The following is a 1,153,433-nucleotide window of genomic DNA, read 5'->3' on the forward strand; positions in this document are numbered from 1 at the left end:
AAACCAAACACACAGTTAAATATCGGTTTTATCTATTTTGAGATAGGTGACTGTGGTGTCAAGGACTTGAGGCTCAATACCCTTAAGCCTCCTAGGATTAGGTTATCACACTAATAACACACAATAACCCACCTTGCACCAGCAATGAAACTGGCCGCAACACTGCTAGCCCAATGAAACATCTGGTGCCCAGTAGACAAGTCATGCCCTGGTCTTTATGGTGTTCCTCGCCCAAAGACTGGTAAACCCTAAAAAGCTGAACCCTCACTCAGCCTTACGCAGAATACTGCTAGACTTGTGAAAGGATTTCAGGATGACTGAGCCTTCTGCAACTGGCATTTGTGATATATTAAAAGGACCTGAGGAGGTGGCCCACCATCTACTTGAATTTCCAAGGCCAGAAAGATTTCCAAAGATTATAAGGTTGATCTGTTGGGTAGCTTCAGGAACATAAAAATGTTGAAGAGGACATACTTATGAAGACTCTCAGCTGACAAGTGGCAATAGGCTTGGACTGGACTTTGCTGTTTTCCTCTGCCTGACTCTATGAGTGTCTCTAGGTGCTCCCCCTGAGGTCCTGGGAGCCTTAGAAGTGTACTGGTGGTGTGGGCACCTAAAGAAGTTTAGAAACTTTTTTTAAACTGTTTGTCCCAGAACTTCAAGGAGCCCAACTGTGAAAAGTATCCGACCTGCAGTTCCACAGCATCGGATTGAATTTTACGTGTGTCTCATGCAAGAGGTTTTCCTCCTTTTATATTGGAGCTTAAAAACTTTTTAGAACTTTCCTACTTCCAGGCCCTATTTGGTGTAGCTGACCTGCGTTCTATCAAAGTCAACCTCAAATTGTATCTAAGTCCTGGTCTGCCACGACCACTGACTAGCATTGATGTTTTCCCCTTTTTGGTGCTATTTGCTCTTAAATCTTTAAAAATTAATATGTCCTTTTCCCCATTGGAATTTTTTTGTTTACTAATAATTCCATTTTCATAAATTGGAGTGGTAATTTTATTGTGTTGTGTTTATGATATTTTAATTGGAGTGGTACTTCTAAATGCTTTACACATTTTCTGTAAGTTAGGCCTTTCTGCTCTGTGCCACAGTTTCCAGGATTGTAGCTCAGGTTTAAATTACTGCAGCCTTTGGCTGGACCTAAGAAGTTAGTGACTTTATTAAATGTATTGAGTGGGCTACCATCCACCCCACTTTTAATTCAATTTCTTACAGTGAAATACTAGAAACAGAGAACGATCTAGAAGATTCGGTGTTATTGGTGGCAATCATAGGAAAAGAGAGGATGAAATGCAGCCGAAGCGTACTATACAAATCAAGAAGACACAAGTGTACTAGTGGTTGCTTGCAGGTTGCTAAATAATATTAACGTCAATATAAACAGAAGAGAATCCAAAGGATGACACCTCACGATAATAAAGTTTGAAGTTCTGTATCAAGATTGTATGTGGTGGGCCATGGTGTGAACATTCTTGGTTGGGCTGAACACCAGAAGTATCAAATTTTGAGTAATCAATGTAAATCACCATATATATTTATCAATCAGAACAATATACTAACTACAATTATGTAAAACTTCAGGCATGTTTTGAGAACAATGGCTAGGCTGCCTATAAAATTTCAACCATTACATTTTCTAAAAATGGTACACACTCTAAAAAGCAAAAGATAAGGAGCATTCCCTTATAAACAAAATAAGGAAATATTGGATAAGTAGTTTGCTACAGGAATTATTTAACCACTAAATAAACCACAGTGGATGTCACCAATGATTATTTATTAAAAGAAAAATGGAATCGTACTGTGCATTGATCGACTTCAGCTAAAGCAGCATATAAGGATCATCTGCGAACCACTTCCACTAATTAATGAAATGGTGATGACATTGGGTAAAGCCAAAACATTTACAACAGACTCATACCCATAGGAAATAAGCATCCTAGTAGGCTCTCTGTCCACTTATCAACTATCAGGAGTTTTTTTGACCAATCTTGCATCAAATCCTTAACAGTTATCTGCAATTTTGTGGGTGTGTGTTTTTGAAAATACAAGGTTGCAGCCAAAAGATATAATAGAAATAGTCTAGGAGCACTTGACTCCCCCATATAACATTAAAGACCTATCATTGTTGACTAAAATATGAATACCTATATTGGCAGGGTATAAATATTAGACTGAACTCCTAACACCTTGACAAATATACCTAAAATCTTTAGCCCTATGTCCAAACTGTTAATCCTATTTCCCAAGCCTTAACTCCTTACCATATTTCCTTGATGGGTATACCCTGTACCCTTAATCAGAACTTCCAAACCCTAACCCTGCACTTCAAACCCTTAACACTATTGCTAAACCTTTAACCCTGTACCTCAAACCCTAAACCCAAAATCCTTAACCGTAGACCCAAACCCAGAAACCTTAACCTCCTAACCCCATAAACTTAACCCTCTATACATTGTACCCATAACCCCTATTACCTAAACCTAAACCGTTTTCATACTATAGTTAAATGTATTTTAGGAACAGACACTTTGAGAACTGGTCTTTTCTGAGGCATTTATTTTTGAAAATAGTAATTGAGAAGTGGTATTTTTAAAATTGTTTGCTTTGACCTACATTTTGAAGGAATACCCTATTCATCTATACATGATCAGGTTAAAGAGACTACAATTTTGCTCTGTTTCCATATTGTATTCAATATAGTCATCCACTCTTTCAGTTTTAATCTCATGTACTGAATGAATGACACTCAGATTTTTGTCAGGCTTGATGAACACGCTCCCAAGGCCAGTGCCAGTTTCCAAGCAGTCTTCAGTTGCGTTGGTCCCCTGGATGAACATAAACTGAAACTCGATACTGACAAAACAGAGATCCTCATAGTCAGTGGTAAAATAAGTCTTCTCACATGGCCTCTGACTTTCGGCCTTCACCTTCGGTCTCAATCACCTCCTCTGCATCCTTTGGTTTCAACTTGTATAATTATATTTCCGTGTCTGCTTGGATCTATGAAATCTTCTCCAACTGTTTTCTGCAGATACTTCTTTTTTTAACCCCTTTGCCCCGGGGCTAATTCCCCCGCGATCCTGGGGGATGGGGGTCACACGTGGCGCTGCGGTGCTCGTGATGAGCTCAGCTCGTCATGAGCACGCCCGCTTAATGGAATGCTCAGCACAGCAGGGGAACTATCCCCGCTTGGGAGTTCCACAGCAGTTATGACAAGCTCAGCTCGTCATGAGCATAGCTCCACTGTGTCTCATGGCGAGCTGAGCTCGTCATGAGCGCCGAAGGTGTTAAAAGAAATGCCATTTATACTTTTGGCCTCTTGTTGCACTGTTGTATATGCTGTCCTTTTCAACCAGCTAGACTTCTGCATTTCTCAGTAACTTAGCCTAACCTCTCACTTGCTATGCCACCTAAAGTGTATTCAACAGGCGGCTGTAAGAAACCTGTTTAACCTCACAGTTTCCTTATTTGTGCTTCTTGTATAGAATCATATTTGAATCAATGTTTGTTGTGCATTGAGCCTTTCATAAGATGGGCCCCCACTATTTTCAATCCAAATTCCCTTACCATAGTTTTGCCTACTCTCTGCCTCCTCAACTGTCAGGGTTGGTAAAAAAAATCCTAAGATCAGTCACTCAAGAATGGGCAGCTGTGTCTTTTCTGTTCTGGCTTCCCAACACTGGAACTCTTTTACTCAAAATGTCTGCACTCATGATCAAACTCTTCCATTTGAATAGCTTTAAAACCTGACAGCCCTGTTTCATCGGATAATGCCATTCCACCATGAGTCCCTGCAGCTTTGCTCAGACCCCTGTCCTCTAGTTGCATCATCATATTTATTTTAATTTCAGTTGGATAAAACCATGAAAGTTACAGTAATAATCATTTAAAATAGAAATGAAACCACTACGGGGCCCACAAATCGTATGCCAGGCTAGACTACTTCTTATGCACTTCCCCATTGGTAGCGCAAGCGTAGGAGGTAGACATCTTGCCGTGGTCGCTATCTGACCACTCTCCGGTGGTGGCCACGTTCTTCTTACCAGCAAGGCCATCTCTGCGACGACACTGGTGCCTCAGGGAGGCCCTCCTTCATACCCCCTCAACAGTGGAGCAGATTAAAACCGCTATCACACAATTCTTGACCCACAACAACCATACAGACACCTCGCGGGCCACCCAGTGGGCGACCCTGAAGGCGGTCCTGCGCGGCGAGTTTATTTCTATAGCCGTGGCCAATAATAGGGAAAGAGCGCAGTAGAGGGCTGAAATTACACAACCAGTGTCGGAACTGGAGCAAATGCACCAGCGCACGGGGGCGGCACGGGCATGGCGGCAATTATGCACCGAGAGGAAAATGCTGGCTGCTTTAGACCAGGACGCTGCGGAATATGCCGCTTTACGCCTCAAGCACACATATTACTCAGTAGGGGACCGCAGCGGTCGGCTCCTAGCGAGCAGACTACGTGAACAGCGTCAACGGCAGGGGGTGCAGGCCATACAGACCGAGGGGGAGACCTTGTTGCGGATGACGCAGCGATAGCGGAGGCCTTTGGGGAATTCTACGAATCTGTTGTAACTTGACTGTGGTCGCACCCCCGCGCCACAGTGGAATGTCCCAAACGCTCAGCGTTCTAAGGTGAGCACCGCCGGTTCCGAGTCAGTGACGTTCCGCTGGCTGAAGACAACGGGCGCGCTGGTGTTGTGTTCTGATTAAATAAACTTCAGTAAACCCCATGGTGTCTCCGCTTTGTAATTGCGACCACAACATTATTTGGCGACGAGGACGGTCTTCTGACAGCGGACAACACAACACACAGCGAGGAAATTGACGAGGAGAACAGCGACACGTAAAGAGAAAGCAGTCTTACTTACTAATCTTGGGAAAGAAGGCCAACACATCTTTAAATATTTGCCTGTAGATAACGATGAGAGAGACCAACCTTTTGCAGATGTTTTTGAGGAGGCACAAAAAAGGTTGGAATTGAGGTTTGCAAAAGAAATTAACATAGCGTTGAGGAGATATAAGTTTTATACCCAGCCACAGAGAGTAGGAGAGTCTATTGATGAGTTTGTCACTAGACTTCGGGACCTTTCATTAAAATGTAAATTTGGACCCATGACCGAAGAAATGATTAGAGACCAACTAATTGTTCAGTGTAGAAGCAGAAAGACCCAGGAACGTTTATGGGCTGCTAAGGACCCAGCTCTCAAGTATGCAATTGATATTGTTAAAATAATTGAGGAGTCTGATTTGTGTATAAAAAAAATGGATCGTAGAGATGCTAAGGTCAATATGTCTGGTGAAAGTGAAACTTCTGTGGTGGAGGTTGTGACGGGGAAGTGGCTGCTTCAACCAGGTTTAAAGGCATGAAAAATACCCCTGGGGGTAGGAAATTTCCCAATAGAGCTGGTAACAAAATTTGTGGGAAGTGTGGGAGCGCTTACCATGCGTCCGACTCAAGACAATGCTGGGCCATTGGGAAAGAATGTTTAAAGTGTGGCTGCAAAGGTCATTTTGCTAGAATGTGCAGAGATGCAAACAAAGGCAAAGTAGCGATGTTATCCGAGGAGCCTGCTATCCCTTACAGACCAGACAGAATCTTGTGCATGGAACCATCATCATATGATGGAAGTGAGAATGATGACATCCTTTTCACTGAGTCTCAGAATTCAGATGTAAGGAGGAAACATAGGCCCAAAGCAGGATTTATCATTGGAGATAAGAGAGTTGACATTATGGTTGATTCAGGGTCACTGTATACTATTATTCCCAAAATACTTTTCAAGCAGGAGTGGCCCAACAGGAAGCTGATGCCCAAAGACATAAATCCTGGGGGGTATCAGGGTAAACAAATAGACATTTTAGGGTACATGGCAACAGATATTATGTTTAAAGGAAGATCTGTGAGGGGGAAGGTGTATGTAGCAGAATCTGGACCCCCCATATTAGGATGGTATCATCAATTTGATCTCCACATCAAAATTGACCCACGTGCTATTGAGCAAGTTATGGTAGTGGATGACCTCTCGATAGGAGACATCTTAGAAGGAGGTAAAGGTGTATTCAGAGAACAACTAGGCAACCTTGAAGGATATGTTCACAAAATTAAGCTCGAACCCAATGCTGTCCCTGTACAACACAAACTGAGAAACGTTCCCATTGCAGTGAGGGCGGAGGTGAAGGTGATGTTGGATGAGATGCTGTCCAGTGGAGTCATAGAGCCTATCAAATGTTCTTCATGGATTTCCCCGGTCGTAATTTCACAGAAAGCTGATGGTAGTTTACGCTTCTGTGTGAACCTCAGAAGCTTGAACCAGAATGTAATTCCTGACACGTTTCCCCTGCCCAATATAAACGACATGATGGTTTTGCTGAAAGGGGCGAAGTACTTTTCAAAGCTTGATCTTCGTCACGCCTACCACCAAATTCGTTTGCACGAATCTTCCAAACACTTGACAGCTTTCATCACCAACGAAGGCATATTCCAATTCACAAGGATGCCCTTCGGGTTATGTTCAGCTGCAAGTGCATTTCAACGGATGGTCACGGAAGTTTTCAAAGGTGTGAAGAATGTAATCTATTTTCAAGATGACATTTTAGTGTTTGGTGAGAGTGTGAATGACCACAATGCTGCCTTAAAGGATGCCCTTGCGAGAATTCTAGAATCTGGCTTGACATTGCGCAGGGAGAAATGCTTCTTTTTAGCAACAGAGGTGGAATATCTGGGGCATTCCATCTCGTCAGAGGGCGTGAAACCTAGGAGAGATCTTTTGGCTTCCATAAAATTGGCTATTGTTCCCACAAATAAAGACCAGGTACGCTCATTCATTGAGCTTATTGAGTACTACTCGAAGTTTGTGAAGAACTTTGCAAGTAAAACAGAACCACTCAAGGTGCTCTTGAGGAAAGGTGTCAAATTCATTTGGGGGGATGAACAAGAGAAATGCTTTAATGAAATTAAATTTGATATATGCAATGCTGGCATTCTGGTTCCATTTGATGTACAGGAGAAGACTATCAGCACTGTTGATGCGAGTGACACCGGCTTAGGAGCTGTGTTGTCACAAAGTGACGGAAATAGAGAAAAAACAGTAGTGTTTCATCTCGCACTTTGACTACTACTGAGCGATGCTATTTCGTAATAGAAAAAGAGACCTTGGCAGCTGCTTGGGGTGTAGAGTATTTCAGAATGTATGTGTAGGGGCATAGGTTTAAACTTCGCACTGACCACAAGCCCTTGTTGAAGATACTCTCTCCAGGAGGAACAGGGAAGGGGTCAGCCAGGCTAGCCAGGTTAGCCTCAAGATTACAGGAGTGCAACTTTGATCTGGAGTTCATTTCGGGCTGGCGCAATGTTCAGGCTGATTGCATGTCACGTTTGTCTTTGAAATGGGAAGATGTGGACAAGACAGGAGTGTCTAAGAAGGAGTGCAAAGGAGCTATCTCGTGTGTGGATGGCGTAGTTCTGTGGAGTTGTGGCGCGGTCAGCAAGAAAGAGTGGGCAGAGGCCATGTCTCATGATGAGGTTTTGAGGAATGTCAAGAATCTCATCTCTAAAGGCAGACGTAGGGAAAGTACCTTGCCAATAAGTGTCCGATCCTATAATGCAGTCATTGATGAGTTGTCTATTGTTGCTGATCAGATCATCATGCGTGAGGATAAGTTGATTCCCCCTGTTGATGTTCGCAAAAAACTCTTTGACTTGGCTCATGAAGGGCATCTGGGCCAAACTATAACAAAGAAAAGGTTGAGAAATGAGTTCTGGTGGCCTGGAATGGATGGTGATGTGGTTAGGTGGGTGGAGAGGTGCAGTGAATGCTGTGAATCTGAAAAGCGACTTAAAGTGGGACCCCAATTCACCCCTAGTTCCATCCAGGATCCAGGTGTGGTGTGGCATAGTATATGCCTTGATTTTATTGGACCTATGCCTGGTGTCCACCCCAGCAAGAGATTTGGTCTAGTAGTTATGGATGCTCATACTCGATGGCTCATTGCTTATCTTCTTCCTGAAATAACTACCCGCATTACTATCAAAGTTTTGCGCACGATTTTTAAGGAGGAAGGCTATCCCTCGGTCCTTATCACGGACAACGGGGCCCAATTATCTTCCAATGAGATGAGGGGATTCCTGAGTGAGTGTGGTATAAAACATTTGTTCACCACTTTGTACAACCCACAATCCAATGGGATTGTAGAGAGAGCCAATCGCATGATTAAGGGCGCCAAAAGTCTGGCACTCGCCAATAATCTTGACATTGAAAGAACTCTGAACGAGTTAGTATGGGCTTATCGCACGACAGAAAATTCCACTACTGGTGTGGTTCCCTTTGTAGCTATGCGGGGCAGGAAACCAGCCTCTAAACTGGTGACTCCGTGGATCCGAGATTTGATTGAAGGAAAGAATGGTGGTGAGTGTGATGTGAGCATTCCCATGCATGATTCCAGGAAGGTACAAGGAAAGGAGAAAAACTTGTCTAACATTCAGGTTGGTGATTGCGTCAAAGTCCGTTCTGGACGTTCGGTCAGAGGTATGCGTACGTTTCTTGGACCATTCAAGGTGAAGGAAGTACATCCCTTCTATGTGGTATTGGAGAATGGAGATAAATGGAACTTGCGTAGAGTGGCAAAGTACAGTTCTGGAGACCATTCTTCTGAAACCTTTAATAGAAATGCAGTCACCAAAAATACATGCTCTGGGTACATGCTAGCTCATGATCGCCAATTGCTTGACAGTGCCCGCACGAGGGCGCCAGGCCCCGGTGGGGATAACTTGGGCACTGATCAAAGAGCAACCAACTCAAATGATGTGTCTCAGAACCTTCATGGGGCCCAAACCCATCAGAGACCCTTACGGATCAGGAGACTTCCTCCACACTTGCATGATTTCCTTGTTGGCTGATTTGCTGTTTAATTTCCCTGCTCCTGTCTCCTATTAACTCTGTACTTTCATTGTTTACCACTCAATTCCCTACCTGCATGTAGATGAAATGGGGGTATGTTGTGACTTGACTGTGGTCGCACCCCCGCGCCACAGTGGAATGTCCTGAACGCACAATGTTTTAAGGTGAGCGCCGCCGGTTCCGAGTCAGTGATATTCCGCTGGCTGAAGACAATGGGCACGCTGGTGTTGTGTTATGATTAAATAAACTTCAGTAAACCCCATGGTGTCTCTGCTTCGTAATTGCGACCACAACAGAATCCCTATACACTGGAGACACCCTCGGCCTGCACGTGGGTCAGACCTACTTGCAAAGGGCAAGTCTCCCATCCCTGACTTCTGCCCAGGCCGACTTCCTAGACAGGCCCATTGGCCTGGAGGAGGTGATATCGGCGATCTCCCGCCTGAAACTTGGCAAATCCCCGGGCCCCGATAGCTACCCAGCCAGCTTTTACAAGGCGTTCTGCCACCAAGTGGCCCCCCTCCTACGGGACCTCTTCAATTCCTTTGATAAGCCTGGTGCGATCCCCGCGGAACTTCTAGAGGCGTCAATTTCTGTCATCCCAAAGCCAGGCAGGGACACGACCCGGTGTGGATCGTACCGCCCGATCTCGCTATTGAATATCAACTTCAAACTCTACACTGGTATACTAGCCAGCAGGCTGGCCCCCTACATGCAACAACTGGTGGAACCGGACCAGGCGGAGTTTATACCCCAGCGATAGACCAGTGACAACACCAGGCGTGTCCTTCACCTCATTGAAGCAGGGTCCGTGCACGTCCAGACTGTATGCTACTCACGATCGACGCTGAAAAAGCCTTCGATAGGGTACACTGGCCCTACTTGGAACAGGTCCTACTGCATTTTGGCCTCGGGGATGTCCTCTGCACCCATATTTTGAACTGCTAAGGACAACCTAACGTCACAGTATGCGTCAATGGGCATACATCCTCGAACTGCCTGATTGGAAGAGAGACCGGGCAGGGATGCTCCCTCTCCCCCATTTCGCTTGCCCTCTACATGGAACCGCTGGCACAACAGATCAGGCAGCACGCCCTCATCAAGGGCATTAAGTTGGGAGGTGACATCCACAAAATTAGTCTCTATGCAGACGATGTTCTGCTCTCCCTTACCGAACCGGTGCAATCGCTATGGGCGCTTTTCATTGAACTTCATTGCTTTTCGATTGCCTCTGGGTTCAAAATCAATACGGAAAAATCGATCGCCATTAATATCTCCCTATCGCCTGACACCCTCTCCAGAGTACGGGAATAGCGCGATGTGCAGTGGGCCGGCTCTACACTCCCCTATTTAGGAGTCCTCCTGGGCCCCACTATTCCAGCTACGGTAGAAGCGAACTATGCTAGACTCCGCACACAGCTCCGTGAGGAACTCCGGAGATAGAAACGACACTCCCTTTCCTGGTTGGGGAGGATAGCCACCACTAAATTGACCCTGCTACCGCAGATTCTTTATCTGTTCCAGACCCTTCCCCTGCAAACACCGCGGGGCTGGATTTAACCGATGCAGTCCGAGCTAGCACGCTACATATGGGAAGGTCGTCAACCGCGCTTCAAGCACGACATTGCGGTCATCCCAACGGGCCACGGCGGTGTGGGGGTTCCAGATCTCCAACTCTACTTCTACACGGCACAACTCCAAAGCCTAGTGGAATGGTATCAGCTGGAGTCTAGCAAACACTGGCTCTTTCAGGACCAAGCAGTGGCGGGTAAGCCCCTACAGGGGATCCCCTTTCTTCCTAGGCGAGATCGGCCACCTAACCTCTATGCCTCTTATATCACAGGCACGGTTATGGAGGTGTGGGACCGTGTCATGACCAAGCACGAACTGTCTTCCTTCCCCTCCCCTCTAACACCGCTCTTTGATAATCTCGACTTTACTCCGGGCCTCAACCCAAAAACATTCGCGAACTGGGGCCGCTCTCCCTGCAGGGCGCTTGGGCACCTGTTCAATTTGTAAGGGATCCTCTCCTTTCCACAGCTGAAAGAGGATTACGGTATCCCAGAAGAAGATAGACTAGCTTATCTGCAAGTACGACACTGGGCACTTCACCCTGATATTAAACCCGGAGCACAACGGCACCTTACCACTTATGAGAAATGGCTAGTTACCCATACCGCTGAGAAGAAATTGATCTCGGACTTATATCAGCACCTCCTCCTCACAAACATACATACAAATAATGCAGGCAGATGTTGCTGGGAGTGGGAACTTGGCAGGACACTCACACACAAAGAATGGAGTGGTATATATCACAGGGCACGGCACTCCGCATTCCACACCGGGCTGACGGAAACCCTAACCAAGGTGGCCACCTGTTGATACCTCACGCCCGAACGCCTTCATCAAGCCGACCCCCACATTAGCGACCGCTGTTGGAAAGTTTGCGGGGCTTTGGGCACACTGGAACATCTACTCTGGATCTGCGATCGCATACAGGGGTACTGGGACATGATAATAGATGATATAGATTCCCACCTGGACACCCAACTCCCCCGGTTCCCTGCTTACATCCTGCTGGGGCAGCCCAACACTCTGATGTATCCCCTGAAGCCCCGGAGGGGCCACCTCATAGCGATTGCATTGGGGGCAGCCACACAAAGTATCTTAGCACACTGGAGAACCCAACAGGCACCACCGCACACAGGCTGGTTGCACAGGTTATGGATGGTGCTTGGCACGGAGAAGCTGTCCCTGGTACAGGCTGGACGGGGCAACGAATTCCCTGAATTGTGGCGCCCCTTCTTAACGCTGCTCTTAGGGGAGTTCCGTGAATTGAGATGTCCCAGATACTTGCGCCTTCTCAGGCTGGCAGACACTCCCATCCCGGAACAGAAGGCAGACAAGGGCACACAAAGCCACAAGCGCTAATACTTATCTCATGCTCCTTATTCCTTTTTGAATACAATGGCCCCTTTTTTCCCTTTTTCTTTTTTGTTAGGTGGACAGGGGGGGGGTGGGAGTGGGGAGGGACACACTGAATTGTTTATAATGATATATTCGGCCTGCATTGTTGTCCCGCATCAGCGGCGACTGATTGTTCTCATCTCTCTTGCATGGACCCTTGCCTTGCTAGGCTTGTTTACCAGGAAATGGCCATACTGTTTTGATCTTTGTGAAAACTCAATAAAAGATTTAAACCATAAAATAGAAATGAAATAAAACTTGCAAATTCATTGTGAGAAAATATTTCTAAGTAATACTAAGTTGTGAGGGAAATTTCAGTCCAACAATACAAATGTCATCATATATATTTTAAGCTTCATAATATTATAGTAAAAAATGATAAAAGAAGTTCAGATGAAACATCCCAAAGCTAAAATAATTTACAAAGAGGACAAGTGAACTCCCAGATAAAAGGGTAAAAAAACCAATCATAAGTACAATTGAAACAGTACATTAGGTATGCACGAGATATGCTAACTGTTTTAAGAGCTGCATGGCGGTCCCTGAACCCAAGAATTTTACAAAGGGAAATAATCCAACGTGTACTTTGTTTAACATAGGCCTTACAGAAAAATAGCAAATGTTCAATATTCTCTGGAACTTAACAACCCATTGGACACAGATTTCCTATGTCTCCCTTTTTCGTCCAGGAATGGGTAAATGTAGCCAACGGTAACATGCCCAATCTAAATGTAATATAAAGTGCATTGGCAGCAGGGTTGATAACCATATTCAAATATTGTTCATACTCAGGTACATATTTGACATTTCTTTTTTCTAAAGGTTTTATCACGCAAACTAGACCCAAAGATATCGGGTATCAGAGAGCTTTACATAGCACCAGCTTTGTTACACAAGGACACATTCATTTTTTCCATAGAAAATCCACAACATTCTATTTGGAATAACTTTGGTGCCGGTGGACAAATCTGTACGAATTTCTCCAAGAAAATGGCTTGCTGTGCTCCACTCCTTCTCTAAAATTTTGGGGGTGATTCGTCAAGTGGAGGCCGAGAAAAAAGGGGGGCCCAAAAAGTGTTTTCCTCATGCAATTTTCCATAGGGACCTTTAGCCAGGGCTACAGCCCGAACGGCTGAACGGAATTACACCAAATTTGGCAGAGAGGTAGAGTTCGGTTCGCAGATTGTGCTTTTATAGTGATATCTAGAGACGAGGTACCGCACTCTGTACTGTACAACGAGCACAAGCTGCATGGTCATTGGCTTGTCAACTGTCTGTCCACACTCCAAACCAGGAAGTGTTGGCAGCCATCTTGTGCCTAGGTAGAACCGAGGCACAAGAAAGCAGTGAAACAAACGTGCAAAACACGCAAAGGGGGCAGGGTAGAAACACCCTTACCTTCTAGGCCTGCTCAGGGGGTCCCAAAAGGACCACCAAGGCCTAAAAAAAGATCTTAAAAAAATAAAATAAAATCGCAGGGTATGAAGTACTGTACTCTGTACTGTACTCTGTACCTTCCCGAGCACGAGCTGCATGGTCATTGGCTGTCAACTGTCTGTCAACACTCCAAACCAGGAAGTGTTGGCAGCCATCTTGTGCCTCGGTAGAACTGAGGCACAAGAAAGCAGTGAAACAAATGTGCAAAACACGCAAAGGGGGCAGGGTAGAAACACCCTGATCCCCTAGGCCTGCTCCGGGGGTCCCACAAGGACCCCCAAGGCCAATTTTCTTTTTAAATCGCGGGGTACGAAGTACTGTACTCTGTACTGTACTCTGTACCTTCCCGAGTGCATACTGGAGGTTCCTGGTGGGATAGTTGGCCCCCAGGGACCTCCACTATGCAAGGACACTTAATTCCCCTCTGCAAATGCGCCAGGGGGCTATGTTGCATCACTGATGACATCTCAAATGACATCACTGATGACATCACTGATGACATCATCCTTGTGAAAGAGAGGCTGACCTCCGCTCACCCTAATATAACCTTTGATACACACATTCAAAAATAGAACCTTAACTTTTTTTTTAAATGGATATACCAATACCAGTTAGAACAACCTATTCAGTAATTTCAAAATCTACATCCACATCCACTCACCAGCCTAGGCCCATGGAGGGAGTTTTGGTGGGGCGGAAAGGTGGGGCGGGGGAGGGGCAGGGTGCGGGGTGCTAAAAACCGGAGTATTGATAATTGAAGGTAAGTAAACAATTTAATTATTAAAACGAATTTCGTAGTGCGCCCTGCATCACAAGATGTGATGCAGGGTGCGCTACGAAATTCGTTTTATTAATTAAATTGTTTACTTACCTTCAATTATCCATACTCCGGTTTTTAGCACCCCCACCCTGCCTCTCCCCCGCCCCGCCTTTCCGCCCCACCGAAACTCCCTCCACGGGCCGTGGCTGCCACTCATACACCAATAGTTCTATATAGTCACTCATACATGTACTCACTCATCATATGTACTCATACACCTATACATCCTGTTACACACCTACACTTATACATAGAGTTATTCACACAAATGCACAGACATGCAAATAACCTTTACTTGCATATACAGCTCTACACACACCACTACACTTATTTCTACAGAAACGTACACATACTTGCTCTCTTAAACAATCAGTTATAGAAACACATACGTATTTATACAGGAACTCTTCCAATCTGTCTCTGTCATATATCCTTACTTATATACATCGATACTCACATATACTAGTTTAAAACATATGTACTTACTCATAAAGACACTATTGAGGCAGTCATTCGCTCACTAATACACCCATACACACACTCATCCACCCATACAGTCCTGCACACATGTTGTCTTCAAAACACATACAAACAGTGAGCCAGTCATTCATGCATCTGTGCGCTAAGTAATACCCCCCACAAAACCATACAGACACTCATTCTGATCCTCAAAAAACAACTAATAACCCATATAGACACTCATGTAGCTATTCATTAACCCTTGCAGCCACTTATTCAGAAAGTGAGACACTGATACAGATATTTACGTATTTAAACATTACTTTCTAATACATGTATTCACTAAGATATATTTAATAAGTCAGCTATACAATCAATTTAAAAAAACAAAAGCATTTAGACACTTGTTTACCCATTTATTCTTCCATCAACTTTTGGATATACATATATAAAAAGTATTTATTTTTCAGAAAGACACACATTCACTGGATGATGTCATCAGTGATGTCATCAGTGATGTCATTTGAGATGTCATCAGTGATGTCATGAGTGATGTCACTGATGTCACTAGTACAAAACCATTGAAATTCCTCCGTTATAGTTAGTTCTGCTAACTATAACTTGCGCGCCCGCAATCCCCTGCTGTTGATGTCACATATTACATCATTCATGACATGGTCAGTGACATCGCTGATGACATCACTGATGACATCTCAAATGACATCACTGATGACATCATCCAGTGAATGTTGTTTGGTTTGTTATTTAAATATGTATTATATATATAGCAATCTGCATTGAAGAATGAGTGGATATATAAATATAAATATCTGGTCTGAGGATTTAGTAGCAGTGTGACTGACTGTTTACTTGACTAATTTATAGGGTCTCACTAAATATATTGGATAGTGACTAAACTGTGTGAATATCTGAATCACTTTGTCAGTTGTGTAAACTGCTGCACCCCTTGGTTACTAGCTATGTGAAAGTCTGTATTAAATATTGATTAGTTAACTGAGTATTTGTATGGGAGAGTGAATGTGTGTGTGGTTCGGTGGGGGGTGTGTGACTGTCCAAAGATGTGCGAATAGTTGATTCAGTAGGTATATGAGGTTAAGACTAGATGTTATAACAGTTGTTTGGGTGAGTGAATATCTTTATGGACGTGGTGATGAGCAAATATATTTCTCAATGGTACGTGTCCAACAAACTAGAAAAATAAAAGGCAGTGTATGTGACAGTTGTTGTATATAAATAAGTATACATAAGACTCAGTGATTGTATGAGTGACTGTATGGATAACTGTATACTTGTAATAGTGATTTTATAACACACACAGGGCCAAATGTAGTTCACCAAATACCGGTCGGTAATGGCCGATTTCGGCCGTTACGAACCGGTATTTGGTGATTGAGATGTAGGGGGCCCTAAATTTACTGATTCAGTATATTTACAGAATCGGTAAATTTAGCGATTCTGTAAATTACTGAATCAGTAAATTTACCGAATCTCAAATTTGTGATGTAGGTGGCACTGAAAACAGTGCCACCGGCCCTTAAGAATTCATTATTTACCATGACATACTATGTCATGGTAAATAACGAATTCCTGTGTACATGCACATCTGTGCATGTACACCTGTGCCATGTGGCACACAAGCCAGAATCAGAGGTGCAACAGAGTGTCAAAGTGACACCCTGTCCCCCTTGCAAATTCGGTAATTTTACCGAATCGGTTTTTACAGATTTCGGTAATTGACATTGATTCCTATGGGCCTCAAGGCCCATAGGAATCAATGGCAATTACAGAATCGGTAAATACCGATTCATTAATTACCTAATCATATCGATTCGGTAAAATTACCTACGTCCCGATTGCCAGTTCTTAAATACCGAATTGGTATGATTCGGTATTTAAGAATCGGTAATCTGGGATTACCTACATCGTGCCCTAAGTATGAGTTACTATCTATATGAATAAATGAAGTGGTGTTTGTATAAGTGTGTAGCTGAGTAAATTTAAGTATGATTCATTGTTTGCATAAGTGAGTAGGATGACTGCATAAGTGAATAGGATGTGTGCTGGTGTGTAATGTCGATATAGGTGTATAAGTATATTTGATAGTGTTCTATTGATTATTGACAGCATGTATTAGTGAATCTATAGGAAAGTGATTAGATGTGTGGTAGATCTAGGAATCACTGAGTGGGTTTTTAGAAACTTGTATTGGTGTGTCAAGGGATTCAAATATGATACTCTGTATTTTACAGTGAGTGATGAAAGGTTACACTACTGTATGATGAGGTGTATCTGATTGTCACGTGGATGATGTCATCAGTGATGTCATCAGTGATGTAATTTGAGATGTCATCAGTGATGTCACTGACCATGTCATGAATGATATAATATGGGACATCATCAGCAGTGGATTGCGGGCGTGCGAGTTATAGTTAGCAGAACTAACTATAATGGAGGTATTTCAGTGGTTTTGTACAAGTGAACTGTCCAGCTAACTATAACAGCCCTGAAACATGTTTTTTTCAGTGAATTTCTAAGATTTGTAAATGCTAATTCCTAACTATAACATGCCTGAAACCTATGGTTTTTTTCAGTGAATTCTGAAGGCTTTTTAAATGCTATATGTATTTTTATACTGATTTTCTACAGTTTTTTAACTGTTTATTTTTACATATTTTATTTTTTAAATTACATTATATATTTTTAATATAAATGGAAGTAAAAATATTTTTTTAAATATTAAAACTGAAATATTTGTTTTTTTTGTTGGATGTATAAGTGCAGAACTATAAGTGTGTTGGTTAGTTAGGGGACTGCATGCATAGTGGATAGGGGTTTGAAGCAGTCCATGTGCTAAGGCCGCCTGGCTCAGTGCATGAGTATTTGGGTACTGACTGAATGATTAGAGTACTGCAAGGAGAGTGCCTGGGTGAATTTATAAGTGGTTGGGTTTTGGCGCAGTGAATGGATTAGCACATGGTGCTAAATGGGTCACTAGAGGAGTGCAAGGGGAGTGATAGGGTGTTTGCTGGAAGTGTATAGATACTGACTGGGGAATTGAAGGTGTAAAAGACAAGTGTGCAGGTGGTTAGAGAACTTCATGCATAGTGGATAGGCGTTGAGGCAGTCCAGGTGCTAATGCCTGGCTCCCTGCATGAGTACTTGGATACTGACTGAATGATTAGACTACTACAAGGAGAGTGCCTGGGTGAATTTATAAGAGTTAGAATTACTTTTCAGGATCAGTACTGGGCTCAAAGATGCAGCACTGAGGTACTTCCTGATAACAGGTGAGTAAATCGGATTTCGTAGTACGGCTGATTTTAGAGGAATATTTTAAAGTTCTAAAATTCCAAACTTAGTAGAATTTCCAAGTGAAACCAGTCAATGTAACCCCATGGAAGGAAATTCAAGTTACTGTTAAGCACGTTTAGAATTACTTTTCAGGATCAGTACTGGGCTCAAAGATGCAGCACTGAGGTTTGTCCTGATAACAGGCGAGAAAATCGGAATTCATAGTTCGGCTGATTTCAGCTGAATATTTTAAAATTCCAAAACTCCACACTTAAAAAAGAATTTCCAAGCAAAACCAGTCAATGTTAGCCTATGGAAGGAAATTCAAGTTACTGGTAAGTACGGTTAGAATTACTTTTAAAGATCAGTACTGGGCTCAAATATGCAGCACTGATGTCTCTCCTGATAACAGGTGAGTACATCGGAATTCGTAGTTTGGCTGATTTTAGAGGAATATTTGTAAGTTTCAAAACTCCACACTTAGAAGAATTTCCAATTGAAACCAGTCAATGTTAGCCTATGGTAGGAACTTCAAGTTAAAGGTAAGTATGGTTAGACTTACCTTGCAGGATCAGTACTGGGCTCAAAGATGCACTACTGAGGTCTGTCCTGATAACATGTGAGTAAATCAGAATTCGTAGTTCAGCTGATCTTACTTTGGTCCACTATATATAGAGCCACTTTCCTACACCATCCCCTCCCTTCACCACTGTGTAAACTCGCCATGTGTTCATTTTAATTTGGGTGAATAAGTCCCCTTGAATCCTGAGTGTCCCTAGGGTCCAAGTAGCCCACTAGGTACCTCCAGTTAGCGCCACAGAGCTGCGTTGCATAGAGGTGTAAAAAGGGCCACGGCCTGGGCCACCTCTCTGAAACAGAGCACAGTGGTGCTTACTGGAAGCACCTGGTGGGCTAGTTGGCACCCGGGGACCCTCAGGATTGGAGAGTAATTAATTCCTCAACTTAAAACGCACCACAGGGTGCGTTTGCACAATGGTGAAGGAAGGGGGGTGAGGCCTGAGGTGACATGTCCCCAATCACGCCCTGTGGCAAGGTTTAAGTTTAAGTTAAGCGACCACTGCGCCCTCCACGGCCTGGTTGCCCCCACGCTCCCCGCCTGCTCTGCCTGCCTCCTTACCTGCTGCCTGCCTGATGCCGATCCGGAGCCCCAGCCGCCGCAGGGCCGCTCGACCTCGGATCCCCGTCGCCCCAGCCGCCGCAGGGCCGCCCGCATAGGTTTTTCCCGCCGGTACCTGCCGCGACCCCCCCCCGCCTGCCGATTGGCCCCCGCGCTCCCCGCCTCCCAGCGGACCCTCCCTCCCTTCTTATGACGCCCCCAGAGCGAGGCCCGTCTGCGCCCGTCCGAGCCTGGACCGCGCCCAGCGCCATGATCCCTGGCCCCCGCAGACCCCAGCCCACCCGCCGGACGTACAACGCCCCCACCCTCAGCGCACTCAACGCCGGCCAATTCCCAGGATGCTACTGAGCCACCCCGAGACGCACCCACGGACCCTTCTGCTGTAAATCCTGTAAGTTCACCTGCATCCGGACCTGCACTACTCCAGCACCAACCAAGACCAAGACGAGCAACAGCAGCAGCCACCTGAAATGCATCCTGCTCAACACCCGCTCCGTCCACAGACACGCCGTCGAGCTCTGGAACCTGCTCGACACAACTTTACCAGACGTCGCCTTCCTCACGGAAACCTGGATGAACGCCTCTTCAGCGCCCGACATCGCCATCGCCATCCCAGACGGCTACAAGATCGTCCAAAGGGACCGCATCAACAACACCGGAGGAGGCATTGCCATCATCCACAGGAACACCATCCGCATCACGACCAACACCGAGGACACCCTCGCACCTGCTGAGCACCTGCACTTCCAGGTCCACATCAACCCCAAGACCACCCTCGGAGGCACCCTCATCTACAGATCCCCGGGACCACGCACACAATTCAGCGAACACATCGCCGACTTCATCAGCCCGCACGCCCTCCCCTCCGCTGACTACATCCTCCTCGGGCACCTCAACTTCCACCTGGAGAACAACAACGACCGCAACACCACCACCCTGCTGGACAACCTTGCCAACCTCGGACTCAAGCAGCTGGTCACCACCCCCACCCACTACGCCGGACACACTCTCGACCCTGTCTTCTCATCCAGCAAGGACATCGCCTTTAGCCACGCCACCGGACTCCACTGGACGGACCATAGCTGCGTCCACTTCAGCTTCAGAAGGACCACGATCCACCACCACCAGCAACAGGTTGCACGCAGAAGCTGGAACAAGATCACAGCCGACCAGCTCGCAAGCGCCCTGAGCAAGAACCCACCCACCAGCGCAACGAACCCCAGCCAAGCGGCCACCAACCTCACGAAGTGGATCAGCCACTGCGCAGACGACCTCGCCCCTCTGAAGACCCCGCCTAGCAGACCCGGTAGCAAAAAAGCCCCATGGTTCACCGACGAACTCAAGAGCTCCAAGAAGAACTGCCGAGCCCTCGAGAGAACCTGGCGCAGAGACCCAACACCGGACAACATGACTGCCCTCAAGCTCGCCACTCGAAAACACCACCAACTCATCCACGCCATCAAGAAAACCGCATTCAAGGAACGACTGGACAACAACGCACACAACAGCAAGGAACTCTTCAACATCGTCAAAGAGCTCTCCAACCCCAACGCCGGAAACAACGACATCACCCCTTCGCAAGACCTCTGCAACTCCCTCACACTTCTACAACAAGATCGCGGACATACACAACAGCTTCAGCACTCAACCGACGCACGCCACGACTGAACCACTGCCCCCCACCACCACCCTCCGCGCCTGGACCCCGATCAGCACCCAAGACACAGTCCGCACAATAAACTCCATCCACTCCGGATCTCCTACCGACCCCTGCCCTCACCACGTCTTCAACAAGGCCGACGCTGTCATCGCACCCCACCTGCGGGACATAATCAACACCTCTTTCGACACCGCTACCTTCCCGGAGAGCTGGAAGCACGCCGAACTCAGGCTCTACTAAAGAAGCCATCAGCCGACCCCACCGACCTCAAGAACTACCGCCCCATCTCGCTGCTCCCGTTTCCTGCAAAAGTCATCAAGAAGACCGTCAACAAGCAGCTGGCCGCCTTCATCGAGACAAACGGATCCCTCGACATCTCACAGTCTGGCTTCCGGGCCAACCACAGCACCAAGACCGCCCTGATCGCAGCCACCGATGACATCTGAGCTCTGCTTGACAATGGAGAAACAGCGGCCCTCATCCTCCTAGACCTCTCCGCGGCCTTCGACACTGTCTGCCACCGTACACTAGTGCAGCGACTCAGCAACTTCGGAATCCAGGAGAAGGCACTGGAGTGGATCATCTCCTTCCTCGCCGGTAGGACACAGAGAGTCCGCCTCCCCCCGTTCAGATCTGAAGCCACCAAAGTCATCTGCGGCGTTACTCAAGGCTTCTCGCTCAGCCCAAACCTCTTCAACGTGTACATGAGCCCCCTCGCAGACATCGCACGCCAGCACAACCTCAACATCATCTCCTACGCCGACAACACCCAGCTGATTCTCTCCCTCACCAATGACCCCGCCACCGCCAGAGCCAACCTCCACAAAGGGATGAAAGAGGTAGCCGAATGGATGAAGAACAGCCACCTGAAACTGAACTCGGACAAGACGGAAGTCCTCATCCTGGGATCCTCACCCTCCACCTGGGACGACTCCTGGTGGCCCCCCGCCCTAGGCAGCGCACCCAAACCAACAGAACACGCACGCAACCTGGGCTTCATCCTGGACTCCACCCTCTCCATGACCAGACAAGTCAACGCCGTCTCCTCGTCGTGCTTCAACATCCTGCGCATGCTACAAAAGATCTTCTGGTGGATCCCCACCGAGACCAGGAAGACGGTCACCCAGGCCCTCGTCACCAGCTGTCTGGACTACGGCAACTCCCTCTACGCCGGCACCACCGCCAAACTCCAGAAAAGACTTCAGCGGATCCAGAATGCCTCAGCACGACTCATCCTGGACATCCCCCGCCGCAGCCACATCTCCGGACACCTGAGAGACCTGCACTGGCTCCCGGTCACCAAGAGAATCACCTTCCGACTCCTCACCCACGCACACAAAGCCCTACACAACCAAGGACCAGGATACCTCAACAGCCGCCTCAACTTCTACGCTCCCAAACGCCAGCTTCGATCGACCGGCCACGCCCTCGCCACCGTCCCCCGCATCCGAAGAGCCACCACAGGGGGACGGTCCTTCTCCTACCTCGCCGCCAAGACATGGAACTCCCTCCCGACCCACCTCCGCCTGACCCAGGACCACCTCGCCTTCAGGAAGCAACTCAAGACCTGGCTGTTCGAGCAGAAGCGGACCCCCCTCCCCTAGCGCCTTGAGACCCTCTGGGTGAGTAGTGCGCTATATAAATGCTTTGATTGATTGATTGATTAAGTTGGAGAAATAATTCCTCTTCAATCCTGAGGTCCCCTGGGGGCCAACTAGCCTACCAGGTACCTCCAGTATGCGCCAGGGAGCTGCGTTGCAGATAGGTTTTCAGAGGCCACGCCCCTTTTTAAAACACTCTGCAATGCAGCTCTGTGGTGCTTACTAGAGGTAGCTGGCGGACTAGTTGGCACTCAGGGGACCTCAGGATTGAAGAAGAATTAATTACCGAACTTAAAATATGCCACAGGTGTTTTTGCACACATATCACCTCAGGCCCCACCCCCTACCTTCACACTGTGCAAACGCGCCCTGTTGTGGAGTTTTAAGTTGGGGGATTAAGTCCACTTGAATCCTGAGTGTCCCTGAGGTCCAACTAGCCCACCAGGTACCTCCAGTAGGCGCCACAAGGCTGTGTTGCAGCGGTGTTAAAAGGGGCATGGCCTGGACCACCTCTCTGGAAACGCCGCCCTGTGGTGCTTACTGGAGGTACCTGGTGGCCTAGTTTGCCCCCAGGGACCCCCAGTATTGAAGGGGAATGAATTCCTCAATTTAAAATGCGCCACAGGGCGGTTTTTGCAGAGTGTTTTTGTGAGGGGGCGGGGCCTAGGAACAATCGAGTGTCTTTTTTTTTTTAAAGGGGGGCTGTGTGCCCCCCCCCCCTTCTTTTTACTTTTTTTGGAGTCCTGGGGACCCCATCCCCCGGGCCTGACCCCAAATTGAAATAAAAATAATTTATTTACAGGAAGGGGCCACGTGGCCCCCCTCTCGTGGCCAATAAGGGGCATCCCCCGGGGTATGGCCAATTTGTAAAACTTTTTATGGAGGGCGGCTGCGTAGCCCCCCTCTTCAGGCCATTTATAACCCCGGGGACCCCATCCCCCGGGGCCAGCCTTTGCATTTTGTATTTTTTTTATTTTAATGGGGGAGGGGGGATGCATGGCCCCTCTCCCGGGCCACTTCTGGCCCCGGGGACCCCATCCCCCGGGGCCTGGCCTCTCATTGGGGATCGTGGAGGTTCCCCTATCCCCCCACGGTCCTGCCGGATCTCCACCTCTAGCGAGAGCCGGCATTGCTTTTCCACATGGGGAGCAACTAACATGCTGCTCCCCATGTAGAAAAGCAATCTGCTTTGCTTCATTGAATCGAGAGCAGGTTTCCCTGCTCTCGCTTCAATGAAGCAAAGCAGTTTGCAATGACAGGGCAGGAGCCGCGAGGCTCCTGCCCTGTCATTGCAAACTACAGTGTTCCGGGGGTGGGCACCCCGGGACACTACAGGAGCCGGCCCTGGGGAGTGGCGGTCCCCAGGGACATCAAGGGCTTCAGGAGGGGGCTGGGCGGCCAACCCTCCCACCACTTACAAAGCCCCGGGCGTGGTGGTCGCTGGGGCTGAGGAGGGGCTTGAGCCCACCCTCACAGCTTAAAAAAAAAAAATTAAATAGCAAAATCAAGAGGAGGTCCCCGGGGCATGAGGGGCCTTTGAGCCCCCTCACACATTTCAATTTGTAGCCCCGGGTGTGGCAGTCCCAGGGTCTGGGGGGGTCCGAAAGCCCGTCATATAATTTCAGAAAAGCCCCTGGGGTGGTGGTCCCCGGCCCATTATTATAATATATTTCCCCGGGGACTTGCCCCCTGGGGCTAATTAGAAAAGAAGCGCTGGAACTCGTGCTTCGTTTTTTTTTCTCGGCTGCAGGATGCGCGGATCCTACGAGCATCCCGCAATTTAAAAAAAATAATACGTTGGGGGGCCTCTGGGTCCTTTTTTTTCACTTCTTTCTTGTGCCTCGGTTCTACCGAGGCACAAGATGGGTGCCAACACTTCCTGGTTTGAAGTGTTGACAGCCAATTAGCATAAAGCTCCTGCTCAGGAGGATCCGCGGCCCTAGATATATATGTGATTTCACTTTTGATTTTCTCAGGAACTACTGAACGATTTATACCATTTAACAAAAGGCACGACTCCGAACTAAGGGCTACCTTTTTGCCAAATTTGATGTAATTCCATTCAGCAGTTCGGGCTGTAGCTGCGATTAAAGGTTCCTATGGGAAATTGCATGGGGAAAACAAGTTTTGGGACCCCCCTTTTTTCTCGGCCCCCGCTTGATGAGTCACCCCAAGACTTTCAGGATAGGAGCGAACCGGAGCAGGCCACCAGTTTTGAAAATTTCGCGAAGATTCGTCAACTGGCGCCAAAGTTATTACAAATAGAATGTTGCGGATTTCCTATGGATAATAGGTCCTAACTATAACTACCTACTGGAAATCGTCAGTAGGTAATATATATGCCCTCCTCAACCAGATAAAACAGGAATGGCAGGGTGGGGCAAAAATATGCTACCAGGTACAAGCCACCGTGTAAGCAGACAAAATTGTGGCTAGTACCACAAAATGTTCAATTTTATGCCCTTAGCCTAACAAAATAGCCCAAAAAATAGCCCGATCCATGAGCAGTCATAAGACTGTTCCACTTCCCCAAATAACGCGGGGGGGCATACCTTCCTTTGGTCACTGCCCCCCCAAACCCCCTTAAGTGGAATCTCCCGAAAACTGAACTCACCTGACACCTGCCTACAAAGAACATTAAAAACCCAATCCTTTTTGCCATGTTGTACCCAGCTTCTCTAGAAACACTGTCTAGCTTCAACAAGCGAAGACCATCGGAAGAGGTGATAAGAATGAAAACTCATGCTGATTTGTTAGTGAAAAATTTGACCCGCCTGGAAGAAAGCACCACACTGCTAACCCGGAAAAGACCAAAGACCCAGATGCCTGTGGACCAGGATCTCAGCTTGTGCTTGCATGGTCTGATATTATTATTGATAGAAATGTTGTTGACTTTGCTCATGCTTACCAGTAAATAGTAGTACTAAGAGCTTGTTAAAAAATAACTAGGCTCATGGAGGTGGTATCAGTGCCTATCAGTGAGGACAAGAAATAATAGAGAAATGCTTTCGCTGAAACATGCCCAGATTCATCGGCACTGTGCTGTGTGACACTCCCTCAGCTAATTCACGCCACCTCGGTGGCCCGGTGCCCCCGCCCTTCCCCATATGCAGCTAATAATTGGATAATTAATTTAGGTTTTTTTAAACAGTGGTCGAAGCAAATTAAAACAACAGTCCTCCCGAGGAGGGCTGGTAAACGAAGATAAAATAAGTCCATAAGTTCGTAATAAAATGAGGGATAGTAGAGGGATTTTGTACTTAGTCCCTGCTCTCGGGGAGGAGTAAACAGAGTAAGAGGCATGACAAATGTATGCCATGGACAAATGGGGAAAAAGAATGAGAGAGCAGTGATGGAGCAAGAAAATGGAAAGCCAATGGATGGGCTGAAGCCCTAAAGTACATACAAGAGGTCTCTTTTCCAGACAGTGCATGCATACAGTGCATGCACATACATGCCCTATGAGCATGTATGTGCATCACATGCCACCTTCACAAATGCCAAATAGGGCATTTTTACATGAAATCGCAATTTACCACCAACTACAAGTTGGTGGTAATTTGCGATTTTTTAACCCAAATTCGCAATTTCTAAAACCCACATACATCACATTTAAGAAATCGCAAAATTTGTGATTCCTTAAATGCTTAAGCAAAATAAGGAATCGCAAATTTTTGCGATTCCTTATTTTGCGATTTTTTGATACATTTAAAAAAATGCAAAAAAGCCTTTTGCGATTCGCAAAGGCCGAAATACTCAAAAGGCTTGATACATCTGCCCCAAGGTTACATAGGATGAATATGAACCGAAGAATGATCCTATACAGTCATCGGCAGAGTTTATGAAACATGTTCCATATTGCTTCTACAGAGCATAATGTGAATGCTCACCAACACTTATCCGGGACTGACCCCACCTGGCTTAGGGACTGATCTTACTTTCTGTATACAGCTTTTTGGCAAATATTTTAGGCCACACATGCACACACACTTTCAAAGAAAAAGACTTCACTCTGGATATGAAGGAAAAGAGATTTCATTGTAATCTAGTCACATGGTTACATATGAATTTGTAGGATATTTTACACATAGCTTTGTGTGGGTCAAAAATATTTACCGAAGTCCGTGCCTGCACCTAGGAGGTTGCCGTGGAGATGGGAACCTGGTATTTCTCATTCATATCAATGTTTAAACCTCCAAGATTTATGTGTGAGCATCCTTGACTAAGCCTACAATCTAAACGTGGCTGCAGACTTCGATATATGAGTTTTGTCAAACACATGCATAAATGAATGTGCCTGCACCCAAAACATGGAAACACAAAGAGACGTATCCTACCCTACACATAAACCTGAAAAACACCCTAATGGAATGGCATAGAGGCTTATGGTAGGAAAGGTCTCAAACACACACATACATACCTGTGTTGTCACTTTCATGTCAGTCTGATCTCACACACAGGCTGATCACGCAGTATGGAGGAGGTTCCAAGCATACAAGTCTCTACTCACATGCATGTCCTGAAGTTTGAGCCTGAAAATAGACACCTGTGAAGCATGCAACAGGGTGTGCTTCCTATCCTAAGATGGCTTACACAGAGAGGCTTCTGGGAATCTGTGCACACGTATGCAACAAAGGCTGAGACAGAACCCGATGGGAGTTACACACAGGCTTCTATGGTCACAGATATGCACCTAATGCCTAGTCTGCTTAATGGAGGTACGTAGATTTGTTTATGCATGTGAACAAAAGAGAAGATGAGGCCTAATGGCCAGAGCCACCGACTCTGAAAGAGAGGATTCAAGTTCGAGTCCCAGAATTGTGAATCTGGACAAATCATTTAATGCTCCTCGTGCCTAGAAAAAAACCTAACCTTGTTTACCGCAATTAGGTGCATATTTAAAGCTCTTAAAATCCCTCTGGCTAGTTCGGTTTATTATATAAATTTTAAAAAGGCTAGTGAATTGGTTTTCATTGAATTAAGCCTTACATAAAATTAAACATACAATAAAATGTATTTAAATTTGAGAGGCAGCTCGTGAACCCTGAACAGAGATAACTGCAAATATAGAATTTTTCTATTTGTTTGAAGTATTTATCAGGACATAAAGCTCACTCCTATGTATATTATACATGCACGGATTTGTAAAGGACACACACACGTGACCAGAGCATGAGAATGTCCTATCAAGTACACTGATATCACACATGAGTGGGCTGCAGATAGCGAGATTACATATGTTCACTTAGGGTGTTGTTGCTTCTGGAGCTCACTGAACAAAAAGGTTTCTAGGTGTGTCTGGTCACACACTTCCAACAGAAGCTAACGTTGGATGTGGATTTACATTCAGAACTGTGTTACATCTGCAGTTGTTACACAATTTATTGTTACGAGTCATACATATCTGCCAATGACTGAGCATTCCTGAAGATAGTATTAAACCAAGAGATTCCTGAGGTCAAATATGTTCATTACATTTGATCTTGCCCCATGTACGTGTGTGCACTGATAGGCTAAGTATGCACTATTGTAGGTAGTTCTGCATAAATCTTGTGTTGACCATGTTGCATATTTCCATAGTTGGTGTCCAGAAAGTGGTAGAAGAAAAAGGCTTGAGAGGTCCTATATGTGCCCTTGGGCTCAGCTTGTAATCTGAACATGGGTGGACTGTCACTCCTGCCCTTGAGACACGTCATCACCATTGTTGAGTATATTCAAAGGAAGTGTACAAAGTTCAGTTTGCATGAAGAGGGTGTTCATGTGAATTTGTATATGGACTACTAATTTGAATCAAGTGGTGAGAAGGCACCAGAGTATTGGCTACATTAAAAGCTTTATGTCACCTTTGCCAGACCTTCACCAGATGCAACGCTTTCCCGATGTTAACTTCAAACAGAAGCTTGCAGAATGTGGTCTCTCAAACTCTCATGGCCTCCCCTACACACATACATAACCCAGGAAGGGATTTTTACACTACAGAGTATTGTGGCTCAACTGATAACACCTGTAACTTGAAACTAATCACGAAAATTGCTGATAGTTGCTTATTCAGGTTTCCTAAATCCTAGTTTATTTCTTCATAAAGGGGCGAGTCTACTTTTTAGATGTAGTTATCACAGAGGCCAATGGGGACAATGCCTCTTCCCCAGGAGGTAGCTGCACAAAGAGGTTACTTGTAGTAAGGTCACACACGTGCACTAGAGGCTGAGTCTAAACACTGGAGGAGGCGTTGTGCAGAAACATGTATGGTTCTGGTCATACCCAAAAACACACACACACAGGCCAGAAACTGAGTCTGAAGTATAGACCTGTATTAGCCCAGAATATAATGCACACTGGCCACACACCCAGGAGATGACCCTGAACCATGGATGCACCTCTACACTCAGGCTTGTGAGGTCTGGCCACATACACCAGAAGCAAGTCCTGTAACCTGAAAAGTGGCTACGTAAAGAGGCTTGCTGTGCACCAGATACTAACAGATGCTTGCTGAGGACTAGTTCACATATGCAAAATGTTATATATCTATACCCTAATCGTGGCTGCATGCACTGGCGTGTGGACATTAGGAGATCACTCTAGTTTACAATATTCTGAACCTCTGCCCTGCAGAGTTCAAATACTGGCTAGTGGGGTCACATAACATTTAACCAGGCCTTCATCTACACCATTGGACATCACTATGCATAGAGAGACGTGCACCTTAAGATGAAGCAGCATCTTTCAGCTTGTTGCCGAGAGATAGTTGTAGATTATAGTCATACCCATAGGCTGGGTGTCCATTGTATGGTTATTTGTGACACAGACATTTTGGAATCTGCTTTAAACACGTTCCGAACAAAGGACATGGCTAAATATTCAGGGTTACAGGAGTGGAGGCAACCAGAATGCACTTGAGCCCGCGTCTTGGAATGAAATGTATCCTGATAGTTACAGGATCAGATTACACTAGTGCACCATAGACTAGTCTTCACATTGGGGTGATTATATAAAAAGCCTAGAGGCATGTGAGAAGGAGAATTAGCCTGTGGCTAGACGCAGGCTTGCTGGTCTCACTCCTACTCAACTGGGACTGACTCAGAGGCCTGGGTAGGTTACACAAACAAAAAACACCAGAAGCTGTCCCAGCCGCCTAGAGATGGTTTCCAAATGAGACCTTTGGGAAGCAAACATGCAAGCAACAGTGGCCACATCTGCACCCTGGAGCTGGCTGCTGAAAAGGCTTGTGAGGGCTTGCATGCACAGACGCACCTCGGGAAGCGCCAGCCCTCTGTAGGAGGCCACCTGCATACAACTGTGGGGTAAAACAGATGCACTCTTCTTTGAACCTGTAGCACTGACGTGGCTCCCGGAGATGCCCGCAGAGTTGAAATCTGACGAGGTAGCAGCACAAAGCCTTTGAGGCACGCACGTGCACAGTGGCGTCACTAGGGTTGGTGTCACCCAGTGCGATAACTCTTGGTGTCACCCCCTCACGACTTACCCCATGGACCTCCTCCGAGTCCGCAGTGTGAGAGAGTTTGGAGCTTTATTGCTCTCATAAATCAGAAGACGGGCTCCCACGCTGAGCATCTTTCAATAAAATGCTGATGGAAGGGACGTATAACATTGTATAATTATGTAATAAAATGAAGATGAAGTCAATTTGGATAAGTAGAGTGGGTTTAATAAAACCTCATCCATAAACAGCCACAGGTAACTGACAAATACAGAATCATGCAAGCAAGTACATTCTGAGAACTTTGAATGAAAGGGAAGATGACACGTCTTAAAGGGGAAGAAAGGGATAACAGGAGAAGGAGAGAACATCACACATCTCCCTTCTTTTACAAATAAGAGAAAGAGACCAAGTTAAGCAGTATAAGCAAAAGGAAAATAAGCTAAACATAATCTTTTAAGTAGTACGGTGCACTACGAATTCTTTGACTTCTTGTAGAAGAAGACGATAACCTGTCAGATGAAGAATTGGAAGGAAGAAAGGAATTATTGCACAAACCAATATCACTATGAGAAGAGTCAACAAATAAATTAGGATTAACAACCACAACACGACTCTTGTTCCAGATTCTTCCATCTTCAGTCTTTACAGCATTCCTGAAAACCTTGATAACAGCTCTAACATCAGTATATTTGGACCACGGTTTGCGTCCAACTGGAGTCTTTATTTTTACCAGATCACCAACTTTGACCTCTTGAAAATTTACACTTTTCTTTTGGTCAAAATAAGACTTACGTGCATCCTGCTTGAACAGTTCTCTTGCCCTCCAATCGCCTATGTCATTATCCACCAGACCTTTGTTTAAACACATCCACCCAGGACACAACAAAGTATTAGGAATCCTCCCTTTGAACAGCTCAAATGGTGACCTCCCAGTAGAGGAATGAGGGACAAAACGATAGGTATTTATCCTGTCCTGGAGAGTGGATTTCCAATTTAAACCAGAGCACAAGCAAGTTGAATTGACTCCTTCAGTGTTTTATTGACCCTCTCTACAGCACCATTAGTCTCTGGGTGATATAGTGAACACTTCTTATGGGTAACACCACACTTTTTTTAGAAAATCAACAAAAACTGAGGAACAGAACTGAGGGCCATTGTCAGACAGAATACTATTTGGAAATCCTTCTTTACAAAACAGAGGTTCCAAGAACTTGATGATGGAATCAGAGGTAATTTCTCTGACAGCAAAAACTTCAATCCACCTTGAGTAAAGATCAATTAATACAATGAGGTAAGGAGTATCGGAAATACCAGATAAAGGACCCAAAATGTCAATAGCAACCTCATCCCAAGGATGACCGGGTAAGGCCCTCTTAACCATGGGCATTTGTTTAGTTTTCAGAATCTTATCGCTAGAACAACACTCAGGACATTCTCTAACCATTCTTTCAATTTCAAGATCCATACCTGGCCACCAAAATTGCATACGTAGAAACTCTTTGGTTTTCACAATCCCCAAATGACCACAATGGGCATGAGTTAACAACTTTCTTCTAAGAGAAGAGGGAGGAACAAGTTTAGTACCTCGAGTCAACAGACCATTATTTACAGAGAGTTCATCTGAAACTAAAGACCAAGGTTTAGACAGACGAGATTTACTCATCAAAGAAAGAATTACATGAGAAATTTCTTCATCTTTCCCCAACTCCAACCTCCATTCAGTTTCATCAATTGCACCATCAGTAATTTCACACACATTGGTACACTCATCAGGTTCACAAAAATCATCCTGATCAGCATTCTCACTGTCAATCAATCTAGATAAACCATCAGCCGACCTGTTAGCAATCCCAGGAATATATTCTACTTCAAACTCAAATTCCTGCAGAGAAACAATCCATTTCCTGATTCTTGAGGAAATGGCATCAAGACCTTTCTTTGAAAAGACCTCTCTCAAAGGCTTATGATCAGATAATACACACACTTTCGTTCCCCAAACGAGATTCTTGAACTTTCTCAAAGCCCAGAAAATAGCAAGAGATTCCTTCTCTATTACAGAGTAATTAAACTCAGATCCTCTAAGGCAACGAGAAGAACAACAAATAAGATAATCCTTTCCATTTCTCTTCTGGACCAAAACGGCACCCAGGCCTTTATCACTAGCGTCAGTAAACATGATAGTGGGTAGTCCAGGAACAAACGCATGAAGGGAAGGAGCCTTATTCAACTCTTTCTTGATACACTCAAATTCAGCCTTACATTCACAAGACCAGTCAAACACAACATTTTTTGCAGTTAATTTTCTCAAATTATGGGTTTTATCTGCGAAATTGGGGATGAATTTTCCATAAAATTCCACCATGCCTAGGAATGAGAGAAGCTCTTCTTTACAAGTTGGATCCTTAACTTTGTCTATAGATTCAACAAGTTCTTTCTTTGGAAAGACACCATCACCAGTGATACAATGACCTAAATAGTTAACTTCTTGAACCCTAAATTTGCATTTAGATCTTTTTAAGGTCATACCTGCACCATCCAATCTTTTTAATACATCAAACACACGACCATCATGCTCAAGAACACTACCTCCATAGATTAACAAATCATCCTGATAGCACTTAACACCTGACAAGCCTCTTAAGATCTTTGACATGATACGTTGGAAGACAGAGGCAGCAGAGACGAGACCAAAAGGCATCCTCTTAAATTTAAACGTACCCATTGGTGTAATAAAGGCAGTCAGGTCTTGTGAATAAGTATCTAGCTCTACCTGATGGTATGCGGAAGCTAAATCGAGAGTGGTAAAAAACTTTGCACCTTCTAAAGTGCTGACTATCTCATCTATATTAGGAAGGGGAAACCTGTCAACAACCACTTCCTTATTTAGCGCCCTTAAGTCAATGCAAAGACGAATTTCCCCAGTAGGTTTCTTTGCGATAAACACAGGAGCAAGCCACTCTGTTGCCTCCACGGGTTCAATAATATAATTTCTCACAAGTTTGTCAAGTTCTTCCTGAACTTTCGCTTGTTCTACAAGAGGAATCCTCCTTACTTTAGCCACAACAGGAAGAGTATTGACTTTTAATTTAATATGATGTTTGTAACCACGCAAACACCCTAATTCCTCTTTAAAAACATCAGGAAATTGTTTTGCTAATGACAAAGACAGACTCTCATCACTCTTGTTGTCACGTACTGGGTCAGATACTTCATGAATTTGGACTTGAGGAGAGGCATTAGGATCAAGTGTCACTCCTAGATAGCGTTGATGCAACCAACCTAATAGTGCATCACCTTTCTTTGACACGTAGACTTTACCAACAGTGATCCTTGCACCAAGTTCTATCTCAGCCATGAAGTAACCCACCATCACAATAGGTTTCTCACTATACCCTAACGGAAAAATATCACATTTGAACAGTTTTACTTTGCCTTTAAATAGTTCGTTATACAACTTTTCATCAATTATAGTTATTTTTGAGCAGGAATCAAATTTGAAATTTATCATTGAGCCTTCTACACTAACCAAATGAGAGGGATGATCTGATTTCTCATCCTTAACCTAAAAACAAATCGATCTTACATGAGGTTGAGACCATCTTCTTCTTGAGTTGTCACTATTATATGTTTTGCTCCTGCACAATTTTGCAAAATGACCCTTCTTATTACATAAATTACATGTTACCTTTAACGCAGGACACATAGGTGAATTAGCCAAATGATTAATTTGACCACACCTAAAACAAGAAAATTTGTTACTGGAGGAAGGAAAAGAAGGATTAGTTGACCTAACATGTTTCTCATCATTGATGACATTTTCTACTTTCTTTAATTGATAGACAGTCTCATCAACTTTTACTTCATCTTTAGACTCAGAAGTAGATGGCTTTTCTTTTTCTTTTTTTAGTTCACCGACACATCTTGTCATATGCTCTACTTGTTTAGCAATAGTTAAAACTTCTTCTAAAGGAGGCTCATCCTTCAGCCACAGTTCTTTTCTTATATCGTCATGCGCGCATCTCAAAACGAACTGATCACGTATGCGTTCATCAAGTGTCTGTCCAAAGTTGCATGACGAAGCAAGTTTTCTCAAAGAAGATACGTATTCTTCTACTGTTTCATCTTTTTTTTGTTCACGCAAACCAAAATGGTACCTTTCCATGATGGTGCTAAGTCTAGGTAAATAATGCCTATCAAGTTGGAGAATGGCTATTTCGTATTCATTTAGGTTTCTTTGTTCTGCAGCTGATAAGTCTGGTAAATGTTCAAGAACATCCTGTCCTTCACCTCCAAGACAATGCAGTAGAAGTGAGTGTTTTCTTTCAGCACTCAAGTTGGTTCCGCAGACTCTAGCATAATTTGCGAATATTTTTTTCCATTTTTTCCATTTTACATTAGGCTCTCCTGGACTTGTAAGGAAAAATGCAGGTTGTGTTACGTTTTGCATTTTTAAATTAATAAGTGATCCTTTTTTTTTTTAAAATAAATTTATATCTTGTAATTAATTAAGGTTACTTTTCCTTAATTATGCGTAGTTTAATTAATTATTGTACATCTTCTTCCTTTGTGCCAAAATATCTTAGTATAAGAAAGAAGAAATCACATTCCAAATGTTCAAAGATTCTAAATATCAGTCTTTGTGCAGAACAATAGAAGAAAGAAAGCAGTAAATTCGAATGTTCCTCTTTCCAATGCTTGTTTGACAGAACAGAACGCGTTAAGACAAAGAACCTTCTAATTTAATACAGTGCAGTGCAGGCTTCCTGAAATGTAGTATTATGAGATAGGAACAAAGGACGTTCTACTGGAACGAAGAGTAGCTCTCTTGAAGCGCAGCGTTAGATAGGAACAAAGGACGTTCTATTGGAACGCAGCGCAGCTCTCCTGAAGCGCAGCGTTAATAAACTAAAGCGTCAGCATTTACTTTGACGGTTCGTCATCACGTAGTGTGTGCATTAGCTTTGGTAGATCGTCAGCGCGTAGTGCGTTCTTTCTGTTAGCTGGAACGCATACGTTTGAAACGCATGCCGACGTCAGCAATTAAAGAGCGGAGCGCGAGCATCAAACGATTTCTTCTTTAACGCGCAAAATCTTTTAGTTTTAATTTTCCCAGTTCCTTATATTATAAATAAACACCACCCGCTCTCCTCACCACCGTGATACTTTTAAAGCTGCCGCTGGGAAGTCTTCGCTTCACTTGAAAGATTGAAGATCAGCCGCTGGAGGAGAAAGCAGGTCAGGAAGCTTGTTGTGTTGTTATGTTGAGGTCGTTTCCGATCGTCGCCAGTATAATATTGTATAATTATGTAATAAAATGAAGATGAAGTCAATTTGGATAAGTAGAGTGGGTTTAATAAAACCTCATCCATAAACAGCCACAGGTAACTGACAAATACAGAATCATGCAAGCAAGTACATTCTGAGAACTAAGAATGAAAGGGAAGATGACACGTCTTAAAGGGGAAGAAAGGGATAACAGGAGAAGGAGAGAACATCACAGGACGCTCCCGCATAATTATAGCTTTTCATATCGTGGCCTACTCGGCGGTGACACATCTCTCTGTCCCCAGCAAAGGGCCGCCTCTGCGCAGGCCTGTGCCACCTGGAGTCCCGCGAGGTCTCCAGTCACCAGGAAATTCTGGCGCTGCCTTTGTGTTAATTGCTGGGCCCGTTCCCCCTGCCAGCTTCTGCCAGCAAAATCTATTATCTGGCGAGAGCATGATGAGAGAACTGAAAGAGACCTCTGTGAGGAATGACGCAAGTGCAGCCCAACAAGTTCAGAGCATCTGTGCAAACCTTCCTCACACAAAGTTGCATCTGTGCAAACCTCCTCACACAAAGCTGCATCTGTGCAAACCTCCCTCGCAGCATGCACACTGGCTGAAAAATGGTGCACAAAATAATATGCCAATAACATCGTACATCACATTTTCACTTCTTCACAGCTCTACATAATGAGGAAGCACAGAAATTAACATTGCATACACCACATCACAACATAAGTGCGCCTCACAAGGCCTCATATGCATTCTTTAGCATAGTTTAGGGCAATATGAATTTGTGACATTTCTCCACTTATAGTAGGTGATCAAAGAAAGCGTCATTCTAGGTCAGTGATCTGAGGAGACATTGGTGAGGTTAAATTGGCTCCTGTATATCATTTTGAAGTTAGTAATGTTTTGTTGACCATGTTCCTAATGCATGGGATACTCCTTAGATCAAGAGAGACACTTCAGTTCAGTATTGCCAGAGTGGGGAAGTGGGTCAAATTATATAAAGTCTCCTGGTGATGTTCAGGGAGTGGGTGCTTCAGGGGCCTAATGGGCCATGGTCAAGACGAGTAGCGGCAAATGTGACAAACAGTTTAAGCTTTGGCAAAGCTTGGTAGAACTGAGAGGTTAATTGCCAGACAAAGGCCACCTAATTCACACAAAAAGAAGTTGCCCTTCGGAGGCATTCAGCCTGCATATAGATACCCCAGCTGGGGAACATCCATTACGACGCGGTCTTTACACCGCACTACCATTACAAGGCTGCTTTTACAACGCAAGTCATTACCACGACTTGCGCTGGAGGGCGCTCTAGGCGAAGGAATAGTAGATTTACTATTCCAACACCTTCCCCACTGCACGTAGGCTGGAGTTGGAGTAGTAAATTATACTATTCCTAAGTCCAGCACCCTACAGCGCAAGTCGTGGTAACGACTTGCATTGTAAAACCAGCGTTGTAAGGGTAGTGCGGTTGAAGACCGCGTCGTAACGTCATACATCCCCCAGCTACTCCTTAACACCCCCCACTTTCCAGTGTGCTATCTGAAAGGTTCTGAGAACCCTAACAGGCCTTGACCAACTTAGATGGCTGCCAGAGACCATCATTCCACCCTCAGAAGCCCTAGCTTTTAATATATATATATACATTTCTTTATTCGGTTTTTGTCATTATAAAACCATAAAAGCAGCAATATGAAATTTACAGCATAAAAATAAATCACACAAAAAAGGTTTTTAAAGATTCCTTCGGTGCCTGATAATACATTTTAAAAAGTTCAGTATATGATAGCAGGTGCGCTCAGAGTCTAACATCTGTAAAGAAATCATGGCCGGACGACATTGTCTAAAACCCCAGGCTTTTAGTAATGGAAATAGCCAGATTTTCCTGTGAGGGAGGTAGTATTTGCAGAACAGTATCGTGTGCATACATGTTTGTGCGGAAGTCTCATCACAGGGGCATAAAGTCAATTTTGATTCCCAAGTGTTCGTTTGCGGGAAAGCGACTAGTCTGTGAAACAGATTGAGTCTGAGTCTGGTCAAAAGCATCCTTTCGTATGAGTTAATTTCCAATGCAAGATAAGGCTGGATTTGTGGCGTTAGCTGTACCATGTTTGCGAGTTGTACAGATTGTTTATTTGAAAGCAGGGTAATTCTGAGTGACTCTAGGTGGCTCATTGCTTTCTGTTTCAGCTCTTTCTTGCTTATCTCAGTCAGAGATAGTGGACTAAAGTAAAATCTTTCTAAACCCATATCCGTAAAGAATTGTTTGACGTAGGTAAGCCAGGCTATTCTGTGCGCATTGTCCAGGGCCATTGAATCCTCTAGAATGGCCTTGGTCAGCATGTTCTTATCGGATAACCATATGCGCCTCCAGAGTAGCAGTGGCTGGACTTTTATTAGGTCCTCTATGTAGGGGATTCCCAGTTCCATATGGCATGCATATGTAGATGAGCACTTGGGGGCAGATAAGAGGAATCTAGTGAACGAGTTCTCAGCTGTTTGAAGAGATGCAGCGTCAACATGTCCCCAAACGCCAGCCCCATATAGGGCAATGGCTAGGCATTTTGCAAAGTAGATTTGTAGCATCTCCACTGGTGATCTCCTTCCAAGTCTTTGTGAGAAGCTTATCAGGGCAGTATTGGCTCTCCTAAAAAGGTTTCTCCTCGACTCAATAGCTGCTTTCCAATTTAGTTTCTCGTCGATCATTATGCCCAAATAGGGATACTTTGGGGTTCTCTCAAGATTTTGGTTATTGAGAGTGATATTCTTTATTCGTTTTCTCCCTCCACCAGCCACCATTACGAACGTTTTTTTCACGTTTATGTGCAGGTCTAGTGCACCCATGAAATCAGCGTATTTACTTAAGGATTTCTGAAGTTCTATGGGAGTGCGAGCCAAAATTACCGCGTCATCCGCGTAGAGCAATGCCGGGGTCATGCGTTGTTTTAGTCTTGGGAGGTCCTGCCCCCTCTCAACATCTTCTCTTCCAGCCCGTTTGTATACAGGGAGAAGAGGAAGGGGGCTAGGACACACCCCTGCCTGACTCCTCGCTCTACCTTGAATGACGCAGTGAGCTCTCCCTTTGTCCCATAGCGCACTCTCGCAGAAGCGTCCGTATATAATTCCCTTAGGAAGTCCAGTAGTGGGGGATCCACCCCCATGTTTCGCAGAAGAGTCCATAGCTTTGAATGAGAGACGCAGTCAAAAGCATGTACATTGTCCCCTGCTTTGCGTGGATGTACTTGGACACGATTAGACTTAAGTTGAGGGCCTGTTCTATGGTTCCAAACCCTTCTCTAAAACCAAATTGAAGGTCCGATAAAATCTTTCTGTCGTCAGCCCATTGTTGAAGTTGTTCCAGAATTACTCTGCCAACTACTTTTCCTACGGAATCTAATAAAGAAATCGGTCGATAACATTTGACATCTTGGCGGTCCCCTTTTTTTAAAAATAGGAACCATAATGGAGTTGGACCAAGACTCCATTAAGCCCAATCTCGCTGTTGCAGTGCATACTCTAGTGAGTATAGGGGCCCAGAGATCCGGATGTTGTTTGAAGAGATCCACAGGGATGCCCCCTTTGCTTAGATTCAGTGCTTGCAGTACCTCAAGGATATCAAACTGCATGTTTATTGGGAAGTCGACAGGAGGATGAGAATAAGTTGTTTCTTCATTTGGTGATGTTAGTTTGAATATATGGGAGAAATGATTTACCCATGTTTCCTCTTCTATCGCTACGTCGATTTGAGGTCTGCTAGAGTCAGAAAGAAAAGGGGTTTTCACAATCCGCCAGAAAGACTCACTGTTTTTTGTGAGTGTGCTTTTGTGTAAATCGTTCCATAAGGACTGTTTCAGCTCCTGTTTTCTTTGTTTTCCTGACCTTTTTGTACTGGAGTCTTAGATGTTTAATCAATTGTTTGTCTCTTTTTGGTTGTCTGAGAGCCTCTTTTAGCTTGGTTAATGAGGTGGTGCAGTCATGATTGAACCAGCCTGGAGTTGTTAAATTATTTGATTTATTTTCCCTGGTCAGCATTAGTTTGATTTTGTCCAAAATAATCTTGAAGTTTTCAAGGATGGTGTTATCGTCGGACTCCAAATCTAGACATTTTATTATGTTAGAATATAGAGTCTTTATTATGTTACTGCTTAGTTGGATTGGATCTATCTTACCCCATTTCACCGTAAAACCATTTACTCTTCTCACTTCTAGCCGATTTTGGGAAAGAGTGTGTGCGATTATGGTTGTCTGTGTTGGGTGATTTAGGAGGTCCAAATCCACTCTAAGCGCTGAGTGGTCGCTTAAGTTGTTTGCCAATAAAGTAAAGTCCGTGGTTAGCTGTCTCAGACCATCCGTTGAAAGGACATAGTCGACAGTGGTCTCGTGTCCCCTCCCTAGGTATGTGGGGCAGAAAGTATTATCATCCGGATTTTGCTTGTTTATTATTGACAGTTCCAGGTCTGTAAGGAGATTGTTCATCGCTTCCCCTTTACCGTCATGGATGAAATGGGCAAGGGGATTATCTTGCTCGTCCACTATCCCACAGTTCTGGTTGTTCAAACATGGGCAGGGATGTATGTTAAAGTCTCCTCCCCATAGTAAATGGACAGTAGCCTTTTTTCTGTATAATTTAGTATATCTAGCGATTTTTTCCTGGATTGTCTGAAGAGTTTTGATGAAATTGTCCTCTTCTAGGTTATTGTAGAGGTTTACTAGGATGACAGTAGTTTCTTTGCCAACTGAAATGGAGAGTAATTGGAAATTTGGTGTATTTTCAATTTTAAGGAGTTTCAAGCTAGGGATTGTATTCGCTATATAGGTAATCAAACCCCCCTTGGGCCTACCCGCAGTGCTAGGAAGGGCTGGGGGAAAAAGAGTTTTATAACCTGCTATGTGCAGCTCTTTTGTGGCCCATGTTTCCTGGAGGCATATTATTTTGCCATCCTCGAAAAATTGAGCTGCTGAACCATCGTCTATTTTGGGGCGAAGACCCGCTATGTTCCAGAAAATGACAGACAGTGATCGTGGCCTGTTATCTTGTCCTGTAGTCATTTTCCTTTCCGGGACCCGAGATGAAATGGTTGGTTTATCATTGGTGGGATCTGGTAATGGTCAGTCGACCATCTCCAGGCTACTGTACCGGTTCATTGTTGGTATACCCAGCCAATTTTCCCAGTATGGTGTTTCTCCATATCTGGGTCTAAAGTGCCACTGTGGTGGAACACCCCATTGTTCCTAGTCTCTTCTTCTATTACGGGGTCCCATTACCTGCCATGGGCCGTCCTGTTGATAGTAATTTGGATCGACCGACCACCAGGAGGGGTCTTGACCATTCTGCTGTGGGGGGATTTTGGGTCTAGCATTAGTAAAATCCCAAGGCTGTGGAACTGTTTTACGCCACAAGTTGTCTTGTTCATTGAAATGGCTGTTATAATGCTTTTTGGGATAAAAAAAGGAAAGACTCTTTGTGTCTATTCCCCCACTTGGGTTATGTTGTTCCCAAGAGCATATGTACTCGACAACTTTGGGGTCCTCAAAAGTGATCAGGATGCAATCACCCTGTATTACTTTTTTTGTATGTCCCACCCATGGGGTCCTACTGACTGTTGCTATCCTGCTTGTCCAGTTAGGGGGAGAAGGGCGATTTGTATTTAGCCAATATTGGACCTTATTCTTTAAGGACCAGTTAGGCTCTGTTGTCTCCCCTGCTAATTCTGGTACTCCCGTCATTACGACCACGAATGGCGATGCTTCAGGTGGTAGATGTATGTAAGATCTGCTATCAAAAGCTCCTCTCGTGGTACCTTTATTTACCGTAGGGTTTGATTTGCTCTGGGGAATATTTGTAGCAACTGGTGTTTTAGGAGCTGGCGTGGTTACTTTTGTTGATTTTGTGACAGGGGCTTTTGGGAGTGTGTTGGGGTTAGGAGTTGGTATTGTTGTTACCGGAAGCGGTTTTCCTACTACAGGATCTTTTGCAACTGGTTGTGATTTTGTTACGGGACAGGTTTGTGTAACTTTTTTGCTTTGTAGGGAGGATGCAGGTTGGTTATTTGTTCCCTTTTTTTGGGGTTCACAAGTTAAGTTAGGTTGCAGAGATTTGGTAATTATTAGCATTTGGGTCTCAATATTTATTAGTCTCATTTCAAGGGGTTGAAATAAAGATTTTAATACTGAGGTAATTTTGTTTACCAGATCGAGAGGACCTGGTTCGTTGCTGTGGGGAATAATAACGGGTGAGCCTATAACGGTAGTGTTTATATTGTTATTAGGTGAGGAATGGTGTACTAGAACCTGATGATTGGTAGGGTCCGCCGCTCTTGGTGGCGAGCAAGCCAGGTTTGGGGGCGTAGTTAGGTCGGTTGTCTCGGCTGTTTCGATTCCATTGACTATATCTGCTTTTCCCTTATCCTTCCTTTTCTTGACAGCCCCCTCCCTCCTCCCTCTTGCTTGTCTTACTTCTTCTGGCGTTTGCTCGCGTAAGAGTTCAGGTGTTTTTTCTAAATCGGAGTTGGTAAGTGAAAGGGAAAGTTGAGAGGCTGAGAGGTCTACGTTATTCGGGAGACTGAGCCTTTTGTTGCCTTGTAGTGGTTCGGCTAAGGCGCTCTCTACCTCTGGGGTTCTTGCTGTGGCCAATGGTCCCATAGAGGATCGCCTCGCAATCGCGAGGTCTGTAGATACCCTTCCCTCTATCAAACTAATACTTTGGTCGATAAAAGTATTAGCCTTGGTAAGAAAATCGTCCATTGGGCCTAGAAGCTGTTCTCCAATCCCTCCCTTTTTTAATTTCTTCAGTTTGTTACTCCTGGTATTTATTTTCAGTGAGATGGGTTAGGAGGAATTTGTCTCGTTGATATGCAGAAGAATGATGGAGAAATGCGTAAATGGTGGGACTTAGAGGAAGGGCCCGGCCCGGTCTCCTCACGTTCTCGAACGGCCTCAAACGGCCCGCTCTTTGCCCGGTCTTCGCCCCGGCTGTGACCCGCGCGCGTCCCGCTGAGCGCGTCGCTGGTCTTGCTGATATTCTCTTGGGCGGAGAGGGGGCGTGGCACTGGGGGGGGCGCGGCTCACACGGGAAGAGGACCAGCTGTTGTTGGAGAATGCTGGTCCTCGCAGTCCCGGAGCGGCGCCTCTCAACTCCGCTGCGGCCACACAGATGATCCTTCCCACACGCTGTCGAGGCAATCAGTTGGCAGAAAGTTCTGGGCTACTCCTGTAGCGAAGGGTCAGGCTGCAATGACAGGAAACTCTCACAGCGAGCGGCTCCCGCGAAGCGGGGGTCGCGAGAGGTTTTCTACGCACAGGTGGGGGCGTGGCACTGGGAGGGGGCGCGGCTCACACGGGAAGAGGACCAGCTGTTGTTGGAGAATGCTGGTCCCCGCAGTCCCAGAGCGGCGCCTCTCACCTCCGCTGCGGCCACACAGATGATCCTTCCCACACGCTGTCGAGGCAATCAGTTGGCAGAAAGTTCTGGGCTACTCCTGTAGCGAAGGGTCAGGCTGCAATGACAGGAAACTCTCACAACGAGCGGCCCCCGCGAAGCGGGGGCCGCAAGAGGTTTTCTACGCACAGGTGGGGACGTGGCACTGGGAGGGGGCGCAGCTCACACGGGAAGAGGACCAGCTGTTGTTGGAGAATGCTGGTCCTCGCAGTCCCGGAGCGGCGCCTCTCACCTCCGCTGCGGCCACACAGATGATCCTTCCCACACGCTGTTGAGGCAATCAGTTGGCAGAAAGTTCTGGGCTACTCCTGTAGCGAAGGGTCAGGCTGCAATGACAGGAAACTCTCACAACGAGCGGCACCCTTAATATAACAACCTCAGCGTAGCCTTCCACATCCCTCACAGTCAGAGACCCTAGTGTAAAAAGAGTTAGCCACAAAATCAAAATACTGCCCACCCCAGATGTGAAGTATTTAATGGCACTAAGGCTGTACCGCCCAAGACAGTGCATTTCCAGTCAGATCTTAAGAGAAACTCACGGATAAACTGGAACATAAAAGCATTGCTTACTGAGGCTAATCCTTCCCAGTTACAGAAACTTACGCCCGGTCGAACCGACCACACAGGTGCTCAGACTCGAATCCGACCCCAGCCCCCAGTGGCTTCTCCGACCTCATTTCCTGTTGTGAAGTCACATCCGAGACAACCCCCACGGCGCCACAGAGTCAGCTTCCTGACAGTGGTTACTTTAACGTGGCAACGACAACTCTGCTGGGAGGCAGGCCCGGCTCCCGGGTCTCTGCAGGCAGGGCTGCGCAGTGCGGCAGAGTTCAAAATTGTTATATTGTATACGTACAAGCCCTCATTTGCCCCCAGCCTGCAACCAGTCTCTGACCACTACAATGTTGATAAAATGCGTGGGACTAACTCTGCACTTAATGGGGCCTAGTCTGCAGATAGTGCGTAAAGTACCCCGGAAGAGATATAATAGTGGCGTGTTGGTAATTCATAGCATGAAAGAGCTCTCAAACCAGAGATGTTTAAGTTCTCGGGAGCACCTCTGTTGAACAGCAGGGGGTGACACCACTACAGCTAATCCTGTGGCAGCGGGTGGAGCCAGGGCACCCCACAGAGAAATGCACATTACCACAAAGACCTGATTATCTGCCCGTTCAAGAGGTTAAACGGTTTTAAGGGACGATTATCCTTGCAACACCCTTAGTTTACTCCCAGACTAGCATCAACAGGGGCGCGAGGTAAAATGAGTGGCCTCTACTTGTCAGGTCTGGATTAAAATTCCAAGATATATTAATTTAAATACAAGCTTTCACACCAACAGCAAGCAGAAAAAAAGTCAACAGGTATGATGGCTTTGATATAGTGCATGCACACAGAAGGCACAGAGCACCAGCACAATCTTGTTAGTCTGAGCCTGGCAAGTGAAGCTGTGGCCCGGTCCGCACGGGCACACGCACAGCCGGGTGTCAGAGGCGCTGTCATTCAGCGCTGTCAGGCAGAGTGCCCGGTCAGTGGGGATACTTGGCAGGCCTGTCACGGTGTCACCCCATGTGATGGTGTCACCCGATGCAGTCCACACCCCCCTAGTGATCCCACTGCGCGTGCATAAGTGCCTGCCTCTAAACATTGAAGGATCAAAAAAGTGGGTAGTATCTCTCACCTACACGCTCCAGAGGAAGAGCCTGCACCTTGCAAGAGGCTTCTCGCTTACATTTTGGAGCAAGCCATTTATACAGGTGTCTAAGCGGCACCATTGAGAAAATTGATCAAAGAGGCTGTAAGGGGTTCCCTCAACATGCACCAAAATCAGTGAATCTGAGCCAATGCAGTGGAGATGTCTGCACACAACAGCATGTTGTTGTACACAGTCGTATCATGCGCATACTCACTTCAGGCTCTTCTTCTGGATCCTGTCTAAATGTCCGTCTCGTCCTCGTTGACAGCTAACAGCTCCTAACCTGGCGATCCATAGACGACCTGTGTAACTCAGAACCATCACATACCGCGAGTGGGCGCAGATTCTAGCCGGCACAAGCAGACGAACCCTGCTGCATCCGCGCCACTTGGCAGAGTGTCCCACCTGGAACACCGAAGGAGCTCAAAATCCCTGTCTCTGCTTACCATGCCGAGGTCAGATTTCCAGAGGCCGCGTTCCCTCCTCATGCAGTTGGCCGAGCTTCCCCTGTGAGCTGCTGTCCTTGGAGCCTAGAGGCAGAGCGCGCCAGTGACAGCCACAGCCTGTGTCTGGAGCCTCGCCGCTCCCTCCTCCCCGCTGCAGCTTCCTCCCTTGTCACCGGCTGTGTTTGTTGAGGATCTCAGACCTGGGATGGATAAGCGCTTGCCCTCCCCTCCCCCTCATTCATATTTCTCATCAACGTGTTTACACCTCCTAACATCTCCTCGGCTGGAAGGCCATGGCGGCAGGCAGAGGGATGCTGCCTGTGCCTCTCCTGGTTCTGCTCTGGCGCTGCTGATGCTGCCGTCTGCATTTGGAGCAGCTCCAGCGCTTTGCTGCTCCTCTCGCCGCACATGTGTGGGGTTTGGTGACGGGCTCTTTCTGAGGACATGATTCCCACGTCTGGCGAGTTGCAGGAGGCGCGTGGAGATATCTTGCCCCTGGGACTTGGACCTCCCAGGGGGGGGGGGGGGGGGGTAATTAGAAGCGAAGCGCGGAAGCCCGCAATTCGTTTTTTTTTCCGGCAGCAGGATGTGCGGATCCTATGCACATCCCGCGATTTAAAAAAATATATATTTTTTTGGGCCTCGGGGTTCTTTGTGGGACCCCCTGAGCAGGCCTAGGGGGTCAGGGTGTTTCTACCCTGCCCCCTTTGTGTATTTTTTTTCACTGCTTTCTTGTGCCTCTGTACTGCAGAAGCACAAGATGGCTGCCAACACTTCCTGGTTTGAAGTGTTGACAGCCAATTAGCATAAATTAGCAGAAAGCTCGTGCTCGGTAGGATCCGCGAACCTAGATATATATGTGATATCACTTTTGATTTTCTGAACCAAGGACTACCTCTTTGGCAATTTTTTTCTTTTTTTAAGCCTTTATTGAGTGCGAAGCAGTAGAAACAGCACACAGCTTTTCGCCTACAACCTGAGACGTCAGGCCGGCAGCCATAAAAAGGGGGAAGGTAAAGGCAGACGCATACTGGAAATGACATGGCAGGATAGTTAGACACAGCATGTCGCCTGCAACCCCTTAGGGCCGGCCGCGATATAAATGAGACACAGTCAGGTAAAGGACATATCATAACAGTGAGAGAAGGCAAACCATATGCAAGAAGAATGCAAATGAGGCTTCTTTTATCATTTTTTCAAAAAAACAGAACTGGGAACAATCCCACCCGTAATGTACCACCCTAACTTGTATGTGGATCAGAGGACTTGGAGGTGAGGCACCATAGAGTACAGCTAAATAATAGGGGTGACCTGCGCCAGTATAAGTGTGGTCCGCACCTATGAAATGTTTATGGCTAACACGGGATAGGAGGGGAAGAGGGGGGGGAGACATCATGTAACTAAGTCTGTGAGGTCAGTAGAGTGCCGAGGTCATGTGAGTAATGCTACGTGTAAGATGCTGGTGCCGCAAGCATCAGGACGCAGTGCTGGTAGAGGCCAGGCAGCGGGAGTGGGCAAAGAGTATATAAGGACTACCCATGATTAGGAGGCAGGGAAGTATCGTAGGGCAAGGGGCCTAAGGGCACAGAGTACAGGCAAGCCCGTCCATAGGAAAGCAACCTGGGGAGGGAGGGAAGAAGGGAGGAAGGGAAGAGGTAGGTGTGGGAGTAGGACGGACGGGGCAAGGAACAGGCCGAGGACAGAGGAGAAGGGGAGAGTGCTTCAGGTATCAGGATGGTCCTTGCTCTGGTGTCGGAGTAGATAGGCAGTGAGGGGCCCCCATATGTCCTTGGGATGTGACTTGTGCGGTAAAAGTTCAGAGTAGTTGTGGAGGTGATCTTGCCAGGTAGACATCGTATTGAGCCAGGCCTTGAATTTTGGAGCACGGCCTCTGCCCCATCTACATGCAACATGGCGTTTGGCCAGCAGAAGGCCCAGCGCAATTTTTTTTTATGTCTTTTCAATGCCAGGACCGCATGCCCCAACAAGGCAGTCTTAGGACAGGAGTCCATACCGATCCCAACCATATCAGATAAAGCTCTAAAAATGCCATGCCAATATTCCGCTACTGCAGGGCAGGTCCACGCCAGATGGAAGAAGTCAGTCCATCCCGCCCCGCAACGGAGACAGCGGTCATTATCTCGGAGGCCAAGCCGGAATAATTTGGAAGGAGTGAAGTAAGTGCGGTGCAAGAATTTAAAGTGAATTAACCGTAAGCGAGTATTACCAGTCACTGCGGTGGTATGCGAGCAACTTTCCTCCCATTGATCGTCAGAGAGCGGTGTGTCAAGGTCACCGTCCCATTCACTACGAACCTTGAGCGGGGGAGGGGATGGGGCAGGCTGGGCATATTTATAAAGCATGGAGACCACGTGTTTAGGGGTTTCACTTTGTAGGAGCGAGTGCAAGGTGGGCAGTCAGGAAAGTTCGGAATGACTGCCCTGACATTTTGCTTAAGCGGATATAAAGGAACGTGTCCATGGCCGTGGGGGGGGGGGTCTCCCCAAAGAACTGTGCCGAAGAACGGAACTGCCCCTGGAGAAAGAGATCACCCCAGGTGTGAATCTCTAGTTTCTTGAGGAGCTTGCGCCCTATCTCCTCACAGGTTACTCTCAATCTGGGGTCGTGTGCTAAAGGCATACATGGTGAGTATAAAAAGGTGACTTCCATGTGAGCCGCAATGCGGCGCCAGGCCTGGACAGTGCAGTCCACTGTAGTGGGGTCGCGGTCCGACACTCTTGATGCGGTATAAAGATAACTCAATGGTTGTATAGGACGCATATAACCATCTTCCACCGCCAGGTGGGCCATGAAGGGAGGGGGATGTGACCAGTATGCCACAAAGTGGGCCTGGGCACAATCATAATATCGCTGAAAGTCAGGGACATCAAACCCGCCTTGATGATAGGGTAACATTAGCGTCTTTAAACTGATCCTAGCCTGTTTACCACCCCATATCAGTCTCGACAGTTGGGAATTGAGGGCACGAAAGAAGTGGGGGCCCGGGCTGTATGGTATGTTGGTGAAAAGGTATAGCAACTTGGGAAGGACGACCATTTTTATTAGGGAAATGCGCCCTGCCATCGAAAGTGGGAGATGGATCTATTTGGTAATGTTGTCAGTTAGTTTGTCAAGTACGATGCCATAGTTAGCCCTGATGAGGGTCTCACGATTGCGGGGCACGACCACACCAAGGTACTTGATTTCCTCGGATTCCCATATCAGGGGATAGTCCAGGGGAAATTGCACGGTCTTATCTGTTAAGGGGAAGAGGGCAGACTTCGCCCAATTGATTTGAACTCCCGAAATAGCGCCAAATTTAGTGATTTCGCGTAGCAGGGGGTTGAGGTTGTCCTGTGGCTTGTCGACATATAGAGTTATATCGTCGGCATATAATGCTACTAGGAGCTGCTGCTCCGGGTAAATTAGAGAGCGGTGGTTATGATGCTGTCGGAGTTTGGCAGCCAGCGGCTCAATGGCTATCGCGAAAAGGACGGGGGAAAGGGGCACCCTTGTCTGGTGACTCTGTGGATGGGAAAGGGGGCAGACCTTGCACCATTTAGGAGGACAGAAGCACACGGCTCACCATAGAGCAGCTTAATCCAGTCCAGGAAGCTGTAAGGGATCCCCATGCGTTCAAGGAGGGCAAATAGATAATCCCATTCAAGAGAATCGAACGCCTTAGTGGCGTCGAGAAACACAGCCGCAGCCTCGCATCTTGGATTGATATCCTGCAGTACGGCCTGGAGGGTGCGCAGGTTATGGGAGGTCGCCCTATTGGGAACGAAACCCGCCTGGTCGGGGAGGACCAGACGCTCCATCAGCAGGTTGAGGCGGAACGACAGAACTTTCGCTAGGATTTTGACATCTGTATTAAGTAGAGATAGGGGTCTATAGGAGTCGCTGTGCTCCGGTGGCTTACCCGGTTTCAACAGGGACGTGATGAGGGCTTCGCGCATAGATGCGGGTAAGAGACCACCCTCAAGGGAGGCATAGTAAACCTGCTGGATTATAGGGGCTAGGATATGAATATACGCTTTGTAGAAGTCGACCGGCAGGCCATCAGATCCATGCGCTTTGCCTGACTTCATGGACATGATGGCGTCCTTGATTTCATCCACTTCAAGTATATGATGGAGAAATGTTTGTTGGGACGGGCCAAGCCAGGCGATAGCTGTGTCGTCCAGGTAGGGACTCAGGTCAATAGGGACCGACCTGTGAGAGGTGTAGAGAGCGGAATAGTGATTGGTAAGAATGCGGAGTTGTTCAGGCAAATCTCGTTGTGGGATTTGGTGCTCATCCAGCAGAGTGGTGACATAGCCATTGTACCTAGGGGGGCGTACCGCGGAGGCAAGCGCCCTTCCGGGCCTATCGCCCTCGCCAAAGACCCGCGCTGTGTGTTGCTTGCTGAGGAATTTGCTCTCCCTATCCGCCGCCTCTGTATATTCGTTCAGTTTTTCACCAAGGAGAGCATTAGAAGAATGGTCCCGGGACTCGCGCGTACTAATGCGCTCCAGCTCCCTCAGTTCGGATTCGAGTTTGTGAAGCTCACCCTGCAGGGATTTGAGGACTCCACCCCCTTTATAGATACACCACCCATGGACAGTGACCTTGAAGGCCTCCCAGACCACGGTGAGGTCCGATACCGACCCTACATTCGGGTCAAAAAAGTCTTGGATGTCTTGTTGAAGGTCCGCTCTAAAGGCAGAATCAGCAAGGTGTGAGGGGTTGAGGCGCCAGCTGAGATACGGAGAGGTCTCAATGGGGATGCGCAGTGATATGAGGACCGGGTAATGGTCGGAAAACGTCCTTGAAAAGTGTATGGCTTTGGTTAACCAGGGAGGGAGGCCCGCCGATAGGAACACGTAGTCTAATAATCGCGCCCATTTGGAATGCACTGCCGAATGATGAGTGCCCTGTTTGAGGGACGGGTGCAAGTGTCGCCAGGAATCGATGAGGGAATGGTCAGTAAGATAGGACGCGCTGGGTATGAGAGTAGTGTACTGCCTGAGGATGAGAGCGGTCCATGCACGGCGTAACGACGGCATTGAAGTCACCACCAAGTATCACATGGCTTACACCCAGGGTTTGGATTTTACCCCATAATGTGAGCAACGATGAAGTGTCATCAATATTGGGGCCATAGTAGCAGGCAAAAAGGATCGAATGTGAGTGTAGTGTCCCCCAAACCATGCAGTATTCTTCCTCAGGGTCCGCCTCCGACCCCGCAGGCACAAACCTCACACCCCGCCGAACCAAGATCGTTACACCCCTGGCATAATTAGAGTAGGAAGAAAACACCCTGCATGAAGCCCATCTAGATGCGAAGAGGGAGGTGCTATCTGACAGTAGATGTGTTTCCTGGAGCATAGCAATTGAAATACCCTGCCTGTCTAGGTACCCCAAGATTTGCCTCTTCTTTCTTTGGTTATTCAGCCCCCTGATATTCCACGACACCAGCTGGAGTTGGTGCGCTGGTGGCATACTCTCTACGTCACCCATTCACACAGAAGTAGCATCTTGCAGCATGAAATCACATAGTTTAAAACCAAATCATACTCAACTCTGAACATAGCAAAATTGCCTCGCAGATAACCCCCCCACGTTCCACCCGGGAACATCAAAACCAGTATGGCTAGGTCATCAGAAATGAAACGAAAAACTTTCCCACCCACACCGGCAGCCCCAACTGGCCAGGAATTCAGCTCCCACCCAGCATCCCAAAACCCAAACCAATTACACCCGAAACAGAGTAGAACACAACTACCACTTCCCAGGAGGGAAGAGGTTCTCAGGGGTTCGCCCATTGGGGGACCGGAACTAGGGGCCCCAGATGTACCGAACCACCTCCTTACTTACACCCACTGACCACAGGTAGACCTGTCGTCTGACGTGGGACGGAGGTGGGTGACTGAGCGCATGCATGAGACTCAGCCAGTTAGGCCCCGCGTCAATCTAGCGCCCAAAAACAAAGCACACAAAACCAAGTGTGCCCCAAGTGATATTCAGCGCCCTGTTCGCCAAAACAAAAAGAAAAGGGGAGGACAATACCATCTCAATGTCTCTCAGTCCTGTTGCGACAGTGGTGATTGCGACCTGGATCTGCGCAGAGCTGCATCCTCACCACCCCGCTCCCTCCTGCAGCTCTTAAGGAAGTCCTCTACCTGATGGGGATTTTGAAAGAGGTGATGTTTGCCCTGGAATGTCACTTTCAATCTGGCAGGGTAGAGGATAGCATAGGAAATCTCATGCGCCCGGAGCTTCTTTTTGACCGTCGTGAATTTGGGCCTGGCCTCTTGAACGGCGGAGGCGAAATCAGGAAAGAAGGAGAGGGTGGTATTACAGTAGTTCACAGTTCCCACCTCCCTCGCCCGTCTCAACACCGAGTCTCTGTCTCTATAATTCAGGAAGCGCACAATTATGGGGCGCGGTTGCGCTCTGGGAGGTGGGCAGTCCGCCAGGGATCTGTGGGCTCGCTCAACTATGAAGTGCGACGAGAAGGATTCTTTCCCAAATAGTTCGACGAGCATGTTCTCCACGAAGGTCTCCATTTTACCAGTGTTGGTGGTCTCCGCAAGGCCTAGGATTCGGACGTTATTGCGCCGAGACCTCGCTTCCAAGTCCTCAATCTTATCTGCAATGAGCTTGAGCAGCCTGTCCATTTGAGCGACCTGGTTGCTTGTCGTGATGGTGCCATCCTCCAGGACAGAGATTCTATCCTCCGTTTCCTTGATGCGGGTGTCATGCTGCTCAAGCCTGGTGGCAACGCTGTCCATGCGTGTGTTAATGTTGTCTATCTTGGCGTCAATCGTAACGAGGCTTTGCTTCAAACCCAGCAACAGTGCCTTCCAGTCCTCATCTGGAGGCGCCTCGGAGACCGGACCGCCATCGGGCTCCGGCGTCGGTTTAGGAGTCTTTTTTGATTCAAATGGAATCTTGGACAGCCTGGCGTCGCTGCGGCCCATGACTCCTCTGGGCGTCCGCGATGATGGAGGAGAAGCAGATGCCAGGACGCGAAGAAGCTGAGGGTGGAAGCTGAGAAAGTGCCCCTTAGGCCGCGTACTTGCAGGCAGAGGTGAGAAGCCGTGCTAGGAGGTCCCAGGCAGCCCGCCAGATCGTCCCTCCATAGGAAGGCGGCAAGGAGTTCAGCCCCGAAGGAATGGCAGCACCGCGGACCGACGTCCCACGCAGTGCCACCGTCTGTGCAGGCCTCACGGCAGGTCAGACCAGTGCCCTTGTACTAGGATTAGAGGCGTAGGTAGCCGAGCAGCAGGTAGTGCAGCAGTGGCAGGAGGGGGGGGGGGGGATGGAAGGAGAGGACAGAGGAGCTCGCCGCCAGTGGCAGAATGCCAAAGTGTGGATGGAGCTGTATGTTCCGTTGATCCCCGGGAGTGCAGCAGGTATGGCAAGCCAGGTAAGAAGGGGGGGGGGAACCGCACCGGGGCAGGATATTTCGTGGAGAAGAGTCCGGTACTGCGCAGCGACCCCACAGCAGCGAGGCTCTGAGCAGACCAGTCACGGCCCGGGAGCATGCGCCAGCTGCGCAGGCAGCGTGATAGATCCGGCCTCCAGATGAATGGCACAGGCGGCAGGTGCGGTCAATCTGTGCCTCGGGGGGGGGGGAGGAGTACGAAGAGGTAATTACAGCGATGTTGCCGCTCCAGGTTGCCACAGCCCCGAAGGAGCCAGCCCAAGATGGCGGAGGGTCCGGGCGCCGAATGCACCCTGCGACTCCGTAGGGCTCAGCAGCGGTGGCGGGGGAGGGAGGGGAGGGCGGGCGGCAGCAGACGAAGCCAGAAGGTAGCGGGCAGCCCTCACCTGTAGGATTGTAGCCCCCCCTGGGCGTCGGAAGCAGTCCTCGAGTGCTCTGCTTGCCGGAGCTCCGCCGCGGGCCAGACCCCCAGGCCTCGTCAGCAAGGCCGCAAAGCACCGGACTTTCCCGGCGAAGAAGAGCCGATCAGGAGGATCACTGCAGCAGCACCCCGGGTCGCCCAAGCGAAAACAGGCAGCTGATCTCGTCCAGGATCAGGCAATCAGGGCAAGTCTGGTATCGCTGTAATCCACACAATGAGAGGCAGACGCAGGGGCTATGTAAAAGCGGATTTAAGAAGACAGGATCACTGTAGGATGGGTTGAAGCGCTCGGTCGGCCGGGAGCCTCACATCAGTGTGGCCATCTTGGTCTGGCGCCACCTAGCGCCCCCTACCTCTTTGCCAAATTTGGTGTAATTCAGTTCAGCTGTAGCCGCGAAGAACTGTTCCTATGGAAAATTGCATGGGGAAAACATGTTTTGGGACCCCCCTTTTTTCTCAGCCCCTGCTTCATGAATCACCCGAGACTTTCAGGACTTTCAGGACAGGAGCGGACCGGAGCTGGCCATTAGTTTTGAAAATTTTGCGAAGATTCGTCAACCGGCGCCAAAGTTATTCCAAATAGAATGTTGCGGATTTCCTATGGAAAATAGGTCCTAACTGTAACTAGTAGGTAATCTATATATATATATATATATATATATATATACAAGGTTGAAATGCGTCGGTGTGCAGACTGGGCTCTGTTTAAATAAATAAATAAATCTTGAAAAAATTCTAAGTGCCCGAGTGCGGTGGTTTCTTGATGAAACAATAAATAAATATATGTGACCAAGGCCTCTGGGAGGCCGAAACGTTATGCTGTCCGTTGCAGAAAATAAATAATTACTCACGGAAACCTGGGTCTCCTGTTTCTTGGCGGTGCCGCAGTGGGATTGAGCCTGCTGCATTGTTTTCGAAACCTGTGTGGATATATATATATATATATATATATATATATATATATATATATATATATATATATATATATATATATATATATATATATATATAGATATATATATATATATATATATATATATATATATATATATATATATATATATATATATATATATATATATTTGTATATATATATATATATATATATATATATATATATTTATATATATGTATATATATATATATATATATATAGATATTATATTATATATATATATTTATATATATGTATATATATATATATATATAATATATATATATATATTATATTATATATATATATATTACCTACTATTACGGTCGCCAGTAGGTAGTTATAGTTAGGACCTAGTTTTCATAGATGATCCGCAACATTTTATTTGGAATAACTTTGGCGCCGGTCGAAGAATCTTTGCGGAATTCTCCAAGAAGATGAAGCGCTCCGCTCCGCTCCTATCCTGAATATTTCTGGGTGATTTGTAAGCATGGGCGAATTTTGCGAATTCGCGATCCGCGAATTTGCGGATTTGCGAATTCGCAATCCGCAAAATTTGTGAATTCGTGCAAATTTGCGGATTTTTATATTTTTGCGTGTTCGCGGGTGTTTGTGGGTGTTTGCGGGGCGCTTTGCGTGTTCGCCGGTGTTCGCGTTTTTTTTTTTTGCCTGGTTAATCACTGCCACCCTCTCGTTTTTAATGCCTTTCTGCCCTCTGTACCACTCGTTTCTGTGCGCTTCTGCCCTCTGCCCCACTCATTATTTGTCCCCTTCTGCCCTCTGTCCCACTTTTGTGCCCTTATGCCCTCAGCCCCATTTAGAATGGCGCCGGCAAGCTGCCAGCGCCATTCTAAAATACCTACAAAGAGCTTCAACAGGAAGCACTAATAGATAAAGTAAAGCAGGTGCTCGAGTTGAAGGTAAAATTAAGTTACACAATCATTAATCAACCCAAGTTTGGGGTGATTAATGATTGTGTAACTGAATTTGAGCTTCAACTCGAGCACCTGCTTTACTTTATCTATTAGAGCTTTCTGTTGAAGCTGACTTTTGTAACTATTTTAGAATGGCTCTGGCAGCTTGCCGGCGCCATTCTGAAAGAGTTACAAAAGTCAGCTTGAACTTTTGACCCAATCCGTTCCACTCGCGGATTTTACGGGAAATTTGCGCATCTCGCGGATTGCGGATTTACCGAAAATCCGCAAAATCCACGAGCGGAACAGATTTTCCGCCCATGCTTAGTGATTTGTCAAGTGGGGCTTGAGAAAAAAGGGGGGTCCCAAAACGTGTTTTCTACATGCAATTTTCCATAGGGATCTTCAGAAACGGCTACAGCCTGAACTGCTGAACGGAATTACACCAAATTTGGCAAAAAGGTAGAGTTTGGTTGTTAAATGGTGTAAATCCGTTCAGTAGTTCCTAAGAAAATCAAAAGTAAAATCATAGATATATCTATAGACGAAATACCGTACGCGTATCCTCCCAAGCACAAGCTTTATGCTAATTGGCTGTCAACACTCCAAACTAGGAAGTGTTGGCAGCCATCTTGTGCCTCAGTAGAACCGAGGCACAAGAAAACAGAAAAACAAGAGAGCAAAAGACACAAAAGGGGCAGGGTAGAAACACCCTGACCCCTAGGCCTGCTTAGGGGTTCCCACAAGGACCCCCAAGGTCCAGATTTTTTCTTTTCTTTTTAAACACTACTCTGCAAACGCGTTGCAGAGAGGTATAATGAGGCCACACCCCTTTTTACACCTTTCTGCAAAGCAGCCCACTGTCGCATACTGGAGGTTCCTGGTGGGCTAGCTGGCCTCCAGGGACCCCCACTATGCAAGGGGACTTAATCCCCCAACTTAGAACACGCTACGGGGTACGTTTGCACAGTGGTGAAGGTAGGGGCGGGGCTTGAGGTGATATGTGTGCAATAATACCCTGTGGCGCGTTTTAAGTTGGGGAATTATTTCCTCCTCAATCCAGAGGTCCCCTAGGGGCCAACTAGCCCAACAGGTACCTCAAGTAAGAGCCATGGAGCTGCGTTGCAGAGTGTTGTAAAAAGGGGGCGTGCTCTCTGAACACTTCTCTTCAATGCAGCTCCCTGGCGCATACTGGAGGTACCTGGTGAGCTAGTTGGCCCACAGGGGACCTCAGGATTGAAGAGGAATTAATTCCCCAACTTAAAACGCGCCACAGTGACTGTGTGTTTCTGTAAAGTTTAAATATGTTTTACATATTGAAGAATGAGTGGATGTATAAGTGTCTGGATGAAGAATTAAGTAGGTGCGTGACTGACTGTATGAGTGAGTGATTAAATGTGTCTTACTAAATGCATGTGTTAGTGACTAAACTGTCTAAATGTGTGCATCAGTATGTCTGTTGTTGTGTAAGCTGCTGCATGTGTTGATCAGTAGCTATATGAGTGGCTATATGGGTTATTGATTGGTTGCCCAAGTATTTGAATGGGAGACTGAGTGTGTGTGTGGGTGGCTGGGAGGTGTGTGACTCTGTGCATAGATGTGTGAGCAGTTGATTCACTAGGTGTATGAGTTCAAGAGTGCATGTGGAAACAGCTATATGGGTGGTTGACTGTGTGCATGGGTGTGTTGGTGAGTGAATGGATATCAGTGCTACATGTCCAAGTAAATACATATGTAAAACACAGTGCATGTGAGAGTTGGCATATATAAATGACTATACATGAGAGCCAGTGAATGTGCTAGTGGCTGTATGGATCATTGTGTACTTGTATCAGGGATTGTATAAGAGAGTAAGTATGTGTTAGTATATGTTTGAATAAGTAAGGTGTTGTGTGTATAACTGTATAGTTGAGGAAATGGAAGTGTGATTGATTCTTTGCATGACTGACTAGGTGTGTGAGTAACTCCATGGATGAGTGGCAGTGTGTGAGTGTCTGTATAGGTGTTTGAGTGCAAATGATAGTGTTGTATTGATGAGTGACTGTATGTATGAGTGATTCTATGGGTGAATGAGTGAATGTGTGTGTAGACCTAGGAATCAGTGAGTGCGTATGTAGTAACTGGTATTGGTGTGTCAATGGTTTCAAGAATGGTAGTCTGTATTTAACACTGGGTGTATCAAAGGTTATATTAGAGTGTGAGGAGGTGCATGGTATTATCACATGAATGATATCATCAGTGATGTGATCAGTGATGTCAAATGAGATGTCATCAGTGATGTCATCAGTGATGTCATTTGAGATGTCATCAGTGATGTCATCAGTGATGTCACTGACCATGTCATGAATGCTGTAATATGTGACATCATCAGCAGTGGATTGCAGGTGCGTGAAATATAGTTAGTACAACTAACTGTATAGGAGCAATTTCAATAGTTTTTAAAATGCTAATTCCTAACTATATAAGGCCTGAAACCTATGTTTTTTTAAGTAAATTTGCAATGTTTTTAAAATGCTAATTCCTAACTATATACGTCCTGAAACCTATGGTTTTGTAAGTGAATTTGCAAGGTTTTTTAAATGCTAACTTCTATCTATAAAAGGCCTGAAACCTATGGTTTTTTAAGTGAATTTGCAAGGTTTTTTAAATGCTATTTCCTAACTATATAAGGCCTGAAACCTATGGTTTTTTCAGTGAATTTGCAAGGTTTTTAAATGCTAATTCCTAACTATATCAGGCATGAAACCTATATTTTTTTCAATAAATTGCAAAGGTTTTGTAAATGCTAATTCTATTAGCGGATAACGTTTATATATGTTATTATCCTTCTGGGACCACCTGAGCAGCCATCTTGTTTCTCAGGAGAAGTGAGGCACAAGAGAGCACAAAACAAGAGTGGAAAATGCGAAAAGGGGGCAGGGTAGAGACCCCCTGACCCCCTAGCCCTTCTCACGGGGTCCCAGAAGGACCACCAAGTGCAAAAAATGTTTTTTGTTTTTAAATCGCGGGGTACGCGCACGGTATGCGTACCGTACGCGTACCATACGCGTACGGTGCGCGTACCCCGCGATTTTTTTTCTTTATTTTTTTTGCCCTTGGGGGTCCTTCTGGGACCCCCTGAGAAGGGCTAGAGGGTTGGGGGGTCTCTACCCTGCCCCATTTTCATGTTTTCCACTCTTGTTTTGGGCTCTCTTGTGCCTCAGTTCTCCTGAAAAACAAGATGATGGCCAACACTTCCTGGTTTGGACAGTTTGGAATGTTATCTAGAGAGAGAGTACCCCACTATCACCAGGGAACAGGGTACAGTGACAACCAGTCAGAGAAAGATCCTTGGGTATACACTATTGTATGGACTTGCTATATTTCCATACCCTATCTGTCTAAGCATTCATACATTCTTACTCCCGCAAGGACAGACAAATCAATCACAGTAATAGACGGCAATATAGAAAAGGCACTACTGCATACCTGTCCCTACCATTTTGCCATTTCCTCAATCGGCGCCTAAGGTATTCCCAATAGAATTTTGGGGATTTCCTATGGTAACTAGGTCCTAACTATATATACCTACTGGCGACCGCCAGTAGGTAATATATATTATATAATATATATTACCTACTGGCGGTCGCCAGTAGGTATATATAGTTAGGACCTAGTTACCATAGGAAATCCCCAAAATTCTATTGGGAATACCTTAGGCGCCGATTGAGGAAATGGCAAAATGGTAGGGACAGGTATGCAGTAGTGCCTTTTCTATATTGCCGTCTATTACTGTGATTGATTTGTCTGTCCTTGCGGGAGTAAGAATGTATGAATGCTTAGACAGATAGGGTATATATATATATATATATATTCACTGAAAAAACCATAGGTTATAGACCATATATAGTTAGGGATTAGCATTTACAAAACCTTATTTTACTCGCACAAAACCATTGAAATTCCATATATAGTTAGTTGCACTAACTATATATCGCGCACCCGCAATCCATTGCTAATGATGTCACATATTACATCATTCATGACATGGTCAGTGACATCACTGATGACATCACTGATGACATCTCAAATGACATCACTGATGACATCACTGACATCTCATTTGACATTACTGATCACATCACTGATGATATCATTTATGTGATAATACAATGAACATCTTCAGACTCTAATATAACCTTAGATACAATCAGTATAAACAGACACTCACAGACTGTCACTTATCCATGGAGTTACTCACACACCTACTCAGTCATGCAAAAGATTAATCACACCTCCATTTCCTCAACTATACAGTTATACACACCTTACTTATTCAAACATATACTAACACATATTTACTCTCTTATACAATCCCTGATACAAGTTCACACTGATCGATACAGCCACTCTCACATTCACTAGCTCTTATGTTCAGTTATTTATATATGTCAACTCTCACATGGACTGTGTTTTACATATGTACTTACTTTGACATGTAGCACTGAGATATCCATTCACTCACCAATACACTCATGCAGTCAGTCGACCACCCATACAGCTGTTTCCACATGCACTTTTGAACCCATACATTTAGTTAATCAACTGCTCACACATCTATGCACAGAGTCATACACCTCCCAGCCACCCACACACATACTCAGTCTCCCATACAAATACTTGGGCAACCATTCAATAACCCATATAGTTACTCATATAGCTACTGATTTAAACATGCAGCAGTTTACAGAACAACATATATAATGATTGCCAAATTAAGACAGTTTAGTCACTAACCCATGCACTCAGTGAGACACATTTAATCACTCACTCATACAGTCAGTCATGCACCTACTAAATCCTTCATCCAGACACTTATACATCCACTCATTCTTCAATATGTAAGACATATTTTAACTTTACAGAAACATACAGTCACTGGGTGTTGTCATCAGTGATGTCATCAGTGAAGTCATTTGAGATGTCATCAGTGATGTCATCAGTGATGTCATTTGAGATGTCATCAGTGATGTCATCAGTGATGTCACTGACCATGTCATGAATGATGTAATATGTGACATCATTAGCAATGGATTGCGGGTGCGCGATATATAGTTAGTGCAACTAACTATATATGGAATTTCAATGGTTTTGTGCAAGTAAAATAAGGTTTTGTAAATGCTAATCCCTAACTATATATGGTCTATAACCTATGGTTTTTTCAGTGAATTTTCAAGGTTTTGTAAATGCAAATTCCTAACTATATATGGTCTATAACCTATGGTTTTTTCAGTGAATTTCATTGGTTTTTTAAAAGCTAATATCTATAGCTGTAAAATATATTCTTTATTACGTGACGTATCACGTAGCCCGTGAGACGCCTCATGATGCATCGCATAACCGTGACGTATCGTCTCTGCAGCGCAAACCAAACCCGTAACGTAAGCGCGCCAGAGCACGCTTAAAGATATATATATATTTTTTTTACCTTAATTAGACAAAATCCACACGTGCACATATCACAAACGTTCCAAAAACACAATATGTCGGACTCCCATTACGCTGCCAGTTAGCTGCCCGGTTAACGTACCGGAAAGCACCTCTACCGCGAAAAATCGCAATATTTTTTTCTTTTGCCCCGCGGCCAACTTTAATAGCCCCCTCATCAGTCCTAGGGGTTCACCTTACCCCTTTCCTTCATTTACACCTTTTTTTTTTCCACCTCTTGTCTCTCGATCTCCAGACTGTTTACAATGTTAACAGCCAATCAGCTACTCCTCAGACTCCCGTTACGCTGCCGGTTAGCTGCCCGGTTAGCTGCCCGGTTAGCTGCCCGGTTCGCGTACCGGGACGCGTCTCTACGGCGAAAATATCTGAATTTTTAAAAAAAAAAATTTTTGCCCCGCGTGGCTCTATAATATCCCCCTCATCAATCCTAGGGGGTCAGAAGGGGTCTACCTTGTCCCCTTTCCTTCATTTCCCCCTTTGTTTTGGCCTCCTCTTGTCTCTCGATCCTACCGAGAGACAAGATGGCGGCCGCTCCGGACTGTTTACAATGTTGACAGCCAATCAGCTACTCCTCAGACTCCCGTTACGCTGCCGGTTAGCTGCCCGGTTAGCTGCCCGGTTCGCGTACCGGGACGCGTCTCTACGGCGAAAAAAATCGGAATTTTTTTAAAAAAAATGTTTTGCCCCGCGTGGCTCTATAATATCCCCCTCATCAATCCTAGGGGGTCAGAAGGGGTCTACCTTGCCCCCTTTCCTTTATTTCCCCCTTTGTTTTGGCCTCCTCTTGTCTCTCGATCCTACCGAGAGACAAGATGGCGGCCGCTCCGGACTGTTTAGAATGTTGACAGACACCAGAGAGCCAATCAGCTTCGCATCGCAAAGTTCCGATACGCGAAAAGTACGCGAACCGGAGCGCTGCCCGGAGCGCTGTTACAGATATATATCTTGTTTAAAACGTTAATTTCTCAAAATTCACTGAAGCACATATATTGAGACCTAGCAAAGGCACATCGGGCTAACAGTCCCTACAATTTTGCCAAGTTTCGTGCAAATCCATTCAGCCGTTCGGGCCAAAAGTGAGTCCAACCGCCCTATGGAAAAATGAATGGGAAAAACGTGTTTTGGGACCCCCCTTTTTTCTCGGCCCCCCCTTGAAGAACCCCCCCCAAATTTTCAGGGGCTGCTCAGAAACAAAATGTGCCATTTTCCTGAAAATTTCAGCCAATTCCGTCCACAAACGCCAAAGTTATTAGACATAGAATTTTCAGAAATCCCATAGGGAAAAAATCCTAACTATATATACCTACTGGCTATCGCCAGTAGGTAATATATATATATATATATATATATATATATATATATATATTACCTACTGGCGGTCACTATAGGTAGTTATAGTTAAGACCTAGTTTCCATAGGAAAAGTGTTTTTTGATTTGCCAATATCTTGGAATGAAATGTATCCAGATAATTGCAGGATCAGATTACACTGGTAATATCTTTAGCGCCGTTTGATGAATCTTCCTGAAATTTGCAAAACTAATGGCCCCCTCAGGTCAGCTCCTGTCTTGAAAGTTTCAGGGTGATTCGTGAAGCGGGGCCTGAGAAAAAGGGCGGCCCTAAAATGTGTTTTCCCCTGGGTGATTCACCAAGTGGGGGCCAGAAAAAAGGGGGTCCAAAAATGCATTTTCTCCATGTTATTTTCCATAGGATCTTTTGTCGCGGCTACAGCCCGAACTGCTAAACAGAATTACACCAAATTTGGTAATGGTGTAAATCCGTTCTCTAGTTCCTGAGAAATTTGAAAATAAAAAACATAGATATCTGGTGATCGTGGTGGATCCACTAACCTTCCTGAGCATGAGCTTCATTCTGACCAAACCAAGAAGTGTTGGCAGCCATCTTGTTACTCTGTTGAACCAAGTCACAAGAAAACAGTAAAAAAAAAAAAAAACAAGAAAAGGGAGCAGGGGAGAAACACACTGACCCCCTAGGCCTGCGAGTCCCAAAAAAAGCATTTTTATTAAAAGTTCTGCGGGAATCCCGCTGGGTTTGCAAATCTTGCTAGGGCATGGTTAATAACAGCCACAGCCCCGGGGAACACCACCTCCCCGGGCCATTTTTTAATTTTGGGTGAGGGCCTCGTGGGCCCCCTAAACCCCGGGGACCACCACATCCCCATGGCATAAATATTATTAAACAAAGTGTGCGGGAGGCTCCTGGCCCTCCCCGCACTGCCCCGGGGACTACCACCTCACCGGGGCAAACTCTAAATTAAGGGTGGGGGTCTATTGTGGACACCCGGCCCCAGGGACCACCAACTCCTTGGGGCTTCAATCATGATGGAAGGGCAGCCCCCCTCTTTGAGCCCTTTCTGGCCCTGGGGACCGCCACCCCCTAGGGCAGGCTCCAGCAATGTCCCGGGTTGCCCACCACGGGTAATTGCAGTTTGCTATGGCAGGGCGGGAGAATGGCTCCCGCCCTGTCATAGCAAACTCTGCTTTGCTTTGTGGAAGCAAGAGCAGGAAAAATTCCCTGAAGCAAAGCATAATTGCTTTTGGGCAGAGGGAGCTGCATGTTTGCAGCTCCCTTTGCCCAAAAGCAATGCTGGCTCCCACAGGAGGCAGGGAGCCGGCTGGGACCATGGGGGCATTGGGGCATTGGGGCTCCACGTGGTCCCCAACGTGTAGCCAGGCCCCGGGGAATGGGGTTCCTGGGGCCAAAAGTGGCCCAGGGTCGGGGGGGGGGGCAAACGGCACCCCTTCCGTGAAAAGAAGTTTTTTTTTTTTACAATGCAATGCCCCAGGAGATGGTGTCCCCGAGGCCAAAATCGGCCTCAGGAGGGGGGCCATGCAGCCTCCTTCCCCTTTTCATTAAGAATTGTTTTTGTGTCACTGGCCTTGTGGGATTGGGTCCCCAGGGCCCATAAAATATTGAGAGAAGGGGGGCCAAACCGCCTCCTTTCTAACAAAAAATTGTAAAAAAACTGGCATTTTGCCAGGAGCCCCACCCCTTTCCACCACCACACTGCATATGCACCTCCTGGTGCATTCTGTGTTTGGGGATTAAGTCCCCTAGATCCTCAAGGGTGCTTAGGGGCCAACTAGCCCACCAGGTAGCTCAAGTAATCCCCACACTGTGGAATTGCTGAGAGGTGGTCTCTTTTTACACCGCTCTGCAAACGCACCTCTTGACGCACTGCTGGTGGGGCAATGAGGTCCTCTTGTGTCCTGAGGCCCTCAGGACTAAAGTGAACTACATCCCCTGAGGAGCAGTGCGCCAGGAGGTGTGTTTGCGGAGTGGTGTAAACAGTGGGCGTGTCCTCAGACCATTTTCAGCAATTCAGCTGTGTGGGGCTTACTAGAGATAACAGGAGGGCTAGTTGGCCACCCAGGGACCCTCAGGAGGCAAGGGGACTTCATCCCACAACCAAGGGCCCACCAGGAGGTGCATTTGCAGAGTGGTGCAGGAAGGGGGCATGACCTGTGTCCACCTTTCAGCAATCCCACTATCTGGGGCTTACTGGAGGTGTCAGGTAAGCTAGTTGGCCCCTAAACACCCTCAGCAGCGTAGGGGGCTTTATGCCCCATCGAAGAGCTTGCCAGGGAGCGTGTTTGCAGAATGGTGGGCAAAGGAGGCATGGCCTGCTATGAGAACTCACCTGTGCTGCAGTGTTGGCCTCACTGGAGGTAATAGGAGGGATAGTTGGCCCCGAAGGACGTCCTTGGGGCCAACTACACCCACTGTTACCTCCAGTAAGTCCCACACAGTGGGATTGCTAAGAGGTCTACAGAGGCCATAGGCCATACCCCCTTTTCTCCACCACTCTGCATCTGTACCTCCTGGCACAATACAGGTTGGGGGATGAAGTCGACTTTTCTTTTGAGGGACTTTGGGGGGCAAGAAGCCCTCCTGGTACCTCTTGTAAGACCTATTCAGTGGAATTCCTGAGCGCTGGCTGGAGGCCCAGCCACCTTTCTATGTGACTACTAGTTATTTGCAATGTAATAGGTTTAACATTTGCAAGAGTTAGAGTTATTGGCGTTGTAAATGTCAACGTTTTTTGCTAATGTTTTTTGGAGTGGATGAAGGTTGTGTATAGTGGAATTATGTAGTATGTTGTACAGTAAAATTCAGCTGCAACAGATGTAAAGACAACAGAGAATGCTGCTCATCCCATATCTCCTGTGAACTCTTCTTATGAACTTTTATCTCCTCATAATATTTTGGAGAATAATCGCCATATAACTGCTCATATAATTACCCCTGAAGAGGAACCAAACTCACGAGATTCAACAGATGCCTCCCCGCTGGATATAATACTTCAGCTATTAAGCAATCAACGGGCCGAGGCTCAAGAACACTATTTACAGCTGAGAGAAGATAACAACAAGGTACAGGCAGCTCTACAAGAATTGACTGGAAAGCTTGGAGGAATTTCACAGGATATCGTGGAACTACAGCAAAGAGTTGCTGATGTGGAAGAAACAAGTGCTAAAACTGCTTCCTCATCCGATAAACATGAAACACAGATTACAACTCTACAACAAAAAGTGGAAGATTTGGAGAACAGACAGAGACGCTCGAATGTAAGAATTTTTGGCATACCGGAAGGAACAGAGGGATCTGATCCGAGGGCTTACTTAGTGGGGCTACTCCAGAAAGCTTTCCCTGATTTAGCGGACTCGGATTGGGACTCACAAATTCAGAGAGCACACCGCCTTCCTCTAATACAGAGAAACAGAGGGGGCCAATTCCCACGCCCCTTCTTGTTTTTTTTTGGTAACTTTCTACTTCGCCAGGCTATCTGGCAGAGAGCTCGCCCTCACACCCCGGTAACCATTGGTGCGATCTCGATTTTTGTCCGCTCTGACCTCAGTAAAGAAACTATGGATAGACGGTGGCTGTTACGTAAGTTGATAGACCCAATTAAATCAAGTGGCGCCCAAGTCTTTCTTCAAGAACCAGCATGCCTAAAGGTAATAAAAGGGGGCCGCACCCACCTTTTTACGGACATAAAAGAAGCAGAAGCTTATTTAGCCGACTCTACTGCTAGCTCAAGCAAGACTAACTCCAAAGCTAAGAATTAGGCACTAACATAAACGGAGACATTGTAAAAAGAATTTTTTACTCTTTGCTAAGAATTTTTTTTTCTTTTTCCTAAACAAATTTAGCTTCAACTGTCTAAATCTATAAGTTTATCTAGGTAATGTGCATAGTAACATTCTAGATTAATATTAGACTTGTCTTTTCTTTTGGTGGATTTATGGATTTATGGACTGTCCAAGTGAAGAGAGGGTGGGGGGCTTCGGTGCTGACCTGCCAACCGGCTGCCCATCCAACGGCAGCAGATGCTGAGGGATGGCTCTACCCCGGCTGGGGTGAGAGCTAGGGGGGAGGGGATGGTGGGAGGGTGTTCTCCGCACTCTGGGGGGTTGAGGGTGGGGGAGGTAAGAATAAAAAAAAGAAAATAGTTTGCAGGCTGAGGTGGTGGAACTAAACAACGATATTGGAACTTTTGTGTATATTAAACGAACTCTTAGAACACAATACATGAAATCTAGGCAATACTCTGATCAATATAAGATAAACTTCGAGAGCAAAGCTTTAATTTGGTCCCTTTTTTTGGTTAAACTGATATATAGATGTATGAAATAAAATGTCTAGCCTGGAATGTTGCTGGGCTAAATAGCAAGAATAAACGAATGCTGATAAAAGAAGAATTAAAATTACATAACTCCCATATGGCCCTACTATCTGAGACACATATCACAGGGAAGGATAGAAAACTTCTCAACCATTTAGGATACGAAGTTATCATCAGCTCAGCATATGGCCAACCTGTTAGGGGAGTTGCTATACTTAAAGATAAACGATTTAAGGCTGAGATAATACAAACATCTTGCAATAAAAATGGTAGATGGGCTATTGCCCAGATACGGTTTGAGAATGTTAACTATGTTTTATGTGTGGTATATGAATGCAATATAGATGATCCTACTGTTTTTGATGAATTGAACATTAAGCTATTAGACTAGACTGGACTGGAGAACTTATTATTATGGGTGATTTTAATTGCATCATGGATTATAGAATAGACACAACTAGATCATGGGGACATCAAAGAATGCATAAAACAAGGGCTTCCATATTTGATATATGCCGTATACATAATTTAAAAGATGCTTGGCGAAATCTATATGCAAATAAGCCAGGATATACGTACTATTTGGCACCCCATAAATTATGTTCAAGGCTTGATATGGCACTTATAAGCGACAATTTATTGAATGCCAGCTCTATGATCCTATGTCCACGCATCTCCTCTGATCATAATGCTATAATTTTATCATTTAAAACAACAGATAATAGAATCACGCCTAGGCCTTTTTCTTTCCCAAGACATCTAATATCAGATATAGATTATATAACACAGCTAAAATTACATCTTACAGAATTCATAAATATAAACTTAAATTCAGCATCACCAGCAATAGTTTGGGATGCTTGTAAAGCTAGTATCAGAGACTATACTCAAACTTACGTGATTAGACAAAACATAGAATCAAAAAAAAAGAATGATACTTTAATGTCAAAAATAACTATCCAAGAGGAACTTTTGTCATCATCTCTTCAGGCTAACTTGCCATCGAGCATAGAAATAGGGCTTAAACTCACGTCACTGAAAAATGAAGCAAAATCCAAATTTATCAAAAAAAGCATAAACAGCCTACACAAATTTAAAATAACTCAATATGAAGGTGGGGATAAAATTGGGAAAATTCTGGCCTATAAAACTGCTGAAGACAGAGCAAATGCTACAATCACAAGTATACGGGGAAGAGGGAACAAAATCTATAACAAACCTCAAGACATCTTGGAACAATTTGCTGATTATTATAAGAACTTATACACCCCAGAAATGGCCCCTAGCATAGATGACATACAGAAATATATTGAAAACTACACCATAGATACTCAAAATATTATAGAGATAGATTCGTTGTCTGATGAGATAACTATGCTAGAACTACATCAAGCTATTGACTTATTACCCTCAGGAAAAGCAGCAGGGGAAGACACTATACCATTAGAAATATATAAAATATGCCTAAAAGAGCTTGAACAACTCTTGCTGAAAGTAATTCAATCTGTAGGTCTTGAAGGAAAAACACCACAATCTTGGAATAGGGCTAAAATAATATTTTTTCTGAAGAAGGACAAACCGAAAGAGGAAAGAGGGTCTTATCGCCCTATTTCACTGATAAATACTGATGCGAAAATCTTTGCCAAAATTATAGCTCTAAGATTGGCCCCCATTATGCCCATGATTACCCACCCACAGCAACATGGCTTCATTATTGGGAGAGACACTACCATACATGTTAATACGGCCATAACAGCATTTGACGTTGCAGAGACAGAATCCACCCCACTCGGTATGATTTTGTTAGATGCTGAAAAAGCTTTCGACCGAGTGGGATGGGATTTTCTCTGGTGCGTATTATCCAAATTAAGGTTTGGGGGGGAATTCTTGAAATGTATTAAAGCATTGTACGACAAACCAACTGCATTTACTAGCTATGGGGGGCTGGTATCTTCAGATTTCAGGATTTTACGAGGAACCCGACAGGGCTGCCCTCTTTCACCTCTTTTATTTGCACTCTCTTTAGAACCTTTTTTGTTAGCCCTTCAATCTCAAACTCAGATTATACCGTTTAAATCAGGATACCAAGAATTAAAAATAACAGCATACGCTGACGACATAGCGGTTTACACGGAAGATGTTTTCGAGGCCCAAAAAGGAATAGTTTTAGAAGCAGAGAAATATGGCAAGGTAGCGGGCTATAAATTAAACTTACAAAAAACGCAAATAATAGTTAACTATGCCCCACCTGTGATGATGCCCGAGATATGCAAAATAGCCACATATCTGGGAATAAGAATAACAGCCAAAATACAAGACATTAACAAAATAAATTACGATGAATTAATCAAATCTACTAGGTTACTTTTAAAAAAATGGCATAGGCTACCTCTCAATATAATTGGCAGAATTAATTTGATAAAAATGAAGGTATTACCTAAATTCATATACCTATTTCGATCTATACCACTAGCATTAAACAATCAATTTTTTAAGAAACTGGATGGAATATTAAGTAGTTTTATATGGGGGTATAAAAAGGCGAGAAGATCATTAAACCTTATGAAAAATGATACACATGAAGGTGGGCTTAATTTTCCGGACTTTAAATTATATTTTTGGTCTGCTTTCACTAATCGTTTACGCTCCTTACTCAACAATGGAAGGGCCTTATTCTTTCATTATTTCATGTTAAAATCCGACTCAAATCTATTTCTATTTAGAACTAACGATCCCAATTATTACAAAAGAGCCAAATTTAAGACAGCTAGAGATATAACAAAAATATGGGGCAATATCTTATCTTTCTGTGATACTAACCTCTTTCACTTCAATCTACCACTATGGGGAAATCCAGGCCTACCAAACATCTTCAATGATAATATTGGCCACGGATGGTCTAGACTAGGTATTAATATCTTAGGGGACTTATACAATACACAGGGCCTCATGGATTTCAATACCCTTAAGCAACTATACAATCTATCCGAAAATATGAGATACAAATTCCTACAGATACATGATTATCTGATTAACAAAAAACAAATTCTGGAAGCCCCAGAAAGTGACATCTGGATCTGTTTACACTCATCAAAAAATAAATCGGTTATAAGGGAGACATATAGAACTCTCACTGCTGCCAAATCTAACGATTGTAGTAAGCTTGCTGATAAATGGAGCAGAATATTGGGATCAAATATAACTTCTAAACAGATAAGGAACTCTTTGACGAACATTAACAAACGAGTACGATCATCCAGCTTAAGACTCCAACAATTCAGAACAACATGTATGTTATATTACACCCCGGAAAAAATCTCTAAATGGTCTTCCAAAAACACTTATAGCGATCGCACTAAATGCCCTAAATGTTCTACTGAAGCGGCAGACCTGATACATATGTTGTTCTCATGCCCGAATTTGAAAACTTACTGGTGCGAAATTGAAAAAATCTTGCATATGAAGCAGATACAGATACCAGCGTTAACAGCTGTGTCTGTTTTATTAGATATTTATCCTGCTCCACTCCCACATGCCGCACTGATTACAATACTAATATCTTGTGCTAAACTAACTGTGGCAAGAGCCTGGATCAGCTCAGAAACACCAAAGATATGGGATTGGTGGGCATTGGTAATTGAAGTACACTCAATGGAGCTTGCTTTAGCAAACATCAGGGGCATAAAGGCAATGAAAAAATATGAAAAAAATTGGGGAACTTTTATAGAACGTTGATGTTATACTTCTGAAAAACTGTGTTATTTGACAATTATTATTGTGTTTTGAGATTTTTAACATGAAATTGCTTTCTTCTTCATTGTTTCCGCCCTTATCTCCTTTCTTGCCCCCTTTTTTTTTTTTTTTTTTTTTACTTTCAACTACTATACCGACCTAATCGTGCATACGTCATGTAGGATAGCCACTACATAGCCATTATATATATGTATTGTGTTTTATGTACTATTTTGTTTGTTGTTCTCTTTGTCAGCCTGCTAACAATAAAAAAAATTTAAAAACAAAAGACAAAAAAAAAACACAAAAAAAAAGAAAAAGTAAAATTATGTGGATAGAAATATGTGATCATTAGTGTATAGGAATTATGTAGAGTGGAATTATGTGTTATGGAGAGTAATTGTGTGGTATAATATTCTGTGTTTGTAGTGGTAACCTCAGCATTAGTCTTCTCTGTTTCCATAGAAGCTAAACTATAAACTCAAAGAGATAAAAAAAAGAAGGAACCACTGAGGAGCACTTCTGGATCTAGTCAGAGGTATGAGCAGGGCCACTGGAATTATGCAACCGTTTGGCTGCACCAACTTTTGCACAATTATACATTTCCCGGATTTGCCACATAATCCATCATCTGCTGCATAATTTGCGGATTTGAACAAAAAAACCTTGTTTCTAGCAAACGGCTCAAACGTTACCAAAAATGTAGCAACAAGTTTTACAGTGTGGTGGAAGGCCCTTTGCAAACCTAGAATGGTCACCTGTTACTTATCTCCTCCCATGCTCTCGTCATGAGCAACGGCGCTCCGGTGCTCATGACGAGCTCAGCTCGTCATGAGGCGTGGAACGCTCGCATGCGGGGATAATTCCCCTGCTGTGCTGAGCGTTCCATGGGAACGGGTGTGGTCATGACGAGCTGAGCTCGTCATGAGCACAGGAGCGCCGTGCCTCATGACAAACTCAGCTCGTCATGAGCATGCGGGCGTCGTGCGCGCCACCCTTCCCCCCAGCACAGCGGGAAAATAACCCCCGCAGCGAAGGGGTTATCGCTAAAAGTGGGTATTAAATTGGTACTAATGGTGTGCAAACCACTCTTTCTTCTTTCTGTGCCTCTCTTGCCTCTTTCTGTATTTCTGTTTATTCTTTCTGCACCTTTCTTTCTTTTTCTGCACTTCTTTTGCCTCTTTCTGTTCATCTCTTCTAATTCCTGTTCCTCAGTTGCCTCTTTCTGCACCTCACTTGCTTCTTTTAGTACCCCTCTTGGCTCTTTCTGCACCCTTCTTCCCTCTTTCTGCACCTCTTTTGCCTCTTTCTGCACCCCTGTTCCCACTTTCTGCACCTCTCCTACCTGTTTCTGCACCTCTCTCGCCTGTACTCCCCTTGCCTGCCTCTTTCTGCATCTCTGTTGCTTCTTTCAGCAGTTCTGTTGCCTCTTCCTACTCCCATCTGGCCTCTTTCTGCACTACTGTTGGTTCTTTTTCACTGCTCTCGCTTCTTTCTGCACCTCTGTTGCTTCTTTCTACACCCCTCCTGCTTCTTTTTGCACCCTTCTTTCCTTTTTGTACAACTCTCTTGCCTCTTTCTATACCTCTCTTGCATCTTTCAGCACCCCTCTTCCCTCTTTCAGCGCCCCTCTACCCACTTTCTTCACATCTCTTTCCTCTTTCTGCACCCCGTTCCCCCTTTCTGCACCTCTTTTGCCTGTTTCTGCAACTTTTCTTGCCTCATTCTGCACCTCTGTTGCTTTTATCTGCACTTCTTTTGCCTCTTTCCGTGCATCTCTTGCTTTCTGCACCCCTGTTGTCTCATTCTGTACCCCTGGTGTTTCTTTCTGCACCCCTGGTGTCTCTTTCTGCACTTGTCTTCCCTCTTTCTGCACCTCTCTTACTTCTTTCAGCACTTCTCTTGCTTCTTTCAGCACCTCTTTTGCTTCTTTCAGCACCGCTGTTGTGCACCCCTGTTGTTTCTTTTTGCACTTGTCTTCCTCTTGATGAACCTCTCTTGCTTCTTTCTGCACTTCTCTTGCTTCTTTCTGTACCTCTCTTGCTTCTTTCTGCATCCTTCTTCCCTAGTTTGCATCCCTCTTGTCTCTTTCTGCAGTTCTCTTGCCATTTTCTGCACCTGCCCTGCCTCTTCTTGCACCTCACGTACCTCTCTGCACTTCTCTTGCTTCTTTCTACACCTCTGTCACATCTTTCAGCAATTTTCTTGCCTCTTTCTGTACTTCTCCTGCTTGTTTCTGCACCTCTCTTGCATCTTTCTGTACCTCTGTTGCCTCTTTCTCTACCTCACTTGCTTTTTTTCTGCACCCCTCTTCCCCCTTTCTACACCTCTCTTGCCTCTTTATGTACCCTGTTCCCTCTTTATGCACCTTTCCTGCCTGTTTCTTCACCTCCCTTGCTTCTTTCTACACCCCTCTTGCCTCTTTCTGCACCTTTCTTCCCTCTTTGTGCAACTCTCTTGCCTTTTTCTTTACCTCTCTTCCTTCTTTCTGTACCCCTCTTGCCTCTTTGTACATTTATTGTCCTTGTTTCTGCACTGCTATTGTTTTTTCTGTACCCCTCTTGCCTCTTTCTGCACTTCTGTTGGTTCTTTTGCACTGCTCTTGCTTCTTTCTGCCCCTCTCTTGCACATGCATTCACCCCTCTTGCATCTTTCAGCACCCCTCTTCCCACTTTCTGCACATCACTTTCCTCTTTCTGTACCTCTTTTGCCTGTTTCTGCAAAATTCTTGCCTCTTTCTGCACCACTGTTGCTTCTATCGGCACTTCTTTTGCCTCTTTCTGCACCTCTCTTGCTTCTTTTTGCACTCCTGTTGGTTTTTTCTGTATGCCTGTTGTCTCTTTCTGCACTTGTCTTCCCTCTTACTGCACCTCTCTTGCTTCTTTCTGTACTTTTCTTGCTTCTTTCTGCACCTCTTTTGCTTCTTTCTGCACCCCCGTTGTCTCTTTCTGCACCCCTGTTGTCTCTTTCTGCAATTGTCTTCCCTCTTGATGAACCTCTCTTGCTTCTTTCTGTACTTCTCTTGCTTCTTTCTGCACCTCTCTTGCTTCTTTCTGCACCCTTCTTCCCTTTTTTCATCCCTCTTGCCTCTTTCTGCATTTTCTCTTGCCATTTTCTGCACCTGTCTTGCCCTTTCTACACGTCACTTGCTTATTTCTGCACTTCTCTTGCTTCTTTCTACACCTCTGTCGCCCATTTCAGCAATTCCCTTGCCTCTATCTGCACTGTTTGTGTTTGTACCTCTCTTGCATCTTTCTGTACCTCTGTTGCCTCTGTCTGTACCTCACTTGCTTCTTTCTGCACCCCTCTTGCCTCTTTCTGCACACCTCTTCCATCTTTCTTCACCTCTGTTGCTTCTTTCTACACAGTTCCTGCTTCTTTCTGCACCCTTCTTTCCTTTTTGTGCAACTCTCTTGCCTCTTTCCATACCTCTCTTCCCTCTTTCTGCACCCCTCTTGAATCTTGCTGCACTACTGTTGGTTCTTTTACACTGCTCTTGCTTCTTTCTGCACCTCTCTTGCAAATGTATTCATCCCTCTTGCCTCTTTCAGCACCCCTCTACCCACTTTCTTCACATCTCTTTCCTCTTTCTGCACCCCGTTCCCTCTTTCTGCACCTCTTTTGCCTGTTTCTGCAACTTTTTGCCTCATTCTGCACCTCTTATGTTTCTATCTTCACTTCTTTTGCCTCTTTCTGTGCCTCTCTTGCTTTCTGCACCCCTGTTGTCTCTTTCTGTACCCCTGATGTCTCTTTCTGCACCCGTGGTGTCTCTTTCTGCACTTGTCTTCCCTCTTTCTGCACCTCTCTTGCTTTTTTCTGCACTTCTCTTGCTTCTTTCAGCACCTCTTTTGCTTCTTTCTGCACCGCTGTTATGTCTTTCTGCACCCCTGTTGTTTCTTTTTGCACTTGATGAACCTCTCTTGCTTCTTTCTGCACTTCTCTTGCTTCTTTCTGCACCTCTCTTGCTTCTTTCTACACCCTTCTTCCCTTGTTTGCACCCCTCTTGCCTCTTTCTGCAGTTCTCTTGCAATTTTCTGCACCTGTCTTGCCTCTTTTTGCACCTCACTTGCCTCTCTGCACTTCTCTTGCTTCTTTCTACACCTCTGTCACTTCTTTCAGCAATTTTCTTGCCTCTTTCTGTACTTCTCCTGCTTGTTTCTACACCTCTCTTGGGTCTTTCAGTACCTCTGTTGCTTCTTTCTCTACCTCACTTGCTTTTTTCTGCACCCCTCTTCCCCCTTTCTACAGCTCTCTTGCCTCTTGCTGTACCCCTGTTCCCTCTTTATGCACCTTTCATGCCTGTTTCTGTGCCTCCCTAGCCTCTTTCTGCAACTCTGCTGCTTCTTTCTACACCCCTCTTGCATCTTTCTGTACCCTTCTTCCCTCTTTGTGCAACTCTCTTGCCTTTTTCTTTACCTCTCTTCCTTCTTTCTGTACCCCTCTTGCCTCTTTGTGCATTTCTTTTCCTTGTTTCTGCACTTCTGTTGGTTCTTTTGCACTGCTCTTTCTTCTTTCTGCCCCTCTCTTGCACATGTATTCACCCCTCTTGAGTCTTTCAGCACCCCTCTTCCCACTTTCTGCACACCTCTTCTCTCTTTCTGTACCTCTTTTGCCTGTTTCTGCAACTTTCCTGCCTCTTTCTGCACCTCTGTTGCTTCTATCTGCACTTCCTTTGCCTCTTTCTGCACCTCTCTTGCTTCTTTCTGCACTCCTGTTGTCTTTTTCTGTATGCCTGTTGTCTCTTTCTGCACTTGTCTTCCCTCTTACTGCACCTCTCTTGCTTCTTTCTGTACTTTTCTTGCTTCTTTCTGCGCCTCTTTTGCTACTTTCTGCACCCCTGTTGTCTCTTTCTGCACCCCTGTTGTCTCTTTCTGCACTTGTCTTCCCTCTTTATGAACCTCTCTTGCTTCTTTCTGTACTTTCTCTTGCTTCTTTCTGCACCTCTCTTGCTTATTTCTGCACCCTTCTTCCCTTTTTTGCATCCCTCTTGCCTCTTTCTGTATTTTCTCTTGCGATTTTCTGCACCTGTCTTGCCTCTTTTTGCACGTCACTTGCCTATTTCTGCACTTCTCTTGCTTCTTTCTACACCTCTGTCGCTCCTTTCAGCAATTCTCTTGCCTCTTTTTGTACTGTTTGTTTTTGTACCTCTCTTGCCTCTTTCTGTACCTCTGTTGCCTCTTTCTGTAGCTCACTTGCTTCTTTCTGCAGCTCTCTTGCCTCTTTCTGTACCCATGTTTCCTCTTTATGCACCTTTACTGCCTGTTTCTGCACCTCTCTGGTCTCTTTCTGTACCTCCGTTGCTTCTTTCTGCACCCCTCTTATTTCTTTTTGCACCTCTCTTGGTTTTTCAGCACTACTCTTGCTTCTTTATGCACCTCTTTTGCACATTTTTTCTTCCCTCTTGTCTCTTTCTGCACCCTTCTACTAAGCATGGGCTGAAAATTCGTTCCGCTCGCGGAATTTGCGGATTTTCTGCAATTTTGCGATCCGCGAATCTCGCGAAATCGCGGTAAAATCCGCGAAACAGCGGGGACGATTTTTTCAGCCAAGCACTTACAGGGTTACAGCAGCAGGTGCAAAAGTTGAAGCTAATTTTTTGTAACCTTTTACAAAAGGGTTACAAAGAAATTAACTTCAACTTGGGCACCTGCTGCTGTAAGCCTGTAAGTGCTTCCTGGCGCCTCGTTGCCTACTTGCAACTATTCTCTGACCCTGCTCTGACCCTTGATGCAGGGTCAGAGAATAGTTACAAGTAGGCAATGCGGCACCTGTCACGAAAATTAAACCTCAACAGGAAGCTAAGCATGGGCGGATTTTGCGGATCCACGATCCGCGGATTTTGCGGATTTGCGGATCGTGGATCCGCAAAATTCGCGGATTTTGCGGATTTGCGGATCCGCGGATTTGGGGCGGGGCTTCCATGCGAGTGCACATGCCTCTTGTGTGTTTGAAAGGTCTGAGAAAGATCAGTTCAGCAGATGAAGAGAAAGAAGCCCCTGGTCACAAGAACAGCACGGGTATTGTGCTCGTGAAAGTCAAGGATGCAAAGGCCTCTATCCAGCATCACAGCTGATTTTCCACGGTAGAGTTGGGAAGAAGGCACACCTGTCCAGCCTCGACGACGCTCACGATTGTTTTTGGGCTAATGAATGAGTCACTGAATTTGAGCATCAACTAGTTCGAGCGACCATGTGTGTGTTACTATGCAATCGCCCCGAAGGGCGCAGGGGTCCCTTGAGTGAGCTGTCCATCATAGTGGGTGAATGGCGGGAAGACGGTGCAAACCGCGAGTGTGTGGGCGGGGCCAAACGTGCAGGGCTTCCATGCGAGTTCACACATGCTTCTTGTGTGTATAAAAGGTCAGAGAAAGATCAGTTCAGCAGATGAAGAGAAAGAAGCTCCTGGTCACAGGAACAGCACGGGTATTGCGCTCGTGAAAGTCAAGGATGCAAAAGCCTCTATCCAGCATCACAGCTGATTTTCCACGGTAGATTTGGGAAGAAGGCACGCCTGCCTCGACGACGCTCACGATTGTTTTTGGGCTCACAGGAAGGGCATGTTGTAAATATTTTACTATGGCGCCGGCAAGCTGCCAGCGCCATCCTAAAATAATTACTAAATTAGCTTCAACAGGAAGCTCTAATAGATAAAATAAAGCAGGTGCGAGCACCTGCTTTATTTTATCTATTAGAGCTTCCTGTTGAAGCTAACTTAGTAACTATTTTAGGATGGCGCTGGCAGCTTGCCGGCGCCATCGTAAAATAGTTACAAGTTGACAGGCCAGCCAGGCTTCAACTTTTGCCCCCGGAATCCGCCGCTCGCGGATTTGCGAAATAGCGGTAAATTCGCGGGAGTTCGCGGATCGCGAATTTACCGAAAATTCGCAAAATCCGCGAGCGGAACCGATTTTGCGCTCATGGTTACAGGAAGCACTGACAGATATAAAAACAAGCATTTGAAATGCAATAGGTCTCGCATTAGGAAAGTTGAAGCTATTGGTCTTGTAAATGACAATTTTTTTAATTTATGTGTTGCTTTTGAAAATAGCTAAATTAATAGCTTTGTCATTTACAATGCCAACTTTCGCAAATGTGACACCTATAGCATTTGTAATGCAACATGTTTTGTATTTACGTGACTTAGATGTATTGATATTACAAATTACAATGGCTTTTAATTTTTTTAAATAATACTTAAATAAAAGTGATTTTAATTTATAATGGCAATAGCTTAAACTTTTGTAAATAACTTTTGTGAAGATTATGTTCAGAGTATTTTAGTGTGATGAAAATCCAAGAACAGAAGTGAAATATTAACATCTTTTTGTGACATTTGTAATAAAGCATTGAGAGAACATATTTGAACCAGTTGTTGTTGAATGGTTGCGCAGATTGATACTGGGGTGGTGCTGAGTGGTGCTGTGGTGGTGCTGAGTGGTGCTGTGGTGATGCTGAGTGGTGCTGAGTGATACTGGGATTGTGCTGAGTGATGCTGGGGTAGTGCTGAGTGGTGCTGTGGTGGTGCTGAGTGATGCTGTGGTGGTGCTGAGTGGTGCTGTGGTTGTGCTGAGTGGTGCTGTGGTTGTGCTGAATGATGCTGTGGTGGCGCTGAGTGGTGCTGTGGTGGTGCTGATTGGTGCTGTTGTGGTGCTTAGTGATGCCGTGGTGGTGCTGAGTGGTGCTGTGGTGGTGCTGAGTGATAATGTGGTGGCGCTGAGTGATGCTGTGGTGGCGCTGAGTGATGCTGTGGTAGCGCTGAGTGGTGCTGTGGTGGTGCTGAGTGGTGCTGTGGTGGTGCTGAGTGATGCTATGGTGGTGCTTAGTGGTGCTGTGGTGGTGCTGAGTGATGCTGTGGTGGTGCTGAGTGATGCTGTGGTGGTGCTGAGTGGTGCTGTGGTGGTGCTGAGTGATAATGTGGTGGTGCTGAGTGATGCTGTGGTGGTGTTGAGTGATGCTGTGGTGAAACTGAGTGCTGCTGCTGCTGTGGTGGTGCTGAGTGGTGCTGTGGTGGTGCTGAGTGATGCTGTGGTAGTACTGAGTGATGCTGTGGTGGTGCTGAGTGGTGCTGTGGTGGTGCTGAGTGATAATGTGATAGTGCTGAGTGATAATGCGGTGGTGCTAAGTGATGCTGGGGTAGCGCTGAGTGATGATGTGGTGATGCAGAGGGCAGAAAGGCACAAAAAGCAGTCTAACAAAGGGCAGAAGGGCAGAAAAACAAGGGAAAAACGAGTCTAACAGAGGGCAGAAGGGCACAAAAAACAGTCTAACAGAGGACAGATGGGCAGAAAAACAAGGGAAAAATGAGTCTAACAGAGGGCAGAAGGGCACAAAAAACGAGTCTAACAGGGAGCAGAAAGGCACAAAAACGAGTCTAACAGGGCAGAAGGGCACAAAAACGAGTCTAACAGAGGACAGAAGGGCACAAAAAGAAGGGAATAACAGAGGGCAGAAGGGCACAAAAAACGAGTCTAACGGAGGGCAAAAGGGCAGAAAACCAAGGGAAAAACTAGTCTAACAGAGGGCAGAAGGGCATAAAAACGAGTCTAACACGGGGCAGAAGGGCAGAAAAACAAGGGAAAACGAGTCTCACAGAGGGCAGAAGGGCAGAAAAACAAGGGAAAAACGAGTCTAACAGGGGGCAAAATGAATCCCGCCCTGCATGTTTGTCCACGAAGATGCCACCTTTTTGTGCAATACCTCTACTCAACTGGAGTACTTTCTACTGTCTAATCAGTAAGTGCTCCCTCGTTGCCTAAATGTATAGGGGCAGATTTACAATAACTGGCGCATCCCCAGGGATGCGCCAGTTATTGTGCGCCGCAGCTCCGCCACCCATGGTGCGCCGCATTTACAATGTGGCGCACCATTTGGCAAAAACGGCACAGATGCGTCACACATCTGTGCCGTAAAAGCAGCGCATTGCTGGGGCTGCGTCGCAAGCATGACGCAGCTCCAGCAATGCTCTGTGGGGCCCTATCTCCCCAATGCTGCGTCAAGCCTTGCGCCTGCTTCAAGCAGGCGCAGGGTTTTGATGCAGCATTGGCTTAAAAGTGACTGAGTGAAATCTTGTAGATTTCACTCAGGCACTTTTAGGAGGCGTTCCTGCGCAGGAACACCCTCCCCTGCGCTGGAACGCCTCCTGATGGCGCAGGGCTTTACAACGTGACGCATCTCTCAGATGCGTCACGTTGTTAACACCCAGCACCATGGTGCATCTTTTGTGCTGCCGCTGCGTCACAAAAGTGATGCAACTGCGGCGCAAAAGAGGCGCAATCGGCTTGTAAATCTGCCCCATAGTGCTTTTACTGTAGCTGCGTAAAGGGCCAGAAGATGTGTCTCCAGTGACCATGTGTGCCTGTGCCTGTGTTACAGGCACACATGGTCACTGGAGACACATCTTCTGGCCCTTTACACAGCTGCAGTGTAGTAAAAGCACTATACATTTACCCAATGAGGGAGCACTTACTGGATTAGCCAGTAGAAAGTACTCCAGGGCAAATCGCAAAGAAATCAGCGATTTTGCGGGAAAGTTCGCGAATTTGCGGATTTTTTTTGCCCTTTCACAGGGAAATCCACGAATTCGCACATTTCGGCCATGCTTACCTTCTACCCTATTTTTTCACTGCTCTTACTTCTTTCTGCACCTCTCAAAATTCTGTATCCCTCTTATCTCTTTCTGCACCCCAGTTCCCTCTTTCTGTTCCTTTCTTGCCTGTTTCTGCACCTCTCTTACCTCTATTGGTACCTCTGTTGCTTCTTTCTGCACTTGTTCTGCGCAGCCTGCTGATTGTTGCTGGCATTTTAAAATCGTAAAAATTTTATTTTGATTTCTAGCGCTGTATATTACTTCATTTGCGCCGTGTATCTGGGGAACATTTTTAAATTGTTTGCGCTGCTTAGTTAAGCTCGCTAAACTATCTGGAGCAACATTAGTGCATTAGTTTCTTACCTGCACCTTAATCATTGGGCTCACCCTGCAGCTTGCAGGAATCAGGGCAATGAGGGACCGAACATCGCAGCCTCGCGGCGTTTTAGGCCGCCATCTTGGGAGAGGGCATCTGGGGCTGCCGAATCACAGGCGCCATTTTTTGCTGGGGGTCTAGTGCTCCCCTTCCACTCCTCCCACGTTTGGATGTGCTTGCTGGAGTCTACTTAATCTCCAGGATTGCGCCGCTGACAGGTAGACTTGTTCTGCGCAGCGTGCTGATTGTTGCTGGCATTTTAAAATCGTTAAAATTTTATTTCGATTTCTAGCGCTGTATATTACTTAATTTGCGCCGTTTATCTGGGGAACATTTTTAAATTGTTTGCGCTGCTTAGTTAAGCTCGCTAAACTATCTGGGGCAACATTAGTGCATTAGTTTCTTACCTGCACCTTAATCATTGGGCTCACCCTGCAGCTTGCAGGAATCAGGGCAACGAGGGACCGAACATCGCAGCCTTGCGGCGTTTTAGGCCGCCATCTTGGGAGAGGGCATCTGGGGCTGCCGAATCACAGGCGCCATCTTTTGCTGGGGGTCTAGTGCTTACCTTCCACTCCTCCCACGTCTACAGTTATATAAGATGGATATGCAGTCAGAGCGCAGCGATGACGCGCAGCGGGTGCGCGCCGGAGGTGCGCCAGAGGTAAGCCCGTTTGCGCCCGTTCGCGCACATGTCGCGCCAGACGCCGACGGCATTTCCTCTCAGTGCTGTTCTGCGCCTACCTACTCTCACGCCGACCTCCTAAGACTTAATGTAGATAATGCTCCCTGCCACCAGCTTTCTACCACCAGCCGACTGCCTGACTCACTGTCTTGCGGATTACTAAATGTTAGATCAATTAGTAAACACGTTGAAGAAATTACGCTGCTCATTGATTCTCATGAGTTAGACGTACTCTTTATGACAGAGACCTGGACTAATATGAACTGTCTGGTGGAGTTGGGGCTAGCTTGCCCTCCTGGCTATAAGATCCAACACAACCCTAGGGTAGGGTCCAGAGGAGGAGTGGGGATGATCTTTAGAGAGACCATAGATCTTTCCCAGCTAGATACTAAAATAATCCCAGGCTGTGAACTTATGGGGTTTTCCATTAAGGGTCAGGGAGGTGCACTTTACTCAGGTTTACTGTGCTATAGACCTCCGTCTAGCGCCTTATCCGCTGTAACGGAGCTTATTGATATTATCTATGAGTTCTCCAACACGCACACGAGGTTAATTGTGCTGGGTGATTTCAATTTATGGCCAGATGGCCCGACCGATTCGGCCTTTAAAGAGCTGGTCCAAGCTAACAGTAACATCCAATTACAGCAGTTAGTACTCTCCCAGACACACGTAAAGGGTCACGCGCTTCACCTTATTTTTGCCAACGCTGACCATGTGTCCTTACAAAGTATCCTTCCCCAGTGCTGGACGGACCATGCACTTGTCCACTTTCGTCTTTCATCCCCCACTCCACTTATGAAGAAGCGCAATTTAGGAGCCACTAAGGTGGGCAGACAATGGTCGAAGCTCCTGAAGCAATCCTCTATTCCCACTTTGCTCTCAGACGGTTTTATGTTGGGGGATAATGTGGCCGCCAGTTATGAGTCTTTTATGCAACGAATATTCACTTCTTTGGACTCACTGGCTCCCTTACGAAAAATTAGAAGTAGGACAAAACAGGCAATGCCATGGTTCTCAGATGAACTTTACCAGCTCAAGCACCATTGTAAACAGGCTGAGCGGAATTGGAGGAAGTTATGTCTCGAGTCGGACAGAGCGCTTTTTAAACAGGCTCTGGCGACCTATAAAGCCAAGATTAAACAGGCTAAGGCAAGTTTTTTAGAGGAATCTCTTCTGGCAGCGGAGAATAAGTCCCAGACCTTATTTAGAATCGTGAAAGATCTGGCATCTCCTGCTAGTACTGGCAAGAACATTCTCGCCACTCGAACCTTATGTGATTCACTGGCCTCGGCCTTCGAGGACAAAATTACTACGATTCTGAATAATCTAGCCTCGTCGCCAGGTGCCACTGCACACACCTTGGACCTCCTTTCCTCTATACCTGCTTCTATGTTAGAGGTTAGTCCTGCGCAATTGAATAGCTTCCCCTCGCCGTCATTTGAAGACTTTTGCGCACTGGCAGATCGGGTATCCTCTGGTTCGCCTCTAGACCCCCTTCCACCGAAATTCTGGAAACTCTTCAGGGAAGAACTCTTCCCGCCGCTCTTTTCCATCTGCTGTCAATCCCTTGAGTCGGCATGGGTTCCGGACTGCTGGAAGCTGGCAGTGGTATCCCCTCTCCTGAAAAAGGACACTCTGGATCCCACTTGTCCTGCAAACTACAGACCCATCTCGTTGCTCCCATTCCCAATCAAAATCTTGGAGAAACTGGTGACTAAACATCTTTCCAGTTTTATGGAGAGCAACGCATGCCTGGACGTGGCCCAGTTTGGCTTTAGACCTGCTCATGGGACAGAGTCTGCATTGGTGACTGTGCTAGATGATCTACGAATGCGTGCCGACCAAGGTCGAGCTGCCTTTCTAGTATTACTCAACATGTCGGCCGCGTTCGATACGGTCAGCCATACCATCCTGACAGGAGACAGGAGGAAATAGGGGTTTCGGGACTAGCTCGGGATTGGCTGGTGTCCTATCTTGACAACCGACACCAAATGGTTGCCCTGCCGCCCTTCAAATCTAACATCAGAAAGGTGGGGCAGGGTGTCCCTCAGGGTTCGGCCATTAGCCCGATCCTGTTCAATCTCTACCTCCGTCCCCTGATTCAGTTGATAAAATCTTATGGCATAGCAGTCACCAACTATGCTGATGACACCCAACTTGTCTTCGCTTTCGAGGGCAAGGAGGCAGTGTCGCAGGAGACTTTTCATCAATGCATGTCCATGACGGCGGAATGGTTGAGCCGAAATTCTTTGCAATTCAATGGATCCAAAACGGAGGTGTTGCACTGCTCTATGGACCGTTCTCCTAGGCCTTTGCCATCGAACTTCTGGCCTCCAACCTTCCAGGATACCGGTATGCCGGCCCAAGTAGTCCGGAACCTGGGAGTGATGTTTGATTCCAGCCTGCAGCTAGATGTGTTGGTAAATAAAACAGTGGCCACTTGTATGGCCCTCCTGCGAATGTTGCGGAAAATATTACCAATGCTCCCGATTCAATCTAGGCCAGAAGTAGTGAGAAGTATCATCTTAAGTAGACTTGACTACTGTAACTCACTACTTCTAGGGACACCAAAGACCCTGGTGGCAAAATTGCAACGTGTGCAAAATCTGGCCGCCAAGCTGGCTCTCTTGCGTAGTCGTTTTGACTCTTCAATAAAAGCACTTAAGGAGCTCCATTGGCTTCCAATCCCTCAGAGGATTGAGTTTAAAGCCCTTTGCTTCGTACATAAGGCCCTTCATGGACAGGGTCCCTCTTCCTTGCAAAATCTGTTCACCTGGTATGTACCCTCTCGACCCCTCCGCTCGGCCTCAGCGTGTACGGTGACACTTCCCAAGATTCAGAGGATTCGGTTGGGTGGCCGATCCTTTAGATTCACAGCGGCAAAACTGTGGAACTCTATACCTCTGGGTCTACGTCGGACCGATGATTTTATTTCTTTTAAGAAGAATTTGAAAACCTACTTGTTCCCTAAAATCTGTTAAAACCTTTTCTGTAAGCCATGCAATCTGTTTATATACTGTGTATGTATCATCTAAGTCTAAGCGCTAGGATACCCGATGGGTGACAGTCATTGCGCTATATAAAAGCATCTATACATACATACATACTTCTCTTGCCTCTTTATGCACGCCACATACCTCTTTAAGCACTCTGTTGCTTCTTTCTGCACATCTCTTGCTTCTTTATGCACTCCTCTTATATCTTTCTATACCCCTTTTGCCTCTGTGCACCTCTCCTGCCTCTTTCTGTACCTCTCATGCCTTATTCTGCAGTTCTCTTGCCTCTTTCTGCACCTCTTTTGCTTCTTTCTGCACTTTTCTTGCCTCTTTCTGGACCCCTCTTGCCTCTGTCTGGACATCTGTTGTTTTTTTCTGCACTGCTCTTGCCTCTTTCTGCACCTTTCTTGCAAATTCCTGCACCCCTCTTGCGTCTTTCTGCACCCCTCTTCCCTCTTTCTGCAATTCTCTTGCCTCTGTCTACACCCCTGTTCCCTCTTTCCCCACCGCTTCTGTCTGTTTCTGCAACTCTCTTGCCTCCTTTGGTACCTCTGTTGCCTCTTTCTGCATCCCTCTTGCCTCTTTCTGCTTACCATCTTGCTTCTTTCTGCACCCCTCCTGCCTCTTTCTGTGCCCTTCTTCCCTCTTTATGCATCTCTCTTGCCTCTTTCTGTACTTTTCTTTCCTCTTTCTGTACCTTCCTTGGTCTTTCTGCACCTATTTTGCCTCTTTCTGCATCCCTGCTCCCTCTTTCTGCACCACTCCGGCCTCTTTCTGTACCTCTATTGCCTATTTCTGTTCTTCTCTTTCCTCTTACTACACCTCTGCTGCTTCTTTCAGCACTTCTCTTGCCTCTTTCTGTACCCCTCTCACCTCTTTCTGCACCTCTGTTGATTATTTTTGTACTTCTCATGCTTTTTTCTGTTCCTCTCTTGCTTCATTCTGCACCCTTAATCCCTTGTTTGCATCCCTCTTGCCTCTTCCTGCTGTACTCTTGCCATTTTCTGCACCTGCCTTTCCTCTTTTTGTACCTCACTTGCCTACTTATGAACCTCTCTTGCTTCTTTCTATATCTCTGTCACTCCTTTCAGCAATTCTCTTGCCTCTTTCTGCTCTTCTCTTGTTTGTTTTTGCACCTCTGTTGCATCTTTCTGTACCTCTGTTGCCTCTTTCTGTACCTCACTTGCTTCTTTCTGCACCCTTCTTGCCTCTTTCTGCACACCTCTTCCCTCTTTCTGCAGCTCTCTTGCCTCTTTCTGTACCCCTCTTCCCTCTTTATACACATTTACTGCCTGTTTCTGCACCTCTCTGGCCTCTTTCTGTACCTCTGTTGCTTCTTTCTGCACCTCTCTTGCCTCTTTTTGCACCTCTCTTGGTTCTTTCAGCACTGATCTTGCTTCTTTATGCACCTCTTTAGCAAATTTCTGCAGCCCTCATGTCTCTTTCTGCACCCTTCTTTCCTATTTCTCCACCACTCTTACTTCCTTCTGCACTTCTCTTGCTTCTTTCTACACTGCCCTTGCTTCTTTCTGCACCTCTTGCACATTTCTGTATCCCTCCTATGTCTTTATGAACCCCTGTTCCCTCTTTCTGTTCCTTTCTTGCCTGTTTCTACACCTCTATTGCCTCTTTTGGCACTTCTGTTGCTTCTTTCTGCACGTCTCTTGCCCCTTTCTGTACCCCACTTGCCTCTTTAAGCACTTCTTTTGCTTCTTTCTGCATATCTCTTGCTTCTTTCTGCACCCCTATTATATCTTTCTGTACCCCTTTTGCCTCTGTGCACCTCTCTTGCCTCTTTCTGTACCTCTCATTCCTTTTTCTGCAGTTCTCTTGCCTCTTTCTGCACCTCTTATGCTTTTTTCTGCACTTTTCTTTCCTCTTTCTGCAACCTTCCTTGTTCTTTCTGCACCTATTTTGCCTCTTTCTGCATCCCTGCTCCCTCTTTCTGCACCGCTCCGGCCTCTTTCTGTACCTCTATTGCCTCTTTCTGTACTTCTCTTGCCTCTTACTACACCTCTGCTGCTTCTTTCAGCACTTCTCTTGCCTCTTTCTGCACCCTTCTCACCTCTTTCTGCACCTCTGTTGATTATTTTTGTACTTCTCTTGCTTTTTTCTGTACCTCTCTTGCTTCATTCTGCACCCTTAATCCCTTGTTTGCATCCCTCTTGCCTCTTTCTGCAGTACTCTTGCCATTTTCTGCACCTGTCTTTCCTCTTTTTGCACCTCACTTACCTATTCATGCACCTCTCCTGCTTCTTTCTACATCTCTGTCACTCCTTTCAGCAATTCTCTTGCCTCTTTCTGCTCTTCTCTTGTTTGTTTTTGCACCTCACTTGCATCTTTCTGTACCTCTGTTGCCTCTTTCTGTACCTCACTTGCTTCTTTCTGCACCCATCTTGCCTCTTTCTGCACACCTCTTCCCTCTTTCTGCAGCTCTCTTGTCTCTTTCTGTACCCCTGTTCCCTCTTTATACACATTTACTGCCTGTTTCTGCACCTCTCTGGCCTCTTTCTGTACCTCTGTTGCTTCTTTCTACACCTCTCTTGCCTCTTTTTGCACTTCTCTTGGTTCTTTCAGCACTGATCTTGCTTCTTTATGCACCTCTTTAGCAAATTTCTGTAGCCCTCATTTCTCTTTCTGCACCCTTCATTCCTATTTCTCCACCGCTCTTACTTCCTTCTGCACTTCTCTTGCTTCTTCCTACACTGCCCTTGCTTCTTTCTGCACCTCTTGCAAATTTCTGTATCCCTCCTATGTCTTTCTGAACCCCTGTTCCCTCTTTCTGTTCCTTTCTTGCCTGTTTCTACACCTCTATTGCCTCTTTTGGCACTACTGTTGCTTCTTTCTGCACTTCTCTTGCCCCTTTCTGTACCCCACTTGCCTCTTTAAGCACTTCTGTTGCTTCTTTCTGCATATCTCTTGCTTCTTTCTGCACCCCTATTATATCTTTCTGTACCCCTTTTGCCTCTGTGCACCTCTCTTGCCTCTTTCTGTACCTCTCATGCCTTTTTCTGCAGTTCTCTTGCCTCTTTCTACACCTCTTTTCTTTTTTTCTGCACTTTTCTTGCCTCTTTCTGTACCCCTCTTGCCTCTTTCTGGACCCCTCTTCCCTCTTTCTGCAATTCTCTTGCCTCTGTCTACACTCCTGTTCCCTCTTTCTACCCTGCTTCCGTCTGTTCCTGCAACTATCTTGCCTCTTTGTGCAGTTCTCTTGCCTCCCTCTGTACCTCTCTTGCCTCTTTCTGCATCCCGCTTGCCTTTTTCTGCTTACCCTCTTGCTTCTTTCTGCACTTCTCATATTTTTTCTGCATCTCTCATGCTACTTTCAGCACCCCTCCTACCTCTGTATGTACCCTTCTTCCCTCTTTATGCATCTCTCTTGCCTCTATCTGCACTTTTCTTTCCTCTTTCTGCACCCTTCTTTGCATGTTTTGCACTTCTTTTGCCTCTTTCTGCATCCCTGTTCCCTCTTTCTGTACCTTTCCTGCCTATTTCTGTACTTCTCTTGCCTCTTTCTGCACCTCTGTTGCTTCTTTCACCACTTCTGGTGCTTCTTTCTGTACCCCTCTTGCCTCTTTCTGCACCTTTGTTGCTTCTGTTTGCAAGTGCTTTTTTCTGCAACTCTGCTGCTTCTTTCTGCACCCCTTCCCTCTTTCTGCATCCTTCGCCCCTCTTTCTGCACCCCTCTTGCCTCTTTCTGCACCTCCATTAATTCTTTCTTCACCTGTCATGTTTTTTCTGTATCTCTCTTGCTCCTTTCTGCACCTCTGTTGCTTTTTTTTGTACTTCTCTTGCTTCTTTGTGCACCTCTATTGCTTCTTTCTGCACCCTTCTTCCCTTTTTTGCATCCCTCTTGCCTCTTTCTGCAGTGCTCTTGTCATTTTCTGCACCTGTTTTTCCTCTTTTTGCACCTCACTTGCCTCTTTCTGCACTTCTCTTGTTTGTTTTTGCACCTCTCTTGCGTCTTTCTGTACCTCTGTTGCCTCTTTCTATACCTCACTTGCTTCTTTGTGCACTCCTCTTGCCTCTTTCTGCACTCCTCTTCCCTCGTTCTGCAGCTCTCTTGCCTCTTTCTGTACCCCTGTTCCCTCATTCTGTACCTTTCTTGCCTGTTTCAGCACCTCTCTTGCCTCTTTCGGTACATCTGTTGCTTGTTTCTGCACTTCTCTTGCATCTTTCTGCATCCCAGTTGCCTCTTTAAGTACTTCTGTTGCTTCTTTCTGCACATCTCTTGCTTCTTTCTGCACCCCTCTTATATCTTTTTGTACCCCTTCGACCTCTGTGCACCTCTCTTGCCTCTTTCTGTACCTCTCATGCCTTTTTCTTCAGTTCCCTTGCCTCTTTCTGTACCTCTTTTGCTTCTTTCTGCACTTTTCTTGCCTCTTTCTGTACCCCTCTTTCTGTTTCTGGACATCTGTTGTTTTTTCTGCACTGCTGTTGCCTCTTTCTGCAACTTTCTTGCAAATTCCTACACCCCTCTTGCCTCTTTCGGTACCCCTCGTCCCTCTTTCTGCAATTCTATTGCCTTTGTCTACACCCCTGTTCCCTCTTTCTCCACCGTTTGTCTGTTTCTGCAACTCTCTTGCCTCTTTGTGCAGTTATCTTGCCTCTTTGTGCAGTTTTCTTGCCTCCTTCTGTACCTCAGTTGCCTCTTTCTGCATCCCTCTTGCCTCTTTCTGCTTACCCTTTCACTCTTTCTACACTTCTCATCTTTTTTTCCTCATCTCTCTTCCTGCCTCTTTCTGTACCCTTCTTCCCTCTTTATGCATCTCTCTTGCCTCTTTCTGCACTTTTCTTTCCTCTTTCTGCACCCTTCTTCACTCTTTCTGTACCTCTTTTGCCTCTTTTTGCACCCCTGTTCCCCTTTTCGGCACCTCTCCTGCCTCTTTCTGCACCTCTCTTGCCTCTTTCTGTACTTCTCTTGCCTCTTTCTGCACCTCTGCTGCTTCTTTCAGCACTTCTGTTGCCTGTTTCTGTACCCCCTTGCCTCTTTCTGCATCTCTTTTGCTTCTGTTTGCACCTCTCTTGCTGCTTTCTGCACCTCTGTTGCTTCTTTCTGCACCCCCTTCCCTCTTTCTGCATCCTTCGTCCCTCTTTCTGCACCCCTCTTGCCTCTTTCTGTATCCCTCTTGCCTCTTTCTGCACCTCCATTGCTTCTTTCTTCACTTTTCATGTTTTTTCTGCACTTCTCTTGCCTCTTTCTGCATCCCAGTTGCCTCTTTAAGTACTTCTGTTGCTTCTTTCTGCACATCTCTTGCTTCTTTCTGCACCCCTCATATCTTTTTGTACCCCTTCGACCTCTGTGCACCTCTCTTGCCTCTTTCTGTACCTCTCATGCCTTTTTCTTCAGTTCCCTTGCCTCTTTCTGTACCTCTTTTGCTTCTTTCTGCACTTTTCTTGCCTCTTTCTGTACCCCTCTTGCTCTTTCTGGACATCTGTTGTTTTTTTCTACACTGCTCTTGCCTCTTTCTGCAACTTTCTTGCAAATTCCTACACCCCTCTTGCCTCTTTCGGTACCCCTCGTCCCTCTTTCTGCAATTCTATTGCCTTTGTCTACACCCCTGTTCCCTCTTTCTCCACCGTTTCTGTCTGTTTCTGCAACTCTCTTGCCTCTTTGTGCAGTTATCTTGCCTCTTTGTGCAGTTTTCTTGCCTCCTTCTGTACCTCAGTTGCCTCTTTCTGCATCCCTCTTGCCTCTTTCTGCTTAACCTTTCACTCTTTCTACACTTCTCATCTTTTTTTCCTCATCTCTCTTCCTGCCTCTTTCTGTACCCTTCTTCCCTCTTTATGCATCTCTCTTGCCTCTTTCTGCACTTTTTTTCCTCTTTCTGCACCCTTCTTCACTCTTTCTGTACCTCTTTTGCCTCTTTTTGCACCCCTGTTCCCCTTTTCGGCATCTCTCCTGCCTCTTTCTGCACCTCTCTTGCCTCTTTCTGTACTTCTCTTGCCTCTTTCTGCACCTCTGCTGCTTCTTTCAGCACTTCTGTTGCCTGTTTCTGTACCCCCTTGCCTCTTTCTGCATCTCTTTTGCTTCTGTTTGCACCTCTCTTGCTGCTTTCTGCACCTCTGTTGCTTCTTTCTGCACCCCCTTCCCTCTTTCTGCATCCTTCGTCCCTCTTTCTGCACCCCTCTTGCCTCTTTCTGTATCCCTCTTGCCTCTTTCTGCACCTCCATTGCTTCTTTCTTCACTTTTCATGTTTTTTCTGCATCTCTCTTGCTTCTTTCTGCACCCCTGCTGCCTCTTTCTGTATCCTTCTTCCCTCTTTATGCATCTAACTTACTTCTGTTGCATCTTTCTGTACCCCTCTTGCCTCTTTCTGCACCTCTGTTGCTTCTTTCTGCATTCTCTTGCTTTACTCTGCACCTCTGTTGCTTCTTTCTACACCCCTCTTGCCTCTTTCGGTACCCCTCGTCCCTCTTTCTGCAATTCTATTGCCTTTGTCTACACCCCTGTTCCCTCTTTCTCCACCGTTTGTCTGTTTCTGCAACTCTCTTGCCTCTTTGTGCAGTTATCTTGCCTCTTTGTGCAGTTTTCTTGCCTCCTTCTGTACCTCAGTTGCCTCTTTCTGCATCCCTCTTGCCTCTTTCTGCTTACCCTTTCACTCTTTCTACACTTCTCATCTTTTTTTCCTCATCTCTCTTCCTGCCTCTTTCTGTACCCTTCTTCCCTCTTTATGCATCTCTCTTGCCTCTTTCTGCACTTTTCTTTCCTCTTTCTGCACCCTTCTTCACTCTTTCTGTACCTCTTTTGCCTCTTTTTGCACCCCTGTTCCCCTTTTCGGCACCTCTCCTGCCTCTTTCTGCACCTCTCTTGCCTCTTTCTGTACTTCTCTTGCCTCTTTCTGCACCTCTGCTGCTTCTTTCAGCACTTCTGTTGCCTGTTTCTGTACCCCCTTGCCTCTTTCTGCATCTCTTTTGCTTCTGTTTGCACCTCTCTTGCTGCTTTCTGCACCTCTGTTGCTTCTTTCTGCACCCCCTTCCCTCTTTCTGCATCCTTCGTCCCTCTTTCTGCACCCCTCTTGCCTCTTTCTGTATCCCTCTTGCCTCTTTCTGCACCTCCATTGCTTCTTTCTTCACTTTTCATGTTTTTTCTGCACTTCTCTTGCCTCTTTCTGCATCCCAGTTGCCTCTTTAAGTACTTCTGTTGCTTCTTTCTGCACATCTCTTGCTTCTTTCTGCACCCCTCATATCTTTTTGTACCCCTTCGACCTCTGTGCACCTCTCTTGCCTCTTTCTGTACCTCTCATGCCTTTTTCTTCAGTTCCCTTGCCTCTTTCTGTACCTCTTTTGCTTCTTTCTGCACTTTTCTTGCCTCTTTCTGTACCCCTCTTGCTCTTTCTGGACATCTGTTGTTTTTTTCTACACTGCTCTTGCCTCTTTCTGCAACTTTCTTGCAAATTCCTACACCCCTCTTGCCTCTTTCGGTACCCCTCGTCCCTCTTTCTGCAATTCTATTGCCTTTGTCTACACCCCTGTTCCCTCTTTCTCCACCGTTTCTGTCTGTTTCTGCAACTCTCTTGCCTCTTTGTGCAGTTATCTTGCCTCTTTGTGCAGTTTTCTTGCCTCCTTCTGTACCTCAGTTGCCTCTTTCTGCATCCCTCTTGCCTCTTTCTGCTTAACCTTTCACTCTTTCTACACTTCTCATCTTTTTTTCCTCATCTCTCTTCCTGCCTCTTTCTGTACCCTTCTTCCCTCTTTATGCATCTCTCTTGCCTCTTTCTGCACTTTTTTTTCCTCTTTCTGCACCCTTCTTCACTCTTTCTGTACCTCTTTTGCCTCTTTTTGCACCCCTGTTCCCCTTTTCGGCATCTCTCCTGCCTCTTTCTGCACCTCTCTTGCCTCTTTCTGTACTTCTCTTGCCTCTTTCTGCACCTCTGCTGCTTCTTTCAGCACTTCTGTTGCCTGTTTCTGTACCCCCTTGCCTCTTTCTGCATCTCTTTTGCTTCTGTTTGCACCTCTCTTGCTGCTTTCTGCACCTCTGTTGCTTCTTTCTGCACCCCCTTCCCTCTTTCTGCATCCTTCGTCCCTCTTTCTGCACCCCTCTTGCCTCTTTCTGTATCCCTCTTGCCTCTTTCTGCACCTCCATTGCTTCTTTCTTCACTTTTCATGTTTTTTCTGCATCTCTCTTGCTTCTTTCTGCACCCCTGCTGCCTCTTTCTGTATCCTTCTTCCCTCTTTATGCATCTAACTTACTTCTGTTGCATCTTTCTGTACCCCTCTTGCCTCTTTCTGCACCTCTGTTGCTTCTTTCTGCATTCTCTTGCTTTACTCTGCACCTCTGTTGCTTCTTTCTGCACCCCTCTTGCCTCTTTCTGCATTTTTCTTCCTTCTTTCTGCAGCTCTCTTGCCTCTTTCTGCACCTCTGTTCCATGTTTCTGCACTTCTCTTGTCTCTTTCTGCACCATTCTTGCTTGTTTCTGTACCTCTCTGGAAAATTTCTGCACCCCTCTTCCTCTTAATGCACCTCTCTTCCCACTTTCTGCACATCACTTGCCTCTTTCTGCACCCTTTCTGTATCTCTTTTGCCTGTTTTTGCAACTGTCTTGCCTCTTTCTGTACCTCCGTTGCTTCTATATGCACTTCTTTTGCCTCTTTCTGTACCTCTTTTGCTTCTTTCTGCACTTCTCTTGCTTATTTCTGCACCTCTTTTGTTGCTTTCTGTACCCGGTTGTCTCTTTCTGCACCCCTTTTGTCTCTTTCTGCACTTGCCTTCCCTCTTTCTGAACCTCTCTTGCTTCTTGCTCCACTTCTCTTGCTTCTTTCTGAACCTCTCTTGCTTCTTTCTGCACCCTTCTTCCCTTTTTTGCAATCCTCTTGCCTCTTTCTGCAGTTCTCTTGTCATTTTATGCACTCATCTTGCCTCTTTCTGTACCTCACTTGCCTCTTTCTGCATTTCTCTTGCTTATTTCTGCACCTCTCTTGCTTCTTTCTGCACCCTGTTGTCTCTTTCTGCACCCCTTTTGTCTCTTTCTGCACTTGCCTTCCCTCTTTCTGAACCTCTCTTGCTTGTTGCTGCACTTCTCTTGCTTCTTTCTGTACCTCCCTTGCTTCTTTCTGCACTTCTCTTTCTTCTTTCTGCACCTCTTTTGCTTCTTTCTGCACCCTGTTGTCTCTTTCTGTACCCCTTTTGTCTCTTTCTGTACTTGCCTGCCCTCTTTCTGAACCTCTCTTGCTTAATGCTGCACTTCTCTTGCTTCTTTTTGCTTCTTTCTGCACCTCTTTTGCTTCTTTCTGCACCCTTCTTCCTTTTTTTGCAATCCTCTTGCCTCTTTCTGCAGTTCTCTTGTCATTTTCTGCACCCCTCTTGCCTCTTTCTGCACCTCTCATCCCACTTTCCGCACATCTCTTGCCTCTTTCTGTAACCCAGCATCTCTTTTGCCAGTTTCCGCAAATTTCTTGCATCTTGCTGTACCTCTGTTGTTTCTATCTGTACGTCTTTTGCCTCTTTGTGCACCTCTCTTGCTTCTTTCTGCACCCATTGTCTCTTTCTGCACTTGTATTCCCTCTTTCTGTACCTCTCTTGCTTCTTTCTGCATTTCTCTTGCTTCTTTCTGTACCTCTTCTTCCTTCTTCCGCCTCGCCGACGTCAGCTGACACCGACGAAGGCTCAGGCTGAAATGCTGAAGTGCTGGTCCGGTCATTTGTTTGACAGTGGAGCGGAATATATATATATACACGCCATGGTGTATTTAAGAACGAGATATAGCAATGCAGCCTTCGAGCCTATCCAAAAGAATGGGGGGTACTGATCTCAGCCCTTCTTAATGCCATCATCGAGGGAGGAACTGTGCCTGATTCCTGGAAAGGGGCAGAGGCAGTCCCAATTTATAAAAAGGGTTGCCGGGATCTACCAGGGAACTACAGGCCTATAAGCCTAATAGACTCGAGCCAGAAATTGGCGGGGAAAGCAATTTTGGGGAGGATTCTCCAAAGGGTGGATGACAACCACATACTGTCTGATATGCAAGCTGGGTTTCGCTCAGGGACAGGAACCATCGAACAAGTGTTTAGGATCCTGTTAAAGTACTGGAAGGTGGTGGAGCTAGGCAAAGGCAGTCTTTACTTGGCCTTCATAGATCTGAAGACTGCCTTTGACCTGGTTCCTAGGGAGAACTCTGGAGGGTGTTGTATGGCCTAGGGATGCCCCCTTACATCTTAAACCTCCTTATTAAATTGCATAATGCCAACTATGCCCAGGTTAGATGGGGGCTGAATGGGGAAAAGACCGACAAGATCAGGGTCGAGAGGGGAGTACGGCAGGGCTGTGTTTTAGCTCCCACCCTATTCTCCCTCTATGTAAATGGGGTGGTAGAGCACCTGCTTGGTGAGCCAGCAGACGCCCCCACATTGGGCGGCGTAAAAATTCCAACACTGCTGTTCACCGATGACACCCTTCTCATTTCGAAAACTCCCCAAGGCCTCCAGAAACTCCTGAACCGCTTCCAGGATTTTTGCACTACCAGAGGACTAGTCATCAATGTGGACAAAACAAAGTATCTAATCATGCACCCCCCCCGTAAACTTGGCCGCCCCCCTATTTTGAACTCTATCCCCCTTGAAAGAGTGGCAGAATTCGACTACCTGGGAATCCGTCTGAGTGATGCTATGAGCTGGACTGCCCACATTAACAAAATGACAGTTGGTCATAAAAGGGTGGGGGGGCCCTCCTTAAGGAGTACAGTAACTCATCAAAATACTGTGTAGCCCCGTTAATAGACATCTATAAAGCCCGAGCTGTATCTGCATCACTATACGGAGCCGAACTATTGGGCCTAGGCAACATGTAGTCTATGTCCAAGGCAGAGAATACATTTATTAAGGACCTCCTTGCCATTCCGATGAGTACCCCGACAGTCCCGGTGCTAATGGACGCAGGCTGCAAATCAATTAAGGACCAGGCTCGCCTCCGACCTCTCCTGCTTTGGGCTCACTTGTGGAGGGTCCCGGAGTTAAAATCCTATGCCGATGGGCTGGCAGGGGTGATGTGTTCGGATGGTAGGCAGAAGATTAAATGGTTTAGGGACATTAAACATCTGCTAGGGGACGTAGGCTTGGGGTCTTGCTGGTCCAACCACTCAGCTCCCCCAAAGGAGTCCCTAAATAAACTATACTGGGAATGGGTTTCCACCAAGCTCATCAGCAACCAGCGCCACTGCAATGCCACCGCAGCTTATTTGAAAATAAAAGACGTTGTTGCCCTTGAGCCATATATAAACATTATTACCATTGCCATGGACCGGGCTCTCTATATTAAATTCAGACTAGGGACTCTACCCCTTGCCGACCTCCGATCTAGGTGGAATATGTCTCAGCCAGCATCACGCCATTGTGCCCTATGTACTGACAAACCCAAAACTGTGGCACACTTTCATTTTGAATGCCCGGATTATGCGCGCCCTAGATCACGTTGGCTTAAACCAATTTGCAGAGAACTGGGCACTCGACAGTACTTGGTCGCCCTCCGGATTTCATTAACTGATACAGCCCCTCCCATTGTCTGTGCCGTATCTAAATTTTTAAAATGGGCCTGGTTGATCCGACTAAAAAGACTGTCTATATCAATTTAATTCTTTCTTACCTAATTTATTCTGATTAATTGCTGTTTTTATCCTTCTATTTTAAAATGTACAGTCTCTTTTACGATGTGCTGTTTTATATTTTTGTAATGCTTTTATGATATATGCATATCGAAATAAAGCAATCAACCAAACCAAACCATATATACACGCCATGGTGTATTTAAGAACGAGATATAGCAATGCAGCCTGGAGGTTGAAATATGCCAGTAAGTTAAGTCATATTAAAATGAGATACCGAATAGTAACGCCCACAAAACAAGTAACACAAATTCTTTCTGCTCCATGTGTCTCTTTCTACACCCCTTTTGTCTCTTTCTACACTTGCTTTCCCTCTTTCTGAACTTCTCATGCTTCTTGCTGCACTTCTCCTGCTTCTTTCTGTAGCTCTCTTGCTTCTTTCTGCACCCTTATTCCCTTTTTGCAATCCTCTTGCCTCTTTCTGCAGTTCTCTTGTCATTTTCTGCACCGTCTTGCCTCTTTCTGCACCCCACTTGCCTCTTTCTGCATTTTTCTTGCTTATTTCTGCACCTCTCTTGCGTTTTTCTGCACCTTTGTTGCCTCTTTCTGTACCTCACTTGCTTCTTTCTGCACCCCTTATGCCTCTTTCTGTACCCCCTTTGCTGCTTTCTGCACCCATCTTGCCTCTTTCTGCACCTCCATTGCTTCTTTCTGCATTTCTTTTTTTCTGCACTCCTCTTTCCTCTTTCTGCACCCCTCATGCCTCATTCTATACCACCATTGCTTCTTTCTGCACATCTCTTGCTTTTTTCTGCACCGCAGTTGATATCTACTAACTGGTATTGGTATGTCTATAATTTTGAGAATGGTAGTCTATATTTTAGAGGGGGTGTATCAAAGGTTATATTAGGGTTTGAGGAGGTGCATCAGATGATCATGTGGATGTTGTGATCAGTGATGTCATCAGTTATGTCATTTGAGATGTCATCATTGATGTCATCAGTGATGTCACTGACCATGTCATGAGTAATGTAATATGTGACTTTGTGGGTGCGGAGACATGCTGTAGCTGGGTACTATCCATTAAAGTGATGCAGCCCTTCCATTGTCTGAGAGCCAACCAATTAGAACTTTGGACATTAAATTTTAGCCTATGGGATACCAGGTACCATATTTCAGAAGTTCAAACACTGATGAAGGCATCACGCCGAAATGCATCTGGAGAACTGATCTTAATAAATATTTGCTTGAACCCCACGACTGCTTTGTATCCTTTGGATGGAGCTTTAATATTATATGTGAGTTCTCACCCTTGCATAATGGCAGCACCCGCCTTTGGAGTTCAACGGCCTCTGTGGGACTATGGCGCTGTAATACATTTATATATAAATATAGTCAAATGATAATGGAATTGGTTTCATTCTGTCTCAATAACAATATCTTTATTTTCCAAGACCAATGTTACAGGCAGACCAGAGGGACAGCGATGGGCACCTGCTTCGCCCCCAGCTACGCAAACTTGTTCGTGGGCTGGTGGGAGAAGCAGGTGGCCTGGGCCGATGACAAGGTGGAGTGGGTGGACAGGGTAGTTTGCTGGAGGAGATACATAGATGATCTCTTCATCATTTGGAAGGGATCAGAGTCTTCAGCAAAAGAATACATCACAGCCCTAAATCACAATGATTTAAATCTAACCTTCACCTAAGAAATGAGTTTGGAAGAAGTGAATTTCCTTGACATAAGAGTGTTTGTTAAATCAGGGGCTATTCAAACTGCCCTATACAGGAAAAGTACGGCTGGTAACTTTGTCCTTCACGGACGAAGCAGCCACCCCAAACTCTTGTTAACAGTACCCCCTATGGGGAACCATTAAGAATAAAAAGAAACAGTTCAATGGAGAAGGACTTCGAGGAGGCAGCAGATAAGAGCATGAAACTCTTCAAATCACGTGGCTATTCACAGAAGGTACTCCAACAAGCTAAAAGTAAAGTGGACACAACTAATAGACAAACACTACTGAGAAATGGACTGGGTCAAAATCACAAGGAAGGAACAGGCAGTATAAGGCTCATTACCAATTATTCAGTGGCAGTGAATAAAGTGAGAGCAATAATGTGCAGAAACTGGAATATTCTGAAGTCAGACGCAGTGATTGGGAAGGAACTCTCGAACCACCCTTTAATTACTTTTAGAAAGACCAGGTCTTTAAAAGACACGCTAGTACAGAGCCATCTAGCCAAGGAAAGATCTAACACCGGACTGCATACTATGCATGGCTCGTTTCCATGCGGGAAATGCAAGGCATGCAGTTCAAGTAGAAGAGTCCTATCTTACCAAGTGGCAGACAAAAATTCACGCACTAAGATTTCCAAATTCATGACCTGTTCCACGACTCATGTGGTGTACTGCCTGGAATGCCCCTGTGGCTATCGCTATATAGGGAGCACAGTTAATGCTGTTAAGTTACACATACTGGAGCACCAAAGGGCGATTTGCAACAGAGATGAAAACTACCCGGTAGCGAGGCATTTCGCCACCCATCATAATTGCAACAGAAAACTCTTAACCTTCTTCTGCCTCGACTGTATCCCATTGGATATCAGAGGGGGGAGACTACAAGAAAAGACTAAGACGCTTGGAGTCCAGGTATATCATCGAACTCCAAACGAAAATGCCGAAGGGGCTAAATGCGGGTGAGGAACTCACAACTCACCTGTAGCCCGAGTATGCAGGAATGAGCAGCACGAGTGTCAGGGAAGGAACTACCGGTTGCTACTAGTAACCCCAGGGCCATCATTGATTGTTAAAAACTTGATCCTAGATTTAGAGACAGTATTATTTGAACCGATTAGTGACAGAATAGGAAACAATATATGTGGGAAATTGTCACTACCAGCCCATTCAGCGCTCAATTAATTATTATTAGTACAATCATTGTATATAGAGGATCTTGTGATATTCATTTGAATAACTTTGAACTATGTGGCTATTTATTTTTTTTCATCTAAACACATAAGAGAACATGATGACGGAATAGTAATTTAGATTTAAATCATAGTTGTGTAAAACTGTTTATCAACTATACCCATACAGGGTTCAATTATGCAATAGTAGAACGTTTTTTTCTCTATTAACTGCGCTCAGTTAAAGTGTGTGAAAATTTAATTTTGATAGGTTTCTGCGAACATGAAATTAATGTATATACTTTCTTTCTGTTTTTACAACGTAGCCACTCCAAGATGGCGACTATTGTGGAACGGCAAGTCCTTTGTTAATGTTTATTTCATTTTGCCAATATTAACTTCCGCCTCGCCGACGTCAGCTGACACTGACGAAGGCTAAGGCTGAAACGCTGAAGTGCTGCTCCGGTCATTTGTTTGACAGTGGAGCGGAATATATATATATACACGTCATGGTGTATTTAAGAACGAGATATAGCAATGCAGCCTGGAGGTTGAAATATGCCAGTAAGTTAAGTCATATTAAAATGAGATACCGAATAGTAACGCCCACAAAACAAGTAACACAAATTATATCCATAAGTTGTTCCATAAAGAAACTTCCCTCTTCTAATCTAAAGGTTAGTTGAGAACAGTATTACTAACAAGGATTTCTATCCAGGGAGCATAGATTGTGTCAGTATAGAATCAAACTTCTGTAGAAGTTCAAAAAAATAATGGGAAGCCCAGCAGAGAGATCTGTTCCCTCTCAGAGTCAAGGGAAAGTCAGCCTAACTAGCCACCAAGACCAACCAAACAGGTAAACATTCGGGGAGTCAACATAATCCCTAAATTCCCATCTCATAGAAACTCGAACTGCAGCTGGTGGCCTGAGCACACCTCCATACTGGTACTCGATACATGACATAAATAGGGGGGCATAAATTATACTGCCCCAGTACTTTGAGGTTAGCTTAGCTGTACCTTAAAGGCATAATTTTGTAATACCAAGTGGTCTCCTTATATCAATCCTGGATGACTTAACATTGATGCCACCAGTTGGGCAGGAACAATGTCTGCTCCGGCAGGAGGTGTTTACAATTCCTCCAAACAGGATGGCTAGTACATTACCATGCCAAGGCAGGTAACTTGAAAGACCCCACTGTCTTTGATATGTGAGCCTGGCTTCCCTCAGACATGGGAGATTCCACCCCCTGCCCTGAGGCCCATTTCGCACCAGCACAGGCAGGAAATTAGCTATGCCAGGAGGCGTGTTGCACCTCCAGGCTAGTCACACCCCTAGGTGGGCTGCCTGACGTGAACATGAAAAATAGGATCTAACATCTTGTGTTTGCTGGAATTAGAAACTATGGGAGAGGATGATGCCACCTCCCCAGATGAAGTGGTCTTCCAGGGGGTGTAGTGATTCCAGGAGCAAGTAGCCAATTGGCTACTACCATTCACTCCCCTTAACTCACCTAAATTGAGTATTTAGGTGGTCGCCAGATTGCAGGAGCTTAGGTGTGACTGGCTGGAAAAGAAAGAAGGACAAAGAGGAGTCCTCAACCCTAGAACTGAGGAGCAGTAACTGACTTTGCGCAAACCCTGCCAGCCTGCCTGCTGTCCCTAACAATTCCACCGATACAGCTAATCCAGAAAGCGGTGTCACCTCCAAAAGCTGTGGAAGATTGACCCACTACTTAACCTGACCAGCAATATATCTCTTAGAGCAGAGGTACTGCATCACTGCAAGTCTGCAGGCACCAAAAGGACCGAAATGAGAGCCTCTGCAGGTGCAAACCTGCAGGATCAAACAGCATTGGACTCAAGCCGTCTGGCCTGAGTTACCATGAACCGACAGTGCCCTTGAGGCCCAGAGACCTTCAAGAGTTGAGCCCCCCTTGGACTTTACTGGACTGTCACCCCAGTTCCCATCTGAAGACTCTCTTGCCAGACAGCAGGAGCTTCCCGAGCCTCAGACCGCAAAAACCCAACACCACAATGCACCACTGCACCTGAGTCTCACAGCCCGGCGATAAGTGGATCAATGGTGCCAATGGGATACTGATACCTTTAAGAGCTAACCCAACTTCGGGTTTGGTCGGACTGATCCTCTAGTCTCTGTCTGAAGTCTGTTTTGCAGCCCACCCTCCAACCTGCGAGTGCCACCCGCAATGCAACCCAACCAGAGAAACAACTACTGTGGCTGAGCCCACTAGCCCAGGTTCCAGTGGACCAGCGTTGTCCCTACAGTATTGATTATCTGAAGGACTGGTACCCTAGTCCCTACTTGCCACTTCTTTGTGACCGGACCGGAGGTACCCGACACTGTATTGTACCTCTGCACCCAGAAATTCAAGAGCTGCCCGAGGTGACCTGTTGGTGCTGCCTTGCGACACACTTACCTTAAGTCCTGAAGAACAGTCCCATAAATCCGTGCATGTTCGCCGCCCAGGCTGGAAGGCAACCTGGGTTGAGAACATGCCAAGTGCGCATGACTGTTTGGCTGGCCCGAGACAGCCAGCCAAACTGTGATGCGCACTTGAAGAATGCCACTACTCCTTCCCCCCGCAGTGCTCGGGCGTCATGGAGCTCAGCACCAACTAAGCCACGACAGTAGAAAAAATAAAATGATAATAATGTTGCAATATTATCATTTTATTTTTCATTTTTTCACTGCTCGGAGAGCAGTGGGGCAATGTTCCTCCGCCTTAGCGGAGGAGTCGCTCCTGTGACTACCATAGGCTCCAGTCCACTCTGGAAATTCCCAGTGGAATAAAAATCCTGTCCGGTCCTGCACATTCTGACCTTCTGAAAATCCCAAAAGTAATGCTTAAATTAATCTTTCAATAGCAATTACCCTGGGAAACATTCCAGACCATAATTTTTAGCTACCGGTGCCACTGTTGGCAGGAACAACCACAAGCAAATAATTCCCATCCCTGACCCAAAATTATAGATAGTGCTTCTGAAATACTGTGCCACGGTCCCTCTGCACAATATTTAGAAGTAGTAGTGATGGGAAATGTTTGATGAAAAGTGTTTAGATGCCTGCATTGTTTTTTATTGTAACAATTTTAGTAATCAAAACAATAAACCTTTATTTACTTAATTACCTACAAATAATGGAAGCTACCTGGCACTCTCAAAGATTCATCCTGTGAGTCAAGGTGGATCTGTAAATACAGAGTTAAGAAGCCAATAAAGAATCATACAGATCTGTTGTGCTTGGCCACTATCACAAATGGGAAAATCCATTCACCCACCAGATAGTTCAAACATGTACATATGTATTATGTTGAATACTTATTGTTCCACATTGCTAGTGATGTAGGGATATGGTATGATAGACAGATTACTCTCTTTTCTGGTTATGTTCATATAATATGTTTGAATCCATTTATGATTAAAGGAAAGGAGTAGTGGATGTCTCATTCCATTTTATTCAGAATCCCAGGATATAGAGTGAGTGACCATATTTGAAAATCATGTATCCTCTGCCTTGTTTGAAGATTTGCCTCACAAAAGACACCCTGCCAATAACGAAAGAAGGAATTATTTTTTCTTTTGAAAGATGCGCTGGATGTTGCAAGCTGTTCTGGGTGTGCTAACACCATTTGTCCTGGATCTCTGCTGCAGGTGGGAGGACCCTTCGGCAGCTCGTCTGTTAAACTCATAAAAGGCATACAAATTTACATACATACACATAAATTTGAGCAATTCATGTATTTACAAACTCAGTGCAAAGCCCTTTTAAACAGATACGCTACAGTTAATTAGGTTAAAATCGAGCTGAATAAAAAAATCAATCAGAATAATACATTTAGTGGCGCATTTTTTGTTTTAATTCTAATTGCCGCCACTAGAAAACTGGCCACACAAAAAATGATGCAGGTGCTACTCAACATCTGGAGATGAGTGAGAGCAGGCCTGACTTGAATAAAGCCGGCCTCTCTCAGGATTGGTAACAGATATTTTTTTCTTATTTCTGAATAAAACCCGCAAAACATAATAAAGTGCATGGTATCTTGTTGCGAGAAATTGTCACAGTTACAAGGCGGACCACCTTCTGGTTTGCCCCACGTTTGGTAGCTACCCAGGGAATAATGTATCAGGTTGAATATAAATTTGGTTAATAAAACTCTGTGATAGGGTTTAGTTACAATTTTAAGGTATGGCTCAAGTGAGGGGGAAATAGATAGCATGTAATGCGATCTAACTGTAGGTTTCGATAGTTCCTGCTCCTCACGGGCCAATCTAGACCTATCTATAAAGTGCATCTTGATCCAATTAACGTCCTCCCTCCTAATGCAAGATGGGGTTAAAAAAAGCTCAGTGCGTCCTAACTGGGTGAAAGAATTTCTCAGGTATTCCAGCCAGGGTACTTTTTTAGCATAATCTAGTTACATAACATCATTCAAGATAGCATGATTCAAAGTTATTTCTTGATTGAGCCATGTTTTTACCAAAATGTTAATGGAGCTAATTTCAGCTTATCTGTGACATAATCCAAGCCCACCTCAGAGTGGATCTAAAAGGTAGGGGTGGACTAGGGAACGGACAAAAGGTATCTCAAAAACCTACTTTCCACTCTTTGGATCTTTTCGTGAGATACATAACCCCATAAAGATGAACCATATATGGCAATGGGCATGCACTTTGTGTTGTATACTTTTAAAAGGGCCTCTATGGGCCTGGCCCCTGGCCGTTTTGAAAAGCCCATGAGGGCTGATGTGGATCTAGCCACGGATATACTCTTGGCCTTGATTTGAGGGGCCCACATCCCCTTCTCATCGAAGAGAACCCCTAAATAGGAAAAAACGGGAACCCTGGAGACCACCTCACCCTTACACACAAAGATATTGGATTTACACTTATTTCTATGATGAACAACCACCAATGAATGGGATTTTTTTGCGTTAATCTGTAGATCCAGCCGATCCATGAAGACCCCTAATAGGTCCAACAGTCTCTGAAGTCCTCCTCCAGTACGAGCTAATAAGACTGCGTCATCCGCGTATAGGAGAGCCGGTATAATTGCATCTCCTACACGCGGCACGTCCACCCCTGGTACATCTAAATGATTTCCCAAGCCATTAATATAGATGGTAAAAAGGAGGGGGGCCAAAATACAGCCCTGTCGCACTCTTAGTTCCGATTAAAACAACTCGTACACCTACCCTCCTTGGTGACCCTAACCGTTGCAAACAACTCCTGGTGAAGGGACACCATAACGCTTACGAGTGAGGGGTCAATCCCGATCTACAAGAGGATTGGCCATAGCTTAGCCCTATTCACCAGATCGAAAGCAGAGGAGAGGTCCATAAAGGCCAAAAATAGCGACCCCTCCTTCGCTACCGTATACTTGGAAATTAAAAGATGTAGTTTTGAACACTGATCCAGGGTGCCTCTCTTTTCTCTAAACCCATATTGTATGTTTAATAAAACCCCACTTCTCTCTATGTTATCCCTTAGCTTAAACAGTAACACTCTGCCTAGTATTTTAATCGCAGAGTCTAACAGGGAGATGGGTCTATAGCACGCCGGATCATCTCGCTGCCCCTTTTTAAAGATCGGCACGATGATTGAAGTGGCCCAGGTGGAAGGGAAAGTATTACCATTAGCAGCGTAAAAAACATTTGTTAACACTTTGGCCCAAAGTTTTGGTGAGTGTCTATAAAGGTCAGCCGGTACGCCATCAGGCCCCGGGGCCTTGTTTTTAGAGGTCTCTGAAATTGCTCTCTCTACTTCGTCATAGTTAAAAGACAACCAATTGTTAATGTTTATTTCATTTTGCCGATATTACCCACCAAATTTGCAGTTCTTGATGTACAGGTGATCCCCAAAGCAGGCAAATTGGCGACCACTTTATTCATAAAACCCACCGATCGAAACAAATCTCTAATGTTTGACAGCTTTCATCCCAGAAGTCTCAAGGAAAACCTCCCCTACGGGCAGTTTCTGCGTGTCCGCAGAAATTGCACGTATAAAGAGGATTACCATCACCATGCCGAGAATTTGGTATCTAAACTTTGTGATAGAGGGTACCCCAAAAAACTGGTTTAAAACTGCATGAGGAGAGCCCAGTGGACCCCCAGAGAGACACTTTTAGAACGGAAGAATAAGTCTGATTTGAAACGACAAGTGTGTGTCACCACCTTTTGCCCCAATGGCAACAAGCTTAAACGGGTTATTGGACAAAACTGGCATCTAGTAAAGAACTTAAATGCCAGTTTAAAAGAACGTCCACTTTTTGCCTTCAAGAAGGAAAGTAGCATAGCCAACCACATAGTACGAGCGGCGATGCCAGCCCCTACACAACCAACACTACGCCAAATGATGGGAATGCCCCTTGAGACAGGACACCACAAATGTGGTACCTGTCTCTGCTGCGAATCTACACTGGAAGGGTCCCTATTTCGGCATAATGGAATCTCATGGAAGCACGATGCCTTTAGCAACTGCAAAGCAAAGTTTGTAGTATATGGCATAAAGTGCCCTTGTCAACGCCTATACATAGGAAAGACAAACCAAGAGATCCGCCAACGCATTTCCCAGCACAAATCGAGATTAAAAAGAAAAGTGCAAAATGCCCCTTTGGTTCATCATTGGACGCGCATGCAACATCAAATAGATGACCTGAGGTGGACAGTGATATCCAGAGTTAAAAAAGATCCTCGAGGAGGCGACTGGAATCTTAAACTGTCCAAAAGGGAGGCATTCCTTATAGTTAAATTCGATACGGCAACATCAGGCCTGAATGAACTCAGTGAAATCTTTAAATTGTAACATGGTATGCTTTATTTCTGACTATAACTGTGCCAATTCAACCCTCACACCGTTCAGCTATTGTATTTTCCAACGCTATAAGTGCCAATAAGTCCAACTGTTTCCATTCAGATCCCATTGCCTTCTGGAGTTTAACACCCCTGACTCTATAGGTGGAAATACTACACAGTTCCAATCACGCCCCTCCACCCATACAGGACTCGCTTTCACCTAGATGGGTGACCGCTTACTACTCTTTTAGATTTATGTTAATTCCGCGGTCTAATCCGTTGGCACTTGTCCAGTGCCATCCACGTATGATTCTTCCAGACTCGTGCTGGACCTTTATTTGAAGGATTGACTTAGGCTCGCAGTTTCCCTCTACAGACTTGTGTTCTAAATCTCAGTGAAATCTTTTGCAGTGCACCGGTCTTTCTTTAAAACGTGTCACTGCTCTCAGCAGGGCCCGCCCGCCTTCCCATGCGGTAATTTACTAATCACGCCCCTCACTTAGCATGCTCTTTAAAAAGGTGTTCTCCTTCGTCCCGGTTTTAGGACGCATGCGCTAAGGTATACCGCCGGCTGGAACGCCACCGAACCGCGCGGTCATTGTACTTTCAAGTGTTTTTCCCGTCCCGTTTTTTCCCCCCCGTTCCCCTTGCTGAACTTTGTTATTCGATATATACACTGTCTTTATTACAGTGCCCGTTGAAGATGACAACTTCTCCTTAAATTAACTTGGGCTCTATGACATTTTCGGCATCACTTGCGGTAAGCCCCGGCCGTATTAACCGATTCCAGCCTCTTTTAGGCTCCGCATGCTTCAATTGTTGATTTCGTTTTCCATTTCCTCTTAGGGACCCTGAATAAACATTTTTACGACCTCGGGCTCCAATCACCCGTGGACTTCATCAACCTAGGTAATTCCTTTAATTTTTGTGCAACACCAATTCATGCAACTCATCCCATTGTTTTAAACCCACGTTTGACTTCCTTTTTTTACAGCATCCTACTTTCGTCCTCTTCCACTTTAGCCCTTGAAGGTTCACAAGGCTTTACATCCGGTAAGAAACTTGTTTCCTACAATCACAAGATGAGGCACTCTTTCGGAAATCTCCATATTCATTCCGACCTGTTGTCTTTTTTCATAGACCTCGGAATCGACCGTGCAACAATTGCTAACTCCATCTGACCCTGAAACGATATCCGTTATACATAGGGGTGAGAATTCACTTTGATTTCCTCACCTACTCAATTCTGTTTCTGCAGTACTAATAGAGTTGTCCATCCTTTCAAACAGGTCCACGTTCTCCATCCGGCAGTTTAGAATCACTATCCAACGGAAACTGTTTGAATAAAGACTCTATACTATATGTACAAGGTGAGTAATAGTTGGAACATGATTAGTTGTCACTAAGGAAACGCTGAGTTAGTATGTTTTAATTGTGAAAAGGAGAGTTCTTTTTACTATCATGTTATTCTCTTCTAGACCCAGACTCACGTTTCCTATAAATCCTACGGTTCCTACCCCACGCTCTTGATCCACACTAATTGGTAAGCTGTTGAGGGTACGCTAGAGCCGCTCAGCAAATAACCTTATGATGTCAGGTCCTGCACTTAATAGACTAGTTGTCCAATTCATGTCTCTCAACTCCTTTTTCTTTGTTCCATTCTTTTTCAGATACTTCATTGGGCCCTGAAGAGAATTCCCAATAACTTGGTGGGATTCGAAACGCGTAGGCCCTGCCACACACTGGTCCGCGAGAGCTGCTGGTTATCTAATGAATCTCTCCTGCAGCTCAACGTTGTACATTACCTCTGATTATTAATTCCAATGAGTTTTGAATAATTTGTTTGATATACAGGAATGTACCTGGCAAAAATTAATTTTTTCACTTAATTTTTTCACTTCATTGTAAAAGTTTCGCAGACCGTGGCTTTTTCTTCCTCTGTATTGTAATGTATATATATTGTATTATATGCTGTGTGTCGTTTCTTTGACAGTTTGAGTGTGTAATGTTTGACTGTGATATGCGTGGAATTTTGAATGAATGATTGATGTATAGGCATATTCTAATGTCCCATGTGTCCTTTTTTATAAGAATCTCTTTTTGTATGATAAACTGAAGAATTTGTTTGAAATGTTCATGCTATAATTTGCTAAAATAAAAAGCTATTAATTAGCACTTCCACTTCCCTTCCTGGAATTTCTCTTCTAGTTTAGGACGTTTATTTGTTTACTTTAATTCACCCATATCAGTACTGGCAACCCTGTCCGTTTTATAAATAACCTTTTTAAAGATCGGCACGATGATTGAAGTGGCCCAGGTGGCAGGGAAAGTATTACCATTAGCAGCGTAAAAAACATTTGTTAACACCTTGGCACAAAGTTTTGGTGAGTGTCTATAAAGGTCAGCCGGTATGCCATCAGGCCCCGGGCCTTGTTTTTAGAGGTCTCTGAAATTGCTTTCTCTACTTTGTCATAGTTACAAAGTAGGGGGGCAGACTCGGGGACCACCGGTGGACAACATGAGGAGCCAGGATCTGAGTCACCATAAACTTCTCTAAAAAATATTTTTATTTTTTTTATTTTTTCCATTTGTATGGCGCACAGCTACCCAAGAAGGGTTTCCCGGCGCCGACAACAGGTTTGCTGATCACAAAGTTTCGCTTGAGGGTTACAGAGAGTTATTTGTTAAAGAGTCAGGTCTTGATGCTCTTTCTGAAACTGGCATAGTTTACCTCAGTCCTGATGTTGACTGGGAGGGAGTTCCAAAGAGTGGGTCCCAGGACAGAGAAAGATCTACCACCAATTCTTGCCAATTTGTATCTGGGGATCACAAAGAATGCTCCTGAGTGGGAGCGCAGCATCCTTCCAGGGATGTAAGGGGTGACCAGTGTTTGCAGGTATTTGGGGGCTGTTGAGTTTTTTTAATTCTGAACATGTAGGTTAGGGCTTTGAACTTGATGCGTTGATCAATCCTGAGCCAGTGTAAGTCCCTCAAATGTTTCGATACACTGGTGAATTTGGGGATGTTACAGAGCAGTCTTGCTGCAGCCTTTTGATCACAGCCTGATTTGATCCTAAGTACAGGATATTCCCGTAGTCAAGACGTGATGTTATCAATGCGTTGACTACGGTCTTTTGAGTTGCAAGGGGCAACATCCAGAGGATCTTTCTCAGCCATTTCATTATGGTGAAACAAAGACCGACTACTTTGTTTGCCTGTTGCCTCATGGATAGAGTGTCGTTGAGGCAGACGCCCAGATTTCTTGCATGGTCAACAGGAGTTGGAATGGTCCCTAGTTCAGATGGCCAATGGGAGGGGTTCCACAGATGTTTGTCTTTACCTAGGAGTATGACCTCCGTTTTATCGCCATTTAGTTTCAGTTGGTTGATGGACATCCAACTGAAGATGTTCAGGAGTCCCTGTCTGAGAAGAGAGGGGTCTGGGGATTTTGGCTTTGTCAGGGAAAAGATGATTTGGGAGTCGTCAGCATAGGTCATTAGGGTGAGACCAGAACTTTCTGCTAGATCGGCCAGAGGTCGAAGGTAAATATTGAAGAACAGGGGGCTCAGGATGGAGCCCTGTGGGACACCGTGTGGGGCACTGAAGGTGTCCGAGCAAGCAATGGACGAGGTAATTTGAAAGATCCTATGTAACAGAAAAGATCTGATCCAGTCAAGAGCTGCACCTCTAATGCCGTTGTTATCTAATGTGGTCAGTAGTTAGGAATGCGAGATGGTGTCAAACGCCGCACTCAAATCTAACAGTATGAGTGCGACAGTTTGGCCCTCATCCAGGTGCTTCCTAATGGCTTCCGTGACGCCTAGTAAGGCGGTTACAGTAGAGAAGCCAGCACGAAATCCTGATTGGGATGGTTGAAGAAGGGCGTTATTCTCGGTGAAAAGAGTAAGAGCAGAGTGAATGTGTCTCTCCAGAAGTTTAGAGCAAGCTGGTAGAAGTGATATAGGCCGATAGTTAGCCAGCACTTCAGGGTTGGCAGAGGGCTTCTTCAGTAGGGGACTGACCATCGCGTGCTTCCACAGAGAAGGTACTGTGGAGAGGGTGAGTGAAGTGTTAAGGGTGTTAGCGACAATAGTCAGAGCTGGGTCGTCGAGGGTTTTTAGAACGGGGAGGGGGTCTCGAGGAGAGCCAGATTTGATGGACTTCAGGGAAGATTTAAGTGAATCCAGGGTAATTTCAGGCCAGTGGGTAAGGATGTTAGAAGCAGGAGGGTTTAGTGGTGGAGCTACTGGAAGGTTGTTAGGGAGAGGTTGAGAGTTTATGGCATGGATGATGTTCTCAATTTTATCAGTAAAGAAAGATGCTAGGTTTTGACAATGTGTGGTGCTCAGAGGGGGGGCGTTTGTGACAGTATTGCCACCTGCAAGTTCCTTAACTGTGTTGAAAAGAGTTTTTGCTTTGTTAGAAGCGAGATTGATATTATTTGCAACATAAAGGGCGCGCGCTTTGGTACAAGCGGAGTGGTACTTATTTCTGGCGTTTTGGTAATCCCTCTTTTTTTCAATGGAATAGTCCTTTCTCCATTGCCTCTCAAGGTGTTTGCAGTGTGATTTTTCCGATTTCAGGCATTCAGTAATCCATGGGGCTGGGGGTCGGTGTATGTTTTATTTGGTTTGAGAGGGAGGGAGACAGCTGTCAACAGCTTTTTCCAGCCAAGTGTGCATTGCGTTGGCAATACCTTCCATGTCTGAGGCCTGAGCTGGTGGGCTGTTTGCTAGAGATTCACTGAGTTTACTGGTGTCGAGCTGTTTCCAGTTTCTCATGGACGAGACCGGCCATACAGCGTTATTTAGAGTAGGTGTAGGTAATTTTAGGCCGAAGAGTAGGAGGTGGTGATCAGACCAACAGACAGGGGACGTGGATGTCCAACTAAGTTCAGGGATGTTTGTAATAATGGGATCTAGTAAGTGTCCCGCCTTGTGAGTGGGGCCAGAGTTTAGTAGTCTAAGTTGCAATACTGCAAGGTCCTCCAGTAAGTTGGAGCAGGTCACGTTGTTAGGGTCGTCAAGGTGCATATTAAAATCACCAAGCAGGGTGAGATTTTTCGAAGTTATAAATAGGGGGGTTATAAAACTGGCCAAGTTGGCAGCCCAATTTTTTAGGTGGCCGGAGGGGGGCTTATATATCAGGACACCGGAGAATGTGAAAATGGGATTCAGTGAGATCTTGAAGAAGGCGGCTTCACTGTCAGGTATGCTAATGGGCTCCAGATTGCAGGTAAACTGTCTCTGAAAAATAACCGCTATGCCACCACCAATTTTTCCCTCAACCTCGGACTCAAACAACTGGTCACTTCCCCCACCCACATCGCAGGTCACACTCTCGACCCCATCTTCACCTCCAGCAACCATGTCTCCTTCAGCCACACTACAGATCTCCTCTGGACCGACCACAGCTGCGTTCACTTCACCTACAACAAGCCGAAACCCATCATCCACCTCCAACCAACTCTACAAAGAAACTGGAACAAAATCACCACAGAGCAGATCTCCGCATCACTCCTTCAAACCTCCCCAGCCCTCTCTTCTAACGCCAACGAAGCCGCCTCCAACCTCACCCTTTGGTTATCCAACACCGCTGACACCTTAGCACCACTGAAAAAACGTCAACACAAACTTGGCATCAAGAAGGCCTCATGGTTCAACGACGACCTCAAGAAATCCAAGAAACTGTGCCGCTCCCTTGAAAAGGCCTGGAAAAAAGACCCATCCACCAGCAACAAGGACGCCTTCAAAAGCGCCATCCGTACTCACCACCAACTGATCCGAAAAGCCAAGAAAACAGCATTCAAAGATCGACTTGACAACAACGCCCACAACAGCAAGGAACTTTTCAACATCGTCAAGGAATTTTCCAACCCCTCGGCCAACTCCAACGACATCACCCCCTCTCAAGCCCTCTGCGACTCCCTAGCCTCATTCTTCCACAACAAGATTGCAGACATCCACAACAGCTTCGACAACCAACCCGGAAACCAACCCACCCTACCATCTGCTGAACACTCTCCCCCCTTGAACACCCTCAACGACTGGAACCCAATCTCCACTGAGGACACAATCCGCCTGATGAATTCCATCCACTCAGGATCCCCCACAGACCCATGTCCTCACCACATCTTCAACAAAGCAGACTCCGTCATAGCACCGCACCTCCGAGACGTCATCAACTGCTCCTTCAACTCCGCCACCTTCCCAGAAGATTGGAAACACGCTGAACTCACCGCCCTTCTGAAAAAACCAACAGCAGACCCCACCGAACTCAAAAACTACCGCCCCATCTCGCTTCTTCCATTCCCGGCCAAAGTCATCGAGAAAGCTGTCAACAACCAGCTCGCCGCCTTCCTCGAAGCCAACAAATCACTCGACCCCTCACAATCTGGTTTCCGAGCCAAACACAGCACTGAGACCGCCCTCATCGCAGCAACAGACGACATTCGAACTCTACTGGACAATGGAGACACCGTCGCCCTCATCCTCCTCGACCTCTCTGCAGCATTCAACACAGTCTGCCACAGCACCCTTCTACAGCGCCTCAGAAACATCGGAATCCAAGGAAAGGCACTGGAATGGATCACCTCGTTCCTCACCGGAAGAACCCAGAGAGTCCGCCTCCCACCATTCAAGTCCGAGGCCTCTGAAATCATCTGCGGCGTACCACAAGGATCCTCACTCAGTCCCACCCTCTTCAACGTATACATGAGCCCCCTCGCGGCCATTGCCCGCCAACACAACCTCAACATCATCTCTTACGCGGATGACACTCAACTGATCCTATCTCTCACCAAGGACCCCAGCACCGCTAAAACTAACCTACACGAAGGAATAAAAGAAGTCGCCGAATGGATGAAACAAAGCCGTCTGAAACTGAACTCAGACAAAACAGAAGTCCTCATCTTAGGTAAATCCCCCTCTGCATGGGACGACTCCTGGTGGCCGGAAGCCCTCGGAAAAGCACCCATCCCGACAGACCACGCACGGAACCTAGGCGTCATCCTGGATTCTTCACTCTCAATGAACAGACAAGTCAGCGCCGTATCCTCTTCCTGCTTTAACATTCTTCGCATGCTCAGAAAAACATTTCGCTGGATACCCTCTGAAACAAGGAAAACAGTCACCCACGCTCTAGTCACGAGCCGACTGGACTACGGAAACACCCTCTACGCAGGTACCACCGCTAAACTCCAGAAGAAACTACAACGAATCCAAAACGCCTCAGCCAGGCTCATACTAGACATCCCACGCAACGAACACATCTCTGGTTACCTTAGAGACCTCCACTGGCTACCCGTCAATAAGAGGATCACTTTCCGACTGCTTACCCACGCACACAAATCACTCTACGACATCGGACCAGATTGCCTCAACTCTCGACTATCCTTCTACACCCCCTCCCGCCAACTTCGCTCTTCCAGCCAAGCCTTCGCCACGGTACCTCGCATCAACATGACCACCATGGGAGGCAGATCCTTCTCATACCTGGCTGCCAAAACATGGAACTCACTCCCCGCTTACCTTCGCCTCACCCAGAATCACCTAGCGTTCAGAAAGCAGCTTAAAACGTGGATATTTGACAAATAATCCACCTCCCCTCCCTAAGCGCCTTGAAACCCTCTGGGTATGTAGTGCGCTATATAAATGTTATGACTTGACTTGACTTGAAAGCAATATCCGGCCCTGAGCTCTCTGTTAGCCAAGTTTTGGTCAGAAACATGGCGCTGGGTTTGTTATCTAGCAGAAGATTCAGAATATCTAATTTATGCTGGGGGAGCGATCTGCAGTTTATACTATGGAAGGTAAAAGCAGTGTCTGCCTGCTTTCTTTGCCTTCTATAGCAAGTGTTCGTACTATCAGGGTCAGGATGTGGTTGATGATTCATGAGTGCAAAGTGGCAATTTGGGCAACAGCTTTCTTCATATAGCGATGGCGCCAGTGTACTACAATTTGTGTTTGTCTTTGGTCGCAAGGACATAAGGAACTGGGAGGACATACCTGGACGACAAAGGGATGGAGAGGCATAGGTTCCTGCCCCTGGCCCCGGTCTGGCCCGGACGGGCCCAGACGGGCAGGTCTTAGGCATGTCTTTGCGCGGTCGCAGCGCGTATTCGCTGCGCGTCATAGCTGCCATTTGGCTTAAGTGTAGGACGGGCTAGTGTTCAGCACCGCCTCTACATACTCGCCCAATGAGAGCCTCGCTGAGGTGGAATCCGGAAGTGAGTACCGCCCTGCGCCCGCCACAGCTAACAAGCCGAGTGCTTGCGGTGGATCGGGAATGCAGAGGAACAAGGTAAGTATGAATCACACAGTGAAGTGAAGTTTTAAAATGATCAAGCGTCGCAGTGCACAGAATGAAATACAATGAAATAAAATGTAAACGTTGCCGCTACTCTGAGACTGTGATCAAAGTAACACAGCTCAGTGCGGTTTGGTATATCAGGTGACAGGCTCAAATTAAAAATTCAGAGTGACAGAATGACATTAGAATTATTCTACCCCCACACAACGCAATTCAGAGTTTCCACTTCAAAACGCTAAGCGGAAAATGTTGCGGTCAGCATGTGTCGTCAGGAATAGTAAACTAAAATAATGGGCTTAAGTAGAGGACGGGCTAGTGCTCAGCACCGCCTCTACATACTCGCCCAATGAGAGCCTCGCTGAGGTGGAATCCGGAAGTGAGTACCGCCCTGCACCCGCCACAGCTAACAAGCCGAGTGCTTGCGGTGGATCGGGAATGCAGAGGAACAAGGTAAGTATGAATCACACAGTGAAGTGAAGTTTTAAAATGATAAAGCGTCGCAGTGCACAGAATGAAATACAATGAAATAAAATGTAAATGTTGCCGCTACTCTGAGACTGTGATCAAAGTAACACAGCTCAGTGCGGTTTGGTATATCAGGTGACAGGCTCAAATTAAAAATTCAGAGTGACAGAATGCACATTAGAATTATTCTACCCCCCACACAACGCAATTCGGAGTTTCCACTTCAAAACGCTAAGCGGAAAATGTTGCGGTCAGCATGTGTCGTCAGACAATGACGAAGCCATTTGTCATCAGAGATAACACAGTCCATGACTGAGTTTTCTGAGTCTGAAAAAAAGGATGGTTAATTGTTGCCAAGAACTAGCTGCTATCACGCAATACGTCAATTGAAAGTAATTTTTCCCATGCTGCCTTTTTTATGTCATTTTTCCTTCAGCTAATTGTTTGCTTTTAGTCCTTCCTCAGGTTGGCAATGACTGCCTTATCTCTCGGGGTGATGTTCAGTGCTTGTATTAATGCCCTATGCGCTCTTGAGCACTTAGAGTCAAACCATCTATGGTGATTGTTACCTCCCTGACCTGATATGGTCGTCAAATCATTCGAGATTTGTACGCATATTGACTCAAAGGCCCCCATGATTTCTTGGTTGGTAGCATTGGGATCCTAGCAAATCGCCATGTTACCCTCGATTTTAGGGAACAGTTCCTCGAGAAAGTTTTTGGATACTACCTTTGCCCACTTGAGCCTTCTCCCTTGGTCCTTGGGAAGTAAAGCAGGCCCCATTTGAGAGGGGCAGGACTTAATGCCCATGTAGTCACCCCAGCGCACCTCGAGAAGCACCGGGTTGTGATCGCTGTATATCGAAACAATTACTTTATAGGTCACAACCCTATGTAAAATACCAGGGGTGATAAAAATATAGTCTATGACTGAGCCGGGGTCAGTACCCTTATAGGTATTTGGTCTTGCCTCTCCCTGGTGTTGCACGATTCAAATACATTAAAATTGGCCAGCAACTCTTTGAGGGCCTCTCCTGGCTTTGTGTGCTCGAAGTGAGGAGCCCCCGAGCCTACTGAGCCCTCCTGCGCTCCTGCGTAACATAGGTCACTACAGGGATGGATATTATAATCGCCCATTAAAATGAGCTCGAAATTAGTGTTATGATTTTTACTGAAATTAGATAAAAAGTTTTCCAGAGAGTCAATGTGTTCAATACCATCGTCCCTTTCCCAGGAATTATAAAAATTAATTAGGATAATTTTACGGGTAGGAGAAACTACCCATTCAACTATTAAAAGGTTTGGTGAACCGGCATCCACCAAGTTTAGTGTCCCTATGAGTTTTAATGAGAAGAGGAAGATGAGGCCGCATTTGCTCTGCCTGCAGTACTTGGGATGGCCGGGACGGCAAAGCTGGTAAAGCCATCCAACCAGAAGCTAGAGGAAGGGTCCTAAGATTCCTGAAAAGCTATTATGTCATGGCAAGCGACAAAGTCAACCCAAGCTGTGTCTGCCCTTTTTGCTCTTAAACCAGCTACGTTCCAACTGATGATTTTGCAACCCGCTGACGCGTCAGGGTTAGGGGCCCCGTGTGTGACAGACGGAGTTGTGACTAGCTGTCAATCATTTTCCTTCAAGTCTGAAAGAGTGGCAAAATGATTGCTCAGGACCGGCCCATACCCCTCTACCGATGTGTAAGTTGTTTGGGGGTGCAAGGCCACCTGGACGCCTTGGCCCCCCTTTGAGGGGTTGTGGGCGAGGTTTACCCACTGGTCTTTAGCCTCCAAGTTCTGTGCTCCATGCTCTCCTTTCCATAGCTGGGCGACGTGCCCCATTATGTATGTCTGAGGGCGGGTAGAAAAATCCCAAGGGAACCGGTCTCATTTGCCCTGCTTGTGAGATCTCCAAGCCATCCCAGAACAGCCTATCAGCCAAATCAGGACTATCGAACTTCACTATGACACAGTCCCCCTCTATATTCTTTGGGCATTTCCCAATCCAACCCACCCTTCTCACCATAATGATCCTGTTTGAAATGTTCATCCTTCCGCTGCAGGAGTCAGCACACCAAACTCTAGCCTTATTTATCAAGTCAAGAACTGGTTCAGACTCTCCCTCTTTAAGTGGAGCAACTCCAATGAATGTGGCATCTAAGGGGGCGGCCTCTGGAGGCAAGTCCAGATTTACTTGACAACCCCTAGCCAGCGTACTAATAACTGGGCTTGGTGGGGGCGGAGCTTGCCAGCATCGATGGTGGACGCATAAGCACGAGGCTCCTCACCATCACCGGAGAATATCCTGTTAAATATCCTTCGCCTAACGTGGCCGAGCAGTGAAAGAGTCGGGAGTCGCCTCTAGAAGCCCCGCTGCTGCATCGGTGGAGAACGCAGATCGCGGAACCACCAAAAACTGACGGGGAAAGGTGATCCCAGCTAACGGCGGACTAGTCCCCAGCCTTTCCTGCGAAGAGATCCGACGTGCGTCAGTTTGCGTGCGGGCGGGGATAGGGCCTGCGCCGGGTCGCCTCGGAGGCCTAACAGAGTGGCGCCAGAACTGCACAATATTGCTGGACACGGACCCGGCTGAGGGGCGAGAACACTTGCTGCTACCAGTGGGACCGACACACCCTGAAACCAGCACATGAAGCCCGGGAACGGAGACGCGGGCGCAGCGACCGGAGGTGATCCCGAGTACTGGAGCGATGCCAGAGTTCCCCCGCTATCTCCTATAAACTGCCGGAACAGCAGTGAGCGGGCAGGAGAGTCCAAGCGGGGTGCGACTCGGGGGTGGACCCTAGGTGCGGGACAATTGTCCGAGTTCGGACTGTGTGCACGCTGCTGCAGATCTTTTGACTGGGTGTGAGTGTTTGATTGATTCAAATGCTCCATCCATCACCACCCTCTTTTGTAAAGCGGAGAGGGGGGCAGGCACCTTGGGGAGCGGGCTGTGGTTTGACCTGCCACATAGCACGCGGGGCACTGAGCCGGTGAGGCAAAGAGGATCTAAAGACATTAGCCGGTGGGTGGCTGTGCGGAGAGCCGTGCACCTTGGGACACAGTGGCAGTGGCGTCTGCGGCTCCCCTCCTCCTCTCTCGAATCTAGAGTTGTTGCCTGGCCTCATGGCCCAGCGAGACGGAGCCCGCCAGAACAGCGAGCCAGAATCCATTGCGGAGGACCCGAGTGTGAGGGGATACACTGCAACGAGCGAGTGTTGCTGCTCTACCGGACGCAAGACGGCCAGCGGTAACACCAAGGTTGGAGCCTCCTGTGGAGATACCGAAGGGTAGGACACCTCTACCCACACTGCGCAATCATGGGCAAAGGGGATAGAACGCAGACTAAGTTAACGTTTGACCAACGCCGGCAGAAGGAGCCAGAGACACGAGCAGAGGCGGCATCGCCGCGAGGCGGAGGACCGGAGGGCTCACTGTGCTCGGAGATTAAAGACATGCTGAAGACAATGGAGAAAGGGTTACAGGAAGGCATGATGGCGATTGGTTCCAAAATAGATGCGCTTTCATATCGCATGGACCGCATGTCCGAAAGAATGGACAAGCATGCTGAAAGGTTGGACATGTCAGATCGGCGATTAACTGAAGTAGAGGAGGCACAAACAGTATGGGATAAAGACCGCAAACAATTCGGCAGGCTGCTCCAGGTTATCCAGGACAAGTCCGAGGATTTGGAGGCGCGCTCGAGGCGCTCGAACATTCGAATTACGGGGGTGGCCGAAACTACCCAAACTGGTAAGATGGAGCTGTTTGTCGAGAAACTGCTAGTCACCCTCCTGGGGGAGGGCGTTGTGGTGATATGCATTGCGCAACATGGAACCATTCTATGTCATAGTGAATGTTCCACGTACAGTGTTCTCTTTGGGGCATTTATTACTTTGCCATCCACCTGCCTGCTGGGACGGCTCTCCCTTCCTGCAATAAACTACATTCAAAGAATATATTTCTTGTGTCCAGTCGACTTCGTTTCACTGGCTACTGAGGACGGGATCTACTCTACGACCCTGCCGAACTAACAGGAAGAACTTTCCACTTGTGCCGTTTTTTTTTCTTCAAATTATGCAGTCATCCTACCTACAGTTTATATGAACAACGCAAAACCGTGAGTACATTTTCAACCCTATTTTACATGAACTCACCCGGGAGAGCCGTACCCATTCAAAGACTTTGCCTAACACGGTTTACTTCTCAGTTTATCTCTTTTTCAATGAGAAATAAGGAAAGGAAAGCACGAGGAAGTCTATCTGCTCCCTTCTAAGATCTCCCTGAAGTATATAATTCTTAGAAGGGTTTCCCCGGTCCTTAAAGCACACGCGACTGCTGAGTGCATTAAAATACGCTATTCTCCTCACCGCGTTTCACCAAGTTAACGGGACCTTCAGTCGACGCTGCGTCCATAACAATGATGACGTCGTCGAATCTTGGGTGAATGACGCGCTGTAGGAAGGGGGAGGCTCTAGTTGGCGCAGTGTACCACTAGCGACAAGCAGGGACTCTCTCTTCCTCGTCAGGGCTGAGGGTTACCTTCCAGACAACCTCTGCTTACCCTCTAGGTAGTGTGGCTTAAGCAGTCGTAGGCTAATCTTTGGGGCACATAGGGTTAAACACTTGCAACAGTACACCTTTACAACCAACCCACCACACAACGAGACCAGACTGTATTCTTGTAAAAATATATATCTTTATATAGATTTTAAGCAGGCTTATGAATACAGTCAATAACTTTATGAAGACGGTTGCAGGTTACTTAATTCGGGTTACCACAGTTCTTATGGAAGTTCTCTTGAGGCCCGTAGGCCGGTGTTATTCAAAGTTCTTGTGGAGCCGGCGGCTTCCAAGGGATCTGTCCCACGTCGCTTTGCCTTCCCGGGGTCGCTGATCGTTGCGGCTCTTCGGCCGAGCAGGTCACTGGTCGTCCGGGGCAGCGGTGTTCTGTGGCGGCAGGGTCCTTTCCTCGTCGTCCGCTCCGACCCTGGAGGCGGCGGCTGTGCGGTGGTGACAAGTGGCAGTACGGTCCCCAAGTGCAGGACGTACCCAGCCAAATGTCGGTGCAGCTGTGGGCTCACAGCTGGGCTGTCGGGCAGGCTTACCGACCTTGCGGATTCTCGTAGGGCAATTGTCCGTCTTTGCAGGTGAGTGAGGGCTCGCTATGCCTTCACCTCGAGAGCTCGGACCGGACGGGTCCTCCTTTGCTTTGCTCTCGGGCTCCCGGTGCAGTTGCGGTCACGGTGTTCGGGCCAGCGGCGGCTGGTCCTCACTTTGCTTTCGCTGTTGCTTTGGGCCCCGGTCACGGTGGTCGGGAGGATGTTGATGCCTTAGAGGAGATTCCTCCGTCAGTGCTGCGGTGATGGTCAGCACCCGCAGTCGCTTTCCAAGGGGGTAGCGTCCACTGGTCCTGGGACGCTGGTCAGGGGGCAAGTTCAGTTGCAAGCCCTTGGAGATCTCTTTGCAGAGTTTGGCACAAGTAGCACAACAGTCTTTTCGTAGTCTTATTGTCTTCCTCTCCTTCAGCAGCAAGGCACCAGACACAGGCAAGAGTCAGCACCCTTCCTTGTCTCTCACGGTCCTTCTCGTAGGGCAGAGTCTTTCTGTGGCCCAAACCGGATCTAATTTTCAAGGAGCAGGGCTCCTTCTTTTATAGGCCAATTCTTTTGTTCTCGCAGGCCAGAGGGGCCTTTGCATAGCCACTCTCAGTTCTGGAGTACCCCCGCGGGTGTACTCCGGCTTCTGCTTTCAGTGTGAGGGGCAGGCGCATCAGACGCCCCACAGGAGGTGGAGCCAGCATTGTCCGGACGGGAGTGGCCAGAGTACCTTGTTGATGGGGGCTTCGCCCTTCCTGGGCCAGGTGCCGGCAGAGTCATCCGCCGCTCCCCGGGAGGGTGGAGCCAGCATTGTGGAGGTCGAGCACAGTGACAGCTCGAGTCAAGAGGCACTCCTACCTCCCACTAAGGTGTAATCTGCGCATTCACCACCCGTCATCCCTCCAGCCCTGTCACTCACACATCCCAGACAGTCAGATACACACCAGCAGAGGCGGCTGAAATGGTTAAGCAAGCAAATGCTAACTTTCTAAAAGTAGCATTTGCAAACCCAGGATACTGAAATAAACTTGACTACAAGAAATATCTCATTATCCCGAGTTCAGGCATACTAAACATGACTCCCTACCATGCTCCTTGAGCCTGCGGGGATTATAGGGTGTAATAACCCTCGCAGCTCAGCCTGGCCTAATGGAGCAGGTAGCCTTCAGTAGTGAAATACGGTCTTCGTTGTAAGTCACTACTAGGACATGCCACGCACATCAGGGCTTGTCCTACCTTGCACCTACAATGCACCCTGCCCGCAGGCCTACCATAGGGGTGACTAATATGTAGTCAAGGGAAGGGTCCGTGCTGGCAAGTGGGGACACTTGCCCAGCTAGCGTGACAGTACGAGACCGCACGCGGGTTCTGCGGTCGCAGTTCCCAGACACATCTTTACGGCTGCTTCGGTGGGTGGCGCAACCAGCGCTGCAGGCCCACCAGCAGTATTGGCATCTACAAGCCCCGGCACTCTCTCGTGCGCTTTACTAGGGACTAACAGTAAATCCAATGCACCAATCATGGATACCAATCGTATATACACTTTACAGTAGGGAGCACTTGCACTGCGGCACGGATCAGCCGTGGCGCAGTGCCCTGAGTATCGGAAAACCAGCAAAACATCGGAGGCACATCAGCAAAAAGTGGAAGGGAGACTCACGCCAAGGTGCCAGGTCTAACATGTGTCCCCTCCAGCTGAAATGTGGGGGGAACTACCCTTCCCCAGGGAGTTCCACATCAGTAAGGCGGAAAAATCTGGACAGACCGTCAGCGTTGGCGTGATCGGTGCCAGGGCGGTGTTCCACCGTAAAGTCCATACTCTGTAGAGAAATGGACCACCTCAACAGTTTCGGGTTCTCACCCCTCATTTGCATCAACCATCTGAGGGGCCTGTGGTCCGTCTGAACTCGGAAGTGAGACCCAAACAAGTAGGGTCTTAGCTTCTTCAGCGCCCAGACCACAGCAAATGCTTCACGCTCTATTGCACTCCACCTACTTTCCCGTGGAAGTAACCTCCGACTTATGAAGGCTACGGGTTGGTCAAAGCCCTCCTCAGTCATCTGTGAAAGAACAGCCCCTACACCATGCTCTGAAGCGTCTGTTTGCACAATAAACTCCTTGGAGAAATCTGGGGCCAGGAGCACGGGCGCCGTGCACATGGCAGTCTTCAGGGTGTCGAAAGCCTTCTGACAGGTGTCAGTCCAAATCACATTCCTGGGCTGCTTTTTCGAAGTCAGCTCTGTCAAGGGGGCCACGATCGTGCCATAGCCCTTGACAAACCTCCTGTAATACCCAGTGAGCCCCAGGAAGGCTCTCACTGCAGTCTGGGTCTTGGGGGGTTCCCAAGCCAGGATGGTTTCGATTTTGGGCTGCAAGGGGGCTACCTTGCCACTCCCAACTTGGTGTCCCAAGTACACCACTGAACCCTGCCCAATCTGGCACTTGCTTGCCTTGATTGTGAGGCCTGCTCTGCGCAGGGCCATCAACACTTCCCAGAGGTGTCGCAGGTGTTCGGGCCAGGTGCCGCTGAACACCGCGATGTCATCCAGGTAGGCGGCACTGAACTCGTCCAGTCCAGCCAACACCTGGTTGACCAATCTCTGAAAGGTGGCAGGGGCATTCTTCATTCCAAATGGCATAACCCGGAACTGGAAATGCCCATCTGGTGTAGAGAATGCCGACCTCTCCTTTGCCCCATCGGTCAAGGCGATCTGCCAGTACCCAGACGTCAAATCAAACGTGCTGAGAAACCGGGCAGCCCCTAGCCGATCAATGAGCTCGTCAGCTCTGGGGATGGGGTGCGCGTCAGTCTTCGTGACTGAATTGAGTCCTCTGTAGTCCACACAGAACCGGAGTTCGGGTGTGGCTCCCGGCGCAGCAGCCTTCGGAACCAAGACCACGGGGCTGGACCAAGGACTGCTGGAAGACTCAACCACCCCGAGGGCAAGCATCTTGGAGACCTCCTCCTTGATGCAGGCCCGGACCCTGTCAGTTACCCGGTAAGCCTTGTGCTTCACCGGTAAGCTGTCTCCAGTGTCCACATCATGGACGCACCAATCTGTGACACTCGGAACCAGGGAGAACAGGTCTGGAAACTGTCCCAGCAACTGGCGGCAGTCCTCCTGTTGTTCGGCGGTCAGGGAGGGTGAGAGGTTAACTCCATCCACAGACCCATCCTTCTCACAGGCCACCAAGAGGTCAGGAAGAGGCTCCGACTCCTCCTCCATTCCGTCATCGGTTGCCAACAACATGCCCACTTCGGACCTTCGCAAGTGGGGCTTGAGGCGGTTGACATGTAGGACCCGCAAAGGGTTCCTGGGCGTCTTCATGTCCACCAAGTATGTCACGGGGCTCTTGCGCTCCACAACCTCAAATGGTCCTGTCCACTTATCTTGAAGGGCACAGGGCTCCACTGGGGCCACGACATACACCTCCTGTCCAGGCTGAAGCTCGACCAGAGTGGCATTCTGATCGTACCACCGCTTCATTTCTTCCTGGCTCGCTTCCAGATTTGCCTCGGCAAGTTGTCTGAAGCGCCTGGTCTGGTTTCTGAAGGCCAGCATGTAGCTATATACATTCTGGGGAGGTTTCCTGGGAGATTGCTCCCAGCCTTCCTTTACCAAACTCAGTGGTCCTCTCACGGGGTGACCGTACAGCAGTTCAAAGGGGCTGAACCCTAGGGACTTCTGTGGTACCTCGCGATATGCAAACAGCAGGCATGGCAAGAGGACGTCCCACTTACGCCTCATCGGACCTTCCAGGCCCATTATCATGCCTTTGAGGGTTCGGTTGAATCTTTCAACCAACCCGTTACCTTGGGGATGGTAGGGTGTGGTGAACTTGTACGTTACGCCACACTCCTGCCAAAGGGACTTCATATATTTCGATATGAAATTGGTCCCCCTGTCGCTCACCACCTCTAGAGGGAATCCTACTCGTGAGAAAATTCCCATCAGTGCACGCCCCACCACGGGAGCCGTCACTGTCCTCAGAGGGATGGCTTGAGGGTACCGGGTGGCATGGTCCACCAAGACCAGGATGAACCTGTTGCCCATGGCTGTCTTGGGGTCCAGAGGCCCAACGATGTCAATACCCACTCGCTGGAATGGCGTACCGACCACAGGGAAGGGTTGGAGGGGAGCCTTGTTCTTCCCTCCCATCTTCCCACTTGCCTGGCAAGTCGGACAGGTACTGCAATAAGCGTCTGAGCTTTTATGCATTTGGGGCCAGTAGAAGTGGGTGACAAGCCTGTCATAGGTCTTGTCCATCCCTAAATGTCCTGCTAAAGGCACATCATGAGCCAGCCCCAGTAGGAAGGCTCTGAATTTCTGGGGTACCACCAGCACACGGGCTGACCCAGGTTCAGCAGCCTTAGGCTCCGAATACAGGAGGTCGTTCTCCCAGTACACGTAATGTGTTTTGGCCTGAACACCATTGGCCTGGTCTGCAGCCTGCTGCCGCATACCCACGAGAGAAGGGCATTCTTTCTGCTCCCTGCAGAATTCCTCCCTGGAGGGTCCTCCTTCTTGCTGCCAATGGGTCAGCTCAGGCAGGTCCCCCAGTTCGGCGATCTGTTCCCCTGTAGGCTCCAGGGCATCCCCCTCAAGGTCTGCCTCCTCCTGGACCGTAGGAACTTCAGGGGCCGGTTTCCCGCGCCCCCTGCGCCTTCTCCCTAAAGCCGGTTCCTGGGCCTCTCCATCAGGCCCCAGGACCTCTCGATCACCCCTACTGGCTGCCATCGACCGGGTGGTCACGCACGCCCAGTCAGGCAGGCCCACCATCCGCAGGTGAGTCGCTTTCTCCACCTTTTCCCAAGGGGAGTGCTCCAAGTCGTTCTCTAGCAAACAGTCAACAGGCATGGTTTTTCTCACACAGACCTGCAGAGTACCAGAGACCCCCCCCCCACTCGAAGGGAACTTGAGCCATCGGACACTGGCTCTCAGAATTATCAGCATTGATAACCCTACAGTAGGCATGGGGTACAACCTGCTCTTGAGACACCAGGTGCTGCCTCACTGCAGTCACACTGGCTCCTGTGTCTCTAAGAGCCTCAGCTTCCTTGCCATTGATGATCACCACCTGCCCATATTTCTTAGTGTTAGAGGGCAGGTAGTTCGTCGGGATCATCTCACTGTCTCCTAGCGAGACCAGGGTCATGTGAACGGGATCTCCACCCCCCGGGACCATCATTTCTTCTCCCAGGTGAACGCTAGTCACTTGTCGGGGCGGAGCACCAGTGGGTGCGGGTTTTCCAAATAGGCGACACTTGGGGTCACTGGATATGTGCCCAGGCTCGCCACATTTGAAACAATTGAAGGGCCCCTTTGGAACAGGTTTACCTGTCGGGGCTCCATTCTGCTTCGGGGGTGGGGGAGGCTGAGAACCCTGCTGCGGATTCCCTTGGGAACTACTTTGGGGGCCTTTTTGGAACCCTTTCTGTTTTCCCCCCTTGTCCCCCCCACTCTTCTGCTGGGGACCCTGCCCACTCTTGGCGGAATCTCCCACGGGACCCTTGTGGACCCTGGTGCTGAGCCAGCGGTCCGCCTCCTCAGCAAGCTTCCTCGGGTTGGACAGCTTGCTATCGATCAGGTGTTGGCGTAACTCAGGAAAACAGTGATCAGACAAGTGCTCCCATGCAATTAAATCAAAGAGACCTTGAAAATCATTCACTTTGTTACCTTTCACCCAACCATCCAGTGCTCTGCAAAAGTAAGTCACATACTCCACATACGTATTCCCAGGCCGCTTAGTACATCCCCTAAACTTCTGTCTATACATTTCAGGGGTAAGCCCGTACCTGTTTAATAAAGCTTCTTTCATGTGGGCATAGGATCTCTGATTCTCAACGGGCAAATCTAGCAAGGTATCTCTCCCTTCGCTAAGGAACCTTCCCCACAACCCCGCTCCCCAATCCTTGTCAGGGACCCGGTGGGAGGACATGGCTACCTCGTATGCCCTAAACCACTGTCCTATGTCATCCCCCTTAAAGAACTCCTTAACTACGTCCTCCGGGATGTGCACTCTTGACTCTACCTGCACTGGCGATGTGCTGCCACCAGAGGGAGGCCGATCCAAGTCTCTCTCCTTGAGACTTATCTCCCTCATCTTGATTTCATAATCCATCTGGTGCTTTCGCTCTTCCAGCGCCATTCTTTTGGTTTCCAGCTCCAGCTGGATTTTCAATTCTGCCAACTTTCTTTCGTGATTCCGGGTTTCCTTCCTGTCCGCCAGCTCCTCTGGCGACAGGCCTTTACCAAAGCTGTGCTCGCTGTCTTGCCTCTCGAGATCGATCAGATCCCCAAGTGCATTCTGCTCCTCCGTCGTATTCTGCTCGGCGAGGACGTCTTGCTCTTCCGGGGTCTTTCTGGACTCCACCCAGGCTTTCAGGGCCTTGTAGAGCTCCGGATTGTTTTTGCAACCAGCGTGCGGAACCTTTAGTTTCCTACAGAAAAACTTCAGCTCCATCTTTGAGTATTTGTCCAGTTTTGCGGCGTCCCATTCTATCTCCAACACCTCGGAGGTCGTGGACTCCGCTCCATCCAGGCTCTTTGTGCCAGGCATGGTTTCTGCACTCGGAATCTTCTTTCAAAAAGCAAAGTCTGTGGTTTAGTAACTGTACCGTAATCCTTGTGTAGTGGTCAGAAGCTCAGGTATAACTATCGCAAGTGTAAATTCGAAATCCCACCGCTGCCACCAATGTAGGAAGGGGGAGGCTCTAGTTGGCGCAGTGTACCACTAGCGACAAGCAGGGACTCTCTCTTCCTCGTCAGGGCTGAGGGTTACCTTCCAGACAACCTCTGCTTACCCTCTAGGTAGTGTGGCTTAAGCAGTCGTAGGCTAATCTTTGGGGCACATAGGGTTAAACACTTGCAACAGTACACCTTTACAACCAACCCACCACACAACGAGACCAGACTGTATTCTTGTAAAAATATATATCTTTATATAGATTTTAAGCAGGCTTATGAATACAGTCAATAACTTTATGAAGACGGTTGCAGGTTACTTAATTCGGGTTACCACAGTTCTTATGGAAGTTCTCTTGAGGCCCGTAGGCCGGTGTTATTCAAAGTTCTTGTGGAGCCGGCGGCTTCCAAGGGATCTGTCCCACGTCGCTTTGCCTTCCCGGGGTCGCTGATCGTTGCGGCTCTTCGGCCGAGCAGGTCACTGGTCGTCCGGGGCAGCGGTGTTCTGTGGCGGCAGGGTCCTTTCCTCGTCGTCCGCTCCGACCCTGGAGGCGGCGGCTGTGCGGTGGTGACAAGTGGCAGTACGGTCCCCAAGTGCAGGACGTACCCAGCCAAATGTCGGTGCAGCTGTGGGCTCACAGCTGGGCTGTCGGGCAGGCTTACCGACCTTGCGGATTCTCGTAGGGCAATTGTCCGTCTTTGCAGGTGAGTGAGGGCTCGCTATGCCTTCACCTCGAGAGCTCGGACCGGACGGGTCCTCCTTTGCTTTGCTCTCGGGTTCCCGGTGCAGTTGCGGTCACGGTGTTCGGGCCAGCGGCGGCTGGTCCTCACTTTGCTTTCGCTGTTGCTTTGGGCCCCGGTCACGGTGGTCGGGAGGATGTTGATGCCTTAGAGGAGATTCCTCCGTCAGTGCTGCGGTGATGGTCAGCACCCGCAGTCGCTTTCCAAGGGGGTAGCGTCCACTGGTCCTGGGACGCTGGTCAGGGGGCAAGTTCAGTTGCAAGCCCTTGGAGATCTCTTTGCAGAGTTTGGCACAAGTAGCACAACAGTCTTTTCGTAGTCTTATTGTCTTCCTCTCCTTCAGCAGCAAGGCACCAGACACAGGCAAGAGTCAGCACCCTTCCTTGTCTCTCACGGTCCTTCTCGTAGGGCAGAGTCTTTCTGTGGCCCAAACCGGATCTAATTTTCAAGGAGCAGGGCTCCTTCTTTTATAGGCCAATTCTTTTGTTCTCGCAGGCCAGGGGGGCCTTTGCATAGCCACTCTCAGTTCTGGAGTACCCCCGCGGGTGTACTCCGGCTTCTGCTTTCAGTGTGAGGGGCAGGCGCATCAGACGCCCCACAGGAGGTGGAGCCAGCATTGTCCGGATGGGAGTGGCCAGAGTACCTTGTTGATGGGGGCTTCGCCCTTCCTGGGCCAGGTGCCGGCAGAGTCATCCGCCGCTCCCCGGGAGGGTGGAGCCAGCATTGTGGAGGTCGAGCACAGTGACAGCTCGAGTCAAGAGGCACTCCTACCTCCCACTAAGGTGTAATCTGCGCATTCACCACCCGTCATCCCTCCAGCCCTGTCACTCACACATCCCAGACAGTCAGATACACACCAGCAGAGGCGGCTGAAATGGTTAAGCAAGCAAATGCTAACTTTCTAAAAGTAGCATTTGCAAACCCAGGATACTGAAATAAACTTGACTACAAGAAATATCTCATTATCCCGAGTTCAGGCATACTAAACATGACTCCCTACCATGCTCCTTGAGCCTGCGGGGATTATAGGGTGTAATAACCCTCGCAGCTCAGCCTGGCCTAATGGAGCAGGTAGCCTTCAGTAGTGAAATACGGTCTTCGTTGTAAGTCACTACTAGGACATGCCACGCACATCAGGGCTTGTCCTACCTTGCACCTACAATGCACCCTGCCCGCAGGCCTACCATAGGGGTGACTAATATGTAGTCAAGGGAAGGGTCGGTGCTGGCAAGTGGGGACACTTGCCCAGCTAGCGTGACAGTACGAGACCGCACGCGGGTTCTGCGGTCGCAGTTCCCAGACACATCTTTACGGCTGCTTCGGTGGGTGGCGCAACCAGCGCTGCAGGCCCACCAGCAGTATTGGCATCTACAAGCCCCGGCACTCTCTCGTGCGCTTTACTAGGGACTAACAGTAAATCCAATGCACCAATCATGGATACCAATCGTATATACACTTTACAGTAGGGAGCACTTGCACTGCGGCACGGATCAGCCGTGGCGCAGTGCCCTGAGTATCGGAAAACCAGCAAAACATCGGAGGCACATCAGCAAAAAGTGGAAGGGAGACTCACGCCAAGGTGCCAGGTCTAACACGCGCCCATCTGCCCTACACTTTTGACCAATTACAGGCACGTTTTCACGCATTCACGCTCTGTGCATGCTCGTGTGTTATTCTCCATAGCAACTGACTCCGATGAAATCTCTTACCAACCGAAGCTAGCACTGGACTATCACCTGCACCTCGCTACGTGAATTTACTAACTCAAGAGGGAATTTGTGTTATCACACATTAGACACCTTTACAATTCCTTCGCTTTTGACAAAATAAGTCAATCATCGTGCTGGTTGCTGGCTACGCGTCGGATACAATCAAATTGCTTTGAACGTCAAATAATACCTGAAATGCTGCGCTGACACACACAGCTTCTACAATGTGTTTGTCAAACGTTCCTTTTTTCCATTTTACTGTGCAAATATACAGTGTTCGTTTCTTCAAGCAATTCACACACTATCTGGGACATAGAAAAGACAGGATTTACTATCGCGCACTGCCATCTAGTGACAGAAGTTTGAACTCAATCTGCAATTGAACATTTTTCAACATAATTCATTGCTTCTGTGATACATACACATTTATTACAGTGTGTCACTTCTGTGATACACACACAATTTTTGCGGCATATTACTTCTGTGATATGCTCACATTTTTGGGGGGGGAAATAAGTTCTGGGTGTTTTAGAGTACATTCTTCTTTGCAAACCAGCGCATATATATATTTTTTTTTGGTGAAGGACTATAATATATCTAGATTTTCACATATTTATCCTCATATTTATCCTCAAGCAAATTTAACCTAGCAAACTTAATCTACATTCCATCAATACATAAAAAAATTTCTATCTCAATATGCAGAGTGTCACTCCGCCTGCTCCGTTCTTACAAGTACCTGGTGATCCCCCATTAGAATGGAAATTATGGATTAGATCGTTTATGGCTTACTTGGGTGCTATTGATGGGCAAAGATATAGGCCGGAAAGAAAAAAGAACCTCATGTACTACCATTTGGGGGCCAAAAATTTGGTTGTACATAGGTATAGGTTTTTCACAAGAACACAAAAGAGTGATGAAAACATTGATACTTTTATAACTGCTTTAAAAATGTTAGCCGCAAATTGTGAATTTGACAATTTCACATCACAACTCATTAGAGATCAACTTGTTGCATGTTGCTATTGTAAGGAAATTCAAAAGAAGTTACTTACGTGCAAAGACCCCACGTTAGATAAAGCGGTCGATATAGCTAAAAGCATAGAAACCTCTATGGATGATGTCACACAGCTGGAAACAGCCATGTTTAATACCACAGTCTCTGGTGCTGTTTCTAGTTCTCCTACAACCAAAATTCCTTTCGTTCTACGTAGTAATTTCAGAAGGCCCAATTTATCTAGAGGTGGTAGATTCAGACAATTTGACTCTAGAATGTTCTGCTATAGATGTGGTTCTTCTTCTCATGTTTCTTCTTTTAGGAACTGTCCTGCTGTCAATCAACAATGCGGGCAGTGTGGTAAAATGGGGCATTTTGCTAAGATATGCATGAGAGGCAGGAGAGGAAGCATAAGAGGAAATATTCGGTGTGTCATTAATGATGAATGTATTGACGAGAATAGCGACAATTTTTCAAATGAGAGTGATCTTTCACATGAGGACATCATGCATCAGGAATACGTGGTGGTAGTCATGGATTCCCATGATAAAAGCATTTCTCAACATATTCCTGATCCTGAGGTTGATGTTATCATTGGAAAAGATCACGTTCAGTTGCTAGTCTACACTGGTGCACGCATCACCATTATTTCACAAAATAAATACACCAAGTTTTGGCATGATAAGAGTTTATTGGCCCCAGATATTCTTACTGTAGCCTTTGAAGGCAGTAGGATTAATTTACTCGGATTTTTCTGGGCTGACATTAATGTATTAGGAGTAACTATCAAGGGGAAGGTGTATGTGGCCAAGAAAGGAATTAATGTTCTTGGTCTTATCCACCAAGCTGATATAGGTTTGACTATTAAGCCAGGATTAGCTAATCCAGTTTTCATTGACAAACAGGTTAAAGAAGGCATTTCTGTTACCACGATTACTGACAATACACCCTGTACTCATGTTCATAATACTTGGGAACAAAAGTTTAGTAAAATTTTCAAGGACCGTCTTGGAAAAATCACCAACTTTCAGCATTCTATCAGAGTAAAAGACAATGTCGTTCCTACCAAGCAAAAATTACGCAATGTTCCTTTGAGCATCAGAAGTGATCTGTCTAAACATTTGAAGACTCTGTGTGATCAAGGGATCATTGAAAAAGTTGAATCCACCCTATGGCTTTCCCCTATTGTCTTAGCCAAGAAGAGATCAGGCGATTTGAGAATGTGTGTTGACTTACGCACTCTCAATGAAGCCATTTGGGTTGATGGGTTTCCTCTGCCACGAATTGAAGACCTTATTGCCAAAGTGGGGTCATCTTCGTGGTTTACGAAACTTGATCTTAAAGCTGCCTATCACCAGGTAGAATTGCACCCTCAATCCAGACATCTCACTGCCTTCGTCACTCCTGATGGTGTTTTTCAATTCTGTCGTCTTCCCTTTGGACTGGCGTCAGCCGCAGCAGTCTTTCAAAGACTCATGTCGGAAATGTTTGCCCACAATCCCAATGTAGTTGTCTTTCAAGATGACATTCTCATTTTTACTAAAACAGAGAGTGAGCACAGCCAAGCAATTAGTGAAGTTTTCGAAGTTCTCGAGAATAGAGGTTTAACCCTGCAGAAAAGTAAATGTATTTTCAAAGCCAAAGAAATAGAATATCTAGGACATATCATTTCGGAGAAAGGTATTAAACCTAGGCCTGGTTTAGTTAAGAGCATTATTGAGGCACCGGCTCCTCAAAACAGAGAACAACTCTTGTCTTTCCTCGGTTTGTGTGAGTTTTATGCAAAGTTTATGAAGAATTTTGCAAAAATCACAGAATGCTTCAGGTCTTTGTTAAAGAAAGGGGCTGCCTTTGTTTGGTCAGAAGAGTGTAAAAAAGGTTTTCAGATTATCAAAGATCATATACTTTCAGCTCCAGCTCTACAAGCATTTGTTGAAGGAAGACAAACTTTTGTCACGGTTGATGCATGTGAGTATGGATTGGGTGCAGTTCTTTCTCAATGTTCTGGCGGGAAGGAATACACAGTTGGCTTTGCCTCTCGCAAACTCCGTCCCGTCGAACGGAAATATTCCGTCATTGAAAAAGAACTTTTAGCCTGCACATGGAGTGTGGAGAAATTCAAATCATATTTATGGGGCAGGTCTTTTGTTCTTAGAACGGATCATCGACCTTTGGTTGATATTTTAAATGGAAAAAATGTCAAACGCACGACAGCTCGTTTAGCAAGGTTGTCCACGAAATTACTTGAATTCTCCTTTAGCGTGGAATACATACCAGGGTGAAGAAACAGCAGGGCTGACTGCCTTTCTAGGCTTCCCATAACCGATAATGATGAACAAGATTGGGAGACTGAAGTAGAGGAGTGTTTTGTAGCTAATGTTTGTCAAGAGTACATATCTTTTCTACAGGATGATTGGATCAAAGCACTAAGTGATGATGTGGTTCTTAAAGAAGTTTCCTCTCTTATTAAAAAGGGATGGCCGAAAGAGAAATGTCTTTCTCCTGATCTCCAAATGTTTTGGAAGATTAATACTGAGCTTTCAATGGAAAATGGTATAATTGTCCGTGGTGACAAATTGGTCCCTCCATCATGTTTTAGGGAAAAAATTATTTTGGCAGCACATTCTGGCCATCTCGGAGCCACCATTACTAAAAGAAAAGTGAGATCTGACTTCTGGTGGCCAAAAATGGACTCTCATATAGATGGAATTGTCAGACTATGTTCACGTTGTAATGCCAGTGACAAGGTATTAGTTTTGGAAGGCCTTGTGGAATCTAAGGTTTCTATTCCTGGTCGAGCTTGGCAGAAGTTAGGAATGGACTTCCTGGGACCGTTCCATGTTCTCCCCAACAACTCTAAATACTTTTTGGTCCTCATTGATCATTTGTCAAGGTGGGTCGAAGTTGAACCAATTAGTATACCAAATTCTAAAAGCGTCATTGATTGCTTGAATAGTATATTTTTGAGAGAAGGTTATCCAGAGGAGATCTTAACCGACAACGGCGTTCAATTCATCTCTCATGAAATGAATTCCTTTTTGAGGTCGTGTGGTATCAAACACACCAGAACTCCTCTCTATCATCCGCAAAGCAATGGCAAGACAGAAAGATTTAACAGAGTTATTGTGGAGTGTGTTCAAGCAGCTTTCAAGTCTAGAAGTTGTGTATTTAAAGCAGTCAAAGATCTTGTATGGTCTTACCGCACTTCCCCCCATTCTGCTACCAACTACACTCCATTCGAACTCATGAGAGGAAGAAAATCTTGTTCACAAGTATATCCTTTTTGGATGGTAAGACATTTTTGTCAAGGTGGCAACATGAGCAATATGTGGGATGCTGCTCATAGAAAATCCTCTGATGTGTGTTCTAAACAGGTTAAACCTGGAAAGAAAATTTCTCACAACATTCAGCTTGGAGATTGGGTCAAAGTTAAAAATCCTGTTTCAGTTAGAAAAGGTCTTTCAAAGTTTTTAGATTTTCAGCAAGTAGTGGATACTCGAAAGAATGCGGTTAGATTGACCAATGGCAATTGGTGGTGCACTTCCCAGATCGCCAAAGATCCCTCTGGTTCTTCAAGTAATGTTAATTTCAAAAATGTTTCAGAGCGGGATGAGGTTAGGAAAAGTACCAGAGTGTCAGTCAGACCTAGCAAACTGCGAGATTATGTTTAACCCTGTTGTACTTTTCATTTATCTTTCCATGAGTTATGCTTTCCTTTCACTGTACTTATTGTTTTTGTGTTTCTCTTACTAAAAGAGGGGAGGTGTGGTGATATGCATTGCGCAACATGGAACCATTCTATGTCATAGTGAATGTTTCACGTACAGTGTTCTCTTTGGGGCAGTTATTACTTTGCCATCCACCTGCCTGCTGTGACGGCTCTCCCTTCCTGCAATAAACTACATTCAAAGAATATATTTCTTGTGTCCAGTCGACTTCATTTCAAGCGTCTTTTCGCCGATGTTCATTGTGGAACGCGCACAGCGCACACTGGGCCCGCGCCCGTGCCCGGGGGCAAACCCAAGTTTGATAATAGCGAAATTGCTAAACTACAGGGACAGGGATGCGGCACTGAGAACAGCTCGGGAGAAGGGGAGGCTGCAGTTCGAGGGCATGGACATCTCGCTGTACCCGGACTTCATGGCAAAAGTGCAAGAGGAGAGAAGGAACTTCGCCCCGTATAAACAACAGCTCCGGGATCTTGGCCTGGACTACGCAATGATGTACCCGGCGAGGCTGCGTATCAACAGGCAGGGGCACTCGCATTTCTTCACGGACCCCCAAAGAACTTCAGAAATCGCTGAAGGTGTGGGCCAAGGAGCAAATGAACAGCCCGAGGAGTCAAGCCGGGGAGCCAGAGCACAACAATGACCTCGATGAACAAGACTAGGTGGGAAGTACGAAGCCGCATGGAACAGTGGTGGAAGCCATCCCGAACGATCTATAATTTGCACCTTACTGAAAGATGGACTATGCCGCGCCGCGTACATGCGATGGATTGAGGAGCAAGCGACAGTGACTATGCTGGGTGAGACCTTTCCGTGTTGTTTCAGCACTGCTGAGGGGGCGTAATATTAGACAATTGGAAGATATGAGACCCTCGTAATACACTGTGTCTATTACGCTGGAATAGAACAGTTCTATGTCTGTGTGCAGAGGTGGGGTGGGAGAGGACTCCACTTATCAAGTTTCTAGGAAACACACATGGCCTACGTTAGCACGGATGGGAAGGGTGATGGTGCAGGGGCAGGTTCATAAGCTTCCTTCGGAGGGCCACGCTAAAGGAGCACGACTTCAGGACATGTTTGGGGACCTCTGCCCTAGCGCTGTCAGCACTTTTGGTCCATAATAGGCCCTTTTTGGGGATTGGTTACGGGTGCTTTGATGGGAGGAGGGGGGGGAGGCAGGGGTCTCGGTCTGACCAGGTTGGGGGAGGTCGGCTGTGTGTGGAGGGGGGGAATGGGAGTTCTGTTGTTGTTCACTCATGGGGGGGGGGAGTCAGCGGGAGGGAGGGGGGCTCGGGAACTGTCGGCTGTTATGCTCATATTGGGAGCTCTGAGACGCTTGATTGCTGGAGTTCAAGTTTCTGCTCACTGAGAAGGACACTACACGAATGCCGGCCCGTATAGCGCTGCCCTGTTTGTAACTTTACCTATTGTGGAAATAGTCTTGCCTAACAGGTGTACACGATTGCGACCTAGGATAGGTCTAACCATTGTAGTGGAATTTGGGGCTGATCGGGTCCGCACTGTAACAATGCTGAGTGATGGGGATTCTAAGGGGTTACTGATGAAAGGCTTGCTGGTGCCTCTACCGGTGGATGTGCACCCCATCTCTGTGGTTCTGGGCCCTTTTGAATTGAGCGCCATCCTGCCCACACTGCTAATAACAGCGCCTACTAGCAGTATTACTGGGGGTGCTCCATCGCTTCCCATAATAGAGTACCACTGTGAACATGGCTGAAGAGCACCACAGGAGTTCGGTAGATGCAGCCGAATCCTTTAAAGCCATGACCTGGAAAGTTAGGGGGCTCAATGATTACCGCAAGCTCCGCAAAGTGTTACACTACTTACAGAGACACCACATTGACTTGGCACGTCTTCAGGAAACGCATCTGCCTCCTACGAGCAAGATGCTCTCTTCCAGGGGGCTGATGGGTAATATCACACAGGCGGGCTTCACGACACACTCTAGGGGCGTCCTTCCGTGGGTGAACCCTAGGTCCAAATTGCAACTCTCACTACTGAGTGCCGACCCAGAGGGGCGGTATGTGCTGTCCAGGTGTGTGGGTAAAGGGCATGACTTCGTGGTGATGAATGTGTATGGCCCCAATTATGATTCCCCTGGTTTTTACGCAGCTGTGGCTAGACACTGTGCAGAGTTAAACGCCTCTAGGATGCGGTGGGGGGGGGATTTTAACCTGGTCTTCAACCCAGAACTGGACAGATCAGCAGGGCCCCCTCGACGGCCGGCAGATGCTGCCTTACAAATGCAGGCAGAGATGGTAACATTGGATCTGGTGGACGTCTGGAGGGATAAACACCAGGGCAGAGGGGGATACACTCACTACTCAGCTTACCACAATATACACACTAGAATAGATTACTGGCTGGCTACACGCTCTCTACTGAAGTACGTGCAGACCTGCAAGATATTACCACGCACCCTGTCGGATCACTCCCCGATATTACTGATACTTGACTCCCCGAAGAGGAGAATTCCACCATTCACATGGCGCTTTCCCCTTACTCGCTGCTGGATGAGGTGTTTAGAGGGGAACTGGGAGAGGAGATAGATGCGTTTTTTGAAACTAATGTAGGCACGGTGGACAGTTTCCAAACTGTCTGGGAAGCATTTAAGGTCTGCATTAGGGGAGTGGCAATGGCAAAACACTCCAGTGTACTGAAATCTATACGACAGAGATTGACACACTTGGAGCATCAGATAGCTGACCTGGAGAGACAACAACTAGAGAGCATAGTGGCAGTTAGAACTAGGGAACTCCAAGAGTTGCTCAAAGACTTTAACGAAGAGGCAGACAGAGAAGTACGTCACATGGGCAAGTACGCCACTGCACGCACATATGGGGAGGGGGAGCGCCCTGGCTCCCTTTTGGCCAAGATAGTGAAAGGCAGCAGGCAACAGCAAACGGTAACCGAATTGGAGTCAGAAGCAGGTGTGCGACTCACAGAGGAAGGAGAGATTCTAGCAGAGTTCAAAAACTTTTACTCAGGTCTATACACTACCAAGCTATCGGGGGTGGAGGAGCAGATAGATAACTACTTGAGTTATATTAAGATGCCATTTCTATCGAATTGGCAAAGGGACTTCATGATGTCACCTATACAGAAGGAGGAGATATCAGACGCACTGGAGAGTATGAGACCCGAAAGTGCGCCCGGGGTGGATGGCCTGACAGTAAGCTTTTACAAAGCATTCAAAGACAAGCTTCTCCCGCACCAATCCGCTCTATTTGACGACATATGTGAGGTGGGATCCATGCCGCCATCCATGTGGGAGGCGATACTGGTTACCATCCTTAAACCGGGAAAACCCCCCGCTCTCTGCGGTTCATACAGGCCACTGTCACTGTTAAATGTGGATGCAAAACTATATGCTAAGGTACTAGCCGCACGGTTAGCGATGGTTGCCCCCGAACTGGTAGCCCCAGAACAAGCGGGGTTTATACCTACACGCAACCTTACTTATAATATCCGCACGTTAATGAGGACTATACAACATACGCGCCGGGACACCAAGGCGATAGCGGTTTTCCTAGACATGGAGAAAGCTTTTGATTCTGTAGAGTGGCCATTTATGCTGAGAGTCCTCAGGAAATTGGGTTTGGGAGAACCGTATCTACAAATGCTGGGTGCACTATACTACAGGCCCACGGCACGGGTTCGTCTGGGAGATGGGGTCTCAGAGCCGTTCGATATTAGTAGAGGCACTAGACAGGGATGCCCACTCTCGCCCCTGCTGTACGCACTGGTGGTGGAACCTTTAGCCTGTGCGTTCAGAGAATACCATACATACGAGGCCATTAGCTACCCAACGTATAAGATTGGAATATCCACCTATGCCGATGACACGCTGCTTTATGTCAGGGGTCCGGTTAACAACTTATCTTCGGTACTGAGGGAAGTGGTGCACTTTGGTGCACTTTCAGGACTTAAGGTGAACTGGTCGAAATCGGTGGCATTCCCACTGACCCCTGTCACTGAGCGTTTTGAAATGGAGTACCCTCTGCAGTGGTCTACTGAGGCGGTGCGATACCTTGGCATCATGCTGCACACTGACCCCGACATTATGGTCAGAGAGAACTATGGGGTGGCCTACAGCAAACTAGCTGACGACGTGGAGACCTGGTGCAAACTACCATTGTCCCTAATGGGACGAATTGCTATAATGAAAATGGTAGTGCTCCCCCGTTTTCTATTTCTCTTCAATAACATCCCGATAGTGTTATCTAAAGCCTTTTTCAACACATTGACCAAACTTCTCATTCGCTTGGCCTGGGGCGGCAAACAACCCAGAGTGAAGTGGGAGGTTCTAAAGTTACCGTATGAGCAGGGGGGACTGGGAGCCCAGACATGGAGAGGTACTACAGAATTGCGCAGGCTACTCACCTACACACCTGGATACACGGGAGTCCAGATATCCCGCATGTGATCATGGAACGATTGTTTGCAGACCCCTCGCCTCTCCCAGCCATGATATGCGGCCCTATGGATCGCAGAGTGGGGACACTCGACTCTATTATGACCAATAACCATGCCTGGCTTTCCCTACTGCGGATGCAGGATAAAGTACTGCTGTACTCTCCGCACATGCCTATACACTGGGCGGCCTGGTTGCCTACTTTAGTGGAAACAGGGGTCTCCGGAGCCCTCCGCAAGCTGGGTATACACAATATGGGAGACTTGTTTGAACAAGGACGTGTTAAGACCTGGGAACAAATCAAGCGGGGGGGCACAATCCACATTGCTGCAGCAATTCCAATTCCACAGGGTTCGTAGTGCATTACTGGAATTGTTGGGGCCGGACCTGGAGGAGCCACCAGAGATCCCGGAACTGACGTACGTCATTAATACTGCCGCGCCCCAAAAACTTATAACGAAGCTCTACAAAATAGGCCATGGTCATACTGCACTACGATACACCAAGGCACGATTAGCATGGCAAAGCGACTTAAATACACATATAGATGATAGCATGTGGGCATACTGCTGTGCGAACTCTAGAAGAATATCGCTGAATGGGAGGCATCGCCTGGTACACTTTAAATATTTACAGCTATATACTACACGCCGGAGAGGCGCCACAGATATGGCCTGCGAGAAAGCCCGGAGTGTGAGAGATGTCATGCCCCAGTGGCAGACTTTATGCATATGGCCTGGGACTGCCCAGGCATACAGACATTCTGGCACTTGGTATTCACAGAATTGAGCACTATAGTTGACTCTGAGCTGACCACAGACCCGGCGCTTGCCTTACTTGGATACTCGAAAGGGGTGCCAGTGGCATTGCGCAAGCTAGTAGACATGGGCTTGCTTATAGCAAAAAGAGTGGTAGCGATGTGCTGGATGAGGGGCCCCTTGCCAACTCTGAAAAGATGGTCCAGTGATATGTTGTTTTGCAACACGCAATCAGAAGCCTATGGTGAGCTGCTTCCACCCAGGAGCCGGCCTAAGAACTTCTGGGGTCTGTACCAAACCTACATATGTACAAAAGATTCGGGGGAGGAGGCCCCAGAGCAGGCACGGGAAGGGCAGTCGGACCAGGAAGATATCGCACTACAGGCAGCGCAGGAGTAGAGGGACAGGGCTGAAGAGTATACTCGGGTATGGGACACAATGGGTGGCCAAGAGGGTAGCCCTACGCCTACAGAGGAGCGGATTAGGAGCATCTCCTGGGGAGGAAGCAACAGGAGTCGGTTGGGGCTGGGTAAACACACGATGAGACATTCGGAGCGCTCTCTCTAGGGCTAGGTACACCATGCAGGTTTGTTAGACAGCCACAATGATTGAACTCCAGTAGGGACATTAGGGTGTTGGGGCAGGGAGTTATTGGGGGGGGGGCGAAAAAGTTAAAATAAAATGATGTATGTTTCTAAAGATATGATAGAGCTGTGGCTGCCTTCGGCAGTGCCATTTTGAGTATGTATCAAGGACGCTTTTTGCCTTTTCGTTGTGTATTTTACAGACCAGTTTTAATGTACTGCCGGCCTGAGAAGGGTTGTAGGTGAGCAGCTATGTACACATTATATCCTGGGAATAAAAATAAATAAATAAATAAATAAATAAATAAATAACTGGGCTTGGTGGCGGTACAAAACTACCTAGGGGGCCTAGGCTTGGGCAAATGGTGTCTGTGCTTGTGGAAGCTATGTGGGAATCCCGGGTCCTGGCGTTATCTGGGACCCCCCCAACACTGGTCGGCGTTGGTCCGGAGGGTCTAACTACCTCCTTAACTCTTTTATATAGAGGATCGACACCTGCCCTAGGGGGTCCCTGAGCTAGCGTGTGTTTATTAATATATGTATCTATTAGGGCGTATTTCTTTAGTAGACCAGCAAGGCAGGTGTTCAAAGTTTCCATGATATCTTTCGCTATACCCAATAACAAAGGCTCAATACGGGCAATGAACAAGGCCTCTAACTGATCGCCAAGATTATCGTTAGTCACAGTAGCAATGTTTGGTATGACCTCTAATTTTTTTCTCCTTTTTGTATTCTTCTTTAGTCCATTGCCAATAACCAGGGTACACTGTAACGAAGGCGAAGATAGGGATTTGCCAGGGGAGGGACAAACAGTAGGTACAACAATGTTATTAGAGTTTATCACAACCTCCTCAGGCTCTAATGGTATAAGGGCAGTCTCAGTAGCATGAGTACGGTTTGTAAGCGGCAAGGGAGCCAAGCCAAGCTCATGTTTCCTTTGTGAGGGCCCCCGCAGCAGATGAAAGATAGGAAATGATTGTCTCAGAGTGTCTAGGCACCTTGGCCTTCTTCCCCCCCTCCTCTGCGTTAGTTGCTTTCTTGCGCTTATCCATAGATAAATGTCAGAAGGCTGGCCCAGCCTGGCCTCCTTCGTCCTCCGACGGCCCCAGACGACCCGCCCTTTGCCCGGGCTTAGCCCGGCGCTGCCCGCACACGTCCCGCGACGCGGAGGGAGCCTCTGTTCTTTATGCGCCTCCGGGCAAGAGATTGCTGGGAAGTGGGCGGGACCGCTAGGCAGCCTGGGAGCTGTAGTCTCCCCCCTCTGCAGCCACGTGGTGGTGCTGTCAGCGGTGGCAGGGGAGACCAGCAGCGTCAGGGCCCCAGGTATGGCAGGCTCCGATGTTGGTGTTTGTTATGTTATGTTATTGTTATGTTATTCGCACTTATACTGCGCACAGCTGCCCCAGCAAAGGGGCGTCCTGGCGCATAACAAGGTACACAAAACACAACTCAGTTAAAAGGCCAGAAAGAGGGAACAGCAGAATACAATTTAATAAAAGCTAGACATATAAAATAGTCTTAAAGGCGCGTCTAAACTGCAGAAGGTCTTCAAGAGCCCGGGTGTGAGGGGGGAGAGAGTTCCACCACTTCGCCGCCAACACCCGAAAAGAGCGGCCACCGGCTCTACTCAGCCTGAAGCGCGAAACAGCTGCCAGGTTTTGGCCCAGAGATCTGAGGGTTCGCGAGGGTACATATGGTACCAGCAAGTTCTCCAGTATTTGGGGGAATGGACCCTTGAGGATTTTAAAAGCAAGGCATAATACCTTGAATTTGACCCTCTGGTTCACAGGGAGCCAATGAAGAGAATGCAGCGTGTTAGAGACCGAACACTGCCTTGGCAGACCTATCACCACTCTGGCTGCAGCATTTTGAACTCGCTGCAGCCGGGTGAGTTCCGACTGATTGATCCCCGCCAGAAGCGAGCTAGCATAATCCAGCCGGGACAACACTGACGCTTGAACCACTAGTTGCCTGGTGGGTGCGTCGAAGAATTTCAGGATAGGTCTTAGCCCTCTGATAATGCCATAGCAGGTAGCCGCCACCTTCTTGGTGTGACAGATGAAACTAAGGGTCGGATCAAGCCAAACCCCTAGGTTTTTTATCTCCGATGCTGGAGAGGGGGTCACACCCAGTTCAGGAGGCCACCACCGGTCACCCCATAATTCCGCCTGCTTGCCGACCACCATAACCTCGGTCTTTTTGGCGTTAAACTGGAGACAGTTGGAATTCATCCAGTTGGCCACTGCCCGAAGTCCGTCACGGAACCTGGGAGCCTCCATATCAGAGTCCCCACTCAACGTGACCGCCTGCTGCGTGTCGTCTGCATATGATAACATCGTCAAGCCCCATTGCTTGACGACCGCAGCCAGCGGCCTCACGTAAAGGTTAAATAGAGTGGGGCTTAACGAAGAGCCCTGTGGGACACCCAGATCCAACGGATAAGATTTAGACAGGCAGGGCGGGATCGCAACCTTAAAAGACCGTTCGGCAAGAAAAGAACGAAACCAGCATAGGGCGGAGCCCGTGACACCCACTTCTTCTAGGCGCTGGAGCAAGATCCTGTGCGAGATTGTGTTGAACGCGGCACTAAGATCTAATAGCAATAGTGCCGCCGTCCGACCCGCATCAAGCACAGAACGCAGATGCTCGACCATAGAGAGTAGGGCCATCTCCGTGCTGTGGCCCGCACGGAAACCGTTCTGGGTGGGATCGAGGATGTTAGCTCTAGTGAGATGGTCAGAAAGAAGCTCAGGTTTGCCCCAAACAGTGTCAATAACCCCCGCTCCACCGAGGGAGCCTCTGTTCTTTATGCTTCTCAGTCTAAATTGTTGACCATTGTGTCTAAGATGGGGATTGAAGGCCCCATTACTACTTTTATAAGAGAGATGTACTCTGGGGCATCTGCCTGTGTGCGCTTTGGTCAGGAAGGAGATTGCACCAAGGACTTCAGGATCGAGTGGGATATAAATATTTACAACAAGGGGTGGTGAGGGACAGAGTCTCTGAATTAAGCAGAAAGCTCTCACCCAGTCAAGAGATCAGGGCTAGATCCAACACCGTTTTTTAGCTCACTGCACCATCCCAGTTTCAGAACCTGGCTGTATGCAAATTAGTCTGTTCCTGTCCCAGTGCATGATGGGAACAGGGCAAACCAAACTACAAAAGCCAATTCTTACACTGGGAAGGAAACAAGCTCCCGGGGACCGGTTTCTGGCATTACAGCCGTCTTCGGCCCGGTTTGCTTGAATCCTGATGGTGCAATGAGCAAGGGTCTCACATCTGAGAATACCCTTCCACGCTTAGGGTGGACAAAAATATTTACAACAAGGGGTGGTGAGGGACAGAGTCTCTGAATTAAGCAGAAAGCTCTCACCCAGTCAAGAGATCAGGGCTAGATCCAACACCGTTTTTTAGCTCACTGCACCATCCCAGTTTCAGAACCTGGCTGTATGCAAATTAGTCTGTTCCTGTCCCAGTGCATGATGGGAACAGGGCAAACCAAACTACAAAAGCCAATTCTTACACTGGGAAGGAAACAAGCTCCCGGGGACCGGTTTCTGGCATTACAGCCGTCTTCGGCCCGGTTTGCTTGAATCCTGATGGTGCAATGAGCAAGGGTCTCACATCTGAGAATACCCTTCCACGCTTAGGGTGGACAAAAATATTTACAACAAGGGGTGGTGAGGGACAGAGTCTCTGAATTAAGCAGAAAGCTCTCACCCAGTACAGAGATCAGGGCTAGATCCAACACCGTTTTTTAGCTCGCTGCACCATCCCAGTTTCAGAACCTGGCTGTATGCAAATTAGTCTGTTCCTGTCCCAGTGCATGATGGGAACAGGGCAAACCAAACTACAAAAGCCAATTCTTACACTGGGAAGGAAACAAGCTCCCGGGGACCGGTTTCTGGCATTACAGCCGTCTTCGGCCCGGTTTGCTTGAATCCTGATGGTGCAATGGAGTGGGATATAAGGCAGGGTTGTGTACTTGCCCTTTTTCCCCCCTTTCCAGTCCAACAACAGAGTGTAAACAGCCCTGGTAGGGAGCTCTAGGGACATTTCTTATATTAGATAGCACCCCCTCCCTATACTCCTCTATGCATATGATGCTGTGCTCATAGCACGGACCGGGCAAGCACTGCAGGGTCTCATAGTGGATTACACAACTTTTATGAAGGAGCTGGATCTCCAGGTGAATGAAAGTAAATCTGTCACACTTATATGTGGGAAATGCCCTAAACCATGCCCAGTGTTCCATATTGAAAACCATAGGGTGGAAGAAGCAGAAACCTTTTCATCCTTGGGCATTTCACTTGACACCAAGTACTCATGGAAAAACATGGGAGCATATGTACAAGGAAAATTTGAAGTGAAGAGCTGCGCAAAATCAGGGCTTTGATTTTAGAAAAAACTTGGGTCAAAAACTATCCATGAGATCTTGAGCATTTATGCAACAGATATCTATGGTGTGGCCATTTGGGCATGGCAAAAGTTTGTGAGATTCAGTGAATTGAGGACACAATTTTCAAGAAGCTTTTAGCACTACTCGGCTCCTGCTCCAACACAATATGTCATAGTGAGCTGCGTTTGCCTTATATCACAGATATAATTAAGCTGGCACCAGTCCCGCTATGGCACTCAATATGGAAGAGGGAAGTGGTTGTACTAAACCAACAAATCTTGGAGGATTGCATAAATATACACCATGTTTTAGCGATACCTTGGTTATCATATGTAAAGCGCACTCTGGAGGACCAGGAGCTGTCTGAACTATTGAATGCTCCTACCACCTGTGTGACAATTAGTAAGGAGAGATTAAAGGAGTCATTTTTCGCCAGGGCTATTTTTATAAGAAAGGAAGCTAATAAACAGAAACGTTGTTATTCTCTATAATACTCTCACCTCTTGCTCCGGTTTACAGTCTTAGTTGTTATTAATTCAGAATTTGCAGCATAATTTCATACTTACTAGATTTCGTATGAATTACCTCCAGTTATTTCTAGGTGTAGTATACCTTATCTACATTTAGCTCAGCCCTGCATGATGTAGTGTTTACCTTTGCTCCCATTAGTCATTCCCCCACTATGTCATGTAGAATGTTCAACCACTATTTAGCTAACTTCACTGTGGGCGTGAGAGGTTTTTCCTCACCGGCTGCTCTTTTGAGCCACAGTTCTCATCAGCTGTATGCAGGGCCTTTGTACTCAATGAATACTTCACAAATGCTTACCTTTGTATTTGTATTTCTACGGACGTTGATACTTCAATTGGCGACGAGGGACAGGATGTGATTTTTAAGAAAAGGCCCGCTTTGCTGAAATTCGTTTCAGTACGTAATTTTTGAAGACTTCAACAGAAAATAAACAGGCCAGTTACTACTAATATTACCTACTTCGGATTAACCTTTTATTAATTTTTCATATATTTTTTTACTCTATTGTCGTAGTTCATCACCGGAGCCAACTGACGCATAGAGTCTACGTTGTATGATAACTGCTTCGAGAGATTATTTAAGGCAAATTACTACGCGATGTTTATTGCGGAATTTCGACGGCCGTTAGTATTCAGTTAACTGCAAGTCTGTGCTCAGCCGTAACGGTCATTCCTCAACGCTCAGCTGTAACTGTCATCTGTAGTGACGTGTTGATCTACGCTCACACTCACGTATTTACGCTGGGTGACTCCATTTTGCGGAGTCAAGTTTCAAGTAAGTTCCATTAACTGCACATTCAAACAGACGGTATTGACATTCCCTGCAGCTGTTTTCTTTGGCGATTTAAAGGTAAATTTAAAATGAAATGAACTTAATGTTGAAGTTTACAGTTTATAGATTCAATTGGATTTCTGTTCAAATAGCATGTTCTCGAATTTGGAAGTCCATTATTATCAGTAGGAAATCAATATAATTTTTTTTTTCTCTCTTCAATTTCATTGTTTTCCACTGGAACACTATAATTCTGCGGTACATTTGTTTTTCAATTGTTTTCAAAATTGCTTTTAAAGGTAAAAAAGAGGAAGATTTTTCTAGCATAAATATGTTCAATAATTCCAACATCAGTGCGTCTGCAGCATTCTTAACTGACCCAGGAAAACCGGTTATGAAATGGAAAAAGTGGTTAAGGGCATTTGAGAACTAATTGGTTGCGATAGATGGAAAGAAGTACGAGCCTGAAAGAAAAAGGTTATTTTGTTCGGGTTATTGGGTGCTGCAGGCCAAGAAATGTTTGACAGTTTGCTGGAATATGAGGTACCTCCTGGTCAATTTATACCTATGGATGAGTACCAGGAAGCAATCAAACGTTTAGAAAAACAGTTCAGAGAGGAACCCAACATAATGATAGTCAGACATTGCTTTGCAATGGACAAACAATTGGAGAATGAGACAATTGAAGAATACATTTCTTGTTTACATGTGTTGGCTACTAAGTGTGAATTTAATGACATGGTTGACGTATACATTAGAGATCAATTTGTTTTTTATTGCTTTGAAAAAAAAATCAGGAGAGGCTTTTAGCTTACAGAAAACTATAGACATAGCTAAAGGTATTGAGCGGCCCCTTGAAAGCTCAAAGGAACTCTCTTCTGATAAGAATTCAAAGACCGATGTATATTATGTTCAAGAGCATAAGAAACATGTAACTAACTATGACAAAAGAGGAAAAATCAGTAAAAGTGCAGATTCTAATGCTGTTATTTGTTTTAGATGTGGTTCAAAGAATCATAAGGCAAATTTTCCAGGATGTCCTGCACAGGGGAGAAAATGCGCTAAATGCTTTAAGGTAGGACATTTTGCTGGTGTGTGCAACAATTTCAAACCGCAGAGATTCCAGAAGGTCAAAGTTAGTACTGTAGATGATTTTGAGCAAGACATGTGCTCTAATATTGTGTTGACAGTAGATGACCCTTGCGATTCCATAAAAGGTCCTCTTGGTATTGCACACATTGGTAATGTTGAAATAAATATTATGGCGGGCTCAGGTTCACCTATTACCATTATTTCTGATAAAAAGTATGAAAAGCATTGGCCAAATACTGACTTACTTGCTTCTGATTTCAACCCTAAGGCATTCGGGGATTTTGACATAAATATGTTGGGTTATTTTCAAGATGATTTGAACATCAAAGGAAGATCCATTACTACTAAAGTATATGTAGCAGAGCGGGGCAGAGACATAGTAGGATAGAAAGATTTGGTGCGTCTGGGCATAATTCTTAAACCAGGTTCTATTGACTCCATTGTTCTGGACGAAACTTTTGTTCATGCAGTCTCTTCTTCTGATTCCTTTTCATCTTTAGACAAAGTGGAATCTATTCTAAGTAAATATGAGACTCTGAAGACAGAATTGGATGTGTCAAAGGGTTTGAACATACTATAAAGTTGAAGAAAAATGCGATACTGGTTAAGCATAAGGTAAGATCCATCCCTTTTTCTGTAAAAGCTGACTTGCAAAAACTTCTCAACAAATTGGTCGATGAAGGTGTTATTGAACAGACCAATTCAGCAGAATGGGTTTCTGCTGTAGTTTTGATTAAAAAAAATGGTGAATTACGCTTATGCGCTGATTTGAGATCATTAAAAAAAATATCTTGGTGGACTGTTTTCCTTTACCCAAAATTCAGGAGTTTTTAGCGGCCACTAAGGGTTCAAGATATTTTTCGCTAATAGATCTCAAGTCAGCATATCACCAGGTCCAACTTTCAGATGAACCCAAAGATTTAACCACATTCATTACTCCATTGGGTGCATATAGATTTATAAGACTTCCCTTCAGTTTGGGTTCATCAGCCAGTGTATTTCAAAAATTGATGCAATGCATATTCAAAAGAGAGTTGGGCATTCAGAAGTTTAAGGACGACATTCTCATTCATGCTAATTCTATCGAAGAGCACAATGAAATTTTAAACATTGTACTTAACAGATTGAACGAGACAGGCATCACAGTCTCTAAAGACAAATGTAAGTTCCTTCAAACTGAAATCGAATACTTGGGCCGTATTTTGAGTGGTAATGGCATCAAACCTAAATTCAACTTAGTCAGAGCCATAACGGATGCTCCTAAACCAACTGATAAGGATACCCTAAGATCCTTTGTGGGGCTCAGTGAGTTTTATTCACGTTTTGTAGAAAACTTCTCAGAAATAGTCTTTGCGTGTGTTACTACGCAAAGGAGAAAAATATGTTTGGTCTGAAGATCAAGATTTCGCATTCACAGAGATCAAGAACTCCATTGTGAGAGCCCCTACTTTGAAAACCTATGATCCTGACGGTACCAACATCATCACTGTGGATGCAAGTTCAGTTGGAATCTGTGCAGTTTTCACTCAAAAGGTAGCAGGTAATGTACATGCCATTGCTTTCAGTTCTAGACGTTTGCTTGATGCAGAAATCAACTACAGCATCATAGAGAGAGAAGCACTAGCCTGTGTGTGGGCTGTTGAGAAACTCAAAATGTACTTATGGGGAAAATGTTTTTAGTTAGTCATGGATCACAAACCTTTGACTTTCTTAATGGATGGATGTGGCAGGGGAAATGGCAAAGTGTCTGCAAGGTTAGTCAGGTTGTTATCAAAACTTCAAGAATGCAATTTTACTATAAAACACATTGCTGGTAAAAATAATATAAGAGCAGACTTTCTTTCACGCCTCCCTTTAAACAGTTGTGAATCCAAAATGGAAGAAGACACCAAGTGTGTAGTGTCATATGTAAATCATTTTAACCAGTCAGAACAGGGATGCAAATAATCTGAGTGGTTGAGCTTCATAGAGGAAGACCCAACATTAAGCAAAGTAAAAGACTATATATTGAGTAAGTGGCCGCCAATCAGGAATGTACATACTAATTTAAAAACATATGTGCATGTTGCAGATTAATGAAGGATTGAGAAATGTTTTGTTTTAAGGGGTGATCTGTTGGTCCCACCTACCAAACTAAGAAAACGCATAATTGAATTAGTTCACAATACCCATTTAGGGCCAACCATGACCAAGAAATTGCTGAAACAATATTATTGGTGGCCAGGGTTGTACTCAGATATCAATGCATTTGTGGATAATTGTTCAATATGTTTGAAGTCAGATAAACATTGGAAGCCTGGAGTGCAAGAGATGCAGTTAGTTGATATACCCAATACATCTTGGATCTAGGTCGCAATAGATTTTGCCGGTCTGTTCAATGTGTTAGAACATAATTCAAAATTTCTAATTGTATTGTGTGACTATTATAGTAAATGGATACATGTCAAATGTGTGTCAACCATAGACTCCAAATGTGTTATAGAATATTTGGAGTCACGTTTTTCTTTGGAAGGTTTCCAACATGTATTAGTTTCCGACAATGGAAAACAGCTTACCTCTGCAGTAATTACCACATTTTTAAAGAGGAATGGAATTCGCCAGGAGAAAACTCCTTTTTACTCGCCCAAATCCAACGGACAGGTGGAAAGAGTTAATCGTTTCCTTAAAGATGGTATTCAGATGGCACTTTCCTCAGGTTTTCTAGTAACTGAATTTACCCAAGAAAGTGTTGGTATGTACAACAATACAATCAAACAGTGTAACAGGGTATTCTCCCTTTTTCCTCATGAGAGGTCGGCAAAGCAACATGGCCATCACTCCAAAGTTTTCCATTCTTCAGGAACGTACTAAGGAGGTGACTAAATTGGATGACTCTAACCTTGAAGTGAGAGATAAAATTCTGGAGCACCAACTAAAGTAAGAAGAATACCATGACAAAATCCACAGAGCCATTGTCAAAGACATCTGCATGGGTGATTGGGTTATTGTCAAAAAGCCTTTTGTCAATCAGAAAGGAGAATCCAAATTCTACGAACCTAGTGAAGTTGTGGATGTCGCAAGTTGGTCTGTTCACCTGCCTAAATTGGGGTGGAGAAACAAAAGCGACGTCATAAAACTCAAATGTGGGCAAAAAGAACTCATGACGCATGCATATAATGAGAATGCAGTTTCTGAGCAGAGTGATATTTGGTTTGACGTAGGTTTAAATGAAAATTAAAGTTTGGCTACCTATGACCATTCAGTCACTGTTAAACCCAACAGAGATTGCACCATCACAAGTGAAACATCAGAGTTTCTGGTGCATGTTGGTACTGAAAATGAGATGGTGCTTAACGGAGAAACTATGTGTCCTTCAGCTATCCAAGTGGCACATGTACCAAATGTAGAATTTTCAGATGGCAATGATTTGTTTACTACTAATGTTTTTGAAGGGTCTTGTACTGGTTCTGGAAGATTGTCACATTTTCCAAACATGTATAGATATTTTAATATGTATTAATGTTTTGTTTTTTATTAGAAAAGAGAGATGTTGTATACCTTATCTACATTTAGCTTGGCCCTGCATGATGTAGTGTTTACCTTTGCTCCCATTGGTCATTACCTCACTATGTCATGTAGAATGTTCAACCCCTATTTAGCTAACGTCACTGTGGGCGTGAGAGGTTTCCCCTCACCGGCTGCTCTTACAAGCCACAGTTCTCATCAGCTGTATCTGGGCCTTTGTACTGAATAAATACTTCACAAATACACACCTTTGTATTTGTTTTTCTACGGACGTTGATACTTCACTAGGCTTTGCTGCAAACTGTTATGCATTGCAGGAGCTCGGTTTATGTCCATGTGAGAGTTCGTCAATTCAGTCTGTCTAACCTGCACTTTATGTTTTTTTGCAATTTTTATTTCTCTTCAAGTCAGAAATGTATTGTCCCACATTTATGCAGGCACAATAGTAGGTGGTGCATACCAGAACTTTGTTTTATGCAACAGCTGGATGACCCATTGCTGTGCCAGGCTATTTCATTTTATCTCTGGCAATGCCTGATATTTAGACATCGGCTGTCACACTGATCTGATGAAACATAAGATAATATTGAAGAATGTGCTTATGTATCAAGATTAAACTAAATAAGTGTTTTTTATGTTTACACTGGTTTTATCTAATGATTTCTATAAAACACTCTGTTTCTAATGTCACCGTAATGATGAAGGATAATATTGATTTTTACGTTATAAGACCCTTGAATTGTTTTACTGATTTCATTATTTTTAGAATGCTTCTAATGGACAAACTAAATGATTAATTTAAGATTGGTTTGCCATGATTTTTTCTTAAATGTACTTTTGTTTTATTCCTAAAATGAAGTGTTGTATTCCGTTTGAAATGTTCCTTCGATCCATCTTTAGGATGAATCGCTAAATAGTTGGCATACCAATAGGATTGCTGGATACAGATTTTAGAGGGGCTAGGATTATAAAAGTGTTTGATTTTAAATGTTTATTTATGTTTGTTTTTAAATGTTCATTTATGCTACGGAAAGTAAGCTAAATAAAAAGATTTTGACTTGACTTGATAGACCCTTACCCAGTCTAGTAATGGCATACTTCATCATCAGGTCTCATCCTGGTCCCTAAAAACCAGCATGGGCTCGACCATATTTCAGTTAGTACTTTGAATATGTATCACAACCCGGGTACCTAAAAAGATAAAAATATCTCAAACCAACCTCTGTATCTCTTTATTATCTGTTGTCTGGGCATGGTTAAAAAAGACTTCCAACCTGGGGGAAGGACATTAGGGTCCTATTTAGCTAACAACTAGGCGACATGTTTCAGCCCTTCACCTATGACCACTATGGTACCAGGCTTTCATTTGGACAGAACAAACATATTGCCCCAGATTTATAATCACACTGTACAAGACATGCAACACCCTCATGCATGCAAGTTGAGGTATTACTCGCCTCTAAATAGCTGTAATAAGTCTTGTTTCCTATGGTGAAGAAACATATATAGAATCCTACTAGTGTCAGCGAAATGACATTTTTAGAGAGGCATATTATTTTGTGTGCTTTCACCAAAGGGGATGATCACTTTTCGGACTGTTCGATGCTTGAAAAACCTATTTTACAAGCAGTCATGCAAACATGCACTGTTCACCCGTATCTTATTCATGTCATATCACACTTGCCACATTTTGTGTGTATTTATTACATATATAAAATTCCTCCCCGCCATTGGTCCATGGGCCAACATCTTCTGCGGGTCCCTCGAGTCAGGAAAACCCGAGCTGGAGGTTGTTCTTTCCGTTAAAGAGCGGCAATTTTTGGGAATTCTCTGCTCCCCCATATTCGTGGCCTTAACAATCTTACTGATTTTAGGACAGCTATTAAAACTTTTCTTTTTCCTACTGTTTAGACCGTTGTCTGTATCATTGCTGCTGCTTTGCTGCTAGCGCCGGCACGCCCTTTGGCTGGGGCAGCTGTCATGCTCTATAAATGATTAAAATAGAATAGAAATAGAAAATGCTTGGTAATATAGTATTGCATTCCCGAAATCTGTGCGATATATTTAATACATTAGGACGTACTCTACTGGGAAATCCTAAATAGCAATGTGGGAGGAGGGGGGAGCATGCCCCAGTTGTTACACACTGAAAAGATTATAATGCCATCCACATAAGTCAGAAGGCAAAATAATGTACTTGAGGCCCCATATTATAGGGTAAAAGGGAGAGGAAAAGCAAAACAATGATTAGGAAAGCAATCACTCGGTTTAGATGCAAAAATAGCCCAAAGACACGGATAATCCAACACTTACTTTCCATAGATGGAGCATTTATTGGTTTGCTAATTACGTTGGCCCCTTTAGACAAATCCTCATGACACTTTTCAAAAATAAAGTTCATCCACCTCAGCTCTTTCCTGGAACGTTTCAGGGTCAAGAAAAAAGGGGGGTCCCAAAACATAAATTCTCCATGTGTTTTGCATAGGCAGTGCTTCAGGAAAAACTGTGAACAGAACTACACCAAAGTCAGCAGGAAGCTAGATTTTGGTCCGCAGATTGTGCTTTTTGTCATTCGGTGAAAATCTGTTCAGTAGTTTTTGAGAAATTAAGAGTGAAACATAATTGTATATTTTGGCAGTTGGGCTCGCAAGAGTTCCACAAGTCTCCTGCGAGAGTGCAAAATCAAAAATGGAGCCCTGTGATTGGTCAAGAGGCCAATCTTCCTCATATGCCTTCACACCCTTTTGGGAAGCAAGAGGCACCTGCAAGTCTCTCGAGCGCTCTGATTGGCTGGCTGTTGGAATGTTAGAAAGTAAATGGGTACCAGTACTATTTACCGTGAAAAATTGGAGGGCATCAGAAAGGCATGCTGTCCCCCTAGATTCAGAGAGTAGGTGTCTAAGGGATCACTGTGAAAAAAATATATATTGTTTTTAACACATTTTTAAGATCACGCTGGACTCTCACAAGATCATGAATAGTGAAAAGGAGTAGATTATTTATCAATACATTCCATTAGTAGGAATGCATATTGTGGTCTTCGCTTTCGAAAAGAAGTGTGTAACAGATAACGTACTGTAATGAGTAAATAGTTAATTATTTTCAAAAAATTGCAGGATTGTGAAAAGTAGGACCGAGTAGGTGATGTTTGAATACACTGCAATGCACACTTGTCACTGTAGGAAGGAGTCTTACTGGTTTATCAAAGTCTACTATTTACGATCATTGACTTGGGAAGAGTTGTGAGTAGAGTTAAGGCTCCTCCACACACCATACCACACACACCCATCATCTGAGATAGAGGTCTGAAAGGCGAGGCTAGTCCCTCCCCACCCTACTATGCACACCCATCATTACAGAGAGAGATGGCAGAAGAGAGGCCAATCCATCCACACACCATACCATGCACACCCATCATCTTAGAAAGAGGTCTGGAAGAAGAGCCCAGTCCTTCCCTAAAACCCTACTACAAACACCGATCATTACAGAGAGAGGTCTCAGCAGAGAGGCCAATCCATCCACACACCCTACTATGCACATCCATCATCAGAGAGAGTGGTCTGAAAGGAGAGCCCAGTCCCTTTACGCACCCTCCTACACACACCCGTCATCCAAGAGAGAGATCTGAGCAGACAGGCCACACCCTACTATGCACACCCGTCACCTGAGAGACAGATCTTAAAGAAGAGGCCAGTCTCTCCTCACACCCTACTACGCTTACCCGTCATCTGGATGAGTTGTCTCAGTGGAGAGACCAGTCTCTTTCCACACATTCTACCATGCACGCCGTGTTCTGAGGGAGAGGTCTAAAGGGAGAGGCGAGTCCCTCTACACACTCTGGTAAACACATTTGTCATCTGAGAGAGAGGTCTCCAAGTAAAGGCCAGCCCATCCACACACCCTACTATGAACACCTGTCCTCTGAAAGAGGTCTCAAAAGACAAACCAGTCCCTCCCCATACACCCCACCATGCTCACCCATTATCTGAGAAAGAGGTCTCGAAGGAGAGAAAAGTCCATCCACGACCTCCAATGAACACATATCTTCTGCGACAGAGGTCTCAAAGAAGAGGCCAGTCCATCCACACACCTTACTATGAACACCTGTCATCTGAGAGAGAGGTCTCAAAGGAGAGGCCAGTACCTCCCCAATCACTACTGCACAGGCCCGTCATCTAAGAGAGAGTCACACACCCGTAATTTGATAGAGACATCTCAAAGAAGAAGCCTGTCACTCCCAATACAACCTACTATCAAAACACATCATCTGAAAGAGATGTCTCAAAGGAGAGATCAGTCACTCCTCATACACCCTATTATGCACTGCCGTCATCTGAAAGAGGTCTCAATGGACAGGCCAGTCCATCCACATACCCTACTATGCACACCTAACATGTGAGAGAGGTCTCAAAGAAGAGGCCAGTTGCTCTCCATACACTATACTATGCACACTTGTCATTTGAAAGAGATGTCACAAAGAAGATGCCAGTCGCTCTCCATGCTCCCTACTAAGCACACATTTCATCTGAGAGATAGGTCTCAATGGTAAAGGCAGTTCCTCCCCACTCACTGCTATGCACACCTGTTATTTGAAAGAGAGGTCTCAATGGGGGGGGAGTTGCATTTATGTATGACATTAAGTATTTATGTTAAAAAAAACTAGAAATTCACTATAATAACTAAAGGTTAAAGTAACATTATAGTTAGGTGTGATAAAAGGATGTGTTTTTTTTTAAATAAACAAAACATTCACTGAGAAAAACAAAGGTTAAAGTAATGTTATAGTTAAGTGAATATGTTGGTGATAATAATACATTTTTTATTTAAAAAAATCACAGAAATTCACCAGCTATAGTTAGCAGCTCTAACAATAACTTGAGCCCCTGTCACGCACTGCTTCTTACCTTTCATATGATATCACTCATTACATGTTCTTTGACATCATATATGACATTACTCATCACATCTCAAATTACATCACTGATGAGCTCACTGAATCTTCATTTCCCTCATGTTGCTGCATGGCATTAGAGGCCTAACAGTAAGTACAGGAGAAGATCCGGCATCATTACCTAAACCCTATGGCATACACTTTACAGTTAGCAAAGTTCACAATAACAAGCAACCACAGACATATGGGAGACCCTCTTAAGTATGGTGTTCAATCTACATACAATTGTTCGTAGCCAAAACAGTGAATGCCAATTCCAAAAAGAATGCCCTACTACGGACAACGTTAATATGCATCAAACCCCTGACACATACAAAATCTACATTAGGAAATGAAGTTGATATCAGTAGAGAACTGAGTACTGTAAACAGAGTTTACCCTATGGAGAGAGTTCTTTCTATGCCACACTATTTACAAACAGTGAAGCTCTCATGAGAAATACACCACAGAGTTTTCAAAAGAATCTACAAAGAACAGTGTACATTCCATGTAACAATTGTCAAAAAAGACACTATTCTCTAAAAATAACCAAGATCTGAGGGTGCTAAAGATCATTCTACCCGCACCTCTTATTGAGTGGTGAAAACTTTACAGACAACCCATCTTCAAGAGCAAAACTAGCACACCTACACAGGTTAATACCTGCTGCACACACTTTTCTATGTTAAGTATAAATTATCAGGCTGGTACAGTTCTCTCTAATAACTCAAGGCTGCTTACAAAAGTTAGTATCTGCCACGTAGAATATTCCTCCTGTTTGAAATATTTTCTGCAGAGCCAAAAAAGCAGTGTGGAGCATAAGGAATACAAGTAAACTGTCACTTTCAGACAGAGTTAATCTTGAATGCAAACATTTATAACATATTCAGTTCCTCTACACAACTATGGTGCATTAAGAGCACATGTGTTTTGTAAACATTTACACCCATTATCTGGACCCAAACTGGACAAAATTAAGTAGAAAAGTAATATGGTCGTTACCCGCCATTATGCAAACTGTAAAACAAACCAGCACACTCATTGAATGATGTCATGAGTAATGTCATCAATGATGTCATTTGCAATGTCATCAGTGATTTCATAAATTATGTCATAGAACATGTCATGAGTGATGTCATATGTGAGGTTATATGCAGTGCATGGCGGGGACGTTAGTAATAGTTAGCGCTGCTAGCTATAACTGGCTAATTTCTGTGATTTTTCTAATTGAAAATGTAATGTTATCACTGACATATTCACCTATCTGTAACGTTGCTTTAACCTTTGATTTTTTCAGGGAGTATAGATATATATATATCTATATTTAGATATATACAGGAAAAAACAAAGGTTACAGGAACGTTATAGTTAGAAAATAGAATTTAAAAACCTTAGAAATTCACTGAAAAAATGAAAGATTAAAAGGACATTACACGTAGCTGCCAAGGTTTCAGATTGCTTGTGTGTGACATTTTCATAGTTTTAGTGTACTTATGAGTGACATGCAATGACCAAATGTGTGACACTTGTTGTGACACTTTATCTCAAGCAAAATGAAGCAATGAATTCCATGGAAACAGATAAATATCAGAAGTTACACCCATTTGAGCAACGACAAACTCTAAGAAGATCTTGACACTGCTGCATAGCACCTGAAATTGAAGGGCACACATCTCTCTCATGTGTGTTTCATTTATTTTATAGCACTACTTATACCAGAGTAGGGTGTCAGAGCACTGTACATCACACGCATTATACAAATACGAGTCATACATGTGTAAATTAGTCTATAGGAAATGTTACATAAGACAGTGAGGATTGCAAGTTGTTGGAATCATGTCATCCATACTAGTAGGCAATATATATTTTAAAAGTGTTTGTTTTGGCGAAGCACAAACTCAATATTCAAAACGTACCACGTGGGTGGCTTTACTAAAAAAAATATTTCTACTCAAACGAACCCCTTTTAGCAACATTAGGATAATGAAACACTGGTGGCAAGAAGGGAAATAACATTCTGACCTATACTATGCAGATTGAATGCAGCTCCTTGAGGACAGTTCATATGTACCCGTGCTATATATATTCGGATTGTAACTTATGAACCACAAGTAGCAAAAGAATATCTGTGACAAAAACAGTAACCCACTGAGTTCGCCATATAAAATGTGTACTGAGACAAACTTCAAGAAACACACCAAGAACACATACCTTATGTATAACACTCTCCTCCTGCCTCCAAAACCTTTATCCTGAATATACGTATTTGGCTTAGAATTAAATTCTTACATGATATTAGCTGCAGACATGCTTTCAGGCTGCACTGTAGCTGGTTCACCTACCTGAACTCAATCTGTTATTTGGAAGTCCACCTTCTAGTGCTAATCTGGGCGGGCTACGCAGCACATGGTCCTAGTAAAATAGTCTGGACTATGGTTTCCATTCCAGTCTAGTCTCTCAGTATCGCACTGTAAGGCTTGGGGGTCAAGAAGAGGAGCTCTACCACCCGCCGGGTCTAGTACCAGCAGCAACGCAGACTGGGGAGGGCAATAGAAGGTCTCTTAGCAGTCTCAAGCACAGCAGCAGACTAGACTGAGAGGGAACCAGGGGGATCCTTCCAGAAGCAGTAGCAAGGAAGGCTGGGGTGCAGTAGAGCTTTCAGAGACTGACTGGGGACCAAATGTTATATATTCTGTCATGAAAAGTGAGTGAGAGCAGAAAAAGCTGCTGAATACCTAACCATGTTTAACAAATGAAGGCACCCAAAACTCAAGACAAGGTATAAGAAAGTTTAACTCTACCCACGGTGGAAGTTCAAGATCTTTAAAAGTGGTTGTGGGTAATACCTGCCCCGAATCTGAGTGAACAAAGAGGCCCAATTTCCTTGATGAGGGTGTGAGAGAAATCATTTCTAAAAATGAGTTCAAAGAATGTCTTTCCATAGTATCTATGTATTTGCATAATTTTTAAAAAGGTGACAAAGAGTATATTTGCATACTGTTGCTAAAAGCCATGTACAGCTGTGCTTGTGCCTGTGTGTAGCGCTGTGCTCGAGCCTCCCAGCATCCTGGCAAAAGGCAGGAAGACCATTGCAAGATGAACGGGTGGGGTCAGATGGGCAGAGCTTCAGGTAATTTTGCACATTTGTATACTCATAGTGATTTAAAGGGAGACCAATGGACTCTGCTCTCACCAGGTAAGGACAAGAAAGAACCCACTTGTCACAGACACAACAGATTGCGCTCCAATAGAGCAATGATGCATTCAAGTCCACAAAGCATTTCAGATTGTCTTTTAATGTGAAACTGCTGATAAAACCTACTTGCTTCCCTTTGTCAAGCCCAGGAGGTACTTAAACAGAAGTGGAGCTTCAACTTGGGCATCTGCCATGTTTATTTCTGTAAGTGCTTGCCATTGAGGTTTAATTTCGGTAAAATGAGCATCTGGGCCATAACAGGCCGTCAAAATTTAATGGGAGAGGGGGCTGCTCTTCCCCCTCCATGAAACAATTTCACCCCCAGGGACCCCTCCCCCTGGCAAAAATTCAATAGGGTAGAGTGGCTGCGCAGCATCCCTCCCCAGGCTGATCTCAGCCCCTGGGACCTAACCCCCCTGCGGTAGCCAAAATTCAATGGGAGAGGGTGGCCAATCGGACCCACTCTCCAGGCCGATTTTGGCCTTTGGGATCCCATCCCACGTGGCCCAGCCAAATTTCAATGGGGAAGTAGGACTGTGCTGAGGTAATTAAAATTTTTATGGTCAAATGTGTCCCCTAACGTGTACCCCAACGGCTCCATGTACGAGTTTCAAGTACATGTAATTTCCCTCCACGACCGAATCTGAAGACGCAAATACATTTGCGTCCAACGTTAACATGTCCTCTATCAGATCCACCATGAATGGATCGATAATTCAGTTCCTAAGTATGCCGTGCCACCGTCTTTATATGGTGCACTTTCACATTTTTCCTGGCTCTGCCGAGCTAGGCCCTGATTTTCTGTCTTCCAGCCACGTCTGTCTCTGCCTCTGAAAGCTGCAGCATGGAGACGCATCCCTGACCTCTGCCTTACTTCCTGCCAAGCGAGCGGTGCCCGGCTCGGCCTGGTCTGCCTGCCAAGAAAACGTATTTTACCTTCAAGTTATCAGCGTAGCCAGCTCAGCTCTTCGAAAACACATTCCTGTCTAGTGATTTAGGTAAACATATCCCCGGCTGCAGAGCAAAGAGCAAGTCTTCCTGTCTCCGTGCAAGTAATTTACAGTTCCTGTTACCAGAATAGGCCCATGGCCCGCACGTAGACACGCAGACACCTATACACGCACTAACATTCAGTATAGAGTAGCCTCTGCCCAAGTGACCTTTTATTCTAGATTAAACATCCTCCAAATACTAGATATCAGATATGTTATAGGGACAGGTCGATCTGACATGCCAGACTTCTGTCTCTTCTACTAGTGCTAAAAGTCAGACCCTTAGCTTCCTCCAGATGCACATCAATCACACGTCATAATAGCTGCGCGCGCATTCAGGCCACAGGTTTCAGCTGACTCTGCAAGAATTTCCTAAGCACCCACCCACTTGTGACACTTTTCTGTAACGTTTCCAGTGTACGCCTCTGTGCACACCCCTGTACACGCCTTTTTGCTACGCACATGTGTTCTTATCATATACATTTCACTTGTCACGCCTACTGTATTCAATACTATTGTGTCATTTTACTATATATGTCATGTACTGTGAATAAATCATTGACATCTTCCCTGCCATCATTGCATACCCGAACCCTTGTATTGATGGAATAGATTTCCATGGCTCGAGTCATCATTCATGATTAAAGCCCTTATGACTCAGACACCACGGACTCTGCCTCTCATTTGATTGAGCTATTTTCATTAATTTTCCGAAATTATCTGGCAAACTCGTATACGGTAAAATATTTACCACATAATTTGGCGCCCGAATAGGGACCCCTCCCCCACCCCACGCGCCGGTGATGCGTCGCAGGCTTTGCCCCCGACTACAGCTGTGACGGACCCCATGCGCATCTGCAGGTTTTCCTGTATCTCCCTCAGGCCTACGGAGGTGACGGAGACTGCGGTCGACATCCAGACGAGGCGGTGAGGAGTGCGGAGGATCCCGACCAGAGCCCAGCCTAGAGAGCAGTGTCCGAGGTATCGAGAGGCCCACCAGTAGTGTTGAGACGCATGCGTAGTACGCAGCAGCAGCAGTGACGTCGTAGCGGTCCAGTCCAGTCGAGTTTCCGAGGCCTTCTATTCTGTGCTTCCCGGTGAGTACCGTTGCTGGGGACGCATCAAGACGGGTGCATTAATTTGTGTCCGGTCAAGACGGGTTTGGGTACACAAATCCGGTCTGCACTGTTTTAGCAGTGTATCTGTACTGTTTAGCAGTGCATCTAGTATCCAGATATCCAGTTATTATTGTTCGTTTCGAAATGTTTCAATGTGTTTTAATGTCGTGGTATGAGTGATTGTTTGCATGTTCTTATTGTTTTCATTGTGTCTTCCAGCCACGTCTGTCTCTGCCTCTGAAAGCTGCAGCATGGAGACGCATCCCTGACCTCTGCCTTACTTCCTGCCAAGCGAGCGGTGCCCGGCTCGGCCTGGTCTGCCTGCCAAGAAAACGTATTTTACCTTCAAGTTATCAGCGTAGCCAGCTCAGCTCTTCGAAAACACATTCCTGTCTAGTGATTTAGGTAAACATATCCCCGGCTGCAGAGCAAAGAGCAAGTCTTCCTGTCTCCGTGCAAGTAATTTACAGTTCCTGTTACCAGAATAGGCCCATGGCCCCGCACGTAGACACGCAGACACCTATACACGCACTAACATTCAGTATAGAGTAGCCTCTGCCCAAGTGACCTTTTATTCTAGATTAAACATCCTCCAAATACTAGATATCAGATATGTTATAGGGACAGGTCGATCTGACATGCCAGACTTCTGTCTCTTCTACTAGTGCTAAAAGTCAGACCCTTAGCTTCCTCCAGATGCACATCAATCACACGTCATAATAGCTGCGCGCGCATTCAGGCCACAGGTTTCAGCTGACTCTGCAAGAATTTCCTAAGCACCCACCCACTTGTGACACTTTTCTGTAACGTTTCCAGTGTACGCCTCTGTGCACACCCCTGTACACGCCTTTTTGCTACGCACATGTGTTCTTATCATATACATTTCACTTGTCACGCCTACTGTATTCAATACTATTGTGTCATTTTACTATATATGTCATGTACTGTGAATAAATCATTGACATCTTCCCTGCCATCATTGCATACCCGAACCCTTGTATTGATGGAATAGATTTCCATGGCTCGAGTCATCATTCATGATTAAAGCCCTTATGACTCAGACACCACGGACTCTGCCTCTCATTTGATTGAGCTATTTTCATTAATTTTCCGAAATTATCTGGCAAACTCGTATACGGTAAAATATTTACCACATAATTTGGCGCCCGAATAGGGACCCCTCCCCCACCCCACGCGCCGGTGATGCGTCGCAGGCTTTGCCCCCGACTACAGCTGTGACGGACCCCATGCGCATCTGCAGGTTTTCCTGTATCTCCCTCAGGCCTACGGAGGTGACGGAGACTGCGGTCGACATCCAGACGAGGCGGTGAGGAGTGCGGAGGATCCCGACCAGAGCCCAGCCTAGAGAGCAGTGTCCGAGGTATCGAGAGGCCCACCAGTAGTGTTGAGACGCATGCGTAGTGCGCAGCAGCAGCAGTGACGTCGTAGCGGTCCAGTCCAGTCGAGTTTCCGAGGCCTTCTATTCTGTGCTTCCCGGTGAGTACCGTTGCTGGGGACGCATCAAGACGGGTGCATTAATTTGTGTCCGGTCAAGACGGGTTTGGGTACACAAATCCGGTCTGCACTGTTTTAGCAGTGTATCTGTACTGTTTAGCAGTGCATCTAGTATCCAGATATCCAGTTATTATTGTTCGTTTCGAAATGTTTCAATGTGTTTTAATGTCGTGGTATGAGTGATTGTTTGCATGTTCTTATTGTTTTCATTGTGTCTAGATCGAGTTAGCTATGCCTTTATTTTCGAAGTTGCGACAGATAGGAACTAGGAAAGGGATACTCGAAGAGGCAGTTCCCATCCCACCCAGGGACACTCCTGGACATTTTATGTACCACAAGCACGGCTTAGATGCCATATTATATCTAGACTTGTGGGTGGATTATACGAAAGACTTAGCAGAGAATCAGAGATGGCCCGTTACAGGGACATGGGATGCCGAGTGCATCATGAGAGTAGAGGAAGCGTTATGGAAAAAGAAAGCCAGACAATCACAGAAAGATGCCATTGAATTATGGCGTAAAGAATCACATAGACGGACAGAGAAGGCGCTCAGAAAAGTAGAGAAAAGTAGAGAAGATTCCGAAAAAGCCAAAGAGAAAGAACTACTAGAAGAAGGACAGCGAGTCAGAATAGAACAACACGAAAGACAGAGTAATGCCATTATGACAGGATTGTATCCAGTCCTGGCCGAGGGCCTGCCCAAGGCGACCCCGGAAATACCGAAAGATCTGCCCCCTCCATTGGTTCCGACTAAATTACGTCATAAGACTGCAGCAGATATTTTCCTCTCTTCCTATTTAGACGACGTAGCTCCCGCATATACCAATGTAACCGTACCACCTGTACCTGTACCCCCTGTTGATCATCTGCCCCCAGGTCCGCAACAGCAGACCCCTCCCGCACCACTTCCCGCACCTGTTGTCACTTCCCCTATTGTTCCCCCTGGTATTCATCCGCTTAATCCCTTTGGGGCTGGCGCTGCTCAGGTGGTTCCAACTCCGTTACAAATACCGACCCTACAGACAGGTTATGCTCAAGCCTCCGCCTCAGGAGGTGCTACAGGAGGTTATCGCACCCCGCCACAGTTACAACGTATGACAATGAGAGATTTAGCAATGCAGCGTACGCCTAAAGCAGCCCCAGCCGAAAAGCTTAAAGAACAGCTTACAGATTGCAGATATGACACAGTGCCTGGTAAAACAGGACCCATGATGTTAGCATCCCTACGTTTAAGACGTGTTACAGATTACTTGGTGTTATTGCCAGAAATGCCAGATCATCTAGACAATATATATCATTTTATTAGAACAGGAGAAAGACCCGAGTGTGTTGGTGAAGCCATGTCACGTCAGAAAGTCGAGACACAAGGTTTAATAATGCGATTTTTGGTTAATTGTCTGATAAGAGAACAAGATCAGCCTAGCTTTCCACAAGAAGAGATGGGGCGATTGTCAAGATGGAGTCAGAATATTGCCGAGGGCAAGCATGATAGAGAGAGAAGTATACATGCTATGGTTAGAAAGATCCGTAAAGAAATAATAGTAATACATGCCCGTCGAGAATCTGAAAGGCATTCTGGGTCAGACGATAAAGAGACCTCAGATGAGGAAGAACCAGAGAATCCAGCAGAAACCTCGCAACAGGCGAGGGGAGACTTGGTGGCATATGTAGGTAGAGAGAAACTCCCTAGACAGTACCCTCTTGATAGGCCCTTCGACAGACCCATTCGTTTAGAAAACAAGAAACGTTACCTTTGTCCGATACCAGAGCGATGTTCCCTTGAACATATATTCCAGATTACTGATAAAGTACTGAAAGAAAGAGTAGGTTATCACGAACTCAATACCTTACGTGATCAGGAACTAGCCCGGTCCGCGGTACAATGGGCCGGGGATGACAGCATATATAAAGATGATTCAGTAGTGCAAACATTTTTAAGTCTTACTCCAGAAGAACAGCGACTAGCTGGTATATACATGACCCAACATCTCATTATACAGTATGAAAACCAAGCATCTGACCCAGGTCCATTATATAATTTATTGCAGGACTTACTCATGAGAAGATGGAGAGGTCTAGGTACCGATCTAATTGAAATGATTTTAGAACAACGTCACAAGTATAGAACCTTCTTAACTCCACATCTTGTTTGCGTTCCACCCCCAGTCAGGCAACCATATCACCTAGACAGACAGAATCCTTTACGAGAAGTACATCCAGTCAGGAAAGCCGACGATACCCTTGAACGCGTGTTTGTATACACGCCCATAACTTAAATGGAATTGTTAGAAATGAAGAAAATAGTGCCCAGTCATGATAAAGACCCTGCAGGTTTCCACCGTGAAATAAAAGACATGTTACTAATGGGAGATTATACCTATCCAGACATTATGAAGATACTGAAAGTGTTATTGCCTGCCGGTATTTACGAGAAACTCAAGGAAAAAGAATGGGAGGTGGGAGACAAAAAGATTAATTGGGCTGAATTAGAAACCGAAGAAACTGGTCGAACCCCAGGTTTAGGTCTTGGGGATAAAACTAAAGCAATACCAGGATTATTAGTACAGGTCTTGCCAAGATTATTGGCAACCAAAAAGGAGGATTGGGATGCAATCTCAGCCTGCAAACAGAAACACGACGAAGACACTAGTGATTTTTATTCCCGATTCGAGAAATGTTTTATTATTAATAGTGGCCTGAAAACAAGTAGCGAGTCATACCCACACCTTTTTGTGTCAAAATTAGTCGAGAACTCCCTGCCCCAGGTTAAGAACCGTGTACTGAAAGTTGAGAGCACATAGCAAGCTAATACGCCTTCCCAAATGTTACAAATGTTACAGTACCACCAGAACAGAATCAGAGAAGAACATGATCACGAACAGAGACGTATGAAAGACACGAAAATGAAAGTACTAGTTGCTCAGTCAGTTCCAGCTGATGGCCATAAAAGGGGTACGACGCAAACCAATAATTCAAATTCAGCAGCTCCTGTTAAAGGGATATGCAACTATTGTAAACAGCCAGGTCACTATGTAAACGATTGTGCAGTTCTGAAACACAACATAGCCACAGGTAAAACTAAAGAGAGACCGCGTCCTCCTAGACAGGACCAGGTCCAACAACACGTTCCACAGAATGTTCAGCCTATACAGGTTCCACAACAGACCGTAGCAGTACCACAGCCACAACCCATTGCCGCAACACAACATGTTACACAGCAGATGTACCAGTATGCACAATCTGACTATCCCGATTACCAGCAATACACATGAAACAGCCTAGAGAGGGAGGTTGGCTTGCCCCTTATTGAGGTTCCTGTAGATCAAGAAGGTCCTTATGTACACAGCCAGGTATTAGGGAAGGATAGAAAATTTTTGATTGACACAGGGGCAAGCAGAACGACCATCAGTCATGACGAGGTTCCAGGGGCACCCCTCTCAGGCTCACAGAATGTTTCCCTTGGATTTTCAGGAAAGCCTATAGTCAATGAAGTATCAAAACCTGTTCCTCTAGCAGTTGGTCCATTATCTCGTACTACAGACTTATTACTCACGAAATCATGTCCAGAAAACTTGCTCGGTATAAAGACCCTGAAAGCACTAGGAGCTGTAATTTGTTGTTCTCCGGAAGGAGTAAGGTTGTTTCTTCGTGATTTCAAGGGCCATTATGTATTGAGAGATTTTGACCCCAGGTTACAGAATGTTCCTGCACATTTATGGGCACAAGGCCCCACTGATGTAGGTTGTATGCACATTACTCCATATCGTGTTACACTCAAGCCAGGAGTAGTACTACCACGTATTCGACAATACAAGTTACCACCAGATGCTGTAGTAGCTTTACTGAAAATAATTGACGAGCTCATTGCACAAGGAGTGGTTGTAGAAACCGACTCAAATGTTTGTAATTCCCCTATCATTCCAATTCTTAAACGTACAGATCCAAATGCTCCTCCTGTTTATCGATTAGTCATCGATTTACGAGAATTGAATAAATGTATTATACCACAGTATCCTGTGGTCCCAGACATTTCATCCCTATTGACTGCTATTGATTCTGAGGCGACGTTCTTTACTGTAATTGACCTCAAGAACGCCTTCTTTAGTGTCCCCATTGATCCGGAAAGCCAATATCTTTTCGATTCTGTTTAAATGGCCGAAGCTTCAAATTTGCACGCGCACCTCAAGGATTTACAGAAAGCCCCAGCATCTACAGCCAAGCATTAAAACGACAACTTGACAGTATTCACATGCCTGCCAACACTGCCCTACTCCAATACGTCGATGATCTATTGATCACCGCCCGTACCGAACCAGAATGTGAACAAGCATCACTGACAGTTTTGTATTTCTTGGCGGACAAGGGACACAAGGTGTCTCCTTCGAAGCTACAATTCTGTGCCCAGCAAGTGGTGTACCTTGGGCACTTGCTGTCCAAGTGGGGTAGGCAGCTGACACCTGAACGAATTCAGTTGATTGCACATCTTCCGCAACCCAAGACGCAGAAAGAAGTACGAGCTTTTATTGGACTCACTTCCTATTGCAGACAATGGATTCCACAATATGCATTTCTAGCTAAACCACTCATACAGTTGACAACACAGGAGGCAGCGTCTTCGACTGTCCTCCCTTGGACTCAGGAACATACACAAGCTTTTGACGAATTAAAGAAAGCCTTATGTCAAGCACCAGTTTTAGCGACACCATGTTACAGCAAACCTTTTACACTTTTTGTCACAGAACGCGATGGCACAGCGTTGTCGGTTCTCACTCAGGTACAAGCAGACAAATACAAACCGTGTGCTTATTTTTCGAGTACATTGGATCCAGTACCCCAGGCCCTGCCTGCGTGCTTAAAGTCAGTTGCAGCGACAGCTCTAGCAATCCGACAAAGTGATTCCATTGTATTAGGGCATCAATTGACAGTACAAGTTCCACATTCTGTAGAGGTTCTCCTAAATAGAACCCAGACTCAACACTTGACTGTAGCACGATTGACAGGTTATGAATTGACATTATTCCAACCACACATAGAAATCAGACGTTGTAATACACTGAATCCTGCTACACTTTTACCATCGAGCACAACAGACCCTACTCCACATGATTGCGTGGATGTAGTTGACACAGTTACTAAACCCAGACAAGACTTGACAGATGTCGCATTATCCGATCCAGACCTGACACTTTATGTGGATGGTTCATGTTTAAGAACAAGTACAGGAGAGTTAGTGGCCACATATGCCGTGACCACTGAAACTGAAGTCATAGAAACACATCGCATTGACACCCTGTCAGCCCAAGCAGCAGAGCTCATTGCTCTAACTCAAGCCTGTATACGAGCCAAGGACTTGAAAGTAAACATATACACAGATTCACGTTATGCATTCGGAGTCGTTCACGACTTCGGTGTCCTCTGGCAAGAAAGAGGTTTCTTGACCTCTCACGGAGCCAAGATACAGCATGGCCCCCTCATTCAAGCTCTGTTAGAAGCAATACATTTTCCTACAGCTATAGCTATCATGAAGTGCAAAGCACATACGAAAGTCACCGACAAGATTTCTCAGGGCAACGATTTTGCAGATCGAATAGCGAAACATACAGCACTGACTCATACTCAAACAACGGACATGACAAAGACTGATGTAACCTCACTGACACATTGTATGACAGTCAGGGACCCCACACAAGATGTCATAGACATACAGACACATGCCACTCCAGATGAAATAAAGAAATGGGCTGAACAAGGAGGGGTCCAGACAGATCAAGGATGGATGACGAAGGGAAAGACCACATGGTTTCTCCCTGACTCTATGGTTCAGGTTATCATTAATACAGCACATAGTCCAGCACATTTAGGAGAAAAAGCCATGTTAGACAGTTTACAGAACCTTTGGTTCAACAAGCATTTACGAGCAGCAGCCAAACAGAAAGTGCGTACCTGCATGATCTGTTGTCAGTTCAACCCAGGAAAAGGTGTTCCCGTAGAGCAAGGTGGATTTCATCCTCCCGACTATCCTTTTGAAGTCCTCCAGATGGATTATATTCAGATGGAAAGATGCCGAGGATTCAAATATGTCCTCGTAGTTGTCTGTGCCCTATCCCGATGGACAGAAGCATATCCCGTCCCAGATTACACTGCCCCGACCACTGCCAAGCAGTTGGTTCGTGAGTTTTTCCCTCGATACAGTTTGCCCCGTGTCGTGTATTCAGATAACGGTCAGCCATTCTCATCCGAACTTATGAAGCAGGTCTCGCTTCTGTTGGGGTACCAGTGGAAGTTTCACTGTGTCCGGCATCCTGAGGCAGCAGGTCTCGTGGAGCGGCACAATCAGACTCTGAAAACTCGCCTTGCAAAAGTGTGTAAAGAGAAGGGAGTAGATTGGATAGTAGCTTTGCCAGTTGCTCTTTTTTATATGAGAATGGTAGCCCACTCTAGGACAGGGCTATCCCCGTATGAGGTGGTCTTCGGTAGACCTCCTAATATGTGGGGGACGCCTCTGCCGCGAAAAATTACCAATGTTGATAGTACTATGTTGACAGATTACCTTGCTTCCTTGATGTCTGCACTACAATCATGTCGTTCACAGGTCGCAGCAGCCTTCCCAGACAACACCGAGGTGAAGCCCCATGAACTGGTCCCGGGTGATGTTGTAGTCGTTCGGAATTTTGACAGATCGAGCCCTTTGGAGCCCTGCTGGAAGGAGACGAAGATCGTTTTGTTAACAACCAGGACTGCCGTGAAACTGGAGGGGCGCAAGGGTTGGGTGCACTCCAGTCACGTGAAAAGATTCCATGGACTTCCGCCAAAATCTGAATCCCAGAACTCCCACGTACCCGTGACTGATACCAAACTCCCCCTTCTAGAGAAAACTCCCCAAGAGGAGTACAGACAGAAATTGAGGTCTAGTAAGTCAGACAGTTTAATTGTTTAAGTCCCCTCCTGGGTGAAGCGGTTAGGCAGTTTCTGACAATGTACAAGTTAGACCCAAATAGAGAGAGAGATAGACAGGAGACCAAGAAACAAAATTATTGTAAAAGTCTCCGGAGCAGATGCGTCTGCACATTACTTATTATGTTTTTTCTGAGTCTTACGATTATTGCAATAAGTTGGATGTTATACATGTATTTTCCTCTTGCACATTCTTTTTCTAATGACACTGTCGAGCACACGTTTAGTGCTCTTCCTCCACACGAATTGTCTTATCGACTTGCGCTGCGCAACAATACATTTATTCGTATGTTACACCATTCTCACCAGACCAACAATGCTACTAATTGTTGGATATGTGGCCGACTCCCTCCCTATCAGAACTACAAGGGAGCTCTGCCCCTCTTTCCTTATCCGTTTACACATAATGGTTCCTGTGGTGCATGGTTTAGTTTAATATCCTCTATAAACACCGAGTCTAGAGTTTCCCAAAGCAATTGGATATGGGGTAATCTGAACACAGTCATGAACAAGGCATGTTTCCCAGACAAGGAGGGTTTTCCGCAAATGACAGGGACAGATCTAGAAAATGAAGTATATGGATTAGGCAATTTTACACTTAACCTCATGATTCTAAATGTTCAGTCAGAAACCAGTCCAGACTTGCCATCCATATCAGTTTTACCAGCGAAAGGTGTATTATGTGTCAGAAAGAAAGGTTCAGTACATCTAGGTCACAGTGACTGTACTACTGTGGTTGAATTCAGTGATAAAGGCAAGTCTACATTTAAAGCTTCCCGACATTCCTATTTCATTTGTGGTCAGACAGCTTATGTACGTTTACCTCCAGACTGGGATGGTACCTGTTTCATTGCATTCTTATTGCCACCAGTATTCCTAGCCCCATCTGACTATCACAGGAATTCCCGCCTTAATATTGTCAGGCACAAGAGAGACCTCCCAATAGTTGATCAGACTGAAACTACATGGGAACAATATTCAGATTTCAATAAAGGATTCTTTCCTTATCTAGGCACTGTCTCCAATAGTAAACTGATACGCAAATTAACCAGAATACTCGAAGCCGTAGTGAATGAGACTACTTCTGCCTTGGGCAACTTAACAGAGGAGCAGTCTGCTATGAGACTTGTCGTTCTTCAGAACCGCCTTGTCCTTGACGTCATCCTGGCCGATAGGGGCGGGGCTTGTAGAGTCATCGGATCCAGTTGCTGCGTGTTTATTCCAAATAACGCGCCATCAGTCTATAAGGCCATTACCAGACTTCATGAAATTGCCCATCTGATACACCAGAATCCAGGCTCCTGGACTTGGTCCGGTTGGCTCTGGAGTGTAATCACAGCCTGGGGATGGAAACTACTGTCATTCCTAGGAATCATATTGGCCATAGTATTCAGTTGTTGTCTATGTCTGCAATGTGGGCCAGCAATTTGCGGCTTGTGTGCCACAGCTTGTATTCCCCATCCAAGTTCACGTTCCCATTCCAGAAGAAAGAAAGAAGAGCAAATGATGTTATATGAACAGATTGATGGTCTCATGAACATCGACATATCATGAAGGGTCCGTAGGGGACAAGGAGGGAATGAGGTAATTAAAATTTTTATGGTCAAATGTGTCCCCTAACGTGTACCCCAACGGCTCCATGTACGAGTTTCAAGTACATGTAATTTCCCTCCACGACCGAATCTGAAGACGCAAATACATTTGCGTCCAACGTTAACATGTCCTCTATCAGATCCACCATGAATGGATCGATAATTCAGTTCCTAAGTATGCCGTGCCACCGTCTTTATATGGTGCACTTTCACATTTTTCCTGGCTCTGCCGAGCTAGGCCCTGATTTTCTGTCTTCAAGCCACGTCTGTCTCTGCCTCTGAAAGCTGCAGCATGGAGACGCATCCCTGACCTCTGCCTTACTTCCTGCCAAGCGAGCGGTGCCCGGCTCGGCCTGGTCTGCCTGCCAAGAAACCGTATTTTACCTTCAAGTTATGAGCGTAGCCAGCTCAGCTCTTCGAAAACACATTCCTGTCTAGTGATTTAGGTAAACATATCCCCGGCTGCAGAGCAAAGAGCAAGTCTTCCTGTCTCCGTGCAAGTAATTTACAGTTCCCGTTACCAGAATAGGCCCATGGCCCCGCACGTAGACACGCAGACACCTATACACGCACTAACATTCAGTATAGAGTAGCCTCTGCCCAAGTGACCTTTTATTCTAGATTAAACATCCTCCAAATACTAGATATCAGATATGCTATAGGGAAAGGTCGATCTGACATGCCAGACTTCTGTCTCTTCTACTAGTGCTAAAAGTCAGACCCTTAGCTTCCTCCAGATGCACATCAATCACACGTCATAATAGCTGCGCGCGCATTCAGGCCACAGGTTTCAGCTGACTCTGCAAGAATTTCCTAAGCACCCACCCACTTGTGACACTTTTCTGTGATGTTTCCAGTGTACGCCTCTGTGCACACCCCTGTACACGCCTTTTTGCTACGCACATGTGTTCTTATCATATACATTTCACTTGTCACGCCTACTGTATTCAATACTATTGTGTCATTTTACTATATATGTCATGTACTGTGAATAAATCATTCACATCTTCCCTGCCATCATTGCATACCCGAACCCTTGTATTGATGGAATAGATTTCCATGGCTCGAGTCATCATTCATGATTAAAGCCCTTATGACTCAGACACCACGGACTCTGCCTCTCATTTGATTGAGCTATTTTCATTAATTTTCCGAAATTATCTGGCAAACTCGTATACGGTAAAATATTTACCACAGTGCGTCCCCCTTTCCTGGGCCTATTTCGACCACAGTGACCACAATCCCCTGGGCCCAGCCAGGTCTACCTGGGTGCTCTGGACCCACCCAAGGCACCCAGTGTGCTTTGATTTGGACCGCGGGTAGCCTCGATGTCCCTACTGTGCCACACAGCTCTCTGCCTCCTGCGGGATCTGGTATTGCTCCTGCATGCAGGGAGCTGATAAATATACAGCTCCCTGTGTGCATGAGCAATCTTTTATGTATTTCACTGTCCGCATTTCAGCAGGCAGAGAAACAGATGAAAACTCTGCTCCCAGCAAGTGGGAGCACTTTGACAGCTCCAGCTGGCTGTGAGTGGAGTTAGTGTCTGCTCTCTCTTAGATGGTGTTATCAAAGCTTCCACAATGCAAAAGCAAACACCTATCGCCAGAGGTTGGGCACCTCGGGAGATAGGAGGAGCAGGGCCCGGGGGTGGCAGCCCCAGGGCCAATATTGGCTCCTTCAGATTCCACGGGCCAGCCCCAGGGAGGTGGTGGTCCTTGGGTCCAAATATGGCCCGGGAGGGGGGCAAGTGCCACCCTCCCTTATTTTCAGTACTTTGGATCCCTGGTGAGGTGGTCATCCCTGAAGCAATTCTTTTGACATGCAGCCTCCCTCTTTTATTACTCATCACCCTGGGGATGTGGTGGTCCCTGAGGCCTTTGAAGGCCAGAGGAGGTGGGGCCGTGAGGCCCCTCCTAATCAATAAATGAAGCCCCGGGGAGGTGGTGGGCCTGGGGATCAAACTGGCATGCAAGCATCCCCCTCCCCATTTGTTGATAAAATAAATGCCCCAGGACCTTGCCAACCCGGAGGCTGAAAGAGAAATAAGCATGGAAGACTGCAGGTTTTTTTTAAAACAATTGTGCAAATGCGTGAGGTCTCATGATTTCATAGCAAAATAGTTTTTTTGAAAATGCATCTTTGCCCTGACTGGGTCCCTGAGGGATCCCAGCACCAGGGCTAAGGGTTAGGGTATTCATACCCTGACCCATTTTCTTTATTAATATGTTTTTGTGACTCAGCTCAGGCTGAGTCCCAAGAGGGCTGCCAACACTTCCTGGTTTAAGTACTGGCATAGAATCATATCTCTGCACAAGATCGGGAAGATTTGTGGAGGGTTTGCGCCTCTAGATATACACATTTTCTTTTCTTTTAATAACTCTAAGACTACTGAATGGATTTACACCAAATTACAAAAAGGTTGCCTTTTGAACAAACGTCTATCTTTCTCCCAAATTTGGTGTGATTCCAATCAGCTGTTTGGGCTAGATTTCCTATGGGAATAAACATGGGAGATGCAGGTTCTGTTACCCCCTTTTTCTCGGCCCCAGCTTGACGGATCACCTTGAAACTTTCAAGGCACAAAAAGACCCACGTTTTTTGGGAAAATGTCATGAAGATTCATCAACCAGTGGCAAAAGTCTTGACAAGTCAAAAAACTATTTTCCTATGTAAACCAGGTCCTACCTGGAACTACCTACTGTAACAATAGCTGTCAGTCGCCAGAAGTTAGTTAGAGTTAGGACCTAAATGCTATTTAAAAGGCATTTTTCATTTGCCTATATCTTTGGCGCTGGTTATTGAATCATCAGAAACTTTTCTAAACTTATTTGGCAGTTACTTCAGCTGCTATCTTGAAAGTTTTGGGGTGATCCATGAAGCGGGACCGAGAAAAAGAGGGTCCCTAAATGCGTTCTCCCCATGTTAATTTCAATCAGACCCCCCAGGATATAGCGGCATGGGTTGGCAAATTTAGCGGCACAAAAATGAAAATTTAGCGGCACAAAAATGGAAATTTAGCGGCATTTAGCGGCATTTTATTTTGGGGTTTTTGCAAAACCAAACACAGATATCTTACTGTTTGACCTTGCCCACGTAACGCTTGTTCCTGTGCCTGAGTGTCTAGCACTTATTGCAGTACTATACCTCAAATTATACTCTGTTTTCTCTTATAACTGCACACTTGTCACTTTCATCTCCTCTTGTGCACTTTTGCCTACCTCATGCATTTTTGGTTGCTCACAATTTTTACTTAAGTATTTTGTTTGCTCACGATTGTCACTATTACCTTTACTACCTAATGTACTTTTGGTTGCTCACAGTTTTTACTACCTCATGCCGCTAAATTTGCCAATCCATGCCGTTATATCCTGGGGGGTCTGCTTAATGATCTGCCACGACAGCCCAACTTTCGTTTGGTCTAGTTATGCCACGATTGAAAACGTAACAATAAATGCCCCAAACGTAAGAATGCCCTAAATCTACATTCCATCTTCATGAAAAATAGTTGATTTTTCACAAGTACATAGGACAATGCTCATTGAAAAAGAGAGACCGGAGCAGCATCAATAAACCGTCAGTATTGTGTTTTATAAAAAATATTTTATTTTATTAGTTTTTTTAACATAGCCAGATATGTAGCTCCGAAATACAGACACATCATACTCTATAGTTGAATGCACTATACAAGAAATAATAAGAGTGATCTTCAAGATATTACAAGATGTGTTTCAACCCAAACATAAACTGGGCATGTTCAATCCAGAGGCAGACTACAACTTTAGTAGCAAAGTGAGAGCTAAAGGTAACCGTTTCCATTTCTTCCACGTGTTAAAAAGCTTGGATAGAAGGTTATTAAATCTGTGAATGTCCTCAGAAGCTCAGTGCTTCTGTGCGGGGCTCTTTAAAATGCGCACACAGAAGGGCAGGACAGGTTGCCGCCGTGACGAAAAGGCGTGCCCTCAAGAGCAGACACTGCAGGGTGGTGCACTTACGTGTCCAGGCAGACGGGTGCGAAGTCTCTGAGGAAGAGTCTTCGGCCGCTTCGTGCTCTCTCCCCCTCTTGCTGGTGTGGTGCTGGTCTTCTCCCTCGCGCGTCCTCGACTCCCTGGCTCCTTCTCTAAGCCGCAAATCAAATGGAAAATGGGTGCGGAAACGGGAAACGGCAAATTTCGCGGGCTTTATGCCAAATATCGCGGCATTTGCGGAGATCGCGCGATTTCGCGATTTTTTTGCAAATCGCGAAATCGCGATAAGCTGGAGGGTCTGTTCAATAGTATAATTGAACAGCAATACCTCAAAAACTGCTGAACGAAATGACACCAAATTTGGCAGAAAGCTAGCCATTGGTCTAGAAAGCATGCTTTTTGTGGTTTGGTGTAAATCCATTCAGTCGTTTTTTAACTATTAACCAAAAATGTAATTTTTATATATAGGTGCAGATCTGCGTGCTCAGGATCCGGAGGGAAAATGAAGGCCATAATTGGATGGCCTTCGCTTGAAAGAAAAGTTACGGCCACCATTTTGTTTATCGCATCAGCCGGGTGCAGAGGAAATATATTGGGAAACACACATATGCGGTTAGGATACAGTTAGCCTGACCCTAGAGGACATATAGAGGGGTCCCTAAGGGATTGCTTATAATCCAAAAATTTCTTTTTTTTTGCCGAAATGAATATTCAGCAGATCCAAGTAAAAAAGAAAAAAAATTGAAATTCACTGATAAAACTAAAGGTTACAGGGTAAGTATAGTTAGGCTGAAGTCTACCCATACAGAAATTTATAAATTCAGCAGTTATAGTTATACGTATAGTTAGACTTATGTGAAGAAACTATAACTTATGCCTTTAGGTAACTTAACGCAACGAGTCATAGTTTCTCAACATAAGTATAACTATAGCTGCTGAATTTCTATGGTTTTGTATGGGTAAAAAGTCTGCCTAACTATAACAACCCAATAACCTTTGATTTTATCAATGAATATATGTCACCTACTGGCAGTCGCCAGTAGGTAGTTACTGTTAGGACCTTGTTTCTATTCAAAAAGCGTTTTTCTTTTGCCAATATCTTTGGTGCCGTTTGACAAATCTTTGCGTAATTTTCCAAACTAATGACCAGCTCAGGTCAGCTCCTGTGTTGAAAGTTTCGGGGTGATTTGTCAAGCGGGGTCTCCGAATAAAGGGGTGTCTCAAAATGCATTTTCCCAATGCTAATTTCCATAGGATTTCCATAGGAACTTCAGACAAAGCTACAGCCCGAACTGCTGAACGGAATTACAACAAGTATGGCAAAAAGGGAGGTCTTGGTCCAGAAAAAGTGTGTTTTTTTAAATGTTGTAAATATGTTCAGTATTTGCTGAGAAATTAAAAAAATAGAAATATCGATATCTGAGCACCAAGGAGGATTCACGAATCCTCCGGAGCACAAGCTTCACTCTGATTGGCTGCCAACAATCCAAACCAGGAAGTGTTGGCAACCATCTTGTGACTCAGTAACTGAATCACAAGAAAACAGTTATAAAAAGCATAACAAACAAGAAAAGGTGGCAGGGTAGAAACACCCTAACCTCTGGGACTGCTCAGGGGGTCCCACAAGGACCCCCGGGCCCAAAATAGCATTTTCTTAAAAAAACAAATCGGCCAAATTAGCGCTAAAAAACAAACGAAGCACAGGCACCCGTGCTTCATATTCTATAAGCCCCAGGGTGGGCCAGGTCCCGGAAGCAATGTCTAATTATGTAGTGGGAGTCCCCACAACCCCGGGGACTGCCACCTCCCCGGAGCTTAGATAATTGTATGTAGGGGCACGTGGCCCCCGCAGCCCTGGGGACCACCACCTCCCCAGGACTAGTTGAGTTTTTTGGCACTGGAGGAACCTTCCACTCCGGGTCCCTGCCCGCGAGATGTGCTAAGGCTGTAAAGTGATCAATGACAATGAAATCAATCCATGCTCCGCCGGGACTGCCTCAGCTTCACAATACCCAGATGAGAATATCAGCAATCCTCCAATGATCACGCGCTAAATTATTTTACTTTCTATTGAAGAGAGGTCTTTTTTCCCGGTGTAAATAAAGAGCTTCACTTATTAAGTCCAAACACTAATCGGGAATGCGCTGCAGTACTTCGCACCTGCATTCTGAGTAGAGCAGATCTGTGAAGTGGGCACACGCTTGCTGCCTTTGACTTTCCAAAGGATTTGTCTGAATAAGTCAAACCCCTTGAATGCCTGTACTCAGTTTCTCCTCGTCCTTTGATCATGAAAAATGTCTTCTAATTTGTCCTTTTTTCATTGTAGCAAAGCTCTCGAGCGTCGCTCTTTATTTTTAGTTCTCGAGCCGTATATTTGTAAAAGAACAAAAATTACTAGAAAACAATAGTTCTTCCCAGCCAGCGTGCACGTAGAGGAAGATAGCTTTGTTCTCCAGAAGTGTATGGGTTCCCTGATTGTATATGAGGGAGCGGAGGCAGAGGCACAAAACAAAATGTTAGTATAAAAAATAAGTATTTGCTGCCCTATGAATTCAATGAATACCTAACAAGTGAAGAGTTGTGCACAATCATACAATATTGTAAGAAATAATAACACAACGTAACCTGCCAAAATTCAGTACCATAGCACCGCACCAAATACCATCATATGACAATATGTGGCAAATCTCAAAAATGTGCAGTCTTATATCACATTGCAGTGGATAAGAAAACATAAAACTTCAAAATTTAACATACCTGAAAAGCAGCACATGAAATGACCTAAAGTCATATATGATGACATGGGCATCATCACAAAATGTAACATGAGCTTAGCCTAACATGACCTTCAGCGCCAGGATGCCCGTAGGATTACAGAGCGCTTTACAAATGCTATCAATAAATAAGATACCATAACTATGCGTTTATACTTGCTTTAGAAGAGTATGTGTTCTTTACATAACTAGTTTTAAGTATTTGAATTAAGAAAGAAAGTTAATATCGCTGTATTACACATCCGCTCACATAGTTTCCACCTTATTTTGCATTTCCATTTTATCAACCTAATCAATATGTTTTAACACTAATAGACGACATACATGTGTGCATTCCTTGAACTGCATAGATCCAGTTTTGTCCCTCACACGCGCCCAGTCTTAGTCTGGAGTCGCAGAGACATCCCTGCACGCGGCTGACCTGCAACAACCCGGAAAGAGTTGCAGGCAAGGAAGTGTGGGCAACCATCTTGTGACTCAGTAACTGAATCACAAGAAAACAGTTATAAAAAGCATAAAAACAAGAAAAGGGGGCAGGGTAGAAACACGCCCCTGGGCCTGCTCAGGGGGTGCCACAAGGACCCCCAGGGCCTAAAATAGCATTTTCTTAAAAAAACGAATCGGCCAAATTAACGCTGGGTGCGCAAATCCGGCTGAAAAATAAAAAACGAACAAGGCGCGGGCTCCCGTGCTTCATTTTCTATAAGCCCCCGGGTGGGCCAGGTCTCGGGGACAATGTCTAATTATGTAGTGGGAGCCCCCACACCCCCGGGGACCGCCACCTTCCCGGTGCTTAGATAATTGTATGCAGGGGCACGCGGCCCCCGCAGCCCTGGGGACCACCACCTCCCAGGGGCCAGTTGAGTTTTTTGGGCTGGAGGAACCTTCCACACCGGGTCCCTGCCTGCGGGATGTGCTACAGATAAGTCCACACACTAATCGGGAATGCGCTGCAGCACTTCACACCTGCATCCTGAATAGAGTAACCCTGGAGCATGCAAAATTTGTGCTAATTCGCACTTAATCACGTAGCGTAGCAGCTAAATGAACAATATCCTCAGATGCTTTGAAAAAGCAATTTTAAATGCTTAAAAGCATATAACCAATTCACAAAAGTGAACTTTTTTTAATGAAAACATTAGGCAATGAGAGAGCTGTTGATTTTGGGGTCCCCCCTAACCTAGGGGCAGGACCAAGCAGATGCCTTGAACACAAAGAGCATAAACAAAAAGCACATTTTGTTGAACTTCAGTGGTGGTCCCATCCTCTTAGGACCACCCTAAGCACAGTTATTGGCAAAAAAACAATCTCAACCAAAGGCCCAGCGAAGCATTATGGGACGGAATTAGCAGTGGGCAGTGAATATTATAGTATCCAATATCAAAATATTTCTACAAAGGGCTGCAGTTCACCTAGTCGTTACTAGATGTCCCTCACGAGTCAAATGCAAAGCATTGAAATTATTCTTACATCAAGCTGCAGTTCCACTCGTCATTACTAGATGTCCCTCACGAGTTAAATGCAAAACCATTGAAACTCTTTCATCAAGCATTTGCATTTGACTTGTGAGGGACATCTAGTAACCACCAGTTGAGCTGTAGCTCTTTGTAGGATTATTTTAATATTGGATACTATATATTATTCACTGCCCACTTCTAATCTCATCCCATAATGCTTTGCAGGACGTTTGGTTGGGAATGTTTTTTTTGCCAATAACTGTGCTTGGGGTGGTCCTAAGAGGATGGGACCACCACCAAATCGTTCAATAAGATGTGCGTTTCTGTTTTCAAGGCATCTGTTTGGTACCCCCCCCCCTAGTTTAGGGAGGATCCCAAAATCATCACCTCTCTCACTGCTTGCTAATTTTCCAGTTTCACTTTTGTGAAAGTACAATATGCTCTTTAGCATATAACGATAGAGATACTTATTTTATCATAACTGACACTGTGCAGGTTGCCTTTTGCAATTTTTCACAGTGCAGACAAGTACACAGTGTCATCAGCTACGCTACGCAGACTATGTGTACTACGTGAAGTTCAAAGTGTACTACGTTAAGCTATGTATAGTGCTGCTACGCAAACTATGCCCAGGGTTAATATATATATTATTACTACATTTTCAAATGTGGCAGGTACTCTGAGGAAAATGTTATGTCATAACTGGCATATTTTGAAGACTAATCTGGTAATAGGTAGGACACTCCCCGATTACCCACAGATAACCTTCAGACGCAGTAGATCACTAAAAGATGTATTGGTCAAGAGCCATTATGAACCAATTCCATTTGTTCTGAGAATCAGTAAAGTCACAGGGTTTTTTCCAAGCTCTAAATGCAAGGCCTGCAAAAATAGTTCCAGAGTTCTCTCATATAAAATACCGGCATGAAGGGTATCAAACTGATAAATACATTTTTGACCTGTAATACCCCATTCTGCGTGTATTGCTTGGTATGCTCATGTGCCAAATATTACATCGGCAGTACAATACACCCAACGAAACGGAGAATCCTGGAACATGCTAGAGCAATTGGAAATAAGGATTTCTCATACCTTGTGGCGAGGCACTTTGTCAAGTACCACAACAGTAATAGAAATCTTTTGAAGCTTTACTGCATAGATCACATTTCTGCCAGTGATCGTGGCGGAAACCGCAAATTGAGATTACGTAGACTTGAGTCTAGACATGCAAACTGTTAATCCAAATGGTTTAAACACTGAAGAGGAGTTATCAATTCACTTAGGCTGAGAATATTCATAATGAATTCTGATGATTGGAGATATTTTGCTAAGCGTTATCTGGTTAGAAGTACACTTTTTAACTGAACATTGATTGTCTACACTGCATATGAACGAGTCTGCTGGTCTATAACAATGCTCTAATATAATCAATCATGTTGAGACTGGCACCTAAATGAAAAATGCAAAAGAATAAGAGTTTCATTGAAATGTATTAATTATTATTTTCCTGAAAGTAGAGTTTGGTGGTTTGCCCATCCAGGGCATAGTTATTAATTTTCAAAGATCCCAGAAAGGATTGAGCTATTGAATGATAATCACACTAATGAATTGTGGTTAGCCCATACAGGAAACATTGCAAGAAAGCGAGATAAAATGGCATTTATTTTTGTATGCACTTCGTACACAGTTGGAAGAAGCCGCAAAAGCTGAAACGCGTCCTGTGTTTGTTTTTTTGATGCACAAATAAATCATTGAGTAAATGACCCTGCGAGTGAGGCCCATTTATTCCTTTGTCGGGAAATGAAGTTTTGAGCAAGATATATATAGATACATGTATGTAAGTATATTTATTTATTTATTTATTTATTTATTTATTTATTTATTTATCTCTCCTACTGGTTTTTGACTTGCCTATATCTTTGGCCCGGTTGATGAATCTTCACCATATTTTACCAAAAAAGCACCCCTGTGAATCTTGTTCTGCCTGGAACATTTCAGGTTGATCCGTGAAGGAGGGGGGCTGAGATAAAGGGGGTCAATAAAAGTGCATTCCTCATGTTAATTTCCATTGAACCTTTAGTCGAACCTGCAGCGCAAAGCACTGGACGAAAATTACACCAAATATGACAGAAGGGTAGATTTGGTTACGCAGATCACGCTTTCAGGTATTTGGTGTAAACCATTCAGTAGTTGTTGAGAAATTTAAGAAAATCAAGTTGGTGATATCTGTGGCTGCAGGGACTTCGAGAATAATGATGAGCTTGTGCAGGGAAATGCAGCGCTCTAATTTCGTTGTTAACATTTCGAACACTTGGTAGCCAACTTAGGACATGGCTTCCCACATAAAAATGTTTTAAAAAAGAAAATGGGTAGTGTAAGAATACCCTGACGCCCCTCCCCTCAGTCTTGGAGTTCCTCTAGAACCTTGACATAAAAACATTATTTGAAAAAAATTATTTACATTGAAATTCTCGAATTGGTGGCAAAGGAAATAAAAAATAAACAAGAGCAGGGCCCTGTGCTTGTTTACCTTATAACCCTGTGTGGTCCAGGGGTAATTTATAATAACATGGGGGGAGCCATTTGGACCTCCTCGGGCCCTGGGGGCTGCAACCTACCCAGGGCTACCTGTTAAATTTAGCGGGTGCTGCTTGGACCGCCAGCACACCGGGGATCACCACCTCCCAAGGGCTTTCACTTTTTAAAATGGAGGGGGCCCCCCACCCGGGCCATTCTCATCACCAAGAACCACCACCTCCTCAGGACAGCCAATTCTGAAGAAAGGAGAGGGGCCTCACGGCCCCCATCCTTGAGCCATTGATGGCCCAGGGAGTCGCCAGCCCACAGGGCCAACTCCTGCTATGTCCCAGGGGGCTCACCCCCAGGACATAGCTGTTTGCTGTGGCTAGGCAGGAGCGTTAACGGCTTCCGCCAAGTCACAGCAAACACTCCACTTGAGCATTTGTCTGTTTCCCTGCCCGCTGTCAAGCGAGCAGGGAAACAGACAAATTACTTTCACACACAGGGAGCTGTATGTTTAGCAGCTCCCTGTGTGTGAAAGCAATGCAGGCTCCCACAGGAGCCGGGGAGACGTCAGGAACTGCATTTCCAGTGCAGAGTGGGTACCCTGGGGGCACCCAGGAAACCATGGCCAGGCCCCAGGGCGATGGGGTACCCGAGGCAAAATTCATCCCAGGGAAGGTGGCCACGTGGACTAAAATGAAGAAGCACTTACTTCTGTAAAGTGCAAATAATCTTAGTATGTTTTCTCTGCATTTCCACTGTGAAAACATATCCTTAATGGAGGTGTTTGTATCCTTGCATTTCTCGAGCACAAAATCTTATATAGTGTCCGTTGCGAGGGGGTTCTTTCTTGACATCTGCTGTTGAGACCAGAGATCGTGTTCTAAACTTTTGCGAAGTAGAAGTATGTAAACTTTCCTACAAGCCCCCATTTAGCTCTGCCCCTTATACATTAGCTTTATGCAACATCTTCCCACTCTTTTCCCAGGATGATAGACAGCTTACTAAAAGAACCCCCAGCTCATTTTCCACCCATTTTGGACATGCGTTTTTCATGCCTAGGAATACGATTGCACCTCCCCCAAACAAAGAAGCACTTACATTTGCAAAGTACAAATGATTCAGGATTGTTTTCTCTGCAGTTCCACTTTCTAAAGTATTTGGTGAAGAAGTTCGAGGAACAATCACATTGACAAAGTTACAGACACACAAGGTCAATAGAGACATTTTCTCTGAGTCCTTTACTAAGTTGTAGTGTAAGAGATGTACTATCCATTTAGCACTTACTAATTAGCCAGAAGAAAGTACTCCAGTTGGGTACAGGTGTTGCAAGAAATGCTGGCCTATTCTGGGATAAAACTTGAAATATGTAAACTTGGCTACAAGCAGCGCTCATGTGGCCCCACCCTGTATACATTAGCGGAATGCAACGTCTCCCCACCCTATACCCAAGATGATGCACAGCTTACTAAAAGGCCCCCAGGACGCATTTCCCGATGATTTTGGAGACAGGGTCTTGATGCCTAATAATATGAGTGCATCGCCACCAAACAAAAAAGAACTTACTTCTGCAAAGTACACATCATCCAGGTGTGTTTTCTCTGCAAATCCACAATTGTAAAGATATCTGGTGAAGAATCTCAAGGAATACATTGGCAAAGTTAAAGACACACAAGGTCACAGGAGACATTTTGGAAGCATCCTAAATGCAGTTGTAATGTAGGAGACACTCAATACATTTACCCAACGAGGTAGCATTAACTAATTAGCTAGTAGAAAGTTCTCCAGTTGGGTAGAGGTATTGCCCAAAACGATGGCCTCTTCTTGGATAAATACGTAGAGCAGGATTCATTCTGGCACAATGCTCATTTCACAGAAATTAAACAGCAAGAGGTTACAGTTAGGAATACAATATTAAACAGTTGAAATTCACTGAAAAATACAAAGGTTACAGGGTTGTTATAGTTAGGAAAAAGAATTTAAAAAACCTTAGAAATTCATTGACAAAACCAAAAGTTACAAGAACGTTATCATTAGGAAATGGAATTTTAAAAACCTTAGAAATTCACTGAAAAAAACGAAGCTTACAGGTAAGTTATAGTTAAGAAATAGAAATTATAAAAAGCCTTAGAAATTCACTGAAAAAACAAAGTTTACAGGGACATTATAGTAAGGAAATAGAATTTATTTTAAACTTAGGAATTCAAAGAAAAATACAAAGGCTACAGGGACATTATGTTGTGTCTGTGTCTCGAGCCCTGCTCATCATACGTCCGGGCTCGAGCACAGCTGTTCGAACATGAATTTAGTAATGATGTAGTTAATTATGTATGTGAAGATATTGACAACGACTGTGACATTAACATTGTGTAGGTTTAGGGCTTAATTGGAATCTTGCTGTTTGTTAAGGTAATATAGGAAAGGTATTGAGTAAGTAAAGCATAGGGAATTTTAGTGTATTTTATTTGTTTGATTTTGTTCTATGAAGGGGGGAGAAGTGTAGGGTTCATGTTTTTGTGTGTGTTTGTCGTGTTTGTTTTGTGTTGTTGTTGTAAAGAGGGGAGAAGTGTTGTGTCTGTGTCTCGAGCCCTGCTCATCATACGTCCGGGCTCGAGCACAGCTGTTCGTTATATTTCCTGGCTCGAGCTCTGCTGTGTTCTGGTGCTCGTGTGTACTGTCTTAATGTTATTGTTTGAACGGGGGCTGGCGTTAGAGTGTGAACGGGCGGTCTATGCTGTTGGTGGCTGTGTCCGCATCTCGTCTATGAAGTGGGGTTATGCCATTAATAAAAGGAGTTCTACAGGATTACTGCTTACCTGTTTTCTTCACAACAATGGCGACGATGGTGCATAACCCCGAAGAGAACCCACGAATTTAAGAAAATTAATGTCGAGTGGAAAATATGAAGAAGAATTTAAAAACGAAATAATAAGACCAGCTACCACCGCATCCGATGTAAGTTATTTAACGTTTGAAAGTTAAAATCAACGTTATTGAAAAGACTGAAATGGAGTGAACTGTGTTAAGGATCGGATGCCGGAGTGTGGATGAAAATAGTGAATTGACGTAAGGTGATTGCAACCTGAGAAACTTACGTCAGAGGATCTTGAACTGGAAGTAAACCGAGTGATTGCTGGAGTACTGATACTATCGATACTGCACATCGTAATAATTTGAGACTTATGCCGTGAATCGGATTGTGACAAGGAATGAAACAGATGCCGTGAGTCAAATTGAATATGAAAAGGAAGGAACTTATTACCGATGTGTGGTTAAGTGAAGAAGAAGAACTTTCAGTATTTAAAGTCGTATTTGGAAGGAAAAGTCATCCATCAAAGGATATAGCAGTACCTGTTGTTGGAATTTGCATATTACAGGAGCGGGAACGTTCCGAAGTAGAGTGTTCGGTGGACGCAGCTCACTGCATTACTAAGAACGTTCTACAGAGGAGAACGTATTGTGCAAAACGACGTAAGGGTCACGCTTCTGATCAAGATACGTGACTCCATTTTGTCTGCTTATTAGCGTGTTACCAAGCAACCGTGGCAGCGCAAGGTCACGCATCGAGTAGGTGAATTAATAACAGTAAAGGAACACATCGGAGCTCAAAGCCGATCTACCTGTATGTGATTAAGAGACTCTTGGAAGTTATTTAACGGTATTATCTTATCAGTGATACACACACTGTGTGTCATTTTAAGAATTCACTCATCTGTAATACGCAATTCATTAGTCATGCTGAGCGTCATATTTTACTGACTTATTCATTGTGCTTATTGAAGTTGAATGTATTGTTTTATTTAATTTTCGTTTCCCTGTATTTATATTAAGTAAGAACTTATTCTAGATACAAGTATGGCAACTGCTACGATGAATTTGCCAGCTCCTCAGCCATTTCTAATTAGGGATGGGGAAGTATCGAGTCAGAGATGGGAGGAATGGAGGGATTATCTAGCGAATTATTTAGAAACGTTCGAGTGCAAGGAGTTGACCGCTGAAAGAAAGAAGAAGATACTCTTAGATTGTCTGGGACCAGGGGGATTAAGGGTTTATAATAGGATACAGAAGAAAAATGCTAGTGGGGGGGTGTTTTTACACGAGCAATAGACGATCTAAATGCTGGTTTAGCCCCCACGGTATGTAAGGCTGTACACAGATTCCATTTTTTTCATCGTAAACAAGAGGCAAATGAAAAAATAGAAGATTATATCGCCTCTTTGAAAAGGCTAGCGTTATCTTGCAGTTTTGGCACTATTGAAGAAGATTTGATTCGCGATCAAATTGTAATGCACTGTAATAACAGTGGATTACAGGATAAGCTGTGGGTGAATGGGGATGCTAGCCTAAGGGAAATATCAGCAATTGTTAGCAAAGCTGAGTTGACTACTAGGTGTGCTAAAACCGTAGTTAACAAGGTAAAGGGTGAGAACAGTGATGAAATAATTAAGATAATTAGGACACCTGTTCAAAACAAGAGAGAGTAGAATTTAAATAGGAAGGACCTTAAGGGCAGTGCCACAGTTTTTCAACATAAGGGTGAATGTTTTGACTGCGGTAGCTCCTCGCATTTTGCAAACGACAAAAGATGCCCTGCTTTGGGACAAACTTGTGCCTATTGCAAGATAACCGGACATGTTGCAAGGGCATGCAAAAATAAAGAAGTAGAGTGCATTGTGGAGCAGTGTGATGAGGAGGATGACTGCGGGGAACATGAATTTAGTAATGATGTAGTTAATTATGTATGTGAAGATATTGACAACGACTGTGACATTAACATTGTGTAGGTTTAGGGCTTAATTGGAATCTTGCTGTTTGTTAAGGTAATATAGGAAAGGTATTGAGTAAGTAAAGCATAATGAATTTTAGTGTATTTTATTTGTTTGATTTTGTTCTATGAAGGGGGGAGAAGTGTAGGGTTCATGTTTTTGTGTGTGTTTGTCGTGTTTGTTTTGTGTTGTTGTTGTTGTAAAGAGGGGAGAAGTGTTGTGTCTGTGTCTCGAGCCCTGCTCATCATACGTCCGGGCTCGAGCACAGCTGTTCGTTATATTTCCTGGCTCGAGCTCTGCTGTGTTCTGGTGCTCGTGTGTACTGTCTTAATGTTATTATTTGAACCGGGGCTGGTGTTAGAGTGTGAACGGGCGGTCTGTGCTGTTGGTGGCTGTGTCCGCATCTCGTCTATGAAGTGGGGTTATGCCATTAATAAAAGGAGTTCTACAGGATTACTGCTTACCTGTTTTTTTCACAACACATTATAGTTAGGCTGACACTTCACATGTACAAAAACAGAGAAATTCAGCAGTTATAGTTACCTGAGCTAACTGTACCTTATGCCCCCGCAATGCACTGATTATGATCTCACATATTACATCACTCATGACATGGTCAGTAACAACACTGATGTCATCAGTGATCTTTGATGCGTATCCAATTCTTGCTACCGATGAACGTTATCTGTTCACCTGCACATTATGAGCATTTTCCCTTCTTCTCTGTGCCCTGAAGATGAATCCATTCAATTCTGGATCAAAAGCATTACCTGCAAGCAGTACAGGTTCCAGTTTATCCATTCTTCCGTACACCAGCCTCCATCTTATCCATTCTTTTTCATTCCCTAAGGCCTTTCCATCCTGGTCTATATCTTTACAGTTACCTATTATTTTCATTCCAATTAGTAGAATGGTACATCCATAAACCAATTTTGTTCCAGTGACTCTCTTCTGTCCTGCTTTTATTCATTTATATGACTGTGAGACCTTATCATCTACTAACATCCATATAAGTTTTAAGAGCCGGCATTGGATTTAGGTTCCACTTTTACTTACTAAACAACATATTACACCCTCTAAAGGATGCTATCGCCTCAGAGTGACACAATAAAAATTGCATGTCATGAATTGTGATTAGGTCTCTATTGTGAATATAACATGCATAATATGCAGCATTTCCCTAATTGCCCAAGTATGTTTGATTTGTCAAATGTGTGAAGACAGATGTAGCTTATCCCAGCGGCTTAATGGAAGCAACCTTTACAAGTTCAAGCCTGACACCTGGCATAACGTCACTGAAATCATTGACATACTACAGTCTTTTCTGGTACTCAGGAACATTGACATAAAAGGTGAAAAGCACCAAACATGTATTCTATTAATAATGAAATTCTGATATTTTGGAACAATCATATGTTTTTTCAAGAACATTACATGATTTTATAGCGGGGAATAGAGCTTATTTATTCAAACTGAAAATGTATATTTCATGGTGCACGCGCTGTATTTTCAGAAATTGCTAAGCTGATATTTCACACAAAATCACTATTATATCGAAATATATTATTTCAGCAACTGTTGAGGTAGTTGCTGATTACATTTCCCTGATCCAAGAGGGCACTTACTGCTGTTCATTACATCATTTTTAGATAGGGGTATTTCATCACCTGCATTCATAAAGGTAGTTTGAAACCATCACTACTGATGTATGATCACTGGGTATGTTTTACTTCTAACCAATCACTTGTCTGGTCCTGTGATCTCCATGTAATTCAGCACTAGCCTAGCACTTTATAAGCCTGGAAGCTGTGTGTGGCTCTGTTAACTGCAGTCTATGATTGTGGTTTCAATATTGTTTGATTTGTTCACCCTGTCTCTAGAGTTAAAGTCATAGGAAATAACTAAACATCTAAGTAGATGAGAATGGATGAAAAGCTGAATAACGAATGTCTTCACATTACCAGATGTTCTTAACTGTCTGTAATACAAATATTGCTTTATCCAATTTATAGGGATAATTATGTTGGAATATCCATGGCTGTAAAGCCATTGTTTCCAAATTTTCTTGACAGGCTTGTCTCCCAACACCCATAAAGTATTTATATCTTGCCTGGCACACCACCAAGGTACTGGAATGTTTCATTATTGTCTCGTCAGAACCCCAGGAATTTGCAACTACTTATACCACAATTCTGTTCCAAAAAGGCATCATTGGGCCCCTTTTTCCAAAAATGCCTCAGAATGAGAATCCCAACCCTTGGATTCCCCTAAGTAAGATCAGAGTATTTACTTTATACCACTTTCAAGGATCACCAGTCAACCCTGAGAGAGAGAACGAGAGAGAGAGAGTGATTTTGAGAGAGTGAGAGTAAGAGAAAGAAAGAGAGTCTGAAAGAGAGAGGGGCTAAAAAAGAAAGAGAGGTGTCACAGATCCCAGTATGAAAATAGCTTCTATGATCTCAACTGAGAAAGGATAAAAGGCTTGATCCTGCATTGAGGTTAGTAAAAGAGCTCCTGTTGGCCACCTGGGGCATCAGCAGTATTAAGTCCACCATGAAAAACTACTGTATAGATGCTACCTGACTTCAGAGCAAGTTAGTGTAAGGCACACTTAGTGAGCCTAGTAAATTCTGATATGCAAGCTCCCAATGGCTTTCAAGGGTCAAGATGCCAGGCTTGGATAAGGGTGGCACGATGTGAAGACACATGTTCCACTCTAGAGACTATTACCAGGTGTCAGTCTGATCACTTCCTAGAGGCCCCACTGCGTATCCCTCAGAAAACTATCACTAAGTCTACAGTTTCAGATCAGTATAGAAAGGTAGAATCAGGCACCAGAAATAGACAGATTTAGCGGTATGCAGATAGCTGCTAATCTCCCATTGCGGAAAAAGAAATACTTCCACCGCAACTTCGGTGGACCATTCATTGTGATGATGTGCAAGCACTGACAAAACCCATATGAGAAAAATGTGGTAAGTCAATCAGACATAAAGACAAAAGCAAACAAAGTAAAAAGGCACAGAAGTCCAAGTACGGTAGAAAGTGGAAACCTCCTGTACTTGTTCTTCGTCACTCGCGTCTTTGTGGGTTTTACTACCCTGTCCCACATGGTAAGGATAGCATTCCGAGCTCCATCCCATTTCCCAGGCCCAGTCAGGCGGTATTGTGGTGATGTGCAAGCGCCGAAGAACACTTGCAGCGCCAGCACAGGGTCAGTCAGAAGGAGTTGGAAGATGTTGGGCTTGACGCCAATCTCTGAAGCAATTTCGTCACGGTACTCGATGAGCTCTATCTGCAAGGCGTTTCCCTGGGGGGTCCCATACCTTAATCAAAGAACATGGTATGCATTAATTGGTCATAAACAACATTATGGAAATTGAGGAAAGTCACAATATATGTTACATTCTCCCAATTTGATGACACAACAGAAAGATATCGGGTATGCGGAGTGAAGGTATAGAGTATTGAAACCCCTAACATTGGAAAACTGAAAAAAAATCCTGATTTATAGCAAGTATTATTCCATAAAGAACAGTAAGTCTCACCCTCTACTAGTAGCACACATCATTAACTCACTCTTTCAATATCGCACAGTAACTGAGAAAAAAGACTCACACACAGTGTGAACTCTCAACAAAAACCTTTGCTAAGGGCTCCCAAGAGTGCTACAGCTTAGCGGTGACAAAGTCATGATGAGGAGGAACCCGACGGCAAAGAATGAAACTAGTTGTCACAATCCACCCCATGTTAAGTATGCCTTAGTCAGGAATTTAACAGACGATAAAGGCATACTTAATGGGATTTCAAATATCCCTACCCTTCCTTGATAATATCGTGAAGCTGCCTTCGCTATATGTTTCCTTGTTCACAGCCACACCTACTGTGCATCTCATTAGCGATGCAAAGTAAGGCGTGCTGGAAACGGGGTCTAAGTCAGCAAAATACGGGCTAGTGTGTCTTTGCTGATTAGGCGACAAAGTTATCACCGCTTTACGCCCGAAAACGGGTGCTAAAGCGGCGATAAGTTTATCGCGTGGCCTTGATAATATGCCGCTGAGTTCGTAAACTCCCCTTATTGTAATTCTCAAGTTTGCCCAATTCAGAGGGAAGGGTCCGGATATGGTTTTCAATCTCAGAGGTTACTTCACAGATACGCGGCATTAATACCACACGTTGTGTAACTAACTGGTTGTATGTGATTCAGTAGAAAGCCATACTCCACGGAAATGCATTCTCCAACACCACACCCGGGAAGTCAAATCCATCCTGATGAATTTCCCTTTTTCCTGGATCACATATACACCTTGTTTTAATTTTTAAGGAAGAAATCACGTCCATGCACCTTTTGTCATATTTGTGGGACTCACATCCAGCTTCACTTTTACCTTCTCCTCTCTACATCTTTCTTCTTAGACCTATATTGGCTGCTCGTCCTTCTCTCTTAGCTATGTATTTCCTTTATTCCCATTCTCTTGTCTGGTTTACAGTCTATTCCTCTCCTTAAACCAGACTGCATCTACCCCTGCATACGCCTTTGTAACTGCATGTCAATCCTATCACTCTCACCCGAAACAGACCCAATACCTCTACTTCTGTCAATAAATTGGCAGATTACGGCTGAAACATATCAATATTAGGTTTGTAATTCAACAGGCATTATGACGCTAAAAGGAAATAGCATATTGTTGGAGAATCAAGTCTTTTATTTGGAAGTTACCGCAGAAATCGTTGCTAAGTGGGTAAAGGTGTGTAGACGTGAATGAATGAATGCATTCATTCATTCATTCATTCCCTATTGCAGGATTGAGGTCGTTGTTGACCTCAAGAATCTATGAAGTAATGTGTCCCTAAGGATACGATTCAAACAACATTCCAAAAATACAGTGAATACAAAGAAAGGATTGACTCAAAAAGGGAGTTCAAGATCAGTAAATTTAGGAAAACCCATGGAAGATATATTAAACAGATTAAGGCACAATACGGAGGGCAAATATAGTTCAGCTCAATAAATCAATCATAGGACACTGGAAAGCAACTGTCAAAACGAATGCAATAACGAGCAAAATAAGGACAACAGCCTTAAATCTAAATTTGCAGCAAAACGATACAGATACGGGCAGCATGCCTAGTAGAGACCAAAATGATATGGCTCACTGCCATACACAGGGGTCTTTTATAACTAATTTTACTATAGAAAGAGGTGAAAAACAGCACAGTCACCAATAGATGAGCAAATGTATTCTTTAATTAGAAAAACACAATTTGGAAATATAAAACTTCATATAAACTTACTGGGTTGAAATTCACCCACTGCGTTAATATTAATTTGCCCCTTCTGACCTAATGTCCTCGGAGGTTGCAAAGGTGATATGAGATAGCAGCAGCCATCTTTTCCAAAATGAAGTTGAGGCATAGTTGAGCATAGGGTAGGAAAATGTATTTCCAAATATTTCAGTGTTTTAGTTTCCATTGTAATCCTCATGCTAGTATGCACTTATATTTATAATCAAAAAACATACTTCCCGTACTTTCTTTACAGAAGGTTGACTGATAGGGGAGATTGCCCCCCAAAAGTGGTGTCATCCAACACAAAGGATGCACGTATGAGTGAAATTCCTGAAAGCAGGAACAACTCTTGAAGTGAAACTTCAATTTGTCCACGTTTGTCTGATCTCGCCTTAAGCAAGGTTTTCAGCTTCAGGCTAGGCAACCCTGATCTAAAGTTGCAAGACATAATTTACCAAGATAGAAGTTTGAGGATCTAAATAAAGGGAAAGCTTGGACCACAACTATATATGAAACTACTAAACCAGGACCGGAACTTAAAGAAACACCCTGGATCAAAGCAACTGACAACCATGGAAGTATATTGGTCAGAGCCCCAACCTTGAAACTGGGGAGCCAGGTTCGAGTCCAAGCCTTGGGTCAACATTCTATCATTACGGGCAAATTACTTAATCTTCCCTTGCCTAAATCTGTGTAAGGTAATATGGTTCTTAATCAAAGCGCTGTAATGCCCTTACAGCGAAGGCTCTAAGTGGGGGGCGTCTGTAGGGGTCTGAGCCCCCCCAGTTTTTTGGGTGGGCCTCGAAAGGGGGCTCTATTTTTGGACCTCAATGGTCAAAGGTAGGGTGACCAGACGTCCCGGTTTTTGTTTGGTGTTACTAGTGTGGGTAACATGTCTTGATAGTGAAATACTGCCAATTTCGTTTTTCACTATTGAAAGGCTATCTTGCCCATAGGATAAGATGGGGAATGCTGTATAACATGTTTACCTGCATATCTTCCCATAATGGAAAGATAGACATATGGAATCTGGTATCCCTGAACTCAGAATTTAATAACACATCCTTTAATGAAGATGTTTTTTAAATTCTAAGTTTGGAAATAGCACTTTTAGAAAGTGGCTATTTTCCTGTTTAACCTTTCTGTGGTTTTCTGCCTGGTTGTGTATTGACTGTCTGGTTTGTGAGTGACAGGGGCTAGGGGAGGCGCCAGGAGGCTGGCTGAGTCAGCACATGGCTGAATAGACCCATCTGCATGTAGAGTGGTGGGAGGAGTAGCATATGGGTCTCAACAGGGCTGGGCCTGTCTGCCACAATGCTGGCTCCACCTCTTGTGGTGGGTCTGATGCCACTCCCCCACACTCACAAAGGAAGAAGAGGTGCACTGGCAGAGTGTACCCAGAACTGGTTTAGATTGGGTCCAGGACCCCTCACACAAGAAGAACAAAGACTTTTGGGGTATAAAAGTAGGGCTGGAGCCCCAGTAAAAATAGATTAGGAAACTTTATGATCAAGATTTTCATGGACTCATTGTATGCCACATACAGCATGTCACAAAAAACCAGAGAGAGCTAAATCTGGCCACCAGCGAGCTATGTGTACAGCTTCAGAAGATAGGAAAATGCTTGATACTAGATGGGTAGCATCCAGTTAAAGATCTGTGAAAGCTGTTTGGAACTGCTTCCCTGCCTTGTGCAAACATTTTGAGAATGCTTCTAAAGACCCATCCAGACACATAAAAGACTGGAGTAAGTATGAAGGTCTCTTGAAGAAGCTTATATCCTATTCTTTTATCAGAGATTTGGGGGTAATGTGTGATGCACTTCAAGAGCTCAAGGACTTATCACTCTCCTTACAGAGGAGGGACATTACAATTGTTAATGCCCACAGACTTTTGGTTCATCAAGTACGTATATTTAGAGCAATGAAGTACTCACCAAGGGAGTTTGCTTCTGTGGCTCAGAGAGCAGTTGACAAGGGCAAATTCAAGAATGTTCCTCTTTTCCATGGTAGAAGTAACTCTGTTGCCCTTAATCCAAATCAGTTTTACCAAAGTCTGTCTGTGAATATCAATAAACGATGTGCCCCGGATTCTGAGAAAGAACTCATAGCCAGCTTCAGTGTGCTAGATGCAGACAACTTGCCTTCTGGTGATGAATGCTTTCTTTATGGTGAAACAGAGATCCAGAAACTGGGTTCAGAGTTTCAGCTAGCAGCAAGAGATATTATCCAAGCTTTCAGACGTTTCAAAGATTTTGGTGGGAAGAAAAACCCTGAAGCCTTAAAAAAGTTAGTAGTTTGCACGGAAACCCTGCCAGCAAGTAATGCGGATTGCAAGAGAGGTTTCAGCGCAATTAACTTAATTGCTAGTCCAACAAGGGACTCTCTTGTTGTAGAGACCATTTCTTCATGCTTATGGGTAAAACTCAATGGTCCTCCATTTGAGACATTTGACACAAAGGTGTATGTAAAGAGTTGGCTGGCAAAAGGTAGGTCTGCTGAAGAAAATTGTTGTGAGAAACCCCAGCAAAATAGGCACAGTGAATATCTTCAAGGGTTTTGGGAAATCCTGCAATAGATTTCTGAATAATGTAAAAAAATCATTTTTACATATTTTTTAAGTGTTTGGTATTTTATGGCTTATACTTAATAAATATACTTTTTTGCCTATGTTATTATTAGCTGGATGCGACTTCATGATTTTCTTAAGCACACAATGCTAGTTATCTTGATTTAGACCACGCCCCTACTCGGATAGGCCACAACCCTATAAGAAATTTGCCACGCCCCTTTTAGAGCACCACCAGTTTTTTTTCCCCACTAAAGCCCTGCTTACAGCCAAGGTCGTGTTATATGAAACTGTCCAAAAAGACAACTCTGGGGAACATACTGAACCAGTCGCAGCACATCAAGCTATAAGTATGGGTACGAGTACTGAATATGCTTACAAAGGGCTTTAACTTGGAGGAAAAAACTAGAAGGTTTCCCAAAGGGGTGTGACCAATGTAATTAAAGGTGTGGCTTAAAAACAGGTATGATAAAAGTCTGTGCTTAGCTTAGTGTGCTACCAACTGGTATTTTACTGCTTCTGTAATCGCATCCAGTTATATGGTACAACAAGTAACAAGCCAGCCCTATTGGCCTTGTCAATGGTTGTTAGTTGCAGAAGATAACTAAGCAACAACTGTGGCTTCGTTGTATATATTATTGAAAATACTTCAGTTCTGAAATGGTGAGTCTGCTATAGAACTGTAAGGAGTCTCTTTAAGGTTACATCAAAGGCATTGAAGGGTGGTAATGCTGCAGATTTAAGATTTGTCTTTCACCCTGAGGGTGAGGGCAAAAACAGAGAGCCTGATGGGGACCCGTCTCAGCACCTGCTTTTTAGAACTGCTGGTGCTGAACACAGGCTGGACCCGCCCACTTAAAGCCCTGTGCTTACATCGAGAAATAGGAAGAAAGTAGGTTGAAAGATAACCACGAGGGTTGTGGTAATTTACCGCACTGTGCCGGGCCCACACTTTAAGAATGCCAACAAGGCAGCTTGAAATCATTCCCAATAATGAACAACACGTGGTGCCCATTGACTCTCAGTGATGTCAGCATCCCAAACCCGCAAATGACCACAAGTCAGTGGGACCATAGGAAGGACTCAACTGCACCACATAAGTGTTTGGTGCAAGTGCATGTGCAGCACAAGTGTTCACACCAAGACTGCATGTGCGCTGTGGATGTAAGTTGCATCAGTGCTAGCGCCGGAGCTGCAAGTACTGTGCAGGTGCCTTACTGGCATGAATGATCAGAACAGGCTTGCAGTTGGCTGCAAAATGCAGTAGTAAAAGTGCTCTGATTGGAGCACACATTTACAAAATGGACATGCGTAGTGAAACCACAAGAGACGTGAACTGGAACCTTCCTCTAACCGCAATTGGATGGCAGAGAAGGAGACAAAATGGCAATGAGGCAGTTATTAAACATGCTGCACATTTGAAGGTATTAACGGAGTGCTATGTCCGATTTTAAGTGGGCCAGCGAGTGCTACGCCTGCTATGGCAGTATTCCTGTGACAGTTGATGGAGCGAGTTTCAGAATTGATTTTAATCTGGCTCGTGATGTTAATCTCCCATAACTTGACTAATTTTATTAATAAGTTTTTGCATGATTTGTGCTATTAAATCAACTTAGAGTAAGATTCCACACACTATTACAAACGGGACTAACGTTATGTGCTTTATGTTGCATTTGCAAGTATGTTTTATAATTCATAACTAATGTTGTTTTGTTTGTCCTATTGTCTTTGTCAAACACTAATGCAGCTGATTAATTAATGGCATGTGCTTATTTTGTATGTGCTTTCGTCTATGTTGTGTCTGTTTATCTTTTCCAGATATATGAAGAATCCTGCTGGACTTTATGAAGAATGGTAGATTTTATAAAATGCTGCTTTTCTGTGCTTTTTGCTAGATAACTTATATTAATGGGTTAACATTAGCAATGGAAGCTGGGAAACAGAATGACTTTCATAACCTGAGATTAATTATTCTTTTGTGTTTGTTTGAATACTAGCCCGAGTGAAAGGCTTGAGGCCTGTGATGGTTAGCCTGACAGAGATGAGCCAAGCACAGCCATGTTGGAAAGCTCTTTCAAAAGACATTTCTTTGAATAAACTGAAGTCAAAAACAAGAACAACTGTGCAAAATGTGCTCTGAAAAGTTATTTTTCCAAGGCTAAGGAAGTGACAAGCGGCGGATCAGCCGAGCTATGGAGGAAACTGTGAAATGATTTAATACAATGTATCAAACCTCGGAAGCCGGTGCCGCTTCACGTGAAAGGACAATGGCAAATGACGTTCTCGTGTGTTGAAAAAGTGGCCTCAGGATGGTCTGATGACTAGCAACCAATCAGGTTGCTGAAAAGCATTAAAATAATTACATTTTAGTTAGAATAGTGAATTTGAAAGGTATAAAAACTAAGCCCTTTGACAGAAGCGGGGCTGACTGTTCCTGAGGGCGAAGTGCTGTCCGTTTTCCTGGGACACGTAAGAATGTTTTGCTAGGTTTTTTTTTTTTTCCTTTGCAGGTCAGGAAGCTAACATAGGGATTTCGGTTATGTTTGTTTTAATTCTTTCATGATACTATCCTGAAATGCCATACTTTTGTGCCTTATTCTAAACTGTAATAAAGCTGCTGATTTAATGATTTGAAAATCTATGCTTTAATTTTAAAAATAAAAGACTTAAAACATCAAGCTGGTCTTGATTAATTTAGTCGTTACCATTAGCTGATTCATTGGCCAAAAGTGGCATAATTAAATATTTATGTAAATCTGCCATGGTTAAAATGTTATACTGCAGTTGTATATAATGTACATATAAATTTAGATAGTCTGATTAATTAGGCCACATGATTCAGTTGCTCAATTTCTGTCTCAGCTTTATGGGCCTTGTGAGATTTATGGTATTAGGTAGAGTGCAGTGTAGTATCGAGACAGAATTTCTGTATGTGCACTGGATCACAGGCAAGGTAAGGTGGCAGGCAAGGTAGTAGCACCATCCAAGCCAAAGCATACACCACAAGGGAGACTGGCAATTCTGCCTTTGACATTGCTACTGGTAATCTTTAAACATGAGCTCTATGAATGGTGGGCAGGACAGCCAATGTGGGCACTGCTTCGCATACAACATTTCAAAAAGAGGCAGAGGATGAGCTTGAGTTAGAAAAACTCCTAAATGGTCAGTCAGTCAGGGGACTGCCAATGTTCTTTGCCAGACACAAGGGCATACACTTAGCAGTCAGAACTCCTGAGGAGTAATGCACAACAGGAGTTCAGGTCTAGACATCACCAACCATGAAGTGACTGTGGGAGGTTATTATATTGGTTAATATCAAGGCCAAAGCAGTGGAACAGCAAAAAGAAGTTTTGGTAGCTTTGGAAGCTTTAAACAAAGGAAAGACAGGTTTCCTAATCCTCGAGTAAGGCCTCATCTATATCACAAGTCTACAGTACTTCAGAACCAAAAGAACAGAGTGGAGTCTAGAAACAGCTGTATAGAATGGTTCATGGGAAACAAAGAGGGCCTCGTTCACAAAGGTAACTTATACTTTTGCGTAATTTATACTAAGGAGTATGTTGCGACTTTTTACTATTCACAAAATATGAGTCTAAATTTACTTCAAAACTGTAAACTACATATATTCACCAAACTGAAGGGCCTTGGGGTTATCCAAAAACTGCATGGAATATTGACAAAGGTGACCTATACTTTTAAGTAATTTTCACATGTAATTTATTCTTACGCAGATTAGTGACCTTACAGTCAGATTTTGTGATTAGCCAAAAGCATTAAAATTACTCTAAAGAGTAAACTACTTAAAAGTGCAAGTCACCTTTGCAATGAGACTCCCAAAGTCTTACTAGGAGAGCGAATGCATAGACTGAGCGAGAATGTGGGAAAGGTGTCTAACATTCCATGCACTTGAAGTAAAGGCATCTTGTAATTACATGGCAACAGAAGTTGAGGATTTTGTATGTTGTGGATGCATCTTAAATGTATATAATGAGTAACCCTGGGTGGGTAACTACGCTCCGCCAGCGGAGTTTACATAGTTTTGCCTACTCCGCATTCCGTTGCGAAAGCTGAGTTCAGGCAAAACTACGACTCCATGGCAAATCGTAGTTAGCCGGCCCCACCACCCTCCCCAAATAATGAAAAGTTAGTAAAAGGCACTTACCTGCCCCATGGCTGCCTCTTGCTGGAAATCGCTGCTCTCCTGCCTCCTCCTCGCTTTCCTACTTCAATGATATTGTATGCTTGTGGCCTCTCTAAATTTTTATCTTGGACATGGTCCTTTAGAAATAAAAGGCTTAAGCAAAATGTATAATCTGGATTTTTATAAACTTCTTAAATATTGTTTTTTAAACTTTAAGTATTGGTTGTAAAAATTGGTGTAAATAGATTAATACTTGTTTTTAACTTCAAATGTGTTTTATAAAACATGTGATGCTTTTATGATATGTTTTTATCGAAATAAAGCCTTTCTGACTGACTGACTTCAATGATGATTCAGAAAAGGGGGTGGTGATGAACAGAGTGTCTGAATTAAGCAGACCACTCTTACCCAGTCCAAAGATCAGGGCTTGATCCATCACCGTTTTTCAGCTCACTGCACCATCCCAGCTCAGAACTTGGCTATATGCAAATTAGTCTGACCCTGCCCCAGTGCATCATGGGAACAGGGCAGACCAAACTACCAAGCCAATTCTTATACTGGGAAGGAAACAAGCTACCGGGGACCGGTTTCTGGCATTTCAGCCGTCTTCGGCCCGGCTTGCTTGAATCCTGATGGTGCAATGAGCTAGGGACTCACATCTGAGTATACCCTTCCACGCTTATGGTGGACAAAAATGATTCAGAAAAGGGGGTGGTGATGAACAGAGTGTCTGAATTAAGCAGACCACTCTTACCCAGTCCAAAGATCAGGGCTTGATCCATCACCGTTTTTCAGCTCACTGCACCATCCCAGCTCAGAACTTGGCTATATGCAAATTAGTCTGACCCTGGCCCAGTGCATCATGGGAACAGGGCAGACCAAACTACCAAGCCAATTCTTATACTGGGAAGGAAACAAGCTACCGGGGACCGGTTTCTGGCATTTCAGCCGTCTTCGGCCCGGCTTGCTTGAATCCTGATGGTGCAATGAGCTAGGGACTCACATCTGAGTATACCCTTCCACGCTTATGGTGGACAAAAATGATTCAGAAAAGGGGGTGGTGATGAACAGAGTGTCTGAATTAAGCAGACCACTCTTACCCAGTCCAAAGATCAGGGCTTGATCCATCACCGTTTTTCAGCTCACTGCACCATCCCATCTCAGAACTTGGCTATATGCAAATTAGTCTGACCCTGGCCCAGTGCATCATGGGAACAGGGCAGACCAAACTACAAGCCAATTCTTATACTGGGAAGAAAACAAGCTACCGGGGACCGGTTTCTGGCATTTCAGCCGTCTTCGGCCCGGCTTGCTTGAATCCTGATGGTGCAATGAGCTAGGGACTCACATCTGCGTATACCCTTCCACGCTTATGGTGGACAAAAATGATTCAGAAAAGGGGGTGGTGATGAACAGAGTGTCTGAATTAAGCAGACCACTCTTACCCAGTCAAAGATCAGGGCTTGATCCATCACCGTTTTTCAGCTCACTGCACCATCCCAGCTCAGAACTCGGCTATATGCAAATTAGTCTGACCCTGGCCCAGTGCATCATGGGAACAGGGCAGACCAAACTACCAAGCCAATTCTTATACTGGGAAGGAAACAAGCTACCGGGGACCGGTTTCTGGCATTTCAGCCGTCTTCGGCCCGGCTTGCTTGAATCCTGATGGTGCAATGAGCTAGGGACTCACATCTGAGTATACCCTTCCACGCTTATGGTGGACAAAAATGATTCAGAAAAGGGGGTGGTGAAGAATTGGCTTGGTAGTTTAGTCTGCCCTGTTCCCATGATGCACTGGGCCAGGGACAAACTGATTTGCATATAGCCAGGTTCTGAACTGGGATGGTGCAGTGAGATAAATAACGGTGATGGATCAAGCCCTGATCTTTGGACTGGGTAAGAGTGGTCTGCTTAATTCAGAAACTCTGTTCATCACCACCCCCTTTTCTGAATCGTTTTTCGCCACTATAGGTGTGGCCGGGTATACTCAGACATGAGTCCCTTTCTCACTGCACCATCAGTAAACAAGCAAGCCGGGCCGACGACGGCTGAAATGCCAGAAACCGGTCCCCGGTAGGTTGTCTCCTTTCTAGTGAAGAATTGGCTAGGTAGTTTAGTCTGCCCTGTTCCCATGATGCACTGGGCCAGGGACAGACTGATTTGCATATAGCCAGGTTCTGAACTGGGATGGTGCAGTGAGATAAATAACGGTGATGGATCAAGCCCTGATCTTTGGACTGGGTAAGAGTGGTCTGCTTAATTCAGAAACTCTGTTCATCACCACCCCCTTTTCTGAATCGTTTTTGGCCACTATAGGTGTGGCTGGGTATACTCAGACATGAGTCCCTTTCTCACTGCACCATCAGGATTCAAGCAAGCCGGGCCGACGACGGCTGAAATGCCAGAAACCGGTCCCCGGTAGCTTGTTTCCTTTCTGGTGAAGAATTGGCTTGGTAGTTTAGTCTGCCCTGTTCCAATGATGCACTGGGCCAGGGACAGACTGATTTGCATAAAGTCAGGTTCTGAACTGGGATGGTGCAGTGAGATAAATAACGGTGATGGATCAAGCCCTGATCTTTGGACTGGGTAAGAGTGGTCTGCTTAATTCAGAAACTCTGTTCATCACCACCCCCTTTTATGACTTCAATGATAACACCTGCGTTGTACGTCTGGTGCGGCGAGGAGGAGGCAGGAGAGCGGCGATTTCCAGGAGGAGGCAGCCACGGGGCAGGTAAGTGCCTTTTACTATCTTTTAATTATTTGAGGAGGGGGGAGGGAGTGGAGCGTAGCGAAGTTCCACGGAGTTGCTTTCCAACTCCTGGAACTTCGCGTAGAGGCACTACGACTGCTCCTCCCAGGGTTGATAATGAGGAGTGGTTTGCTCCATACACAATTTCATATATATGTGGAAAAAATTGAAATAGACAATGGTAACAAATATTAGAGGGTCTTCCATTTAAAAATCTCATACCTTTTTATAACCATTTTGTTCCTTTCCGCAATTTCTTCTAGTCTTTTCTCCAGTGAAGGCAGCTTGTTGAGACCTGTAAAAGAGGAACGGGTGCTCATTTTAAATCCTTTAGCATACATAAACCTGTCCATAAAGAACTTCATGAACCACCAGGAAGGTAGGTAGTGGCCTATATATTTAAAAGTCACCTTGCTGTGCTACGTTGCTTACTGGAAAAGGGCAGAAATGTACTGCATTTAACACAAGATGGCGCATTCCTGCTTTTTTCCCAGTGATGACGCACAATGGTTTGCCTAACACCAGCGCAGGCACCTTTGCACCGTGCTGCAAGGGTGCCTGCATTGCAGGCAGATTTGTTTTTGTGCAGGAAAGGCTACCTTTCTACACAAAAACAATCCCATGAGGCATATTCTTCTTTCTATGTGTGCTGCATTCTGCAGCACACATAGAAAGAGGAAATATCTAGAAGAAATTAAGCTATTTCTCCTCTTTATACCTCCCACGGGAAGGCCTAGCATTTTGGTGCATTCTCAGGTCTACTAGTAATGGTGAATCTGACAAGGCGTTAAAATACATGAGAGTTGCTTGGGGACACCTATGTAACGCCTCCCTGGGGCAGGTTAATGCAAACACTGCGATTTGTGCTGCGTTGCGTAACTACTAATTTATCAAGCCAATCAAGGCCATGCAATTTATTTATTTATTTTTATTATTTATTTTAGGTTTTTATAGAGCGCGTAGTCACCCTCGAGTATCCCAGCGCTGAAACCTCAAACTCCTAAGGGGGGGCACAGGGAAGCTGCGAATGAATCAGGGAAAAAGGAGGGTTTTGAGGGACTTCCTAAATCGTAGGAGGTTTGGTTCAGCTCTGAGGCTCGGGGGGAGAGCGTTCCATTTTCTGGCCGTGTTTACCGAAAATCGGCGGCCGCCGATGCGGGCTTTCTTCACCTTAGGGACAACGATAAGGTTTCCCTGTTCAGACCGGAGCGCTCTTGGCGGTCTATATGGAGTGATCCAAGTGCTCAGAATGGGGGGACCAGCGTTATGCAGGACCTTGTGGGCCAGGCAGAGGGCCTTGAAGGCGACTCTTTCCCTCACGGGGAGCCAGTGAAGTTTTCTCAGAGCAGGTTTGGCTGATGTTCTTGCTGGAGTGTTTGTGAGAAGGCGAGCTGCGGCATTTTGGGTTTTTTGCAGTATTTGGAAGGTGGCTTCCGGCGCCCCCGAGGTAAATAGCGTTGCTATAGTCTAGCCTGGATAGCACTAAACCTTGAATTAGCAGGAGACGGGACTGGAGTGGTAGTAGGGGGAGCACCTTTCTGCATGATCTGAGTAGACCATAGCAGATACCGGCTGTTTTCCTAGCCTGCGTCCTGAAGGTGAGATCTGTCTCCAGCCACACTCCCAGACTCTTCACCTCTGTCTTAGGAGAGGGGGGTTCACCCATACAGGCGGGCCAGAGGTTGGAGGGGAGACTCGAAGTTTTGTGACCGAGGAGCAGGATCTCTGTTTTTGACCCGTTAAGCTTTAGGTCAGAGTCGCTCATCCATTGATGGACGTTGGAGAGGCAGTCTCGCAGGTTGGAGGGCTTAAGCTTGGGGTGTGAGAGGGTCACCACCAGCTGAGTGTCGTCAGCGTAGCTGACGGTCGTGACTCCGAATGGGGCTACCAACTCCTCCAGTGGGGCCATATACACGTTGAAAAGCGTGGGGCTTAGTGAGGAGCCCTGAGGCACTCCACACCGGAGGGGGATCGAGGGGGAGCGGCTTTCTCCTTCCCAGACTTGAAAGGAGCGTCGGGAGAGAAAGGATGTGAGCCATTTCAATGCACTGTCTTGTACGCCAGTGTTATCCAGGCGCTGGGCTAGGACTTGGTGGCTGACAGTGTCGAATGTCACGCTAAGGTCTAGGAGGACCACTGCCACTGATCCTCCTGTGTCAATGATTTCCCTAGCTTTCTCTACGGCCGCCAGGAGGGCGGTGTCCGTGCCCTGACCTGGTCTGAAGCCTGTTTGGGAGTTTCTTAAGAGATGGTTTGCTTCTAGGAAATGGGACAGCTTTTTATTTGCAAGCTTCTCCGCGACCTTACCTATCCAAGAGAGGAGCGAGATGGGTCTGTAGTTGGATAGGTCCGCGGGGTCTAGCGACGGCTTCTTAAGAAGTTCTTTAACAACGGCCTCCTTCCAGCTTTGTGGGACTTCTCCTTGGGCAAACGAGGTGTTAATGAGGGCCGTGAGTCTAGCTGTGATGGTCCGAGCGATGTTTTTAGTGAATCGTATGGGGACTGAGTCGCTGGGAGCGCCACTTTTCGTGGCTGCTAGAGTAGTTGCCACTTCTTCTGTGACTGGTCCGAAAGAAGCTAAACGAGGGGGTTCGGGTTTGTCAGGGGGGTTTCCTGACGTAGGGGCGCGATCCTTGGCTATTTCAGAGGTGGCCTGATTGATGGCAGGTAGGGAGGAAAGGATTTTCTTAATTTTGTTGTCGAAGAAATTAGCCAGGTTGACACATTTTTCCTCGGCTGCTTTGGGGTCCATGGGTATCTGGGGGGGGCTGGGACATGGAGGAGCTCTTTGAGGATGGAGAAAGTCTCTTTAGCCGAGCACGAGGAATTCTTTATTCTTTCCTCATAGAAGGAGCTTTTTGCGCTGTGGAGGGCTTGTTTGTAAGCCTTCATGGCTGTTTGATAAGTGTTTTTATCCGTCGCCGATTTGTTTTTTCTCCATGTCCGCTCCGTCTTTTTGCACTCCTTCCTAAGAATGTTCAGGGGCGGAGTGTACCAAGGAGCGTGGTTTATCCTTTTTACATGCTTAAGAGAGCATGTTAATGGGATGAAGCTGTCTAGGGGGTTGGTGAGCCAGCTGTTAAATTCTCTATCGGCGGTGTTAGAGTTGCGTTACTTAAAAAAATCACATTTTAGGGCTTTTCATCACGCATGTATCATGTTGCGTGGGGCAAACACAACGCAAACTCTTGATAAATATGCCCCATAGTATTCTTCAATCACTGCCAAAATATGCACGTTATGTTTGAAATAAATTGCAAATGAGAATACAGTTTGCAATCTATGTATTAATGGGTCACATAAAAAATTGTCCATTATCAGGTTTTTGGAAAACGACCGACGTAATTAATATTAATTAGGCAGGTCAAAATTGATGACCCCATGTGAGATTAGCTGCCAGTACAAGAATGGAAGCCTGCAAGGCAACCAGTTCATCTAAAATGATGCTTATAACAATAAAACCTCCTTCCATCCGCTGGAAAGAAAAAATGTCATTAACTTTAATAGCAGAGCCTGTATATGTATTGTGTTCTGAAACAGAGAAAGACGCATACACGTTAAAAAGCTTTATTTCTTTATTTTTATTTATTTCACTTGTATCGCGCAACAGCTACCCAACAAAGGGTTTCCCGCCGCTACTGATTCAGTGGTTTGTCTCTGGCTGGGCATGTTTCAGATGTTAAACAGCCAGGTCTTTAAGGCTTTCCTGAACTTCAAATAGCTAGTCTCATTTCGTACAGAAAGTGGCATCGCATTCCACAATGTGGGTCCGAGAAACGAAAAAGATTTTCCACCCACTCTTGACAATTTAGTTTTGGGAATTACAAAATGCTTAGCTGAGGCAGATCGGAGGGCTCGGGAAGGGTGGTAAGGGTGCACTAGGCTTTGCAGGTATTTTTGGGCAGTTTTTGTGCATAAAGCAAAGAGATTTAAATTTAATCCGATTCTCCACTCTTAGCCAATGTAGATCACGGATGTACTTAGAGGTCGATGTCGTATATGGGATTTTGAATAACAGTCTGGCCGCTGCATTTTGGAATGTCTGCAGTCTACGAATCGTTTCCTTCTTTGCCCCTAAATATAATACATTGCCGTAATCAAGCCTAGATGTAATTAAAGCGTTGATTACCGTTTTCTTTGTGGATTCTGGCAGCATCCAGCAGATCTTCTTAAGCCATTTTAAAATAGCAAAGCAGGTAGCAGACGTCTTCACTGCTTGTTGGTGCATATTAAGGGAGGGGTCAACAATGATTCTAAGGTTTCGGGCCTGCATCACAGGAACCGGAATAAGGCCCATTTCTTGTGGCCAATGTTGGGGGCCCCATAGTTCTTTATCTTTACCTAGGATCATTACTACGGTCTTATTACCGTTTAATTTAAGAAAATTCTCTTGCATCCATCCTGCAATTTCCACAAGTCCTTGTTTTAAAGTAGATGGACTATCCTTTTTCGCAGAGGAAAGCGAGAAGAGCAGCTGTGAATCATCAGCATAGGAAAACATTTGTAATCCATTCTCTTCCGTTACCTTTGCTAGTGGACTCATATATAAATTAAATAGTAAAGGGCTTAATATGGAGCCCTGCGGTACTCCATGTTTAAATGCCTGAATGTCTGAACATGCAGAGCGAGAGACGACTTGAAAAGTACGTTTGTCCAAAAGCGACTTAATCCAATTGATGGCAGCTCCTCTAATACCCATTGAGTATAATGTCCGCATTAATACAGTATGTGATACCGTATTGAATGCGGCACTAAGGTCCAATAACACTAGTGCCACCGTTTCACCTCTGTCCAACATGAATCGAATGTTCTCTGTAACACCAAGTAAGGTTGTCTCCGTAGAGAAACCTGATCGAAAGCCTGACTGTTGGGGGGGCAGCAGGTCTTGGGCTGTAATAAATTCAGTTAGAGAACGGTGTACATGCTTTTCAAGTATTTTTGCAAATATAGGTAGTAAAGAGATCGGTCGAAAATTTGAGGGCAAGTTTGGGTCAGCTCCAGCTTTCTTTAGTAAAGGGTGGATCATGGCATGTTTCCATTCACTCGGCACACATTCTTCCTTAAGGGATCCATTTAGGAGGTCTGTGATTATAGCCATAGACTACTTATTAAGTTGTTTGAGTACTGAGAAGGGCAGTGGGTCATTGGGCGATCCTGATTTGATGGTACTAAGTAGCTCAATGACAGGCCAACTTTCTAGTATACTAGTAGGGGCATAAGGGAGTCGCTTGTCGGTATGGTTACTCAGTACAGCAGAAGATGTATTAGGGGAGGTTGTTTTAGCCTGATGATGTTTAGTCTGAGCTTGTTCTATTCCTTGGTAAATTTTATCTACTTTATTGACAAAGAACGCAGCTAATAAGTCGCATTGTTGCTTATTTAGGTCTGGCGGAGTTTGTACTGTTTTCGGGCCAGCTAGCTCTTTCACCATTTTAAAGAGTGTTTTTGATTGATTTAGGGCCTCCGTAATAGTAGTACATATGAATTCCGCTCTGGCTTTACTACAGAGCGCTTGATATTTGGCTAATTTGATTTTATATTCTTTTTTAACTTCTGGAGAATAGGTCTTTCTCCACATGCACTCTGAGTTTTTGCATCTAGTTTTTTCCTGTTTCAATATTTCATTAAACCATGGAGCAGGGGATCGATGATTTTTGCATTTTAGTTTAGTTTTTGGTAGGCATGTGTCGACGGCTGTCATGAGCCATTTTTGAATTGTCACAGGCAAGTTTTGGACCGATGACTTAGAGCAAGGTATGTGTGTATCAAGAAAGGTATTTAAGGTGTCGATAACTAATTTCTTCCAATTTCTAATAAATCGAGTTTGCGCAGATGTGTATCCCTTACTTGGCAGCGCAATTTGGAATGAGAATTTAATACGATAATGTTCTGACCAGTGGATAGGTAGAGCAGGGAATGTTTGAAAAAATCGGATCAAGAAAATGTCCAGCACTATGTGTTGGTCCAGTGTTCCTCAAAGTTAAGTTGAGGGACCCCAGATCAGCTATGAATTCTGCAGCTTTTAGACAATTCGAATTGTCTAAATGAAGGTTCATGCCACCAATAATGGAAAAGTTAGCAGTCTTCATAGCCAAAGGACTAATACATTCAGGAATGCTTGCCACCCAATTTGTCGCCGTCCCTGGTGGCCGATATATGAGTGCTCCCGATAGTGTATAATTGGGGGCGAGAGTAAGTTTGAAAGTGCCTGCTTCACAGGCAGGACAAGGTAATTTAGTAAATTCGCAGTTAAAATCTTTCTTAAAAATAATGGCGATCCCTCCACCCAACTGATTTTTCCGATCTAGTCTTACAATGGCATACTGATCTGGGAGGGCTTCGGCGGTTTCAGGTCCTGAACTTTCCTGGAGCCATGTTTCCGTTAGGAACAGGGCGTCAGGTTCTTCATCTATCAATAGATTGAAGATCTCCATTTTATGTTTTGGTAGGGAACGACAGTTCAGGCTAAGAAAGGAGAAAGTTTTAATTTGGGCTCTGGGTACTTCTTCATTCTGTCTCTACTTTCAATAGCTTTGGTCCTGACTGGGGTTATAAGGAAATTGCAATTTTGACATACTGCATTTTTTCGGCCTAAGTGCAGTGGGCTGCATGTGGTTAACAAGGAAGGTCTTAGTGCCCGCAGCTGCTCCGAATTATATTTTGTGGGTATGGGCGCATCTTTACGTACGCATACATCTATAGGAGAAGTTACCTGATTTTTTTCATCATATGGTGATGAAAACTAGGCCATGGTCCTAGACTTGTCCGAGGCGCGGACGGGCGCAGACGGGCTGGACTCTGGTGTGACTCCGGCGCTGATGCGGCGAGTCCACTAATCGCATCGGCTACGCAGAGAACGCCCGTTCTCCTTAAGTAGGGATGTCTAGAGTGCTGACAATGCTGCCGCCTCCCACCCAAGATGTCCGCTGTCGGGAATATTCTCCCGGGACTCGGTACTCAGCCCTAAGATTGGCTGTGACCGCCAAAGTGCGGGGGAAAGGGAATAACAAGGGCGAAATAATAATGAATGCTAAGGGGATGTGCTAATATAATTTTAAAATTCGCCGCTTTAAAATTCAGTAAACCACACGCTAGTATTCAGCAGAGTTACACAGCAGTCTACCTCCTGGCTTCCGCCTCAGGAGGGGTCCAATCAATTAAACAAACACAAAAAAGCTTGTTTACATAAGGTAAATAGATGCTTTTTCTTCAGTGATGTGAATAATTTTTATTGCAGAAGGCTGCAGCCTGGTCAGGCTGACTAACATGCACCTAAATTAATGATATTGAAAGGATGGAGACTGCATTTTCTTTTGTGGAGTGTCAATGTGTGCCTACTTTAGATTACAACAAAGGGCCTGATTTACAGTTTGACAGACAGTTTGCTCCATCAGAAATCGAATGAATATCCTGTCAGCCTTATTACTAATGTCCTGTATCATATGGCACTTGCACTAAGGCAGACGGAATATCTGTCATGTTTATGATAGAGCAACAAGTCTGCCAAACTCTGAATCACGCACATAGTTTTGACCACCAAATATGGTGGTAATAGCCTGCCTACTAGCTGCTAGCTTTGCTAACGTTGTTTTTACTGATTTTGAACAAACTAAAGAATTTAATGCAAAAATTGGGCAAATCATACTCATTATTAGTGTTGTAATATTGATGACATTATAGTAGGCTAAAGGTGCCGAGATGATGGCCCAGACAGTCGTCAATGACCTAGCTCTGCAGCTACCAAGCACCTTTTGTGTGACTGTGTATAACACCCCCTCTGGGGCACAGTAGACAGGTAGTCCCCCCATACCTCTCACCCAGGGCAGCAGCCGCCCCTTTAACCAGTGTTTGAGGCATCTCAGATGGAGGTGCTGAACCCAAGGATTGTGAGGCTCAAAATACTAGGACTCGGCCTGTGAGAGGCAGAGGTGACCCGGGCGCAGGGACATCTGGAAGCTCATATGTGGATTGGAGGAGCACAGCACCAATGGCAGCGCTATCCTTATAGGACGCAAAAGACACACAATTGATGGACAGAATGCAGAACAAATCAAAACATGCACCCCCCTGTGGTATTGGGTTCTTCAGATCTACATACTCTGCAAAAACTCCATAACACCGTAACATAGAAGTTGGCACAGAAACTGGAAATGCAAAAGACAAATTTATTAAGACCCCATGGGGTGGTGGTACATTCCTACAGCACCCTTCGGTAATGCAAGAAGTATCACACCGAACATCGGCGTGCGACCTCTTTTATACAATTTTTACAGTAATAAAAAGAGTAGGCGGGATACATTTGCTCAGTTTAGGTACATATAAGGACATTTCTGGAACACAGCCAACTTATGGGAGGAGTTTCAGTACTATTGGTCAGTTTGGGGAACATTCCTAAGCGATGACCGTCCACTAATATAGAGGGTTTGACTATGCATGTGCGAGCTTGACCAGTACTAAAAATAGCCTGTTGCTGGGCAAGTTAGATGGTCATTGGTACAGAGGAAGGACAAAAGGGCATGCTGACCACGAGGCAGCATGTTCATGAAGATGGAAGCCAGTAGTACAAAATGGCCTCCGCAAACGTGGTCAAGATAAGAAGGGAGTCTTGTAGCTGAGCTAAACGCTAACCCAATCATTGTCAAATTACGACAGACAACCCTTTTAGCGTTTAGCTGAAGCTAGCTCATAATGGACGTAATCGGGATACTCATCATCAGTATTAATCAACATAATATTCGTTATCTCTCGATTAATCATTTGCTCATTCTTAGCAATGGCTCGTTTGGATGGAATACAAGCAGAAATACACATAGAACATAACATAGGGCCACATTGAATACATAGGCAAAGGAAGAAGAGTATCCCAATTATTATACAGAGAATTGTTAACAATTTCCAACCCCAAGTACTAAGCAAAGTCCAGAACCAATTTGAAAATGTCCATGTACCGTTTTCAGGATGTATTTCAGCAGCTATTTTATGCAATTTAGAAAAAGCATCATACACAGAAGGTGAATTATCAGGGACATATACACAACAACTACTGCCGATAATGCGGCATGCACCCCCACGATCAGCTAACACTACATCTAGAACCATACGGTTCTGGAGCGTTACAATTCTGGTAATTTGAAGTTCCTCAGTCAAATTCTCTAGGGCAAAAACTGTTTCATTAGCAACAGCTTTTACAACACGGCGTTAGCCGTCTTTTTTTTCTGCTATTTAGGGCAGCACCAACAAATGAAAAGAGGCCTAAATTAAAATCGACATATTGCTGCAGAGAGGTATCTGTCTGGTCAACGTCATCAATTTCTAATGTTCTCTTCACTCTGTTTAGTATAAAATCATGGTATAACACAAAGTCATTATGATACATGGGTGGGGCAATAAACACAGGGGGTAATACAAAGGATATGTAACATGTTCCTAACAATCCAATAGGAAGACGGTGATAACCTTTATTTCCACAAATGAAGTAAGTGTTTCATGAAGCTTCAAAGGCGATACCATTTGGAGTGTCAAAGGTGAGAGTAGTATTACATTCACTTCTCCCTACCAGGATAGTACCTTTATTTCGGACACATAAATCAGCTTTGGTATCAATAACTGTAATCAGATGTAAATTGGACATATTTATACGTCTTTGATTAGTGTAAACTTGAGGCAACGACACATTATCTGGTCGATATTCTTCCCATACGAACTTAGTTCCTTCTGCTTGCGGGTAGCCATCTCTGTCATTATAGCAAACTTTGTTAAGCCGGAAAAGCAGTCCACCTTTTGTCGGCCATCTCAAAGTAAACAGAAGAGTGTACCAAGCATTACAAGAACCATTATGAGAGAACGGAAGAGGAATAAGCGGAGTGTCTCCTTTCTTCTGATGTCCAGGCAACATTCCACATACCCAACAGTTCGAAGTGTTCATCATATTATGGGTGTGATGTAGAATCTGAATGAAACTGTTATTTAGATAAGTCTGTCTATGTCGTTCTTCATGATAAGGCAAGGTAAAATGGAAATGTTCAGATGGGATTGGGGTAGTAGGCAATAAGTATTCTCTTGCCGGAACCAATCGCTCTAAAACCCAAGCTATTGCTGCTATTACCACAATGGTCGTAACAAAAAGCACTGCACCAAGAATTCTCTTGTTTCTTATCGTAGTAGGTGCCATAGTTCAAAGCACAAATGTCTCAAAACAAAACAACTAAAAAATAAAAATATGAGTGCTGAGCTCCGAGGTAGCCGCTGGTTTCTTCTCCGAGATTCAAGACGGGTGTCGCTACACTGGGCAGAACTGATCCCCCCCCCTTGATATTCTCGGCTTCCGTTTTCACAAACCCCAGAGCGGTAACTCAACCAGTCTCGCACAAAACAGCTGCTCTCCTTGACCGTAGATTGTATCTTTCTCCACCAGAAATAGTGTGGTCCGGGAAGGCTCCCTCCGATTCAATAGACGTAGTAGCTGGGCTCTTCTCTGCATCCAAGATGTATCGATAATCAGACAGCACAATGGGGCTCACCCGATCCGGAGAGACACGACGACAATGAGTAGAATGCACCCACCGCTTCTTGTTCGTGACTCGCACAGCCGTTCGAGTTGCCAGCAACACCTGCTCAGGGCCACGCCACCTCGGCTCCAAGCTGCTGGATCTCTCAAACGATCGGATCATCACATAATCTCCAGGACGAAGATTGTGAGCCTCTCCAATGGAATTGTCGGGGAGCGCTTCTCGAACCTGTTGATAAATAGAGAGTAAATAATTTGTTAATCGTGCCAAATAATCGTTCATCATTATACAAGGCACATCATGTAGCAAACGAGGCTTAGGAACTCCCCATATATTCATAGGCCTTCCAAACACCACTTCATAAGGTGTGAGGCCAGTTTGGGAATGTGGTACTGATCTAATAGATAACAATGCTAGAGGCAGGGCATCCAGCCATTTCAAAGACGTGGATGCCACGATCTTTGCTAGCTTCAACTTCAGAGTAGCATTATAGCTTTCTACCAGACCTGCTGACTGCGGATGGAATACAGCATGGAACTTTTGCTGAATCCCCAATCCTTTCAGGACGTTCTCCACTACTTTCCAAACAAAATGAGGACCGTTATCATTCCACAGAAATTTACAAACACCATAGCGTGGGAAGTACTCTTTGAGCAGAACCTTAGCTGTTGTCAATGCTGTATTATCCTTCGTGGGGAAGGCCTCAATCCATTTACTGAAAGCACACACCACCACTAAAACATACTTAAGGTTATTGCAACGCTCAAGCTGGATGTAATCCATCTGTAGTACTTCAAATGGTGCAGTAGGTGGAACAAACCCTCCTTTCGGAGTATAAGTCCCTTTAGCAGGATTGTACTGTAAGCATATCATACAGGTCTGCACTACTCTTTTGGCCGTATTGGCAATCTCAGGATACTCCCAAACTCGCATAAGCAATTTAGTAATTGCAAGAGCTCCAACATGTGCCAATCCATGTGTCATTTGAACCATTGCTTGCAAGTAAGCGGCAGGCAATTTCCATCTCTCCATATCCTTGCTCCTCCAGCAACCCTCATCATCCAACACTCCCTCCGATGCCCAGGGATATATGATGTTACAACGCGGACTTTTACTCCGCATACCGTTACAACGCGGTTTTTACAACGCGGATACTGTAACAACGCATGTATTTACAACGCATTTTTTTACAACGCAGGTACCTTTACAACGCAGACCATTACAACGTAAGTATTGGTAAGTATATGTTAATATTAATAATATAATAGTAACTTAATTTTAAAAATATAATTTAATGTAATTTTAAATAAGTTAATTTCCGTTAATTATTTTAAATTTAAATTAATATTACTTTATTTTTACCATGTACCCCTGTACCCCAGAAACTGAAAACTGACCCTAAACCCCAAAAATAAATTAAAGTAATTTTATGAAATATAATTTAAATTAATTATTGAAAATTAAAAAAAATATAACTTTATTTTTACCCTGTACCCCTGTACCCCAAAAAACTCAAAACTGACCCTCAACCCCAAAAATAATGCAATGTAATTTAATTTAATTTATTTACTATTAAATAATTTAATTTAAAATTAAATTTAATTTATTTTTACCCTGTACCCCAAAAACTGAAAACTGACCCTGAACCCTAAAAGTACCCCTTTACCCAAAAACTAAAAACTGACCCTGAACCCTAAAAATACCCCTTTACCCAAAAACTGAAAACTGACCCTGAACCCTAAAAATACCCCTTTACCCAAAAACTAAAAACTGACCCTGAACCCTAAAAATACCCCTTTACCCAAAAACTGAAAACTGACCCTGAACCCTAAAAATACCCCTTTACCCAAAAACTGAAAACTGACCCTGAACCCTAAAAATACCCCTTTACCCAAAAACTGAAAACTGACCCTGAACCCTAAAAATACCCCTTTACCCAAAAACTGAAAACTGACCCTGAACCCTAAAAATACCCCTTTACCCAAAAACTAAAAACTGACCCTGAACCCTAAAAATACCCCTTTACCCAAAAACTGAAAACTGACCCTGAACCCTAAAAATACCCCTTTACCCAAAAACTGAAAACTGACCCTGAACCCTAAAAATACCCCTTTACCCAAAAACTGAAAACTGACCCTGAACCCTAAAAATACCCCTTTACCCAAAAACTGAAAACTGACCCTGAACCCTAAAAATACCCCTTTAAAAAACTGACCCTGAACCCTAAAAATACCCCTTTACCCAAAAACCCAAAAGTGACCCTAACCCCTAAAAATACCCCTTTACCCCAAACATATAACATTTAAAAAATAACTATATACTTACCAATACTTACGTTGTAATGGTATGCGTTGTAAAGGTACCTGCGTTGTAAAAAAATGCGTTGTAAAAACATGAGTTGTAACAGTATCCGCGTTGTAATGGATGCGTTGTAACAGTAGTGCGTTGTAAAAAATGCGTTGAAACAGGTGCACACCGATGCCCAGGTTGCGAGTTCCGCTTCAGACGCTGATTTCTAAATGTCTAATATCTCCTCTCTAGCATCATGCCATCGCTCAGCCTGTGATTTCACCACATACATCGGCGAGACATTTTGTAACATAGCAGTTTCCCTCGCTATGCGATCTGCGAAAGCGTTTCCTTGTCCTACTTTGTCTGTCACTTTCTTATGTGCACTGCATTTGATTATCGCCACTTTCTTTGGACATAATAGCGCATTCAGGAGATCACATACTAATTCTCCATGCATAATGTGCACTCCGTGTGAGAGTAGGCCGAAATCATGCACTACTCCAAAGGCATACCAGCTATCAGTGTAGATATTCACACATAAACCAGCACTTAATTCACAGGCTTTGGTTAAAGCTATCAATTCAGCTGCTTGGGCCGATTTCTGCGGTATTCGTGCTGTTTCTACCACTGTCTTAAGTGTCGTGATCGCATAGGCTGCAGAAGTTGCACCATCTGGCAACCTTAAACACTATCCATCAACCCACAGTTCCCCATCCCCATTTGGAAGTGGCATATCCTGTAATTCAATACGACCCTTTGTTTGTTCTTCAGTCAGGAAAACACAATCATAGTGTTCTTCCTCCTGGCCCTCAGCAACTGGATACGGCAATAAGGTAGCAGGGTTCAAAGTGGCACATCTCTTCAGTGTAATATGTGGCGCCAACAGTGTTAACTCATATCCTCTTAAACGTGCACTCGTTAGATACTGGGTTTTTGTTTGGTTTAGCAGAGTGCCTACCGCATGGGGAACTAACACCAACAATTTGTATGACAAAACTATTCCCTCACTCTGTCGTATAGCTACTGCTGTTGCTGCAACTGCTCGAAAACACCCAGGTAATTCTCGTGCTACGGGGTCAAGTACTGCTGAAAAGAACGCACAAGGTCTCTGTTTATCCCCATGTGTCTGTACTAGGACTGACAATGCACACCCATCCTTCTTGTGTACATATAGTGTAAAGATCTTTGTATAATCTGGTGTACCTAGCACTGGTGCGGAACAAAGGGCTTGTCTCAATTGTTCAAAGGCATTCTGACATTCATCTGTCCATTCAAGGGGGATCGGTGTAGTTTTGGACAACAATGCTAACAAAGGTTTTATAATGTGTGAGAACCCCATTGTCCACTGTCTACAAAAAGACGTTAAACCTATAAAAGCACGAACATCTCTCTGAGTGCGAGGGACTGGTGTATCTAAGATTGCTTGGATTCGATCAGATGTCAATGCACGTCCCTCCTTAGACAAAAGATGACCGAGGTAGGTCACCTTTGGTCTACAATATTGTAGCTTTTTCCTAGAAACTTTGTGATTATTCTAGGCAAGAAAAGAAAGCAGGGAAAGACTACTCTCTTCACATTGTTCCTGCGTGTCTGCTGCAAGTAAGATGTCATCAACATATTGTATGAGAGCCACTCCAGACTGTAAATTGAAAGAATCAAGCTGTCTTTTTAAAGCCTGACTATAAATGCTAGGGCTTTCAGTGTAACCTTGAGGAACTCGACAAAATCTGTATGATTTGTTATTTAATGTGAAGCCAAACAGAAATCGGCTATCAGGATGGATGGGGATCGAAAAGAAGGCGTTCTTCAAATCGATAACAGTGAAGGTAGTGGCTGTGGGCGGAATCAAAGTAAGTAAGGTGGTAATATCAGACACCTCTGGGTACTGGGGCACTACTATCTTATTAATTCCTCTCAAATCAATAATAAAACAATAGATTTTAGTGTCTGTATCTTTCTTTAAAATCGGAAGAATAGGGCTGTTACAGACATTATAGGGGACTTCTTTCACCACGCCTGCAATAATCAAGTCATGTACAATATGCATCAAAGCAATTTCACCTTTCCTGGAAATTTTATACTGCGGTACACGAGGCAAGGAAGCCCCCTCCTTAACAGTGATACGTATGGGAGGGATGATCATCTGTCCCACATCTGTATCCGAAGTAGCCCATAACGTTTTTGGAAGAGAGGCTAACGCCTCGGTCTCTTGCATGAGGCACACTCTCATTACATCTGGGTAGTTCTCATTCAAAATAACCCGCACCCCTTCAGGAGTGCAACGTATAGTTGCTCGAAAATATTTAAGCATATCCAGTCCCATGATATTATCTGGAGTGTTTGGTGACAACAAGAACGGACATGGGGCGGTAAATTTGTCAATGTGAAAGGTAAGGGGTTGTGACAATGGGCTAAGAGAGGGTGTTCCATCGAACCCTATTGATGTAATTATTTCGCCAGACAGGGGAGCCCTTGGAACCAAGTGTTTGGACAGAGCACTACGAGTAGCTCCTGTATCGACCAGAAACTGATCAGTAGAACCCAAAACATGCGCTGATACATATGGACCCCTTTGATCTACTGGTACTTCAACCAATTCCACACCCCATCCTACGCAATCCTATGCATGTACATAATCATGAGACTCAGTGAACTCACCCTCAGCTATCTGATACTGATTCCATCGATCAAAAGTGTTATGATAAGCCTGACCACGACCCCTCGCTTCAAACCTACCACGATCATTCACCCCACCGCTTGACCCTGAATAACTATTCCGCGTCCGTCCACTTCCTCGACCACGCTCATTACGTTGTTCTCGAAGCACCGGACATTGTTAATCCCAATGTCCAAACTGTTTACAGTATGCACACTGGTCCTCAGAAATATCGGAACGAACGGAAGACATACCATACGATCCACGTCTACCCCTATCGTTCCCTCTCGGCTGTGGAGCGTAAACCTGAGCCAACATCACCTTCGTCTTTAACTCCTTCACTTTCTTATCACTACTTTCCTTAGCCTCCAATTCCTGTTGTTCATAATACTGAGCCATGGTCAATAAAGAAGCAGGGGTCGCCGTGGTCCAGGAACTTTCACTAGTCTTTAATCGTTTTGCAATCTCCGGTAGGAGATTAGCCACGTACTTGTCGACGAACAAATGCCTGCCCGTGTCCTCTGTTAATAATTGCCCACTGTAGTCATGGAATGCTTCCTCAAAACGTGAAAAGAAGTCAGAAACCGATTCATCCTGTTTCTGTTTGCAAGAAGCTAACATAGTTCAATCAATCTTCTTAGGGGGAACAAGCGTTTTCAATTTATTCAAAATAGCCCCAGGAAGATCTAAAATTAATTGACATGGCGTACACGCGGGCTCCCTATCCAAATCAGCTTGAGCTAAGTCTTTCCAATCTGCACCCAGAATCGCTCGATCGTCAAACTTACGAATCGCCCTCCACATATCAGGAGGCAATATTAACCCAAAGAAAAGATCGATATCAACTAATGTCATAACACACGAAGAAATAGCTCCTTCCACTCCTTCATAGAAAGCTGCCTGATTTTTACGAGGGTCAGGCAGAGCAATCTTAAGTGCCATAACATCTGTTCTATTCCATGGCGTGTAAACCCAGTTATATATAAAATAACCCTTTGCATTCACAGACGTTTTATCATCATCTGTACCTTGCCCCTTAGGAGGGACATATAAAGGTGCAGCTTCTCGCATAGGCATAATATGAACTGTAGAACTCTTATCTGCTCCAAAGATAGGATACTCTTTGGATATCTCTGTCGATCCAGACGCAGCCAGGTCTGATGCCTTTTTCGCCGCCCGCAATTGTAACGCCTCATCCCGCAGCTTGACCAACCGTTGGAAAAACGAATCCGCATCTGTAAGAACAAAAATACCTTTACGCAAATTCTCACGACCAACTGATACATCTTTCGGTTCCAACTCAGATGAATATTTCCTAAACCGTTCTACAACTTTGTCTCCAAAATGGCTCAAATATTACAACCGTTCTTTCTCAGACCACTTATGCATATGGTCATTAACCTCTGAAATAGTTATAGATTTAACATTACGTTTTCGAGCAAACCCACGCAATTCCGCAGCCCGATCAACACTTAGCCTGGTACGACTATCCCCTTGATCGTCTTCATCCAATTCCTCATTCGGAGCCGTAGGTGAAACATACGGAGGCGGGCAATGGTCTAGCAATGAAAAATCATCAGATTCATTAGTAAGGACAGGATAAAGAGGACGTCGAATAGGAAATTGACCATTAACTTGCAAATTACATTCTCGTGTCTCCTTTCTTTCTTTTCCTGCAACTCTTTTTCCTCCAGCTGTAAAGCCTTATCACGAGCAGCCTTTCGCTGCTCCTTGTCCGCCAAGGCTTGTTCACGCTTCATTCGCTCACGCACCGCTTTCTCCCACATACGTACACAATCAAACATATCCTGTCTAGCCCTACGCTGAAACAAACATTGCTCCACATATTGAACCTTTCGTAAATCAAACGACCCATGTAGTGGCCATTGCAATTCATGATCGGCTTTCGTGTATATGTGCCACAATGTACTATACATAATAGGGGGAAGGCCGAATTTAACATACATTTCACGATTAGGTGTCCCCTCTGGGGGAGCTGGCTGAGATTCATTTAATCGATAATTGGTACCCTTTCCAAGACAGTACATTCCTCGAAGTGTGCTTCAAACAGGCATGTCAAAATATCACGAAAACGCGATATTACATAAAATGGCACTTAATATACTTTACACATGGTGTGCCGTTCAAACAAATACAAAATCAGAGAAATATCTCCACACTGCCTGCCTATGTGAGGTGCACTCCACATATAACTCAAATCATAGAACCAAATGTTAGCTAACTCAAACAAATCCAAAATGCCACAGTAAGTGTCTGTAGACTATCTTACCAATCACAAGCTTACCAAATTCTCAAGTGCCCAGGTTCCAGCTGCCAAGTTCTTTAACCGAATCAGCCAAACAGGCACTGTACGACAACCCAATCGATCAGAATCTCAGTCGAGGACCGGCGCCACCTGGAAGGTCAGATCAGAAGGAAAGGAAGAAAACACCGTGGGTGCCAAGACTCGGGTCACTTATGGCAGCGTACGCGTCCATGGCGAGTTTCCGATCCTTCGTCACGACCTCTCCTTCGGGCATCCGAGTCGCAGATGAGTCCCTTCGTGGTCGCCAATTTGTGGTATTGGGTTCTTCAGATCTACATACTCTGCAAAAACTCCATAACACCGTAACATAGAAGTTGGCACGGAAACTGGAAATGCAAAAGACAAGTTTATTAAGACCCCATGGGGTGGTGGTACATTCCTACAGCACCCTTCGGTAATGCAAGGAGTATCACACCGAACATCGGTGTGCGACCTCTTTTATACAATTATTAAAGTAATAAAAAGAGTAGGCGGGATACATTTGCTCACTTTAGGTACATATAAGGACATTTCTGGAACACAGCCAACTTATGGGAGGAGTTTCAGTACTATCAGTCAGTTTGGGGAACATTCCTAAGCGATGACCGTCCACTAATATAGAGGGTTTAACTACGCATGTGCGAGCTTGACCAGTACTAAAAATAGCCTGTTGCTGGGCAAGTTAGATGGTCATTGGTACAGAGGAAGGACAAAAGGGCATGCTGACCACGAGGCAGCATGTTCATGAAGATGGAAGCCAGTAATACAAAATGGCCTCCGCAAACGTGGTCAAGATAAGAAGGGAGTCTTGTAGCTGAGCTAAACGCTGACCCAATCATTGTCAAATTACAACACCCCGTCAAGAGATCTGTGTTAAATCCATCATTCTTTTGCTCACCATGCCACCCCAGTTTAGACCTGACCATATGTAAATCAGTCTTGACCCTGTGCCTCATGGGAACAGTCCAGCCCGAACTGCCAAGCCAGGTCCTCCCTTACCTTAACTTTTATGCTTTCCTTTTGAACTTTCCCTAGGCTAGATTTCCTTTTACATAGTGTAGGGATGGTTAGGGAACCTCGGGATGTTTCTTTAAAAGAGTTTGATACAGTCAAAATTACATATTTGTTTTCTAATAACCTATGAGGCAATAACTGAATTGATTGTCTTCCTTTTGTTGTATAGAGTGAATAGTTTCTGGGGATTTGGCTTCATCCTATTCCCTTTGTATTGTTATACTATCATGCTGAGGGTAATCTACCTAAACCTGTTTCACAATTTGCAATAAACTGACTAACCTAAACCCAGTTGTGGACCTGAGTTTATTTAGAAATTTCTGTCCTGGGGTTAATGAGTAGTGGAGTCCCTTACCTTTCATATTGCTTAACAAAAACCATTGACTATCACTGAGGGGACACATTCCCACCCTAGCAGAAGTGAAAATTAAGGTTACACTCCAATTTATGGTACCCAACAGTAATGATATCACTGCACTACTGAGGAGTTTCTTATTATAAGGCAGGATATACTAAAAAATGCAATACACATCCAGAATGTAAACAATTTTCAGCTGATTATAAATGCCGGCCCAGCTATCACTAAATATATAACCTACCCTCTCCAAGCGAGATCCTTCAAAGGGTGTTGCTAAATAATTGCAAGATTTACTGGAGATCTGATTCATTCTCTAGAACCATTTGTCTGACTTCAGATGCATGTATGAAACTAAGGTCTGATTCAGATCTCCGCAGACGGGTTACCTTATCACAACGGAGATGGATTTTCCATCCACTGAAATATAAATCCAATTATATCCCATGGAATTTATATTTTGGCTGATGGGATATCTGCCACCTTGGTGAAGGAGTACCCCGTCCGCCGAGATCTAAAAAATCCCTAAGCCAGGACTGACTGGTATCTTTGGAGACTTCTTCCCTGAATTACTCTGCAGCCATTATCCGGCTGAAAATGTCAGCCACCACATATGACACAGTTGACCCCTAGATCCTCCTAACATTGCTGTTCAAGTAGACCAGAGCATCTGTAAAGATATTCAACTTAATGGAATCATACCTTCTATATCACAGCTTCAGTTTTGTGGTGCCAATTGCACTGTGTCCTATGCAGGCTCCCTACAGCTCTGTCAGAACCATTGGTCAACGTAGACAACGTAGAAGTAGCCCAGCTCTTCAACTAGCAGCACTTAACTCTCCAGAGGTATGCAGACGATATCCAGCTACATCTCTGAGAAGTGGCAGGGTCTCTAAATCAGGACATCTCAAAATGGCCACAGCACATCCATTACTGATTCTCGAAAGGATGCATTTGTCTGTAAAACTGATGTCTCTATATTGAGGAAGGTCGGAAACCCGGCCCTTCCTTTAGCATGGCTGCAGACATTGGACAACACTCCATCTAAGTTGAAATGATCAGAAATCAGAGTATCAGAACTGACAATGAGTTAACTATCTTTCCACAGGTGTATCCTGTGGTCAAGTATGTGAACAATCAACTAAACTAACAACTGTCCTCCAATTGCTCAGCTTTTACCAGTATAGTGAGCTCACAAGGTTTGCTAATTGCTTCTAGTCTTGCCTGGTGTAACCAAATGTAAAGTAGCCTAGTGAACTCTCGTATTTACGAGTTACAAAGGCTATCAAGCAAAGTAGTATGAATGTCTCTAACTCAAAAGAAGAACATCGCCCCAATGTAATAAGCAATCAACTTGCATACAGTGGCAACAATAATCAAAATCAATATTCTCTACTCCTTGAATAAAGCATTTTAGAAATGTGGCTCCAAATACCTATGCAAGTTGGCTCCAATCTACAGACCGACAATAAAATCTGCTCCATCAAAGCATATCTTGGCCTACAAACATAAGATATACAACAGCAGGTCATTAAGCACCATGTATCCAATGCTCTGCAAAAAGCTGGAACTAAAACTCATGTTCCAGTAGAGGTACCACTCCTTCAGGATGGACATGACAAATGTATTCTTCAGGGAAGCCTTTGGATTCTATCTTAATGTGCAAGACTCTCCGATATTTTGTTTGAATGTGCTGAACCCCACCACTTTCTTGGCTTCCACTTTTTGGAGCAGCCCTATATTAACTCCTCTGAAGGCCAGGACATTGCTGTGATGGAAGAGTACCATGCATTTTATAGCACTAAAAAATCCTTGGCACTGTCTAGGTTAATTAATGTCTGCACCTAATGAAGTCATAAGAATGCAAGCCACACCTTTCAAACCTCTGCATATAAATGGGGCTCATTTTGCCACATTCGCCAACAACGCCAAGAGTCAGTCAGCTTTAACCTACCTTGGGGGTCTTTTCAGTAGCGCCGCCGTCGCCGTGAGTCACCGGGGGCTAATTTCAGTGCACGCAGATCCTGGAGGAGGAGGCAGACTACACCTTCCAGCGTCCTCTGCTCGGCGCAAGCTAGTGACGATATCCCATTGCGCCAGGAGGCGCACATAAGGACTCTTGGGCTCCCGCTGCGCGGGACGCATGCGGGCGTGCCCGTCGTAGCCAGGAGGAGGCTGGGCTGGGCCACACCTCTAACATCTGCACCTGTACCTGGACTATAAGTAAGCGGGACTCTTGTTTATGACTTTGGACAAACTGTTGGCAAGGTTTCAGAGGATAAGCGCCCTACTTTGTGGCGGGGTGGTGAATATTCTATAGGAAAGGGCTTATGGCTACAAAACGGAAGCTTGGGGGCCAGAAAGCTGGGGGTCGGGTGGTAGGTACATTGGATGCCTTTTTGAGTAGGGCTGAATCGGTACTCCAGCAAGAGATACAACTCACAGAAAAAAGGCTTTACATGGGTGCCTATGCAGCACAAAAAAGATCATCCATGCGAGCAATAAGCGAGGCTAAGTCACCCGTGGTAGCCGCAGCTTCTGTTAGCCACCCAAATATAGATCTACCGGAATATAGGCAGGGGGGTATTGCTGAGACGCACCAGAGTATATCTCAGGAGCGTCTGGAATTGGCCCCGGAGTGTCCTTTGTGGGATATGTCTGCACATGATATTGCACATGGTCTAATGACGGTCCCCACTACCCCACATATTCTTGACGCTCCCTGGGTTCTACCCACACCCCATACTGAGAACACTCCCCATACTGATAAAGGGGAAGCCTTTAGTGCAAGCCCAAAATAAAGATAAAGGGAGAGGCAAGCACCAGAAAGATACATTACCTCAGCTATTTAAATCTGGGACGGCTCATCCTGAAATTATGGCAAACCATCAAGGTGTAGGGGCAAATCAGGCATACTGGGAATGAATGGAAACGCTAATGCTAACAATCCTTGCACCCTTCTGGACCAAATTAGGGGAAATTGAGGAGAAAGTTGCTCGTTTGGCAAAATCTGCAGAAGGGAAGAAAGATACAAATGCGGTGAAAGCCCTTGGGGGAGGTAGTCTTTCAATCACTCATCCAGGGGGCTCAGAATCAGGCGAGAATCTGGCGAATCATTTAACCCATTCTGTTGCAGATAGTATAAATGGTACAAATCATGCATTAACTCCTTCTACCCAAGTAGGGAGGACTGAACTGGTGGGGCAGAGTAGGCTAATTGGCATTTCTCAGCAGGGGCTTGGGTGGCGGACACAACCCCTTTCTACAGGTGTTATTGGCTCACAAACACTGAATAATTTTGTTGGGCAATTGAATGATCCATCATTGGGGTTTGGGGAAGGCCAAATTCCAACACATAATCTAACAGGAAATGTACTGTTAAAACATTCGCAAGATGTTATAGATTTACCACCAGCCGCAAGTCCCCTTGTTGTAGTTTTGGGAAATGTCCCTCCTTTAAGATCGGACCAACAGGAATCATGGATGCAGGTAAAAAATAAAATTGTGGATTGGCTGGCCAAACATAAAGGGTTCATGCCTTCATTAGCTAATAACATCCTGATGGTGCGCAGAGTTGCATGGCTTGGGAGATCCCAAAAAAAGATAGGGGGGGATTGTGTCATTGTAAATTTTCGAAGCCCTAGAGTGGCACAATTGATCCTCGAAGCACAAGATCAGTTTTCCCCCGTCACCTCCATTGTTGCTTTACCATTGGGGTATTTTTATCGGCCTCCATTGAGATCACATGGGGAGTTTGTCCCGCCCATTGTAGTATCGAACAGATTCGAGGCCCTGTCCAATCTAGATGACCAGAGTTGACTACAAGTAGGTAATGCACACATAGAGGCCCCCCCAACAGAGAGTACAAACCCAGTACAGGAACTCCATCTATTATTGCCTGACCACGCACCGGTGACCCCCATCCATACACATTTCCCGTTTCTGTCCCACCATTAGAAACTGAAGGTAACGAAGTGGGCCGGTTCAAAACTGGATCTGAAATAAAAATTCTGTCATGGAATATAGCCGGTTTGCGTTCAAAAAGGGGGATATAAATTGGGAGTCATTACTTCGAAAGCACCACATAATTGGACTCCAGGAAACCTGGGATTCACATGATTCATACCATCTGGACGGGTATTGCTCTTTTGGGAAAAATACTGTGCCATCGCCTAGGGAGATCGAGGGGGGGGGGACTTTTGATATTGATTAGCCTTAAACTGCTTTATAGGCCCAAGCTGATAGCGACGTATGCCCCTAATATCTTAGTGGTTCAACTTTTAGGCAAAAACTTACCTGGTTTATTAGTGGTAAATTTTTACAATTCTTATACTAGAGTAGATGACTTGGAGCATTTGAAACCTCTAACTACCTTTCTGAATGATTATGAGGCCATAAATGATGCTCCTCACCAATTATTAATCCTTTGTGATTTTAACACTCATGTCTGTCCATCCAATTGTATGCAAGGTATTGAAGAGGAACACGGACTCCAGGGGACAACTCATTTTGAAGTGCGGGTCCTATCTAGAGAGTTTTTTATGTGTTTTTAATTTATTCTTCCCGGAACAAGCAGACACCTCCCCTCCTGTCCTGACCAACACAGGACAGGGACATGGAAGCACTATTGATTATATTTTAGTATCATGCCAGTTGATTGAACTATTGGGCACATTTTGTGTCACGTGTAGCTGTTTGAGTGATCATAATCGTCTCACCGTGATTCATCATATCCGGGCTTTTGAAATGGGGAATATGCAAGACCTTATTTCAAATTCCATTATTGCCACTAAGGATCAAGCTTGGAGATTAAAATGGGATGCAAGTACACCTGATAATTTCCTTGAAAATGTATATAGAGGGCTACCAGAGGATTTCAGTATATGCTCAAATCCGGATTCTGTCCCAGTTGAAATGTTAGGTGCCTTTGAACGCATTATGAAGCAGATAGCTACCAATTTGACACTACGCTGCAAAGCAAGGCCCAAAAAACATAAAAATTGGTTCGACTCAGCGTGCACTACTGCGCACACTGCAATTCTAGGGGTCTTGAAGGAATCTACAAGGGATGTAAACATGGTCAAGCAGGCTAGAAAGGCCTACAAATTCGCAGTTAAAAAAAGAAAATTCCAGCTAAAAGAAATGGCCTGGGAAGAACTTAGCCAAGCAAGCATCCTGTCTAATAGTTCCAGATTCTGGAAAGTGGTTAATAGTCCAATGTTCAGCGAAACACCCAATTCAGTTATGGACTGTTTTATTCCCCCAGAAAAGTGGGTTGAACATTTTAGTGGCATATATACCGAATTGAGTCAGGAGGTCCAAACTGTTCAAGGGGATAATATCCAGGTTTTAAGTGTGCGTTTTACAGAGGTGGAGGTGACTGAGGCGATTATGTTGACAGCAAAGGGCAAAGCACCACGCCCAGATGGCATACTGGCAGACTCTATAGGGCTGACCCCAGTGTGTGGGCCAGAATTTTGACACTTGTTTTGCATGCCGCGACCAAGGTCGGCTTCCCTCAGTCATGGGCTAAAGCTGTCATAATTCCAATTTTTAAAAAGGGTGCAAAAGACGATCCGTCCTGCTATAGGCCAATCTCTCTTCTGGACTCTGCAGCTAAGATAATGGGGAAGTCCGTACTCACCCGCTTAACAGATTGTTTGGACAAAAACAGCATTTTATCGGACCTGCAGTATGGGTTTGGGCAGGGAAAGGGCACGACGGGACAATGCTTTAATCTACATGCCAGTTGAATGTTTTTTCCATCAAAGCAAGCCTTGACTGCTTGCCGGCATGTCCTTATGCTCAGCCTATAAGGGGCAATTTCAAATTAGATCTGCGCTCTGTGTCCAGACATTTACAGGTGCATATTAGGTGCAGAATTTCTTCTTTTGCATTCCCACATATTCGGCAGTTAATTGATGCTTGGGGCCTTTTCCATGAGGGGAGATGATTTTGTGCTGGAAGTAGGCCCAGCTGTAAGCGTAAGAGCTTCTCCTTTGTGCGCCTAGTGAACCCGACTCCCAGGTAGCTTTGGCAGAGACTGCTTGTTTAGCTTTGAATGACTATCCATCCATGGGCCCTGTTGGCTAGGCTTGCTTTGTTCTCTATTAATGAGATAGATCTTACTGATTTTTTGACTAGCTTTTTGAAGATGTTATGGGACCCGCTGCACTTCCAGGCATCTTGTAGACCCAAGGAGTTTATTGACTGCTTAGGATATTTTGCGGCCGCGCCATTGCTCTTACTTTCTATCTCTTTCCATAGGTAGTGATTTAGGCTTGCTGCTTCTCCTCTCTGAATCTTGTGCAACTGTTTTGGCATAGGCACCCATTTGTTCCAACAATTGTTTTCTCAGGCCGAATTCCAGCCTTATTTGAGCCTGCGAGATGTACTTGGGCAGGCTGAATATCATTCTCATGGCCTTTACTATTGTGCTGTTCAGTAGCTGGGCGTCCCTCCCTCGGAGGCATTTGCTACTGTAAGTTAGTGCCGGTGTTAGTTTTGCCTGAAGCACTTGAAGCAGGGGGGTGAAGCTTCGGCTGACTGCTTTCAATTTAAGATTCCTTAGTGCAATCGCTATGCTGGTTCCCCTCCGTTTTATTGCTTCCTTTTGCTGTTGGAATGAGCCCTTTCTGTCCATAATTACGCCCAGATACTTGTACTCCTCCACTGTTTCCAGTTTGAATCCTCCCATGTGCCAGCGGAACCATGCCGAGGATGTTTTGGCATTTATCCTCATTATTTTAGTTTGTGAGAGGTTAATGCTTAGACTGTTCTCTGTTGAATAATTAAAAGTTGTGCTGATTAAATGTTGTAGCCTTATCGGTGTTCTGCTGATTAGCACAATATCGTCAGCATACATTAGGTTAGAGAGAGTGAAGCCGCCTATGCTTGGGGTGTGTGAGTTTTGCTTTCATCCAGCTGCTGTGCAAGGTCAGACATTAAGATGTTGAATAATGTTGGCGCTAGCACACAGCCATGTTTTAAGCCTTTTGTTGTCTTTATTTTTCCTGACAGGAAATCTCCTAATCCTAGCTTGACTTGGACCCATGTGACAGTGTGTAGTGAGATCAGCTGTGTGAGTAGCCCAGGTGGGATGTTCCTTTCTTCCAGTTTTGACCATAATAAGTTTCTATTAATTGTGTCAAACGCTGAGGTGAAATCGATAAAATATACATACAGGGGCAGATTCGCTCTCTTTGTCGCATCGATGACGAGCGAGAGAGCCAAGATGTTTGCTGTTGTACCCATTTGTTTACGGAATCCTGTCTGGGTGATGGGGATTACTGCATTTTCTTCTGACCATTCCAGGAGATTCTCTAAAAGAAGACCAGCGTAGTATTTGGCCTCATTGTCGATTAAGGCTACTAATCTGTAATTTTAGGGTCCTTTACGTTGCCTTTCTTATGTATTGGTGCTATTATGCAGCCTTTACATTATGCTGGAATAGTTGCGGTGTCTGTTATCTGTTTGAAGAGTGGCAGTAAGGCCGCTGCCCAGTATTCCGGATTTTGTTTGTACAGTATTGGGGATCCCGTTGGGACCTGGCGCCCCCTCTACCTTCCCCTTCGCGATCCTGCTTATGATTTGTTTTTCAGTTGGATCAAATGGAGTATTGACCAGTTGTGGTGTCCAAGCTTGAATTTTTCTATCCTTGTCTGGTCGGCTAGTTATTGCAAACTGTAGCACTATGTTGAATTGTGCCTGAAGATAATTGGTCCAGGCTTCCTCGGTTAGGTAAAAATTAACAATTGGGCTTCTAGAATTCTGAAGTGTTTTGACTGTCTTCCAAAATCTTCCTCTTGTGCTGGTTCCTTTGGCGTCATGAAAGAGTTTCGCCCATAGCTCGTCCTCTGCTTCCCTTTTTACAAGCCAAATTATCCTCTTTTTATTCTGTTTTAAGTTTAGCATTTCCTTTTGAATCGCGATGTCAGGTCCGTCGCGTTGTAATTTCCGCAGTAATTTGTTAATATTTCTTTTGAGGAGCTTTATCTTGATGTTTTGGTTTAAGGCCTTGTCGCAGCTGCCAGCTGATTCAGTTAGCTTTTTTTTTACTTTTAAAGCTTCGATGATCCAACACTGTGTGGATCTTGGCTTTCCTTGTATGTGCCTGACCCAGGCTGCTCGTAAATTGCTCCCAGGCGCTTAGATGATTGGGCTGGTTTGTGATGCTCTTTTCCCACCGGCTTTTTCCGTCAATTGTGAAGGCTTCCAGGTCTGTCGTGTTGCATTTTATTCTTTTCTGTGCCACCGACAGTGAACATCCCAGGTTTATTGCCGGTGTGGATATCGCGGCCCCCTGGAAGTTGAGGCCAAATTCTTGCGGCTGATGGTCGCTGGTTGACATTGTGCCTATTCGGAAATCCGTGAATTTCCTGAAGAGTTGGAGAGATACGAATGTGAAGTCTAAGGTTGAGCTGGCGGTTGAATTGTGGAAAGTAGCTGACGGGGAGCTGTCATTTGAGGTGTTCTAGGTCCTTTACGCTGGACCTGGCCAGCCGATTTGGTTTGTCCCATTTACTTGTCGCTTGCTGTGGTATGTCCCATGCCAGGAACTGATGTTCCAGAAATGTGTCCCTTATTTGAGGCCCCCCTAGGAACATATTGAAATCCCCTGTAAATCTGAGGTTGGGAGTATCTTCTTCTGCCAATGTTTTTGAAATTTCTTCCATCAAGAGGTTCATTCTGGTATTTTTTTCCCGGGGATGTAAGTATACATTCATCAATCTTAGTTTTTGTTTAAGTTCTTTTCCCCTCACTTCCAGTTCTATTGTGAGTGTACAATTGTTACCTGTCTGTTTAGCATTGTGTACTTAGATTCGTTGAAGCTCTTTATGGCAGTGTATATTGTTAGGCCACCTTTTAGGTGGCCGTATTTGGCATTTTTTGTCGCTGGAAGATGATATGAATTGAAGCCCTGGATTTGATGTGGTTGGTCTAGCCAGGTCTCCTGATGGCTATTATGTTGAATTCTTGGAGGTAGAAAAAGAGCTGAATATTGTCTCTTTTGTTCCCTAAACCATTTATGTTCCAAGAACATATCCTTAGTTGTGTTATGGGAGTGACATATGGGGTTATATGGAGACAGATGAAATACAGAAAGCAGAAAATGATTTTTTTCGTAGGCTGCTATCGCTCCCAGTCTCCACTCCTATATATAACCTCCATGAGGACCTAGGTGCCGGATATATCTCGGACCAGATTGCTGTTGCCCCATTATTATGCTGGTTAAGAATCTGGGTGCAGCAACCACCAAACCTGAATCAGCTGATTATCCAGGATTGTGTGTCTTTGGATAGAGGATCTGATATTCCTTGGATTCGGTATGTTAAGACACAACTGGATTTAATGGGCTGTTCTGAGTTATTTTCTAAACCTAAAGCTCTTAGCAAAGCAGCTATTAGAGATCTGAAGACTCAGTTCCTAACTAGGGTAATATCAGCAAGAGAGGACGCGGAACTAGTAAACCCTTCGGTGAGGAGTTTTGTTATGTTGAGTTTGAGTAGGAAAATACAGCCATACCTAACTTATATAAACAAACCCTATCACCTGTTTGTGTTAACTAGGTTCAAGTATAATATGCTCCCCTGGCTGTTGTCATTCCCAAAAGGCTTTTCGAAAGAGGGGTCTCTGGGTCAATGCCCCTGTGATAACTTTTCAGAGCAGAATACACTCCACATGATTTTCCTCTGTGATTTTTATGTAACACTGCGCAGGAATTTTATTTTGCCATTGCTAAGAGGGGCCAATTTTGGGCAAGTAAGGCCAGCATTGGCTTATTTGCAAATGCTCGGCTCCCCGGTTGTGTGCTTTGGGATTGCTAGTTACATCACTGGGGCAATTAGGCAAAGAAATAGACTCCAATTATAGTACTGTTTCTCTTTTTCCTTTTTAAGTTTTTATGAAAAATTAGATTTTATTTTCAAATTTACCTGCTTTTGTGTGTGACAAACTTTTTAATGTATTTATTGGAAGCCAAGGGTGTTTGTGGTTGGGGGCGTACAGATGGTTGTTAAATGGTCTTTTAAATTTGATCTATGCTCTAACGTTCGTAGCATTTTCAATGTATAATATATAACAGGTAGTTGTGATGTGATTTGTGCTTTGATGGTTTTAAATTTTACCCGAATAAAGAAATTTTGACATTGACATTGAAAACATTACCCATGCTGACATCAGATCACAACAACAAAGCCTCGCTAAATCTGAGTAGCAGAGAAAACACATGTGAGGGGCAAAAGCTGAGAAGGTCTATTTCAATTGGTTGATTCTGCATCTTGCGGGCCTACTACTGACCTACCTCTGAAGACACGTGTGGCCCAGCGTGCCTGTATCTCTGCAATAGTTAAGATGGAACCAATTGGCTTGATTATGCCAATGAAGGACAGTGTTGGTTTCTCCAGGTCTGGTGGAAAGACATACTTGTAGAGTGAACACTTGTTGATACTAGGTTTGATGACCGATTCCTCCAGGAATGGGTAAGCAGGGTGGAATCCAGTAGCAAAGATAATGATGTCAATGTCTTCAGAGGTGCCATCATCAAATGTGACAGAAGATTCAGAGAACTCAGCCACACTTGGCTTAACCACCACGGAGCCACGGATTATGCAGTATGGCAAGTCGTCACTTACAAGGATTTCCTTCCATGAGTTGCTGGAGAAAACAAGACAGAAAAAAGGGAGGATATATATTTTTAAAGAGAATGAGCAAAATATATAGCGACGAGCTAGGTTATTTCACACACATTCATTCTAATACGCTTCCTCTGGGGAGGGTAAGATGGGTTAGACAAATATAATACTGCACTCAATGAGAAATTCTTGGAGACAGATCTTTTACATCTAGAGCATATTAAAACTACACATCTTACTAGAACTATGTGCTGTCAGATTCCATTACACAAACTGGACGAGGCACATGCCCATCATAAGTATGCCCTGACATTTGCTGGGAGTGCAGATGCGTGCAACTGGCTTACAAGACATTTATCTGTTCATGATATCTTCACTAGGTTTCATATAACATGCTCTCCCAGAAGTCATGATCTTCCCTGCTCAGTCCATCTCCTATTGAGCCCCGTATATGAGAAAAGATAGATTAAAATGAGAACATGAATCTCGCACATGGCACACTGTGCTCCTGAATTGTACATGACTTAGCACAAAAAATGCATTCACCTCCCAGTGTGGAGTACCAACCAGCTAGAGTAGTACATGGCTAAGGGGCTAGTTTAGAGTTTGAGAGAATAGGATCATCATGATAAATAAGCACTGCTTCAGGCAATAAAGTTGCATTTTCTCCACTCTATTTGGAGTTAATGCAGCGCTAACTTTCCAGTGGCAAAACAATAGCGTAGTCAGGTCTTAGTGATAAACATGGGTGATGTTCACTTGCTTTGCCTAACTGGGACCACCATGCAAGGTCTTGGGTAGAGAAAATACACAATAGCTCCCATGAACAAGAAGAAAGCTATTTTTGCATCAGACCCATTGCATTTTTGTTTTCTGATAACATACTCCTGCTTGGGAGTTTGTTTTCAGAATATAAATACTTGGCTTAATGGCCATATTAAACATGGACCAATGCTTGATGAAGTCTCAGTGCCTTCCGCGGAGCCGCTGCCCTGTCAGTTCTGCTGAAAGTACAGAGAAACACACCTGCCTGGTGGGGATTTCTCTATGTGGTCTATGGGCTACCACCTTAATGTCACCAATATGGGATTTCCTTGGGATCGTTCTTCAGTTGGTAATAAATCTCATTACATCGAAAGATTATGATTAATGCTGGTGCTCCCTATTGTTACATAGGTTCTCACTAATTTAGAGATTAGGTAGGCTGCAAAATCCCCTGATGAACAGTAAATTAAGAATTTAGCACCTCAGAGGCTGCCAAGTGAAGAATAAGTATAAAGTAACTGTCAATGTGAAAGGTAGAAAGAGTGACCCAATCCTTTCACAGTAAGATAAGAATCCAAGCTGTTGAGAAAAGTTATTGAAAGCCAAGAAATCCCAATATGAATGAGCAGTTTAGCAGCGAGAGAAAAAACTCAATACTATAAGTTAAATTGACATCATCGAGAGGCACATTTCGATTTATTAACAATTTGATATTTATTATATGGAGTTGTAACACCAGAGCATAATTTGTGCCGGTGTTTGCCAGTGCTTGGCACCAGCACTTTTTTCAAAACTCAATACATATTTATCCACCACATGGTGGTATTGGGTACCTATTTTTTTTAGCACAGTTTCTCATTGGCAATTCAATATAACAGAATAGAAGACAGTTGCTGCTTTTTCTGGCTTTTGGCAGCGTAAACAGGAGCTGGGGCAGCGCCAGGTGCAGTGGACAACAAAGAAATATTGGGGGGCCTGGCATTTAATTTTATACAATTTAAGCACTGGGTAATACTCTGCTAGGATGTCCACAACAGTCCTTGGAAAGCAGTATGGTTAATAAAGTTCACTGTCGTTATTAGTACTCCCAAGAAAAAATGTTTGTCACCAGTGTTCGCTTAGCTACTGATGTACTTCTCTAGACACCTGTGCTTCTTGTTAATTGCAATTCATTAGCAGAGTGTAATCATGTAAATATGGGGGTGATTAGTATGCTGCTTATACTTTCTCAGGTTAGGTATCCAACCAAGATTCAGGGGCATCTAGTCATGACTTATGGGCCACACATTTCTAGCGGCCTTCCCCTTCCTCAGTTGGTAAAAAAAGGACTCCTTATCTCATGGTACCAAAAGATGTGATCAATATTGCTACTTGTTTAATGAAACAGAGATTTTTGCTCATTAAAAGATTGGGTAGGGTCCTAGATTCCCATAAGCAGAGTAGCCTTAGCATTCAACATTTTTCATTCTGTAGGAAATGACTGTCAATGTGAAAAGGAGAAAGATTGACAACATTTCCTCATATTAAGGGGAGGAAACACAATATGAATGGGTAGACTGTAATTAAAGGAAACCTCTTTATATTGGCACAGAAGCAAACAATAGGCAGTCCTGATTGGGCAGAGATGACTCCTCTGTACCTCGCACAATGTGCATGGTAGTGGCTGCGAGCATCCTTTTTGATATTACAGAGTTAAATCCTGCTCGAATGGCAAATGCTGTTTGATAGGACTGCGGGCTTTACATTTTACACTTTGAATGCAATTGAAATGAAATGAGGTGAAACAGGATGCTAGAATAGTTCTTGTATATCTAATGTCTGGTTGCTGAAAAACCCTACTTTTATTCTACCATACTTCTGTCTCTGAGTTTAATGTGAATACGGTGGCTTCACCTAACTGGATGTTAGCACCAGATGTGGGAAGACACTAAGATTACCATAATATCCTCCGCTCACACAGCCCTGGCCCTCAAAGCCCAAGTTTAATGTGGCTGAAAACTTTCCTCATCCTGAAAATGCCCAAAGTAGGTAGGATTGGCCTTGGGAACTTTTACCCCATTGGTTAGGGCATACACAGGAGTCATTCCCCTCGAGAAGCTCATAGCAGACATACATTTGGCCTCTCCAAGCAACCCCTGCAGAACACTGTATGGACCTGAGGAAAGACAGAAACATACTGGACCTGCTGTCTGTGGACTGAGAAGAGCCCTGGAGGGCATACCCTGCTCTCTCTTGCATCCAGGTAAAATAATTAGACTCCAAAGGTCACAATATTGATCTTCTGTTCAAGCTACAGGGATACAACAAACTGCAATAGAAATGTTCTGCAACTGCCCAGTTGCTCTAGGGCAACTGGAAGTCGAATGGACTCTACCGTTGGCCTCTGACTGACACCCTTTAAGTCTTTAAGTGACTCCTCTAAGGTCCTAAGGAGTTTTAAAAATGTACTTTAGGTGGATTGGACTGGGAAAAAGGATATCATTATTATTAATAATAATAATAATAATAGTAAATTATAAACATTCATTAACTAAAATCATTTGTTTTGAGTGTGGAGCGTGCATGCACTAAACACAAAAATGTGGTTTTCCACATGGGCAGCACTGGACTTTCAAACCAAAAGTATCTGTGTCTATTTGGTTTCACAAAATGGGTGATTAGGCACTGAACCTCTTTAAGAGAATTTATGCTGTTCCTAATACAGATATACTAGTGTATATAATTGTAAATATATGTACATTTTATCTTATTTTCCCTTTTCACATCCAGACTATATGAGTAATATAGTGCTTTGATGATGACCCCAAAAACGTTTTTTTATCTCCCAAAAAGTTCTGAGTTCGAAACATGATTGCTTTTTCTTGGGGAAGAAGGAGAACCTCCTCTACATTCAACCAATCATTTCGTTTAAGATATCTGAAACATTTGAATTAAGACTAAACAAAAAGGAAAGTGGTTTGTCCTGGCAGAGAAGTGAATACAGGAAAGTACCCTCAAACCCAAGAGTTAAAAGGGGTATTGCATGATTGTAGTAAGTTTATTTGGACTCAGTATGGAAAGGGGCGACCACTCGGTCCCCCCGAACGTATGGTTGGGGGCCCGGATCCTCCCGGGAAACCATTTTGGGCGGGGGGCGTGTCACGGCTGGTATGCCCGAAGCGGCGTAGCCGGGGCGCGCCTTTTTCCCGCCCAAGAGGGGTTGTCCTAGACACCTACACCGATGGCCACGCCCAGTAGGCGTACCAGCGGAGGGTTCACGCCCTCCCGAAGAGGAATAAAGAGAGCGGGAATCCGAAGAAGCATCCTCTTGTTCCTGTGCTTGGAAGCTGCACCCACTCGTTGCACGTGAGCCCTCGACAGAACAAGGAGCAATTTTGAGAACTTGTAATTCTTGTGTTTCTCTTTCAGCGACTTCGAGGCTAAGGATCCAGGACCGTGTTGATCAACTTGGATCGAATATTCGATAACAATGCCTGGCAAGAAGGCAGGAAAGAAGTCCGGGACTGACCAGATGCTTCGCATGCTGGTAAGAGATATGGCGAGCATGAAGAAGTAGATAGCTGCGATGAACAATCCGGGTAAACCAAAGAAGGTAATAGGCCCGGCATTGCCGGGAGTTGCCCCCTGAGGGTAGGGGGAAACGGGTCAGGAATAGGGCGGCAGGGGGGGTGGTTCCGATCCCCGAGGTAACCCCGGCGAGCCCTGCCATTCCAGTCGAGGCCCCGGTACCAATCCCGGACGCGGGTCAGCCGATTCCGGTTGTGATTACGCCCGCCGACGAGGAGGACATGCCTCCTGAATTGGCCGCCCAGTTGGCCGCATGGCTCGGTAGAAAAACAGGGGGTGCTACGGCACCTGGAGACACGGCCGAAGAGGCCAGGTTACTAATGCAGCAGTTGCAGCAGTCGCGAGATGCCGCAAAGGCGATTCTCCCTCTTGTCCCCCCACAGGTGACCCCGGAAGGATCGGCAGCTGGCATCGGAAAAACAGCGGGAACGACAACCGAGCCAGGTAAGCAGGCATTGCCAATTGCGGGGGAGGGCTCTTTGCCCTCAAGACGGGAGAGAGTGGTTCAACATATCCCGTTGGCCACGAAAGAATTGATATGGGCTGACAAGTATGTAAATATGTTTTCTCTGCTGACTGACCATCGCGAGATGGAGTATGCTAAGACGCAGAAAGATTTGTGGCACCCAAGTGTCTGGCGAGCCAAGATGGCGGGATTCAGGGTGGATGAGACAATCACAAATTGGGCCAAGGCCTTTGCGATGTTTACTGCAATTATTGGGGAACGTAAGCCCGAGGTTTTGCCTGAATTGTCTTGCTATCAGGCACGAATAATGGATTTCTATGAAACGTATGAGGGGAATGAATGGATGGGTTACGATATGAAATTCCGTAAGGCCAAAGAGTACGATTCATCTCTGACGTGGGATTGTCTCGACTCGATTTCTTGGCAGAAGCAGCTCCTGCCGGGCGCGACGAAGACGTCCTCGCCAGGCGGGAATGGGTCGGGGTTTTCCCGCCAACAGCCCGCAGTGCCCTTTCGAGCGGGCGCCGGTGGCGACCCCCAAGCAAAGACTGGTGGGAATGGGGGAAAGAAAGGGGTCTGTTGGAGCTTTAACAGGGGCAATTGCACCAGGTCTCAAGGGACATGTAAGTTCAGACATGCGTGTGCAGGTTGCGGGAATTCCTCGCACCCCGAGAGTTTGTGCAGATCCAAGAATAGTGGGTCGGGTAGAGGAGGGTCCAAACAAGACTGAGGGAGACCACTGTGTACCGCTACCTACCCCTGTTGATATCATGGCAATGATCCCCTGGCTAAACGAATACCCTGATCATGTCTCCGCTGGGGTGTTGAGGAATGGATTCTTATATGGTTTCCACATCCCGGCGGGGGATTTTCATGTGGAGCCACTTTGTAGAAACCAACTGTCGGCTCAGCATAATCCAGCGGTGGTGGAGAGGAAGATTGCAAAAGAGGTTGCCCTTGGTCGGGTTGCTGGCCCATATAGGCACCCGCCAGTACCTGATTTCATCTGTTCCCCGTTAGGAGTGGTTCCCAAGAAAGACCCAGGGGAATTTAGGCTGATCCACAACTTGTCGGCTCCGAGGGGTCTCTCGGTGAACGATGCGATTGACCCGGGAGTTTGTTCGGTGCGGTACGCATCCTTCGATGATGCCGTCACCATGTTGAATCGCCTGGGGCCCGAAGCGCTGATGGCGAAGTCAGATATCGAGTCGGCGTTCCGGTTGCTCCCGGTACACCCACGGGATCAGCGTCTGTTAGGCTTTGTGTTCCAGGGACGTCACTACATGGATAGATGTATGCCAATGGGTTGCTCCATCTCTTGTGCTTATTTTGAGAAATTCAGCTGTTTTTTGGAATGGGCATTCACCGAAGCCACTGGCCATAGCCATGTTATGCATTACTTAGATGATTTTCTGTTCTTGGGGGCAGCCGGCGACACAAAATGTGCGTAGGCACTACAGGAGTTTTGCATCCTCATGAAGGAATTCGGAGTGCCATTGGCACCAGGTAAGACGGTGGGACCATCTACTTCACTGGAGTTTCTGGGAATTGAACTCGATTCTGTGGAGGGATGTTTCCGTTTGCCAGTAGGAAAAGTAGCGAAATTCAGGGCTTCCCTGGAACTGTGCCTTAGTAAGGAGAAAGTTACCCTCCATCAGTTACAACAAGCAGTGGGTCAGCTTAACTTTGCCCTAAGAGTGATACCAATGGCCCGCCCCTTTTCCCGCTCTATTGCACAAGCTATGGTTGGTGTCAAGGAAGGACACCACCGCACGAGACTGTCTACGGAGGTTCGCCAGGACATGCGCATATGGTTGGCATTTCTGGCGAACTTCAACGGTCGAGTGGTATGGAACAAGCCACCTGCGTCTTCGGACGAGCTAGGTTTGTGGACCGACTCGGCGGGGAGCGTGGGATTTGGCGCAATCTTTGGTAATCGATGGTCGGCGCAAACATGGCCGACGTGGTGGCACACCAGCGGTCTCACAAATAACATTGGGTTCCTCGAGCTATTCCCCATTTTTGTGGCTCTGATGGCATGGCCGGACGAGTTCAGAGATTGCTCTGTGGTATTTTGGTCCGACAATATGACTGTTGTTGAATGTATAAATAATCAGGCAGCACGCTGCAAGTGGATATTGAGATTGTTGAAGGAAATTGTACTACTTTGCATGAGACTGAATGTGCAATTCAGGGCGAAACATGTGCCGGGTGTACTGAATCAGGCTGCTGATGCACTGTCTTGTTCACATATGCAGGCTTTCAGGGGTTATCTACCTTCTGCGGACCTAGCGGCGGCACCATTTCCCGAAGCACTCTGGCTACTCGGTGCCCCGGATTACAAGACCTCATGGCAGCAAGCTTAGCCCCCAGGACGAGGAAGGCATACGAAGGAGCGTTTCGTTCCTATTGTGCATTTTTGGGTCCGGCAGGGGAGGAGAAATGGGGTCAGGAGGATTGCTTCCTAAGGTTTCTGGTAGCATTACACAGGGAAGGCCGATCAGTAGCAACGGCCAATAGGCACCGGGCTGCCATTTCATTCATGGCGCAGGCGCATGGCATCAAGGACCCGACATCATCCTTTTTGGTAAAGAAAACCCTTCGTGGCTGGCAACGCCTGGAAGGTCGTAGAGTAGACGAGAGGCGCCCGATTGGGTTAGAAAGGTTGTCCCTGCTCATGTCGATACTACCCACGACATGTTCCTCCCATTTCGAAGCAGTACTGTTCCGGGCCGCTTTCGCATTAGCGTTCCATGGGGCTATGCGGGTTAGCGAACTGGTCGCAAAGAATAAGAAAGATGTGGAGAGAGGTCTGTGTCGGGATCACATCCTGATTAGGGGTGATTCAATGGTAGTCACAATAGCCAAGTCCAAGACTGACCAGAGAGCTATGGGAGACAGTATCGTCGTCCAGCGCATGCGAGGGTCCCCCATGTGCCCGGTAAAATGCGTTGAGGAATATTTGGCGCGAAGGGCGGATACATGGGGGGGAGCCTGCTGAGACACATTGATGCCACCCCACTGACGAGGTTTCAGTTTCAGAGGGTGCTAACAATGGCAATCGCAGCGGCGGGCTTGGACCTGTGCGATTTTGGGACCCACTCCTTTAGGATAGGGGCTGCTACTGAGGCTACAGCCAGGGGTCAGAGTGTTGAAGAGTTGAAACAGTTGGGACGATGGTCCTCGAATTGTTTTAAAAGGTATGTGCGATTGCACATGTTGTGAAGTCAAGTTACATGCACTCACGCTTCTTGTCTTCTGTTTAATTTACAGTTTTGCGAGCATGTTATGCGGGGCGGAATTTGCAGTCGACCGGCACCAGGGGACCAGCGGTCAGAGATCACCGGCTGAGGAGAGAGTGGTGTGGGTCGTGGGCCACTCTTACGTGAGGCAGGCCGGGGATGTATTCAAAGCAGGTGACGCGACTCGCGCAGCTGGGGAATACGGGTACAGAGTGACCTTCCACGGAAGGGGCGGGCTCTGTATTGACCAGTTTGAATCTTTTGTCGAGGAACTCTTAGGGCGGCAGAGGTCACCGCCATCTGTAATCATAGTACACCTGGGGGGCAATGACATGGTGACACTCGGTAGGCGAGTACTACTCGAGCGAGTTTTGTCTACCGTTAGCTGGCTGGCGAGGAGGCTCCCGGGGTGCACGATAGCATGGTCCCACATGATTCCCAGGAAGGTGTGGCGGGGGGGCCTCTCGGTGTCAGCACTGAACCATTCGGTGAAAAAGGTCAACAACAAAATTGGTAGGTTGTTTCGCTCGGCGCAGTTGCACAGTATTCCGCATGGGTGTATTCGGGGGGGATCACATGTATCTCGATGATGGGGTTCACTTGTCCCGGGAGGGGAATGTCTTACTCATAGGAGACTTCATAGCATGGCTAAGGGGTTTAAGAAAACATGACCTTTAGGAGGAGTTTGTGGGGGGGCCGGATAGCCGGTCAACTATCCGGCCTGTGGCGGTAAGGTCATGATCGGTGAGCAGTAATTTCAAGGTCCCTAGAGGGGGGCGCCACCCACTATGGATGGGAGCACCCGGGGGGAGGCGGCCATTGGCCCCTCCCACGGGGAGGCGGCACCCACTAAGTATGGGTCGCCTAGGGGAAGACGGCCATAGGCCCTTTCCAGGGGAGGAGGCGGCTATATGCCCCTCCTACGAATTTCCCGGGGCCCGGATATCCGCGACGGCGGATGTGATAGACAGTGTGGGGTGGGAGGGGGAGTCCACGCTGCCTTCTTACAGACACCTCACACGGGTCCTCGGACGACCTTTAAGATGGCGTCGAGTTAAAATGGGGGGCCCCCAACAAGACAAGGGAAATTGGAGTTGGCACAGAGGGTACAGTCCTCTGCGCGGCCGCCACTCACACCGTGAGGGCGAAAGTTTTGGTAGTAGGGATCTGACACCGGTTGCGACCTTGCCGTTGGCCCGTAATGCTAGGATGTACAATTTTAATTTAGAAAGTATGCATTTGCAGGATGTTAGACTCGGCTAGGAAAACCTTTGTACTAGAGATTTGTTAAGGTTAGCCAATGAACATGTCTTCATCGAAATGTAATAAATGAAAATTGTACATGATATGAAACTTTTATTTTAATGTTTTAATTTTGTTTCATATTTTAATAAATACGGCCGGGAGGGTAACTCCCCCCGCCTTCCAAAAGTTCAGAACTGCGTCCGTCTTCCCATCCTTGGGGATTGTGTTGGGAGGGGGTGACAGGCATCCCAGCCACATGGAAAGGGGCGACCACTCGGTCCCCCCGAACGTATGGTTGGGGGCCCGGATCCTCCCGGGAAACCATTTTGGGCGGGGGGCGTGTCACGGCTGGTATGCCCGAAGCGGCGTAGCCGGGGCGCGCCTTTTTCCCGCCCAAGAGGGGTTGTCCTAGACACCTACACCGATGGCCACGCCCAGTAGGCGTACCAGCGGAGGGTTCACGCCCTCCCGAAGAGGAATAAAGAGAGCGGGAATCCGAAGAAGCATTCTCTTGTTCCTGTGCTTGGAAGCTGCACCCACTCGTTGCACGTGAGCCCTCGACGGAACAAGGAGCAATTTTGACCCACCCACCAGCCCCTTATGGCAATGTTAGTTCTGCAATAAAGTAATTTTCTCTGATAACATCTTCTTCCCTTTGTTTAGCGGTATATGACGGTCTAGTTTAATGATACGATTAATGTCTGAAGGTCCTGTTTTCTTGTAGTATAGACAAATATTGCAAATAAACAGGATGAGTTTTACTCCCTTAGTAGGTAATCAAATGTCGTATTTATTTTTTGGTCGGGCGGTAAGGTCATGATCGGTGAGCAGTAATTTCAAGGTCCCTAGAGGGGGGCGCCACCCACTATGGATGGGAGCGCCCGGGGGAGGCGGCCATTGGCCCCTCCCACGGGGAGGCGGCACCCACTAAGTATGGGTCGCCTAGGGGAAGACGGCCATAGGCCCCTTCCAGGGGAGGAGGCGGCTATATCCCCCTCCTACGAATTTCCCGGGGCCCGGATATCCGCGACGGCGGATGTGATAGACAGTGTGGGGTGGGAGGGGGAGTCCATGCTGCCTTCTTACAGACACCTCACACGGGTCCTCGGACGACCTTTAAGATGGCGTCGAGTTAAAATGAGGGGCCCCCAACAAGACAAGGGAAATTGGAGTTGGCGCAGAGGGTACAGTCCTCTGCGCGGCCGCCACTCACACCGTGAGGGCGAGAGTTTTGGTAGTAGGGATCTGACACCGGCTGCGACCTTGCCGTTGGCCCGTAATGCTAGGATGTACAATTTTAATTTAGAAAGTATGCATTTGCAGGATGTTAGACTCGGCTAGGAAAACCTTTGTACTAGAGATTTGTTAAGGTTAGCCAATGAACATGTCTTCATCGAAATGTAATAAATGAAAATTGTACATGATATGAAACTTTTATTTTAATGTTTTAATTTTGTTTCATATTTTAATAAATACGGCCGGGAGGGTAACTCCCTCCCGCCTTCCAAAAGTTCAGAACTGCGTCCGTCTTCCCATCCTTGGGGATTGTGTTGGGAGGGGGTGACAGGCATCCCGGCCATATCTATAACTCACTGATATCAACAAGTTCTGGATTCCCAAAAACCTTTCAAAGAATCTTCTTTTCTTGTAAAGTTTTGATTTATGTTGATTTATGTATTTTGTGCTATTTGATGTATATATCTGAATAGTCTGTACCAAAAAGATGAGGTTATCACCAAAAAACTGGAAAACATATGTGAAAAAAGCTCATAAAATAAGAAATGATATAAGTGCTCGAACAAAATAGATTTATGTAAAAGTTGTGTTTCTTCAATTTATGTCTTTTAATGGCCATGTGGGGTTTCCTATAGATCATATACTATGATATTGATCCCTCCCCATACAGCAGGCCTTATTGGATCACACCTCTTTTACGTTTATAGATACGATTGCCCTGAACTCCTACTCCTAGTCAGTCACTTCTCACACTTCATACAGGCTGACAACATCATGTTTGGGTCTTTCATATATCAGCTACATGTACTCTTCGGTACACTGTGCCTCTTCAAATTCATCTGTGTTTTAGGTAGGGGGCAGGGTTTGCTGGTTCAGGCTGATATGCAACCAACTGGTACTGTTACGCTTGCAAAATCCACGTATCTATTTTTGCGGGTGTGTTGGGTACACACCATTAGAGTATGGGGACCAGTGCTTTGTGACCTGTGGTAACTGTCATAATGTACCCATGCCTGTGCAAGTGGAAGTGTTAACACCATTGATGAATGGCAAACCACTTTTTTGTGTTGACCAGTACCTGACTGGTATATCCTATTTAACCCTGGGCAAAGCACTACGCTACGCTCGCATAGTTTGCGAAGTTTGCGCAACTTCGCACTACGTGAACTGCATGTAGCACAGTGCGAACATGCATAGCGTAGCGTAGTGCCGCGGTCATTTTTTGCTTGTTCGCGGTCCTCAACGTCAAGTTGTCGACCGCAAGCAAGAAAAATGACATCCTCGCGCAACTTTTTCCTTGTGATGTGTGATGTGAGATGAGACTTATATAGCGCGCTACCACTCCAGGGAGTATCTTGGCGCTTGGATTCCAGAAAAGCAGCAGGTAGTAGATAAAGAAAGACTACCTGTCTATAAGGTACATCATATAAATCTCATGCATTCGGAGTTTGGCAAGGAATAGATCCATGTTTTTAAAAGCTTTCTGCCCTTTAGTTCAGTAGTGGATTGACGCAGGAAGGAGGGAAGTCTATTCCATGCTTTCGCGCCAATGACTGCAATGGATTTTCCTCCTCTGGTTGAGATTTTGAACCTGGGAACATGGAGTAAGTTAGCTGTGGAGGACCTGAGTGATCTAGACGGATGGTATTGTTTGAAGTATTTGCGCAAGTACAGTGGCCATGATCGTGAAAGGCTCTGTAGGTAATGGTACGAACTTTAAAAAGTATGCGCTTGTGTATTGGGAGCCAGTGTAATGCATCCAAAGCTGCAGAAGCTGAAGATTTCCAAGGCAGTTTGAGGACCAGTCTGGCAGCTGCATGCTGGACCATTTGAAGTTTATGCATATCAGCAACATCAAGTTGCTAATCGCGAACATGGAAAATAAACCTCCTGGCGAGATCCTCAACGCGGGGAGGTCAGGTTTCTCATTGCGAGTGGTCGTGCATGCTCACAACTGCTCGCGATGAGAAACTACCAGTCCTCGTTGAGAAAGCTGCAGTTCAAGTAAAAATCTACTCGAGTGGCAGAAAAGTACAGCTGCCACTGTGCAGGATGCCGTTTTCAATGATTGCACAGTGCTGGATGCTTGTCCGCACTGTGCACTCATTGAAAACAACATATTGTACAGTGCGAGCATGCTACTACGCAGTTCGCGAAGTGCTACGCGTAGCTCGTGTAGTGCAAATTGCACTTTGTGTAGCTTCGCGTAGCGCTACATCAAGAACTATGCCCACCCCTAATCCTATTGCACTTGCCTTACCCTTATCATTCATCAGGAGTAGTATCACCCTCACCCCACAGGTGGCATCCACCACTAGCTATGTATCCCAATGTACTTTGGTGGTTTCTCCTTTGAAAACTATTTTTTTTCTCTTGAGCACCTGCAATATCTAAACTCAACTTCTATTCATGTATACTTCTTTAATAGATCTTAAAGTGACTTGTTATTGTGGCATGATTGGGGATGAACCTCCATACAATAGATGGACTTCCCCAGGAATTTGTGTAACACTTCTACATTCTGTGAGGGGGAGCAGAGCCACATTTGATGTACGTAATTGTGTGGGTATCTAATCTCACTGCTTTTGCTGAGAACACATACTCAAAAAGCGTGAGCTGGCATTACAGGAATTCAGGCTAATTGCAGTGGAGCATCAGCTTTGCTCCTTTTTTGGAGAGCTTTTTTCAGACAATGGTTTTCATGGTGAGTAGGACATGGATCAAGACATAGTCAGTGATGATTAGGATACCAGGGTGTCCCACCAGTACCACTCGGTTGGTGTTATGTAATATGACTTATATCCAGGGCTCGAGTCGGGGTACCACGCAGGTGGACCGCGCCCCCCTCACTTATTTTACTGGGGGGACGCCGCCCCCCCTCCCAAACAGCTGGACTTCACTCTTTGGCCTGTCTGGGAGGAGGAGCTCGGCACCTTTCGTGACGTCACTTCCTGTCATGACGTCACTTCCGGTGACAGCGCCCCCCCACTTCCTTTTTTACGAATTGTGCCCTGATTATATCACTCAACAGATATGGCAAGAATAATATTCCCATATTCATTTCAGGAATAATAAACTATGTGTTACAGAAGACTGAACAAAACACAAGGATTTGAATGTAAAGGCCTCAGCCACTCTTATGGCATGCTTCATCATCGGCCAGTCCAACCCACCATGTTCAGATGATACTAAATTGGTGGTCTCAACCTCATTGGGGTGGGAGAGCAAAAGATTTCTCTCTGGTCATTAATGAAATTCAGATCTTTTTCTAAAATGACCTCAGTGTAATCCCAGGAATTTCCTTTCTTCTTGGGTATACTAGGCTGGGTTCAAAAGTAAACATGAGGATACTACTGGGAACCTATGTATCGAGAATCACATCAACTTATCTTTGCCAACATATTTCGGCCTCCATAAGATCACTCGTGAGCGGGTGTTGGGCCTCTGTCAGGACAGTTAACGGTACTCCTATAGTCAGTCCTTCATACACCAGTCATGTTCATGCAGATAAGAATAAGTCTTACCTGTCAATCCACCATCTTCACATGTGGATAAAACATTTTGAATACTTTATAGTCAATTATATTTTTTAATACTTTTTCTGAGCAATTAAAAGAAGAATGTTGTTTGTTTTTTGTTTCGCCTGTAGACAGCATCATATATCACATCTACCTGCACCTAACTATGGTACACTGGTGAAATCACAGCATGCGCAACATATGTGGGAGAACACCCTGGTGAATCATGCAGTCTGTGCAGTCACTTACTCTAGAATATTAGAGTGTTATACCATATACTTAAAGCGGGGAAGAACCTCTCCTGTAGTCACACACTTGTGTCAGAGAAGAGGTATAGGTCATAACTCATCACAGTAAAACCTAAAGGTGATTTGGGGCATATAAAATTTGAGCATCTGTGTTGTTATTGAGGTGTCATCAGTAAATGCCTGCCACTCTTGCTGTTCTAACGTTATGATCAGCATCTCTGATGAGCATCGCTTACATAAGGCTTGACTTTTATTGGAAATTTATGTTATGTTAAGTCGTTTAATAATGACCATATTCTGTGCAAGACACTCCAGCATTACTTCCTCTAGACAGGCACGACATATACGCCCCCTGTTGAACACTGATTCAACTGCACCGTTGTTACTCATCAGTTCATGATAAGAAAAGGAGTAAACTGCCTATCGCATTTGTAGTACACAGGTTCTTTCATATGTGTTGTGCTTCAAGACATAAATACGTGCCAACATATATTTCATACGATTATGACTGATTCCATATCATGTTGTATACTCATGACCATATTTTAATTATCAACCATAGCAAAGCGCTTCCATATTGCCTCCTTTGGGCAAACTCATGACATGCATGTAAAACATTGATCAATCTGCACAATGGTGGCTCAATATATCCGTAAATGGAGAAATTCCCTTATTAGGCCCATGCCCATCTGACCCCTTTCTAAATTAGTCAAGTTACAGATTACTACAGGAAACCTACAGATGCCACCAAGGGGCTTCTTTGCTAGAACTCTTAACCAGCAGCAACTGGTGTTTTTATCTGAGATGCGCCAGGCCGGGTTGTGTTCCTGACGCATGCCACGTCATCCCGATCAATGTCTGGGCTATGCAGGGCTATGAGGAATGTAGTTCCCAAATGTCCCATTCATCATGAAGCCTGCCTCGCCTTTACCCTCATTATCCTGGCTGCAAAGGAACATGGGAGGTGTAGTTCTCCATCGTGCTCACCACGCCCTTTGATCTTATGGGTATCTCTAAAATGCTGCTTTAATTTTTTTTTTGCCTCACAACCACAATATTAGTGCAGGGACATAAGTACCTTGATGAAAAGGAGTCAGAACCAGATTATTTTTATAGGTAAATACAGGATTAGTGCTGAAGGCGTAACCCACATCATTATTGTCATCTGGGCATAAGGGAACTGTGGGGTTATTCCCCTTCATGATCTACGAGCAAAGTTACTCATCTGCCTGGCATCGTTTTAATTCAGATTCAAAATAAATCAGGTATTGTAGGGACACACATCACTTGATTGGCAACAAGGATGCCTGACGTAACTTGTCAGTTGAATATTGGATGTTAAGTCTAGTTACATATGTTGATAACCCATGGATACCGATAAGAAGGGTTTTTTATCATAATACCTGAAATAAATCCAGAATGTGCTAACTTTGTATGTTCCGGCAGGATTGAACAGGCGCCCCCTGTGACTAGGGGAGGGGCACCCTTAGTTGCGCCGCAGGGCTGAGCCTCCTCCGTGGATCATAGAAGGAGGTGGGGCTGGATGGTTAATGAAGGGCTGGCGGTGTGGAAAACGAAACTTAACAGGAAACAAAACTTAGCAGAGGTATTTAAGGCTGTGGTCCAGGGGTTTCGTTCTCTTTGTCCCCTCGGACCAGAGCCTGGTTACAGGAGCAACGTCGACGTGGAGTCCTGGCAGCGGCTGACGTGAGTCAGAGGGGGCCATGGCGTAGTGGAAAAAGGTTTATTATATTAAGTTTTGCGTTGATATATATTTTCTAAACTATAGAGAGTTGCATGGGGCTATGCTGTTAGAGTGTTGGCGGCCGGCAGGACTATGAGTATCCCTGCTGCTCGGCTTGGGACTTTGCATGTAGTTTGCATGCTTAAAGTTAATGCTGCAGGTAGTTTTGCATGCTTACCTTAATGCTAATCCAGAATGTGCTAACTTTGTATGTTCCTGCAGGATTGTCATAGGCCGAATACCTCGTAATGTACCCTGTAGGTCTATCCGAATTGATTATTTCCTTGAGCCTCAAATCATAGTTTTTTTATACCAGGGCATTGAATCATTGAGACCCAAGTCTATGCCCAATCTATAGACTCACCTCTGTTCAAATCTTAACAATGTCATAGTCATATCGCTGTTGTTAGGTTTTATTTTTCTAACATTAATTATTAATATTCATGAGGTAGGCGTATTTGCAACCTAATGCGAAACGCTAATGGAACTAAAAAATTCCATATATTAGGTATAGGGATTTCCTAATTGTCATTTGCAAGGAATCACAATTAGGAAATCGCTATTCCTAATAATTGTACCAATAGCCAAGATTTCTTATAAATTTACAGAGGAAATATGTATAGCCTTGTGAGTTACAGATTCATTTGCCTGACATACATGGCTGAATTTGGATGTACTTGAATACCATCTTGGACTTATCATTCCCTTTGGGATACTGACCAATTTCGTCTGACAAATATGCATGTCCTACAATGCAGCTGTAAATCACTCTCCTATGGGCTACTGTGCAACTTACTACACATGCTAATTGGGATTAACCTGTCTGATAGATGCCTGAGTTCCCAGATGCATGGAAAACTCAAAAGATAAAGCAAGATCTTGTCTGACACTTTTTGGTATGATTATGGAATCCTGCTCATGCTCGGCAAACCCTTTTTGTTCTATGGTCATCGGGGCTGTATGGAGGGTAGACCACCAAGTGTGTTTTTAATGCAGGTGCTTGGTCTCTGCAATATAGTAAATGTCACTCCATGGGACTTGAAGGCTTCCCAGCATAATATCTAGACCTTTGTGTTTTCACTGTGAGAGCATGTAATCCTTTTTTTGCAGCACTATATAGAGGGTTCTTTTTCTGTTGTTTTGTGTATTTTATTGGGGCTTGACTCCTGGTCCACAGTCTCCAATGGCATGCTATTCCAAATCTAGCTGTACAATTATTTTTGGACTCAACCAACAGGAGATCACCCGTATACCCAGTTGAGATCTGTGTGAATATAGTGTGTAACAAAAACAATGTCTCAACATGTAATGTTTATAAGACAGTTAAATAAAACATCTACATCAAGTTGCAAAAACAAAAAGGAGAAGAGACACTCAAGGGTTGGTGAGAGATGCAATGAGGAATCTGTATTTAGGACAAGATAAGTCAGGTAAAAGTATTTGCACTGTTTACAATAAATGTGGGCGTAACCCGAAAGAACTTGTGCACATTAGTGCTCGTGGGACATAAGGTGGGCGGCACAAGTGACAAGTGGCACAGCAAGGAACGGCGCAAGATAAACACATTTAGCAATATATCCAAGGTACTTTCTGTTCATGATTATTTTTGACATGAATTGTTTTACAAGAGATAGATAATTTTATGAATGGTAGAGTTGTGCCACGGTTTGCTCTGGAAGAACAACTGTGTTTCGACCTCTGATAAGTTTAGGTCATCTTCAGGACCAAGATACCGTTATTTTGAGTGCTGAGTTCAGTGTGGGTTCAGGGAAGCAAGTTAAAGAATCCTGGAATGGATGAAGGACCAATGTTCGTAAATGAAATGCAACCCCAGCCGGGGCGCTGCGTAGAGCTGATCAGTATGCTGGATGAACGTGGACATGAGTAGAATTGAGAGGGGGAGCTACTGTCCAGCATAGGGACAATGAATGTCTTGGTGGTGCGCCGATTCGGCGTTAAGCGGAGGGCATCCGGTCACTGAAAGGAAGTGTTCCTAAGTGGAGACTGGGGAGCAAGAGGTCCAGAGAGACCCACAATCGGCGTGAGTCCGGGTGAGAATCACAAAAGCTTCCATCCTCTAAAGATTTTTGTCCACAAAGCAATGACAAAGAATCATAACCATGCAACTTTGCAATCATTAGAAAACTAGATACAAATAAGGGAAAGACAGGTCTTTCCTGCAGAAGTCTCAGAATGTCTGGCTGTTTATTGCAGACAAAACAGAGGCTTCTGGGTCCTAAGCTAAACAAGGCTCATTCATTCAGCAAATGTTAAGTGAAGATCCTACAGATAAACAGCAAGATCTTCATACAAACTGAGCATCAAACATAGTTGGTTATATACTTCTTCGAAAGTCTTCTGGACTAACATCCCACAACTTCAGAGTTAATGGAAACATAGCTACGCATAGTCCCAGCAAAGTTCTTGGGTTAGAACTACAGTATTGCTTTGTCTCATACTCCATCTTACCTGCAAATCTGTTGGCTATCCGGTTATCTAAATCTTTGTGTAATATAATTCGCCAGAATCAAAAATGTTTTATGAAGGGTAGTAAATCTTATCTGTCAGTTTTTATCATTATTTCTAAATCTCAGTTGCCTGCAGGCATACTACCTGCTGATGTTTGGAAAGGGTTTGATAAATTGAATTTAAATTCCTATTTAAGGTACTACACGTTTATCATTTGACCACATTTTATTAGTATGTTTGAAGATCTTTATGTTCAACCTTCGGCTAAGATTTTGATAATGGAAATACCTCACACTTCTAATCTTTATAGAGGAATGGGACATGGCTGCCATTTCTTAACTATCCTTTTCCTTTTAGCTATTGAACCTTTATATGCCTTCCTATGAGTATATCAGGTATCAAAAACATATTTGGAAATATACCTTATAAAACATGTAGTTATGATGTTTTGTTACTTATCTCTGGTCCTGAGGGTTCTATCCCAAGAGTGGTATAGATACAAATATTTATTCTGATGTTTGTGGCTATACATTAAAACATAGAAATATTTTCCATTAAACTTACATTGTACATTATGTTGTCAAAACAAAAACAAATCTTGGAATCCTTTCTGCTAACACTATTTAGCATGCTGTTGAACTTAACTTTGAATTTATTATACTTAATCTTAAAAAGAACATTTACAAATGACCATCCCTTAATTCAATTGGTGGGGAGAACTGAGGCACTAAAAAGGTTATTTCTTTGCATGTATATGCTTTCTATGCTACTTTTAATATTGTTGTCTCTTGTTTTATAGAAAGCTGTACACAACTATTTTACATGTTATATGGAATACCAACATTCTTAAAATAAGTGATAATAAACTTAAAGTGAGTGTAACAGTAGATTGGGATTTTCAGATTTTTATAAATATCATACTGTCTTTATTTCTAGACAAGGTTATATGTGATTTCAATCTAGTCATACACAAATGATTAATCAAAATATTTTCCACTGGTTGTGATTTTGACAATTAGTAACAACACATGTATGATTATGAAGCCTCCATTTCATAAAGCCACACAAAGTTTCTTTTGGAAGTGAATGCACTGTTTCATATGGGTGTCAAATTTTCTAAAATAGCTACAGTATGGTTTAATGCTCTTATCACATTTAATATTATATTGCTCTTTGGAAATGCTGGATTGACGCTGGAATCTTTATCATATCCAAATTCTTTGCAATGCTTTACTTAATGCATATTCTAATCTAATACCTATGTCTACGGTTTCTGATGTAGAACAATATTTAAATATATGTAATATAACTGATCACATTGCATCTAAGATTTACCACTAAACTACACCATATTACAGAATATTGGAATACTAAACTGTCTACCTTCTCATTTATAGATTGGCAAAAAAGAAAACAATGTAATATTTCTAGTTGGCTTCCTATATCCCTCTATAAAACAAATCATTTTGAGGTGTTCAACTTCCTATGGACACCTACAAAACTTATCAAAGTAAATTAATAGATGACTCATAATGCTGGTGTTACATAATTGCTACTTGTTAATGACAATTCTTATTAGTATGATTTATTTTTCACTCTTATTATGATGTATGTGATACTACTATTAAAATGTAATAATGTTTCTCTCTCACTTTCATTTAATATTGTTTGCAAATTGTTTGCCCTTTCCACTTTTTTACCTATTGCACATAAGAAACTATATCTACTATTACATGTATTTCATTTAATTGGAAAGATGCCAAAGTGTGATCTGTACATAGATGGTGGGTTGCATTACTTTTACTAGATGTGGTGGCAATCTTTATATTGGTAAAATCCAGAAGACTAGCTGTACCCGGCCACACGTTGCTGTGGGTCAGTCTGGTTAAATGGAAGAGAAAGAAATGAGTAAGTGCATGTTTCTAATATGTTTAATTTCACAATGCTTTTGGTATATAATATGTTTTTGTGACTATTGTCTCTATGCATCCCTTGTAGTTGTTGCGCAGCAAGCAAATCAATAAGGTCTGTTCAGCCTTTCGATTAAAAACACATGCATATTGTACATGCGCGTATTCGAATCCAACCTTTTGTATATATAAACACGCGCTACTGTTGCAAAGTGAACCAACTCCTCCCCTCTCCCTCCACCCACTTCCCGGTCTGCCATTCTGACACCAACTGTCCATCCTAATATATCTAGACTATTGTCTCTATGCGTCCTTTCTTAATGTTCCAAAGTGAACCAACTCCTCCCCCCTCCCTACACCCATCCTGACACCAACTGCCCATCCTAATATATGCCCCAGAGTCTCAAACTTCCTGTTCCTGTCCAGCAGGCTCCTCCCAGTGCTTTGTCCATGTCCTGGTCACATTTCATTTGGATCTGGAGCTGGAAGGATTATTCTTTGTGGCTGCTGCTGGATATTTGTATATGAGGACTTTTTTTGACTTTGGATCACTTTTGGATTTGAGATTTTACAAGTAAGTTGGTGTTGTTTGTTTGGGGCATTGCAGTTGCTGCAACTACAATTTTAAAACTTTAAAAAATATATATTGTGGGTAGCCACAGTATCCAGTATGCCCAGGGTTATCATGGGTGCATGATACAACTGTTTCTGTGAGTTTTGTTGGACTTAAATCTCATTTATGTCATTGAATTTTAGCTCACTATATGTGGAATTTCTTTTTTTAATTTTGGGGTGCCTGTAAAGCCACACTAGCCAGTAGGCCCAGGGGTAGTGAGTGGTGCATGGACCACGTCTTTCTGTGGGGTGTCTTGAATTTAAACATCATTGAGGGCATAATTTGGCATTGGATTGTGGTGATTTTTGTGTGTTTTTCGACTTTTTGTGGTGGTGTTGGGGCCTGGCCATGTGGGTGGGGGCCATTTTGAGGCCTGGTCCAGGCAGGGCCTAGCCATGTGGCTGGGGGTCAAGGGGCCATTTTGAAGCCAGGCAGTGTGCTCAGGCCTGCACCCAGTTTGCCTTGCTTTCATCCATTAGGCCCAAGGGTACTCAGTGGTGCCTGGACCAAGTCTTTCTGTGGGGTGTCTTGAATTTAAACATCATTGAGGGCATGGATGGCATTGGATTGTGGTGATTTTTGTGTGTTTTTTGACTTTTTGGGGTGGTGTTGGGGCCTGGCCATGTGGGTGGGGGCCATTTTGAGGCCTGGTCTAGGCAGGGCCTAGCCATGTGGCTGGGGGTCAAGGGGCCATTTTGAAGCCAGGCAGTGGGCTCAGGCCTGCACCCAGTTTTCCCTGCTTTCATCCATTAGGCCAAGGGGTACTCAGTGGTGCATGGACCAAGTCTTTCTGTGGGGTGTCTTGAATTTAAACGTCTTTGAGGGCATTAATGGCATTGGATTGAGGGGATTTTTGTGTGTTTTTCGACTTTTTGGGGTGGTGTTGGGGCCTGGCCATGTGGGTGGGGGCCATTTTGAGGCCTGGTCTAGGCAGGGCCTAGCCATGTGGCTGGGGATCAAGGGGCCATTTTGAAGCCAGGCAGTGTGCTCAGGCCTGCACCCAGTTTGCCTTGCTTTCATCCATTAGGCCCAGGGGTACTCAGTAGTGCATGGACCAAGTCTTTCTGTGGGGTGTCTTGAATTTAAACATCATTGAGGGCATGAATGGCATTGGATTGTGGTGATTTTTGTGTGTTTTTCAACTTTTTGGGGTGGTGTTGGGGCCTGGACATGTGGGTGGGGGCCATTTTGAGGACTGGTCCAGGCAGGGCCTAGCCATGTGGCTGGGGCTCAAGGGACCATTTTGAAGCCAGGCAGTGTGCTCCGGCCTGCACCCAGTTTGCCTTGCTTTCATCCATTAGGACCAGGGGAACTCAGTGGTGCATGGACCAAGTCTTTCTGTGGGGTGTCTTGAATTTAAACATCATTGAGGGCATGGATGGCATTGGTTTGTGGTAATTTTTGTGTTTTTCGACTTTTTGGGGTGGTGTTGGGGCCTGGCCATATGGGTTGGGGTCATTTTGAGGCCTAGTCCCGGCAGGGCCTGGCCATATGGCTGGGTGTCAAGGGGCCATTTTGAAGCCAGGCAGTGTGCTCAGGCCTGCACCCAGTTTGCCTTGCTTTTATCCATTAGGCCCAGGGGTAATCAGTGGTGCATGGACAAAGTCTTTCTGTGGGTTGTCTTGAATTTAAACATCATTGAGGGCATGGATGGCATTGTTGGGGCCTGGCCATGTGGTTGGGGGCCATTTTGAGGCCTGGTCCAGGCAGGGCCTAGCCATGTAGCTAGGGGTCAAGGGGCCATTTTTAAATCAAGCCAGGCAGTGTGCTCAGGCCTGTACCCAGTTTGCCTTTCTTTCATCCATTAGGCCCAGGGGTACTCAGTGATGCATGGACCAAATCTTTCTGTGGGGTGTCTTGAATTTAAACATCATTGAGGGCATGAATGGCATTGGATTGCTTTGATTTTTGTGTGTTTTTCGACTTTTGGAGGTGGTGTTGGGGCCTGGCCATGTGGGTGGGGCCATTTGTAGGCCTGGTCCAGGCAGGGCCTAGCCATGTGGCAGAAGAGTGCTGTTCACACTATCCACCTGACAACAGACATGTGGACCAGTTGCCAAGCCCTTGATTACATGTGCATCACTGCACATGGTCTCTTTTGCAGTGGTTACAGACAAGTTACACGCAGGTGTTGACCCGGACAGAGTTTTTAAAGTTACTCGGAAACATGCAACAGTAGCCATGTTTGCCATGGAGAAAACTCATTCTGCACAAAACATTTTGGATGAGTTTCAGAGTAAGGTCTATGAATGGCTGCATCCAAGAAAGCGCATGATTGGTTATGTTTCCACGGATAATGGCAGTCATATAGTTAAGGCCATGCAAGACGGTAGCTATTTCAGAGTGCTGTGTTTGGCGCACAGTATTAACATTGTTGTGCAAGTTTCTTGAAAAAAGAAGACACAGTCAGCAAGTTACTGACCACCTGCGAAGAATCTCCACACATTTCAGCCATTCTTTTAAGGCCCGGAAGCATCTGAGGAACATGCAACGTGAACGTAGACTGCCAGTCAGAGGACTCTTCCATGAGGTGGTAACACGTTGGAACTCAACCTTCTACATGCTTGAGCGTCGGTCTGAGCAGTGGGTTGTAATCAATCAGTATGTCTTTGCACTGGATTCTACTATGAAAGACATGTGGCTAGAGTTGGAGGAATGGAAGCTAGTTAAAAGCCTGACAGACATGCTTTGTCCTTTTGAGGTCTTCACGCGTAAAGTCAGCAGGAAGGACTGTACTTTGGGCAAAGCTATCCCATTGTTGCGTATACTAGAGCACCAACTGAAGGCGGTGTCTTCAACGTTCCAAGATGATGCTGAAAAGCAAGACGCATATCAGTTGGCAGAGAGGTTATTAATACGCCTAGTTGGCAATGAAAGGCTTATAAAAATACATACAGAACAACATTACATTTGTGCCACTATTCTGGATCCATGGTACAAAAAGGCTGTGGCCAGCAAACCATTAATTCCTTTTAATGAAGCAGATGTTTCAAAGTACAAACACTGGCTAGCTCTGTCATCCACTCGGTTAGAAAAAGAGCAGCAGAAAATTGAAGGACCCGGCAGAGGTACTACTGAATCAGCAGGCCATCCGGTGTCAAGGTCCACTCCTGAATCTGTGGCCAAAGGGAGTCACTTTCCCTCACAGCCGTTAACGACACCAGCAACCGTATCATCATCCTCACCTGCACCAGGCCCAGCCATAATATTGTCGGAAGCGGATTGGCTAACTCATCAAGGGTTTGCTCGTTCCAGTGATGCAAAGGCCACAGATGGTACGCAAAGTGGAGCAACCCCGGAGAACCTTGAGTCGATGGTGCAGGCCTATCTGGATGACCCAACAGAGGTCTTTGTTAATCAGAACCCATTGCTGTATTGGTATGGGAAAAGGCCTCTATGGCGACTGATCCCCAACCTTGCTCTAAATTATTTGTCTTGCCCACTCGCAAGTGTGTCTTCTGAATGTGTTGTCAGTGCTGCTGGTGCCATTGTAACTTCAAAAAGGACCCGCCTCTCGCCCAAAAATGTGGAGAGGTTAACAATGATCAAGATGAAACAGCACTTCATACCACCAGATTACAAAATACGTGAATGCACGCAGGAAGAAGAGGACACCGGCTTAGGTGACGGAAGTTCTTCTCTGTTAGCTGACCTACTCCTGTCTCAATTCACAGAGTTTGAGGGCGAGCTCTACTTCCCTGACACCGAGGCCTGAAAATGACTTCCTTTTTTTCGTCCTTATTCACTTTTATTCCTGTGTGTCTTTCTTTGTTTTGCAATTTTACCACAACAAAACTCTAATCACCTAATCACAACAAGTCCATCAGCAGCACTGTCTTCATCTTATTTCCTTATAGATTTGAATGTGCCGCAGTCTGCATTCCTGAGATTCACAAGTTCACAACTCAATCATGCTCGTCTATCCTCCTCCTCCAGACTCCCCCTATCCATTTCCCTCAAGGCAGATGGCTGGATTACACAGAATCAAGAAACTTTGTCTTCGTAGACGAGTCCCCTCAAGTGGGACTGGAATTACTGACTACATGCTTGCTAATTGCTGACAGTTACTTCTGAAATTGACAGGAGAGGCTGCCCTATGGGCCTTCACTTTCAGAAGAATATGCAGACAAAAAGTGGAACAGGTAATGAATAATGAGAAGATGGCATGCAGTGGACAGCAATGGCTGTCTGGCTCTGATGAAAGCAATTGCTGATTGTTTGTTGTGCATGAAATGAATCATATGTCTTCTGTTACTATTTAATCTTTTACACACTAAATGTAACTCAAGTCTACTTTTTTTTACCTTGTTTATTTCAAATTGTACTTCAACTGCAGGGTCCACTACGTTGCATTTTCCAATATGCAAAATGTCCTTGGACTCACTGTTTGCCAATATACCATGATGATTGATGATGAGTGTTGATGATCAAAATTAAATAATATATCTTTTTTCTTTACAGTCACTCACTGGGATGGATGGATCATCATCGTCGGTTTACGGAAGAACTATTGACTATTCGTGAGTGGCAAACAGGTAAACCAGTCTACAACAACTACTACAGCAGAACTACATGTCTGTCTAGATTTTTGGGAGTGGGTTTAGGGGCATGGGAGCACTGCTGGGAAGGTCTAATTTTGATTGCATGTGGTTTGAAGAAAATCCATGGTGGAAAAGGGGTGTTTTGGGCCTAGTTTCAGAGTGCGTTTTGGCACGATTTTAACTTAGGCCTCTGCGACGTAGCAGTATTGCATGTTTTTGGGAGGGTAATGTGGGGTGTTCTAGATTTTTGGGAGTGGGTTTAGGGGTCTGGGAGCACTGTTGGGTAGGTCTAATTTTGATTGCAAGTGGTTTCAAGAAAATCCATGTTGGAAAAGGGGTGTTTTGGGCCTAGTTTCAGAGTGTGGTTTGACACTGTTTTAACTTAGGCCTCTGCAACGTAGCAGTATTGCATGTTTTTGGGGGGCTATTTGGGGGTGTTCTAGATTTCTAGGAGTGGGTTTAGGGGTCTGGGAGCACTGCTGGGAAGGTCTAAGTTTGCTTGCAAGTGCTTTCAAGAAAATCCATGGTGGAAAAGGGGTGTTTGGGGCCTAGTTTCAGAGTGCGTTTTGGCACGATTTTAACTTAGGCCTCTGCGAGGTAGCAGTATTGCATGTTTTTGGGAGGGTAAAGTGGGGTGTTCTAGATTTTTAGGAGTGGGTTTGAGGGTCTGGGAGCACTGCTGGGAAGGTCTAATTTTGATTGCAAGTGGTTTTAAGAAAATCCATGGTGGAAAAGGGGTGTTTTGGGCCTAGTTTCAAAGTGCGTTTTGGCACGATTTTAACTTAGGCCTCTGCGAGGTAGCAGTATTGCATGTTTTTGGGAGGGTAATGTGGGGTGTTCTAGATTTTTGGGACTGGGTTTAGGGGTCTGGGAGCACTGCTGGGAAGGTCTCATTTTGATTGCAAATGGTTTCAAGAAAATCCATGGTGGAAAAGGGGTATTTTGGGCCTAGTTTCAGAGTGCCTTTTTTCACGATTTTAACTTAGACCTCTGCGATGTAGCAGTATTGCATGTTTTTGGGGGCTATTTGGGGATGTTCTAGATTTTTGGGAGTGGGTTTAGGGGTCTGGGAGCACTGCTGGGAAGGTCTAATTTTGTGTCCAAACAGCAGTTTGGTCGTAGGTTGAGGGGGAAAGGTGATTTGGCCCTGTTTATAAGGTGCATTTTGCCCCTAGGCTAACATTGCCGGTAATGCGTTATTGCAGGTGTCACTGGAGACAACTCTTCTGGCACTTTACGCAGCTGTAGTGTACAATTACAGGCCGGCTTTTACCTTGTGCGATTGGAAAAACGATTAACTCAGGCTTACCATTAGCGATCCGCAATTCCGCATCCGCCAGGCAGGCAGTGGACAGTGAGTCTGGTCACCAAGATTGATCAACGGAGCTTCAGATGGAATAGAAGAGTACCGCGAATAAGAGGAATGGCTTGATGCACGCAACTTCCCAAATTCAACAGGACAACTACAACATACAGTTACAGTATCCTCTTCACTTCTCCTTATCTTTTCAATAATGTTATTGTTATGAACTTCTATGAGTATGACTCTGTGCATTTGTTTGCTCTCTGCTTCAAATTCATCCCTCCAGCCATTGTATACATTTTTGTTTGCTATTTTTAAAACTAATTTCATGTACTAAGTGTTTTTTATTCTCTCTGAAGACAGATAGGCAAGTGAAATTGCGTAATTACTGCAGCCCTGTACTGTCACATAAGTGTGGGCAGAAAATTCGTTCCGCCCGTGGAATTTGCAGATTTTCCACAATTTCGCGATCCCCGAATCTTGCAAAATCGCAGAAAATCTGCGAATTCGCGAGCGGCACAAATTTTCATGGAAGCACTTACAGGGTTACAGCAGCAGGTGCACAAGTTGAAGTTAATTTCTTTGGAACCATTTACAAAAGGGTTACAAAGAAATTAACTTCAACTAGGACACCTGGTGTAACCCTGTAAGTGTTTCTAGAGCGGCGCCTCGTTGCCTACTTGCAACTATTCTCTGACCCTGCTCTGACCCTCGAAGCAGGGTCAGAGAATAGGTATAGGTAGACAACGAGGCTCATGTCACAAAAATTAAACCTTACCAGGAAGCACTTCTAGATACAAATATTTAAAGCAGGTGCCCGAGTTGAAGCTAACATTCTGTAACTCCTTAATCAGCTCAATAAAAATGTGCGCTTTGTCGAGGCTGGGCAGGTGTGCGTTCTCCCCATATCTACCGTTGAAAATTAGCTATGATGCTTGATGGAGGCCTTTGCATCCTTGACTTTCATGGGCGCAATCACCGTGACCAGGAGCTTCTTTCTCGTCATCTGCTGCTCTGATCGGTGTCTGACCTTTTATACACACACAAGAGGCATGTGAACTCGCATAGAAGCGCCCCCCTGTTTGGCCCCGCCACTCACACTAGTGGTGAGCACCGTCTTCCCGCCCTTTACACACTATGATGGACAGCTCACTCGAGGGAACCTGGCGCCCTTCGGCGCGATGGCAAAGTTCATCAGCCCAAAAAAAATGTGCGCTTTGTCGAGGCCGGGCTGGTGTGTGTTCTACCCATATCTACCCTTGAAAATTAGCAATGATGCCTGATGGAGGCCTTTGCATCCTTGACTTTCAGAGGCGCAATCCCCGTGACCAGGAGCATCCTACTCGTCATATGCTGCTCTGATCGGTGTCTGACCTTTTATACACACACAAGAGGCAGGTGAACTTCCATAGATGCCCCCCCCCAGTTTGGCCCAGCCACTCCCACTAGCGGTGTACACCATCTTCCCGCCCTTTACACACTATGATGGACAGCTCACTCGAGGGACCCCGGGGCACTTCGGCGCAATGGCAAAGTTGATCAGCCCATAAAAAATGTGCACTTTGTCGAGGCTGGGCAGGTGTGCGTTCCCCCCATATCTACAGTTGAAAATTAGCTATGATGCTTGATGGAGGCCTTTGCATCCTTGACTTTCACAGGCCAATCCCCGTGACCAGGAGCTTCTTTCTCATCATCTGCTGCTCTGATCGGTGTCTGACCTTTTATTCACACACAAGTGCGTGCATAGAAGCCCCCCCCGCCCATTTGTCCCTGCCACTCACACTAGCGGTGTGCACCGTCATCCCGCCCTTTACACACTATGATGGACAGCTCACTCGAGGCACCCTGGCCAGCGCGATGGCAAAGTTATACACACATGGTAACTGGAGGTAACTCTTCTGGCCCTTTACGCAGCTGTAGTGTAGGAAAAACACTGTACATTTACCCAATGAGGTAGCACTTACTGATTAGCCAGTAGAAAGTACTCCTATTAAGTATGGTGCAAATCGCAAAAAAAACGCGATTTCGTGTGGAAATCCGTGAATTCACTGATTTTTTTGCGATTTTGCGCGAATTCCCAAACAGCTGATATTTTGGCTGCTTGGCAGTGGCAGGTGGCTGAGGTACCATGACTCCGTACCACTGGAGGCTTGCGCTGACTGGATGACCCAGGGTGCGCGGAGGAGGATGCAGCTGTCGTGGTGGATGTTGTGGAATGAGACTGGTTGTCCTCCTCCTCCTGGGGCACCAGCCGCCTATATTCGGCAACAATTGCCTCCAGCTTCCTTTGCTGGGCCCGTATAGCAAGCTCCTTCCGTGTTGGTTTGGAAGGAGCATCTATATGAAGAAAGAAAAACATACTGTAACCAATGCTCTTTAAGATTAACACAAAATAATTCAGCATAAAGTTGTGTCACAGTAGCACTAGCAACTTGCAAGCACAGTACATAATATTTGTGGCCTGTATCTATCTAACCTCCCACTTCGTCGGCCTCTGCTCTAACATTAGTGGGAGTTTCAGGAATCATTTCTACTAGCACTATATGGACTCACTACATTAGACTTGGACAGTACACCAGTCTTCTTCTTCTCTCTTGTTTAGCGAAATTGGTACGCAAACTTTTGGAAGTAAGCATAATGCCAGCGCAGTCAATTTGCACCCGAGAAAAACACAGACGCAAGCCATGATGACACAGACTTGCGTTACTGTACCACTCTAGTACATGCAGGTGGTGAAGCTCTTACTTTTCTATTACGGGTGGAACTGGCCCCAGAAGGGCTACTGCTTCATTAATTTAACTTTCACCCTACAGTGCCAATGACTATTAGAAAAGGAAAATGAAGAAGATAAATACATTTATGATTATCTATCCCTTCACAGGATATTTGCTTATATATGGGATGACTTTAGGTGCTTTGTTTTTCATTGAGTGAACACTGATAGGCCAAACAGAGTTGTAATAAAATTATTAACAGAGGTAGTGAGTGGACCCCATAATCGCAGGATATATGTTGTGCTTGCAAACTACTGTTACTAGTTATGGTAGTATTCTGAAAAATTACAACTTCTTTTCCTCGACTTTGCTACACTGGAACGGACATGCGGGAGTGGTCTTACATGCTCTTCAAAGTAACACTTACTTCATCCAGTGACCGTCTACTCTATCTACATACACCCATGAGTAGGATAGTACCATGATCCATAATCCATCCATTCAAAGTAAATGTCAATCATTCTTCTTAATGTCTCAACTGGACAAACCTTGGTTCTTTTCACAGAAAAAATACCTTTTTATTTTATTTTGGAAACCGCCAGCCATGCATCCGTGCTTGACTTGCATTTGAATTTGAACCAAAGGATATATTGAGCACACATACAGTTTCTGTTTCACCCACCCAGGCAGTCCTCTTCTCATTCCACCCATCCTTGCTTCAGCCTTCAACCGGCCATGTATCATATTCCCAGCCACCTCGGGCAGCATTCAAAAACACTTATCATTCTTTGCTAGTCATTACTTTCAACTTGCTCGTCCTTCCTTACACCCTTCTTTCCCTTTTCGTTCATTTCATCCATCAAGTTCATCTCTGATCTGACTTGGCTTCCCGATAAAACTTTCACAGCTGAGTTGAAGTCAAATTTAGAGGAGGCCATTGGTTACTCATCAACTACCGCCGCTAATGCTATTGCCAATGCAAAGTCAAGGGTGAATGTCTTCTACCTGGTTGACAAAAACTTAGTTCTAAATTTGTAAGTCTTCATAACAGTAAAGTGTATGTGTACTGTACAACATATACACCCGTGCAGAGAGCACACTCTGCAGTCTGTAATCTCAATAAGTAAGGAATATAATAGCTTACACTGCCCACCACTCCCGTGGCATCCCCCACAGCAGTTCCTACTGGCTTTTGCACCGCCTCCACCCCAGGAGTTCCCACCTCCGCGCTTGCTCCGGCACCGGTGGATGGCCGTGCCGATGTTCCGCCTAGAAAATACATTTCATATTCTTAGATGCCATATACACCACTCCCTATTTTGTCTATGAATGAAAACTTTTTCCTAGTACTGCATAAACAAATGTAATAATTTGTGACTCTCTAGTCTCTAAACTACAAATTTCCCTTTCTTCAGGGAAGGGAGTCTTTTTATTTATGCTTATTTATGCTACACTTTTTGGCACAACTGATGAATGCTTGCTTTTTAACACGCACCATTTTTCTCATAATAGACAGAGGCTTCCCTTCTAAGAACAAGAGCAAGATCAGATCTTCATCACTTGGACGGAGTCAGCAACGATTCATGCCCACAAAGCAAAGATCTTGGCTAACAGACAAAGCCGCAACAGCACAGAAAAAACACAGTTGGACGGTCCTGGCCACGTACGTGAAAATGGAACCCCAACCGTACTTAGTTAATCACATATCCAATGCCGCCCAAAAAACACTATTACAATTACGGCTGGGCACCACCATTTTAAAAGATCATACACCTCCATGGAAGCAAACATGGCCGACCCCTGTCTGCAGACTATGTGGGCAAATGGAAGAATCAATGTTGCACATTTTGTGCATCTGCCCATCTTTGAAAATTTTGAGACGTTATTATCTACTGCATGTATTCCGTCTTTTTCAGATTAGATCATGCCGCCCAGCTGTCATGCTAGCACTGAATAGTTACCATCTGCAGACAGCTTGTAGGGCCGCCAGATTCTGTCAAAAGGCATTGCTGCTAGTAGTGAAGACTGAAAAAAAAGATTACTGAATGCTCGAACACGGATGCCTGAAGTGTTATGAACAGACTCTGAATCCCCTCTCACAAATATATCAAATATATAGACATTTTAGAAAGTTATTATTTTTTTTTTTTTTTTTAACGATCTTCTAAAGTCGAATATTTTATTCTTAAAACATGTGTTTTAATGTAACCATATTGTAAAGGTTTTAATTAACTATATACAATAAAATTTACCTACCTCATGCCCACAAAGAAGACTTGAAGTTCCAACCAGGTGAGGGCTCTCCCACAATTAATGTGTACAATCAGACACTTTTCAGTTTTGAATCCTTCACCGTTTATCTTATATGATGAAGTTGATTTTAATAAATGTTTTTACTTTTAATAAAGTTTTAAAACTTACATAGACTCTGTGGTTTTTGGTCATGAGTGAGTGAGCGAAAGGGTTTGCAATTTGCAAGCATGAGTCCGTGAATTAGAGAGGTTGGGACTCTGACTCGTAGTCTTATGTCCTGGGTTGTATAATCATTGGGGATCAATCATCGCTGCATTCGGTAGCTAAATAATGACTCTGACACACTAGCAAGTCAGTAAGGAGATTGGGGGTTCAACTTCTGTTATGACTGAGGTATGTGGAAAGTCTAACTGCGCCTATTATAATTTATAACCAATGTCCTATTTCTTGTCCATAGTTCTGTTTGTGCAGAATAGTCCCTGCAACAGTAGTAGTATGGATTGTCCTCCTATCCAATCAAAAAGTAAACTAGTATCTTATTCTTGGTGGCCATTGACATTTTATTGTTGGGAATTGTCAAAGCATAAACATTTAGAAGACTTCAATAGACATTATGGACAACCCAGAGTACTGCACTCAGTGCATGGAGCTATTGCTGAATAGAAAAGGAGTTTTGTTTAACACCTTTTGCCAACTGTGCAAGCTTAGTTAGCTAAACAGATAGACTAATAATAATCTAGTAGTATCACGGGGAGTTATACTAGAGGCAGGATAAGAATTTAGAAACAGTCTACAAGAAGATCAAAGACGATTTAGGAAAAAATAGAATTAGGAACATTTGGAAAAAATACCGGTGCTGTAAAAGATAGGGAAGTATAATTATTAATTTTAACAGGAAAACTTACTGGGGCCAGCAGAGGAGCCCTCGTTGGACCGACCCTGGCCTTCCTGCTGTTGTCCCTGCTCCGCCGGCACCGCTACCTCCTCCTGTGTCCCCTTGCCCCTGGGGGAAGCTGATGTACAACATGAAAGAAAGACACAAACATGGATGATTGTTGTCAACCACATCAAACATTTCAAAAAAACAATACCAAATTATTTCGGGGAAATAGACAACAATTGCACTAAATTTATGGATCCATATCTGATGTGGTCTAACAGGATATAATAATGCTGGATTGGCGGACCGTCTACTTGGAAAGTTATGTAACTCACTAAACCAACTACAAAAAGGTTCTACTAGGACTGGCAGGCAGCACTACGCTGCACGCGTAGTGACAGACACAGTCCGTCATGATCAACACCACTATCCCTTCCTAGTGGCAGGAGTACAAAGGAAGGACTGGACTTGAGTCTCTAATGTTTAGCATTACGCAGTTCTGTAAAGTACACTGATACATAATTATCACCCAGGCCAAATGAGCACAAAATTGAAAACAAGTAAGCATAGTAGCACCGCCAGTGAGCAGGCGAGCACCTGCAATCACAGAAGCTTTTGAAACATAATTTACCTGCAATGTAATCGGCAGCATTCTTGCTCTTCGGAAAAAACAAATATTTGCAATATCATAATAACACAGAGCAGGAGAAAACAAAGTAGTGATTAAATAGCTAGTACTACTCACCAAGCCCAGGGATCTCCACGCCAAGCAGGTCGAGCAGGTCGTGTTCCCGGTCCAGGATGTCGGACCACCAGTGCGTCGCATGCTTGTAGGTGCGCTGGACCCCAGACTCCCGATACATGTCCCAGCACACCTTCCCCCATAGCCTGCGACGCTCCCAGAGCCCATACCCAGCACGAGTCTGCCGCCTGCCGCGACGGTCTTGGGGAGGTGGAGCTGGATGAAAAAAAACAGTGTGGCCACCTCCACCACTCTGAAATTCTCCCGGGCTGTTACTGCCTCCCCCCTTAAGCACCATGATCCTGGACAGGAAAGTTAAATGAAAAATAGGAAAGAATAGGGAAAAAGTAAATAAAATAAAAGAGGTAAAAAAAGCAGTTTATAAAGTAACGAAAAAATGAAAAAAAACACAAAATATAGATGTAGAAAAATAGAGGGATAGATAATGAGTAAAAAAGATCCAAAAAAAGTTCAAAGAAACAAAGGATTGCAAAGATTAGGGGAGGATTGAAAAAGCATGCCCAGAACCATAGCAATGAAGGAAAAACAAGATGGCCGCGCCCATAGAGGACCGCGTGGGTAAGTTTGTGCGATATTTCCCCGGCGAGCACGCAAAAACGCCCGCGAACACGTAATCGTGCCCCGCACACAACGCGAGCATGCAACTAGCGCCTGGAAACGAAAATACGCAATCGCAAAAGGAATCAGAAGCAGTAAATCAGTAAAGGCCACTCCGTTCTTACAGCAAGATTGGGAAAGTTCTCTGCTTGAACTCTATAAAGTAAATCCAGATCATCTCAACAGTGGTGAAGTCCGCTATCTGAGGTCTCCATATGAATCAGAACAGCAGTTAACACCACCACCTTCAGAAAAACAAATTGAATTATAGATCGAGAAGGCTAGGACCTCGGCAGCCATGGGCCCAGGATACAATCTTAGTAAAAGTGCTCCAAAGCCATCTGGTAAGATGGAGCAATTTGCAGCACCTCTATTTTATTAATGCTATGACTCTGGACAATTTCCTAATTCCTAGTCAGGAAGTATCGCCATCCAGCTCTTAAAAAAAGGTTCTCGTCTTAATACCGGGAACTATCGTCAAATTACACCCTCGGATGGCACTGGGAAAATCTTTGCGTTAATTATTCTCAATCATCTAAAAGACTGGGGGCCTCATTTATGAAAAGTGACGCATCGCTGGGTGAAAACAGCGATGCGTCACTTTTTACTGCGCCCTCCTTGCGACACCAATGATGCGTCATATTTACAGTATGACGCATCATTGCGCAAGGAGTTACAGATACGTCAGAATTTCTGACGTATCTGTATGGCGCAAAAGTGATGCATTGCTGGAGTGTGTCACAAAAGTGAAGCAACTCCAGCATTGTATCCTTTCACATGCGGCAAGCCTCATGTGAAGGCCTGCGTCAGTCTTACACCTGCTGTGAGGCAGGCATAGGAAATTGACGCGTTTGTGTCCTCGAAGTGGCGCAGTGAAATCTCATAGATTTCACTGCGTCACTTCTACGACCCTTTCTTGCGTCAAAACGCACCCCTTGCATACATTATACCTAGCGCAGGTATAATGTGGCGCTGGGGTCTACAAAGTGACGCATCTACCTAGATGCGTCACTTTGTAAATATGGCGCCACATGGTGCATTTTTTACGCCACTGGTGCGTCACAAAAAGTGACGCACCGGCGGCGTAAAAGTAAAAGTGACGTAAAAGTGACGCACAGCCTCATTGTGGAGAAGTTTGGCACAATGGTTAGAGCGGCAGACCCTGATGCATAGGTCTGCCCCGGGACCAGGTTCAATTCCCGCCTCGGCGTGTCTTGGGCTCAATTTCCTCGGACCTGATCATTCTCGCCTCGGTGCCTATTCTAATCATGGGTCCCACTCTGTGACTCTGGGCAATAGCTTGCTTAATCTCCACAACGGCCCCAGCAGCGCTTGGATGCCTGTCTTCACCTTGAGGGTGCCCAGGAGTGGACATCTCATAGGAAAGCCAGGAAAGGTTCCACAGCGGTATGAATACAGCGCTATGAGACCTCTGGGTAGAAGGCGCTATATAAATACAAACACATTTACATTTACATAAATGAGGCCCTGGGTTTTCTCCAGAGATGTAATTCCAATGGTCCAAGCTGGATTTTGGCCTAACCCTTCTGTGACCTATAACATTGGTATCGTACAGACAATCATTGACAAGTATGTAATAAGTAAATCACAGGTGGTGTACAGTCTATTTGTCGATTTCTCTGCAGTCGATAGAATCACCCTGTGGAGGAAATTAATGAAAATAGGGATACCTAATGCTCTTTTGAGGTTGATTGTCACCTTCCATTCTTGCACATGGTGCAAAGTTCAGACGGGGGGGAAGGTTTGACCCATAGGATACCCACCTTGAATGGACTAAAGCAGGGTTGCCTACTAGCCCCCCTTTTGTTTTCACTCTTCCTAAGTGACTTACCAGAGAGTTTTTATAAAAATAAAGAGTTTTCCTCCCAAAATAGCTTCCGGTAACATACATGTGCTAATGTATGTCGACGATGTGGTACTCTCCGATCTCACTCTGATAGGTTTACAGCACAGCATAAATGCCCTTAGCAGGTATTCAGAAGCAAATTACTTAAAAGTAAACATTTACAAAACAAAAGTGGTCCAATTTAGAAGGAAATATTATATCCACTTTGATTGGAATTTAGATGGGATACCTGTGGAAGTGGCAAAAGTATACACCTCTGTAGGGCGAGTATTTACACAATCGCTCAAAACCTCTTCCCATTTTCAGCATATGGATCTAAAAGCAGTTTGTCATATAAAAGCCCTTAAGAGATTTTACTTATATTCTGGTAGGAGACACTTTCATTCTCGTCTTGAAATTTATCGGGCGAAAATTCCCCCTACCCTAACTTATGCACTAGAATATATTCCTACTAACAGATGGCACATTCTGAATACATGCGATGGTAAATTGCTAATCAAAATAACCTACTGAGTACTGAGCCAAACTACACCTACTTAAATACTTAATTTAGAGCTCTCAATTGACAGTGTCTTTTCAAAAGCTTTGGCCAACATAATCAGATGGGCATTTAAGCTATTTCATCCGGAAGAAGGCTCTATAAGGGCCTTATTAAAACATGAAACTTTTCAGGCTGGAACAAATGTGTACACTTTTAACAACCACATTAAGATAGCCCTTGAATACTTCAAATTTACCGAAATCATCTTACATTCCTGGTCTCCAGCCCATATTAGGCTATTTTGAAAAAATATTACTCCTCAATTAAACTGCGATCTTGATATGGGACATTGCTCCAAACGATCTCTCTATAAGCCTTTTGTATTTACTATTGAGTTTAAGACTCACCAAACGTATGTGAGATACATTCTAGAACATAGTATCCGGTGATGTATTATTATCCTTCGACTAGGGATGATACCCTTAAATGCCTATAGCTGGAGAGACACAGGTGAAAGGACAGGAATATGTGACAAATGTAATGGAGGAGTTCAGGACTTGACCCATGCGTTTTATTTCTGTCTTAATAATGTTGTGGTCAAGGCCGAGAATTGTTTCTTAAACCCATATGTTTCAGGTATACTCTTTCTACTACCAATGACCTGGTTGTCTTAATGGAATCTCAGTCGAATTATTCTGTTTGTTGTAATATGTACAAATTAATGAAAAAAAATGTTTCCTCTATTTTAAAAGGAACATTTTTATTTACATGTTTATAGTCAAAATGTTATATAAATTATATGGCAATGTATTTATTTTTAATTGTTGATCTCTACGGAGGTCTAAATGAATAAAAAAAATTGAAATTGTGTCTCCCACCATGGTTGTCAAACCGACATGAGGAGGGCTCTAGAACCCTCCTAGTAAACGGCGCTTATTGTCAGCCGCCTGTAGTGATCCTCATTGAGCCTCTGCAAGCCCATACAGCAGAGCACCAAAATCTGCATGTTACAGTAAATACCTTACTCTTTTCTCCATTTAAGTTCCATCAGGAGTGGCTAAACTAAACAAAGGATGAGATATTTAACACAAACAATAATTACTAAGGGCCCGATGTAGGTGGCCCAAATACAGGTCGGTAACGGTGACACCCCACGATTTTTCAAAAAAAAAAAAATTGGGGGGCTTGGGGAGTCCTTGTGGGACCCCCTGAGCAGGCCTAGGGGGTCAGGGTTCTTCTACCCTGCCCCCTTTTTGAGTTCTACTCATTTGTTTGTGCCTCAGTCTACTGAGGCACAAGATGGCTGCCAACAATTTCTGTTTTGGAGTGTTGAAAGACAGTGGTAGCCAATCAGCATGCAGCTCATACTCGGGAAGGTACAGAGTACAGTAAGCTTACAGTACACGCACGGTGCAATGCCTATAGATATATATATTTTCAAAATCCGATTTTCTCAACAACTACTGGAGGGATTTACACCATTTTACCAAAAGGGCGTACTGCGTACCAGGCCCTACCATTTTGCCAGGTTTGGTGTAATTCCGTTCATCGGTTCGGGCTGTAGCCTTGTCTAGATGTCCTATGGAAAATTGCATGGGGAAAACACGTTTTAGGACCCCCCTTTTTTCTCGGCCCCCGCTTCATGAATCCCCAAGAAACTTTCAGGGAAGGAGCAGAGCGTAACGGGACATCTCCTTTGGGAAAATCGTGTACATTCATTAACCGGTGCCAAAGTTATTCCCAATAGAATGTTGCAGATTTCCTATTGAAACTAGGTCCTAACTATATATACCTACTGGCTACCACCAATAGGTAATATATATATATATATATATATATATTTCTTAGGTGCAATGCGGAGGCATAATATTTGTCAAACATGAGTTAAATACGTATGAAGCACCACTGCCGTATGTCATACAAACATAGAAAACAGTTTAGGCACCTGACTGTACATTATACACGGAGGCCCAAGAGGTCCATTCCGGCATCAGTTAGTACCAAACCCACGTCATACACAAAACACATTAACCGCGGTAATATAGCCACCCGGTATCCTAACCACAGTTAAGCTTCCTTCACATAGCGAAAGACGAATAAACTATGTATCAAGTCCAGCGCGCATCTATCAGCATTTACCTGTTACACTTTAAATACAAGGTTTCACGCACTTTTCTAAACGACATGACCGCTTAAGGATTTCCGCACTGCACTGTGTCAAGCGCGCTGATGTAATGGAAGAATCACTAGGCTGTGGCAGCCGTGTGGTTTCTATAGTTACGTGTAAACGTGAAAGGGAGGATGACGTGACTCAGGAATGTGCATGCCAAAGTAACTTTTCTATGTCTGTCTCTCATGATGCCTGCCAAATGTAACCATGGCAATCAGGGAATAGAAGTGCAAAACAAGCTATACTCTACCACAAAATAAGAGTGAAACATACATGATGCAATGTAAAGTCAAAGGGGTATAAATGTAACCGCATACTGCATAGATGTTGTGAACAAGGCGGGTGCTTACCACTGAAACGCGTCAAGCAGCCAATAAGTGAATAAAACTTATTTGGAATTTAAAATTTCACGGAGTCAGTGCCTTTCTTGCATGCAGAAGGTTGGAGTGTTCCTGATATATATATATATATATATATATATATATATATATATATATATATATATATATATATATATATATATATATATATATATATATATATATATATATTACCTACTGACGGTCGCCAGTAGGTAGTTATAGTTAGGATTTTTTTCAATGTTAAATCTCAAAATTCTATTTGGAATAACTTTGGCACCGGTTGACGAATCTGCCTGAAAATTTCCTGAAAATGGCCTCGTCAAGCTCCGGTTCTTCCTTGAAAGTTTGGGGGGGATACGTCAAGGGGGGGCTGAGATAAAAGGGGGGTCCCAAAACGCGTTTTCCCCATGTTAATTTCCATAGGGCGGTCGATTTCACTTTTAGCTCGAACGGCTGAATGGATATACAGCAAACTTGGCAAAATTGTAGGGACTGGTAGCCCAATGTGCCTTTGCTATGTCTCAAGATATGTGTTCCAGTGGATTGTGAGTAATTTAGGTTCAAAAAAATATATATATCTATAGGCGCTCTCCGGTGCGCGCACCGAAAAGCGCTCCAGTCGCGCCACGCGACTTGCGCGCAGAAAGCTGATTGGCTCTTGGGTGTCTGTAAACATTCTAAACAGTCTGGAGCGGCCGCCATCTTGTGTCTCGGTAAAATCGAGACACAAGGGGTTTAAAAAAAAAGGGGCAAATGACCATAAGGGGGAAGAGTAGACCCCCTCTGACCCCCTAGTTTTGATGTGGGGGCCATAAAAGGGTCCCGCGGGTAAAAAAAAAAAAGAAAAAAAAAATCGATTTCTGCGGGGGCGCACCCGGTACGCGTACCGGGGAGCTTACTGGGGAGCGTACGATGGAGATAAAAAATGACAGATTTTTTTTCACAAAAAAAATTGCATTTTTTTATAAATTAGAGGTAGTTCTGAAAAGAACTTTTTTTTTTGATTTTGTTGTTTTATATAATTTTTTTTTAGACTTTTTAAAACAATTTTATAATTTTTTTGGATTTTTGTCAAGGGAAAAACAAAAAACAGGGATTCCAAAACGGCTCAACAGGAGCAAAAAAATTTGAAAATTTAGGGACTGTCAGGGCAGCGGTGTTGCTGTTTCTTTTGGGCAATGAGTTCAACACTCTGCTCCCCATAGCAGAGCAGTTCGTCACACTCCGTGCACAGAAATTTGATGCCTGCAAACTCTGGCTGTATGTTAGGGACCATTCTTCTACGGGATGGTCCCGAAGGTGTTGCTCCACCAGTGGAGGTGCTGCCGCCATCTGTGGGTAATTTCCGTGCCAGGTCTCTGACACTCTCCCTCGCAAAGTTGTTTGGGTGTCTTCTTTTGACATGCCTGATTAAATTGGCATTTCCAAAACTATATTTTTTCAGAGGATTGCCTCTGGATAAAGTACTACCACATATTTTGCAGGTTACTTTTGGAGCGTTGACTTTTTTTTCTCCTTCAGGGATGTTATAAAATTTCCAGATGAAATTGATTTTTTTCTTCTGCCTAGGAGGGTCCTCATCTACAAATGCCTCTGAATCACTGCTGGATGACTCTCTTGCAGCCATTGCTGTAGATCAGGAAAGTAGGAGATGAAGATAGTACACAGAACAGCTCTTGCTCTCTCCAAGTACAAAGCAATAGTGAAGGAAATGGGTGGGGATTTCATTCTTTGTAAAAAAAACTGTTAGCAACCAATGAAAAGTGTTATTTTAGGGTCACATGACCCGACGCGCTTACGCAGCGCGCTCCGGAGCACTTCCGGGTGCGTTTACGCGGCGCGATCGTAGGCGCTTCCGGGGCGCAAACGTGGCGCGATCTTGGGCGCTTCCGGGTGCGTTTACGCGGCGCGATCGTAGGCGCTTCCGAGGGCACTTACGTTGCGCGCCAAAGTGACGTCATCAAACTTTTACAGAAATACATAATCATTTTCCTTATAAAAAAAACGGATTTTATTTGTATGGAACGAAATGTTTTGCATTATTATTAACTTTTCATTCATATTTTTTTTCACGAACGACAGTAGCGCTCTGGGTGCGCTTTCAGGTGAGCTCACCGGAAAGCTTACCGGAGAGCTTAGCTGAAAGCTTCCCGGAGCGCGCACCCAGAGCGCAAAAGAAAAAAAATATATTAAAAAAATGAATACTTAAAAAAAAACAGCAAATTGTAAAAAAAAAAAAGGTTAGAAACTCGATATAGAAAGGAATTAGCATTTAAAAAACCTATGAAATTCACTGAAAACACCATAGGTTTCACACCAGTTATAGTTAGGAATTAGCATTTAAAAAACCTATCAAATTCACTGAAAAAACCATAGGTTTAACACCAGTTATAGTTAGCTGGAAATTTTACTGACATAAAACCATTGAAATTCCCACGTTATAGTTAGTTGGACTCACTATAACTTGCACGTGTAATGCACTGCTGATGACATCACATATTACATCACTCATGACATGGTCAGTGACATCACTCATGACATCACTGATGACAGAGAGACTGACCTACTTTCACTCGCTAATATATGTATTCACTAAGATACACTTAATAAGGCAGATATCCAATTATTTTTTTTTTTTAAAACATCCATTAAGACAATAATTTAAACAAATATTCTTCCATCGACCTTAACATACATATATAAAACATATTTATTTATCTGAAAGACACACATTCACTGGATGGTGTCATCAGTGCATTACACGTGCAAGTTATAGTGAGTCCAACTAACTATAACGTGGGAATTTCAATGGTTTTATGTCAGTAAAATTTCCAGCTAACTATAACTGGTGTTAAACCTATGGTTTTTTCAGTGAAAATATATATATATATATATATATATATATATATATATATATATATATATATATATATATATATATATATATATATATATATATATATATATATATATATATATATATCAAGTTTCACAGTTTGTCCCAAAATTAAGCGCACTCCTCACCAGGAAAAATAAGGCCAAGCATTTCAAAGCGGCAAGTTCCTTTCATCATAATACTCTGCCCAACGCGTTTCGGAAAACATTTCCTTGGTCACGGGCCAGCAGCAATAGTTACACAACACAGGAAACTGCCAGCACTGCTTAATCTCTTTTCATAAGGCTCAGGTGAGTATGACATCAACAAGCAGTGCATGCTGGTATACGCAGTTCTGTACATTCATATAACTTTTCAATGCTGCTGTAATCTGTAATTTCATAGTCATTACCCCTGATAAGGTTGAAACAGAACACTGCTCCCTTGAAGTGCAACATATATATATATATATATACATATATCTGCTTCAAGGTCCTTGCTGATGCAGCAAGAAAAGTGCCTACACTCCAGGTAAGTCCAAGAAAGATTTATTTAGATAGCTGACTCATTTCAACCAGGATGTCTTCGTCAAAGCTGGGCAATGTACATTGTGGCATTGTATTTAAGGCATACAGTGAGACACAGTGGAGGAAAAAGTAAACATAGGAAAAAGACTTTGGGCACAAAAAAGGAGTTTTGCCATCTCATCAGTCATAAAGAAAACAGACTATGCAAGTCAGAAAACTTTTTTTAAAGAAAATTCAAAAGTTGTTTTGTTCCAAAATACAATAAAGGGTGCCTCACCCTGACATAAAATTATGTGAATATAGACATACATGAGTATGTAAGGTGAAAACAAAGAAAATGCATTGTAAGGGAATTGCAAGTGCAAGTTGATTAGATCAATATATGATCCCTTCTAATGCCCTGAAGGAAAACTTCCCCTCAAGAGTCATGATTTTAATTGTCATTATTGTTTATTGTTGATGTAAAATCAGGAGCCGTAACCTGGGAGAGAGTGAGAAAAAAATTCATGATAAAGCAGTTTCATTTCAATATCTAGAGCGGTCTAGTGACCTTGGCAGTCCAGTAGTTTTAGATTAAAGAAGGGGAGAAGAGAGAGAGACAGTGATGAGGACCAGAGGAGACAGGAAAACATTTTGGTAATATGACAGGTCATACAGACAGTACAAGCACATATAACCCTAGAGCAGGAGTGGAAGGCAGTAAATAACAGGCAACCTGGAGGACAGATGACATTATCCTAAATGAACATGAAGCTCTTTGTCCTGTTTCAAACCTCCCGGGTGTTAAGTGTTGAGGCTGATTATCTATTTGGATTTAAGTCTTCTTAGTGCTCGTTCCCAGTCTCCACCTGAGTCTTCACAGGAATCCTGTCAATTCCAAAATATGTGATTTTTAAGTTCTCAGGTTTGGGGGAGCTATGTACAGTGTTGCAGTGTCTGGCTATGGGATATGTGACATCGTTATTTCTAATGGCCCTTAGGTGCGCAAGATGCATTTTTTTACTGGAAATATCGTGCTCCCAGCATACACACAACAGGACATAGACAACAAATTCTGTGTTACAGTTAATGAATGGTCGAATTTTGTGTTGCTTGCCATTGATTAGGGTCACTGTCCTGACATTGGAACTAATGTCGCAGGCCTTGTACTTCCCACATTTATTGAATCCAGGGAGTACCCTCAGCCAAGTGCTGCTGTGTTTCACACTGGGTTCCATTAAACTGTGGACCAATATATCCATCAGAGAGTTACTTCTGCAGTATGTGATTTGGTGCTCGGGTGACCAATTTTCCAATAATGGGGTCCAGTTTGACTAGTTGCCAGTGTCTCCTGATGATGGCCTGGACCTTGGCACAGTTCGAGTTAAAAGTGGTGATCGGTCTAATCACTGGCTCGATTTCCTTCTTTTGCCTGGGTTTGAATAGGGTTTCTCTCCATACTTCACTCACCTTTCTGCTAGCCTCATCCACCACTTTCCATGTGTACCTCCTCTGTAGGAATCTTTCCACCATTACTCCTTCCTCTCGGGTGCATGCTTCTGGTGTGCTGCAGTTACGCCTGGCTCTAAGCAGTTCCCCATAGGGGATACTATTCTTCAGCTTAGGTAGGTGGTGACTTTTGGCATGGAGGATTCTATATCCCAGCTGTTGCTTTCCTGTGTAGGCTTGTTTGTTTGGTATCACCCAGTACCTCTACCCTGGCGTCAAGGAAGTCTAATTTGCTCCTATTGGTGGTATTCGTAAATTTTAAGTTCAGCTCATTGTTGGAGATTGCCAGAAGGAATTTGGCGCAGCTCGGCGCAAAGCAACTGCCCATGGCCGTTCCGGACAGTTGTCTGTACCACTGCTGGCCATGCAAGAAATAGTTATTTTACAGACAGAAAAGGAGCATCTCAAGCACAGTATTGGTGTGATCATACTTGGTAATAGGTCTGTCCCTAAAATAGTGTTTGCAAGCAGTGATGCCTAGGTCATGGTTGATGCAGGTGTACAGAGACAACACATCCACAATGGCCATGATGTAACTTTGATTGCCACGGGATGTCTGTGACATTGGATATGAAATCCATACTGTCATGGCAGTAAGAGGGCAGGCTACACACATAGGGAAATAAAAAATGATCTACAAAGATAGAAGTGTTCTCAGGAGGCTATAATTGGCAGAAATAATCGGCCTCCCAGGTGGATTGGTGGCGTGTTTATGCACTTTAGGCAACTTGTAAAAGCCTGGGGAGACAGGTTTTTTTAAAAGTTAAAAATAATAATTCATCTTTATTCAAAAGCCGGAGTGTGTGCCATTTGGACAGCATGTTGTGGAAACAGTCAACAGTGGGAATACATTGGCCTGCCATAGTTTTCATGTAGCTACCAGAGGAATTCAGCTGTCTTTTGGCTCTGCCATATACTTTTTAACATCCCTCACAACGACATTCCGGCCTTTGTCTGAAGGCTTAATGACAAAGCCGGTAGCTTGCTTCAGGGATTTCAGTGCCGTTTTTTGGCCTTTAGTTAAGTTCGTTATTGCCCTATTGGTATTCCCAGAGTTTGATCATGTCCCATACTCCTGCCTCCAGGAAGGAATCAATGTTATTGTGTGGGGTGTTGGGGTTGAACCTGGATTTGGGTTTAAAATTACTGCAGATTCTTCTGCCGGTTTCCAGGTCCAGCACCTCCAAGAGCTCCCGGACTTATGTCTAATCCCTGTCCCCTAGTTCAAGTTCCCTCGGAGAGGCCAGGCCCCCAATGACCCCAATGGATAGGCCCCATCTTGCTCACCCCTAGAGCTTTTGTATGCATTTTAAGAAGTTTCAGTTTCCTAGCAAATAAAAAAAAAAAATATATATATATATATATATATATATATTACCTACTGGCGGTCGCCAGTAGGTATATATAGTTAGGATTTTTTCTCTATGGGATTTTTGAAAATTCTATGTCTAATAACTTTGGCGTTTTTGGACGGAATTGGCTGAAATTTTCAGGAAAATGGAACATTTCGTTTCCGAGCAGCCCCTGACAATTTGGGGGGGTTTCATCAAGGGGGGGCCGAGATAAAAGGGGGGTCCCAAAACGCGTTTTTCCCATGTTAATTTCCATAGGGCGGTTGGCCTCACTTTTAGCTCGAACGGCTGAATGGATTTGCACGAAACTTGGCAAAATTGTAGGGACTGTTAGCCCGATGTGCCTTTGCTAGGTCTCAATATATGTGCGCCAGTGGATTTTGAGTAATTTAGGTTCAAAAAAAGATATATATCTGGGCGGAGCCTAACCACACATCTGATCTGATTGGCTGTCAGCACTTCATCCAAGAAGTGTTGGCAGCCATCTTGGGACCAATATACATGATAGCACCTCATTAAAAAGCATTGTAGTTAATAGAGGGTTTTAGGACTTTAGTTACATTATAAATCATTTGTTGATGGTACCATACTCGTTTTAGGAATTGTGGTGGGTTCTAAGGTGATTTTACCATGTGAAAAAACCTTCTGCTGTGATATCATGAATATTGTTTGAAAAACAACTAATATCTCATGATTTTCCCACAGTGGTTTGGAAGGGGATCTATAAGCTAAACTGAAAGCATATTTTCTGTAAATTCACATTATCTTTCTCAGTCATGTGAAAATGAAGTCTGACATTCTCAGTAAAACATGTACATCCAACAAGGACAGAGACTGTCAGTTGATTCCTTTGTGTTCTACTGCAGCCTCCTAGAGTGTTCTAAAGAACAACTAGAGCGCTAACAGTCCTACTTATTACAAAGATATGGCACACCTGAAGCCATCTTTATTGGAATAAAGTGGTAACTCTTAAAACATTTAATTTAAAAAGAAACAACATGAGGGGGTATATTTTGCCATAGAAAGTATGATTAGTGCTGCAGAATGAAAAATTAGGGCACATTTTGAGTGACTTCTCAAATCCTTTTCTATTTCATTAAAACATTCTGACATGCAGTCTCCCAAAATGGCCACCAGAGACAAAAGAGCCCAAATGTAGCCCAAATATCACCCAGATGTAGCCCAAGTATAGCCCAATGACAGAATGTCCCAGAGTGTTCTAAAGAACAACTAGAGCGCTAACAGTCCTACTTATTACAAAGGTATAGCACACCTGGAGCCATCGTGATGGGAATAAAGTGGTAACTCTTAAAACATTTAATTTAAAAAGGAACAATATGAGGGGGTATATTATGCAATAGAAGGTATTATTAGTGCTGCAGAAAGAAAAATTAGGGCACATTTTGAGTGACTTCTCAAACCCTCTTCAATTTCATTAAAAAATTCTGACATACAGTCTCCCAAGATGGCCACCAGAGACAAAAGAGCCTAAATGTAGCCCAAATATCACCCAGATGTACCCCAAGTATAGCCCAATGACAGAATGTCCCAGAGTGTTCTAAAGAACAACTAGAGCGCTAACAGTCTTACTTATGACAAAAGTATGGCACACCAGAAGCCATCTTGATTGGAATGAAGTGGTAAGTCTGAAAACACTCAATTTAAAAAGGAACAACATGAGGGGGTTAATTTTGCCCTCGAAGGTATCATTAGTGCTTCAGAAAGAAAAATTAGGGATCATTTTGAGTGACTTCTCAAATCCTCTTCTATTTCATTAAAAAAATTCTGACATGCAGACTGAAACATGCACTTTGAATACCAGCAGCAGACGTCCCTGGTGAGCAGTAGCTTTACTACAGTGATCTAATGTGCAACTAGAGGGCTAACATTCAGAATTTATGGCAAATGTGTGACACATCTGAATGCCTTCTTGATGGAACCAAAGTAAACAAGCATTGAAAATGCAATAGATCTCACCCTCGTTTAAGTTAAAGCCATTCTGTTTGTAATGAGGGGGCTTGGCTTTTTAGCTTTGCTTTTATTAGTGTTTTTTCAACTTTCATGTAAATAACATGCATCTGTATGCATATAAGTATATGTATGCATGCATTTATGTTTGTATTTATATAGATATACAGATGATATATGTTTATATATGTATGTATATATATATATTCACTGAAAAAACCATAGGCTATAGACCATATATAGTTAGGAATTAGCATTTACAAAACCTTGAAAATTCACTGAAAAAACCATAGGTTATAGACCATATATAGTTAGGAATTAGCATTTACAAAACCTTGAAAATTCACTGAAAAAACCATAGGTTATAGACCATATATAGTTAGGAATTCGCATTTACAAAACCTTATTTAACTCACAAAAAACCATTGAAATTCCATATATAGTTAGTTGCACTAACTATATATCGCGCACCCGCAATCCACTGCTGATGATGTCACATATTACATCATTCATGACATGGTCAGTGACATCACTGATGACATCACTGATGACATCTCAAATGACATCACTGATGACATCACTGATGACAACATCCAGTGACTGTATGTTTCTGTAAAGTTAAAATATGTCTTACATATTGAAGAATGAGTGGATGTATAAGTGTCTGGATGAAGGATTTAGTAGGTGCATGACTGACTGTATGAGTGAGTGATTAAATGTGTCTGCATGGGTTAGTGACTAAACTGTCTTAATTTGTGCATCATTATGTCTGTTGTTCTGTAAACTGTTGCATGTGTTGATAAGTAGCTATATGAGTAACTATATGGGTTATTGATTGGTTGCCCAAGTATTTGTATGGGAGACTGAGTGTGTGTGTGGGTGGCTGGGAGGTGTATGACTCTGTGCATAGATGTGTGAGCAGTTGATTCACTAGATGTATGGTTTCAAAAGTGCATGCGGAAACAGCTGTATGGGCGGTTGACTGTGTGCATGAGTGTATTGGTGAGTGAATGGATATCTCAGTGCTACATGTCAAAGTAAGTACATATGTAAAACACAGTACATGTGAGAGTTGACATATATAAATAACTGTGCATAAGGGCCAGTGAATGTGTGAGTGGCTGTATGGATCATTGTGAACTTGTATCAGGGATTGTATAAGAGAGTAAATATGTGTTAGTATATGTTTGAATAAGTAAAGTTTGTATAACTGTATAGTTGAGGAAATGGAGGTATGATTGTTTCTTTGCATGACTGACTAGGTGTGTGAGTAACTCCATGGATGAGTGACAGTCTGTGAGTGTCTGTTTACACTGATTGTATCTAAGGTTATATTAGAGTCTGAAGAGGTTCATCGTATTATCACATGAATGATATCATCAGTGATGTGATCAGTAATGTCAAATGAGATGTCATCAGTGATGTCATCAGTGATGTCATTTGAGATGTCATCAGTGATGTCATTTGAGATGTCATCAGTGATGTCATCAGTGATGTCACTGACCATGTCATGAATGATGTAATATGTGACATCATCAGCAGTGGATTGCGGGTGCGCGATATATAGTTAGTGCAACTAACTATATATGGAATTTCAATGGTTTTTTGTGAGTTAAATAAGGTTTTGTAAATGCGAATTCCTAACTATATATGGTCTATAACCTATGGTTTTTTCAGTGAATATATATATATATATTTGAAACATAAGCATGTTTTCAGAAACTTGAAGTGTTTTGTCAATTTCCATGCTGACACACATAGGAACAGTTGTATAAATAGAAATCAAAATGGTGATGTCGCATGTGAGCAAGGTGGCTGTGACCACTGAAATGTGTTGTTTCTGATGAATAAATGAATATAAGAACTGGCTTCAGCTGTGTTGGTGCCTGCGTATGGAGTCCTGTGTAAGGAGAGGAGCATGAGTAGAAACAGATTTAGAAACGTATCTCTGATATACCCTTGTTAAGGTACTCCATGCCTACCAGCAGCAAGAGTGGAGTATAAGAAGAATACAAGCACAGAGCCCTCCTTTAAGCCTATGGTGAACGTTCCTTTGGCAGCAGTGGTCAGAACTGGCAGCCGGAGAGCCAGAAGGCACCTTGGAGTGCAGGTAAGTGATCATTGCGGTCTGAGTACGGTGATTGGCAGGCACTGGGAGAGGTAGCTGTGTATGCATACCGTAGTGGAAGCAGAAGCCGGCACGAGGCAATTGTTGAGCATAATGGCGAAGGAGTGGCTGAAAGAGCGGGAAGAAGCAGCTGAGAAAATGTTCGAAGATATGATGATTCCATATTTGGGTGCACGAAAAAGAGAACTGAGAATCCAATCACCAGAAGCTAACTTTTGTACTGAATTGTGAGAATTGGAAAGGATAAGGAAGGAAGAATTTTTAAAACGGTGGTAGTATAAATCACTGGAGAAATATATAGAAGTTGAACGCATTGTAAGAAGATTGCGTATATTAATAGCTCCCACCTAAGAGAATCCAGAACAGAATATGTTAAAAGAATGGCAGCTAATAAGTCAGAATCATCAAAAAAAATATGCGAAGATTGATCCTGCAAAAAATCTGCCAAGAATTGAGGCACTACAGCAAGAGCTGAGCCAGCATTCTGATGAAGAGGAAATATCCATATATGATAAAGAGATGGTAACTAGGCTACGGAAGCATGAGCAGGTTGTAAAAGAACAGAAAGCTACAAAATTTATAAGAGATTACATTGACTACCAATGGGGTCAAATATATACTTTCTCTCACAGATTTGACAATATAAGGAGGCAACAGCTGTCTGAGAAGGTGCAAAATACATCCCAAAGTAGAGTAGTAGAAACAAGCTCAGAATTCAGCTCGGAAGTGGTAATGGATCCAGAGTAAGCTGCCACAGGAGGAGTAGGATTAAATAGGGACACTCCAATGGTAGTAGAGGAACTCTGTTTTTTAAGACTAGATCGGACTCTACACTTAAGACCCCACCTACAAAGAAAAGAGAAAAATGGAAAATAAAAGAAAAAGAAAAAACAGTCAGACAACAAAAACAAAAGAGAGAGGTGCACCAGAAAAAATAGCTGTGGATAATTCTAATACAGTAATTAATCTTACAGGTATGGAACTTACGAAAGAAGAGGTGACAACACTCTCATTGGGATTAACATATTGTACACCTACAAGAATAGACTTTTTCAAACTTCAAAAATACTTCTCCTGCAATACACTGAGACCGAGCAGCAGCAGCCAAGAAACTGTATCATCTGGAAATCTTGTTGTGGCAGATATGGAGCTGTTACAGTAGTTAAACCAACAAGGAAGGGACGCAGAAGATGAAACAAACATTGACACTACCCGACACCAGATGGCGTGAAGTAAGTCAAACATTTTCTAGGCATGAGATAGATGGATCTCTATCAACTTACACAAAAGATACTTAAAAAGATGAGATGGTGTCTGGAGAACAATGTCCTCTTATTTGAGAGGCAATTATATAAACAAGGGAGAGGGACTGCTATGGGCATCTGCTTCGCCCCCAGTTATGCAAATCTACATATGGGTTGGTGGGAGGAGTAGGTACTCACTGTAGAGTATGCTAAACAAAGGTTATAAAACGTGGTCCTGGGGGTTCTTTTACCAGCAATATCAGCCAGACTGAAGTCAACTTTGATGACCTAATAGTCTTTATGAAAAACAACAAAATACACACATAAACATTTAGGAAACAAACAGTGAGGCATTCTATTCTCCATACAAGCAGCTTTCCTCCCCCAAAACTTATGAATAGCATCCCTTGTGCGGAGAATCTCCGCATGAAACAAAGTTGCAGTAAAGAAAAATCATTAAAAGAAGTTCAGGTAGACTTGGCCAGAGGCTTTGAGCAAAAAATAGTAAACACAGCATCAGAAAAAAACGAAGCTAAATTAAGGTAAACTCTGATTTTCAATAAATACAAGGGCAAGCCAAAGGGCCTGGGGTAGGTATGGATGATCAGAAGGTACAAGGTGTGCCATCAGAGAGTGAGGAGAATCCTTACCATACATTCGAATCTCATTAAAAGTGACCCAATTATTGGGGACACAGCGACAAAAAATCCACTAAATTGATGAGGAGTAAATTATTTGTCAGCAGCTCTGAGATGACAAAAGCAGCGAAATGGTTGACACCTAACTTGGGCTTTCAAAAATACCACAGGTACGAGGCCTGCAAATTTGGTTTGAATTTAAGGGAGTTTACATCACCTTTATTTGATACCCCACTTCAAATACGTAATACATACAATTGTAAAAGTGATTTTGTGGTATATATCTTGCATTGCTCTTACCCAAACATATATGTAAGCAGTACTATTCATATGGTACATATCAGAATTTTACAACACTTGAGTACTATAGTTAAGGAAGACAAAAGCTACCCAATTGCCCACCACATTCATCAGAAGCATGTGGAAAAGGCCGCTGACCTAGTCTATTATGTGATAGACTCTGTCCTTAAGAATATAAGAGGCAGAAACAGGGAACAAAGATGGAGAAGACTGAAGTCTCGCTATAAAATTATGTTGAGCAGTAAGCTTCTATATAGCTTAAATTGGGATGAGGTGAGGAGATGTATCGAAACCTGTAAAGTCATTAGAGGCTGGCCACTGTGTTACTTTAAATAACCACAAGTCTAATGTTTTTGTTGAATAAGGAGTATAATAATTTTAATTTACTTTACACTTTGTGCACTTTTTGGTAAAGAGGAAGGGTGCGGAAGAACAATCAGTAAGTGGAGAAATCTGGGAAGATCTGATAAAGAGATGTCAAGAAATAATACAAAGAGGAAATCATTGTATAAGTAGTACCCACTTGAGTTTGTTGGAATCTTAAGCCTCTGTATGGGTTGTGCATGGGCTGGGCAGTACATTTACCTAAGATCTTTCAAACAAAAAAACTAAAAAGTGAACGCTTTAAGCCTATATGGTACTGCTTTGGTGAATATATTATGGATGTCTAACCATGAATTGTATACTTTGTTTCAGTATGGAAAGGGGCGACCACTCGGTCCCCCCGAACGTATGGCGGAGTGCCTCGATCCCCCCGGGAAGCCATTTTTGGGCGGGAGGCGCGTCTCGGCTGGTATGCCCGAAGCGGCGTAGCCGGGGCGCGTCTTTTCCCGCCCTAGAGTGGGCTGGCCTAGACACCGACGTAGCCAGCCCCGCCCTAGGGGCAGGCAGGGGCGGGTTTACGCCCGCCCTGAAGACGGATAAAAAGAGACGCAAGACCGGAAGACGTCCTCTTGTTCTTGTGCTCCGAAGTTGCACCTCCTCGCTACACGTGAGCTCGGGACAGAACGAAGAGCCAATTTTGAGCGTTTTGATCTTTTTCTTTGTCTTCTAGATACTTCGTCGGAGAGATGCCCAAGAAAGGCGCAAAGAGAATGACGACTGAGCAGATGGTTCGGGCCCTCTTTAAGGATATGTCCGACATAAAGAAGCGGCTGGCGGAGCGAGACGGGGAGGAGGGATCGGGCCAACCACCGGCTGGAGGGAGACCTAAGAGGCCGAGAAGGGTTCCAGCCGGGGGAAGTGTCCCGGCCCCCTCTGCCCCGCTCGAGGTGCCGACCCCGCTACCGATGGAGGGGAATCCAATCCCCGTTGTCATCACCCCGACATCCAACGAGGATATGCCCCCCGAGCTGGCAGCACAGCTAGCAGCGTGGTTGGGCGATAGTACTGAGGGCACCATGGCTGCCGAGGCACAGGCGTTGATAAGAAAGCTGCGTAAGGAAAAAGAAGCAGCCAAGGTGACCGCACCGGTGGCGGTGATAGAAAAGCCGCAAGTGGTAGACGCAGCATCCGGTTCAGGTAAGCGGCCATTGCCGATCGCAAGGGACGAGTCAGCACCCTCTCGTAGAGAAAGATTGGGGCAGCATGTTCCCTTAGCAATAAAAGAAAAGATTTGGGCGGGGGAATACGTGAATATATTCTCCTTGCTTGTCGATCATTATGAGTTAGAGCATGTCAAGAGTCAGAAGGACCTAATGCATCCAAGTGTTTGGCGCGCAAAAATGGCCGCCTTCAAGGTAAATGAGAATATTGGCAACTGGGGCAATGCGTGGGGTATTTTCACATCGATTTTGGGGGAACGTAGGCCCGAGTTGCTTCCTGAGTTTCCCATTTATCAATCACGAATTATGGGTTACTCGACAGCGTATCAAGGTAACCATTGGTTCTGTTATGACAATCTGTTCAGGAAAGAAAAGGAGCATAACAAGAGTTTGACTTGGGATTGTTACGATTCTGTGACATGGGATAAAATGAAAGAATCAGGAATGTTAAAAATGCCATTGGTTGGGAGCAATGTTGTTGATTACTCCCGCCAAAATGTGGGGACGCCCTTTCGACCAAGTACAAGCACCGACGATTATTCGAGACCCGCAGGCAATACAGGGAAAAAGGGTTTCTGCTTTAATTTCAACAAGGGGAAATGTACCAGGCCTCCGGGATCGTGTAAATTCAAACATGAATGTAGTACTTGTGGGTCGTCCCATCCTGAGTCATCGTGCAGAGCCAGAACGAGTGAGAACGGGGGTAAGGGAAGCGCCAAACAGGTCTAAGATAGTCCGAGGGGCGCCTTTACCAACCCCGATTGATACCTTGGCAATGATTCCCTGGCTCAGCGAATACCCGGATCGTACTTCTGCTGGGGTGCTGCGGAACGGTTTTACACATGGTTTCCGCATCCCGGTGGGGGACTTTCAGGGTGTAGGGATGTGCAAAAATCAACTTTCCGTTTTTCAACATACATCTGTAGTGCAAGAGAAAATTCAGAAAGAGGTTAGCCGGGGACGGGTCGCCGGCCCGTTTAGTGTACCCCCGGTACCGCATTTTATCTGTTCTCCGTTAGGGGTGGTCCCCAAGAAGGACCCAGGTGAGTTTCGTTTGATCCATAATCTGTCTGCTCCACATGGTCTTTCGGTGAACGATGCAATTGATCCAGAGCTTTGTTCGGTGCGATACGCATCGTTTGATGAGGCAGTAGCCATCTTAAATCGCCTGGGGCCCGGGACGTTGATGGCGAAATCAGATATCGAGTCAGCGTTCCGGTTGCTCCCGGTACACCCAGACGACCAGCGTCTTCTGGGATTCGGGTTTCAGGGGTCATTTTACATGGATAGGTGTATGCCAATGGGATGCTCTATATCATGTGCTTATTTTGAGAAATTCGGTACTTTCCTGCAATGGGTGTTCACTATGAAAACGGGTTTCCGAAATGTAATGCACTACCTTGACGACTTTCTGTTCCTTGGCCCCGCCGGAAATCCCGAATGTGCCCAGGCCTTAGCTGAATTCTGTGTGTTGATGGGTCATTTTGGCGTGCCATTGGCACCAGGTAAAACTATGGGTCCCACGACTTGCCTCGAGTTTTTGGGGATCGAGTTGGACTCTAGGGAGGGGTGTTTCCGTTTACCAGCTAGCAAAGTGTTGAAGTTTAGGGCAGCCCTCCAAGTATGTTTATCTGCATCTAAGGTTACACTGCATCAGTTGCAACAATTGGTGGGGAAGTTGAACTTTGCCTTGAGAGTGATCCCAATGGCCCGCCCCTTTTCCCGCTCAATCGCCCAAGCAATGGTTGGCCTAAAGGAGGGTCATCATCGCACGAGGTTATCGGCCGAGGTCCGCCAGGACATGCGTATTTGGTTAGCATTTTTGGCGGACTTCAATGGTCGAGTCGTCTGGAACAAGCCAGCCGTATCCTCCGAGGAGCTTGGGCTATGGACAGATTCAGCGGGAAGCATAGGCTTTGGCGCCATCTTCGGCACAAAATGGTCTGCACAAAGGTGGCCCCTATGGTGGCACGAGAAGGGGCTGACGAGTAATATTGCTCTCCTTGAACAGTTTCCCATTCTGGTGGCCCTGAGAACCTGGCCTGAAGGGTTCAGAGATCATTCTGTCGTGTTCTGGTCTGACAATATGACCGTTGTAGAATGCATCAATAGTCAGGCAGCCCGTTGTAAACTGATTTTGAGGCTGCTCAAAGAAATTGTCCTACTGTGTATGCAACTGAACGTGATATTCAGAGCAAAACATGTCCCGGGGGTGATGAATCAGGCGGCTGATGCACTGTCTCGTTTTCACATGCAGGCTTTCTCGGGTTTCCTTCCCTCAGCGGACCCAGAGCCGGCACCCTTCCCCGAAGCTCTCTGGTCTCTCGGTGCCCCGAACTTCGTCACCTCGTGGGAGAGAGTCTAGCACCCAGGACAAGGAAGGCATATGAAGGGGCGTTTCAGGCCTATTTAGCCTTTTTGGGGACTGAGAGAGGGGGGCTTTGGGGTCGGGAAGAGTGGGTTGTACATTTTCTGATGTCCTTACGTAGGGCTGGGAAATCGGTGGCTACGGCCCAAAGGCATCGTGCCGCCATTTCCTTTGTTGCCAGGGCCCATAATATCCAGGACCCGACAGCGTCTTTTGCAGTACAAAAGGCGCTGCGCGGGTGGCAACGCCTGGAGGGTCGCAGAGTAGATGTGAGACGACCGATAGGTCTGGATAGGTTGTCCCAGTTGCTGGCCACACTCCCTACCACATGCTCGTCTCCTTTCGAGACGTGTTTGTTCCGGACTGCATTTACGCTGGCATTTCACGGGGCTATGAGGATAAGTGAGCTGGTTGCAAGAAACAAACAGGATGTGGTGGGGGGGTTGTGCCGGGAACACGTTCAGATCAGGGGCGATGCGATGATTGTCTCCTTTCTCAGGTCCAAGACCGACCAAGATGGGAGGGGGGACTGCACGATCATTCGCAGGACCCCCGAGTCCTCCATGTGTCCGGTACAGTGTTTAGAAGATTACCTAGCACGAAGGGTGGCATCATGGGGGGGGACTTTGTTGAGGCATGCAGACGCCACCCCGCTGACGAGGTTTCAGTTTCAGCGGGTGCTTGCAATGGCCATTGCCGCAGCGGGCTTGGACCCGGGCGAATTCGGGACCCATTCCTTTCGAATAGGGGCTGCCACTGAAGCTACAGCCAGGGGTCTTACTGTAGAGCAGGTGAAACCAGTGGGGCGTTGGTCCTCCAATTGTTATAAGAGATATGTGCGATTGCACATGTTGTGAAGCTGTAATCATATACTCACGCTTCTTGTCTTTTGTTTGTTTTCAGTTGCGCAAGCCTACGCGGCAGGGCGGACTATGCAGTCGACCCAACACCAGGCCAGCGGTCAGACATCACCGGCTGTGAGAAAGGAGGTGTGGGTCGTGGGCCACTCATACGTGAGACGGGCCGCAGACGTATTCAAAGCAGGTGACATGGTTCACGTACCTGGGGAATACGGGTACAGAGTGTCCTTCTACGGAAGAGGCGGTCTCTGTATTGACCAGTTTCAAGCATTCTTTGAGGGTTTGTTAGGGCGGATGAGGTCACCGCCGTCCATAGTCATAGTGCATTTAGGGGGCAATGATTTGGTCACCACCGGTAGACGACTTCTCCTGGAGGCTATGCTTTCCACTGTAAGTTGGTTAGCGAGGAGAGTTACGGGGTGCATAATTGCGTGGTCTCATATGATCCCACGAAAAGTGTGGCGGGGGGCTATCTCGATCCCTGCTTTGAATCATTCTGTTAAAAAATTGAATAACAAAGTGAGTAGGTTGTTCCGTTCCAAGACATTGCATTCGATCTCGCATAGTTGTATTAATGATGACAGTATGTATTTGGGGGATGGTGTGCATTTGTCAAGGGTGGGGAATGAGTTACTCATAGGAGACTTCTTAGCTTGGTTAAAAACGTTAAAACATGACCTTTAGATAGGAGTCTTGTGGGGGGTCCGGATAGCCGGTCAACTATCCGGACCTGTGGCGGTAAGGTCATGATCGGTGAGCACTAATTAGAAGATCCCTATGAGTGGGCGTCACCCAACACGGATGGGAGCGCTCGGGAGAGGTGGCCATTGGCCCCTCAGTGGGGAGGCGGTCCCGTCTAAGGGTGGGTCGCCGGAAGTAAAGGAAAGGCGGTCAAGGCCCCTTCCTTTGTAGGAGGGGTTACAGCCCCCTCCTGGGGAATTTCCCGGGGCCAGTGTCATCTGCGACGGCAGATGCGGTAAGTTGTGTGGGGTGGGGGGAGGTCCACGATACCTTCTAGATACCTCACACGAGTCTTCGAACGACCTTTAAATGGCGTCGAGTCTTAAGTGCCCCCGTCAAGTCAAGGGAAATTGTTAGTAGTTGCACTTGAGGTAAGCCTCTGTGCTGTCGCCCCTCCCAAGTGGGAGGGGTAAGTCTGGTTAGGGATCTTGACACCGGTTATGACCTTGCCGTTGGCCCTTAAACGTTAGGATGTACAATTTCAGTATTTCTAGAGAATGTTTTGTAGGATGCTAGTTCGGCTAGGAGAACCTCTGTATTAGAGAATATGTTAAGGTTAGCCAAACATCGCAATGTGTTAATGAAATTGTACATAACATGAAACGTTTAATGTTTTGAATTTTGTTTAATAAATACGGCCGGGAGGGTCACTCCCTCCCACTTCCAAAAACTTTAAGAACTGTTTCCGGTTTCCCTCCTTTTGGGGATTGTGTTGAGAGGGGGTGGCGGGTATCTCAGCCATATGGAAAGGGGCGACCACTCGGTCCCCCCGAACGTATGGCGGAGTGCCTCGATCCCCCCGGGAAGCCATTTTTGGGCGGGAGGCGCGTCTCGGCTGGTATGCCCGAAGCGGCGTAGCCGGGGCGCGTCTTTTCCCGCCCTAGAGTGGGCTGGCCTAGACACCGACGTAGCCAGCCCCGCCCTAGGGGCAGGCAGGGGCGGGTTTACGCCCGCCCTGAAGACGGATAAAAAGAGACGCAAGACCGGAAGACGTCCTCTTGTTCTTGTGCTCCGAAGTTGCACCTCCTCGCTACACGTGAGCTCGGGACAGAACGAAGAGCCAATTTTGACCCACCCACCAGCCCCTGAGGACAGCCAGTTGTTTTGTAATAAAGTGAATTTATAAATATGTTTCCCGTTTCGTTTACAGGCTGTGAAGGTATCAGTTTGATGTTGAGCCTAATAAAGAATGGTGAATGTCGTGTAGGTTTTTACGATGAAAATGATTTGATATAGTGTTGTATCTTTAAGCATGCTCTTTCGGTCGTAGCGACCAATGTTTACATAGGTTTGAGTAAGAATTGTCGTATTTATTTTTTGGTAGGCGGTAAGGTCATGATCGGTGAGCACTAATTAGAAGATCCCTATGAGTGGGCGTCACCCAACACGGATGGGAGCGCTCGGGAGAGGTGGCCATTGGCCCCTCAGTGGGGAGGCGGTCCCGTCTAAGGGTGGGTCGCCGGAAGTAAAGGAAAGGCGGTCAAGGCCCCTTCCTTTGTAGGAGGGGTTACAGCCCCCTCCTGGGGAATTTCCCGGGGCCAGTGTCATCTGCGACGGCAGATGCGGTAAGTTGTGTGGGGTGGGGGGAGGTCCACGATACCTTCTAGATACCTCACACGAGTCTTCGAACGACCTTTAAATGGCGTCGAGTCTTAAGTGCCCCCGTCAAGTCAAGGGAAATTGTTAGTAGTTGCACTTGAGGTAAGCCTCTGTGCTGTCGCCCCTCCCAAGTGGGAGGGGTAAGTCTGGTTAGGGATCTTGACACCGGTTATGACCTTGCCGTTGGCCCTTAAACGTTAGGATGTACAATTTCAGTATTTCTAGAGAATGTTTTGTAGGATGCTAGTTCGGCTAGGAGAACCTCTGTATTAGAGAATATGTTAAGGTTAGCCAAACATCGCAATGTGTTAATGAAATTGTACATAACATGAAACGTTTAATGTTTTGAATTTTGTTTAATAAATACGGCCGGGAGGGTCACTCCCTCCCACTTCCAAAAACTTTAAGAACTGTTTCCGGTTTCCCTCCTTTTGGGGATTGTGTTGAGAGGGGGTGGCGGGTATCTCAGCCATAGGTCATTTCACATCAAACGCTTAGTAAGGTCTACAATTTGAGATAAGCAAGCAAGCTATACTGACTTTTAGAGAGCCCACATTAAATTATAATTTATGGTACAATTAAAAACATGATTTTTAATTGTGATTTGTATCAACAATGGATTAGTTCATTTTAGAAACAATTGTAGTTCTGCACTGTGCACTTTAAAAATAAGCATGTTTTCATAAATGTGAAGTGTTTTCTCAATGTCAATGCTGACACGCATAGCAAGAGATGTATAAATAGAAATAAAAATGGGGATCTTTCCAGTGCGCAAGGTGGTTGTGACCAGCAAAACGTATTGTTCCTGCTGAATAAATGAATATAAGAAGTGGCTTCAGCTGTGTCAGTGCCTGCGTACGAGAGAAGCAGGAGTGTATATATATATATATATATATATATATATATATATATATATATTTATATATATATATTACCTACTGTCGGTCGCCAGTAGGTAGTTATAGTTAGGATTATTTTGTATAGGGAATTCGCAACATTCTATTGGGAATAACTTTGGCGCCGGTTGAGGAATGTTCCTCAAATTTGCCTCGCTCCGCTCCGCTCCTTCCCTGAAAGTTTGGGGGGGATTCGTCAAGCAGGGGCCGAGATAAAAGGGGGGAACCAAAATGTGTTTTCCCCATGTTAATTTCCGTAGGGTGGTCAAACTCACTTTTAGCCCGAACGGCTGAATGGATTTCCACCAAACTTGGCAAAATTGTAGGGACTGGTAGCCCAATGTGCCTTTGCTATGTCTCAAGATATGTGCTCCAGTGGATTTTGAGTAATTTAGGTTCAAAAAAATATATATATCTATAAGCGCGCCCCGGTACGCGCACCGGGGCGCGCACCAGCGCGCTACGCGAGTTTGCGCGCGGAAAGCTGATTGGTTCTCGGGTGTCTGTCAACATTCCAAACAGTCCGGAGCGGCCGCCATCTTGTGTCTCGGTAGGATCGAGAAACAAGAGGTGGCAAAAACAAAGGGGGAAATGACCAAAAGGGGGCAGAGTAGACCCCCCTGACCCCCTAGGTTTGATGTGGGGGTCATAAAAGGGCCCCGCGGGACAAAAACTTTTTTATTTTTTCCGATTTGCACGGGGGGAGCGCCCGGTATGCGCACCGGGTAGCATACCGGGGAGGGTACCATGGGGGGGAAAAGAATGACAGATTTTTTTTAAAATGTAGCATTTTTTTATAAATTGAAGGTACTTCTAAAAAGAACTGTTTTTTTATTCTTTTTGTTGTTTTATATTTTTTTCCGTTTTTTTGAACATTTTTTACTTTTTTTGGCTTTTATGAACAGTTTTATATTTTTTTTGTAATTTTTATGGGGAGAAACAAAAAACCGGGAATTGTAAACGGCTCAACTGGAGCAAAAAAAACAGGAAAAAAATTAAGGTTTTTTTCTGCAGATATGGTTATCTCCTGCACGGTTGATTAGGTTTATACTTTTTTTGTCATATGTAATTGTAGTCCCACAATAGATACAAACAATTTTAAAACATCCAAACTTGGTTTGGATGTTTGGGACCATCTCCCTTGCCTCTGGACCCGATGGAGTTTGTTCTTTGCTTGTTGAGGCTCTGGATGAAGATTGGGGAAGGTTTCTGGACAGATCTCTCACCTCTGCCGCAGAATAGTTGTTAGGATGCTTGCGTTGCATGTGGCGAATCATGGTGTGATTACCGAAAGATTATTTTTTTGTAGGGTTCCCCCTGGAAAGTTCACAGCCACAGATCAGACAAGTCACTTTTGCCGCATTGACTTTCTTCTGGCCTCTTGGGAATTTAAAAAACTCCCACACAATGTGCTCTCTCGGTTTGTAAGGGGTATTGTCTTCAGGAAGGAACGTCCTCTCCTCCTCCTCCTCCTCCTCCTCTTCTTCACCACCAATGTGGTGTTGTGGTGGTCCTTGTGGTGGTGGTGGTGGTGGTGGTGGTGGTGGTGGTGCAGATGCTCCTGCTGCTGCTGCTACTGTAGCCATTTCTCAATGAATGAAAACAGGTCTTCCCCACTCAAAGAACAAAGTGAGAATGAGGAAAAAAGGTGGGGGCTTTCATCATTAGGAAAAAAAAACTGTGCTGAACCAATAAAAAGTGTTATTTTCAGGTCACATGACCAGGGCTTTCATCATTTGGAAACAAAAACTGTCCTGAACCAATAAAAAGTGTTATTTTTAGGTCACATGACCCGACGCGCTTACGCTACGCGCCCCGGGGCGCGCCCAGGGGTGCGTCGTGTAAGCGCGTCGGATGGTTACGTAGCGCGATCGTGTGCGCTCGAGTGCTTCCGGGTGTGCTTACGCCGTGCGTATCACGCGGACGCGGCTACGCGATACGTCACAATGATGTTTTCGTTCGCGGCAAAAGCGCTAACGGGACGCTCACCGGTACGCGCCCTGGGGCACGCAGCAAGACTGCGCTTCTCGGTGCGCTCACCGGGATGCGCACCGGGAGCGCTCCAGGGCAAAAAAAACATGAACAATATACATAAAAAAATAGTATTACATAAATATACAATATAGGATTCATTATAAAAAATATTACATTTCATACCTATTGAAATTTGCTATTAAAAAACCTTTGAAACAAACGGAAAAAAACATAGGTTTGAGGCCCTATATATAGTTAGGAATTAGCATTTAAAAAACCAATGAAATTCACTGAAAAAACCATAGGTTTCACACCAGTTATAGTTAGGAATTAGCATTTAAAAAACCTATGAAATTCACTGAAAAAACAGAGGTTTCCCACCAGTTATAGTTAGGAATTAGCATTTAAAAAACCTATTAAATGTCACTGACCATGTCATGAGTGATGTAATATGTGACGTCATCAGCAGTGCATTGCAGGCGCGCAAGTTATAGTGAGTCCAATTAACTATAACGTGGGAATTTCAATGGTTTTATTTCAGTAAAATTTCCAGCTAACTACAACTGGTGTGAAACCTATGGTTTTTTCAGTGAATATATACATATATATATATATATATATATATATATATATATATATATATATATATATATATATATATATATATATATATATATATATATATATATATATATATATATATATATATATATATATATATATATATATATGTATATATATATATATGTATATATATATATATATATATATATATATATATATATATATATATATATATATATATATATATATATATATATATACACACACACATATGTATATATATAATGTACATTTATAAATCATAAATATATATTTTGTATAAAAAAACAAATGTCAAGTTAATGTGACATTATGTTAAAGAAACAGAAATTAATTGAAAAAACAAAGGTTAAAGTGATGTTATAAAAGTGAAATATGCAGGAATGCACAATATGTCGTGGACCTGTGAACCAATACTGAAATATATGGCTGAGGAGTTTGATTGCATTGCACAAATTACTGGCTGTAAACTGAACCCAAATCCGATGACGGCAATGCTTTAATTATACATTTTTCCCAGCAGGGGTTTAACAGCCTTGGCTTTACTGCTTGGCAAACACAGAATCACCTTGCACTGGTGTTTTGGATTGCATATCCATGATAGAGAATTGGCTGCATGATATAGTTATTAGATGAATGGTTGAATTCCCAACTTAATTAGTAAGCACAGCACTTGTGGGAGTGAAACACTAAAGTAATTAACTTAACTTTATCTCAGCCCCTCTGGTAGCTATAGCATGGGGCAGGGAGATTTACCTGAGGACAATGTGTAAAGCAAATATATAGTACCAAAAACAGTAAGAGTTAAAATGCAACAAAATGAAAATTCCACAGCAAACATGAAAGAAAGTACATTTTCATGAATATAATAACACCAAAATGACACAACCTAAATAACAGAAACTAGAGGTATAATTTGTTAACATTTATAATAAAAATAGCACCTGAAAGCATTAAGCCACAACCATGGTCAACTGGTTGTGGTGGCCAGGACCTAAGGATAATTTGAAGCTGACCACTATGGAGCATGGATAAGATGAAGGCCCCAGGTTTGACCCAATTGGAATATTTACCCTGGGGTTTAATATCAAAAACGGAAGTACAAAGTCTTCAGTGCGGCATGCAGCAGGCTGAAGCCAAGGAGGGTTCCACAAGGTCATTAACTACGGGACTCAGTTTTGGAGAAGTTGCTTGTTTTTTGACGAAAATGCTCAAAGCAGAAGAAATTAAAATCGCATATATAGTGAAATTTCCTCACCTGCTGGACACTTTTGTCTCCTTCTCCCAATCAAATTTCCTTTATTTACACTTAGTCGCCCTTTTGAGCTTGGGTTTCTTCAGTGGGTCCTTGGCTGCAGGCTGTAGCAGAAGAGGGATCCCCAAGGCCAGATTCCATCTCCACAAAGTCTTGTTGCACAGGATTTATCAACTTGAAAAAGCTCACCATGATAGAAACTTGAATCTACTGCCCAGAGGTAATGTACCATTATCAGATGGGCTTGGCAGGATTATCCCGGTCCTCTAGAGGTCTTTGAAACTCAAAGGATTTCAAGTCCCAAGTTTTCAGCAGTGGTAGGAGAAGTGCTACCAGACACAGCCATGGATTCCAAGACCTCAGGAGGAGACCACAAGGTCAGGAATTACTCGAGCAGATTCCACCAGCAGGGTACCAGGCATGTCCAGGTAGATTGGACAGTTCAGAAACTTCAGAAAAGGCCTCCCTTCTGCACCTTATTGTGTCCCTGTAACTTAAACAGGAGATCAGACTAAAGGCCCTTAGAGTTCAATTCTTTGTCCTCTGAGGGAGTGTGTCCATCCTTCAGTGCCCATCTAAAGTCTCAGGCAGCAGGTTCATTTCTCTTCCGTTCTTCCACAGGTCCAGTAGAGTTCCTGAGGATACTGGGGATGCCCTATGTATGTCTCCGTAACCATCAAGATAAAGGTTACTAGGGGTCACCCAGCCCACTTTTGCACATTTCCTCTGGTGCCCACTACAGACAATCCCACAGGGCCTCTCTCCCTAAATCCTTCTCGCCACCTAAATCCTTCTCTACTTGTGCAGAGCTTGTGTGCTCACCACAGAGGTGTGGCCAGGGTAATGAGCAACCTCTCCTCTGAGGCCACTCCAAACAATTGGGGGGATCTCTCTCCCCACGGGGAATGGTGTTGCCTGAACAAAATAAGGGGGCAGTCTAGGTGTCGCCTAAAATCTGCCTGTGACAGGGGATGCCCCTTTGAAGTAAGGATTGGTTACTTACCTGTAATCCTAGTTCTCTTCCAGGGGTATCCTCATCAAAATCATAAGCATTAGAATATTCCCGCTCATGTGCGGGACCCCGGAAACACTATATTATATGTGCCCCACATATATATACATATATATATATATATAAATCATATATATATAAAAACATGCAATAGCAGCCAAATAACATCAGAGCTGAAATATGCTGTGAAGAATTTCCGCCATACATGAATAATAAGCATTAGAAACATGAGAAACAACACCAAAAATTGTTTAGAAATTGTTTTAATGCTCAGAAAGCAGTAGAAATTCTCATAACTCACTGGAAGCATAGGAAGCTCCCAGGCTGCATTGCAAACACACAGTCTAAAAAGACTGAAAAGCTAACCTGTAGCTGAATAGCAATAAACTGACACCGTGCCTTTAAGGCACTCATGACCCCCTGTATCCCATCATGCCCCAGGGGTGACAGTTAGGCCAGTTGTTCTTTTCGGAGACTGAAAAACAGACCCAGTAACAAATAGGTTAACAATATCTCCTTTTTAAAGAGTATCCTTTGCTCGGGGAGGCGGGAGGGTTGCTTATGACTTTGATGAGGATACCCCTGGAAGAGAACTAGGATTACGGGTAAGTAACTAATCCTTCTCTTCCAGGGGATCCTCATCAATAGTCATAAGCATTAGAATAGAATAGCGAGCCTCTCCTCTTCCCTGCGGGCAAAGGAATGATAAGACAGTAATCTCATCAACAAGTCTGAGTAGACTATAGACTACCCAAACAGATTCCTCAAGGAGGCTTGCCCTACTTGAGTATCGGCCCTGGAATCAGATTCGAGACAGTAATGCCTCGTAAAGGTATGAACCGATTTCCAGGTTGCAGCCTTGCATATTTCCGACATTGGAATGTCATGCAAGAAAGTTCCTGTAGCGGCTTTCCCTCTAGTGGAATGCGCTTTGGGTGACACCAACAAAGGCTTGCCTGCAAGCTGATAGGCCAATTTAATGCAAGAGACAATCCATCTGGAGATGTATCTCTTGGCCGCTGGAAAACCTGTTCTCATTGAACCATAGTTCACAAAAAGTTGGTCCGTTTTCCTAATCCCTTTAGTCTTTTCCAAATAAAACTTTAGCACTCTATTAAGATCGAAGGAGTGAAGTGACCGCTCGGCTGGGGTCGTAGGATTTGGAAAAAAGGAAGGTAGGGAAATAGACTGATTTATATGAAAATCAGAGATGACCTTAGGTAAGAAAGATGGATGAGCCCTTAGGACTACTCTGTTGTGGTGGAAAACGGTATATGGTTCCTTCGCACAGAGCGCTTGTATTTCACTTACTCTGCGCGCAGAGGTAATCACCACCAAAAAGGCTGCCTTCCAAGAGAGATGTTGCAAGGAGGCCTTGTGGATGGGCTCGAAAGGAGGTGACATTAACCTGGATAGAACTAGGTTTAATTCCCAAGGAGGAGAAGGATTTCGCACAGGGGGATACACTTTCTTCAACCCCTGGAGGAAGTCCTTAACCACTGGAACCTGAAAGAAAGATATCTGATCAGGTGATTTTCTGTATGCTACAATGGCTGACAAATGCACTCTAATAGAATTGTACTTTAAACCAGCAGTTGCCAGGGAAAGGAGGTATGGTAAGATGACGTCCTCCTGCCCTTTAGTCGGATCTAAGTGAAGATCCCTACACCACAAGTAAAACCTTTTCCACTTGAACGTATAGGATGCTCTCGTGGAAGGTCTCTTAGCCTCCTTTAAAATGTTCATGCATTCGGGAGGCAAGTTCAAATGTCCATACTGCAGGACCTCAGGAGCCATGCTGTTAGGTTCAATGATGGGAGGTTGGGGTGCATTATCCTCCCGTTCATCTTGCTCAACAGGTCCGGCCTGCAAAGGAGCCATTTGTGTGGACACACAGACAGATGTAGAAGGTCCGGGTACCACCACTGCCAGGCCAATCCGGAGCAATCAGGATCATTTCCATGTTCGACCTGAGGAGCTTGGAAACTACTCTCGGAATCAGAGCCAGGAGAGGAAATGCGTATGCGAACGTCCCTGACCAATTCATCAGTAGAGCATTCCCCTGCGTACCTGGCCGTTGGCACCTGGACGCGAAGGCGTGGCATTTGGCGTTTTCGTCGTCTGCAAACAAGTCTATGGAGACGCCATGGAACTCAGCAGGGATGCTACTTGTCAGGCTGTTGGAAGCCGAGACTCTAGTAGAATCCCACATTTCTGACTCATGGAAAAAAGTCTCTCCACCGAAGGAAGCGTTTTTCCCAAGCTTGTGTCCAGAATGGAGCCTAGGTAGTGGATGGACTGTGTAGGCCACTGGACTGACTTCTCCAGGTTCACATGGAGGCCGAGCCTGTGTAGCTGGTGCAGGCACAGTTGTAGATCGTGCGTTACTTGTACAGGAGATGGACCTTTTAGGAGCCAGTCGTCCAGGTATGGGTAAATGAAGAGACCCTTTTTGTAAATGCCATGCATTTGGTGAATACTCGTGGTGCAGACTTGAGACCGAAGGGTAACACCTTGTACTGGTAGTGTTTGTTCCCTACGACAAACCTCAAGTACTTGCGATGTTGTTGAGCAATTGGGATGTGAAAGTACACATCTTGCAGATCCACCGAACACATCCAATCTCCGGCTTGAAGATGTGGACATATTTGGTGAAGCGCTAACATGCAGAACTTTTCTTTGACAATGACTTTGTTTAATAGTCGTAGGTCGAGTATTGGTCTGAACTTGTTCTCCTGATCTTTTTTGGGGACAAGGAAGTATCTGGAGTAAACTCCCTTTCCTCTTAGAGCGGGAGGAACCTCCTCTATCGCTCTTTTTTGCAGTAGAACTTTCACCTCTCTTCGGAGCAAGCTTAGCTGATGAGGGCAAGAGCTCTTTGGAGGGATGCTCTTCGGAGGAGCACGGAAACGTATCTTGTATCCATTGCGCAGTATATTCAGCACCAACTGATCTTTTGTGATGCTGACCCACTCTGCCAGGTGTTGTGAAGCACTTGCTCCCACTGGAGTGGGTAACGGCGCCAGAGGAAGCAACTGTTCAGGCCTTTCCTCCTCTTGTGGTGTTGGAGGGTTGTTGGTGACCTCCTCTACCTCTGCTGGGCTTGCCTCGAAACTGGGGTTTCCCTTAGTTCTAATTTTGGGACCACTGAGGGATTTGAACCCTCTGTTGAGCCCCTCTCCCCCTGTTGGTCTTGAAGCGGCGCTTGAATTCTTTTTTCTTCTCCAAGCCCACCGCCTTCACCGTATCCAGTTCCGTCTTCATTCGGGTCATCTCTTCGTCAGCATGCTCCCCGAAGAGAGCGGAACCCGAAAAGGGGAGATTAAGGATGCGATGCTGATCATCCGGCTTCAGACCTGTAAGGCGCAACCAGGCCGATCTTCTGGCACAAACCCCATGTGAATAGGAATGAGCCAAAAGCACTGCACCATCCGCTGCCGTGCTTATCATCTGATTCACCACCAGACACCCCTCTGTAACAGTCTCTTCAAAGTCCTGCTGGTCTTCTTTTGGCAGTTTGGCTTTGAATCTTTCCATTGAGTCCCATAAGGCTCTGTCGTATCGACCCAGAAGCGCAGCCGCACTAGAAACCTTAAGAGTGGAAGCAGCTGAGTTGCAAACTTTACGACCCCAGGAGTCTTGAGCTTTGCTGTCTTTGTCTGGTGGGACTGAAGACGAACCAGCGACAGCCTGCGTCTTCCTCGCCGCTGTCACAATTACAGAGTCTGCTGGAGGGTCAGATTTTACAAACACCGGGTCAGAAGATGCCGGTTTGTACTTCTTCTGAATGCGGGCTGGTACCGCTCTGATAGCCGCTGGAGTTAGGAAAACCTCTTTGACAGGATCCATAATCCCCGGGACTAAAGGCAGCAGAGGACGGGAGATGGCTTTCTTGTGTAAAGTTTCAAAAATGACTGTCGTTGTTACTTGAGGGACAGACATTTCAATGTTCAGTTTCAGTGCTCCTCTTTTCAGTACATCCAGATACGTGCCAATGTCATCCACTGGGGAGGACCTGGACGTAGGACTGTCCGTCAACGTAGGGGAGTAGTCCCTCTTGGACGACCTGGTAGAAGAGGTAGATGAAGTAGACGGAGTACGTCAACGTCTACGGTGAGCACTGTGTCTCCGCTCCCGCGATCTTCTTGAACGCTCCTCCCGTCTAGGAGAGCGAGACCTGATCTGATCTTCTGACCGAGGTCCCCTTCTGGGAGATCGAGATCTTCTGGGAGATCTGGCTGGTGGTCTCACAGGTGATTTGCACCTGGGAGGGCTACACTTGTCCATCTCCTCTAACAGATTCTGAAGAGGAGACCTGTGCTGTGGGCTGGCATATTCTTGCATTCGTTTGGTAGCCCCAGAATTTCGCCAATGGTTCAAAGATTTGTACCATCTAGGTGATAGCCTGACTTGTTCGGCCGAAGGATCTGGCCGACGCTCAGGAGATCTGTGCACAGGACTTCTGGACCTTGAAGGTTCAGTTGAGGAACCAGAGGACCGTGAAGATGAATGACGGGAAGCAGACTCCGTCACCATGATTGCATCTGAATGCCTCAACGTCGAGCGTCCTTCCCTCGCCGTCGAACGCCTTCGAGGAGTCGGCGGGTCAAACAATTTCGACCTTGAATGTCCATGAGAGGGTCTGTGGTCTCTCGATGTTGAGCGGCGATGAGCAGCCGTCGACGGAGTCCTCTGTCTCGACGTCGAACGACTATGCCCAGCCGTCGACGGAGCTCTCTGCCTCGACGTCGAACGGTGATGACCGGCCGTCGATGGAGTTCTCTGTCTCGACGTTGAGTGCCTGTGTGATGACGGCGGAGGGGTATTGGGCACCCTCGACGCCGAGCGCCGACGAGGCACTGACGGAGACTGCGTCCTCGATGCCGATCGACGAGCTACTGTCGACGGCGGAGGGGTCTTGGTCCTCAACGCCGAACGCCGCTTCTTGGACGACGGCGGAGGGGTCACACTTCTCAACGCCGGTCGTCGCCTGGATGACGACGGCGGAGGGGTAACCTCCCTCGACGCCGGTCGTTGCCTGGTTGACGACGGCGGAGGGGTTATGGATCTCGACGCTGACCGTCGCCCGGTTGACGGCGGCGGAGTCGCCTTCCTCGACGCCGATCGTCGCCCGGTTGACGCCGGCGGAGGGGATTTTGACGACGGAGCTAGATTCTTCGACGTCGTCGACGTACCTGGTCTTCTCTTCGACGGCAATCCCGCCGTCGTTGGTAGTTTAGAAGAGAAAAAATCCACCGGTGGTTCTTTTCTCAGCGCCGAGCCCGACGCTGAAGTTGAAGGGTGTGAAGACTTCTTTTTTGAAGATGTATGAACCTTCTTGGAGCCCTTCTTCACCGGTGATCTTCCTCTTGAAGCCCTGTGAGCCAGGCCATAAATGCGAATCCTCTCCCTGTCTTTGAGAGTTCTTCCTGACATGTGCTCACAATGAGGACAGATGCCTGGATCATGATCTTCAGGCAGACACAGGAAACAGACGTCGTGGTTGTCTGATTTTGCCTTCTTGTTGCCACAAGAAGGACATTTGTCAAAGAGTGAAGGAATTCTCAGAAGAAAATGTTCACTAAACTGACTGAAAAAAACAGTATCTTACTTGACTAGATGTTAACTGTCAAAGTAAGAGCAAAAGTTGTCAAAAGTGAAGTATTTTTCAGTCAAAAAACAGAAAAATAGTGGAGCTGTGTAACCAGGGTCCTTCTCTGAAGGAGCCGGAAAGAACAACTGGCCTAACTGTCACCCCTGGGGCATGATGGGATACAAGGGGTCATGAGTGCCTTAAAGGCACGGTGTCAGTTTATTGCTATTCAGCTACAGGTTAGCTTTTCAGTCTTTTTAGACTGCGTGTTTGCAATGCAGCCTGGGAGCTTCCTATGCTTCCAGTGAGTTATGAGAATTTCTACTGCTTTCTGAGCATTAAAACAATCTTTGGTGTTGTTTCTCATGTTTCTAATGCTTATTATTCATGTATGGTGGAAATTCTTCACAGCATATTTCAGCTCTGATGTTATTTGGCTGCTATTGCATGTTTTTATATATATATATGATTTATATATATATATATATGTATATATATGTGGGGCACATATAATATAGTGTGTCCGGGGTCCCGCACATGGGCGGGAATATTCTAATGCTTATGACTATTGATGAGGATCCCCTGGAAGAGAAATTAAGTTCCTGAGCACTGCCCATGGTCAACTTAACACAAGAACAAAACATCGTCCCACATGGAGGTCTTTGTCTCGGCTCTGGTAGCAGTTTTCACACCTCATTCAGGGCTTGCATGCTCAGGCAGCCGTGGCTTGAAGCTAACGCCAATTAACTTCCTAAGGCTTTAGGAGGGGAAAGGTAGCTTTCTAAAAGTAACATTTCTTTAATATTTATTATAAATCCAACTTCACTAGTGAATTGAACTTTTAATAAATATTCCACTTAAGTACTTGAATTATGTTTCTAGTTGCTTTCTAGCCAATATAGCATAATTAAATGTAATAAGGCAATCCAGTGCTTCTCTATGGAACATCCAGCTTTGATGCAGTGAACATCGCTTTTATGTGCCAGGCACTAGAAGGACATGTTCAACATTAACATTGTACATGCTCTACATTTAAATATCGAAAAGGAAGGTTTAGACCTGTCATGTCAAAAGGGTTGATTTTGACATTTCCCCAATCTATAAAATCACAAAAGGAACATTGTGGGCTCAGGTTAATGCATTTCAGGGGTAGATTAAAATGTAACTCATCTAGCAGAAGGTAATTGTGGGAAGATAGACTGTTGCACAGAAATAGGATAGGAAATCGGTTTATATGGTTATGGATATACTGAGTGCTGTGGATGCATTCTTCTCTGGTGTAACACAAGTTTGGTCCAGCAAGGCGTGAGACAGAATTGCTATATTACAATTTTAAAACTCTTTGGGAAAGAGCAATGATAATGAATTGCTTATATTTCTTTTTAAGATGCACACTCACATATATGACTAGGAGAGAGTAATTTGAGTTCAAGTCATACTAGTGGAATAACTTCTCTAGCAGAAACAGGTGTTCTTATCTACCCCAGTTGCTAGTGAGTTTGTACCTACCTCGGTATTAAATTACTTTATGTTGAACTTGACTACCAAGCATGCCATGCTGGTGGTGTATATGAATGTGCTTTGAAGCATTAGAGATTTCATTCATGTGGATTGACACATTTTGATGAATCTGGGTATTAATGATTTGATGCAACTCTTTAAATTAGGACGTATTTGTATGTGAAGTCAGTAAATGGGTATCCGAAAAATATATTATAGATCCTGCCTTTTGAGGCGGATGGTGGGCATGCACGCCTTAAATGGTATGATGGAGAGAATCATAAGTCTTATATACAAAGTCATTTAGGGCGATAAACTCTGCAAACTCAGAGGGATTGTAATGTCTAAATGTCGTTTTAATGTGTACTAAACACATTTTGTGATTCAATCTCAATCCCAAAATAGGTTTAGAAATGCATACTGAATCACAGTTTGGGTGTCCTTCCAAATTACAATTCGGAATGCTTTATAGCAATGATTTTCAATCACAATTTCAGGAATAAACCATTAGTAAGATTCTGACACCTCAAAGCAGGTGGTAATCAATTCACAAAGTGGAAGCGGCATCCAGTGGACCCCTTATGCTTTATCCATGCTAACAAAATGTTAGTTTGGAAGGGGGAAGGAATCCAAGCGTCAAAAAACATGCGCTTCGTGTGAATAAAATGTATAAAAAGCGATCACAGACATGATGGTCTACTAACTCCAACATGTCACCATTCCAGTGATGGTAGCCAACAGGAGTGTGTTGGAATTTGTGTCCTACTACATGAACAGTATTGAAGTAGTTTGGATCACAATCCACAGTGAATGGTAATCTTGTTGACCTATTAGTACATAGGACAGTTCACAAAATACAATTCCAATCGCAAAACATTAGTAAACAATATTTGTTCACATGCTGCGTAATACTCTTAGGTAGTCATGCAGGACCTGCTTTTGTTCTGAAGACAACCAATAAAAGCGTTTTAAAAAAAGAAAAACACACCTGTCCCGCTGAAGTCCATAATTTGACTGATCAAAACGTCGATTCAGATGCCTCTCCACCAGCCAAAACACCACTGGATTAGGCAAAGCCAACCGGAGCCATGTCTTAAAGCGGGTCAAGAACAGCAAGCCGTAAGGGTAGCCACCTTCACCGGTACGACTCATAATCCAGGCTCCTCTCCTGCTGCTAAGTAACACCTGCAAAAAAAACCAGCCAAACAGCATCTACATTTGGGTACTCTTTGTATTCCCCCACCCTGGCCCAGTACAGCGCAATCAAAAAGTCTCATTAGAACATACAATAAAACTTCACTTAAGCCCCTGTTTTATGTCATTGTGATTTACATTCAAATTTGGTATCAATTTTTAAATGTGACAAGTTAATATGATGGTTAGTAAAAGAGATGGGAATAATATGTTTACTGAAATGGGTAATCATGCCCGTCTCTAAAATTTTTGGGCTGGGAAGGCCATGGACAAGGATGGGTGGACCAGGGCGATGAATGGTCCATGGCTAGAAAACTGCAAATGATTGCAGAAATCTGATATTTTAGGTACTGACACCTGTCGAATTTTGACATTTTAACAGCATGACCACCAGCAAACGAGTACATATTTTGTTTTCCCTGTTAAGCTTTTGGTTTAATGGAAGGGGAGGCATGCTGCATGCAGATGGACTACAGCATGCTCCTGATCATGTGCAGCAGCAGAAACGTTCCTGCAGCCACACGTTTAATTTGCAGCTTTTGATGTTTTAAAGAAAAACTTTGTCAGATTTGCAAATCAATGAAGCTGAAAAATGTGGCACAGTAGGCCTTTTAACTACTTCACACACCCCTACATATTACCATAATGTACACTTAACCCTTATTTAGCCACCCTTTCAACGCATATATTTACTAAAAACCACACTTAAAACTGATTTATGGTTCTGACAAACACGGAATTCCACTGACTCCCACCAGTTTTGGTAACCAACACACACAACTCTTGCCATGACTCATGCTGCCTCTCATACTCAGAACACTAGTTTCCCAACAGAACAGAAACAAAGAAAAGGGCATCAACATGGTGTGTGGCACTAGTTATGTCATGCATTGTGTGCTTTGGTAACCGTAAGTGGCAAATATGGCAGGTTTAATCAATCAATCAATCAGCAGGGCTTGTATAGCACAGCGTATCACCCTGGGAGATCTTCAGGCACTCTGAGGTGTGAGCGATCCTCAATAGGAGAGAGATGGAGATTGAAGAGCCAGGTCTTCACCGCTTCCTAAGGAGGTGTGCAGGAAGAGAGGTGGGGGGTTGTTCCAGGACTTGGCTGTGAGGTAGGAAAAGGAGCGGTCCCTGCATCAGCAATGATGGATGCATGGAACGTGGGCTAAGGCGAGGTTAGAGGAGGGGAGCCCTCTGGTCTGTCGATGGAAGCCTGACCTGGTTGTTGATATAGGTGGGACTGGTATTGTGCAGGGCTTTGTATGCGTGTGTGAGGAGCTCAAAGAGGCATCTTTCCTGAACCCCTATTCTCATCCATTTTATTTGGCTTAGCCATGGATCCATTGCTATATTTGTTTTGAGGTCTAGACTGGGGTGTCGACACTCATGAAAGGACACCTAAGTTGAGCATAGGATGCCTTTTTGTATATACGGATTCCCGAAAGCAGTCTGACCCTGATAACGGACTTTGGCAAGAAGTCAGGTCCGAAGATCAGCTAGGACAACACTTGCCTGTTCCCCCTTCGACTATTAGACCAAAGGGGATAGATATCAGACATTGGAAGACACTGAGATAGAAGCCCAACACTTTGAAATAGCTTGGAGTTCAGATTTATCATAAGGACACGGGATTTGGGGAGGTGACCTGAAAAAGGCTAAACAAAATATTAGGCAGGTCTATCATTTTGGACCAGGGAAGGGGGCCATAGCACATACTGCCCTGGCTACTTTATTTTTTTATCACTCTGCCTCCAATTCTCAAGAGATTCTTTATTCAAGAGTTATATACCATACTGTCAGACTTTTAATGGGGCAATACTGGGAGGTGTCTTTCTCCAGAGAGGGCTACAAGACCATTGGACATAAGGGGGTATGGGAGCACCCAATTTAGAAATGTGTTATATTGTGGAACAACTGACTTGGCTGGCAAGATGATTAACACTGGAGCAAGACAGAAAAGCGAAGGATCTCATCTTTTTTATGGGAGGCACTAACTAGTTAGAGTTTATACTGGGAAAGACAAAGCGGAATAGCTTACACATGAGATCACTGCACATGGTTAAAGCATGTTGGTTAAAATGCATGAGAACGTTGCATGCCTCTGTATTGTGGACTCCAAACCTGCCCTTGTCATCAGTACCAGAGTTGGCAAACATGGCTAAATCACACAGACACTCACCTCTGTGAACAATCTGGGATTATGACAATGGGATTTTGTATAATCATGGAATGCTATACACAGTTATGATCCTGTAAAATAAAATAGGGCTTAGTGCCTGACCATTTGTTACTTGCAATACCCTGGTAAAAGCAATGAAATGTTTTGGGTGAAAAATAAGTGAACCTCCTAAATCTAAGGTATAACATGCACTTCTAACACACGTAGCTCAACGTAGAGCTTTGAAAACATTACTTAATTATTATTATTATTATGTTTCTTATATAGCGCCTGAATCGACCCCCAAAGGGGTATCTCCGCGCTTGCCTTGGGAACCCGTCCTGGCTTTTCCCTGTGAGATAGCCCCTACAGGGCATCCCCAAGGTGAAAGCCAGGCATCCCGCCGCGGGGGGCCGTTGTGGAGATTAAGCAAGCTTAATGCCCAGAGTTGCAGAGTGTGAACCCATGATTAGGTCAGGCACTGAAGCGAGAATTATCGAGTCCATGGACATTTGAGCTCAAGACCCTGCCGCGTCGGGAATTGAACCCTGGTCCCGAGTCTGACCTCTGCTTCAGGGTCTGCCTGCTCTAACCGGTGAGCCACACTTCTCCACCAAACGTTGCTGGACACCACAGCAACCTTTAAAATACCTGGGAACATACATTTGGGAGGCAACATTCCAGCACTGTTTGGACACACATCTTGGAATACTTTAAATGCGTGAACGAACACCCACATTCCAAATTCATTCAATTTAAATATTTACATTACACCTAGCTCTCCCAGGTCAAGTTAGCAAGGTAGTACTCGATGGAAGCCGCAGCATGCCCCAGATGTAGCGAATAAATTGCAGATGTCTTCGATATGGTATGGGTATGCCATACTACTGAACAATATTGGATATTGCTTGTGTCTGGTATAAATTACTCTACTGGTAAAAATCTCAAGAACCGTATGTCAACGTATTTGCTGGGTACGCTCAGTAGATAGTCAAGAGCTAAGAATGTATTCAAATGTATTAATCTTGCACTGCTGAAGGAAAACATATTGTAGCCATGATATGGAAAGTGTTTACGGCCTCTGATGCCATAACATGGTAGCGAGGTGTACAGATGAAGACAGGAAGTTTTATTTTAAAAATCTATATAAAATGATTACAAAAATGTTTAGAAATAATTTAAAGAAATTTAATTATAATTGTTTTTAATATTTAGGGAGAGAATGCGGCTAGCGAGGTGACAAAACTGTGTATGGAGGAGCACGACTTACAGTAGATTGAAGGAGGTGCGAAAGTAATACATTTAAGCTATAACTGTGGTGCATAAATAATCAATTTAAGTTACAACTATAACTTTAGAATTTCTAATGTTTGTATGGTTTAAGTTGGGTTTGTAAAAAAATAATAATTAAAGTTTTCCATACTATAACGTTCATTTTTTAATTCATTTAAAAAAAAGTGTTTTAAATTTGGCAATCTAGTGTCGTCAAATGGAGTGTTGTTACCTGGAGGGTTGTATAGTACAGCAGAGAAGAGTGTTGTACAGTGGAGTGTCATAGAGTGTTGTGTTGTACATTGGAATAGAGGCCCATCCCCTTTGTTTATATCTGGCTACACAGGTCAGGTTGGCAGAGCACAAACTTCTGCCAAGGTCATACCATCTTAATCTCTTTTGCAGGGGGGGCTGACCAAACCATGCAGGGATTTAAAAACAGCGAAAGGGATTTACAATGTATTGTTTGTTTTAGTAGTAGCCAATGTAAATCCTTCATTGACAATGAGGCTGGTGCCCTTCTTGGCCTATTCAATGCCAATCTGGCTGCCACTGCTTGGACCCTCTGAAGCCATCTAATCAGGAAGTCCAGAGTCCCATACAGTAGGGAATTACAGTAGTCCAAAGACTCAAAATCACACTGCGAACTACCAGTGGTCTTGAAGAGTTAGGAAGCAGACGAAGAATCTTATGCTGTGCTCTGATTAAGTCAAAACAAGCCCTGGCTGTCTTACTGACGTGGGACTCCACGCTGAGCCTCCTATCAAATGTAACTCCTAGATTCCTGATGACCCCCGAGGGTATGGAAGCCTTATCAGAGGGCACTGGCCAAAAGTCAGGCAAAAGCACGGCTGGAATCTTAATCGCCAGACAACACAGGAACTCTGTTTTATCTCTGTTAAACTTTAGAGAGTTGAATTTGAGCCAGTTGGTTATATCGTACATAGAGTTGTGGAAAATGACAGGTGCCACTGAAAGATCTCCTCTGAATGACAAGATTTGCAGAGTATCATCAGCATAGTTCACCAAGCTAATCTTGTGATTTAATACAGGAGATTAAAGGGCTCATATAGATATTGAAAGGTATGGGACTAATTGATGAGCTTGCGTAACACCATGTTTAACAGTCCTAAACTCAGAGCAGATAGAAGGGAGATATACCGTGAACAAGCCGCAAGTGATGTAAGAGGAAAACTCGCCAAACCTTGGGTGTCCTGGATATTCTTTTAAGTTTGAAGAATTGGCAAGCGAATATAATATTTATATATACATATATATATATTTATTTATTGTCGCTCCAAGGTTGTCCACCTTTGAGTAGCACACGAGCAGCAGCTTGATTTATGTATCGATATATATATATATATATATATATATATATATATATATATATATATATATATATATATATATATATATATATATATATATATCCAGTATCTCCGAATCCCCTTGCAGCGCCCAGCCGGAACACAGCCAAAGAAACGGATACAGACTCCAGTTTTGCGTGGATCTAGCAGGTCTTTATTTTGTTTTCAAATTGTCAGACGCGTTTCGAATACCTCTGTATTCTTTCTCAATTGACAAACAAATAGTCCGCTTTTATATATATATATTTACACAAAAACGATCCTTTGATGCAAGAGAGCGCTCGACAGTGTGTGCTTGGCCCCAAGGCTGGATCAGAGCCCGAATTTTAATTTTAGAACACAAGGAGGGCGGCACAACCGGATACTTATTCTGAATAAGTATCCGGTTGTGCCGCCCTCCTTGTGTTCTACAAATATATATATATATATATATATATATATATATATATATATATATATATATATATATATATATATATATATATTTGCTCTCAAGTTATTCGACTTTTTTCTTGAGGGTTTCTTTTTGCACATCTTGTAAATATATGAAATTTCTTATGCAGTTTGTTAATACCTTGTGTGCCCATGTACTATTAATAATAACCCCCTTGAATTATCAGATATCACAAATGTATTTAAACAAATATTTAAGTGAAGGGCATATGTGTAAATATGGTTGGTTTCCCCGCCTTTGCAAATGCAAGCAAATCAGTATTAATCACGGTTAAACACTCCCACTGTTTTAAATGTAACCAATCAAATGTTTCCATCGTTGTTGCATGAGCACTTTAAATTTCTTGCAACTCTCTCAGTGCGTCATGTGACCAAGGCCTCTGTGTAGGCCGAAACGTTATGCTGGCGTGGTGTGCTGAGAAATAAAAAAACTCACCTGCACTCTGGGTCTTCCGTGTTCTTTCTGTCAGATGGCCAAGGATTGAAATCTGTCGCAGTAAAGGCGCAAGTGCGGAAACATTACGAGCCGGTTGAGTGTTTCTCCGGTGTTTGGAAGACCCCTCCTCCGTAAGCGGCTGAGCAGCAGGAAACCATGGCGTCCGGTAACCCGGAAGTCGTTACTTTCTCCCGTTGGGGAGTTACTGCTCGAGCCCCTGGACGTCTGGAAAATCGTTTGCAGTTGCTGTTTGCTGGGTGCCTTTGGGACGGCTGTCTCAAATTCCCAGCGCCCGCATTTTTCAACGGCGGACTAAGGCATAGAACTGTCCCGTGGAGGAGTTGTGCACAGTCGGAGGACGAGCAGCGATTAAAGCAGCATCCCCGTACTGAGTGAGTACGACATTAGTTTAAATTGAGCATACACCATGGCGGCCGGCGCACGTAAGGGGAGAGAGGTTGCCGCCCTTGAAGCTTTTGACGACTCCCCGGCAGGGGGGCCGTCTGCTACCGCTTCTGAGGAATCGTGTGCTACTGGGGGTTCGAACCTCCGTGACAAATTTAAAGCGTTGGAAAAACTTTTAAAAAGGGAACAATCTAAATGGTGGGAGCATCGTTCACTGAGTCGCTACCTTGAAGTGAATCGCATACCACGTGGATTAAGGGTTATGTTAGCTCCAAGTTACGAGTACATGGACCCAGCAATGCTTAAGGATTGGGCTGAATGGAGCTTGGATTCATCTCGCCGCTTAGTAACAATGCTGGTACGTTACGCGGAGAGTGACAGGTCGAAAATACAGGCAGAGATTGATGTGCTTGAGGCGGAAATAGCGAGTTTGTGTGAGGATGACACGAACATTGCGTTGGAATGTAAGAAATATCGGGAGGCAATGGAACAACGAGTGCAGAAGGAAGAAGACGTCATTAGAAAGCGCAAAGCATTCAAGTTCCAGCGCGATAAAACAGATTACAATGAAGGAAGAATCTTCACTTTTGCGCGCAAGTACGATGCAATCAAAGCCTCTAAACTGAAAGATTCACGCGCGGCGCAGAGTGCAGCTCACAGCACAACCCAGGTGCGATCTAACTCTCCTGGGGGCTCAAGTCTCACGGACCTAAGCTCAAATATCGATAGTGGGTCTGAAGCGGAATCCGGTAGATTTTCAGACCGTTTGGGGTTTACACGATTGACTGTGGAACTCTGCGCCCACGCATTCCAGCAACAGAAAAACCCCCAATGAAAAATGACAAGAGCGGAGAAAAAGCCGCGCCAAGCGAAAAGCCCAAGAAACGGAACTACAAACGTTGGAACGCCACCAAGAAGAAGTAGCCAACACGGAACAAGTAAGCAACCATTTGCAAATACTGGACAATGGTTTATCTGTTATCAACCTGACCAACACCATCTTTTCTGACTCAGAAATCAGCATCTTGTCCAAAGGATTGTCGTATTGCCCACCTAGCAGTTTCAATTATGTAAATACAAGAATAGACCTCTTTAAATTCACATGCAAATTGAAACTTAAAAAACACTTTGCCAACAGCAAATCACGTGGGACTGTTAAAAGGCCTGGTACGGAGTCCACTGCTCAAGGTCTGGCAGTGAATGATATCCCTCTGATGCAGGACCTGGCTGGTTTGCGAGCTGAAGCTCCGAGCACACAGAATACTCAGGGGGAGATGAATATTCAAACTGGTGGCCTAAGCAAGCTGAAGCCACGGTCTACCTTTACCCCTTTAACCCCATACGACAACATTGATATTTTTCAGGATGCTGTAGTCAAACAAATGAAGGCCTTGCATGTGAAAACGTTGAAATCGAATTATGGCAAACATCATGGTAACAGCGAGTACCAGAAACTAATCAGCAAAATGAAGTCAGATGGAAATATAATTGTCAGACAATCGGACAAGGGGGGCAACATTGTGCTCTGGCCCAGATCATTATATCTGGAGGAAGCCTACCTCCAGCTCAATGACCCGAACTGCTATAGACATTGTGACATCAATGCACTTAGGAAGGCACAATCAGACTTCCACTCTCTCCTGATGGGATGGCGATCCAGCGGACTTATAAGCATGGATGAGTTAAAGTGTCTAAAGAATGATCACCCTGTAACCCCCGTGCTGTACCTGATCCCAAAGGTGCACAAGGACGCGACCAAGCCGCCAGGTAGACCCATCATATCGGCGTGCGGGGGTCTGCTGGAAAAAGCCACCACGTACATTGACTTGTTCCTCCAAGAGCATGTATTGGCACTTGACTCATATATTCAAGATTCAAGTGACTTGATGAGGAAACTGGATAGGCTTGAGTGGAATAATGATTTTTGGTTGATTACCCTAGATGTGTCATCTTTATACACAAGTATAGTGCATGCAGATGGGTTAAGGGCTGTTGAGTTCTTTTTGGGCAGGCGACCCATAGAATTAGTTGAGCATAACAAAATGTTGCTGGCCATGATTGGTTTCTGTTTGCACCATAATTACTTCATGTTCCTAAATCGATACTACCAACAAGTCAGGGGTGTTGCCATGGGAGCCTGTTTTTCTCCCAGTTACGCCTGTCTCCACATGGGGTACTGGGAGAGACAGGTCCTCAAGGGCATTCACCATGACATCTGTACTCGTCATATCATCCGATGGTACAGATATATCGATGATATTCTGATGATATGGCATGGAACATATGGAGAAGCAGTTCATTTCATTGATGTTTTGAGTTCCAACTCATTCAACTTGTCTTTCACGTCTCACATCAGCCAGCAGGTAGCACACTTTCTTGATGTTACATTGGAGGTCAGTCAAGGTAGGCTAGAAACCAAGCTTTACAGGAAGCCTACAGCGGGCAACACCATTTTGCATGCGGGAAGTCATCACCCCCCACACTTGATTAGAAGCATCCCCTATGGGGAGATGCTTAGAATTCGTAGGGTGTGTAGTACGGACTCCCACTGCATAGCTGCGCAGGCAGCCAGCAAACAAAGGTTCCTAGCCAGGGGTTACAGTGAGCGGCTGATTGATACAGCCATTAGAAAAGCCAATGCCCTGTCCCGCAAAGAAGCACTGACCCACAAGAAAGCACAGAAAAACATCAATGCTAGCACTGAGCAACCTGTCAGACTCATTTGGACCTACAGTAGTCAGCACGGGGCACTAAGGAAGATCGTTAACCAATACTGGAACCTGATCAAATTGGATGCAGTTATTGGTGAACACATGCCTAATAGACCAGCGATTACTTACAGGAAGGCGTTCTCGCTACAGGACGCACTAGTCAAATCTAGTCCTGAGGTAATACCCCCTAAAAATTGGCTAGCTGCCAGTCGAGGGTTTAGGAAGTGTTCTAGCTGTCAAGCTTGCTCCCAGGGACTCAATAAGACCGAGTTCCTTACAGCATTCTCTACAGTGCCTCGTAAGATCAATAAGCAACTCACGTGCAAGTCGGAGTATGTGGTGTATGTGCTGGAGTGCCCCTGTGGCCTGCAATATATTGGTAGCACCAAATTGCAGGTCCACAAAAGGGTGCTCCAGCATATCAGGGCAATCAATACTAATGACGCCACTTACCCTGTTGCACGACATTTTAAGGAGTTCCATGATAACAACAGCAGTCTCCTTAAATATTATGCTATTGACTCGGTGGGCCCATTGAGGAGAGGTGGTAACCGGGATGGGATCTTAAGGGGACTTGAGACCAGATACATCCTGGAATTGGACAGCAAAAGCCTGAACGGCCTTAATTCCACGGAGGACTTTTACACTTGTTTGTAAGAACCATAACATCTGAGGGCCTCCCGCTGCACTCTCACCACTTTCTCATAATTAATGTTGGCTGAACGAAAAAATGTTACCTGCTATAACCATTGTTGTGGTCCTGAGTTGATCAGATATGACTATGCAAGATAAGAGACACCAGGTCATACGATCAACGTTGATAAAAGTGGTTGCTGCATACCTCAGAAAATTTGTGTAACTGTTGTTAAGCTTAGTACTTCAAGAAAAAAATTCTGTTTTTAATTGCACTTGTTCTAATTAGCACTTTCAACGGCGATGGTTTTGGTTTGGATTTTTTTGTAAACATCTAATAGTGGGTTAGGCAGGGGATTAGTTAAAATGTATGCATGTCTGTGCCTTTCTTATCCGATTATCATACTACTACACAACAATTAATTACCTAGATGGTAGTAGTTTGGAGTATTTATACTGTATATATGTGTAAATATATGAAATTTTTGTGTATATATTTTATAAATGTGGGACCCTTAGGTATTCTGTGCATTGGTTTCTGTAGCATTTAAGGCATTTATGCCGGCAGCTCTCAGATATTTGCTCTCAAGTTATTCGACTTTTTTCTTGAGGGTTTCTTTTTGCACATCTTGTAAATATATGAAATTTCTTATGCAGTTTGTAAATACCTTGTGTGCCCATGTACTAGTAATAATAACCCCCTTGAATTATCGGATATCACAAATGTATTTAAACAAATATTTAAGTGAAGGGCATATGTGTAAATATGGTTGGTTTCCCCGCCTTTGCAAATGCAAGCAAATCAGTATTAATCACGGTTAAACACTCCCACTGTTTTAAATGTAACCAATCAAATGTTTCCATCGTTTTTGCATGAGCACTTTAAATTTCTTGCAACTCTCTCAGTGCGTCATGTGACCAAGGCCTCTGTGTAGGCCGAAACGTTATGCTGGCGTGGTGTGCTGAGAAATAAAAAAACTCACCTGCACTCTGGGACTTCCGTGTTCTTTCTGTCAGATGGCCAAGGATTGAAGTCTGTCGCAGTAAAGGCGCAAGTGCGGAAATATATATATATATATATATATATATATATATATATATATATATATATATATATATATATATATATATATATATCCCGCAGGATTCAAGGGCACTTTATCCCCCAACTTAAAATGCCCACAGGGCGTATATGCACACATGTCACCTCAGGCCCCGCCCCTTCCTTCACCACTGTGCAAACTCGCCCCCTGGCGAGTTATAAGTTGGGGAATTAATTCTCCTTGAATACTGAGGGTCCCTGTGGGCCAACTAGCCCACCAGGTACCTCCAGTATGTGCCAGGGAGCTGCGTTGCAGAGAGGTGTTCAGAGGCAACTCCCCTTTTTACACCTCTCTGCAACGCAGCTCTGTGGTGCTTACTGGAGGTACCACATGAGCTACTTGGACCCCAGGGATACTCAGGATTCAAAGGGACTTCATCACCCAACTTAAAACACACCCACAGGGCGTGTTTGCACACGTCCCCTCAGGCTCCACCCCTCCCTTCACCAGTGTGCAAACACACCCCGTGGTGTGTTTTAAGAGGTAGTTTGAATCCCCCTGCCCTATTTACTAGGGTCTTACAGAGGAGGCCATGGTAATCACAGGGGTACCCCAATGCATATTGTTCCCTAGGGTATGTAGGTGTTTTAACTGTATTCTAAGTGTCTTTTAGCATAGCACTGGCTCTAGGATTGGTTAGTCAGAGTCAGTTACCACCAGTACCCATCGTAAAAAGTTGAGGGTACAGGGTGATTTTGCAACAAGGCCTCTTTCTGCTCCTCTGTTTGTTCTTCCTGCACTTTTCTTCGTCTTTAAGGACTTCTTTGGCTTCTTTCTGCATTTCTTTTTCTTCTTTCTGTGTGTTTTTCCTTCTTTCTTCACATGTCCTACCTCTGTAGGCATAGTTAGAAATTAGCATTTAAAAAACCTTTGAACTTCACTGTAAAAACTATAGGTTTCAGGCACGTTATAGTTAGAAATTAATATTTAAAAAACCTTAGAAATTCACTGAAAAAACCATAGGTTTCAGAGGATTAGAGTTAGTTGGACATTTCACTCGTACAAAACCATTGAAATTCCCCCATTATAGTTAGCTCAGCTAGGTATAGCCCGCGCGCCCGCAATGCACTGCTGATGACGTCACATATTACATCACTCAGGACATGTTCAGTGACATCAATCATGACATCACTGATGACATCTTAAATGACATCACTGATGACATCATCCGTGTGATAGAGTGGCAGACCTCCTCTCACCCTAATATAACCTTTGATACGTTTTATCGGTGGCACGGTTTAGCGGCAGGATGGCCGCTACAACATGTACTGCTCCGTGGGGGTGTGTCCATTAATTAAACCACACTCGAACGTAGGGCAGATACCCTACCCCCACGGAGCAGTACATGTTGCAGCAACAGTCCTGCCGCTAAACCATAACACTGCATGGCAAGGGGGCCACAAGCCTGAGGAATTTGGGACTGTGAGGGGAGCGTGGGGAAGGATTTAGGACAGGGTATCCTTCGGGGTTCATCAGAGCTTTTTACCCTCAATAAATTTTTTAAGTGTCCAAACAGGATATATCATGAACTCCAACTCCCATAAAACAACACACTGCCTCATCATGAGTAGCCTAATTAGGCGTGCGATTTCGCTTAAAAAGGAAGGCGGAGTCCAATCATCACTCGTTGACTGCGCTTTGAAAAAGAGAAGGTCTCCAAACGCGTCAGCGGTACAGTCTGCTATTGGATGGACCTAGGGAGTATGCTGTGCATACCTAACAAGGGCTTTGGGGAAGCTGCCCTACGTCCGAGTGCAGTTTATTTAATGGACACACCCCCATGGAGCAGTTTATATATATATATATATATATATATATATATATATGTATATATATATATATATATATATATATATATATATATATATATATATATATATATATATATATATATATATATATATATATATCAATCCAAAAAGTGATCAAAGCTGTGGGGATTGAAACGCGTCTGTTGAGCTTTATCTAATAAAACTACTTTTGAACACTATATCCTTCCCTTGAGTGCCGCGTCATTTGGAGGAAAATATATATATATATATTTATATATATATATATATATATATATATATATATATATATATATATATATATATATATATATATATATATATATATATATATATATATATATATATATAATTTGCAGTGCGAGCAACACACCAGCGACACCAACACAAACATAGGTACAGACTCAGCGAGGGTTTCATGGATGGGAACGGCAACATACAGCAGTTTACAGAACAACAGATATAATGATGCACAAATTAAGACAGTTTAGTCACTAACCCATGCACACAGTGAGACACATTTAATCACTCTCTCATACAGTCAGTCATGCACCTACTAAATCCTTCTTCCACACACTTATACATCCACTCATTCTTTAATATGTAAGACATATTTTAACTTTACAGAAACATACAGTCACTGGATGATGTCATCAGTGATGTCACTGACCATGTCATGAATGATGTAATATGTGACATCATCAGCAGTGGATTGCGGGTGCGCGATATATAGTTAGTGCAACTAACTATATATGCGAATTTCAATGGTTTTGTGCGAGTAAAATAAGGTTTTGTAAATGCTAATCCCTAACTATATATGGTCTAAAACCTATGGTTTTTTCAGTGAATTTTCAAGGTTTTGTAAATGCTAATTCCTAACTATATATGGTCTATAACCTATGGTTTTTTCAGTGAATTTCAATGGTTTTTTAATAGCAAATATCAAAAGCTGTAAAATGTCAAGTATGTGGTAGGTAAAAACATTTTCGTATTTATGCACGCTGATGTGCTTTGAACGCTGCCCCCCCTTCCCCCCCTCCTCTTTTCTTTTAAGAGTATTCTCTCTTTGCAGATAGTGAAGGGTAGGTAACACAGGCCTTTGCCCCCGTTGTAATCCGTCGTGCCTGCTTCCTTCACCATTTGATTGATTGTTATCCTAGCATTTATTGTTTTGGAATTGGTTCTCTTTGGTTCATTCTCTATTTACAAACAAGCACAGAGTCGCAATACCCTGTTTAGTCTTTGCAGATAGTGAAAAATCGTTAAAAAAACAAAAGGAATCAAGCAAAATCAGTAGGCCACTAATGGGATCTCTTTTTGACCTCGCTAAAATAGAAACATTATGAACAACCCCTCATGACAAATACGAAACTAGTGAGAGGAACGGAGCTCGACACCATGATGGCTGCAAGACAGCTCGGCTCCGCCACCCACCCCACCCAAAATAACGACAAACACTATGCAAATATTATAAATATATACAACACACCAGCAAAGTAACAGGCTAAAACGTTTTATTAAATAACTATTTACATGGCAGTCTGCTGCAACATCGATCCAAACAAGCCTTTGTATTTTGGGCTCAAAATAAACCATCAATAGTAAGATTTTCATAGGTGAGTGTAGGTTCATGGTTTTCCATCCACAGACTAAAAGCCTGGAGTGGGAGTGAAAGAACAATAACTAGGTAAGAAGGAAGGCAGAGGTTGTGGGAAGGACTCTGGATATGGTATGTTGCTTGGTCCCTGAGATGCTTTGATGTCACTGCCTTGCACAAATGGCATAAGTCCTGGATGTTGGGTGCCATAGTTAAGGGTTCCGAGCAACGCTTGTAACACTGTCTGAAGCTTATTTGCACCTGCTACAGCTTCACTATTCTCAAAGTAAATGGGGGCTGTTTGTGGACCTGACTGCATTGCAAAACAATGTGATGCGGTGCCTCCCTGAACCACTTGACGGAGGCCCCCGAGATAATTGCGCCTGCTCCACACCTTGTCCCACAATACGTTTGACCTGAAGACACATCCTGCGGTGCCCTGGTCCGACCATCACATATACCTGCGCCAGGAGACGGCGTGGGGTGCAGTAGAAGGGAGAGGCGGCGCGAACGAGCCTCCCCCACCTCCCAAGGTGGAGGTTTCTCAGCTACACCCCAGCGCTTCACTCGGCCAGCTGAATTGCGCCTGCTCTTGCTATTACAACGTCTCACCCGCCATCCAACGGAATTGCACCCAATCTTGCGGTACAGTGACAGGCGGCTGCTACGGAGCTCACGAAATGGCGGTCGGCTCCACAGACTTGGGCCTGGCCTGCAAAGATGGCTCTGGGCAACCGTGGAACTCGGACGCTTGACTGCTAGGGCATGGGCCCCATTCCCAAAAGAGTCCCCTCAGCCTTGAAGATTCTACAACAGTCACCGGGACCCCCGACTCCCGTAGACTTCCGGTGGGGAACGACTGCCATGATTGCTCGCGGAATGGCCACAACGTAGCCACGAGATGGTGGTGCTCTCATGTTGACGCCAGCTTCAGTCTGAAACATCCAGAAACACTGTAGACTACCAATTCGATCAGTTCCGGTGGAGCCCCAACGTGACCCGGTAGAGAAGAACTTGCCCTCCCCTCTTTGACTGATGGTTCTTGTTGCCTGTCCCTTCTCTTGTCATTTAACAGAACTTTTTGGACTGCTGAAAGGGGTTGTGTTCCGACCGCTGGTTGGTGGAGACATTTTGACTATATTCTGGACCTGCGTTGTCGCGTAATGCGTCATATGACGCGTCGCGTTAGCGCACCCGGAAGTGCTCCTGTGCGCAAGGCGCAGCTTCCCGGAAACGAACCAAAGCGCGGCGCGCAGCGCGTAACGTAAGCATAACAGGTCATGTGACTTGTTAATAAAACTTTTCATTGGTTCATTTTACTTTTGTTATTCTAATGATGAAAGGCTTGGTCATATGACCTAAAAATAACGCTTTTCATTGCTTTCGAACATTTTTTTTCCCAAATGATGAAAGCCCCACCTTTTTTTTCTCACTCTGACTTGTAAAGCAAAGGACCCAGATACATTTACAGTTTATCACTAACAATGTTCCAGGCTAATGTATTTTCCCGGGAAATTTACAACTGTCCTGCAAGTAAAACATTCCTTTTTCGAGAAAAAGGGCGTTTCTTCGTCCCATGAGGGAGCCGTTGAGCAAAAGAGGCTCGGCCTGCTGTCTTAGTCGCTGATAGGCATGAATATCAGATTCTTATCGATCACTTTATGTTGCAGGAGTAGAAAACACAACAGCCCTTGACCATTTATCTTTACTGCGTTCCTGCGTATTATACCTTTTAACCGTCATGTAATTGGACTGCTTTATTTCACTTGACTTTTACTGATTCGAAAACAGTGGCTATTATTCAAAACTTTACCAATGTAGGTACTACTACCATGTTTTGTTTTAAAAACCTTTATTGTGAAAATGTCAGCATACAAATACGGGCCTATAACCACGTGGGTCGGCCACTGAGCAAACTGGAATCGTATATGATGAGGGGACATTTACACTGTAGAAGAACGTAACGGGCGACCCAATAGGTTGCAAGAACTAAGGTGTCTAACATTTGCGGAATCGGTGAACGTACATTTTATAATTAAAGTACGACAGGGCCAGTTGCAATAAAATTATCTAGATATACATTTGCGGGCAAGTACCATGGGTGACGTTAATTCGAACTTTCAATAGTACAGTAATCAATAACACATCAGAACTTAATATCAATAGGGATGTCCAAATGTTCAATCAATTCTCGTGCCCGCCCGCCATGTGCTTCAAAACTGCATACGTATCTCGTGATATCAAGGTTGGGCAACCAGTACACAACAAGGAGTTACGAGTCCCATTTATACCGGCGCCATTTTGGGCGAGGCCGGGCAGGTCCAGGATATAGTCAAAATGTCTCCACCAACCAGCGGTCGGACCAGAACCCTTTTCGGCAGTCCAAAAAGGTTCCGTTAAATGACAACAGAAGAAATAGGCAACAAGAACAATCAGTCAAAAGAGGGCACGCTTTCGTGAATGGGGCCCATGCCCTAGCAGGCAAGCGTCCGAGTTCCAAGGTGTCCCAGAGCCATTTTAGTGGACCAGGCCCAAATCCAAAGAGCTGGCCACCATTTTGAGAGTCCTGTTGCAGCCGGCTATCGCTGCACCACAAGAGTAGCCGCAATTCAGCTAGATGGCGGGTGAGTAACTGTACCGCAAAAGCGGGCGGAACTCAGCTGGAAGGCGAGTGAAAGGCTAAGAGGCGCCCCACTGCAGATGAGGTGCCTCCACCTGGGGAGGAGGAAGAGGCCCGTTTGCGCTGCCTCCCCCCACCCCCGGGCACCCCACGCCGTCTTTCGGCGCAGCATTGTAGGATGGCCACACCAGTGAAACTTGCTGGACACCACCTCGGTGCCATCCGGATCTCGGCGCATTCGAGTCACTGTACCGCAAGAGCGGGAGAAACTCAGCTGGATGGCGGGCGAGACTCTGTACCGCAAGAGCGGGCGGAACTCAGCTGGATGGAGGGTGAGGCACTGTGCCGCAAGAGCGGGCAGAACTCTGCTGGAAGGCAAGTGAAACGCTAAGAGGCGCCCCACTGCAGATGAGGTGCCTTCACCTGGGGAGGCGGAAGAGGTCCGTTTACGCCGCCTCTCCCCCCCCCGGGCACCCCACGCCGTCTTTCGGCGCAGCATTGTAGGATGGCCACACCAGTGAAACTTGCTGGACACCACCTCGGTGCCATCCGGATCTCGGCGCGTTGTGCTGCCTTCGGCGTACTGTAGCAGCAAAAGTAACCGTAACTCAGCTGGACACGCCGTCTTTCAGCGCAGCATTGTAGGATGGCCACACCAGTGCGGCAACTTGCTGCACACCACCTCGGTGCCATCCGGATCTGGGCGCGTTGTGCTGCCTTCGGCCTATTCGCACATCGGTCCGCTACTGACGCCGCCTCACAGGCCAACGGATTTTGTAGGCTTTTTATAGCCCAAAGCCGCATAACAGGTCATGTGACTTGTTTATAAAACTTTTCATTGGTTCATTTTACTTTTGGTTTCCTAATGATGAAATGCTTGATCATATGACCTAAAAATAACACTTTTCATTGGATTAAAATTTTTTTTTTCCCAAACGATGAAAGCCCCACCTTTTTTTTTCTCACTCGGCAATCCAAAAAGGTTCCGTTAGATGACAACAGAGCGGACAGGCAACAAGAACCATCACTCAAAAAAGGGGAGGGCAAGTTCTTCCCTACCGGGTCTCGTTGGGGCTCCACCGGAACTCATCGAATTGATAGTCTACAGTGTTCCTGGATGTTTCAGACTGAAGCTGGCGTCAGCATGAGAGCACCACCATCTCGTAGCTCCGTCGTGGCCATTCCGCAAGCAATCATGGCAGCCGCTCCCCACCGGAAGCCTGCGGGAGTCGGGGGCCCCCAAGACTTTTGTAGAATCTTCAAGGCTGAGGGGACGCTTTTGAGAATGGGGCCCAAGCCCTAGCAGACAAGCGTCCGAGTTCCAAGGTGTCCCAGGGCCATTTTAGTGGACCAGGTCCAAATCCGAAGAGCCGGCCGCCATTTTAAGAGTCCTGTGGCAGCCGCCTATCGCTGCACCGCAAGAGTGGGTGCAATTCAACTAGATGTGAGCGAGACGCTGTAGCCGCAAGAGCGGGCGGTAAACAGCTGAATGGCGGATGAGGCACAGTGCAGCAAAAGCGGGCGGAATGGCAACTGAAACGGTAAAGGGGCGCCCCACTACAGCAGACGAGCCTCCACCTGGGGAGGCCCATTCACTCCCCCCCCCCCCGGGGTGCCCCACGCCATTTTTCGGAGCAGCATTGTAGGATGCCAAAACCAGTGCGGCAAGTAAAGGACATCACCTGGGGGCCGTCCAGATCTCAGCACGTTGTGCTGCCTTCGGACTATTCACACAACAGACCGCTACTGTCGAGGCACAGTGCAGCAAAAGCGGGCGGAAAACGGCAGAATGGCAAGTGAAACGCTAAAGGGGCGCCCCACTACAGCAGACGAGCCACCACCTGGGGAGGCCCGTTCACGCCGCCCCCCCCCCCGGGGCGCCCCACGCCATTTTTCGGAGCAGCATTGTAGGATGCCAAAACCTGTGCTGCCTTCGGACTATTCGCACAACAGACCGCTACTGACCATTGTTGCTTCTGTTTAATTTTTTTTTTTTTTTAACGTGTTTACTGTTTTTGGTGCGTTGTATATATTTATAACTTATTAAAGTGTTATAATCCTACTACTTTGTTGGAGTGCTATATATTTTTAATGTGACACATAATTGTGAAGACTTTGATGTACAAAAAGGCATCCCTGGAATCTTCCGCTTCAGGCTCGGTCCCACACACCCTCACAGTGAGAATCCCCTCCCCAATCACAATACAGGATCGTTATGAGATAGTAGGAACGCGTGTAGTGTGACGGATCTCATCGGGTGGGGGCCTTGATCTACTGTAACTCCTTTGAAGAGGGGTGATTCTTTACAGTTGAGGCCATAAACTACATCCGCAGGGCTAGGTGATAGCCTGGGACCGGCCTGGACAATCTGACACAAAGGAAGAGGAATGTCAGAGGGTGCGGTAGTGAATAGGGTGAAAGGGAGGTGTCGGGCGGGCACAGGGTGTGATTCTCAGGGAAGAGCAGCGCAGATGGGGGGAGGTTTATGGCCCATGCATAAGACAGAGAGCGGGGTTGACCAGTGCGTGGGGGAGATGCTTGCGAGGGTGGGGAGCCATGCTGAGGATCGGCGGCGTGCAGAGAGTGGGTCTGGTCAAGGCATCTAAAATGGCTGCCGTGCACGACAAAAGTGTGGCATTGGAAAAAAAGCAAGATGGCGCAGACAATGTTTATCAATACGAATTAATTTATAACAATTATTTTTAACAATATATTTACTCGCAGTGTCAAAATGGCGGTCAACACTTCCTGATTTCCTTCGAATCGAACGTTAACAGACGTCACGATCGGCGGCGTGCAGAGAGTGGGTCTGGTCAAGGCATCTAAAATGGCTGCCGTGCACGACAAAAGTGTGCCATTGGAAAAAAAGCAAGATGGCGCAGACAATGTTTATCAATACGGATTAATTTATAACAATTATTTTTAACAATATATTTACTCGCAGTGTCAAAATGGCGGTCAACACTTCCTGATTTCCTTCGAATCGAACGTTAACAGACGTCACGCAGCAAAAAAAAACTAAAAACGCTCACGCGCGCCGCTGGAAGACAAGTATCAACATATATGAGCATCCTCAGCCACCCTCAGAAAACATAGGGGGTCAGGATCCCGTACCTCCTTATACCCATTTCTCACATTGTTTTTCCTCCATCTTGTAATTTAATTAAAACGAAACACAAAATGGCGAATTCCCGTTTCGCTACCCGGTTCGCGAACCGGAAAGCGCTTCTACCGCAAAAAAACAATATTTTTTTATTTGCCCCACGGGACCCTTTAATAACCCCAACATCATTCCTAGGGGGTCAAGAAGGGTCTACCTTGCCCCCTTTCATTAAATTCCCCCTTCGTTTTTTTCTCCTCTTCTTGTCTCTCGATCCTACCGAGAGACAAGATGGCGGCCGCTCCGGACTGTTTAGAATGTTGACAGACACCGGAGAGCCAATCAGCTTCGCTTCGCAAAGTTCCATTACGCGGAAAGTTCGCGAACCGGAGCGCTATCCCGGACGCTGTCACAGATATATCTGTTTTTTAAAACGTTAATTTCTCAAAATCCACTGGAGCACATATATTGAAACCCAGCAAAGGCACATCGGGCTAACAGTCCCTACAATTTTGCCAAGTTTCGTGCAAATCCATTCAGCCGTTCGAGCTAAAAGTGAGGCCAAACGCCCTATGGAAAACTCAATGTTAAAAACGCGTTTTGGGACCCCCCTTTTTTCTCGGCCCCCCCTTGACGAAACCCCCCCAAATTTTGAGGGGCTGCTCAGAAACAAAATGTGCCATTTTCCTGAAAATTTAGCCGATTCCGTCCACAAACGACAAAGTTATTAGACATAGAATTATCAAAAGTCCCATAGAGAAAAAATCCTAACTATATATACCTACTGGCGACCGCCAGTCAGTAGGTAATATATATATATATATATATATATATATATATATATATGTAAATATTACCTACTGGCGATCGCCAGTAGGTAGTTATAGTTAGGACGCAACATTCTATTTGTAATAACTTTGGCGCCGGTGGACGAATCTTTGCCAATTTCTCCAAGAAAATGGCCTGCTCCGCTCCGCTCCGCTCCTTCCCTGAAGGTTTGGGGGTGATTCGTCAAGTGGGGGCCGAGAAAAAAGGGGGGTCCCAAAACGTGTTTTCCCCATGCAATTTTCCATAGGGACCTTTAGCCAGGGATACAGCCTGAACGGCTGAACGTAATTACACCAAATTTGGCAGAGAGGTAGAGTTCGGTTTGCAGATTGTGCTTTTGTTACATGGTGTTAATCTGTTCAGTAGTTCCTGAGAAAATCAAAAGTATTTAGAGACGAAGTACTGTACGCATACGGAAATCCCTACAATTACGAGCACGAGCTGCATGCTGATTGGATGTCAACTGTCTGTCAACACGGGGGCGTGGCTTGGCTGCTGAGCAGAATGGCTGCCTAACTTCGCAGCTCCGCCGGCCGAGCCCAAAATCCGACATTTATCCGACCAATACATTCTGTGTCTCGGATCTAGGACCCGATCTCGCCTATATACTCCGCTTTGACCTGTTGAAGTTGTTGGGGGCATAGTGCTGATGGCCGCGGTGCAGTGGCCGCGAGATTGTTGGAGCTGAGGTGCGGCCTACCTGCCAGAGTGAGACCGGGGACTCGAGTGGTGGGAGTCACGAGGACAAAGTGAGCTGCGGCCACGGCGGTGGAAAGTGTGGCGCTCATCTGAAGGGCGGAGGGCGGTGCCGCAGGAGACCGCCCCAGGAGATCGGCTGCGTGAACACGGTGAGGAGGGCGAGGCCGCAACCGCAGAGCTGCAGTTCGTCATAGCTGTGGTTTGCCGGGATACGTACGTGAGGTGCGGGAGGAGTCTGCCTGCACCCAAGGTCTGCTGAGGGCTGGTGAGGAACGGCTGTGTGGACACGGCTGTTAATGCGGTGCTGACGTTTGGATTTCTGCAGACACCTGGGCACGCGCTATGATTTAGCTGCACGTGGGGCTGATGTGAAGTGTGCATTTCTCTGCACTTTGCCGATTGGAGACACTGCTGCAGTCCGCCATTTTGTGTCCTCGTGGGCCCAGTTAACTTGAAACTTCGTAAGGGGTTGGTGCGGCCAGGTCAGTTAAGGAAGACTAAGAGAGGACGAGTCACATTCCAGTAACTAAGGCGCTGTTGAGTCCATGAGGTGTCAGTATAGCCGAGAGATGGGAGGCGGGGTATGGGGACTTAATCTTACAAACTACTGGTGGAGAGATAGCCTGCTGCTGCAAGGGTTGCCCCGAACCCACAGTACTCTTGCTTTCCATGCCATAAGATCCCAGCTGACACAGCTCCCTCGCTTCTGGCATCTACTGGTGGTGGAACCTGGACATTTGTGTGGCATTCAGGCCGTGTGAAGAGTAAGTCGGCGGTGCACAGCGGGACGCGTGCACTGTCCTGTTGGTGCCCTGTGACTTCACGGGATGCTCTACGGTGGCTGTCTAGTATCGGAGAGTACTTGTGGAACTGCGCTGGTTAAACGCTAACACTACCACAGCAGTGGAGAGAAGCTTATGAAGGCAGTGCCCCCTATGAATGTGCAAGTTGGTGGGTGCAGAGAGTTGCTGTCTGTTCACCGGCCCCCCTGCCTACATATAGTGTTGGGCCCCGTAACTTGTATGCGGTGGAGGTGCCTCTATGTTGCCAGAGAACTGCACCCCAGTATTGCTTTGTGGGTTGCCTTGTCACCGTTAGCCATTCTAGTGTCGGGGAGGAAAGTAGTCTTCTCTGCTGGTGTACGACAAGAGAAAGCTGCCAACCTTAGAGGCGTGGATCCGCTCTGGGGTATCTGCACTGCGCCACTGTAGTGCTGCTAGCTTGTGAGACATTAGCGGTTAGCTGTGGGACCGGGCTGTTTGGGTGTGCAGTCGCTTGGGTGCAGTGATGGGGAAGACGCGTCAGCTCAAAATAAATTCCGATAAGAAGACACCTAAGCCGCCTGAACCAGAAAACGCGGATCGGGATGTGGCAGATGACGGCGCCAATCAGCTGCCGTCTGCGGATATCAGCTCGCATGGACAGTATTACGCGACGGATGGATAAGCAGGAGGGCAGAGTTGTTGTGATGGAAACACGTGTCACTGAGACGGAAGAAGGTCAAACTGATCTTGAAAAAAAAGTGAAAGGGATGGATAAAGTGCTGGCTTTGATCCAGCAGAAGAATGAGGATTTAGAAGCGAGATTGAGATGTAATAACGTACGCATAACTGGAGTTGCTGAATCCACGGACATTCCAAATATGGAGAGCTACATTGAGGCAATGATGAAGGACCTGTTTGGTGATGGCTTGTCTCCGATGTTTCTGATTGAAAGAGCTCATAGATCCCCAGGACCCATACCCAAGCCGGGTGCTCCGCCCAGGCCGATTTTAGCTAGAGTGCTGATTTATAGGGATCGGGACACGATACTACGCCTTGCGAGAGTAAAGGACAAGATACAGTATCGGGGGAACGACATAGCGCTGTATCCGGATTTCACCCTGCAGGTACAGGCTGCCCGTAGGGAGTTCATACCGGCGAAGAAGATTTTTCAGCAAACAGGAACAAAATATGCCTTAATATACCCAGCTAAATTGCATGTTCATGGTCCTGGCAGGCCTACCTTCTTTGTTGATGCAAAGGCAGCACTGAACTATGCCAAGCAACTGGCCAAAGAACAGTGACAGCAGTTGACACCGGAGGAGCAGGAGCCCGCTGATGGCTAAGTGATATTGAATGAAATGTATATGTTTATGTCACATAGAGATATATTAGTCTGCTGAAGGCGTGCCTGTAACAGTCATGTTCACTTCAATGCGGTGGAGTATTTGTTGGCGTCCGCCTCTCGGAGATCCCTGTATGCTACTGAGCCTGGTTTTTACACTGTGATCATTTGCTTGCCCTGTAATGGGTGGGTCCTGGAGATGTAGGTGTGGTGTCAGCTGCTCTGCCACCCTGTCACAAGTACAGGGAAGTACAGCGACCACCCTGCGTACCCCCTGGGATGAATCCCGTTGTCCGGATTTTGTTTTTGTTTTATGTTGGGGTATGGTGGTGGGAGATGGGGGAGAGACAACATGACCTGATTGGGGGGGGGGGGGGAGGTTGATGTGGGTGGGGTGGAATTTTACGTGCAGGTGGGTAATTCTAGGGAATTGTTGGGATGGGGAGATGCTGTAATTCAGGAGATGAGGCTTAGCATATATCTGTTCTGTTTGTGGATTCAACTGCCACTGATCTCTGATACAGAGCTGCATGGGCCATCTAGTATGCAGATCTGGATTTACACATATTTCATCAGGAGATTATTTGATTTGCCTTTCAGACTTAGAGGGTGTTTGTTCGCAGAAGTGAGAATATGTGCTGTGAGTTGTATTTCAGTTGGTGATTCCCTGTGAAGTCCTTCACATGTCTTTCTTGGAACGTGCGGGGCTTGAATGACCGCAGGAAAGCGAGGTTGGTGAATTCCTATTTGTTGCGTAAGCAGGTGGATATTTGCCTTTGACAGGAAACACATTGGGCAACTGCCAATACACATATGCTTAGACATAGTAGGTTTGGAGAAGTAGTGGAATCGCCCTATTCAAATTATGCTAGGGGTGTGGCTATATTTATACGTAGAGGCTTACAATGGAACACCCATACCAAGATAATTGACATGGAAGGTAGATATATATTGTTAATAGGTACACTGTGTGGCGTCCAGGTGGGGATAGTGAATGTTTACGGCCCTAACGTAGATTGCCCTTCTTTTTCCAGAATGTTTGGCATGAGGTTCAAATGTGTGGTAGTGCGGCGATATTGTGGGGCAGTGATTTTAACGTTGTATTATCCCCTGCAGTTGATAGACAGGGAGTGCCCCGTGAACATCATCCTAAGGCAACAAGTTCAAGTTCAAGTTCAGGGATTTATATAGCGCACTACTCACCCAGAGGGTCTCAAGGCGCTTGGGGAAGGGGGGTTCAATTTTTGTCGAATAGCCAGGTTTTAAGTTCTTTTCTGAAGGAGATGTGGTTTTGAGTAAGGCGGAGGTGAGTGGGGAGTTAGTTCCAGGTCTTGGCCGCCAGGAAGGAGAAGGATCTGCCACCCATGGTGGATTTTTGGATGCGCGGGACTGCGGCAAGGGCTTGATTGGACGATCTAAGTTGTGGGTGTGTAGAAGGACAGTCGAGTGTTGAGGCATTCGGGTCCTAGTTTGTAGAGGGCCTTGTGTGCATGGGTGAGAAGACGGAATGTAATTCTCTTGTTGACGAGAAGCCAGTGGAGGTCTTTTAGGTGTCCGGTGATGTGATCTTGGCGAGGGATGTCCAATATGAGTCTCGCTGATGCGTTTTGGATGCGTTGGAGTTTTTTCTGTAATTTTGCTGTGATTCCGGCGTATAGTGTGTTACCATAATCCAGTCGACTCGTGACCAGTGCGTGGGTGACAGTCTTTCTTGTTTCGAGGGGGATCCAGCGGAAGATCTTTTTGAGAATACGAAGTACATTGAAGCAGGAGGATGAGACTGCGTTGACTTGTCTGGACATCGAGAGAGAGGAGTCTAGGATGAAGCCCAGGTTGCGTGCGTGGTCTGTGGGTGTGGGTGTGGGTGCTGTGCCCAGAGTGGAAGGCCACCAAGAGTCGTCCCAGGTAGAGGGGGAGGATCCTAGGATGAGCTGATCCTAGGATCAGCGGAGGTCTTGAGTGACATTATGCTGGAAGCTGGTTTAATAGATTAATGGAGAGCCCTGTATCCGGGGACGCGGGTGGGTACATGTGTTACGGCACATAGAAATGCATGGTTGAGAAATGATTATTGGCTGTTGTCAAGGGACATGCATTCCAGGGTGGTAGAGGCAGACCATTTTTCGAGGTCGCTTTCCGATCATGCACCAGTGAGACTATCTATACCGCCATCATCTGTACAACCTTTCAGCTGGAGATTCCCCTCAGGGGCGTTGCTTGACCAGGTATTTCGGGAAGAACTTCGTGAGAAATTAATAGAATATTTTGAAATTAATAAGGGGTCGGTTGATTCGCCGGGCACACTATGGGAAGCTTTCAAAGTTGTGACAAGAGGCAGCTGTATGGCTCTCAAGACAGGTGTGCTCAGGTCAATTAGGGACACTCTGGACCATTTGAAGAAGGAACTTGCGAGGTTGGAAAACGTAATTGCTGAGCTCCCTTCATCCTCCGCACAGATTACGCAGTATCAGGAGGAGGCAGAGAGAGACTGCCTTTCTTAACAAGTATGCCCAGGCTAGGCGGTTTGGGGAAGGTGAACGTGCAGGGAAAACGCTAGCATACCTACTATGCGCACCAGGAGGGGCGAGCTACATCACTGAGTTACAAGATAAGGACGGAGGGACAGCTAGAACGCCATTGGACGTACTTAACACCATGACAGAATTTAACAGATCACTGTACACATCTCAGACCACCCCTGGTGAGACGGATATAACGGACTATTTGGAATGATCAGCTTGGCATGGTTTAATGATGGGGCGAGACAGTATATGGATCTCCCGATTACTGTGGAGGATGTTAGGGTAGTTATAACGGGTATGCCCCAGGCTCAGACGGGCTTACAGCGGCCTTTTATACAGAATACATTGACATAGTTGTGCCCAGGCTGCATCGAGTGTATCTCGAAGCTATGGAAACGGGGATTCTCTCGCCCACGTTACGGGAGGCCATGATTATAACCCTCTTGAAGCCAAATAAAGATCCATCTTGCCTGAGTCTTACCGCCCCCTCTCGTTAATTAACTTAGAAGCAAAGATCTATGCGAAACTGTTGGCGGATGGACTGAAGCCTATGTTACCCCAAATTGCGTTGTCGGACCAGCCTGGATTCGTTCAGGGGCGGTCGACTTCTCATTATCTGAGAATATTGTTCGGCCTATTGCACTACCTGGACCCTCGGGTGAGGGCGGCTGCGGCATTGTTGGATGCCACCAAGGCTTTCGACTCTCTGGAATGGAGATTTTTATTTGCCTTATTCACACGCATGGGATTTAGCCCACTATTTATACAACAATTCAGGTTACTGTACACTGACCCTACGGCAAGAGTGAAGGTCAATGGACAGATTTCGGGACCAATTAATATTACAAGAGGCACTAGGCAGGGGTGCCCTCTGTCGCTGCTTCTATTTGCCATTGCTACGGAACCTCTGGCGGCCCGTCTGAGACAGCATCACACACATCGAAGCGTAGGCTTCACCTCGAGAGGTCTGATTATCTCTATGTATGCAGACGATATGACTATTTATATGATTATTCCCGACAAAAACTTTGACCCCCTTATGAGAGAGTTTGTACGATATGGCGGCCTGACACGCATCCAGATCAACTGGGCAAAATCAGTGATGCTGCCATTGACTGATGATACTAAACAATGCGTAACTGAATTCCCTGTAGAGTGGTCGACAGATTAGGTCAAATATCTGGGCGTTTGGTTTAGTAGGTCCATACAAGAAGTATGGCTTGCAAACTATGACACAGCAATGGACTGGCTGGAAGTCAAGACACAAAGGTGGAAAACGTTGCCGCTCTCCTTAACGGGTTGAATAGCTATAACAAAGATGGTCATCTTACCTAAATTTTTATATTTATTTGTCAACATTCCACTTCCCCTTACCGGTCAATTTTTTAAACGTCTGAGGACTGCAATTTTGGAACTGGTCTGGTCGGGGAGGCAGCCGAGGGTGTCCTGGAATCTCTTGATTTTTCCGTTTAATCAGGGGGGGCTTGCTGCTCCTGACTTCAAGTTATACGCCTAACCACACGTGGCTATTGAAATGGATGTGGCTGCACCTACCCCACTTAATGCAACTGTCTATCACCCGTATAAAAGATCCCCAACAAATATTAACACGGTTGAGGCTGTGAGATGGGCATGGTCGAAATTAGTTGAACATGCAGGCATTGCGGAGCTCTTCGCCCCATCAATGCCACTAGGAGGGAACCCACTTTTGGGCCCATTAACAGATAGAGGTGTGACGGACAGAACACATAAGCGAGGGCTAGACACCGCAGGCTACTTGTACCCGGATGACTCATTTTTATCGTTGCAGAAAATGTGCAAGCCTAATGACCCCACTGCTTCTGACCTATTATTGTACTATCAGTTGAGATCGGCATGTAAAGCTCGATACCCGGATTTTCCAGCGGCGCCGCCCACATTGCCTGCGCTGGAGGATTTTTTATCTAAAGAATCACCCCGAAAGTAGATCAGGCGTATCTATGGTGTTACTCAGGACACTGCTCCGGTGATAATTAGTTTGTCAAAGTCAGACTAGGAGAAGGAGGCCAATGTAGTTATCACTGAAAAACAATGGTTGTTTTGCTGATCACAGCTTGAAAACCTTTCACCTAACTACAGGTTAAGATTAATACATTTCAATTTTCTGCATAGAACCTATTGTACGCCTAAATAGCTCTTCCGGATGGGACTCCAAACTGACGCTAAGTGTTGGAGATGTGGGTAATTGGAGGCCACTTTTTTTCACTTGACCTGGGAATGTGGGCAGATAGCGACATACTGGGTGGAGGTGCTGCGGCATATCGGGCACATTGTTGAACTGGAGCTGCCGGTGGACCCTGTGATGGCACTACTGGGTTTTGTTAAGGGCATACCTTGCAGCGCACGCAAATTGGTAGCACTATTGCTGTTACTGGCCAAGAGACGGATTGCACTATACTGGAAGAGGGTGGCCCCACCGGCAGTTGCAGGTTGGATAAGCTTGGCTGTTTATTGCAAGGATCAATTAACCTCTTATTGGGAATTTATGCCACAAAGGTCCAGACCCGTTGATATCTGGGTGCTCTTGGTGTGATGGTTGGGATGAGGGGGATCAGAACTGACCATTGAATGACTGGGATGATGGGGGTGTATGTGTGGGCTATGGATGTGGTAGTAGTGGTGTTAGCTATTGTGACAGGGACGAGTATTATGTGGCTCAAGCACGGGATGTTTGAAGTATGTATAAGGAGTACAGCTGGTGACTTGTCATTTCAGAGAGACAACCAAGCGCATTGGCAACAGGACAGGATATGCAGTGGGCTAGATATATGGGTGGGGTGTGGGTTTAGTTACACAAGTTACAACTTTCCTAGAATCTATGGACACATTGTCAATCGCACAGATTAGAAACTATGTATGACGTATTTGACATAATTTGCCGCCGGACAGTATAAGTTGTCGGCATAATGGCTGTGTATCAACATATTATACGTGTGAACTGTGTGAATAGCAATAAAGGTTTTTAATTATTTTTTTTTTTAAACTGTCTGTCAACACTCCAAACCAGGAAGTGTTGGCAGGCATCTTGTGCCTCGGTAGAACCGAGTCAGAAGAAAACAGTAAAACAAAGTTGAAAAATAAGGAAAGGGGGCAGGGTAGAAACATTTTGACCCTCTAGGCCTGCTCAGGGGGTCCTACATGGATCTTTAGGCCCAAATATTATTATTTTTCATAAATAAAAAATCTCGGGGTACACGTATGGTACTCGTACGTGGTGGAGAAAGGAAAATAAAAACTAGAAGTCCGTTTTATTCTTAATTATCTCCAGAGGGGGCAAATCCCAGGAGCAATTTTTTTCCACAATGGGGGGCTTGTAAGGTTCCCCAAGCCCCGGGGAATGTCACTCCTCTGGGTTTTATTTTGAAGTATGCGGGGGACTTACGCCCCCCCCCCCCCGCAACACTAGGCCCCTCAGGGCTTTTAATTTATTTTTTTTTTTAAAACAGTAAGTGTACCGAAAACCGTACATTTACGAGCACGAGCTGCATGCTGATTGGCTGTCAACTGTCTGTCAACACTGTAAACCAGGAAGTGTTGGCAGCCATCTTGTGCCTCCGTAGAACCGAGTCACAAGAAAGCAGTGAAAGAATTGTAAAAAACACGCGAAGGGGCAGGGTAGAAACATCCTGACCCCCTAGGCCTGTTCAGGAGGTCTTTAGGCCCCAATTATTATTATTTTTTTAAATCGTGGGGTACGCGTTTTGGGTGGAAAAAACCAACCGAAGCCCGCTTTATTAGTAATTGGCCCCCAGGGGGGCCTAATATCGGGGGTAATTTGTTTTCATAATGGGGGCCCAGAGGGGTCCCCCTTCCCAGAGGATCGCCATCCCCCGGGGCTTTAACTATATGTATGCGGGGGATCATGGTCCCCCGGAGTCCTGGGGACCGCCAGATTTTCGGCAAGTTCACGATCCGCGAATCTCGCGAAATTGCCGAAAAATCCGCTCGCGGGCAGATTTTTTATTTGGCCCACAGAAAGCACTTACAGTTGAGGCAAGTGCTCGAGTTGAAGCTAACTTTGTAACCATTTCAGAATGATGCCGGCAAGCTGCCAGAGTTGAAGTTGTTTAATTGCAAATTGCAACTTTAACTCTGGCAGCTTGCCGGCGCCATTCTAAAATGGTTACAAAGTTAGCTTCAACTCGGGCACCTGCCTTAACTCTGTAAGTGCTTCCTGTGGGCCAAAAATTAAACCTCAACAAGAAGCACTTACAGATTTAAATAAAGCAGGTGCTGAGTTGAAGATAAAATTCAGTAATGTTTTAATCAGCCCAAAACATTAGTGATCACGTTCGAGACTGGGCAAGTGTGCTTTAACCCCATATCTGCCATCGAAAATTAGCTGTAATACTCGAGGGATGTATTTGAATCCCTGAGTTTCTCGAGCGCAACCCCGTGTAGTTCCTGTGACCAGGAGGCTGCTTTCTCCTCACCTGCTGCCCTGCTCGCTCTCTGACCCTTTATACACAAGAGGCATATTGACACGCTTAGAAGCCCCGCTTGTCTGGCCCCACACCACACACTAGTGGTATCAAACATCTTCCTGCTCTTTCCCAACTATGATGGACAGCTCACTCAAGGGACCTCGGTGCCTTTTGGCACGGTGACAAAGTTACAGGCACACATGGTCAGTGGAGACAAATCTTCTGGCCCTTTACGCACCTGCAGTGTAGGAAAAGCACTTTACATTTACCCAACGAGGTAGCACTTACTGGATTAGCCAGTAGAAAGTACTCTAGTTGAGTAGAGGTATTGCACAAACTGTGGCATCTTTGTGGATAACTATGCAGGGCCGGATTCATTCTGGCATGAGGCTCCTGTCACAAAAATTAAACCTCAACAGGAAGCACTTACAGATATAGCAGGTGCCTGAGTTGAAGCTCAAATTCAGTAACGGTTTAATGAGCCCAAAACATTAGTGAGCACAGTCGAGGCTTAACTTAAAGATAATATAATAAACAACTAGAAGAATAACTTTAATAAAACAGTATTATTAACAAATTGTGATGTGGACTCCAAAATACGTTGGGTGGGTAATCTGCAAAAGAAAAAAGAAAAAAGGAGTTTAAAGCTATGTAGATGTGACTAAATAAGGTAAAGTATTACAAGTGAAGGTAACACTATGATTTTACATGTGCAGTGTGCCTAGTACATTTCACTTCTGTTATAGTACCGCGTTCAAGTGGTGTCTATATGGAAGTGCCTATTGCGTTACTGACACACAAGTGGCACAACAGGATTGTTAATACGCCGATTTATTTCTAATGCATTGCAATGGAGGCATTGTATATCTAGGCCGCTGTGCTTAACTTGTATAAACATTGCGGCCACCAGAGTTCACAACTTCAATTCAACTCTGCTTCTACATGTCCAAGTAGACAGCAGTGTCTATAACTGTGAAAGAGAAAGAGAAATGATGTCACAGAGAGTGAGAGAGAGAAAGAGAGAGAAAACAACATTAAAACCGTCTCGCAGGGTCTGGAGTTGAGAGTTTTTCTTGAAAAGTCAGACGCAGATTTACGAGCTTCTTGCGCCACTTTTCACATGATAAAAGTGTCACAAAAGTGGTGCAATAAGCTTATAGATCTGTTCCTCAGACTGTTGTAACCTATCTGTTGTCTCTGTTCAGAGGTACGCACTCTCTCCTTTCACAGATAACTTGTTGTTCTTTTGGAAACAAACTTCTTTGCTCACCTTGTGCCGTTGCCATCATTCAAAGAGGGTGCACCAAGTGTGGAAGCAGGCTTCTCAGTCGTTGTTCCAATGGCCACGCATCATCGCAGAATACACGAACGTTGAGCTTTGTAGGTTTCTTTTTGCGGGGGTATTGTTAATTTGTAAAACACAACCTATAAGATAAAAAGGTAGTCAACATTGTGTGTAATTTTTTATGAGACTAATTTTAACAAGAGAAGAAATAAGAGAGTGACTGAAAACAATACTCGCAGCTCACCTTTCTGTCACCAGTGTTTTTTACAACGTGCAGGACATAATGCACCTTGAAGCTCTACATCTAAAAGATAATAAAAGAAAGATGTTATGATTGGTAATTGTTACCATATTAATTTGGAGTTAGATTACATTGCGATTTTATACATGTTCCTTCTCACATTTCTACGAACTATTTGTATTGGTAATATTCCGGACATTTCAGCGATTATAAAAATGTTCCTGCTATTGGGAAAAAAATGTATACATGTAAATTGATACACTATATAGGAGTGTGTTCGTCTAAAACACTAAGTCGCGTTTTTGTATCTAGTCTGCTACAACTCTTTGACTCCCTCAGATGCATACCCAGGCCTCACTGCTCTCCTTTTCGTGGAAAAGACACCTTCTACATGATGTAATCCCGATCTCCAACAAAGAAGTCTCATATATGGTGCTGAGTCTTGATATTTCTATGGTAACAACATACTCCTGCTCCTATCATCATCATCGCAGGTTCTTTACCCGCTCAGTGCTTCGGGCACCACTAACTCAGTGACCAAAGAGGCCACGTATGTAGTAGTTGGGGAACAACTCTAAAATGGCGTAAAACACCTGCGCTCTGTCTTTTTTATACATAGGGTCACGTGTGTAGTGACAAATGTGTGGATGGGTGTGGTGTAGGTGTATACTGGTCATGAGGGAGTGTGTGTGTTGATCTGACAACTAGACCTGCAACCAAGAAATCACTACATTCGAAATTTGGGCCTTATACTATTATTGTGTTTTCCTGGAAGCGTAGGAGTGGCGTGTACTAATGTATTCAGTATTAATTTACCATCTCCCCCCTGGGCTTTTAAATGTTGGGAGAGGGCCTGTGTGGATCCGGGACAATGCAGGAGCTGGCCGTGGGGTGTGGCAGTCTCCAGAACCTTTGAGGTCTCTGGGCATAGGGTCACGCACTCTACCTTATATAATACACTAAAAAAGAAGAGAAAGTGATGAGGGATGATATGTGACGTGTTTAAGTTGAATGCCTGGATAATCATTAAATGGGGTCTGGCAGTGAAGTGCGTACTTATTCTCGAACAAGCCTTTCTTGGTCTTGCGAAACAAGTCATCTTTAATAATTCCCTCTCGCTTCGTGTACATGCCAAAATATCTGATTTACTCGTATATTAAAAACAAAGACTTTGTATACCTGTTTTTTGATTGGTTGTGAAGGATTATAAGAAAACGTATTAGCGACCAATCCCTTTCCTTCTGCAGATTTTGAAAAAAATGTGATTGGCTGTTGTCTACTTACGTCTATGTTCTTCATGGTAATTTTAATTGGCTTTCTTTTTTCTATGTGACATTATGATACAGTCACCATGTATGTAGCCTATGTTGTGACGCATTTTATTGAACAATGCGTTTCAAAAACTAGTTGTGGTAGGGTGCTTTTAACTTAAACTGTGTACTCTGCTTACGAGTTTGTTGAGTGTAAAAGTATTTAATTTGTTTTTCTATTTTTTATTCTATCATAATTGTGATGACTTTTCTTCTTTAGCGTGCAGTACTATAATTTTTTATAAAATGTATAACTCTTGAAATCATCTTTGAAAGAAAAATTTATGCATGTAAGCTGCTCTCTGTGATGAAAAGCAATGCCAGCTCCCGAAGGAAGTGGGGAGCTGGCTGGGACTGTGGGGGCCTTGGGGCTCCTGCCACGGTCCCCAGAGTTATAATTGAGCCCCAGAGGCTGGGGTCCTCGGGGATTATAAAAAATTAATGATAGAGACTATTTTTTTTATGGTAGATTGATCGTACGCGTACCATGCACGTATGGACGACGTACGGTGCGAAGATTGGAAGTTGTTCCATAAGCGTACTTAAGGAAGAAAAAAAAAATATTTTCCAGATATTTATGAAGTGTATGTGTTTAGATGTTGGGTCACTCTAAAAAGAGCCCTTGTGTTTATTGGGAGATTTTAGTGCCTACAAGTAAGTACCAATGCAGAGTCTAAAGTTCAAGAGGAAGACTCTGTTTCCCTCATCTGTAAAATGTACACCGTCTCTCACATAGATGTCATGAATATTGAAACGCAGATTGTTGTGGTAGATGGACCCCATTCTTTAGTCTCGGAGAAAGGCAGAAACAGATATATTCACATGTTTCCTAGCTTTTTCAATCTGTGGACAATAGTGGTTGGACTAGTTCCATTTCTGCCTTTGGCATATATTAGAATAGACAAAGACAGTTTGGGGGAAAAGTGTCACCAATTGTCCAAAGGTGTCCTTCATAAGCATTTCTAGACCTACCCCTGTCAAAGTGCCTAGGTCATTGCCACCACAGTGCACAATTATGAGGTCAGGGTTTGAAGATGTAAAAAGGATTTCAACCAATGTCATCAATTGGTACCACTTTAATCCTCTCTGTCCAATCCATTTAATGTCTACATTTTGTAAACCTAGGTCTTTGTGAATTGCTTTCTGTTCTGCGTACCTTTGGCTCCAGAAAATATAGCTGTGTCCCACAATCAACACTCTAAGCATCTTGAAGAGAGGTGTGGATGCACTCAGATGGTCTCTGTAAATGAAATGGCAGTTTGAAAAGTAAGATTCTTCTAAAATGGTGAACAGCATGCACTTTTAAAAAAAGAAAAGAAATGATTGGTTGTTCGACAACATTCTACACAAAACTAGGATGCATGTGTCTGTTTTGTAAAAGCCTGATTTTTATTGGTTAAGAAAAACTGATAGAAAAGAACGTTACATGAGATAAAGAATAATAATAAAGGATAATTACGCACTTATATAGCGTACAACTACCCGGAGGCATCTCAGCGCTTGTACGAATACCACCGAGGAACCCTTCCTGGCCTTTCCCTGTGAGGAGCCCACTCCTGGGCACCCCCAGGGTGAAGTCAGGCATCTTCAGCGTTGTTCGGGCCGTTGTAGAGATTTAGCGAGCTATTGCCCAGAGGTGCAGAGTGGGGCTCATGATCAGAATAGGCACTGAGGCGAGAATTATCAGGTCCGAGGAAATTGAGCCCAAGACCCGGCGAGGCGGGAATTGAACCCTGGTCCCGGCCAGACTACTACATTAGGGTCTGCCGCTCTAACCATTGAGCCAAGCTTATCTACTCTAGATAAGCCGGTATATTCCCAAGTCAAGCACACTTGCTGTTTTAATTTGCAACAATGTATGATGAACTTTCCACCTGTGTGCTCAGTTAGGTGTTCCCTGAAGTGTTTCTATGGTAACTGGCAGAATGTGGAATGGGGGAAGGGTTGAAAGTTTTGTCAGTTGGAAAGGGTTCAAAAGTTCAAGCAATATAAAAGTGTGTTTCGTTTTGATTTAATGTGGGAATAAATGTGATTTTTTTATTTATTTGTATATGTGTGTAGATTGACAGGAAAAGTTTGCTATTTGCTGTCGGACTTCTTGACCCCCTTGGGCTGCTTAGGGGGTTTTACAATGATCTCCAAGGTCAAAATCTTTGATGGCCTTTCTTAAGCCTTTGATGGCCCTGGGGACCACCACCTCCCAGGGCCGGCTCCTGTAGTGTTACGGGGTGCCTATCCCCGGGACACTGCTGTTTGCTATGGTAGGGCGAGAGCTCTCTTTCAAGTAGTAAAGCAGATTGCTTTTCGTCAGAGAGAGCAGCATGAAAGCTGCTCTCTCTGACGAAAAGCAATGCCGGCTCCCGAAGGACGCAGGGAGCTGGCTGGGATCGTGGGGGCGTTGAGGCTCCCCCCCGGTCCTGAACGTTATATTTGAGCCCCGGGGGGATGGGGTCCCCGGGGATTGTAATAAATTAGTGATAGAGGCTACTTTTTTTTTTTACAGTAGATTTACCGTACGCGGATCATGCATTTACGGACGACGTACAGTGTGAGTTCTGTAAGTCATTTAATAAGCGTACGTAAGCAAGAAAAAATATATTAAAAATATATATTTTACAGATATCTATCAAGTTTATGTGTTTATATGTTGGTTGGTTCTAATGAGACCTTTTCTCTTTATTGGTACTAGTGCTGAACTTTTGACCTTTGTTGATAGTTGACTTTTGCATGATCTGTTGGGGCTAGGGTGGAAAGTTATGTCAGTTGGAAAGGTTTGAAATGTTGAACCAATAGCAATGTGTGTTTCGTTTTGAATTAATGTGTGTTGGATTTTCATTTGTTATTTTCATGTATATATGTGTAAATTGAGAGGGACAATGTGCCATTTCTTGGTTCTGCTGCAAACACTGAACTAGAGAAATTCTGTATAAGAATATGTACTGTGTAAGTGGCATTCTTCTCAATCTAGAAATCAATTTCAAAGGTGAGTTGATAAGTTGTATGGGAATGTATGTGGTTCATTTTGTTTTTAGTTAGAGTAATGTATTCTCTGCATTTAGATAACTGTTGTGATAAAATCATTTGGTAAGTTAATTTGTTTAGTGAGTCACCTTTGTGCAATAAAGTGCAGTACTAAAAAATTTAGAATGTGTGCAGTCACTTTTTCAGTTGCAGAGCAGTTAATAGTGTTGCTTGTTTTTAAACGTTTTACAGTAGTAAATGTGTTTTGGTAAAATGCATGGTCTCATATTTTTTGGTCTAATATCACACTGTGCATCTGTGTACATTAAGGAATTATATTTGTCCCTTTTTCCATATTTGCTACCCTCCCTTGTCATACTTCCCCCCTCTCTCCTCTTACTACTTTCTTTCTCATGGTACTACCCTCTTTTTCTTATATTTTCCTCTGTCCTCATACTGCCCTTCTTTGTGTTTATATTTCCCTGTTTCTCGTTATATTCCAGCTGTTTCCTCATTTTCTTACCTCTGTCTTCATACTTCATTTTTCTGTTTATACTCTCTGTTCTCTCCACCTTCTCTCTATACACTCTGGGGAGATTTACAAGCCCCTTCTGTGTTTTTGTTGTTTTATTGTGTTACTTTTTTTGATGTAATGTTGGCAAAAATAATGTTGTAAATTGCATATCCTCATATTCCAGCTGTCTTTCCATTTTCTTCCCTCTCGCTTTATACTTCATGTTTCTGTTTATATTCTCTGTTTTGTAAGGTAATACTTTATTGTACAGTTAATAAAAACCATTACAAAACCAGCAACGATAAAAACAATTATAAATATCTATAGCAGCATGGAAAATAATACTTGTGGTAAGTTATTAAAAAACTTCAATTAGACAATACTAAAAATTAGAGTTAAAAAATAGATAGGAAGGAATGTTCGTTCACCACTAAGGCACTTCTATGTTCTTCATGGGGGGTTTCTTATGGTTGACCTGACATATTTCCCATTATAAGTGCGTTGCAGTCCACATTCCATATAGGAGGCAAGACGTTCGGTAAACATCGTTTACCACGAAGTTTTTACCACACGGTACCTTTACCACGCATCACTTACAACGCAAGTCGTTACCACGACTTGCGCTGGAGGGCGCTAAAGGATTAAAAATAGTAAATTTACTATCCCAACACCTTCCCTAGGGTCCACGGGGACTGGTGTTAGAATAGTAAATTATACTATTCGAAATCCGCGCCCCCAACGCAAGTCGTGGTAACGACTTGCGTTGTAAGGGATGCATGGTAAAGGGATGCGTTGTGACGGTACGCGTTGTACCGTCATACATCCAAGACGTTCTTTTCCCCGTATGCTTGTGCTTTATAGTAATCTGTCCTCGTGTGCTCCTACGAGCCTGCTGTGCCTTGTATTTTAGCTCTGGGGATATGGACAATGCACTGTCTTTAACCGTTTATTCTTTCTTTTTGTTGATTCGGGCTTCTGCAGCTTCAATATATGTTACCAGTCGACAAGCCATTTGGACTTCGTCACCTGAGAAGCATGCCAGGAACGCTTGCCTGCAGGACCTGATCCCTTTTTTGTTAAACAGTGGTCTCAGAAGGTTCCTGCGGTCTTGCTGTTGCTCCTTGCAGATGGTGATGAGGTGTAAGATGTTTTCCTCATTATTCCCGCACAGGCGACATTTTGCTGGTTTTGGAGGACGCAGGCAGGGGACCATATGATCTGCTGAGGACAATACTACTAGCCGATATTTGAAAAAAGACTCTTTTGTTTTTTTGGGTAAAGCTGGTCAGAAGATATGTTTGTGGTGTAAGTTTGGTGTAAGTTTGTACAGTTAGCCAACCGTGTGCTCGCTCCGTCAGTGAAGCTTTGTCCTGTAAGAGAGATTCTTTCCTGACAATGTTGTTTACTGCTTTTTTGAAACATGACAGATTCCCTTGTAGATCCCACAGTTGTCGCACCCCCTGTTGTTTTATTCCATCTTCCAGAAAAAGTCTTGCTGGGCTGGTGTCTGTTCTTTGTAGATCTTTCCAAAGAAGAGCATTTAAGGGTATTTGCCTCTCCCCTGCTGATTTCATACCAACTTTTAAGTTATACTCCTTTGCGTGTCAGCTCTTCTTTTGTCAACCCAAATTCGAGTCGAATTAGCGCCGGTGAAGTGTACCTCGGGAGGCCAAAGATCATGCGCATCGCTCTTGGTATTGTTTCGGCGTCCCTACCTCTCATTGCTTCGCTTCAATAGGTAATAGATGGAATCAGTTTGGCTTGGATCAGCTTTATTAGTGGGGCGAGGTTTGGCCCGGCGATCTTGTTTTTTAAATTTCTTATTGATACAGCTGTCATTAGACCTCTCTTTTTTATTTCCTCGCGTTGTGGTATAAAACTGCCCCTGTGGTCTATGGTTACTCCCAGATATCTGTATTTATTTGTGACATCCAGTTTCCTTGTGTCCAGGAACCAGCTCGGTGTTGTTTTCTTTTTGCAATGATTAAGACACATAACTTTTGTTTTGTCGTGATTGACGCTGAGTTTATTTGTTTTAGAGTATTGCGAGGTGATGTCAAGCAGCTGCTGAAGGCCTATCGGGGTCCGGCTGATCAGCACTAGGTTGTCTGCATAGAATAGATTTGACAGCTGGATGCCCCCTAATTTATGTGCGTGGGAGTTATTTTCATTTGGCACGATTGATAGTTCAGCCATAAAAAGATTAAATAGAGTTGGCGCAAGCACGCATCCTTGCTTTACTGCTGTGCTTGTTGGAATCTGCTTAGTTAAGAAGTCCCCTGCTCCTAGTTTAAACTGAACCCAGGTATCGCTGTGCAATAGGGTTCCTTGTTTCAGCAGTGTTGGTGGGATTTTCATTCTCTTTAGTTTTTGCCACAACAAGTTTCTGTTTACATGGTCGAAGGCGGAGCTATAGTCAATATAACACAAGTATAGAGGTTGTTTTGCCTCTAGATCTGAGTCAATCAGAAGGGATAAGGCTAGTACATTAGTGGTTGTCCCCATATTTTTCCTAAAGCTGGTTTGATTAAATGGGATTGCTGATGTTTCTTCCGCCCACGATATTAGCTCCTGGAGTAGGAGGCCAGCATAGTATTTTGCCTCGTTGTCTAGTAAGGCTGTGAGGCGATAGCTTCTTGGGTCGTTCCCGTCTCCTTTTTAAAATATTGGGGAGATGATTGCTCCCCTCCGTGATCGTGGGATTGTTGAAGTCTGCCATATTTCTTCAAACATTGGTTTGAAAAGACGGCCCAGTATTCTGGCTCTTGTTTGAATAAGATTGGAGGTATGCTGTTTGGGCCTGGGGCTCCCTCTCCTCTCCCTTTTGAGATTCTGTTACATATTTGTGAATTTGTGATTAAAAGTTCCTCGTGACTTACAGGAGTTTCTTTGTTTAGGGACTTCTGTTCTTTACAGCTGGTTTTATAATTACATGATTCTTTCCACAATTCTTGGGCATCATTAAAATGTATGCTAAGGAAAGTTATCCAGGCCTCCTCCGTGACGTGGGATTTGATCCCCTGGCTTCGCTCGCTGATCAAGCTATTAATCTTTTGCCCAAACTGCGCACTGTCGTTTGTATTGGCATCGTGTAGGAGTTTTCCCCAAAAGGCCTCATCAGCCCCTTTTTTTAATTGCCATATTAGTTCCCTACGGTTATCTTTTAACTGTCTCAGCGCTTGACAGACGGTAGGGTCTGTTCTTACTCTTTGCAAAGTGTTGTTAATCTGCGTCTTTAACCTTTTTAGCCGGATATCGTTTCTGAAGTTATGGTGGATCTTATATTTCACGGCGTTGCCCTTTCCATATGGCCTTATATTTATTTCTTTCAGCTTTGTCACTCAGATTTTTTGTAAACGCCTCCCAGCATATGATTAAGTTTGAGGATGCGGATTGCACTTCTTCTAAAGCTCTTTTTGCTTGCAGTAGGAGGTTTTGTGGGTCATTGGTTTTGAACTTTATCCGTCTTTCGTTTGTTGCAAAATCTAAGCCTAGTTTGTTAGCACCTGGAGTGCTTCGTGTTAACGGTGCCTCAATCATGGTTTCCTGGGGGAGGTGATCACTGTAATCCATCGTGCTGATATGGAAATCTCTTACCCTTTGATAAAGGCTGCGAGAGAAGAATGTGGACTCGATTGTGGAGCTTGCCGTAGTGCTGTGGAATGTTGCAGATTGTGGTCGGTCGCCTGGAAATCTAACGTTGAGTGCTCTGAAGCCCAGCTCTTCTAGTTTGGCCAGTAGGCTCCTAGCTGTTTTTATTAGTTTTATTCTTCCTTCAGCTGTTGTGCTCCCTTGATTTTCTCTCTAGGGTGCAAATAGAGATTTATTAGGGTTATGTCCTCTTTTTTGTTCTACTCGCGGAATGTCAGTCACAGTGCTTGCATTGCATTTGGGGGGGGGCGCTAGCTTGTAAGCTAAGGGTACTGCTTCAGCAATCAATTGTAATGCACTATAAGTGGCAAGACCTCCTTTCTTGTTGCCAAACGGTGAGCTCTGTGTAGGTGGCAGAAAGTTCAAGTTGTATCCCGACAGTGCTGGGGGAGAGTCGGACAAGGTTTCTTGCAGTGTAATGATGACAAATCTTTGCAAGTAGATGTTTAAATCTGCGTCCGAGAATTTATCTCCTAGGCCGTTGATGTTCCAAGAGCACAAGCTGAGGGTACTGAGTGTACTTGTTGTTTATACTGTCTGTTGTCTCCTCTTTCTCCTTTCTCTCTCTCTGTATACACTCTGATGAGATTTACAAGCCCCTTATGAGTTTTTGTTGTTTTATTGTGTCACTTTTTTTTTGATGTAATGTTGGCAAACATAATGTTGTAAATTGCATATGTATTTTCAAAATGAGTCAGGGCTGTTCACTGAAATGTAGTAATTATATACATGTAATGTGTACAGTCACTTAACCGTTTTACGGTAGTAAATGTGTTTTGGTAAAATGCATGGTCTCATATTTTTTTGTCTAATATCACACTGTGCATCTATGTACATTAAGGAATTATATTCGCTCCTTTTTAAAAGTTTTATAGTAGTAAATGTGTTTTGTTATAATGCATGGTGTTATATTTTTTCGTTTAATATCACATTGTGCATTTGTGTACATTAAGGAATTATATTTGTCCCTCTTTCCATAATTTCTAACCTCTCTTGTCATACTCCCCTCTGTCTTCTCTTACTCCTTCCTCTTTCCTAGTCACTTTTGGGAGGCGTTCAAGCCCCAGAACACTCCCCCCCTTGCACAGGAAAGCCTCCTTCTGGCGCAGAGTTTTACAATGTCAGATAATGTCTTTCCTTAATATGTACATTAAATACATAAATATATGTTTCTGAACAATTAAAAACTTTCGCTCCGTACACGTACGGGGCGTCGTATATGCCATCACACGGAAACATGCTAGAAAGAGTGCTTTTTGCAATTTGCTGTAAATCCTTTCAGTAGTTTTGAGGTTATCAATGAAAAAGATTTAGATATATCTAGAGACATGGAGACTCCGCTGATCGAACCGATCTCATGATGAGATCTAATTGGCTGCCACCAGTTCAACCAGGAATTGGTGGTAGCCATCTTGGGGCTCAGGACTCAGCCCAATCACAACAGATATACAAAAAAAGGGGGCAAGTTTGGTGTACCTTGCCCCTGGGCTTGGTGGTGGTCCCACAGGGACCCTGCTTGGGGTCGAAAACATTTATTTTTAAAAATATTGCTTCAAATATGTAAGGGATTCACCAATCTGCAGCAAAAACAACAAAAAACAAGCGTGGTCTCTTGTGCTTGGTTTGTTTTTTATGTCCTCTGGATAGGTCAGGTCATGGGGAGATAATTATAAACATAATTGGGGTGGTGGCGCACCCCTCTTCACCTGCTGATTTTGGCACCAGGAAAACCCCATTTCCCAAGGACCAGTCAATTAAAAATAGGGGGAGAGAGCTAGGCCTGAGCAGTATATTCTGTCCGCTCACGGAATTTTGGTAATTTGTGCAATTTCACGTTCTGCAATATTTCTCCCCAAGCACGCAAACAGCGATCACGAACAGGAAAAAAGCATCGCGAACAAGCAATTCCGCGTGTTGGTGGAATTTCTGCATATTCTCAGAAATATTTTACCGTTTCGCGAAACTTTGCGTAGCGGAACTACCCAAATTCCGCCCAACCCTAAAGGGAGCCATGTGCTTCCCCAGGCTGATTTCCGCCCTGGAGATCCCTTAGCCCAGAGCTAGGTCTTTAAAAGTAACTGGAAGAGGGGCACATGGCCATCCCTTTCAGGCCAATTTTACAGCCTGTGACACCAGCTTCCAGGGCCCGGCTATATTATAAAGTGGGAGGGATATATATATATAACTTAGAAGGCTCGAATCTCATTATATAATTGATTTGCATACAGTGATTCCTGATGGATTAAATACCGAGGAAGAAATATCAATTATCAATTCACTTGGGTTAGCAGGATAATATTGGAGTCCATAGATCCCAAGATGTACTGTTGTCTGAAAAACTATGCTTGAGGATGAATTTAATATCTGCAGATATGCAAATATCATGTTGTGCATGAAGAAACTGTTCATAAATGCATCTAAAGAGATATAGCGCCCACAATCATGTATTGCAATTAATTATTCAATAATGTGGTTTGGTAACCGCTACCCATCCAGGGCTTAATTTTTGTGGAAACATGTATAATGAATTACAATTATAAATGATTGAACTCAATGAAATTTGCATTATACGAATATAATGCTCCATGATGTTTACAAGAATGTGGAAAAATGTAGTTAATTTTAATGTGATGTAAAATTTACTTTAACTGGAGTGTATACCAAACCGGTAAAAAGCATTATCCAAGTTAACACACTTTAAAATGGTGCTCAGTCTATGAATATTCGTTTGAGTAACAGTCCTTTGTCTGTGACTATGATTTAAACATGAGAGAAAAAAATGCTGGCTAGCGTTTAAAATGGCGACATTTAAAATGTAACTTCAACACAGAAGTCATGCAGCTCCGAAACGCGTCCTGTGCTTTGAAATGTGAAGAATAAAATCTCTGGTGAAAAAGGATACTTTGACGAGTGCGGTCCGTTCTTTTCCCGCGGGGGGATCGAATTTGGAGCAGAATATATATATATATATATATATATATATATATATATATATATATATATGAAAAAAGACGATTCCTGCATGAAGAACCGGAGAGACACAGCGGGGAATTCAGGAAAGGATTTTATTCCAGCAGAGTGTGGCATGACGCGTTTCGACAACAATGTCTTTTTCAAATGCCTGTTACACCTTCAAGTCTGCCAATTCGTTTTTAAGTAGAAAACGGCGTCTTGCCATTGGTGGCCATCCAGGTGGGTCAGGTTGATTGGAGGAAATGCGTCGTAGCTGCGTCGGCAAACTACAACTCCCAGCATTCAACAGTCATGGAAAGCCAGGTAAGTATTACTCCCCCTGAAACCACTGTTATCTCGTGGAGTGCTGGATGAATGTGGACGCTTGTAAAACGAAAAGGCTGTGCTGTTGCTGAAGTCTTCTCCTCTCCCGATTCCCCAAGCGTCTTGACCGCTAGTGACTCCTGCAACGCTGTTCCTGAAGCCAAGAATACCGTGATCCTGACTTCTCCGTGAGGTCACGGACTGCTGGGCTGCAGCGGAAGCCTTGCTGATTCGGATATTATATTATATATATATATATCTCTATATATCTCTATATATATGCACTGACGCTCCCACAGCGCACCGCACAAGCCAGCACTCTCCAGGAGAAAAACGGACACCGGATTCAGTAATAGATGCAGCAGAGTTTTTTTATTTTCTTTTCATCGTGTCAAGGGTGCCGCGATCTGAATATATATATATATATATATATAAATAAATAAATAAATATATATATATATATATATATATATATATATATATTACCTACTGGCGGTCGCCAGTAGATGTATATATTCAGGGCCTAGTTTCCATAGGAAATCCGCAACATTATATTGGGAATAACTTTGGCGCCGGTTGAGGAATATGCGTGTAATTTTCAAAAATGTAGGCCTGCTCCGCTCTGCTCCTTCCCTGAAAGTGTTGGGGGGATTTGTCAAGTGGGGGCCGAGAAAAAAGGGGGGTCCCAAAACGTGTTTTCCCCATGTTAATTTCCATAGGAGGTTCAGACACGGCTACAGCCCGAACCGCTGAATGGAATTACACCAAACTTTGCAAAATTGTAGGGACTGGTACGCATAAGTGCCTTATCTATATTTGGTGAAAATTGCTCAAGTGGTTTTTACGAAAATTAACTTCAAAAAAATTTATATATCTATATGCGCACTTTGAGCGCTCAGGGTACGTGTACCGGTAAGCGTACCCGGCGCGCCACGGAAGTGCAAGAGCGGAAAGCTGATTGGCTCTCGGGTGTCTGTCAACATTCCAAACAGTCCGAAGAGTCCGCCATCTTGTGTCTTGGTAAAATTGAGACACAAGAGGTGAAAAAAAAGGGGGGGAAATGATTAAAAGGGGGCAGGGTAGACACCCACTGACCCCCTAGGTTTTCTGAGGGGGGCCTAGAAGGACCCTGAAGGGCAAAAAAACAGTTTTTTTTTTTTTTATTTTCACGGGGTAAGCGCTGGGTGCTTTCCCATGTACGCTTCCAGGTACGCGTACCCTGAGCATACCACAGGGAAAACAGTGAAAGAAAATAGTGTAAAATAAGAATTTGGAGTGCTTAGAGGTAGGGTAGCTCTAAAAAGAGCTGTTGTGTTATGTGGGTGATTTAAGTACCTACAAGTAGGTACCGATGCAGAGTCTAAAATTAAAGAGAAAGACTCTGTTCCCCTCATCTGAGAAATGTACAAAACATTTTTGGTGCCTGGGAGGTCCTTGTAGGACCCCCTGAGCAGGCCTAGGTGGTCAGGGGGCTTCTACCCTGCTCCCTTTGTGTGTTTTGCACCTTTGTTTCACAGCTTTCTTGTGCCTTGGTTCTACCGAGGCACAAGATGGCTGCCAACACTCCCTGGTTTGGAGTGTTGAAAGACAGTGGCAGCCAATCATCATGCCTTCCCTAGAAAGCTGCATGCTCATTGGCTGTCAACACTTCTAACCAGGAAGTGTTGGCATCCATCTTGTGTTAGTGTTGACAGACAGTGGCAGCCAATCAGCATGCCTTCCCGAGAAAGCTGCATGCTCATTGACTGTCAACACTTCTAAACAGGAAGTGTTGGCATCCATCTTGTGCTCGATAGACAAAAGGCAAAAGAAAGCAAAAAAAACACACGTGAAGAACACAAAAAGGGGGCAGGGTAGATACACCCTGACACCCTAGGCCTGCCCAGGTGGTCCCACAAGGACAAAAAAGACCAATTTTTTTTTTAAACCAGTTTTTTTTTTAAAATTACCCCCCCGGGGGGACCAAATCGCGGGGGCATAGTGATAAAGAAGTGTGGGGGGTCCACAATCCCCCGGAGCAAAGCAACGCAGCCTCTTGGCGCATACTGCAGGTTCCAGGTGGGCTAGTTGGCCCCAAGGGACCCCCAGTATGCAAGGGGAATTAGTGAACCCTCTGCAAAAACGCCCGGGGGCTGCATTAGAGAGAGGCTTAAAAAAGGGTGTGACCTCATTACACCTCTCTGCAATGCAGCCCCCTGGCTTATACTGGAGGCTCCTGGTGAGCTAGTTGCCCCCCAGGGACCCCCAGTATGCAAAGGGAATTAGTTCCTCCTCTGCAAACGCGCTGCAGAGTGTTGTAAAAAGGGGGCATGCCCTGTGAACACCTGCCTGCAAAAATGTAGTAAATCAGTATATATAAAAAAATATATAAATTTAAAAATTGTCATTTAAAAAAACGTCAAAATTCAATGAAAAAACCATCGGTTTCAGGCCTTATATAGTTAGGAATTAGCATTTAAAAAACCTTGCAAATTCAATTAAACAACCATAGGTTTCAGGCCTTATATAGTTAGGAATTAGCATTTAAAAAACCTTGCAAATTCACTGAAAAAACCATTGGTTTCAGGCATTATATATTTAGGAATTAGCATTTAAAAAACCTTGCAAATTCTCTGAAACAAAACATAGGTTTCAGGCCTTATATAGTGCGGAATTAGCATTTAAAAAACCTGGCAAATTCACTGAAAAAGCCATAGGTTTCAGGCCTTATATAGTTAAGCATTAGCTTTTAAAAAACCTTTGAAATTCACTGGAAAAACTATAAGTTTTAGGGATGTTATAGTTAGCTGGACATTTCACTCATACAAAACCATTGAAATTGCTCCTATATAGTTAGTTGTACTAACTATATTTCGCGCACCCACAATCCACTGCTGATGATGTCACATATTACATCATTCATGACATGGTCAGTGACATCACTGATGACATCTCAAATGACATCAATGATGACATCACTGATGACATCATCCACGTGACAATCACATACACCTTTTCATACACTAGTAAAATCTTTCATCACTCTTTGTAAAATACAGAGTATCATATTTGAATCCATTGACCCAGCAATACAAGTATTTAAAAACCCACTCATTGATTCCTAGATGTATACACACATCGAATCACTTACCTGTAGATTTACTCATACATGCTGTCAATGAAAAATGAACAATAGAACACTATCAAAAATACTTATACACCTATATCGACATTACACACCAGCACACAACCTATTCACATATGAAGTTATCCTACTCCCTTATGCAAACAATGGATCATACTTACATACTTACTTAGCTACACACTTATACAAATACCACTTCATTTGTTCATTTAGATAGTAAGTCATGTTTAGTATATTATAAAATCATTATTACAAGTACACAGTTATCCATACAGTCACTCACGCAATCATTGAGTCTTATGTATACTTATTTATATACAACAACTGACACATACAATGACTTTTATTTTTCTAGTTTGTTGGACATGTACCATTGAGAAATACATTTGCTCATCACCACACCCATAAAGATATTCACTCACCCAAACAACTGTTAGAACATGTAGTTTTAACTTCATATATCTACTGATTCAACTATTCACACATCTTTGGGCAGTCACCCACCCTCCACCGAACCACACACACATTCACTCTCCTATACAAATACTCAATTAACTAATCAATAACTAATATAGACTTTCACATAGCTAGTAACCAACTGGAGAACCAGTTTACACAACAACTGACAAAGTGATACAGATATTCACACAGTTTAGTCACTATCCACTATATTTAGTGAGACACTATACATTGTTAAAGTCCTCCATCCAAATATTTATTTTTATATATTCACTCATACTTCAATGCAAATTGCTATTTTTATAATGCATATTTAAATAACGAAGCAAACCACATTCACTGGATGATGTCATCAGTGATGTCATCATTGATGTTATTTGAGACGTCATCAGTGATGTCACTGACCATGTCATGAATGATGTAATATGTGACATCATCAGCAGTGGAATGTGGGTGCGCGAAATATAGGTAGTACAACTAACTATATAGGAGCAATTTCAATGGTTTTGTATGAGTGAAATGGCCAGCTAACTATAACACCCCTAAAACTTATAGTTTTTTGAGTGAATTTCAAAGGTTTTTTAAAAGCTAATTCCTAACTATATAAGGCCTGAAACCTATGGTTTTTTCATATACATATATATATATATATTATATATATATATATATATATATATATATATATATATATATATATATATATATATATATATATATATATATATATATATATATATGAAAAACTGCTCAGGAAAACCGCTTCCCACGTGGAACCCCAGCAAGCAGAAAACAAGCAGACATGAACCCAGGCTGTGTGCAAAAATCTGCATTTATTTGTTGACGGCCATAACGCGTTTCACCACCGGAGTGGCTTGATCACATGACAACCCACTGGTGGTTGCCAGTAGGTAGCTTCTGATTCCTTCCATTGTTTGATTTTCACTTGAATGTATTCATAATGTGATATTATTGGGTTGTTTTACGCCATCACACTAGCGACATTGAGATGACTAGTAGCCCATCCAGGGCAGTATAGTGCAACGTTGTGTGTGGGTCTGACAGCGGCGTTATGCGAATGATTAGCCCATTCAGGGCTTTATATAATGCGAACCATTTTTGATTAATTAATCTTTGGACGCTTACCGATTATGGGTATCCTATCAATTGATTTGTAGATAATCTTGTTATTATGCATATCTTGCCACATTGTATAAGATATAGACCCATTCCAAGATGGCGGACACCGATTTATTTTGTGTCCTATCTTTATGTTTAGCTTTTATGACACGTGATGGTTTAAATGGATTGTGTTTGCCGTGGTTCTCTGTCTCATTACTGAGGAAGGCCGAGTGCCGAAAGCGCGTTTTTCTGATAATTAAAATATCTGTGAACTTACCCTGGAGTGCTGCTTCCTGTTTACCCGTGTCATTGCGGGGAGGGACTACTGAGCTGATATTGTTGTCGGGTGCACCCCCGACTGGCAGGCACCAGCCAAGGAGTGTGACAGGCAGGTGCAAGAGGAGCATTATTATATATATATATATATATATATATATATATATATATATATATATATATTTGCACAGGGTCTCCCCGGTCCCGGGGAGGGGTGGAGTCGCTGAAAGACGGAACTGAACACGCTTTTTTCAGTAGTGGTTGTTTATTTCATCAATCGTGTGGGGGATTAAACAACAAAAAGCAACCAACGCGTTTCGACAGCGTCCGCTGTCTTGATCACGGTCAGTTTGGGAAAGGAGCTCACAGTTTTTGTAAAGCACACAAAGCATTAGGTTACACCCCTTGGTAATTGGTTCCACCCACATCCCGAGGTGTTATGGGATATGTAGTTCTGGTTCATGTTATGTTGCCGTCTGGCTGAATGTATAAGGGTGCCAATGGTTGGTATTCTGGTTCAATTAAAGTTAATACTTGATCCCCATGCGTTTTATTGAGAATGCATTTGATGTGGGTGTTTGTGAAACCTTGGTGAGTTTTAGAGTCCCGCTCCCCAGTGGGCTGACTTGTGTCTCTGTTTCCCCTTAGTTGTGTGTTATTTCTTTTCCAAAAATTAACCCGACTATGATCTATGTTATGAATAACATTGCATACAGTCCAGTACAATAGTGCGGGTGCCGTTCATCCGACTTGGTTATGCCGGTTTTTCGGGGTGTAAATGCTGCCCTCTAGTGGGCTGTTTAAGAGATTGTGTTCTTTACGTGTGAGCATAGTTCAGTGAGGGGGAGTGAGGTAATAAAATTCTAAACAATAAGTTAAAATAGTTCATGGTTAGCAGGAAGTTACATAAGAGTTCATTTTGGTTATAGATGTATATACAGTTCTTCCGACTGATTGAGCCCAAACGGAATCATAGTCCTGAAACTTAGGATATGTTTGGATTCTTTCCGTCGTAGTTCCTTCTCATTGTGTCCACCCCTTGTTGATGGATTTAGGGTTTCAATACCCCAGAAACGCAGTTTCTTCCAATCTCCTTCGTGGTTTAGCTCCATATGTTTAGCGACAGCATTGCTTCTGTCCCTGTGTATTGTCGCTCTGACATGTTCTAGTATCCGTTTTTTTAGCTCACAGATTGTGCTGCCTATATATTTGAGCTTACATGGACATTCAATCATGTACACTGTGTTTTTGCTGTTGCAGGTGATACATTCTTTGATTTTCCACGATTTGTTGTTGGGCATTGGTATTTCGGTGGTTGGCTTGGCTATTTCGCAGATCTTACAGTTGTAACATTTTACAAAGCCCTTCGTTTGCAGCCATGATTTTTTGTTGGAGATTTGGAAATGACTGTGGATTAGTTTATCCTGCAGGTTCTTGGCCCTTCTGTATGTCACAATGGGGTGGCTGCCCATTTTTTTACCTATTATTGGATCTAGCTGTAGAAGTTTCCAATTTCTTCTCAGAATTTGATTCACTTGTTTCGTCTCTTGACTGTAATTTGTTATAAATCTGATCGGTTCTTCTTTTGTTGGTTCTGAGGTGTCCTTTGGTTTTAGGCAGTCTTCCCTTGTTCTTGCATTGGCCTTTTCCCAGCACAGTTGGGTTGCTCGTTGGTTGTATTGTCTTTTATTGAAACGTCGCTTAGCAATGTTACTTTGTTTTTGCCACTGTTCTTCCTCACTGCAAATTCGCCTTAGTCGTAAGAATTCCCCATAGGGGATGCTTGTTATGAGCGTCTGCTGGTGGAAGCTGGTAGCTTCTAGTGTCGAGTTTGTGGCAGTACTTTTGCGATGAAGGGTGGTTTGTATCTGATTGTTTCTGATGTACACTTCCGTGTCCAGGAAAACCGCTGCATCTTGACTGACGGTGTATGTGAATTTGATGCCAGGTGTGCTATTGTTTAAGATTTGGAAGTATTGTAAGAAGATGTGTGTAGTCGAAGTAGACAGTTGGTTGAATGAGAGGTATCTCTCATTCAACTGGACAAGATGCAGTTTTTAAAAAAGAAGAGAAATGATTGGCTGTTTAAGAGCATTATATAGTCAAAATAGGGTGCATGTTTCTGTCTTTAGAAAGCATATTTCTTATTGGTTAGTAAAAATGTTTGAAAGGTACATTACTTAGGATAAGCTAATATTTAGGAAAGTCATGTACACTTGCTGTTTGCATTTGCATTATTGTGTGCTGAACTTGTGATCTCTCAGTTCGGTTGAGTGTTCCATGAACTGTTAATATGGAAACAAGCATTAAGGAGAATGGGGGTGGGTTAGAAAGTTAACTGTGACATTAAAATGTGAGCCTTCCCAAGTCCGTGCTATCTTTAGAAGTGGTGTATTACTTAAAAAAAGTCGTCAAATTATTTGTAATATAGTTTTAAACTCCTGTACGGATTTGCGGTGCCATCGCTTATGGTGCACAGTGCAGACTCGACTCCATACCAGAAGCATTTTGGCAGTTGGCAAGGCTTGATATGAGTAACCAATAGAAATGTGTTTTAGAATTTGAAATAATCTGGGAAGCAATGTGATTTGTTATTTACATTTATATGTGTAAAGAAAGAGAAGGAGAGTTTGCCATTATTGGTTTTGCTAAGAGCAGTGCATTTTATTGATTGTGTGCATAAGAAAATCTGGTGTGAGATTCTGATACTTCATAATCTACAAATCAATTTGAAAGGTGAGTTCTCAATTTGTGAGGTGGACTATGTGGTGCATTTGTTTTTAAAGAAAAAATATAATTCATGAAATTTGAAGTTTGAGATATATTTTGTAATGAAGAAATGTTTATTTACATTTTTGTAATGTTTTTAAATGTTGTTTAATAACAATTCTATATAGCATTAGAACATTGGAATGTTGGGAGCTCCATTGCATACAAGGTAGCGCTTCATGCATCTACGGGCCGGAAAAGGCCTGCAGAGCAACATTCCAATGTTTTTCAAAGGCCTTTCGGAGCTCAAGGGGATTTTAATCCCCTCGAGTTTCGAGAAGCCTTTGTTTTATTTGTTAGAACATTCTGCCCACTAATGACAGAATGTTCAAATAGCCTTATAGCCCTTTGTAGCAGGGCTATACCAGCTATTAAAGTCCTGTGCCTTGTTAAAGTCTCTTGCCCTCGGCTCGGGAAGTGGGCCCTAAATAACCGGATTAGCACGCTATTGTGGGTTATAAGGCTATAATATGTGTATTTTGGAATAGGAACTGTTGATTATGGCAGTTTGTTTCAGTGTGTGGATATGTACATTAGTAGCATACTGCACAATTTTAGGTGTTGATTTCAAATTGGTAATGCATATGTTGAGTTAAGGTATTAGTGATGAGACTAGTTTTGTTAAGTCTCTAAGGAGGTACAGTTGAAATATGCCTCATATTTTTTTCTGCTTGGTCTAAAATTGAAGTTTGTTCTGTGGATTTATGAGGTGTAGATAGTGTTGTAGTAGAGACACATCCCTTTATGTTTTCAAGTAATATGGTAAAACTTATTGCAGAGAAATGTGAATGGTTCCTGCTTTGTATTTGGCTAGGTGTATATTAAAAGTAGTTGGAAAAAGGTAAAGTAGCAGTAGACATTCATGCATTACTTAAATCCCATAAGCACTGTCCTTGCAGAGCGGGCATCGCCCTGTCAGTACTCATACACGCCTCCAATCACCCATCCAGCACCATACACTTATCCATTAAGTGCGCTAATACCTAAGCACTTATAAATTCACCATGCACTCTGTTTGAAGCACTGTAATCATTCCAGTTGCTAGTCGTGTACCTATGAAATGGCCTAGCCACTAACACAAGTGCAGCTACAATATTCTGTGCACTATGCATGCAGACCTCTAACCAGCTACATACTATTCATTCACTCTTCTAAATACCCAGTTAACACCCATGCAGTCTAGGAATCCTCCTGACAGTCCCATGCACCTCTCCTATCACCCATCCAGCACTATCTACTCATCCTGGTACTCCACCAATACCAAAGCAAATATATACATTCATCATGCACTCTATTTGCAGCACTCCAATCGTTCCAGTTACTAGTCATGTACTTATGGAGTGGCCTAGCCACTAACACAAGTACAGCTACACTATTATGTGCAGTATGCATGTAGACCTCTAACCAGCTACATACTACTGATTCATTCTTCTAAATACCCAGCTAGTAGCCATGCAGTCTAGGAATCCTGCAGTCAGTCCCATGCACTTCTCCAATGGCCCATCCAGCACTATCTACTTATCCTATTACTCCGCCAATACCAAAGCACTTATAAATTCACCATGTACTGTTTGCAGTACTGTAATCATTACAGGTACTAGTCATGTAGTTATGGAATGGCCTAGCGACTAAGACAAGTACAGCTCTAATATTATGTGCACTATCCATGCAGACCTCTAACCAGCTACATACTATTGGTATACTCCTCTAAATATCCAGTTAGTAACCATGCAGTCTAGGAATCCTCCTGTCAGTCCCATGTACTTCTCCAATCACCCATCCAGCACTATCTACTTATCCTATCACTCCGCCAATACCTAAGCACTTATAAATTCAACATGCACTCTGTTTGCAGCACTGTAATCATTCCAGTTACTAGTCATGTCCTTTTGGAATGGCCTAGCCAGTAACACATGAATAGCTACAATATTCTGTGCACTATCCATGCAGATCTCTAACCAGCTACATACTATTGATACTCTCCTGTAATTACCCAGTTAGTACTTATGCAGTTTAGGAAACCTTCCGTCACTCCCATGCACTTCTCCAATCACCCATCCAGCACTATCTACTTATCCAATCATTCAGCCAATACCTAAGCACTCGATAAATGCACTCAGGCACTCTCCTTGTAGTATTGTAATCTTTTAGTCACTAGCCATGTATTCATGGGATGATACAGGTTCTAACCATGCAGTTCTACAATCACATGTGTACTACTAATGCTGTGCTCTAGTATATTTCACACTACACATACACTACTACAATTATGCAGGTAGCACTGTTCCATTGCTCAAAACATTAATGTAGTTTCTTTGTATGTATTTTTATAGTTATACATGTGAATAATTACATCTAATTATTTCAATGATATTAAATTGTTTTCAAAACTTTTCTTTTTTCACATATATTTTGCATAATGTTTAAGAAATAGTTACAATGACAAGATAACAGCAAAAAAAAAGAGTGAAGAAAAGAGGCCTATGTAAAAAAAAAAAAGGAAAAGAGCAATTAGTACTACATGGATCCTTAAAGAAAAAGCCTTCTGGTAGGAGAAGTAAAGATTTTTTTTAAACTTGTAAAGAGTGTTTCAAATTCTAAAAATAAAGAAGAGAGAAATAGAACAAGAACAGTGTAACAAAAAGAAAAGAAAAATGTAGAAAAAACTGGAAAATTGGATTATCGGAAAAAGAATTATGTTGGAAGTAGAAAGAAACAATTTTCAGAAATTCGAAACAAAAGAGTGTATAAAAGTACAGTTCTCCAAAATGTCCTAAAAAATGTAAAATATATAAAAGGAAATCAGCATTTTACAGACAAAAAAAGTGTAATTGAAAAAGCATTTGAATTGAAAAGAAAATTGTTTATCTTAATTTTAAAAAGATAGAAGACTTTAAATACAATAAGGCAGTGTATGAAGGACAAATGTACAAGAAAAAGAATTGTAAATAGAACTAATTTTCGTAAAATATTATCTGGGGAATAGAAGCATACTTCTAGTAAGGAACTTTTTTTAATGAAGAAAGCTACTTTCAACAAAATGCATTACTGCATGCAGTTGATACCTGTGGTCGTTGTTACGAACTGAAAAATGGTTGTCCAATTGAAAAAGAAATGATAGTTCCTAGAAATGTTGAAGAAGTAATAGCTGAGGAAGTTCAAGGGAGAAGTACCCAGGCTTTAGTGTTTACATGGGATTGTAGTAGTATTTGTAGTACACGTTAACAAGCTTTTGATATTTTACTAAATTTCTTAAGATAATATGGAAGAAAAACTGTGAAACAGAAGATTAGGAATTTACAAGGACTGGATGTTTGCAAAGTGAGAAAAAATACATGGTTGCAAGGTTATTCTCTGGATTGTCTTTCTAGGAAAGTGTGTCAAAGTCGTTTTCATCATTTAAGTATGTTAGCAGTACATCATTCCGAAATGCGGAAGTTAGTTAGAAGATGATACTACGTCAAAAGTGCTGCATTATGTCTAAAGGAAATGAATACAGCTCTTTTGCATGGTTCAGTGTTGGAGGTCAATAAAGTTTGTATTGATATAGAGTTACGTTTTTTTGCTGGTGAAGGGGAGTGTAGAGTTTGATAATGAAGAAGAGATGGAAAATACTACTGATGTGAAGTTTGAAAAAGAAAAAACAAAGTTTAAAGTACTTTCTAGTGAAAATCCCAACTATGGGGCACATTAATATGGTGGGCGGACTTTGTCTGCCCGCCATACCAGTGGGATGTTGGACCCCCACAATGCTAGCGGCGGTCCCGCACATCCCATTAGGATGCACCCGCCGCAATGCTAAAAATGCATGTTGTGCTTTTCAATGCACAACTTAACAGGCACTGCTCAGTGCCTGCCACGTTGTTCATTGAAAGGCAGGCGGGTACCATGTGCATCCCCCACCACCCCGGAGTCCACGGGGCCCGCAATGGGCCCCCCAAGCAGACTCCGCATGCCTTTCGGTGGCATAAGGCATGTGAAATGCCACATTGTAATATGGCTGGCGGTGTCTTTCAGACACCGCCACCATTTTAAACCCTTTTCTGCCCGCTCGACTACTCAACCGGGCGGAAAAGCGGCAGACCCCATGGTAATATAGCGGGGGTCTTTAATGGGAGGATGGCGGGCGGATCGCCCCCGCCGGGTCGGCGGTGGCTACCGCCGGCCTGGCTGGGGCGATCCGCCAGCCATCCTAATGGGGCCCTTTGTTTGGATTTGTTGCCGATGTTCTCATTATAAAGTTCAAACTGGGAATGTAGATGTGTTTTTAAAAAGTGAAAAAGAAAAGAATGATAAATGGAGAGAATGTGCTGCTTATCTCTTTGTGGAAAGTTGTTTGGAATTAGGTACTGTACAATGTATTTGTAAATATTGTTGCAATAAATTAGAAGAGAACAAAACGCCAGCTAGAGCTGTCCATAATGACTTAGAATTGGTAGCTTTACCTCCAGAACTTAAAGATTTAAATACATATGAGGCCTTCCTTATTCAATCTGTGCACCCGTTTGAGGCTATAATTTGTACGGAGCATAAAACAGGTAAGCTGCCTCCAACAGATCTACACAGAGATTTAAAAGGAAGAGTTGTGTATTTCTCTTTAGATTTTAAGAAAAATGTTGAAACTGTTGGTGTAGAAAGAGAGGATACTGAACCTGTAGTCATTCTTGTTAATGGTGTACCCACAGAGAGTCAGACAATATGGCAAGAGTTAGTAGATGTCACGAAAGTCCAAAAGGCTTTATTATATCTGTTGCACAACAATATTTACTAAAAACATGTAAATGTAGAAGAAGAAGAAATTCGTTTAGAAGAGGAAACACACATTTCAAGTGGACAAATAGAAAAAGTGGCGAACTCAAGAAAAGAAGAAATGTATGAACATTATACTATACACCCGCTACATTCAAAAGAACTGATAGGAGATACTATTGAATTGTTCGAGATGAAAAAAGCAAAAGGAACTCCCATGAGTGTGTGGTAAAAAATGTTGGAAGCTTGTTGTTTTCCACAGCTGTTCCCTACTGGAAAATGTAGACGATATGATGAACGACCAGTTCAGACTCCAGCTTCAGAATATCGTACTTTACGACTATACTAAGAAGAACCAAGATTTCGCCAGTGTATTCCATATTTGTTTCATTTTTTATTTGATTTATTTGAGAGTGATCTGTATGCACATTCATATGTCGTCAACCATATATTAAAAACAGGAACGCGGGCGTGGCTTGGCGCTGCATCATGGCGGACGCAGCCTAGAGAAGCTCCGTCCCGCCATCCACTGATCCGTTTATATATCCTGCCTTACCCCCACTCCTTAGGGCCATAAACGTGTGCCTCCGGTGTCGGATACTGGCGAGACCCCACAGGTGCGGGCTGGGCAGCTGCCGGGCAGTGGAGGCGGCGCCGCGAGACCCCGAGCAGTGAGGCCCACTGGGAAGAATCAAGCCGGGACCTGGAGTTTCGCGGTCCCGGTGGCGCTGTATTGTCCGGAGGTGGGGCTTAGATTGGCTCCTGGGAGACAGTACGGTCCCCCCGCGGCGCCGCAGAGGTGAGCGTTTACAACAAAGCGCGGGGGACTCGAGTAGAGGGGTGTGTGTGGGCAGCACACGTGAAGCGGGCAGTGGAGCAGGGATCCTATACTGGCTCCGGGACCCTGAGGAGGTGGCCTGGCGGTGAGGCCTGCGAGAGAGGGCATAGCAGGGATCTCGAGTCTGGTGCGTGCCCGCAGGCTTCAACGGACATTGGCCTTGGGCCCCCGCGTCCCCCTCACAGTGCAGCGGGGGTGAGCGGCTGAGCTGCACCTCACTGGTTGGCCCGGGTTGGTGATGCCCTCCATTCGGGGGTCGGGTCGGACCGCCGCGCGGGCCCAGGCGGGCATCTCTTTGATGAGCCACTGCAGTCAGGAGCCCATCCCAAGGAGACCATTGCAGCGGAGGAGGGGGGTCAGAGCCGCACGGAGAGTGAGGAAGGTAGGGGCATCGCCCTGCGCCCTGCGGCCAGTAAGACATCGGATGGGCCTCATTGGAGCGCGCCGGTCCCCCTTGAGCCCTCGTTTTGAACATCGACGAGTTCTCTGATCGGTGGTGCGGATGGCCTTCAGAGAGGGTGAAGAGGATACCCGGGCCCCATGGACAGGTGTGTGGAGACAAGCGGGCCGTGAGCCCGCGGCGGCAGTTGAAACACTGCCCCTGCCTCAGAGATCCTACCTTGGGCCGTTGCGGCTGGACCGGGGACGCTTGGGCGGGCGGGGCCCCCCTCCCCTCCTTTCGGCGGCTGGGCTGGGCCGCAGCGCAGTTTCGGGAGTCCAGGCACCACACGCAGTGAGGGGCACTGCCGGTCCTTCTGGTCGTCAAGGTGGCGTAGGCAAAACGGGGCGCTCAGTTGAAGAAAGAGAAAAACATTTAGAATCACAGTTAATTCATTTGATAGCATTTCAACGCAGCACTAATGAATATTGGTATAGACGTCATGGGGAATTAAAATGTATGTAAAGAAACTTAGCAACCCCTACGTGGTTTGTTACACTTAGCTGTGCTGAATACGCATAGGTTGATTTACTGGATTTTCTACGAGAAGCAAATTCAAATATAGAAAATATTGAATTGAAGGAAGCTGGAGAACTGTGTTCCCTGGATCCTGTAAATGTTTGCAGATATTTTAATCATAGGCTTGAAGCTATGATGTCTTTCATCTGTAATAAAAAAAATCCACCTATTCGCGGAGTTCTTGATTTTTCGGGGAGAAAGGAATACCAAGCTAGAGGTGCTCCTCATATACATATGCTTTTATGGATCAAGGATGCACTCAAATTTAGAACTGATTCCATCAGACTGTTTTATCTTTTATTGAAGACTATGTTACCTGTGAGATTCCGAAAACAGGAGGAGAAAATATCATAAGACAGCAAGTTTTACGGTTTCAAAGTCATTGATGTGGAAAATATTGCTGACGTAAATATAAGTCAAAGGATAAATTTTACACAAAATGTTGATTTGGATTTCCCCGTCCAGTAATTACCAAAGGAAGAGTGAACAGTTTTATGTTAGCAGTGAGGCATACTATCACTCGAATATCACCAAAAAATACTTATAATAAAATAACAGAAGAATTGAACTACATTATTCATCAAAGGGAATTCATAAATAGGAGAAGGTGAAAAATATTTGATAGTTTTTCTCCATTAACATGATATGATTTCATAGATTTTGAGGATTTTCTAATGATCAGAACATGATATTTAGTAGTATTGGTCTTTACACACAAATCATTGTTTTTGGAAAACCTACCCTTCTTTTTGAAAATAGGACACAGTCATTTGCAAATCATAAAGCTGGTAAGTTGCTAGATCCTACACTAAGTGGGACCGCCTCTTCTAGATTTTGATGTTTTTCCAGGTCATTTACATAAAAGCAGACAAGTAAAGGGCCATTACACAGCCTTGTCTTACACAATGTTTCATCTCAAATGTTTCACTAACCTCTCTGTTTCTGCCATATCTTATCCACCCTATTACCTCTTCCTGCATCTGGGCCAAAACATGGACTAGAGCAGAGTGGATACCCATGCCGAGCATGATTGATTGTCCACAATATCCCTCTGTCCACCCGATCAAAAGCCATTGTTAAATCCATAAAACCTAGATGGATAGTGCCACCCATGACAGCTGTATATTTATAAATAAGTAGATGGAGATTTGGGCACTGCTCTACGGTACCAAGTCCTTGCCTGAAGCCATATTGGATATCTGAAAAGCACCCCTTATACATGTTCCAAGACTCTCTCAAGCAGAATTCTCCCCATATGTTTGCATGTGGTGTCGATTAGGGAGATTGGGTGATAGAACCGAGGTTCTGACTATCACCCTTTTTGAAAACAAGATATTAAAAGGGGTAATAGAAGGCATAACAATTCAACAGGAAGCAAATAAATAAAGTAATTAACAAAGGTGATTCTTCACTGTATCAAGGTATGCAGCCATTGACGACATCTTTAGAGCCACGGGCATCTGGCATTTGCTACAATGCGTTACTATCTCAGATAACTGGAGCAGATAGCTGGAGCAGTTATGACAGCCAGTCACAATGATTCCCCTAAGGCTACTGCAGATAATGATTATTATACTGATGAACGTTCCTTCTCCTGCATTATGCAATGGTACATACATCGATGGATAGTTTTGATATGCTTCAACATGGATCTTGTCACATGGGAATATTTCTTCCTAGTCTGTCTCAATAATTGTTTGCTGCACACATTGCACTGGACAAACAGGGCACTAACCTTATTCTCTCAAGAAGGAATACTGAAATGTTTCCAAACATCACTCTCCCATTTTTGTGGTGGCATCTCTTCTTGCTCCTGCAGTACAGGGGGGTCAGGTTGTCCTTGCTGGTCTAAATACATACTTGCATCTATCTGAAGTACATGTGCAGAAAAGTGCATTTGTAAAGAATTAAATAAGTTATGTTATGTTTATTTGTTAATTATTTTGCTTACATTGTATAATAAAGTCATCAACTCAGATAACTTGTTGCAGTAAACTGCTATTATTTGGGTCTTGGAGTGGGTGCATGCGTATGTGATTGGGTCTGTCAGTTGGTGTGTGAGTCTCTGACTGCCTCTTTCTGCTTGTTAATGACCTTTATTCTGCCTATTTCTGCTTGTTTTCACCTTTATCTTGCCTCATTCTACTTGTTGCTGACCTTTATCTTGCTTCCTTCTGCTCGTTGCTGACCTTTATTCAGACTCTTTCTGCTCATTACTTACAATATGGCCGGGATGCCTGTCACCCCCTCCCAACACAATCCCCAAGGATGGGAAGACGGACGCAGTTCTGAACTTTTGGAAGGCGGGAGGGAGTTACCCTCCCGGCCGTATTTATTAAAATATGAAACAAAATTAAAACATTAAATTAACAGTTTCATATCATGTACAATTTTTCATTTATGACATTACGATGCAGACACGTTTATTGGCTAACCTTAACAAATCTCTAATACAAAGGTTCTCCTAGCCGAGTCTAAGCATCCTGCAAATGCATACTTTCTAAATAAAAATTGTACATCCTAACATTACGGGCCAACGGCAAGGTCGTAACCGGTGTCAGATCCCTACTACCAGAACTCCCCCCTCACGGTGTGAGGGGCGGGCGCACAGAGGACTGTACCTCTGTGCCAACTTCCAATTTCCCTTGTCTTAGCGGGGGCCCCTTATTTAACTCGACGCCATCTTAATGGTCGTCTGAGGACTCGTGTGAGGTGTCTAGAAGGTAGCGTGGGGCCCCCTCCCACCCCACACTGTTTATCACATCCGCCGTCGCGGATATCCTGGCCCCGGGAAATTCGTAGGAGGGGCATCTAGCCGCCTCCTCCCCTGGGAGGGGCCTATGACCGCCTTCCCTTAGGCGACCCCATACTTAGTGGGTGCCGCCTCCCCGTGTGAGGGGCCAATGGCCGCCTCCCCCCGGGCGCTCCCATCCATAATGGGTGGCGCCCCCCCTCTAGGGACCTTGAAATTACTGCTCACCGATCATGACCTTACCGCCCGACCAAAAATAAATACGACGTTTTATATACCTATTGAAGAAAAATAAACTTTACATTGCAATATTTATCCTCCTAACTAAACATTCAACACATCTTTCAATTAGACTGTGATACTCCGCTCCACTGGGGAAGAAAATGTTATGAAGCAAATCATTTTATTGCAGTACAAACATTGACATCTTTATTAACCACTAAACCAGGAGAGAAAAGACATTATCAAAGCAAATCAATTTTATTGCAGTACTAACGTTGCCATAAGGGGCTGGTGGGTGGGTCAAAATTGCTCCTTGTTCCGTCGAGGGCTCACGTGCAAATAGAGGGTGCAGCTTCCAAGCACAGGAACAAGAGGATGCTTCTTTGGATTGTTGCTCCTTTTATTCCTCTTCAGGAAGGCGTGTACCCTCCTCCGGTACGCCTACGGGGCGTGGCCAACGGTGTAGGTGTCTAGGACAACCCTTCTTGGGCGGGAAAAGGCGCGTCCCGGCTACGCCACTTCGGGCATACCAGAGGAGACACGCCCCTCGCCCAAAATGGTTTCCCGGGGGGATCCGGGCCCCCTACCATACGTTCGGGGGGACCGAGTGGTCGCCCCTTTCCATTTTTATGCCTCTTTCTACTTGTTTCTCACCTTTGTATTGCGTCTTTCTCTTCGTTGCTGACCTTTATACTGCCTCTTTCTGCTCGTTTCTTTATTTTACCTCTTTTCCCCCAGGACCACACGGGAAACCTCATTGCCCCAAATCCCCAGCTGGCGCACACCTCCTGTGGGAGCAGTTATTGCTGCTGCATGTAGGGAGTGCTGGAAATGCAGCTCCTTGAGTGCAGAAGCAATAGTTTGATCTCTTTCCACGCCTGTATATCTGCGGGCAGGGAAAGAGATTAAACCTCCATTTATAGAGGGTGTAAACAATTTGAAAGCTCCCACCCGCTGACAGCTCCCACCAAGCAAAAGCAGAAAGCTATGTCCCAGGGTGGGCATCCTGAGACACAGCAGGAGCTGGTCCTGGGGGATAGGTGGTTCGCAGGACCATATAAAGTTCCAGCAGTGGGCCGTGGGGCTCCCCCCTCCTTTGATCTGCATGGGTCGTTCCTATGGAGGTGGTGGTCCTTGGGGACGCATATGGCATGGAAGGGGGGAAACACAGCCCCCTCCCCTTTTAACATGTTATTGTGGCCCTGGGGAGGGGATGTTCCCCAGGGCACACAGCGTCAGTGCACCCCGCATTCTTGTTGAAGTAGCCCTGTGGAAGTGGTGGTAACAACCCAAGGCCCCCTCCATTAATTAACCTTCAGATAAGTAGGAATTTATCATGTGAAAGAGAAATGGCCTCCTATAATTTACTGTCTTATTTAAGTTGCTGGAAATGTTTAAAGAAAGCCTCAGTTTAATTCTTCGCTTTAGAAAGAATAGTAATCACACTCATTTTAAAAATGTATTACCATATTATGATAATGTTTCTTGCTAATATGGCTAATGTTCTGTGTTTATTTAAAAATAAACTTTTTCTTAAAAGGAAAGTTAGGAGATGAAGTTATATTAAATAAGATGTTGAATATGTTGTGGGAAGGATTTTCCCAGCCTGATGAATGATGTGGGCAGACAACGGAGGGGTGGAAGTGTCCTTTTGGAGAATGCTGGATTCCAGTTGGATGCAGAATGAAAATCACACCACATGCTTTGTAACATTATTTTTTTATAAAAACGAGTTCCAAGTTTAGGAGTTTGAGAACCCTTGCAGAGACCTTTGCGTGAAACAGACTCAGACATGTTTGGAGACAGGAGGCTGCAGAGGAGTTTCAGACTTCAATGCAGAACTGAAGGGAACAGAGCAGATGTGATTGCAGATGCAGGGATGGAGATGACAGACCTTGATGGAAAGCAGAACAGAAGCAGATGAAGGCAGATTAGATGCAGGTTTTGTTCCATTCTGACTTTTATTAAAATCCCCAAGATTTTGCTTTGACTAACTGGCATTGCCAAGGTTTATTTGCTCTATGCTTTATTTTCCCTTATGGAAGATTCTGAAATTATTAATTATTGATTTAGCTTCCTGCTAATCTCACTCTTGCTTCAATTTATCTGACTCTTCTGACTGACATCATTTGTGTCTCATTTTCTTAGAATAGGGATTCTTTCCTTTATGGATTGTGCTGTATTCAATTTATGATATGCACTATGATAACTTTATATTTCTATTATCAATTCTGTAACCTGATTGATACCTGACTAATGAATGAAGAGTCAGGGAATAATAAATATGAATTAGAAAACAAATCCATGGAAAACGAATGGCAGCTCTCATTATTGACTAAGATGTTTATTTGCACTTGATTATTTGCCCATGTTTATAAAGGAGCTCTTTTGGTCAAAATATGGTGGGAAAGATTCATCAGGTTAAGCAGAAACAAGGGTAATGGCAATTAAAGGTAATGGTGCCATATTTTCTAAATTTTCCAAACAGATATTAACCTGAGATTTCCACATTATCAATAACAACATGCAATGAACAAAGAGTTGACTCCATATGAGGCGAGCCTTGCTTTCAAAACAAGAATGGAAGTAGGTACTGGGGGTGAAGAGACCTTGTGAATAGACAGAAGGCATGTGAGAGGACTTATACTGCCTGATAACTAAGGGTGCCAAAGCAGGAAAATGGCATCAAAATGTCGTATTTTCCAGTTTCTATAGAAAAACTAAAATTTCTTTCTATGGTGTTTTATCAGTTTTAATCAGTTTTACCTGAAAACCAGAATCCCTATTTTTATCCTAATACATGGTTACGGAATCACTCTTTCAGCAAACTACTTAGATCATTAGTATCTTGCTCTTTATTGTCCACTGCAGATCAGAAGAATGGGAGCAAAATCTTGTACATTCACTGCATTAGTCTTTGCAACCCCGTACCTGCCAAACTAAGGGCCTCATTAGGATGGCGGTGTGACCGCCACCGACAGCCTGTCAATGGTGGTCTCACCGCCATCCTAAGGAAGTTTCCTGCCTGCTTCATTAATATGGAGGGCAGGTTGTTGGCGGTCAGAAAGACTGATCTCCTCACATCCGACAGGCTCCTTGAGCCCACATGTGCCGTGGAGGGGCTTGTAGTCCTTACAATGGTGTCACTACCTGCCAGGCACCTTCGTAGGGATTACGATGTACCTTTCTGCCCACCTTTTCATCATGGCTAACCCACCATGAAAAGGCAGGCGGAAAGGGACTTTGGGGGCTCATAGCAGATCTCCCTTACCCTTGGCCCTCAGACATGGGCCCTGGTGCGCCCCTACACATCCTTACACTATGTGGCAGGCCCCGCATTGTGCCTGTCACGTGATGCAGAGATATGTGAAGTGACCAGCAGCACCCGCCGCAATGCAAAAGATAAGCATTGCAACCGCCGTGGTGGAAGTTGCATTATAATGCCTATGTCAAGACTGCCGACAGCCTCTCGGTCCTGTTTCCATTAGTGTGGTCAGCAGACGAAAGTCCATCTGCCATTCTTAATCAGTCCCTAAGTATTTGGATTTGTACGAGACTAGATTTAATTAGCTCTAGCCCTATATGGGTGAAAGTGTGCCCAATATCTTGAGAATACATCCTGTTTCAAGTTTCTGATTGTTCCTTTTAAACAATTTATAAAAAATGTGATTGTTCCTCTTTTACAATAAATGTTTACAGTGAATGATGTGTTCCAGAAAATTGCACATAATTACAAAAAAGATTTCCAACTATTTATACTGTACAACAAGCAACAACTAGTCCAATCCTGTGTCAACAGCATAAACTTAGATGGATTGAAACCCAAACTAACAGCCGATGTAAAGTAACTCCTAATCACCCTTAAAACTGATTTCATCCTCAAGGAGCTCACTAAAAATACACTAATTAATGGATGTCGGGCCATATTATCAAGCAAGGGCGATACAATATCGCCGCTTTTATCGGCAGGAAACTGCCGCTAAAGCGGCGATGATGGGCTTGATAATATGCCCTTGTGAATTCCAATAGAAGCCCAAGTTCTGGTGTTAACCTGGGCTTCTATGGGAATTCACAAGGGTATATTATCAAGCCCATTATCGCCGATTTAGCGGCAGTTTCCTGCTGATAAAAGCGGCGATAATGTATCGCCCTTGCTTGATAATATGGCCCTCCATTCCTTAGAACAGAACAAGAAATTAAACTGATTCATGGTAACTGCACTCAAGATCGGTATTAGGAGGTCTTTTCTAAACAATGTTTTTTTGTTTTAATGTTTTAAAGAGTTATATATATATATATATAGCGCAAACTTGACCCGAATCGGTTATCAGAGCGCTTTACATAGCACCAGTTACGGACATGAAGACACGTTAATTTTTGTTTGGCACGGGAGATTAGGTGATTTGCCCAGAATCACAGGATGTTCAGCGTCTTGCCGAGACTTGAACCCAGTTCCCCAGATTCGAGATCGACCGACCTAGCCCACCTTCTTTTAAATTTATGCTTTGAGAAATTTGCTAAAAGTATGCCTTCTTGCCAAAGTAAATACTGTTAATATGCAACAAAACATAACTATCAATGTTATAAATCTCCACTTTTATGTTTATTTCTTCTGGTAAAGCTCTCTGATCTCAGACCAATGTGGTCCTTATTAAGAAAATATGAGAAAATACCTAAATAAATAATACAACATTTGTTTGGTTTGCTCTTTGCATGAAAGATTCCTGTCCCTTGACGCAGGTTACATGTTAAAGAGAAACATTGGTGGCAAGGTTCATATTACATCCAAACCTTCTTTTACCTTAGCAGACACATGACTGAGCTCAGTAGCAATATCTGCTCCACTGTTGCCGATCCCAATCACGAGTACCCTCTTCCCTTTGAATCCATCTGGGTACTTGTATTCTCGGCTGTGGAAGCATTTGCCCTTGAATCTTTCAATCCCTGCAGCAGCAAAAAAGAGAAACATTAGAAAAAGCACCAGGAAATCATAGCCCATGCACTTGTGTGTTATCAATTTCATTTGTTATTATGATATTCCAAATACTTCATGTATTCATACATTTTATTGTAAAAACTTAAGATAGAATTCCAAAAATAATGCTACCTATGAGCTTTGGAATTCAAACGGATCACTGACATAATATCGAATACAAAAATATAGACTTACCAAAATATCGATGACAAAATATAGAATGCAAAAATATCGAATTCCTATCTACAAACAGGTAAGTACAAAAATATTGAATCAGAAATATTGTTGTGAAACATATAGTTAGTCAAAATATTGAATTTTTTTAAATGCCTTAAAAGTAATTTAAAATTAATGAAATAATAAATATAATTAACTAAAACATACTTGAAAATACTTAAATAACCTTAAAATTATTAAATAATGAATTTAAGTTATACAAAAAACATAGAATTTTATTTTTTATATATATATATATATATATATATATATATATATATATATATATATATATATATATATATATATATATATATATATATATATATATTAATGTAAAATAAAAGAAAATATACACTATTTTTACCGTAGGATGGCGGGAGGGTAAAATTTACTATTACCACTCCATGAGTGCAACAGTAGGGAAATCTTTGGATAGCGTAGGGGTAAAAATTACTATTCCCACTCCAGAGAGTGCAAGAGTTGGAAAAGCGTTGAATAGCGGGAGGGTCACCCACAAGCGTCTGTGTTTGGTGTCATCAGCGGGAAGCGAGGGGAACCTGCTCAAATCCGACATGAATGCAAGGGCTTCACATCGAGCAAAACGACAGAAATGCTGTTTAAATTATGAATAACAAGAACGAAAAACAATTATAGGTGCATTATGGAACATGGAGTTCCCGCTGCTTTCGTTCTTGTTCCCTATTGGAGGAACTGCCGCTTTGAACAGATTGAAGCCCTGCCAATAAGGTGATCAGAAGTATGATCAGATGTATGTCAAATTGGGGGCTGAGCAGAGGACTGACTAGAGGCTTGGCACTGAAGAAGGTGTATTTAACCAAAATGCATTTGCCGAAATAAAGCCATCAAGTTGACTTGTCCCGAAGTGCTCCGTGTGTTTACTGTGCTAGCGAGGCAGGAAGGTTTCACCCACCTGATGGAGGCACCCGCTGCTGTGTTCGAACGACCGGTGAATGGAGTTGTGGAGATATATATATATATATATATATATATATATATATACACATATATATATATATATATATATTAATGTAAAATAAAAGAAAATATACACTATTTTTACTGTAGGATGGCGGGAGGGTCAAATTTACTATTACCACTCCATGAGTGCAACAGTAGGGAAATCTTTGGATAGCGTAGGGGTAAAAATTACTATTCCCACTCCAGAGAGTGCAAGAGTTGGAAAAGCGTTGAATAGCGGGAGGGTAAAAACTACTATTCCCACTCCAGAGTGCAACAGTAGGGAAAGTGTTGGATAGCGTACAGGTAAAAATTACTATTCCCACTCCAGAGAGTGCAACAGTAGAGAAAGCGTTGGATAGTGAAGAGGTAAAAATTACTATTCCCACTCCAGAGAGTGCAACAGTAGAGAAAGCGTTGGATAGCGAAGAGGTAAAAATTACTATTTCCACTCCAGAGAGTGCAACAGTAGGGAAAGCGTTGGATAGCGTAGGGGTAAAAATTACTATTCCCACTCCAGAAAGTGCAATAGTAGGGAAAGCATTGGATAGCGGGAGGGTAAAATTTACTATTCCCATCCCAGAGTGCAACAGTAGGGAAAGCGTTGGATAGCGTAGAGGCAAAAATAACTATTCCCACCCCAGAGAGTGCAACAGTAGAGAAAGCGTTGGATAGCAAAGAGGTAAAAATTACTATTTCCACTCCAGAGAGTGCAACAGTAGGGAAAGCGTTGGATAGCGTAGGGGTAAAAATTACTAATCCCACTCCAGAGAGTGCAACAGTAGGGAAAGCGTTGGATAGCGCAGGGGTAAAAATTACTATTCCCACTCCAGAGAGTGCAACAGTAGGGAAAGCATTGGATAGCATAGGGGTAAAAAATACTATTCCCAATCCAGGGAGTGCAACAGTAGGGAAAGCGTTGGATAGCGTAGGAGTAAAAATTACTATTCTCACTCCAGAGAGTGCAATAGTAGCGAAAGTGTTGGATAGAGGGAGCATAAAAATTGCTATTCCTACTCCAGTGAGTGCAACAGGAGAGGAGGCGTTGGATAGCGTAGAGGTAAAAATTACTATTCCCACTCCAGAGAGTGCAACAGTAGGGAAAGCATTGGATAGCGTAGGGGCAACAATTACTATTCCCACTCTAGAGGGAGCAACAGTACGGAAAGCGTTTGATAGCGTAGAGGTAAAAATTACTATTAGCACTCCAGAGAGTGCAACAGTAGGGAAGGCATTGGATAGCGCAGGGGTAAAAATTACTATTCCCACTCCAGAGAATGCAACAGTAGGGAAAGCGTTGGCTAGCATAGGGGTAAAAAATACTATTCTCACTCCAGAGTGTGCAAAAGTAGTGAAAGCATTGGATAGTGTAGGGGTAAAAATTACTATTCCCATTCCAGAGAGTGCAACAGTAGGGAAAGCGTTGGATAGCGGGAGGGTAAAAATTACTATTCCAACTCCAGAGAGTGCAACCGCAGGGAAAGCGATGGATAGCGTAGGGGTAAAAATTACTATTCCCACTCCAGAGAGTGCAACAGTAGGGAAAGCTTTGGATAGCCTAGGGGTAAAAATTACTATTCCCCCTCTAGTGAGTTTAACAGTAGGGAAAGTAATGATTTAAAACATTTTTAAAAATAAATGAAATAGCAATACCAATAAAAAATGAATTACAATTAATTAGCAATTTAGTAGTATGTAATAATTATTTAATTAGAAATACAAATAAATATTAGTTATTAAAATTAATTACCTATTCATAATTAATTAACAACAAATTAATTTTCATTAACAAAAACGAATTAATAATAAAATTAATACCAATTAATAATTAATTAACAGTACATTAATTATCAATACACATAAAGTATTTTTCATATGTAATTAATTACAAGTAAACTACTTCCCACCCTATTCTCCTATAAACCCACAATCCCCTACAGAAAATAAATTAATACGATTATCGTAATTATCAATTAATCAATTAATAAAAATGAATCACCAATTAAAAATTAATTAACAATAAATTCAAAATGAATACCAATAAATAAATACAAATATTTAATTAATTACAATTAAATTACTTCCCACGCTATTCCCCTATAAACCCACAACCCACTACAGAACTAAAACGCAAAATTAAATAAAAAATAATTAGTAATTTCTAAAAATTAATATTTAATTTAATATAATTAAATTACTTCCCACCCTATTCCCCTATAAACCCACAACCCGCTACAGAATTAAACTACGCAAAAATTAAATAACATAAAATTAATTACTTAAAATAAATTACAAAAACAATGTACACTTTTCACACATATACTAACATACAAAACCGTTTAAAAAAATGTGATATTATTAAACATTCAATATATTTTAATACCTATATTACATACTTCGATATTTTGACTTTCTATATTTTGAAAATCGATATTATATTACTTACCTTCAAATCGATATTTTTCACCACTATATTGTGTCCATTCAATATTTTGTCCTTTCTATATTTTTGTATTCAATATTATGTCTAGTTACCATTCAAACACATTAGTTCATCAGCACCAACCCTTTTGTGTACCTAGCAATCTGCCAGGGGCTGAAAAAATGGGTTACAATTTTTGATAGTCATCATTAAGGTCCCCACAGCTCCTTTATCACCCGCTGCATCATCAGTGTTTGATGAGCAAAATAGATGTTGCAGAGGATAGTCCGTGGTGTGGGTCAGCTCGGGACAGGGCATTGTAAGTGTTGCTCAATCAATCAGTCTGGAGGTTCTTGTAAAGCGCTGCTTATCAACCCAGAGGATATCCAGGTACTGAGGTTCTGAATGCCTTAGTCCTAAACCCATGTCTTGAGCCCCTTCCTGAAGTCAGTGAGCAAAGGGGAGGTTTGAAGATGGAGAGGGAGATTTGTCCAGGATTTGGCAGCGAAGTAGGAAAAGGAGAGACCTCTGCTGCTTGCCAATGGATGTGATGGGGGATATGTGCCAGGGTGAGGGAGGTGGAGTGAAGCTCCCTGGTAAGTCGGTGGAACGGCAGGAGGTGGTTGATGTAGGTGGGTCTGATGTTGCTTTGAAGGCGTAAGTCCGAAACTTGAAGTGGCATCTCTTGTGGACGTGAAGCCAGTGGAGGGTTCTGAGGTGTGAGGTGGTACTGGTTCTTTTGGGGAGGCTGAGGAAGAGCCTGGCTGTGGTGTTATGAATGGTCTGTTGGTGTTTGACGAGCTGTTTGGTGGTTCCTGCATGGAGTGCATTGTCATAGTCAAGACAACTGGAGACGAGGGCTCAGATTACTTAAGGGGTAATATTTATTCATTCCTCCAAGTCATGGTCTACTCATTACATTGCTGACAATATGAGCTTCTGCCTCTGCTGAGTATAGATTTCACCTATATTATTACAGTTATAATTGTCTCCTATGAATACGGCTACCACAAAACTTCCTGTCTCATGACCCATAAAGGAGGGGCCATCATTACCAAAGAAACCAAAAAATAACGAAAAGATTTTTACTCAAGTTATATAAGATAGACATTTACCAGTAATTCTCCTTGAGGAAGGGAGGTAAGACAGTCAGAACTGTGTCGAGGAAGACTTTCCCCCAGATTCATCAAACCCCAAATCTGCGATTTCTAAATTGTGAGAAATACTGAATCGCAATTTAGAAATCGCAGAATGGGATTCATGATGAACAGCGAGTAAAAAAAGCGAATCCCAATCGGCCGCAATTGCCAATTGCGATTTCCCCAAAATCACAGAATCAGCCGCTTTCCGTGTTGAAATTGCGATCTCGCAATTACCGAAATCGCAAATTGCGATCTCTCAATTAGCGAGATCTAAATTTGCGGGAAGTCACATTGATGACATCACATCCAGGAAGCAGGCAGTTCCCACCCTCATTCTGCATACTGAGCCTGAAGTGGAAGCAGCACTGTCCAGAGCTCCATTCCAGACCACCTCCAGCTCAAAATCAGGAGATACCCCACTGCAGAAAATGTCCCAGGAAGCAGCAGGGGGCAGTTCCTCAGGAAGGAAACGAAAAATAAAGTTTTCTGAGCAAGGATTGGAATACCTCATTGAGGGAGTGAGCAAAGACCATGACCGGCTCTTTAGGAAGGACTCAAGGAGGGTGCCTGAGGCGGACAAAAGAAGGATTTGGCTGCGCATCCGCTCCAAAGTAAATACTGTGGGAGTGACGAAGCGCTCTATGGATGATTTAAAGAAGAAGTGGTATGACCGCAGAGGGCGTGCCAAGGAGAGGTTTGCAGAGAGGCTGGGGGAGTGTGTTGCAACAGGAGGAGGAGAGCCCACTGTACCACGTGGAGGACACCTGAATCCTGAGGCATGGGTGGGGGTGACCCGGCTGGACTCCTCCAGACTCACCCAAGAATCCCAAGGTAAGTGCCATGCGACTGCGACCCTGTCCCCTAACAATGGCCATGACCCCAGAGCTACCCATTAGAAACCCCAGTCATGCAGTTCATGTACACCAGAAAAGCCCTATTGCATTGTGGGACATGTAGTTTGAACACAATTTCCATCTAGCCCCATACAGCCAGACCGGTACAGTGAGAGTCAATCCTACAGCCAGTCAGGGAATGCTAGCCTGCATGCATGTAGCAACCTTACATGTGCAAGATACATGTCATTAATCAACGTCCACTTTACATCACAGGTGGCGCTGAAGAACCCAGCACTGATAGTGAGGCCCTGAACATAGATGACAATCCTGAGGACACCAAGCAATGTTGGACAGCTGTCTGACAGAATGGAGAGGATGACCGCTGCAGTGGAGGCAAACACCGAGGCCATGTTGACCCAGCGGGACATCAACCGGCGGCGCCACCGCCAGCTGCTGACCCGCCTGCCTGCGTACACACGGTCTAACCACATAATAGGGAATGCCACATCCCAACTCTCACGACGCTCGTTGGCCATGCAAATTCAAATGGTGCAATGCTGCCAGGATGTCGGTAGGGCACTGAAGCAAGTCACCACTGCAGTGCAGGGTCTGCAGTCGACTGGCCATGGCCAGACAGGTGTGGGTGATGACACAAGTGAGGCCAATTCAAGCCACAGCAGCCAATCGTTGCCACTGGTGACAGTACCCCGCTGCAGCACCAGGCCCACTGCTGCTTCACGGGCAAATGCTGAGGAAGAGGTGGAAAGGCGAGTTGGAGGGTCCACCCGGAGGCGCCATTGACAATTCATTTTCTACCATGCAGGGCCATGCTGATGACGCAAGCATGCCCTCCTCACATGTTATGTTATGTTATTTAGTGATTTATAAAGCGCACGGCTACTCGAGCAGAGTGTCCCGGCGCTGTACAGATCTGTAGAAAGAGACAAAGCAGAGACTAATCACACTAAAGGCTGAAAAGCCAGGTCTTAAGGCTTTTCCTAAAGGACAAGAGATTGTCCGCTTTCCTCAGTGAGAGGGGGAGCTTATTCCAGAGTTGCGGAGCACAGGCTCTGTAAGAACGACCTCCAATGCGCGAGTGCTTTATGGATGGAACGACAGCTAGAGCTTGAGTGGCTGAACGTAGCGATCTAGCAGGATGGTAGAACTGAACATGTTTCCTGAGATAGACTGCACCAGTACCGTGTAAGGATTTAAAGGTCAAGGTCAGAGTCTTGAAGATGATACGTTTCCTTACCGGGAGCCAGTGCAGTGACTCAAGGAGGGACGAGGTGTGAAATCTGCGGCTTAGGCCGAAAATGGCCCTTGCGGCAGAATTTTGAACAGTCTGTAAGCGAGATAGGAGGTACTCTGGAAGACCTAAATAGAGCACGTTGGCGTAGTCGAGCCTGGAACCAATCATTGCTTGTACAGTAGTTCTCCTATGAGCCTGTGACAGTAGAGGGAGGAATTTCCTGAGTATACGTAGTAAGCCAAAGCATTGGCCGACTAGGGCAAGAATCTGGGGTTTGAAGGTAAGACCATTGTCAAATTTGACACCCAGATTCTTGGCGATCGCCGTAGGGGAAGAAGGAGGGTGCATATCTGCCGGCCACCAGGATTTTCATTGGATATCAGGGGAGCATCCAAAAAAAGAGAATTTCAGACTTGTCTGAATTACATTTAAGCTGGTTCAGCTGAAAACAGGAGAAGACCGCCTCCAAACAGCTTTTGATAGAGTCACCTGCGAAATCGGAGTTCTTATCGCAGGTGAAGAGCAGCTGCGTATCATCCGCATAGGACACAATACGCGCGCCAAGGGACTCCACTAGTTCAGCCAAAGGGGAAAGGTAAATGTTAAATAAAGTGGGACTTAAAACTGATCCCTGTGGCACTCCCACATCAAGAGATGGAACTGTTGCTGAAAAAGGTGGTGACCAGATCATTTGTTGGCGCTCGGAAAGGAAGGACTTAATCCAATTGAACACCGTCCCTCTAATTCCGATCTCATGGAGTCTAAAAAGGAGCCGGTTGTGAGGGACGGTGTCAAAGGCCGCTGAGAGATCAAGTAATACCAGCATAGCCTTCCCTCCACGATCTGTCACCTTTATAGCCTCAGCTACCTCCAGTAGTGCTGTTTCCGTACTGAGGTTAGACTGAAAACCTGACTGCGTCTGATGCAAAATATCATGGGCTTCTAAGAAATTAGATAGGGTGGCGTGAACATGTTTTTCTGCGAGTTTGGCAAGGGCAGGAAGCAAAGATATTGGCCTATAATTGGAGTGTTCTAGAGGGTTCAGATTAGATTTTTTTATAAGAGGGATGACATGGGCCTTTTTCCAGGCCTTTGGGACCTCGCCCGAGATAAAGGAGGCATTAAGAAGAGGATTAATCAAAGGATTCAGAACAGGGGCCACTTTGGAAAGAATTTTAGCGGGCCACGGGTCAGAGGGAGAGCCCGATTTCAATTTTTGTAGCAGGACAAGTGAAGCCTCCAATGACAGAGGAGGAAAATCGGACAGAATATTGGTGCTCTGCGGAGTGCTCATGGTAGATGAAAGGGGGCCAAGATCAATGACAGAGGCAGTGGACGGAAAAGATGCCTGGATGTTAAGAATTTTAAAGCTGGCCAGCTGATTGACCCAGAGTTCAGAGGGAGAAAATTTAAGGTTTGAAGCAGGGGGGGAGGTGAATTCCCTAACGATTTTGAAAATTTCCTTGCTGATGTTGCAGGCTGAGTCAATTCTTTTAGCAAAGAAAGCTTTTTTCGCCAATGTAATTTCTTTGTGATAGATCTTAGTAAGATTTTTAAAGTTTATTTTCAGGGGGGCATCATAATTTTCTCGCCACAATCGTTCGGCTTTCTTGCAATTTTTCCTGATCATATGAAGTTCGGTGGTAAACCAGGGGGCTGAGATACGTTGAGATGTTAAAGATCTGGCAGAGATGGGCGCCAGTTCCTCAAAGCGTAGAGTAAGCCACGACTGAAAACTAGAGAGGTCATGCTCGAGGTTGCCGGTCAGTTGACAGGGATGGAGTGCCAAAGACTGCTCCAGCATATTGGTGGTGACATGATGGAAAGGGCGGGAAACCGTAGGTTGAGTGCCATTTTCAGTGCAGGTGGATTTAGAAAGACTCACGATATCAAAGTTTAACAGGAAGTGGTCTGACCACGTCACAGGGAGTGGAGGGTGAGATTGAATAGACAAAGAGGAGAAAACTTGGTCTAACAAATGACCTTTATTATGAGTAGCAGTAGAAAAATATGGTAGGAGATCAAACGTGTTAGTAACATCCCTTAGTTTGACAGAGTCACTAGACTCAGGTTCGTCCATATGGATGTTGAAATCTCCAAGAAGAAGAAGATGCTTGTATTTCATAGCAAGAGGGGATAAAGTCTGATGAAGTTTGTCACAGAAAGAGCCCAAATGGCCTGGTGGACGATAGACCAAAAGGCCGGCACAGGAGTGGTGTGGGGAAAAGGATAGGCAGAAGCCAAGTGAATCAACCCCTGGAATGTTATCAGTTGCAAGTACAGAGCAGGTGTATCGCTTGTCTACTACTATAGCCACTCCTCCTCCTCTTCCCAGCTCTCGGTCTTTCCTAACTATATAATAGTTAGGGGGGAGGGCATTGGAGATATCAGGACTGGAGGAGTCGCATAGCCAGGTCTCCGTGAGAAAGAGGCATGACGGCTTCAGATCTGAGAGTAGGTTGAAGAGATCAAGGGCATGTTTACCAAGAGACCGAGTATTTAAAAGCATGCAAGGATGCATGTGGGCCTTCGCAGATACATGGGGTTGTATGACTCAATACGGCTCTCATGTCACTGTAGGAAACAATGCCACATTATTGTGAAGAAAACAATAATATATTTTCAATACCAGTTCATCTGACTCATGTCATTATTTCAATTGTCATGCATGAGTGAAGTGTCGGGTGAGGGGAGTGGGTGCACTAGAAACAGTTCATTGTGATGTGGTTGCGGCGCCTGTGTCCTTCAGCAGGATTATCCCCGCGTGCATGATGCACATGTGCAGGTTGGCGGTTGTCCCCTTCCGACTCACTGCCAGAGATCACTACAGGTATCCTGCGCTTGGTAGCAATGTTGTGGAGTATTGCACACACGGCCACAATGCGGCAACAGACCTCAGGCTCGTATTTGAGGGCCCCACCAGTCTTGTGAAGTATGCAGAATCGACTCTTCAGAAGGCCAAATGTCCTCTCTAAACAATTTCTTGTGCGTATGTGTGCAGCTTTGTAACGCTGTTGCTGTGGTGTGGCAGGGTTGAGGTATGGGGTGAGGAGGTCAACTGAATAGAAACAATAACTACCCTGTCAGGGTTAGTTTAAAGGTCCCAACAGGGATCCTTACGATCAGGAGGAAGGTGACCAAATTTACGTATCAGAGCAGACAATACATCACACAGATTCAATACACCTTTTTTATGAAAATAGAGATAATTTATTTGTTATTTATTAAGTTTGAGTTCATATAGTGAATCCATATAGATGCTTTAGAAAAAATATACATACATTGATTTAGAATCTTGCATAATGCATATCATAATTGGAGTTTAAGCAGAATGCATTCTTTCACGTCCCACACACTCCCACAGTCATTCACTAAAAATACACTCACTCTCAATCTCACTCACTACAATAATAATACAATCACACACATAATATCATAAAGGTACATTAGGGCCTGCAGGTGACAAATCTTGTGGCTGCTAGGACTGAGGTAACAGCATGGAGGCAAGACAATGTGGACAAGGTGATTTAGCAAAAACTACACTTGAAGCCATCCATGTGGATCAGGGTGAGGAGGTACTTACGGAGACCGTAGGCGCTGTCACCTGAATGAAAGGAGCAGAGGGTGAGTGCCTGTTATGCGCAGTTACATGGTCACAATGTAGGATTTGGTGGCATGTGTACTTACCTAGTAGGTGTCCTTCGCCAAAGTCTCCCCGGGCAGTCTTGTGTGCATGCCGCTGTGCCGGAATATGAAGAAGTCATGTGTGCTCCCTGGGTATTGTGCCACTATGTCCGTGATGATTGTCTTAGCGTTGCACACCATCTGGATATTCAGGGAGTGGTAGGACTTGCGGTTCCGTTACATGTTTTCTGTTTGTGCAGGTGGGCAGATGTGGATGTGGGTACAGTCAATGCATCCTATTACATGTTGGAATTGCGCAATGTTGTAAAACTGAAGCTTGGTTTGATTCAAGTCCTGTTGGGTGGTCGGGAATGTGATGTAGTGGTGTAGCCGGGTCAGCATTGCCTCCAGGAAACTCCTTAGGCAGTGGGACATGGTGGTCTAGGAGATCCCCCTGCAACAGCAACTACCCCCTGGAAGCTTCCAGAGGCCAGGAGGTGCAGGCTGCACAAAACCTGGACATGGGTGGGCACGGTATTGGTCCTCCTTGTTGGGTGTTGCATCAGGGGGTCTAGGTCACGAATCAGCTCAGTGATCATTGCCCCATTCAGGCGGTACTTGGAGTAGATTTGCTCCGCAGTGTGGCCGAAAAGGGAGATCTGTTGGCAGAATATTCACTCCTGGATTCTGCGTCTGTTCCTTGCTGCAGCCTGGAGCCTGCGCCGCCTGACCACCATGTAGAGTCCCCGCATTGTGAGAGTCCTCATGCTCCTACTGTGTCTCCTTAAGTGTGTTTGGTCAGGCCTGCACCTGTGGCTAGATTTTTTTTTCATTTCAATTTCTTCATGGTTATCACCTTGTTGGACCTAGAGTTGTCAGGTCACCTGGGGTAGCCTGGCCTAGGGTAAGACAGTCACTAAATAGAGGCACATGTGTAAAGGTTGCACACCACCCAGCGGTAACTCAATGCAATTCCACTCAAAAATTACACTACACCTTAATTTTTTATAAAAGTAGAAAAAGCTTTATATTTTCTCTTGTTGTCAGTTACTTATTTTCTTAGGTTCATTTTTTGTTTCAAAGTCACTTTTACAATACAAATTAAGGGTCACACTTCTTTATCATGTAAACTCTTCCTCTCCTCCTGACTTAGCTTATTACTGTACTTTTGATGTTATATTAAACATTCACTTCAGTTGAAAATCTTCAGGCTTATACACTTAAATTGGCACCTTGGCACCCAAAGGGTGACACTCCCTCCCTTAGAACAGGTGACTATTTTTAGGGTTCCAATGGACAGGTTCAGTGCACAACACAGCTTATTTGTACAGCCTAAATACTTTTGGTCAAGCAAGCCCAGAGCTACTTTCCCTCCTCCCGCCTCTGAAAGTGAATACAGATCTTTAGCATAATTCCCACTCTTGGCGGCACACAGGGGTTAAAGTAAACGTCACTGGGCAGTTGCCCTCTTTATTCACACTGTTTCCTCACTTTGCAGGGTCAATAGACCTTAGTCTCAATCTCCTCTCCTTCAGTTTCTCAGTTAACCAAATACTGGCTGACTTTGGAGCACCACCCCTCCTTGGTGTCACACGGGGTTGCCCAGTGAATTAACAGCCCCTCCCTTCTCCACCTTACTTGGGACCAGAAGCGGTAACCACAGCAGCCAGGGCTTCTCTCTTTAAGTCGATGCCTCTTTCACAGGCCAGACCTCATGCCCAGCAGCCCCACAACTAAGGAAGGCCTCCTCGAGGCACCAGAGGCCTGGAATTGCCACTCGCGTCCACTCTCTCCACACGAGTGGTCGCGCTTCTTCTCAGACACGATGGGCGGTGTCCCCGCGGGCGCCGCCTCCCTCGCTGCCTCCTACGCAGCCCACCTCATCTCTTGGTAGCCGTGCCTTCACACAGGCGCCACGGAGCAGTGTCTCCGCTGGGCGCCGCTGCACACGCTTTCTCCTGCGCTTCCCACCTCACTCCTTGGGCAGCCGCGCTAGAGAGCAGGCGCAAAGGATCAGTGTCTCCGCCCGGCACCGCCTATTCACGAACTCCGCGCCTCGGGGCTTGCGCGAGAGACGGTGTCTCCCGCCTCAGCTGGCGCTATTCACAACACTTCTCCAGGGGCGATGTACCTCCTCAGACCCGTGCGGGGTCCCAGGGGCTCCTCCTCAACTACAGCTCCTCAGGGCCCCTCGTGGATTCGCGCTGCGCTACTCACAAGGCTGGTAAGTCAGTCTTTTGGAGCCTTATCAAGGGGGGTTAGAGGAATGTTCAGGAAGGACCAGAGGGGGGGCCAGCAGGAGCTTGAAGGGCCACTTCCCTCAGGGGTAATGAACCACACCGGGGCTCAGTCAAAGGGACTCAGGGGGGAGCGTCCTCAAGTGGTAAGTGTCAGCCTTAAAGGTAACTAATTACTAATTGTGCGTCACCCTCCCCAGGTCACAGCCTCACTCCTCGGGTTCTATGGTCATCACAACATGGCCGCCCACACACCAGCATTTTTATAGGCTGACCTCAAAAGGTCCAGAAGGGACCGGAAGGTTCTAGAAGAATCCTATTGTGCTCTATGGACCCAGTCCCAGTGGTGGCAGTTGTGGCAGTTAATAGCCACCATTTTGTATGTCAGAAAAAATCCTGTCAGGAAAGCGCCTAGGCCTCAGGTGAAAAATCATGAGGGCACTCTGATTTAAAAGGGAAATAAAAAGGTGAAACATTTTGGGGAAAGGGCCAAGTCTCACACTCCTGGTTTGGTTCTCCTTAAATTGCGCGTCGCAAATAGTGATTTTCATATTTTTCGCAATTTGTGATTTTTCATGAATTGCGTTAGCGATTATTTAGCGAGTTTGCAAAATATTTCGCAGAATCCATGGATTCTCGCTATTTTCGAATTGCTATAGGGGTTCCTCCTGGATTCTGCGAATTATTTTGCGATTTCGCAATTTTTTTTTGCGAATTCACAATTTTGTACTTTTTTCAATCATGAGTTGCTTTTCTTTGGATTGCGATCGCACTAGCTAATTCACAGCTATTGCGATCGCAATTTTGGATGATGAATCCGGCTGTATATCTTAGAGAAATAAGGATTACCAGTAAGTAATCCAAGCATTCACTTCCTTGTCCGACTTCCTCGCTACAGTTCTGACAATACAAGCATATACCAAAGCTGAGTAAAAAGTGTCAACTGAATATGTAACAAAATTTGGAGGATTTCTTGAATGATATTCAACCCTTTCCATAAATTATTATACTGTAGATATTTATTGCTGGTATATGCAAAAATACTTAATAAAGAGAGCTGAAAAAATTGTGTTCTTTTCTTAAACAAGACTGACAGAGGTGTACCTAGTTCATGTTGAATCATTTTCAACAGTTATGAACAGCTGGATATTGCACTGAGAGACCCATAATAAATCGCCATTTGCTAGTAAAGATAACATTTGTGGCAGAAAATAAAAAACATTTCCATTTCAAATAGATAATTTGTGGTAAGTCTTTGCTAGATCTACATTGTCATTAACTTCTGTTACAGAGTAGTGTACATTTCTGATGGATACTTGTAACTGCAGAACTCATCACCTTTTGAATCCTCCTGGTCATAAGACTGGATTAGAAAATATTTCCGCAGTTGCCTACAAATGCCATCAGGTGGTTCAATCAGACTCTGTGGTGGCTCTGTCCCTTCTTCGGAAGTGTAGACATAGAGTCTACACCCTCAAACCCCATGCACTGATGTGATAGCTTTTTTTTACTCACCCATCTATATCGATCCAGAGTTCCGCTGCCAATATTTTTGCTGTGTACTGATTTTGCCGCTTTTCACTATATTCACAACATGAGAATGGATGTCTCTCCATGAAACCACGAGGATTAAGCCATGCTTGTAGGAAACGGATATTGGTACTGGACACACACATCTCTGTTGGATGCCTTAGCCCCAAACATAACTCGAAGGCCTGCAAGTGCACCCTCGTGGATCAGGAGGCCATCATGAAAATAAAAACAAGCACTAAAATGGAGCCAGTTCCATCCGAGGTCTCAGACCCTCTTCTGCTCCTGGTTCCATTTGCCGCATTCAAATAAGTTAAAGGCAAAGTTGAAAGACAAGTCTTGACACAAGCACAGCCATCTTTGAAGTTAGCAGGTTGTTTCCTAGCCATTAGATCAGGGGTCTCCAAACCGGTCCTGGAGGGCCGGATCCATGCCAGATTTTTCAAATTGCTACATCATGTATCTCAATGGGGATATCCAAAAAATCTGGCATGGATCCGGCCCTCCAGGACTGGTTTGGAGACCCCTGCACTAGATACAAAATAGGCACTAACCTCCTGGTTGTCGAAGCAGAGTTAAAGCTCGCCAAGGGTGTGAATAGTGTTTTAATGCTGAGAATCTCATTTTAACTACCTACATACTCTATTTTTGCATTTTTTTAAATTTTAGACTGCTGTTTAATTGAATTTACGGGGCCATTCTATTTACTGCTGCTGTTAACCTGTGTTTGCACTGATTCGGAGGGAGTCGGACAAAAAGCGGGTCAGCCATCTTCGAAGTTAGTGGGCTAGTTGTTTCCTAGCTGCTAGATACAGAAGAGGCACGCTGACAGCCGCATGCAGCGGGCGCGCCGCTAGCGCGCCAAAGGCACACCTAGGGCAAGCCCAGCTGCAACCGACCGTCCCCCTGGTCCTTCTACTCTTCTACTTCATGAACTACATGATAGAGGAGCTTTTGAGGTTGGACCCAGGTTGGGGAACATCGAAGTGCCCAATATTCCCACTTAAAGCCACTCTCAAAGAAATGGCAAGTACTTGTCCTAACTGCTGTCTGCCTCTCCCCCTTATTATGGATCGCTCTGCTACTTGTCACTATAATAGGTCAGGAGGAACTAAAAATCTAGAAGATCCACCTCCCTTAAGATGTTTATTACTGAATGTTAGATCTCTGATTGAACACAGCACAGAATGTGCACTGCTTATCGAGGAGCACAATATAAAGCTGGCCTTTATAACGGAGACCTGGTCTGATAAAGCTTCAGGACCCGACTTTGCCAAAGCTACTCCCCCAGGCTTTCACTGTTATACGCAGGACAGACCACATAGTGGGGGGGAGGATTAGCAGTTATATACCATGATTCTCGGGAGCCAATCTTCTATACAGCTTCTAACTTGACCTGCGAAGCACTCTCATTCAGCCTCCGCATCTCATATCATAGCACAATCAAGGGGATCATCCTTTACAGACCCCCTGGGGGTGCTGGGGGACTTCAACTTTCATCTGGAAGCTCTCATTTACCCTAACACTATCACACTGGGACAAGTGATGAGCGACGGGGAGCTTAGGCAGCTGGTAGAAGGCCCCACCCATGCTATAAAACATACGCTAGACGGGATCTACTGCAACAACCCTAATCTGGTTTGTACCGAGGTGCTTCTACTTTTGTGGACTGATCACAGCGCCGTTCAATTTGAATTGAGGGAGCCTAAAGGCCACCAACTCAAACCAGAGACCTTAAAAAGATAGAAAAAAGCCTGGAAAGATGTAAATAGCATAGAGCTAGAAGATTTACTTGAGGCAACCGCTCGTCCTCTCCCCCTAAGAGTGGACGAGGCGATCTCTGCCTATACGAATTGGATAGACGAGCCTGCAATAAACTATTAAGAAAGCAAAAACATGGATGCAAGTGACTAGAGTGGGCTTGTAGAAGAGGCTATAACAACACTGACAATGAGATGTACAAGTGAAGTTTCACCATTTATAAGGAATTATTGCTTAATACCAAAAAAAACGCCCTTCACCGAGCAAAATTCTCAGGCAATATTCTCCCCTAAAGAACTTTTTAAACAAGTGCTAAACTCTCCGCTTCCAACATCCCCAAAACCCGAGCAGCCCAGAACTCTGTGAAAATCTGGCCTCTTTCTTTCAGGAAAAGGTGGAAACAATATTCTCCTCATTTACACTCACCCATAAGGTGGACAAAGTGTGCCACCTAGGATGGTGTCTAGTAGACCCAAAGCAATATCTGCACTAGACAATTTTTCATTATTAGAGACACAAGACTCTATCAAACTTCTGGCCTCCATCCGATCCGGTTCTCCCAAGGACCCATGTCCGGCGTTTGTGATTAAACAAATCCCAGAGGTCATAGGATCAGCCCTTACCCCCTTGTGACATGCCATATTCAAATCAGGCCAATTTCTGAGAAACTGGAAAAAGGCCTCCATTCTTCCTCTGCTCAAAAATCAGACATTTGATCCCAAGGATCCGAACAATTATAGACCGATCTCTCGGCTACCAATACCATCAAAAAAGATTGAAAAACTCTATGAATGCCCAACTGAGTCCTTTTCTTTAAACCAATAATATACTCGGCCCAGCTCAATATGGGTTCAAAACTGAACACAGCATGGAGCTGGCCCTAATAAAATCTACAGAGGAAGTCACAGAGGCTTTGGATTGTGGAGGCAATGCAGTGCTGATCATGTTGGATCTTTCCACAGCTTTTTATACAGTCCATCCTAAAGTTTTGATGGACCAGCTGTCGGAAGCCAAGGTACAAGGCAATGCCTGGAACCCCTGCAATCTTTCCTCTCTACAGAACCCAAACAGTGGATTTAGACAACAACAGCTCCAACCCTTTTTCCATTCCATGTGGGGTGCCACAGGGCTCGTCCCTCAGCCCAACACTTTTTAATATTTACGTGCCAACGCTGGCGGCCCTGATAAGATCATTTGGTATCCAGCTGAGCTCCTATGTGGATGACACGTCAATAGTGTTGTCTCTGCGGGATGGGGAAGAGAGGGAAACAGGGATGAGACTTCATGAATGTATGAAAGCTATCTAAGGATGGATTTCCTCTAATTGCCTGAAACTCAATTCGGGCAAAACAGAGCTCATACATTTTGGGAACAATCCGCAGCTCTGGACCGCCAACTGGTAGCTGGAAGAATTGGGATCTTGCCCTGCACCGATCAAGAAAGCAAAGAATGTGGGGGTGATAGTGAACAACAGGCTTACCTTCGGGGACCACAAAAGTGGGGTGGTCTCTGCATGTTTCCATATTCTTAGAATTATACGGAAAATAAAGTTCCTTCTTCCAGAAGACAGCCTCAGGACAGTAGTCACTGCACTCATCATGTCACCGTTAGACTATTGCAATAGTCTTTATTTCAACATTAAAAAAAACACCTTAACAGGCTTCAAATTGTGCAGAATGCTGGGGCCAGACTGCTGACAGGGACACCAAACTTTTGTTTCGGTTAGGAAAGAGCTAAAACAACTACACTGGCTCCCTGTTAAACAAAGGGCACAATTCAAAGCCCTCTGTATGCTATATAATGCCCTTAAGGGCGCGAGTCCTGGCTTCCTAAGACAAAGATTTTAATGGTATGTCTCCAGAAGGACCCTTCAGCAGCATCAAGTAATTCAATCCAGATTCCAAGATTTGAGACAATATGTCACATATTTATTGGGCCATTATCAACTTGATAGCAGATTGAGTCCTTTCAGAGTCAATGCTATAGTTATTATAGACGATTCTGAGTCCCTCTGCCACACCTTTAGGCCCAAGGGACATGTCTGGGTCTTCAGTAGGACTTACTCCTCCATCATTAGCTGACCCAGTTCAACCTCAGCTTGTCCTCAGCACGGCACTGGCCTCAGCTCGAGAGGTGCCAGCTTCGGACTCTACCTTAATTCCGATATTGAAATTTCTGCTAGATCTCAACCTATGTCATGCTTGCCAGGGAAGTTCAGATGCTATTTGCCAAAGGTGCAATAAGATTTGTAGCTGCAGAGATATGCAGGATACTACTCCTGGTACTTCTTGGTCACCAAGATGTCAGGGGTTTGACCCTGTAACTGAATATCAGACTTCTGGATGCTTTGCCCAGGAAGGACAAGTTCAGAATCTGAGGTCCTGGCAGCCTGGGTTCCCAGCCAAACTGTGTGGCCTTGGACTTTGCAGGAATAATACTTTCTTGTAATCATCCCGCTGTCCTAAAAGCAATTGCTTCAGCTTTTTTGTAGGGCCAGAGCACTTCTACTACACCCATCTGCCCATCCACCCTATCTTGATACCCCGGGTGCTCACAAAAGTGATGTGAGTGGCTGCAGCTCATCTTCGCAGGCGGGAATACATGTATTTCAGTAGCTGAATGACTCATGCAGTCTTGGGCAGCTTAAAAACTATAGTTTTGATCATGTCCACCCTGGGGTTCTCCATCATTAAGCCATAATCCGAGTTTAGCTGGTGCAGAGGATTCCAGTTATATAGACCATAATGGACACTGTGACATTGAAAGCCTTGAAACCGTGCAACAAACCTGGGATATTCAGGCTATAATCCCAATGTTTTGAATCCCGGTCTTGGCTGGGATTGTTCTGTGGCTTCTTGGTCTTCTAGCCCTATGCATACTGCTGGTTTCAAGTATCCATTAGTAAAGGCAGACCCTAGAGTGGACCTTTACCTTCGAAGGACCAACACTGGGGTGCCTCTTGGACCACATTCACATATAGGAAGTGATAGCTCTAGACCTTCAGTGTGGATAGTGGATACCAACCTGACATGTAGTAGCCTATTCTGCCCGTCCCCTTTCAGAGCTCACAGGAGGGATGGTTGCTTCATTTCTAGGTTGGTGATGATCACCTGGATGAGGTTGAAATCGGAGGTCTCTGGTCTTCAGTGGAGCAGTGTCACCATATCAAGCTTCTGGTGCAATGCACCATCTGTTTGACCGTCAAGACCTTTCTACCTGCTCTCAGGAGCAATTCAGTCCAGGTCCTGATGGATAACGTGACTGTGATGGTCCACTGCAGCAAGCGGAGTGGAGTGGGTACTGTGCCTTCTATCTAGAGGCAGGATATCACTGATAGTTCCCTGAATGTTAGGGAAGATGAACTGGTCAGGTATCATCATGATGACCTCAAGTGGCAGCTGCTACTGGGGGTGGCTCAGGGTGTATATGTGCAGTAGGACATGTTCTCCGTACATTTGCTTACTACTGCTGAGAGGACGCTCAATATTCAGCATTGTGTGCTTTATATTTTCCTCATGGAGGATCTGTAAGAGATATATTCCCCTTCAGTGGGAATCCAGGCTTCTTTGCGCATTTCCTTCTCTGCCGCTGATTTCACAGGTCCTGAGGAACTGGGTCCAGCTCATCTTGATAGCTCTGGGTTGGGCTTAGATAGTGTAGTATCCATTTACGTTCGATCTGAACACATTTGATTTCCACTTTGACTGCCTCTTCAAGATGACCTGCTATCAAATCAAAAATCTTTATTTCGGTACATTTAGTACCATAAAAGATGCATCAAAAGCACAACATATACATTAAAATTCATATATTTAAACATAATTGGCTTAATTAAAATAACGAACGAGGTAAAAATAGATGACAAATGTTCCGGAAAGCAATTTGAGGGCGATTATCAGTACATTTAAAATTTCTATAAATAATTAGAAATTAAAAAGGCATAAAATTTACCGGTGAAATCGTGACAATCCAACATCAAATAATAATTGGAGCGGATTTATAAATATTCTATCAATTCGTTAAAACCATATGACATGGAGCAATTCCTGCAAACAAAATGTAAGAACAGGGTCAAACTGTCTGATGTTCTTTTGGTTGCTTTGTCTCTTGCATGACAATGTTTTGCTGCGGGCACAGTTAAAGGTTACTAACCTTCCCTTCCATCTTTGCACGTCACCCATTGTGATTTGTTGTATTCTCCCTGCTCCATTTGTCATTCAGCAGTTGGACCGTAATCTGTTTCTTAATATTTTGATGTGTATGCTGTGTGCAGGTCTTGTTTGTTCAGTTGCCGTATAGCACCTTTTGCCCTGGCAATCTGGTATATCAGACTCTGGCATAATTTCTTCCGGTAGATGCTGGCGCCCTTTCATGTGGGACAGACCATTACGATTCCTTATTTTTCTCTCCACCAAACCTCTCTAGTAGGATCTAAGGCTACACTGGTGGATCCTAAGCAGGTCTTCAAGCTCATTCCAGTGGCTTGGAAGCTGTGACTCTTGTCCTGGCTAAAGGGTTCTACTGTTACTAAGTCTGCTGAGCTGCTACATGGCCACCTGTCCATGCCTTCATATGGGCCCTACTGTAGCCACTTCCAGGTCTGCAGGGAGAGTAATGTTGTCTGCTCGGTTCTGCCAGGCTTCCTGGTGTGAAGTCCACTTCTCACTTGTCACGTTTGGGAAGGGACTCAGTTAGTATTCATTCAAATGGTGAGGAATCTGCAACTAGAAGTGTGAAGAAGAAAATCAAGTTACTGCCCTTTGGTATAGATCTTTATAATGGATGTTCTAGCTTACAGGGATTTCTCACCATCAGCCCACCTTCCCTTTCTGGGGCAGGGGGCTTTTTGGCAGGTTATCAGGTTCCTTGTTAGCAAGGCCATATTTTTGACACCCTGATTTGTCAGTTACTCCAAATCTGGGAGCATGACTTTCGAAGGAGGGGTGGACCCGCCATGGAGTCTGATGGTGCCTCCTCTTGATGCACAGAAGATAATGCAGAATGTTTTCCGGATCCAGTCTGATACTTGCATGGAGAATGCACAAGAAAGAGCATTACCAAAGGTATGTAACTTGTTCATCTGGGCTCAAACATCACACATTCCCCTAATGCCACTTATTTTATAGTAATTCATGAAGGAACATGGTTGTGTACTCGGGGTCATGCTAGTTGCTTCATGTCCGTCATGAGCACATCACATTTATCTTTGCATCCTAAGATCCTTTGTAATGGAAAAGCAAATTAGCAAGTACTAAAAATGAAAACAATGAAAAACCAGGGCTGGATAATATACTCTTTATATAAAACAACTTGAATGCTCTGCCTTGTATAATGTGAAGTTTATGTGATATTGCTGGATTAAAAGTAATGTGAGATCGTTACACATAATATGGCAAACTTTCAAACGGATACTTTCTTTCGAGACAGCAGGCTACTTTTTTTGGCACAGTAGCCGCTTACTTATATTGTGACACAGAACGTAGAAGAACAAGAGGTGATGTCTGTGCACATTGGACACAGTCAGCACGCCCTGACGAAGTTCCTTTGAACGAAACGCGTTGGCTGCCCAATGAAAATTGAATAAAGAAGTGTTAAAAAAGCAAAACAACCATTGATGGACACTCTTTATTGATTCCATTTATATTTGTGTTAATGACCTTTGGTAGTGCAACCCACAGTGGGTGGAATTTTCGTTGTTTTTTCAACAAACAGTTGCCTCTTGGGAACAACAGGGGCGGTGGTAGTGCACACCATAAGAGCTAACAGCTCTGTATTCACCATACAACTGAGATGGGTGGGCCTAAGGCCAGTAGAGAGGTGCGGCACACTCAAATTCCTTTTTGATGTGAAGAGTTGAGTTGTTCAAAAGTTGGGTTATACAGATAATATGATAATTAGGCTTATTGGTAGTTTTAAACCCTGACCAATACCACCTCTCTCTGGACACAGAGAGAGGTGGGATTGGGCTCTCTGTTCCCAATATTGTTCCCATTACATTTCAGCGCTGCAACATTTAGCTACACATACCTATAAATAAATATCCTTTTGAATTTAAACACAAAGGGCTCTTGCAGTGGGTTTTGCTGCTTTTTATAAATGAAGTATCAATAGAATGCTTTTATTTGAAATGACATTGAAGCAAATCTTCTGTCTGACCTTCATTACAGACGTACTCATCGTACAACCTTCCTGGCTTTTTCAAAGTTAAACATTAAGTACTTGTGGAACATGCTTTTTACTTGCCAAGGTATGCTAGAGTAATTGAGTTCTATAGTGTCCTTTAGACCATTCCTCTAACTTGTATTTAGTCTCTTTCCCGACCAGAGTTAGCTTCTCTTCTCAGTGGAGTATTTTTTCACAAATGTGTTGGGTCATTGATAATTTATTCGACCGTTGAATTATTATTTATCAAGTCCTCTCATAAAGGATGTAAATATGCATATCACATGTACTAAGATGCTTCAACTAGAATAAATCATTACTGTATACTAGTGTGAACAGGTTATATCTCTAGAATTTAAATGAATAAGCATGTGGTAGCGTCAACATAAAATAGATTTGTTTATACATTTATGGAAAGTATTACAAACTATGTCTGGTTCAATGTACATTGTAATATAAAGTTTTTAATATGTGTGTAGATTGTAAATAGGTGTGTTTTTGTGTATATTTCTGCTTTGAAGAAGTCTCAAGAGGGACGAAACGCGTCAGCTGTTAAATGTGTATTGTGATTTTAAGGAACTTCCACTAAATAGGAGTATAAAGAATACAAATAACTTATTTTTCCAGCATTTTATCCTCATGTGTGATGGACTATGGACACTAATATACATTTATAAAGCTTTTATTTGTTTAGTTGAGTGATGAGCATTTACATTTGTTGTGGGGACGGGTTCTTTTCCATTTTTTGGGGAGGCGTATGAGGGTCACATCTCTGGCTCATTGCACCACTCTCAAATTCATTGTTACAGCCATGCCACGTTAATGACTGGTGCAGGCTTTCACTGCCCTGACCTCTCTTAGTGCCTCTGTCCTTTTGAATCAACAAAGTAGAGGGACGTGCAAGGAGCAGGAAGAGGGGGAAATATGGAGTGGCAACTAAAGTGCAAAAGACAGCATCAAGTCCCCCTGCTGACTAATTGCATGATCCTTTTATTATTCACGTTGTCACCACCACTGATATCATGGTGTACTGAAATATAATATTGACTATACTTTGTAGCAGTATTGTTGAGTATGACTATTAGTGTGTTGTGAAATGTGCCACTTCCCCCATATTTTTCAAAATTTTCTAGGGGTTCAGTAAATAGATTCACTCTGTGTAAGTCTGGAGCTGGTATGACAACATTTGTCAGAGTTATGTTTGTAAACCAACATGCCTGTTCAAGAGATTATAGCACTTGACCGACCTGCAAGAATTCACCTCAAATATTGTTTTTGATACACAGAAGGAAAAAAACTGCACTTATTCACCCTAGGTGTGATGGAAGAGGAAAAGTAGAGAAGAAAGGTAAATAGTCCATAATAAATCTACATGGTCAACCAACTGTAGTCCTATGTATTCCTTGAAAATGTTTTTTTCACAAAGTGGAGGTTTTGATGTATGAGGGCTTCACCTTTCTCTGGTGTTAACATCCAACGTATTGGGTCTTTATTGTGAACTTTTACTGTGCTGCAAAATATTTTATAAACCGGGCATCAACCCTATATACATTTTATACACAACCTGATTGATCCCTTCATGAAGTGTACAAGCATGGCTCTGTAGGAATAACCTGACCTGGGGTGTAACCACTAACCTGTGGTAAACATCCATTAGTACACAGCTGTTACACTGCAATGTAAATGTAAATTGATACTTGTATAGCGCACTACTCACCCGCAAGGGTCTCAAGGCGCTTGTACGAATACCGCTGTGGAACCCATCCTGGCTTTCCCTGTGAGGCATCCACTCCTGGGCACCCCCAAGGTGGAGGCCAGGCATCCTTAGCATTGTGGGGGCCGTTGTGGAGATTAAGCAAGCTATTGCCCAGAGTTGCAGAGTGGGACTCCATGATTGGAATAGGGACCGAGGCGAGAATTATCAGGTCCGTGGAATTTTGAGCCCAAGACCCGCTGAGGCGGGGAATTGAACCCTGGTCCCGGGCTAGACCTCTGCATCAGGGTCTGCCGCTCTAATCATTGAGCCACACTTCTCCACAGAACTGCGTACCATTACTTCGCAAGAATTACAACACATGCAATGTTACAATGCATTGCCTTTACTACGCAAGTTGATACATCGCATGCGTTGTAGCGCTTGTTAAGTAAAGGCTATCCACATCGATGTGTGGAAATGGACACACTTCCGTTTTATCATAACGACATGCAACACTGATGACACAAGAAGCCAGAGAAAACAGGAACCGAGGAACCGAGGAGAGAGATAAGATGCGCTGTGTAGTATTTAAGGGTTTAGGGTAGGGGGAGGGTCGTGCAGGGGTAGTCTTTTTGGTTTAAGGGTAGTGTAGTTGTTTGTGTAGTGTAGAGTAGTGTATTTGGGTTTAGGGTAGTGTCTGGGGTCTTGAAGGGTAGTGTTTGGGAGTTGGGACAGGAATGGGGGCAGGGGTAGTGTCGTGCTAGGGGTAGTATTTTAGGGTTTAGGGTAGTGTTGTCGTGTTAGTGTAGTGTTTCAGGGTTTAGTGTAGTGTTGTGGTGTTAATGTAGTGTAGGGTAGTTTTTTAGGGTAGTGTCTGGGGTCGTGCAGGGTAGTGTTTCAGTGTGGGGACCATCTTGAGGGTAGGGTTGTGATGGGGTAGTGTTTTAGGGTTTAAGGTAGTTTTTGGTGTTAGTGTAGGGTAGTGTTTTAGGGTTTATGGTAGTCCTGTGGTGTTGGTGTAGTGTAGAGTAGTGTTTTAGGGTTTAGGGTAGTGTTGGGAGGTCATGCAAGGTAGTGTTTCAGTGTAGGGACCGTTTTGGGGTAGGGACAGGGTCGTGCTGGGGGTAGTGATCTAGGGTTTAGGGTAGTGCTGTGGTGTTTGTGTAGGGTACGGTTTTAGGGTTTAGGGTAGTGTTGGGGTGCGTGCAGGGTAGTGTTTAAGTGTAGGGAGCGGGCTGGGGGAAGGGAGAGGGTCGATATCAATGGGTGCCCCATCGGGGCAGGGCGCCTTATCATTTGAACTGTTATCTAAGAGGGATTTGATTTCGTCCAAGGCGATAGGAACCAAATTGGGGATCAACAGTTATAAAATTACTGCTATCAGGGATTAGGGGATCCCCTTTATTGGGATTCAATGTGTATTAACCAATCTGAGGGTGATACTAAGGTCTCGATCTTGGTGGCTGACTGTTCTTTGAAGAAGGGATGATTTAATGTCTTCCAAAATAGGGTTGTATCGAGTATATTTGCCACCTGGACCAACTTTTCCCATGCTAATTCCCGAATTTCTACATTCCTTGTAATTAATGTTTGCTTATAGGATTTTCATAGAGTACGCGCATGTTCCCTATCCCTGGGTATAGCTTTTAATGCTTATTTTAGTTCCTGATTTAATTTGGAACACTGTTGGTCAAACCATTTGGGTTTTTAATTTTAAGTCTCCAAAAAAATGCCATTATGATATGTGAGTTTGATGGGGATCCCCCAAGCAAATATGTATGTCTTTGCATTATATTATCCATGAATGCTGAGGAGTTAACATCTGACCATGTTTGGGAAATACCATTTACTCCTTGGGTTTTAATATCGGCGGCTAAGCACACCTTTTCCTGGTGCGTCGAACTTAACCTCAGCACCGGGAATAGTGGGTGGTGGTCACTATAGGGGCTTATCTTTACTTCAAGTTTATGTTAATACATTACGCTGTTAATTGTATCGCCATATTAACTATGGGGGAAGTGGGAACAAGAATCAACATTTTCATCCCTATGACTACAGTGTTCCCCATTTAAGACTTTACATTTCTCACTATCAAAATCACCTGCCCTAAAAAGCAGAAAGTCTCCCCTTATGTCTAATTTCTCCTCCAAAGAAATGCCTACCTTGTGTCTAGTGCTGTCAAATATATTAATATAAAAGTTAATCATTAGTATACACTTTTTTCCTGTGGTACAAAAATATAAAAACTGAAAAAACTGCAAATTAGTGTAAGCTTTCTTTAGGATCAATGGTGATGTAAACAAAGCCAGTGCTGCCAGGCCTCCTTTGGCTCTCCCTGACTTTGGGGGGATAACTGGAGTAGAACCCATTTTAAAACCATTGATTTCAAATGGTTCAGTGTGCCAGGTTTCTTGTGGAAGAATTAATGAACAGTTTTTGTTCACCTTAAACCATTCTTTATCATTTAGCTTGTTTCTCACCCCAGCCACATTCCTTGATGTAATGGTCAAGATTCTGGGGCCAATTCCGATGTCGGACGAACCTGAGTCCATCCGACATCGGCCAGGAGCTGTAACCGACTGACCTGCTGTTGTCGGTTACAGCCCTGCTAGTACGATGCGACTGAGCAGGGTTTGGTCACATTCGTATACTTAACAATACAGGCATGCATTCCGAGCAGAATGCATGCCTGCACTGTTGAAAGCAGGGGTGCAGTTCATCCCTGCGCCCTGTGGCCGGCACCCCAAGGTGCATGCCACCGGGTGCAGGGATCAACGGAGGAGCACCATAGGTGCCCCCAGGCCGCCATCAGGCAGCCTCACGCCCACAGGGGCCCTGCTGGGGGCCCCCAGAGACAGCTTCTGACTTCCTTTTCGTGCCGGACACACCAGCACGAAAAGGCAGTGAAAAGCTGCCATCGTACTCCCTCGGTCGTAAAGAGGCGACCGGGAGAGTACTGAGGGATTTCCGGACTGCGGACAGGCTCTCCGAGCCTGTCGTCTGCAATCCATAAATCCGAGTCGGATTCCTTTCCAACCGAGCCCATCAGAATGGCTTGGTCGGAAAGGAATCCGGCCCACACATTCTGGTTTGGTCGGAAGGTCTCCGACCATCGTTCGGAGCCCTTCCGACCGAAATCGGAGTCGGCCCCTCTGTGTGGTAGTTGTCGGCTTGGATTATTATTATTGGTAGTAAAATCACTGGAAAATAAAGTTGCGTGATTAGTACCTGCTGACCAATATACATCCTCTAGCAGTCAATTGAGCTCTCTACAACCTCTTAGGGGTGAAAATCTGTTAGACAAAGGTAGAGTCATCTACAGGTCTATACAAGCAGGTTTTTTACTATTATGATAGGGTTTATAAAAATATCCCAATGGGACAGCGGTATTGGAATCATTAACATGATTCCGTGATCTTACATACTTACTAGAAAGTTCATCAATTAGTGCCCTTACAACCCCGGGGCTACAGAAAGTTGCAACAATGGAGTCCCCTTGACAACACTTCCTCATATTACCAACCCAATTTACTCACCTCATCATGATTATATTCTGAAAAAAAAATTGTACTACAATTAGTATTTGAAGTGAGCCAATGTACAGCCTTATTCGTCAGGGTCCCCCAGGACTCTGTAGTCTTATCATCCAACTTCTGGACATTTTTTAGGCAATTACATGAGGGGTAGCTTGAGGAGGTAGATGTAAAGAGTCCTTGCAAGTCTTCGTTGGCCTACAGTTCGTGGTGAATTCAGTCCCGCAAATATTGCCATCAGGCATTATTACTGCTACATCCATAATAGGTATATTGTGATGGCTGGTTTGTGTGGCAGAAATCTCTTATATTTGAGATGAAGTCATTGAATGGATTTTGTTAGTTGTCGCGAGTAAACAGTACCCTTCGATGGTCTTATTATCCGGGGCTCTGCCAGATGTTACACTGGGAGGTTTTCAGATGGCAATACATCTGTGATCAATTTTGTTAAATGAATAACATCTTTTTTAACTGATTTGAATTCAGTCATTAATCTCCCTTCAATATTATCAATAGTATTGTGTCGTTTTTTAAAAAGAGTTTCAAGGCCTTGAGTATAGTTCATTGTTGGTGCCTTCCCTGCTCCTCCTGCCTTAGCAGGAGGCTTTTCCCCTTTTTTTTGTTAAGTTTTTGTTAACTGGGTTGAAAGTATAGTTGCTGATATTGTAGGCTGTTGTTTGCACTTTTTGGCAGGGGGAGAAACCAAATCAGTACCATGTGACAAAACAGATATTTTCAATTGTAGGGTCGAGACATATGGGCCGTCTTTTATGGGTTCAAGACTCAGTGAGCTATTCCCCCTATTGATATCCGGTAGACTCATACCAGTCTCAACTGTCACTATATCGTCCCGGGTTTCTTTTAAAGCTGCATTTAATGCTATTTTAGTAGTGGCAAGACACTTCTCCGCATGAACAATTGGCGCTTTTCAATTAATTAGCTATTGGTACACTGTTACTTGCAGGTTTTCCACTACCAGTGGTGGTCAGCATCAGCTTCCGTTTACCCATTACTATGGTTGTGTCCCCAGTATGATATCGCTGTTAGTTTGGATAGTAAAAAGGCTGCTTTTATTACTGTTGTTCTCTTTTATGGATCCAAGAGGGGTGGCCCAGCCTTGTCTAGCCGCAGATGGGTGCAGACGGGCCCGCCCTTGGCCCGGGTACACCCGCGCGCGTCCCGCCCTGCGGAGAAGTGTGCTGCACTTTCATTACTGCCGGGAGGGCTGGCTCCGCCTCTCACACTGGAAGTAAACAAGGAGAACACTGGGGCACTGAGTCCCACCCTAGTCAGGCAGCTGGTAAGTTAGTGCGTAGGGATTGCCCTTTGCAGTGTCCCACTCTGTGAGAGAACAGTGCTGCCCTTTCAGTGGTGCCAGGAGGGCTGGTTCCACGCCCATGCCAGAAGGAAACAAGGAGAACACTGGGGGACCAAGTCCCATCACAGTCAAGCAGGCAGTAGGTCAGGGCATAGTGATTGCCCTTTGAAGCGTCCTGCGCTGCAGGAGAAGAGTTCTGCAGTTTTAGTGGTGCCAGAAGGGCCGGCTCGGCCTGCCCGCACCGTAAGGAAACTAGGAGTACACTGGGGGACCGAGTCCCTCTCCAGTCAGGCAGCTGGTGAGCATAGGGATTACCCTACGCAGCATGTATTTATATTATTTTTAGATTATAACACAAATTAAAATCACTAGTTTAATAACTTTTTTATAAGTAGATATATGTAAATATATTTTAAATATTATATATGTGTGTAACTTTTTTAAATTAAGGGTATTTGTTATATTTGTTAAGATGTATATTAAATATCTTTGAAAATATTTTAATTAATTTTGCTTTTTAATTGCATTGATATTTTTGTATTTACCATCAGGAGGATAGGGTGTCGATATGTTTGACATCGATTTTTTGGTCACAATATTTTTGTATGGGGATATTTTGAGTGTCAATATTTTGTCAGTGTACCTATTGGCTGCTGTCGGCAGCAGACTTCCACAGCTCCATGGCATACAGGTATTGCCACACATATTGTCTGATTATGCCTTGGTGCAGCTGACACTAACTCTTCGTTACTGCTGTGGCTGGGTGTCCCGCTGGTCCTTCCCCTTGACAGGACTGTTGGACTCGGCCTTCTGTTCTGAGCTCAAGGACGCTGTAGTTGACTATTATGAGTTGAATGTGGGGTCTGTCCAAACAATATGCCATTCTCTGGGATGCATTTAAGGCCTACACTCGCAGAATATACATTTCCAAGCAGGTGGGCCTTCTTCACAACGTCCATGATAGTCAAGCACATAGACAAGAGGAATGCTCCCTCACCTTCTCCTTCTGCTCTCCATGTGCTCTCTGTTCTGCTGGAGGAGTTTTATGACTTGGCTGACAGGTAGGTTACTCTTCTGGGTAAACAATCTATGGCATGGAAATATGATGAGGGCGAGCGCCCCAGCATGGTGCATGCAAGTCTCCTACGCCCCCCTCCGAGACCCAGATATATTGCAGCACTGGAGCTGGACAAAGATACCCTTCTCCCTTATACTGCGGACATCCTCTCGGAAGTAGCTTCCAACTATAAATCACTCTCTACATCTCACTTCACTCCTGAGTCGGTAGTGCATCAGGCTTATTTATTGGAGATAGCCATGGTCTGGCTCTCCAGCGGACAATTCCAATTTTGAGTGAGCCATTCGCGGCAGAGGAAATAGCCCAAGTGATTGATTCACTGGAAGGTTCAAAGGCCCCTGGGTTAGACAGCCTGAAGTGTGATTTTTATAATTCCTATAAACTACTCTTATCTCCCATCTGCTGGAGGTATACACCAAAGCTCTTACTAGTGGAACCCTCCCCCTTCCATGCAAGAGGCAGTGATCCCCCTTGTACTGAAACCAGGAAAGGTCCCCAAACACTGTGCTTCGTGCAGGTCATTCTCTCCCCTTAATTTCGATAATAAGATTTTGGCCAAAGCTTTGGTTAATCAGCTGTCTTTACTGTTAGATTCGATACTGTCACCTGTACGGACTGGATTCATACAACATCCATCCAACTTTCTTAATTTGAATACTGTCTTCTTGGTCGTAAAATGGATATCCCTGACACCCCTGCAGTAGTTGCCCTACTCGATGCAGAGAAGGCTCTTGACTCCATGGAGTGGCCCTTTCTTTACGACACCCTGCGGAAATTTGGATTTCCGGTGAGGTTCACAGCCCTTAACTCCTTACTATACTTGAATCCAATGGCTCACTTCCGCATTAATGGTTCCCTCGCTGGCCCCTTCAACATCTCCTGTGGCATTAAGCAGGAGTGTCCACTCTCGTTTTTATTATTTATTATAGCAACGGTGCAACACTTCCAGAAATGCCATATGCACTGTGGCATACAGTTCGCCACGGGTCGCTCCTTATGTCCATGTATGCTGAAAATATACTTTTTTTTCATTCAACACCCCTCCATTAATCTAACTACAATAGTCCAGGAGATGAACTGCTTTGGTGAACTATCAAACCTATGCATTAATTGGTCAAAAACAGAGCTGTTTCCCCTCACTGACACCACCATACCTCCTGCCTGTGACTCTCCCTTTAAATGGTCCGCTGACACCACTAAGGGCCCGATTCTGAGGCGGTTAGGAAATCATCCCAATCAAATTGGCTTGTAAATTGTTTCTGACCGACTCGGATCAGGAGAGTCTGAACGAATGAGTATGATGCAGCCGGATGCCTCCAGATATGATTTGATTGAACTCCTATTGACCTCTATTGGAGCCTATGTTCCTAACTGCATCATAATCCGGCACATGGTCAGGGAGAAACGTTTCTGATCCGATTCAGAATGAGCAAATGCCATTAGGAGGCCTTCATAACCGCATTGTAATCGGGACTTAGGTGGAAATGCTTTCTTAACTGCACCAAAATCAGGCTCTAAAGGCCCCATTAGGATGGCGGGCGGATCGCCCTAGCCAGGCCGGCGGTAGCCACTGCCGGCCTGGCAGACGAAAGACCGTCCGCCGCTTTTCCGCTCAGTTGACATGTCATCCACAATGTGCTATTGTGGATGCCTGCCGCCACGGAAAGGCATGCAGAATCTGCTTTGAAGGCCCCCTGCAGGCCCCCATGGACTCCGAGGGGGTGGGGGGTGCACATGGTACCCACCTGCCTTTCAAAGAACAACATGGCAGGCACAGCCCGGTGCCTGTCACGTTGTGCTTTGAAATGCACAACATGTATTTTTATCATTGCGGCGGGCGGTGCTTCCAGCACCACCCGCCACAATGTTAAAAATACGGCAGGCGCCCACCACTGTGGCGGGCGCATCATAATTGCCCCCACGGGACCCCCGCCCTTATGGCAGGGGGGTCCCTATCACTGTGAGGATGGCGTGCAGACAAAGTCCGCCCGCCATCCTAATGGGGCCCTAAGTATCTGGGTGTTGTTTTACACGGTAAAAAGGAGCAAGTTATCCTGTTGAATTACGGCCCTCCGGTCGACAAGCTCTCTACCCAAATTGATCGCTACATACAACTTCCCCTTTCTAAGGCCAGCCATACAACCATTATGAAAATGACATTACTTTCTCATTTCCTTTTATCTTTTTACAAACATACCCATACCCTTAACCAAGGCCTTTTTTTACACTCAGAAGCCTACATATGAAAATGGTTTGAGCAGACCGTCAACCTCGGGTAGCCTGAAACACCCTAACTCTCCCCTACTATCATGGCGGTCCGCCGGCCCTTATTTTTGGATGTATTTCTTGGTAGCCCAGGTCCATTTTCCATATCACTGGTTCCACCCAGACATGCTGCTACCCTATGCCAGACCAGAACGTGACCTGGGTAAACCCTACACCTTTGAATGGGCTATTGTCACGGGGCACTAGACTGGACGCCGATTCTTCTCCTCCTCCTGAATCCATAGCTCCCACTCAAAACCGAAAAATGAGTACAATTATTCCACATAAATATGGCCAGCACTCCTTTGGCGACGTGTTCCCGGTGGGACATGTCCTTTCCCACAACCTCAATATTGTGCAATCTGGATAGATTCATTTCAATAGACTCCACGCTACATTGCTATCTATCTTGAATTCTGTCCTCCCTGCATGTCCCCTCCATCCGCTCACCCTTTGATACTAGACACAAATGGGTTAGGTCTCATTGCCAAGCTCTATTGTACATGCATAGCCTTTATGTGAGCCAATGTAGATAGGGTTTGGAAAAATTGGGAGAAGGACCTGGGACACCACCTCACTGATAAGGATTGGGCACAGAGTAAACTGGATACCCCCAGTCACTGACAAAAGCTTCTACATTTTCTCTTTCTAAACAGAGCCTACGTGACCCCAAGTGGGCTAGCCCGTATTGACCCCTCCAGATCCACCTTGTGCCCTAAATGCAGAGGCCCAGATGCAGATTTCCCACATCTAGCATGGATCTGCCCACCTTAAGCTACATATTGGAAGGCAGTGTTCTAGGCCTTCTGTAAGATGATTTCCTTGCCTATCAACCCTTCCCTCTTCATAGTCCTCCTAGCAATGTTTCTCCATTCCCACAATTAATCACACATTTTCCACCATCGCACTTCTTCTGGCTAAGCAAGACATTGCTCTTTATTGGGGCAGTTGTATACATCCCACCGTTAAGGCCTTGCTCTGCAGTATGACCTACTGCAACGTGATGAGTGAAGTGTAGTACTCACTACCACCTCTTACAGCTAGCCCTAAAGATATTTTGCAGCCTCTGAGCCTGTATTTCCTTACATTGACTCCAGACTCTCCCACTCCCACCCCTCAAATGCCTCCTAATGAACCACCCTCGGACAGCTCCAGCCAGGGCACTGGCATGTGATGTCTCACGCTTTGTTCCATCGGCTCTGTCTGCAATGACTCCCTTCTTTTGTGTATTTTATCTTTTGTCTCCTCAACAGTTATCTGCTGTTTTACTTACCCTTACTATCCCTTAAAGACTGTATTTTGTACATGTAACAAATCTTACAATGTCTTGGTATACAATGTGATACCTATATCTCGTCACTAATGTCTCCCTTTTATGTACCGTTAATCCGAAAATCTTTAAATGAAGGTTTAAAAAATATGTTTTGCTCAAATACTTTACATATGGCCTCTTAAGTAAAGCCTGCCTGCTCTGTGCCAAGCTACCAGAAGGTGAGCACAAATTAATTTAGGGAGTATATCTGACTTACCCTCACAAGAGTGGTGGACAGGGTTTCAACCAGAGACCCATTTCTAACACTGGTGACCAGCTGTGAGGATATGACTTGTGTTTGTGCTGTAACTCACAGTAATTTGGTGTACACTACCATCCACATCTAAGACCATTTCAATTGTTTTACTTTATCCTCCCTTAGGTTTAATTGCCCCCTTTCCAAATATGAGTGTCCAAATGTAAGTGTATTGTACCATGGATACCTGTAATCTAGATACCCACAGCAGGTCTGAGCTGCTGAAGCTTTGCACCCAGAGGGGGCTGAAGGCAGACAAAAAGGCTACCTAAGTGAATCTAGAGGCAGCCCTCAGGACCTTTTAGGAGGTACAAAGATGGCAGGTCACCTCAGAAGAGGAGGAGGTAGGGGGAAATGAAGAGGGAGGATCACTGTTAGAGGAGGAGGAGAAGAGGGAGGGCCCAGTCCAGGGTCCCGAGTTACTAGGGAAGTATAACTACCCCAGCAGAGGACATGGATGCTCCTGATGCTCAGAGTGGATCAGGGAGCAGCGTATCTGCCTGAGGAGCTGGAGGACAGGAAGGAGGAGAGGAAGCTCAAGAGGGAGCTGGCTAAATAAATACTGGAGGAGAAAAGAATGGAGCATTATCTCAAGCTTGAGGATCTGAATATCCAAGCCAAACAGGTGGAGTCCAGCAGCAGTAGTGTCAGCATACCTGTGGTGTCCCATGGGTCTTCATACCAAAGTATTTGATTCCCAACTATATGGTTGGAGACAATATTGACAAATGGTTCTCAGCTCATGGGTGGCTCAAAGGGTGTGCAGGGTTCCTGAAAAGTACTGGGGGAGTAGCTTCTATCAGTCATGCCTACGGTGGCGAGGACACCCCTGACACTAGAAGTGGAAGACCAAACACAGTACACCCCCATGAAGGCCATTTTAGTCAAGAAATTTAAGTTGACAACTGGAAGATACAGCCAGATATTCAGGGTTAGCCACAAACTTCCTACATAGACCTGGGTGGATTTCTTGGACTACTCCAGCAAGGCATTGAAAGGCTGGGTGAGGGGCAGCAAGGTATGATTTCATGGGGTTTTACAATCTCATTTTTAGAGAGCCTAAGTCAGATATTTGTTTTCCACAGCACCTAGTGGACAGCAAGCTGACCAACCCCAGGAAGCTTGCTGAAGAGGGGAACCTCTGGGTCAGCGCCTGAGGGTTCAAAAAATTATCTGGCGCGACACCCAATAGGCTTGTCAGGGTTCCCATCAGAATACATAGGGGACAAGTAAAAGAAGGAGATCTCTCAACACCCCCAAAACAATTGTCAGGGGAATGGGCCTCATATCCAATCTGGCCACCAGAAAAAGAGCTTCCCTGACAAGAGTCAGTACAAACCCCCCAAGTGATATGAGTGCTTTGAGTATAAGCATGTACAGGGGATTTCAAATGCACTAAGAGAGCTCAGACTACCATTTGAGGTAAGAGACGATGGGTAGCAACTGTAGTGCTTGGGGACGACTTTGTCTCAGTTAGTAGGGGGAGACTAGCGGGGTTACCCTAGTGTCCTGGGTGATGAGGAGGTCGTCCCAAAGACCCATGTGCCACCAAATACTACCAGGTATAGGCAATGGGTTACCATCAGCGGGCAAGGTATGGAGACTGTGAGGGACACTGGTGGCAGTATGATTTTGGGTAATTTTGCGTTCTCCGCGGAGCGCGAAATTACCCAAATTCCGCAAATTCCGCGAGCGGAACGGAATTTGCCGCCCAGGCCTAGTAAATTGTAAGGAACTTCCTATTTTATGACCTATTTTAATGGTTTTAAATAATGATGTTTTAAGAATTCTGTAATATACATTGCAATGAATTTAATTAACTATGCATAATACATTAAATTTAAACTTAAACTTAAACTGTACTGGGTTGATTATATGACTCTGATGTTCTGCATTCTATCCATCAATTGTTCTTTTTGCCTTCACATCCTGGGGCTTCATGGACAGCTTTTCATCCAACAGAAAGCCCAGGTTCTTCACCTTTTGGACCAGAGCAGGAAGAGCTCCCAGGTTTGCAGGCCAGTGCTGAGGGACCCATAGGGATGGGTTCTTTCCCAGGACCAGTACCAAATTTTCTCACCATTAAGTTTCAGAGAGTTCGTGTTCATCCATGCAGGAACCTGGTTCAGACACAAATTCAGAGACTGAGAGTTAAGGACCTGAGCAAATGTCCAAGAAAAGATGATATGTCTGTCATCCCCATAGGAAAACAAGTTCAGGCCAAAGCTTTCCACAAGATCAGCCAAAGGGTGAATATAAATATTAACTAAGGCTGGATTTAGGGCTGAGCCTTGAGGAACCCCGCTGAGGAGACCTGGAAGGTTTAGTGACTCAGGAATTAAGCCATCCAAGATAAGTCTGTGTGTTGTAAACCTAGGCAGGCCAGTCTCTCCAGCAATGTGGCATGCAATAAGATATTGAAAGCAGTGCTTAGATTTAATAAAATCTGCAATGCCATCTTGCCATCATCCAGGAGCCGTCTGAGATTTTCTGTGACTCCTAGAAGATTGGATATCGTACTGTGTCCCGCTCTGAACCCTGACTGTGAGTGGTGGAGCAGTTTGTGGGTCTCCAAAAACGTAGAGAGTTGCCTATTCACATGCGTTTCCATGATTTTGGCCATAATGTGAAGCATGGAGATTGGTCTGTAGATGGAGCAATTAGAGGGATCCAGATTGGGTTTCTTCAGGAGTGCGAGAACCATGGCATGTTTCCACAGCTGAGGAATGTACCTTGCCTGTATCAAGGAATTGAAGACTCCCACCAACAGCCTCAGAATTTCAGGGTCCAGGGTATTAAGCTTCGCTGGGGGAAGGGGATCTGTGGGGGAACCCGATCTTATGGATTGAACCAATGATCTAAGTAGCTGTATGTTCATCGTGTCCCAGGCATTAAGCCTCTGAGTAGCTGGGGTAATAGGCAAAGAAGTACAAGTTATGTGTGGTTTCCATAGGGACCTCAGCAGTGGAAGAGGACACATTGATGCACAGCTGAGGTACAGCCAACCTTCTTTTAGGAAAAGTTGAAAGTCTTGCACATCTTTTGTGAAGAAGGGGGCCTGTTCTTCTCACTGACACTGGGACAGTATGGGAGAGGGTGTGACATTATTAAGGTCAGAAAGTACTTGCACTACCCTGAAAAGCATTTTGGGACAGTTTTGAGCAGAGATGATTTGATTTGAGTAGAAAGTGTCTGGAGTGGCTCTACGGAGCCCATGGTAGGTTTTCAGTGCCTGTTTATACCTGGGTTTATGTGGTATTCCTCATAACCATGAAATATTCCAAACCCATTCTTGTTGTCAAGACCTTCAACAATGCTGTACTCACAAAAGATCACAGTGTCTGGAATATGAACAGGATTGTTGTACACAAAGGGGCTGGTATTGATGCAAACAACCTACCTGAGCCAGAGAGCATTGTTGATGCAAGAAAGTCAGGCAGATTTGTTAAAGCATTTGGAAGACTTTGGCTGACCTTATTTGTGGGTGTTATTCTATAGGTATTAATCTTATTCTACATGTACTATTCTCTTTATGTTGTTTTTGCTTTTCTTGGTTTTCAGAGAAGTGAGGTGTGTGGTATTCCTCATAAGCATGGTTCTCTGGTAATCACTGCTGTGTTCCGAACAAGCACAGCTGTGGGAGAGTCACTGTGATGTCGTATGCTGTGGGTTTCTATGGTGATGGAATGTGATTACTTGAATGTACTTGTCAGTTGGAAGCACCCCTGCTGATGGATGGATGGGATATTCTGTTAATAAAGGATCTTCAATCTACAACTGCCTTTCTGCTACTTTCTGCTTCAGCAACTCTTGGCAAGGTGATATCTTGAATTGCCACAGTTTAGAAACGTCATCATGCATGAGCCTCCAGGCTCGCTCTAGGCTCTTACAACTGGTGTTCTCAGCACTAAGTGCCTCAGTAAACCAAGGGAGTCGACGGCGTTTCGATCCATAATACTTTGGATCATCATCAGGACTGAAGTGATCCGGGACCGGGAGGTCCAAACAAGGTATGGATACTCTAGGTGTGGCGATCGAAGTGGAAAAAGTCGATCCGCGATAATTTTATCCGTGGGTGGCCGTAGTTATCCGCGTGGTAGGGCAAGGAGAGTCAATCTTTCCTCTGAGGTATTCCGAGCGAGTAAAACGCTGTCTCTGGGTTTCTGTGGCAAGATTTAATCCCAGTACCGGATCACTTTTCATAATTACCCCTGGCTTCCACCTAACCGAAGAGGTAATCTCGGACCTGCCAGCCCTCCCGCCCTGCTTCCTAGACATTGTTCCCAAGAGACACCAATCCAGTTCCGTGACCCGTGGTACGCTCCCTACAGTTGCCAGACGCACTGCCTTCGGCCCTTCAGTCCTGATGATGATCCAAAGTATTATGGATCGAAACGCCGTCGACTCCCCAGCGAGATTCTAGGCGCCCTTCACTCAGTGGTTCTCAGAAAATGATATATGAAAACTGAATTGTTCGAATATCACTTTTTTACGCACTGTATATAATTATTCACCTCTCACTTTGCGCCGACCACGTGGCTTTTCACTGTCACTTGCGTCGCCGTAGTGCCATCCACTTTGCACTCGTGCACCTTGTACAATTTTGGGCTATCATTTGCTATTTATTAATTGCAGTGCTGACACTAACTGTAATTGCAATTGTCCTACATGATTTTCTGAAATGTTGATATAAATGATGCTTTGAGCACATAAAAAATTCAAATTGAGTCTCCTTGCTCTTTTTTGGATAATACTGTACAGATATCCTGTTTAATTGTCTACAAATAATACCAGTTGGTATATTGTTTCTTATACACATCCAATCCCATGAGCGGATGAGCTGATTGATAAATTAGGGGCTGCTCAGTTCCTGAGTAAATTTGACTTCACTTCAGGATACAGGCTGATCGCCATAACTGAAGGAGCAAAGGAGAGGTCAATCTTCTTCACCCTGAGTGCTACTACTAGTTTAACGTAATGTTATTTGAGCTCAAGAATGACCCAACCACCTTCCAGAGGTTGGTAAACAGGTCTTGGTCTGCATCGAGGCTTCATGTGCCCTCTATCTTGATGATCTGTCTTCAGCAGCAGCAGGAAGGACCACCTTTTCCACATCCAGGAAGTGCTTCAGGTCCTGCAAGATGAAGACCTGACTATCAAGGCCAGCAGGCTCCATGTAGGACAGGGGACTGTAGTGTGCTTAGGGCACCTGGTGGGCGGGAGTAAGGTGCAACCCTTCCAGGCAAAGATAGACACCATCATGGCCTGGGATCCCCCAAAGACTCAGACAGAGGTGAGAGCATTTCTAGGCCTCACCAGCTACCTCCTGGAGGTTTCTCAATAGGTATGGCAACATTGTGGCCGGCTTGACTGAACCAACATCAAAGAAACAACCCGGAAATGTGATCTGGACAGAGGAATGCCTGAAAGTATTTAACTCCCTGAAACAAGCCATGTGCACAGCCCCTGTGATTCGGGACCCTGATTTTCCTTAAGGAGTTCATTGTACAAACTGATGCCTCCGAGCATGGCGTAGGACCAGTACTGTCACAGCTTAATGAGGAGGGCCTGGACCGACCAGTAGCTTTTAGCTCCAAGAGGTTCCTACCCCGGCAACAGAGGGGGAGTGGTATTGAGTGGGAAGCCTTTGCTGTGGTCCGGGCACTAAAGAAATTGAGACAATACCTGTTTGGGAATCACTTCTGTATTCAGGCCGAACACAGACCCCTCAGATGGCTAATACAAATGAGGGGTGAGAATACAAAATTGTTCAGGTGCTCCATCTTCATACAGGGAATGGATGATATGGGGAAACACAGACCTGGGCCAGATCACGCAAATGCTGATGGTCTCTTTAGGTTCTTCCACCTTAGTGATGAGATCTCCCAAGAGGTTGGGTAGCTTTCCCCACTGTCAGATGGGAAGGACATGTGTTTGGCATACCATCCTTAGCGTGATCTTCCCCCAAACATTTTGCCTGTTTTGACTCACTGTTTTGCTGATCTGCTTCTGTGAACTTTACCACTTCTAACCAGTGCTAAAGTGCCTGTGCCCACTCCACTAAAACATGGTAACATTGGTTTTTCCACAATTGGCATATTTAATGTACTTGTAAGTCCCTAGTAAAGTACACTATAAATTCCCAGGGCCTGTAAATTAAATGCTACAAGTGGGCCCTCAGCACTGATTTTGCCACCCACCTAAGAAGTAAAAGGAGCCTTCAAGGGATTTAATTCACAACAATCTTTCGTTATTCAAAGATAAATCAGGGGTTAGTCCTACCGGAACAAAAACCAAAGTGTCATTTGGCCCACATATTGCCATAGCTTATGTGCAGATCAAGCATGTGACATACCCAAAGACACGAATTTCAATTGGATTTTCTCCATATCAGGTCCTTTGTGATTTCTGTGCATGATATTCTGACCCTATAAATGATTGGTCTTGAGTGGCCATATGCTATTAGTAAGAGCTACATTAGTTAACCGCTGAGCACGCCAAATAAGATGTGTGTCAATGTGATGTCATGTGATGTATGACTATCATTGTAAGATTTTTCATTATGTTTTGCAATGCCTTGAGATAATTTTAAGTACTTGTGATATATATTCTTTTCACAGATCTGAGATATAAAAACAGTATTTTGCAGACATCTATCTGTATTCACACAGACTCCGGCTCAAGAACCAAATATAGGAAATTAATTTCCGTACATTACAGGGTTGCACCCCCCTTTTTTCAGTTAGTTAAAATGGCATGAAGGCAAATCACTCAGAATAGATTAACAACATAATCGTTGTGTCATGTTTTTTGGATAGTGCTTCATCCGCAACAGCAACCCTTAATCCATTGTATGGTATAAGGCAAGTTCTTCGCCAGCTTGAATTAGTAAGCGACACATTCACTACTATGTTAGAACATATAGGTGAATGTGGTGGCAACTTTTGATTTATTTTAGGTGGTTCACAAATTGGATAACTGCACTTTGTGCCACATTAGTCACATCTTTTGTTAGAAACACAGGTTTCTTAATTTTTTTGTACTTTGCTTTTGCAAATGCAAATATGTTTACAATCTCAAGGTAACGTGTTGTATTATGTTTGCATAGGAGTCTCTCTTCTCAGCCATAATTGTGTTTGTCCTGAAGATGGTATGATGGACTACAGCCGAACAGACCGAAACGTCAATCTCATCTTCTATTCCTAGGGAAAAAAAATTCTGGAGCAATACGTATTCTGATAAGAAGATTTGTTACTTATGATTTATTAGGAATAGTTGCTTAGTCAAGTAGTGTTAGGCCAATTTCATTTTACTTCTTTATTTGATTTTGTGTTGAAGGATTGTATCTATTTGTATTCCATTTGCAAACAAAATATATAAAGTAAAATATCTTTATCAAATTACTAGGTTCTCCCGTGTGTTCTATGTGAAGATATGTTTGACCTTTTCTTATATATTTTTTTCTCCTTTTAATATATATATATATATATATATATATATATATATATATATATATATATATATATATATATATATATTTTTTTTTTTTCTTCTTCCCCTTTTTTAATTCCTTTTTCCCCTTTAATTTTAAAGCAGAAATGTTATCCAGACACCGACTTTTCACCCCCTAGACCCCTACATACAGCTAAGAAATAGCCTCAGTACAATCTCCAATACAAAACGAAACCCAAAACAACCATTAAGCTTCTGACTAACCCCTCATCTGAGACAAAAGGGTATCGACATCTTCGGGTAAACTGAAGTTATGCATTTTGTTTTTCCACACTACTTTCAGTAATACGGGGAACTTCATTTGGACCTGCGCCCCTGAATTTCTTAATTCAGGCATTCTGGAGCCTAACTCCCACTGCCTTTGCTCTGTTCTCCCCCCTATATCCGAACGTATTTGATAGGGTCCATCCTGATGATGAAGTGCCGATCCTGATAGAGACCTCCCCAAGATCAGCTCTTTTATGCTATAGGTCTGAAAGTTAACTAGGATTTTCCTGGGGGCTTTCCTATAAGGGTGCAAATTAAAGGGGTCCCTATGCACTCTCCGAATCTCAGATTCTAAGTTGATGTCTGGTCGGTCTTTCAGCACTCCCTCCCTCAACAGCTTACATACAAAACCCTTAGGGGTAGATTTATGAAGGCCTTGCGCCGCCGGTGCGTCACTTTTTCCCATGTTAAAAATGACGCACCGGCGTCGCAAAGCCTTCATAAATCTGCCCCTTAATGTCCTCCTTCTCAGCCCCCTCCGGTATCTTGAGGATTGATTATTTTTTAGTAGATCAGTGTTTGCTGTCAGACCTTAGGTCTATTAGCTTTATCCCAGCAATTATATCTGACCACTCTGCTGTTGAGTTGGTTCTTAATCTTAGGCTTAAGATGATTGAGAAGAGGTGGACCTTAGACAGGACTTTGTTAATGGATGAGAGTGTGAAGGCGGAGCTAGATGATAGAATAGTCGATTTTTTTAGCTTTAATATAGGTTCCTCTAGCGAACAGACAGTTTGGGAGACCCTTAAAGCATATTTGAGGGGCCTTCTGAGTTCCCTTATGACTCACAAGAGAAAATCTAGAAAAGGGATAGAAATAGAGGGCCTTAAGAATATTAAGGAAAAAGAGTCAGAGTTGTAACAAGCAGCCCTGACTTCCCGGGAACTTATCCCTCAGTTAGAGAGGGAATTGGTGAGTTTACAAGCTGACTTTCAGGCCAGAATTGATAAGATTATGAAGGATAGGTGGGATGCCAGCAAACTTCAGCATTTCGCTTACGGTGAAATATGCGCCTCCCTACTGGCGTGGAAATCAAGAACAGAAAGGGTAAGGGTACAATCTCCAACACAAAACGAAACCCAAAACAACCACTAAGCTTCTGACTAACCTCTCATCAGAGACAAAAGGGTATCTACATCTTCGGGTAAACTGAAGTTATGCATTTTGTTTTTCCACATTACTTTCAGTAAAGCGGGGAACTTCATTTGGACCTCTGCCCCTAAATTTCTTAATTCAGGCATTCTCGAGCCTACCTCCCACTGCCTTTGCTCTGTTCTCCCCCCTATATCCGAACGTATTTGATAGGGCCCATCCTGATGGTGAAGTGCCGATCCTGATAGAGACCTCCCCAAGATCAGCTCTTTTAGAGCTATAGGTCTGAAAGTTAACTAGGATTTTCCTGGGGGCTTTCCTATCAGGGTGCAACTTAAAGGGGTCCCTATGCACTCTCTGAATCACAGCATCTAAGTTGATGTCTGGTCTGTCTTTCAGCACCCTCTCCCTCAACAGCTAACATACAAAACCCTTAATGTCCTCCTTCTCAGCCCCCTCCGGTATCTTGAGGATTGATTATTTTTTAGTAGATCAGTGTTTGCTTTCAGACCTTAGGTCTATTAGCTATATCCCAGCAATTATATCTGACCTCTCTGCTGTTGAGCTGGTTCTTAATCTTAGGCTTAAGATAATTGAGAAGAGGTGGACCTTAGACAGGACTTTGTTACTGGATGAGAGTGTGAAGGCGGAGCTGGATGATAGAATAGGTGATTTTTGTAGCTTTAATATAGGTTCCTCTAGCGAACAGACAATTTGGGTGACCCTTAAAGCATATTTGAGGGGCCTTCTGAGTTCCCTTATGACTCACATGAGAAAATCTAGAAAAGGGATAGAAATAGAGGGCCTTAAGAATATTAAGGAAAAAGAGTCAGAGTTGCAACAAGCAGCCCTGAGTTCCCGGGAACTTATCCCTCAGTTAGAGGGGGAATTGGTGAGTTTACAAGCTGACTTTCAGGCCAGAATTGATAAGATTATGAAGGATAGGTGGGATGCCAGCAAACTACAGCATTTCGCTTACGGCGAAAAATGCGCCTCCCTACTGGCGTGGAAATCAAGAACAGAAAGGGTAGGAAATAACATTAAGAGTGTGGTACAAAGGGGGTCAGGTGCCTTGTTACAAGAGGATGATAAAATCAGAGAGGAGGCCCGGTCATTCATGCAGGGTCTATATCAAGATGACATCATTTACAGACCAGATGAAGTTAGGGCATGGTTAGACCTAAAGGATCTCCCTCAGCTGTCCAAGTCTGATAGAGAATATTTAGCTACCAGCATCTCTGAGGGGGAAATTAGAGAACAAATTAGGAAAATGAGCCGGGGCAAAGCCGCCAGCCCTGACGGCCTACCAATTGAAGTTTATCTTGTTCTCTTAGATAAGGTTGTCCCGGTATTAAAAGTTTTTTTTAATAAAGTATACCTACAAGGTGAAGGCATTCCCCCATCCTGGTCTGAAGCGACAGTCTCATTGATTCTTAAACAGAACAAACACCCCCAAAAAATCGAATCATACAGACCGATTTCGTTGTTAAATTCTGACCTTAAAATATTTTCTGGGATAATGGCTACTAGGATTGCTAAAATTAATAAAACCATCATAGACCACGATCAGAGGGGGTTCATATCCGGAAGGCAGCTCAATGAGCTCACCTTTCAAGCTATTGGGGCAATAGACTTTGCAGACGAGAAAAAGTTGCCACTTACTATTGCCGCAATTGACACCGCTAAGGCTTTTGATCAGGTGAACTGGGGGTATCTTTGGGAGACTATGAATAAGTTTGGTTTTCCAACTAATTTTGTTGAAGCTGTTAAATCTCTTTACTTGAACCCCAGAGAAAACGTTTTAATCAATGGTGCCTTAACGGAATGGTTTAGCATTTTTAGAGGCACCAGGCTGTCCCCCGTCACCTTTATTATTTAATGTATATATTGAACCCTTTGTTTGTTCCCTATGAGCAGATCACAGTATTAGGCCCTTCAGAATTGCAGACTTGGAACTTAAGACCGCCCTATATGGGGATGACCTTCTTATGTACACCTCTAATCATGTTGATGCAATACCTCTGTTGTTCGAACTGGCTGAGGAATACTGTAAAATCTATGGTTATAAGACCAACAGAAATAAACAAAATAATGGGGTGGAATTGCTCGGATACTATACATGGGGCAAGGGGGCAGGTGAGATATCTGGGGATCCATCTAGGCCAGAAACTGACGGATATACCTAAGATCAGTTGGGAGAAGGTATCTAAGGAGGTTTGCAAGTTATTACTGAGCTGGGGGAATCTGCCATTCAATATATATGGGCGAGTTAATCTCGTAAAAATTATAATTTTGCCCAAAATGACCTTTTTGTTTAATACAATTCCATTGCCTTGTAATTCTAAGGATCTCGCTACCCTCCAAGGTAAAATTGGTTCCTTCATATGGGCTACAAAAACCCCTAGAATAGCATGGAAAAAATTAAGGAGAGGGTTGAAGCTAGGGGGTTTGAACCTACCCGATCTACTTTCCTATTTTCATGCCTTCCATTTTAAGAATTTTAGAATATTAGCCAATAAATTAGATTCACCCTCACAGGGCCTCTTATTTCAGGCAATGTTACACGATGTGCCGCAGGGACAGGATTTTTTTCTTTATAAATTTGGTGACCCCAAATTTTACAAAAAGATCCGGCTCATGACCTTGTTAGCTCGCTCTTGAGAACTGGGGGTATATCAGGAGAGTTTTGAGAATACCATACTATACTCCACAGGCTCTGATATGGGATTCCCCTGGCACTCTGGACTGTCTCCAGGCTCAACTGTGTTAGCCGCTTAAATTAGCTGGTATTGCTGTGTGGGGTGATCTCTGTAAAGACTCACAACTTATGAGCAGGGAGTCCCTTTCCAACCTGACTAATGGGACTTTAACAAGATTTAAGTTTAACCAGCTCTCTGCATGGTGGGCAACACAATCGTAGGGCAATGAGGAAGCCAGTATGATCACCGATTATGTCTCTTTAGCAAGTCCATGGAAACATGAGGTCTCTTTCTGGTATAGGGCCTTCATTGGAGCAGGAGACTGCTTGGACTCAGAATTGGGGAACCTCTGGGGCAATGTTTTCTCAGGTAACAGGGAGGGGTTAGGGAAAATCTGGTGTGACTCCTTTATTATGTTACAGACAGTGATCAAACCAGCGACGCTCAGGAGGAACCATTTGTACACCACCTATAAAGCGTACTGGACTCTGGGTAAACTATCTAAGGTGACCACAAGGACATATCACTGTCCCAGATGTAAGTACCCAGCCGCAGACGATCAACACATATTTGCGGAGTGCCCGAAGCTTGGTTCATACTGGACTGAGGTATGTGGCTTCCTGGAGGATGTGTTATTGAGGCGGATTGAAGTAAGTCCAAGACTAATCTTTTTTGGTCTAATGTCGGACTATTGTATGAGTACTCCTGCCTCGAAATTTGTATTTTATGTTATAGTTATTGCCAGAAGGAAAATTTGTAGAGCATGGAAATCGGAGGCTCCACCCTTATTTGTGGATTGTCTTCCAAATATCATCATGATCAGCCAGTCAGATATGGCCTGCCACAAATCAAGCACCAATAAGATCTGGGCAGCTCTAGAGACCTGGAGGGAGAACTAGGAATGGTCCTATGATTATGCCAGAAGATTGTTGTCCGGTCCTATCTAGTAACAAGTGGACTGTCGAGTGCGGTGAACGGGAGTGGGACCAGGAGACAGCCTTACCTCTGGGTGAACTCTGTTTGCCCAGCACAGGCTACTATGGAAGTTATCCAATATGCTTCTGTGGAAGGTGCAGAGGGATCCCATCTAGAGTTTATTTGTTCCTGTGGCATGTATGAGGACAAGAAAAATAAAGAAAGAAAAAAAAGAAAGATATTCTTTACCTTGATGTCTAATGACACTTTGGTTTTTGTTCCAGAAGGACTAACCCCTGATTTATCTTTGAATAATGAAAGATTGTTGTGAGTTAAATCCCTTGAAGGCTCCTACTACCATTTAGATTACTGCCCAAGCCTCCAAGGGTACACTGGGTTTCCCAAACTATTGACTGAACCCACCTAAGAAGCCATGTAAACATGCCTCAGGACTACCACCACAGTAGCCTGCATGTGCGGATTAACTGCCATATCAACTTGGTATTTAAAACCCCTTGCCAAGCCTTAAACTCCCCTTTTATTACGCATAATTCACCCATATGGTAGGCCCTAGTTAGCCCATAGGGCAGGGTGCTGTTTAGGTGAAAGGCAGGACATATACTTTTTAGTTTACAAGGACTGCTGTGCTGATGAAGGACTGCCACTCTGCTGAACTGCTGTTCTGGAAGAACTGATATTCTGCTGTGCTGTCCTGCCTGCTGACCTCTATGCCTGGGTGATGAGTACTGGACCTACGCAGTTGAACCCAGACTGACTCTAAGGGCTTGTCTGCTTGCCTCCTGTCACGCAGTCTCAGGAACATCAAAAGACTGCCTGCAACTCTTCAACCAGCACCCGGACTCTGCCATCTGTGTGTCCTACTCCTAGCCTGCTAAGTGGTGCCAATCCACTCCTGGCTCGTGATTGTGGGGTTTTCTGTGCTGCAGCATCAAAATCCACACAATCTCAACTTTGCACTGGTCGGAACTGACGCATTTTCATCAATGCTGACACAGCACCGCTCCGAAGGCATCTCATCGCTGGCAGCATGGCTTGACCACGCATTGCCTTCAGTCTGGAGTTCGACGTCGATGCATAACCCAACTGCATAGCTCAGAACCTACACATCACCTACATTCCTCTGGATCGATGCAGATGCATCTCCTCCAACCGTTCCTCACATCCTCCTCCTTGACGCCGACACTTCCTCCTTGAAGGTACTGTTTAATCGAGGAGTGCGTGGGTCCTGTATCTGACCCACCCTCCATCGAAATTGGCTTGACTTTTCAGATTTGGTCCAGTTCAGCGTGAGCAGATAGCCCAGGTTAGAGCTTTATCACTCTGAGCACTATAATTCAAGATATTCTTTGACAATTCATAACTCCGGTTCTACATGTTGGATTTTTCATGTTTTGGCCTTGATTTGTTCATTAAATTAGTTTATATTTTTCTAACCTGGTCTGGATTATTTTATGTGGCATTTTTTCTTTTTTCCTGTTATAAGAGTTGCACAAATACTTTACATATTAACTCTTAAGTCAAGCCTGCCTGCTCTGCGTCAAGCTACCTGAGGGCTAGCACATGTTAATTTAGGGAGAGTATCTGACTTACCATGACTACAATGGTGGCCCCTCCTTTGACAGGATGAATTCCTCTGCCAACTACAGACCCCGTTTCTAACACTGGGTATTAGGGATTTTTATTTTAACTCTCTAGTGAATGCTGCTCTGTCTAAAGAAAGGATAACAACATTTTTCTTTGAGTCCCCGCCTAAAAACCATGCAATTAAAACATCAAAGATGCACAGAGGGGTAGTGCACTCAAACCTGATTACATCCTTGGGTCTGGAGCCATATCATGTTTTTGTCGCAGCCCTCAATACATGTTTTATTTAACGAAATTCGGGCTTCGCCCTATTCACTTTTATGCACTTTTCCTGTCCAGGGGTCTTGGTTTGAATCTCTTCCCAAATGTCCCTGTGATAATTTTACATCACATAGCACGGTGCACTCTATGTTATTTTATTCACTGTATGCAATCCTGAAAGAAGATTTGTAGTGCCTATTTTAAAGTCTGTTAGGCAATATTCAGTGGTCCTAATATTTTTACAACTTCGCTCTGCAGAAATATCTGTTGCTGATTATTAGGCGCAAATGTGCGAACTGACCTCTATTGTATGCTTTGTTCTGTTTATCAGCAAGACGTTTCAGGTTTTTATTTTATGCTGATGTACTGTTCTATGATGAGAATGCATGTTTTTGAAATTTTTTTGCATTAAAGTTAGTGTAATGTTTTATAATGTATGATACTAGCAGCCCGCCCCAGCGTTGCCTGGGGGCAATGAGGCTTCAGGGCCAACCGCACGCCCAGGCCCCCGCCCGCCCCGACATTGTCCGTGCATGCCCATGCACGGACACTGACCAGGCCCCCCTCCGCCCCGACTCCCTCCTGCCCCCCTCCCGCCCCGACTCACTCCCGCCCTGACATTTCACCCCCCCTGGGACGCCTTCCCCTGCATCACACAGTCTCGCACTGAGAGTTTAGGAAAAGCTCGAAAACTTTCCCTTTCCTTACCTGTGCCGCCGCTCCTCACTGCACAGCCACGCTCGAAAAATTTCCCTTTCCTTACCTGTGCCGCCGCTCCTCACTGCACAGCCGCTCGTCACTGCACCGCCGCTCCTCCTTCGTCGTCATCATGCACGTCGCGTCACGGTCATCACGCACGTCCGTCGCGGCCAGCCCTAGGTCCCGGCCGGCGCTGCTTTCAGGGGACTATTTTGTTTTCAAACTGAATTTTTTTAATTTCGTTTTTTTTTTAAATTTATATAGCCTATGTCCATATACACACCCTGACATTTTCATAGATGTATCGGGTGTGTAGATTGGCGCTGTGGTTCCCGAGTTTACCTGGCCAAAAGGTGCAAGTTCTCTCTTTATAATAGCAGTATAGATGAGGAGTGAAAGAGGTTTGGTTTAATAAGGATGAATTTTATATCTAGAAAGATACGTTGTTGAGAGAAGAAGGGCTTTTCTCCAAAGGGAATGAGCGAGATGATAATAGGTTTAGGCAATCGGGGGCACTTATGAAGGCATAATGGAGCATTTGAGTGTGGTGAACGTGCGGACAATGATTATGTTTTTTAATACTATTTTTGCAAGATAATCGATTCATGAAGTAATTCTGACTGACAATATAGGCAGTGGCGTCACTAGGGTTGGTGTCACCCAGTGCCGTAACTCATGGTGTCACCCCTTACAGGTTGTTGAAATGAAACAAACAAAAAAAAAAGAAGAAATTTAAAAAAACAACAACATCGAAAACATTCCTCCAATTCCAAAGTCAAGTGGTGCATCTATTTTCAGCACCAATTACCAGTCATAGTGAAATATTGTGCATCTACAAAGTAAACACACCTAGTAGAACCCATTTGTAAGAGATCAGATTGCTACTGCCACACTTGAGACTGTGCCACCAGGGGGTTTGCATCCAGTCTGCACCCTTTCCACTGTTTATCTAGGGGTACCCTGCGCGAGTCCAGCGTTGTCCCCTGTATTTTGCGAGCATTTGGGCCTGTATTTGTTCAATATAAACTCACTTGACTGCAGTTTGTTTCACTCTGCGTCTGGGCCTTATACTTAGTTCACTGGTTTCCACTGTATTGAATTATTCTCTGGTTCAAGCCTTTCCTGAAGCCACTTTTAATAACCACTAACTCTATTTTGATACAACCTTTGCCAGGCAGTTTTGTGTGTCTCAACCCACTGCCCACTAAGCAAACTAAAATGATCACCTTATTGTAAATGTTTCCATTTACTCTGTAGAGCCATGAGGTCTGCATAGTTAATGTGTGCCATCTGACATACATTGATAGTGAACTGAATGTCACAGAACCCCAGTAAGGACCACAATCTTTCTTACAGGTTTGAAGCGGCCATGGGGCCATGTGTTTATTTCTCCTTACAGTATCTCTTCCTTCTCTCTTTATGATACATATTCCTTGCTTTACTTAATTGCTCTCTCGCCTGCCCACCGACCTCTCAATTCTCATTTCAGCCCATCCTTCCATGTCCACTCTCCTTCCTTTCACCCTCCTTTCACATTCTGTGTTCTCATTTCCCTCCCTAACCCCTCAGTTTTACTCTCGCCATCTACACACCTTTTTCTCAAATGTCACCATTTATTCTTCTCCCTTACCCCCTCACACCTCCTCCTCTTTTTCGACTCCCACTCTTTTCTCCGGCCATCCACTTCACGATCACACGTTTGCCTCTAATGCTTTTCCTTCTGGCTGGTACACACCTGTACCATCGCCACCACAGGCCTCTTTGCCCCTCGCCTCTTCCCAGCCCACAGACCATATACAACCCCCCTACGCCAGCTCTCTCTCCCCTCTCCTTGTGTGCCCTTAAGCTGTGCTGCCGTCTTAAGGAGCACTAGTTTGGGGAGCACTGCAGGGACACCAGGGCACTGCTCGGAGCCGTGAAGCGGGTCTTGTGCTACTAAGACCCGGGACGAGCATAAAGATGACAGTAGGACCAAGCTCGATATACAGCCCGGTTGGTGGAGTATGTGACAGTGGCATTTTTTTAATCATCCACCACACTGCGACGTGCAGCGTTTTTCCTTACCTGCCCTGGCCTGTACCAGCGTGGATTTTCTGCTTTTAACTTTTCTCGGTCGGTGCTTCAGTTCATGCAAAACGTTTCGAAGTTGACCGTCATCAACGCCCGGACGCCGACGTCATATAGCAGCCTAAAAAACAATAATCTTGGCCGGCAGCCAGGTAACGGGTTCCTCGCCTCCTGATATGTAGCGATAGGATTATTTAGAGCAGAGGCCCACAGTGTCACCCCATGTGACGGTGTCACCCGGTATGGTCCGCACCCCCGCACCCCTCTAGTGACGCCTCTGAATATAGGTGCAGTTGATATCCGATGTAATGAGAGAGTTCCTCGTTGATACGGTGGTCGTACAATAGACAGCAGCTTCGTATTTCAAAGATGTCACATATTATATGGTTTTGATGTGTGATATAACCAAGGCAAGCAAAGCCACTATGTTATGAGATTACAGACTTAAGACAGGGAACCCTGTTCCCCTCCCATGGACCCATCATTTTCTGGTCCCACTACTCTGGCACATTCCAAAGTCCCCCTCTGCGCTTCCTCGAGCTACAGTAAGAGGGAGGGACTGGGCGAAACTATCCACAGACCAGTGGGCCGACTCCCTCTCCACTACCCCTCGACAGACTGGGGTTGACGTAGACACACTTTACACCCATTATGCCAACTGGCTACAGACCACCCTAGACATAAATTGCGCCTCAGAAACCCCTCAAAGTGAAAACCAAGTCCAAACAATCACCTTGGTTTACCCCCAAGCTAAAAGAGCTGAAACAAAACTGCTTGAAGCTTGAGAGAACTTGGAGACGCACCCTCAAGGCACAGGACAGAAGTAGCCATCGAGAGGCAATAAAGCTGAAATCACACTAACAAAGGCTTCATTTTATGAGGAAAAAATTAGAACGTCTGCCAATACCCAGAGGGAACTATTCCGGATAGCAAAATCCCTGATTAGTACCCCCCCAACTCTGCAGGATCTCCGTGAAGCCCAGACTTGCTGTGATAGACAGGCAGAGTACTTCCATCAAAAAATTCAAGCCATTTCTTCATTATGTGACCCGGTCAGTCAATACCCAGTCGGAACAGATACCATTCCCCCAACCACGATCTGCCAGCTAGCTGAATTCCCACTGCTTGAAGAAGACTCTCTAAATACTCTTATGTTGAAAGTCACATCAGGTTCCCCTTTAGATCCCGCTCCCCCACGCCATCTTTTGAAAGTTGCGGACACCATTAGACCTAGATTCTAAATATTGTAAACATGTCAATCACCACAGGGAGAGTTCCAGAAACTTGGAAATGTGCTCAAGTCAGGGCTTTGTTAAAAAAAACAACCTCGACCCAGACAAAATGACCAACTACCGCCCCATCTCTCTCCTTCCCTGGGTAAGTGAGCTGCTTGAGAAACATATCAACACCAGCCTTATGCTCTATCTGGAAGCCAACCATCTGCTCCATGATTCTCAAGCTGGCTTTCGCCCAAAATTGGGGACAGAGGCGGCATTATTGACTGTCACAGAACTAGCCAGTAAGCACATGGATCAAGGCGGCACCACAGCAATCATGCTGCTGGACCTAAGTGCCGCCTTTGATACCGTAAACAGTAACATCCTTATCTCCCGACTAAAACAGCTTGGAGTGACGGGAAGTGCCATCTCATGGTTACAATCTTTTTTAGAAAACCGAACTTTCCAGGTGGTGGAGGGTGACATTCAGTCCAAAACTTGACCACTCAACCAAGGTGTGCCTCAGGGCTCCTCCCTGAGCCCCACACTTTTAAACATTTACATGCAACCGTTAGTGGAGGTCGTTCACCCTTTTGGCTTTGAAATCGTAACCTACGCTGATGACACCCAGCTTGTGGTGGCCCTGAATCAGCCAGGAAGCACCCCCTCCAACCTGAACAGCTGCCTAGTAGCAGTTACAAAATGGATGGCCTTTTCCCATTTAAAACTTAACGGGGAAAAAACAGAACTGATGTTCCTGGGGAACACAGCCGGCCCCAGACCGACTCTACAATGGCCACCCTGTATGGGCCCCTCTCCAGAGCCAAAAAAGCAAATCAAAAGCTTGGGCATGTGGCTGGACGATACCCTAAGCTTTAACCAGCAAGCCACAATACTCTCCGCCACCTGCTTTGGGCTGATGCGAATGTTGCGGAAAGTCCTACCACTCCTCCCTTTTCAGGCCCGCAGGATAATGGTCCAGGCCATCATCCTGTCCTGTCTTGATTATGGGAATGCTTTATATCTGGTCGCACCGACCAGCACACTTAAAAAGCTGCAAGTCACTCAGAACGCAGCAGCACGTCTATTGCTCGGCCTGACCCGTAGGCATTCGGGCACTGCTGCCCTGAGGAATTTACACCGGCTGCCCATCCAAGCCAGAGTAAAATTCAAGGCTATGTGCATAATGCATAAGGCCATGTGGAAAAATGCCCCCGCAATGATCTGCTCCCTAGCCACCCCTTACCATCCCCAAAGATCACTGCATTCCAGCACGGCCTTTCTGGCAACAACACATAAGATCAAACGGGCCAGATGGGGCGGACGCTCCTTCTCCCTGAATGCTGCCACGACCTGGAACTCTTTACCATCCACGCTTCGCAGCGAACCCAATCATCTAAAATTCCGCAAAACTCTTAAAACGTTCTTCTTCTCTAAGTAAATTAGTAGACTCCCAGAGATACGCATTCACAGCGCTGCGAGGCCTTCGGGTAGTAATGCGCTTTATAAAACCCACTTTCATTTCATTTCATTTCATGAGATGATGATAGCAGAGGAAAGAGTTTCGTAATCAGTTTGAGTAAGAAGCTTGTCTTGGCCACATTGTTAGTTTAAGCAGTGATGTAGAGGTCTGCATCTACATCACGCTTGCTAGCTTTGAGGAGAGAAACAGTATCTTAGAAAAGTGGCAAGAGTTATGTAGAGTCATTTTTTAACTTCTTAACTATAGTCTGATCTCAAATACCTGAAAATAGACCTAGAAAATATAAAACTCACCATAGCAACTCTCCAGAGGGAGACTAGGTTCCACATATGTTCCGCTGCAGACCATAACAGCGTCAAAGATGGCTGTCTCCTGCTTACCGTCTGTCTCTGTTACCACCTCCCACTGGCCTGTGATAGAGTAGTCAATCCGTTGCTTCACCATGCACACCTTGGTCTTTAAAATAAGCAAACAAAAATCATGTTAAATATTTTCTTTACTTTACAGTTGTAACTCCAAATAGCACATTAATTGAAAACTCTAAAATGGATTTCTACTTCCTTCAGAAATGCAAGTAATTAATTTCGGGCTACAGTAAGGTTTAATGCATACCAATCCTTGTTAATGGATTTGTGCCTAATACTGTATCAGATTACGCAATGAATATACTTTACTTTTGTAGGACTTCTCTTGGCCTCCTGTGTGCTGGTGAATTATTATTGCTGGCAAATCCAGTCATTTTGAAGGAATATATTATATATACATACATACATATATACATATATACATAGGGCCTTATTACGATGTCAGTCAGAAAGCATTCTGGCCGGCTCGGTCTCGGCATGCTTTCTGACTGAATCGGTTTCTGGGAGTCCGACTGAATGATTACAATGTTTCCGAACACCGTTCGGTCTGACTCCCATTGACTTCAATGGGAGCCTGTGTTCTGCCAAACAACAGAGGCTCCCAATGAAGAAAGGGGTGGTTGTGGAAAACCTTGCACCCTGTTGCATGATGCATGGTTGGAAAGAGGGGACCTATGGGTACCCCCACCGGGCATCCAACTGGAGTCCTCCGGGTGAAGAGGGGCTGCTATGGCCCCCAAAAGTCAGATTCCGACAGCCGACCCGTGACGGACAAACCGATTTCAGAATGGCTGTCCGAATCTGTAATACATCGGTCGGAAACATGGTCCATAGAGCTGTACGAGTCGGCTCTGACAGACTCCGTTTCTCAGAATGCCGGTCAGAACCGAGTTGGAAGGACCGAGCGGTTACCGAACATTGTGATTGGTCGTTTCTAAATGTTTCAGAGTCGGTCGAAAATGTGGGCTCCGAATTGGATTCGGACAAACCGACTGCCGTTCAGAGCCTTTCCGAACGACATCGTAATGAGGCCCATATTGCTTTTTATTCTGCCAATAACTTTGGCACCGTTTGACAAATCTTCACAAAATTTTCAACATTAGTTTACTATTCACTCCAGGTGTAGTCTTGCAAGTTTTGGGGTGATTTGTCAAGGGGGGTCGGGAAAAAGGGAGGGCCCAAATAGCTTTTTCCCAATGCAATTTCCATGTGCACGTGCAGGTTAAAAGTTCATTATTGTTTTAAGTTCGAACAGTGCATTCCAAATGCAAGTAGCAGGTGTGGTTGAGTTGAGCACATTTTATCCTATAATATGTACTCCATGTTCAAACTGCTTTTTCTTAACCAATCACAAAGATGCTTTTCCACAAAATGAATGCGCACCCTTCTTTTTAAAAACAATGCTTTTCATCTCCCAATCAGGTATCGTTTTTTATATGTGAAAAAAACGAGTTCCCCATCTTTAAACATTTCTCCTATTCCACGAAGGAACTACATGAGCTACAAACATCTTCTATAACTTTCAGCCATACCTTTAAAATGCTAGTGTGGATCGTGGAACATAGCTATGTTTTCTGGTGCAAGACGTATGCAGAACAGAGATGTATTGACTTAGACCTAGGTTTACAAAATGTGAACATTAAATGGTTTGCACAGAGTGGATTGAAGTGGCACCAATTGTTGCCTTTGGTTAAAACCTGTTTGCATCTCCAGCTCCCTGACCTCATGAATGTGCACTGTGATGAAAATGGGCTAGGCACATTGACTGCGGTAGGTTTGGAAATGCTTATGAAGGACACCTTTGGACAATTGATGTTACTTTTGCCTCAAACTGTCTTTGTATATTCCAACATATGCTAAAGACAGAAGTGGAAATGGTCAAAACAATTTTGTCCTCAGATTGAAAAATCTAGGAAGAAAGTCAACAAAGCTGTGTCTGCATACCTCAGAGACCACACAATGGGGTCCATTTACAACAACAATATATGTTTTGATATGGCTGATATCTACAGAAGTGATGGAGTGCACTTCACAGATCGGGGAAATCGAGTTTTCCTGAATAACTTGAACCTGTGCATCCACACTTAAATGCAGCTCCAACTAATGAACACCAGGGCTCTTTTTAGAGCCACCCTATAACTTACAACATAGGCCTGCTATTTTAGGTAACGGCAACTCCCGAACCCTCGCTAAAATTTATTCTCCACACAGCTGTGGCGCAGCGGGCAGACCATCTCACTTTGCAGCACAGAGCTCTGGCTTTGATCACCGGCTCTACTCACCCATAGGGGTCAGTAGTTTGCGCTTTAAAAATACCGTATTGATTTACCTTTGCATTCCCTATACAACACCACCTAAGCACCAAATACAAGCTGGACAGGTGTGGCACAGCGCCCAGAGCACATGACTTCACAGCATAGCACACAAATTTTAAGCTAACGGTTTCATCCCGAGTCCAGCAACAGCTCATTTTAGCAGCATGACACTTTAGGCAATACCTCACTTAATTTCCGTACCCAGCACTTCCAGACTGGTAGGGGTCAATAGTTCAGCAACTCTACCCTGACTCCTTTAGCAGCTCAGCATATGCCCCCAGCGCCATCACACCAGTAGGAGTGAGTAGTTTGCACTTCAGAAATACCAAATTGATTTGATACGCATGAATTTACCTTCGCACTCCCTGTATAACACCCCTCAAGCACCATACACAAGTTACAATGTTCTAATCAAAAGTTCCTCCGAGTAGCTATAACTACATGCTCACACTACTTGGACAGATGTGGCACAGCGGCCAGAGAACATGACTTCACAGCATATGACACACAGTTTTGACCTACGCTATCATCCCCGAGTCCGGCAGCAGCTCAGCTTAGTAGCATGAGACTCTAGACAGTAGCTCACATATTTTCCGTACTCCAGGACTTTCAGGCCAGTAGGATCAGTAGTTCATCCTAGTAGGTATAAACTCATACTGACACTACTTCAACAGGTGTAGTACAGCGGCCACGGCACATGACTTCACAGCATAAAACACACAATTTGGGCTCACGCTTTAATCCCTAAGTCCCACACCAGCTCACCTTACCAGCATCAGACTCTACGCAATACCTCACTAAAAAGTCGATTATGTTGGCGGACGGACCTGTGTCCGTCTGCCACCCCCGAGGTGGAGGGACCATCCGCAGGGGCAGTGGCGTTCCCCCCATAGCAATTAGGATGTGACCGCCACCCTGGCGGTCACATCCCGTATCTTTACCATTGCGGCGGGTGCTGCTTGAAGCAGCACCCGCAGCAAAGTTATAAATGCATGCTTTGCATTTGCATGCCCAAAGTGGCAGGCACCGCGCGGTGCCTGCCGCTTTGTGCATGCAAATTCAGGGGGGTACCATAGGTACCCCTCATGTGCACCCCCAACCCCCTTCAACCTGGGGGCCGCAACAGGCCCCCAAAGCAAAGCCTGTATGCTTTTTTGTGGTGGCATTGCCACCACGGAAAGGCATCTGCTTTTGGCAATCCTAATATGGCTGGCGGTGACTGATAGACACCGCCACCATATTAGACCTTTTCCGCCGCAGCGGAAAAGCGGCGTGCGGCAGACGGACTTCCCCTCCGCCACGGTCCCCCCTGCCATTGTAACATGTCGGGGGCAAAATAGGTGGCGGACGGGCTAGGATGGTGGACGGATCCGTCCGCCATCCTAATTGACCACAATATTTCCGTAGCCCAGCACTTTCACACTGGTCGAGGTGAATACTTTGCTTCTTACACCCTCTATAGCACACCCTAAACACCCCACAAAGGTTACAGTGCTCCTCCCCTCCACTTTCCTAAATTGTTTGCCCTTTTTCCCCTTACACGCATCAACGGAATCACAAAATGGCGGCCAACACTTCAGAGTTGCAAACGCTTGCAGTGCTCGCAGCCAATAAGCAGCAAGCTTGTGCTCGTAATGCCTCAGCCAATCAGATGGCAGAATTCCCATATATCGATATCTGTAAATTTCGATATTTCTCAAAAACTACTGAATGGATATACACCAAATAAACAAAAGCGTGCTTTCTACACCAAGACCCTTCTCCCTGCCAAATTTGGATAATTCCGTTCACCCGTTCGACCTGTAGCCATTTGTAAAGTTTCCTATGGAAATTAACATGGAGAAAACATGTTTTACACCCCCCCTTTTTTATCAGCCCCCCTTGATGAATCACCCCAAGCTTTCAACATTGGAGCTGATATGAACAAAGATTATTTTGGAAAATGTAAGAAGACTCATCAAACGACGCCAAAGTTATAAGCAAAACAAAAAATGCTCTTCCTATGGAAACTAGGTCCTAACTATAACTACCTACTGGTATATATATATATATATATATATATACACATACACACACACACACATATGGTCAGCAGCCAGTAAATTAAGAACAATATTGTGCAAGAATTGGACATTTTTTAAGTCTGACAGCACAACAGGCAAGGAACTCCCGGATTATCCGAAGATAACATCCAGAAATTCGAGATCCTTAAAAGACCATTTGGTACAAAGTCACCTTACCAAACCACCACCAGTCTCAGAAAAGAGTTTTAACATACCAAATCCCTGATACTAGGTCTCACACTAGAATCTCTAAATTTATGACATGTACTACAACATATGTAGTGTACTGTCTGGAATGTCCATGTGGCTATCGCTACGTGGGCAGTACAGTCAACGCAGTTAAAATGCGAGTACTGGAACATCAAAGAGCGATTGCCAATTGGGATGAAAACTATCCTGTAGCCCATTACTTTGCTAGCCACCATAATAGCAACAGAACACTCTTATAGTTTTTCTGTCTGGAGTGTATCCCCAATGACATCAGGGGAGGAGACAGGGAAAAAAGGTTACGACGTCTGGAGTCGAGATATATTATTGAACTCCAGACCAAGTCACCAAAGAGGTAAAACTCTGGAGAAGAATTAATAACTCATTTATAAATGTGCTTAATATTGAGCAGTATCTTTATATGTCTGGGTCGGAAAATAGTAGGACTAACGTTAAGTAAACCTAAGAAATAGAGAGGAATCACAATGAAATCAATAGAATCAAGATCAATGAATTGTAATGAAATGTACAGTGATTAATGATTACGTATATATAGGAAATTTGTTTGGACATATAGTGTTATTATTGACAGAAGCTATCTAACTATATGACAACAAGTTTACCCATCCAGGGCTTAATAATTTGAGTTAAAATCCTTTAAATGCAAATGCTGATTTAATTGTAAAAATTGGAATCATGAGAAAGAAATCGCGACAGCACTACAATTGTCTAAATTAGAGATCATAATTTCATGTATTAGTCACTGAAACACTCACTTTAAATAGTAATAATGTACTACAATGATATCATTTGCACATTCCAATATGGTGTTTAACAATTATTTTGCACAGTCCTTCGTTTGTTATTATGAACTTGTAAATATTAACTTCTGCCTCATAGACGCAAGCCGACACTGACGAAAACTATGGCTGAGACGCGTCTGTTTTCCATTTTTGCACAATAAATCTCTATCAGGATTGAACAAATGAGAGTGCTGGTCCTTACTGTTTAACAGCAGCGGAGCTTTAAATATATATATATATATATATATATATATATATATATATATATATATATATATATATATATATATATATATATATATATATATATATATATATATATATATATATATATATATATATATATATATATGTGATCAACCTCCTTTACGGAGTGAAACGCGTCATGGAAGACATTAGTCTGAAGAATGCTTAAATAAAACAAGCAACTGCTTACACGTACTTTGTGTGGAGTGGCTCCTTATTAGCGAAGGATTTTTGGGAAGAGGTCCGCACCTGTATAGAACCGCCCCGCGACTGGCGGTCAAGAGTCTTCATTGATATATATAATTATATATAAACAAACAACCTTTCCCGGCTGTTCCTCGTCTCGTATCACGGCGAGCCTGTGTGGGTGCCGGACACCCTTCATTTTATGAACAAAGTTTCTCCCAATCCGAAGAATGGCACAGGCTACTTCTGGATGCTTCAAAGTGTTTTTATTAGAGGCACGAAATCAGCAGCTCCCTACCGACGCGTTTCGCCACTAAGGCTTGGTCACGGTGAATATGATCAATGCAAAGTGCTATTTACATAATCAAACAAGGTGCATGGAAAAAGGACTACAGTTGATCCACCCCGACCTGTTTTGACCGCCATTTTGGAGTGGTGTAAGTTAATAAACATACATTGTCACAGTTTACATTTTCAAACATTCTCCATCAAAGTAAATCTTGCCCCAGTGGGCTAAAATTAATTACATTGTCAGTGAATTCATACGGGTGAGCTTACCCATGCTTGCGTGCTCCCCAACCCACTTTGGCCGCCATCAATCTTTTGTTTTAACATGTAAATAACATGTAAATAATTTGTCATAATTGGTTTTAAAACACATATTTTCTTTTTACATAGGACAACAAGACTGCAAACAACAAGAAAAGCCAAATAGATATAATTGTTGAATCAACACTGTCACAACTGTTTAGCCCACTGGGGCGATACCCACATAATCACTAGAAAGTGAATTCATGGACATCATATCAGCCCACTGGGGCTAGACTAAACTTTATTTTGTTTGATATCATTTAATCATGTACAAAAAACTAATAACTAATTTGGCACGCTAATACTACTTCAAGATGGTGGCCAAAGTGGGTCGGGGATTTCACGGATGAGGTCGATGTCTGACTATCGACCCACGACCTGGCAAACCTACAATCTGGGGGTTGAAGCGGTTTTGCGAGGACTTGAGGGGTTCCTACGTTTTTAAAGACTGTTGGAGGTACGCTAAGCACTGCACAAAAACGCCTGGTAACATAAGAACTTTCCTTCGGTTTCCCCACGTATCACCAGCCCGAAATGAGGTATGCTGGGAGTTGTAGTGAAAGAAGATCAACACTACAATTGACGACCACATGGTTGGGGAGGGCGTGCACCAAGCAATTAAGGACTGTTGCAGATAAATGAGCTGGGCGCACGTTCTAGCAGTTGGGCAGTGGCGTCTGAGGAAGGCTAAACGCTGAAATGCATCACGCTTTACCTGCCATACGAATAAAGAACCTCTCTCCTCAGTCCTCGCGTGTGGCTCCTTCCTTCGGTTTCCCTGGAGGTGGATGTGTATATTTCCGTGTCGGCCAGTGACACGTTAAGGAGCTCCCGCTTTGTGAAGTTGGCTGCCTAATCCTGGTGTCTGCGCAAGCAGTTTCTTCGTTTTGTCAAGGTATTGGCATAAGGCAGCCCCCCAACAGATAAAGCAGGAAAGCATGGGACGCTGCGTGAAAGCAGTCTGTGATTTCACGGATGAGGTCGATGTCTGACTATCGACCCACGACCTGGCAAACCTACAATCTGGGGGTTGAAGCGGTTTTGCGAGGACTTGAGGGGTTCCTACGTTTTTAAAGACTGTTGGAGGTACGCTAAGCACTGCACAAAAACGCCTGGTAACATAAGAACTTTCCTTCGGTTTCCCCACGTATCACCAGCCCGAAATGAGGTATGCTGGGAGTTGTAGTGAAAGAAGATCAACACTACAATTGACGACCACATGGTTGGGGAGGGCGTGCACCAAGCAATTAAGGACTGTTGCAGATAAATGAGCTGGGCGCACGTTCTAGCAGTTGGGCAGTGGCGTCTGAGGAAGGCTAAACGCTGAAATGCATCACGCTTTACCTGCCATACGAATAAAGAACCTCTCTCCTCAGTCCTCGCGTGTGGCTCCTTCCTTCGGTTTCCCTGGAGGTGGATGTGTATATTTCCGTGTCGGCCAGTGACACGTTAAGGAGCTCCCGCTTTGTGAAGTTGGCTGCCTAATCCTGGTGTCTGCGCAAGCAGTTTCTTCGTTTTGTCAAGGTATTGGCATAAGGCAGCCCCCCAACAGATAAAGCAGGAAAGCATGGGACGCTGCGTGAAAGCAGTCTGTGATTTCACGGATGAGGTCGATGTCTGACTATCGACCCACGACCTGGCAAACCTACAATCTGGGGGTTGAAGCGGTTTTGCGAGGACTTGAGGGGTTCCTACGTTTTTAAAGACTGTTGGAGGTACGCTAAGCACTGCACAAAAACGCCTGGTAACATAAGAACTTTCCTTCGGTTTCCCCACGTATCACCAGCCCGAAATGAGGTATGCTGGGAGTTGTAGTGAAAGAAGATCAACACTACAATTGCTGACCACATGGTTGGGGAGGGCGTGCACCAAGCAATTAAGGACTGTTGCAGATAAATGAGCTGGGCGCACGTTCTAGCAGTTGGGCAGTGGCGTCTGAGGAAGGCTAAACGCTGAAATGCATCACGCTTTACCTGCCATACGAATAAAGAACCTCTCTCCTCAGTCCTCGCGTGTGGCTCCTTCCTTCGGTTTCCCTGGAGGTGGATGTGTATATTTCCGTGTCGGCCAGTGACACGTTAAGGAGCTCCCGCTTTGTGAAGTTGGCTGCCTAATCCTGGTGTCTGCGCAAGCAGTTTCTTCGTTTTGTCAAGGTATTGGCATAAGGCAGCCCCCCAACAGATAAAGCAGGAAAGCATGGGACGCTGCGTGAAAGCAGTCTGTGATTTCACGGATGAGGTCGATGTCTGACTATCGACCCACGACCTGGCAAACCTACAATCTGGGGGTTGAAGCGGTTTTGCGAGGACTTGAGGGGTTCCTACGTTTTTAAAGACTGTTGGAGGTACGCTAAGCACTGCACAAAAACGCCTGGTAACATAAGAACTTTCCTTCGGTTTCCCCACGTATCACCAGCCCGAAATGAGGTATGCTGGGAGTTGTAGTGAAAGAAGATCAACACTACAATTGACGACCACTTGGTTGGGGAGGGCGTGCACCAAGCAATTAAGGACTGTTGCAGATAAATGAGCTGGGCGCACGTTCTAGCAGTTGGGCAGTGGCGTCTGAGGAAGGCTAAACGCTGAAATGCATCACGCTTTACCTGCCATACGAATAAAGAACCTCTCTCCTCAGTCCTCGCGTGTGGCTCCTTCCTTCGGTTTCCCTGGAGGTGGATGTGTATATTTCCGTGTCGGCCAGTGACACGTTAAGGAGCTCCCGCTTTGTGAAGTTGGCTGCCTAATCCTGGTGTCTGCGCAAGCAGTTTCTTCGTTTTGTCAAGGTATTGGCATAAGGCAGCCCCCCAACAGATAAAGCAGGAAAGCATGGGACGCTGCGTGAAAGCAGTCTGTGATTTCACGGATGAGGTCGATGTCTGACTATCGACCCACGACCTGGCAAACCTACAATCTGGGGGTTGAAGCGGTTTTGCGAGGACTTGAGGGGTTCCTACGTTTTTAAAGACTGTTGGAGGTACGCTAAGCACTGCACAAAAACGCCTGGTAACATAAGAACTTTCCTTCGGTTTCCCCACGTATCACCAGCCCGAAATGAGGTATGCTGGGAGTTGTAGTGAAAGAAGATCAACACTACAATTGACGACCACATGGTTGGGGAGGGCGTGCACCAAGCAATTAAGGACTGTTGCAGATAAATGAGCTGGGCGCACGTTCTAGCAGTTGGGCAGTGGCGTCTGAGGAAGGCTAAACGCTGAAATGCATCACGCTTTACCTGCCATACGAATAAAGAACCTCTCTCCTCAGTCCTCGCGTGTGGCTCCTTCCTTCGGTTTCCCTGGAGGTGGATGTGTATATTTCCGTGTCGGCCAGTGACACGTTAAGGAGCTCCCGCTTTGTGAAGTTGGCTGCCTAATCCTGGTGTCTGCGCAAGCAGTTTCTTCGTTTTGTCAAGGTATTGGCATAAGGCAGCCCCCCAACAGATAAAGCAGGAAAGCATGGGACGCTGCGTGAAAGCAGTCTGTGATTTCACGGATGAGGTCGATGTCTGACTATCGACCCACGACCTGGCAAACCTACAATCTGGGGGTTGAAGCGGTTTTGCGAGGACTTGAGGGGTTCCTACGTTTTTAAAGACTGTTGGAGGTACGCTAAGCACTGCACAAAAACGCCTGGTAACATAAGAACTTTCCTTCGGTTTCCCCACGTATCACCAGCCCGAAAAGAGGTATGCTGGGAGTTGTAGTGAAAGAAAATCAACACTACAATTGACGACCACATGGTTGGGGAGGGCGTGCACCAAGCAATTAAGGACTGTTGCAGATAAATGAGCTGGGCGCACGTTCTAGCAGTTGGGCAGTGGCGTCTGAGGAAGGCTAAACGCTGAAATGCATCACGCTTTACCTGCCATACGAATAAAGAACCTCTCTCCTCAGTCCTCGCGTGTGGCTCCTTCCTTCGGTTTCCCTGGAGGTGGATGTGTATATTTCCGTGTCGGCCAGTGACACGTTAAGGAGCTCCCGCTTTGTGAAGTTGGCTGCCTAATCCTGGTGTCTGCGCAAGCAGTTTCTTCGTTTTGTCAAGGTATTGGCATAAGGCAGCCCCCCAACAGATAAAGCAGGAAAGCATGGGACGCTGCGTGAAAGCAGTCTGTGATTTCACGGATGAGGTCGATGTCTGACTATCGACCCACGACCTGGCAAACCTACAATCTGGGGGTTGAAGCGGTTTTGCGAGGACTTGAGGGGTTCCTACGTTTTTAAAGACTGTTGGAGGTACGCTAAGCACTGCACAAAAACGCCTGGTAACATAAGAACTTTCCTTCGGTTTCCCCACGTATCACCAGCCCGAAATGAGGTATGCTGGGAGTTGTAGTGAAAGAAGATCAACACTACAATTGCTGACCACATGGTTGGGGAGGGCGTGCACCAAGCAATTAAGGACTGTTGCAGATAAATGAGCTGGGCGCACGTTCTAGCAGTTGGGCAGTGGCGTCTGAGGAAGGCTAAACGCTGAAATGCATCACGCTTTACCTGCCATACGAATAAAGAACCTCTCTCCTCAGTCCTCGCGTGTGGCTCCTTCCTTCGGTTTCCCTGGAGGTGGATGTGTATATTTCCGTGTCGGCCAGTGACACGTTAAGGAGCTCCCGCTTTGTGAAGTTGGCTGCCTAATCCTGGTGTCTGCGCAAGCAGTTTCTTCGTTTTGTCAAGGTATTGGCATAAGGCAGCCCCCCAACAGATAAAGCAGGAAAGCATGGGACGCTGCGTGAAAGCAGTCTGTGATTTCACGGATGAGGTCGATGTCTGACTATCGACCCACGACCTGGCAAACCTACAATCTGGGGGTTGAAGCGGTTTTGCGAGGACTTGAGGGGTTCCTACGTTTTTAAAGACTGTTGGAGGTACGCTAAGCACTGCACAAAAACGCCTGGTAACATAAGAACTTTCCTTCGGTTTCCCCACGTATCACCAGCCCGAAATGAGGTATGCTGGGAGTTGTAGTGAAAGAAGATCAACACTACAATTGACGACCACATGGTTGGGGAGGGCGTGCACCAAGCAATTAAGGACTGTTGCAGATAAATGAGCTGGGCGCACGTTCTAGCAGTTGGGCAGTGGCGTCTGAGGAAGGCTAAACGCTGAAATGCATCACGCTTTACCTGCCATACGAATAAAGAACCTCTCTCCTCAGTCCTCGCGTGTGGCTCCTTCCTTCGGTTTCCCTGGAGGTGGATGTGTATATTTCCGTGTCGGCCAGTGACACGTTAAGGAGCTCCCGCTTTGTGAAGTTGGCTGCCTAATCCTGGTGTCTGCGCAAGCAGTTTCTTCGTTTTGTCAAGGTATTGGCATAAGGCAGCCCCCCAACAGATAAAGCAGGAAAGCATGGGACGCTGCGTGAAAGCAGTCTGTGATTTCACGGATGAGGTCGATGTCTGACTATCGACCCACGACCTGGCAAACCTACAATCTGGGGGTTGAAGCGGTTTTGCGAGGACTTGAGGGGTTCCTACGTTTTTAAAGACTGTTGGAGGTACGCTAAGCACTGCACAAAAACGCCTGGTAACATAAGAACTTTCCTTCGGTTTCCCCACGTATCACCAGCCCGAAATGAGGTATGCTGGGAGTTGTAGTGAAAGAAGATCAACACTACAATTGACGACCACATGGTTGGGGAGGGCGTGCACCAAGCAATTAAGGACTGTTGCAGATAAATGAGCTGGGCGCACGTTCTAGCAGTTGGGCAGTGGCGTCTGAGGAAGGCTAAACGCTGAAATGCATCACGCTTTACCTGCCATACGAATAAAGAACCTCTCTCCTCAGTCCTCGCGTGTGGCTCCTTCCTTCGGTTTCCCTGGAGGTGGATGTGTATATATATATTTGATGGAGAATGTTTGAAAATGTAAACTGTGACAATGTATGTTTATTAACTTACACCACTCCAAAATGGCGGTCAAAACAGGTCGGAGTGAATCAACTGTAGTCCTTTTTCCATGCACCTTGTTTGATTATGTAAATAGCACTTTGCATTGATCACATTCACCGTGACCAAGCCTTAGTGGCGAAACGCGTCGGTAGGGAGCTGCTGATTTCGTGCCTCTAATAAAAACACTTTGAAGCATCCAGAAGAAGCCTGTGCCGTTCTTCGGATTGGGAGAAACTTTGTTCATAATATATATATATATATATATATATATATATATATATATATATATATATATATATATATATATATATATATATATATATATATATATATATATATATATATATATATCAGACACAGAGTTCCGGTGAAAGCCAGTACCTGCTCACGAGTGGGTCGTTGTTAGGGTTCCGGAAGCCCAATATCTTAGTCCAAACATTCTCCCATCAGGAAAATACGTACAACGACACTCCAGGAGTTGCTGTGCTTGCAAATTTATTTGGCAGCAAAAAAAAAACAACGCGTTTCACCTCACGGCTTGTTCACGTTTGTTGTGAACTCCAAACCATAGTCCTTTTTCATTGTCAATTAGTTATCATGAAAACAGGACTATTCGTGCACACCACTAAGTGAAAATAAATGCAGCGGACATTTTGGAACAGAAAAAATACAGCATTGCATGTCAGTTACTTGTTGGAAGTTGATATTTACAATGACATTGTGGCAACAATTTCGCAATATACTGCCTTATATTGGTATGTGACTCTTAAAGTGAATAAACAATATATTAAACAATATTTTAAGACCAAACCGAATGCCTTATTTTCGTTGCCTGTGGACAGATTGATTTACATAAGGCTTACTGATTCGCCTATAAGTATGAGCCACTATCCCGAAATTCAGCCCAAGTGGGCGTAAATAGGGTACTTGATGTGAGGTGTGATGATAAAGAATAGATAAGACGTTAATACTGAAGAAACGACATTATTCTTCATAATATAGACATAAAGCCCCAGTGGGCAAAGTCCATGTATCAGTTTAAGTCCACTTACAGTTACACTTTGTAACCATCTATAATCACATCTCTCAAAAAAGGACCCAAAATAGCTGCAGGATAATCTCATAGTCTTCAAAGTATCCTTGGCATCTTACATTACACGGTCAGTTCAAGTCACAATTTCTCCTATTCAAACTAGAGTCTCTTGCGTGCCATATAGACTTATTGCTTTGAACTGATTTTTCTGTATGTTACTGTTCCAATGTCCAAGAATGCAGAAACTAAATTCTGTGAATTAAAAACATATATAGATGGTTTAAAAAGACGACTAAAATCTGGGCAGCTACTTATTACTATAGTCATTCAGCAAATGTTAAATGTACAAATTGTTAATCATTACTCATATTACATTATTCATCTCTCAAGATGAACTGAAAGTTCCTCATGATTGTTCAAACCTTGTGGGAATATAGTTTCAAAATCAATGATATATCTGGATTCCATCTTTCGCAGGCATGTTGTTCTGTCACCTCCCCGTATTCCCAGATCCACCTTGTCCAACACCACCATTCTTAACAAATTTTCATTTTGGAAGTGATATTCGAAAAAGTGCCTGGCCACAGGATATTGCACATTGTGATTCTTAATAGCCCTAAGGTGTTGTAACACTCTTTCCTTTGCTTTTAAGGTGGTACTGCCTATATACCACTTATTGCAGGGGCAGATAAGTAAGTATACGCAATACATGGTGTTGCATGTTACACTTTTCTGTATGGTAAATCGTCTACCAGTGCTGGGCACAGTTACCTCCTTACAATTCATACTGTTGCGACATGCCTTACACGATCTGCATCATCTGAAGCCAAGTATGTCTGTGAGTTTATTAGTACTTGTCACTGAATTTGGGCTCAGCTCGTCTCTCAAGGATTTACTTTTTCTGAATGTGACCTGTGGATTATGATTTAAATGAGGTTTTAAATGTTGATCAGTTAACAACACATGCCAGTGTTTGTTAAGGATCTTTTTTACTCCCTTAGCCTGTCCTGAAAAAGTTGTAATGAATCTGATGTTAGATTCAGTGTTGTTAACTTTATTAGTGTCCAACAAGTCTTTTCTGTCTTTTGTGTTTGCTCTTGTAACAGCCCCTTGTATGGTTTTATTATTGTAGCCACGTTCTTTAAAACGTTTGATCATTGTTTCCTGTTCTGACTCAAACGCTTCTTTGGTGCTACAATTGCGTTTGGCACGTAACAATTCCCCATAAGGGATACTGTCAATGAGGTTTCTGGGATGCGCACTTCTGGCATTGAGTAAACTGTTGCCAGCTGTTGCCTTTCTGAAGAGACTAGTAGTCATCATAGTCCCTTTTATCTCAACACAAATGTCTAGGAATTCAATCTTAGATCTCATAATGTGTTCAGTGAATCTAAGATAGGCATGAGCGGATTTTGCGGATTGGCAATCCGCGAATTTGCGGATTTGCGAACTCGCAATCCGCAAAATCCGCGAATTCCCGCGAATTTGCGGATTTTTTTTTTTTTTGTGTTCGCCCGTGTTTCTGCCAGTTCGCGAGGGTTTTTACAATTTCGCAATTTGCGAACTAACCTGTCGGGTCGCAAGTTTTGCGAACTTGTTGTTTCTACGTGTCCAACCTGTTTGGGACACTCTTCTTCATCACTGCCACTCTCTGTCACCACTGCCACTCTCTGACTACTCATGCCACCCTCTGGCCCACCCATGCCACCCTCTGTTTCATCACCACACCCTCTGGTTGTCCAGTGTACATTATTTTCGGCAAAGCAAAGCACACCTTCCCTGCCTCAAGTGACCTGAATTAATTTGGGGCTGATTAATGTGTCACAGAATATTTTTTTAGCTGGCACCTGCTTCCTTAGTGCGCCCTGATTAGTGATCTTTTGCACTTGCTAAGTGCTTTCATTGTTGCAAAATTAGTTACAACACCTGCCCTGCCCCAACTGATAATAATGAATTAGGGGCTGATTAATGGATTTTAACTTCCAGCCTGGCTCCTGCTTGTCTCCCTTAGCTGTAATTCATGACCTTTGTGGCATATGTGTAACTATTCTGAGGTTCAGAGCAGGGTCACATAATAGTTTCAACTGGCAACTGAACTCTGGAGGGGCCCCTCAGGAAGCACTACAGGAAATGGCTACTAATGATGTGCCTGAACTTTTGAACCTGGTAAGTAGTTACTTTCAGTTTTGCTTAGATCATATTTCTGCAATTTCGCACTTATTCGCGGGGCGCGAACTCACGCGAACAGTGCGAGCAGTGCGAGCAAAATCCGCTGCTCGCGGATTTGCGGATTTTGCAGGAAATTCGCAAATCTCGCGGATTGCGGATTTCCCGAAAATCCGCAAAATCCGCGAGCGGAACGGATTTTCCGCCCATGCCTAATCTAAGATTCATTGTGTTATTATTTAACTGGCACACAAATCTTTTCACAGATTCTTCGGTACCATCCCAGATCTAAGCCACAGGACAACCTTGTTGTTAAAATCGGCTACCTCGTTGGACACCTGCTCCTCTCACCAACCCATGAATAGGTTGGCATAACTGGGGGCTAAGCAGGTGCCCATCGCCGTGCCCTGTGACTGTCGGTATATCAACTCATCAAAAATGAAAGCAAAAGAAAGAGTGTTACAACACCTTAGGGCCATTAAGAATCACAATGTGCAATATCCTGTGGCCAGGCACTTTTTCGAATATCACTTCCAAAATGAAAATTTGTTAAGAATGGTGGTGTTGGACAAGGTGGATCTGGGAATACGGGGAGGTGATAGAACAACATGCCTGCGAAAGATGGAATCCAGATATATCATTGATTTTGAAACTACATTCCCACAAGGTTTGAACAATCATGAGGAACTTTCAGTTCATCTTGAGAGATGAATAATGTAATATGAGTAATGATTAACAGTTTGTACATTTAACATTTGCTGAATGACTATAGTAATAAGTAGCTGCCCAGCTTTTAGTCGTCTTTTTAAACCATCTATCTATGTTTTTAATTCAAAGAATTTTGTTTCTGCAGTCTTGGACATTGGAACAGTAACATACAGAAAAATCAGTTCAAAGCAATAACTCTATATGGCACGCAAGAGACTCTACTTTGAATAGGAGAAATTGTGACTTGAACTGACCGTGTAATGTATGATGCCAAGGATACTTTGAAGACTATGAGATTATCCTGCAGCTATTTTGGGTCCTTTTTTGAGAGATGTGATTATAGATGGTTACAAAGTGTAACTGTAAGTGGACTGAAACTGATACATGGACTTTGCCCACTGGGGCTTTATGTCTATATTATGAAGAATAATGTCGTTTCTTCAGTATTACCGTTTTATCTATTCTTTATCATCACACCTCACATCAAGTACCCTATTTACGCCCACTTGGGCTGAATTTCGGGAGAGTGGCTCATACTTATAGGTGAATCAGTAAGCCTTATGTAAATCAATCTGTCCACAGGCAACGAAAATAAGGCATTCGGTTTGGTCTTAAAATATTGTTTAATATATTGTTTATTCACTTTAAGAGTCACATACCAATATAAGGCAGTATATTGCGAAATTGTTGCCACAATGCCATTGTAAATATCAACTTCCAACAAGTAACTGACATGCAATGCTGTATTTTTTCTGTTCCAAAATGTCTGCTGCATTTATTTTCACTTAGAGGTGTGCACGAATAGTCCTGTTTTCATGATAACTAATTGACAATGTAAAAGGACTATGGTTTGGAGTTCACAACAAACGTGAACAAGCCGTGAGGTGAAACGCGTTGTTTGTTTTTTGCTGCCAAATAAATTTTCAAGCACAGCAACTCCTGGAGTGTCGTTGTACGCATTTTCCTGATGGGAGAATGCTTGGACTAAGATATTGGGCTTCCGGAACCCTAACAACGACCCACTCGTGAGCAGGTACTGGCTTTCACCGGAACTCTGTGTCTGCTGTTTACCTTTGCCGGTCTGCTCACCTGCTCTAAGTGAATCCTGGGATACGTCTTTTCACAAGTGGTAACTAGCGACTATAGAACCGCGTTTTGCCATTTAGCAAGAGGAACCGGCAATCTTCAATACCAGCAAAGACGACCCAAGGTACAAAGGATTGTGGTCCTGGGAGTTCGGAGCCGCCACGAGAACCGGCGCGGAAGAACGAGCATCGGTCGCGGTCTACCTATACGTGAGTGTGCCGGGGGCGTGTGAGTGAATAGGATTGCGGTCCTTGTAGCTTACATTGTCCGCGGCATTCATAGCGGAAGGTGGGGCTGTGACGGTGTCTCGCGGAGTACGTGTAGGTACTGCAGGCGGGCTGACACAGGACATTAAGAGCAGAGGTAGAGGCTGACTATTGAAAGGAGGAGGCGTCCTCTGAAGTCGGCAGGAGTTTCTAATATTACACAAGTGCAATACATTTAAAATGGCAGCAATGGACTCAAGACGCAAAGCAGCAGCAGACAAACTGTTTTTCATGCAAGGTGGGATCCCCAATGATCCGAAAACGCAAGCAGTAAATATCAGCAAAGAAGTACATATACAGACTCTACTTTCCAAGTTAGAAAAATTATATAAGAAAGAACTTGGGAAATGGTGGGAGGCGGAATCCCTGCAACAAAATATTGACGCAGGTAGAGTGCCGCGAGGCCTGAGAATCTTCACTGTTCCCACCTTCGAAGATCCAGACCCTGACATGTTGGATGAGTGGTCAAATAACTCAGTGGCATGCTCAACGACAATGATGCGCATTTTAGTAAAATATGCGCTGAAAGACCGGAAGAAACTGCTGGAACAAATTGAAGTACTTATTGCTGAAATCACGCCGATAATGGGAAAGGATGCTTTTGACGAATATGCTAAGAACCTGGAAACTAAGATGCACAAATTGGAGGAAGAAATAACAGCAAAGAAACAACGTAAATTTCTGCGTGACTACAAAGATTACCAGGCGGGCCGCACCTTAACCTTCCACCGCAAATACGACCACCTTTTTGACAAATCAAACTCCAAAATGGCCAAAAATGCTTTAACAGTGGCACAAATAGAACCTGAAGAAAGCGACGTGTCAGATGGAAGTCTACAGGATCTTACTACCACGGATCTAAATCAAAGTACTGTGGATGACCAAGAGGAAATAAGGAAGAGTTTTTTATTACAGTTCCAAGTACTAAATCAGGGACGGACAGATCAACAATAGGATCAGGGAGGTCAAAGAGGACGTGGCAGAGGAAATCGGGGAAGACCGAAAGGAACAAAAAAGCAAAAATCAGACAGCAATGCCGCAAAACAGCCCATGGGAATGGCAACAAGGGGCAGCAAGACGCAACTATGACGGTAATCAATTTATCTTCTAGGCCATTAACTGTGCATGAACACGAAGTACTTTCATTGGGATTGTCATTTTCTCCTTGCAATAATCTAGACTATGCCCAAACGAGGATAGACCTGTTTTATTTCTCAAGAAAACTGAAATTGAAAAAGTGGTTTGAAACCCACCCTCCCAAACCATCATCAGGGGTGGGAACGAATATTGAAAATAATTTGGATCTAAATGATATTGAATTGATGGAAATTATCTCTTCTGGTGCAATTGATGGTATTGAGTTCTTATGTAATGAGGATGCTGATACCAATGTAAATCCAGGAAGTAATTTCAAAGTAAAATCCAAGTTCATTCCTCAGATCATGTGTGAGGCAGTTGAGGTTTTTGAAAAGGGTGTTTTGGAAGACCTTAAAAAAATTGAGACTTGACCGTATGCCTAATAGCAAGAAAAACTTGTCATTTGAACAACACAAAGCAATTAAAAGCCTTAAAGAGGATGTTAGCATTGTTATCCGCCACGCGGATAAAGGTGGCAATGTTTTTGTTCTGGATAAAAACAAGTATCTAGCAGAGGGGCATAGACAGTTAGGAGATGTTAACTGTTATGAGTCAAGCTCATTCTTTGATTACAGACAAACTAAAGATCTATTTGAAACTAAACTACAGAACTTCAGAGATAAGGGTCTACTGACTTGGGAGGAATTTCTATTCCTAAAGTGTGATCATCCCAAAATCCCCATTTTGTACCTTCTCCCTAAAGTGCATAAAAACGCCACTGATCCACCAGGGAGACCCATTGTATCTTCAATGGGTTCACTTCTGGAAAAAACCTCGCAATACATTGATTACTATTTGAGACCCTTTGTGACAGCTTTACCCACGTATCTCAAGGATACTACACACTTTCTGAAGAGTATAGAGGGCATTATCTGGGAGCCTACTTACATCTTGGTTACCTTAGATGTGAACAGCTTATACACGTGTATCAAACACAGCCTAGGACTACAAGCAGTGGGACATTTCTTAAAATCGAGGTCGATTGCATTTCTGGAACATTCAAATATGTTGCTAGAGTTAATTGACTTTTGTCTACAACACAATTTTTTCATTTTTGATGAGTTGATATACCGACAGTCACAGGACACAGCGATGGGCACCTGCTTCGCCCCCAGTTATGCCAACCTATTCATGGGTTGGTGGGAGGAGCAGGTGTCCAACAAGGTCGCCGATTTTAACAACAAGGTTGTCCTGTGGCTTAGGTATATCGACGACATCTTCTTGATCTGGGATGGTACCGAAGAATCGGTGAAAAGATTTGTGTGCCTGTTAAATAATAACACAATGAATCTTAGATTCACTGAACACATATATAGATCTAAGATTGAATTCCTAGACATTTGTGTTGAGATAAAAGGGACTGTGATGCCTACTAGTCTCTTCAGAAAGGCAACAGCTGGCAACAGTTTACTCAATGCCAGAAGTGCGCATCCCAGAAACCTCATTGACAGTATCCCTTATGGGGAATTGTTACGTGCCAAACTCAATTGTAGCACCAAAGAAGCGTTTGAGTCAGAACAGGAAACTATGATCAAACGTTTTAAAGAACGTGGCTACAATAATAAAACCATACAAGGGGCTGTTACAAGAGCAAACACAAAAGACAGAAAAGACTTGTTGGACACTAATAAAGTTAACAACACTGAATCTAACATCAGATTCATTACAACTTTTTCAGGCCAGGCTAAGGAAGTAAAAAAGATCCTTAACAAACACCGGCATGTGTTGTTAACTGATCAACATTTAAAACCTCATTTAAATCATAATCCACAGGTCACATTCAGAAAAAGTAAATCCTTGAGAGACGAGCTGAGCCCAAATTCAGTGACAAGTACTAATAAACCCACAGACATACTTGGCTTCAGATGTTGCAGATCGTGTAAGGCATGTCGCAACAGTATGAATTGTAAGGAGGTAATTGTGCCCAGCACTGGTAGACGGTTTACCATACAGAAAAGTGTAACATGCAACACCATGTATTGCGTATACTTACTTATCTGCCCCTGCAATAGGTGGTATAGAGGCAGCACCACCTTAAAAGCAAAAGAAAGAGTGTTACAACACCTTAGGGCCATTAAGAATCACAATGTGCAATATCCTGTGGCCAGGCACTTTTTCGAATATCACTTCCAAAATGAAAATTTGTTAAGAATGGTGGTGTTGGACAAGGTGGATCTGGGAATACGGGGAGGTGACAGAACACCATGCCTGCCAAAGATGGAATCCAGATATATCATTGATTTTGAAACTACATTCCCACAAGGTTTGAACAATCATGAGGAACTTTCAGTTCATCTTGAGAGATGAATAATGTAATATGAGTAATGATTAACAGTTTGTATATTTAACATTTGCTGAATGACTATACTAATAAGTAGCTGCCCAGCTTTTAGTCGTCTTTTTAAACCATCTATCTATGTTTTTAATTCACAGAATTTTGTTTCCGCATTCTTGGACATTGGAACAGTAACATACAGAAAAATCAGTTCAAAGCAATAAGTCTATATGGCACGCAAGAGACTCTACTTTGAATAGGAGAAATTGTGACTTGAACTGACCGTGTAATGTAAGATGCCAAGGATACTTTGAAGACTATGAGATTATCCTGCAGCTATTTTGGGTCCTTTTTTGAGAGATGTGATTATAGATGGTTACAAAGTGTAACTGTAAGTGGACTTAAACTGATACATGGACTTTGCCCACTGGGGCTTTATGTCTATATTATGAAGAGTAATGTCGTTTCTTCAGTATTAACGTTTTATCTATTCTTTATCATCACACCTCACATCAAGTACCCTATTTACGCCCACTTGGGCTGAATTTCGGGATAGTGGCTCATACTTATAGGCAAATCAGTAAGCCTTATGTAAATCAATCTGTCCACAGGCAACGAAAATAAGGCATTCGGTTTGGTCTTAAAATATTGTTTAATATATTGTTTATTCACTTTAAGAGTCACATACCAATATAAGGCAGTATATTGCGAAATTGTTGCCACAATGCCATTGTAAATATCAACTTCCAACAAGTAACTGACATGCAATGCTGTATTTTGTCTGTTCCAAAATGTCCGCTGCATTTATTTTCACTTATAGGTGTGCAGTAATAGTCATGTTTTCATGATAACTAATTGACAATGTAAAAGGACTATGGTTTGGAGTTCACAACAAACGTGAACAAGCCGTGAGGAGAAACGCGTTGTTTGTTTTTTGCTGCCAAATACATTTTCAAGTACAGCAACTCCTGGAGTGTCGTTGTACGTATTTTCCTGATGGGAGAATGTTTGGACTAATATATATTATATTATATAAGGCACTCTCCTTGTCAGGTTTTGTTACAGAAGCAAGCAGCTTGTTGAAAGGGTGCCCGCCGGCTGCGAAAGGCACTGAAACTAAGTCTGTGATGGAAGGGCTACCACGCTAGGCGGCCCGCCCCAAACGAGGTGAACGGAGTTTAGCAGCAGCCAGGGTATGCAGAGGGATCTCCCAGAGCACGGCATACTGAAGGCTATGCCTCGAAGGAATTGAAGCTGCAACTGTGGTCGTGAAACTATTACCTGCGCATCATGTCTGTGATATGGAACTACTCCTGTAAAACTTCAATGGCACGCAGTACACGATGTAAAAGTAAAGTTTTACTGCCATCTACATTGGAAACCAGTTGGAAATGAAACGGGACAGTTGTGGAGCACTATGGGACATGAAGTCCAAGAAGTGAAAGAAGCAAACAAAACGGAGAACTGAGCAAAGCAAACCTACATTGTTTCACCACTTGGGGGTTACTAAAGAACTCAAAGTAAGAAATGGTACTCTCCTTTGCTTTCAAATTGCATAAAACAACGCAATTTTCATAAAAGACTAAACAAATAACTGTCCCTTTAAATCTGGATGTAATGGACTTGGTCCTTTTTCAATGTCTAAAAGTCCCGTTATTTAAACCTAACGAACCCACAGTTGTACAGCATATGGCATTTGAGAAAGGGTTTTTACTCGAAACGCGTCATGCCTACCTTTTTAATAAAGATGAACTTTGAAGTACTGCCGGTATGGTCTGGATTGCGTGACGGATTGTGCACGTATCTTTGCAGCAATATATATATATATATATATATATATATATATATATATATATATATATATATATATATATATATATATTACCTACTGGCAATAGCCGCAGTAGGTATATATAGTTAGGATGAGCTACCATAGGAAATCCGCAACATTCTATTGGGAATAGCTTTGGCGCCGGTTGAGGAATTTGCGTGTAATTTTCCAAAATTTTGGCCAGCTCCGCTCCGCTCCTTCCCTGAAAGTTTTGGGGGGATTCGTGAAGTGAAAAAAGGGGGGTCCCAAAACGTGTTTTCCCTATGTTAATTTCCATAGGACGGTCTGACAAATCTGCAGCCCAAACCGCTGAACGGAATAACGCCAAACTTTGCAAAATTGTAGGGACTGGTATGCCTATGTGCCTCTGCTATGTTTGGTGAAAATTGCTCCAGTGGTTTTTATGAAAATTAACTTCAAAAATACATATATATCTGGGTGGAGCCTAACCACACATCTGATCTAATTGGCTGTCAGCTCTTCATCCAAGAAGTGTTGGCAGCCATCTTGGGACCAATATACATGATAGCACCTCATTAAAAAGCATTGTAGTTAATAGAGGGTTTTAGGACTTTAGTTACATTATAAATCATTTGCTGATGGTACCATACTCATTTTAGGAATTGTGGTGTGTTCTAAGGTGATTTTACCATGTGAAAAAGCCTTCTGCTGTGATATCATGACTCATGTTTGAAAGAAAACTATTATCTCATGCTTTTCCCACAGTGGATTGGAAGGGGATCTATAAGCTAAACTGAAAGCATATTTTCTGTAAATTCACATTATCTTTCTCAGTCATGTGAGAATGAAGTCTGACATTCTCAGTAAAACATGTACATCCAACAAGGACAGAGACTGTCAGTTGATTCCTTTGTGTTCTACTGCAGACTCCTAGAGAGTTCTAAAGAACAACCAGAGAGCTAACAGTCCTACTTATTACAAAGGTATAGCACACCTGAAGCCATCTTGATTGGAATAAAGTGGTAACTCTTAAAACATTTAATTTAAAAAGGAACAAAATGAGGGGGTATATTTTGCCATAGAAAGTATTATTAGTGCTGCGGAAAGAAAAATTAGGGCACATTTTGAGTGACTTCTCAAATCCTCTTCAATTTCATTAACAAATTCTGACATGCAGTCTCCCAAGATGGCCACCAGAGACAAAAGAGCCTAAACATAGCCTAAATATCACCCAGATGTAGCCCAAGTATAGCCCAATGACAGAATGTCCCAGAGTGTTCCAAAGAACAACTAGAGCGCTAACAGTCTTACTTATGACAAAAGTATGGCACACCAGAAGCCATCTTGATTGGAATGAAGTGATAAGTGCGAAAACATTTAATTTAAAAAGGAACACAATGAGGGGGTTCATTTTGCCATAGAAAGTATGATTAGTGCTTCAGAAAGAAAAATTAGGGCACATTTTGAGTGACTTCTCAAATCCTCTTCTATTTCATTAAAACAATTCTGACATGCAGACTGAAACATGCACTTTGAATACCAGCAGCAGACTTCCCTGGTGAGCAGTAGCTTTACTACAGTGATCTAATGAGCAACTAGAGTGCTAACATTCAGAATTTATGGCAAATGTGTGACACATCTGAATGCCTTCTTGATGGAACCAAAGTAAACAAACCTTGAAAATGCAATAGATCTCACCCTCGTTTAAGTTAAAGCCATTCTGTTTGTAATGAGGTGGCTTTTTAGCTTTGCTTTTATTAGTGTTTTTTAAACTTTCATGTAAATAACATGCATATGTATGCATATATGTATATGTATACATGCATTTATATTTGTATTTATATAGATATACATATTATATATGTTTATATATGTATGTATATATATATATATATATATATATATATATATATATATATACACATACATATATAAATGCATATGCATATCTATTCATATATGTATGTGTATATGTGTGCGTTTAGAGAGAGGTAGAGAGGTAGAGGTGTAGAGGTAGAGAGGTAGAGAGGTAGCGGTAGAGAGGTAGAGACTAGTAGAGAGAGAAGTAGAGAGAGGTAGAGAAGTAGAGAGTAGAGAGTGAGTAATAGAGAGTAGAGAGTGAGTAGTAGAGAGTAGTGGAGAGCAGTAGAGAGAGTAACAGAGAGTGAGTAGTAGAGTGAATAGTAGAGTAAGTAGTAGAGTGAGTAGTAGAGAGCAGTAGAGAGTGGGTAGTAGAGAGTAGTAAAGAGTGAGTAGTAGAGAGTGAGTAGTAGAGAATAGTAGAGAGTGAGTAGCAGAGAGAGAATAGTAGAGAGTAGTAGAGAGTGAGTAGAAGAGTGAGTAGTAGAGACTAGTAGAGAGAGATTAGTAGAGAGTGAGTAGTAGAGAGTAGTAGAGAGTGAGTAGTAGAGTGAGTAGTAGAGAGTGAGTAGTAGAGAGAGAGTAGTAGAGAGTGAGTAGTAGAGAGTGAGAAGTAGAGAGTGAGTAGTAGAGAGTAGTAGAGAGTGAGTAGTAAAGAGTGAGTAGTAGAGAGAGAGTAGTAGAGAGTGTGTAGTAGAGAGTAGAGAGTAGTAGAGAGTGAGTAGTAGAGAGTAGTAGAGAGTGAGTAGTAGAGTGAGTAGTAGAGAGTGAGTAGTAGAGAGAGAGTAGTAGAGAGTGAGTAGTAGAGAGTGAGAAGTAGAGAGTGAGTAGTAGAGAGTAGTAGAGAGTGAGTAGTAAAGAGTGAGTAGTAGAGAGAGAGTAGTAGAGAGTGAGTAGTAGAGAGTAGAGAGTAGTAGAGACAGAGTAGTAGAGAGTAGTAGATAGTGAGTAGTAGGGAGTGAGTAGTAGAGAGAGATTAGTAGAGAGTAGTAGAGTAGTAGAGAATGAGTAGTAGAGAGTGAGTATTAGAGAGTAGTGGAGTAGGAGAGAGTAAGTAGTAGAGAGTAGTGGAGAATATTCCAAAGTTTGGCACAGCACCACTTGCACAATAAGTCCAATCAAATCATATCACTTAGAGTCCTTATTGAAGCGCTGAATCTTGGTGTATATTCAAATGCTTTTATTTTCCTTAAGTTTATGTACCACAGCCAGCCGAAACGTTTCGTTCTGTGCAACAGAACTTCTTCAGGGCGTTCTTATTTCCTTCAAGTTATGTCGGTATCCTGTTGTCATATAACTAGATATTAATTCCAAATGTTAGACCAGACGTAAGTACATTCTTATTCAAAGTGACTAGGTATCAATTTTACCTAAAAAATTCGGGCAGACTTGGGTAATTTATAGCATCCTCAAAGTCAGTCTGTCAAAAATTCCAAAGTATAGGACATGATAATCCAAATGTTTCTCAAGAAAAGTCATTTTCAATTGTTCGGAATATTGGTGTTTGGGCAGATATGACCCAGGGACCCCCAGTATGCAAGGGGAAATAGTCCGCCCTCTGCTAACGCGCCAGTGGCCTGCGTTGCAGAGAGGTGTAAAAAGGGGCATAGCCTCATTACACCTTTGTGCAATGCAGCCCCCTGGCGCATACTGGAGGTTCCAGGTGGGCTAGTTGGCACCCAGGGACCCCTAGTATGCAAAGGGAATTAGTTCCCCCTCTTCAAACATGCACGGGGGCTGCGTTGCAGAGAGGTGTAAAAAAGGGTGTAGCCTCATTACACCTCTCTGTAATGCAGCCCCCTGGCTCATACTGGAGGCTCCTCGTGGGCTAGTTGGCCCCCAGGGACCCCCAGTGTGCAAGGTGGAATTAGTTCCCCCTCTGCAAACGCGGCAGGGGGCTGCGTTGCAGAGAGGTGTAACAAGGGGCATAGCCTCATTACACCTCTGCAATGCAGCCCTCTGGCGCATACTGGAGGTTCCTGGTGGGCTAGTTGGCCCCCAGGGGCCCCCAGTATGCAAGGGGAATTAGTTTCCCCTCTTCAAACATGCACGGGGGCTGTGTTGCAGAGAGGTGTAAAAAGGGGCGTGGCTTCATTACACCTCTCTGCAATGCAGTCCCCTGGCGCATACTGGAGATTCCTGGTGGGCTTTCAGGTCTTATATAGTTAGGAATTAGCATTAAAAAAACCTTTGAAATTCACTGAAAACAACATATGTTTCAGGCCTTATATAGTTAGGAATTAGCATTTAAAAAACCTTGCAAATGCACTGAAAAAACCATAGGTTTCAGGCCTTATATAATTAGGAATTAGCATTTAAAAAAACCTTTAAAATTCACTCAAAAAACTATACGTTTTTGGGGTGTTATAGTTAGCTGGACATTTCACCCATACAAAACCATTGAAATTGCTCCTATATAGTTAGTTGTACTAACTATATTTTGCGCACCCGCAATCCACTGCTGATTATGTCACATATTACATCATTCATGACAAGGTCAGTGACATCACTGATGACATCACTGATGACATCTCAAATGACATCACTGATGACATCACTGATGACATCTCATTTGACATCACTGATGACATCATCCAGTCACTGTGTGTTTCTGTAAAGTTTAAATATGTTTTACATATTGAAGAATGAGTGGATGTATAAGTGTCTTGATGAAGGATTTAGTAGGTGTGTGACTGACTGTATGTGTGAGTGATTAAATGTGTCTTACTAAATGCATGGGTTAGTGACTAAACTGTCTGAATGTGTGCATCAGTATGTCTGTTGTTGTGTAAGATGCTGCATGTGTTGATCAGTAGCTATATGAGTGGCTATGGGGGTTATTGATTGGTTGCCCAAGTATTTGAATGGGAGACTGAGTCTGTGTGTGGGTGGCTGGGAGGTGTGTGACTCTGTGCATAGATGTGTGAGCAGTTGATTCACTAGGTGTATGAGTTCAAGAGTGCATGTGGAAACAGCTATATGGGCGGTTGACTGTGTGCATGGGTGTGTTGGTGAGTGAATGGATATCTCAGTGCTACATGTCCAAGTAAGTACATATGTAAAACACAGTGCATGTGAGAGTTGGCATATATAAATGACTATACATGAGAGCCAGTGAATGTGCGAGTGGCTGTATGGATCATTGTGTACTTGTATCAGTGATTGTATAAGAGAGTAAGTATGCGTTAGTATATGTTTGAATAAGTAAACTGTTGTGTGTATAACTGTATAGTTGAGGAAACGGAAGTGTGATTGATTATTTGCATGACTGACTAGGTGTTTGAGTAACTCCATGGATGAGTGGCAGTGTGTGAGTGTCTGTATAGGTGTATGAGTGCATATGATAGTGTTGTATTGATGAGTGACTGTATGTATGAGTGATTCTATGGTTGAATGAGTGAATGAGTGAATGTGTGTGTAGACCTAGGAATCAGTCAGTGCGTATGTAGTAACTGGTATTGGCGTGTCAATGGTTTCAAGAATGGTAGTCTGTATTTAACACTGGGTGTATCAAAGGTTATATTAGAGTGTGAGGAGGTGCATCATATTATCACATGAATGATATCATCAGTGATGTGATCAGTGATGTCAAATGAGATGTCATCAGTGATGTCATTTGAGATGTGACATCATCAGCAGTGGATTGCGGGTGCGCGAAATATAGTTAGTACAACTAACTATATAGGAGTAATTTCAATGGTTTTTTAAATGCTAATTCCTAACTATATAAGGCCTGAAACCTATGATTTTTTAAGTGAAAAGGTGTTTTTCATATATTCTGCGCCCGCCTGCAGCGCAGCAAAGATGGCCCTGATGCACAAGTGATCCGGTTAATCCAGGCACAACACTGCTCTGCAGTTCGTCAGTGACTCGAGGGATCGAGAGAACCGGTATCCGCCTCATTTGCCTGGGATGGCAAAAACGGAGAGAGGTATTTTACCTCCGCCGGGGTGTTGTGTATTTACATAGCTGCCCCCGTTTTCATTGCTACTTGGACAGAGGGGCTGCATCAGCACAAAGAGGGGATCGGAGGAGGCGCTTTTTGACCTTTGGTGCTACTCTTTGGGGCACTTAGCCACAGCCTGCTTTGAGGACGAAGCTTGTACCAGTCCGGTACTTCCACCCAAACCGCCGGCCCAGATGCAAAAACATGTTGCACTCTGGGAGTTGAAGTTTGCCATTTGATGCAACAGTCGACAGGTGAGCAATCATTGCTTGGGGGAGGAGCACGTCACCCTCAGCCACATCAAAAGAGGGGCAGGACTGTCGAACTACTTTAAAGGGTTCCAGCCAGTGAAGGGCACTGAGGAAGGCACTACCGCACGCCGAAATGCATTTGCCGCCACTGACTTTGGCACCATTGAAATAAAGTCTCTCCAAAGAACCCCCCTCTGGCCTCTACTTTCTTGGTGAAGAAATGTGTTTTTCATACATTCTGCGCCCGCCTGCAGCGCAGCAAAGATGGCCCTGATGCACAAGTGATCCGGTTAATCCAGGCACAACACTGCTCTGCAGTTCGTCAGTGACTCGAGGGATCGAGAGAACCGGTATCCGCCTCATTTGCCTGGGATGGCAAAAACGGAGAGAGGTATTTTACCTCCGCCGGGGTGTTGTGTATTTACATAGCTGCCCCCGTTTTCATTGCTACTTGGACAGAGGGGCTGCATCAGCACAAAGAGGGGATCGGAGGAGGCGCTTTTTGACCTTTGGTGCTACTCTTTGGGGCACTTAGCCACAGCCTGCTTTGAGGACGAAGCTTGTACCAGTCCGGTACTTCCACCCAAACCGCCGGCCCAGATGCAAAAACATGTTGCACTCTGGGAGTTGAAGTTTGCCATTTGATGCAACAGTCGACAGGTGAGCAATCATTGATTGGGGGAGGAGCACGTCACCCTCAGCCACATCAAAAGAGGGGCAGGACTGTCGAACTACTTTAAAGGGTTCCAGCCAGTGAAGGGCACTGAGGAAGGCACTACCGCACGCCGAAATGCATTTGCCGCCACTGACTTTGGCACCATTGAAATAAAGTCTCTCCAAAGAACCCCCCTCTGGCCTCTACTTTCTTGGTGAAGGAAGGTGTTTTTCATATATTCTGCGCCCGCCTGCAGCGCAGCAAAGATGGCCCTGATGCACAAGTGATCCGGTTAATCCAGGCACAACACTGCTCAGCAGTTCGTCAGTGACTCGAGGGATCGAGAGAACCGGTATCCGCCTCATTTGCCTGGGATGGCAAAAACGGAGAGAGGTATTTTACCTCCGCCGGGGTGTTGTGTATTTACATAGCTGCCCCCGTTTTCATTGCTACTTGGACAGAGGGGCTGCATCAGCACAAAGAGGGGATCGGAGGAGGCGCTTTTTGACCTTTGGTGCTACTCTTTGGGGCACTTAGCCACAGCCTGCTTTGAGGACGAAGCTTGTACCAGTCCGGTACTTCCACCCAAACCGCCGGCCCAGATGCAAAAACATGTTGCACTCTGGGAGTTGAAGTTTGCCATTTGATGCAACAGTCGACAGGTGAGCAATCATTGCTTGGGGGAGGAGCACGTCACCCCCAGCCACATCAAAAGAGGGGCAGGACTGTCGAACTACTTTAAAGGGTTCCAGCCAGTGAAGGGCACTGAGGAAGGCACTACCGCACGCCGAAATGCATTTGCCGCCACTGACTTTGGCACCATTGAAATAAAGTCTCTCCAAAGAACCCCCCTCTGGCCTCTACTTTCTTGGTGAAGGAAGGTGTTTTTCATATATTCTGCGCCCGCCTGCAGCGCAGCAAAGATGGCCCTGATGCACAAGTGATCCGGTTAATCCAGGCACAACACTGCTCTGCAGTTCGTCAGTGACTCGAGGGATCGAGAGAACCGGTATCCGCCTCATTTGCCTGGGATGGCAAAAACGGAGAGAGGTATTTTACCTCCGCCGGGGTGTTGTGTATTTACATAGCTGCCCCCGTTTTCATTGCTACTTGGACAGAGGGGCTGCATCAGCACAAAGAGGGGATCGGAGGAGGCGCTTTTTGACCTTTGGTGCTACTCTTTGGGGCACTTAGCCACAGCCTGCTTTGAGGACGAAGCTTGTACCAGTCCGGTACTTCCACCCAAACCGCCGGCCCAGATGCAAAAACATGTTGCACTCTGGGAGTTGAAGTTTGCCATTTGATGCAACAGTCGACAGGTGAGCAATCATTGCTTGGGGGAGGAGCACGTCACCCTCAGCCACATCAAAAGAGGGGCAGGACTGTCGAACTACTTTAAAGGGTTCCAGCCAGTGAAGGGCACTGAGGAAGGCACTACCGCACGCCGAAATGCATTTGCCGCCACTGACTTTGGCACCATTGAAATAAAGTCTCTCCAAAGAACCCCCCTCTGGCCTCTACTTTCTTGGTGAAGGAAGGTGTTTTTCATATATTCTGCGCCCGCCTGCAGCGCAGCAAAGATGGCCCTGATGCACAAGTGATCCGGTTAATCCAGGCACAACACTGCTCTGCAGTTCGTCAGTGACTCGAGGGATCGAGAGAACCGGTATCCGCCTCATTTGCCTGGGATGGCAAAAACGGAGAGAGGTATTTTACCTCCGCCGGGGTGTTGTGTATTTACATAGCTGCCCCCGTTTTCATTGCTACTTGGACAGAGGGGCTGCATCAGCACAAAGAGGGGATCGGAGGAGGCGCTTTTTGACCTTTGGTGCTACTCTTTGGGGCACTTAGCCACAGCCTGCTTTGAGGACGAAGCTTGTACCAGTCCGGTACTTCCACCCAAACCGCCGGCCCAGATGCAAAAACATGTTGCACTCTGGGAGTTGAAGTTTGCCATTTGATGCAACAGTCGACAGGTGAGCAATCATTGCTTGGGGGAGGAGCACGTCACCCTCAGCCACATCAAAAGAGGGGCAGGACTGTCGAACTACTTTAAAGGGTTCCAGCCAGTGAAGGGCACTGAGGAAGGCACTACCGCACGCCGAAATGCATTTGCCGCCACTGACTTTGGCACCATTGAAATAAAGTCTCTCCAAAGAACCCCCCTCTGGCCTCTACTTTCTTGGTGAAGGAAGGTGTTTTTCATATATTCTGCGCCCGCCTGCAGCGCAGCAAAGATGGCCCTGATGCACAAGTGATCCGGTTAATCCAGGCACAACACTGCTCTGCAGTTCGTCAGTGACTCGAGGGATCGAGAGAACCGGTATCCGCCTCATTTGCCTGGGATGGCAAAAACGGAGAGAGGTATTTTACCTCCGCCGGGGTGTTGTGTATTTACATAGCTGCCCCCGTTTTCATTGCTACTTGGACAGAGGGGCTGCATCAGCACAAAGAGGGGATCGGAGGAGGCGCTTTTTGACCTTTGGTGCTACTCTTTGGGGCACTTAGCCACAGCCTGCTTTGAGGACGAAGCTTGTACCAGTCCGGTACTTCCACCCAAACCGCCGGCCCAGATGCAAAAACATGTTGCACTCTGGGAGTTGAAGTTTGCCATTTGATGCAACAGTCGACAGGTGAGCAATCATTGCTTGGGGGAGGAGCACGTCACCCTCAGCCACATCAAAAGAGGGGCAGGACTGTCGAACTACTTTAAAGGGTTCCAGCCAGTGAAGGGCACTGAGAAAGGCACTACCGCACGCCGAAATGCATTTGCCGCCACTGACTTTGGCACCATTGAAATAAAGTCTCTCCAAAGAACCCCCCTCTGGCCTCTACTTTCTTGGTGAAGGAAGGTGTTTTTCATATATTCTGCGCCCGCCTGCAGCGCAGCAAAGATGGCCCTGATGCACAAGTGATCCGGTTAATCCAGGCACAACACTGCTCTGCAGTTCGTCAGTGACTCGAGGGATCGAGAGAACCGGTATCCGCCTCATTTGCCTGGGATGGCAAAAACGGAGAGAGGTATTTTACCTCCGCCGGGGTGTTGTGTATTTACATAGCTGCCCCCGTTTTCATTGCTACTTGGACAGAGGGGCTGCATCAGCACAAAGAGGGGATCGGAGGAGGCGCTTTTTGACCTTTGGTGCTACTCTTTGGGGCACTTAGCCACAGCCTGCTTTGAGGACGAAGCTTGTACCAGTCCGGTACTTCCACCCAAACCGCCGGCCCAGATGCAAAAACATGTTGCACTCTGGGAGTTGAAGTTTGCCATTTGATGCAACAGTCGACAGGTGAGCAATCATTGCTTGGGGGAGGAGCACGTCACCCTCAGCCACATCAAAAGAGGGGCAGGACTGTCGAACTACTTTAAAGGGTTCCAGCCAGTGAAGGGCACTGAGGAAGGCACTACCGCACGCCGAAATGCATTTGCCGCCACTAACTTTGGCACCATTGAAATAAAGTCTCTCCAAAGAACCCCCCTCTGGCCTCTACTTTCTTGGTGAAGGAAGGTGTTTTTCATATATATATATATATATATATATATATATATATATATATATATATATATATATATATATATATATATATATATATATATATATATATATATATATATATATATATATATATATATTATATTATAGAAAAGGTACCAAGGCACATCCCTTTCAGTTGCTATTCTCCAAATATCATGTTCGCCATTACAACTCCAAAAACAAATGATTTCACCAACTTCTGTATTCCTCAAAAAGACATGTACAATGTTAAATATTATTCCAAGTCCATTTATTAACAATTCCTTTCTTTTGCCACACCGTCACAGCCGACGCGCGTTTCGCCCTCCGCGGGCTTTTTCAAGGCTAACGAATTGTATGGTGAGCATGTATCTTTTAGTAGTCAACAAGAAATCGTATGGTCTGTGAGTACATGGGTCCTTTAAAGCTTTTGTTTTAGTGCACCACGAATTCAGTTTATGTAGTATGGTGTCAGTCCTTCTGTTCTTTGGTCAATGAACAAGTAGTTAAACGTCTGATGGAGCCATGATAAGTCCCATCGCCATCTCGTGTTCAATCGGCTTTCGTATGGAGTCCCGATTTCATTTGGTCTGACCATATTTTATATATATATTTTTTCTTTTAAGTTAGAAATTCACTGAAAAAACAAAGGTTACAGGGATGTTATAGTTAGGAACTAGAATTGAAAAAAACCTTAAAAATTCACTAATAAAAACAAAGGTTACAGGAACGTTATAGTTATGCTCAGAGTTCACCTGTATAAAACCATTGAAATTCAGCAGTTCTTGTTACCTGAGCTAATTACTACTTATGATCCTGTAATGCACTGCCTATCACCTCACATATTAAATCACACATGATTTGTATAAAAATATTCCCCCGGGATCTTAGCCACGCTAAGGCTTGAAAACAACCAAGTGAGGGATACCCCACTTGGTTTATATATTTTGTTTAATGGGGATGGATTTTTTCTGCAAAAATGTGAAAAAAGTGCTTTTTGACCCTAGTGGGGTAGCTGGGGGACCCCAGCACCAGGCCTAGAGGGTTCAGGGTATTACTTCCCTGAAGCCTACATTTTTTTAACATATTTGTTTGGAACTCGACTGAATCCAGGTCCCCAAATTACTGCCAACACTTGCTGGTTGAAGTGTTGGCAGCCAATCATGTCTATGCACAAGATTTGTTGGATTAGCAAAGCACCCCTGAATATACAAAGTTGATTTTCTTTTAATAACTTGAAAACTACTGAACAGATTTACACCAAATCACAAAAAGTCTCATTGTGGACCAAGGGCTACCTCTCTGCCAAATTTTCTGTAATTCCGTTCAGCAGTATGCATTTTAGTAAATATTTTAATTGTATATGTAATAAATTGTTTGTATAATTATTGGTAATGTTTTTAATATAGTTTGTAAATTTTTAGTTTTTTTAAAATGTAAGGTAATAGTTTATTTGTATTTTTTGTGCCGTAGGAGTTTCTAGGGTTTAGAGAGGTACAGGGTGGGAAGTAAATTAATAATTGATTATTAATCAAAGTAAAATATTTAATTGTTAGTTGTGAAATTATTGTTTTTAAAATTTTAGGTGCTGGTTGTGGGGTTTGTAGGGTTATAGGGTGGTAAGTAATTAAATTATAATTATTTCCTGATCAAGGAGATCTACAACAGCTTTGCAATCCAAGAACCCCCCACCCCGCCCACAACCACTGCACTCAGTTGCTCTAGACCTCAGCAGACCATGCCCAACTTAACAAACCTCACCTCTCAGGATCATGAAGAGCATCCACTCCGTATCCCCCAAACTCTGCTGCACCATCAACTGCTCCATTGAGTCTGCCACTTTCCCTGTAGGATGGAAGCACCCAGAGATCAAACCCTGCTGAGGATCTGACGGACCTCAAGAACTACAGACCCATCTCTCTGCTCCTTTTCCTAGACAAAGTCATCAAGAAAGCCATTAACTCTCAACTCTCCGAGTTCAACAAAACAAACCACATCCTAGACCTCTCCCAATAAGGGTTCAGAAGCAGCTACAGCATCGCGACCACTCTCCTAGCCACAACAAACGACATCCGCACCCTCCTCGACGGAGGTGAAACTGCTGCCCTCAGCCACCTGTGACACTGTCTCCCACCACACCCTTTGTGCAACACTTCACAACGCTGGCATTCACAGCAAAGCCCTAGAATGAATCTGCTCCTTCACTGACTTAACAGAGAGTCCGATTTCCTCCGTAGAACTCAGAACTCACAGAGATCAGCTGTGGAGTGCTTCAGGGATCCTTCCTGAGTCCCACACTCTTCAACATCTACATGGCCCTGCATGCAGCCATTTTCAGAAGCAACGGACTCAAAATCATCTCCTACGCTGACTCCACCCAGCTGATCCTCTCTCTCACAGATGAACCCACATCTGCCAAGAGCAACTTCCACAACAGGATGAAGGCAGTCACTGCCTGGATAAAGGACAGCTGCCTGAAGTTTAACTCAGACAAGACCGAAGTCCTCATCCTGGGCCCCACCCCCTCTGCTTGGGATGACTCTTGTTGGCCCACAGTGCTCTGAACCCCTCACACATCCAAGTACCATGCATGAAACCTCTGCCTCATCCTGGACTCCTCGCTCTCAATGAAATCAACACCATTTTATTCTCCTGCTTCTACATGCTCCACCTGCTTTATGAGATCTTCAAGTGGATTCCCACCCAGTCCAGGAAAACGGCCACCCATGCGCTCATCAGCAGCAGACTTGACTACAGCAATGCACTCTATGCTGGCACCACCCAGAAACTCCTAAAGAAACTGCAGAACATCCAGAACGCCTTCATCAGACTCACCCTGACCATCCCACGCCACAGCATCATCACCGCCCAATTGAAAGATCTTCACTGGCTACCTAACAACAAAAGAATTACATTCATGCTCCTCATGCACGCCTAGAAATCCCTCCATAACGCCATACCTGTATACCTTCACCACCTCCTCATCTTCCATACTCCCACCAGACATCTCCGCTCTGCCTAACTAGCCTGCCCACCATCCCAAGGATCCACAAGATCATGCTGTAGGAAGATACTTCTCCTATCTCACTGCGATGACCTAGAACTCCTTACCTCTGTACCTTGAGACCTGATTAATTGATAATAATTTTGTTATTATTATTAATTATTTATTTGATAATTATGTATATTGGTTAATTAATTTAATTGGGGTTTTTATAGCAAGAAAGGGTGGGAAGAAAGTGAATTATATTAAAAAATTTCAATTATTAAGAATTATTTAATTGATAATTAATTATGTAAATTTGGTAACTAAGACATTTGTTAAGTTATATATGAGGTGTGGGTCGTTGTGTTTGTAAGGGTTAAGGGTTGGAAGATGTTTAAATATAATCAATTTATCATTAGTTAATTTGCATTAATTGTTTAATTGATAATTGATTATGTAAATGATGTAAGGTATTTTTTAAATATATATTAGGTGCGAGTTGTTGGATTTGTAGGGATAAATTGTGAGGAGTTAATTAAATATAATTATTTTACTATTAGTGATTACTATTAATTGCTTAATTAATTATGGAAAATATGCAATTATTATAATTTTAAGATCTATTTTAGGTAAATGTAAATGTGTGTGTGTCTTGTAAAGCGCACTGCTACCCGGAGGCGTCCTGGGGCTATAGACCGCTGGGGAACCCGTCCTGGCTTTCCCTATGAGATGTTCCCTCCTGGGTATCTCCAAGGTGAAACCAGGCATCCCCGGCGTTAGTGGGGGGCCGTTGTGGAGATGAGGCAAGCTAATGGCCAGAATTGCCGAGTGTTATCCCTGGTTAGAGTAGGCACCGAGGCGAGAATTATCGAGTCCGCTGACCCTGTGTGTTGCTTACTTTGTAGAGGTATGGGATAGGAAGATGTTTAAGTAAAGTAATAATAAATGTATAAATACTTATTTACTGCTTAATAAAATGTTATTTATTGTGTAATGTGTTAATTGAGTTATGCTTTTTAATTGTACATAGCACTATATTTGTTGGTTGTTATAATTGTGAAAATATAGGGCCCAATTACGATGTCGTTAGGAAACTGTCCCAAACTAATCAGTTCAGGACTGGTTTCCTACTAAATCGTATCCTGCTACTGATTACGATGCTTCCCAACATTGTTCAGTCGGACTTGCATTGACTTCAATGGGAACCTGGTTCCAAACGAAAAAACAGAGGCTCCCTTTGAAAAAAGGGGTGGTTGGGGAAAACCGTGCGCCCTGTTGCGGGACCCCATGGTCCTGCCACATTGTCCATGGTTGGGGAGAAAGGTCCCTTAGGTACACCCATGTGCCATAGTCAGATACCTCCGGGGGAAGGGGCACCCACAATAGGCCCACAAATACCAATTCCGAAAGCCATTTCATCGCACACAAAACGAGCCGGAACGACTGTCCGTATCTTTCATCGTAATTGCTCAACCAGAAACCCTACCCATTGAGCTGATCGACTCGGGTCAGAAAGACTCCCACCGAACCAATGCCCTTCGTAACCGATTCGGAATGCTAGTTTTCCGGACATCGTAATCAGTCATTGGGAAAGTCTCCGATTCAGTAGGAAACAAGGGTTCTGAATCAGATTTCACAATACTGAATCCCATCTGGAGCCCTTCCTAACGACATCATAATCGGCCCCTTAGAGTGGTATTTTAAATATTTTCGTATTATTTGTTTTAATTAAAAATATTCATTAAACATTGCAATAAATCTGTAATTGTACTCATTAAAAATATATACATATATATATGTTTTAGATTTACATGTTTATATGTGCTGTTATTTAATGTAGCTCCTAAAATATTTGTTTGTTTGAAGTGAACTACTCTAGCTCTACTGTTGCACAGACTGGAATGGGAAAAGTCAAGTTTAACCCTCCGCTGTCCAAGGCTTTCTCTACTATTGCACAGACGGGAGTTGAAATAGTAAATTTTACCCCTTTGCAATCCAATGCTTTCCCTCCTGTTGCACTGACCGGAAGTGGAATAGTACATTTTACCCCTTTGTAATCCAACACTTTCCCTACTGTTACAGTGACTGAAGTGAGAATAGTAATTTGTAGCCCTCCTGAGTCCAACACATTCCCTACTGTTGCACTGACTGGAGTGGAAATAGTAAATGTTATCCCTCATCAATTCAACGCTTTCCCTACTGTTACAGTGACTGGTGTGGGAATTGTAATTTGTACCTCCCCTCAGTCCAACAATTTATCTACTGTTGCACAAACTAAATTGGGAATAGTACAAGTTTACCCTCATGAGTGCAACGATTTCCCTACTGTTGCAGTGATTGGAGTGGGAATTGTATATGTATTATTCCTACAATATTGTAATGTTGTTTATATTATTCAAGTTTATATTAGTATGATGTTTCTAGGTATTTACCATTATATTAATTTTGTTTTTCAATGGATATGTAATATATTTTTAGCAAAATTTAAATTTTTATTTTGTTTACTTAAATATGTGTAATTAGATGGCATTTTTAATTTTTTCCAGTTTATTTGTTACAGTTTGTATGTTATTGCATACATGTGTGTATATATGCAAGAAAGAGTGTCCCCAGGTGAAGACGCACTTGAAGCAACAGGCGGAGGCTGCTCATTAAAACAGCTTCCTTTTTATTTAATTACCGGACATCACAGCGCTTGATTGTTGAATAGCCCTACGCTTTTCAGAGCTACCTGCTCTGTGTATATATATGTATATATATATATATATATATATATATACCAACACAATCCAGCAACGAGAATCAAATAACTCACTGGTGCCGCGGCCTCAATTCAAAAACGGTGTTTATTTCAGCAAGGGTTGCCCAACGCGTTTCGCTGTTAACCTCATAGCTTGTTCACGGGTAACATTTTTACAATTAAAGTGCATATTTAAAGGTACAGTGATCAGTTCCGTTTCGTCATCATAGACACAGTGAAAATACTACGTTGCAAACACTTACATCGTGATTGTGGAGAAATTCATGATAAACACTACTTCCTATTTCTTATTTAAAAAAATTAATTCATTTCGCATCAGAACCACATTCTTCGCAATTACAACTGTAACTTATTTTCGCTGTTTTAACCTTAAGCCCAAGTGGATCAAATAGAACTCATTTTCAATGATGTTCCACAATTGTACCAAAATTAACCTCTTAGTAAGGCGACCTTAAATTATCGCTTGTTGATTTTTGTCTCCAAAATCTAGCCCCAGTGGGCTTGATTACAGTTTCAATGTCCAATGCTCAACATTTAAAGTTCATCAATTCTGTTCAACTGAGCCCATATTCGATCAGTCCTCCAAAAATCATACTCTTCATGATATATCACTGGAACAGAAAAAACACATATACTAACTATTACAAAATCATGAACTGTCTCTTAATCAAAACATAAAAAACCTTGTTAAAAACTCTTAAAAGATACAGTGCAAGTCTTCAGGAGTCTTTACAGTATGGACCGTTTCATTTATCTTACGTGTATCAACAACTTGAAAACGAAAGGTGTATTAAATTTGATAATCATTCTTGATTCCAGTTTTCTTAATTCTATTGTGCGGTTTCCTCCTCTTTCTCTTAGAGGTACTGAATCCAACACAATGAATTTAAGAAGGTTTTGGTTCTGACTGTGTTTCTCCTGAAGTGGCGAGCCACCGGTTACTGTCTGTCATTTTTGGCTATGGCTCGTAGGTGCTCAAGGACCCGCAGTTTTGCTTTTTTGGTGGTGCTCCCAATGTAGTATAAATTACAGGGGCATTTGAGTGCATAAACTGCGAACTCAGTGTCGCATGAAAAATGTCTCATAATCTTAAATGATGGTTTGTCCTTACATAGTTTAACTGTCTTGCAATTCTAGCTGTACCTACATGCTTTGCACTTGGTGCACGTGAAGAAACCCTGTATGGCATTTGATTTTTTAATTTCTTTAATGTTGCTTGTCATTAACTTGTCTTTTAATGACCTACTTTGTCTGAATGTAATAGATGGATATAAACCTACCTCGTCTTATAAATCTTCGTCTGTTCTCAAGACTTCCCAGAATTTTTCGAAGCTCTTCTGTACCTCCCAAGCTTGGTTGTGATACGTTGTTATGAATCTTACTTTATTGTTCTTATCTCCTGGCTCTTTTTTGTTGAACATCTCTTCCCTTGTCAGATTCCTCACTTTGTCAACTGCTGTTTGTATACCTCTGTTACTGTAGCCCCTGTCTTCGTATCTAGTGATCATAGTTTGTTCTTCTTTACTATAGTCTACCTCTGAGCTGCAGTTTCGTTTCGCTCGTAGCAGTTCTCCGAGCGCTATACTGTTGACTTAGTTTCAGGGGTGACAACCCTGTGCTAGCAATAAGCTGTTACCGGCCGTTTTCTTCCTATGCAATTTACTGGTAATCCTGTTATTCTTAATTTGTAGCTCCAAATCTAGGAATACAACTTTTTTATTACTCATCTCACGGGTAAATTGCAAATTGCAATCATTTACGTTTAATGTCTGGACAAATTTCTCTGCCTGTTTTTGGTCACCATTCCATATGCAGAAAATGTCATCAATGTACCTTACCCAGAGGACGACATGGTCTTGGTACTGTTTGATGTTCCGGACCACCTGCTCCTCCCACCGGCCGAGGTAAAGACCTGCAAAGCTGGGGGCGAAGTAGGTCCCCATTGCCGTCCCCTAGGTTTGCTTGTATAACAATTTGTTGAAAAGAAAAAAGTTGTTCTTTAAACAGATCGTTATCATTTCCAATACCATTTCAGTATGTACTAAAAATGATAAGGATCTTCCCTTCAGAAAATGTCTTCAGGCATCCACCCCAGCATTCTGTGGAATGCTGGTGTATAGACTGCACACATCCATGCTCAAGAGAAGATACCCTTCTTGCCATTCTACGTCTTTGATCATTCTTAAAAAATTGCCAGTGTCTTTTATATAAGCTGGTAACCCTTGTACAAAGGGCTGGAGGAAGTAATCCACGTATTTGGACACATTTTCTAGTGTGATACCACGAGAAGACACAATAGGTCTCCCTGGTGGTATAGTGGCGTGTTTATGTATTTTCGGCAGGAGATACAAAATGGGAATTTTAGGATCTCTACAGGTCAAAAATAAGTACTCATTTTGTCCCAAAATTCCTGAATCTCGCCCCTTTTGCTCATACTGTCTAGTCTTGTGACTGTGTACTCCTCAGGAAATGCGATTGCCAGTAGCAGTGTAGAATGATTTTGCATCCAAGTCTCCGTAATGAGACAGATATCTGGCTTCAGATCCTCCAGCAACTTCCACATTTCAGCGGAGTGCTCAGGGAGAGATCTGGCATTAATATACAGACCCTGGAAGGGAGCTCCATGTCCTGCCTTCACCTGAACACTCTTCCCAATACTCAATTCCTTAAAAGCCTGATTACTTAGGGTCTGAGAGAGAAGGGGGTCTACCGTTTGCTGAGTGAGTGACACAGCACACCGAAATTGAGCACAGTTGCAAACTTGTGCCCCCTCTTCTACTGAAATGCCCCTCACACAGCCCATACCTAGAGTGCTCACCTTCAGATTCAACAGCACATCCCTTGAATGCATTAAGAGAGTCATCTTGTACCTCTTAAAATTAACAGACTTTCCTGGCAGCTGAAGCGTCCAGGCATGGATGGGCATAGACGGGCTTGCCTCTTAGGCGCACCTTTGGCACGCCCGTGGCACGCCCACTGCGCACGTCCGCTGCGCATCAACGCACTGGTGAATTTATGCCACCAGAGCGGAACACTAGAGGGCCAACCGCTCAATATGGCCCCCAAAATCAGGTTGCCCAGTTGTACAGAAGGCAGCCTCTCTCCACTCAAACAGATGTTCAAAACGCGACCCTGGTGGACAGGAGAGTTGCCTAGATTTAAGTTTCCCCAACACAAATTTCACAGTGCACAAAGGGTTAAAAGCTCTTTCAAAGCATGTAAGAACAATGTTTATAAAAGCACAGGCAGCGTGTGACTGTCAGCTACTGATGTGTTATGGCAGTAGTACTCCAGCTGAATACAAAAGGAATCACAGGCTCAGACATTTGGTGAATGTGCTTGCTGAGGAGCAGATGAGGTGAAGCTGCCATATGTGTGAGGCTATGACTGAATGCCTCTACATCAGAATACTCCCTAAACAGTAATGATAATGGAGGCTCCGTTGGTCTGGGATAGCTGGCCTCTGCCCCGGTGAATAGAGCTGCTCAATAGGGGACCTGTACAGGAATGGAATGGGGGTGCCACCATTGCCTATTTACATGGGGTACACAGTGCTAAATCATATGTAGGCAACCTACTTCTGGGTCAGGCTTTCATAAGTATCAGATCAGAGCAGCTTCCTCTACAGTGTGCATGACCACTCGAGTAAGTGTCAGCCCATGTGCCTGGGCACTTTGGGATGTGGTTAGTCTGGGACATCTGGTCGGTGGTTTGATTGGGTCATCTGATTGGCGGTTGGCCAGGACCAAACTATCAGTGGCTGACCCAGGACATCTGGTCAGTGGTTAAACTGGGGCATGTGGTCGGCAGCTGGGGTACCAGATGGCCCGAAGGCCAGCTACTGCAGATATTGCAACTTGTTTTTCCTCTTTATGAATAGACTCCCAGTGGGGGATAATAGTTGAGGAAAATGGATTCTTTGATAGGCCTAGAGGGTGTAAGGAGAATTAAATCACCTCAGCTAACCAGGACTGAGTTCCAGGAAGTCGAATATCAACTCCTGGGCATCAATGACCAAATGACTAGGTTGAGAGCCACCAGTCCCATACAGCATAGCAGGGCAGCATTGCATCAGACACCAGAGCTTTTGCCTGAGGTGACCAGTCTCCAGGTTGTGTCTACGGTCACTGGCCACAGGCACCTGCCCTACCCAGTTTAAGGTAGAATCAGATCTGGGAAGAGTCTTGACTAAAAAGTTGACTGCCCACAGACTACATAATGTAGAGATGCAAACCGCTGAAGAAATCATCCATCAGGAATTTCAGAATGCCACCACCTTCACAGGATAAAATATTAACATTTTTAGCAACACCCCAGGGCCACCAATGTCTTTCATATAACTTTAAACTACTCTAAATTGAAGACTTTATACACTTAGGGCCTAATTCCGAGTTCAGCAGTTGAGATACTCTGTTTGTAATGGAGTATACCATCCACTGTATTATAAAAGTACTATATACTATGGCACATGTTATGTTATGTCAAGGGAACTTATAAAGTGCAACGATTACCCGGAGGTGTCCTGGCGCTGATTTCTATCCCTAGGTAAACTGCTATTCGGGTTAAAAAGCCAAGTTTTAAAACTCTTCCTAAAAGTCAGGAGGTCTGTGCTTGTTCTCAGACGGAAGGGAAGGCCATTCCAAGCTTTTGTGGCCCTCGCGACAAAGCTTCTTAGTCCACAAGAGGCTTTGCTTGTAGGTTGTACAATGACCAGCTTGGCTTCCATGGAGCACAAGGTCCTTTTCGGCCAGTACCATTGAATGTTCTGTTTCAAGAACTCAGGGCCTATGTCATGAAGAGCCTTGAACACTATACATAAGGCTTTAAAACGCACTCGTTTCCTGACTGGCAACCAGTGAGGTTTGCTGATTTCCATAGAGATGGATGCAAATTTGGGTGTGCCTCACAACAGCCTTGCTACTGAATTTTGCAGCATTTGGAGTCTATTTATAAAGCGTTCCTGTAGGCTCAGATAAAGCTGTAACAATAATCGAGCCTGGACAGAACAAGCGCTGTGACCACTGTTCGCTGACTGTCAGCTGGTAAAAAGGGGAGAATTTTTTTGATCATCCTAAGTACATGGAAGGTGGCAGATGAAATTGAGTTGATCTGATCTCCAAAATTGAGCTTGCCATCTATCACAATGCCTACTTTTTTTATCTTCCTCACGGAATGGGAAGAGTGCGGAGTATTTTAGGCACAGATTAGGAGTCCAAAAATTGTCATAATTCCCAAAAAGGATAACCTCCGTCTTGCCTGAATTTAATTTAAGGCAATTTTGTGTCATACACCTTCCCACTGCTTCCATACAGTAGTGGAACAGATTATCTAGTTCAGTATCCTGGCCTGGCCGCAGTGACACAACAATCTGTGTGTCATCAGCGTAGGATGTCAGTTTAAAACCAAAGGAGCTAATTAATGGGGCAAGTGAAGAGACATATACATTGAAGAGTAAGGGGCTAAGCGAAGACCGCTGAGGCACTCCGCAGGGCAGGGTAAATGGTTTGGAGGGAAACTTAACCAGTGCAACTATTTGTGAACACTCCAATAGGTATGATTTCAGGAGCATCCAAGCTTTACCTTGAACCCTGCAAGCCAACAAACAGTCCATCAGTAGGTCATGATGGACTCTATTAAAGGCTGCTGATAGGTCAAGCAAGACCAGTGCAGCCTTACCTCCCCTATCCAGTGCTTCCCTAATCTCTTCTGTCAATTTAATTAGTGCTGACTCAGTGCTGTGACCTTCTCTAAAACCGTATTGCGTATGGTACAACACTTGGTTGTCTCGCAGGAAGACACTGAGTTGCATATTCATTTCTTTCTCAATGATTTTTGCTGGTAGTGAGAAATCAGACAAAAATTGTTTGGGTCCTTGGGATCGAGGCTCAGCTTCTTTAGAAACGGTAGAACAGTAGCGAATTTCCACAATTTTGGGAAATGCCCTGTATCAAAAATGGCATCAAATAGAGAAGAAAGTACCTCCGCTACAGGAGTAGGGGCGAGTTTAGTCACCGACACCAGGCAGGGATCAAAGGGCGAGCCTGATCTCACAGCCCTGAGGAATTTCTTGGTATCTGTAAGAAGTATATCAACAAATTTGTCAAACACATGGGGGTGGTCCCTAGAAGGCCCAACTCCTTCCTGCAGACCGCCAAATGTGTGGCACTTGAGAGATTAAATGCCGAAAAAAATGACTTTCACTGTGTTCAAGAAGAACCTCGCGATGTCCTTGCATAGTTCCTGACTTGACTTGATTTTTTCTGGATGGGGGAGACCAGATTAGATACAATTTTAATATTTATTTTGCCACATTTCTTGCTAAATTGATTTGGTTTCTAAATAACGTTTTCTTAGCATTGAAAATGAGACCCTTATATGACGCCAGACTCTGATTGTATTTCATTCTATCTGACTCCTCATATTTTATTCTCCAATTCCTCTCAAGGGATTTACAGATGAGTTTCTGAATTCTCAGCTCCTCCGGGTAACAGGGGGCTGTTGGGTGAGATCTTTTTGGGAATCAGAGTTTTATACGGGCTAGTTTGTTATATGCTGATTCCACCCAGTGAAGTAGTGCGGCTCACTGGTTAGAGGCGGCAGACCCGAGAGCAGAGGACGGCCCGGGACCAGGGTTCGATTCCCGGCGCGGCAGGTTTCTGGACCAGGGTCAGCGGACTCGACAATTCTCTCGCCTCGGTGCCCACTCTGATCAGCGTTCACACTCGGCAACTCTGGGCATTAGCTTGCCTCATCTTCACTAACGGCCCCACCAGACCGCTGGGGATGCCTGGTCTCACCCTGGAGATACCCATTAAGGGACCATCTCTCAGGGAAGCCAGGAAGGGTTTCGCAGCGGTCGAAGCGCCTTGGGACCCTCCGGGTAAGTAGTGCGCTATATAAATGCCTATACATTTACATTTACATTTACATTTACCCAGTTTGTATAAAAATTTGTTGTCTCGTCTATAAAAGAGAGGCTAAAGGAAAGTGCCTCAGATGCTGAGTTAGAAGCAGTACGAAAACCCGCCTTTAGTGAGTTGTGATAAATTATGGTTTCACCCCCACCTTTCCTGACAGGTCTGTTTAAGGTATGACAGAGAAACACAGGAGGTGTAGCTTTGACAATGTCAGGCCTTGAGGCTTCGTCAGTCCATGTTTTGGTAATAAACACCATTGTAATGTCTCTTTCCTGAATTAGATCCGCCCATTCTATGCTATGCTTCACTAAAGATATGGCGTTAAGCAAAATGCATTTAAATGGTGTATTCTCTGGTACCATAACTATTTGCTTCTTTGTTGCTGTGAGGTTAGCATTTTGGTACAGAATTATGGGTAATGTACAGTCGGACTTAGTGCGAATGACCAAGGAGTGGGAGGACATGATTTCCATGTTAGACTTATACCACCAGTGGATTTATAGATTGGTTTCACCTCTAGTAACTCTGCTTTAGTGTAACATAGGGTGGGGGCCACTCCTAGTTTGAAAGACACAGGGGGACTGGCGCTGAGGCAATCCATGGGTAGACGGGCGCAGACGGGCTTTGGCGCGCCAGCAGCGTGCCAAACAAAAGGAAGAGTTCTCCCAGTATATTTTTAGGTCCAGAGGGGGGAGAAGAAAATAAACTAAGCAAAGAGAATACATTTGATTAGACCTATATTACTTTATCACAGAAATCTATCAAAAATATTGTGGAGAAGGATGCTATAGAAAAGAGAAAGGTCTGTAATTTCTTCAAAACATTATTTTATTATTTTTCTTTTCTGTTTTTGTTTTTTCAGGTTAACTGTTTATACATAAATACAGATTATTTTGTGACACGCAAACATATTCATAAATAACAAGCTGTCAAAATGAAGTGTAAATTTCATAAAGTACAATTGAAGCAAAACACCCCCAACAATTCATCTCATCCTGTTGTCATTCATTCTATCATGCATACCTCTACATTCACTACCCATTCTAAAAAGACAAATATAAACAAATAGACAAAAACTCACATAAGACTAACACACAATGTATTAGGTAGACCTCTATAGGTGTAAGAGAGAGAGAGGTCCTACCACTTAGTCATGAACTGATCTGTACATTGTTTTCTAATTTGTAATACATGACCAAGTCTTTGGTGTGTACAGCCTACGTACGTTTCGGTGATAGTTGATAATTGAATCACCTTCTTCAGGGCCAAAACATAAAACTAACAACACATAAATACACCAATTAAAAAGCGGGGAGTTCTTCAAATTCTAAAAAGTAAGAGAGATATCTATAAACATTTTTGCATTGCTTGTTACAATCAAAGAATATTACAAAACAATTTTATAATAGTGCATCCTTCTGTCATGATCGTCTACTAGATCAATCTATGTACATGTGCATATAATTTGGCCTCCTATATTTTAAGGTCTTATTAGAGCTTTCTAGAGACAGGATCTGCAAAGTGTGAGGTAAAAAATGACAAAGAGCAAAGGCTCAAGAGGTTGAGCAGGAAAGACACCCAGTGTTGTCTTATTAAGGATAGACTATGTATGTGTACCAAGTAGTGAATATAGTGCTATAGTTCATAGAGATGGGGTTTAGGCAAACAACAGAATTTTTAAATAAGGACAGTTGATAATGGTCATTACATGGAGCATGCTAGAATTATGGTGCAAATATCAGATATTACCTATTTGTATTAATCAGGACAAGTCCATGTTCTTCTACGTAGTGGACTTTCTAAAGAACACCGTTTGCCACAGGTGCGATTACGTCTGAAAATAGTGTCAGCATTGTTAGAGTTCTATTTTTAAATTCTAGCAGAGAGATAAAACTGAAAGCAAGAGTTCTGGGTGGATTACCTGAAAAATTATATCAGCTGATTTTATCTTCAATGCCAGGATTTAAGTAAGGGTCAAGTCGAGGGCTTTTTTAACACGTTGCCTTTCAATTGTAACTTCTTCTCACATTTCTACACGAAAGATTTATAAAGCCTGGTATTAGAAACCGCATTTATATATGAATGGGCATTCTGGATCAATGCGTGCTGATTCTTAAATTTACCTGGTCGTAGTTCTATTCTTGTTCGGAGACCAGTTGATAAAAATGTATCATCTCACCATCCAGAAAGTGTAAGAGGGTAACTAAGTTATCTATTATGCATTTGAAGACATTACAAACGTGTTCAAAAAGCCCTCGACTTGGCCCTTACTTAACTCCTGATTCAGAAAAGGGGGTGGTGGTCTGCCCTGTTCCCATGATGCACTGGGCCAGGGACAGACTAATTTGCATATAGCCAGGTTCTGAGCTGGGATGGTGCAGTGAGCTAAATAACGGTGATGGATCAAGCCCTGATCTTTGGACTGGGTAAGAGTGGTCTGCTTAATTCAGACACTCTGTTCTTCACCACCCCCTTTTCTGAATCGTTTTTGGCCACTATTGGTGTGGCAGGGAATACTCAGACATGAGTCCCTTGCTCACTGCACCATCAGGATTCAAGCAAGCCGGGCCGACGACGGCTGAAATGCCAGAAACCGGTCCCTGGAAGCTTGTCTCCTTTCTGGTGAAGAATTGGCTTGGTAGTTTGGTCTGCCCTGTTCCCATGATGCACTGGGCCAGGGATAGACTAATTTGCATATAGCCAGGTTCTGAGGTGGGATGGTCCAGTGAGATAAATAACGGTGATGGATCAAGCCCTGATCTTTGGACTGGGTAAGAGTGGTCTGCTTAATTCAGACACTCTGTTCATCACCACCCCTTTTCTGAATCGTTTTTGGACACTATAGGTGTGGCAGGGTATACTCAGACATGAGTCCCTTGCTCACTGCACCATCAGGATTCAAGCAAGCCGGGCCGACGACGGCTGAAATGCCAGAAACCGGTCCCCGGAAGCGTGTCTCTTTTCTGGTGAAGAATTGGCGTGGTAGTTTGGTCTGCCCTGTTCCCATGATGCACTGGGCCAGGGACAGACTACATTGCATATAGCCAGGTTCTGAGCTGGGATGGTGCAGTGAGCTAAATAACGGTGATAGATCAAGCCCTGATCTTTGGACTGGGTAAGAGTGGTCTGCTTAATTCAGACACTCTGTTCATCACCACCCCCTTTTCTGAATCGTTTTTGGCCACTAAAGGTGTGGCAGGGTATACTCAGACATGAGTCCCTTGCTCACTGCACCATCAGGATTCAAGCAAGCCTGGCCGACGACGGCTGAAATGCCAGAAACCGGTCCCCGGAAGCTTGTCTCCTTTCAGGTGAATAATTGGCTTGGTAGTTTGGTCTGCCCTGTTCCCATGATGCACTGGGCCAGGGACAGACTAATTTGCATATAGCCAGGTTCTGAGCTGGGATAGTGCAGTGAGATGAATAACGGTGACGGATCAAGCCCTGATCTTTGGACTGGGTAAGAGTGGTCTTCTTAATTCAGACACTCTGTTCATCACCACCCCCTTTTCTGAATCGTTTTTGGACACTATAGGTGTGGCAGGGTATACTCAGACATGAGTCCCTTGCTCACTGCACTATCAGGATTCAAGCAAGCCGGGCCGACGATGGCTGAAATGCGAGAAACCGGTCCCCGGAAGCTTGTCTCCTTTCTGGTGAAGAATTGGTTTGGTAGTTTGGTCTGCCCTGTTCCCATGATGCACTGGGCCAGGGACAGACTAATTTGCATATAGCCAGGTTCTGAGCTGGGATGGTGCAGTGAGCTAAATAACGGTGATGGATCAAGCCCTGATCTTTGGACTAGGTAAGAGTGGTCTGCTTAATTCAGACACTCTGTTCATCATCACCCCCTTTTCTGAATCCTTTTTGGCCACTATAGGTGTGGCAGGGTATACTCAGACTTGAGTCCCTTGCTCACTGCACCATCAGGATTCGAGCAAGCTGGGCCGACGACGGCTGAAATGCCAGAAACCGGTCCCCGGAAGCTTGTCTCCTTTCTGGTGAAGAATTGGCTTGGTAGTTTGGTCTGCCCTGTTCCCATGATGCACTGGGCCAGGGACAGACTAATTTGCATATAGCCAGGTTCTGAGCTGGGATGGTGCAGTGAGCTAAATAACGGTGATGGATCAAGCCCTGATCTTTGGACTGAGTAAGAGTGGTCTGCTTAATTCAGACACTCTGTTCTTCACCACCCCCTTTTCTGAATCGTTTTTGGCCACTATAGGTGTGGCAGGGTATACTCAGACATGAGTCCCTTGCTCACTGCACAATCAGGATTCAAGCAAGCCAGGCAGACGACGGCTGAAATGCCAGAAACCGGTCCCCAGAAGCTTGTCTCCTTTCTGGTGAAGAATTGGCTTGGTAGTTTAGTCTGCCCTGTTCCCATGATGCACTGGGCCAGGGACAAACTAATTTGCATATAGCCAGGTTCTGAGCTGGGATGGTGCAGTGAGCTAAATAAGGGTGATGGATCAAGCCCTGATCTTTGGACTGGGTAAGAGTGGTCTGCTTAATTCAGACACTCTGTTCATCACCACCCCCTTTTCTGAATCGTTTTTGGCCACTATAGGTGTGGCAGGGTATACTCAGACATGAGTCCCTTGCTCACTGCACCATCAGGATTCAAGCAAGCCAGGCCGACGATGGCTGAAATGCCAGAAACCGGTCCCCGGAAGCTTGTCTCCTTTCTGGTGAAGAATTGGCTTGGTAGTTTGGTCTGCCCTGTTCACATGATGCACTGGGCCAGGGACAGACTAATTTGCATATAGCCAGGTTCTGAGGTGGGATGGTCCAGTGAGATAAATAACGGTGATGGATCAAGCCCTGATCTTTGGACTGGGTAAGAGTGGTCTGCTTAATTCAGACACTCTGTTCATCACCACCCTCTTTTCTGAATCGTTTTTGGACACTATAGATGTGGCAGGGTATACTCAGACATGAGTCCCTTGCTCACTGCACCATCAGGATTCAAGGAAGCCGGGCCGACGACGGCTGAAATGCCAGAAACCGGTCCCCGGAAGCGTGTCTCTTTTCTGGTGAAGAATTGGCTTGGTAGTTTGGTCTGCCCTGGTACCATGATGCACTGGGCCAGAGACAGACTAATTTGCATATAACCAGGTTCTGAGCTGGGAGGGTGCAGTGAGCTAAATAACAGTGATGGATCAAGCCCTGATCTTTGGACTGGGTAAGAGTGGTCTGCCTAATTCAGACACTCTGTTCATCACCACCCTCTTTTCTGAATCGTTTTTGGCCACTATAGGTGTGGCAGGGTATACTCAGACATGAGTCCCTTGCTCACTGCACCATCAGGATTCAAGCAAGCCGGGCCGACGACATCTGAAATGCCAGAAACCGGTCCCCGGAAGCTTGTCTCCTTTATGGTGAAGAATTGGCTTGGTAGTTTGGTCTGCCCTGTCCCCATGATGCACTGGGCCAGGGACAGACTAATTTGCATATAGACAGATTCTGAGGTGGGATGGTGCAGTGAGCTAAATAACGGTGATGGATCAATCCCTGATCTTTGGACTGGGTAGGAGTGGTCTGCTTAATTCAGACACTCTGTTCATCACCACCCCCTTTTCTGAATCGTTTTTGGCCACTATAGGTGTGGCAGGGTATACTCAGACATGAGTCCCTTGCTCACTGCACCATCAGGATTCAAGCAAGCCGGGCTGACGATGGCTGAAATGCCAGAAACCGGTCCCCGGAAGCTTGTCTCCTTTCTGGTGAAGAATTGGCTCGGTAGTTTGGTCTGCCCTGTTCCCATGATGCACTGGGCCAGGGACAGACTAATTTGCACATAGCCAGGTTCTGAGCTGGGATGGTGCAGTGAGCTAAATAACGGTTATGGATCAAGCCCTGATCTTTGGACTGGGTAAGAGTGGTCTGCCTAATTCAGACACTCTGTTCATCACCACCCTCTTTTCTGAATCGTTTTTGGCCACTATAGGTGTGGCAGGGTATACTCAGACATGAGTCCCTTGCTCACTGCACCATCAGGATTCAAGCAAGCCGGGCTGACGACGGCTAAAATGCCAGAAACCGGTCCCCGGAAGCTTGTCTCCTTTCTGGTGAAGAATTGGCTTGGTAGTTTGGTCTGCCCTGTTCCCATGATGCACTGGGCCAGGGACAGACTAATTTGCACATAGCCAGGTTCTGAGCTGGGATGGTGCAGTGAGCTAAATAACGGTTATGGATCAAGCCCTGATCTTTGGACTGGGTAAGAGTGGTCTGCTTAATTCAGACACTCTGTTCATCACCACCCCCTTTTCTGAATCGTTTTTGGCCACCATAGGTGTGGCAGGGTATACTCAGACATGAGTCCCTTGCTCACTGCACCATCAGGATTCAAGCAAGTCGGGCCGACGACGGCTGAAATGACAGAAACCGGTCCCCGGAAGCTTGTCTCCTTTCTGGTAAAGAATTGGCTTGGTAGTTAGGTCTGCCCTGCTCCCATGATGCACTGGGCCAGGGACAGACTAATTTGCATATAGCCAGGTTCTGAGCTGGGATGGTGCGGTGAGCTAAATAACGGTGATGGATCAAGCCCTGATCTTTGGACTGGGTAAGAGTGGTCTGCTTAATTCAGACACTCTGTTCATCACCACCCCCTTTTCTGAATCGTTTTTGGCCACTATAGGTGTGGCAGGGTATACTCAGACATGAGTCCCTTGCTCACTGTACCATCAGGATTCAAGCAAGCCGGGCCAACGACGGCTGAAATACCAGAAACCGGTCCCCGGAAGCGTGTCTCTTTTCTGGTGAAGAATTGGCTTGGTAGTTTGGTCTGCCCTGGTACCATGATGCACTGGGCCAGAGACAGACTAATTTGCATATAGCCAGGTTCTGAGCTGGGATGGTGCAGTGAGCTAAATAACGGTGATGGATCAAGCCCTGATCTTTGGACTGGGTAAGAGTGGTCTGCTTAATTCAGACACTCTGTTCATCACCACCCCCTTTTCTGAATCGTTTTTGGCCACTATAGGTGTGGCAGGGTATACTCAGACATGAGTCCCTTGCTCACTGCACCATCAGGATTCAAGCAAGCCTGGCCGACGACGGCTGAAATGCCAGAAACCGGTCTCCGGAAGCTTGTCTCCTTTCTGGTGAAGAATTGGCTTGGTAGTTTGGTCTGCCCTGTTCCCATGATGCACTGGGCCCGGGACAGACTAATTTGCATATAGCCAGGTTCTGAGCTGGGATGGTGCAGTGAGCTAAATAACGGTGATGGATCAAGCCCTGATCTTTGGACTGAGTAAGAGTGGTCTGCTTAATTCAGACACTTTGCTCATCACCACCCCCTTTTCTGAATCGTTTTTGGCCACTATAGGTTTGGCAGGGTATACTCAGACATGAGTCCCTTGCTCACTGTACCATCAGGATTCAAGCAAGCCGGGCCGACGACGGCTGAAATGCCAGAAACCGGTCCCCGGAAGCTTGTCTCCTTTCTGGTGAAGAATTGGCTTGGTAGTTTGGTCTACCCTGTTCCCATGATGCACTGGACCAGGGACAGACTAATTTGCATATAACCAGGTTCTGAGCTGGGATGGTGCAGTGAGCTAAATAACGGTGATGGATCAAGCCCTGATCTTTGGACTGGGTAAGAGTGGTCTGCCTAATTCAGACACTCTGTTCATCACCACCCCCTTTTCTGAATCGTTTTTGGCCACTATAGGTGTGGCAGGGTATACTCAGACATGAGTCCCTTGCTCACTGCACCATCAGGATTCAAGCAAGCCGGGCCGACGACGGCTGAAATGCCAGAAACTGGTCCCCGGAAGCTTGTCTCCTTTCTGGTGAAGAATTGGCTTGGTAGTTTGGTCTGCCCTGTTCCCATGATGCACTGGGCCAGGGACAGACTAATTTGCATATAGACAGGTTCTGAGGTAGGATGGTGCAGTGAGCTAAATAACGGTGATGGATCAAGCCCTGATCTTTGGACTGGGTAGGAGTGGTCTGCTTAATTCAGACACTCTGTTCATCACCACCCCCTTTTCTGAATCGTTTTTGGCCACTATAGGTGTGGCAGGGTATACTCAGACATGAGTCCCTTGCTCACTGCACCATCAGGATTCAAGCAAGCCGGACTGACGATGGCTGAAATGCCAGAAACCTGTCCCCGGAAGCTTGTCTCCTTTCTGGTGAAGAATTGGCTTGGTAGTTTGGTCTGCCCCGTTCCCATGATGCACTGGGCCAGGGACAGACTAATTTGCACATAGCCAGGTTCTGAGCTGGGATGGTGCAGTGAGCTAAATAACGGTTATGGATCAAGCCCTGATCTTTGGACTGGGTAAGAGTGGTCTGCTTAATTCAGACACTCTGTTCATCACCACCCCCTTTTCTGAATCGTTTTTGGCCACTATAGGTGTGGCAGGGTATACTCAGACATGAGTCCCTTGCTCACTGCACCATCAGGATTCAAGCAAGTCGGGCCGACGAAGGCTGAAATGACAGAAACCGGTCCCCGGAAGCTTGTCTCCTTTCTGGTAAAGAATTGGCTTGGTAGTTAGGTCTGCCCTGCTCCCATGATGCACTGGGCCAGGGACAGACTAATTTGCATATAGCCAGGTTCTGAGCTGGGATGGTGCAGTGAGCTAAATAACGGTGATCGATCAAGCCCTGATCTTTGGACTGGGTAAGAGTGGTCTGCTTAATTCAGACACTCTGTTCATCACCACCCCCTTTTCTGAATCGTTTTTGGCCACTATAGGTGTGGCAGGGTATACTCAGACATGAGTCCCTTGCTCACTGCACCATCAGGATTCAAGCAAGCCTGGCCGACGACGGCTGAAATGCCAGAAACCGGTCCCCGGAAGCTTGTCTCCTTTCTGGTGAAGAATCGGCTTGGTAGTTTGGTGCCCTGTTCCCATGATGCACTGGGCCAGGGACAGACTAATTTGCATATAGCCAGGTTCTGAGCTGGGATGGTGCAGTGAGCTAAATAACGGTGATGGATCAAGCCCTGATCTTTGGACTGGGTAAGAGTGGTCTGCTTAATTCAGACACTCTGTTCATCACCACCCCCTTTTCTGAATCGTTTTTGGCCACTATAGGTGTGGCAGGGTATACTCAGACATGAGTCCCTTGCTCACTGTACCATCAGGATTCAAGCAAGCCGGGCCAATGACGGCTGAAATACCAGAAACCGGTCCCCGGAAGCTTTCTCCTTTCTGGTGAAGAATTGGCTTGGTAGTTTGGTCTGCCCTGTTCCCATGATGCACTGGACCAGGGACAGACTAATTTTCATATAGCCAGGTTCTGAGCTGGGATGGTGCAAAAAACCTCCACTGGCTCCCCGTCAATAAGAGGATAACTTTCCGGCTCCTAACCCACGCACACAAAGCACTCTACGAAATCGGACCCGAATGCCTCAACACACGACTATCCTTCTACACCCCCTTTACGCCAGCTACGATCCTCCAACCAAGCCCTTGCCACTGTACCTCGCATCAACAAAACCACCATGGGAGGTAGATCCTTCTCCTACCTAGCAGCTAAAACTTGGAACTCACTTCCCACTCACCTTCGCCTTACTCAGAACCACCTAGCATTCAGAAAGCAACTCAAAACGTGGATTTTCGACAAATAACTCCCCACCCTCCCTCAAGAGCCTTGAGACCCTCTGGGTATGTAGCGCGCTATACACATTTTTTGACTTGACTTGACTTGCCCTGTTCCCATGATGCTCAGACATGAGTCCCTTGCTCACTGCACTATCAGGATTCAAGCAAGCCGGGCCGACCACGGCTGAAATGCCAGAAACCGGACCCCGGAAGCTTGTCTCCTTTCTGGTGAAGAATCGGCTTGGTAGTTTGGTGCCCTGTTCCCATGATGCACTGGGCCAGGGACAGACTAATTTGCATATAGCCAGGTTCTGAGCTGGGATGGTGCAGTGAGCTAAATAACGGTGATGGATCAAGCCCTGATCTTTGGACTGGGTAAGAGTGGTCTGCTTAATTCAGACACTCTGTTCATCACCACCCCCTTTTCTGAATCCTTACTTAACTCCTGGCATTGAAGATAAAATCAGCTGATATCATTTTTCAGGTAATCCACCAGAACTCTCGTTTTCAGTTTTATCTCTCTGCTAGAATTTAAAAATAGAACTCTAACAATGCTGACACTATTTTCAGATGTATTCGCACCTGTGGCAAACGGTGTTCTTTAGAAAGTCCACTACGTAGAAGAACATGGACTTGTCCTGATTAATACAAAAAGGTAATATCCGATATTTGCACCATAATTCTAGCATGCTCTATGTAATGACCATTATCAATTGTCCTTATTTAAAAATTCTGTTGTTTGCCTAAACCCCATCTCTATGAACTATAGCACTATATTCACTACTTAGTACACATACCTAGTCTATCCTTAATAAGACAACACTGGGTGTCTTTCCTGCTTAACCTCTTGAGCCTTTGCTCTTTGTCATTTTTTACCTTTCACTTTGCAGATCCTGTCTCTAGAAAGTTCTAATGAGACCTTAAACTATAGCAGGCCAAATTATATTCATATGTACATAGATTGATCTAGTAGACGATCATGACAGAAGGATGCACTATTATAAAATTGTTTTGTAATATTCTTTGATTGTAACAAGCAATGCAAAAATGTTTATAGATATCTCTCTTACTTTTCAGAAATTGAAGAACTCCCCGCTTTTTAATTGGTGTATTTATGTGTTGTTAGTTTTATGTTTTGGCCCTGAAGAAGGTGATTCAATTATCAACTATCACCGAAACGTACGTAGGCCGTACACACCAAAGACTTGGACATGTATTACAAATTAGAAAACAATGTACAGATCAGTTTATGACTAAGTGGTAGGACCTCTCTCTCTTACACCTATAGAGGACTACCTAATACATTTTGTGTTAGTCTTATGTGAGGTTTTGTCCATTTGTTTATATTTGTCTTTTTAGAATGGGTAGTGAATGTACAGGCTGTACACACCAAAGACTTGGTCATGTATTACAAATTAGAAAACAATGTACAGATCAGTTCATGACTAAGTGGTAGGACCTCTCTCTCTTACACCTATAGAGGTCTACCTAATACATTGTGTGTTAGTCTTATGTGAGTTTTTGTCTATTTGTTTATATTTGTCTTTTTAGAATGGGTAGTGAATGTAGAGGTATGCATGATAGAATGAATGACAACAGGATGAGATGAATTGTTAGGGGTGTTTTGCTTCAATTGTACTTTATGAAATTTACACTTAATTTTGACAGCTTATATTTATGAATATGTTTGCGTGTCACAAAATAATCTGTATTTATGTATGAACAGTTAAACTGAAAAAACAAAAACAGAAAAGAAAAATAATAAAATAATGTTTTCAAGAAATTACAGACCTTTCTCTTTTCTATAGTATCCTTCTCCACAATATTTTTGATAGATTTCTGTGATAAAGTAATATAGGTCTAATCGGAGGTATTCTCTTTGCTTCGTTTATTTTCTTCTCCCCCCTCTGGACCTAAAAATATACTGGGAGAACTCTTCCTTTTGTTTGTCTCAACAGTGTATACTGTAGAGTAATTTTTCTCTGTTCTTGTGCTGCTAGAGATATACATCTTTCTTAGACTTTCTGCAAAGTTTCTTGGTGAGCACCATAGGACACCTATCAATTTAAGCTCAATTCTCTCTTTGTATCTAGATACCTAAAAAAACACCTTCACTTATTGCCTACTGACCACCATGGACAATCTGAAGACATTTGGTTTTTCAGATGAAGATTTTATAAATATGATGGATCAGATCACCGGTAGTAATAAAGCTAGTACCAACTCCACGCCTAATACAAACAGTGAATGGCTGAAATTATTAAATCTCAAAAAGAAAGCCAAGCTTATGGAATCCCATGCATTTTTCATGGGAGAATATTTAAAGTCAGGAGCAATCTCTATAGGTCTAAGAGTAAGCATGGGCGGAAAATCCGTTACGCTCGCGGATTTTGCGGATTTTCGGTAAATTCGCAATCCGCGAGAATCGCGAATTTCCCGCAAAATCCGCAAATCCGCGAGCAGCGGATTTTATGGCTTGCTCGCACTGTTTGCGTGAGTTCGCGGCTTCCCAGTTCAACTTCGCGCCCCGCGAATAAGCGCTAAATTGCAGAAATACGATCTTAGCAAAACTGAAACTACTTACCAGGTTCAAAAGTTCAAGCTCATCATTAGTAGCCATTTCCTGTAGTGCTTCCTGAGGGGCCCCTCCAGAGTTCAGTTGCCTACTTGCAACTATTATGTGACCCTGCTCTGACCCTCAGAATAGTTGCACAAAGGTCCTGAATTACAGCTAAGGCAGACAAGCAGGAGCCAGGCTGGAAGTTCAAATCCAGTGACACATTAATCAGCCCCTAATTCATTATTCTCAGTTGGGGCAGGGCAGGTGTTGTAACTAATTTTGCAACAATGAAAGCACTTAGCAAGTGCAAAAGATCACTAATCAGGAAGCACTAAGGAAGCAGGTGCCAGCTAAAAAAATATTCTGTGACACATTAATCAGCCCCAAAATAATTCAGGTCACTTGAGGCAGGGAAGGTGTGCTTTGCTTTGCCACAATAATGTACACTGGACAACCAGAGGGTGCTGTGATGAAACAGAGGGTGGCATGGGTGGGCCAGAGGGTGGCATGAGTAGTCAGAGAGTGGCAGTGGTGACAGAGAGTGGCAGTGATGAAGAAGAGTGTCCCAAACAGGCTGGACACGTAGAAACAACAAGTTCGCAAAACTTGCGACCCGACAGGTAAGTTCGTGTTTGCGAAATTGTACAAAACCCTCGCGAACTGTCAGAAACCCGCGCGAACACCCAAAAAAAAAAATTCGCGAGAATTCGCGGATTTTGCGGATTGCGAGTTCGCAAATCCGCAAAATTCGCGAACGCGAGATTCGCAAAATTCGCCCATGCTTATCTAAGAGTAAGAAACATGCCGGCTTTATTCATACAAGTACGCAATTTTCTCGAGCGCTGGTCTCTCATTGTGAATCGCTGCTCGAGAGATTGGATGCTCCTAATAATAAATACAGTGCGAGAAATGGTAACTGCACTACACAAAGAAATTTGGGAACTAGAGGAAAAATTGAAAGCGAGTCCGGCAGTAGAGGAAGCAAAAAAAACGCTCCAAGAGATAAATGAGGAAATTGAAGAATTTGATACTTATCTTATAAAAAAGAAAATGGACAAATTGAAAAAAGATGTCCGATGGTTCACACAAGAAAAAATCTATCCATATTTAAGATCAGACTTTTATCAAACACAACAAAATGAGGACACAACTGGAGGAGCCAGATCATATGACCAGACTCAGTACATCCAAAGATACAACAAAAGAGTCAGGATTCAAAACTTTTCAGAAACAAACTCCTCTGATTCTGATCAAGATGGACACATAGGCGAAGATGAAATTGACTACAGTTACCAAAACAGCAACCAGAGAGGCCATTTTTCTGGAAGAATCAACAGAGGCCCCAGACAGCCTTTTTTATCGAGAGGCAGAGGGCGGGGGAGACCCCGATACCTGGGAATGAACCCGAACCAATACCAACAACCGAACCCTCCACATCCTCAGCCATATGTACAAACCAGGAGACAACAACGCTGGAAACAGAGAGATTGCAAGGCAACGCTTCCATACCCATTTTCAATCTGTCCACACATATCTTATCATCAGAAGAAATCCAAGTCCTTAGTAAAGGGCTTTCATTTGTCCCAAGTATTGGAGCTAACAAATTCAAAATAAACCAGGACATTTTCTCCTTCTTCAGAAAAATTAGACTGAAGAAATACTTCGACAATACTGAAAATAGAGAAGAAGAAGAAAACCTGTCAGGGTGCAAACCATTATCAACATTTACACCTTCCCTGGATATGGTAGGCCCTGAAGTAAGCATTTTTGAAAAAAGTGTTCTTAAAGAACTAGACAGAATCCTAAAATATATACCGAAACCCCACACAAATTTGGAAACAAAAGAAAGGTAGGCGCTAAAACTACTACAAGAAAATACAGATATTACGATCAAACCCTGCGACAAAGCAGGAGGGATAGTAGTTATGAACACCACCCACTACTCGCACAAGATTGGTCAAATGTTAAATATAGAAGAGCACTACAAAAGGACTAACAGGCAAGCTCTCACAGTCTTGAAAGAAGAAATAAAGGAAACAGTAACCAATGCCTTTAGAGAAGGATACATCTGTCAGAAAGAGATGGACTACCTTATAAAATCCAATCCAGTGGTCCCTTCCCTCTATGGTGTCCCCAAGACACATAAAAATGCTACTGACCCTCCTCTAAGACCTATCGTGGCATCCATCAACTCCAGCACGGAACCTCTGTCCAAATACCTCGACACTTTTTTATGTCCGCTAACCACCACCTATGAATCTTATATCAAGGACACAGGACACATGATTGGTGTTTTAGAACACACACCTTTCAACAATGTCACACAGTTGCTCGTCACGTGTGACATTGAATCATTATATACAAACATACCCCAGGACCAAGCCATGGAGTCGGTGGCAGCGCTCCTGGCGAGGACACCGGGACAAAGGCCCGATGTGTTCATACTGGAATGCTTAAGAATAGTTCTCCAAAACAACTACTTCGAATTCAAAGAATATCTATTCCATCAGATGAAAGGAGTAAGCATGGGGGCCTCTTGTGCCCCCAGCATTGCAAACATCTATATGGGAGAATTTGAACTAAAGAACATTTTAATGAACTCGCCCCCTTTTTGAAAATATCACAAGATGGCACAGATTCATAGATGATGTATTTTTCATCTGGACAGGATCAGTAGACATGCTGAAAGAATTTATTGAATGGCTAAACCTGGCTGACAAAAATCTAAAGTTTACATGCAACTTCTCACCGGATAAGGTAGAGTTCCTAGACATCTGGATACAGCACACTGAGGGAGAACTCACCGTCAATTTATACAGAAAACCCACGGCCAAAAACACCATCCTTGAACATGGAAGCTTCCACCCAGCTTGTCAAAAAGACTCCATTTCCTTCGGGGAGTTCCTAAGAATAAAAAGGAACTGCACCAACATGAAGGATTTTATGATACATGGCAGCAAGCTAACAGAGCGTCTACTACTACGAGGGTACCCCAAAAGACTGGTTCATAACTCTATGAAGAGGGCAAAATACTACAACAGAGATGTCCTACTCCACCCCACGGAAAAGTCCACGGACCAAAAACTAGTGTGCATCCTAAATCACTCAACTCTGAATAATAAGATCAGAAAAGTGATAAATAAAAACTGGAAAATCCTTAATACCAACGAACAAGAAGAGGAATTAAGCAGACCAATAATAGCCTTCAGACGTAACCAAAATCTGAGAGATAAATTGGTCCATAGCAGGTGGAAAAACAAAGATCCAATACGACAGTTTACCATTGATGGGAAACCTCTCCCTAAAGGAAATCATAAATGTGGCAATTGCCATGCTGGTGACCAAATAATCCCAGGAAATACATGGACATATGGTCAGAAAACAGGAAATCTGAAAGAAATGACCAATTGTAAGACATCAAATATAATCTACCTGATCATGTGTCCCTGTAACATTGGCTAAGTAGGAGAAACATCTAGAGAATTTCGGACGAGATTGTAGGAACACAAATCGGCGGGGAGAACAAGTAAAGCAAATGCCCCTATGGTACCGCATTTCTTACAGTATGGCCATACTGAAAAAGACATGCGATGGCAGATCTTGGAGCGTATCCATGCTAATCCAGGCAAAGACATCACCAATATCAGGAAACAACGTGAAACCTATTGGATTTACCATTTGGACACTGTACGGCATGGCCACAACGAAGAGATATCGTGGATAGTGACAAAATGATCATTATATACACACAGGTCATAACCCCGGCATTACAAGATTAGATCCAAAACATAACACTATATAAAACTAAAAGATCAGCATTTACATAGTTTACATATAAAGCACTCCAACTTGGAGACAATGTAAGCCATGTCCTGTATGATACACATATATAATTTCTCTAGATAACAGAAACTGATCAAGTCGTCAGCTTGATTCTTTAAATTTATTTGTATTTAGTATTGCAAAAACACATAAGTTCAGAAATTCGTGCTTATTTTCCAGTGTTGGAATTTTTTCATAATAATATTGGTTCTTATCAGCATCCGGCCTCAAGCCGATTTGCAAGATATCTCATCCTACTTAGTAATGACGCCTGCGTTCACAATTCCATTAGGAAAGTTCACTATTAAAACAAAGTTTCCATTCATTATAAAAACCGTCACGGAGAAAGGAGTATTAGTCCTACATCTACCTTTCCTGCGCGCCGGCAAAACAGTAGTCCTACTTCTCTGTTTGACTAAACAGTCAGAGTGAATGAGTTTCACCTGATCCCTACCGACACGAGCACCACGGGAAAATCCTTATATAAATCGGAGCCTTTACTTCAGCGTCTCAGCAACGGCGCTCACAATAAGGAACCCCCAGTGACAGACCGCATCGTGAACAAAACGGCAAGGAGACACGTCAAGGCATAGCGCTTTTCTCAGATCTATTCCGCTAGCGGTGTACAATGAGCCTTTAATAGACCCCCATACGCGGCAGATCGAAATAGTCTTATTAGCACAAATGCGTTTATACAGACTGCGTAAGGGTGTGCACCAATATAACTCCTCTTTGACAGGCTTTCTCGTTCAAACAGAATACGTACATGCGTAACCATTGAATGTATTTACGCTGTTAGACACCTTTCTACCTACCTATGAGCAAAGGGTTCACGCGCAGTCAGCAAAACAAACTTAAAATATACAGCAAGCTATATAGTAACATTGTATTTTAGCGGTGCTCTGCTGTGATAAACTTATACTTCCTAACGTCTGTATAGTCATTCCAGGTATTTTACGTCCCAAATAATAAATACACCGTATCAATACCGTACAGACAATATGTATGTTTCCAAACAGGCGCGCTAGCCAGATACTATAACAACTGATAAAAAGCCAGATATCATAATAAATTACACCTTGCGCATACATAGACAATTTTACTGTAATGTCTTCAAATGCATAATAGATAACTTAGTTACCCTCTTCACTTTCTAGATGGTGAGATGATACATTTTTATCAACTGATCTCCGAACAAGAATAGAACTACGACCAGGTAAATTTAGGAATCAGCACGCATTGATCCAGAATGCCCATTTATATATAAATGCGGTTTCTAATACCAGTCTTTATAAATCTTTTGTGTAGAAATGTGAGAAGCAGTTACAATTGAAAGGCAACGTGTTAAAAAAGCCCTCGACTTGGCCCTTACTTAACTCCTGGCATTGAAGATAAAATCAGCTGATATCATTTTTCAGGTAATCCACCCAGAACTCTCGCTTTCAGTTATATCTCTCTGCTAGAATTTAAAAATAGAACTCTAACAATGCTGACACTATTTTCAGATGTAATCGCACCGGTGGCAAACGGTGTTCTTTAGAAAGTACTCTACGTAGAAGAACATGGACTTGTCCTGATTAATACAAATAGGTAATATCGATATTTGCACCATAATTCTAGCATGCTCTATGTAATGACCATTATCAATTGTCCTTATTTAAAATTTCTGTTGTTTGCCTAAACCCCATCTCTATGAACTATAGCACTATATTCACTATTTGGTACACATACCTAGTCTATCCTTAATAAGACAACACTGGATGTCATTCCTGCTCAACCTCTTGAGCCTTTGCTCTTTGTCATTTTTTACCTTTCACTTTGCAGATCCTGTCTCTAGAAAGCTCTACTGAAACCTTAAACTATAGCAGGCCAAATTATATGCATTTGTACATAGATTGATCTAGTAGACGATCATGACAGAAGGATGCACTATTATAACATTTTTTGTAATATTCTTTGATTGTAACAAGCAATGCAAAAATGTTTATAGATATCTCTCTTACTTTTCAGAAATTGAAGAACTCCCCGCTTTTTAATTGGTGTATTTATGTGTTGTTAGTTTTATGTTTTGGCCCTGAAGAAGGTGATTCAATTATCAACTATCACCGAAACGTACGTAGGCCGTACACACCAAAGACTTGGACATGTATTACAAATTAGAAAACAATGTACAGATCAGTTTATGACTAAGTGGTAGGACCTCTCTCTCTTACACCTATAGAGGTCTACCTAATACATTTTGTGTTAGTCTTATGTGAGGTTTTGTCCATTTGTTTATGTTTGTCTTTTTAGAATGGGTAGTGAATGTAGAGGTATGCATGATAGAATGAATGACAACAGGATGAGATGAATTGTTAGGGGTGTTTTGCTTCAATTGTACTTTATGAAATTTACACTTCATTTTGACAGCTTGTTATTTATGAATATGTTTGCGTGTCACAAAATAATCTGTATTTATGTATAAACAGTTAAACTGAAAAAACAAAAACAGAAAAGAAAAATAATAAAATAATGTTTTGAAGAAATTACAGACCTTTCTCTTTTCTATAGCATCCTTCTCCACAATATTTTTGATAGATTTCTGTGATAAAGTAATATAGGTCTAATCAGAGGTATTCTCTTTGCGCCAGCAGCGTGCCTGCTGCACGGTCGCATGAGCAAGCGCATTTGTAGTTAGACCGGGCGAGGAGGTGGCCCACTAACCTAAAGTTCCCCCAAGATGGCGGCTCTGCTTAATTCAACAGGGCCAACACGAACCCAGCGTGAGCACTCAAGCATGAGGGCAGACCCCGGCCGTGAAGTGCAGAGTAAATCCCTCAAGAAATAAAGTTCCCCAAGATAAAGATGCACGTTTTTGCTGAGCCACTGAATTAAAGCGCAGATTAAAATACAAGATTAAAACCCCCTACAATAAAGGCAATCCAGTTAAAAGATTAGTGTAAAATAATAAATAGTGCAGAATATTGTTGTAACAGTCTCTCGGCTCAAGCCTCAGGAGATAATAAGTCTACATGTAATACAGCGCAGAGGATATTTGGGACGGAGTATCCTGTCTACCAAACACTAAAGCATGCCCCTAATTGATTCTGCTTAACCCCTTTACCTCAGAAGTTATAGAAGAAAAGATAGGATGCGTGTAACGATGACTGCTCCTTTGCAGGTCACAGGATAGGAAGTTCTATGGTAGCCATATTGGCAAGGGCCAATTTGAAACTGTATTTATGTAGGTAAAATGTGTATGCTGCAAACAGAAGAACATATTGTCAGGGTTTAGATGAGGAATTCTATGACTCATGGTATTGAAGATTACTTTAAGCAATTCAAGCATTCCTCCTGTAAAGGGATATTGCTGCCGTAAGACATTTCACTTCCACCTATAAATGGGCTACTGCCTATGTCATGGGCTTGTTGTCTGGTTCAGGGCATCCCTTTGTGAACTTTCCATCTCCAAGCTGCACTCATCTTCAGCACACCTCTCTCCTGACACCAGCTCCATACACCACCTTGTAGAACAAATTGCATCTGAACCTTATAGATCAACACCATTAGTCACAGACGTGAGCACACTTTGAGAAGAAACCGATCCACTCTTACCAAACGGTAGAACAGATAACTCCTGCTTGAGGCTTCTCTACCCTAGTTTGATGTCGCAGTTAATGACTTTTCTGAGCAGTTAATTGGTGCAAAATTCTTTCTCTGCATGTAGCATCTCCATTGTTAAACTTTTACACACCACAGATGATCATTTGACCATTGATTTGAAGCATTCCTGTACTGCAAAGTACAAATGATAGTTATAAAATATTGCTGACCTGTATAGTGTTGAGTGCAGCAGCGCATCCACCCTAAATTATATAATTAAAGTAGACCTTCTGGTACTGGTGAAGTATTCAGCCACCTTTAGGTACTTATCTTTTTTTTTTTTAATTTTTATTTTGTAGTATGCAAGGTGAAAATTGAAAAGGGGAGGGGAACAGAGCAAGAGGATCAAGAAAGAGAAAGAAAAGAAGTACAGGCGACATTCCACCACAGATCCCCACACAGGGCGTGCCAAAAAAGGAACATGTTCGCAAAGGGAGGGGCAATAGAGCATCAAAATCCACATCAAAGATGGCAGTAGCCAGGGAAAGCAGCGGAAGCACGGACATGAAGGCCCGTCCACTGCAGTGTCCAAACCGTGCCCGGAATTCCAACAGTGGATGCATTGTCCGCAGCTGGGAAGAGCAGCCCAAGCCCCATCTGAGACATAGCGTCCGTTCCGAGGGCACAGCAAGTCGCAACAGGAGAGAGAAAAAAAGAAAAAAAAAACTTCCCCAACTACCCCCCCCCTACCCCCCGTCCCTCCCCAACACCCATCTCCCACCCAGTGGTGGCGACCAGCATTCACACAATCCACAAAGTCACATCCGTAATCAAATTTGGAAAAGATGAAGTGCCCGCATCGCTGACGGACAAACTGCCGAGGGCAGGCCTCGGGACAAAAACCTCACTAGGGGGCCCCAATTGCACATAAAGTTTTTAAAATTCCCTAGGAAGATGTCTGAGAGACGCTCCAAACTCAACAAACGCCAAAGCCGGGCATGCCACAAGGAAACAGCGGGGGCAGACGGGCTTTTCCAAGCGGCTGCCAAAGTCAACTTAGCTGCCCCCAAACATAACCACATAATGCGCTTATCCGCCCTAGTCTGGTGTTCAAGCAATGGGTCCCTAAGGCCTAGTAAAACAAATTCCATGGAATCGGGGAGTGGGTAACCCAGAATATCTTTAATGTGGGAGAGAATCTCAGTCCAGAACGGCCGGATGGTGGGACAGTCCCACCATATATGGCTAAAGTCCCCCAACATCCCACAGCCTCGCCAACACCTATCAGAAGCCGTTGGGAATATGTGGTGTAGTTTAGATGGATATAAATACCAGTCGAAGAGGAGCTTCATATGGGCCTCCCTGAGGTCGGTAGAGTGGTTATGAGCCGTCACGTCCCGCCACAAGTTCTTCCACTCGCCGTCGGAAATGTCCCTCCCCAGCGTGGTCTCCCAGTGGTCCTGATATCGCGGCCGTGGAGACATAGTAGTGTCTAGCAGCAGCCCATATAGAAAAGAGATTGCTCCCTTCATGGTGGATGTGCGAAGGAGGAAGGACTCGAATTTCGTCAAGGGTCTGGTAGCGGCTTCCACTACCCCAGGCGACGTCGCCCAGTGCAGGAGCTGTAGGTGTCTAAAGCGCTCCGTTGGCAGAACACCATAATCCCTCATACAGTTGTGGAAAGTGAGGGGTTCGGTTCCATGGAACAGGTGGGTGAGGGCTCTACAGCCACCCTCCCTCCAAGACTCAAAAGGTCCCTCCGTCAACGCTGGGGGAAAGGCCGGATTGAAATGGATCGGGGTGAACGGGGACGGGAATGTGGTCCACCGGTCATCGCCACTCACCGTGTCCCAAACCTTCAACACCGTGCTGGTGGGAGTGCTAATGTACGCGTTTCTGGGCCGGTCCACCTTAGGCTTCCAGGCCAGGTCCCAGATGGAACGACCCGCAATACTCCGGTCCATGTGGAGCCAGTGCTTCTCCGAAAGCTGTTGGGACCACTCCAAGAGGACTCTCAATTGGGCAGCCTTGTAATACAAATGCATGTCCGGAAAGCCCACTCCTCCCTCCGATCGCGGGCGCCGGAGAACCGTAAACGGAAGCCGCGCCCGGCCGCCTTGCCAGACATACTTCAGCATCACGGTCTTCAGCCGACAAAAGTAGTCAAGCCCTATCGGGATGGGCAAGGCTTGAAAAAGGTAAAGTAGCTTGGGTAGAAGAACCATCTTGAGTGCATGAACCCTACCCAGCCATGAGATAAATTTGGGCTTCCATCGGTCCAATTCTGCCCGAATCGGCATCAGCATTGGGGGGAAGTTAGCCTGGAATAAGGCACCTATGGAAGAAGTCAGGCGCACTCCCAGGTAGAGCAAGGACGATGACGTCCACGAGAGCGGAGTAAGCGGCCGGGTCTGTTGCACCACCCCCGGTGGCAAGGTCAGATTTAAGATGTAGGACTTGTCAAAGTTAACCTTGAACCCCGCCACCGCTTCATATTCAGAGAGTACCGAGTGGACATGGGGTAGCGACAGAGCCGGGTCTCGAAGGGACAACAGGACATCGTCGGCAAAGAGCAAGATCTTATGCTGCTCGCCCGTAAAGGGGAGCCCTAGAATCCGCTCATTCTCCCGGATCGCCAATGCCAACGGCTCTATGCTTAGGGCAAAAAGGAGGGGCGAGAGGGGGCAGCCCTGGCGCGTCCCTCGGGAATGGCAAAAGCTCCCGGACCTATGGCCGTTAACCAACACACGGGAGGTAGGGCTATTGTAATTGGCCTCAATCATCCTTATGAAATGGGGCGAGAACCCGAAGGCCACCAGCCTCCGGTGCAGGAACCCCCAATCAACACGGTCGAAGGCCTTCTCCGCGTCAAGCCCTACCAACACCGCTGGTATGCGGAACCGTTCCGCTTTTTCAATGAGATGGACGACGCGCCGCAGATTATCATGGGTCTGCCTACCCTTAATGAAGCCAGACTGATCAGTATGGATCAGGGCAGGCATCAGGTCTTGCAGCCTGCCCGCCAGGATGGAGGAGTACAGCTTAGCGTCCAGGTTGAGGAGCGCTATCGGGCGGTAAGACGTACAGGAGGTAGGGTCCTTACCCGGTTTGGGGATAATAGTAATCAACGCTTCGGACATGGAGTCCGTGGTTCTACCATCAGTCGCCATTGCGTTGAAAAAGGAGACTAAAAAGTCGCAAATGTCGGGTGCGAACGTCTTATAGAAGAGGGCCGTATAGCCGACAGGCCCAGGGGCCTTATGCAGCTTCAAGGCCTTGATAGCATCCAAAACTTCTTCCCGAGTGATGGGAGAGGACAACAAGTCATTCCATTCTCTGGAGACTTTCGGGATAGGCAGGCCCTCCAGAAATTCGGATTGAGCCTCCGGGTCGAGAGCGTTGCTCGAGTAGAGCGCTGCATAGAAGCGACCAAATATGGCCGCCTTGTCCGCGTCTTTGTGCTGAATAGAGCCCGCGTGGTCACGCACGCCCCCTATATAATCCCTTTCGCGTTTGTCACGAAGTTGCCGAGCAAGGTGGCGCCCAATCTTATTGCCTTGGGAGTAGGAGGCACGACGAAGGCGCAGAAGAGTGAATTCCGCCCTATTGTTATAATGGGCCTTCAGTTTCCCTCGCACCGCCGTCAGGGGGCGCAGGGTCACCCTGGAGGGGTTCGCCTTGTGGGCCTGTTCTAAGGCGGCAAGTTCCGTTTCCAGAGCCTCCCTCTCTTCCCGCTGCAATTTATTCAGGCTCGCGTTGAGAGCGAGGCACGTGCCCCGCAAGGAGGCCTTGCATGCATCCCACGTGTTATACACCGATGTGTCAGAAGGAGGATTGAGGAGAAAGAAATCACCAATAGCCTTGCGTAATGCCTTACAGGACACCTCATCCCTCACCAGAGCCGCCGGGAAGTACCATTTACGCCACCCATCACCCCCCATGGCCCAATGCAGTCCCAGAACCACCAGGCTATGATCCAACAAGGAGAGCCGGAAGATATCAGCCAGTTGTATATCCCCCCTGAGAGTCTGGCTAACCAAAATGTAGTCTATGCGGGAATATGAACGATGAACGTGAGAGAAGAAGGTGTAGTCCCTGGCCTGTGCATGGATAAAGCGCCAACTGTCTACTAGCCCCATTTCACTCAATTGACGCTGTGTTTCCTCCGAGAAGACGCCAGTGTCCGCCCTGCGTGCCCCAGAACTATCCAGGTCCCTGTCCCACACCATGTTGAAATCTCCCAGCAAAAACAGGTGCCCATCCACAAAGTCCCCCATCTTATCTAACAAACCCTGCAAAAAGCCATTCTGACCTGCATTCGGAGCATACACTACAACAAAAGTACGCAGGCGACCATACAGCGTCCCTTTCACCATCAGCCAGCGACCCTCCTTATCCACACTCACCCCCAGGGGCTGAAAGTGGAGGGAGGCCCGGAAGAGGAGGGCCACCCCTCTATGCTTCGTGGGCGCGGACGCCCTGTAGATAAGGGGAAACTGCCTATGGCGAAGTCTCATTTCGTCCCTCCTAGCCAGGTGGGTTTCCTGAAGAGTGACCACATCCAGGTGATGGTCCGAAATGTACTTCCAAAGCTTCTGCCGCTTCTGTGGGGAATTGAGGCCCTTCACGTTCCAGGTGCCTATGCTAACAGGCATAATGGGGGACTAAAACTCCCCGCCATGCACACGTCCAGACATCCACGCTCCACCTCCAGACCCCCGATACACACCGGGTCCCAATCCTATCGAGGACATCCACTCATAGGGAACCAAGGAAAAGACCCCAGCCACAACCACACTGAGGGGACCACACGCCTTCTTCCCAAGCCTCCCAGGGCGGCCCTTCTGTCAGAAAATGCAAGAGCCGAGAAAGCACCATCATAGAGCAAAAGAAGAAACGCAAGGATGAATAGCATTGAAGTCACCAGTATCATGCATCCAACACACACGGTCGCCACCACACCCCCCCTTACCCCCAGCCCCAACCCCAACTTCCCCGCCGCTGTACCCACCCTCAGAGTACCAACTGACCCACCCCCCTGCAACAACCCAAAAACCAAAAAAACAGAGCACAAGGCCCGCAACCTGAATCGAACGTGCAGCAGTTCCAATGGGCCACAGGTCACACGGTCCACATCAGACTGGAATCAGGGTGGGGGCACCAATTCGGGGGCCCCCAGGACCAAGGCCCGGGGTGTCTTCTCCAAAAGTACCATAATACCCCAGGGCCGTAGGGACAGAGGCCCTCCGGCGCCCGACCATCGAAGAAATCAGGGATCACGCCGCACCAGAGCTCTGCTGAGTGTCCGCAAGGGTGGCCGAGGCCACCGACGCCACCGCCGACCCCCTCTCCTGCAAGCTGATAGAGTGGTCCGGACGCAGTCGATCCGGAGAAGCGCCAACCCGGTGCCAAGATGAGGAGCGACGCCGTCGCCGTGATGGTGAAGACTGCGCCTCCTGAGATGATGGGTCCTCCTCTAGCCCCAGCAGCTCCCTCGCGACCTTCAGGGAGCGAATCTGCGCCAACCTGTTCTGCCATCTAAATATAATCCGGAAAGGGTGACCCCAGGAGTAGGAGATGCCACGTTCCCTCAGAAAAGCAGTCACTGGCCGGAATTCTCTCCGTTTTTGAAGCGTGGACGCCGCCAGGTCCTGGAACAGCTGCGGTCGATGGTCACGAAAGTGAAGGGTGGGGATGGCCCTGGCCTTCCGGAGGATACGTTCCTTCGTTTGGAAGTCATGGACACACGCGAGGATGTCCGGGGGGGGCCACCCCGCCTGGGCAGGCCGACTCTGTGCACCCTATCCAACTTGATCTCCTGAACATCCTCCTCATCCAGCACTTGTAGGAAGAAGGCCTGCACATATTCTCTCAAGTCTCCAGCCTCCCCGTCACAGGGGACCGCTCTGATACGGATGTTGTTTCTCCTGGAGCGGTTTTCCAGGTCTTCGGCGTATGCTTGCAAGTTCAGGTTCTGGTCAGTAAGGCGAAGAACATCTTGTTGCAATTGGTGAACGTCATTCGCCATACTTAAGTCATGATCTTCTAACGTGGCCACCCGTTCACCAATTCCGTCCACATCTCTTCGGACCTCATGTAGGTCCGACGCTAGCTGAGCACGAAGCTCGGAGATATCCTCCTTAATTGAGGCAAAGAGTTCCGACATGAATGCCTTGGTGGCGGGCGCCTCCTCGTCCGACTGTTTAGTCGAGCCACTAGCTCCCGGGGAAGATGGCGGTTGCGATGCTTTAGAGGCTCCGTCCTTCATTGTCCTCCCCTTGCGAGGCAAGTTCGACATCGCGGCGGAGCTGTGGAAGCAAGGCCGCCCAAGATGTAGGCCGCTCAAGAGACCTGCGTCACAAGCAGCAGCCGTTCGAGAAAATGGCGGCGTGGAGGCCTCCCGTCAAGGATCCAGAGGGACGGCAGCAGGCCCGGAGTTCCCGTCTCACACAGTCGGGTCACGAACACAACCACTCGACACCACCAATGCACAGCTTAGTCCGCTATCACCGGGCAGTGCGGGCCGGGAAGCAGTCCGCAGAGCAGAGCAGGCCTCTGAATCAGCCAATGTCCAGTCTCGAGCGTTCCGCACAGGCCCAGCAGCCTCGAGCCGCAGGTGATGCAGGGAACGAGGCCACCCCAAGCAGTACAGTACTCACAGGGACGGGGAGGACCCTCCGACCCAGCAGAGGCCGTCGAGGGCGCCGATGCGCTGGTCAGGAGTAGCCGCGATCAGATCGCACGGCCCGCCAGAGATCCACGGCTCACATCCCACGTGGTCAGTCGTCTGTCGAGCCTTCCAGCCCTTCAAAGCAAGGAGCTCACCATCCAACCAGTGTCCCGCTGTAGAGGAGGGAACACGATGGCGAGGAAAGGCAGGAGACGTCCGCTGTTCCGCAAAGCCACGCCCAGCCGGCGCCGAGTCACTGCACTCCACGGCGGCCTCGCCGCCACGCAAGGCCGGTGCTTAACAGGCCCGATGATGAAGGGCACCTGGAGGCGTTGTACGGCCACTCCGGGACTCGCCGGGGACACCGGACCACTCCGCTCGATGCCGCTGGCCACTGCGACCGTATCAGAGCCGATTGGCGCCCTGAAGGCGATGCTGTACAAAGCTTAGCTGGTCGGGCGCCGGAGCAACTCGAAAGCACGTCTTACTCCGACGCCATCTTGGCCACACCCCCGGTACTTATCTTTTCTCATGTAGTTAGGACTTAGATTTAGGTCCGTGGCACAGAACTGGTCACGATAAATGGAGGTTACAGCAGAGTTATCCTGTTTCAGAATTGTTGAGTGAAGGAGGACAGGATGGGTTTCAAGACCCCAAGGTCAGAATCATATCAAACACACAATCAATCAATCAATCAATCAATCAATCAGGGACTTGTAAAGCGCAACTGCTCACCCATGAGGGTCTCAAGGCGCTGGGGGCAGGGGGGGCTGCTTGTCAGACTGGGTGACGGATCATTCGAAGAGCCAGATCTTGAGGTCCTTTCTGAGTTGGGCAGCAATGCGGATTGCCTGAGGTAGAGGGGCAGGGTGTTCCAGGTTTTGACGGCAAAGTAGGAGAATTAATTTCTTCTGGTTCTGGTCTTGTGGATCCGGGGGATGGAGGCGAGGGCGAGTTAGGAGGATCAGAGTTGTCTGACAGGTACGTTAAATGTGAGGCGGTGGTTTGGGTATGCTGGTCCTTTCTTGTGTAGAGCTTTGTAGGCGTGAGTTAGGAGGTTGAAAGTGACTCTCTTGTTGACTGGGAGACAGTGGAGTTGTCGGAGGTGTTGCATGATGTGGCTGCAGCGGGGAATGTCGAGAATCAGTCTGGCCTCAGCGTTTCAGACATTCTGGAGCTTCTTGAGCTGTTTCTGGTTGATGGCGGCATAAAGTGCATTGCCGTAGTCAAGTCTGCTGGTGATGTGTGTGTGGGTGACCGTCTTTCTGGATTCTGTGGCGATCCTCTGAATGTCTTTCGAAGCAGGTGGAGTGTGCGGAAGCAGGTTGAGGAAACTGTGTTGATCTGGTGGTTCTTAGAGTGTGATGAGTCCAGTATGATGCCTAGGTTGCATGCATGGTCCGATGGGGTGGGGGGAGATCCCTGAGCGGTGGCCACCAGGAGTCATCCCAGGCTGAATGGGTGCGTCCCAGGATGAGTACTTAGGTCTTGTCAGAGTTGAGTTTGAGGCAGCTGTCTTTCATTCAGGTAACCTCAGCCTTCATTCCACTGTTGCAGTTGGTTCTGGTGGTTGTGGGTCCATTGATGAGGGAGAGGAGCAGCTAGGTGATGTAGGTGTAGGAGACAATATTAAGTCCGTGGCTTTTGACGATTGCTGCATGGGGGCCAAGTAGACATTGGAGAGGGTGGGGCTCAGGGAGTAACCCTTTAGTACTCCACAGCTGATATCCATGGGTTCTGAGAGGAACTGTGGTAGTCTGACTCGCTGGGTCCGGCCGGTAATAGAAATGGATTTCACAGGCAGCTAACACCAAGAGTCCTTGTTGTACATTCAGGGTCACAACAAGGCAACTGGGTCTGAAGAAGACTCAGAGTTAAAACTAAAAGTGGCCCCATTAATGAATCAGATAAGTAAAACAATTATGCATATATGCAAATTGGGGTACTTCTGACTTATAAAGACACTTTGTGTCACTGTTTTTTCAAGGCATGAAAAATTGAGTTAATTTGTGCTCGCTGCAGACAATGTTTGTGTTAAAATCAGTGAAATCAATAGAAAAACAGCCCACCAGACCATAAAACAGGCCACAAACAGCCCAAACTCCCATGCACACATGGCCTGACAGACCAGCCCTTCTGGCGCTGCCAGATTGCTCCATAGAATGTCAGGCAATTACAGTTTATTAGGAAGATGAAATGTTGAAAAATTCTTATTCATTGAGATTTATTAATTTACATGGTTTGAAAAACGATGTAAAACCTACGGTCTTTAAAACTACAAAAGGTGGAGTTGGTCACAAACAATTTGACAGATATGTTGTCAAAATTGGAGCAACTTAATAGGCAGAAGCTTTGGTGTGGTAAAAAAAGTTTGATGAAAATTGGAAGATGACGATCGAGATCCCTTGACAGCTAAAATTGGACTACTTTCAGGCATGCCAGAGAAGTAAGAGGTTGAGACAAGCAGAATCAAGGAGCTATATGAAGACAGAATAGCTGCCAGGTTGCGCTGGTGTGGTCCTTGAAGTGGCCAGAATGTCTCACCATGGTGGGTCAGAGCACCCAAATTGCAAGATCTTGTGATGTTTTTTAGTGTCTGATGTCCTAAATGCAGCACACACAACTAGTTTTGGTTTCTAGTTCTTTTGATGCTGGTGATATGGCTTTCAGGGCATAGATACATCACCTACTTTGCTCTGCGAAACTCAAGTAAAGGAAAAGTCACAGAGCATATGACTGCCACCGAGCTTTTAACTAGTTCAGGCATGATTAGGAATAATTAACTTGTTGTCCAGCATAGGGTGCACTAAAGGGCCTGACAACTAAGGTTTTATCTACTTGCCATTAAGTGATCTCAGAGGACTCATCCCCTCAGGGTCAAGCCTGCAAGAGCATGCAAGAGCATGCAATATTGCTTGTGTCTCCCGTGCAAGACACTCTTTCGTCCAAAAAGGGCTTGAACCCCACATGTTGCATACCCAATTGTTAGCACATGTTACACTCTTCTTTAAAGCCCTGTAATTTGTCCCTGCAGGCCTAACACCATTTCTGTTCCCTCTGTGGAGCAGGGACCAAGTACTGATTGATTCAGTGCCCGTCCGTTACTCCCGACGTGATTCAGGTACAATTTATTTTCTTTTTAACTTACATTGCCCTGCAAACAGAAGGGGTGTGAATGCAAAAATGTGCCAAGCAGGACAAACCAAATTGTTAAGTTTTATTTTCTAGAGTTAACTTTCTTTTATGGTGCTAAATCTTCTTTTCTCACTTCACGCTCATGTGTTCTTTTGATTTCACTCGTGGGTCCTGTTCTCAAAAGATGAGGATTATTTTATTGCAAAGCGACATTATTTCTTTCTTATGTGTAATTTCTGAAATGATGCTTTAACACATTATTGTGCAGTACACCTCACCCCACACCAATGCACCCTTGACCAAATCCAAACCACTCATCTTAATCCAATCCACTCCAATTCACCACACTCCAGCCCTCCTAACCCACTCCAATCTGCCCCACCATCCAAAACAATTCGGCCCCACTCCAATCCAAAAGAATGTGCCTCATTCTAATGTGTCCCACTCCAATCCAAAACAATCTGCCCCACTCCAATACAGAACAATATGCCCTGTTCCAATCCAAAACAATCTGCCCCACTCTAATCTAAAACAATCAGCCCCACTCCAATCCATAACAGTTGCCCCACTCCAATCCAAAACAATGTCAGACTTCAATCTGCTCCACTCTGATCTAAAACAATCTGCCCCACTCCAATCCAAAACAATCTGCCCCATTCCGATCTGCCCCAATCCAATATGCCCCACTCTAATCCGCCCACTCCAATCTGCCCCACTCCAGTCCAAAACAATCTGCCCACTCTACTCCGCCCATTCCAATCTGCCCCTCTAAGATCCAAAATAATCTGCCCCACTGCAATCTGCCGCACTCTAATCTAAAACAATCTGCCTCACTCCAGCCAGTCCCACTCTGGTCTAACCCACTCGAATCTGCCCCACTCCAGTGCCTCATTCTAATCCAAAACTGTCTACCCCACTCTAATCCACCCCACTCCAATCTGTCCCTCTTCAATCCAAAACAATCCATCCCACTCCAATCTTCCCCACTCCAATCCTAAACAATCTGCCTCATTCCAATCCGCCCCACTTCAATCCGAACCACTCCAATTTACCCCACTCCAACTCAATCCACCTCATCCAAATCTACCAATTCTATTCCACTTCACCCCCCTCCAATCCACCACATTCCACCTCACTCCAATCCAATCCACCTCACCCCACTCCAATACACCACACACCAATCCAATCCACCACAATCCACCCCACTCTATTTCAAAACAATCTACCCCACTCTAATCCAAAACAATCAGCCCCACTCCCATCCAAAACAATCTGCCCCACTCCAATCTGCCCCACTTCAATCCAAACCAATCGTCCCCACTCCAATCCAGAATAATCCGCCCCACTCCAATCCAGAATAATCTGCCCCACTCCAATCTTCCCTACTCCAATCCAAATCAATATGCTTCACTCCATTCACACCCACTCAAATCCAAAACAATCTGCCCACTCCAATAAAAAACAATCTGCCCCACTCTAATTCAAAACAATCCGCCCACTCCAATCCAATCCAATCCACCTCACCTCACCCCAATCCACCTCACTCCAATCCAATCCACCCCAATCCAATCTACACCACTCCAATTCACCTAACCCTATTCCATTCTAATCCATCCCACCCCAATCCAATACACCTCAATTCAATCCACCCCACCCCAATCCAGTTCACCCCACCCCAATACAATCCACCTTGAGCCAATCATTACATTTAATCTAATCCACCTCATTCCAATTCAATCCATCCCACTGCAATCCAATCTAATCCAATCTAATCCTCCCCACCCCACGCCAACCCAACCCACCTCTCTCCAATTCACCCCACTTCAATTCACACCAAATTCACCCCACTCATTTCCACTCCAATCTACCCCACTCCAATACAGTGTAACCCACCCCACTCTACTCCACTCCACACCACCCTACTACACTCCAATCCACCCTACTCCAATACAATCCATCCCACTCCAACCTAATGAACCCCATCCAGTCCAACCCACTCCAGTGCAATCCAGTCCACCTCACTCTACTTCAAACCACCCCATTCTATCCCAATCCAATCTACCCCACCACAGTTCAATTCACTCCAGTCTAATCCACCCTATCTAATCTGCCCAACTCCAATCCATCCCACTCCAATCCAATAAACCCCTCTTCAATCTAATCTACCCCTCCAATCAGTCCAATGAACCCCTCACCACTCCACTCGTATCCGCCCCACTCCAAACCACCTAACTCTAATCCAATTCACACCACACCAATCCAATCTACCCCACCCCACCCCAAAACATTCCTATCCACCCCACCCACCCCATTCCAATCCACCCTGTTCCAATACAATCTACCTTACCCCACTTCCAGCCACCCCTTTCCAATCCAATCCACCCCATGCACTCCGCCCACTCCACTCAATCCAACCCACTCTTTCAAATCCAATCCACCCCAATCCACTTCAATCAAGTTTACTCCGTCAATCCACCCACTCCAACGCACTGCACCCCATTCCACCTCACTCACTCAACTCTACACCACATGACACTATGCCACTCCACTCAAAGATACAGCAGTCTATGACACTGCACTCTTGGACACACTCTGCCACTGAATTCTACTCAACTCCATAACACTGTACATCCCCTACTCCACTCTACAACACTCAACTACAACAAATTCAGTTTAGGAAACTCTGTTCCCCCACTTCACTCTCTTGTGTAGGAGAGACCTATTGCCTTTGCCATTGCTTGTTTCTCGTAGGTTTGTGTTTGAGGATGGGGTTTCTTATCACCCCTAATGAAGTGGCACTTCCCAGACTAGAAATGGCTTTGCTACCAATGGACAGGGATGCTGGTAGGCAGTCCATTTAGTTGATATTTGATTTCTACCTATACAAAGTGTTGCACCGGAAAGGGAGAAGGTAGAGAACCAATTATCCTATGATGTGTTTTATCTGAGATTTTCTCTGCAACCCTGCCCAGTACCAAGCATCAGGGGTCAGACTAACGCATTTTAGTGTGATGCCCGCATCACCGCATCTCCCTGACAATCCCAACGAGGTATGTGACTGAGTGCCATTGTCGCAGTTTTAGTAGGAACACACTGGCCTCTAAAATGATCACATCTGACATTTCGGCATGTGTGACTGGCATCAGGCAAAATGTTTTGCAAGTCCTTTGCAAAACAGCCCCCAGGAAGACATCCATTGCCGCCAGGGTGGGGCTTAGGGTAATAATTATCAACTCATCTGCTGCCTTTCACATTTTTAGGGAGGGACGGCGAGGGAGACACTATTGAGTACTTGGTGCGCCTTTCTATGCAGGATTACTAGCTTTCTAAAAGACAAGTACAAGCTATTAAAATGTATTCATGTTTTAAGAGCACGCAAAGGACACAAACTGATTCATAAAAGTAAACTTCGCATAAAGTCACATGTATTCACTTATAAAGTGACATTTTTTGTTTTTCGTTTATTTTACTTACCAGTTAGCGATCATTAAGGGTAGATTTGGAGCAGGTATAAACTACATTATTCTTTACATTTGCTGTTTCTAGTACATGATGATAAGGAGGAACAATGCTGGCTTTATGTGATTTTTCTAAGTTTTTTTACCAACCGGGATATTAAAATACAGGGTATGTAGAAAACTGGCTGGGTGTCAAGTCAAATTTAAGGCCATTCACCCCTGCAGCTACGTTAGCTTGTTGCCTGCAATTACCAGCGCTCACTTCAGCCTTGCGGCCCCCAGCCCACCCGAACACTCTCAGAACGGGACCACTCACATCTATATGGGCAGCAATAGTGAGTGGTGAGACACAGTGAAGTGCAGCAATGAAACAGCATTCTCCAGCTCAAGATGAAGTGAGATAGACCTGCTCGATGCAGTGGTGCTGGAACAGTTATCAGAGTGGGGGTGCTGGCATTAATGACACATCACTAAAGTCATAGTGATTGTGTAAAATCTAAACCTCACTTTAAAAACAAATGTAGCAAATGTAACACGCCGATTCAGCAGGAGAGTGGTAAGGGTTTATAATGTAGCATTTTTTTGGAGCACTGCCCTAGAAGTGCAATTTCAGTTGAGGTGGCCACTTAATTTGCATAGACATGCAGCTTTACTAGTAAAACTATATAGCACACAAACGATAATGTGTGAAAATCGGGTTTCAGCGTATATTTTTTATTTGTGCCTCACGAAGTAAAGTGTCTTGATTTGTTTTGATACTATTAAAATCTCGGTTTTATCGCACTTCAGAATTACAAAAAATGTGCTTCATTTGTTTTTTTCTAATTTCTGATATTTTTTGAAATGTGTTACAGGTATTTAAATGTTGTGTGTTACCAAATATTTAACATCCTACAGCCTTTCATTTCACTTCCTTAATCCGATTAAGATTGTCACCTAGTTCACTTATACAAAACCCTCTCACTTTGTAGTCCCAGAATAAAAGTAAACACCAGTTACCTTATGAGCAGCAAATATTCATAAGTCATAGCATCACATATGACCTTCGTCTTTGAGCACACAGCAAATTGGTCACGATAAACATAAAATCTAAAGGCATGCTTATGGCTCATTCACCTTCTGAACTCTAGCATGGGCATATTTGGGGGTGCTGCACCCTTACTTCCTGCTCCAATGGCTCTATGCATCCTACCGCCGTGGCAGGTATGAGAAGCTGTGTTGAGACTTTTTGCTTAGAGATTATACAGGATGTTGCAAGCTGGCGATAAATTAAGTTAATGGGAAGTCACGAGTGTTGGTGAGTGAAAGTGTGACTGATAGTGAGTAGAGAGAACGCGGGAGGTAAAACTGTTGGCAAATGAAAGTGTGATTGATAATGAGGTGAGAAAGGGCGGGCAAAAGTCGGAAAAGTGCACGGTTAACGATGCAACGCTAACAGTCCTAGGATGAATGGGGGTTAACATCAGAGCTGTTTGTGCAGGGATTTATCAATGGAGAAACAGGAATAGCATTTATACATAGATGTGAACGAATATTGCAGAGCTAAGATTAACACCACAACATGAAATGTAACAATAATTAATTGTAAGTAAAAAGTACGAAAGTGCATTAAAAGATAATTTGAAATGTTTTATTGTTATTTTCAGTTACCCCCGAAGAAGGGCTTTGTCAGCCCGAAATGCATTGGGTTTTTAATAAACACTGCCTGGATGAATTTGCATCAATTCGTGTTTTTGTTAGAGGCCTGGAAGGCACACTTAAACATGGGAAACTTTGGAAATGGCAACTATTCCTGCGCGTGGATTGTACTGAGCAACTAAGAGTATAAAGATGATCATTTAACAATTTGGAAAACGTTGATGAACATGAGTAAAATGAGTGAAATTATAAATTGGAGCTAAAGAAGCTTAATTAGCAGTGCAACTGGGACAGGGGCGTATTGTCTCCCCACATATCGAAGTAATCTATGCATCCTACCTTCATCTTTCCTGCCCTCTGAAGCTTTAGCCCCTCTCATCTTCCTCAGTGCTGTATGCCCTCATCCTATATAATACCCTTACTCTCTGACCCCATCCTGCTATTGCCCAATGTCCTTTTTCGCCTTGGACTCTGTCCCTCTATCTTTTCTCCCTTCGATCTACGCCATCTCCTTTCTCTCTGTCCTGGTGCTATCTGTCCCTGCCATTCTGTTCTTCTGCTGTGCTCTTGTGAAGTAACACTCAAAGTGTTACACATAGTGCATGAAATGTCACACAGAAGCACGCTAAAAACATAAAAATAACTCACATGGGCAATTTGAAAACTTGGCAGCTATATCTCGGGGCTTTGGTAGGGCTCTTAATATCTGAATTAGAGGCCATAGAGGAGTCCAGCCATGTTGGCAGATACTATCTTCCTTATGCCTTGTGAAAACCACTTCTCACCTTCAGTTTTATGTGTTTCATAAGGCCAAAGTGTTCTGCGTACAGCTTGAGATACTCTAGGACCTTGGAGTTGTGCAGGTAGTTAGGGAAGTCGTCAGGTATCAGGAAGTCACTGTAGCACATCATTTCCTTGGAGCCGTTTGCCACAAGTGACTTGTAGATGCTGCTTCTTCCTTCTTCAACCTCCTCCTGTGTTAAGCAAAAATGGAAACAGAAAAAGTCAATGAATGTGTCTTAGCCAATCAGCAAGCTGGATTTTGCTCAGACATACTACACATTCCGTCGTTCTGGAATACATGAGCCTGTGACATTTTGCTGTATCCTGTTTCTTGAAAATAATTCAAGCATGTTTTGGGACCAAGACCCATCACATGTTGTCTAATGTGCCCAAAAATATAACATGGAACTAAGGACCTTATCATGAGTTTGCTGGTATTGGAGCTGGGCCTCCACGCTGCCGCCCCACTCCGAGACCGCCAAAGCCATTAAAGACCGCCCGCCAGAGTACAACTTATTTTTACTCTGGTCTTTCTTTGGTGGTCTCACTGTGGTGCCTTGAAAAAGGCACCACAATAAGAGGATCAAAAGCAGTTCCTGCATGGCATTGACTGTCAAGCCCTGCAGGTACTGGAGGTATACACACACAGGGGGGCACAACATGTGCCCTCCTGCATGCACCCCATGGCGCGGTGGCTACAGGGGGTCGCACTTTGCTTCACCAATGCCACACTTTTCATGGCAGTTGCACCATCATGAAAAGTGTGGCGGTGAGGAAACTCCTAATATGCTTGGCAGTGCAGCAGCGGCACCACCAGCAAATTAGGAGCCAAAGCCAGTCTTAATGCGGCGGGCAGACCACCACAGAGGGTTCAGCAGTTCATCAGACCGCAAACTCGTAATAAGGGCCTAAGGACAGAATTGCAAAATCGCATTAAAATTATGTTTATTGGGATCATTTAAACACACCAAAAGGAGTTAGTAATTTGTTGAACAATATATTCAAATCAGTTTAATACAAATTGGATTAAAATGTTGTAGCTCAGAATTTGTAGAAACATTTAGAGAGATTTTGTCTTTCTGGTTAACAAAGGAAACATGTAGCCATAAATTACTCCTTTATGCTGATTCCTATTCATTTAGAAAAATACTTTAGAAAAAGGAAAAGTCTGCTTTTTCCATTTAATTGTTCAAACTGCTGCTGAAAATATCCCTGTGACCCACCTTTCTTCTTGGCTGCTGGAAATATGACGTCATAACAAAACTGTAATAAAGTATTTTAATTGAACGTCTACATCCTTTCTTTAATACACATGGCTTGAGACTTTACAACTCATCTGTAATAAGGAAAAATGCCACTCGCAGTCATCTGGTCCTGCAAGACTGGAGCAAGTCACAAGTTCAGGCCGATCACAATGGAGTGCAAGTCAGATATAGGAACCAGGTTAGTCCAGCTGAAAAAAAGATCTTCTTAAAGTCTGGCGCAAAGAGTCTAGTGCACAGTGGAGGAGAGCGCGACAAGCAGGGAGAGCAACATGGATGGTCGTCGCTGTAGCACAACGAGGGTGCTGGGCATCATGGAAGGGGAATGCATTGTTCCCACCAAGTTGCCCTCCTGCTCTGTCATACACAGACCCTCCTCCTCCTTTAAGTCTATTATCTCCTCTTCAAGGTTGACATCCTCTGGCTTCTCTAGGGTGTATTGCATTCTTTTAACCTCTTCAGAGGCACAGAGGGTTTATCGGCAACCCCATGTGCGAGGAAGGACCACATGGTAAAGACTGTTTTGTGGTAAGGGCCGAAGCTTAGCATGGAAGTGATGCGGCAACCCTGTATGCCAGGAGGGGCTGCTGGGAATAATGTTGCCATGTGGATTGGGTGGGTATTAGAAATGGAATTCCTGGTGGCTGTGGTATGAATGCCTGGCATTGTACACTGGTTAATGTGCATGATCTGACTGGCTCCGGCAATGCCATTGATGTGAGCCCTTACCTCACTTTAACTGCACCCAATGGTCTCTCCCTAATCCGATACCTTCATCACGTCAATTCACCTTATAATTCCCCAACACTCACCTTAGACTTGGCCCCAACAGTACCTATATGCGCCTGAAACCATACTATTACTATCTCATTTAACTTGGTTTTACAATACATAATTTGTGCATGAAATCCGGAGTGCTTCATGCTGCGTTGCCACCCTACTCAGTCTGTGTATAGTGAACATTCCCCTAATTGTACGTTCTCCCTCCCCAGGCATAACAGGACTCTTTCATTAATAGGCATGTACCCCATGTCCTAATGATGATCCACTTTTCCTCGAGCTGGATCGAAATGCCGTCAACACTTTAAAAGCACCTTATACATGTAAAAACTGGTGTTCATAGAAACTGTAAAGGAGTATTCTGCGATTTGTTCTCCCGTTTAGTCATTGTGTACTCCTTGTGTGTAAAAAAACGTTAAGCTGTTCCTGAACCCCTTGTTGGTTCCCTTCCTTCCTGTTTCTGTGTTGCTAAGTAGGACACATGCTTGTGTCCCATTTTATGTATTGTTTTGTTGAAAAATTGTTGTCTATTGCTGATTAAGTAAAAATTACACCTCTGTCCGGCTAGACATGTCCTTCAAATATAGTAACTATTGATTCTATATTTATTGAATACATATTCCCCGTTCTAGGGACCGTTGTTGTTTAAAAGAGTTGAGTGAGGACAGGACACAGCCTATTCAGATGTAAGTGTGAGTTACCTCTCCCCCTACCTGCTCAAGAAGGCTATCCAAATGCAGAGGAGTGCTCAGTCACACCCAGCCCTTCCTGTGTTTGTGGCTATCTAGAGGGAATGCACAAAGTGTAGCTGTCCCCAACCCAGAAGTGTATTGGAGACAGGCTGCCAGGCACTAAGAGCAGTAAGTACAGGGAAATGTCCACTTTCTAAAAGTGAATTTCTAAAACAGTAATGTTACATCCAATCGCCAGGAGAATTTATCATTACCATTCCAACCATATCAAACATGGAAAAGCTACTCCTGTCTGATCAGGAATTACAGTTTAAAAGTATATTTAGGATGCCCTTATGCTGGCCTATGAGAGGGGTAGGCCTCACAGTAGTGAAAAATGAAGTAGGTTGTTTGTCAAAACCAGCACATGCAAAATAAAAAGGTGCATGTCCTACCTTATACTTATATAGCATCCTGCTCTTAGGGTTACTTAGGACCTACCTTAGAGGTGACTTGTATGTAATAAAAGGAGAGTTTAAGGTCTGGCAAGTAGTTTTAAATGCCTGGACTTAGTGACAGTAAACAAGCACTTTAGCACTGTTTAGTAGTGGTAAAATGCTCAGAGTTCTAAGGGCAACAAAAAAAGTTTAGCCAAAAAGAGGAGGAGTAAGGTAAAAAGTTTGGGGTGATCCCTCAGAGAGGGCCATTTTCTAACAGCGGGAGCCCATGAACTGTAAGCAGCGGTGACCCATAGGTCACTAGGAACAACGACAGCTGCAACTGATCCAACCCTGTGGACCGAGTGGGGACACAGTGGGGGCATCACCACCTCAGCAGGATTGAGATCAGGAGCATTGGAAACACCTTCCCCCTCTTTTGGGAGCATTGATACTTACCCCGAAGGAGGAGTGTAGAAACACCTCTCACTGATGTCGCAGTGCGACCACGTAGGCTAAGGAGAGAGCCTGCACTTGCTGAGTTCTGCCGCTAAGTCCACATGCAGCAGACTCACCTGAGAAGGACCAGCGCTGTTGCGAGTTCCAGCAGATGGAGCACCGTCCAAGAACCTGCACTCTTCCTTCACGCCGGAGCAGGTAAGACTTGTTACAGGCCTACTGGCCCTTGGAGACTCGCTACTGTAAGCACTGCGGTGGTTAGACACTTTTGACTGTATTCAAAGAGTCAGAGAGGACTTTCACACACAAGGCAGAGCGCGAAGCGGATGCGCGCAGCGGTGCGCCAGAGTTAAAGCCCGTCTGCGCCCGTCCGCGCCAGACCAGCGCAAGCCGCCACCTCCCTTGCATCTTGAGGCAACACCCCGCCATGGCCATCATCAGGTATACCCGGTCTGAGCTCCTCTCTCTGAATACTTCCCACTCCCTGCCCCATAGTTCTGCCCAACAGCCTCTATCTACTCCATGTCCCAAACATCTTAGCTGTATGTATGGCAATGTACGTTCACTACCGAAAAATGCCCTAGCAGTATGGTCTTTACTTGACCTAGAACAGCCAGATCTTTTCTTCATTACGGAGACATGGCTGAAAGACTCATCCCTCCCTGACCTTGCAACAGCCCTACCCACAGGCTATAGTATCATAAGACTAGATAGGACTGAAAAAAGGGGAGGTGGAACAGCTATAGTATTTAAATCTCATATAAATATTGCCATCATTGACACGCAAATTACAGAGAGAGGTGAATTTCTAGTTTTCTCCCTAAAAGTAAACAATAATGAATCATGGAAAGGAGCACTCGTTTATAGACCACCAGATAGCAAAACTCATTTCACCACTCAGTTATTAGAGATTCTGGCCCCGCATGTCCTTGCCTGCAATAATTTCTTGCTAATAGGTGATTTTAACTATCATATAGAATTAAAACAAAACACGCACTCCATGGAACTCATTGATAGCATCAATTCTCTTGGCATGACGCTACTAGAAACTGGTCCAACACACAAGGCTGGCCATACTCTTGACTTCTTATGTACTAACTCCCAGAATATACAAATGGTGGAACTCTGCCCAGTCCTATGGTCAGACCATATGATAATAAAGTTTAACATTTGTATGAAGACGGTTAAACCTGTTCATACAAAGAAGGCGAAATTAAGCAGGCCTTGGAACAAAATCACTCCTGATTCCTTTGCCAGTGCATTTACACCCTCTCCTGTGACTCCCAACATGAACCCAGACATAGCTGTAATAAATTTGGACATAGCTATCACTAAGGCATTAGACCATATTGCCCCAAAACAACAAACCAAATGTCCTAATACTAGGTCTCCTTGGTTTACTCCTGAGTTGAAACTTGCCAAACAGGCTGCCAGGAGCGCAGAGCGCAAATGGCGTAAAACTAATGACTTTACTGATAAACAAAAGTACAAGTCCGCACATAAAGAATATATGTGCCAGATAGCTGCAGCAAAAAAAAGTTACCTGGGAAATAGAATTGAAAAAGCGGGCAATTCCCATAAAGAGCTTTATTCCATACTAAAAGAATTTACCAACCCTGCTTCCTGTCAACCTCCCACCATTGAGTCCCAGGAGTGGGCTGACAGGCTCTCAAGCTATTTTAAAGAAAAAATAGATATTATACACGAAACCTTTCCTAAAGAAACTGAATTCACTGACGCTAAGGAAAAAAATATCATCACACCCAAACTGCCTGCCGCCAAATTAACATCTCTGCCTATATCCCTCTCAGAATTCAATACCTTTACAGAGGAAGAAGTTAATGATAAACTTAAGAAAATGAAATCAGGTTCCCCAAGTGATCCAGCATCGGCCCAGATCCTTGCAAAAGTTTCATCTGTCATGACAACTCAAATCACAGAAATCTTTAACCTGTCGATCACCCAAGCCATCTTTCCTGCAACATGGAAAAAAGCAACAGTGAAACCCATCCTTAAAAAGAACAATGCAGATCCTAAACTGCCTATTAACTACCGCCCTATTTCCCTTTTACCATTTTTTGGCAAAGTAATGGAGTCCCTAATAAATAATCAACTGACTAAATATCTAGAAGACAACTTGATCTTAGACACCTCCCAATCGGGCTTTAGAGCCTGCCACAGCACTGAGACCGCGCTTCTAGAGGTGGTAGACAACATCCGGCTGGCCCTGGATGCCAAACAATCAGCCATCCTGATCCTATTGGATCTGTCGGCGGCCTTCGACACCATTTCCCATAGCGTTTTGTTGAGACGGCTGGCGGAGATTGGTGTCGGAGGTCGCGCACACAGCTGGATCCAGAGCTATCTTGCCGGAAGACAATCTCAGATTAAGATCGGTCCATTCTCGTCTTCCTTTGTGGAAAATGATAAAGGAGTACCGCAGGGCTCCATATTGAGCCCTACTCTATTTAATGTTTATCTATCCCCACTGGCAAAGGTAATCAAAGCACACGGCTTTGATACGATATCCTATGCTGATGACACTCAGATTCTGATAACCTTAGGCCCCAATCCTGCAGATGCCAAAATCAGATTCCAACAGTGCATGATCGACATTCAAAAATGGATGAACAACAATTATTTAATGCTGAATGCTGCAAAAACAGAGATCATGCTATTTGGCATGGCCAATAAAATCTGGTCCGATGAATGGTGGCCTACGGCCCTTGGCTCCTGCCCGGCCCCCAAAAATACAGTCAGAAATCTGGGAGTCATCATTGATGATAAACTATCCCTGACCCCACACATAAACAAAGTTGTCCATTCAAGTATCGGATTAATGAGAAGTCTTAGAAAATTTTTTAAGTGGCTCCCACTTGCTTCTCGAAAACCGCTCATTCAAGGCCTCATAATCAGTCGTCTTGATTATGGAAATGCGTTACTGGCCGATGTGAACGACAGTGCCCTCACCAAACTCCAGACTCTGCAGAATTCAGCGGCTAGGCTGACTCTAGACCTCCCACCCCGCACACCTTCAGCCCCTTGTCTGAAGGCGCTCCATTGGCTCCCCATAAGAAAACGTATTTCATTCAAAATCTGTTGCCTGGTGCATAAATCCATCAATGGACACGGACCAAAATACCTGCAGCGGAAACTCCAAGGTTACTGTCCCGGGAGAACACTGCGCTCTTCCACTAAACATCTTTTAAAGGTCCCCAAGGTCAGGACCGTGAGAAATGGAGACAGGAGCTTCTCCAAAATAGGCCCCACCACCTGGAACACACTACCACTAACCATCAGACTGGACCCCAACCTTAAAACTTTCCGCAAAAACCTTAAAACATGGCTCTTTAGTCGGTAATGAATCCCCTTTGGGTTCCCTTCTCTCCAGTTGTTTCGCAAGCGCTCTGAGACCTATTGGTGAATTATGCGCTATATAAAAATAAATACATAGACATAGACATAGACACATTGAGATAAGGCCTGCTAGCGAGCTGCACTCTTCCTTCTTGTCAGAGTGGATAAGACTTGTTACGGGCCTACTGGGCCCTTGGAGACTTTCTACCGGAAGCGCTGCAGTGCTAAGACACCTTTGACTGTATTTGATGAGTCAGAGTGGACCCTTGAGATAAGGCCTGATTGCGATTATTCCCTGGATGTGGCCACCAGTGAATGGTGAATAACCTCGATCACATTGAGAGGGACTGGTGGGAATGGAACTTGCCACTGAGACATTAGAGCCCCGACCTCAAGGGGAAAATGTGTTATGGTCTGTGAATGCTGTAATCTTCCTTTGAATGAAGAGAGTTAGAAATAGCATACTTTTTTTCGGTTATAAAACAAAGTATTTGCCTGGACATTGATTTATTGTTGCTGTTGTGTGCTTTTTGAGTTACGAGCCATGCTTACTAATATGTAGCTACATTTCCCCACTGAGTGAGCCTTAGACTGGTCATTTACATCCACCACTTAGTGTCAAATGCAGTAAGGGTGCTTGGCCCTGTTACTCAGGGTCCATATTAGGTCGGGCTCGAGGAAATCAGGAATAAATGGCCTCAACCCCCATGATTTGGCCCAGCTTCCCCGGAGTGTACTGTGGCCCTCTGAAAGGGGATTTGACACAGTCCTGGGTGAAAGCCACAAGTTCAGGCTGAGCACAATGGACCTTGGGTCAGATACGGGACTAAGTGTAGCCATGCTGAAAAAGTTACATTCTAAAATTCTGGTGCGAAGAGTCCAGTTTGCGGTGGAGGAGTCTGCGAGGAGCAGGGAGAAAGTTGCAGATGGTCATTGCTTTAGCGTGAAGGGCTGCATTGCTCCCGCTAAGTTGTCCGCCTCCTCTGCATGCTGCTGCTGCTCAAGGTCTGTCTAGGTAATAATCCTCCCTTTCGTCACTCCCTCCTCCAATAGGTTGTCATCCTCTGGCTCCTCTTGTGTGGACTGCATCCTCTTGACCTCCTCATAGGCACAGAGGGATACTTGAAGTCCTATCCTTGTGGTCTTTCCCATGTACTCAGCCCCCCGAATCTCTGCAGCTCCGGTTGCTGAGGTCATCCACCTTGATCCGCTCCATCTCCAATCTCCATTGTAGCTTGCTGGAGCTTTCTGTTGAAGGTGCATATATTGAATTGTACAAAACTGTGCAGTTGAAACACTACCACCAGCTCTTGCCTTGTTTGTCCTATAAACCCATCAACTCTAACACCTTACTCAGGTTTCTTGCCCCTTCATCATCTTCATCATCATCTTTTGTCATTATCATCCCCATTTTCATAATCTTTTTCCCCTTTCATTTTCACTTTTATTTTATTTTTCCGTTACTCTCCTCCTTACTGGTGTTCCTCTCCACCCAATTCTGTCTTCAACTCTGCCCATTCCCTCTCCTGAAGGGTCACAGCCTCCTGTTAGGTTTACTACTTTTTTGTCAAGTCCTTTTATTTTTTCTGTGCTTTCCTCTTGGGTGTGTGTGACACATTTTTCTTGTTTTGTTGTTGAACCTAGCTTCAGTTTAGTTTTAGCTTTGTACCATGTACCTTTGCTCCAACTCACTGAGCCCCTCCCTAGACACTAAAGTAGGCACTGAAGTCTTTCAAAGTATGTATCCCCTGAACCTATCAAAGAATGCAACTATAAAAGCAGGGTGCTTTGGAGTGTGTGGTTCTGGAAGGCCAAGATTGCTGCTCTTCTAAGCTCCCACCCTACCTCCAGTTCAGCTGCGATACCCTGGGTGCTGATGTGTCTAGTGGGATGACTCGGGGTGCCCAATTACCTGTCGGACCCTTGAGTGATAGGGGGCAATATTGCCCTCAGAGGCCAAGGGCATGGAGCGGCTCCACCGTGGTAGCATCCTCAGCAAGATGGCAGCCTGGGTGCAATGATTGTGCCAGGGTGCACCATCCGGTCATGACAGGTGCTGCAGCACTTCCCAGCTGAGGTGTTGCCAACCTGAAAAGAAGAAGGTGAGAGAGGTTATTGGCCAGGAGGCCTCCAGAGCAGGTGGAGGAGGAAGTGGAGCCGGGGCCCAGTGGCTGAGACAGCTGAGCAAACAGAAGATCCTTCTCGGCCTGGAGGCCTGCAGTGAGGATCTTCAGGGGGTTTGCGCATGGTGTACAGTCCCCCTGTAAAGGCGCACTTCAGGACTTGGCTGTGGGGGGCTGGGGCGGACCCATCAACAGACTCTCATCGACCTAGAGCCTAAACTCAGTGGCCAGAAAGGAGGCCTTTGGGTCGGGGACAGACCTTCATCTGCCTAGACCTGGACTCGATGGCCAGAAAGGAGGCCCTGAAGGAGCCAGTGGGTGCCTTGAGATGTATGAAAGAACCAAACATGCTGTTACCATGCATGCTATTACCACCCAGCCTTTATCACTCAATGCCTGTAGCACGCATTGCCTTTACCACATATACCTTTACAACGGAAATGTAAGTATATATCAAGTAAGCAGAAACACTTTATATATATTTTCCATAGATGGAGCATTTTTTGATTTGCTAATAACTTTGGCCTGTTGACGAATCTCCAGAAAATTTTCCAAAGCAAAAGTTCATCTACCTCAGCCCCTTAAGGTATAAGTTCAGGGTGATCCATTCAGTGAGGGCAGAGAAAAAAGGGGGATCCCAAAACATAAAATCTCCATGCATTTTTGACAGAATTGAAAAAATAGTGTATTCTGATTGGCACAGGGGGTTTTATGTTCTCTAGGGCCATCTCACTCCCACTGGATTTCACTACAGTGAAGCGAGCGCACTGATTGGCTGTAGGCAACATGAGAAAAATGTTGCTGGCAGCCATTAATGAACTTGTGGGCTTAGTCCCCTGCCCTGAAGTTGTAAAAACAAAAAGATTTATAGGGGCAGGGTAGGGATACCCTGACCCTCGCACACCCCATGGGAGGGGCCAAAAGGGCCCCCACAGGGGGGGGAGAAAAACAAACAGCAAAAAATGCTGCCATCCCACAAGACTCTCGTTTAATTGGGGAAAAAATGGCAGTCGGGCTGCTTTGCTAGATTAGACGCCCCTGGGAACCCACCCCCGGGGCCGATGTTTTTTATTATTAGGAGGGGGGCCACAAAGCCTCTTCTTTGAGCAAGTAATTGCTCCAGGCAGCCCACCTCCTGAGGTCGGCTTACAGGCTATGTCCCGGGGGTGGGCAGGGAAACCTGTGTTTGCTCTTGATTAGAAGGAGCAATTTCAAATCCCCTGCAAAGCGAGAGCAAACACAAAGACCGCTCCAAGTTGGCGGAAACTTAGAAAATGCTCTTCCCAGTTAGGAGCTGACTTCAGATCTGTCTCCCTGCCTGCAGAAATATGGGCTGGGAAACAGATTTGAATATTGCTTTGGCCTGCAGGAGCAGCATTTTTAGCTGCTTCTTGCAGGGAATGACTAACGTCGGCTCCTGCTGGTTGCGGTGCACCAACTGGAGATGCAGGTGCCTTGGGGCTCCCCCTGAGTTCCACAACCAGGATGTGGTGGGTGCTCTGAGTGGGCACCAGGGCACCCACCCTTTGTCTTTGTGCCCTTGAAATGTGGTCCCCGGGTCCAAATCCGCTCAGGGAGGGGACCACGTGCCACCCTCCATAGTTGAAAAGCTGCTGAGCCCCGGGTGATGAGGTCCCTGGCCAGAAACGGCCTGGGAAGGGGGGATGCGTACCCTCCTCTATATTTAAATAGGTACTCAGCCCTGGGGATTGGAGTCCGCAGGGCCGAAAACAGCTCAGGGAAGGGAGCTGCATGCTCCCTTCTCTTGTGTACTTTGCTGGACCCGGGTTGATTGAATCCTAGGGGACGGAGTCGGCCCATGGATGGCATCCATATGCACCCCTTCAATATAGTGTCTGGCTTTGGGGGATGGGTACCCAAGGGTCAAAATCTACATAGGGGTTTAATATACTGCCGGGCCCTGGAGGATGGTGACCTAGGTACCAAAATGAGCCCAGAAAGGGGGGCCGCGTTCTCTCCTTAACCTTCAAAATGGTGCTGGATACAGGGGAATGGGGTCCATATTTATCATCATCCAAGCTTGGTTTTCGCACATGTTGCTGTACATTTGCTATGGGATTACACGTTGCATAATTTACATTAACAATCATCCTCATATATCACTCTTTGCCCGTCCGCGGCCGTACAAGGCTGGGCTGGTGTACGTCTCTTGATCTGCTGACACATCCTCGTTCCCTGGAGGGTCACTCATTACCACAAGTAAGAGGACGGGGAAATGAAAATTAACTATGCCTCCCGCCAAGGACTGTTCACTAACTTCTACTATCACCAGTTTCCTCAACACCACCATGAGGGCCATTAATAGTGAGGTCGAATGTGTGGAGGAGCGACTGGGGGCCACAAAGCAGGCACTACACGCAGCTCATTGGCAGAATCAGCAAGCTTATCACAGACTCAACGATTGAGGGGTTCCAATTCACCTACGGATGTTATAACATCCAGTGATCCAGAAGCACCCAACACTAATACTAATCAGCAGCTTCTCGAAAACCGCTCATTCAAGGCCTCATAATCAGTCGTCTTGATTATGGAAATGCGTTACTGGCCGATGTGAACGACAGTGCCCTCACCAAACTCCAGACTCTGCAGAATTCAGCGGCTAGGCTGACTCTAGACCTCCCACCCCGCACACCTTCAGCCCCTTGTCTGAAGGCGCTCCATTGGCTCCCCATAAGAAAACGTATTTCATTCAAAATCTGTTGCCTGGTGCATAAATCCATCAATGGACACGGACCAAAATACCTGCAGCGGAAACTCCAAGGTTACTGTCCCGGGAGAACACTGCGCTCTTCCACTAAACATCTTTTAAAGGTCCCCAAGGTCAGGACCGTGAGAAATGGAGACAGGAGCTTCTCCAAAATAGGCCCCACCACCTGGAACACACTACCACTAACCATCAGACTGGACCCCAACCTTAAAACTTTCCGCAAAAACCTTAAAACATGGCTCTTTAGTCGGTAATGAATCCCCTTTGGGTTCCCTTCTCTCCAGTTGTTTCGCAAGCGCTCTGAGACCTATTGGTGAATTATGCGCTATATAAAAATAAATACATAGACATAGACATAGACACATTGAGATAAGGCCTGCTAGCGAGCTGCACTCTTCCTTCTTGTCAGAGTGGATAAGACTTGTTACGGGCCTACTGGGCCCTTGGAGACTTTCTACCGGAAGCGCTGCAGTGCTAAGACACCTTTGACTGTATTTGATGAGTCAGAGTGGACCCTTGAGATAAGGCCTGATTGCGATTATTCCCTGGATGTGGCCACCAGTGAATGGTGAATAACCTCGATCACATTGAGAGGGACTGGTGGGAATGGAACTTGCCACTGAGACATTAGAGCCCCGACCTCAAGGGGAAAATGTGTTATGGTCTGTGAATGCTGTAATCTTCCTTTGAATGAAGAGAGTTAGAAATAGCATACTTTTTTTCGGTTATAAAACAAAGTATTTGCCTGGACATTGATTTATTGTTGCTGTTGTGTGCTTTTTGAGTTACGAGCCATGCTTACTAATATGTAGCTACATTTCCCCACTGAGTGAGCCTTAGACTGGTCATTTACATCCACCACTTAGTGTCAAATGCAGTAAGGGTGCTTGGCCCTGTTACTCAGGGTCCATATTAGGTCGGGCTCGAGGAAATCAGGAATAAATGGCCTCAACCCCCATGATTTGGCCCAGCTTCCCCGGAGTGTACTGTGGCCCTCTGAAAGGGGATTTGACACAGTCCTGGGTGAAAGCCACAAGTTCAGGCTGAGCACAATGGACCTTGGGTCAGATACGGGACTAAGTGTAGCCATGCTGAAAAAGTTACATTCTAAAATTCTGGTGCGAAGAGTCCAGTTTGCGGTGGAGGAGTCTGCGAGGAGCAGGGAGAAAGTTGCAGATGGTCATTGCTTTAGCGTGAAGGGCTGCATTGCTCCCGCTAAGTTGTCCGCCTCCTCTGCATGCTGCTGCTGCTCAAGGTCTGTCTAGGTAATAATCCTCCCTTTCGTCACTCCCTCCTCCAATAGGTTGTCATCCTCTGGCTCCTCTTGTGTGGACTGCATCCTCTTGACCTCCTCATAGGCACAGAGGGATACTTGAAGTCCTATCCTTGTGGTCTTTCCCATGTACTCAGCCCCCCGAATCTCTGCAGCTCCGGTTGCTGAGGTCATCCACCTTGATCCGCTCCATCTCCAATCTCCATTGTAGCTTGCTGGAGCTTTCTGTTGAAGGTGCATATATTGAATTGTACAAAACTGTGCAGTTGAAACACTACCACCAGCTCTTGCCTTGTTTGTCCTATAAACCCATCAACTCTAACACCTTACTCAGGTTTCTTGCCCCTTCATCATCTTCATCATCATCTTTTGTCATTATCATCCCCATTTTCATAATCTTTTTCCCCTTTCATTTTCACTTTTATTTTATTTTTCCGTTACTCTCCTCCTTACTGGTGTTCCTCTCCACCCAATTCTGTCTTCAACTCTGCCCATTCCCTCTCCTGAAGGGTCACAGCCTCCTGTTAGGTTTACTACTTTTTTGTCAAGTCCTTTTATTTTTTCTGTGCTTTCCTCTTGGGTGTGTGTGACACATTTTTCTTGTTTTGTTGTTGAACCTAGCTTCAGTTTAGTTTTAGCTTTGTACCATGTACCTTTGCTCCAACTCACTGAGCCCCTCCCTAGACACTAAAGTAGGCACTGAAGTCTTTCAAAGTATGTATCCCCTGAACCTATCAAAGAATGCAACTATAAAAGCAGGGTGCTTTGGAGTGTGTGGTTCTGGAAGGCCAAGATTGCTGCTCTTCTAAGCTCCCACCCTACCTCCAGTTCAGCTGCGATACCCTGGGTGCTGATGTGTCTAGTGGGATGACTCGGGGTGCCCAATTACCTGTCGGACCCTTGAGTGATAGGGGGCAATATTGCCCTCAGAGGCCAAGGGCATGGAGCGGCTCCACCGTGGTAGCATCCTCAGCAAGATGGCAGCCTGGGTGCAATGATTGTGCCAGGGTGCACCATCCGGTCATGACAGGTGCTGCAGCACTTCCCAGCTGAGGTGTTGCCAACCTGAAAAGAAGAAGGTGAGAGAGGTTATTGGCCAGGAGGCCTCCAGAGCAGGTGGAGGAGGAAGTGGAGCCGGGGCCCAGTGGCTGAGACAGCTGAGCAAACAGAAGATCCTTCTCGGCCTGGAGGCCTGCAGTGAGGATCTTCAGGGGGTTTGCGCATGGTGTACAGTCCCCCTGTAAAGGCGCACTTCAGGACTTGGCTGTGGGGGGCTGGGGCGGACCCATCAACAGACTCTCATCGACCTAGAGCCTAAACTCAGTGGCCAGAAAGGAGGCCTTTGGGTCGGGGACAGACCTTCATCTGCCTAGACCTGGACTCGATGGCCAGAAAGGAGGCCCTGAAGGAGCCAGTGGGTGCCTTGAGATGTATGAAAGAACCAAACATGCTGTTACCATGCATGCTATTACCACCCAGCCTTTATCACTCAATGCCTGTAGCACGCATTGCCTTTACCACATATACCTTTACAACGGAAATGTAAGTATATATCAAGTAAGCAGAAACACTTTATATATATTTTCCATAGATGGAGCATTTTTTGATTTGCTAATAACTTTGGCCTGTTGACGAATCTCCAGAAAATTTTCCAAAGCAAAAGTTCATCTACCTCAGCCCCTTAAGGTATAAGTTCAGGGTGATCCATTCAGTGAGGGCAGAGAAAAAAGGGGGATCCCAAAACATAAAATCTCCATGCATTTTTGACAGAATTGAAAAAATAGTGTATTCTGATTGGCACAGGGGGTTTTATGTTCTCTAGGGCCATCTCACTCCCACTGGATTTCACTACAGTGAAGCGAGCGCACTGATTGGCTGTAGGCAACATGAGAAAAATGTTGCTGGCAGCCATTAATGAACTTGTGGGCTTAGTCCCCTGCCCTGAAGTTGTAAAAACAAAAAGATTTATAGGGGCAGGGTAGGGATACCCTGACCCTCGCACACCCCATGGGAGGGGCCAAAAGGGCCCCCACAGGGGGGGGAGAAAAACAAACAGCAAAAAATGCTGCCATCCCACAAGACTCTCGTTTAATTGGGGAAAAAATGGCAGTCGGGCTGCTTTGCTAGATTAGACGCCCCTGGGAACCCACCCCCGGGGCCGATGTTTTTTATTATTAGGAGGGGGGCCACAAAGCCTCTTCTTTGAGCAAGTAATTGCTCCAGGCAGCCCACCTCCTGAGGTCGGCTTACAGGCTATGTCCCGGGGGTGGGCAGGGAAACCTGTGTTTGCTCTTGATTAGAAGGAGCAATTTCAAATCCCCTGCAAAGCGAGAGCAAACACAAAGACCGCTCCAAGTTGGCGGAAACTTAGAAAATGCTCTTCCCAGTTAGGAGCTGACTTCAGATCTGTCTCCCTGCCTGCAGAAATATGGGCTGGGAAACAGATTTGAATATTGCTTTGGCCTGCAGGAGCAGCATTTTTAGCTGCTTCTTGCAGGGAATGACTAACGTCGGCTCCTGCTGGTTGCGGTGCACCAACTGGAGATGCAGGTGCCTTGGGGCTCCCCCTGAGTTCCACAACCAGGATGTGGTGGGTGCTCTGAGTGGGCACCAGGGCACCCACCCTTTGTCTTTGTGCCCTTGAAATGTGGTCCCCGGGTCCAAATCCGCTCAGGGAGGGGACCACGTGCCACCCTCCATAGTTGAAAAGCTGCTGAGCCCCGGGTGATGAGGTCCCTGGCCAGAAACGGCCTGGGAAGGGGGGATGCGTACCCTCCTCTATATTTAAATAGGTACTCAGCCCTGGGGATTGGAGTCCGCAGGGCCGAAAACAGCTCAGGGAAGGGAGCTGCATGCTCCCTTCTCTTGTGTACTTTGCTGGACCCGGGTTGATTGAATCCTAGGGGACGGAGTCGGCCCATGGATGGCATCCATATGCACCCCTTCAATATAGTGTCTGGCTTTGGGGGATGGGTACCCAAGGGTCAAAATCTACATAGGGGTTTAATATACTGCCGGGCCCTGGAGGATGGTGACCTAGGTACCAAAATGAGCCCAGAAAGGGGGGCCGCGTTCTCTCCTTAACCTTCAAAATGGTGCTGGATACAGGGGAATGGGGTCCATATTTATCATCATCCAAGCTTGGTTTTCGCACATGTTGCTGTACATTTGCTATGGGATTACACGTTGCATAATTTACATTAACAATCATCCTCATATATCACTCTTTGCCCGTCCGCGGCCGTACAAGGCTGGGCTGGTGTACGTCTCTTGATCTGCTGACACATCCTCGTTCCCTGGAGGGTCACTCATTACCACAAGTAAGAGGACGGGGAAATGAAAATTAACTATGCCTCCCGCCAAGGACTGTTCACTAACTTCTACTATCACCAGTTTCCTCAACACCACCATGAGGGCCATTAATAGTGAGGTCGAATGTGTGGAGGAGCGACTGGGGGCCACAAAGCAGGCACTACACGCAGCTCATTGGCAGAATCAGCAAGCTTATCACAGACTCAACGATTGAGGGGTTCCAATTCACCTACGGATGTTATAACATCCAGTGATCCAGAAGCACCCAACACTAATACTAATCAGCAAGGTTGCTCCCTCAGCATCTCATGCCCCCCTCCCAAAAAGGCAAAGGCATGCAGTAAATCAAAGAGATTGGTATTGCCACCTGCCACACAGAAAAAAAACGGTGGCACCCCTGCAAAGAAGAGTGTAAGGGCTCCTGACCTGGAAGTCGATTTAGCATTGATATGTCATTGAACATTTTGATCATCTCTAGTCTCTCTAGTTTAATCACTGGCTCCAACAACGCAACATCGCAACAGACTTTGACTCTTTATCTCTGCGTTGCACTACTTTGCTCCCCCCAGAGACTAGCTCCTCTTGATATGGACTCGGCTCCTGGTCGTTGCCCTGTTACTAACACTAACCCTTTACCTCACACTCCTCTATCACAAACATGCACAGCAGCTGATAGGTTGGAGGTCATTCGACAGTTTTAAATGGGGTTTTAAATGTGGTAAATGATGCCGGAGCCCTTAAACCAGTTGTCAACTGCCATGTTTAGTCAAGGAAAAGTCATGATAGAATTCTCCACCTCCCACCGGAAGCAACTCCGCTGGTAATAGCTCTTAAGAATGTATCATCTTTGTCACCCAACAAGGGGGAAGACTTGCTGCAGTTAAGGAATAAAAGTGTACACTGGCTAACAAAAGCCATAGACTGGGGGAATAGTGAAGACTTATTCCAGAACATAAATAATGTTGAACGAGTTTCATGGGTGGGCACACAACCTAAACCGGGTTCAGGCGACTATGTTGTTGTCAATTTTAAAAATTGGTCATTGGTGCTCTTCCTTCTGGTCAAGCTCTCCTGGAATAGCAACACCTGTGGCCCTATTGTGGTGGTACCCTTTGGATATTTTTATAAGCCAAGCTTAGTCATAAAGCTGAAGTCACATCATATAACTTGTAACGCTTTGTACAATTTTGCCATTCCAACCTTTAATCGTTTTTCCACTCTTGATCATATGGATTGACTGCATTATAGGGCGCAGAGAACTGCTTTGACTATTTATTGTGACTAAGACAAGATAAATAGTCATACCTGCGGGTTTGTCAAACCAGTGCTTAATAATCTGGGCCATGCAGGTAGCCCTGTCCTTTCTGATTCAGCTAGGATAGCATTGGTGGAATCTGATAATATTTCACTAGCCGAGCAGGCCCAATATTTACTGACTCCTTATATAGATCAGAATTCCCATGGCAACTGTGAGGTAATTGCTCATACAAGCAACGAGGGAGCACCTCTCAGTCATAATAGTACAATTGTTTAAGGCAGCCTATTTTGGAATATTGCTGGCATGTCAAACAAGCGGAAACCTGGGGCTATGGTGGTGCGCGACCAAGATGGCCGCACACCAGTGAGATTCATGCCATCCGGGCACAAAACTATATATCATGCACATCCTTCGTTGCAATTTCTATGTTTTAGTTGCAGGAATTGGGGCCTGTATGCCCAAAAGACTGCGAATGGCTGCTTTTCTGTAATTAATTACACCATGAGAAGCTGTGAATGCGTTGAAACTGGTGTAGCAGCAGCAGTTACAAGGCGCCATGGATGAGGCGCCGGCATGCTTTCTACACCAGAAACCGTGGCTTCCCCCTGACGTAAAGGCCGCCCAAACAGATCGCCATTGTATCTCCTCATGTCGGCAGGAAGGGAACTTGTATCCTAGGAACGCGGAGGCAACATCACTGCATCGGCTGCGAGGGTGAGGAGACTGGCAGGGGGCCCTGATGGAGCACTCGGGGTGGAGGGTCGGGCCCGCTCACGGGAACGACATGCCTCTCCCCGAGGTGGACCTCTTGCTTTGCCGTGGATGGAGGGAGGCTGTGGACTGGACATAGCGAGAGGACTAATCAGAGGCCACGTGTCCTGGCCCGTACTAACACACATTATACATCATTTGCCTGCTGGCCCGGGAGACGGAGCGGGCCAAGTTAATTTGCTGACCTCGTAGCGGGGTTAGGGTGGAATACGTGAGCCCCCCCTCGATATAGCATAACGATGCTGGCCAAAAACCTGTCCCCCTAAGATTGAAGGTAGAGACATTGGCTTTCAGGACGAGTAGGAGGCCTGGTCCCCGCAGCCGCTATCCATGTCAGGACAGTGCAATTGACTGGACCACACGTGGAGGCCGCATCACCTCGATGCACGTAACTCACAACTGCCCCGCGTCTTAACAACTACGGACATCTGCTTTTGAATAGAACTGACCAGTAAGCAACCCAAGTTGAACGTCCCTCTGAGGTGGTGGTACTGGGTTATCCTCTTGATTCTCCATTTCACCAGATCTTCCTACCACCCATATAGTGCAAGAGTGAAGATCTCCCTTCTAGGTCAAGATTGGCAGGACTGATGGGAAACAAACCAAGATCCCATTTGAGACGAAAAAAATGTCCCGGACCCAAATGGACAATCACCCGGAGTCTGAGACTCCCGAAAGTCAAGATGAGGACTGGAAAGCAATATTATTAACTATAAAAAGTAGCCTCACATCAATTGAGGCAAAAATGGATGACATGAACTCTTGTTTCGACGCTATAATGCACAAAATAGAAAAACATGAAGACAGGATTACAGAGGCAGAAAATAGAATATCTGAGCTGGAGGATGGTGCCTCGAGCAGTAAAGAGCAGATATTACAGATGGACCGATTACTGAAACTCATTGCAGCTGAAAACGAAGATTTAGAGGCACGTTGCTGGTGGAACAATGTGCGTGTACTTGGCATTTTAGAGACAATCAACACTGGTCGCATAGAAGACTTCATTGATAAGCTAATTCGTGACCTGTTCCTAACAGATGCATTTTCCCAGCACCTCGTTGATGAGAAAGCGCATAGACCCCTGAGTGCGTGCCCCCTTCCAGAGACACCGGCATGCCTTGAAATAGTCAGATTCCACAACTACCGTGACAAGGATACGTTGTTACGCCTGGAACAGGAAAAGAAAGTAGTAGAATATGAGAACCCCGCCCTTGCGTTCTACCCTGACTTTACCCAAAATGTGCAAGAAGCGAGAAGAAAATTCACCATCATGAAAAAGAAGATGCAAACATTGAGCATACCCTATGTCAGGAAATATCCGGCACAACTCTGAGTCACACATCAAGGGGAGCAGTATGTTTTCCACAACCCTCAACAGGTTGATGACTTTCTAAAAAGGATCTCGCAAGCATCATCCGTGGCGGTCTCAGCCAGATCCCGATTCAGATAAACATCTCTACTATCAAAGCTGGACTAAATATGGTATAATATGTTATTAGTCCGATTGGGGCAGGGAGAGATTATCTAGCCTGGGTCACCACCATTTGTAATTTTGTAAAAAGATAGGGGTCAGGTGAGCCAGATGAACCCATAGATATACTACCCAGAAAGAAATGTTAAAGTTCTGAAAACCGCTGGTTGGTGCTAACTAGATTGGCAACAATCCCTGCTGCTAGCCTTCAAACCAATATAGACAAAAGACTACTGTAGCCCTGATACCCCTTTCTCCCCCTCAGCACTTGGCCAACTACTGCATGACTACGGTCAGGCAGGGCGTCAAGGGTTGACGGCGACACATAGGCCCCCTAGCTTTACACACACTGGCGATCCACCTTTATACCTCTATTTAAGTTATAATCACATAGTTACGGATGTATGCAAATATGCTGTATGTGCTGATGTGTTTCACAGCAGAAGGTATGTTGTTGTGGGAGTGTATGCCCGACAAGTTAGGGAAGTTGGAGTGGGTGGAGGTAGGGGGAGTTGCCTAGCACAGTATCAACTGTTCATCGATAAACGCCATAACCCGATTCATGTCCACTGCTCAAATATTCAAGCAATAATAATTAGTCCCATGGTCTCCATTTGCTTGAACGCTCACAGATTCCATGATGCAGGCTAAACTTCATTGCATAACATGAAATGTCCCGGGGTTAAATAACCAGCGCAAAAAGCGACATGTGTTTTATTACCCAGAAAGGCACCAAGTGCAGATTGCAATACTGCAAGAAACTCATTTAGATCTGACTACTGGCTCCAGCTTTGCTGCTAGGTTGGCATCACATTGGTGCTTTTCATTCTACTCCACATACTCCAGGGGTGTAGCTATTCTTATTAAAAGAAATACGCCATTTGTATTAGGCGGCACAGCAATAGGCCCCCAAGGTCGATATTCTCTAATGTGGGGATGTCTGGCATCAGAAGATCAGAAGAAGTTATCATTGCGAATTGCTATGGCCCCAACGTAGATGACCCTCTTTTCTTCCCCACCCTGTGGGGCAAAATACTTTCTGTGGGCTCCACCTATCTACGCTGGGGAGGGGATTCTAACACAACAATGTCCCCCGCAAAGGATAGGTCCTACTCAGCCATGCAACATTACACCAACATGCCAAAGCATTTAGCAGGAATAATAACTGACAACTATCTCCTAAATGCATGGCGATACTTGCATCCCCTGGCCAGAGAAGGCACACACTACTCTGCGGTACACTCCTCATGGTCCAGGCTAGAACTATTGGTTTGTGTCTACAGGCATGGGAAGCTGGGTGGACACTGTGACACATTTAGCAAGGACATATTCAGGCCACACCCAGGGGAAGATGGTACTATCGCCTCCCTTAAGTCAACTTCCCTACGCAAGGTGGAGGCTAAACCCATTGCTTCTACTAGACACTGTTTTTAAAGCTGAAATTGAGCAGGAGATCCAAGATTTTTTCAAATGCAACACAGACTCCGTACCCAGTCTTACCACCGTATGGGAGGCATTCAAATTCACTATCAGGGTGTCATGTAGAGCTAAAGGTGGGGGGATCTTAAAAGATATTCATAACCATCTCAGTCGATTAGAGGCAGATATTAAAATACAGGATCAAGAGCTCTGTGACATAACAGACGAAGGCTCCGTAAGAACCAAGTTACGAGACACATTTACAGAATATAATGAAACAGCTGACCGGGAAAGTAAATTCTGTAGTAAATATCATGTAGCACGTAAATAGCGGGAGTGAGACCACCCAGGGACAGTAATTGCAGGCCTTGTCTTACAACCTAAATTCTCCAATTATGTTGCAGAAATCCAGGACCCGGAGGGTGAGACATGCAGGAACCTCTCTAGTCAGCTACACACCTTCCAACATATTACAAAACCTTATATACAACACATAGACAACAACCACTGGATCTCTCAGCATACTTTGAAGACACCGCTTTGGCCTGGTTGGGAGATTCCCAAAGGTAATTCTTGAGAGCAGAACTGGAGGTGGATGAGATCACCGCAGCAATCATGCAAATGAAATCAGGTCTCACGCCGGGATCTTATGGACTGCCAATTGAAACATATTTGACACAGCTTGTTCCCATTTTAAAAGCAGTTTGCTATGAGGCAAAAGAGGAGGGACGACTCCCGACCACGATGAGAAAGGGTATGATTACTACCCTATTGAAATCAGGCAAATCTCTCATTCAATGTGAATCTTACCGCCCACTCTCATTGATTAATTGTGATACAAAATCCTTGCTAAGGTCCTATTCAACAGATTGAACCTGTTAATGGACAGATTGGTACTGCCAGACCAGTCCGGGTTTATCCCAGTCAGAGCAACGTCCCACAGTCTTAGGACCCTCTTTGCAGTCCTGCAAGATATTGGCCCTGACAGCGCCGCAGTGGCGCTGTTCCTCGAAGCCGATTAGGCATTTGATTTGGTTGAATGGGATTATCTCTAAGGGACTTTGAATTATTGTACTGCCAACTCACTACCACTGTCCTTCTCAATGGGGCGCGTCCCCCCCTTTATCATCGCTAGCGGCACATGCCAGGGCTGTCCCCTATCCCCCATATTATTTGTTTTAGCTATAGAACCGCTAGCTGCTAAAAGAAGGCAACACCACAAGGAACGCGCACTGGTGTACCCGTCCAGGCAACTTTTGATTTCGCTTTACGCAGGCGACATCACACTCTATCTCAGGGATCCACAGGATAATATAAACCCACTGTAGCGGGAAATAACAAAATTTGGCGAATATTCAGGCATAAATATTAACTTGACCAAATCAGCCCTTTTTCCGCTGACTGGTGCGACTAAGCACCATATGCACTGGACTACCCATTGACATAGAGTAGTGGGGGGTAAAATACCTAGGGGTCAAAGTCACTTGGGACAGGGATGAATTAATGCACTCCAATTACAGAGTTACACTGGAAACAGTTACAGAATAAATAACTCAGTGGATAGCCATGCCCCTGTCCATGGCCGGGCGGTTCTCCCTGGAAAAAATGATATTGCTGCCTAAGTTACTCTGTTTGGTGTGGGGTGGTAAACAAGCTAGGTTTCGATGGGATACCTTGATGCAACCCTTTTCACAGGGCGGTTATGAGGTACCGGAATTCAAACTTTATTATCACTGTGCACAAGCCCAATATGCTGCATACTGGTTCCACCTGCCCCCGTTTATGCCACACTTGGTGGTTGAGATGGGCTACATGGCCCCTGCCCCCCTCTCTGGCTTCCTATTAATCCCCACTAAGACTCGAGATCAAGATCCCACCACAGTTGCATGCACCAATTCAGCTTGGAGGAAGATTGCCACCAAACTGGGCAAACCAATGCTATACTCTCCCAAATTGCCACTGATTTATCATCCAGAGCTCCAGATCACTTATGAACGACAATGCCGGTCAATGCTGGAAAAAGTCCAGATAAATAGATGGGGGAACCTTTATACAGAGGGCAATTCAGGTCCAGGGAGCAATTCTTTGGTACAATCACACCTACTACCATGGACTTATTCTTGTTTATTCGTCTTGAACTAAGTGTAAAAGGGGTTTCCGCATGAACGCCCCAGTCCCCCACCGCTTCATGCACTCGTACAAGACGGGCTTCCCCAACATGTCACCTCACTCATCTATCATCATACACAAAAAGCAGCTAAGCCACGCGCGCTGACAGCCCACTTGGATTGGGAGACAGATTTGGGGGCACAGCTGACAGATAAACAATGGGAGTTCTGTTGCAGGCAGACAGAGGCTCTCACAGCAAATAGCATGCTGCAACTGATCCATTATAAATTTTGCATAGATTATACAATACCCCAGTCAAATTTCGCAAATTCAAGCTCAGGGAAGACGACAAATGTGGAGGGAGCTGGCTTCCTCCACCTGGCCTGGCAGTGCCCAGCAATTTTTGACCATCGGCAACAGGTATTTGTAGGAATGGCACAGATGATTGGCATGACACTATAGTTATCCCCAGCCATGGCTTTACTGGGTTACACATGTGGCATCAATACTGTATATAAGAACAATCTGGCACTGGAGTTCCGGATTGCTAAGCGCAAAGTGGCCTACAGTTTGGGATGCGGTCGCGCCCTCAAATTTAAGGACTGGCTGCATGACCTTACAACATGGCAGGAGCTCTCATTTAATTATGCTAAACTGCTCGTGCCTGCTTCCAGACCAAGGGACATATAGGATCCCCTGAAATCATATCTCCTTTCCTCAATGGAAGAAGTAGCAGCCACCCCGGATGAACCTGAGAGTGCTGCACCGTGAGGGGCAAGAATAGTACGGAGGTTCGGACCAATAGATATCCTGATGCCTCAAGTGGCAGTAGATACAGGCAAATGAAGATTGATGTCATAAATATATGTAAATACTTATCCTGCGACTTGGGAAGCCAATGTATGTACACTAAGTTGACCCAGACAGGTGTTCAGGATTTATATTGTAAACTGTAAACTGTTATTACATAAGGTAGGGCATCTATATCTTTGGGAATAATAACACTGTGTATGGCAGGGGGTTGGTTCCCCGAGATGGGGAGTGTTTTTCTATTTTTTTATGTATTGTCAAATAAGCCCAATAAATTTTTTTTAAAAACAAGCAGAAACCTGAATCATGGCTTGATTTCATAAAAAAACTATAGTATCATATGCCTCCAAGAAACACGGATAAGAGAGTCAGTTTATATTAACGGTTATGCCTCCATACACACTCCGGCCAATGCAGCTCTGGGCGGCCATCTTAAGGGTGGCTTTTTAACTTTGAAAGTGACTACACTATCAGGCAGAGTAGGCAAGACCCAGCTCCATTCACCACATTTTCAAATTATTAATATCCTTTTTAAATAGAATGTCACGCTGATCATTATTAATTTTAAACATAATAATTTCGTTCTCAATTATACTGCCATTGCTGAAGACTTGGAGAATCCATTAAGAAGTCACATACAGGAGCTAAACACAGACTTTATTTTTCTCCGGGGAGGGGGGGGGGATTGTAACTGTAAATTATGTCCACTATCTAAGCAGTCGGCATGTTGTTTACTAGATGGGGCCAGGGACGGTGGTTGTCATTTTAATCAAAACCCTTGTGGGTTAATTCACTACTCTCAAAATGTTCTTTTTTTTCTCACAATAGATCTTGTTCTACCACGAGGCTAGGGTCTTGTTTCCTTTATGGGCAGAGGTCAAGGCACTCTAATAGATGTCTAGATGATAGTGTAAATCCCCTATCCATGCTAAAGGCCTTTGACGGGATAACTGAAACTATCAATGCTGCTTTACGAAGTGATAATTTATCAAGACCCTGGAAGCAATGTAAATGGTTTAACAGTGAGCGTTCACAATCTCATAATAATCTTGTGAAGGCACTGAAAAAAAACCTGGGATAACTTAGCTGTAAAACATCTTCGAAGCGATTATAAAAAGGCTTTAGGGAGACGTAAACTGGGTACAAAAAAAGAGGCATGGAACAACTGCATATAGCATGTTAAAATAAAGATCCCAGACTCTTTTGGGAAACTGTCAACTCTGACTTCTTCCAAAGCTCCCATAATAGCAGTATTGATGTCACAATTTGCCTGATGTGTGGGTACAGCATTTCTCCAGTCTATATAGTGCTAATGGCGAGTACTGTCCCACTCTAAATTATAGGTCCTTAGAGCTGGTTCAACCAACGCTCGAAGAAGTTGAAAGGCCATTAAACCAAACAGTAAGGAATAAGGAACCTGGCCCTGATGGCGTTCCCACTGACTTGTTTTCGGCTAATCTCGCCCTATGGCTTTCTTTGCTGACCGATATTTTAAGTTGTATAGCATCCCAGGGCCCCCCAAATCATGTGGTTCTGTGATAATAGTCCCAATTTTTAAAAGAGGAGATAGGTCGGACCCAAATAGTTATCGGCCCATCTCATTAATTGACTGTACTTGTATATTGATGGGTCGGGTCATATTAGAACGGTTGGAGGCCTGGGTAGCTGAAAGCGGGAAGTTCTCAGATGTACAATATGACTTCAGGAGGGTCCTGAGAACCATTGAACAATGTCTTAATCTGCACCTGGTCATAAGCAAGTACACAATAGCCAAGCCCGGATCTCTTTATCTCTGGCTTATGGACCTTACGTCAGCTTTTGACTGGGTGCAGAGGGAGAATATGGGACTGGACAGGTCAGGTATGGTGTGGGTGGGGAACTCTCTGCTCCCATCAAAATGAATTGTGGGGTTCGTCAAGGCTGTGTCCTTGCCCTTTTTTTATTTTGTCTGTACATCAATTATTTAGAAAGCTATATTAACCATGGGAATGTGGATGTCCCCAAGATAGGTACCAGAAATCTCCCAGTATTACTTTATGTCGATGACTGGGTCCAAATGTCTAGAACCAGTGTAGGCCTACAAAAGTTAGTGACGAGGTCTAATGATTTTATGAACGAACTGGGTCTGATGACTAACATTGCAAAATCTTTCACCATGGTAGTTGTTAAATCCCCCACCATTTTAAAATCATGTTTTATCAATAATGAAAAGTTATCCTTGTCCCAATTTTCTCATACCTGGGAATCCCGTTAGATCAGAAGAGTACCTGGCACCATCTAATCGAAACAAGGGTTAGTAGTTTCAACCAAAATCTGGAGGCGATATTTAGGTACACAAAGAAGTTAGGCTCAAGACCAATTAACACAATATTTAACATCTATAAGGCTCGCTCGGTCTCTGTCACTTTATGTGGGGCTGGAGTATGGGGCTCTTGCAATCCGGCGCGCCATCAAACAGTTGAGAACAACTTTGTGAGACTTTTGTTGAAAGTTCTACCCGCCATTGTCATAGTGAACTTGGTTTGACCCCTTTGTCTTTTCACTTACAAATTGCACCAATTTTACAGTGGCACTCAATTTGGGCAAAGGAAGAGCAAGCTCTTAACCGCTCCATTATTTGAGACTGTTTTCAACTTGACTACATGTTGAAGGTACCTTGGCTCAGCCACATAAAAAAAACAGTCAGAGACTTTGGGGCTGGTGGACTGTTTTAATAATCCAGCTAATATTGCTAAGACCCTAAAAACTAAACTGAAAAAGGATCGCCTGACTTTTCTAAAGCTATCCAGTGAGCACCTAGAGATGGTAAAAAAGAGAGTCTTGGAACACTCTCTTTTTACTTCAGTCACACTAAATTGTTTATCTTATCAGATTAAGGTTTTGCATGTCACACTTTTTGGTCTCTTATCCCCATAAAGCCTATTGTGATGCTAAACTGGATCTGTGCCCTTGTGACTCCAAGTCTACACAGAGTTTGCTTCATTTTTTGTTCTTCAGTCAACTCTATATCAGGCCAAGGTGTGATTTTAACATTCCTCTTCTAAAGTTCATAAATATTAGGAAGTGCCAGCCAGCTTTATATCATCTTCAGCTTTTAAACGATGAATTTATCTGTTTAATGATTTATAGATACATTTCTGCAGCTATTCGTTTGCGAAATGTTGTTGGGAAATTATCTTCTTTGTTCTGTCTGAAGGATTTATTTCTGGATTTTATGGCCTACGGGATGGGGTTTCCTCATGAAGTTTATTACACGCTGACATTACTTTATGCTGCTATTTCATAGAAATGTTAATTTATTGAATTATTCTTACTATATCCCCAACTATGAATTATTACTGCTTTGAAGTATTTTACACATTGTCTGTATCATATTTTAAACTCATGCTTTCTTTTATGATGCATTCTTTTATTGCAGCAAGCCAGCTGAATAAAGATATTTTGACTGGTTGACACCAAACCTGCATTAAAAAATGAAGTAGCTATCAGTAAAGAACTGTAAACAATGTTTACTTGGTGGAGAGAGTTAATTCTCTACCACACTATTTCCATACAGTAAAACTCATGAGAAATACACTGCGGAGCATTGGAAAAAAACTACTAACAAAAGTGTGCATTCAATGCAACAGATGTTAAAGAACACACAATTGCCTAATAATATTGACTATCTGAAGGTGCTTTAGATCATACTACCTGCACTCTTCATACTGTGGTGAAAACGTTACAGACAGCTCATCTTCTGAAGCAAAACATGCATGTGTATAAAGTTTAATACCTTTTGCACACTCTTCTATGTAATGTACACATTTTCATTCTAACACGATTCTGTCTAATAACTCAAGGCTGCTTAGAAAAGTTGTTATCTACTACGTAGAATCTTTTTTCTGTTAGAAACATTTTCTATGGAACTGAAAAGGTGTGTGGAGCATAATGAATACAAGTGAACTGTCACTCATACACAGTTACTCTTGAATGCAAACGTTTATAACGTGTTCTATGCCTCTACACAGCTATGTACAAAATTATGAAGAATTTATATGGTAGTTACACGCCATTATGTAAACTGTAAAACAAACTTGCACATGATTTGGATGATGTCATCAGTGATGTCATCTATGATGTCATTTAAGATGTCATCAGTGATGTCATCAATGATGTCATTTGAGGTGTCATCAGTGACGTTACAAACGATGTAATAAAACATGTCATGAGTGATGTTATATGTGAAGGCATAAGCAGTGCAAGGTGGGGGCCTAAGTTATAGTTAGTGCTGCCAACTATAAATGGCGAATTTATGTAGTTTTTTTAGTTCAAAAGGTTAACAATGTCACTGAGAAATTCAACTAACTATAATATTACTTTAACCTTTGATTTTTCAGTGAAAAAAAAATATATACACACACACACACACACATACATATATATAGATATGTGTGCATATCTATATATATGTTTTGCCAATAACTTTGGCATTGTTTAACAAACCTTCAAAACATTTTCAAAACTAGTACACAAATGAGTTCAGCTGCATTCCTGAAAGTTTCAGAGTGATTTGTGTAGTGGGGCCAAGAAAAAGGGAGGGTTCCAAAATGCATTATCCCCATGTAAATTTAGACATGATTATAGCCCAAACTGATGAACAGAATTACACCAAATTTGACAGAAATCTAAATTGTGGTTCAGAAAGCGTGCTTTTGTGATTTGGTGTAAATACGTTCAGTAACTTTGGAGATATTAAAGGAAAAGCAAATGTGTATATCTAGAGGTTCAGACCCTCCACAAATACTACCGATCTAATGCAGAGATCTGATTGGCTCCCAACATTTCAACCAGGAAGAGTTGGTTGCCTTCTTGGGAACCAGACTCAGTCGTATCTCAAAGAAAAACATTAAAAAGTGCAGGGTAGGTATGCACTGACAGCCTAGGCCTGATGGTGGTGTCCCCCAGGGACTCTGCCAGGGACAGGAAAAATCATAAAGATTCATGAATCCCCATGAATGTTTTTTTTAAAACCACACATGGTCTACTGCACTTGTTTGAACATTGTCTCCTGGGTGGGCCAGGTCCAGGGGGCTTATTTCTATACATAATCAGGGGAAGAGTTGCTTGCAGCCCCCCTCCCCATTTCTGATATGGGGACCTAAGACCGCCACCTCCCCAGGCCCAGGGCAAACCAACAATAAAAAGAAGGGTGGCCGCGAAGCCCCCCTTCAAAGCCCACTCCTTAAAGATAAATTGCCTCAGGGACCACTACCTTCCCAGGGTAAAATGCATTTATGAAAAGACCCTTTCTTCTGGGCTATATTCGGCCCTGGTAACCACCACCTTTCCGGGGCATGGGCAAGTTTTTACAGAGAGGAGGACAGGCGGCCTCCCTCCTGGGTAGTTTTTGGCCTGGGAACCACCACCTCCCTAGGGCTGGCTCTAAATAAGAAAGGAGGGGCCACACTGCCACCCTCCTGGAGCCATTATTAGTCCTGGAGACCACCACCCCTCAGGACCAGATCCCTATGCCCCATGATGCTCACCCCCAGGACATAGCTATTTGCACTTGCTTGCCAGGAGCTTTGATAGCTCCCGCCAAGCAAGAGCAAACAGTGAGTCCACTCCCAGCAGGAAAGAGTAGGAAAGCTGCTCCTGGTCACTGGGAGTGGACTTTTCATCAGTGTTCCTGCCCGCTATCAAGTGGGTAGGAAAACAGATTAAAGGATTTCTCCCACATGCAGGGAGCAGTATTTTTGGTTGCTTCCTGTATGCGGGGGCAATGCCGGCTCCCAATGGAGGAGGGGGAGCCAGCAGGGACCGTGGAGGAATTGAGGCTCCCTCACAGTCCCTAATACTGCAGACTGGGTGCCCTGGGTGGAGTCTAGGGCACCCAGCATCAAAAGGCCGGACCCCAGGGAATGTGCTCCAGAGGCATAAATCAGCCCGGGGAGGGGGACCATGCGGCCCCCCTCCCCATGCGTAATCATTACAGGAGAGTCATGGTTCTCCCTTTTAATTACCCTGAGTATGTAAATTCCTAAAATAATCTGCAAGCTCCGCTTGTTTGGCCCTTCCCCATTACCCTTAGTAGTAGGGAAAGGTCTTCCCATCTTTTCCCACGTTAATGGACAGTTTACCAAAAGGCCCACAGGTGCATTTCTCAACAATTTTGGTGATGTGTTCTTGACGTAGAAGAATATGAGGACATCTTTACCAAACAAATAAGCACTTACTTCATATAGGTTAGAGGAAGTGCCCTTGTTTGCTGGAGATTCGCCTCTTTGTAGTCTTGTTGTCTTCTCTTGACGAAGACTCATGCTATCACAGATTTGTGGATGAAAATGCTGCAGGAACAGTCATGTCACCAAAATTACATGCAGACAAGGTCATTGGAGACATTACGTTGTGGTCTTTTTTATGAAGCTGTAGTGTAGAATATACACAAGTCTTTTGCCCAATGCGGTAGCATTTACTAATTAACCAGTAGAAAGTACTCCAGTTATGTAGACATTTTCAGAAAAACTGTGGACTCTTCTTGGAAAAATGAGGCTCCATTCTGGTCCTGATGATCATTTCGCAAAAATTAAACCTCCACGTAAAGCACTTACAAATATCAACACAGCAGGTACCCCAGTCAAAGCTCCACTTCTGTAAAGCACAAATGATCCTAACTTCTTGGGCTTGGCGAAGGCTAAGCAAGTATGTTACCTCTCATATTCCACATTGAAAAACAAACAATCTGAAATACTTGATGGAGGAGAATGCATTGTTGATCTATTGGAATGCAATCTGATCTGTAGTGACTGTGACAAGTGTTTTTTTTCTCGTCTTGAGAGCAATGACCATGGTATTTCCTTTTAATTACAGTGAGTATGCAAATGCTCAAAATCATCTGCAAGGTCTTTTCCGTTTGGCCCTGCCATGTTTTCCTTAGTAGTATTCAAAAGTCTTCCCACCTTTTCCCACGTTGATGGACAGCTTACTAAACAGCTGATTTTGGTGACGTGTTCTTGATGCAGAGGAATTTTGAGGACATCTCCACCAAACAAAGAAACACTTCATATAGTTAGGAGGAAGTACCCTTGCTTGGTGGAGATTCTTCTCTTTGTAGTCTTGTCCTGTTCTGTAGATGAGGATTCATGTGATCACAGATTTGTGGATCAAGATGCTTTAAGAACAATCATATCGATGAAATTACATGCACAGAAGGTCACTGCAGGCATTTCCTCATGGTCCATTACACAGCTGTAGGGCAGAATATGTACTAGTTATTACCCAATGAGGCAGCACTTACTAATTAACTAGTAGAACGTTGGGTAGACATTTTGTGCAAAACTGTGGACTCTTGTTGGATAAAGAAGCAGGCAAATTTCCGTTCTGACCCAGAAATTACACTTAATAAATATAATAATGGGTTCCCAGTGTTAGCCTATGAGAGGGGTAGACTTAACTTAAGTGAAAATCACATTTGAGGGGGGTTTCACTAAAAGGACACATAAAACAAAAATGAATATGTCCTGCCTTTTACTTACACTGCACCCTATCCTATGGGCTACCTAGGGCCTACCTTAGGGGTGACCTAATTATAATAAAAGGGGGGTTTAAGGCTTGGCAAGAGGTTATAAATGCCAAGTCAGCATCAATAGGCTCTGCAGTGGCAGGCCTGAGACATGTTTAAAGGGCTACTTAAGAGAGTGGGCAATCAGTGCTGCAGGCCCACTAGTAGCATTTAATTTATAGGCCCTGGGCACATATAGTGCCCTTTACTAGGGAGGGAACTATAAGTAAATTAAATATGCCAGTTAAGGATAAACCAATGTTTCCATGTTTAGGGGAGTGAGAACATCCACTTTAGCACTGGTTAGCAATAGTACTGTTCACAGAGTCCTAAGGTGAAAAAAAATAGATTAGCAAAAAGTGAGGCAAAACAGGCACAGACCACCCTGAGGCTGACACGCCCAACACATGTCCCCCACCCCCAGCTGAAAGTGGGGAGAGCTACCCAACCTCTTCAGGGATCTCATCACTAAGTTGAAAGAACCTAGAGAGACAATGAGCATTTGCATGGGCTGACACAGGCCTGTGTTCCTCCATAAAGTAAATTCACTGGAGGGAGATGGACCATCGCAACAATTATGAACTCTCACCCCTCATTTTTATTAGCCACCTGAGGGTCCTGGTCTGTCTGAATCCAGAAGTGAGCCCCACACGGGTACGGTCTCAACTTCTTTAGTGCCCAGACCACACCACTGGTTGCCCGCTCAATAGCACGCCACCTCTGTTCCCAGGGTAATAACCTCCTGGAGATGAAAGCTGCAGGGTGGTCTAGGCCCTCTTCAGTTAAGCTATGCGCGTACGGCCCCTATACCATGCTCTAAAGGATCCAGTTTGTACTATGAACTCTTTGGAAAGGTTGTGGTCCCTGGCACAGGGGCAGTGCACGAGGCTTTCTTTAGGGAGTAAAATGCTTTTTGGCATGCCTCTGTCCAGATCACATTTTTGGGTTGTTTGTTTGATGTCAGTTCAGTCAAAGGGGCAACAATGGTGCCATACCCTTTGATACGCCGCCTGTAATATCCTGTGAAGCTTGAGAAGGCTCTTGCCTCTGTCTGAGTCTTTGAGTTTCCCAGGCCATGATGGTTTCTAACTCCATCCACTAGTTGTCCTAAGTACACCACAGACCCCAGCCCTTCCTGCCACTTCCTAGCCGTAAGAGTCTGACCTGCGTCTTTCAAGGCCTGAAGCACTTCCTGGAGGAGGAAGACGTGATCTTTCAAGTTCCTACTGAAGACAACTATGTCATCCAAGTAAGTAGCACTGAAGGCCTCCATCCCAGCAAATACTTGGTTCACCAACCTCTGGAAGGCGGCAGGAGGCTTTCCTGAGTCCAAAGGACATTAACATAAATTCGTAGTGGTCCTCTGGAGTGGAGAAGGCTGACCTCTCCTTGGCTCCTTCAGTTAGGGCAATCTACCAGTATCATGACATAAGGTCAAAAGTACTCAGGAACTGAGCAGCCCCTAATCTGTTAATCAGCTCATCTGCCCATGGGGTTGGATAAACATCAGCCTTGGTGACTGATTTGATACCCCTATAGTCTACTCAGAACCTGAGTTCTATTGTAGTGGCCCTTGGGACAGCTTTTGGTATCAGTATCACAGGGCTGGGCCAGGAACTATTGGAAGTTTCAATCACCCCTAATGCCAGCATTTTGAAAACCTCTTCCTTAAGGCTGTCCCTCAGTTTGTCTGACAGCCTACAGATGCTATTCTTGACAGGAAGGCTGACTCCAGTATCAATGTTGTGGGTATACACATGTGTAACCCAAGGAGTGAGGGAAAACAGAGAGGAGAATTGTCCCAGCAACTGGTAACAGTCCCTCTGTTGTTTAGAAATCAGGGTAGGAGAAAGGTTTACACCTTACACTGACCCGTCCTTCTCTTTGGAGGCTAGGAGGTCAGCAAGATGTTCACTCTCCTCTTCCTCCTCACCATTTGTCATGAACAACATGGTAACCTCAGACCTTTCAAACTGGGGTTTGAGAAGGTTGAAGTGGATAAACCCTTAGGGGTGTCTGGGGGTCTTATAGTCCACCGGGTAGGTGCCTCCCCCTTCCAATCGACAATCTCATGGGACCTAGTCCAACAGTCTTGGGGAGTCCAGTGTTCCATGTGCTCTATTGCCCGCACTTTCTGCCCAGGTTGCAATTCCACAGGGGCAGCTGTCTGGTCGTATCGGATCACTGACATAATATCGAATTCACAAATATAGAATTACCAAAATATCGAAGAAATAATATAGAATGCAAAAATATCGAATTCCTATCTACAAACAGGTAAGCACAAAAATATTGAATCAAAAATATAGTTTTAAAAAATATAGTTAGCCAAAATATCGAATTTTTTCAAATGTCTTAAAAGTAATTTACATTTAATGAAATAATAAATATAACATTTACTATTACCACTCCAGTAAGTGCAACAGTAGGGAAAGCGTTGGATAGAGTAAGGTAAAAATTACTATTCCCACTCCAGAGAGTGCAACAGTAGGGAAAGCTTTGGATAGCGTAGGGGTGAAAATTACTATTCCCACTCCATAGAGTGCAACAGTAGGGAAAGCATTGGATAGTGTAGGGGTACAAATTACTATTCCCACTCCAGAGAGGGCAACAGTAGGGAAGCGTTGGATGGCGTAGAGGTAAAAATTACTATTCGATATTAAATTACTTACCTTCAATTCGATATTTTTCACCACTATATTCTGTCCATTCGATATTTTGTCCATTCTATATTTTGACTTCGATATTTTGGTAATGCTATATTTTGAATTCGATATTTTGTCTTGTTACCGGTCGTATCATTGCTTCATCACTCTCTGGCTGGCCTCTAAGTTGTCTGAAGCTTACTTCCACAACTTGGCCATCTGGCTTCTGGAGGCAAGCATGTAGTTTACTACATCATGGTGAGGTTTTGTGGGAGATTGCTCCCACACCATTACCAGACAGAGAGGTCCCCTTACAGGGTACCCGTACAGAAGCTTAAGAAGCTAAATGTAATACTCTTCTGTGGCACCTCTCTGTAAGCATAGAGTAGGCATGGCAAGAGGACGTGCGACTTACGCCTCAGAGCCTCAGGCAGGCTCCAGATCATTCCTTTCAGGTTTTTGTTCACTCTCTCAACAAGCCCATTGGTTTAGGGATGATAGAGGGTGCAGAACTTGTAAGTAACCACACAGTCCTTTCACATTGACTGCATATAAACAGACATGAAGCTGGTGCCTCTGTCAGATACCATTCCATTTGATAACTTTATTTCGGCCACCTCGGGCCATAAAAGTACATTAAAATAATTATAAAAAGAGGGCAAGCATGTTAATAAATAGGATAAAATAATACAGAACAGTCATGTATTCTGCATTTTTTACAGTTTAAAAATGTGGTTTAACCATCCCTGGAAACAAATAAAACAACTTCAAAATACATTGAAAGTTATCGATATTAAAAGCAAAGTTAATAGATAATACAGATAACCACGTTATATGTGCCTTCATACATTTCTGTAACAGAGAGGGTAACATAGGGCTCTACACACAATTATTTTAAAAAACTCCTGCGCTTGTGCCACATCCCATTCAAAAAGCGCGAGACAGAAAAAACAATTGGGGGATGGGTGTCATACTTTGAGGATCCTAAAGGCTTGAAAACAATGTCTAAATCCTAGGTTTCTACAAATTGGAATTATCCATCTTTTGCGGGATACAAGATATGCAGGGCAGAGGAAAAACACATGAATTTCAGACTCTGTCTTATATTTACATGCCGGGCATTCTTGCTTCATTGCATTATCCCATTTGCTAGTGAACGGCCTAAGTGGAAGAGTCCCCAATCTGAATTGAATATATAATCTCCTAGCCTGTGGAGGATAGATTAGATCTAAAAACTCTTCTGTTTTATATTTGGCCTTAATTTGTAGAAACTCTATTGTCAACCGGCCATGAGTAGAACTTACTTGGAGGATTGTCAGATTATGGTACCTATAAAGTCGCGCCAGATCTACCCTGGTCGTTAACAGGCACGCTGTAGCCGGTGCTTCCCAGAGTCTCTGCCTCCCTATTTTAATGCTTAGAACCCTTATGTGGCTAAGCCAAGGGATTTTCTATAACAAGACAGCTCTGGTGTTACCCATAGCATTTACCAATACATAAGGGGCCTTAGAGCAATCTCTTCATCAATGATCCTAGATCCTAGATCCATGCGGAGGGGAACTAAAGGTGTACTTGGGGGAGTCCCACTAAATTCCTCATGAAAGAATGCTTTACTTTCATATGGTTAGAGGGCCTACAGTGTCCCACAGTTCAGCCCCAAAAAGGGTGGCCCCCCTAGCCTGTACTTTGTAGATTTCAATAATAGGGGCAGCTGGCTTAAAATTAGCCAGTCTGTACATTTTCATTATCCCCCCCGCTGTTTGGGTTAGCTTTAGGCTTGCCTTGGCCAGTCGAGTATCCCACTCCAGCTGTTCTGATAGAGTGATACCCAAATATTCGAAAGTCTTCACTCTCTCTAGGGGAGTGCTGTCTAACGATGCGTTTGGACGAGTGCTCCTGGGGGGGGTTGAAGATCATGAATTTGGTTTTAGTTAAGTTGATCTCCAAGCCTCTCAGGATACAAAAGTCAGCAAAGCCATCCAGAATGCGTTGGATGCCCGTTGATGTTTTGGACAGCAGGAAGGTGTCGTCCGCGAGCATCAACGCAGGCACCCTCCCTGAGACTAACCTTGGAGCATCACTGTCTTTAACACCAAGTAAATGGTCAATAAGCCCATTGATGTAAAGGCAAAATAGAGTGGGGTCCAGGACGCACCCCTCGCAAACCCCCTACTTCACCGGAAAATGTGCTGACAATTCCCCTTGTTTCCCACACCTTACTTGGGCGTAGGTCTCCCTATGCAGCCTCACTAGCACATCCAAAAGGTACGGTGGGATCCCAAGATCACCCAGTACTTTCCACAGTTTTTCTATAGGAACTAGATCGAAGGCAGACCTCAGGTCGACGAAGATGAGGTAGAGGCTGCCACCTTCTACACTCACCGTCTTCCAGTATAGGACCTGAAGTCTAAATATCTGGTTGATGGTTGACGTAGTCAACCTGAAGCCTGCCTTATAAGGGCTCAGGATCTGTCAGATACCACTTCCTTGGGGAAATGCACTTGGGTAAAATTCCCCATCAGGGCCTTGGCCAGAACCACGATAAATCTGTAACCAGAGGTGGTCTGGGGATCCATGGCCAATACAATGTTGATGCCCACCCTCGGCAAGGGAGTACCAACATCAGATAAGGGAGGCAGGGGGGCTTTGAGCTTCTGCCTTGTCTTCTCACTGACCTGGCAGGTCACACAGGTTCTACAGTAGGTATCAGAAGAGATCCAGTAAAAGTGGGGGACAAGCCTGACAAAGGTCTTCTCCTGGCCCAGATGTCTTGCCTGGGGAATTTCATGAACCAGCCCATGGGATTGGATAAACATCAGCCTTGGTGACTGATTTGATACCCCTATAGTCTACTCAGAACCTGAGTTCTATTGTAGTGGCCCTTGGGACAGCTTTTGGTATCAGTATCACAGGGCTGGGCCAGGAACTATTGGAAGTTTCAATCACCCCTAATGCCAGCATTTTGGAAACCTCTTCCTTAAGGCTGTCCCTCAGTTTGTCTGACAGCCTACAGATGCTATTCTTGACAGGAAGGCTGACTCCAGTATCAATGTTGTGGGTATACACATGTGTAACCCAAGGAGTGAGGGAAAACAGAGAGGAGAATTGTCCCAGCAACTGGTAACAGTCCCTCTGTTGTTTAGAAATCAGGGTAGGAGAAAGGTTTACACCTTACACTGACCCGTCCTTCTCTTTGGAGGCTAGGAGGTCAGCAAGATGTTCACTCTCCTCTTCCTCCTCACCATTTGTCATGAACAACATGGTAACCTCAGACCTTTCAAACTGGGGTTTGAGAAGGTTGAAGTGGATAAACCCTTAGGGGTGTCTGGGGGTCTTATAGTCCACCGGGTAGGTGCCTCCCCCTTCCAATCGACAATCTCATGGGACCTAATCCAACAGTCTTGGGGAGTCCAGTGTTCCATGTGCTCTATTGCCCGCACTTTCTGCCCAGGTTGCAATTCCACAGGGGCAGCTGTCTGGTCGTATCGGATCACTGACATAATATCGAATTCACAAATATAGAATTACCAAAATATCGAAGAAATAATATAGAATGCAAAAATATCGAATTCCTATCTACAAACAGGTAAGCACAAAAATATTGAATCAAAAACATAGTTTTAAAAAATATAGTTAGCCAAAATATCGAATTTTTTCAAATGTCTTAAAAGTAATTTACATTTAATGAAATAATAAATATAACATTTACTATTACCACTCCAGTAAGTGCAACAGTAGGGAAAGCGTTGGATAGAGTAGGGTAAAAATTACTATTCCCACTCCAGAGAGTGCAACAGTAGGGAAAGCGTTGGATAGCGTAGGGGTAAAAATTACTATTCCCACTCCATAGAGTGCAACAGTAGGGAAAGCATTGGATAGCGTAGGGGTACAAATTACTATTCCCACTCCAGAGAGGGCAACAGTAGGGAAAGCGTTGGATGGCGTAGAGCTAAAAATTACTATTCGATATTAAATTACTTACCTTCAATTCGATATTTTTCACCACTATATTCTGTCCATTCGATATTTTGTCCATTCTATATTTTGACTTCGATATTTTGGTAATGCTATATTTTGAATTCGATATTTTGTCTTGTTACCGGTCGTATCATTGCTTCATCACTCTCTGGCTGGCCTCTAAGTTGTCTGAAGCTTACTTCCACAACTTGGCCATCTGGCTTCTGGAGGCAAGCATGTAGTTTACTACATCATGGTGAGGTTTTGTGGGAGATTGCTCCCACACCATTACCAGACAGAGAGGTCCCCTTACAGGGTACCCGTACAGAAGCTTAAGAAGCTAAATGTAATACTCTTCTGTGGCACCTCTCTGTAAGCATAGAGTAGGCATGGCAAGAGGACGAGCGACTTACGCCTCAGAGCCTCAGGCAGGCTCCAGATCATTCCTTTCAGGTTTTTGTTCACTCTCTCAACAAGCCCATTGGTTTAGGGATGATGGAGGGTGCAGAACTTGTAAGTAACCACACAGTCCTTTCACATTGACTGCATATAAACAGACATGAAGCTGGTGCCTCTGTCAGATACCATTCCATTTGATAACTTTATTTCGGCCACCTCGGGCCATAAAAGTACATTAAAATAATCATAAAAAGAGGGCAAGCATGTTAATAAATAGGATAAAATAATACAGAACAGTCATGTATTCTGCATTTTTTACAGTTTAAAAATGTGGTTTAACCATCCCTGGAAACAAATAAAACAACTTCAAAATACATTGAAATTTATCGATATTAAAAGCAAAGTTAATAGATAATACAGATAACCACGTTATATGTGCCTTCATACATTTCTGTAACAGAGAGGGTAACATAGGGCTCTACACACAATTATTTTAAAAAACTCCTGCGCTTGTGCCACATCCCATTCAAAAAGCGCGAGACAGAAAAAACAATTGGGGGATGGGTGTCATACTTTGAGGATCCTAAAGGCTTGAAAACAATGTCTAAATCCTAGGTTTCTACAAATTGGATTTATCCATCTTTTGCGGGATACAAGATATGCAGGGCAGAGGAAAAACACATGAATTTCAGACTCTGTCTTATATTTACATGCCGGGCATTCTTGCTTCATTGCATTATCCCATTTGCTAGTGAACGGCCTAAGTGGAAGAGTCCCCAATCTGAATTGAATATATAATCTCCTAGCCTGTGGAGGATAGATTAGATCTAAAAACTCTTCTGTTTTATATTTGGCCTTAATTTGTAGAAACTCTATTGTCAACCGGCCATGAGTAGAACTTACTTGGAGGATTGTCAGATTATGGTACCTATAAAGTCGCGCCAGATCTACCCTGGTCGTTAACAGGCACGCTGTAGCCGGTGCTTCCCAGAGTCTCTGCCTCCCTATTTTAATGCTTAGAACCCTTATGTGGCTAAGCCAAGGGATTTTCTATAACAAGACAGCTCTGGTGTTACCCATAGCATTTACCAGTACATAAGGGGCCTTAGAGCAATCTCTTCATCAATGATCCTAGATCCTAGATCCATGCGGAGGGGAACTAAAGGTGTACTAGGGGGAGTCCCACTAAATTCCTCATGAAGGAATGCTTTACTTTCATATGGTTAGAGGGCCTACAGTGTCCCACAGTTCAGCCCCAAAAAGGGTGGCCCCCCTAGCCTGTACTTTGTAGATTTCAATAATAGGGGCAGCTGGCTTAAAATTAGCCAGTCTGTACATTTTCATTATCCCCCCCGCTGTTTGGGTTAGCTTTAGGCTTGCCTTGGCCAGTCGAGTATCCCACTCCAGCTGTTCTGATAGAGTGATACCCAAATATTCGAAAGTCTTCACTCTCTCTAGGGGAGTGCTGTCTAACGATGCGTTTGGACGAGTGCTCCTGGGGGGGGTTGAAGATCATGAATTTGGTTTTAGTTAAGTTGATCTCCAAGCCTCTCAGGATACAAAAGTCAGCAAAGCCATCCAGAATGCGTTGCATGCCCGTTGATGTTTTGGACAGCAGGAAGGTGTCGTCCGCGAGCATCAACGCAGGCACCCTCCCTGAGACTAACCTTGGAGCATCACTGTCTTTAACACCAAGTAAATGGTCAATAAGCCCATTGATGTAAAGGCAAAATAGAGTGGGGTCCAGGACGCACCTCTCGCAAACCCCCTACTTCACCGGAAAATGTGCTGACAATTCCCCTTGTTTACCACACCTTACTTGGGCGTAGGTCTCCCTATGCAGCCTCACTAGCACATCCAAAAGGTACGGTGGGATCCCAAGATCACCCAGTACTTTCCACAGTTTTTCTATAGGAACTAGATCGAAGGCAGACCTCAGGTCGACGAAGATGAGGTAGAGGCTGCCACCTTCTACACTCACCGTCTTCCAGTATAGGACCTGAAGTCTAAATATCTGGTTGATGGTTGACGTAGTCAACCTGAAGCCTGCCTTATAAGGGCTCAGGATCTGTCAGATACCACTTCCTTGGGGAAATGCACTTGGGTAAAATTCCCCATCAGGGCCTTGGCCAGAACCACGATAAATCTGTAACCAGAGGTGGTCTGGGGATCCATGGCCAATACAATGTTGATGCCCACCCTCGGCAAGGGAGTACCAACATCAGATAAGGGAGGCAGGGGGGCTTTGAGCTTCTGCCTTGTCTTCTCACTGACCTGGCAGGTCACACAGGTTCTACAGTAGGTATCAGAAGAGATCCAGTAAAAGTGGGGGACAAGCCTGACAAAGGTCTTCTCCTGGCCCAGATGTCTTGCCTGGGGAATTTCATGAACCAGCCCCAGTAGGAAGACCTATAGAATTGGGGGGCCACTTGGCCCTTATTGACCAATACACAGGTACCTTAGGCTCACTGTTTAGGAGGTTGTCCTCCCAGTAAATTCTTTGACTGCCAAAGGCACCACGTGCTGCCTGAGATTTGGCCTGTTGTCTGATGCCCTCCAAGGCTGGTTACCCCTTCTGAGCTCTGCATAAATTCTCCCTGGTGGTCCCCTTCTACTTGCTATCCAGCAAGTAAGTATAGGCAGGTCACAAAGGGAGTCAGTGTCCTCTCCACTGAACTCTGTGGTGGCCTCCTCTGGCGTTTCAGCCACCTCAGATGGTTGATACTCAGGGGCTGGCTCCCCATGGCCCTTTCCCTTCCTTTTCTTGGCTGCTATCTGGGCCACTTTTCCAGGCTCCATACCTTGTTAACTCCCTTCTCTGGAAGCCATGGACCTTGTGATAGCACATGCACACTCAGATAGCCCTAAAATCTCTAGGTGTGACCTAAGCTCCACTTCCTTCTAGGCAGTGTGCTCTAGGTCATTCTCTAGAAAACAGTCCACAGCCATGGCAGGGCTCACAGCTACCTTTAGAAGAGCTGTGTCCACACCTTGTTCAAAGGGAACAAGGGCCATGGGGTAGTGCCCACATGGTTTTCAGCTACCACATCCTGGTGGAATACATTGGGTAAAATCTGCTCTAGGGGCACCAGCTGGCTCCTTACCTCATAGTCATACTGATGCCTATATCCCTCAGAGCCTCAACACCTTGCCCATTGATGGTAACCCATTGCCTATACTTTGCAGTTTTGGATGGCAGATGGGTTTTTGGGACCATCTCCACATCATCCAGGGACAATAGGGTAACCTCACTGACAGAAAAAGAAAACCACTTACCTTGTGCTCACCGCATCGCCAACTCGGCGATGTGGTGAGTGCAAGGTAAATGGTTTTCTTTTATGTTATTTAACATTACCACATCGTTGTCTGTCGACTGATGATTACCTAGAGACAGAGGCCATGTAAGCTGGTCCCATTAACATGGGTTATTTCCAAACACCATGACCTTAGTTTTCTCCCCATTTAACTTGAGGCAACTCTCTACCATCTACTTGATTACTTGCTCAAAGCAGCCAATAAGTGTGTGGGAAATCTGCTCACCATTAGGAGAGAGACAGAGACAATTATCTGAGTGTCATCAGTGTAAGAGAGCATAGTCAAACCAAAAGAAGATATAATGTCTGATAGTGGAAGGACATAAACGTTAAAAAGCATGGGGCTGAGCGAGGATCCCTGTGTGACTGATGCATGCTGGAGCAGAATGGTACTTCACTAACTTGAAATCTTCCATCGGTTAAGAAGGATGGTTATGAAGGTGACTCCTTCCTTCTCTCCTGAGAAATATTTTGGGGGCCTTGTGAGAACTCCACTTTCCTTCTTCTGATGGTAACTCTGACCACCCTTATAGGAGCTGCCCAGAGGTCCGCCTCTTTAGCAAGTGTCCTAGGGTCCATCAGCTTGCTAAACACTAGGTGCTGTCGCAGCTCAAGAAAACAAACTTCAAGCCTGTGCTCCCTCATAATTAGATTGTGCAGCCCATCAAAATCATCTACCTTGCTGCCCCTCACCTAGGACATCAGTGCCTTGATGGAATAAATAAAGGAAGTCCACCCTGGTCTGTGCGGGAAGTTTGTTGCTATTCCTGATCCTCTGTCTGTATTTCTGAGGGTTTGATCCAAACTTGTTGATAACTATGACCTTCATGGGAGTGTGGTGTGTCGGGTTCTCTACTCCTCAGGCATCCTGTGCACACTTCATGAGCTGCAAACCACTTATCTATGTCATCCCCCACAACATAACTGGGCACAAAATCTTTTTGAATGCGACTCATTTCTTCACCAGTAGACACTGCAGTTATGCTGCCACCATTACTGATCCACTTGCATGGCTTTGATATCTGGCTGCCTTAGGCTTAGCTCATGGGCCATTTTCCTCTCCTCCGTGGCCAATCTCATTACCCACATGGCTTTCTGACTCTTCAGAAAAGGAGGCAAACAGACAAGCCCTTGGAGCCACTCTGAATTCAAGTGGTGTAGGTCCAGTCCTTCTCACCCAGACAGAGAGGGCATCAGGCAGGTCAGCACAGCAGAAAAGCAGTTCTTCAAGAGCAGCAGTCCAGAAGAGGGGTAGGCCTTCAGCAGCACAGCAGTCCTTCTTCTTGGCAGAGTATCCGCAGGTCCAGAAGTGTACAGATTTGGTGGGATCAGAAGTCGAGTTCTTATACCCAGTGATGCCTTTGAAGTGGGGGTGACTTCAAAGAAAGATTTTGAAGTGCACAGATGTCCTTCCTTTCTTGCCTGGGCTCCAGACACCGTCAAGGGGGTTACGCTGTCTTTTGTGTGTGAGCAGGACACAGCTCATATAGGGGTAATTGTCAACTCCTCCTCTCATCCAGTTCAGGATGACCTTTCGGGATGTGAATGGCCCATCAGGGACACCTAAGCTCCCTTTGTGTGTGACTGTCTAGAGGGAATGCATAAGGCCCAGCTGTTATCCACCCCAGACACATATTAGAGACAGGCAGCAGGCCCACAATAGCAGAAAAATGGCAACTTTCTAAGAGTTAAATATTTAAAGTTGTAATAATATATCTAATGTAACCATTAAAGATGGTTTAATATTGAAAGTCCATAGGTACCAAACATATCAGTCCAACTCCTTCTCACTCAGAAATTACACTTGTGAAATGTACTAAGGATTCCCATTGTTAACCTATGAAAGGGGTAGAGCTCACAGTAGTGAAAAATGACTTTGGGAGTTTTTCTTTACCTGGACAAACTAAAGAGTATATGCCTCTTAGTTATACAGCACCTGCCCTATGGGCTACCTGGGGCCTACCTCAGAGGGGAATTATCTATATATATATAAACAAAATTATGTCTGTTTGTCCTTTATGCATTACTACACCATTTATCTGATCGCCATGAAAATTTGGGAAGTTGTTGAGTACACTCCCACAAAGGTTTCTGATAAAAAAAAAATGTTTTTAAATATCGGCCCCCCGGGGCCCTCATAATCTTTCCAATACTGAATGTTGACAGTTTACGTTGCGACTAACTTTTTTCAATGACCATCAACAAAGCACTAGTACAATCGCTGCAAGTTTGTGGACTAGATTTGGAGAATCCGTGCTTCTCACATGGACAAATGTATGTGGCCAGCTCACGTGTCGGAAAACCTTCTGATTTATTCGTGTACGAACCAGACGGAAAAACAAAAAACACTGTGTATCCACAAGCACTCGAATAAATAAACAGAATTAAAACAACACTTTAAAATGTTTTCCATATTAAAATGAATACGTTTCAATAAAAATGACACAATGTAAATTGAATGTTATCATAACAAGTTTCCTTAAATTTTCTTTCTTCTGAGATCGTAGCAACGCGTGACGGGTAAACTAGTGTGTAATAAAAAGGGAGTTTAAGGCTTGGCAAGAGGAATTGAATGCCAAGTTGACACAGCAGTGAAATTGCACATACAGGCTCTGCAATGGCAGGCTTGAGACATGTTTAAAGGACAATGTAAGTGGATGGCACAACCAGTGCTGCAGGCCCACGAGTGGCATTTAATTTACAAGGCCTGGGCACATATAGTGCACTTTGTTAGGGATTTATAAGTAAATAACACATGTCAATTGTTGATAAACCAATGTTACCATGTTTAGGGGAATGAGCATATACACTTTAGAAACTGGTTAGCAGTTGTAAAGTGCTCAGAGTCCTAAGGCCAACAAAAAAAGATCTGCAAAAAGTGGGGCAAACCAGGCAAAACATTTGGGGGAAGACCACGCTAAAGCTGACGGGTCTAACACATACCCCACTCACTGAGTGTGCGAGACATGCACCCTATTAGGTATCCTGGCACATTTGACTACAGTGTTGGTAATCAAGTCAACCTGGTATGGGCCATTCCATCTTGACTACATGCAGGATTTAGGCACATGCTTTTTCACCAAAACCTAGTCACCAGGATTGAGGTTGTGGCACTGTTCCTGATGTTGATTTGGAGTAGCATTTCCATGCTGGGGCCCTAATATTCAAAAGGCGCACGTTTGCGCCCAGTGCACCTTAAAACAAGTGTGCCGGGCACAAACAGGGAAAGTGCGCCCTATTACATGGAATGCGCTGCCTCTGGGGCATCCACAAACTTGTGCTGTGCTGGGGCCAGAGCATTCCTGTAAAGAACGGTGCGGCTGCATTGAAGTCGCTCGGTATTTTCAGGGTGCAGGTGGCAGCCGCCTGAATTTTCAAAGGGGATTAGAGATCACATTGCAGGCATGTGCAGTCCGTGACTGCATACGTCTGCAAAGGGATGTCTGGGGGATCCATGGGACCCTCTTTCCCCCACCAGAGGGCTGCAATCAGGGCAATCACTGACAGTGCACCACCGTTTAAATGACGTACTGTCAGTGCGCCCCCTGATAGCTTCTTTGCCTTTGCGCCTGCGTCTGTAATATGGCACAGAGGCAAAAGGATTCCCTCATTTGCATGGGGCGCACCCCCATGCAAATGAGGGAACACCCCCTGCAGATAGAGCTTTATGTGCACCAGCGCTATCAGTATTACGTAAGGGGCCACACAAGACTCTGCTGCCCCTTCTGCAATACCAAAGTACCCCGGGCTGCACAAATGCCCGTTGCAACCCGGGCCCTCTCTATAATATGGCCCCTGGCGAGAAACAGAATGCACCACATCAGTTAATCCTTTGCTGTAATCGAGTACATTTCATCAATGATGTTTACAAGCGCATTCACAGGCACATCAGGCAGTCTCACAGCACAACCCATTAGATTTTCATGTGGAGATAATCAATTTCTCCAGGCAGGTGTGCTTCGAAAGAACATCTGGCCATTTCAGAGAGGTAGATGCAAACACTTTGGTCAATCAAGGGTACAGCGTGCTGTCCAACTGTTCATCTAGCCCTGAAGCTGCTATACGATAACTACAGTGCAATCTTTGTTCCACTTGAAGCACCACACACAGCATTCTAAGGACCTCATTATTAAAATTAGTCCCTCATTCTGACTCCAGAGAAACAGGTGCTCTGAACCGTTGAATGAGTTTAGGTAACAGTAGTTTAGCTAAAGTGAGGCTGTCATTTTTCTTGTGCAGGCTTCCGCCCATCAGGAGAAAATGCACACTATGACCAGGACATAACTCAACCTGTTACAAACAGGCAGTTAGATAACATCTCACTGCCTACTATTAAGGGGGCCTCCTAATCTTCCAATATGATTCAATGTTACAGGGGTTCTCTTCCCTACATTTATCTGCTGATATGTCACACATATATGCATAGCTCTTCAACTAGAACTCTGAATCAGGGATTAAACCAATTCTGCCTAAACAATCTAAACATTGCATTCCTCCCACTGTATGCAGAGCTGTGAAAATGTTGTGCCACAGGAAACAATAGGCTGTCTGGCAAACACTTGTCTTCAATCAGCTGAAACCCAGATGTCAGTTGCATTTTTGACACATCCTGCTCGCATCAATCCTTGCTATTCTACCACTGAAACTTGTTCCTGCAATCTTTTGATTTCCTCCCAAGTTTCAGCTACTGGCCACAACATTGAAAAAGGAGTGTCCTCATCAGATTAATTTGTATATTTTTCATTAAATGAGCATTCCACAATATCATGCAACTTCATCTGCATATCTATTTTCAATAGTGACATAATCATTGTCACTTCTGTGTGTTGCACATTTAACTACAGGAATCTCTTGGGGCAATTGCAAATCTTCTTCCAATTTCATGACATATTATCCATTACATATTGGCGAACCAGATGACGTCATAAATCCTCTCTGTGACCATAACTGCCCAAAATCATGGACCACACCAAAGCCATACTGACTTTCTGCAAATATAGTCACACTAAATTGAGCTGAAAGATTGCATGCTCGTGTCAATTAATGTTGCCACCTGTGCAGAGGTAACACCTCCAAACCAGGAGGTTTCTACTACATTCTTAACTGTGCAAACAGCATAAGCTGCTCTCATGGTTCCCTTACTATCTCGTAACCATGAACTGTCCACAAACATTACATAGTCAGACTCATTTGATGTCTGGTCTTGGTGCATAACTCTGTAACTTCAAGGTAGTCATGTTAAACCTCATCTCCAACAATTTCACTTCCAGTCAATGGTAACAAGGTAGCTGGATTGAGTGTTTTTTTATATTTGTTTATTGGCATTTAGAAAAAGCACACAGGAATCAATGTACAAATATATGTTGCTGTATATCATATTAAAAGGCATTGATCAAAATATAATACTATACAACAAAACCAAAGGGAAGCAGCACAGCTTGATCACATGTTTGAATCATATATCATAGCACATATAGTCAGAACAAGGAGTTTTTGTTCGGGCACATGTTACGCGACATTTCAAAATATGATAACCTGTTGTGAGATGAGCCACAGTATAGTCACAATACACATATAATAGGGTACCACATGAACTATTGGTCGGATCTAGTCAGCCAAGCCAAGAAGGGTCCCCAAATATCTCTGGGTTTAGATGCCAAAGGTAATAATTCCCTGTAAGTATTTAATTGTTGTTGATAAAGTGTAACGTCTAGGATCCATGTCGTAATGACGGGTGAGGTACTTTTGCCCTAGTGCATCATGACTCTGCGCTTTGCTAGCAATAGGAGCAAAGCTAGTAGCTTGCAACATCCAATTGGGGCCTTCTTGAAAAACCCTAAAAGGCCTATTTTAGGTGATGGAGTCAGATTGATCTCCAGTATTTCACTTATCTTTTGAAACACCTCCCTTCAGAATTCTGTCATTACAGGACAGCTCCAGCCTTGTGGAGAAGCGAAGCATTTGGTGCTCTGCATCTCCAACAGTTTGCATCAGGGCAGAGTCCCATGAGTTTCAGCTGCGTGAGGCTTCTATAGATGCGATGCGAGTATTTAAAATGTATAAGGCACAATTTGTAGTTGGGCGAAAGCACTTCAAACTGACCACAACAGAATTGCCATTGGTCTTCTGGCATAGGGTATTCCAAATCAGGAATTCCAACCCTCCAGAGCCTTTGGCTGTGTTACCGGGGATATGCGTTACATGGAGTTGTATAGAATTGTGATAAGTTTACTAGGGGATGGATTGGAGAGCATTGATTCTAAGGCTGTGAGAGTGACTGGGGAGGACAAGAATGTAGTTTGTGACAAGGACCTATGATACTGTAGTATAACAATTAATCAGAGAATCTGAAGTTCCCATCAAGATCCACTGTGGGAGGACTCATAAAGGTATCATTTGGGTATAGGTCAGCGAATATGTCCCAGACCAAGCTGTGCCCATCCGCAGAATTCCCCCTGTCGCCCAGTAGTGGTGGATTTTGGGCACATATAATGGATGGTGCATATAATATCGAGTGCCCGCTTGGTTACGGAGCCTGTTCCATGCCCAGCGCAGTGTTTCAGCTGTGTTTAAGGTAGTGTGTTGTTGTCTATAGGGTTGATACAGAGCCACCGTTAGTGGTACCGGGGTGCACTGTTGGCTTCGACTGGCACATGAGGTTGAAAAGGGGTTGAAAACATCCAATAGTTTAAGTACTGTGCCTGTGCGCAGAAAGCAGTTGGTGCTAGGTTCAGTGCGCCCAACCACCCTGAGCTAATGGAAGCGTTAGTACTTCTTCCCCGCCCATACCAGTGAAATCATTAATGATATAAGAGTGTTCAGAAAAGACTGGGTTAGTTGTAACAGTAGGATAGCGAAGATATATAATAATTTATGCAATACTATCATCTTGGCAATCGCAATGCGTCGGGCCAGTGAAATTGGGACCTTAGACAAGATAACAGTTTTCCCCTCTAACCATGAAACTGTGCGACCATAGTTCTTGTCCCAGACTTCCTTTATGCTAATGCTCAGCCATATCCCCAGGTATTGGACCGGTCTTGACGCCCACTGGATGTGATAGACCGGCTCAAAGGGGACCGTCAAGTGTGTCAGTGGGAGTAATGTAGATCTAGCCCAGTTGATTTGTACCCCTGAGAGTCTTCCAAACTTAGTGAGTTTGTGAAGGATGGGATTCAAGTTTTCTATCAGGTCTCTTAGATATAATGGTATGTCATCAGCTTATAAAGGAATAATTAAATCTCTGGTCGAGAAGTCTAACCCACGTGTTTATGATGTTGTCTGATTCTTGTGGCGAGGGGCTTCATAGCATTGGCAAAAAGGAGGGGCGACAAAGGGTACCCCTGCCTGGTGCCTCGTGTAATGTCGAATGGGGCCGATATCAACCCATTTGCTCGTAATCTAGCGGTGGGTTTAGAGTACAATAGCCTGATTTGCTTAATGGATAGGGTGCTTAATCCCAATCTGGCCAAAATGGTAAAAAGTTATGGCCATTCCAGAGATTTGAAAGCCTTGGTGGCGTCAAGTAACGCCGCCAAGGCTGTGGTCTGGGGTTCGAGTAGGTGCAACACAGAAACAAAGGTTCTCAAATTATGCAACGTAGATTGGCCTGGTATAGACCCGGATTGATCGGGTCTGGCGATAAGCGGTAGAAGAGGTTACATTCTATTTGCAAAAAGTTTTGCATAGATTTTATTATCGATATTTATGAGAGAAAGAGGTCTGTACGTGTCACATCATTTTGGGTATTTGCAAGGATTAAGTAATGTTAAAATAACAACTTCCTGAGAAGTTGGGAGGAGTGAGCCATTCTGTAACAACTCTTGATACATTTCCATGAGATGAGGTGCAAGGAGTGTGGCATAACATTTATTGCAGGTGGTGGTCAAACCATCTAGGCCCGGGGCTTCATCCACAGTGAGTGCTCATTGAGGTATTCCCGATGTGTGTTTGTGAGAAGTTGGCCTGGTATATAATGCTCACTAATTCTTAGTGATCACTTTGTACCATGCCAAGCAACCCTTATGAGAATGGTTGTAATTCAACCTTGTAGACCAGTTATCCTAGTGGTAACGTGGACAAAGCAGTCTTAGGCTAAACTCTGAAAGGCATGTGAAGCCAGCTGTTATACCATACACAACCCCCTTGAATACCAAATGAAAGGGACATCACACAGATATATATTGAAAATATATATTGATTTATTAACTATAAAATCCACTGGACTCTTTATGAGCACAGAAGCACAAGCGTTAAATCACAAGACAGTTTAAAATACACAAAAGTTGCACAATATGGATGAGCCCTAGGGGCCACCTAAACCATATACTAAGAAAGTGGTATAAGAGATACCAATAGGAAAGGGAACAGGCCTAGGGCCTTGGGAATCGCTGGAGCTATTCGAGACTAGCAGTGACTAAGTCGGGAAAGGCCCGCGGGACTCGGGTGCAGTGTTCAAAGTGCACGCACTTTCTAATGCAAAGTCTATGGTGCGTAAAAAGTACAAAGTTAGAAAGTTAGGAACCTTCCGAGTGACCTAGGGAGCTGAAACTTAAGACACAGGCCCTTGAGATGTGTACCAGTGCAGGAGCACCGGCGGAGCTGAGTTACCTCACCCACAGGAAGCGGGTGCACAGGGTCGAAGTAGTGTCGGGTTTCGTCACGCTGGTCGATGGTGCTTGGAGCTGAAGATGCTGCAGGCGGCTCGATGTGAAGAGTTCCGGTGGATCCAAGGGTGGATCTGTAGTTGTGAAGACCTGAAAGCAGAGGGGACAGTGTTCAAAGTCACTAGCCAGTGACTACCGTGGAACCAGATTGGAACCAGGCGATGTCGGGTGCAAACAGGCGTTGTTGGGTAGCTTCTCTCTGCAGCCACGTGGACACCGGGGGTCGAGGACGTCCAGGAGTCGGTCACAAGCTGTCCCACGCAGGCTTCTCGCTGTTGGCGGTGTCGGCGACCTGATCGAAGCAAACAGGCCTTGGCAAATGCAAGCCACGCAGAAGTTGGAAGATGCTTAACACTCGGACCAGCAAGGTCAGAGCGAGTGCTCCTTTTGGCAGGAGCTTGGGTAGGTCTGGAGCAACCAGACCTGCTGTGTAAATTGTCGGTTTCGTCGCCAAGATGGCCGCTGACCACGTGGCTAGTGGCCGGGATGGCGCGTCGAGTGGCACAATGCAAATGGGCCCCACGCAGATCGTGGAGATGCTGGAGGGCTCTTCTTTGATGCAAGGGCTGCTCGGTGGTGGGGGTTCTCAATCCCCAAAGCACAACGTCGAGGAGGCCTCAGAAGCTGCGCAGTCAGCTTTTCGAGTGTCTTCCAAGAGGTCCGGTCCCACGTCACTCGGTGCCTCCACGGGTCCCTTCTTTGCAGGGACTGTGGATCGGGCTCTGAGAGGTCTGGAAGTCTGGTTCTTGTTGGGCTCTGGGCTCCGGCGGGAGGCGGGAGGCGGCGGCAAAGCAGACGTCGAGTTGCTGGTTGGTGCCTGTGTTCACAGGGTGGCCACTCCTAGGCCACAAGGGAGATTCCTCTTCAGTCTTCTGAGCAGCAGAATGTCGAAGTCCAGTCGTCTTCTTAGTTTTAAGTTGATTCAGGATGATCTCCTGTGCAATGGCACTGCTCCCACTCTTATTCCCAATCTGAGCGGTGGATCACCTACTAGGTCCCTCCTCTGGGAGGAACCAGGAAGGGGGGCGGTTACACCCCCTTTCCTTTGTCCAGTTGCGCGACAAGCCTGGGTCTGGAAAGTCCCAGGACCGGTTTGGACTGGCCTATGCACGGGGACACCTTGTGTGCCCCGGGCATGTCTGATTCTATTCAGCCCTGTCCTACCCAATACACAAAATCCTGTCTGGGGTGGTGCTCGCACCTCCCAAGGCAGGAAACCCTTTGTCCAGGCCACCATCTGCCGAGTTTCGGTCAGCAGCAGGAGGCCAGATTCGTGTCTGTGGTGGCAGCATCCATTTTGTGATGCTGAGGCTCTGGTTAACTTTAACCGGGGTTTAAGGCTACACACATGTCGTGTCCCTCTAGAAGGGTAGAATGCTATCCCCGTCGCCAGAACTGGCGAGGGGATAGTATTCCAATTCGTATGACACCTTACTCGACATGTTTTGATAAAGCCAAACCAAAGATAGCATTTAACCGCGAGGATTATAATGCACTTAAGAGTATATGGTATGGCAATATCCCGGAACAGCTTAGGGAGTGGTTCCCGACAGCTGCAGACAGGCTCAGCTCATGCTAGAGCACCATCTCACATATTTCCAAGCACTCTACCTCCAGGATTTATGAGGCCTTCCATAGGAGTGGCTGATAGGAACATAGGTGTCCGGTTTAGAGTTATGCACAGGCATACTGTACCTAAGCAAGAGGTGATTACACCAACTTACCCCAGCTGAGTGATCAGCCAGTTGTGTCAAATATGGAGGCCAGGCAGGGGTGGCACAATACATGCTGCAGCCCCTGGTAGGCCTTGGATACACCTATGCCCTGGGTACCTAGGGTACACTACTACAGGGGCTCAAAAGGTGAACCAGTTCCAATTCGTAATGCACCTAAAGTGCATTGGCAGTAATTTAGAGAGAGATCAGCAGGCTGTGGGTCTGATTAGCAGGCCCACAGCCACATTAAGTCAGAAACCAGTGAAGCAAAAAGCAAAAATTTGGGGTGACCATAGGATAGCAGACCCTACTCTCCTACATAACCCCCCCCCCCCAAACGCAGGGACATTAGACTAACCTTGACCAGTTGTGTCTTCATGTTCTAAGTGGAAGTACCTGGAGAGACCATCTGCGTTGCCATGGTCAGTCCCTGGGCGGTGCTCCACTGTAAAGTCCATCCCCTGTAGGGAAATGGACCACCTGAGTAGTTTGGGGTTTTCACCCTTCATCTGATTAAGCCATAAGAGGGGCTTATGGTCGGTCTGAATCTTGAAGTGAGTGCCAAACAAGTATGGCCTCAACTTCTTCAGGGCCCACACCACAGCAAAGGCCTCCCTCTCTATAGCTGACCAACGTTTCTCTCTGGGGGTCAGCCTTCTGCTAATGAAAGCAATGGGCTGGTCCTGGCCATCTACATTAAGCTGTGAAAGCACTGCTCCCACTCCCAACTCAGAAGCATCTGTTTGGACAATGAACTCTCTTGAGTAGTCAGGACTCTTCAGGATAGGTGCAGAGCACATGGCCTTCTTCAGGTCATCAAATGCCTTTCGACAGATTTCTGTCCACTGAACCTTTTTGGGCATCTTCTTGGATGTCAGATCATTAAGAGGAGTCACAATGGACCCATAGTTCTTAACAAACTTCCTGTAGTACCCAGTCAGGCCCAAGAAAGCTCTGACCTGTGTCTGGGTAGTTGGAGGGGACCAGTCCTTTATGGTCTGGATCTTACTCTCCAGTGGTTGAACTTGGCCTCCACCTACTAGGTGGCCCAGGTACACAACCTTGCTCTGCCCTATCTGGCACTTGGTTGCCTTGATAGTGAGGCCTGCCTTCTGCAGAGCCTAAAGCACTTCCTTCAGGTGGACCAGGTGATCCTCCCAGGTGGAGCTAAAGGCAGCAATATCGTCCAGATAAGCTGCACAAAAGTCATCCAACCCAGTAAGGACTTGATTCACCAACCTTTGGAAGGTGGCAGGTGCATTTTTCAAACCAAAGGGCATCACCACAAACTGATAATGCCCACTAGGGGTAGAAAATGCTGTTTTGGCTTTAGACTCCTCAGCTAACCTGATTTGCCAGTAGCCAGCTGTCAAGTCAAATGTGCTCAAATATTTGGCAGAAGCCAACTTGTCAATGAGCTCATCTGCCCTTGGAATAGGGTGTGCATCTGTCCTGGTGACAGCATTGAGTCCTCTGTAATCCACACAGAACCTCATCTCTCTCTTGCCATCTTTGGTGTGAGGTTTGGGGACCAGAACCACTGGGCTAGCCCAGGGGCTCTCTGAAGGCTCAATGACACCTAATTCCAGCATCTTTTGCACCTCAGTCTTTATACAGTCCCTGACGTGGTCAGGTTGCCTGTAAATCTTGCTCTTTACAGGAAGACTGTCACCAGTGTCCACCACATGTGGACACCAGTTAGTCTGACTGGGTGTCAATGAGAACATATGCCTGTATGCCTGTAGAACTTGTCTGCAGTCTCTATTCTTCCACAACAAAATTGCAGACATCCACAACAGCTTCGACAACGAACCCGGAGTCCAACCCACCCAACCATATGATGAACATCCTCCCCCCTTGAACACTCTTAACGACTGGAACCCAATCTCCACTGAGGACACCATCCGCCTGATGAACTCTATCCACTCAGGATCCCCCACAGACCCATGTCCTCACCACATCTTCAACAAAGCAGACTCCGTCATAGCACCGCACCTCCGAGACGTCATCAACTGCTCATTCAACTCCGCCGCCTTCCCGGAAAGCTGGAAACACGCTGAACTCACCGCACTTCTGAAAAAACCCACAGCGGACCCCACCGAACTCAAAAATTATCGCCCCATATCGCTCCTTCCTTTCCCAGCCAAAGTCATCGAGAAAGCTGTCAACAACCAACTCTCCGCTTTCCTAGAAGCCAACAAATCCCTCGACTCCACACAATCTGGCTTCAGAGCAAAACACAGCACTGAGACCGCCCTCATCGCAGCAACAGATGACATTCGAACTCTACTGGACAATGGAGACACAGTCTCCCTCATCCTCCTCGACCTCTCTGCAGCCTTCGACACAGTCTGCCACAGCACCCTTTTACAACGCCTCAGAAACATCGGAATACAAGGAAAAGCACTTGAATGGATCACCTCGTTCCTCACCGGAAGAACCCAGAGAGTCCGCCTTCCACCATTCAAGTCCGAGGCCACTGAATTCATCTGTGGCGTACCACATGGATCCTCACTCAGTCCTACCCTCTTCAACGTATACATGAGCCCCCTTGCGGCCATCGCTCGCCAACACAACCTCAACATCATCTCCTACGCGGACGACACTCAACTGATCCTTTCTCTCACCAATGACCCCAGCACCGCCAAAACCAACCTACACGAAGGAATGAAAGAAGTTGCCGAATGGATGAAACAAAGCCGTCTGAAACTGAACTCGGATAAAACAGAAGTCCTCATCTTAGGCACATCCCCCCCTGCATGGGACGACTCTTGGTGGCCGGAAGCCCTTGGAAAAGCACCCATCCAGACAAACCACGCACGGAACCTAGGCGTTATCCTGGATTCTTCACTCTCAATGAACAGACAAGTCAACGCCGTATCCTCATCCTGCTTCAACATTCTCCGCATGCTCAAAAAAACATTTCGCTGGATCCCCACCGAAACCAGAAAAACAGTCACCCATGCTCTGGTCACGAGCCGACTGGACTACGGTAACACCCTCTACGCAGGTACCACCGCCAAACTCCAGAAGAAACTCCAACGAATCCAAAACGCCTCAGCCAGGATCATATTAGACATCCCGCGTAACGAACACATCTCTGGCCACCTGAAAGACCTCCACTGGCTACCCGTCAATAAGAGGATCACTTTCCGACTGCTAACCCACGCACACAAATCACTCTACGACATCGGACCGGAATGCCTCAACTCACGATTGTCCTTCTACATCCCCTCCCGCCAACTACGTTCTTCCAGCCAAGCCCTCGCCACTGTACCCCGCATCAACAAGACCACCATGGGAGGCAGATCCTTCTCATACCTGGCAGCTAAAACATGGAACTCACTCCCCACCTACCTTCGCCTTACCCAGAACCACCTAGCATTTAGAAAGCAACTTAAAACGTGGATATTTGACAAGTAATCCTCCTCTCCCCCCCCTAAGCGCCTTGAGACCCTCTGGGTATGTAGTGCGCTATATAAAGTTCTGACTTGACTTGACTTGACTTGCAGTCATGTTGCTGATGCTCAGTGAGGCTGCCACCTAAGGCAACACCATCAACTGAACCATCCTCAGGGTTCTGAGTGAGCAGGTCTGGGAGAGGGCCACTCTCTTCCTCCTGTCCCTCATCTGTAGCCATGAGCAAGCCCATGTCTGCCCTGCTGACATATGCCTTCAATCTGTTTACATGGAGCACCCTGTGGGGGCTCCTGGGAGTTCCTAGGTCCACCAAGTAGGTAACCTCTCCCTTCTTCTCCAGAATTGTATGGGGTCCAGACCATTTGTCTTAGAGTGCTGCTGGGGCCACTGGCTCCAATACCCATACCTTCTGTCCAGGCTGAAACTCAACAAGGACAGCCTTTTGGTCATGCCAAGCTTTCTGTAATTCCTGGCTAGCCTCGAGGTTTTTGGATGCCTTTTCCATGTACTCTGCCATCCTGGAACGGAGACCAAGTACATAGTCCACTATGTCTTGCTTAGGCTTTTTGAGAGGTAACTCCCATCCTTCCTTCACTAGGCACAGGGGTCCTCTTACAGGGTCCCAAACAACAATTCAAAGGGGCTGAAGCCAACCCCCTTTTGAGGGACCTCTCTGTAAGCAAACAAAAGGCAGGGCAGTAGGATGTCCCATCTTCGCCTGAGCTTTTCAGGTAATCCTTTAATCATGCCCTTTAGGGTCTTGTTAAATCTCTCAACAAGCCCATTGCATTGTGGGTGATAAGGAGTGGTGAACTTGTAGTTGACACCACATTCCTTCCACATAGCTGTCAAATATCCTGACATGAAGTTGGCACCTCTATCAGATATTACCTCCTTAGGAAACCCCACTCTGGAGAAAACTCCAAGTAAGGCCCTGGCCACAACAGGAGCTGTTGTGGTCCTAAGTGGAATTGCCTCTGGGTACCTGGTGGCATGATCCACTACCACCAGTATGAATCTGTGCCCAGATGCTGTAGGGGGATCCATTGGACCTACAATATCAATCCCCACTCTTTCAAAGGGAACCCCCACCACAGGTAGTGGTATAAGGGGGGCCTTTGTTGTTCCACCTGCTTTACCACTGGCTTGGCAGGTTTCACAGGAGCGACAAAACTCCTTGGAGTCTTCAGACATGTGAGGCCAGTGAAAGTGAGGGATAAGCCTGTCCCAGGTCTTGTTCTGGCCTAAGTGTCCTGCTAGAGGAATATCATGGGCTAAGGTGAGAAGGAAACCCCTAAATTGCAGAGGTATAACCAACCTCCTGGTTGCACCAGGCTTGGGGTCTCTACCCTCTGTGTAAAGGAGTCCCTCATCCCAATAAACTTTATGGGCACCTTCAGCATTCCCAGCAGCCTCAGCAGCAGCCTGCTGTCTGAGGGGTTCAAGAGAAGGACAGGTTAACTGAGCCTGCCCCAAGTCTGCCCTAGAAGGTCCCCCTGTCCCCAGAAACTCAACCTGGTCAGGTTCAAGTTCTTCAGAGACAGTTCCTTCAGGGGTCTCAAGATCAGTTTCCTGTGAAGCCTGATCCTCACTTGCAGGCAGTTGGGAAGGCACAGCCTTAACCCTCCTGTTCTTTCTCTTGGAAGGTGCTTGGTCCATTGTTCCAGGATCCAAGACCTGAGGTTCAGAGAGGCACTTTTTGGCCTGTGACCTGGTCACAGCAAGGACATGTGATGATATCCCTAACATCTCTGCATGAGTCCTGTACTCAACTTCTGACCATAGAGAGTTCTCCAGGTCATTGCCCAACAAACATTCTACTGGGAGATCAGCACTAACCACAACTCTTTTTAGGCCAGATACCCCTCCCCAGGAAAAGTTAACAAGTGCCACACTATGTGTAGTAGTGACATTGCTGGCATTGGTCACCAGGTAATTATCACCTGGCATGTACTGTCCAGGGTCCACAAAGTTAGGTGTCACCATTGTGACACTGGCACATGTGTCCCTGTAAGCTTGAGCCACTTTATTGTTGATCAAAGGCGTCTGTCTGTATTTGCCCAGATTACTGGGACTTATGTCAGGGGTCAAATCTATGTCCCCTTCACAGATCAGAACAGCCTGTGTAAGGGTTCTGACTAGGTCAGAATCTCCTTCAGTTCCCAAAGTGATACCCACTACCCCCTTGGTTTGAGGACCAGCACTGCTAGCTGTACTAGTGAGTGCAGTTGCCTTAGGGGCTGCAGTGCTGGGGGCTCCACCCTTTTTACACTCACTTGTCCAGTGAGAGGTGTTTTTACAAGTTTTACACCAGGGTTTCTTCTGACCTTCTTTCTTCTTCTTCTTGGAAGTTTGGGACCCACCCTCTGTCTCAGTTTGGGGCCCTGTTGAAGACTTCTGGTCTTTAGATTTCTGCTCCCCACCCTTCTGGTCTGTTTTCTTCTGGTCACCACCCTGGTTCTGGTACTGGTTCTTTTGCTTAACTCTGGTTCTTACCCATTTATCTGCCCTCTTTCCCAATTCTTGGGGAGAGGTCAAATCTGAGTCAACCAAATGTTGATGCAACTGCTGGTTCTGACAATTATTTAAAATTTGTTCTCTCATCAGCAAATTATACAATCCTTCATAGTCTGTAACCTTGCTTCCCAGCAACCATCCCTCCAGAGCCTTAGTGGCACACTCAACAAATTCAGACCAGTCCTGAGTCTGTATCTTCTGGGTATCTCTGAACATTAACCTGTACTGTTCAGTGGTTAAGCCTAACCCATCAATCAGAGCACTCTTCAGGACCAGGTAGTTTCTAGAATCCCCATCACTAACTGTGAGGAGTCTGTCTCGGCCTCTACCTTCAAAGGAGAGCCACAAGATTGCTGCCCACTGCTCCTGAGGGATCTGCTGTACTCTGCAGGCTCTCTCCATTGCAGTAATCCATTTATGGATATCATCCCCAGCTTTGTAGGGGGGCACAATCTTACTCAGGTTTCTGTTATCAAAAGACCTGTCTTTATCCTTGTGGATATTGCTGCCACCAGTGGGTTCTATTACCCCACTCTCTCTAGGCTGTCTTGCTCTAGCAAGTTTCTCCTTGGCCAGGGCAACCTCTAACTCTTGCCTCTGGATCCTAAGCTCAGCCTCTCTCATCTTGGTCTCATGTTCCCTTCTCTGAGGGCTAGTCATCTCCTTCCTGGAGTGACCATGAGAACCTCTAGAAGCATGGGAGTTGTCAGAGTCACCTGAGTGAGTCCTTCTCCTCCTAGGCTTCTGGTTAAGTCCACCTGGGGGTCTGAATGGGTTGTTACCAGATTCTTTCCCAAGTAGGCTTAAGTTAGCCTGGTTCAGTCTACTGACCAGCACCTGACTATTTCTGTCATCATCTGACTCACTGCTTTCCACCTCTTCCTCTTCTTCCTCTTCCTCTTCCTCCTCATCTACTTGAGGAGCTCCAGTGGTGGAGGCTTCCTCATCTACCAGGATGATAGGACCAGGGGTGTCTACAGTGTCATCCTCTGAAGGATGGCCTCCTTCAGCATTCCCTGTGGGGTTTGCCTTAGAGGGCTTTAGAGTCTCAGACTGGTCTAAGAGCTCTCTTAGGTGGTCTGTAGTAGGGGAAGGCCCTGTCTTCAGACCCCTTAAGACACAAAGCTGTCTTAATTCCTTAAAGGAAAATATAGCAAATTTGGATGGTGCCCTTGGAGGGTCACTCTCAACAGGGATGTTCCCAGTGGAACCCTCTGCTCCAGACATTGCTCTAGTGTGGGTGGATGTGTTGCAATCTACCTACACTGGTGTTTACCTACTAAACCTATCTAGTAGTTGTAGCTAGGGTGTGCTACTCCCTTTGCTCTACAACAACTAAGTTCAGTAGAACTTAAGTATACTAGTCTTGTTTTATATGTACCTAGCAGGTACCTGTGTGATCTTTCAAATGATAATCTCAAAGATTGTAATGGTAAAACAACAGCAAGCTCAGATCCCAATCCGCTGCTCACCAATGTGAGAAGTTGGCCTGGTATATAATGCTCACAAATTCTTAGTGATCACTTTGTACCATGCCAAGCAACCCTTATGATGATGGTTGTAATTCAACCTTGTAGACCAGTTATCCTAGTGGTAACGTGGACAAAGCAGTCTTAGGCTAAACTCTGAAAGGCATGTGAAGCCAGCTGTTATACCATACACAACCCCCTTGAATACCAAATGAAAGGGACACCACACAGATATATATTGAAAATATATATTGATTTATTAACTATAAAATCCCCTGGACTCTTTATGAGCACAGAAGCACAAGCGTTAAATCACAAGACAGTTTAAAATACACAAAAGTTGCACAATATGGATGAGCCCTAGGGGCCACCTAAACCATATACTAAGAAAGTGGTATAAGAGATACCAATAGGAAAAGGAACAGGCCTAGGGCCTTGGGAATCGCTGGAGCTATTCCAGACTAGCAGTGACTAAGTCGGGAAAGGCCCGCGGGACTCGGGTGCAGTGTTCAAAGTGCACGCACTTTCTAATGCAAAGTCTATGGTGCGTAAAAAGTACAACGTTAGAAAGTTAGGAATCTTCCGAGTGACCTAGGGAGCTGAAACTTAAGACACAGGCCCTTGAGATGTGTACCAGTGCAGGAGCACCGGCGGAGCTGAGTTACCTCACCCACAGGAAGCGGGTGCACAGGGTCGAAGTAGTGTCGGGTTTCGTCACGCTGGTCGATGGTGCTTGGAGCTGAAGATGTTGCAGGCGGCTCGATGTGAAGAGTTCCGGTGAATCCAAGGGTGGATCTGTAGTTGTGAAGACCTGAAAGCAGAGGGGACAGTGTTCAAAGTCACTAGCCAGTGACTACCGTGGAACCAGATTGGAACCAGGCGATGTCGGGTGCAAACAGGCGTTGTCAGGTAGCTTCTCTCTGCAGCCATGTGGACACCCGGGGTTGAGGACGTCCAGGAGTCGGTCACGAGCTGTCCCACACAGGCTTCTCGCTGTTGGCGGTGTCGGCGACCTGATCGGAGCAAACAGGCCTTGGCAAATGCAAGCCATGCAGAAGTTGAAAGATGCTTAACACTCGGACCAGCAAGGTCAGAGCGAGTGCTCCTTTTGGCAGGAGCTTGGGTAGGTCTAGAGCAACCAGACCTGCTGTGTAAATTGTCGGTTTCGTCGCCAAGATGGCCGCTGACCACGTGGCTAGTGGCCGGGATGGCGCGTCGAGTGGCACAATGCAAATGGGCCCCACGCAGATCGTGGAGATGCTGGAGGGCTCTTCTTTGATGCAAGGGCTGCTCGGTGGTGGGGGTTCTCAATCCCCAAAGCACAACGTCGAGGAGGCCTCAGAAGCTGCGCAGTCAGCTTTTCGAGTGTCTTCCAAGAGGTCCGGTCCCACGTCACTCGGTGCCTCCACGGGTCCCTTCTTTGCAGGGACTGTGGATCGGGCTCTGAGAGGTCTGGGAGTCTGGTTCTTGTTGGGCTCTGGGCTCGGGCTCTGGCGGCGGCAAAGCAGACGTCGAGTTGCTGGTTGGTGCCTGTGTTCACAGGGTGGCCACTCCTAGGCCACAAGGGAGATTCCTCTTCAGTCTTCTGAGCAGCAGAATGTCGAAGTCCAGTCGTCTCCTTAGTTTTAAGTTGATTCAGGATGATCTCCTGTGCAATGGCACTGCTCCCACTCTTATTCCCAATCTGAGGGGTGGATCACCTACTCCTTCTTTGGGAGGAACCAGGAAGGGGGGCGGTTACACCCCCTTTCCTTTGTCCAGTTCCGCGCCAAGCCTGGGTCTGGAAAGTCCCAGGACCGGTTTGGACTGGCCTATGCAAGGGGACACCTTGTGTGCCCCGGGCATGTCTGATTCTATTCAGCCCTGTCCTACCCAATACACAAAACCCTGTCTGGGGTGGTGCTCGCACCTCCCAAGGCAGGAAACCCTTTGTCCAGGCCACCATCTGCCGAGTTTAGGTCAGCAGCAGGAGGCCAGACTCGTGTCTGTGGTGGCAGCATCCATTTTGTGATGCTGAGGTTCTGGTTAACTTTAACCGGGGTTTAAGGCTACACACATGTAATGTCCCTCTAGAAGGGTGGAATGCTATCCCCGTCGCCAGAACTGGCGAGGGGATAGTATTCCAATTCGTATGACACCTTACTTGACATGTTTTGATAAAGCCAAACCAAAGATAGCATTTAACCGCGAGGATTATAATGCACTTAAGAGTATATGGTATGGCAATATCCCGGAACAGCTTAGGGAGTGGTTCCGGACAGCTGCAGACAGGCTCAGCTCATGCTAGAGCACCATCTCACATATTTCCAAGCACTCTGCCTCCAGGATTGATGAGGCCTTCCATAGGAGTGGCTGATAGGAACATAGGTGTCCGGTTTAGGGTTAGGCACAGGCATACTGTACCTAAGCAAGAGGTGATTACACCAACTTACCCCAGCTGAGTGATCAGCCAGTTGTGTCAAATATGGAGGCCAGGCCAGGGGTGGCACAATACATGCTGCAGCCCCTGGTAGGCCTTGGATACACCTATGCCCTGGGTACCTAGGGTACACTACTACAGGGGCTCATAAGGTGAGCCAGTTCCAATTCGTAATGCACCTAAAGTGCATTGGCAGTAATTTAGAGAGAGAACAGCAGGCTGTGGGTCTGATTAGCAGGCCCACAGCCACATTAAGTCAGAAACCAGTGAAGCAAAAAGCAAACATTTGGGGTGACCATAGGATAGCAGACCCTACTCTCCTACAGTGTTGCTGAACCAAAGTAGCTCAAGTGAATTCCCATATTGATTCACTATCTATTTAGGGTGTCGTGGAGGTGTATAGTGAGGCATAGAATTCTGTAAAGTGGTCATGCCGCAGCTCCAGGGGACCACCAACCCGTCCAGCCGGCCCTGGTAAGGAATCAATGCCTGAGGCACACCACAGGCCTCCGGCAGCGTGGATCTGCAGGTCGAATGCCAGTCGTCTCATCACAATGCGTCACTCCTCAGGTGGGACCCCCTTCAGCGAGGTTTGATGTCTCCCTCTCTTGGCTCTGATTATTTCCGCTCTGACAGCTTGATTCAGGGCAGCGTTCTTAGCAGCGTCCAGCCAGCTGGTGTACTCAGCTGATGTCTCGTTGCACGCATCAGCGTAGGATACAGTTACGATCCCTCTGTGCCTCAATTTATACGGCTGCTGTACTCTGGCTACACACCTCCCTCAGCCTCAGTTTTTTCAGGAAATGGGTCCTGGTCTTGACCTCTAGCTATGCCGTTTTTTTTTTAAGCTTGGAGATCGCCCCTTACAGCCAGGCTAAATGCTGGATTACGAGTTCGGCCGGCAGAGCTTATTTAGCAAGCAGCCATCTTGCTGCTTGGCTAAACTACGCCCCCTGCTGGATTGAGTGCTTGACACCTCTTAAGAACAATATTTTCTGCAGCAAGTTTTGTTGTTCGTATTTTATAAATCTGCTGTTTGTGAAGTACAGTGTTTTGGTGTGGGTAAGCAAAATTTACACAGAGTGAGGGACCATCACTCTAAGAGGTTGTCCCATCACTATGATCTCACATCTCTCAATACTGACACCAACTAATGCAATCACTTTAAGGCAGCCCGCCAGCACTGTGGCAACAGGGTCAAGAGTGGTTGAAAAATATGCAACAGGTCTTCGAGAGTCTCCATGCAACTGAGTAGGCACTGAGAGAGTGCAGCCCTCTCTCTCACTGCAAAACAATGTAAACATTTTACTGTAATTAAGCATTCCAATTGCTGGGGCACAACATAGACTTTCTCTCAGCTCTAGGATCACTTTCAAGCAATTATTGTCCCAAAGAAGCAGATCAGGCGCATCTTTGGGCATGCACTGCCTACAGTCACCAACCATCCACCTGGACATCCTGACTTCTGGGTTGGTTAATCTTCAACCTTGTGTAAATTCTCTCCTATGACACCCTTCTCATTCCCGTCTAAATGAGATGTCCCATATATATATGACTTCTTTCTGAAAATATTGTAATTTGCCTAGGGACATCTTATGTTTGTTCACAGCTAAATGATTTAAAAGAGCAATTGTTGCCTGCCAACAAGCTACTTGTGTACTTGATGGGACACGCAGGTGATCAATGTACTGAATAAGAACTGAATTGCAAGTTATCTGCAGGGTCTCAAGATTCTTTTTTAAGATCTGATTAAAGGTGGAAGGATTCTCTGTATACCCTTGTGGAACTCAAAACCATGCCAAAACTCTATCTCTAAATACAAATGAGAACAAGAATTGACTGTTATCATGCAATGGGACAGAGAAAAGGGCCTGGCAGAGCTCCAAAAGAGTAAACCATTCTGCAATGCAGGGAATCTGAAATAGTATTGTTGCTTGATTAGGTACAATGGGACAATATGGGACAACTATTGGGCATATGCATCAAAATTCGGTAAAACAAGTCTTTATTTGCGAAAAATAAGGCATAGCAAATAAGGACTCGCATTCCGCGATGCATCAACAGATTCGGTATTTAATACTGAATCGCTAAAATCGGTAAAATATACAGAAACCACGATAGCGAGAGTCCAAAATAAAGAATAGCAGATACCGAATTAGCAAATACCGAATCGGTATTTGCAATTTCGGTATTAGCGAATTCGCAAAAAAAGGTCACGTGGGAAGCAGGTTGATGACATCCAAACCAGGAAGTCTTCCAGCCCATGCTTCATTAAGTGCCCTGAGGAGCTCAGAGGAGGAGGCAGATCACAGGAGCTGAGGAGAGAAACACTGATACCACAAACCAGCAATACCACTGCATTCCAGGACGGAGAAGGATGCACCCCAAAACAAAGACACGCCCAGAAAGAGGAAGAGGACGTTTTCAGACAAAGAACTTGAACTTCTGATCGAGGGGTGAGCAGCAAACATGACAGGCTGTTTGGCAAGCCTGAGGTGGAGAAGCGCAAGATCTGGCTGTGCATCAAGGAGAGGGTGAATTCTGTTGGAGTAACGCACCGCAGCATAGACGACCTGAAAAAGAAGTGGTATGACTTCAGGAAAAGGGCGAAGGAGAGGATTGCAGAAAGGGTGAAGGATGCACCTGGCACAGGAGGGGGGACATCCAGCGTCACACCCAACACAGCCCTTGAGGGTACCATTGAGCCTGAGGCAGTCGTGGGGGTCACCAATTGGACACTTCCAGAGCTGCGGCAGGAGAACAAGGTAAGATGCATGCCAGTGCAGATACGCAGCGTGTTGTCTACCCCTGCCCATCCCCCCAGGCCAATCACAGTGCACAGGTAGTAGTGCCTAATGCATATTCCCTCCATAGTATTGCATCATGGGAGTTGTAGTCATGTCATCCAAGTGTGCATGTATTATCCCCAATGTTAATGAAATGAGACCAGAAGCACAGGGCCAATAGTCTGTCCAAATATATCACTTATGTAGTTGAAAGTATGCAAAACATATACATTTAGACAAAATAATAACAATGCACTGTTTCACACACAGATGCATCACCCCTGGACTCCGATGACAGCGGACACCTCATAATCTCAGAAACCCCGGCAGGGACCGATGCAGAGACTCCGCAGGGACGACATCCCACAACACCACCAACACCATCACCATCACCACCACTACCATCACCACCATCACCACCACCACCGCGGACAACACCACCACCACCACCACCACCACCGCGGACAACACCTCCAAGCCACAGGGCAAATGTCCCCTCTCTGCAGGTGATGGCGACGGAGCAGAGGCCAGCAGCCACAAATGTTCCACTGCTGCCAATTGTCACTCTGCCAGCTCAAACACAGCATGTGTTCGAGTCCGCCAGTGGGGCAGGCCCCTGGGAAGACCTGCAGAGGGATCAGAAGAGCAAAAGGCTATGGTGTGGTTGGGTCACGGATGCTGCGTGTTCAGCGCCTGCAGGGGAGACACATGGGTGCAATTAACATCAACATGGCAAAATTGGCTAGCAAAATGGGCACAATGACAGACGCTGTGCGTGAAATGACCACAGCCGTTGCTGAGGGTTACAGAGACAAAAAACTGTGCTTACAGGAGCTCACCCGTGCCGTCATAGCAGGGCAACAGAACTTGCTCCGTTCCAATGCCTCCATTAGGGCCATCACGAAGCTCCGCAACAGCACAGCTGTACTGTCACAGAGAACTGTGTCACTGCAGGACGTCCTAGGCCATTACTGTGGTGATGTGGCAAAGGCCTTGAGCCAAGTGACCACTGCAGTGGAGCATCTGCAGCCTGGGACTTTTAGTGCCAGCAGTTTGGGAGTGGAGGAGGGGAGTGAGGCTGCATCAAGCGTCAGCAGCGCTTCTGTGCCGGAGGCAAGCAATAGGAGGCGCATCTCACGCAGCTCCACAGCAACTGACACACATCGTGGTGATGTGGAGGAGTCACACAACAGGAGGCTGGGGGTACGTGGGAGGCGCTAATAGCCATGTTCCATAGGGTCCTTGGCCATGGTGATGTAACCATGGGCCACCTACATTACTTCAAGATACTCCCGTGATGACAACAGATATGTATCCTTACCTATGTTTTGACTCTGCATCATGTAGATCTATCATTAATATTCACCTGACATGTGCTCATGTGCATTAAACATTTGCACCCCAGATTATGTTGTGATGGCTCATTCTTACCTGTCTCTGAAGTGATGTTGTGTGATGTATGTCAGCCTTCTTTGACCTTCAGCTGTGTTAGACACGTGTGCTTGTTGGTGTTGGGGGGGGGTTGCGGTGCACGAAAGTCATCATCTGTGTCCACCTCTATTGGTATCCCCCTTCTTGTTGCAATGTTGTGCAGCATGGCACACACCGCTATTATCCAGCAGCCGGTCACTGGGTCATACTGCAAGGCACCTCCTGTCTTTTGTAGGATCCGGAAGCAACTCTTGAGGATGCCAAAGGTTCGCTCTACCACATTCCTGGTACTGATATGTACTGCGTTTTAGCGCTGCTCTTGAGGTGTTGCTGGGTTGAGGTAGGGAATGAGTAGATATTCACGCAAGGCGTAGGCGCTGTCACCTGCAGGGTGGGTATCAAAGGGTTAGCGGCATGAATTCAATTACATATGTGAGGATGGAGTTAATGATGTGGCATAAGTATGTACCTAGTAGGTGTCCCTCACCAAATTCACTGTTGAGCAGACGCCTGTGGATGCCACTGTGTTGGAATATGTATGCGTCGTGATGTGCTTGGAATTGCACACGACCTGCACGTTCATGGAGTGATAGGACTTCCGGTTGCGGAATATGTATTCGTTGGCTGAGGGGGACAGATGGGGACATACGTGCCGTCAACGCATCTTATCACATGGGGAAATTTTTCCCACCTGGTAGAAGTCGTGTTTGGTGCGGTTCAACTGCTGTGGGCTTGTGGGGAAGGTGATGTGGGTATGAATCATTGTGAGCATGGCATCTAGGAATTTGCAGAAGAAGCTTGAAAGTGCGCTTTGCGACACGCCTCTGGCTACTGCTACAACCCCCTGGAAACTTCGAGATGCCAGCAGGTGCAGGCTGCATAGGACCTGGACATGGGCAGGGATGGCGTTGGACCTACGGGTATGGTGCTGCAGTAGTGGTTCCAGGTCAGCAATGAGGTGCATGATCATTGCCCGATTCAGTCTGTACTTGTCAAAGATAAGTTCCTCTGTCTGGCCCAGCAATGTCATGTGCACCCTGTAGACCCCCTCTCCTGGATCCTCCTCCTGCGCTGTGCAGTAGCATTGATTCTCACCCTCCTAGCAAGCACTTAGAGGGCAGCCATTTTGTAAGACATACAGGGTCTCCAGAGGCATATTTGAAGGGTTTCTGATTGTATCCACCTGTCTGTATTTATTTATTTATTTATGTTTTCTTCCCACCAACTTTACTGGTTGAGATTTCCCTTATTTTGCTCATGCTAAATAGCGATTTGGTTAATTTTCGTTATTTCTGATTTTTGGTGCATATAGTTGCGACTTTTTAATAGCAATTCGGTATTTCCGGGGGCTGATTTCATTCCAGGTCTTACCGATTCGCTTATTTGCGATTCGGTAATTTACCACAGGGGTTATTTTGCGATTCTTTATTTTCCGGATTTGGGGTTGATGCATTGGGATTTCAGGTTTTGCGTTCAGTAACGGCCTGTTTTACCGATTCGCTATTTTACCGGGAGCTATTTTGTTTGATGCATCTTCCAGTATATTCCTAATTTTTTAAAGATCCTGTGTAATTCTATATTTTCCATTGGGCTTCTGTAGACCCATAATAGGTGAATTGCAAATACATCTGCCAATTTCTTTCAAAATCACTTATTTTTGCAAGTTTTAAATCACTGGAGTTATTTATGCCACTGTCTCATTTGTTAAATTATATGGTGGTGTTCTCAGGAGAACTGCATTTGTCATTATTGTGATTTGAACTAGTTCCACCGTCTCCAAGTTATCCAAAATGCCGCTGTACGGCTCTTGTTTAACATTCCAAAAAGTTCAAGTGTTCGTCAACCCCTCCGCACCCTTCACTGGCTCCCAGTTGCTCATAGGATTTCATTTAAAATCCTTGTCCTCGCTTATCGAGCTGTCCATCAAACTGGCCCAGTCTATCTGAGGAAAATATTTTCCTTATATGTTCCCAATCGTCCTCTCAGATCATCTAATCTCTACCAAATGACTGTACCAAAATTTAAATATAGCAGGCTTGGTAGCCAATCCATCTCCGTCAGAGCTGCGAGGGCCTGGAACACCCTTCCTCTTCATCTGAGAACAGCCCCATCCATTACTGTGTTTAAAAAGGGACTGAAGACCCATCTCTTTAACATCACTGTATAGGGTCTCTCCCCTTTCTTTTCACCGGATTCACTCTGCTCTGCTTCTCACCCACCTCGCGCCAGGATACTATTTTCTTAGTAACAGAGCACGCTACAATAGTCTCTATATTAATATTAATATATATTCTACACCTTTGATTAGTCCGATGTCTTTCCCTGAAGAACCCCTTCTAAATTGGGAGGTAAATCTTCTACCATTCTTACAGGACAAAATCCTATTGCTGTTTCTTGTCGAGACATTTTAAATTCAACATCTTCATCAAGCATTTGAAATTCAACTCCATCCAGTGTGCAGTAACTAGTGCTTTTTAACCTGCCCAAAAGAGCCCTACCTAACAGATTTACCAGACTTGAACCGCATAACACAAATCGGTGATCTTCTTCCAATGAACCTATTTTTCAGGCACTTTCTTTGAAACATGATTTTGTATTTTTTTTTCTAATTGTTTATCGCAGTTAGTAAAAAGCATAAAAGCCACAATTTATCAAGGTACTTGTATCATTCCTATACAAAATAAATAAGATTAAGTATAAATGTCTACATATTTAGCCTCATAATCTAACAATGATCAATCAAAAAAAAAGGAAAACTATTTTAAGGAAAGAAAAGCTCTGAACACTGAAAATAGTTAGCGTTATCCTACTTTCAAACCCAAAATACCTGAAATTGGGCTATAGCTCGTACTCTTTGCAAATATATATATTTTATTTTATTTCAATTCGACTCTTCTTCAGTTGCCAAAGAGAGAAAGTTGGGGTCTCAGCCACAGTCACTTTCCATTTTTTCAGAATCAAGGACTTGGTGATAAGAAATGCAATAAAAATATACTGACGCTGTCGAATAGATAAGCTGAATATATCTATAATACCTAGAAGGACAGTTTTTGATTCAGGGACTAAAACTATTTGGAGCTTATCTCTAAGCCAACAAAATATTTGTTTCCAGATTTCCATTAAAGCCACAAGAGAAGACAATATGGAGCCAATCGCCATTGGGACAATTGCATCTAAAGCATGTATCTGAAATAGAAGGATACATCTTATGAAGGCTTGATGGTGTAAAATAAAGTTGTCACTTACTGAAAAATGCCGTACGTTTGAAATTGGCCCCCCTAATGGCTTTGTGCGCCCAGATATTGTATGCTCTCCATAATTGCCAATCTAGCCTACAACCTATGGAGTGCTGGATCTTTTGTAATGCCTGTGGAACTTCTTTTGCATGTTCCTGGAGGATCCGATACCAGTTCCCTAGCCCTCTGGTTTCTTTCACATAATACGGGTGGCTGATAAGGTTCACCAGACCATCTTTAGGAACTTAAAAATTCCTTATAAAATTATGAAGTTGGAAAAATGAGTAAAGCAATGAAGGGGGAGTACAGGACTAGTCAATTCAATTCTTTATTCGGTTATTAAAACAAAATAACCATAAAAGTTCAAATAAAAAATCACAATTTTAACAAATTCATCCAATGCGCCAAAGTCATTTCATCATAGTTCAGGATACAATTGATTTACGTGATTTAAAAACATTTTTTTAAGACGAGGAAATAAATCTGATAGTAATAATATTATCAAGTTTCTGTACAGCACAAAAAGGCAGGGTGACAGCGGTTTATTTCCATGGTCTTCAATAAAGGAACAACCCACTTTCGTCTAGGTTTTGTAAAGAACTTGCAAAAGAAAAGAATGTGCATATCTGTTTGTTCTGCCACATAATCACAAGGGCACTTAATCAAACATTTCGACCAGTCATTCATATCGGGAAAACTAAGTGACCTAAACAATAAATTAAATCTAAAACGAGTTAATAAAAACCTCTCATAGTCACTCATTTGCAATTTAACATATGGCTGTATTTTCCTAGACATCACAATTTACTTGTGGGCCACCACCGTTATTTTTTTCATTTCTATTAACGTTCTACGCTCATTCAGGTAGGTCATACACTTTTCCTTCAAAGCTTTCCTAGAGATGTCACACAAAGAGGTTGGTTCATAGAAATAATTTACAGTGCCCAAATCCGTGAGAAACCTCTTCACGTAGGACAACCATCCAATTTTGCCGCTCTTTTCTAGGCCTACCAAGTTATTCATAATCTAACGGTTTAATCCACATTCATTCGTCTTCCAAATTCTATGCCATAGCAGTACCGAGGCTGTCTTTATAGTGTCTTCCAAGTATGGTTCCCCGAGTTCTGCATGGCAGACGTATGTGGAAACACCTTTTGGAACTGCTAGAAGGGGATTGGTGTCAGTACAACGCGATGTTTTACAACGCGTTCCGTTACAACGCGATTTTTACATCGCAAATACCATTACAATGCATGCCATTACAACGCATGGCATTACATTGCAGATGGTATTACAACGCATACCATTACATCGTAAGTATTGGTAAGTATATCTTTTTTTTAAAAAATGTAATAAAGTTAATTAAATTAATTTAAAATAATAAAAATAATATAACATTTTTTAAACAGTAATTAATTTAATTATAGTAATTTAAAATAATATAATTAATGATATATAAAAAATTTAAAAATAGAAAATAATATAATGTAATTAATTACAATAAATATAATTATAATTTAATTAAGTTATAAATAATACATAATATAATTATAATTAATAAAATTAAAAGTATTTAATTAATTAAACATTTTTAAATAATATAATTTAATTATAATCGTTTATTAATACAATTAAATTAATAATATATTAATTTAATATATTTAACATAATATAATAAATGATATATAAAACATTTATAAATAGAAAATAATATAATGCAATTAATTACAATAAATATAATTATAATTTAATTAAGTTATAAATAATACATAATATAATTATATTTAATAAAATTAAAAGAATTTAATTAATTAAACATTTTTAAATAATATAATTTAATTGTAATCGTTTATTAATACAATTAAATTAATAATTGTAAATATTGTTATTAATTTAATTAAATTAAATAAAATTAATTTAATTAATTTAATTTATATAAAGTCGTAATACCCCTGTACCCCAAAACCCATACACTGCCCTAAAACCTAAAAACACCCATGTACCCCAAAACCCAAACACTGCCCTAAAACCTAAAAACACCCCTGTACCCCAAAACCCAAACCCTGCCCTAAAACCTAAAAACACCCCTGTACCCCAAAACCCAAACCCTGCCCTAAAACCTAAAAACACCCCTGTACCCCAAAACCCAAACCCTGCCCTAAAACCTAAAAACACCCCTGTACCCCAAAACCCAAACCCTGCCCTAAAACCTAAAAACACCCCTGTACCCCAAAACACAAACCCTACCCTAAAACCTAAAAACACCCCTGTACCCCAAAACCCAAACCCTACCCTAAAACCTAAAAACACCCCTGTACCCCAAAACCCAAACCCTGCCCTAAAACCTAAAAACACCCCTGTACCCCAAAACCCAAACACTGCCCTAAAACCTAAAAACACCCCTGTACCCCAAAACCCAAACACTGCCCTAAAACCTAAAAACACCCCTGTACCCCAAAACCCAAACCCTGCCCTAAAACCTAAAAACACCCCTGTACCCCAAAACCCAAACCCTGCCCTAAAACCTAAAAACACCCCTGTACCCCAAAACCCAAACCCTACCCTAAAACCTAAAAACACCCCTGTACCCCAAAACCCAAACCCTACCCTAAAACCTAAAAACACCCCTGTACCCCAAAACCCAAACCCTGCCCTAAAACCTAAAAACACCCCTGTACCCCAAAACCCAAACACTGCCCTAAAACCTAAAAATACCCAAACACCCCAAAACATATACATCAATACCCCAAAACATATACTCCTATACTCATACTTATTTTAAAAAATACTTAAATTAATATATTTAATTTATAATATTTAAAAACGAAATAAATATTTTTTTATAATTAATAATAATTAAATCAATAATAACATATTAAATAAAATTAAAAAAAAAATTAAATACTTACCAATACTTACGATGTAATGGTATGCGTTGTAATACCATCTGCTATGTAATGCCATGCGTTGTAATGGCATGCATTGTAATGGTATTTGCGATGTAATAGCTGCGTTGTAACAGCATTACGTTGTAAAAGATGCGTTGTAGCGGTAACATACCCTAGAAGGTATTTCATAAAAAGGTTTTCCACTACCTGTAATGATGATACATTTGCATGTCCCCACAATCCTGCGCCATATGTCACAATTGCTACACAAGTAGCGTTATACACTGTTAACATTTCCCCAATAGGTTTCCTGCCAATTTTTTGACTAACATTTTGTAAGGCCATTATAGATTTGCAATATAATAACTTTCTTGTCATGATTGTGGTGTTCCACAGACCAGTGTGATCAAACACAACTCCTAAATAAGAAAAGGTTAAGGTTAAAACCGACTGGGGAAGAACCAATAAAAACTGTCTTTCTCTTTTTGTGTGCACCCAAGCCACAGCTCATGGTGACAGTCTTTGAGCAATTTATCTTTAGGTCTAAACCTGACATAAAGTCTGCAAAGGAGGTAACTACACTTTGCATTGCCAGTGGAGTTCTGGCCATCAAGACTGCATCATCCGCATACAACAATGCTAGGACTGATCTTTGCCCCACCATTGGCATATCCCTGCACTCCTTCAATAAAGTATTCTCCACATCATTGATGTAGAGTGTGAAAAGGAATGGGGCCAAGACGCCGCCTTGTCGTACCCCCCTAGCAATGCCAAAGGATTCTGTACATTCACCATTTTTTCCATATCTGACTCTGGCGAACGCACCTAAATAAAGTTCCCGTAGGAAACTAATGATTGATATATCTACTCCCAGTTTGTACATACCCAGCCAGAGTTTACTTTGTGAAACACAGTCGAATGCCGAAGTTAAATCTATAAAAGTTAAAAACATTCGACCCTCCTTGGCTATTGTATATTTTTCTATTAAAATATGCAAATTTAAACACTGGTCAATTGTACTAAGCCCTTTCCTAAAACAATATTGTAAATCGCTGATTATCATATTTTCATCAGCCCAAATTTGAAGCCTATTTAAATTCACCCGCCCAAAGACTTCGATGGTGGAGTCCAGCAGGGATATTGGGTGATAGCATTGACAGCTAGCTCTATCCCCTTTCTTAAAGATAGGAACTATCAACGATTCGCACCAGGAAGATAGAAGGCCATTTCAGGATGTGGCATTGAAAAGTTGGGTGAGGATCGGGGCCAAGAGGTCTATATTATCTTTATATAGATCCACCGGCACCCCATCAGGGCCAGGTGCCTTGCCCCCAGGCTTGCATTAATACAAGCAGTTACTTCTGCTACAGAGACATTAAATACCAGATTATTGTTTATGTGGCCAGAATCTCCAGTTATATTTTCCTGTATTAAGCAATCTCCCACTTGATTTTCATTGGAGTATAATTCAGAAAAGTGGTTCGCCCAATCTATTTCGGCAATTGCTACTTCTATTGCAGCTGAGGCATTATAATTAAAAAAAGGGGCATTTACAGCTTTCCAAAAGGCTGCGCTATCTCGACTTAGTGATGCTTCGCACAAAGTATCCCATGCTTCTTTTTTTAAAATATCTTTTCTCTTCTTTTGGGCCTGCTTATAGACATTTCTGCAGTCCTTGATTAAGATAGTATTTTGACAGGGGCATTTAAGGCATGTGTCAGGTTTGAATACGCCTTGGTACAGGCCGTATCAAACCAACTCTTTGAAATTTTCTTAACACCTTCTGTTTCCACCCAAAGTAGCTTCTTAATTTGTGAGGTAATTAATAAGAAGTTTGTTATAAAATCGGTATCTTCTGTATTCACATCTGTAAAGGCATAAAACTGGGGCATGGTACTCCTTACTAGTTTTTGAGGAAGGAAAGTCTTCCGGGACTATTTTTGTCCACTTTAAAGAGTACCCATTTTTCCTCGCCAGAGAGATATTATTTATTCGTGTTTTCGGCATATCTCTGCCACGTAATGCCTTAGGTCTACCTTGAAGAATTAAACTAAGGGGAAAAGTGGTCACACAATGAATTATCAAGGGTGTTAAATGACTGAATCATACCCCCATGTCTCGCAGTCATAATTATAAAATCAATTGTTGAGGTGAGCCCTCTGCGACAAAACGTGGGGAGAAATGGACATTCAGGGCTAACCAGTGTATTTACAAAACCCATCTCACATCCAAAGATGACCTCGTTTAGATAGTCCCCCAACTTGGTGTGCTCAAAAGGGCTCAAACTAGTATCTTTATCAAGCATAACACCACATGTTCCTCTCTCTCCTCTCACACACAAGGAACAATTAAAATCTCCTGCCCATATAACACAGACCTCTCTAGATCTACCTTCCACCATAGATTTTATATTTCTCCCTAAGGACTTAAAAATATTATCCAAGTCCTCACACGGGACGTTATTATAAAAATTCACCAAAAACAGAGAAAACATGCTATCAATAACGATCCTGAGAATATGATAATACATATTGTTAAAAACAATTTCTATACGTAGGTACATAAACCCCCTTAGCTCTGCCATGGGCTGAGCTAATAGCTGGGGAGAAAAAAGTTTTAAAACCATTGACATGATATGGGGCCGTAGTCCAGGTTTCTTGGAGACTAACGACATCATACGTGTTCACAAGGTTTACCCAATTATCATTTCCCAATTTTGATTTTAAACCTGCGATATTCCAGCTCACAAATTACCAAGTTTCCTTATTCATTTGGCTAGCCAGGGTGTCCCTGGTACTCTCAGACTCCTGATTGACCCCTAACAATTGTTTTACGACTGGGATACTATCATTCCAGAGAGCCAGCTCTTTTCTCATGGAATCCTCATTGATTACCCCTTCCCTTGCCTTGACCACATTTATACCCATATTATCCTAAACAGTCTTTAAACCACAAGGTGTCTTAGATATTGTGGGTTGGGTAGGAAAAGTGTCTATTGCAATTCAGTCAATGTCCTCCATTCCCTGTAATGTTTTGCAACGATTAAATGTGGTTATATTATAACTACCCCCGTTTCTATCCCTAGGGTCCTCTTGCCGCCATGCGTTTGATGTAGTCAAGTTAGAAAACATCCATGGGTAAAAGTTAGTCAGATCCAGGCTTTGGATCCCGCCATTCAGTCTATGAATATTCCACCCACAGATGTATCCAACAGCACGTCTATCTCTAAAATGAACTATTATGCAATCCCAGGGAAGATCTTTTTGTTTGTGACCAGCCCAGCCTACTCTACGGACATGTAAAATTTCAGTTTGTACATGTCCTGGGAGGGGTCTATTAGTATTCAACCAAAAAACTACCTTATTCTTAAGTTCTGAATAAGATTCACCTCTATCACTTTTCAATTCAGGAACCCCCGTCAATACCACGGTATATGGCATGGACTGTGGTGGTAAATCGATACGTGGATATCTGACTTTCTCTATATCAATACGGTTCTTTCCTTGATCTCTGTTAGTAATATCCATAATCCGCCCTCCCCCCGGTGTATCCTTTATAGTCTCCCTCTCAGCCACATTTCTTTTAATGTGTTTAGAAGCCTGTACTCTGTTCCCTAGAAGCAGAGAACGCTGATCAGGATGATTATTGCTCTCCGTCACAGGAGTTGTTGGCTTATGGAGCAGCTTTGGAGCGCTAACAACTGTTTTTAGGACTACGCCAGGGTTTGGTGTATCCAAAGTTTTGCCATTGATCTCAAGATGTTTCAATAGGTCAGAGTTAGTTAAGGCAAACTTTTTCAAATTCCCTATTTTGTCTGTTAGGACTTTAGTTCTTTCCAACAGAGGTAGGATTAAAGATTTCACTAGCTGCTCTAAATGAGTCAAAAAACTCACAGGATTTGAAGGTAACGTTCCCTGATCGACCTCAGCCCTCTCTTAACTGTCGTGTACCTCAGCATTAGTTAGCTGACCCTCACACTTGTCCCCATTTTGTCCTGGTAAGTTAGGTGCCACCTTCCGCTGTACTCGACTACCTTTACCTTAACCCCTATGTTTTTTTGAAGGCTCTTCTTTCCTGCTATAAGTTTGTTTACATTTGGCTTTTTGCCCTCTAGTTCTTTGGGGGGGACTCTCATTATTTGGTCTGCCTGTTAAGTCATAGTCAATCCTAGAAGAGACATCCAACCATTCCAAGTCAATTACATCACTATTTAAGGGGGGAGGCTCCTCACTTATATGTGGGAGCTGCATAGTTGGTGTTAATGAGAGTCTAGTAGCCGAAGGAGAAGGTTCCAATGATGGATTTTGGAGTCGCGGGATAGTATAATTGCTCTCTGTCCCTGGAAATTCTGCATAAGAGTCCATAAACATGGAACCAGAGGAATTTGCTAATGTTATAGAGGTGTTTGTAGGTAATAAAGGTAAACACATACCTGGGGGAAGCGGGAGACGTCTCTCAGTACTCTCTATTGCTGTTACAACTACCCCTATAGTTTTCTGCAACATCCTATCTATTGCAGTCAAGATTGGGAGGGGGGTTGCGGTGCCTGTTTTCTGTCTGGTGCTAGAACGTGTGTGCACAGGAGTACTTTTACCCATGGTAACTATTAACAAAACTTCAAAGGGTTCCTATACCTAAAATTCACAATATAGGTTGTAACAATAAAGTAGAGGGAAGCCAAGGGGGGTGGCCCAGCCCAGCCACCTCCAGCCCCGGATGGCCACAGACGGCCTACCCTTTGCCCAGGCTTAGCTAGGTAGCGCGGTTGTTTTCAGCGCCTCCGGGCGCGGAAGTGTGCGTGGGTGGTGGGGCAATCCCACCGGGAATTCTGGGAGGTGTAGTCCCTGCGCACAGAGGCTGCTAGATGGTGTGATAAGCGGCGGCGGGGGAGACTGGCGAGGCGTCAACGCGCTCACAGCGCAAGTTAATACAGCGGGCAAAAGTTCCCCCAGCCAGGAAAACGAAGAGCAGGTAACCAGCAAGTTTTGAATAGCGTCTCCCGCTCCCCCAAGGGAGGGCGGTTGTTTTCAGCGCCTCCGGACGCGGAAGTGTGCGTGGGTGGGCGGGGCAATCCCACCGGGAATTCTGGGAGGTGTAGTCCCCCCACACAGCGGCCGCTAGATGGTGTGATAGGCGGCGGCGGAGGGAACTGGTGAGGTGTCCACACGCTCACAGCGCAAGTTAATGACGCGGGCAAAGGTTCCCCCAGCCAGGAAAACAAAGAGCAGGTAACCAGCAACTTTTGAAAATCGTCTCCCGCTCCCCCGAGGGAGCGCAGTTGTTTTCAGCGCCTCCGGGCGCGGAAGTGTGCGTGGTTGGGTGGGGCAATCCCGCCGGGAATTCTGGGAGGTGTAGTCCCACTGCACAGCGGCCGCTAGATTGTGTGATAAGCGGCGGCGGGGAGGACTGGCGAGGCGTCCACGCGCTCACAACGCAAGTTAATGCAGCAGGGAAAAGTTCCCCCAGCCAGGAAAACGAAGAGCAGGAAACCAGCAAGTTTTGAAAAGCGACTAGTCAGTTTTAGATGATCCCAGTATTTTATTGCTCCTTCTATAAGAAAATCGCTAAAGAGATGTAACCCTGCGTTCTCCCAGATTGATATGCTTTTCTCATTTATATGGAACCCTATACCACTGCTAGGATCAATCAGGATATCATGGTGAAATTTAATGAACTGATATTCTTCCTGTAACTGAGAAAAACTAGCAGTAACACACTGAGGCGTCTTGTATCTACTACTTTCAGGAAGTTAGTGAATTTTAATAAATGGAACAAGCTGGATACCGATTTCTAAGAGCATTTGTTTCAAATAGAAGTTTCCTCCCACATCTTGTCTAGTAACTGATATTGTCGATAAAAGTCGATAAAAGTTGCCTGATAATATTTTTGGAAATTGGGGAGTGCAAGACCACCTTCTTTAATAGATAACTGTAGAGTATTTAGTTTGTACAAGGTTTCTTCCCTGACTAAACAAAATGATGCAGCATTTGGTCTATCTCATGGAAAAATTTAACAGAGACTGCTTAATACATTTCAAAAAAGAAAAAGCGGGAGTATCATCATTTTTATCACCGCTACTCTTCCTACTATAAGGAGCGGTAGAGTCTGCCACTGGTTTAGAAGCTTACCAGCTTTCAAAAGCGTTGGTTCATAATTTAGTCGATATAGCTGTGAAAGATCGTGTGACACATATATTACTTAGTATCTAATTGAACCAGACCTGGAGACTTGATTACACATATCAGATGGAAGGATGTGGTCTGGGCAATTGAACAATAGAACCTCAGATTTAGAATGATTGATTTTATATCCACCTAAATCTGAAAAAATTATTTTCTTAAACACTTCTGCAATGTTCTGTTTGTCAGATGCCAAAATAAGATTAACTGCTAGATGCATCAACGTTCGATTTTGCGAGTCCTTAATTGCGAAGTTTAAGGATTCGCATTTAGGGACTCGCAAAATCAGATGCATGTAGGATTTGCTAAAATATTAGCAATTCCTAAATATTCCTTATCTGCGACTCGCAGAGTGCGATTCGCAAATAAAGAATGACATCTCATTGATTCCTATGGGCCAAGAGGACACCCTGTTGCACGCCTTAAATTGACCTGGACACTGGTATTGCGCACACACATGTCCCAAGGACATGTGTGTGTGTGTAACACACAACTTTGAAAGATGCACTTTAGTGCATTTTTCACAGTTTTCGCTATTTACCATGAAGTTTAATTTCACGGTAAACAGTGACCCCTATCGGTGAAATCGCTAGCTATTTTACATTCATGCATTGCATTTAAGGAATCTCAATTTGAGTTTCCTTAAATGCAATAGCAAATAGTGATTTATGCATTTGGGATGATGCATCCCAAATGCATAAATACGGTTGCAGAGGGGCAGATTCTGAGAATCTGCCCCTTTGCGAGCGGTTTTTAGCTTCATGCATCTGGGCCTAAATCATCTGCAAAAAGCTTACGTTTAGGGGCTCCTGACAAGGATGCCTTAATTTGTGGATCTTGGCGTAACAAAGAAGCTAATGGTTTTATGTATAATGCAAAGAGGTCTGGTGACAAAGGGCACCCTTGCAGAGTGCCTCGTCTGACTTTTCATAGCCTCGCAATATGGGAATTAATTATTATCCTATCTTTAGCTTCACTGTATAAATTCTGCAAAACTTTTACAAACTGCACAGGAAAATTGCATTTTAGAAGAATAGCAAACAACATTTTCCATTGAACTAAATAGAAGGCTTTTTCAGCATGGATCATGATAATTGCTGCTTTTATCTTTTTATTTGTGCAGTAGTCAATTGCCTGTATTAGAAAGTTAGTATTAGTTGTCATAGTACTTCCTGGCAGAAAACCTGACACTATGAACCACTTCAGGATTTGTTATTTGTTTATTTGTGACACCTACATCTTCCAGCTTCATTCCCGAGAGGGCTAGGTCTGGGACTTTTGCTGTTTTAACAGTGGAACAGGCAGCACCTGTGCAGATGAGAAATTACACTTGGTGGCCATTAACGTCTCCTTATAAAAAATAGACCACTTTGGTCTACCTCTAAGACTGCGCCAAGCAAGCAATCTTTATTCCCCCTCAGGCATCATCATTGGGAATTGTCAGGTTTGATTTACTCCTCACATTTGCCCATCACCATTCACTCGATTTGATTCTGTCTACACTCTCTCTTCCAATGCTCAAGCCTGTGACAATAAGGACAAGGAGTTGATTTCTTGAGCTTTGCAATGTCTACTCCAGATTGTGGATCACCAGAACACCTCAACCTTTAACCTATGGAATATCAACCACACCATGTGCAGTTTGAACTCCAGCCTGAAAACCAGCTCTTTGCTTTCCACTAACATTCCCTCCATACGATTGATTCTGGAATTCCTTTTTAGCCAGCGTAGTCTTATATATTTTTTATATTTAATTTTTATATTTTATTTTGAGCTAACATCAATTTTTATTTAGATCTCTTCTGCTTCAGTTCTTGCTCATCACTACAGTAGTTTGCATTAAATCTTTAATGAGTTTTGGTATAGTCATTAAAGAGAATGTGTGTGTGTTTAGTTTCAATTTATTTGAGTATTTAATTATTTATTCAAATAGAATTAGTCTTGTAAACACCAGCATTAAAAATAAACATAATCCACTAACTGATATTTCAATATAAGTCAAAATATAATATTAGTCAAGATAACAGTAAATACTGTAATAATGCAGTAAGCATTAAGTGTGCTGAATGTGGGCCCGATTCACAAAGTTCAAGTTAGACCAAAAGTCTACCTTAAACCAAAAGTCTAACTTTACTACTTTTTTGTATTTACAAAGGTAAGTTACTACTAGTAACTTTACTGCTAGTAATTTTACTAGTAGTAACTTTACTAGTAGTAACTTTACTATTATTAATTTTCCTTAGTGAATGCCGAAAGTAATACATTTTGACTTTTGGCCTAACTCTACCTTTGGGAATCAGGCCCTTTACTTTCATCTTCAGATACTCTAATCAGATAGTATCATTAATTTGTCATCACTATGCATGAAGTAGATGGAAATTTAGATTTTTCACATCCTGGTGGGCAGAAAATCTGGATTTTATTAGAGACACAGAGGCTAAGATTATGCAAATCTCCTTTATTGCTTAGCTCACAGCAGCAACAACTGAAGAATCTAGAACCTCAAAAGAACATTTCTAATAGGCTATAAAGTCCCCCCACACATAGCCTTGTCTCTTTTTTGGGGTTGGGAACAAGATTACTTCTAATTTTCGTAACTTCCGCTGAAAATGTCCATTAGAGAGACAAAATTCATACTCTGAAAGAGAAAAAAAACACCAAACTCAGTAACTTTACCCAATGGGGAGGGTATCTCTTGTGGAGGCATAATCTTAGCCTCCGTGTCTTTAATAAAAATCCAGATTTTCTGCCCATCAGGCTGTGGAAAATCTAAATGTTATGGCATGACACGGAAGCTAAAAATTGCAATTGTAACAGGTCTAAAATAACAATTTTTAAATATACTTTCGTTGGACCAATTCGGAGATCTAAGGATATCCTGTAGACCCCCACCCAGGAAGAAAGCTTTGGAAGCTGAAGCCCCTGAACGAAATGAGCACCAAATATGGTGATGTCTGCCCCTGCTTCTTTTGTTACTTCCTTCACCCATCTTGCTAAGGTTGGTGAAGAAACTGCTCTATAAGGAGATCTATGGGATATTATCACTTGTTCTGTATTCCCTCTTAACCTGTCAGTCGTCCTTTCATACTCCACCAGGCGAAGTTGACATAATCTTGGTTAGTCTCTTTAAGTAAAAGCAAACCCCTTCAGATTGGTAGGCTCTGCTTGTGATGTCTAAGGCTTTCACGTCTGAGGTCCGCCTGAACGATTCTAGGCATAGTAGGACCGTGAGTTTATAAGAGATATGTTTTTAGAGATAGTCTAGAGTTTTCACCCCAGCTCATTATCACTAGGAGGACATCTCTGACGTCCAATACGGCAGCGTATTTTGCAGAAGGTGGGTTTAATACGCACATACTTCGAGGAGGCATCGCCATCTTCCATAAGAACACCATCCGCATCACGACCAGTTCCGACGACAACCTCGCCTCCGCCGAACACCTCCACTTCCAGATTCACTCCGACCACAAAACCACACTCAGAGGCACCCTCATCTACAGACTGCCAGTACCCCGCACACAATTCAGCGAAGACATCGCTGACTTCATCAGCCCACATGCCCTCCCCTCCGAGAATTACATTCTACTGGGAGACCTCAACTTTCACCTGGAAAAGAACAACAACAGCAACAACTCCACCCTTCTGGATAACCACATCTCCTTCGATCACACCACAGCACTCCATTGGATGGACCACAGCTGCGTTCACTTCAACTACAAACAGTCCACGACCCACAACCCCCCACTACCTATCCCGCAAAGAAATTGGAACAAAATCACCACCGAACAACTCTTCACATCGCTTCACCAAAACCCCCCCACCAAATCATCGGACCCAAACCAAGCAGCCACTAACCTCACCCAATGGATCACCCACAGCGCTGACGAACTTGCACCCTTGAAAAACCATCTAATCAAGCAAGGTAGCAAAAAAGCCCCCTGGTTCAACGATGACCTCAAGAAATCCAAGAAGCTCTGTCGCACTCTCGAGAAAGCCTGGAGAAAAAACCCAACCACCGATAACCTAGCCACCTTCAAGAACGCCACCCGCAAACACCACCAACTAATCAGATCCACCAAGAAATTAGCATTTAAGGATCGACTTCACAACAATACCCAAAACAGCAAGGAACTATTCAACATCTTCAAAGAATTCACTAACCCCACCGCCGGCACCAACGACATCTCTCCCTCCCAAGACCTCTGTGACTCTCTATCCTCATTCTTCCACAACAAAATCGCCGAAATACATAACATCTTTGAAAACCAGGCTGAAGACCTGTCCACTCCACCCATCTCCGATCCAACACCGTCCTCTAACAACCTTTGAGCGTGGAACCCAATCTCCAGCGAAGACACCATCCGCCTGATGAACTCCATCCACTCAGGATCGCCAACTGACCCATGTCCCCACCACATTTTCAACAAAGCAGGCTCCATCATCGCACCCCATCTCCGCGATGTCATCAATTGCTCCTTCAACTTAAGAACTACCGCCCAATCTCACTCCTCCCATTCCCCACCAAAGTCATTGAGAAAGCCGTCAATAGCCAGCTAGCCGCCTTCCTCGAATCCAATAAATCCCTCGACCCTTCACAGTCCGGCTTCCAAACCAAACACAGCACCGAAACCGCTCTCATCACAGCAACAGACGACATCCTTACACTACTGGACAACGGAGATACAGTTGCCCTCATCCTTCTTGACCTCTCCGCAGCCTTCGACACAGTCTGTCATAGCACCCTCATACAAAGACTCAGCAACGTCTGAATACAAGGAAAAGCACTGGAATGGATCATATCGTTCCTCGCCGGAAGAACCCAGAGAGTCTGCCTCCCCCCCTTCAAATCAGAGGCCACCAAAGTCATTTGCGGCGTATCACAAGGATCATCACTCAGTCCCACCCTCTTCAACGTATACATGAGTCCCCTCGCATCCATCGCACGCCAACACAACCTCAACATCATCTCCTACTCAGACGACACCCAGCTGATCCTATCCCTCACCAAAGACCCGAACACCGCCAAAACCAACCTACACGAAGGGATGAAAGAAGTAGCCGAGTGGATGAATAACAGCTGTTTAAAACTGAACTCGGACAAAACCGAAGTCCTCATCTTAGGCTCATCCCCCTCAGCCTGGGATGACTCTTGGTGGCCACCAGCCCTGGGAACCGCACCCACACCAACGGATCACGCACGCAACCTGGGCTTCATCCTGGACTCCTCCCTCTCGATGACCAGACAAGCCAATGCCGTCTCGTCATCCTGCTTCAACATCCTACGCATGCTCAAAAAAGTCTTCCGCTGGATCCCCACTGAAACAAGAAAGATGGTCACCCACGCACTGGTCACCAGCCGACTGGATTACGGAATCACCCCCTACGCCGGAACCACAGCCAAACTACAGAAAAAACTTCAACGCATCCAAAACGCATCAGCCAGACTCATACTGGACATCCCTCGTCAAACTCACATTTCCAACCACCTGAAAGATCTCCACTGGCTCCCCGTCAACAAGAGAATAACCTTCCGTCTTCTCACCCACGCACACAAAGCCCTCTATGACCTACGACTCGAATGACTCAATACCAGACTGTCCTTCTACACCCCCACCCGCCAACTTCGATCTTCCAATCTAGCCCTCGCCGCAATTCCGCGCATCCACAGATCCACCATGGGGGGAAGATCCTTCTCCTACTTAGCGGCCAAGACCTGGAATTCTCTCCCCACCCACCTCCGCCTTACTCAAAACCACCTCTCCTTCAGAAAGCAACTAAAAACTTGGATATTCGATAAGTAAATGCACCCGCCTCCCCAAGCGCCTTGAGACCCTCTGGGTGAGTAGTGCGCTATATAAATCTCTGAACTTGAACTTGAACTTGAATGACCCCCTGCAATGGCTGATCTGCAAACATTAACTGTGTCCTGATGCGAATAGTTCTGAGTGTACTTAATCAGTTGAAACAGGATTGTAATTCCGTCGAAGACACCAACAAACCCATTTCTCCCGAGCCAGTTTATACATCTTTTGTGTGCCGGGTGTCCATGACTCTGATATGAGTCTGAAAGCATCCGCCAAAAGCCCTGGGATCTGCCACTGTCAGTTGAAATCCTACAGGCCATCAGTGTTAGAAGGACATGCTCTACAAGAGAGTGTGATTCTCCTTGAGGGCCTGTAATTATTTCCTTGAATATTGGAATTAAGATTGGGAAATCTATGCTCATTTTCATTAGGATCGGGAACCATGCTGGAGATCTCCAGATGAGTTTTATTAATTACTACAGTTATTTTCATAGATCTTACCTGTTGAGAAGCCTCTTTGTCTCCACTTGCCTCTGAAGCGCCTTCCCCAAAATCTTTGTTTCTGGGGTTAAAAAGATCAATGGCTTGCGAAGCTTGATTGTGAATATCTTGCTTTACATCCCAGATAGAGTCTCGATGAACTTTGGCCACGGCTGAGGACCCCATGTTCTCTTGGCCCAGCCAAAAATCTTATTGTAGAAGACTCTCTTGATTTCTTTTGAGATTTCTGTATTGAGTTGAAAACTCCCACTTATTTGGCCATTTCTTTAATGAATTCTTCCCCAAAGATAGACCTTAGGAAGCTACTCCTGCTTCTTTGTTGGCCAGTTCCACTAGCTTGGGGGCGATTTTTAGTAAGATACTTTTTTTTTTATTTGAGAGTGTGGTATGTACATTCCCAAGTAGGCAAATAGCTCTATGTGCCCATTGGTGCAATTCCTTGGGGTCACTGGGGGTGTTTTCGAGGTATGCCACTGTGGCCACCTCAAACATTTTTGTTAAAAGGCAGCTATAATAAGCAGTCAGTCTTGGCAGGATTCTAGGCCTTTGTCAAGCCCTTTCCTACGGTCTTTTTCATTTTTGGCAATGTACTTTACCATTTTGGTGTCTCAGTCTGGGGTTGAAGCCACCTTATCTGGGAGGGATGGTTGTGGGCTTTCAGACCTGAGGAGCAATCTCACCTCTTTTGGGATTTCCTTTCAGAGCCAGAAGGAAAGGTATTCCCCAACATTATGAGATGGGACCCACTCCAGAGACAAAGGGTGTTTGATAAGGAGTGGGTCGAACATGCTTTATCGGAGGTTGATCTTATCTTCCAATCCATCGTCACTGTTGATGGGAATAGGTAGTTTGGGGACTTTTTCCTGCCCGTCTGTAGTGCCTAAGGCTCTGTCTGTAGAAGTGTGGCTCAATGGTTAGAGCGGCAAATCCTGATGCAGAGGTCTAGCCCGGGACCAGGGTTCAATTCCCCGCCTCAGCGGGTCTTGGGCTCAAAATTCCACGGACCTGACAATTCTCGCCTCGGTGCCTATTCCAATCATGGAGTCCCACTCTGCAACTCTGGGCAATAGCTTGCTTAATCTCCACAACGGCCCCCACAACGCTAAGGATGCCTGGCCTCCACCTTGGGGGTACCCAGGAGTGGATGCCTCACAGGGAAAGCCAGGATGGGTTCCACAGCGGTATTCGTACAAGCGCCTTGAGACCCTTGCGGGTGAGTAGTGCGCTATACAAGTATCAATTTACATTTACATTACATATTACCGCCACAGCATGATGTCAGGATTTGGGGTTTTCTAGCTTCTTTGCTCCTTTAGATGAGCCTTCCCCTGTAGCCCTCTTTCTCTGGGTTTTATCTGCCCCAATTGCTCCTACAGGGTGTCCTGTACCAGCAACTGGCCAACCATTTCTTGAGAAAACCTCCAGTTTTAATATTGTATCATCATTTGATGCCATTACCTTATCTAGGCCTTATTAATGAGGCCCTCCAGTTTCTTCTCCTTAGAGCTTCCCGAAAGTTCAATGGACATGCTATTCAGTAGGTAGTATGGGATAATAGGGCTCTGTTGTGAGGAAGCAGCTGTTCTAGCAGTTGGTTAGACTACAACCACCAGAATTCAATTAGGTTGCCTAACTGCTTAAATTGGCTGCTCTATTTCTTTCTTGTGTATAAGCCCAATGTTATAAAAATGGCCACTGGTGGTTCTGAAGGGATTTTCCTTTGATGCTTTTCTTTCAATATATGTCCTTTCTCTATTTTAATGTATCTTGTTGGGTGTTCCATCATTCCCCCTTTTTTTTTGCTTTATTAACTTTATTGAAGGGTTGTTTAATAGCCGATCTGGCAACCACTGAGCAGTAAGGGTTGCCGGCGCTTGATGTACAATATAGGCACTGAAGCGGGTGAGTCACTATGCCTTTGAAGTGCGTAGCCTATTGCAAACCTGGCTTGCAGAGGTGTTGCCTCTCAGATTACTGTTGCAATGGCAACGGTGCGTGGCCTCAGCTTTGGGAAAGGCATATGTGCCTCTGGTCCGACTGCAGCCATCGTAATCGGGATAAGCCACCTCCCTCCCTGGAAAAAAAAAAACATTTAAGTTGTTAACCCATAGCCCATTTTAAGAGAAAAGCAACAAAAGTGTTGGGAAGTTGAAAGTCCCCTATATGGAGGGTGGGGGGGGGTTCAGACAATTCAGAACTATATGAATAAAGTATTAGAAAAAAGGATGTACTTATCTTGTGAGCAGCAGCAACAAAAAAGGGAAAAGACTAAGTGTGGTGGGGCTTTATAGCCTCTTGAATTTTCTTTTGAAGTTCTAGATTCTTCATGTGTTGCTACTGTGAGCTAAGCAATAAAGGAGATTTGCATAATGTTAGCATCTGTGTTATGCCATAAAACCACAATTTCACAGAGATTGTGAGAGAAGAGTATCTGTTTTTATGTGCCCTTTGCAAGTGTCCTACTGAAGTAAAGGATCATTTATGACTATCAATAGGTAAGACGTATTTCACATCATGATTTGCATTGACTTTCAAACAAATATTTGGAGTGACAACCACCACTGATTTTTGTATTTCGCATGTTGCGCTCACTTGCTTATTAAGTGATTGCATGTTTTGGTGCACAATATGTTTTTTTGCATTGCCCCGGTACCCTTCATTGCTGGACACAGAAGGAAGCAATTAGGGGGAATATTGGCTTGATCAAGAGGATTAAACATGGGGAAGTGTGGCTTTCGCCACAGCGGTTCCATACAATGTAAAAACTTGAGGCAAGAACATTTCTTCACTTTCCAACGTTTATTAGTTGAAATAAAAACCACAGGCACGAATCCTATGGGATGTACGTCAGTACAACGCGATCGTTTATATCGCGGTACTTTACAACGCTGCCATTACAACGCAAGTCGTTACAACGACTTTCGTTGGTGTGCGCGGATTGAGGATTATTATAATTTATTATTACAACACCAGCCCACGTAACAGTAGGGAAGGTGTTGGAATATAAAATTACAATATTCCTTATCCAAAAGCGCCATCCAGCGCAAGTCGTAGTAACGACTTGCGTTGTAATGGCATCGTTGTAAAGGTACTGTGGTGTATACACCGCGTTGTAAACGATGTTTCCCATCCTATGATATTCCACATCTTATGGCTAGAACACAATAAGATTTTATCAAACAATTTATGAACTCATTCTGAAACACTGACTTCTTCAAATAAAATGTAATTAGGAGATTTCGTCCTTCTATGGAAATGTTTCAAATATACTGCAGTATCACAATTGATCCTCTTTTTACTCAACAATGCTCATGACTATCTTTGCTCAGCTTCCACCCATTTTAAAGTCTTCTTTTTATTGCTAAAGAATGCATTCTGGAGGTTGAATCCCTGATACCAGATGACTGGCCAAACCACCTATTTGTTGTTTCTCTCCCCGTTCTCCAAAACGTTAATAAATCAAAAGTAGTTGGTTAGACACTACAAGGACATCTACAGTTCCATGCTCACAACATGAACTTCATCTGACTTATTACCCTTCCTGCTGAGTTAGAGTGTAATTCTCTCACAGATAAATAAGAGATCATCACGGGGATGACTGAAACTTGAAGCATATTATACAAGAACCCTTCTCAGTGCTTTTCAATGGAGCAAAATGAAGAGTGGAATGATCTTAGAACCATATAACACTGCTGGTGCAACAACTCCTCTATCAGGAACCTTGTAATTCTATTAAAAAAATCATGAAAATTACAACAAAACACATCTCCAAGGCTAAAGCTGACTTCTTCAGAAATGAGGCTCAGCAAAAACCTAAAGGAAGAACTTTTTGTGTACAGGTAAACAGTATCACCTCATGATGGTGATAGCAAGAAAATAACAACATTCTGGCTTAAGACACCAGGCTGACACAACTATATGTCGGAGAATAACTAAAAAGAGGAAACCCCTTTTCACGAAACTCATAAGGTATTTCAGGGATAAAAAATAAATCTGGAAAAAAATATGAACGTAGATATTCCTGCAATTCCACAAAAATGAATGGAAAGTATGCATACAATAGTTTTGTTTAAAAAAACAGATATACAAAAAAGAGGCAGTATTATTGAAACAAAATCTCTTTTTTAAGAGTGCATATTTTTACATGAACTGAGTAATGAGAAAAGTAAACTATATTGAGATTAAATTGTTGAGAAATGGTTTCTTTGTTAGCATGTGTGTTCTGTTCAAGCGGGTGCACATTCATTAGTGAGCCAGTTTTACATTGTTTGTAGTAGCATGGTACTGCTCATTTTAGGGAATGGAAACTACAGGTGTTGTCATTAGTAAATGTGTTGCAATTTCCCATTTAATGGTGCCGGATGTGTCTCTCTAAGAACGATCAGAGTCTGAATTCTCCCTGATAGTATAATTGTTTCAGTGCAAAAAACCATGTGGAGGGCCAGGGCCTTAGAAATGCCAATCAGAAAGGGTAATAGTAGGATGTTGCATAATCCAAATATACAGTATGGATAACAACTACATAGGAGCATGGAAAAGCAGCCTGCTAAGATCATCCACATTGGAAAAAAATGTTTTTGGAGAATGGGAAGCTCTGTGGTATAAGCCGCATTGGCGTGATCACCAGAGAGAAGCCACATGCCTGGTGTCCTGGTACAATGCAGGAGTGGAAAGGCTGCCATGAACAGAACACTGAGCTGAGGTCCAGCACTGAAGTAAAGAAGGTGGGTGGGCTAATCCCTGGAGAGCATCCAAACCAAGGCCAGAGTCTGCATGCCACCTGTGTGTTTCTTGAGGTCACTGATACCATAAGACTCCTTCCTAGTTCACATATACTACAGAGGTGACAGAAGACTCGCTAATTTGGCATGAGCACACCAGGTGATGCAGTGATCCTGAAGGGTAAAAAGGATAAACCAATGAGGTGTAGCACTCAAGAGGGACACTGCAGTAAGGAGACACTGCAGTAGATATAAGTGATTCAGGAGACCTGTTGTTGCCTTTAGAGTGCCCCATGCAGAAGGAGTAAACAGTGCAAAATGAAGAAGCACAATGAATGTGTCTACCAGAAATGGAGGTCTAGAAATAGAAATGCATTTGGAAAATAAAATCAGACAATAAGGCCATGAGGTATTTGCCCTTCTGGGGCAGTGTATGGGACTCCAGGCTTTCGAGAATGAAGGTAAGAGGGTTCTAGCCGTCCTTACTAAAACAAAATAATGCATAACCTGGAGAATTTGTAAGATACCTCTAGCTATATGTGTTTGGTGCATGAAGCTCAGTGTACCCCTATTATACAGAACATGTTTAGAAAAGGGGGTAATGACAGTTCTTGACCCAAATCTGAGTTCCTTACAGAGACATAAGTGTGAAACCCCAATTAGGGACATGGATAGGTGCTTTGGACGGAACAATCCTAGATTGTTGAGACTCCCAGAGGGTGAGGACTGTAAAGGAGTATTGTTTTCTGAAAAACATGTTCAGAAGGTGGCTGAAAGCAGAACAATCTTTTGACTCCTCGTTTGTACAATGAGCACAAAGGGCAATGCAAAAAGCTGCCTCCTGGGGCTTTACTGTAAGCATTAATCACTCCTTCTAACTCACTGAGCAAAAAAAGAAGCCGTGCTTGTGCAGTACAGGCCTGTAGCTTGAATAAATGCCTGTACCATTGGCACTGAGCCCAGTCAAGCAAGTTTTTAATACGGTTTAGATAAATAAATGCTCCATATGCAAGTGTGCTAATCAATTTGCTTTCAATGACTTTGCGGATTGATGTCAGGACCCTATTAGAAGATTTTTAGAGAAGGCACTGTAAGGAGAAGGTAAGAGCTTGAGCGGAGGTTGCCAGAGCCTCAATATGCGGAATTGGCAGCCTGAGTTCATTAAACGCAAATTCAAGTCTGGATAGCCCCAGGTTTTTGTGGAGGTTGAAAAATATGTGTTTCTGCCTTTGTGAATCCCTGATATTGTGCATGAATGACTTTAACACATCATGGATTCGGAAGCAATTAGATACACTTAGGAAGCATGACCGATGTTGATTGCAGGTAGGATTCCTTTCAAATACCAAGAAATGTTTGAGTTGGTTAATACAGAGTGGTAGAGAGTCCTTGTTTTATTATGCTGCACACAATGGTTTCTCTTTTATAGACATGTTACTTTTCATATGGTGAGGTGATGATATATTGAAAAGGACCATATAAGGCAATTCTCCATTTACACTGGAATTGCAGTTAGAATCTAATTGCAATAGGCAGAGATGTTGGAAAATCAATACTGGGCTGTCAAGTGAAGTGAGGGCACATATTCAGCTTTAATTTGAAAAGACCTGTAACTCAATATAGGAACGTGCCACTGTCCAGGAGGTGTTCATAGTGAACAGAAATGTGACCTACCACAAGGTCAAAATGTTAATATTGACCTGCACTTATAATAACCCCAAGATATTGACTATGCGCATTCTATCAAGGTAAGTAGATGCTACAGTAGTATATCTATAATTCTTTACATTGGCTGACCTTGACAATATGTTGGAAGTCCATGTTGTGGAGTTGATATACCTGCAAGCCAATATTGTTGACCTAGATATTGTGACATACAACTGTATAAAAGAGGGATTTGCATAGCCGAAGAGTATCAAAACCAGAAACTACTGCAGTACATAATGAACACAATCATGGTTGGCAATGTTTAAAATGGCAATCATATGTAAATGTCTAAATGCATGTAACAAAAATATTTCTCAGTGCACTAGTTTACCTTCCAACCGATAGTAATAGTAAGCCTCAAGTCATTGCGCTCTAAATAATGCCTGTGTAGCAGTTTGTTACATCAGTTCTCAAAACATTATACACATGTTATGATATCAAGATTATGTAATAAAACCTGGGAGATTTAAAATAGGTTGGAAACACTGGATGTGTGAAATTGGCCTCAATTATTTTCACATAATTACATGAAATATTAGCAAAATTATTCATAATTACGCAAAATTATGCATTATTGTGTGAAATGCAAATCTTTTGTTTTGTGCCATATTTTAGCTTGAAATACATCTGCATGTCAATTTTCAATGCATTAGGTGCTAAAATAGTGCGACAAAACAAAGCACCATGTGGCTTGCATTCTGTTGCTCCTGTGCATTTATGTTTAGTGTTTACAGGGAATGTCACCTAACTATGTGAAGTAGTGTAATGGGATAATTTAAGGAATGATAAATGCTAAATTTCTGAAATTATGTGAATGACGCCAGCATAATTTAAATTTCACCCAGGCCTACTTGAAACCACTAAGACATTTGTTCTGAATAGGTGAGTAATAATAGTTAATGAAGAGAGTTCTAAAATGCCACAGTTATTAAGAATAATCTCATTGGTGTCACAGACAAAGAAAGGTGCTGAAAGTTATGATACCAGAATACACTCTAGAAATAGTGAAGCTCCTGTGAGTTGCAATTCATTAGATGCTTAGGGGCAGATTTATGTTAACTGGCGCATCCCGAGGGATGCGCCAGTTAACATGCGCCACAGTGCGCCACAGCTACGCCACCCATGGTGCGCCGCATTTATGATGCGGCACACCATGGGGCAAAAACGGCACAGATGCGTGACGCATCTGTGCCGGAAATGTGGCGCATTGCTGGAGTTGCGTCGCAAGCGCGATGCAGCTCCAGCAATGCTCTGGGGGAGCCTATTCTTTCAATGCTGCCTCAAGCCTTACACCTGCTTCAAGCAGGCGCAGGGTTTTGACGCAGCATTGCCCTGTAAGTGACTGAGTGAAATCTCATAGATTTCACTCAGCCACTTTCAGGAGGCGTTCCTGCGCAGGAACGCCCCCCCCTGCGCAGGAACGCCTCCTCATGGCGCAGTGCTGTACAACGTGACGCATCTCCTAGATGCGTCACGTTGAAAATAGGGCGCAGGGATGCGCCACGTTTCCGTGCCATTGCGTCACGCAACGGCGGCGTAAACGTGGCGCAAGCCCTTCATAAATCTGCCCCTTAATATTTATTCAACTAAATGAATGTCGCTCTTTAACATGATCCCATGCCTACTCGCGTCCACCTTCTCACATGCACTACTGCCTCTTATAAGTCGCTTCCGTCTCACTCTGACCATCCAATTTTCCTTTTCGCTCAATCTTGCTGTTCTACATCTGCTTCTTCCTACAATCTGGACCTGTCACCACTCCGTGAAAGGGGGTGCCAAGCGATTTTCTCACAGCCTAAGGATAAGATCAACAGCCTTCACACAGATGTCCTACTCTAAAACGCACTGATTCAGCTTCTTCCCTTCCCGGCTCTTCCTCAGTGGTGGCAGGGTAAGGCTGGATTCGGGGATAAGTAAACACTGCTGCAACCGTAAATCAGGTACTGCCCTTCACTGTACTTTCAAATGCCGGATACCTGAAGAATATAGATTTTGGAGTTTGAAAATCAAGCATGCACAGATTTTCATACATTCATACATACATTTTTAAAGAATGAAAATAAACCAAGCACCATACTGATAATGCACTTGGGGGGAAAAGTTTCCAAAACAATGCATTTGATTTAAATTAAAAATTGGCAGTGTGTCCAATAATTTGTATTCGTCACTTGTCAGATTATGTAATAATAATTAAACACCTACCAAATTGTTTGCCATATATAAATTCAAAGTGCCTCACCTTTTATTTACCAATTACTCAGTTCCACTGATTGTCATTATTTACTTTATTATGTGTTAACACTAGTGGTCACCTTTTCTATTATTCTATCCACCACCATTATTTCCTCGTCACTTCTTGTCATTCTATAGGCATAAGCATCACTATGGTAACCTCTTTCAGAATAACCCCACCCACCCTAAATGACGACCTCTGCTGTCACTATTTTCTGTTTTATTTAAACAATTATATATATATATATATATATATATATATATATATATATATATATATATATATATATATATATATATATATATATATATATACATATATATATATATATATATATATATATGTTTAGGGAGGAAATATAATGGACACTTTGGGGGCGCCATACCGGCACAAGATGAAAAACTAACATTGAACTTTCCCGAGTATGTCCTGATCGAAACAACGAAGGCGGAGTAATCCCATTGGTACATCATCAGCCAATCCCCTCCTCCCTTCTACATGCTGCGCCCAATGAGAAGCCACATGTCAGTTCAAGTACCGCCATAAACACGCTGTTTTATTTCCACATGCGAGCTGATGAGGCAAACCGCCGAAACGCGTCCTCGCTGAAATATATGGACAAAGGAACTCCGTGAGTGCTGCAAGTGTTTTTACATTGGAGCTTTCATATATATATGTTTATATATTTTTTTTTTACAGAAAAAAACATAGGTTTCACAGACGTTATAGTTAGAAATTAGCATTTAAAAAACCTTAGAAATTCACTGAAAAACCCATATGTTTCAGGGACAGTATAGTTAGCTGGACATTTCACTCATACAAAACCATGGAAATTCCACCGTTATAGTTAGTTCAGCTAACTATAACTCGCGCCCCGCATTGTGCTGCTCATGACGTCCCATATTGCATAATTCATGGCAATGTCAGTTACATTACTGATGACATCGCTGATGACATCTCAAATGACATCACTGATGATATCACAGATGATATCATCCAGTGACCGTGTTTCCGTAAAGTTTAAATATGATTTATATATATGCCAAGATGTATTGAAGAATGAGTGGGTGTATAAGTGTCTGAATGGAGGATGTACGAGCTGTGTGAGTGATTTTATAAGTGACTGATTTAACGTGTCTTACTGAATGAATGGGTTAGTGACTAAACTGTGTGAATGTCTGTATCAGTCTGTTGTTGTGTAAGCTGGTACATGGGTTGGTCAGTAAGTACATGACTGTCTATATGGGTTATTGATTGTTTGCCTGAGTATTTGTATGGGTGCCTGAGCAGCTGCGGCCCGTGGAGGGAGTTACGGCGGGGCAGGAGGGCGGGGAGGGGGAGGGGCAGGGTGGAGGTTGCTAAAAACCGGCATATGGATAATTGCAGGTAAGTAAACAATTTAATTATTAAAACGAATTTCGTAGGTCGCACTGCATTTCATTTTGCGATGCAAGGCGTGCTACGAAATTCGTTTTATTAATTACATTGTTTACTTACCTGCAATTATCCATATGCCGGTTTTTAGCAACCTCCACCCTGCCCCTCCCTCTCCCCGCCTTCCCGCCCCACCGTAATTCCCTCTACGGGCCGTGGCTGTGCCTGAGTGTGTGTGTGGGTGGGTGGAGGTGTGTATCTCTGTGCTTAGATGTGTAATTAGTTGATTCACTTGGTATATGGGTTAAAGAGTGCATGTGGAAACAGCTCTATGAGTGGGTGAGTATGTGTATGGGTGTGTTGGTGAGTGAATAGAGGTCTCAGTAGTACTTGTGAGTAACTACATATGTAAAAGGCAGTATATGTGAGTGATGGGGTATATGGGAGAGTGAGTGATTGTGAGAGTGGCTGTATGGATGCGTGTGTACTTGTATCAGTGATGATATGAGAGTAAGTATACGTTACTATCTGTATGAATTAGTGAAGTGGTGTGTGTATAACTGTATAGGTGAGTAAATCGGAGTATGATTGATTCTTTACATGACTGACTAGGTGTGTGAGTAACTCCATGGAGTGTTGGTGTGGGAGTGTCTGAATAGGTGTATGGGTGAATATAATAGTGTTGTATTGATGGGTGGCTGCAAGTATAAGTGAATATATATGTGTGAATGAGTGGATGTGTGTGTAGACCTAGGAATTAGTGAGTGCATATGTAGTAACTGTATTGGTGTCTTGAAAATGGTAGTCTGTACTTTACATTGGGTGTATCAAAGGTTATATTAGACTGTGAGGAGGTGCATCAGATTTTCACGTGGATGATATCATCATTGATGTCAACAGTGATGTCATTTGAGATGTCATCAGTGATGTCATAAGTGATGTCACTGACCATGCCATGAAGGATGTAATATGTGACATCATAAGCAGTGCATTACGGGGGCGCGAGTTATAGTTAGCTGAACTAACTATAACGGTGGAATTTCTATGTTTTTGTACGAGTGAAATGTCCTGCTAACTATAATGTTTCTGAAATCTATGTTTTTCTCAGTCAATTTCTAAGGTTTTTAAATGCTCATTTCTAACTATAACATCTGTAAAACCTATGGTTTTTCTGTGAATTTCAAAGGTTTTATAAATGGTAATTTCTAACTACAATGCCCCTGAAACCTACATTGTTTTAAATAAATGTTAAAAAGACGTGCATACTTTTTGCAGTGAAAAACTAACTGTAACAGTAGTCTGTTATAAGTTATAATTTAACCCCTTAAGTGCGGGGAACGTTCAGCGGTCGTCGCGTGCACTACCTCGCCAGTGCTGCGCACGTCCGCTGAACGTTCCAATCTCATTCGCACAATGGAACGTTCCGCACTAGCGCGGAATTTTCGGCGCAGGTAACGGGTTAACAATGTTTAAAACTTAATTAGCAGTAATTAACATATAAGTGTGGAAAAAGTGTGGCCCAGCAGCTATGATACCTGACTTCGAACAACAGCGTTCATGTACTATGTTACTATGTTACTGTGGCCAACACCTTGCTCAATCTTCCTGATGCCCCCAAGCGCCGACACACCTTTCTGGGGGTAGTTGCACACTTTACAAATGCTGGCATTTTTTTAATTTTAAACCATAGTGATGACAAATATTAGCACGTATTTATTTTTCTTCTATTGTGACCAATATTTTTTTGATGTCTTCTATTTAGAATTACGGCAATTAATAGATGTTTTTAGTCATGAGAATGGAAATAACATGGTTTGCCAAGCGCAGTTTTTAAGCTGACCAACGTATGTACATGTTAGGGACCGAAATCGAAACCTTTGCCGCTTTACATTTTGTAATTTTTCCCAACACATACACAAGGTAAAAAGTTAAAACGTGAGATTTGTGAACTGTAAAACATGACATTTAAATGGGCGGAGCTGCATCTTCCTTCCATAGACTACTTAATAACCAAAAAACATATAAACCACACCCGTTGTTTGATTAGTCTAGTTTTTGTGAGTTATTTACCCATGTCCATTCTGTGATGCAGGTTCCCTTTTCTAGTGTTGGATTCTTATTTTGCGGCAACAAACAATATTCCAGAGTTGTAAGTTGTTTAATTATGGCATAGTAGATATTTATAATATGTAGCTATTTGTCAATATTTAAACATTTGTATTTAGAAAAAAGTGTTATTGCTTGTTTTTGCCTTTTTCTGTAATCTCAGCAGCTTGTTTTTAGAAGCAGAAAGAATACAGCAAACATTGCTCCTTTTATGGGTCCTTTGAGCTTATATACTGAGACTTTTCATATTATAATATTGGCACTGTACTTGACCTCAGAGGTGTTGGTGACCTGTCGGCGCAAAGACTAAACATTTATACATAACGTCAACAGCTTCTGGTTGTTAGTCTGTTTCCCCCTGGGGATCATATACTGTGAATATGTATATTATAATATTAACAGTCATTGTGATCTCAGAGGAGTTCATGACCTGTCGGCGCGACACTAAAGATTTATATGTAACATCACCAGCTTCTGGTTGTTAGTCTGTTTCGCCCTTGGAATCATATACTCTGAATATGTATATTATAATATTCACAGTCATTATGATCTCAGAGGAGTTTATGACCCGTCACTGTGAGATGAAAGATTTCGAAGTCCCGGAGAAAAGAAGCTCTGAACATATTCACAGTTGGAAAGTCTTTCGTTATTGATCAGATATTTTTCAGTGAGAATATTTTTCGAAATTGCACTCTAAAAAAAGATAGTTATCATAGATACTTTCTTAGTGAATACCTTTGATAAATCCTACATTTCTGAATGATATTTTGTCATTTTTATTTTTCTCAGTTGCGGTTCCTAGTCACCTTCTCCCTATAGGATATATAGGACCATTACTATAGTGCTAGCCTATATATTTCATTTGTGTTTAACAGTTTTTTACTTGTTTTTGTTCTTCTCACCTGAGATGATGTAGTGCGGGAGTGTTTCTTGTAGCACTTCTTTTCTACTTTATCTAAAAGTAACTCATGCCCTCTTATATTATCACGTATATGGGGCAACACTTTTACAAACTATAGCAGAAAAAAAAGGGAGGGTGTGCTCACGCTTAAGTGATATTTTATGAATTGCATTTTTATTTGTCACCCTTTTGATATATACAGCGTCAGTTTCCAAAGAAACTTTATTTGTAATTGCTTAACCTCATAGCTGCTATTACACATCTCTCCCCAGTGCTGCGCTGTCCATTAGAACTAGTGCTGAATGGACGTTCAATGGTCGTGCGCAGCACTGGGGAGGTAGTGCTGCCGTCGGCCAATACACCGAGGCAGCACTTAAGGGGTTAATAAAAACAGTTTGAAACATAAACTAAACTTTTTGCTGCGCAACCACAACTCCCCATCAGCAAATCAAACACCACATTAAAAGTAAATAGTGCTCCTGGGAAGTATCCCACCTGCAAACTTGATCGAAAGAAGACCGCAAGACACTGTTATTTTTCCGCCGTGATTTGTACACCCCATGCCAATTATATAAATGGCCCTAAAATATATGAAAAGCAATTTTTACCTTCACGATTCCTGCCACCACCTTGTGACCACTGTACAGAGTTAATAGTGTTCCTACCCTCCTCTCTACTACTTTGTTTGCCCGTACTCCTTTGAAGTGCATCGCAAAATGGCTGACAACAGTGAACCGTTCCCACCCAATAAGGAGCAAACTTGTACTTGGAACACTTTAGTCCATAAAATGTCCATGGTTTTCTGCAGAAGGTGAGTGAATGGCTGCCACCGCTTCTACTCTGTAATGCTTCACAGCCAATGAACATTAAGCTTAGGAAGGGCCTGCTTAGAACACGTTACCCAATGAGATGTCCCTTATATTCCAAACAGGGGGAAATAATCGCTAACAACACTTCTACTTTCAATGGTTTACAGCCAATCAACAGTAAGCTTGGGAAGGTCCTCCTTGGAACACGTCAGCCAGTCACATGTCCCTCCTACTACACGGAGGGGAAAGGAATGGCTGGCAACACTTCTACTTTCAATGGTTCGCAGCCAATGAACATTAAGCTCTGGAAGTTCCTCCTTGGAACATGTGAGCCAATCTGATGTCCTTGCTACTCCGCGGAGGGGAAGAGAATAGATGGCAACACCTCTAGTTTCAATGGTTCGCAGCATATAAACATTAAGCTCGTTGTTGGAACACGTCAGCCAATTTAACATTAATTTTGTTCAGCGCACAGGGACAGAACACGCCCTCCCACATAATATTAAATTTCCTGTAACAATGTGACACTATCCCTGATAAAAGTGAACACTGCATTATAAGTAAACATTACTCCACATTATATTAAAGGAAGGCCGCAAAACGGCGCATTGTTGTTTTCCCGATATGATTTCCACAGCCTACTGAACATTGCTGCAATACCACAGATCGTTATTTTGCAGAAGTGATTTCCACGGCCTACGCAACATTCACACTACCTGTGTGTGCACCCTACACACTGCTTGTCGCAATACCACCCCCTTTTGTACCACTTTTGGCCACCATAAGTGTGGCAGGGTATGCTCAGACATGAGTCCCTTGCTCACTTTGCCACTGGATTCAAGCAAGCCGGGCTGAAGAAGGCTGGAAAGCCAGAAACCGGTCCTCGGAAGCTTGTTTCCGGTCCAGGGAAGACATGGCTTGATAGTTCGGGCTGGACTGTTCCCATGAGGCACAGGGTCAGACTGATTTGCATATAGCCATGTCTGAACTGGGGTGGCAGAGTGGGCTAAAGCATGGTGATGGATTAAACCCAGATCTTTTGACTGGGTGTGAGTGTTTGATTGATTCAGATGCTCCGTCCATCACCACCCCCTTTTGTACCGCGTTTGGCCACCATAAGTGTGGCAGGGTATGCTCAGACGTGAATCCCTTGCTCACTTTGCCACTGGGTTCAAGCAAGCCGGGCTGAAGACGGCTGGAATGCCAGAAACCCGTCCTCGGAAGCTTGTTTCCGGTCCAGGGAAGACATGGCTTGGCAGTTCGGGCTGGACTGTTCCCATGAGGTACAGGGTCAGACTGATTTGCATATAGCCATGTCTGATCTGGGGTGGCAGAGTGGGCTAAAGAACGGTGATGGATTAATCCCAGATCGTTTGACTGGGTGTGAGTGTTTGATTGATTCAGATGCTCCGTCCATCAACACCCCCTTTTGTACTGCTTGTCGCAATACAGCGCATTATTTTCACAACGGGCTTTCTTTAGCCTACGCAACCTTACAGCAATACCGTGCACCGTTGTTCTGCGAACGGGATTTCCATGGCCAACGCAACATTCAAGCTCCCTGCCTCTGCACCGTACAGACTGCTTAAAGTACCTCCAGTGTTCCTTCTATACCCTCTTATACAATTGTTCTCTTTTTTCCCCCTACTCCTTTCTACTAAGTCACAAAATGGCTGCCAACACTTCCTAGTTTCAATCACCCCCAAACTTTCAAGATAGGAGCTGATCAAAAAATTATGAACAAGTCATCGATACATAGCGTAGTCACATCAATACGTGTGCAAGATCATTCTGGAACCCAGGGTCAGAGAAAATGCTCTCCTCACAGCCTCCCATGAAAAGATTAACAAACCTGGGAGCAAAGCAAGATCTCATCGCGCTTCCAGTAGTTTGACGGTAAAGAGTTCCATTAAACATGAAGATGTTGTTTTTTAGACAATAGTCTATCATCTCTAGCACCATTCTACTGTGCTCCCAAAATCTCATAGCTCTTTTCTTGAGGTAGAGTGCACAAGCCGCTAGCCCTTGCTGATGGTCTATAATGGTGTAGAGACTGTGTATGTCAAGGGTGATAATCCAATTGTTGTCACCCTACTCCATGTTGTTGATCTTCTTGAAAAATGGCTCTATCACCATCAGCAAGTATAGTAGGACCTTTGTTTTGAATGGACTATTCTGAACTGGTTTTACACTGTTCCTGATATGTCTTTGGGCACCGATATTTGTTGCAAGAGAGCACTAGACTTCCACTATGCGACTACCTTAGGCTTGTTTCTCACGATTTTTACCTACGGTTAGACTGTCCTTGGTTAACACGCACCGGATGGTTTCTCTGTCTTTCGTACTGTTTGACATTAAGAAAGCTCTATTGTAATTTTCATTTTGACCTTTGATAGATGATGTCCACATGGACCACCTGCTGTAATGGTTGTTTGTACGATAACGATACTTATAAAGTTGTATTGACACAGTCGTAATAGGGTGTCTGCTTTGCGGCAATTTTACAAGGACATTATGGCCCGTGCGAGGTCAGACTGGGACTGGGATAGATGGCATGATCTCTCAGCAGCATTAATAGCGAAGGATGCTAGAAGATTTTGGTCTATAGTCTCCACTGGCTCAGGGGAACCCAAAGCCGCGGTTGAGCCCAATATAGCTGCATATATATGGGAAGACCACTTTGGGAAACTTTATGCAGACGAGCTAGAAAACACTGATGCCACTATTGCGGCACTTCTTTCACTCCCTGGGGATACTCTGGAGTTCACATTAGGGGAAGTGGTTAGTGCAATAGATGGCTTAGCAATGGGCAAGGCCCCCGGCCTTGATAAATTACCTGGTGACCTCTTTAGGTCCCATCCAGAAATTTGGGCGCCGTATCTCCTTATCCTTTTCAACTCAATAGCAGGTGGAATGGCGATCCCCTGCACTTGGCTGGGGGCAGAGATAGTCCCTATCTTCAAGAAGGGCTGTCCTCTGCTCCCATCCAACTACAGGCCGATCAGCCTGATTGATGTCCCCCAGAAGATCTATTCGCGACTCTTACTGGACCAACTTATGGATTGGATGGAGGAAAATGAAATTTTAAGTCCCCTCCAGGCTGGCTTCAGGAAAAATACGTCCACCATGGACCAAATCTTCCGCCTCGTTCTCCTTTATTGGAAAACGGTGACCATCGAGGGCGGGAGATTATACATGGTGTTCGTAGACCTGAGGTCAGCCTTCGACCTTGTACCACGGAAAAAACTCTGGGAGGTCCTGAGGGAGATGGGAGTACCCATTAATCTACTCCAGGCAATCATAAGACTTCACCAGGGTAACTTCGCCCAGGTACGTTGTGGGAGGGGTGGTGCTCTGACACAAAGGTTCCCTGTTTCCCGTGGGGTCCGGCAGGGGTGCGTACTTGCCCCAACTCTTTTTTGTCTTTATGTGAATAGTGTCATCTCGCATTTAGCCAATGTTGGAGACAACGACGCCCCGGTTCTGGCAGGTAGGAGGGTACCGGCAATTATGTTTGCGGACGATACCCTCCTGCTTTCCAAATCGCCCATGGGTATTCAGAGAACTCTGGATGGCTTTGATCTCTTCTGCAGGCAGTTTGGCCTCGAGATCAACGCCGGGAAGACCAAGTATATGATCTTTAACCCCTCCTCCACAACCAGACCCAACCCGTCCCTAAATTCTACAGTTCTAGAAAGGGTAAAAACATTTCAATACCTGGGCGTTACCCTTCAAGAGAATCTGTCATGGTGTCCACAGGTTGCAAATTCGCGATTAAGGCTATCTCAACTGTCTGGGGCTATCCTGAAGATTACTAACACCTCAACATATAAACCCATAGCCCCCGCAGTTGAGATGTACAAAACCCAAGCAAAACCTGCTGCATTATATGGCAGCGAACTCTGGGGACACCAAGCTGCAAATGAGCTGGTACGTGTGGAGAACAATTTCATGAGGCGTCTCCTGGCCCTTCCAGTTGCAACTCCATTACTTCCCCTACGTCTTGACTTGGGCTTATCATCTATCAGGGAGGATGCTGAACTTAACCCTATAAGATTTTGGCATAGACTTTGGTCAACTAAGGAGCTTAACCACTACAGGAGTGATCTTGTGCATGTAATGAACCTAAACGTCAATGACAAGATCCCCTGGCTAACTTTTGTTAAAAAAGAATTGTTCCGGTTAGGCCTCAGTGAACTGTGGTTGGCCCCCGAAACTGGTTGTATCAAGGTCCCTCGGAAAAGCCTAGCGAAAGCCTGCAAGCAACAAAATCTTGTAACCCAAATGACTGCACCTAGTACTGGCATTTTAACCCATTGTTTTACCCAATCCAAAAATACCTATAAATTTGAGTCTTTTCTGGATTTTATTTACCCGGTCGCAGCAAGGAAGCTTTTTCTACAGTGGCGATTTGGAACCCTCCCCCTTAAATCCTTTACGAGTAAATGGACCAATGGAGGGGATAAACTATGCCCTGGCTGCAATTCCTGTGATGAGGAGGAAATCCATGTCTTATTTTTCTGCCCCACCTATAGGTCCCCAAGGAAGTATTGGTTGGTGCCTTTATGCAGAAACATGGCAATAAGAAACTGTTCTACTTCTTATAGAATATTGAAATCTGACTCCTCCCCTCACATTGTCTTTGCAGTCTCAAAATATCTGTTCGCCATGTGGCGTATTAGGTCCAAGTTGATTAAGGCTTTACCAACATAGGATGATAGTTCCGGCCACTGTCTTAAATTAAATTTTAGCCCCTTATGGCAAAGTTTTTACATCAATATTATTTAAATTGAATTAATATAATTGTGATGTATCTTTTTATCCACTTTTATCTTATCTAACCTTTACTCCCAAAACTTGTATCCATTGTATTATATGTACCAAATGTTGATGTAAAATGTTGTATGTCTTTTTATGCATCTTTTATGGTCTCAATGGCCGAAATAAAGATTTTTTGGATTGGAAAAAACATTTTGTTAAGAACGATCTGTGATTATGTGTTCGCAGGCTCCTACAATAGGTGATTTAAATGGAACAAGCTTTAGTTTAAGCATTTATGAATTTGTTTGCATTAACATATGCGAGATGCCTGTATTTGATTGTTTATTTACAGCATTTTCTTTATCAGATTTGCGCTACATCATGGCTACCATTCTGGCACATTGGTCCTTTTTTACTTTCTGTGCCACATGTTATGTAGTCTTTCTGATTTGGTGCACATGTTCATGTGTTCAAGGTTCTTCGGAATCGAAACGCATTGTGAATTAAATGGCGGATTAACAATTTCACGGAGGTTGTGACATTTCTGAGAGCGCGCTAATTGTTGGATTTTGGATATATATATATTTTCCAACCAAACCAGATCTTTTTTTGAAGAATCGGACACCGACACACAGGAGCACAATTAACCATCCAGTTGAGGGTTTAATCTTTTAAAACAGCATGACGCGTTTCGGCACACCTGCCTTGTTCACAGGGGCAGCCATTAAAAATAAACAGTTTTTATACCAGAGGAAGAATTGTCACATGATCACTGATTGCAATGGATATGATAAACAGACTATGCATGTATTGCGTCAAATTTAACAACCAAAAATAGAGTTCATCATGTTCACTCTATCTTGATTTTAAAAGGCAAATACAGTTTACATGTATATTGATGCACCACATTATGAATTAATTTATTTTGAAAACAATTGCTACATTTATCTCAATTGGGTTTTTTATCTTCCTTTTGTGCATTACTTCATGCATAACTAAAATTGTCCCAGTGTAGTAGTGAAGTTGTATTTGTTGATTAATTAAAATCATTACAAACAGGAAGAGGAAAAAGAAGAAACAAACAAATATACACAAAACAATATAATTTTAACAACCTCGGAAAGATCCACCAATCATAGGATGATTATTGACGCTTTTCACAGTATGATAAAAACCTTCCGTAATAAAGGAATAAAATGCATTATGCTTACGGCATCCAAACCAAGGTGCCTTTTGCTATCCGCAAATATTATACTTACAACATCAAAACTAAAATGTCTTATGCTAGCAGCAAGTATTATAATGTCACCAAGAATTACCAACAAACTCCATAGATTGGTAATACTACACGGTCTATTATACGTCAACTGTCATTACAGTACCATGCACTTGTTACTACGAGTAAATACCATTAAAATTAATCAAAAATGTTTTATACTAAGCCTAAAATCCTGTGCCCTAAGCTAGCAGCAAGATAGAGCCTATAACCAAGCGGCCAGAAAAAAGTGCATTATGCATTCTGTGCAAAAAAATAAAATTCTAACAGGAGAAATAAAGTGACATGTGCTATGCTTCACAATACAATCCACAATTATAGGGTGATCTTCAATACTAAACTATTATAAAATACCGTAAAACAGTCTCCCTTAAAACATTTAAAAACCTTATAGCCATACCAGTTTTATCTAAATACTTTTTACAACGGGAATTCATTTGCTTATAATGTCTACTTTATGAAAATTTCTTTTCAGCAATGATGATAAAGTTAACAAAGTGATGAATAAATTTAACGCCAACTCCTCTTAGACAGGCAATAATTGCATTCCTACATGTTCTAACTCCCAATTCGTTGACAATCGGTTTTTGGATAGACTTCCGCACCTCTGACAAGATTGGGCATAGAGTTACAATGTGCAATAGGGGTTCATCACTCAACCCAAAGAGCCTACAAATACTCATTGGCCATTTGTTCTCCCATTTTGGAGTTCCGTCTTTAGTCGGATATCTCCCAAACCTTAGGAGCATAACTTTATTCTTAATCAAGGGGTTCAGGTGAAATAACAGATAAGGTTGGGGCGACAACTTGCTAAAAGAGTTGGCTACTGACCATAAATGTTTTTTTTTCCTTAGTTCCTCCTTATCCGTTATAGTAGACAGTAAAGCAGCCGTTTGATTAATTACTTTCTTAAAACTATTTTACTCATCACTTCATCTTCTAATTTTGAACATTCAAAATTACATAGACATTTGTTTAAGTAAGACTGCCAACTACTCGAGTATTCACCTTTCGAGATCTCAAGCCAGCACAGCTTTGCTAATGATCCCTCTTCTGCTCAAGATAATGGCGATAAGGACTTTAGAAATGTAGATTGTCGGGTCAATAACTGGTACTTTAAACCAAATTCAAGTCTTATATTGGCACGACTAATATATCTAGGAATCCTAAAAAACGATTTATATGTCCTTACTTCTATGTCGTTGAGCAGTTTCGCATCTTTGCCCCGAAAGATAATGGAACAATAGTCCAAAGATGGGATTAACACTGCTCTCATCAGCCTCATTAGATGGTCATAATTAGGGTATGATAGTGTATCCCTCAATTTTCTAAAGGCAAATGCGAGAGAGGTGCCCCTAGCTTCAAGATTATTAAAATGCTGCCTAAATGTCATACCGTCATCAAATGTAATTCCCAAATATTTCTATCTTTTAACATGTTCAATTAACAATCCGTTAATATTCCATTCTTTTATTCTTGGTTTGCCTTTTCCCAATGTCATTATTTTTTTATATTAATTGTTATACCATTTTGTGTAACATAAGACTTAAAAGAATCAATTAATCTTTTTAACCCTATAACAGTTTGGCTCAAAAGAATGGTATCGTCTGCATATTGCAGATATTTAATCTCTTTACCAGACTCCATAGGTGAGTGCGCATTAACATTTTTAAAATGAGCTGGGAGATCGACCATAAAAAGATTAAAAATGCAAGAAGCCAAAACACAACCTTGTTTCAATCCGACATTAGTAGCTAGACGACGGGTCGTATGTCTACCATCGCCAATCTTGATCTGTACCCAGGTGTCGGAGTATATTAATTTAATCATTTCTAAAATTGTTTGCGATATACCCCAATTCATTAACTTCCACCAAAGAATATTTCGGGGCACAGAAACAAAAGCAGCTTTTAGATCAATAAAGCACACATACAATTTTTATTTCCTACTTTTGGCTCTTTCGCCTAATAGTGTTAATAAAATCAAATTAGTATAAGTTGATTCACCCTTTGCTAAAGCCAGTTTGAAAGTTAGGAATCAACTCCTCTCTTATAGCCCATGTCTCCAACTCATCCAGCAGACAACTGGCAAAAAGGTTCACATCTACATCTGTGAGTGTTATTAAGCGATAGTTTGCCGGATTGTCCTGGGGCCACTTTTATATATTGGTTGAATGATACTTTCCTGCCATGATACAGAATAAGGCCTGATATAAGCACATCATTAAACAAGAGCGTTAATAGCTCTGGCCAATTCCTTAATTTACCTTTCGGAATGCCATAAGGGCCTGGTGCCCCATTAGATCTAATCTTGTTTATCACTTTATTTACTTTATCGACCGACCAAGGCTCAATATCCACACTGCTTTGTAGGTGATGAGTACTGACATGCCTCCCTCCATTTATTGTCTCATACATGCAGTTAAGACTGTTACTTTTACCGTTGTCATACTGTGGGCTTTGTGTAGCAATTTTCAAATTAAAAAAGTTTACCCAACTTAATTCCTCTACATTGGCTCTATTGCTTCTATTATTGCCATTTTCAAGGTTATTAATAATGCTCCAAAATAGCCGCAGATCTTTGGATTTACAAGCATAATGTAACTTAGCCCATGTAGCTTCATAAAAGGCTAGCTTGGCCTCCAAATTTCATTCTTTTATCCCTGTTTTAATTCTCTGATTTTAAGAGATATAATAAAAACAATAGCCCATTTGCTTTCATATAAAATGATCTTATTGCTTTAGTAAGCCCTCTTTTAAGGTATAGTAAGCAATGAGAATACCACCCTGGTTTCTTAGGGTTCAATGTTATAACCCTAGAGGGTTTCTGATTAGAGAATTTAACCAATAGTTTGTCACATAAATGTGACCAGAGAGCAACCATGGATTCTCCTTCAGCATTTTCAGCCTGCACATCTTGAAATAAACGGGAAAGGACTTCTAAAATATTTTTCTCCGTTTTATCATTCCTTATTAACCTTTTAAGTTTAAAAGGGGTAGGAGCTGTTTTCAATATTTTAGTTTCAGGCAGAAAATCAAGTGCTAGATCAAAGAAAACAACTTGAGGATTGTGATCACTCTCAATCCTCGGGACTATCTGATAACTTTGTACTAAATTATATAATTTCGCGGACATTATTGTATAATCTATTATGGAGGAACTACCTATTTTATTAAAAGTCGGGATATCTGAATCATGCATAATCTTTAAATCATATTTTTTGAACTCACAATCTGTCCATTGAGCTAAACATATTAAATCAATTGTCCGCTTTTTAAAAGCGACAAGATGCATATTAAAATCCCCAGAAATAATGATCACTGAATCTAGATGATCAAAGTATAACATTTTCACCATCTCCCATAGTTGAGTAATTTGTGTCGATCTAACCTTTTTTTTGGAACTCAAATAAACATTTAAAAAAATCATCGAATGAATAAGCCATTAATTTAATACACTGTAGCCATTTTACCTGGAGGTCAATTTCGAAATGTACAACTTTAAGACTCAGAGAGACATATATAGAGACCACCACTTGGGCGACCCTTATAGGTCTCACGAGTTGCCACATTAGAATATTCTAAATAACCAATAAGGGGTTCACTACACATATTCCAGGTTTCTTGAAAGATTAACATATCAAAAGTTTTCAAGAAGTCTATTACATTTGGGTCCTCAATAAGTTATTTTAGACCATTTGTGTTCCACGAACAGCTTTTAAAAGGGTTTGATGCTTTTTCAAGGGATGGTCGGCATCAATCCTTCTTCCCAGAGTTTGCATTTGTTAATATTCCCGGAAGCCAACTCCAATCATCTACTGGATCGGGGACTTTCTTTAGCTCCTTACACGATCGTAAATCAGACTGACTGCTCCTGATCTTAATACCACATGAAAAGTTTAACTCCGTAGATGGACCTGAAGCACCTTTCAACACTCTAACCTGTGCTGCCCTGACAATTTTTTTATCATCCTTTTTTAGAACCATTCTGACAGGTGACTTTATCGGGATCAACAACATTGGATAACGTGGACCTTGAAGTCTCCAAACTTTGATACCCCATTTCTCAAATATAGTGCAATTAGCCATTATTTTATCAACAATTTCAATGTTTAGCCAGGTTGTAATTGTTATCTCCCTGTAAGTGTTATCGCAATCTTTCTGAAACTCTACAGATTCCAAATTGTCAGATATGACATCTTTAAGGTCTGAAATTGCATGTAACAATTTCAAAATGTTTCCATGGTTCAAGCTATCCTAGGAGCCTCTCGTTATTTATTGAGGGCAGAAGACTAGTTATCTCTTTTTAGACAGCAAGTTGGAAGGCTCTGTATCCTCCTTATCTCCAGGGACAGTTGGATATCTATTCCCACTAGAGCAGAGGTCTTCAAACTGGGGGCGGGCCCCCCTAGGGGAGCCTCGAGTGATCCCAGGGGGGCGCCAGCTGTGCCCAAAAGAAGCATTATGCTCACAGCAGTGCTTTGTTTTAAGCATGGAAGAAAACAAGCAGCTGTAGCCTCTCTGTAATGTGCCATCTTTAACAGCTTTTTTCATGTATATCAGGCTGGGAGAAATTGTCAGAAGGGAAGGGACTCCTTATATATTCTTCTACACCCCAACCCCCATTTCTAATAATCAGACTGGAGGTATTTTTACACGTAGTAAGGCCTGCCTGACCACAATAGTATGTTTGGCAATCATGTATTTGGTTGCCTTTTTTAAAACACTAAGAGGATTTAACTGGAATGTTTAACTATGTCTCCTGTTTAAATAAATTGAGACATATTTAAACAGTGCCAATTTAATGGAATTATTGTGAAACATTCTGAGGCAGGGGGGCCCGATCAATTAGATTTTTTCACTGGGCGGGCAGTGCGTTAAAAAGTTTGAAGACCACTGCACTAGAGGGAGCCATAACAGAAACTGTCAAGTTATTTGCTTCTTTAACTTCAGTTATTTTTTGATCTTGAGTACATGAATGGACCACCTGATTTGGTCCTATTGCTACCTTGCTGCTTAATGAGATTTACAGTTTTTTAATTAAAAGTGCTTTGGTCTCCTTGTTGGGAGGTTGATTCATTTCTGGGCTGCAAACATAATTCGTACCTCATATCATTTCTACTGCTACCTAGGGGACTAATAGGATTTACCGTTTTCTGATTTAAAATTGTTTGCTCACCTTGTTCGACAGCCCTTTTATTTGTAAGTTGTTCAGATGCATCTTCCCCCAACTTAACTGGGAGCTGAACTATGGGCCCTAAACTCAATTTAGACTCATCCTGCCCAAGCTTATTAACGCACTCCTTTATTTGTTTCTCCTTTACGTTAAGTCCCGAATGTTTATTAGGTCCAAAAATCGGAAAATATGCTTTCATTTCAGTTTCCTCAGAAATTTTAGGATTATGAATAACTTCCTTACTAGGAAAATGTATACCATGCACTTTCCTATTATGTATCTTCCTTAACCTTTTTTTAGCCCGTTTGGACAAAATCACTGATTTGGTAAAAACCCTTAAACCCTGATTTGGATTAGGCCATGTCTTTTTCGTATCCAAATTTTCCAGACTGCATGATTTTTTGCATTGGCACAGGGTAATCACTAATTGCATCTCCTATTACCATACAGTCTTTATTTTTAATACATTTAGGCATAAGAAGAGGAGCCTCTGAAGCTTGCATTTTGTTTTCGTCATTTACAAGTTGGTCATTGCTATTGTTAACTATACTGTTTCTACTGTACGCATCTTTTTGTGATATGGCCAGTTTGTCTTGAGTCGATGACCCTGGTCTAGCCGTACTTCTTAATTTATTCTTTTTATCAGGTAGGTTGCTGATTTCTTCATAGCCTTGAGCTTTTCTGCCTGACATCAATTTTACTTCATGCACCATTGAACTTACAATTGATGGTAAGTCCGAGATTTTATCAATCAATTGTACACAGGTACAGGTTATCAACTGACTCTCTTTGTCAGCTTGCACCTTAGTAATCAGGTTAGTTCATTGAAAAAGTTTTGTATCAATGCCTACTACATGAGATGACAATGTATTTAGAATGTCTACCTGAACATCTAATATATCTGAATGGAAGTTGAGAGCATTAGTGATTGAATCCCTAGTGTGTAAGAGGCAATCCCATAAACCACGCTCAGGTCTAGCGACACTATTTTCTAAATCACCTGATCTAGCCTGAAAATTCCCATCAAATTTGGTTAATAAAGATATATCAACTGGGTTAAACTGACTGTTTAGGTCTAAAGTGCATTGATCATTTGAATTAGGAACCTTCTCAGTACTACCCACACCTGGAACCAATAATGATTTATTGATGGTAAAGCTATTCTCCAGGATTATGCTTGACTGGTCCAAGTTAAATAAACTGGCATTACCACTTTTATTAAGTAGGCCGTCTGGACTAGACACCAATTCCTCTGAAACTAATATCAGCTCAATAGACCCCTCCTTGGGATTTGATTCTCCAACTCCAAAATCTAACACAGCAATCTCTTCGCTTACATTCTGAACCATACAGGAAGGCGTATCAAACACTACACCAGACTCTTTACTACACCCGACTGGTGTTTTATAATGCATCACCTGGCTGGTAATCTGAGAATCACCAACCAGCGGTAACTCTGGCTGATGGGAAATTGGGACATATGCGTGAATTTGAGCTTGAGTCTGTGACTGCCCAACTGCTAATAATGGTGGGTGCGGCGGTAACAACACATCCTCCTTTACAGCCCTTTCATCAATTACACTCCTATCCTGGCCACCCACTACAACATTCGATTTTTCTTTTTCATACAGCAATTTAGACAACTTTTTCAGTGTCAAATTACAAGTAGTAGCCACTTTTTACTCCTTTTCCACATAGTGGTGACGCTGATAGAGAAGTTAATGCACAATCACTAGCAGTCCCAGTAGACTCTTTATTTTCATTAATATCTCTTTTTTGTTTGTCAGACTATTTTTGATGGTACTTAAAGAAGAAACTCTTTATAGATGGCTGCATTGCATATCGCGACTTCATACAACCCTGGCCAAAAGTTGTAGGCAAAGCCACTTCCTCGGCTGGTTGGCTCATATGCCCCTCTAAGGCAGCGCTGCCACTGCCACTGCTGTTTTCCTAATTTTACTCATTTTTTTGTGCAGCTCTAATTGGGGTGAAGAGACTATGGCCAGTAAACAGTGGAATGCTCTCCCGAAGGAGCTTCGTATGGAACCATCGGAGACGAGGTTCTGTCAGAAACTGAAGACTCACCTCTTTCCTAAGTACTTTAGGTTTCTGTCTGCCATCGGGGCCTTTTCAGCTTTATACCTGACAGTCAATGGAGCTTGCTTGGTTTCTGTCGCCACAGCGCGGGTACACACTGTTTCCTAGTGTAACCAGGTGCTTTATAATTTTTTTTATTATTATTAATATTATTATCCTCTACCGTCTAATAGCAAGATAGTATGTTGATGTAGCAATAAATTAGGTTTTTGTAGGATGGAACGTAAGGGGCTAAAAAAGGCTAAAAAAGGCAAGCAGGGTCCGGCAGGACAGGGCTGGACAGAGCTTTTCAGGGGCCTTGTCTTAAGGAAAAAAAACCTGTGCCAGCATCACACAATACCTTCATGCCTTGATGACAATACAAGTCTTTCACCACACTACAGCCACCTCCTTCAGCTTAATCCACAGCTTAGTCCACAGAACCTCCTCAGAGCTCCTGGTTTTTCAGGGCTGGGACTGGGGTTTAAGCAGAGCTGGTTAGTTGGCTTGGAGCAGGCCCCCTTTCTTTACTCCTTTCACCTTTCTCCTCACCCCTTTTCCTTAATTCCTTAATTATTTGAATTTCATCTCGGTCCGTGGCTCTTAAGTCTAAGTACCTGCACTCACAACACCTCACTACCACGATACTGCACTCTAATCTACTTTATCCGCTACTCTGCATCGCAGACTCCAGTCCAGTTTCCCAGAACAGCCGTTCACAAGGAACCTAACCGCGTGTCACCTTCCTTTTTTCTTCTCCACAGTGCGGCTCAGCAATCAGTGCAGCCCGTGCTCCACTGCTCAGGAGTCTCTTTCCCGCCACACGACAAAGCGGCAACCTGGCGCGGCTTAGAACAATTCACCCCACCGCACCATCAGTCTCCTTCCCTATTGGCGTTTGGAGTCTGGAGTTCAGAGTCGGTGTCGGTACCGGCCAACTGCTCGCGGGATGGGGGATGGGGGTAGCGGTTCGGCACAACTCGCTCCACTGCTTCCGTCAGAAACTGAAGACTCACCTCTTTCCTAAGTACTTTAGGTTTCTGTCTGCCATCGGGGCCTTTTCAGCGTTATACCTGACAGTCAATGGAGCTTGCTTGGTTTCTGTCGCCACAGCGCGGGTACACACTGTTTCCTAGTGTAACCAGGCGCTTTATAATTTTTTTTATTATTATTAATATTATTATCCTCTACCGTCTAATAGCAAGATAGTATGTTGATGTAGTAAGAAATTAGGTTTTTATAGGATGGAACATAAGGGGCTAAAAAAGGCAAGCAGGGTCCAGCAGGACAGGGCTGGACAGAGCTTTTCAGGGGCCTTGTCTTAAGGAAAAAAACCTGTGCCAGCATCACACAATACCTTCATGCCTTGATGACAATACAAGTCTTTCACCACACTACAGCCACCTCCTTCAGCTTAATCCACAGCTTAGTCCACAGAACCTCCTCAGAATTCCTGGTTTTTCAGGGCTGGGACTGGGGTTTAAGCAGAGCTGGTTAGTTGGCTTGGAGCAGGCCCCCTTTCTTTACTCCTTTCACCTTTCTCCTCACCCCTTTTCCTTAATTCCTTAATTATTTGAATTTCATCTCGGTCCGTGGCTCTTAAGTCTAAGTACCTGCACTCACAACACCTCACTACCACAACACTGCACTCTAATCTACTTTATCCGCTACTCTGCGTCGCAGACTCCAGTCCAGTCTCCCAGAACAGCCGTTCACAAGGAACCTAACCGCGTGTCACCTTCCTTTTGTCTTCTCCACAGTGCGGCTCAGCAATCAGTGCAGCCCGTGCTCCACTGCTCACGAGTCTCTTTCCCGCCACACGACAAGGCGGAAACCTGGCGCGGCTTAGACCAATTCACCCCACCGCACCATCAGTCTCCTTCCCTATTGGCGTTTGGAGTCTGGAGTTCAGAGTCAGTGTCGGTACCGGCCAACTGCTCACGGGATGGGGGATGGGGGTAGCGGTTCGGCACAACTCGCCCCACTGCTTCCGACTTACCCCCGCTGTCCCCCGCTTTTCCAGCACCGCCGGGCCACCATATGTTCCGCTCCTCCGCTCCTCCTTGGCCTCCACACGCCGGTCCACACGCCGCTGCACTGCACTGCACTCGCTTGCTCGCGACTCAACCCGGAACCGGAAGCACAGCGGCAAGAGAGACAATAATCTTTTGCAAAATTGTCCCAGTGCATTCTCTTTTGCCTTTGTCTCTGTGCAATGTTTTGTGCAATTTTATCACAGGTTGTTAGTCTTTAGTGTGATTCTGGCGCAGGTTGTGTCTGTTTCCAAATTTTCACCAAACAAAGCATAATGGGCAAGTGCCCTATCTCAGAATCCGATTCTTTAGTAGAGTCTATTACATCATATTCTACCCGTCATTCTGTCAAGAAATGTGCAGACCAATGGATTATTGATAATAATGCTCATTAAAAGTTACTATACAGATATAGAACACACATTATTTACACTTTAAAATATTTACTTTACTAAAAAGAAACATATAAATAATCAGTGCAAATTGCGCAAATATTCAAATATTCCCTTTAAAGTGCACATGCTTCACAAAAATGTGTCCTAGATAGTGCAAAGTTGTGTATGTAAAGTGCCAATGTGCTACAGTACTTAGGAAATTCTATTTTATTTGCAAAAATCGCATTGTTCAAATAAAGTGCAAGTGCTTCCAAATTTTACTAATACAAAATACCACACTAAAAGAATTATTGCATTCACATTCATTTGTATAATTCATTTTATCTATATCTTTTAACATTAGTATTCTGAGCAGCAGGTCATACACATATTCTTGGATCAACTTGATTCCGTTCAACCTTTCATGTTATGTTTCCAGTGTCTATTCAAATCCCTTAGGTACTTCATCTATCTAAAACCAATGAAAAAATCTTTGAAATGGATTTTATTTCTTATACTAGGTGCACATGCTGATCCTCTTCCATGTTTAATCCATGGGGCTTTTGGTATTAAACAGGAGTATGAACTTAAATTCTAGTTTTCTTCATTTCCTTTCACGGTCACCACCTCTCGGAACCTTCGGAACTCGATCTATTGCAAAGTACACCAAGTCGTTACAATTCCTTTTATGCACTTTATTAATATGTCTCTCTACTACATAGTTTTTATTATTGTTCTTTACAGCTCTGCAAGATGCGGACATGGACCATGTGAAGCTCCCTATATACATTTTTGGGCACGAGCACCAAAGAACAAGGGAGACATTACTTGCTGTTCATTTTTCCCATGTCGACATGCCTTGCATTTGTAACATTTATGGAAGCCAGGGCTGACTTTCAGCCATCCACATTTTTTTTCACTTCCGGATTTGTTTTAAATAAGTCATCCCTCATTGACTTCGCTCTGTTATACGTTATCATAGGTCTTTTGGACATTTGCCCTTGTAATACTGGGTCCTGCTACACAAGATACCAATGTCTGCACAAACTCTCTCTTACTTTCGCTTGATATGCATTGTAACCAGTAATCATCCTTATCTGACCTCTAGAATTCTTCAGTTTTGTCGCAATCTTTCCTTTGTCTGGTTTCAATAAGTCACTTCTCTGAATACCAATACCCTTCCCTTTTGCCTGCTTTAATGTCTCCTTCCTGTATCCCCTCTACAGAAATCTCTCTGTTAAAGCGTTTTGGGCCTCATTGAGAGAAACCTCATCACTGCAGTTTCTCTTCATCCTCAAATTCTCTGCATAGGGGTTGCTCATTTTTAATCTAGGAGGGTGAAAGCTTGTCACGTGTAAAATTGTATTGCCCGCTGTTGGCTTTCTGTAGGTACGTGTTTGAATTACTCCAGCAGAGATGTATACTTCTAGATCAAGATAGGTTTCACTGGTTGCACTGATATTCTCAGTGAATTTCAAGTTTAAACTATTCATGTTGATGTTGTTGATAAATGTTTGGGCTGCCTCTCCTGATCCGTCCCACACAATGAACAGATCGTCAATTATCTGATCCATTTAATGACATGATTTGGCCAATCTCTGTCATATTCGACTTTGAGCTCCTCCCACCAGCCCATATGCAAATTTGCATAGCTGGGGCAAAGCAGGTGCCCATCGCCGTCCCTTGCAGTTGTTTGTAGGTATCCTCTCCAAAAATTAAAATGGTTGTTAGTAAGGCATAACCTACACATTTCCATTAACATGTTGGTGTGCTAGTATAGGTCAAGTGGCCTTTTATTTAGGAAATACCGTATTGCTCTCACCTCATGTTCATGATTAATGCTTGTATACAAGCTTACAACATCTAACGTAATTGGAAGGTAGGACTCCTCCCATTTTACATTTGCTATTTTGTTCATGAAATCCCTAGAAGCTTGAATATAGGCTGCCAGTTCTTTTACAAATGGCTGCAAAAATGAATCCAAATATCTTGAATAAACTCCCTATAGCGGAGATGATAGGCCACTCTGGGGGTGCATCCTTCTGCTTGTGGATTTTCTGTATTAGATAAAGGACCGGCAACACCGGATACTCAACTTTAAGAGAGGAGTATTCAGATTGATTTATTAGACCCAATTCTCACCATCTAGATAGATCTTTCACACATTTATGTTTTATATCCACAAGGTTACTTTGGGGTACTTTTTGATAACACTCCTTATCATGTAACTGTAGCATTGCCTCTTGGTTATAAGTGTCTAAGGGCCAAATAACCTGGTTCCCACCTTTATCTGCTTGCCTTACTACTATGTCCTGCCGACCCTGAATCTTCATAATCACATCAATATATTTCTTTTCAAAATCAGATTAATTTGCCAAAAATTCCCTAGATGATGTTTCTGACAACTTCTTTAGATCTTTAGGAGTGTTTGGGGTAAATGTAGACTCAGGTTTAAATTTGGTAGCAGACCTGTCAAATATATCCATACAAAATAAATTATCTGCTTGGCTTATAGATCCCATTACATCATCCCCCTCACCCTCTCTGAACAACTGTTGGCAATCAAATAAAAGTTCCATATCACCTACTTCCAAGTTAGCTGGATCTTCACTTATCGTTGCTGAGGTTTCTTTACGATTTGCGCCTTTGCTGCTAAAGAATTTTCTCAATTTTAATTTCCGAACATATTTGAAAAAGTCAATTTGCACTTGTGTGTAATTGAAATGTATACATTTACAATATGTCAATCGTTCCAAACTAAATCTGTCAAATATATAACACTGGAGGCAGGTGTTACTTCTTCCAGACCCGCCGTTGATAATAGTCCTTCTTTTTCTTTCCAGATCTTAACTCCAGGCCCGCCCCGTCTGTTTCCCGTTTCCTTGATTTTCTCTTTTGTGATTTGGAAAGTTCATCCTTGTGCTTTGAGTCCGGTCCTGATATAAAAAACCAAATTCCACTATTATGGATGGTGGATTTAATGCAGTTGTTGCCTGACTTACTCCGTCTTCTGATGCTGTTTCCACATCAGAGCTTGCTAATGAGCTTGCTTCTGACATGTTTCCTTTATCTGCTTCTGCCCCCGCATAATTCCCTTAGGTGTCTGCCGCTTTGGAGAGCCTCTGTTTGTGGATGCCATCAAACCTGCATGTAAATGTATAGATCTGCCCAGGCATGTAGTCAAGCCGATGACGCTGGAATTTTGTTGCCTTTCTTTCAGTGATTATTTGTTCATATTTAGTTAGGCGTTCATTTAAATCTGTATTAAACTTGCTCATTTCAGCCTCACCCAGGATTTTATTCAGCTCTTTCTCCATTGTTGCAATTTCGATTAGCATTTAATCTCGATCTTTTGTAGCGTACTTTATTAGTATTTTCAACATGTTCTCAGAAGCATTTGTATTATTTGCCGCCCACTCCCCGAGCATTTTCGGGTCGGGATGTTTGTACGTGGGAGCTGTCAACACTCTCAAGCCCCTCGGAATCCTCCCACATCAAGATATTTACAGAGAGACTTAATCTCCCACCACTTGGAGATTTCATTCCGATGTAACTTCTCCAGCTCCTGTTTCAAAGTTTGCGCATTGTTCTCTGACTAATTTGTACTGGAGTCCACTCCATGTTTTGGATCTGCCATTACATCGCTTTGCTCGGCAAAAACAGCGTTCGCGGCTACTCCCGGCTTTTCATTACGGTTTCCATTTCAACTATTTCGCTATACAGGGGCGACTGCTATCCACATCACAGTTTTGCTGATAACCCTTTCTTTGCCACTCGCTTATTGTGCTCCGCCGGGTTTCATTAACCCCGGTCTACTCTCCCCGCTGCATGCCAGTTATAGACCGTACCTCCGTTTAAAAAACCTTCTGCGTTTCACTACCAAAGCAGCTTCTCGCTGGCGTTTTCACCACTTTGCAAACCGGTCTTAGTCACTTCACACAAAGCAGCGGGGCTTCCTCGAAATGTTCTACAAACACGTAACCAAATTGCCAGAAATGTCGAGGATGCACCTTAACGAGGTTGTGCCGGTTCTGCCGCTACTCCAGCATCAGCTGCCACAAACTCCAACCAAACCCGATTGTTGTTCAAAGAATCAGACACCGACACACAGGAGCAAAATTAGCCATCCAGTTGAGGGTTTATTTTTTAAAACAGCATGACGCGTTTCGGCACACCTGCCTTGTTCACATGGGCAGCCATTAAAAATAAACAGTTTTTATACCAGAGGAAGAATTGTCACATTATCACTGATTCAAATGGATATGATAAACAGATTATGCATGTATTGCGTCAAATATATATATATATATATATATATACATATATATATATATATATATATATATATATATATATATATATATAAACACACACGAAATTGGCGTGCTTAAGCCGCTTGAACGGCAGGCTCACGACGGGGTTCGCCAACCCCTTACTTATAAACACACTCCTGGTCGAAATTCATCCGTGAAAAAACCAGAGTCGGAGCCCAATTGTAGTTCGGTGCTGTCAGTTTATTCAGCAGAGAAAAACCCAACCCGTTTCGAGATCAGCCGATCTCTTGCTCACGGGTGGAGCTTGTCAGTACTAACATTCATTTAAAGCAACATACTAGTTTGTAATTGCAACACGTGATCATCGACATAAAGAAAATAAACAAAATAAGGCTATGTCTGTCAATTAGAAACAGTGTTTCGTGTAAACAATTCTGTCAATTCCAAAACAGAAATTACGTTTGGAAACAATCAGGAGCCACCGTTCATTCTAATGTCTGATTTAAACTTGCATGAGTATTGGAACATATTCCTATTTGGAGAACTACAATAGTTATAATTGTGGTCCAATAGTGAAGCGCACCCATAATAGCCTGGCATCAGGTTACGACACTGTGTTAGGATTCACATCAGTGTCCGTGATTATTTGTCCATAAATTGTGCTGCCCCAGTGGGCAAAAAGTCAATCAGTTATTAAGTTACGGTGACCTCCAATGTTGCCCATGTGGGCAATGGGTTAATCCATATCCCTGTAAAGGAAAGAAAAGACATAGCTATATATATAATGTATTTGGATTCAAGTTTCCTTAACTCCAGCCACCTGTTACCTCCCCTCTCATTGCATTCAATACTGTCCAGAACACAAAATCTCATTACATTAGGATTTTTGTTATGTACATCAGCAAAATGCCTGGCTACAGGATACTGCTGGGTCTCGTTTCTGAATGCTCTCTGGTGTTCTAAAATCCTAAGTTTTGCCTGTTTTGTTGTGCATCCTATGTAAAATTTGTTACAGGGACACTCGAGGGCATAAACAACATATTCAGTCGTACAGGTAAGGTGTTTAGTGATTTTATGAGCACATTATTCTTTACACAATTGTATTGATTTAAAATTGTTGCTGTATTTGCAGGCTTTACACCTGCGACATGGGTAAAAACCTTGGATGGAATTGGTTTTTTTACTCTCTTGACTCATTGAGTAATACAATGATAAAAGAGAGTAAAAAAAACAATTCCATCCAAAACTTAGGATTTTAGAACACCAGAGAGCAATCAGAAACGAGAACCAGCAGTATCCTGTGCTGATGTACATAACAAAGATCCTAATGTAATGAGATTTTGTGTTCTGGACAGTATTGAATGCAATGAGAGGGGAGGTAACAGGTGGTTGGAGTTAAGGAAACTTGAATCCAAATACATTATAATGTATAATACTCTGCAACCTACAGGACACAATCTGGGGGAAGAGTTAGCCATACATCTCCAAACTTGATATATAGTTCTATTGATGTGATATATGCTGCTGCTTCTGTGGTAACTAAATTCAAATTTTTTAATTGGTTTTAACTATGCACTGATCCACACTGTAAATACTGTCACATATAGCTATGTCTTTTCTTTCCTTTACAGGGATATGGATTAACCCATTGCCCACATGGGCAACATTGGAGGTCACCGTAACTTAATAACTGATTGACTTTTTGCCCACTGGGGCAGCACAATTTATGGACAAATAATCACGGACACTGATGTGAATCCTAACACAGTGTCGTAACCTGATGCCGGGCTATTATGGGCGGGCTTCACTATTGGACCACAATTATAACTATTGTAGTTCTCCAAATAGGAATATGTTCCAATACTCATGCAAGTCTAAATCAGACATTAGAATGAACGGTGGCTCCTGATTGTTTCCAAACGTAATTTCTGTTTTGGAATTGACAGAATTGTTTACACGAAACACTGTTTCTAATTGACAGACATAGCCTTATTTTGTTTATTTTCTTTATGTCGATGATCACGTGTTGCAATTACAAACTAGTATGTTGCTTTAAATGAATGTTAGTACTGACAAGCTCCAACCGTGAGCAAGAGATCGGCTGATCTCGAAACGCGTTGGGTTTTTCTCTGCTGAATAAACTGACAGCACCGTACTACAATTGGGCTCCGACTCTGGTTTTTTCACGGATGAATTTCGACCAGGAGTGTGTTTATATATATATATATATATGTATATGTATATATATATATAAACACACATTATATCTATATATATCTAAAGTGTGGTTCCATATTAAGTTTGACTACAATTAGTGAATCTCATGTTACTAGTAACTATAGTTAAAATGTGTTCACATTAAATTAGCAATAGTTAATGTAGGCCTCAGTAAAATCGTTTTTGCTGACATCGAAACTGTGCTTTTGGCTGATGTTCATTATCATAGTTGCCGTGGTTTAACCAAATGAATTATAGCAATTGTGCTAGTTTTTCCATAAACTGTTTATGCTTGCAAGTTGTGTTTGATTTTAAGTAACATAATGAGTCTTTTGCAACTGTGTCTGGACATCTTAATTGTGATGTAACAGCTTGTGCAGTTGTGAGCTTCCTTTGTGAGACGCCTGGGAAGGAGAGATTTGACTTCTTATTGACAAAATGCTAAATTTTGATTTGTTTCCTTCTCTTGGGAACTGTGGGGAGATGCACTTCACTCTAGAACTTGTATGTTCAATTGTGCATCGCTGAGTTAGTTGGATTCCGATTGCTACTGTCTAGATCTGAATTCAGATGCTCATACTTTCTCTTTCGAGAGCAAGTGCCCCTTTCTTCTCTCTTGAAAACATATGCTTACTTTTCCCTGCTCAGAGTTAAACACTCAAGCGCATCTATTTTTCTTTTTTTCCAACAGAACTATCATTTGCTTGTGCATTAGAGGCTTTACTTGCAGACACCTGCTGCTTAAACTTCCCTGACCTCCTTTGAATTTTTAGCTAATCTGTAGGGAATTTTCCTTCTGGGGAAACTGAACCTTTGTGTTTTCTTTGCGAACTCGCTTTGGATTTGAGTTTCTAACTTGGATATTCTGCTAATAAACCTTTATGGTTTCTGGATCTACTATTCTCTGCCATCCTTGTGGGACAAAATGTGCTACAATGTCATTGATACATTTTTGAACTGCTGTTGTTAAGCCTCATTCAAGACAAAATGTCTATCCAATTGAGTACTGCTGGTACTTGAAGTGCACAGAGGATCTGCATGGTGCAAACCCCATCCTTGCGGCTTCAAAAGTCAGAATGAACAGCCCAAAATGGGTATCTACACTATCACCCTGCCTGTCGGTATGTGAATGAATACAATTTTGAATATTTTGGACTAGCTGCATTTCTGCCAGACACATGGTGTGAAATAATACATACTTTGAAATTCCAGAGCCCTCCAATATCATCACTCTTCTCAAAGCAGGTGGGCTCCAGCCCCTCCTCCAGGCAGCACTTCACAGCTCCTAGCCCAGAGCAACCAGCACCGATGATTGCAACCTTCTTCACCATGGTCGCCTAGATGGGATATATCATGGAAACATGTCAGCGTGCACCAAACTCTCTGCCATCAAACATTTCACACATTTCATTTAATTTTATTAGCATGCTAATTTCATTTTATCAGCATGTAATCACACTCCCCAAATCCAGCAACAACAATACATGTGCAAGGTGACATCGCAGTGCTAAAAGAAGCTAAGAACTCTCATGTCTGAGTTAGGGGTTTTACTGCTGCATTGTATGTAAGTTGCATAAAAATGAATCTGAGAAAAGGTAGGCTTTTAAGTTTTTCTGAAATTGATGTGGTTGTCCATGAGGTGGATGACCGTAGGTAGTAAGTTTCATTCGTTGGTGAATAACATCAGCTGTGGTTTGTTTCAAAAAGCTCTGGCCAGCAATGAAGTCAACAGCTGGCTGGCTAGAGCTTTTTTACTCAAGCCACAGCTGCTGTGATTCACCAACATCACTGCTCCAAGAATCTGATTAATACCAATCCTGATGCGAACATAATTGCTCCTACAATCCAACCTTCAATGGGTTAATATTGATGAAATTCTTCATCATCCTTGACAAGAATTCAACCCCTGATGGATCATCAACTGAGGTACTCCACTGGCCTTTGGTTGCTAGCCTCACTGGCTGTCCCCCTTGTCCTGAAGAAGTCCCACTGTCACTCCTCTTGAATCACGCACTCCTTGGGTCGGAACATCTTCGTGGCTGCAAAATCTATTCCCTACTCTCTCCACTCCATGTGAAAAGCAAAACTGTATATGGACTGGAGATTCATGTGCATATCGATTGATGTTTACTGAATGAACATTTTAGAAACATCTTTTACAGTACTGTATATATTTTAGTCACTTTAAGCACTCTGTCAATCCTCGATGATCACCTTATCACAGATTAGTTTACTTTGCATCGTTTACCAATACTGTTTTGTTTTTTGTGACAGCAAGACTATGTTACAACCAGATAGAATTGTAAAAAGAAAAATGAATTGAGATGCTAATACAATTCCTTTTGATTACTTCAAACTAGGTGTGTTCTTCTTTCTTCATGCATAAATGTTTATGATAAGTTTAAAGTAATTATTCTTCTCCCGGCAGAACCTACTTTAGCATATATTTGAGATACCCAGGTTCTGAGGGTCACTGGGTAACCCCATTATACTTGATGCTTTTTGAATGAAGCAGTTTTTGAAAATGCAGCCCCTTTTCCTTAAAGGAAAATAGGATGCAGGAAAAATGAAACGTTTCTGTCCATGGGACCACTGCCTGCTCTTAAAAAATATTTCTGCTGCCAGGGGAAGAGGTCCTGTGGGGACCCCTTCCCATTTGTGAGTGGCTTTCAACCTACTCACTGCAAGTGGTTTGTGACCACAATTGCGGTCGCTGACAATCACACATAGTAGTGCGACTCGCTATTAGAAAGGAACACCCTTGGCACGTCTCTTGCTAATAGCGAGTTGCAAACCCTATTTTGTTAAGTCAGTAATTCGTTACTGACTCGCAAAATAGGGTTTGTGCATTGCACAGATGTATTTAGCGGTCACAAATGGACCGAGTTCCCATTTGCGACCCCTAAAATTGTAGTACATCTGGCCCTAAGACCATTAGTCTTATGCAATGTAATGCAACTTACTATTCTAAGTTCTATTGATTTCAGCAGCAAGCTGACCTGTGTGTCGATGCCATGGTCAAAGTGAGACCTGAGGTAATGGACATTGCACACAAGGAGCAGAAGACTCCAAAAAGTTCTGGATGTGAACAGTCGATTTTTCACAATCTCAGTGTAGACTCAGGTTCCCCATTCATCCCCTCAGCGTTTTTGCTATGCAATATCTCACAGCAGTTCACCCAACAGATCACCTCAGTTAGTAGAGTCATAATATGAGTTCTGTGTAATCTTGAGGCTATTGCAGAACAGACCTATATGTGTGTCAATAGCATACAGAGGAGAAACAGACCATGTCTATTGATAACAACCTCCTGGGGACGAAGCCTTCAACAGCACATACAAGTCCTTGGCCTCGCGACCAAGCAATATGACAATGATACCCTCACTCTATTCTTTCCTATTGGTGCAGCTGTCATATGCTACCTGAAGGACTAAAGCATCTGCCCCTCTATCTCACTCTGTGACATGTGGGTTTGGTGTAGCCACTCAGCCAAAGAGAGGTTGAAATATAATTTCCTTTGCAGTGCAAATCTTTAAACTCTGAATGGGGATTTGAAGAACTAACCATAAAGTATAAGAGAAAATATGCAGAGTAGATGAGCCATATCCAAAATTAATAGTCAAAATAATTGGGTTATGGCACAACTTACACATTAAACATGAGAAAGTACTGTGAGTAGGAGAGCTGGCACCTTGTGTGTACAAATACAAGCATGACAATGCAGTAAACTAGATGTATTCAAAACTGATACTTTGCCCCAATTACGATGAATTCCATGAGCAAATTCTGAGGGGCTGGAATTATAGTTACCGACCAGAATGTCATCATAGATTTGCTGCCTTTAAGAGTTAATTGTCACAAATTATGGAATTATAGTGCGGACCTGGTTTTACCAAATGGAGATATTTATATTATTTCCAGTTTCATCTGGATTAAAATGTATTACAAATATGGACCACCTGGTCTGAGCAGATGGAAAATGTGTGCAGGGAGGCCCAAATTGGTGCAGAAAGAGGAAAAGGGAAGTTGAGTTATAGCGGGGAGGGAGCACTAAATGCAATACACCAGACAGCCATAGAATAGGCATTGGCATAACCCATACTGGTCTTGCCTGTGGGACCTTGGAAGTGTTTATCCATGCAGCACATTATCGTGGGTGCTATACCACCAGGAATTAGAGAACTATCCACTTACTACACACTAGGTCATGCAGTGTGATTCGGGAATTCATGCATGCCTCAGAAAACATGTATGGACATATTACAAGGCTTTTAAACACAGACTGAAAGGCAAGTGCCTCGATGCAAGTCAAGAGCACTTGACTAGCATTATAATATTCTATGTGGGACTGCATCACTAGAGTATTAAACAGCCTATGTAAAAAAGCAGCAAAGTACTTTCAAATGGCGGAGACATCACATCCTTCCTCCACAGGCCTCTATTTTCCAGGCACTCTTCTCCAGAGTTTTCCATTCAAAACACTTCTCGCTCCATCCATTTATCAGCAAACACCCGGTCCTACTCTCTGTCCTAGCCACCTGGGAATAGGAGTACTAGACATAGTAAACACAACAAAATGTTACTATTTATCATGTATAAGAGGAATAATGAATAAATAGAGACAACGTCAGCATCACTTAGTCTCCGTGCACCTGAAACCCCAAAAATAAACCTGACTTTGTGTAATGTAACTGCTGCTTTTGGAAAACACTTGAATACATTTGGGTAAGTCGAGTTCATGCTTTATAAAAATACCCCAAAAATTAATCTAACCTTGTGTACAGTAACTAGCGCTCATGTAAAGTGCTCCAACACCTTCGGGTCAATCGACTTCACTTTATATAATAAAAAGTGTCATACAGTCCCTAGAGAGCTGCCAAAAATGTGCTTTGAAATTAGAGCCCAGAGAGAAGGAGCATGACAGGAGGAGGCAGCAGGCATGAAGCGACAGGGGAGGAGGTGGGAGGGATGAAAGCTGCTTCCATTGGTCAGGTACAGGGAAAATAATGAAAAAACAGGGGCGACATCGTCATTGTTTACTTTCCTCACACCTAAAAACAAAAAAATTAACCTGACCTTGTGTAATGTAACTTGCGCTTTTGTAAAGCGTTTTAATACCTTTGGGTCAGTCGAGTTTGTGGTCTATAAACATGCCCCCAAAAATGTATCTGACATTGTGTAGTGCAACTAGTGCTCATGTAAAGCGCTCCAACACCTTTGGGTTGCTCAAGTTCACATTATATAATAAGAAATGTGTAGTAAGTATGATGCACAGATAAAGCGTTGTAGGATGAAAACGAGCTTTAATTTATTTATTTATTTATTTAAACACTTGTTAAGCGCAGCAAAGGCCCGTGGGCATCTTGGCGCTAAGTATTTGCTGAATCTGCCTTAGAGAAGGATGTAATTATTGATCAAATAGCCACGTTTTAAGATGCTTTCGGAAAGACCACAGAGAGGGGCTGCTCTTTATAGATAGTGGCAAAGTATTCCAGAGCTTGGGTGCTGAAACGAGAAATCTTCTGTCGCCCCATGAAACCAGTTTGGTACGGGGTATTTCCAGTTGGAGGAGGTCAGCAGACCTCAGGGATCTGGTGGGCCAATAGGGGACAAGTTGTTGCATAAGAAAGGCTAGTCCCTGGTTATGCAGCGCCTTATAAACAATACACAAAGCTTTGAATTTAGATCTGTTCCTGATGGAAAGCCAGTGAAGTTCTCTGATGGTTCCTGAGACTGATTGAAACTTGGGGATATCACCCAGCAGTCTGGCAGCCGCATTTTGGATGGTTTGCAGCTTATTGAGAACTTTTTCTTGGGAATTCAGAAATAGGGCATTACAATAGTCCAAGGTGGACAGGACCAAGGACGTGATCAGGGTTTTACCAGCAGAGACAGGAAGGAAGGGGAGAATTTTTTTAATGATTCGTAGATTATAAAAAGCAGAGGAGGCAATCTGATTTGCATGGGGGAAAAACGTGAGACGATCGTCAAACATGACACCTAGATTCCTCACTTTGCTGACAGGGATGGGGGGAGGACCCATAGACTGTGGCCACCAACGAGAAGACCATTCTGGGGTTAAGCTTCCAAAGATGACCACCTCGGACTTATCCGAGTTCAATTTGAGGCAGTTGGATGCCATCCAGTTCCCTATGGCCTGCATGCCCAGATTGAAATTATCGGCGATTTTTTGGCCGTCATTTTTGATGGCCAAAACCAACTGAGTGTCGTCGGCGTAAGATGTAAGGCTCATCCCATGGGCACGAATGGTTTTGGCAAGGTCCGACACATATATGTTAAAGAGTGTCGGACTCAGGGATGAGCCTTGAGGTACACCGCACGGCAAGGACAGTGTGGTGGACTGAAAAGGCCCTATGGCGACTACCTGAGTTCTCTCGGCAAGGAAGGAAGCCAGGAGAGTCCTGGCCCTGTGTCTAATCCCCAATGCTTCGACACGGTCGATCAAGATGGCATGATCGACCGTGTCGAATGCCGCTGATAAGTCCAGCAGTATCAAGACTGCTGTACCACCCGCGTCGCGAATGGTTCTGATATCCTCAGTAGCCTTGATCAGGGCCGTCTCTGTCCCATGATTTAATGGCAACAGGTGCTGCGCAGCAGCTAGCACAGGAGCACCACACAGTGCAACTGTACAAACATTTCAAATACCAGACATCAAAATTCCGAAGTGGAACACTCACAACAGTAGGGACAGAGTGTGAGCATTCCACACAGCAAAGACATGAAGGATAGAGATTTACAAAATGCCTCACAGTCCCTGGGGAGCTGCAGTGAATGTGTTTTGAAATTAAAGCTTGGAGAGGAGGACGACGACAGTAAGAGGCAACAAGGAAGACATGCAGTGACATAGGAGGAGGTGGGAGGGACTAATATTGCTCCCATTTGTCAGATAGAGGGGAAATAATGAATAACCGGGCGAGGTCGGCATCACTAAATCTCTGCACACCTAAAACCAAAACAATTAACCTGACCTTGTGTAATACAACTAGCACTTTTGTAAAGCGCATCAGTACCTTTGGGTAAATTGAGTTTGTGCTCTATAAAAATGCCCCCAAACATGAATCTGACATTGTGTAACCTAACTAGTGCTTTTGTATAGCCCTCCAACACCTTACGGTCGCTCAAATTCCCATTGTATAACCAATTGTCAGAGAAAATGTGATAGCTGTTGCCCAAGCCTTGCTCTTAACTGTGCTGCAAGGTTGAGCTGGTGAAGGTCTGGTGCCCGAGGCTTGCTAAAGCAACAAGCAGCAAGGCGAGAGGGGTTTGGGGGAAATCCTTGCACTTTGAAGTCAGAGAAAATCAAAGGGGAGATTTCAAAGACGGCTTCTGAAGCGTCTGACATTTCATTTCATCTCTGCATTTGAACGGGTCAGGGAGATTATGTGATTGGAGCCAAAGCTGAACCAATGAAGACTAGCACATAGTGACACAATCAAGATTCAAAGAAAAAAAAAGTCCTACAAATGAACACATAACCACAGAAGCGTAATGTTTACAGTAATTGGGCGGTGCTCGATGGGAGGAAACCAAACACAAAATGGAAGGACAAGGAGGAAGGATTAACCACTAAAAAGCAAGCATTGTTGAACAACAATCGAAGGGACAAATAAAAAGGAAATGTGCGAGCTGTAAGCCCAAAGAGTGAATACAGCATGACGCGTAAAAGGAAGAAATGGAGAAAGGGGCAAGTCTTGGGCACGGTTGCAGAAAAGTCTTATGCTACATCCCAGCTGGATGCAAGAACACCCAACAAGTCATGATAATACGGAGTGGTATCCCCCAGCTAGGGATACCGCTCCATCTGGCTCTTAATCAGACTCATTATGTATAGGCCGAGCTGCATTATGGGGACACACAATTTTATGAATACTGTTCCAAAAAATCAATAAATTGTTTTTAATCAAGATGAACAGGGTGTCCACAGATTTTCTAGAGCAGGTGAAATTATATAAAATGTCCTGGTTATTCTTGTGGGTGCCTGGTGTGCATGATGAGGCTAAACTGTGACAAATGTAGTGGTAAACAGCATATCTGTAAGCACTATACATCTGTCAAAATGTAATGGCTAGCTTGTAGACAGCAATGCATTTTTAACCACAACATTTGATGAAAATACCACTTACCATGGGAGCTAGAGTACTCCTAAATAGTGACACTATACTGTAGATGGGAGCAAACTATGCAAAAAGAATCTGGTTCTTCTAACGAAGATATAGCTATCCTCAAAAACGCCATTCTTACCACATTAATCCTGGTTTAGATCCAGAGTCAGACAGGGACAAGAAATGAACACGGGCACCAAAATGAAAGTGTACCCCATTACTCAATCAGGTAGCTAAAAAGTGTCCCTTATTTGTAAATTAGAGCAGTTTCAAGGTTTGGGAGACTGCACACATTTGTGCTAGCTGCAGTCAATGTTTTCAGTAATATCAGGGAAATATACTGTAGAAACAAACCTACCAAACCATGACAAAGCCAACAAACAGGCAAAACATACGTCTCTCACACTGACCTGTCAGACCAGCACCACCAGATTGCCCTAAAGGCCAACTCGACCTTGTTTATATCCATGATTACAAAGCTTACACCAAAGTGTGCAGTGCCCTGTGGTGCTCACTGACAGTATGTGTGTGCACAGTACTTAGTTACAATATCCTGATGGTCTCCTGTGAAAGATTATCCAGGGTACACTAACTAAGCATGGGAAACTTAAACTCTACTGAATATGTACTGTATTTGGTCTCCTTTAGCTACAACTTATTTCTTACATTATTTGGTTTATAGACACACTCAGGTGGTCATTTGGAACCTAAAGCCTGTCTCTGGATCACATGACTGTTGGGCTTTGTGTATTCCTTCTGGATAGGCTCACACAATGGGGAGCTTAGGTGTGACTGGAGGGGTTATCACTGGTAGGATGGGTGGAAGGAGCTAGGCCCAGCCCCACTTGCACTTGAATAGCTCTGTCCGGTCTCCACACAAAGTGTTGCATACTCCCTATAGTTAGCCATGAGTCAGTCAGTCATGGCATCTTTGCACTTCATAGGCCAGTCTCTAGAAGCTTCTCCCCAATTCAAAGGCACAGCTGTTTATAATCTGAACCTCAGACACTAAGACTTCAGTGGTTACTCTGGCAGGAAGAAGGACTGCTGTGTTGCTGCTGTGCTGCTGAAAGGACTGGCAGTCTGCTGGATCGCTCCTTTGAAGGAACTGTTGCTCTGATGTGCTGATTTGCTGCCTGCTGTCCTCTTGCCTGGGGAGGAATAACTTGACTTCATTTTCAACCTAGGACCCCAGTCAAGAGCTAGTCTGCTGGACTCCTGATCTGAGCCTCATTGACATAAAAGGCTCCCCAGATTCCAGCACCTGCCCTTGGATCTAGATGCAATATGTTCCTGATCCTCCAGAGGTGCCTCTTAGTTCCTGGACCTTGGTGTAGCTCACTGCCACTTAAATCAAGCCTTTGCGCTTTGTGCGACTGCAAACGGGCCCATTCACACTAAGACTTATTTGCTCGAACCGCAAATCAGTGTAAAGCTCCTTCAGCCTGACTCTTCACACTGCTGCAAATGCAAAAACCACAGTTAATGGACAGAATGCAGAACAATGTCATACATTCACCCCAGTACAGAGATCTGGGCCTAAATCCATCGTTTTTTTGCACTCCACACCACCCCAGTTCAGACATGGCCATATGCAAATCAGTCTGACCCTATGCCTCATGGGAACAGTCCAGCCCGAACTGCCAAGCCATGCCTTCCCTGGACCGGAAACAAGCTTCCGAGGACCGGTTTCTGGCATTCCAGCCGTCGTCAGCCCAGCTTGCTTGAATCCAGTGGTGTGAAGAGCATGGGACTGACTTCTGAGCATACCCATCCCACTCGGGGTGACAAATGCAAAAACCACAGTTGATGGACAGAATGCAGAACAATGTCATACATTCACCCCAGTACAGAGATCTGGGCCTAAATCTATCGTTTTTTTCCACTCCACACCACCCCAGTTCAGACATGGCCATGTGCAAATCAGTCTGACCCTGTGCCTCATGGGAACAGTCCAGCCCAAACTGCCAAGCCATGCCTTCCCTGGACCGGAAACAAGCTTCCGAGGACCGGTTTCTGGCATTCCAGCCGTCTTCAGCCCGGCTTGCTTAAATCCAGTGGTGTGGAGAGCATGAGACTCACGTCTGAGCCTACCCATCCCACTCGGGGTGACAAATGCAAAAACCACAGTTGATGGACAGAATGCAGAACAATATCATACATTCACCCCAGTACAGAGATCTGGGCCTAAACCAATCGTTTTTTTGCACTCCACACCACCCCAGTTTAGACATGGCCATATGCAAATCAGTCTGACCCTGTGCCTCATGGGAACAGTCCAGCCCGAACTGCCAAGCCATGCCTTCCCTGGACCGGAAACAAGCTTCCGAGGACCGGTTTCTGGCATTCCAGCCGTCTTCAGCCCGGCTTGCTTGAATCCAGTGGTGTGGAGAGCATGGGACTCATGTCTGAGCATACCCATCCCACTCGGGGTGACAAATGCAAAAACCATAGTTGATGGGCAGAATGCAGAACAATGTCATACATTCACCCCAGTACAGAGATCTGGGCCTAAATCCATCGTTTTTTGCACTCCACACCACCCAGGTTCAGACATGGCCATATGCAAATCAGTCTGACCCTGTGCCTCATGGGAACAGTCCAGCCCGAACTGCCAAGCCATGCATTTGCATATGGCTATGTCTGAACTGGGGTGGTGTGGAGTGCAAAAAAACGATGGATTTAGGCCCAGATCTCTGTACTGGGGTGAATGTATGGCATTGTTCTGCATTCTGTCCATCACCTGTGGTTTTTGAATTTGTCACCCCGAGTGGGATGGGTATGCTCAGTCGTGAGTCCCATGCACTCCACACCACTGGATTTAAGCAAGCCGGGCTGAAGAAGGCTGGAATGCCAGAAACCGGTCTTCGGAAGCTTGTTTCCGGTCCAGGGAAGGCATGGCTTGGCAGTTCGGGCTGGACTGTTGCTATGAGGCATAGGGTCAGACTGATTTGCATGTGGCCATGTCTGAACTGGGGTGGTGTGGAGTGCAAAAAACGATGGATTTAGGCCCAGATCTCTGTACTGGGGTGAATGTATGACATTGTTCTGCATTCTTTCCATCACCTGTGGTTTTTCAATTTGTCACCCCGAGTGGGATGGGTATGCTCAGACGTGAGTCCCATGCACTCCACACCACTGGATTCAAGCAAGCCGGGCTGAAGACTGCTGGAATGCCAGAAACCGGTCCTCAAAAGCTTGTTTCCGGTCCAGGGAAGGCATGGCTCAGCAGTTCGGGCTGGACTGTTCCCATGAGGCACAGGGTCAGACTGATTTGCATATGGCCATGTCTGAACTGGGGTGGTGTGGAGTGCAAAAAAACAATGGATGTAGGCCCAGATCTCTGTACTGGGGTGAATGTATGACATTGTTCTGCATTCTGTCCCTCAGCTGTGGTTTTTGAGTTCTTCACACGGCTGCATCAACTGTTTATGGGGCTGCCGCCATGAAGATCCAGCAATGCCCACTGCAACGCCAGGCGACTCTTCGCACTTTGTCAATAGCCTCCTGTGATGCTCTCCCTGCTCCTTGCGGCCCTCTGTAATGCATACAGGACTCTTGGCATGAACGTGAGCTGTTAAAATGTTAGCTGTCCTACCCTGGCAACTGTATTCGACCTGCACTCCATCGCGGTCAGCCTTAAAGTGTGAATTTGTCCCAGCCCAGTCCAACCAGATATCTTGAGTTGGCAATTTGTGCGTTTTGGTGCTATATCCACTATATTCTTTAAAAAATAATATTTCTCCATTTCTACTGATTGGATTTTTTTCACTTTGGCCTTGTTTTAGTTATTACATTTTACTCTAGTTTTTCTAACTTGGTATGGAATCTTTTTGATGGAGTTTTCCCTGTTTTATGGTTTTAGGTGCTGCACAAATACTTTACAGATAGCCTCTAATTAACGCCTGACTGCTCTGTGCCAAGCTACCACGGGGGTCGATCACATGTTAATTTGGGGTTTGCTTTTCCCTGACAAGGATTGTGGTTGCTGCTTGACCAGGGCTCACACCCCAGTCAACCAATACAAACTCAATTTCTCACAGACCTCTTTTACATATTCCAGATGGCAGCCCAGAATTTCTATTGAAGTCCACCAGCAAAGCTATTTTCAAAGTCAACATGGATTTTAGTTAAAATAAAACATTTACAAACCTAAACATTGGATGATAGGTAATCCCCCTCAAAGTGCTGTGCCCATCCTTTTTTCACTTCAATGATGAAGGAATTTTTCCAAACTGCACATTCAACATAAGAATACCTATTTAGAATCCCAGTTTCTCCACTTGATGTATGTATTCATTGATACATATAGAGCACATACCTAGCTGTGAAGGGAGAGTGCCTGTCGACAAAGCAGCACAGTTTATGTTTTCATTCTCATCACATTCAGAGTCTCTTAAACTATGTGGTTGTCTCTTATCAAATGTTTGGTGCTTGTGAGATTCTATTGTCCTCCAGTCGGTATGGAGTGACCATAGTGTTGCGGATGACAGTGGCTTTCGATCTCCCGGTACTGGATCCGGGGAACACTGGCCCTGGTATGGCTGTTTGCAATAAAGCAAACTCACATTCCGTTTGGATGTTAAAAAATAGCTCTGAGGTTAGTTCGATAGTTAGGAGGGCTAATGTAGAACAACGGGGTTATGCTCCGGCTAATATTGTTCCGTATTTTGAGGCCCAAATGGAAGAGATACGAAATTCAAGCTCTAAATCTGTTGGCCCTCGCTTGTCTATACAGGGTATATTTTTGTTGAAAATATTAAATCAAGAAATTAATTGACTAGTCTGAAAACAGCATATACAAATCTCCATGGGTCGACAGCAGGAAATCAATCACCTCAAAAGAGTAAGAAGTCACTGTAAACTCAGTGAAAAGAGAAGGGAGAACAACACTATATTGGATTGGGTTGAGGGAAGCTGCAAGGACTAAAGATTCTAGAAATTATTGGCACTTAGATGCAGAATATTGTGACTCAAGACAGAAGACTCTGCCTATTCCGATCCCAGAAAAGGATTGGGTGATTCTGTGACGATTAGTGTGGGTGAGTCTTCTTTTCTTGAATTTGGTTTCCCGTCAGTGGGTGAAGTAGTAGGTTTTATATAGAATGCCAGGTCATCTGGTGCACAAGGTCTGGACGGAATTCCGATTGTGCTAATTAAAAATGAGTCAGCTGCCCATGAATAAGCGCCACAACATCTATTCATACCTTAGGCCCTGGGATTTACATATTGCCACCTCCAGGAAACACATCTGCATGGGGAGGAGGTAGGGAAGCAGAAACGGCGATGGAGGGGGCAAGTATTTGCGACTACCACCTCGGCCTTCGCGAAGGGGGTGCTGATCTGGATTAAACTTGGGGACCCCTTTGCGCTTTACAGTGTTTCCCTTGACACAGAAGGAAGATACATACTGATCACTGGGAGGTTGGCTGGACAGGCCTAAGTAACCTTAGGGAATATTTATGCTCCCAATCAGGACCAGGTGGGATTCCTTGAGTCATTCTCTGCCATAATGGCGAGCCACATAAATGGTTTTACTGTACTGGGAGGGGATTTTAATTGTGTGGAGGATATCCTGGTGGATCGGTCGCACCCTCCACTGCAGGGAACACAACCACATTGCATAGCAGCAGGATTCCGTAAGTGGATATTCCACTGGGGCCTAGAGGACACCTGGCGGACACAGCACTTGGTGACTAGGGAATATTCTTTCTTCTCACCTGTTCACCAGGTACATACTAGACTACATACATTTCTTTGTAACCCAGATTTTAATAGTACGGTATTAGGTACCGAATATTTGGGTCATAAACTGATCATAGTCCACTGATAATGACACACCAAATGGCGGGGTCGACCCCCGATTCCAACACGGAAATTTAACCCGGGGGCACTGGAGGATTCTCCTTTCCGCACCTCGCTGCAAACGCTCATCGAGTCATACTTACCTATTAATGCCCACACAGCCTCCTCTACACAGATGGAGTGGGAGGCATTTGGGTTGTTCGGGGCCTCTGCATGGGGCGAATGATCGGGGTGCATAGGGAAATACATTGGGAAATCCTAGACTTAGAGGAAGGAATACGTTAGCCAGACAATGCTCAAGGTACAGGGGAAGCTGCCAGGTTAGCCTTATTGGAAAAACGCAAGAGATATGATAAAGCGCTTAGCCGTCTTTGGTGCTATAGCCACAAAGAGTTTCTGGATAGGATACAGAGGAAGAAGGGCAAAGCGGGCCACCTTTTAGCAAGACTAATCAAACCGGAGCTGGGAGGGGCGCCAATTACACAGCTTAAAGCAGGGACAGGAGAGGTCATACACAGTCCGGCCGTAATCAATGATTCCTTCTGCTCCTATTATGAACATTTGTATGCTGCTCCAGCAGGGGTACACCTGCCCAACATTAGGGGCTTCTTGGCTCTGCTGCTGCTCCGCATTGAGGATGACTCAGCACGGAGGGGTTGGGGAGCCAACAAACCCACAGGAAATCAAGGTGGCCATAGCGGTGCTGCAACCTGGTAAAACGCCAGGGCCTGGCGGCCTAACAGCAGAATTTTACCAAAGATATGCTGACACATTAGTGCCACACATTGTGAAGCTGTACACAGAGGCATTTGAGTGTTGAGAATTGTCCAGTCCTACGAAGACCACCTAAGTGATTCCACTCCCAAAGGCCAAGACGCCTATAGCCGGGGTGACGGACTACAGACCTCTTTCCATGCTTTACTTGGATTTTAAAATTTTAAGCAAGGTGCTGGTGGGTAGACTACTTCCGCATATGCGTTCCCTAGTCCATCGAACCAAAATGGCTTTATCCCCTCATGCAGTACTTCCTACAATCTCTGCAGACTTTACTCTATCCTTTACCATTCAGAACCTCCTACCAAGCAACGGGCTGCAGTCTTGGCAGTCGACCTAGAAAAGGCTTTCAACACGGTTAGCTGGGAGTACTTGTTTGAGGTAATGTTATGTATGGGACTGGGTGAGGAATGTGTGTGTTGGGTGTAGCTTTTATATGCCCTGCACACAGCCCGGGTTAAGACAGGCAGTACAATCTCTTGACAGTATCGGACCTCACAAGGTACCCGTCAGGGGTGCCCTCTTTCTCCTCTGTTGTTCGCCCTGGCTATAGAGCCTCTTGCGGAGAGGGTCCAACAGGGAGGGGAAGGGATAGGACTAACAATCGGAGGACATCAGCATAACATATCTTTATATGCTGATGACTTGCTAATTTATTTGGAAGAGGCTGTTCCTGGCACTCTCACGGCTCCACAGATTTTGGATGGATTTGTGCTGCATTCCGGCCTTAGGGTCACTAAAGCTAAAACATATTTATTCCCAATGGCGGACCTCTATGTAGACCTGACACCTTGATGCAAACATACATTGGGCTCAAGATACGTTCAAATATCAGGGCATACATGTTTTTCATTCCCTAGAGGACTTGAAGGAAGGGAACCTGAATAGAGCGCTGCGTTCCCTCCGCTCCTGTGTGTATTTTTGGCCTACCTTCAATTACCCGTAATGGCCCGGATCTCCCTGTCCAAGACGGTTATGCTGCCCCGCCTGTTGTATTTCTTTGTTAACATTTCGGTCTTGATGCTGAGTAGCTTGTTCCGCCCTCTGAACACTCTTACGGGTTTGGTGTGGGGTGATGGACGTCCAATAGTGTCCTTGAAGACACTGCAGCGTCCTATGGCCGAAGGGCGACAGGGAGTCCCGAATTTTGAAAATTATTTGTTGGCGGCCCAACTGCAGTGGTTGTCCCAATGGGTGGAGGGGGTGAATGAGAACAGCACATGGTTATCTAACCCAGAATCCCGCCCCAACTTACTGATGGCTAAACTACTGATACCAACAATGAATACGCCATACTGCTCACTACTACAATGCACTGCCTTGCAAGCATGGTAAAGGTGCCAGAATAAGAGTTCTTGCTTTGCTAAATATACGCCAGTGCTGCCACTGGTGGGGCTGCCGCATGGGGATCTCCAATCTGTATTTACAAGTAAACAAGTGTCACAGTGGAAACTAAAACTGTATGTACATGTAATATAGCAATGTTATAAGAAGACTAGAGGATAGTAAGTCTTTCTGTGGTGTTCTTTTATGTGTGATATTGATTATCAAAAAACAATAAAGATATGTTTAAAAAAAGAAATGAGTAAGCTCCATAGGGAGCTCTCTTAGCTCCACTGTTTAATTATTGTTTTTGACCAGGAAAATTACCCTTTTGTGGAAGGGGAGTGTTATAGTCCCTTCGTATGAAAAGTGTCCGAAAACTTCGCCATCCAGTTTTAGACAGATTGCACTGCGGATGCTTCGGGCAAATTATTTATTAAAACCATATTATGTCACCTGCAAGATTGGGCCCATGACCAGAATATCATACAGCCAGAACAAGCTGGTTTAAGAAAGAAACATAGTAATTTGGACGATATTGCGGTCCTCCAGACCATCGTAGAGAAATAGGTTTTTTTGCAAGGCATGCCAGCCTATACTGCATTCATTGATTTCTCCACGCCGTTTAACAAAGTGGATCACCAAACGCTGTGGAGACAGCAACTTCATCTTGGAATACCAAATCACCTTCTGGGTCTTATTATAGAATTACATTCAGATACCTGGTGGCAAGTTCTGATGGGAAATTCGCTGGGATTAACTTGTAAAATTTGGAAATATAATATGCTTAAGCAATGCTGCCTCCTGGCCCCTCTTTTGTATATATATCCAATCTCCCTGGCGTCTTGAACTCAGTGAGGGTGATGCCCCCAGAATCAGTACAATGTCTGTTGGTTCTCTATTATATGCGGATGACGTGGCCATCTTTGATTTACGCCTATTGGTTTGCAACATCGCCTGGATGCCCTGACTAATTATGCAGAAGCCCACTTCTTGAAAATCAATATTGTCAAAACTAAGATCTTGGTTTTCCTCAAGAAAGGGCTCAGAATAAAGAGATGTTTGAAGTGGATGTTGAGGTCTGAAAAATTGGTAATTGTTAATTCCTATTTATATCTTGGAAAGGCTTTTTCAAAAACCGGGCAAGATATAGAGCATGTCAAAGTTTGTGTACGTAGGGCTGATTCCGAAGCTAACGCATTGAACAGATTTTATAGGACTTTGCCATGTTTGTCAGTCTTCAAGGTTAAAATTTCCCCTTCATTGACATGCGCTGCTGAGGTACTGGATATGAACCATTGGAATGTCTGACATAATATCGACAGACAGAATATCGAAATACAAAAATATCGGCGCAAAAATATCGACATCAAAAATATCGGAGTCATATCTTCATAAAGGTAAGTACAAAAATATCGAAAAAATAATATCGTAGTACAAAAATATCGAAATTAAAAATATCGTTTTTTAAATGTATTAATAATAATGTAAAACTAATTTTAAAATACATATAATTTTACAAATGTTAAATAAAAATATTAAAACAAAATTAAAACTAATATATATACAATTAAAATAAATAAAACACTTAATAATTTAATGTAATTTTTTTTTATTTCATTTAATTGATTTAATGTAATTTTTTTTTATTTTTACCCTGTACGCCTGTACCCCAAAAACCCAAAACTGACCCTGAACCCTAAAAATATCCCTGTACCCCAAAAACCCAAAACTGACCCTGAACCCTAAAAATATCCCTGTACCCCAAAAACCCAAAACTGACCCTGAACCCTAAAAATACCCCTTTACCCAAAAACTGAAAACTGACCCTGAACCCTAAAAATACCCCTTTACCCAAAAACTGAAAACTCACCCTGAACCCTAAAAATACCCCTTTACCCAAGAACTGAAAACTGACCCTGAACCCTAAAAATACCCCTTTACCCAAAAACTGAAAACTGACCCTGAACCCTAAAAATACCCCTTTACCCAAAAACTGAAAACTGACCCTGAACCCTAAAAATACCCCTTTACCCAAGAACTGAAAACTGACCCTGAACCCTAAAAATACCCCTTTACCCAAAAACTGAAAACTGACCCTGAACCCTAAAAATACCCCTTTACCCAAGAACTGAAAACTGACCCTGAACCCTAAAAATACCCCTTTACCCAAAAACTGAAAACTGACCCTGAACCCTAAAAATACTCCTTTACCCAAAATTAATTAATATTATTTAATTACCAATTAATTATTAATTAACAATAACAATAAAGTAAATATATTAGCACATTAGCTGTAATTAATTTAATGTAATAATTAATATTATTTTTCCCAATTAATTAATTAAGAATAACAAAAGATTATATATAACATTTTGTACTCTAATTAATGTAATTAACTAATTAATATTAATTAATTACCAACTAATTAATAATTAAAAGTATGTACAAAATTATATTAATTAATTAACTAATTAATATAAATTAATTACCAATTAATTAATAATTAAAATATGTACAAACATATATTAATTAATTAATTATTATTAAATTACTTCCCACCCTATTCCCCTATAAACCCATAACCCGCTACAGAACATATTTATCAAGTAATCAATTAATTAAAATTAAATAAAAATTCATTCTCAATTAATTAATTAATAATTCCTACTAATTAATAATTAATTTAACATAATTAAATTACTTCCCACCCTATTCCCCTATAAACCCACAACCCGCTACAGTAGTAAAAGACAATATTTAATTAAATTATATTAAAAATAAATAATAAAACATAATAAATACAATATAATATACACTAAATTTATTTAAAAATTGATATTAGTAACATCGAAGTTATTTATTTCGATATTATTGACATCGATATTTAAAACTTCGATATTACTGATATCATACTAATATCGATATTAAGACTGTCGATATTACTTACCTTCGATATTTTGTCCCATCAATATTTAAACTTCGATATAATTGTATATCGAAATTTAAAACTCGATATTTTGTCTGTGTACCGAACCATTGGCTTTCCTTTGATAAGGCCGGAGGTCGAATCCTGCACCAAATTTGTAATTTAAACTCTCTGGCTGCCCCTCATGTTTTACGTCTTGAACTTGGCTTACTACCCTTATATATCTTATCCCTGGCAGCCGTTCTGAGGTAGGGTAATTCCCTCTTCTGGGGGGATGAGGGTACTCTTAGGGCTGCCTTGAGAAAGGAAATCTTTGATAAGCTGAAAGAACAATCAAGATTTTTTAGGTCCTTTGCACAAGCAAACAATTCATTTGGGCTTAGCTGGAACACTGACTCCCCCATGCCAAAGTCTGTATTAAAGTTGTTTATAAGGAAGTCTGTAACCTCTATCAGTCCGGCCAGAGATATTGCTTTAAGTCAGCCCGAGTCCCATAATGAGGTGGTCTGTGGGAGCGCACATGGGAATAAACCAGAGCCCTAACTTAACTTGGAACCCACCTCACGGGACGAGAAGGCTGATACTCTTATTGAGAATCCACTTGTTGCCCCTAAGAGAAGTTACTTGCATTTAGGATAAAATAAAGAAATAGCAGAGATAATTTGTGAAATGTGTCATTTACAAATTCAGTATTTTAATCATGCGTTATTTGTGTGCTCGGAGTTAAAGTAGGCCAGGCACATGTTCTTAAGACAATTATTTATCAAATCTAATATTCATTTCGCCCATGAGGCCCGTTTATTTGTTTTGTCCTCACCAAATGAAATGGTCTGTTATAGGATATATACATTTTTAAAAACTTTTTGGGCTATTTATTAGGTCATTTTTAACTCTATTTTGTATGTTGTAATATTTTGATGGCTGGATATTTAATTGTATATGTGTGTTTCTCCTCTTGTTCCATAGGAATGTTTTGACTCACTTATTTATTTATCTTTCTCCCACACCATACAGAATGTTTGATAAAAGTCTTCTTTAGGAGGCAGCTATGTACAGAGCAGGGGCGGCTCTAGGCTCATGGTGGCCCTGTGCAGGGAGCGTAGGTAGGAGGCACCGGAAGAGGGGGTCCGGGCGGGGCGGAGCGCGGAGGCCAGAGAAGAGGGGGTCAGGGTGTTTGGAAGTGGAACAGAGCCGGAGGCCGCCAAATCCCTGCCAAGGGCCGCCACGCAAATATGTATCCATCCTCAGAGGATTATTATATTAAGGATATATATTTGTGTGGTGGCCCCTGGGCTTTGGTGGCCCTGTGCAGGTGCACAGCTTGCACATGCCTAAAGCCGCCCCTGTACAGAGGAATAATTATGTATTGTATGTAAAGTATGTCTTGTTTAATTTGTAGTCAGTATTTGTGTGGACCTCCGTAGGAGTTCCATATCAAAAAAAACTAAACTTGACTTGACTTGTGAAGCAATGTACATTTCACAAGGTATTGGGAGACAATCATAGATATCAAGTGGGGAATTACACACATACATGTTACACACATGTGGGCACAGGGGATGAAGCGATTTGCCAGAATCACATATTGTTGGATCTAATGCCGAAGCCAATAATTAAACCTGGGTCCCAGGTACCAAAGGCTGGCAGCTCAAGCCGCTATTTCACATTTACTTCTTTGATCAATCTGTGTGGTCTTGGGCAAGGACAGTTTCTCTCTACGACAGTTCCTTTATCTTATTAGCACCTCCAAGTGGTACTCCAGTTTGTTGTGTGTGCTATTTTATTGATTACATTTGTATTTACAAAGAGTATTAATTAGGAGTGAACAATCCTTTAGCTAGGGAGTAGATATACGAAATATCAGAGCAATGACAGATTGTGCTCAATACATACAATAAATAACATAACACAGAAGCATGCACAAGCACAACACTGTGCACTGCTACATTTTTACAAATGGGCTCTCTGGGAGGAACTGTGTATCAGGGGTTTAGATCACAATCAGCTCCCCAATCCACACAGTTATTCTCCCCACACACCTCCTGCTCTCAATGTTGAGTGGTATGATCCAAGTTTAATGGTTGGTACTCAGCTGCAGCCACTGCAGGTAAGAGCGGTGGGGCCAGGTGAGGGGGGATTTTGAGGGACGACCACGAGGGAAAATTGATTAATTATTACATTTTCCCTTGTGGTCGTCTCTCGAAATCCCCTTTACCTGGCCCCACCGCCCTTACCTGCAGGGGCCACGGCTGTTGGTACCATTGCTATTGGCTGAACAAAGAGTGAAGGGGCGTGCTGGGTTCCAGCAAATGCTAGGCCCCCTCCCTCAGGCAGCACAGGGCAGCTGAGCAGTGTGGAGGGCAGAATGAAGAAAGACTACTGAAACAACAAAACATAACAAATCCCTCTCTTAAAATGCATGCAGGCTGCGGAAGTTACATGCTTGAATAACTATAGCATTTGAAGGAATCTCAGCATCATTTTGCCAGTTGTGCAAAAAAAATCTAATTCTTGGAACAAGAAGGAAAAACATGCTGCAGTGCTTTAAGAAGTCAACATAACCTGTTTATTCTATATTTTGTTAATATTAAACTGGAAATATTACACACCTGTAAATCGCTTTCCTTCGGGCTTCCTTGTATCAGTTACAGTCACTAATATAGCAGTGAGAGAAGCTGCAGGGGGTCACTGGTAGGCACCCTGGTTGCTCAGTCTTGTTCAGTGGTAAAACGAACAGCTGGACACGCATACACACGGTCTGATCTGCTGCACCCTGTTTTCGTTGCACAGCCGCCAGGATTCTCTCAGCCTGCCCCTCCTCTGCCCAGGGCCCTGGTAACATCTGAATTATTTTACATTTGATGCACACCTATTTAAAAGCAAAATGAATGAATTAGTCACTCGGCGTGGTTAATTTGGACTTGGTCGACTGATTCTGTAGATTAAGGGGTATATGTAGGTAATTTTCGTTTTGCGATTCTCAAATTGCGATTTTTAGGGTATTGAAATTAGGGAATCGCAAAACGAAATGTAGGTAGGATTAGCAAATATTTTTGTGAATCTCACTTATTCCTTATTTGCGAATCACAAATTGAGATTCGCAAATAAGGAATACCTTCTCATTCATTCCTATGGGCTAAAAGGCCCTTAGGAATGAATGGGAAGACATTCTCAATTTGCGATTCTCAATTAGAGAATCGCAAACTGAGAATGCAATTTCAGGGTTGTAAGGGTGTCAATACGACACCCTTTTGCACCCCTGAAATTAACATGTGTGCACATGTGGGGCATGTATGTGACCCACATGGCACTTTGAAAAATGCCAAAAAGTGCATTTTTATTAAGAAATTACAAAATACCACTAACCTGAAGTTGGTGGTATTTTGCGATTCCTTAAGCCAAAATTCGCACAACTTGGGTGCTTCCTACATTGCATTTAAGGAGTCGCAATCTGCGATTCCCTAAATGCAATAGCAAAAAAAGGAATCACAAATGATAAAATTCTGTGAATTTCAACATTTGCGAGCCCAATTAGGCTTCCTGCATATGGCCCTTAATGCTTTCATTTAATTTATGAAATGCATGCAGCTATCTCTTGATTTTATTAGTTGCCAGGCAGGGGGCACATATGGAGCCTCAAAGTGAGGTGGGTGAAGAAGGAGACGGGGAGTGGCGAATGCGTCCCTGGCCCAACTATTAGATACCCACTATTAGCAACACACGTAAAGCTCTCATATACTTGCTTAGAATAACATGGGGCAAATTTAAATCCCATTATAATTAATTGGATTAAGGACATTTTAAAAGTGAATAAGGTAAAATAACTTAGGACCCGATGTACTACACCTCTTTGCAAACGATGGATGAGCAAGTTGCACACCTACTGGTTTGCAAACGGTGATGCAATTTGCAATGGAGTTTCTGCACTAAAGGTTTGCACCACTTCCCTTTCTCAGGGAGTCACGAAACGACCTGCCTAATGGAACATTACTTAGAAAGGTTACACTTTGCAAAGCCCTGTGCTTGGATGCAAAGGCACGGATGGTGGGATGAAAGGGGCCGGAGATCGCCAGTACCTGGTTTACATTGCTAAAAGAGAAACATTTTCATGAAAGCTGCACGTAATCCTTAAATGAAGAAATGCTGGTTTAAAAAGAAATCCCATTTGGAAAGATATCTGGGGATTGGACAGTAGTCCCTTGGATCTCTGTATCTGCCCCTTAAGGCCGCCCACCATAATTCCCAAACAGAAAGCAGTCACTCTGGAGCAGCTTGACTGCCCTTTGTGAACCAGTTACCCCTTCCTATAGGTTTCCGGTAACTTTTCAAAGGTTTGCAACCACGGTTGCGGTTTCCAACCATGGATACAACCCTTTATGACTCTCAATTCGGAGGCAACACTCAAAGTCAGCTTTATTTGATTACATAATCATAAAAACACACACAATGATATACATCTATCGACAATTTCATTATATCATAAAAACACATAAAAATAAAAGGATTTAAAATAGTACAAAAACACCATAAATCAGAGTATCAGACAAGCAGATTGGAAAGGGGCGACCGCTCGGTCCCCCCGAACGTATGGTGGAGTACCCCGATCCCCCCGGGAAGCCATTTTGGGCGGGAGGTGAGTCTCGGCTGGTATGCCCGAAGCGGCGTAGCCGGGGCGTGCCTTTTCCCGCCCAAGAGGGGTTGTCCTAGACACCTACACCGTTGGCCACGCCCTGTAGGCAGATTGGAGGAGGGTCCACGGCCGCCCGAGGGAGGATAAGAGGAGCGACGATCCAAGGAAGCATCCTCTTGTTCCTGTGCTCGGAAGCTGCACCTCCCCGTTGCACGTGAGCTCGAGACAGAACAAGGAGCCAATTTTGAGAATTTGTAATTCTTGTGTTTTCTCTTCTAGCGCTTCGAACCTTGGTTCCAGGATCTTTCGGTCGACTATCGTAAGAAAATGCTGGGCAAAAGGGTCGGAAAGAAGGTTAGCATCGACCAAATGCTTCGTATGCTGGTGAAGGACATGGCAAATATGAAGAAGCAGATGGCGGCCATGAACGGTACGGGCCGGCCTAAGAAAGTCATCGGACCAGCATTGCCGGGGATAGTCCCGGCCGGGAGAGGTAAAAGGGCTAGGAACAGGGCGGCAGGGGGTGAGGCTCCGGTTCCCGAGTCACCTCCGGCGAGCCCGGTCAGGCCAGTAGAGGCCCCAGTTCCGATTCCGGATGCAGGACAGCCGATCCCTGTCGTAGTTACACCTGTGAACGAGGGGGATATGCCTCCCGAGTTGGCCGCCCAGTTGGCGGCGTGGTTGGGCAAGAATAATGAGGGTGCTATAGCTCCAGGGGATACGGCCGAAGAGGCCAAATTAATAATGAAGCAGTTGCGGCAGTCGCGAGATGCTGCAAAGGCACCTTGTCCTTTTGTTCCCCCTCAGGTTCCCGCGGAACAACCGTCTTCAGGCGTTGGAACAGCGGCAGCAGCGAGTTCAGCTACTGATTCGGGTAAGAAGCCGTTGCCAATGGCTGGGGAGGGGTCGGTACCCTCGAGAAGGGAAAAGGTGGTACAACATATACCGTTGGCCACAAAGGAAATGATATGGGCGGATAAATACGTGAACATATTTTCGCTGTTGACTGATCATTATGAAATAGAACACGTTAAAAATCAGAAGGAATTGTTGCATCCAAGTGTATGGCGAGCAAAAATGGCGGGTTTCAGAGTTGATGAGACAATCGCTAATTGGGCCAGGGCTTTTGGGATGTTTACTGCAATCATGGGGGAACGTAGGCCTGAGGTATTGACTGAGTTGGCTTGTTACCAGACACGAATAATGGAGTTTTATGAATCGTACGATGGTGATCAATGGTTGGGTTATGATAACAAATTTCGTAAGGCCAAGGAGCATGACTCATCCCTGACGTGGGATTGTTTCGACTCCATTTCCTGGCAGAAACAGGTCAGATCGAACTCGACAAAGCCGTCTTCGTTTGGCGGGAATGGGACAGAGCCTTCCCGCCATTCCCCGGCGGTGCCCTTTCGAGCGGGCGCCGGTAGTGACCAGCACGCAAGGAGTAATGGGAACTCTGGCAAGAAAGGGGTCTGTTGGAGCTTCAACAGGGGCAAGTGCACTAGACCGCAGGGGACGTGCAAGTTCAGGCATGAGTGTGCAGGGTGCGAACAGTCTTCACACCCCGAGAGTTCATGCAGAGCCAAGAATGGCGATACAGGGGGCAGAGGCGGCGCCAAACAGGTCTAATGACGGCCGAGGGGCGCTGCTACCTACTCCCATCGACATCATGGCTATGATCCCCTGGCTGAACGAATACCCTGATCATGTCTCCGCTGGGGTGTTGAGGGACGGTTTCTCATGTGGTTTCCGCATCCCGGCGGGGGATTTTCGGGGGGAAGCACTGTGTGGAAACCAACTATCGGTTCGGCAGAATGCGGTGGTAGTACAGGCAAAGATTGCAAAGGAGGTGGCCCGAGGTCGGGTTGCGGGTCCATATGTGAACCCACCTGTTCATAATTTTGTTTGTTCACCGTTGGGAGTAGTCCCTAAGAAGGACCCAGGTGAGTTTCGGTTAATACATAATTTGTCCGCTCCTAAGGGTCTTTCCGTGAATGATGCGATTGACCCGGGAGTTTGTTCGGTGCGGTACGCTTCCTTTGATGAGGCTGTCGCCATGTTGAATCGCCTGGGGCCCGGAGCGCTGATGGCAAAATCGGATATCGAGTCAGCGTTCTGGTTGCTCCTGGTACACCCACAGGATCAGCGTCTGTTAGGTTTTATGTTCCAGGGACGCTATTACATGGATAAATGTATGCCAATGGGTTGCTCCATCTCTTGTGCGTATTTTGAAAAATTCAGTAGTTTTTTACAATGGGCGTTCACCAGAGCCACAGGCTTTACGCTGGTTATGCATTACCTTGATGATTTTCTGTTTCTGGGGGCAGCTGGGGACACGGAATGTGCGCAGGCTTTGAGTAAATTTTGTGATCTCATGAGAATATTTGGCGTGCCACTGGCACCGGGCAAAACAGTGGGGCCGTCTACTTCCCTCGAGTTTCTAGGTATTGAGCTCGATTCTGAAGAGGGGTGCTTCCATTTTCCCTAAAGAGAAGGTATGGAAATTTAAGGCCTCACTCGAGGCATGTATTGACGAGACGAAAGTAACATTGCATCAGTTGCAGCAGGCTGTGGGTCAGCCTAATTTTGCCCTTAGAGTGATGCCAATGGCTCGCCCCTTTTCACGCTCTATTGCTCAAGCCATGGTTGGCCTGAAGGAAGGGCATCACCGCACAAAACTCTCGGCAGAGGTTCACCAGGACATGCGCATATGGTTGGCATTCCTGGCGGATTTTAACGGTCGTATCCTGTGGAATAAACCAGCGGTTTCCTCCGAGGAGCTGGGTTTGTGGACCGACTCGGCAGGGAGTGTGGGTTTTGACGCCATCTTTGGTAATCATTGGTCAGCACAGACATGGCCGGCATGGTGGCACGAGAGTGGGCTCACAGGTAACATTGGGTTTCTCGAACTATTCCCTATTCTAGTGGCCTTGAAGACATGGCCGGAGGGATTTCGTGATCGCACTGTGGTGTTCTGGTCGGATAATATGACCGTGGTAGAATGTATCAATAATCAGGCAGCACGCTGCAAATTGATCTTGAGATTGATGAAAGAAATTGTCCTGCTATGTATGAAATTAAACGTCCACTTTAGAGCAAAACATGTGCCTGGGGTACTGAACCAGGCGGCTGATGCACTCTCTCGTTCCCACATGCAGGCCTTCCGGGGCCATCTGCCCTCTGAGGACTTGGTGGCGGCACCATTTCCCGAAGTTCTCTGGTCTCTCGGTGCCCCGGATTACAAAACCTCGTGGGAGAGAGTCTAGCCCCCAGGACAAGGAAGGCATATGAAGGGGCGTTCCGTTCCTATTGGACATTTTTAGGTCCAGCTAGGGGGGAGCATTGGGGGCAGGAAGAGTATGTCCTGAAATTTCTTGTAGCATTGCATCAGGCAGGCCGATCAGTGGCAACAGCCAATAGACACTGAGCCGCCATTGCGTTCATGGCGCAGGCTCATGGCATTCAGGACCCCATAGCGTCCTTCCTAGTAAAGAAGGCGCTGCGCGGGTGGCAACGCCTTGAGGGTCGGAGAGAGGACGAGAGGCGCCCGATAGGGCTAGCAAGGTTGTCCCAGTTAATGTCCGTACTCCCTGCGACTTGTTCATCTCAGTCAGAGACAGTGCTATTCCGGGCCGCCTTTGCATTAGCGTTCCATGGGGCTATGCGGCTAAGCGAACTGGTAGCAAAGAACAAGCAGGATACGGGGGGGGGGGTCTGTGTCGAGAACACATCCAGATTAAAGGTGACACGATGGTAGTCATTATAGCCAAGTCCAAAACCGATCAGGGAGCGATCGGAGACAGTGTGGTTGTTCAGCGCATGCTAGGGTCCCACATGTGCCCAGTGAAATGCGTAGACGAGTACTTAGCGCAAAGGGCGGCATCATGGGGGGGGGGCTTGCTGAGACATACCGACGCCACCCCACTGACCAGTTTTCAGTTCCAGCGGGTGTTAACAATGGCAATCGCGGCAGCGGGCTTGAACCCGGGCGATTTTGGGACCCACTCATTCCGGATAGGTGCTGCTACAGAGGCTACAGCCAGGGGGTTGAGTGTGGATAAAGTGAAACAGTTGGGGCGTTGGTCCTCGAATTGTTATAAGAGGTATGTGCGGTTGCACATGTTGTGAAGCTAATGTCATGCACTCACGCTTCTTGTTTTCTGTTTGGTTTTCAGTTTCGCAAGCAGGCTTTGCGGGGCGGACTGTGCAGCTGACCCGACACCTGGGGACCAGCGGTCAAAGATCACCGGCTGAGGGAAGAGTGGTGGGGGTCGTCGGCCACTCATACGTGAGGCGTGCCGCAGACGTATTCAAAGCAGGTGACATGATTCACATGGCTGGGGAATACGGGTACAGGGTGACCTTCTACGGAAGGGGCGGGCTCTGTATTGACCAGTTTCAAAATTTTATGGAGGGTTTGTTAGGGCGGACAAGGTCACCGCCATCTGTAATCATAGTGCATCTTGGGGGCAATGATTTGGTGACCACTGGTCGGCGAGTACTTCTCGAATCAATCTTATCCACAGAAAGTTGGTTGGCGAGAAGGGTTCCGGGGTGCACGATTGCATGGTCACACATGATTCCGCGGAAGGTGTGGCGGGGGGCTATTTCTGTGCCAGCTTTAAATCAGTCGGTGAAGAAAGTAAATAACAAACTTGGTAGGTTGTTTTGTACAGGTACATTGCATTGTATTCCTCATGGGTGTATCCGGGGGGATCATATGTATCTGGAGGATGGTGTCCATTTGTCCCGGGAGGGGAATGCTTTACTCATAGGAGACTTTGTAGCTTGGTTAAAGAGTGTGCAGCCATGACCTTTAAGTAGGAGTTTTGTGGGGGAGTCCGGATAGCCGGTCAACTATCCGGCCTGTGGCGGTAAGGTCATGATCGGTGAGCAGTAATTGGAAGATCCCTAGAGGTGGGGGCGTCACCCATTATGGATGGGAGCGCCCGGGGGGAGGCGGCCATTGGCCCCTCAAACGGGGAGGCGGTCCCCTCTAAGGATGGGGCCGCCGAAAGGGAAGCGGTCATAGGCCCCTCCCTGGGGAAGAGGGGCTACGGGCCCCTCCTGGGAATTTCCCGGGGCCAGGACATCTGGGACGGCAGATGTGGTAAGCAGTGTGGGGTGGGAGGGGGGTCTACGCTACCTTCTAGACACCTCACACGAGTCCTCGGACGACCACTAAAGATGGCGTCGAGTAAATATGGGGCCCCCGTCAAGACAAGGGAAATTGGAAGTTGGCACAAAGGGACAGTCCTTTGTGCGCCCGCCCCTCACAAGTGAGGGGGGAGTTCTGGTTTAGGGATCTGACACCGGTTACGACCTTGCCGTTGGCCCGTAATGTTAGGATGTACAATTTGAATTTTGAGAAATGCATTTACAGGATGTTTTAGAATCGGCTAGGAGAACCTTTGTATTAGAGATGTGTTAAGGTTAGCCAAGAAGCATCGTAATGTGTAAATGAAATTGTACATGATATGAAACTGTTATTTTAATGTTTTAATTTTGTTTCATATTTTAATAAATACGGCCGGGAGGGTAACTCCCTCCCGCCTTCCAAAAGTTCAAGAACCGTTTCCGTCTTCCCATTCTTGGGGAGTGTGTTGGGAGGGGGTGACGGGTATCCCAACCATATGGAAAGGGGCGACCGCTCGGTCCCCCCGAACGTATGGTGGAGTACCCCGATCCCCCCGGGAAGCCATTTTGGGCGGGAGGCGAGTCTCGGCTGGTATGCCCGAAGCGGCGTAGCCGGGGCACGCCTTTTCCCGCCCAAGAGGGGTTGTCCTAGACACCTACACCGTTGGCCACGCCCTGTAGGCGGATTGGAGGAGGGTCCACGGCCGCCCGAGGGAGGATAAGAGGAGCGACGATCCAAGGAAGCATCCTCTTGTTCCTGTGCTCGGAAGCTGCACCTCCCCGTTGCACGTGAGCTCGAGACAGAACAAGGAGCCAATTTTGACCCACCCACCAGCCCCTGATGACAGCGATTTGTTTTGGAATAAAGTCGAGTGACACGATACTGTTTCTTTTTCAGGTTGTTTTCGAATAAAGTTGGTAATTTTTGGTATGTAATAAAGTGGTTGCTCTTTCAGCATGTATGTCGTCAAAGCAGTGACAGCAGAGTTAAATGTAGTGCCTAGTAGGAGTGTATTCTTTGAATCGCTCAGTATGACTGTCTTTTTCCATCCTCTTTAGTTTAAAAAATGTCGTATTTATTTTGGTCGGGCGGTAAGGTCATGATCGGTGAGCAGTAATTGGAAGATCCCTAGAGGTGGGGGCGTCACCCATTATGGATGGGAGCGCCCGGGGGGAGGCGGCCATTGGCCCCTCAAACGGGGAGGCGGTCCCCTCTAAGGATGGGGCCGCCGAAAGGGAAGGTGGTCATAGGCCCCTCCCTGGGGAGGAGGGGCTACGGGCCCCTCCTGGGAATTTCCCAGGGCCAGGACATCTGCGACGGCAGATGTGGTAAGCAGTGTGGGGTGGGAGGGGGGTCTACGCTACCTTCTAGACACCTCACACGAGTCCTCGGACGACCACTAAAGATGGCATCGAGTAAATATGGGGCCCCCGTCAAGACAAGGGAAATTGGAAGTTGGCACAGAGGGACAGTCCTCTGTGCGCCCGCCCCTCACAAGTGAGGGGGGAGTTCTGGTTTAGGGATCTGACACCGGTTACGACCTTGCCGTTGGCCCGTAATGTTAGGATGTACAATTTGAATTTTGAGAAATGCATTTACAGGATGTTTTAGAATCGGCTAGGAGAACCTTTGTATTAGAGATGTGTTAAGGTTAGCCAAGAAACATCGTAATGTGTAAATGAAATTGTACATGATATGAAACTGTTATTTTAATGTTTTAATTTTGTTTCATATTTTAATAAATACGGCCGGGAGGGTAACTCCCTCCCGCCTTCCAAAAGTTCAAGAACCGTTTCCGTCTTCCCATTCTTGGGGAGTGTGTTGGGAGGGGGTGACGGGTATCCCAACCATATAAACACAATATATGGCAGCATAACTAGTAATATTCATACACTAATTGATCATACAAGATACGAGCATTCTTTAATTTTATAGCACCACTTATAAAAAGAGAAACAGCATGACAGATGTAATCAGTCTCAAGGCTACATAATAAAGTACAGGCTTCCTGGTGCATTACACAATTCCTCGATAATAGGACAGGGCGTAAAGCACGTTTCCTGATTTCACAATAAAAATCGCTGAATAATGTAAAGTGCATTGAAGATTGCTCTGACACTCCATCACAAGGACATCTAAAACGTTTTGTTAGACCGCGTGTCACTTTTTGGGATTTCTATAAGGCGATGAGGAATACCTAAATGAAACCTAGTAAGCTAAAATATGTTCTGAGTGTCTGTGACCCTCAGAAGGTAGCCCTGCAATCCACATTATAACGTCCCTTCCAAGCAGTTAATTACTGACATGTTCTGCCTTTCTTTGAGTTCCCTCTCACCTGACTGTACGTTGGTAGAAATGGCTTTTAACTCTTTCTTTAAAGTGAGGGGTAGATTGTGCACACCTAAGTATAGGACTCTTTTGGCACTTGAGGAAAAGAGATAACGATCAGTGTGCTACGCCTTCTAGGTGTTGCCTAACACGTGATGTGTAAGTAGAAATATGGCTTAACCTTAGCAAAACAACTTGGACAAGGCGTGCACTACTAGCAAAAAATATATACACAATTCAATATTATTTCTCGTTTCAAAATTAAACTTATGAATCACATACACTATAACCAAGGATTCACATGCTTTTTATATCAATGCTTTTTTGTCAAAAGACAACGTTCAAATACAATTATATATATACAAAACTCAAAATTGTGACAATCCATCAATTATTGCGGAACCACATTTGAAATGTGTGCCCAATGCATTTTGGGACTTGAAGTCCCTTCTTCAGGGTGAAATCTGAAATACAAACTAAACAACACATTCTAATGTACAAAATGGCCACCATTTAAGTTTACAAAACATATGCCAACTTGTGTGATGCCATGTGTTGATACTATATTAAAAACCCGCTGAGGGAAGATCATAGGGGACTCTAGCGGTTCTTAACCGTTTACAGGCAGACACGATGTGTAACTCTTCTTCTGCCGATAGCAACCTTTATTAAACCATCATTTTAAGGTATAAAAATTACAATAGATCAGCAAACTTGGGTGAAACCATCCTGCTTTATGTTACCTATGTAAATGGTAAATGTGGTAGGCAATGTGGTTTTCAATGCATGCAGCCTATAACACATGAGTGGATGTATTTATCAATATTAGTGTGATCAGGATGGGAATGGTGAATGGCTACTTTATTAACACAGTTTTTATAGGTGCCTAGTCCAAAAAGCATTGCACGTTGCCCACCAGCAGAGAGAAACTGTTGGTAAAAAACCCCCAAAGAATCCGCGAACTTGAGAGCGTCCTGCACTCAGGTATGGACAGGTGATAACCCTTTTGCATATGGTGGCAGATAGTGGTGAATTTTCAGGCTGTTTATTCTTTTAACTTTATTTTTCACAGACTGATTTACTCACTAAAGCTAAAGTGAAAACTTCCATCTATCCATCGTGTGTATTGTTAGAGTGTTGCATGACGATCGGCATGTGGTTTGTTTGTCACACGTCAGCTCCTTCAATTCACTGAGGGTGTATTATCACAATAGTGTTTCAACGATTATAGTACAAGATTTGATAGATTTCCCTGGTGTTTTTCACTTGAACCTGATCCTACTTTAATGCTGGTGCATTCACTTCACCTTATGAATCAGCTGTCATGCTCTCGCACCCAGACATTCAAGATTACCTTTTACAACTATGGGTGAAAAGCATGTCTCAACACATGGCATCACATAAGTTGGCATATGTTTTGTAAACCTACATGCTGGACATTTTGTAAATTAGAATTTGTTGTTTTGTTTGTATTTCAGATTGTTTCCCTGAAGAAGGGACTCCAAGTCCTGAAATGCATTGGGCACACATTTCGAATGTGGTTCCATAATAATTGATGAATTGTCACAATTTTGAGTTATGTATATAATGTGTTCATATAATTGTATTTAAACATTGTCTTTTGTCAAAAAGCATTGATATAAAAAACATGTGAATCCTTGGTTACAGTGAATGTGATTCATAAATTTAATTTTGAAACATGAAATATTGTTAAATTGTGTATTTTCAGTTAGTAGTGCACCCCATGTCCAAGTTGTTTTGCTTAGACTTTGCCATCTTTTCATTTTAATGCTTTCTTGCCATGCTGTAGAATATTTGCTGGATGCTTAATTTGAAATTCTATATCAATTTCCTTAATTAACTTATTGACATGTACAAGCCATGGAATTTTAATACAGTGCTCGAGGGCAAGGCACTTGACGATTACATCTCTGGTAAATGTAATGCCTGGTTTGCTCCAGATGTTATGCGAACCAAAGCACAGTCATGCCAAATTTACTCCCACATACATTACACCTAATCCCCTGTGAGTAATAAAGGTAGGAGTTGTATGTGGTACAGCAAGGAGCATGGCCAAAAATACATTCCCCTGTATTTGCAAAATATCTTGCTTCCTCATCCTCCAGAGGATTGCACCATAGATGGCTGAAGGTATACATTTGCTCCTATAAAGACTCAACATCTCTCTTATGGGTTTATTGCCAACTTCGTTTACGAACCTAAACAAGGCTTCAATCGATCTAACAAATTGTGACTTTGCTAGTTCTAAGTGGGGAGTCCAAGAACCAGAGCTTGAAAAAAGTACACCCATAAAAGAGGAATTCTTTACTTCTGATAATTTATGTTCTCAAACAAAGAGTGATTTTTTTAGGTTTACCTCTTCCACACACCATGGTGTAGTCCTTAGACAGATTTAATTTAAGATATTTGAGCTCCTCATAACCGACTAAACCATCAATTAATTTTTGTAAACCATTTTCGGGTCTAAGTATTAACTCCACACCGACAGCGTAAAGGAGCAACAGGTTACAACGAGGTCCATTTTTGGGTGCATCAGTGTCTAACGTCTGAAGCTCCTTATCAGTCTCATTCACATAGAGGGAGAAGAGAGTGGGAGCTAACACGCACCCTTGTCTTATCCCTCTTTTAACACTAAATCTCACTCTACACTCTCCCTCCAGCCCGAATCTCATGCGTGAGATCATTGACGAGTACATCTGAGAAAGATAAGTGACAATATCCTTGGGACACCCATATCAATCAACGTTTTCCTAAGGGTTGAGTGATTGACTAGATCAACTGTGCTAAAGATATCAGCGAAACTGAGATGAATAAAACTCTGTTTCGCTAATGTATTCAAATTTGCTGGTTCCGGGATGGAGATTAATACATTATTCCAAGGTCTCTATATCCTTTCTGAACCCATACTGAACATCTGTCAACACATGATTATTTACCATCGAATCATCCACAAAGTCTAAAACAATTTTCCCCAAAATTTGGGCTGAGAAGTCCAGGAGAGATATTGGGCGGTAGCACTTAGGGTTCCTCCTATCTCCCTTTTCATATATGGGCACGATAATGGAATCAGTCCAAGTTTGAGGGGTGATCCCTCTAACAGAAGCATTAAAAACATTTGAAAGGACTGGTGCCCATAAATCAGTAGCTGCCTTGAAGATGTCAACTGGCACTCCATCGGGGCCAGAGGCTTTAGAAGGAGTGGATTCTCATATGGCTGCAACCACCTCCTCCACTGTGATCAATTTTAGAGGGATTACAGACAGACTACTTGTATCCCTCTGAGTTGCTGAAGGATAATCCATACAGGGATTAAAAATTCCTTTGAAATGTTTGACCCAGGTAGATGGGGCAACCAGAACTTCTATTTTAGGATCTGCACTATCTGACAGAAAACACAAATGTATAATTTTCCTAAAAAGGGCTCTATCCCCTGTATGTGCTGTCTGTTCTAAGCCCACTCAAGTATGGTCCCTCCACTCAGCTCTATGTTGCCCTAAGACCTGCTTATAATTAGACCTAAGAAGCTTAATTCCTTCTCTGTTCCTAGGGTATATATGAACAGCTTTTCTTATTTGCCTATTTACAGAGTTGGTCGAACAACCTGTAATCCTACTGAAAGTTAAAAAGATTAGTCAGGTGGGGGTTCAACTTCCGTACAAATAAAAAAATGGTCTTCTAAATTACTTTGTACCAATTTTCCTAAAAACACTGGTGCATTTTCTCCCAACCATTTTAAGCTAAACCTATGTTTTTTGGGCAGTAGTAACCGAGGTGGACATATGAAACAATGTTTTTTTGGTAATACGCGATACAAAAGGGGATGATGGATGGAGCGTTTGAGCAAATTAAACACTCACCCCCAGTCAACTGATCTGGGTTTAATACATCACCATTCGTTAGCTCACTCAGCCACCCCAGTTCAGACATGGCCATATGCAAATCAGTCTGACCCTGTGCCTCATGGGAACAGTCCAGCCCAAACTGCCAACCCATGAGGCACAGGGTCAGACTGATTTGCATATGGCCATGTCTGAACTGGGGTGGCAGAGTGGGCTAAAGAACAGTGATGGATTAAACCCAGATCTGTTGACTGGGTGTGAGTGCTTGATTAGTTCAGATGCTCCGTCCATCACCAACCCCTTTTGTACCGCTTTGTTCGCCATAAGTTGGCAGGGTATGCTCAGACGTGAGTCCCTTGCTCACTTTGCCACTGGATTCAAGCAAACCTGGCTGAAGACGGCTGGAATGCCAGAAACCGGTCCTAGGAAGCTTGTTTCCGGTCCAGGGAAGGCATGGCTTGACAGCTCGGGCTGGACTGTTCCCATGAGGCACAGGGTCAGACTGATTTGCATAAGGCCATGTCTGTACTGGGGTGGCAGAGTGGGCTAAAGAACGGTGATGGATTAAACCCATATCTGTTGACTGGGTGTGAGTGTTTGATTGGTTCAGATGCTCCGTTCATCACCACCCCCCTTTTGTACCGCTGAATTAGTAATACTACAGTGAGAGTAAGTGGAAAATGGTCGCTATAGTAGGAGACGTCACTGGCTAGCATGCTAGATAAATTGTCTTTGTTTGCTGACATCAAAATATGGTCAATACAAGAAGTAATACTATTTCCACAGAAAGTCGACAGAGAGGTACATCCATTTTGAGTCAGGATTTCTAGATTATATTTGTATATCTGCAGGTTTAAACTATCCCCATATGTAATATGGGGAAAATGCATAAAATGATTGCCTTTAGTGTCTTAATGGCCACAAATGTCGGTAAGTGAATATGCTCAAGTCTCAATATTGCAGTCTCCTGCCCTAATGAGCACCATACTCCAACAATATCTGTTATAAAACAGTCCACTTCTTTCTCCAGGGATCTTACAAACTCACAGCATTTATTACTAAAAATATTGTTATAAAAATGTTCCAAGACAATAAGTAATTTCATATTTGTCTTAAATAAGACCAATTGAAAAAAGGGTAAAAGAGTAAAAAAATGTATAACAGTCACCAGAGCTGTAATTGAAACCAGGACAGTCAAACCACCCTTAGCTCACCCATGTGCTGGCGGTATTGCAGGGCTAATAATAGCAGTATACCCTTTTATAGAATCATTTCCACTATGCCAGGTTTCATTTAAACACAAAATATCTGCTGTGCAGATGTAATTGCACCACTCAGTGTTGGCCATCTTACTTTTAACACCCACAATGTTCTAGGATCTAAAAATGAAGGGCTTCTTGGCAATATTTAATGATACGTTTGCCTTCCCCTTATTTTCATAAACAACACAGGGGACACCACCAATGCAACTATGATTGTTCCCATTACAATGTCAATCTTGATCATCAAGAATCAGGAGGGGAACAAATATATTGGTAGGTAATACTGTGTTCATTTCTCCACAATTTTTCTGACTAAGTCTGGATCCCTGCACCTGGTCTCTCTGCAGGAGGTCTTAAGGCTTATAAAAATAGGCAAGTGGAACAGCCACTGTCCTTTCACCATGACATCCCTGATGCCTCTGACATTATTGTAGATTAAAAAGAAATGACCGGCCAGGGCAGGGTTGCGGATGGAATTATGGAAGCCGCAATTTGTTTTTAATCCCAAAGTACATAATTCTTCTGGTTTGAGTGCTGGATCTGCTCCTAAGATATTAACAACAAACACATTGGATTCCCCTGGTTAAATGGCTAATTCTACTACTCCTTGTACTGTTTCCTAACAGCCCTTCATAATTAAGGCTCAATCCCCTTCTTCTACTTCAAAAAGGTTAAAGCAGGATCCTTCTTCGCCTGAGAGGTCCAAGTCCCCAATTTCTATGGGGAAAATTCAGGCTCTAAGTCTGTTCATTGAGGTAACTAATAACAGGATACAAACACTTGGATGACAAATGGTCAAGAATGGAGCATTATGTTTCTATAGTGGAACAGCAAGTTGTGGATTTACATGACAAAACTAACAAAATTCAGTGTTTGGAGAAGGAGGTTCTTCAGCCAAAACAACACACAGAAAATTTGGACAACAGGAATAGGCGGAATAATCCCCACATTTATGGCCTTCCGAAAGCATTGGAAGGGAATGATCCAGTCTCCTTTTTTAACTGCTTCCTTCCAAAATTGTTAGATATGCCTTCGTCAGCGGCAGTGAATATTTAAAGGGCGCACATGATCAATTCTCATCCTGCATTATCTACGTCTCCTGTCAAACCAAGGGGAATCATTATACTTTTTTGGAATTCTAATGACCTGTTGACTATTCTTTCTGCGGCTAAAGCTGAACGTCGAGGGGCATAGCATCAAGAAACGGTGTTAAAATTATCGCTGCTTTAGCGGCAGGAAACTGCTGCTAAAGCATCGATAATGGGCTTGATAATATGCCCCTGTGAATTCCCATAGAAGCCCATGTTCTGGTGTAAATATGGGCTTCTATGGGAATTCTCTACGGCATATTATCAAGCCCTTTATTGCTGCTTTAGTGGCAGTTTCCTGCAGCTAAAGCAGCGTTAATTTTAACGTGGTTCTTGATGATATGCCCCAATGTCTCTTGGCTGTGTCACAAACTTTTCCTATCTCAAGATGTTTCCAATGCCACTTTAGCCAGAAGGAAGTAGTTTCTCATTCTTCGTACTCCTCTTCATTCTCTCTGTGCCAGATACAGTCTTTTTACATCCCTGTATGTTTAAGGTGACATTTCAGAATAATACTACAATATTTGAAGATCCAGCTGACCTTACAAAGTTTATACAATACTTTTGTCACTATGGATACAGCTGGTCCCACTACTGGTTGATTTTATTACCTCCTTGTTAGGATTTTCGGATGGTCCAATATAGTTATTATTTTGGTAAATGTTTTATGTTATATTATTTCTTTTGTGATGTTCTCCTTGTCTTTCTTTACAGATTCATTTTTATATGTTTGCATTGTGCAGTCCTCCCTCTTAAGTGTATATGGTCCTCCTGATGTGACGTGGATTTCTTCCCTTCTGGGTGTCTCATCGTTTTATGTGTAGTCACCACCTCGTTTCTTTTCCTTCTGTTATTTATTCAGTTATGTTTCTCCAGTTATGCTTTTTGGATATGTTCTGTCTCTTCTTATTGCTTCTCATTTTTCCCTTTTACATTCCCTTATTTCCCTTCCTGGTTTTACTTATTCTCTACTTGTTATTCTTTCCATTTCTTACTCCTTCATTATCTCTTTCTTATTTTCTTTTCTCATTCCTTCATTATTCTATTTTTTTTTTCATATCCAAATTTGATTGAATTTCAACACAGAAAAACAAATCAGCAAAGTCACGTGCAGTAGATATTCAGGTACATCATCAAACTCCACATGACCCCGGTACTGCACCCCGTGAGGTGTACAACCACAGGTACAAAGCAAATGATACTCTTACTCTTTGACAGCGCCCAACCATTTACCCCACACCCTCCAATATTTCTTGGGGCATCCGCTTGCTGCGTATAGAGCTTTCTCTTGTGTCGCGCACCAGTACACGCTTTGCGCCACTTTCCCAGAGTTGGTGGGTCGGGACAAATCCATGCGGCCGCTATGTCGCGTTTGGCAACTATAATAGCTGTGTTGAAGAAGGTCTTATCATTCCGGGACTCGTCCAACCCGTCCATTATCCCCAACAGCAAGTAACGTGGGTCGTGTGGAACTGTCCATCCCAGGACCTCCGTAAGTTCTTCTTCAAGGGCACCCCAGAAATTTGCCAGCTGGGGACAGGACCAGACCACATGGAAAAAATCTGCTGGAGTATTGTTAATTAAGGTGCGGTATATAGAGGACATGCCCCCCCTGTCCAAATCCCCCAACAACGTTTGGGCCTCCGTGGAGCTGTAATCGGGAGTCGAGTACCATCTGCAATGTGTGTGTGAAGGGTGTGTCTTAACTGTAAGTATCTGTAGAATCAGGAGGGGTGAAGGGAATAGTGATCGCACAGATCTTGGAAGGAAAGCATATGGCCCCTCGCCCAAACGTCCCCCAGCTGTGTTATGCCTATGAGGTCCCAAGCTCTGAACCAGGGTAAATCGCTCACCTCCCGGAGCAAAACCCCATGTCAAAGGGGGGTGCATTGGGTCAATTTGCTGGCCTAACCGGTATGGAACAGCGACACCCGCCAAGCCAGGAACACCGAGCGCGTCACGTTGGGCAACTGGATTGGGCCATACAACATGGCTTGTACTTTAGAAAATCCCATCCCACATAGCTCTAGCTGGAATGCCGGGTTAGACCATCCCCCGTTGAACCAATCATGAACCACCAGCAAAAGTGTGGCTATATCGTAGAGATATAGGTGTGTCAGGTCCATGCCCCTGTCAAAGGAAGGAATCCCACTCAACTCCCCCAATGTAATAGACAACTTTCACTCTGCCATGCTCCACATCCAAGATTGGATGAATTCCAACCAATTGAAGCTAAACCCCGGGAAAACCGAGCTCCTTCTCCCAGGCTCCAGCCTCTCCTCCTGGGCCACCCAGTTCTGGCCTCACGAACTGGGACCCCCGTGGACCCCTTCCACCTCTGTAAAAAGCCTCGGCGTAATAATCTACGCCGATCTCTCCCTCCGACCTCATATTAGCTCCCTGATTTCATCCTGCTCCTTCCAGCTCAGAAAGATCCGGAAGGTCAGTCATCTGCTTCCCACACCTGCCTTGACTCAGGTTATCATCTCTCTTGTGCTCTCACGTTTGGACTTTTCCAACAGCATTTATCACAGACTTCCCAAAACACTTGTCCACCGCCTTCAGGTGATCCAAAACCAGGCAGCCCGGATCATCTTTAAATCTCCAAAATGGCAATCTGCCAGACCTATGATGTACAAACTCCACCAATTGAACAAAGGGTGGCCTTTAAGCTGGGCTGTCTCACATACAAAGCCCTCAATTGCCCCAGTCCTGTCTTCCTGATCTCCCTGATCACCCCCTACTGTCCAAACTGCAACCTTCGCTCTACCCATCTCAAATCACTCATCACACCTAAAACTAGAACTAACAAATTTGGTGGACGAAGGTTCGCCTTTTTGGCCCCGAAATTCTGGAACTCCCTTCCCTTGAACATCAAATCAAGCAGCTCCCTCCTTAATTTTAGGAAGTTGCTAAAAACCTTTCTTTTTCCCCCACCCTGCTAACCCTGCACTAAACCTCAGCTCCGGAATTCGATGTCTCATAGTGCCAGGAAACCCATGGTGTCAGCGCGCTCTACAAATTTCATTTAATAATAATAATAATCCTGCATGTGGAGAGGGCCAGGCGCGGCCTCCCGCCACCCCATAAAAATTGGGTCAGTAGGCCATCCAACTCCTTAAACCAGGATCTGGGGAAACAGAACAGGGTGTTCTGGAGGACATAGAGGAACTTAGGGAGGATCAGCATTTTAAACAAGGCGACCCGGCCTAGAACGTTCAGGGGCAATGTGTTCCATTTCTGAAGATCTTCTTTGGTCTTTTTGACCAGTGGGGCCACGTTGAGGGACCAACCCAGCTCCGGGAGCATGGTAGTCCATATTCCAAGATACTTACAGGAATTGTGTCGGATCGGAATATTGGACTGCCAATCATAACATTCTCTTGACAAATGAAGTGGGACCAGCACTGATTTCCCGGGTTTCAGCCTAAGACCCGATGCATGCCAAAACGCCTGCAACAGCCGGAGACAGTACAGCCCGAGGAAGCAAGCTCGGCCAGAAAGAGCAGGAAGTCATCCACATAAAGCGCAATCTTGTCCGTGTCAGTATTCGGTCACTCCCACCCCTTAAACCGAACGTCGGCCCGCACCAGAGCCCCCAGAGGTTCCATTGCCAGAGCAAACAACAGGGGTGAAAGGGGACAGCCATGCAGCGTGCCCCTGGCAATGGGAAAAGCCTCGGACAGGACACCGTTCACCAGCAGCCTCGCCCGCGTGTATAGCACCCTTATCACAGCCAGGAACTGTGGCCCTAATCCCACCTCCGTCAACACATCTAGGAAATAAGCCCAATCCACTGAATCGAAAGCTTTTTCGAAATCTATTAGGAGGGCCAAAAAGGGGGTGAGTACGCGTCGATGGGCCAGTGCTGATTGCACCCTTTGGAGGCAATGACGGGTCGCGCGTGCGGGTATAAATCCACACTGGTTCGGGTGGACCAACATGGACAGGTACGGCTTCAGACATTGGGCCAGTATGGTGGCATAAGGTTTGATCTCTGTATTGAGGAGGGATATAAGCTGGTAGTCCGCACAGTGATGGGAGGGTGGCTGGGTTTTCAGAATGACCACAATAGTGGCAATGTCTGTCTCCGGTGCGAAGGAGCCCCGATCAAGGGCCTCCCGAAAAAGGCCAGTCAAGTGGGGCACTAGTGTGTCGCAGTAAGCTGCATAGTATTCTTGCTGAAGACTGTCTGGTCCCGGAGTCTTACCCGGGGATGTAAGAGAAATGGCTTCCTCGATTTCTTTCTTAGAAATGGGGCGGTCCAGGTCTTTCTGGGTTGCCCGTAGCCAGCAAATACCTGTACCATCGCAGAGGGGACATTTCGTACCATTCCCTGTTCATCCACCTCTTCCGGAGTTATACGGTTCACCCTGGGAAAGGTGTCCAGCCTGTGCAAAATTGTGCCATTTTTGTCCCAACCATAAATTCATGCCACCCAGGACCCCCAGAGGAGCTTGGCTGCATCCAGAGACAATTGTCTAATTTTAGACCGGAGAAGGGCCAATTGTCGTTTATGGGCTCCTGTCTTTGCTTCTTGAGTTGTCCCTTTGCAAAGCCCCCGATGGTTACCTTCCAGCCTCCCACAGGGTGCCCAGGGAAGATACGGAGCCTTCGTTGGTGAGGAAGTATAGTTCCAGCCCCTTCCCTACCGTCTTCTTGAAATCTTTGTCTTGGAGGAATCACGCATTCATCCTCCACATTTGGCGAGTGGAGGGTGGAGGAGCCCCTGTACTAAGGAGCACGGGGGAGTGGTCCAAAATTCCCCTGGGTAGGATACGAGTGTCTACAACTGTTGAACAGTCAGTGGCAGGGAGAAAGATCATGTCTATGCGTGCCTGCGTGTGGTGGGCTGCGGAGGTGTGAGTAAAGTAAGATGCCCGCGGGTGCCACATGCACCACACATCGCAGAGGCCCAGTGACTTGGACCATGACCTCAATTGTTTGGACTGTGCGATGCGGACAGCAGAGGGAGGGCCTGTTGTGTCTATTGTTGGACTGGAGACCGCATTGAAATCGCCGCCCACAACCATGACACCTAAGGGGAGAGTGGCAGTGAGGGCGGAAGTCTGCGTCAGTTTAGAGGTAACCATAGAGGGAGGCAAATACATGGAGCAGGGAGCCGGCCAGAGAGCCACATACCTTCACATATGTGCCTTGAGGGTCGTGGATCACCTGGGACGGAATAAAGGGTCGGTTGCGCCGCATGAGGATGGCCACCCCTCGGGAGTCCCTGACGAAGCCTGAGTGCCACACTCTGTCGTACCCGTACCGGGCTAGAAAGGGGCAACAGTTCCCCAAAAGGTGGGTCTCTTGGAGAAGGAGGATGTCAATGTGGAGGTGCTGCGCATAGCGCAGGACCGCAGTGCGCTTCAGCCTGTCCAGGAGGCCATTGACGTTCCAGGACAGGACATGGAGGAAGCCCTGGTCGTGATGCCGTCAGTCATGGTGGGTGGTGTCTGGGGCTGGGCCACACCGCCCCATTGGGTGGTGTGAGTGTGAGTTGGAGCTGATGTGTATGTAGATGTTCACGCGGAATAAGCGATAATACAATCTTAATAGTTGAGGCATATACCTGGCTGTGGGAGCTGAAGCAACAGAACAAATGAAAGAACAATGACTGGGGAAGGAATCCCTACCTTACCCCCGCCCACCCTACACTTCGAGAACGGAAGCCTCTGTCGACCCCCCATTTTAAATAAACCAAACTAAAACGCCTGGGTTGGTAGTGTGGAAGACCCCTCCAGAAGAACGGATAAGCAAAGCATCGGCATGGAGCAAAGTACAGTAACATAGAAGTCCATCAGAGTCTGAGGACCCCCCACTGAAGCGCTACACCCAACTGGAGGTCGTTTGTCCAATACTGAACACTTGTTGATTAGAAAGTGGGAGTGCGGGCAAGATCAGAGTCCACCTGGGCCTGTGGCATCTTGATTTCTCCAATCTTCCACTCGACAGACGCTTGAGGGGTACTGATGGCCTGGAGGATGGTAGCCAGGTCCGTGCCCTGTTAGGGGGAGTTCCCCTGCCACCTCCCCGGGCGGCTCAGATTCAGAAGTAGTTAACCGGTCCATCCTGGTCTGTGTGGATGCCAGTGTAGGCTTGGAGCCCCTGTCCCTCCCCATGACCAGGGGCAGGCCCTAATGTCGCTGCGGCCGCAGGAGACCAGGGGGGGCGGTGAAAGTTCAAAGTGAGAGAGGCAGCCAGGGACCGGCGAATGCACGGGAAGTCCACAAGCAATTCGGGCGGGGGGGGGGGCTCCCAGATGGAAGTGCCCAGCTGTCCACCCCGGGAACCTGGGCGACCAACCGGCCCGCGAGGCACCCGCTCAACAGTCGGCCAGAGGGCGCCCCATTTCTGTCAATACAACCGACTGCGTTCAGACCTCAGAGAGCCAGTGGGAAGAGTGTCACTCGCCGCCGCAGCCCTGCGGTAGTCACAGATTGGGAGGGGGGACCCTCCAGGGCCACAAACCACTCATACTGGTGCCGGTGACCCGCCACTGAAAAGGGAAAGGGCCCGATCCCTCCTGCGCAACAGGCCTCAAAGCAGTCTCCAGAGCCCCAGGGTCCACACGCAGCTCCAGGGGGGTCGCAGAACGGCGCACTACCTCCAGCCCAGGGGGGGGGGGCCCGCCCGCAGTGTCAGGCTGATGAGCGTTGGCGCAACCAGCCATCAGGACCCGTTACAATTGCACAGTAGGCCACGTCTTGCACACCCGGCCCTTCACCCAACCGGGAGCGGCATGAGTCACCAGTGCCCACCAAAACCAAAGGCCGCCCCCTTTCAGCGAGTCAAAAATGGTAAGCCCGCAGTTTAAGGCCCAGAGGGGGAGGGGGGAACCGCACGCACCGCCGCCCGGACTGACAGCTGAACCCCTCCGCCCCCTGGGGGCCAAGACCGACCGCAGCTTCAGCAGGGGGGAAATCTGTGCACCATCCGTGGCCTCAGGTTAATGATCGCCAACCCAGTCAGTCGCCAGGACCAGCCACACTCTCATCGTGGGCCGCGACACGTGCACCCACGCTCCCCACAGGAGCAGCAAAACTCGCCAGGGCCCAATAGGTCCAGAGGCCACCACCTCGGATCGAGTCTTGGATACAAGGCCCACAGTTTCAGGCACAGAGAGCCTCTCAGCAAGTCAAAAATGGTAGGCCAACAGTTCAAGGTTCAGAGGGGGAGAGGGGACGCGCGCCTCCCGCGCGCGCTGCTGCCCGGGCCAACAGCCGAACCCCCCGCACCTCTGGGGTCGAGGACTCAGCAGGTGGATCCTGCAAACAACTTCAGGCCGCCTGCCAAGACACGCGGCAGAGCCGGCAACCGGGAAGAACAGATCGTTCCCCTCACAGGACCAAAATAGAGGGAGGAGGGGTGTAGGAGCGTGCTCGCCTGCCCCACTGCCCGAGCTAACAGATGGCCTGGGCCCCCACTCACCGCCGGGTTCCGGATCTGTTGCCTGCAGCCTAGAGTCAACCCGCGAATTGGGCGTGTAGGCGCCCGCACTTCTCCTTATGGCAGCCAAGGCGCTGGCCGATCATCTGGGGCGCTGGGCTTGTGGCGCGCCAACACTTGCACCTGCTCTGCTGGGGAACGGACCCCCGGGGTCCCAGGGTCCCACACAGCTCTCAACACTCTGGCACCAGCACCGCCACGGTCAGGGCTGCTGCGGCGTACCAACCGTCACCGCCTGCAGGACCGCCACCGCCTACAGGATGAGCAGGCCGCTACAGGCCACAGGTCACCACCGCCTCCACAGATGCAACACCAAAACGCCGGACCCAGGAGGATTATGCCGCAGCGTCCGGGATTCCTCCACTGCAGGTAGGATGTTCAGATGAATGTCGATGTGCGCTGGATTGGAGGCGGATGGCGGAGGGGTCCGGAGCACTCTTAGAGTGCGACCGCCATCTTGACGCCTCAAGCCACGCCCTCTCATTATTCTATTTTTAACCTTTCAATATTTATTGTAATATTTTTTAGCAGGTTTAACGTTCTCACAAAGGCTATTCACCACATATGTTGTATAATTTCGAGTATTATCTTGGAATATTAAAGGGTCTTTTAATCTTGTTAAACAACAGTATTATGACATTTAGGTACATCTAGTCCTGACCTAGTTATTCTTAAAGAAACTCGCCTTAGTCAGTCTGAAGCATTGAAATTTAAACAGAACTGGGTTGGGCATGTATTTGTTTCTCCTTCAGTGAATAAAATTAATGGGGTTGTGGTATTTTGTAAACCATCTCTTAATCTTACTGTGGTTTCACAAGAAACAGACGATATGGGTAGATGGATTATTGTTAATCTTCCTATAGATAATGTCCCTCTTACTATAATGAATGTTTACTCTCCTATACACCCTGATCATACTTTTCGGCCTTCCAGTGCAAGAAAACGTGCACAGTATCATGATGCATACTTTATTCTCGGTGGTGACTGTAACCTCATTCTCGATCCCTTTTTGGATACACAATCGTCAGTTCAATTGTCACAAAAATGCACTCGCAATGACACTCAGCTATTTTTAAAAGTGCATTGGTAGATTCATGGACTCAGTTTAACCCTACTGTCAGAGATTATACTTTTTATTTAGCCTCCCATGGCAGGACTACATATTTCATGACATGACTACATATTTCTCTCCATATCTCTTTCCCAATGCCTTATACAATTCCACATCACTCCAATTGTACTTTCTGACCATGCCATGGTTGTTACTGACTTGGATTTGGTGCCGCCTAGATCTCCCTTGCATAGATGGTAATTCAATAACTCTTTACTACAAAATGTTCATTTTTTTAATTCCTTTAATTATTTTGCTTTGGAATTCTTTTCATATAACTCCATCACTGCTAGGCCATTGGCCCCCGCACCCCACCCCTGTGCTTAGCCTTTTCTGGCTATTAGGGCAGTTCAAGCTTAGGTCCCTGTAACTTTTTGACCACATAAGGTATCCATGTCAAATTTGCACCTTTTTTGTCAAACAGCCTGATGATTCTAAAAATATCCATGGTTTCTTGATTCCTAGGAGGGGACCCAGACATTAGCCAAAATACAGCTAATTGTTTTTGTTTTTTTAGATTGGAATACATTGCTGCAGAGGTTAGTGTCTGGTTTATTCCCTGCAAATGGCATCAGCAAAGGGTTTGTGGTGCTGAAATCACCATCTTCTCAGCTTTCACTGACAGGCAGAATTTTGTCATAAAACCAATATTGTATATACAGTTTTGTCATTTTACTTGGAATAGCCTATTTTTCCTACTTTTTGTGCTTTCAACCTCCTTCTAGTTACTGGTAGACATAGTGTGAAAACAATAATGGATCTCATAAAGCTATACATTTCTGAATACTGGACAAAATACTGAATTAAGCAAGAGGTCATTCGTGTAGATCCTTCAAGGTTTTCATACAAACAGTAACAGTGAAAAATAGAAAATCTTGAAATTGAGATTAAAAAACAACCATTTGTGCAACATTTTCACTAAGGGTGGGTGTAGTTGGCAGAGTACCACTACACAGAATTCTGCAGAATTAATCAAAAACTCTGTGAATTCCGCTCCGCAACTCCGTCTCAACACAATTATGAAAACAGACTTCTCACAAAGCCTAAGTAAAAAGCAAATACCATTATTACATGCTAAAATGCATATAATCAACTCACAAAGATGAAAATACAGCAAGCAGTGAGAGAGGTGATGATTTTGATGTCCTCACTAACCTAGGGAGAGAACCAAGCAGATGCCTTGAACACAAAGAACACATCCTGCTGAACGATTGGTGGTGGTCCGATCCTCCTAGGACCACCCGAAGCACAGTTATGGGCAAAAAATACATTCCCAACCAAAACGCCCTGCAAAGCATTATGGGACAATATTCTAGGTTTCAGTGAATATTATAGTATCTAATATCAAAACATTCCTCAAGGGGCTGGCTCTCAGGCTCAGCTGAGAGCTAATACTATAATATTCACAAAAATCAAGAATTTCGCCCCATAATCCTTCGCTGGGCTTTTGATTGGCATTGTATTTTTGCCCGTAACTTTGCTTGGGGTGGTCCTAGGAGGATGGGAGCACCACAATCATTGAGCATGATATGCTCTTTGTGTTCAAGGCACCTTCTTGGTCCTCCCCCTAGGTTAAGGGGTACCGCAAAATCACCACCTCTCTCATTGACTGATATTCTTCAAAGCTCACTTTTCTGAATTGGTTACATGCTTTGTAGCATGTAAAGGTAACATTGTTGTATCATAGGAACGTGGTTAAAGTAGCCTGTTCCAGAGTTTGTGTATGAACTATGAACTCCGTTGTCAGATTTTAATAAAAGTTTCAAACAGAAATCTCACATACCTTTATCACAAAGAAAATGTATTTTGCATGTTAATATACTAATAGCCATCTCACAAAAATGAAAATAAAGCAAGCAGTGCTTTTAATTAAACAATAAATAATGATGTATTCACATGCTGAAACGCATATAGTCATCTCACAAAAGTGAAAAGGAAAAATAGCAAGCAGTGAGAGATGTGATGATTTTGGGGTTCTTCCTAACCTAGGGAGAGGACCTAGCAAATACCTTGAACACAAAAAGCACATCATGCTGAAATAATTCAGTAGTGGTCCCACCTTCCTAAGACCACCCCAAGCACAGGTATGGACAAAAATGCAATCCCAACCAAAGGCCCTGCAAAGCATTATGGGGCGATTTCTAGAGTGCAGTGAATATTATAGTATCCAATATCAAAACACTCCTCAAGGGGCAGGCTCTCTGGCTCAGCTGAGAGTTAATACTGTAATATTCACTAAACTCTAGAATCTTGCCCCATAATGCTTTGCTGGGCCTTTGGTTGGCATTGTGTTTTTGCCCATAACTTTGATTGGAGTGGTCTTAGGAGGATGGGACCATCATCGAATCATTCAGCATTATATGCTCTTTGTGCTCAATTAATCTGCTTGCCCTCTCCCTAGGTAAGGGGTGACCCCAAAATCATCCCCTCTCTCTTAGCCTGCTGTTTTCCAAAGTTCACTTTTGTGAATTGGTTATATGTGTTTGTTTAGCATGTAAATGTAAAGTGGGTTTACAAAAGTGTTGTGGGTACAGTAGGTAATTCCACTGCAGAGTGGGAATTCTTGCATGAATTCTGTTTTTTCAATGAAATGCGTAATAACCCAATCCCCGCAACTTCCGCGAGCGGAGTTCATTGCCCAGGGTTAGTTTTCACCTGTAACGTCTTGTAAGTATGACAGATTTTTTAAAGCAATATACCGTTACAGCCACTGTACCCTTCAGTTTGTGGGGGTATATAGGACTTGTAGGTTCACCAAGAACCTGAGGAACCCAGACCCAATGACTGGGCTTCATCATGCAATATTTTTTCATTGTGTACTGGGTACATATCACAATTCATTTGGTAAAATATAAAAAGTGTAAAATAGGTACCAAGGAAACCAATATATTTATAAAATTGAAGAAAACAAAATTGAGTTTAGAAGCAGCGTTTTTTTTGCACATCTTCAAAATGTTGTCTACACATACAAGCATGTGAATTAGAGGTCATTTTGCAAAATGACTTCTTTTTTTTTTTACAAATTGTCTTACAATTGGAAGGCAGAAATGCAAAGAAAGTAAATTTGTAAAAACACTTGTTCTACTATTCTGTGTTCCCCTAAGTTTCCAGATAAAAAAGCTACCTCACTTGTGTGGGTAGACCTAATGTCCGCAATAGGAAACGGTCCAAAACTCACAGTGGACACATCAAATTCTTGCAGTGAATACCGACCCTTTTTTTGCTATGTTCCAAGCTGTGGTTTTTGAACCCTGGCTCAGCCTGAACCTAGGGAAACCTATCAAACCTATACATTTTGTAAAACTAGATATCTAAGGGAATCCAGGCTGGGGTGACTTGTGTGGCTCTCACCAGGTTCTGTTACCCAGAATCCCTTGCAAATCTAAAAATTGCAACAACAAAAAACACATTTTGTTTTCATTTCTGTGATGGATAGTTCCGGAATCTGCAAGGATCCACAAAATTGTATCCACCCCGCATTCCCCGCAATCCCCAAAGTTTCCTGATACAAATGGCACCTTACGTGTTGTTAGGCCTAGTGCCCATGACAGGTAACTGGCCAAAACGCAACGTTGGCACACCAAATATATACAGTGAAAACTGACCCCTTTTTTTCAAAGTGCCTAGCTTTGGAGTTTGAACCCTAGCACTGCAGGCACCTAAGGAAACCTAGCAAATGTATACATTTTTTGAAAAGTAGACTCCCAGGGAATTCCAGGATGGGGTGACTTGTGTGGCTCTCATCAAGTTCTGTTACCCAGAACCCCTTGCAAACCTCAAACTGTCTAAAAAATTAATACATTTCCTCACATATCTGTGATGAAAAGTTTTGGAGTCTGCATGCATCCACAACATTCTAACCACCCTGCATTCCCCAAAGTCTCCTAATAAAAATGGTAGCTCACATGTTTGGGTTGGCCTGGTGCCGCGTCACGAAACAGGCCAAACCGCAAGTGCCTATCAAAAACTAGACACCCAGGACAATCCAGGATGGGACGACTTGTGTGGCTTTAGCCAGGTTCTGTTACCCAGAATCCCTTGCAAACCTCAAACTTTATTTTATTTTTTAAACATTTTCTTCACATTTTCTTTGATGGAAAGTTCTGGAATCTTAGTCGATCCACAAACCTCCACCCACCCCGCATTCTCCAAAGTCTCCCAATAAAAATGGTACCTCACTTGTGTGGGTAGGCCTAGTGCCCATGATAGGAAACAGCCCCCCTAACCCTACATGGACACATCACATTTTTCCAGTGAAAGCTGACCTTTTTTATTGCAAATTTCCAAGCTGTGGAACCCTAGCTCAGCTGGCACCTGAGTAAAACTAGCAAACCTATACATTTTTCACAAGTAGACACCAAAATGGTACCTCACCTGTTTGGGAAGGCCTAGTGACCGCAACAGGAAACGGTTCAAAATGCAACGTGGACACACCACATTTTTTACAGTGAAACAGACCCTTTTTTTTGCTAAGTGCTTAGCTGCAGATTTTGAACCCTACCTCTGGCGGCATCTAGGGAAACCTAGCAAACCTATATATTTCTAAAATCTAGACATCCAGTGGATTTCAGGATGGGGTGACTTGTTTGGCTCTCACCAGCTTCTGTTACCCAGAATCCCCTGCAAATCTCAAACTTTGTAAAAAAGAAACACATATTCCTCACATTTCTGTGATGGAAAGTTCTGGAATCTTCTCCAATGTCTCCCAATAAAAATGGTACCTCACTTGTGTGGGTGGGCCAAGTGCCCACGGCAGGGAAGGGCCTAAAACGTATTGTGGAGACATAAACATTTCCTATCACTAACCAACCTGGTTTTGCAAGGGGGGGGTCACCTGGTTTTTTTGCCCGAGCTCGGTGTCCATCCAGGGAAACCTACCAAACCAATACATTTCTGAAAACTAGACACTTGGGTAGTCCAGGGAGATATGGCTTTCGTGCACCCCTCAATGTTTTCCTACCAAGAATCCCCTACAAACCTCAAATTTAGCTGAAAAAAATCACATTACTGTAGTAAGTGTAGTTATTTAGGTACAAATGGTAACATTTGTTAAACAGTCCTCTAGAAAGTTCCCACACAATTTTCTCTGAAACTCCTAAAGTGGACGGACAACCAGGAGGATCAATAGTGGAATCCCTACCAGTGTACACCTGGAAATTATAGACATATTCTCTCCTACTCTCAGACAACATATACATGTTAATTCCATAATGTGCCCTCTTGAAAGGCATGTACTGTCTGAAAACCAAACAGCCCTTGAACAGGACCAAAGACTCAACAACAGCTATTTCTTTCCACGGAGTATAGATCTATGAAAATCGATCTACAATGTGATGAAGAACAGGCTGTATCTTATAATGATGGTCACAGTCAGGGTGATCTCGTAGCACGCCAAAGCATTATCTACAAAATTCAGCATTCAAAGCAAAAGTAAACACAGATTACGACTCATAATTTCTGGAAATATGGCCATTGCCATCAAAAGACTGGTAGACCAATATGAAGCCAGGGACGGCTTCCTTATCAAGCCCATCAAAAAAGTCAAACCCAAAAATACTTCATCTCATCCAAATAAGTAGAAGCCCACCGGGTAGCTCTAGAGCAAGCCTAAGTCAGGCACTGTTGTCCCTCAAATACTGTTCAGCATACAAATTAGTCTGCTCAACAATCTCAGTCAAAAATACATCATCCATAAACAACTGAAAAAATGGTATAGGCAAAAAAAATCACAATTCACTCTACACCCTCATCACCACTAAAGGAAGGCAACACCGGCTGCACCATATTTGGATCAATCCAGAGCCCAGCACTTCCAATGGGAAGCCTTGCTGCACCATCAACAAATCAGTGTACTCCTCTAAAACCGGCACTTCATCAGCACTGAGAATAGCTTTAACTACACTGAAAGTAACTTCATCATCACATGATTCCTCGTGGACAGAAAACACACAGCCAGAATCTTGCTCTCCCTCCTCTCCCTCAGACTTACTGTCAGTCTCATAATCATTGTCAGAGGAAGATTCAAAAAGCATACCAACCACCTGCTGAGCATTATTCTGAATCTAGCCTTATTCCTTCCTAATAAAAGTAACTTGTCAAACAAGTCAACAACAACAAACACTTTGTAAAATAAGTAATAAACAAACTGTGGCTGTATCTCAAAGACCTAAATATTCCAGAACTATACCACTCACTTGCCAGAAGCAGCTAGACTCACCACCACCTACTCTGCACAGACACAGCAAGGACAACATCAACGCAAGAGACAAGTCATTCCAGTGCCATCTCCTATACCATCCTCCAGGAAACACCACCACATTCCCCGAACATCTGCCCGACCTGATTGCTCATTTCTCACTCTGAGACACCAACAACCTAATTCTGCTAGACCTGAACCTACACTGGAACGAAAATAACAACACAGTAATCCAGAACCTAAATGAGCTGCTACACAGCAACAACTTTACCCAGCACTGTTCACAAGCTATCCACAACAAAGGAGCGAACCTTGATGCCATTATCTCCCCACGGGACACTATCCTAATCAATCAGATCCTACCCGTTGACTGGTCTGACCACCACCTTATCCTATGCCACATCACTCAACCAATCACACATCCACCCCCCACCCAAGACCCCCCCAAATGGACAAGAAATCTTAGACAGATGACCGTGGCCAACTTTGAAAAAAGGGTATGCTCACTCTTGCCTACCTCCACAGATGATCTCTCTACGACCAAACTAACCACTCACTATAACTCTACTATGACTTCCATCCTAAATCAATTAGCCCCCCTGAAATAAAAAAAACAGGAACATTCCCTCCAGATTCTGGTTCAACTTAGACATCAACGCTGAAAGAAGACAACTAAGAGCCGTAGAACGACTATGGAGGAACAATCCCTCTACAAGCCTCCACGAGCATCTCCAATTAACCCGAAGGAAATACAAAAAACACATTAACAACGAAAAATCCACCTTCTTCTGCACTACCCTGGACAATGTGAATATTAGACCCTAAGAACTATTCAACATCATCAGAAAACATACATCCAAGCACTCCACTACACCAGACGAGGGCTCCAAAGACCTATGCGACAACTTCGCCAACTTCTTTAAAGACATGATCACCAAGATTGAGCTCTCACTAGACATCAACCCCAACCCCTCATGCACAAACTCACCCCCATAAACCAAAGCCAACAAACACAAGCACCCCATGAAAACCTGGAAATCCTTCAACCCCATACCCAAAACCGAGATTCTCAAACGGATCGCCACCTCCAAACCCACATCTCATGCACTAGATCCTGTACCCAACCAATTGATAAAAAAGCTGAAACTCTCCATAGCTCTATAGCTACTTGAGAACCGGCGTAATACCTGATTGCCTCCAAGTCGGCCAAGTCACAACACTCCAGAAAAAATCCGGCCTTGACACCAACGATTAGAACAAGTTTCCAATCTCCCCCTCCTTGCCAAAATCCTTGAAAAGTGCATTCTTTTACAACTAACTCAGCACATGGACAGCATTAACCTTCTAGATCCCCACCAATCAGGATTCAGAAAAGGCTGTAGCACCGAGACTTCGATCCTTAACATCATGAATGACAATCACAAATCTCTAGATACTGGCAAATGCTGCCTACTCATCCTCCTGGACATATCGGCATCCTTTGACACAGTGGATCACAATCTACTCCTCAAGGCTCTCCAAGACAGGGTAGATGCAGACGAGGTGGTCATACAATGGTTCTCCTCCTTCTTACAAAACCGCTCCCAAAGGATAAAAATTAAAACCTTCACGTCCGACTCACACCCCGTCAACAGAAGTGTCCCCCAAGGATCAGTGCTCTCCCCTCAACTTTTCAACATTTATATGGAACCCCTCACCTCCCTACTCAAAAAAACCAACATCACATTCCACCTCCATGCAGACGACACCCAGAGCTATCTGGAAACCTCCTCCTTTGAAGATATTTAAAGACTAAATAACAAGGTCAAAAAAGTCCAACATTGGCTATCCATAAACCACCTCAAACTCAACCAAGACAAAACCGAAATCCTCCTCATCTCCAGCAAAGAAGAAAACCCCCAAATCATGGAATGGCTCAAGGCAGTCAATGCTCTCAACGGTAATCTCACTCCGGCCAACTCCATAAAATCATTAGGAATCACCCTAGACCCAAAACTTGACATGGAAAGACACATCAAGAACACCGCGAAGAGTGCCTTCCTCACTTCCTCAATCTGAAGCTTCTCAACAAAATAAAACCCTCATCCCACCCAAATACCACAAACAAACCACCTAATCCCTGGTGATATCCAGTCTTGACTATAGAAATGATATCCTCACTGGTACAGTGAACTCCCACCTAGCCCCCCTCAAACAACTCTAAATGCAGCCGCAAGAATGGTCACCGGAGTCAGGAAATTTGAGCACATTGCACCTGCACTCAAAGAACTTACATGACTCCCAGTAGAGATGCGTGCCAGCTTCAGAACTGCCTGCCTCACACACAAAGCCCTCCACACAGAGAAACCTGAATACCTGGCTTCCAAACTCTAAAAGGTCGTTCAGACAAGGAACCTCAGGAGCTCCAACTCCCTACTGCTCAACCCTATGAAAACAAGCAAACAAAAAATCCTTCGCTGGAAATGCACCTAAAATCTGGAACTCCAACCCAGCAGACATTAGGACTATCCAGTCCTTTGTAAAATTAAAAAAAACTCCTAAAAGACCTCTTCCTCAACCCTGCCTTCCCGAACATTTCTTGTCACATGCATGACAATAATACTCATTTGGAGCATACACAACAAAAATGTTTTCCTTACAAAAAACATGCAACTACAAAATACTGTAGATCAACCACTGCTGAAACCTCAAACAAGAATCAAAAGCTTTGCATTGGAATAAAAATGAGAAGTAAAATATTACAATCACATATGCAAATAATGCACCAGTCCACACACAATCCACCAGCCAAACTGTGGGGGAGGGTGGTGGGTGGGCATCGTGCCACCTACCCCTGTGCCTCCAGGCTTTGTAATCATCAACAAAGATCGAAATGACCAAAAAGGCGGAGGTATAGCAGTCATTCATAACTACAATATATCTGTGACAGAAATCGACACCTTTAACTATAACACCTGTGAATGCCTTTCCGCCAACATCAACGCAAGCGACAAGTCATTCCAGTGCCATCTCCTATACCATCCTCCAGGAAACACCACCACATTCCCCGAACATCTGCCCGACCTGATTGCTCATTTCTCACTCTGAGACACCAACAACCTAATTCTGCTAGACCTGAACCTACACTGGAACGAAAATAATAACACAGTAATCCAGAACCTAATGAGCTGCTACACAGCAACAACTTTACCCAGCACTGTTCACAAGCTATCCACAACAAAGGAGCGAACCTTGATGCCATTATCTCCCCACGGGACACTATCCTAATCAATCAGATCCTACCCGTTGACTGGTCTGACCACCACCTTATCCTATGCCACATCACTCAACCAATCACACATCCACCCCCCACCCAAGACCCTCCCCAAATGGACAAGAAATCTTAGACAGATCACCATGGCCAACTTTGAAAAAAGGGTATGGTCACTCTTGCCTACCTCCACAGATGATCTCTCTACAACCAAACTAACCACTCACTATAACTCTACTATGACTTCCATCCTAAATCAATTATCCCCCCTGAAATAAAAAAAACAGGAACATTCCCTCCAGATTCTGGTTCAACTTAGACATCAACGCTGAAAGAAGACAACTACGAGCCGTAGAACGACTATGGAGGAACAATCCCTCTACAAGCCTCCACGAGCAACTCAAAGCAACCCGAAGGAAATACAAAAAACACATTAACAACGAAAAATCCACCTTCTTCTGCACTACCCTGGACAACGTGAATATTAGACCCAAAGAAATATTCAACATCATCAGAAAACATACATCCAAGCACTCCACTACACCAGACGAGGGGTCCAAAGACCTATGCGACAACTTCGCCAACTTCTTTAAAGACATGATCACCAAGATTGAGCTCTCCCTAGACATCAACCCCAACCCCTCATGCACAAACTCACCCCCATAAACCAAAGCCAACAAACACAAACACCCCATGAAAACCTGGAAATCCTTCAACCCCATACCCAAAACCGAGATTCTCAAACGGATCGCCACCTCCAAACCCACATCTCATGCACTAGAATCTTTACCCACCAAATTGACAAAAAAGCTGAAACTCTCCATAGCTCTATAGCTACTTGAGAACCGGCGTAATACCTGATTGCCTCCAAGTCGGCCAAGTCACAACACTCCAGAAAAAATCCGGCCTTGACACCAACGATTAGAACAAGTTTCCAATCTCCCCCTCCTTGCCAAAATCCTTGAAAAGTGCATTCTTTTACAACTAACTCAGCACATGGACAGCATTAACCTTCTAGATCCCCACCAATCAGGATTCAGAAAAGGCTGTAGCACCGAGACTGCGATCCTTAACATCATGAATGACAATCACAAATCTCTAGATACTGGCAAATGCTGCCTACTCATCCTCCTGGACATATCGGCATCCTTTGACACAGTGGATCACAATCTACTCATCAAGGCTCTCCAAGACAGGGTAGATGCAGACGAGGTGGTCATACAATGGTTCTCCTCATTCTTACAAAACCGCTCCCAAAGGATAAAAATTAAAACCTTCACGTCCGACTCACACCCCGTCAACAGAGGTGTCCCCCAAGGATCAGTGCTCTCCCCTCAACTTTTCAACATTTATATGGAACCCCTCACCTCCCTACTCAAAAAAAACAACATCACATTCCACCTCTATGCAGACGACACCCAGAGCTATCTGGAAACCTCCTCCTTTGAAGATATTTAGAGACTAAATAACAAGCTCAAAAAAGTCCAACATTGGCTATCCATAAACCACCTCAAACTCAACCAAGACAAAACGGAAATCCTCCTCATCTCCAACAAAGAAGAAAACCCCCAAATCATGGAATGGCTCAAAGCAGTCAATGCTCTCAACGGTAATCTCACTCCGGCCAACTCCATAAAATCATTAGGAATCACCCTAGACCCAAAACTTGACATGGAAAGACACATCAAGAACACCGCGAAGAGTGCCTTCCTCACTTCCTCAATCTGAAGCTTCTCAACAAAATAAAACCCCTCATACCACCCAAATACCTCAAACAAACCACCTAATCCCTGGTGATATCCAGTCTTGACTATAGAAATGATATCCTCACTGGTACAGCGAAATCCCACCTAGCCCCCCTCAAACAACTCTAAATGCAGCAGCAAGAATGGTCACCGGAGTCAGGAAATTTGAGCACATTGCACCTGCACTCAAAGAACTTGCATGACTCCCAGTAGAGATGCGTGCCAGCTTCAGAACTGCCTGCCTCACACACAAAGCCCTCCACACAGAGAAATCTGAATACTTGGCTTCCAAACTCTAAAAGGTCGTTCAGACAAGGGACCTCAGGAGCTCCGAATCCCTACTGCTCAACCCTATGAAAACAAGCAAACAAAAAATCCTTCGCTGGAAATGCACCTAAAATCTGGAACTCCAACCCAGCAGACATTAGGACTATCCCGTCCTTTGTAAAATTAAAAAAAACTCCTAAAAGACCTCTTCCTCAACCATGCCTTCCCGAACATTTAACCTTCGCTGAAGGGCACATGCCGACATCATGCTGCACCATGACACTTTGTCACCAAAATCTACCTCCTCCAAGGACCCCTACAATCCTCCCACTTCTCCCCTCCCTGAAAATTGTCCCACCCAAGACAACGTGCACTTTGCAAGGCTCTCAGGACTGCCATGACTCAATTGTTGCACCACAGGCCGGGAATTCCAATCCAACATGTATACCTATGCCTTATTTTGGGATTCCTGCATTACAACTGCTATAATAAAGGGCTCAGATACCCATATGTCTGGCCAGCACTATATAAAACTCCTTAAATAAAAGTATAAGGCCGATCCGCCGCCAAGGGGGGGTCAGAAACAGCCAAAAATGCACCCCTTAAAAGGGTGCGTCCCTTGCACAAAGGGCCACTCCCCAACACCAACATTTAAAGAACCCTGGTGTCTAGTGACTTACGCCCCCCTTGGAGACAGAATGGCCTAAAAACATATGGGTATTCTGCCCCCAAAGAAGACAGAAACGGTCACAATAATCACCCTATAAAGGGGCACAACCTTTCCCCAAGGGGCTGCTACCCAAAAACATTTTTTTTAAACTGGTGTCTTGTGGCTTCTTCCCCCCTTGGGGAAAAATGGGCCTGAAAACATATGGTTGATCTGCCCCCTAAGTGGGCAGAAATGGCCACAATAATCACCCAATAAAGGGGAGCGACATTGCCCAAAGGGCCGCTCCCCAACAGCACAAAAACAATCCCTGATGTCTAATGGCTTCTGCTTCCCTTGGGGGCAGATATGCCTAAAACCCTTAAATAAAATAAATAAAAGTATAAGGCTGATCCGCCCCCAAGGGGGTCAGAAACAGCCAAAAATTCACCCCGTAAAAGGGGGCGTCCCTTGCACACAGGGCCTCTCCCCAACACCAACATTTAAAAAACCCTGGTGTTTAGTGACTTACGCCCCCCTTGGGGTAAGAAGGGCCTAAAAACATATGGGTATTCTGCCTCCAAAGAAGGCAGAAACGGTCACAATAATCACCCTATAAAGGGGAGCAACCCTTACCCAAGGGGCCGCTTCCCCCCAAATTTATTTTTAAAACTGGTGTCTTGAGGCTTCTGCCCCCCTTGGGGACAAATGGACCTGAAAACATATGGCTGATCTGTCCCCTAAGCGGGCAGATACAGCCATATTAATCACCCAATAAAGGGGAGTGACCATTGCCCAAAGGGCCGCTCCCCAACAGCACAAAAACAATCCCTGGTGTCTAATGGCTTTTGCCTCCCTTGGGGGCACAGATGCCTAAAAACATAAGGCTGATCTGTCCGCCCGGGGGCAGAAACAGCCAAAATATTCACCCCGATAAAGGGGAGCGACCCTTTCCCAAGGAGCTGCTCCCCAACATAGAAAAAGCCTTTACAATTCCCTGGTGACATAGTGAGGCACACAAAACGGCCAAAATAAAGAGGCAATTTTTTTTATAAAAAGCCCGATCTGTCCTACAGTGGGGTAGAAACGCCCAAAAACATTGCTACCCAAAGGGGAGTTACTCTTACCCAAGGGGCCGCTCCCCGCAAACAGAAGAATTCCTTTAAAAAAAAAGGTCCCTGGTGTCTAGTGGACATTCCTGCTTGCACGATCATGCCCCATGCGTGATCGTGCAGCAGGAATGCTCAAAAGAGGCATCAGAGGAAAGGAAAATCCTTTAATTTCCCCAATGCCCCTTTTGTAAAACTCACCTCCTCTCTCCTGGATGTGCTGGAAGAAAATGGCTTCTAGAATGTCTGGTTTCATGTAATGACGTATGCGCCAGGGGTGCGCTGACCTCATTAGATGACATGGAGCCGGGTGGGGCAGCGGAAGGGCTACCGCTCCCCCCCGGTGGGGGCAGCATGAAGGGCATCCCACAGGGGGAGCACTAGCACTTCCGCAATGGGTAGGTGCTAGGACGGCTTGGAGCTGTCCAGCGCACACACACACTGTGACGTCAGACAGCTCCCAGCTGTCCAAAGCACAGAAAAAGTTAATGATAATTTGGATATTTCTCCTTCTTTATTATGGGACATGTTTAAAACATCTGCATGGAGTTCTATTTTTAAATTATATCACCAAGAAAAAGAAAAGTCGAGCAAAAGAACACAGTGCATTGCTTTCATCAATCAAATCTCTTGAAATACAATAGTTCTCTTTTAAATTGTCTTCTGATCTTAATAATTTGTTGCAGACTAAAGTGAAGCTCAATCCTATTTCCACTGATTGAGCTAATTCTATACTTATTAGGATAAATGCACATTATTATAGTGGGGAAAATAAAGTTGGTAAATGGTTAGCAAATTATTTGAAGGTTAGGAAAGAAAGACATATTGACTTAATATCATCTTTGCCGTGGGAGTCTATTACTAACCATCATGCTATTTTAAAAGAGTTTGTTAAATTTCTATAGATTCTTATATACTCCAGAATTAGAGACCCAGTCTTTTACAATTGAAGAATATTTAAGTCAAACTTCACATCATGTTCCCATGACCTGGAGTTTGTTTCTTTAGAAGATGATCTTACTTCTGATGAACATTCTAGAGCATAAAAATCTTTAAAGTTAGGGAAAACACCTGATCGTTTTTAGTCAAATTTTATCTTCATTTCTCTCATCTACTTCTTCCCTATTTATATTGGTTGTTTAATTATTTCATTAACTCCTCTTTCACTTCAGGTACTTTTCAAGAGGCAACTATATGTTTTATCCACAAAGATGGTAAGAACCCCAAAGATTGTAAGAATTGTAGACCCAGCTCCTTATTAAATGTGGATTAATTTTAGCTAGACTTTTAGCTCTTCGTCTGGAGTCCCTTCTTCCACATCTTATTGGGAAAGAACAAGCAGTACTTATTAAAGGGAGACTTTTATCCGATAATGGTCAATTGTCTCTTAATGTTCTTAGTAAAGCTCCTACATTTAAATCTTCTCTTGCAGCCATAACAATTGATGCTAAGAAGGCATTTGATAGAATAAACCGGGAGTTTATGCTTAAATCATCAAAATGGCATGGGTTTGGTCCTAAAATGATAGCTTTAATTTCCCTTTTATATTTTGATCCTTGTGCATTAGTATTGGTCAACGGTATAGTCTCTTCCTATTTCCCTCTCCATAGAGGAGTCAGACAAGAGTTTCTATTGTCTCCTTTATGTGTTTTAGCGCTTGAACACTTTCTCTCTTGCGTTCGTAATAATTCTTCTATTTCGGGTTTTCCTTATGGAGATCGTCATTGAAAATGTGCTGCCTATGCGGATGATATTCTTTTATTCATTTATTTTCCTGATAGTTCTATGCCCCCGCTTTTGCAAGAAATGTCCTTATTTTCAAATGTATCTGGATAAAAGATTAGTCGAAGGGAAATGTTTCATAGTCAGATCTTTTGCTGCAAAATGCGACACTTCATGACTGCTCTTTAAAACACATAGTGACACAGTTAGATGGTCTGCCTACTGTGATGTTAGTGGCTTTGTTAACAATGATGATGCCATTATCAGCTTTGCTCTGCCATTTTACATAGCACATTACCAATGAGAAGATATTTAGTGTCCCGAGGGTGGCTCCGAATGTTTTTCGCTGCCATCAAAGTGTCACTAGAACGGATCATGAATCCTTAACCAAAGCGGGGCTAATGTGCATACAAGTGCGATGAGCCTTTGGAGCATTGGTTACATTTTAGCTTGTGACTATAAGCACTGTTGCTACGTAGAAAGAGCGCCCTTGAAGTGACGTGCAAATCCAAACCTGCGGCCGTAAGAGACCAGGGAACCCGAGACACCATGGCGGGCAGCGGCCGGATCTTCATGGCTGCCGCGCAGTTGAAGTGGCATGCCCACTCTTACGGCCTGTGACTCCACTCGCCAGGAGGGTGTACACATACTCTGCCGCCCCCAGGGAACCAGCCTACTCAATATTCCTGCTAGGACACACCAGGTACCACAGCAAAGGCGTACAGCACTTGGGCCCATTTTCAAAGCTGGTGAGGCCTGTGCTTCTATCCCCGAATGCCTGTTTACCGAAATCAATGTTGCGCACCGCAGCAAGCCCACACAGCCACCAGGCCCAGTTAGAATCGTGCTCGGGCCCAAGGCAAAGGGCTGCTAAAATCAAAGACTCTGCTATCTAAGCAGCACCGGGGAGCCTGAATTAATCTTAATAATCACCAATACGTAACCCGCAGAATAAAGAGGTGCTGAAGGAGTAAAAAGGACCTGGCAACATCTGCGCGTGGGGACGATGCAAACTTGCACAGGATAAACCTTTTAAGCCTCTGCAGACCATCGACCGCAGAACAAATACCCCTACGAACATGGGGAAAGTGAAGGGCAGACAATCCAAGCTCAGCTTTGACAAAACATGCAGCGCATGACAAACCAGAAAAGAATGGAAGAGAAATACTGCACCACACTCTCAAGAAAACGACGCACCAGAAGATAAAGAGCAAGATCTCAAAACCATACTGCTAGACGTTCAATCCAGTTTGCGAAATATAGATGCCAAATTAGAAGCGCTCCCCACCTGCCTGGACAGAGTAAAAAAAAAAGAGTGAACGAGCATAACACCTGACTTGATCATGTTGAAGACAGAGTCTCTGAAACTGAGGATAACCAAAAGGCCACAGCGGAACGCATGCTGTAAATGGACAAAGTGCTAGAGCCCATAAAACAAACAAAATAAAGATCTTGAAGCTTGCTCAAGACGCAACAATCTCCGCATAACTGGCAACCCTGAATCCACAGCCATCTCCAGAATGGAGGACTTCCTTGAGACCATGCTAAGAGACCTCTTTGTCTCTGACCTGTCACCTGTCTTCATTGTCGAACAAGCTCACAGATCATTGGGACCGCGTCCTCCCCCGGGAGCTCCTCCGAAGCCCATCTCCTAAATTATGAAGACTGTGACACGGTTCTACGACAAGCTGGCGAGTAGGGACGCACTCAATCCAAAGGCAATGTTGTGTCCTTTTTCCCGGACTTCACCCTGGCCGTACAGGTTGCTCGATGTGAATTCCTACTGGCAAAACAGCTTCTGCAGAAAAACAACATCAAATATGCCATGCTCTACCCAGCCAAACTTAACATCGCCCTCAGCAGCAAGACAACCCATTTCACGGATTTGAAACTGGCTCTCCAGTTCGCTAAACAGCAGACTCAAAAAGAACGCTCTTCTGAGACTCAAGCCAGTTCCTCCATGGCTGATGCAAGGCTGAGTGATAACGACTAACTGACACCAACACAGAAGCAAGAGAAGAACGCAGAGTAACCCGAGGTGGACAGCCGCCATCTTAGCCAATACCACTGGGCTCTTTGAAAGTCACTGTCACCGCTAAGTGTACTGTTGCAAGGAAGAACTGGGGCGGGATGGGTGGTCTCTCTTTGATATACTTATGCTCAGCCACCTGACTCCGTGGTGTATCCACTACCCCCTGGGATGATTCCCAGAAGTTTTGTTTACAGGCAGGGTTACCTCAACCTAACTGGGGGGGGTGGAGTGAGTAGGGGGAGGCCTTGGGAGGGGGGATTGTTGTAGGATTGTTCTCTTACGTTTTTTGTTTGCATTAAAACTGTTGGCTCATCAACACCTCCTCTTGTTATCACTATACCTGAAACTTACAATATCACACAGACATGGGGCAAGCGTGAATACATCACCAGAAATCCCTCAACCGCGCATGGCTAAGGGAGGCAGGAGCAAATTAATATCCTGGAATGTATGCAGGCTTACAGATGCCAGTAAAATATGTCTTGTACACGCTTATTTAAACAGACACGCCATAGACATTTGCCTTCTTCAGGAAACACACCTCTCGAGCACTACACTACCTTCCCTAGTCACTCGTGGATGGGGGCTCACATACGCTTCCTCTTACTCTAACTACGGAAGAGGGGTATGCATTTTAATGCGTAAAGATCTGGCTTGGACCACAGACCACTGCATATGTAACACTGAGGGGTGCTGACTCATCCTCACAGGCAAACTCCATCATCATTCTGTCATTCTCTCCACTGTGTATGGCCCAAACACAGATGACTCGACTTTTTTCACTACTGTCTGGCAGGGAATTGCAAGCACCACCCCGCAAACAGTGCTCTGGCGTGGAGACTTCAATGTCCCATTGACGGGCGACATGGATCAGGCAGGGTGTACCAGATGACCTACTCCACAAGCGGCATCCACACTTGCGACAATTATCACAGATAACCTCCTCTTAAATACATGGCGAAAAATGCACCCTGAAGCAGGCAAGGGCACTTGCTTCTCCCTACAACATAAAAACGTGGTTGAAAATCAACTGTTGGCTAATGTTCAAAACCATGCTCCCCTAGAACCCCCAAGTTTCTCACCTTCCCCATACCCTTACAGATCATGCAACTTTCCTTCTGACATTTCATCATCTGAACGCACCAACACACCCATTCTCCTGGTGACTACTCCCTAACGCGCTTAGAGACCAAGTCTATCAAGAAGAGGTGCCATGGAAGACTACTTTGCACAAAAACACCGGGTTGGTTGAATCCCCCACCACTCTTTGGGTGGTTATTCACGGGGAGTGCATAGCCAAGCAACATGGGGTGCTCATGTGGTGCTCAAAGCCATCCGAGGTGTGCTCTCAACTTTCAAGTCTGACATTTTCGTCCTCAAGACCGAATTTCATCAATCCAATGATCCCACAATGCTGGCTGACATTCGTAGCAAACTAACTGAATACCAGGAAGAAGCAGCTAAGGAGGTCCAATTCCTGGGTAGAGAAACGCAAGCACGTAGATATGGCAAGGGGGATTGCCCAGGTAAGACATTAGCTAGACTGCTTCAGATGCCTCGGGCATCCTCTTACATTAAAGGCTTGATAGATTCAGAAGGCCAGCGATGCTCCTACACTCCCAACATCATGCGTATCATGGTGGAATTATTAACCCGGTTATATTCTACTTCCCGAGAAGTTCTCCCCTCAGAACTGCAGGGCTACTTTGATGCCATTGAACTAATATGGCTGACCAACTCACACCAAGACTTTCTGGATTCCTCCATTATTGCTGGCCTAGCTCCAGACAAGGCCCCTGGCGTGGGTGGACTGGCTGTATCCTTCTATAAAGAGTACTCAGACCTATTAATCCCCCGGCTGATGGAGGTATATCATGATGCATTGGAGGTTGGCTCACTGCCTCCCTCAATGCGAGAGGCTGTAATTTTCACGCTTCTCGAGCCCGATAGGTCTTCTGAACTGTGCCCATCTTACATGCCCCTATCGCTTATTAACATCAATAACAAAAAATTTGCAAAGGTACCAACGAATAGACTACAACTGCTGTTACCAGTAATTTCTAGGCTGGATCAATCCGGATTTATACTGGGCCTCTTCACAGCGCACAATCTCTGGACTGTGTTTACAGTAATGCACTATCTGCACCCCATACGACTGCTCTAGCTGGTCTGCTTGACGCAATCAAAGCGTTTGATACACTGAAGTGGGGATTCCTGTCCCCCCCTTTTAACAAGAATGGGTCTTGGATCTATTTCCCTCGCACAAATGCGCCTTCTATATACGATGCCCACCGTCCGAATACTGTTAAATGGGCAAATATCAGAACCTTTCCCGATCAGCAGAGGCAAAGCTGTAACATTTCACTAATACTCTTCGCAATTGTGATGGAGCCTCTCGCTGCACACATCTGACAACACCATGCAAATTGTGGGGTGGTATTCACAACACGTAGCCTAACTGTGTCCCTGTACGTCACACTTTATGTGATTCATCCAGAACAAAGCTCATCCCCTCTAGTTTGTGAGCTTATCCGCTTCAGAGAACTATGATTTGATTTGATTTGATTGATTTGATTTTGTCAATTTGTAAAGCGCGCGAATGCCCGTGGGTGTCTTGGCGCTATGATAAATCCTTCCATCCCTTGAACGGTGTCTAAAGTTATGCAGAGAATAGCCATGTTTTTACTTCCTTTCTAAAGGATTCCAAAGATGGGCAGGTTTTTATGGCAAGAGGTAGCTGATTCCAGGTGCGTGCTGCATGTACAAGGAAGCTTCTACCGCCCCAGCTTGCTCGTCTAAATCTGGGAACGGTAATTAGTTTCAATTGGCCGGATCTCAGAGGTCTCGTTGGTTCATATTGTTTCAGATGATATCTCAAAAATTGTGATCCTTTTCCCTGAAATGCCTTATAGGTCAGGCAGAGTGCTTTAAATTTCACCCTCTTTGCAATTGGCAGCCAATGCAAAGTCTTTAGTTTGTGGCTCAAATTTAGGTATGCCTAGAACCAGTCTGGCTGCTGCATTTTGCAGACGTTGTAATTTGTCTATAACTTTTGTCCTAGCTCCGGCATATAGACCTTTTCCGTAATCCAGTCTCGCCAAATACTTCGGAATTCACATTAGCAGAGACCTATCCGAGTTATGGCAAGCCAATTTTGGCAAGGCGATGGATTGGCTTGAGGAGCGCATCCCCATGTGTTTGAAACTCCCTCTGCCTCTGACGGGCCGAATCCCCATTGCAAAGATGGTTGTTCTGCCCACATTTCTCTATTTATTCATAAAAATTCCCACTCCACTTACACCAACCTTTTTAAAAAGACTTCAATAGAACCTCATCACACTGGTGTGGGCTGGGAAACAGCCCTGGATTAAATATGAAGTACTGACTCAGCTTCAGAGGGGGTTGGGTACACCGGACCCACAGCTATATGTGCTCTGCACCCAGGCACTCTTCCTACATTATTGGACACACCCCACAACATTTCAGCCGCACGTCGTGGTTGAAATTGACGCGGTATCGCCCTGGTCCCTGTCCACAGCCCTATTCACCTCATACAAAAGGCCGTTTCTGAAATTGACACCCCACAGTGTCTGCGGTAGGCATGGACTGGGCAGGCGCCACACTATACCAAAACATGCTACGCACTCCACCTGCTGCACAACTACCACCCCAGATAGCCTGGGAGGAGGACCTTGCCCCTACACTCACAGACGCGCAGTGATCATTTTGCTGCAGCCAACTTGAGCTAATCTCCCCAAACTACCGGCTGCGTCTCATCTCCTTTAACTCTTTACATCGCACTTATCGCACCCCAATGCTGCTACATAAAATGAGCCTATCCTCAGACTCTCAATGCACAAGATGTCATGCTGACGCAGCAGATTTTCTTCATCTCGCCTGGTACTGCCCAGCGGTCATGACATATTGGGTGGAGGTCTACCGGGCAATACGGGAGATCACCCAGCTGCAGTTTTCACCCTCCCCTCTAGTTGGCCTACTGGGACATGTGGCTGTGCTACCTGGCCTACTGGGACATGTGGCAGAGCTATCCCAAACCTCTCGCAGACTCGCTGCGCTGTTACTACTTCTCGCCAAACGCAGGATTGCAATGTGCTGGGGTGGCACCATGGCGCAAAAACTGAAAAACTGGATAAGGAACATTGTTTATTGTCATGAACAGTTATTAAGCTATTAGGAGTTAATGCCTCTGAGATCTCGACCTCAGGATATTTGAGAACAATGCCTAGTATGTGCTCATGAATAAATGCTTCGTGTCACTGAACTCATGATATATGATGTTGTATAAGCATGTAATGTCAGGTGTGAAATTTCATTGCTATGTACACACCGAACAATAATGTATCTAAACAACAACAATATAAATAAACTTTTATAATAAAAAAAAGATTATTGATGGGGATTTTAAGTCCTCCTTGGTACACACACAGTCTCTTGGTGAATTTGCAGAACTGCGTGCTTTGGTTTTGGCTCTCGAGTTTGCTGATCCAGAAGTTTCTACGCTTATAGTATGCAATTCTTTTTACTGTTTACAATCCTTTACTGATAATTTGTTCTTTTGGACACAAAATGATTTCAGTGATTCTAAAGATAGGGCAATTAAGCATAAAACGATTTGGGTTTGAGTGGCCGCTCTTAAGGGACGTTTGCAGCTCACACATGTTGTCCATACTTTGGGCCATCAGTGCGTCGGAGCATACACTGTTGGTAATTCTCTGGCTGATGAAGCAGCCAAATCGGCAGTAGCCACATGTTCAGTAGCAGCTGTCACTTGGTCCATGACTAAAATTGATGGTAATATTCTACTGGCTATCGCTGCAACGAAAGAGGGAACAGAACTTCCTCAACGTTTTCCTTCAAGTTATTCATATTACATGTCTTCTGTTTATGTCCCATTTGTAACTATTCCGTCTTTTGGGGATCAGCTGATTCCCAATGAGGACCACAGACTTTCTTCGATCATTGCTGCTCACGAACGCGTAGCTTCTGCACATGCCAAGTGACAGCGACAGTGTCTCTTTTACAGCAACGTCTCTGGTGGAGTGGTTTATATCAGCAGCCACTTAAATATGTTCTTTCTTGTGACATTTGTCAACAGAGTAAGCCTTCTACTTTTTCCCATCCACCGCAGACTCAACTATACATTTGAAATCAACGGTTTGGTTGTATCTATCTTGATCACTGCGGTCCTTTGACTTCTGACACTGCTTTTAAACATATCTTGGTTGCAGTGGATTCGTGCACTAGATTCCTTAAGGTTTGGCCACAATGAAGTGCTGGAGCTCGAACTGTCATTAACACCATCAACGCTTATGGTTTTCCCCTCCTGTGCTGAAGAATGTGTAAATCCCATTATTCATGACGAGCTCAGCTCGTCATGAGTGTACGAGAGGTGTACCTCATGACGAGCTGAGCTCGTCATGAGCGTCGAAGGGGTTAAAGATTTGTGGGGCATATTACATAGAAATAGCGATATTTATCGCTAAGCAGGGTTAGCGGGAATAATTTTATTGCAGCGCTACAACGATTTTTATCGCTGAGATACCTTACTATCATCAAGGTTTATCTCAGAAACTATAAAAATCATTCGAAATGCGAGAATATCGCTGGAAATACAGCGATACTCACACATTATCGTGACAATGCTCTTAGCCATGTTATTGACCTCCCTTTGGATAACATGGCTAAGAACTGCTCTGTGTTTAACAAGACAAGGGAAACCCAAAAGGAATAAGACTAGGGTCCTTGGGCAGTAATCTATTGTACAGAACAGGGGACCCTAGTAATTGAGGATCGCAAAAAATGATAGACATATACTGAATAGTATATATGACCTCTGTCCAGCCGGACGGGTGTTTATTTTTCAATTATTTTACTGATTTTTTATATATAAAACATTTATACAAAAGTGGGCACAGCCTGTGGCCCACAGACAACAAGACAGAACAAGTGACAAGAACAATTATGTGAAAACGCACAAAAGCGGTCTGTACTTATTATTTGGTTTTACAGACTGAAATTCACTCATAGCAACCCATTGTTGATCAAAATTCATGAGGTCAAACCAACATATGGTGCAGTTAAGTCGACGACGTTTCGATGCAACTGAGTAATCCATGCATCATCATCAGGACAAGGAGATAATATGTCATGTTTGTCTACAGAGCCTGTTTCAATCACAGTGCCTCTATAGTGATTTATACAAAATTACAACCACATTTAAAGGAAAATTGAAAAGGAGAAGAAAAAAACATTGACAAGGTTAGACATGACTAGGCATGGGTGCATTTTACATCAATGACTAACAGACTAACAGACTTTAAATTTCTGTGTCCAAACTGGATTGGTGCCATAGTGCACATGCTGGTGATCAGTAAAACGGAACAAGGCAAAACATTCACCTATGGGACAGTCAAATATGAAAGGCATTATTTTACAAACTGTAATTCACATAATGTGGTGTACGCAATTCTCTGCCCTTGTATGATGATATATATAGGACAGACCAGTCAGAAAATCAAGCTACGGATGGGACAACATAGAAGCCGAATCCGCTGTCAAACTGCCAATGCACCTTTGGTGGAACATTTCCTGGAAAAAGGTCACACAGAGAATGACTTCACTTGGACTGTGATTACTCAAGTCAAAGCGCCCCCAAGAGGAGCAGACATTTCTCAAATTTTGAACAAAGTCGAGCTCCATTGGATTTTGAGAACGGACAGTATAAGAAATGGCCTCAACAGAGTTGAGGATTGGACCTCCTTGTTATGAATAATCATTTAGCTCTTGCTATATGGTACTAATACAGTTTTTATCTCAAATGTATATTTTAATATGTCACGAAAAGATCAGTTGGCACTTTTGACTTCACTGGGGCTCACTTTAAATCACCACTATAAGATGGCCGCCTTAGTCACTGACCTCTGCGCATAGTCCTTCCTCGAGTATAACTACCAGATTCCTCCCTCTGCCGAGCAGCGATTACCGCCAGAACCCCATTGTCCGGCTATCATGCTGCACTAACAAGTGAGTACCGCTCCTGATATTCCCTGCCCTAGACCAAATATAGCCCGTCATGCCTGGCTCATGCATGCTTAATTTCCATTTAGATAACTTTGATGCACTTTCGGACCGCTACGAGCACACGCCTCAAGCAACATCATTAAGTAAGTTTCATTTAGTTTCACGGTATTACTGTTATCCCGTGTAAACGTCCAATTGATTAATTCGTCTCTCCCCAGTTTCCTCCCTTCTACTACGGAGTTATTGTGAGTATAATCTTGCCCGCGTTAGCGCTACAGGTAGCTTTAATAACACGGTCCCCATTTCAACAGTGTAATTTCGTTTTCCGATTTTTTAGATGCGTTGCCACGCTGGATTCCTTTAATATGTTAAAGAGCATCTAAATAGTTCTTAACGAGGTAACCACGATACTTAGGCGCCCTCTGTTTATTCGAGATTTCACGCCTACTCGATGTGCACCTGCACTGTTTTGTCACACTGCGCCGGTTGATCACTTTCACATTCTCTCCACACCGCGACATTTTCAGAACCAAAACTCCCTCACCCTTCACTCCTTGCGCCGGTTTTTAACAGTTTCAATGTATATTGCAAATTGCCATTTTCTTTGAGCAGCATGGCCACAAGCATGTGCGAAAAATCACTATTCCTTCTACATATAAGTCGAATATGGCTATAAGCACCTGCTCTACTCACTGCGCCGTCTTTTAAGTAAACTTGTTCCATTTTACTGATCACCAGCATGTGCACTATGGCACCAATCCAGTTTGGACACAGAAATTTAAAGTCTGTTAGTCATTGATGTAAAATGCACCCATGCCTAGTCATGTCTAACCTTGTCAATGTTTTTTTCTTCTCCTTTTCAATTTTCCTTTAAATGTGGTTGTAATTTTGTATAAATCACTATAGAGGCACTGTGATTGAAACAGGCTCTGTAGACAAACATGACATATTATCTCCTTGTCCTGATGATGATGCATGTATTACTCAGTTGCATCGAAACGTCGTCGACTTAACTGCACCATATGTTGGTTTGACCTGATGAATTTTGATCAACAATGGGTTGCTATGAGTGAATTTCAGTCTGTAAAACCAAATAATAAGTACAGACCGCTTTTGTGCGTTTTCACATAATTGTTCTTGTCACTTGTTCTGTCTTGTTGTCTGTGGGTCACAGGCTGTGCCCACTTTTGTATAAATGTTTTATATATAAATAATCAGTAAAATAATTGAAAAATAAACACCCGTCCGGCTGGACAGAGGTAATATATACTATTCAGTATATGTCTATCATTTTTTGTGATCCTCAATTACTAGGGTCCCCAATTAAGAACTGCTCTGGGCAGGTGTTAGCTTTTGATCATATTCGCGCTTAGCGTGAATATTTCCAAAACTACGCCTTTGTAGGTAATAGGAGATAGCGATGTTAGCGACTGTTTTCATTCGCTAACATCTTGGCACGCCCACTTTGCATGTCATTAGCGATAAATATCGCTGACATGCAAAGTGGGCCCCAAGATGCTCGCTATCGCCTATTAGCTGTCGCTAACTGGTGTTAGCGACAGCCTGGTAATAGGGCAATCAAATTAACGCAGCTTTAGCGGGAAAAAGTCCCGCTAAAGCGGCGATAAGGGCCTTTGGTAATATGCCCCTGTGTGTCTTTGTCGGGATGTTTGCCTGTGGCACCTTCCATTCTCACCAAGGTCCTGTGTTTACCTCTAGGGCTTACTGGGATGCGATGAAGTCACTGGTGGTGCAGGTGCAATATTCGTCTCCATACCAGCCTGAGTGCAATTCAGTTATGGAACAAATGGACCGTGACTCAAAGCAATCTTTCGAAAAGCCGCAATACCCTCAGGAGTGACGTCCCTTCGATGCACACGATAGTCAATTGTTCACTCATTCATTCAATAAAGTTTCTTCAAAAGTTTATTAAATGCTTGATTCTGTTTTATGATTCAGAAAAGGGGGTGGTGATGAACAGAGTGTCTGAATCAAGCAGACCACTCTTACCCAGTCCAAAGATCAGGGCTTGATCCATCACCGTTACTTATCTCACTGCACCATCCCAGCTCAGAACCTGGCTATATGCAAATCAGTCTGTCCCTGGCCCAGTGCATCATGGGAACAGGGCAGACTAAACTACCAAGCCAATTCTTCACCAGAAAGGAGACAAGCTACCGGGGACCGGTTTCTGACATTTCAGCCTTCTTCGGCCCGGCTTGCTTGAATCCTGATGGTGCAGTGAGAAAGGGACTCTTGTCTGAGTATACCCTGCCACACCTATAGTGGCAAAAAACGATTCAGAAAAGGGGGTGGTGATGAACAGAGTGTCTGAATTAAGCAGACCACTCTTACCCAGTCCAAAGATCAGGGCTTGATCCATCACCGTTATTTATCTCACTGCACCATCCCAGCTCAGAACCTGGCTATATGCAAATCAGTCTGTCCCTGGACCAGTGCATCATGGGAACAGGGCAGACTAAACTACCAAGCCAATTCTTCACCAGAAAGGAGACAAGCTACCGGGGACCGGTTTCTGGCATTTCAGCCTTCTTCGGCCCGGCTTGCTTGAATCCTGATGGTGCAGTGAGAAAGGGACTCATGTCTGAGTATACCCTGCCACACCTATAGTGGCCAAAAACGATTCAGAAAAGGGGGTGGTGATGAACAGAGTGTCTGAATTAAGCAGACCACTCTTACCCAGTCCAAAGATCAGGGCTTGATCCATCACCGTTATTTATCTCACTGCACCATCCCAGCTCAGAACCTGGCTATATGCAAATCAGTCTGTCCCTGGCCCAGTGCATCATGGGAACAGGGCAGACTAAACTACCAAGCCAATTCTTCACCAGAAAGGAGACAAGCTACCGGGGACCGGTTTCTGGCATTTCAGCCTTCTTCGGCCTGGCTTGCTTGAATCCTGATGGTGCAGTGAGAGAGGGACTCATGTCTGAGTATACCCTGCCACACCTATAGTGGCCAAAAACGATTCAGAAAAGGGGGTGGTGAAGAACAGAGTGTCTGAATTAAGCAGACCACTCTTACCCAGTCCAAAGATCAGGGCTTGATCCATCACCGTTATATATCTCACTGCACCATCCCAGCTCAGAACCTGGCTATATGCAAACCAGTCTGTCCCTGGCCCAGTGCATCATGGGAACAGGGCAGACTAAACTACCAAGCCAATTCTTCACCAGAAAGGAGACAAGCTACCGGGGGCCGGTTTCTGGCATTTCAGCCTTCTTCGGCCCGGCTTGCTTGAATCCTGATGGTGCAGTGAGAAAGGGACTCATGTCTGAGTATACCCTGCCACACCTATAGTGGCCAAAAACGATTCAGAAAAGGGGGTGGTGATGAACAGAGTGTCTGAATTAAGCAGACCACTCTTACCCAGTCCAAAGATCAGGTTTTGATCCATCACCGTTATTTATCTCACTGCACCATCCCAGCTCAGAACCTGGCTATATGCAAATCAGTCTGTTCCTGGCCCAGTGCATCATGGGAACAGGGCAGACTAAACTACCAAGCCAATTCTTCACCAGAAAGGAGACAAGCTACCGGGGACCAGTTTCTGGCATTTCAGCCTTCTTCGGCCCGGCTTGCTTGAATCCTGATGGTGCAGTGAGAAAGGGACTCATGTCTGAGTATACCCTGCCACACCTATAGTGGCCAAAAACGATTCAGAAAAGGGGGTGGTGATGAACAGAGTGTCTGAATTAACCCCTTGCGTGCGGCGGGAATTCCCCGCCCATGCTGACTCCGCCTTGCGCGGGCGGAGTCATGACGGAACGGTTCCGTCATCAGCACAGCTCACCCGTAGCTGATGACGGAACCGCTCCGTCATCAGCATGCAAGGGGTTAAGCAGACCACTCTTACCCAGTCCAAAGATCAGGGCTTGATCCATCACCGTTATTTATCTCACTGCACCATCCCAGCTCAGAACCTGGCTATATGCAAATCAGTCTGTCCCTGGCCCAGTGCATCATGGGAACAGGGCAGACTAAACTACCAAGCCAATTCTTCACCAGAAAGGAGACAAGCTACCGGGGACCGGTTTCTGGCATTTCAGCCTTCTTCAGCCCGGCTTGCTTGAATCCTGATGGTGTAGGGAGGAAGGGACTCATGTCTGAGTATACCCCGCCACACCTATAGTGGCCAAAAACGATTCAGAAAAGGGGGTGGTGATGAACAGAGTGTCTGAATTAAGCAGACCACTCTTACCCAGTCCAAAGATCAGGGCTTGATCCGTCACCATTATTTATCTCACTGCACCATCCCAGCTCAGAACCTGGCTATATGCAAATCAGTCTGTCCCTGGCCCAGTGCATCATGGGAACAGGGCAGACTAAACTACCAAGCCAATTCTTCACCAGAAAGGAGACAAGCTACTGGGTACCGGTTTCTGGCATTTCAGCCGTCTTCGGCCCGGCTTGCAGGAATCCTGATGGTGCAGTGAGAAAGGGACTCATGTTTGAGTATACCCTGCCACACCTATAGTGGCCAAAAACGATTCAGAAAAGGGGGTGGTGATGAACAGAGTGTCTGAATTAAGCAGACCACTCTTACCCAGTCCAAAGATCAGGGCTTGATCCGTCACCGTTATTTATCTCACTGCACCATCCCAGCTCAGAACCTGGCTATATGCAAATCAGTCTGTCCCTGGCCCAGTGCATCATGGGAACAGGGCAGACTAAACTACCAAGCCAATTCTTCACCAGAAAGGAGACAAGCTACCGGGGACCGGTTTCTGGCATTTCAGCCTTCTTCGGCCCGGCTTGCTTGAATCCTGGCGGTGCAGGTGCAATATTCGTCTCCATACCAGCCTGAGTGCAATTCAGTTATGGAACAAATGGACCGTGACTCAAAGCAATCTTTCGAAAAGCGGCAATACCCTCAGGAGTGACGTCCCTTCGATGCACACGATAGTCAATTGTTCACTCATTCATTCAATAAAGTTTCTTCAAAAGTTTATTAAATGCTTGATTCTGTTTTATTTCATTTTTCTTTGATGCGCGTTATTCCTTCATAAAGCTTTCAATGCATTCATTGCAATTGTGCCCAATGCATTTCCGGCATGTGCCCTTCATCAGGGGCCTTTATAGTCCTGTGAAATCATACAAGAGTGACATAGGTTCAATTAACTAGCAAGTCGCTATAGTACTGATTACATGTCTTCACTTCATTGTCATAATTAAATTAACATGCACAAGGGGGATTAGGAGGGCAGTACTTCAAGTAACCTGCATTCTCTACGTCACTTGTGGATTCTGGTAACTGCTGGTGTCAAGTTGATTATCACTCGGGTGTTTGACCGTATTTGATAATAATCACGAGTGTTTACATGCAGTTGGAGTGTGATGAATCTTCACGTGTGTTAGCAAATAAACAAAAAGTCTGGGAGACGTTATTATTTTGTGCGTTACTGGTGCCGTTAACAAGATACATTCTTTGTGCAGTGATTAACCCTTTAGTTAGTAACAAGGCTGAGTGTAGCATGCTGTTGTCACCGCGAGTATCCATTAAGAAATCTCTTGGTATAACGCGTGTTTCTGCTAATCTCAATCGGTTTTCAATCTGAGTTTGAAAGAATAATAACAACGTTTGTCTATATTCGTGTTCCATAGCTGGTGTGCTCAGTTAATCAAATGTCATGATACTCTTGATCCTTGAATTCTTGCTGTTTGTCATCCTGGACTAACTTGTCCACTTTGTCCGGATCACCCTTTTTCTGGTCATTCTGTTCTTAGCTTGCAGACTTAGCTATCATGGCACATGTAATCCTGACCTTCATTGTCCTGGTCCTGCTTTTCCTCCCCTGCGTGGTCCTACGTGTCCTTGTATGTAGTTCTTGATATCCTGGGCATCTGTGACTTGAACTTCCATTTCCCCTTGGTTGTGATCCAACTGATCCTCCTTGTCCTAGTCCTCTTAACTCATGTCCTACTGGCTGCCTGAACATCTCTTGTTGATTTTCCAGGTTCCTGTTCTCCTAGTCTTCCTCACTGTCAGTATGGCAAATGGTCTAGCAATGGTCTTCCTATTCCTGGTTCTCAAAATCTGTGCTCTCTTCCTGGTTCCCGTGCCCACTAGATTTGATCCTTTTGTTTCTGGTCCTCATTGTATGAGTCTTTGCATGTCTAATCATTTTGGTTCTGGTCCTTCTGGCCATCGTTGTCCTTTTAAGATCCTTTCTCCCAGCTCTTCCTTTTCTTTCCTGATCCTCTTAACCCTCCTGCATTTGACTTGATCCTTCCGGTCATTCTCACCTTGCTCATCTGATTCCTAGTACATCAGTTCATTGGCATGCTGGTCACCTCAGTCTACCTGGCCTCTTGTGTTCTTGCCCTCTTAGGCCTTGCCCTCTTAGCATGTGTCTTCCTGCTTTGGATCACCCTTGTCATTCTGGCCCTGAGCCTTGTCCTCATGGTTCTTCTGGCACTCTCCCCAATGGTCTGGGCCCTCTGGGCCCTCTTGGCCCTGGTTCTCTTTGTTTGGGTTCTCTGGAGGCATATCATTTTGATCCTGGTCCTCCTGGACATCAAGATCAAGTCCCCTTTGTCTTACTGAGTCTGGCTGTTCTGGTCCTCCTGAGCTTCCTCACTTTGGTCTTGTCACACCCAAGTCCTGGTGTTTCCGCTCTACTTGGTATTATGTATCCAGGTGCAATGGTCATGGCCCCACTGGTACTACTAGGCTTGTTCTAGGTCATCTTGGTGCTGATGCTTCTAATCCTCCTTGCTCTGGACCTCCTGACTTTGGTTGTCCTAGTTTTCTTGGTACTGACCCCCTCATCTTTCTTGCTTCTGATGTCCCTGATCCTACTGACCTGGATCTGGTCTTCCTGGATCTGGTCCTGATTCTCCTGGCCCTGGTCTTCCTGCTCCTGATCCCATCTCTCTGGCTATCCTGTTCCTAGCCCTGTGGCCTGGACCTCCGGGCTTTGGCATCCTGATCACCTTGGTCTTCATCCTCCTTGCCGTGGCCCTCTTGGTTCTATTTCTCAAGGCCCTGATCCTCTTTGCCCTGATATTACTGGCCCCCTAGTCCTTTGTTTCCTTATATTTTTAGTATTTTTTCTTCTGACTCTGGTTCCTTGGTCCCTGGTCTCAGCAATTTGGCACGCCTGGCCAAGGTCATGTTATTCTTATTTTCCTTGTACTTCTCGAGATTCTGTGCCCATTGCCCCTGATCCTATTGGGCCTGTTCCTTGTAGTTTGGGTTCTCCTGTTCCTAGTTCTCTTGTATCTGACCCACCTGCCATCCTAGTCTTGGTCTGAGGTCATCCTGGTCCTTCTTGTGCTAATGTGTTTGTTAAAATAAACTTTGCATTTCGGACATCATGTCCCTTCTTGGTTCCCCTAGTCTTGTCCAATGTAGCCCTATTCCTTTTTGGTCCTCTTGGTCCTGGCTACCTTTTCCTGGTTCTCTACACTCTCAGCCTCCTAGCCCTGGTACTGCAGGTCCCGGTCGATCTTGCTTCTTGTGGCCTTGCACTGTTAGTCTTTGTCCTCCTGGTTTGTGTTGTCCTGGTTCTCCTGGATATGTTCATTTCCATATAGTTCTACTTGTACTGCAGCCATTGATACAGGTCCTTTTGATCCAGGTCTCCTTGGTGGGGTCCTCCTAAGCCTGGTCATTTTGGTCCTAGTTCTCCTGGTCACCCTTGTCCAGTCCACTTGGTCTCCCAGATTCTGATTGTCCTTCTTACATCTGATCCTCCTCACCCTGGTCCTGCTACTTGCGATGGTTGCTCTGCTCCACTTGTAGGCCGCACTGGTCCTCTTGTTCATGATCTTCCTGACCTTCTTAGCCCTGTTTCAGGTCCACCTGATCATGATCCCTTTATTATACTTTGTCCTCTTGATCTGGTCTTCTGGATGCCCTTCATATTGCTACCCCTCCTGGTCTTTCCAGCCCCTGTTATACTTATCCTATAATCCTTGACATATTGGTTATTGGCCTCCAGGTCCTGATCTTCATAATCCTCTTCAATCTAGTCCTGATCCTCCTGGCTCTTGTCCTCCGGCTCCTTGCCTGCATGGTTCTGCAATAACTTACCCTGTCACTGATCATTCTAGTTCTGATGTTCCTTGATCTCCTGTCCATTCTAGTCAAGGAACATCCTGGCCCTCTACTTCCTAGTCTGTCTGCTCTTCATTCCTATGTACTACTGCCTCCGCCAGCCCTTTCAATCCTGGATCTCCTGCTTCAAACACTTCCATTCCTGGACATTTTCATCCTCCACCCTAATCGCCATCTATCGGTCCTCCTGGTCCTCATCTAGTCCACTGCTTTACCTGCTCCTAATCCTTCTGCTACTGGCTCTCCTGTGGTTTTAGCCCTGATCCTTGTGTACCAGGCCTTCCAGTGCTGGTTTTGAGCCTTCTGGTGCTGGTCTCACTGGCATTGGTTTCCCTAGCCAGCCCAGTCTGCCAGTCCTCCTGCTCCAGTCCATCCTAGCCCTTCTAGTACTCCTAGTTTGCCTGTTCCACTTTGTTCTTGTCAATCTCACCCTTTTCCCCTCTGTCATGATCCCCCTAGTAATGGTATTCCTGGGTCTGCTCTTCCTCATCCCTCTGGCACTGGTCCTCCTAATTCCCATGATGCTGGTCAACCTGGCTCATGTTGTCCATTGGTCTCCTGGTACTGATCTTCTTTGGTCTGTTTGCCTGGGACTACTCCTGGCCCTGGCCTTTCTCATTCTTCTGGCCCTTTAGACTTCCTCATAATGATGGTCCTGGACCTTCTGTTCCGTCTAAACCCTGGTGCTTCTGTTCTTTTGGGCCCTTGTCCATGGGGTCCAGACCCTCCCGGCCCGCTTGACCCTTCTTGCCCTGGTACCCCTAGTTTGAGTTTTTCTTGTTCTGGTCTTCATCGCCTATATGTTTTAGTCCCTTCCCGCATTGGTAACCCTGGTCCTCCTAGATCAGGTCTCAATGGTCCTGGCTTTTCTTGTCCTGGTCGCCCTGTCCTCCTGGTGATCCACCTTCTGGCCCTTTTTCTACTACTTCTCATCAGCCTCCACCTACTGCACCTCCTCCATCCTTCCCCAGACCTCCTCCAAAATTGATTTAGTAAGGTACAGCCTTCAACAACAACTCCGCCTACCACCGGCAGAGCAGAGTTTACCGGTTCAGCGCACTCACCTTCATCCTAAATCACTCTGCTGGCTGCTACAATATTACTTTTCGGATTGCCCTGTCTATTGGGACGTTTTTTTACAAGCGATTTTGCTTGTTCTTTAACACACTGGTGACGCTCCCTGTGATGTTGCATAGCCAAAACTTAAAGTGAACATGCATGGAAAGCACTCATGGACAGCAAGACCCAGGCCTCAAGCCGACGGGAAGCAGGGGGAGGGCAGCCGCACCTTCCAGCTGCAGGACTAGTGGGGCCTGAGGAACCAGATGGCTGTCTCAGAGCAGGAGTTTCTGATGAAGTAAGAAGGGAGGCCCTTCAGGACTCATAGGTCGGTGTGTGCCTCCAGAACTGGGAGCTACAACGAGATCACTGTTGTGTTGTGGGCTCTGGGCCCTCATACTAGAGAGTGACTGACACAGACACCAGTAGCTACAGGGTACAACTGGCCCAGAGCACGTGCGCTCGGCCTCTTTTATTAGAACTGTGTCACCTGACCAGTGACATCAGTGGTGGGTGGGTGTTTAGTGTAGGGCATACAGAAAACACTAGACTGCTGACTCTGGGTCACTACATCCCTCCCAAACTTGGGGGAAAATGAAAACAAAACAAAGTCCAACCTATGGGAGAAAGGTGTAGTTCCCAAAAACCACACGACAAACGACAAAGTTCCACCTGTGGGAAAGAAAAATGTATATACAAAATAACACTGGACTCTGTGCTTTGAAGTGAGTCTCTTTGGTGGATTGCAGGTCGCAGATGATGTAGTTACTGCATTCAGGACTCATGAGTTACTGTGACATGGTTTGCCGTTGTTCGGCGGGTCCTATCTTCTGTCTGCGCCGCCTGGACATTGTTCTCTGTCTTGCCTTTGCTTCGCACCACTGGTGACAGTTGGTAGTTAGAGAGAAGGGTGACATAATCGGAGTATTGTTTTCTTCTCGGTTCTCCTCTTCAGTCCTGGTCCTTGGTGATGTCTCTGGGCAGGCTTCAAAGTGTTTCTGGGCAGATGAAAGGAGTAGGTGCATACATCCCTCTCACTAGGATGCCCCTCTCGCCGGTATTCCTCTCTCACAAGATGTCTGGGAGGACCTCTTTGCCAGGTTTCCACTGGACTGGTGTTTTCGGTCATGTTGCTCCACCATAGCCTTCGGGCCGTGAGCGGGGCGCTCCACGATCTTCAACGTTGTGTCCTAGTTCCACCTGAAGGTTACGCTGTTGACTCTTTTCTTGCACGTGAAACTTCCTTCTCAGTGGGTCTTGCAGATGCACCGTCGTGGATCTGTCTCTCTTGCGGGACTTGCTGCCACCAGAATCCCTTGAGGCCTTTGCTTCTTGGGCTGCCACAGGTTGGTGTGGAGTGGTCAGTTCCTCAGCCGGATGTGTGAGCACTCTCGCCATCCAAATCTTCCGCTCAACCCCAAAGGTAGATTGTTGTCAACAGTCCAAACTTGCCCTCTTCTGCGATCACCACATGGATGGATGGCTTGTAGGTGGATATCTTTGACTTGTGCCGCCGGTGTTCATGCCAAGCCTTGTTCTCCGCGGCACTCCGGTGTTCTGGTGCATGTCATCATCTTCTTCTGATGGGTGTGTGTGTTGACTGGACACACCTCTTCTCTTCCCCTGATCTTCTGGTGGCACGTGGCACTCACTACCCTTCTGCTCCACCATTCCTTTCACGACGTGGTCGGTCCCTTTTCTTTTCTTCAACCACCCAGGCCATCTCCGTGTGGCGTGCACTCCACACGAATCTCCCTGGTTGCGTCCTACCCTTAGGACACGCCTTCTCTTCTTCCAATGACCAAACCAGGCATCGCACCTTTCTTCCTATCGCTCCTTCACTTCGGGTCGGTGTCATCAAACCTCTTCCGGGTCCCGTCCATGGACCTCTTCTTGATCTATTCAGTTACTATGCCTTTGATCTTCTGGCATGTCTTTGCAGTCATGATCTTCTGACTGTCAGCTTCTCCTATCTTTTCCGGGCGACCAACTGACTGGTCCTCTTCTCCTTTTCTTTCTGGGCGACCAACTGACTGGTCATCTTCTCCTTTTCTTTCCGGGTGACCAACTGACTGGTCATCTTCTCCTTTTCTTTCCGAGCGACCAACTGACTGGTCATCTTCTCCTTTTCTTTCCGGGCGACCATCTGACTGGTCATCTTCTCCTTTTCTTTCCGGGTGACCAACTGACTGGTCATCTTCTCCTTTTCTTTCCGGGCGACCAACTGACTGGTCATCTTTTCCTTTTATTTCCGGGTGACCATCTGACTGGTCATCTTCTCCTTTCCTTTCCGGGTGACCAACTGACTGGTCATCTTCTCTTTTTCTTTCCGGGCGACCAACTGACTGGTCCGCATCTGGCGGTGACTTTCTGGCAAGTCATCTTCGCTGTGACCTACTGACAGGTTTCCGAGGACGCGATCCCTGCGTTACTTGGTCATGGTGGCGTGGAGTTTCTTCACTCCTTGCGCGGTCCTGCGCAATTCTGTGATGTCCTGATGTGTCGAGTTCCTTCACTCCTTGCGCGTTCCTGCGCAGTGCTGTTCGGTCCTGAGGTGTGGAGTTCCTTCACTCCTTGCGCGGTCCTGCGCAATGCTTTGTTTCTGGCGCGTTCCCACGCTGCTGGTGAGGCAGTGTTCTTGTTCTTCTGGCACGTTCTGCGCAGTTCTATGCTGTCCTGTGTCACTGGGCAGTGACGGTGGGTTTGTGAACACTGTGGTTTGTGTTGATGCACAGTCACCTCATGTTTCGCTTTTCTTTGTGTGCTGCTGTGCTTTAGTGGGGGTGCCTTGATTTTCTTGCTGTAGGTCACAGCAGCCTGGGACTGTCTCTTGATCCTTGGCAGTTGTGTGGTGGCCTGACACCATGCTGGCGCGTTCTTGCACTGTCGTTCAGCTGCCTGCAGCTGTCAATCCAGCCCTGTGCTGTCTCTGTGTTTTTGCCTTGTCGCGGGCTTGTTTCTATTCCCTTTTCGTGGCTGCAGTTCCAGCCTCAGTCCACTAGATGGCGGTGTGGCAATTAGCTTGGATTCAACGGCAGCCTGCCTTGCAGTTACCTTCTTCCCATGTTTTCTTTACTTTCAGTCGGCTTCTCCCGGGCTGTACCGGAGGCTGGAGCCACGCTGGGAACTGGACTTCACGCTGTCTTCCTGGTGAGTCCCTTTCCTGTATTTGTTCACCTTAGGGGGTAGGAGGACACAGGCGTCTTGCATGTGTTGCTGACGGAGGGTGAGGCACCTCCGTGGGCGTGCACGAAGGAAGGGGAGTGGATGCTCCGTGTCCTGCCGGGTTCACCGGCATTATTCCATCTATTTGTCTTCTTGGGGGCACTTTTCTTGGGGCACTCTCGCAGCCAGTGCCCTCGCGCACACCTGAAAGTTTATTTTGGCGGCGCTGGCCGCTTGCTGGCGTTTATTCCTTACGCCCGGGTCTCAGGAGGTGGGGCAGATTCCCTTAGCCGGCGGCGACCATGCTGCCGTTGCTTTTCGCCTCCCCTGCCTGTGGGTCCTCTCTCAGTCCTCACGTGAGCAGGGAGCTAGGGTCATGTGTGGTCGTGCGGGGCGATCCCTGTTTTGGGGACGTTGACGATCCCGGCACTTCTATGCGGGTGGACTCCGCTTTCCCCCAGCGCCTCTTTGGAATGCCTACACTGCGGGCAGGTTCAGGCTAGACCGTGTCTCGCCCGGCAGGGCGCCATTTCCATGCGGGTGGGCTCCGCTTTCCCTATTAGGCACCTGGCAGCTCCCTTCACGCTGCGGCCGCTCTTCGGTACAGTCTTTCACCCCTCTGCCGCACTTCACACACGCGGCGGGGGAGGGGCGCTGCAGGCAGGCCGCGGGTGGGCACCGCGAGCCTGGCTTTGCTACGGGGCAGTTGCCGCCGACGCCGCGTCGCTGCAGGCAGGCCGCGGGTGGGCTCCGCCAGTCCTGCTTAATTACGGGCGATGCTGGCGCGCTTACCACTGCTGGGGTATGGTCAGTGTTCGTAGCGCGTGGGCTCCGCTTTCGGTGCTGGTCACGGCATGGTCCTACCTTCGGCCGACGGGCCTTTGCACTTCGCGGGTGGGCTCCGCTTCGGTCACCACACGGTGGGGCCTCATTGGCGGCCGACGCGGGTGGGCTCCGGTCGGTCCGCTGCTTCCTGGGCACTTCGAGCCACGCCTCCACGTTGCGCTTGGTTGCAGCCGGCACAGGTGGGTTCTGGTCGGTCCGCTTTACTGTCTCCTCACGCCGGGAGGCTCACGCTGGGCATGGAGGTGCGGGTGGACTCCCGGTCACCTCCTTATGGATCCTCAGGCCCGGGGCACAGCACACGCGCCGCGGGCTCTCGGCGGCCGGCGCCGCTTCCCCAGGGGGTGCCCTGCACATGGGCAGTTCCCTTCTTCTTTCCCGGGGGAGTTCAGCTGCGGCACGCGTGGCTAGCGTCCGCCCTCCTCGTCGCCAATGTTGTGTTGTGGGCCCTGGGCCCTCATACTAGAGAGTGACTGACACAGACACCAGTAGCTACAGGGTACAACTGGCCCAGAGCACGTGCGCTCGGCCTCTTTTATTAGAACTGTGTCACCCGACCAGTGACATCAGTGGTGGGTGGGTGTTTAGTGTAGGGCATACAGACAACACTAGAATGCTGACTCTGGGTCACTACAATCACTACTCTGTCACATCATGGCTGTACAGTAAGCTGAAACCTTTGCTCTTACAGTGCTAACATGTAAATGACTAAATAATGAAATACTATAACAAAATGTGCTGCTTTACGGTGCATCATTTGAATTTATTGTCACCTAATTTAGTCAAACCTGCCTCATAATTTCGTCTTTTAAGAGCTTTTCACCTATTGCATCTGTTTTCATCAGCTGCAGGGGACGTTCTTTTCTGTGAACAAATTATTTTCTCCGAACATACCAGGCCTCAAAGGGTGACTTTTTGTTGTAATCATCATTACTACACCAGGTAGTGCCTGTTAGAAGGACAAAGTTCAGGGGCAAGCTTTGAGACCGGAACCTCCGTCTCCACAACATGAAATGTCATCATGACTGATGCGCCGTCATGTGGCCAACAATAGTTGGCAACATAGATAGCAGGCTCATTTCATCTCCATATGATGACACTGATGGTTCATATTTAGGGTGGCCGAGCTTTACGCCATCGGCATGCAGAACTCTGCGGAATATTGCAGTGTTTTTGAGAAATTCCACGGAATTCCGTGGAGTGAAACTCTGCGAGCTCCGCCCAGGCCTGGAAACTTTCCCTTCCTATTGAGAGAGCTGCTGCTTCAATAGAGAATCTACTTGAGCGGCAGAAAAGAAGTAGCACCCGGCGCTGCAAATCAATGTGAACAGCGTGACCAAACGCAGTCTGCCCCTTGCGGAACTCTAAACCAGGCAAAGTTTTTTTGTCACTTTGCGGAGTTTAGTGTAGCAGAACTCCACAAACTCTGTTCAGACCTACCCAAGATACATTGTGGAGGTCACTAAAGCATCAGTTTGGTTGAAGGGGCCACTTATGACATACAACAGATAAGCATTTATTCCTGAAACTCACTTTGCTGGGTGAATACTATCAAGAATATTTAATCACAGGCAGCAGGGAGAAAACCTTGAGGGCCCCCCCTGCACAGTTCCCCCACAATCCAGACTCACTCAGGAGCTTTAAAGCCGGAATGCTCAATTGAGCAATGTAGTAACACTGGTTATGTAAATCATTTGGTAGCAGCTATTTAGCCAGACACCGGGTAAATAGTTATTTTTTTCTGCTATTTACTTGGCCACTGGTGGAGTTGCGTAATTTTCAATCAATCCCTTGCACATTATCATTGCACAATTTCACTTTTATATATTGACATTATACTTCCTATTTTCGTTAATAATAATAACGTGTGTGAACATTTAAACACACTGATGAATTGCAACTATTGAGAAACTGAAGCTTTATAAACGTGTGCACTACTGTTATTTCAAAATGCTTACATGTATTCATTATTTGAGTTTATATTTCAAGGTATATTTGTATATGTAAACTTGCATTCATTATTTTACATTTGCGGGTATTCTGAAAGTTATATGTATGCATGTATATTCATATATTCACTAAAGGTCCTGAATTTTAAATGTACTTTGCTTGCTCAGCATGTTTTTTCTTTTGAAGGTGTGTTCTCAAGGTTTCATTAGCTAGAGAAAGGAGTATTGTTGTCTGTATTAGTTTCTTGATAGTAAGGTCTGAGAAGAGAAATCTTGGCAAGAATTGTGAAGACCTAATGATCACATGAAGCCTCCTATTCATCAAGTATCAGGAACAGAGGGATGTTCACAGTTGCAATAAATGTCCAAGTTCTGTTGGATGGAAAACTCAAAGGATGTTGCATATGCACACCACAAGAAGTGAACTGATTGGTTCCTGGTGGGGTGGGAGGATATGCAAATGTTACTGACGTTTTTTATTTGTTTTAATTTTCACACAGCTAGGAGTCTGAGCAGATTTCCTTAGACTCTTCGAGGTACAGACCTCTCTGCTTTTTTTATTCTTGCAAGTTTGACAATTCAAAATAAACACCTATTTCAATTCTGGAAGACTTCTACAGGAGTCTTTACTATGCTGGCACCTTCTCGCATTTTTTAATTTCCTTGAGACTCCGTTCTAGAATTATAGAACCGTGACTAGATGATTTTAGAACATATTCATGTTTAGGAGAGAGAACTGGAGTTTCTTTAAGGAGCATCCGTTTCTAATTCTTGGTTTTTGTATTGCTGTGGCTGTGATTAATTTGCATCTTATCCTACTGAGGCTCAACCGATTGCGGTATTTCTGTATGCCAGTTGTAATCTTGTACTTTTTTAATATTCTCCTGCCATGCATATATATTGGACTGACTATTAATTGGAAATAAATTCCTTAACTTCAATCACTGATTCTTTGTCCTATTGTGTGGTCAAATGGGCTTCATGAAGATTACATTGTTTTATTATTACTAACTCCCTTGGCGTCTCAGTCAACTTAAAAAGATGCATCAGAAGAGAGATTGTAAATTAAGCGCCTGTGTGCTTTCACTGGCTACAAATGATTTATTATTTGGCCGGTGGTCTTCAAAATAGCAAGGAAACGTTTAAATTTAGCTGGCCGCTGGCTAAATAATAGAGATTCTACACTGTATGACCAATGCCTATACAAATTGCAGAAAAACGTCACTGCTTAGCCAGCTGCTGGCTACATAGCAGAAATGATGTGCTGTTTGGCCAATGGCTTTACAAGAAGAAAAGAAACTTCATTATTCCCCTTGTTGCTCACAAATTGCACACATAATTTTTGGAAAACCAACCTATGAACTATTAGGTACTTAATCGCAGGGGTGATCCAGAATGACCTTCTTAATTAATATTCATTAGGCAGGTGCAAATGTGTGACCCTCTGTGATTATCTGTAATCACAGGTATGGTGACCTGCAAGGAGCAGCTCACTGCCATCCCTAAGACTGCATTTTTAAATGGAAAGCAATTTTTTTAAAGCAGCCTGTATTTCTTAAAGGAACAGTGCTGCTTTTAAAAAATTGTTTTCTCTTTCGTAAAACTTCTCCTTCCAGAGGTAGTCAACATAATTCCCAAACGGAAGGGACTCCGAAGGGGACACCTTCTCCTTTGGACTGAGTTACCACCCAACTAGGGGATCATTAGCTCATCAATGGTTTGTGACAACAACTACAGTCATAAAATAGCAATGCATTTCATTCTGAATTGGAAAGACCCCCTTCTATTTGCAGCTCACAATGTCCTTTTATGAGTCAGACAAAAAATCCAATTCATAAACGAGGTTTGGGCATAATGATAAGCACTTTTGAGATAACAAACTCTGTGATTTCATGGCCTGAGTGGGTGCATTTTGAGCTATGAAAATACGTGTAAATGATGACTTATGCTCCTCGAGTAATTCTGCTTGATTTTGCTGTTGCTCCATGTAATTCCGCTAAAGCGAATCACACAAGTTATGTCCTCCCCTAAATAGAGGTCTAGAGGTCCAAAATGTTTGAATGGTTCAAAGCTTTTCTTCAGATATGGCAAAGAATGCCATGCTGGTTCTGTTACACGCAGAAAGAAGATGCGTTCAAATCCATGTCGCAAGTATCTGGACTACTTCCAGTGAGCCAGACACAGGAGCATGGGTAGAGACTTTGATATCCCTCACTCTGAAGCAACAGGAGGCAAGCCAACAATCCCTTGGAGATACATTGGAGGAAAAGCAGAGTCCAGCTCTCTTTCAGCAGAGTCAGAGAGCAGTAGACAGCCGGGCAACAAACAGAAAAGCAGGTCTTCCAGATCAGTAGTCCAGTTGAGTCCTTTTAGCAGCAAAGCCGTTTTTCTGGAGAGATTCAGCTACAAGTCCAGTAGTACCTGATTTGATGGGGTCAGAGACCCAGCACTTATACCCAAAAGTGCCTTTGATGCGCAGTAACTTCAAAGAAGCTCTCTGAAGTGCACAAGTCCGGATTGGCGTCCAATCCGGACATCTTTACTGCGATCCCTCCATCCTACAATATCTTCCGCCAAGACAGGGCGAAGGGTAGAGGGGGCGGAGTTGCCGTGGTGGTGAGGAAGAACATTTCCTGCTCTGTCCTTCCTGTTAACTCCATTGAGGGCTCTGAATCCCTGGGCTTTACGCTCAGACTGTCTCCAGTTCAAGCACTTAAGGGTCTGCTAGTTTACAGCCCTCCTGGCCCGGTGGGTTCCTTTTGGGAGGATTTACAGACAGCCATCTCGGAGCTGGCGCTTTCTGCACAGCATTGTTTGCTGGCAGGCGATTTTAACTTTCCTCTCGATGTCACGGACGATCCGAATGGGGCCAGATTGCTGGATATTACATCTCCGCTTGGCTTGACACCGTTTGTGTCAGGGCCCACACATGAGAGAGGGCATACCCTCGATCAAGTGTTCTCTTCTGTCCCAATTGTTGACATCGAAACACGGCCGGTGCTCTGGTCGGATCACAGCTTGATTGGGTTTTCCGTGTTGGAAAATGGGCGGTCTGACATCTGCGCCCCCACGGTGCCCAGAACGGCTTCGAGAGCGCTGCACAGAGTGACGCCAGATATGTTGGAGCAGGCGCTCACGGAACATCCCTGTCCCCTCTCGGGGGATCCGGAAAGAGACACTGAGGCCCTGCAGTTATGGCTGACTGAGAGGTTAGATGATCTTGCACCAAGGGTGACCCCCCGGTCCTCGGTGATACGGCAGTCGGCACCGTGGTTTACGGAGGCGCTGCGTCTGGCTCTCAGTCAATGCAAGGTTGCTGAGCGGGCCTGGCGCCTTCAATATGATGGGGAGGCCAAACTCGCCTATAGATCGGCGGTGAAGGCCTATCATCGTGACATTCTTGGTGCCAAGCGGGAATATCTTGCCAGGAGGATTGAGTCGGCGGCGAACTCCTGTAAGGAGATCTTCACGATTGTGAAGGAGTTCACGGCCCCTTCCTCCTATTCTCCCCCGCCTGTCTCTTCGGATGCGTGGGCATGTGATCTTGCCACTTTTTTCACCGACAAGATTAAGGCTATTCAGGCCTCCTTCTCGGAGAGCGTTGTGGAGGGCTGCTGTGGCCCCGGGGCAGGACTTGGAACATCGTCCCTGCCTACGGCAGTACTGGCTGACTTTCCACCTGTCTCAAGTGATATGTCCCGGGCCCTGCTGGCCAGTCTCAAATCTGGTTCCCCGCTTGACCCCTGCCCTGCCAAATTTTTGGCCGGGATGGCGGCAGTGGTGAATCCCCTGGTCAACCCTATCCTCAATGCCTCCTTGAGAGAGGGGAGTGTCCCTCGCACCTGGAAAAGGGCGATGGTGATCCCCCTCCTGAAAAAGCCTGGTCTTGATGCCGAGGTCTTGGCCAATTATAGGCCAATTTCACTGCTCCCGGCCCTGGCTAAGATCACCGAGAAACATGTTCATGGTGTCTTGTCGAGCTTTTTAGAATCTAACAACTTGCTCCATCCGTCCCAATCCGGGTTCCGTCCGAACTTCAGTACGGAAACGGCGTTGGTGGAGGTCTCTGAGATCATCAGGGAGACCTTGGATGTGGGTGGCAAGGCCATGCTAGTCATGTTGGACCTGTCGGCGGCCTTCGACACCGTCCCTCATGAGGCGCTTCTCGCTAGGCTTCATGACATCGGCCTAAGGGGGACGGTGTTCAGATGGTTTTCATCTTTTCTGGAGGGCCGCCGCCAGTCTGTCTGGGTTTCCCAGAGCTCTGCCGAGATGCCGCCATTGGGAGTTGGGGTTCCACAGGGATCTGTGTTGAGCCCGACATTGTTCAACATCTTTATGTCCCCCCTGGCGGCAGCGGTGGAGGCTTACGGAGCCCAGATCGTGTCCTATGCCGACGACACGCAACTCATTTTCACATGTGCTAAAGACCAGCCATTTGATGGGGAGAGAATTCGGGACTGTCTGGATATGGTCTTTGGCTGGTTCCAGCGGAACAGTCTAAAGGCCAACTCCAGTAAGTCGGAGGTGCTATTCTTTGGCTGTGTCACCGATCCCGACTGGCGGCAGTGGTGGCCGGCCGCCATGTGTCCTCCGGCACAATCTTCCTTGGTGGCCAAAAATCTTGGCGTTAAGCTTGACAACAAGCTTTCTCTCAGATCACATGTTCTTGGCCTGGCTGGCACCTGTTTCGGCGTTCTGAAAATGCTCCGCAAGTTTCTTCCACTACTTTCTGCGGAGCATAGACGGATCACGGTGCAGGCGCTTATCGGATCCAGGTTAGACTATGCCAACGCTCTTTTCCTGGGTCTTCCAGATTACTTGGTTCAGCGTCTGCAGGTGACACAGAACTCTGCAGCACGCGCAATCTTTGGTCTGCATAGACGCGCACGGGCATCTGGTCTTCTGCGGTCGCTGCACTGGCTCCCGATCCGTAAGCGGATTATGTTCAAATCCTTGACGCTGGTGCATAAAGCTCTGTTTGACTCAGGCGCAGGATATCTACAGAAGAGATTGGCTTTCTATCGCCCTGCCCGCTCACTGCGTTCGGAATCCCTTTTTACGCCCGTGGTTCCACACGTGAGGAAGGCCCGGATTGGGGGGCGCTCTTTCAGCCTCAAGGCCTCTCAGCTGTGGAACTCGCTTCCACTGGAACTTCGCAGCACTCCCAATCTGCTTCAATTCAGAAGGAATTTGAAGACCTGGCTTTTTAATCTTTCTGCTTAGGTGGATTTTCTTCTCTTTTTCTTGGGCTCTTGTTTTTCTTGTTATGTTGTTATACACTGTAGCTTTATGTGGAAAGCGCTGGGACACTCTTTTAGAGTAGCCGAGCGCTATATAAACACATTTTAACATATTAACATATTAACAAGTATTCCTTTCAACCCAGATCTGTCTGACAGGCTACCTGTGGGGAGTAATCAGACCTTTGACAGGCAAGGCCATCAGAATGCTGAAGTATGTAGATGGGTACTAAGACACACCTATCCTTCCTGTGTTGTGGCTGTCTAGAGGGTATGCACAAAGGGTGGCTGTCACACACCCCAGACTTGTATTAGAGACAGGCTTTCAGACACACAGTGCATTAAGTGCAGAAAAATGTCCACTTTCTAAAAGTGCTATTTCTAAAACAGTAATGTTAAATCCAACTACACCAGTAAGGAGGCCTTATAATTACTGTTCCAAAGATATGCAACATAAAAAAGCTACTCCTCTCTGATCAGGAATTACAGCTTAAAAGGGTATTAAGGAATTCTCTATGCTAGCCTATGAGAGGAGAAGACCTCACAGTAGTAAAAAAACAAATGTGAGTGTTTGTCACTACCAGAACACATAACGATTAAACACACATGTTCTACCTTTTACTTACATTGCACCCTGACCTTAGGGCTACTTGGGGCCTACTGTAGGGGTGACATATGTAATAAAAGGAGAGTTTGAGGATTGGTAAGTAGTTTTGAATGCAACAACTGAGTGGCAGTAAACTGCACACACTGGCCCTGCACTGGCAGGGCCGAGACAGGTTTGAAAGGCTACTTATGTGGGTGGAACAATCAGTGCTGCTGGCCCACTAATAGCATTTGACTTACAGGCCCTGGGTACATGTTATACCACTATAAATGGGACTTACTAGTGAGACAAATATGCCAAACAGGAATACACCAATGTCACCATGTTTAGGGGAGAAGCATGGCTAAATAGCACTGGAGGGCCCTCCTCCTTCTCGCTTCTCCTTCCTGGAGCGATGTAGTTCTGGGACTTGGAGCCCCCCGATAGCGCACCCCATTCAACACGTATTGCAGCGCACTAAATAGCATTGATGGGCCATCCTCCTTCTCAGAACCTCTTTCATGGAGTGATATGGTTCTGAGACTTGGAGTCCCAAGATGACACGTCCCTCACAGCAGGTGTTGCAGTGTTCTAATTAGCACTGGTGGGGCCTCCTCCTTCTCGGCCCCTTCTTCCTGGAGCAATGGGATTCTGGGTCTTGGAGTCCCCTGATGGTGCGTCTTGCACGGCAGGGTGTTGCTGCGTGCTAAATAGCACTGATGAGCCCTCCTCCTTCTCTGCCCCTCCTTCCTGGAGCGATGTGCTTCTAGGGCTTGGAGTCATTTTCTGGTTGTAGCTCAGACACAGCCTTTGTACTAGGTTATGGGTCTCATTGAAGAAGCGCTGCTTTAAGCAAGAGTATCCAGAAGAAGGACACAATAAAGCATGAGATCTCAGCAAGTGGTTGCCTTTAGCCTTCCTGAATGGTCATCAGGCATGACAAATAGAACCCCTGCTTAGAAGCTTTGTCACCTGCAACAAGAGAAACCTTCAACCTACCCCTCATTCCTAACATCTTCTTGCCATTACTGAAACAGAACACCGGAAGAAGTAATGAGCAGCCCTTTGCTAAAAAGGACCTTCATGATTTTTTTTGAGTAGCCTTTTGTGCATCCTTCTTTACTTCAATGTCTGATCCACCACCTTCCAGCCACAAAGATGCAATCAATACACTTACACTGTCAAGGGAAGTTGCAGCTGCTCTCCATCATTTCATGCAAAATGCATCCCACTGGTTCATGCACATAGACTGTCATCACATTCTGAGTCTTACTACTACACACTTGTACATATCCACAAAAAATACACACACACATGGAATGTCAACTCAAAGGTCTAAAAGTCACACTGACTATTCTACCAGTCTTGACACTCATAGCCTCTTTGCTGGCCTTCCAAACACTTAACCACATATGTATCTCCACCACCCTTCATCTAGCCCTTAAAGTATCACAGACCGTTAGTCTGTTGCTGAAGTTATCACTGCTGTCCTTGGTTCTCAGTGATTTCACGGCTGGCAATCAGAGCCTTTTATCACTAAGAATCTCTCTTTAGGCTATTCCACCTGAGATGATCTATCTGGAGCCTCCATCACTCCCTCATCTGCTCAAACCTACTTTCTTATATTCCAATCTTGAGCTCCCCTTTGCTGATTGGCAGAACCCTTTGATCCCCCCTTTGTTAGCTATTAACCATGTCTGCTCACTTCAGCCATCTGTTTCTCAACCCCTTCCACCATTCTCCATAGACCACACTCCTTTTAACCCGTCCACCTTTAGATCCCTCTGCTAAGTTTCAGTGCTCTGAGACCTGATCCAACCTCAGGTTACCATGCCAGTATCAGACTGAATTTGCTCTCCCTCAGGTATCAGAGTATAACAGTTCTGACTTTTTATTCCCTTTCACAGGGCAGGTGTAGCATAAGAAGCATACATAACATCAGTGTATAAAAGGGATATCCTAATACATGTGGTGTAGAATAGCATAGGTGTCCTCCTGCTCCTGGTCATTTCTCTTCTCCTCCAGGTGCTTCTCTGCCTTCTGGCATTGGTCCTCCTCCTTGTCCAGGTCCAAGTCCTCCCTATCCTCATCCAAGCAGTTCGGTCATCCAGATAATGATTTCCTGAATATGGCACTCCAAGTTCTTGCCCTTTCGACTCTCATCTACCTGCCCCAGCTCCCATTCCTTCTCGAATTAGCCCTTCCTGGACTCCCTGATCCTGCTACTACAGATCCTCCCTCTGATACTGCTGGTCTGTTGGGTTGTTCTCCACCTAACCTGTCCTCCTGGTTCTCCTAGATCTGGTCTTCTTAGTTTGGGTCATCCTTATCCTCCTTGCCTTGGTCTCTGTGTAGTCATCCATCTGCTAATGTGTCCACAGGTCCTGGTATTCCTTTTTCAGCCTCTTGGGCTGAACCTATTCATTTTGGTCCTGCTCTTGTCCCATTGGTCCTTGTGGATCTGGTTGTCCTAACCCCCTTATGCTCACCAGCCTAGTCCTGATACCCCAGTTCATGGGAATCCTTATTCACTTGGTACTTCTGACTTTGGTCCATTTGGTTGTGACCACTCTGGTTCCCCCAAACCTGTTCCTTATCCTGTTTATTCTTGTCCTCCTAGTCCATCTAATCGTTCCCCATTTGGTCCCTGCTCTTTATGTCCCTAGTCCACCTGCTTCTCCCTGCACTAGTTCTTCTGGTCCTCTTCAAACCTGTCCTGATACTCTTGACTGTGGCCCTCCTTTCTGATTCTGCTCTGCCGTGCCCACTTAGTCTTGAACACCCTTGTTCAGGCCATCCAATTTCAATTTTATTTATTTGATTTCGTTCTCTGCTGAGAACAACAAATTTTCTGATAAAACATTTAAAATTTACAGTTTAAAATGAATTTTTCAATATAATTTTTAAAACGATTTAAAAAATGTAAACAGACTATGACAAACAAATTTGTCTGCTGGAGATTTACATGACATACGTCAATTCTCCACTGATAAGCTATTGTATCTGAACTGTATTAATGTAAAATAGCACTTTCTGGCCTCTACTACTATGGGATTTGGACATATAAATAAGACATGGTTTAGATCTTGGATTCCTCCTTTACATAATTCACATTCACTAGTAATGTTCTCTTTAAAGTTCCATTTAGATGTCAACAACTTAAGAGGCAGTATCCTGAGACGTAAAAGTGTAATACAGCACCGGACTCCATGCTTTAAAGTGAAGTGGGTATAATGTTGTAATTGTTTATTCTCAATGGAGGCGGCATAAAGTTCGTAGTGATGGAGATTAGAACAATGTTGAATTTCCAAGTCAAACTTAGCCTCGGCGCTAGATGTTTTAAAAGAAGCTTTAGTTGTGCAGGAGTCCATGATTTCAGAAGTGCAATTGTACAGTTTAATAGTTTGAAAATAGTAGTCAGATTTTGGCTAAATATATATTTTGTAGATTCATGCTCAAACGTCTCAAATTTTATTAATGAAAAACATGCTGGTGGGTCACTAAGGTATAACGAGAAGAGTAGGGGAGCCAAGAGGCAACCTTGCCTTAGTCTGTTGGATGTATTATTGGATGTGTAAGACCTTTCTCTTTTCCCATTTAAACTTGACACCAAGTTTTGTATGGGGTGATATTATTATGTGGAGGAGATTTGATGGAATTCCCTGGTTTCTGAGCTTGTTCTAGAGTGTAGGTCTATCCACTCTGTCGAATGCTGTTGCAAAATCAACAAGGACAGCATAAACAACCTGTGATTTTGTGACCACGTATTTATCTATGATTGTCTGTAATACTGCAATGTTATCAGTTACAGCATGTTTTGGGCGAAACCCAGCTTGATTAAAAAGGATTACTCCTGTGGAATAGGCACAGTCTTTGAGATGATCCAATATGCCTGCCACAAAAATTCTTCCTATTGCATCTAATAAGGCAATATGTTGATAGTTACCGGCTGTAGACCTTGCGATCTTTATATACTGTTCTATTTAACGTGCAGCAGCGGCTAAATTGTCATTAGTGTTTTCCTCCAGTTCACTTGGGTCTTGCTCCCGATTTTCGCGGCTTAGATTTAGTTTGTATAAATTGGTAAAGTATATTTCCCAGTTCCTTGACATACACTTTATTTTCTCCTATTGGAGAGTTGCCTGACTCCATTGTATCAATTCCTTTTTCCTGAGCTATTCCTTGTTCTGGTTGTGCATTCCTTTGATCAGTTTTTGGGGTTTTTACTTTTCTTCCATAGGCTAACATTGACTGGTTTCACTCTGAAATTCTTCTATGTGTGGTTTTGGAGTTTTAAAATATTCACCTAAAATCAGCCGAAAAACGAATTCCGATTTACTCACCTGTTATCAGGAGAGACCTTGGTGCTGCATATTTTAGCCCAGCACAAACCTGAATTTTTATTTTGATACCTTGTTAGTTCTAAAATAAAACAACTATATCTTTTGATACAAAACAATTGGCCTAGAGTTCAGTTCTTGAGTGTGTGAGACCATTTGCTGACAGTGTGTACAAAAAATGCTTTACACTGTCCTACTACTGTGCTACCACTTAAGAGAGTAAGGTTATATCTAACGTTAGCCTCTGCCAAATCTCTGGGGGTGGTGGACTCTATACACACTGTACCTTACTTTGATCCAGTATATATAGAGCCACTTTCCCACACTAGGCAGGCACAACCTCCCTTCAAACAAAGCCTAAAGCTAGCTCAAGGCCTTCCATAAGAAGCCCAAAAAAAGTTGAGCCCTAACAATCATCAAAAGGAGAATCACAAACATTAAAAAATCAATGTATTCTCATGAATAAATAAAACATTTATGTACAATGCTTTAAAACCATACTCATTATTCATTGCAGACACTCACATTTTTCTAGACTGCAGCACAAAATATCTGTGGTTCCATATACTGACGCTCCTGAAATAAAAGTTTGATTCCTACATTTCTTGATTGAATATTAAAAAAGCATAAACTGTTTTATTCACAAGTGATTTTTCAGTCGTTGTCACCTGTAAAGAGCTTAGCCTAATTCATGCACCTACCTTTGTACAAAACTACCTTTGTACAAACGATTGTACGTGTGTGTATGCACTTACATTCAAATGCCTCACACATTTTGCAAACCCATTGCAAAATGGCTACCACAAAACTATTGCTTGTCATCCCTTTTTTCATCAAGGCCGGATAAAGACCGCCTTCACACTATATATCTGGCCACCAGTCAAATTGTACATCATCTCTACTATTTAGCCAGTGGCAAGCTAAACGGCACAGATAATGTACTATTTTGCCGGCCACTGGATAAATAGCAGAGATTATGCACTATTTGGCTGCCAGCTGGGTAAATAGCCACTCTTAAATGACTACCTATATTCATCCACAAAGAGTGATTGTCCACCAACAGTCATCTCCCTTTTAGCACAAAGGATGTGTTTGCACATTTTTCTCCAGACATTTGTGTACGGCAAGGTGATGCCACCAATGCAACTTATCAGAATGTGTGCACTAAGGCACATAGCTGTTATTGGCTGATTAATTGATGACTAACAAGCAACATTTTCACTGTAGGAAAAGGTAATAATTCAATCAATGACTAATAAGGTTTTTGTATTTTTCCGAAGTTTTATTTAGCACAAACTTTATCCGAAGGTATTAGGTATCAGAAAGATTTACATGAGCACTAGTTGCGTTACATAAGGACACATTCATTTTTCTTAGGCATAGGGGGATTAATTGATATGCCCAGAATCACAAGATGTTGAGAGTCTTTTGCTAGACTCGAACCCGGTTCCCCAGAATTGAGGTCGACTACCCTAGCAGTTAGGCCACATCCTCTCCAAATATTAATTTTGGCTGTCAAAAAAATGTTTTCAAAAAGAAATCTGCTCCTGAAGCTGGACCCTGCAACTATACATTTTGAGAAAAATGTCGCCAAATAGGTAAAATTCTAATCTGCCTTAATACATCTTGTATTAAAAGCATAACCTAGAATCTGGTTAAGAGTCTTTATAACGGTCAGCAGTTTTTAACATTTCTACATAACATTTACAATGTTTTGAACAAGTTGTGCATTTTGTTAAATAGATTTCAAAGGCAGTTATGGCTTTTAACCACAAATTTTAGCTTTCTTAAAAAAAATGTACTTACTATTAAAATTCTAACTTCCAAACGTTATAATTGGGAAATAAACATATCAGCGATTTATAGCTTACCGGGTGAATTCAATTGTTTAGATAACATCTCAATTTTCTCCTAACACTTTTCGAGGGACTAATTGACTTTTGAAAGTCTGCTTCAGTTGTTAAAACGAAATGAAAATCACGTATAACAGACACTTACAGTCAATGGGCTTGGAACTGACGCTTCGTCTCCTGGTGGCACTTCTTTCTTCTTTCAGCCTCTCTTCCTCTCCTGCCCTGTCCTTTCTCAATTGTAGCTTCTAAGCATTTAACCTGCAGGGCTATGGTGTCCTTAAATAACCTCTCAGTCTATAAACACAGATAAGACCTTGTCTGGGTTCCAAAGTACATTGCATTCAGAATGCCGCATGAGTAAAGAGCAAGCACGCACTAGTCTTCATCGACATTTTTTTTTTTCAGCGTGTCACTGTTTTATATAAAAACTAATTTAATTCTATATCTTTGTGGGGTACTGGAAAGCAGATTATAGTCAGGGTCAATGGAATTATGCAGCAGGGGAGTGCCAGATTGTGCGGCAGGGTTGATTAAATTATGCGGCAAGTAAAGGCAAATTTTGCAGCATAATGCGGCACATTTTGTTACAGTAATACTTCAGTATTCGTCATTTTTCACACTGTCAGGGCATTGATTGCACCTCATTAGTGCAGGTTTAACACCCAAATATTGCACTAGCAACAGAAAGGTGACCAGTCAAGCTTTGCAAAGGGCCTTATTCTGCGCTGCAACATGTGTCGCTGCATTTTTAGTAACTTTAGAAATGTTTAAACTAGTAACAAAATCCTTTTTGTTACAGTCTGCAGTTTATACAGCAGATGGTGGATTATGTATCAAGAGCAGCAAATCTATAATTATGCCAAGAACGCCACGGCAGCACAATCTCATAATTCTAATTGGCTTGATTATAGTGTAGAACTGGTGTCAGGGGAGAGATTAATGACTTTACCACTATAAGTTTGAGATGTCACCTATATGTTCATTATTCTTTGCTGATCTGGAGGGCCAACTTATTGAGACTTTTAACCCCACTCCAAATAGCATCTAATAGACTGGGCTAAAATCATATTTCACTGCTATGTCACAACCATTTACAAATAAGCTATATAACATTCCTTTCTTCATTTCCCTTTATTCCAAGCCTTTTAAGAGTTTAGAGAAAGTAACTCTGAACTGTGAAATTAAAGTAATCTTGGACATATTCTGGGGCCTATTGTGATGCCCGGTGGCCATCTTGGAAACAGGACCTACCGGGTCCCGACCGCCTCATTTACACTGTTCGGTCACATACTCCCATTCCTCTATGGGAGCTCATGTTACGGCCGTAAACCGGCTAAAATACAAGCTCCCGTAGAGAAATGGAAGTCTGTGTTCATCCCTGCACCATGTTGCCGGCACCTCAATGTGCCTGCAACACTGTGCAGGGATGAATAAGGCCCCCAACCGAAGGCCGCAGAGGCAAAGGGGCCCTGCTAGGGACCCCCATACTTGTTCTCCGACAGACTTTCCATGTCATGAGGCCTAACATGGAAAGCCTGTCGAAGACCGAGTATTGTAATCCCAAGGGCGGAAAGGCCACCCTTTGGTATTACGGGACAGCCGTCGACTGGCCGATGGGCTCCTTTAGCCCATTGGAAGCCAGCCGGAATAACTGGCCTGTTTAATTTCCGACCGCCAGCATTGTAATGTGGCGGTCAGAAATTAAACCGACATGTGGCCCCTCTGTGTTGTGCAGAGGGATTCAAGGCTTCTATCTTTCTCGATTTCCACCTTTTCCCTTCTCTCTGTTTACCACTATTTTTGACTCTTTCTTTCTCTCCCTTAGATCTAACTCAATGTTATAGTTGTCACTGGTGGAAGTGCTGGTCTTTCATTGGTCAGTATTAGAACTCTGGAATTGTAATCTCAGGAGAGTTCTACGTTTATCAGTTGAGATTTGGAGCTGCCCTGGAATGGTTGGTGAACTCTTGTATTCCAATAAATGCTTATCTTACACTTACCTGGATGGTCTAGTTACTTCATTGGAAGAATTATCACTGGGGACGAGTTGCCTGGGTGGAGGCAGGCATCCACTAACAACCTCTCCTTGAACCTACTGAAGGATTAAGTTTGACTCATACCATCATCTTGGTGATCTGGAAGTTCTGCTGCTTTATCTCCTTTGGTTGAATGGATTGAATGCCTCAAAGGGAGAACTGTTTTTAGGTGAACACTGTTTTCTCCTGCTTTTCCTGTGTGGCTTGTGCGTTTTGTATGTCATATCGTTCCTAACCATACATAGGATCTGCGTGTTTAGATAACATAAACGAAGGGATTGGTGTCCAGACTGATTCCAGACACCCCCAAAGGATATGTTAGCTTTTAGTCCAGCTAGCTCACAGTGGCTCCGCAAGCCCCCTAACCCTACCAAGGAGCGAATCAATTCTGACAACTATTGAACATGACAACCCTTGATCCTTCAGGGATCGTGGAAACAGTACAGCACTTTTCTCTCAGTCAATCATGCTCACTCAGTCTCAGAGAGATATACAGATTAAACAATGGGGACGAGGGTCCTTCTAGCATAAAACATGTTTGCTGCAACAATTTTTAGACAGAAGCAGATATATAAGATTACAAGCACCGACAGAGTACATAAAAAGTAGAATTCTACAATGGTGCTAAAACAGTAAATATATGCATACATATCAATACATGGCAGTAATCAAGCATACTCCCAAGATGCAAACCCTATCTAAGTGTACCTAAGTGTGTCCCTAGCATGTATGTGGGTGCAACGCCAAGAATCCCCTATGAAAGAGCCAATCCCATTACCTGATGGTAGAGAAAGAACGACCCTGTCTTGGTCTCAAGTCGGACAACCCGCAAGGGACTTTAGCGTCTTGTGTCAGCGTGGAAGCTTCTCCTCTGATTGCCCAGTAAAGATGTGGTTCTTTTATAACCAAAAGGTACTCTCAGGAGTTCTACCTAGATGTGTGGAAAAGTGTGGCTCAGGGGTTACAGGCGGCAGACCCGGAATCTGAGATCAGCCTTGGACCAGTGTTCTATTCCCCGGCGGGTCTTGGGCTCAAAAATTCCACGGACTCGATAATTCTCGCTCCGGTGCCTTCTTGACTCACGGGTTCACACTCTGCGACTCTGGGCAATAGCTTGCTTAATCTCCACAACGGCCCCTCGCGGCGGGATGCCTGGCTTTCACCTTGTGGATACCCTGCCGGGGTTATCTCACAGGGGAATACCAGGACGGGTTCCCTAAGCAAGCGCCGGGAAACCCACTGCGGGTAGCTGTGCGCTATATAAGCTCAAATACATTTACATGTGTAATGGTACTGTGAGTCAGTCATTCAAGGATGACGATAGCGGTAACTTTTGTACAGAGTTATTATATAGAAGATGGTAATCCTGCTGTACATGTCCTAGGCAGGGGATTATGATATGATAGTAAGAATCCTCATTCATAGTAAATGAGGCTAGTTTTGGAATAAAACCACACAACATTTATTCGGTAATAGCTAGGTAAAAGGTCGGCTCCTGAACCGTTATGTAGGGCAAGGTAGGAAAAATATAGGTAAAATGTTGTGCCACTACCAAGGCCTCTACTGGGGTACATTGGGGCTCATAACATGTAGGCACACAACATCACTGATCTTGTGCCATTGGCCAATGGAGTAGGCTTATGCGAGTTGGTTGCTAGGAGTAAGCATCACCAGTATGGAAGGAGCGGGTGCATACGATGCAGCATCATGTGTCATGTGATGTAATAAACATATATGATGCGTTATGTGTGTGTCATTTTAAATTGGGAAACTTGCATGCTGTTTCAGCAAGCTCAACACAGTACAAATGTTGCCACTTCTAATTTAAGGAAAATATTAGTGCAGACTTTTAAACTGAGGTATTTCTTCGTGGCACACTTGGCAGTTTAAGTGTGTTTTCACTTGAAATGACTTCCCAGGTCAGTAAAGAAGTGATTCCTTAAGAGTGTAGCCGCTGTGACTGTGACGAATCACTGAATAATAAATACCGTATACATATTTTTTGCATCTTCAACATTCCACATATTTATCCTGAATTACTTTAAGTCATGGTGGCAACTAGCATAATACATCATCCAGTCTTTCTCTCAGATAGAGGTGAACCATTGCTACTATGGAAACGATGGAAGAAGTTTTTGATTCTTATTTATTGGCGATTGGTGGTAAAAACTTCTGAGCGGCCAGAAAGTGGAGTATACTTCTCAACAATCTTGGCGCTCAAGTCTGCGATACATATGACAGTTTGAAACCATTACCTCTAGGTCATGGGGAAGGGGAGCCAAATGACATTTTTGACATGTCTGTACTGATGCTTTAAAAACAATTTGACTCCAAAATAAATGTGGTACTGGAACATCACAGATTCTTTGCAAGGATCTAAGGGAAAGCTGAGAATAATGGGAACTATGTGGCGTGTTTGAAAACATTAGCACACACCTGCGTTTTGGTTTCTTAACAGACTCATTAAATAGGGACCAATTGGTAAGCTGCTCAAATAACGTCATAGTTCAAGAGAAGTTGCTGGCAAGGAATCCTGATCTAAGCGAATCTGTTGCTGTAATTGAGCGTATGGAAAGCACACATATTTGGGTACAGGAATGCGTGATAATGCTGCAGCAGGTTCTGACAATGTAGTAGCTAAGGTTATCAGTGAGGACGTTTAAAGTGTAGAGCGCTTCTGTGTGTGTAAAGTGACCATGGATGGGAAGTTGCTAATTAACAACAAGGAAATAAGATAAACTTAACCAAAATGTTACAGGTGTGGCAAGCCCGGGCACTCTTCGAACCCTGTGAATTGCTATGCAAGAAATTTCACTTGCAGTAAGTGTGGGAAGAAAGGGAACTATACTGATGTCTGTAAGGGTGAGAAGTCTTACTATGCTGAGAATAATACAGAAAGTTTAAACAAGTTGGTTTTCAATGTGACGCCTGATTTGAGTGAGATGGATGTTGGTCTAATCATTATGCCTGAGTGTTGCATTACATTGGAGGGGAAAGGTGTGAGGGTTTTAGCGGATTCAGGATGGACAAACAGGATGATTTGAGATAAAAACTAGAAAAAACATTTTGTCAATAATCAAATCACTCTTCAACTGTCTGATATTAATCCTGTAAGGAATTGGGGATCAAAAATGTATGTGATAGGCTATGTGGTTATGAGAATTGAATTTGAGGACATGGACATAGTTGAAAAAGTTTATGTAGCCAAAGGTGGTGATCATTTGCTGGTGTGGCGTTACCAGAGGGACATGGAGATTACATTGAACCCCAATGCTGCACAGCAGGTCATGATTGTATCTAGGGATAATGAACATAAGTATCTGTATTGAGAATTCCCTGAATTATTTAGTGATAGATTAGGTCTTCTGAAAGATATTGAACACAGGATCATTCAAAAGAATATTGCCATCACTTGTGTGCATAAAGTTAGGAATGTTCCTGACCTTATGTTGAAACCTCTGAAGGAGGAAATTCATAGTTTGTTGGAAGAGGGTGTCATAGAGGAAATAGAGTCTTCAGAGTGGCTCGTTCCTGGTGTTTTGGCATCTAAGGGTGGTGGGAAACATATAAAGATGCATATAGATCTCAGAGATCTAAATTAACATAGTTTATTGAGTGGATTGTCAATCTTTGCCAAATATTCTGAATCGTTGGTTTCATTGGGTGGTGGTAAAGTGTGTTTTAGATCTTTTCTCTGCTTACCACCAGGTCAAACTGCATGAAAGGTCTAGACTTTGTTACACTTTTGGTGCCTATTGCTTTGTAAGAATGCTTTCAGATTGGCATCAGCGGTGGCATATTTCCAAAGGATAATGAAGAAAGTACTTGATGGGGTTCCCAATATGTCCCAAGGTCCTTGAGGTTGTCGGTCTCCCAGTTGAGGGTGCTTAAAACAGGACAGCCGGGCCACTCTGAATGTGGGTCTCGGTGGTGCTGTGAGAGTCCGGACCGGACTCTCACAGTATTTGCTGGTTTTGGTGCTGTGCGGCTCCGGGTAGTCCTGGTGTCTCTAACTTGGTGGTGAGGTTCCGTGACGATTTGAACCCGTGTTTTCAACATTGTCGTAAATACATAATTTTGGTATCAGTGAACCGCAAATGATCCATTTAGCATATCCTGGTGTTTTCGCTATGCTACGAGCAAGAGCACTCCTGTTATGATCACATTTCTGATCTACCCATGGCATCCATCTTAGATCACGGGAGCCATTTTGTGTTTCTTGCCCTCACGTAGACAATGGACACACAGTGACCCCTTTCACCTAAGGACACGTAAGCTTTAGCCAGAGATTCACCTTGCTAGTGACACGTGCATCTTAGAACAGAACACGCCATGGCTGCATGACTCGACAAAAGCTGCCTCCTCTGCCTGAGGCCAGTCCTGCTGTACTGGTTCTCGTGTTCGTTGGCCTGATCATGATTAGGCGGCCGAAGCTGGTAGCCTTGCCCATTTACGACCCACAAACATCTCTTATCCTGCTTTTCTATCTTCTACACCTGGCTCTGCTCCTTTCCTTCTGGGCCTTTATTAGGGGGAGGTAACGAAATTTACGATGAGGCGGTCCGGGTCTTGAATGAAAAGTTGACATGGGATTATGATGGAATAGCGGGAACCCCTCGTTCGTAATGTTTTGACATCAGATATTGTTGACGATTCCTGTGCAACGCCAAATATTTATTGTTTAGGACACGAAGGTTTGGGGAATGTACTAACATGTAAAGAATTTGCCTGAAGCCCAATTTTTAGTATATAAGGAGCAACCCTCTTTGTACAAATCGAACAGGCTCCTAGAATCTGCCCGTGTGTAGTTTCTGTGACTTCTGTGTCCCTGCAGTAATAAACCTTTGGTCTTTGACGCCACCATCGAGAAGCCCGTGTTTCTGTTTATTTGTGCACCGAGACAGGTAGAACGCCGGGGTCTTCGGGTGTTATCCCTGACACCTCTGGACGGAACCAAAAAGTCCAGAACTCCAATTGGCGCCCAATGTGGGGCGACGTCATTCGGTACCGGTCCAAAAGCCTGAAGAGTTCGAGAAGCTTCGTGTGAAGATTCCTGAGGGAGGCGCCCCACTTCATCGATCCCGGCATATCGCAAAAGTGGCCCGATGTTCTCTTCCACGAGGGTTCCCGTTCGGACGGCTGCAGTGGTCCGCTGCCTTGACCGTCGCCCTGTCTTGGACCCGAGGTGCAGTCCTTAGTACGGCGAGACGTGACGGGTTTCTCCTTGGTGACGTCTTCAGTGCCTCAGTTAAGTATTAAGTGGTTGCTAGTTGGTTATCTCGTAAGGGTTGTTCCTGTTAGGATAAAATCCTTTTTCAGTTCTTGGTTTGGTTTGGTCTCGTAAGATTATCACTGGTTGTTCTAGTTACGATAATCATTTGGTTTAGTTTGGGTATCGATACATTTGTTCGCTTTGGTAGGCCTAAGTTCTTGGTTCGAGTGCGCACCTTTGTTCGTGTTTTTGTTTGTTCTGTGTTAAAATGGTAAGTCGGAAAAATTGTATGTTGTCGTGTTTTGGTTGCAACAGTGATTCCCGGTTGGAGGACTCATGTTTGGTTCCTCCGATTGGAACTCCTCTTTATGATCTGTATTGTAAGTTTGGAGTGGGTCCTATATCTTATAATGAGGTGTGGGTCCGATATACGCAGAAAGACGGTGTCCTTAGTTGGCCACTGCATGGTAGTTTTGAACCCGAAGTTCTTGATAATTTAGAAACGAAATTATTTAAGAAGAAAGCCCGGCCGGCAATGTTTGATTCTTTACGTTATTGGCGAAAAGAATCTGAACAGAGATAAATTAAAAAGTTGAAGAAAGAACAGAAAGAGCAAGAGTTGACTTTAGAACAGTCTGCTAAGCAGCTGCAACTCAACGAGTCTGAGAAAGCAATGGAGGTGGCCAACAGAGAGCGTAATTTAGCGATAGACAAGTGTTATCCTGCCTTGCCATCGAGTACAGCTAAGATAGTAGAGGACCCCGAAAATGATCCTCTGTTGTCTTACTTGTTACGGTCACCCCCATCGTATGCACAGGGTGCTACGGCTCCACCTTTACCGAATGTTCAATTACCGGTTGCTGGACAACCTGGCGTTCCTGCTCCCCAGAATCAAACTCCTGTACCTCCTGTGGTCAATATTAATGTTCCTCTGGCACCCCCTCTTCTAGGGTTGCCGGCTTCTTTACTTATACCTGTATCGCTTACACCTGCTAGTTCACAGGCTACTTTGCCTGCTACTCCTACTGATCCTGTTCTATCTGTCCCAACTGCTACTTTATTTTCTGCTTCTGCTAGTGTTATGACTCCGCTTTCTGTTCGTCGAAGAATCACTGATTCTGTCTCTAATATTCTATCTCCCTTTTATAAAACTCTGATTAAGACTCCTACCTCTGACTCTGTGCAGAGACGTAGTCAGCTTCCCAGTACTGAAGAACGGGGAATATTAGATTCCACAGCTCTTAGATGGATTTCGAAAAGTGGAAGATATAGTACTAGAAATGTATTAGATACATTTATGCAATGGAAAGAACCGACACAAAGATATGTGTTCGACGAAATGTGCTCCCTTTTACGTGAGGAATTGGAAGAGGATGACTCTGAATCAAATCTAGAAGAATTAATTAATGTTCAGAAAGAGTTTGCTGCTGGTATGATAGTTGGTCAAAATATAAAAGAAGTGATGGAACTGATTTTAAGTTATAGGAATGATCCATCCCTTCGTTCACCGAGGGAGTTAGAAAAACGTAGTACGAATCAGAATCGCCAATATCCAATGAGGGAGGTTCCTCCAATTTGGCGTGAAGCTGTGCAAGCTAATGCAAACCTTGGTATTGTTGCCGCTCCAGCGCAATTCCAGAGAGTGTGGATACACATTCCGTGGAAGCGAGCAGAAGTATTAGCAGTAAAGCAGGCCTTGCCAGATCCGCGTAAAAATCCAGCCGGATATTACAAAGAGTTAGCGCAGACAGTTGAGGCTTGTGTGATGAATCTAGCGGACATTGACATGTTATTTGGGAATGTAGTTCCGCAACCAATTTGGGCTAAAATTCGTAAAGAGAATCATCCAGTTGCCCTAGGTGGTGATTGGGCAGCTATAATTGCAGCGGATGGTCAGCAAATAGGTGGTTCCAAACCCGAACCTCTAATTGCTAATTTACCAGGCAGAATAATCGAATTAATGAAGACTCTGATGCCAGCATTGCGCGTTAACTGGGACAAGTTGTCCGCATGCAGGCAAAAGAAGGACGAAAGTGTTTCCGACTTTTTCACAAGGTTCGAAGAGACTTTCGTGGATCATAGTGGTCAGGATATGAGCACAGAAGGAGGACAGAGACTATTCGTTGATAAATTTGTACACAATTTGTTGCCCGAACTTAGTAATAAATTGAAAGATTCTGAGAGTGCGTGGGCTGTCTCTACGACTGCGCAAATACTTGCAACTGCCCAGTACTATGAAAATAGGGATAAAGAGGAGAAGGAAAAGTCAGAGAAGAAGACGAAAGATTTAAAAACTAAAGTTCTTTTACAGCAAGCATATCCGCCTCGCACGAATCAGACTAATACGCAGCAAGGTTCATATCAAAGGACAGATTATGGTTCTCAGAGACCGCAATACCAGTGGAACCAGTGTGCATACTGTAAGAAGGAAGGCCATTATAAGAATGAGTGTCCAGTCTTAGCGCAGAATAATGCTGCAGCAGCTCAGAGAGGTCGTGGTGGTTTTGTGCAAAATTCTAGGGGTCGAGGACGAGGTGCTATGCCTCCACAAACGAACGATCGCCCTTCTAATCATTTTGATCAGCGAAATAGTCAGTCTGCTCAACAAAATAGATCTCAGCAGTATCATGTTGAAGACTATTGTGAAATTGGTGAAGGATTTCAGCAAAATGAGTACTAGGACAGCCATGGACAAAGAGAGGGAGTAGTATCAGTTCCAGTAGATCAGAGTGGGCCTTATGTCGCAGTAGCAACATCAGGTGTAGTCGAAACGTTTCTGTTGGATACTGGTGCAGCAAAAAGTTCTATCATACATGAGAAACTCCCTGGCGCACCTTTGTCTGGCTTAACAAATGTTTCTGTAGGTTTTTCAGGCGCCCCTGTTTACAACCCCGTATCTGGTCCTTTGTCTATTTCTGTTGGACCCCGTCAATTGAAAGCACCCTTGATTTTGACGACAGGTTGTAATGAAAATCTGCTTGGTTTAGACTTGTTAAAACGCCTATATGCGACTTTGTACTGTTCTCCGGAAGGAGTACAGCTTACGTTGGGTAAAAGAATCACCTCTCCAAGGTACTTGTCGATGGATGCGCTCCCACCAGAGCTGCGTTCTCTCCCTGATACTCTTTGGGCGACTGGTCCTAACGATGTAGGTCTTTTAGAAATTCCACCATATGTAGTCACTTTGAAAGCGAATGTAAGATTTCCACGAATTCCACAATACAGAATCTCTAGTGAAGGTGAACGCGCACTTTTATTAATTGTGCAAGATTTGATCGAGAAAGGTGTAGTAGAAGAAACTAGAGGGAATGTCTGTAACAGTCCTGTCTTGCCAATTCTGAAACGTACAGATCCTTCGAAACATCCAGTATATAGGTTTGTAATAGATCTTAGGGAGGTTAACAAGATTGTGATTCCACAGTTCCCTGTAGTTCCAGACATAACTGCATTGTTAACGTTGATTCCAGCTACAGCCACATGGTTTTCAGTTATCGACTTGAAGAATGCCTTTTTCAGCATTCCGATAGCCGAGGAAAGCAGAGATATTTTCGGCTTCACTTTAGGAGGTCGAAGCTTCAGGTTTAAACGTGCTCCACAAGGGTACTGTGAGAGTCCATCCATTTACAGTCAGGCATTAAAAGGTCAGTTAGATTCCTTTGTACTTCCTCCTGGTTCTGCTTTAGTGCAGTATGTAGATGATCTTCTAGTAGCTGCCGATGACAAGGAAACTTGCAAAGCAGCTACAATTTCGTTATTGCATCATTTGTCTAGCTTGAATCACAAGGTGTCACCTTCGAAAATGCAATACTGTTGCCAAGAAGTGACCTACCTAGGTCATCTCTTGTCAAAGGAGGGAAGAAAGTTGACCCCAGAGAGAATAATAGCAATTACGCAGATGAATGTTCCCAGCACACAGAGAGAAGTGCGTGCCTTTTTAGGTATTACCTCATACTGTAGGCAATGGATCCCAAATTTTTCTCTTTTGGCAAAACCGTTGGTAGCTTTGACTGGGAAAAATGTTCCGAGTCCAGTGCCATGGTCTGCCGAATGTCAGGAAAGTTTTTCTGAATTACGAAATGCATTGTGTTCAGCTCCTGTGTTGGGTACACCTGACTACAGTAAGCCATTCACGCTCTATGTCCACGAGAGAGAAGGTTGCGCGTTGAGTGTTCTGACACAGAAATTTGGTGATAAACAACGCCCTTGTGCGTATTTTTCATCAACATTAGATCCAGTAGCTAGAGCGTTGCCTAGTTGTTTGAGAGCTACAGCGGCAGCTGCGGCTTCCATTCGACAATCTGCTGGTTTGGTCATGAACAACATGCTAGTGGTCATGGTTCCTCATGCTGTGGACACACTCATGAACCGAACCAAGACGCAACACCTTACCAGTGCTAGATTATCAGGCTACGAGCTGACACTGTTAGCGAGTCATATTCAGATCAAAAGATGCAATGTATTGAATCCAGCAACATTGTTGCCGACTAGTCAAGAGTCGAGCGATTCCGAACCTCATGACTGTTGCTTCAGAACCGAGGAGGAGACAAAAGGACGAATTGATCTTAAAGACACTCCGTTGTCAGATCCGGATGGCACATTGTATGTTGATGGGTCTTGCTTTAAATTGGAGAATGGTGATGTGACTGCTGCCTATGCAGTAACGACTTTGAGTACGATTGTGGAGACTGCAAGAGTGAGTCAGAATTCTGCCCAAGCTGCGGAATTAATTGCGCTAACGAGAGCGTGTGTTTTAGCTAAGGGAAAGAGAGTGAATGTGTTCACAGATAGTCAGTACGCGTTCGGCGTGGCCCATAGTTTTGGCCGTTTGTGGAAAGAAAGAGGTTTCATTACGTCCCATGTGACTAAGATCCAACATGGTCAGCTAGTTAACGACTTGTTGGAATCTCTAACCTTGCCGACTGAAGTTGCGATTGTGAAGTGCAGTGCTCATAAAGCAATTACGGATGATGTTGGTCGTGGGAATGCTTTTGCTGATGAGACTGCTAAACAGACAGCTAGAAATATGATGAGTAGAATGTATGTTGCAACGTCTGCAAGATGGATTTCTGAGTCTGGAATGTGTGAGGACACAGTGGAAAGCGTGAAAGAAATTCAGAAAGAGGCGACTGAGGAGGAAAAGCTTGCATGGAAAGAGAGCACGGGTAAATTGGACTCGAGTGGGTGTTGGATTGATTTGTCAGAACAACAGCGTTGGATGTTGCCTGATGCGTATGTACTTGCAGTAGTAACGATGGCGCATGGAGCAGCGCACATCAGCTCTAAAGGGATTTGTAAGATGTTGGCTCCAGTCTGGAAGAATGATGGGATTAATAAGTGTGCAGAGAGAGTGGTGAAAAATTGTATGGTATGCCTGATGCATAATCCTGGTAAGGGAATCCCTACACCCGCTGGTCACTTCGCTCCTCCTTCTTGCCCCTTCGAAGTGATTCAGTTAGACTTCATTCACATGGATCGTTGCAACAATCTAAAGTACGTCCTAGTGGTAGTTTGTGCTTTTTCCAGATGGATCGAAGCATATCCACTGAAGGACAATACTGCTTTGTCCACTGCCAAAATTCTTCTCAAGGAATATTTCCCCAGGTATGGCATGCCACGGATTGTATGGTCAGATAACGGAAGTGAGTTCGTAGGGAAAGTTATGCAGAGTGTGTGTGCCGGTTTAGGGATTAAACAAAAGTTCCACAGTGCGAACCATCCCCAGTCTGCTGGTTTAGTTGAGGGTTACAATGGCACCCTCAAGCTGAAACTCGCTAAAATACAGGCATCCACAGGTTTGTCCTGGCCAGATGCACTACCCTTGGCTTTGTTATCAACGAGAGCAACTGTACATTCTAGAGTAGGGCTTAGTCCATACGAAATAGTTTTTGGTCGTCCCGCCAATGTTTGGGGAGTGCCTAGGCCAAAAGAATTTAGACAGCTGGAATATCCAATGTTGATTGATTACCTTTTCGACTTGACTGCTAAATTGAGTCTTATTCACCAACAGGTTTTTGATGCATTGCCAAAGCCACCGGAGAGTCCAGGTCATCAGCTGAAACCTGGGGACCAAGTCGTCATTAGAAATTTTGCAAGAACAAAAAATCTTCAGCCCAGATTCGTTGGCCCCTTCCAGGTGTTACTGACGACGAGAACTGCTATTCGTGTGGCCGGACGGAAGAATTGGATACACACGACACACGTCAAACGTGTGCCCCTGCCACTTCCTTACGACAACTGGGTGAAGAAAGGAATCGGTGCCTCTGAAACGGAACAAACACCCAGGTTTATCCCTTTCAGCGATGCAGAACTAATCACTGACACATCGAACTCTGACTCTCCTCCTGAAACTGCTCTTTTGAACTCTGAACATTTGCCATCTGCATCAAAAGAACATTTGCCATCTGCGAACGTGAACATTGCAACGTCGGCTGAAAATACATTGTTTCCAGATCAGACAGCTCCTGCAAAACTGAGATACAATTTACGATCTCGCAATATGGACAAATAAAGCAGGAAACTGCCTATTTTACACATTTGAATTTTGATACATTGCCTCCAGCCAGGAAGTTTGTTATTGTTTTGTTGTTTTAAAAATTGCCTTGCCGTCTGGGTAGCCGTAGGGTCGTGGCTGTGTGCCTAGTTGAATCTGCGGGGGTCAGACACAAGGTCGATCTTTCTGTTAGTTCTGGGAACTCCCAGGGCTGATAGAGGCATTTTCATCTACGTACACATCATCAGTGGTCGCGAGCGGATTGTAGAAGATGGAGCTTCCTGAGCTGCAACGAGAGAATGTAATTTATGTTTGCAGAAATAGACTGTACAGAATACTTCACAGCAAATGCTTTCTAATGCAATGTGCAGTTACGTTTTTAATTGTTTTGATAACGTTGGTGGGTGGAATCGTCTTTGGTATGCATTTGATTTTTATGCCGGTAACTACAGTACCTCCCCTTGATCCTGCTACTTCTACTGTTTCTTCTATGCATTCTTTTCACTCGTTTCCTGAACACGAACAAGCTCGACGCTCAGAATTTATTAACAATACATTTGTACAGCTCTTGCATCAACACCAACTGGTAGTTAACACTACAGACTGCTGGGTGTGTGGCTTGATACCCCACACTATGGATAAAGGCATTCCCTATCTAGTCTTGCCTTTTAGCTATAATGGATCATTTCAGGCCTTTCAGACCATTTTTGCCTATGCCCTTGAGACCTATCCTCCGCGTCCACCACGTTCCACTAAATACAACTCAGCCAACAAAGCTTTAGTCCAGGGAATTATTGACATGATTAAGGACGTCAATAATACTCCATCTTACCCTAAAGATGAATTACGGGTATATTTGAGTTGGAACTCTACCGAGTATCGCCTTAGTTTGGGAGAAAGCAAGCGTAAAAGCTCCACTCCAGTCTGGGTCGTGCCTCACCGAGGTCAGGTCTGTTTGCAAGGAAATGGGAGAAATCCGAGAGCTCAGCTAGGGAGGAGTGAGTGCGTTGAGACTTACGTGTTTCCGTCTAACTCTTCCCCTGCCTTTCTCACTGCTAGGGGTACCTACTTCATCTGTCAAGACAGAGCGTATACATGGCTACCTGCTGACTTTTCAGGTTCATGTTATATTGCTCGATTGTTGCCTCCAACGTACACTGCTTCTTCAGATTATCACAAGATCAGAGTAGCAAGAGGTGTTTTCAGCAAAGAAGATACCGCTGGTCAAGAAGCTGGAGACTTCTTCAAAGGTTTTCTTCCGTTTTGGGGGCCTATGGCCAATAGTAGAAATCTACGTCAGCTAACACGGGTAGTTGAATCTACTATTACAGAAACTGCTGGTGCCCTTAGTAACTTAACAGCTGAGCTTCAGGCGGATCGACTCATGACGTTGCAGAACCGTATGGTTCTAGACGTAATACTTGCAGATCGAGGTGGGGTATGCAGAATGATCCAATCGAGCTGCTGTGTTTTTATTCCCAATAATGCTCCGACTGTCTATGAAGCGATCTCTAAACTACACAAGATTTCCGACTCTATACACATAGACAAGGGAAACTGGTCCTTCATGGAGTGGTTTTGGACTCAGATATCAGCGTGGGGATGGAAGGTTCTGATGGTCATTGGTGTCATCCTGGTATTTCTATTCTCATGCTGCCTGATTATCCAGTGTGGTCCTGCTTTGTGTAGTCTTTGTGCTGCAACATGTTTCAGAAAACCACCTGCGTTTGGAGAAAAGGCGCGAGAAAGAATGATGATACAACAACATGTCATTGACCTGATGAGCATAGAGATGGACTCGGACATAGAGTAATTGCCTACGTTAGGGCAAAAGGAGGGTCTGAGGTTCCGTGACGATTTGAACCCGTGTTTTCAACATTGTCGTAAATACATAATTTTGGTATCAGTGAACCGCAAATGATCCATTTAGCATATCCTGGTGTTTTCGCTATGCTACGAGCAAGAGCACTCCTGTTATGATCACATTTCTGATCTACCCATGGCATCCATCTTAGATCACGGGAGCCATTTTGTGTTTCTTGCCCTCACGTAGACAATGGACACACAGTGACCCCTTTCACCTAAGGACACGTAAGCTTTAGCCGGAGATTCACCTTGCTAGTGACACGTGCATCTTAGAACAGAACACGCCATGGCTGCATGACTCGACAAAAGCTGCCTCCTCTGCCTGAGGCCAGTCCTGCTATACTGGTTCTCGTGTTCGTTGGCCTGATCATGATTAGGCGGCCGAAGCTGGTAGCCTTGCCCATTTACGACCCACAAACATCTCTTATCCTGCTTTTCTATCTTCTACACCTGGCTCTGCTCCTTTCCTTCTGGGCCTTTATTAGGGGGAGGTAACGAAATTTACGATGAGGCGGTCCGGGTCTTGAATGAAAAGTTGACATGGGATTATGATGGAATAGCGGGAACCCCTCGTTCGTAATGTTTTGACATCAGATATTGTTGACGATTCCTGTGCAACGCCAAATATTTATTGTTTAGGACACGAAGGTTTGGGGAATGTACTAACATGTAAAGAATTTGCCTGAAGCCCAATTTTTAGTATATAAGGAGCAACCCTCTTTGTACAAATCGAACAAGCTCCTAGAATCTGCCCGTGTGTAGTTTCTGTGACTTCTGTGTCCCTGCAGTAATAAACCTTTGGTCTTTGACGCCACCATCGAGAAGCCCGTGTTTCTGTTTATTTGTGCACCGAGACAGGTAGAACTCCGGGGTCTTCGGGTGTTATCCCTGACACCTCTGGACGGAACCAAAAAGTCCAGAACTCCAGTGGGGTACAGATCTAACCTTCAGGATCACAGGTATCTCTTTGTGGGGGCTGTGGCTTTGGGCTGGTGGTGGGTGGCAACTCAGTGAACCAGACTTTGCTCTTCGGTGCCTGTGGACTGCAGGGGAGTAGCTCCTCTATTCCAAGGGAGATTGATTGGCAATTTGTGAAGGGCTGGCAGTCTCCCGGGATTCTTGGAAGCTTGACAGCTGTATGAGGAGTTGTAGGTCATGATTGTCATATCTTAGGACTAGCAGATAGTGTTTAGTACCAAAATCCCAGAGCTGCTTCAGTTCTCACTTTTCTTGTGACTTTTCTTTGTGCCAGGGACGGCTGGTGTTAATGGGCGCAGTGTCCTACCACCCAGGGAGAGAAACAAAAGGATTAGAATAAACACTGACCAGCTAGCAATAAATCGTGCATGCTGCTTGGTAACAAAGTTACCTAAATCTGTGTTCTTTTGGGGGTAGGTGGAGCAGAATGGCCCCTGGGCCCTGCTCATGCATTGGCTGGGCACGGAAACCCTCGATCTGGAGGCATAAGTCAGGGTAGTGATGACACCCAGGAACAGATTTTAATTTAGGTGTTATTTAGATTAAAGGATTAAAAGATTTCTATTAATCTAAATGGCATTAAAGGGGCAGGCCATTTGGGACAATGTAGGAGTGGGTGTGACAGTGACCTCTGCCCCCTTCACTTACACCCAGCAACTCCTAAAGATTATCTTCGGATAGGTGCGCTTCCAGTTTAAGCTTCTGGGTTCTTGTGTGTGCCATAGCAGTCCCTTCACCAGGCCTCGAGGAGACTTGGTAAGGTCAGTCTTGTCTCAGTCATGCACTGCCTAATATCAGTTGTGCTGGGCACGTTCTAGTGTGTCAGCAGGCACTTAGTTTGCCAGCCACTCCCTCTAGGGCTGGACACACTTGCGCCCCACACCCATCCAACACAGGCGTCACAAGTGACGTGACCCTGCAAAATAAAGTGCCCGGGTGCACATGCTCATTGCCCGTTAACTAGTATATTCACGGCCACTGTCACTCATTTTAGTAGAATGTGGGTCCATGGCCCACAATACTACAATGGTAACGAGGGGGTCCTACCCCACATATGAGCTAGCAGCTGCCTCACAGTTCCTTGTGGAGAGAGGAATGTGTGGCACATAAGGTGCCGCTGCTGGCGTTTGCCTAGGGAGAAGGCAGCAAGCAGCGTTGTTGGTGGCCAATGATTACCCAGTGCTGACCCTCAAGGTGGTTTTTCATTTCCCGAGCCACGCTGGAGAGAACCAGGCTGCCCTATTGATGTGAATTATCACCATCAGGACCTTAGGACCTTACTTCAGTCATTGCCTTGTGAGTCCAACCTACGGTGGACCATCCTCAATGACCTTTCTTTCATTATTGCTGGCTGTCCCTAGTATCGCCTTATCCTGAGGAAGACCCACTGTGCCTAGTAGTCAATCACGCACCACATTGGGTCGAAAAGCCGATGTGCTTGTGATAATACTGGCCCTACTCTCTCCGCCCCACGTGAACTGGAAATTTAAAACACAAGTGGTGCGGAGCTTTATGTACAAAGGGATGGATGTCTTTGAATGACCAGTTTCAGCTTTTCGAACAGCACTGTTTATATTTTGTTCACATTCAGCACTTTTTCACACTTTTTCACTATAGGCCCTATGTATCAAGCCTTTTGCGATTCGTTAAGGCCTTTTTTCCGATTTTGAAATGTATGAAAAATTTTCAAAATAAGGAATCGCAAAAAATTGCGATTCCTTATTTTGTTTAAGCCTTTAGGGCAGGGGTACTCATAGTACGGCCCGCGGGCCAGTGGCGGCCCGGCAAGCCTTCCCTGGCGGCCCGCGGACCCCCGAGACATTATACCTGTGTTTCCCGAGTTTTTTTTTTTAAGTGTCTGCAGCAGCGAGAGAGATTCTTGCTGCTTTGTGGGGGCTGCCGGCGGGCGATCCTAGGAATGGCCAGAGTAAAGCTACAGGGGCCTAAGGAGAGGTGAAATACAAAGGCATAATTAACATGCAAATGGTCTTTTAATGACCTGTGAAGTGCTCGGCTGTGAGTGTGTGTGTGCGCGCCCCGGCTGGCGCGCAGGGTGAGGTGACAGAGGCAGTGGGAGGGAAAGGGAGGGGGAGGGGGACGGAGAGGGAGAGGGAGAGAGAGAGAGAGAGAGAGAGAGAGAGAGAGAGAGAGAGAGAGAGAGAGTGAGAGGGAGTGAGTGAGTGAGAGGGAGTGAGTGAGTGAGAGGGAGTGAGGGAAGGAGTGAGAGGGAGGGAGTGAGTGAGAGGGAGGGAGTGAGTGAGAGGGAGGGAGTGAGTGAGAGGGAGTGAGTGAGTGAGTGGGAGTGAGAGAGAGTGAGAGGGAGTGAGGGAGAGGGAGTGAGTTGGAGGGAGTGAGTGAGAGGGAGTGAGTGAGAGGGAGTGAGAGAGAATGAGTAAATAAGTGGGAGTGAGTGAGTGGATGTGAGTGAGTGGGAGTGAGTGAGTGGGAGTGAGGGAGAGTGTGAGTGTGAGAGGGAGAGTGTGAGAGGGAGAGTGTGAGAGGGAGAGTGTGAGAGGGAGTAAGGAAGAGGGAGTGAGTGAGGGAGTGAGTGAGGGAGAGGGAGTGAGTGAGGGAGAGGGAGTGAGTGAGGGAGAGGGAGTGAGTGAGGGAGAGGGAGTTAGTGGGAGTGAGTGAGTAAATGAGTTGAGTGAGAGGGAGTGAGTGAGCGGGAGTGAGTGAGCGGGATGAAGTGAGTGAGAGGGATGGAGTGAGTGGGAGTGAGTGGGAGGGAGGGAGTGAGTGGGAGTGAGTGAGGGAGTGAGTGAGGGTGGGAGAGAGTGAGGGTGGGAGAGAGTGAGTGAGGGGGAGTGAGTGGGAGGGAGGGAGTGAATGAGAGGGATGGAGTGAGTGAGAGGGATGGAGTGAGTGAGAGGGAGGGAGTGAGTGAGAGGGAGGGAGTGAGTGAGTGAGTGGGAGTGAGTGAGTGAGAGGGAGGGAGGGAGTGAGGGAGTGAGAGGGAGGGAGAGAGAGAGGGGGAGAGAGAGAGGGAGGGAGAGAGAGGGAGGGAGTGAGAGTGAGTGAGAGAGAATGAGTAAATGAGTGGGAGGGAGGGAGTGAGAGGGAGGGAGTGAGAGGGAGGGAGTGAGAGGGATGGAGTGAGTGAGAGGGATGGAGTGAGTGAGAGGGATGGAGTGAGTGGGAGGGAGGGAGTGAGTGAGTGAGTGGGAGGGAGTGAGTGAGAGTGAGCGAGTGAGAGAGGGAGAGAGTGAGAGGGAGAGAGTGAGAGTGAATGAGTGAGTGGGAGAGGGAGGGAGAGGGAGTGAGTGAGACGGAGAGGGAGTGAGACGGACAGGGAGGGAGAGGGAGTGAGATGGAGACAGAGAGGGAGGGAAAGGGACGGAGTGAGAGGGAGGGAAAGGGAAGGAGACGGAGAGGGAGGGAAAGGAAGGGAAATGGAGGGAGAGGGAGGGAAAGGGAGTGAAAGGGGGTGAGACAGAGTGAGTGAGAGGGAGGTAAAGGGAGGGGGACGGAGAGGGAGTGAGAGAGAGGGAGTGAGAGAGAGGGAGTGAGAGAGAGGGAGTGAGAGAGAGAGTCGGAGTGAGACAGAGGAAGACAGGAGAGAGGGAGGGTGAGAGGGAGAGAGAGCTAGAGAGAGGGAGGGAGACCGAGAGAGATGTGTGTATGCCGGGACGGCTCAGTGGACGAAGGCGTCCGCTGCAGGGACCTATGATCAACCTCATGGTCAGTTTTATGTTGTTGCTCTAGCCCCTCCCCCTCCCCCACTGACCCTGCCCCCCCACCGATGCGGCCCTCGGACACAAACCAAACTGTAAATTTGGCCCCCGAGAGAAAGTTTGTGAGTACCCATGCTTTAGGGAATCACAATTTTGCGATTCCTTAAATGCTATGTATGAAGCTTTTCAAAATTGCGAATTCGGGTTTAGAAATCGCAAATTACCACCAACTTGTAGTTGGTGGTAATTTGCGATTTCTTGTAAATATGCACAATTGTGCATTTGTGAGGGTGGCATATGACGCACATGTAATTTGCAGAGGTGCAGCAGGGTGTCCTTGAGACACCCCTGCACCCTTGAAATAATTCTCAAATTGCGATTAGCAAATTGCGAATTCGCAAATTAAGAATTGAGAATTGAGAATTATCTCCTGGCCCATAGAAATGAATGGGAAATTATTCCTTATTTGCGAATTCGCAAATAAGGAATAATTGGAAATCGCAAAAAAACAGCGATTTTCTACATACATACCATTTGCGATTTCTAAATAGCGATTCCTTAAAAACCGCTATTTAGAAATCGCAAATGGTGATGATGATACATATGGCCCTTAATCAACTGCGCTGTTGGAACAAATTGTATATTCATGTACTTTGACAGCCCTCTTATGTCATCTAGACACAATAAAATATAAAAGAACATATGGATTTATTCTTAAATACCGACTTTAATTGATTTATTTTGGTGTGTTTTTGGTTTTTGATTCTTGGTGTTTGCCTTTCTTCCCTTTTTCATTGATTATTACTGAAAAGTTGGGAGTATTGTCGCTCATTGTTGTTAGTTTTCATTCGTTATTATTCAGTAAACCAAAATCAATTCTGTACCCGACAGAAACAACTTTTTCCACATTCTTGTACACCCAGGTTCTGAGGGCCACTGGGTCACCCCCATTATACTAGATGTTCACCCCCAAAGTGGGGCATGCAACAGTGCTCACCTGCCTGACGTGGAGAGGTAACCTGGGCAGTGTCAGACAGAGACATGGTGGGCTGGTCAGTGGCTCTCCCTGGCCTGCACAAGTTATTAAAGTTTGGTGAGGCACTCCACCAGCAAGAGGGCTGAGCCCGAACAAGCCCTGAAAATTCAGACAACCACTGTCTGCATCACTGTGCCACATGACTCCAGAACCAAGCTGGTAGTGCCCTTGCGATCTCGCCTCATACAATGCAGCACATGGCAGCACCTTGCATGCCTGCTACCCAAGCAGAAGTAAGGTGACACTGTAATTACTGCAGAGGCCTTCAAACTTTTTGATGGCAAAACCCCCTTGCCAAACGTTTTTAGGCATAAGGACCCCCATCTGATAAAAATTCTAGAACCTGGTACTACTCATCATAGAAACTAGCAACAATCATAAACGCCCCTAATTCCCACTGCAAATAATTTTAAGGTGGGGAAATAATATTAAACAGTGTTTAGCAAACCAAAGGTCAGTGAACATGGGGGTATAGTCAAAGGTGTAAATAAAAACAAAGGGCCTTATTTTTGAGGAATTGGCATAGGGCAGCGCCGCAAGTCTTCTTGCAGCGAAGCCCTATGCCAATGTGAAAGGGCAGGAATGCACAGTATTTCTCAAATACGGTACATTTCTGTCCTTTTCCTTTGCGTTGGTGCATACATTGCTGCCTAGAACCAACATAGACAGGATTGCTTTTGTACAGGAAGGGGCACCTTCCTTCAAAAAAACAATCCCGAGAGGCATTTTCCTCTTTCAATGTGAGCTGCAGAATTCAGCACACATGGAAAGAGGAAAAAAACGAGGAGAAATGAAAACATTTCTCCTCATTTCGCCTCCTCTGGGGAAGCGTCTGTTTCATGGTTTTGTAAATGTGGGGCAGCATCAGAATCCATGGGTGTTGCATGGGAACCCCACGCAAAGCCCATGGACCGCCTCAATGATGCAGATTAAGGCAACGCAGTGGCTTGCGCTGATATGTCTTACTCCATATCTATGAGGCCAAGCTAAGCCATGCAGGGTGACTTTGCACTGCCTCATAGGTATGGTTGAGACGCTTGCGCCGCCAGAGCATAAAAAAAAAAAGTGATACTCTGGCGATGAAAGCCTTTCATAAATAAGTCCCAAAATATTCAGTACGTCTTTGAGTTCTTCCATTATCCGGTATCTACATATAAAATAATGGTAAGCGTAAATGAAAAATAAATTTAAAAAGTTGTTACTCAGTGGGAAATGCACTGTAGTACATTATGAAACCTTTTTTAGTTAATGCACTGCAGAGGTCTGGGTATAACCAGAGAGCCACAGAATTAAATCTTGATTGGTGCAGTGGAGAATAGTGACTTGTATTTTTAGGTGTCACCTAGCGACGCAGCGCATGTGCTCCTTCGCCTTGGAGAGAGTACTGTTGTCGGTTTGGTGCGAGAAGGGGACAGGCCATGTGCGCGCCTGGACAGGCGATGTGCACGCGCATGGCATCTCCTTTCTGGCATCTCCTTTCTAGCGATGTTAGCTTTTGCACGCTGCCACTACGCGCTCGATTTAGCTTTCAGTTTCACTGCTGCCACTTAAACATTCACATGCTCCCACCGTGTGCTTGATTTACCTTTTAGTTTCACTGCTGCCACTTAAACATATGCACGCGCTTTACCTTTGCTTGTGCGTCTTTGATCCAAACAAGCATTGGTAAAGCGAATAGGTCTTGCCCTGAGAGTTTAATTGGTATGTGTATTTAATTATCTTGGAAGGCTACAAAAGCTATTTAGTTGACAATGCATCAAATAAGATGGTAATGGCACAGCAGTAATGCGAAGCACAACCTTTGCATAAAATCTCAACACAGCACTTTTAACTAAGGTGCATAATGGCCCGACAGATGGATGCAAGAAGAGTTGGTGTGCACGCACACCGCAGTAGCACTTCAAGAGTAGCTGGTGTGGGCAACACAGAGCCACGCACCTCTATACTGTACAGAGTTCTAGCTTATACCATGTATACAAGGATGGTGAGAAAAAGAGGCCCAGCTACAAATCATGTTTGCATTCATAAAACAAGAAAAAAGGTTTTCAAAAACACCAACTGGGCAAACACAGTTTCTTGTTGCAGCGAAACATGTTCACTTTTTGAGAGATGAAAATGGCTGGCATAATGAAGTGCAAGACAGAAAGAAGATGTCCCTGCTCGCCACATAATGTTTACAACACAATGCAATTACTTGTATATTTTCCTTCTCGTCCTGACATTAACATATATGTAAAGTACACACACAGATGCAACAGTCAGTTCATGTCATGCATTTGCAGCTCTGCCAATCTCTCTTGGATTTACTTTGGCCTCAGTGTGAAGATCATTTAGTAGACCCTTGTTACTGGGACTAGACTGAAACTTGACGCCACAGCACAATGACAGCCATAAATCTTGCAGGGCCTCCCTCTGATGACCAGCAGTATTTGCCTTAACTTCAAACGCAAAGACGGCTCTTAAACATGCCCTCAGTGAAAGTAAAACACGAGTCTCACATTATTCAAGTGGGAAAAATACACTTTACTAGAATAAACAAGCATTTGCAATGCAATAGGTCTTGCATTATTAAAATGTGAGCTATTGGCATTGCTAAATCAGGCAACACCAATAGCTCAAACTTTATTAATGCGAGACCTATTGCATATGCTTGTTTCCTGCACTGGCTAGTGGAGAAAGCCCTCTGTCAAGTGCCTATATGAGACAATAGATTGCGGTAGACTTCAGAAGTTGGAGAGTTATACAGAGTGGACATTATTGCAAAAGAGCCTTTGGGAATAATATTCAGGAGTTTTGCCCCAAGCTATTTTAATTCGCATATAAAAGCCTACATTAAGGCTAATCGTCAGTTGAGTATGTATGCGTATGTGTATTTCCATTGAGTCTCTCCAAAGGTAAAATGGTGTTGCTGGGAGTAGACCTCGCGCTGCATGGCAACAGGATTGAGCAGACACCAGTTAGAGACATGCACAGTCTGAGTGCATGCACCCAGGCAGCCTTTAGTTATACTCTGATGCTGCACAAGAGTGCCAGGTTGCACGGTAGTGTGTGTTAAGGGGTATAAGATGGACTCGCAATATCTCTTCCTAGCAACAAATACAAAAGTTTCCCAAAGTTGTCATTATAATCTTCTTTTCAGCTAATATAGTCCTACAGCCTTTGAGATAGACGTGGGTCCGGCCTTGAAAATACACCTCAATCTCTTGGTGGAGGCGCAGGTTCTCTTGAGTTGGTCCTGGCATCCAGTTAGATGAAGAGGGCTGACGGGCTGGTTATCGATGTTAGGAATGTCGTACTCTTTCCCCTTGCCTGGATCGTGGATGCTCTCTGAGTCTTCTCAGATAGCTTTTCTTTATCACGTCTTGAAGCAGAATATGTTGTTGCAGGTTACACGTCCATCACCCTGTTATTCTGTGACCATGGTGCCCTTTCTTCTGACCAATAACCTCAGCTCGCTCACAAACTGCGTTTTGAACTTGTGACATGATGAAGCTTTCAGAGTCTGATTTCCGCTGTGGTTCAAAATGCACATTAAAGGTGACCACTGCCCTCGTCATAGTTGTATTGCCGCAAGTGATCGAGAGATTCCGGAACAGCTTCAAAATCATCATCATCCCCACCATAATGCAGCAAGAGTGACCGCTTGATCCCTTCAGCCGTGGCCATGAAGTGATTGTTCAGCCGTGCAACCATATGTGCCCCCAGGGTGTGGCCATGGCTGGCTCTGGCAGCTCACTGAGTGGTGGGAGCAGGTTGGTGGTGCCACCCACCTAGTGAACTGGATGGTTCTGTGGTCGGCCTTTTAGTGGACTGGGGCAGTTAAGGTGGTGAGACGAAGAACAGGCCCTGGTGCAGAGGAATCTGTAGGGGTGACATCCCCCCCCCCGGCCTTGTTACCCATTTTGCAGCACTTACAGGGTATTACTTAGGCTGGTGACATCTCTGGGACCCACTGTGGCAAGTTGGGGGTGAGGAGCTAGCCATGGCTGGTAAGAAAGGCCTTGAATTAGAAGTGAAAGGCCCCTGTTTACTCATCACACCTTAAAATGGAAAAAGTCCGCAGTTTTCAGTATCCCCTCTGTGCTTTTAGGCAGAGGCTTGCAATATTCATGGACTTGACTTTGGTGCTGGCTCGGAGCTGTGAGGTTAATTCTGTGCCAGTTTCAGTACGTTGTTAAGTTATCAGCACAGTTTTGGAAGTAGGTGCCTGCCTATAGGTGTGCCAAGTTCACTCAAATGTGGGGCACAGCTGTACGATTGGCCAGTCCTTTGGTGCCACAGTTCAGACCCGTAATGTGCCTGGTGGGCATCTCCACAGTGTGCAATAGCATTGTGTCTTTACTGTGGGGCGATGAAGCAGCAGACTGGGTCAGAGATTACCCAGCGTGCTCACTTGTCGCCAAAGTAAAATGTGAGTACCACCTAGATCTGTTATTATCCTTTTGATTCTAGGATTTGTAGTTTTTCCCATGAAAGAAAAACTACTAAGGGCTACAAATCCCATAATGCAATATAAACAGCAGGCCCTGCCCCTTCTAGTCACACCTTTGCCAGTGATGGGGGGAGGCAGCTTGGGAGGAAGCTGGGGGTCAGTGGGAGGACGCTCCCATGGACTTATCCAGGGGCTCATGCCCAGGCACCCCTGCTCAGGTGGCGAGTGTGGGGAGAGGCAGGGGGGCAGGCCAGGAGGCAAGGTGTTTGTGGGGCAACACACAGTGCGGCGCAGGAGCCCAATTGGTGTGCATGCAGGGAGTGGGGCCTAGGTGGCAGTGCCCACCTTTGCTCCCCAGGTGGGAAGCAATGAACCTCGATGACAGGATTAGGGAGCAGCGCCTTTTGGTGCAAGACGCAGTGGTCTGAGTTGGAGGCGGTCAGGTCAGGGGCAGTCCGGGATGAGGAGGCAGAGGGGGCCCCCACGCCTACCTCATAGGAGGAGAGATGGGCTGAGCAGGATGACAGGGATAGGGTGGGCAGGGCCAGGTGGGAGCAGACAGAGGGCAGAGTGGGTCAGCAGGGTCAGTTAGGGACAGCCAGGACGGCGGGGAGGCCCGATGGTGCCGGAGCCTTCCCAGGTTGGAGCGACCTGGGTGGTAAGGGGGGTTCCCAGCTGGCGGCTGTCAGCAGAAGGGTGGTAGGCAAGATGGCCTCAGGACACCACCTTGAAGCAGCAGGGAGGTCTGTGGCGGCTTTCCCTCCAGCGCGGAAACGGCAACGGCGGCATGTATGGAGCACAAGAGTGGGGGTTGTATGAAGGTGCAGAAGGCAGTGAAGAGAGCAATACTTGAGGTTATGTGGAAGCCTGTGGATGATGAGATTGGATTATGGTTCTGAGATTGATGAGCTGGAGGAGGGGGAGGTGAGGGATGACGACGACAGGATGGGGGTGCGGAGCAACAGTGGTCTTGGTGTTTTACAGGCCTCCCAGAAGAAGAAGGGCAAGGCAAAGGCGGACACCACCAAAGCCAGCAGCTCGAGAGGACGGTCGGGAGAGACACAGACACCTTTGACAAGTGAGGGGTCTTGGTGGTCAGCTTGGGACGAGGGGCCGAAAGTAAGCCAGAAGAAGGCCTGTAGGTCGATGGGTGTTGGGGACGGGTCCGTAAGGGACAAGGGGGGGCAGCGTCCAGTGTGTCCGGGGTGGGGACACCCAAGATGGAAGCAGGTAAGGTGGTGGTGACGGCGGGGGTCCAGGCTGACAAAACTGATGGGAAGGAGGACAAAGACGAGAAAGGGGGGGACAAGCACCAGAAAAAGTTGCCGTATATGAGTTTGGCTATGCCACTGGGTTTCCAGTTATCGGACAAGATTAAAAATAGGATTTGGAAGCATGAATATGTAGACGTGTTCAAGCTATTGCACAGGGAGGTGCAGGCAAAAGAGGGTTCTAAGGAGGAGGAATGGGAACTGACAAGGCGACCCAGGGTGCCAGTGAACATGGAAAATTGAACGTACGCCTTTCTCATTTACGCAAGTATATATTGCGAAAAACACTTAGACAGAGCTATCCCCCTTTTTAAGCACATGGATATTATAAGGAAGGCTCAGTTGCAATATGGGGGGTTTGCCTGGTTGAGTTATGATGAGGAGTTCCAAGCTCGGGTTAGCGTGAACCCCGAAAAGCCTTGGGGGGAAATTGATCAGGAGCTGTGGATGCAGCGGATAGCGTCAACACACTCGTTGGCGTCCACGCACACGGCCAGTGGTTTGCTGGTCTCTTACCGGTCCTTTCTGCCATGGCTTGCCCAGTCTGGGGCAGGAGGGGCTGCTGCATCCGCAGGAAACACCAGTCAAACAGCTAAGCCAGGCACCAGCACTACATGTGCATGCTGGAGCTACAACAAGGTATATTGATCGCAGTACCCTTGCAAGTTCAAACATGAGTGCTCCAAATGGGGAGGCTGGCATGCCGTCACTCAATATTTCACCTTGGTCACACCTTCAGAGCAGTGGTGGAATGCAAATGCGAAGGGTAGGGGCAGCCTTGATAGAAGGGCACCTACTCCGGTTAAGGTGGAGGCGATGGCCCCATGGCTCTCGTTTTACCCGGACAAGGAGGGGGCTTGAAAGTTGCAGTGGGGTTTCACAGAGTGTTTTCGAGTGGGCTATCAGGGACCGAGGGTGCGTAGATGGGCGGACAAACTGAAATCGGCCAAAAAATTGCCAGGATTTGTAGTGGCCAAACTGCAGAAAGAGGTGGTGAAAGGCAGGGTAGCGGGGCTGTTTGTAGATTGGCCCCTTAAACATTTGATCATCTCCCCATTGGGAGTCGTGCCAAAGAAGAGTAGGGTGAGTTTTGCATGATCCATCACCTCTCATGGCCGGAGAGTCAGTCCGTCAACGATTTAATCGCAGAGATAGACTTCCGGGTGCTCTATGCGTCAGTGGATAATGCGATCCGCCTTGTACGGGTGTGTGGGCCAAGGGTGGAACTGGCAAAGTGTGATATCAAATCTGCTCTCCGCCTTTTGCCAATACACCCTGCGGATTTCTCTCTGCTGGGGATGCAGTTGTGGTTTTGTCCATGGGGTGTGCCATTTCCTGTGCACTTTTCAAGATGTTTAGCACATTCCTACAATGGGCTTTTACACAGATTAGCAGGCATCGTGATGTGACTCACTATCTGGACGACTTTCTCTTTCTAGGGAAAGCTCAATCAGGGGACTGTGGCAGGGCCCTGTCACAGTTTCAGGAGATGGCGTAGCGGTTTGGAGTCCCTTTGGCGCATGGTCATGTCGGGGGCAGTCTTACCACACCACAGGGTATGGATTTCCAGGGGGGTGCGGGCTGACTTAAGGACATGGCTGACGTTCCTCAAGGACTTCAACAGGGTGTTACTGGACTTTGTGGAAGAAAGGATGGTTTGGCAAATCAAAATTTACTCTGACGCAGCCAGGGAAGCAGGCTTTGGCATCTTTTGCGATGGGAGATGGTGTGCTGAGGATTGCGCATTGGGTGAAGCAGGGGAGGAGCATTGCATTTCTGGAGTTTTTCCCCTTGTTAGTGGCATTGGAGGTGTGGGGGTCGGAGTTTCAGAACAGATCAGTGTTGTTCCATGTGGACCAACATGACTGTGGTCAAGTTGGTCCACTGACAGAGGGCAAAAGATCTGAGTGTGCTGCGTTTGTTGAGGAGTTTCATGCTGAAATGTTTGAGGTTGAATGTGGTTTTTAGAGCCAAGCATGTCCCTGGGACGAATAATGACATTGCGGATGCTCTGTCTTGTTAGCAGCGGCAGCGGTTCCGGAGACTGGCACCTGGAGCAGATCAGTGCAAGACCAGACTGCTGGCTGTTGTCTGGGCCTTGGGGGAGTGAGGGTGTTAGGCCTGGTGGAGAAATCTGTAGCAGAATCAACAAAGCGGACCTACAGCTGGCATGGGTGGAGTTCGGCTAATTTATGGGATAACGACAAGATGCGGCATGTGGAGATCATTCAATGGTGGAGCAAAGAGTGTTGCAGTTTGGATTACATTGCATTGACAAGGGGTTGTCATCCGCGACCATTGCTGGGAAATTGGCGGGACTGTCCTTTTATGATAGCTTGTTTTCCGGTTTTGACCCTACGAAAGATTTGGTCATAGGTAGGATGCTCAGGGGTTGGGGTAGGGAGCAGAGGGTGAGGGGCGTTGAGGGAAGCCGTCACATTTGATTTGTTGGTCAAGTTGGTTGAGGTTTTACCGTGGTGTTATGAGAGTTTTGATGTTCGTATTTTCCGTTTGTGCATGGTATGGATGTTTTTCCGGTGCATTCAGGGTCTCTGAGCTGCTGGGGACGAGGGCCAGAGGTGGCAGGAGGTATGAGGAAATCAGGTTAGATGCTGGTCGTCTGGGGATTTGGTTGGGGCAGTCTAAAACGGATCAGTTGGGGCGGGGTAAGCGGGTTTGGTTGTATGAGGCTGGCTGTGGGGGAGTGTGTCTGGTGGCTGAGTGGAGGGCATTTCTGGGTTCCTCGGGGGCTACATTCGGTGAGATCTTTTGTCATGCGCCTGGGGCTAGAGTCAGGCTGCACAATTGGTGGTCTTGTGCATGGCGTTGAACAGTTTGGGGTTGAACCCGGAGGACTTTGGGATGCATTCTTTCCGCATTGGGGCAGCGACGGCAGCTGCACGGTTGGGTTGGTCATGGGACAGGATCTGACGGATTTGTAGGTGGAAAAGGAAGGTGACTTCCTCTTCCTGCATTCTGGCATCGTCGGGTGGGGTAGTAAGTTAAGGCCTCCTACCCACCCTACAGTTATTAGGGTTCATGTGTAGGGTTGGCAGAGAGTACCAGTTTAGGACGGGCTATAGCTTTGGCGGTACTTGGTAGGGGTGGGGGAGTCACTAACGGGCGCACCCACCTCTCGTGGGGGAAAGAATGAATGATGGGGGGACTGGAGACATGAGTGTAATGCCAGGATGCTAAGAGAGATCTGAAGAAAGGGACGAAGAACGGAATGGGTCATGGAATGGAATGGAAGGTAAGTCCAGAGTGTATGAAGGTTGAGTTGATGTTGGGGGGATTTGTTGTTGATTCATGTGTATTTGGTTGTTGTTTATGTTTGACCAGCCTGGTCCTAATAAGTGGCCTTTAACGCTTTAAACATCAATGTGGCCTGATTATTGCGCGAAAGTCCTGCATCGGCATTCCCCCAATGTCGCCTGCAGATACCCGCCCGTGGGGAGGGCACTGGGATCTTTGAGGAGAGGACTGGGGCCGCATTGGAGATAAGCAGGGCCATGAACCTACATCTCATGCCGCCGTATAGGCCTTAGCAGTAAGGTAGGTGTGACCGGGGGGCGGGGCAGCTTCCCGTGAGGGGTCTCACATCCCCTTCGACATCCCCTACATGTATGTCCCCCTCTTTCTCATCCTTGCAGCAGCCCGTGGTTTGGAACAGGGCAGCGCCTTGGGACTCATCCAGCTCTCGGGAAGAGGAGGGACGCTGTTTCTTTAACTGGACAGAGGACGACCTAGACCACGCCCCCTCTTCAGCTGGGACACCGGAACTAAAAGCCGAGCCTTCGGATGAGGAAGGGTGTTCATCACCCGGAAGTGTCGTGGAGTCGAGCAAGGAGGACGGAGACGTGCCGAGCAGAGGGAGCAGAACCAGTGACGAGAGCGAGGAGAAGGACAGAGTGAGGGAGGCGGCGAGCCCAGCTGTTGCAGAGCCAGGAGGCCAACGACACGGCGCATCGCCCAGCCACACTTCAAGGGAAGTGTGGCTAACCCAGGTACGGGACCGTATCGTGGGCTGGGCGCGTAGAAGAGGTTTTAAACCTCCGTAGGGCACCCGCTTCCGTTATCCTCACACTGACCCCCTTCCCTACTTCACCCCGACACTTCATTGTAACCTCAGAGCACGAGTGCCTATCCTCACACCCTTTCCCTGAACACTTTCAGCGACACAGAGCCTTTGCCTGAGTCTGTGTTATCTTCTTTTTTTTCATGCACCCTGAGACCGACTCGCAAGACGGGCGGGACTCCAGCTTCCAGATGTCCACGGGAGGGAGGAAAACCAGGCGGTGACTACAGGAAGGAGAAGTGTTCCCCAGGCCGCCGGTTCACAGAACTACCACTGCCATATTACAGGAACCCCCCCCCCCCCCCAGCGCAAGCGCCTGTTAAGAACAATAAAACCAGCTTTACCTGCACCCCCTGAGTACTCGTTTCCCTCGATCCCGCCACAGTAGGCATGCAAATGTGAGAGGGGGCTGAGTGCTGCAGCGCTAAACACACGTCACAGAACACTGCTAAACCCTACACAGTAGAGACTACAGCATGAGGCGGTCCAACAGAGCCACCATCAATCCACAGGAACTGCTGCCCGTGAGCAAAGATCAGCTACAGCACCACCTAGTGATGGCTTGCTGTACCACATCCAAACCCAGGAGGCAGAACCTGCAACGGTGCTGCACTACGCTGCCTGCAGTTGAGGGAAGTTGCTGTGGCTTCAGCACTGGCAGAGGCCACAACGGCATCTACAGCCCCTGCATCCACAGCAGCATCAGTGAGGCTGCAAGGCCCATTGTGGAAATAGCCACAGTGCCAACTGTTGACAGCTTGCTGACATCCCGACCAGCCAAGCAATTGCCTTGCAAACAAAATGGCACAACGGAGTTCTCTTATAGTCTTCCAAGACTGAAGCCACCCTACCGCCCAGTATACAGAGAGCCTAAAGTGCCCCGCTCCCTCCCCAGGTCACAAACACAGACTCTGACAAAAGCCCTGCTGCTCTATGACACGCTGCCGGCAAAGGCAGTAGCGGCAGCAGGAAAGAGTGGTTTGGGTTCAAGGCTAATGTTTCCACCCAGAGAGAACCTGATCGGCAAAGAACTCCGACACAGACCCCCAAGTAACCCAAATCTACCTCAGCCAACTACACTGACTAGATGATGCACTGTCTGCCTCCCTCTGCAAAAAAGACGGTCAACCCTACAAGGGCCCCGCTCCAGAGGCCACCAGCCAGCAGGAGAAGCACGTATATAGAGCAACAAAGGAAGCATTCCACCTACAGACCTCATGAAAAGCATAAGCCACCCTGTATCGCAAGTGTTTGCAGTGCCCATCATACCGCTGTGCACATGTATGAGCGGCCTCAGCAGTTCTCCGTACCAGAACTTTGCAAGAGGAAGACAAGAGCACTGCCAGCCACCTCTGCGGAGTATAGAGAAAGAGATAATCTAGCCAAGTGAGCAACACCTGCCCCATGTTGGCTGCCCATTGCTTTCTACAAGAGGGGGAGGGACTGGTAACTCCTGCGAGGAGCCACAAGAAGGTCACAGCTACCCCAACCACAAAAGCTGCCAAGAGTCTGTTTAAAGCAAAAGTAGTGGAACAAAGGCAGAGCACTGCAAAAGAAAGGTTCAAGAGAAGCAGGCAGTCTGCCTGCCCACAGGCAGCAACAACATGTAGACCGGCCAAGTGACTGCCTATTTCTGAAGGAGGAGAAGGACCTCGTTTCACAGCAATGGAAGCCTAGCTAGACATCAGGCAAGCCACAAAGACCACTGTGCGCAGCAAGTGCAATCCCCAGCAGCTGTCTACCACCACAGCGCTCGTGAAGATGGTGCCGCCCGCCCCCTAGCGTTTGCCTGCAGCCTCCGCTAGGAACGAAGAACAAGCATACAAGGAGCCAGCCAAGAATACCCTCCAAGAGACTACATTACGTAAAGAAAGAGCCTGGTTGCCTGCCAGACACCCAGCATTCCCCCAGAGAAGAAAAGGAAGTAAAGGCCTAGCATGGCCCAAATACAGGAGGGAGAGGCTCTACATCCCACACTGCAGACTCCCATTGCGGTGAATGTCGGGTCGACGCCAGCCCAACACTGGTCAACAGAGTCTTCTTCAGGATTCATCAACGTCGATGCAGCGCCGTCTTGACGACATTGGACCCCAAGCACGACCTTTACTCCTCCCTTGCTATTGGTGGATGAGGCCTAGTAGGATTCAGCCCCTACAGTGTTGCTGACGGTTTCTTCAGAACATGTAGATGTGGAGCATCTGCAGGCTCTTGAGCATGCATGGGCTGCCAAGACTTTGGCTCTTGGTGGACATGTTAGCCTACAACCGTTCCCTAATATGATCTGCTGTCACCACCTAGAATGGCCACGGAGGCTAGTGCAGCATTTGCACAAGTTGTTCGCAAAGCTGCTGGCATTTTACAGTTCCAGCCTCCCTCTGTCTCTCTACCTTCCGATCCCTTGTTGGATATGCTCCACCAGGGCGACACGAATGTCGAGCCCTTGCTGCCATTTAGCTTGTCGTTATACAACATTCTTTTGGGGACCTGGGCGAGGCCTTCCTCTGGGGATCCTGTGGAACATGCTATCATACATCATCATTGCCTGAGACACTCAAGGGAGTGCCCCAACACTGCCGTAAAACTGTGTTTTACATCGGCCCATTACAGGTAGGCAGGAGAGCTGCACATCCCCAAGTGGCAAACTTCCACCACCGCAACAGGGAGAAGTGAATGTGGCATGATGCCACATCATGAAAGAAGAGAAGCGTGTTCTCCCCACACTGCTTCAAAATGGAGTTGCCAGTGGCCCAATACAGGCAAGAGGAGAGTCGCACACTACAAGTGGCAAGCTGCCACCACAGCAAGGAGAAGAGAAGGTGGCACATAGCCACATAAATAAAGAGGAGAAGAGTGACAATCCTGTCACCCTGAAGAACCAGGCCAACACAGATGAGCTGCAGAGATCAACAATTGGAGAAGAATGAAGGGGCATATTATCAAGCCTGTGCGCTAAAATTATCGCCGCTTTATCGGCCGAAAACGGCCGATAAAGCGGCGATAATGGGCTTGATAATATGCTCTGTGGAATTCCAATCGAAGCCCATGTTAGATGTCTTCACATCTAACATGTGCTTCGATTGGAATTCCATAGAGCATATTATCAAGCCCATTATCGCCGCTTTATCGGCCGTTTTCGGCCGATAAAGCGGCGATAATTTTAGCGCACAGGCTTGATAATATGCCCCGAGGACTTGTACCACTACAAGACATGAGTGTACCTGCAGACACAAGACAGCTACCAACGCGAAGCGATGTCCCTGGAGACAGCTCAATGGAAGAACAAAAGTAAGCCATAGCAAGCGCAAACCACGTCTCTCCCCAATACTTCCCTGTGCGACTGTCAATTCCCAAGCATCAGCAGTCTAAGTCAGACAGCATAGCTGCTCGTGACCGCAGATGCCTCGGGTGAAGAACAGCCTCAGCTAAGATACAGTTATGTGGCTGTGAATTCCCTCCAGTCATCCACACTCCCAGTGAATCATCATTACCTGTGATCCAGGTCTAATGGCAACCACATCATTGAAATGTGCATCATCCAATCCAGCCAAGAAGCAATTTGTCACTGGGGTGGAACCTTGCACCTGCAAAGCACCAAGAGGCTGAGATGGCCCTGGCAAGTCTTGTCATTGTAACGCCCAGATGCCTCAAGAGACGACTCTGTAGCGGGACTACACCGGTGCTCCTGTTGTCCAACAGCATCACCGCTAGAGCACACAGGTCAATCCAACAGTGTTTAAGTGGACATTGATCCAACTGACAGGGTGCCAAAGAATCCAGACTCCATCGATGCATCATTTGTGCCCAGTAGCAGCTGCCCGGGTGCTCACAGCTGCACTTGTCCACGGTTGTCCTACCGACTGCCTCTCAAGGCCAAGAGACAGAGTGATGTCTTATGTATGTAGTTAATTTCCATAGGTTGGACTTTATTTTGTTTCAATAAAGTTTGGGAGGAATGTAGGGTCAAGCAGGACACGTTCCAGTGTCTCAGCAGGCACTTAGTTTTCCTGCCACTCCCTTGAGTTCTGGACACACTGGCACCCCAAAGCCATCCAAAACGGGTCTCACGACTGACGTGACCCTGCAAATAAAAGGGCTTGGGTGCATGTGCTCGTGGTCAGTCAACCAGCGTACCCAAGGTGACTTTGTCAGCACGCACGCACTCGCCTCCGCGGACTACATTCTCATCGGGGACCTGAACTTCCACCTCGAGAACAACAATGACACCAACTCCAACACCCTGACCGACAACCTCGCCAACCTCGGACTCAGACAGCTTGTGACAATACCACCCACACCGCCGGCCACAGGCTTGACCCCATCTTCACCGCATCCCCACACGTCAACTTCAGCCACACCACTGAACCCCACTGGACCGACCACCACTGCATCCACTTCACCTTCAGGAAGCCCACCACGCACCACGGCACCCAACAGATGCCTCGACGCGGCTGGAGCAAAGTCACCGAAGACCAGCTGACCACCACCCTCGCCCAGAACCCACCCGCCGATTCCTCTGACCCAAACACCACCGCCCGCATCCTCGGACAATGGATTGACAACTGCACCAACACCTTCGCCCCGCTCAAAACACCAACCAAGAGCCACACCTACAAGAAGGCCACCTGGTTCACCGAAGACCTCCAGGCATCCAAACGCACCTGCCGAAAACTGGAGAAGAACTGGATCCGTGAACGAACACCGGACAGCTACACAGCCCACAAGAACGCCACTCGCAAACACCATCAACTCATCAGAACTGACAAGAGGGCCTAATTCAAAAACCGCCTAGATAGCAACGCACACAACTGCAAAGAGCTCTTCAAACATCGTGAAGGAACTCTCCAACCCCAGCTCCAACACCAACGACATCCTGCCCTCGCAAGACCTGTGCGACTCGCTGGCCACCTTCTTCCACCGCAAGTTTGCAGACATCCATGACAGCTTCAACGCCACGACCACCCCAGCAACCACCGCCTCCATGACCACCATCCATATCAACCGCATGCTCTCCTGGACCAGCACCAATGACGAGGACGCCAGCGAGATCATGGACAACATCCACTCCGGATCACCATTAGACCCTTGCCCTCACTACATCTTCAACAAAACCTGCACAGTCATCGCACTCCATCTCCGTAAAGTAATCAACATCTCCTTTGAGACAGCAACCTTCCCCGAAAGATTGAAACACGCCGAGATCAACGCCTTACGCAAGAAACACAATGCGGACCCTAAGGACCTCAAGAACTTCTAACCCATCTCCCTGCTCCCGTTCCCGGCGAAGGTCACAGAGAAAATCGTCAACAAGCAACTGACTCGCTACCTCGAGGAGATCAGCATCCTGGACCCCTCCCAGTCCAGGTTCCGCAGCAACCACAGCACTGAAAGCGCCCTCATTGCCGCCACCGATGACATCAGGTCCCTGCTTGACAACGGAGAAACAGCTGCCCTCATCCTCCTGAACCTGTCTGCCGCGTTCGACACGGTCTGCCACCGCACACTACAAACACGCCTACACAACGCCTGAATCCAAGGGAAGGCCCCGGACTGGACCACATGCTTCTTTTCCGGCAAAACACAGAGCGTCCGCCTTACCCCCTTCCGTTCCGAAGCCAAGGAGATCATCTGCGGCATACTCCAGGGCTCCTCCCTCAGCCCAATGCTGTTCAACATCTACATGGCACCCCTCGCCCACATCGCCCAACAGCACGACATCAACATCATCTCCTACGCCGACGACACCCAGCTGATCCTCTCCCTCACCAAAGAGCCTCATGAAGAACAAAGAAATCTTCCCAGGGGTCTCACTGATACTTGGTCCTTTTAAACCAACAAAGAAGAAATTGGCACAGAAGCTGAAATATAAAAATAATGCATTTATTCACCTCAGATGAGGGAGACTACGTCACACAGAAGCCTTAGCAAATGAATGAGGCATCGGGTCATAATTAACATTCAGATTACAGGAGAGAGTAGTGACCACTATTACAAACAGAAATATCATTTTTTCTAGTCCTAAGCAAAAGCAAATCCTAAAATCATCTAGTAAACATTTTCAGGGCTCCTATGCATTTCAGTTACTATTCATTTCAGTTTCAGATATAGCTAACAGCACATATCTAATAAAAACATTTTTAGTAAACGTTTACAGTGTTCCCTTCAGGAGGGCTAGAACATCAATTATTTGGAACCAGGAGGACCACACAGGGCCAGAATTAGAACGAAGAGCTGCAAAGGACTACTCCTCAAAAAAACGGGACGACTAAAGGGATACATTATTGACAAAAAGAAGTAGTCCTTGGGGAAATTGAAGCCGCTGTACAACCAACCAGAGAGGAGTATTCTCCCTGTGTCCATTTGAGCCTCACAGGCAGGCTCTTGTTGTTTCCACGGCGGAGCTGCACAACTCGCAACTCAAGAATCACAGCTCAATTTCAAGGAAAAAGTGTCTCCTTTCAGGATAGGGCAGTCACCCACCAGGGCAAATGCTCTCAGCGATCCTGTCCAGTGTCTCAGGCAGTGCACCAGTTTCCTTCACTTCAATCTAACAGGCACCAGAGACACAGCACCTGTACCCTGGACTCAAGTCCTTCCCTAACTCCTGTATTGCTCTGCTGGCGCACTGCTCATTCGTTGGGGCCACACATTGCATCCAGTGTGCTCAGGTATCTCTTGACCAACAAACAAAGGAGCAAACTTGCATTCACTTTGGACCAGGAATCAGAGGCCTGATGCTAGGATCTCTGAAGCAACCCTTGTTTCAAAAGGGGTCACCTCAAGCAAAGCCTCCTCGCCATTTTGGTCGATCTGTTACTCTCAGCTGGGCATCAAAACTTGATCCACAATTTCTCCTTTCTGGTTTGTGACCCCGTCTTTCTCCCAATACAGTGGCAGGGGTACACGCTACATCCCAGGGCTTCCGTCTTCACTGAGGTCCTAGTTGCCTGTAATGCCTGTGCTGGTTGCCTTCACTTTGGCTTCAAGTTGGACTGGTGCTGACGCTGACTCCCCAGGGTGAATCTGATGTCCGGGCCCCTCTGGCAATGGTTGTAAGGCAGCAAATATCTATTGGTGGACAGAACAAAAGGTCTTTAAACGAGGCACAGAAACAGTCTATCAACAGAGAGGATAGTCTCAGAATATTTCCTAGTCTTGGGACGCCCCATATGTTAGCAAGGCACCCAACAACCACTTTCATCTATCTATGAGAGAGTAAAAAAAATCCTGGACCTATTGGCAAGTATAAAGAAACTCTTTGGTGAACTGACAAGAGTAATACATCACCCAATCCCAAGCAGCCAAGGAAGTCTGTATTCATTTACTAAATTGGTAATTTAACAGGGTTTCTTATCTATAAAACAACATGTCCTTCAAAACATTTTTTGCTAAGGATCACATGGGCATCTTCCCTGCGTTCTACTTTTCATGATCCAAACTATGCAACATCAGCTCTAATAAGGACTGTCAGTTTATTTACACAGACTAGCTAATAAAAAAACTAGCAATGCCCTTGCAAAACTATGTAGCATGGGAATAACATACAATAATGGTGTTATCACCTAAGACTTGTAGAACAAAAATTACCCACATCTAGTTCCCCTTAAAGATCAAAGTAAGGGAACAACAATCTAGACTACTGATCCTGTCATAATTCCATCAAACAGGATGGGCAGTAACATAACATATATACTTATTCATTTTATTAATGCTAACAATGTTTAAAACAGTATTACTGAATAGACAATTAAATGTCTAATTGCTATTTCACAGAAAGCTTAAACAGGTTAAAAGAAAATTGAAAAAAAGAGAGAGCAACATACATTTTACCTAGCCTTAATTTGTAGAGGAGATAGCCTCCTCCCCCCATTTTGACAGTACGAAACCTGAAACAGGTTTCACTTCTGTCAACACTATCAAACCCTATTTGTAGAAACTGTGCATAAACAAAGTTATAGGAAGTATATAGCACTTGTGAAAGAGCTAAAAAAACATGAATACCCAAACCCCAATCCTTTTAGCAAATGTACAAATGTAACATGAGGGCGAATTAATTCAAACTAAATTTCATTGCCACAGCTTTTGAATCCTCAGACTAAAAGCATTAGTGCTGTATATATGTGGCAAAGCTTATCTGTTAATCAAAGTTCACATATATCATTATATAGTTTTCTATCATATGAGTCCATAAAGTGCTTGCTTTTGCCAAAAAAAGTAAAACTTCTCCTTCTCTACCCTGTCCTCTTTCAAAACATTTGAGAGGTCAAAAAGTCAAAGCAAACCTTTCTGTGGGAGCCCTTCCAGGCTTCTAAATATAGAACTGACATTGAACCCTTCCCAGCTGTTCTATTCTGTGTGCAAAGGGGTTCCATGCGGCTGTCCCAATTCAAAGTCACCCTAGAGAGAGAGCTGGAAAGCACTCATCCCACTGTTTGTCAGTGTAGAGTTTAAGAGAATAACTTCTGCTGGTTTTTTATACATATTTTCAATTATAAGCAGTGTGCAGTAAACTTGTCTAACAATATAGAAGTCAGATATTTGTATTATACCTAAATGTATGCATTTACTGAAGTCTAATGTTTTTTAAAAGCTGTTCTGAATGGAAAACATTTTGTTTAAATAGTGAATTTTACCCAATTTCGACTTTGATATTTGGGGCACTTAAAAATGAATATCCTAGAATTTTTTTGCATAATAGGAATCACCAGAGTGTTCTCTAGCTAGCCCAGAAATGGGAAATCAGAACTATTTAATATATATGCAAAAAAGATTGGAATCAGCACTCTTCAAGAACTAACATAACATTTCTTTCACATTCTGTCAGGCCAAAAAAGTAATATACGAAGCAGGTCCAGAATCCACTGATGATCAGAATGAATTCTTTATTAGTTGATCCAAACAATAAAATCCAAATACACAAGTGATTCTCTTTTAGCTAATGCGTTTCAAAGCAACATCTGTGTTCAAGCAGAAAACGCTTGAACACGGACGTTGTTTTGTTGCTGGCCACCATGCCTCTACTCGCTAAAACCAGTTTGCTATGAATACGATAGAAATGAAAGGAATTTAACTGATGTTTCCTGCTGCACTGTATTTCACTAAGAGTGACATCCTATAATTGTTCAATACACTATATTTTTTGATCCCTGAAGAAGTCTCGATCAAGAGACAAAACGCTTTGGCTAAAAGAGAGTCACTTGTGTATTTGGATTTTATTGTTTGGATCAACTAATAAAGAATTGATTCTGATCATCAGTGGATTCCGGACCTGCTTCGTATATTAATTTTTTGGACTGATCCAATGTGAATGAAATGTTATGTTATTTCTTGATGAGTGCTGATTCCAATAATTTTTGCATTTATGTTTTGGGCTTTTGCCCAATTAGGAGTAAATAGGGTTGTACTTCCTGGTTTCGTGAGCACCATCACTAGATTATTAAGCCACTTATACTAACAGGTGCAGTAGTTGACCTCGACCCTTCTGTGTTTTGCTTATTTAATATATACCCTTATAAAAACTAGTTTTTTATGCATGTGCAGAGTGATATGTCATATGCAAATTTCCTCATTATGCGGTACAACACAACTTAAATCTAATTTTAATGCTAGGAGGTCACAGTATGAGTATTACGCTATACAAATAAAAAAAAAACGAATTTAAAAGCACTTTTTTAAAAATAATTTGTTCATAATGAATAATGTATTTTTTATTTTGAATAAACCAGTCATTTTGATAATTCCACATAGGAAAACCAAGCTCCATTCCTTGCCTATCATATTTGGACGCATTCACTCATAAGCCTAAATACACAAAAGCCTAACTTGAAACTTGAAAAGTTTTGCGCCACTTTTTTGAAAAGGACAATCATTATTTAACATCAGAACCAAGAATGTGCTTATGTAAAAAGGCCTTAAGAAAGGAAATCCCTACTTTAAATGTTTTCCTGTTATCCAAAATAATGGACCTCATTTTTGTAACTTTTTAAAACAGCAGTCTGAAATGCAGGATTTTACCCCGTCCTAGCAGAGTCAACATTCCTGTCTCTCCGTGGCCTATAATCAAAACAACAGCTGTTGCTCAGCGGCAGTTAAAACACAGCTGTTGGAAAGCTTTTTTAATGTTGAAATGTAAGCATGGTGGCAGTCTATTTAAACTGAGGCATTTCAATGCATGTTCTATAATATGTGTGATAGTTCAGCAACATCCAACTTACTCAGATGATGTGTTTGCCTGTTTATATCTAACACAATGTATCTAAGGAAAATGTTGTAACATCTTATAATTGTTTATTTATTGCAAAACACACAATTTTGTTTTTGAGGCCTATTTTATTCATATTCAATGTGAATTCTAATTTTATCTTTTTAGCATTGTGGCCGTTTGTACATGTGTATAATTGCTTACTCTATAAATGTAACCCCTTGCATGCTCATGACCAGCTCAGCTCGTTATGAGCTACAGTGCTCCGGTGCTCATGACGAGCTGAGCTCGTCATGGCCCTTAGAACGCTCGCACGATAGGATAATTCCCCTGCTGTGCTGAACGTTCTATTGAAACGGGTGTTTCCATGACGAGCTCAGCTCGTCATGAGCACATGAGCACCAGGACGCTGTGCGCGCCCCCCCGCCCCCCAGCACAGCAGGAAAATTACCCCAGCAGCCAAGGGGTTAATAGCAACATGCAGTTATTTAGAATATCATATGGTTCATTTCTGGATTTTTATTACATTTTTATTTAATATTAATTAAATTGCATTTTGCATAACAGACTGATGACAGCAAGAAAAAAGACAAACAAACACATTGAGCTCATTCCAAACATATACAGAAGGGGTCATACACTCAGAATCACATAATACAGCGCGCTTAAGGCTAGCCATTTTTACACAAAGAGCGCAATCGCTATTTACTCACAGAAGTTCCACTAATGGTAAAAGCACAAACCACATAAACATTTAAACACACATTTAAACCACAGATCAACACTTAGGACAGAAACAAAGGACAGTGCACAGACTATACTTAAACCAAACAGTTTGTAAATACTAGTTTTAAGTCATATTTACAAGAAGAGCTTCTCAATAGTATTCCAAAAGACTGCAACAAAAAAAACAGCCCAACAGACTGTTTTTTTATCAAGTAGCCAAAATACACTCAATTCACTAGCTTTGGCTGACAGAACACCAAAAAATCGCTCTCATATCTTCATTTTTAAAAGTGCGCAGAAAAGGATCCTTGTTTGTATTATTGTCATATTTTAATTCCATTGGGGTACAGAGTCACCAAGGAAGAAATATGTTTTTATACATAAGTATTCCTTCAGGGGAGCCAGCTAATTTAATTCACATCTCACTATGGTACCTCCAAAAAGCAACACATTCTTCGATGTGTGCTTGAAACAGGCATGCCAAAAATATTGCAGAATATGCAAATAATATAAGAAAAGTAGCGCTTAAGGTACTCTTCGTACGTTGCGCCGTTCAAATAAACAAGGTTTCGGCCACCTGCTTCACTATACTGCGATGGCTTAAGAAAAATATCTGGATGCTGCCTTGTGACACTCAAAAATCCGTGGTCCATGCCCTCATAACTTCTCGGCTGGATTACAGGAATGTTCTCTACCTCGGGGTGAACAAGGCAGTGACAACACGTCTACAACTAGTTCAAAACGCCGCCGCAAGATTGTTGTGTAATATTCCCAGATCTAGCCACATTACAGGACCCCTCCGTGATCTGCATTGGCTCGGGGTTGAGAGCCGCATTAAATTCAAAACCCTGAGCTACATGTTCAAGATCAAGGCCGGCCCAGCTCCTTTGAACCTGCAATCCCTTGTCCATACTTAGATACCTTCATGCAAACTGAGATCCTCGGATTTGGCCGACTTCACTGTGTCCAGATTTAGACTCACTAGAATGGGAGGCAGGTCCTTTGCTTACTTAGGCCCTACCCTTTGGAACTCCTTGCCCCTGAATATTCGTACTGAAACCAACTATGTTCGCTTTCGCAGGGCCATTAAGACCTGGCTTTTTAATCAATAACCTCCAGTAGCTGATATGGGTGACTCCCAAGTAACTTGCCTGTCTAGCGCTGGGAAACCCTTTCTGGGTAGCTGTCGCGCTTAATAAGCTTAACTATTAAATAAAAATCAATTCAAAACCGAGAAAAATCTCCTCATTACCTGCATACATAAATTGCAATTTATATATTGCATATATACAAATTCAAATATTGGCCAATCATGCAAATCAAAAACCACAGTAAGTGTTACTAAACTACCTTACCAATCCAAGGCATCAAACCAATAGCAAGTGTAGCATCAAAACAACCCTTACCAATCACTTGGTGTCCAAATTCTAACTGCCAAGTTCTCAATGACTTAACGGTCGTTTTTTTTAGAATACTCATGCCAAAAACGTTCTCTGTCAGGAGTGGTAAACATTATGTGGAGAATCAAAATCAGGAAGATCATAAAATACCTCCTTAGTAGAGTCCTGTCCTGTCCTCCTCAGTAGATTTCTGTCTCCTGACAAGATCACTCCCTTAGATAGCCACTTCTCTCATGAGGTTCATGTTGGAGCGCCATTTGAAGAACATAGAAACCTTCTCAGGGGTCTCACTGATACTTGGTCCTTTTAAACCAACAAAGAAGAAATTGGCGCAGAAGCTGAAATATAAAAAGAATGCATTTATTCACCTCAGATGAGGGAGACTACATCACACAGAAGCCTCAGCAAATAAATGAGGCAGTCTAAGGAGTACAGAAAACAGGGGCCTTATATATGCTTAGGGTTACATAGTCAGCATAAGACCAAGGGGAGGTCCTGGCACATGTAAGCATGCAAAATGCCTAATATGGGCATGCAAGATCTGCTTGCTCAACAGAGTGGGAGGAACTAACAGTTGCTAATTCTGGTGAACACATCCTCACATTTACAGACTAGGAACAGCTGCAAGGACAGCTGCAAGCTCAACTGAGCATGTGCAAAGGGAGGAAATGCTAAATATAGTTCGTTTCTAGGCAGTTTACAAGAGCAGTCAACACTGAGGGAGGATAGAGCACATTGGGAGCATCTGGCAGCACATGGCAAACAAGATGGCTGCCAGAAATACACAATGGCTTTAAGCAGATGCTAACAAATCCCTGCAATATTTAACACTCACACCGCCAAAACCAACCTCCACGAAGGCATGACGGCCGTCGCCGAATAGATGAGAAACAGACGACTGAAGCTGAACTCGGACAAGACGGAGGTCCTCATGCTCGGTTCCACTCCTTCAGCATGGGATGACTCCTGGTGGCCGACAACACTAGGAACAGCCCCAACACCCACCGACCACGCACGCAACCTGGGGGTCATCATCGACTCCACCCCCTCCATGACTAAACAGGTCAACGCAGTCTCCTCATCTTGCTGCAACATCCTCCGAATGCTCCGCAGGATCTTTAAGAGGATCCCCACCGAAACCAGAAGAACAGTCACCCAGGTCCTTTCACGAGCAGGTTGGACTGCGGAAACGCCCTCTATGCAGGAACATCGGCCAAACTCCTAGGACGACTGCAACGCATCCAGAACGCCTCAGCACGTCTGATCTTCGACATTCCCCGCTGCAGCCACAACACACCCCACCTGAGAGACCTGCACTGGCTCCCCGTCAACAAGTGGATAACCTTCAAGCTCTTCATCCACGCACACAAAGCCCTCCACGGGCCAGCATACCTCAACAGACAACTCAGCATCTACACCCCCACCTCCCAGCTCTGCTCCACCGGCCTTGCCCTCGCCACATTCCCCCGCATTCGAAGAACAACCGCCGGTGGCCGATCCTTCTCCCACCTCGCCTCCAAGACCTGGATCACCCTCCCCACCAACCTACGGAACCCAAGACCTACTGGCCTTCAGAAGACTCCTCAAGACCTGTCTCTTCTTTCAGTAGCAGTACCCTCCTAGCACCTTAAGACCTTCATGGGTAAGTAGTGCGCTTTATAAGTATCCTGATTGATTGATTGATTAATTGTCAATCATTTAAATAGCATGTGGGCCCAGGATCCACAATACTACAATATCTAGAATACTTATGTTAGTTTACTACAGAGCTTAACTCCCCATGGCCTCTGTCGATAAAGTGCTTCAAGAAATAATGAGCTCCAGTCATAAAGGTGGAACACCAGCAGCAGTTCCTCCACCTTAGCGGAGGAGCGTCAGTCCACTGCTTTGAAGCACTGAAAGAAAGGAAACATACAATTATAGTAACTCAAGGTCATTATCATTTTATGTTTTCCTGCTGCAGGAGGTTTTCGGGCTGGGCTGCTCCGATGACAGAGGAGCAGGGGGAAAAGTGGTTTTCCCACTTCAAGTGCGCATGGATGTTTAGCTAGCCCTCTCGGGCCGGCCAAACATGAATGCGCACTTTGCATGTTGTCCACGCAGGCTGCTATACAGACTGCATGGAGAACATGCCCAGGCTCCTTGGCTGAGTGCCGATACCACGGCGCAGAAACCAATCACAATGCTTCATTGCAGCATTGTGATTGGATATGGGGAGCCTGAATGCTTACCAATCACAACGCTGCATTGCAGCGTTGTGATTGGCTCAAGGGAGCCTGGGTGCTTCCTGTTCTGAACCCAGGGAAGAGACAGTGACAAAGTAGAGATACAGCATCTGCTACACAAGCAGTGGTGGCTGGCTCGGATCTGGGGTAGGGGGGGCATGGGTAGGGGGGGCATTGGAGTTTAAAATATAATAAAAAACACTTACCCGATACCATGTCTCTCCTCTGTCACCGTCTCTCCCCTGGGGCCAGAACAGGAAGCACTTAGGCTCTCTTGAGCCAATCACAGCACTGACCACAAACCACTCCTCCCCCTGCTCAGTCTTGCCAATTCTGGTTAATTGTTCTGAATTAGCAGGGTGATTTTTATTCTGGTGCTTAATGTTGGTGGAAATAGACCCTACTAATATGATGGACTCGAATGCCTCATGAAACAATTAGAACTCGGGAGCAAGGTTCCACTGCAGGACTGATTTCAGGGAAATGTATTTATTTTTTAAGGAGTTTGTATGGTGCTGTGTGTTGTCTTTTGGTAACTTCAGACCGCTGGAAGAAAGGGAGCACGCTGCTTGATTGTAGGAACAATAAGTTAGATTCACATTGGGTGAGTCACACAAAGATCCTCAGCACACAAGGCGCACCAAGTAGGTCCTTTTGGCCTCTCAGAGCACTTTGACTGGAACCAGTGACTCTCGATGACGCCTTCGGCCATTACACTAACAGCGGAAGACTCAGGAAAGTTCATTTTCAAGACTCAAGTGTAAAGAACCCTTGTGAAGGCGGAGGCAGATGAGGTGTCTAGTTTCGGCCACAGACCAGACTGCAGCTTGTTGGTGGTTATGTCAATCTAATAAAGTATGGTAATTTTTAGATTCTTTAATTTGCACATATGTTAGCTGAAGAATGCCACAAACCTTTGTGCTCATCAAGGCAGAAACATATTGACCTTACAATAGGGAATATCTATACCCTTATTCTCACACTGTTTTTTATGTCTATCACATGAGATAGTTTTAACTCACTTGTTAAAATACTTTGTTTTTGTGCTCTGCCCCTCACTCTGACCACCATTGGATGATTAAAACACCTCCCGCTCCTCTCCTATGGGAGAGTTGTAGCCTACACTGTGTACCTATGTGATCGCGGTGTGCAATAGGGAACCTAGTGATGAAGCATGTCACCTCTGGGTGAGTGAGGGTTCTCGTATTAAAGACAATAATTGTCCCCACTTACATAATCCTAAAAAATCCTTAATATCTTTAAAACAATTTTAGATTATCCTGTTACTTGTTGTGAGTTTATGATCTCGATGATCACACACAGCCTCGCTTGGTGTGATAGATGCTTCAGCCATAATGAGGAAGTTAGGGCTGCAGATAAGCAGGGGGTGAATGTTAATTTACGGGTGGGGAATGAGGACCAGGGCTGCTGTTTGTTTCTTTGGTATCTGTTTCTGAGGCACGAAAGTGGGTCTTTTGCATGAACCTGAAGCCTTTGTGAGCTATATTTCAATCATTCAGTTGTTAGTTGAGTTTTTTTTTAGTTACGTAAGGGCCTCCACGTGGGTGTTCGTTAAGGACTTCACTCGTTCATTCATTTTTTATTCATTGATGTAATGGCACTCATGCAGGGCTGCAGCAGCACTCTAACCCCTTTTACACAAGTAATTCAGGAAACTGTTTCCTGTTGAGAATACGTGAATTATGATACAAGGAATTCTAATGTGATGATACACATAAGGAAATCATCTTGCCTGTCATCAGCATGCTATGGCCCGTTTGTGGAATTATGTGTATGTCTTAGAACTTTCCCAAAAACTTGAATATGACCAAATAACTTGCACTACAAAGAAAACATCAATCATTCAATTAGGGAATTGTGAAGCGCGCTACTCACCGTTGAGGGTCTCAAGGCTCTAGGGAGTGCAGCTCCGAGTCAGGCAAAAAGCCAACTCTTGAGACTCTTCCTGAAGGTGTGTAGGGTGGGAGAGCATCTGATGTTGACTCGGAGCTCATTCCAGGCCTTCGCCGCAACATAGGAAAAGGCTCTACCCCCTGCTCTGCGGATGCGCTGGGTTTTTGCTAGGGCGAGGTCAGCGGAGCGGAGATCTCTCTTGGGTACTTGGAAGGAGACTCTTTCTTTGAGGTATTTGGGTCAAGTATTGTGGAGGGATTTAGGCGTGGTTGAGAAGCTTGAAAGCTACTCTCTTCTCGCTGGGGAGCCAGTGGAGGTTTTGCAGGTGTTCGGTGATGTGATCATGTCAATGCCAAGGACAAATCTGGCTGCAATGTTATGGATGGTCTGGAGTTTGCATAGCAGGGATTTGTTGATTCCAGCGTAGAGGGTGTTTCTGTAGCCTAGTCTGCGTGTTATGAATGCGTGGGTGACCGTCTTTCTGGATTCGGGGGGACCCATTTGAAGGTCTTGCAAATGATACGGAGGGTGTTGAAGCAGGTGGAGGTAAAAGCGTTGATCTGGTGGGTCATGGTGAGGGAGGAGTCATGTGTGATGCAGAGGTTCCGGGCGTGGTCAGTGGGAGTGGAGGGGGTGCTGAGGGCGGTTGGCCACCAGGTGTTGTCCGAAGCTGAGGGGGTGAGTCTGAGGACGAGGACTTCTGTCTTCTCCAAGTTGAGCTTCAGACAGCTGCTGCTCATTCAGGCAGTGAAATATTTAATTCCTTCCTGGAAGCTGAGTCAGGTGGCATTGGGTTCCTTTGTGAGGTGGAGGATGAGCTGGGTGTCATCGGCATAGGATACTATGCTGAGTCCATGCTGTCTGACGATGGCGGTGAGGGGGGCCATGTAGATGTTGAAGAGCATGGGACTGAGCGATGATCCTTGGGGTACTTCGCAGTTGATCTCTGTGGGTTTGGAGAGAAAAGGCGGGAGTCTGATCCTTTGGGTTCTGCCGGTAAGGAAGGAGTTGAGCCGGTCGACGGCGGTTCCCTGTATGCCGGCATTGTGGAGTCTGGCTGTGAGAGAGCGGTGGGAGACAGTGTTGAATGCTGGGGAGAGGTCTAATAGGATTAGGACCGCTGTGTTGCCTTGGTCGAGGAGCTTGTGGATGTTGTCTGTGGCGATGAGGAGGGTGGTCTCTGTGCTGTGGTTAGCTGCGGAATCCAGATTTGGAAGGGTCAAGGATGGTGTTCTCTTCAATGAAATTTGTCAGCTGGGCGTTGACGATCTTCTCAATGACTTTGGTCATGAAGGGAAGGAGCGAGATGGGTCAGTAGTTTTTCAGGTCCGTCTTGTCTGCAGAGGGTTTCTTGAGGAGGGGCTTGACTTCAGCGCGTTTCCAGTCATCGGGGAAAGTGCTGGGTTTCAAGGTGGCACTGATGGTGCTTTGAAGCTTGGGTGCTATGGCAGCGGCGGCTCTGTGGAAGATGTGCGGTGGGCAGGGATCTGTGGGGGCTTCTCAGTGGGTGCTCTTCATGCTCCTGGTGGTGTCTTCAGTGGAGACCGGGGTCCAGGCGGCGATGGTAGGCTGGCTGCCATCGCTGGAGGAGTGAGTGGTTTCTGGAGTGTGTTCGCTGAAGTTGTCAGAGGTCCTTGATTTTCAGATGGAAGTAGGAGCCAAGCTTTTTCCAGCGGTCCTGAGAGGGTGTGACATCCGTGGTTTTGCTGGGGGGTTCGGTGAATTGTTGGATGATGCTGACGAGTTTCTTTAAGTTGCTGGAGTTGGGGAGGATTTTGTTCCGAATTAAGGTCCTTTTGGTGGATCTGATGAGTTGGTGGTATTCTGCCATGGCGTTCTTGTAGGTGGTCTGGTCTTGAGTGGTTTTGCTGTTCCTCCATCGTTTTTCGAGATGTCTGCAGATCCGTCTGGATTCTAGGAGTTCGAAGGTGAACTAGGAGGCCTTCATGGGCACTGTCTGTCAGGGTTCCTTGTCTGTGCAGTTGGTGATCCATCTGTAAAGTTCTTTGGCTGCAGAGTTGGCGTCTGTTGAGGGGGGGGCTTAGCAGTTGAGGGTGGAGTTGAGGTGTTCCTCGGTTACTTAGAGTCAGTTCTTTTGTGGAGGGCAGGGTGCAGGTTTGGGTGAGGTGGGTTTGTCGACGTGGAAGGGGTCGAGGGTGTATCCTGCCTTGTGGGTAGGGGTGGTGACGAGTTATTTCAGTCTGAGGTTGGTGAGGTTGTCCAAGAGGGTGGCGGAGTTGGGGTCACTGAGGTTGTCGAGGTGGAAGTTGAGGTCTCTGATGAGTATGTACTCCATGGAGGCGATTGTGTGGGCGTAATGAGGTCTGTGATGGTAGTGGTGAATGCAGTTTGAGGTCTGGGAGTTCTGTAGGCGAGGGTGCCTGGTAGAGTCATTTTGGGGGTGGTCTGTATCTGGAAATGGAGGTGTTCGGTGTTGGAAGGGAGGTCGCTCATGCTGGAGGTGGTGAGATGGAGGGAGGTCTTGTGTGCGATGGTGAGTCCTCCTCCTGGGCCGTTGGTGCGATCCTTCTTCTAGATCTTGTATCCGTTGGGGATGGTAGTGGCGATGTCGGGGACATAGATGAAGTTGGTCCACATTTCCATGAAGAAGGCAACGTCTGGCGAGAGGGTGTCGGGGAGGTCTCAGATCTCTATGGCATGTCTTTGGAGTGAGTGCACATTGAGGAGGATGCATCTCAGGGCTTTGGTGCTGCTTTAGTCCCGCATGGGTGCGGCGGCCAAGGGGGTGCGTAGGATGGTGAAGGATTGTCGGCAGCGTCAGCAGGAGAACTGGCCGTGGGTGGTGTTCAGTGTAGACAGCTGGCAGTTGTTGTTCCTTCTGGGGTTGAGTGTAAGGAAAGCAGCTGAGTCTTAGCATTGGGTGGTCAGAGAGCCAGAGTCCCTGGCGCTGGTCGGGGTTGGGTGCATACGTGCTTGACATTGGCGCGTGCAGAGCAGCCACGCAGCAGCTGCCATTAAATAGGAAAGGGGGAGGGAAGCTCAGCTGGGGGGGGGCAGGAATCGGCAGGGGGAGGGGTCATGTGGGCAGGAGTGGTGGGAAAGGAAAAGGGCACGGAGGACACAAACTGGGCAAAAAACAATATGAAAACAGTAAAAACAGATACAAGGGTACAATAACCAGACACAAAGGCATAATAACAAGACACTAACACAGACTGATGGAAGACAGAAAAATAGGCCCAAGCACAGAGACAGACCACAGAGGACCAGCAGAAGAGCAAGGCTCTCATACTGGACCACCAGAGATGAGGTGCAGGAAGGAGCCTGTGTGCGGAAGAGGGCCTCGAACACCTACCTTCACAGGGCAGCGGTAGCGGCACAATAGTGGAGCCGCTGGGGGAGAGAGAAAGTTCCCTGACCACTGATCAGCCACAAAGTAATTGCCCTCTCAATCAAGTGTTGGTTTTCCCTTCTGCTCCTTATTCCAGACAGATTATATTTACTGCATCCTGATTGGAAATTATAACCATTATTAATAAACTATTAAAGATGAATATGTGTTCTGTCACTAAAGGCACATGCGCAGTTGTATTATACATGCCAATAGACCCAATTCAGATGAGAGAATCCTGATTGTTAAACAAAAAAATGGCTTTCTTTTGGCTGTCTTCTGCCTGAAATTGCCTCTACTACAATAGAAGTCAACAGGAGAAATATGTTCTCCTCATTATTATTTTTAAAAATCTCCCACTTTCCTCTTCTAAAATATTGGCATATATGGTTGTATACACATACATGCACTTACTTATGTACATAAGACCAGGTTGCAGTTGCTGCTCTTTTTACCATAATAGGGAAAGTGTTATGCGAGCAGCAACTTGGCTGGAGTGAAAAGTAGCATGGCGTCAACATTTGCGGTATGTTGTATTTTTAATTGTATCCATCATTCTTTCCAGGGTTGCCCTGCATGCATTAATACAAGCAGTGTAGTGACAGGTAAGAATCTGCAGTTGACAGCTTTCTCCTTAGGTACCATCTGAAATGGCTCTGGAGCACCATAGAGTTAATCATTACCTGACAGTGTGTGCTGTGTGACCGGTCAGACTTCGAAAGTGAGAAACAAAAATGGCATATTCAAGCTGAATCCTGTGGGTGCCAAGCTTGATCCTTTTGACTATAAAGTGCTGTTTGATGCCCCTGTCCAGGGGAAGGTGCAGGAACGGTGGCACTGGTAACCAAAATTGGCTATAAGCTACATGAGCGCACCTTGAGACCTGCCTAGGAGGAGTGTTGAAAGGAGCCTAGCCTTGTATTTTGTTTTTTAAATACAAGAAAAATCTGCACAGTTATAGCGAATGGTTGATTGTACTCATCCAGCAGGGAACTTCTGTTGTTCTACAGCTTGTATGTCTAGCACTGTGCCGAGTCTGGCTCTCCCACCACAAATTTCTTTAGAGTGTTAACTTTGTAGGCCCCTCAAAACCATTTGTTAATGTGTGTTTGCACACTGTATACAGTTTGGAATACTGAAAGGCTAATTTCATCTTGCTTCAGTGGGCTAAAAATATTACAAAGATTATTAAGCTACTTGCTTATGAATTGGAGAGTATGTACAAAATGACTGCCGCAGTGCAGCACCAAGCACAGAAAGAACTGGAACCTATGTCATTGCTATCATATGAAATCTCTTTATTGATGTCAAACCTTCTTGCTTTCTCAGATTTGCTTGGAAATGCCCCATTTGCCCACTCTTTTTTCAAAGTTTTCATTAAGGGGGTAAGCCCCCTGAATTCCCCTAATGACAGGCTCGCTCGATGTGCTTGCTCACCACCGGGGTCTCATCTCGAATGTTTAAGCCACACTACTTTCAAATGCCACCAGCCTCTACTGCTTTGTCCTCTCTTCTTGATCCATCGAATATAATTTCCTGGTGTCAGGGTCGACACCTATATGACCACTTCCTGTGGGAAGTGGGCAAAACCCTGACCCAGAGATCCTAATTCCATCAAAACTAAGATGGTGGAATTCTAAAGGTTGTGTCCACTTCAGGTAGCCCACCTTCGAGGTGGTACTATCATGAGAGGGGAACACGCCTCCCGACGATCTAATTTTCCCGCCTGTCCTGGTGCCAAATGGGCCAATTGGCCAGGGGCAGGGGTTGGTATTTATCCTCTCTGGTGAAACCTTGGTTCACATATCAAAGGTGGCAGAAGCCTTTGAAGCACTCTGCCTTGATATGCTGATTACAAAGCCATCCTGCGTGGAGCTGCTGAAAACACCTGTGGCGGGAGCAGGCATTGTTTTTGCCTTCAGAGAGTGCAGGCTCTCACCTTCAGGGGGTCAGAAACCTATCTGTGGTGGCAGGCTGGTCTGCACCAGTCAGCCAGGACACAGGTAGCCGGTAGATTTTCAGTGAGCACCTCTGAGGTGTCCACTGGGTGCATGTATTAATAAATCCATCCCTGGAATCAGTGTGGGCTTATTAATATGAGATATCAAATACCAAACATCTCTACTTTCAGTGAAGCCATCATGTAGCTGGGAAACTGGTAAACACCTGTGTCCTCACATGTACTCAAAATGGCTTCCCTGTTCCCTTGCAATATCTAAGAATTGACTTAGACATCACAGGTGCATATCTGCTCATGCAGATATGCCCACACATGTAGTATAGTGCATCTTGCCTTAGGGCTGTAAGGCCTGCTGAAGGGGTGACTTACCTATACAGGATGCAGTGTCTGTAGACTTGGCGCACTGGATGTGTGCCATGTAGTGCCTTCACTTTTCTCTGCATCATGGCATGCAGCCTGCAATGGCAGTTTGCATGTTGGTGCTGAGGGATCTCTTAGAATGGCACACTACATGCTGTAGCCCTTAGATATCTGCTTTAGCCTCCCGGTCCTATGAACCAGGGTACCATTTACTAGGGACTTACAGGAGGTGATAAAGACATTGCCAATTGCGGCAACAATTGAACAGTTTAGGTAGAGATCTGGCACTGGGGACCTGGTTAGCAGAAACCCAGTGCACTTCTGTCGAAATTGCATCAGATACCAGGCTAAAAGTAGGGGTATCCATGTTAAAAAAAAGGGGCACATCCCTACAAAAATGAAATATGAAACTTGAACTTAATTTGAACTATTGAAACTAGGGTTTCATTTTATAAGGTATTGCAGTGAATGGTCTAAAGGTGCGTTACTGATGAAAACAGCGTTTGAACTTAATCTGAAATATTAGAACTACAGTATAAATCTCTAAAATGTATAGTGAATAATCTAAAAATAATGAACTTAAACTATTCTTATGAATGCTAAGTGCATAATTGCCTGAATTAGGAACAGGATACTGATGATATCAATTGGTATTCCATTTATGGAACTGGAGAAGAGACCATAAATAAACACCACAACAGAATGTGTAGTGTTGCCACTTGTGGTAGCCATAATAAGTATAGGGAGACATATAAAAACTTTATTTTTGAGATACTTATTGTTTGTATGTTTAGTTTTCAGGAGTTGCAGTTTCCTACTAAAATTCCAAGAATTGTTTACATAGAGTTAGAGTTCAGGTGCAGCTATTGCAATTGTAGTTACATTTAGCTCTCTGTATGATAAGACACCTAAGATATCTCTTTTCCGTGAAGGAATTCTCTACATTCCATAGACCCCATTGGCCAGCCAAGTGATGAAGTAGAAGGGGTGGAATCCTATATCTGTTTTCTTTTGTATGTCATTCCCACTTCCTCACCTCTACCACTGGTCCTCATATTTCATATAAGGTCTTTGGTTTGGTGGGAGTAGTAAGAGTTAATAAACAAGCTTTACTTCAATTGGATTCTGCACACAAGCTTAGTACAACCTGACACTCCTTCTTTTATTATACTCCAGTTTTTTCTATGCAACATAACACAGCTTGACTCCAGCAGCAGGCACAACACTGTGAAATCAAAGGTCACCCCTGTACAAGTGTGGTTTCAATAGTGATATTGTCACACACATCAATGCGCAATGTATTTCCCATGATAAAAGAGATCAAGACCGGGGGCTTCAATGTTTAAAAAAATGGGAATCATGGGTATGCCCCTATGTACTGGTTGATCAATGGTGTCTTTCTGTTTTCATTTTTATTTTTTCAGATTGTAATCTATGGTTATGGTCTGTCATGTAGTTCCTAGGAAATTCCCAGGACCTGCACGTTTTAGATGACCCTTGGTGTTCCAACCGCTTCCCGCCACCCTCACAGGATATGTCAGCCATTAGACCAGCTAGCTCTACAGTGCCAATACCACCCCTCATGTGCCTCAATCAAGAAGGTAAAACAGCCACCTGTTGCGGGTACAACGTGTTCTAACAGCTTTATAGTTACTGCATGTCTGCAATTCTCTGTGATGTTAATATTGTTTGCAAATTCTTCTTCCCATGAGCGACTCATGTGGTCAGTCATTTTTAAAAGGGAAGAGAAAAAGTTAAGAGGTAGGGTTTTGCGCAAAGTGGGAACATTTTATCCTTACAAGCTTGTTAAACCTTCAGACAATACACTGGATATATCTGAGCAGCTGAGGCAGATTTCCCTTTCCGCTTCCGACGTCTCAGAAAAGTGTGAGTAGGGCTTTCTGAGAAAACACGACTGAACTACTCCTATTTTAACCGTTAATATAAGAACCAAACCAACGTTGGCGGTTTCATGTCATGTAGTTCCTAGGAAATCCCCAGGACCTGCGTGCTTCGGATGAACTAAACTGAGGGCTTGGTGTCCTAACCGCTTCCTGTATCTCACAGTGGTGTAGGTAGTTTCTGGTAGCCACTGAACATGACAACCCTGATTTCTCAGGGATCGTGAAAAACAGTAAAGTACTTTTTGCTCAGACACACGTGCTTGCTTACTCTCAGAAAATACACAGGATGGCAATTAGAATGTTTCAATAAGTATTTATTGGTCTGGTGTTAGTCTTGTGTAAAACATATTTGCTGCAACAATCAGGAGACAGACGCATACGATAGAGATTGCTGGTACCAATATTGTAAATAGTAGATACATTTCTACCATAGTGCTAAGAAGATGAACATATACAGTTCAGATAAAAGCAGTAGCATTTGCTTTTTCCTAAAATGCGTGCCCCCAGTATTTTGCCTAAATGTACCTAGCCTCGATCTGTATGTGTAGCATGTATATGCCTGTATGAAGCCAAGAATCCACTAGGGAAGAACCATCCCCCTCACCTGATGGTTGAGAACGAAGCTTTGTGGATGACATCCCACAAGGGATGCCAGACCGCTGTGTGTTGAAGATTCAGCATGCAGGGCCCATGTCAGTTTGGAAGGAATTCTCCTCTAATTAGCAGGGGGAATAAGGGTCTTATATACTAGAGTGGTCACTCCAGGGTTTCTAGAATCGATATGTTTTGAAAACAGTCATTACTGTTTTGAAAACAATAATAAATGTTTTTCCAAACAAATGCGATCATGCACAGCTGGCTGTTGGCCAAGGATGAAAGAAAGCAGTGACCCTTATACAAAGAAATTATGCTGTACCTAAGGACATGTTTATGTATGGCAGGTACAGGGATTAGGATAGAATACTTTGAGCTGGTGTCAAAAAGACAGGAGCAAGCTACTAGGTAAAAGGTCACCTGTTCAGAACCGTTATTGTCGTGTGGGTGGGACAATGTATGTGAAAAGGGATATACATAATAGGACTAGCTTAAAGGACATGACAGTTCCCTCATTTTCTCGTGGAATGTTCTTGGTCTGGGACATCCAATTAAACAGAACGTACTTTCTCATTTATCAAAAGTGAAGTCAAACATCGCTTTTATACAGAAACCCTTTGTAATAATGTTGAATCCATTAAATTGAAGTGCCAATGGGTTGGTGAGGTATTTTTCCCCCAGCTAATAATCAAAAAAGTGGACTTGTCATTTTATGTCTTAAATCATTGCAAATGCAAATTTTGTCGACTGAATCTGATACTAAAACACGTTTCTTTTTTCAATATTTATGCCAAAGTTTAACCTGATCCTGACTTTTGGTACACTATTAAAGTGAAACTGACATTTATTTATAATCCAAATATATTTATAGCAGGTGATTTCAATCAGTGGTTGGATCCACTTTCGGACAAATCTCATAAAGCTTTCCAATCCGCCATTATCATTCGTCCATTATTTGTGGTTTGGAAATCTTATAACCCATACATTTCTAAGTTTACGTTTTTCTTTAATGTTCATCATACCATGTGTAGGATTGATTATATTTTAGTTAGTAAATCCCTATTACAATATGTTTCCTTCACTGTTTTGCATGAATTAATTACAAGCAAATCTAAACTTAACAACATTGCAACTACTGATGCTTCTAGCAATCTACTTAAAGTTAAATATAAGTATCACGGAGGTCAAAATAAGGCTGGTAAAATGTCAGCTAAATATTTCAAATTAAATCAGAGTGTAAACCTAATGGTCCCATTTGTAATGAATCTACTAATGTCACTGCAACTTCGGACTCTGATATTTCCTCTTGTTTCCAATTCTTTTTTCAGTCTTTATATACGGAGGACACTACTCCATCAGACCCTGATATACAGAAATGCTCAGCACGCTGCCTAAACTCCCTTCGAGTCCATTTCTAACTTTTTTTGCAGAACTAAAGACTGATATTACCCTTCAAGAAATTACAGATGCAATTAAATCCCTTTGTTAAGATGGATAGGCCTTTGGGTAGGAGAGGAGGAGTAGCAATTATATTTAAAAACTGTTATACTGTTACGGTCCATCCGGTTCAGCTTTCTGGCTGTGAAGCATTACACCTCACCACCAAACTTAGTGACAACCTTTCATTTAAAGGCATTTTGGTGTACCGTCTGCCTGGAGCCAAAGCAGCATTCTTGAACAAACTTGATGAACTTCTCGAATCAGTGTTAGTTAATAAGGAATTCACCATCTTGGGTGATTTTAACTTTAATTTAGAAGATCATGAAAACAAAGATACTGCTGTGCTCTTGGACACTCTGGGTGCCGCAGGGTTGGCTCAACTGATCGGTGTTCCCACTCATGAAGCGGGGCACACGTTGGACGGGATTTTCTCTTCTTAGTACAGACTTAAAGTTGGTGAAGGGTTTCCACTTCCCTGGTCCGATCATTCACTCATTAGCTTCACCCTTCCCATAAATGTTGGTCAACAGGACCATATACCTATGCCTCAGGCAGCCCCTTGTAGATCCTGGAGTAAAGTGGATAAAACTGCCCTTCGAACCAAACTGGCTTGTTCCGTCCCCTTAAGTTCGGCCAATGTGGACAATGCAGTTAATAACTACAACAACTGGTTATCCGGCGCCATTAGCATAGCGGTTCCTATTAAGCATATTTCCGGCAACCGGGCGGCGCCATCTGCTCCCTGGTTCTCGGATCTCCTTCGCAAGGAGAAACAGAAGTGCTGCCGTGTGGAACGGCGTTGGCGTCTGAACTACCATGATTCCGATAGAGTTATAAGACTTCACTCAGGTCCTACAAAGCACTAGTTATCGCAGAGAAAAGTAAATAGTTTAAAGTCCAGATCGACTCAGCAAAATACTCTTCTAAAGAGTTATTTACAGTTATAAACAAATTAACAGCCCCCAAGGCTCTGAATAAACTGGGCAGTCAACAATTTTTGGATGACATGGCGTCCAGTGTTAAAACCAAAGTATTTGATCTTGTCCGTAACTTTAAAGATGGCCTAAGTGCTCCGCTGGCTTCTAATACGCAGGCGATAGTTGCCAACACAAGCAGATTCTTAGAGTTTTCTCCTGTGTCAATTAACACAGTGATTCACTACATTCTGGCCTCTAAATCGGGCTCTCCTTTGGATCCCTGCTTGTCAGGTTTTTTGATAGAGCTGGCAGATCTGGTGAGTCCCGTGTTGACAGACATCTTTAACAAGATGTTTTACTCAGGAAGTTTTCCCACTATTTGGAAGGAGACTTCCGTTCTCCCGCTTCTCAAAAAACCCTCCTTGATGCTTCCATGACATCCAACTATCACCCCATTGCACGCCTTCCTCTTCCAGCCAAAATTGTGGACAAGATTATGAACATCCAACTGACCCAGTTCATTGATGACAATGGACTGTTGGACCACTCTCAGTTTGGCTTCCGCATGGAACACAGTACCGAGACAGCTCTCATTAAGGTGACCGAAGAAATCAGAGCAGTCATGGATGGTGATGGTACAGCAGCATTAATCTTACTTGACCTCTCCGCCGCGTTCGACACCATTGATCACACTCTCCTGACTCGCTGATTAAAAACTCTTTGTGTGGATAGCATGGCGTTGGCCTTGCTGGCCTCCTTTTTGCAGGAGAGGAGATCAACGGTGTCACTCAACGGGTTTAATTCGAAATCCTATGTGCTGCCTTGTGGGGTTCCGCAGGGCAGTTCGTTGAGCCCCCCTGCTGTTCAATGTCTATGTCACTGAGCTTGCATCACTTGTTAGGGACTAAGGCTTCTCATTAACATCATATGCAGATGACTCGCAGATTGTGGTTGCAGCTCATAAGAAACAGAGCTCCCCAACGATGCAGTTTTATAACTACATGGCCGCCATTAACATCTTGATGAGCAGTCACTGCCTTAAATTAAATTCTGAGAAGACGGAAGTGTTGATTTTTGGCAACTTGCAACCTTCCTGGAGTAAGCTCTGGTGGCCTGTGGAAATGGGCATCCCACCCGTCCCAATTGGCAAAGACAAAAAACCTGGGTATTTTGATAGACAACAGGCTCACGTTTATTCCTCAAACAAATGCCATTGTGTCTGCTCCTCACTTCCTGATAAAAAAAATCAGGAATGTACTTCCCTATATTCCGGAGGAAACCAGGAAAGTGGTCATCACCTCCCTGATACAATCTAAGTTACATTATTGCAACGGGCTGTATTTGAATGCCCATTTATGTACCACGCTGTCTATTTTTAATATGTTTTTATTGTATGTATATAAACTGTTCTTTTATGGCATTTATGCCGAAATAAAGATTGAAATTGAATTGAATTGAATTGAATGCCCAAACGCAGTGCCTGAGAAAACTTCAGGCTGTCCAAAACTCGGCGGCTCGTTTACTGCTGAGCCTACCCCGGCATAAATCTATCTCAGAAGAGATTCGGAAGCTCCATTGGCTTCCAGTGACGCAGCGGATCAAATTTAAGGCACTCTGTGTGGCCTTCAAAGCTCTGACACAGAATGGTCCGCTGTTCATGAGGGAGCTCTTTGCATGGTACCAGCCAGGCAGATCTCTCCGTTCCTCAGGGGCAAAACTTCTTGCAGTGCCAAAGATTCGAACTTTGCACTGGGGAGGACGGAGTTTCCAACACGGCACCTCTAAGTTGTGGAACCTGCTGCCACCAGAAATTAGGAAGGCTAGCTCTCTTATGGGCTTTAGAAAAAATCTGTAAACCTGGTTGTTTCAGTGAGGGGGGCTGGCGGGGTGTCTGTTCATGGTTCTAGCGCCGAGACACCATTTTTGGTATTTGTGCGCGTTATAAATTTCATTATCATTAAGGGTGCTAAGGCACATGGTCCGGATGGTTTTTCTATTACATTGATTTCTTATTTTCCATCTTTTTTTGCTCCTAAATTATTGTACCTCTTTAACTCTTTTCTTACAACTGCAAAAGCTAGTGTTTTTTTATGGAAAGCCTAACTGTCCTTATACCCACACCTGATAAAGACCATACCCTTTGCAAGAATTATCGGCCTATTTCGTTAATTAACTATGACTGCAAAATATTTGCTAAAATTCTTGCTACTCACATTGTAAATGTTATATCCCTGCTTATTAAACCTGATCAATCTGGTTTTGTTAAGGATAGACTTACTACGGATATTGCCAGAATGTTCTCTAATATTCTTGCATAAGACAAAAACTATGAGGACCCCTTGTGCTCTGTCCCTTGATGTTTAAAACGCATTTGACCACAAGAACTGGCACTTCATTTTTCCCACTCTCCAATGATTTGGTTTCGGTCCTTAATATATCTCTTTTATTAGGCTATTATATTCATACCCACGTGCTAGTGTCTTTATTAATGATTGTTTTTCCCCATATTGCAGCTTACAGAGGGGTACTAGACAGGGATGTCCCCTTTCCCCTTTACTTTTAATACTTTGTCTAGAACCCTTTCTTGAACTTATTTGCTGCAATACCCTTATTTCTGGTTTTAAATATAACTCTATTGAAACGTAACTTTCAGCATATTCTGATGATGTGCTTATTTATATGTCCAATCCCTTATCCTCTATTAATCCTTTCTTACAAGAGATTGAGCTATATTCCAATATTTCAGGGTATAAACTCAATTTTTCTTAAAATGAAATTTGCAGCTGAACTCTTTTTGCTATCAATATATGTTTCCTACTACTAATTTCACTTGTTGCCCATCTAAAATTAAGTATCTTGGGGTTTGGTTCTCATCAAATATTTCCAATATTATCAAACAAAATTTTGAATTTTTAAAATTCAAATTACAAGCATTACTTTTATCCTGGTCTCCTATGTTTTTATCATGGTGGGGTAGGCTAGATACACTTAAAATGATGATTGTACCACATATCCTATATACACATTTCAATGTTACCCTTTAATATTCCAAATTATTATTTTTTACAAATTAATTCAATTTTTACAGAATTTCGTTGGAACAACAAACGCCCATGGATTGCACTGTCTAACTGGAAATGTCCTAAGAATTAAGGTGGTGTCCAGTTTCCTAATTTCAAGCTGTATCATTTTGCTTTTTTAATCAAACAGTTTTATGCCTTAACAAATGACTTTCTTGATTCTCCCATACCACCATGGATGATACATGAATGATTCTTCTTGAAGGATTTTTCTTTCAAGGATGTGATCTACATGTCAAACTGTACTTTTTTTTCTCAGCATCATATGTTAAAATATTTTCAGTATTTAGTGCATACAGTGTTCACAGCCCATTATGACCTTCAGCAATGTTCGTTTCATAAGTTTCTAAAGTTTCGATGTTAATCCTTTTATTTTAAATATTGGAAAGAAAAGGGGATTATGTTTGTTCACCAACTGATATAGGATAATTCGATCACACCTTTCTCGCAATTGCAAGCACAATATAACTTACCAAACACTTTTGTTAAAGAATATGACTAACAAAATCTCTGCTACTCTTTCCTTTTTAACCTCTAATAATCTTCTACCTTGGGGCGTGGCCAAGCAACATGGCCGACAGGACGTGAGCTCCACCAGCTCCGTCCCGAAGACCGGCAAAATCCTGTGATAAACTCCTGCCCGGGCTGTCACGCTACCTGTGACCTGTGTCGGAACTCCCCCTGACCCGACTGAGGCCATTGACACTGCCGGAGGTGGCGGCGGCGCGCTGCATCACTCGACGCCGCGGACTGGGCCTATACGGCGGAGCCGGACTGCGGGTGATCCGCCTGACGCTGTCGGACTGGGCGGGCCCCTGACGAGCCCCGGCGTCCTATCCTGGGCTCCTGGGGGCAGACTACGGATGCGAGAGGCAGCGGCTTTGCACCTCGGCAATCGGAGGTGGAAGAGACGACGAAGCGGAGGTGCCGTCCATTTTGTCCGGGCTCCTGTGGCAGAGCTCCGCTCCAGACGCTGCTGCGGCCGGAGATCGCCTGGATGGTCGCCGGAGAGCCTTCATTTTGCGGCGGAGGGCGTGAGTACTGATGCCCTGACCCCTCATAGGTGACCGCAGCTGGAGTGGGGGTCCCGACTGACTGGGTGCCCGACCTGGCCTGATCCTTAGACGGCGACCAGTAGTAGCTGCACGCCGGCTCCCCTCTGCCCCCCCTGAACTACGAACTGCGTTTGCTCCTAATCTCCATCACCATACTGCCTTCGGGGGGGCACGGGGACTGGCGCCCCTGTAGATGCGGTGGTCCTACGCCCCCTCCCCCACACATCTGCCATTTTGACTACGCCTAGGTGGGGCGGTGAAGCAGTGTGGCGGGGTGCGCCTATCCCACGGCCTAGCCTGAGACTGTGGACCCCTTCGGGGGGGGGGGGCGATCTCAGAGACTTGCTGACTCCCGGCTGCTGGCTGGAGGTGAGGGTAATCGTGAAGCGAGGGAGTGAATGTGCCCGCACTGCCGCCTGCCCGGATCCTTACTCCCTCGAGGAGGTGCCGGACCATGGACTCCACTGTACTACCGGTGTTGTGAGGAGGCGCGACCACAATGCATCCATCCTGCCCTGCCTGCTGGATCGGCTGATCTACCTTGGGAGCTACCTGCACCGTGTTGCCAGTGAGCCTGGATGTGACATCGTACCACCTATTGTCCTTGTCCCAGACCTGGTCGGGAGGTTCCTCCCGGGCCGTTGGGGCCTAGGGTGGACGCCTTTGAACTCGCTGCTTTGGCGCTGCAATAGTCGTGATGGCGGCCCGCTCAGGCCATTCCTCGAAGGCCTCCCAACCGAACACAATCGTGCAGTACACTACCCCGCGCCGCCAGCCGCAGAGGATCACACGGCAGACAGGGGCTGAAGTTGGAGGAGAGGGGTCTGCGGAGCCATCCAGAGCTGAAATCCTTAAAGCTATTCAGGGATCCCACTCTGCCCTGGAGTGCCAGATAGAGACGGTCTCTGTGGATGTCAACCTGTTGTGGACAGACCTCTGCAAAGTAGCGGATAAAGTTTCGGACGCAGAGGGCAACATCACTCAGTTACAGGGAGAAGTTGCATCTTTAAAGAAATTGCTTGCCCAACTTACCTCTACTACCCGCGCATTGGAACGACACGACGTGCCGAGGACGCGGAAGGGAGGGCACGTCGGAGTAACATCAGGGTCCTGGGAGTTCCGGAGCGACTAGAGGCGGGGAACCCTGAACGATTCCTGGAAACATGGATCCGTACACAACTGTGTCCGACTGGATTGTCCAGCGTCTTTATAGTGGAGCGGGCGCATAGAGCCCTTGTGCCCCCTCCACGACCAGGTGAGGCTCCTAGAGCCCTCATCGCGAAGATCCTCAATTACAAAGACCGAGATTGTATCCTTAAAGCCGCAAGAGAATCGGAGTCCCTCATGATTGAGAACAGTCGAGTGTCAATTTATCCTGACTATACCCAACAAGTACAGGAACAGAGGAAATCCTACTTGGGGGTTAAACAAAAGCTACGTGATATGAAGCTTCAGTATATGCTTTTATATCCTGCCAAACTTAAGGTACTGTCCCAGGGCTGCGCGCACTTCTTTGAGACACCAGCGGAGGTGTGGGAATGGCTCGAGATCAGAGGAGATGATTTGCCCCTGGGTGAACGAGGTGGCCCGCGAGAGACTTGGGGGACCAGGCCACAGAGGAGACGTCGTGGTAGAAGAGGACGCCGATCTGGGTCCCGGGGTTCTCCTGAGTCTCGACCCACGGTGGGGGCAGATGGAGCTATTCATATGGAATCCTCGCCGGAGAGAGCGGGTTCGGGGTCGCCCGAGGCTCCTGCTCCTGGTGAGATCTTGGTACCAGACACCTTGAAAGAGACGCCCTTGGGAACGGACTCTGCGGCTCCGGTGGTCCCGGAGACGGCCCTAACTGAATCGAGGTTGGAATGATTTTTCCCTTTCCTCTGCTCTTGTTCATCCTGTTCCTTTGCTTTGCCCTCAATGTACCTTTCTGCACGGATGTCCTCTGATTGGGTGACCGCCTGCTAACGGTGTACTGGGTTACCGCACCCCCTCCTTGTTGCTGGGGCTTTCTTGGATGATGGACCATGCTGTAGGACGGCGCTCTGGTGGCCTGGGGAGCGGGAGGAGGGAGTGGGGGACTGGCCATGGTTCTGAGTGATGTTATGCCCACATTGCTGGCAGAATTGAGGAGACATGCCCGGGTATTTTTTCTTGGGTCTTTCGGGGAGCTGGGAGGGAGGGTGGGTGGGTTTGGCTTGGTGTGTGGGAGTGTGGGGTGAATGGGCTGTATGGGGTGGCTGTGCACGTCCTGGCACTGGCGGGGGAAGGGCGGGGTGGCGTTTTTGTGTGTTGCTATCCTATTGCTCGTGGGTGGGGGTGGGAGGGGGGATTTTGCAAAAGTTTTGTATTTTGGGGATGTTGGGGGGTGGGGTTGGGTTCATGACAGAAGTTGCACTGGCATCATGTACACATTGATTCAGAATTGTGGGGAGCTCATTTTCTGGGCTGCACCTCCAGATTCACATATAGTGAGGGCCGGGGGGTCCCGGTTCGCGTTGCACCTACACTATGGCCCGTATGGGCGTAATCATAAGACATGGGTTTCAAGTTTTTAACATGGAATGTGCATGGCCTGGGCACCTGCACCAAAAGACACAGAGTCCTCACCTTCCTTAAACGTCATGGGGTCTCGGTCGCCTGCTTGCTATAGCTATAGCCGAGCAGCGGAAGGTAGAAGTAGGTTATGGGCCTCTCTCCACGCCATTAAACTGTAAAATACGTTGTACCTCGTGATGTACCTACCCCCTGCCCGCCGAAGCACAATTGAAAACTACTAATAGTTTTTGTTCATGCTCCTTATTTTTGGAGCATTCCACCTTTGGTAAATTTTTGCCATTGGTACTGAAAGGATTTAGGATAGGGTGAGTCTTTTAGGGGACTCACACCGTCCATCTCCTTGGTCCTGATGAATACCGGGAACCTTTCCTAATGGTTGAAACATGTTGACCAGCGCACTATAACACATACAGAGATACGTAGGTCGTAACTTCCCTTCCAGTATCTCGCACTTTATTTTTATTATTGTCCAGTTGCTTTTTAATAAAATTCACTTTCACAAAGTTAAACCAGGACAATTTTTAACATATATTTTTTGCACCCACATTTCACAACCTGCTCCACTGTATTACAGGTGTCGAAGCACACCCTGGTGACGCTAGGCCACCAGGGTGGACCCCGATGATGAAGCATGTCACCACTAGGTGGTGAGTGAGGGTTTTTTTAGAAAAGGAATAATTATTCCACTTTTGGAAAACCTTCAGCCTATACCTCGGGTGATACTCCTTCTTTTGTTTTTCTATATCCGTGACCAGGGGAACAGGAGTATTCCTTGTCCACCACAAGTGGACACAATCCCTTACTCTCCCCCTTGTTTTCCCAGTGAGGGACAATACCTCCACTACGGTAGTCTCCAGGATGTGGCCAGGATAACATGGCCCCAATTCCCGGAGGCGCCTCTGATTACTAATACCCTCGACATCATTATGTCCTGTGGGAGAGGTAGACGCCTGATCTCCCTCCTCTACTCCGCTATGCGCCAGGATTCATCCCCCCTGTTAGCCCCGGCCTGGGTGGCATGGGAGACAGACCTAGGGGTGGAATTGGAGCCTGCACAAAGGAAGCGGATTGGGCTGTTGACCCATAAGGTCTCCTGCAATGCACGTTTTAAACTTATACACTTTAATTTTGTCCACCACACATACATGACACCGGTCTCCCTCCATCGTATATTGGCGGATAGACGCCACAATTGTCCTAGATGTGGAGTGGGGAAGGCGGGCTTCCTGCACTTGGCGTGGGAATGTCCTCTTGTCCAGGAATTTTGGCGCAAGGTGGTGAGGTATATTGTCCAAGCTACGCGACTTAGGCTTCTGCTAGACCCACTCCAACGTCTTCTCACGTTGGTGCCCAAACCCAAAAAAAAGAGACTATCTTATAAGTTACTGCAACTCCTACTAGTTTTGGCAAGGAGAAGAGTGGCTATCACTTGGATGGGTCAGAGGGCGCCGGAGATTTCCCTATGGCTGAGGGACGCAAGGGAATGGGCCTTGGCTGAAGAGACCCACATGCAGCACACCCGTAGAGATGGAAAGTTGCAAGATGATTTGCTTGCTTGGAGGACGCTGTGCATGGAGGGCCTGGCGGAGGATGACTCAGATGCCACCAGCGCTGAGTTGTTTTCTTCTGATGCCTCGGAGTCTGACTGTGGAGGGGAGGGTGCTGGAGGGGAGGGCCGTGGGACCGTGTAGGTGTCCTCTGTTGCCACGCTACGATCCCTAAATATGTATGCATGCATATAGCTGAGATTCCCATAGGTCTATATTGCCTTAAATTGACTGGGCCTTAGCTGGCCCTCACACAAATGTCCTACTCTATTGGATCAGTACTAGCGATGCCATTCGAGGGGTAAGTAGTTGTTGTTAAACTGTTATGTAATATAAGAATGTGACATGACAAAAATGGCGAAGACATTGATAGGTTTCACATCCTTGGAGCACAAATGCAAATTTCTCCTTTGTTAAAGATGCCCTGATCCTACACCGCCCAGCCTCCGGGATGTGGGCCATACATGGCTGTGTAGTGTCATTGGAACTGCATACTCTTACTGATTGCATATCAACAGTGTTGATGTCGATATGCTTTGTGCCTTTTTTTCTATGACTTCGCTACAATAAAAATATGTTTAAAAAAAAATAATAATCTTCTACCTTTATCTGTCTCACGCCTTCCTTTGACACCTCTTGAAACTCTTCTACATCACTCTATCCCCGAAGCTGCTTGTATTCACAAACTTTTACTAATACCATCCTCTGACCAAAGTAAAACTTCCATTGAAATTTTATGGGAACTTGATCTATCCCTAACCTTTTCAGTTCAGTTTTGGGACCAATTTTGACTTAAAACTTTTAATACATCCAAAGCTGCTTGTATTACTCAATCTTTATTTTGTATTTATAATAGAGTATTTATTACGCCAGAATGTATTCACCATTATGTTGGTCCTGTTCCTCTTATAATGGCACTTTAACTTATTTAATTTATTACTGCTCTCACATAACTATCATTTAGAAAGCTATTTTATCTAAAAGTTTAAAGATATTCCCATGTACTATACCAATAACATTTCAGAATGTTTTTTTAGGATGTATGTCAGTGGACTTGGAACATTTTTCCCCTAAACTGCTATTACTAGATCTTTTTATTGTACTGTTGGTACATGGTGGAATTTTATTTGTGAAGAATATAGAATATCTAGTATTTCATCTGTATCTGTATGCCATGAAATCAAATTGGATTTATATTGGCTGCCTTTTACTTCATATTTATCTTTCCACTCACCATTATCTTAATTAATTTTATTTACATCTTTGTTTCTATTCCGTTTTATACTTCTATTGCTATCTTTTCTCTTTTTCTCTTCCTATCCTATCCCTCTTTTCTCTTTTCGTTCTTGTTTCTTACTTTTCCTATTCTTTTAATATAAATATTTAAAAAAAAAATATATTATTGCATGATTTTTATTGTCTATTACATACTCTATAAATTTTATTATCTTTGATTGCAATAGTGTATTGTATATTACTTCTGCTTTTAGATTGTTTTATTGTTCTATATATGCTCAATAAAAATTACTTAACGGAAAAAACATGATTTTTAAAATATCAAATTGTTTGTACTAATTTATTTCCTGAACACATTCGGTTAAACAGGAGGCAGCCATCTGGCCCGTGTGTCCTGGGCATTATTATTGTAGATCAGGAGTTATCATTAGGTTGCCATCATGTTGCAGAGAAGCCAACCCATCTCATATTAGGTGCCGTTTGGTTATTATTTGATGGATGTTTATTATTCAATCATCAATTATTTTCTGTAATAGTTTTTAATCCATTCTTATTCCTTTCAAAGTCACTGTAGCTCAGAAATGTAAAGTGGAAGACTCAGGTCAAATAGTTTGGTATTATAACAGTGCTTTACTCTCAATCCTGATGGTTTTTTTCTCAATATTATGAGCATTAATTGTCAGTTTGTGTGGGAATAGCAGCATGTATACGAACACGTACTGGCAAAGCAAATAGTTCAGAGTTCTTCTTTTAAAGGCTAGACCTTTTGCCTCTGTCAATGCTTGTATATAAATGTTGTGTTTAAGGTTACCCTAGGCTTTTAGGTGGTTGGAATGCATAAAATTAGTAGCTCACATGAAACACACTTGGAGCAGTTCCTGTGTCTATAGGTCAAATAATAGTGCAATAGAACTTTGAGGAAAGCAACTGAGCAATACACATCATGTTGTAGAGCAGAAAATCCACAGTGGGCTGCAGAATTTGCTGAAAGTTCAAGCTTTGTAGCAGGGAGCAGGACCGTGTAGACTTCCTACTACATTGTTGGAAGCAAAGGAGCCAACTTCCAACTTCCTCAGAGCGGAGTGAGCAATAGGGCACAACCCTTGACCACGTCGAAACCTCTGGAAGTGATATCACACGACATGATGTCATCAGCAATTATACATCACTGAGGAAGCCGCTGGATCGACATAAAATACATTTTAAAGCCTTAAGGTAATACACCAAAGTTCCTTTGACACCAGTGGGGAAAAACATGACCCGCTGAAGCTGTAAGCTGCTGTCATTAACTTCTTTTGTTAACTACTTCTGGAACTGATACAAAATCCACAGCTTATTTGTAGCTAGCATTTCTTGCATCTAAAGTCTCATAGTTGAAAATATACTCACAAGTAGTGTTCTGACAGTCTGGACAATCCTTCAAACAATGGTTGGCAAGCTTTACTTTTGACCCAGAAGGTTTCTATCAATTATTACAAACTAGGAAAATAAAAGGTCTCTTTTGGGAGAATCTATCTAAAGGCTATGATACCCTTCTAGCAGAGAAAGACTGGCCACCAGAGTTTGTCAGGGAGTGCCCACATGGCGAAGAAATGATTATGCGTGCCTTCTCAAATCACATTCCAATTCATAAAAAATACACATTTGGTAGAAAATGGGCAGTGGCTCAAGCTCCTGCATTATATAAAAATCATGTAGGATGGGATGAGGATTGTCCTCACCATAAATTCCAGTTAAAAAAATCAACCTACTGCACAGAGGCAGTATCCTGTTAATCAAGAAGCTAAAAAACAAGTAAAAGAAATGTTAGATCAACTTGAATATCAGGGGGTGATTGAAACATGCACCTCACAAAGGAACAATCCTTTGTTTCCTGTCTCCAAGCCAGATGATTCATATCGTCTAGTTTTGGACTACAGACATCTAAACTCCTGCTGTAAAACTTTTGCAGTACAAAACTCACACAGTGCAGCACTAATGAATAATATTGTTCGCAAAAAATATAAAACAACATTAGATATTTCAAATGGTTTCGTCTGTCAAAACATAGCACCTGAAAGCAGATATTTGACCGCTTTCTCCAGCATGGGGACCCAAAAACAATTTTGTTGTCTCCAACAGGGATTCAAGAACAGCCCAGGATTATTTTCAGCCAGGGTAACAGAGTTACTACAAATGTATGATGATGAGGCATTATCCTATGTCGATGACATCTATCTTACAGACGATGACCTGGAGCCTCACTTGACAAGAGTAAACACCATAATACTTGGGTTCGCATCTGAAGGGTACAAATTCTACTTTAAAAAATCACAAATTGCCCATCTAACTGTCCTATTTTGAGGATATGAATTATCAAGTGAAGGCAAAAGCCTAGCGGACAACTTCTTAGAGAAGTGTGCAGTACTCCAACCTCACAAAACGCTGAAGAACTTACAATCAATACTAGATTTCCTGAATTTCGGAAGAACATACATTCTAAATTATGCAGAGAGGGTTAAACCTCTCTACGAACTAATAAAACCTGATTTTAAACCAATTAATTGGACTCAAAAACACACAGTAATTTTAAAATTATTTCAGACAGACATGTTAACTAAAACAAAACTGCAAATACACGCAAACTAACGCAACCTTGTAATCCGAGTCATCCCAGGAAGATGCGGATTCACATACCTGACCTCTAATGAGGGAGAAACGGTACCAATAACTTACAAATCACATTTGTACACACAAGCTGAAATGAAATTCAGTTCTACTGAAAAAATTCTAATTGCAGTTCAGACTGCTGTAGCAAAAGAAAGAGCCCTGGCCCAAGGAAAGAGGATATCTGTTTTTACAGCAGTATCAGCCCTTGAGGCAGTAGCAATACCAGGTAATCCTAATGCTAAAGCTCTAGATCCAAAATGGATAAAATGTAAAACTTCTCTTGCTACCGAAGACGTGACACATGCCTTCAATCCAAAAATGAAAAATCTAGAATATCTGGAATACGAAAATGAATGTCCTCTGCCAAACGAAATTCTGCCTCTCGAACAGTACACCTGTGTAATCTACATGGACAGATTTGCACAACACTACGTTGTGGAAATACAGATTTACAATGCTGCGTGTGCGATTGTTAAAGGTCGCTGGTGCTTAGGTAAATTCAGACCAATGGTCACTAAAACTGAATCTCTCAGAAACTTTACAGCTCAGCGAGCTGAAATAAGATCTCTAAAGATGGCGCTTGAAAATGCTGATCATGAATTCCCGACACTAATAGTGTGCGATTCGCATTACTGCGTCCGATCTTACAATAATTCGATGCAGATAAAAAACGGTTACAAAGATGAGACAGGTGCCACAATGAAGCATAAAAAACTATGGGAACAAGTAGTTCTTTTGCAGAAAGAACTATAAAAGACTCACGTGATACATACGCAGAGTCTTCAACGTGATGGCGTTCACGTTGCAGGGAATTCATTGGCTGACAAAGCCACAGCGGCAGCTGATCACTCCGCTTCCGTAGCTACAAAAAAGCGTACGAAAAAACAAATAGATGGCGAAACGCTGCTTGCAGTAAAAGCCTCAATGAAAGGCAATTATGCGGCGTTATTTCTAAACTATCCACTCGGCAATACATACATAATTGATGCGAACTCTGTTCCGTTTGCTCAAATCCCTGGAGTGGGGGATAGAGTAATTCCAAACACGAACCGGAGAGTCTTCTTGATACAGGAAGCACACATGGGATTGGGTCTGAGGCATCAAGAGATCCTGAAATCTCTAATAGAATTACAATCACAATACTGGTGGCCGGGGATGAGCGTAGAAATTTATAACTTTGCAATGAATTGTCAGGACTGCAATAGAGATCGCAGTTGTGAACCGGACCAAACACCAGCCCAGACCCCACTATTAGACAGCATCAGGCTATCTATGCGCAGCCATCCAGATGGAAAAATGCGGTCCCAGAACTGTTATAAAAGATTTGCGAGTCTTTATCGGCACATACGCAATTGGCATGCTACATTCTGACCAGGGTCCTGCGTTTAGCTCTCGGGCTGCCAGCATGGGCATTGCATTGCAGTATTCTAGTCCATTCCATCCCGAGGGAAATGCGGTAGTGGAGAGAAAAAAACGGGACATAAAGCAATCAATAACAGCGAGGGTATTAGGTTCGGGTGACGGGTGGGTCAAACATCTAATAAATGTCCAACGTAGTCTTAATAATATGCCAAGAAATTCTCTAGGAGGTATCAGTCCGTACAAACTTTTATATGGTACTAGAATGATCATACAGGACTTGGATTGCCAGACTTCAGTGGTGCAACAAAAAGCCTTTGATATCAAAGATCGTTTGGCTGTTTTACAGGACTTAAATGAAACACGAAAAAGTCTGAGTAACGAAAAGCTAAAGCCAAATAACACTGAAGAAAAACCACCTGTCCCAGCAAGACCTGTCTGGATTCCAAAGTTTGGGGATCTGGTCAGAGAAAATATCGCGGTGAAGAAGGAATTTGGGCCGTCTTACAGAAAAGCAGTACCTGTCTTAGCTGTCAGCGGAACAAGATCAGTTGTACTAACGCCCCTTGCTGGAAAAAAGGAAAACCGAGTTGTATCAATCGTCCTGGTGAAACCACAACCATGTGGCCAATAATAAGTAATAGGCCCAGTGGACTCCCAAGAAATAGCAGAAGACCAAATCTTGCTACAATCCAAGAGGTTCAAACCGAGAGACTAATCACATTTGACAAACCTGCAGTGATTAAAAAAGGACTATGCAACAAAGCCATGGAACTTGTGCCTCTTGAAACCCAAATTGCAACAGCTCATCAAGAAACTCCAGTCTACAACGATGTAGCTTTGGACTATACAAATGTAACAAAAGAAAATACAAAGATCAATGGAAATCCGGAAGCAATCCCACCAATTGACAGAACGGCATCTGGCTACTTTATCAACTTTGATGACTTTTCCGATGATCCGAGTGAACATGAAGACAAGCCAGCAACAAAAACATTCACGGAAAAAATCACAGAACTCTTTCATCAACTCAGAGAAACATACCTAACTTCACAATGGATTAAATTATGGATTGTGTTAGGCGTACTTTTCCTCCTTCTATGGCTCATCTTGGTTTTAAGTTTGGGTAGATTTATTGATGGAAAATATAGTACAATGGACACAGCAAGTCAGAACATCAACTTGGTCCTGAAACCACACAGGTCATCACACATCGAAAAAAGAGAACTGTCATCAGTGAACATCAGAGCCATCCCTATACCTGGTGGTATAGCATGGGACAAAACTGACTATGAAATCTATGGCCCGGTTGAGCTCTTGAAATATCCACACCAATTTAAGATTTCTTTAAGTGACTTTGTATCACCTAGTACTTTCTCTGATAATTGGGACTTTGAAAATATTAATAATATGATGTAAGATTTAGAATTGTGAGCAAAATTGACAGAACATGATTATTTACAGGGTTCGTCGAATTATGAGGAAATGTACTGTTTCAACCACTTTGGGCATCATTATCTGCATAAATCTGCACATCCTAGAAATATTTTCAGTTATAATCAATGGGAACATTGTTCAACCCTGCCAAAAGGCAGCTCAAAAACATTTTATGAGAAATTCCCATACGTCTCAGGGTTTAATGTCACTGATCCTGAAACATTCTATTTCAAAATGTTAAATAAGACAGGAGTGAAAAACATGTTGACAAACTAAACTGATTCATTCTGAGAAATTTTGTGAAAAAATGTCTACATTTGGTTTTGAATTTTGGAAAAACAACATTAAGACAAAAACCATATGGGGTACAAAAGAATGGCAGGCACAAGGTTTAGAAGCATTGTTCAGAGCCTGCATGATCCCAGAACAAATAATGTTCCTGAATGACACAATTCAGCAAACAACCTGTCTTGGTTTAGCCAAGATAAAAGATTTAAACAACCTGTCTATACCAAAGCCAATGCCTGATAGAAACACCACTACAGATGAGGGGTTAGACGTGGCCTATATTTTAAAACAAAACAGAACACTTCCTGATTGGAACAAATGATCTGGCCCACAGACATTAATAACTGTCATGATAGATTCCTGAACAAAATACAGGGGTTCAAACAGAACAGGCCAGACCCAAGATATTCCCAGAGACAACATCCAGGGATAGTTACAACATACAGTGTAGGAAAACTATGCCTCACCTGGCTACAGAGATCCACACTTCCCGAAATTAAGCAACATTTAAATTTACTTAAAGACGGTGCTGACTTGCGTGATTTCATACGGGGACCTCGCAAACAGCGTCAAAAACATTTCATATCCGCCGGTATATACGCAGCTTACAATGAAGCTTTGAAATTAAATCAAGTTGAAACTGCAGAAAAATATACGAGAAATTGATCGTATTCATTTGGAAAAAACACTCTCTGTAGTGGACAATGGGTTAATGACTCTGTCCTCCAGAATCTATTCACTGGACAGCATTGTATCATCTGCTATTGATATAATAGAACAGGATATGATAATGTTACAACATGGTCAGTCCCAATTGCGTTCTATTGTACAGCTAGGCTGGACGTTACAAAACCTCCGTTCAGGTCACGTGCCATGGCGTCTAATCAACATAACGTCATTATTTTCTATCTTTAAATTTACTGATAGAAAAATCTCGTTGGCACAAAAAGGAGCAGACTATACGGTGCTTAGCATTGAAAAACTTGAGAGATTACCATTGACAATGTCAGAAAGACCTGTTATTGAATGGATAATACATGGCACCATTACGATCCCGATAACAACTTCTCAGTTTCAATACTGCCAAAAGTATATACCAGCAGGCCTGTATGAAAGGTTGGGTAAAGGATACATCAAATCAACCAGGAATTTACCTTACACACATAGATGTTGGAGTGGGGGAAAGAAAGAGGTATTTCTTAGTGGTAATAATTGTAAAACATCACTGAGCGGTACACTCCTATGCCAAGGTATAAACTTGCATGGATCTTGCAAAGGTTCATCAAACAACCTTTCATGTCATCTGCACAGCACCCCAGCTACACAGATAGAGCCCTTTTTCAGACAACTTTCCAATGGTAGCTACGTTATATTAAGTGACCACAGCTGTTGTGGCATGATGCCAGGAAAACCCTATCTCGTGAGCATTACTTTCAGGGTCATTTGTTGTATGCAACTATTGTATCCAAACAGCAATCCAGACATGGAGGCGGCATTATGGCCTTCTGTGAATATCTCTTCTATTCAAATTGATACTTTAAGCAGAATGAAGTCTATTCTTTTACAAACAACTGTGCCTTTAACCTCGTCCAAAGAGACGTATGACCTGCAAGCTGCAAGGACAGCGGCAGAGATACATACCCTATTATTGACAAACTGCCCGTGCATTTCATAGAAATGTTAAGCCAAATTTTAAACATGTCAGATACCAGTGGCATCGCACATGTATTTAAGACAATTTTTTCAGGACTGTTAACATCTTTTGAAACGGTTTTGGGCATCTTCCCGAATTTTGTGCACTCTCATTTCGGTGGCCTGCCTCTTATTTTGGGACTCGTAGCAGGAATTTTATTTTTGTTCCTTCTGCTCTGATATGGCAAGCCAAGTCAAAGACAAAACTCAGGCTATGATGGAAGAAACGATCCTAGCATTACGATACCGAGACCGTATCACTAAGGTCCTCGAATTGGCCCGGCTAAGAGATCTGAATTCTACCTGGTTTCTTTCATTCACACCGATCTGGCAAAATTGCATCTTACCTGTGCTTCGATGTCTGCTATGCAGAGAAGAATGCGTGTTGGACGTCTGTCTTACACTACCATCAGCAGTACCAATGGATATCGACGCTTTGCTTTGTCCGGTAATGACTTATGCAACGTGTTGTCCCCAGCGTCTACCGATTCTGATGACGTCATTCGTTGAGACTTCACCATTACGATTAGGTGGCGGTGAAGTACCAGATTAAAGCGGCAGCACACAGGTACAACCCTCTGTGAGCATTGCTGATCTAGACACCGATGATGGCAATGCATCGCATATATGCACTATTTCAACTTTTTCGGAGTGGGCCCAACTTTCACCTACTGTGGTAGACACGTTTTTTGCTGGCCTATCTGAGGTAATGTTCTCTCCTAACAACGAGAATAACAATTGAAATAGCGAGCACACAGCGTTCCCTGAACTCTGAATTCGGCCTTCAGTTTTTATAAACAACACTGCTGAAAACACTTGGAACAAATTTTTCCCTTGAAAACAAAACTAATTTCCCACCTTTCAAAATATTTACCTTTTTTTGGCACAAGGTACTCTGCTTAAAGTAGAACTATTCTTAGAGAACAGAGCTTCTATTCCTAGAGACTCTAGAGACAATATTTTGAATCAGCCTCTAGCACATGTACAATCTTGTATAAATATGTGATGAAATGGTCTCGACCTTCTCTTCTGTATTAAGAGCAATTTCATAAATGTAATTTTTGCAATTCATTCAGCTGATATTTATATTTGCATTATCTGAATGATACCACTGCTTGAAAGCGTACAGTATAATACTCATTTTCGTGCATCTATACCATTTCAAATGCATTCAATGTATTTTGGGGTGGGCTGGGAAACAAATGCATACCTATATGTTTATATATTGCTTAGTACTTAGTAATGATGGACATTATACGTGGAGTGTGTAAATATTCCCAATTTTTGCCCTTGTGTGGTTATAACAAATCATACCCTTATAAAGGCATAAGAATCATATTCATATTTAGTAATAGCCAATGCAAACCAAATACGGCAAGACTACTTCCCTGGACTCCTAGAAAGTACAACGAATTCTTCCAACAAACCAAACCTCCAGCAACCTGGGAATTCCCCATGCTTTTGTTTTGATTTGTCCTAGAACTCCTGTGAGTCTGAGAGAACGGGCAGTTCTTAGTGACATCTTTTATTGACGTCTTATGTCCAACCTTACGTCAAACTCGGCACCTTCCAGGTATAAATATACCAACGTTTGCCTTAAGCAACACACGGTGGTTTGGAGCAGAGCGGCTATCTACTTATCCGAAGCCCAGCTGATGTGAGTGCCGAAGGAAGCCGCCCCTCCCATTTGGCGCACTGAGAAAGACGCTGTCTTTTTCTCCTGCCGAGAAAATCCAGCTCCAGTGTTTCCAGTCACCCTTGCGAGTTACTGGGAGATCGAGTCCTGAGAGCGAGATACAAGACCTCCTTCATTCTAAAACCAAGGTACAGAGCTGATTAGATCCTTAGAGAATTCCTGAGTCAGATTCTTGGCAAAACTAACTTAACTTAAAACTCCTTTACTCCTTCCCACGTACTAGGCTTAGGTTAGGTACACTGGGGTAGGCGTATTTAGAAACATCAGTTGAGTACATTTAGTCAAACTTTTATCATTGTATGTAACTGTATATATTTGATACCTTTTAAGTATCATATGGCTCAGAAACCATATCAATGCTTTTACAGTATTATTTCATAATACTCATTTTACTGTACGCACTTTACTTTATAACAAGTATTGCAATTGTGGCAATTCATTTCTCTTGCATGAGAAAGAAGACTGCTCAATAAAATAACACCTTTTATTGAAAACGCCCGTCTCTCTATTTCTCTGCACTCTGGTGAAACTAAGTATGCACGATTGACTGAGTGAAATAGCTATCTATTGTTTTCAAACGACTCTGGAGATATACTCCTTATTCTGGGGGAGCAAAGTTGTCATGTTTATGCGGTTGTCAGAAGCTGAATCCCTTCTTGTCTAATCAGGGAAGTTCACTCCTCCCTGTTCATTCGAGAAAGTTTCTAGTGATCTCTGAGCTACCTGGCAAACCTAAATTAGGTCTAACATATTCAATAGAGACATAGTCGACCTCAGTCCTATGTCTAAACTATCGTTTGTGTTATTCCAATGTGCAGAGCCTATTGGGAAAATAGGAACGGCACTACACCACTTGTACTTAATCAAATTTCCCCAATCTCAAAGGAAACCTTCTTTGGTCTACTAAAAAAAAGTTAGTTTCCGGTTCCTCCACTGATTGTCGCCCAACTCATATTCTACGCAAGGCCTTCCTCAACTGTACTGACCCCCCTCTTTCATTTTTCAATAATTTCCTCAAACTTGGTATTGTCCTGACACCTTCAAAAGTGCAGAGATCATCTCGATTCTAAAGAAACCCAACTCGGATCCCTTGAGGCTCAGTAACTATCGGCCCATCTCCCTGCTGCCCTACCTGGGGAAAATCCTAGAAGCTCATGTAGCAAACTGCCTGAGTTCCTTCATCGAACAATCTCACTTCCTGGACTCTCACCAGGCGGGTTTTAGGCCAGCACACACATCAGAGTCCGTCATCCTTGCAGTTATGGATGAACTCAGAGGGGGGATGGACAGAGGCCTCACCCAGACCCTGATACTCCTGGGTCTGTCAGCTGCTTTTGACACAGTTGATCACGATATTCTGATCAACCGTATCAGCAATGCCGGGATACAGGGCCCGGTGATAAGGTGAATTTCCTCCTTTCTCAAAAACCATTTCCAAGCTGTTCGCCTTGCTAATTTAGCCTCCTCCCATAAAATGAAACTAACGTATGGGGTCCCCCAGGGGTCTTCCCTCTTGCCCCTTTTGTTTAACTTATACCTACTTCCCCTGATCTGGCCCCTACGTAAGAGAAAGGTCGTTACTTTTAACTATGCCGACGACATTCAGCTGGCGTTTGACATCAATCCCTCCACCTCCTTAGCGCTCACTTTCCAGTCTACATTGAGTTTTATTAGTGTCTGGATGAATGACAACCAACTGAAACTAAATGAGCTCATTCTCGCAAGTGGACCAGCAAATCTAAGGAACGCCAATTTCTGGCCTCCTATGCTGGGTAGTCCCCCACTACCAGCAACCTCTGTCAAGAGTCTAGGGGCTAGATGTAGGTAATTCCCATTTACAGACTCTTAAATACCGAATTTTACCGATTTGGTATTTAAGAGTCTGTAAATGGGAAGGGGGCAGATTTAGGTAATTTTAAAATCTGAATTACCGAATCTGTAAAATTCGGTATTTACCGATTCTGTAAATACAGAATCAGTATTTCCCATTGATTCCTATGGGCTTTGAAGCCCATGGGAATCAATGGGAAATACTGATTATGTATTTACAGAATCGGTAAATACCGAATCCTGCAAGGGTGCAAGGGGTCTCACTTTGACACCCTCTAGCATCCCAAGTACAGGTTTGTGTGCAATGTGGCACACATACATGCCCTAAGGGCATGTTTGTGTGTCACATTGCACAGGTGTGGATGCACAGATGTGCATGCACACCTGAATTTGGTATTTTACCACACAATAGGATTGTGTGGTAAAATACCGACTCTTAAGGGCCTGTGGTACTGTAAACTGTGCCACCTACATTTGTAATTACAGAATCGGTATATTTACCGATTCGGTAATTTACCGAATCGGTAATTTTACCGAATCAGTAAATATACCGATTCTGTATTTTTCAGCCCCCTACATCTGAAAACCCTAATATCGGTCGGAAACGGCCGAAATCTGCCATTTCCGACCGGTATTAGGGATCCTACATCTGGCCCCAAGGATAGTAATCAGCAACAATCTGTCCATGAAGGCCAAGATAGGTTCAGTGGTCTCTGAGTGCTTTTCCATCTTCGAAGAATCCAGAAGATCAGCAGATTTTTAACCACTGAGGCCTTAACTTTGGTTATCCTTGCCCTGGTAATGTCGCATATTGATTACGCCAACTCACTTTATGCCGGCATCCCTGCATATACAATTACAATGTTTGTAGCTGGTGCAAAACCATGCGGCTAGACTAATCGCTCGCCAGCCTCACCGACACCTCATTAAACCCCTGATGAAGAGCCCTCATTGGCCTTCAGTGGTTAAACGCTGTGACTTAAAGCTGGGTTGTACCACCTTCAAAGCTCTAACAGGGAACGGCCCTACATTTATCTCCTCCAGGATTCAGCGCTATACTTCCTCTCGAGAACTGCGCTCCTCCAACTTAAATTTGCTGACTACTTCCTTATTTATCATTAGCAACCACAGGGGATGTCCAACAACCCTGAACCAGGGACAGTCAATCGATACACCTAACAGTAGGTTTAAGAGAACATCCAATTTCGAAAAAACAATAATGAATAGACATTAAATAAACAAAGAGAGAAAAAATTGAAGAAAGAGAAAATAAGGAAGCCTTTCAATCCAAAAGCACAATTTTCATTATCATAAATTATTATTATTTATTACATATAGTAAAAACCTTTTAAAACAATTACGCTCAAGACAAAGTGCTGGTATACAAAAAACATATCACAAACCAGACAGGTGGCAAACAAAAACCTTACATGTTACACTAAAGGAACAACATACACAAAAATATAATGTGTCCTCAAACAATTTCAGCCACAAAAAGCGTTGACGGCGTTTCGACCATTGTGTTACTACACGGTCATATTCAGGACTCACAATTTACTTGAGCGTTAACAATCTGTATAATAGAAAAAAGCATGATATTGTAATACATTAGATTTTGTAGACTTCTTCTTCGAGAGAAAAGGCTTCTAAACTAGGAAAGCTTATCACCAGTGGTAAATCGGTCCAAAAAGGGAGACTATAGTAAACAAACACCACACCCAATGTAGTTTAAAAAAAGAATATGGATCCACCACCAAGCAATATAAAGTGCTCAATCAGATCACCTGTATAAAAACATTCGGACCAATCATAGATTGAGGGTCATCCACAGGATTTCTAAAGACATGCTGGGACACAGAAGGAAAAATTAAATTTGGATTATTCACTGGCTCAATTTAATTCAAAAGGATTGGGCCTACTCAAAAATCAAAAAAACTTACTGCCACAATTGTAGTTGAAATGGGGCACCGTATCAAAGACACTTAGTTTAGTCTGTCCTTAGTGGCAAAAATCCACTTAGTACTCGCCAATTTAATCAGCTAAAGATAAAAAGAAAGAAACAAAACAACCTTAGCACTTCCATATTGTAATTTTCAAAATACTTTATCAAAGAGTACCGTAGGACCAATTACAACTCAAATAATAGCTGGCCCGCCAGTGTCGCCACTATTCAAGACACATATCAACCAGGTCCCTGCACAATTCATATAACGTAACCAATCCTATATGTAGGACAGTATTAGTGGTTCAATCACCAAAACCGCACATTACATGTCCTAGGAGGAAGAAATTTGTATATCTTCACTGGTACATGTGGAATGCCAAAAACCACTCAAAGTTAATTAACAACATGTAGAGTCACAGAATTTATCACTTTTACACTTACCACTGACATTCTTAGTCAGTCAATTATGTCCTCTCTGTTTATAACAGAAACGAGCGTTAAAAAGGATATTAATATTAATGCAGCCAGGGTATAAAGAATTGGACCAACCACAGATTTAGCGGAGCCCAGAATTATTCAAATGTGCCCCCTTTATTTTTTTTAAAAAACAAGCGATAAAGGGGCGCGTACAACTTCGTTTCAAGAACACGGCCCACATATCAAGAAAAGGCATTCCAAACTCGAAAGCCAAAACGCACATACTCGTGAAACGCCGAATACGCTTACTGGCTATCTCCGAATACATGAAGAAATCAGAAAAACTTGCACCCGTAGAGCTCCCGCCGGCGTGATAGCAGGAGGTAGATCTAGCCAAAGGGCATAAACATCAACAACGGTCTGATGGATGTCAAAAACAGGGGCAACCAGGCGCCATCTTTGAATGTATTCGAAGCTTAAGGCGCATTGTGTGTTCTTATCAAAACATTGCCATAGAGGACAATGAAATCCGTCCAGATGGTACATATTTACCCCTTTCGCTGCGGCGGCTATTCCGCCGCAGCGCTAACGGGGCGGGGCGGCCGCGCGGCGGCCGCATGCTGGTGACAGAACCGCTCCGTCCCCACCCGCGGTTGAGCTGTGCTTGTGACGGAGCGGTTCCATCATGGCCCCGCCCGCCTAATAGAACGCGCCACGCAGGCGCGAAATCAGTGCCGCGCAGGCGCGGCGGCCGGGCCATGACGGAACCACTCCATCATCAGCACAGCCCAACGGTAGCTGATGACGGAGCGGTTCCGTCATCAGCAGGGGAGGGGTTGAAGAAAAAGAACATACATTTTCCATAAAGATCATTAAAATAATTGCTACCTCATTTCGCACGATTAGAAAACTAGAAAGGTGCAAAGGAAAGCGTTTTCTTTCAAAGAGGTCTAGTTACAAATTTTAAATATGCACATCATGTAAGCGTATACTTTCGAGGGGGCCTAGTTACACATTAAAAAAAAAAGTGTTAGATCACAAATAATGTTTTCGACAGCAATACGGCCATTATAAACCAAATTGTACATATCAAGAGGAAAAAACACAAATTGGAAAATGAAACAGCATTGAACTCAGGAGAGTATAATATATGTCAATTATACACGTGTTATAATATTAACAATATTAACAGTTTCAGCCAATTGCATATTATACTTATAGAGTACATTTGCATAAAGTGTATCAATAGATCAAAATAACTGATTATAACAAAATGACCATCCTCCATAGAGTTTACAGCCTGTATTCTGGACTTAGTATACCAATAGATCATATTAACTGGTTATAACAGAATGGCACTCCTCCATAGAGTTCAGACCTGTGTTTATACTGTCACATCTTAATATCCAACGACATTCAGTTCTATTAAGGATGTTAGTAATGCTCCGACCCCTGGCCGGAATATGTACCACTTCAATTACCTGCCAGGGCATCTCATTAGGTGCTCGATTAGGCTCTAAATAGTGGGCCACCAAGGGGGCATTCTCTGTTTGGCACCGGATTTTTCTTTTGTGCTGTCCAAGTCGCGTTTTTATCTTTTGGGTGGTTTGACCTATATAGATCAAATCACACAGGCACCAAATCGCATACACCACATTAGGTGTGTTGCAATTCGAAAAGTCTCGTAGATCATGATTAATATTTCCATGGGAGAATTGCTTAGTATTCATACTTGAACCTCACATGAGACAGCCACCACATTTGTAGTGTCCCACTATCTTATTGAGGCCCCACAAAGATGTCAAATTGGGGCTCTCTGTCCGAGGTAAAGCTACTCGGACCAAATGGTCACGAAAATTTCTACCTCTTTTGTAAGAGAATAGGGGTTGTTCCAACGTTATACCGGTAGCAACAACCAATGGCCAATGTCTCCTGATGATACTTGAGATTTGGTTACTTCGTGTTCCAAATGTGGTCACACACGGAATTCAACTAGTCTGTTTCTTGATTTTTGGAGTCAATAGAAATTCGCGATGGTTATACCATGCTCGTTTCATGGATCTTTTACTCAATTTCCATGGGTAACCACGCTGTTGTAATTTCTTGGCCAAGATCTCAGCTTCATGGAAATAATCCTTTTTGAAGAAACAATTTCTACGTATCCGCAGAAATTGCCCAAAAGGTAGGCCATCCCTAAGCCCTCTTTGATGGTTACTGGAGTACTCCAACAGAGTATTACGGGCTGTAGGTTTTGTGAACAATCTTGTGGACTGCCTACCCTCAGTTGGAAAAATTGTGAGATCCAGAAAGTCAATCTGGCTATTGCTAGAGTTAGATGTGAACTTCAAATCTGATGAGCATGAATTAGGCCAACTAAGAAACAAGTCCAGATCGTCCTTAGACCCTGTCCAAATGAAAACAATATTGTCAATATAACGTCGCCAATGGCGAACGTTATCAAAATCAGGATTGTTAGTGGAGTCAAAAATAAATAGTTTTTCAAAGTCGTCAACAAACAAAATGGCAAAATTGGGGGCATATGAAGCCCCATAGAAGTACCCTTAATCTGTAAAAAATATTGTCCGTCAAACTCAAAATAATTGTGTGTCGATGATATCCTCAGAAGTTCAACAATGAAGTCAGTCTGTACTGGCACAGGAGCTGGAGCTGTCCTTGAGTCCAGGACCTTTTTGATCACCTATTTACCTTCGAGTTGGGGAATGTTGGTGTATAAGGACTCATGGTCCAAACACACCAACAACTCCGACTCGGGACAGAATTGCATCACCTCCAACTGTGAGATGATATCACCGCTGTCATGCACATAACCACGAGTGGCAGCGGCCAAGTCCTTAATAAACACATCAATGTATTTGCACAAGGGCTCCAGGACCGACCCACTGCCCGACACTATGGGTCATCCTGGAGGGTTCAACACATTCTAGTGCACTTTTGGCAAAGTGTATAAGACAGGTGTCCGAGGAGTTTTGGTGTTAAGGAAAGCAAATTCCTTATCACTTAGATAACCCACTGTTTTAGCGATTGTAGTTACAGTGGTGATCATATTTTGAATATCAGCGAGAGGATTAGTTCTTAAAATCTGATAGTGATTTAAGTTGTTAAGCTGTCATTTTGCTTCGGTCTTATACTGGGACATGGACTGCACAGCAATCATCCCGCCCTTATCTGCAGGCTTAATTATAACTTCCTGCTTTTGTTTCTGCTTGGCTAATGCCTGTCGTTCAGTCAATGAGATGTTATAAGGGATGAATTTTTATTCAAAGCAGAAACTTCCTTTAAGACCATGGATTCAAAGGCCAGCAGTTCAATCGGCACTTTATTAGTAGGTGGATTAAAACGGAGGGAGGTCGCAGTCCAGAATGGCTCTCAACCAGTGTTGTACTTTTATACAGGAAGAAAGCTTTTAAATGCAATTTCCTAAAACATTGCAAGAGTTCTAACTGAGTTTCAAATAAACAGGTCTATTCCATGGGTACAAAACTTAATCCTTTAGTTAAAAGCGAAATTTCAGCCGAAGACAACAGATGCTCAGATAAATTGAAAATAGGGATAGTGTCATCAGCAGAAAAATTCAGCTCTACTGTTGTGGGGGGCCCCACTGATAAAACTTCCTGCGGTTCTGCCTCTCTCCCACTTGGAAGTTCCAGTGTTGTGCTTGGAGATTGGCTTGTGGTGGTCGGGTTCTTATTCTCCCTCTCCCCCTTCCACGTTGTTCTAAAAAAGAGGAAAGAGGGGGATCATTTGCATTTAAAGATGGAGAATAGTGTGCAATCGAGGGACCAGGTCGAGTGCTAGTGCCTGGGTCAGATTCATCGGCTGAGCTAGCCGAAGAATCTGAAAATGTAACCCTAATATTTCTTTTAAACCGCCCCCAAGTAGGATAATTATCGGAGTACTGTTGTCGAGGCTGAGAGAAAAATTCATCTTGTAGGTAGGGGTGAAAGTGTACTTGATCAAAATTGGCTATATTCTTCTGTATTTTATTAGTTTTTTTATTTCGCTCAATGTGTTCAAATAGTTTTAGTTACCTTATCAAGAGCCGCTTTGACATTGGCCACCACATTACCCTCAGACAGCCCTTATTTAAACATAAAAAACACGGGGGTCTCAGATTCGCGGTCTTGGCTCCGCAGTTTTGGAACTCGCTCACTGTGGGAGTGAGGCTGTCAGGCTCTTGTGCACAGTTCATGAAAATGCTTAAAACCTTCCTCTTTACCCAGGCGTATCAGTAAGCCAACTGCTCCGCTGTGGCAGCTCCTCTCTTGCTTTTTGCGCCATGAGACCTTTTGGTGTACAGGCGCTGTATAAATAATATTTACCATAACATAACATGTAATGAGTGTTGACCATAACAGCCATAACAAACTGTAATAATTTTTCTGCTACTCACCAAGCATCTACATACTTGGAGGGTGATGTGTCACCATAGCATGACCAATGTTGCTCCTCCACATGGTGGTTTGGCACAGGACACCTAGCACAGCAGTGCAATGTACATTAGTCTGCATCACACATCATTTGGACATTGATGGTGTGATGCATTTTACAGTTGCAGTATACTTGTTCCATCTATGTGAAGCCACCGCTGAGTACACAAGTGCTCCCAATTGACTGTGGGATTTAAGGAGATCCCACTACAGCATTGACTATGGTTTGATTGCATTGGCTCAGTGGGTCTCCATGGGTAATTATATATGCTGCCAACAACATATCAGCAAAGCATCAAGCATCTGTTTCAGTATTTTAATGAATGCTGGCTGAGAAATGCCATGCACCAAACTTATTGCCAATTGGGTGGTGCCTATTGCAAAGAATTCTCATGGCCCTAGTATTTTCAGGAGGTGTGGATCCCTGTGCTGTGCTTGTACTGTATGAATTCTAGCGTAACATGGATCTGGCATGGTGTAATAGAGTTGCCGCGCAGTGTTGTATTCCTGGTGGTGTACAGAATGGAAGCATGCACTGCTGCAATCAACCTGTGAGTGATTCGCCTGTGCATGTTGTTTATATAGGTCTGGTCTTGTGTACAGGTCTATGTGCATTTTTTTAGCTCATCCATTTATGGGTTCTGATTATGTGCATTGTTGTGCTGGTCTTAACATTTTTGGTGTTGTTTTCCAGCATCCACTTTATTTTCTACCACTTTTGGGACTTTTACCACCTCCTGGTTGGTTTGGACACCCCTTTTCTTGGTCAGATGCTGCGTTTGTTATTGAGTCAGCAGTAGGATAGCAGAGAAAACAAATGCTGGTAAACTAACCCCACCTTCTCCTACAGCCGTCCCAGCTGGACTACCAAGGCCCAGAGATGGCCCAGAGCACCCAGCCTGACATGGCGGCACAGTTGATGAAAGTGAAAGACAGCATACCGCAGATCGAATGAGGCGGACTGGAAGAAGTTACCTGAATATTGAGGTGAAGAAGAAAAGTGATTCCCAATTACTGGGCAGTAATTAATGGACCAGTGGGGAGCTCATACACTGCTCCCAAGAGAGGAATGTAAGCAAAACATTGTGCAACTTGAAAAGGACGAAGCCTGTCAAAGAAATAATTTGGGGACACAGGTAGCGTTTTAGGAACTTAAGTGAATTCATATCCATAAGATGCCATAGCTTTGTTTAAAAAAACAAGCATTGTCTGCATTGAGTCTGCCTGGAACCACATGCAGTGTGTGATACATACAGTGGTGGCTGGCATGGATTGGGGGTGGTGGGGGGATTAAGGTGGTGTAAAAGAAGAAAGAAAAAAGTTCCTCCTCCGTCGTCCCTCTGTCGTCTCTCCCAGCCGGAACAGAAAGCACCCAGGCTTCCCTAAGCCAATCACAACACTGCAATGCAGCACTGTGATTGGTTAGAGCACCATGGTTCGGTGCTCAGACAGGCAGTGGGAGCCTGGTCATGTTCTCCACCCAGGCTGTGATAGACCCTGGGTGGCGAACATGCAAAATACTCATAACTGTTTGGCCAGCCCCATACAGTTGGTCAAACAGCCATTTGCACTTACAGTGTGCCACCACTCCTCCTTAGCAAAGGAGACACCACTGGATACATACCAGAGCAGGAGGAGGAGAGGCTCCTTTACAAACCTTGCACTTGCTACATGTAAATCAGAGGACAAAGTGAAACTGGAGGTGCTAACAAATGCACAGACCGCAGAGGGACCCAAAATATAATTGTTGGTGAGACCAGGATATTAAAGGATATATTGACCCCATCCCCATTGAGGTGATAGGCACAGGTGTATACTGTTACTCCTGAATATAAATGCACCTAGACCATTTTATTCTACTGAATGATGGAGCAGCTGGTAAAAGCAGTGCTTAATTTGTTTTACAAAACTTTAAAATGTTTATCTAATTATCATATGAGCAAAACAAATTACAGTGTTAACTTCATCTCTCCGACGAAGTAAGATCTGTACCAAAATGTTGTATTCTTTTTTGATGTATGACATTACAACGCATGCATTTACATCGCATGCCTTTACAACACAATTATTACAATGCAGTCCATTATAACGCATAGTGCTTTGGGGCGCTGGATAGTGAATAGTTTAATTTACTATTCCAACTCCAGTCCCCGTGGACACTAGGGAAGGTTATTGGATAGTAAATTAACCTATTCCCTATCCTAGAGCGCCCCCCAGAGCAATGCGTTGTAATAGTTTGCGTTGTAATGGTTGCGTTGTAAAGGCTCTGCAATGTAAAAGTTGCGTTGTAAGTGTTGATCACCATTCTATTTCAATGACATTATCAATGAGATTATTAGAGAGAAAGAGAAGTACATTGACACAAAACACAGATATATATTTACCTAGGATGGTGCGAAAATCACATCCCTCTGGCAGAGAGTTTAATGGGTCCTCTGGGATAAGACAGGTGACAGGGACTTCAGATTCAGGACAGGCTAGATGATCTCTTCTGGATTCGACGCCTAGGTCTCACCCCTCTCTGACACTAACTTCCTCCTCGAGGCTTCCGCGATCATCTTCTAATAATTCTATTACCTCCTCGATTCTTCAGCGATCTTCTTCTAATTCTATCACCTCCTCGATTCTTCTGTGATCTTCTTCTAATTATTTTGCTCTAAAATTCTAAGTCTGCTTCTTCAGATATTCAATCAGCATTCGGACAGCATCTCGGTCTCTCATTATTCTTGATACAACTCCGACACCGTTCTATCTATCTATCTATCTATCTAAACTACCTCAATTATACTTTCCTAATGACCTGTACCACCCCTAAATGTTTCAACTTTATGAAACCCCTAATTTCAGTTGTCCATTGATTCTTCAGGATGTTCAGCTGGTTCCCATGACATGTACCGAGAATGTCCTTGGACGAGTTTTAAGCTTTTACATCACTGTTTGGGACTTGCTATCTTTGTGCACACGTGAAGAACCACATGGGGTGTAGGCTTTTAGCATCAGTCAGAGGCCCAAATACGAACTAATAGAGAGGTCAAAAGAAAAAGTATTAATTTAAAAATAAAATGATTTCACTGTATACCAGCTATCTCTACTCTTATCCCATTTACGTATAAAGACTCTTCAAGAATTAGCATTTAGTATATAACTAATTTTAGTGTCAGCAAAGCAGATGCTTAGCATGTGAGTTTCCAAGCAGCCATTTTAGATGCATTTGCGCAGAAGCAGAATTTTCCCTCCAAGCGTCATTCAGCCTAGATGCAGCCGACGCATGCGCAATAGATTTTCCCGTGTTAGCAGCCATTTTAAGTCACACTCAGGTTACTTGTTAGTGGAACACATAGGCAAGCTTCCCCTATTTATAAAATATGTGAAATGTAGTGCATATTAGTATAATATTACATTAATAATATTTAATTACAGGTTTATATGAGAGGATTGCGTACGAGCAAATCTCTTTTACACAAGTCTGTGCTCCATCTCCCCCCCTCTGATGGCATTTATGCAGTCATAAACTACTTATACCCACTGATGCCAGCTTTAGCACATCTCAAATCCCTTTCCTGTTCTTTTCGATTTCCACTTTATCTTTATCTTTCATGTTTTTCATCTTCTTGTATAAATCTCCCTTTATTTCTTCAAGTTTGATTTCTTCAATTTCCTTTGCTTTCTCTGTTTATTTACTTCGTACTTTCTTCACCTTCTGCAACATTTGCACCATATCATTATTACTAGAGCTATTATTGTTATTCCAAGTATAGGTAGTATTATTTGAGTTACAACTCCTTTACCTAGGTTAGCAAACCATGACCCTATTGATGGTATACTATTTGTTAATTTCTTCCATACATTATCAACTTCCAGGGGTTTCAAATCTTCCTCCAATTTTCTAATATTTTTAATACACCCTCCAATTTCTACACTTTTATCCGGAATATAAGAGCAACAATGTTGCGCTTTCAGCACCCCTTTTGCCAATAATATATCAAGGGCAAGTCGATTTTTTTAAACCATTGATCTGATCGCAACCATTTCAGTATTGATCATGAGAAACCCTCCTGTAGTGTCGGTCGATAATTCAGAATTACTCCCACTGAAAGTATCAATGCACTAAATATGTCACCTACTATTTCAGAAAAACTGTCTCTCTTATTACGGATTAATTCTTTATTGTTTTCATTGCTTCCAGTGATTCTTTTCACATGATAAATCTTAGGGAATACTATTCCAAAATAGCAACTCTCATACCACCTTGCGGGTAGCTTGAAATATGCTTTATTCCCACATACATAAGAAATTCCAGGTAATACTGGATCAGTTCCCCCTTTTAGTCCCCAACCTCAAAGAATCAGGAAGTTATGTTCACATTCACAGGAACCAATAAATGTTGTTGGTATAGTCAGTCTTTAATGTATGGAGACAGATCTTCCCTTTCTTTTTGAAATCTAGAGACATCGCAGCTTGAGTCTTGCCAGGTGTATACATTTATTCTTTCTCAGCCCATGGTGGAATATTACTTTTCTGTTCAATGGCCTTCTTCTGGAAATCCTGTCTCATTTCGTCTACTAAATTCAAAAATATATTCTCTTCTTCTTTTAGTTTGCAAGTTAAATTATTCTTATGAGCGTCTGCTATATCTATTGTCTTTTGTATTAAGAAAAAATCACCAACAAACTGTGCAGCTTGATTACTAAGCACTGGATTCATATTATTTCGAATAGAAACTTCCGGAAATATTACATTTAAATTTGAATAATAATATTGTATCCTTCCTGTTCTATAAAACAGACTGGTTAATACACTACATGATATGCCATATGTTAGCGGCAAATGGTAATATGTACCACCTTCTGCTACTGAAGCTGGTAATTTCATACATACATAACAATCACTAATTTCCATAGGGTCTACATACTGAAACAATAATTTGGTGAAGACAATTAAAGCTGTGTTATTATCTGTTGCCTTGTGATGTATTTCTGACTCATCTGATGCTTCTAATTCTACTCTGTCTCCTCTTATGTTAGCTAATTGTCCATTAGTGCTGTATTATTATTTTTTTCTGCGTTCATCAAATAAGGTACTACAATCACTAATAATATGCTACATATACATAATTTTCAACCTTTCTTTAAGCAATTTTGTTTCGGTCTTTCAGCAAATCTATCTCTAGCGATTTTAAGAAGATTTATCTTCTTTCTTTCACTTTATTTTGTAATGTTTTTTAGTTTCTTTTATTAGTTCAAAGGATCTAACTTCTCCTTCGGCAATCTGTTCAGTAATTATTTCTTCATCACTTTCTTCATTTAGATCAAAATTCTCTAGTTTGTCTAGAATGACATAGGTCCACTCAGGGGCTTTGAATTTATTATTCAGTATTTTTAGTCTTTGACTTCTTCGCCTTGTTTCTCCATTAATTGTCCTGACCGACTAGTAATTTCACTCACTTGTTCAGGTTCTTCATCTATTATCTTTAGGTGATAGTTTAATCTTTTTACATAACTAGGCCAATTATCACCTTTTCTTACCCTTTTACCTCGCACTGTACTTTCACTGTTCCCAACTCTCTCAATAGTCCTTTTATTTTTGTTAAGTTGTGGCACAATTTGATTACCTTCGTCTTCTGGGTCCCTCTCTATCTGTCCTAGTTCAGGGCTTAATTTTGTGGCACCATTCACCTGAACGTGTTCTTCTTCTCCTATCTAAATCTGTTCAGGTTTTGCTTGAACCCTTTCTTCTTCTCCCTGAACTTGTTCTTCTTTTCCTAACTGATCCTGCTCAGGTCTTACTGCACTTTGCTTATTTGCAGCCTGAAAGTGTTGTTCTAATCCTATCTGTCCCTCCTCAGATTTGGGAATATTTTGATTCACCGCTGTCTAAGTTTATTTATCTTTCCTTATCTGTTCCTGCTCAGGGTCTCCAACAATCCCAAATTCAGTTTCCTGAGCTTGTTCTTCTATACCTGTCTGGTCCTCTCTAGTTTCTTGTTTTTCTAATCTAGTTCTATTTCTTGTTTTGATATTCACCTCAGGTACCTCAACCACTGGTATCAAATCCTCCTGACTTGTGCTTGGTTGTACTTGATCAGTTACTTCAGAAACTGTTATTCTAGACTCTTCAGCTGCACAACCTTCAGCACCCTCACCTGCTGGTATAACTTATTGATTTCCTTCCTCAGGAGATGGTACTTTCTTGGTATGACTGGTGTGTATCCAGTTAGCCAAACCAGCACATTTCACAGCTGTTGTTGTAACCAGTATGACCTGTTTTGGTGTAACCCACCTGGGTGCTAGGCACGTCTCTCGGGTGGGATTCTTCACCACCACCCAGTCGCCAGGATTGAGATCATATGCTTGATCCGGCTGCCTGGCAACTGCATCTTCTCCAACCTGATGAGAGACAGAAGGCACCAGGTCAGCCAATCTTTTACAGTACTTTAATACCAGATCATCAGTTATACTAAACAGTTCTTGTCCTGGCTTGAAGGCTAATCTTATTGTTCTCATTGTTCTTGCCATGAGTATTTCATGGGGAATCAATCCTGTGTTTCTGTCAGGATTGTTTCTGAGGCTTATCAGAACAAGAGGTAGTGCATCTGGCCAACACAATGATGTAGATGCGCACACCTTTGCAATATTGATTTTATTGTGCCATTCAATTGTTCAACCACTCCAGAAGCCAATGGTTGGTAAGCACAGTGCAATTTTTGTTCAATTTTAAATGCTTCACAGATCAAACAAATTATTTCACAGTTACTAGAAAACGGGAACATGTAATCAGTTCTCTAACGGTAATTTGGCAACTGTTATGCTGTAATTTCTTCTAGTAGGATATGCCTCCACCCATCGTGAGAACAAACATACTATGACAAGAATGTACTTCAATCTTCTACATGGTGGTAACTGAATAAAATCAATATGCAGCCTTAGAAAGGGACCCTCTGCCTTTCCTTTTTTTTCAAACATATTTATTAGACATAAGACATGATAATTAGTTCATTCACATGTTCAAATAAACATACATATTAACCATGTCGAGCATCCCCCTTTTTTTCCTTAATTTTCACCCAGTCCCCCCACCCAGAAGAGGGAAGAGGAAATGCAACAGAGAAAGAGGTTGAAAGAGAACAAAATTAAATATAACAACCATAGAGAAAGAAAAAACCCATAGAAAGTAGAAACGCATCAAAAAACTGACAATGCCCAAAATGAAAAGAGGGAAAATCCTTAATCCTTAATTCTCAGCAGACATCCACTTGTTCAAAGGTTCCCAAATACGTTCTCCCTCCCTCCGAACCCTAGGACTCCTTCTCTTATAAACCAGCATTTCCCACTTGCTCACTTTGACCAATTTGGACAACCATTCATATACGTTCGAGGGGGTAGAGTCCAGACAAATAGTAGCAATTGAGAGTCGTAAAATTGCCATTGGTATAAAAAAAATTACATTCAGGTTCAGTCAAATTCTGGTCACCTACACCCAACATTATGGCCTGAGGGGTCAGTGGTACCCTTTGCTCTAACATTTGCGCCAAATATTGTTTGATCTTATTTAAACAAGACGTCAAACAAGAACAAGATGCAAACATGTGAATGCCATCGACAGCATATTCCCCACACCTGGGGCAATCAACCCCAACTGTACCCCCCCATTGTTGAATACGATGTGGAGTGATATAGAGGTTGAACCAGGTCTTCTAACACTGGACCTGGAGGTTTGCTGAAATGGAAGCTGTTTGACTATAGCGTAAAGATTCCTCACAGGCCTCCTGTCCAGCATTTAATCCAGTCTGCCACCGACTAAAATGTTTAGCAAGATCATTAGCCCGAGTCTCATTTAGTAACTTATAAATCCTAGAAATAGTTGGTTGCCCCATTTTTACAACATCGATGAGCGGAATTTGAGACCAATTAACGTTTTTTTTAGAAAATAAATCCTGATCTGTAGAAACTTAAAAAAATGCCTATTGCTAACTCCAAACTTTTGCTTTATACTGTCAAATGTAGGCAGGCCGGCTACCGAAACTATATCCCCAATTACCGTAACCCCTTGTGAAACCCAGTCTCTAAAATATGCATCTTGAAAAATTCCAGGTAGAAGGGTATTCCCAACCAGAGGGGAGTAAATATGAAGCCGTCCGATACTGCACAATTTCCAAATCGGAGACCAGACTTTAAAAGCCCCCCACAGCACCTTAAACTGAACCCGTTTGAAATAAGCAAAATCAATATGTCTAAATAATAACCCTTGAGGTTCCTCTCCCAAAATTAAATGATAAATTGAAATATCCGTATATTCTAAATCTTCAAAATCTAGAAGTTCCGCAATATGCCTAACCGTGATTGCCCAATAATAAATCTGAAAATTGGGTACAGACCACCCCCCCTCTCCCTAGGCAATGTCATATATATCATGGCCCGTCTGGGCCGTTTCCCTGCCCATAAAAAACAGGAGATTATCCGATCCAAGTTCATAAACCAAATATGCTCAAATAATAAAGGAATAGCTCTTAAATAATACAATATTTTAGGTAGAAATATCATTTTGACCACATTACATCAGCCCATTAGTGTTAGTTGAAGATTATTCAATCGACGAGCATCAACATCAATTTTATCTAACAGTGGATTTAAATTAATCAGTATTATCTCATCTGGATTAGCGCAAATCTCTACCCCCAAATATTTTGCATGAAGCAGCACCCGAGAATCTGCTAAGAAAATTTTATTGTTATGTATAATTTGAGTCTTGGCTTCATTTAGAAGATATCCTGAAATTGCCCTAAACTGTGACGTAAGGGTCTGGATTTCTTGTAAAGCCGCCAGAGGAGAGTCAGTTAGTATAGCTAAATCGTCCGCGTACCCGAGAACTTTAGTATCACCCCCCTTTGCACAAATTGGACATATCAAATTGTTAAAAAAAAGTTTTTTAATTAGGGATCTATGTAAATAGCAAATAATAAAGGCGAGGAGGGACATCCCTGCCTTGTGCCTCTCAGGATGTTAATTATGCCAGACTGTATTCCCATAACGGAAATCTGGGCTTTGGGTTGATTATACATACTCTTTATTGCACCTATGAATTTATCCCCCAACCCGTAAAGTTTCATAGTTGCCCATAAAAAAGGCCAGGAGACCCTATCGAAGGCTTTTTCTGCATCCAGTAAAATTAAAGCCATAGCGTCTCCTGAAACCTTGGTAAAATCAAATAATGCAATTGTGCGCCGAATGTGGTCTATTGTTTCCCGTCTGGGAACAAAACCATGCTGTTGAGGGGAAACTAACTTTTTAATCACCCCCGAAAGCCTGTTCACTAATATCTTGGCATATATCTTTATATCGCTATTTATAAGCGTGATGGGCCGATAAGACTCTGTATCTGAGGGTTCCTTACCCTTCTTTAAAAATGTCACAATTCGAGCACTTCTCCACGATTCAGGAGGCAAGTCTCCTTTCTGGATCTTCTGGAACATTTCGATCATAATTGGTAAAAGTTGAGAGCGAAAGCATTTGTAGAATTCCCCTGGTAAGAAATCAGGGCCTATAGCTTTGCCAGACGGTAGGGCGTCGATAGCTAAAAAAATGTCATCCATTCCTATATCAGTATCTAGCATATTCCTCTCCTCAGCGGACAAAACCTCCACTTCTATTTCCCTTAGATACTCCAGAATTTCAACCTGTATTACCTCATTTTCCTGAATATCTTCTTTATACAGTTTTTGATAGAATTTCTGAAATGCGACAACAATAGCACCTTCCTCACAGACAAGACCAACATCGGGATCATAGATATTTTTAATCCGCTTTAAAGATTCTCTTTCCCTTGTTCTAGAGCCAAGTAGGTGTCCAGCTCTTTCACTATTTTCAAACATCTTTTTCCTCCATGCCATGAATTAACTAGCCGCCTTACTTTGGGATATTTCTATTATCGCTGCTTTAGCCAAGATAATCTGAGATTGCGCAGAATCGCTGTCCTCATCCTGAGCAAGTGCACGGGCCAAATTGACCTCGGCCTTCTCTAAATTAGAATATAGCTTAACTAATGGAGCTTTTTCCTTTTTTTGACTCTCCCAGCCAAACCGAGTAGTCTTTCCCCTTATCCCGGCCTTTAATGTATCCCACACATTTTGTATCCCGGTACTGCCCACATTTTCTTCAAGAAATCTTATAATCCAACCAGCCATAACCTCTACATAAATACTATCTCTTAGCAAACCCCGGTTAAACGTCCAGACATCTGGCTTATCCCTTCTACATTGAACGCTGATCTCGAGTACCAGCGGATTATGGTCCGACATCACTCTAGGATATCGGATAATGTTAGATTTAGCAGCAAGTACAGAAGAAATAAGAAAATAATCTAATCTAGAACACATTTTGTATGGGGCAGAAAAATAAGTAAATCCAGGGTCCTTGGGTCTAAAAAATGCCCAGGCATCGATTAACCCATGCAAATCCATCATATACCCTAAGGCCCTATAAACGCTTGGTTTATGTCCTGCATAGGTTACCCTAGTTTGATTCATCAAATCACATTCAATATTGATGTTGAGGTCACCGCAAATAATCAATGGCGAGGGCCAACCTAACAGCTCCAAACTCAGTCTTTTATAAATTTCTGGATCATCCAGAACAGGCCCATATATTGAACATAAGGTTAATTCTTTATTTAAAAGTTTGCCATGTACAATGACCCAGCGCCCATATAAGTCTACTGCTGTCAGTAAGATATTTACATTCCCACGTCTTGCCAAGATGGCGACTCCTTTAGTCTTGGCTTCTAATTTAGTCCATGAAATTATCTGAAACCCCTCAAGCTCCATACATTTGTGTTGGCTGGCCTGGATATGAGTTTCTTGAAAACAAATGATATCTGCCCGCAGAAAATGAAGATCTTCTCTAATACGCCTACTCTTATTGGGATCATTTAGGCCACATATATTAATAGATACTATTCGTTTAGCCATACTACTAAATACTTCCTTCTAGAATTAAACCTGCCAATCTTGAATAGAGCACTAATCAAACTCCCTTGAAAAATAAGATCCAGTCTTCCCTCCCTCTGCACCCTCCCCCTCCCCTCCCTCTCCAACACTCCCTCCAAGAACACCCACCCTCCAAACCCCCCCACCCAAAAAACAGGCAATAGGGGTCCATGGGCCCGTGTGATGCCTCCCGCTTCCCAAATACCCGTGGTCACCCCCTGTCTGTAGCACGTCAAACCATGAGAGTGAAAATACATATAACAACCAATAAATCAATAGGAAAAGAAAGTGAAGAAGATGAAGAAAGAAAAAAATATAGGAAACAATTATACAGCTCCTATGTAACATAGAGAGCATACACCATTAAGAGAGTAGTCTCAGTGTCCTCTATCCTTAAATCCGAAGTTAACCATCAGGCAGTTCATTCAAGTATACCTCGGCTTGAATTTCAGATAGAAACACCCGTGTTTCGCCACGATAAATAACCTTTAACCTAGCGGGGTTCATTAAGTAAACCTTGCATCCCTTCTTTTGAAAAGGACTAATCAGTGTACGGAGTCGCCACCTCTGTTCCACTGTTACGTGGCAAAAGTCACCATCCAATTTCAAAATTACAGTATCACTTGTGTCTTGTAAAAAGCCTTTCAACCCTTCTATGGGTGCTTGTACCCCTTTGTTTTTCCCGTTGCTGACTTCTCACCATTCGTACACATTTCCACCTCTCCTACAGCCCCAGACAGTGCTTTTACATTTTGGTGCTGATTTTTGCTCCTGGGCCCTTTCCCAGAGAACATCCTGGGGATTGTTGCCACTTTCCCCCATCCGACGCCGGCCATTGCTAATGCCTGAGTCCTGATACCCCTGTTTTTGAGTCCTCACTCTCATTTACAAAGGGGCTCTATCTTCTCCATAACTTTCCCTTTAGTTATGCTCTTCTTGAGACTCACCGATAACGCCTTGATACCAGCTCTTTCAACTTTGCCGTTTTTTTCCTTTTCTGACATCTGTACTGGCGCTCCTTTCCGAGACGCAGCCGGTAATTCTTCCATGGCACCAGCGGGGACCTTCCTGTTCTTACGAGGCAGCATACGAGCTCCGAAATTGCCGAACGCCGCTGCTTCCTGCTGAGGTTCTTTGGAGACCACACCTTCCACTTCCACAGGTGCGTCCGACTCCGGAGAACAGTCACTGCGAGCCGAGACGCCCGCACCAAAACGCTACAATCTTGCTGTGATATTAACATGTAGCTCTCCAGGTAACTGCACAAACTGACAGCACTTCAAAAATTCTTCACTCACGGAGGAGCTTCGCGGGCAAGCAAGATGGCCGCGTAAGCTCGGAGCTCCGCAGACCCTCCGACCCTCCGCAAATATCCTGGACGAAATCCTGTTCCATTGCGGTGGATTCTGATTGGTGACTGGTCGCGGACGCGGGAACCGCTTTCCGCTTCTAAATCCGACATCTCTTGGCAAAGTTACGACGCGGTGCATGATTGATATGCGAAGCTAGCATCTCCTGTTCCTGCCGGCGGAGTGCACGTAGCAGCGGAGTTGCCGATTGCTGACTTGGCCCTCGTGGAAGCTAAGCCCCGTGCCTACTCGAGTGCCTACTGTGTCCTCGCCGTATTGCCCTTTGTTCCCTCCGGACCCATCATGGCTGGCAGGGGTGATCCCGACAGGACGGCGAACCGGGCAAGCAGAAAGACGATCCAACCCCAGACAAATAATATCGACCGGTACGCCCAACAAAGGACCTCGTCCTCTGTAGTAGCTCAGTCCAAGGACTCCTTACGCACGAGCTCGCCCGAAGGGTCGGAGCCCACTTTACGGGACATTATGGGTGCCATTACAAGCATCAGGCCTGAGATGCATAAGCAGCACGAGGTCTTGGCGCATAAGGTGGACACCCTGGCCATCGATCTCAACTTAATCAGGGCCGACCTGGGCAAAACTAATGATCGAGTAAAATTCCCTCGACATCAAGACCTCCAGCCTCACGACCGATGTTTCAGACCTGCAAGCGGAGGTCCGCACCCTGCGGTCGGTTAATGACCTGTTCTCGAGACGGCTGGAGGATTTTGAAGGATGTGCCAGGCGGCAGAATGTGCGCATCATTGGGATACCGGAGGGTGCGGAGGAAGCGGCTGTCGATCTCTTTGTTGAGGACTTGGTGAAGACTCATCTCGCTCCAGCTGGTCTCAGTCACTTTTTCTCGGTGGAACGGGCCCACAGAATACCTGGCGGCCCTCCGAAGACGGGTGTTGCACCGAGACCCATCATCGCCCGATTATTCAATTTCAGGGATCGGGATGTGATTCTCCAGGCTTCGAGGCGACATGGGCCTCTCAAGTTCCAGAATGCTGATGTGAACTTTTACCCGGACTTCACCAGGGCCGTTCAGAGACAGCGTCAAAGCTTTGCGGGGGTGAAACGGCGCCTCAGGGACTTGGGGCTGAAGTACTTTATGCTGTTCCCCGCTAAACTGCGAGTCGAACGTGATGGCCGAGCCCTGTTCTTTGATATGCCAGAGGCTACGAGTGACTGGCTGGACACCTTGCCACACCACCGAGAAGAACATGAGGAACACTCCGAAGGCGCCTCTGGTGGCCCTGATCTTCAGGAATAGTGCTTTTCGCACTGCCTTTAGCGGTTGGTGTGCCCGTTGACTGTGACTGATCATGCCAAGCTGTTGCACTTTTACCTATCCTATTCTTACATGGAGGGTGGCAGGGGGGACTGCGGGGGTTCCTTACTCCTCTAGGGTCTTTTTGTAGCTTAGTTAATGGGGCAACTGGCACACTGCTGGTTGGGGGGGCTTTTTAGTCTGCTGCAGGGGTGCAGGGTGGGGGGTGGTGTTGGGGATGGTTTTGTGTGTTCTCTTTGTTTTCTTCTTCTTTCTCTTAGGCAATGGGCCGTATGCTCTGTTCTGTTTCATTTGTCGTTGAGGCTTTTGGGGGTTGGTGAGGACTTGGGACATGACAATGGGGGGTAGGAAATTGCAAGTTCTTTGTTGGAACGTCAATGGCTTGGGTGATCGTATTAAAAGAGGGGTGGTATTGCAACTGCTTAAAAGACATATGCCGGACATTGTTCTCTTGCAGGAGACACACTTGGTGGGGAACACGTGTAGAGCGCTCAATAGGAAGGGCTTTAAAATGGTGGCTCATTCGGGGTTCTCTTCGGGGTCCCGGGGGGCGGGTGTTATGGTGCGTACGTCCCTTCCTTTTGAGATTGACTCCACTATAGTTGACGAGAGGGGGCGGTACGCAGCTGTTGCAGGGCGTTGGGAGGGGCGTGCCCTGACATTGGTTTCGGTTTATGTTCCTCCGGGTTTGCAGAACAACACCTTCCAGGACCTTGGTAGCGCCATTTTGAATCTGCCCGCAGGGTTGTTCATTGTGGGGTGTGATTTTAATTCGGTTTGTTCCGGATCCTTGGACAGACAACCGCCTAGAGACCTCCGTAACACGCAAATGTGGTTGCCCACCTTTCTTGATACTTTGGGGTTGGTCGACTGCTGGAGACTCCTGCATCCCACCCAGAGCCAATACTCATTTCATTCTGGCGCTCACGGTAGTCTCTCCAGGATCGATTACGTCCTTACCTTGGCGGCTCATGCACCGGCGATCTCCGAGGCCCGCTTTTTGGCTAGGGGTATTTCGGACCATTCTCCGCTGTGGGTCTCATTCGACTTCAATATTGTCGTATTGGAGCGACCTGTGGTGGTCAATCCGTGGTACTTCCGAAACCCCAAGACTCGTGGTCTCCTGGCTAAGGCTATTGAACTTTACTTCACAGAGAATGTGGGGTCGGTTACATCGGCTGCCACTTTGTGGGAGGCTTTTAAAACGGTCTTGCGGGGTGAGGCCCTTACTCTTATAGCGGAGGCCCGTAGGAACAGAGATGCCGACATGGTGCGTAACGAGGCTGAGATCATGGAGTTGGACTCCCGATTAGAGGTGGGCCCTGAGCCTGACTTGTTGCATAACCTCTCCCTTAAACAATCGGAGTACCGTGACCTTGCCACTGATGCTGCTCTCGTCCTGGGCAGGGAACAGCAGGGTCGGATTTACAACGTTGGTGACAAGGCGGGGAAGTTGCTGGCCTGGCTTGATAAGAAAGAGAGGGCAAGCCGTTTCGTCCCTGAGGTGCTGGGAGAAGATGGAGTGTTAGTCACTGACCCGAGCGCCATTGCTGAGTCCTTTTCGGAGTACTTTCAGGGCGTTTATGCCTCTGTCTCGGATCGGTCTGAGGCCGATTCGGTCACTTTCCTTTCTGATATTGATCTCCCGTGCTTGTCGGACGCGGATCGAGACGATCTAGACAGGGACATATCCGTGGATGAGGTTGCACTCGCAATCCGTTCCTTGAGATCTGGCAAGGCGTCGGGCCCCAACGGCATTCCGGTAGAACTGTATAAGATTAAACCGGATGTGGTTTCCCCGCATTTGCGGAATATGTTCCTGGAAGCGCGATAGGCTGGCCTACTTCCCCCTGACCAGAGGTTGGCCACCATCGTGGTCATCCATAAGGAAGGGAAGCCAAGAGACTTGTGCCGATCATATCGTCCCATCTCTCTTTTAAACGCGGAGCCTAAGATTCTAGCCAAAATGCTCGCCAACCGTTTGATTGGCGTCATCGGTGACTTAGTGCACCCGGACCAATCGGGTTTTACTCCACACCGCAACACTGCTCTTAACCTGCGTCGACTTCACGGTGCCCTGGCTAGGGCCCACACGCTTGAGGAGGCGGCTGTCCTGGCGTCATTAGATGCCACGATGGCTTTCGACTCCCTCGAGTGGAGTTACCTGTGGGCAGTGTTGGCGAAGCTCGGTTTTGGCCCAGAATTTGTGGGGTGGGTCAAACTCATATATGCCGGACCGTTGGCTAACATAGCTGTCAACGGCCGAGTTTCCGCGCCATTTGCTCTTCAGAGGGGCACCAGGCAGGGCTGTCCTTTGTCGCCCCTCCTGTTTGCACTCGCGCTTGAACCACTTGCGGCTCTGTTGCGTGCCCAACCCGACCTACATGGTATCAGATGGGCCCCTGACTTCAAGGACAGAGTGTCACTGTACGCAGATGATATTCTTTTGTACCTCACCTCCCCCTGCAAATCCCTCATTGTGGCCTGTGACGTGCTGCGACTTTTCGGTCGGTACTCCGGCCTAGTAATTAACTGGACCAAGTCAAACTTGTATGTCCTGAAAGGGGGAACGCCACGCCTTCCAAGGGGTTGTGGCATACAGGTGGCGAGCCAGGGCTTCAAATATTTGGGGATCTATATCTCCACTAATTCTAAAGCGCGCTATGAGCACAATTTGCTTCCCCCTCTTCTCCGCCTCCGGCGTGACGTAGAGGGATGGCGCAAACTCCCGCTTTCCCTGCTTGGGCGCGCGGCGTTGTTTAAAATGATGTCCTTGCCCAGGTTCCTCGACGCCCTGTAAAATACCCAGGATCCGGTCCCAGCTCGATATTTCGGTGAGATCGAGAGCCTGCAACGCGCCCTACTTTGGGCCGGCCGGCCTCGCATCGCTATCGCGAAGCTTATGCTACCGTGGTACGATGGGGGGATAGCACTACCTGATGTGCGGAGGTATTACTGGGCCTCTCAGTTAGCGGCCATTAACCATGGTCTGTACGGTCCGGCGAACAACCCAGGGTATGCCATGGATCGGTGGCTCCTGGGCGGCGGGAATTACCACAGGGCACTCTACTCGAGGTCTCTCGACAGGCGGATGTCTGGTCCAACGAAAACCACAGTCCATATTTGGAGGGCTATTACTAAGGCGCAGGAATGGAAGGATAGACTGACTAAGGCGACCCCATTGTATGACTCGGACATCCTGGGCAAATTGTGGCATACCAAGGGCTTTGATAAGTGGGACCTGATTGGCATTTCCAGGGTGGAAGATATGTTGTTGTGTGGCGAGGTTAAGACTTTTGCCCAGTTACAAGCAGAATTTCAGCTGGGCGAGGCGGAATTCTTCCGGTATGCCCAGTTGAGACATGCATTGTTGTCCGCCAAACCGGAGGGGGAGGTGATTCCTGACAGCTCCCCATTGGAGGATAGGGTGCTGGACGGCCATATGCCGGACAGTGCCATTTCACTGTCTTACAAGAAACTTATCAATGTCCGTACAGACCTCCTCCTTGGTGTGAGGGACCAGTGGGTGCGAGATGGTATAGAAATTGATGACAAGGATTGGCAGAGTGCGGTGTCCTCCCCTAAGGAGGTTGCTATCTCCTCCCGTCTTCGACTGGTGCAGCTCAAAATCTTGCACAGGGTTTATGTTACTGGTCCCAGACTTGTGCACATGGGCTACTCTGTTGATGGCCTTTGTAGGCGCGGCTGTGACGCCCTTGCCACCTTCATGCACATCCTGTGGGAATGTCCTGTAATAACTTCCTACTGGCGACGTGTGCACTCGATTATAAGCGAGGTGACTGGGGTAGAAGTGCATGCGGAAGCTAGGAGATGCCTCCTGAACATTTGGGGTCCGACAGATCACAACGTGGCCCAGACCCAATGGGTGACCCTTGGCAATATGGTAGCTAAACGGGACATTGCGCAGAAGTGGGGAGCTACAGCGGCTCTGAAGGTTGTACAGTGGAAGGCCAATATGGATTGGTGTATGTTCCGGGAGAAGACCGTGTATGTTGCCAGGGGTAAACCTAAAAAGTGGCAGAAAATGTGGGGGGCTTGGAATGAATACAGAGGGGACAATTGCGTGCCCCCGGACCCCGCTCCGCCGGAGGAACGCTTGTCACCGTAGCTTGAGACACCAACTGTAAAACTTTACGTTGCCATCCTGTGTTTTCCTCCCCTCCCATTCCTAGTACTCTATTCCGTTGGTCATAACTGTGTTCACTGTGCCCTCCCGACCCCCCCACAACGCCTCACTGTTTCTCGCATTCCATTGCCTTTTTCTTTGCGCCAGTTTCGGCGCTCTCTTTCTTTTCCTCCATCTCTTCTATGTTTTTTCATACAAAATTTAAAATCAACCTCATTCGTTCTGATGTACTAATTCTTGCACTTTGGTTCATTTGTATCGATAGGCTGCCTCGCCTCCGGGATGTAAGGCTGAATAGCTGTGTGCACTGTTTTTAAATAAAGGTTTTAAAAATTTTAAAAATAAATAAATAATTCTTCACTCTGCGCTAGTCTCAATCCTTTCTCTCTCCTTTCTACACCGTCATACTCTCGAAAAAAACTTCATTCCGCCAAAAACAGAGAGGGGAGACGCTCACTCTGGATCAAGCAGTCGCCATCATGCCCCGCCAACCCCTCTGCCTTTCCAATTCTTCCCCAACTGACCACTGATTTCCTGCCTGGGTTGTTCTGTTGATAAATTAAACGTCTCTGGCAAAGACTTTCTGCGACAATTCAAAACTTCGGATTATACCAATTTTGTCTCAGGAGTCTGATCATGGCATCTCTACCTATATGTGTATCTCCATGGTACATCCTGGCCATTTGTGAGAGGAAACAGTATGTCATGACAGGTCTACCATCTGGATGAATCCAGGCATCATCTTCAGCTCTCCTGTGACACCCTGTTTTTATCCAACCTTACTTTTCACTCACTTCCACCTCATCCTGTAAATATCTAACTTCATCCCATGTGTCTAATGCTGAGATTAGCATAAATTGGCATCTGATTCCACTCATTTCAATTTTCTTGTTTACTGCCAGTTTGGTTTTGGCACAGTACTGGGCAATTTGGTCAGTGTATCGATTACCAGCAGTCCCACAGTCATCTTCAGACTGATGTGCAGCACACTTGACCACTGCCACTTCTTTTGGCAAACGTATTACTTCTAGAAGTTATTTCACAAAATTTTCATTTTTAATAGGGGTTCCTGAAGAAGTCATGGAATCCCCTTGCATCCAGAGTTGGCCAAATTCATGCACCCATACTGACTATCAGTGTAAATGGTTACTCTCCAATTTTCCCCAATTGTTCATGCCTTAATCAAGGCTATTAATTTGGCTGCTTGTGTAGATTTGATTCCAGGTAAATAGGATGCTTCGACTATTCCAGCCAATGTACAGACAGCATAAGCAGCACTTAATCCTCCTTCCTCATGCCTCATGCACGAGCCATGTACGAAAAGCTCGATATCACATTCTTTCAGAGGCTCTTCCTGTAGGTCTGGGTGAGGCTTGGTACAATATTCAGTAACATCTAGGCAATCATGATCAACGTCATCCCTCACTTCTTCTCCATGTACATCAGGCAATAGGGTAGCTGGGTTTAGGATTGTAGACCTGATCACTATCACATTTTGTGCTCCTAAAATAATTATTTCGTACTTAGTCATTCGACTTGGATTAAGATACTGAGTTCTTGTTCTAGTTAAAAGAATTTTCACTGAATGTGGGACATAGACGTTCACGGGGTGTCCCATTACTATAGACACACTCTGTTCTAGACTCATGCAAGCAGCAGCTACAGCTTTTAAGCAGTCAGGTAATGCTGAGGCTATAGGGTCCAAAGTAGCAGAAAAATATGCTACCAGACGTCGCATTTAACCATGCCGCTGAGTTAATACTGACAAAGCACAATTTTCTCATTCACAACTAAATAATGCAAATTCTTTTGTATAATCTGGCATACCTAGGGCAGGTGCTTCACATGGACAATTGTGTAATCTCACAAAAGCCTCCATGCTTTTGTCATCCCAGACTATTGGGTCCTTTGCGCGCTTTCTTGTCATTTGTATTAGTGGTTTGGCCAGTAAGGAAAACCCTACAATCCATTGGCTACAATACCCTACCAAACCAAGAAACATTCTGATTTCTCTCTGGGTTTGTGGTAACTGCATTTATGTTATTATTTTTATTCTTTCAGGTGTCACTCTTCTTATAGCTCCTCTTTCCAATTGATGTCCCAAATATTTAACTCTGACAAAATTGTAATTTCTCTGGTGAGACCTTGTGTCCTCCATCAGCCAAATGATTTAATAAAGCAATGAAGTCAATGACAAGATCATCTTGTGATTTTGATGCAACTAGCACACGTCAATATATTGCACCAAAACTGAATTCCTGGGCATTACTAGTGTTTCTAAACACTTTTTTACAAATTGATTAAATATTGAAGTGCTTTCTCTGTACCCTTGAGGAACCCGATTCCGCACAAAAATAAGATTTTCAAATTTGAATGAAAAACGATACTGGCTGTCTGGGTGCAATGGGATGGAGAATGCATGCCATAAATCAATTACAGTAAACCATCCTGCATTCCATGGCATTTGATACAGGGTTACTGGCGGGTTTGGTACTACAGGACAACAAGGCACCACAATCAATGTTCCCTCTAATTTTTTTCCTCTGTGTGCGGCAGTGGAGGGTCTCTGTGCGCTGCAACCATGGCTATGTGCGCCAGGAACCAAACCGCGCGTGCCAAATGGCACTCAAAACGTTTAAAAAGTGAAAAGATGGTGCATTTTCACACATACAGCGCCACAATAAGGGTCTTAAGGGCAGTTTGCAAATTGGATAAGCACGCCATGACATGAATTGGTTACACTGGCAAGTACACTTCAAGCTTAGAAAAGCACAAGACTTCAATGGTGGTACCATCATAAGATTTTAATAATTATTCTTAACTGGAGCACAGTTCATTGGGTGGGGAAATGTTGCGAGCCTATACAATATCACATATACACAAGAAGGGAGAGGGCTGTTCAGACACGTCAAGTGTCATCACTAGATGGGTGACAGGGTTGCTTCTCACGGCGATACTTGACATTTTTCCACTGCTGATAAACTCGGTCTAGGTCAACTTTCCCATTCAGGAGGTAGGCCTTTGTCCTCATCAGCATGTCCAAATGCTTCTGCTCTAGTCTATACCTCAATTTGCTCTTGATAGTATTCATGAGGCTGAATCTTCGTTCACAGTCTGCACTAGATACTTGAAATGTTGCGCAGACATCAACAAGCTGAGACACCACACTATACTGAGCAGTATTGCGTACAGTGAAAATCACCATGTCTTGAAAAGTGGTAAATAACCCACCCTCTACATGTTCTGCCACCACATATTTATAGTCTCTGAACTGTCGAACAACATCTTCTGGTGTTTCACAATCACCCAGAGCCAAGACATTTTTATACTTTTCAACAAGTCTTTCAATATTCTCAGTCCCAAAATCAAAATGCGATTGTGTGGCTATTGCCTGGATCTCAAAACTTGCCCATTCTTTTAGCTAATCTTCAGGGAACCTTTTTTGCATGTGCTCACAAAGAAGGGAAACAAAAGACAAAATAGGCCCACTGTCAAACTCTTGCCTTTCCTTGTAAAACTGCATCAGCTCTCTTACATTGCTGCTCCAAAAGACAGTGTCCCCCAAATATGGTTGCTTAATTTGGCCAATCTTTGCTCTTGCATACTGTACAGCTTCACCAGTAGTTAAAGAACTTTTTTGGAATAGTTTGCACAAAGATGCAAATTCACCCAGAATGTCATTAAGTACTGCAAGGGAAATATGGTAGTTGGAGTCCGACAGCTTTTTATAACAATATTTAGCAATTGGATCATTCTCCTCAACTTTCTCATGCTCAAAGTACTTAAGAACAGTCTTGTAATTATGAATTAGTGCACCAACAGCAAAATGCCTTGAAGGCCACCGGTCTTCATTCAGTGGTCGAAAAGAGACAACTTCACATTCAGTGACCGATGCAATTTCATCCAGCTTGGACTTCCTTGCAGGAGATCTGGAGAACACAGTATAGACAGTCCTCAATAATGTCTCCATCTCTTTAATCATTGGAACCCTCTCCCAGGCATCATCAATTCCCAAATCTTCTCAATGGGCGACACAATGCTGCTCAACTAGAGAATGGATTGTTAAAGGCGAGTAGCAACACCATTATTCTTCCCCAGCATCACAGACACACCATCAGACGTGGCCATGACCATTTTCAGTGTAGAATTCTTTCACGGCAGTAGTGATAGCCTCAGCATTACAGCTAGTAACCTTCACTATGCCCCCAAACTGCGTTTTGTGCTCAGTTGATGTTACAGGTCGGAACTTGAAGTACAGGATGAGCATTTTTATAACAGAAATATTTGTGCTCTCATCAAGTATCAAGGTGTGATACAAAGCTTGCCGAAGTTCTGTCATAGCTTCACAGTGTATCACGCTATTGATGGCCTCAAGGAACTCAAAGGCATAGTTCTTGCTCCTCCAGCTGTCTGGTATCTTCACATACAAAGCTAGGTGGTCATCGATGTCTTGTACAGATAACATTGAAGTGTTCATCTTGACTGCCAGCAACACGTTGTTGATGAGAATATTTATCTCCTCAGGCATAGATCTTTGGCGTTCAACTACTTCCAATCTATTTGCTTTGTCAGTGGCAGTTTCTGTCAGCATTGCCCGCACTCCAAAACCAAACCTGGCAGCAGCACTTCGGTTTCTCAATATCACCATGGCAGACTCGTGTACTTTGCTAAGTAGATGGCGTTTCATGTAGTCCAGTTTCCAGCCATCACTCCATTTCTTCCCTGTGGAAAAGTCCCCAACAATCTTGGCTTCGGCACATGCTTTGCAAATCAAGCCCACGTCTGGACTGTATTGAAATAGTTCCCTGAGTTGCATGCGAACCTTGCTTCATGACTTCTGTGTCTCAGCCTCCACAATTTCCTTCATCCACTCTTCCTTGAATACAAGGCAAAATTTCTTCCTTGTGGTGAAGCACTGCACTCTCCTGAAGTTACAGCTTTGCGCTTGAACATTTCTCTACCCGCCGGTTTGAACCTGCTGTCCCACAAAGCCTGCAAAATAAGGAAACATGGCTTACGTTGACGCCTAGCTCATGAATGCAATCTGTTATACTACAATGTACAAGATGCACCACAGTTTAACTCAACCCAACAATTACCTCTTCTGCTTGCACTCACGTGCCCCTGTATAAATGTATGGGGTTCTGACTGCGAAACCTGCAACAGAAGAAAACAATAGTAAGTATATATGGTACTACAATGTTCAAGATGCACCACAGTTTAACTCAACCCAACATTTACCTCTTCTGCTTGCACTCACGTGCGCCTGTTTAAATGTATGGGGTTCTGGCTGCGAAACCTGCAAAAGAAGAAAACATGGGTAAGTATATATGGTACTACAATGTTCAAGATGCACCACAGTTTAACGCAACCAAACCATTACCTCTTCTGCGTGTACTCACGTACGCCTGTTTAAATGTATGGAGTTCTGGCTGCAAAACCTCCAACAGAAGAAAACATGGGTAAGTATATATGGTACTACAATGTTCAAGATGCACCACAGTTTAACTCTACCCAACAGTTACCTCTTCTGCTTGCACTCACGTACGCCTGCTTAAATGTGTGGGGTACAGTCTGCGAAACCCGCAACTGAAAAAGCACTGGTTTAACTCTACCAAACAATTACCTGTTTGTTCTGCCTGTACTCACGTCTGCCTGTGCAATTGTCTTTGTAATACGGTCTCACGAACCTGCAAAAGAAAAAGGGGTGCAGATTGTGAATCTATTTACCCAGCAACCCCCAATCCAATCAGGAACATAAACAGAATTACCTTGTCTTTGTGGTACTCGCACCTGACGACTCAAATCCAAATACCTTACAGACTGGAAACCTACAAGTGAAGACAAGTAAGTCAGCAAACGCCTGAAGAATTAAAAACTATGCATGTGACCGGTCAAGTGGTCCAAGAGGAACAAGCATTGGAAATGCAATAGGTCTCGCATTAGGAAAGTTTGAGCTATTGGTATTGTAAATGACACTTTTTTTTATTTATGTGTTGGTTTTGAAAGTAGCAAAATTAATAGCTTTGTCAGTTACAATGTCAATAGTTTTAACTTTTGTAAATGTGACACCTACAGCATTTGTAATGCAATGTGTGTTGTATTTACGTGACTTAGATGTCTTGATATTACAAATAACAATGGCTTTTAATTTTGTAAATAATTAATACTTAAATAAAAGTAATTGTAATTTATAATGGCCATAGCTTAAACGTTTGTAAATAACTTTTGTGAAGATTATGTTCAGTGTATTTTATTGTGACAAAAATCCAAGAACATTGCATTTGCACCTACACACACACACAGAGCCACACACATATAGATGTGGTGGTGGTGGTGGATGTGGTGGTGGTGGTGGTGATGGTGGATGTGGTGGTGATGGTGGTGGATGTGGGGGTGGATGTGGTGGTGGATGTGGTGGTGGATGTGGTGGAGGTGGTGGATGTGGTGGTGATGTGGTGGTGGTGGATGTGGTGAAAGTGGTGGTGGATGCGGTGGTGGATGCGGTGGTGGATGAGGTGGCGGATGAGGTGGCGGATGTGCTGGTGGATGTGCTGGTGGTGGATGCGGTGTTGGATGTGGTGGTGGTGGTGGATGTGGTGGTGGTGGATGCGGTGGAAGTGGTGGTGGATGTGGTGGTGGTGGATGTAGTGGTGGTGGTGGATGTGGTGGTGGATGTGGCGGTGGATTTCATGGTGGATATGGAGGTGATGGTGGATGTGGTGGTGGTGGTGGATGTGATGGTGGATGTGATGGTGGATGCGGTGGTGATGGTGGAAGTGATGGTGGTGGGTGTGGTGGATGTAGTGGTGGTGGATGCGGTGGTGGATGAGGTGGTGGATGTGGTGGTGGTGGATGCGGTGGTGGATGTGGTGGTGGTGGTGGATGTGGTGGTGGTGGATGCGGTGGAAGTGGTGGATGTGGTAGTGGATGTGTTGGTGGATGCGGTGGTGGTGGTGGATGTGATGGTGGATCTGGTTGTGATGGTGGATGCGGTGGTGGTGGTGGAAGTGATGGTGGTGGGTGTGGTGGATGTAGTGGTGGTGGATGCGGTGGTGGATGTGGTGGTGGATGAGGTGGTGGATGAGGTGGTGGTGGATGTGGCGGTGGTGGATGTGGTGGTGGTGGTGGATGTGGTGGTGGTGGATGCGGTGGAAGTGGTGGATGTGGTGGTGGATGTGGTGGTGGATGCGGTGTATGTGGTGGTGGTGGTGGATGTGATGGTGGATGTGGTGGTGGATGTGGTGGTGGTGGATGTGGCGGTGGATGTGGCGGTGGATGTGGCGGTGGATTTCATGGTGGATATGGAGGTGATGGTGGATGTGGTGGTGGATGTGGTGGTGGATGTGATGGTGGATGTGGTTGTGATGGTGGATGCGGTGGTGGTGGTGGAAGTGATGGTGGTGGGTGTGGTGGATGTAGTGATGGTGGTGGATGCGGTGGTGGATGAGGTGGTGGATGAGGTGGTGGTGGATGAGGTGGTGGATGTGGTGGTGGTGGATGCGGTGGTGGTGGTGGATGTGGTGGTGGTGGATGCGGTGGAAGTGGTGGATGTGGTGGTGGATGTGGTGGTGGATGCGGTGGATGTGGTGGTGGTGGTGGATGTGATGGTGAATGTGATGGTGGATGTGGTGGTGATGGTGGATGTGGTGGTGGATGTGGTGGATGCGGTGGTGGTGGTTGTAGTGGATGTGGTGGTGGATGCAGTGGTGGTGGGTGTGGTGGTGGTGGTGCATGCGGTGGTGGTCGATGCGGTGGTGGATGTGGTGGTGGTGGATGTGGTGGATGTGGTGGTGGATGTGGCGGTGGATGTCATGGTGGATGTGGAGGTGATGGTGGATGTGGAGGTGATGGTGGATGTGGAGGTGATGGTGGATGTGGTGGTGGTGGATGTGATGGTGGATGTGGTGGTGATGGTGGATGTGGTGGTGATGTGGTGAAAGTGGTGGTGGATGTGGTGGTGGTGGATGCGGTGGTGGATGAGGTGGTGGATGAGGTGGTGGATGTGGTGGTGGTGGATGTGGTGGTGGTGGATGCGGTGGTGGTGGATGCGGTGGTGGTGGATGTGGAGGTGGTGGATGTGGAGGTGGTGGATGTGGAGGAAGTGGTGGATGTGGTGGTGGATGTGGTGGTGGTGGTGGTGGATGCGGTGGATGTGGTGGTGGTGGTGGGTGTGGTGGTGGTGGATGTGGTGGTGGTGGGTGTGGTGGTGGTGGATGTGGTGGTGGATGTGGCGGTGGTGGATGTGGTGGTGGTGGATGTGGTGGTGGATGCGGTGGTGGATGTGGTGGTGGATGTTATGGTGGATGTGGATGTGATGGTGGATGTGGTGGTGGTGGATGCGGTGGTGAAGTGGTGGTGGATGTGGTGGTGGATGTGGTGGTGATGGTGGATGTGTTGGTGATTGTCGTGGTGATGGTTGATGTGGTGGTGGATGTGATGGTTGATGTGGTGGTGGATGTGGTGGTGGATGCGGTGGATGTGGTGGTGGTGGATGCGGTGGATGTGGTGGATGCGGTGGTGGTGGTGGATGCGGTGGTGGTTGTAGTGGATGTGGTGGTGGGTGTGGTGGTGGATGCGGTGGTGGTGGATGTGGCGGTGGTGGATGTGGTGGTGGTGGATGTGGTGGTGGATGCAGTGGTGGATGTGGCGGTGGATGTGATGGTGGATATGGTGGTGGTGGATGCGGTGGTGAAGTGGTGGTGGATGTGGTGGTGATGGTGGATGTGGTGGTGGATGTGGTGGTGGATGTGGTGGTGATGGTGGATGTGGTGGTGATTGTGGTGGTGATGGTTGATGTGGTGGTGGATATGGTGGTGGATGCGGTGGATGTGGTGGTGGTGGATGCGGTGGTGGTGGTGGATGTGGTGGTGGATGCGGTGGTGGTTGTAGTGGATGTGGTGGTGGGTGTGGTGGTGGATGCGGTGGTGGTGGATGCGGTGGTGGTGGATGCGGTGGTGGTGGATGTGGTGGTGGTGGATGCGGTGGTGGATGAGGTGGTGGATGTGGTGGTGGTGGATGTGGTGGTGGTGGATGTGGTGGTGGTGGTGGATGTGTTGGTGGTGGATGCGGTGGATGTGGTGGTGGATGTGGTGGTGGTGGTGGATGTGGTGGTGGATGTGGTGGTGGATGTGGCGGTGGTGGATGTGGCGGTGGTGGTGGATGTGGCGGTGGTGGTGGATGTGGCGGTGGTGGTGGATGTGGTGGTGGTGGATATCACTGCACTGGGCTGATATGATCTTTGACAAAAAGTATTTTTCATTTCTTCTCTCCTAAGCCTGGACTTTAAGGTGACCCTATGGTGGCATATAATGCTAAGCACATAACCAATTTAGCATACATTCCATAGCACAACATAGTAAAACATACCACAACACTTTAAATATGTATTTGTATGTGGTCGCTGCACATCCTGTTTTTTTTGTTTTATTATTTTAGAGTTTACTAATGTTATTGTATTTAATTATCAAACACAAATTATCTAGAAAAGAGGGCCTGATTTTCCTTTGTTTTAACTTTAAGATAGCTCAACGGGTTAAACACATTAGCTGAGACTGACGTTTTGCTATTAATTAACAGGTTCCCCGACATTATTAATGCAGCCTAAGCCATTCATCCTTCTGAGGTACGTAACTTTCATTGGCAGTGTTCTCTACATGAATACGCAGTTTGACAGAATGGCTCTATCATGTGAACTGTGGAACATTATGGAGAGGTGATTATTACTTGAAGCAAAAATACAGCCAATCACAGCAAAATGACTGCTACTGGCTAAACTGCTGTGACGTTTCTTTAGTTCCAAACAAGGAATCACGAGAGAGATTTGTTAACAAAACAAAATTTGAAAAGCAATATAACAGTGGAAGCAAACAAGGCATCCAATTTTTGAAATCCTGAACAGAGACAGTAACGTATTCATTGTGTAAGAGATAAGACAGAGTCAGAAAACAAAACGAACTACAAACCTACAGACAGCACAGATAAGACAAGACGGAGGGCATTGCTGTGGGGAGGGGGGAGGAGAAATGCGACACGGCCGCAGCAGGGGGCGGAGCGGCGATGGGGGAGAGACACGGCCGTAGTGTGAAGCAGCAGGGGCACTGAGGTACGTAACTTTCATTGGCAGTGTTCTCTACATGAATATGCAGTTTTACAGAATGGGTCTATCATGTGAACTGTGGAACATTATGGAGAGGTGATTATTACTTGAAGCAAAAATACAGCCAATCACAGCAAAATGACTGCTACTGGCTAAACTGCTGTGACGTTTCTTTAGTTCCAAACAAGGAATCACGAGAGAGATTTGTTAACAAAAAAAATTTGAAAAGAAATAGAACAGTGGAAGCAAACAAGGCATCCAATTTTTTAAATCCTGAACAGAGACAGTAACGTATTCATTGTGTAATAACGTATTCATTGTGTAAGAGAAAAGACAGTCAGAAAACAAAACGAAATACAAACCTACAGACAGCACAGATAAGACAAGACGGAGGGCATTGCTGTGGGGAGGGGGGAGGAGAAATGCGACACGCGGCATGAGGGTGTGAAGCAGCAGGGGCCTGAGACGCGGCCGCCTTTGATGTGGTAATGCGAGGCAAGCGGCTGGTGGCATTGTGCACGCGCTTTCACATGCACTGGAAGAAATCGCCTGGGAATCGCCTGATCTTGGTAAGCTCTAGTTAAGTGCCTATATATCGAGCTCCCGCTCTCAATGCGCATGCGCATTGAGATAGGTCGCTCGACCTAAAAAGGTAAAAGCAGAGAAAAAGGCCAAAAGTAGAAAAAAAGGGAGAGACACAGAAGGGCAGCCCAGCAGTAGAGCAGTGACTCTCTGCCACTAGACCGCCAGGGATGAGGCGCAGGTGGGAGCATGCATGTGGAGGAGGGCCTCAATCTCCTCAACAGGGTCAGCAGCACCAGCGGGGATAGCAGCTACTTGGCAGAGTTGTGCGAGGCAAGGAAGCAGTCCACTGTAAGTTTACAAAATAAAATGATTGAGTGTTGAAACTTTAAGTTAACCCAGATCTGTGACTGGTAGTGAATGTTTGACAATGTTCAGCATTCCGTAAATCATATTTTAGTGTTGCTATAGTCTCGCTAAGTGGGAAGGGTATGCCCAGATGTGGGTCTCATGCTCACTGTGCCACTGTATTCAAGCTATCCTGGCTAATATGGGGTGATATCCCAAAAGAGATTCGAGGATGCTTGTTTCTGGTCCAGGAAGGACCTGACTTGGCAGTTCGGGCTGGACTGTTCTCATTGGGGGCAGGGTGAAAACTGATTTGCATATGGCTGGGTCCAAGCTGGGGTGGCATGGTGAGCAAAAACAACAATAAATTTAAACCAGATCTGTGACTGGGGGTGAATGCTTGACAATGTTCAGCATTCCAGCCATCATCTTTTTGTACTGCTATACAACGACAAACACCAATAATAAGGGTAACACCGGAAGGATAGAAACAATAACATTCTTGTCTGTCTTAATGTATACCTGATAAGGAAAATAACTAATTGCTTCCGTAGTAAAACTAGTAAACATGGTCATCATGTTTTTCCCTCACAGTGTACCATGCCTCATGAATGTTGGAGCCCGTCAGCCCTGCTTTTGCACATTAAAGATAAAGAACACAGGACTGCTCAGCCGAACAGGCAGGTGACAACCAACACTTCATGAGCCCTGATAGTGAAAGGAGGAAATCCGGACTACCTTCCAGCAGCCACTGGTATCAAATGGAACCTAAAGTAAAATCACAGATAAGAAAAGCGTGTGTTATAGACTGTTTCAGTTGACATGATGCAAGCAAGACTGGAAAATGACTTATCTATCCAACCCTGGAGGAGTTCAAAATATATGGTAATACTGCCATGTAATGTAATATGAACAAGAACAAAAACAGATAAGGAACTATGAGCTAGATGCATCAAAGGGTTTTTCCCATTCTGTGTCTATGAACAAGTGTGTTCATGCATATGGCCCTCAAGAACTATACATTTAACAATGCAAATGATTTATTATATATTACTTGATGTATGTCACATTCTCTAGGTTGTTCTGCTGAAGAATCCTTTCATTGACTCTTAACACCACAGTCCACATAGTGCTGTACATCATGAGACAGCCTCAATGGAAATTATTTAGGGGTCGAGTGAGGTAGCAGCTGCTACTCATTGCTTCCCTTTTACAACCCCCGCTCTCAGAGGTGGAAAACGCAATGCCAAAAACAGTTAGTAAGCAGTATTCTCAAGAGCACTGTTAACTTTCTACAGCTTCCATGGGGATATTACACTTTCAGTTGCAGAAAATAAATAGTTAGCAGTGCATTGCATCCTCTTAAAAATACTTCAAAAAAATTAGATCAATTTTTTTTAAAAAGCATGGGCATTTTCAACTCATTTTCATATTTTCTTATTGTGAATACATGAAAAAATGATATGTTGCAATAAACCTATCAACTCTCTGATTCACACAAGTTCCGTACAAAACAAAGCTAACAACGATAGGGAGCAAGTCAATAACACGCTTTCTATTCAATATATGATCCATATGAATTAATACAGATGGACATGAAGAGTAGGTTTTTTTTTAATCGCTTTTGTGGTTATTCTTGTGATTTAGCAATACGTTTTCTCTTGGAGTCATATTCTAAGCTTCATTGATGTCAATTACATTGATATAGGGTGGTCAAGCATATTTGGCATCACTTATTGGGATTCAGAGTCAAAGGTCATATAGCACGGAGGTCAAAGGTTATGATATATAAAACCGCAAATACTGAAGAACCACCTCATCGGTGAAGAAAATTATGTTTTAAAAAAAACGTGAGCCAGACAGAATAAATTATATTTGATTTAATCAAAGAGCTTGTGGAGATTAGATACATGTAATAGCATATGAATGACAACACAAAGAGAATCGGGATGTGTCAGGATATAGGCCCAGGAAACAAAATAAAAGTGGCCACACAAGCTAATCGGATAATTAAAAAAAGTGACCCCTGTTTTCAAATTGTTTTGATCTTGCAAAGACACTCTGTATAAGTGTTTTGTAAGATACTGAAGACTGCACGGACTTGAGCTTGGTGCAGGCAATGTTTTTAATATCAGAGAAAACTACTGTAAAAACCTGCCCAGCAGACCATAAAACTGGCCCACAAACAACCCAAATATGGTCCAGATTCTGACCGGTCACATCAACCTATCGGGCACTTCCTGGTTGTCTTACGGCCCTACACACGAATGACGGGGAGAGCTATTTACAATATGAAGAACATGGGGTGCCGTTTTCGACACAGGGGCGCAACAGTAAATATTCACACACACACACACACACAATGCGGAAACGCAAACGATTCACAGTCATACTATTGTTCAGGTATAGATAGTACTGCCATGCAACTTCCTATCCTCTAGGGATCTAGAAAGATGTGGAAATAAAAACCAAACACAGAAGGCAGAATTACCTAAGAAATGTCCCTTCGGTCGGTTTTAATAGAAAGGAAAACTTTTCTCGGTGGCCGTTGAGAAAGGGACTGGGGATTCTCACGGGCGCGTCTTCCAGCCTTTGGGAAGCGACAGCACTGTGCCCACAGACAGGGCAGCAGTCGGGCACGTAGGCACAGTAAATGTCCTTTTTACAGTGCCTTAGCATGATTATCCCTTGTTCCAAATCTGCAGGTTGCATCCTTCCAGGGGCTTTTTGTTGACAGCAGAGCAACAAGGAGGAGAGTAACAACACTTCCTTTACTTCTCACTGGAAGAGAGGTTGCGTTTGTAACAGGACCGGTGTTTCTGTTGCAAGAAATCGTTCATCTGCTCTGTCCTTCAGACTGACAGCAGCTGCGACCAATCACTGTAAAGAAAACTAGCGCAAAGGTTAGCAGGGCGTGCCGGGTTTTTAAAGAACCCATCTTTATATTATAATCGTTCCAAAAAAAGCGTAACTTGATGTGCCGTAAAAAATACAAAATTCTACCCCAGAACAGATGCCCTGCTTTCTAGTAGCACGGTGCCTTATCAACACACAAGTCAGTGTGAACGCTATGTTCATTAATTAGCTAAATAATATTAACATTTCCGACGAAATAGCCCTTTACTAGCTTGAATGTTCGGGTGGAGTGCTACTATTGTATTTGGCCATCTTCTCAGTCAGAATGTATGTTGGTTTCTAATTGGGCTGTAAGAGTATTAAGTTATAATACATTAGCACGTGCCGCAAAACAGCCACCTGTTGGGTGACATGCAGTGGCGCGTGTCACAGGACACGCCTAGTTTCTTCCCCTTCCGGCTGCGGAACCATAGACAACGAGTCACGATTCCCAGCCGGGCCTTAAGGAAAGTAGGACGCGCTGTCCCTGTGACGCACGTGACAGCAGCAGTGAATGGGCGGGGCTTGCGCACAAAGGAGCAAGAGGAACACAACACAGGAATAAAGAAACAGGAAAAGAGCTGGGGAAGGAAATTCATGCCGCACCGCATCAGACCAACACAAGCAGCAGCACAACCACAATGAGCGGCATTAGGAGCAGCACGAGAGAGGTCACCTGCAGGTCAGTCTGCCAGAGGAGTAGCTGGGAGGCACAAGCGTAACATCTGCAGAGCTCCTATAACCAGCAGCAGTCAGTGAGTGTTACTGTTAGGAAGTCAGACGGGTCACTCTTTGGGTCACGAAGCTATCTCTGCCTTGTCTGACTAGTGGAGTAGAAATGATAAGGTCATGAGAAGCATGCTATAACCGTGGTGGTTCAGCGCCTATCCCCCTAAGGATGAACTTGCTGCATTGCAATGTTATCAGATTCATACCCTGGCCACCGTGCAGAGTCTACCACCAAGTATTGTGTTACTAGATTTTTAAAACTAAAACTCGGGACAGACCACAGACTTGAAGAGGGGAATAAATGGTGCGTGTAACAAATGGTGAAGAAACACTAGAACGACAGCCTCCCATGACATGACAAAAGAGCTAAACTGGCAAGACCCCAGACGTACATGACAGACTAGATTAAAAATGAAAAGAATGTGTGCTTCTGGTGTACTGCGTTAATCGTGTGTACTAAAGGTTCAGCGAAATTATGTATGAAAGTTTTACACATACAACTTACCTCTTTTCTGGTAAGGGTTCTTAAAAATCCGGTTGCCTGTCTGCCTTGTTTTCAACTCGGTTACTACTTCAACAAGACGGAGGGGAGGGGGAGGAGAAATGCGACACGGCGGGAAGGGGAGGGGGCGGAGCGGGTAAGCAAAGACGGACGTGCACGCGCACGCGCTTTTAAGGTCAATGCGCATGCGCATAAGCTCAATGCGCATGCGCATTGACCTTAAAAGTCACGGGCACTGCAAGGAATCGCCACGATTCCTTGCAGTGTAGATAAAGAGTGGATAAGTCGCAATACTCTCGCTTGCTCGATGCGCATGCGCATCGACAGGCGAGACCTAAAAATGACCAAATAATTACCTGGGATTCCAACCTAGGACAAACAGGGGTGTGCCAATGTGTTCCATTATTAGCATCCATTATCTTAAACTGGTCTATAAATCTAAATCCCAGGGGAAAGTGGCATCACAGAAGGTGTAACACAAAATACAAACTGTGCAAATGGTTGAGGTGGGTGAACAAGGTAACCCACAGGATGACTGAGAAGCACAAAATCCATCAAAAGATCCCACCTGAAGATGCTGCAGTGGCGCGCAAAAAATATGATTGACTACGTTCAAGCAATTTTCATGCAACCATAAATATGTCAGGATAACTGAAGAATGATGGACCTGCTGCAGAGAGATCTAAGTTTTGCCTACTAGAAGTTGACTCATTAAGAAGCCGAGGAGGTTAAAATGCCTGATGAAACGCTGGTGAACCATGCAGATCAAAAATCACATGCAATGTAACTAGGTCAGTGCATTACTGCTTCTGTCAGAAAGCTCATTTTGTTACTTGCAGTTTATAACTTTAAATCCTAATATAGAACAGTAACCTATTGACTACCAAACAGCTACATTTCCATTCATTGCAATGGCAGAAAACCTGCGACAGACCACCCGAGCGGAAGAGTAACAGCTTTTAATTGTAATAACTTAAGGGTGTTTTTGAACAGTAAATAAAACATTTTTAAATCGCAGCCTTAAATTTAAAAACCTGCATCAAGAGGAATAACCTTCAATCTTGTTTTACTTGCAGAGATTTTTACACATTCCCCACATCTTCATTGCTTTTATTTTGTTCACAAGAAAATGTCACCCTTAGCCATCGAATGCTAATCCTAAGTACATTGACATTATGAAAATGTCACATAAGCAATCTGAAACCTTGGTCCAGCCTGAGGCGCATGATATTGGCATGTAATTGATGCAACAAACATCATGTAAAAAAATGGCAGACTCCTAATTCCAAAAATTTGTTCTGTACACATACTAAAATTGTGGATTCAAATCTGCTGTCAAATGAAGGAAAAGGGAAGCACTGTGAAATAAAATAACTGCCTAAAATCACAGTTTGGTCAAGTGGGGAATCTGGCAGTCTGTGTTACATCAAAGAGCATGCTTTATATTTAACTATTTGATGGGCTACATCAGTACTGTACATTAAATAAATACACTAATAATGTGTCAAAGCAAATTGTGCAGGAAGCCATTCCAGAATATTTGTCCCTCTGTTTCACTCGTTTTTAGTGCCCTTATGCCCTCTGTCCCACTCGTTTTTTGTGCCTTTCCGCCCTCTGTCCCACTCTTTTTTTGTGCCTTTCTGCCCTCTGTCCTACTCATTTTTTGTGCCTTTCTGCCCTCTGTCCTACTTGTTTTTTGTGCCTTTCTGCCCTCTGTCCCACTCGTTTTTGTGGCTTTATGCCCTCTGTCCCACTCGTATTTTGTGCCTTTATGTCCTGTGTCCCACTCGTTTTTTTGTACCTTTATGTCCTGTGCCCAACTCGTTTTTGTGCCTTTCTGTCCTGTGTTCCACTCGTTTTTGTGCCTTTCTGTCCTGTGTTCCACTTGTTTTTTGTGCCTTTATGCCGTCTGCCCCACTCTTTCTGCCCTCTGTCCCACTCGTTTTTTTGCCTTTCTGCCCTCTGTCCCACTCGTTTTTTGTGCCTTTCTGTCCTGTGTTCCACTTGTTTTTTGTGCCTTTATGACGTCTGCCCCACTCTTTCTGCCCTCTGTCCCACTCGTTTTTTGTGCATTTCTGCCCTCTATCCCACTCGTTTTTTGTGCTTTTCTGTCCTGTGTTCCACTAGTTTTTTGTGCCTTTATGTCCTGTGTCCCACTCGTTTTTGTGCCTTTCTGACCTGCGTTCTACTCATTTTTGTGCCTTTATGCCCTCTGTCCCACTCTTTCTGCCCTCTGTCCCATTCATTTTTTGTGCTTTTCTGTCCTGTGTTCCACTCGTTTTTTGTGCCTTTCTGTACTGTGTCCCACTCGTTTTTGTGCCTTTCTGTCTCATTTTTGTGCCTTTCTGTCCTGTGTCCCACTTGTTTTTGTGCCTTTCTGTCCTGTGTTCCACTCGTTTTTGTGCCTTTCTGACCTGTGTCTCACTAGTTTTTGTGCCTTTATGTCCTCTGTTCCACTCGTTTTTGTGCCTTTATGCCCTCTTGCCTTTTGTTCCGCTCGTTTCCCCAACAGCTGTGGCATTTTGTTTAAGTATTGCTGTTAATCGGAGCCCGTGAAGGGGCTTTGATTGTCAGCAATATTTAAACAAAAGGCCACAGTCTGCCGCGTGCCCACACAGCCGCAAGCGACATAAACGTCATGATCTCCACAATCCCCACCAGCCCCCGCCTACTTACCTGCACTCCACACGCCCGCCGCCGCCGCCACCACTGGAAAAGTGCCTCATTTTTGCGCCGCTCGCTTTTTAAAAGCGGCGGGCGGCGGTCGGCGCGACTCTCTATCGTCGTCCTGTGTGCGCGCTCCGCGCTAGGTGGTGCGCGCTGACGTCAGGGAAGGTGAGCACGCGCACGCGCGCGCGGCCTAGAGGGAACAGTGACCACAATTGTTTTGATTTTTCTTAAATCTTGCACTAGCCAATATTTTCCATTAGGTTTCTTAATGCCAATTATAGGTGAATTACAAGGACTGCTCATTATTTCTTTTAAAATGCTCTGTTCAATCATTCGTTCTATTTCTGTCATGACACCTGCTTTAATTTCGGGGCTCATTTTGTATTGGCTCGTGTTTGGGTAGACAGTACCTTCTTTTACAGCCACTTTCACTGGATCTACATCTGCCATCAACCCTACTTCTTTTCCTGTGAAATCCCACACTTCTGGATTTACTGTTAATTTCAATTCATCAGGTAAGTTTTCTTTTGTCATCATTGAATACATCTCGTCTACTTCTGTACCTTGTTTTGCTAGCATTATTTTGTAAATACCATCTTCATCAGGGGTTTGAATTGCCACACCATCGGTGTACAATACATTGTACAATTCATCTTGCACAATAAGTCTCTTCCTAGCAAATTTACTGGACTAGAATCGCACACTACAAATTTGTGCATTTCCTTAAAATTACCAATGCATACCTCCATGGGTCCTGTGATTGGAGTTCTAATCTGTTTGTTTGAAAACCTACTACTTGAATGGCTTCTCCCAAGAGGGGTAGGTTTGGGACATCTGTTGTTCTCACAGTAGAGCAGGTAGCACCAGTATCCAATAAAATGGTAATATTTTTTTCTTCTTCCTTTCCATCAATATATGGACCTGATTGATCTACCGGTAAGGAAGTGCCAAGTACGCACCCCCCTCCTCCCCCCTCAGGCACCGTCATTGATCATCTTCAAAAGAACAACTGTTCTGCAAAAGAAATTGTGAAGTTACAGAATTTATCTTACCACATTCTCCTGCAAACCCGACGTCCACACTGTGCTTTGCTCTGTTCATAAAATTTGGCATAGGGACAAGTCGTAACTGACTTTGTTGCTTAACAACCTGTTGCGATGATTCATTATCACCTCATTCTGTGGATTTAAATTTTGCTTACGGCCATTATTTTTTTGAATATTTTTGCACTCGTTTTTCCCATGTCCCAATTTTCCGCACCCATGACAAGGAAATTTCTTCTTTGCTTCCTCTCTAGTTATTTTCCCTTTTGGTTTTACCCCATTATTTTCATTTTGTCGATATCCTTTTTGATTGATCATGAGTCTGATTATTTAACCCCTTCCGTGCTCCCGTCAGCCCCCCAGTGCGGCGAACGGCCAACGGCCGTCGCAGCCCTGACCACTCAATAGAACGCCCGCACCGCGGCGGAATTGCCGCTGCGGTTAAGGCGTTAATTTTCCCTCTTGTTGTTCTGCTAATTTTACTCTTGCCCACATTACCTTTTCTTCTAACTTTTTGCGTCTATTTTCAATTTCTTCTCCACAGTATTTTGCATATTTAAGTACCTCATCTATTGGCTTTCCTTGCCAACATAATATGGTGCTGAATCATCTGACAAATTTCAGGTCTCAGTTCAGATACAAACTGATACACAAAATGGCCCATACCTTTATCTCCGATATTTTCAAATACACTATACTGCTTGAACACCTGTAGCAGGCGTTCATAATAAGCATGCACAGTCTCATTTATTTCTTGAATTGTTCTCTCTATTTTTATCCAATCTGTTTCTTTTGGAGGAATTTTCCCGTTCAAGAAAGTGATCACCTGGTGATACTTCTTCATTACCTCCTCTGATGGTGCTTCCATTTTCTCATCTCTTTGGTATTCATCATAAGGCCAATCCACTGTAATTTTACATTCAGTCCATAAATCCGTAGGTACTACTATATCAAATAAACCATCTAAATCCTTCAACAAAACTTTAGAGACTTTCACAAATCTTTAAACATGTCTATACCATTCTACTGGCTTTTCTATTACTTTCGGGAAGTCATTAGACAATACCAAAATATCTTTTTGGGCCCTTGGAACATGTACATATCCTTCTCCTGGTACCTTTCTCATTGGGCATAAACTTTCTGTCTTTTTAGATTCTCTTAACACATATTCGGATGCGGTCCTATTTGCCTGTGCCTCCTCCTTTTTCTCTGCCCACCTGTTTTACACCTGTCCAATTCTCCCCATTTCTGTAAAATAGTCATTAATTCTTAATCTGTAATTTTCTTCCGTACATATTCATATTTTCCAAATCTTTGGCAGTAAAATCTGCTCTGTATGGTTTCTGCAATACCTTTGATCTCCCTGTTTCAATTCCCATCTCAGAAGCAAGTTCCGTCAATTTTTCATGGAATAATTTTACATTACTAGTTATATTAGTTCCTGTAGATTATTCTAATCGTATTTCTTTTGAACAACTGGGAACAACCCTTCAATCAATCAATCAGTCATGTGTTAAGCATGCTACTCACCCATTAGGGTCTCAAGGCGCTGAGGGGGGGGAGCAGCTACTGATTGAACAGCCAGGTATTGAGAAGTCTCCTGAAGGTCAGCAGGTCCTGGTCCTGTTGTAGGTGGATGGGGAGGGTGTTCCATGTCTTGGCGACCAAGTGGGAGAATGGTCTACCGCCGGTGGTTGTTCGGTGGATGCGCGGGACGTGATAAGGTCAGTGGAGCGGAGTTGGTGGTTGGGGGTGTAGAAGGTGATTCGCTTGTTGAGGTATGCTGGTCCGGCGTCATGGAGTGCTTTGTGAGCGTGGGTGAGGAGCTTGCGGGTGATCCTCTTGTTGATGGGGAGCCAGTGCAGGTCTCTCAGCTGGGCAGTGATGTGGCTGTGGCGGGGGATGTCGAGGATGAGGCGTGCAGAGGTGTTCTGTATGCATTGGAGTCTATCCTGGAGTTTGGCTGTGGTTCCCGCATAGAGGGCGTTGCCGTAGTCCAGCCTACTGGTGACGAGGGCCTGGGTGACCGTTCTTCTGGTTCCGGTGGGGATCCATCTGTAGATCTTGCGAAGCGTACGGAGGGTGTTAAAGCAGGAGGAGGAGACTGCGTTGACTTGTTGGGTCATTGAGAGAGAGGAGTCCAGGATGAATCCCAGGTTGTGTGCGTGGTCGGTGGGTGTAGGTGCAGTTCCCAGCTAGGCCGGCCACCAGGAGACGGTCCAGGCGGAAGGAGTGGAGCCATGGATGAGGACCTCCGTCTTGTCCGAGTTCAGTTCAGGTGGCTGCTCTTCATCCATTCAGTGACCTCCTTCATCCCTTCGTGGAAGTTGGTTTTGGCAGCGGCGGGGTCTTTGGTGAGGAAGAAGATCAGCTGGGTGTCGTCGGCATATGAGACTATGTTGAGGTCGTGCTATCGGACGATTTTGGCGAGCGGTGTCATGTAGACGTTGAAGAGGATTTGGCTGAGGGATGATCCTTGGGGTACCCCGCAGGTGATCTTGGTGGCTTCAGATTGGAATGGATTGAGGTGGACTCTCTGGGGTTTGTCGATGAGGAAGGAGGTGATCCAGTCCAGGGCTTTGTTGTGGATCCCTGCATTGTAGAGGCATGTGCGAAGGGTGTGCTGGCAGACAGTGTCGAAGGTGGCTGAGAGGTTCAAGAGGATGAGGGCCACGGTTTCGCCGTTGTCCAGCAAGGCACTGATGTCGTCCATGGCGGCAATGAGGGTAGTTTCGGTGCTGTGGTTGCTGCGGAATCCAGATTGGTATGAGTCCAAGGTGTTGTTTTCTTTGAGAAATTGGGTCAGTTGTCTGTTGACGATCTTCTCAATGACTTTCGCCGGGAACGGGAGCAGGGAGAGGGGCCGGAAATTCTCATGGTCCTCTGGGTCTGCCTTGGGTTTCTTAAGTAGGATGTTGATCTCTGCGTGTTTACAGCTTTCTGGGAAGGTGGAGGTCTCGAATGAGCTGTTGAATATCTTACAGAGTTGGGGTGCGATGATGTGCTCGCTTTGTTGAAGATGTGATGGGGCAAAGGTCTGATGGTGAGCCAAAGAGGATGGACTTCATGGTCTTAATGGTGTCTTTGTCGTTGACGTGGTTCCAGGAGATCAGACAGCCGGTGACTGGGGGAGGGGGCGGTGAGTCTGGGGTGTCGGCAGCTGTTGCAGAGGTCTGTGAGTTGAAGCTGTTGTGGGTGTCTGCGAACTTGCGGTGGAAGAAGGTTGCTAGAGAGTCACTGAGGTCTTGTGACAGCGGGATGGCGTTGGAGCTGGAGCTGGGGTTGGCGCGCTCTTTCACAATGTTGAAGAGCTCTTTGTTGTGTTGTCGATGCGTTCCTTGAAGGAGGTCCCTTTGGCCATTCGGATGAGTTGGTGGTGTCTACGGCTGGCATACTTGAGGGCTGCATGGTTGCCCGGTGTTTGCTATTGGCGCCATTTCTTCTCCAGTATTCAGCAGGTCTGCTTGGATGTCTTGAGTTCAGCAGTGAACCAGATGGCTCTTCTGTCAGTGCGTCTGTTTGAGGGCTTCTTGATCGGGGCGAGAGTGTTGGCACAGTCGTCGATCCATTGCCTGAGGTTGTGGGCAGCTGTGTTGGTGTTGGTGTGGTAGGTTGGTGGGTTTTGGGCGAGGGGGTGATTAACTGGTCTTCGGTGACCTTGTTCCAGCTGCAGTGGGGGATTCTTTGCTGGTGGTTGTGTGTGGTTGTTTTTATGAAGGAGAAGTGGATGCAGTGGTGGTCGGTCCAGTGGATGCAGTGGTGTGGCTGACAGAGATGTGGCTGCTGGTGGAGAAAATGGGGTCAAGCTTTTGTCGGCGGAGTGAGTGGGTGTTGTAATGAGCTGTTTGAGGCTGAGGTTGGCGAGGTTGTCCAGTAGTTTGGTGGAGTTGCTGTCTTTGGTGTTCTCGAGGTGGAAGTTCAGGTCTCCGAGGAGGATGTAGACTGTGGAGGCCAGGGCGTGCGAGCTGACAGCGGCTGTAATAGAGTCGATGAACTGTGCCCGGGGCCCGGGGGTTCTGTGCACAAGGGTTCCTCTGAGGGTGGTGTTGGGATCAATGTGGATTTGGAAGTGCAGGTGTTCTGAGGAGCTGACGACGTCTTTGGTGTTGGTTGAGATTCTGAGGGTGTTTCTGTGGACGATGGCGATTCCTCCTCCCGGTCTGTTGGTGCGGGCCCTGGGGTAATCATATAGCCATCCGGGATGGCTATGGCAACGTCGGGCGCCGATGAGGTGTTCATCCAGGTCTCTGTCAGGAAATCGACGTCCAGGGAGTGTGAGTCGAGCAGGTCCCAGAGTTCAATGGCGTGTCTGTGAATGGAGCGGGTGTTGATTAGTATACATCTGAGGTGGCTGTTGCCTGCCTTGGCGGGGGGCAGGACGTGCTGGTGCACACTGGCTGGTGAAGCTGCAGTTTTGGTGGGTGAATTGTCCATGGGTGTGCTTCAGGGTGGGAGGGTGGGCTGGGCCAGGGTCAGACTAATTTGCATATAGCCAAGTTCTGAGCTGGGATGGTGCAGTGAGCTGAAAAACGGTGATGGATCAAGCCCTGATCTTTGGACTGGGTAAGAGTGGTCTGCTTAATTCAGACACTCTGTTCATCACCACCCCCTTTTCTGAATCATTTTTGTCCACCATAAGCGTGGAAGGGTATACTCAGATGTGAGTCCCTAGCTCATTGCACCATCAGGATTCAAGCAAGCCGGGCCGAAGACGGCTGAAATGCCAGAAACCGGTCCCCGGTAGCTTGTTTCCTTCCCAGTATAAGAATTGGCTTGGTAGTTTGGTCTGCCCTGTTCCCATGATGCACTGGGCCAGGGTCAGACTAATTTGCATATAGCCAAGTTCTGAGCTGGGATGGTGCAGTGAGCTGAAAAACGGTGATGGATCAAGCCCTGATCTTTGGACTGGGTAAGAGTGGTCTGCTTAATTCAGACACTCTGTTCATCACCACCCCCTTTTCTGAATCATTTTTGTCCACCATAAGCGTGGAAGGGTATACTCAGATGTGAGTCCCTAGCTCATTGCACCATCAGGATTCAAGCAAGCCGGGCGGAAGACGGCTGAAATGCCAGAAACCAGTCCCCGGTAGCTTGTTTCCTTCCCAGTATAAGAATTGGCTTGGTAGTTTGGTCTGCCCTGTTCCCATGATGCACTGGGCCAGGGTCAGACTAATTTGCATATAGCCAAGTTCTGAGCTGGGATGGTGCAGTGAGCTGAAAAACGGTGATGGATCAAGCCCTGATCTTTGGACTCGGTAAGAGTGGTCTGCTTAATTCAGACACTCTGTTCATCACCACCCTCTTTTCTGAATCATTTTTGTCCACCATAAGCGTGGAAGGGTATACTCAGATGTGAGTCCCTAGCTCATTGCACCATCAGGATTCAAGCAAGCCGGGCCGAAGACGGCTGAAATGCCAGAAACCAGTCCCCGGTAGCTTGTTTCCTTCCCAGTATAAGAATTGGCTTGGTAGTTTGGTCTGCCCTGTTCCCATGATGCACTGGGCCAGGGTCAGACTAATTTGCATATAGCCAAGTTCTGAGCTGGGATGGTGCAGTGAGCTGAAAAACGGTGATGGATCAAGCCCTGATCTTTGGACTGGGTAAGAGTGGTCTGCTTAATTCAGACACTCTGTTCATCACCACCCCCTTTTCTGAATCATTTTTGTCCACCATAAGCGTGGAAGGGTATACTCAGATGTGAGTCCCTAGCTCATTGCACCATCAGGATTCAAGCAAGCCGGGCCGAAGACGGCTGAAATGCCAGAAACCGGTCCCCGGTAGCTTGTTTCCTTCCCAGTATAAGAATTGGCTTGGTAGTTTGGTATGCCCTGTTCCCATGATGCACTGGGCCAGGGTCAGACTAATTTGCATATAGCCAAGTTCTGAGCTGGGATGGTGCAGTGAGCTGAAAAACGGTGATGGATCAAGCCCTGATTTTTGGACTGGGTAAGAGTGGTCTGCCTAATTCAGACACTCTGTTCATCACCACCCCCTTTTCTGAATCAGGGTGGCTGGAAGCAGGCGGTAGATCGGCCAGGGTTGAGTGCATAGAGGAGGTTGGCGTCAGAGCGGCGTCTGCCATTGTGGTGCTTGCGGGGGCCAGGGGGTCTGGGGCTGGGCGCGGTCCAGGCACGTACAGGTGCAGATGGGCTTGCCTTAGGCACGCCTTTGACACGCCGGTGGTGCGACCGCACAGCGTCGGCATAGGAGAGGGGGGCGGGACCAGGCAAGGGCGGCAGGAGCGGATGCTGTATCGGGGCGGGCCACAGGGGAGCAGTGGTGGGAAAAATACACAGAGCAGAGAAGTGAGCAAGTGTAAAGGAATAAACAGAATAAGGCAAAAAAACACAGGGACCAGGCAAGTAGCTGAAGGGGGGAGGGAATAAGTACAGACGGAGCGGCAGCGGTGGGCAAAAAACAGGAGAGCAAACTGGGGAGCGCTGCAGGCGTGAACTTCTGTTGGTGAGGGCTTCAAGCCGGAGCGAGAGCGACTGCTGACCTGAGCTGCTGGGGAGTGTTGCCTGGACCAGGGGTCAGGGCATCACCTGGGGAAACCCTTCTCAGGGTTTCACTTATTTGTTCTCTTATCGGCAAATCCATTAGAGATATAACCGATTCACATTCACTGACTTGATCTTGAATTATTATATTCTCCTTTCTAGGTTCTATTATAGAAGTTGCTGCAACTGGTGGGTTTGGACAACTTCCCTTATCCACATATATTGGGACAACAGGACCTATAGTCACTGGTATAGTTAATGCTTCAGGGTGTGCACTTAATTGGGTTATTTTCTGTTTTAATTCTTCTCTATTTTTGTTTATTGCTTCTGTTTCTTTTTCCTGAAGATTCTTTGTCAGGATATCTTCAATAAACTCATCTTCTGATCCCCACAACCCGTCATTCTTAAATTCTTACTTTTTCCAGTACACTTGCCTCCCGACTGTTCCTCTAACATTAATACAGGATACAATCTTTCTGTAACCATTGCTTTTCTCCATTGTTTCATCTGATCTTCTTGTGATTCACGCACTCTTTTAGGATAGAAACCTCGTTAACTCCTAGTACTGCTAGATCTATCTCGTTCAAATGCCTTTTTCCCATTCTTCTAGAGCTTCATACTGTGTTAGGCTAGGTCTGGGTTCCAATTCATTCATTCTTGTCCTTAAATTTTGAAGAATTCTCCCATTGAACGTACCATTGTCTGGGAAAGATAATTTTCTATCATTTTTTGAATACTCAATCCGATTTTCTAACCACACACAGGTATGGTAGCCTCTTTCCATCATCATAAATGAGACAGGAGTTTTAGGTGGTGGAATAAGAATTCCTTCCCTAGTTTTAATGGGTTTATTTTCTGGGAATAATTTTTGATTCTATGCATAAGCTTAATTTTTCTTTTCTCTCCGTACATTTTAGGAGAAAATCCTCTTATATATTGTTCTCTCACAAACCCTAAATATCTTCTATCTGGGCGATTTCCTATTAATATCAGATCGTATTTCCACATACAAACTCCACTGTCTAGTACTATTGCTGCTTCTATTTTGCTAATCAATTAGTCCTTTTGTTTACACTTAGGTTTATCCAATTCTGTTGCAGCTTTTATTCTTTTATCCAATCAAGCTTAATTTTACTCAATTTACTCAGCCAATGCTAGCGCGGCTCTATTATGACGTCAGTATCACTCCTTACTACTGACCCCTCCTTTACAAACCTCCGTAAATCACACACCCGCTGTTTCAACCAATCCCAGCGTGGCACTCTGTGATGTCATTGCAACTCCGGCAACTGACCCTCCCTTCACAAGGTAATAAATAAAAACGTATTTTCCTTTAAGCTTTCATCAACATTTTCATTAATAACAACATAAAAACATTTGCTACACTGTCTGTTTCATTAAACTAAAGAATGGTTGATTTCTTTTACTTCGAGTAAAACCTTCCGCTTACTCTTCATAGATTGCGACTAAAACCTTTCCGCTTACTCTTCATCCAAGCTCAGAAGAACCTGTTACTCCTCTAGTGTTCCCCTTTCTAGGTGATATAACTCTAAAGTTTCACCGGTGAACTCTTTGCTAACGATCACTCTCACTTATTTACAAAACTATATAAAAAACCAGGCAAGTAACCTCACTGCAGTGTGGCTTCCAATCACCACCTGCAATACACTTCCCGGGAGTTTCCAGACAACTTGAAACAATATACAAACGGGTTTGTTAAAACATAAATCCAATAATCATCAAACTAATCAATAAAAAACATATCGCTGCTACCAGCAAACTGATCCAGCGGACTACCAACCTGCAAAAATCTATCACCATACATTCATCTGGGCCCATATACATATTCACTCATATAGGCTGGCTAACACCGCTGGGGGCGGGGGGTCAAGGTTTATAAATGCATTAATTTAGATCAGTTACCTATCATTTCTCTAATCTTTCGCTGATCATAAAGCCTTTCTTTAAGTCAATGGACCTATTTTGTTGAAGAGAAATTGATGATATGACATAAGCTCTTTTAAAACTTTTACCCTATTAAAATAACCACAGACTCTGAAAAGATTTAAATGTTTATCTAATTATCATATGAGGAAAACAAATTATAGTGTTAACTCCATCTCTCAGAGGAAATAAGATCTAGACCAAAATTCAGTATTCTATTTCAATGACATTATCTCAACAACAGTACTGCAGGAAAAGAGGATAGAGAGAAAGAGAAGTACATTGACACAATACACAGATATATATTTACCTAGAATGGTGTGAAAATCAGATCCCTCTGGCAGAGAGTTTAATTGGTCTTCGGGGAGAAGTCAGGTGACAGGGACTTCAGATTCAGGACAGGATAGATGATCTCTTCTGGATCCGACACCAGCGTCTAACCCCTCTCTGACTCTAACTTCCTCTTCGAGTCTTCCGGGATCTTCTTCTAATAATTGTATTACCTTCTCGATTTTTCCTCGATCATCTTCTAATTCTGTCACCTCCTCGATTCTTCCGCGATCTTCTTCTAATTATTTAGCTCTAAAATTCTGTCTGCTTCTTCAGATATTCGATCAGCATTCAGACAGCATCTCGGACTCTCAGCATTTTTGATACGACTCCTACACCGTTCTATCTAACTACCTCAATTATACCTTCCTAAAGGCATGTACCACCCCTAAATGTTTCAACTTTATGAAAGCCCTACTTCTGATTGGCCAAACTGAGGGGATGATCATCACACCATGCTAAGTTTTAATAATTTTCTTTAGCTCATTGTTTTAAGTTCCCACCCATTAATTTGTTCTCCCAACCTTTATTTCCCACCCATATTTGCAAACTTTATCAACAACAATGTATACAAATTTCAGTTGTCCCTTGATTCTTCAGGATGTTCAGCTGGTTCCCAGTACATGTACCGAGAACGTCCTTGGACGAGTTTCAAGCTTTTACATCACTGTTTTGGACTTGCTATCTTTGCGCATGCATGAAGAACCACGTGGGGTGCAGGCTTTTAGCATCAGTCAGGGGTCCAAATACGAACTAATAGAGACGTCAAAAGAAAAAGTATTAATTTCAAAATAAAATATTTCACTGTATGCCACCTATCTCTACTCTAATCCCATTTCCTTATAAAGACTCTTCAAGCATTACCATTTAGTATATAACTCATTTTAGTTTCAGCAAAGCAGATGCTTTGCATGTGAGTTTCCAAGCGGCCATCTTAGATGCATTTGCGCAGAAGCAGAATTTCTCCTCCAAGCGTAAAGACGTAATTCGGTGTAGATGCAGCCGACGCATGCGCAATAGATTTTCCTGCGTTAGCAGCCATATTAAGTCACACTTGGGTTACTTGTTAGTAGAACACATAGGCACGCTTCCCCTAATCATAAAATGTGTGAAAGTAAAGTGCATATTAGTATAACATTACATTATTAATACTTCGTTACAGGTTTACATGAGAGGATTGTGTCCAAGCAAGTCTCTTTTACACTAGTCCTTGCTCCATCACCAGGATCAACAGGAATTGAAGTCTGTGAGAAGTGATTCACCCTGGACACAGCTTCACCAGTGTTTTCGAACATCAAACAGCCTGCACTTGAGGGCATCTTTACAGGCCAGCATACATTTTAGTGCCAATGTGATTGAAGTTGTTGTGACAGTGGGAATTGAACTGGCAGCATTTATATGAAGTCGCAGAGTTCTCCCTTAAGGATTGTGACTAGGTAACTGTGAAGTATATGTAGGGCAGTTGCCTGTGAGGAGTCTGCGAGGGTCTACACAGTTACGTGCTGGTATGCAAACAGGAAAGAACTGAGGTGATCGGAGGCACTGATCGGGCCTCAATGTATACTGCATGTGGAGGCGGTTGGGGATACTCTTAACGCAACTATTGTTACCATTGTGGGTGTAGTTTGAAAAATGACAAGCTTACCGGCATTGTTGTTTTTCACATACGTCGCTCTCAAGTGCTCAAGCCGGCATTGAGACAATGTCATTGGAGAAAGGTCCGCTGTGAGGCGTCAGCATCCCAGGATTGGGCAGCTCCGTCAATATTTCATGTTTATGACGTAGGCACCAATTGGCAAGCTGAGTAAAGTGTTGTTACATTGGATCCTAGCAACTTTGTGCTGATGCTGATGGAGATCGGCTCTTGAAGGCCGGTGGCATATGTGTAAAGGGCCCCATGTCTATCAAGGATGACTCAGGGAGTGGAATAAAACTAGAACAAGAACACTAGAGCTCACTTTGCACGCAGACATCATTGTGTGGCAGCATGCGTCGTCATTGCTAACACAGTCTAACATGGGAGGCGTTAAGCTTTAGGAAGCTTCCGTCTGGGATCATTGCATTACAAGGATCCCTGCTTTGTTGACACTACCTCCTCTGTTGTCATTTGTTTGTCTATGCATTCTTGATGCCTCAGGGGCTCCAACATTTGTACGGAATGGGTACAGCATTTTTGAGGAAATTCGGGTGTGAAACCGCTCACCGGTGTAAACGCCTAATGATCTGACTGTGATAGAATGTTTTAATTCTGTAGTATTATTGCAGATGTACTTTGAGATGTGTTTGTATAATAATTGTTATGTACTTATAGGGAATGTTAGCTACCAAAGAGTACTTTCATTTGTGTGCTATAAATGCTTCGGTGTTGGTTATGTTGCGAATGTGAATGTGTGTAGAACGCTCAGTATAGCAAATATGTATTTTTGATGTAAGGAGCTGCTGGTGTATGTTATGTGATGCCTTGTCACATGTTTTACTGAAAATTCATAGCATGCAGTGTTGGGTAATACTGTTCTGGGTTGCTGCAAGATGAATATTTTGAGAATGCTCAGAGTTGAGGGTATTGTTCATGGGGATTATTCTGTGATGTTGCCTCTGTTTGGTTTACTTGTGCCAGTTTTTTTTTCTTTTCCCCTCGTGTGTCTGTGCATGAGATTAGTCCTCATTTGAGACCATAATGAAAAAGAATGTATTTGTATTTCTGATTTAATGTTGTCACTACTTCCTAAAAGGCAAGAATGTAGGGGCATTGTACTGTATAAACCCAAGATTTTGATGTGTCCTAAGGATTGAGGATGTAGGGGCAGTGTGTAAGCCCAAGGTGTTCATCCTTCCTTAGGGGTAAAGCGTGTAGGGGTAGTGTGTATGCTAGAGGTTGTCCATCCTTCCTAAGGAGTAAAAGTGTAGGGGCGTTGTGTCAGCCCAAGGGGTTCACCCTTCCTATGGGGCAAAGGGTGTTGCGGCAGTGTGTAAGCCGAAGGTTGTTCATCCTTCCTTAGGGGTTAGGATGTAGGAGCTGTATGTTAAAGCCAGAGTTGTAGAGTTGTCCATCCTTCCTAAGGGGTTTAGGATGTAGAGGGAGTGTGGTTAGCCCAATGTTTTAAGGCGGTATGTTGTTACACCCTATTGTAATAGAGTGTGGAAGAAGCTCTGGTCATCTTTGAGTGTCTGTGTTGTGGAGGGGAACAGGGAGCGAGTGTTCCTGGTGGATAAGTAGAGAAGAGCTGGGCTATCTGTACAATAGTATTGTAATTGTGTGGGATGTATTTATTGCTTGTGGAATCTACCCTCTTACATTTGAATGGATTTTCTTTTGTTCACTAAAAGTGGAAGATGGTGTTTTGTAACCTGTGTATGCTGCAATGCATTCTTTCCTAGTGCTCTGTTCTATTGTTGGGATTTTAATTGCAGGATTATATCATTGCGGTTTTAAGTGCTTTGATTTTTAGTGTATCCAATGTCATGGGTCTGTTTCATCTTTTACCCTCTTACGTCTCATTATATTTTCAATTGTACTTATATTTTTATGCATCTTGCTCAGTGTTCCAAGTCCCTGCTGCTCAGCTAGCGTGTAAGGTCACGTAGAATGTTGAGAGTGTTTGGGTGGGCAGGAGAATGCAGTTTTGGGTAATGTTGTTCTGGGTTGCGAGCTTGCAAGTGTGACAGTTCAGACTATTTGAGGCCCTCAAAACTATAAGAATGGCTTGGGTGGCATGGAATAGTCCTTTAAATGTATATTGAGTAATAATGAATTGCTGTTGTGGTCATCTCTAAATTAGCCAGGCAGCTCCACCTTGTGGCAGACAGTCACAAGCACCGGTGTTGACAATTAACTCCTTAACCGTGGTGCAAATTCCGCCGCAGTGCGGGAGTTCTATTGAGTGGGCCGGGCCGCGTCGGCCAACGGACGTGCGTAGCACTACCGAGGTAGTGCTCCCGACGGCCGTTGGCCAGCGTGCACGCAACAGGTTAAATGCCAGTGTTGAGCACCTGAAACTACTGGCTCAAATTTCCACTTTTTCCTACCTTATTTGCTCTTAGAATTGAACGCCTAGTAGATTGGATATGCGGTGATGATTCAATCAGAGTATAGAAATGGATTAAAGAGTGGGACAAGCAGATATCCCTTTATGCAGATGATATCTTATTGTATACGGCCAAACCAGAAAGCTCTCTGGACAGGTTAAGATCTACATTCAAAACAAATGGTAGCTGCTAATCATTTTGTATAAACTTGACAAAATTCCATCTGTTCCCCCATGGATCATCAGTGCCATTAGTGAGATTACCTATGACACTTAGAATTGACTATGGGCATTTTAAATATTTTGGATTATGGATCTCAATAGACTAAGAGAGGCTATATACGGGAATTCTGGATCACTTTCCAAGTGATCTACCATTCGCAGTTTCATTTTGGAAGAGGATGCGACTTTCAGTGATGGCACATATTGCTTTATTTCAAACAATCCTCTATCAGAAATTCTTGTGCCTAAAATATTCTGCAAATAATTAGATGATCTTATGAGGTAGTTGCTCTGGAAAGATGGGGCACCTTGAATGGCACTGACTACGATTTAGGAATCCAAATATGAAAGTGGGATAGTTCGCCCTAATATTAGACTATACAGAGAAGTGCCAAAATGAATAATTGAAAATTAATGGGCATTCTCCTCCCATGATGACCCAACTTTGAGGTTGAATAGATATACAAACAGCAAGAAAAGGGTAGATGTAATTTCTATACGGAGGTAGGCTGATAATAAATGCTCAACCTATAGATACAGACTTAATGGTAAAACTTTGAATGAAACGTGTTAGAAATTGAGGGGCATATTATCAAGGGGGTTTATCTCTGCTTTTTTGGCTTTAAAAGCCAAGAAAGCGGAGATAAAACTATCTCCCTATTACCTAGCTGTTGCTAACACCAGTTAGCGACAGCTAGTAGGAGATAGCGACCATCTTGGGCCCCACTTTGCATGTCAGTGATATTTATCACTAATGACATGCAAAGTGGGCGTGCCAAGATGTTAGTGACTTGAAACAGTTGCTAACATCGCATCTCCTATTACCACATTTTGGAGATATTCGCGCTAAGCGCGAATATCTCCAAAAGCTAACACCTGCCCCTGAGCAGTTCTTAGCCATGTTATTCAATGGGAGGTGGATAACATGGCTAAGAGCATTAGCTCGGTAATGCATGAATATCGCAGACTTTTCAGCGATATTCATGCATTGCAGCCGATTTTTATCTGCGATAAAAATCGCCGCAGCTCAGCGGTAAATTTTTGTCTCTAACCAAGCAATAGCGATAATTATCGCTATTGCTTGGTAATATGCCCCTGAGTTTCTGGTTCGCAGAGGTGTTCACCCTGTACAAGCAGGAACCACAATCCTCGTAAGGTAAGTCACAACACACCCTAAATTATCCTGTGCTCACCCTATTGTAGGATGGCACAGAGTAGGCAGGCTTAATTTAAGAGGCAATGTGTAAAGTATTTGTACAACACTTCACACAGTAATGCATTGAAGACACCTCAAATAGGGCAGAATTTTATAAATAGAAAAAGACCAAAATGCCAAAAATCTAATAAGTCGAAGTTGAGATATGGATTTTTAAAGCATAAATGTGAAATAGCTCTTAGAAGCAATAAGCGCTTAAATGGGTTACCTGGTCGTGCTGGACTGGAGCAAAGTCAAAAGTTCAGGCCGACCACAATAAATTGCAGGCAAGATACAAGGACAACCTTGGGGCAGCTGAACCAAATTACCTTGATCCGGGCTTGCATCAACATCAAAGAAGATGCTAGGTGCATCCAAATCCATGTGTTATGTCATGCCACACAGTAGACGAGATGTGTAGAGACTCTTATGCAATGGCGGCAATGCGTCATTTTCCAGTGTCAGGCCCCAGTTCCATAGGCAATGCCTGGCTACTGTTCCCACACAAGACGATGTGCTGATTCCAAAGGCGTTTGTGTGGTTCTGAGTACGATGTGCCGGCTCCATTCCATGCTTGGCTGAGTATACCCAGTTCTGATCCATCCTTTAAGGAAAACAGGCTGCATTAAAAAAAACTTCTTTATTGATAAGCAGACCCAGACATGGAGGTCTGCTGTGCCCAACAGGCCACCATCCCTGGGAGGGCCAGCCATTCCCAATAAGGTCGCAAATTGCAAGTGGCTCATTAATATTCATGAGCTTCGCATTTTGAGACCCCCATTGGGAATTGCAATCAGTTTCTCTGACTCTGTAGTACATTGTAAATTGTAAATTGCGCCTCGCAATTTGCAACTCGCAATTGAGCGCAAATTGCGACGCGCAATATACAAGGGTCGTATATCGGGCCCTAAATATCCAACTTCACTATAAGTTGTGATATTAAATTGTGAGTCCAGTAACACCAAACATGAACACTCCATCTCTTCACAATTGTGAATTCCACTTAAAATATGTAATAAGATAATCCTAATATTATTAGATAAGCCTTGCAGCAGTTAAAAAAATTACATTGGGAGATTTTAATATCAAGACATGTAAAACCTAAAAGTACATGTCCTGCCTTTTAAATACAACCCACCCTGTCCTGTGGGTCATAGAGGGCCTACCTTAGTGGTGACCTGTATGAATAAAAAAGGTAAGGTTCAGAGCTGGCAAGATGTTTATCTTGCTGGGTTGAAAAAGTGGAGTAAACTGCACATACAGGTTCTACAATGGAAGGCCTGAGCCATGGTTAGGGGGCTCCTTAAATTGGTGGCACAATGAGTGTTGCAGGCTCACTGTATCTTTTTTTAACAGGTAGGCTTATCTTAATGCCTTGAGCTATACCATGGCCCGTAATCTAAGGCCTTGATATTAAGGTTTCTTCTGTGTTCCTTTCACCAGGGTTCCCTCACATTCTATGGTCCTGATGAGACCCCATTGACAACAAAATCAAAAGAACTGTATATCCTAATCCTTTAAGCAGAAGGGTTGGCTTCTCACATTTGTTTAAACCAAATTAAGGTTGTTTGTTTTTGGTGTTGGAAACCCTTGTTTTTCGTTTTTATTTTTTTCAATGTATATTGTTGTTTTGTAAAGGGATCTCTGTATGTGCTCCCCTTGGGTTCCGTTTCACATGGGATGTGTATATGTCTTTGAATAATACATGCTAAATATTATCACAACTGCTTTCATGCTTCGAATTATTACTTGTTTGTGATCTCAGTGTTGAGCTTTCCCTAAACTGCATCCTACTTTGTTTTCATTTATGTGATTGGTTTTGTTCATTCAAGTATGCAAATATTCTTCCAAAAAGAACCACTGTTGTGTAAAAATACTTTTAAAGCCCTGGTTCTTTTTGAGTAGGGTAGCCTTTGTGTTTTTATAAATTAACGCAGGCCAACTAGTAGCATTTAATTTACAGGCCCACAGTATATACAGTGCACTTTACTAAGGACTGATAAGTAAATTAAAATTGCCAATTGTGGTTAAGCATGGTGTCAATTAGGGGTCCCTAGAGGTCTCAGCTGCGACCTTTAGCTTGTCCATTGCTACCACTGGGGGATTCCCCGCGACCCCTAATTTACAGGTCTCAGTGTGTGATTTTATGAAAAACATAAGAATTTCCCTGTAGTGCGGCCTGCTTGTCTTGAAAACACTGAACTTAGCTACAGCTACTGAAACATGCTTAGAACATTAGCTTTTGGTTTTGTTTTCTGCCAGTGTTAAGTGCTAAATTGCAGTGCTACTCAAACAATTTACTGGCAGGTCACGAGTTCAGTAAAGAAACAGTTATTAGGAGCCTGGCGCCACCGAGATGGGTGTCTCAGAGTATGCATGTGCGTTTGTTGGAAAGTGAGTGAAGTTGACCAAAACGCACGTGGCTTTAAGGGTTGCACTGCCAAACTAGAACTACTGTTAAGATCAATGGCAAGGAGGTCAAACAACACACTGCGTGCGCTTATTTTTTAGAGCAATATAGGGCACATTTGCAGTTTAATCAGTGCTGAAACAAGAGCTAAGCATTTTTATGAAAACGGAGCACCCATAAAATATTACTATGAGACATGCACAGTGGGCATTTCAAGTTAGCTATATTCAGGATTTTAAGGATTAGCTGAGTAAAAATGTTATTACCATGAGTTGATAATACTGATATCCGTGCTTAGAAATTGCAGGGTGTGGATTGAAGCGCTGCATAAAAAAAGGTATTACTAACAATAATAGTAATCATATTCATATTAATTTGTACTTTATGCAGCATTTGGTACCTGGAAACGAAAATATACTTTGTGAAATATGCTACTTTCACTTGACCAGAAATCACTGAAAATACAAACAGATCCTGAAAACATTCAGATCTGTTCAACAGGCTTTTCTAGTGTGGCTCTGGTATTATTATGATTGTCATTCTTCTTATTATTATTCTTATCAATAATATTATTATTATTGTTATTGAAATTATTGTTGTTATTATTCAGAATAATAATGAAAACAATCATTGCATCCATGGTTTGGGTTCATGAAGCCTATGTGCAGACTGATTTTGAGACAGAGAAGAGTCTGCACGTATGTTTTTATAAGATTGTATCAGGACATGTCAGGCTGCACTTGTTCGAATAGAGTCTGTGTCTGGGGAAAAGGGATGTTCTGGCTGAGCGTATGAATGTTTTACCTGGGCATATAATGATGCAATCTTTTTTTTAATAAATATGTTTATTAACATTTTCTTAATTACAATAAGTGACACTGTTAAACAGCAAAACGTAATAGCATATCCAATGCGACGTCAGCATCATACATGAATGACAGTGGTGGACAATCAAATAATTGTAGCATATTTTTATAGATTATCGTGGGCCCCTTCCTGTTGCGCAACCCGTACACCCACCATAGGGGATCAATGGGATCATTGTGAGTCAGAGAGTGAAAGTTCATAATGTGCTAGCCTTGGCTTCCATATTTTCCAAAACTTTTTGCGGCAACCCCGTGCTTTATAAGTCATCTTTTCCCCCAACATATATATATCCATGCTTTTTTCCCATTCATTCAAAGATGGGTCCGCCGCTGCCCCCCATACCTTGGCCAAGTCGCGTTTCGCCACCACTAGTCCTAATTGAAGTAGGGTTAACTTTGGTTTGGGGAGATCAATTTCAGTGTATATTCCCAGCAGAACAAACTGAGGACTGAGTGGAATCATCTCACCCAAGACATTTCCCAACTCCTCTAACAGGGTGATCCAATACCGTTGGATCTGAGAGCAGTCCCACACTGTGTGAAAGAATGTACCTGCCAACCCCCTACAGCGCAAACAATCAGGTGTTTCCGCCCTCCCTATGTGGTGCAGTCGTACCCTGTCATAGTACTCTCTGTGCAGATATTTAAATTGAATCAGTCGGAGCCTGGACCTAATGGCCACTTCTCGGGGGTGCATCAGCGCCATCTCCCAAACTAAGTCTTTCATCTCACATAGGTCTGTCTCCCATTTTGCCTGCAGTTTCTGCAGAGTGTCTGGCTTATTATTAATGAGTGTCCTATATGTCCAGGAAACAGCCTTCTCTACGAGCTCCCCCATTAAGAGTCACCCCTCCTGAGGTGCATACTTAGGAATGTCAGTGGTGTCTCTGTGTTGCACTCGCCATGCATGAGTCAGCTGTATGTATTTGCAGTATTGAGGCTTATTTATGTTATAGTCAGCTGAAGATGTGAGAAAGAACCTGCTCTTTACGGTGTATTATGTCCTTAAGCTGCAAAATGCCTAGTAAATCTCATTGCTGAAAACCTTGTCGTTTTGCGATTTCCTGAAGCTGGTTACCTACCCAAAGCGGGGTTTTCTTAGTGACCCGGCCATCCCATTTCATTTGTTGCTCGGCCTGTTTCAAGGCTGCCATTACAATCTGTGTCGCCGTCAGGAGTTGGGCAGCACCCTTACCCCCATATATGTAGTGTGTGTATGGGCGCTAAGTACGTACGTGGGGTGATCTCTCTTTATGTGTTGCCATTCGTTCACCACAACTAAATGGGCCACCCAGTATTATGCCCGAAGGCCAGGCAGGGAGATACCGCCATTATACTGATTATGTTGTAACGTCGCCAAAAATCCCTGAGCACCCTGTGAAGATCGTGGTGCTTGCTGTAACGTAGATCCCTAGATATTTGATGCCTTCCCGTGCCAGCTGGAGTGGGCTGGGGCCAACATTATAGCCGCCACTCTTGCCTACCGGATACAAGTAAGATTTCCCCCAGTTAATTTTGTATCCCACATGTTTACCATACGTCTCACAGCTGTCCATTATTGCGTGGAGTGTCGTCTCCGGGTTCGTGACATACATCAATATGTCATCCGCATATAAGGATATGCATTCATCGGACTCAGCATCTTCTCTGTGTCTAAATCCTGTGATGTGCGGGTGCAGTCGGATCACACAGGCGAGTGGTTACAACACCAGAGCAAAAAGCAAGGGCGATAATGGGCAATCCTGTCGAGTGCCTCTGCCTATTGGGAATTCCCATGACACTACTCCATTGACTCTAACCCTGGCCACCGGTCTCTCATAAAGTAAAGCAATCCATCACCTGAATACCGGACCAAACCCAAACTCCTCTCTAACAGACATAAGAAAAGGCCAGTGGACGGTGTCAAATGCCTTTTTGGCGTCAAGGGAGAGGACAAGGTTTGGATCTTCCCTGTAATGAACCACTTCTAACCAATTATGTAGACTCCTCAGGTTGAGCCTTGTCGATTTTTTGGGCATAAAGCCGGACTGATCCCTATGAATGAGGCCAGTAATTACTACGGCGAGCCTGTTTGCTAATATCTTGGTCTCCATGTTTATGAGGGAGATAGAGCGATGTGAGCTACATGCCTGCGGTGACCTGTCCTTTTTGGGAAGGACTGCAATCGTGGCCTACGCAAATCTCTGGGGAGGCTTCCTGTCTTATGCACCTCTAAATATAGTTGGAGGAGGTGTGGGCCAAAAAGCGTTGCAAGTTGTTTAAAGAATTTTGGGGGTAGCCCATTAGGTCCATGGGCCTTCCCAGTTTTCAGTTGGCCAATCGCTGACGCGATTTCTTCCTTAGTGATTTTGTCATCCAATGTCTTGGACTCATCATACATTAATTTGGGGAGCTGTATCTCTTGAAGATACTCTTGTATGTATGACATCTCGGCTAGGTTACGTTGCATGTAAAAGGCCTCTTAATAGACTGCCAAGGTGTTGGCTATTGTGATTGGGGTCAGATGAGTCCGACCATCCTCCGCTTGTATCTGCGAGACTCATCTACTGTCAAGATCCTTCTTGCTAAGCCATTCCAATAACCTACCAGTCTTGTCACCTAGGTCATATAGGTGCTGACGCATGACTTGTATCACATTGTGTGCATCTTTTTTGGCCAATGAAAAATATTTCTGTCGAAGAAGATGTAGACTGCGTAGCATGGAGGGATCACAACCCCCGCTCGCCTGTAACTTGGGCCGCAGCAGTTGGGCTTCCAACCCCATGATAACCTCTTCCTCTTTCCTGTTTTTGTGTGCTATAATGTTTTGTGCCCTATTGTACGCCTCCCATAGTGTGATGGCAGAATTCACCAACCCCACATTCTCACTAAAATACAACTCCCTGTCCACCCGCAGCTCCCTAGCAACCTGAGGGTCTTTGAGTTCCCATGGGTTTAATTTCCATTCCCGTCTGTCGACGCAAATGGGTACCCACCGTTAGCCACAAGGGTGAATATTCTGAGAGGCCCGTGCCAAATATTCTACCTTGTGTACCTTCCCAAGTTCCCCCACTGGAGTAAATATGTATTCTATCCTTGAAAAGGCTTTGTGCACCCTGAGTAAAAAGGAATAGGGCCTGATCTGAGGATGCTGTCTACACATCATGTGTCTGTGAGCGCTAATGTATCGGCAAACCGTTTGAGAGGTGTCTCTTTGGGCTCCCTGTTGGGACAGTTGTGCGGTCACTCATAGGGTCCATTACATCATTAAAGTCTCCCCCTATATTATGCACATCAGACCCAGCCTCAAATAAAATTGCTGCAAGCTTGTCCATTGTTTGCCTCTGTAGCTTGGGTGGTGCATATACACTAATAAAGGTAATGTGTCTTCTATTTCATACTCCTTTGATCGCCACATATGTGCTGTTATGATCTGTCAAAGTGATTTCTATTCTAAAGGGTGGGTATTTACTGATGAGTATTGCCATGCCCCTGTGGAGAATCCAGCGTGAGCCATAGTTTTATAAGCACCTCTGCTCAGGAACCCACATTGCGTGCCTTTCAAGTGTGTCTCTTGTAGGAGAATTACATCTGGTTTCAACCTTTTAAAATATGCGGCCACCAGTCCCCTCTTAACCTTGCTTCCCATCCCGTTCACATTCCAGGAGAGGATCGGGTACATTCCTGTATTAGATGTAGCCATTGTGATGGTGCACTGTGTCTAACTCATCCTCGGGTTCCTTTCCCCCTCCTCACTGTCGTCGATTGCGCAATACCATGATGTATGCTACCTCTTCGCATTGCCACCTTGCTACAATGTCACCGTGTGTGCAATTTCTCAAAACAAAACAACCCCCCACCCTAAACATGAAGTCCAAAATAGCGAACGACACCCATCATACCCCCCTCCCGACACTCTGCAGGCAACCCCACCCCCCCGAATGTTGTCAACGTGACAACACAGGTGTGGGAAACCACCCTGAAGTCTGTAACTCCCCCCCCTTCCATATTCACTCAACCAGAATGCCGTAATAATGATGCAATTTAACCTAAGATTTTATGTCTGGGCATTGGAGAATATATCCAGAAACATGATGATTGTACTTGAGCATTAGATGGTTGCGCCTATGATGGAATCCCCCTTTACTGATCCTTGTTGTTCCTCAGGCATATAATACATCTTCCTACTTTAAATATGGGTGATCTACTTTAGTGTCTTTTCTTTTATTGTGGTAAATTGTTTTTGGTGTAGGCCTTTTAAAGTAACTGATCTCACTTCCTCGAAAGCTAACCAATGTTGAGAGTCATGAGATCACTTCCTGTGATGTCATAAGGGGCGTGTAAAAGTGTGGGATGTCGCTTCTGCTACCCCTAGTGTTTTAATGTATCAACATCCATGAGGTTAAGCCACGTTACAGTGTTTAGGGAGGAGAGCCTAGGCACTTTAGCACTGTTCAGCAGTGGTAAAAGTGTTCTGAGTTCTAAATGGAAAGCAGGCAGGCAAAAAGTTGGGGGAAGACCAACCTAAGGCTGTCAGATCTAACTAAACAGTATAGCGAGAATGGTTAGAAAGGGATTACATAAAAACATAATTATGCCTTGGAGCTAGATTGTGAGGCTAGACTGCCCTAATAGGATATAAACTATGCGACGCCATAGGGATATCTACAATCGCAGATGCATGGTGTGATACTGGTGTTCTTACATTTTCACAGTTGTACACTGACTACAAACTGCATGACATATGGATGTTTACATACATACAGTACAAATGGGCACTGACTATGTGTGAAGGTAATTCTGGTACACTGGAAGTTTTGCCACTTAAAAATAGGTTTTTAGAGTCAAGATTGATCCAAAAGGCTACATCGCAGACATACATTACCTTAACGATTCACATCGTCTCTGGGTCTCCCCTCGGAGTGACGCAGGCCTTCCCCTGTGACTGCTACATCTGGGAATGCCGGCGCAGACGCGCAGCGGACGCGCTTCCCTGGTGAGGCGCTAGCTGCTTTGTCCTAGAGTTCTGCTGATTTGCACAAGCCCTGACATTGATTTTAATTTCACAAGAGTTTAACTCTTTCTTAATCATTATCGTTTTGTGTGCAGTGTGTGTGCTAACTTACTCAGCACTCTTCTCTGCTGTTATTTATGGTCATCAGCCCCGGTCCATCACGGCTTGTGCCGCTTGAGTGGAGGGCTTCTTTACCAATAGCCGGGTCTCCCCTCGGAGTGACACACTTCCGGGGACGGAGCAGGCGGGCCTTCCCCTGTGACTGCTACATCTGGGAATGCCGGCACTGACGCGCTCAGCGGGCACGCCGCGGGTGCACCAAAGGCGAGCCCGTCGGCCCCCGTCCCCTGGTCCCCCCTTGGTATATTCCGTGCAGGCTCGGCTGTCCTTGAAGGTCATAGCCCATCCGCTACCCGACAGGGTGATATCTAAACTCGATCGGGAGGGGCTGCTGCGACCTCATGCAACTCCCAGGAATGTACCAATGGCCCCTTTATCGACCAACCCCCCAAAGCAGGTGAACAGCCAAGGGTGCAGGTCCGCACTACTTAATACTCGCTCATTACAGAGGCACTGACTTGAGGTCTTCTCGCTGCTGCAAGAGGACAACCTGGACCTCCTCTGTGTCACTGAATCCTGGCTTAATGATTCTTCTATGCCGGACTTGGTGGCGGCCTGCCCCCTAATTTTACTGCCATTCATGGCAACCGACCTGATAATATGAGGGGGGGGTGGTGTTGCCTTCCTTTTTAATGATGCTCTGAAAACTGAAGCACTATGCTCTGAATGTATCGAAGGCGCTGATGTATTAGGAGTCAAGTTCTGCTCTCCTACTGACTGCGTGGTATTCCTCTTAGTTTACCGTCCACCTAACACAACAACTAGGTTTATGGAACCTTTTTTGAAATTGGTTCATGAATTCCGCACCTGCTATGAAGGACTGGTGGTGCTCGGGGATTTTAATTTTCATTGGGAAATAACCCCGAAGGACGGTCAGACTAAAGATCTAGAAGAGGTTTTAGCGTCTCTGGGACTTAGTCAGATGGTGGGTGGGCCTACACATGAGAGGGGCCACACTTTGGATATGGTTTGGTCAACCTGCTCACTTATAGGTCCCTTAGTGGCATCTCCATGTTCTTGGTCAGATCACTATCTGATTGCAGGCCAATATCCTCTCTTTACAAGAAGAGCTAAAGTTAAACCAGAATGGAAAACTTTGCGGAGTTGGAGGCAGGTCAAAGCGACTGACCTGATAGCTATTTTACGACATTCTGTCAACTCTCCGCCCATGAAGGCCGATCTGGAGATGGAAAGCGTTGCCCTGCTGTCTACACTTAAGGATGCCATCGAGGTAGTAGCACTGGCCCAGAAAATCAGACCAGTAGACAAGGGCAAGGGGACACTATGGTTCAATAATGCTCTTAGGGAACAAAAACAAGCCCTCCGCCAATGCGAGAGAGCTTGGCATAAGTCCGAAAGAAGTGTTTAAGGTCCTAAACGATTTGAGGACGGTTAGGATGCCAAAACCGACTTTTAGCCTAAAGGACTGCAATGATTTTCAAACCTTTTTCTTGGATAAGATACAGGATTTGATGATAGAAATTAGTCATACCCCTACCCTTCTTTGTTCAATTGGGCCTCCCTCCATTCCCCCTAGGCCAATTACGAATCTCTTGACTAGTGTGCCCCCCCTTGCTAAGGAGTCCTTGTCCACCTTAGTAGGCCGGGTGAAATCAGGCTCTCCAGCGGACCCCTGCCCTCCAAAAATCTTTAAGCTAGGATGGTCGGGTATGGAGGATAAAGTGCTTGCCTTTTCCAGTAGCCGCAGGGGCAGTAAAAACCTGTTGGCTAGGCTACAGGTTGTGATGAACGATGCCGCCAGATTGATCTTTAAAAAACCTAGGCGAACTCGGGCCACGCCTTTACTTCAGGATTTACATTGGCTTCCAATTGCCCAGAGAACTAATTTCAGAGGCCTCTGTATTACACACAAGGTCATTTATGGCTCGGCCCCTAGCTATATTGAGGACCGATTGATCAGTTATACGCCGAGTAGGGCCCTTCGGCCAGCTGATGCATGCAATTTGGTCTGTCCCCGGTTTAACCTTGCGTCCATGGGCGGTAGAGCCTTTTCTAGTACCATCCCCCAGGCTTGGAACCGCCTTCCAGTTAAACTTCGGAAGAAAACTAATTTACTCCCTTTTAGGAAGAATCTAAAGACTGTGCTTATCCTGGAAGCCCCTCTGAACTGGTGACTCTACGTTGTTGGTTGTGTATGTCCGCTGATAGCGCTAAGATACCCCTGGGTGATAATGCGCTTTATAAGTGTATATTAACATAACATAACATAACATAACATACAAAAAGAACTTAAGGATCTTAAGACGGAGGCCTGCCTCCAGATGGGCTATGGTGAGAAACACTGTATGGAGTATCGTAAGATCTGTCTTTCATCTGGTTCAACTGAAAAAAAATACTTCTTCTGCTATTTTATAAAAAGGCTCAACAATGAAAATATTAGTGGCAAAATGATAGGAGATGTTTAATTAGCCAGAAGGGTACATTTAATCACACATTATAAAGCGGTATGAATATTGAAAAATATTGGACACGTTAGAAGAGAATTCAAAGAGACATTGGTTTGCCCTTGGGACTGGATGTGTCTACTATTTTGTTGAGAATTTGGAATGCACATGATGCAACTAAATATCCAAAATGATAAACGAAGGCCTTACAGTGGCTGAAAGGTACATAACCAATGGCCTTCACTCCAAAGCCAAATGGTAAACACAGACCATGCACTGACTACAGTCAGAAAGGCCATTGCTATCAGGAATCACTAATTTCTCCCCCTCATCAATCCTATGCGATGAACATTCTGCATACCTTGTGTTTTTCAGTGGGAGTTGAGGTTGCAATAATCTAGTACCAGTCTTCCTGACGCATTCTGTTTGGATACAGGAAAAACTGAAGCAGTCATAAAGTTATGAAATTAATATGCTCCAATACACTACCTCAGTACCACAATTTTAATGTCTGTTTTAGTCTCTGATTTTAAGGGGTATTCAAATTGAGCTTCTGACATGTCTCACAAGGGAATCTCATGTTGTTGACTCTTTATCTCGAACAGACAAATTTTTATGATGTTGCACTGATGAAAACAAAAAGTGATAAGTGGATCGATTCCATTAATCGCTGCTACAGGGAGTTTCTCTGGGATGCAATCAACTGTTTCATTTTTTTGACAACCATGAGACCTCAGACAGGAACTAGCCAGTTAAAATAAGTCTTTGTCCTACTCTAATAGCACCAGCCCACCTTGAACTGCCAGTCAATGGTTCCTTCCGATTAGAAACACAAGCAGCAACATATCAATTTAGGCCTATTTGGACCTTGTTAGTAAGGTTTATTCTTATGGCACAGTGAGCCACATCCCCATATATGGCGGCTGCTGCACGGCCTAAGGCAAGCCCGTCCGCGCCCGGACCACGCTCAGCGCCAAAACCCCTGGTCCCCGCACCCGCCACAATGACCACCACCACTACGATGCCAGCACACTCCATGCTCTCAACCCTGGACGGACCCACATCTGCTTCAAAGCCGCCCGAAACGCACACACTGCCCCTTCACCTGCCAGAACTGCAGCTACACCAGCCTCAGAGCAGCCAAACAACCCTCCAAGAAAGACCTCAACCACCTCCGTTGCATCCTACTCAACACTCGCTCCGCACGCAAACATGCCGTCGAGCTCTGGGACCCGCTTGACACAACATCCCTGGACGTCGCCTTCCTGACAAAGACATGGATGAACGACTCCTCTGCACCCGACATTGCCATAGCCATCCCAGACGGCTACAAGGTCACCCGCAGAGACGGCACCAACGGAGTCGGAGGAGGAATCGCTATCGTCCACAAGAACAGTATCAGGGTCTCGACCAGCACTGAGGACACTCTCAGCACCGCCGGACACATGCATTTCCAGATCCACACAGACCCCCAACTCCACCCTCAGAGGTACCCTCGTCTACAGACCCCCCGAACACCGACCCCAGTTCAGCGACTCCATCGCCGACTTCGTCAGCACGCACGCACTGACCTCCACCGACTACATTCTCCTCGGAGACCTGAACTTTCACCTTGAGAACAACAATGACAGCAACTCGACAACCCTGATCGATAACCTCGCCAACCTCTGACTGAGGCAACTCGTCACAACACCTACCCACTCCGCTGGCCACACGCTTGACCCCATCTTCTCCACTAGCCCCCACGTCTCCATCAGCCACACCGCCAAACTCCTCTGGACCGACCACTTCTCCTTCCAGAAACCCACCACACACCACCGCACCCAACAGATCCCTCACCGCTACTGGAGAAAAATCACTGAAGACCAACTACATGCATACCTCGCTCTCAGCCCACCCACCGAATCCTCCAACACCGATGATGCTGCCCACAGCCTCACACTCTGGATCGATGACTGCGCCAACACCCTCGCCCCGCTGAAGAAACCCTCCCACTGAGACAGCAGCAAGAGGGCCAGCTGGTTCACCCCAGAACTCCTAGCCTCCAAGCGAGCCTGCCGGAAACTAGAGACGAAATGGCACATCGAACAGACTCCAGACAGCCACGCAGCCCACAAGGACGCCTCCGCAACCACCATCACCTCATCAGGACTGCCAAGAGGACCTCCTTCAAAGACCGTCTCGACATCAAGGCACACAACCGCAAGGAGTTATTCAACATTGTGAAAGAACTCTCCAACACCAACGACATCCTGCCGTCGCAAGCCCTGTGCGTCTCCCTCGCCACTTTTTTCCACCGCAAGATAGCAGACATCCACAACAGCTTCATCACCCAGACAGCCCCAACAGACAGCAACACAACAGACTCTCCACACACCATCAACCACGACCCCCTGCTAGCCTGGGCCAGCGTGAGCATCGGTGACACCATCAATACCATGAGCACAGTCCAATCCAGCTCCCCATCAGACCCATTCCCGCACTACATCTTCAACAAAGGCAGCAGCTCAATTGCACCCCACCTACGCAACGTCATCAATCTCTCCCTCAAGACTGCGACCTTCCCAGAGAGCTGGAAACATGCCAAGATCAACGCTCTACTCGAAAAACTCAAGGCAGACCCTAGAGACCTCAAGAACTTCAGGCCCATCTCTCTGCTCCCGTTCCCAGCCAAGGTCATCGAGAAGATCGTCAACAGACAGCTAAGCCGATACCTCTAAGAAAACAGAATCCTGGACCCTTCCCAGTCAGGGTTCCGCAGCAACCACAGCACCAAAACTGCCCTCATCGCCGCCACTGACGACATCAGGACCATGCTGAACAATGGTGAGACCGCAGACTTCATCCTCCTGGACCTCTCCGCCGCCTTCGACACCGTCTGCCACGCATATTACGCGCACTCAACTACGGAAACGCCCTCTACGGAGTAGAGGGCGTCCAAGCTCATCAAATGACTGCAACGCATCCGAAACGCCTCGGCGCGACTGATCCTCAATGTCCCACGCCACGGCCACATCACCCCCCCACCTGAGAATCCTGCACTGGCTGCCCGTCAACAAGAGGATATCCTTCAAGCTCCTCATCCACGCACACAAGGCACTTGACGAGACCGGCCTAGCCTACCTCAACAGACGACTTTCCTTCTACATCCCTAACCGCCAGCTCCGCTCCTCCGACCTCGCACTCGCCACTGTCCCGCGCATCCGGAGAACAACCACTGGCGGGAGATCTTTCTCCCACCTCGCCGCCAAGACCTGGCATACCCTCCCACTGAGCCTACGACAGACCCAAGACCTGCTGACCTTCAGGAGACTTCTCAAGACCTTGCTGTTCAGTCAGTAGAGGCCCCCCTGCCCTCCCCAGCGCCTTGAGACCCTCACGGGTATGTAGCGCGCTCTACAAATGGTTGATTGATTGAGTAAGCACAGGACTCACGTTTGGGTATACATGTCACATTTAGGGATTCACAGTGAAGAAACAAAGAACTGATGAGTGGATTGCTTGAACTAAGTTCAGGTAATGATACTTATTCCTGGCTGCAATTCAATGTGTTATTTTTTTCCCACCATGCCACCTCAGGCAGGAACCATTCATATGCATATCCTCTAGGAGCAGTACTGCCTTATATGCCCAATACCCTCTGGATCAGAACATAAGCAACCTCGGACTGCCATATCCATGTCCTATTTGACACCATGTAGCCTGTGCCCACCTTGGTAGTGAAGTCCCAGGTCATGTGGACCCCAGCAGGCCACCATTCCTGTGATTTTAGTGATTTCCAATGGGTCGCATATTGAACCCACCTCATTAATATTCATGTGGTTGGTCAATTTGTGACACACTAGGAATCGCTAAATGAAATTCATGGAGTTTCATACATTAAGAATAGTGATTACCTAATAGTGATTTGCAGAAAATCGTAATTAGGAAATTGTTATTTCCAAAATGGATACATGTGGCCCACAGTCTTTTCTACGACGGCCCTTACTCCATCAGGCCATCGGAGATGTTTGGCAACGGTGCTGACAGAGTAGTCTCCACCATTTCCGAACTATGGTCCACCGACATATAAATTTGGTGGGCAGGCTATTACATTGGTTGCAATGGAGAATGCTTTCTAGCAACATATAAATCAAACCAAGTTAAGGTGAGGAAACCTGAGGGACATCTTAACCGACACATCATCCTGTGGCTGCTCATGGTTCCTCAGACTGTCTGTTTCTGTCTTATCTCATTCCCCTTTCCCTCACTCAGGTGTATCCTTTTCCGCATTTATATGGTACTCAACGAAGCAGTGAGAGAAGGAATGGTGGATCTCCAGCACTCCTGCAGGATCGGAGCAGAAGAGGTTTCAGGTTAGCGTGTAACCTTTTCACAAAGTCATTTTAAAGTTCCCTGCAGCCATATTGACAATGTTGTCAATTTTGCCTATCAATTTAATGCCAAGATTCACAGCAGGGGATGACTCTTGTTCCATGAGTGCTGGTATATATGGTTGCAAGAAGTTACTCATAAATAGTCCATTGCTGCAGTGTTGGAGCCACTCCTAACAGAAGCACATGGTCATGATTTGCTTTGGCATGAATTGAGAGGGTATATAGTATCTAACTTCTGAGCCTTACTGTCTACCATAAAGGAATCTCACCCTGCTTAATTCTGCAATACCACAGTACAACATTATTAGTTTGGGGATTGGTGTTTGGAATGGGAGTAGTGGGCAATTCAGGCCTCCTCTTGTGCTCCCCTGTGCCTGTAGAATGCACTGTCTTAGTTGCTGAAACACATCTATAATCTTTTGCAGCATGCTTTTTCATAAACTACTAACTCTTGTCAATGTCTTGCCAGGTGTGGATGTACCCCACCAATGCCGGTTATATCTGATGTGGTAGCACTGCTGGACTCCCTCCATGCAGTGTCCATAAAATGCGGTCATCTACCTTGCAACCATTTCATGTGTTCTGAGTATGTAAACAGCACCTCTGTTAGAAGTAATTGTGTTTGGCAGGTGAGCTAGCAGAAGTGTACTTTTCAAGAATCCCTGTGTTACCATCAACTACAGCTAAACTGTTGTTTATTTGAATGATAGACATATGATTTGCCCCTATAAAGAATGTGATGTCACTCCCTGCTAGCATGAAACTATTGCTGGCAAGAGGGCTGTAAGTGCAGAGTGCACATTCTGGGGAATACCTACCTCATCACTTAGGTTAACAAAGACTCAGGGACTGGGCAATATCTTAAGTCTTCTAAGTAGCTTCAAAACTTAAGCTTTCTTGAGAGAAGAGTACTCCATTACTGATGCTAAAAAGCATTTATTAGCACCTATTGTTGTCTCTGATATGGTACAGTGTGACTGTAACCTGGAAAGCTTGCCTTGATAGCGATACCAGGGAAAAGACCCCTGTATGGCTCTACTGTTCCTTGCCCCTTTTTGTAGGAGCCTAGCCAGTTAGAGTAATGGAACATGGACATGTATTTGATACCCACCCGTTGGGCTATACAGATTGGAAACAAATGTGTTTAGAGAACAACATACCTGAAAGAGAGATTTTGCAGATCTACTCCATTTCAAACCCACCCATATCAGTACACACACATACTGAAAGTAGTGATAACGGGGATTTATTAAACCCTAATTTACCATTGGATGAATGACTTAGAATTTGGATATATGACTCAGATCACCATGAAAATAATGCAAATACTAACAATGGTGAATAATATTAGGGTGAAAAGAATGAAAAGACCAACATTATATATTGCAAGTTATTAAAAATCCTATCCTACTTCTGTCTCAAATCTCCAACTTATATAAGATTGCCCACATCACTTGCTGTGGCCCACTGGTTTGGGCCGTTGGTTTATCAGCGGGAGCATGGTCGGACAAGCTGGGCTCTCATGCATATAGATAGTCCTTTCCCATCTCATCTGCTGATACTAGGTTATTCTTTTGCATCTAGATATGCTGCTTGCCTGGTGAGGATGGCATAGCAATGTGTTGCTAGGTGAGAGGAATTGGCAACCTTTCACTGGGTGCGGTTGGTTGGCAGCCCTTCCCTGGGTTAGTCACTAACAGGCTGCTGGGCAGGATGCCATGGTAGAGATTTATGGGAACCGGCTGTTGGTTAATAGCTCATATAATTATAGACAGAATGCAAGTCATGTAAAATATTGTATGGCAATATTCACACAACCAAATATAAATCATTAGGTCCTAAAGGCTTATAGCCTAGGAGATAGCTGATGAGGGCAATTCATGCGGCATGATACCCTACAATACAGGTTACTGTGTATCATGTAGGAAGGCAGAACATGGTGCACAATTGGTGAAAAATGGGAGAAAATAGCAACAAAAACCCCCACAGGGGATGAAACCACACCGCATTTGGAGTTGCCAAAGGAGTGCTGGCAAACATTTGTTACTCAGAACACATACATTTCTTCAACCTACCTCTGCTCTTCTTCTGCTGGCGCTATTTGGATATGAGGAAGATACCTCAATTTCAAGTTGTTTTGACTGAGTGTAACAGTGATCTTTCATAACTATGCCCTTGTTGGAAATACAGAGCTGCCCAGGCATCTTCAGGGATGCTAGAGCAGGCTTGATTGATCAGGCTTGAATTACTGTGACACTTTTGAGCCATGGCATCAATTCAGGACTTGTGTACTGCTGTCTGTGACAGCTTTCATCAGGCATCTAGGTGAACTGTTCTCAAAGGTCCTACGAGCACCTTTAATTGAAAAGGGTTACCAATTATTCACCAATAGCTCAATACATACATGTAGAAGGAAGCTAACAGGAAATTGGATCAGCTTGGAATATTAGCAGAATTAATTTTCTGGGAAAAAGCAAATGTAAAGAGGAGGAGATGATGTCAATCAATTGATAGAAAGATAGAAGTAAACAAAGCAAAGAGACAGAGAAGTCCAAGTACGATGGACAGTGGGGACCTCCTGGACCTGCTCTTCACCACTCGTGTCTTCATTGGTTTTAGCATCCGCTCCCACTTGGTCATGATGGCATTCCGAGCTCCATCCCACTTCCCCGGCCCAGTCAGGCGGTACTGTGGTGAAGTGCAGCAACTGAAGAATACTTCCAGCGCCAGCCTGGGGTCACTTAGAAGTAGACGGAAGAAGTTGGGCTTGACACCAATCTCAGAAGCAATCTCATCAACATATTCGATTATGTCGACTTGAAAGGCATTACCCTTGAGAGTTCCATACCTTAATCAAAGAATATTGTTTATTTTAGTATTATTTTACTAATTATATTTTAAGTACATAATATCATATGCCATATGTTAATTCATAACATGTAAACGTGATCAACCACAGGTATTACTAAAAGACTGTAACTCAGGTCATTCTTTGGGGTAGAAACTCTTTCAATGCAGATTATATTATGCTTAAAACGTGGCAGTTAACCTTTGATCCCCACTAAAAATTCCAACACCTGGTGTCTTTTAATGAAAAGTCTGAAGAGTATTAAGAACATTGCTGCACAATGGGATTACAGGAGGGCTAGACCCAGGTCAGGCTTTAAGGGTATCCACCTGAGAAACATTTCAATGCTATACCTTTACATGCAAGTAGTTTCCATAGTAGGTGTTAATTTGTTTTAATCCACCATGGATCCGGACCACCTCAATCTACTTTAGACACCCCTGCTTCTCAAAGAGGCTCCATTAAAAGAGACTACAAGCCCAATTTACTGTAAGAGTAAACAAATATTATTATCACATAGACATATCTTTCGGCTGTAAATGCTCTCCAAATATTGTCTGTTTTCTGTTTGGCCTTCTACTTGTGGGGCAACCTGCAAGATGACAGTAGGGTGTATCATAGCAGAAACAGGCTTAACAGCACAACTGAGAGACTTACGGGACAATTTTCAAAACAACTCATGAAGTCTGTTTCAAAACGTGTAATAGTCTGAAAAAGACTCCTGTACACTACTGCTACTTTGGAGTAATTTGAGACTGCGTAAACATAGGTAAATTGATTATTTTGAGTTATGGATTATGCAACAATGCTAATTTTCAATATGTTATGCTGTATGTTCACTGATTAGATCCCACTCAGCTGTTGGTTGTCTTCAGGTGCTTGCCTTATTTCACTTCTCAATTTTCACACACCCGCTGTGAGGGATAAGATGTTTTGGTAACCAATCACACATCATGTAATTCGTACTTCTGGTATTCATAAATCCAAGAGATCATAACTACAGTAATGGAAAACATATCAAGTAAAACATTTTACTGTGGTTATTCAGCTGATTTTAATATCTGCCACAGAGTCGGTTCCTCTATGCATATCTGGTCAATGGCAATGGCGAATGTAAGGCACTAAGGGCCCGATGTAGGTAGGGCGTTACCGATCGGTAACGGCCGAAAATACCGATTTTTTGCCCTTACCGATCGGTAAACAGCCATCGAGATGTAGGGAACGAAAAACAGAAAGATTCGGAGTGAAAACCGATTCGGAATGAGTACCGAATGGGAAAGAATCCGATACGTACATACCGAAAATCGGATATGTAACGATTCGGAAAAACACCGATTCGGATGCAAAGACCGATTCGGTCCATTGACCGAATCGTTAGTGACACCGAATCGGAAAATCACCGATTCGGACCATGTACCGATTCGTTAGTGACACCGATTCGGAAAATCACCGATTCGGACCATGTACCGAATCGTTAGTGACACCGATTCGGAAAATCACCGATTCGGTCCATGTACCGATTCGTTAGTGACACCGAATCGGGAATTCACCGATTCGGTCCATGTACCGATTCGGTCGAAAGACCGATTCGGACATGAGCCGAATCGGAAAACATGCCGATTCGTAGGAATCGCCGATCGGTAAATTCCCCGATTCCGACAGTTGGGGAGATGTAGGGAGGCACCGAAACACCGAAATCGGCTCAAAATCGGTAGAATTCACTCGGTATTTACCATGGATTGCAATCAGGTGGTAACCAACTCCAACCCATATAAACAGTCCCAAAATGCATTGCAACTTGCAGGATGGCAGCTTTCTATGTCATTGCGAGGCGGCTACGGCTACAGCAGGAAGGACAGAAGGAATGGCTAAGAAATGAACAGGTCTACAGACAGAGGATAACCCTGTTCATGCTCACAGAGGCAGAGATACTACAGAGATACAGGCTGGACTCTGACACCATACTTGAGCTCATCAGGGATCTCAAGCCATTCTTGGACCACCACACCCCAAGGGCACACGCCATCCCTGCGCACATCCTGGTGCTATGCAGCCTACACCTGCTAGCGTCTGGCAGCTATCAAAGTGGTGTAGCAGCAGCAGGAGGGGTGAGCCAGAGCAGCCTGTCAAGGTTCTTCCACACATTCCTTGACGCCATGATACACAGGATGGACCAATACATCTCTTTCCCTGCAACCCACGCAGAACTGCTACAAACCAAAGCGGACTTCTACCAGATGGCACAATTTCCCCAAATCATCGGTTGCATAGATGGCACGCACATTCCGATTTGCCCACCAGCGGACACCGAATACATATACCGCAATCGCAAGTCTACACACACCATCAACGTGCAGGTGATCTGCAATGCAAAGTGCACCATCACAGACCTGGTAGCAAAATTTCCAGGGAGTACCCATGACTCCTATATTTTCCAACAGAGCGGCATATATGCACGGCTGATGGCTGGCGAATTTGGAGAAGGATACCTCCTAGGTGAGACACATCATCAGACCCCCATAACACATAGTAGGTAGGTGGAATACATGTATGCATGTGTCTAATGTGACCCCTTTCTCTTCCAGGCGACAGTGCATATGCCCTCCGCTCATTCATACTCACCCCCTACCTCAACCCCTCCACACCCAGCCAAAGGAGGTATAACCGGGCCCACATACGCACAAGGAATGTTGTCGAACGGACCTTTGGCATCTGGAAAAGTAGATTCAGATGCCTGCACAAGAGTGGAGGTGCAAGGCAGTATACCCCCATCACCTGCTGCAAGATCATAGCTGTATGTGCAATGTTACACAACCTTGCGGTGAAGAAGGGCACTGAGGTGGAGTTGTCTGACTACGAGGACCATGACGACGACGAAGCTGTGCCACTGACACAGCCAGCTGGGGTGTGTACGCCAAGTGATGGCAGATACAGACGTGAGGAGATCACTGAGAACTATTTCTGACTGAGTACAGATGCAAAGACAGCTAAATGTTGCTTGGAAAAAACAAATTTTAATAGTGTTGCACCACAGTTACAGCACTGATGTGCAACAAAAAATGGAGTATGGTAAATAAAATTAAGTCCAAGGTACTGGTTGCCTCACCCGCCCTTGCCAGGCTATTTCTTTGCCCGCTTGCCAGACCCACTGGGGTGTCCCTCAGCCCCCTCTGAATGCCCAGCAGCATCAGCGGAGCGCCTGGTGCTCCTCCGTGGCTCAGACGCAGCGCTGGCCGGGCTGCTGCGGCTGCTGCTGTCCCCAGCATCACCCAGGTCCAGGGCCGGATTGGAGGCAGTGTTTGAAATTATCATGGCCTCCATGGCAGTGGTGATCCGGGCCATCCCCCTAGTAAGCTCAGCGGTATGCTGACTAAGGACAGATTCCTGGTTGGCGCTGCGATGGCACAGTTGTGCCGTCGCCGCTGCAAGGCGGCCCATGGCGCGGTTCAAAACCCGGGCATCCCGCCTGCGCACCAGCTCATGCTCCTCCTGTCTGCTTGATGAGTGGGTGATGGCAGTGGTTAGCCTGCCTAACCCTGCTGCCACCTCCTTGTTAGATTCCACGACGGCCTGGAATCCCTTGACCAACTCTCCCATCTGCATGTTGTGCTGCAGGAGCTGGCGTTGGCAGGCCATAGTGGATCTTGCTTGTTGCCTCTGAATTTTAACCATCTGTCCCTCCAGGCCCAGGAATACACTGCCCTCCCGTGCTGGTGCAGCAGTGGTGGTGATGGTACGGCGCCGGGCACTGCTGCTTCCGGCCTGCTGAGTGGGCTGGGGTGCCACTGGTGGGGGTGTGAAGCTGGCCGGTCCCTGAGCCCCTGCTCCCAGGACAGGTTGAACAGGTGGCAAGGCCACGGTTGTGGCAGGAGCTGGTGTAGGCGGGATGGTGTCCCTTGTAGGGGAGTTCTCTGGGGAGAACTGCAAGGGGGGTGTGCTGGCCATTACTGGGGAGTGCAGTGCATCGTAGTCAATGACCAGGACTCCCTCCATACCTAGCCCTGTGGTGTCTCCTTCCTCCTCCTCCTCCTGGCCAGCCTGGCTGGTGCTCGGCCCTGCGACTGCAGTGTTGGACGGTGCTGCTCCCTCTGCTGTCACTGTTGTTCCGCCTGATGGGGCCCCTAGGTACAAAGAAGCATTTGTAAACTGAGTGCCGATGTATTACAGTCAGTACAATTGTAGCATTCCACATGTCCTTGCATCTCCTTACACTGTGTCACACTGTTTCCTGTCTTGTGATTCTGCACTGCCATATTTAGCTAACTTCTGCTGACTACATGTACCATGATGCTTGTCTCTTGTATGTTGGTGACAGTACTGTGCTGGGGTTTGCCTATGCATTGTGTCTAATGGGGAGGTGTCTGGTAGGGTGTGTCATGATGCGCATGCTTCTTACTGTAGCTGTAGCTCTCGCAGAGCTGTCCAGGGTCCCGATTCCACTGACACTCTCCCTCTCAATGGTGCTGGAGACCAGCTCCTCCAGCTCGGTGAGGGGTGGCGCCGGGTTGTTGCCTCCTCCAGTGAGTCCGGCCTGCCTCTGTATGTCAGCCAGCTTCCTCTTCGTGAGGCTGCGGATGTCATAGAATCTCTTTTTCAGTTCTTCTATGGACCTGGGGGTGACACCCGCAGCATTCACCTTCTGGGCGATGTCGGCCCAGATCCTCCTCTTTGTGCTGTCTGGCACGTTGAGGGACAGCTTGCCAAACAGCTGGCGGTGCACCCTCACCACCTCCTCGACCAGCACCTGAAGTTCGGTGGTGGTGAACTTGGGCTTCCTCTTCTGGGAGGACTTCTGGCTTCCTGACTGCTCTGCCATGTTCTCCAGTTCAGTTGGCAACCTCCTACTCCCACTGCTGCTAACTGTGAGTGTTGAGCTCAGGCTGGCTCTCCAGAAACTTCTTAATTAGCTGCACCTGCCAGGGTTGCCACTCCCTGTTTGGGTGGGGGAGGGGGAGCCACCTCATTGGCTGAATCGGCTTTTGCGGAATCGGATTTTACCGATTCGGTAATAGCCGAATCGGTAAAATCCGAATCGGTATTATCCGATTCGGTAAAAGCCGATTCGGTTCCTTCAATGCATTCCTATGGGCTTTTTCGCCATGGGTGTGTTTTCATGGCTTCGAATCTATGATTGCCGAATCGGATTTTACCGATTCGGCTTTTACCGAATCGGTATTCGCCGATTCGGGACTATCCGATTCGGTGGTAGCCGATTCGGTAATTACCGATTCGTTGTTAGCCGATTCGGTACTTTCCGATTCGGACCGTGCCGAATCGGAACGTACCGATTCTCATTACCGATGCCGACCGATTCGGTATTCATTCGCTTTTTTTCCCCTACATCTCGTTTTCCGATTTCAGAATACCGATTCGGCCCGCCTCGGTATTTTGAAATCGGAAAATCGCGTTTACCTACATCGGGCCCAGAATCCTGATACTCATTAGTAAATGAGTCACTACTCAGTGGATGAAGGAAGGAAAAGGCATTTCATTTATTACACCAATTTTCTCAAAAGAGAGGAGCTCCCATCTAGCCTTGTTTCCAAACCCTTGAGAGCAAACAATTCAGCATTCTAATGGTAGTTAGGATCAACTTAGCATGTGGATGGCAATGCATTTTTGGTGGCAAAGCAGTTAGAAGCCGAGTTAGCAATCAGGGAAACAAACTTCCAAATTGCTGAGACAGAAATTGCTATAGCTTGAAAAATTAACAGGGTACAGCCAAGGTGTGGGAAAATTAGAATGAGATTGTGCTGGAGAACAATAGGAAACACCTTCATGCGTTCAGCATTCACAACAGACAGTAATGATAAAGCAGTGAATCTGAACAGCTGCCAGACAGTTTACAATGGAAGGAGCCTTGCTCCAGGCTGTAAAACCTGAAGTGGGTTAGATTCAATGGCTGGGCATAAATGTTGATATGTATCCTTCCTGAAGTAATAGGCTCTTCCAGAAAATACGCTGTCTGTCCCAACTGTAACATGGTTTACAGAAGGAAATAGTGCCAAACGGCACCTGAAAAAAGGAAAAAAATCAAATATAAAATATCTACTAGTCAAAAGAGGACTCGTAGGAAAACGTCAGCTAAATGATCAGAAATATAACTTGTACTTTGCTTCTCAACATACTCGTTACCTTGGAGGCAACCTCTCTGACTCCTGGCCCACTCAACCCTCTCCTCTATATTTTCTTTGGCTTTTGTGGGCATGATGTGTCTCTGAGATGTCAGCACATTCAGAGGAGTAACAATGGGACCATAGTTCGCCACAGAATTTCAGTAAACCCTGTGAGGCTTAAGAATGCTCACACATTGATCAGGGTGGTTAACGTCTTCCAAACCACAATAGGATGTATTTTGTCCTTGAGTGGTTCCAAATTGGTGGCCAAAGAAGATCACCAAGCTCTGTCCAAAGTGGCACTGTGAACTGTGCTCTCTGTAGTACCAGCACTACTTTGTCCAGGTGTCAGAGGTGATCTGTCGAGAACAAAGCAATTTTGAGGTAGGAAACCAGAATGTTTCTGGACCACTCAGAGTATGGTTCACCAATCTTTGAAAATTGGCCGAGCTAATCTTGAGTCCAAGTGGCATGATCCTAAGTTAGGACTTCTTTGGTGGATAACTCAACTTCTTGCAAACTAAGGCCAAGGCAATCTCTCAGTACTATAGACTGACTGAAAAAGGAAGTTTTCTACTTTCAAATCATGGTCAGGACAATCTGTCAGTATCAGTGACTGCACTGAGGCCTCATTATTCTACACATTATTATAGGTCTGTGAGAAAAGTGATTTATTATAGGTGTGGGTGGGTCTGCAATCCCACCATGTAATAAACTCAAAAATCCATCTTGGGTCCTGTCAGACTCGTTTGTAAAACCTTAGCTCAAACCTGGGTAGCTGTCATTTCGCGGAGTCAGGCTTTGTCAAAGGAACAAGGCAAAGCTTTTAGAGGTATCAAAACAGTCAAATAAGAAAGAACCACTACACAAAGAAAATCTAACACCAATTTATAAGAAACATTGGCAAAGCCAATAGGTCGTGCTGGTGTGACAGCAGCTGGCTTTGTCATTGTCTTTTAGCCATGTTGTACAGCAGTGTGGCTGCTGTTCAGCATAACTAAACGTTAATGGCATGACGTAGAGTAGAGTAGCATAGAGGAGAAGGGAGGGGAGTGGAGTAGAGAGGCACAGAGTGGAGTGGCGTGAAATAGAGTAGAGTAGCGAAGAGTAGAGTGGAGCAGCGTAGGGTAGAGTGGCATAGGGTAGAGTGGCATATTTATTTATTTATTTATTTATTTGCAAGCTTATACCGCGCTGGGAATCGACTCCCTTGGGAGTATCTCCGCGCCCTTGGCAACATCAGAAAGCAGATAGCCCTATCATGTGTTATTAATATTCAACAGTATCAGTAATTAAACAGGAAAGTTTTTAGCTTTTTCCTGAAGGGAAAATGTTCCCTGCATGTTCTGATTTCCAGTGGAAGTTCATTCCAAAGTTTCGGGCCTGCTACTGACAGAGCTCTTCCACCTTGTCGTGTCTTCCGAAATCTGGGGACACATAATAATTCATGGTCTCCGGATCTCAGGGTTCTTGTGGGGATATATGGGATGAATTTCTTATTTAAGTCCTCCGGGCCTCTACCAGACAAGCACTTGTGAATAGTGCAGCACGTTTTAAACAGCACTCTTTGTTTTATGGTGAGCCAATGGAGTTTTTTGAGGAGCGGCATTGAAGGAGTCCTGGCCGGGGCATTGAGAACAAGGCGGGCTGCCGTGTTCTGCACGACTTGAAGTCTAGCGATGACCCCTTCATTGGTGGGTAGCAGCAGACCATTGCAGTAGTCCAGTCTACTCAGCATGAGCGACTGAACTAAAGTTTTCCTGGTGGAATCAGGTAGCAATGGGAACACCCTTCGGAGAAGTCCAATAACATGGAAACAGGAGCTTACTACATGAGTAGCATGATGTTTTAGGGTGAGCTCCTGATCCAGTTTGACTCCCAGATCTTTTACTACCATTTTTGGCTCAGGGACTGGGCCAAGATCACAAGGCCACCAGTCCGGAGTCCACAGTCGTTTGGCTTCCCCAAAGAGCATCACCTCCGTCTTGGAGACGTTGCACTGAAGGAGGTTTGCTGCCATCCAATGTGCTACTTCTTTCATCCCTTGGGCAAGGGAGTGACGCACTTCAGGAGTCATGGTTTTAAACGGGAAGAGGAGTTGTGTATCGTCTGCATACGATACAGGGATAAACCCGTGGGATCTCATGATGTTAGCTAGGGGTGCCACATAGATGTTAAATAACGTTGGGCTCAAGCAAGAGCCCTGTGGCACCCCCTTTGAGATCTCCACCTCCTCTGACTGGTAGGGGCCCAGTATTACTCTCTGAGTGCGTTTGCTGAAGAAACTCCTTAGCCATGCCAGCGCCTTGCCACCCAGACCGATGTTAACTAGTCTGGAGGTCATGATCTCATGTGACACCGTGTCAAACGCCGCTGACAAATCTAATAACACCAGGATCACGGAGTACCCCTTGTCCTGAAGCATATGGAGATTGTCAGCGACGGACAGCAAGGCGGTCTCGGTGCTATGCCTAGGTCTGAAACCCGATTGAGAGGGATCTAGTCCCCCTGCACTCTCGATGTAATTAGATAAGTGCCGGTTAACAAACTTCTCGGCAAGCTTCCCTAGGAAAGGGAGAAGCGAGATGGGTCTCAGGTTAGTGAGGTCAGTCCATGGGATGGAGTTGTTCTTCCTTAGAGGCCTCACCAAAGCACGCTTCCAATCAGGAGGAACTTCACCTGATCCTAAGGATAGATTAAGCACCCGTTGAATCCCTGCTCCTAGATCATCCCTTAAGAGAGACATGATACAAGCTGGAACAGTATCTGACGGGCATCCACTCTTGGTTTGATTAATTAGAGTGCCAATGTCCTCTATTGATATAGGGGGGAATTCAACAAGCTTGTTAGCATTATTTTCTGTTGAACAGAGGTGTGGGGCGGCCATACTATCAACAGTTCTCAAGATGTTAGAGGAGGAGTTCGAGGCTAAGATCTTTGCATAAATGCCTTCTATTTTCCTTACAAAGAACTGCGAGATGTTATTACAGAGTTCTTGGGACTCAATACCCTCTGTTTCACAGGCTGCAGGCTTGACAAAGGTCTGTAGTATCTGATAAAGGACTTTCGCATTTTTACCCGCAGCTGTTATCTGGTCTGCTATATGATGTTTCCGGGCAGATCGAATGGCTTTATGATAGTTTTTCTGGGAGGTCCTATAAATGTCTTTATCCTCAGCCTTATGTGTGAGTCTCCATCGTTTTTCCAATTTCCGTGCCGTGATTTTTAATTGCCTGAGACCGTCTGTGTACCAGACTTCTTGTCTTGGGGCAGGTCGGGGTTTGTATGTTCTAAAAGGAACAACATGATTAATGGAGATAGTTACCGCTTCGTTGAGAGCGGCCAATGCCGCAGTGACGTTGTCGCCACATTCAGCCCAATTAGGTTCGATATATTTCTCCCTGAAGCTCTCAGGCGTTAATTTATTCCAAGGTCTTCTAACATCGGCCAAGGTTTTCTGTACACCCTTAGATACCTGATTGGATCGAGTATAGAACTCAATGATCGAGTGGTCAGTCCAATCCACTTGGCAGGGAGGAAGACACTTTAAAGAAGTGGAATTATATAGCACAAGGTCCAAAGTGTGACCGGCTATATGCGTGGGTCCCTGATTAACTTGGTGCAGAAGACCTAAGGTGGTTAGATCTGCCAAGAGTGTCTGTGCCTCCACACAGGAGGAAAGTTCACTATGGACATTAAAATCCCCTACCAAGATGAAATCAGAGTCCATCTGTATATGTGGGGCCAGTATTTCAACAAGTTGGAGAGAAAAATTCCCAGGTGGACCTGGGGGACGATATACTAATGCTCCCTTCCTTGTTTCTCTAGAGTTAGGGTTTACAGTGAAAATAAGGGTCTCCATTTGCGGATTACATACGGTCTCAGTGACCACTACCTCAATTTCTTGTTTAAAAACAATGGCTAAACCCCCTCCAGTTTTAATTGGCCTGTCCATCCTTACTAGTTTGTATCCTTGTGGTACCCCCATAGTAATGGCCGGAACAGAGTGAGGCTTCAACCACGTCTCTGTTAAAAAGCATAGATGAGGCTTTTCTGATGTTATCAGATCCCAGACCTGGGTGGAATGGGTGACTAAGGAGCGTACATTGCACAGTAGGTTTTTACAGGAAAGAGTCAAATCATTTGAACAGTCAAACGATTTTGGCTGACAAGGAGTGATAGCAGCACTACAAGTGAATTGAGTACGACAGATCCTGCAAGAAAACGGTCCCTCCAGACTCCCCAGTACCTTATGTGAACACAGTGTGGTGGCATACCTGTTTAAGGCGAGTTGGGATTGACTGGTGTAAGTGAGACCATGCCTGTGAGACGGCTCATGGGAATGTATAGAATCCGCCATAGCCCCCTGCCCCTAGCCCCGTCCAGTCGCGGACGGGCGCAGACGGGCAGCTCTTTGGCCGGTCTTCGGCCGGGCTGCGCGCGATCGCTGCGCGCTCGTGGTGCTGCGAGGGCTAAATAGCCTCGAGGACGTTGGGCACTAGAGCGCTAACCGCTCTGCGTGCTAGCTAACCGGAAGTGCCTGCTGGCCCCTACGAAGAAATGCAGGGAGGCGGCTTTACAAATCAGTCAAGGCGTGTGGTGCAGGGGGGGTTGTGAATTTTAAAAAACACACTATTTAAAACACAGTATTATCAGGTGATAATTTCCAAAACACAGTTTAAAATGCTTTCAATTCAATTACTTCACAGCGCTAATTTCTTACTGCCCAAGTCAGTCACCAAACGGGTCGGAGACACTGCCACTGCATAGAGTAGATTAGAGTGGTGTAGAGTAGAGTGGAGTGGCAAGGAGTGGAGTGGCGTTCAGTAAAGTGTTATACAGTAGAGTGGAGTGCTGTAAAGAGGAGTGGCCTACAGTTAGGGTGCCATACACTAGAGTGGCATAGATTACAGTGGCATAGATTAGAGTGACATATAGTAGAGTGACGCAGAGCAGAGTAGAGTGGCATAGAATAGGGTGGAGTGACATAGAGTCGAGTGGCGTGGAGTAGAGTGCGTAGGGTAGAGTGGTGTAGGGTAGAGTGGCATAGGGTAGAGTGGTATAGAGTGGGGTGGTGGAGAGTGGAGTGGAGTGGTGTATAGTGGAGTGGCATTGAGTGCAGCAAAGTGGCATTGTGTGGAGTAGAGTGGAGTGATATAGAATGACGTGGTGTATACTGGAGTTGCGTTGAGTGGAATAGAGTAGAGTGATGTAGAGTGAAGTGGTGTAGAGTGGAGAGGCATAGAATAGAGTGGTGTAGAGTAGAGTAGAATGGAACAGGGTGGCATAGAGTAGAGTTACTAGGAGTGGGGTGTAGTGAAGTAGAGTGGCATGGAGTGCAGTGTGTGGCGTAGCCAAGCGTGCTGTAAACTGAATCACTGACAAAAAATCGACCTACAGGAATATCGATGCAGAAATATCAAAGGCAAGAATATCGAAATCCTATCTACAACATGGTAGGTAAAAAAATATCGAAAAAAATATATAGATGTTAAAAATATCGATGTTAAAAATATCGTTTTTTTCCTGTAAAAATATGAATGTAAAATAAAGCAAATAACACTAATAAATAAAATAAACATAGTTAAAAATATCTAATAATGTTTAAAATGTATAAATAATACATATATAATAATAATACATTAATTAAACATATACAGAAAATATCTAATATATACATACTTAACAATAAGTTATCATTATCTTAATAATTTATAAATTAATAAAAAATATTATAAATTACAAATACGTTTACAAACATTAAACAAAAATAAAGAATAATGTTTAATAAATTAAAAAAATGAAATATACTTTTAATATTTTTTACATTAATTATATACTACATTATCTAAATGTATACATAAAATATTAAATAGCTAAAAAATAAAAATACTATTCAAAATCCATGACTAAAAAAAATAGAGTAAAAAAAAAAGTCTGATAGCATAGAACTTAAAATTACCATTCCCACTCCACAGAGCGCAACAGTAGAGAAACCGTTGGATAGCGTAGGGGTAAAATTACTATTCCATCTCCAGAGAGTGCAACAGTAGGGAAAACGTTGGATAGCGTAGAGGTAAAAATTGCTATTCCAACTTCAAAGAGTGTAATAGTAGGGAAAGCGTTGGATAGCGTAGGGGTAAAAATTACTATTCCAACTCCAGAGAGTGCAACAGTAGGGAAAACGTTGGATAGTGTAGAAATAAAAATTACTATTCCAACTCCAAAGAGTGCAACAGTAGGGAAAGCGTTGGATAGCGTAGGGGTAAAAATTACTATTCCAACTCCAGAGAGAGCAACAGTAGGGAAAGCGTTGGGTAGCGTAGGGGTAAAAATTACTATTCCAACTCCAGAGAATGCAACAGTAGGGAAAGCGTTAAATAGCGTAGGGGTAAAAATTACTATTCCAAATCCAGAGAGTGCAACAGTAGGGAAAACGTTGCATATCTTAGAGGTAAAAATTACTATTCCCACTCCAGAGAGTGCAACAGTAGGGAAAACGTTGGATAGCGTAGAGGTAAAAATTACTATTTCAACTCTAAAGAGTGCAACAGTAGGGATAGCATTGGATAGCATAGGGGTACAAAATACTATTCCAACTCCAGAGAGTGCAACAGTAGGGAGTGTGTTGGATAGCGTAGGGGTAAAAATTACTATTCGAACTCCAGAGAGTGCAACAGTAGGGAAAACGTTGGATAGCGTAGAGGTAAAAATTACTATTCCCACTCCAGAGAGTGCAACAGTAGAGAAAACTTTGGATAGCGTAGTGGTAAAAATTACTATTCCAACTCCAGAGAGTGCAACAGTAGGTAAAACGTTGGATAGAGTAGAGATAAAAATTACTATTCCAACTCTAAACAGTGCGACAGTAGGGAAAGCGTTGGATAGCGTAGAGGTAAAAATTGCTATTCGAGCTCCAGAGAGTGCAACAGTAGGGAAAACGTTATATAGCGTAGAGGTAAAAATTACTATTCCCACTCCAGAGAGTGCAACAGTAGAGAAAACGTTGGATAGCATAGTGGTAAAAATTACTATTCCAACTCCAGAGAGTGCACCAGTAGGGAAAACGTTGGATAGCGTAGAGATAAAAATTACAATTACAACTCCAGAGAGTGCAACAGTAGGGAAAGCGTTAGATAGCGTAGTGGTAAAAATTACTATTCCCCCTCCAGAGAGTGCAACACTAGGGAAAACGTTGGTAGTGTAGAAGTAAAAATGACTATTCCAACTCCAAAGAGTGCAACAGTAGGGAAAGCGTTGGATAGCGTAGGGGTAAAAATTACTATTCCAACTCCAGAGAGTGCAACAGTAGGGAAAACGTTGGATAGCGTAGAGGTAAAAATTACTATTCCCACTCCAGAGAGTGCAACAGTAGGGAAAACGTTGGATAGCGTAGAGGTAAAAATTACTATTCCAACTCCAAAGAGTGCAACAGTAGGGAAAGCATTGGATAGCATAGGGGTACAAATTACTATTCCCACTCCAGAGAGTGCAACAGTAGGGAAAACGTTGGATAGCGTAGAGGTAAAAAGTTACTATTCCAACTCCAAAGAGTGCAACACTAGGGAAAGCATTGCGTAGCATAGGGGTACAAATTACTATTCCCACTCCAGAGAGTGCAACAGTAGGGAGTGTGTTGGATAGCGTAGGGGTAAAAATTACTATTTGAACTCCAGAGAATGCAACAGTAGGGAAAACGTTGGATAGCGTAGAGGTAAAAATTACTATTCCAACTCCAAAGAGTGCAACAGTAGGGAAAACGTTGGATAGCGTAGAGGTAAAAATTACTATTCCAACTTCAAAGAGTGTAATAGTAGGGAAAGCGTTGGATAGCGTAGGGGTAAAAATTACTATTCCAACTCCAGAGAGTGCAACAGTAGGGAAAACGTTGGATAGTGTAGAAATAAAAACTACTATTCCAACTCCAAAGAGTGCAACAGTAGGGAAAGCGTTGGATAGCGTAGGGGTAAAAATTACTATTCCAACTCCAGAGAGTGCAACAGTAGGGAAAGCGTTGGGTAGCGTAGGGGTAAAAATTACTATTCCAACTCCAGAGAATGCAACAGTAGGGAAAGCGTTGAATAGCATAGGGGTAAAAATTACTATTTCAAATCCAGAGAGTGCAACAGTAGGGAAAACGTTGGATAGCGTAGAGGTAAAAATTACTATTCCCACTCCAGAGAGTGCAACAGTAGGGAAAACGTTGGATAGCGTAGAGGTATAAATTACTATTCCAACTCTAAAGAGCGCAACAGTAGAGAAAGCATTGGATAGCATAGGGGTACAAATTACTATTCCAACTCCAGAGAGTGCAACAGTAGGGAGTGTGTTGGATAGCGTAGGGGTAAAAATTACTATTCGAACTCCAGAGAGTGCAACAGTAGGGAAAAAGTTGGATAGCGTGGAGGTAAAAATTACTATTCCCACTCCAGAGAGTGCAACAGTAGAGAAAACTTTGGATAGCATAGTGGTAAAAATTACTATTCCAACTCCAGAGAGTGCAACAGTAGGTAAAACGTTGGATAGCGTAGAGATAAAAATTACTATTCCAACTCCAAACAGTGCAACAGTAGGGAAAGCGTTGGATAGCATAGAGGTAAAAATTGCTATTCGAGCTCCAGAGAGTGCAACAGTAGGGAAAACGTTATATAGCGTAGAGGTAAAAATTACTATTCCCACTCCAGAGAGTGCAACAGTAGAGAAAACGTTGGATAGCATAGTGGTAAAAATTACTATTCCAACTCCAGAGAGTGCACCAGTAGGGAAAACGTTGGATAGCGTAGAGATAAAAATTACAATTACGAGGAGGAGCTACGTCACCAACCAAGATGGCCGCATAGCCTCCCGGCTCCGCCGACCTCCGTCTTTCGGTCTGTTATCCTGTAGACTATCCTGGTTTCCCGCACCGGATCCGTGTGTGTGATCTGACCTGCTTTCCACTGGTGCAGTCCAGGAGTTTCTCCGCAGTCGTGGAGCGGAGATACGTCGATGGTTGTGTGAGGCCTAACCCAGCGGGGACGCCGGGGTCTCGAGTGCAGGCTCTGCCGGGTCCGAGTTGAACAACAACGGACTGCTGAATGTGGTAGGGTCCGCTCTCCGGAACATTCGGACTTTTGATTGGTATGCTACTGCCAACTGCCTGGTGTTTAATAGTAGGCGAGGAGACGAGTGACGCACGGCGATGTGACGCGGGGGTCCCTGACCGGGGGTTCGGCAATCACTTCGTCGATCCCCCCGGGTCGGTACCTCGCTGCGTATTATTGATTGCTAAACTTCAGTCCCTCATGGCTTACTCCTGCTCCGTCTAATTTTGCCTCGGAGAAGGCGCCACTCCGTGGGGACCACCATGTTGGAGGAAGAAATGCAGCTAGCGGAGCAGGCTCGAACTGGCCCGTCATTGCGAACGGTGCTGGAGGCACTTATGGCACTCAGGGGAACCATCGCAGTCCGGACTTGCAGTTTGTTGTCTGCGACTGATGGCCTCACAGATCTGAGAGCGGACCCTGACTCGACACCCACGCCTCGGCAATCAGCCTGCATTTCAATATCTTTCTCCGAGACTTGTTTTGACCCGGCGCTGGAAGCAGTGTTTGCTCCTACTATACTGGATCTACCTGACTGTACTGTGGCCGATCACCCTATGGAGCCATTGAAACCCCCGATTGTGTATCCCCTGGAATATTTACAAAATATCCCCATTCTGGAATTGTTTATTTTTTATCCTTTGCTGTTTTGGACCTTGTCGACTCCCCTCCCCTGTCGGTCTCTCAAGATGGCGGATGGGTTACAACTTAGCTTCGGAGACGGGGAGGGGCACCATTGTCACCAATCATCCATATCGAGAACTGACGCACTTTCTTCAGCTTCGTGGAAATGGCTTTCTTTAACTAATGACTTTAGTGCATTTGATAGACGGGGCCAGGGTTGAGATTGTTATTTGGGTCTCTCACTGTCGAATAGGTTGAACGGGATTGTTTTTTGATCTAACGGAGTCCGGGGCGGGGTTGATCATGACGGGGGAAGGAGACCGGGAGTCCGTAGAATCATGCCCTCCTCCGATCTCCCTCACAAGTAGGGTCTTTTGCCTTTTTTTTCTTTCTCTCTTCTATATTTCGGGTTCTATTATTGGGCGACAGGCACGCTGCGAGGGGGGTGGCCGTAGTCATCAGCAGGGGTGCAGGGTGGGGGGTGTGGCGATGGGTGTTCGTTTTTATTTTTGTTCTATTGCCTCTTCTCTTCCTTCTCTTTTCTTGTCTTCTTCCTTTCTTTTTCGGGTTAGTGTTGTGGGTTCGGCTTTCTTGCATCCTTGTCTCTATATATGTACCTTGATTATTCGGGGTTTTGGTGCTCTGGGGCGGTCAGTACTGATGGAGTCGACAAACAAAATGCGCTAGTTTATCCTGATGACTCATGTCTCAACTCCGTTGACTCAGTGGATAGCGAGTTCCTTTAGGACACGTTGTTTCTTTGCTCGCCCCCTTCTGTGATCCTAGACACTGTGCGATACCCGACTCTTCTACTTATTATTTAAAAATGAAAACCTCCTATCCTGTGTTTAAATCGAATCACTTTTGCAACCGGTACGCTTTGCGAATTGAGATCCTATGATTAGCGGCCAGCCCTGGGGGTTGTAGGCCCTTGTCTGTATTTGATTGCAAATGTTCAATAAAGGTTTTCAAATAAAAAAAATTTTAAAAAAAATTACAATTACCACTCCAGAGAGTGCAACACTAGGGAAAGCGTTAGATAGCGTAGTGGTAAAAATTACTATTCCCCCTCCAGAGAGTGCAACAGTAGAGAAAACGTTGGATAGTGTAGAAGTAAAAATGACTATTCCAACTCCAAAGAGTGCAACAGTAGGGAAAGCGTTGGATAGCGTAGGGGTAAAAATTACTATTCCAACTCCAGAGAGTGCAACAGTAGGGAAAACGTTGGATAGCGTAGAGGTAAAAATTACTATTTCCACTCCAGAGAGTGCAACAGTAGGGAAAACGTTGGATAGCGTAGAGGTAAAAATTACTATTCCAACTCCAAAGAGTGCAACAGTAGGGAAAGCATTGGATAGCATAGGGGTACAAATTACTATTCCAACTCCAGAGAGTGCAACAGTAGGGAGTGTGTTGGATAGAGTAGAGGTAAAAATTACTATTCCCACTCCAGAGAGTGCAACAGTAGAGAAAACGTTGGATAGCGTAGTGTAAGAATTACTATTCCAACTCCAGAGAGTGCAACAGTAGGCAAAACGTTGGATAGCGTAGAGATAAAAATTACTATTCCAAGTCCAAACAGTGCAACAGTAGGGAAAGCGTTGGATAGCGTAGAAGTAAAAATTGCTATTCGAGCTCCAGAGAGTGCAACAATAGGGAAAACGTTAGATAGCGTAGAGGTAAAAATTACTATTCCCACTCCAGAGAGTGCAACAGTAGACAAAACGTTGGATAGCATAGTGGTAAAAATTATTATTCCAACTCCAGAGAGTGCAACAGTAGGGAAAACGTTGATTAGCGTAGAGATAAAAATTACAATTACAACTCCAGAGAGTACAACAGTAGGGAAAGCGTTAGATAGCGTAGTGGTAAAAATTACTATTCCCCCTCCGGAGAGTGCAACAGTAAGGAAAGGGTTAATAGCGTAGAGGTAAAAATTACTATTCCCACTTCAGAGAGTGCAACAGTAGAGAAAGCGTTGGATTGCATAGGGGTGAAAATTACTATTCCCACTCCAGAGAGTGCAACAGTAGCGATAACGCGTTGGATAGCGTAGGGGTAAAAATTACTTTTCCCACTCCAGAGAGTGCAACAGTAGGGAAAGCGTTGGATAGCGTAGGGGTAAAAATTACTTTTCCCACTCCAGAGAGTGCAACAGTAGGGAAAGCGTTGGATAGCGTAGGGGTGAAAATTACTATTCCCACTCCAGAGAGTGAAACAGTAGGGAAAGCGTTGACTAGTGTAGGGGTAAAAATTACTATTCCCACTCCAGAGAGTGCAAGAGTAGGGAAAGCGCTGGATAGCGTAGGGGTAAAAATTACTATTCCCACTCCAGAGAGTGCAAGAGTAGGGAAAGCATTGGATAGCGTAGGGATAAAAATTACTATTCCCACTCCAGAGAGCGCAACAGTAGGGAAAGCGTTGGATAGTGTAGGGGTAAAAATTACTATTCCCACTCCAGAGAGTGCAACAGTAGGGAACGCATTGGATAGTGTAGAAGTTAAATATAACATACTTATAAATAATTGTTGTAAATAAAAAAGTTAAAAATGTCATGTTTAAATAACTCAGCATCATTAATAATTACTAAAAACATAATTACAATTCAATAATTAGGTAACAATAAAATACCAATAAATACCAATACATATAAATTAATACATATAAATTACCAAATAATACATATTGAACACTCAAATATTTTTCAAAACAAAAACATTATTAATAATTAAAAATTGTTTAACAATTAGAAAATGGTAAACAATACATTTATTAAAAAAAAAAAAAAATGTTCATGGAACTTTTTTTACCGATGAATAAAATAAATGTCCAACTAATCAAAATTAATTAACAATTACAATGATCAATTACCAATTTAAAAAAATTAATTAGCCAATTACAAACCTTGATTACCAATTAAAAAAATGTATTTGTCAATTAAAATATGTAATTACCAATTACAAACTTTAATTACCAATTAAAAAAAATTAATTACCAATTAAAATAATTACTTCCCACCCAATTCCCCTATAAACCCACAACCCGCTACAGACCTTAAACGCAAACATTAATTTCAATTAATTTACAATTACTAAAATGTAATAATTAATTTACTATAATTAAATTACTTCCCACCCTATTCCCCTATAAACCCACCACCCGCTCCAGTACTAAAACATAAAATTAAATTAAAAATAAAATTTTTAATATATAAAAAATAGTACACATATAATTTAAAACAAATAAAATACTTAACAAAAAACATATAACACATACATATAAAATACATAATAAAATACATAACAACAAACAAATATCGATATTAGTAACATCGAAATTAGTGACATCAATATATTTGATATCGATATTACTAACTTCAATATTACTTATATCGACATAAAAAAAATCGATATTACTTACCTTAGGGTCGATATTCTGTCCAACGATATTCTTGACCTCGATATTCTTCACCTTCGATATTTTTGACTCGATATTACTGTAGGTCGATAATAGGAATCGATATTTTGACTGGGCACCCTGTAAACTATAGTGGTGTAGAGTGGCTTTATGCGGAGTGGAGTGGCATAGTGTAAAGTGGCATAGAGTGAAGAAGTAGAGTATCCGTGGAGTAGAGTGTCATAGAGTAGAGTACTGTAGGGTGGAATGAAATGAAATACAGTGGCACAGAGGAGTGTGACACAGAATGGAGTGACATAGTGTGTCATAAAAAGGCATTGTGTGGAGTGGAGTGTCATAGAGTAGGGTGGTATGGAGTGGCATAGAATAGAGTGGTGTGAAGTGGAGTGCCATAGAGCAGAGTGGCATTGAGTGGAGTGGCATAGAGTGGCATGGAGTAAAGTGGAATGGTGTCAAGTGGACTGGAGTGGTGTAGAGTGGACTGGCATAGACTAGAATTACAGAGAGTAGAGTGGCATAGAGTAGAGTAGTGTGAAGTGGAGTGGCATAGAGTAGAGTGGCATAAAGTAGAGTGGCATACAGTGGAGTGGCATAGAGTGCTGTATAGTGGCATTGTGTGGAGTTGAGTGATGTGGAGTAAAGTAAAGTAGAGTGGAGTGGCGTATAGTGGCATAGAGTACAGTGCAGTGCATAGAGTGATTCAGAGTGTAGTGGGCTAGAGTGGAGTAGCATAGAGGTGAGAGGCGCAAACAAGGCAGTTGTGGGTATAAGCAACAAAAGTATAAATAGAAACAGGAGCTATGATGAAAGCAACATAAACACGAAGCTGCAAGCCTGTGTTAAAAGTAGGAAAGCACATTGCACATCCAAGAATAATACTGAAATGCTTTGAAAATAAAAGAAATAGTGTGCTGCAAAAAGACGATGATTAACAAAGATGAGAAAAAAAACATGTACGTGGTCGATGCTCCAGGTAGGAGCTAACACAAGGAAGGATGAGAAGTCTATGAGAACTAAGCAATCAAAAGATTGTAAATGAGAGTGACAATGAAAACATCTGATGGTATGCTGTAAGTGGATTGTAAGCCCACTGAGTTGTAAACAATACATCATGTGTTGTGTAGCCAAGACCTGAAACTAACTCTTGTTTTCATGAATTTTCAGACACCATAATGAACACCAAAGGTTTTTGGATAGATACATTATAAAGCCAATAATAAATTGCTACTTTTCACTGAAATTGCAAACGAGCATTGACAACGACTGTGGTTAGCGGTTACTTTGAAAACTTTTGTTAAGTTGAGCCCAATTACTTTAATTCAATTTGGGGGACCAACTGTTGCAGGGAGCAATTCGCAAGGGCCAATGACGATTAGGAGGGCAGTCTCCAGTCCAATACCATGATCTATGAGTAAACCATCGTAGATATCAATGTTGTGGTCTGAATGCAAGTTATACACGAAGCTGAAGATGCTGAAGGATGCTGGAGGATGCTGAGGATGCTCCTCTGGTGACGAGGGTCTTCCTGTGGCCACCCTTCAACACACAAACACAGTGGGACGACTTTGGCCACAGAGGTCGATGTCCCTGAAAGTCCTGGTGAAGCCCAGCCAAAATTCACTTGCAACTTGTCTCTGGTGATAGCAAAACCGGTGGTTCCCTTTAACTGAGTTTAGTGTCTCACTTGGGCAACCAAACTGCACTTTGACAACTCTCCTGGGTCCAGCAGACTTGGGAACAACTTTTGCATGTTGAGACTTGATCACCCAGGCTGCAATTCTGTGGCCAGTAGCGGTCAGGCAATCATGGTTACCAACTTAGCAAGGTGGTTTATTCAGCTTTTAGTGGCCCTGTAGCTGTAACAGGAAGTCAGCCAACTGACTCTTGGAGTCACTTTTACAGTTTGGGGCTCGGAATGACTCTTTCTCAAGCATTGCACCACATGCACAGCCCTCTTGGTCTTAGCCCAAGGATTAGCGGGTGCAGTTCAGTCTTTTGGTGCAGCTTCTCTTTGCCAGGTCCAGAGAACAGCAGGGCAGTCCTTCTTTGATTCTCTCTCCAGTATAGATGTGATCTGAGTTCTAGGTGCAATGGGTGCCACTTTTATGCCCAGAAATTTTCATCTGAGGATGCTGTTGCTTCTAGCCAATAGACTACCGGGTCTGATCCGATAATGACTTCCTGCAAAGTTATCTCAAGAAGCAATATTCTGGCCACTCCCAGGATGGCAGAACCCCTCTCTCGGTGTGTAGAGCTTGGAAGCCCACCCTAAAGGTGTCTCCAACTGAGGGTTACACACACCCATGGGAAAACTGGCAACTGTTAACCTCCCTCTGCCCCCTGATGCTAACCTGTTTACCAGAACTCAAGAGCGGTCCCTCTTGTGTGTGTCCACCATTTGCCCTTCAAACATAACTTCCCCTATGAAGCTCACCTATTGGGGTCACACTCTGTTTGGCCTCCCTGCCAGGAAGAGGGAACACCTTGTTCAATGGCAGGCCCCTTTGTGTTCCTGAGAGTCATTCACACCTCCCCTCAGAAAGAAGAAGAATGTCTCGTGCCCAGCAATCATAAATAAACAGTCACTGAAAAATTTGGGCAACAGAGTAGCAGCTTTCTAAATGTTACATTAAATTCGTTTTTGTTACCTTGAAGTATCCACTTTAGTGGTCCCATTCAGTAGTTAGCAAAGCTGAGTGATCAGTGTGTAACCCTGTACTCACCAATGGGGCCATAGCCTTTCTACAGGAAAAATTAAAATGTTGGGTTCTTACTATTAGAGCATGTAAAAACACATGTTTTTAATATATAGAGCCCTGCCGTAGGGACCAATAGGCCTGCCCTAAGGGGGGCTTACATATATAAAAAAGGAAGGTCTTGACAGTCATTAGTTTGAATGGCAAAGTAAGGTTAGCAAGTTGGAAGGCTACTCTGACAGCCAGCAATGGCAGGCTTGGAGCCATGCTTCACTTTGTCACACTCGTGGTCTACGAGGGGCACTTTAATGTGCAGGCCCTGAGTACCCCTGGCACCATATACATGAGACTTCTAAGAATGTTAACTTATGCCAGCTGTGGAAGAACCAATCAGACATATACCTTTTAATGGTCAGTGTTTATGCACTGAGGCCTGATCAGCAGGACCCAGTGCATTAGAGTCATTACACCAGTACTTATTAGTAACAAATGTAGGTAAAAATGTGGAGGTGAACCTTCAAAAAGCCATTTCCTCAGATGGTAACTCAACCGAAGCCTCAAGACAATTATCACTATGCTATGATAGGCACTTTGTGATGGCTCACTGATCTCCAGGTCTTTAATCTTGGTGGTTTCCACTTGATAGGTTCAGAAATTTTTATCAGACATTGGATTATGGTAGGCTATCTACTGTATTAGCACTGTGGATGTACAATGTTGTTAGATGTGGATTAATGGACATTTCCCAGAGAAGCACCCTAACAGAGGCTTATATTTTTCACTCTTTTTATATGTTTGATGGTGGAGAGTTGAACCCCCTCAACAGAACCACTGCTCATATTGTTCTGTAGCTTATCTGGGAGGCATCTCTTCTCCTGCTGCTCTGATTCAATGAGCAAGGGTGCCAAAGCTATTGACCAGCAGTTGTATTTGAGCTGGTTTGCATTGTAAAAACTGTAGGGCTTTATAGTGGCATCAAAATCATAATAAATAATTGACTTTGCTAATCTTCCTTAAGGCCATGGAGGGACTGCTTCAATTATCTTCTAAAGTACAAGTCTTTCTAGTTTTCATAAACAGAATCTCTTTCCCTTTCTAGTAACCATAAGAGTAACCATCTGATAGTACCACTTGTTGATGACCTCCTAGCTGTCCTGGAGATTAAACTTCACTTCATGTGTGAGCCATGGAGTCTCAGTATGTAGTCCACCCTATCAAGTTTAAGAGAGTTGGGTGGCCCTGTAAACCTTCCTGGCTGTACAAGGGTAAGGGGATGGATGCTCTGAAGAGCAGCTTGTAGATTCTGAAGCCAACCCCAATTCCTCCTTATCAATGGGGTTTCTAGAGAACCCATCATATTCCTCGTCTGATAGCATCTTGTTAGGGGAACAATCAAGGGTAAATATTCCCAACAGAGCAAAGGCCACCATGTGGGTGACTGTCCTTTTGAGGAGCACTGCCTCAAGGTACCTGTTGTCATGGTCTACCACATCAAGTATGCACTTGTTGTCTGAGATTGTCAGAGGTTTCATGGGACTGAAAATGTCCTTCTCTGTCCTCTCCTATGGCACTCTGATCATTGACAACTATATGGGAGGATATGTGGTATGCTCACCTGACAAGATGATGAGTAAGTGGACAGGTGTGGTGAAACAGCTTTCATATACATATTCCGGAATACACTTGGCTTCACACCAGAGGAGGCCTTGGAAAAGTTCACCAGAGTGGCTGGACATAAATAGAAGCTCTAGCTATCCCACACTCTACCCTGAGGAGAGAAAAGTTGTCCCAGCCTAGTTGGCTTGGCTTTCAGACTGTAAGTTTGACTAGGACAGCCCACGGATCCTGGTCTGCTGTAGAGAGTCTGAGCCTTCTGCACTCCTCACCACAAGATGGAGGCTGGCTGCTGAACATTCAATCTTGCTGGATCCAGCTATTCCAAAACACCTGTTGAGTTATAGAGCCTGGCCACGACATGGACCCCTGCATGTACTGAGAAATTGTGATGAAGTGGTATGGCAAGCACACCCCTCTGAGGCAAATTTTCCTAGCTTCTTTTTTCTGTTGCTTCCTTGAGGTTGCTGAGCCTGGTGGTCCAGCACTGGGTGACCAGCCAGTTAACCCAATCTACATACTTTTGTGGTCCCCCTGGAGCCCAGGGTGCATACAGACAGTGGCTTTTGTATGACTAGCGCACCCCTGAGGTCAGCATTCCTCCACTGTATTTCCACTTAACTACGCAACCTTTGCAATGCTGCCCCATTACTTTGTGTTTGCTTTCTGTTTTGATGTATCTCTTTAGTATTTAAAGATTGTTCACAAAACCTAAATGTGGGAAAAAATTTAAATTATCAAAGTGATACAAAGAATCTGATTTTAGTGGGAAAATATATGAGCCACCGATTCGTGCTCCGATTTCCCTATTCCTAAAGTTCGGCGTGCATTAGATGTTGCAAATCTTAAAGTCATGTCTTCGCACTGCCTGCATTGGTTCTTGGTATTTTTGATTACAGACACGTTGAAAGCTTAACCTTCAATAAAACTTTGTGAACATTAGAACCATTACACAATAGTGTTTAGCAAGGGCCCTCTGTTTCATTCTTAATTGTTGAGGAAAGTTGTAGAGTGGGAGGAGCTCTGAACATAAAGAAATCTAGATCCAGATCATTTAAGCAGCTTTCATTGAGTGGTCATTAAGAGAGCAGAAGAAGATGTTCATGGTAAGGCTGAAAGAGGCTGACAAAGAAAGTGGCAGCTGATCATGAACAGACTTGTGACCTATACGCTGCATTTTAAAGTGGCATGTCTGTTTAATATGCAGCCAGTATGACGATTAGAGGGCTGAAGTAATGTGCTCATTGCATTGTTGTCCAAAAGTGATTTTGAAATCTTTCATTGGCCCTCATTATGAGTGGCTCAGTATTCCCAATCTGGCTATAAACAGTCACTAATGGTCTGATAAGTAATCAAAATTGGTGTATGACTACCACACCCACTATTGCAGAGTGTGGGAATGGCAAATAATTTACCATGTACAAATCCTCCAGAACATACCTAGGGGACCTTAGCATCAGAAAAAATAGTTTATTATAGGTTTACAAATGGGATCGGTGGGAAAGTGTTAATTTTCTGCATTTTCCCACTTTCCTTGCAGGGCTTTATGGATCTACTTGTGATCCCATGGTAATACCCTGATGGGTAATACCTGGTGTGGTATTACTGTACCATAACTCCAGGCCGTTGGTATTGAGAGCCTATATAGTACGTAGCTTGTCTATGTTGAGCATTGCTTTGACTAGTGCGTTGTAGTGTTTTTTGGTATTGTGTTGTATTTTGTTAGGTCAGCTGTCTCCAGCCAGTCATCACCTTTAGAGTAGCTGACTTCATTGACTTTTTTTTAAATACATTAAGCGAACGTTGGTTCTGCCATCAATTAGCTTCAGAAACCATAGAGCATATTCATAGAATTTGACCCTCTACTCCGATGAGACTTTCATTTAATGAAAAGTATCAAAAAGTATATCATGAGATTACTCATGTGCTTTTGAATATGTTAAAGATTTTATGACAAAATCATGAAAATTGTATACTCAAAAAGAAAACAGGATATGTACATGCACACACAGATATATATTCTGCAATTATACTTATTGACAAATAAAAGATGTGAAGTGAAAACAAAAAATATGTGTTTACATATCACAACGCAACTTAAACTTAACTAATGTACATATATCAAAACAAACATCTAAACACAGTGTGATACATGAAAATTATGATTCAACCCGACCAGCAATTAGTCTTGTTATTCTCTATTGGTCTGGTTGATCATTAACACTTTGAAGTATGTGTCGCCGTTTCGACCCCTGGCCATTAGTGTGATTGTGTTATCATCTGTACGAGGTCTTCTTCAGGACAAAATAGTGTACCTTCATATTCACCGGCATCAGGTGCTCTGGGTCATCTGTTGTGAGTGAAGATTTACTTTAGGGCAATAAAATGTCACGGCCGGCCGCCTACAGACAGTACTCCCCCGTGTGTCTGGATGCTAGTTAATGGCTTCAGATCTCTCTCAGGCATTCAATACCATGTACTGCATCAAGGACCTGCGCGCCTGATGCCGGAGAATATGAAGGCACGCTGTGCCACTGACTTCTAAATAAACAACCTTACAAGAGGATTCCTGTTGGACTCGGGTCAACCTCCTACTTTATACAAGCTCCCTTGCTGTATTAATCATTATTCTGGTGTCAAGGTGGCACTCTATTTAAAGGCCACACACAGACTTTATATTTAGTTCTGAAGAAGACCCCCCCTACAGATGATAACACAATCACACTAATGTCCAGGGGTCAAAACGTCGACTCGTACTTCCAAGTGTTAATGATCACCCAGACCAATAGAGAATAACAAGTCTAATTGCTGGTTGGGTTGTATGATAATTTTCATGTAACTCACACTGTGTTTAAATGTTTGTTTTTGATATATGTACATTAGTTATGTTTATGTTGTGTTGTGATATGTAAATACAATTTTTTTTGTTTTTACTTCACGTCTTTGTCAAAAAGTGTAATTGTACACTATGGGGCCGATTCCGATCTGGTAAAAAGCACTCCGAATAGCCGTTCGGAGTGTTTTTCCTGTATGAATCGTACCCTGCAACGTCCCCCGTACGTACGACGAAGTACGATTCGTACCAGGAGCTGGACTCCATACAAATCATACAGAGACCGTACGACTCTAATCTCCGTACGAGTCTCACTCGGAACCCGCTGTACGTGACATCTGTACAGTTTGTGGCTGGTTTATACGACCTAGCAAGTACGATACGTGTCAGGTATGACCCTTTTTCTACGGGAGCTGAAGAAAGCCGTAAAAGCAGAGTTTGCGATGAAACAGGTACGGAACGCCCCCCCCGGGTATGGCGCGTACCCCCCATGATCAGACGGGTACGGTGCGTACCCCTGCGATCATGGGGGGTACGCGCTGTACACCCAGCGTACATGGGGGATGCACCGTACCCCAAGTACGCTGGGTCTACGGCGCGTACCCCATGTTCACTGGGTGTACGGCGTGTACCTAGCATGATCGCAGGGGTTTGTGCCGTACCCCTACAATCATGGGGGGTCGCGCCGTACGGTGTGTATGTGATTGTGCGCTTTTCCATAAGAATCGCCCTTACCTGACTTGGACCGTACGACTCGCGTACTGATACCCTGTCCAGATCGTACTCGTCGGGTCCTACGGCGTGTGTACGAGTCGTACGGAGACGGCTCCGGATTCGATTCTTACGGACGGTAATTTTACCGGATCGGAATCTGCCCCTATATATCTGTGTATGCATATACATGTTCTGTTTTCATTTTGAGTATACAATATTCATGATTTTATCATAAAATCTTAAACATATTCAGAAGCACATGTGTAATCTCTTGGTATATTTTTTGATATTTTTCATTAAATTAAAGTCTCATTGGAGTAGAGGAACAAATTCTATGAACACGTTCTATGCTTTCTAAAGCTAATTGGTGGCAGAACCACTGTTCACCTAATGTACCAATCTCCAGGTTCTGCACATAACTGGGCTGCCCCATTGTTTCATACTGATTTGTTTTTTTAATAAGTACAGGTTCACTTTCCTTTTAAAGTTAAGGGAAGGCTGTGTTTATTATACATTGTTATCATCAAGCTGCATATAGCAGAGCCTGATAATGAGCAGTGCTCCATCAGATTTATGGGTCAGGCTGGGTCACAGAGGTGAAGAACTGAAGCAATGAAGTATTTGACTCCTAAATAAAGTCTTTGTGGACTCAATATTGGAGTATGAGAACAAAATTATATTTTTATTGCTTTTAAAAGGGAGGAAATTAAAATGAAAAGTTACCTTAATGATTAAGTTAACTCTTCATTTTAGTTTTGTCCCATTTCAAAGTGTTGTATTTACAACCAGTAGGCCTCCTGCTCGCAGTGGCCACTATGGCATATGTATATCTGAAAAATACAGTAATTTTGTTAAGTGGGAGAAATTTAAAGTGCAGAAAATCTTCCATACTTTGAACATTTTTGCAGAACATTTTCGTGCACTTTTAATTTCTCCTGTTAAATAAAAATGGTTACATGTTTGTGCTATACATGCAATGGTGCCACATATGGCGAAAGGTATATCCTGTGCCACAAGTACATATGACACAGGCTCTCATTCACCCATATATGTATATATCTCATTCATACTCACACATGTTCAGACATCCCCAAAGACCACGCTTTCACTGGCACACATAGCAGCCCTGTCATAATGCCCCTTGTCAAAGTACATTTTTCAAACCATAGTATCTGGCTCTTTGGACAATAGCCTTAAAGTCAATAAAGCTGGGGGTGGGAACATCTGGTAATAATGCACACGTTGTTTAGCTGTCAGTAGCTCACAATGATTTTCACTGTTCATAAATAGATCACACTACAGAAAAGGTTGGAGACCTACTGACCCAAGAGCCACTCTCGCTTAAGTTTAACCATGGACTGTTCGCCAATGTGTATCAAGAGAGTGAAGGTCACTTAAGTGACCCTCATTTTCAGTTGTGAACTGAGTACATAAATTGTTGATAGCCAGGAACCCTGAGATTTATCGGATTCAAAAAACTACATTGACCCTATATTTAATCACTCCATGGGACCTGACCTGGCAGCCATCATACAGCATTTGGTCTTCCCATGCCGCATATTGACAAGTTCCACACGTGTTCGGCTGGAATCTCTCTCATAAAGTCCAGATAATCACACTGTGTAGTTTTTTCAAACATGCCCACTTTTTTGAGCAATGGGCATTGAGGATGCTCAGCTTACAAAAAGAAAGTGACAATATTCTTGAATAGAAATAAAAAGCACTAGAGCGTGCACTTGACATTGTTTGCACTTAGCTCCAACGAAGCATAGTGAAAATATACCAAGACAAAAGAGGGTACCAAACAAAGACCCATTATGCGTCTGAACAGTTTGGTCGATTTTCTTTCAGTGGTTTTTGAGTTGCTTTCGGTAAAAACGACTGCAAAATGGAAAAATCACTGAATTGTGACATCTTTATAACTTCTGACATTTTTGACCAACCTGTACCAAATGTGGTATTCTGGAATATTGCACTTTGTAGTCTGTTTCCCCCAAATCTGGTTCAAATAGGTCAATGGATGGAGAAAACCTGGGATTCCCTACTGAGCGAGGTATCAGCCCTAAGTACAGAGGTGTGACTTCACCTCTGAGATATAGGGAGAGGCATGAGGAACACAGTAAATGTGGTGAAAATGTATATTCAACCTCAATAACTTTTCACTTCATCTATGGATAAGGTCAGTTTTGATCCTAAAACTCAAAGAGTGTTAGCTGGGGACGATGTGATCATGCTAGTATAGCGAGAATACCACCAATATTGGATACATTTAAACTCAGTGCGGGAGTCAGTGTGAAAAGATACTGTAAGAGAAGATAGTTGCAATTGAGCAGGTTTAATTCCCCCTGAGCCACAAGTCGCTCTTCAACTGACATCAGAACTACCGGCCTGGCCCACTCCAAGACCTTGATTAAGCTGTGGTGTCACACAGAGTGAACCTAGGAGGACTAGAGAGGGGGAAAGCAGGTTACAGGCACCACACACCTTATTTTCTAAACAAAACAAGGACCACGAACACAACCACAATGAAACAAAACACAGGAAAAAACAGTGAATTAACAGAAAACCCCAGAAGAAGACAGAAAAGCAGTAGAACAATCAGATGAAAGGTGTACAATACCCCAGATAACAAATGTGAAAAAGGGAACACCGCTTTATACATTAACTTGCAGTCAATCTTGTTTTCTGCAAACTTGTATCCGTTTGACACAGCCATGAATGAAAGTTTGATGAGATTAAGGCCACTTTCTGTAAATATTATCATGTAGATAATCTTCCTGATTTGCGGCAGATTCACCTGAAGTGCAATACATTTTTGAGTACATCTTTACCACCATTGTCCATATGCAAATAGTATGTGAATGGAAACGGGTCCAGTGGTCAGCAGGCAGCTTGGAGCTGCACTTTTATTCTAAACCGTCTCAACATGGTCAGTGCTTAATTTGTAAAAGAATGAGTACCAGTGCCCAAAGCTAGCTCTGATCTGAAGCCTATGGCCATTACAAATAAATGTTGATGCTCCAAATACCAAGGGTGTGCATTCTTATTTTCACATTATGCCTTTTTAATGAAACACCGACACTTCCTGTCCCTTTATCTCAATTTTGCAGGTTCCCTCTTTCTTCTTTTGTGGCAGGCTTTCAATCTTTCTCTTTCTCTTCCTCCATCTTTCAAGTTTGTATGTTTTCTCCTCCCTTGCTCTAAGTTAATGTTTGATGCGGGAAAATAAGTGCTGGTCTCCAAAAATCTGGAACGATGGATTTGTAGTCCAAGCATAGCCAGTTGCTGAGATTAATTAAACTATTCCACATTGTTCACATTGTTGCTTTTGCATTTGCTGCCCTAGGTGTGGCGGATATGCCCAGACATGGTCCAGGGCTCACTGTGCCACTGGAACTAAGTTATACCTTGTTGAAGTGCCCTAACTAGGCCATAACCAGTCCTAGGGTGCTTGTGTTCTGGTTCAGGGAGGGCTTGGCCTGGTAGTTAAGTCTAGACTATTCCCATGAGGCTCAGGGTCAAGGCTGTTTTGCATATGGCTGGGTCCAAACTGAGGTGGCATGGTGGACAAAAACTAATGGATTGGGATACAGCCCAAGTGATTGCCAGTGGCTGAGATTTATTCAGGTAATCCATCCATCACCTTGTCGCTTTTAGCCCCCAAAAATCCGGCAACCACTGGGTCCACTGCTTTCAGGGAGTCATAAACAGCCCCTGATGTTGATTCGTGAGGGCAGAGAAACCAGAAATTCCTTGCTGTGGCTTCCTAGAAAGGGCTGGACCAATGGGTTGATCCTTAACTTTCTTAAAGGAAGAGAAACCCCTTACAGGAAGGACAATATCTGTACAGACACTAACAAAGTATAAAGAAGGATTCCCTCTGGAAATTAATGCCAAATATCACTTGAAGGAAAAGGCCACGAAGTCACAAAGATAACTTTCTGGGTGCTGCTCTGGAGACAGGTCACGTTTTTATAGTGAAATGTTTCATTGTGTCTGTGTTGGCACAATGGTGCATGGGGGAAAGGCTTAAGTCTTGCAAATATTGGACTGGAGTTATACAACAAAGGTGGCCATGACTGAAGGTTAAGAAGCAGAAGTCTTGAAATGACTGAATGAATTTGACAGAAGACTGACTTATAAGAACTGAAGTTTTAGAAAAAAGATCTCAGAGAGAAGAACCCAATGACTCCGGCGAGCAGTGTTAAAAGAGTTTAGACAACAGCAAACACCTGACTGGAAGTGGAAATGTTAAAGGCAATCATGACTGATAGGTCCTGACAGTACAGGTCAATGAAACAATCACAATATTTAAATGTTGAACGGGTACTCTATTCTGGAACGAAGAAAATTTACACCTTGAGAAACAAATAGGCTGTCCTCATCCATCTCTACAGATGCTAGAAACGCAAACACGTAACACCCAAAAAGCTATCCACCAATGAGCAGGAGAGAAAAGGAATATCCTGGTGCACCCCACCACCCACACAAGCGGTTAACTTAACAAGGCCGCCATGGATGCTCAACGTAGTAGGGGAGTAGGCCAAGTGCTAGGAACAGACCTGCAGGCTAGTGCATATGCACAGATCCCATGATTTGTAAGGTCAGGCTTTCACAGGTTTTGAAAGGTCAGCAAGTAGCATGAATGTTGAGATTATGGTTCTGGCTGGACAATTCAGAAGAGAAAGTTGAACCGCAGCAAACCTTCACAATTAGGCAATAAGTAATATGCAGTATATTTTAAGATATTGAAGGTGCTACAGTCCTGGTTGTTAGCGGACCGGCAGACAGGAAATGCCAAAAGTGCAAGGGTTGGTAGACAGGAAATGCCAATAGTGCTAGGGCAGTTGTACAGTCCAGTCTACCAGTCTGTACAACTGCCCTTGCACTATTGGCATACCAGCAAGGTAGTTGCCCACGGTCCTTATCAGGATCTATATTATGAACCTCAAGTTTTAGAACCCATGTAGTTATGCACTGGTTAACGTGGTTCATGGGTAGTGCAATAGGCAATCACCTGTGTGACCCATGGAAATGGTTCCCTATAGAACCACCCAGTTCGGACTATTCTTTACTAACGTTGGTGGTACTGCTTGTGGTGTCCTAACACTGTGATTGGCAGGTCGGACTGCCTTGATGAGTACCACATGGTGCAGAACTCTTTAGAAAGGGGGCATTTTCATCAGGTGCAACGAAGCATGAATAAGAAAAGCTGTAAGCAGCCACGTAGCTAGTGGGGGGGCGGGGGGGGCGGTCCGCCCCAGGTGGCACCATTTTTGAGCCGGCACTGTCTAGAGGCCCTTTGCGGCCGCCTAGAAGTTCTGTGACGTAACGTGACGAGACCGGGTGACCTGCTTCAGCAGCTTCTGTTTCTGTAGCTGCAGGCTGTAGGCTGCCGCTGCATGCAGAGTGCACAAAAACGCGGGACTTACTTTTGGCAATATAATTGAAAGTCCCGCGTTTGCACTGTGCGTCTGTGCCTGCATGCTGCAGTTACCGCAGGTCAGGAGTGCAGGCTGCAGTGCAACGCGGCCTAAGTCCCGTCAACCGCGTTAGTGACGTCACGTCCAGTCGCTCGCTCCGATCGTTGTTGCCCCCGCCGTCCCAGCCTCACTAAGAGTTCAGGGAGATTATTTATTGATGACGGCTGGCGGCTTGCAAGATGGGCAGGCCGGTGAGAACTGCTCGAGTGGGAATAGGGAGAGGAGCACCTCCACGGAGGAAGCTGAAGTAGAGAACCACGAGACTGCAGTAAGAATGGCACACTAATACCTCCTGCACACTTGTTTGCTACCTCACGTATTTTGTTTGCTTTGCTCACAATTGTCACTTTTACCTCATAACTTAACGTCTGCTTTTGTAAATTTTTCACTTGTAATTTTCTCCTCATGTATCAGTTCTGTTCCTATTGTGAAGCGCTCTGACGCCTTTGGCTAAAGCCCGCGCTATAGAAAAACGCATAAATAAATAACTGTCCACAGGGGCGTAGCTAGAGCTTGTGGCGCCCGGGGCTATCCTTCAGATTGCCGCCCCCCTGGGGGATTGCTGGGGAAAAGGACAGTGAACACCTGAAAGAGGTCCAAGAGACACGTAGTATTGCCGCTTATAGTTATCTCGATCAATCAAGTTACATGTACATACATGACACGGCCCAGGGCTAGACAGCCCCGTCCCCAAAATAGTGCTGCCTAGGGCGGACCACCCCCACCTGGCTGCGCCGATTAAGGAAAAGCAGAAGGAAACCCAAAACTTACATCAGTTCTACCTACCCTATTTGTGACATCTCACTCATAACATCACAGCTTGTGCAGGACCCTCCTTGATCAAACATTATTCCAAGATTGCTAGCGTCATTAAAGCTCTCCTATCTGAAACTGGTTACATAGTCTATGGCGCTCAGAGCAACCAGCATGGAGAAGCTTAATATTATAGCTCATTGGATGGGAAATCTGTGCACTTCTGCCAATGTCAAATACTGGCTTAACTTGATTAGGCACTTCTGTGTGTACATGTATTCTACTTGTATTTATTAGATTTCATCAATTGTGGTTGGCCTGTGCTTACTTACATTCTCCTTAGTCTACGTCTAGTATTTTATCCTAATCTTAAACCCATATAAATCTTGGTGAAAATGGTGGTATCATGTACAAAGTATCCTGTTGAGGAGTTGAAAACATAGCTGGCCTGCTAAATAAGGCCAGAAAATTCCTTCACTTGCGTCCTTCTACAGGACCAGGCAGGTTCAGACGGAAGCTCAGTCAGGACAACCTGACATGAGGATAGAAAACACTTAATGGTGAGGAAAATGAAGTGAGGCAAGTGAAGGCTGGACATTCTGGTACTTAACCCGCGTTACAGTTCAATTCTTACTCTAAATAACTACTTTTAAAGTGTGTTGATGCATGGGCAACCGAAAATCAGCTTGAGGCACTTGTTTTTTTTTACAGTTCTTATTATATAATGTGAACTTGATATTAAGGTATTGGATCGCTTTAAACAACACCAGTTACATTATAGTAGGAACTATCCATTTTTGTTTTGTCTTCCTGTCCACACCAACAGCAAAGGTGTGGTTCATATTGGAATCCAATATTCACTTAAAGGTAATATCTGATGCTTCTTGCAAGTGTAAAAGAGGACCTAGTATGTAGTTTCAAATATCCCCTTTAAAGAGCAAGTATGGAAACAGACAAAAACGATGTTTGCATAGGCCATGATCTACTAAAAGCATCTCATTGCCATCAAAGCTCCTAAGTTTTCCAGGACCTGCCAGGCGTGAGTTTTTCATCTAATCCTTTGCAATCACGTTTTTTTCCTAATGAATTATAAACAGAACTACAAAGCTTAAATGCTAAGAAAAAACGGTTGGAATTTGGAAATTTTAGAGTGAGTGCCGACATCCGCAGTTAATTGTTATCTAAACATTAAATGCATAGGTGGCATGAGTTATGACACACAACCCCGGCATCTGTTCACCATTTAACATACCTTTTAAAATCTTCACTTTGATTACAGCAGACTCCCTTGTCCTGCCACACTGCCGAATGTGACTGGCTGGCCCCATGATCTCCTGAATTCCGGGCTGCACATGTGGGCTGGGTGCTGTGCGCTAAAACGTGCCACTTAGGCAGGCAGCGGCTGTATGGGCAAGGAAAATCAAAGCTGCCTGCTAGTTTTCCGTCTGTCTGCATCTGGCCAATAAGGGCACCACACGCGTGGTCACAGTGGGGCAGAGGCCTTTCCGAAAAAATTACAGGTAGGGCGCCAGATCAACGAAGGGGCACGCACTGCCAGATCCACGAAGGGGCACGCACTGTCTGCTGGATCGAAATTAATTTGTTTGACAACAACAGAAGAACACTGTGACACATGTCACGTGGAAGGCTCCTTATCTTTGGGGAGATCTCATCTGAATATACCAATCGGGCAGGGAGTTAATTTAGTCTGGCTGCAGCAGGCAGACTCAGGCCGTGAACCGCCGCGGAAATTTTGCCGCCCAGCCCGCCTCTGATGATGTTTGCCGAGGCAGGTGCTGTCTTGACTTCAGTGAGTCCCAGGGAAGGGGGTGGGCTCCGGTGACAGACAATTTTCATTGGCACACCACCTCGATGACGTACGGCTGACAGAGCCGTGCCCCGGGGAATCGGAAAAAAAATGGATTGTGCTACATTGTAGCAGTTGGGGTGAGTAGGCGCCAGCCAGCAGCCTGCCTTAACTCTGCTGGGAGCGCCATACTGGCTGCAAGAATTAAATATGCCCGGGACGTCGCACTGCCACACTTTTACAGTTTTGTAGTTGTAGCAGAAGCCCTAAATGGGAGCAGCGTGCGCAAAACGGCGGCCGCGGAGCCCTGGTCCATTGCGGCGGCCTTTACAACTTATTTGAGGACACTGATTGAGAGAAGTCAATGTCCCTAAATAAATTATGAAGGCCGCCGCAATGGGCCAGTGCTGCGCGGCCGCCGCCCTCATAATAGTGCCGCCTGGGGCGGACCGCCCCTCCCGCCCCCCCCTAGCTACGCGGCTGACTGTCCAGACTGTCCTCTTGCTCTTCCTGGCCATCGCTACAGCCTGTAAGTTCTTCAGCTGTTGCTTGTACAACATTGGAAAGCAAAAGAACACCGTCTAGCTTTGAATTCATTTAGAATTCAGCCTCATGCTAGTTTCTTTCACTGTTGTTTATGTCAAAGTGCGAGTTTTTTAAATTTGGTTTCTATTAAGCACAATCCATTTGAGTGAATCATCTTTTCTGTTCCCAATTGCTGGCCTCAGAATATTACAGATATGCAACAATGTGATGTTTAAAGCCAGGAATGTTGATCATCAGACGAATAGCTATGGGAACGCAAATGTACAATTCAGGAGTGTGGGACAGCGGCGCGTTGGGCAACCATTTAGCCAAAAGCCTATGTAGATATGTGGTATATTGGAGATTCCGGGGCCCACTTTGCAGGGTGGGGGCGGGGGTCATTTTGCTTTATGCCACTGGTGTGTGGGAGTCTTGAACAGACTTGAAATGGGCAGATCGGTTGACACTAGATGCCACAGTGTCACACACATCCAAGTAATGGGGAAACGAGGTAAGATTAACAGCCTTATACATTGGGAGGAGATGTAGCTTAATGGCCGGAGCTCAGAGAGCTGCCGATTTAGAATTTTGGCAACCAGGTGCGTGCCTTGAAATTGGCTGAATATTCTGTAATTCTGGGCAAATCACTTAATCTCTCCTAGCCTACAAGAAAAAAAAATATCTCACCTTGCATAATGTAATCCGGAGTTCATGTAAAGCGTTCTAAAGCTCTTGGCCCAAAATCGTTCTATATAAAACTGCAAAAAAACAACTCATATACAGCTGATGTTTCTTTGTGCAGGTATTTGCCACCAATCCTGCTGATAGGCTGTAACCTACATTTACCACCCTTTACATAAAAACAAGTTCCCTATCACTCCACTGTTCTATATTACACTCTTGAATCCTATGAGTACAATGAAATATTGATGATGCAGCTTTATTTTTAGTTTTTTATTTATTTACAACGAGCTGCAGTGCCAGCCCAGGCCTGCAGTGCAGTTGTAATGAGAGGAGCGAGCGAGCGCGCAGCATTGATTACACAGAATATGTTTATGCATTGTGACCGTACAGCCAGGAATGTAGGTGTTCCAGCACAGCCTGGGGTATATTACCGCTCAGGTCAGGTGCACTGCACACACCACCTCACGCCACGCAATGCATTAGTAACAGCACACACTCTTTGCTCTGGCTGTCAGCCGCTTCAGAGTTTGTTTTTGATTTACTATGTAGCCAGCGACAGAAGGAAAGACCCGACGCCCCCCCTGGGGCCCGCAGGGTCCCACTGTCTCGGAGTGTCTCCTCCTCCACTTCCTTTAGAACTGGCCGGGCCCCGGAGCAGCGCCCAGCTGCCTTCCTATTGGTCGCCCTGACACCGCCTATGGATGCCATGATGCTGCACACAAGGACATCATAACTCCGTAGATTAATACCACAAGACCACAGATAGACACAATGACACTGCAGATGGTCACTGTGGGTCTTTAAAGGTTTCAGGGGCATAACTAGAGATTGTGGAGCCCGGGGCTATCCCTCAGATTGCCGCCCCTTGGGGGGGGTGGTGCTGGGGAAAAAGGACGGTGAGCACTTGAAAGATGTCCGAGAGACAAGTAGTATTGCTGCTAATAGTTACCTCGATCATGCAAGTTATATGCACATACATGACACGGTCAAAGGCTACACAGTTGAATACATCAGTGACTTGCAGTACAAAAGGCACACTAGGCAGAACAGCCAGGGCGAGTAACCACAAAACCGCACGCAGCAAAATTGAAAAAGGCAGGGGAATGAAAGCACACAGGTAAAGATGATCAAGATATGGAAACCAACAGGTACGCCCCAGCAAACATTACGTTACAAGTCAGCAAGGCCAACCTCCCCATCCTTAAGCATGACAAAGAAGCAAGTGTGCCTTTTTTACTGCCAGTCACCGATGTATTCAACTGTGTAGCCTTTGACCGTGTCATGTATGTGCATATAACTCTCGGACATCTTTCAAGTGCTCACCGTCCCTTTTCCCCAGCACCACCCCCCCAAGGGTCGGCAATCTGAGGGATAGCCTCGGGCGCCACAAGCTCTAGCTACGCCCCTGGCTGTAAGCGTGATATTGCAAATGATTTCTTATGTGCAATGCAGCCAGACTCAAAGAATTGCACTTGGGACTAGGGGTGGGCAGAACTTGCAGAGTGTCACTCTTCAGAATTCAGAAGAGTTACGCAAAAACTCTGAGAGATTCCACAGAATTTTGCCAGCGGATGGAAAATATGCACCGCACACTGCAATTTAGTGCCGGCTCCATGTGTTGCGAAAGAGCGTGCAGTCATTGGTGTTGATTTTGCTGCAGCTCGAATAGAAAATCCACTCAAGTTGAGGCAAATCTACTCGAACACCAGCCCTCTGACTGCCACAGCTCGCAAACGGTGGCGACTACCCATGTCACAAAATTGCGCTACGGAACGCCAAATCGTAATCGTGCTTTTTGCCAGCTCGCGATTGGTGAAATTTGGCCAGTGCTCTGCATTAAAGAGTAACACGGAGTGGCCAATATTCTGCCAATTCTGCGGGAAGAACAGAAGATTTAGTTCACCCTCACTTAAGACTCAGAAATTCTGAAGAGCAATGTATGATGTCTAAACAACACCAAGTAGGAGCTTACTCTTTAGGTTATTGTGATGATTAAAAAAGTCCCTAGCAAGAACTCACTCTCAAGGTTACATGAAAATGCTGATCAGTGTGAATTGGCTGTAGAACAGGGGGCACAGCAGAATTCTGCGGTAAAAGGAGGTGGAGTTAACAGTGTTTAAATCACTGCTGAGGCTGGAGTACTTTGTCCAGTTCTGCGGAGCATAAAGACCGATTGGAGATGGTCTGCATACAGGTATTTAAAAGAGGAGGGAAAACTGAATGTGAACGCAAAATGGTCCAGGCTGAAAAAGACAGAGAAAGTAACCATAAAGCTGAGTCCTTGAGCAGGCTGAATGTGTGCAGACCATTTACGACTTGTACGTCTATGTTCCCCTATGCTACTTTTACCTATTCTGGGACAGAAACTGAAATTAAAGGTGGGCGAAGCCTGGCAAAGATGGATTACACCAAGTTGGTCAAGTTTAAAAAAATATTTTGCGAACTTCATCACCTTAATGAGGTAGGCAACGTTTTCAAAAAGAATAGGTGAAAAAACTCACAAAGAGTAGGTTTTCTTTGAGAAGAATTTACTTTTTTATGGAACATTCTTAAGCAAAAAAAATAGTGGAAAGATTCCACAGGAAAAGACTTATGAAGATGCCAAACTTTGCAATTCATGAAGTTTGTCGTCTTTGCAAGTAGTTTCCACAGAAAGTACACTTTCATTAAACCCTAATGTGGGTAAAACTATTGAGACAGGCTTACATTTAAAGTTTCATACCTTTTTGTTATCATTTTGCTCCTCCAAGCAAGTTCTTTTCTCTGTTCCTCCACTGTAGGTAGTTTGTTAAGTCCTAAAACAAATCAATAGATATATTACATAGATGATGAATTATGGCACCGCACACAGTATCCACTTCAATTTGTATATATTTTTCCAAGATGGGAGTTCATCATTGACCATGAATGCCTATTGATGATCCCTATTCACATATGGTAGTATTCATCTGGCACAGTCAATCACTATGGGTCCACTGATTGGCTGTTTCAGCAGAAAGACTACCAGAATAAGCCCTTACAAAGCTGATAGATCTGGCATTCTTAATGACCAGCATTATTACTGATACACTTATATTCCGCTGTCCGCCGCCAGTACAATGCCTTCAATGATGACCATTTTGTATGGTGCTAGTGTGTCATCTGGTGAGAGCGAGCATGAAGGTGTGTTTTGCAGACATTATTGTGTGGGGAGCCTGGTAATAGCGTTATATTTAGTAAACAAAACCTGTAGTGGCCTACTCAGGGAGGTGGTGTGGGCTAATAATCAGCATTCACTGGCACAAACTAATAGCACTCAATAAATGATTGTCCAGTCAGAGCTTATTCTTTAAGAAAAGGGAAAAATATTTGTTACATACACCCACACTTCTAATCACTATGCATTAATTCACACATATATACATAAAGCAGATCAAAATTCAGTAGAGGCTAGCACATATCAGAGGTGGCTGGGTGGAGGGCAGGGAGATGGGGTAACGGGAAAACAACCTTCCTCCTCACCATGTATCTCTTCCGTCTTTCCTCTGCATCTCTCCCGGCAGGAACAGGAAACACCTAGGCTTCCCTAAGCCAAACACAACGCTACAATGCTGCGTTGTGTTTGGTCTGAGCGCCATGGTTCAGCGCTGAGACGGGCACTAAGAGCCTGGGCATGTTCTCCACCCAGGCTACAATGCAGCCTAGGTGGAGAGCATGCATAGTGTGCATGAGTGTTTGGCCAGCCCAAGCAGGCAGGCCAAACATTCATGTACACTTACAGAGTGTCCACCACTTTGTCCCCCTGCTTAGAGAGCAGAGCAGTCCCACCCTTCAAAGCTGCTGCAGTAGGAAAAAATTAAAAGATACTAAAAACAAGTTATTATCATTTTTTTCCCTTTATTTAAACTACTGAAAAGCAGTGGGGCGACTCTCCTCCGCCTTAGCAGAGGAGCAGCCTCTGTCAAAATTACTTTGTATTAATTTATGAATTCATATTTGACCTTAAAAGGTCAAGACCCTCAAAATCACAGTGCTCCCCCACCTTTAACTGATAACGAGTCACCCTATGTGGATGTATCACTTTAAATAAAAAAGGCCTATTGGCATTACCAAAGGTTCATGATCCAATATGATATGCAGCTCCTCTAGAGTCAAAGGGAAAAAAAGAAAGTTGGACAGTGGGGAGCTGAGAAATCAGATGGGGGATCTGATTGCTCAGAAACAAGAGCCCTCACACACCCAGATGGGAGTCATGCTTCATCATCGGGCAGCTCCTTGTTGGGTCAGCGCTGCAATGCCCAACGGGCCCTTCTAAAGGTTTTTAGATATCCCCAGGTATTCTAAATACATTGAGAGCTATGATGTTGTTTCATGTGGTTGGGAACTTTTGTGAATAATACACTCGCACTTCCCCAATCACCAGTAGATTAGGTTATTGGTCCTGAAGAATTGCCATGATTGATAGCAACAACCATTGACAAGAAACATTTCGACTTATATTAACACTACTTTATGAACTTTGTTGTATCATTAGCTCCACATTCAGTCACCCACTACTTTTAATCATAACAAAAGGATCCACATATTATATTTTCTAGGGTACCCCTTAGCTATTTTTAACTCACTTTATACCAATACATACCCAGAGCACCTCCACTTACACTTCCCAACGATGTCTTATTCCAAAAAACAAAGAAAGTCCACCCTTAATTTATTAAAACCTTTGCTCAGTGCACAATTATTATCCTTCCAGTGATTGCTACCAGTGTTCCTAAGAAAAAAATAGATTTCTTTAGGGAAAATTATACGTTTTTTAAAAATAACCCTGACCCACCAACAAGTCCTTTGGTGGCATGCTTCATCATCGGGTTCTTCCTGCCCTGCTGCAGGATGGGGCGTGCTATGACCAGCGGAGACTTGGGAGCACTTTTCATGAGATAATACTATCGGCCAGATGTAGGTAAATATCCTTTACCGATTCTAAAATACCGAATTTTACTGATTCGGTATTTTAGAATCAGTAAATGATACGTAGCTAATGATTCGGTAAATGTTACCGAATCGGTAAAATTCGGTAAATACCGATTTGGTATTTACTGAATCGGTATTCCCCATTCCTTCCTATGGGCCTGCAGGCCCATAGGAATGAATCAGAATTACTGATTCTGTAAATACCGAATCAGTAAAAGGGGATAAACTTACAAGGGTGGCAGGGTGTCACATTGACACCCTGTTGCACCCCTGTATAGTGCATGGGTGCACATGTGGCACACATACTTGCCCTAAGGGCCACATGGCACAGTTGAAAAAAGCACAAAATTGCTTTTTTTAGGGTTTTCGATATTTACCACCAACTTGTAGTTGGTGGTAAATGACGAATCCTTACAAGTGAAAAGCACTCACTTGAGTGCTTCCTACATGAAGGAGTCGGTAATTTACCGAAACGGTATTTAAGAATTCGGTAATTTACCGATTCCTTAAATTACAGATTCGGTAAATAACCAAATCCTTAAATTAGGCCCCTACATCTGAAAAGTCTAATACCGGTTGGTAATGGCCGAAATTCGGTAATTTCGGCCGTTACTGACCAGTATTAGGCTTCCTACATCTGGCCCTAGGTGATGTTGTGAGAGTGGAAAGGTCAAAAATGGTAATGAGAGTGAAAAATACCTGTCTCCACAGAACCTACACTTTATTAATTCCTATAACTGGTATTGTTAAAATGGGGGTTGGAGAACTATGCGCTATAATGAGTGAACCTCTACCTGGCCTACATGTTTCAAGCCTTCCCCAAGGCTTTTCCTCATGACCAAAATAGATTATCCCTCTAACCACTCTTGGTTATCCTAATCGGTGTCCCTAAATAATTTCCAGGTATAATGTGCCCTTAAACATGCTTAACACCTTGGCTGCTAATGGTTTTCCCCTCCTGTGCTAACATTTTATGAATCCCTCTATTCATGATGAGCTCAGCTCATCATAAGCACAGCTCAACTGTGCCTCATGACGAGCTGAGCTCGTCATGAGCATCGAAGGGGTTAAATACAATACGAAGAAGGGTGGAAAAACCCAATGATGAAGCATGCCACTAAATGAGTTGGTGGGTGTGGGTTATTTTTAAAAAACTTATAATTTTCCCTAAATAAATCAATTTTTTTCTTGGGAATAATGGTAGCAATCACTGGAAGGATAATATTTGTGCACCAAGTGAAGGTTTTCATAAATGAAGGGTGGACCTCCATTGTTTTTTCATAATTTCCTAAGGAGGCTGAGTCCACAGCATCCCTAACCTCTTTCTCCCTCCCTTGTTCTTTGAGTTATTCCAAAAGACCTCCGGCAAAGAGGCACCTCGAGGGGCCCATTGGGCATAGCTGTGCTGGGCAAACGAGGAGCTGACTGATGATAAATTATGACACCCACCAGGGTATGTTTTTCACTGGAAGAGATCCCTTTCACAACAAAATATAAGGCCTAGCTAACTTTTAAAATGTTTCCTACTTTGCAAGCGTGCTCTACAGTACAGCACACAATAACAGTTGGAATGAGTGCGGAATTGAAAACATTTGTTCTTTTACCACCTGCTTTCAAATGGAATTAAGGGGTCGATTAGGATGGCGGACGGACTTGGTCCGTCCGCCATCCTGTCGTAGCAAGGGACCGTCCACCATAATGGCGGAGGTCCCGTGCTCCGAATTAGGATGCACCCGCCACAGTGGCGGGTGCATCCCGCATTTTTAACATTGCAGCAGGCGGTGCTTTCCGCAATGCTAAAAATGCATGTTTTGTTTTTCAAAGCACAACATGACAGGCACCGCGCGGTGCCTGCCATGTTGTCCTTTGAAATGCAGGGGGGTACCATAGGTACCCCCCATGTGCACCCCCTATCCACCATTCACCTTGGGGGCCCACAACGGGCCCCCAAAGCAAAGACCGTATGCCGCCACGGACAGGCATTCCCCAAAGCCCATCCTAATATGGTTGGCAGTGTCTGATAGACACCGCCACCATATTAGACCTTTTCCACCACGGTCGCAAGGCGACCGCGGCGGACGGTCTTCCTGTCCGCCGCGAACCGCCCAGCCATCCTAATGTGGCGGGGGGTCATTTCAGGGAGGATGGCGGACGGATTGCCCCCGCCAGCCCGTCGGGGGCAATCTGTCCTCCATCCTAATCGACCCCTAAGTTGTGATACAAAATCCTGTCTAATACTGTTAGAGGATAGGGTTCTGCATAAAAAAGCATAGGTATTTGTATGGGAATGCCCCCTTTATGCCAAGTAATGCAAAGCAGTGCTTTGCACTGCTTTGCATTACTTTTGGACAATTTTACAGCGCTGGAAAATAAATAGCAAAAAAAAATAGCACTGGTTTGCGTCACTTTTGTGATGCAAATAGAGCACAAAATGTTTGTAAATCTGGTCCAGCATGTTAAAAACACTATCATGTCATGCGTAAATCCAATGATCAATAATAATCATTGGTAAATATTATTAAAGTCAGTAATGTCAATCTTCAGCAGTAATCACTGTCAACATTATTATTGAAATAAAATATTTTAAAATGAACTTATTGCATCTGTGCTCTGAATAGAAGCAGGCATTGGAATTTAGCGCACTAACTATTCTGCCTGGAATACCTAGATTCTAGACTGTCCTCGCAGTGTCTGTCTGTGAGAGCGGACCAGTCATTTTGATGTCAGCAGTCTAGTCTTTTTCCCGCCCTAGACCTACATAAGCTGCACGCTGGCGTGGCAGCGCAGCGGACGTGTGCAGCGGACGTGCGCAGCGGGCGTGCCTAAGGCAAGCCCGTCTGCGCCCGTCCATGCACCTTTCGCGCACAGCGCCAGCCACGCTGCCCGATCTGATGTGGGGGGTGATCTTAGTAAGAAGATTTGCTAAAACAGATAGGTAAGTCAGCAAGTGATAAGATCGCCACACCCCGCTTTGAGGAAACAGCTGGCATTAAGGGTGACTTTGTCAGGAAGGAGGTCATAGCGGTAGGGTTACTTAATGTTAGGTCCCTGCCTAAACATCATGTGGAGATCCAATTGCTACTGGATGCTCATTTCCTAGATGTTTTCTTTATGGCCGAAACTTCAACTCACTCGGGACTGGAGGTAGAACTAGGTTTGGCCTGCCCTCCAGGTTATAAAATTCTACACAAACCACAAGATAGAGGACGAGGAGGTGGGGTAGGGATCATTTTCAAGGAGAAGCTGGATCTTGGTCAATTAGAGATGGACGAAGATGAAGGCTTCGAACTTCTTAGCTTTTCACTCAAAGATCCTAAAGGCTGCTTACTGGCGGGCATTATTTCCTACAGAACCCCAGGAGTGGTGAGCACGCCTCGTCTACAGGGACTAATAGACACCATCTGTAATATGGCTCTTACCCACTCCAACTTGTTCCTTTTGGTTGATTTTAATCTCTGGTGTAATGGAAACCTAGACTCTGGATATAGTAATCTTATCCAGGCCTGTGAGAGCCTGTGTCTCTACCAGTGGATTAATGAAGCTACCCATAAGGGGGGGAATACATTGGATTTGGTTTTCTCAAAAGAACAGGCCTTGAATGCAGTAGAGATCCTTCCGGTTTGCTGGTCAGACCATCATCTGATTAAGATTCAGATATTTGATTCTAGAAGGGCTCAGCCTGCTATCAGAGAAATAAGGATGTTCAGGAGCAGAGATTGGAGAAGACTGCTTAAAAAAAAGACTGGTTCCTCCTCCTCCTCCTCCTCCTCCTCCTCCTCAATATTTTCCTTTGGAAACGATCCTAACAATGACAGAACGGTGGAAGATAATTATACGGACTTTTGTGATCAGATTCAGAGCCAACTTGACCAGATTGCCCCTATAAAAAACTGCAAATAGGCTGGCAGGCCGTTAGCCTGCTGGTATAATGACCATCTTAAATCTTTAAAATTGATCAGACGACAGGCTGTGCGTAAATGGAGGAAGATCTATTCGGATGAGGATAAAGCCTCCTGGAAGGCTGCAATAGTAGACTACAGGAAGGGAATCGATCTGGCCAAATCTGAATACTTTGCTAACATTATCCTAAATTCAAAAAACAATTCTAGAACAATTTTCAAAATAGTGAAGGACATGACAGTCCCAGATTGTACACAGTCTAAAATTCTGCCAACTCAAGAGCTGTGAGATAGTCTGGCGATTTTCTTCATGGAAAAAAGATATAACATCATTGATGGACTGAATAGGAATAATCCTCCCATGAAAGGAAACCGTATTGATGAAATCAAGGAGTCACAAGATCTAGGGAAGGATACAAGGACAGAGTTAGGCCAATTGACCTCTCTGAGTCACTTTGAGCCACTCTTGGAGGGGATTTTTAACAGAACTGCCATGAGTGTGACTTCAGGGTCCCCTTTAGACCCCTTGCCCCACTAAATCTGGAAGGAGCTGGGCCCAGAGCTTTTTCCTATCTTGCGTCTGCTCTGCAACAGCTCCTTAACTTCTGGCTCAGTGCCAGCGTGCTGGAAACGGGGGGTGGTTACCCAACTTTTGAAAAAAAATGACACTTGACCTGTCCTACGCTGGCAGTTTTAGACCAATCTCTCTCCTACCTTACCCAATTAAAATCATTGAACGACTAGTCAGCAATACCTTGGCGCAGTTCCTGGAATCTAATTCCAGGCTAGATGACGTTCAGTTCGGCTTCCGACCTGGCCATGTCTCATATTGTGTGCTAATCCCACCCTGCTCCCTTTAAATACCCCTGCACCCCATAATCATAACCCACCCTTACTCCTTAAAATACTCCAACACCCTTAACCTCTTCGCTGCTGATGACGAGCTCAGCTCGTCATCAGCCACGGTAGTCGTGTGCTGATGACGAGCTCAGATCGTCATGTAAAACGGCACTTTGAATTTTGCCGCACACAGCGGGAAAAGCCGCCACAGCGATGCGGTTAAACACTAAGCCATCTTAACCCTATAAATTTACCCTGTATCCCAAAACCCAACCCTATCCTTAAACCCTAAAAATACCCCTGTACTCCAAAACCCAAACCTAGCCCTGAACCCTATAAATACCCCTGTACCTCAAAACCCAACCCTACCCCTGAACCCTAAAAATACCCCTGTACCCCAAAACTCAAACCTAGCCCTGAACCCTAAAAATACCACTGCACCCCAAAACCCAAACCTACCCATGAACCCTAAAATACCCCTGTACCCCAAAACCCAAACCTAGCCCTGAACCCTATAAATACCCCTGTACCTCAAAACCCAAACCTAGCCCTGAACCCTAAAAATACCTCTGTACCCCAAAACCCAAACCTAGCCCTGAACCCTTAAAATACCCCTGTACCTCAAAACCCAAACCTACCCCTGAACCCTAAAAATACCCCTACACCCCAAAACCCAAACCTAGCCCTGAACCCTAAAAATACCCCTGTACCCCATAACCCAAAACTATATCTGAATCCTTAAAATACCTAAACACCCCCAAAACATATACCTCAGTACCCCAAAACATATACCCCTATATCCATACTTACCTTATCCAAACATTAAAAAAAAAACATGCTTTTACCATTCATGCATTTACAACGAATTTCGTTGTAAATGTATGCGTGGTAAAATCATATAAAGTGTAATGCCATGCGTTATAATGGCATTGCGTAGTCATGGTACTTTCGTAATGAAAGTATGCAGAGTGATGGTATGCGGAAAGAAAGTTGCGGTATAATGGATGTTTACCCTCCTCCGGTAAGTACGTTGGTGGCACGGCGGCCCACATCTCCAGCAACATACTTTCACCACCCATTTGAAAAATGCACAGGTCTCTCTCATTGATGGCCAGCTCCAACATACACTTTTAGACACATCTGCCGCCACAAGTTCTGGAATTGCGAACTTTAGAGCTTGGGAGCTACATTCGAATCTCGGCATCAGCTCAACATCCTGTGATTCCAGGCAAATCGCTTTGTCTCCTCCTGCCTACCACAAATGAATGTGTTCTTCTGTAATGTAAATTGTGCTCATGCCATGTTGTCGAGTTCGCGCCATATAATATTGCAAGGAAAAATAAAGTAGGGAAACTTGAGTTCACACACTACTGAACGCGCACTCTTAAGTGCATCAGCAGTGCACTGTGAATCGGAGCGTTTCACAGGCCTGTCACAGATAAGAAATGCTATCAAAACGAAATCCTACAAAACAATATACAACTGGCCGGCAGCAATTTATACCCGGACAACGTCAGGACGGGCTGCTAGTATATAAATATATATATATATATATATATATATATATATATATATATATATATATATATATATATATATATATATATATATACATATATATATATATATAAATATATATATACGCCGAAACAATAAACGTCCTGAAGTACCCCGCTGTGTCCCTTACTCTTTCTGATGGGGAAGAGGAGTTGTTGGATGTTTTATGCGCGCAGCCTGTGGCGCGCTTTAAGGGACCCTTCCTATCCGGGCTGTGCACAACACTGGCATGCAGGAAACTGATTTACATATCCGAGGGATCGGAATTGCACAGCCCGCCTGCTTACCTGCGTCTGTCAAAGGAGCTGCTGCCAGATGGTGGACTGGGACTGCCCGGAGAGACGCTTGCATTGCCTCGTGTTTCAAGCCATGGCAACGTGGAAATAGCAGGCTTGGAAGTAGGGGACCCGAGGACGTTTATTCCCCGAAATTCCATTGGACTTTCCCACTGAAGCACATTTCAACGCATTGAGGTGCATTCTGGTACCAGCAGTCTGTGGCAAGGATTGTCCTGGTGCCTATGCGTAAATGTGTTTCAGCTGGGCCCTTCATCACATGGTAGGGGGAGCCCATTATAGAGACTGATTGGGAACGTTTGTGTTGGACTGAGGCATTTTGAAGAAGGCATAACGCCGAAACCGGTCATGCCGTACCTTCACAATAAACGTCCTGAAGTACCCCGCTGTGTCCCTTACTCTTTCTGATGGGGAAGAGGAGTTGTTGGATAAATATATATATATATATATATATATACATATATTACCTACTGGCGGTCGCCAGTAGGTATATATAGTTAGGATTTTTTTCCTATGGGATTTCTGAAAATTCTATGTCGAATAAATTTGGCGTTTGGGGACGGAATTGGCTGAAAGTTTCAGGAAAATGGCACATTTTGTTTCTGAGCAGCCCCTAAAAATTTGGGGGGATTTCGTCAAGGGGGGGGCAGAGAAAAAAGGGGGGTCCCAAAATGCGTTTTTCACATTCATTTTTCCATAGGGCGGTTGGAATCACTTTTAGCTCGAACGGCTGAATGGATTTACACGAAACTTGGCAAAATTGTAGATATGGTTTGCCCGACGTGCCTTTGCTATGTCTCAATATATATGCTCCAGTGGATTTTGAGAAATTAACGTTTTAAAAAACAGATATATCTGTGACAGCGCTCCGGTTAGCGCCCCGGTTCGCGTACCTGATGCGTAACGGAACTTCGCAAGGAGAAGCGGATTGGCTCCCCGGTGACTGTCAACATTCTAAACAGTCCGGAGCGGCCGCCATCTTGTGTCTCGGTAGGATCGAGACACAAGAGGTGGAAAAAAACTAAGTGGGAAATGAGCATAAGGGGGCAGAGTACATCCTCCCTGACCCCCTAGGTTTGATGAGGGGGCTTTAAAAGGGCCCCGCGGCAAAAAAAAAAAAATTTTATTATCGTTTTTTTTTGTGGGGGGAGCGCCCGGTACGCGCACCGGGAAGCGGTCCGGGGAGCGTAATATACGGAAAAAAGAATGAAAGAATGTTCAAATATTGTATGTTTATTGATTGTTCTTTTTGTTGTATTTTTTTTTAAAATTTTTTTTATTTAAGTACCAACATGTAGGTACCAATGCAGAGTCTAAAAATAAATATACAACTTTTTCTTTGTAGATATCTTGCATGTTGTTTCAGAAGTTATTGTGATATATGGAATTCATAGCATAGTCTGTGAGGAAAGCAAAAAGAACAAGGAGGCAGGAGATGATAAAGAGATGTTAAATACACATTGGAGATAATATAGTGGGAGAAAGGAAGTAACTATGAGCAAACTTACTATGTAACACAAAAAAAGTTGCACAGTATATTTTAAGTCTCAGTTTATATTTTATCTTTTTGGGTACTATTTCATAATTTTCATATTAAAAAGAATAATGTCTCAAACAATTTTAACTTTTAAAATTTTAATTTATTGTTCTGATTTTTCAAAATCTAAGAGAATTTGTAACATTAAATCATCAGGAATGTCCTCCTTTTCATTCCAAGAATCACATTCACATTCTTCAGCACATTTTAATAATTCTTGGTCTACTGATTCATCCATAAAGTCTAGTTCTTCTTTTTCTTGGTTTGGATTGCTTTCAATCTTAATTTCAAATGAAATTGTATTTTCTTTTGGCTGTGCTTCCATTTTCTTGCTGTAAATTGCATAAAATAAAATATATCAGTGGAGATAGGGCACAGTTGGGTTTAAGTTCAGACAGGTGCTTGTGAGTTTTTAACAGTGAAGTCATCTTTGGGCAGTGCATGGTTTCAGGCAGGAAGTAGAACTATTAAAAAGTGCCTGTGATGAAGCCTAAGTAAATTCATAATTATACCACAGAAGCCTAACTCAATCAATAATTTAAATAATTAAGTCTTTCTCAATGACTAACTCTTATAGAGGGACAGTATGTAACTATCTGAAAACGTTTTCCTTATTTAATTTAAAGTGCATAACATAGTTCTCCTTTCAAATTTTTAAAATTATATCGTACCTTTGAAAAAGAAGTTAAAGTTCACAGTCAAAATGCTCTTGAAATGTACTTCAGGAAGTAGTAGTCAAAATGGCTGTGTTTCTCTCTCTTTCTTAATATATATTCAGGTACATAACCAATCAAATGTCTTGAAATAATAGTAGAAAATGAAAGTAACATTTTAATTGGTTGTCAATTCTAACATTTCATATGTGTTTCTGTCATGTAATTTACCTCAGGATATTTAGTCAGTCCTACAGCATAATTTTCTCAATGGAATTCCATCAAATTTGGGTAAATGGTAGGGACTGCTATGTAGTAGGGCTTATTCTATATTTGATGAAAGTGTCTCCAGTGGTTTTTCTGTAAATTACTTTCCCACCTTTTTTTAGCGAGCGCTTACCAGTTCGCGCACCGGTACGCGTACCGGCAGCGTTACGGGAGTCCTCCATTTTGTGTATCGGTAGAATTGAGACACAAGATGGAGGGGAAACAATGTTCGGAATGGGTAGAAGGGGGCACGGTAGACACTTTGTGAGCCTCTAGGTTTTCTGAGGGGGGCTTAGGACGCTGATATATGCAAAAATAAAAAAATAAAAATTGAAAAATTTCGCGGGGGAGCGCCCGGTACGCGCACCGGTAAGCGAACCGGGGAGCGTACTTTGGTGAAAAATAGTGAAAAAAGTTAGAAAAAGATAAACGTTTAGAATGATCAGAAGTAGGGTAGCTCTGAAAAGAGCTATTGGGTTCTGGGGCTTATTTAGGTACCTACAAGTAGGTTCCAATGCACAGTTTTAAATTCAGGAGGAATATTCTATTCCCCTCATCTGAGAAGTGCACACCATCTCCTCTGTAGATGTCTTGCATGTTGTAACGCAAGTTATTGTTGTATATTGAACCCATTCTAAAGTCTCTCATGTAAGCAGAAAGAGATTTATTCACATGTTTCCGTGCTTTCTCAAGTTGTGGACAAAATTGGTTGGACCAGTTCCATTTCTGTCTTTGGCATATATTGGAATATACCAAGGCAGTTTGGGGAAAAAGTGTCATCAATTGATGAAAGCTGTCCTTTAAAAGCATTTCCAGACCAACCCCAGTCATAGTCACAAAATCATTTCCACCACAGTGCACTATTAAGAGGTCAGGGTTTGGCAGATGCATAAAACAATTATAATAAAAACATATAAAATATATTTTTCATTTAAAAGAAGAATACATTTTACAGCTTTTGATATTTGCTATTAAAAAACCATTGAAATTCATTGAAAAAACCATAGGTTATAGACCATATATAGTTAGGAATTAGCATTTACAAAACCTTGAAAATTCACTGAAAAAACCATAGGTTATAGACCATATATAGTTAGGGATTAGCATTTACAAAACCTTATTTTACTCACACACAACCATTGAAATTCGCATATATAGTTAGTTGCACTAACTATATATCGCGCACCCGCAATCCACTGCTGATGATGTCACATATTACATCATTCATGACATGGTCAGTGACATCACTGATGACATCTCAAATGACATCACTGATGACATCACTGATGACATTTCATTTGACATTACTGATCACATCACTGATGATATAATTTATGTGATAATACAATGAACCTCTTCAGACTCTAATATAACCTTAGATACAATCAGTGTAAACAGACACTTACAGACTGTCACTCATCCATGGAGTTACTCACACACCTAGTCAGTCATGCAAAGAATCAATCACACCTCCATTTCCTCAACTATACAGTTATACACACCTTACTTATTCAAACATATACTAACACATATTTACTCTCTTATACAATCCCTGATACAAGTTCACAATGATCCATACAGCCACTCACACATTTACTGGCTCTTATGCACAGTTATTAATATATGTCAACTCTCACATGTACTGTGTTTTACATATGTACTTACTTTGACATGTAGCACTGAGATATCCATTCAATCACCAATACACTCATGCACACAGTCAACCACCCATACAGCTGTTTCCACATGCACTTTTGAACCCATACATCTAGTGAATCAACTGCTCACACATCTATGCACAGAGTCATACACCTCCAAGCCACCCACACACACACTCATTGGGGCTCAGTTTTTAAGTAATGGCAGGCACCTCTCCAGGCCACTTCATAAATTAATGTGGAGTGGCTGCACAGCCCCTCCATAGCCCTGGGGATACCACCTCCCTGGGGCATAAGAAAATATGTATGAGCCCCAGGAACAGCCACCTTACCAGGGCTAAACATAACAATAATGCGTGCGGACCACATGGACCCCCCACAGCCCCAGGGACGGCCAACTACCCGGCGCTCAACATAACTTTATTGTGGGGGGACCTGAGGACCACTACCCCACAGGGCTGGCTCCTACTACAGCCCGGGTTACCCACCTCCAGGACATAGCTGTTTGTTGTGGCTTGGCAGGAGCCGCACCCCTCCCGCCAAGTCACACCAAACTCTCCGCTTCCAGACAGCGAGAGTGGAAAAATGCTCTCATTTGTGGGAAGCAGCGCTTTAGGCTGTTTCTCTGCCTACTTTCAAGTGAAAAGGGAAACAGACAAATTGCTTTCAGACATAGAGAGCTGCAGGTTTTGCCGCTCCTTGTGTTGAGAAGCAATGCTGGCTCCCGCAGGAGGTGGAGAGCTTTCAGGGACCCTGGGGGGCCAAGAGGCTCCTGCCGCACTACCCGTGGCCTCCATTTGGTAATGGCTTGGCCCGGGGGTCCCCAGGACCAACATTGGCCCTGGTAGCGCACTCCCCTATTACAAAAAGGCTGGGTCCAAGGGTATGGGGCCCCCAAGGCTGAAATGGGCGTAGTGAGGGGGCTGCGTGCCCCCACCCCCTAATAAAAAAGAAAAAAATAATTTAAAAAATGCCGACCCCAAGAGAATTCACAGGAGGACTCGCCCCCTATCTGAACCACTCTACAAAGAGGCCTCCTGGTGCACAACTTACTGGAAGATGAAGTCACCTTGGCTGCTGAGGGTCATTGCAGGCCAACAACCCCTCATGTTACCTCTAGTAAGTCCCACACAGAGGGATTGCTGAGAGGTCCTTCAAGGCCAGCCCCCTTTCTCTACCACTCTGCAAACGTTGCTGAGGGCCCTTGGGGAGACATGAACCTCTCTTGTTACCTCCAGTAAGTCCCACAAAGCGGGATTGCTGAGAGATCATCGGAGGACCCACCCCTTTTCTCCACCACTGAGCAAACACACCTCATGGTGCACTACTTGTTGGGGGATGACGTCCCTTTGGATGCTGATGGTTTTTGGGGGTCAGGCAGGCCTGTGGTTATCAGCAATAAGTCCCAGACAGCAGGATTGCTGATAGCTGGTCGGAGGCCCAATCCCCTTTCTCTACCACTCTGCAAATGCACCTACTAGTTTTAAACCCATAGATTCACTTAAAAATCCAAAACTTACACAGACGTTATAGTTAGGAAATAGGATATTAAAAACCTTACAAATTCACTTAAAAAAATAAGGTTACAGTGACATCATATTTAGTAAATAAATAGATTTTTAAAAACCTTTGAAATTCACTGAAAAAACAAAGGTTACAGGGACGTTATAGTTTGGAAATGGAATTTAAAAAACCTAGAAAATTATTGAAAAAAACAAAGGTTACAGTGATATTATAGTTAGGCTCAGGTTTCACTCGTACAACGCCAGTGAAATTCAGCAGTTATACTAGACTGAGCTAACTAGAACTCAAGCCCCCCGCAATGCACTGCTTATAACCTCACATATTACATCTCTCATGACATGGTCAGTGACATCACTCATCACACCACTGTTGACATCTCAAATTACATCCCTGATGACATCACTGATGACATCATCCACAGAATCACTGATACTCTCACTCACACCCCCATAGAACCTTTCATACACCCACTCCCACACAACCATTGACAAACCCATTCACAGACCCATACCAATACTTACACACCCACTCGTTGATTCATAGATCTACACATACATCCACTCACTCACCCATACAGCCACTCATACAGTCACTCAGTCACTAATACAGCCACTGACATATCCACTCAGACACTCATACAGTCACTCACACACTGAGCCAATTTCCCATAGAGCTACTCATACAGCTTGGTACTCACCCTTATAGTAAATCATACAGCTACCTACCCATGGACACCCATACACCCACTCACTTACTCATTAAGTATGGGCGAATTTTGCAGATCTGCGGTCCGCGAATTCACACAAAATCACAAAAGAATCTGCGAATTCGTGGATTTTCCAGCGAAATCGTGGATTTTTTTGCGATTTGCACTGGAGTACTTTCTACTGGCTAATCCAGTAAGTGCTACCTCGTTGGGTAAATGTATAGTGCTTTTCCTACACTGCAGCTGCGTAAAGGCCAGAAGATTTGTCTCCACTAACCATGTGTGCCTGTAACTTTGCCACTGCGCCAAAAGGCGCTGAGGTCCCTTGAGTGAGCTGTCCATCATAGTTGGGAAAGGGCGGGAAGACGTTTGATACTGCTAGTGTGTGGTGCGGGGCTTCTATGCATGTCAATCTGCCTCTTGTGTATAAAGGGTCAGAGAGCGAGCAGGGCAGCAGGTGAGGAGAAAGCAGCCTCCTGGTCACAGGAACTACACGGAGATCACGCTTGAGTAACTCATAGATGCAAAGACCTCCCCGAAGTATTACAGCTAATTTTCGACGGCAGTGACGGGGTTAAAGCACACTTGCCCAGCCTCGACCGTGCTCACTAATGTTTTGGGCTGATTAAAACGTTACTGAATTTGAGCTTCAACTCGGGCACCTGCTATATCTGTAAATGCTTCCTGTTGAGGTTTAGTTTTTGTGACAGGAGCCTCGTGCCAGAATGAATCCTGCCCTGCATAGTTATCCACGAAGATGCCACCATTTTGTGCAATACCTCTACTCAACTGGAGTACTTTCTACTGGCTAATCCAGTAAGTGTTACCTCGTTGGGTAAATGTAAAATGCTTTTCCTACACTGTAGCTGCGTAAAGGGCCAGAAGATTTGTCTCAACTGACCATGTGTGCCTGTGACTTTGCCACCACGCCAAAAGGCGCCGAGGTCCCTTGAGTGAGCTGTCCATCATAGTTGGGAAAGGGTGGAAAGACGTTTGTTACCGCTAGTGTGTGGTGCAGGGCTTCTATGCGTGTCAACATGCCTCTTGTGTATAAAGGGTCAGAGAGCGAGCAGGGCAGCAGGTGAGGAGAAAGCAGCCTCCTGGCCACAGGAACTACACGGGGGTTGCGCTCGAGAAACTCATGGATGCAAAGACCTCCCCGAAATATTACAGCTAATTTTTGACGGTAGAGACGGGGTTAAAGGCATGCACACTTGCCCAGCCTCGACCGTGCTCACTAATGTTTTGGGCTGATTAAAACATTACTGAATTTGGGCACCTGCTTTATTTATATCTGTAAGTGCTTCCTGTTGAGGTTTAATTTTTGTGACAGGAGCCTCATGCCATACTTGTAACTATTCTCGGACCCTGCTCCGAGGGTCAGATCAGGGTCAGAGAATAGTTGCAAGTAGGCTAGCTAACGAACTCTGGAGGTGCCGCTCAGGAAGCACTTACAGGGTTACAGCAGGTGCCCAAGTTGAAGTTAATTTCTTTGCAACCATTTTGTAAATGGTTACAAAGAAATCAGCTTTAACTTGGGCTCCTGCTGTAACCCTGTAAGTGCTTCATGGAAAATTTGTCCCGCTCACGGATTCGCAGATTTTTCTGCAATTTCGCGAGATTGGCGGATTGCGAAATTGCAGAAAATCCGCAAATTCCGCGAGCGGAGCGAATTTTCAGCCCACACTTATTACTCATACAGATACTAACACACACTCGCTCAACTATACACTAGTCACTGACACAAGCACACACTCACCCACACATCGACTCTCACTTTCATTCACTCACCCATACAGTCACTCATATATCCCATCACTCACCTATACTGCTTTTTACAAGCCCAATTACTCACCCACATACCACTGACACATCCACTCACTCAGCCACACACATGCTCACTCACCAATACAGCCCCTCAAACATGTACTCACTAACATATACAGTCACTGATTCACCCAGTCACTCATCCATACAGGCAGTCACACACCCCCTCACCCACCCAGACACCATACAGGTACTCAGACAACCAATCACTCAACAATACAGCTACTCATGTACCCACTCACACACCTATACAGTCACTTAGACACCAACTGAAAGACTTATACAGACATTCACACAACCAGGCCCTCACCCATACATTGACTGAGATACCTAACCTCTCACTTATGTAGTCAGTCACGCACCCACTGAATCATCCAAACAGGCACTCATACACCCACTGATTTCCCAATACACCTTGGTATATATATTTAACACTGATAAACCTTTTTAAAACACCCAGAGTTACTGGATGATATCATCATTGATGTAATTTGAGATGCCATCAGTGATGTCACTCACTGTGTCATGAGCGATATAATATGTGAGGTCATAAGCATGCTTTGCTGGGGGGTGCTAGTTAAGTTAGCTCAGCTAACTATAACTGCTGAATTTCATTGACTTTGTACGAGTGAAACCTGAGCCTAACAATAACATCCCTGTAACCTTTTGTTTTTTCAATTATTTTCGAAGGTTTTTTTCTTCAACTTCCAAACTATAATGTCCCTGAAACCTTTGTTTTTTTCAGTGAATTTAAAAAAAAATTAAATGCTAATTCCTAACTAGAACATCTCTGAAAACCTTTGTTTTGTTCCTGCTAGCCCCCTGCACCCCTCACTGGTTCTGGCCAAGTTAACATCTAGGTGGCAGGTTTGGAGGCTGAATTTCTGCAATGAAGCTCCAACAGTGCAGCTCCATTCTCTGGAATCAGGTCACACTATCAGCTGTATTCCCTTTTCTTTCACAGCAGGAACTTCACTTCACGACAAGATTCAAGTCTGAATTCTCAATTGAGGTTGCTTTTTCCTAAGTGTGTCACTATGCATTAAGCTGGTCTCCAGGGCTGCTAAATTTCTCTTTGCAACTGAGTTACATGTCTCTTTTCTTAGGTACTTTATTCCCAGTTACTTCACAAATGATGCACAAACCACCATTTCTCTTCAGTCTCAAGACCTTCCTTAGTTTACTAAGATAACAATATTGTAACAAAGTGAATGTTACAATGGCAACTGCCGTTCAGCTGGTGGCATGGAGCAGTCCAATATGGTCTTCTAAATGTCATCTATGACCTTGGTTACGAGTTTGGCGGTCTGACCACCCGAACGACGCGGCTGCATCCTTAGAAGGCCGCAGTGCTGGTGGTCTTCTGACCACCATATTACAAGTTGGCTGCGGTGCCCGCGGATTGGCGCTGAGGCCTTACGTGAGTGATGAATGGTTTACCATACATATCGATGCCTGTGTGTGCATTTCAGCTGCATATGTGTTGAATGCACACACATGCATGATACATGTGGAAAAATACCACATACCCATTGTCGGAGTCTGACCCATATGTAGGCGGTCCAGGCAATGTTTATATGCTACAAAAAGCACTTACCTGTATATTGCGCAAACAGGGTCACATTCCTCAGAGTGAAGATTCTGTTGTTAAAGGGGGACCTGGAGAAAGGGATCCACAGCGAACTCTAATAGGAAGAACAGGAAAGGGGGAGTATTTATCCAAAGTCCTTTGTTTCAGCCAACTTGAAGATGGCTGTCCCACCATAAAGGTCGGCGCATCAGAAAGTAAAGTCGTAATATGGGTTGCAGTGAGACTCCTCTGTGCCTCCCAACTGGAGCTGATTTTCCTGATCAATCACAGCACTCTGCGAATGGTAAAGTCAATCAGACAATCTCATAATATGGCTATTGGACAGCCAAGCTCACGGCAGCCAGACTGCAACTATGGGCATGGCTTTTCCAAATTCGTAATCCTGGCCTATCAGCCTGATTCATCAATCATATTTGCGCTCGCAAAGGGCAAGATTCTGAGAATCTGGCACTTTGCGAGTACAATTTTTGCATTTGGGATTCATCATCCCAAATGCAAAATTCGCTATTTAGAAACTCGCAAATTTGCGAGGAATAGCATTTAAGGAATCTCTATTAGAGATTCCTTAAATGCTATTCTTGAAACTTTTTAAAATTGCGAAAGCGCAAATTTCGGCCGCTATTTACCGCGAGGTCAAACCTCGTGGTAAATAGCGACAACTTAGAAAAATGCTTTTAAATGCATTTTTCTAAGTTGCATGTTACACACACACATGTCCTTTGGACATGTGTGTGCGCAACACCTTTTGAAATGTGCATTTAAGGGGTGCTACAGGGTGTCCTTTGGACACCCCTGGCACCCTTCAAATCGCTATCTTATTTGCGATTAGCAAATTGCTAATCGCAAATAAGGAATACTCCCCATTCATTCCTATGGGCCTTTTGGCCAAAAGGCCCATAGGAATGAATGGGGAGTATTCCTTATTTGCGATTAGCAATTTGCTAATCGCAAATAAGGAATCTGTAGGAATCGCATTTAATTTTGCGATTCCTACATGAATCCCGTTTTGCGAGTCTGTAATAGCTATTCCTTATGATTCGCTATTTCAGACTCGCAAAACGGGTCTTTCATGAATCTGGCCATAAGTACCCTATGGCCCGGCACACCCAAATACTGTCACTCATAGAACAGTAATGGAACACTGACTAAAACACTTAAGCAGTAAACAGGGAAGAGACACATTAACATAAACGAAGGATCACTCATGACACAGGCTCCATACCTTCATATTGAGAAAAAGAATTAGGTTTATGCAATAGGACTCCAGGACTCATTCATCATCCCAAATGCAAAATTTGCTATTTAGAAACTCGCAAATTTGCGACGAATAGCATTTAATGAATCTCTTTTAGAGATTCCTTAAATGCTATTCTTGAAACTTTTTAAAATAGCGAAAGCGCAAATTTCGGCCGCTATTTACCGCGAGGTCAAAAGAATTAGGTTTATGCAATAGGACTCCAGGACTCACCCACTTTTCCCCTGAGGGGAATGAGCCCTAGCTGTACTCCAGGCGCTCTGCCAATGTATAAAGCTTCCAAACATCATTTGCATCTATGATGCTGTTATAGGCCAAGACTGATGAACTGATATCATTTATTTTCATGTCACTAATGTACTTTGGTTATTAGTCAAAACCTACTGACCAGCGGGCAGGGTTCAGAAAAGTACTTCACCTAAGATGCCAAAAGGTTTCATTCCACATTATAGAAGCTCAGCACATTGATAAATGTTGAGCTCTGTCCTCCAATTACGTCAACAAAGTCTCCTGTGTTTAAACAGATAACAAATGCTATGGTAGAGGCAAGCCTGGCAGCAGTCCTCCTATTGTTTACTGCTTCTGGTGCACACTGGCCTGCTGTTCACCTACCTTTGAGGACTCTTGTGACCCAGCGCGCCTGCATCTCGGAGGTGACTAAGATGGATCCAATTGGCTGAATGAGGCCAATGAATGCCAGAGTTGGTTTCTCCAGTTCTGGTGGGAAGACTTGCTTGTAGAGCAAAACCTTGTTATTACTGATCTTAACAACCGATTCGTCCAAGAAAGGGAAAGTGAAGAGGAATCCTGTAGAGAGGATGACGATGTCTATGTCCTCTGAGGTGCCATCTTCGAAAGTGACAGAGTTTTCAGCAAACTCAGCCACACCTGGTTTCACTGACAGAAAGCCTCTGATTATGCAGAGTGGTAGGTCATCACTAACCAGGGGATCTTTCCACAAAGAGCTGGAGTGGGGAAGAAAAAAAGCACAAGATGTTGAAATAATATTTAAAGAAAATATAATTACGATACTGACCAGAGTTTAATTTCGTTTGTATCCAGTGCTGTTGGGAAATAGGTGAGGGCGAGTATTTTTTAGGATAAAGTAATTGCTTACTGCACATAGATTATACCATAAAAAGAGAGAAATATTGGGCATAGATAGTTACTTTATTTCCCACTAAAATTGTATATTGAGTCTATTAGGGCTAGCTACTCAGGGGCTTGCTTTTATTTTGTTTTGTTATTGCTTTATATGGAGCCGCAAGGTGACTTCTTAACCCTTTCCATGCGGCCGCTATTCCCCTGGTGTGCTGTAAACAATACGAACAGGGGCGGGCCGTGACGAACCCCAGCCGTCATCAGCACACGAGCACCGTAGTGCATGACGGCTGGGGTTCGTCATCAGCATGGAAGGGGTTAAAAAAATGTCCTTGCACAATATTTAGAAGATACACCATTATTAGCTCAAACATCTTTATTACCTTAATTTCCTCTCTTAAGATATATATATATATATATATATTATTTTATAAATCCCTATTGCAACAACATTAAACCAGCAGTACATCAGTGATACAGTTCACAGAAGTAAGATTTTGACCAGTTGTTTACAGTATTCTCGTTTGTTATCTTAGAGGGTATGACATTTCGGATACAGTGCTCATCTCACCTTTTCAATACCCCCTCACAGCCCCCGGAAACCCCACCATTTACCCAGGTTTTCTCCCATTTTTAGGGCATCCCTACTTTGGTATATCGTACCTCCTCTTAAGATATTTAAAACTAGATGAAATATATGAAACATTATTTCTCCTCTTCTCTTACACACTGACTGGAAAAATCACGTTAAGGACTTAAGTCTTTGACCTAAAACAATCACCTCAGCAAAAGATTTTGGCGTAAAACATGACAAACTCTTCACTTTGGTATTCATGTGAAAAAGTTGACCACAAACACCAGATTTCAATTAAAACATCTTTGTAGTCGCAAGCGTTTACTTCTTAAACATGTTGAGTATCCAAGCCGTTCCATAAAAGGGCTCACCAAATCTCACATACTTCCCTTATGGCTGGCATGTATCAATGTTATTACTAGCAACGTTTAGTTGAAAACATCTGTCCTTAGATCACTGGATTGTCTTCCCCAGGACATTGCTCTGCCTACAAGGCTGTATGCATTATTTGCACAATGATCCACCTAACTAAATAGCTATCATATACACTTTAAATACTTGACAATAACATATCACATGGAAGCTAAGCTCTGCTTAAGATGGACACCCAGACTGAGAAAGAAGTGTGTCAAAGATTTGGAATATTCTTCTAGTACACATCAGACAGGCCAAGCCAATATTTATCTTCAGAAGGACTTCAAACAAAACTTTAGAAGAGACCATACTTAAGATCCTACTTAACCCCTTTGATGCGGCGCAAATATCCCTCCCCAGTGCTGCGCTGTCCATTGGAACTAGTGCTGAATGGGCGTCCGATGGTCGTGCGCAGCACTGGGGAGGTAGTGCACGCGACGACCGTTGGACGTTCGCATCACTGAAGGGGTTAATGTGAATCCATTGCCTGATTCTGGGCAATGTAAATGTCTCCTCTGCTGAACTTCTCTCTCACCTTGTGTTGTTGCTGCTTGCATGCAGTAGAATGTGTGAGGTAAGCTATCTGTGAGGTAATGGAGAGTGAGGGATAGGAGAAGGCTCTGTGGAGGGCGGTTGGGACTTGGAGCTGTTGTAAGGAAGGAGCTGCATCCCTGCTGTTCCCAGCCATGGCAGAGGTGAAAATAAAGGATATTTTGCACATTAACCAGGAGTGGTATCTTTAATGCAAACTGGCAACGATCTCAACTCTGTGCGAATGATCACACACAGCGGATTGAAGGGGCCCTGGACATCAGAGATGCTTAACTTAAAAAAAAAAAAAACTTATATGAGAAACAGAGTTTGACCTTTGAGGGAGCAGCACAGGTGCAATGGAAATTGGAGAATACTAAGGTGCGAGCTACATTGTGGTATCATGGCCTGTGGTAATAGTTGATGGTATCAGGAGAAATTTGTAGTGACTCGTGGTGTGCTCTTGCGAGCAGTGTCTTGGGGGACATCACAAGCTGCAGAGGAACGAAAGGAGCCAGTTGGCGTATGGAGTATTCCTCACATCTTTGATGCTGGTAATTCTGCAGTGATGTGAGAGGACCATTCACGGTGGAACACAGAGGCACAGTCAAGTGGGGTAGCTCAGTATTGAATTTGTAACTCAGGAGTGGCAAAGCAGTCATTTTGGTTTGGGTAGTGTAACGCGCAATAACATCTAGCATATGTCCAGAACTGGCATGTGTAACTGTGCATGAAGAAGGAAGTCGTTGAGTAAGGCAGCCAGTGCGGTCTGGTTCTCCTGGTCCTGACAGTGCTCATTGGAAGAGTTGACAGGGAGGAGAAGGAAAGTGACAGACTGCGCAAGACTGTCTGTTACATTAGCGGTCAAGCCTGTGTCAGCATCAACTATCAGTATTATTGTTTCTGGGTTTGGAGCTTGACAGTGACATGCACACTTGTGAATACTATCCATTTACTTGTGTGCGTTCACCAGCCATGATGCACACACCATTTTGCACTCACATTAGTGAAGACAGTGACATGCATTCCTGTCAGTAATCTCTGTTAACTTTTGTGGCATTCCCCAGCAGTGATACGCACACCATATGAGTGGCTAACAAGAAGTGTGGGAAGGAAACGTTCATAGTGTGACTTACAGCACAATGCTCATGGATTGCTTCCTAACGATTTTGTGATCACTGTGCATATGTATGTGTCGGGAGATTTTTTAAGCACAGTACGTGGGGTACTATACTAGAGTACACGTTATCTAATACTAATATTGGGGCTGACATTTTATGGTTTGGCATAGTAAAGTTACTGTTGCTATAATTACAAAGCAGTATAGTTTTGGGGGTTGGAGTGAATAATAGTTATGTGTGCTGCACAAAGATTGACACTAACTCCACCCATACCGTTCCTGCCTGTAAATGGTTAGCCATTTAAGAAGTGACAGGAGTGAAGGGACTAATTGAGTAGTTTTATGTCTACTATAGATAATGAAATGTAAACACCAGTTACAAAAAAGGGTATTCTGTTACATTCCTTGGGCCCGAAAGGTATAAGACAGTATAATCAAATGGAGAAAAACCCTAGAAGTGGAGATGAAACTGATGCATGCATTGGATGACATTGAAAGATATTATTCACCTACAATTGGTAAATTGAATGAAAGGTACAAGTTTTACCATTGTATGCAGGAGCAAAAGAAGACAACTGATGATTACGTATCTGCACTAAATAAGCTAGCTATACTGTACAGATTTGGTCAGTTTCTAAGAGAACAAGTCATTATCCATACTATTAATAAAAGGGTACTGGAGAAACTATGAGTGAGTGGAGATGCAACCTTAAAAGATTTACAACAAGGGGTGGTGAGGGACAGAGTCTCTGAATTAAGCAGAAAGCTCTCACCCAGTCAAGAGATCAGGGCTAGATCCAACACCGTTTTTTAGCTCACTGCACCATCCCAGTTTCAGAACCTGGCTGTATGCAAATTAGTCTGTTCCTGTCCCAGTGCATGATGGGAACAGGGCAAACCAAACTACAAAAGCCAATTCTTACACTGGGAAGGAAACAAGCTCCCGGGGACCGGTTTCTGGCATTACAGCCGTCTTCGGCCCGGTTTGCTTGAATCCTGATGGTGCAATGAGCAAGGGTCTCACATCTGAGAATACCCTTCCACGCTTAGGGTGGACAAAAATATTTACAACAAGGGGTGGTGAGGGACAGAGTCTCTGAATTAAGCAGAAAGCTCTCACCCAGTCAAGAGATCAGGGCTAGATCCAACACCGTTTTTTAGCTCACTGCACCATCCCAGTTTCAGAACCTGGCTGTATGCAAATTAGTCTGTTCCTGTCCCAGTGCATGATGGGAACAGGGCAAACCAAACTACAAAAGCCAATTCTTACACTGGGAAGGCAACAAGCTCCCGGGGACCGGTTTCTGGCATTACAGCCATCTTCGGCCCGGTTAGCTTGTCTCCTTTCTGGTGAAGAATTGGCTTGGTAGTTTGGTCTGCCCTGTTCCCATGATGCACTGGGCCAGGGACAGACTAATTTGCATATAGCCAGGTTCTGAGCTGGGATGGGGCAGTGAGATAAATAACGGTGATGGATCAAGCCCTGATCTTTGGACTGGGTAAGAGTGGTCTGCTCAATTCAGACACTCTGTTCATCACCACCCCCTTTTCTGAATCGTTTTTGGCCACTATAAGTGTGGCAGGGTATACTCAGACATGAGTCCCTTTCTCACTGCTCCATCAGGATTCAAGCAAGCCGGGCCGAAGAGGCTGAAATGCCAGAAACCGGTCCCCGGTAGCTTGTCTCCTTTCTGGTGAAGAATTGGCTTGGTAGTTTGGTCTGCCCTGTTCCCATGATGCACTGGGCCAGGGACAGACTAATTTGCATATAGCCAGGTTCTGAGCTGGGATGGGGCAGTGAGATAAATAACGGTGATGGATCAAGCCCTGATCTTTGGACTGGGTAAGAGTGGTCTGCTCAATTCAGACACTCTGTTCATCACCACCCCCTTTTCTGAATCGCAACCTTAAAAGAAGCAATGGCTTCAACACCCGCTAGAGTTTGATCGAGCTCATAGGGTTCCGGCATGTATTACGCCTCAACAAAAGGGCCATAGGCCGATTGTCTGTAAACCTCTCAGGTACCAGCACGTGGAGCAAATTTTGGCGTTCATGCGCAAACATAATCACATCCTATGGAAGGCCAACAAAGTCTACTGTCTACTATCACCTTGAGAAAAAAACTTCCTGGCTCTCCGTCCAAGGCTCCGTATGCTCGAATATCAATATGGCTTTGTAGGTCCTGCCCGTTTTCGAGTAGTGATTCAAGGAGTGCCGCAAATATTCACGGATCCCTCGCACCTGAAGAAATTTCTGGAAGGTCCTGATGATTCCTCAATGGAAACTACAGCCTCAGCAAGTGCTCAAGGAGATGGTACCTAACTCAGGGGTCCACGTTTTGCCTATATGTCCAGTTGTGTCTTACCGATCCAGCGACTGTCAACCTGCCAGTCCTTTGTCTGCTTGGCCGCCACAAGATGACTTCAAAACCTTATATGGTCTCATGATGCCTATGAGGCTCGCTGCCTGGCTCATAGTTCAAGGAGCACGCTCATCTTTTTTGACCTCATTGTCCTATGTTCGAAGCATGGTTGATGGAGTGGTAGGATGCATGTTTCTTTCTCTATTGTGAAATTACGTATCTGTGTTGATATCTTGTATGGTAGGCGATCAAGATACTTAGCTGAAAGTCCTGTCATTTGATTCTTAATGTGATGGGACAAGATGGACTCTTGGACTTATGTGGGTTGTAGGGTTGCTATGCACTAATAGTCAGGGTACCCCGAAGTACCGCATTATCACAAGAGTCAAACATAATGTTTTCCCTATAACTTCATGTTTTACTCATGGCTTCACGTTTACCTTAGAGGGTCTTCAAACTATATACCGTTTTACGCCAGGCCTATATACCATTTTACGCCAGTGCCGTTATGAGCCTGAAGTTGTTGAGTCAAGTGCTTTCTGTTCTAATGTAAACATCTGTGTTATGCTAGTTATGCTACCTTGCTAATTATGTCAGCTTGCTAGTTATACCCCCCACTTTGGGATGTTACGCTTATGACATGTTTCCGTACTATATACCACTATAAGTCAGTGCTATTAGGGTCCTAGAGTGGTAGAATTTAGTGCCTTTTGTAAGTTCTGATGCAAACATGAGTGTTTTGCTAGTTATACTCACCACTTGGGGGTGGTTCATTTACGACATGTTCCCGATGTTCTTATTGTCTGGTTACGACCAAGTTTTAATTCTCTGCAAATCTATGCAGGATATTTTGTAATTGCCACGGGGAAGGGAAACTCGTGTGGTTGCTTCTTCCTGGTCACCATGTTCTTAATGTACTTTTTGGGTGGGGAGGGTGGGTTTGGGGTGTGGGTGGGTTGGGGGGGCTCCCTGATTGTGTTGCTATTTGTTATTATTTTTTCTTCTTTGTTTTTGCCTTTGCCTTTGCTTCTACTTCTGCCTTTGTATTCCTGCAGCAACACCTTACACGTCAATAGCGAAGAAAGTGCTAAATTTGTGTGCACGTACATTCGATTATTCATATTGTGGCCTCCTGGCCCCGTTCCTACTAGGAACATAATGCCCCAGGGAGCTTACGTGCTGAAGAAAGCGATGTCTCACATATCTCGTTCACTCCCTCCTCATGGCAGCAAATAGACAGTCTATCCAAATAGTGTCACTCAACGTCAAGGGTATCAATCACCCGATCAAAAAGAGAAAAACCCTAGATTATTTACACAAACAGGAGGGTGACATTATATTGTTACAAGATACTAAAATCGATTCACCACAATTTAATTCTATGAAAAATAAATGGTACAGTGAGGCGATTGGATCTGACGCCTTGGGGAAAAGGAACGGGGTCTTAACTCTTATTGCAAAAAGAGCTAACATTGATATATGGGTGTCAACTAAACTGTCAAAGTACGGTAGAGAATTTTATGTAACCAACGTCTATGCACCCAATAAGGACGATAAAAGGTTTTTGGAAGGAACGCTGTGTCCACATTGACACGATACCAGATACTATATCGCATATCCTAGGTGGCGACCTAAACCTCCCTATGGACCCTCTCTTAGATAGGGATTCCCGTTGTCCTTTCAGACCGACCAATTCACATAAAGCTCTCCTCAATCTCTGCTCCCACTTCAATTTGGTTGACTCATGGAGATTGATGAACCCATCAGGTAGAGACTATACCTTTTATTCTCCACCCAACGGCTCATACTCACGAATAGATTACTTACTCACGTCTGCCCACTCCACTGCGGATATTGAAGCCACTTCTCTTGAACCGCGTGTGATTTCTGATCACTTATGCATCACAGTGACTCTGGCAGTACACAATGTGGTTAAAAAATCGACCTTATGGAGATTCAACAATGCGGTTTTGAAAAAAGAGGCAAATAGGGCGACTATAGAATCAGCCATTACCGAATACCTTGCTCATAACAAAAAAAAGGGGATACTACAGATCTTGTAAGATGGGAGGCCCTTAAATCATCAGTCAGAGGAGTGTTAATTAAAATTCAAAAAGCAGCCATGAACAGGGACGCTAACGCGCCCCTATCACGCTTGGAAGAGGAGATATCAGCTCTGCAAAAACGACACATAGCTTCTAGAGATCCCCTGGTCCTCAAACATTTGATGAACCAGAAATATGAATATAACAAAATAGTTAGTGAAAGAGCAGGAATTTGGCTTCAACATCATAAAAACTTCAGGCTGTGCCACACCAATAAGGCGGGCAAGAGCCTTGCTTCCTATTTGAAATTCAAATTACAACAAACTGCCATCAAGAGCATTGTTGATAAATCAGGAACTATAATACACACTACATAGAAGGGGGTCCAAGGGCTGGTTTAAAGACTCACAACTAGATACACACCCCTACTTATAACAACTATACATACAGAGTATCTAGGAGTCAAAGACTAAAAAAAATGAAGAAAAAAGGGGAGGCTCAATTCATCAAAGACCCATGACAAAACAGAAAAGGTTTTCCATATTTTGAATTTTAAATAACACCACGTGATATATTGTATGAAATGTGACTTAAATGCACGTGATCAAGCCGACTGGGAAGAACAAACCCAAGGGTAGGTGAAAATATTCCCATCAGTTGTCGATCTATGCCGCCACTTTTTACATCATGTGGGTTCTCCTTACCCAGGAGTCAGTGCAATCACAGTCCAAAAGATGTAGAAAAGACTACGAGAGCCAAAAGACCCCTATATCTACAAGTTTGGCGGTGCAGATAAAATAATAAATGCGAGGGAACAACGGAAATGAAGCAGTGCAGGAGTGTGAGTAGTGATAAGATAAAATTGGATAAGGCTGAGTGGAAGTGTAATTTTAAATGATTTCTCTCAGCTCTCCAAGACTAAAAACGATTGTGACAAACAGATTTAACAAAATATCTGTTCAGCAACTAGTGGTCAACATGTTTCTGCATAGATGGATAGTGCCAATGCATTCATCAGGACCTAGATATTGCTACTGCTTTTGAAAAAGTAACAAAATGTATAAAAGGGGAATTATATCACCTGCATTTCAGGTTCAATACTCCGCCACAATCTAAGGCATCGTCATGTCAATAGGAAGAAGAATGAAAGGAGACAGAAACAAAAATAGAAATATATCAAAATAAACTCATATGTAGTTTATATTTCATTTCAAAGATTTAGTTAAAAGGTTTCATGTACATATCAATGTTTCGCCACTCACCCTATATTTGTGGAAATAGCGCCTCACCTCACCTGGCTGCAGCTCAGGTAATGCGGAGCACCGTTCTGTTTAGAAAAGAAATATATCTGTAAATATTCCGATGTTAGTCTTACCTAAAAATGATGGCCGTATAGTCAGAAAAGTACTCAATAGGGGGTGTTACTAATTAAGTTTGCAAAAACCACAAGATAGCTGTCTCATCATGGGGTTTGTTCTGCGTGTTAATCAAACCGACATCACTGTGCTGCTAGCGAAAAAATCGTGGTCTCTTATGTGTTAGAACTATGTGTCTCCTAAACATCAATCTATCACAAAATCAATGTTTCAAGAGATAAGTCTCAATGCACGGTACTGCTTGATACCAGGGCAGAAGTGTATCACCAAGCATGCTACCTGCTAGTTCCTTCGTTTATGAAAGGACGGGGGAAACAAAATTGTCCGCAATTAAAATAAAGATACGAGCATCGGCACGCAAATCGCGGTGGAGCTTACCGCGGCGGCCGCTTGTCGTGGGCCATTCTTAAAAGTATCAGGCAAGGCACCGCTAGCGTAAGTTAGAGCCCAAACGGCGCCATTTCTTATCTCTCCGTCGGTGTCTCCCGGCGTTCCTCTGCGCTAACTGGGGAGGCACCGGACGTATCTCGGGAGGACTATTTGTTAGGGAAACGCCTTTCCGCACACATGACCGCAGTTGGGTCTCTGGGAGTTGTAGTTCAGGATTGTCATTATGATTTTAGTATCTCAAGTAGATGGAAAGACTCCAAAGAGTTATTAGAAATTGTAAGGATATAATGCAGCAATTATGGCCTGAAGAGGGAAAACATTGGCAGAGTACCGGGCATTCTTAAAACGAGTGGATGTACGATCTGTCATATATATATTACACATGTATTGTAAAGGTAGTCCCAGATCAAAAACTCAAAAACTATAGGTCTGCGCTTTTTAAACAAAACTCCTGGAGATATTTTAAATCGGTGTTATATGTTAGTGTTTACTGAAGCCCAATTGTCAATGATTGTAGAACAGTTTGATTGCATATGTCCACATTGATTTGCAAAGCTTATAGTACGTATTAACAGATAATACAGCACTGATTGATTTTCTCATCTATAGCGACATCCAGGGTATCGATTCTTTCAAACCCTCTTTATCGCTATTAAGTTTATAAACCAACTTTTGTTCCTTCTTGAATAAAAATTTGCTCACATCCGGGCAGTGGCCCGGAATGGTGGGTTGTTCCAATACAGTCCAGGTAAAATCATTAGGACCATGGCCTGCTTTTAAGAAATGCGATGTTAAGCGAGTTGCCTGCTTACGACACCGCACTGTACTCTTATGTTCACAGATACGGGTTTTTACTTTTCTTGTTCGTCATGCCTACATACCTTTTGAGGCATGGGCATGTGATGAGATAGATGGTATTCTCGCTGTTACAATTCGTGAATTTCCGCTGATGCCAAGGTCTGCTTGTCCCAATATTTATGGTGGTGGACTTGCTTGTTTAGGGACAGACGGAACAGTTACCACAAGGGTGATGACCTTCTACCGGGGGAAGACCCCACAATGTGCCAACTTGTCTGCTGATTTTGTTTTTAGGTCTAGTATGTACAAGCTGGTCTTTTATATTCTGCCCTCTTTTGAAGGCAAAAAGTGGCATTGGCAAGTTGTCACTGCCGGTGTTCAGAATAGACCAATGCTTTCTCACAATCTTTTGCACCTGATTTGACTTGGTGTGGAAGTTGTTAACAAATGTTATCCTTTCAGTCTTCTCTTTTGGTACTGCTACTTCAAGGAGGGCGTCACGGTTCTCCCATTGCTACCCTGGCCGGCAAAGATAACAGAGGCTCATGTCAATCTGGCCCTGTCAGAACATCTAGCCCGGACCAACGCCCTAGACCCCACACAAAATGGCTTCCGTGCTGGGCACAGCACGGAGACCGCTCTTCTTGTGATGGTGGAACATCTCCGTGCGAGGCTGGATGCTGGTCAAACGGCGGCGCTGATATTGTTAGATCTCAGCGCCGCCTTCGACACGGTATCCCACAGCATCCTCCTGCATCGGCTCGAGGAGATTGGTGTTGGTGGTCAGGTGCTGCAATGGTTCCGCTCCTTCCTCTGCAATCATTCCTTCTGTGTTGCCATCCCTCCCTTCAAGTCCAACTTCCAGCCTCTGGCCATGGGGGTTCCGCAGGGGTCCTCGCTGAGCCCCACGTTGTTTAATCTTTACGTGAGACCGTTGGCTGATGTCGCTAGGCAGTGGGGCCTAACTTTGGTCTCATATGCCGACGACACACAGCTGGCGGTTACTCTCAGCGGGGACGCGGAACAAGATGCCCCCAGGTTCCAGGATGGACTGAAGGCTGTGGCCAGCTGGTTGACGGGAAACTGTCTCCAGCTCAATGCCACTAAAACGGAGGTAATGATTGTCGGAAGGGGAGTGGAGCTGTGGGGTGACCAATGGTGGCCACCAGAGCTGGGACCTACTCCGACCCCGGTGTCGGAGTTGAAAAATCTGGGGGTTTGGCTGGGCGCTGGCCTTACCTTTGTAGGACATACTAAAAAAACAGCAGCCTGTTGCTTTGGTCTGTTGAGAGGCTTAAGACCAGTACTCAAATTTTTCGATGCCCCAACCAGACAGCTGGTAATCCAGGCCACTATCATCTCTCGCCTGGATTACGCTAGCTCTCTTCTGGCCGGGGCCAACCAGGCTGAGCTAACTCGCCTGCAACGGGTTCAAAATGCTGCGGCCAGAGCGATTGTCGGCCTGCCCAGATTTTGCCCGGTGGCGAGTGTTCTTCGCTCCCTACACTGGCTTCCAGTGAGGAAGCGTATTCTCTTTAAGGTCCTCTGTCTGACCTTTAAGATCTTGAGAGGTATAGGCCCCGAAATCACGTCCAGCTGTCTTTCTTTCTATGTCCCCACACGCACCCTCCGTTCTCAAGGCCAGGCCCTTGCTGTAGTGCCTAGATTTAGGCTCAGCCGTATGGGGGGTCGCTCCTTCAGCGTAAAAGGCTGCACTAACCTGGAATTCTCTCCCGGTTGAAATCCGTTTGCTGGAGGACCTTATGACCTTCCGGAGAGCAATAAAAACGTTTCTGTTTTAGCTGCCCCTTTTAAGTCTTGCCTTTCCTGTTGTGTTATGTTCCTCCTTGTCTATGCGCCGGGACGCTCCTTGGCTGGAGTAGCTGTGCGCACAACAAATAATAATAACATAACATAACAGACATGACGATGCCTTAGATTGTGGTGGAGTATTGAACCTGAAATGCAGTTGATATAATTCCCCTTTTATACATATTTTTCACTTTTTCAAAAGCAGTAGCAATATCTAGGTCCTGATGAATGCATTGGCACTATCCATCTATGCAGAAACATGTTGACCACTATTTGCTGAACAGATATTTTGTTAAATCTGTTTGTCACAATCGTTTTTAGTCTTGGAGAGCTGAGAGAAATCATTAAAAATTACACTTCTACTCAGCCTTATCCAAATTTATCTCATCACTACTCACACTCCTGCACTGCTTCATTTCAGTTGTCCCCTCGCATTTATTCTTTTATCTGCACCGCCAAACTTGTAGATATAAGGGTCTTTTGGCTCTCGCAGTCCTTTCTACATCTTTTGGACTGTGATTGCACAGACTCCTGGGTAAGGAGAACCCACATGATGTAAAAAGTGGCGGTATAGATCGACAACTGATGGAAATATTTTCACCTACCCTTGGGTTTGTTCTTCCCAGTCGGCTTGATCGCGTGCATTTAAGTCACATTTCATACAATATATCACATGGTGTCATTTAAAATTAAAAATATGGAAAACCTTTTCTGTTTTGTCATGGGTCTTTGATGAATAGAGCCTCCCCTTTTTTCTTTCTTTTTTCAGTCTTTGACTCCTCGATACTCTGTATGTATAGTTGATAAATCAGGGACACCACATTCCGACCCTAAAAAATTTGCTGATATCTTCAAAGATTTTTATAAGGACCTCTACAGTAAAAACGTGGAAATCAATGACTCTAAAGTAGGGCAGTACCTAAAGAAATGTAAGCTCCCCTCTCTCTCACCACACGACCAAACCGAACTCAACCGCCCCATATCCTTAGCAGACATTGTCCAGGCCATTAAAACCCTCAAAACTGGGAAAGCCCCGGGCCCTGATGGGTTTAGTGTGACGTTCTATAAGAACTTCACGTCTGCCTTGACGGAACCACTCAAGGACCTATATATTCACTTTGCCACAAGCGGTCAAGTTCACAGTACCCCTGCAGAGGCCATCATTGCGGTTCCACCAAAAGAGGGAAAGGACCCAACATCCCGAAGAACTACAGACCGATATCTATGATTAACCTCGACTGTAAGATTATTTTGGCCAAGAGGATTCAAATGGTGCATTGCCACAACTGGTCCACCCATCACAGGTGGGGTTTCTCAAAAAATACTTGTACCGTTGCGCACATCTTAGACAAGCCAAATTGACTACCTCCCCCAAAGTGGCTGTGACCTTGGATGTCGAGAAGGCCTTTGGCAAGGTCGACTGGTCTTACTTAGAGGCAACTCTACATAAATGTAATCTGGGAACCGATTTCCTCCGTATGGTGATGGCCTTAAACTCTAATCCATCAGCAAGGGTAAGAGCGGGTGGGTGCCTGTCAAATTCATTCGACCTAAAACAAGGCACGAGACAAGTCTGCCCCCTTTCTCCTTCACTTTTTCTTTTAGCGATCGAGCCCTTTTTATATTCGCTACCGAACAATGAACTGATTAAAGGAATCGATTTTGAAGGCTTCACAGTCAAAATTTCGGCCTACGCCGATGATGTTCTGCTAATTTCTGAAGACGCTGAAGTGGCAATCCCAGCCTTGATGTCTTCTATTGCTGAATTCGCAGACGTGTCCAGATATAAACTTAATAAGGACAAGACGGAGGTAAAACTGCTGAACCATATTGGTGATAAGAGCATTTTGGGTGGCTCCGAACTATGCTGGCAACCGAAGAGCTTTAAATACTTGGGCATAGAATTTGAGACAGACTTAATCAGTGCCCTTAAATTTAATGAGCTTTCCCTATATAAAAAGATATCCACACTACAGGACGGCTGGTCCCCAAAATTCCTGTCCTGGTGGGGAAGAGTGGAATCCCTAAAAATGATGATTACACCCCTTGTCAATTATCTAATAAGCATGCTACCCATGTTACTCTCTGATGACTTCCTCACCAAGTTACATAAGCTTTTTAATGTTAGTCTGTGTCAGGAAAAGGAACCAAGAATCTCCGTACGTAAACCCCAACTACCTAAAGATAAAGTGGGAGAGGGTTTACCAAATTTTAGATGCTACCAGACGGCCTATTTATGCAAACAAGGTGCGAATTGGTTCTATACTCAACAGGATTATACTCCTATGTGGATCCAGGTTGAAAAGTCAATCATCAATAATCTACCACTATCCGCCATAATGACTATGGATACTACAGCCTTCCCACACTCCATGTATATATTTCTTAACACTAAAAGGGCTCTCCTCACCCTGGAGAGATATTGCAAAGTCAAAGTAAAATTCTCCAAATCCAACTTAACCTCGTTTTGGTTTAATCCGTCTTTTAAAGAGGACGGCAAATACCTCTTTTGGGAACACTGGTCTAAAAAGGGTCTGAACTCTCTGAAAGACATTTATGAAGGGTCCAAACCTCTAGCTTTTGCCGCCTTACAAACACGATTTGATCTCCAACCACTTGATTTTTACAGGTTCCTACGCCTCAAAGCACTTGTCTCTGCCAGAGCCATCCCGCCACACATACCTACACTTTGTAATAAATTGCTTCAACTCATGTCATTGGGCCATATGGTGTCGAAAATCTATAAAATTCTTTCTCCTATGCCTCAGAAAGCCCACAGAAAGTGCGAACGGGACTGGGAGAAGGAACCGAATTCTTCCGACTTGGTATTCGACTGGGACAGAATGTACCATACTCCTTTCTACAATAAAATAACTCTGATCCTGTCTCAGACCAAGTTTATGTTAATTAACAGATCGTACTGGACACCAGAAAAACTCTTTAAGCTCAAACTCCTTGATAACCCCCTTTGTTGGAGCTGCAAATCCCACATAGGGGACTTGGAACATATGCTCTATCACTGCCTGCTACTCCACACGTTTTGGGATAACATCTACAATTACATACAACAAGCCTTCCATTACCAACCGCCCAGAGACTTCGCGTATGTCCTTCTTGGGGCGATTGATCCGAGAATAACGAATGATCACGATAGACACCTTCTAGACCTCATGCTCACACTTGCCTGTAAGGTCGTCCTGAGTAAATGGAAAAGTGCTTCGGACGTTTCCTTCAAAATTTGGCAGGAATGGCTGTCTTCACTGAGGGGGGCAGATAATGACGTCCTTCACTCATCTCCTTGGCGAAAACCCCATACCAGACTCTGGAGCTTACTTGATTCTTTAGAGCTGTGTTATGACTCACCTTAGGCGCTTTTGGCGTTAAAACTCCTGTTCACACTCCGTCATTGGTATTATAATGGGCTCTTCCTCCCGAGTTACGACTTCGCTGTTCTGTTTTAAGCTTACTGTCTTCTGTCCTGGTGCTGCTGTCTGACTTCCCTTTCCTCCTTTCCCCTCTGCCTTCCCTTTCCTCCTTTCCCCTCTGCCTCCCTCCCTCAGCCACTCCCTTGTCTTGCCTATCTCCGTATCTCTCTCCTCTCTTGCCTCTCTCCCCCTTTCTTGCTTTCCATCCGTTACACAGGATTGACATATTATGCAGGGCCGCTATGTACAATTGCCATCGCTTGTAATTTTCCATCATTGTTTGCTACGCCTTTCTCCTGCGTGTTATGTATCCTAACTGTTTTACTTTTGTGATGATATCTTATGTATTCATTCATGCATTATTTTCTGTCTCTTTTAATTCTTATTGGTTATTTATTTTATTTCCTGTATTTCTTTGGTATTTTCCTTGTATTATTTGCATTCTCCAATAAAAAAGATTTGAAATCAAAAAGAAGCAATGACTGTGTTGAGGAAGGCAGAAATCTTCAATAGGTGTGCCAAGGTGATGTTAGAGGAGAATAAAGAGAGCAAGGAGATGTGTGTGGTGAGTGGAAAGAAAAGTTGTAAAGTAAGAAAAGCTCAGAAAGTAATGTCTTGAAAACTGGGTTTCTCAGCAAAAAATACAAATTAAAGAGTTGGAAACATAGTACTTTGACTTGCACCAGATGTGATAGTCAGGAACAATCGGCAAATAGCAGGAAATGTAGGGTGCGAGATCAGAAGTGTTTTAAATGTGGCTTAGTAGTACATTTTTCATGGACATGCAAAAGGAGGGACAGAGGGAAGAAGATACAGTGCATGTCTGAATACCAGAAGGAGTCCATGTCGGATTAGGATCAGATTGGGGTGGAGGAGTGTATTCTAAGGGGTAAGGGATACTATTTTAGATGTAACAATGTGCTCATGGAGTAAACCAAAGGGTGAGGTGGTGGCTGCAGGTATTCCTGTGATCTTGGTTGCAGATTTGGGGTCACCCTACACCATCATTAATCAGGACATGCAGAAAGATACATTTGAAGGAGCCATTGTGAAAGAGTTGAAAAATCCAAACATACAAGACAAAATCCTTAGAGGGGAGGCTATACCCATGGTGAGGTATAGGGAGGTGTCTTTTAGGTTTAAAGGACGTTTTGCGAATAGGAAACTGTTTGTGGCGGAATATGGCCCGTGCGTGGTAGGATGGATGGACCAAAAGAGTGTTGGACATTATACTGAATACTGAAAGAAAGGATCAAGTGTCATTAATTGATGAGTGTGACAATGTGGGTGAAGCTGTATGTGAAGAGGTTCCAGAGGTGTTCTTGGCAAAAATTGGAATGATAAAAGGTTTCAGGCACAGCATTGTGCTTAAGGAGAATGTGGTCCCAGTAAAATACAAAGTAAGAAATGTGCCTTTTGTGGTCAGGAGTGAAATAGAAAAATAATTAATAAGACTTGAGTAGGCCAGAATGATTGAAAGCATTGAATCTTCAGAGTGGAAGTATACATTGGTAATAGCCAGAAAATCTAATGGCAAGATCAGTCTATATGTTGATCTGAGAGGGGAGAACAAGCATATTCAGGTGGATAAATGCTTGTTGCCAAAGATCAATGAGTTGTTGGCGAAAACAAAGAATATGAAGTGGTTCTCGATGCTGGATCTTTCAGCAGCTTACCACCAAGCGTTGTTGCATGAAAAGAGCAGAAGGATAACAGCGGTTGTTACTCCATATGGTTGTTTCCAGTTTGCTGGAATGCTTTTCAGCCTAGTTTCTGCTGCATCAGTCTTTCAGAGGTTGATTGGAGAGATCTTGAGAGGGATTGAGGGAGTTCAGTATTTTCAGGACAATGTTTTACATATGGGAAGAAATAGAAGGGAGCATGATGAGAGATTGAGGAAGATTATTATGGTATTTTAGGTTCAAAGGTTTGGAGTCGTATGGCAGAATATGAAAAATGAAAATTTGCAAAAGACAAAGGGTATGAATGTCCAAAGCTTTTTTATGTCCGCAAACAGCTCAAATCGCAAAAATTGAAAAGAAAATCTTTCATTTTTCTTTTTGAAACGCGTCCCATTTTTCTTTAAGGGAAACAGACTGCATTCCCAAAAACACATTTCTTTATTGAAAAGCAATCACAGACATGGTGGTCCGCTGACCCCGGCAGACCTCAATTCCTGTGAGTTTTGCTATTCCCAATGGGTCGTAAACCAAGATCTACCTCATTATTATTCATGAGGAAGTTCTATTTGCGACCCACTGAGAATCACAAAATGCGTAATACACACTTTGATACATGGATGTATGCAATTACCAAATAGCGATAAGCAGAAATTCACTATTTGATAATCGCAAATGATTACCTATGTACATCTAGTCCCAAGTCACGTATTTGGGACAAGTTATTGATGGGAAAGGAATTTCCCCTAAAAAAGAGTTGGTGGTGGTGATAAGGGAAGCCCCAGCACTAGTAAACAAGGATGAGCTTTGCTCATTATTGGGGCTCGCAGAGTATTACTCCAAGTTCGTAAATCATTTTGCATTAAAGACGCATGGTTTGAGACAGTTGTTTAAAACTCTGAGTAAATTTGCGTGGATTGAGGATTGTGGAAAACAATTTCAGAACATTAAGGATGATATATGCAAAGCGGCATCTATTCATGGGTTTGACCCAACTTTACAAAGCATGATAACTGTTGATGCGAGCGAGAGGGTTCTGGGTGTGGTACTTGCACAAACGGATGAGCATGGAGGTGAGTGTGTGATTGGGTCAGCATCCTGTAGCCTTAACCCCGCTGATGAAGTATACTCTGTAATTGAAAGGGAATTGCTTCCTTGTGCATGGAGCATGGAGCATTTCAGGTCATTTGTATGGGGCACTGAATTTGATGTAAGGGCGGCCCATAAAGCACCAGTCAACTTCCTCACTACTGGCGGCGCTCTGACGGCATCCACCAGAATTTACTCCGTTTTCCATGAGGTTACAAGATTTAGATTATCAGATATAGTACCTACTGGGAGTGCAGAATAAAGTGGCAGACTGCTTAAATCGTATACCTTTATCTATTACAGAACTACTGTGGAGTGAGTGGACTGAATTTCAGGTTGCGTATGTGGATGATGAAGGGTTGGACTTTATTGGGAAGGAAGAATGGAAGGACGCTTATGAGAAGAATGAGATACCATGTAAGGGAAAATAATGTGTCCAGGAAGAATGGGATGGGGGCAGTACGAGTTGTCTGGATGTTATATAGGGATTCTGAGAGTTCAGAAATGAGCTGGGGTGGAGCTGGACGGTATGATAAGGCGTGGAAGGATAGTTTCCCCATTTTGTTTGAAGAGAAAAATGTTGGATTTGTATCAAATGGGGCATTTTGCTATTATGAGAACAAAAGGGAGAGTGAAATCTTTGAACTGATGCCAGGACTGGATCTGGAAATAGAGAGAGCTGTAGTAAGTTGTGTGCAGTGTGCCAATTTGGACAAGACTGTGTAAACTGCGAAACCGGCTTTGAGTCAAATTGATTGTCCTAAAATGGTTTGGAAAATGTAGACAGTGGATTTTGTGGGTCCAGTCCAAACCATGATGGGGAGAGTAATTATATCATTGTTTAGATAGATTATTTTAGTACGTGGGTAGAACTGGATATTATACAGAAGGCAGATGCAGAGACTTTGGTAACATTTTTGGATGCCAAATTCTTAAGAGAGGGTTTGCCAAAGAAGCTGTTGAGTGATAATGAACCTCAGTTTAAAGCTGCAGTGGCTGAGGAGTTTCTTGGGAGGAATGGAGTGAAATGTGTTCACTTTGGTTTATCATCCAGCCGGTAATGGAGCAGTGGAGTGATTTAGCGGAGTGATTAAAGGAACAGTTCAGATTCCTAGTGGGAATGGAAAAAGATGGAAAGTTGAGATGAAATTGTCGTGGATGTATCGTCCAATGCTTTCACTCATGGGCTATAGTTTGTTTCTCCCAATGCAAGGAAGAGAGCTGTATATGAAGGACAGTTTAGGATGGATGGATAGTGCAAGGTAAGTAGAGTGGTCGCCGGAGAAAGTTAAAGAAACATTCTGATGGCTGAAAGTGTGTACAAACACTATTTTGATGCTAAGAAAGTAACTAGGGTGGAGAAGTGTATGGAAGGTGATTGGGTGAAGGTCAGGAAAGTGGGCAAGGAACCTAAGGGTGAGACTGTGTATTCAGGATCATTAGGAGTGGTGGAGTGTATGAAAAACTTGGGGAAGGGTAAATGATAACCATGTATGGCACATGAGTCCGATGGCAAAATGCAAGGAGATAAAAAGAGTGCAGAAACGAAGTGAGGAAGATGTGTTTCTTGAAGATGATTGGTTGTGGGATGAGAATTTAATGGTGGAGCAGGATGGTGGAATTGACACATCTGAAGAAACACAAGAGGTCCCTGGGGGGAGGATGGTGTCAGGATGGAAAGAACTGAGAGGTTGGGTAGGATCATTCGAATTCAGGCTAAAATAAAAGTTTTTGTATTAAAATAGGGTAGAATCATCCATACTCTGGCTAAACTAAAATATTTTGTATTAAAATAGGATGTGCGTTATTGGTGTTCACCAACAATATGCCATGCATAAAATTTGATCTTTGTTTTTGTTTTTTTTTGCTTTAAGTGGAGCCACAAGGTGACTTCTCAAAAAATATTTGGAAGATACACAGTTCTACATTATGAGTGAATGCGCAAAAAAGCTCTATTGCCTTAATTTTCTCTCTTAAGAAATGTAAAACTAACTTCCCACCTGAAGGACTGGGAGCCTTCTGACAGGTTGAGGGTCCCAGCAATGCAGGTGCTGCAAGTGTTATGCTCCTGGCTTTGTTGGCGCTGGAAAGGCTTAACTGTGACAATTAAATAACAGTTTGCACGAAATCCTCTGAACTCTTATTAACACATTAATTATCCCCCTATTTGCTTTAAAAACAGAAATATTGTAGATTGTGTTAACATAAATAAAATAATGTTGACAGGTCTACATTTAGGATTTGTTCCTTTAGGATTGTTTTTCGAAGGTAAAAGAAAGTACCTGATTTTTATGATGTTTCTGGTTTTTTTTCTGTCTTGGCATTAAAATTCCATTTAGGCAGCTGATACTAATCAGGCAGAAACCTTAACCTCACCTAGTGCATACAATGACGGCCCTGAGATCACTCATTTATGTAGGTTCAGAATTCCTAAAATGGCAGATGCATTGTGACCTCGCACTAGGATTTCCATAACTCAGCAGACACTCTTTTTATTTGTGGATGGAGTTTTATAACATGGAAAGATGCTATTAATTCATTATATAGTCAGGATAGGTCAGAATGAAAAGATATAATGAAGCGTTTAGCGTTTTTTAACTATTTGTTATGCTTAACTTGAGAGCGATAGGGAGGTAGGTCATCTGAGCCTCAAATACTTGTGAGGTCATTCAGTCAAATGAGGAATGGCCCATGTAGATTTTTTCCGGAAATTTTGTTTATATGAAAAGATGAAGTGCAACCTGCAAGAATGATACATTTCCAGAAATATTTTTAACTGCTTTCGAAGTTTATTTTTATAAAATGTCTCCCCATTGTTATATATCAAATTTGCCTATGTAGTCACAAAGTCAATGCACATAGTGATGTCACTTCCTCTGACGCACAGAGGGTAACAAATATTTAACTAGTAACAGGTGCTTATCTAAGTCACTCCAAATTAAATCAAGGCTTCCTTGCAGCAGAAAGGCTTTTTATGTCTGGTGTTAGCCAAGACCTTTTGATTTCACTAAAATTGTATTTAAAATATACTTACTCAAATGGGCTTTCAGTCATCATTCTTCATCCATTTGTCTGTTGTTGTGTCATTCACATCATACTTCTGTTCACTACACCATACAGAGAGGCAATGGATCAGCCTACTTCACCCACTGGTTAACTTCACTTTGAGTGACTGCATTTTGTTCTTTCAGAATGAGCACATCTGCACACAAGGTAGTTCTCTTCAGTCCCAGTATTTTTGTTTTACTTCATAATGACTTTAGTGTTATCTTTGTGTTTACAGCCTAAGGTGAAAGCAGGACCATTCTACCAGATGTGAGAACAGGCCACATTCCAGGCTTAATCAGTTCCTGTCTCCTGCCAATGCTGTTGTAAATTCCTTTTAAAAGTGCACTTTGTTTATCTGACTGCTGGTATTTCACAACAGAACAGATTGTTTCTATTTGAAACTGTTCTGTAGTAAGTTATTCTCTTTTCATTATGAATGCAGTACTCAAACCAAATGCTTCAATAATATACATGTGAAGTCATAAGCAATCAATTCCTCAGAACATGTTTATTCTGGACTCAATTTCACCAGTGGTTCCTCAATAAATTTGGCCCAGAAAGGAAAATCAACCTTTATCATGTTTATCATCATAAGCTTTTATTCGATACGCAGAGATATCTTATAAGCACATACATAATACAATCAATACAAATATACAAAAAGTTTTATGCCATAAGAAGTCAGTAGAAATGTTAGAATATTAACAAGTAATAAAAGGGTGTAAGGTCCATTAATAAATTAGCTAAAACAGGGATTAAACAGCTACTGACAATCTCTTACATCGAATAAGCCAAAACTGCTTTAGAAATTTAGCTATTCCACAGACTATGGGGGGGGAAGTGTCCGTACTTAGGATACGCAAGGCTACTAAGTGACTGCGTGTGCCCATGTTACGGCAGAGTGGTTTCAGCCAAAAGCTCCTAGGCCTTGCATAATCCGGGCATTCAAATAAAACGTGCGCAATAGACTCAATCTTACTCGGGCAACATGCACAGTTGGGAGAAGTGCGATCCGCTGTTGACCATTTCGATACCAGGGCACCTAACGGGAGGGAACCAACTCTAAATTTAAAGTAAAGAGCACGGTCAAAGGGGAGAGTGATCAGGTCCAGGTAAGGTTCAATGGCCACAATGTCTTTAATTTGTAAAAAGGTGGCAGTGGACCTGCAGTGATTGGAACTAGAGATTAGACGCTCTACAGTCCATTTCCAAAAAAGCGCCTTGACAACTTCTTTTGGAGGGGCTGAGCGGGATGACCAACAATCCCCTAGTCCTATATTCTCCAACAGCTTTTTGGTGTCCTTTAACCATTTTATCTTGGCCCAACCCCCCTGGCTCATTATGTCTCTCAGGGCATCAGCATAGGATTTTAGTTCTTCGCACCTCCAGATCCGTGTCCACAACAAGAGCGGGCGAAGCTGGGCCTGATCTTTAATGTTTTTACATCCCGTGTCCATCCTCACAGGTACTGACGGTGTGCTCAGAGGAACAGCGATGAAGGATTTTAATAGCTTGCTCTCAGCAGTAACTAGGGCATCCAGACGGCAGTGGCCCCACAGTTCTGCCCCATACAAGGCTGATGTCGCTACTTTGGCCTTGTAGATGTCGAGTACTGGGGTAAGTGATCTCCTAGTAGAGGCCCTGTATTCCCTCATGAGAGCTCCTCCAACTCTCCTGTGGTTAAGGACCATTTTTTCAATGTGGTTTGCCCAAGTCATCCTGTCCGTAATCCGAATGCCAAGGTAGTCGAATTCGGCTACTTTCTCCAGGGGAATAGAGTTGAGTGTAGGTGGGCGGCCCAATTTTTTAGGTGGGTTAACAACTAGGTATTTTGTTTTGTCCACATTTATTGTTAGCCCTTTTGCAACACAGAACTCCTGAAATCGTGTTAGAAGTTTCTGTAGTCCTTGTGGGGTCTTCGAAATCAGGAGCGTGTCGTCCGCAAAAAGCAGGGTTGGGATACGGACACCTCCAAGACAGGGGGCGTCGGCTGGTTCTTGTTGAAGGTGTTTTACCACCCCATTCAGATATAACGAGAATAGGGTGGGTGCCAAGACGCAACCCTGTCTTACGCCCCTAGACACTGGTATTTTTTCCGTGAGCTCTCCGTTATTACCCCAGCGGACCTGTGCAAAAGTGTGGGCATGAAGGCTTATAAGAAGGGACAAGATGTAAGGTGGTAGCCCCAACTCACAAAGGACCCTCCAGAGCTCTTCCCGGGGAACTAGATCAAAGGCAGTCCTCAAGTCTATAAAGGCCAAGTAAAGACTACCCTTGCCTAGTTCCACCACCTTCCACCCCAAAAGGGACAACCTAAACACCTGCTCTATAGTCCCCATACCAGCCCGGAAACCTGCCTGAAAGTCTGATAGGATTTTATTCTCCTCCACCCAATGGAGGATCCTACCAAGGATAGCTTTGCCAGCTATCTTTTGGGTGGAGTCTATCAGACTTATTGGGCGATAGTTACCCGGGGTTTCCCTGCACCCTTTTTTATAAATGGGGACAACCACCGCCCCCTTCCAGGATTCTGGTACTGCTCCTCCCCTCATGATATCATTTAGGAGAGCTGCTATGATCCTTCCCCATTCCGCTGGGTAAGCCCTCATCAAATCACCCGGAAGGCCGTCCGGGCCCGGTGCCTTGCGTGGTGCCACCCAGCCTATAACACCCTCAATCTCTAAGGGGGTGAAGAGGTCATAGGCATGAGGTTCGATTGCTAGTGTGAGTTCCATCCCCACAGACAGTTCCCCATCTGGTGGGAGGTATAAAGACCCAAAGTGTTTTGCCCAACTTTGAGGCGGGATGCTGCAGGGTCTCATGGCTGCATTGGATTTGCTCCGTTTCCTTATGAGATTCCAAAACACCCCTGAATCCCTAATTTTGCTAGCCTGGAGTAGGTCTTCCCAGTAATTTTCTTCCCACTCCCTTCTAGCCAAACTAAGGGTCTTTTTGTAAGCCTTCCTAGCTTCCTGGATCACACTTTGGGATTTAGATTTAACTGCCTCAACTAGCTTTGCCTTATGAATCCTGCATGCTTGGGTATACCACCCCTCAACAGATTTTTTAGCTCCTGTATTGCCCGGCTTTTTAGAGTACAGGGTAAACACGTTGGCTAGGGCTTCAATCAGGGAGAGAAATAACCCACTCACTTTACCCACCCCTTCTAGCGAGGATTCCAGAGATGTTACCGCGTGGTTTAAATGGGATTGAATTTCCCCAACCTTCGCCTCGGATAGGACCAGTTTCGCCCATTTAATTCTTCTACCACATGGGGAGACTTCAGATTCATCTAGTGGTACGAGTGCCTCTTTAATGTTGGCCTTCCTTAGGGGTTGCCACCATTGTTCCATTTCATGTTTATTTTTAAGCTCTTGTTACACTCTTTTTGTTTATTTCCTTCTTTCTTCTCACTTCTTTATCTCTTTGTTTCTTTTTTCAAGCTTTCTTTACCTCTTGCCCTCTTTCTTTCCATATTTCCATTTTCTTTCTTTCTTTCTTTCTTTCTTTCTTTCTTTCTTTCTTTCTTTCTTTCTTTCTTTCTTTCTTTCTTTCTTTCTTTCTTTCTTTCTTTCCATCTTTGTTTCTTTTCTTATTCCTTCCCTCTTTATTTTTCTTTCTCTCTTGCCTTTTTTCTTTCCATCTTTTAATTTCCCTTGTCTTTTCCTTCTTCTTTTCTTCTTTCTTTCTTTCCATCCTTCTTTCTTCCATTCATTCTACTTTGCCTTTTCTCTTTTCTCTTTCAGTTTTTTTGATTTTCTTAATTATTTTATTTCCTTTCCTCTCCTTTTCATTCCTTCATTTTTGTTTGTCTTGCCAAACTGCTGAACTTCACTCTACTGGATTTCTGCTTTGTTGTACTGAACTGCTGCCTGCCTGGGTGAGCAGGACTGGATCTGCATCACTTGAACACAAAACCCAAAGTGACTCCAATGGCTACCTAACTGGCCTCTTGATCTAAAGTATCACAGACATAAAAGGCTTCCAACAAGCATGCATCACCAACTGCACTCTGCTATCTGTGAGTTTGCCCTGCCTAGTTGGGCTACCCTAGTCCTGGATCTGTGGAACCGGGCTTAAGGTGCTTTACCAGCCTCTGTGGATCATGCGGAACCAACACATATCCACTGCTGCATGGATTGAACCTGTTGCAAAACTTGCAAATCCGCTTGAACCCGCATCTTCTTCTGAACCGCCGTTGTGCAACGCATCCTCAGTGCAGGCCTTCGCATTTTTCATTGAGGGCAGCCCCGACGACAATGCCCGACTCAACATCGCAGCCTCACAGCTCTTCGTAACTGATACATCACCCCGGCTACGCACCACCTCCCCAGAACTGGACTATGCATCTCAAGCCCCATCAACAGGACCCGCAATGTTGCTGCAACAGGACTTCACATTGGGTCTGCTACATGGCGTATCCTTGACATAAATCCTTGCAACACTCTGCAACCACGGTTTAAGGTTCTTTGTTCAGTAGTCTAACTGGGTCCCTGTAGCCGGCATGTGTATCCTTTGAACCCATCTTTCTCCTGAGAAACCTCTCCCCCTTTCCAGAGAGCTCCCTGGCACACTCCCTAGAATATGTGTGAACTGAGCAGGACACCTCTGCTTTAAATGTGACGCATGTTAGAACCATGTATATATGTGGGAGAATATTACTGTAACTTAGCCTTATTGGTTTATCTTTCTCTTACTGACTTTTACAGTTTTATCTTTTATGTTACTGTTTGAAGATAGAATTTCTGATTTATAGATCCTCTCCAGATCTACTAAAATCTTTCAGATACATTTCTGACTGTATTTTGTCTCTTTTTTCAGGTAAAAAAACTTTACAATTAAAAATCATATCTGTCCCTCTGTAGACCGTAGTTTGATGTGTCAAAGCGTTTACTCAGAAGCCTTTCTATCCCCCAGTTCACCAAAAACAAAGGCAGCGATAGCCGGATCCATGTCTTAAAGCGTGTTGTGAACCATGTGTCCCAAGGATAGCCACCTTCAGAGAGACGGCTAATCACCCAGGCTCCTCTGTTGCTGCATGTGCTTCATCATAGTTGGCTTGAACTTGTGGCTACGTTCTGATACGGTGCAACCAGATATCCATAGTTGGCACTTTTTGGAGCTATTGTATCTAAAAGCTTTCAAATTCAATATCTCCGGGTGTATGATTAAAGTTTTGTAATTTTGGTCTTGCTTCATTTACGAGAAATCACTCTGTTGTTCTAAAACTGTGGTGTGTTTTTACTGTGTGGCACAAATACTTTAAACATTGCCTCTAAGTTAAGCCTGATTGCTCAGTGCCAAGCTACCAGGGGGATGAGCACACGTTAATTTGGGATTTGCTTGTGCCTTACCCTGACAAGGATTGTGGTTGCTACTTGACCAGAGCTCTTACCCTAGAAAACCAACAACATCATTTCTAACAAAAAGTATGGAAGGATATATTTGTAAAGGATTTTGATGAAGATCTGGAACCACCATACACATCTCAGAAGAGAGCTAGAGAGCATCCTCCTATAGACATTCTCCCAATTTCTAGCGGGACAGAACAGAGAATGAATAGGTTTGATAGAGGCATGTTACCCTTGAAGTTAGTGTCAGAATAGAGATGTGCCCTCTAGCCTGTCCTTATAAGTGGTATCACTGTGTACCACCTGTGGCATTAACATATGATTGTAGCAGGCTATCTTGTTTTGATGTATATTGTTTGTCTTGCATTGTCTTATAACACCCTGACTGGTATGACAAGGAAAGAGAGACACAGAGACAAACTGACAGAGGGTTACTAGCATTAATCCTTAAATAAGTCCTGGACCACGAGAGGCCAATAACAGTGGGTTCAAACATTCTGATGTAGAACAGGGTGCAAGGACATTATATCATTTTTAGAACACCTACATAACAATTAACCATACCAGTGACACCCTAAATTAAAGGGATACTGGTGGGCAGCCACCCATGAGTAAGGGGGACTGGATACTTTGTGGTTCTTATGTATGACTAGGACGTAGGTATCCTTTGAACCCATCTTTCTCCTGAGAAACCTCTCCCCCTTTCTAGAGAGCTCCCTGGCACACTCTCTAGAATATGTGTGAACTGCGCAGGACACCTCTGCTTTAAATGTGATGCATGTTAGAACCATGTATATATGTGGGAGAATATTACTGTAACTCAGCCTTATTGGTTTATCTTTCTCTTACTAACTTTTACAGTTTTATCTTTTATGTTACTGTTTGAAGATAGAATTTCTGATTTATAGATCCTCTCCAGATCTACTAAAATCTTTCAGATACATTTCTGACTGTATTTTGTCTCTTTTTTCAGGTAAAAAAAAACTTTACAATTAAAAATCATACCTGTCCCTCTGTAGACCGTAGTTTGATGTGTCAAAGCGTTTATTCAGAAACCTTTCTATCCCCCAGTTCACCAAAAACAAAGGCAGCGATAGCCGGATCCATGTCTTAAAGCGTGTTGTGAACCATGTGTCCCAAGGATAGCCACCTTCAGAGAGACGGCTAATCACCCAGGCTCCTCTGTTGCTGCTAATGAACACCTGGAAGACAAATTAGCCATTCACCATTCATCACTGGGTATTTTTTCAATTAATTCCAATTTGTCTTGCTTTGGCTGACAACCTTTTTGCTTTGTTAATGCTTGTTTTGTTATGGTTTTACAAAAACTTTGTTTTTGGGGGAACTACTAGGCCATTGTAAATATATAATAAAACATTGGCTAAAACCAAAAATATTTTTTGTTCTCAAGAAGCTCACTTTGCTGTAGTAGTCTCTTGCATTGAAGGTAACAATGTTGTGAAGATTACAATACAGTTATTCAAAGTGAAGTCAGCCAAAGACTAACGTAGGTTGACCGACTGCTCCATGCTGTAAGCAACATTAGGCAGAAAATAATGTGAATGATACAACAACAGCCCGATAGATGAGGAGAGTTAGCTGAAAGCCCCCAAAGAGAGGTATACAACATATAATTTAAATAAAATTCAAAAGGTCTTGGCTCACTTAATTCATAAAAAAGATTGCTGTTAGCATACAATGATGTAAGAAATATAGAATTAAATGTACGACGAATAAGTGTACTTTGCAGATGTAAAATATATCCTCAGCATTCCAAAGCAGGATAATGGTTTCACACAAATAGTAAAAAGAAAGAAGGTGAGACTAAAACATGCCTGTGAGCTTCTCAAAGATGTGACTGACATTCTTCAAAACCATTGGATGAATGCTCTTGAATCAAAGAAGCCAAAGGCTTGAGGAGGCTGCACAAAGAACTTAAAGTATACCCAGAATACAGTATGTTTGCCATGAATAGTGCAAGCACTGTTATACATCAACCCTAAAAAATGGGGAAAAGAATTCACTGTGATATCCCTGTCAACACCAGAAAGAGCGTCACTCAGGCTCCGTTGCCAGCCAACTCAACTACAGCAATGCACTCTACACCAGCATCGCCACCTAGCTCCTCAGAAGACTCCAGACCATACAGAATGCTGCAGCTGGTCTCATCCTGGACTTCCCCAAACAGACCCACATCACTAACATCTCAGTAACCTACACTGGCTCCCCATCAAGAGGAAATGCCAGTTCAAGATCCCCATGTATACCTACAAAGCCTGCATGATCAAGAACCGGCCTACAGCAACCACTGACTGCATCTACCTGCTAGACACCTGCGCTCCTCCTTACTATACCTTGAGCACCGGCTGAACCCATCACAGCCACAGCGGTGGGCTTTTTGGTTTGCTAATAACTTTGACGTCGTTCACAAACATTTCAAAACTACTATGCACCTGAGTTCAGCTGCTTTGTGGAAAATGTTGGGGTGATTCCTCAAGCAGGGGTCGTGAAAAAAGGGGGGAGGGTGTTCCAAAACACATTTTCTCCATGCTATTTCCAATAGGGATTTTAAACATGACTACAGTCCAAATTGCTTAACAGAATTGGACCAAATTTAGCAGAAAGCTAGCTCATGGTCCAGAATAGGCTCTTATTGCAATTTGGTGCAAATCAATTAAATAGTTTTGGAGTTCTTAAAGGAAAAATAAATATAGATATCCAGGCCCGCAAATCGTCCTCCGATCTGACAGATCTCATGGTAAGATCTATCTGACGGTCAACACTTCAACCAAGAAATGTTGGTAGTCATCTTGGGGCTTAGAGACTGAGCCAGAGTACCAGAAAACTGAAACAAAACAGAAGAGGGCAGGGTAGAAGTTCCCTGACCAACTAGGCCTGGTGGTGGGGTCTCAATGTCTTTTTTCGAAATTGGGGTTGATCCACGAATCTCTGTAAGTTTTTTTTTTCTTTTAAAACAAGCCTTAACTCCTGGCTATTTTTTAAACTTTAGCCCAGGGGCAAATGAAAATAAGAATATTGGGGAGAGGGGCACACGTGGTCCCTTTTCCCATGGCTAATTTTAGGCAAGGCCTATGACAAGGAGAGGGGGTGGTGCAGACCCCCCCCCCCCCGGCCCTCTTCAGCCCTGTGGACCACCACCTCCCATGGCAGTCACTGCAATTTGAATGGAAGAGAGCTGTGCCGCCGTCCTCCTGGAGCCATTATTGGCCCTGGGGATCACCACCCCCCCCCAGAGCCAGCTCCCTATGTCCCTAGGTGCCCACACTCAGGACATTATTGTTTGCTTTTTGCTTGGTTGGAGCTGAGCAGGAGGAAACAGTAATTCCACTCCTAGCAGTTTGAAGGAGGAAAACTGCTCCCACCTGTTGGGAGCAGACTTTGAATCTGTTAACCTGGCCCACTGTAAAGGAGGCAGGAAAACAGATGAAAAAATTGCATTGCACGCAGAGAGAGAGGATTGCTTGCTGCTCCCTGCATGCGGGAGCACTGCTGGCTCCTGCTGACTGCAGGGGCATTAAGGTCCCCCCCCCCCCATGGACCCCAACAGTGCACACTAAGTGCCTTGCGTGGGGCCAGGGCACCCACCATGATCGGCCCAGGCAGGGGAGCCACTTGGCCACCATTCCCTTGAACTAATTGGCTGAGCTCTGGGGATGGGACCACAGTCCGAAATTTGCCCGTGTAGGTGGATCATTTTTGGCTGTTTTCTGCCAGGTATATGAGAGTAAGCTAAGGAATCTCCGAAGCCTTCCTGGGCCTGTCAGAGTACATTCAAAGGGGTTTCTGAAGTGTGGATGATGCTCTCTGAAGGATATCTGCTTGTGCATAAACTCTGAGATATAGCTGGCCTCTTTGAGGGTGAGAAAGGGGTCTTTTGTATTCCTCCAGGAGCTGTCTGAGTAGACACTGATGGTCTCTTAGAACTATGGCAATGGTCTCAGACCTCAAGAGCAAGAGATGTGAAATGCCCACAATTTTCCTATTTCGTTCCTATGACAAATGAAAACGCCTCTTTTCTGTACCTTTGCAGCCACCCGACTGATCTCCGTTGCGATATCCACTCCACTGTTGCCGACGCCCACCAGGAGCACCTTCTTCCCCTGGAACCCATCCGGGTGCTTGTATTCTCGGCTGTGGAAGTACTTGCCCTTAAATCGCTTGATCCCTGTGGGATCAAAAAAAGAGAAACATTAGAAGTTTGCAAAGGACAATAAGCTGTGATTGGTTGTGGATTGGTAATGAATTTGTTTTTGCAACAATTCAACTACTTTTGGTCAAGATGCCTTACAACATCAAATATTACACAGGCACATGGTAGCATCAAAACAACCATATTCTTAAGTGTCATTGTGAAAAGCTTGCTTGCTATATGTGCACAGGTATGGCACCGTGCACCAATCTAGACAACCCATACAGTGATTTTAGTGGTCTTAGACAATCTTAGAAGCTCTCTAAGTGGTAGCTGTAGAGAACAGCCTTCAGGCTTCGTCCAGAAGGAGTGTAAAGCAGCTTGTTGTAACAGAACATAATCTTATTTGTTTATATTAAGTGAAATAGACCCACACAGAGTATTCATAACAATATGTATTTATTAAAAGACACTCACTAACAGAGACAGATATCTCCTTCCCGGAGATATACACAATGCACACAATACATTGCATTCAGAACAGGTAAGAAGCACAAATACACAGTGGTCGCCAGGGCGAGACCAAACCATATACAAAAATTGTGGTATGCAAAACATGATTCAAGTCAAGAATATAGCCAGAAGATATAGAAGTGCTGGGGATCCAAGAAACCACCAAAGGTAAGTAAACAGAAACGTGTCAACAAAAGGAGGGAGTTGAAAGGGCAATATTTTACGGGGTCCAGTGTATCAGCCCTTGGACTGCAGCTACAGCTCTTTGTAAGTAAACAGAAACCCCACAGAGGTTGTGCACATAGAGGGACCATGGCGGGGAGCCCAATACAAGTCTATGGGTAAGTCACGTTGCAATATTAAAGAAGAAGGACCCTTGGGGAGGCGCTAGGGGGCGCACAGCAGAATGGCTGAGTGAACCGCAGCTCCACCGGACGACCGACATCGGGCCATATGTAACCCAGCGAAAAACGGCCGAATCTGCCACCAAATAGCGGAACCCAACGTCGGAATGTACGGCGCCACTTTCTAGATCTCCAGCGGAGGTTTGTGCTCCCTGGAAGTGAAGTAATCGCCGACTATGTGTTCAGAAGCGGACTGACGGACAACATGGCGGCTGCTGTGGGGTTTCACAGACCTCTCCCCCAGGTTGGCAAGTAGGGGTTCCTCAACAAACACTGCGGGCTCTACCGCGGACCTCGGAGGTCCTGTGTACACTGCTGCGGTCCCGTATGTCCAGACTGCACCGGGCGGTGCCCCCGGTTCACCTTGGGAGCTACCGTTACACTGCACCGTCCGCAGCCGAGGCAAGATGGCGGCACCCAGTATGTGGGGGATCGTCCAACGTGCACGGAGCTCGCTGTTGGAAGCTGGCTGGACCGCCAATGATCAGTGAGGGTAGACAGTGGGGCCCACAGCCGGGAATCCGGGTCCTTGAGGCTCATCATAAAGACAGCGAGAAGGTACACATCGGGGAGGCTTCAGTTGCGGCGATATGGTCACCTGTCTGCCTGATCAGGTCAGCACGGGCGGAGACGCTCATATTGTGGGAATCGCGCGGCGCGGTTCTCGCTGGTGAGCAGGTCGGTGGGTGCAGCGGATCTACCGGGCTGTGAGGGCTCCTGCGGACAGCGGATGGTGGCTGCTGCCTTCTGCTCAATCGATGTGTCCTAACCTACAGGGCTAAACACGGGCGGCATGCTGGGGGCCAGACCAGGGGAGACCGCTGTGTGACTGTGCCTGCCCCACCACTATTGTGATACCCCCATAGAAACACGGCCTGGGGCTCAACAGCGTAGCGTGTTCGCAATCTGATGCGTGGTGCTTCCGGGTCCCTGTCTGTAGCTGCCGCCCTGGCACCTCTGGCAACACACGGCGCCATGCTTTGACGACAAGCAGTCGGGGTGAGAGAACGGTCCGCCCCTGTGAATCCAACCTCAGATATAACAGCGTGGCCTCGCGCCGGTTGTAGCTGCTCACCATTCCGGCCACCACAACGGCGACGTCCACTAGATCGACGAGGGCCACCAAGCAGACCGCAAAAACAAGGCACACTGCGCAAGGGATGATGGTGCGGCCAGACAAACAGCAACCAAAAATCAACTTTGAAGCGAAGAAAACCCCTAAGAAGAACTCGGGCCAAATGGCGGAGGGTGGTGGATCACCCGAGGTGGCGCCCAACAATAACATGGAGAAAATACTCCTGGCCATTCAGTCCAATCTGCAGGACATTAACGGGAAGCTGGATCACCTAACATGCAGAATGGATGGCATGTCGGACAAGATTGAGAAACATGGAGAGCGTCTAGATGCAGCGGAGGCCAGGATTTCGGAAGTCGAAGACGAGTCACGGACCACTACTGCCAAGTGTGGCGGCATGGTGCGGGTTCTGGAAGTCATCCGTGCGAAGGAGGAAGAGTTGGAAGCACGCTCGAGACGCAATAATGTGCGTATCACGGGCGTTCCAGAATCGACCAACACGGGACACATGGAGCTGTTTGTAGAACACCTGTGCACAGAACTATTTGGCGCAGAAGCTCTCTCCTCCGTCTTCATAGTCGAGAGGGCGCATAGATCTCTGGCGTCACATCCTCCACCGGGTGCTGCGCCACGACCCATCGTGGCGAGGATTTTAAATTATTGAGACAGAGACACCATCCTCAGGCTTGCGCGGGAGAAGGGTCCCATCACCCATCAGGGCAACAAGCTGGAATTTTATCCGGACCACACGGTCGCTGTTCAGCAGGCCAGGAAGGAGTTTGCGACAGCGAAAGCCAAGCTCAGAGATCTCCAACTGGAATACTCTATGCTATATCCGGCTCGACTACGCGTGAGGTGGGAAGGTAAGACAGTTATCCTGCCTAACCCGAAGGCTGCTCAGGAATTTATAAAGAAGATAACCAAACAAGCGAAGTTTAAAGCACGAGGGGAGCAACACGCAGACTCAGACTAAGAGTCGCAAGCGGATTCCATACACACGAGCAGTGATGGTTGGCGGTAAGACTTACATTTTGTATCGTTTTGTGGGGCCCACTCTTATTTTTAGCCCCTGGCTTGACACGTGGGGGTGTGCGACTGTTCCCTTCCCACAGTACCACTTTGCTGAGGGGCCTTAACGATCATCACGACACTTGGGGGTAAGGCACCACTGCTCCTGTTGGGGATACATCACCTCCTCCACTGAGAGTCACAAGGACTATAAGGACCTGGTATGAACATGTATGATCGTAGTATGAATCCCTCCTCTCAAAGCGAACTGTTCTCATGACACTGTCTACAAGGGACATGGGGATTGGGATGGACAATGTTACGGAGACGAACCCAATATGTTTTCTGTCACTCTCGTGCTTGGAAACAGGTGTGATCAAGGTCCTTCAATGCTGCGGACTGTTTACTCCCCCCTTTTTTGCTTTATGCTGGGCCCATGGGGCGCTGCCACACACTACAGGCATACACTGAGTGGCCACGGGGGCTGGTACAGCTACTTACTGATCTGGGTTGTGGCCTTGTTGATGGTGGATGTGTGAATCGCGCTGCTGGTGGCGCGGCATGGCCCAAGAGATTTTTGCAATGTGATGGGGGTCCGGGTGGGACGCCCTACCTGCCCTCATGTACCAGCGGTTGCTGTGGGGAGTTGCGTGGGTTGACAGGGGGGAGGAGTTGGTAACACGACCCCCAAGGTCACTGTCCAATTTTGTAAGAGCATGGGTCATAGGGTTGCTTCGCCCTTATACTTCCATAACGATTTTAGAGTCGTCCACATCCACCTGGTTGGATGTTGAGTTGTGCCCCAGGCGGACCTCCTCCAGGGTGTTCCCCAATTCAGTTACTTTCAATGGAAGGAACCACGGTTCTTTCTTTGTTCATGGGGCATTGTTGTAAGAGTAAATGGCTTCGGCAGGGTTGGGTTGCTGGAGTGGGAGGGGGTGGGAAGGACGGGGATTTTGTTACTGTTATGAGACCATCTTATGCGAAATGTACTATATGTGTGAATGCATGGCAACCATGGAGTGCTCATCTGGAAAACACTTGTATAGAACATGTCACTTCTGATTTGATGATACGGCACACGAGGACGTGGATACCTTCGAGCTACCGCTTTATGCTACAAATTGTTGAGGCGCACGTTTGCTCTGCATCACACACATTATTACCTCTACCTTACCAATGACACAGAGAGTGCATGTTACGCGAAGTAATTCTGTAAGTCTCCTCACGTGGAATGTCAGGGGCCTGGCGAACCCGAAAAAAATTAGACAGGTGTTCGCCTATCTCACAAGATACAACATAGACATCGCCTTACTGCAGGAGACACACATCGCGCCCAACACATGTCTGTCTCTGGGTACACGCTGGGCTGAATTAGTGCACTCAGCTACATACTCCTCCTATTCTACAGGGGTGCTGACGCTGATGCGTAAGGGTCTGAACTTTACTACACATAAGGTGATCCAGGACTCCAATGGCAGATACGTTATAGTAACAGGTCTTCTACGCGGGCGCAAAATAACAATTCTTCATATTTATGGGCCGAATGTGGATACACCAGGGTTCTTTCAGGAGCTATGGGGACATCTACAACAACTGTCAGACCCACACATCATATGCAGTGGGGACTGGAATGTGACACTGGCTGACAATATAGATCGCTTCGCACAATCCCATGAACCACACAAACAGGCTAGAACCAAGCTTCTCCACATGCTGCAGGACATGTCGTTAACCGACCTCTGGAGACACAAACACCCCGATTCGCCAGGCGCCACGCATATCTCTGCTATTCACAATAGTTGGTCACGCCTGGACTACTGGCTGGGCACGGATAACATCACACTATGGACACGAGACTTACAGGTCCTCCCTAGGACACTTTCGGACCATAACCCTGTGATATGTAAACTCACCATACCAGACTACACTCCACCCCCTTTCCAATGGCGGTTCAATTCACGCGCCCTAACTGATATACTCTACGCTGACACCATAAACAAGGCGATCAGGGACTACTTTCAGATAAACGAGCCAGTAACCGAGGACCCATGTTTCCTGTGGGAAGCCTTCAAGGCGACACTACGCGGTGTATGTATGAGCACCACAGTGGGCATACTTCGAGATCTTCGGCAGCAAATACGCACTCGTGAAACCCGCATGCGAGAAATGGAACGAGCTTTTGAGGTTACACAAGATGTCACGATTCTGGGCGGGCTGAGGCAGGCACAAACTGAACATCAAGCACTAGTCGATGATGAGATAAAATATTTAGACAAGAAATATTCAGCTAGGGCCTACGGTGAGGGGGGTCGTCCGGGAAGGGTGCTGGCTGCAAAAATATGCGAGGGCAGGAGTCACACAGCTATTTTGCGGGTTTAATCAGACGATGGAACGCTCCATACACAACCCACTGACATTCTGAAATGTTTTGTCGACACGTACGGGGCGCTATACAGATCCCACCCAATTGCAGCGACCGAAGAAATTGAGGACTACTTGAGAGATGTGGCGATTGCTTGGCTTTCGGATGGTCAAAGAGAGTACTTAGCCGCACCCATAACGATTGAGGAAGTCACGGAAGTGATTAAATCGTTACCGAACGGGAAAGCGCCGGGCCCTGATGGGTTCACGAATGAATTCTATAAGCATTACGTTGACACGCTGGCGCCATATCTGGCCGAGATGTACGGGGCCGCTTTTGACCGGGCAGAACTACCTCAACGCTCAGGAAAGCTGTGGTGATCGCCCTTCTAAAGCCCTTTAAGGATCCAGATTACTGCGATTCCTACAGACCTCTGTCGATGATCAATGTCGACTCCAAAATACTCGCCAAGATTTTGGCGATGCGACTCACCCCACTGATGGTTAATCTAGTACTACCCGACCAGGCGGGGTTTATACCTACTAGGTCCACATCCCACAACACCAGAACCTTATTTGCCTTGTCCCATTACCTTCAGCCCCACACGAAGGCGGTTGCGGTAATGCTGGTCGCCGCCAAGGCGTTCGATTCTATCGAATGGAGCTACTTGATTGCTATCCTACACCGCATGGGATTTCCCAAAATATTTGTCCAATGGATAACTCTAATCTACAGCAAACCTTGTGCCAGGGTCCGGATCAATGGGTACCTGTCTGAGAGTTTTGTCATCGAACGGGGCACTAGGCAGGGATGCCCACTATCGCCCCTCCTATTCGCCTTAGCCCTCGAACCTTTAGCCTGCTTGATCCACCAAAATCACAAATCGTCCGCCCTACAATTTCCTTCCAGACCACTACACATATCTCTGTACGCAGATGATATGTTACTCTATGTGCGCGACCCGGAAGTTCACTTAAACCAGCTTCTGAGGGAATATATCAAGTTTGGGGGTCACTCAGGCCTGGCCATCAACTGGTCCAAATCAAATAGTATCCCTCTCACGGACACAACATCTCCCATGCACGTCGAGTACCCATTAGAGTGGCAGTCCGACCCGATTAGGTATCTGGGGGTGATGTTTCACAGAGACCCAGAGGTGGTTATCCGTGCGAACTATGGCTGCATCATATCCAAATTAGAAGACAAAGTGAAGCGCTGGATTCAACTGCCGTTATCCCTCGCAGATCGCATTGCGATAATCAAAATGAACATCCTACCCAAATTGCTATATCTATTTAATAATATTCCAATCACTCCCCCGGGAGAAGTGTTCCGCCGAATAAAAGCACTCGTCATACAACTCATTTGGGCGGGCAAGCAAGCGCGGATAGATCTACAAACCTTGACATTGCCGTGCGCCAGAGGTGGATTGGGGGTACCGGATTTTAAATTATATTACTTATGCGCACAGGCTCAATATGCAGCCTACTGGTTTCACTTTGTACCATACCTCACACACACAGCAATAGAGGAGGGGAATGCGAGCCCCGTTCCGTTGGTAGCTATTTTGTGGCACAAGAGACAGCCCCTGCATGCTCAGGACATCAATACAATAGACACTACGGTGAAAGCATGGAGAGCACTGGTCCACCTAGCACACAAGACCCCACTATACGCTCCAGACATGCCCCTACAAGATCATCATGCACTGTCAGTTACGGGAGAGAAGGTGGGAATGTCACTTTTGCAGCAGGTGGGATTGACACGTATGGGCGACCTGTTTAAGGACGGGAAGTTTTTAGAATTCGCCGATTTGACATATATCCATAATAAATCACCACTATTCACCTTTACACACTACAGGCTGAAACGGGCTCTGATGGAATTGTATCCTTGCTTTCCAGATGAACCAGAGAGTCTTCACACTTTACAGTTAATAATTACAACGCAGGACCTATCACACCTGGTGTCGCGACTATACACAGTTCCACAGGCAGAAACGCATCACGCCACAGACAAAGCCAAAGCCAGGTGGGATTTGGTACTACCGGAGCCTTTAACAGAGCAAGAATGGCAGCAGGCCTGCGCATTGACCCAAATTCTCACTCCCAATGGTAATCTCAGGCTGATTCATTACAAGTTCCTACATCAGGCTTACTACACGCCCACACGGATGCAGAAATATGGTTTACAAGAAGATGACAGATGTAGGCGTTGTGGGAGGGAGGGAGCAGATTTCACACATTTAGCCTGGTCCTGCTATAAAATCCAGGACTACTGGATCAAGGTTACCGACACAATCTCGGTCATGATTGGAGTTGATCTGACATGTACGATTGCTGTATGTTTATTGGGAATTGGGCCGCTGCTCAAATCCACCAAACGTAAATTCTGTGCTGTGTCTTTATTGCTTGCCAAGAGACAAATTTCCCAATGCTGGCATAGCACTAAAATACCTACTATAACCAAATGGTTGCAGGCTGTGTCCAGCTGTAAGGACAAACTCCTGACGTACGAGGAAGAGCTACCAATGAAATCCAGGCCTAAAGATTTCTGGATGTACTTCACTGAATATATGCGTACCCTTGAAGCGGCCACTGAAGATTAAAAGTGATGGTGTCCTGTATGGTTGATTGTGCGATGCGGTGCCTCGGGGTCCACTGGGTCTTTGCATGGAGGTATGCCGCGTGCCAATAGACCCTCCCTTTTTTTAGCCTGGTAGTGCATGGTGGTCTCTTCCTTTGGTTTGTTATTAGTTAATCTATGGTCTGTTGTTGCACTTGATAAAAATTACAAAATAAGACCTAAGTTTCATGCGCAACGCCGCCGGACCCTGGGTTGTCGGCAATGCGGCTGTGTACAATCATTTGTTCTGTCCTTTTTTCTTTTCCATACACTGCTTGTATTTCCGCAGCCGGCCTCCGGGTTGTAGGCTCCTGGCTGTGTACTCATCCTCTGCCATAATAAAGGTCTTCCAAAAAAAAAAAAAAAAAAAAGAAGAAGGACCCTTCCCAGTGGAACCTGAGGACACCCTGTGGAAGACAGAAGATTGGAGAGCTACCCCACCAGTGGATACTCTCAAATTCAGGATAACTACAACCACTGTTGAGCACAAGCAAGGACTTCAAGACAAGACCACTTTTGCAGAAGGATGTAAGAGTCTGTTGGAACCCGGGTGCAGGTTTGTGTTCAAATAGTACCCGAAAGCAGAGGGGACAGAGTCTAAGACACACCAGGACGTCCAGGAGGCATGGATGACAAAGGCCACTTGAGTTCAGGGAAACAGGTCAAATGATGAAAAGGCGTCAAGTACTGGTACACCGAATCGGTAGCTCAGCAGAAGCCACCAGGATGCTGACGATGAAAGGGTCTGTCCATCCAACCAACCATGTTGGCACATGTCAGTTATAGGGGGGACAGACTCAAAGACAGAACCTTTTGATGCGTCCGACTTCGTCAGTACGAGTCGGTCATAGTAACCATTGTGGTTACCACATGAAGAAGCAATGCAATGATGCGGTGCACAACTCAGGCCTCGAGGGAATGCAGAACCGCCACCTGTTGTTGCTGAGCCTTGAAGAATCCAAGGAAACCGAGGTTCAGTTGACCGGTCAATCTTGATGCAGTGCCTACAGATGCAGGGGAGGGAGTCCTTCACTATAAGGGAGATTCCTTTGGATGTATTTAGATGTCCGCAGGCCCAGGACAGAACCTGAATGGAGCATGTACACTAATGGTGCAGCGGGTTTGCAGGACGATGAGGTCAGGAGTCTTCTCAGTTGCTGTCTCGGTCGCAGAGCAAATGACGATGCGATCAGTCTGGCACAGTCAGCAAAAGACTCAGCCAGGATGTTTAGATGGTCACAGTTGAAGTGGAGTTGGAGCTGAATCGAATCCCATGACAAATCTGGAGACCCACCTAAAGGTAAGCCCTTAAGTACCCTAAGGAAAGGGTTGGGACGATTCTGGGTTCCCTCCCAGGGGAGGGGTTGTACAGTGGGGAGGATACCCCCATTCCCTTTGTCCAGTTTCGCACCAGAGCAGGAGCCAATGGTGCTGGCAAATGCCCCCACCCGGCCCCAATACATTAAAGAAACCCTGTCTGGGAGGTGGCCACACCTCCCTGTGACTGTATACCTATTGTTCTGCCTTCCCTTGCTCGAACCTGGCTCAGCAGCTGGAGGGCAGAATTGTGTCTCAGGTCAGCAGCAGCCATGTTGTGTAGTCTGGGTCCAGAAGACTGGTACCAGGAGCACAGAGGGCCTCCCGAAGGGGCTTCACAGTGCATGGAATCCTCCCACACCATTTACAGTGTGAGTGTATGATTCCAACATGTTTGACACCAATCATGACACGGTTAGTTACAGCCAGTTTAGAGATGGTCATTGCATGATGAAGCATGGCCACTCTATGTACGCAATGGCTGATGCACTTACAACCCAGGAGAATGGACTCAGAAGGTTGTAGGGGTGTCCTGCTCATACAGGGGCACCCTTACACTTAGAACCGAGCACGGTGCCTTCAGGATTCTAAAGGCCTGCTCTAGTGGTGACTTATAGGTTTAAGTGCAGTAACATCAGATATAGGGAATCCTATATCTGTAGTAAGTGGTGCTAGCATCAGCTTGCACAGGCAGCAATGGCAGGCCTGTAGTTACCATTTGAGTGTCATAATACATGCTTCAGCCCATGGGGGACCCCTAGTGTACCTATGCCCTAGGTACCTCAGTACCATTTACTAGGGACTTATGAGGATACACCAGTATCCAAACTGGGATGTACCTAAGTCCAGCATAACCAATTTAGGGGAGAAAGCACAAAGGATGGGGTTCTTGTTAGTAGGATCTCAGTCAGACTAGTTAGAAACAGCACTGCACCAGGCAAACTGTGGGGGTAACCATAAATGCAGATCCTACTTTCCTACAGTCATAGTGTGCATTTCTTATTGCACACAAGAGCAAGCTTATATTTGTTTCCATTAGGTGCATCAGAAGGAAAATAATATACAGAAATGCTATATTTCTCCTCGTGTTTGCTGTTTTAATGTGTGCTGCATTGTGCAGCACATATTGAAACTACAAAATGCCATGAATGATTGTTTATGTGCAGGAAGATTTCCCTTCCTTCACATAAACAATAATTAAAAGAATTATGAATGATTGGCAACTTCTATGTTTGCTGTACAATGCAGCACACATAGAAGTCCCAACCCGCCATTCTGGATTGTTTACGTGAAGGAAAGAACATAGACAATCATTCCCTCAACGCAGGCGCTCTTGAACCATGGTGCAATGGTGCCTCCATTGACGGTAAGCAGCTGAGTTCAGCGCCAGTGGTATAGAAAATCCATGTTGTTGTGATTACTGTGCATCCCTGCATTTTCAGAATGGCTGTGCGCAGCTTTAGCCATGTTGACTTAACGCTGTGCTCCACCATTTTTTTAAAAATACGCCCCCAGGTTTCCACTGGTCTTAAATTTGGCGCAGCCTCCTATTTACACCACCCTTGTAAATAGGAGGCAGCATCAAATCAATAGGTGGTGTGGTGGACCGCAACACCCATTGCTCACTCCTATCTCACTAAGTAGAACGTGAAAGGGTGCCTTATTAACAAGGCGGGTTAAGTCACGCCACCTTGTAAATAAGGCGAGGCCCCTATCACCACAGGAAAATCGATACAAGTGACATTCCTGTGGTGATAGGGGCCAGTAAATATTCTCCTGAGAGGCATAAACTGGGCCGCAATGGGAGCTAATGCTACACATCACAGCATTCTGTATATGATTCCTGAGGTAAACTGTGTATGTCAATTGAATACAAGGTTTTAATTTTTTGTATTGCTTGCTTTGATTGTTTCTTGCATGGCTTCGAACATCATTCAAACAGCTTGAAAGTGATGTAGATATTACTTTAGAACTAATAAAATATCATAGTTTTATTAAAATAGCATTGCAAAAGCCAATAGGTCTGGCATTGGATGCCAGCCTTTTTGGCATTATTGATGCTTGTTTTTTTTTTTTTGCTATGGTTTTTGTAAAATGCTATTATTGGGTTGGCCTACAGTACCCCTAACAACTTACAAGAATAAGCATTGCTAAAATAAAAAATATTTTGGTCTCAAATAGCACGTATTGTTATAGTAGTTCAAGACACTGAAGGGAACTACTTTGTGTGTGAACATGCCCCTTGCTGTCACTCAAAGCCATGTTACCCAATTGCTGAAATGGGCTGGCCTACAGTCCCATGCTGTAGAGGGCAGCAGAAAAATGTTAATGGCCAACAGCAGACCAATAGGTAGAAGAAAATGTAAATACTAAAACAGACCCATGGATAAAGAGGGTTGGCTTAAATATCACCACAAACTGTTGTGTAGTTCCTAGGAATCCACAGGACCGGCAAATTTTGGATGACCTAAACTAAGGGCTTTGTGTCCCAACTGCTCCCGGACCACTCCCTCTATCTTACTGTGGTGTACGTAGTTTCTGGCAACCACTGAAAATGACAACCCTGATTCCTCAGGGATCGTGGAAAACAGTGCAGTACTTTCCGCTCACTCACTCCTGCTTGCTTATTCTCAGGAAAATACAAAGGATGGCGATTAGGACATTATAATAAGTATTTATTGGTCCAGCGTCAGTCTTGTGTAAAACATATTTGTTGTGACAATCAGGAGACAGAGGCATACGGAAGAGATTGCAAGTACCAATATAGTAAATAGTAGATACATTCCTACCTTAGTGCTAATAAGATGAACATAAGCAGTTCAGACAAAAACAGTAGCACTTGCATATTCCTAAAATTCACACCCTAAGTAATTTGCCCAAATATACCTAGCCTAGATGTGTAGGTGTAGCATGTATTTGTGTATATAGCCAAGAAAGCCCTAGAGAAGAATCATCCCCCTCACCTGATGGTTGAGAACTCAGGACCCCGTCTCTGCTTGGAGATGACACTCCGCAAGGGATGCCAGACCTCTGCGTGTCGAAGATTCAGCATGCAGGGCCCTGTGCCAGCTTGGAAGGAATTCTCCTCTAATTTGTAGGGGAGCATAAGTGTCTTATATACTAGAGTGATCACTCCAGGGTTTCTTCTGGAATCGATATGTTTTTAAAACAATCATGAATGTTTTGAAACAATCATAAATGTTTTTCCAAAGAAATGCGATCATGCACAGCAGGCTGTTGGCCAAGGATGAAAAAAGTGGTGACCCTTATACAGAATAATTATGCCGTGTCTGAGAACATGTTTATGTACGTCGGGTACAGGGATTATGATAGAATACTAAGAGCCTGGTGTCGAAGAGACAGGAGCAAGCTACTAGGTAAAAGGCCGCCTGTTCAGAACCGTTATTGTCATGTGGATTGGAAAGTGTATGTAAAAAGAGGCATACACGACAGGACTAGCCTAAAAGACATAACAACACATGCACACACACACACACACACACATGCACACACACACACACAAATAGTAGAACTGCAACACAAGGATTGTATTCCAGCAGAGTACTGGAAATCCAGGAATGCACCGAGTGTCTATGAGTGGACATTGAGGCATAGATGTTCAAAATCCATTCATAATGTAGGTGTGCTTGGCCTTTTGTGAGCTATGCTTGACAAGAGTAGTCATCCTTCCACATCCCAAAACATGTGAGAAGAAGCTAGTGTGCTGTGGTTTGCTCCCCGAATGTTAAGGTATGTTATAACTCCCTGTTTCTAACGGTGCATCTTCAGTCTGATTACTTGAAATTTAGGAAAGAGCTCTAGGTGTGGCTGTTTAGGCAATGCTTCTAGTCTGCATTTCTTCTCTATGTTCATTGGCTTGCTTCCCATACTATTCACTAGCGCCAAGAAACTGTTTGATGAACATGCGCTTTTTAAGTTAATTTTAACATAAAAAAACATCTGGCATTTGTATAGCGCTCAGCTATCATTTGTGAGGCATTGTGGCACTCACACTACATTGATCACTGGTGTGCTTTTTTGTTTGTTGCAAAGTAGCAAGTTAGACCTGCATGGGAAGTGTTGGGGATGATGCATGAAGTTCTGACGTGTCATGGTCATGTTGCAGCTCACATGTCACTGCTTGTTATGTAGGTTGACATTTATAGGGTGACAAGAGCAAAAACGTACATTATGCACCATTTATTGATCATACCTGGTCTATGAGTCATTGCATGTTGAGAGGTTACCATTTACTTTCCATTGGAGTTCAGGATAATTTCTTTCTCCTGAAAACTTCATACTGACATTTTAGCAGGTATCCCTCTAAGGATGTTTGGGGTGAGTTGTCCGAGGACCGGTCTCTGACATGCTAACTTTGCCACTGGATTCAAGCAAGCCGGGCTGAAGACGGCTGGAATGCCAGAAACCGGTCCTCGGAAGCTTGTTTCCGGTTCAGGGAAGACATGGCTTGGCAGTTCGGGCTGGACTGTTCCCATGAGGCACAGGGTCAGACTGATTTGCATATAACCATGTCTGAACTGGGGTGGCAGAGTGGGCTAAAGAACGGTGATGGATTAAACCCAGATCTTTTGACTGGGTGTGAGTGTTTGATTGATTCAGATGCCCCGTCCCTCACCACCCCCTTTTGTACCGCTTTTGGCCGCCATAAGTGTGGCAGGGTATGCTCAGGCGTGAGTCCCTTGCTCACTTTGCCACTGGATTCAAGCAAGCTGGGCTGAGAACGGCTGGAATGCCAGAAACCAGTCCTCTGAAGCTTGTTTCCGGTCTAGGAAAGACATGGCTTGGCAGTTCGGGCTGGACTGTTCCTATGAGGCACAGGGTCAGACTGATTTGCATATAGCCATGTCTGAACTGGGGTGGCAGAGTGGGCTAAAGAATGGTGATGGATTAAACCCAGATCTTTTGACTGGGTGTGAGTGTTTGATTGATTCAGATGCCCCGTCCCTTACCACCCCCTTTTGTACCGCTATTGGCCGCCATAAGTGTGGCAGGGTATGCTCAGACGTGAGTCCCTTGCTCACTTTGCCACTGGATTCAAGCAAGCTGGGCTGAGGACGGCTGGAATGCCTGAAACCAGTCCTCTGAAGCTTGTTTCCGATCCAGGAAAGACATGGCTTGGCAGTTCGGGCTGGACTGTTCCCATGAGGCACAGGGTCAGACTGATTTGCATATAGCCATGTCTGAACTGGGGTGGCAGAGTGGGCTAAAGAACGGTGATGGATTAAACCCAGATATTTTGGCTGGGTGTGAGTGTTTGATTGATTCAGATGCCCTGTCCATCACCACCCCCTTTTGTACCGCTTTTGGCCGCCATAAGTGTGGCATGGTATGCTCAGACGTGAGTCCCTTGCTCACTTTGCCACTGGATTCAAGCAAGCTGGGCTGAAGACAGCTGGAATGCCGGAAACCGGTCCTCGGAAGCTTGTTTCCGGTCCAGGGAAGACATGGCTTGGAAGTTCGGGCTGGACTGTTCCCATGAGGCACAGGGTCAGACTGATTTGCATATAGCCATGTCTGAACTGGGGTGGCAGAGTGGGCTAAAGGACGGTGATGGATTAAACCCAGACCTTTTGACTGGGTGTGAGTGTTTGATTGATTCAGATGCCCCGTCCATCGCCACACCCTTTCGTACCGCATTTGGCCACCATAAGTGTGGCAGGGTATGCTCAGACGTGAGTCCCCTGCTCACTTTGCCACTGGATTCAAGCAAGCCGGGCTGAAGACGGCTGGAATGCCAGAAACCGGTCCTCGGAAGCTTGTTTCCGGTCCAGGGAAGACATGGCTAGGCAGTTCGGGCTGGACTGTTCCCATGAGGCACAGGATCAGACTGATTTGCATATAGCCATGTCTGAACGGGGGTGGCAGAGTGGGCTAAGGAACGGTGATGGATTAAACCCAGATCTTTTGACTGGGTGTGAGTTTTTGATTGATTCAGATGCCCTGTCCATCACCACACCCTTTTGTACCGCATTTGGTCGCCATAAGTGTGGCAGGGTATGCTCAGACGTGAGTCCCCTGCTCACTTTGCCACTGGATTCAAGCAAGCCGGGCTGAAGACGGCTGGAATGCCAGAAACCGGTCCTCGGAAGCTTGTTTCTGGTCCAGGGAAGACATAGCTAGGCAGTTCGGGCTGGACTGTTCCCATGAGGCACAGGATCAGACTGATTTGCATATAGCCATGTCTGAACTGGGGTGGCAGAGTGGGCTAAGGAACGGTGATGGATTAAACCCAGATCTTTTGACTGGGTGTGAGTGTTTGATTGATTCAGATGCCCCGTCCATCACCACCCCCTTTTGTACCGCTATTGGCCGCCATAAGTGCGGCAGGGTATGCTCAGACGTGAGTCCCTTGCTCACTTTGCCACTGGATTCAAGCAAGCCGTGCTGAGGACGGCTGGAATGCCTGAAACCGGTCCTCTGAATCTTGTTTCCGGTCCAGGGAAGACATGGCTTGGCAGTTCGGGCTGGACTGTTCCCATGAGGCACAGGGTCAAACTGATTTGCATATAGCCATGTCTGAACTGGGGTGGCAGAGTGGGCTAAAGAACAGTGATGGATTAAACCCAGATCTTTTGACTAGGTGTGAGTGTTTGATTGATTCAGATGCCCCGTCCCTGTTGTATCGCTTTTGGCCGCCATAAGTGTGGCAGGGTATGCTCAGACGTGAGTCCCCTGCTCACTTTGCCACTGGATTTAAGCAAGCCGGGCTGAAGACAGCTGGAATGCCAGAAACCGGTCCTCAGAAGCTTGTTTCCGGTCCAGGGAAGGCATGGCTTGGCAGTTTGGGCTGGACTGTTCCCATGAGGCACAGGGTCAGACTGATTTGCATATAGCCATGTCTGAACTTGGGTGGCAGAGTGGGCTAAAGAACGGTGATGGATTAAACCCAGATCTTTTGACATGGTGTGAGGGTTTGATTGATTCGAATGCCCCGTTCATCACCACCCCCTTTTGTACCGCTTTTGGCCGCCATAAGTGTGACAGGGTATGCTCAGACGTGAGTCCCTTGCTCACTTTGCCACTGGATTCAAGCAAGCCGGGCTGAAGACGGCTGGAATGCCAGAAACCGGTCCTCGGAAGCTTTTTTCCGGTCCAGGGAAGACATTGCTTGGCATTTCGGGAGGGCTGTTCCCATGAGGCACAGGGTCAGACACGGTGATGGATTAAACCCAGATCTTTTGACTGGGTGTGAGTGTTTGATTGATTCAGATGCCCCGTCCATCACCACCCCGTTTTGTACCGCTTTTGGCCGCCATAAGTGTGGGTGGGTATGCTCAGACGTGAGTCCCTTGCTCACTTTGCCACTGGATTCAAGCAAGCCGGGCTGAGGATGGCTGGAATGCCTGAAACCGGTCCTCTGAATCTTGTTTCCGGTCCAGGGAAGACATGGCTTGGCAGTTCGGGCTGGACTGTTCCCATGAGGCACATGGTCAGACTAATTGGCATATAGCCATGTCTGAACTGGGGTGGCAGAGTGGGCTAAAGAACGGTGATGGATTAAACCCAGATCTTTTGACTGGGTGTGAGTGCTTGATTGATTTTGATGCCCCTTCCATCACCACCCCCTTTTGTACCGCTTTTGGCCACCATAAGTGTGGCAGGGTATGCTCAGACGTGAGTCCCTTGCTCACTTTGCCACTGGATTCAAGCAAGCCGGGCTGAAGATGGCTGGAATACCAGAAACCAGTACTCGGAAGCTTGTTTCCGGTCCAGGGAAGACATGGCTTGGCAGTTCAGCCTGGACTGTTCCCATGAGGCACAGGGTCAGACTGATTTGCATATAGCCATGTCTGAACTGGGTTGGCAGAGTGGGCTAAAGAACGGTGATGGATTAAACCCAGATTTTTTGACTGGGTGTGAGTGTTTGATTGATTCAGATGCCCCGTCCATCACCACCCCCTTTTGTACCGCATTATTTATCTTGTCAGACTCACAGAAGCAGTAGATGTTAGCTTTCTAAGGGGCATATTATCAAGGACGGCGTTAAAATTATCGCCGGTTCAGCGGCAGAAAACTGCAGCTGAAGCTGCGATAACGTTCTTGATAATATGCCCTGGAAAATTCAAAGAGAAGCCCATGTTCACACCAGAACATGGGTTTCTATTCGGATTCTCAAGGGCAGAATATAAAGCCCATTATCGCCGCTTTAGCGGCAGTTTTCTGCCGCTAAACCAGCGATAATTTTTATCGCCGTTTTTGATAATATGCCCCCAATTTCTTAAGTACATGAAGGGCTTGATTTAGAGGTTGGTAATAGGTGTAAACCCACCAATTGTTGATTGAACTGTTGAATTTTCTGCAGCACTGTAGTAGTTTGAGGAAGAATATTTAGCTAGTGCATTAGTAGTTCCCACCTGGAAACTCTGAACCAAGCCATAAGTCATCAAAGCCTCCCAAGTCCCGACCTTCACCCACGGCCAGCTCTTTCCAAAGCCAAGGAAAAATCAGTTTTGGCTGAGGCATGGCCTTACATCATTCCTGCCTACGTTACTTGTGGGGCTACAAACACATGCAATAAAAGAGTTATATTTGACACCATATAAGGTCCATACAATGTACCTGTTGGCCCCATCAGAGTGCCCCGCTGCCACCTGCCTGAAGCTGACTTTATTCACATGCTATGGTCCTGTCCCGCCTTGCAGGGGTTTTGGCGGGAAGGTACTGAAAGTTCGTCACATCTGTCTGAAAGACCCTTTTGGTCTACTATAGAAGTGTGCCTTTTGGGGATACTCACTCTACCAAGGAAAGCTGCAGTACTGCGCCGTTTCACTGATCTCTCCCTAATATTGGCCAAGAGAATGCTCACGCCGCGTTGGAAATCCCACTCAGCTCTGATAAAGGGAGCTTAGGGGGAAGAGGTAATATTTTGGGCCATGGCAGATAGAGAAGCCCTTCAACAGGGAGAATATAGAGGGCTTAAAAAAACAATTTCATTGGAGTGGGCTCCTCAGTTGGAACAATTCAAAGCTAACACTACTACTGATTTGCGTAAACATGGAATGAGCGTAAAAATACTGCAATTGATTGCAGTGCTTATAATGTAACTGTTATGCAATTATTGACCCTTTCTCAATCAATCAATCAAACATTTGTAGAGCTCACCACTCACCCATGAGGGTCTCAAGGCCCTGCAAGGGGGGTCCAATGGTATACAGGGTATCCCAGGGCTTCCAAAACTGGAATGTAGTGTCACTTCCCAATTATGCTGCACTGTGTTTATTTTTAGGATGGCATGCAACTTGGTTCTTATTCCCATCCGACCTCCCCCCCACGGCCCTTTGTCCCTCCTTCATGTCTACTGCGTACGCCACTCTGACCGAACCTTTCAAGTGAGATTTAGGTGGGAGGGGGGTAGGGTTGAGCATGTTGCTCTGAAATATTATCTGATGTTGCAAATCTTAAAACTACAGTCACAGTTATTTTATACCTAAGTCTTTTCATCAGCTCTGTTTATTGTACTTGCGAAACAATACCATGACTTGTTCATAGAGATGATAAATGTAAATGTACTTCCCTAAATTGTAGAAGTAATGCTGCCACAGATCTGTACTGCCTTGAAACTTCAATAAAAATAGATAATAAAAAATTAAATTAAAAAAAGAGTTATTCTTTACTTCGTGTATAAAGTCAGATTGGGATTGTGCTGCACATCTAAAATAGTGGTGCAAAAGACTCCACAAGTACAGGGCTTACCACGAAAGCTCTCCAGGGAGAGAGCAGGTACCACATAGCGTCCACTGCAGACCAGGACTGCATCAAAGATAGCCGACTCCTGCTTGCCATCCTTTTCTGTCACCACCTCCCACTGGCCTGAGGTCGAGAAGTCTGGTTGTTTCTTGACACTACACACCTTGGTCTGGAAAAAATGTTAATACATTTATGTTAGCTTACCACTGATTTGAATTGCATTTGAATGTTGAGATTGAGACATGCAACAGACTCCTTCGAATACAGCCCATAAATACCGATGCAACTTGGAGAATATGTAGCAGGTTTATAGAGTAAATGAAGAAGCATATAGTAACTATGACATCATATTCTTGTGGTACTAAAATTACTGACCTTGGGACAGTCAATAACGCCAAGCTGTGTCCCTTACCTTACCCTCCTTATGCACTCTTGTCTCGGGCATGAGAAAATGAGGGTTTTATTGCCATCAGCAGAAATCCACAAACTGTCTACACCACAGTATTCCTTGTAACTTTGCCTATGGAGCTGCAATTGGTTAGGCTCCCCGAGCTGCATCCATGCAACCAATTGTAAATGTAAATGTGTTTCGATTTATATAGCGCACTATAACCCAGGGGTCTCTAGGCGCTTGCTTAGGGAACCCGTCCTGGTATTCCCCTGTGAGATACCCCGGCCAGGTATCCACAAGGTGAAAGCCAGGCATCCCGCCGCAAGGGGCCGTAGTGGAGATTAAGCAAGCTATTGCCCAGAGTCGCAGAGTGTGATCTCGTGAGTCGAGTAGGCACCAGAGCGAGAATTGTCGACTTCGTGGAAATTTTGAGCCCGAGACCCGCCGAGGCGGGGAATCGAACCCAGGTCCACGGCCGATCTCAGCTTCCGGGTCTGCCGCCTCTAACCACTGAGCCACACTTCTCCACAGGGTGTTGAGGGTGTTGAGCTGCAAAAACTGTATGTCCCGCCATAACCACTATTCGCATTTAGAGCGCATCCTAGACGTGGAAGCTTCAAGCGGGCTGCGTGGTGCATGTCACCCACGGACAATCCCTGAGACTTCAGCTACTAGAGGACCTGGTCACTCTCCCGATGAGCCTATCAATGCCCGAAGCACACAGGTGGCTTCTAATACTAGCTGAATATTCCCATAGAAGATAGCCTCAGCTCCCTCAAGGAGGAACCCTCGGGTGACAAAGAGGGGGTTGAGAAGTAAAAGACAACCATAGTTAGGATTCAGAAGGCTCCTCACCCTCTGGTACCAGTGCCACTGCACTTGTCCCACTAATGCTAGCTGCACCTATGGTCGGCCTGACGTGTGATTCTCAGGGTGTAAACGTCCACCAACACTCATACAGGTTGCTGAATAATGCACAGTTGAAGGTGAGAGTAGTACCAACAGCACTGCAGCTGTCTGTTGAGATTTAGAGAGCCATGAGGGGGGTGTGGTCTGGCCACTGCTGAAGATGGCCGCCTAATCTGTGAGCTCCATCACGAGAGGGGCTGGCTCCCATTAAATGCCAGACCTTTGACATAATTACAGCATTAGGAAGGTCATGAAGTCAACGAGGAACAGGTGTGCTGGTTTTCTCCAGTGTGGGTGACTCTGTTCCTGAGGAATGAAAACTGCGCATTCTTGACACCAGAGCTCTGTGCTGAGAGGAAGCCCTGATGTCACTGGCAGCCTTCCTTTTCATTTATTGAAACTTACTTCTATCCACAACACAGCTTAAATAACTGTGCTCTCCAGGTGAGAATTACAGGACACTGCATAAATCCCTTCAGAGGATATGTGGCTGATTTACTTTTGGCGCCAATATTTCAGCCTCTGACAGGAACCAGCTGCCCCTGCTCGTGCCCTGTGAAAAGCAATTCTGAAGGAAAATAAGCTGAATGGATTCGTGCCTCTTGAAATACAAATACTGAGAGAGAAAAAAGCACAGGAGCCTTTCATTATGACTCATGACTTCAGCTGACTTCAGTCAAGGTCTGTAAAGTTCATTTAGAGTTCATATGCTTGCTCTTTGAAATAATTACCTCAAGAAGTGAGTGCGGGAGGGGCTTTAGCTGTGAGGGGCTTCAGCTGTTTATGTATGCAATTTTATATAGCGCGGACTTTACCCGAAGGTGTCAGAGCGCTTCACAATAGGAACAGAAAAGATACAAACTGAGAACGTTACACGAGCAACAGATTGCAGAGGCATTCGTTACGTTACATACGGTAAAGTGATAATTGTGAGCAACCAAGAATACATGAGGTAGTAAAAATTGTGAGAAACAAAAAATACATGAGGTAGACAAGGTAATTGACACTTGTGAGCAAACAAAATACATGAGGTAGTAAAAATGTGGGCTACCAAAAATACATGAGGTAGTAAAAAGTGCACAGGAGGGAAAAGTGACAAGTGTGCAGGCTACAAGAGAAAATAGAGTATAATTTGTGGTATAATACTGCAATATATGTTACACACTCAAGCACAAGAACAAACGATTACGTAGGCAAAAGTGGCACTTGTGCAAGTATCAAAGGTAAAAAACCTGTGAGAGGAAGCAAACCGTGTGTTACAGGGGCAAAGTGGTGAGTGCAAGTTGCAAGAGGGTACCAAACACAAGTACATGGATAATACTGCAATAAAAGGCAAACACTCTAACCGCAAGAACACACTGGGAAGGCACTTCCATGGACATGAGAAGTAGAAATTATCAGTAGTGGGAGATCTTCCTTCAGACAGAAGAGAGTTACTTTTGGAGGTGTCTCTGGAGGAGGAGAGCTTTGAGGTCCCTTTTAAAGGCCTGGGAGGAGGCGGTGGTCCGGAGCTGAGGCGGCAATGAGTTCCAGATTCTCACTGCGTTGCCTGAAAATGATTGGGCCATCGTTCTTTCCTTCTTGAGAGTGGGAGGTTCAAGCAGTAGATTCTCCGCATTGCGTGAAGGTCTAGAACCTCCAGAGAGTTTCAGTTTATTCGCCAGGTAGAGCTGTAATCACTTGTTTGAAGTCTGCCTACTTCTGAGGAATTAAATGTGGCTGTTTTTTGGTGCTGAATTACCTAATTATAGTAAACAAAGGTGTTATCCTTTTGTGAGGAAAATCTGAGAATTCTGCCACAGTCTGCAACATTGTATAGCAAGGCTTGCATTTTTACACTGTGAAGTGCCTGGTATGTGGACAGAGGTTATTTGGTGGTAGAGATGGTGATGAACAATCCCAGCTGAAATATAATTGTCATTGGAGCAGTTCATATGCTATTTTTGGAAAATATCCTCTTAAGCCTTAACTAAATTACAACAAGGTTTTGTGAAGTTTATGTGTTGCTGGTACGGCTGCCCTATGAAATTAAGCTGTAGTGTTGTTCAGCACACAGTTTAACTGAACAAATGCCCAGACTGCCTTTTAGATTCTTTGGTGGATATATGTGCAGTACTTACCTTTCTCTAATACATCTTGCTTTTTAACTTATATGCTGAGAGACTCTGGTCCTGTCAGCCTGCCTACAAACTTGAGCCTGGAGTTCCACAGCTTCCCACTTGCAAAGTGCCACTGGTCACATCTGAGCTTCCTGGTTTTTTCTCATGCACCTCAGTCTGCTCACCACACACACTTATTTGTTGACTGCTGTGAGGTGCTTCAAGAACACATTTTAATCCGACATTTTGAAAAATATTAGCTTTACAGTGGTGATACTTCTGAGGGATTCTGAGAGACTAGCAGAAACAAAAATGTCTACTGCCAAACATAGAAATAAACCCTCTAAGCAGCCTCTTTTCTGGAATGTACTTAAGCAGTCACAAAATACAACTGAAAACAGCTCTTCCTCGACAATAGACAATTCTATACAAACTAACGTCACCATGCAAGGGCAAACCATGGATCGCATCCTACAAGAAATATCAGCGGTCAGTCGCAGACTTGAAGGCTTGGATTCAAATATTTCCTCATTAACAGCAGAGACTAAAACAATACGAGCAGACATTGCAGGATTTCAAGCCAAGACAGAGGAGCTTGATCACAGGCTAATGAATGTAGAAACTCGCCTAAACTCAATAGAAAACAGAGATCAGGAGCTTTTATTTTTAAGAAGTAAGTTAATAGATTTGGAAGCCCTAAGCAGGAGGGATAATGTTCGCTTTTTTGGTTTTCCGGAAAAGATTGAAAGTTCAAACGCTAGAACATTTCTACAAAATATCCTTCCAAAAATTATGGACATTGCTTTTGACCCTCCACTGGAGATACAACGCGCACATCGAATTGGTCCATTACGTAAAAAATCTGCAACAAACTCACGTCCCCTCATCGCTTGTTTTTTAAGGCATGAACAGACCAGGCAAATATTAATATCAGCACGTACTCATGGTCCATTCTCACATAATGGGTATGAAATTCGTATTGCAGCTGATTTTTCCAGAGACACTAACGAGAGACGAAAGGCCTTCCTTTCTTTTAGACCTCAATTACGTCAGCTAGACATTAAATATGGTCTATTTGATCCTGCTCGTCTCCGAATTTCTAAGGATGGAATATTTAAAGACTTCTATGACCCTGAGGACCTCCGTATCTTTTTAGACAATTGGAAACCACAACAAATGGAAACTCAGCAGTCTGCTCCAGATCTGTCACATCACGGTTCTTTTCCTCGGTCATCGAGCAATCCACAACGTAATGTCAGCAGTCCTCGACAGAGAGGCAGAGATTTTGAAAGGACTATTTGTGGTCATGAGGACAAGAATGCTGCTCTTCAAACCGTATCTTCCTTCACTAAGGAACAGCATAGGGATAAATCCCGAACGCCACTAAAATCCATTTCGAATGTAGAATATGGATGACTCAATACTTCTCTACAAATTTGATCAAATTAACCTATGCTCATACTTGTATCTTTAAATAACTGACCACTCTTAATGATCTCATAACATACAAGAACTGAAGCTGTTATCTTACCTGCGGACAGATGAGTATTAACATCTAATTTGAATCAGAATGTAGATGATTTAATGTTTTATTATACTTTTGTTCAGATTTAGCTCTGTCTTCACACCCATTTTCTTCTAGGTGTTAGATCAAACTTAATGAACTCATGATATAAATGGGGAGAAGAAGATATAGCGTCATCAGTTTGCTGAGTAATATAGTTATTGGACTGTTCTTTATTGCTCTTCCTTTCTTTTCTCTCTTTTTTCTTTTCTTTTTGTTTCATCACATCTATTATATTAACTATATTGTCTTCAAATACTGGGTCTATCCAGCTCATTGTTTTTACACGTATCTGATTGATATTCTTGGTATTTATCTATTCACTCTAGGATTGTGGTTATTACAACTCTTCATGCTGATACTCCCAAACTTTTAATTCTTCAGATATTATTTAATTATCTACAGGGTTACAACTCCGCCTCTCTCCTTACCTTATCTTTATTCTATTCTTTATTTTCAATATAATACTCTAATGGTTTAACAATGTGTTTCGCAATTATATTATAATGATATGTTCTTTAATATTACTACGATACGTCTTCATATGAATTATAATAATTCTCCTGATTCTGCATCTATCATTTACTGCAAGAACCTTATGATTGCTGATAGGTATATACTAATTCGTTTTTTTTGTTTGTTTATCCTTTTATTGATTAAGTAATGTTAGTAATACTGTTTTTTACTACCAAATTTACTGTTTATCTCCTCCCATTCATATGGTAAATATTCTCTGTATAAATCAGTCATAGGTTTCAATGTTACAGTATTACAATTTATTGTTATATTTCTTATTAATTGTAGGAATACTTGCTATTATAAACATTTTAAAGACATCTTTGGATTTATATTTGTCTACCGCTGATTCACTCTCCTGGTGGGGCCCCTCCTCGTGGTGGAGGTCCATTAGTGTTTAGACGAGTGGTTAAAAGTCCTGAGATCCCTTGTGCCATTTTATACTTGGCACTCTTTCCTCCCTACCTTTCCCTTTGTCATTTATAGTATATATTACTCCATCTGTTGCATACACCTCTACCTATCTCCACACATATATTCGTCCATCATCAATAAGCAATACCATTTGATCCATTTATTATTTACCTGATTTTTGTTACGGTCCAAGGTCTCTTTTTATCCTTAATTTTATGTAGTTATTATTTATTAATTTTGTATTTATTTATTTATTTTTTTCTTTCCTTTCTCTCCTTTGTTTCGTATTCTTATCTGACATGGCCACTTCACACATTCTTCGGGTAATAACATGGAATGTTCACGGATTGACACATTATATTTAAAGAAAAAACACACTCTCTTATTTACAGTCCAAGCATGTGGACATAGCTCTCCTCCAAGAAACCCACCTTGACGCTAAAGAGTCTGAAAAATTACGTAGAGACTGGGTAGGTCGGGTTATACACAGCAGCATGCAGAAGAGAACGGACCCAGATGCAACACCAACTCGCAAATGTGGAGTTGCGATTCTTATCCGTAAATCCTTACCAGTGACAGTCTTGAACTCCTGGATAGATCCGGATGGCCGATATGTCTTTGCCAAACTTCGCATCGGTGAAACACACATATGCGTTGGCTCCATTTACACTCCCACTGGAGCAAAATGATCATTCCTCCTTCAACTCAACCGCCTTTTAACTGAAATAGGTGCTTCCCAGTTTCTTATCGGTGGAGATTGGAACCTAGTGCGTGACCCTGTCCTAGACAAAACTGGCCCTCTAGATAAGGCAAATGCAGCAGATAGGGCTCTAATGGATGTTGTGGTGACAGATAATGGTTTCGTAGACCATTGGCGACTTTCTCACCCGATGGATAAGGACTACACCTTCACTTCCCCTACGCATGGCACACTCTCTTTTTTAATCTCCCAAAATGTAGTTCAAATAACACAGGACTCTCAGATACTGGAGGCAGCGATCTCTGATCATTCTCCAGTTCTACTTTCCTTACAAACTGGCTTATCTAAGCCTGGTCGCAAACCCTGGCGTTTAAACATTCAACGTTACAGGGCACCCAAAAATAACAATTTCATTACAATGCCATTTTCAAGACTTTATGTCAGTCAATCAAGGGTCCGTTGAGTCCAACAGAACTCTCTGGGCGGCGGCAAAAGCCACTATCCGTGGGCAGCTTATGAGAGATGCAGCTCAATTTAATAAACAAAATGCTAAAAAGCAAAAAGAATTGGAGCAAGATATTGTGTCTTACACTCGCTTATACACACTTAATCCAACGATATCACATCGTAAATCATTTGAAAAAGCTCGTATGGCTTTAAACAACCTTTTTACCTCTAAGGCAGAATACGCCCTACATAGAATGAAAGGGCGACATTATGAGCAGGGGGAAAAAACAGGAAGATTATTGGCAGCCCAACTACGTCAGCAGCAAACAGCTATGGCTATACCGGCCATTAAGTCAATGAATGGTGTTACCCTAACTAAACCCCAAGATATTGTAAACGAATTTGCCCAGTATTATCAGTCTCTTTACACTGCTGAAACTCAACTTGACACTGACAAATTGGATTCTTTCCGTTCAAACTTAACCTTACCCTGTTTGTCAGATGTCGGTAGAAACTTATTAGAAGGTGAAATTACCAGGGACGAAATATCGTGTGCAGTTGCTGGCTCACCATACCATAAGGCCCCAGGAGAAGATGGCTTTCAAGCAGAGTTTTATCGTTGGCCAGAAGTTGATGTGCTTGACTCTCTTTTACTCGCATTCCAAGAGGCAGTGCATGAGGCCTCCTTGGGTCTCATATCTAATAAAGCTATTATTGCTGGGTTACCTAAAACTGGTAAAGATCCTCTATTATGTAGTTGCTATCGGCCCATATCTTTATTGAATTGCGACATTAAAATTCTGGCTAGCATTCTGGCCTCTCGCTTGCGTAAGGTTATCCCATCTCTCATATACTGTACCCAAGTAGGATTTGTTCCGGGGCGTTCCTCAAGGAACCATCTGTGCTCTCTTGTCCACACACTATGGTATGCCAAGAATCTTCCTGAAGGCGCTTTGGCCTTGTCGCTGGATGCGGCAAAGGCGTTCGATCGGATTGAATGGGACTATCTTTTTAGGGTGTTACAAAAATTCGGCCTGGGAGGCCAATTCATAAACAAAATACACTTGTTATACAAAAATCCCTCTGCACAGGTAAATTGTGGGGGCTTTATCTCAGATCCATTCCCTATCAATCGAGGTACACGTCAGGGTTGCCCCCTCTCCCCGTTACTCTTTCTTCTAGCCATGGAACCGTTAGCTGCCTCCTTAAGACAATCTACTTATATTAAGGGCATTTCTCTTCCGACAGGTGAATCCAAAATGTATCTCTACGCAGATGATATTCTTCTTACGCTCACAGATCTCTCCACCTCTTTTCCATCTGTGTTAAAAATAATAGATGACTTCTCCTCCTTTTCTGGGTACAAAATTAATTGGAACAAAAGTGAAGCGCTACCCATCTCAAACGGGACCACAATAGCGGCCATTCAAGGTTTTTCTTTTCAATGGAAATCTTCTCATCTCAAATATTTGGGCATACTAGTGAACAAAGGTCTAGAGGGCATGGTTGCGGATAATCTCAATCCCCTCATTGCTCAAATGCAACGTGATTTTGAAAAGTGGAAGGCATTAGGTCTCTCAATGTGGGGCAGGGTTCAAGCAGTGAAAATGGTTACTCTTTCTCGTTTTCTTTATGTCCTCGGCATGCTCCCTATTCAGGTCACTTTAACTACGTTACGTTCAATTGATTCTAAGATAAAATCTTTTATATGGAACTCTGCCAAACCCTGTCTTTCAGCTTCAAAACTAAAGGCGCATCGATCCTACGGAGGAATAGGTCTACCTTCAGTGGAACATTATGCGCATTACAACTTTCTCAAATGTCATATATGCTTCCACATTCATCGGATGTGCCACAGTGGGTACATCTTGAACACTACCTTTCATTAACAAAAACAGGTCTTTCTGTTTTATATGGCTCTGAATCTCGTCCCCGAGACTCCACTAATCCTATTTTGTCGGCTATGCGCGCCGCTTGGCAAAGGGCACACTACTTACTGGGCTCACATCCTCGTCTCCATAGGAAAGCACCATTAAGGAATAATTCTGCAATTCGTATTAATAGAAAATCAATTTTTTGGCCTATTTGGAAATCAGCAGGTGTTTCCACCTTAAATCAACTTTTTTCAAATGGTGCTATAAAATCATTTGTCCAACTGCACGAAGAATTTCATTTGCCTGATATTCAAATGTCAAAATATAACCAGTTACGGCAATCCTTACGAAGAAGTCTATGACCCCCACCATGGCTCTTGCCTGACTCGCCAATTGTGACATATCTCCACACTAAGGGGTAAGTTGAAAGGAGCTACATCTGGATTCTACCAAACTCTTACTTCGCATCTTTTTCTCAACCCTTATCGCAAACTCTACATATTAAATGGCAAACCTTATTATCTGTCTAATATACCGATGATGAATGGTCTGACATTCTTAACAATCTCAATAAGGATGCTCGTGAAGCACGATTGAAATTTTGCTTATTCAAAATTTTACATGATTGCCACTGATCTCCAACAAAACTGCATAAAGCTGGCTTGCTTCCCCATTCTAACTGCTGGAGATGTGATAGTACGTCTGGTAACATTTCTCATATCATCTGTGGATGTCCTGTGATCCAACCCCTTTGGAATTATGTAGGTAAAACCTTGCGTTCCACTATGCCTCTACAAATTCCACTTTCGCATGCTACCATTCTTCTGCATGATACACGTCAATCACAATCACTTTCTAAGCCACAAGCCCGACTTTTAGACACAGCCATAGCTACAGCCAAAATTTGTATATTACGGCAATGGAAATCGCCTCAACCGCCATCACAAGAAACATGGATGGTGGCCATGATCCAAACAGCTTCCTACGAACGTATGATATACAACATACAGGATCAAGCCGATCTCTTTCTTCGAATATGGTCACCCTTTCTAGCTTCAAATACTGATGCTAACGCTAATGGCCCTTCTACGCAGTAATTTACCTTCTATTTCCTCTTATTCTCATTCACTATTTATTATTGGTGGTTAAAAATCTCAACACATTGTATTTATGCCGTCCTGAGCACAGAATAGGTTATGTACTATTTGTTGTTGTTTTTAATAGCTATTCACCAGAACTTTTACATGTAATTCAACATCTTTTAATATGAATATTTATGCATGTGTGTCTCTGCTTACACTTACATTCTCCACAATATGCCTATTGTTTCATTTATTGTTCGTACATTTCTATATATTATCCATTTCACTCTCTTTTTCCATCTTCATCTCGTATTTCATTTTTCTAACTCATCTCCCTTGGTTCCGTAACAAAATATTCATATACCTGTAATATAATGTAATTTATTTAATTTTGTTTAAGTCACAGAATATTATTATATATTTTTTTTTCTTTCTTTGAATCAGCATAATGAATCTATGTTTTGGTAAGTATTTATCGTATCGTATCATATTTTATCTTACTTTATCTTATCTTATCTATCTTTTAGAATGTCCTCTCATACATTTATATATACATACCTTAAATGAAATTACTTAACTCGTATATTCACCTCTTACCTATTCGCATTGTCTTTTGTCTATTGTCTTTTTCTCCTTGGAACATACTCATATTGTATTATGCTTCAAATTTGTAGATTTTTCACTTACCGATTTCTTTTGTGATCCCTCCTTTCCTTACCTCTCTCTTCCCCCCTTCCATTAATTCCATTTTTTATGGCCTCAATATAAATCCAAATATTTGTCCTTGCGCTTATATGTTTATGTATTTATTACATTATATAATATGATTAATTATTCCATTTTTTTTACTATATGCTTATATATAACAATGTTCTTATATATTTATTGTTTGATAATACATACAGTTATCATAATATATGTATTTTTTCTATTTATAAATTTCAATACAAAATTGAAACACAAGAGAGCCATGAGATCCAGTAGTTTAGAATTTATACGGGTCAGTTTGTGATGATTAGTCTTAATTCTTTGAATCAAAACATTAGAAATCTTGGTTCATAAATATGAGGAGTTTACTCAGTAAAGAAGTCTTTCAGTCAAACTATATAGCAATGTAGAATTTCAGTGTGATTCTAAGTTGGGAGGAGGCTGTGGGGGGAGACATGGAGGGATGGATGGATGGGTGCGTAGATGGATGAATGAATGGATGGATCTCAGCAAGCAAGGCATTTCTCATCACCTAATTCATATAAATTCATTGGTCTGCATGGACCAGTACCACATTTTACCCTATGAAAAATCCTATCCGAATGCACTTTTTATTGTATCTCTAATTGCATATTAATAATTTCAAAATACTAGAAGAGTAAGCAATACTCCTAATTGGCTGGATAGGACATAAAAACAGCAGCTCTTAAAATGGCAATGACATTGGATTTTACATAAATAGGAAACATATGCTGGTCAAGAATGGTGTGCTGTATTCAGTAGAAAAAGACAATTATGATTTACTTTCAGAAACATGCACAAGAAGGCATGGTGAAAGTCCCTCACATCTTCAGAAGAAGTTGCATTTCCTCACCCTGAGCCTTATGCGTTTCATGAGGCCGAAGTGCTCTGCATAAAGCTTGAAGTACTCCAGGAACTTGGAGTTGGGCAAGTAATTAGGAAAGTCATCAGGCATAGGGAAGTCACTGTAGCAAGACATCTCCTTGGAAGTGTTCGACACAAGGGACTTGTAGATGCTGGTTATTCCTTCCTCCACCTCCTCCTGTATCAACCGTAAAAAGAAACAAAGTATGTCAATGTATGTGTCTCGTTCAACAGTAGATGAAGATTTGTACATACACAATACTACACATGTCTGGAGGCCATGAGCCTTGGACAATGAGCAATGTGTCCTGAACCTTGAACTAAGTTATGCATATTTTGGAAGCAGGCTTGTCAGAAAATGTTAAGGGGTGTGGGTCAAAAACTACCTGTGAAGCCCTCATCATATTCTCTCACAAGGAGCATTGAGACTTAAACGAGGAAAATTGTGCATTTTCAATACGTAAAGAGACTAATTACGACTTTGGCCATCCTCCAGCGACATCTCCACCGAGCCATACGCTGGAGGACCGCCAAAGCCCTTAGGAGAGCCTAACATGCAGCCCGCCACATTACAGTGCCTACAGCATGTTGCTGCATGTTATGGCATGCATGCTATACCATGCAGGAACGTGGGTGCAATTACGGGGGTGGCACAACATGTGCCCATCCATATGCATCCCTAGGTCCAGATCCGGCACGGGCCGCTGCCTCTCTGAAACCCTTTTCATGGCAGGCTTACCGCTAGTGTGAAAAAAAAGGCAGCTCCGAATATGCTTGACAGTGCCGGCTGGGGCACCACCAGCCTATTAATGCCGGTTGCAGATCGCCAGCCCAGCGGGATCCTTGATCCCGGCAGAGCCGAAGGTATCGTGGCTGTCTTACAGTCACACTCTGAATACTGTGGGCAGACACGCAGGGTGGTGTAACCCTGGGCGAAGGACTTCACTACGCCCACTAAGTGGGCGTAGTGTTGCCTACTTCGCCCTTTGCAAAGTAGGCGAAGCAGGCAACACTACGCCCACTCCTTGGGCGTAGCGAAGTTTCCCGCCACCCGCCTCCCTCCCGCCCTCCCGAACATACCTAATTTTAGTAAAGGGTCAAATAAAAATAAATACAAGGCACTTACCTTATCCGCTGCGTCCCGGGGCTCCCTCTGCTCGTTCACGCCACGGTCTTGATAACCAATGCGCATGCGCGGCCGCCTGCGCATGTGCATTTCTCGGCAGTGTGAACGAGCAGAGGGAGCCCCGGGACGCAGCGGATATGGTAAGTGCCTTTTATTTATTTTTATTTGCCCATTTACTAAAATTAGGTATGTAGGGGAGGGGGGCATGCGGCCCGTAGTGGAGCTACGCGAAGTGCGTAGGTGGGCGTAGTTTCGCGCCCACTTTGCGTAGCTTCCCGTAGCACCACTACGCATACTACGCTCAGGGTTTCTGTGGTGGTGGTTGTTCGTAATTAGGTCCCAAGCCACTAACACAGAACAAAACTTAAAAGGATTTATCAGCAAATTTTGTAAGTTGTTGGGTCATCAATATAGGTGGAAACCTGATTTAAAGACATCTTTACAGCAGGCTACGGGGGCGCTTCAGCAGTAATGATCTTCGTGAATAAACACGCTTTGATTTTTTCTAGTCAGATGGACCTCAGTAGCAGATCCCCACCCGAGAGTGGGAGTTGCATGTCGAAATATCAAATATTGTGGCCAAAATATCTAAGACCAAAACTTCAAGAAGATAAGTGCATGCAGAGTAATAATTAATAATTCTTAATGACACATCATATACCTTAATATTATATATATATATATATATATATATATATATATATATATATATATATATATATATATATATATATATATATATATATATATATATATATATATATATATATATATATATATATATGTTTCCAAAGGTTGTCCAAAAGCACGAGGACGCACTCAGCAGCAGATGTTCAAGCCGAACCTTTATTCTGAGGGGGGGCGATATTGCAGTCCTGAAAACGATAACGCCTGACTGGTTTCAGAGCCCCCAGCTCCTTCTCAAAGGCGTGGCTGTCAACTGCAGGTCTGCTCAGGCATTTTAAAGCTCCATGCAAAATATTTAGATATATATAGTCAAGGTATGTGTGAAGTTAAGTAAAGAAAACCTATTCTGACATATATGCAGGTATGTTGTTGATATTTTGGATATCAATATTATGTCCATGAAATTATGGAGTTACACTTAACGGGGCAGCCCTACGATCCAGAACCTGGGGCACTAAATATTAGTAAAGCAAAAATGGTTTGAGAACCTGTTCATTCCTACCAATTTAGGGTGAAAAAAGAAAAAGAAGAGAACGTACCCACAACAGACTACTTTAAACTAAGAAAAAGGATTTTCTGTATTGAAGAGTTATTTACAAACACATACAACCATAAAGACATAGACCAAATAATTGTGCTCACATTGTTACTCATACAAGACATGCATAATATATACAGTGTAAACAGAGAACAATGGCAACAAAGGGAAAACATCATGAAACTCATCCAGATTATGGATGTTGAATACATTGATAACGCAAAAGCGTTTTTCATGCACATTTTGTAAACCTGAATTTAGGAATACTGGATACAATGTTTTAAAGTAGTGGCTTGGAACAACGTTGTACTACACTGGAAAGGTGGGGTTGCTTCATAAGGACTAAATTATTTTCCCATTGGTGCATGTTGACACCTCAACACAGGATTGATATCACAGAGGTGTTGGTGATGGGATCTTTCTTTTTTTGGATATATTTTGGAGGTTATTATGTACAGTGGTTGGGGATTTTCCCTGTGCCAACTAGTTAAGATGTTATATGTGAATGTGCTCGGGACCCACGCATGTATTGACTTGAATTATAATTCTTATTTTCAGATTGTGTCCTTGGTTGCTTTAAATTAATTTCCTATATCCTGATGATGACCTGTTAATCCGAAAGGTCAAAACACTTTTGACGACACTCTGGCTGATTAGTATTAAGAATTAATTGCTTTATGTTCTTGTCCTAATATTGACAATTTTCATTATGTTGTCATTTTGTTTGGTTTACACTGTATATATTATGGATGTATTGTATGTGTAACAATATGAGCACAATTATTTAGTCCCTGTCTATATGGATATATGTTTTTGTAATAATTTTTCAATACAGAAAATCCTTTTTCTTATTTTAAAGTAGTCTGTTGTGGGTACCTTCTTTTTTCTCATTTTGAGTTGGTGCGAATGAACTGGTTCCCGAACCATTGTTGTTGTTCTATCATGAAATTATGGAAGCACGATAATCTTGAGTCGAAAGGAAAGAGGAATTCCAGAATCAGCCCCATAAACAGTGCTAATGACGAACATCATCATTACATTTGCCAGCATCTGATAGGACTAAGAGCATGGGTGATGGAGGGAGGGGGGGGGGGGTGAATAAATCCCAGATATTGTCAAAAGTCTGTACATTTAAGGAAAGAGTGTGGTAAATAATTATAATGAAAGAGATTGATTGTAAAATTGTCCTGCACCAAAATGTCTCTGGTCGGGTGATATAGCTGAATAGAGTGAGTTGCACCACGAATAGCTTGCATTTCATCCTCACTCTGCACAGCCCTTATCAGTCCTCAGTGACACCAGAGTGTCAATAGTTGTGAAATAGTCCCATTACTAAGCCAGGATTTTCAGCACTTAGCACACTTGGCCAGTAATTTTATCTCTCACAATGTAACGTGAGAGCCTATAACTTGAAAAATGCAAAGTTGTGTTGCTAACAGTCACACCGGAATAAAGGTGTCATACGCAACAAGGTACTATTCAAACTTAGGGCCTCATTCTGAGTTTGGTGGTGCGGGGTGGCACGCCACCGCCCGCACCGCCAAACTCAACTGCCGGCTGCCTGCCAGATTCCGAGTTTCCACTGTGTTTGGTGGGCGGTCTTTTGGTGTTCCCACGGCGGTGCCTTTGATAAAAGGTACCACAATGGGAATACCAACACAAGTTCCTGCATGGCATGGACTGTTAAGCCCATGCCATGAAGGAGCTGCGCATGCATGCAGACAGTGGTGCACATCATGTCCCCCCCCTGCATGCATCCCCATTTCCTGAGACATCTGGGGACCTTTTAGAGCCCACTTAGTTTACTCACGGCAGCAGTTTTATGGAAGAAAAGACACAGGTGAGGTATAGAGTCACCTGAGGTAGAGAGAGAGAGACCTAAGGAGTAGAGAGAAAGGTGGGGGGATAGAAAAAGGTAAAGAGAATTAGAAAAAGGACAAGTAAGTCACATTTTATTGTATGATTAGTTGAAATCTTACAATTAGAACAATTTTTAATACACACCCAATACAACATTTCAAATAAGTCCTAAATTCTTATTAATCCTAATCAGATTTTTTTTCCAGATAATACCACAAAATTATCATTATTTTTAAAACATATAGGAAAGACTTGATATAGATAATAGCAATAATAATTTCATTACTAATAAGCAAATGTACTTATATAATACAGAATTCATCCCTAGCTATCCAAAATTTCCAGATATACTAGACTCAACACTCTGACATCCAATTTCTATTTTGCAAGTATCAAACATTTGGTAACATTAGCATTCATTAGAATGTCCATTGGACTAAAACAAACTACCATAGCATGTCTACATGTGCGAACAACTTTTTTGATGAAGAAGTTTTTCAGGTATTTCTTTCTTTCAGCTGACATTGCTGCACATATGCAAACCAAATGTGTGATATTTTCTTCCCATACATTGCATAGCCTGCAGGGAGTCGATGTAGGTGGTCTCAGCCAAGGCATCACCTGCTTTAAGCCTGGCAGGTTGCCTAATCTTGCTTTCATAAATATATTTTTGGTTTGTACTGTCAAAGGTATTTCTAAGTACAGCTGAACTTTAAGCATCATATATTCATTGACTATCATCCATGCATGCGACCGCTTAGTAAACAATTCTTTATCTTTCAGAAGAGATAAATGTTTTAATGATTTCTTAATTATTTTCTTAAAAGCTTGAGGGGTTAAAGGCATTTCCCAAATCTCGTGAATTGAAAGCAAAGGCCCCCTGTAAACAGTTTACTCTTTTTTTTAGCTCTGTTTTATGGTGTCAAAAGGATCCATTCTTGTCAAACAGTATACAAGATATTTATAGCATTGCAATTTTTCTAGCTGCCATTTTTGTAGATACCATTTGTGTTTATTGCGGATAAACATCCTGGTGCTGACTTCCATTACTTTGGATTTTGTTTTGTTGATTATCATTTTATTCTCAACTAGCAGCCCGTCCCGACGTTGTCCGGGAATGAATTGCTGCCAGCCAGTAGTATATTGTTTCGTAGGATTTCGTTTTGATAGCCTTTCTTATCTGTGACAGGCCTGTGAAACGCTCCGATTCACAGTGCACTGCTGATGCACTAAAGAATGCGTGTTCAGTAGTGTGTGAACTCGAGTTTCCCTACTTTATTTTTCCTTGCAATATTATATAGCGCAAACTCGACAGCATGGCATGAGCACAATTTACATTACAGAAGAACACATTCATTTGTGGTAGGCACAGGGAGACAAAGCAATTTGCCTGGAATCACAGGATGTTGAGCTGATGCCGAGATTTGAACGTTACTCCCCAGCTCTGAAGTTCGCAATTCAAGAACTTGTGGCGGGAGGTGTGTCTAAAAGTGCATGTCGATGCTGGCCATAAATGAGAGAGACCTGTGCATTTTTCAAATGGGTGGTGAAAAAATATGAGTATGTTGCTGGAGATGTGGGCCGCCGTGCCACCAATGTACTTACCGGGGGAGGGTAAACACCCATTATTCCGCAACTTTCTTTCCGCATAGCAACACTCCGCATACTTTCATTACAAAAGTACCTTGACTCTGCAATGCCATTATAACGCATGGCATTACATTTTATATGCTTTTACCACGCATACATTTACAACGAAATTCGTTGTAAATGCATGTATGGTAAAAGCATGTGTTTTTAAAAATGTTTGGATAAGGTAAGTATGGGTATAGAGGTATATGTTCTGGGGTACTGAGGTATATGTTTTGGGGTGTTTGGGTATTTTAAGGGTTCAGATATAGTTTTGGGTTATGGGGTACAGGGGTAGTTTTAGGGTTTATGGATAGGTATGGGTTTTGGGGTACAGGGATATTTTTAGTGTTCAGGGCTAGGTTTGGGTTTTGGGGTATAGGGGTATTTTTAGGGTTCAGGGGTAGGTTTGGGTTTTGGGGTACAGGGGTATTTTAAGGGTTCAGGGCTAGGTTTGGGTTTTGGAGTACAGGGGTATTTTTAGGGTTCAGGGCTAGGTTTGTGTTTTGGGTACAGTGGTATTTTTGGGTTCAGGGGTAGGTTTGGGTTTTGGGGTGCAGGGTTATTTTTAGGGTTGAGGGCTAAGTTTGGGTTTTGCGGCACAGGGGTATTTTTAGGGTTATGGGGTAGGATTGGGATTTGGGGTACAGGAGTACTTTAAGGGTTCAGGGCTAGGTTTGGGTTTTGGGGTACAGGGGTATTTTAGGGTTCAGGGGTAGGTTTGTGTTTTGGGGAAAAGTGGTATTTATAGGGTTCAGGGCTAGGTTTCGGTTTTGGGGTACAGGGGTATTTTTAGGGTTTAGGGATAGGTTTGGGTTTTGGGGTACAGGGTATATTTATAGGGTTAAGATGGGTTAGTGTTTAAGGGTGTTGGGTATTTTAAGGAGTAAGGGTGGGTTATGAATATGGGGTGCAGGGGTATTTAAAGGGAGCAGGGTGGGATTCGCACACGATATGAGACAATGCAAGAAGGGCGGAATGTACCACACGCCCCCAGCGTTTGTCACGCCCCCAGCACACGCCCACAGCACAACGCAGACACACCCACAAGGGACAATTTTGCTGGCATGGTTCTTTTACCTTTTAAATGTATATGGTGGGCGTCTGCATAGCCTATGTCCTTCTGCTGCAACTGCCCTTTCCAACGCTGTATTTGGTGTTGTGATTGGTGCTGTGGTTCCTGAGATTACCCGCCTCAAATGTTTGGGATCTCTCTTTATTATATTAGTATGGATTGAATACATTGATATTTTGTTTAATAATTGCTGCAGCCCTATCATTGTATGACTGAGCAAGACAGCATAGTCAGCATATAATAAATTTGATATTTGTTTATCCGCCAATTTCGGAGAGTGTGCTACCTCATTGTCCAATTCTACTGTAAGGTCGGATAAAAATAAATTGAATAAATATGGTGCTAAAACACAACCTTGCTTTAAGCCTTAGGATGTCTTAATTTTTCTAGAAAGTCTTGAGCTATTGCCTAGACAAATCCTAGTCCAGGTCTCCATATAAAATAGTTGAATTGCTCTTAGAAGACATGGACTAATACCGTAAGAGACAATTTCCTCCATAAAATTTGCCTATCCACACACTCAAAAGCAGATTTAAAATCGACAAAGCATAAATATAATGGCTGCTTTTTTACTTTATATTTTTCAATTAATGTTCCCATTATTAAAATATTCATTGCCGTTCCTTGACCTTGTACAAAACCTCATTGATTCTGCGGGATTAAGTGCTTCTCTGTAGCCCAGTCAATTAACTCTTTGAGGAGAATTGATGCAAAAAGCTTTGCTTCAATGTCTTGCAGCGTGATTAATCTATAGTTGGCCGGAAGTGACCAGTCACCACTTTTATAAATAGGTGAAATTATAGAACCCTTCCAGGACTCTGGGATGGTCCTTTTTTGCAGTGCTTGGTTGAATACTGGTGTTAAATAGTTTGACCAATATTATGCTTTCTCCTTGTGGAAACCAGCTGGAATCCCATTTGGACCAGGGGCACCATTGATCTCTGTTTCTTAATAAGTTTGCAGACTTGACTTTCCCTTATAGTTATTTCGGTATTCTTATTTTCCTCTGTTCCATATGTACTCTCAATGATGGGTTCAAAGCTGTGCCTAGATCGCGATTCAGTTGCAAGTGTTAAAACGTAACCCAATCTGTGTCAGCGACTGTCGAAGAGGTGGATTTCCTACTAGCTCTGTTTAAGTTATTGACTAGTACCCAGAATTCTCTTAATTTGCTCCTTTTACATGTATATAGAGCTTTTGCCCATATCTCTTGTTTTGCTTGCATTTTGTCCTTCCAGGTCAATTTCTTACTTCTGTACTTAATCTTTTAAGTTTTTCACAATGGATTCGATTGCCTGGGTACTTCTTTACCAGTCTTAGGGTTCTATTACGCTCTGTTTTTAGTAGATGACACTCAGCCGATATTTTAACCAATGCCAGTGATTTCCTTTTCAGCTGCCCTTTATGACCTTCTCTTTGGGACTGACTGGAAATTAATGTCTCCATAAAGAGGGACCTTTTTTAATAGCATTAGAGAAATATCCTTCTAAATGTGTCTCTGCCATTGCTTGTGCACTGGCTATAAATCATATTTTCTGTCCAATAGAGTTTCTTATCATTTACTATTGCTGTTTCTGCCGGAAGTGTCATATATTTTTCATGCCTTATACCCCTTAAGTTTTTCTCTATTATTTGTTGATTATGATCACTCTTGTCTGTTCGGACTATGCGGTAAGACGAACTTTTGTGAAATAAGTCCAATGATACTATTGTTCAATCTATTCTGAACTTATTGCCCCTTGCTCGATACGTCCAAGCAGGTGGCGAGTCTTGCTGAAATCGCCCGTTTAGCACCCTTAGACCTATAGTTTCTAAGTCATTTAAAACACTCTTTCTAGTTTTTTCTTTCTAACCTCCCTTAATATCCAATGTAAGCGGGAGGCTGGGAATTGACCAAAGATAGTTCTATTGTTGAACATCGGCATCTCTAACGTAACACCAAAACAGGTTCATGTTAAAGTCACCCATGATGATGAGTTTAGGATGGATGTCATTTGCCAATTGCTGCAATATTATAGTTATCAGGCAGTTGACCATTGTTCTTCATGAACTAGAGTCAGGGTGGATATATACGTTAAATATCACAAGGGATGTCATTATCTTTTGTTCTTTGTAACATATTTTGACAAAGAGTCCTTTAAACTTTGGGCATCCATCTCACTCTCCATATTTAGTTCAGTTGAAATAAAAGTAGCCAATCCCCAACAAGATCTGCCATATTTGCTTTTTTTCTTAGCTAACGAATAGTGGCCCTTGTAACCTTCTAATTTTAAAGGCACAATTCCCCAGGTCTCTTGTAAGCAGACAATTTGAAAATTGTCCGACACAGATGGTAGTTGCTAATTCTGAATCTTAGATTGTGCGCCATTTATGTTCCAGGACCATATTCTAATCCTTTCAGTTTGGGTTGTTAGCCCCCTTGTAGTAGCATCAAATGGAGTTCGTCAGTTCTTCTTGACATTATGTAGGGCTGCAGTCAACGAGCCAAATTGCACTTTTATTTTCAACTATTGCTCTCAGACCATGCCCAGTTGTCATACCTAGCAGAGCTTTTAATATTGAGTATGTCTGATTAGTATCTTGTCTATTTTGCTTCTTATTTAGTGTTTTCAGTGAGATAAATGGGCTACAGTAGGAGGGTTGGGGTGGGGTTGTTACTTTTATTCCCCAGCCGTGAAAAAGGATGTATTTTTGTATAATGAGAGCAGCAGCGGTGGGTGTTGTCCAGGTTACCAATGTGGATTCTTATTTGTTATTATCTCTTGCTAGGAATTCATTTGATTCAATGTCAGTACTTCTAATTCTTTCCAATGCAGGTACTGCTTTGCACAATTTTAGGATGTTTCCTCGATTCAAGATATCATTGTGACCCCTCAATTTATATTGTGGTGTAAAAATTACCTGTATTGCTCCCTCTTTTTGGCCAGAGATTTTTTATCTTAATTTGTTGTAGATGAAACACATCTTTTCTTGGTCATACTCAGTTTGTTTCCCAGTGTATTTACCTAACTCCTTAGGCTCTATTTGTTGTATAAGTGGATTTCTTTTCTTGGTTCCCAGATCCTGTGGACTATTACTTTCCTTCTGGTTTCCTGGCAATTCTGTATTTTCTTGAGCACCTCTTATACTCTCTCTTTTTGACCTTTTCGTTTCTGATTGCGCTAATTTACTTTTCACCGTTTCATTACCTTGCAACGTTATATTACTTTCTTCAGCATAAAACATACATGAGAGCTGAATGTTTTCTTTATCTTCCTGTTTTGTGTTATCTATTGGTTCATTGATGACTTTGTTTTTTATGTCTGCATGTGCTTCAGACAATTTTTAATTGAACAAAGGATAGAAAGGTTTTGCTAGTAATGTTTTTTTGACACCTTGTACGTGGTGTGATGTTTGTTCTTGGTCATTTCCTCTGTTTGTTCTCTCTAATTCTGAGATAATTAAATTTTTTGTTGCTTTTTAGACTTTATTTTTAGCTTTCCATTCTTTTTCCTCTGTCTTTCGGTTAAATTAACTTCTAATGAGGCCTCTAAAGATATTGATTGTGATGAACATGGGATTTCCACTGCTTGTTCAATCTTTTTACCAGCTATTGGATCCTTCGGACTTTCTTTTAGTCCAGTATTATCATTACTTTTCGTCAGGTCTTTAGGTAAGTCATTGTGCTAGCTAGCGTTATTTCAAACATTGAGTACATTTCCTTTCACATAATCAATTATTGTTTTTAAAACATCAGGAATCGTGACCAGTTTATTAATTATTGGGGCACAGTTGCACTCTATATAAGAAGATGTTGGTTGAGGGTGTGCCCTTATTATTAGATTCTTTAATGTTGCTATCTTGTGGTCAATTCTGGCTACAGAGAATGCCATAGCACTCAAGAGATCTATTTGCACCTCCAATTTGTTAGACTGAAACGTTAAGGCTTCAAGAGTTAATTGCAAGGTTCTAAAAAATAGATCCCAAATTGACACTGAGTTCCAGTTTCCTATTTCTTGCAGTCCCGGGCTTTGGATTTCCCATTTAAACATGAATGCTCTTTGTTGGTTGCACTTACTGGACTTTGCTGACCATGCCCCTTTTCACATAGACCAGCAAATTGTAGCCTACTATTCCATTTATCTTTCTAGTAGGGAGTACTCCAACACTGCAAGGTTTCTGATTTCATAATATTGACATCCATATTGTTTTGAGACCCATTATTTTGCTTAGAATTCTCCTGGTCCACCTTTTGGACAGCATTTGTCAGGTTAACATCCGATTGCTGGTGACTGGGCAGGATTTTATCGTCCCTTGTGGATTTAGCACAATCAACCACTTCTTTTGGAGGTTCTTGCTGGGATTGAATTGTTTGGGCCAGATTAGTTGGTTCCCCTACGTCGATGGATTTTCTTACATTTACTTGCACTTCAATTGGTATTGGCAGCCCTGTTGTTAATAATTGCTGAGTATCTCCCATCCATTGCCCCGTGCAGTTTGAAATCTCTTGTTGCGAATATATAGCTAGAGAAATATTTAGCAGCTCTTGGTCTGTTATTTGACCCCATTGGTTGCATAGTTCTTTAGTTGAATTTGACCTTCGCTCCCCCTCCAGCTCGTAATGAGCGAGTTCCCTTCCTCCTTGTTTAAGGGATGATGTACTTGATTCACTAATTGGTTTAATTGGAGTTTGGAGACCGCAAGAATTAGTTAATAGCATTAACATGGCTCCTGTTGGGTCTTTCATGAAGTCAAATTTTGTTGGGGACTTTACCGATTTCACAAATATACGGACCGTAGATGATTTAAAAGACTGGATGTCACCTGTTTTATTTTTGTTTTATTTAGAATTGATGATTGTTGTATTTTTTTTCTTCCTCTTAATGGGAGGGAAGGGTGGCCGCTCCTTTCCCGACCTCATAGTACCCACTCTGTAGAGCATAAGATGTCTTACTCCTTAACAAAACGAGCAAGTGGAAACAGTTTAAGCCTAAGGCACAGTTATAACTGAGCGTGGTATAAAATAACACAGTGGTAATTCTTAGTTTGAAAGATAAATTAATAGCCCCAACTGCTCAGCTGTTCAGCGGCTACTGCTACTGCCCCAAATATAGTCCTCCGGGGAGCATGAGGCTGACTCCCAATTGCAATAAATTAGCTTTTTATCTAAATCTCCCTGATTCCCAATGGCAGTGAATTCACTTTTTATCCAATTCTCCAAAACCAACACCAGCCTCATGTGCCAATACGCCTTCCTATGTTTGCTTTGGTGGCAAATGGAGAGGCAAAGGAGAAACAAAATGTTTCAAAGCTTCAAGCAACACACAGATTGCAACACACAGATTGCAGCTACAATTTGATGATTGCAAGTGGCACAAGGCAAATGGCAAGGGGCGAGAAGCAGATGTAATACAGGTGAGAATCAGCATAAAACAGGGGGAGCGTGCTTGGCATGGTTGTAGGCTCCACAATCTGAATAAATCCAATCACTCACTGCAGCCACCCGCTCATGGCGGCCGCATGTTGCCATTGCAGTTCAGGCTTGCTGCTGACGGAAATGGAGCTTTCAAGCACTCACAAGGGCTAGTGCACGACCAGCACCCTTCAAGTACCCTTCAAGCGTTAACAAGCAACATCCCCGCAGCAGTGCTCTAACATCAACTTCAACTCAGCTCCAGCTCTTCCCGGCTCACCCCAGCACGCACTCAGTTTTTCTTTGTTCAGGATTTTTAGTTGGAGTTCAGCAGGTTTGCAGATATTGGCGGGAGCAAGCGAGAGCAGAACTGCAGCGCTGCAGAACCACAGTTCTTGGCAGCAGTCCAAGCAAAAACCATCTCCGCTCCACAGTCCACAATCCGCACTCCACGCTCAACAGTTAGTCAGTGGTCCTTAATGGTATGGTATGGCAAGTGCAATTCCACTCAGCTTCCTTCAAATGTAGATTTGCACTCCTTTCCTTTCCTCCTCCGGAACCGCAAGTTATGAGGGCCAACCTTTATGGCTTTGAAAATTAGTTGATTTTTTTCTATATCAAATAGGGGTGGACGGACAACTCTGTTCCGCCCATGGAATGTGCAGAGATTTGCCCCTTCTGCCTTTCGCAATATAGGCGGAGAACAAGGCAAATCTCCGCACACTCGGAGAGTAATGGAAATTGGCCTCCCGCCCGCCCGCCGCCTGCCTCCCGCCCGCCCTCAGTAATAAATAAATAATAAATATAAGAATAATAAAAAGCCTTAAATAAAGTTTAAATAAATAACCTTCCTGGCGAGAAATGCGCGTGCGCGTGCTCCCGCGCATGTGCAGTTCCCAGAAGAAGGTGCGATGGAGACGGATGCGCCGCCGATAAGGTAAGGTTATTTATTTAAATGTTATTTAAGGCTTTTTAAGGTCATTTAATACTGCAGGCGGGAGGCGGGTGGGAGGCGGGAGTCATGTAACGGAACTATGCGGAGAGTGAGGAGATTGCTTCCATCTCCGTACCTCTCCGCGTAAGTCACTTACGCAACTTACGCCCACCCCTAATTTCAAACCAGTTTTCCTGGAGTTTTCCAACTGGGGTTCATTACGATGTCGGGCGGATCGCCACCGCCATGGTGGCGGTGGCGATCCGCCAAACATAAATGCCCGCCCACCACCCTTTTACCCCCGCCACATTACAATGGCGGGGGGACGGCAGCAGAGGCAAACACCGCCCGCCACTTTTCCACCCCGGTCGCCTTGCGGCCGGGGCGGAAAAGGCTTCCTATGGTGGCGGTGTCTATCAGACACCGCCAGCCATATTTGGATGGGCGTCTGCAGTTGCTAAAGGCAAGCGGACTTCACTCTGGGGGCCCCGTGTGGGCCCCCAGAGTGAAGGAGAGTACAGGGGTGCCCACGGGGGGTACCTGTGGTACCCTCCTGCATTAGCATAATGAAAGCGGCAGGCACCGCGCAGTGCCTGCTGCTTTGATTATGCAAATGCTCAAATGCTTTATTTGCATTGTGGCAGGCGGTGCAGAGAGCACCGCCCGCCACAATGCTGAAAATACAGGATGTGCCTGCCACTGTGGCGCGCATATCCTAATACTCCCCACGGGACCCCCGCCATTATGGCAGGCGGTCCAGATTACCACGAGGATGGGGGGCGGGCAAAGTCCGCCCGCCATCCTAATGACCCCCTAAGTCTCTTCAGACAGCCTCACAGCACCCTGCTAAACAATTCTAGGGTGCACACGCTCAATTTGCTCGGGCCCAATGCCAGACTGAGGGAGACTAGAGGGGGTGGGACGTCAGCAAAAGAAAATAAATAAATATAAAAAATATGAAAAAATATTGTATAGATATTGTGGGAGCTCACCCGCTGGGCTGTAGACTGGTGAATTGAAAAACTGACAGAGAATTTTTGGCTAGAAGCACGTAGAAGCACAGAAACACAGTGCCAGCACCAACACCTCAGCAGCAGGGCAGCACCAACACAACAGCACTCTGGACAGCACCCCCGGGAGGGTAAATCCCACCGGAGCACCGTGAATTCCACTATGAGCACGGCAGCGGTCAAAACGGTTGGGGCAGCGCTGGACTCCCGCTGTCCTTCCGCAGCTTATTCCATGATGACTCGCCCCTCTGAGACCGTGGGTTCCAGGCTCCAAACGCCGAGCTGAGCTCCGATGCCTACCTCCACTGCTCCGCTGGGTCCGCCTCCACGTTGCACGTTGCAAAGGACAAAGTAGGTAGAGGAAGAGAGGTGGAGAAATAGGTACAACTTTAGAGTGAGGCAGAGCCATTGTAAGAGGGTGATGGAACTGAAGATAAAGGAAGAGTGGTGGGGTACTCAAGTGTTGAGGTTAAAGAGATAGAGAGAGAGAGAGAGAGAGAGAGAGAGAGAGAGAGAGAGAGAGAGAGAGAGAGAGAGAGGAAGAAAGAGTGAGAGAGAGTGATATGGTAGAGAGAAAGGTAAGAGAAGACAGTGAGGTAGAGAACAGAGAGCAATAGAGAAGTACAAATGGATAGCCAATATTGCTCCTATGGCGAGTTGGAACTCTTTCTTGGTAAAGTTTCTCTGGCACCATCTTCCCGATCTCCTTTCTGAAAATATGAATTTAAGAACTCTGAATGAGCCAACTAAAAACCTTGTCTGCTAGCAAAGACTGCCACCTACTGTGAGTGAGGGAATCACACTAAAATGTATCCCTTAGCTTGTTTTAGCCTGTAGGATTCCTTCGGGTTCTTTACAGTTTCACTTAGTGAACATATATTGGGGTTCCTACCTTTTCCCTCCCTAAGCTTGATTACTGGCAGGTTTTGGATTCCTCCCTCCTATTATTCCATCCTAGGCTATTTGCAGCACAACAGCTGTGCTTCAGCCATTTTATATCGGCCACCTCTACCAGCAAATGTTTTGTTCCAGTCTATACCTTTGTGAAGGGGTACTGCAATAGGTTCAGCCCTTTCTGCTCAATCCCCTTTATGTGGTATTTTATACATCAATGCATACCATATCGAAACACAAAAATATAGGAAACAAAATATCGATCACAAAAATATCAACTTGCTATACTTAACTAGTAATAGCACAAATTTCAAGAAAAAAATATTGGTGATACATTTTTTTATTTTTTACTCAATCGAAAACAAATTTTTTGGATACAAAGTATTGTTACCATTAAATAAAAATTAACGAAATAATCACAAATAAAAAATATGAAAAACACTTTAACATAAAACAATTTTTTTTTCGTTTATACACATACTTAAATTAAACAAAAATATAATACATTTACTTTTCATTCTCAAAAAACAAAAGATTAAAGCAATACAACCGGCAAAAAATATAATCATTAACTAAAACCCTTTAAACTACACCCTAAATATAAATATGTACATATATATATATATATATATATTACCTACTGGGGGTCGCCAGTAGGTAGTTATAGTTAGAACCTAGTTGCCATAGGAAAAGTATTTTTTGATTTGCTAATAACTTTGGCGTTGTTTGACGAATGTTCTCAAAATTCTCCAAAAAAAGGTCTATTTAGGTCAGCTCCTATCCTTATCGTTTGGGGGTGATTCATCAAGCGGGGGCAGAGACAAAAGGGGGTCCCAAAAAGTGTTTTCTCCATGTTAATTTCCATAGGAAATTTAATTACAGACTAGAGCCCGAACTGCTGAAAAGAATGACATCAAATTTGGCAAAAAGGTAGAGCTTGGTTCAGAAAGCAACCTTTTTTTAAAATGGTGTAAGTCTGTTCAGTAGTTGTTGAGAAATTCACACAATAAAAGTTAAAAAAATCAATTTCCCATAGGAAACTTTAGCCAAGGCTACAGCCTGAACTGCTGAACGGAATACACCAAATTTGGCAAAAAGTTAGTGCTTGATTCTGAAAGCAGCTTTTTAAAAAAAAAATGTAAATCGGTTCAGTAGTTGCTGAGAAATTCAAACAATAAATTGATATCTGGGGCAGCGATGGGTTTGCGCACTCTCATGACCTCAAGCTTCATTGTGATTGGCTGCCAAGACTCTAAACCAGGAAGTGTTGGCAGCCATCTTGTGACTTGGTAGAACCGAGTCACAAGAAAACAGTTGAGAAAAGATTAAAAAAGAAGAAAAGGGGGCAGGGTAGAAACACATTGACCCCCTAGTCCTGCTCAGGGGTCCCAGAAAGATCAACGACCTGGGAGGGTATCCACTGAATGAGAATGCAGTATACCACTATGAGAATTCTAAGCTCTTGGACTCAGTTCTCCAGGCATCCGTGCGGTATTCCCTCTAGCCAGTGGCCCAGATTTTAGCATGCGGTAAGCCAGGGTACTAGAGCAAAGGCTCTGGGGATCCCGTAGCCTCAGGAATCAGCGCGGTGCCTACTCACGCTCTGTGAGTAGCGTCAACTCTCCAGAGGCTTGGTTTGCAATCCTGATGCTCCGCCGGGGTTACCACTTGTTGGCAGGCAATTAGAGCCAAGCTCGTGCTTGGGGGTTAGGCTCAGCCAACATATGTACTTATCCAATCATTCCGGCAGTCCCCAAGCACTTATAAATTCACCATACACTCTCCTTGCAGTAATCATCCAGTCTCTACCCATGTACTCATTAAATGACCCAGACAAAGTTACATAACAGATGTCTTCCCCACTGCCAGAGGTAACATGGCTGCGTGCTCAGTCAACAGCATAATGTAATGCGGTAGGGCCCAGGGCCATCATGCATACATAATGAATACACAGACACAGTTAAATAGATATTGGAACTGGCTACAGGCACGTGCGCTTTGCCCCTTTTTTTACCAGGGTCACATGTCCAGTGACGGATCAGTATCTAAACATCGAGGGACCGAATATCGACTTACCAACATATCGACTCCGAAATATCGAGGGACAGAATATAGAATGCCTATCTACAAACAGGTAAGTACTAAAATATCGATTCCAAAATATAGAATGTTAAAATTTGTTAACTAAAATATCGAATTTTTTAAATGTATTAAAAATACTATAAAAGTAATTAAATAATAAACACAATTAAATAAAACAGAGTTAAAATAATGTAAAAAAGTTTAAAATGTAAAAATAATAAATGAAATGTATTTTTTAAGATATATTTACTTAATAATATTATAAAATAATTATTCATCTTAATTACTAAATATTTAGAACATTATTAAAAATATATTGATATATATATATATATAAATAAACATATTATTTAAATATACAAAATAATATATAATAATCAAAATAATTAAAGTAATATTTTTTATGTTATTTAATAATGAGTGCAACAGTACTGAAAGGGTTGCAGAGCTTCAGGGTAAAAATTACTATTACCACTCCAGTAAGTGCAACAGTAGGGAAAGCGTTGGACAGCGTAGGGGTAAGAATTACTATTCCCACTCCAGTGAGTGCAACAGTAGGGAAAGTGCTGGATAGCGTAAGGGTAAAAATTACTTTTCCCACTCCAGTGAGTGCAACAGTAGGGAAAGTGTGGGATAGTGGACGGCTAAAAATAACTATTCCCACTCCAGAGAGTGCAACAGTAGGGAAAGTGTTTGATAGCGGGAGGGTAAAAATAACTATTCCCACTCCAAAGAGTGCAACAGTAGGGAAAGTGTTGGATAGCTTAGGGGTAAAAATTGCTATTCCCACTCCAGAGAGTGCGACTGTAGGGAAAGCATTGGATAGCCTAGGGGTAAAAATTGCTATTCCCACTCCAGAGAGTGCAACCGCAAGGAAAGCATTGGATAGCATACGGGTAAAAATTACTATTCACACTCCAGAAAGTGCAACAGTAGGGAAAGCGTTGGATAGCGGGAGAGTAAAAATTACTATTCCCACTCCAGGGTGTGCAACAGTAAAGAAAGCGTTGGATAGCGGGAGGGTAAAAATGACTATCCCTACTCCACGGAGTGCAACAGTAGGGAAAGCAATGGATAGCGTACGGGTAAAAATTACTATTCCCACTTCAGAAAATGCAACAGTAGGGAAAGCGTTGGATAGCGGGAGGGTAAAAATTACTATTCCCGTTCCAGAAAGTGCAACAGTAGGGAAAGCGTTGGATAGCCTAGGGGTAAAAATTGCTATTCCCACTCCAGAGAGTGCAACAGTAAGGAAAGCATTAGATAGCATACGTATAAAAATTACTATTCACACTCCAGAGAGTGCAACAGTAGGGAAAGCGTTGGATAGCGGGAGAGTAAAAATTACTATTCCCACTCCAGAGTGTGCAACAGTAAAGAGAGCGTTGGATAGCGGGAGGGTAAAAACGATTATCCCTACTCCAGGGAGTGCAACAGTAGGGAAAGCGTTGGATGGCGTAGGGGTAAGAATTACTATTCCCACTCCAGAGAGTGCAACAGTAGGGAAAGCATTGGATAGCGGGAGGGTAAAAATTACTATTCCCACTTCAGAGAGTGCAACAGTAGGGAAAGTGTTGGATAGCGGGTGGGTAAAAATGAATATTCCCACTCCAGAGAGTGCAACAGTAGGGAAAGTAATGATTTAATATTTAAATAAGAATACATTTATTATCAATGCCAATTTAAAATTAATTAAAATTAATTTCCAATTACAAAATATTCAATAATTAATTAACTATAAATACCAATAAATATTATTTATTAAAAAGTAATTACCTATTAATAATTAATTAACAACAAATTACTTTTCAATACCAAGAATGTAATAAGATAAAAAATTACCAATTAATAACAATTAATTACCGATTATTAATAATAAATTAACAATTAATTAATTAACAATACATATAAATATAAATACATATTTCCTTAATTACAATTAAATTACTTCCCACCCTTTTCTCCTATAACCCACAACCCACTCCAAATAATACATTAAAACAATTAACATAATTATCAATTAATTAAATAATTAAAACTTAATTACCAATTAATAAAATATAATTACCAATTTATAATTAATTAATAATGAATTAATTATTAATACACACAAACAAAAATACATATTTACTTAATTACAATTAAATTACTTCCCACCCCATTCCCCTATAAACCCACAACCCGCTACAGAACTAAAACACAACATTAAATAAAAAATAAATATTAATTCATAAAAACTAATATTTAATTTACTATAATTAAATTACTTCCGACCATATTTCCCTATAAACCCACAACCCACTACGGAATAAATTACGCAAAAATTAAATAGCAAAACATTCATTATTTTAAAAAAATTAAACATACATTACAAATATAATATATATATTTTTAACACATATACTAGCATACATAACAGAAAAATATCGATATTAGGGAAAACGATATTTTAGATTCGATATTTTGGGATTAGATATTTCTCACCTTAATTTGGATATTCTAACCAACTATATTTTGGTACTTCGATATTCTGTCCATTCTATATTTTGTATTCGTTATTCTGGGCAGTCGATATTTCTGATTCGATATTTAGGGTGTTCACCCCAGTGAAGGATGCGTGTGGAGTGAGTGTAAGCCAGCCCTAAGGGTATGGTTGGTGCTGGCAACAACTACAACAGTGATCATCGGATCACACACAGAGATTCTGTCATAAAGGGTCCATGACTTGTGGTGCACTAAGGTACGGGCACCAGATCTGAAATAACACACAAAAGATTCTGTCGTACAGGGTCCATGACTTGTGGTGTGCTGAGGTTGGGGCAGCAGAGATGAGTGTGCTCATGTGAAGAAATTGTTAATGTCCCTTCGGGATATTCCTGCTGCCTAAGGTCACATTGTTGCGTCCGGTGTCTACAGCAAGAAAGTCAATCATAAAGAGTCCATGAGTTGTGATGCACAGAGTTAGTGGCACCTGAAAAGCTCAGAGTGTGAGCAGCCAGCAATGATGGCGTGTCCTTGCAGGACAGGATTGGATTGGATATGTGTGGGAACTGCTGCCCGCAGTGTAGGCCGAAGGCAGCAGTCAGCAAGGGCCCACAACCATGTGGAGTTGATTTATGGTGCACTGAGTTATTGGCAACAGTGGTGCTCAGCATGTGCGCAGCCAGCGATGACACATGATTTGGGCAGGCCGCATTGGGAGCAATGTCTTTTGACTAAAAAATTCTGCCTTATTAAGGCCAAGTGAAGGTGACTTGTGGTGCACTGAGCTAGTGGGATCAGAAGCATTCAGTGTGTGTGGTGCGAGCGGGCCACACTGGGAGCAATGTCTGTTGGCTACTGGATTGTGTCATCTGCAATCTGAATTTGTGCCCTGCTGTCCGCAGGGTAGATGGGAGGCAGTAGTCAGCACAGACATCGAGAAATGCTTTTTGTCACTTCCTCTTAACAAAATCCAAGGACATAGAGTGCAATTCACTCTGCAATTAACAAATCAAGACTTAGGGGTCGATTGGGATGGCGGATGGAAAAGTGTTCCGTCCGCCATGGTCGCGGTAAAAATACTCCCAACCGCTCCACGGATAATCCGCGGGAGCGATTAGGATATAACTGACAGCAAACACCGACCGCGGCGGACGGATAACATGAAAGACCGCCACAGGTGGACGATACTACATAAATTCCCACCGCTGCGGATGCAAACACCGTGGAAACAGGGCCAACCACCGCACGACCTGCGGAGGGTCCGACCGCACGATTAGGATAGCCCCGCAAACCCAACGGAACTCACCAGCTCCCACGACCGACGCGGAAAGATTGGAACACGGAGCATGACTGTGGAAGGACCAAACGAACATCACCCCTGCCGTCAAACTGATTCTAAAATGGCGTTCGGAAGTAAATACAAAACACACAAAACAGTACACCCACCCACCTGAAACACCCACCACCAACAACTACACGCCCCAAGGCCCCCCAACACAAGCAAGAGCACCCAAGTCACCACACCCACAGAACACCTGACTGCCAACAACCATTGGGACACAAGAACCACACAGAGTATAAAAGGTATCCCTCCCATTACCACAATCCATTGCATCATAACACACCTGGAAGAAAGAGGCAGAATACCACAAACAGCAGAGACACACACACACACACACATAGAACCTGCAAACCAGCACACCCACCATACAAACCTCCACAACACCATCCCTACATACCACACACCTGCACACCCCACCCTACACTACCCACACCTTGCACAGCACACACCATGGCACCCAAGAAAACCCCCAAGTTCACAGACACTGAGTTGAAGGTCATTGTGGATGAAATCATCCGTGTGGAACCGCATCTATTCGGCAACCTAGTCCAGCAGACCACCTTGGCAACCAAAACCAACATGTGGGACAGGATAGTGACCAGAGTGAATGCTTCAGGGACCACACCACGCACCAAACACGAGATCCAGAGGTGGTGGCACAACCTCAAGGCAAGGGTGAAAGGCATCAGGGCCAAGAACCACCTGCGGGCACACCACACTGGCGGCGGCACTCCCCCAGAACCCATACCATTTACAGAATGGGAGGAGAAGGTGCTGGGCATGCTGCACCCAGAGAGCCTTGAAGGAATAGAAGAGGGACTTGAGGCTGGTAAGTACAAACCAATGACCACTATCACACAGCACTACAACTCCCAACAGGCCTCCATGTTCACAAGGAGGGTGGTGGAGTGTGGGGGAGGGTGGGGGGGGGGGGTTGGTCCAGCACTACAACTCCCAACAGGCCCCCATGTTCACAGGGAGGGTTGTGGAGTGTAGGGGAGGGTGGGGTGGGGGGGGTTGGTCCAGCACTACAACTCCCAACAGGCCCCCATGTTCACAGGGAGGGTGGTGGAGTGTGAGAAAGGGTGGGGGGGTTGGGCCAGCACTACAACTCCCAACAGGCCCCCATGTTCACAGGGAGGGTGGGGGAGTGTGGGGGAGGGATGGGGTTGGTCCAGCACTACAACTCCCAACAGGCCCCCATGTTCACAGGTAGGGTGGTGGAGTGTGGGGGGGTTGGTCCAGCACTACAACTCCCAACAGGCCCCCATGTTCACAGGGAGGGTGGTGGAGTGTGGGGGAGGGTGGGGGGTTGGTCCAGCACTACAACTCCCAACAGGCCCCCATATTCACAGGGAGGGTGGTGGAGTGTGGGGGAGGGTGGGGGATTGGTCCAGCACTACAACTCCCAACAGGCCCCCATGTTCACAGGGAGGGTGGTGGAGTATGGGGGAGGGTGGGGGGTTGGTCCAGCAGTACAACTCCCAACAGGCCCCCATGTTCACAGGGAGGGTGGTGGAGTGTGGGGGAGGGTGGGGGGATTGGTCCAGCACTACAACTCCCAACAGGCCCCCATGTTCACAGGGAGGGTGGTGGTATGTGGGTGAGGGTCACAGAACACACATCAGGGAGCATTTGACGTACACCATCTCCCACACCCATTTGCAAACAGAACATACCTGAACAGGCACTATCCTCACACCACATCCACACATCACCAGCTAACATATATCACGCTTTGAACATCAGCACAAGAGGTAGCACAAGAGGTAGTTACTCACCTTTAAGTAAAGTAGCGAGCAATGAGCTGACGCCTCTGGTCCACACCTTCTTCCTCCCCACTATCCTCATCACTGGACATGGGTGGTATGGTAGTAGGGGGCTCACATCTGAGGTGATGTTGTCAGCCAGGCACACCACTTGCACATTAATAGAGTGGTAGTGCTTCCTACTACGATAGACAGCTTCACGTGCCTGGGGTGGAATCAGACCAATATGTGTCCCATCAATGGCACCCACTACATGTGGGATCTGGGCAAGGGTATAGAAGTCACCCTTCACTGCAGGCAGCTCTGCCGGACGTGGGAAATGGATGTAATCATCTTTGTAAGACATCATGGCATCCAGCACATCCCGCAGTACCATGCTGAACACGGATTGTGACATCCCCCGGCATGTCCAACTGTGTACTGGAAAGTGCCAGTTGCAAAGAAGTGAAGTGCCGCCATCACCTTTGCTGTGGGTGTAATTGATCCTGGATATGTCCTGCGTGTCCTTCAACCTCCGTCTGTTCAGCCGGAATTTGCGGATCACCTGCTCGTCAACCATGTCATCCAGCACAATGTTTGGTCGATACACATTTGGAGCCCTCCTGTGTCGGAGTAGATGAGAGCAGATGTTAATTCACCAACAACGCACATCTGGGCCACACCATCACATCTTGACCAACACAAAATAAATTATACATGTAGCAGACACTGATTGTATGTGTGACGTGACCAAAATATAAGGCACTACAGCTGACTACACACACAATGTACATCCTGAAACAACATTCGTTGTGCTAAAATGTCGAAGGTCACGTGCAGACATGTAGAAAGGACTGCCAATATAACATGACAGATTGCCCAAGTGTGGAGAAGCGTCGCCACAGACACACCAAGACGTGCACACACAACACGAACATGGACCACACCCTCATTGTCATCATGCACCCATTACCCCACCTACAATGCTCTGCATCCTCACATGACAGGCATGGGCATACAACAAGCGACACACATACGCACACCCAGTAAGCATGTATACCACTATTAATACGACTTGCACACACAAACCACACACTCACGACAGCTTCTAAATGTGGGTACACAGCCGTGATGTACTGTGTAGATGTGTACCAATAGAAACGTGTGACCCCAAAACCAAGACGTAAACACATAGCCATACACATGTGACGCAACTTGGGCTCACATCACGGGCCTATGTTCAACACTGGCTAGGTCAATAGTTTGGCCACACATGTCAACAATGGACATAACTGATACACGTGTACACGTGCCATTGACATGACATAATGAATACTGTCAATTTCCGGACATGTCCTGACACACATGTACAACTATGAACATAACATGTGCGTGGAAACATGCATTGTGTGGACACACGACATCCGGGTACGCCTTCCCCCAACACATGAGTTGATACTTGACAGTGCAATAGTGCATTACATTTGCTGAGTTGGCAAGGAGCATCATGGTCACACCTCGCAAACAGCATGTGCGCACTACCAAGATGGTGCATCATTTGAAAATCATCACTCACTGGCATCGCAATGGCGGAGCACACATTCCGCGTGGGCGGGGCATGTTAACACATACATTTGAATGGACAACTAGAAATGCCAGTTGTTATCCCCCCTTACAGTCACATAGCAGCACCCACCGCAGACCGACGGGCCTGGCCGCACACCCACCGGTGGGTGCAGGCGGTGGGTGACCGGCGGGTGCAGGCGGTGGCTGACGGCGGGGTGCAGGCGGTGGCTGACTGCCAGGTGCAGGCAGTGGCTGACCGCTGGGTGCGGGTGGTGGTGAACCGCCATGTGTACAGATATCAGCCTGGCATGGTTGCACCTGACCGCTCACACACCGCCGGGTGCAGGCGGTGGGTGACCGGTGGGTGCAGGCAGTGTGTGAGCGGCCAGGGGCAACCATGCCAGGCTGATATCTGTGCACATGGCAGTTCACCACCGCCTGCACCCGGCGGTCAGCCACCGCCTGTACCCGGTGGTCGGTGAGCGCCCAGGGGCAACCATGCCAGGCTGATATCTGTACACATGGCAGTTCACCACCACCCGCACGCGGCGGTCAGCCACCGCCTGCACCTGGCTGTCGGTGAGCGGACAGGGGCAACCATGCCAGGCTGATATCTGTACACATGGCAGTTCACCACCGCCCGCACCCGGCGGTCAGCCACTGCCTGCACCCGGCGGTCAGTGAGCGGACAGGGGCAACCATGCCAGGCTGATATCTGTACACATAGCAGTTCACCACCGCCCGCACCCGGCGGTCAGCCACCGCCTGCACCCGGTGGTCGGTGAGCGGCCTGGGGGAACCATGCCAGGCTGATATCTGTACACATGGCGGTTCACCACCGCCAACACCCGGCGGTCAGCCACCGCCTGCACCCGGCGGTCGGTGAGTGGCCAGGGCCATCCATGCCAGGCTGATATCTGTACACATGGCGGTTCACCACTGCCTGCACCCGGCGGTCAGCCACCGCCTGCACCCGGCGGTCAGCCACCACCTGCACCCGGTGGCCGTGAGCGGCTAGGCCCGGCGGTGTGTGGTGGGTGCTGCAATGTGACTGCAAGGGGGGTTCCAACTGCCATTCCCACTTGCACATTCAAATGTATGTGTTATCCTGCCCCGCCCCCGTGGAATGCATGCTCCGCCATTGCAATGCCAGTGAGTGCTTAATTTCAAATGATGCACCATTGCGGTAGCGGGCACATGCGGTTGTCGGTGTGTGACCGTGACGGTCCTTGGACATGTAGCCAATGGAAACAGGTTACGCGGGGCCGTAAGCGATTTAAAAAAATAGCGGAAGCCGTGTACCGCCACAGCAGGGCCTGCCATTGGCTCTTTTTGAAAGAGGCAGCCCGGGAAAACCAAATGCAGCAGACATGTGCCACTGATATCAGCTCAGGGCCCTATATATGTGTGAATCACTGCAGCACACATCCACTGCTTCCAGCCACTGATGCCTGCATCCATCACCTCTACCTGCTGCTGCTGACCAGTCCGCCAACTGCTGCCTGCACCCATCACCTCTACCTGCTGCTGCTGACCAGTCCGCCAACTGCTGCCTGCAACCATCACCTCTACCTGCTGCTGCTGACCGGTCCTCAAACTGCTGCCTGAAACCATCACCTCTACCTGCTTCTGCTGACCAATCCTCCAACTGCTGCTGTTGTGCCAGAGTCAGGAACCCTGCCATGTCGAGAGTGCGAGAGATCCGGTCTTGTCCCTTCACCTTAGCGGAGCTTGATGTCCTTGTGGACGGTGTGCTCCGCCACTATGACCGGATCTATGGTGCCCCCCGACAGGTGGTAAGTGCAGTGGGGGACATGTTGGTGTGCATGAGGTGGTCACTGACTCCTGGCTTCTGCAATCTTGGTGGGGTGCTGTGGGACCTTCACATGTGCTGTACTGTGCATGGATGCTGCAGGATACGTGTTGCTCCTATCTGTGTGGCTGTCCATATGTCCACTGACTTTCCTATTTTGTCCCCCATCATGGTAGGTCAAGCTGCACTTTCGCAAGGCCTTGTGGAGGACCATAGCACGTGATGTATGGGCAGTGGGGGTGTGCAATAGGCGACACACACACTGCCACAAGCGCTGGGACGACATCTCCAGGCTCAGCAAGAATGTGGCGGAGATGACACTGGGGCAGATTCCACGTATATCCCGGCTTACATGACGCACCATGACCCCTCTGATGCTCCGTATCATTGCAGTGATGCATCCTAACTTGTCCGCCCGTTTGAGAGGGGATCAGCAGCAAACTAGCGGTAAGCACACTGAATGTGTCTGTGACTTGTGAGTGCATGCATGTATTGATGCCAGACGCAGTAGTGGCATCCGTGTGTATGTGGTGCTGCAATAGCTTGTTGGTGCCATTGTCGGAGTGTTCGTTGGCACCCATGTCAGCCAGGTGGACACACCAGTTGCATTGTAGTGCAGGGTCACAGGACATGCCCTTGAGGTCTGTGTTCTCATGGCGACACATGTGTGGTGGTCGGCATGCACTTGCCCTGCTAGTTAGAAGTACATGTTTCACAGGCACCCCCGGTTCTTTGACATGAAGATGTATGGTAGGGTTGGTTCCTGTGCAGAATGGGGGCTACATGTTGGTCAGCAGTCAAGGTGTTTTGTTTTTTGAAATTTTCAGTACGTGAGTGTGGCACTTACGTATACCTCTTTTCTCTCTTTCAGCTTTGGCAGAGGGCACTGACCCACAAACAACAGAGCTCAGTGGTGGCAATGCATCAGAATCCGGAAACACACACACGCAGACTGAGACTGAAGAGAGCAGCCCCGGAGAGGGGGACAGGACTGTCCCTGAGGACTCACATGTGGAGACTCCATCGTCCTCATCTTCAGACGGTGTTGGTGAGTCAGCACTGTTGGTTAGCACAGGGAGTGGGCAATCTACACCTTCAGTTGGTACACAGCACACAGGGCTAACACTGCCAACAACTGCAACAAGTACTGCTCGTGCTCGCCAGAGTAAGGGGAGCAGAGTGGCCTTCAGTGCAGGCACCGCTGCCCTTGCCCCTGTGACACAAAATGCCCTTTGTGCTGAGGCGGTTGATCTTCTGCGACAGCTGTGTGTAGGGCAGACCAACATGATCAATGCATTCCTAGACCACGATAGGAAGTTGGGGCAGTTGGTAGCATTCATGGAGGGGATGCATGGCGATGTTGCTGGTCTACACAGAACAGTTCAGTTGTTAACCAGCACAGTGTCTGCAGCCATTCAAAATTCACAGGCACATGCTTCTACTTCAGTTCCCCCATCCACACCACTTGATGTGTCAGCGGAGAGTGACAATTCTGAGCAGGGCTCATTTTCGGGATATTGCACTAGAAGCAGCCACAGGCAGCAAGGCAGGGTACGGAGGGCACAGACACCATCCCCTAGGACAGAGAAATCTTTCACAGACCATGACATCAGATACCCTGGAGTTGACACACAGGATGATCAAGGGGTGTTGGGTGACAGGGATTCACATGTAACACAGGCATCCCCCTCAAAAGGTACTCCCAATGCAAGGGCACCTCCCAAGGCCAGGGACACTCCCAAGGACAAGGACACAGCAAAGGAAAGGGCACTTCCCAAGGCCAGGGACACTCCCAAGGACAAGGACACTGCAAATGAAAGGGCACCTCCCAAGGCCAGGGACACTTCCAAGGACAAGGATACTGCAAAGGAAAGGGCACATCCCAAGGCCAGGGACACACCCAAGGACAAGGACACTGCAAAGGGAAGGGCACCTCCCAAGGCCAAGGACACTCCCAAGGACAAGTACACTGCAAAGGAAAGGGACAATACAATGGACCGGGACACTACTAAGGACAAGCCAACTCCCAGGGACAGGGCACCGCCCACGGTTCAGGCACTTTCCAGAGACAGGACACATCCTACAAGCAAGGCACCTCACAGGGACAAGGGTTCTCCCATGGACACGAGCACCATCAAGGACAGGCATACGTCACCCCAGGATGACCTGAGGCTGATGTTGGAGAAGGAACGTAAAACACATGTGTCAGTAGTGGAGTCCCCCCATACCTCTACTCCCATCCACACCCTGCAGAAGCAGAGGAAGGAGTACACTGTTGTTGCATCCCCCATTCCACATGATGCAGTGGGCAGAAGGCAGGGCCACAGCAAACGTCAAGCAGGGTCCAGCACGTCCCCAGAGAGCAGACCCACACCAGTACATGATCCACCTTTGTTGGGTGATGTTCATGATGAGGCCACACCACTTACCAGTCCAGTCATGTCCAGGGTGCCCTTCCATATCCCAAAGAAACGGAGACACACACCTGTGACACCTGCCCACCCCAATGTCGCTCAAGTACAGTTGTCCCCAGCTCCCAGAGCCACCCTGCCTCCTGGCCCATACCGCCCTGTGGCTCATCATTTCAGTGGTCCTAGTGGGTCAGCTGCAATTCACACTCATGTGTCAGATAGTGGCACTGTGTCTGTTGTTCACTGTCATGCCTCATGTAGTAGCACTGTGTCAGTTGTGCCCTCTCCTGTATCAGGTACTACCAATGTGTGTGTCCGCCACTCTCATGTCTCAGATGCTGGCATGGTATTTGTTGGTCACTGTGCACGGTCATGTCCTGGCAGTGTGTCTGGGTGTATGGCTCATGTGTCAGTCATTAGAGCTGTGGCTGTGTCCCACACTCCTGTTTCTGGTGCTGCCAGTGTGTCTGGGTCTATGGCTCATGTGTCAGTCACTAGAGCTGTGGCTGTGTCTCACACTCCTGCATCTGGTGCTGGCAGTGTGTCTGGGTCTATGGCTCATGTGTCAGTCACTACATCTGTGGCTGTGTCCCACACTCCTGTTTCTGGTGCTGGCAGTGTGTCTGGGTCTATGGCTCATGTGTCAGTCACTAGAGCTGTGGCTGTGTCCCACACTCCTGTTTCTGTTGCTGGCAGTGTGTCTGAGTCTATGGCTCATGTGTCAGTCACTAGAGCTATGGCTGTGTCCCACACTCCTGTTTGTGGTGCTGCCAGTGTGTCTGGGTCTATGGCTCATGTGTCAGTCACTAGTGCTATGGCTGTGTCTCACAATCCGGTATCAGACCCTGCCACTGTGTCCGAGTCTACTAGGTCAAGCACTCCACCAGATTCAGTGCTGTGAGGTGTAGTTCACATCACTCGCATGGCATTTTACTTGGTGTGTAGATAGTCCATTGTAAACACCCTTGCATTATTTATGTCCATGGGACGGGCCGCTTGGCACACGTCCTTGTGCTGCCTCAGATGTACCTGTTATTTGCCATGGACTGTTGATGCTCTGTGCCCCTCTCATGTGCTGCCACTGATGTCCCTGCTCTGTGCCATGGACTGTTGTTGCACTTGGCCCCTCTCATGTGCTGCCTCAGATGTACCTGCTCTGTTACGAACAGTGCCCTGTTGCTGTTAGGATGCTGCATTGTGTGCTCTCATGTGCTGCCTCAGATGTCCCTGCTCTGTGCCTTGCCATGGACTGTTGATGCACTTGGCCCCTCTCATGTGCTGCCTCAGATGTACCTGCTCTGTGCCATGGACTGTTGTTGCACTTGGCCCCTCTCATGTGCTGCCTCAGATGTACCTGCTCTGTGCCACGGACTGTTGATGCACTTGGCCCCTCTCATGTGCTGCCACTGATGTACCTGCTCTGTGCCATGGACTGTTGATGCTCTGTGCCCCTCTCATGTGCCGCCACTGATGTCCCTGCTCTGTGCCATGGACTGTTGATGCTCTGTGCTGCTCTCATGTGCTGCCTCTGATGTACCTGCTCTGTGCCTTGCCATGAACTGTTGATGCACTTGACCCCTCTCATGTGCTGCCACTGATGTCCCTGCTCTGTGTCATGGACTGTTGATGCTCTGTGCCCCTCTCATGTGCTGCCTCTGATGTACCTGCTCCGTTACGAACAGTGCCCTGTTGCTGTTAGGATGCTGCATTGTGCCCTATCATGTATTGCCTCTGATGTACTTGCTCTGTGCCATGGACTGTTGATGCTCTCTGCCCCTCTCATGTGCTGCCTCTGATGTACCTGCTCTGTGCCTTGCCATGGACTGTTGATGCACTTGGCCCCTCTCATGTGCTGCAACTGATGTCCCTGCTCTGTGCCATGGACTGTTGATGCACTTCGCCCCTCTCATGTGATGCCTCAGATGTACCTGCTCTGTTACGAACAGTGCCCTGTTGCTGTTAGGATGCTGCATTGTGCCCTCTCATGTGCTGCCTCACATGTTCCTGTTCTGTGCCTTGCCATGGACTGTTGATGCTCTGTGCCCTCTCATGTGCTGCCTCAGATGTACCTGCTCTGTGCCATGGACTGTTGTTCCACTTGGCCCCTCTCATGTGCTGCCACTGATGTCCCTGCTCTGTGCCATGCTCTGTTACGAACAGTGCCCTGTTGCTGTTAGGATGCTGCATTGTGCCCTCTCATGTGCTGCCTCTGATGTACCTGCTCTGTTATGAACACTGCCCTGTTGCTGTAATGATACTGCATTGTGCCCTCGCATGTGCGACCTCAGATGTACCTTTTCTGTTGTATCCAGTGCCCATGCTCCTGTCTACTCTAGGAGGTATTTAGTAATATGTGCAATAAACAATGTAATCGTGTGTAGTGGTTTCTGTGTGTCATTCCTGGTTGTCTACTTGCATTGTTGATATATTGGTGGTATCATAAATGCTGTTTACCCAACATGCACCTCCTCCCTCCCCACGTCACGGCTTCGGCAGGTACTCCCCTTCCGGCATTGATTGTTGTGTTTGCGTACCTGCGGCGGCGTCGGCGACGGTCCATGACTTGTTGGTGGTGGAGCACGAAGAGGATTGGAAATGCGTTCAGAGCTGGGTCCATGCTGGGTCCATGACGGAGATCTGCCTGCGGTAGGTATCTCTGCAATGTCTTGGCTCTCCGCTGTAGTGAATCCGCCGTGTTCAGGCTGGTGGTTTTTCCACTGCGATTTGCTGTGTCTTATCCGCTATTGTAATTACGTGGACGGTCGGAGATTCAGTACGGCGGTGTCTCTGGTTGGTTACGTCCGCCGCGGGGGGATCGGGTGTATTTTCCGCGGCGGTGCTTGTTCTTCCGCGGCATACGTACTTTTGACAGGGATTCCCATCCTAATGTGGCGGACGGACAGACCGCGGCTGGCGGACTGAAAAAAGGCATTTTCCGCCTACTTCATGCTGGCGGACGTCCTTCGGTCCGCCATCCTAATGACCCCCTATATTCGAATTGTGAGCCCTGCTGACCGCAATGTAGGCATATGGAACTAAATATGAAATATGTATGGAATACATTGTTGAAATATATAGGTTTCAGGAATGTAATAGTTAGTTGCCTACTGGACTGTGAAATTAATGAATCAAGACTGAATTTGAATTGTGAGCACTGCTGACCGCGTGTAGGCCAGAAGCAGCAGTTGAGTTGAGCTGCACAGTTAGTGGCACGTGAAGCACTCAGCGTGTGCACAGCCAGCGATGATACGTGGTCCGGCCGGGCCGCACTGGAAGCAATGTCTGTTGCCTACTGGACTGTGCAATTAATGAATCAAGACTGAATTTCAATTGTGAGCCCTGATGACCGCAGTGTAGGCTGGAGGCAGCGGTCAGTGAAGTCCCACAGCCACATGGCGTTGACTTGAGCTGCACAGATTGGGAGCATTTGGCCTTGTTAACCGATTATAGTCTCTTACACAATATGGATCTGCACTAATCTTGAATTGTGAGCCTTGCTGACCACATTGTAGGCCGGAGGCAGCGGTCAGCAAGGGCCCACAGCCATGTGGTGTTCTCTTGAGCTGCACAGAGTTAGTGGCACCTGAAGCACTCAGTGTGAGCGCAGCCACCGATGATGCGTGGTCCGGGCGGGCCGCACTGGGAGCAATGTCTTTTGCCTAATGAATCCTGCCTTAATAAGGCCACGTGGCAGTGACTTGTGGTGCACTGAGTTAGTGGCATCAGAAGCATTCAGGGCGTGCGCAGCCAACAATGATGCATGGTGCGGGCGGGCCTCACTGGTAGCAATGTCTGTTGCCTACTGGACTGTGTCATCTGCAATGGCGACTTGATCTGAATTGTGAGCTCTGCTGTCCGCAGTGTAGGCCGGAGGCATCAGTCAGCAAGGGCCCACAGTCATGGGGCATTGAATTAAGCTGCACAGTTAGTGGCACCAGAAGCATTCAGCACGTGTGCAGCCAGCGATGATGCGTGCTCCGAGCGGGCCGCACTGGTAGCAAAGTCTGTTGCCTACTGGACTGCGTCATCCACAATCGCGACTCGATCTGAATTGTGAGCCCTGCTGCCTGCAGTGTACATCGAAGGCAGTAGTCTGTACAGACATAACTCTGCGGTGCTGTGCCGCTGGGTACGCAGGGGGCCTGTGTCGAGGAGGCAGGCGGTGATGGCAGCGGCCTCATGGCAGGGCGAGGGCCGCCGCTCTGGCAGACGCATTGGCCTTTTCCAGAACTGAACAACGCCGAGAGCCCCTGCCTATTTATTCACACTCCTAGGCTGGAGTGGCGTATGTTGGACCAGCCCACTCTGCTTCTGCTTCTGTTTACAGGGGGGACAACACAGCTACATGACTGAGGTATTCTCCACTGTCTGAGATAACATGGTTGCATCCACTGTCCACAACAATACAAGCACCAGCAGTATATGTGCACATGGAGAGGTTGGTGCTCTGCATAGTGAGGTCAGTCCAGCACATCACTGCTACACTTGGCATTGTGTGCATAGTTATTGATGGGTGACTTGCCTCCTTCACACATACTTGGTTCCCACCTCTCCCAACCTTCAGCTATTGTGTGGCTGAGGGGCCATGCCGTTTTCAGAAGGTCCGCTGTCCTGTTCTGTGCTGCCTATGGGGGGTCCGTGAGCTAGGTCCTGGGGGTGGTGGCGGTTGGTGTTGTGGCCTTCCTGGATGTCGGAGCTGCAGGATCAGTAGCTCTATGACATATTTTGGTCTTCATATGTGGCTCTGGGCTGGGCTCCCTTTCATACTGTAGGTAAAAGGCAGATGTTAAATTCTTACTGCTAACGCAGCTTATCGCTTGTTTTTGAATCGCATCGCAGATTTGGCTGGTCGTTGAAAATATTGGGAAATGGTGCTTTTCGTGTTTTTTTTTAATGGGAATGCCTACTCTGCTTAGTATTAGTGTCAGTTGTTGCTCTCATTCGTGGTGATGATTTTTGCGGAAGCTATAGCTGGAAAACTGGCGATATCTGCAGTTTTCATCAGGTTGAGAACGGGATGATAATTCTTTTCTTTTGCAACTTTTGCTGTGCTAAATTGCCGATAACTCAGCGATAAGTCATTGAGAATACACCCCATCGTTTTTATTTAAATGTCGTCCAGATTTGTGCATACAGCTGCTTAAAAAAAAAAATCATTTTTTTAGCCCTGGTGGTTTTTTGTGGGATCTTCTGAGCAGGCCTAGGGGGTCAGGGTGTTTGGACTCCGCCCACTTTTCTTGTTTTTTCATCTTTTTTCTTGTGATTCGCATGTAGCTACAACAAAGTCCTGTTAAACACAAGGCCTAGTTTTAGAGTCACCCTATAACCCAACAGTGGGGACTTATCGCAGAGTTATCAGCACTTTAGTGCAGCAAAAATGGCTAAACAACTATCGCCCCATTCTCAAGTTGGTGCACACTGCCAGATTGCCCACAGGCTGACGCTACCAACACAGCGGACAATCAACATCCTTCCACAGACAAAGCTGCTGGCTGTGCTGCACCTGTTGGCCTCTGGTACCTTCCAACAAACAAATGCGAGAGTCGGAGGAGTCTCACTGCCAGCCCTATTAACTTCCTCACACATCTTGGATACATGTCCACAAAAGCAACGTAGGACCCCTGTATCTGCACCACCGTCCCAATTCGTAGTATTCCTGCACAACCAACCACAACCCCAGCCGTTGCTTGACGGCTCTGTGCTCCAGATCCAAGATTGTAGTCACTGAAATGAGGGTGTGCCAGGTCATAAAGTCTAGTAGTAAACAGTTGTGGAAAAACAATACTTTATTAAAAAAACATAAATTAACAACACAAAAATATCAAACAACGAGTGACATTCCCAACGGGGGACATCAACTTGTGGATCGAAATAACTGTAGATCGTCCTAGAAATCCCAAAACTCTGTATTCAGAAACCTGTTGAATAAATGAAGACAATGGTCAAGCGTTGGTATGGTCGCAAACGTAATATAGTACAATGTGTTGCACTTGGACAAACCAGTATGCTTACAGGTATCATCAATCCTGCACAAAATTATCGTAACAGAAGTTCGTGTGGTCGTAACCTTTGTAGGAAAGATAAGGAAAGTTACAATCACACAAACTTCTGTAACGGTCTCATTATGTCGGATTTATCATACCTGTAAACATTACGGTTTGTTTCAGCGTGATACCCCTGCAGCTTTACTTCACCCACACTGCGCAGAAACAGCTGGAGACCGAGCAAGGTAACCACACCATATAGCAGGCTTTCCGCACATTGTTGGGGGCAATTGACTACACACATGTACTACTTGTGTCCCCTGCCGACACTGCACACAATCACCGCAGCAGAAACCACATGCATTCCAACAATGTGCAGGCAAAACTGAACCACCGGGGCCTGTACACTAATGTTGTCACAAACTTATCAGGCAGTGTGCATGGTTCCTACATCTTTCGCAAACATTCCAGCCCTGGTCCCCAGACTAGTCCGCCGCCCAGCGACAAGCGCCTGACCCTCCGCACTCAGACCTCAATGCTCACCTGCCACCACTGGCTTGTCTCCAAAAGGGCCCACCACATGCCAGAGCAACCACCTCAGCCGTCGCTGGATTCCGCAGCACAGTTCTCCAGCGCACCCTACTGCACCGCACCGAGGAGTCATGTTTGTACAACCAACTGCCTTTGGCGTACACACAGTCCAGCCGAGCTCACAATTCAAATCGGGTCTTGATTTTCAGGATGGTGTATCAAGTCCTACGCATCATCATAGGCTGCACACCCGCTCTGCTCTGGTGGCACTATGTCAGTGCATCTCAAGTCATCACCACGTGGCGGGAGGCCTGTGTCAGTCAAAATACCTCAGCTGCCACCAACTCTGTGCACCTCAAGTCATCATCACATGGCAGGAGGCCAGTGTCCGGCAAAATGCTTTGGCTGCCACCATTTCACGTTATAGTTAGAAACTAGCATTTAAAAAACATTGAAATTCACTGAAAAAAAACATAGGTTTCAGGGAAGCTATAGTTAGTTGAACATTTCTCTCGTAAAAAACCATAGAAATTTCCCTGTTATAGTTAATTCAGCGAACTATAACTCGAATCCCGCAATACACTGCCGATGACGTCACATATTACCTCATTCATGACATGGTCAGTGACATCACTGATGACATCACTGATGACATAATCCACTTGAAAATCTGATCCACCTCCTCACACTCTAATATAACCTTTGATACACTTACTGTAAAATACAGACTACCCTTTTCGAAACCATTGACACACCAATACCAGTTACTACATATGCAGTCACTGATTTTAGGTCTACACACACATCCTCTCATTCACCCATACAATCACTCATACATGCAGTCACTCATCAATACGACAATATCATACTATCATAAGCACTCATGCACCTATACAGACACTCACACACCACCACTCATCCAGAGTTACTCACACAGCTAGTCAGTCATGCAAATAATCAATCACACTTCCATTTACTGCCCTATACAGTTATACACACACCACATCACTTTTTCTAACAGAAACAAATGCATACTTACTCTCTTCTACAGTCACTAATTCAAGTACACACTCATCCATACAGTCACTCTCACAATCACTGACTCTCATGTATTGTCATTTATATACTTCAACTTTCACATCCACTGCCTTTTACATACGTAGTTACTCGGACATGTACCATTATTATTATTATTATTATTACATTCTTATATAGCGCCAGAATCGACCCCCAATGGGGTATCTCCGCGCTTGCCTTGGGAACCCGTCCTGGTTTTTCCCTGTGAGATAGCCCCTACAGGGCATCCCAAAGGTGAAAGCCAGGCATCCCGCCGCGGGGGGGGGGCCGTTGTGGAGATTAAGCAAGCTTAATGCCCAGAGTTGCAGAGTGTGAACCCATGATTAGGTCAGGCACCGAAGCGAGAATTATCGAGTCCATGGACATTTGAGCTCAATACCCTGCCGCGTCGGGAATTGAACCCTGGTCCTGGGTCTGACCTCTGCTTCAGGGTCTGCCTGCTCTAACCAGTGAGCCACACTTCTCCATATTCAGATTCAGTCATCAACACACCCATACACACACTCATCCATCCATACAGCTGTTTCCATATGCACTCTTAAATCCACACACCCAGAGAATTAACCACTCACACATCTATGCACAGAGTCACACACCTCTCACCCACATACGCACCCAGGCACCCATACAAATACTCAGGCAACCAATAGATAGCCCATATAGACACTCATGTAGCTACTGACAAACCAATGCAGCAGCTTATACAACAACAGACAGACTGATACAGACATTCACACAGTTTAGTCACTAACCCATGCATTCAGTAAGACAAATTTAATCACTCACTTAAACAGTCAGTCACGCACCTACTAAGTCCTCCATCCAGACACTTATACACCCACTCATTCTCCAATACACCTTGATATATATAATACATATTTGAACTTTAAAGAAACTCAGAATCAGTAATGTCATCAGTGATGTCACTGACCATGTCATGAATGATGTAATATGTGACGTTATCAGCAGTTTGTTTATGTTTATGTTTATTGGTTTGTATAGCGCTGAATCACCCATGAGGGCATCTCGGTGCTTAGACTAGACAGCATAACAGGACCATGAGCTAGAATAGATAAGTTTTTAACATCTTTCTGAATTGTGTCAAACTGGGACAGGCCCGTAGATGAAAAGGCAGGTTATTCCAGAACATCTGAGCCAAGTAGGAGAATGCTTTGCCTCCACTGCGCACCATTTTGATCGTAGGAATGGTGATCAAAATCTCTGAACTGGATCTAAGTGAGCGCGTGGGCGAGTAGGGGGTCAATTTACAGGTCAGATACATAGGTCCTTGTCCTCTGAGAGCTTATTGGATCATACATCCTATTTTGAATTTTATTCTTTTTAGTATGGGAAGCCAGTGCAGTTGATTCTATGTCGGGACCGGAGGCTTCAGATTATGCTTTTCTCTCGTCGCTGTTTATTTAACAGAAAACCCATAGCAGCCAGAAGAGCAATAACTTGTAAAGAATATGTTATATAACCCAACACTGGGACAAACATATCCAAAAAACATCAAAAACACATGGGATACACTACAACTCCCATCAGTCCATAAACATAGTCCTACCACAGGGGGAAAATCCTGCGCAGAAGGCCAAGTATGTAAAAGCAGGATCCTGCCGTGGTGTTAGCATGCGTTTCAAGAGTCAATTTACGGTCAATTCTGACACCCAGATTTTTGACGGCTTCTTTAGGGGTGGGGGCAGTGCCTAGTTCGTCCGGCCACAATATGGGTGTCCAGAAGGTTTCAGTTCCTCCAAACAACATGATTTCTGATTTGCCCGCGTTAAGTTGCAAGAAGTTGGCCTGCATTCAGGTGGCAATGGATTTCATGCCTTCAGAAAATCTGAGTTTGGTGTCGAGATTGTTTTTGTCAAAAGTCAGGAGGAGCTGAGTATCGTCTGCATACGAAATCGGGGTAAATCCTAAGGATCTCATCAGTCTGGCAAAAGGGGAGACATAAATATTAAAAAGGGTTGGACTGAGGCAGGAGCCTTGCGGGACCCCCTTGCTGACTTTTGTCGTGGCAGATTTAAAAGTACCCATAGTGACCGTCTGTGTCCTATCCGTCAGGAATCTGGTGAGCCATTGCAGGGCCAGCCCTCCAACACCTATCTCCTGGAGTCTCTCAAGTAGAATCTGATGAGAGATAGTATTGAATGCCGCACAAGGAGTGCTGCTTGACCTTTATCCATGGCCATCCGAATATTATCCGTTACTTCAATAAGGGCGGATTCAGTGCTATGTTTGACTCTGAACCCCGATTGGGAGGAATCAAGCTGTTGTGAAGTTTCCAGGAACTCTGAGAGGTGTTTATTGATATGCTTTTCAATTAGCTTGGTCTGCAGGTGAAGAAGAGATATTGGACGGTAGTTGTTGAGGTCTGTGATAGGAGCCTTGGGGTTCTTACGTAGGGGTATGATTTGCACATCTTTCCAAGTAGGTGGGAGGTAGCCACTTTTGAGGGAATTAATGAGAATGGAGCAGATAGGGGGGGGTGAGCTGTGACGCGAACTTGGTGCAATCTTAGCCGGTAATATGTCCATGGGAGTACCTGATTTGGTTTTGTCTAAAAGGGATATGACTTCCAATGGACAAAGAAGGAAATGAGGGGTGTCCAGTGTATTGGCTAAGTTGGTCATCGTGGCGGGGGAGATGGAGTTGGCTGTAATTCATTTTTGGTAAATGGACTCTATTTTCTGAGTGAGATAGGTCGCAAGGTTGGTACACAGCGCCTGAGAAGGGGATTCCACCGGCTCACATGCCTTGGGATTAGCGTAGGATTTGACTATGTTAAATAAAGTCCTGGAGTTGGAGCCAGCTTGCTCCAATAGAACGGAAATATGTATTTTTCGCGCTTTCTTGATGTTATTATGATATGCTGCTAGAGTGCATTTATATCTGTCTCTATCAATGTCCTTATGGTGAGAACGGCAAGTGCGTTCTAATTTCTTGCAATTCTTTTTTTCGGCGCGAAGGGCCGGGAAATACCAGTCCAAGGATGCGAGTGTGTGGGCATGAGTAGCTGGCTTAAGTGGAGCGTTTTCATCCAAGATGTTAGAGATGATGTTGTTAAGTGCATAAGTTGTTGGTCAACATTGAGATGGCAAGTGTCTATGTCCCAGGTCATAAAGGGGGATATAAAAAGATCGGTATTAATTTTATGCCACGGTCGGTACCATCTGTCTATAACTAGCGTGGGCCTGGATGTGGTAGAGGGGCTACTCAGTTGAAAGTTCAATAGGGAATGGTCAGACCAGGTCAGCGGGAGAGTATCCTCATATAAAATGTGTTGGGAGTTGGAAAAGATGAGGTCTAGTGTGTGTCCAGCAGTGTGGGTAGGGGCATTGTTAACTTTAAGGAGACCTACAGAGGCCAATTCCTCCAGGCAAGTCACAGCGTCATGGCTGTGGAGGTCCTCGCTGTGGATGTTAAAATCCCCTAATAATAAAAAATTACGTGTAGCAATGATGTGAGGAGATATAAATTCTAAAAGACGGCAATTAAAATCTTGCAATGGGCCGGGCGGCCTATAGACTAGAGCCCCTTTCCAGCTCTGTTAGGGATGTATGTCACATTTAAAAATGAGACATTCAAATAAATCATTGCTAAGTTGGTCAAGGATCGTGACCGATAGATTGTCTTTATGGACAATTGCAATCCCCCCTCCCGCTCTTACTAGCCTATCCAATCTTTGGATGCGAAAGTCTGGTGGGAGAGCCAGGGCGTTCGCAGGGGTGGCTGAGGGTTTAATCCAGGATTCCGTAAAGAAACGAATATCCGGGTTTTTGTCGTTCAGAAGATCCCATATTGCAGTGGCATGTTTGGGGAGGGCCCTAACATTGGCCAGAAGACAGTGCCATTTTTTCTGGTTATGAGTATTAACATGAATTTTAGAGGGAAGAGCTGGATCAGGATGGAGATGTGTATCAAGCAAAATATGGCTATGAGGTGTGATGGTGATGTGTGCTGCACAAGCCTGATACTTGCAACTATAGCAGGAAAAGGGTCCTTTTGGTACAAAGCCCAGTGTGGCTCACAGGTTAGAGGAGGCAGACCCAGAAGCAGAGGTCAGACCCGGGACCAGGGTTCAATTCCCGACGCGGCAGGGTCTTGAGCCCAAATGTCCACGGACTCGATAATTCTCGCTTCGGTGCCCACTCGAATCATGGGTTCACACTCTGCAACTCTGGGCATTAGCTTGCTTAATCTCCACAATGGCCCCCCGCGGCGGGATGCCTGGCTTTCACCTTGGGGATGCCCAGTACGGGTTATCTCACAGGGAAAAAGCCAGGACGGGTTCTCAAGGCAAGCGCCGAAATGCCCCAGGGTAAGTCGAGCGCTATACACAAGACTACAAAAAAAATATATATATCTTGACTTGGACCGCATAGGGTCTGTCTAAGCTCTAGGAGGGTATTCCTTGCGGGTGTCTGAGTTAAAACTAAAACTGACAGGAGTCCTGGATCCCGGCGACGTACTGGCGTGGACGGGCGCAGACGGGCTTGCCTTTGGCGGGCTTTCGGCGCGCCCGCTTCGCACGTCCGCTGCACGTCAAGCCAGGTATGGGAATAAGTAGTGTAGGAGGCTGCTAGAGCGCTACCCTCCTTTCTGGTCTGATCCGGAAGTGACCTGGAGTAACCTGTGACTGCCCGCAAGCGTTCCCGTAAGCACAGCCTCTCTCCACACAACGGACGGACCCGAGTTGGACCGAAGGGGAGTGCTTGGGAGACACTTGGGAGTGCATTATGGGTGTCAGTTATAGTTAGCTGAACTAACTATAACGGGGTAATTTCTATGCTCTAACTCAGGAGGATTGAATTCTGGTATAACTCAGGATGTTAGAATTCTGGTATATACTCCTGTTGAATTCAAAAATCCCTAACGGGTTGAATTCCCATGAAGCACTATCCGTTCACCTCTAGCTTCCTATCTCTCTCGGATCCCGGGTGTTTTGATTTATTGTATTCACAGGGTATCACACTCTTCTGTTCACTTTTGGTTTTATTATCTGTTTGGGTATAGCAATTGTTGGTTTGGCTGTATTAACTATTTTCCTATTGAACTGTATAAAAGTTAAGGGCTTGCAATGGCTTGACACCATGTCTACCCATTATTAACTTCGCACGTTAACCATGTCTGATTAGAACAAGCTCACTTGTGCGGGATTGCATATGAACTGACTGCGCGCAAATATGGCTTAATTACTTGTATTTTACATTATAGCTTTGCTTAGCATAATGATCAAACTATTGTAATATTTCAGCAGCTTGACTCAACCCTCAACACACTTGTGAGATAACAGGGCATATTAAGCATGTTGTTTGTTCTACCATAGTAAACTACTCGCCACAGACAGCTTGGTAGTATTTCTCCTCTTTCTCTTCATCAGCTCCATTGGTAATATTTTGCGGCCTTCGCGAACCAACAGTCCATTTACTGTTTTATTTTTAAGCACTGCAAGTTGACTGATGACAAGTATTTCTTTGCTAATTTATGTTTTGCATACTTATATTTTGCACGGTATTGTTTTTTCTCACTCAACCTTTATGTCTTTGATGTTTGTCGGTTGCTGTGACAACCAAAATGACTTACAGCAATGGTGCCCAATGTTGTGAGAAAGGTGGTTCAGCCGTCGAAAACGCATCAGGACTTTCTAGTGGAATAAAGTTTGGTGTCATACTATCCACGGTGTCGGCGCTGTTTCTTTGCAGAGGTGTGGGACTGGTTTCATATATATGTATACATATATATATTTATTTTTTATTTTTTATTTTTTTTTGCATACAAAAATGCACAGCACTCCGGAGTGAAAGTTATTGAACTTGATTTACTCACACAGATCTTGTATGCAAAATTGACTTTGAAGCCAGGATCCGGCTTCCAAACTAAGCACCCACTGCAAGAGCGCGCTGATTCAAGGATCACATTGTGGACATATATGTAAATATATAAATTCGCGTTTACCATAGAAGAATCAAATGAACAAAAAAAATGTAAACTAAAACTAAACAAACCAATGAAATAAAACTAAACAACTTAAACCAATAAAATCAACCAAACAACTAAATCAACAATATAAAAGGCACACCAATTCAAACAACTAACTACTTCAAAAAGTACAAACACTGGACAAGGACATTTTGCCGGATTTTCTCACCAAGTCCTTATATAAAAAATATATACATCCCAACAACTACTTAACCAAGTAAGTAAAATGTATATTTAGACTAAATTGTAATTGTTATTAACATAAAAATCTTAAATAACGAATAATTAATAAAATACAGTCCAACGTCTATCTTTTACATAGATGTCCTAAAAGAAAAACCCATGCCTAGCAACGATGATAAACTGCCTGAAAATAACTATAAAAAAAATCAAAAAGATATCAGAAAGTAAGAATCCATTAATAAATACAAAAGTATAAACTCACCCAAATAGCAAGCAAAATCAAACCTAATGACCTCAACATCTAGAAACTAGCAGCAAATAAACATTTAAAGTTTTTTTGTCTTCCAACAGAAAAAAAGTACAAGGTCGAAATAAAAAAATCTATACACAACCTATATGTAAGTATGCAAAATAGAAGTAACTGCATAATTTTAAATGCAAATATTAAATATACAACTGTTAAAATATACTATATATTTCATACTATTACACTTCTCTCAGATACAATGACTGAAGCTGCAAAGTATATCTCTTCGCAGAAAGTAAAATAGTAACTAATTCACATGGGCCAACCCTATAGACAAGAAAGTGCATCATTAGATACTATAACCAGTACATTTATTAACAATTATTCTAATGCATGCTATGGGGGGGCATCTACAAAAAATGATGTTTTAATTCATGTAAAAGAGCACAACCAATGCTAAATATAACAGAAATAAAAATAAGAGAGATATTGCTAGATATAAGCGAGGCAAGCACTGTCTCCAAGGAACCCACAAGCCCTTAAAGATACACTACCGAAAGTTCACAAACACATAATAGTCCAACTACCACCTATCTCTACTTTAAAACATTTAATTGCACAAACTTAAAGAGCCACGTCCGATATCCCACCTGCTCCTCGAAGATACCAAGTTATGCACATACCAGAACAAACAACCTTTCCTTTCACATGACAACCTAAATAACAAAATAACAAATCAGAACATTCTTTACAGCAGGTAACTTACTAAAACTGAGATAATGTAACACGTGAGCGATGGATGGGACCTTCAAAATAAATGTAAATGTGTCCCAAACCATTCCCTCAGACATAAAACATACTTATTGAATATCAAAATGCAAATTTCCCTTTTATATATGTTCTACTACCAAATAAAGCAGCACTCACTAGGAGCTCCTAAACCATATCAAACACAAAACAAATAATTACTGCCTCCCAAAAATTTATCATAGACTTTGAGTGATCCATTATTCAACCATTCCAAAAATGTACCCTCACATAACCATACAAGGCTGTTACAATCATTTCAATCGAAGAAGGGGTAGACAAAGGGAGGCGGAACTGGCTCAAGCAGTGGTAGAGGCAGAGGAGGAATTAACTCAGAGTGTGCTTAGAGGGGCCCCTTTAGATCAAGTACTGAATAGAATAGCAAAAGCAAGGATGGAGGCGGAGGAAGCTATAGCTAATAAGGCAGCGAAAATATATCTAGCAAACAGAGAAAGATGCTATGAATTTAACGAAACTGTTGGCCGTACACTTGCTGTTCGCACAAGACAGAATGTCTCTATAGGGCAAATAAGAGAGATACAAGATGATGCAGGAGCAGTAGTTACAGATTCAGAAGGGATACAAGAAGTCTTCAGAAAATGTTATACTTCCTGTATGATCAAGATTGCCTGACTGATATTCCTAAAATAAGGAATTACCTATATAACATACCAGCAGTTACACTATTAGAAGAACAGACTAATATATTGGAGGTTTTGTTTACACCAGAAGAAATATTGGGGCATATTATCAAGGGGGTTTATCTCCGCTTTTTTGGCTTTAACAGCCAAGAAAGCGGAGATAAAATTATCTCCCTATTACCAAGCTGTCGCTAACACCAGTTAGCGACAGCTAATAGGAGATACCGACCATCTTGGGCCCCGCTTTGCATGTCAGTGATATTTATCACTAATGACATGCAAAGTGGGCGTGCCAAGATGTTAGCAACTGGAAACAGTCGCTAACATCGCTATCTCCTATTACCAACTTTTGGAGATATTCGCGCTAAGCGCGAATATCTCCAAAAGCTAGCACCTGCCCTGAGCAGTTCTTAGCCATGTTATCCAATGGGAGGTGGATAACATGGCTAAGAGCATTTGCTCGATAATGCATGAATATCGCGGACTTTTCAGCGATATTCATGCATTGCGGCCGTTTTTTATCGCATTTGCGATAAACCTTGCTAATAGCAAGGTTTATCTGCGATAAAAATCGCCGATGTGCGGCGATAATTTTTGTCTCTAAACAAGTTAGAGACAAAAATTATCGCTAGTTGTTGGTAATATGCCCCATTGATTGCTTTAACCAGCCTCCCGTCCGGAAGGCTGCAGGACCTGACCAAATCCCACTGGAATTTTATAAAACATTTTGGGATATAATTAAAAAGGATTTCATTGCCACAATGCAGCAAGCGCAGACAGGTAAATCAACTCCAAACAGCTGGGCAGGGGCGGACATTGTTATAATTTTGAAAAAGGGTAAGCCACCAAAACAACCTGGGTCTTATAGGCCAATAACCTTAATGAACACAGACACAAAAGTATACTCGAAGATACTCGCCCTGAGAATAGCGAAGATAATAGACACTCTGGTTAGTATTAACCAACATGGGTTTATTCCAGGGAGGGGTACTACCCATCATACACAAAAGGTTATTACTTTATTTGATTTTGCAGAGGTTACAGGAGACCCGCTCGCTGTGATGTTATTGGATGCTGAAAAAGCTTTTGATCGGGTCTCCTGGGACTTTCTTTGGTTTATTTTGAGAAGGGTGGGATTTGGGGAGGGAATAGTGAAAGCCCTACAGGTACTATATGCAGGACCGACCGCTCGTATAAGAGTAAACGGAGGGTATACGTTACCTTTATCTGATAAAGAGGGGTACACGGCAGGGGTGCCCTTGCTCCCCACTTTTATTTGCCCTCTATATGGACCCCTATATAAGGCGTATAGAATTAAATGACAATATTTCTCCAGTAGAGAATGGTAGGGGCCCTTGCAAAGTCCTGGCTTATGCTGATGATGTGGCGATTGTAACATCTAGACCCACAGAAGCTATAGAGCTGGTTGAGGCAGAAGCGTAATTATTTGGAGAAGTGTCTTGTTATGCCCTCAATACTGCAAAAACACAAATTATTAAAAATAGCAAAATAGTTTGTACTGATTGACGGGTGGTCCAAAGTGGAGTTGATCTAGGGGTAACAATAACCCCAGATTTAGACAACCTTGTGGAGTTAAATATATCGCCAATAATAAATAAAGCTAAGAAGGATTTGGACAGATTAAATAATATAAATTTTTCAATAGTAGGCCGAACCAATATAGTCAAAATGATTTTTCTCCCAAAGTCTTTGTATTTATTTAGGGCCATACCCTTATTATTTGAAGGAAAATGGTTTAAGCTTTTGGAACATATGGTAAATCGATTTGTGTGGACACATGGGAAGACTCGAAGGGCACTTAGATATATGGCACTACCGAGGGAACGAGGGGGGTGGGCCTTACCGGATTTAAAATTGTATTACTGGGCAGCATGCCTCCAATATATCACAGGTCTGCTTGGAGGAGCAGAGAGTGAAGGATATTCTGAGCTAGGAACACTGGCAATTTACTCAATAGTATTAGGGGATCAAGCAGAAAACTTTCTGTTGAAGTTTACAGAGTATAGTTATTGTAAGAGAATCAAATTCAAAACGGTTATGGCGGTTTATAAGATTTGGTTTTCCTTTTCGAAAAAATTTGGCCTAGGACGATATAATGCCTATACTAGGATGAGTAATAATCCAAATTTTCCTGGTGATATATTTTCAGGGGCAGTGTTTTCGGATTGGGGTAACCATGGGATTTCCAAATTGGGTGATCTGATAGGAGCACAGGGGGTGATGCAGTTTAATAATTTACAAGCAATATACAGGCTGGATACTAACCATTACTTTAAATATTTGCAAATTAGAAGTTTATTTTGACAAAAACTGGAGGGCCGGCGGGATTTGCAACAAATTCAATTTTGGACACTATACAGGCCGGTACAGATTGTACAATTAAAAGATTTTATTCATAATTAATAGAGTATCAACCAGATGATCTGGAAAAATATGAAGGCAAATGGATAGAAAAAGTGGGTATAGAGAAGGAAGGTTTCTATAGATCTTTGGAACTAGGGCAGAAATTACTATGCTCAGCATCACTCCAGGCACAGCACTTTAAAACGCTGAATTTTCTGTATTACACTCCATCCAGGTTGTCGCAGTGGGGAGGAGTAGCTGTTTGCTACTTGTCCACACTTAAAAACAACCCAAGAGGAAATTGAAGTATTCCTTAAAAGATCATTAACAATAGAAATCTCTCTAACACCATCACTTATACTCCTAGGAATAGAGGATAGACTAGGTAAGACTAATTACCAGTATTTTATTTTTGTGGCTATGGCTGTTTTAAGACTTTGTATTGCTACAGCATGGCTAGACCGATTGCCACCTACTTTCCATCAGTGGTTAAAGAAATTATTAGCTGCCTTTAACCTTGAGAAAGCGATTTACTCAAGGAGGGGCAGAATAGGTAAGAAACTTGGAAATGAGATATGGGATCATATACAGAAGTGGAAAGAGAGAGATCCAGGGTAGATTAGAAAATAAATTGTGTTGAATTTCTGTTTTATTGTAACTATATGTCTTGCTTTGCCTTCATTTATAGTTTATCTCTTATGCTTGACTTATTTGTATAATTTTTCTATGATTTGTGATAAGTCCTGCATGGTAAAATGTAATGAATTTTCTTATGTGTTCTGTACAACGAAAATGGGGGGGGGGGGGGGGGGAAACTCAAATAAAAATATATTTTTTTAAAAATCAATCAAAGACTTTGAAAATGAAAACAAATATAGCACTAACCTATTTCCCTGTCTTGGAGGCAGCCAATCACTCCAATCATCTAATAGAAATCCCTTTCTACCAACAAAATAAAGACAAACTTAGCCCACAATAGACTATTTTGAAGACACTTGGGTTGGGAGACTGCATCACTCAGGACACAGAAACCAACCCAAATTCCAAACATCATGGCAGAATGTCTATGACAGCATCTTGTCATAGGAAGCCAAACTAAACAAGGCAGTGGAAGGATGGCACAATGCCACCCAAGCCACATTAAGCAGAACCCAACCTGCACTTTACAAATTTATAGAAGCATTACAGAAAATAGCTAATCTAGCAACAACTAAGAATGGAACAATTCATTTTACCCAGAATTTCCCCAAACCTAAAAACAAACCAAAAGAATGTATGATATGCTACAATTTAAAGTCAAACTCTTCATAAATAACAAAGGACTAAATTACTTAGAAAGGTTTGCTAAAACTATATTCTAAAATTAATAAGTAGTAACCTACTAAAGTAAAAAAAAACAATAAAAATATCAATATTAATAAAGACTGATATAATAAAACTATATATTAATTATTGTAAATAAAAAGTAACAATCACCAACTAAAAATTAATAAACAAATTGAATCCATCACAAGAAATATTAACATCATATAAACCAAACAATTCCACAAAACAATCACATAATATTAACATTTTAAAATACCAGTACCCACCCAAAAGGAAATAAAACAAATAATACTTACTGTTCTGTAGCTGGTGCTCATTTCTGTATTCAAGTATTAAAAAATAGTAGGGGGGCGCTAGGTGGCGTTGGAGCGTAATGGCTGCTCCTGTGTAGAGCTCCTGCCCGACCGGGGACAACGCTCAGCATAACCCCCATCCTGGCCACACAAAACCGGCTGTAAATACCCTCGCTCTCTTCTGGAGGGATCTCCTCCACACCCGGTGAAAGTCTCGAGGTTGTACCACCAGCGGCGTGCCGGAGAGGCGAGCCTGAAGCTGCCGCGGGACGGAGTGTCGGAGGGGACTGTGCTTCTCGGTGGCCGCTGCAGTCTACCGGCCGCTCCTGATAACAGGCCTTGCTTCCCCGGGTGAAGCCCTGATTTGACCGGCACGACTCACCGCTGTGCCTGCTGCCATAGCTCAAGTGCCCGGAGGACGGTGTCTGATTGCTGTTGGGCCCCCCCTGCCCTCCTTCCTGCCGCCATTAGCTACTACACATCCAGCTGGCGAGCCGTGGAAACAAGACGCCCTGAGGAGCCCCCGCCTCCCAGATATTTCCACGCTTGAAGGCTCCTGAGTAAGACACTGGGAGCGGTGGGGCTCGAGCGCAGATAGCCACCGGCAGCGCTAGGGAAGCGTGCGCTGCGAAGTTGGGACTCACGTCCCTCATTTTGGTGAACTCTATGAACTGGGCCTTGGGACTTCTGGGCGTCCGGAGGGGGGCTGCGGGATCCCTGGGCCTGCTGGGTTGTGCTCCACCGTGTCTACAACGTCACACACTTACATCATCCTGATAGCGCTGCGCCGGTGGAGGGAGGCCTCTGGGCCCCGGCTTCCCGGCCACCCCTGCATGTCGGCCGCCATTTTGCGACGCCCAGCGGAACGACCACTGCACGCCTGGCCCAGTTGCTGATTCAGTGACCCTTCTGAGGCGCTTCGGCCCATGCTCGTCTTTGGGGACCCTGTTCGCCGGCCTGGGACCTGCCGAGGAGAGATGAGACATACTGCTACCTACATTGACTTTGCTGCTGTTGGCTACTTTCACTGCAGGTCCTTCCACGTGCTTTGCCACTGCAGAGCCTCCGATCCTTTAGGTGGTGAGTTTGCTTGCTCGTCTGGGCTGCTCACGCTCGGACCGTCAGTGACTCTGGTGCCAGTCCCTCACGTTGCCTGCGCCTAATAGCACTGCCAACCCGGACGACACGCTCGCCACTTCCTTGTCTAGAGCACACAAGCGCTGGATTTGCGCACCCGAGGGGGGGAGCGTGGGCTGACCGTTAGGAGCCCTGTCCTACAACGTCCTTGCTCGGCCCGTGCTCTCGGGATGGGGAAGACGGAACCAAGGCAGTCGAAGCTGCCCTTCGAGGGCCGCAGGACACCAGGTGCCAGCTCCAAGACTCCGGTCGAGACAGAACCCCCGGAGGCTCAGGACGACGGCTGGAAAACCATCCTGGTCACCATGCAGAAAAGCCTGACCTCAATAGACTCAAAAATTGATTCTATGAATCTCAGGTTGGACAATGTGGTGGCCAAGTTAGATGGGCACGAAGAACGCCTCAAGGAAGCTGAACACAGAATTTCAGGCCTAGAGGATGGCGCAACCACAACTCGACAGCAGGTGGCGCAGATGGACAAACTCTTGAAGGTGATTGCGGACAAAAATGAGGAGTTGGAAGCGCGCTCCAGGCAGAACAACGTACGCCTACTTGGCCTAGCAGAATCCACAAACACTGGCCGCCTGGAAGATTACATGGAACGTCTGCTAAGTGAAATTTTTGGCCGCGACTCTTTTTCGGCGCACCTAGTTATTGAACGTGCACATCGGTCACTGGCGCCCAAACCCCCACCGGGAGCGACATCCCGTCCAGTTATCATGAAATTTCTCAACTACCGAGACAGAGACACTTTGCTACGCCTGGCACGAGAGAAGGGGGAAGTTCACTTTGAAAACACCACGCTATCCTTCTATCCAGATTTCACACAGGCGGTGCAGGAAGCTCGACGAAAAATTCCTGGCAGTAAAGAAGCAGATTCAATCCCGCAGTATCCAATATGCCATGCTCTATCCTGCACGTCTGCGGATCCACCATCGAGGTCGCCAGCACATCTTTCAAACGCCTCATCAAGTTGAAGAATACCTGAAGCATGACAGGAGGTCGGTATCATGAGAGGCTGCTGCCAGGCGCCGGTCCCGCTCTCACTCACCCATGTCAGAGCCCTCTTGAGGTGCCACTTTCAAGATGAACTTGTCCTGCGGAGTGATTCTTCCTCCTGGCTCCATGGCGACATCCTGCTGACTGGTGATGTATTACACTATTGCAGACCAAAGAATTTTCATTGTCCCCGGACTGCTCCTCTCCACCCCGTTGTTTCCGCCCCTGAGACCCAGGTGGTGGTAGATGGGTGAAATAGAGAGATGGAGTAATATGGGTGGGAGCCCCTAGCGGCTCTCCTTCTAAGGGCATTCCCCGTTGAGACCTTATGACTTTCCTTTGTTGGGACTGTTACTGCTGGGAGCAGCTTCTCAGTGGATGGTTTATGGGGGGAGGGATGGTTTTTTCCTAGCGAGTTTGGGTAGCCAGTGTGGGAGAGGGGGGAGGGGGGGGCAAGTTTGTCCTAAGTCCGGAGTACCACTATTACGTCAATTTCACATGCTATGCATTGCTAATACTGTAGTTGTTCCACCTGTGTACACTTACTCGTTCCCTGCATCGCCGTTCTCTGCCATGCCCTTTTCCCAACCACCATGACCAGCACTGATCAGGTGCAGAGTATCAGGTTAATATCCTGGAATGTAAGAGGCCTGAATGACCGTAGAAAGCGCAGACAGATACTAGGATACCTTGATAGGCAGGGCGTAAATGTTGCCCTCCTGCAGGAAACGCACCTTTCCCCTGGTCACGCCCCTGCCTTTGCAACTAGATGGGCCTCCAGTCACACCTTCTCACAGTATTCTAACTATGCTAGGGGGGTCACGATCTTGATTAAAAAGGGAGTGGTCTTTATACCTGCTGGATGCGACACTGATAATGAGGGTAGATTCTGTCTGGTATGGGGTCGTCGATGCTTGCACGATGTATTGTTCGCCAACTTCTATGGCCCCAACGTAGACCAGCCGTCTGCCCTGAGGGTGTTATGGAGCAAGATACACACATTAGGCATCGCGCACGTTGTTCTGGGGGGGAATTTTAACACTGCTATGCAGCCCTCTGCCGATCGGTCCCGCCCGCTCCCCGCACATTACACTAACATGCAGCGCGCCCTGTGCGAGGTCGCAACTGATAACAACCTGATAGATACATGGCGACACCTCCACCCTACCTTACGGGAAGGCACACATTACTCTTCCCTGCACTCTACCTGGGCAAGACTCGACTATGTGTTTATTTCTGCTGGGTTAGCCCCCTGACTGGCCGGAGCAGTACATCTTGCTCGCACCTTCTCGGACCACTCTCCTGTCCTTGTAGAGCTCCAAATACCCCTGAATGTCTCCCCCTACCTGTCGTGGCGTCTTAATCCTGCTCACCTGCGGGATGCGGCCTTTAAGGTCGAACTCAAACAAGATATTCGCGATTTTTTCGAGCGCAATTTCTCCCCAGTAGATAGTATGGCCACTGTCTGGGAAGCCTTTAAAGTTACCGTCAAGGGATGGTGCATTGCGAAAGGTGGCGGAGTGTTAAAATCTTTGCGCACTGAACTGCATAACCTAGAAGTCGAGCTTAAGGAACTAGAGAGGTCCAGGGCTCGCAACCCGGCTGACCCCGACACTCTCCTGTGCTTGCGTAGAAAAATTTCTAAATACAACCAGGTGGCAGACAAAGCGGGCGCCCACACATGGCACATATATACGGAGAGGGAGACAGACCGGGGAGGGCTTTGGCGAATGCTGTTAGGCCCCTCAGATTTACGACTTACGTCACAGAGGTGCAGGATGACAGTGGGGACATGCAAAGAAACCTCCCTGATGTCCTTCGCGTTTTTCGTGACCACTACCATACACTGTACACATCACACAGAGGGGACCCTATTGACCTCTCCACATACTTCGAAGACGTCGCGCTGGCGTGGCTCGGTGAGGGACAACAGAAGTTTTTACATGCCCCCTTAGAACTCGAGGAAATAACGGACGCCATTATGAGTATGTGCTCTGGCAAAGCCCCAGGCTCCGATGGCCTCCCTATCAATTTTTATAAACTCTATGCCCCCATATTGGCCCCCATCCTGCAACAGGTTTACTACGCTGCCCTGGAGGAGGGCAGCCTGCCCTGCACTATGAGGGAGGCGCTTATTACTTCCCTACTTAAACCCGGTAAGTCCCCTTCACACTGCGATTCCTACCGACCCCTATCCCTCATGAATAATGACACTAAAATACTAGCCAAGGTTTTAGCCACGAGACTCAATCTACTCATGGAACGCTTAGTTCTTCCTGACCAAGCTGGGTTGGTGCCCAATCGGGCTACTTCCCATAATCTCCGTACACTTCATGCCGTGATCCAAGACCTCAACCCCAAATGTGATGCCGTTGCGGTCTTTCTTGATGCCACCAAGGCATTTGACTCCCTTGAATGGGACTACTTGCTAGGTACACTGCAATATATGGGGGTACCGTTTAGTTTCCTAGACTGGGTGAAACTACTCTATCATCAACCCACTGCTACTGTACTTCTCAATGGGTCCAGAGCCGCTCCGTTTCATGTCCGGCGAGGGACCCGACAGGGCTGCCCACTATCCCCCATCCTTTTTGCCTTGGCAATTGAGCTCCTAGCTGCAATACTTAGGCAAAAACACAACCACCGCTCCCTCATTTATAGCTCCCGGCCTCTCCTGGTGTCACTCTATGCCGACGACATCACCTTGTACATTGAAAAACCCAGCATAATCCGATACTTCGCGAAATTACTAAATTTGCAGGTGTCACTGGAATTCAGATCAATTGGTCTAAATCCGCTGTCTTCCCACTCACGGATAATACGCACATTTTCCAACTCGACTACCCATTGCTATGCGAACAGGAGGAGGTGAAGTATCTGGGGGTTCATATACTCAGGGACAAGGAAGCAATGATGCGTGCCAATTATGGCACCTCAATGGACAAGATTACAGACAACATTTCGAAATGGCTACACCTTCCCCTCTCCATGGCGGGCCGCATTTCGCTGATAAAAATGAACATACTACCCAAGCTGCTATACCTATTTGTTAACATCCCGTACAACCCTGGCGCCGTCTTTTTCCGCACCCTCAATTCCCAGCTTTTGCGTCTTATATGGGGAGGGAAACAAGCCAGACTCAGCCTCGACGCTCTTATGCTCCCTTTCCATATGGGTGGATTTGAAGTACCCAATTTTGAGAAGTATTATGATTGCGCGCAAGCCCATTTTGCGGTTTACTGGTATCACCCTCCACCATATATGGCCCATTTGGCCGTGGAGGAAGGTTATATGAGCCCTGTTGTTTCCACTGGCTATATTCATAGCCATGTCAGTCAGAAGAGCCGTGACCCATCCACTGTGGACTGTACTGTACAGGCATGGCACCCTCTTCTCACTGTGCTGGGTAACCCAATTGCCTACTCTCCCAACCTAACCTTGCTGAACGACCCTAGGCTCCGAGTCACATGTGAAGTAATATGTCACGTAATGCTACGTAAATTTAAAATAGGCTGCTGGGGGGGCCTCTATGTACAGGGTACATTCCGCACGGCGGAACAGGTTTTCGGGGAAGTGGCACCTTCTACCATGGATACCTTTCTATTTACCAGACTGAGGCAAAATGTGCGAGCCTTAACTCCCTCTTTCCCCGCTGAACCTGATACACTCGCTCCACTCCATGCATTGGTACAACCTGAAGCCCCGCGACATGTCATATCCATGCTTTATAAACACGCACTGAATGCGCCCCGTGCTACCCCTGCTAGAGCTAGATTGGAATGGGATGGAGACTTGGACTCGCCCCTCACTGACGAACAGTGGGAAACCAGCTGCACTCAAACACAGGCAATTACCAGTAACACCAGATTGCGGCTCCTCCATTATAAATTTCTTCACAGGCTCTATCATACACCTGCCAAATTACATAAGTTTCGCCTAAGAGACACTGACTGCTGTCTTCGATGCGGCGCCGCTGGAGCCGATATCATACACTTAGCGTGGTTCTGCCCCCAAATTGCTAGATACTGGGATCAGATATTTGAGGGACTCATGAGCATGCTCGGTGTGACAATCACCCCCTGTCCACTCATGGCACTTTTGGGACTCACGCAATCTGTGGTCACTGTACACAAAAAATTTCTAGCCATGAGTCTGCTGCTTGCTAAGCGTCTAATTGCATGCCGCTGGGGCAGAGGCCGCGCCCCCAAGTTTAAATGTTGGATTCACTCCCTGTCCACATGGCAAGAGAGGTTACACGACTATGCTGAGCTCCTCCCCCTCATGTCACAACCGAAAGACATATGGGCACCACTCACGGCATATCTTCTTAGGTTGAGTGCAGAGGAAGAAGAGAGTCAGGCTGGGGAGGCTCTACCCCCTGCGACGCTACTCAATACAACATCTGTGTGAATCCGTATCCGCAGACACTCTGCTACTGCTTACCGCCCATTGGGGTTGTATTTGCATTTGTTGCTCGCTCTGTGTTTATGCGGGACTGGGCCTGATTATGCTTTCTGTGTCGGGGTCAAGACCTGATTGTTATGTATCCTTACTGGCAACTGGGAGGGTGGGGTACAGCAGGTGAATGACACCCTTACATCGCTCTTTGTACGTCTGCTATGCATATGGACTGCTTCCGGACTACTATGGACATTTGCTTCCTACAAATTCATCCATGTTAGGTAACGGGGGGAGGGAGGGGTTAGGGTAACTTTTGATTATCCCTTTAATTTTAGGTTAATGATGATTACAACACAGCATGGGAAGATGACCTAAATATGCTTTCTAATGCTTAATGTCATTATTCGAAGTTCATGCATTGATGTACCATGCTCTATGACTCAATAAAGGTTTTTGAAACTTAAAAAAAAGTATTAAAAAATAGTAATCTACCAAAAACAGGAAGAATATTCATCAAAAAGCGTCCAAATAATGGAAAAATTAAACAAATTGAATAAAATTCTGTCAAACCAAAGCCAAAGTATGTCTGAACCATAGAAAAACAAATCTAACAAAACACTACCACAATAGTATACAAACACACAAAACTACAAACTACTGAAAAATAATAACACATCTAAATATATAACAAACTAACAAACAGTACTATAACTTCCTTCAAGACCTTCCCCTTAAACTCTGCAGTACCCTACCGCTACCTGGTTGCACGAAAATAGACTAAAAACAACACAAATAGATTACCAAATCGAAGGTATAAGTAAAAAAAAAAGGCTGCTAAATGAAACAAAAAAAATACTATGGACCTGAATACTATGATGGTGGGACCGTCAACCACAGCAGATGGCGGTCCTACTGCCATTGCAATCATGTTTTTTTCCCGCCACATTTGGATGGCAGGCGGAGAGACTGACAACTACGGCCCGGCAGTCAGAATGATTCCGACTGCCCATCGGACCTGCCACATTCAACAGAATGACAACGGTGCCTGCCAGGCACTTCCGTAGGGATAAGATATCCCTTTCTGCCTTTCTGTCAGCGGCACTTAACCTGCTATGACCAGGCAGATGGAAGTGGATTTGGGAGCCCATAGAGGGCCCTCTTCCCCCCTGGGCCTCGGACATGGGCCTTGGGGGGCACCTATGGTACCCCGCTACGTATCTCCGCACCATGAGACCCTATATCCATTCTAATGAGGCCCAATAGAAATTAATGGGAAATATAGTTAAAATGTTTATTAAATGAACATGTCAAAATATGCTATCATAATATGTTTAAAATAGATATAGTTTAAATTAAAAAATAGTTAAATATATACAAATATTGAATATATATCTAAAAATCAGAAGATGAAATAATATTGAAAATGTATATGTTAATAAAGTTAAGAAATGCTTATAAACAGTTAAACAATGTAGAATAAAAGAGTTGAAGATGTATATATAATTTACATATTTTAATTAAAAGAAATGTTCAATTTATTTAATTTTATAGAAATGTTTTTGTTGATATGCAATAAATATAATTTAAAAAAATTTAAATGTAAAATTAATAAAGGTTGAAAAAATAAACTAAATATAAAAATGTGTGACATTTCTTAATTACATAAAACAATGTAGTTAATAATATCATCGTATACAAACATAAACTGAATGATTTTTTACCATTTTGCTATATTTCTAATGATCAACAATAGTGATAAAATAACACAAACTATTCCTGCAACATACAATTTACAGTAAAATAAGCAAAAAATTGATAGACACCAAAGTGGTGACATTTACTATTCCCACTCCACTCTAAACCAATTTGGGGAAGGCGTTGGACACTAAAGGGGCAACATTTACTATTCTAACTTCAATCTCAACCATCTCAACCAATTTGGGGAAGGTGTTAGACATTAAATCAGTGACATTTACCATTCCCACTCCAATGTAACGAAATTTGAGGACAGTGTTTGACACTAAAGGTGTTGCATTTACTGTTCCCACACTAATCTAAACCAATTTGAGGAAGGTGTTGGAAACTAAAGGGGTCACCTTTACTATTCCCACTCCTGTCTAAAACGCATCCATGGAAGGCGTTGGACACTAAAGGGGCAATATTTACTATTCCCACTCCAATCTATACCAATTTGGGGAAGGTGTTGGATACTAAACGGTTACATTAACTATTCCCACATCAATCTAAACCAATTTGAGGAAGTGTTGGGCACTAAAGGGGTTACAATTACTATTACCCCTCCAATCTTAACTAATTTATTGAAGGTGTTGGACACTAAAGTGGTGACATTTACTAATCCCACTCCAATATACACCAATTTAGGGAAGGTTTTGGACGCTGAAGGTGTGACAATTACTATTCTAACTCCAACCCAAATTAATTTGAGGAAGGTGTTGGACACTAGAGGGTTTACATTTACTATTCCCACTCCAATATATGCCAATTTGGGGGAAAGTGTTGGAGACTAAAGGGTTACAATAACTTTTCCCATGCCAATCTAAACCACTTTCAGAAAGATATTGGACACTAAAACGGTGATATTTACTATTCCCACTCCAATCTAACCCACCTTTGGAAGGCGTTGGACACTAAAGGGGTAACATTTATTATTCCCACTCGAAACTAAACCAGTTTGAGGAAGGTGTTGGACGAAAAAGTAGTTACATTTACTATTCCCACTTCAATTTAATCCAATTTGAGGACGGTGTTGGACACTTAAGGAGTTACATTTTCTATTTCACTCCAGTCTAAACCAATTTGGGGAAGGTGCTAAATAGTTAAAATAATTTGTATATCTAAAAAAAAATTCTACCATTTCTAAACTTTAAACCATAAAACATAAAATATGATTCAAAAAATAATAAAATATAAAAATGTGTAATTTTTAAATAAAAATAAAAAATGTAAACATTTCCACAATTTAAACTTATTTTTTGGAAAGGTTTTACACATTTAAAAGTTTACAAAAAGTCTTAATATATTATTCTAATAATTATTTTGCTATATATTCAGATTTTTTATTATTTTTAAAATATTGTTTTACCATTAATAAAATGAAAATTGAAATTCGTTAAAAAAATTAACATTTTAATATTTTCAAGATCAATAACACACATTTTCATTTAAAATATATATTTTTTAAACCAATATCCCACTATTAATAAAAAGTAATAAACAATCATTTATAAACATAACAACTTCTAAAGATAAATATTTCAACATTTTCATAACTAAAAATACACCTAACTAAAAACACAAATATAAAAAAATCTGAAACAATAAAACACAGTATAATACATTAAATACTAATTAACTCTTACAAATGATATTACATAAAACAACACTAAAAATTATATTTTTAGCTTCGATATTCCAATCAATGATATTTTTGGTGTCCCGATATTCCTGACACAATATGTTTGTATCACAATATATATCTTTTTTTTAAATATTTTTATTGACAATTTTTTCCATTATATACACAAACTCCACCCTCCCACCCCCCAAGACCAATAATATACAAAAAGACTTATTACATTCATAAATCTGTGGTTAATAAATGAAAGTTCATTAGGACATATGCGGAGACAGCAGTTAAATCATGATAAATAGATAGTTATACGAGATAGTATATATATGACAGCCTATGTATGTCTCTGAATCCACTGCAGCAGCGGTGCCCAGATCTGCATACCCTTTCTTCTTTTATTAGATCCTTTATTTTTATAGATTGCGACCTCAAGGCTGCAGGTCGCAAGAAGCCTAGCCCTCCATTGTTGGAAGGTAGGTGGATTGGGATCGAACCAAGACGAAGCAATACAGAGTCGGAGGATTGCCATGCCCACAAAGATCAAACCCTGCATGTTTTCATGCCGCTCGCAGTTTGCTACCCCCAACATAATTTCCTCGATTGAGACGTCCACTCTTATTTGGCACAATTCAGACAAGAATTCGGATATATCTTTGATCAGATTATTAAGCGTGTTACATGTTGCAAACATATGTATAATATCAGCCCCAGATAATGCACAACGTAGACACGTAGTACCCTTCCCTATCGCCCATTTTGCAATTTTCTCAGGTGTATAATATAGACAAAAGAATGTTTTATAGCATTGGGCTTGTAGTTTTATTGACATTAGCGATGTTTGGGATAATTCATATGTGCGACGGGGAATAGTAGACTGTACTCCCAACTTGATCTGCCAAAAAGAATACTGTTTATTCATATCACCTGGAAAGACTGAATTCAGGGACTCATATATTTACCCAATCTTAGGTGTGTTGTTTTTACAGAGATTATCAATCAGTTGATTATTCTTGAAATTGCACCGCCCGCCAATTTTCTTTGCTAAAAAATCTCTAACCTGCAGGTACTTAAATAAACCCCTGTGGCTAATATTATATTCTACATGTAGATCTTCAAACATCTTAAAGCCCTCTGGTGCGTAAAAACAGCCCAACTGTACCACTCCAGCCACGACCCATCTGTTAATACAGATATCCAGAAAAATTTCTGGTAAATCATTATTAAGACTCATTGGAGTGTAGTATGAGTATCGCCCAAACCCCAAGAGCCTACGTAAATTGCTCTACACTTTGTACACCCCCGCAATAGTTTTGAACTTAGCTTTCTTAAAATAGCTATCATTTACATGCCGCCAGAAGCAGCCAGTATATTCTTCTCCTAGTATAATTTCTTGCGGGGTCGGGATCGGTAACCTGTTTTGATCGTGAGAGATCATTTTGACACAGTATTTTAGGACGGAGGCCCAGTAATAAAGTTTAAAATTAGGCAGAGATAATCCTCCTCTCTCCTTTGGTAGCATTAGCCATTTAAGTGCCCGTCTGGGTTTCTTATATCCCCAGATAAAGCTAGAAAACATAGAATCTATAGTTTTGAAAATATGGGGAGGAAACTCAAGACAAATAGTTCGAAAGAAATATAAAAAACGGGGCAAAAAAATCATCTTGATCACATTACAGCGACCACCAATAGTGAGATGTAAATTATTCAGTCGGATCAGCTCTTTCTTATTACGTGATATCAGAGGGGTTATGTTGTTCACAACGATATTTTCAATTTTCGCATTTATTTTAACACCTACATATATGGCCTCCTTGGTCACTCTTGGGTCTCTCATCGTAATTTTGTTATTAAGAACAATCTCGGTTTTATTGGAGTTCAATTTATAGCCCTAGATTAACCCAAACCGATACGCCTCTTCTTCTATCACAGGCATAGCTAGATTGGGATCCCTAGTAACAAGCGCGATATCATTGGCGTATGCTAAGATTTTAGTATTATGATTGCGTATTTGAATCGGGGGTATTGATGCAAGGCTCTCCAGCCATCGGATGAATGGATCAATATATATTGCGAAAAGAAGAGGGGAGCAAGGGCACCCCTGCCTTGTCCCTCTCGAAATCGAAAAATTCTCTGATAGAAGCCCATTTATTAATATCTTGGCGCTTGGTTTATTGTAGAGCCTTTGGGTAGCCTTGATGAATCTGTTGGTGATTCCACAATGAGACATTCCAGCCCATAAGAATCTCCAGGCGACCCTATCAAACGCCTTCTCTGCGTCCAGCAGGATAAGCGCCGTAGGGTCTCCTGTTGACTCCGTATAATCAAATAGAGAGATTACCCGTTGTATATGGTCAGTTGTTGGCCTTCCTGGTATAAACCCATGCTGGTAATATGATACTACTTTATTTATTTTTGGTGCAAGCCTAGTTGCTAAAAGTTTCGAGTAAATTTTGGAATCACCATTGATCAATGTAATAGGACGGTAAGATCCTAAGTCGAGAGGGTTTTTATTTTTTTTCAGGAACACCACAATTTTAGCCTCTGACTATGAGGCCGGTGGGCTCTCCCCCTGAAATATCTGAATAAAGAGTTCTACCATTATTCTTTTTAATTGGTCAGCAAATTTCTTATAACATTCTGTAGGGATCCCGTCCAATCCTGCCGCCTTTCCACTAGCTATCGAATTTAAAGAATGGAGAATCTCGACCCAAGTAGGTAAATCATCCAGTATATCCTGGTCTTCTTTTTCAAATCTAGACCCTGGGATTGTATTTAGATATAAATCAGGGTCCCCCAACCCCACAGTAGGTTCTGTGTATAGATCTTGATAAAATCTCTGGAACGATGCCCTTACTTCAGATGGTTCCGATGTTAAACCTAATCTTGGATCTTGAATTTCTTTTATAGTGCCTGTTGATATCTCCTCTCTTATACGTACTGCCAATTGATGTCCAACCTGTTCACTTAGCTCATATACTTTCTCTTTCTGTAATGATGCTTTGATGATGGCTTTTTCCACGAATATTTCTGATATAAGATACCTCGCTACGGCTACCTGAGTCAAAACATTATCTATCGCCTGGCCCTGTTGTGTTGCTATAATCAAGTCCTTCTCAATTTTACTTAAATTTTCTTGTAATGCTGCCATATGGAGTTTACCTTCCCTATTTGATCTGATTGAAAATTGCAGTGTCTCGCCCCTTATGCCGGCCTTCAGGGCGTCCCACACTATTGCAATAGGCGCACTACCCAGATTATCCTCGATAAATCCCGGGATCCACCCCCTCATGTGTTGACAATAGTTTTCATTCTTCAATAATGCCCTCTCAAATGTCCAGTTCATAAATGGACGGCTAGTCGGGGTGCATAGTAAGTTCAACATTAGTGGATTATGGTCCGACAGTACCCGTCGAAATGTTTCTATCGAGCACAAAGATTTCAATGAGTTCGTCATAAACATATAATCTAACCGTGCATGTCGGGAATGAGGATATGAATAAAAGGTGAATCCGGGATCTCCATTATGAATATGTTTCCACCCATCTATTAGACCATGTATAATGCACAAATCTTTTAGTGCTTGGAAAACTCTTGGTTTCCTACCATGATATTTGTAATCAGGACCAATTGTCGAATCCCCTGGCAGATGTAAGTTGAGATCCCCGCAGATGATGAGGGGTAGGGGCCAGTGTGTTAACTCGTTGGATATATAAATCAGCATCTCTGGTTCATCTGAAATGCTCCCATAGATGGTGCAAAGTGTCAGCTTGTTTAGCCCACTATTATACAGGCATTCAGCAATTGCCCATCTACCAAATTTATCAGACAACACTCTATTGAATTGGAGCCCCCCCTTTTGCTAAAATCACCACCCCCTTAGTTCGTACACCCTGTATTGAAGCAATAATAAGTTTATACCCTAGTGTGTTAAGCAAATATTGCTGAGATCCTTCAATGTGTGTCTCTTGCATACAGACAATGTTAGCTTCCATTGATTTCAACCCCACTGCGACCTTCTGTCTTTTTTTAATATCATTGAGGCCACATATGTTAAGTGAGACTATTTTTAGTGTAGCCATACTGTTCTTAGAGCTATTATGGATCACCTAATGTCCTGATAGTTGTATATTTGTCTGTCTCTATACCCCTCTGCAATGTCTTTTCCAACATCCCTGTGCTCAAAATCCCTTGGTCTTGTGCTCCCCATTCTCCCTTAACCCCTCCCTTGCCCCCCTCCCCCCTTACCATCCTATGAGGCTTCCTGAGTCCCCGGGTACCCAGGTGTGGGCGTCTGTGTACTCAGAGTGCCTCAGCGCACCCCGTGAACTGGCCCTATATACTTGATTTGAACGGGTGGGGTCAATTATGAAATTAGACATTGACCCTACGGTTTTATGAGAAAACAAAATATATATATACCTTATTTTAGTTCACAGTTTTTTAAAGTTTTCCCCTCCCCCACCCCTTCTGATTGCTCCCCATGCAAGTTACTGAATTATCAATTCCCCCCTTTTTTCTGTAATTTTTTTTTTTTGATTATTATTTTTTCAAATTTCCTTTCCCAGTCTCTGAAATTTCCCTCAGGTAAGCTTCGGCTTGGACTTCGCTTAAGAAGCTTCTTGTTGATCCCTTGTATACTATTTTTAATCGGGCCGGGTTTTGCAAGAAGACTGTCGCTCCAATTTTTTCAAAGGGCGTAAATAATTGTCTCATTCTCCACCTTCTCTCAACGGTGGCGTGGGCAAAATCCGGTCTGGCAAAGAACATAAAGTCTTTGTGTGGCCTCTGCTTTGTGGGCCTTGCCAGATCATAGATGGCTTCTCGAAGGAGGAAGTTCCCAAAGTGGACCAGCATAGCCCGAGGATATTGGCATGTCTTTTGAGAATGTTTGGGTAGTGTCAAAGGAAATCGATGGGCACGCTGGATTTCTCTATCCATATCCCAGGTGTCAAGTTCCGGGAAGGCTGATTTTAATAGATTGATCATCGAGCCCCTTGGGTCATTCCCCTCAAAGCCTTCTGGTATTCCAAGGAGCCTCAGGTTATTTCTTCTCGATCCATTTTTGTGATCTTCAACTTTCATCATGAGGTACTTTATAATTCCATCATGTTCTTTCTCCTATTTTTGCAGCTTAATTACATCAGTTTCCAAATTTTCTGCACGTACTTCCACTGAGGCCATTCTATCCGAGATTTCGGTACAGATGTTGCCCACTTTTTTAATGGCCCCTTGCAGTTTTTCAATGGCAACTTGATACCTTTGGGTATCTTTTTTAATGTCCTTATGAAAATTCCTAATGGAGCTCAGTACTTCGCTCAGCGAGGGCTCGGCCATTGTTCCCGAGCTCCGTCTTTTTCCAGTTTGTTTTTGATTTCTCCCTTCTGCCTCATCCAGGCTGCACTGACTAAGGTGTTCTGCTTCTCCAGATAATTTTAAGGTCGGACTTTTTCGTATGGGTTTAAGTCTTGCTCTTGCCTGGTCAGTATTGCTACCGGGATCTGTAGTCTCTTCATTTGTAGCGTTACATCTTCTTTTGTCTCTTGCCCTTTTTTTTCCAGTTTTTTCCTTGAGTTCGTGAGTTGTCAGGTTTCACTAAATTTTCTAGACTCATTGGAGTCAACAATCTCCGAAGTTGCTGCATCTGGTATTTGTTCATCATTTGTATCACTTGGTTCGCTTGTTTCGCTAGAAGTGGACATCCCCGTTTCATATAGGTCTGAGTCTGAGTCCGATTCCTCGGTAAGTACGTTATTTCCTAGCTGTAGCATTGTCCCAGGGGAAGATATTTGCATACGGGGAGAGAAAGAGGTTTGCTCATGGCTCAATACTCCCCTTGAATAATTAGGGAGGTTCTCTCTTTTCTTAATTTGCTCGCTTTGCTCGATTGTGGTTGCAATTATAGTTGTATTTATAGGTATAAGTGTCCTACTATCATCATTTCCCAGGATTGGGTCTAATATCTGATTTCCTGATTTCGGGCCTTGGACCTTTTTTTCCGCCTCCACACTGATTTGCTCCAAAGGTGAATCAGATTTTTTATCGTTTGTAGCCTCTGAGCTTTTTTAGCCATGAGTTCCATATTTGCGTTGTCCTCTATATCCTCTGTATCTCTCCCTTTCTCTTTCTCTTTCTGTTTCAGTTTTCCCTTTTCCTTGACCTTTTCTGATATTCTGTCCAAACACTTCCCCCAATTCCTCCTATTTTCCTCTCTTTTTCTGTTCTTTTTGTTATATTGGTCCGATCTCTCAGTGAAGGCATCAGGATTGGCTCTGTTCCATTCTGACGAGCCCACCTGACACAGATGAGCTAATGTTACAAGAAACAAAATATCACTAATTGGGATGAGTGTGTTACAAACACTTGGTTCATTGATAAACTCTGCCTTGCCTGAAATCAGTTTGGGCTTACTTTTGCTTCCGTTCCAATGGGACCTGACCCAGCAGTTTGGGATGTACTATTTGTTTTGGACCAGAGCCAAAGATGATCTGCATATAGCTGTTCCTGTGTAAAAAGGCATGGTGGAAGAAATGTATGGCCTGAGATGTGGCTGGAGTATTACCAGTGGCTGAGATGAATTTAAGCATTCCGCCCGTTATTTTTTTGTTTTCTGCAGTGGAATGTCATAGAAGTGTTAGGTATGTCCAGTAATGGGCCCCATGCTCACAGTGCCACACAATTCAAGCTATACCTCACAGATGACGCCTAATTCAAAGTTTCACTGAGCCATGGATCATTATTTCACTGAGCCACCAGATCTGGCCAATTAGGAGAGTTTTACATTGACTAATAGAAAAGTTTTAATAATCCTGTTATGACAAGGGTGAGGCTATGGGTGACTTACATATGAACCAGATGCTCCCCACATAGCCAGCATAAGCAGGAACATTTTAGAAAAAGGGTTAATCGTTCAAGAGGTGGATGATGCAGTGGAATTAATCAAGCAATGCAAAATGCCCAACCCCAATGGCTTTTTGATGAAATTCTTTAAAAAGTGTGGATGCTAATGGATACATGGTGTGTTTACTTCAAACTGGTAGAGAAAATTGACATCTCCAACAGGACTTAACAGGGACCCTCATTACAGTAATCCCCAAGGGGAAAAAAACAAGAGAGGGTAGTAATTTCTACAGAACTTTCATTTTTCTCATTACATAAACCAAATTGCTCTCCAAATTTATGACCACTAGTTTGGGCTGAGTGGTGGCAATTCAAATACTCCTAGATAAATCAGCTTTATGTGGAAATGATCCAGCAGGGTATATAATTTACTACTCCTGGCTGATAATTTTCAGGGTCTGCTTACAATATTAGACCTAGAAGCCATAAAGACCTTTCATCATTACCTGAAATAGAACTTTATTTTGAAGATTTTAGACAAGATGAATTTGGGCCGATCTGCATGGGCTGGATAAAGCTCTTCTAGCTGAATCCCACCACCTAGGTAGGGTTAACAGTTGCATTATCCAAGCATTCCACTTGTCTACTCAAAGGTATTCCTGTTTCTATTTGCAGAGGTGCTGGAATACATGATGGTTTGAAACAGTGTAATTTAGGGTTGATGGAGAATTGTGTGGTTAATAGGGTCGAGGATCGCCTCTCCCACTGTGAATATAGTATGACAATGGTCACTGCATAGGCTGTTGACTTCGTCAGGGACTTCAGGAAATACTCTGGTCTTAAACTGGCAAAAATCAGTTTTATTTCCACTGCAGGGTTGTGATTGGGAAATATCAAGGCTCCAAACCAGACAACACACTAACCGATTCAACAATTACACTGATTCAGTTTATTTACTCTTTTATATTTCAGCAGTGGTGGCCACCTATCGAATGCATTAATGGCTTTGAGAGATATCAGATTAGTAAGAATCATCACCCCATGAGGTATAGTTGCACTAATAAAGTACTTGTGTGTGAAATGGACACATACTTTGTACCTCCAGATCCCTCCAATCTCATCACTCTTCTCAAAGCAGGTGGGCTCCAGACCCTCCTCAAGGCAGATCTTCACAGCACCCAACCCAGAGCAACCAGCTCCAATTACAGCAACGGTCTTCACCATGGTCACCTGGATAGGGTATAACAATCAAACCTCTTAGCCTGCAATAATTATTTGCCATCATCCATTTCATTCATAAAAATTTTTTAAATGACAATTTCATGCAATGCTAGCAATAATGTCTTTTTGTTTTACAGAATAGCAATATACTGGTTACCTTCAGCTCATTAAGAACTCATAGGCTTACAATACGTAGATATCTACAAATTGGATGCTCCAACGGAAGCTACGCTGTATATTCAGGTATGATTGTTTTTCATTGTACTTAAGCTGGTTAAAAAATAGTCTATATGTGAAAAGAGTGGAATTAGAATCCATATAGTAAAAATTGATAAAGGAGTAACATAATAGTAGAAAAAATCAACCATCCAGTAATATCTCATTAACCCTATCATTCTATTTGGAAACATATTTTTTATACAAAGTTGAATCAATCATTCTGCATCCTACCTGGCTACTTGACGGACCTGCGGACTTCCTTGGCCGGATCTACAGACCCACGACTCGCGGAACCCGCTGCGCGGGTCCCGCATCGGCCAGAGGCACAGACGAGCATTGCAGGGGCAGCGCTTTCACCTTCCATCTGGGGCTGGGGGCTGCGAGGGCTGCGAGCAGGAGGGGCTGGACTCAGTTTCCCAAGAGTCCCAGCCTACCTCGCGCCCGCAACACCTGGGCCGCTCTCCCTCATCGCCCCGCCCCCAACAGGCTGTAGAAAGCGGACGGACTTTCTCCTCTTCGTGGGACACCATTCTGCATCCTACCTGGCTACTTGACGGACCTGCAGACTTCCTTGGCCGGATCTACAGACCCACGACTCGCGGAACCCGCTGCGCGGGTCCCGCATCGGCCAGAGGCACAGACGAGCATTGCAGGGGCAGCGCTTTCACCTTCCATCTGGGGCTGGGGGCTGCGAGGGCTGCGAGCAGGAGGGGCTGGACTCAGTTTCCCAAGAGTCCCAGCCTACCTCGCGCCCGCAACACCTGGGCCGCTCTCCCTCATCGCCCCGCCCCCTAACAGCCATCCAATTGCCAGGGAAGACACAAGCAGGATCACAAACACCGCTGCGCGGGAGCGCGCGGGAGCGTCCCGGGAGAAGCCCGGGACAAGGGCGGGACCGTCTGTGGCCGTCAGGGGCCGAAGGAGGCCGGGCCGGGCCCCCCCCCTTGATCTCCTCCAGAGCAACAACTAAGGATATGCCTACGCCCCCCCCACGGGAAACTCCTTCTAGGGATTGTGCCTCTTGTTCGGGGACACTGGACAACTATTTCAAATCCAACAAAGGTGAAATGGACTCGGAAGGTGCACTGGAGAAACGTAGGGCGGAGCGCAGGCGCTCCATTGAATCTATGAAGACCAGGTCTCTGTTAGATATCATCCCCCACCCCTCTACCCAAGAGGTAGGTGCGCTATCCACTAGCCTAGACACCTCAACAATAGAGGATTTCCCTGCTTTACTAAGGGAAGTTCCTTCGACACAAGGGTCACTATCTGACAAAATCGCAGAGACAGCCCCCCTAGAGATCTCTCAAACCCCTGTCGACTTGGTAACTCAAACTCAATCAGTACCAATGGCCAATAAGAACAAGCCTAAATTAAATGTCATGGCAGAGATACACAGGCCCCCACCCAGTAAACGGGCTCGGAAATCAGCGGGGGGACGGGGGAAATCCAAAATATCGCACTTGGATTTCGGTAAGAGGAATACTAATACCATCACATCAAATAAGAACACGGAGATAGCCCCACCATCCAAGCCCTTAAATTCTAGCACAACCGTGACCTCCAAAGAGCTAGAGGCTGATACACCGAATCTTAACCACCCATTTTTTGCTAAGGGGAGCATTGAATTTTTACTCCGTTCCCTCCTGCAGCCCATCACTGACAGTCTAAAAAAAGTTGAGATTAGGCTTACTTTACTGGAGACTTCACTTACCACTCTGAATTCTCTAGTAAGTAAGCAGACTAGGGTAGTGGAAATTCAATCCATGGGTGGGGAACTCTCTAAAACAGAAACCGCAGCTAATGTTAGCAAAGCTCCCCCAAAAAGCTTGCCACTGGCTGCCCCTTTGCAACCTCTCATGTCTGTCCAACTCCAAGCACGGCACAATAACCCAAGTAACAGACCTATTGACCCAGTGGCTTTAGCCCCACATAGTTCACAATCAGAGTCCACTAGAACAAATCAAGATAGGGTTAATGACCCCCCACTCACGCCAGCTTGCCTAACCCCTAGAACACGGAGGCCAGATCTCCCACCCGAGGCCAATAGATTAACGGTGGTCTTAGCTGGGGCCCCTCATCTAAGATCAGGAGAACATGAGGATTATCATTCCCTTAAGAAAAAGGTAATCAAATGGTTAAACTGGAACCGACCCCTGCCACCTCACTTTAATAATGAAATCATTATGGTGAGGAGGGTTCCATGGCTAGGGAGGACCAGGAAAACCATAGTGGGGGACTGCATCATGGTAACCTTTAAAGACCCGGGCACGGTTCGACACATCTGTGATGGAATGAACCGATCCCTTGATTCCACGATACAAACCCTCCCAGTAACCTTTTTCTTTCCCCCAATTCCTAGGCACCAGGCTCAAATATATGATAAATGGACAAGGGTGGATTACAGACGCAACCATAAAGGTTTTGCCCAACGCCAGTATCACCAACCACCGGACACACCTTTCAGCGATTTTAATCGCTTTAACTGTCTGAACGGGTTGGACGGGGTCGACTGACTCACTGCCCATAAGTCTGCGCTAGGGGAATCGGGCTTTTGTGGACCCTCGGACCCCCCGAGGATGTGCCCTGCTGCAATCCCCAGCCTACTGAACGATCTACTCATCGCAGAACATGGCCAATTTGAATTCTCCAATCCCACCAATGACGGAGTAGTTTCTGCAGAGCGAACAACTGGGGCTCCCTTCCCTGAGGGCGAGGGGCAATTGAGACCCACGGAGTCAAATGCCCTTTTTGATGCCCCAGCTACAGGCCCTGTAACACAAGTGGAATATGGTCTCACCCCCTCCGTCTCCCCTGCCATGATACCCCCAACCACTGAACATTTAAGGATAATCTCCTGGAACATCGCGGGACTAACAAACAAATTGGAAGAGCCTGCCTGGGGAAAGTACATAGAAACTGGTGACATATGTATGTTCCAGGAAACCTGGGCTAGAGAGGACCATGAGTATCCAGGGTATGCATCCTTTTTTATTCCAGCCAGGTGGGGAGGTAAAGGCCGACCTTCAGGGGGTCTTGTGACATGGATTGCTGTTCACCTGGGCTGTGTGGCAACAAGGTTCCCATGCAGCTCCGACGACATCCTCGCAGTCTTGCTAACATGGCCAAACAAAGTTAGCCTCCTGCTGGTCAACATCTATTCTAGGCCAATGGGAAAGGCAAAAGAATCACCGACTTTTAATGAACTGTCGAACTTTTTATCTGAACTGTCGACTGATTCTTATTATGTGGTGGGCGGAGACTTCAACTCCCACTATGAGCCACTTCCCGGCCTCCAGGAAGGATTCTTATCAGAAGAAGAGGACAGGTGGGCAGTACCAGGGGTTGATGTGACTCCTCCGAAAGCTTGGACCACGCTAGCGTTACAAATTACTGCCCTTACGTTAAGGTACGGTCTTAGAGCGTGTAATGGGCGAACCATCTCGGATACACCAGGCAAAATCACTTATAATCGCCAGGGAAGGGAGTCACACCTAGATTACATTCTGGTCCAACTACCGAGGTGGCCACTAATACAGGATTTTAGGGTTATTGACAGGATGGACAGTGACCACAATGCTCTTGAGTTAGACCTCGCCCACCCAGCACCGCAGGGCCCAGTGACCCATGAGGTAGGGAACCACCCAACACTCCTTATAGACAACACCAGGAGAAGAATTAGGTGGGAGCATATGATCACAAACAAGGACAAAATCCCACTGCTTTATGCAGAGATTACTCCCATCCTGGAAACAGTTGGGGCCCTTGTTAGTGTGGCAAACCAAATAGATACAAGGAGCAAACTGTTTGATGCCCATAAAGAACTCATAAAAGTGGCGGTACCCCATTTGACACGCAAAACACAAAAGCCAAGAGTGAGGCCCCCATGCAAAACGCAATGGTATAACTCAGCCTGTAGACGGGCCAAAACAGAACTCCTTGGAGTCATTAAGGAGGGCATAGGAGGGGAACGCCTTAAGCAATGTAGACAAGCTTATAAGAAGCTTCTCACGCAAGCCAAAATAGAATGGGAGGTAAACCAGTGGGAAGAGCTCACAAAGGCCCTAGCAGTACAAGATCAACGGCTCTTCTGGAGAATGGTGAACGGGGGATCAGGGAGTCTTCACTCGGCGGTGGAGCCTAACATAGCGCCGGGAGTGTGGCAGGCCTACTTCCAGTCGCTATATAGCGCTGAGTCCGGAGAAATTCCTGTGATAATTGAACCAGTGAGACAGGGCTTGCAGGCGGACCAAATAACATTGAGTGAGGTAACAGCTGCTATCTCAGGCCTGGCTCCGGGGAAGGCGCCTGGGCTAGACGGGCTGCCGGGAGATCTGTACAAGCAGGAGCCCACCGTCTGGGCGCCCTACCTCGCAGCCCTTTTTAATGGCGTCCTCGGTGGGATGGAAATCCCCAGTACTTGGCTGGGGGCCGAGGTGGTCCCGATTTTTAAAAAGGGATCCCCTCTGCTCCCAGCCAACTACAGACCAATTAGCCTGATAGATGTAGCACAGAAGCTGTTCGGTAGGGTCCTCCTGAACAGGCTTCAGGAATGGATTGAGGAGGTGGGCGCCCTCAGTCCATACCAGGCAGGCTTTAGGAAAGGGGTATCAACTGTGGACCAGGTCTTCAGACTAAACCTGATCTACTGGAGGACAGCAAGGTTCGAAGGCGGTAGCTTGTACACGATTTTCGTGGACCTAAAAGCCGCCTTCGACCTTGTGCCTAGGGGTAAACTATGGGTCATCTTAGCAGGGATGGGCATCCCACCAGATATCCTATTGACCTTGCAGAGGCTGCATCATAACAATTATGCCCAGGTGAGGTGTGGGAGGTCGGGGGAGCTGACTGATAGATTCCCCGTGGGCAGAGGGGTGAGACAGGGTTGTGTGCTGGCGCCGACCCTGTTTTGCCTCTTTGTTAACGGGGTAATAGCCCATCTAAACGCCACCGACTACACAGATGCCCCTAAACTGAATGGCAACAGCGTACCCGCAATAATGTTCGCGGACGATACACTGTTGGTATCCAAAACACCCATGGGCATTCAAAAGATACTTGATGCTTTCGTGGCCTTCTGCCAGGATAGAGGGTTAGAAATCAATGCCTCAAAAACCAAATATATGGTATTGAACCCAAACCGTAAACAGCGCCCAAACCCCCTACTGGGAGCAGTACGACTAGATAGAGTAGCCACGTTCGAATATCTTGGCGTGACACTCAGTGAAAATATGACCTGGGAGAGCCATCAAACCAGGGCTAACCTTAAGTTAGTACAAACTACCGGGGGTATTTCCCGGATGATGACCAGCTCGACCTACCGCCCACTGGGGGCCCTAATTCAGATATATAAGGCACAGGCAAGGGGGGCCATCTTGTATGGGGCTGAGCTGTGGGGGCACATTCCATGTCGGAATTTGTCTTGCACAGAAAACAGGTTTCTAAGGCAAATTACCGCACTTCCCCCCAGCACACCCCTTCTCCCCCTGAGGCTTGATCTAGGGCTACGGCCACTTGTCGACGAGATAAGCCTAAGACCCCTTGCCTTTTGGCGTAGGCTTTGGAGCAGCGACAATCTCGCCGATTACAGGGCGGAACTGGTCGAATTATTAAAACATCCTAAGGTGCTCAGTATCCCCTGGGTCCAAAATATCCAGTCAGTTTGCACAGAGATGGGGCTCCCCGAATTGTGGACTGAACCAGCAGATACAGCACCAAGAATCTCTAGGAGAGCATTGGCGAAGCTGTACCACGAACATAAAAGGGTAAGGGCTATAGCTACCCAGACGGAGGGGTCCCTTTCCTCTATATTCCTGCAAACCAAGGATCTTTATATATTTGAGAAAACTTTGGATCCTGTTTACCCCATACTCTCCAGAAAATTATTCCTCCAGTGGAGATATAGCACACTTCCATTACGGTCCTTTTGCAGCACCTGGTCAAAAGTCCCTTCTACCAAGTTCTGTCCTCTTTGTGTTGACAAAGAGGAGAACGATTTGCACGTGATCTTTTTCTGCCCAGCATACAAGGCAGCAAGAAAGTACTGGCTGTTGCCCTTGATTAAGAATTTGGGGGGCAGGGAATATGGACCGATGTATAGGATCTTGAAAAGTGATGCTTCCGGCCCAATTGTCTTTGCACTTTCCAAGTTCCTAACGAATGTATGGCACACGCGTAGTCGTCTTTTAAAAACTGCTGGGTAGATTGTAGAATTGCTTATCTTTTAATAATCATTTGTATTGTCTGGTTATGGTTTTAATTGTATGCACTGATGTATTATATGACTGTGTTGGAATTTATGTGATTTTACTGTACATGTATCTTTTATGACCAAACGGTCGAAATAAAGATTTCTAAAGTAAAAAGAATCAATTTTTCTCAAACTTTCTCAATGTATTTTCAACTCTGTTTTCGAACCTTGCCAGATATACCATATCCTCAAATCACCATGTTGCCAGAGGTTTCCTAATGGACACAAATGCAAAGAAATTGACTCCATAAGTGTGTCAGTACTATGGTCCTCGCGCTGGTCTACTCACAGATTTCAGTCCTTTTGAAGTCTTGAGAGGTAAAGTATCTGCCTAATTCTAAATCAAGCCCACTGATTAACTTTGCACATTGAAGTTCTAAACTTCATTATGACAAGAAGTTTTTTAATAAAATACCCGATCCAGAGAATAAAGGCCTCTTCCAATGGTATCCAGTGTGCAGAAGATTACAGTACTATGCTTGCAAGCAAAAACGAGTGTATGTTAAGAAATGTAAGCTGTAATCTAGCAGGAATCAACGATGCAGGCTCCACCACATTGTGATGCATTTACCACCTTTAGTGCTAGTGCTACTATAGCACCAGAGAATGCCCAGCAGGTGATCTGGGAAGCCAACAGAACTGCAGGGTAAATAGTTCAAAGAATAATCACTCACAAAAATACCTGTATATTCACAGCGAAGGGGTGGAAGGTGTAAACATTCATTAGCTAGATATTCATAATAATGCAAATATTGAGAATGAGGGAAGCAGGAGTCTTTGTGGTCTTGGTAGCAAATAGAATTGGAGGGCAGGTATTTCAACTGAAGTCCACTGTAAAGTTGCCATTCACATTTTGTATTGAAAGGATGAAAGCCATAAACATTGATTTATTTAATATTTACAACACAAATATTGGGATGGATGGAAGTTATAACGTTATTTTTTTCTCTAGCCTTTCATAATCCTGATTTTGCCAGAAAGGGTTCGTTTGGGTAGAAATATATTCTTTTTGGTAAAGTCAACACCAACTACTGTGGTGCTTTTTAAATCCTGTGTTTATGCTTCTCCAGACCAAACACTCTTAAAACATACTGCCTACTACTATGGATGACGTGATTCCTACACCTTGTAATCCTCCTTCTTTTCCTATAGTTTGAATTACATATGTATGATTAATTGTCTCTGTACATTGTGTGTGATGTAAAGTGCTCTGATACCCTTCACTGGCATAAGTGGTGCTATACAAAAAACTAAATGTATGTGAGAGAGGAGCTAAGGAAAGATCAGGGGCACTGACTGAGGTGGTAGTGGGGGGATATGTGGAGAAGGAGGGTTGTGGCACCACCAGGAGGGCGGTTCTGAGCTGGATGATGTAATTGAGTCAAGAAAAAGTAAATTGTTGATGCCACCATGCTCTCTGTGGTATGCTTTGACCTCAATTCCATTTCACACTCACAGACCTACAGGCTGAATAAATGTGCCTTAACAATGAGGACTGTGAATATTGATTTGAAGAATAAGGCGGCTAATGAAGCAGTAAATAAATTCATACAATTTAATAAACCATATGCATTGGGGTTCATCAATGGCAGAACACCTCCTGATCCATTGACATGGTGTACATATGGCTGTGCTAATAGAGACAGCTTAGTTGATTAATGATTGAATAGCCATGGAGTTGTAGTATATGGTGACCGACCTTGTCACCAGCACTGTTGCAATGAACAGATCTGAGACCTACAATGATACTGTGAGCATTAACTTGACAAGAACGAATGCCTGCAGGGTTGGACTGGTCTATGATGCACAGGCAGGGGCATAGGGTAACCCCCGCTTTATCAGCCTAAGCAGGAGCTCCCCCTGGGCCTCATAAGCTGGTGAACTGGGTACACATGAACAGTCGCAGCTCGCATGACTCGCAGATGGGGGGGTCACATGGGGTTTCGTGGGTGTTACAATTTTTTTTAACGTACCTTACCTGGTCCGGCATAACCTCCGCTCCTGGCCAGGTCCCGCTTCCTGGAACAGGAAGCATGCATCCTTCCTCCCCTCCCCTAAGTCAATCACAATGCTGGAATGGCAGCGTTGTGATTGGTGTGGACAGCGCCAAGCTGGGCGCCTATAGGGAGGCCATTTTCTCAATGTAAGCTGCATACAGCCGACATAGAGAAAATGTAGAGTGTGCATGACGGGTTTTGTTCAGCCCCAGAGGACTGACCAAACAGTCAGGGCCCACAACAGTGGGCAAGCCACTACTCCCGCCCTGCCCACCCTCCCCAACCAGGCATACCCTCCTGCCCGACCCCAACAGTCATACCCTGCCTTCTGCTTTCTCGCAGTGCGAGACACAGAAACATAAAATTGTAGTTTTACCCTTTTATGTTTCTGCTTCTCACACTGCAAGAAAGCAGTGGGGCGACACTCCTCCGCCTTAATGGAGGAGCCGCCCCTGGACATGAACATTAATTATTTGTTTATGGGGCTCTTATGTCTGCAGGTTTGCAGATAAAATTCTGATAAATAGCACTGCTACCAAATAACATGATAGAGGCTTGTGAACTGTCAGCTGGCATGCACAGGGATGGAAACACATAGAGGAAAAGGTTAAATAGTAGAAAACGCAGAGAGAGGAATAATTAGAAAACAATGAGTGAGTATGACAGAGTAAGATATGAAAGAATGAGTAAGGATGAGAGAAGAAAGATGGGTAGATACAACAAGAAAAAAGAAGGAAGGAAAAGGAAAGGGTGATAGCAAGGAAGACAGCATGGAGTGAAAGATGGAAGAAAGGTAGTATGAAAGGGTGAATGAATGCCTGAATGGAAGAGGGAGAGGATTGACTGGTGAAAGTGTGAATGGATGGGAGTATTGACGAATGCACAGATGAAGAAGAGAGAATGAATAGATGGTTAAAAGATTGTTGGATACATGAACATATTGATGGGTGGAAGGTTGAAAAGATGGATAGATGGGACAAGAGAGGTTATCCATTAAAGGTGGAATTATGGGCAGATGGATTGATGAATAGATGGAAGGATGCATTGATGGATACATGAAAAGAGAGTGAAAGGAACTCTTCTTAGGAAACTTGCAATTGTTTGCCATGCGCGCTCGGTCTGATCAGATGTATGTTTCAAGAGGGGGGCACAGGAGGCAATCTGGCATTACCTACAGAGCTGGTCTCGTGGGCTGGTTTTTACTACTGATTTCTCTAGTATGTATTACCTCAAACATTGCCCGCAACAAGCAGGGCCGGACTGGGAACCAGAACCGGCCCTGGCAAAGTGCTCGGCCGGCCCCCCTCCAGGAGGAGAGGGGAGGGGGAAGAGGTGCGACCGTGCTCTGTGACAGGGCCGGTTTTCGGCCGTTTTTGTTACAGGGCCGTTTTTGCAGCATAACGGCCCTGTAACAAAAACGGCCCCCAGGGGCCCAAAATCGGCCCCCAACCATGCGGCCCACCGGGGGATTGCCCGGTGCCCTCAACGGCCAGTCCGGGCCTGGCAACAAGCACAAATGCATGCAGTTTCCCATGCCTTGCAAAACACTTCCATATATTGGCTTAACGAGTTAAAAACTGCCCTGTATTGCAAACGTGTTCCTCTAATTTGCTATCTGGTTCTATATTAAAGCCGCCTTAATCTGGTGCCCTGACATTTTCTATCACAGTCTGACCTCGGATGCCTGTAATGTAATGAGTAAGCAAAGTGTCGTAAAACGCGTCCATGACCTGCCAAAAGCAGTTAAAATGTCATCAAATGGGAAAGGCTAGTTAAGAACTTTTTAATACACAAGAAAATGAATACTATCTGTCCAGAGATCAAAATTCTACTGGCAACGGCAAAATGTCCCGAGGCACTAGCCAGCTATGATAAGACAGGAGTGAAGCTGCAGTAGATGGCCGCCGCTGATAAGGAGCCAGGGTTGTTTAAGGGCAAACAAGCCGGAAGAAAATTACACCTGAAAGAGCCTGCTAAGTATGCTGGAGACACAGGTGAAAATGAGACAAAGCTGAAAGTAGTTAAGAGCACTTTCTCTGCCTCATTAGGTGAGGTTAAAGATGATTTCTCTGCTCAAAACGAAATAACGTCTCTGGACGAAATTTTACTTCACTACATTAGTTTGAGGCCTGGAGACCTGTACTGTAACTGATCATGAATACTGTATTCAAGTCATGGCAGAGTAGCACCTTGGAAAAGTGATGTTTATTACTGCTCTGGGCAGAATCCAGCTATTACATCCCATTTCTTTATTGGCGGTACCTGGTGGGATTAGTGGTAGATTCATCCAGACCAATTTACTGGAGTAGGTGAATGACCAGCGTATTTGGATAACAGTCAAGAAGAGTTTCGAAAAAGCTTTTATGACATTTTGTCGTGCTACTGTATAACAGAGTTGTGTTTACCATTCATTAAGTACATGAATGGTGTAGCCTCATGCACGGTGTAATTGAACTACAGGCTCTGCCACCACAAAAATCCACATTTGCAATGTATCAAACCATATTGTGATCCCCACATGACTTTATGAGTCACAATTACACACTGATAAGAAAATAGGGAGGTTAAATGGGCACTCCTCTTGGCTAACAATTGTCAGTGGAGTGTGACAATGGCTTGCAACCTACATTACAGTTTCAAACCATTAATTGTTTACCAACACCAAAAAGGGATGTCATTCATTGTCGTCGAAGACAGTTCCCACTTTCTGAATGTGGAAACATATTTTTCACATCAAGCAAAAAAAAAAAAACTAACATTTTGCAATGTGGAATCCAGGAATGGAGGCCTACTGTCCTTACAAGTCTCCACCCCTGCATCACCAGCCATTTTGGTGGGATTCACAAATCTTCTCTCCTTAATTTGGGCAACATTTTGTGACTCCTACCAAAAGTCAATGTTACGCTGCAACAAGTCAGTAAGTCCAATTCAGCGCAAAATAAGCTGTTGGATTTGTTTATTAGACCCCAACTATGACTTTTAGTTTGTGATAATTTATGGGCTTTTTTAGAAACAAAAGACAGGTCCACTAATGGCAACTATTGTGCAGAGTAGGATATTCTGCAGATAATGCTCTACTACGGATATAGAACACTCAATGCACAGAGGATTTGAAGACGGCATATGGCCGGGATGCCCGCCACCCCCTCCCAACACCAATTCCCCAAGGGGAGGAGACAGACACTGGTTTGAGCTTTTGGAAGGCGGGGGGGAGTTACCCCCCCGGCCGTATTTATTAAAATATGAAACAAAATTTAAAACATTAAATTAAAACGTTTCATGAATTATGTACAATTTTACTTTCATTACATTTTTGATGAAGACATGTTCTTTGGCTAACCTTAACAGCTCTCTAATACAAAGGTTTCCTAGCCGAGTCTAGCATCCTGAAAATGTATACAATCTAAATTAAAATTGTACATCCTAGCATTAAGGGCCAACGGCAAGGTCTTAACCGGTGTCAGATCCCTACTACCAAACTCCCGCCCTCACGGTGTGAGTGGCGCATGCGCAGAGGACTTTACCCTCGTTGCCAACTGTAACTTCCGTTGTCGTGGGGGCCCCCTCTCACTCGACGCCATCTTAAAGGTCGTCCGAGTCCCCGTGTGAGGTATCTGTAAGAAGGACAGCGTGGACCCCCCCCCCTTCCCCACACTCTCTTCCGCCGTCGCGGATATCCGGCCCCCGGGAAATTCGTAGGAGGGGCATCTAGCCGTCTCCCCCCTGGGAGGGGCCTATGGCCGTCTCCCCCTAGGTGACCCATCCGTAGTGGGTGCCGCCTACCCGTGGGAGGGGCCAATGGCCGCCTCCCCCCGGGCGCTCCCATCCATTCTGGGTGGCGCCCCCCCTATGGACCTTGAAATTACTGCTCACCGATCATGACCTTACCGCCCGACCAAAAAATAAATACGACAGTTGTTTTACCTACTAAGGGAAGAAAATTCACCTAACCTGAAACAGCTTGATGATTCATCAACTTTTCATTTCTACAAAGGAAAAAGGTCCTAAAGCACAAGACAATTACATTACTTGATACATTCCTTTACTTTTTTACAAAGGAAACAAGGCCTATACACATTTATTCAATGCTGAAACCACTTGACTGCATTTCTTTAATACAATCTGATATCATCAACAAATCACTTTTTTCAAAAAACATTGCAATAGGGGCTGGTGGGTGGGTCAAAATTGCCGCTTGTTCCGTCAAGGGCTCACAAGCAACGAGTGGTGCAGCCTTCAGAGCACTGGAACAAGAGGACGCTTCTTTGGATTCCCGCTCTTTTATCCGTCTGCGGGAGGGCGGGGACTCTCCTCAGGTACGCCCACGGGGCGCGGTCTTCCGGGTGGGTGTCTAGGACAACCCCTTCTGGGCGGGAAGGGCGTGCTCCGGCTACGCCGCTTTGGGCATACCAGCCGAACCACGCCCCACGCCCAAAATGGTTTCCCGGGGGGATCGGGGCACCCATCCATACGTTCGGGGGGACCGAATGGTCTTCCCTTTCCATTGTTTCCAGGAGGCTGATGAATAGGGTTGACATACATGCAGACGCTAATTCATGCAATTCTTCTGCCATGGCCCACGCGTATCTGCAAACAAGACGGTTTATGTTCGGTGTATTAATGTGTGTTTTTGATTACAGTCTTAGATCCAAGAAAGTATCAATTTTGATGAGAAAGCCTAAGAGTGGATCACCATTGTCAGATGGACAGCACTATTATTCTATAAAAAGAATAACCTATTTAAAGGGCCACCCATGCCTTCATTTTAAAAAAGCAATGTTTTTTGCAAACCAAAATCACATATATGTGACCATGTCTACTTTTTCTTGACAGATATGACCAGGGGAGTAGCTTAAGGGGGTGTGTGTGGGCTGTGACAACCCCATAATAAACCTAATCTTGGATTGATAATTGCATCTGTGGTTCCTGCAGTCGGGTCTGCTATGGCGATCGCTTTCATTTTATTAGCAGGTTTTAAGTTGCTACTTTTCTGGGCTGGGAAATTGAATATATATATATATATATATTATGTATATATATATATATATATATATATATATATATATATATATATATATATATATATATATATATATTACCTACTGGCAGTCGCCAGTAGGTAGTTATAGTTAGGATTATTTTGAATAGGGAAATCGCAACATTCTATTGGGAATAACTTTGGCGCCGGTTGAGGAATCTGCCTGAAAATATCCTCAAATTTGCCTCTCGGCGCTCCGGTCCTTCCCTGAAAGTTTGGGGTGATTCGTCAAGTGGGGGCCGAGATAAAAGGGGGGTCCCAAAACGTGTTTTCCCCATGTTAATTTCCATAGGGCGGTCGACCTCACTTTTAGGCCGAACGGCTGAATGGATTTCCACCAAACTTGGCAAAATTGTAGGGACTGGTAGCCCAATGTGCCTTTGCTATGTCTCAAGATATGTGCTCCAGTGGATTTTGAGTAATTTAGGATAAAAAAAAATATATATATATCTATAAGCGCGCTCCGGTACGCGCACCGGGGCGCGAACCAGCGCACTACGCGAGTTCGCGCGCGGAAACCTGATTGGCTCTCGGGTGTATGTCAACATTCCAAACAGTCTGGAGCGGCCGCCATCTTGTGTCTTGGTAGGATCGAGACACAAGAGGTGGCAAAAACAAAGGGGGAAATGACCAAAAGGGGCAGAGTAGACCCCCCCCTGACCCCCTAGGTTTGATGTGGGGGCCATAAAAGGGCTCCGCGGGGCAAAAAAAGATTTTTTGTTTTTGATTTGCGCGGGGGAGTGCCCGGTACGCAAACCGGGGAGCGTACCGGGGAGCGTACCATGGGGGAAAAAGAATGACAGAGTTTTTTAAAAATGTAGCCTTTTTTTATCAATTGGAGGTAGTTCTAAAAAGAACTGTTTTTGTTCTTCTTTTTGTTGTTTTATATTTGTTTTAATGTTTTTTGAACATTTTGTACTTTTTTTGGCTTTTATGAACAATTTTATATTTATTTGTTATTTTTATGGGGAGAAAAAAAAAACAGGGAATTGTAAACGGCTCAACTGGAGCAAAAAAAAATCAGGAAAAAAATATTGTTTTTTGGGGCAATTGTGGTTGTCACCAGCACGGTTGATGAGCTTTATACTTTGCTCACCATAGGTGATGGTCTTACCACAAAATATGCAAGTGATCTTGTATTGCCCAAACTGGGGTTGTATGTTTCGGACCATCTCCCTTGTCTCTGGTCCCAATGGAGTGGGTTGCTTTCTTTTGGAGGTGCTGGGTGAAGATTGGGGAGGGTTTGTGGCCAGTTCTCGGACCTCTGCCGCAGCATAGTTGTCGGGATGCCTGCGCTGCATGTGGCGAATCATGGTGTTATTGCCAAATGAGTATTTTTTGCTAGGGTTCCCCCTTGAAAGTTCAATGCCACAGATTAGGCAAGTCACCTTTGGCGCATTCACCTTTTTGAGGCCACTTGGGATGGAAAAAAACTCCCATACAATGTGCTGCTTTGGCCTATATGGGGTATTGTCTTCTGGCAGGAATGTCCTCCTCCCCTCCTCCTCCTCCTCCTCCTCCTCCTCTTCTTCATCTCCACTACTGTGGTGTTGTGGTGGTCCTCTTGGTGGTGGTGGTGGTGGTGGTGGCTGGGATGCTCCTGCTGCTGCTGCTACTGAAGCCATTTTTCAGTCCAAAAAAGTACAGAGAGGTCTTTCAACAGGTCTTCTTCACTCAAAGTACAAAGTGAGAATGAGGAAAAAAGGTGGGGGCTTTCATCATTAGGAAAAAAAACTGTCCTGAACCAATGAAAAGTGTTAATTTACGGTCACATGACCAGGGCTTTCATCATTTGGAAACCAAAACTGTTGTGCACCAATAAAAAGTGTTAGTTTTAGGTCACATGACCCGATGCGCTTACGCTATGCGCCCCCGGGCGCGCCCAGGGGCGCGTCGCGTAAGCGCGTCGGATGCTTACGTTGCACGATCGTATGCGCTCGAGTGCTTCAGGGTTCGTTTACGCCGTGCGTATCACGCGGACGCGGCTACGCGATACGTCACGATGATGTTTTCGTTCGCGGCAAAAGCGCTAACGGGATGCTCACCGGTACGCGCCCTGGGGTGCCCCGCAAGACTGCGCTTTCCGTGCGCTCACCGGGACGTGCACCGGGAGTGCTCCAGGGCAAAAACAAATAAAACAGGAACAATATACATAAAAAAATAGTATTACATAAATATAAGATATAGGATTCATTATAAAAAATATTACATTTCATACCTATAGAAATTTGCTATTAAAAAACCTTTGAAATTTACTGAAAAAAAAAAGTTTGAGGCCCTATATATTGTTAGGAATTAGCATTGAAAAAACCAATGAAATTCACTGAAAAAACCATAGGTTTCACACCAGTTATAGTTAGGAATTAGCATTTAAAAAACATATGAAATTCACTGAAAAAAACAGAGGTTTCACACCAGTTATAGTTAGGAATTAGCATTTAAAAAACCTATTAAATTCACTGAAAAAACCATAGGTTTCACACCAGTTATAGGTAGCTGGAAATTTTACTGACATAGTTGGACTCACTATAACTTGCGCGCCTGCAATGCACTGCTGATGACGTCACATATTACATCACTCATGACATGGTCAGTGACATCACTCATGACATCACTGACGACATCATCCAGTGAATGAGTGTCTTTCTGAAAAATAAATATTTTTTATATATGTATATTTAAAGGTCGATGGACGAAGAAATGTTTAAATAAGTGTGTAAATGGATGTTTATTTTTAATAAAATATTGATTGGTTAACTGGCTTATAAAGTGTATCTTAGTGAATACATATATTAGCGAGTAATTTTTTATTATTTAAATATATGTATCAGTGTTTCACTTTGTGTATAAGTGGCTGCATGGGTTGGTGACTGACTCACTGTTTATATGTGTTTTGAAGACAGCATATGTGCAAGACTGTATGGAAAGGGGCGACCACTCGATCCCCCCGAACGTATGGTTGGGTGCCCCGATCCTCCCGGGAAACCATTTTGGGCGGGGGGCGTGTCTCGGCTGGTATGCCCGAAGTGGCGTAGCCGGGGCGCGCCTTTTCCCTCCCAAGAGGGGTTGTCCTAGACACCTACACCGATGACCACGCCCAGTAGGCGTACCGGAGGAGGGTTAACGCCCTCCCGCAGAAGAATAAATAGAGCGGGAATCCGAAGAAGCGTCCTCTTGTTCCTGTGCTCTGAAGGCTGCACCCACTCGTTGCTCGTGAGCCCTCGACGGAACAAGCAGCAATTTTCAGAACTTATAATTCTTGTGTTTATCTTTCAGTCATTCGAAGTCGAAGAGTCCAGGACCTCGTTGATCGTCTAGGAGCGGATACTCGAAACCATGGCTGGCAAGAAAGCAGAAAAGGGTTCCGAGACGGATAAGGTGCTACGCCTGTTGTCGAACCGGATGGCTTGCATGGACCGGAAACTCGGACAAGTCCAATCGATCGGTCGAGGTTTGGCGGAGGTCAAAAAACAACTGGCTGCACTGAGCAATCCTGGTAACCCTAAGAAGGTAATAGGCCCGGCCTTGCCGGGAATCGTCCCCGAGGGTAGAGGGAAGCGGGTCAAGAAGAGGGCGGTTTCAGGGGAGGTTCCGGTCCCACAGGTACCCCCGGCCGCCCCTGTCACACCGGCAGACAACCCGGTACCAATCCCAGACGCGGGTCAACCGATCCCGGTAGTGATTACCCCCGCTAACGATGAGGAAATGCCTCCTGAATTGGCCACCCAGTTGGCTGCATGGCTCAATAAAAAGGCAGGGGGTGCCGAGGCACCTGGAGACACGGCCAAAGAGGCCAAGCTACTAATCCAGCAATTGCGGCAGTCGAGAGATGCCGCAAAGGCGAATCTTCCTCTTGTTTCCCCACAGGTGGCACCGGTAGGACCTGCAGTTGGTCTCGAGAAAACGGCGAGAACAACGACCGAACCGGGTAAGCTCGCTTTGCCAATTGCAGGGGAGGGCTCATTACCCTCAAGGCGGGAGAGGGTGGCACAGCACATCCCTTTGGCCACAAAAGAGTTAATATGGGGAGACAAATATGTCAGTATGTTTTCATTATTAACTGACCATCGCGAGATGGAATATGCTAAAACGCAGAAAGATTTGTGGCACCCGAGCGTGTGGCGCGCCAAGATGGCGGAATTCAGGGTGGATGAAACGGTACCGAATTGGGTGAAGGCCTTTGCAATATTTACTGCAGTTATGGGGGAACGTAAACCCGAGGTGTTAACTGAACTGTCTTGCTATCAAACTCGTATTATGGATTTTTATGCAATGTATGAGGGAGAGGAATGGAAAGGTTATGACATGAAATTCCGAAAAGCGAAAGAATATGATTCCTCTCTGACATGGGACTGCCTCGACTCGGTCTCATGGCATAAGCAGCTCCTGCCAGGGGCGGCAGGTATATCCTCGCCGGGCAAGAGTGGGTCGGGGGTCTTCCGCCAAAAGCCCGTGGTGCCCTTTCGAGCAGGCGCTGGTGGCGATCACCAGCCGAAAACCGGCGGGAATGGCGGCAAGCGGGGGGTCTGTTGGGGCTTCAATCGAGGCAACTGTAACAGACCGCAAGGAACATGTAGGTTCAAGCATGTGTGTGCGGGCTGAGGGAATTCCTCACACCCGGAGAGTTCATGTAGATCAAAAAATAACGGGACGGGAGGAAAGGGAGGGTCCAAGCAGGAGTAAGGTAAAACGTTGTGACCAATTGCCTACACCCGTTGATCTCATGGCTATGACTCCTTGGTTGAACAAATACCCTGATCATGTCTCCGCTGGGGTGTTGAGGAAGGGATTCTTGCACGGCTTCCACATCCCGGCGGGGGATTTTCGAGGGGACTCCTTTTGTAAAAACCAGTTATCAGCGCAACATAACCCAAGTGTGGTAGAGAGAAAAATTGCGAAAGAAGTCAGCTTAGCGGCGAGTGGCAGGGCCTTTTCATCGCCCACCGGTGGCGGATTTCATCTGTTCCCCGTTAGGGGTTGTCCCGAAGAAAGACCCAGGGGAGTTTAGGCTTATTCATAACCTGTCTGCTCCAAGGGGTTCCTCGGTGAACAAGTCTGTTCGGTGCGGTACGCATCGTTCGATGAGGCCGTGGCCATGCGGAATCGCCTGGGCCCCGGGGCGCTGATGGCGAAATCAGATATCGAGTCGGCGTTCCGGTTGCTCCCGGTACACCCGCAGGATCAGCGTTTGCTAGGTTTTGCATTCCAAGGGAGTTATTACATGGATAAATGCATGCCTATGGGTTGCTCCATTTCTTGTGCCTATTTTGAAATGTTCAGTTGTTTTTTAGAGTGGGCATTCACCGAGGCCACAGGGCATAGGCATGTTATGCATTATCTCGATGACTTCCTGTTTTTGGGAGCAGCCGGCGATACGAAATGTGCGCAGGCGCTGCACGACTTCTGCATCCTCATGAGGGAGTTTGGAGTCCCATTGGCACCAGGTAAGACGGTTGGACCATCTACTTCACTGGAGTTTCTGGGAATTGAGCTCGATTCTGTGGAGGGATGTTTCCGTTTGCCGATGGGAAAGGTGGCCAAGTTTAGGGCTTCCTTGAAGCTATGCCTTGGTAAGGAGAAAGTGACCCTGCACCAGTTGCAACAAACAGTGGGTCAGCTTAACTTTGCCTTGAGAGTAATACCAATGGCCCGCCCCTTCTCACGCTCTATTGCACAAGCTATGGTTGGTCTCAAAGAAGGACACCACCGTACGAGACTGTCTGCAGAGGTTCGCCAGGATATGCGCATTTGGTTGGCATTTCTGGCGGACTTCAACGGTCGAGTAGTGTGGGACAAGCCGCCAGCGTCTTCGGATGAGCTAGGTCTGTGGACTGACTCGGCGGGGAGCGTGGGATTTGGCGCCATTTTTGGTAATCGATGGTCGGCGCAAACATGGCCGGCGTGGTGTCACTCCAGCGGTCTCACAAGTAACATTGGGTTCCTGGAGCTATTCCCCATTTTTGTTGCTCTGATGGCATGGCCAGACGATTTCAGAGACCGCTCAGTGGTGTTTTGGTCTGATAATATGACTGTTGTCGAATGCATTAACCAACAGGCAGCATGCTGCAAATGGATCTTGAGATTGTTGAAAGAAGTTGTGCTCCTTTTCATGAGACTGAATGTATAGTTGAGGGCGAAACATGTGCCGGGTGTACTGAATCATGCGGCTGATGCACTCTCTCGTTCACATATGCAGGCGTTCAGGGGTTATCTACCTACAGCGGAACTAGTGGCGGCACCATTCCCCGAAGCACTTTGGCTAATCGGTGCTCCGGATTACAAGACCTCGTGGCAGCAAGCTTAGCCCCCAGGACGAGGAAGGCATACGAAGGAGCATTTCGTTCCTATTGCACATTTTTGGGTCCGACAGGGAATCAGAACTGGGGTCAGGAGGAATCCTTCCTGGGGTTCCTGGTAGCACTGCACAGAGAAGGCCGATCAGCGGCAACGGCCAATAGGCATAGGGCGGCCATTTCTTTCATGGCGCAGGTGCATGGCATAAAAGACCCAACGGGTTCCTTTTTGGTGAAAAAAGCCCTTCGCGGCTGGCAGCGCCTTGAGGGTCGCAAGCAAGATGAGAGGCGCCCGATTGGCTTAGATAGGTTGTCCCTACTCATAGCGAAACTAGACGAGACATGCTCCTCCCAATTCGAAGCAGTTCTGTTCCGGGCAGCTTTCGCATTAGCGTTCCATGGGGCTATGCGGGTTAGCGAACTGGTCGCAAGGAATAAGAAAGACATTGAGGGAGGCTTGTGCAGGGATCACGTCCAAATTAGGGGTGATTCGATGGTGGTCGCGATACGATAGCCAGGTCCAAGACCGACCAAGGGGCTATGGGAAATAGTGTTGTTGTGCAGCGCGCGCGAGGGTCCCCCACGTGCCCGATAATGTGTATAGAGGAATACTTGGCACTAAGGGCGGCTACATGGGGGGGGGGGAGTTTGCTGAGGCACAAGGATGGCACCCCACTGACGAGGTTTCAGTTCCAGAGGGTGCTAGCACTGACAATCGCTGCTGCGGGCATGGACCCGTGCGATTTTGGGACCCACTCCTTTAGGATAGGGGCTGCTACTGAGGCTACAGCCAGGGGTCAGAGTACGGATGAAGTGAAACAGTTGGGAAGATGGTCCTCGAATTGCTTCAAAAGGTATGTGCGATTGCACATGTTGTAAAGATCAATTGACATGCACTCACGCTTCTTGTCTTTTGTTTTAATTACAGTTTCGCGAGCCTGTCACGCGGGGCGGAATTGGCAGTCGACCCAGTACCAGGAGATCAGCGGTCATGGATCAACGTCTAGAGAGAGAGTGGTATGGGTCGTGGGCCACTCATACGTGAGGCGCGCCGGGGACGTATTCAAAGCAGGTGACGCGACTCACGCAGCTGGGGAATACGGGTACAGAGTGGCCTTCCATGGGAAAGGCGGGCTCTGTTTTGACCAATTCGAGTCATTTGTTGAGGGTCTCTTAGGGCGGCAAAGGTCACCGCCATCTGTAGTCATAGTACACCTGGGGGGCAATGACTTGGTGACACTGGGTAGACGAGTGTTGTTTGAACAAGTTTTGTCTGCTGTTAGCTGGTTGGCGAAAAGAATCCCGGGGTGCACGATTGCCTGGTCCCACATGATTCCCAGGAAGGTATGGCGGGGGGGCCTTTCGGTGTCAGCACTGAACCATTCGGTGAAGAGGGTTAACAATAAAATTGGTAGATTGTTTCGCTCTTCGCAGTTGCATAGCATTCCTCATGGGTGTATTCGGGGTGATCACATGTATCTGAATGATGGGGTTCACCTGTCCCGGGAGGGGAATGATATACTCATAGGAGACTTCATAGCATGGCTAAGGGGTTTGAGGAAGCATGACCTTTAGGAGGAGTAGGGGGGGCCGGATAGTCGGTCAACTATCCGGCCTGTGGCGGTAAGGTCATGATCGGTGAGCAGTAATTTCAAGGTCCCTAGAGGGGGGCGCCACCCAGAATGGATGGGAGCGCCCGGGGGGAGGCGGCCATTGGCCCCTCCCATGGGGAGGCGGCACCCACTAAGGATGGGTCGCCTAAGGGGAGACGGCCATAGGCCCCTCCCAGGGGAGGAGGCGGCTATATGCCCCTCCTACTAATTTCCCAGGGGCCGGATATCTGCGACGGCGGATAGAGAGTGTGGGGATGGGGGAGAATCCGCTCTGTGTGGCGCTGTGGCCTCTGCTGTCGGGGGCAATCAAGGTGAAGTGGCTGTGGTTGCTGGTGGAGGGGGCACTGGCGGGGAGGACTCCTAAGATCCAGCGGGCACAGCTCTGTGGAGGAACGTGGTGGCAGTCAGCCGTTTGTTGGAGGCGCCCGCAGGACTAACATTGGCAGCTAGGTGTTGCGGGCTGGTTGGCACTGGTACCCAATTTGGACAGGCAGCTCTCCTCGCCAAGGCTGGTGACATTGGACCGGTGAGGTGATTTCTCCGCTGGGATACTGATGGGACCCGGGCGCTGGATGGTTGGTGGCTGCTGGCAGGCGTGGATGCCTTCTGCGCAGCAGCTGGCAATGGGCAGGCTCAGGGACAAGTCCCTGCAGAAGCAGCAGGTGGCTGACGGGTGGGGCTCCTCGAATGGACCACAGAGCGATAATGTGGGGCCGGTGGCGGCTCTCGCGACCAAGACGGACTCCGTGCTGGCGGCGGTGGAGTGCCTAGGCGCCACACTGGAACAATCTAAGGTATCCCTGGAGGCCCGGATCGACAAAGTCACGTCTGACTTTACCCTGCTTCACGCGGACCACCGTAAGTTGGCGGAGACAGTTGCTATGCAGCGCCAGCCATTTCAGGAGCTACAGCCTGTGGTGCAGAATCATGCCTCGGCGCTCCAAGACAACATAGACAGAGTTCATATGCTGGAGGATCGCGTCGAGGATGCGGAAGGGTGCTCTCGGTGCAACAATGTCCGGGTGGTCGGGTTTCCGGAAGGCGAAGAAGGGAAGGATCCGGAGAGGTACACGGAGGACTGGCTGTGGGAGCTCCTGCCCCCGGGGACGGTGTTCCCGCACTTTGCAATAGAAAGAGCGCACAGGGTGCCAGCACAGAAACCACGACCCGGAGCCCGGCCTCGTCCGTTCCTCTTCAAGCTACTTAACTATCGAGACAGAGACGCAGTGTTACGCGAAACCAGGAAGTTGGATGGCCTGACTGTGGGGAACAGCCGTGTGATGTTCTTTCCAGACTACACAGCAGCGATGCAGAGACGCAGAAGCACATACCTGATGGTGAAGAAGCAGCTGAGGGAACTAGGACTGCCGTACTCTCTGCTGTTCCCCTCCTGCCTTTGTGTGCCCGCTTCTTTGATATGCCGTCCGATGTCTGGGACTGGCTGGAGGAGAAGGGGCAGTGGAAAGGATCGCGACCCACGAGCACGGAGGAGGGTGACTGGCAGGTTCGGAGGTCGAGACGACGCAGGAAACGGGGGGGCCCGTCGTGGCTCAGGTCCAGGCCCAGCTGCGCCCAGTCCAGAGAAAATGCGGCTCGAAAGGCAGGAAGCGCTCGAGGCGGTTGCGACTCTGGGAGCGGTGCATGGTGTGGTCCGATCGGCCTCTCAGACACGCAGTGAACAGGACACGAGTTGCTCGGCATCCCCATCCACAGTGCTTTCAGATGATGTGAATATACCAGTGGTAACGCCGCAGACAACTGACCTTCTTATGTGATGTGACTTGTGGCGGACCTGCAGGAACTCCTGTCTATGACTTTGCACTTGATTGTGATAACCTCCTCATGATACTGCTATGCATGCTGATGTGCTGTGCTTGCCTTTATTCTAGCCTGCTTGCGCTGCTGCAGACGATTGCGAGACTGATTGAGGGTGGATGTCTTGGCGGGACCGGGGCCTGCGGACACAAGGCATACACTACACACACGGGTTCTCCAACTGGCGCCCTACACTGGCCTGCAATGTTTATAGGTTATTGCTGCTCAACACACCTCTAGGACATCAGGGTGAGCTGAGTTAGGGGTGCAATGTAGTGTGGTTGTTAGCGGCACGCACACCCAGACAGCCACTGTGCTGCAATAGCACATTCTTGTGTGGTGGATCTTGTTGAAGTTTGGACGTATGCCTTCTTTGGGGCTCGCCCTTTTTGTTACATCGTTTGTGAGAGTTTGCATGTTTCAGTTGCGGCACACTGACCTCCCCCTCCCTGATGGTCCTTGTGGACCCCCTCCTGCGGTGTCCCCCTGGCCCCACACACGTGTGCAATGTCCTGACACAGGACACACACTAATATATTGACCTGGAACATCTGCGATATGCACACCCCGTCCCGCCGCTACTCGGTCTTTACCTACTTGCAGCGTCATGGGGTGGGGATTGCTTTCCTTCAGGAGACTTATATGACACAGATTGAGCTTGATAGACTTCGCAGACGCTGGAGGGGGCAGTTATTTGGAAAGAACTTCTCTGCGCATGCACGTGGCACCCTGATATGGGGTAAGGGCAGGGGTCCGCTTTGTTTGTCAAGAAGCGCTATTAGTTCCTGCGGTAAGTTACTCCCTAGTGTGGGGGTGACTGAATGGCCAGGAAATCCTATTGGGCTCACTCTATGCTCCGAACACAGATCAGTCCTCCTACCTTGAGAGCCTGAATCAACTTCTAAACCCGTATGCTGGTCTCCCTTGGCTGATCGGGGGTATTTTAACATTGCATTAGATGTGCACCTAGACCGATCCTTCCCTCCCCTCCGGGGAGCAGCAGTGGCATCTAATGCGCAAGCGTTTCGGGATTGGCTTTCACACTGGGAGGTGCATGACCTCTGGCGCGTGCAGCACCCATGGATAAAATATACTCCTACTACTCCGCACGATGAACTCCATCCACTCCGGATCTCCGTCCGACCCCTGCCCTCACCACGTCTTCAACAAGGCCGACACTGTCATCGCACCCTACCTGCGGGACATCATCAACACCTCCTTCAACACCGCTACCTTCCCGGAGAGCTGGAAGCACGCCGAACTCAGCGCTCTACTTAAGAAACCATCAGCCGACCCCACCGACCTCAAGAACTACCGCCCCATCTCGCTGCTCCCGTTTCCTGCAAAAGTCACCGAGAAGACCGTCAACAAGCAGCTGGCTGCCTTCCTCGAGACGAAGTGATCCCTCGACCTCTCGCAGTCTGGCTTCCGGGCCAACCACAGCACCGAGACCACCCTGATCGCAGCCACCAATGACATCCGAACCCTGCTCGACAACGGAGAAACAGCGGCCCTCATCCTCCTAGACCTCTCCACGGCCTTCGACACTGTCTGCCACCGTACCCTAGTACAGCGCCTCAGCAACGTCAGAATCCAGGAGAAGGAACTGGAGTTGATCATCCCCTTCCTCGCCGGAAGGACACAGAGAGTCCGCCTCCCCCCGTTCAGATCAGAAGCCACCGAAGTCATCTGCGGTGTTCCTCAGGGCTCCTCGTTCAGCCCTACCCTCTTCAATGTCTACATGAGCCCCCTCGCAGCCATCGCACGCCAGCACAACCTCAACATCATCTCCTATGCCGACGACACCCAGCTGATCCTCTCCCTCACCAACGACCCCGCCACCGCCAGAGCCAACCTACACGAAGGGATGAAAGAGGTAGCCGAATGGATGAAGAACAGCCGCCTGAAACTGAACTCGGACAAGACAGAAGTCCTCATTCTGGGATCTTCACCCTCTGCCTGGGACGACTCCTGGTGGCCCGCCGCCCTAGGCAGCGCACCCAAACCGACAGACCACGCACGCAACCTGGGCGTCATCCTGGACTCCTCCCTCTCCATGACCAGACAAGTCAACGCCGTCTCCTCAATGTGCTTCAACATTCTGCGCATGCTACGAAAGATCTTCCGGTGGATCCCCACCGAGACCAGGAAGACGGTCACCCAGGCCCTCGTCACCAGCCGCCTGGACTACGGCAACTCCCTCTACGCCGGAACCACCGCCAAACTCCAGAAGAGGCTCCAGCGGATCCAGAACGCCTCAGCACGACTCATCCTGGACATCCCCCGTCGCAACCACATCTCCGGACACCTGAGAGACCTGCACTGGCTCCCGGTCAACAAGAGAATCACCTTCCGTCTCCTCACCCACGCGCACAAAGCCCTACACAGCCAAGGCCCAGTATACCTCAACAGCCGCCTCAACTTCTACGCTCCCAAACGCCAGCTTCGATCGACCGGCCATGCCCTAGCCACCGTCCCCCGCATCCGAAGAGCCACCACAGGGGGTAGGTCCTTCTCCTACCTCGCCGCCAAGACTTGGAACTCCCTCCCGACCCACCTCTGCCTGACCCAGGACCACCTCACCTTCAGGAAGCAGCTCAAGACCTGGCTGTTCGTGCAGTAGCGGACCCCCCTCCCCTAGCGCCTTGAGACCCTCCGGGTGAGTAGTACGCTTTATAAAAGCCTTGATTGATTGATTGATTGACTCTCCAGTCCATGATCTTCATGTCCGGCTGGACCGGATCATAGGCACCCAGTCGCTGTTCCCGCTCCATGCAAAATCTGAAAACCTGGGGAGAACACACTCTGATCACATCCCCCTCTGGTTCCAGCTTAGTTGGGAAGCGGATCGCCCACCTGTACCCACGTGGCGGCTGCAGCCTGCTGCGCTAGAGGACGCTGAGTTTCGCTCGTCACTGGACACGGCCATTTTGGCATATTTTGAGGCTAATGAAGAGACGGCGATCAGCCCCTCGGTGGAATGGGAAGCGCACAAAACAACAACTCGTGGGCACTGCATGGGGGCTACATGGAACATAGGTAAAAAACTATCAAATTCCTTTTTTTTTTTTTATTCCACCGTAGGGACAAGACATCAGCACAGATAAACAATATTTACATAACTTGACATTCAGAATAACCAAACTTGAAATACCACACTGTAAAGTAAAATGATTGGCATTTCACATCTCCAAATGTTCTTGAATTGCACCCCAAATTAATATTCCCAATTGACGTTTCCTGACCCCCTTCAAGGCATACAGACTCCATTCCAATTCAAAAAGATTATACAACTTCGATCGCCAAAATTCAAAAGCAGGGGGTTTTTCTTGTAGCCAATCAGATGAGATACAAAGACGGGCAGCGGTCATAGCAACAAATAACAAATATCTAAATTTAAATAAAGCAGAGCCCTTCTTCACATTTTCACCCATGCCTAGGAGCATCATAGCTGGAGAAATCTTGACAGTGGTATGTGTAATCATAGAGAGAAAATGTTCCATATGAATCAAGAATTTACGTAATTTGCTGCAACTAAAAAAAATATGAATACTGTCTGCATTGTCAGATTTACATCGGAAGCATTTCCCGTCATATTGTGAACCCCATTTCATCATACGTTCTGGTGTATAATATAAACAGAAAACCGTCTTAAAAAGTTGAGCCTTCAGATTAGCCGAGAGGAAAGCTTCCTTAGACATAATTAAAACATCTTCTATTAATAGAGAAGGTTCCCCTAACTGATTCTGCCAATATAGGTTAAACTTCTGCAAATCGTCAAGTCTGTGTTCCATTAATAAATTATACAGCAGTCCTATTTTCTCCCCTTTACGAATTGCCTCTACTACGGGGCTTATTCCGATACCCATGTGTCTTCTATTGATGAAGTCTCTTAATTGAAGATATTTAAAAAAAGATGATTTAGTCAAATAATATTTAAGAGTCAAACTCTCGTAAGTGGCAAGTGTCCCATCTAATTCAAACAAATCCCCAATTTGCGATATCCCACAATGTGTCCACTCTATAGCAACCCGATCCTGGAATACAAAAGGTAATATTTTCTCTGCATTAAAGGGCGTATAATATGACACTTTCCCTATATTAATCAGTCTGGCCAACTTTCGCCATACTGTGAAGGCTGATTCCATCACTTTGTACCGTGTTTTCTTGTAGTAATTCCCCTCTAACTCTTTGAATAAGCTACGTTTGGCATGAATTCCTAGCAATAAATAATATATTGAGGGTGCTTCTGCCACCTCCACTACCGGCTGCCCTGTTAATAACAATCGCAATCTCTGTAAAAAACAAGCATAAAAATATAACAAAAAATCAGGAATAGCCCGACCACCTCTCTGAACCGGGAGAGTGAACAGTTTCCTCGCTCTCCGAGGTTTCCCAGGTGACCATACAAATCTTGCGCAGATAGACTGTAGCTGTTGTATATATTTAGAGGGGATCTCCAATGGAATAGCTCTAAACATATAAAGAGCTTTCGGCAAGATACTCATCTTGATAATATTCCCTCTTCCTATGAGTGTTAGTTGCAATCGTCCCCACCTTTCTAACGACTGCTGAATGTGCCGAAATGTACTAGTCCAATTGGCTTCCACTATGTCAATCATAGAAGCTTTAATTATAATGCCTATATATGTTACTTCAGATACAACTCTGGGGTCATTAAAACGCATATTTTCCGTACATAGCACTTGAGTCTTACCAGAGTTTAATTTATAGCCTGATACTGAACCAAATTTTAAGGCCAACCGCTCAATTTCTATTAGTGTTTCAAGCGGATTAACCGTGATAACGGCCACATCGTCCGCATATGCAAATACCGTGTGTGGGATGTTTTGCACTATAAAAGGCTTAATTACAGGGCTATGAGATAGACTATTTAATAACGGATTCATGAACAAGGCAAATATTAATGGGGAGCAAGGGCAGCTTTGCCTTGTACCTCTTGTGATATTAATGTTAATGTTAATGTTAATGTTAATATTTATTTATTAAGCGCTCGTACGCCCAAGGGCTTCATGGCGCTATAGGAGGGAGCACAGCACATCAGTTAAAAATGGAAATAAAGAGATGAAGCAGCTCAGCAATAGGCTTGGGAGAACAGCCAAGTTTTGAGAGAGTGTCTAAAGCTCAGAATGTTACCGCTGATGATTTCCTCCCCATTGCAACAATTCTTGCATTAGGAGCTATATATAGCGCCTGCACTGCTGTCATGAACTTCTCCCCAAAGCCTGATTTTCTCATTACCTCCCATAAATAATGCCATTCAACACGGTCAAACGCTTTCTCAGCGTCTAGTAAAATCAAAGATAGTGGGCGTTTTTCAGCCTGAGCCACATCCATGAGAGTAATGACTTTATTTATGTGTGTCACTGTACTGCGTTTAGGGATGAATCCATGTTGATCTGGAGAGACCAGTGGAGTTATGACTTTTGAAATTCGATTAGCTAGCATTTTGGAATATTTCTTACTATCGCAGTTAAGTAATGAAATAGGACGGTATGATCCCGGAAGTTCTGGGGACTTGCCCTTTTTACTAAACACAACAATCAGAGCATCATTCCATGATTTTGGTGAGTTACCCTTTTGCGCAGCTCTAAAAGTATCTAACATAATATGTTTTAATTATCGAAAGAATAATTTATAAACTTCACCAGGGATAAAATCTGGTCCTGCTGCTTTACCGTTCGCAGAGCTTTTTACTGCTTTATCCAATTCTACCATAGTGAATGGGCTATCCAGCCATTCCTTAGCGCTATCATTCAGCTGCACGAACTCCCCTAAATCAAATCTTGCACTTGTTGAATCAACTATTTGTTTTGTCTACAATTCTGCATAATACTGTTGAAGTATGTCAAGAATTTTATCAGGGTCCTGATGTAAATGACCGTATTTATCCTGCATCTTGGATATAGTCCTAGAGGTTGATTGCATCTTTAATCGTAGAGCCAATGATCTCCCAATTGCCTCGCCATACTCATGTACCAAATATTTTTTCGCATTTTCCCTGCTCCACATCCCGGTTATCTTAGCTCGACATCTAGCGACCTTATCCTCGGCTTCTGCAAGGTTCCGTTGAGTCCTTTTTTGAATTTCCCTCTGTAAATTCTCTTCAGAATTTTTTAATAATGTGTATAAATCTTGCATTTCACCCCTTAATTTCTTCTGTCGAAAATTCCCACAACTTATCACCTCCCCTCTGAAACATGCTTTAAGTGTTTCCCATACTATATCGATACTAGCAGTATCTGCATTAAAATCAATAAATTCCGTTATCCAGTTAGCCATAGTTGTCTTAAACTCTGCATCAAGACATAATTTCCTATCAAAAGAGAAGGATTTGGTATTAAAATCAGTCGAAGCATCCGGTATCCTTAACACAATAGGTGCATGATCAGATGTTACTTTAGGGAATATTTCACTAGCAGCCTCAGTTAATATCAATAAGGGGACAAAAAAATAATTTAATCGTACCATTTCTTTATGTGGGAACGAATAATAAGTATAACCGGGTGATGCAGATTTCATATTACTCCAGGTGTCTACCAGGCCGTGATCTGTAACCAAATTATATAAAGCCTTGAAGACCCGAGGTTTGCGGCCCACATAATTAGTAGGACCACCCAACAGCTCTGTATTTTTTAAATTAATATTCAGATCCCCGCATATTATCAGAGGAGTGGCCCAATTTGCTAATTCCATGTTCAAATTGATTAGCACCTCAGGTTCATCCAAATTTGATCCATACACTGTACACAGAGTTATATGAGAAGATTTGATTTTTATCTCAGCTATAGCCCATCTTTCCCATTTGTCAGTTAAAGTGCGAATTATTGTACATAATTGTAATTTTCCTAAAATCATAACACCCCGAGTAGTAGTAGTCTGTTGAGATGCACAGATTAGCGAATACCCCAAATCATTTGCTAAAAGACGATTCCCCCAAGATAAATGTGCCTCCTGGAGACATACAATATCAGGTTGAATGTAGCGGAGCTCCAAAGCAACCCTATACCGCTTTTTCACATTGTTTAAGCCGGAGACATTTAAAGAACATATTTTAATACTGCAAGCCATAAAGAATCTTCTTAACATTCCAGCCTGTTATGCTAATCCTTCTTATGCACAACATTTTTAAATCAAACAACTTTCCTATTCTGTGCTGTTTTTTGTCCCCATCAGGTTTTTTTTTCCCCTTTTAACCCCCATCGTGCCTCCACCCCCTTCCAAACCCCACCACCCAGTGTGCCCCTTCCCCCCCCCCACTACCTCCCTTCCCCACCCACTTACAGAGACTTTAGGACTTATAGTCCTTGGATGTAGAGCTTCCCTAGTCTCCAGCCTCCGCCCAGCAAGGATACCAATCTCCAAGCAGTATAATTATCCATATCTAATCACAAGAGAAAACTACCGCTATTAGGTTATCAACCAAGATTACCTGCTTAACACACTATACCCCGCTTTTTCCCTGCATAGTATGCAAATATTCCTTTGCTGCCAACACATTAGTAAAATAGCGAGAATTTTCATTATAAACCACTTTCAATTTCGCAGGGTTCATTATGTAAGCCTGCGCCCCCCTACTCTGGAACTGTACAACCATCTGCCGTAACTGCCATCTGGTATCCATTGTGTATTTAGAGAAATCGGGCGTTGCAAAAAACTCAAAGCTGTCTCCCTTTCTATTCTTTTTAGGGCGTGTGTTCACATACACGTCCTCCCTAGCCAAGAAGCTATTAAAGGCTACCAAAAAGGGCCTAGGTCTGGTGTTAGATGCACCAGGTTGTATACGAATATAAAATGGAAGCCTATGCGCCCGCTCTATTTCTCTGTCCCAATCCCATTTGGTAATCTACGTGAAAGTCTGTTGAAAAAGTTGTACAATAAACTTCCGTGGGTCTTGTCCCTCTTTCCCCTCCGGAATGTTCATGATTCTCAAGTTATTGCGCCAGGCGAGATTTTCAAAATCGGCTAATTTCCATTGTACATCATCTTTATACGCCCGCAGCAATTCTGTTGTAGACTTCTGTTGTACCAATTGATTCTCTATATTGGAGATCCGAGTTTCAACTTCCACGATTCTTTCTCCGAAGTCAGTCTGGGATTTTGCCAACCGTCTTATAGAATTCTGAAGTCTTCGACAATAGTTTTGTATCTTAACACTGTCCTACTCAGTCTTATCCATATGTGCAATAATGGTTTGATAAATAGTATGTAGGGTAATGTACTCATCTGCAGACACTGGTAATCTGCCACTGTGAGCTGCTTCTGGTGAATTATTATCTGCCACCCTCTCATTCAGTGATTGTCCCCTTTCCCCTATGGTAGCGGGGCTGCTTTCCTCTAACTCAACTGAGTCCTCTAGTTCACCTCACTATCATCTACCATACTCATTTGTCTGGAGTATTGCGCAGTTAAGTCTTCGCAAGATGAGATTGACCCTTCTGATACAGAGTAAAAATCCCCTGACTCAGGGTCTATTGGTGGAGGATAATCTGTCATAGCTGGTGGTAGCAACTGTATCGGTTGAGTCTGCATGAGTGCCGATGCCTGTGTTTCATCCATGTTGGGGGTTGCAACTGTGTCACTACAGCTTGCTGCAGGTGTGTTTCTAATAGCTATAGTTTTGTCTGACACTGTGTCTATGTTCTCATCAGTCACTCTCCCCCCTGACTCCGGTATTTCCATTGTCCCTGTATTACTCGGGACTGCTTTCTCCAAATTGTTCTCCAAATTATTCCTCCCCTCATTTGTGCTGATTCCGGTACTTCTCGCACTTGCACTGCACTCTCTCGAAGCCCAATTATCCACCTTGTCACCGTTCGCGACGGTTGCTGTAATCAATTTAACATTTGCCAGCTTAGGTGAAGCAGCGTCTAATCTCCCCTTGCGCTTTTCCTCAGCCGCATTGAATATTGCCGGTATCGATTGAGGCAAGATGGCGTCCGCGAACTGAGGCAAGATGGCGTCCGCGCGAGAGGACGCGTGAGCTGACATCTCCAGCCCCTCCTGCAGGGATACACAAAGAAAACGGCTGATTAGGAGATTTTTCTTTTCTGAGCGTTCTTACCTGGAATCACTGATGAGGGAAACATCATCTGCTCAGTGTGAAAGCTGCTGAAAATATATTGCTGATTCGGTTCTGTGCTGGTTGCTGGTCGCTGTGAGAGAAGAAGCTGCTGGCTGCTGATTCACTGATGTTTGGTGCCTTCGGAGTGTTACACGAACTCTCCACACGCTATCGCGCGGTGTGGCCGCTGGTAATCATCACAGCTGCAGACGGCCTGCGGAGCCTGAGGCGTTTGGTGAGAGGAGCTCGGGCAGTTAGAAGCAAGCACGGGAGAATGGCTCCTAAAGGTCAACGTGGAAAGAAGACTCAGAAGACGCCGGCAGCTGGGGTAGGAACCGCAGCCGGACGCGCAGCCGGACCCGACGCTGAGAATGTACCAGAGAAGGAGCTGTCTCTGAGCAAACCAGCTGCCGATGCTGCCGCTGAGAAAACTAAAGCAGCCGCCGAGAAGAGGGCTGAGGCTGGGGCTGGCAAGTCTAAGATTACCACGATACCGTCAATATTCAATGCGGCTGAGGAAAAAACTATCAAATTCCTTGGTGCGTCTGGAGTCGGAACTTCTCCGGTACGAAAGGGAGGGTGAGGGTGCGGGTGAGCACTCGCGCACACTCAGCAACCTGCGCAGCCAGCATGCGGCCCTTATGGAGCAGCTGGGATGCCACAACTATGCAGCGCATACGGCTAGTACGCACGCTAAGGTGGATAGAGCTAAACGACTGCTGGCTTGGTTGGTACAGCAGGAGGGGGTGGAGCTCAGATATGTGCTCTGTGCACAGTAGAGGGAGTAATGGTGTGCACACAGCGAGAATTCCACCGTGCTCTGATGATCATTATAAGCAGCTTTACAGAGCTCGAGGCACGGGCCCTAGACATGCGCTAGAGGAGTTTCTAGACTCTGTTACTCTGCCTGCGGCATCTGAGAAGCAACGGAGCAAGCTCAATACCCCCTCACCCTGGAAGAGGTGGCGGACGCGATCCGGGATATGGCGACTGGGAAAACGCCCGGGCAAGATGGCCCACCCGCTGAATATTATAAGGTGAACAGGGAGATCCTTGGGCCCCTGCTCCTCCAGCTGTATAACACAGCTATGGACGAATGCTCATTCCCCCCATCCATGCGGGAGGCGTTTTTGGTCTCCTTGCCCAACGGCATTAGGTTCATACAGGCCGCTGGCAATGCTTAATGTGGACTATAAAGTATTCGCAAAAATTCTTGCCGGGCAGTTGGCGCCAGTGGTTCCCCACCTAGTGCATTCTGACCAGACCGGGTTCGTGCCAGCAAGGTCCACTTCCCTGAATCTTCCGCGTTTTTTTAGGGTTGCAGCTGAAGCGACAAAGGAATGGCCCAGGGCGGTGTCTGATAATAGACTTGGAGAAAGCCTTTGACTGCCTGGAGTGGGGGTATCCGGCTGGGATGCTGTCGCCATATGACCTTGACGCGAGTTTTCTGCAAATGATTGAGCTCCTCTATAAAAATTCGGTGGTCAGGGTGAGGCTGGGCCCTTATATCTCCGAGCCAGTGGTGGTGGGCCGGGGCACCAGCCAGGGGTGCCCTTTATTTCTGCTATTGTTTGCTCTGGCCCTGGAGCCCTCAGCGGTGGTGCTGCTACAGTCTTTGGGAGATGGAATCCCCTTGGGCGATGCGATTCGCCAGGTATCGCTTTATGCCGATGACCTGCTGGTGTTCGTGAGGGACGTGACAAGTATACCGGAGGGGCTAACTCCCTTGCTGGACCGGTTTGCAGTCGTTTCGGGGCTTCGGGTGAACACGGGTAAGTCATGTCTCTATGCCTTTAACGCTACGGTGGAGGACCCGGGGTTCTGCCTCGGTGGCACAAGAGTCCTATGGCGAGCTGACACCTTCAAATACCTGGGGATCCAGATCTACCGGCAGCTGGCTGATCTATTTGATGGCAACCTGGGTCGGACGGTAACAGCGCTTAGGTCCCAGATACGTTTTTGGTCCTCCCTCCCGTTGGACTGTTCCCATGAGGCACAGGGTCAGACTGATTTGCATATGGCCATGTCTGAACTGGGGTGGCAGAGTGGGCTAAAAAACGGTGATGGATTAAACCCAGATCAGTTGACTGGGGGTGAGTGCTTGTATTGTCAACGCTCCGTCCATCATTTTCTTTGGTTTTTCCTCCCTCCCATTGACCATCACGGGCAGGGTAGCCCTTGCCAAGATGGTCATGCTTCCCCGCCTTCTGTACCACTTTGTAAATCTGCCTCTCTATATCCCAGCCTCTTTCTTCCCGTCGCTCAATGTGGTACTGCGGGACTTCGTCTGGGGCACATCCCGGCACCGATTGTCGCTAGTGAAGCTCTTCCTTTCGACTGATAGCGGAGGGCTGGCCGCCCCCTGCTTCAAGCATTACTATCTGGTAGCGCAACTTCAGTGGATTTCCCGCTGGCTGGCGGATAGAGGTAGGGACGATACCCCTACAGCTGCACCACCGTACTCACTGGAACATTTCACCAGGGTTTTTCATCCTCTGGCGGCACCTACGAGGCCCACCTCACTGCTGCTGGCAGTAGCGTATAAGTGTTTTCGCAGAGCTCTTTTCCTTACCCAAAGGGTGCAACCGTATGTGCCTGCAGTGCCACTGGAAGGTTTTCTGGGAGGTAAGGGGGTCCTTACACGTCCCATGCTAGAACGCTGGAGGGAGGCGGAGGTCCAGACGCTGGGCGATCTGTTTAGGGATGGTGCGCTTGTGGCATATGAAACATGGGTCGCTGAAGATGGGCTTTCCCCTGGGTGGTTCCTATTGCATCGTTCCATAGTGGCGAAGATGACAGCTAAGTGGGGAGACATCGTGACAGAGCCTGAGCAACATTTGACTGTGCAGTATTTACACGTCATGGGGAGGGGCAGGCATCTGGTCCGCTGGTTTGCTGGGTCGCTGCGGATACACCAGGGATCACTCTGGCTCCGCTAAGGGGTAAGTGGGAATGTGATATGGGCAGGCAGCTAACTGATAAGGAGTGGGGAAGAATCCTTAAAAGCCCATTGCGCAGCCCCAGAAATCTGTGCTTCCGCCAGATACAGCTTTTTGTTATCCATAGGGCCTACCTCGAGCCGGAGCTCATTAATAGATACTTCCACAGAACAGACGCGTCCTGTCCCAGATGTGATGAGGTAGATGCCGGGTTCCTCCACATCTTTTGGAATTGCCCTAGGGTGGGAGGGGGAAGGGGGGAGGGGGGAACAGGAACTTACTGATGTCAATGTTGTTGGTTTTGCCGCCAGTGTTCTCTTTCTCTTTTGTTCACTCACAGTTGTTGTCCTAAAGTCATCTTTGTTCACAAGTCCATGTTGGGAGGGTCCACCCTAACCTTTACTCACACCATAAGCTTAGCGTGTGGACAGTTATAGACCACCTGAGGGGCAGTTGCCCTGGCACCACGTATACGAGCCAGCATTGGGTAGTGAAATTCTACATTCGCCCAAATGCATCTGTGGCAATATGTATTTTAGTTGTACTGTTACCTAACATAAATGCACTTCTGGTGTGCCCAATTACTGAACTGATGTTATTGAACTGTCCAATGCTACTGTACTGCTTACAAAATGCCAATAAACAGATTTGACCACAAAAAAATAGCTACTCTCTATACCTGCCACATAAAACCGCAGTAGCATGGCATAGAATCAGGTGGTTGGCACCAATGCTATGCCTCATCTGTAACCCCTTGCTTTATTCTTGGCTCCTAAAATATGTGTGGTGGCAGGTAAAGGGACTTGCATTTGGAACTGATAGCCTCTGCTTGGCTGCTGTGTAGGGGCAAAAACAGTCAATGCATTCTGGGAATTGCAGTTTTGCATGACATTAGACTGACAGTCATCTGTCATGGTGATGGTACTGGTGGTGTGGTACGGATACTGGTGATGGTTGTGGGGTTAATGGTAGGGGTGGCATTGTGTTACTGGTGGTGGTACTGGTCATGGTGGTTAAACTGGTGATACTTCTGGTGGTGGTTTTCATTGTGCTGGTGCTGGTATTAGTGGTGGTAGTACTAATGGTTGTGGTGCTAGTGATTGTGCTGGTGGTACTAGGGATTGTGGTGGTACTGTAGGTGTTGGCACTGGTGGTATTGCTGATGGTGGTAGTGGTACTGATAGTCCTAGTGGACCTTCCGGCTTGGCCCTTTAATCCTGAAGCAGGCCTTTCATAGGCTGTATACCCTCTATGGTGGGCTATAAGGCTATATTACACCAGTCTACCACAGAAGAGAAGAGTACCCTAATTAAAACACAAAAACGCCTCTCCTAGGGAGTTGAACCCTTTTTTTCACAGCTGATGTTGTGATTGTTGAACTGATAATAGCAGCACACAGGACAACAGCTGTTAGCTGTTGAACAGTCACAGCAAAAGCTGTAAAAGGAGGCCCCTTGTTCTCCCTGGGCTCAGCAAAACTACTTTTTGTCATTCGGCTGAGCCTGAGAGACCCTGGAGCTGCAGCATTCCTCCCACTCTCCTTCACAGGCTACAGTGACACTGTGAGCTTTAGGAGGAGGGGGTGGCTCCTTAAGCCCTGTACCAACGGCCCTGCCTTTCACTTTCTCCTACCCAATCCATGTATTTTGGAGAGCCATGGGGAAGAGAGAGGCAGAGATTTTGTATTATGACATTGTATTGTTGGGATCAACAGGCCTACACCAGTTTATATTGACCACTGCTGCTCCATTTTCTTCAATAGAATTCACAGCATCCCAAAGTTCTAATACTGGTTCTACTGGTACTGGTGGTGGTGGTACTAGTAGTAACTGTTATTGTGGTGGTGTTACTGGTGGCGGTGGTTGTGGCACGGGTGGTTGTGCTTATGGTGATGAGTGTACTGATGATACTCTTGGAACTAGCACTTGTGGTACTGGTGGTGGTATGGGTACTGATGCTATTGGTGGTGGTACTGTAGGGCTGGTGTAATGGTGTTACTGGTGGGAGTGGTACTGATGATGGTGGTACTGGTAAGCACTGGTGGTGGTACAGGTGGTGTGGTGATATTGGTGGTATTGGTGGTGGTGCTTGTATTGGTGGTGGTACTGAAGGGGCAATGGTGGAGATGGTACAGGTATGGAGCCAGACACATGTGCTGAATGAGTCGTATTGACACTGGGACTTCAGACTGGAGTGCAGTGCCCAGGAGAGGTGATAGGAATGAGGGAATCACATATGTCTGACTTCATACTGATGTGTGATCATTCCAACACCTCAAAGCAGGGCCACTCGTAGAGCTTCCATGCCTGGGCAGTACACAGGCTGTCGCAGAAAAGGCTCTGTAGCCCATTGGTTTTGCTTTAAATTTGGAAAATGAGTGTTTTCCTGAAGTTTTGGAGAGCTTCTTTTCACCAGTTTTTTTTTTATTTGTGAGAATTTCTGACAAGAGATGGCAGAGAAACAGAGGCACCAGCAAACCCCAATAAAATGTGCTATCTTTCGCTATTTGTATGAGATAATTTCTAAATGGATTTGACTTTAACAAACATGACCAACTCTAATACACAATATCAACCCCATAAAATAAAATACCAACTAACCTGTGCAGCAATAAGTAATCGGTTTGTGTTCTCACTCACAAGTAGCAGAACCACATGTAACACACAGCCCAAAGGCACAGTAAAGGAATGGAACTAATTTCTAAGTGAACAAACACAACATACGCCAAATGCATTGCTATTCTCGAGGTAATTAACATGTGAGTGGATCCATTGCTCTTCTCAGTACTGCTTCTTGAAGCTCTATTTTTTATGATCACATAAGGTCAAGTGATAGCTGAGATGTCAAGCTGAACTTAAACACCTTACCCAGCCAACAATGGGAAATCTAGAATGTTGCTCTGATGATTGGTTTTTGAGGTATATTGTGGCATCTTTTACTGGATCATCCCAAGGCTTGAAGCATGGCTTCCTGCCCAGTGCCATCATGGAGTGACCTGACAGCACTAAACATCAAATATCTGTCCAACTAATGTTGATCTCAGGTGTGAGTCAGTGTAATGCAACAAACATAGGTCAAGGTTAAGCCTATGCACTATTATGCAACACTGACAACAGTTGAAGAAGATGCATGTACACTATAGGTGAAAGTCAGTTCTGACACTATGCTTATCCCACTCACAAACCTCTCTGTTCTGATTCCCTATGTATATCTCATGAATCAGGTGCTTCTCTCTGCATCTGTTCTTACTAGTTTGATTCACTATATGAAAAAAACTAATTAATACATACTTAGGGGCCAATTACGATGCAGTTGGAAAAGGATCCGACTGTTGGTCAGAGCCTTTCCGACCGCATCGTAATATGCTGGTTGGATTCCTTTCCAACTGCCTCATTACAATGGAGACAGTCTGAAAGGAATCCGAATGGTCATTCCAACGAGCTTCTGATGGGCTCAAAGAGTCTAACTGCCAGTCGGAATGGAGCAGTTATCCCAAGGGCGGCTCTTTCCACCCGAGGACTTATGATGTCGGATTTCACCAACCTTTCTGTGCCTGACTTTCCGACACAGAAAGGCTCGACTTTTGAGGCCCCATGGGTGCATGGCCTCTGGTTTGAGGCCGAGAGGTACCCTCCTGTTGATCCCTGCACCCGTGGCTGGCATCTTGAGGTGCCTGTCACAGGTGCAGGGATGAACTGCACCTCATATTTACAATGGGAGCATGTATTCCAGCCAGAGTACATGCTCCGATGGTAAGGAATTGGCATGTGACCAAACAGTGTTCGGTCACCTCATAATCAATCAGTCAAGATCGCCGACCGGGTGTCGGTCGGTCCTTTGAACGAGACAATGCCGGGCAGAGGAAACTCCACTGACATCGTAATGAGGCCTAAAGTTGCATCTTCAAATATAGGTCACTGGTCCCACTCACTGAACTCACCTTTTTCCACAAACTCAGTTCGTTCTCTTAAACATCTGTCCCTAATACCTGTGGACGTTCTATTCCAGAAAGCTATCAGAAATAGTGAATTACTGAAAACTACACCGATACAAGTGTAAGTCCAATTTTTCACTGTACATCTATTTAGTAATTCCAACCCCCTGATCAAAGCCAATGGATTGTACCTATATGGTCTTTCTAACTTCAGTCCACAAGGGGGCAATCCATTTCAGATATTCAGGATAGCCAGTAACACCATTTTAGATTAAATGTAAGTAGATCACTTGCATGCTGAAATTTGGAAAACATGAAATGGTCCAGGTCCTTGTCTATCAAAGGGAGACAAGTTAAATGTGTCTCTTTTTTATTTTATCATAACCTGTGCTTTAAAGAAAAGCATAAAAGCAGATTTTCTACTGGGAGCTACGTCAATAAAAAATGAGTATATTTTCTAGGAAGAAGGGGACATCCACGAGGCTTTACCCTTGCTCCCAAGACTCCCTTACATGTAAAGTGAGTACACTTTACAATGAAAGTCTTTTACTTTTTTTTCTTGCGACCCCCTAAAATAAGAAGTAATGGCAAAGCGATAGGTCTGACCTAGTGGGCCAGCCTTTTGCCAATTAATGTTTTTCTTGTCATGGTGTTTGTAAACTTATAGTGAAGACAGCCAATGGGCTGACGTGGGCTGACAAACTGCCCCTTGATGCATGTTGGAGTGGGTGAAAAATGTGAATGACAGAGTCACAGACTAACAGACAAAGTCTGGCTGAAAACCTTATTGGTAACTATGTTATAAGCACAATGTTGGTGAAATCACACACACAGACTTAAAAAGCCAATTACTTTCGTTGCCAGCCTCTTGCCTTTGGAAAAGAAAGAAAGAAAGAAAGAAAGAAAGAAAGAAAGAAAGAAAGAAAGAAAGAAAGAAAGAAAGAAAGAAAGAAGAGAAAGATGGTCATGACAGAGAGGCAGCAGTGCAAAGATAGAACACCCTCCTGAGCTAATATTCAGTGAAAAAAAACAGATAAACAAGCCACTTCAAAGGGAATTTACTACAGCATTGGCAGTAGAAAGGGAACTGGTATAGCTGGAGTGTGCCCTAGGCTCTCATCTGGTAGAAAGCATACTGCTATCACAGCAGGCTCTACAAACAAAGGCAACATTAACCCCTCCGCTGCTGATGACGGAACCGCTCCATCATCAGCCGCGGTGGCGCTGTGCTGATGACGGAGCATTTCCGTCATGGCCCGCCCGACGCGCCTGCCGGCGCGAATTCCGCGCCTGCGCTGAGCGGGCGGGGCCATGACGGAACCGCTCCGTCATGAGCACGCAACTAGAAAACAATGTCCTGAAAGGTAAAAGTTAATAGACAATTCTAGATAGCATGCACATAGCAACTATTGACGGCGCATGTGACATTGTGATATCACAGTGTCACATGCGCCGTTAAGACACTCACTGTAAATAGTTTGCACTTTATGCACAGTGCGCCAACAACACTGTCTTCTTTTCACTTGCGTCGCCACCTGCACTTTTTTCACGTTTGCTGCACCAAGTTCTATGTGGTTGTCATACATTCTAATGCAGTGCTGTTCTAAACTGTATATGTCCGACCTTGAAACTAATGTTACCACATAAAGATGAATAATTATCTTTTGACTAAAAAATGAGTAATCTCCTTCTTGTCCACCTGAGTAATGCTATGTGCATGCTATCTAGAATTGTCTATTAACTTTTACCTTTCAGGACATTGTTTTCTAGTTGCATCTTACCTACCCAGTCCTGACTTGGTCTATGGGTTATACTCCTGTCTTGTGTATAAGACCGTCATAAGCACAGCGCAACCGCCGCATTTCCGCCCCGCCCCCTTAGCACTGCGGCGGAATAGCCGCCGTAGTGAAGGGGTTAAAGTCATAATAAAGTCAAAACAAAAACAATGGCACTAAAGGGAACTACCTTCTGTGTGGATGTACTCCTTGTGAAGGGGCTCAATGCAGTCACTAAAAGTGGATTTAGCCAGTGACTGGCGTGAGCTAACCCATTGCCCCATGCTGTATGCTGTAATGGGTAGAAAATGTGAATGTTACACGAGAACACGAAAAAGATGAAGAGAGGTGGCTGAAAGCCTCTTTATGCAAGTAAATAATGCAATTCATTTTTTTAAATTAAAAGGTGTTGGTTAACGCCAGACCTAAAAGGTGAGTAGAATTTCTAGCGAAAAGGGAAACTGATTACCTTTCTTGCTTTTATATAATTTCTTCAGAATAAATACATGAAATGTGTGTACTGAAAGTGCGTGTTTTTAGGAACAGGGAGCAATTTGTAAATCCGCCATTTGCACATTTTCACTAAAATAGATGTAGAGGGACCCGAAACCCATTTCTGAATCAGACCCACAATTAAAGAAAATAGTATATGAAGAAAATGCTTGCAAGTGGATCTCTATACCTTTTCTCTGCAAATATTGAAACAAGTGGCTAATGTTAGCATTGGAAGTTGTAATAGGTAAGTAATGTTGTGCAAAAAAAAGTAAAACCCCACTCTGAATTCTTGCGAAAATTAAAAATGGGCTCTCAAGGCTTAACCCCACAGCTTTACATGCCAAGATCTTTGAAAATGAATATATTTTACGGCTTTTACAGGACTGTCCTTTCCAACTTTTTTTAACGAAATAATATTTATATGTCAAGTCAAGTCAAGAATTTCTTTATTTCGGCCTAACAAGGCCATAAAAGCACAATTAAAAAACAAGTACAAAACAATTCAAGCAGTTCATGTTCTCCATAATATGTTTTAAACTTTTAAGACATGATGATAAACAGTTACCAGTACCCATTTTTAGGTTTCGCCTGGGGCCGTAGCTCCTAGCTCCGCCCAGGAGAAATCTTATGTCCCTACAGTGTACTGCTTAGTCCCGCCTCTGCTTCCATTGGCTAGCTCCATAAATGGAGGCTAGCCATTGGAACAGAGATCTGTCCGTCATGGCCGGACCAGATTCGTGGGCGTTCCTGAGATCTTTTCCCTCTCCGCCTCTGCGATGTCGTCATCACGGCCGTGGGCGGGGTTTATTTTTTCCGACGTCGAGGTTTCATTTGGTCATTCCGCCGCCGGAGGAAGTCAAGGTGAGTGCCTTTCTTGCCTTCCCGCCCCCCCTCCCGCTGTCCGTGTCCCTGTTCCCGCCCCCCTCCCGCTGTCCGTGTGCCTGCCCGCCCGCTCCCGCTGTCCGTGTGCCTGCCGTATGCCCGTTCCCCCCCCCCCGCTGTCCGTGTTTAATGCTTGTTTAAAGTTTGAATTAGCCTTCCCTATTCCCCGTTGGTTGTGAAACTGTCGTATTCTGATCACAGCACTTATGTCACATTTACAGGGAAACATCACTTACAACGCAACTTTTACAACGACATACCATTACAACGGAACTTTTACAACGCAAAAACTTTTACAACGCATGTATTTACAACGCATTTTTTTACAACGCAGGTACCTTTACAACACATACCATTACAACGTAAGTATTGGTAAGTATATAATTATATTTTAAATGTTATATGTTTGGGGTAAAGGGGTATTTTTAGGGTTCAGGGTCAGTTTTTAGTTTTTGGGTAAAGGGGTATTTTTAGGGTTCAGGGTCAGTTTTTAGTTTTTGGGTAAAGGGGTATTTTTAGGGTTCAGGGTCAGTTTTTAGTTTTTGGGTAAAGGGGTATTTTTAGGGTTCAGGGTCAGTTTTTAGTTTTTGGGTAAAGGGGTATTTTTAGGGTTCAGGGTCAGTTTTTAGTTTTTGGGTAAAGGGGTATTTTTGGGGTTCAGGGTCAGTTTTTAGTTTTTGGGTAAAGGGGTATTTTTGGGGTTCAGGGTCAATTTTTAGTTTTTGGGTAAAGGGGTATTTTTGGGGTTCAGGGTCAGTTTTGGGTTTTTGGGTAAAGGAGTATTTTTGGGGTTCAGGGTCAGTTTTTAGTTTTTGGGTAAAGGGGTATTTATGGGGTTCAGGGTCAGTTTTGGGTTTTTGGGTAAAGGGGTATTTTCGGGGTTCAGGGTCAGTTTTTAGTTTTTGGGTAATGGGGTATTTATGGGGTTCAGGGTCAGTTTTGGGTTTTTGGGTAAAGGGGTATTTTTGGGGTTGAGGGTCAGTTTTGGGTTTTGGGGTACAGGGGTACAGGGTAAAAATAAATTAAAATACATTTTAAATTAAATTAATTAAATGAAATTAAATTAAATTAAATTATATATTTTTTCAATTAATTTACGATTATAAAATTAATATATATTTACCAATACTTACGTTGTAATGGTATGCGTTGTAAAGGTACCTGCGTTGTAAAATAGTGTGTTGTAAATACATGCGTTGTAAAAGTTTTTGCGTTGTAAAAGTTCCGTTGTAATGGTAGGTCGTTGTAAATGTATGCGTTGTAACGACACCAATCCCGCATTTACAATCTTGCCATGCTTTGCCCAAGTTCACGTGTACACTTCCTCCTATGACATCACTCTAACTAGCCTGATTGCTCACTTTCTCCCCCCTCTTGTTCACCGGGAGCGCCATTCTTGCTACGACGCTCCCCTCTGTACCGATGGTACTGTTGTTCCCGGTGTCCACGTTTGAACAGGGGAAAACGTAGCAATGCCGATTTTCTCCATGCTGTAACAGGCAGAAGGAAAATGTAAATTACGCAATAAAAGACCAATGGAAGTATAGGACATGCTGCAGCGCCTAAAAGTCAGTTTATTATACATAACATTTTGTAAATTTCAAAAAATGTTTGGGCTAATACCTGGCCGAAAAATGAAAAATTAAAGGGTATTATCTGACGCCAGACCTAAAATCAAACGGCCTTGACAAAAGGCCAGACCTAAAAACGTATTTAAACCAATAGTTGTTTTAAAACATTTTTAAAATTGAATTCTGGGGAGTGCAGTTTCAATTTCCCTATAATGTAGCAGACTCGGAAAATCACAACACCTTGGGTGGAACTGGTTTTTGAATTGTAATTCGACTGCGTCATTGTATGTGCTGAAAACTGCAAGTACCAGACTGCCTCACGATGTGACGTAAAGCTCAGAGTTATCTGACATGTAAATAATGCTTCTTACATTCTGGATCGCGTCTAACAGCAAAATAACACAAATAGCAGCTCCCCGGTTCAAATCTCCGGAATTCGCTTTGCCAGATACACACCGACTGCCTCAAATGTCCGTCTTCAACTCAAGCAGGACTCGTTTAACAGCGCTATGGATGCGGTGGGACCCACTGCCACCACCCGACGCCGTTACCCTCTTAAGGCGGAGTTCTTGTTTGGGTTTGAATGCAGGGGGTGGCAGGTACTTAGTGTGTGTCATGTGGGGGGTGTCAAGCATTCCTCAGCAAGCCTAGACTGAAGATTCCACAGTGAGGTTGGGCAGGGGTGTCCAAGAAATGGTTTGCTCAGTCCAGACCACGCAAATGGAGTGTACATTAACGGGTAGGGGGGCTGCTCTCGATGACGATAAGGAGCACATTTATTATCGAGTATGACGGAAGCGGTGCAGTGTGCCATCATGCATATAGCGCTTAATGTACGGGTTCTAAACGCAGCACTAACAAGTGTATGTGTCACTGATCTCGATTGAGCACATTGTATCTACCTAAGAAGGGGCGGAGCATCGCCTTGGGGGGTCCTACCCTTTGATCTGCAGTTTGTACACAGACGTACTTTTAAGTAGAGAACTGCGCCTCCCACGGAGAATCGATATGTTTGCATACAGGAGCAGCTTGACACCACGGTAGGACAGAGGCAGAAAAATTGGACCGGGTCCCAGAATAAAAGTGGCCTCTATTAGCACGTTGTTTAAGAAATTGGCAAGTAAGTAAGTAAGTAAGTATAGCTTTATTCGATTTTCATATAAAATCATAAAAGCACAACACATACATCAATTCATAATCACAGTTAATAAATGCTTACATATACGCCTCCAATTAAAAACAAGTGTGACAGTCTACCCAAAACAGAATTTCAGTTGGTATACAGTTTAAAGTGCAATATCTACAATCTGCAACAATGGGCGTCGTGAAACCAGAAAAGAGGGATATTTTACCACATGGATTTCCGCAACTTCATGACAGTTCTTAAAAAACACGATACAGCAAAAATCACGTGCTCATCTTCAAATCTTAACAGTTTTAAAAAAGCTGGCCTGCAGTTTCTTAAACCCCATCGTTTTAGTAGAGGTTTCAAGTATAGTTTTCTGGGGTTAGAATAAAATGTGCAAAAGAACATTATGTGCAAATTAGATTGCACTGCGATATTGTCGCATGTGCAGATCAGCTTAGTGGTTGACCAATTGTTCATGTCAGGTAAAGTTACCATGCGATAAAAAATCCCAAGACGTAGACGGGACAGAAGCATTCTGTGATACGGACTAGGATCAACATTTAAGTAGGATTGCAAGCCTTCATTGGGGGTAATTTCCTGAAAGTTTAAGATGGTTTGTTTGTGTTTTTCAGAGTTCCATCTCAGAGTTTCCAGGTGGGTGGTTAGCGTTTTTTTGAGAGCTGATCTTAAGACACCATCCATAGATCTCGGGTTATCATAATATTCTGAGTGACCTATGTCGGTAAGTAATGTTCTTACATATGATAACCATCTAAAATTAGCAACCCCGTCTAGGGCTAAGCAATCTTCTAAGAGGTCCCTGTTGAAACTGGCTTTATGTGTAGTCCATACCTTGTGCCACAAAAGAATGGGGGCCATCTTAATTATATCGCTCAGATGTTTAACTCCTGTCTCGATATGCGTCATAAATGATGATGTGGTTTTGGGTACACCCAAGAGGTAGCAGATAAATTGATTCTCACAGACCTGCAAGCATTGGTCCTTCTCGATGCCCCATAATCCCGCCCCATAGGTGGCTGTAGAAACGCATTTAGCCCGATAAATCTGGGTCAGCTCTTTGATTGGTTTGCCACCAACTCTGTTAGAAAAAGCGCGCAACGCGCCTATGGTGCGGATGAAAGCCAGTTTCCTAGCTGCAATCGCCGGCTTCCAACGGCCCGCCTGTCGAACAAAACTCCCAAGTAGCAAAACTTATCAATAGTGACTATTTTTTGTTTGTCTAGGAATATGCTACAGGGAGCCCTCTGATGCTTATTGGTGCATGGCATTGTATATGTTTTGGAGATATTCACTTTAAGTCCTCTATCCTGCATGTAGCCCGCAAATTTAGTAACCGCCCTCTGCAGTCCAACTTGGGTCTGTGACATTATGGCCGCATCGTCGGCGTACAGGAGGATTGGTACTGGTGAGCCTTTCACGATGGGGTAATCATTTGAGAAAAGGGAAAGGTATTGACCCACAGAGTTTATGTAATATGTGAATAACCTTGGGGCCAAGATACAACCTTGTCTAACCCCTCTTGAGAGGGCAAATTTTCCAGTGCATTCCCCCTGTTTGCCATATCTCACTCTTGCCCCGCAGTTGTGGTACAGCTCTCTAATAAAAGTGATTATACGGGCATCAATGCCCATCTCGCCCAGCGTGGACCATAATAACATGTGGTCCACGCAATCAAAAGCGGAACTTAAATCAACAAAAGTAATAAAAAGCGATCCACCTCTAGCCTGCGTATATTTGGAGCTTAGGAGGGCCAGGTTTAAACACTGTTCGGATGTCCCTATGCCTTTCCTGAACCCATATTGAAGGTGTGACACGACATTATGGTCTTCCTCCCATTCTTGAAGTCTCTTTAAGATGATCCTACCTGCTACTTTCATTAGGCCATCCAATAAGGATATTGGCCTGTAGCAGGTCGGGTCGTCTCGGCTACCCTTTTTAAAAATGGGGACCACTATTGCGTCCGACCAGGTTTCAATAAACCCCTTTTGGTTTCCCTTATTCAGTACGTTTGTAAGCAGGGGAGCCCAAAAATCCGGTTCAGCTTTGTACACGTCTACCGGAGTGCAGTCGGGCCCCGCCGCTTTACCTTGAGCGCTATCCCTTATTGCATCCTGGACTTCTCCTAGTGTAAAGGTTAAGTCAATCGGGAAAGGACAAGTTAGGGGATGTGTGTCCCTGCTATTGACGGAGGTTTGAGCTACAGTGATGATATCATCTAGATTTGTATGCTTATACAATTGCCTGAAGTGGGTTAACCATCTATCACCCGTTATGGCAAGGTCTATTTTATTGCCACTATCGTTCGGTTGATAAAGAGTTTTGACCAGCCTCCAAAATTTAGTGGTGTTTTTCTGTGTGGAGGCTTCTCTTAATGTTACCCAGGCTTGCTTTTTTAAAGCCAGTCTTCTTTCTTTTAAAGCAAATTTGTATAATTGTCTGGCCTCACGTAATCTGTGTATATCTCTTGGTTTAAGGGCCAGCACTTCCTTTAGGGCTTTTAGTGCTTTCGTGCACTTCCCATCGAACCACCCTTCGCTAGATGTTTTGTTGTTATTCGCTACACGGGTCAGCACATTTTTAATGCAATGTTGAATGTTGGCAAAAGCTGACATAACAGTAGTGGGCTCCGCGTGTTCCTCCAAACAAACATTAACATCGGTGGCACAATCATATAACAACTTTTTTAGGAACACACTGGGAACAATCTTCTCCCATTTTACCAGATAGCCATTAGTTTTAGATAAATCAATCTTGTATGGGTACGTGGGATGGATACCTTTGTTATCGTGACGCCCTTTTACGTTTACACCAATTAGCAAGGGATAGTGATCGCTAAATACATCTTTACCAACCGCCCACGAGGTGAAAAACCCTGGGTTGGCAAGGGTTACCAATATAAAATCAATAGTTGAATTACAACCTCTGCCAAAAAAGGTTGGCTCAAACTGCACGGGCACTCGACAGATCTGATTTGCAAACGAGAAGTCAAAATTAAAAACAAAACCATTTAACAGTGACCCCATCTTAGTATGAGAAAAATGAGTTGGATTATCCGCCCCAAAGTCTCCGAGGCCACACAAGGGTGAATCAGAATGTGAGCAAATAGTGCAATTGAAGTCCCCAACCCATATTATTTTTGCTCCCTTAAAGAGGTCAACAGTACGGGTCAACTGGCACAGCAAGTTGGACATGGTCGATTCCATTTCACTGTTGGACATGTTATTGTAAAAGTTCACCAGTACAATTTTCTCGTTCATGCCCCAGTGAAAAGATAGGATTTGAAAATAAATGCTGGAAAAAAATTTATGAATCTTAACCTCTGCCGTTGTTAAAACATAAACACAGAGCCCACCCTTATTATGGCCCTGTGCTGACAGCGTCGCTGAAGAATGAAAGGTTTGATACCCAAGCAAGTGTAGTTCCTCATAGCACCATGTTTCTTGAAAACAGAGGATGTCGTGCTTGTGTATGACATCTAACCAGGCTTTGTTGGTAACTTTGCTGGCTAACCCCGCCACATTCCATGAAAGGAGGGAATTGGAATGGGGTGCACTGCTGGTGACCACATGTGAACTACCTACACTTGCTACAGATCTTTGGGATCGCAGAGTTGGTGTATTTAGGGTAGCGCGAGGAATCGTAGGGGTAGAAATAGTGCAATTTTGGGAAGGTGGTTGAGGCTGAAGGGAAGTTGAACTAGGAGTCAGAAGATCACCAGAGGAATATGTCCCCTCCCTCATATTGGCCTGATGCACTTTTAATGGGCTGGCTGGCAAATAATGGGCAAAAGTGCACTGACGGTGCTGGTAACCCTCAGGCGACTTTTCTGTGTTATTAGTCTCGTGGAGTCATTCATTGTCATCCAATCCGGAGAGAGGATTGAATAAGTTGGTCAGGGGTATATTCCAGGAGTCCTTGGGGTTGTAAGAATTTGAATCACCCCAGTAAGAGATAGAATTATGAAAATTTTGCGATGGAAAAGGCAACTGACTAGGCGGGAAACAGAAATCATTGGTGGTGTCATAAGGATTCTGGCCCCTTAACATCAGTGTATGATCTAGTCTGTGGCGGGCATAGGGTCTGTGCTTTAGAGGAAAATGAGAGGGCATAGGTTGAGGGAGAGGAGTATTAAATCCTGTGTGATGTCTTTGGGCTGGCAACAGAGGTATTGTGGGTCCGTAGGGGCCTTTTGAGCGCCATTTATTCCTAGGATGGTAAGGTCTGTTCCAAGCTGGTGGTGGCCTCAGCATAGCCTCTGGGTAGAAGTAACTTAGGTTATGGGTTGCGATACCCCCCTCATCCGACCCAGGATACCAATCACTGATATGTGTGACCAGTCTGTGATCTTTAAAGTTGACTATGATCACATCACCATCGATGTCTTTGGGTCTGGTGCCAACCCAGTTGCATCGCCTGGTCGAAACGATATCGCCATTTAGGTGTGGGGGAAGTGGTCTGTTTTTCCTCAGCCAGTAGATAACCTTATTTTTTAAATTAGCCTGATGTTCTGGGTTACCATCTGGCGGGGGCGGGACGCCTGTAAGTACAATAACATAGTTTATGCACTCAGGCGGTAAATCAACAGTATTCCTTGGTCGTCTATTAGGGTTATGAGATGTATTAACTGGGGGGTTTGTATTAATATAAGTTTTTTAGGGCGAGTACTTTGGGGACTTGAGTTGGAATGCGGCTTATCTTTGGTCATGTTGTTATTAGGTGGGGCAGTTTTATTGTTGTTTTTGACATTTGGATTACTATTCTGCCCTGGTTTTGGATTCCCCGCTATGAATGGTGAATTTTCTTTAGGGATACCAATCACAGGCTTGGGGTGTTTAGGTTCTTTAATAGACTGTGTTGAGTCGCTAAGAGCATTTTGGGTAGGACAAGATATACCCTTCTGGTCTTGAAGGATTTTATCGACGTTCTCCCCTAATCTTTTGATCCTTTCAGTGAGGGGAAGGATCAGTGCCTTTATTAGGCAGTCAATGTCATTTAGCAGCCCTGCATAACTTGGGACAGAAATTGATTTAAGAGTCAGATCTTTCATGGGATCTGCTGTCCCTGTCTTATCGGGGGTGGTGTGCAGGGTATGTGTCGAATTCATGGGAGGAGCGATTCTCTTTTTTGAGGCGTTCTTCCTTCTTCTCTTCCTCGGTGGCGAACCAGAGGAGGTTTTGGGGCGCTTGATGGAAACCCTAGACGATGATCTTGAAAGCTTTCCCTCAGGGGTACCAAAAGTATGTTGGTCGGACCCAATTGGGGTAAAAACAGGAGAAGGTATACTTTTGTCATAAAGAGGGGCTGGTTCCGCTGCGGGAGTGCTTAAGTCTATGGTCTGAGTGTCAGTAGCCTGGGAGTGAATGGATTCAGCAAATATTATGGTGTCCTTGTGGTCAGGAGATTTCGACTGAAAGATGAGGGGGATGTCTTCAATAAGGGAAGAAGTGTTAATGTGATCTTTAGGTGTAGTTAAATCTATTAGGGGTCCTATAACTGCATCGTGGGGCTGGAGAGATCTTTGCTTTAACTTTTTGATAGAGAGGCGTCGCCCTGCTCTTTTCTCTGCGAGTGTGAGCTCCCTGTCAACTTCGCTCTTTATTTTTGCGAAAAATTTATCCAGCGGGCCTAAGATAGGAGACCCCAATGAAGCTGGAACCGGGGTAGCCTCGAAAGTAGACATCTCAGTAAATGATTGAAGCAGGGGGCAGGGTTCACAGTAACTTATTATATGAATAAGTGGGGGGAACTGTAATAAGAAAGCACAAATCTGTGTTACAAATTGGCAGGACACAATAAGCAGAACACAATAAGGACTGCGATGTCGCAAACAAAATACGGACCAAGTTGATGGCAGCAGGTGCGAAGAGAGTGGGCCCAGCTCGGCCTCTTCCGGCCCCGGACGGCCACAGACGGTCCCGCCCTTGTCCCGCGCTTCTCCCGGCACCCTCCCGCGCGCTCCCGCGCTGCGGGGTATGTGCCTCCTTTAAATAGCTCGTTGGAGGGAATTCTAGCGGGTGGGCGGTGCCGGCAGGGAGAGCAGCCCAGCTGGTTCCAAGGGCGCGCAGGGACTCCTGGTCCTTGGTGTCCCTGCTGGTGCTCGCAGCCCTGCCGGTTGCCTGCAAAGGTTCCACACAGAGTCCGCTGTGCTATCGCCTATGTCAAGGGGCGATGCGGGACCCGCGTAGCGGGTCCGGCGAGGTCCTTACGTGCTGGAAACAAAGCGAAGATCAGAAGGTGAAGCCACGCTGGGTCCGCATGCAGCGCGGTGAAAGTAGGGAAGCAGCGAGTCCCAGGTGCGGCCGGTTCTTTAATCCAGAGCGGGCGGGCGGTGCCGGCAGGGAGAGCAGCCCAGCTGGTTCCAAGGGCGCGCAGGGACTCCTGGTCCTTGGAGTCCCTGCTGGTGCTCGCAGCCCTGCCGGTTGCCTGCAAAGGTTCCACACAGAGTCCGCTGTGCTATCGCCTATGTCAAGGGGCGATGCGGGACCCGCGTAGCGGGTCCGGCGAGGTCCTTACGTGCTGGAAACAAAGCGAAGATCAGAAGGTGAAGCCACGCTGGGTCTGCATGCAGCGCGGTGAAAGTAGGGAAGCAGCGAGTCCCAGGTGCGGCCGGTTCTTTAATCCAGAGCGGGCGGGCGGTGCCGGCAGGGAGAGCAGCCCAGCTGGTTCCAAGGGCGCGCAGGGACTCCTGGTCCTTGGAGTCCCTGCTGGTGCTCGCAGCCCTGCCGGTTGCCTGCAAAGGTTCCACACAGAGTCCGCTGTGCTATCGCCTATGTCAAGGGGCGATGCGAGACCCGCGTAGCGGGTCCGGCGAGGTCCTTACGTGCTGGAAACAAAGCGAAGATCAGAAGGTGAAGCCACGCTGGGTCCGCATGCAGCGCGGTGAAAGTAGAGAAGAAATTGGCTCACATTTGAAAATTCGGGGCAGTTTTGAACTTGTAAATACACGCTGCCCAGGTGTTTTGCAAGGTGTGGAAGACTGCATGTGTCTGTGCTTGCTGCAGGAAAGGTTGGTGGTAATAGGGAAACCCACATTAAAATTTAATCACAGACCATAAAACAAGCCCAAAAAGTGGCCCACACACTGTCATGTCAGATCAGCCCTCCGGCCGGATTCCCACACAGGCCTGCCCGACACTTTCTCACCTGAGTGTATTGTGTTCTAGGATGTGATAAGTATACCTCCCTTGAGGCTTCAGGGATGGCGTGTCTCCTCTCTAGCATAAGAGCATGGCAAATGTGAGGATGTAAATGTAAATGTAAATGTAAATGTATAGGCATTTATATAGCGCACTACTTACCCGGAGGGTCCCAAGGCGCTTCGACCGCTGCCTAACCCTTCCTGGCTTCCCTGAGAGATGGTCCCTTAATGGGTATCTCCAGGGTGAGACCAGGCATCCCCGGCGGTCTGGTGGGGCCGTTAGTGAAGATGAGGCAAGCTAATGCCCAGAGTTGCCGAGTGTGATCGCTGATCAGAGTGGGCACCGAGGCGACTACGTGTTATAAAGTCTCTGTGACCTCACAGGAGGTGGGGGCTCCTGGGATATCGGCGCAGACAGACTCGTTAGCCCTGATTTCACCTGAGCCTCTCGGGTAGGCCGTTAGTCCAGAGCTCCATCTTCCTGAACTCTCACGAGTCTCACTGCTTGGCAGAAAGATCCATATCTCTTCCCTACTGGCACAGTCCATCCAGTCCTCCCTGACTAGTTACTATTGCCCAAAACTCAATGGATAGACGTCGGCAGGATGAAATGCTGAGTTGTGGTGCGGTTTGAGCCTGTCACTGCAGGTAGTTTACAGATTCCAACAGAGATCGTTCAGTTCACAATGTTTCTTCAAATACCATATTGACGTCTATTACTCGATTTTCTGCAGAGCAATTGAATGTTCTGCTGTTTTAATTGAATGTTCTGCTGTTTTAAACAAAAAGCCTGGTCTACCATAAGAATTTCTTTATCTTTACCATAGCAAAAGTTATCGCGATAGAAGAACAAGCTACTATTAATATGTGTCTTACCTGCGTGGCTTGTCAACCGGGTCGAATACTGTGGTGCATTTATTTACATTTTCTTTCTTTATATTTCACTGTGGTTGTTTAGGTTTCGACCTGGCGAGAGCAGAATGTAATACAGAACAATGTAATACAACGCCTCCCTTACAGTTTCCTTACAACTGCTTCAACACAGAGAAGAGGCTTAAAACATGTATGTCTCATTCATCGGTTTAGACATTGGGAGCCGTTGCCCTGCTTTGCGGGCTCTGTGGTTCGGCTCGGCTGCCTCACTGCTCCACATAGCCCTGGGAGTCCCTCCCCACCTCTCGGTTATTGGACTGCACTGTGGATACATTCTCTGTCGGGGTCCCTTCGGCCCCCGGGAGGGCTACAGGCTTTGTTATGGGGTTTCTTGCATTCCGCTCCAGTCCACCCTTTCGGCCCGGTGCTGGCGTTGCAACGGCTGCTGTACCTCAGTGCTACGTTGTACCCACTGCGGGAGGTTGTGGGCATTGTGCCTCGTATTTGTGAGGGCTCCAGTGGCTGCCTGCGCTTGTCGTGCGTGGGCCGCTTTTGCCCACCGAAGGGGGGGGGGGGCTTACCTTGCTGGCCCGGTTTCTCTGCGGCCGTTGCCTCAGACGGTCTCGGTCCCAAGGGTTGCCACATATTTTCCCATGCCTCTGGCTGTCGGCGTGCGGCTTGTGGGCTGTGTGGGGTTCTTGTCTATCTCCTTCATGCTTGTAGCCTCCGGTGTTTCCAGTTGGTTGGAGCTTGCACTTACGCCTGCGCTCCGCTTAGTTTTCCAGCTGCGTGTCTGGTTTACTTTTGTCAGGGGAGTGGGCGAGTGCTGTTGAAAAGGGCTCTCGTTTCTGATGAATGCTTCCCGTTTGTTTTGTTACATATGACATTTTCTCTAAGCTGGGCACTGGTGTCCCATTGCTGTGCGTCGGATTCCACGTACTCTCCTTTTGGGGGTTTCGGACTCAGGCTCCGGCCACGAGTCTGTGTACGCCTTTCTCCTGTCCTGGGGTTATTTTTTCCACTCTGCGGGTATTGGTTTCCCCTTTGTTTCTGCATACTTCTGTGCACTATGCATGCGTGTGAGTGAGCTGGAAGATAGCCTAGTGGCTAGTGTACTCGTCCCTGTGGCTGGGGTTGCCGGTTCGTGTCTCGGCTTCGCAGCTCTACTTCCTGTGCTTTTGGTCTACTCCTCTCCTTATTTTTAGGGGTTTGGCTTTCTGCATATTTCAGGTTTGGCGCACTGTCTTTATGGTTTTTGCCTGCTGGTCTTTCTGTATCCTGGTGCGGTCAGTTGTGCTTTTTGTGTGTTGCTCTTCTACTTTATTAATTTGTTTCTTTAAGGCATTCTTATAATGCTCGGACTTTACCCGAAGGTGTCAGTCCGTGTGCCGTCCCCCCTCCCGCTGTCCGTGTGCCGTCCCCCCTCCCGCTGTCCCTGTGCCGTCCCCCCTCCTGCTGTCAGTGTGCCGTCCCCCCTCCCGCTGTCCGTGTGCCGTCCCCCCTCCCGCTGTCCGTGTGCCGTCCCCCTTCCCGCTGTCTGTGTGCCCGTTGCTGTAGATAGCTGTGCGTTTCCTTCAGCTTCTGGGGCGACTGTGGTGTTCTGGCAAAATCATTACTTGGGAAGACGTGAGGAAAGTTTTTGTGAAATCTCTCTGCGTGGTTAGTGCACTAGTGTGAGCTTAGTAGCTGGAGGTACAAACCCACCCTGCTTGTAATCCAGGTTATTGTGCACACCTTGTGCCTGTGGGCGTCGTTCAACATCTTGCTCTGTGTCTTTCTGGGAGTTTGCTTGGGCTGTGGTCTGTGATTGAGGTTATGTAGATAGATCGCTTTATTATTTTGTTAGGCAAAGGACTGCCCACAGTCTGTTCAGAATGGGCTGTGGTGGAATCCGGACTAGTCTGGGCTCTGCACGGAGGTGGCAGGGTTTAGCTGGTTTCTGATGTTTGCATCTTGCCATGTCACCATAGCTGAACACCTTTCATATGAGATATCTTAAAAAAAAGCCAATTTAGACGAACATATGGTTGTCACATCTTAGCGCTCTGAATTGACCTAGGTGATGTTTCGGTGATTTACAAAACTGTATGGGTAGCACATTGATAGAGCATGTGGACAACTGAAGCGCGTCACTAGAGTGGAACCGGGTGTAAGTTGAGATTCCAGACACTTCGGACCCCCGGACACATGGGCTGGAACGGAGTCAGTCAGTCACGTGTCATGCAGTGCTTGACATGAATCACTCAGCGTAAGTCCGACTTTATTCTGCGGCGCTGGCATGTCATGCGGCGTGGGAAGTGACGGGCCGGGTGGGGACATCGAGGGGGTCCGATTTGCTCTTCTATCCATTCTGCCGTTGCTTTTTTTCTCAGCTCATTATTGCCTTGTGATTATCACCATGTGATGAACACTTGGTGTTTGGGGCCAGTTTTCATTTTTTGCTTGCAAAGCCAAATAATTCGCCCGAGGCCACCACTACAAATGTCATCACTTATGAATGCGGCCAAAAATGTCAGCTCGGTCAAAAACAGCGTGTACCCTGCTGGTAGTTAATAGAATCGAGGTTCTTCCAGGAAATTGACTAATGCGTGCTGTGATTTCCAGTAACACTATATTTACTTCCAACGTGTCCTTGTCTTTTCCAAACCACAGTTGTGACTGCAGCTGAGTGTCTCAGCTTGATGAGTGGCATTTGCCAGAGATTAAACTATTGGCATTGTAAATGACAATGCCATTTATTTATCTGTTTTCAAAACCAACACATAAATACAAATTTTGTCATTTACAATGCCAATAGCTCTAACTTTTCAAAAGGCGAAACCATTGCATTGTAAATGCTTGTTCTGTTTATCCACCTATGACAGTTTTTTAATAAAGAGCACGGTTAAAATGTAAGCATCTTATCAACCTATGTCCACTGTTTTAAAATGTTAAAAATAATTGGCTTTGATTTTCAAAAATGAATTTACACATTTAGAAAACAATCATTAATATCATTCATTCTGTTTCAAAGGTTTAGATAAACTTTAATAACTTTTAATTGGCTGCAAAAGGCAGTAAATAACATACACATGTTTACCAATTAATTGAAAGGAAAAAGGTGAATCTGCAACTTTTTTTTAAAGTCTTCTATATAACTAGCATGTATATTAAATAGTTTCATGTATTGGTTAATATTTTATAATTGACAAAATCTAAATTTGTGTAAAGGTCATAGGGGTTGGGTATAACTGTTCGACTTAACTTTCACAGAGAAAAACTCACTTAAGGGGAATGATTTTTCCAAGAAAAAGTTGGTTCTCACCCAACACTAATAAGGCAATTGGAGCAAATACGTGTTACCCCTTCCAGTTAAATACACACTAGGGAGACTTGTGACCTATCTGTTGCTACATTAACACTTAGTACCTTTTTATATGTTCAAACAATTTACTTGAGAAACTTTTCTGCATGTATTTTGTAGTTCATATATATTCTTCAAACAATTAACTTTTCACTGCACAATTCAGATTGAGGTTCTACCTTCTCCTGTCCAGAGGCGTATAAAGCTCTGTGCATTCAATCGAAATATTTCTACTCTACAGAGTTATTAAGGCGTTTATATAGTGCACTTGCCAGGTGAAAGGCTAGAGAGTATACTTAAGGTATATGCTGGTAAAGGCTGGAATATTTAGCACATAAATGCATATTCTAATTACATTGCAAGTCAAACATTTGTTGAAATACATTGTAGAATTCCTTGTAGGAGATAGCTCCCGTGGAGACTCACTCACCAGCCTGTCTCGGGTTACGGTGAACAGAAAGGCGAACTATTCAGCTGCACAACAGACGATGCCCAGGAGAAGAGACCAGATAAACAAGAGTAACACATATGGAAGGATGGTACTCACTGTCGCCGCTACTGAGCCAGTTCTCCGTCTATTTAGTCCAATTCCACCAACAGTCTCGCCTCTACCGAGCGCACAGGTCTACCAAACACTGAATTCACTGTCCCAGCATAGCTGTTTTCCATTTGATTATATCGGAAAACCATGCAGTCTGGCGACAGGATGGCCAATAAACGTTGGCTGAGTTTGAAAGCAGAACATTGACTCCAGAAGTCCTACGTGGGAACAGAGCTGACACATTCTGGGCTTCCACGAAGTAAATTTCAGTGCGTCACTGCCCCACCTAATCAAATTGGAAGCAGGGCTAGCCTTTGGGAGCATGACACATTCTAAACGCGTTTTGTGTCAGATATGTGTCCAAATGGCATTAGGTGAACAAGTAAATGCTTAAAAGGTAGAGTAAAAGTTCACACGAGGTAATAAGCGTAAATGGAGCCTGCGGGCAGCGCAGTCATTTCTCTGATCCTTTCATTCAACATTTTGTACGGCTGGATTGCTTCTCTTTGTAAACATGGGCGACACCTTCAATTAATATTATTCTTATTTTTTTTGCTCTGAATAGGGTTTCTGCTGCTCAATAAAGTGTGTAACTGCATCTTTCTTCTGGCCAACTTACTAATGCATTAATTTAATGATTTCTTCAATTGAGTTACTTTTTATTTATATAGGAGTCGTAAAACGTTTACTTTCTCTCCAAATTATGCCCAAGATAAACCGTCGAAGTGGAAGAGGTCACACACACAACAATTTCATTAGGTGTATCAGCACATGAAATAATGTATCCACATTTTGAAAACGGAAACTGCATTTTTTCTCTTTATCAGTGTTTCTTGACAAATATTTTTTAGGCAGTCGTTTATTGAGGGGTGCCTTCGTGCCTTCATGCCTAGAGTTTTATGCTCTGTTTAAGTAACCATCGTGCTGCCCCTCAGTCATATGCATCCTTCTATAGAGGTCATAATAGTAGATGAGCTCATGAAGTAACATTTCCTTGACATTTAATATTTTGATTATTGACCACTTACAAATATATACATCACAAATTGAGTTATCATGTCATTTATAGTTTAACTAAAAGGTGTGACTATTACCCAAATCGTTTAAAGACTGGAAGGTTCACATATTCTGCCCGTCGTGTCTGCACTGATACATAATTATGTATTATGTAATGCTGTGATTGCAGATGTATCTTGATAACATCTAGCGGCTCAACGAGGGGTTTGCCATGCACAGCGCTGCGGAGGACAAAGAGACTGAGAAACGTTGTGACAAGCTGTGTATGTAACAACATTTAATGATTTATTAAAAACATTAGGAATTAATGGACATTTAAGTCGGTATGGACCACAAGTACCAGGATACTTATTGCTTTATCTACACGGCAGTCTGCAATGAAGGAACATTAAGGCAGTCCTTTGTCACTCGTATTGTGTGTTATGCACATACATTTAAAAAAAAAAAAAAATGCTGTCCTCATTAGCCATATAGTCGATCCAAATGTGCTCCTAGCCGCAAAACATGAGACCCGACCCCCCCTGTAGCACCGAGAGGCCTAGTACTAAGCTCCCAGTACCCAGAGAGTCAGACCCGTCTCCAGCAAAGCTTGGACAGACACTCTCCCTTCGGGCCCGTTCGGCCAGTTGTCCAGTGACTGTGCGGCCTGGGGTGCCTCCCTTTGGACAAGGAGATTTTAGGCCTAATCATCGGACCCGGGGGAAAAAAAAAAAAAAAAAAAAAAAAAGCCCCGGGTTGACTAACTGTCCCTTCTCCAATTAATCAAAAGGTCCCAAAATCTCAAAGATCGGGGGCTACATGTTCTAGATAGGTCGACCTTTGATGCTGCATATAGTGAAGACAGCCACTCCACGTGCGTTGGAGGATTTGTGTTAACCCAGTTTTTGCAGATTTCTCTTCTTGCTAGTAGGATGGCATAGAATAAGAACTCTCTCTCTAATCCCTTGATGTTATTATTTAGGCCAAAGATGATTAAAGACCATGAGCACGGGATAGATGATCTGAGGATAGATTCGAGTGTTGTCCTGACTTCTTGCCAAAAGGTGGCGATGTTCGGGCACTCATAAAACATATGAAGATCTGAGGCTGCTGGAAAGGAGCATTTGCTACAACACTTCCCGGGTTGGAATTTCGAAAGCCGTTTGGGAGAGTAATACGCTCGGTGGAGCGTGAAAAAGTGATTACGCCTCAACCATGCTGGCTTGATGATTTTGTAGAGGAGGGTAAAAGATTCCTCCCATATGTCCTCCATATGTAGTTCTCCCTCTGCGCCCCAGAGTTTTTCCGGGAGGTTGAAGTCACGCTCTCCATCCTCTACCCCATACCATCGGGACACGGCACAGACACCGCCCTGCTTGCCGTCATCGAGGAAGCAAGGCGCATTCTAGACTCAGGGGGATCAGTGGCAGTGATCCTCCTGGATCTGAGTGCCGCCTTTGACACGGTTAATCACCGTGTCCTTCTTCACCGACTGGCTACAGCAGGGCTCACCGGGATGGCACTCAAATGGATAGAGTCCTTTCTCACTGGACGCACGTTCCAGGTTTGGGACGGCGAATTCCACTCGGCCACACTCCCACTCACCAGCGGGGTTCCTCAGGGCTCCTCCCTGAGCCCCACACTTTTTAATGTGTATATGGCCCCCTTGGAAGATGTGGTAACACCATACGGGATAAAAATCGTGAGCTACGCTGACGACACACAATTGGTCGTCTCCCTCTCCCAACTTGACAACCACCCAGACAAATTACCAAACTGTCTCACAGAAATTCACGGGTGGATGTGTGAATCGTCATTAAAACTCAACGGTTCCAAAACGGAGGTGATGCTCATGGGCAAACAATGGGCGATCATCCCCCCGGCAATTTGGCCAGACGTGTTCGGGGAAATCCCCACCCCGAAACACGAAATCAAGACCCTCGGAGTCTGGCTAGAACCCGCCCTCTCAATGAAGACCCAAGCGGCTAAAACCGCCGGAACCTGTCTCGGGCTTCTGCGAACTGTTCGCAAAATTCTCCCCCTCCTACCGCCTGTGTCCAGGAAGCTACTTGTACAGGGCCTCATATTGTCACGGCTAGACTACAGCAACTTGGTCTACCTAGGTGCGCCGGAAGCCACCTTAGCGAGACTGCAAAGAACCCAGAACGCTGCAGCCCGCCTAATCATGAGCGTACCTCCTAGAGTATCCGCTAAACCCGCCATCAAGGCGCTGCATTGGCTGCCAGTCCGCCAAAGGGTGGAGTTTAAGGCCATGTGCACGGCCCATAAACTAATTAACGGATCGGGACCTGCGATCCTTAGGGGCCTGGTCACCCCCTACATTGCACCAAGGGCCCTACGGTCGGAGAACGAGCACCTGGCCAACATCCCTAAATTTAAGAGAACACGCACTGGAGGCCGACGTTTCTCTGTCAAAGCGTCCACTGGTTGGAATTCTCTCCCACGCTCCCTCAGACTGGAGCCCAACCACCTGACATTCAGGAAAAAACTTAAAACCCTTCTATTCCCTAAATAAACCCTCCACCTCTCTCCCCCTCAGTAGGACTCAATGTTATCAGCGCGGGGATGCCCTCGGGTCACCAGGCGCTATACAAATTGCTAAATAAATAAATAAATAAAATAAATATGATGTGCCAGTAGAAGAGTGCGACTTCCTTTCTTCCCGCAGGTCTCTCGACTAGGGTGTTTTCTAGAGGACTATATTCTCCCATCATTGCTTTCTTCTTTATTTGAGTCCGAAGCCAGCTGACCAATTGTAAGTATACTATCCAAGAGAGTGATTATGTTACCCTAATCTTAAAAGTATCCCATTCCATAATTGATCCTTCTACCAGCAGTTCCCCCCACTGTGTTATACCTGCGTCTAATAGGACTCTTTTAACTGTGTTGGCTTCTTGAGATGATAACCCAGGTAAGTCCCAAATCGGAGCATGTTTAGATAGATATCCTATCCCAGCCTTGGATTTAATTTGAGACCATTCTTTTATAGTGCCCAGTAGTGACTTTAGTCTAATTTTTCTAAAGAACTTCTGGTGGCCAAACTTGAAGAGAAAACCATTCACTGGAAGGTCCGAACCCAATAACATTGCTTTATACATAAACCCATTTGCATTTTCCCAGGGGATCTTGAGTAGCATCCTGGAATGGGACAAATGAAATGCCCAGGCGTAGTATTCCAGGTCTGGCAATGTAAGCCCCCCTTTTTCTCTTCTCCTTCTCAATTTTTTCCAGGCCAGTCTGCTGGATTTATATCCCCAAATAAATGAGTTAATGTTTTGCTGGCATTTTGCAAGCTGTTTGGTATCAAAAGTTAGCGGGATGGAGTTGAAAATGAATGTAAATCTCAGGAGAATGCTAATTTTTATCAGGCTGGTTCTCCCGTAGATGGTAAGCGGGAGAAAGGACCAAGCTTTCATCAGGGATTGGGATTCTCGGGAGATCCGGGCTAAGTTGTTTTGAGCCAGATGTTCTAGGTCTTTAGTTATTGTAACTCCCAGGTACCTCATTGAGGATTTTACCGGGAGTTGAAGATTATAAATGTTCCAAACCATAATTTCCGTTTTTCCTGCATTTATTTCATATCCCGAGAATTTTCCAAAATTCTCCGCTTTCTTTATAAATATAGGGAATGCCAACGCGGGATTGGTTGTATAAATGAGTATATCATCGGCATAAAGTCCGACCTTCTTATCCCAGCCCGAAAAAGTGAAGTGTGGAATATTAGTATCCTCCTTGATAGACTGTACAAACGGTTCTACATATAAATTAAAAAGGAGGGGGGATAGGGGACACCCCTGCCTTGTTCCTCGGCTAATTTTAAAAGGATTTGTTCGCGAACCATTTATTAGTAGGGATGCTCTGGGGTTATTGTATAATACGCCTATAGCCCTACAAAATTTGGGACCAAGATGGAATTTTTCATTATTATATTTAAATATACCCAATTTACCCTATCAAACGCTTTTGTGGCGTCGAGGGTCATGATAGCCAGGGGTAGGCCGAAAGTTGAGGCGATGTCCGCGGCTCCCACCAGATCGTAAGTTAGGTCGGCCAATTGCCGGCCTATAATGAACCCCTTTTGGTCAGGGTGGATAATTGATCCAATCTCGCTTCCCAATCTTGCTGCCAAAATTGATGTGAAAATTTTATAATCGTTATTGAGAAGCGAGATTGGACGATATGATCCACATTCGGCTGGGTCCTTACCTGTTTTTAATATTAAGGCTATATTCGCTTCCCCCCAGGAGCTTGGTGGTGGCTCCCCTCTAATCAGTATGTCGTTGAAAAGATTCATAAGGACTGGAATGAGAGTGGGATTGAGTACCCTATATAATTCTCCTGGAAGACCATCCGGTCCTGCGGCCTTACCCTGTGTTAATTGTTTGATAGTGTTAGCAACTTCTAATTCCGTCATTTCTTTATCTATATTTTCAATTTGGGAGCTATTCAATTCTGGAAGAGTTATATTGTCCAGCCATTCGTTCCTTTCGTCTAGGTTAGCATTGAGTTCCTCTGTATAGATATTCCGAAAGAACTCACTAAAGGCTTCCCCGATGTCCGTATCTGTTAACCTACTAGTGGCTTCCCCAGCGACCCTCACTTCTTTAATAAAGTTTCTGGACTGGTTGGCTTTTATTTTCCAGGCCAACAATTTTCCAGCAGATTCGCCATATTCAAAATGCGCAAGTTTACTTGCCTGCCATCTTTTATTTAGCCTCTCTTGCAGTAATGTATCTAACTTAGCTTTTAATTCTATTTTCTCCTCTTGATTATCTGAGGGGGCCGGATCTAATGACTCCAAGCGGGTCAGTTCTTGCTCTATATGTAGGATTGCCTCCCCACATTTCTTTCTCCTGTAAGAGGCCCTACCAGTAATGCAGCCCCTTATAAAAACTTTCCAGGCCTCCCATACCATAACCAAAGAGGCAGAGCCTAAATTTTGCTCCAAGAAGGAGACAGTTTCATGTACCAGATAATCTTTCTCCTCTTCCTCCAATAAAATTGTTCGGTCAAAGGACCAAGATGGATGAGTGGATTTCTGCTCTAGTTTTACTAAGAAAAGAATAGCAGAGTGATCTGAGAGATGCAGTGGCAGGTATGTTATGTTTTTAACCTGATCTTTGAGAGAGAGGCTGAATAAGGCATAATCAATTCGTGATTTATGTCTATATTTGTAATTGTGAAAAGAGACTCCCATGGCTTTACCAGCTCTTTGTCTCCATAGGTCGTTTAAGCCCAGATTCGACATACATCTAAGAAGTGTATCCCTCATGTTACTGTGCGCTACGGCCCTGGAAGTGGGAGATTTATCTAATTTTGGATCTAGAACAAGATTAAAATCACCCACCCAAATAATGGGGTCAGGGCGGGTAATCAGATGATTCTGCACAATATTCAGATAAGAAGGATCGTCCTGGTTAGGTCCATAATAGCTAGTAATGGTAAAACCCTTCGAGTGTAATTGGGCATTAACTATCAGCCATCTGCCGCTCGCATCTGTTTTCCAGTCCGTGATCTGGGCCCTTGCTGCTTTTTTAAAAATGATGGCAGTACCACGAATACTGGCGTTATGATCCGTGCTTACAAATTTATCAACCCATTTAAGTTTTTTAAATATATCTGTGATCTCTTGTTTGTTTAGATGTGTTTCCTGAATCGCAATGATCTGCGCGGGTGAATCTCGTAAATACTGTAAGATTCTATTCCTCCTCGCCCTAACTCGCAGACCATTTACGTTCCAGGATAAGAATTTAATATCTGACATTAGTTTTTAGGCTCTTTAACATAGTTTTCCAACCCTCAGCTCTGATACTTTTTTTGCAAGACTGCCTGTCGTTAGCTATATCTGTTTCTGTTTTGGCCAAGCAGCAACTTTGAGACAGCATTGGATCCATTTTCTTCATGGTTATAGAATTCGGTTTATGAGGACTTTTATATTTTGCCTTCCCTTTCCCACCCTTGGAAACCCCCCCCCCTACTTACTCTCGCTTGATGTATTGCCAGCTTGTCGTCTCTGATGTGTTCCCGTTCCATGCCCTAATATCACTCTTATCGGTCTTATACGCTTTATATATGAACAGTGGCGATTAGCGATTGGTGGAATTGTGGGTTTAATCTCTTATCTGGTAGTTATATTATTACATATTGTTACTACTGATGATCCTCGAAATACCGAGGTGAGTTTGGGCGAGAATGTAGGAATTATAAATAAATAGGTCCCATTGCAGCCTAGTGTAACTCAGGACTTCTGACAGTGAGTTTACAGGGGATTGAGGTCTATAGTGAAGTTCCCGTGCTAATAGCCGTTTCTTTATATATCACCCAATGCTATTTTGGTTTCCTACGTTTTAGTGAAAAGTTTGTGTATTATTTTATCTTTTCCTCCTTTTTTTTTCCCACTTTTTTTTTTTGTAATTTATTTCCCTCATCTATCATTTATTTCACCGATATTTATATTTTTATTTTACTTCCTCACCCAAGTGTTCGTGATTTCTTCCACCCCCCCCTTTTTTTTTTCTTTTTTTTTTAACTCTTTTTTAACTCCTTTTTTTTTTATAAAAGAGAAACTTTTACAGATTCCTCTATTTTTTTTTTTTTACTAGGTTTTTTTTATTTTATTTTTTTAACACGCGGTCTGGGGGGTTTGCGTGTTCACTAATAGTGACTAGTAGCTCATCAGCTTCGAAAGGAGACTTAACATTATACATTTTGTTATTGTACATTATCCTTAGGAAGGCAGGGAATCTCATTTGCACGGTAGCTCCTAGGCTTCTGAACTTCTCCATCCGTTGACCTAATTCCCATTGCCTGTCTAGTGTGGTTTTAGACAGGTTTGACCGCACTTCAAAAGAGAAGTCTGAGGCTTTCAAGGTCTTGGCTTTCAGGGCTAGATTCAGAATCTTTTCTTTCCGTAAGTATATTAGAAAATTCACCAGGATCTTCCTTGGTTTATCTCTGCCTGATTTGAGACAGAATGGGTCCCGGTGTACCCTCTGGATATCTGTTTCTATCTCAGACAAGGGTTCGTCCAGATTGAGAGAGTCTTTTAGTATGGTTGCTACAAAGTTCTTTAAGTCTCCTCCTTCTTTCCCCTCCGGAATTTTTAGAAGTCTCAAGTTATTCCTTCTAGAGAAATTTTCAAGAGACTCTACCCTCTCTTTGACTGTATTGCCTTCACGTCGTAGTGTCTGAATCTTCGCCTCAGCACGCTCCAATTTTGCCTTAAGCTCGCCAGCAGAGTCCTCTAAGCCTCCAGTTCTTAGTGAGAGACCATCTACCTTGGACTCTAAGTTTTCGCACATTGTGCGGATCTCTGATTGAGTTTGTCTCGATTCCTCGAAGCATTTTTTCGATTCCTCAAACCCATTTCTGATCTCTTCCCTCATGCTAAGAAGTATAGCTTGGAGGGTGTCGTCGCTATCATTTTCTTCGCAACTCCCACTACATTGACCCAACTCTTTTGTCTCGCTTCCTACCGCTGAGGTAGAGGCTTGCTGGCCGAGAGGGGGTGTTGCATTAGCAACTCGCTCTACTGGATCCCCCATCTTTACACCACTAGCTAACTCCTCTGCCCCTGTTACTTCCTCTTCGGTTGCCCCCAAGTTGTTGAGTATAGTTGTAGAAGTAGTTGTAGGTTCAATAGCGTCAACTAATGGAGGTGCAGTTTGTGTACTAGCAAGTTTTTGGGGCTCTTGATTTATACTTAGGACCTGGGGCAGGACCTTGAAGTAGGACTTCAGTGAAGGTGTGATTCTCGAGATTTTGCTAGCTTTTGTTTTACAGTCCCCTTTACTCAGACTCGCCTTATGTGGTAACTCCTTCGGACCGGTATAACGTAGCTGATATCCCTTACCCCTTCTCGGTACCCTTGTGACTGGGGGCTGTAATGTGTTGGTTGCAACCTCAACCTCAATTTCTGGCTCTGACTCCGTGAGGGACTGTTCCTCTGGGCTTCTTTCGGTTACTTGTGCTTGGCCTGTGTCCCTAAGACCTGCAGGGGCAACTAAGTCTTTATCTTTGTTGCTACCTTTCCCTTTCCCCTTAGCCTTCCGCTTCCCCAGGGTTCTAGCGGTATTTATTTATGAAGTCTCACTAGGAGCCTGGCTGGGAACTTGAAATTGTGCCTTAAATCTGAAGACTCTGGATGTAAGGGCTAGGTTCTGCGAAGGGTAACAGTATTGTATATCTGTAGGGCCCCGAGTGTCAATAGGCTGAGCCTCACCCCTCAAAGCACTCAGCACTTTTCCCCCCTGCTGGTCCCCCTTACCGCACCAAATGTTTGTTGTCGCTCTTTTTGCAGAAACGCCGTACACTGCTGCCCTTCTGCTTCTTCTGAGCTCCACGGCTGCGTCTCCCCAGCGGTAGGGTGCAGGGAGGAGAACCTGCCCCCAGCACATCGGCAGCTCTGTCCTCCTTTATTTTAAAAAAGCACTGTTGTTTCCAGGAGCACCGGCTGCCTTCACACCACCGAACTTGTATCTTGCTCTAGCACAGAGCTCCCAGAGCTCCCAGGCTCCCGTCTGCCCCCTCCTCACTATCGGCACCGCACAGCGCTAAGCACCGCACTGCACAACATGTGGCCTGACCGGAGGCTGCTCCGATCCGTCTCGCCTCCCGCCAGGTAGGGTCCCGATATTTAGGTACCTCGGCAGCTCTGTCCGGTGTTGTAGTCTCACACTGTGACTTCAGGCTTTCACACCGCCACCAATTTGGGCCGCGCCGCTTCCCGGAGCAGCTCAGCCGAGCACAACGCTCCCGGAGCTCCCGAAGCCCTGCCTGCCCGCTCAGTCTCACTCCCGCTTGCCCGAACCCGATCCGATCTGTCTCCGTCCCGCCTCTCACCGGGTAGGGTCTTGATGTTTTTCACCGATGTTTGGCAGCGTCCTAGCTTGCCATCTCACCGCTCGCCCGTATGTAGCGACCTGTACGATTAGTTCGTCTTGTGGGGCACGTTAGCAGGAACCTTCGTCAAGGACGAGCGCGCCGCTCTAGCAAGCGGCCGCCATGTTTTCCCCCATGGGCATTTGGTGGTCCCTTCGTCCTGATGCACATACATTTTTAAGCACTGAGGAAGACATACAGCTGAAATGCGTCTGCCTTTAATAAATGTATGAACTCTGCAACCCCCTTGAGTGCAACATAATGTGCTGGAGCTTGGCATATGAAACGTGAGTCCTAAACTCACAATCATGAAAGCACCTGCCTAGGAGTTCAGAAGCCATAGGTGGGACCCAGCTTTTTTCAGTGTAAAAAAATAAAAAATAAAATGATAATAACCAGAGGTAATTATCATTTTAGTTTTCCCCGTTGCCGTGTCTTTGAGGGGCGGGGCTGCTCTCAGAGCAGGGGGAGGAGTTGTTTGCACTCCCTATGTGAGCATGAGTGCTTGGCCAGCCCTCTCCGGCCACCCAAAACAGTCATACGCACATAACGTGCCCTGTCGCAGCGCTCAGACCCATCACAGTGCTGCATTGCAGAGTTGTGATTGGCTGCAGGGAGCCTTGATGCTTCCTGCTCTTTTTCTCCCCAAGAAGCTAGGAGGAGGACTTAGGAAAGGGGATGGCCGACCAGTTGGTAAAAATTGTTTTTTTAACCTATTCCCCTCCCACCCCGCCCTACTGCTGCTAATGGGTAGCAACCACCAATGCTAGGACGGAGCAGTAATTTATGAAGAGGCTGCCAGAACCGTCGCTGCTAGATTCCCCCACCAATTGGAAAGATTGTGAATTATACAAATTCAAGGCATCAGGTAATTTGGCTGCAGCCTGAGGATTTATCTTGATAATATCCAGCGGCTCGAGGAGGTGTTTGACACGTACAGCGCTACGGAGGACAACGAGACTGTGAAATATTGGGACAAGCTGTGTATGTAATCTAAGAACTCAAGAATATAACAAATGTACTGGAATTCAAGAAAAATAAAGAAAACCTGGCTATTCACCAATTAGCACGATTTCTCTTAACTTCTTGACCAAAGTCTGTCTTACAGCCTGGTTCAGCGCCAAAATAGCTCCGGGTAAGAGTTGCGAAATCCTAATTTCATTTCAACATTTGAGGTCCGATGTAGGTGGCTAATTACCGGTCCGTAAACCCGAAATTCGGTAAATTTCAGCCTTACCGACCGGTATTGTGCCATTTCCAATGTAGGTGATGATTCGGTTAATACAGAATCGGTATTTACCGATTCTGTATTTACCGAATCATTATAAACCGATTTGGTATTTACCGAATCAGTAAATGGTATGTAGGAAGCACATTTAAGAGTGCTTATGTGCTTTAAGGATTCGTTATTTACCACCAACTACAAGTTGGTGGAAAATATCGAAAACCTTTACAAAAGCAATTTTGTGCTTTTGTAACAGTGCCATGTGGCAGACATACATGTCCTTAGGGCATGTATGTGTGCCACATGTGCACCCATACACTATTCAGGGGTGCAACAGGGTGTCAATGTGACACCCTGCCACCCTTGTAAATCTTCCCCCTATTACCGATTCAGTATTTACTGAATCAGTAATTCTGATTCATTCCTATGGGCCTCCAGACCCATTGGAATGAATGGGAATTACCGAATCGGTAAATACCAAATCGGTAATTACCGAATTTTACCGATTCGGTAAAATTTACCGAATTTTTTCCTACATAGCATTTACCAATTCTAAAATACTGAATCGGGAAAATTCAGTATTTTAGAATCGGTAAATGCAGATTACCTACATATGGCCTCTGGTGATTATTAAAAATATCAGGAATTTCTGGACATCATTGGTATGAACTGCAAGCATCAGGATATTTACTGTTTTATCTACACAGCAGTCTACAATGAAAGAACATAAAGGCAGTCCTTTGTCACTCGTTCTCATTTTGAATTCACCAATGAGAATGGAGCTTTCATCTTTTTAATGAGCGCAATGTTGTGTATTATGCCCATACATTTTTAAGCACTGAGCAAGGCATACTGCTGAACCACGTCTGCATTTAAACCTGAGTCCCCAATAAACATAACAAGTAAAGAAAGATGGGCAGGGTAGGAATACACTGACCCTCTAGTAGTAGTGACAGGGTCCCGGGGATGAAAGCATTTTTTGAAATTCAGTTATGCTGTGGACTCGCAGGTGGAGCATTTAAAATAAAAATAAAAAGGCCATGTCCCGGGGGATGGGGTCCCCGGGCTGATTAAGGCCTCGGGAGGAGGGCCACGCTGCCCCCTTCCACATTTTTTCATTAAAAAAAAAAAATTAGGGGGCAGGCCCTGGGGGATGGAGTCCCAGGGCCAAAACAATAGAAAAAGAAGGGTGGCAACACAGCCCCCTTCTTTAAAAAAAAAAAAAAAGACTGGCTTCGCGCCGGAGGCCACACCCCCTCCTTTCATCACTCTGCTAACGTGTCCCTGTCGCATTTGCAGATGGGTAACAAATTCCTTTGAATACTGGGGGTCCCTGAGGGCCAACTAGCCCACCAGGTACCTCCAGGAAGCGCCACGGAGCTGCGTTGCAGAGTGTTGTAAAAAGGGGCGTGGCCTCTCAACACCTCTCTGCAACGCAGCTCTCTGGCGCATACTGGAGGTACCTGGTGGGCTTGTTGGCCCCCAGGTACTCTCAGGATTGCAGAGGAATTAATTCTCAAAATTAAAACGCGCCACAGGGCGTGTTTGCATACATGTCATCTCAGGACCCGCCCCCTTCGTTCCCCATTGTGCAAACACGCCTGTGACGAGTTGTAAGTTGGGGAATTAATTCTCTTTCAATACTGAGGGTCCATGAGGGCCAACTAGCCGAAGAGGTATCTCCAGTATGGGCCAGGGAGCTGCGTTCAATCTTGAGGGCTCTGGGGGGCCAACTAGCCCACCAGGTGCTTCCAGTAAGCACCACTGTGCTGCGTTGCAGAGAGGTGGTCTAGGCCGTGCCCCTTTTTACACCTCTCTGCAAGGCACCTATGTGGCTCTTACAGGAGGTACCTAGTGGGCTAGTTGGACCCTAGGGACCCTCAGGATTCAAGGGGACTTAATCTCCCAACTTAAAATGACCACAGGGCGCGTGTACACAGTGGTGAAAGGAGGGGACAGGGCCTGAGGTGATGTGTGCAAACTCGCACTGTGGTGCATTTTAAGAGGTAGTTTTAATTCCCCTGCCCTATTATATACTAGGGGCTTACAGAGGAGGTCATGCTAATCATAGGGAGACCCCAACCCATAGTGTTCCCTAGTGTATGTAGGTTTTTTCACTTTCACTGTATTCTAAGTGTCTTTTAACATAGCACTGGCTCCAGGAATGGCTAGTCAGAGTATGTTACCACCAGTACTCGTCTGAAAAAGTTGAGGGTACAGGATGATTTTGCAACAAGGCTTATTTCTGCTCTTCGTTTTTTTTTCTATTTTCCTTCCCCTATCCCCAAAATCAAGTAATCGTAGGAGCTTCCCCCTCTCCCTCCAGAAGACCTTTGATTATTTACTTAACTCCTAGCTATGTGGTGAGCCCCTCCAAAAAAGACTGGGCTTCTTGTAAATCTGTAAAAATAAAGAATTTCCCTTTGGCTAGGACCTTCAATTTAGACTGCTGGATGATCATAGCTTGGGCACCCTTAGCCTTAAAAGAATCGATCATCTTAACAAAGTCCCTACGCCTGTGGGGTGATGCCGCTGACATGTCCGAAAAGATCCGAACGTTTTTTGCTTCATCGGTATTAAATGTTCTTCTTGAAAAGGCTGTATTAAGGATTTTCTCTTTCACCCTATAGTCAGAAAAATTAAGTAATATTGTACGAGGGTATTTGAGATTATTGGGTTTATGTGCTGGGACTCTGTGTGCTCTTGTGATTGTTAAGTCACCTTGCAATTCCGGTATAGCCTTTTTTAAAAGAGACTTTGACCATTTCACTACGTCCGTGTCCTCCAGGCCTTCGGAAATGCCCACTAGGCGCAGATTGGACCGTCTGTTATAATTTTCTAAATCCTGTAGCTTTTCCGCCAATTGAGATTTCTCTTTGTTTACTGCATGGAGGTCTTTCTGCATCGTGATCAAAGTATCTTCCAGATTAGAGACCCGAACTTCTGCCTCCGAGACCCTTGTGGGAAGATTTCCGAGATTTTATCTACACAGCAGTCTACAATGAAAGAACATTAAGGCAGTCCTTTGTCACTCGTTCTCATTTTGAATTCACCAATGAGAATGGAGCTTTCATCTTTTTAATGAGCGCAATGTTGTGTATTATGCCCATACATTTTTAAGCACTGAGCAAGGCATACTGCTGAACCACGTCTGCATTTAAACCTGAGTCCCCAATAAACATAACAAGTAAAGAAAGAGGGGCAGGGTAGGAATACACTGACCCTCTAGTAGTAGTGACAAGGTCCCGGGGATGAAAGCATTTTTTGAAATTCAGTTTTGCTGTGGACTCGCAGGTGGAGCATTTAAAATAAAAATAAAAAGGCCATGTCCCGGGGGATGGGGTCCCTGGGGCCGATTAAGGCCTCGGGAGGCGGGCCACGCTGCCCCCTCCCACATTTTTTCATTAAAAAAAAATAATTAGGGGGCAGGCCCTGGGGGATGGAGTCCCAGGGCCAAAACAATAGAAAAAGAAGGGTGGCTACACAGCCCCCTTCTTTAAAAAAAAAAAAAAAAGACCGGCTTCGGGCTGGAGGCCACACCCCCTCCTTTCATCACTCTGCTAACGCGTCCCTGTCGCATTTGCAGATGGGTAACAAATTCCCCTTGAATACTGGGGGTACCTGAGGGCCAACTAGCCCACCAGGTACCTCCAGGAAGCGCCACGGAGCTGCGTTGCAGAGTGTTGTAAAAAGGGGCGTGGCCTCTGAACACCTCTCTGCAACGCAGCTCTCTGGCGCATACTGGAGGTACCTGGTGGGCTAGTTGGCCCCCAGGGACTCTCAGGATTGCAGAGGAATTAATTCTCAAAATTAAAACACGCCACAGGGCGTGTTTGCATACATGTCACCTCAGGACACGCCCCCTTCGTTCCCCATTGTGCAAACACGCCTGTGACGAGTCGTAAGTTGGGGAATTAATTCTCTTTCAATACTGAGGGTCCATGAGGGCCAACTAGCCCAAGAGGTATCTCCAGTATGCGCCAGGGAGCTGCGTTCAATCTTGAGGGCTCTGGGGGGCCAACTAGCCCACCAGGTGCTTCCAGTAAGCACCACTGCGCTGCGTTGCAGAGAGGTGGTCTAGGCCGTGCCCCTTTTTACACCTCTCTGCAAGGCACCTATGTGGCTCTTACAGGAGGTACCTAGTGGGCTAGTTGGAGCCTAGGGACCCTCAGGATTCAAGGGGACTTAAAAATCTCCCAACTTAAAACGACCACAGGGCGCGTGTACACAGTGGTGAAAGGAGGGGACAGGGCCTGAGGTGATGTGTGGAAACTTGCCCTGTGGTGAGTTTTAAGAGGTAGTTTTAATTCCCCTGCCCTATTATATACTAGGGGCTTACAGAGGAGGTCATGCTAATCATAGGGAGACCCCAACCCATAGTGTTCCCTAGTGTATGTAGGTGTTTTCACTTTCACTGTATTCTAAGTGTCTTTTAACATAGCACTGGCTCCAGGACTGGTTAGTCAGAGTCAGTTACCACCAGTACTCGTCTGAAAAAGTTGAGGGTACAGGATGATTTTGCAACAAGGCTTATTTCTGCTCTTCGTTTTTTTTTCTTTTTTCCTTCCCCTTTCCCCCAAATCAAGTAATCGTAGGAGCTTCCCCCTCTCCCTCCAGAAGACCTTTGATTATTTACTTAACTCCTAGCTATGTGGTGAGACCCTCCAAAAAGACTGGGCTTTTTGTAAATCTGTAAAAATAAAGAATCTCCCTTTGGCTAGGACCTTCAATTTAGACTGCTGGATGATCATAGCTTGGGCACCCTTAGCCTTAAAAGAATCGATCATCTTAACAAAGTCCCTACGCCTGTGGGCAGATGCCGCTGACATGTCCGAAAAGATCCGAAAGTTTTTTGCTTCATCGGTATTAAATGTTCTTCTTGAAAAGGCTGTATTAAGGATTTTCTCTTTCAACCTATAGTCCGAAAAACTAAGCAATATTGTACAATTTGAGATTATTGGGTTTATGTGCTGGGACTCTGTGTGCTCGTGTGATTGTTAAGTCACCTTGCAATTCCGGTATAGCCTTTTTTTAAAAGAGACTTTGACCATTTCACTACGTCCGTGTCTTCCAGGCCTTCGGAAATGCCCACTAGGCGTAGATTGGACCGTCTGTTATCATTTTCTAAATCCTGTAGCTTTTCCGCCAATTGAGATTTCTCTTTGTTTACTGCATGGAGGTCTTTCTGCATCATGATCAAAGTATCTTCCAGATTAGAGACCCGAACTTCTGCCTCCGAGACCCTTGTGGGAAGATTTCCTAAGTGCTCCTCCATTTTTGTAAGCCTGCAGTTCAACTGTGATATCTCGTGAGCTTGGGAGATTTTAAAATCCCTTATTTCGCGGAGTATAGTTTGAAGCATCTACTCTATCGAGTTCATCTTTAGAACGTTGCATACCCCGTCTTCTTGTGTCTCATGTAGATTTCGTACTAGACCTAGACCTGAAAGTTCGGTAGAAGGTGGTGTAGCTGGCAATGAGACGGTGTTCAAGAGCAGTACTTTATCTGCAGAGTGAACTGACTTTGCAATCTTAATAGGACTGTGATGAGGTTGAGACGGTGATGTGGAGCAAAGGTGGGGCTGGAGTTCAGCCTGAATCAAGGGAGTGGAGGGGGCTAAAGGAGCCTGTAGCGGTTGTATGACGTTTCAACGCATGCTTTTACAACGCATGCCATTACGACGCAACTTTTACAACACAAGTTGTTACAACGACTTGCGTTGGGGGGCGCTGGATAGTGAATAGTTTAATTTACTATTCAAACTCCAGTCCCCATGGATAGTAGGGAAGGTGTTGGATAGTAATTAAACTATTCCCTATCCTAGAGCGCCCTCCAGCGCAATTCGTTGTAATGACTTGCATTGTAAAAGTTGCGTCGTAATGGTAGTGCGTTGTAAAAGTTGTGTTGTAAAAGATGTTTCCTCCTGTAGCTGTAATAATTGTAATGAGATGGGGGGGAGCGAACTGGCATCCGGCACTGCCACTACCTCTGCCTCTGTTGTTTTCTCCAAATTGGCCTCTGCCACTGGGGTTGTTGGTTTTATCGCACCCCCTTTCTCTCTAGAATCTTCTCACTCCATTGTTCCTCTTATTTCCCTTAGGCTGGGCTCTGCCCGCGTTGGAGTACTCGTGAATCGCTCCTGCTGGAGCACTGGTTTTGAAAAAAGGGGATACTGCTTGGGGCTCGATTGACTCTCACTTCTCCTAATTGTACTCTTACCAGTGTTACCAGTGTTATCCACCTTGACCGCCTTATCACCTCCCTTCCCCTCATCATTATCACCAACAGCCAAAAGACTCAGTTCTGCCGAAAGTTCGGATAATGTCTCCGCATCCTCATCTTCTTCCTAGTCCTCCTCCTCCTCAGCCGACTTGATTGAGATGTTATGTTTATTTTGTCTGAACTTTTCGGCGCTTCCATTTCTTTAAACTTTAGGGCAAATTTTGCTGCACCTTTCTTCTGCCTTTTTTTTCCCCTCCTTTAGCCACAAGTGTGGGTATAGCCACTATCGGTGATTTTAAAAGCTCTCTCACCGAATCTCTCACTGAGTCCGGTTTGGCTTGTTTACCCCTTGCTCTCGCCACCATGTCTGTAAGCTAAATAATGTCTGTCCGCGGAGTGAAGAGGCAACGGGGGGTGGGCAAAAGGACAGGAAGAAAGGGAAAATAAAAAAAATAAAAAAAAATTCCTTTTTTCTTTTTTTGTGTGAGATTGAAAGGGGCGGTTGCAAGGGGTTACAAGAAGCGCATAAGGATGCAATAAAATGGCATCCACAAAGAAGAAAAAGGAACAGAGGGTGACAGAAGTGGGACACGGGGTTTGCCGTCACCTCTAGGGGGGTTTGGCAGGGGGGAAGGTGAAGGGGGTATTGCAGGGGATAAAAAAGAGAGTTCATATGATAAGAAGTTATATGGTCAATTAGAGGTACAGTCACGATATGGGAGAAATTAGTAGCAAATTAGTAACAGTAGTTTGCTTTATGCTGATGCACTTTTTTCTTGCACTGAAAAGCACTTTAAGATTCAGAGCGGGGGACTATATTACAAGTGCCGGTCGGAATAATGCATAAACCCATTGCAGCCTGTCTCTGTCTAATATTGGAATCTATCGCAAGAATTAAGTTCTATGCCATTTGCACTTCAATTGTTGATTTTGCACAGAGGCTAGGTATCGGAGGTTATAACTTTTTCTCTTTTAGCGATGTTTTTGTACATTTGTTTGCCTCCAATTTTATATTTTAGGATTTTGTATATGTTGCACTTTATTCGCACTCTAAATGCTGATTTTTTAGAAACTGTTTGCTGCTATATGGAATGGTGGTTTGCATATTTTGCACAAAAGGTTGTTTAAACTCCTACGATCTCTTCGTCTAATATTGGAAACTATTGCAAGATTTAAATTCTATGCCATTTGCACTTTAATTGCTGACTTTGCACAAAGGCCAGGTATAGGAGGATATAATTTTTTCTCTTTTAGTGATTTTTTTTTTTTACACTTGCGTGCCTCCAATTTTATATCTCAGGGTTCTGTATATGTTGCACTTTATTTGGGGTGGTTTGCGTATTTTGCACAAAAAGTTGCTCAAATTTCCCGGGTCTCTTCTTCAATTCCAGTCTTTGCTGTACTTTGCACACAATTAGTTTTATACTCGATATATAAATACTAATGAGAAATAAGCTGAAGTTTTTGTCTTTTAATACAAATGGTTTGAACAATGCTCGGAAAAAAACGCTATTGAATGCTGGATAAAAAGCCCCAGCCCGGATGTTATTTTTTTACAAGAAACCCATCACAGAGTCCAGGCTGAATGCGATAAAACTTTAAAGGGCTGGGCGTGTTATAGAGTTTCGTCAGTAGCAGGGTTGGCACAGAGGGGAGTAAGCATCATAGTAGGAAGGCATGTAGGCTTCTTTCCGGAAGGGTCACTCACAGATCATAGTGGTAGATGGGCATTCGTATATGGTAAATTAAATCAGGTAAATATAATATTAGCCACAATATATGCACCAGTGATAGATGACCCACTCCCAATTCTACAACTGAAACAAGCATTGACTGGTATACCTGGGCAAATAATATGGGGAGGGGATTTACATTTTTTACAGAACCCTTTAATAAATTCATCTAAAAAAAGACCGGCGCCAGAATAAACCCAAAGTTGCTATTGCCTTACAAAGCTGCAAATCAGACCTTGAGGTTATTGATTATTGGCGATCTCGCAATATATCTAAACACAAATATTCTTGCCATTCTGCAAAATACAATTCAGCATCTAGGTTGGACTTCTTTCTAACATCCTATGGGTTAGAAGTTCATAAATATGATCACCTATCAAATCCATTTTCAGATCACGCAGCACTTTATATGGAGCTAACTATAGGGAATCAAGAAACAGAGACACCTAGAAGATGGTATTTTAATAAATTGAACCTTTCAGAGGCACAATGGTGTACAGACATCGAGGAGGAGATTGAGGAGTTTTTTATGCAGAATAGAGGTTCAGCTCCAATCAATGTAATTTGGGACGCTTTTAAGGCCACTTTGAGGGGAATAATTACCTCCAAAGAAATACCGAAACAGAGGGTAAAAAGGGAGGAGAAAATTAATTTACAGACAAATCTTGTGAAGGCGAATAAAGAGCATTATAGAGCGAGATCTTTGGTCTCGAGGCAAAAGGTAGTAGAAGCAAAGAGAAAAATGAAGGAATTCTACTATGATTTAGGTGACACAAATAGCAATCTCTATGCCCAGAAGCTCTATGAAGGGAGTGAATACACAGGTAAACTCTTGGCTTGGCTTGGCAAGCTAAAGAAAATCAAGTCCACAACAGAATAGAGCATCTTTTGGACCCCGTTACCAAAGTACAGACGAAGACTATAGCTTCTATAGGTGAGATGGTTGTAACAGAAAATATTCGGGAATTTTTAGATGCACTCCAAATTCCGAAACTAGGTAACAATGATAAAAAAATGTTTGTTCAGGAGTTTACAAAGATAGGACTAGATGAGGTAATTAGCTCCCTCCCCAGTGGCAAGGCTACTGGGGAGGATGGGCTTCCTGCTGAACTTTTTAAAAAATGTGATGGTATTCTCCATAAAGAGCTCCTGTTACTAGTTAATTTCTTATTACAAGAAGGGCCCCCTCCAGACTCTTTCCGCACTGCAGTGGTCGTTAATATTCTAAAAAAAGGAAGGGATAAGGAAAACATGAATTCATACAGGCCTATAAGTCTTTTAAATACAGACTATAAAATCTTTACGAAACTTCTTGCGAATCGGCTGAATAAAATAGTAGGGTCTCTTATAGGTCCAGATCAGTGCGGTTTTATAGCAGGAAGACACCTCCACACTAACACAAAATTTTTATTGGAGGCATTGGATTATTTTAAGATTAATAAGGTGGAAGCACAGATCTGGTTTTTAGATGCCGAAAAGGCTTTTGACTAGTGTCAAGGGACTGTCTTTTTGCGATTTTGCACAGCTTTGATTTTCCGATTGATTTTATCTTCCTCCTGAAACAACTATGTGAGAATTCTAAGGCACAGATTATAATTAATAACATAAATGTTGGGACATGTAAAATTAACAGAGGCACGCGCCAAGGTTGCCCGCTGTCGCCAATTTTATTTGCTTTATTTATTGAACCTTTGGCGATTGCAATTAGGGGGAAAATGACCGACACAGTACCTGTAGTCAGAATGAAAAATATAAAACTATATGCCAATGACATTGTCCTTTTTCTAAATTCAAAGCCTACAAGTCAAGTAGAAATTCTAAAAATCTTTTCTGACTTTCAAAAGCTAGGAGGCGCTAGAATAAATGTCAGCAAAACGGAAATAATTTTAGCTAACTGCACGCTAGACACTTTATCATCGGAATTTAGGCGGATTTATAATACCCACCCTAAGAGATATCTGGGAATATTCATTTCTGACAATTTGGAAGACCTATATACGTTAAATTACATACCCCTGCTAAAACGGATTGGTTCAAAACTAGATTGTTGGAACCAACTACCGTTATCAATAATGGGACGTGTCGTCCTAATCCGTATGTCTATCCTACCACTTTTTAATTTCCTTTTTAGTGCAACCCCGTGTGCAATTCAGGTTTCATTTTTTTAAAAAGTGGATGCCATACTCTCCTCGTTTCTATGGGCAAATAAAATTCCGAGATTAGCACTTAGCACTTTATACCTCCCGTCCGCACAAGGAGGGTTGTCCCTACCAAATATTAGAGAATATTATTTTGCTACTTTTGCACATCACAGTTTTAGGTTTGTTTTTTTAGATGATCATGAAGCAGACAATTTTTTCATGAGGAAGATGTTGTTGGAATTTAAAATCTATGATCCAGTAAGAATTACGAAATACCCAAAGAAGATACGTTTTAAGTCTTTACAGTGGCTATTTAAACAGAGAACCCAGCTCCTGAAATATTATGATATTTTTAGAACAAGTAGTTTGACTAATTTACTTAATTTAATCATTGGGGAGAGGGGTTGTCTGGATAAAAATACTGTGCGACTTTGGAAGGAAAACGGCTTCGAGAAAATTGAGGACTTTCTTTTAGGAAATAGATGGAAATCTTGGGATTAAATTACTGGGGAGATCCACCACTCGAACACAATCTTGAAATGGTCCTTTATCGCTCTTCATGCTGAGTTCAGAGAGCTGGACATATGTAACTTATTTCATAAAAGTGTCATAACAGAAGCATTGAATAGCGTGACGCAAAGGAAAATCAGCGTCTGGATAAAAAATCTCAAGGCTGATAATTCAATATTATTGTATATTAAGGCCAGAGATAGGTGGAAAAAGAGGGAAGACATTGAAATTAACAAATCCACGTGGAATAAAGTTAATAAATTTAATAAATGCATTTTTAGAGGCGCCAATTTTAAGCGAATGCAATTCTATAGCAAATGGTTAATTTATAGAACGCCCTCGTTTCTCCATAGTATATATCCCCAAGTTGAGGATAAGTGTTTCCACTGTGAAGAAAAGGGCACTTGGAAATACATAGTCTGGCAGTGTTCCAAAATACAGGAGTTTTGGAAGGAGATAGGAAAATATCTCAGTAATATGATCAAAGTCAATATTGCATTTGATTAATTAACTTCAGTCCTTGGTTGTTCCCTGAACTCCACTCCCTACGACAAATCCTTGTTCATAGCATCATTGCTAGCAAAATCGCTTATTTTGCAGTGTTGGAAATCAGAGGAAGTACCAACCCTTTATGCATGGAAAGTACAATTATCTAGGATTCAGAGAAGGGAAAGAAAGTATGCATTGAGATCAGGAGCCCTTAGGAAATATGATAAATACTGGAGTCTGTTCGAATGTTAGAGGTATTATGCTGGACATAGATTTTAATCTCTTTCCTAGTCTGTTTCACTGTTAATATATTGAACTATGCACATTGCACTTTAGGAGTATTCTAAAACTTTTTGAATTTGAATATGACTATGTATGTATTTAAATGAAGTTACTTAGTTTGCTTACTGGTTTTTACACATATTGTACTATGCACTTTATCAATTTTATTGCTTAAAAATGCCATGTAATGTTTATCCACTGTCTATGAACTCTCAAGAATTTTTTTTTTTTAAAAGGCTTATTTCTGCTCTTCTGTTTGTTCTTTCTGCACATTTTCCTTCTTTCTGCACTTTTCATCCTCTTTGAGGACTTCTGTTGCTTCTTTCTGCATTTCTTTTTTTTCTTTCTATGCGTTTTTTCTTCTTTATTCACATGTTCTATCTCTGTAGGCATAGTTAGAAATTAGCATTTAAAAAACCTTTGAAATTCACGGAAAAAACCATGGGTTTCAGGGACATTATGGTTAGAAATTAGCATTTAAAAAACCTTTGAAATTCACTGAAAAAAACAGAGGTTTCAGGCACGGAATACTTAGGAATTAGCATTTAAAAAAACCTTAGAAATTCACTGAAAACAACAGAGGTTTCAGGCACGGTATACTTAGGAATTAGCTTTTAAAAAACCTTAGAAATTCACTGAAAAAACAATAGGTTTCAGGGGCGTTATAGTTAGCTGAACATCTCGTACAAAACCAGAAAAATTTCCCCGTTATAGTAGGTTCAGCTAACTATAACACGCGCGCCCGCAATGCACTGCTGAGGACGTCACATATTACATCACTCATGACATGGTCAGTGACATCACTTATGACATCACTCATGACATCTCAAATGAAATCACTGATGGTATCATCCTTGTGATAGAGTGGCAGACCTCCTCTCACCCTAATATAAGCTTTGATACACACACTCAAAAATAGAAACTAACATTTCAAAACAATGGACACACCAATACCACTTACAACACACCTATTCAGTAATTCCAAGATCTACACACACATCCACTCATTCAGCAGTAGTCCTATACAGTCACTCATACATGTAGTTACTCATCATATGTACTCATACACCTATACATCATGTTACACACCGACACTCATCCATAGAGTTACTCACACACATAGTCACACATGCAAACAAAGTATCAAACATCCATTTACTTGCATATACAGTTATACACAAACCACCACACTTATTTCTACAGAAACTTACACATACTTAGGGGCCCATTACGATGTCGGGCGGATCGCCACCGCCATGGTGGCGGTGGCGATCCGCCCGACATTAATGTCCGCCTGCCACCCATTTCCCCACCCCACTATATTACTATGGCGGGGGGACCGCGGCGGACGTAAACACCATCCGCTGCTTTTCCGCCCCAGTCGCCTTGCGGCCGGGGCGGAAAATGTTTAATATGGTGGCGGTGTCTATGAGACACCGCCAGCCATATTATGACAGGCTTCCTGACATGCTTTTCCGTGGCGGCAATGCCAGCATGGAAAGGCATGCAGAGACTCCCTGCGGGGGCCCGTTGCGGGCCCCCTGGGAGTCTGGGGGGTGTACATGGGGGGTACCTATGGTACCCCCCGTATTTCAAAGTGCAACATGGCAGGCACCGCGCGGTGCCTGTCATGTTGTGCTTTGAAATGCACAACATGCATTTTTACCATCGCGGCGGGCAGCTCTTTCTGCACCGCCTGCCGCAATGGTAAAAATACAGGGTGCGCCCGCCGGTGTGGCGGGTGAATCCTAATGCCCAAGGCGTGGGGGTCCCGTTTTGGACGAGGATGCCATCCTGAAAGGGGCCTAAATCTCTTAAGCAATCACTTATAGAAACACATACTAATTTATACAGCAACTCTTCCAATCTCTCACTCTCACATATACTCACTTATATACAACACTACTCACATATAGTAGTTTAATATCCTAGTGAGTAACAGATTTAGCTCTCTGGATCTGGTTGATTGACTAAATCCTATATCCAAAAGCCCTTCATCCCCTACCGACCAGACAGTTGAGCTCTGCAATTGTGGAATAATCAAGAGCGGGGATGCACTTGTTGAGAAAACTCATGTCCTCCCAACAACTTGTACTAACCTTGGTGGCTCCACTAAGATCAGCAGGGATATGGATAACACCCTGACCAGGGAGGGGACCCACGAGCAGCTAGCACCTAGGGAAGGGAGTCACCAACAACATGAAACTCCAAACCCAGAGGTTCTACAGAACTCTAAGATCTTATCCTGGAATATAGCAGGGCTTGGCACAAAAATGGACCTCCCAGACTGGGGAGAATACTTTGATAGTCATCAGCTATGTCTTTTTCAGGAAACTTGGTCAAGACTAGAGTTGCATAGAGTGGGAAAAGCTACATATAGCATCCCAGCCGTCCAGGGGCCCAGGGGGAGACCCTCAGGGGGTCTATGCACGTGGGTTGGTACACATATGGGATGCAGAATAAAAATGATAGACACCCCTTCTCCTGACATTTTATGCATTCTCCTCTTTTTTTTTAATTCCTTGAAGATAGCAATCATTAACACTTACTCCCGTCAAGTGAGGCTGGGGCAAACTTCCCCGACATTAGACTGCCTGGATACTTTCTTGCATACGCTACCTGAATATACCCATGTAATTATTGGCAGAGACTTTAATTGTCACTTTGAACCCATATATGGCCTAGATAACTCCATTACAAGTGACGAAGACTTGGCCAGGTCAATTCCAGATTGTAATAGCTATCCCACCAGGGGATGGACCCCTTTAGTCCTCCAGGTGAATTCATTAACTTATAGTCACTCACTCAGGGTTTGCAACGCTGGGTTCCGTCCGACAGCCCGGGCAATTTTACTTTTCAGAAAATAGGACAGGCCTCTACAATTGACTACATTCTGGTGGATGTAGAACTGTGGCATAAAACTATTGACTTTTCGGTCAACCCTAGATTTGAAAGTGACCACAACCCGCTGGTATTTGAAATAGCCCTCCCCCAGTCTAAGGCTCCACAGAATACACCCCCACAACCAGTGCCAAATGTAATTGCAACTGAAGGGGGTAAAATAGTGCGAAGGGGAACTTTTGTACAGTCACCGGAAAAAGTGGCCACTCTCTATAGACAAATTATTCCTTTTTTTAGAAATAGCATTTCGAGCACCTGATAACACTTAAGGACCAGAATTCCTGATGTTATTCAGTACGAATCATCAGGATTTGTTTTTTAAAACTAGCTGAGCACTTTTATAATAATGAATTTAGCAACAGACCTGACTCCAAACCCAAACATCCCTAGTACAATGCTCTACTACTGGAGATTAAAAATAACGACAATCAATCTATAAAAAAAAATAGGCCATCCTACTAGGTATGCCTATACCCTCGACTTGGGCAGGGTCAGAAATCATTCCCATCTATAAAAAAGGCTCCCCGCTCAACCCGACAAATTACCGTCCAATTAGCCTCATTGACGTAACCCAAAAGATATTTGCCAGGGTTGTCCTTGACTGATGGCAATCATGGATGGAGGAAAAGAAAGTATTAACGCCTCTACAAGCTGGGTTTAGGATTAAAACCTCAACAATAGACCAGATCCTTAGATTGCAATTGATCCACTGGAAAATTGTATACTTGGATGGTGGTAGCCTTTACCTAACCTTTGTGGATCTTAAATCCCCATTCGACATGGTGCAGCGGGACCAACTATGGGGCATACTCCACGATATCGAAGTACCAGCCCACTAATGCAACTTGCTTAAGCGCTTGCACCATGATACCTATGCTAGAATAAGGTAGGGCAAGAAAGGGGAATTGACGGCTCCCTTTCCGGTAGAGAAAGGGGTGAGACAGGGATGTGTTATAGCCCCGACCCTGTTTTCCCTCTTTTTAAATGGTCTTTTTGAAACTCTACTGGCTGTAAAAGACATATATTCCCCGAGGTTAGGAAACCGCAAAATACCAACTTTAATTTTTGCGGATGATACGCTGCTACTGTCCAAGTCACCGATGGGCATGCAGCGGGTTTTGGAAGCGTTCTGTGGGAATTAGACATCACACTGAGGCCTTCAGGATATTAAAATATGAAACGGACCCACTATATGTGTTCGCTACTTCTAGGTTCCTATACATGATGTGGTTTATACGCAGGAGCATTCTAAATAAAAATGAGTTGTTGTTGACTTAATCGAGCTCACCCTCCAATCATGATCCCAAGCCTATCCTGTATATTGCTTCCTGATTTTACTATTTGTAATGTTAACTTTGCACATTCTCCCAAATACGAATACATCGTAGAAATATATCTTTTTATAATATCTTAACTGGTTTTACTTAGTATTTATTGAATCCAGTTTTAATGGTTTTAACATAATCAGCTAGTGAAACCCACCCAAGATTGTAGTATAACGCACAAAATTGCACTTTCTTTCCTACCTTTTAAAAATTATTTCTTGAATTGATTTTAATCCTGTAAAATTGTGTATATAAGCTGCTTATAAATGTAATGCTATTTTCGTATGTGCTTTTATGGCTGTATGGCCGAAATAAAGTTTTCTTGACTTGACTTAACTTGACTAGTTTAAAACATATGTAGTTACTCATAAAGACACTATTGAGACAGTCATTCAGTCACTAACACACCCATCCACACACTCATCCACCCATACAGCCCTGCACGGATTGGTGTCAGTACAACGCGTTGTGTTACAACGCATTCCGTTACAACGCAGATTTTACAACGCGGGATCCATTACAACGGATGTCATTACAATGCATGGCATTACATCGCAGATGCTATTACAACGCATGGCATTACATCGTAAGTATAGGTAAGTATACCTTTTTTTAAAAATGTTATTTAGTTTATTGTAATTAATTTTTTTAAATAATTTAATTAAAAGACATTTAAAAATTGTCATTAATTTAATTTAATAAAATAAGATCTATTTAATAAATGTAATTTTATTAAAAATTGTAATTAATTTAATTTAATTAAAAAAAAGTAATTAGTTTAATGTACATATTTTTTAAAAAAAAATTAAATTAAATTAATAATATTAATTTATTTAATTTAATTAATTTAAATAAAAAATGTAATTAAAGTAAAATAATTAATTTAATTTATTAAATATATTTTAATTAATTTTAAAATGGTAAATATAATTTAATTATCCCTAAACCCAAACCCTTCCCTAAAACCTAAAAACACCCCTGTACCCCAAAACCCAAAACCCTACCCTAAAACCTAAAAACACCCCTGTACCCCAAAACCCAAACCCTGCCCTAAAACCTAAAAACACCCCTGTACCCCAAAACCCAAACCCTACCCTAAAACCTAAAAACACCCCTGTACCCCAAAACCCAAACCCTGCCCTAAAACCTAAAAACACCCCTGTACCCCAAAACCCAAACCCTACCCTAAAACCTAAAAACACCCCTGTACCCCAAAACCCAAACCCTGCCCTAAAACCTAAAAACACCTCTGTACCCCAAAACCCAAACCCTACCCTAAAACCTAAAAACACCCCTGTACCCCAAAACCCAAAACCCTGCCCTAAAACCTAAAAACACCCCTGTACCCCAAAACCCAAACCCTGCCCTAAAACCTAAAAACACCCCTGTACCCCAAAACCCAAACCCTGCCCTAAAACCTAAAAACACCCCTGTACCCCAAAACCCAAAACCCTGCCCTAAAACCTAAAAACACCCCTGTACCCCAAAACCCAAACCCTGCCCTAAAACCTAAAAACACCCCTGTACCCCAAACCCAAAACCCTGCCCTAAAACCTAAAAACACCCCTGTACCCCAAAACCCAAACCCTGCCCTAAAACCTAAAAACACCCCTGTACCCCAAAACCCAAACCCTACCCTAAAACCTAAAAACACCCCTGTACCCCAAAACCCAAAACCTGCCCTAAAACCTATAAACACCCCTGTACCCCAAAACCCAAACCCTACCCTAAAACCTAAAAACACCCCTGTACCCCAAAACCCAAACCCTACCCTAAAACCTAAAAACACCCCTGTACCCCAAAACCCAAACCTTGCCCTAAAACCTAAAAACACCCCTGTACCCCAAAACCCAAACCTTGCCCTAAAACCTAAAAACACCCCTGTACCCCAAAACCCAAACCTTGCCCTAAAACCTAAAAACACCCCTGTACCCCAAAACCCAAACCCTGCCCTAAAACCTAAAAACACCCCTGTACCCCAAACCCCAAACCCTGCCCAAAAACCTAAAAATACCCAAACACCCCAAAACATATACATCAGTACCCCAAAACATATACTCCTATACTCATACTTATTTAAAAAATTACTTAAATTAATATATTTAATTTATAATATTTAAAAACGAAATAAATATTTTTATTTATAATTAATAATAATTAAATCAATTATAAAATATTAAATAAAAAAAAAAAAAAAAATACTTACCAATACTTACGATGTAATGGTATGCGTTGTAATACCATCTGCTATGTAATGCCATGCGTTGTAATGGCATGCATTGTAATGGTATTTGCGTTGTAATAGCTGCGTTGTAACAGCATTACGTTGTAATAGTTGCGTTGTAAGAGTAACACACCCCCTGCACACATGCTGTCTTCAACACATACAAACCGTGAGTCACTCATTCATGCATCTATGCGCTACGTAATACACTCCCACCAAACCATACAGATACTCATACTTATTCTCAAAAAAACAACTAATAACCTATATAGACACTCATGTACCTACTCACCAACCCATGCAGCCAATAATACACAAAGTGAGAGACTGATACAGATATTTACATATTTAAACATTACTCACTAACCCATGTATTCACTAAGATACACTTAATCAGTCAGTTAGACAATCAATTTTACAAAAAGAAATCATCTATTTAGACACTTATGTACCCATTTATTCTACAATAGACCTTGAGATATACATATATAAACCATTTTTAATTTTCAGAAAAACACACATTCACTGGATGATATCATCAGTGATGTCATTTGAGGTGTCATCAGTGATGTCATGAGTGATGTCACTGACCATGTCATGAGTGATGTAATATGTGACGTCATCAGTAGTGAATTGCGGGCGCGCAAGTTATAGTTAGCTGAACTAACTATGACGGGGAAATTTCGATGGTTTTGTGCGAGTGAAATTTACAGCTAACTATGACGCCCCTGAAACCTATGGTTTTATCAGTGAATATATATATATATATATATATATATATATATATATATATATATATATATATTTCATCAAAAAGTTCACCCAAGGCGAAAGTGCACGACTGTTATTGAACAGACATTGTCCGCAGATTGCTTCTTCGATTTTCTTTTCCCTGACGCCTGGCTTGAAAAATGGACAGCTATGAAGGAAGCGAGATTACAGAAAGGTATGGAAATTAACAGAAAAGATAGACCACACAGGACTGGTGGAGGAATAGCCATAATTTAGCAAAACCCCATCACATTTTCCATTCTAGACCAAGTAAGCAATGACCAGTTGGAAATACTGGTTTTAAGTATGAACTTACACCATAATCTTAGCTGGAAAGGAGCTGTAGTGTATCGCCCACCAGGACCACTAACCAACACCACTACACAGCTTTTGTAACTCATTGCTCCACACGTCATATCTTCCAGGAATTTTATACTTCTTGGAGATTTCAATATACACAGTGAAACCCAAGACAACTCTGAGGCTTCATCTCTTTTGACAGAGCTGTCTGTGCACTCAATCTTACCATAATAAAAAAAAACCCTACCCACCAAGCTGGACACACTTTGGACATAATATTAAATAACTCCCCCAACATATACTACGTAGCTACACTCCCCCTGAGATGGTCGGACCATTCTATGGACGAGTTCCGCATTAACAGCCCCAAAGCACAGCCTGCTCCCAAATGATATCCAAATAAAAGCTACAGACTCTGGCATACAAACCCACCAGTAGAACCAATACACAAAAATCACCTGTCTATATGTAATAATTACAAACAAGGCCCTAAGAAGAGGGTCCCAAAATTATACACCAAGCACCAGAGCTGACAGTTGCATATATTCAATATTCCCACAACCAAGTTACTTTAGCAAAATTATTTTTCATTTTTATTTTCATAATATCAAACATGATCGTCAGACTTTTACAGCTATATAAATGGATAATTTAATACTCAACAATAAATATGCATACACGCAATGTCCCACACATCACATTCAAAACTAACAGTCATACTAACATAAATTCAAATCTACAAGACAAACAATTCCAAGACATCACAAATCAATCAAGGTGGTAAGACTGCCACCCGATGTTCAGGTGGTAGGTTCTCGTATATTGTCCCCATGGTGAATGGAAACACAATCCACGGACACAAAGTGAATTAAACGCCAACGCACGTTTCAGTGTACGGCCCACGCCTGGGCAACAACTTCATCAGGGCGGGGATGGAAGAGTGGTGTGGGACAAATAAGTACACCTGAAGAATGATGCTACTAAATTTTCATTATGCACGATCAGAGAAACGACCAAAAGATCCAGTCAAATTTCATCAGAGATCCACCAGGTTGCCGAAAATCAGTATTAAAATAATGCAGAAGCCATTAAAAACTGCCAAAGGTACCAGCAGTTGATTGCTACCGGAGTCATCCCACCAGCACACTTTCAAGACGCATTTTGCCCACCTCAACACTCAGAATCAGAAAATGTTGAAAAATGCCTAGCCTCCTTCAATGCCAGCCTACTTGCAACCATAGACAGCTTAGCCCCACTGAAACAATGCCTTACGAACACAAAACGGCGCCAGGCACCGTGGTACTCGGCCTCCCTGTGGCTAGAAAAAGGTGAATGCAAAAAATTTGAACGCCTATTCCGGCACTCACATGACCTAACAGATAAAGAAAAATGTAAGCATGCTTTAACTCACTACCACTGCAATTTAAAAAACGCAAGAAAAGCTCACATCTCAACCACTCTTGAACAAGCAGGAAGCTCTCAGAAAAGTCTCTATCAGATCCTAAAAACATTCACAAACCCTAAGGCCTGTGACACTGCATCTGCCCCATCTCAAAAATTGTGCGACAACATTGCTAGCCATCTAACTCTGAAATTGACATGATCTATAATAAAATCACCTCCACGATAAATCCTCAAACTAGTCTTGAATTTGAACTCCCGCCTATCCCACCCATCTCTCGTTCGCTAGAGAACTTCCCGTTACTCACAACAGAAGGTACAGAAGCCCTTTTAAGGCGTGCAAAATCAGGATCCCCACTTGACCTCATATCTGCGAAAATAGCCGCCACTCTGTCCAAACAACTAGCCAACCCCATTTGCTCTATTCTAAATAGTTCAATGAAGGAAGGGGTCCTCCCTCTAGATTGGAAAGCTGTACAGATACTTCCGATTAGAAAGAATCCCCAAATTTTGATGGAAGACGTAACCCATTATTGACCCATCTCTCTCCTTCCCCTCCACACTAACATTTTTGAAAAACACATTAATAAACACCTCTCAGACTTCATTGAATCCACTACCTACCTAGACCCCTCACAATTGGGATTCCGTCCCAGATACAGCACAGAATCCACACTGGTGGCAGTTACAGACAACATCAGGATGCTGCTGGATAAGGATCAAGCGGTGCTTCTGGTGCTGCTTGACCTTTCCGCAGCATTCAACACCATCTCCCACCAAACTCTACTCAGAAGATTGGGTGACATAGGCATCACAGGAAATGCACTGAAATGGCTGTCCAACTTTCTGTCTGACAGAACACAGACTGTTAACCTAGGCCCATATCATTCTAAGACCACCAAGGTGACCAAGGGAGTACCGCAGGGCTCATGCCTGAGCCCAACCATTTATGTTACTCCCTTGACGAAAATGTTGAGGAAATTGGGATTTATCCCAATATCCTTCGTGGATGACACCCGATTACTCCTCTTGTTTGACAAATCCAACTCCAATATTCAAAACACCTTAGCTGAAGGGATGAAGACCATAGCGGAGTGGATGAAAATTAATTCCTCTCCAACTCAATGCAGCTAAGTCGGAGATAATGTTATTTGGTGATGCAACTGTGAAATGGTCTCCTAGCTGGTGGCCAGAGGAATTGGGTCCTACCCCATGTCCAAAACAGTTGGTAAAAAACCTTGGAGTCCGATTGGACCACAAACGTACGCTGGGAGACCATGTCTCTTCCACGGTCGGAGCTTGTTTCCATAGCCTCATCATGCTCTGAAGAGTCTTCCCCTTCCTGCCACGATCTTCCAGGAAAACCCTGATCCAAGCACTAATCTTAAGCTAGCTGGATTACTGTAACGCGCTGCTGATTTCAGCCAACGAAAGTGCCATAAACAGACCCCAGGTGGTCCAGAACATCGCTGCCCGACTGGTGACCAATGCCCCCCAAGAACTGCCTCCCTCCCTTTGCTTCATAAACTACATTGGTTACCCATATGGAAAAGGATCACATTTAAAATATGCTGTATGGCATACAAAGCCATAAACGGATCAGGCCCCAGCTACCTAAATGATACATTTGTTAACTATGTGCCTCCAGACCCCTCCGCTCCGAAGCCAAAGCCCTGCTGCAAGTCCTGCGCTTTACAAAAACACACCAAGGTGGAAAGGCCTTCTACCATCTAGTCCCACACTACTGGAACGAACTCCCCTTACACCTGCGTCAATGCATGGATTACCTGCCTTCCAGGAAACTGTTAAAAACCTCGCTGTTCTAATCATTTCTCATCTGCTCACCTAGGCGGTCCTAGCGCAGAGATACCCTTATGGTGTGATTTGCACGCTCTATACACACATATATAACATAACATAGGGATGCGGATCAGCCACAATCTGACATATCTAAAGGTAAGATCTGAGTGACTGCCAAAACTTCAACCAGGAAGTGTTGCCAGCCATTTTGGGACTCGGACTGTGCTGAGTCCTGAAAAAAAGTGAAGTAGACAGGGTAGGAATTCCCTGACCCCCCAAAGCCTGGTGGTGAGGTCCGCCAGGTATCCCACCAGGGCCAAATAGCATTTTAAATTGTGGCAGATCTGCGAATCCCTACAAAATAAATCAAATAAAAAAACAAACCTGGTCTACCATGCGTATTGATAGTTGAGCATACAATGATTATTTTTTTTGAGGAGGGGGCGCATGTGGCACCCCGCTCCATGGCTGATATGAGTCTTCACCTCTTTGGGGCAATGCCAAAGAAATACAGGGAGGGGGGCTGCGGGGACCGCTCTCCTGGGCCTATTACGGCCCACCACCAGCTCCCTGAGGCCAGCCCAAATTAGAAATAGGGGAAGGGGGGGCCATGCACCCCCCTTCCTGGGCCAATTTCAGCCCAGGGGACCACCCCCTCCTGGGCACTGTTGAATTGTTAATGGGGAGGGAGGCTGCAGGGTCCTCCGCCCTGGGAAAGGCCCTACATAAACAAAAGAGGGGGCACCGCCCCCTCCTGGAGCCATTAATGGCCCTGGATTTCACCACCTCACAAGGGTCAGTTCGATATATCCTGAGGTACCCACCCTTGCGACATAGGGGCGGATTCCGATGTTATGTTATGTTATAAGCAGTTTTATAACGCGCTCAATTACTGCCGGAGTATCCTGGCGAGGAATCCTGGAAGGAAAGTGCAAAAGGCCATAACAGATGAAGGAGCATCTAAAAAGCGATTTTAAACAGATACGTTTTCAAAGCTTTTTTAAAAAGACCAAAGTTCAGGTTAGACCGCAGGGGCAAAGGGAGGCCATTCCAGGCGGTCGCCGCTCTAACCGCAATTGACTGCCCGCCTAGCCGAGATCACCGAAATCGAGGAACCTGCAACAGATGTTGGGCGGCAGAGCGCAAAGGTCGATTGGGGAGATAGCGGCAAAACCTTTTCATCGAATACGTAGGGCCATTGCCATAAATGGCTTTATGGGCCAAAGTAAGTATTTTGAAGATGATGCGCTGCAGCACTGGCAGCCAATGAAGCCTCTGCAAGTGGGCCCGAACGCTCATGCGACTTGAAATGTTGCATAAAAGTCTGGCTGTGGCATTTTGAATGACCTGAAGGCCCTCCACCAGATAGGCCGGGGACCCACTTAACAGAGCGTTAGCGTAGTCAAGACGCGAGAGAATTAATGCTCTGGCCACTGTCTCTCTCGCTGTGGATGGAAGATAAGGAAAGAACTTCCGCAGAGCTTTCAGGGTGCCAAAGCATCCACCCGTCAATTTCTTGATGTGGGCCTCGAATGAAAGATCTTCCCCGAACCAAACTCCCAGATTCTTAGCCGGGATGTTAACAGAGCAGGGCAATGGAAAGTCGACCGGCCAGAGTGCTTCTCTAAATCGAGAGGGAAACTGACCGTACAAGAGAATTTCAGTCTTATCCTCATTACATTTCAGTTGGGCGGCTGCCAGCCAGTTAAAGACCGAGGACAGACAGGACCGAATCGTACCTGTGTCCAGGTCAGCGCCGGGCCACGTAAACAACAGCTGCGTGTCGTCGGCGTAGGCTATAATTTTGGCCCCTAGTTGTTCCACCATCATAATCAAGGGGGTCATATACACATTAAATAGCAGCGGGCTCAACGTTGAGCCTGAGGGACCCCCGTCAAAAGTGGTTTAACTGTTGATGAAAACTGGGGAAGCCAGACCTGCTGACCGATGTCGGACATACCAGAGTCCATCTGACATCGGTCAGGAACTGCAACCGAACGACCTATGGTCGTCGGTTCCAGACCTGCAAGTAGGGTTCGGTCGCAATACTATACTTAACAATGGGATCATGCATTCCAAACGGAATGCATGTTCGCATTGTTAAGTGAAGAGGTGCAGTTCATCCCTGCATCCCGTGGCAGGCACCCCAAGGTGCTGCCACTGGGTGCAGGGATCAACAGGGGGGCACCATCAGTGCCACCTAGGCTGCCATTCAGCAGCCTCACACCCATGGGGACCCTGCTGGGGTCCCCCAATAACAGTTTCCCACTGCCTTTCTATGTTGGAAAGGCCGGCACATAAAGGCAGAGGGAAACTGCCATCGTACTCCCTCAGCTGGAAGGAGCTGGCCGGGGGTGGTCCTGAAGGGTTTCCGGATGGAGGACGGCTCTCTGACCCCATCGAAAGCTACCTGGAAAATCCAGTCAGATTCCTTTCCGACCGAGCCCATCGGAATGGCTCGGTCAGAAAGGAATCCGAATGGGCAGGTACGATGTGGTTAGGTTGGTTTTGACAGAGGGTCAGAGCCATTCCTAACCGCATCTCAATCGGGCCCATAGTTGTTTGCTGTCACTTGGCAGGAGATTTGACTGCTCTCCTTGGTGGGAGCTAACAGTCAGTGGGAAGAAGCAGGAAAACTGCTCCTGTTTGGTGGTAGAGGACTTTTCATCTGTGTTCGGGCAGGAAAACAGCTGGAAGAATTGCTCCTGGTGCAGGAAATATCATTTTTTGCTACTCCCTGTGTATGGGAGCAATACTAGCTGCCACTGGAGGCAAGGAGCTGGCAGGGACCGCTTGGCCATTAAGGCCCCTCCTGCGGTTCTTAACACTGCACACTGGGTGCAATGGGAGGGGCCAGGGCACCCAGGATCAAGTGACTGAGCCAGGTGTCAAAATCCGACCGGGGGGCACCTGGCCCCCTCCCCTTCAACTTGGGAATGGGGTCCCTGGGGTCGAATGTGCCGCAGGGGGGCACATGGCCCACTTCTCCTTCTATGAATTGGCTGGACCCGGGGGGATGGTGTACCTGGGCCCAAAATTGAGTTGGGGAGGGTGGCAGCGCAGC

At 44.7% G+C, this 1,153,433-nt stretch overlaps 2 protein-coding genes and 1 pseudogene across 4 annotated transcripts in view; 1 reads left to right on the forward strand and 2 right to left on the reverse strand.

Moving 5' to 3' along the window:
- Nucleotides 1-185,083: 185,083 nt before the first annotated feature.
- On the reverse strand, nucleotides 185,084-719,549 carry LOC147747793 (flavin-containing monooxygenase 1-like). 2 transcript variants are annotated; one of them, XM_086955881.1, is made up of 10 exons: nucleotides 719,453-719,549; nucleotides 643,920-644,179; nucleotides 623,553-623,690; nucleotides 501,190-501,378; nucleotides 420,258-420,420; nucleotides 366,353-366,495; nucleotides 300,570-300,766; nucleotides 227,829-228,181; nucleotides 198,618-198,690; nucleotides 185,084-186,971 (listed from the first exon to the last, which is right to left on the reverse strand). In XM_086955881.1, exons 3-10 carry the CDS (start codon nucleotides 623,682-623,684, stop codon nucleotides 186,626-186,628), a joined length of 1,596 nt encoding a protein of 531 aa, XP_086812007.1. In that variant the 5' UTR covers nucleotides 623,685-623,690; nucleotides 643,920-644,179; nucleotides 719,453-719,549; the 3' UTR covers nucleotides 185,084-186,625. The 2 variants fall into 2 exon arrangements, with proteins under 2 accessions (XP_086812007.1, XP_086812018.1); XM_086955892.1 differs by lacking the exon at nucleotides 643,920-644,179 and having other exon boundaries at nucleotides 719,453-719,538.
- On the forward strand, nucleotides 190,555-191,511 carry LOC147747794 (E3 SUMO-protein ligase KIAA1586-like; annotated as a pseudogene).
- Nucleotides 719,550-871,803: 152,254 nt separating the features above from the next.
- LOC147747795 (dimethylaniline monooxygenase [N-oxide-forming] 2-like) overlaps nucleotides 871,804-1,153,433 on the reverse strand; it is a 311,008-nt gene continuing 29,378 nt past the window's right edge. The window contains exons 1-9 of one of the 2 annotated variants that reach the window (XM_086955917.1): nucleotides 1,117,038-1,117,258; nucleotides 1,060,069-1,060,206; nucleotides 994,187-994,375; nucleotides 982,615-982,777; nucleotides 963,487-963,629; nucleotides 960,449-960,645; nucleotides 932,941-933,293; nucleotides 912,491-912,563; nucleotides 871,804-873,419 (exon numbers count right to left, since the gene is read on the reverse strand). In XM_086955917.1, coding sequence (XP_086812043.1) covers nucleotides 873,071-873,419; nucleotides 912,491-912,563; nucleotides 932,941-933,293; nucleotides 960,449-960,645; nucleotides 963,487-963,629; nucleotides 982,615-982,777; nucleotides 994,187-994,375; nucleotides 1,060,069-1,060,200 — 1,599 coding nt within the window. In that variant the 5' untranslated portion in view covers nucleotides 1,060,201-1,060,206; nucleotides 1,117,038-1,117,258 and the 3' untranslated portion in view covers nucleotides 871,804-873,070. Of the gene's footprint in view, nucleotides 873,420-912,490; nucleotides 912,564-932,940; nucleotides 933,294-960,448; nucleotides 960,646-963,486; nucleotides 963,630-982,614; nucleotides 982,778-994,186; nucleotides 994,376-1,060,068; nucleotides 1,060,207-1,117,037; nucleotides 1,117,259-1,153,433 lie in introns of those variants that run through there. The other variant, XM_086955925.1, reaches the window with a different exon arrangement.

Source organism: Lissotriton vulgaris, chromosome 1_1 (genome assembly GCF_964263255.1).
Source record: "Lissotriton vulgaris chromosome 1_1, aLisVul1.2, whole genome shotgun sequence".
Classification (NCBI taxonomy): domain Eukaryota; kingdom Metazoa; phylum Chordata; class Amphibia; order Caudata; family Salamandridae; genus Lissotriton; species Lissotriton vulgaris.

Coding starts and splice junctions, on each gene's coding strand:
- LOC147747793 (XM_086955881.1), bottom strand. CDS start 623,684: ATGGTGAAGAAGGTTGCAATCATCGGTGCTGGTTGCTCTGGGCTAGGA. Junction 420,421..501,189: donor TGAAACACATAAAACTGAAG/GTGAGAAGTGGT, acceptor CTTATTTTAAAG/ACCAAGGTGTGCATGGTGAA. Junction 186,972..198,617: donor AACAAAATGGTTATAAAAAG/GTATGAGATTTT, acceptor TCTTTGATTAAG/GTATGGGACCCCCCAGGGAA.